At 43.6% G+C, this 1,153,433-nt stretch overlaps 1 protein-coding gene and 1 pseudogene across 1 annotated transcript; both read left to right on the forward strand.

The window, feature by feature from the left end:
- Positions 1-94,816: 94,816 nt before the first annotated feature.
- LOC126167178 (uncharacterized) lies at positions 94,817-841,504 on the forward strand. Its single transcript, XM_049920457.1, has 11 exons — positions 94,817-94,902; positions 425,346-425,471; positions 580,158-580,343; positions 704,603-704,771; positions 752,729-752,900; positions 762,898-763,003; positions 772,838-773,063; positions 779,233-779,391; positions 791,787-791,969; positions 804,582-804,719; positions 837,214-841,504. Exons 1-11 carry the CDS (start codon positions 94,849-94,851, stop codon positions 840,423-840,425), a joined length of 4,731 nt encoding a protein of 1,576 aa, XP_049776414.1. The 5' UTR covers positions 94,817-94,848; the 3' UTR covers positions 840,426-841,504.
- LOC126103371 (5S ribosomal RNA) lies at positions 543,415-543,532 on the forward strand (annotated as a pseudogene).
- Positions 841,505-1,153,433: the final 311,929 nt, after the last annotated feature.

A 1,153,433-nucleotide genomic window follows, 5' to 3' on the forward strand; every position in this document is an offset into this window, starting at 1 on the left:
CATCAACATCGATTGCACCCGTACCATATTTATATGCACCAGGAATTGCATGGCAACGACATTGAACGTCGTGTACAGTTCTGCCACTGGGCACAAGAGAAATTACGGGACGATGACAGATTTTTTGCACGCGTTCTATTTAGCGACGAAGCGTCATTCACCAACAGCGGTAACGTAAACCGGCATAATATGCACTATTAGGCAACGGAAAATCCACGATGGCTGCGACAAGTGGAACACCAGCGACCTTCGCCGGTTAATGTATGGTGCGGCATTGTGGGAGGAAGGATAACTGGCCCGCATTTTATCGATGACAATCTAAATGGTGCAACGTATCCTGATTTCCTACGTAATGTTCTACCGATGTTACTACAAGATGTTTCACTGCATGACAGAATGGCGATGTACTTCCAACATAATGGGTGTCCGGCACAAAGCTCGCGTGGGGTTGAAGAGGTATTGAATAGCATATTTCATGACAGGTGGATTGGTCGTCGAATCACCGTATCTGACGTCCCCGGATTTCTTTCTGTGGGGAAAGCTGAAGGATATTTGCTATTGTGATCCACCGACAACGCCTGACAACATCCGTCAGCGGAAATCAATGCACGTGCGAACATTACGGAAGGCGAAATACTCGCTGTTGAGAGGAATGTTGGTACACGTATTGCCAAATGGATTGAGGTTGACGGACATCATTTTGAGCATTTATGGCGTTAATGTGGTATTTACGGGTAATCACGCTGTAACAGCAAGTTCACGAAGGTATATGTAACACATTGGAACAACCGAAATAAAATGTTCAAACGTACCTACGTTCTGCATTTTAATTTAAAAAACCTACCTGTTACCAACTGTTCGTATAAAATTGTGAGCCATATGTATGTCACTATTACAGCGCCATCTATCACAAAGCAAAAAATGTGGTCCAACTAAAACATTCATATATCTTTACGTACTACGGAATATGTAATAAAAAATGGGGGTTCTTATTTAAAAACACGCAGTTGATATCCGTTTGACCTATGGCAGCGCCATCTAGCGGGCCAACCAAAGAGCCATCTGGTTTCCTCCTTCAAGCTAGACAAGTTTCGCTCTCTGTAGTTCTTTCGTTTGACGCTTATTTCGTGAGATATTTGGCCCTATCGCAATCAATGGACCACCCTGTAGTGCTAACGGGCTTCCTTCGTTTCCGCTGAAGTTCAGCGAAAGTGTCTAGTCTGAGAACTATGGCGTTGTAGTCGCTTCATACTCGTAGAATTGTTTTCTCTTTCGGAAGGTTAAAGGCGTGTAAGAACTGTCTTGAGCTCCTCCTCCGTGAATCCCGTCGTCTCTACCGTGCCTTCCTCCGCACGCGTGACCCGGACACACTACGACGCCACCGGCAACTCCAGCGACACGTTCGTAATTTGCTCGCGGCTAAGAAACGCCGGGACTGGCGACAGATATGCACCCGTTTAAATGCTACCATACCAATCAACTCGTCCAAGTTATGGTCGGCCTTCCGTCGCCTTACCGGAACTAAACCCTCCCCCTATTATCCTCTTCTCCATGATGATCACCCTTTCCCTGACACCTTTAGTAAGGCCAATCACTTTGCCTCCTACCTCTCCGATGTATTTTCCATCCCCGATGATCCCCAGTTCGATTACACCCTCTTCCCGGATATCTGTGATCGAACAGACACCTCTGTCCCTCCCCTCGCTCCTGGTTTCCAGTACTTGGACAACATTGCACACACGGAACTCAATGCCCCTATCACTACACAGGATCTCATTGCTACACTTCGCACAAAACGCAACACCGCTCCTGGTCACGATCGTGTCACCTACCGTCACCTTCGTGAAGCTCCTGTCTCTTTCCTCTCCACCCTGGCCAGGCTCTACAATGTAGTCCTGTCCACCGGTTACTACCCCGACCTGTGGAAAACCTCCCGTATCCTCATGTTCCTTAAACCTGCCAAACCGCCGTCCGCCGTCTCCTCCTACCGTCCCATCAGCCTTACCTCGGTCTTCAGCAAGGTCCTGGAATCTATCCTCACCCGACGCATCCACCTGCATCTCCGCCAGCACCGCCTCCTTCCCGTTACCCAGTGTGGCTTTCGGCCGTCCTTCTCTTCCGTCGACCTTCTCCTTCACCTCACTCATCTCCTTTCCGAACAGCTTAATTCCCGTCGCTCCGCAATCTTCCTCTCCCTGGACCTCGAACGTGCTTATGACCGCGTATGGCATTCCGGTCTCCTCTTCAAGCTCCAAACCTTCTCCCTTCCCATTAACTACGTCCGTCTGATCGGCTCCTTTCTCTCCCGCCGTCCTTCCTATGTCACCCTCCATAACACAGATTCCTACACCTTTTTTCCCTCTGCCGGTGTGCCCCAAGGCTCCCTCCTCTCCCCCCTTCTGTACCTTTTGTACGCGGCGGACATGCTGCCGCCGTCAGCCCCCGTCCACCTTCTCCAGTTTGCCGATGACACCGCCTTCCTTGCCCTTGCCCCCACCCTACAGCGCTCCCAACACCTTCTCCAATCCCATCTTGACCGGTTCACCGCTTGGTGCAACCAGTGGTTGCTCAAGGTCAATCCCTCCAAAACCCAGGCGATCATTGTAGGCAAAACCACCCCTTCCTTCCGCCTCCTTGATTTCTACATCACCATCTGTGGACGTCCTATCGCCCCCACTCCCACCCTTAAGTACCTTGGCGTCACCCTTGACCGTCGCCTCTCATGGACTCCCCACCTCCGGACAATCCAAGCCAAGGCACGCTCCCGACTCAGTCTCCTCAAGCTCCTCTCCGGCCGTACGTGGGGTCTGGACCCCTCCACCATTCTCCACACCTATAAATCCCTCATCCGCCCTATCCTTTGTTATGCCCATCCGGCTTGGATCTCCGCCTCCCCTACTTTTTACAAATCCCTCCAAATCCTTGAACGCCATGCTCTCCGCCTCGCCTATCGCATCCGTCTCCCCTCCCCTACGCGGATCCCGTACGATCTCATCCCCTTTCCCCACCTCCTCCTTTTCCTTGAAAGGATACAGATCCTGTACACCTCCCGTAAACTCGATCCTCCTCACCCGCTTGTCCCCCCGATCCTCTCCCACCCCCGCCCGCTGCCGCGCCTGTATTCCCATGTCCCACCCGGTCTCCATCTCTCCACCCTCCTACCCTCCTTACCCTCTCCCAAGGTGGCTTCCGCCAGCTCTCCCTCCCTGATGATGTCCTCTTTCCCCTCCATCTACCCCTCCTATCAACTTTGACCCTGCCCCAACCCCCACTTCCAGTGTCCTTTCCTTTAGGCACCCTCCCTCCCTTCTCTTCCCTTCTCTTTCCTTTTCCCCCGTCCCCTCCCTCCACCCCTCTTCCCCCGGGCTTCCCCTCCCCTTCCTCCCTCCCCCCTCTCTCCCCTGCCCGTGGCATCTCTGCTCTCCCCTCTCACTCTCCCACTCCCCTTCCTCCTCCTCCTCTCTTGGCAGGTCCTCGGACTCGCACACGCATAGTGAACATTCGCGCGCCGGAGATCATCGCCATCAGTGTCTCGTGTGTGTGCTTCGTTTTGTGTTTCGCGTTCTTTCGCAGTTACAACTCCACTGTTCGCATGTGCCGTCGCCGTCCTCCGTGTTCTGTGCGCCGTGTCAACAAGTGTTAGTGTTTTTATCGTCCAGCGTGAACGGCTTCATGTTTATTGTTTTTTGTCTCTACTTTTTTTGCCCGCCATTTTCATTGTATTGTGTACGTCGCCTCTTTGTCACATGATTTTACCACTTAAGGCTGAAGAGCGGCGTACTATGCTGCTGACAGCCCGCCTGTATGAGGTGCTAAAATTACAATAAAGAAAAAAAAAACTGTCTTGAGCTACTGTTAATACGGAGGACGAGTACACGATCTTGTTGCTCTAAAGTATCACGGAGAAAGGCAAAGGAACCGATTGTCGGAATCAGACGCCTTTAACGAATATGTGTATTATGAAACTGTGGAGTGTGTACGAGAAAAGTAATTGCTGACAGGTACACAACTGCAAATGTGTTCTGTCAGAAGAGGAGTGATGTCTGGAATAAGTTTCATCCTATAATTCAAGCTTCAGACGAAAAGCATATAAACTTCGTGCAATCCAAACAAAGTAGGTGTATCCTTGTTTATTCCACTTCCACTATCCGAAAACAGATGTGCTGCGTCAAACGAAAACTGGCCACAGAGCAACATTCCTGCCACCAAAAAGCGTGCTATTTCTGTATTCTGGTGACGACATGATTGTTAGAGTATATGCACGAAAGAGCTGCTTATAACAAGTAATCTATATTCACGAGAGACTGTTTTGTATGTGTAAGTTTGGCGTGAATATTTGGGCAAGTATCGTAGGCGACTGTTTGTTGGATCCCGTCCTAGTACTTCCTTGTTTAAACGTGTCTAGAGTTTCATGTTCTACCGTTGTATTTAAAGGACGTTCCTCCGATGGTCCGTCAGGTAATATGGTACCAACATGACGGCGCACTGCCGCACTTCGCTGTTGCGGTTTAGTTGTTGTTTTTTTTTTTTTTTTTTCAAGTTCGGTGGTTGATCCTTCCACTCAGTTTTTTATTACAGAGGCCAACCGGCTCTCTGACCGAACACGCTGAGCTACCGTGCCGGTTATTGCATTGAATCAGCAGAGGTGGATTGGCCGATGTGGTCCAGTTCCCTGGCAAATTCGTTTACCAGATCTTACTCCCTAAAGATTTTTATCTGTGGGGCCATGTGAAGAAAAGTGTCTACGCCGCTCTAGCAGATATCATGGAAGAGCTTCTTGCAACCATAATTTTAGCCTTTGATGAAATGAGGAAAAATTTTGATTTCGGAAAACTTGCAGGCTCCATGACGCAGTGGTGCAATGCGTTCATTCAGGTTGGAGGAGGACGCTTGAAGCAGCTATTGTGAATAATTATTTCTACTTTTAGTTCGTTTTGTTGTTACATAAAAAATTTAATCATCGTATTTATTGCTTTATCTTTATCATTGTTTCTAACTGATTTTATTATGTTTGTGGTTATGACTAACAATAAATAGTACACAGGGGTGAGGCCCCCGTTCTAAAATCATCTGAATTTCGCCTAACACGATGGTACCTTGAACATAAGAGTATTGCCTAGATCGGTCTCGTAGCGTCGTGGTAAAGCGATATTGTTCACTTGCAGAAGGCTGTGGTTGGTTAGAATCTCGTTGGATGCTTTAACATTTATTTGTTTTCAAATCTTAAACGGAATTACTTTGAACATCATGTTTATTCAATTACATTGCTTAAACGTAATTTTTTATTTCTGTTCCTATGTCACGTCATTGTAATCATCGTATGAACTTCCTCATTTACTCTCATTCGTCCATGTTCCTGCGTTCATTATTTCTATTCCTCATTTATGGTTTAATTTCCGTTTTATTTATAATTCGGACACTGAAGATCTCGGAAGAAGAGCGGGAGAGAAGAAGAGAAAGAATGAAGAAGTTCTGGGAGAAGAAACTGCAGTCCACGAAGGGACTACCCGTGGTCCTATAGAGGCCGTAACGCAAGGAGGAGGATTCGTTTTTTCGTTTACTTTTTCACCTGCGTTATTTTGTCCGTAGTACACCAATAATTTATGTTTTAAATATTTATATCACGATTATCATCCACAACATCCACGTCTTGTAACGGAAAATACCTTTTCGACGCCACTACACAATCAGTATAAATAGATTATTACATATTTTGGGTTTTAACCGATAGATCACCAATTTCAAATGTTTCAGTATCATGATATACGAACAAAAATAATCATAATCACTGGCACAAAGACTGCAGTAGATAAAACAGTGATAGGAAGAAAAAATGAAGACGAATGATTCGTTACTTCCACAATTAACATGACGTTACAAAGCTGTGGAAACAATAAACATTACACGCAAAGACATTAATTGCAGACAATTAATGATCAAAGTCATTTCGATAACGAATTACAAAAAGATGTTAGATCACCTGATAAGATTCGAAACTACAACGTTCTACACTTCACGAATGTTCCTTAACCACTACACTACGCCACCGTTCTATGCAGTACCATTATTTTTAAGACATCAAGGTATCACACGGAATTCCGAAATTTTTTTTCGTCGAGGGACGCATCAGGGCGCTACCATCCATCGATTTGCCCTGATTTTGTTTGTTCAGTTTCAGCTAAACAAATGAACACATTTGGCAACACCACCTCTTGCAGGCTTCTTGAATTTGCGAGTGAAACGACATGATTGCCTAACTTCAGTGCTAAATAATCTTGAAACGGCGCTACGCCCCCACTTTCTTAACAATTATTTCTAAGCACAACGTACCCTGCAATACCCTTACAAGGTTTTGAAACTGTTTCTGACCATCCTGTGTAGTAAAGTACCACCATATGCTCTTATCCAAGCATGGGGAGCTACACAAGAAAACGACTGAAAGGTATAAGCGTTGTCCAAGAAATCAGGTTTTCCCACATTAGTTGAAACTACGCTACACGTCTCACTCAATACGGCCACTGTTCCTCTCCAGGAGTAAATATTACGAGGGCAGTTCAATAAGTAATGCAACACATTTTTTTCTGAAACAGGGGTTGTTTTATTCAGCATTGAAATACACCAGGTTATTCCCCAATCTTTTAGCTACACAACACTATTTTTCAACGTAATCTCCATTCAATGCTACGGCCTTACGCCACCTTGAAATGAGGGCCTGTATGCCTGCACGGTACCATTCCACTGGTCGATGTCGGAGCCAACGTCGTACTGCATCAATAACTTCTTCATCATCCGCGTAGTGCCTCCCACAGATTGCGTCCTTCATTGGGCCAAACATATGGAAATCCGCCGGTGCGAGATCGGGGCTGTCGGGTGCATGAGGAAGAACAGTCCACTGAAGTTTTGTGAGCTCCTCTCGGGCGCGAAGACTTATGTGAGGTCTTGCGTTGTCATGAAGAAGGAGAAGTTCGTTCAGATTTTTGTGCCTACGAACACGCTGGAGTCGTTTCTTCAATTTCTGAAGAGTAGCACAAAACACTTCAGAGTTGATCGTTAACCATGGGGAAGGACATCGAACAGAATAACCCCTTCAGCGTCCCAGAAGACTGTAACCATGACTTTACCGGCTGAGGGTATGGCTTTAAACTTTTTCTTGGTAGGGGAGTGGGTGTGGCGCCACTCCATTGATTGCCGTTTTGTTTCAGGTTCGAAGTGATGAACCCATGTTTCATCGCCTGTAACAATCTTTGATAAGAAATTGTCACCCTCAGCCACATGACGAGCAAGCAATTCCGCACAGATGGTTCTCCTTTGCTCTTTATGGTGTTCGGTTGGACAACGAGGGAACCAGCGGGAACAAACCTCTGAATATCCCAACTGGTGAACAATTGTGACAGCACTACCAACAGAGATGTCAAGTTGAGCACCGAGTTGTTTGATGGTGATCCGTCGATCATCTCGAACGAGTGTGTTCGCACGCTCCGCCATTGCAGGAGTCACAGCTGTGTACGGCCGGCCCGCACGCGGGAGATCAGACAGTCTTGCTTGACCTTGCGGCGATGATGACACACGCTTTGCCCAACGACTCACCGTGCTTTTGTCCACTGCCAGATCACCGTAGACATTCTGCAAACGCCTATGAATATCTGAGATGCCCTGGTTTTCCGCCAAAAGAAACTCGATCACTGCCCGTTGTTTGCAACGCACATCCGTTACAGACGCCATTTTAACAGCTCCGTACAGCGCTGCCACCTGTCGGAAGCCAATGAAACTATACGAGATGAAGCGGGAATGTTCGAAAATATTCCACAAGAAATTTCCGGTTTTTTCAATCAAAATTGGCCGAGAAAAAAAAAGTGTTGCATTACTTATTGAACTGCCCTCGTACATACAATGTGGTAGTACATGCGCGCGGTTTGTCACGAAAAGTAAAACCTCCAGAGTAAATCGAGCTTGCATGCATCGGTGATATTATCCATAGGGCTGTTTACCTAGAACTATCGTCAACACCCAGATGCACGCTCCTGATTGGCTGTTCCACTAAGCGCACGAAGCGCGCCTGGAGCCAGCGACTCGCGGGGCAGGGGCGAGCAGCGGGCATTGGGTCACAACACAGCGTCGTGGGGATGGTGGCAAACCCGGCGCCGGCGTTCTGCCAGTCCCTTCACTGACTTACCTGGGTTCGCCAACAAACAGAATTTCTACTGCATGCACCTCTGTATGGGTCTGTGGTACACCAGGAAAGCATGGATGGCTCCTGGCAAAGCACGCCGCCTACTTCAACTAGCTACGTACTTGGCTCTCTAGTCGATGTTGCAAAACGTCTAAACCTTGTCACCAAGTCCAGTTGTAGCGTGACTGTTTCAAGGGATCCAGAGGCAACAAATGCTTGATTTTTCGGTATTTCAGATAATTATTGACTGAATATAAAAAATGCTGTCTTAATATACTCATTAATAGATATGATTTTTAATTTATTGATTTAACACAATGGGGCAGGTATGAAAACCAGAAACTGCCTTTGTATCTTAAAACAGCGTCAAAAAATGGTTCAAATGGCTCTGAGCACTATGGGACTTAACTACTGAGGTCATCAGTCCCCTAGAACTTAGAACTACTTAAACCTAACTAACCTAAGGACATCACACACATCCATGCCCGAGGCAGGATTCGAACCTGCGACCGTAGCGGTCACGCGGTTCCAAACTGAAGCGTTTAGAACCGCACGGCCACAACGGCCGACTAAAACAGCGTCACTCACCGCACGAAAGGTACCCAGATTATGCCCAGCTAGTGTTTGGGAATGGGAGTAATTAGTGACTTCCAACAAACTATACACACAATTTGAAACGTTTTAGTGGACTCTGTTCCAGAAAATAGAGAATATCCACATCCAGCACAGGACGTACCTTCGAAATTATATCGTTGTACGACGTGTAGTTCAGGAGATATGGCGTCATAAATAATGAGATATGTGAAACAGGCCAAAATGTTAGAAGCTGTTGTATGTGTGAAAGCTGGACTCTTCAAAGAATGTAGGAAGAATCGTGGGTGAAGGAGGATGGGTTACTGGTAATGAATGAATCTGATTATTCTCCTGTCGGTTATATCGTTCCGTTGCACGTTACATGTATTGTCTCTCGTACAGTGCAGTGTAAGATAGTGGTTCCCGAGAACAGACGGCAAAATTTTGTCGAGATAGGTAATCCTGAGGCCTGGCACAGAACTGTGAAATACACACTGCTATTCGTACAGTAGCTTCATAACGCATACCCTGACACCATTGCACAGGATACGGCGATCGGTGGGAAACTCTACCTTAACTTACCTTACCTTACTTAACGTTACGTTATCTTCGCACAGTATTATTAATCTTTTCAATATAGATCGCAGAGATCCTTTTATATCAAAATCTGATGATTCTTCAAAAATACCCAGTGTATGGATCAGGCCATCATTGTCCTTGTAAATGGCATAGTCTGTCAGAAACAAAATCTGTATCATGGAAACGGCCTCCTCATCCAAAATATTGAAACAATAATCGGCAATAATGGTACCTTGTCATACGCATTCTTCTGAAAGGTGGTCCGACGCAATTCGCTACGAATTCCTCTCCTGTACCAACCTCTTCCTCTGCACCAAATGCTCTCAATTATTTACTGGCTATATTCCATATATGTCTTGTCCTATGGTTTTTGCCCTCTATCGCTCCCTCTGGTACTACAGAACTTGTTTCCTCATTTGTTTAACGCATGTCCTATCAACCTGTTCCTTCTCACTGTCAGTGTTTCCTCCATATTACTTCCCTCGTCGATTTCGCGGAAAAGCTCCAAATTTCTTATGTTAACAGCGAATTTGATTTTTCATTATCTTTCAGTAGCACAACATATAGAGGCTTCGATTTTATTTCTCAGATGAAACGTTATCTTCAGTATTAGGAGACTTATTACGGTGAAGAATGTGTTATTTTGTCTCCTAGGTAGCAGTATTCATTCGCTTCATCTAATAAGGGCATCACCCTTTTCATATCCTGTTTCCCGGTAATTTCGTTTCCCCCACTCACCGATATTTCGTCTTCCTGTAGTTTGCTTTCAGTCCATATTTTGTGCTTAGTATACTGTTCATTCCACTCAAAGCGTCTTGTAATTCTTTCTCGCTTTCGCCGAGAACAGCAATACGGTCAGCTAATCTTTGTTTTATTTCCATCATTACTCCTTCGATGTAGAACAGCAGAACATTTGAGGAGTAGAGGAGAAAGACGAAATCAAGAACTTCTGTTACTCTTTTAATCCGATCACTTTTCTCTCGGTCTACCTTTGTTATTATTCCCTCTTGGTTCTTGCATATACTTTGTACTGACCGTACTGAGGGTTTCAAACATGTCACATTCTCGAACACTATTCCTTGATCGACAAATCCTATGATAGTGCCTTGATAATTCTGAGGCTTTGGTGCAGTTATCGAGGGTAACTATGGTACTGCTTCACTGGTGCCTTTATCTCTCCAAAAACCAAATTGACTGTTATTTAAGAATCTACAGAATATTTAACAGTTTACTCAAGACTTCCTGGACCACCCACTCTATGACTTCCTCAGCAACGCTCACCTGTTGGTGCAGCGTGAAGGTCTAATCGTCAGGAGGGGGCCGGTCGCCACTTTTTCCTCCTGTCGATCACCGGTGGATTGGCATTAGCAGTGAATAAACAAATAATGGTTCACGTAGTTGTCTCCATTTATTTTGTACAAGAAAGGCATTTAAATTCAAACTATACCGCTGAGAAACCATTTGAGACTACGCTTTATTTAAATTGTTTCTAAAGACAAATGTGTGATATTGACACCTCTTTTCTTGCTACGAGGAGACCATGTGATACGACCGCAGCGTATTTCGTGTAAGACACAAGCGCTGCCTTCTCTTTATTACGCAGGAATCTATACCCTCGTAGTCGGACAGTGATTCCGTCATCACACCCTGACAGAGGAAGGTGGCGTATCAGTTTTAACTGAAAAAAAGCTAGATGAGTTGAGAGCGGCCTCGGGAAGAAGATCGAGAAATACGGTCCACCGTTTACCACTTCACAGAGCTATTCACCAACTCAAATTAAATCCTTACAAGGTAACGGTAGTGGATCGATTCACCAATTCTATATACTTTAGCTCAATGTCAATATTGCAATTGGCAACGTACGTCCATGCATATAGTGAGAGGTTAATCTTGAAAAGTTCTTCTGGTCTTTTGAAGAGCTGGGCTACGCAGAATTACAGAACTGTTGCCGCTAGAGTTCTGGGGAACTTCGTAATTTACATCAAGAGCACCTGATATTACAATAGGACTGTAGTGTACAATTAGTACAGTGCGAATTACTGGCCGTACTTGTTGAGGTCAGCTGCGTCCGGGCAACGAGCTGCAGCGTCTGTGGTGGTCGCAGCCTGCTTACAAGGATAATAGTTCCAGTACAAGCCACAGGCAGCACTTTCGTCCTGCGTGAAACAACCTTTACAGGTACTTCCGAACAGGACTTACGATAAATTCCTTTCTCTGCTACAGTCAGTGACTGGAAGAAATCCGGGATTACAAAGTAGTTTTTCATTGCCTGTACAGAAGACTTCACATAACGACAGAATGCTTTTCAGATACGTGAAATGACATCTGCAGTGAACATACGTGCCCTTATTCATGTACAGTGATAAGCAGGTTAGGTAGACATTTTCTAGTTGTGACTAACGGCAATATTGTGTAAGTGAACATATTAATTGGTAATTCTTGACGCATTCTTCGTTAGGGTAATTAGGGTAATAAATTAAGATGTAAAGATAACGTCTTGTTTAGTTAGACGCAGATGTTTAATTGAAACGCCTCCCATCTCTAGAAATGACTCGGCGCAAAGACTAAGACAGTGCTCTCGAAGGAGTGTCTTTCAAATTCCTCTCTGACCATCGTGATGTATATAGTTTTGGTAAACTTTTTTTTAACTACGAAAATATGGAGTTCCACTAAACAAACAAATAAAAAACCTATCCATCAATTAAGAACATTCGTAATCTACATTAAAAGATAGTTTTGAGCGCAGATGATAAAAACTGACTCATAATTAGAGACTGCGGGTAGGATACCGTATGATATTTAAATTCAACAAGAACGACGACGTTAGTGTAGGTAGAATAAGATGCCCACCGTTATTATGCACAGAAACTAGAGTCTCGTTGCTCCATGATACTTCCTTTGAATTTTCCTCTCCTTTTATCTATCCTATCGATTCCGAGCACTCGACATACTCCATCTAATCTATTGCTTCAGACGGAAGGATATTTGCTCATACCAACCTAAATGTGCACGTTGTATTACGTGCACATACAACTTGATTCTTATTAAATGTAACGTACGCTTTCGGCTACAAAATACAATTGTCTGAAACCACCTCTTTTCGTACCACTCACTCTCCTTCTCCGTGTTTACTGTGTCAGCTCCCGTTGAGAGATTCAAGTTTTTACTTGTGCTTTTCATTTCTGAAAATTCACCTACCATTACAAACATTTATTGAAAGAACTATGTCTTATTCACAGTGACATATTAGGTTCTGTGGTGAATAGTAAACATGAACTAAACCAACCAAGCCCGGTGCGAAATCTCTGCTCTACTACTTTAAAATCACGTATTTACAAAAAGTCTCCTGAAGCGATTGAAGCATGTCGATCGAAACAGATCAAAACATCTCGATTCAGATAACTAGTTTCACTTAAAATGCGATGTTTTAATACTTATTTTCTTCTTTTCTTTTTCTTCTTTATTCTTAATTCTTGAAATTACAACTCTCCAAGCTTAAGACAGAAAATAAATATTCCTTCTTTGGGATTGTGATATTCCTTCTGCTACAATAAACACCATTAGGAGTCTAAGGTTTTAGTCAGTCCTTGCTAACCTGCAGCTTGCGTTACTCCCCAATGCAAACCAAGCGAGATGATTAAAAACTTTTGCAACCGCGCAAGGTATTTTCTGCAGTATCTTTGTCGCGTGACCCAATGTTGTTCCTGCAGATCAGACTGAAATTCCACTGTGCCCGGAATGCGTGTAGTTATCGAGTAGTGAATTAAATGAGCCACGTACCAAGTGTACGACCGGCGTTGGGTTCCTGGAACATGTTCCAAGTCAGGCTGCAAAATGACATTCAAGTCTATGGCGTTAGGGCTCGTTCTGGTAATTAAATTCAATTTCTTCCTAATCCACGAACAAATTACATTTTGATTGGAACAAATGAATCTGTGTGTGACACTACCGCCAGGGAGGGTCAGGTATTTGATGTGTTAACTTCTCTCTCGTCTGAACCTTTCTATAGATTACATCCAATCAAGCGTGTGTAACATCTACGGTAGGAATTTTTGAAGAACACTCCGTCAAACCCTGCTCGAGTATGTCGATGCGTAATTCCTGTAAGTTGGATGTATCTGTGAGTTCTGAAATATTTGGTTTATTTGGTTTTATCCAACCCGCAATGCCCTCAAATATCACGTACGAGATATTCATTTTCTCTTGGTGGTTACGGAAAAACTATTAGTCCTACAGAAAAAATGAACAGGAAATCCATACAGTAAATTTAAAGTAGTTCAATTTTGTACTGGGATATGTTTTCGCTGGAACCCAATTGCTTCGAGTTACTCAAGAAAAGCGAGTCTGAAGGTCATATCTGCACTTTTTCTTGAATTCGTAAACTATGGCCTCTAGTGGAGCTCCACTGATCAACCAAAACATTATAACCACTGACCTACTATCGACATAGACCCATCCAGGCGATATCAGCCTCACCAGACGAGGAATGACTGCTAGCCAGACACAGGCACCAAGCATGTAGTGACTTTTGTCCATGTTGGAAACGGGTAAGCCACGCTATCTACCGGAGTTTGCCTGAGGGCAGAATGTGATGGTCTTCAACACGTGACGAAACCAAGGTGAAACCACGTCCAGTCGTCTTCTGGTTGGGCGGCAACCTCTCATTACAGATGTCGGACGTCCTAGTCTGGGCAGACTGGTAAAACAGGTCAGACAGCGATGTTTGAAGACACAGTGCACACTATCGATGGGCCTCCGCAGCCGACGACAAATGTATGTGCCATTGTTAACACTATGACATCAAGGACAACGACTGAAATGGGCCCGTGACCATCGTCACTGGATGTTGGCGCTGTACCAGAACGTTGCATGGTCTGATAAATCCCGATACGTTCTCCATCATTCCAGTGGGAGGCTGCGAAACTCGTTTTCCAAGGGAACAGCTCCTTGACATCCGTACTGTAGGGCAGAGACAGACTAGCGGTGGATCAAGTATACTCGGCGCACATTCGTGTGTGCATCTGTGGGTTCAGTGGAGGTCGTGCAGTGCACCATGACAGCCAAGGAGTATCTTACACTGGTTGCAGACCATGTGCATCCCTTCATGATGATCATGTTTCCCGACGGCAGTAACATATTTCAACAAGATAATGCACTATGTCACGAGGCCAGGAGTGTGATGGAACAGTTCGAGGAAGACAATGGCTAGTTCCTATTGATGTACTGCCCCCACTCCCCACCCCAAATCGTCACCGGAATTGACAGGAATTAGTTGACTTGTGTGCGTAGATGTGGTGCCACCTCTCTCCAGCAACTTAATTAGGCCTTATTGCTTCCACGTCACAATGCGTCACCACTGTTAGCCACGCCTGAGGTGGACGTATTGTCTATTGCGTTGGTGGTCATAATATTCTGGCTGATCAGTATACATTAAATCTCGTGGAAAAAGGTTCTGTTCATTTCTTTGTGTAGGTCTAATAGTTTGCATGTAACAAGGGACAGAATATGAAAATCTTGCGTTTGGTATTCTACGGTGTTGCAGGTTGCATAAAATCGATTGGTAGGAGAGCTGAATCACCCCTTATACTGAAAACTGTAATGGTACTAATAAAAGAAAACATTGCCTGCCGGTGTGGCCGAGTGGTTCTAGGCGCTTCAGTGTGGAACCGCGCGACCGCTACTGTCGCAGGTTCGCATCCTGCCTCGGTCATGGATGTGTGTGATGTCCGTAGGTTCGTTAGGTTTAAGTACTTCTAAGTTCTAGGGGACTGATGACCTCAGATGGTAAGTCCCATAGTGCTCAGAGCCATTTGAACCATTTTTTGAAAAGAAAACATTGTCCGTTGTAGACTGTATTGTGCTTCATTAAAATCATGCTATTAGCTAATTTCGGCCGTGAGCCATTATCAAGCATATTTGCTATGTCATGCCCTACATATTGCGCTGATCGCATTTTTATGTGACTTACATAAAACCAGAAGTATGTGACAAAAAATGTGATAAGCACAATATGTAATACATAACATAGAAAATGTGATTGAAGATGGCTTACGGCTGAAATTAGCTAATAGCACGATTTTAATATAGCTCAATATAGCCTACAACAGACAGTGTTTTCTTTTGTTAAACACTTAGAGGTTGTGGATCGTGCGAATGCAAAATCTTTAGTAATGGTCTAGTACCACTTACAAGAGAAGCAGCCGAAGCGAGTTCTACGTCTGAAAATTTCTCCCGTGAAAATGACGAGCGTCATTCTAATTCAAAGGAACTCCTCAATCCAGGCACAATGTTGATCTGATGTCAGCACGCTTTTAGTTTGTTTATTACATTACCGCCAAACGATATCGAACGCGTACCAGAAGACAAGCAACTGGCTGGCGGTGTTAACTGTTTTTTGTTTTTCGCTAACGAATACAGTTGTCTGGATTTCACAATCATCCTTCCTTTTACCAACAAACAAAATATTTTTCCTCCTTGATTTTGCCATATGTAGAAACAATTACCGATTTTGCAGGTTCTGTTTTTACGGATAATGCACATTAGGATGCCTGAATAGCTACATATAATTTCTGCTACCTGACTGATAAGTAACATCTTTAGCGATGTTTGTGTGTCATGATCTCAGTATATGGGACAAATATTGTTCCCCGTGGGCAGGGAATTCTTCCTTAATAGCTGTCGTAAACTGGGATTTTACTACCGTATGCTTGCATCAGCTCGTTAACCGTAGGTTGAATCCACTTGCGGTTGCCACATCTCTAAGTTTGCAGAATAGCTGCACTCGGGGTAAATTGAACCCTTGCTTATCTTGGTTTAGCGCACATAACCCGGAGAGCTTGTGCTAAAACCACCAACAGAAGCAGTAATTCTGCTGACGTCACTCAAAGCTACAAACGAATCTCATAACAGCGTACAATTTCCGCTGAATTGCTAAGTTATTGTTTTTCTACAAGAAAAAATATTACGAGTATATATTTAACACTGCAAGTTCTCTGCAAAATCTCAAGAAATACCTGCGGTTATTCTTTGCTGTTATCACTGGTTTGGTTATTATCTATCACTCGTTGTTATTATAGCGAAGTATTGTAAACTTTCCATATGTTTCATCGTTGGTGGTACAGGAGCAGAAGTTCTTCTACATCTACATCATGCTTCGCAAGTTTCCTAATGGCGTGTGGCGGAGGGTACTTTCAGTATCACTCCCTGGTACCTCCAATCCTGTTCCATTCGCGGAAAGCACGTGGGAAAATGATTGTTGGTAAGCCTCTGTACTGCTTCTAATTTCTCGTTTTTTCTCCTCGTGGTCAATATTCGAGATGTATGTTGTCCGACTTCTTCTGGAAAGAGCTGTCCAACTCCTCCTGAAAAGTGTTGTCCCGAAATTTCAATAGTAGATCTCTCCGTGATGCATAACGCCTCTCTTGTAACGTCTGCCAGCGAAGTTTATTTAGCATCTCCGTAACGCTCTCTCGTCAGCTAAACGATCCCGTTACGAAACGCGTCGATCTTTTCTGGATCTTCTCTATCTCCTCTATCAGTCCTACCTGAAAGGGATCTCAGATAGATGAACAATACTCAAGAATCTGGCGAACGAGCGTCTTAGAAGCCACTTCTTTCGTGGATTTTACGGCAGACGCTGTCTCCAGCTGTTCGTCATCAATTGTGTAGCTGTACAGTAGTGGATTTCTCTTCCTATGTATGGGCTATATGTTACATTTATTTACGTTCAGAGTCAACTGCCAAGGCCTGCACCATTCGTCAATTCTCTGCAGGTCGTTCTGCAAATTCTTACTATCGTCTGGCGTTGGTACTTTGGTATAGACAACTGCATCATCTACATCTAAATCTACATCCGTACTCCGCAAGCCACCTGACGGTGTGTGGCGGAGGGTACACTGAGAACCTCTATCGGTTCTCCCTTCTATTCCAGTCTCGTATTGTTCATGGGAAGAAGGATTGTCGGTATACTTCCGTGTGGGCTCTGATTTTATCCTCATGGTCTCTTCGCGAGATATACGTAGGGGGGAGCAATATGCTGCTTGACTCTTCGATGAAGGTATGTTCTCGAAACTTTAACAAAAGCCCGTACCGAGCTACTGAGCGTCTCTCCTGCAGAGTCTTCCACTGGAGTTTATCTATCATCTCCGTAACGCTTTCGCGATTACTAAATGATCCTGTAACGAAGCGCGCTGCTCTCCGTTGGATATTCTCTATCTCTTCTATGAACCCTATCTGGTACGGATCCCACACTGCTGAGCAGTATTCAAGCAGTGGGCGAACAAGTGTACTGTAACCGACTTCCTTTGTTTTCGGATTGCATTTCCTTAGGATTCTTCCAATGAATCTCAGTCTGGCATCTGCTTTACCGACGATCAACTTTATATGATCATTCCATTTTAAATCACTCCTAATGCGTACTCCCAAATAATTTATGGAATTGTCTGCTTCCAGTTGCTGACCTGCTATTTTGTAGCTAAATGATAAGGGATCTATCTTTCTATGTATTTGCAGCACTTTACACTTGTCTACATTGAGATTGAATTGCCATTCCCTGCACCATGCGTCAATTCGCTGCAGATCCTCCTGCATTTCAGTACAATTTTCCATTGTTACAACCTCTCGATACACCACAGCATCATCTGCAAAAAGCCTCAGTGAACTTCCGATGTCATCCACAAGGTCATTTATGTATATTGTGAATAGCAACGGTCCTACGACACTCCCCTGCGGCACACCTGAAATCACTCTTACTTCGGAAGACTTCTCTCCATTGAGAATGACATGCTGCGAATAGGCTTAAAGAGCATCCGATGTTTTATACTACATGATTTCTACATATTGTAAACAGCAACGGTCATATCACACTTCCCTCTGGTACTCTGGATATTACCTTTACATCTGTCTATTTAGTTCCGTTAAGAGCGACGTGTTGAGTTCAATCTGCAAGGAAGTGCTGGAGTCTGTTCGCTTCTTCGCAGCCTCTGAAAGGTAAGCTAGTGCGTTTGCGCTCGATGACTTCAGCCGATGAAATAATACGTTCCAAAGCAGTGAAATTTCGACAAAAGATGGCTAACATTGTGTAATATAGGTTATACTCGTACTTATTTCAAAGACGGTTTCTCGTCGGTGAAGATGCACAAACCACTGCTCTAAAACAGTGCTGGAGTCTGTTCGCTTCTTCGCAGCCTCTGAAAGGTAAGCTAGTGCGTTTGCGCTCGATGACTTCAGCCGATGAAATAATACGTTCCCAAGCAGTGAAATCTCAACAACTACCTGAAGAAAATGTGCATTTGTTTCCTAAATACGAGGAGTAAACATTTTATTTCAGGGACTGTAACTTCGGACACTGGTCAATAGCGTTCTTTTTATAGGTTCAACGAAGTAAAATGCGTCCATTTATCTTTTCTGTGTCAAAGACGCACTGAATATCAGCTTATACCCAACTAAAAGAAGGGTACAAGAAGTAATTCACAAAACTATCGCCCAGTCTCATTGGAATAAAAAAAAATGGTTCAAATGGCTCTGAGCACTATGCGACTTAACTGCTGAGGTTATCAGTCGCCTAGAACTTAGAACTAATTAAACCTAACTAACCTAAGGATATCACACACATCCATGCCCGAGGCAGGATTCGAACCTGCGACCATAGCGATCGCTCGGCTCCAGACTGTAGCGCCTAGAACCGCACGGCCACTCCGGCCGGCTCATTGGAATCTATCTGTTGTAGAATCATAGAACATATTCGAAGATAAAGCGAAATGAAGTATCTCGAACAGAACGGCCTCGACCATGCCGACCAGCATGGATCACCAAAACATCGGAGACGAAATGTAATCTAAAGCGAAAGTTAATAATCGTCGACTTTGGATGCCAGAACTTTGTAGAAGCGTATATGCTTACTTAATTTACGCTCTAAGTCCCCGAAGACGGCGCACAGCTACAACGCGCCGCCTCCACTGCATTCCATTTTGCACTTCCTGCCACCAATCACCCTCTATACCGATCTACAGCAAGTCCTCCTGTATTCGTCTCTCCAGCTTTCCTTTGGCCTACATAGTGACCTCCTTGAGCAGGGAGGAGAATCCATGGATTTCAAAGCCAATCGATTTTCATCCATCCAAATACACTGTTTGGTTCTCATCATTACAATATTTTATCTGCTGTAGAAGTCATCTACCTCACACTTATGCCGAATCTTCCAATCAACAGAGATCTCGTCTTTTACCGCAGATATTTCTCAAGACTTTACTCTCACAAACAAGAAGATCATTTGAGCCTTTTTTCCGGACATTCCAATTTGTGCAACCATACACCCCTAAGTGGTGGATTAATGTTTTGTACAGCTGGAATCTGAGATTTCTTGAGAGATTGCGCCCTTTGAAAAGCTCTGAAACTTAACTACGACTGGGTTGCTGCTTTTGTCCTCGCCTTAACCCTTCTCTTCTCTCACATGAAGCGTCCTCTATAAAAATTACCCCCAGATAAAATTAAGAACCCTTTTGTATGATCAGGTTCCAACTATCAATGGACGGATTATGTCTCTTGAATAGACACGACTCCTGCTCATCACCAGATAGTGCTTGATTCATTCGCGGGGGGACCGCTCTTGTTCGCTACCGTCTCCACGCTCTCTCTCATCCGCATTAGATGTTCCTTAGATCTGTAGAACAGGGCTACAGCGGCGGCAAATAAATACACTAAGGTGACAAAAGTCATGGGACATCGAGATGCACACATGCAGATAGCGATAGTGTCGCGTGCACATTGGCGGACCTGTCATTTGTATTCAGGTAAGTCATGTGAATGGTTTCCGAGGTGTTATGGCAGACGAAGGGAATTAACAAACGCTGACAGCGGAGTGACAGCTGGAGCTAGACGCATTGGAAATCCCATTTCGGAAATTGTTAGGGAATTCAATATTTCGAGATCTACAGTGTCAAGATTATGCGGGGAATATCAAATTTCCGGCATTACCTGTAACCACGGACAAGGCACTGGCCGAAATCCTTCACTTAACGACCGAAAGCAGCGGCGTCTTCGTAGAGCTGTCAGTGCTAATAGACAACCAACAGTAAGGGAAATAATCGCAGAAATCAATGTGGTACGAACGACGAACGTATTCGTTAGGACAGTGCGGCGAAATTTGGTGTTAATGGGCTATGGCAGTAGACGACAGACGTGAGGGATTTTGCTACCAACTCGAAATCCCCTCCAGTGCCTCTCCTGGGCTCATGACCATATCCGTTGGACCCTATAGACAGGAAAACCGTTGCCTTGTCTGATAAGTCCCGATTTCAGTTGATAAGAGTTGTGATATGGTTCGAGCGTGTCAGCACGGCCTGTGCAAGATGGTGGTGGCTCCATATTGATGTGGACAGTGTTTAAATGGAATCGAATGCGTCCTCTGGCCCAAATGAACTGAGCATTGACTAGAAATAGTTATGTTAGCGTACCTGGAGACCATTTGTAGCTATTCATGACTTCATGTTATCAAACGACGATTCGCAATGTCTCTGTGCCACAGCTGTTCACCATTCGTTTGAATAACATTGTGGGCAGTTCCAGCGAATGGTCTGGGCATCCAGATCACCCAACATGAGTCCCATCGAACATTTATGGGGCATAATAGAAAGATCAGTTCTTGCACAAAATCCTGCACCGGCAACACATTCGCAATCATGGACGGCTATGGAGGTAGCATGGGTCAATATTTCAGCAGAGGAGTTCCAAAGACTTGTTCAGTCCATGCCACGTAGAGTTTCTGCACCACACCGGGAAAAGGGAGGTCCAAAAACACATTAGGAGGTATTACATAAGTTTTCTCACCTCACCGTATATATGGGGAAACATGAATATATAACTGTATTTTATTGTTAACCGTAGTGCTTGGAATAGAATTTTTTGCGGTCAACACCAGAAATGTAGTCACAGGAACACTAAAAACCTACAACATTCTCCTGTTAAGTCTTCGTGTTCAACGATCTCCTTACCTCCGTAAAACTGAAAATTGAATTTCGTATAGACTAGTTTAACGTCAACTTTGATCTTCTCTCCTGACAGGTTCGAAAACACATTGATATATTTTAATGTATTTTTGTCTTCTTGATGATTAGGGTCGGTTATGGGGATCTTGGGTCTGTTAAGAATTCGAACCGCCTGGCATACTTCACCATACGGTAGTTTCATTCTTTTAGTTTGGGGAAATTCCAAAAAAATGGTTCAAATGGCTCTGAGCACTATGGGACTCAACTGCTGTGGTCGTAAGTCCCCTAGAACTTAGAACTACTTAAACCTAACTAACCTAAGGACATCACACAACACCCAGCCATCACGAGGCAGAGAAAATCCCTGACCCCGCCGGGAATCGAACCCGGAAACCCGGGCGTGGGAAGGAAATTCCAAGACGTACTGCTTTAGCGTGTAATCTGAACTGGTAAACATGTCAGTATGAAAACGTGAGTTGAGCACAGCTTAATAGACGGAACCTTAACATTTGGTAAGTAATTTCTCATGTCTATAGATCCCTGTTCACGGTATTTTCGGATCCACGTCTGGTTTATTTTTTACGTAAATAATGACGGAAAGAATAAGAGTATTCTTGGGCGATTGGATGTAGAATATACGGCTTTAGTAATAAAATATTTTAAAGTGTTTAAAATGTCACTTCCTACAGCCGCGAAAAGCGTTGCCTTCAAGATTGATGACAGCCACAGATCTAACCGCAGATGTAGAGGACAAGTCACTCCGCCATCTTTTCCTGTTACATTCAAAATACTTCCCTTTAACAGTCAAAGATGTGATGGAGCTGGCATTTCAGTTCACTATCAAAGGACGACGATAAGGGAGGACAAGCTGTATTCCTGTCAAGCAGAAAAATCCTGAGAACTTATGCTCGAAATGCATGGCTTCTATCGATCAGCTAAATCTCGGGAACCTTAGGAAATGCAAGAAACGATTTCATGAGATATGTAGATGATGATGAAAGTGGTTATAACAACAGCAAAAGAGATAAAACCTAATGAATCGTGAAAGTTCAATTGAGCTGTGAGATCCCCCTCAGTCAAGGAAAAACTGCCATTTGAACTTTATACTGCAACTAAAAGAACTTCAGAATATATTAACTATTATTTCTTTCACGAACAACTAAAATTATTCAATCAACATTTGGATGAATGATGGTTCAGATCCCCGTCCTGCCATCCAGGTTTAGGTTTACGTGATTTCTCTAAATCATTGTCAGCAAAGGCCATGATGGTTTCTTCGAAAATGTTACATCCGATTTCCTTCACCTTCCTTTCTTAATCCGAACTCTAATGACCGCGCTGTCGATGGGATGTTGAACGTTAATGTTCCTACTACCTTCAACAAAATAATAAATTAATTCCAGATTAAAAACAGGAGTAAATAAAACTTTAGAACCTAAACTGAAATCTTTTTTCTTTGAACGTGCAGAGGAAGACCCAAAATAATCATACGTATACAAAGTACAGCAGATGAGGTATTTTTCTCAGTAACTTTCAAAATATTACATAAATGCAGAATTATTTATGTAGGAAAGCGTGAAAAACGTTTGTCTCTTTGCGGAGACATGAACATAGTTTGTTCAGTTATTGTACTTAAGATTTAGAGAAACGAGTTACAATCTTTTAAATAGCACATTTTTATGTCATGTAACTGATGTATTTAAACCAACTGTGTACAAATCAATATAACTGAAACTCCTGTCAATTGTAGTTATGAAGCAAGAAATATTCCAAGTTTTAGGGTTGTACAGGGGGTGTTCAAAAGAAAAGGTACCTAACAACACTGTGTGTATACCTGACGCCATTGTTGAAAAGTAATCACCAGAGGCCCGAGCGTTAACTGTCCCACTGTTTCACAAGCCTAAGGATACACTTGTTTCCAGAATTCCTGCGCCTGGAGGTAATCGTCCACTGTGTCTCTCACTTCGTCCGCCTAGATGGAGTGTTTCCTTTCGAGTTTTTGTTTTCCTAGCGGATCAGACACATTGAAGTCGCAGGGCGACGTATCCGGACTGTAGGGCGGAAATTCAAGCTGCTTCCACTTGAACTTGGCCATTACACTTTGTGTGGCCTTGGAGCCGTGAGGACGCGCGTTGTCGCGGAGCCGAGTGACTCCCTCCGTGAGCAGTCCAGGCCGTTTGCACGTGATGTGTAGGCTACGGAGTGTCTTACAGAACACATCACTGCTAATGGTTTTTCCGTGCTCGAGGAATTAGATGGGTATCGGATCTCACACGTCGAAATAGGCGGTAGCATCACCTTGCGCGCTGAGAGCATAGCTTTGAATTTTTTAATGGAGTAGACCAGTGTAGAAAATTTTATTTGAGCCTAATTTTTTTATGCCTTACAGTATTCCTTAGAGAGTTAATTTTTAAGATAAATTCATACAAAGTGTGCCATAAATGTTGAAGCATGCTAAAATCACAATTTACTGTATGAAGATGTGGCACATCAGAGCCTCGAATGCAACCAATGTAATAACTGCAACAGTTACTGACGGGATGGGGACCTGCTAGTTTCGGATAGTGTCACAGAGGGCACAACTATCGACTAAAATACTTTTCTCAACAAGATGTCTCTTCATAACATCATTCGTTTATGATAGACAGTCTAAAGCGCCTACTTTATGTGTCATTTCGATAGTTTTTTAATACAAAGTAAATGATGAGTGATTGAAAATCAGAAATATACATATTTATACGGATGGAAAAGGTTAGAAAAGTAATCACAGTCGTGCAAAAAACGCTTCGTTGATAAGCGGATGTCAGTTAATCGCTATAATTTCATCAAAATAAAGTGTTTAGATAGAGGTGGAAAGAAGGCTAACTGTACGGTTCTGACATTGCTGGTTAAAGCTTTCTTGAATTTAAACATTAAAAAAAGTTAAAATTCCAAATGCTTGTTTTTTACAGAACAACATGTTTCCAGTTGGTGGGAGATATAACTCATGAAATATATATACAATTACATTATACCTTTTTGTAACTTGAAAGTCGATGTTTTTTCTGCGGTAGTACGGAGGATTTTTACAATATATTGTATTTTCAATTTTTGGTGCGCGTTTTTATAACGGCTTTTTAATCTAAAAATTTAAATTCTATTTCAGAATGAAACCTTTTAAAAAATATCCCTATGTTCTATGTTAGACAGTGTCATGAGATTCAAAGCAGTTTTTGAAATTTTGTTCTAGGTTGAAAACTGTGACTTTCAAATCTCCCACCAGCTGCTCTCGCACTCCGCGAAGGCTTTTAATCAGTGTCGTGTAGCGTCCTCTGGATGCAAGTTTTTACTTTAAAAAATATCAGTAACACAATTTTAAGGGTGTACAATAAACGTCCCAAGTCAGTTTCGTAATTTATTGAAAAAAAAAGAGGAATCCTGAATATCGGTTCCATTATCGAGCGGCACCCTAGTCTCTCCTCCCTACCCCCTATTTACGGGAGATGACGACGCATGCTTCCCTAGATGTCTCACTACATTATATTAAAGTGGCATACGCAAATTTCAACGGTTTTGGCTGTTACGACGTTTCGTACTTTTTCCTTTGAGTGCTATTTGTATGTCTACCTATCTAAATAAATATCTCTTTCGTTTATTATTTTTTCAGTTACAGAGAAAAACACCTTATGTGAAACGCCCAATATATACACGAAAATCTCAGGAAATATAAAAGAGCAAGTACATGTACAAAAAGAGAAAAAAACAGAAACTTTAGTCGGAATCACTGAGAAAATTTGGAAAGCATCTGGAGGAAAGTGTTCCAGCCACTATGCTCGTAGGATCGAGGTGGAATGGTTAAAACAGTCAAAAATAGGAAATTTCATACATACGTGTAATATGTGATACCCATTTATTTTCGAAAAATCAAAGATTTAGTGATTTCGTTCCGTTGCAGATTTACTTGAGGAGGAATACGCTTATCAAATGCGGTCAGATCAGTCAACCCGAAAATGAACTGTTGCGACGCAGTGGTTGCCTGTAACTTGGAACGAATCCAGTCGTCCGCAGCTCGTGGTCGTGCGGTAGCGTTTCCGCTTCCCACGCCCGGGTTCCCGGGTTCAATTCACGGTGGGGTCAGGGATTTTCTCTGCCTCGTGATGAATGGGTGTTGTGTGATGTCCTTAGGTTAGTTAGGTTTAAGTAGTTCTAAGTTCTAGGGGACTGATGACCATAGATGTTAAGTCCCATTGTGCTCAGAGCCATTTGAACCATTTGAATCCAGTCGCACGGATGACAGGAGCGGTTGATTTCAACTACGGAAACGCGTCCTACCTATTACTGAAGTTTGTAAGAGTGTCATTTTCTGCATTGAATGATGTATGCTCTTTCGTGTTTGTAAAAGCCAAAATTTAGTCATCCGTTGTTTTTCAACGGGAGCTGATTGAAGCGACCATAGTACTGGTAATCTAAAATAAGATGAGAATGGATAGCACAACTTATCAGGTCATCCAACAGCACTTAAGTTCGTTTAATATTTACGATTTTTTATGATTTCTCTTTCAAAGAGTTTAATCCCGCAATGGAACTGATGAAAAACTCCTATTACCTGCTATAAGAAACATCATCCACGATCTACTGTACGAATTTTAATTATTATTGTCCATTTCTACTATTCTTTTCCATCACTGTTCCTCGCAGTACCTACTTAACTATTCTTGTCTGTCTTACGAAGCCTTCTCCTGTTGAAGATTTTTCAATGCGGTCTTTCGTCACCCGTTCTGTTCTCTACCTGTGAATTTAGTTCTTCTGCAGTATCACATTTAAAATATTTCAGTTTCTTCTCCTATAGTTATCTTTTGACATTTCATTCTGCGCATCTGGTCAAAATACGTAGCTTGTTAAGTGCATGTAATGATCCAAGATCAACGTCGGAACGTCGGTGTCACCTGCAAGTAAGTTATTGTAATAGATCAGGATCGTTAAACGTAATTAAATGAAGTGAGTGGATCGACTGGCATGAAATCATTAACCTTTGGGAAGACATGAAATGATATCAATGCAGACCATTCAGATATATTGAGCAGTCGACGTAGTGACTGTAAGTTTATGACAGACCGGGGCTCGAACCCAGATTTTCTACGTATCGCGACCACACGGCTAACCCATCGGGTTATCTGAACTATTCTTCAGGCGTGTAAAACACTGTGATTGTCACCGAAAGTTCTCTCCAACCATGACCGTAGTAAGATTCTGATATGAGTGAGTCATTTAGATATATTAAAGTAATAATCGATCTCATTCCGACAAACTATGGGAAAAGTTGAAAGAGATAGTTATATCAAAGACCGCTAATGTGTGTTATGAAATTATATGAAAATAACACGGCGAGAGTAAATATTTGGTACAGCTGAACGGAAAAAATTCGAAGTGAATGGGGATCTGCGGCAGGGTTGTGAGCTGTCACCGCTCCTCTGTAAGCTGTATCTAGGAGGAATCCTGTATACTTGGCATAGAAAATGCAACATAGAAGACAGCAACATATGTACCCTGTATTTTGCAGATAACAAGATTATAATAGTAGAAGATGAAGATGATCTGTGGTATAAGAGCTTAAAAAGGAATTCTATAAGGCTGTCCTGAAGATGAACATGAAGAAGTGTGAGTACTTGGCTGTTGAAACGGAAAAGTGTATAATTTGGAAACAAATAGAGAAATATTTGTAGGTGTGAAAAAAGCAAAATACCTTGAAATATTATTTAACAAACAGGGCACAAGCAACGATGAAAGAGCTAGTAGGATTAATGAAGGACGAGCTATAACAATAAGGAACTCTGTTCTGTTTCACAAAGAGTTAAAAAGAACAACGAAGAACATATACGACTACAGTCCAGAGTGTACTCTTGCACGGAGCAGAAGCATGGGGTGTCAGACAAAAAAGACCAGAATGAACTGCTTGCCGCTGAGATGGAGTACTTACGACGAAGCTGAAGCTTTACTAGGTTGGATAGGATAATAATGACGTAAGCTGATAAAGAATGAAATGGATAGGCATATTCGTGACGACTTCCAACAAAAGCAGCTGGTATGGTATGCCCATGTGAATAGGACGGATGAAGATAGGATGCCAAATAGGATACTACTGTGGATACCAACCCAGAGGAAGAAAAGGGGTCGCCCACGACGCAACTGGCAAAATGATGTGGAGGAGGTAATGTAAGCAAGGAATATGAATGTTGAGAAGACAGAAGAAGATGGCAACTGGGGGCGGAGATGCAGCGCCTACTGTAGGAAATCCGCAAGAAGAAGAAGATGGTGATGATGATGATGATGATGATGAAGTAAAGTAATAACTGATGCACAAACGTGATATCAGAACAGCGATTATGACTACTATTAACAGGCAACAAGAATTTTGCAGAAGTTCGAGAACGACTAGCTTTTGCCACTGCTTGATGCTGCTGTGACAGTCCCGTGTAAATAAACAGAGAAGAAGACTATAAACAGTGACTCAAAACTTATTTCCGAAGCAAGTTCTGCATGACCTTCTGTATAAGCTATAACTCTCCTATTCGGCTTTCATCTGGTATTCAAATTACATAATACTTCAGTTTATGCTGAGCAACACTTTTGGCTACAACAGAGCGTAAAAGTTACGAGGCCGTACGAGCAAGTCTCTGGTGACAGTCACTGTATTTAATGTATGTCATTCGACAACCCCATTTCGTATCGAGTTTAGCGCCACTAAGAAATTACTCCCGCCAGTGACAGTTGTAAGACTGCGACAGGAAGCCGTCTGCAGGGCCTCCGCTGCTCAAATGGCGGAGCGCCGACTTATCTGCCGAAGTTAACGGCCCGGAATTCTCTGGGGCGAGAGACGCGAAGCGGAGTCATTTGCGACTGTTCGCTTCTCCGCCACTGTGGGCCGCGGAATAATTTCTCCCGGAGCAATTAAAACCCGCATCGTGACGCCTGGCTCTTGGCGCTCTGCTGTTTTCTCTGCCGTCGCAGCTCCCACCCCCACCCCCCCTCCACCCCCACCCCATTCCTGCTTCGAGTAACGAGATCGGCAACTTTCCACTCCCAGACGCCAGCAGCTCTTTCCGTGACGTTTATTCACCCATTTGTCCGTGTACTGTGGTGACACCCATCTCGCCGACCGATAAATTATCTCCTTTGCCATTAGCACACAACACAATTCTGCGGCAGTTTTGTCACTTTGATGCAGTCTTCATTCCACTGCGCATTTTCCACAATTGTAATACGATTGCGGTTTCCTCACTGACGAAGACCTCTATCATGAAGTGTCTGTTTTATGATTTTTCTTGCTCTCGACAGTAAAAATATTTTCTGCGAGTAACTACTAGCAGTTTTAACATCGTTATCTGCTGGGCATCTCATTATTTGAGGGAGAAACTGCTATACGTTTTAATTTCCGTTACAGTTTCAGGCAATGGTAACGCAAGCTTCCCAGAAGAAGATGTGCTTATTATACAGGAAATTGGGATTGGAGTTAAGAAATAGGTTGGTTAAATGGATAGTGTGGAGTGCTTATCTGTTCCGCTATGAATGTTGGACATGGAAGAAAAAAGAAAGAGACAAAATTGAAGCTTTCGAAATTTCGGTTTGGAGGTAAGTCTAGAAAATAAAATGAGTAGACTGACTGATGAGCAGTGAAATAATGGAAAGGGTAAAGAACTCTGTTAAACAAGTTTATGAACAGGAAAGCAGACTGGATGGGACACATACTGCGAGGAAAAGGTTCAAAATGGTTCAAATGGCTCTGAGCACTACGGGACTTAACAAGTGAGGTTACCAGTCCCCTAGAACTAAGAACTACTTAAACCTAACCAAGGACATCACACACATCCATACCCGAGGAAGGATTCGAACCTGCGACCGTAGCGGTCGCGCGGTTCCATACTGCAGTGCCAGAACCGCTCGGCCACTCCGACCGGCCGAGGAAAAGGAATTATAACAGCAGCTTCAATGGAAAGACAGAAGAAAACAGGAAGGAAAGGAGAAGGATGAAAATGATGGGTGAAAAAAGAGGAAGATATGAGAGTACGGAACAGTTAGTCTGGAACAGGATCAGATGGAGATGGAACTGGTGTCAGTAACTAACCAATAGGCAGAACGCCTTACGACAATGACCTTTTCAGCATTTTTACACAAATTTATAAGGGATCTAAACCTGATTATTCAACAGACATATGTGGCATCTAGTGTTCAGTAGGCAGATGTTCACAGCAAATTGTGACTTAAATTAGTTGGTAGCTTTTATTTTCATCGCTTCCGTCCTCCTGCTAATATTTCATAGGGTGCAATAATCTAACTCAATTGTCAATTCACTCACTAAGGAATACACTTTTTATCCTATCTCAGCCTAATTTGTAGTTGTAAATATGGGCATGATGCCTTATTATGTCTTACTGCACAGGCCGTATAAAGCACAAATGGTCAAATATACAGTTCATATCTTCATGTCTGATTAAAACTGTATGCAGTACCGAGTTCCGAATCAAGAACATCGCCTTTTGCGAGCAATGCAATGTGAGAGCACTGGTGCGAACAGTAATTTTGCTGGTTCGATCCCCGATCCAGTACACAACCTTAATCTACCACGAATCTACCTGTACAGTGAAACATTGATTCTGGTTCGAGATTAAACAATAAAAGATATAAATCTGTAATCAGCAAACATTTTCATAAAAATTTACTGTTAAGTACCTCTCGTTTGTAATGAAGAATTTGGTGAGTGTGGGAAGCCTGGCCGTCCGGCGTGACCGAGTGGTTCTAGGCGCTACAGTCTGGAACCGCGCGACCGCTACGGTCGCAGTTTCGAATCCTGCCTCGGACATGGATGTGTGTGATGTCCTTAGGTTAGTTAGGTTAAGTAGTTCTAAGTTTTATGGGACTGATGACCACAGAAGTTAAGTCCCATAGTGCTCAGGGCCATTTGAACCATTTGGGAAGTCTAGTACTAATACAAGGTGTCACAAAAATATTTGTCAACTCGCGGCCTGCCATAACTGCTAAACTTGTATTCAGAAGTAATATTATATGAATTTTACGAGTAACCTAAATATATGACGATATTTCGAAAATCAGAAAAATGACCTCTGGGAAAATGTGTAGTTGAAGGAATTTGACTGTTTGAAGGTGATGTCGAGCAAGGAAACGGCGGAGGCGTAACGTGGAAGATCTGAGTGGGTACGAATACTGAAATCTGCTTTGACAGCACTTTGCGTGTAACGCCATATTACAGAAATTGGAACTGCGACTATTATCTTTAACAGGAGTATCAACATCTACATTGAAAACCATGATGTTTGTGCTAGGCTCAGTATCCAAGCAAACTTTGTATAGTTAATAACACCTAAGCACTGTTATTGACTTAAGAGTTATAGCTTTACTTTGAAAATACATATTTTAACGGACGAACGACGCTCTTACTTATGTCAATGACTTAAGAAGGAAGTTAATCAAACTTAAATGGCTAACGCAAAGTTTGAATGCATTCAAAATACCCATCAACTTTATGTATCTGTAAAACTCTCCATTTGTTTACGGTCAACGTTTGGAAGTTGACACATCTGAAGACTTCAGAAGAAAGAGCTGCCTAAGAAACAACGCCGTATCCCAGGTACAGTAAGTGGACAAAAACATGGAAACACCAAGAACACAACACATCACGGTGCCTGAGACAATGAAGGAAACCTGTTGCCATTTAAAACAGCTTCCAGTCATCTCAGAGTGCATAAATACAAGTTCTGTATGGTTTTCAAGGGAAACTTATACCATTCTTCCTGCTGCAAAATAGGGGCAAGTTTAGGTGACGATGGTAAAAGGGGGGGGGGGGGGTAGCGACCACGCACCCCCTCTCTCCAAAGTGGACCACAAAGACTCAACAGTATGCAGATATGGTGATGGCGGTGGCCAGGGGAGATGCGGTAATTCACAAAGCCAGTCCGAGATGTTATGATGACGACGAACGATTCGTCGCCAATGTGAATTACTGGTGGCCATTGCTAAATACAAACATACAAATCTCTTCTCTGCATATACAGCAGGTTTGTGAGTGAAGTCTATAAGGAGCTGGCTGCATGATCTGGGTCTATAACGACTAAAATAATTAGAAATCGTTGGTAAAAAAATAATATATTGTACTTAACTGGTGCTACAGGAGTCTTCATAGTCAGGAGGAATATACACTACTGGCCATTAAAACTGCTACACCACAGCCGTGCAGGATTAGCCGAGCGGTCTAAGGCGCTGTAGTCATGGACTGTGCGGCTGGTCCCGGTGGAGGTTCGAGTCCTCTCTCGGGCATGGGTGTGTGTGTTTGTCCTTAGGATAAATTAGGTTAAGCTTAGGGACTGATGACCTTAGCAGTTAAGTCCCATAAGATTTCACACACATTTGAACATTTTTTTTTAATACACCACGAAAATTACGTGCTATGGACGCGAAATTTAGCCGAGAGGAAGAAGATGCTGTGATATGCAAATGATTAGCTTTTCAGAGTATTCACACAAGGTTGCCGCTGCTGGCGACAGCTACAACGTGCTGACATGAGGAAAGTTTCCAACCGCTTTCTCATACACAAACAGCAGTTGACCGGCGTTGCCTGGTAAAACGTTGTTGTGATGCCTCGTATAAGGAGGAGAAATGCATACCATCACGTTTCTGTCTGACAAAGGTCGGATTGTAGCCTATCGCAAATGCGGCTTATCGTATCACGACATTGCTGCTCGCGCTGGTCGAGAGCCAATGGCTATTAGCAGAATATGGAATCGGTGGGTTCAGCAGGTAATACGGAACGCCGTGCTGAATCCCAACGGCCTCGTATCACTAGCAGTCGAGATGACAGGCATCTTATCCGCATGGCTGTAACGGATCGTGCAGCCACGTCTCGATCCCTGAGTCAGCACATGGGGACGTTCGCAAGACAACAACCATCTGCACGAACAGTTCGACGACGTTTGCAACAGCATGGACTATCAACACGGAGGCCATGGCTGCGGTTAACCTTGACGTTGCATCACAGACAGGAGCGCCTGCCATGGTGACTCAACGACGAACCTGGGTGCACGAGTGGCAAAACGTCATTTTTTCGGAAGAATCCGGGTTCTGTTTACAGCAACAGGATGGTCGCATCCTTGTTTGGCGACATCGCGGTGAACGCACATTGGAAGCGTGCATTCGTCATCGCCATACTGGCGTATCACCCGACGTGATAGTATGCGGTGCCATTGGTTACACGTCTCAGTCACCTCTTGTTCGCATTGACGGCACTTTGAACAGTGGACGTTACATTTCAGATGTGTTGCGACCCGTGGCTCTACCCTTCATTCGATCCCTGCGAAACCCTACATTTCAGCATGATAATGCACGACCGCATGTTGCAGTTCCTCTACGGGCCTTTCTGGATACAGAAAATGTTCGACTGCTGCCCTGGCCAGCACATTCTCTAGATCTCTAACCAATTGAAAACGTCTGGTCAATGGTGGCCCAGCAACTGGCTCGTCACAATACGCCAGTCACTACTCTTGATGAACTGTGTTGAAGCTGGACGGACAGCTGTACCTGTACACGCCATCCAAGCTCTGTTTGACTCAATGCCCAGGCGTATCAAGGCCGTTATTACGGCCAGAGGTGGTTGTTCTGGGTACTGATTTCTAAGGATCTATGCACCCAAACTGCGTGAAAATGTAATCACATGTCAGTTCTAGTATAATATATTTGTGCAATGAATACCCGTTTATCATCTGCATTTCTTCTTGGTGTAGCAATTTTAATGGCGAGTAGTGTAATTACAAACAGAGAGCTATAGAGGCATCACAAAGGCCATACTTTAACTAAGAGTCTTGTTAGAGGTTGCTTCCTGTCAGCTGAATGCTATATAACTTTCCTACTTGACGTCCCGAGCAAGAGTGGCCGAGCGCACGCTAGAGACTTGTTGCAAGCCGCGGAGCGGCACTAGTCTCGACTCGCGGATCGATCTGCACTAGTACGAACCGCGGTCGATAACTGCAACCCCTTACAAGTGTGATATCGAACGCTGATACCACACGAGATGATGTGAACTCTATGAACAGGGACTCTGTCTTCTTGGAACACAGGGTCACCACCAGGGAACAAATACTGTACCAAGGGATGGACCTGATTAGCCAAAACGGTCGCATAATCCTTGGCAGCAGTGCCACTTTGCAGAGTAACCATGGGGCCATTGAACTCTACCATACGGCTGTCCCATCTATCACCGAAACCCCGCCAGGTTTCCCTTGTGGCAGCAAGCACTCTGCACTGTGGGCTTGCTACGGCCGTATGCCAGATGTAAACTCGGCCAGAAGTTGGAAACAGTGTGAAACGGGACTCATCCGACCAAAAGACTTTCTTCCATTGCTCCACAGTCCAGGTTTTATGACTTCGCCACTACGTTCTCCCGTTACGGGGATTTACATCACTGATGGAGAGTTATGGAAACCCAGTTAGCCTTGTAATTACTTGCTGATGGAGTTTCCTCTGTATTGTTTTGATGCTGACAGAGTTCGCAAGTGTGACATTCAGTACTGCAGTACCTTTTCAGATGTCGTTCTCTCATTTTTAGTCACATTCCATCATGATAACGTGATGATGTGACTTAGGGGATGACGCTTTTCCGCTTTCCCTGTATGCGGTATAAATCTTTGTCACGTTGCCTCTCGAAACACTCCTGCTACGGAAACACCCACCATACGAGCACCATCAATTTGCCTAGGTTCAAATTCACTTACTTCCAACATAACGCACACAGAATGCTCTTCAGACAGCGACTGACACAACGTGCTGACGGGATTGCATAGGTGCATTTCACAGTGAAATACAAGGTCGCAACTTCCAATTTTGGCTAGCATCTACATGTGTTTCCATATTTTTGTCCAACCGCAGTACTAATTACTAGCCGACTGATAAGTAACTTAAATGAAATAGTGATTGGAAAAACCCAAACACTTGCTGGAATAAGTGTACATTCAGTCTCAGTCCTTACAGGTCATTTTCCTTGCAATAATAGTTGCCGTGTTGTCATACATTCCTTCCTTATTCGTCATCGAATCAATAGGACATGTATGTTAATACATTCGTGATCAAAAGTATCCGGACACCTGGCTGAAAATGACTTACAATTTCGTGGGGCCATGCATCGGTAAAGCTGCAGTGCAATATGGTGTTGCCCCACCCTTAGCCTTGATGACAGCTTCCACTTTCGCAGGCATACGTTCAGTCAGGTGCTGGAGGGTTCCTTGGGGAATGGCAGCCCATTCTTCACAGAGTGCAGCAGTGAGGAGCGATATCGATGTCGGCCGGTGAGGCCTGGCACCAAGTCGGCGTTCTAAAACATCACAAAGGTGTTCTACAAGATTCCGGTAAAGACTCTGTGCAGGCCAGTCCATTACAGGGATGTTATTGTCGAGTAACCACTCCGCAACAGGCCGTGCGTTATGAACGGGTGCTCCATCGTGTTGAAAGACGCAATCGCCCGTCCCGAACTGCAAGAAAGTACTTAAAACATCATTGTAGGCCTGTGCTGTGATAGTGCCACACAAAACAAGGACTGCAAGCCCCCTCCATGAAAAGCACGACTACACCACAACACCACCACCTCCGACTTTTACTGTTGGCACTACACACGCTGGAAGATGACGTTCACCGGGCATTTTCCGTAACCACACCCTGCCATCGGATCGGCACATTGTGTACCGTGTTTCGTCACTCCACACAACGTTTTTCCCACTGTTCAGTCGTCCAATGTTTACGCTCCTTACACCAAGCGAGGCGTCGTTTGTCTTTTACCGGCGTGATATGTGGCTTATGAGCAGCCGCCCGACCTTGCAATCCAAATTTTCTCATATCCCGCTTAACTGTGATAGTACCTGCAGTGAATGCTGATGCAGTTTGGAATTCCTGTGTGATGGTCTGGATAGATGTCTGCCTATTACACATTACGACCTTTTTCAACCGTCCGCGGTCTCTGTCGGCAATAGACGAGGTCAACCTGTACGCTTTTGTGCTGTACGGGCCCGTTCACTGTCACATCGGAAACAGTGGACCTAGGGATGCTTAGGAGTGGGGAAATCTCACGTACAGATGGATGAATCAGATGACATCCAATCACCTGACCACGTTCAAAGTCCGCGAGTTACGCGAAGCGCCCCATTCTGCTCTCTCACGATGCCTAATGACTGCTGAGGTCGCTTATATGGAGTACCTGGCAACAGGTGGCAGCATAATGCACCTAATACGAAAAACGTATGTCTTTGGGGGTGTCCGCACACTTTTGATCACATAGTGTACGTGTGGTGCTTCCAGTGTCGTAATATGCAAAACAGAATGTTGTGTGTTGTGTTGTGTTCTTCCCTTGCCTGTCATCGAAGTTTGTGGAGTTTCAGTGACGTGATCAGCGGAACTGGTGTATGCACACTTGATGAGGGCAACATGTGGACAAGGGTACTCATACTGCTGTACTTCAGAATCAAAAACCATACTGATCACTACATTCAGGTTTTTTTCACGAGCATTGAAACGCCATATTATCAACGTTATCCATTATGATTCACACATACCGTAAACAGTAAAGAGCGTACAACAGTTGTTGTGACTTGGCAAGACAGCCAAGCCACTATGATTGGTAGCCGAAAGGCACGCGTTAAGCTCACGCAGGCTGGCGTGAGGTCTGGAACAGGACAATGTAATTAATATAGCCAATAAGGTACGTTGCTGCTGGAATACTTAACTTTAATCCTTAATTGGTGTACATCGGTCTGACGGTACAGGCATCACAAGATAAATGGCAAATGACAATGGCGCCTTGCTAGGTCGTAGCAATTGAAGTAGCTGAAGGCTATGCTAACTATCGTCTCAGCAAATGAGAGCGTAATTTGTCAGTGAACCATCTCTAGCAAAGTCGGCTGTACAACTGGGGACGAGTGCTAGGAAGTGTCTCTAGACCTGCCGTGTGGCGGCGCTAGGTCTGCAATCACTGACAGTGGCGACACGCGGGTCCGACGTATACTAACGGACCGCGGCCGATTTAAAGGCTACCACCTAGCAAGTGTGGTGTCTGGCGGTGACACCACAACAGTCATTTGGAGTATTCCCGAAATTTCTTTTACATCTGTCGATTTTGCCATGTTGACAGCAACGCTTTGAGTTCTACGCGTGTCTCCAAGTGTGTGCTGAATGCAGTCACAAATCCGTTCAGATACTTCTACGCTTGTATTTTGCTTCACTAAACGACAGTTCGGAAATTTATCGAAAGGTTTCCGGGGATCAAGAAATGTGACAGCAACCTGGTGACCGTTGTCTACGGCGCTCTCTTGGACAAACAGAGCGAGCTCTGTTTCACTACCTGGTTGATTCTCGTAGACAGGATTATCATTGTCCGAAAAGGTCATAATGTGTAAGCATAAACCGTGTTCCATAATAATTCTCCATCATATTGACTTTTATTCCGCTAACTTTTGCTTAGGGAGGAACCTTGATATCCATAGTTTTGCCCTTAACGTCCTTACGCGAGATGAATTTTGTGGGTAGTAGAATTGTTATGCAGTCGGTCATTATCCTGGTTCCCTAAACTTCCTCGACGGAATTTCGCAAAAAAGATCAACGAGCATGTCCGTAATACACTTCTAACGATCAGTTCTATCTGTAGCGAATCTCTCTGGAAACTCCAGAATTACTTCACTATCTTCCATTAATCCGCCCTGGTGGTGATCGTAAGTTGTCTAGCGGCACTGGAGGATGGGTCGTAACAGCGTATGTGAGTGGCCTCCTCGTATAAGTGCGCTACAGTCACCCAGTAGTCCGTAAGCGACCATCCTCCCTGAGAAGAATGTCTTGCGTTAAACAAATTTCTACTCGCTGCACAGTGCCGGCATTCCAGAATTGAGCACAGCGATTTCATCTGCCGTTGCTCGCGGCGACGCGGTTACGGTCTTAGGCTCCATTCCAACATCCCTAGTCGTGGGCTGGCGCGACTGCAGCTGTAAAACTTTATTCGTTGGCGCCCGTTTAGTCCACGCTATTAAACCAACGCACTCAGCACGAACACATCTCCTGTGGCTCACTTTACAGTTCCCAGCTGAAGTGCAACTGATTATAAACAAGAGCGAATAATCCGTTCCGCCTCCGATTTCTAATTGTCTCCTAAAGTGCTGAATCCAGATATAATTTGTGTTGCATATAAAAGGGAGTCTGTTGAAATCTTCTCTTCCAAAGTCTGAGTCCAACACATAATTCTTTTTGTGGAACCACTGTTAGTGGTGCCTGTAAAAAAAGCGTACACATACTCAGTAGCAATGAAAATATTGCACCAAACCAAGAGGGGAGCAGTGGATTGAAATGAAGTTTATTAGACATAGTGATACACATGAGAGATTCACTTGATGCCAAAAGCAATACATGTAAAATAATAGAGTGAGTGGAAGTAGACAACACATTGCAACATCAGTAACGCGTAGCGCCATCTCTTGCTGCAATACGTGACGCAGTACAGCCCGGCATCGAGTTGATTAGATGTCTGATGGTGTTTTGAGGCAGACTGGCCCACAAATCTGAACAGCCACCTTTAGATCATGTAAAGAGTAACATGCTGACAGCTGGCGCTTCAGCTGCCCCCACACATGCTCTGTAGATGGCAAGTCCAAGCAGCAAGACGGCAATGGAAGAGTCGGAACATCACTCAGGAAGTCTTCAGCAGCTCGAGTTGTGTGCGGAGGAGCATTATCTTATTGGAAAAGCGCCTCTGATACACTTTGTGGGAAAGGCCCCAACTGGAGTTGAAGAATGTCAACATAACGCTCGGCGATTAAGGTTCCACGTACCACAATTAGAGGGGGACCGGCTACTGTAGGCTGTAGCCCGCCAGACCACACCACCGGCTGTTAAGAGTCCGGCATGACCGAGTAGGCGAGCGCAAAATACGAGACAGGGCGAGCACACCCTAACTGGATAGGCTGCCCGCACTAGTACTTGTGACCGAGCATAGAAGCCGTGACCGAATACGTAGCACTTCAAACAAATTACACTTGTCATTATCTGTGTGAGACTGCAGCCAGTACGGGCTTCTCATTTGTGGTGTGTCTCTCTCTGTAATCATGCAGCGCGAGGAAGCCAGTGCAATAAGACGTAACATTGAAACCAATGCTTACACATTGAAGAAACGGGAAGGTCTAAAAAGTCAAGTATGATGTACATTTCTGTTGGTCGTAGACGAAAACAGTACGTCTACTGGATACGTATCGTGCATAAACTGCTCCAAATTATTGTTTTTCCAGTCGGGAACCACTCATTTAATGAAACACAGCTGCAAGAAACCCCACAAAGATACAGTTCCTTCAGGGATACCGGCAGTAATAAAAAACAGTATTAGAGCATAGTGTGTTGCAATGTGTGCTAAATATGCGAAACCTTTTAATGCTGTTTCCGGTGAAGGTTTCAGAGAACTAGGCCAAGATTTAATACATGTATGTGCGCATTATGGAGAAGTTAACTTGGCAGATGTCATGCCACAACCCTCTCTCCTATAAGCACACATGTCAAAGAACAAGCTGATGCAATACGAAACAGCATAATGCCTTCTGTTATTGCGGAAGTTATTAATAAAACATGTGTTGCGACAGTTTATATGTGGACTGATTCGCAGAATCAGGTGCACTATTTCACGCTTACAACACATTACATTAACACAGATTGGTCTCTTGTGAACAATGTTTTATTTACAACAAAATTCCTGGACGTTAAGAAGACGGGAGTAAATATTATGAACGAAAATGAAGAGAGGATGGCTGATTGGGACATTTCGCCGGACAAGTTAAACAGTTTTATTTTTGTCTCCGACAAGGGTTCCAATGTAATAAAGGGTTTGGAAAATCACGAAAGGATTCCTTGTGCTGCTCATTGTATAAACACAGCACTTAGCCATACTTTCGAGGAAGATAACTTCTTGTTAAATCATGCCCCGAACATCGCATCAACGGTAGATACTGCAAAATACGTTGTAAGGTACATTAAGAAAAGTGGCCTCTGCTCGTCTTTGAAACCATCGTTGAAACAAAAGGTCTGCACACGCTGGAACAGCTTGTACACTATGCTGGAATCCTTACACACTCAGTATAACGAATTGCTGCTTTGCTGACGGAAAAGGACTCCGCTTACAGATTGCAAGGATATGATAATGAGCTTGCAGGAAAAATTGCGCATTTTCTGAGACCATTTAAAGAGGCCACAGATGAATTAGAAGGCGAAAGAAGACAATCCAGTTAGTTCTTCTTTGGTTTCACAAACTGCAACAAATTTGCCGGCAGGTGTGGCCGTGCGGTTAAAGGCGTTTCAGTCTGGAACCGCGTGACCGCTACGGTCGCAGGTTCGAATCCTGCCTCGGGCATGGATGTGTGTGATGTCCTTAGGTTAGTTAGGTTTAATTAGTTCTAAGTTCTAGGCGACTGATGACCTCAGAAGTTGAGTCGCATAGCGCTCAGAGCCATTTGAACGATTTTGCAACAAATTTGCAGTGTCAATGACACTGACTATCAGGTGAGTACTTACTGCAGTTAAAAGCACTGTTTCATTATGATACGCGATAGATTTATAATTAAATAGCGTAATTGATGTGTACTAACCGATATGTATGTTTAACAGGAGGTACGAAGGATTAAAAATCGAGCCTTGACTTTCATTTGTGAGAAGACTGTGATCACTTAGAGACATAAAATTTTTACATTTCTTTGGCCGTCTTTCCGTGATCTTAATACGCTTGAAATAAATGAAAAGCAGCAAATTCTTAGCAATTTGCGACAAATGTGTGGTACTTACGCAGATACAACATGCAGTCATTAACATAATCGTTTTTGCATTGTTAGTGGATAGTGTATTACAGAGAAATGGTAATGTTATAATTCGTATAATATTTCACTAACGTAAAACACCTCGTGTTTACGGGAACGTTTAGATTTCCACATTAGTTCTGTATTACTTGTCTCTTTTGTTTATTATCATAGATCCTTCAAGTACTGTGTCATCACCACCCAGAAAGAGATCGTTTCAAGGAATGGGGGAACAACAGATCATCCGCAGCAGATGAAGTAGATCTCTACATTTTAATGCACCCCGGAGATGATGACATCTTAAAATGGTGGAGCAGACATGAAACATATCTGCCAGGCCTGGCTGCAGTTGCAAAGATCTATTTTATGTATCCCAGCAACAAGCGCACCTAGTGAAAGATGCTTTAGTAAAGCTGGCACGTTGCTAACAAATCGCCGCAGCCAATTAAATCCGGAACGCGTTAGTGATTTGCTGCCGATCAACAATAACTATAATTTTGTTTCTGTTGCAAACAAGTGAAAAGTATGACAAGTTACGTCTGTAAATGTTTAATGTTCTTTGCATGCTTTCTTTATGAAGATGGTTGTCTTCTAGATAGCAGGGACAGCACTTATTTAATGTTTCCTATTAATGAAAGGAAAAATATATCTTCTGTTTGGAAATGAGACTCGTCTTCTACCCACGATTGTATTGAAGTTGCATTTTACTTTCCAAGTGCTTTATGAGTTTGGCTGTGTCATGTACCCGTTCTTGGAAACGTTACTTTTGTATTAAAAGAGAAAGAGACAGAGATAAATACATTGTGTGTGTGAGAGGTAGAGAGAGAGAGAGAGAGGGGGGGGGGGGGGGTGTTGGATTTGCACAGTACGGTGCAGCGAGCCGGGGCGAGGTCAGGTGAGACGTCAGCGGTGACCGGCCATGCTCGGTTATCCGCGTGTCGAGAATCCGGACATCAGACATGGGGCGAGAACGTGACCGAGCCGAGTCGTATGGGGCCGGACACCAGCTGCTCGGTCCCCACGTCAACAGGCGAGCCGTGAGATTAAGCTGAAACACATTAGGGAGTATTATCTTGAACTAAGTTATCTCAGCAAAAAGATTTTAAACTCCAAAAACGTTACAGCAAAGGCGATTTTAGCTGAAAGACTGAAACATGAAAGGAAAAATAACATAGAAACCAAATATGCTGGAATAGCATGGAATGTGGTCTGGAAAAACATCAGTAGTGATGTTCTTTCGTCTGACGTGAGAACAGCGTGGTACAAGGTAGTCAATAACATCATCAGCACTAATGAGCGTCTCTTTGCCATCGGTTTAAGTGACACAAACCTCTGCAGCAAATGCAACCTCGTTGATAGAGTGCCTCATCGTTACACTTGTGGAGATCGGATTATCAACTGGAGGTGGACCAGGGAAAAAATTGCTCAAATAACAAGAACTTCAGCAAACAATGTACCGACTAACATTTTCTTCAGACCAGAGGAAAGTTACTACCCTCAGGCAAAAAATAACGCAGTGATTTGGTTAATGGGCAAATATACAAGTTATGTTTTTAACAATATTGGGAGCGATGAACATATTGAATACAAGATGTATATGGAAAATGAATTCGAGAAAATACTCAAATATCAGAATCACAATAAGAGATATGGTAACATGCTCCGAATTGTCTTCAACCGAATGGGTATAGGTTAGGAACTGCATTTCTAATAGAGAGGGAATGGATTGGGTCACGTTCCCGACCCTAACCTCACCTGCAAGTCACACACGAAAAATAAATCAGCAGTACAGCAGATACAAGAATATGGCGAGAAACATCTGGTGTCTGATATAAAGGAAGATCTTGAACTCCCTATAGATGTGTTTAGAAGGCTGTAACTGACAAAAATAACAAGGCAGTGAAATATATTGCGATGTCGCTGCTCCGGACTTCTCTTCTGTCCATGTAATTTACCCTGGAAGGAACACACATCAAGGATTTACTGAATGATTAATTTGGGTCTGGGAAATGATGATGAGGAACAGGCTGCAGAAGAAGAAAATGTGCATGCTGAACTGCCACCAGTTGAAGGTGACAGTGAAGGTGCTAAATTGTGCTACTGCTAAAGACATTTTTTGAATGCTGAAATTTATGACTGCAATTATCTGTCACCTTATTTATTTCATTTCATTGTAGCCATTTTTGTTACTGTTTTTGGTGAAAATAAAAAAAAAGTCAAACATTGAGCGTTGCAGCACTCTACCGGCTGTGTGGACGATGTGGCGCGCTACAACTTGGTTGGAACCGTACCGCTCACCAGGCTGCTGCCACAACCGTATGCGGTTATCATCCGTCCCCAAAACGAATCGGGAGTCATCTCTGAACACCACATTTTGTCAGTCTGTAGCAGTCCACATTGTTCCGGTTTGGCACCACTCTGCACGGAGTCGCCGATGTCTCGGTGTTAACGGCAGTACACAAGGGGACCTGGATTGCCAAAGTCCATCCGCAATTCCTATGTAAATGGTCCGTACAGAAGCTGGCACTCGTACATATCCTTGTAGCGTGGAGCGAGTCACTGCACGATCCCTCATCGCTTGCCCCAGTATCCTTCGATACTCTCGCGCCATCGTGTTCCTGGTCGCTCCAAACCCAATACGCCGCACGTGGGTGCCATCTCGTGTCCACTGCTTCCAACATCGTCTATCGGAACACTCCCAACGATCAACACGTCGTGTCTACACGCCTGCGGTTTTTATGCCAACGATTAGGCCCTTCTCAAACCGACTTAACTGTTAGAAATGGCGTTTAACACGTATATCCGGCATTCTGCGCCTACTAACGTCCACCTCGAGTCCAGAACTCGCCGTTTACATGGGGCCTCCTGTCCTACTGCAGCGCCAGTGCAGGGTCTGTGGACATGCGCATAGGCACCAAACGTGAATCACTTGCATATCGTATCTTAGTGTACTTGTTTGCAAAGTTTCGCGTTTGTATCTTTCTACTACCTGGGTACGCTATTTACAGTGTCCCTGAGTGTATTTCAGATTTAAATGCAGTAACTGAAGGGTTCCACTGTCGATTCGCTGCAAAGTGATTTAATTTTTCAGAACCGCCACAACACTGTCTTCTACGGCAATATGTCTACATATAAACTCCGCAAGTCGTTGTAAAATGGGTGTAAATTGCAGCAGTATTAGAGTATCACTGTCCTGTTACACTGTCATACCAAGTGAGGAAAAAGAAGCAACTGTGTTTCCCGAGAATAACGTCCTACGTCTTCCAAACAATCGCCATGTAAGTTCCCCGAGTTACAGTTACTGTTCCAGTTTCATATTTGCTATGCCGACCTTCACTTCTCTGTATCTGTGAGAAGTTTGCTGCCGCGCCTGCTTGATAAAGACTCCAAATGCTGCAGCAATACTTTAAAATTGGTCGCACTAATGCCTTTGGTACTACTTCCTTGATAGATGCACGACAGATGCTATATTTCTAGATTTCCTGAAAGCGTTTGATACGGTGACCCGTAGCAGACTGTTAAAGAAGGTACGAGCATATAGAATATGTTCACAGATATGTGAGTGACTCGAAGATTCTTAAGTTACAGAACCCAGTATGTTGTTCTCGACGGCGAGTGTTCATCATAGACAGGGGTATTGCCAGGAGCGCCTCAAGAAGAGTAATAGGGCCGCTATTATTCTTTATATACGTAAATGTTCAAATGTGTGTGAAATCCTCTGGGACTTAAGTGCTAAGGTCATCAGCCCCTAAGCTTGCACACTACTTAACCTAAATTATCCTAAGGACAAAGACACACACCCATGCCCCAGGGAGGACTCGAACCTCCACCGGGATCAGCCGCTCAGTCCATGACTGCAGCGTCTAGACCGCTCGGCTAATCCCGAGTCATACGTAAATGATTCGGCTGATATGGTGGGGAACAATCTGCGGTTGTTGAATTATGATGCTGTGGTACACGGGAAGGTGTCGAAGTTGAGTGACTGTGGGAGGATATAAAACAGGGGCGGGCAGGAATCCTGCACGTGTGCGGTGCACTTGCACGCGTGCAGTTAACAGGTGTTCTGCGCGCACACAGGGGCAAGCTGGCCACCCGCTTACCTCCTCTCCCCACCATACCTTCTGTCCACTCCTTCCTCTGTAATGCGTTTTGTTTTTCTAGCTTGCTTTATTGAATGATGGAATAAGGTTAGCAGGAGTGCTTGAAATAAATCATGGTTTGAAAGAGTACCTATTAACTACGATAAGTTTTATTTAATTATCACAGGTGGAGTTTACAATACGTTTAATATCTGGAAAAAAATTTCTGCATACAGACAAACGGAAACAGTTACGTAAATTTTCATCACTTATGTTTACTCTTAACCGAGGCTTATTAATTCAGCAAATGATTTTCCCAGCTCTCACTATATTAAGCGCAATTTTATAGCTTGCACGTACCGCTGGGCTATTATTGTTATCGTCCTGAAAAATTGAAAACAGTGCTCCATAAAATGTTAAATCAGTTAGATGAGAGACATGACGAGAGAAAGTCGCAGATCTCTCATGACAACGGCAACTAGGACAGGTGCATCTAATATCGTCAGGTCGCTCTTCTTAAGCTCAGCCAATTTCCCCATCCGCTCAGAATCCGACAATAAATTGTACTCGTCCTTGTGAAATTTATTATAATGGCCTTCAATACTAAACTTCCGTTGACCAGCGAGAATACTGCCACATATTAAACATTTCGAATTTTCACGTTTTTGCACAAAGAAAAAATGATTCTCCCATTACTTTTTAAAAGATGTCAAATCTCCACGTCTCCGTTTCCTTGATTCACACTGCATTTTCCGGTTCTTGAAATGCAACGTTCACTACGTAGTGGTCGCTTCGCATCAACGTCCGCGGCTTTGTACTACACTGCCGCAACCTGCCGGTTGTCGCCACTGTCCCCTTCGACGATTGCACGCGAGCAGCACACGTGCAGCGCTGTGCGCTCACGAGCCGCGTGCAACGTTTGCCGGCCCCTGATATAAAACGACTTACACAATATTTCTAGTTGCTGTGATGAATGGCAGCTAGGTCTAAATGTAGAAAAATGTAAGTTAATGCGGGTAAGTGGGAAAGACAAACCCGTAATGTTCGTATACAGTATTGCTAGTTTCCGCTTGACACAGTCACGTCGTTTAAATATTGAACTTATCGTCGCAAAGCGATATGAAATGGAACGAGCATGTGAGGATTGTGGCAGGGAAAGAGAATAGTCAACTTTGGTTTACTGGGAAAATTGTAGGAAGGTGTGGTTTCTCTGCAAAATAGACAACACATAGGACGCTGGTGCGACCTATTCTCGAGCACTGCTCGAGTTTGGGTTCCGTTCCAGGTCGGACTCAAGGAAGACATCGATGCTATTCAGAGACGGGCAGCTATTTTGTTGCTAGTGGATTCTAACAGCGCGTAAGTGTTTCGGAGATGCTTCGGGGACTCAAATGGGAATCCCTGAAGTGAAAATGATGTTCTTTTCGAGGAACAGTATTCAGAAAATTTAGAGAACCGGAATTTGAAACCGACTGCAGAACGAACCTGTTGCCCTAACATACATTGCGCGCAAGGACCACGAAGATAAAATACGAGAAATTAGGACTTCTATGGTGGTTTATACACAGTCGTTTTCCCCTCGTTCTCTTTGCGAGTGGAACAGGAAAGGATATGGCTAGAAGTGGTACAGGGCACCCTCCGCCACGCGCCGTATGGTGGATTGCGGAGTACCGATGTAAATGTAGACACACCTAGAACTCTTCCAAAAAGAGTAAGGTTTCTGTCCGTCTTAGTACACACCGCGCGTGATGGTCCCGTTCCACATCGCATCTTAGTACTTCCCCTAAATATTTAAATGTCGTGGAGCGTTGCAGGTATTCAGCGCTACTTTTGTAACCTTATAGCACCGAGTCTTTTTGTTTTGTAATTCACAACCAGCATTGATCGTCCCTTTATTGACCGACCAGGTGCAATAGGTGTGGAACTCCATCGCACCAACTGATATCCGACACCAGTACTACACAATGCATGCGCGTTGCATGTCTACGTTCCACATTCTGGCTGTTACACTGGTTATTAATACACCTGCATATCACATTTGTAATGGCTCATCTGCCCGCATCTCGTGGTCGTGTGGTAGCGTTCTCGCTTCCCACGCCCGGGTTCCCGGGTTCGATTCCCGGCGGGGTCAGGGATTTTCTCTGCCTCGTGATGGTTGGGTGTTGTGTGCTGTCCTTAGGTTAGTTTGGTTTAAGTAGTTCTAAGTTCTAGGGGACTTATGACCACAGCAGTTGGGTCCCATAGTGCTCAGAGCCATTTGAACCATTTGAATGGCTCATCTCGCGCTTACTTTTGTGGACTGACAAGAGCAGCCAGTCCACAATGAAGTAGCCGATAGGGCACGCGTCAACTCACGCCGTCTTGCGTTAAGTCTGAAACAGGATACTTCATAAATGCTATAAAGAAAAGAACGGAGCGTCACATATACTTAACTTTATTCTCTTGTGTGGTACATCTCTATGGTGAATACAAGTAAGACTCTCTCCAGATATGGTTAACTGCGCCTTGCTAGGTCGTAGCTATGGACTTAGCTGAAGGCTATTCTAACTGTCTCTCGGCAAATGAGAGGAAGGCTTCGTACGTCTAGTCGCTAGCAATGTCGTCCGTACAACTGGGGCGAGTGCTAGTCCGTCTTTCTAGACCTGCCATGTGGTGGCGCTAGATCTGCAAGTACTGACAGTGGCGACACGCGGGTCCGACATGTACTAATGGACCGCGGCCGATTTAAGCTACCACCTAGCAAGTGTGGTGTCTGGCGGTGACACCACACTTACCTTAACCTGTGATCTTGCAATGTTAGTCAAATATGTTAACGAGACAAATGTATTTCCGAAATTTCATTACTCTACATTAAATATAATTTGGTGTTACGTTTTTTTCCTGTCCGTGTTTATTGTTTTTGCCATTATTATTGGAAAATTTTACTTCTTCATTCCTACCATTGCACCGTTTGCACAGCCCCGTCGGCTGTGGTTTACGCAGACTTTCCCATTAATTTGCGGAAGGACATCGAATTTAGGCTACTTTAGTGGAAATATGTTAGCCAGTGTTGGCTACTGACGCTTTTTCTTCCTCCCCCCCCCTCCCTCTCTCTCACTCTCTCTCTCTCTCTCTCTCTCTCTCTCTCTCTCTCTCTCTCTCTCCCTCTCTCTCTTTTTCTGCACCATCAGCGGTTAACATCCCTGTTTAAGCTACAAGTAAAGCAGTCATCATCTGGAAGGTAGTTTTTAACACCACTTTGTTTTGCGCATGCTCCTGGTGATGGTGATACGCCGTTATTTTCCTCAGACTTGAGCCCTCGCCAAGCCGTTCTGTGCTGTGTGCGCAGTCGGCGTAAAATTTCTAAAGTGGGAGGCTAATGATGGAACCAAGAAAAAGAAGGATATACGAAGTAAGATTCAAGTTAAAGGTCATGAAACAGGCTAAGAAATCTAACAATTATGCTGTAACAAGGAGTTTCGATATAACAGACGAGATGGTAAGAGACTGACGAAAGAATGAGGATGCTATTAAAAAAATTCCGATAAAAATGTGTTGTATGAGGAGAGGAATAGCTTTGTGACCAGATCTTGAAACTAGCGTTGCAGAATGGATACAAGAAAAGAGGCAGAATTGTTATCTGTTACAAGAAATATGATTAGGCCATATGTATTAAAGTGGGCACGAGTCAATCCACAGCACAGTAGGGAATTTAAAAGCAACAATAGGTTGGTGCAATCGTTTCGTGAACAGATAACACCTGGTAATACAACAGGAAACAAAAATTACGCAGAAATTGCCGAAAGATCTTGACCATAAAGATATGAGTTTTCATAAGTTTGTTATTCGTATGAGGCACAAATACAACTTCCCATTATCTCATATTCGAAATAAGTGACGAAATTCTATATGATAAACAACAGAACTGTAGAAACAAAAGGCGGAAGAACTGTTCTAGTTAGAAGTACAGGCCATGAAAAGACAAGTTTTACAGTACTATTAAGATGCATGACAGATGGGACGAAGTTAAACCGGTGGTCATTTTCAAGCGGAAAAAGATTTCTAAAATATAATTTCCACCAGGAATTTTTGTACATTTTCACGAAAAGGGATGGATCTACGAGAGTGCCGTAAGACGGCGGATGGAAAATGTGTGGAAGAAGCGACTACTTTTCTTTACGAAATCAACCGCATTTGTTGGTATGCGATGTGTCCTGGAATCACACAACAGAATACCAAAAATCACACAGCACGCAGTAATACTAAGATTGTTGTTACACCCAGTTGTTTTACTTCGATGCTACAACCATTGGACGTCTCTCTGAATAAACCATTCAAACACCACACGTCTGGAAAATGGAACAATTGGATGATGAGTGACGAAAAGTCGTATATGAAAGGTGGAGCTCTGTAGGCTGCATCACTTGATGTTTTGTGTGATTTTGTGATCAAATCGTGGAAAAAGTGAAAGTGGAAACAGTGATCAAATGCTCCAAGAAGTGTGAGATTTCCAATTATATGTATTCTATGGACAGCACAGAGGTCGATTTGTTATGGGACACTAACGACGAAGTGGGAATCGATTCGCAAGGTGCAGAATGGGACCAGTATGACGATCTTCTCAACGGATGTACTTGAAGAGATGCCTTCCTTAGATGATGACTGTGAGGATTTTGCAGCGTTTTAAATGCAGTGGTGAGTGATGTATTTTATTTTATGATAGTTCTAATTTATAGAAACTTCAGTCTATGTTTTATATTTCTCGTATAAGACAACCCCGATTTTATCTGCCGAAATATGCGGTAAGCAATACTTGGAACCCATCTCTGTGTGTGTTCTAAGCACAATGACGTTTTTTGGCAAGATCCACACAAGAGGTGCCAGGTGAAGATCAGAGATTATGAAACACAGACATTATGTCCCTCTCATCAGAAGCATCACAGCCGGCGCGGAGACAGAGCAGAGGGTGAGGATTGCGGCATATGTCCCAACCAGGCGCACTTCCTCCTTCACCTCGCCAGTGGAGTCTCGTCCCGAAACGGCAGGGCCCCGAGGCGAATCACGAGGGAGGGACTGCCTAAGACGGCACCCAGTGGAAGAGTCGTCAGGAACGCCTGAAGATGGCAACAAATCAGCTTGCTCAAACATTTAACGTCGCTACCTGGCTGGAATCGCAAGAGAATTTTAAAACTATCATATGCCAGGATTGCCTAAAATACGCAATAGGAGTATTGTATGTTGGTTATGAAATTTATAGAAATCTGAAAAATAAACAGTTTTTTCATGTATCACGAAAAAAATTTATTTTCTCTGGCCAGTTGTGTTCAAACGTTTCACTTGTAATGTATTAAAAATAGTCATTTTAACACAGGAAAGAAAAAACATCTAGAAACGATTGTACACATCTGTGTTCGTTTTGATGTGAAAAATAGACATCCACATCCTCGAGATTTCTTTGAATATTATAGTGCTTTACCCAGACACGGTAGACTTGGCTGTGGTATGCCTTCACGTTCTTCCAAATGTATGAGGGCTATTCGGAAAGTAAAGAACGACAGGTCGCGAAATGGAAACCACAGTGAAAACCAAAACGATAATGATCCAAGCAGAGAAAATGAATTAAAATTTGTGCTGAAGCCGGAACTCGATGGCGGGTGTCCTTCCTTGCTGGATAGAAATGCTAACCATTACACCACCACAGCACGATGGTCAACGTTCCTACACGAACTACCTAAGTTGAGTGCCCTCCCGGCCGCAGCTCCAATATTAATTCACTTCTTCTGCTTCGATCATTATCGTAGACAATGAAGAGACTAAAATGTCTCAGGGAAACATTTAATTGTGAAATCTATAAGACCACCTATGGTACAGGACTTTCTCATGACCTCCAACGCAGGGGTCCTATTCCAATGTCGGAGAGCCCTGGCAGTAGTTACAATGTAAGGGAAAATAAGCATTAGATATTAAGTTTGTGTCGAGGAGGGCACTAAACTTAGGTAGTTGGTGCACCAATGTTGACCATCATGCTGTGGTGGTGTAATGGTTAGCATTTCCTCCTGGAAAGCAAGGAGATCCCGGTTCGAGTCCCAGCTGCAGCACAAAATTCATTTCTCCCCTCAGCGAAACATTTAATTTTAAGATCTAGAAAACCCAAAATGTTTTATTTTGCGATGGTTAGCTACACCTTCCAGCTACTTCCCTACACAGTCGCCCCTCAAACTTAGACATCTGTTGTACCGTTGTACCAACTTTTCAATTCCCTCGTTATAGAAGACAGCGGCAGTGCCTTTCGACAATTTTCTACTCTGGGCTGAGGCTCGTTGTCTGTGTCAAAATATTGTCGTCATAGCCAGAGGTTCATATGAACAGAGATGAACCTCAGGGGTAGCCAGTTACAGGCTCTATTGTGGGTGATCAAACACTTCTCATCGAAAACGCTGGAGCATCTTCATTGTTCCTGCAGAGTGCGGCTGAGAATTGTTGTGTAGAACGAACTGCATGACAGTTATGTTATGTGTATTGCATAGCTTCAGGCGAAACCTTTCGACAGGCCCTCATACTTGGCGGGAGACGCTAATTTCTAGTCATCTTTACGTTCTCACTGTGAGATAAGAACTGAAAAGAGCGACATGATGCGATCGATGGGCATACTACTGTGTCCAACGCATCTGTGCAAAGTTTCATCAGATTTTCACTGTATTTTCCATTTCGCGACCTATCGTTCCTTACTTTCCGAATACCCCTCGTAGAACTGACCTACCCTTTTTAATGTGGACTCTATACCACAATGCAGCTTGTAATTTTTTGCGTTAATACATGCTTGACAGTAGCGAAAGAAGTGATAAGTGACAGAGAAAAAAGATTACAGCTCAGACTGATTACAAACGGAAAAGCATTCTGAGGGATAATACTTCTTCGTGTACCACGCAAAGAATACTACAGAATTCAGTGTGACGTCAGTTCGCTGTTTTTCAACAAATTGTTGATACCATTTATAATATCACGTACTGGTGCTTCTACCCCCTTCTTAACGCACTACGGCCGGCCGGAGTGGCCGAGCGGTTAAAGGCGCGCAGTCTGGAACCGCACGACCGCTATGGTCGCAGGTTCGAATCCTGCCTCGGGCATGGATGTGTGCGATGTCCTTAGGTTAGTTAGGTTTAAGTAGTTCTAAGTTCTAGGGGACTTATGACCACAGCAGTTGAGTCCCATAGTGCTCAGAGCCATTTGAACCATTTTTTTAACGCACTACCCCGTATTTCCATATCCGCTGATCGGTTCTGCTCTGCTCAGCTGCCCACGCTATACGCTCTATGCTGGAGACTGCCAGAAGGGAGCGCCCCTTACACTCTAAAACTTACAAGGGGACATATATTTCCTAAAGCAGTACGAAACAAGCTCTTGAAAATTTCAAGACTTTCGACCACTGTTAACTACAAAATATTTTGTTACATCTTACATTGTCAGAGAAGGAGAAAGTGATGATATATGAAAAGTTTTTGATTATTTTCTAGACCACGTACATTATAAATCAATAAAATGTGATGTTTTATTTCAGTTGACTAAGCATCCACATTCAGATCAATCATGAAAAATAAAAGTCTGCATACAGTGCGTTGACAAACCCTGCATCGTTTATGTGGCTTGGAGCATGTGCATAGTGTGACACTTTCGGTCCAAAACTGAATAATCAGCAGCGTAAAACCAACTGTTTCGAAATCATGCTTTATGGGATTTTAGTCAATTATAAAATACGAGGGTCATTCAATAATTAAAAATACAAATTGGTCTGAGGAAAAAACTGTTAGCAGGCAAGTTCAGTACTTTTACGGCTTTAAGTTGGATTCACTGGAATGAGCCCTGATAAGCTGATCTATCAACATTGTTTTGTTTACAACATCAAAAATACATTTCAAGGTGGCGAATCCGCTCGAAACGTCCACATTAGTTGAACAACGTTCTGTTATTCGTTTATTACTTACTGAAGACGTGAAACCAGTGAATATATAGTGTACAATGTCTAAAGTTTATGGTGAAGGTTGTATGAAGCATGCAAATTTTTAAAAGTGGGCACAGTAGTTTAAAAATGGTTGCGACTCAGTGACTGACGAACACCGTTCTGGCCAAACAGTTGCAATTTCAACTCCCACACTTGAAAGTCGAATTGATGACATTATTCGTGACGACCGTATGTGACTGTGGAAATGATAGTTGATAAGGTTCAATTTAGTACTGGCACAGTTCATAACACTATCCGTAACAAGCTGAAGTACCGCAAAACATGTGCAAGATGGGTCCGAAAGGAGTTGACGCGGCTACACAAGGAAACAAGATTGAGAGTGTGCACTGAGCAAAAGGAATGTTATGAAAGGGAAGGTGAGCACTTCCTCAACAAAATTTTAACTTGTGATGAAACTTGGGTTCACTGAGCCAGAATCAAAAAGACAAAGCATGGAGTGGAAACACACCAACACACCTCTCAAGAAAAAATTCAAAACCCAAGCATCAGCAGGAAAAGTCATGCTGAAGGTGTTTTTGGATGCTGAAGTTCCTGTCTTTGTGATTATCTCGAAGAGCACCGTGCAATGAACAGCCAGTACTACTCGGATTTGCTTTTAAACAAGGTGAAGCCAGACATGAAAGAGAAACGTCGTGGATCTCAGAGGGTAGGTGTGATTCTCCATCGAGACAACGCACGTTTTCATATTGCTCAACTAGCCCGCGAAACCATCGACAAAGTGGGCTGGGAAGTACTGCCTCATATCCCTTACAGTCCTGATTTAGTACCTAGAGATTTCCATTTGTTTCGTGCACTGAATGAGTTATTACGTGGGAAATTGGTTCTAACATCAAGATAAAGAGTTTTTTGCAGCCGAAATAAAAACTTGTAGCCCGTTGGAACAAATGCATAAATGTTCAAGGGTATTAGGTTGAGAAGTCGAAAAAGTATTGTTTTGTAAAAATAAACGCTTTTTTCTCCTGACCAATTTGTCTCTTTAATTATGGACTGAGCCTCGTATATATATAATATCGTTTCATCGAGTAACTTGTCAAAGATAAGAAGTGTTCATTTCAGCAGGTGTGATTTGACTGATCTGTTCATAGCTGTAACAAGAGAAAATAAAACTGGTCCGCAAAATATTTCAAATACTTTGCGATAGACAACCGAACATACATAAGACACATCCAGGCCAAATGGTGCAAGCTGTTTTGCCTATATTAAGGTCTGTGTAACTTTTTTCAGGCACTTTTACTTTTCTCGCCCTGATCACCTTAGGAAGCTCATAATGATAGCACTATAAAAAAATATTAGTACATTCAATTTTGTCTACCCTCGAAGCTAAGTGGTTAGTAAAGATTTAGGAACGTTGGCGATCAGGTGACTGGTTTCTGCATCACGACAACGTTCCAGGCCACACGGCCTTACGAGTGACCCACTATTTGGCATCTCAGAGGTGGTCTGTCGTTCCCCACGCTCCGCATTCGCCGGACCTAGCCCCGTGCGACTTTTTCCTATTTCCACGAATGAAAGAAGCGCTAAAAGGGGAGCGTTATGACGATGTTGATGGGGTGAAAACAGCTTCGCAAAGGGCACTGGAAAATATCAAACTTGGAGAGTTCCAAACATGCACAGCTAGCCTGAAAGCCTCAAGGCAAAAGTGGATAGAACAAACAAGGTGCAATACAAATTGCAGAAGGCCACAATTAAATTTCAAAATTTAAAAATATATTACCCTAATGTTTTAAGGCAGAAGGCCGCAATGTTTTCGCTTAAGGGAAATTTTGATAATAGGGTTTTAAGCGGCTGAAGGCCCACAGCTGATTTTCAAAAAATACCTTAACCTTTAAGTTTTAAGTGGACGAAAGCTCACTAAATGAAAAAGCAACACAACGACAGTAACTAAATTTAAGAATAAGGTTCAAGCGGCTGAAAACGCACAATTGATTTTCCAAAAATTCAAAATATTTTACGGTGCGCCGATGTTCAATTCCTGATTCTGCCAGGGATTTTTCATGAGGGGGAGGACTGGAGTGGACCGGAGTTCACTCGGTCTCAATTGCGGAGCTAACTGAATGAGAAGTTGCGACCCCAAGACGTGCAAGGCCGACAATGGCCGTACAGTGATGTGCTAACAGCAAATGACGCTATTGCCGGAGAACGAGACGGGTGCCAGTCAGTCCCGGTTGAGGCCCGTCTGAGGTCAAAACGGCAGAGCTTTTATTCCATGTCGTTTTCGTATAGATATTTTACTTACTCTGTTGCACGAAGTTTCATATTTTTGGCGCTAGTCGTTTGCCTATTTCATTATTGTATTAGCCTACGCTAAATGCGTGCTCTGTTGTCGGCGCCGTGTTCTGAATTCTAGAAGCATATCTGCACAATCTACGAGAATGTGGAGGCACGTCTGAACGATAGTGCAATCACAAATTACGTGGCTGGCCGCAAGGGAACAACGCGCGGTTATTTAGGGTTTTGCGGATATATCCACCAAAACACGTTCGCAGAGAGAGAGAGAGAGAGAGAGAGAGAGAGAGACAGAGAGAGGGAGAGAGAGAGAGGAGGGGATAGGGGTGAAAGCGGCCACAATATACTGCGACGACCCACGGAACGGCTTCACATTAATTTCCGCAGTGTCCCAGATACGCGCAATTTCAGCTCACACAGGCGACCAGAGCTCCATTCTGAAGTCTTCGTTAACGGGAAAGGCGCGGTCACAAATGGAGGGCGAGACAAAAGCCGGCGGCCGCCTAGCGAAACGCGCCCAAAACATTTCGCATCGATATAAATTCGCCGGCCCAATATTGAAAGATTACGAGAATCGATATGGGTCAGGCTTCCACAAAAAGCCATTGTGTAGAGTTAATTAAATGTCGCGGAGGCCGTGGGGAGGGTTGGGGGCTTGCTCTGGCGCCAGTCTTGCGGTCAGCGGCCCCCCGCCCCCTCCTCCGCCCCCGCGCACACTGCCGTTTACCTCGCTTCCCGCGCGCTAACACACTGGCGGTCTGCCTGGTGGTGTCGTTCACATCCTAAGGTGTCCGAAACTAAAACTGCAGACCGCTAGTAGTGCTGTAGTGCACTAGCGTACATCAGACTGCGTGCCATAACAGTAAACCGTGCAGTGTTAAAAAAAAGTCCTAGTTTTGTTGCTCAGAGCTATAAAGCTATAGTCTCATGGACGCACGTCTGGAAATAAATACTTTTAGAAATACGGGCCATTCTGTCCAATGATAGCCCTTAGTTATTTGCACTGCAGTAGAAGCTCAATGTGGTACAACATTCCTAAACTTCCTTCAGCCCTCTCCTTCAAGGAATTAACAAACCTGGCTCATCTCGTATTTGCTCACATGCATCGTTCACACTCTCATGTAAAGTATACACATTGTCGAAGGGTGTGTGAAATACACCAGTGTCTTTAACATTTCGATAGCTAGAAATCTAAGAGTTAATGTCAGGTGAAACAGGAGGTTATGCTACTGTACATCCACAATCAGTCCGCCGCTCATTAGACGGCTGTGCTAAGTACTGTCTTACCAGGCTTACGAATATTTCATGGAACACCGAACATCATGCACGGTCATTGCCAGGTGTCCAGGAACATGTCGCGCCAAAGCTGTGCTTACAGGAAACCTGACGGAACTCGTCCGATTGGGAGACCGAGGAAGCGATGGGACGGTGCAATGCAGGAGGACCTTATGCAGTTGGATGCCCACGAGAATTGGATCCAAAATGCACAAGATCACCATATGTGGAGGACTATTGTAAGGTCGGCCCATGATCTTCAGGGTCCGTGACTGCCGATTTGTGGTGTGCGGTGCTCCATCGTGCGTAAACGACATCCGTTCTCTTTCTGCAAAGGTAAAGCTCTCCAGTAGAGCAGATAATTTGTCGTACAGACATTGATTATAAACAACACCTGTCAATTTGTTTGCCTACGTAGCTGTTACGCAGAATGTTTGTGCTGAGACTAAAGCGAACTTGATATCTTGCTTCCACCATCCCTGTTTGTGCACATCTGTTCATATCTTGTTATTGTGGTAATTAACTATGTCTCATACATAAAACAAGTTAAAAAGTTAAAAGCAGGAAACTGGAACCAATTGTTCGGTTGCAAAGTGATTGATGATCTCATGACCTAAGAGGTTTCATGTTGTTGTTATTGTGGTCTACAGACCGAAGGCTGGTTTGATGCACCTCTCCATATCACTCTATCCTGTGCAAGCCTCTTCATCTCCGAGTAACTACTGCAACCTACATCGCTTTGAATCTGCTTGCTGTACTCATCTGTTGGTCTCCCTCTACGATTTTTACCCCACGCCCTTCCTTCCAGCATTAAATTGATGATCCCTTGATATCTGAGAAGGTGTCCTAACAACCGATTCCTTCTTTTGGTCAGGTTGTACCACAAATTTCTCATCTCCCCAATTCTATTCAGTACACCTTCATTAGTTACGTCATCTACCCATCTAATCTCCAGCATTCTTCTCCAGCAACACATTTCAAAAGCTTCCATTCTCTTCTTGTCCATGTTTGACTTCCATACATGGCTATACTACATACAAATACTTTCAGAAAAGGCTTCCTGACACTTAAACCTACACTCGACGTTAAGAAACTACTCCGACCGTTGCCAGTTTGCATTTTATATCCTCCCTACTTCGACCATCTCTGTGTCGACGATTACTGCGAAAACACTGCCTCCACGTACGCGTACACCATCTTTACCATTGGGGTTACACTCGTCTCGAATGAGACGTTCCCGGACGGGGGTGGGGGAACCTCTACTGGGGGCCGAACCGCACAATAACCCTGGGTTCGGTGTGGGGCGGCGGCGGGGTAAGTGGACTACTGTGGCCTGTTGTGGAGTTGTTAACCACTGAGGGCTACGGCGGGGACGAAGCCTCTCCGTCGTTTCTAGGTCCCCAGTTCCATACAATACAAACCTCTGAAAAATGGCTGCATAGAGTTTTATGCAGAACTGAACACTCAGTGAAATAAAGTTTGTTTTTGCTATGTTACTCTTAGAGCACCGTTATAGAGAGCGATCGTCCTAATCGATATCGCAATATTTAGTTACATAAACACACACACGCCGCAGGCTGTCATTGACAGCTCTACTCGTGCAAACTAAATTACATTAACTGAGAAAAGCGCTTTAGTAAACTGAACGCAAGCTAACTGCCTAGAAAAGTAATTATATCTTTTTTTGTTTTTATTTAATTTGTTAACTGTAACTACTGTAGAGTTTTCCGTTTACGTACCAAAAGCAACCATGTTTCAGCTCCTCGTCGTCTGCTCTTTTAAACACGTTTTTGGTATGTCGCTTTTCTGTCTGTTTGGTACAATTCCTGTATTTTATTTGAAACTAACTTCCCGATGAGCAATATACTTGAAACTTTCAAGACAGCGCAGAATTGGGTGGTAAAGCAATGTTAACTCGCTTTCTTGTCTGGTGTCTAACGTAGAGTATTTTGTTTACCACCGTCATCTCCCGATGAGTTCTGGACGTGAAACTTTCATCGTAGCTCACAACTCGATGACACTGCAATAATGCGCACGTGTGTGGAAAAGGGTACTTTGTGTGCCACTGGTATTTGCTCCTTTTACTATTACACTTGTGCACGTTTCATGGTAGAACGGTTGTATTGGTTGACTCAGGTGAAGTGAAACTGACGTAATCCTGAATTTTACCACATGCCCGTGTTGTAATATCATCGAAATCTTTTAAATCGATTGGAAAATTTGACGCAAACTAGACTAAAAAGCAGAAATTAATTATTTGAATAGAAATCATTTCAATACAATTAGTTTTTAAAACGGGCTATTAAGCCGTGCGTGGCTCGTGTTCCCACCATAATGTATTTTACACCCTGTTCTTAACGTACTTCCACCTCACTACGTTGATTTAAATTACTGGTGTCACTGAGTTGCTGCTTTGCCTGACCGTGAGCGGCGCTAGCAGCGAGTATCAATATATCCCATCTCGCAGTATCTTTGCTCGACTGTTATTACTTCCTGGTCGTTATCTGTCGTGAGCCAGTTCGGGTCGCGAGTTTGGGTTGACAGTCAGTTGGGACGCGTCTGGAGCGCAGTCCGGACCTCCCAGTCGAGGAGCTGCAATGCGGTACTAGTGCAGTCGAGTTAGAGATTTGAGGTCTGCGTCGACATGGCTCGCCCGACCATTGCCGCCACGCATCACTTGAGCCAGGCCACGGTCTTGGTGGATCGTCGGTCGGTCGTCCTACCGGACGACGCGTTTTGGCTCGTCGATCGTTCATGAGCCGGCTGTGTGTGTGTGTGTGTGTGTGTGTGTGTGTGTGTATTGACTCCCGATTTGTCTTCGTGCATGCTGAGTTTCTGTTGCGTATCTTTCAGGTCTTCATGCAAGTGTTTTTCAGGTTGTGTGTGTCGTTGGCGTTATTTCCACTGACGGCTATTTTAGATGTTGTCGGCATTCTGAAGGGAGTCGGTCGGTTGGTGCGGACCAGGGAGGACATCTCCGTGCGGCGCGGTCGGCTGGGTCCGCTGGCGGACCCTGCGCAGTGTCGGAGCGTGTGTGGAGCTGTCCGATCGCTACGAGCTTCGCGGTTCACCTACCCAGGACGTCGAAGTTCAGTGGTGTCTTAAGTACCCAAACTACGTCGGTTCATGTTGTGTCATTCGTTTCGGTGGTTCGCTGTTGGGGAAGTTTTCGTGTGAGGAACACCAAGTGTTTGTAGTGGTGAAATCGAACGGCCGGGTGATGGAATTAACTATATTGGTTCACTGCAATTCAAGTGCACCAGCGGAATTTTCTGCCTTGTGGCCGTTAGTGTTTCTGTTACCTGCCCTGGTCACTAACGTAATTTCAGGCAGTGTCCTTTCCTCACCTGTTGTCGCTGTCCAACGTGCTGTGTAGTTTTCATAGCTTCATTGTGGATAATCACGTCTGTAACAGTTATGTCCTCGAGTTCATGTACCGATTGGTAGCTAGCAAGTCGTTTGGTCAGTCGGTCCGTGACTGTCTCTTGGTAGGGTTACCGACGGATCAAGTGTAGTTTGGCACACCACCTGTCTCAGCTAAGTGAACGTCAATATTTCGAGGGTAGGCCCACCCCCCCCCCACCCCCTCCTGGAGGCGTCTTGTGCCATTGTATACACTGTCCTTTTAATGGGTGTTTAATGGTCTGTTGGTAATCTATTATAGCCAAGGCTTTCAGGAAAATATTTTTATTGTGTTTTTTGTAAATCAAGGTCCTTCAGCCCGTATAGGCAAGTTTTAATTCTAGTAAGTGGATATTCTGCTGAAAGTTACTGTTGTGCTATCTTTTCATTTAGTGGGCTGTCAGCCACTTAAAACTTAGAAGTATTTTGAATTTTTGGAAAATCAGTTGTGCGTTTTCAGCCGCTTGAAACCTTATTCTTAAATTTAGTTACTGTCGTTGTGTTGCTTTTTCATTTAGTGAGCTTTCGTCCACTTAAAACTTAAAAGTTAAGGTATTTTTTGAAAATCAGCTGTGGGCCTTCAGCCGCTTAAAACCCTATTCTCAAAATTTCCCTTAAGCGAAAACATTGCGGCCTTCTGCCTTAAAACATTAGGGTAATATATTTTAAAAATTTGAAATTTAATTGTGGCCTTCTGCAATTTGTATTGCACCTTGTTTGTTCGATCCACTTTTGCCTTGAGGCTTTCAGGCTAGCTGTGCATGTTTGGAACTCTTCAAGTTTGATATTGTCCAGTGCTGTTTGCGAAGCTGTTTCTACCGCATCAACATCGTCATAACGCTCCCCTTTTAGCGTTTTTTTCATTCGTGGAAATAGGAAAAAGTCGCACGGGGCTAGGTCCGGCGAATGCGGAGCGTGGGGAATGACAGACCACCTCTGAGATGCCAAATAGTGGGTCACTCGTAAGGCCGTGTGGCCTGGAGCGTTGTCGTGATGCAGAAACCAGTCACCTGATCGCCAAAGTTCCGGGCGTTTGCTCCTCAAATCCTCTCGCAGATGCCTTAAAACATCCAAGTAAAAGTGCTGTTTAACAGTCTGGCCAGGGGGTAAGATTTTCCCGATGCACAGCTCCACGAACATCAAAAAGATAGTGATCATCGTCTTCACATTTGACCTCACCTGAATTGCGTTTTTTGGTCTGGGAGAGTTGGGAGTTCTCCACTGGCTTGACGCTTGCTTGGTTTCTGGGTCATACCCGTAACACCAACTCTCATCCCCTGTAAGGACTTTGTTAAAGAAATTTGGATCACGTGCAGTCTCTGTTTTCAAGTCCTGACACACATTCATGCGGATGATTTTTTGCTCCTGTGTGAGAAGGCGCGGAACAAATTTAGCAGTAACACGTCTCATGTGCAAATCCTCACTCAAAATCCGCTGGCACGAGCTCCAACTGATTCCTGTCTCTGCCGAAATTGGGTCGATCGTTTGGCAACGATCCTCGTTGATATTTTGGCGATCCTTTTCAATGTTCTCCTCATTTCGCGATGTTGAAGGGCGTCCAGAACGAGCTTGGTCTTCAACACACATCTTACCACGTTTAAAGCGCCCAAACCACTCGAAAACCTGTGTGCGGCTCATAGCGTCCTCCTGGAAAGCTTCCTGAAGCGTTTGGTGTGTCTCCGTTGCAGTTTTTTTAAGCAGGAAACAAAATTTCACACACACTCTTTGTTCTTTTAAAGTTGCCATAACGACTTCGCAGAGGTAACCTGCCAACAGTCAGAGAAACACAATACCACAGTTGCATGTTCAGCTCTACACTGACGCCGTCTGCACAGCTGTTTCATGAAGGTCTCTACTAACACCATCTAGCGTGAGAACCCTGCACTACGTCTATGAGAGGCAGCGCCGTCGGAGTCCGGTTTCTTTTGAATCCACCCCCCCCCCCCCCATATACCGGGTGATCAAAAGTCAGTATAAATTTGAAAACTTAATAAACCACGGATTAATGTAGATAGAGAGGTAAAAATTGACACGACTGCTTGGAATGACATGGGGTTTCATTAGAACCAAAAAAGAAACAAAGTATTGGTAGACGCGTGGAAGATCTCTTACGCTCGTCGTTTGGTGATGATCGTGTGCTCAGCCGCCACTTTCGTCATGATTGGCCTCCCAGGTCCCCAGACCTCAGTCCGTGCGATTATTCGCTTTGGGATTACCTGAAGTCGCAAGTGTATCGTAATCGACCGACATCTCTAGGGATGCTGAAAAACAACATCCGACGCCAATGCCTCACCATAAGTCCGGACATGCTCTACAGTTCTGTTCACAACATTATGCATCGACTACAACTATTGTTGAGGAATGATGGTGGACATATTGAGCATTTCCTGTAAAGAACATCAACTTTGCTTTGTCTTACTTTGTTATGCTAATTATTGCTATTCTGATCAGATGAAGCGCCATCTGTCGGACATATTTTCAACGTTTGTATTTCTTTGGTTCTAATAAAACCCCATGTCATCCCAAGCATGTGTGTCAATTTTTACCTCTCTATCTACATAATTCCATGATTTATTCAGTTTTCAAATTTGTACTGACTTTTTGTTCACCCAGTATATATATATATATATATATATATATATATATATATATATATATATATATATATGTATGTGTGTGTGTGTGTGTGTGTGTGTGTGTGTGTGTGTGTGTGTGTGTGTGTGATCACAGCTAGGCCATATATATAATTTTATTTGCAATTTTAACTGCGTGTCTTCAGTCACTTGAAGTTTATTTTGTTGATTTTTAAGATTTCTTGTTTGGAGGCCTTCAGCCATGAAAGAATTGGGTTTTGAAACTCTTAGTTGTAAAGGTTGGGCTATGTGCCGTTTTGGTTTACTGTGTTATTAAATTACGATAAATTACAATTTTGAAGTGAAACTGATCGCCACCTTATTTGGCCCTTTCCACAATCTTAATCAACTGTTCTTCCCAGCGCGTTTAGCGGGCGTTTCAGTTATAAAATATTTTTTCGTAACCCCATACAGATTTCTAGCCCACATAGATATTCCCGAATATTTTTAATAGCTGTGAAAATATTTGTAGGATTTAAAACGAAAAACGTGGGGCGCATTCAGCACATAACTGATGCACGAATACCTGCTTCATGAGCATACTTCGAAGCAAACATGATAGATATAGTAACTGGACCGGAAGAGTTGCCTTTATTGAGTGAGAAGTTGCTTCGTAAGTGGTATTTTGTTGAGGCCCGTAAAGAGAAACATGGGATGGGTATACATTACATACTATAAACCTAATAAATCATCTAGTGTATCATCTGTAGCTGATTAAAGTACGTTCCAAGATAACTGTTAAGCTCGCAACAAAGTTTTTAAAGAAGCAGTGTAATATATTGTTTTTGTTATTAATCAATAACACATAATCACTTACTGAAAAGTCACATACTTAAAACAAATTCACACAGAGATCTAGCTTAAAACTGTATTAATACGAGGCCCCACTAATAATGCAGAAACCCATATCAGCAACTCCAATGGATACATTTTCTTCTCGTCGTTTGTTGACCAGGGCTACAAATCCACAGACCAGTTTTCAAATTTGAACATTTGGTTAAAAAATAAAACAAAAAAACAAAAAAACCTTACAGTAACGTTTGTAATTGTTGAATATAAATACAATAACACGATGCTCTAAAATACACTATCTGATCGATACTATGTGGAGACATCCATGTAATGTCGAGTTGACCACTGAGTTTCACGAGAGATGGGCCCGGTTCAGCGTGGAAGGTGTCGGGAAGTACTGTGCAGTCAGTAGAGGAGCAGGAGAGGTCAGTGACTTCGAACGTGGACTGGATACCGGATGGCACCTGAGAAATAAATCCTTCAGGGCCATTTGAACACTTAAAAATATGCCCATCTCCGCTGTTGGTGAGGCGGTCGTGAACTGGAAACGCGGTCGAACAACCGCAGGCAAACCAAGACCTGACAGGCCTCATGTTCTGACGGACAAGGTGGTTGTAAAAAATCGCAAGAGATCAGCGGAAGGAATCACTTGTGAGTTGCAAATTGCTTCCAGCTGTCCATCTAACACAATGACTGTGCGTAGGGACGTGAAAAGAATGGGGACAAAAGTCGACCAGCTCCTCATGAGCCACATAGGTCTTCAGTCACCGCTGAGCAACAACGGAATGGTGGAACGGGCGACTCCACTGGACTGTGAGAGACTGGAAATGACTGATTTCGAGTGATGAATCGCTATGACCTTTCACAATCCAGTGGAAAGGTCTTGGTTTGGCTGATGCCTCGAGAACGTTACCTGCCATCATGTGTAGTGCCAACATCGAACATAGAGGAGGTGGTGTTACGGTATTGAGATGTCTTTATGAGTTAGAATGTCTTCCCCCTATTGCTCTTCAGAAAATGCCGAATGCGGAAAGAAATGAACATATTTTGCAATACTGTGTACACCATACAGTTGTAAGATTACTGGTTTATCAATTGCAAGATTCTGGCAGTGGTTGCCAATTGTAAGATGGTGGTTGTTTTCGTCAACAGTTGCAGGCTGTTGCTTGGCGTGTAAAAGAAAAGGATCTGACTGACTGGGTGCCGTAGAAAATCAATACCTTCAATAAAAATAATATTCTTGCAAATTAATCAATATATCAAAAAACATTAATGAGTACATCAATTTCATTATGATTGAATCTTGATTTTTGAAAAATCAACTACTTTAATTAAATGTCAAATATAATCAAAATCAGAAGACTGAGAGGGTTTGTGGTCTAAATAACAACTGATTTATTCTTTCTTAATGTCAAATGACAAATGATGGCTACAGAATGTCACACAAACATTTTATCTGACAATCGCTTTCAATAAAATGCGGTCTATAGTTAACAAAGTGATCAGCTGAGGATGAATAAGCCCACACTAACGAGACCGAATCGTTTTATCTGGCTTCATAAATGTGAATCTGTGGTATGGCCTAAAAAATTCGCTACTATCAAGCATCTATACACAACTATTGCATAAAGAAAAAAATTGTTCCAAAGGACGGGGTGCTGAGAAGCATATATTGGAGCCCTACGCCGTAGCACCGAATACTTCACTCTCCTGCAGGTGAAGGCGGCACAGCACGATGCGCTCGCCCAGTGCAGTCACGAACAGCGGCAATCTACTCGTCTTATTAACGGCGCGCGCCCGGAAATATGCAAATACGCGGTCTCACGTTCATCTGATTCGGAACGCAGACAGTTCCCTAAGAGCCTCTGAAACTCCGGTGGATTCCAATGTGCAGGTGGACCTGTTTGCTTATCTGCCAAACCAATTTAACTCTGTGACACGACTGTGCGTGATGGAATATGTCAAATGTTTAGACGGCCGCCTCAAAACAAGTAAGTACACCCACACCCAACTCGTGTGCGTGACAAAAGAAGCAGTACCTCTGATGGTTTAGATGGTGGCTGGCACAGGCTGTAAGTAGCACTCTAGCGAAGGACACAATCTCACTGTCTAAGTAAAGACCTGCCGTTCTTTACTAGTGAAGCGCCAGTACAAGAGTGATTTTCTCTTCCTCTACAGATTTCCACACCAGCTTGGTAGCATAGCACATTTTCATGCTTATAAGACACCCACTTCAGCACAAGCCAATCACTAGCTGGAGCGCGACATTCTAAGCTGGTAGACCGTCCCCCTGCTCTGCATACACAAATTTGAACTACCAGCGACTTTAAAGATTAATTGCGAGAAAAGGAAGAATGGTTCAGCTTCACGCCCACTTGCCCACGCATTTGCACCGTGTCCTTGCTAAAAGAATGACTTGGATGGAACCACAGCCCTCGATAAAACGATCGTTATCTCCCATGTTGCGTCCATTTCGAACTTTCTAAAGAACAGCCATAAACTTGCTAAAAGCCTCATGCCTTCACAAATATGTTTCGAGCAGAGTCTGGACGCCTGAGCGCCACTGCCTGTCCTACGGAATCCGCAAAAACTCTCAGCCGTCTCATCCACTTTCTACCTAAGAAGCGTCCATACTCTGCTCTATTGCCGGCCATCGGGTATACAATGCGTAGGTCAAAGCTGCAGTGATTCCTCAGCCCTAATTAGCCTACCTCGACGCGGCCGCCGACCCCCTGTGTCTGCACAATGAGACGGGAGGACTTCGCTGTCAGCAAACGTTTTCACCAAGGTATGCTCATCAGTTCTGCAGGAAAAAGCTCCCCTTGGCTCTCAGCCGCCGTACACTTTTCCTGCTGTCAATTAACTGAGCACCCTCTTCCTTCGAACACAGGAAGTCTACTGCTATGCCTTCTCCAGCGCACACAAGCAAGAGCGTTAACTACTGACAACCATTTCGTCATATGAAAGAAGTCAGATCGTATCAAATGTAGAAACCAAATAATAAAGATCACCTTCCCTATGCAATGCAGTATCAAAAGTGAGAATGCCCTGCAATCGCTCACAGTAGAGGAACGGTTTGGAGACGATGATTGTATCAACATGGCAGAAACAGTGTTTGCGGTCATTGATTCTGAATTTAGTCGTCAAGATTACACATGGCAACCCGAAGATTCATATCATTACTTCGCACTAATCGTCAACCTTATTTCTAAAAACAAACCGATAGTGACACAAGAAATGTGTAGTAATATAATGGTGATTTCCATTATTCATTAAAATATTTGTGTCAGCTGTGGTGTTCAACGTTATAAATATTTTACGTTTCATGTGTTTTTGAACTATACTGATAGCCAAATACAGAGGTAATTCAGTGTATGCAAATGACATTGCCAGTCTTTTGTAAATTGCCGGATCTGTTTGGATGGAAGAAGTATAAACATTACAAAAAGAAAAATCACTAGAATAATGCCAAAATGAAATGGGATGTTATCATAGCAGAATACATTCTCCATATAGTCAATTATTTCTGACTAAGATAATGGACTATTTCATCGAAACCTTCAAGTTTTACCCAGATCTGACGCAATAAGTGAAGTGAGAATGTTTTGTATGAAGATGTCGGCGGGTGAAACATCTGACGATGTTATCGTGATGTTTATCAAAAGATCCCGTTAGATCAGACCATTACGAAACTGAATTTGAATTTTTTCTAGACAAAGCAGTACAACAGCGATCGCTGCATCTTTACCGATGTTTTAATGTATCAATTATAATTAAAAAATCGTCTTTTAAGTGAGACTATTTATCAGAATAAATGTATTTTGATCTTGTGCTTTGACTGAAATACGTCAGTTGCTTCGCATCCCTTTTACTAAAAAAATAGTGTCAAAATTAAGATTAGCAGTGATCACATGCAAAGCTCTGTAGCATTAGTTTATGGAAGGTAGACCGCACAAAACCTATTACGTCACTGCAGTAAGAGATGCTTCTGACTTGCTGAAGACGAGGACGATACGTGAAATAGAAACCAAAATCTAAAATTTTAGCTACACGATCAAAGTTGATGAATTCAATGGAAGCGAAAAGATCGTTGTCTAAATAGAAGGATAATTTCAAGGAAATTGTTTGTACTAATACGTCACAAACTTTATCACATAAATTTTCGATTAGAGTGTACAAAGAGTTTCGATCTGAAACAGTCGATGTAGGACAGGTCCAGTGGTTGCAGTCTGTCTCGGGTTTACGAAAAGGGCGGTGAGTTCGACAGAATTCTGCAGCGACGAACATGCCTCTAGATACAAGTATCCCTTCAAAAGTTACGAGAGAGTCCTGCGCCTATGTACTTATTGCTGTCGCGTCTCTGTTCAAGAGAGATTGAAGACAAACCTTTATATCGTGAATAACGAAGGACTCCCTTAGAACTGTAACAACTACACGGTAGACTGTTCCACCCGTCATAGCGCAGCGCGGTACGTATCCCGGCTGTACAAGACGGCCGCAAGATCTATGACTTCATTAGCGCAGCGTGCTGCCTATTGCGTTACGCAGCCGACGGTCAACGTTAATTAGAGGCGCGGCTGCTGCCGAGCAGCTACCGTGCCCCTGAGACGACGGTCTGGCGGATCTCGTTGCCGCACTACGACGTGTGCTACACTAGGTTACACTCTCTTCAAAAACACTGAGTAGAACGTCGTAAAGATTATCTCGAACCACTTTCTGGCATGAAACAGTGATGTGAACGTCAAAAGTCTGTTTCCAGGTTCACAGATTAAATATCATCTCAGTAATTCTATAGAGTGTAATGTATTATACCGTGAAGAAGATATAGGACAGCATTTTGTTATCTATGATTAAAGGGCAGGGTGAGAAAGGATATCTGCAAGTCTCACAGGATTAAGACTGCAGTTATAAGAGTCGAAGAAGAATAGAGAGAGACAGTATTGGCAAAGGAGTGAGAGAGGCTTGTAGACTCTATATTATTCAATATGTTCATTGTACAAGTACTGAAGGAAACCAAGGAGAAATATGGAACCGAAATTTATGTTCGGGCAGAAGAGAGAAAGATTTTGAAGTTTGCCTAAGACAATGGCTTTCACTCTGAGATGGCAAAGAAGTTTGAACAGCAGTTGAACGGAGTTGTTACGTGATGATTATTAACAACAGTAAAACAAGAGCAACATGATACTGTATTAAATCAGAAGGTGCCGACGAAATCAGATTACGAAATGAGACGTTAATAGTGGTATATCACTCTTGCTATTTTGATACAAAAATAAATGAAGAGGGCAGAATTAAATATGATATAAGACGTAAACCAGCAATCACAAGGACACCTTTTATAAAGAAAACAAAAAAACGAAAGACGTGATAGGGATATAGTGAATATACAGGGTGATTAAGCTGCCCCTACCTATGGGTTTCACCACGCGCAAGATTTTCATATTCTCTCGCTCGCTATACGCAGACTGTTAGTCCTACAGGAAAAATGAACAGCATCTTTTTGTAGGAAATTTAATTTAGTTAAATTTTTTACTAGGTTACATTTACGCTAGAGGCAGTAGTTTTCGAATAATAAAAAATAACCATCAAATGCGTTTTTCGTTAATAACTCGAAAACCGTGGCCTCCAGCGAAGCCGTATTCCAGTACAAAATTTAACTACATTAAATTTCCTACATAAAGGTCATGTTCAATTTTTCTGTGGGACTAAATACTAGCATGTGGCTAGCGAGAGAACACGAAAATCAAACGTGGTTTTTTAAGGCACTGTGGGTTACATAAACTCATCAGTAGGGGCGGTTGGATCACGCTGCATGCTTAATCGAGTCAGGGAGAAAGATATTGGTAGTACAACTTCGCTAAAAGCAGGTAATATATGACACCAGATGTCCTGAGGCAATGGATCCTCTGCTAATATCCCTTGTGTCCTGATGGTAATGTAGGTGTGTGGAGGAGGGTTAAAATTTGTAGATGGAGAGCAAGGCCTGAGCAAGGTAACCAGTATCAAATATTGTAGGTTGTAGAAGTTAAGCAGATATGAAGTTCTTGCATAGGATAAACTAGCGTAGAGTGTAATATGAACCAGTCGTCGGAAAACATCTTTCTTGCAACCTCAGATTACAATCAATTTTATTTTTACTTATTTATTTTCTTGCAATGGTGAGAGTGACGCCATTCAGGCTGGTGTAAATAATTTAATGCTACCTGATGTTGATAAACTGATCTAAATTGACAATGAATAAAGGTTTGTTTCATGAACAGCTATCTATTCGTCTTAAATATGACTTTACTCTGTGGTTTACTTTCGCTTTCGTGAAGAAACATCTTTGGTGAAGTGTATGCAGCTGATAATGCACTGGCAATCGTATATTGCGGTCATTTATCTAGTCGAGGGGACGTAATTTACGGCACATTTGGGGGCTTGGAGAGGAAGGACTGTGAGGGAGAGTCTTTGGCGAAAGTCCACCGCCGCGGCACAATGGATGCCTCTGCTAATATCCCTTGTGTCTCTGCGGTAAGGCCTCTCTCAGTAATCCATTACACAGAGCCGCCTCTGGTGGCTTTTCAAATAACTCTTAGCGACAAATTTTATTTCGGGCCTTTCCGTTGAAGGAAAATTAGGAAGCTTTTCGCTGGGCGTAATCCAAGTAGCTGAATTAATTAGTCACGTATATCAAGTCCGTTGAAAATTATGGAAGACAGAATCCAGAGGTGTTTGCTTATCATGATTTCGGACCCGAGTCGTGTAAAGAACGTGCGGCGCACGGCACGGCAGAAATACTGTTGTGCAGAAGCTGATGGCGTCATTGGTTCCTTTGTTAGTATTACGTAGAGTTGGGACGCATATACTGGAAACTACATATTAGAATCACATTGTCCAAAAACGTCTGATAACTAGCGGTCACTGCATTCACCTCTGCACTAATTTCACAAGTACATAAATAACTATAATATCCTACGCTGACTCCTCGCTTAGGCAAAAAGACTTCCTCTAAACACAATAAACGGAAAACTATGTGTGGTTAACATTTTGCAGCCATCCGTTTAAGGAACTAGGAATTTTAGCTACAGGCTCACAGTACGTTTACTCACTGGTGAATTTTGTTGTGAACAATCCATTACAATTTGAGAGTAAAAGTGATATTTGTAAATACATTAGTAGAACAAAAAGAATGATAGACACTTCCCTCTAGTAAGTCACATAAATGACACAAATAGAATTTTAAAAACCATATTTGTAGAGGAATTCCCGAATAAAAATAAGTTGGCAACTACAAATCTTGTAAATCGCCAACATGTCACCATACACTGAGGTGACAAAAATCATAGGACAGCGATATGCACGTATATAGATGGATTGGTTTGTTTTGTTATTGTTTTCGTGCGCAAAAACAACTAGGGTCATACGCGCCCTTGTCAAAACTGTAAAACACGAAGACGAGGAGAGGAGTTAAAAACTACTACACGCCAATTCCAATCGACGGAATAGAATATAGGTAAACACAGGGGCATGGAGAAAGGTCTATAAAATACGCCATAGAGAAACGCAGGTCCAGAACTAAAATGGCCTTCGCCATATTGCTACGACGGATAAAAAGTAAAACGCCGTCGACAGCCCGTGCGTCGTTCGCTAAAACGGCCGATAACTCTGCCGGCAACCAACAAACAGGAACGTAAGTGGTTAAATAAATGGCATTCCGTCAGGAAATGGGGGACAGTTAAAAGTTGAGCGCAACGTGCACAAAGTGGTGTGAGAGCGCCACTTAACGAATGGCGATGGCTAAAAAGACAGTGCCCGATGCGCAACCTAGCTAAAATAATCTCCCCGCGGCGAGAAGGCCAAGAGGAGGTCGTCCATGCAGCTGGGAGAGGCTTAATAACCCGGAGCTTGTCCCCGTGAAAGGAGAACCAGTTGTTATGCCAAAATGACACCACCTGCTGATAGACGGCAACACAGAGATCATCGGAGGGAGTGTAAGAACAACCGGGCAGAGGTACGACGACTACAGCGTTGGCAGCAGCGTCAGCAACCTCGTTTCTTGTCAGACCGACGTGACGAGGAACCCACACAAACATCACAGTGGCTCCATCAAGAGTGAGCCAGTGACAGCTTTCCTGGACCAGTTGCACTAAACGATGGACGGTGAGGAGCACATAGAAAATTTCAAGGGCGCTGAGAGAAAAAAAAGAAGCAATTTAAAAGCCTGTGTCGCCGGATGTATGACGAACGTACGCGTTACGACAGTGCGGCTGCGAGGTGCCGGGGCTAGCAGTGTATTTAACACTAAATTCTTCTAGAAGCTACATATGTACATGATGCGTTAAGCCCCCCCCCCCCATTCTAACTCCGACTTTTGCTGTTGCACAAGGATTAAAAAAAAACACGCGAACTGACTCTAATCAACCCTGCCAGTGGAGTAGAAGAGAGTTTGGCACCTGCAATAGTTTAATTTGATAAATAAGTTAAATAAACGAAGGTTTCATTAACATAGTGAGGAATGATAGGGTTGCTCTACCGATTAACAGAATGAAAGTTCTGTCCAAAATAACAATATGATTTATTAAGACTAAACACAAAACAATAAAAAAAACACATGAAACATTTACAGTACATCAAATTGGCTCAAATTGGATACTCAAACAAACGCTGTGAATGTGAAGTTGTCCCTAAACTAGATTGTGAGGATTATGACGAAGTGGTATGTGCAGCCAATTCCTTGCAACTCAAATCTTAGAGAAAACACATAGCCAACCCAACATTAATTGCTGCTACCCAAGACAGAACAAAGTTAGAAAAAAGACGAACAGGCGCGCTCTGCTGAGCTCTGATTATCACCTATGAAAATCCCTATCTGCCGGTGCTGCGGACATACATTACCAAACTGTCTTCATGACTGCCAGGACACGATCTGGCGTACCAGAGCCGTTGGCTGGTTGCTTCGACGTCCTCGACTGAAAGGCGAGAGCTGACTACCCACAAGAGCACCTGTACAAAACCGAACACAGAACATTCCCGCCCCCACGACAGTGGCTGTGGTTAAACGTTCTAATCAGCAACTCGAAAACCGGCGGAAAATTCCATTCCATTGCCGGAACGCTACCATTCCACCAATGGAGATTCTTGGCGCCAATTTCTGCGCCGATCTTGCTACGTCACAGAGCTATGCCCTGAGCAAGCCAATCACAGTTACTATTTTGCAGAAAGCGCGGGAATTTTCTCGCCACAGCTGCCTGGGTACACAAGTCATTCCCACGCCTCGCTGGTAGCCCGCCAGAAAGTGTTTTCGCTAAGTTTCTGCGAAGTAACGGAACCTCTAGCCCAGCCGCTACTTCAGGCCCTGCGGGCGTGCCTCTTGACAATGTCGGCGTCTGGAAAGCATTCACTCGACTCCCTCACACCTGTCGGCTTACCCTTTCAAAGTCAACTGAGCCCGCCTGTCACTGGACCACCCGGGTGACGAGAGACGCTGCGTGGGAAGTCCGCGTGTGAAGGAATAGCAACTTTCCACCGCATGCAATTAGAGAGGAGAATCGTAAGATAGAAATATGAGAGGGGGCTCATGCCACCTCTCATGGCTAAATATGGCTTTATGGGTTATGGCAGCAGACCATCGACACAAATGCCTTTACTGACTGCAAATTGCCTGCAGCGCCTCTCCTTGGCTCGTGACCATATCGGTTGGACCCTAGACAACCGCAGAATCGTGGCCTGGTCAGATGAGTACCGATTTTAGTTGGTAAGAGCAGACGGTAGGGTTCGAGCGTGACGCAAACCCCACAGTGCCATGGACCGAGGTTGTCGAGAAGGGACTGTGCAAGTTGGTGGAGGCTCCATAATGATATGGCCTGTGTTTACGTGGAACGGAGTGGCCTCTGGTCGAACTCAATCGATAATTGGCTGGAAATGGCTATGTTCGGCTGCTTGGAGACCATTTTCAGCCATTCGTGGACTTCGTGCTGCCAAACAACGGCAGAATTTTTATAGATGACAATGCGCCCTGTCACTGGGCCACAACTGTTCGCAGTTGGTTTGGGTAACATTCTGAACACTCCGAGCGATGATGTTGCCACCCAGACCGCCCGGCAGGAATCCCATCTAATATTTATGGCCCATTTCGTACACAAAATGCTGCACTGGCAACACCTTCGTAATTATGGACAGCTAGAGAGGGAGCGTGCCTCAATATTTCTGCAGGGGACTGGTGTGGCGACGGCACACTCTAAGCTTGTATACCAGCAACACAACCAGTTTGTAGTTGCAACATTTCTTTATTGATTACACATACACATGAATTCATCAGCAGCAATAATCAATTAACAACATTTGCATATCAAGGCACTATCCACAGTTAGTATTTACAATATTAACCGTCACACTTGTGACAACGGCCCCTTTACGTGCCGGTAACAACCACCAAAATAATAGATATCCAAATGTTTACAATGTCGGCTATCGCCTTTCTCGCTCTGTTTTACACTTACTGAAAAGGTAAAATTAATCTGATGCTATCTGACCTGAAGTGAACTATTAACTGTTGTGTTTACACTTAGCATTCTACTACACTCAGCGTCCGGAAGATTCTAGACTTTATGCAAGCTTAAGGCAAAACGTCAATTTGACGAACATGTGATGGACGCGAGCAAACGTATTACGATTTCACAAACACACGATACAAGGGGTGAACTTATACTCAACTTCTGCCTAAAACAAAGCTCTCGTTGGATGGAATAGAGAAATCGCGCGTTAACGGGGTCCGGACGGCCATGAGTTCAAATCCTGAGCTTTCCGTCACGCTGCAAGCTCGCGGGGCGAGGTTTGCTCGCGTCGACCACTATACACGTTTCTGAAAACAGGAAAACATGAGCGGCAGACACACTGTAGTATATACAATTTACACAAATATATTTATAGAAAGGCAATACCTTAATATAAACATATTACAAGTTAACCAGTGAACAGAATTAAGGAGCTTAGTTTCGTTTCATCCAAAGAAAATATCTAGATACTACGTGAAAAGATGTGTCAATCCACACCCAATGACTTAAAGTCCACCTTACAAGATAACCTTTCTTTGCTGAATGGTTGACACCACATAAATCAAACGTGCAGTACCTAACGTGACAATCAACCTTGAAACACAATGTGTCCTATATTTATCACGGCCACTTGCCTTCCATACACACAAGAAGTTCTTAAGAAACAACAACTACCACTAATGCGTAAAACCAGAAAATTCTAAATCTATAACTAAATCAAGAAATGACGTTCAAGTGAACCAGCAACGTTCAGCGTGCCGCCGAGCACCAAATCCAAACTTACAAATGCGAGGCGCTATTTCTAGCCACTTTAGTAACGTAATTTCATGGCTGTTCTAGAACACAACTCGCCTCGCCACCACTGCTGTGAATGTTTTGCTGGCCACTAGCACGAGCAACTGCAATAGTCAACAGGCCTTAAGAACACAATAATATTCACTATATATCGAAAGAGGAACTCACCAACAAAGCTTGGCGATTAATTTTTTCTTCTTCCTGTGAAATTCACACGCCATCCATCCACACACCTCTTGCGGTATTAGCAAATCCTGGTCGGCACTGGCCAGCCGTGTCAATACAACCTTAATACTTTGCGGCAGCGGCCCATGCTTCTTCGTTGCTCCAGCTCAACTCGTCCTCACGGCATACGGCCTTGCCACGTGACATGGTGTCGCCAACTCCCCACAACGACAATCTCGAAAGCACGTCACGTCACAGACTCAATCGGCTCGTGCGCGGATCCACTCTCCTCGACTTGCGCACGCGCGCCACCATAAATCGCCTGCCTCAAAGACGCAAAGAGAACAAGGCACAGGGACAACGATCAAAGATGGAAGTAGGAATCGATATCGCCTGGCGCTAGAAACCCACCGGCTGAGGGACTTCCAGCGATTTGTTGAGACCATGCCACGTCGATTTGCTGCATTACGTCGGACAAAAAGAGGTCCGACACGATATTAGGACTTCCGTCACCTGTGCGATCTTTTCTTCGACTGACGCTACCCAACTCATAACGTTTATCGTGAATGCAACCTATGTAACGTGGAACTAACGAATTAGCAGGCCTCATGACAAAGTGTCTCGAGCAGAGTAGGACAATCGCCGGCCCATTTCCCCATGGAATTCACGGATTCTACACTGGAAGTATCACTTTCTGTACCTGTTGTACCCTACCTAATTCAGTCACTAAGCACGATATTCCGGGTGAATAGAAGGTAGTGCAGTGATACGACCTTCTGGTGTGGGATATTAGCGTGAAGGCTATGCGTTACCGAATGTGATATCAGTGACGCCGTTTTGCTATCGAAGGTTGTATCAAGCTTAGCGTCGCATTTCACTAATTCCTGACGAATTTCATTGTCTCGGCGCAGGTAAGTTATCGCTTCCTTTCGATTAAATTGTGGGCACAACTTCTCTTACCCTTCACGGTAATAAATAAAATCTTCAATTTACGTTATATGTTAGTGGCACAGTTGATTGCCTTGCTATGTCAACCAGAGAAAGCCTATGACTGCGGTGACAGAGCTTCAGCGATGTCCGACAAGCGAAATAGTTTCAGTCTACTGTCATTAATTGGTATTTTCAAGTTCTGTTCACTGTGATCACTTTTGGGACAGTTAATTACTATACTTCTCCCAAATGGACAATACGTTGATCCTGTTACTTCCTAAACTTCAAAATATTCAATGTTTCATCCAAGTAATCGTAATATTTAATGATCAAAGATAACGATAGACTATCAGTGTAGCGCCGTAGTGGCCTTTTAGCTATAAATCACTATTATCAATTCGTTGAAAGATCTCCCCACGAGATAATTTTCAAAAATGTCTTCGTTAGGGTAATATCAAACAAGTCTCTTCATCATATCAAACATATTCATTGTATAGAACACAGTACATGCTTCTGCTACATAATGAAATTTTAAGTTAATCCGTAAGTACGCACTTATTATCGCATATGCATGTGGAATCACTATTATTAATTCGCTGAAATATCTCCTCACCAGATAATATTCAAAAATGTCTTCATTAGGGTAGTATCAAACAGATCTCTTCATCATATCAAACATATTTATCGTAGAGAACAACTACACGATTCTGCTACGTAATGAAATTTTAAGTTAATGTGCAAGTATGCAAAAGCAATGGAGGTTAGATCCAAACTGAACAAATTTCGTCACGTGCAATATTTTCTTTTATTCTATACATTGTTGCAACTCCTCGTGCTGCGGCGAAGACTGCCGTCGGCTCCCGCTGCGTCGCTCGTGTATCAAAGAAATAAACAAGTACAAACATTTTGTAATATTTTTTTTCAACCTAAATTTCTACCAAAGTCCATTCATTAACCAGCATTAAGACAAAGCGGTACCGTCACTCACCGTGTATCGTGGAGGAGACACTGCTGCAGAGTGGTAAAACAAAGTACAATGTATCGTTACAGTAGTAACACATTCTCACAATCTAAAATCTTTCACGAAAACGAGTTATCCAAATACATCTGTCGCTAATGAATTACGCGACATTTTGCATGTGTCATCCGCCACTGACCTTTCCTGTGGACCTTTTCAATGCTCCCACGCTGAAAAGATGAAGCTATCATTTTTGCCACAACTCTTTTTGAACGACTTCTGCCTCCTTAGACAGACAGACATGATACGTGTACCAGCAGAGGAAGTGTCCTCGAGAAGAAATCATAAGAGAGACCAGTAAGCTGCAGGCAACCAAACTCTTCAATTTGACTCAGCGTAATGTTTGCTTCTGACATCGATGCTGCAGTTTCATTTAACACTTTCAACCACTGCCCTGAGGTATTTCATTGGTGTCATAAGGACAAGGTATTTACCTCAGATACTACAACCAGACAAAACTGGATACATCGAAATACAAATGAGGATTATTCGAAGTTAGTTTGTACATATAGAGTACTACTTTTTACTCCCATCAAAACCGTTTTTTTTTTCAGTATCCTCCCGAACGTCACAGACATTCTTATGAGAGATGATCGCTCTATAAACATCACCGCAGTCCACACAGAGCTAGTCAAAGAATGCAGACTTCAGACAAATTTTGAAACTTGTATACTAAACCGATGCCAAAGAACTATCGAAATACTTTCATTTATGTATAAAGTCACGCTGCTCGATCTGTGATGCGGGCTATATAATCCATAGTTTTAAGTAACTAATCATAAAAAATTTACACAGACAATTTTTGAACGTGGAAAGGTATCTGATAAACACATTACGATACATAAAAGTTTTGTGTGTAAGTGATAAGAATGATGGACGACGTTTACAGCTATACTATCTAGTGATTAGTCTATAATTTCTGCTCTGGTCAAGGCGCCACTTGCAATACACTCATTTATTTTTACTCTCAAACGCCTCAGGCCATTTGCTATTGGTAGTCAATGTTTATAATTCACGTCTGCCATGTCTGCGAAATATGTATGGTAATTGCTTGTACTTCCTCACCTGAGGAACCCTTGGGAGTTGTGCCAGGACGCAGATTTCGGCTCGTTGTGACCTCGCCCGCTCTGAAGGTCTGTAGCTCGTAGTTCTAATAAAACATACAGAATATGAATGAAAAATCAACCTTCGTTTTCAGGCATTTTATGACTTTTGTACACAATAGAGGAACAAAACTTCAGAGCATAATGCATTTTTCGTTTTTTGGATACAATGTGGGAAAAGTATGAATTGTTTTTCGGATATACCAGTTCGTGAAACTGCAACTTACAAATGACCATGCAAGAAATGCTCTGACCGTAATTCGGTTCCCCGCGTATTTCAATATCTGACCTCGACACATCTTTATTGTTACTGCAAACGACACTTTGATTAACTAAAATTCAGTGGGGAAATCGGTTGGGATCATTGGCATACGGGGTTTGAGACAGACCTCTCCAGCTCTGAGTTCTGTGAGGACAGTAGCTCCAAAGACATTACTTTGTGACTCTACTTTTCGCAGAGTAAAATCATGCAAACTATTGAACGGTTCAGATTCCATAGCAATATTCTAATCATAAGACAGTAACCCATAATTACAATATCCCTAATATGCAGTTTTTCTATTAAAACAGACTGTGAGGCAAAAAAACAAAAAACAAAAGCACGTTGTTGTTTATGCTTTTTCTGTTTAAAAATATATATACAGGCTAAAAATATATGTTGAAGAAACAATTTTTCTAGTGCCTTGATATTTTAGTCAGAACCGACTGCAAGGAAGAAAACGAAATCGCATATTTTGATAGCAAAGCTAGCATTTTCTTTCTCGCAGCCCGTTCAAACAGGTAGCCTACACATTATTGTTTAGAAATTTGTATATTCTTTGTCCATCGCGATGTTGATTGCGTTATGATGACGACGAATGAGTCGTCGCCAATGTTGACTGGTGGTCAATGCTAAATAGAAACATATTAATCACAGCAGATTTGTCAGTAACATCGATAAGGAGTTGGCTGCATGGCCTGGATCTGCAACTACTAAAATAATTAGAAGTCGTTGGTAAAAAGTAATATATATTGCACTTGACTGGTTGTACAGGGTTCTTCTTGGCTGCATACATATAATTAAAAACAGATAGCTTTTGAGGCCTCACTTACGCCATAAATTACTAAGCGCCTTGTTAGAGGTTGCTTCCTATCAGCTGAAGGCCATGCTACTTTACTACTTGACGTCCCGAGCAAGAGTGGGCGAGAGCTCTCTAGAAACTTGATACAAGCCGCGAAGCGGCGCTAGCGGCGGTGGTCGCGACTCGCGGGACCAACGATATTACCGCGGTCGATAACGGCAAACCATAACAAGTGTGGTATCGAACGTTGATACCACATATTACAGTTACGCGTAAAAATTTGAACTGAGTCGAATAAGAACTTTTCGAGATAGCAGTTAACAATGTTTTCCCTTTACCTATTACACGAGTCACGTTAATGTGACCATCGCCTATATTCCACGCTAACGTACGATTACCACCCACAGACGACACGAGCACCGCTAGCAGTGGAGGGTATACAAAGCGCTTCAGGATGGCGCGGAAACAGTGAAGTCGTTGTCGCAATGTGGAAACGGAGCGAGTCATCTGAGGCGTGGTCATTAGCTTTCGAGCCAAGAGGGGAAGCATCTCGGAAACGGCTAAGTTTGTAAAGTGTTAGCGTGCCGACCTGGTTACAGTATTCCGTGGATGGCAAAATGGCCTTACCCAAAACCGGCGTCGAGGCAACCGTGGTGCACACAGGCCATATATGATGGGGATGAACGACGGCTGTGGGGACGTGTACGGGGAGATAGAAGTGCACCTGCTGATCGCCCAGATGAACCACCGAGCTGGCAAGGACACTCCTGGAAATTGAAATAACAACACCGTGAATTCATTGTCCCAGGAAGGGGAAACTTTATTGACACATTCCTGGGGTCAGATACATCACATGATCACACTGACAGAACCACAGGCACATAGACACAGGCAACAGAGCATGCACAATGTCGGCACTAGTACAGTGTATATCCACCTTTCGCAGCAATGCAGGCTGCTATTCTCCCATGGAGACGATCGTAGAGATGCTGGATGTAGTCCTGTGGAACGGCTTGCCATCCCATTTCCACCTGGCGCCTCAGTTGGACCAGCGTTCGTGCTGGACGTGCAGACCGCGTGAGACGACGCTTCATCCAGTCCCAAACATGCTCAATGGGGGACAGATCCGGAGATCTTGCTGGCCAGGGTAGTTGACTTACACCTTCTAGAGCACGCTGGGTGGCACGGGATACATGCGGACGTGCATTGTCCTGTTGGAACAGCAAGTTCCCTTGCCGGTCTAGGAATGGTAGAACGATGGGTTCGATGACGGTTTGGATGTACCGTGCACTATTCAGTGTCCCCTCGACGATCACCAGTGGTGTACGGCCAGTGTAGGAGATCGCTCCCCACACCACGATGCCGGGTGTTGGCCCTGTGTGCCTCGGTCGTATGCAGTCCTGATTGTGGCGCTCACCTGCACGGCGCCAAACACGCATACGACCATCATTGGCAGCAAGGCAGAAGCGACTCTCATCGCTGAAGACGACACGTCTCCATTCGTCCCTCCATTCACGCCTGTCGCGACACCACTGGAGGCGGGCTGCACGATGTTGGGGCGTGAGCGGAAGACGGCCTAACGGTGTGCGGGACCGTAGCCCAGCTTCATGGAGACGGTTGCGAATGGTCCTCGCCGATACCCCAGGAGCAACAGTGTCCCTAATTTGCTGGGAAGTGGCGGTGCGGTCCCCTACGGCACTGCGTAGGATCCTACGGTCTTGGCGTGCATCCGTGCGTCGCTGCGGTCCGGTCCCAGGTCGACGGGCACGTGCACCTTCCGCCGACCACTGGCGACAACATCGATGTACTGTGGAGACCTCACGCCCCACGTGTTGAGCAATTCGGCGGTACGTCCACCCGGCCTCCCGCATGCCCACTATACGCCCTCGCTCAAAGTCCGTCAACTGCACATACGGTTCACGTCCACGCTGTCGCGGCATGCTACCAGTGTTAAAGACTGCGATGGAGCTCCGTATGCCACGGCAAACTGGCTGACACTGACGGCGGCGGTGCACAAATGCTGCGCAGCTAGCGCCATTCGACGGCCAACACCGCGGTTCCTGGTGTGTCCGCTGTGCCGTGCGTGTGATCATTGCTTGTACAGCCCTCTCGCAGTGTCCGGAGCAAGTATGGTGGGTCTGACACACCGGTGTCAATGTGTTCTTTTTTCCATTTCCAGGAGTGTATTTCCTCAACGAAATTTCAGCGAACGTTGCTGCCTTTGGGCCTCCGCTACAGGCGCCTGATGCATGCATACACGCCGACTGCTGTTCATAGGCGCCAGTACCGCAACTTACGTCCACTGAGTCGCGCAGGTGGCCTTTCCAGATGACAGATGGTTGTTGGCGTGTACGGCGTGAAACGTTTGAAAGCAAACGTCTTGCAACAAGCGTCGGAAGAGTTGAGGCCGGAGGAGGGAGCGTTATGGTATGGGGAATGCTTTCGTGAATGGGTGATCTCGTCATTCTACGATGTACAATGGACCAACACAAGTATGCATGTATGCTCGGGGACCACATCACTCGTACATGCATTTCGTGTTTCCTCGGCAGTATGGGATCTACCTGCAGGACAGTGCAACGTATCACGCAGCTCGCAGTGTCCGTGTGTGGTTCGAAGAGCGCCAGTATGGGTTTATCTTGCTCCCCTGGCTAACAAATTACCCGAATTTATACCTAATCGAGAATCTAAGGAACAACCTCGACTGGATTGTTCTTCTCAGGGATCCTCAGTCGTAAAACGTAGCGTATCTGGCCAAGGGACTGGACTCGGCATGGCCCCACAGTCCTGTTGGTACGATCCAGAATATCATTGACTATCTCCCTGCACGTTTGCAGCGGTCCGCGCAACAAAAGGTGGTTATTCAGGCTTTTGTCATGTGGCTGGACAGTGTTCCGTAGATTACTGGTATGAGCGACGTGTATAGATAACTTTCTGAAAATGTTTTTGGTTCTACTGTCTTGATAGGTAGCTCGGATTTTAAAATCCTTAGCACAGATTTTCATTGTTTTCTAATTTTTTTTCATTTTTTAAGCAGTTAGGCTGTAAGTCATACTGGAATTCCGCACTATTCGCAAATTACACATTTTCTTTGATATGAACTGCAAAGTCACTAATTTAAGCCGTCAAAGTCTCGTTGGTTTGCATGTTAAAAAAATAATGTAGAACGGAGTGTAGTATTTATAGTCCTCTCGACAGAGAGAAGTACGGAACACTCGGTGATCTGCATGAAATAGTTTAAAATTTCAGAAGCATAACTCGATATAACGAAGTTTTAATTCCAGTCTTATCATGTACGAGCCCAGTTTCTTATGTATCGCGCCACACGGTGCGTTTGGACCATTTCTCATACGACCATGCTATTCGTTTCGGGTTCAGTAAACAACTACGTTCTCAAGACATGAAAAGAAAATACGGCGGCTACGCAGTACGTCTGCATGTGGCAGAATCATCAGAAAAGAGATATATAAGTTTTATTTTCAAATAAAGTTCTATACGAATTTCCTATGGTTTTATGTGTAGTTTCTACGGCACATCAAATGATTAACTGTACAAACACAAAATCTCTCTTAATTATCGTGGTGCTTACGTCCGTACAACCGGGCAGGACGTCATATATTGTTCGAAAGGCGGAAATAGTATGGGATTTGGTTGTCTCTCTTGCAAAAACAATATTTACTATCATAATCGAGTTTCAGCGGCAGCTCACCATTATTATTTGGTTTATATTATTCTAAAACACCTGAACTGGACGTCGTTATATTGCTGTGAACGTCAGTTTTAAACGTTGTTGTGATTAGTTTCATTCTTATGTTCAAACAGTACCTTTTACTTTTTCTATATCTCTCTTGTCACCACCCACATAAACTGTTGCGGTTTCCTCTAACAACGTGTGATCTGCAGCATTAACATCTGTTATGATTAAAGTTATTATTGGCCTTAATGATATATTTATGCTAAACCTGATTTGATGACCGTGGTGTGACGATTTGAGTAGCCTTTACAGAGCATCATACATATTACTCAGAAGTATCATCGATTTACTAGGCGGTAAGTCGGAAAACGTCATATCTGTGCGTAAAAGCTCAGTTAATCAATCATCTCGCACTATGATACCTTAACTGTCAACCAGAAGTAGATTACATTAACAACAGGCGCTTATGTTGCAGATCATTTGCAGTATTAAGAAACACATCTGGTTATTGATGTAGGAAATTAGAAAGTAAAAGTCACTGTATTGGACATAACTATGAAACTAATAACAACAACATTTGAAACTAACGTTTCTACAGTGCGCCAGAATCTGTTTTTTGTTTGTTTTAAAATTGAAAAGAAAACTGTCACGTTAACGGTGTCGCTAGTTGGAAATAACAAATAAATTTCATGCCACAGTGAGGAGTCATTAATCCTCTATTGCCTTTCTACAGCACGTTGGAATTCGGAGCAGAGCTCAAGCCTCTACTGGAAGGCAGAGAAATGCAGCCAAGGCGCATATTCTGGCTTCACAACGTCCATATGTAAAACTTCGAAAGTCTGAAAATATCTTCTGGATTGGAACCTATTTAAATTCCGCTAGCACGCGATCCGACATAATGAATCCCTCAAGGAGCATTTAGCGCAGTTGCGGCCGAAAGTGCGCACGCAAAGCTGCATAGCCGTAACCTTATCCGTAATCCCTACCTTCCTTACACTTATAATCTCATTTGTAAGTCAACTGTGTTCCCTCACACTCGACACGAATTCCGGAACGATTATCGTCATTAACTAGGGCGTTCGAATAAGAAGTAGAAACAAAGAGTTACATGTCTCAGAAATTGTTCGCATTTTCGCATGACGCGTAGCGTATTAAAGAACAGAATTCACCAGTGGCAATATCATCGTCGTTGTATTGAGCACGCGTAAAGTAATTCATGAGTTCTGATAAGGTGGCTAGCACAACTACCGAGTGATGGTTCTGAGTAAAAGTTCGGAACGTTCATTATATATATATATATATATATATATATATATATATATATATATATATATATATATATATATGGTCCTTACCTCTCTTTAGACGAACACCGACATTAGGCACAAATTTGACTAGTAATCACTTTGTATCTAAGTGATAATCAGGTTGGTTTACATTTCCAGGAAGTTCTAAGTTTATGCACGCAGTGATGTATTTTGGACCAGAGGCAGCTAGTCGTACTACCTGGCCGGACAGCGGTCCCGGAGCTGGAATCGGTGGCTCTGCAGTTGACACTCCACTTCGGACAGCTGTCGTCGGGCCGTGCAATTCCTTAAACACAAGGCAGGAGGAAGGATACTGAGAAAAAACTTAATTCCGCCCAAGATAGAGCGGCAAGAGTGGCACCCTATATATGATCGACTAGAACTATGGTGTCGCCTCGCCACTAAACACTTGCTGCTCAGCCATTCCACCAGACTGCAATACCGCGTGGAGTCCCTGCCCCCCGTGGAAAAAGCAACGACTACCACCACCAACACCAACGCCACCATCATCATCATCATCATCACGACCATCAGCAACACTATTATCATCGTCATCAGCAGCAACAGCGGCAGCCATTCGACATCCACTGCCGAATAGAGGCCCGCTGCAGACTATCGCGGCCTTCAGCTATCCACGTTGCTCCTGCTTGTTTTCTTATTTCATCTCCCCACTTCCCATTAGGTCATTCTCTCGATCTGTTCTTACCTCTTGGAATCCAGTAAACTACTTCCTTGGTTCTTTTACTATCTATTCGATTGGCTCGTGTCCTACCTGTCTCCATTCCATATTCATCCCTGTCGTTATTGTGTCTTCCACTTCATTGTTCCCCTGTTAATTTGCTTTTCGTCTCTTATAGTAATTCGTAACATGCACCTATCCAGTCTATGCTGAAAAATTGCCAGGTTTTCACTGGTTTCCATATTAAATATACATGTCTCGCGACAGTACCTCAAAACTTGTTAATACTTAGTCAGTGTAAACTTTTATTGTCAGACACATTTGTCTTGAAAAAATAGTACAGTTTACCTAAGTCATTCAAGGCTACTTTTGTCCGAGTGTTAATTTATTTTGTGCTGTGAATTAAGATTCAATGAGTAAATAATGCTATACTAATAGGAAAAGCTACTCACCACTTGCTCCAACATTTCGATACCCTACGATAATGATAAAAACTGAACAAATTAATTAAAGTTTTGGTGCCCCCAGGACGTGAAATAGGGTCTACTTGCTTACTAGGCACAAATGCTAGCCATTACACTATCACAAAGCAGTTACAACATTGCTATACGTACTACCCAAGCCGAATGCCCTCCCAGTCACAAACTTCAGGTCACTTCTTCAGCTTATTTACCTCCTCTTACATCGTTACTATTGCCGAGGCTCTCTGGTATTGGAATAGCACCCCAGCGTCGGACATAGTGGGAAAATCGTGTACCACAGGTATAGGTGCTCTACAGAACTCATAATTAAATTTTCCTCAGGACATTTCAGTGCCATCTTTTTCTACGATGGTGATGGGAGCTGAAGAAATGAATTAAAATTTCTGCCACGGCCAGAACTTGAACACATGGCTCCTTGCACATTAGGTAGGAATGTTAGCCATTACACCCCAACAGGACTCTGCTTGACCTTGCCGTGGCGGTGCAATGGTAAGCATTCCTGCCTAATAATCAAGGAGACCCAGGTTCAATTTCCACCAATGGTACAAATTTTAATTCATATCCTCAGCATCCATTATTATCGCAGATAAAGATGAGACTTAAATGTCTCGACGAAAATTTAATTGTAAGATTTAAGTAACCATTGTAGCAGTGGTTTTCTTAGGCCTCCACCAACATACAGATTGCATCATCGCATCATAGAGCTTTCTCAGTTCATTCTATTCTATATTTGCGAGCAATTCAGTGATTCAGAACTGAAAAATAATGCATCGGAATTCGGCTGCAAACAATAGTAAAGAAGAGGCTAGTACTTTCGAAAAAATGAGCAGTAAAGTTTCAATAAAATCTCATATACGATATATTTAAGGCACATGCAATGCGATATTTGTAAAAAAGTAATTGTTCTCAAATATACTAACAGTAACGACGTATTCTTAAAATTCAAATTCTGCCCACAAATTTAGTCTTAAAAATTCCTCAGTGGGTACTTAACATTGTCTTACTGCTATTTACTTGCGTGAAGAAGTTACGCTTCATTACTGAAACCTCTAAAAAGCCGAAACTAAAATGTCCGAATTGCTTCAGTTTTTTATACTAAGATTTGTTTTAACCATTGTTGCAATAACAAAATATAAAAACCTCAAATATTAAATTATGACATGCTAACATGTCTATCGTCAGACTGCCAAGTAAACTGTAGTAAGGAACGCAGCTTAACATTGCATACTTACCTAGATCGTAAATAAAAATCCTCATTTACGTGGTTAGCAAGAAATTTTGAAGCACATTTGCTTTCAGGAACATGTTCGGGATCTTTATGTGAACCTTAATTATCGACATCAACCTTCGATTCGTACAAATCGTCCATGAAAAGTATATTCCTGGCACGAACAACGCACGCATTACTACTGTTGGCTGCCATGTTTTTGGAAATTTCCTCTGTTTACATGCTCATGTCCTAACAAAGTTGCCTTTAGCGAGAATCCGACATTGGACACAGAGCTGCCGTTTCTCCGTTTATCATGGAACTGTCAACTAATATGAATGAATATACGTACCATACTTTACGTGCAGTGTATCTATTTCCCATCAACTGTCTTACTGTGGTTTGCACCTTCATCATTACCATAATTATAAGTTATACACACAAGCTTCATTGGTAAAGTACTTCCTGAGATTAGCCTCCGCATATATCGACAAAAACGCTGCGGAGAAATTTCCTTTATAATATGCATAGATTTTTTTCAGCACTGTCTGGATCATTTCGTTGTCTAGGTGGTTGATTTTTCAGAGATGACGTGATACCACTTCATGCAACCAAAGTTTCATTACAAGCAACGATATTTTTTAAGATCATCGCATTTTTGTGGTAATGTGTTTACAAATGAATACCGTAATTATTTTTGTATGGACATCCTGTTAATTCTGTTACTTTCTCTGCTCCATGTAGTGTTTCATTCTTCGTTGACTTTCGAAAGTCAACATATTTTACAAGCGTTGTAATTAAAAATCGTTATGGTACATGCAACTAATATTAATTCAGTCCACTATGTATCGATGTTCGAATTAACGGAAGCAGAAGCAACAAAAATTGGGCTTAAAGTAAACGAAAAAAGACAAAAAATGTTTAAGGCAAGAATAACACCACATAATCTGGCGGCCTCTAATAAATGTTTTAAAGCTGTCAGCTGCTTCTGTTATTTAAGTGTCCCTTTAACCCTTTGTTTCCTGACATAAGAAAAAATTTACTTTTTAACATTTTCTTTGCAGAATTGATGCTATTGTGGCCTCAAATGACGGTAGGATTTTTTGTAAAATTTTATTTTATTTTTCACAACTTTTTGCTCTCCTGGTACTCAGAAGTACCGTCAGACTCCATGGACAGAATCACAATATGCGCAGAAAAATGCTCCAATTTTTATAACTTGTACTTCATTCCACATAAAAATTAAATATTTTTACAATAGAAAATTAATTAAAATATGATATTTCTGAATTTTTTTTAAAATTTCGCATAAATTTATTCTAGAGCAACTTCACAATACATAATAACTTAGCTATACATTTTTGACAGTATATACATATCACATATTTAGTGTTAGTGATACCTCATGAAATTGTAGGAAACAGTTCTTTTTCTCATTGTAGTACAAATACACTTTACATGTACTACATTGTGAATGTGGTGTCGACTGAACTTTATTTTTCGCACACATTTCTCATCGTCCTCTTTTACAACTGAACACCACAAAATGGTTTTCTCAGTTGCCAAGACGTACATTCTTCGGAACAGAAAAGTTATCCTTCCTTCTCTTTGGGGGAGTTATTTCATCTTTACCAGAGTTTCTCATTTTGAGATTTGGCACTTGCTGTTCATTCATTACCCTAGTGCCAAAGCACTCCTGAATTCCAGCAGTGGCAGTGCCCCATGTAGATCACTGGAAATGACGTAAGCATTGACAAAAGCAATTTCTATTGCTCCCCAGAAGAGACGGTGCCACTGTTTCTTTGATCGCCTGTCAAGACCATAAGTTGAACGTAATCTGTCTGCATGATCCACACCACCCATGTGTTTATTGTAATCACATACAATAACTGGTCATGGTATAGTCATACTAGTTCCAGCTTTCTGTTGTCGTGTCACTACGCTCTGTTCAGTGCCATGCAAGTTTGACGCAAAATACACTGCTTTATTTTCCCTCCATTGAAATACTGTCAGGTCTAAAGATGACTCTCTGTGATTTGATTCCCCACGGTTTAGACATTTGTCTTTAGGTAAATTCCCTGGCAAACCTTTCCTGTTTGTTCTAATTGTTCCACAGGCAAATGTGTTTACGGATTTCTGTGTGAGAAAAGGTGGACAGAACAACTAGTGAGAGGTAACGTATTGTTGCTACAATAAACTGTTCGCACAACCTGACGGTACTAATAAGTCCGCCTTCTATTTTCCACTTTATCTCATTCACTTGTAACGTAATGCTTCAAGCTATTATAAAAAAACAAAGAAGGTAAGTATGTACAATGGAAAACTCAACGGAAGTTTCAATAAACTGCACACAAATTCAGGCAACACCATGGAAACAAGCACATACAATCTTCTGTTTTCACAGCAGCGCGCGAAAAACAATTTCAAGCTCTGACCGCCAGAGAGGTCTATGTATTGCACAATAACATCTATGAAACAGTAGAGCAGAGTTACTGTTACGTACCGACAGGCTTTCAGATCACGAAACTGCACCACGAGAAAATAATGAGAGTCGAAACTTACTGGTACTTTTAAGTACCGTCAGGCAACAAAGGGTTAACTAGCTACAATAATATGAGACAACGTATTAGAGAAAGGATACAGTAGGAAATAGAGCCCTTTATGCACACTTACAAGTACTTAAGTACACTCCAATTACAATGACAACGAAGTTAAGAGTATACTATTTCCTTGTGCGATCGGTTGTTACATATTGTTTAGAAATGTGGACGATAGAAGCAGATATGAACAACCTAAGAGAATCTGAAAGCAAACCCTGCGGAAAATTTATGAGCCCGTGAGAGAGGCAGAGGGTTGGAGAAAAAGATGCAGTCATGAAAAAGAAGATCTTATACAAGGGAACGATGTAGCTTAATTTATTAAATCTCAAGGAATATGCTGGATAGACCGTATGTACACGATGACACATAACAGGATGCCCAAACGAACAGTTTATGGCAGATTGTATTCCTCCGGAAAGAAGGGCTCGCCGACACCTGAATGGCTGACATTGTGTTGGCTGACCTTACTAAGGTGGAGATACGAGGATGGAAGAGAAAACGAGAGACAGACAGAAGTATGGAGGAAGGTTCTTCAGGAGGCCAAGGCCCATCAAGTGCTCTAGTGTCAAAGGAGGAGGAGGAGAATTAAATCGTTATCTTCCATGAAAATGGTCTTAATTCAATCCACAGAGTATCGATGTTACAAATATATCAGTGAAAAAACATCGAATTCCGCACCTGAAAATTTAATGTGAATATCATCATGTGCTTGCCTTAGTAATTTTCAGAGTTCCAAATGATTTTACCAATTTTTTTTTTTCTAGTTGGAACGTATTACCTCATTGTGAATATGATTCTCAGACAACACTCTGTATGTATTAGGTTTTGTAAGGTTTAGTTAATTATTCAAGATCTAAAATATGCCTCGTAAACTTCGTAAATAAAATAACGAAACACCACACGGTGCAGTGGCTGATGGGTAATGCCTTTACGACCGCTCCCTTCGGTCACCGCGCCGAATATCAGCTTGGTTTGCGTGCACAGTGATATTTTCTTGTTTGCTTTTCATCGGGAAATAAGCTGTGAACGACATTTTGAGTTTATTTATGCGCTGATGACACAATATCATCTTTCATAGATATAAATGTTTTTCTTTTATCCAGGTGTTATTTTCTGACATAAATATATTTGTTGGGATGTTACAGTGACTACCTCTTTAAACTAATAATATAAAATACAACGTAATGAGTCACAAAACTTGAAGTTTTTATTTTCCATGTGTTTCTTCAATAGGTGCTAATTCCGGTGTTTATCTCAGGTGCATCGCTTCTGGGTAAACCGACGATTTCGAAATATCTAAAATTCTCTAAGTTTATCGCTGTGATTGCAGAGTGCTTTTGCTGGATTAGTAAGAAAAAATTTTTGAACTGATTTGGCTTACCAGAGGTCATGTACATTTTCTTTATGTGCGTTCATCTACAGTTCTGCATTTCAGCTTTATATATTCCCTGTCTAGAAACATTTCGAGAGATATTACAGGTATCCATCATCTCCTGGATTAAAGATATGTAGGATTTTTTTGTCTTATAGTGTGCAAAGATGATTGTAAAGTTATACATCAGTGGATTTTTACACAGTCTTACATACTTTATATATAAATGAGACCTGTGCTGTGCGTAATCATTCATATACTTTATACATAGTATTAGGGGTGCGGAAATTTTTTATTGGTGACTGAACAACATCACATCGGCACTTATATCATTTGCAGACTAATAATTATAACTATTAGGAGTAATACGTTTTTAGACTGGTTAATGCCTACAAGTACATGTGGCAAGAGAAATCCATTAATGCTTGTTTTCCACTTGGCAGCAGCAGATGTTGAAGTGTGGATGTGTGAATGCAAAACGCTTAATTTATACTGACGAGCGTAATCCATTTAGTGGTGCAGCTACGATCATGCAGAAAAAATCAGGTAGTAAGTTATTTGACCTGTGTGCAGAAAGACTGTCAGATGCAGATAAAAAACAACTAACACATTGAGGTGGGTACATACTAAGGTACCAATGATCACTTACGCCCCTAACACACTTCACGAGTATGCATGTGTTACTTCATTTGAATCCAGAGTTTTATTACGTGAACAAAATTTGAGTGTAATTTCTTTTGGTTTCAAAAATAATATGTGGAGGAATAGGATGTGTAATAAATCAAATGAATCATAATGAATTGTAAATGTGGTGGTTTGGGAAAGGGGCATTGCTTTTGTTTGTTCATCATCAATATTTTCATTCAGAATGACATGTGGCTGTAGCTATTGGTTTCTTTAGATTTCTGTTGCCTTCAGTATATTTAGATTTACGCCATTTGGCAGTGTATGAAAACTGGCGAGTACTTTATTCAGTTCTGATTTTTCACCGCTTCTATCAGACGAGTTGCAACAACAGACTCAGTGTAAATCCTTAGTCAAAGGAGTGCCATATGTTTACAAATTCCAATGTCAAAGGCTCTGCCTGCCTGTTAAATGACACCTTATACACTGGGTGCTGAAGACCTTGCTGTCGTGCTCCCACAAAAACATATCGTCATCACTTTCTGTGCTTTTTTTAAATTTATGATGTTTATTGACTGTTTATGGTAGTGCGTATTTTTACTGGAGAAGCAAATGTTTATATATAATGTTTCTCCAGTGTTTTTGCTGTCCAGTATGAGATGATACCAATAAACGCTATGCTATGGTATGGGGTGCCCTTTTGTTTCTTAAACTGTTCTTGTCTAGTTTTTTACCTCTGTGTTTTATTGAGTACGTTTTAACATTCTGCTGATCGTTTCAAATTTGTAACAATATTTGTTGCTAATTTATGGTCTTCGTTTGTAAGTGAATCTTCCTACAGAGGCAATGTGACTGCATTTCGAAGTCAGTGCGTTACATTTAAATAGTTCTAAATATTTCGACACTGTTTGTTTTCCCAGGATCAATACACCTGGCCTAAACACTGGAAATACCACGTGACGCTGGAGTAAAACTTCCGAAACGAATATAAGAAAATATTAAAGTTTATAACTTATTACGTTGTGTTATTTACAGGTGTTATCTATCTGGTACAGAAACAATAGAAATTTTTTTATGATTTTTTATTTCTGGAACTGTAATTTCTGCCAAACACAGAGTTTGATGATATCAATGTGTTTTTATTTCTAAGGTGCTTACGCTAAATAAAGTAAAACATGAAATTAGTTTCCATTTTCTGTGGGATATACAGTTTTTCCGATTTACGGTAAAATTCAGCTGTGAAAATACTTGCTGGTGATTAGGCGGAGGATGAGGTTACGACGAAAGTGAAAGCAGCACTACATCTACATCTACATACTCAGCAAGTCACAGTACGGTGCGTGGCGGAGGGTACCCTATAGCACTACATGTCATCTCCCCTCCTGCTCCACTTGCAAATAGAGTGAGGGAAAAATGACTCTTGATTTCTTCCATCTTATATTCGCGGTCCTTATACGCGATGTATGTTGGCAGCAGTAGACTCGTTCGGCAGTCAGCCTCAAGTGTTGGTTCTCTAAATTTCCTCAATAGTGTTTCTCGGAAAGAACGTCGCCTTCCCTCGAGGGATTCCCATTTGAGTTCCCGAAGCATCACCGTAACACTTACTTGTTGTTCGAACCTACCGGTAAGAAATCTACCAGCCCGCTTCTGAATTGCTTCGATGTCTTCCTTCAATCCGACCTGGTACGTGTCCCAAACACTCGAGTAGTACTTAACAATCGGTCGAAACAGCGCCCTATATGCGATTTCCTTTACAGGTGAATCACTCTTTCTTCAGTTCTCCCAATAAACCGAGGTATACCATTTGCCTTCCGTACCACAATTTTCACATGCTCGTTCCACCTCATGTCGCCTTGCAACATTACGCCCAGATATTTACACGACTTGACTGTGTCAAGGAGCACACTAGCGATACTTCTACATCTACATCTACATCTACATCCATACTCCGCAAGCCACCTGACGGTGTGTGGCGGAGGGTACCTTCAGTACCTCTATCGGTTCTCCCTTCTATTCCAGTCTCGTATTGTTCGTGGAAAGAAGGATTGTCGGTATGCCTCTGTGTGGGCTCTAATCTCTCTGATTTTATCCTCATGGTCTCTTCGCGAGATATACGTAGGAGGGAGCAATATACTGCTTGACTCTTCGGTGAAGGTATGTTCTCGAAACTTTGACAAAAGCCCGTACCGAGCTACTGAGCGTCTCTCCTGCAGAGTCTTCCACTGGAGTTTATCTATCATCTCCGTAACGCTTTCGCGATTACTAAATGATCCTGTAACGAAGCGCGCTGCTCTCCGTTGGATCTTCTCTATGTCTTGTATCAACCCTATCTGGTACGGATCCCACACTGCTGAGCAGTATTCAAGCAGTGGGCGAACAAGCGTACTGTAACCTACTTCTTTTGTTTTCGGATTGCATTTCCTTAGGATTCTTCCAATGAATCTCAGTCTGGCATCTGCTTTACCGACAATCAACATTATATGATCATTCCATTTTAAATCACTCCTAATGCGTACTCCCAGATAATTTATGGTATTAACTGCTTCCAGTTGCTGACCTGCTATTTTGTAGCTAAATGATAAAGGATCTATCTTTCTGTGTATTCGCAGCACATTACACTTGTCTACATTGAGATTCAGTTGCCATTCCCTGCACCATGCGTCAATTCGCTGCAGATCCTCCTGCATTTCAGTACAATTTTCCATTGTTACAACCTCTCGATACACCACAGCATCATCTGCAAAAAGCCTCAGTGAACTTCCGATGTCATCCACCAGGTCATTTATGTATATTGTGAATAGCAACGGTCCTATGACACTCCCCTGCGGCACACCTGAAATTACTCTTACTTCGGAAGACTTCTCTCCATTGAGAATAACATGCTGCGTCCTGTTATCTAGGAACTCCTCAATCCAATCACACAATTGGTCTGATAGTCCATATGCTCTTACTTTGTTCAATAAACGACTGTGGAGAACTGTATCGAACGCCTTGCGGAAGTCAAGAAACACGGCATCTACCTGTGAACCCGTGTCTATGGCCCTCTGAGTCTCGTGGACGAATAGCGCGAGCTGGGTTTCACATGACCGTCTTTTTCGAAACCCATGCTGATTCCTACAGAGTAGATTTCTAGTCTCCAGAAAAGTCATTATACTCGAACACAACACGTGTTCCAAAATTCTACAACTGATCGACGTTAGAGATATAGGTCTATAGTTCTGCACATCTGTTCGACGTCCCTTCTTGAAAACGGGGATGACCTGTGCCCTTTTCCAATCCTTTGGAACGCTACGCTCTTCTAGAGACCTACGGTACACCGCTGCAATAAGGGGGGCAAGTTCCTTCGCGTACTCTGTGTAAAACTGAACTGGTATCCCATCAGGTCCAGAGGCCTTTCCTCTTTTGAGCGATTTTAATTGTTTCTCTATCCCTCTGTCGTCTATTTCGATATCTACCATTTTGTCATCTGTGCGACAATCTAGAGAAGGAACTACAGGTTCTACCTACTGATCCGCACTAACTTACGTTTTTCCACGTTTAGGGCTAGTTACCATTCATCACATCAACTGGAAATTTTGTCTAAGTCGTCTTGTATATTCCTACAGTCATTCAACTTCGATACCTTTAACTCACACCACGGCATCATCAGCAAACAACCGCAGATTGATGCCCACCCTCTCCGCAAATCACTGATGTATATGGAGGAGAACCACGGTCCTATCACACTTCCTTGGGGCACTCTTGATACTATTCTTATGTTTATGGTGAACACTCACCGTCAAGGACAATGTGGTGTCACCGCCAGACACCACACTTGCTAGGTGGTAGCTTTAAATCGGCCGCGGTCCATTAGTACATGTCGGACCCGCGTATCGCCAGTGTCAGTAATTGTAGACCGAGCGCCACCACACGGCAGGTCTAGAGAGACGTACTAGGACTCGGCCCAGTTGTACGACGACTTTGCTAGCGACTACACTGACGAAGCCTTTCTCTCATTTGCCGAGAGACAGTTAGAATAGCCTTCAGTTAAGTCCATGGCTACGACCTAGCAAGGCGCCATTAACCATTTCTAGAGAGAGTCTCACTTGTATCATCAAGAACGTTGTATACAAATGATGGATTAAAGTTAAGTATTCCAGCAGCTACGTACTTTTCTTTATAGCATTCATTACGTATCCTTAACGCAAGCTTACGTGAGTAAACGCGTGCATTTCGGTTACCCGTCACTGTGGACTGGCTGTCTTGTCAGTCAACTACAGACAGCACTCTGGATTCTATTATATAAGAAGTCTTCGAACCACTCACATATCTGAACTTGTTCCATATGCTTGTACTTCCGTTAACAGCTTGCAATGGGGCACTGTGACACTTGTTTTCCGGAGATCTAGAAATATGGAATCTGCCTGTTGCCCTTCATCCATAGTTCTCAGTATACCATGTGAGAAAAGAGCAAGCTGATTTTCGCACGAGTGATGGTTTCCAAAACCATGCTGACTCGTGGACAAAAGCTTCTTAGTCTCAAGAAAGATTATTATATTTTCAACTGAGAATATGTTCAAGGATTCTGCAGCGAACAGAAGTCAGGGATGTTGTTCTCCGTGCTGTGAGGAGTGTAGCCACCAGTTCTGAGTGGCGCTTCTGTCCGCAGGCGAGGACTCGAGGATGCGGTTCAGCGTGGCGCCGGCGCCCGGCGACAGCGGCTTCAGCCAATGGCGCGACGCCATGCGCATGGTCGCGCGCCTGCCCGGCGGCATCCCGCCAGACTTCCGCCGTAGGGTGAGTACGCGTCACTCTCTGACGTCACGCACTTCTGCACTCGCTGCTTGCTGCCTCCGGCATTGCGTCTACTGGTGTTGGCTGTCTGCAACAGGGCGCGGTTTTCATCAGCTCGTGTCGTAATACGTCTCCACAGTGATGTTATAACCTCTTTCGTTTAGCGGAAGCGTTAGAGTTTCTGCGCCTGGTCGTTTCGCAGTCAATTAATAGGTTATTTCAGCTGTTATATCTCGGCTGTCGCTGCGGTAGCATTTGTTGTCAAAAGACGAAAAAGAGAAAGTTGTAGTTTCAACGTAGAATTATAAAGCCAACCGGTTGCTGATTTCTGTTTGGTATGTTGACCAAAGTTTCCACACCCATCAGAAAGGTATTTTGAAAAACCATAAAACTGCGTGGCGAAAAAGCAAAGGTCTGGTTTTAGGGCAGCTATGCTCGAGTCAAAGTTCAAATAAAGCGTTCCAGCCTTTGCCATGTGGTCTGATGTTCCTAGCTAGGCACACATTTCAAACACTGGAACGTTTTATTTATTTATTTATTTTACATGATCGTAGCTACTCTAAAATCGAACCACTGCTTTTTCGCAATGTAATTTTACGGTATCAGAATTTCATTCTGACGAAGAGACCCTTAGTAGATGTCGGAACCTAGGTCAATGTATCAATCTGATGGCTGTATAATCCTATGTCCTAAGGGATGTTGCTGCACGTACCAAGAAGAAGTTTCAAGGCGTGTATAAGATCATCACCATTGGCGAACTTTTTCTTTGCTTGGTGCAGGCAATAGTTACGACCCATGGCATGCGTTACGTCTGTATTGTGCGACGCGGCACAGCAACCTGCGTGGTGCTATAAATTCCGCACTGTGCAGATGGCTCAAGATGTTATGGCTGCTCGCCGTCGCTGTCGACCAGCACTGTTTTAGGGAATGACTTGCACCACACTCCCGTCTCCGTGCTACTGTAATCGGTAAGCAGTATTCGACGATAAACCCTATTGTCAACACTTTGTTGCTCACAACAGATAATTCTGGCGGCGGCAGTTTTCCCCGAATCCAAGCAACTCTAGCGCACCGTTGACAACGTGACGCATGAAAATTCGAGAGCCCCGCGATCTCGTAGAGGAAGCGTGTCGTGCGTCTGGAACTCACGAGATGATGACGATCAAACAAACGTATTGATTTCACGCATCTTCTCGTCATGTGGCCCTTAGACATCCCGACGGACCAAGTTCGTCCACGTCTCAGCCACATGACGCGCCTTTTCCTGTGGCGACGGGAATGTTGTGTGTACAACACATCAGACAAATTCAGAACGATCATTCCCTCTGCTGTAGAGTCAGCGTTGGTTTGAAGCTTCCTGATGCCATTTCATCCTGATCGATGGAGGTTTACTCTTACGTGGTCCTCTAATATTTTTTTTTAAATGTAATCGCAAGAAGCGATTCCGGAAATACTTTTTGTCATCGTTCAGAAAGGTACTGAAAGACCGCGGAGAGGTCGGAGACGAGCGGCGTTTTGTTTCAAGGACTCAGAGTGCACAAAATCAGCAAACGTATTTCCGTATCTCTTTAAGTGGCTGATGGCAGCATTGTGGAAATCTAAGGGCCAATAGAAAGAATTCTCCTTCCATCTATCACGAGAAGTCGAGCTCACATCGATCTGCAGATTTGTACTGTATCTTTCACAGACAGCTCTACTGGACATGTCCCAGACAGACGCTGGCCAACTGTTATTTTCTTTTGTGAGTTTCTTCAGCTCAATATAATTGCAAGGAATGCTATGAGTAACCCTTAAAAATATGCTGCGTGAAGTTTACACACTAGTTGAACACACACACACACACACACACACACACACACACACACCTAAATTCCTTTCATCTTCCACTAGAAACAAAGAAATCTCAATTGATACAGAGACACCCGCTTTGAGAACTACACTCCTGGAAATTGAAATAAGAACACCGTGAATTCATTGTCCCAGGAAGGGGAAACTTTATTGACACATTCCTGGGGTCAGATACATCACATGATCACACTGACAGAACCACAGGCACATAGACACAGGCAACAGAGCATGCACAATGTCGGCACTAGTACAGTGTATATCCACCTTTCGCAGCAATGCAGGCTGCTATTCTCCCATGGAGACGATCGTAGAGATGCTGGATGTAGTCCTGTGGAACGGCTTGCCATGCCATTTCCACCTGGCGCCTCAGTTGGACCAGCGTTCGTGCTGGACGTGCAGACCGCGTGAGACGACGCTTCATCCAGTCCCAAACATGCTCAATGGGGGACAGATCCGGAGATCTTGCTGGCCAGGGTAGTTGACTTACACCTTCTAGAGCACGTTGGGTGGCACGGGATACATGCGGACGTGCATTGTCCTGTTGGAACAGCAAGTTCCCTTGCCGGTCTAGGAATGGTAGAACGATGGGTTCGATGACGGTTTGGATGTACCGTGCACTATTCAGTGTCCCCTCGACGATCACCAGTGGTGTACGGCCAGTGTAGGAGATCGCTCCCCACACCATGATTCCGGGTGTTGGCCCTGTGTGCCTCAGTCGTATGCAGTCCTGATTGTGGCGCTCACCTGCACGGCACCAAACACAAATACGACCATCATTGGCACCAAGGCAGAAGCGACTCTCATCGCTGAAGACGACACGTCTCCATTCGTCCCTCCATTCACGCCTGTCGCGACACCACTGGAGGCGGGCTGCACGATGTTGAGGCGTGAGCGGAAGACGGCCTAACGGTGTGCGGGACCGTAGCCCAGCTTCATGGAGACGATTGCGAATGGTCCTCGCCGATACCCCAGGAGCAACAGTGTCCCTAATTTGCTGGGAAGTGGCGGTGCGGTCCCCTACGGCACTGCGTAGGATCCTACGGTCTTGGCGTGCATCCGTGCGTCGCTGCGGTCCGGTCCCAGGTCGACGGGCACGTGCACCTTCCGCCGACCACTGGCGACAACATCGATGTACTGTGGAGACCTCACGCCCCACGTGTTGAGCAATTCGGCGGTACGTCCACCCGGCCTCCCGCATGCCCACTATACGCCCTCGCTCAAAGTCCGTCAACTGCACATACGGTTCACGTCCACGCTGTCGCGGCATGCTACCAGTGTTAAAGACTGCGATGGAGCTCCGTATGCCACGGCAAACTGGCTGACACTGACGGCGGCGGTGCACAAATGCTGCGCAGCTAGCGCCATTCGACGGCCAACACCGCGGTTCCTGGTGTGTCCGCTGTGCCGTGAGTGTGATCATTGCTTGTACAGCCCTCTCGCAGTGTACGGAGCAAGTATGGTGGGTCTGACACACCGGTGTCAATGTGTTCTTTTTTCCATTTCCAGGAGTGTATATTGTTTGTCCTCCTTAAACCTGCCCAATGCAAATATTAGAGACCCTTTGCGTTAGTAATATCAAGAACATCCCATTCCTATTCGGTTATTGTTTTCTTGGAAAACTTTACTCCAGTACTTTGTAATAAATAATACTAACACAGTTTCTGAGACCAGTACTTCAGTCATTTTGCAGGAACGCTGACTTAGTTTTTCAGGGATGCCATTGGGAAATTTAGCTCCAGAATGTGGAAACCTGTTATGATCATCATGTTTCTGAGGGTAGCTGATGGTGTTGTGTCGGGTCTGTATGATTAGGGTGAGAAATTAATAGCAAACCAGTAGTGTTTAGATTATAAAAAAAACTGTTTTTGTAGAAATTTATAAACGAAACATTACTGCGCTAGCTATAACCAAACGAGGTTAAATTCTTTTTAATAAATTGGATTTGTATTTGGCTGAAAGAATCTGTAATTCCTGTCCATTCATGCGGATTCAGGTTTCCAGTGGATTCCCAAGTACTTCGTTATTAACAATACCGCTAGAGTTACGAAAAATGACGTAGTATGTTCTGTTGTATGTCCCCTTACTTCGTTAGTTGTGCAATACGTATTACCGAGCGATGCGGCGCACAGTTAAGACATTGGACTCGCAGTTGGGCGGATAGTGGTTCAAATCCCCGTTGGGCCAACCAGATTTACATTTTCCGCGATTTCACTAAGTCGTTTAAGCCATATCCGGGGTGGTTCTATAGAAAAGTGCACGGCCAATTTTTTTCCTCGTCCTTATCCCGATCCGAGCTTCAGTTTTGTCCGTATTGACCTCATCATTGTTGGGACGTTGACAATATCTTACTTTTCTGTGCATGGACACCCAACAATTTTTCCCGATGTTGCGACAAGCGTATGGCGCCGTTTGCGGCAGTCCCCACACGTACGCTGACGCTAAGCGCTTTCTGATAACGCACGAGCTGTTGTGCACAGCCCGTGGCGGTCGTGGCGCCGCGGGACCGTTTGCCCAATGGGCCGGCCTAAAGAGCAGAGGGCCTCCTCTGCCGGGGCGTTATGACTCGCGCCTCGCTGCCGGCCGATAACACTATATCAGCCGCGGTATCGACTGCCGCCCGCTGCACTCGGTTGTCGCCCCGTGGGGACAGCACGCCGCGGTTTTACGTGGCAGCCCGATGGACGCTGGATCCGTGGTGGTCGACCCGAGGCGGCTGCGAAACTTCGGCGTTCTCAGAGAACTGCAAAAAGCTACCGGCTGTGGGGAAGTGCTTATGAGGTCTGTTCAAAAAATTCTGGAACATTTGTAATTTCGCACCGATGGTGTGCTGGAGCAAAATGCGGTTTGGCATCCTGACACAAGCCTGTGTTTAATGTGTAACTGCTGGAAGTTTCATTGTTGTATGTCAGATAGTTTTTCGTTCAGTGTTGTATTGAGTAGGGCGTTGTGTCGCAGAGTTTGCGAATTTCGAAATGGCAGAGGAGCAACGCATCTCCATTAAATTTTGCGTCAGACTCAAGAAAACCTTTTGCACAGACAGGAAGCCTACAGCGATGATTGCTTAAGCCGTACTCGGTGTTACGAATGGTTCACACGGTTTAAAAATGGCCAGACGGAAATTAAAGGTGACCCTCGTTTCTGAACGCCCTTCGACGTCTACCGACGGAGCTCATGTCAGGAACGTCAACAAAACTGTGCTTTCCAATCGAAGACTAAATGTCCGAGAGACTGCAGAAGAATGTAACATTTCATTTGGATCATGTCATGAAAGACTGACACAGCATCTTGGAATTCATCATGTTTCCGCCAAGTTCGTCCCACCATTCATGAGTCAGGATCAGAAAGACCTCCGCCGCGCAATTTCTGAAGAATTTTTGGATCGCGAAAATGAGAACGAGGTGTTAATTAAGAAAATCATAACTGATGGTGAGACATGGGTCCTCGGTTATGATGTTGAGACCCAGGATGACTCTTCGCGATCGGTCGGGAAAGGTTCTCCAAAACCAAAAAGAGCTCGTCAGGTCAGGTCAAATGTCAAAGCCATACTGATAGTTTTAAATGACTTATAAAAGACATATCTACGCCAGTGACTGTGACACTTTCTTTATTGCACGATTGCAATTTCGGCCTTAGCCCATTATCAAGTGCAGATTTTTGTAGCTTTAAGCCATGTCAACTTAAAATGAGCTGCCACATTTACATGGCGTTGTCATTACTATTAAATACATTCGTAATGACAGCGACATATAAATGTGTCAGCTCATTTTAAGTTTACATGGCGTAAAGCCGCAAAAATTTGCATTTTATAATGGCCTAAAGCCGAAATTGCAATCGTGAAATAAAGAGTTACAGTCACTGGCGTAAATATGATGTCTTTTATAAAATTCTACATGACTGTGAATCCCAGGTATAAAAAGTTTGAAGAATTAGATAGTCATGAATTGGTGCCACAGGGACGAACTGTGAATCCATGGTACTATCGCGGCATGTTGCGGCACCTCCGGAAAAATGCGAGAAGGAAACGGCCTGAAATGTGGGGAGACAGTTCACGCTCTTGCCTCACGATAACGCACCCGCACATTCATCCCTGCTGGAGCGTGACTGTTGCACATAAAGCGAAATCACTGTGCTGACTCATCCGCTGTACTCTTCAGACCTGACCCCTGCGCACCTTTCTATTTCCACAGTTGAAAACCCCATTGAAAGGAAGAAGATTTGCAACGATAGACGAGATAAACGGTCACAATGCCCATATAGTACTAGGGACAGAAAGTTGGCTGAAACCAGACGCCGGCCAGTGTGGCCACGCGGTTAAAGGCGCTTCAGTCTGGAACCGCGCGACCGCTGCGGTCGCAGGTTCGAATCCTGCCTCGGGCATGGATGTGTGTGATGTCCTTAGGTTAGTTAGGTTTAAGTAGTTCTAAGTTCTAGGGGACTGATGACCTCAGATGTTCAGTCCCATAGTGCTCAGAGCCATTTGAACCATTTTTTTGAAACCAGACGTAAACAATAATGAAATCCTAAACGCAGATTGGAATGTATACCGCAGAGACGGACTGGACAGTGAAGCGGAAGGCGTGTTTATAGCGATGTTGTTGTTGTGGTCTTCAGTCCTGAGACTGGTTTGATGCAGCTCTCCATGCTACTCTATCCTGTGCAAGCTTCTTCATCTCCCAGTACCTACTGCAACCTACATCCTTCTGAATCCGCTTAGTGTATTCATCTCTTGGTCTCCCCCTACGATTTTTACCCTCCACGCTGCCCTCCAATATTAAATTGGTGATCCCTTGATGCCTTAGAACATGTCCTACCAACCGATCCCTTCTTCTGGTCAAGTTGCGCCACAAACTTCTCTTCTCCCCAATCCTATTCAATACTTCCTCATTAGTTATGTGATCTACCCATCTAATCTTCAGCATTCTTCTGTAGCACCACATTTCGAAAGCTTCTATTCTCTTCTTGTCCAAACTATTTACCGTCCATGTTTCACTTCCATACATGGCTACACTCCATACAAATACTTTCAGAAATGACTTCCTGACACTTAAATCTATACTCGATGTTAACAAATTTCTCCTCTTCAGAAACGCTTTCCTTGCCATTGCCAGTCTACATTTTATATCCTCTCTACTTCGACCATCATCAGTTATTTTGCTCCCCAAATAGCAAAACTCCTTTACTACTTTATATCCTCTCTACTTCGACCATCATCAGTTATTTTGCTCCCCAAATAGCAAAACTCCTTTACTACTTTAAGTGTCTCATTTCCTAATCTAATTCCCTCAGCATCACCCGACTAAATTCGACTACATTTCATTATCCTCGTTTTGCTTTTGTTGATGTTCATCTTATATCCTCCTTTCAAGACACTGTCCATTCCGTTCAACTGCTCTTCCAGGTCCTTTGCTGTCTCTGACAGAATTACAATGTCATCGGCAAACCTCAAGGTTTTTATTTCTTCTCCATGGATTTTAATACCTACTCCGAATTTTTCATTTGCTTCCTTTACTGCTTGCTCAATATACAGATTGAATAACATCGGGGAGAGGCTACAACCCTGTCTCACTCCCTTCCCAACCACTGCTTCCCTTTCATGTCCCTCGACTCTTATAACTGCCGTCTGGTTTCTGTACAAATTGTAAATAGCCTTTCGCTCCCTGTATTTTACCCCTGCCACCTTCAGAATTTGAAAGAGAGTATTCCAGTCAACATTGTCAAAAGCTTTCTCTAAGTCTACAAATGCTAGAAACGTAGGTTCGCCTTTCCTTAATCTTTCTTCTAAGATAAGTCGTAAGGTCAGTATTGCCTCACGTGTTCCAGTATTTCTACGGAATCCAAACTGATCTTCCCCGAGGTCGGCTTCTACTAGCTTTTCCATTCGTCTGTAAAGAATTCGTGTTAGTATTTTGCAGCTGTGGCTTATTAAACTGATTGTTCGGTAATTTTCACATCTGTCAACACCTGCTTTCTTTGGGATTGGAATTATTATATTCTTCTTGAAGTCTGAGGGTATTTCGCCTGTTTCATACATCTTGATCACCAGATGGTAGAGTTTTGTCAGGACTGGCTCTCCCAAGGCCGTCAGTAGTTCCAATGTAATGTTGTCTACTCCGGGGGCCTTGTTTCGACTCAGGGCTTTCAGTGCTCTGTCAAACTCTTCACGCAGTATCGTATCTCCCATTTCATCTTCATCTACATCCTCTTCCATTTCCATAATATTGTCCTCAAGTACATCGCCCTTGTATAGACCCTCTATATACTCCTTCCACCTTTCTGCTTTCCCTTCTTTGCTTAGAACTGGGTTTCCAGCTGAGCTCTTGATGTTCATACAAGTGGTTCTCTTATCTCCAAAGGTCTCTTTAATTTTCCTGTAGGCAGTATCTATCTTACCCCTAGTGAGATAAGCCACTACATCCTTACATTTGTCCTCTAGCCATCCCTGCTTAGCCATTTTGCACTTCCTGTCGATCTCATTTTTGAGACGTTTGTATTCCTTTTTGCCTGCTTCATTAACTGCATTTTTATATTTTCTCCTTTCATCAATTAAATTCAATATTTCTTCTGTTATCCAAGGATTTCTAAGAGCCCTGGTCTTTTTACCTACTTGATCCTCTGCTTACTTCACTACTTCATCCCTCAAAGCTACCCATTCTTCTTCTATTGTATTTCTTTCCCCCATTCCTGTCAATTGTTCCCTTAAGCTCTCCCTAAAACTCTGTACAACCTCTGGTTCTTTCAGTTTATCCAGGTCCCATCTCCTTAAATTCCCACCTTTTTGCAGTTTCTTCAGTTTTAATCTACAAGCGATAAGAAGTGCAATAGTATCGAAGGAAATTGACGGAGATCCGAAATGTGAAATAATTTGGGTGAAGGTCACGGTTAAAGCAGGCTCAGACATTGTAATTGGATGTCTCTATAGGCCCCCTGGCTCAGTAGCTGTTGTGGTTGAATACCTGAAGGATAATTTGGAAAATATTTCTAGTAGAAAAAAATGGTTCAAATGGCTCTGAGCACTATGGGACTTAACAGCTGTGGTCATCAGTCCCCTAGAACATAGAACTACTTAAACCTAACTAACCTAAGGACATCACACACATCCATGCCCGAGGCAGGATTCGAACCTGCGACCGTAGCAGTCGCGCGGTTCCGGACTGCGCGCCTAGAACCGCGAGACCACCGCGGCCGGAATTTCTAGTAGATTTCCCCACCATGTTATAGTTATGGGTGGAGATTTTAATTTGCCGGATATAGACTGGGAGACTCAAACGTTCATAACGGGTGGCAGGGACAAAGAATCCAGTGAAATTTTTTTAAGTGCTTTATCTGAAAACTACCTTGAGCAGTTAAACAGAGAACCGACTCGTGGCGATAACATATTAGACCTTCTGGTGACAAACAGACCCGAACTATATGAAACAGTTAACGCAGAACAGGGAATCAGCGATCATAAAGCTGTTACTGCATCGATGATTTCTTCAGCCGTAAATAGAAATATTAAAAAAGGTAGGAAGATTTTTCTGTTTAGCAAAAGTGACAAAAAGCAGATTACAGAGTACCTGACGGCTCAACACAAAAGTTTTGTCTCAAGTACAGATCAGTGGACAAAGTTCAAAACCATCGTACAATATGCGTTAGATGAGTATGTGCCAAGCAAGATCGTAAGAGATGGAAAAGAGCCACCGTGGTACAACAACCGAGTTAGGAAACTGCTGCGGAACCAAAGGGAACTTCACAGCAAACATAAACATAGCCAAAGCCTTGCAGACAAACAAAAATTACGCGAAGCGAAATGTAGTGTGGGGAGGCCTATGCGAGAGGCGTTCAAGGAATTCGAAATTAAAGTTCTATGTACTGACTTGGCAGAAAAACCTAAGAAATTTTGGTCTTATGTCAAAGCGGTAGGCGATCAAAACAAAATGTCCAGACACTCTGTGACCAAATACTAAATGTCTTTTTCCAAAGCTGTTTCACAGAGGAAGACTACACTGTAGTTCCTTCTCTAGATTGTCGCACAGACGACAAAATGGTAGATATCGAAATAGACGACAGAGGGATAGAGAAATAATTAAAATCGCTCAAAAGAGGAAAGGCCGCAGGACCTGATGGGATACCAGTTCGATTTTACACAGAGTACGCGAAGGAACTTGCCCCCCTTCTTGTAGCGGTGTACCGTACGTCTCTAGAAGAGCGTAGCGTTCCAAAGGATTGGAAAAGGGCACAGGTCATCCCCGTTTTCAAGAAGGGACGTCGAACAGATGTGCAGAACTATAGACCTATATCTCTAACGTCGATCAGTTGTAGAATTTTGGAACACGTATTATGTTCGAGTATAATGACTTTTCTGGAGACTAGGAATCTACTCTGTAGGAATCAGCATGGGTTTCGAAAAGGACGGTCATGTGAAACCCAGCTCGCGCTATTCGTCCACGAGACTCAGAGGGCCATAGACACGGGTTCACAGGTAGATGCCGTGTTTCTTGACTTCCGCAAGGCGTTCGATACAGTTCCCCACAGTCGTTTAATGGACAGAATCAGACCAATTGTGTGATTGGATTGAAGAGTTCCTAGATAACAGAACGCAGCATGTCATTATCAATGGAGAGAAGTCTTCCGAATTAAGAGTGATTTCAGGTGTGCCGCAGGGGAGTGTCGTAGGACCGTTGCTATTCACAATATACATAAACGACCTTGTGGATGACATCGGAAGTTCACTGAGGCTTTTTGCGGATGATGCTGTGGCATATCGAGAGCTTGTAACAATGGAAAATTGCACTCAAATGCAGGAGGACCTGCAACGAATTGACGCATGGTGCAGGGAATGGCAACTGAATCTCAATGTAAACAAGTGTAATGTGCTGCGAATACATAGAAAGATAGATCCTTTATCATTTAGCTACAAAATAGCAGGTCAGCAACTGGAAGCAGTTAATTTCATAAATTATCTGGGAGTACACATGAGGAGTGATTTAAAATGGAATGATCATATAAAGTTGATAGTCGGTAAAGCAGATGCCAGACTGAGATTCATTGGAAGAATCCTAAGGAAATACAATCCGAAAACAAAGGAAGTAGGTTACAGTACGCTTGTTCGCCCACTGCTTGAATACTGCTCAGCAGTGTGGGATCCATACCAGATAGGGTTGATAGAGATAGAGAAGATCCAACGGAGAGCAGCGCGCTTCGTTACAGGATCATTTAGTAATCGCGGAAGCGTTACGGAGATGATAGATAAACTCCAGTGGAAGACTCTGCAGGAGAGACGCTCAGTAGCTCGGTACGGGCTTATTTGAAGTTTCGAGAACATACCTTCACCGAAGAGTCAAGCAGTATATTGCTCCCTCCTACATATATCTCGCGAAGAGACCATGAGGATAAAATCAGAGAGATTAGAGCCCACACAGAGGCATACCGACAATCCTTCTTTCCACGAACAATACGAGACTGGAATAGAAGGGAGAACCGATAGAGGGACTCAAGGTACCCTCCGCCACACACCGTCAGGTGCCTTGCGGAGTATGGATGTAGATGTAGATAAAAGCAAATTCGCAGACGACGCTTTGCGCGATCCAGAACGAGGCGTACCAAGACCGCTTCCGGAAGTGGAAGGAGACCATGCACAATAAGTAAAAGGTAACCGTAGAAAACTTTTGTGTACAAAGTTTCGGAATTTTTTGAACAGATCTCATATTTGTTTGCTTCTAACATAGAAAATGCAACAGTGTATTTTCTTGCTTTAGGGAACCTTGCTGGGAAGCAAGTCATGTGGCCACCCTCCCGCCCAATCAGCCATTTAAAGCCTGCTTGGACGCAGTTTTGTGAGGTGAAACAGATTACAAGAGATTATATCAGCTAACAAGACACTACGTAGATTAAAACAGTCAAATGGATTATTAACTTGAATTTTCAATGGAACAAGAAAATTGTACAGTCTCCTGGCACACCATCTGATCAAAGCATTTGGACACCTATTAGTGGACATACAAAGGCCGTCCACCCTCCACCTTTATAAAGGCTTGAACTCTACTCTGGATACTATCAACAACTCAAGAGAAAGTAGCGATGTCTAACTCATCCCAAAAGTTCATGCCGTGACTTGGAGCAGGCCAGTCCGTAAAAGAAACGTTATTGGCTTCAAACCATCGCCTCAGTGATGCTGTTTTGTGACACGACGCATTGGCACGCTGATACAAACAATGATTGTCTCCAGACAGTTCCTCTGTTGTATACAGTACACAATGCTATAGAATGTGTTCCTATCCTTCCGTATTTAGCGTTTTCATAACCGCAATAAGGTGACCACACATGAGCCACGATAAACGCCCTCATACGATAACGCCAAAATGGCTCTGAGCACTATGCGACTTAACATCTGAGGGCATCAGTCCCTTAGACTACTTAAACCTAACTAACCTAAGGACATCCACACATCCATGCCCGAGGCAGGATTCGAAACTACGACCGTAGCGGTCGCGTGGTTCCAGACTGAAGCCGTAAAGCCATCTCCTCCGTATTTCACTGCTGACACTACAAGTGATGGCATGTGACATTTTCCAGTCATTCGCCAAACTTAAAAACCGTCCACTGGATTGCCACCAGGTATGTCGTGAATCGTTAATGGCCCTGCCGCAAAGGCAACACCGGCTCCCGTCGGTAACCTAAGTTAAGCGCTGCCGGCCTGGCTAGCACTTTCATGGGTGACCGTCCGAGTCCGCCGAGCGTTGTTGGCAAGCACGGTACACTCTGCCCTTGGAAGGCCAGTTGAGGAACTACGTGATTGAGAAGTAGCGGCTCGAGGCACGAAAACGGACAACGGCCAAGAGAGCGGTGTGCTGACTACATGCCAATCTACACACATCCAAAAAAGTTTTGCATCACACTGGTTACTACAACTCCTGAAGAAGGACGTTGACTGTGGATATTGTATCACCCTTTGACTGTTCAGAGATGTCACTAAACCTGGCCAACCATGCACGAGCAAAGCCTATTAGACAGAGGGGGTCCGACACCCGATCAGTTCCCGTCATTCCACCAAGAAGGAGATACACGGTTCGTGTTGTCCGTAGTTCAACCATGCCTAGACACTCAGTACCGCGGTTCGATCGCATCCGCATTGTTACTTTGTGCCAGGAGGGGCTCTCAACAAGTAAAGTGTCCAGGCGCCTCCGAGTGAACCAAAGCGTTGTTCGGACATGGAGGAGACACAGAGAGACAGGAACTGTCGATGACATACCTCACTCTGGCCGCCCAAGGACTACTACTGCAGTGGATGACCGCTACCTACGCATTATGGCTCGGAGGAACGCTGATAGCCACGCGACCATGTTGAAAAATGCTTTTCGTGCAGCCACAGGACGTCGTGTTACGACTCAAACTGTGCACAATAGGCTGCATGATGCGCAACTTCATTCCCGACGTACATGGTGAGGTCCATCTTTGCAACCACGATATACAGGGTGTTACAAAAATGTACCGCCAAACTTTCAGGATAGTTCCTCACACACAAATAAAGAAAAGATGTTATGTGGACATGTGTCCGGAAACGCTTAATTTCCATGTTAGAGCTTATTTTAGTTTCGTACTTCCTCGATTCGCCGCCAGTTGGCCCAATTGAAGGACGAGAATCCGGACGCAATTGTACAATCACGTCATCAACACAGATTTTCTGTGAACGTTTGGGCAGGCATTGTTGGTGATGTCTTGATTGGGCCCCATTTTCTTCTACCTACGCTCAATGGAGCACGTTATCATGATTTCATACGGGATACTCTACCGGTGCTGCTAGAACACGTGCCTTTACAAGTAAGACACAACATGTGGTTCATGCACGATGGAGCTCCTGCACATTTCAGTCGAAGTGTTCGTACGCTTCTCAACAACAGATTCGGTGACCGATGGATTGGTAGAGGCGGACCAATTCCATGGCCTCCACGCTCTTCTGACCTTAACCCTCTCGACTTTCATTGATGAGGGCATTTGAAAGCTCTTGTCTACGCAACCCCGGTACCAAATGTAGAGACTCTTCGTGCTCGTATTGTGGACGGCTGTGATACAATACGCCATTCTCCAGGGCTGCATCAGCGCATCAGGGATTCCATGCGACGGAGGGTGGATGCATGTATCCTCGCTAACGGAGGACATTTTGAACATTTCCTGTAACAAAATGTTTGAAATCACGCTGGTACCTTCTGTTGCTGTGTGTTTCCATTCCATGATTAATGTGATTTGAAGAGAAGTAGTAAAATGAGCTCTAACATGGAAAGTAAGCGTTTCCGGACACGTGTCCACATAACATATTTTCTTTCTTTGTGTGTGAGGAATGTTTCCTGAAAGTTTGGCCGTTCCTTTTTGTAACACCCTGTATGCAGCGCGGTACAGATGGGCCCAACAACAGGCCGAATGGACCGCTCAGGATAGGCATCATGTTCTCTTCAGCGATGAATGTCGCATAAGCCTTCAACAAGACAATCGTCGGAGACGTGTTTGGAGGCAACCCGGTCACGTTGAACTCCTTAGACACACTGTCCAGTGAGTGCAGCAAGGTAGAGGTTCCCTGCTGTTTTGGGGTGGCATTATGTGGAGCGGACGTATGCTGCCTATGATCATGGAAGGCGCCGTGACGGCTGTACGATACTAAAATGCCATTCTCGGACTGATAGTGCAACCATATCGGCAGCTTATTGGCGAGGCATTCGCCTTCATGGACGACAATTCGCGCCCCCATCGTGCACATCTTGTGAATGACTTCCTTCAGGAGAACGACAACGCTCCACCAGAGTGGTCAGCATGTTCTCCAGACATGATCCCTGTCGAATATGCCTGGGATGGATTGAAGAGGGCTGTTTATGGACGACGTGACCCACCAACCACTGAGAGATCTACGTCGAATCGCCGTTGAGGAGAGGGACAACCTGACCAACAGTGCCTTGATGAACTTGTAGATAGTATGCCACAACGAATATAGGCACGCATCAATGCTGGAGGACGTGCTACTGGGTATTAAAGGTAACGGTGAATACAGCAATCTGGACCACCACTGAAGGTCTCGCTGTATGTTGGTAGAACATGCAATGTGTTCTAGGGGGCTTGGCCCCCTAGCCCGGCAGCAGCGCATACGGCTAGTATGCGCTGCCGGGATAACGTCAAAAATCGAAATTCAAAATATTGCATATTTAACAATGACAATCGATATACCCTTGTCCTATGGGCATACATGCCAAATATGACACAAAAATATTAACAAATACGGAAGTTATTAACAAATCATTATTTCAGAGACTAAGTCCCATAGGGAAAGGGACAGTAAAAAGGGCAGAAATGATGTTTGTGTTGATCTCTATTGCAATTTTCTATAAAGGCTCCGGAACTCTCGGAACCCAGATGATGCAAAAGTGTTCTCGATGTGCGTATATCAGCATTCAGTGATGCCTCTCGGTTGAGGATGACGCTGCGATCGGTCGTTACCGGTGGGCCTCCAGAAGCTTGTTCGGACGGAGTTAAGCCTTAGCTTTCTAGTCGGATTAATCACCACTAATCAGTCACTCGTTTCCAGTCCTGCTCTATTCAATCGCGTCGCTGTTTATACCACCTCAACCGTGGCTTAGCATCGACTAGAGAAAGCAAGATTCGTACCGACGAAGTACTTCGTTCTTGCTGTTAGGTCACGGACTCTTACAAAAAATGTGTGGTTTATTGGGAGCTGTCCGGCCGTTTATCCCCATTCTATGCACAGTCATTTTCCGTGTTGAAGTGCTGGTAACACTTTGCAGCTCACGAGTGATTCCCCCGCTGGTATCCTGCAATTTTTACAACTACCCTCTAGAATATTCGGCGGTCCCTGTTCTTCAGTACTTGAGGTCTGCCTTCTCTTCGTTTAGCTATGGTTGTCCCTTCGCGTTTCCACTTCAGTCACATCACCAGTAGTCGACCGGGTAGTTTTACAAGGGTTGAAATGTCTCTGATGGTATTGTTACACTTGTGGCATCCAATGGCTAGTCCACGTGCGAAGTCATTGATCTTTTTTGACACAGTTGTTCTGGTGTTACTGCTTCTATAGTGACAGCACAATACGCCCTATTCCCTTTCATACTGGTCGGCCCGCTTGTCGTGACATCTGTTGGTCACTTCTACGTTACTTAGGGGTGTCTGGATACTTTTGATCACATTTTGTGCATCACAGATTCCGAGTGGCTGCGTGTAAAGTAGCCCTTGACTGGAAGCTATTCTGTAGCCGAATTATAGGCACCAGTTTTAACATTTATGGATATTATGCACCTGTCACCATTAATATGACGATATAACCCTAAGGAAAGGCTGTCTGCAGCAGAGAAATTAACGAAGACTGTCGAACTCTAACAGATAAGGCATCAGTATACATCTCGTATTGTCAGGTGTGATTATTCCAGATGCACACGTTATTATTAAAGGACAGTAGAGCGAGCGACGTTAAAGGAAAACTGGGAAATTTCGTTACTAGGTTCCTAACGACAGGTATGGTTCTTGGAATAACATGTATAACGCAGAACGTGTGTAGCTAGACAGTGCTCTCAGGAACTTCCATTAAACTTTCAATAAAGTTAGCTTGCCGAAAATGAACACATTGGAATGCGAACTAGCAGCTATTCCCTTGGGGGTAAAGGGATATCGTGAGAGAACAAACGAGTGTTTACTTGGCAGAGAGGAGAGACACGCAGAGCAGTAGCTGATTACCGTATTTATTGTCAATGGAATGTTTGGCTGTAATGTTTCTGGCTCCATTCGGGAGACATAGTAACCGTCAGAAAAAGGAAAAATGCCATCAGCTGCTGTCGGAATATATGGAAAGATATCCGGAAGCAGATAAGCTGCAGTTAGTAAAGAAGTTAATTCCATGCGGATGAATTACATAGGAAGGAGCTGGGCGGAATTACCAGCACAACGAAAAGCGGAGCTACAGCTGTCGAGTTACTGGGGCCAACAGAGTGGTACTTTGAAGGCATGAGAGTTCTGCAGTTACAGGAAATCCATTCCGATTGAAATATAAACACAAATGGTACAATAAGTACATGTATACCCCTATCCTTGCCTGACTGTAATGCTCAAATCCGTTTGTCACAATTGCACACGTTTGTATCACGATTAGGCTTACTGACTGCAATTATATTTCAGGCATTTAAATGGATAGCACGCAGCCAAATAATCTAAGTTACATTACAGGCAACGACTTGTAGGAATACGGCCTCGCAAATGAGTGTCCCTTTTGCTTAATTATAGGTGTGACCATTAGCAAAATTACATTAAATGAGTAAACGTTCATGTGTCATCTTCCTCCCTTTTACTTTCCCTTACGCGAGCACAGAGCCTGTCCAACGGCCAAATGGTAGGGTATCCATGTCCGCCATGGTTGCACCTCCTAGATTTAACATGTAGTTGGCGCAATATCATTCCCTTGTCTGGAACCAATCGTCAATTTATTGTACAACATTATTGCACGATATTATTTATAGCGTAGGGGCCACTTTAAGATGCTACACCCGCCAAAATGGTCCTCAATAATGTATCCTCCCACGAAAACCAGACTAGAAGGCCTATTCGAATGTACAGCCCAGCAGCTATTTTGATTAAAATGATTTTTCATAAACTGTAATGGCTATCCGTCCGAAATTCGATATACCGATATGATAGTACTTAGTGATAATGCTAGTGACTCTCGATGCTCTGTGAATAAGTGAGAACATTAGTAAATTTGTAAATTAAAGTTAAGGTTTATCAAATAAATGCTTAACAAGATTATAAACAGGTCGGGACAGTTCAGTGTAATTGCACATTAGAATTTTATGTAATTAGAAGTCTAATACGTTCAGTCTTTGGCCTGAGTGCAAGTTGTAATGACACAATTGTGGGAGATACAATATGTTAATTATGGCGTATCGTTCCCTGGATGCAGTTGTGGCACAGAAAAGTGAAGTCCGGCCAGCAGTTGTGTGGTGAGTCGCGCCTCGTGAAAAGTGAGAGTCCCACCTTTGTTGTACAGTCGGGAAGTGGACCTCATTCTGTTCATCGTCGGATTAGGACATCGTAAAGATATTCATGTGAAGCTCAGTGAAGTCTGCTAGACACATCGGATTGAGTCACTGAAAATTATGCTGACCAGCTATGAAAGCTGGTCCAAGAACAGCAGCAGTTTCTGTTTGGTACAATGGATTTTAGTTTAATTTTTATCTTCACATTCTTCTGCGAAGACTTGAATATATATTACTGTCTGGAATACCGTATAATAGCTTACTCTAAGTTTTTACTTTCAAAAGTTTTCGCCCACTGTTTTCTCTCCTTAGGGCCTGAATTTCCACAAATGCTGAAACAGGTTTTTTTTAATTTCTGACAGAGGAAGCAAATAAAAATTTTCGTAGGTTTAGCTTCAAAACTTCCTTAATAGCAATACATCTTCAAAGAGCCTTTCATCTCGTATTTCACCCCCTTAGAAGTGGAATTTCGAACAGTCCCTTCTTAAATGATGCTTACAGTATAAGATGAACGTCCTCTCCAATTTTAAGTTTATATTCTTAGCAGTTTGGGCTGGCAGATGATGAGTCAGTAAATCAATCTGGTCCAATTTCGTTCCCTTATGGAGGAATTTGCAAAAGCAGCGAACCACGTATTTTTTTCATTTCTAACCAAAAAACCAGATACCAATTCGCAAAGATTTTGTTTTAAAAATGCTTTCACGATGAAATATTTAAATAAAACTTTTCATCTCTATTCCAACTACTTAGGTGTGGAATTTCCAAAAACACTGAAACACTTTTTTATTTGTAACCGAGATGTCAGACACCAATTTTCTTAGATGTGGCTTTAAAAATAAAATAGTTACTCTTAGAAAATGATTTATTTTCAAAAAACTGCCATCAACTAATTGTCACTAACAAGGGTTAAATTTCTAAAAATGCTGAAACATGAATTTCTTTGTGCCATGCCGAGAAACCAAATAATAGTTTTCGTAGGTCTTGCATGGAAATTGCCTAAATAGTGACATCCTTTCAAAAAACCTTCCGGAGTCTCTTTCATCCTCTTACGTGGAATTTCGGAAAACCGTTCTTAATCAACGCCTACGGCATAAGATCAAAACCCTCTGAAAATCTGAAGCTGAGGATTTTTGTGGTATTTACAAATTTGATTAAAGTAGGTAGGGCTGCGCAAGTTGTGTGTGCATACTGGAGAAACTGATCACTGTCGATTAGCGGGTGCAAGCTGTGTGGGTCACGGTCATCTAACCTGAGGCTGCTGACTTCGGTTGCGGTGTCTTGGGGCGTCTGACACAAATGGCTTGGCACCTCTAGAGCTTGTAACACCGCTTGCGATCCCCAATGTCGCAGCGCCTTCCGATCCAATTGTCCAGGCCAGTCGACATCTGACGGTGATTGGCGAACTTCGGTGGGGTTTCCAATCTCTGGGAACAAGGCGAAAGTGGGTACGGACCGCACTGTTGACCCTGTACGCCTTAGAAGCAGGTTTGAGGTGTTGCCTGCTGCTGAAAGTACATCTGAGCCAGCACGGGGCACCTCGCCTGCTGGTACTGGGCACTATCTTCATGAAAGGTCCGGCCAAGAACAGAGGGTGGGACTGCTTATCATTGGGAGCTCCAATGTTAGACGGTTAACAGAGCCCCCTAGGCAAATAGTTGGCAGGCTGGAGGAGGAGCCCAGTGGCCACTCTGTTTGCCTGCTGCATGTCTCGTCCTAGGAGGCTCTGCTGGCACAGACTGAGCGCACTGGATGTACCCATCTGCAAACCGTGACTCATGTAGGCAAAAATCACACCTGCCACCTGACTTCAGAGGCCACTCTCGGATCTACAGGTGTCTAGCTGCTCTGGTGAAGGCAGCTAGCCTCACGGAGTGGAAGCGGTTTGCGGCATAGCTCCCAGAACCGATAATAGTCCTGTTGTGTGGACCTGAGTGGTAGCCTTAAACTCGAGGCTCAGGCGACTCTGTGACGATCTTGGATGCACATTTCTCGACCTCCACTATCGGGTAGAGAATAGTTGGTATATGTGCTGCACATGTGGAATTTTTAAGACATAGATATCCCTCCATATGCCCCAATAAGAAGCTATCTGATTACAGCCAGGGATACCATCCCTGTTAATAAAAGAAAGTAGTATTTATCACGACAGATCTGAGAAAGAAAATGTTAATATAGTATTAGTTGAGGAGGGACGTATGCCAAAACTACCAAAATCGTTAAAATTTTTTTTATTGGATCATCGTTTATGACACGGTATTGAAATTCCAGTTCTTGAATAATGCGTTTTAGTTCCACTCCCAAGTGTGATACAAATACCAGTTAACCCTTCGTTGTTCTGTACTTCCTCATATTATTTTTTCCTGCGGTCTTCCCTTCCAGTGTCAGGCAGCCACAGTGTTTGGAATCTTTTGGTGTTCAGCACATCCAGAATTTCTACAAAAATGTGTTACGGCATAACTCCAAATCCTAATGAAAATTACAACTCTGATAGCAAGCCCATGTTCCGAGACAACATTAGTTGAAGTTGCAGAATACTGGCAGACTACGGACTCTAGGGCGGCTACGATTTGTTTCAGGAGCTTTCACACTGTCGATATTGAAGGAAATCGATAAAGGAGAATTTATGCTGCTGACATTATTGTCACTCAGGACAAGCAAAGAAAAGACTGCGAAAGGGATGAAGAAGGGAATGAGTATGATTTGGACCAGTTCACCCAGATAAAATAAGGCTTAACACAAACACTGTCAAATCTTTGATTCACGTTTCCCGTAACTTAGATTATGGCAACTTTATGTACATTTTCCTCACAAACTGCTGACATTATAGTACTTAAATTTGGAATGCAATTAGTCAGTAGTACAGTGAAACGTTCAAGGTAAGAAATTTCTGTTTACTATAATACTAGAGTACTTATGTAAGAGAAAATGTGTAAGATTTCCTATATTTAATTTTAATAGAAATTTGGAGAGCTGTAAAAATTTAGCAAAAGACGATTTCGTTATTCTGTTCCACACACATTTTAATAGTAGCATATCAAACTTTGTTCAAAAATACATTCTGACATATGACAAAAAGGAAGATTAGGGTTTAACGTCCAGTCGACTACGAGGTCATTAGGGACGGACTGGATGGCAGTGCGCACATTCCACCTAATGAGTTTATTTCAATATACAGCCTACGGCATCCATCACGTATGTGAACCTTAACTTCGAATTCTTTCTTGTTCCGCATTTTTTAAAAAGTTAGAGGTATTCAGCCTGAGGGACCGGCGTTCATCCGTTAGCTCGCTCGATAAAAGCTCCTGACCGTATTGCACTCCGTACACAGCTGGCGGAGAGAGGCGGGGAACGTTCGTCTGCAGGTGTGATAACAGCTGTTTTTCCACTCGGCGGCGTTCCCTACAGGAAATGAGTTCTTTTTCAACGAGGGACTGCTGCTTCCGCGCCGCCGCGGCTCAAAGCCTGGGACGCACAGGGAGGGAGGAAAAGGGAAAAAATGGGTCGGCGCCTGGCTCGTGTGTGCGCCGCGGCTGCTGCTCTGACGCACGTGGCGCTCAAAGCCGTCCATTTCTGTGTGTGTAGCTTATTAACGGTCGTATCGTCCGTGAGGGAACTGGTTCAGATTCTGATGGATTTGGACTACAGGTAAACGCTTTGCCCTCATTTGGTTATGCCGGGCTCTTGAATGTATAAGTGGCTATCAACGATGGAAGCGAACACTTCGTTACAAAAATCACTGTATTATCTCAGCAAGCAGTTCGGATGTTAAGATCAGTTCTTCATTGTTGCACCTCGTATTGAGGCTCGCGTGCGTTAGCTTTCTCCTTCCATTTCCAGAGAAACTCGGCGTTGTCCAGGTATTTATTTACAGCTATGCGCCCAAGCCCGTAACATGCAGCATCTGGTGTTGTGGTTAAAGCTTATGACGTCACAACTGCTGAACGATGTGTCGTACAATGTTGTAACTTTGTAGGTACAGTACATTCAGTGGTGAATGTGCATAGTAATAAATGTAAACTTTATGCAGAATGCTCCAGTTTTTTACGCATATCGCTATTTGTGACTTTCCTCAGCCGGGGCCCACGAGGAATACGGGCCCTGCAACGAACTTGTAACGTCACACTAGAAGGCTTGTCCGCCTCGCTTTGCGAACGCTCGGCTCCGTACGGGGCCCACGGGAAATCAGTATGTAACTAAAAAGGTGCCCACTGAAGATCTTAATTACGGCGTGTGCTATCGAGAGCTTTCAAGCGTACAGTGAAGAATTATTAAACTCGTCTGAAATACTTACTCGCCCCCCGCCGAGATGGCTGCTGGCATTCATAAGATCTGCAGTGTCACGTCACGTCACGTGATGTGACGTGTGCTCCACGGCCGGACTTTCTCGTCGACCTCGTCCTGAACGAGGTGTCGTAAAGTGATATAATATTTTAGGTACATACAGCGACATTGTGGACACTGTTTGCATAATTTATTACGAATAGAGTTACTAACAAAGAAGTAATATATTTAAATGTCATGCATGACGTGACAATTTTTTCACACATCTCATTGTTTATAACATCATACCTCCTGAACTACTTGTAGTTCTGTGATTAATTTTGCAGTTACATTCGCTACAATATTTGCAAACATAGTGCAAAATGTGTTCGAATACAGTTAATAGTAAAGAAATAATAATTTATGACGACATGCCAGAGGTACTTTTACTGCATGAACAGCAGGAAAGTAGAAAGCAATAAACTTCTGTCTTCTCATTATTTCGTAGGAGTTCTCAAAGAGGATAACATTTTGTAAAGGTCTGAAATTATATGTAACATTTGTTGCATGTCGCTAAAGTGCCCTCATTCGCAAATATTGGGTGAATATAATTGGGAACTCACGCGTCGCGGGTTACATTTCTTTCTCACACCCAGCCTCACCCCTTTGATAGGCAAGTAGGTCTTACCCAGGCAGCGATTGTTACCTGACTATGAAGTATATGCGTACCAAGTTTGGTTGAAATTGGTCCAGTGATTTAGGACGAGATTTAGAACATACGTACACATTTTCATACGAGTACATACATCCATTTTTATAATGTACAGAGTCCGCCAGAAAAATGTATACACTCTTTGTCAGGTTCTATCGAGACATCGATATTGTGTTGTAGTATTGACTTTGGCTTAACAGATGTTAGTACTTTCATCTTGGTATTGAGAAAACAAGATGGCTGGAGCACGCTTGACATTTGAGCAACGAAAATGTATTGTGAAGTGATTCTTCAAGTTTGATAATGCTGTTGAAGTGCAACGTCAGTGGAGGTGGGAGTCTGAAACAGAACCGCAGACCCACCAAACAATTAATCGGATTATTAACAGGTTCAAATTGCATCGAAGTCCTGCTTCGTCGGCTCTCGTGTCGGAAACGTTTGTTTATTCGCCACGGAAGTCTGCTACGCAGTGTGCATGTAAAGTGGGGGTTAGCAGTACAAGTGTACGGAGAATTCTGAAAGTTGCAAAGTGGAAAGTTTACATTCCATGATTACTGCACGCGATTAAAAAATGGCGATTCTGATCGCCGAATGCAATTTTGTGAATGGTATCAGCAAATGGTAACTTATGACGAGCAATTTGTGGCAGAGGCAGTGTGGAGTGACGAGGCACAATTTAAACTTAACGGAACCGTGAATCGGCATAACAGTGTGTACTGGGAGCTGGAAAATCCGCATGTTTGTGTGGATAAAGCGGTCAGTCTACCAGGGGTCCATGTTTGGTGTGGACGATCATCTAGAGGCTTAGTAGGACCCTTTTTCTTTGATGCTACTGTCACTGAAGAAGTGTGCCTGGAAATGTTATGAACATCAATTTTGAAAGGTGTACGTGCGCTTTATGGAGGTGATCAAGAGGACTTCTACCAACAGGACAGAGTGCCACCACACTACCACCTAACCATATGAGCTTTCCTTGATGACAGTTTTCTGGGTCATTGGACTGGACGAAGAAGGCCCATTGAGTCCCCTCCACGGTCGCTAGATTTAACACCTATGAACTTTTGTTTCTGGTGTAGTGGTGACTTCTGTCACCGAATGCATCAGAATGACCATATGTAGTGGGACGAGGCAGAAGGCACCATATTTGGACTCGTGCAGGCATTTAAGTTGATTTATTTTTTCCAGTTACAGTGCCCCTACTCCTCTCGATCTGTGTCACTTGGTCCCACAATGCTGAGGACACCACTTCACTGTCTGCGAAATGGCTTGGTGCAGAATGGCTGCCTCAGTGACCTGTGCAACGCACAGCTGTGTGTCGGCATTGTACGCCAGCGGAGTTGTGGCGCCGTCAGGGTGCAGCAGTCGACTCAGCGGTCTGCATCCCTGCAGACACAGTGCCGCTCGGTGTGAGCCACAGGCGGTCATCTGTGTGCTTCTCGCTGGCGTGACTGAGATCGCAGCGACAACAAGCGCCTGCGATCCGGTGTCCGAATATGCAGCCTCGCCTCGCCTCCGGTGTGTGCTGGAAGCCAGGACAGCTATCTGCGGTAGCGAGCCCTGGAGTGACCCGCCACTGGCTGGCTACGGACCCTATTTCGGCCTCAGAGGGCCGAACCAGCCACCCACTGTGGACTGGAATGCTGGCGCCCCATCTGCTGCTGTGTGTAGCTGGTGGTGTGACACGCCCCGCCGACCAGAAGAGCTATCACACTCGAATTAATCTCGGCCGGCCGCGGTGGTCGTGCGGTTCTAGGCGCTGCAGTCCGGAACCGCGAGACTGCTACGGTCGCAGGTTCGAATCCTGCCTCGGGCATGGATGTGTGTGATGTCCCTAGGTTAGTTAGGTTTAAGTAGTTCTAAGTTCTAGGGGACTGATGACCTAAGATGTTAAGTCCCATAGTGCTCAGAGCCATTTGAACCATTTTTTTTAATTAATCTCTTTAGAAACCCGCACCACCTATTTATATGCGGCTGTGCGCCTGTGTTTTGCCATACGTGCCGCTCCGCGTCACATACTCATAACACGTTAGATTGGCCAGTAGGCCCCTTCTGCCTGTGATTTGCGACATGCAAAACCACTACGTATACACTTTCAGCAATTTGACGTCCCTGTGGCGTCTATTCAACGTCGCAACTGTCGGTATGCGTAACTCACTGCAATGCGGCCTGCAGCTGGCTGCAACTTGTGCCCAGAATATTGCACGAAACTAACTTGCCCTATCCTAAACGGTGGTGCCGCTACAGTGGGGAAATGTGAAAGATAATGTCTATCGACGTAAGCCACGCACGCGGGGGGAACTTTGCCAGGAGATCACAGCGACAAGTGCAGCGCTATCCACTGTAACATTGACGTAGTTGCGGCGACCGCTCGTCGGGCTGTTGTCTGTATAGGTGCCAATGGTGAACATTTTGAACATTTAAAGTAACCATGTGCTATACTGAAGGTTGTATACCATGTGCGATCAATTATTAAATGTAAAATAAACACATAAGTAATACTTTCTGTATACAGGGCTATTACAAATGATTGAAGCGATTTCATAAATTCACTGTAGCTCCATTCATTGACATATGGTCACGACACACTACAGATACGTAGAAAAACTCATAAAGTTTTGTTCGGCTGAAGCCGCACTTCAGGTTTCTGCCGCCAGAGCGCTCGAGAGCGCAGTGAGACAAAATGGCGACAGGAGCCGAGAAAGCGTATGTCGTGCTTGAAATGCACTCACATCAGTCAGTCATAACAGTGCAACGACACTTCAGGACGATGTTCAACAAAGATCCACCAACTGCTAACTCCATTCAGCAATGGTATGCGCAGTTTAAAGCTTCTGGATGCCTCTGTAAGGGGAAATCAACGGGTCGGCCTGGAGTGAGCGAAGAAACGGTTGAACGCGTGCGGGCAAGTTTCACGCGTAGCCCGCGGAAGTCGACGAATAAAGGAAGCAGGGAGCTAAACGTACCACAGACGACGGTTTGGAAAATCTTACGGAAAAGGCTAAAGCAGAAGCCTTACCGTTTCGAACTCATTGACGGGGACATGCTGCGCCGAGTGTGGGAGGAACTTGATTATCGGCTTGATGTCTGCCGAATCACTAAAGGGGCACATATCGAACATTTGTGAATGCCTAAAAAAACTTTTTGAGTTTTTGTATGTGTGTGCAAAGCATTGTGAAAATATAGAGTTTTTGTAGAGCTGTGAAATCGCTTCAATCATTTCTAATAACCCTGTACATTTTCCTGGCGGACTCTATGTGAACTGTCTATGCACCTGCTGTGGTTGCATGAACCACAGAGCGCCAGGTGGCAAATGTCTGCTGCCCGCACAGTTAAAACGCCCGCAGATCCACTTGACCCGCGGCAGGACCAAGAAGTCAGCGAGTGCAGCATCGGAGGGTAGCTGCGCGGCCGCGCCAGAATCTCAATCGTGCGACAGCTGGCATCGGCGTGCGCCCATCAAGACTATATTCTGCTTCTGCGACCCAGCAAGTAGCCAATCAGTAGATGTAGTACTCCACTCATCGACATTGAAACCGCGCTCCCCGACACTGACACCCTGTTCCTATTACCATCCTCTAGGAATCACATTCGGACCGTCGCTGAAGATAGCCCTGTTACAGCCACTAGCAATTTGTCAATCTTGACGTGGCCACCCAATGTGTGACGCCCATACTACAACCACCAGTATCACTACATATGCAGTTGTGTTGCCTCTTTCCAGCAACCTTGAACTTCCATTGTTGGAGGGCGGCGCGTGACTTCAAGTCCCACTGCCGCACCCTCAGTATGCACTCCAATGATGTCATTGTAACATAGAAAACTTTTACACCTACACCAAGGCAGTAAGACAGTCATCCACCGGTGACGCCGCACCACAATCTACCACAATAAAACGAAAGCAGAAGGCACTGACATCGCCAGTCCAGAACCAATGAACTTGACCGAGCCGCCGCCGCCGCTAACGCTGTCCAGTCTGCCGTTCATCGCCGCTCGTCAACCAAGACGTCACACCCCTAGGAGCGGGACTCTACCTGCTCGGCGAGTTTGCACTTTGTCATCGTTGCTGTGATTGTAGGTACGAAGACTAACTTTTTTATTACTCGTGCTTGGAGCTGACTTAACGTTCACAACAAGTTTTCTCCACAGTGGCTTGTCAGAAATTTAGGTTTTGTTCCATGAGTTATGTCATTCAGCAAGGACTTGACTATTTGTTTCAAATTTTTGACGTTTTGCAAGACTGTGTTGTTTCCTGAAGTTTTCAAGAATAGCTCTTCTCGCAAAAGTAAATTTACCGAAGAAATATTTAATTTCTATGGTGGTACTTCATTAGTTCTGTTAATAAGCATTTTTCTAGCTTAGGTTCCGTGTATCAGTTATGTCAGACATATGTCCTCGTGCCTTAAACAGATATAAAAAAATGAAAACATGCTAAATTTCTTCAGGTTGACTAGTACATTCTCAATGATTTTTAGAAAAGTTTCTAAATCACAAAAGCGGATTTTTTCGATGATTACATAAATGAAAAAGATATCGTCCACAGATGGCTCAAATGGTTCAAATGAGTCTGAGCACTATGAGATTTAAGTTCTGAGGTCATCAGTCCCCTAGAACTTAGAACTACTTAAACCTAACTAACCTAAGGACATCACACACATCCATGCCCGAGGCAGGATTCCAACCTGCGATAGTAGCGGTCGCGCGGTTCCAGACTGTAGCGCCTAGAGCCGCTCGGCCACCCCTGCCGGCCGTCCACAGATGGTTCACATTATTGATGGTGATGCTGGTGCACGGGAGTGTGGATAAGAGCAGGCTGTGAATGAAGCTTCAAATTTACAGTACTGTTGCTTTCTACAGTTTCATTTCGTTTTTGCTTTACACTAGCATAGTATAATGGTTACTTGCATGGTATCCGCGTTCAGCGCCGAATTAATTGGTCTCCTTACTGCCTTGACAATCTTCTTAATAACTGCTTGGCCCACTACTGATGCACATGAACCAACCATGTTCATATTTATAGAGTTCGGAACAGGTTCCGTGAACGAAAAGTACTTAATATGGAACCACATGCACTAAAACAAACGACTGTGTTAACAATTGGTATTTTCCAAGTAGCAAGCAAATTAACAAATTGTGCAGTATAAACCCGGTTAACTTGGACTGGCAGAAGATCAGTTGCATGTTAATTACCTGATTTGGGGTCCCGATTGTAGTTGTAGGGTACATTACAAATGTTCTTGGCAGCTGAGTGAGGTGTAAGTTGAGAATTTCTCAGACGCTCTGCAGTCGGTGGGACATGATGGATAGGAGGCAACAAAGTGGTGTGTGACAGATCGCAATCTTCACTTTACCTTGTATCTATCAGACAATAGGTTGCACGATGCCCCGGCGAGCAGCGTTAGTTAGCAACGGTGAACGCAGGCATCTCAAGACGTCTAGGCACTGTAAGACTCCATATCAACTTTGAGTCCAATCCTTTTAACTATTAGATCTCCCGTTCCTTGTCAGGCATGAATTTTAGACCCCATGTTCACTGCTTACTTTTTATTCTTATTTCGATTCATACTACCACCTCTGAAAATATGGAAAGCAAAGAGCTTGCAATAGAAGAGATTTGTTTCACAGTATCGAAGATGAAGAAGTGCTCATAGCTCTTAACATAGGCACTTTACTTTTCGTATGTACCAGATTTTTGCTTGGAATGATCGTTCCTGTCATATCCCTGAATACTGGCCATTGCTCTTGGGGTATTAATCCATGGCTGGCTCATGCTATGCGTTGGAATAAACCTTGGTTGCTATTCTGTGTTTAGTCTCCCGCGATTATCGCGATAATGCTGTTATCCTCTCTTTCTGCGGGTGGCAGCAGCAGTGTGTATCGATATTCGCACCGTGGACTATCTTTGGCGTGGCGGATATAATTTCTGGCTGGGCTGGGTGCGGGCAGTTGGTCGGTTGGCGTGGAGCAGCGAGGAAAACTCGTCGAGCGTAGTTTGGCCAGGCCCGTTGGCGGTCTCTACGCGGTGTCTGAGTGTGTGGTGGTGTTCCCCTTGCTACGAGGTTCGTGGCTCACCGATCCTGGACATGAAAGTTGAGTTTTGACTTAATCTACCAGCAATTCACGACTGTTCACATTGTGTCGTTTGGAGTTCGCTGTCGGCTGTTGGGATATTCCTGCGAGCAACAACGTGTGTTTTCAAGTTGGCAAATTTTAGCCACCCTCCGGTGGAGTTTAACTGTACTTGGTTATTTTAAATTAAGTGCACCTGCGGAATCTTCTGCCTTGTGGGCGTTAACGTTCCGGTTACGTGCCGTGGCCGTTGACGTAAATTCAGGCAGTATATTTTTCTCATCGTATTGTCACTGTCCAGAACGGGTGTAGTTTGACAGCGCAATGTGTAATTGCTTGTGGGCGCCAATACCTTCTACGTTGTTCCGTTGAACTCCCTGTTGTGTGCTGGTCGGAGGAAGCAGAGGTTATCTTGTCGGTGGGTCTGTTGACTGTCTGTCGGTTGGGTTGTCATCAGATCGACTGCTTGTCTCACCTAAACGAGCGTTAGTGTTTGAATTCGAGGCCGACCCTCGGAACTTCTGAGCGCCCTTGCCTGAACTGCCTTTTCTTGTTTGTTCCAGTTGTTTGTACTTGTATGGTCTCTAGCCGATCTTTAGATTAAGCTTGTTTGCCCTTAGGGCGTCAGATGGTTTGGGCATTCAACCTAATTTAAGAACTGTTTTACATGAAGCCCTTGGCATTTTTAAGATTAATGTTATTGAGTCTTAAGTGTTGGGCCTTCAGACGATTTTGAATTTAACTTGTTTGCTCTTAAAGTGTCAGATTCTTTGGGCCATAAGCCTAATTAAGGAACTGTTTTATGATAATTCTTTGCCTTTTAAATTTCCGATTTTGGTTGAGCTTTAAGTAATTGGCTTTCAACCGTTTTTAAATTAAAGTGGTCTTATCCTTAAGGCATGAGATTGTATGGCGCATTCAGTCGCTAATTAGCTTCCAAAACTAAAGCAGTGTTTTTTTTTCTTGGCTCTTGTAATGCTTGATCAAAGAAAAGGTTTATGTTCGATTGTAACTGGCAGCCGCTTATTTTGGCCCATTTCCACAACTTAAACTACCTGTCCTCTCCTGCAGGTTTAGCAGGGCGTCAGGTACCCTGTGTCACGTGATTGAGAGATGATGGAAGCCATGGTATCAGCAAATCTTTCTAACAGCAGTCATCTACGTTATTCTAAAGTGCAACACTTTTTTAGATCATTAATTTAGTTTTCTAGATTTTGTACTGCAGTGGCTATTTTTGTGAGCCTCAAGGTAGATGGAAAATTATGTTATTTTTCTCGTATCCTATCACCCATTTTAAATTATTGCTTTTCGGCAGACTAGAGAATGTAAATCAAGAAAAATCTGTCATACAGGATTGGAAACGGATTTCGCGATAGATAAGCTGAGATCAAATACATTAAACATACAAATATTCGAATAACTTTTATTTTCAATAAAGCAAGGATATTGAATAATTTCCCATCTTAGTGTATGACTTGGATAGTAGGTTTGTTGTACGTTAAATATTATATGTCGTCTCCGGAATATGTTTACGCTAAACTTAACATAATATTCGCTTAGTGAAGGCTCGGGCTACCTCCAGCAAGTAGTGTGTGTCCACAGTTAGGCTAAAGGGCCCTGATAAACAGGTGGGACAGCTGTCCGCTCGCCATGTTGGTGAACGACCACCGTCAGTGAACTGGTTGGGATGGGTGTGTTCTGTAGTCCAGCTGCGAGTGACATCAAATAGATAATAACAAATTATTGTCCGTTCAACCTCTTTTAACCGTTCGGCCTGCCCCTTCCTTACTTTCTGGGACATTAGCTTTCATCTGATTTTAACCCTTTGCTCATACGAGGTTTGTTATTATCGCAATGATGGAAGGTGTTACTGCTGGTTGTAGCTTCTTATTTTATCCCAGTTTATCGCTCGTTCTTTCGAACCACCAGGACACGTTAAAATTCTCCTGTACACCCCATGTAGTTACCATCAGATCCCTAGCGTCATATAGCTTCCCATAAAGTGAACATGGGCTGCAGCTAGTGCCGTTTTAGGAATGATGGCAGACACTGATTTTATTACTGCCTTGTGAAAGATTTATGGGGAGGGTTTTATGGCGGCCTGGCTTCCTTGCTAAAAGCAAGCCTCACTCACGCATGTAGGCAGGACCACATTATATTTTATGTATTTTCAGGAAAAAATTAGAATAGCAGTTTCATTTAAAAAAATAAAAAAGAACATAATCCCAGCAGCAAACTTTTCTTGTGTTCTCAGCTTAAGCAAAACATTTTAATTATGCGAAACCGTGGAGACACTGGGAGGAGACACACAGTTAAATTTACACATAGCCGAGTAACTTATCTCTTACGTGTTTTTAAAAAGTGTATGCTCTTTTCCGAGGCCACTGGTTTAAATAAAAGATTTGTAATATGAAACAGACACCATTCCTAATACACTGCAGCCTCTCCATTGCGAATATGTTCATCAGATGTAACTTAAACACGTCTAATGAAACGCAGTGTCTTATTCTCTTGGTAAATAGCTTGTTTGTGAGAGACATATACTTGTATTTCAGTGGGTTTAGTGATAATATCCCACCAGTGGCCATTTGCCTTTTTTATATCATTATAGCTTCACAAATGTTTAATGGTGCACGAGTACCGAAAATAAGCAGGTGGTATTGGAAACACGAGTATAAAAAATTCTGCACAGTCGATTACAATCTCAGTAATATTGCAGAACTTCTCCCGACAGTTTTTGTATGTCCATCCTTGTGGCTGGAGGTCTAGGGGACTAGGCCGTTCATTATTGTAAGAAAATGAAACCCCTGCAGCTGTCCTTAAGATGTCATTTATTGTGTAGCTACCAGTTTCGGCGCTTCGACGCACCATCTTCAGGTCTTAGTTGCTGATTAAGGGATTATCGTGATCCATATATACGAAGCATCAACGGCCAACATAACTCGTTTACACGGACTACCTGTAACTGTGATAGCGTCTACCCAACCATCAACTGCAATTGTCGCTAAGGTAGGTTGCTTGAACACGGCAGCCGGCCGGAGTGACCGAGCGGTTCTAGGCGCTACAGTCTGGAACCGCGCGACGCTACGATCGCAGGTTCGAATCCTGCCTCGAGCATGATGTGTGTGATGTCCTTAGGTTAGTTAGGCTTCAGTAGGTCTAAGTTCTAGAGGACTGATGACCTCAGCAGTTAAGTCCCACCTGTACTTTGGGACGGAGAAAAGATGGCGGCGGCTCCATTATGCTATGTGGGGAACATTCACGTGGGCATCCATGGGTTCAGTGGAGCTCGTGCAAGGCACCATGACGGCCTAGGAGTATCGTATACTGGTTGCGGCGCACATACACCCTTCCATGTCTAACATTCTGCGTGGTGTCTGTTTGTTCTAAGTTGTGTCTCCCTACCACTTTCGCGCAACGACGTTCTGAGCGTGTTTCTTAGGGCATTAACTAGTTTGAACCTGGGACCTGTTGCTGTTAAGGAGACGCCAGACCACACATGACATGTGGAGTTCAGAAGAGTTCAGTGAGACTAGCAATGATATAATCAAATACTTAATGACTTCAGCGTCAGCTCCACTGGACTCCCTGTAAAAGAATCTTAATACTAACTAAATTTAGTGGAAGGGGTTCAAGGCTTTCCTATTTTTAGTTAGCTGGTAAAATAACGTCAAAAAAGCAGTTAAGTTTACCACTGGAAATTCAACTCACAAAACATTGTTTATAAATTGTACTATTGATGAAAGGAAATATTTTAATACAGGATGATAAAAACCAACTGTGTTCAACAAAAATGTGAGCGAATATTCCCTGAATGGGTTTCCAAGTTCTATAATGGATTGAAGGATGACCTATGCAATATGATGTCTATAATCTAGGTTTAAATTAAGTTTCATAAAAGAGAAAACTATCAAAAATGGTCTACAGTGACCCTCAATTATCTTTAATTACTTATTTAACTTGTCGTAAATTACAGAGGCTGATGTGGCTTCTCAATAATTATATAACAGAAAAATCATCGCGTTTCAGATTTTAACTTCAAGTAACAAATGTGAATACCACGAAGTTTAATTGACGATGGACACTAGTATTACATAAAAAGGGGATGTAACAGATGAGACGTCTGCAGTTCTGAGTGAAGCCTTATGCGCTCTTATATGGCATCGCGTGCGTTCATTACCTTGTCGGTAGTAGGCAGCATCAGAGGCGGCTGGCGGCGCAGCTCCACACACCTCGCCGTCTCGGAAGCAACTCTCTCGAACTTATCCTTATTACAGTTTACCGAAGTTGGTTTAAGAAAAAGGTATCTGGTTGTGTTTTCAACCGACCAACCAGGGTCTCAATGTTAACCTTAAGCTCCACCTACAAAAATTCTGTCTATCCAATGAGAAACGTTATATTTTTCGTGGTGGGGCAATGTTTTTAATGTCTGCTACGTAACAGAGACACGTATAGTGTCACGCTAAAACTTGCAGCTGGTGTGGCCTTTTTAGTGTTATTGTAAGATCTATACTGTTTTTCTGGAGGGCTCTATCTTTTAACATGGGCTGGCGGATGGACCTCTTGGCGGTCGGCCAGGTGTGTGGGTGTCCCATTGTCCCGCTCTTATCGTAGGGCCTTCTAGCCTGCATGGCTCTGCTCTCGGTTTCTGTTCTCGTCTCTCCCTTTGAAACTTCGTCTGTTTCACGGTGGGAAGGTATGACATGCATTTAGACGTTCTTGTGTTAGTCTGCGGTATTCCATTTGCTCACTCGTTGATCGTATTACTTCGGTTAATTTAATGTCAGGATTTATTGGAGCTATGTGACATATTGCCGGATTTGCTATCATGTCAGGGTTTTCATGGAAGGTGTTGGATTTGCCTGACACCTTACACATGACGATCATGTTCCCTGACGGCAGTGGCATTTTTCAGCAAGATAATGCGCCATGTCACAAGGCCAAGAGTGTGAGGGGATGTTTAGAGGAACACAGTGGCGACTTCCAGTTGATGTGCTGGTCTTCCAACTCGCCAGATCTAAACCCAATCGAACACATCTGGGATGTGATTGAACGTGGCATGAGGGCTCTTCGCCCACTCCCCGGAGTTTTTGGGAATTAGGTGACTTGTGTGTGCAGATTTGGTGCCAGTTCCTTCCAGCGGCCTACAAAGGCCTCATTGCTTCCGTGCCACGACACGTTGTCGACGTTATCAGTGCTAAAGCTGGAGATACCTGCTATTAGGCAGGTGGTCATAATGTCCTGTCTGCTTAGTGTATACAAATTGAGTGCTTGCAAAGTATGTCTGCAAAACCTTCGTCACAACCAGAGGATTGGAACTATTTGTAATTTGTTTTTGGGAATACGAACAGCAGAGGAAAATATGAAAGCATAGTGTACGTTTGTATATTGTTTAAAGTGTTTTAACGTTCTTACGAGAAGCAAAGTAAGAGTCGGTCACTTGCCGACATGTGTTCCAGTGTATAGCCTTTTTTTTCTTTAATTTGTATTCTCCACCCCTAAATGTTGGAGTTCTGATCCATTGCAATATCTCAGGCTTATCTCAGCCAAATTAGGAACATTTTTGGAGGAGACTTCGAGTTCCGACATTTCTCTTAGAACCAGGAAACGTTCCCCGAAATTCGTTTTTAGAACCAAGAGATGAGAGCTCTGGAACAATATGTCCAGATAAAAGATATACCTTAAAGGCCAGCCGGTCGCGGTGGCCGAGCGTTTCTAGGCCCTTCAGTCTGGAACCACGCGGGTGCTCCAGTCGCAGGTTCGAATCTTGCTTCGGGCATGGAAGTGTCTAATGTCCTTAGATTAGTTAGGTTTAAGTAGTTCTAAGTCTAGGGGACTGATGACATCAGATGTTAAGTCCCATAGTGCTTAGAGCCATCTGAATGCGCGCGCGCGCGCGCGTGTGTGTCTGTGTGTGTGTGTGTGTGTGTGTGTGTGTGTGTGTGTGCCAAGTTATTTGGATCTGTGTCCAATTGTGGGCAGACCTCCATTGCCAGAGAACTTACACGAGCATATACGGACGGGTAGATAACTGTGCGAGCAGGCCGAACTGACTGTTTCGTAAGAACAGCAGCAGACGAGGCAAGCAGAGTGTCAACGCGTGCAGACTGGCCGTGTCTACTGCCTACAGTCTCTCACCCCCCCCTCTCTCTCTCTGTCTCTCTGTCTCTCTCTCTCTCTCTCTCTCTCTCTCTCTAACTCTCCCTCCCACCCTCTCTCCCTCCCTCCCTTTCCCACAGCTCAGCCTTGGTACACCCTTTGTCTACTCTTCGTACTGGCCCGACTCGCAGTGTTTTACCTTCTCTTTAAATTCTTTATAAGTTCTGGCATCAACATTGTTTTCAATGCGACGATGTCAGCACTGTTGCATACTTTCATAATTCGATCAAATTTCTTGAGGACGTCACTAACTTCATATGAACTGTCACTTGATCCAGGAACTCATGACCTCGCTGTTGAATCGCTTAACCGTCACCAAAACAACCAATTGTTTTTCAAGTTATTTATAGGTACCAAGACATTCAAGTCGCTTACCACCTATATGTACACTGATATTGTGTTTTTGACCGTCATACAAAATCTAGCAACCATTCACGATACACTAGGACATCGTTTGTCATCATATATGAATCAGGGAACGTTATCACAGTTGATACAAGTTTTCTGTTGCTCCCCGTCAGAAGCAGACGCCTCTCCCGTTACTTTCCAGAATAAATATGTCTTTTGTATACATTTATTCGTTTATAAATACATAACTGGGAGAATTTATAAAAGGAAGGAACAGGAGCAAGGAAGGAATAACAGAGAGGATAAAGAAGATGTCATCCTTCTGCACGACGAGAGAGATATACAATAAAAAGAATATATCCACATAGGCAAAGATAAGCCACTACAAGGCAACGGTGAGGGTTGCAGTATTATATGCTGCTGAGACGATGACATTAGGAAGAAATGTGGCAGAATAACTAGAGAAAGAAGAGAGAAAAATACTAGGTCCCAAAAGAGGTGAAGAGAGATGGATGCGAAGACCTAGGGAAGAATTGTACCGGAACATGAGAACAATATCCGGGGAAATCAGACTCAAAAGGGCAAGGTTTTCTGAACATGTAGTTAGGATGAGTATGGACAGAATGAGGAAGAGAGTGTGGGAAACAACAGGGAAGACAAAGGGAAAGACAGGAACCAAGTGGGTTGTTGAACTTCGGAAGGACTGGTTGGAAATGGAGATCAAGATCGAAGGAAAGGAAAATTGGAGGAACAAACATACACCGACAAATATGCCGCAGATCAATGACAGAGAAGAAGTGAAAAGATTAGAGTGTCACCAGTGGAGCCGACAGGAGAAACTGAAACTGAAGATCTCGGAAGAAGAGCGGGAGAGAAGACGAGAAAGAATGAAGAAATTCTGGGAGAAGAAGAGGAAAATGCAGCCCATGAAGGGGCTACCCGTGGTCCTACAGAGGCCGTAACGCAAGAAGAAGAAGAAGAAGAAGAATAAGAAGATTTATTCGTTTATGTGTTCATCGAATGTTACACTACCAGTAAGCTCTATGAATTCCCATGAATAAAATATTCTAGAACTTCTGGTAACTTTACAAATGAGTTAATGTTTTAAATATTTCGCGTTAAACACGTGATCTAGGAAAAGTTTAGAAAAGGTTTGAAATTATTTTTAAATTTCGTTGCAACTCGTTAGGTGCTGTCGTTAGGAATATTACTAAATACTCTGGGCGATCTGCGCTCCATTTTAATATATAGCTAGTTTTTCACACATCTGTGTCGATGACATCTTATCTCTTGAACTATGTGTCGTACAATGATATAATTTTTCTAGTGTATTCAGTGGCATTTTTTTGTGAATACTGCTTATAAATTTGATACGAATGGAGATTTTAATACAGAAGTAGTACATTAAAACGTAATGCTTCATGCTAAAGTATTGTAGGAGGTGGACAAAATTATGGAAACACCAAAAACACAACATATTACCATTGTCTAATATTCTGTAGGAAAAAAAAAGATTCCTTCAAAATAATGATAAGTTCAGGTAATTATAATTGAGGTGGATAGCCATCATGCACCCTTCTTTCCAAAGCAGACGACAAAGCCTCATTAATATTGACATCTGGTGACTGTTACGGCCAGGGGAGTTACGATAATTCATCCTCGTGCTCACAAAACCAATCCTGGGTAATGCGACCTGTAAGAACAGAGAACGTGTCGTCTTGGAACACAGCATCAACATTGGGGAACAAACACTGTACCGTGGGATGGACCTGATCAGCCAAAACTGCCACATAATCCTTGGCAATAATGCTATCTTACAGAGTAACCTGCCGGCCGCGGTGGTCTAGCGGTTCTAGGCGCTCAGTCCGGAGCCGCGCGACTGCTACGGTCGCAGGTTCGAATCTGCCTCGGGCATGGATGTGTGTGATGTCCTTAGGTTAGTTAGGTTTAAGTAGTTCTAAGTTCTAGGGGACTGATGACCATAGATGTTAAGTCCCATAGTGCTCAGAGCCATTTGAACCATTTTGAACAGAGTAACCATGGGGCCCACGGAATACCACGTCTTGACTGTCCAAATCATCAGCGTCCCCCGTCATGTTGCACTCTTGAGACTTACAGTCGGCCAGAATTTGAAAACACTGTGAATCAATACTTATCTGACCAAATAACTTTCTTCCATTACTCCACGGCCCAGGTTTTATGGCTTCGGCAACACGTGTTCCTGTTACAGGCGTTTGAATCATTGATGAAGTCTTCGAAATTCCAGCTCGCCCTGCAGTTCCGTGGTTATGGAGATCCTTTCGTGTCGTTTTGGTGCTGGCAGGCTTCGTGAGTGCGGCATTCAGTTCTGCAGTGGCTTTTGCAGCTGTCGACGTGTTATTTTTCGTCACAATCCAGTTCAGTGACCTTTCGTCAACGGCACATAACACACACTTTCGTCCGCGTTCTGGCTTATCAGATGATGTTTTCCCGCTTTCCCTGTGTGCCTTATAAATCTTCGGTACGGTTCGTCACCAAACAATTCCGCTACCTTGGTTACGAAAGCACCCACCGTTCTAGCATTAACAATTTGCGTACATTCGAATTCACTTAGCCCCGACGTAATGCGCTCAGAATTACATAGGACGCTATTCTGATCACGAATGAGGCTTGCAGCGAATTGAGGGCAACATGCACGACTGGCTAGAACCTGCATTTATGGATCTGTTTCCATGTTTCCATGTTTTTGTCCGTTGTCTTCACAGACTGCCTAAAATCAAATGTAGTTTAAATATCAATTTTGTGTTTGATCCACTCTGAATTGCGGACTCGAAGTGTGTATAGCACCACAAAATCAGAAATGAGTGACTAATACAAACACCCTACCGGTCCATTCGCAAAGGAGTGTGTTAACCGCATCCTGCTACTGATCTCTTTCCGCAAATAAAACAACGTTTGCGCCAAAAACGAAGCGTAACACCTTATATTCCTTTACTGTACACAACAACACTAACTGTTATGCAAAATTACAGTTGTAACTAATGTTTACGCAACAGAATGACTACAGAAAAGTAATAAGGCAAATGCGTATACCACAAGACTATTAATAGTAATTTTCCACAAAGATGTACAGTTCGTGTTTTGAAATGCATTAAAAGCTTGCATGTAAAAAATGAAATGAGCGTATGGCATAGTTGGCAAGGAGGCCCTTAACCGGGTAAGTTCGGCCACCAAGCGCAAGTCTTATTTCATTCGACGCCACATTGGACGACTTGCGCGCCAGTAATGAGGATGATATCATGACGAGGACAACACAACACCCAGTCCCCGAGCCGAGAAAATCGCAAACCCGGCCGGGAATCGAACCCGGGCCCTCTTGCTTGGGAGGCGAGCATGCTACGACCCAGCTAAGCAGGTGGACAGCTTTTACGTAATCTCTACATATAAAAGCCTATATTCCGTCTGACAGGCTCACTCACTGACTCCTCATCAATGCCCAGCCCAAACAACAAACTACAGACACTTGAAATTTGCGGAGGGTATTGACCTCACACTGTAGGCGTCGTTTAAAAGGGATTTTTCGATATCTCACTCCTAAGAGGACGAAATGGTAGTAGATGAAAAGTTTTTTTGTAAGTATGCCGCTTGAAGCAAGACCTACGAGAACTGGTATTAAAGCTCTCTGTCATTATTAAAGAACTACTAAATCATTTTCAAATCTACATCTATGAAAATTGGTATTTAACTTCTTAGAAATTAAAAAAAAAAACTTGTTTCAGTGTTTTAGGAAATTCAGCCCCTAAGAAAGTGGAATAATGGATGAAAATTTTTCGAAAAATATTTAGTTATTTTTAAAGCCAAATATGTGAAAATTTGTGTTTCACTTCTCGGCTAGATATAAAGTAATATGTCCTAGCGGATGAGAGAGTCCGTGGAAATATCAGCACTGGAACGCAAATGCATAATTAAATAAAAAGTCGGGCTCTAGCTACCAGAATTCAGAAGACACCATACTTTTATGGTCGTAACTTGCGTGAAAAATTTAGAAGATCTTGCAATTTGTGAACAACATAAAAATACAATTAAAGAAAAGCAGACCAAAATAGTGTACATGAACTAAACAACGAGCGCTAAGCTAATATCAGTATAAGTCTCTTAGTGAGCGCTGAAAGTTTTTCGCCGTAATCACAAATGATATTCGGTATCGATATTTTGTTTTCCGTTATTTCCCAAAACAGCGGACACAGGTCACTGACCCAGGGAACCGCCGCTTTCCATCCCCCATCCTAGGTTGTGCTCTAAATACCTCGGAAATTAAACCCCAGTCATCCTTGGCTCATTCCTTTTCCTACAGAAAAATACAGAGTAAAGTGTAAAACAACAGAAAAAAATCAATAGATATATCTACTTGGATCGTTCAATATGAGAGAAGGATGATTTCGGAAAATTTTTCCGTAATGTCAGAAGATTTTGCTAAGCAAACTGACGGTTCGTAGGCGTAATACTTTTACGGGCCCCGTTCATACCGTGAAACAGACACAAAGCACGGTCACATATCTTCCGAAGAAGTGAATAAATATGAATATAATTTATTATTATTATTTAACCCTTCTATTGATAATATTGTTCTCAAGTAACAAATTTCTACTAGTTATTGTAAGAGCATTTAAAGAGTCCTTATTTTGGCGCCACTTTTGTAGAATTTTTGTAAGAGTTATTAAGAGTCCGTATTGTGATGCGCTAGTTTTCTAAAATTAAATTATTTTTCATACTATTATTTATGTTTCCTTTCTTACGATTAACAAACTGGCAAAGTGCCTAACGTAACAAAATACCAGAGCAAGGAATTATAAGTTAACTGGGCACATGACGGAGAATACGTCATAACGCGCTTAAATTGTTTCTTTTGTGAAAATATAATTGTGACGAAACAGCGTAAAACCATTCACTTCTCCTCTAGCGATTCCTATTGAGGTTGCTGTTCTAATTGTTTGTTGTTGATTCATGTACGTGTATTGAAACTGAAAATATAACATCAAAGAAAAGATTTACTAAGAGTCGTGTGCATTATTTAAATATCATCAGAAAAAACCTTTTTCAAATAACTAGCAAAAGTGGCCCTCGGCATTGTCATAACTGAAGGTGTCACGGGAGAAATTTTTGACCAGCGTCACCGACCAGTAGTGGGTCAAATTTATCTGAAAAACGGAATCTGTATCTTCTCCAAATTACGTTAAACAAGGCCTATAGTCTTTCTATAGACAAAACGGCAGTTCATTTCGTGATTTCAAGGAAATCCGGAAGCCGACGTTACTCGAATTTTGGCTTGGAGTAGGCCTGTTAGCCACAAAAGTCAATAAATTTCATAATGCAATTTGAGAAAATATAGTGCAAAAGCGTGTAATAGTATTCAAACTTGAGAAATATTTTTACTCGATCGAGTTTTAAAATATGCACGGATTTTATTTATTTATATTATAACTATTTTAAGTGACACAGTTGGTCTCAGTAATCCGTTGACTACGGTCGGTTGGCAGCACCCATCTTTGTAGAGGAGCAATTTTGTCACCAGATAGCAGTTACACGACATCGGAAAGCACGTGATTTTTGTTTAGAGTGATGTCTGATAAGGGAAGACTTCCATGCAGGCTTTGTCAGTACACTCCTATAAAACATATACAGGTACGTTTACAATTATTTACATAAAAATTAGAATGATAGTTCTAAAAATAAAATGATAGTTTTGTACACTGGAATACCCACATAGCCTACGAGCAACTACTCACATTTTTCAAGACAAATAAAATAAATTCATATAAATAGTTCATTACTGGAAAAGAAGAAATAATTTATTCTGAAAATTTTAATACCGTGTGATACAAATGGTTCTAACTTCGCTTCTAATATAGACGAAATAAGAGCAATTACGAGGCCCCTACCCCAACACTCAAGACTGTACGCTGCTGGATAAATGAATTTCACGGCTTTTTTTCTTAACAATTTGTTCGTAAAATTCAAGGTATCGAAGACTGGCGCACTACGCTTCGTGAGCTTCATATGTTAACGTACTCGTACTTATTGGAGTTGTGAACACAAGAAAGCTTACTCTACCGGCATGTGCCACTTTTGTTGACTGCAGACACCCCACAGAGGCTATTTTAAAATGCTGTTTGGAGAAGTTGAAGCATAATCCAAAGGCGTTCGTGCATTCTTAGCTGGCTAGCGAAATATGCCTGTATCATTCCACATCGGAGACAAAACTGTAGTTAATAAAGGGAATTTGAGAATTTCTTCATGGATTGTGAGAATGTTGTGTTGGACAGAAAGACGACGATGACCTTCTTCATTGTTAACTGATCAGCTGAAAATGTAATTGGGTGTTATTATGGAACAATGTTAGACGTTTAGGTAAAGAGCTAAATAATAAACAACCACAGTTAACCACCATTGAAAGTCTTTGCACTTCACAAACTCAACTGCTCGCCCGTCGGACACTGCAATACAGAAGGGCATGTGTCAGACCTTCTATTTCCTACGCTCAAAAAATTTCGCGAAGGAAAGAGATTTTTGTCTTATAAAGAGCTTGTTGCCGGCCGGAGTGGCCGAGCGGTTAAAGGCGCTACAGTCTGGAACCGCACGACCGCTACGGTCGCAGGTTCGAATCCTGCCTTGGGCATGGATGTGTGTGATGTCCTTAGGTTAGTTAGCTTTAAGTACCTAGTTCTAAGTTCTAGAGGACTTATGACCACAGCAGTTGAGTCCCATAGTGCTCAGAGCCATTTGAACCATTTTTGAAAGAGCTTGTGTATGTTGCAAACGAGTATTGAGGGAAGTAAATTTGTTTTCTGAAGAAATAATAAAATAAAATCTCGTTGCACTGAGTGTTAAGCAGAAAAATTAGTTTTAGAAAAAGGGTCCAAGCTGTGAAAACCGAAATATTTTCTTTTTTTTTGCCGAAGTTTAACGTTCGTATCATCTTTATATCCTTAAAGAACAAGCTCTAAGGTGTACGATTGCATAAACTATGTAACTACACCAAGACTGGTATGGAGTGCTCATTTTGTTCGGATGTTGCAACAGCTCTAATGTCCCACAAAGAGGAACAGGTATATCGTTCCCGCGGTCGCAGCAAACCCTTTGATCTGCTGCCAGTAATGCAGCGTTTCGTCCTGGCCCTGCGGACGTTCGGCGCAACAAAATTAATTACGACATGGCCGGGGAACTGTTGCACGTAATGAAGTCAAGCGAACTCGTGTGTGTGTGTGTGTGTGTGTGTGTGTGAGAGAGAGAGAGAGAGAGAGAGAGAGAGAGAGTGAGTGCGTGATGGCGTTGCGAAGCAGCATGGGCTGAACACTAATGTTCTGCAAGGCTACGTGTCGTGCATGCAAAATGTATCTTACGTGTAGACGCTGATGTCCCATGAACGAGATAGGGTGCCTACCAAGACCCCCAGCCAAGTTGCTGCACAACCAAATGTTAACTTAAAAACACGTCCGCTCGCGGTAGCTGAGTGGTCAGCGCGACAGAATGTCAATTCAAAGGGCCTGGGTTCGATTCCCGGCTGAGTCGGAGATTTTCTCCACTCAGGGGCTGGGTGTTGTGTTGTCCTAATCATCATCATGATTTCATCTCCATCGACGCGCAAGTCGCCGCAGTGGCGTCAAATCGAAAGACTTGCACCCGGCCAACGGTCTACCCGACGGGAGGCCTAGTCACACGACATTCATTCAGTTCAAAATATGGAATACATCTTTGAACGTGACACATGCTAATTAGTACTTAGGTAATGTTCGAAATACATAACGCGTCTGTTTTTCTAAAGTTTTTAACAAACAGCTTCCAACAGCAGCTTTTTATATACGGTTTGGTGTCGGTCAGTTCACGCACGGTAGAATTCAAGTTTTTATGGTTCCTCGCTTTTCTTTTCATTGCTGCCATAGTCGAAAGTCTACTTTCAGATTTATAGCTTGTGGTTCGTTGAATCCACACTCTAAAGAGCTGTTCTGGTAACGGTGGATACTAGCTATACTGGGTGTTCCAAACAAATTCATTACACATGAATATATCTTCTCCATAAATGAAGACAGAAACGCGATGTAAATTTTAGCTCATGCTTTAGATTAAAAATTTTTTATTTCCAAAAGAACACTCCAATTGCACTAGTGTATACAGCGTCATTCAGCTGCCCCTATTTATGGGTTTTATGCAACCCGCAATAGCTTCAAAAATCACTTGTAAGAGTTTCGTATTCACTCGCTCGCTCCATGCAGCTATTAGCCGTACAGAAAAAATGATCAGAACCTTTTCGTAGGAAATTTAATGCAGTTCAGTTTTGTACTGACGTAAGTTTCCGTAAGGCCACAGTTTTGAAGTTCGTACTATTTTCTTGAATAATTCGAAAACTACGACCTCTAGGGAAAACGTATCCTGCTACAAAAATTAACTACATTAAATTTCCTGAAAAATGGTCCCCTTCATTTTTTGTGTAGGACTAATTATTTGCACGTAGCGAGCGAGAGAATATGAAGATCTTGTGCGTGGCATTTGAAATGTTGCGTGTTGCACAAAACCCTTAGGTATGGGCAGGTGAACCACCTAGTGTATTTCAAATGCTGAACATACAACCTTGGGGTAGTTTTTACAAGTAGTATTACGCTGAAAATTTTCATTTATCTTTAACAAATAACCAATGTGACCTCGACCGGATGCATATCAAACATTCGAATCACAGTCTAACTAGTCCCATACTTTTGCGAGTGTGTCTAGAGGTACTACAGTCACTGTCTCTGCTAAACGGCGTCGCACATCACGATGAGCCGACGGAAGGGCAAGTACATAAACGGAGTCTTTTACGAACACCCATAAAAAAGCTACATGTCGTGAGATGAAGCTATCCTGGGGGCCTTTGTTGCAATTAAGAATCTGTGCGCCTCTTACTCTGTAGGTGGTGTAGTGCCGTACTGTCGACGTAAAGCTCGTCGTACAGTTGTAAGTGAATTGCACCTATTGAAACGATAATCGACTCGGACATTTGGGCTGTGATTGAGCAAAGCAAGCGTGTGAGCTACCTGCAGCAGTAAGTCCCGTACGGGCAACCACATGAAGTGGCGACTTAGACAATAGGCATCAAGGTAAATTTTTACATTCCGATGCGTAAGTTAAAATTTACTTCAAGTTCCGATTCACCCTTACCGTAACACCACCTCCCAGTACTTCGGTGTTGGCACTACACATGATGGCAGCTAACCTTCTCCACGCACACAACCCTTCCATCAGGTTCCAACACCGTACAGCGCGATTCGTCCCTACACATCATTCACTTCCAGGCACCCATTATTCGGAGCCGTCGCTCTTTGCATCACACAAAAGTCGCTTGGAATTGACTAGAGAAATGTCTGTTGAATGAGTGTACCCCATTCTTTTTAACTCGCTGTGCGCAGGCACTATTCTAGCTGGACTTCTGCCAGCACTTTCGATCCCACAAGTGATTCCTTCCACTGATTTAACGCGATTTCTTACAACCATCCCTCACAATAATGGACAGTACCTGTCCGTCAGTAAACGAGGTGCGTGCTTGGTCTTGATTTTGCAGGAGTTGTTCCTTCGTTTTTCCACTCCACAACCACGTCACCAACAAATGGTTCAAATGGCTCTGACCACTATGGGACTTAACATCTATGGTCATCCGTCCCCTAGAACGTAGAACTACTTAAACCTAACTAACCTAAGGACATCACACAACATCCAGTCATTACGAGGCAGAGAAAATCCCTGACCCCGCCGGGAATCGAACCCGGGCGTCACCAACAGTCGACTCGAACAGTTTTAGAAGGGTTGACACGTCCCTGACGGATCTGTTAAACAGGTGACACCAAGCGACTGGCCCACATTCGAAGTCAATGAGCTCTCCTGACGACCCCTTCAGCTGTTGCTTTTTCTTCTCTACCGATAACGCACTACTCCCCAACCTTCTCGTATACTGCCTGATTCACTTGTGTCGACGTCTAGTTTGCAATTCCGCATTACATAGTGTGTCCGGATACTTCTGATCCGACAGTTTCATATACCAAACGGAAACGTAATCAGTGCGGAAAAGTGGTTGAGGAGCATTTAAAGGCAAGTTTCACTTGCTACTGATTTAAGTCTAGGCAGGTCCGTATGGATGGTTCCTGGTGGAACTACGATTTCAACCTTCAGTGAACGCTTTAGCTAGTATGGAGCCCAAAATATAGAAATGATTTGCCAGTATAATCGTTGGTGTCATTCGCCACATTAATTTTTAAATTCAATTGTTTCTGGATCGCTAGAAACGTATCCTCTCAACATTCAATTTTCTTGTTAACAAAATGATAGCGAATGATAGTCCATACGAAACACTGGTAGTCTTGGGACAAACACACATAGAACGTCCCCTTACACAATTCATTGTTTCTGTACCATATTGTTGTTACTCTACTGACCGAAAAACATCTCAACACAAAGAAGGAATTGTCGGACATTAACGAAACTGTTTCTACATCTGTAAAATGTCTATCCAAATTTTGCTCCAGTCGCATTGCAATAGTGCTAGAGGAGTCACTGTGAGGATGCAGATCAGTTTGCTTTAAACACACACTGTAACGGTCACGAGCATTAGGTACGTTTGAGATTGGACGAGCCGGCCGCTGTGGCCGAGCGGTTCTTGGCGCTTCAGTCCGGAACCGCGCGACTGCTACGGCCGAAGGTTCGAATCCTGCCTTGGGCATTGATGTGTGTGATGTCCTTAGGTTGGTTAGGTTTAAGTAGTTCTAAGTTCTAGGGGACTAATGACCTCACATGTTAAGTCCCATAGTGCTCAGAGCCATTTTTAGATTAGACGTGGTGAATTGATGTTAGTCGAGCATGCCTTTAAGGCGACTAAGACCCAATAGTCAGCGCTTCACTGCGTTTGGACGAAGTCGTGTAATACGGCTACGAGATGGTGTATCTTCCTTCTGAGGTACTGCAGAAAGATTTGGCAGGAATGCAGCCGCTGTACATGACAGCTAGCAGCGGTGGTCACGACAATGTACGGTTGCAAGAAGACCGAGCTCCAGAGGCCACGTGGCACTGCCGAGACGGAAGACCATCGTGTTTTGTGTATGGATGTGGCGCATCGTACTGCATCTGCAGCAGCCATCTGAGCAGCAGTTATCAGCACAATGACACAATGAACTGTCTCAAAACGGTTATTTCAAGGACAGCTACGCGCCAGATGTGCTCGAGCGTGTATTCCACTGACACCTGACAACCGCCATCTGCTACTTCTGGTTCCAAGAGAGAGCTTATTGCACGCGCACGGTAGAGGTCTCTTGTGTTTTCTGATGGAAAGTGGTTCTGCTCGGTACCAACGTTGGTTAGAAGAATGCCAGCTGAGAGCCTGCAAACAACCTGTGTGAAAATGTGTGTGAATTCCTAAGGGACCAAACTGCTGAGGTCATCGGTCCCTAGACTTTCGCACTACTTAAACTAACTTATGCTAAGAACTTCGCACACACAAACCCACACACACACGCACACACACACACACACACACATGCCAGATGCTGAACCTGAACCTTCGGCGGGAGGGGCCTCGCAATCAGTGACATAGCGCCTTTAACCACGCGACCACTCCGCGCGGCAAACCAACCTGTCTGCTCGCTAAACACACTGGGTCTACACCTGGAGTTATGGTATGCGGTGCGATTTCGTTTGACAGCAGGAGCACCCTCGTGGTCATCCCACACACCATGACTGCAAATTTGTACGTCAACCTGGTGATTCGACCTCTTGTGCTGCCATTCATGAACCGCATTCGAGGGAATGTTTTCCAGCAGGATAACGCTCGTCCATATACCGCTGCTGTAACCCAAGATGCTCTACACAGTGTCGACATGTTGCCTTGGACTGCTCGTTCACCAGATCTGTCTCCAATCGAGCACATATGGCAAATCATCGGTCGACAAATCCAGCATCATCCACAAACAGCAATAAGCGTCCCTGCACTGACCAACCAAGTGGAACAGGCATGGAACTCCGTGCGATCTTGCAGAGTTAATTGCTTACATATATTACCTAAACGAATGTATTCCCCAAATTTTGCTACTCTACAATATTTATTGTCTAGTGTTGCGATTTTTCCCGTCGGTGTATATATTTAGCCATGTTCAATCTGCTTTTATTTCGTGTTTCTTGTATAGATGGTATCATATTAGAATATCTTGACTGCCAGATGTCTGCAGAATAACCAGGGGATGTTCACTTTGCAGTTTTCCATATGACAACGCGGTCGTTACGTGTCTGGAGCCACCCTCTGCAGTTCCCAGCAAGTGGATGGCAGCGTTGTGCTGATGAATATTCTACTTCTTATCGCCCCAGTGATAGCCTTTAGTATAGTTTTGGTCACGGTCGCCTTAGCAATGCAAAGTAGGTGATTCTTATCTCGTCCCATTTCAATCGACTTCCTTAGACGTGGAGCGCCTCAGAGAATCCACTCCTTCTACGCCCTCCCACTGTGCACTAAGGGTGCAAATTACCGCCTTCATAAAAATAAATTATACTTCATAACGAACCGCATTTTATCAACGAAACTAGCAATATAAACCACAATCGGTCTACACCTAATTGAGTTAATGATCTTGAGTTTTGTGTGTACTTTACAAAGCCCGCTATTTTTGGATAATTAGTTTGTACGTTACACTGGGCAAGGACTTTTGGGTAGCTATCGGCATAGGCATTCGAAATCAGAGGTTGTAGGACCGTTCACAAACGCTTCTTTAGTTAGCGATGCACCACGGCGTACGCAGTGCGCAGTACTATTCGGCATACTGTATCAAGATCAATAATGGGCAGTCTGAACCTTATCTCCACGCAGAATTTCTGACAAAAATGCGGCTTTACATATTCAAACAAAGAACAACATACAAGTCTTCAGTTAGAAATTAGGATCTGGAGTCCACATTACACTATTATCTGAACAAATCTGGACATTGTAGCAATACACAGGAAGTGATTTCGATGAGACAGAGTACGTAAACTGTTCCTGTGATGTTGATACAAACTCGCAAGAATACCTACGAGATTCAGAATGTTCTATCCTGTTTCTACGTATTGCATATCGTCATGTTTCATTCCATATGAGTGCACATTCCAGGCAAATACTTTGAGAAAAGACATCTTAATCACAAAATCAAAATTCGATGTTAATATATGCATTTTCTTCAGAAAAAATTTTCCTGCTATTGCCCGTCTGTAGAGTACCTACGAGGGTTCACGCGCATTTAAGGGTCGTCTACGATCTCCTCCATCCCCCTTATTGCCTTCACTGCTCCTCCCTCTATCCCCTCCCAGGAAGTGGCCAGGATATGAACTGAGGAGAGTGAATCACAGAAACATCAGGGAAATTCTTTATTAGACAAAGTCAGATTGACTAACATGTTAACACTTTATTTTGATCTGACCCAATCACAAAACGTTTCAAAACGTTAACCGATATCTGTCCTCACTCGACTCTCATTAGAACCGTGAAGTGAAAGCAGTTAAAGGTGACCATAGCGCCATGTAATGAATGATAGAAATACCATTCTATACCAGGATTCTTGCAGATGTGGAAAAGCTTTTCCCTTTGGGCCAGGAGTTCAAATTTGTACGCTTTTCAGGAGTGTGTGATTTTCTAACGAAGATGAAAGGAATACCGCGGTTGTCTGTATGAGTAAGTGAAAATTTCTCTCATGTATTGTACCGGCACAAGTCAGTTTTCTTCAGATGACAGTACACGAGAACAAGTAATAATACGGTGTTGTTGCTGCTCTCATGTTCGTTTCGAAGCTCTCCATGTTATCCTATCGAGCGCAACAGTCTTTATCAACTAATAACTATAGTAGTATACATTTTCTTTAATCTGTTTAGCGTTGCAAAGGCAATTGTCTCCTTCTCTAATTAGTCTATCACCCCTGACATTTCCCTCCATCACAAAGGCAACTACTTCTTGATGCCTCAGGATTTGTCCGATTAATTTGTCCCATTTTTAGTCAAATTTAGCCAAGAATCTCTTATCTCTTCCAACCCCCCCCCCCCCAGTTAATACAGTAACTCTTCATTACTTATCGGATCTGCTGATGAAATTTTCGATATTATTGTAATACATTGTGTTTCAGAATGCTCTATCCTCATCATGTTTCATTCCGTATGAGTGCACATTCCAGGCAAATGCTTTCAGAAAAGACATCTTAATCCCAAAATCTACATTCGGAGTTAATATATGCATTTTTTCAGAAAAAATTTTCCTGCTATTGCCCGTCTGTATTTTAAATCCTCTTTACTTCTTCCATAGTCAATTACTTTTCTGTCAAATACCAAATCTCGTCTACCACTGATTCCACTGACTTCCCTCACTATCGCTTGGTTTTATTGGATTATATTCCACTATCTTTCTTTTACTTTTATCGATGTTAATCTTATAACATTTTTTTAAAGACACTGTCCACTTCGTCCCACTGATCTAATAGATTTGCCGTCTTTGCCATATTTGTAATGTCTTCGGCACACATTAAAGCTCTTTTTTGTTTACTCTGAATTTTAATTTTTCTTCGTAATATCTCATGGTTATTTCAATTTCTGGCAGTACAGGCAACAACGACGTCACCCTGTCATATAACGAGAATATCTGTGGTAGTATAGGGGTGTTTCAAAATGAAGATACGGGTTTTAAGGCGCTGTAGCAATTATTACGTTCAACTTACAATTGTAAATAGTACACCAAATGAAAGAGTAACTCTAACAGTTTTGTTTTTATACCTGTGCGCAATGGGAAATGTATGGAATGACAAAGAGTGACTGAAAAACGTGGTGAACGAGTGCGGAAGGTTTATGGGCCTTTCATTTTCGGTGAATCAACAGTAACTGATATTTCTTATCTTGATGTGTTACAGCTATGGCCCGTGCCTCAATGTGAAGAAGCTGAACAACGCATCTTTATTTGGGAGCAAGATGGTGCGCCGGCTCACTGGCATAACTCAGTATGCGACTGGTTGAACGACGTTCGTATCCGACCTGTGTATTGGGCGGTAGGGGCCGGTTTGCATAGCATTTTATGCATGAATTCCACGTTCACACAAAATCTGACGCGATCATGTGTATGTGCCTCCGATACCAGCTGATCTATCCGACTATAGGGAGAGTGTTATCGCAACAGTTACTCCTGACACATTGATCAAGGTTTCGTAAGAACCCGCCTATCGACTCAATGCGTGATAGGTGCTGAATAATTGTAAGAAAATCTGTTTGCGTTTCTCTTTCATTTGGTTTATTATTTATAATTGTAAGATGAATGTAATATGTTCTACAAAGCCATAAAACCCGTATATCCATATTGAAACACCCTGTATTTTATTCAGCCTTGTTTTCGGGCTGTACACGAGAGAACTTTCAAATTATATTCGTACTTTTGTACACACTTGTTTGGTTCCTGTGTACCAACGAGCACAGGATTTATTAATTAACAGTTAAACAACTATAGAAAAAGTCAGTGCCTGTCGTGGGTCCCTCGGAGGAAAAATAGATAGCGGTGCACTTCCGGGGATATAGCTGCACTATGTTCTTCCTACACGTTACTTGCATTGCCGAGAACTGGGTTTGAAGTCTTCGAACGTGCGCTGTATGGCTAAGGCCACTGGTAAGACGCGCCGTATCATGTGTAAACTGGTCAAGCACCATACTGTCCTTGGTTGGAATGTCGGTTATACAGAATTTAAAAATTGCAAGGGATAAGATCGATCCTTAGGGTACTCCTGCAAAGGTCATTTCAGTTCCGACCTCTGTCCCTCTACTTTCAGCATTATTTGTCGTTGGTAAGGGAACGTCGCAATCAGTTTTTCCTAACAATCTGGTACTGTAATGTGATGACATAGAGCGACGATAAGATTTTGTCTTCTTGCCTTTTCAACGACAAGTAGTGCTAGTTCTGCAAGTTTTTCAGGAGAGCATCTGTGAAGTTCGGAAGATAGCAAATGAAATACTGGTGGAATTGGAGGTGTGAGGTCGGGTCGTCAGCCGTGCTTGAGTTGCTCACTTGCTAGAGCACTTGCTCGCGAGAGGCAAAGATCGCGAGTTCGTGTCTCGATCCGGCAAACAGTTTTAATCCGCCAGGAAGAGTTTCGTATTTTCTTCGTGTTGTTGTTTGGAGTCCTTCATAACGTTTGAATTTTGATTCATTGCATGTTTTGTAAATTTTGTTATATCGAATAGCCGCGCATTAGATGTGCAGGGTGATTGTAATCAAAAATTAAACTTTCAACCCGCTGTAGAAATAACACCACTGGTCAGAATGATGTCAAATTGCTACGGAATATTATCGGAGAAGGGGGAAAACGTATGGAACAAGAAAAATAAATAGTTACAAAATGTAGCAATAGATGGCACTCTAAGCATCATAATACTTCAATAGTGGTGGACTACAAATGACAAATGAATCATACAACAATGCCTAAGGCGTGCGTTTGACGTTAAAGAAACTGTACTACTTAATGTGCACGGGTGTACAACTGTGATACTGTTGATTACGTAAGCCCGTCCACCACGGCAAGGTCATATCCCACCGAATTGTAAAAATCCGTTTTTAATTGTCCTGGGGCCAAAAACCGTATAAAAACATCAATCAAAATCAAATCGGATTATTAATTTCCATGTGACTGGCGCAAAGCATGTTCAGTATCCTATCCACCGTTTCCTGCAACACGTTGAAATGGAGAAACAGCATGTTCCACAACTGATCGTAGTGTTTCTGGGGTCACGTTCAGAATGTGTTGCGCAATGCGTGCCTTCAATGCAGCTATGTTTGCATTCGGGACACTGACACAACATCTTCCAGATAGACCCACAGCCAGAAGTCACACGGATTAAGAGCAGGTGATCGGGACGGCGAAGCTGTTGGGAAGTGGCGGCTGATAATTCTAGCATATCCAAAATGGCGGTTCAGTAGCTGTTGCGCAAAAGACACATGACGCTTACCAGTGACGGTGCAGGTAACAGGACAGGAAGCACCTGTCTCTTCGAAAACATATGGCCCTGTGATAAACGATGCCGTAAACTCGCACCACACAGTGACCTTTTCAGGATGAAGTGGCACTGGTTGATTTGCATGTGGATTTTCCGTTGCTCATATTCGACAATTCTGTGTATTGACATATTCTGTCAGATGGAAGTGGGCTTCGTCTGCCCACAAAATCTTCCATGGCCAGTTATTGTCCACTTCCGTGCGAGGAAGGAATTCTATAGCAAAGGTCTCTCTTGCTGGCAGCTCAACAGGAAGCAACTCGTGCATAAGGGTAATTTTGAATGGGTACCAAAGAAGAACGTTTCGTAGGATATTACGCGCGGTGTTCACAGGTATGTCCAATGTCCAGGTAATTCTCCTTGCACTACACGCTTGCACCACAGCACCAGTCGTCTCATCCTCCATTGCTGAGGCAACTGCTTCCACTGACCTCTAATCAGTTCGTTTCCTGCCCCCCACCAGGTTGCACACCGAAAGAACCCGTCTTTTCGAATTTTCGAATCATTTTCTCCAGACCCACGGCAATCATCGGACTAACGCCTTTCTTCAAACCATTCAGTGTGCGAAACTTTGCAGAGCAATATGTGCACAGACATCGTTCTTGCAATACATCTTTACAAGTAGAGCGCGATCCTGCATTAAGACAGTCATGACGAACGTCGCAGATGGGGAAAGTGGGAAACCCGTGTACCTGGAGTGTTTATACCAACTTCAGTGGGTCGTGCGCATGACAGGTGTTTCCATTTGCGTGTTCCAGACTCTGCGGTCATTTGCCGTGAACTTTAAGCAGCTTTAATTTTGTAAGATTTATAATTTTTGTAGGGACATTTTCATTACTGCTATGCAGATTTGTGTGACAAGGACGATGTCAACTTTGTGCGATTTTTTGTTTTGAGGTGTGTTCCTTGTTTAATTTGGAGATAATACAACAGATGTACTTCTCGAGTATTTGGAAGTCTCATTTGCAACTACATAATACGCTTAGCGTATTCTACGGATATCCATTGTTTATGTATTAATATTCTCCTCCAACCTTGCATATCGCCATTGTGAGTAGTGGAACACACAAGTGCTACACTGGCAAACTCAGCACAGTACACAGCCCAAGGGCCCGGAATAGCGCGGCATGAAGTGCCTAAAGTAACTGCACGTTGCTCTGGTCGTGGTTTGGTTCCTGGTGTGTGCGACACCGCGTGCCGTCCACAGAACAGGAAGCCCCGCCGGGCGGGTATTATTGCGTTAGCGCCGCCACCGCCACGCACTTTGTCCGGCTTCCGTTTGCAACCGACGCAAGAGCCGCCGGTAGCGGGCCTCTGCACACGCCGCTCCTCCACCCACTTCCTCCGCCCACCAGCCATCGCAACAGGGAGAGCTGGCAGCCGGTAGAATCCCTGAGGAAGCGTGACGTCATTGCTAGCGATACGGTGCTGCTAAGGACGTGAGAGCGTCGTGCACGTTGAATAAAATGTTCTCGCGTTTCCAACCACGTCAATTGCTTAAAACGACACGAGCTTTCGGCCAAGCACTCCTTGACCATTGTCAAGTGGCATGACAGTCATACCACTTGACAAAGGCCAAGGAGTGCTTGGCCGAAAGCTCGTGCAGTTTTAAGCAATTGACGCGGTTGGAAACCCGAGAACATTTTATTCAACGTTATCGCCGCGGGACTCTGCGTTCATACATCGTGCACGTTGTTTCCAGCGTGGCTAGTACGCGCTCAGAAACCGTAACATGGGACGTGCTCCCCAGCGTGATCGGCAGTCGAAGTGGCAATTGTCTGCTACATCTGGCGCGCCAGCCACTCAGTTTTTACTTCCGAAAATGGACACGCATGGAAAAGTTTCGTTGTCTGCAAAAGCGAGTCTCAGAGCTTAGCAGGGAATACCCTGAAGTACACTGTGGACGCATTAACGGGTTCAGACGTGCTTAACGTACTGCTTTGAAAAAAATTTCAAATATAATATTTAAATATAATATTTCAAATATAATAAAATATTTCATCTCCTCCTAGGCAAAACATTATTACTAATGTATTTGTACAAGAAAATAAACTTTCGAACATTTCACGTGCGAGTATTGAAAATATTCACAGTGCAGTACGCAACAGATTGTGTTCACGTCATGTATCTCTCTACAAAGTTTGTGTTTCTAGCAGGTTTATAGCAAAGTTGAGTTGATCTCAAACAGGAGTTTCACTAACTCGTAATCAGTTGATACACTGACTGAGTAAAGCGTCTCGAGGGGTTTAGATCACCATTCTATACATCTGCACTTTATTTTTACTTAGTCATGTATTTATTTTATCTTTCAAGATTAGCAACACAGGCCCTGCCACACATGTAAACAGACACTGTTTATCGTTAAAATTTCGGTAAACGTAGTCCACCAGCAGCACCTAATAATAATAATAGATTCAAGGACCAAATAAGGGGTACATATTAATTAGTGTACATGCATCAGTAAATGAGAATAACAGAAACAACTCAGAAAACTAGAACACTTGTGGGAACAATTGCAAGGATATATAGATTGGCCACGAGAAAAATCGTAAAAAAACTATTAGGGAATTTTAATGCACAGATTGGTAAAGATAGGATTTTTCAGAATAATTGCGGCAGCTATTCTGCAGACGCTGAATGAATACAAATGGGAAAAATTAATATGAAAATTATCCTATGAGAATAATGTCAACGAAATTCAAACAAATTATCTAAAAAAGGGGAAACAGGGAGGTTAACCAACAACATGGTTAGAGAATTCCAGGCAGATAATGTGATAAAAATGTGGAATTCCGAAAACGTAATTAATGTAAAAATACAAAACGTTGATCAATGAAAGAACTGTTTATTACATCTCAGCAAATAAAGTAAAAGAGAAACGCCGGATTCAAAAAGATGTAAAAATTTGACACGTTAAAGCGTGAAGAAGATAATATGGAATTTATCAGGACACTGAGAAATCAGGATGCTGGGAAGAAATAAAAGTGATCAGAACTTCAAGAAAAACAGAACAAGAAATTTTCACCAATTATTTAAGAAGAAATTTCAGCCATAAGGTCAGTGTTTCAGAAATGAAGAAGGTAATCTGGTATCAACAGCAGAGACAACGCCAAAATTTTAACCAAATATTTTGATAAATTACTAAATTGTGAGGGACTGAAAGGAAGACGGGTATTTAAAAAATCTAAAGAATCCAAGAAACAAACAGACTTTCAAACAAAGAAGATTTAAGAACGATTATGAATTCCGTGGAGAATTTCAAAGAATTAGTAGAAGATAATGTAACTACAGAAATTATGCAATATAGTGATGTAGGAAAACAACTGGCACTATTTAAACTAATGGAAGAAACCTGGTAAGAAAGAACGGTGCCAAATAATTAGAAGATAGCACCAGTCCACCCACTACTCAAGAAAAGTGACATAACAGATGCCAATAAATTCTTTACTTCATGTAGGATACAAGATCTTATCTCCAGCACTTTCAGAAGAATTGAACTATAGATGTGAAATTAGCAAAATATCAGAGATTGGACGATAGGTCCTGAGCATCAAAAATCAATGATCTGAAGCAAATATTTAAAAAAAGACGAAAAGAGCTAATGAATACTGGTGACATACTGTAGATTCTAAAAAGCTTTCTGACTCTATAGACTGGCAGATGTTATATAGAACTCTGAAAGGATTCGGAAAACACAGTATCTCTTGAAAGAAATACTAACAAATGCAAAGTCGAAATTGAAATTCGTGGGAGACTTTCTGATCCAATCTTGCTTAACCGTACGCTTGTAAAAGTGATCGTAGACTGGAGGAGGGAATTGGCAGCATCTAACATAAAATTTGGAAGACAAGATGGCTGGAAAAAGTGTTACTCTCAAAACCGAGTGCTTAGCAAAAAACAGACAGAAAAGTTTAAACAAACAGCAGGTAAAACAGGACTACAAATTTCCTTTCAAAAAAGTAGGAACATAGGTAATAGCAAACAACAAGACTGCGCTATCCACATTTTACACAAATAACATAAGTATCAAAATAACGGACCAATTTAAGTTTCTAGGAGCAAAAAGAGGTAAAGAAAAGAAGCCATCAGAGGAAGAACTCGAAAGATGCGATAATCATTTCACTTCACAAATATTTTATAATACAAAACAATCATTCTCTACAAATACAACAGTTGATCACTGCAAAACTGTAGTTCAGACTGAATCCACATTTGGGTGAGAAACACTAATTTTAGGATCAATAATAAATGAAGTCATGAAAAATGGAAAAAAGATTTCAATCAAGACAACTGCAGAAGCAGTTAAATGAGACTGTAACACATTAGTATACAACAATTCAGAAAATATTTCGGATGAATTAGAGAAACAAGACTAATTTCTATACAAACATCCAAAGACTGAGTCTTAGTATGCTAGTGAGAAAAATAATACACTGTATTAAAAAATTAAAAGACGAACCGAACTGGTTCAGGAAAACGCATGAAGACATAGAAGAAATTGGCTAAGTAAGCTATAAACTGAATACGCAACAAAATATACGAACAAAATTAACAGGCTGGGATATTTCTAAGAAAAAATAATTCCAAAGATTCTGGGAAGTACATGTACAGCTGAAGAGAGAAAGAAAAAATTGAACAAGGAAACCGTAGAGCTGACTTTAGTGGTTTAAATTTAGTCCTTAGCTGGACAGTGACAACAGAAGTTAGCCGGCCGCTGTGACCGAGCGGTTCTAGGCGCTTCAGTCCGGAACCGCGCGACCGCTACGGTCGCAGGTTCGAACCCTGACTCAGGCATGGATGTGTGTAATGTCCTTAGGTTAGTTAGGTTTAAGTAATTCTAAGTTCTAGGGGACTGGTGACCTCAGATGTTAAGTCTCATAAGAGCCATTTGTACGAAAGAAGTAAAACAATAGATATAGTAACAGACATATATTTCAGAAATTGCAATGCAATGAACACTGTGTTATGTAACTCCCTCATTACGTTTTTGTCGAATACGAATAATGATATCTTAGGAAAATTTGCGGTAGCAGTAAAGAAGGAATAAAATCCAGACACGAAATTTGGCTCGGAAAATTACGAGAAGTAACAGAGCAGAAGGAAAGGAGAAAGAAAATAGTAATGGATATAAGGGAAGCGTGGATAGTGTAGGCACTGTGACATACTGGTTCGCTGCTGGACAGAAGTAAGACAGCTGGGATGCACCCAGAGGGAGACTAGAATTCATAGCGGTTGTAGATAAGACGCAGTTTGCTGTATACTTTGTTACACAGTCGTATGGCCGAAAAGGAGAAGGAGAAAGATTTAGTATTAGGCATAGGAACAGGTTGCTGGATGCCTCAGATCCTGTACTGGAGTTACAGAATGATGGCGGATATCTGGTAAGTGAGGAGACGTGTTCAGCACACCAGTTACTAAGAAACAGTTGAAGAAAAAAGCATGTGAAAATCACGTCACGTACCCCATTACATCCATAGTAACTGAGTGTAGGAAAGACTTACTTGATCAAATAACCGAATGTTAACCACAAATCTTGCCCAAACATTTGTGCCGTTCTGGATTACATCATAGAAGAAAAGATTCAGCAGGTCTAAAGACTGAACTGATTTTTTCTTTGGGTCCACTTAATTTATTTACTTTAGCAGGAATTGAAAAACTTTAAACAACCGACATACTATTAATGACGTTTTACACTAACAAACAGCACCAAAAGGCCCCGTTTTTAGTACAACTTCAATGTGGCGGTGCCTTGAAACAGCACTTTTTCGTAGTTTGCTAGTTCTAATACAAGAACACGAAATATGTCACTTGAACTTTGTAAGCAGTAAAGGAGCAGGGCGTCTACTCGGTTCAGCATATTCTGTAGAAACTGATTTTGCATCGTACTGTTCAAGTTTCGTGGAACGTTACCGAAATCCAACAGCAGCTAATGGCTGTTTCACTTACGTGAACGCTTCGTGCCCAGAAACTCCATATTGTAACGTCGTAAACTTATCATCTGTATAACAACGTTGGCTTTCTAACAAAGGGAAGTGGTAATCTTGCCACGGTGGCAGCATCGTCGTGGTTGTGCCAGAGAAACAGGAGGTGAAAGTGATGCTGACACTTCAGCATTCTTACAAGTGGGCCGGCGTTGCGCGCCCCCTTTCTATTCTTCTCATTTCTTTGTTTCGGTTTTGGGTTACGAGGACCATGCAGCCAACAACGGTTGAAAGGTTCCAAAGCAACCATAATCGCAAAAAAAAAACAGAATAGCACAAAATTACGAATTTAGCATACAAACACACTCTTAAAGCAAAATAAAAGCCCAATGAGACAAACACCAGATAGCCGGCGGCAGTATTGACAACGACAATGGAGCAGCCTTTCAAACAGCACTATACACCAACGTTACGACAAACATACATATGTTCTTACAGTAAAAGACGAAACATGAAAGAGCAAACACCGAACATCATACAATAAGTACAACAATAGCTGAGGAACAAAATTGCAAATATCATCATACAACAAAGTGAGAAGTGTAGCATACAGAAATACTTAAAAGAAAAACTCAAAATGAGAAACAAAGCAAACACGGGTATATACAATAGTGCCAGTAGAACAGTGACAAAAAATTCTCAACAGAACAACAATGAAAATGAATGTACAAATGGAGGTCTGTAAGCATATTAAAACACAAAATTACGCAACCGATTACGAACCTGGCTGATGTCATGTGGAAACGAAGACCTCGGCAGCGCATAAATTAAATTTGGATGCCGGTGGCTTTACAGTTGATTTACATTTATAAAAGCGGTGGAGTAAAACAGGAACACTGGTAGGGTGGCGGTAACATCTCAGAATCAATTTCTTATTCAAGTCTGATTGTGCAGTTGTATACTTGGAACATGCCAAAATGATGTGGTTAAGATCCGTTACTGCCGTTGTGTCCTTATCACAGCGTCCAGACGTGGTAATTTTCAACCGATATACCGTAGGTGCTCTGGGTAATAGACGTGTCCCGGCCTCATACGAATTATAGAAATCACATGACGTCTACGAAGCTGCACCGAGGCAAACCATGGTCGAGAAGAGATGTTCGGTCGTATGGCCGCCGGGTGGCCGCTGTTAGATTGCTGAGAGACATGACGTTCACAGTTCCAAGTGTGGTCAGCGGCCATCCGTCTCGTCGATGTGAGATCCGTGTGAGGGAGAGGCGTTGGGCGTGATACTCTCGGCAAGGCGCTCAACAGTTTCATTGTTCAGAATGTCATGATGTCCTTTAACCCAAAGCAATTGACCGGCAATGTACAAAGTTTACGTGCCTCTTATGGCCGCCAAGACGTCAAGAACGTACCTGTTGATCTGTTTCCCAAACGGGGGATGCTGCAGTGTGTGCACTTTGAGAGTCCATAAGTATCGGGACGAACTTGAATGTACGGATACCATAATGAATAGCTTCCCTGATGGTCAGTTGCTCTACTGTGTAGATATAAAATTCAGGTGGTAACGCAAACATCTAGTAGGCTCCACTAGAAGAGCAAAAGAAGGCGCATCCGACACCCGCCACAGATTAAGAACCGTCCTTATAGATGTGAGCGTACTGCGGTCATTGTATGCTGAGAAAATGCTATAGGTCGCGAGTGATGTTGGCCTCCGTTCGGAAATCAAATGATTCAAATCGCTCTGAGCACTATGGGACATAACATCTGAGGTCATCAGTCCCCTAGAACTTAGAACTACTTAAGCCTAACTAACCTAAGGACATCATACACATCCATGCTCGAGGCAGGATTCGAACCTGCGACCGGAGCGGTCGCGCGGTTCCAGACTGAAGCGCCTAGAACCGCTCGACCACCGTGACCGGCCGTTCGGAAATCGGACGGCACGTGTGCCACTGGGGCCGGAGTGAAGAATAGAGTAAACGAAAACAGGGGAGTTTTGCGTCCTGTAGAAGGAATGGAAAGAGATGGTGCCATTTCTCGTAACTGCGAACTATTAAAGGAGTTCTGATCATTCATTGTCCATGAGGTGCCTGTAAGAGTCTACAAAACAGACACATTGCCTTGAGAGATGCACAATCAGATATCGAAGATCGGCTGAGGAGAAAAATATCAGACATCTGCATTCTTATAGTCAACGGCATGACGGATACTCCCACTAGCAGGGAGCAATTTAGCTCACAAGCACTTGAACTCACGAGGGTCTAAGTCAGGGGAGTGTAGTAGGTGGTATAGCACTTAGCAGCCCCATCGGTCAAGCAAATCAGTAACAGCTTGCACTGTACGTGCTTGAGCATTGTCCTGCAAAATGACGCTCAGGTCCTGCAGAAAGTCATCGCTTCTGTCTCTATGCTGTTCATTTTTGGAACACAACCTACGACCAGCTTAGAGGCAGAAGTGATGACTCTTTCTGCAGGTCCTGACCATCATTTTGCAGGACAATGCTCAAGCACATACAGTGCAAGCTGTTACTGATTTGTTTGAATGATGGGGCTGTTAAGTGCTATACCACCTACTGCACTCCCCTGACTTAAGCCCTCGTGAGCTCAACTCGATTTCTAAACTGAAGGAAACACTTCACGGCATTCGCTTCAGAACTGTTAGAAATTCGTCGGGCAACAGACCGCACCGCTCGAACTCTCAACATAACTGGCACTGCTAAGTGTATCCTACGACTTCCACACCGCTGGCAACGGCTTATACACAATGCTGATGATTACTTTGAAGGTCAGTAAAACTCTGAACACGTATCTATTTTGTACGATCTGTAAATAAATAGTTGCCACTATTAAAGTTCCAACCCTCGTACAACACCATAGGAGTGACTAAACTGTTTGTGTAAGCAAAAGCGAAACAACCATGACGCCTTCATAGGTTAGCCAACGTTAGAGACTAAAAAATCATAAAAAACAAAGAAGTGAGAAGAAAACTCCGTTTTTAACGTAGCTGTCTGCACGACATGTAGGTATCATGCACTTTAAATTCCTCTGGTTTTGGGGCTTTCTTCGGTATAATTCCCTCGAAGTAAACAACTTCTTGCTCAGAAAACCACATAGTATTTTTAAGACAAAAATTAAACAATCTTCTTTTTTGGCACTCATTCACGTACTAGTCCACTTACCGAAAGTTAAATCCGAAATGATTTCCTAAATACATTAACATTTTAGAAATAATGCTATGCTAATGCAAACTATTTCGCTCGTTTCAACGTACTGCACGACCCACATGGAGCTTACGAAATCATTCATAGATTGCTGGAACCTATTTCTAGCTTGTAATTGGACCGTTGTAACTTGTTACTCGTAATTAATAATTCGACTCATTCCTATGTTTTAAGGCACACAATAGGGCGCACATTTTCTTTCTGAGTGGGTATTGCGTACTGCATTCCATGACGAATAGCACATTTACCTATTCCTCGACGAATCTCAAGCGTAAAATTGACGGCATAATATCCATCGCCGCATTAGTTGTGTTTGTTAAGGTGTTCTGTTTTTTTTGTGATTGAAAGGGTTTCTGTATTTAAGCAGCATCTAGACATCTAGGTAAAATTGTTGGTCTCTCGTTATTTGTAATACGTGTAACACTTATTATAGAGAAGTGAAGATGGACAATCCGTCACTCAGCTATATTCAGTACCATCTGTTCAGATCTTGCAAGAACTTAATTATCTCGTGCTTTATGATCTTTAGGAAATTCCAGCCATAATCGCATTAAACACGGCAGCACGCCCACTGGAGTTCACCAAAATTGAGTGCCGCCTCGTTCCGCTGCAGGTAATTGAGTTGCGACGAAGTTCTCGCTCTCTTGATATCTGTAAATCCCCGAGGAAGTGAACGCCAAAGAGGAAGAGGAGAATTCCACTCCTCGCGTCTGACGGAAGAAACCTTCAGCTGTCACACAAAAGAAATCCACCAATTAACTCGAGATGTCCCTAAACAGACTCTCACAGAACGTTCTCAATAAAAGGCTAACCTCAAAAGTCTGGTAAGGCAGTTTCTCATCAAATATAAATAGCTGTAGGCAGTTGCACTTCCTGTGCTGTGTGTACCGCAGTAATGTAGAACAAAGTTACGAAATCTCGCATTAGATTTTTGGATACTGAGGCGTACATGACTTTCCCCACTTCCGTACTCCGTTGTTTCACTGCGCTCCTAGAAAATTTTTGTGTGTGTTTTTTGTGGTATTTGCCGAATCGGCGCTCTTAGTCTCAGCTAACGAACGAATTGGTGTGTCGTTCGCTTGATATCGCCAGTTCTATTACAGTTTAGGTGATGTCCGTTCACGGAAAGTTTTTGCACTGTCTGTTAAAACCCAGTCGTGGGCGAGAGTTGTTTGTCAATGGACAACTGTAATAATACCACAAAATTGTTTTCCAATGAATTCTGCCATGTCTACTCCAATTTCTCGTTTAGAAAAATTTACTACTGTTCTCAACTAGGCTGTAAAATTCGGACACAAAGACGATAGCTACTCGAGCTGGTTATCGGATCTGGTTAACAGCAAGCAGCTTATAGTTTCCGAATTATGCGCTGTCTATTGGTTATCCACGGTACTGTTGCAGAAGGTGGCGAGCAAGTCAGAGGTCGGCCGGAGCAGACGGGCCAGACAATGTGTAACGTCTCTCTGCTGACATATCCGGAAGAACAAACACCATTCTTGATCCCGCAGCCGCACATATACGTGATGACAAGAAATAAATTTTGACATCGGCGGCAGTTGGGCACTGAAATTAATTCAATGGCGATCAGACAAGGAATACCGAGCGGGGTGGCGCAGTGGTTAGACACTGGACTCGCATTCGGGAGGACGACGGTTCAATCCCGCGTCCGGCCATCCTGATTTAGGTTTTCCGTGATTTCCCTAAATCGCTCCAGGCAAATGCCGGGATGGTTCCTCTGAAAGGGCACGGCCGCCTTCCTTCCCCATCCTTCCCTAATCCGATGAGACTGATGACCACGCTGTCTGGTCTCCTTCCCCAAACCAACCAACCAACCAGACAAGGAATCTAACCCAGGATTTCCTGCTTTAAGCGAACGGTCTCTTAACAGATTCGGCTATCCGAAGGCGCCTCACGTCCAACCCAATTTGTGACAAATGGTCTTAATGGCAGTGAAGCCGTATACACTCTAAGACAAAAACATGATCCACCACGAAGGAATTATACGAATGGGATGAGAATCGGTAGATGCATTGTACATTTACACACAAGCAAATGATTACAATTTCGGAAAAAATGGATTATTTACTCAAGAGAAAGAGCTTCACAAATTGAGCAAGTCAAAAAACGCGTTGTTCCACCTCTAGCCCTTATGCAAGCAGTTATTGGGCTTGGCATTGACTGCTAGAGTCGCTGGATGTCCTCCTAAGGAATTTCGTGGTAAATTTTGTCCAACTGGCTCGTTAGATCTTCAAAATCTTGAGCTGGTTGAATATCGTGTCCATAATTCTCCAAACGTTCTCAACTTGCTGGACAAGTGGGATTTGGCAAGCATGAAGACAGACAGTAGAAATTGCAGGCACTATCTCCCTGAAATGTAAGCCCGAGATGACTTGCCATGAAGGACAGCAAAACGGGTTGTAGAATATCGTCGACATACCGCTGCGAGATAAGGATGCCGCGGGCAGCAACGAAAGGAGTCTTGCTACGAAAAGGAATGGCATCCGACACCATCACTCATGGTTGTCAGGCCGTATGACGGGCGACAGTCAGCTTGGTGTTCCACCGCTGTCCAGGGCGTCTCCGGACGCGTCTTCACTGGTCATCGGGACTCTGTTCGAAGTGGGACTCATCACTGAAGACAACTCTATTCCAGTCAACGCGATTCTAGGTCAGATCCACGGTTTGACCTCGTCTCCCTTTTCACCCACGTACCTTTCATTGGTTCAATTGGGATACTGGGGAAAAGTTCGACGGTGCTCTCCTGGACTTATTCAGGCACGTATTGACCTCGACGCTCTTCCTATATGGGGGTCAATTCTACGAGCAAACGGAAAGTGTGGCAATGGACAGCCCTCCATCATCGGTTGTGGCCAATCTCGTTATTAAAATATTTGAAGAGCAGGCACGTACATCGGTCCCAGATCAGCCGTAATACTTTTTAGGTACGTGGATGACACCTTTGTTGTATGGCTCCACGGCAGGGAAAAGTTCGCTGTTTTCTTATACCACCTAACCTCACGAGAATTTCAAGGGAGCTGCACGCTGTTTCCCTGCTAGAGGTCCCTGAGGGTATACTGTAGTTCATAGAATGACTGCGTTCTAAACAGTTCTCCGCAACCGCTGATTTGGTTGCCTGTCTCTGTCTGGTGTCCCTCTAGTGTTCTTTGCACGTGATGTCAACGGCCTGACAACCATGAGTGATGGTTCGGCTGCCATTTCTTTTCATAGCAAGACTCCTTTGGTTGTCACGATATTGTTCAGCCCATTTTGCTGTCCTTCTCGGGAAGGGAATCAATTCTTGTAGAACACAGATCGTAGTGTTATTTTCAGGCCGATGATGTTCAAATTTCCGCTCGAGACTCGGTAGAACATCATCAGGTATTGGGCCTGTTGTCCGTTAGGGTGGCAAGTCATCTTGGGCTTACATTTCAGCAAGATAATGCCCGAGCGCACAAGGCGAGAGTTTCTACTGCTTGTCTTCATGCTTGCCAAATCAAACCTGTCCAGAAAGTTCGCAGGATCTTTCCCAGTTGAGAACTTTTGAGGCATTATGGACAGGATAATCAACCAGCTCCAGATTTTGAGATCTAACGAGCCAGTTGGAGAAAATTTACCACGATATTCCTTAGGAGGACATCCAATAACTCTATCAGTCAATGCCAAGCCCAATAACTTATAGAGGTGGACTAACGCGTTTTTTAACTTGCTCAATTTGTGAAACTTCTTGAATAAATCATCCATTTTTTCCGTAACTGTAATCATTTGCTTGTCTGTAAATGTACATTGCATCCACAGATTTGCGTCCCATTCGTGGTGGGTCATATTTTTGTCTTAGAGTGTATACGGCTTCACTATTTGTCACAATTTGGGTTGGACGTGCGACGCTTTCGGATAGCCGAATCTGTAAAAAGACCGTTCTCTTAAAGCGGGAAATCCTGGGTTCGATTCCCTGTCTGGTCGCCACTGAATTCATTTCAGTGCCCAACTGCCGCCGATGTCAAACATGAAGTCCACCTTGGAAATTCCCATTCCTAGATGAACTTGTCAAGAGGAAGACAGATGGTACTGCAGTGTGTACTGCAAACCCACTCACATCAACTTGCACCTCCAAGGCAGCAGTTGTCACCATCCGGCACATACAAATGGTATAATCAGAACTCTGGTTCACTAGGCACGAGCTCTGTCAGGCGCTGATAATTTGGCGACGGAGACAGAACGCCTACACTAACGTGCGTCCTTTGTCACATGCATTGGGAAGTTTTCTCTAACTCCATCTTCATACTTGTGTACCCTGTGGTCTTGATGTTGCCGCCGTTGCGTCTTCGGTATATCGAGTGCCGGGTTCCAGGCAGAGCTCAGCTGGAAACCTGTGTCACGGTTAATGAAGTTCTCCGTGACAATCTCAGTAGATTCTTTGACAACGCTGTCCCAGTACCTCGATGTTTGTGTTAGAATCTTGACATCACTGTAGATACAAGAAGAAACGAGGAAGGTTGCATATTTGTTATATGTCGGGCCGATATCCGCCAAAATCAGCAGAATTCTTCTCAAACATAACATCAGGAGCGTTTTCTATCCACCCACCAAGATTAAAGCAATGCTAAAGAGTGTGAAGAATGACCTGGTTTACAGAAACCGAGCTTTTAGCACATACCATGTGACTGTGTTATGGCATACATCGGCCAGACATACCGCTGCGAGCTAAGGATGCCGTGGCCGACACCAGGAAGTTTGTCGACGATTCGCTGTGGGCTACTAACTAAATGCAAGCTGTATAATTCACAATAGTGTGAAATATATCCCCTGTTTCTGTTCTAATGCTGATCAGTGGTATTTTAGGGCTAATCAAGTATAATGAAATGGACTCCAGTGGTCTTCGGACATTGTTAAAAACGCAACATACTGAAGCACCCGTCCCGTTTCATCGCGGGCTAAATTAATGTACCATCTGAGGAAGGGCCGTGCTAGCCGGTTCAACGTGCGAGACGCTGCATTCTGAACTACATATCACATTGTGAGGCACTGCACGCTGTTTCACGGGGCTTTTGTTTTTTCCGGTCCTTAATCTTCCCCTTCTGGCCAATCTGCTCGTCTCAGAGCAGCATCTACACCCAATAACCTCAATTACCTGTTTTGTATGTTCCGGTCTCCGTCTTCTCCTCCAGTTTTTACCCACTACAGATTCCTGTAGCAGCATGGAAATTAATCCCAGATCCCTTAACACATTTGCCGGCCGGAGTGGCCGAGAGGTTCTAGGCACTACAGTCTGGAACCGCGAGACCGCTACGGTCGCAGGTACGAATCCTGCCTCGGGCATGGACGTGTGAGATGTCCTTAGGTTAGTTAGGTTTAAGTAGTTCTAAGTTCTAGGGAACTGATGACCGCAGAAGTTAAGTCCCATAGTGCTCAGAGCCATTTGACCCTTAACACATTTACTATCATCCTGTCCCTTCTTCTTGCCAATGTCCTCCATATGTCCCTCTCCTCACCGTCCGCAGAGGCCGAGCGGTTCTAGGCGCTACAGTCTGGAACCGCGCGCCGCTACGGTCGCAGGTTCTAATCCTGCCTCGGGCATGGATGTGTGTGATGTCCTTAGGTTAGATAGGTTTAAGTAATTCTAAATTCCAGGGGACTTATGACCTCAGTAGTTAAGTCCCATAGTGCTCAAAGCCATTTGAACCATTTTTTGTTCCTCTCCTCGCCTGTTCTGTGGAGAACTTCCTCATTTTTTATCAGTCGTCGTAAGTTTCAACACCCATCTGTAGCACCACATCTCAAACGTCTCGACACTCTATTGTTCCGTTTTTCCCACTTTCCAAGTTCACTACCGTATACAGCTATTCTCAGAATTTCTACCTCGAATTACTGCCTGTGTCTGATACTAATAGGCTTCTTTTCCCAGGAATGCCATCTTCCTCTGTGGTAATCTGCCTTTGATGTCCTTGATTCGCTCGTCATTTGTTGCTTTCCTTCAAAGGCAAGAGAATTCCTTAACTTCGTGTACTTCGTGGCTCCCAATTTTGACGTTAAGTTCAAGGCTGATCTCGTTGCTGGTACTCTTCATTACTTTCGTCTTTCTCGGGTTTACTCTCAATCCATATTCTATACTCATTAGACTGTTCATTCCATTCAACACGTCCGGTAACTCTTCTCCACAAGGATTGCAATGCCATAAGCGAATATTATCATTGACACTTTTTCACCCTGAATATTAATTCCACTCTTGACTCTCTCTCTTATCTCTGTCATTACTTCTTTGATGTATAGACGGAGTAGTAGTGCCGAAAGTCTGCATCCTTGTCTTACATTCTTTTTAATCAGAAAATTTTATTGTTGGTCTTCCATTATCCATTATTGTTGTTTCTTCTTGGTTTTTATACATGCTGGATTCGAATATTTTAACCGTTTTACATAGTCGAATGTTTTTTCTAGCTCGAAGTTTCCTATGGACGTGATTTTATTTTCCTTAAGTCTTGCTTCCATTATCAACGTCATAGTTGCCTCTGTAATGTATTTACCTTCCCTAAAGCCAATCTGATTATTACCTAACTGCTTCCCTATTCACTTTTCATTCATCTGTTTATTGCTCTTGTCACTAACTTAAATGCACGAGATGTCAAGCTGATTGTGCGAGGGATTTCGCACTTATTTGCTCCTGGTATCTTCGGGATGGTGTGACCTATATTTTGCTAACAGTCTAATGATACGTCCTCATCTCATAGATTTTACAAACCAACTTCAACAGTCGTTTCCGTGACACTTCTCCCAATGCGTATAGAAATTCTGAAGAAATGTTACCAGTGTCTTCTGCCGTATTTGATCTCAATCTTCCAAAGCTGTGTTAAAGTCTGCTATATTTTAGATATCTACTCCCGTTTCTTCTTCCAACGTATCTTCAGATATTAGCCGCGTATCGTAAATTCTTTCAGTGCCCTCTTCCCACCTACACTTTCTTTCGTCTGGGGTTAACAGTGCATTTCCTATTAAGAACGTTTTTATTCTCGATGTTACAAGTTCCTTTTTGAGGAAAAGTTTTGTTGCTACTGCAATCCTTCGTCGTAAGATATCGTGCTTCCGAAATAGCAAAACTCTTCGAGTACTTTTATTGCTTAGTTTGCTACTGGAATCAGGTAATTTAATTTTCCTTCATTCAATTACATTTGTTTTGCTTATGTCTATGTTCACCTTCTCCAGACACTACTCATTCCGTTAAATTGATCTTCCGAGTATTTACCGTTTCGACCAGAATTAGAACGTCATTGTCAAATCTGAACGATGTTACTTCTTTTTCGTGAACTCCAATTCGCTTTCCAAGTTTTTGCTTGGCTTGCCTTACTGTTTGATCAATGTGCTACTGAATATCATAGGGGATACGCTGCGGCTAGGGCTCATTCGCTTCTGAACTACTGACTCCTTTTCAGGTGTCAGCAATCGACGTGGCGCATTTGTTAGCACACTGAAATCACATCCTGCAGGACGACAGTTCAAACCCAAGTCCCGCCATCCAGGTTACGTTTTCCGTGATTTCCTTAAATCGCTCTAGGCAGTTGCCAGAATGATTGCTTTGAACGGGCATGGCCGATTTCTTTCCCCATCCTTAGCACAATTCTAAGATGTGTTTCGTCCCTAACGTCCTTGATGTCGACGGGACCTCAAACCCAATCTTTCTTTCTTCCTTCCTTCTTTTTCATGTGTCAGTTCTGTGCACGTTGATACCTTCAGAATTTGAAACAGAATATTGCACTCGACGAAGTCAGAACTCTAGAGATATTAACGTAGATCTGTCTAATACACCGAAAATCTAACGAATAATTTATTTCATTTATAATGAGTTAAGCACCAAGAACGTTAGAAAAACAGGTGAAATAAAGGAGAGAAATCTTGAAAATGCCTATGCGTAAAATATCAGTTGTCAGTTACTAAACTCTTCTGCGGTATATTGTTCGTGACTTAATTATTACTCGTACATAGACGAATTTTCATAGGGAAATCAGCCGAGCAGTATCTTTGTTCCCACGAGTTGTTCTGGTGAAGATGACAAGTGAGAAACTTAAACGTCGGTCTGAAACTAATACTGTTACGGTGAAAACTCAAGCGCTGGTAAGGCTGTCGGGAACGATAAAGCAAAGAGAGCTGTGACAAGACGTCAGCCAATTGCGCGCTGACCAACCCCTCTCCTGGACGACAACGCGACAAAAAATGGCTCTGAGCACTGTCGGACTTAAGATGTGAGGTCATCAGTCCCCTAGAACTTAGAATTACTTAAACCTAACTAACCTAAGGAAATCACACACATCCATGCCCGAGGCAGGATTCGAACCTGCGACCATAGCGGTCGCGTGGTTCCAGACTGAAGCGTCTAGAACCACTCGGCCACCCCGGCTGGCAACAACGCGACAGCAGCCGCCTCTATGCGAAGTGGAAATAAGCGTCGAGCCCGGCTGGTCGCGGCCCAGTCGAAGAAGCGTCAACTCTATTACTTAACTTGTATTAAGAATTGTATATACTGAAGAAGATTGTTTCTTTTGGATGTCACCCTTTGCTTGCTACACATCCATGTAATTCTCAAACTATTATCATTTACTTTCCTTAATGAAAGACATTAATACGAATTGCTTGAATTGTTGTCTAGTGATCCGAGAAAGCAGGTTTCCTAAACACCCCATATTCGACTACCAGGGAGGATTTAACAAATACATTATTCGGCTTGATTTCCGAGTAGAAGTTATCTCTGCATTGCTCAGAGATAGCCTGCATTCGCTTAGTTATTGCACAGTTTACCTTTAGTGTGACCTTCATAGGTGGACATTAATTTGCCAAAAATTCTGTTTCATTCTATTCCGTTCAACCAGAATGAGCCACAGTGAAGCGTGGGCGGGTAAGCTATTCTACATCAGGATGTTTCCGGAAGAGCGGGTAAAAATGTAACAGGAAATAGAGAATGCTCCACTGAACAATTTGAGGGAAGGAACGTGGGGTCGGAGAAGCCAGATATGAAGTAAACTTGTCTACCGCTTTGTCTAGCATGATTGTTTTCGAGCTTGTTTGTAATCAACATACGTACAAGTTTACACGTACTCTGCTATTTATTTACATGCAAATTCTTTATTCCCTCCAAGGAAACAAGGAGGACAAGCCCGATTACCAGGAAGCCATGATGGATCTTTTGTTTACATTATTTGTCCATGAGGTGGCTCTGTTGTATTTACATCGAGCCCCTGGATGTCAGTGAGAGGATGTAGACACAACATGAAGGTCCACAGCCTCACTTCAGTGTGGATGTCAGCAACGATCTCAATGCTGTATTTCCTCGTCTCTGCATTGCAGAGGAGGTCCTATTCCAAGGCCTGCGAGGTCACCTGGCCTTAATCCCCTAGATTATCTAAAGTCACTTGTGTATGAGACCTTAGTGGATACAAAGATGGAATTAGTTGTCAGAATTGTAGCTGCCTGTGATGTGATTCGAAACACACCAGGGATATTTGTGAGGGTGCTTAAGAATCTTGAGGTTGATGGCCTTTAGTTTCAGCACATTTTGTAAGATAGAATATAAATAGTACTTTCATTTTGTCAATGATGGTATTTGCAGTTAACTAACGAAAATAAAAAAAAGTACACAGTAACGTGATATTATTCCTATTATCTCCTTAAGCTTTCTTCTCCGACCCCAGGTTCCCTAACTTATATTATTTAGCGAAGTACCGTGTGCGTCCTGTTAAATTTTTGCGTCCTCTTGCGGAAACACGCTGTAGCAATGGAACACGATCTATCGCCAGGAAGCTTTAACATGCATTATATTCATCTGCATATAATGTAAAGCGTGTCAAGGATTCCCTGTGCCAGGAGGCTGCACGTGTAGAGGTAAGCGGAGAGCCGCAGCATGGAGACAGCGGCTGTGCTCGCTACACAGCAGACAGCAGCAGCTGCTGTCGCAGGCGCGTGACATTTACTGTGCGCCCGCCTCGTCCTCACAGGCCGCCGCTGCTGCCACGCACGACACGTGTCACGCGTCACCGTGGGCAGACGTCTCAGCAATGCCGGCGGGCGACATCCGGTTTTGCACTGCATCTCGCTCTAGCTTGCTAATCAGACACTTACAGCTGAATGAATGCAGGGTGGTATTTAGTATACGTAGAGAAAATCGCAAGAGACGTTTTGCGCACCTATTACGTAACTGAGGTATGTTTGAGAAAGTAGTGGACGTAAGAAGTCACTGTGGTCCTGCCGGCACGGTAGCTCAGCGTGTTCGGTCAGAGAGCTGGCTGGCCTCTGTAAATAAAAAAAAAAAAACTGAGTGAAGGGATCAACAACGAACTTCAACGCTACGACTAAATAAAACGAACAATAATGAACAAAATGACAAAGCGGTTGGCATTCGTGGGGGAGCCGGTTCGAATCCCTCTACAACTTACGTTTTAATCGATAATTTTTCATCATTAATCACATTATTTAATTTATATGACATGTGAGAGGTAATATAATGAAAAACCACGTGCATTTTTATGAACCTGTAGTGAATTTTATGTTGTTTCACTATTTACTATCTGCAGTTAAATTTTCAAGGACGAGGTACAACCTTGGAAGTGCCAAGTCAAACCTCGATAAATAATTATGTGAATGACGCTATTCAAAATCAGTAATACAGTAAGTCACAATGTACCAGACAACAAGAGTAATGTACAATTACCCGTCGGACGTGCTCTCGACATCACACGTTGCGGGATGGTATTTGTCATTCAGACATGGAAAATGTAAACTGAAACGTGAATAAGGTGTCCGAAAGAAGAGACACCACTGGTGATCTTGCAACTCTCGAACGTCTGTGTCTTCTCTGAAGAAGCTATAGAAATACACAAACATGAGAATAGATTCAACAAGAAAGATGAAAGAATCAGGGTGAAAGGAAGCTGGATTCCCGTGCTGCAGCGTACTATCGTTGCTGATAGCAAGAGGAGAAGCGCACCGGAAATCACGATGGAAAAGCCCTTGGAAGTTGGCGCGCCAGGTACATACACACATCAGCCCGGTTATCAGAACTCCTGAAGATAGACGTTCACTGTGGATATTGTATCACAGACACAGTCCCTTTGACTGTTCAGAGATGTCACTAAACTCGCTAAAAGGTGTAAACAAACGTGCATGAACAGCGCCCATAACAAGGTAGGGATTCCGACGGCCGATCAGTTCTAGTCATTCCACCAGGAAGGAAGTACACAGCTCGTGTTGTCTGTAGTCTAACCATGTTTAGCCCCTCAATACTGCGGTTCGATCGCGTCCGCATTGTTACTTTGTGCCAGGAAGGGCTATCAACAAGGGAAGTCTCCATGCGTCTCGGAGTGAAGCAAAGCGATGTTGTTCGAACATGGAGGAGATACAGAGAGACAGGAACTGTTGACGACATGCCTCGCTCAGGCCTCCCAAGGGCTACTACAGCATTGGATGACCGGTACCTACGGATTATGGATCGGAGGAACGGTGAAAGCAACGCCACCATGTTTAATGCTTTTCGTACACCGACAGGACGTCGTGTTACGACTCAGACTGTGCGCAATATGATGCATGATGCGGATCTTCGCTCCCGATGCCCATGGCTAGGTCCATCTTTGCAACCGCGACACCATGCAGCGCGGTACAGGTGGGCCCATCAACATGCCGAATAGACCGCTCACGATCAGCATCACGCTTTCCTCACCGATGAATGTCGTATATGACTTCAACCAGACAATCGTCGGAGACGTGTTTGGAGGCAATCCAGTGAGGCTGAACCACTTGACACGCTATCTAGCGAATGCGGCAAGGTGGAGTTTCCCTGGTGTTATGGGGTGGCATTATGTGGGGCCGACGTACGCCGGTGGTGGTCATGGAAGGCCATCCTCTGACCAATAGTGCAACGACATCGGCAGCGTATTGGCGAGGCAATCGTCTTCATGGACGACAATTCGCTCCTCCACCGTGCACATCTTGTGAATGACGTCCTTCAGATTAACGACATCGCTCGACTAGAGTGGCCAGTATGTTCTCCAGACATGAACCTTATCGAACATGCCTGGGATAGATTGAAAAGGGCTGTTTATGGACGACGTGACCCACCAACCACTGTTTTAGGTCTACACCAAATCGCCGCTGAGGAACGGGACAATCTAGACCGAGAGTTCCCTGATAAACTTGTGCATAGTATGCCGCGACGGATACAGGCATGCATCAGCGCAAGAGGACGTGCTCCTTGGTATTGGAGGTACGGGTGAGTACACCAATCTGTACCACCACCTCTGAAGGTGTCGCTGTATGGTGGTACGACATGCTATGTGTGGTTTCACGAGCAACGAAATGGGGGAAAATGATGTTTATGTTGATCTCTATTCCAATTTTCTGTACAGGTTCCGGAACTCTCGGAACCGAGGTGATGCGAGACTTTTTTTTGATGTGTGTGTAATTTGCGCTGCGAGCCCGACTGCAGTGCAGCACCAGCAATGGACAGTGAAGCTTTGACAATAGCAGCCACTCGTGCTGGCAAAACGTTAGAAAAAAACAAACGTCGGTCGAATAACAAGAGGCCACGAAATCCTTAAAATTTTATATTGAATTCCATGTTACATGACGGATCTGTAGAGGATAGAAGTTGCAGTGAAAGACCGAGATGCAATATAGCGGAGGACGACGAGAGTAAGTGCTACGCGGCGATAAAGAGGTTGTTGATACAAGAGACAGATGCGTTCTGGACCATGTCATACCAGTCAGATAAAACTGATGACCCAAAGAAAAAGAGGGGACAATGACTCTGCACGTGATGACGTATGCGTGATTATCTCTGGCTGGAGCCATCGTTTGCCATTAAAAGTAATCTACCATCATTCTGTTGGCATTGTCATTGGCTGCTTGCGGGCAACTCCTATTAATAAAATATATCATCTGATGGGCGTAGCACCTCCACATATTAGAAGAAGAACAGCAGCAGAAAAAAAGAAGCGGAAACAGGAGACAGATCAAAGACACCTCTTGTTTGGATGTGAATACCAACATCCAAGATTAAGATCAATAAAGAGTTTACTCCGTTCAACAGAACCGCTTTTAGCGACACCGGCAAAAAGCTGAATAACTGTATTCCGTAGCGCGGACCCCTGCGAAATGTGCAGAATGTGAGTCAGTGAGGTTGTGGAAGGTATGGACAGGGATGTGAAGCCAAGCCGCCTCCAGTGCCGTGGCCAGCTGCGTTAGGCTTCTCGGTTGACTATCCGTAACGCAAACAGCCCGATCGAGGTGGTCCCACAGATTCCCGATTGGATTTAAATTCGGGCAGACTGTTCGCGATGAGATTACAGAAAACTGATCCCAGTGCTCTTCGAACCACGCACATATGTTGCGGGCCGTGTGACACATTGCCTTGTCTTGCTGGTAAATTCCATCGTGCCGAGGATAGATGCATACTTGGGTCGATCCACTTTACTTTCCAGAATGACGTGGTCACCCAGTGAATACCATTAAAACATTCTCCAGGCCGTAACAGTTGCAAGGTGTTTGCTTTCGGACGTTTCAAGGCTGTACACGCCAACGGCCATCTGTACGATTGAGCATGAGACATGATTCGTGAGAAACAGTCACCTCTCGCCACGCATTGGACGTGCAGTTGTGGTACTGGCGTGCAGATTCCATTCTTCGTCACCGATGAAGAGCAGTCAGCATAGATGCATGAGCCACGCGTCTGCTGCGGAGGCCCATTCGGAGCAACGTTTGGTGAGCGGTCGTTGTGGAGACGCTGTTGGTAGCCGCTCTTGGTTAATCTGTTCCGGCCAGTCGCTCGAAGTTGAACGTCCATTCGCCCGTACACATCTCGGCAGTTCTCGTTCGCCCCTTTCATCTATAGCCCGCGGTGCACCACAGTTGCTCTGACGCCAGTTTTGCATAGTGCCATTTTGCCATGTACGTTGTACCTTAACCAAAGCAGTGCGTACACAAACAGTTTACAGACACTTCGTAAATGCTTCCATCCTTGGCCCAGAACTCAACAACGATGCCCTTTCGGGCGTCAGAAAAATCGCCCCGTCTCCCAATTACGAGAACGAGCGCCCTGTTTTTCGCGTCCCCCAATACGCCTTATATACCCTTCAGCGCTAGTGCTGCTACCAGCCGTCTCTGAGTGGTTGATGCACGTTGGCGTTGAACACACGTGGTGACCACATTAACGCGACTCAGACTGCGTCTAAATTTTACTGACCTCTCTATAAGCATACAAACGCGTAATATAACGCATTTTCTTTTCTGAAACGCTGGTCTACTGAATTTTATTGCGCAGCACCCATCTCAGAAGGCGTACTGACATATCAGCAGTAGCGGAACATGCTTTTCGGACAGAGATCACGAAATCAGATTCATTTACACTAGCGTTTTTAGCGTTTTAACGTTAATGGATGCCGACTTTGCACTAGCAGGCTTCCTATCAACGAATTCTGACTCAGAACGAGGATTCCTGCCACTGGTAATCACGCTTATTGCAACATGTGAGGCATTTGTGGGGTGTGGTGTCCAATACACATCTCTGCACTTCCTAGAGCCTTTATGAAGTCGCCGTTTTAGCACCGAAGATGTCTGACGCAGTCGGAAATGAAACTTCAGAGAATAGTTTTACGTATCAAGCACGGCCTCTTTCCCCGGAAGTCTTAACTGCTGAAAACACCAGCCGCGAAAGCCTACATTATTTTTTTTTTGTTTTTTTTTGCCACGCAGGGTGCATATTCGAAGCAAATTTCTTCGCTGTTTAGTCGAATTCCACCTTAGTCCCTTCCCCTACCCCACATACACTCCTGGAAATGGAAAAAAGAACACATTGACACCGGTGTGTCAGACCCACCATACTTGCTCCGGACACTGCGAGAGGGCTGTACAAGCAATGATCACACGCACGGCACAGCGGACACACCAGGAACCGCGGTGTTGGCCGTCGAATGGCGCTAGCTGCGCAGCATTTGTGCACCGCCGCCGTCAGTGTCAGCCAGTTTGCCGTGGCATACGGAGCTCCATCGCAGTCTTTAACACTGGTAGCATGCCGCGACAGCGTGGACGTGAACCGTATGTGCAGTTGACGGACTTTGAGCGAGGGCGTATAGTGGGCATGCGGGAGGCCGGGTGGACGTACCGCCGAATTGCTCAACACGTGGGGCGTGAGGTCTCCACATTACATCGATGTTGTCGCCAGTGGTCGGCGGAAGGTGCACGTGCCCGTCGACCTGGGACCGGACCGCAGCGACGCACGGATGCACGCCAAGACCGTAGGATCCTACGCAGTGCCGTAGGGGACCGCACCGCCACTTCCCAGCTAATTAGGGACACTGTTGCTCCTGGGGTATCGGCGAGGACCATTCGCAACCGTCTCCATGAAGCTGGGCTACGGTCCCGCACACCGTTAGGCCGTCTTCCGCTCACGCCCCAACATCGTGCAGCCCGCCTCCAGTGGTGTCGCGACAGGCGTGAATGGAGGGACGAATGGAGACGTGTCGTCTTCAGCGATGAGAGTCGCTTCTGCCTTGGTGCCAATGATGGTCGTATGCGTGTTTGGCGCCGTGCAGGTGAGCGCCACAATCAGGACTGCATACGACCGAGGCACACAGGGCCAACACCCGGCATCATGGTGTGGGGAGCGATCTCCTACACTGGCCGTACACCACTGGTGATCGTCGAGGGGACACTGAATAGTGCACGGTACATCCAAACCGTCATCGAACCCATCGTTCTACCATTCCTGGACCGGCAAGGGAACTTGCTGTTCCAACAGGACAATGCACGTCCGCATTTATCCCGTGCAACCCAACGTGCTCTAGAAGGTGTAAGTCAACTACCCTGGCCAGCAAGATCTCCGGATCTGTCCCCCATTGAGCATGTTTGGGACTGGATGAAGCGTCGTCTCACGCGGTCTGCACGTCCAGCACGAGCGCTGGTCCAACTGAGGCGCCAGGTGGAAATGGCATGGCAAGCCGTTCCACAGGACTACATCCAGCATCTCTACGATCGTCTCCATGGGAGAATAGCAGCCTGCATTGCTGCGAAAGGTGGATATACACTGTACTAGTGCCGACATTGTGCATGCTCTGTTGCCTGTGTCTATGTGCCTGTGGTTCTGTCAGTGTGATCATGTGATGTATCTGACCTCAGGAATGTGTCAATAAAGTTTCCCCTTCCTGGGACAATGAATTCACGGTTTTCTTATTTCAATTCAGGAGTGTATTAAGAGCGACATAGCAGCTGTAATGTGGCCAGAGAAATCAGAAGCAAATAGAAAATGAGCAAATGTTAGGCTATTTCTACCTTGCAGTACAAATAGCATCCAGAAAATAAGTTCCATTTGTAAGCGACACAGCTTCTGCAGCTGCAAAGTCTGAGTAGTGCAACCCATCCTCAGGATAGAGACATTACAGCTGCCATAGTGGCAACGATTTTGATCACCGAAACCCATCGACGAAGCCAACAGCTTGAACACAATGTGTTCGACTGCGTGGTCAGTTGGTGGTGGCATAAATCTGTCAACATTTCTGTAGTTAGCAATGAATCCATGTGAATGAAAATTACGTTTTTGGAATTATAAGGACTAAGAGACAACAGTCGGCACAGAAGAACGAAGAATGTTAGATACTTGGCAAGAGCGCTGAGTTACCACTTTTACATATCGACTATCTGCGGAGGGGTTGTTTCCAGGAGGAATTTCAGTTCTCCGGTGGACTCTACGCTGTTTTGAAGCTTTCTGGCAGACTGTAACTATATACCAGACAGAGATTCGAAGATGGGACCTTTGCCTGTCGAAGTTCTCCTGTCAAACTAAGCTATACAGACATCACCCACGTCTCGCCCTCACAACTTTATTTCTGCTAGCACTCTTACTTCGTAAACTTCACGGAAGCTTTTCTGGATATCTTGGGGTAGTAGTACTTATGGAATAAAGACCACTGTCCGCGAAGGGCTAAGTTCTGGGTTAGTTTTAATCTGCTTGGAAGCAAAGGAAATAATTCGTATCACTTTATGATACATAATAGGGTGGCACAAGCAGAGCGCCGTCGTTATTTTGGGCAGCTTATAAGGCAGTCTCGAGTATCTGCAAGACAGCCGTAGGTCCGCACTCGCTACGTAAGAGACCGGCTAAAGTAACAGTGTATGCATAACTCACTACTGGAGCCGTTTCTCCGCAAGTAACTGCTGAAAAACGAGGCTTCAACAAGCAGTGCGTAACAAATTAACTGCAAGCCCTGTTACCGATTAGTAGTGTCTCATATACCCCTCCCTCTCTTCTAACGTTGACTGGGGTATTTTAGATACAATAAACCTAAGAAATTTGACACTGTTGGTCTTGTGACACCGATAAAAATGAAACAGGTGGAACCTTCCCCCAGCGCTCTAAGTTAGTTCACTCCCTGTGAATGGTCGCTGCAAGTTTGGCTCCCCCTGCCAGTGGGTATAATAATATCAATCCCAAAGAAAGCAGGTGTTGACAGATGTGAAAACTACAGAACAATCAGTTTAATAAGCCACAGCTACAAAATACTAACGCGAATTCTCTACAGACGAATGGAAAAATTAGTAGAAGCCAATCTTGGGGAAGATCAGTTTGGATTCCGTAGAAATATTGGAACACGTGAGGCAATACTGACCTTACGACTTATCTTAGAAGAAAGATTAAGGAAAGGCAAACCTACATTTCTAGCATTTGTAGACTTAGAGAAAGCTTTTGACAATGTTGACTGGAATACTCTCTTTCAAATTCTAATGGTGGCAGGGGTAAAATACAGGGAGCGAAAGGCTATTTACAATTTGTACAGAAACCAGATGGCAGTTAAAATAGTCGAGGGGCATGAAAGGGAAGCAGCGGTTGGGAAGGGAGTGAAATAGGGTTGTAGCCTCTCCCCGATGTTATTCAATCTGTATATTGAGCAAGCAGTAAAGGAAACAAAAGAAAAATTTGAAGTAGGTATTAAAATCCATGGGGAAGAAATAAAAACTTTGAGGTTCGCCGATGACATTGTAATTCTGTCAGAGACAGCAAAGGACTTGGAAGAGCAGTTGAATGGAATTGGCAGTGTCTTGAAAGGAGGATATAAGATGTGATGTGGGTTGGCAGGAGAGCCAACACCGGTATGAGAGGAAGCCGAAAGGCACGCGTTTTAGCTCAAGCAGGCTGGCGTGAGGTCTGGAACAGGACAAGGAAATTAGACTGTAGAAAAAACTGACGTAGCTGGTGGAATACTTAACTTTAATCCATAAATGGTGAACGTCGCTCTTGACGGTACATGTTTTACAGCACCAATAGTAACTGGTAATGGCGCCTTGCTAGGTCGTAGCAAATGACGTAGCTGAAGGCTATGCTAACTATCGTCTCGACAAATGAGAGCGTATTTTGTCAGTGAACCATCGCTAGCAAAGTCGGTTGTACCACTGTGGCGAGTGCTAGGAAGTCTCTTTAGACCTGCCGTGTGGCGGCGCTCGGTCTGCAATCACTGATAGTGGCGACACGCGGGTCCGACGTATACTAACGGACCGCGGCCGATTTAAAGGCTACCACCCAGCAAGTGTGGTGTCTGGCTGTGACACCACAAGATGAACATCAACAAAAGCAAAACTAGGATAATGGAATGTGGTCGAATTAAGTCGGATGATGCTGAGAGAATTAGATTAGGAAATGCGACACTTAGAGTAGTAAAGGAATTTTGCTATTTGGGGAGCAAAATAACTGATGATGGTCGAAGTAGAGAGGATATAAAATGTAGACTGGCAATGCCAAGAAAAGCGTTTCTGAAGAAGAGAAATTTGCTAACATCGAGTATAGATTTAAGTGTCAGGAAGTCGTTTCTTAAAGTATTTGTGTGGAGTGTAGCCATGTATGGAAGTGAAACATGGACCATAAATAGCTTGGACAAGAAGAGAATAGAAGCTTTAGAAATGTGGTGCTCCAGAAGAATGCTGAAGATTAGATGGGTAGATCACATAACTAATGAGGAATTATTGAATAGAATTGGGGAGAAGAGGAGTTTGTGGCACAACTTGACAAGAAGAAGGGACCGGTTGGTAGGACATGTTCTGAGGAGTCAAGGGATCACATATTTAGCCTTGAAGGGCAGTGTGGAAGGTAAAAATCATAGAGGGAGACCAAGAGATGAATACAATAAGCAGATTCAGAAGGATGTAAGTTGCAGTAAGTACTGGGAGATGAAGAAGCTTGCACAGGATAGAGTAGCATGGAGAGCTGCATCAAACCAGTGTCAGGACTGAAGACCACAACAACAACAGCCAGTAGGTGCTTGTTATCCACACATCATGCTAACAGGACAGGTACTTGCAAGCGCCAGGATGTCCAAATACGTTAACGCGCCACGTCTGGGATGCGGGGAGACGAGCCTGTCCCGGGGCGAATTCACCTCACGAGATCTGGTGTGCCAGCGAGCCTGAGTGTGGTTTTTAAGTGGTTTCCCACTTCCAACTACATGAAGAGCGAGCTAGTATCCACGATCCGCCTAAGATACAAGCTACGCAAACATTTCGAAAACGTTCTGACACTTTGAGATTTACTGTAGACTTAGAGAGATGGGCAACAGGGATTGTGTGTCCCGCGAAGGGGAGAGAGAGAGGGTTGCAGTGGTTGCGTCAGCAAGGGCATCCGGACATTAACACTGTTTCGTCGACTCCGTGGAAGAAACCGGAGAAGGCAAAAGAAGAAGAAGAAAAAGAAGAAGAAGACATATACAGGTACTGTCTCAAGAGTCGTTCGGAGGAAGGAAGGAAGAGACGCGGGAGAAGTATGGGAACAAATATCGATCATTCCATTTTTCCGGTATTTGCCTTTAGCGATTCAGGGCTGGCTCTGAGCACTATGGGACTTAACATCTATGCTCATCAGTCCCCTAGAACTTAGAACTACTTAAACCTAACTAACCTAAGGACACCACACAACACCCAGTCATCACGAGGCAGAGAAAATCCCTGACCCCGACGGTAATCGAACTCGGGAACCCGGACGTGGGAAGCGAGAGCGATACCGCACGACTACGAGGCGATTCAGGGAAACCACAGAATATCTAAATGTGGATGGCCCTATGGGGATGTGAACTGCCATCTCCCGGGTGTCAGTCTAATGTAGTTAATGGTTGTAGGAAAAGGCGACACAATACGGACTGAGGGCAACAAGCAGTAGTGCAACCCAGGGACGAATGACGGTTTGCCTTCCTGTGTGAAAGGGCGCTGTGGAAGACGATCTTCATTACTGTCTGGTTCATGGTAACCGATATTCATATACAAGATATTTCTGGAAGAGGGTACAAAAATGTAATAGGAAAGAGAGAATGCTCCACTGAACAGTTTGAGGAAAGGAACCTGGAGTCGGAGTGTTATAATGATGACGAACGAGACGTCGTCAATGTTTACTGGTGGCAGCCCGCATCTCGTGGTCGTGCGGTAGCGTTCTCGCTTCCCACCCCCGGGTTCCCGGGTTCGATTCCCGGCGGGGTCAGGGATTTTCTCTGCCTCGTGATGGCTGGGTGTTGTGTGCTGTCCTTAGGTTAGTTAGGTTTAAGTAGTTCTATGTTCTAGGGGACTTATGACCACAGCAGTTGAGTCCCATAGTGCTCAGAGCCATTTGAACCCTTTTGTTTACTGTTGGCCAATGCTAAATAGAAACATATAAATCACAGCAGGTTTGTCAGTAATGTCGATAAGGTGTTGGCTAAATGGTCTGGATCTGCAACGAGTAAAATAATTAGAAGTCGTTGGTAAAAAATAATATATGTTGTAAATAATATATATTGTACCTAACTGGTTGTACAGGATTCTTCTTAGCTGCATACATATAATTGTAAACAGAGAGCTATTGAGGCCTCACTTAGGCCGTACGTTACTAAGCGCCTTGTTGGAGCTTGCTTCCTCTCAGCTGAAGGTTATGCTACTTTTCTACTTGAGGTCCCGAGCAAGAGTGGACGAGAGCTCGCTAGAAACTTCATACAAGCCGCGGAGCGATGCTAGCGGCGCTGGTCGCGACTCGCGGGTCCAGCGTTACTAATAAGGGCCGCGATCGGTAAATGCAACCCCTAACAAGTGTGGTATCGAACGTTGATACCACACGGAGAAGTTAGTTTAAGGAGATTTGTAAGCAAACTTGCCTACCGAATTGTCTAGCAAGACTGTTTTCCATCTTATTTACAACTAACACGCATACACGTTCCCACGTACTGTACAGTTTATTTACATTCTTTATTTCCTCCAAGGAAACAAGCAGGACGAGCCTGATTACCAGGAAGCCATGATGAGTGTTTTGTTTACCTTACTTGTCAATAAGGTGGCTCTGTTGTATCGTATTCACATTGTCCCCTTGGCTGTTAGGATGTAGACACAATATGAAGGTTCTCCGCCTTACTTCAGTGTGGATGTCCGCACCCACCTCAGTGCTGGTCTCTGGATTGTAGAAGAGGTCCTGTTCCGTGGCCTGCGAGGTCACCTGACCTTAATCCCCTTGTTTATTTCTTATCGGAATATCTAAAGTCACTCATGTATGAGACCCCAGTGGATAGAGATGGAATTAGTTGAAAGAATTGCAGCAGCCTGCGAAGTGATTCGAAACTCACTTGTTTGGGTGCGTCAGGCCTTGTGCGCCGATGTCATGCATGCATTGAGGTTCATGGCCGTAAGTTTCACCACATTTTGTAAGATACAGTACAAAAGGTACGTTAATTGTGTCAATGACGGTATTTGGAGCTAACTGTAACTAATTTAAATAAACAAGTACTCAGGTATGTGCTTCTATTGGTGTTATCTCCTTAAGCTGGCTTCTCGGCCCTAGTTTCCCTACCTCAAATCGTTCAGTGGAACATCCTCTACGTCCTGTAAATTTTCTGCACGCTCTTACGGAAACACCATGTATAAAGAGTACAGATATGTCATGCCTTGCGAAGGGAATGCCCAGCGAGTACACATTTATTTCATGTATCGGGCAGTTTCATTTTCCCCTCCTCTACAGTTCCACAGATAATCCCTGGTTAGAAAATTTCTGCAACCCTGTGCGTCTGAGTCGACTGTTGAGGGAAAGAGAGATTTCTTTGTGTATTCTGCGCGTTAGTATCGATTCTGTTAGAAGACAAATGATCAAGCGAAAATCCGCAACCGAGGAACATATTAAGAGAATTAAAAATTCCGATTGTCCGTGTCCAACGTTCAGGCGAGCGTCCCGGTTGATGGTCCTACGCTCTCATGAGTTGTTTTGGCCTATGTGTGACCCCCAGGACTGATTGGCCCGACTGTCACACATTTGCGTTCCCGTAGTTATTTGGTGGCACCTGAAGATGAAGCTTTAGGCTTCGAAACCGGTCGTGTAATAAAAAGAAATTGCCGGCACCTAAAGCGGATCTTTATTCTATTAACAGCTTTCTGAGTTGCCACATAGCTTCTTTATCCACGACTCATAGCGTTTCCCACTTTCTGACACTGCTAGCTTTCTCTCCATCAGTTGGGCGGGTTCTCTCTCGACAAATCAGCCGTCCAGTCCCAACCCCTGGAAAAAAAACCGCTCTCCGGCGCCTGTCGCCTAGACTGGCCATCTTAAAACGAGGAGACGTGCTCCATACGCTGAAATGGTGAGACCTGTTGTTCCTTCGGAACATAGATTAAGGTGTTCATATTTCGGTTAATGCAGCGAAACGTTATTTGAGCAGGACAAATTCATTTCATTTCGTTTCTAGAAAATTCACTACTGTCAGTGAATTCATTTAGTTAATTTACGAGAGAAATATGTGGGCGAGCTCCTGGCTTCTATCACGATGGAGGCGACAGTGTGGTCTCAGCAGAGGTCTCCCATTTGAATAATTACGTGCCACATTTTCTTGATTATCATCTATCACGTTAGTTCTGGCCAAAGTTGCATCTCAATTCTGATTCATTTTTCTATGTCTTTGAATAATCTATAGTTTTTCCTGGTGAACCACGTGCGAAGTATAATGATAAATGTGCGATTGCCCATCCAATTTTATTGCCATCACCAATCACTCGAGTTTAGATATTTCTGTTACGCGATTTACGCCGTGTAATACGGGAGTGTAATTGTTCCTTGAAGCACAGTTGTGTGTGCAACTTCACTGCCACAGGTCGACAGAAAACCTCTGTTCCGGAGCTTATGAACTCCTCAGACTACCCAAGTAGTTATGGTGGAGAAATATACTGACTTGAATCGTGTGTGAATTAACTAGAATATTAATACAGGATTTTTATCCTATCACGAGACTCGTAACCCACTTTTCAAATTGTCTCCACTCCCGTGTTAAAAAGTGGGCCTCCAGCGGGGTAGATCGTTCGCCTGGTGCAAGTCTTTCGAGTTGACGCCACTTCGGCGACTTGCGTGTCGATGGACATCAAATGATGATGATAAGTACAACATAACACCCAGTCCCTGAGCGGAGAAAATCTTCGACCCTCCCGGGAATCGAACCCGGGCCGTTAAGTATGACATTCCGTCGCGCTGACCACTTTTTTCTTGATTTTTATTCTTTTTTTTTGTTCTTGTAATATTCACTAATATCATGAAATTATGTGAACACATCGGCGAAAGAGAAAAGAAATATAAATTCTGGTTAAAGAAAAAGAAAGAAAAAAGGAAAAGCAAAAAGAAATAAAAGCCGCGCAATCTGCGACACGCTCTCCCATCCGCGGGGGTTGGAAATAGAATAGATCGTAGGCGGTTGAAACTCACACACCGCCGGGGGAGGAGGGGTAGGTGCCCTCTGAGCCAGGCACCCCCCAACTCAGTGGAGGTCTAACAAAGACCGCTCGAAGATAGTTAGAAAATAATGTTCGGTAACGTGGCGCGTTTCCGAGAGCTGCATGAGCTGTTCGTAAATAGGTCCACAAGTCGAGGCGGGATTTAGGTCCCTCATGAAAGAGATAAGCAACCGCCCACCCTTTGACCCACGCAATAGCATGACATTTGGCGGCGGGAAAATTTCTGTCCTCCGGATATAGGAACATTCAAGGTTCGATTGTGTCTGGTGGCACCCGGAGATAGCAGGCAATGATTTGCTGCACGAAGCGCCGTACATCTTGCGATGAGGCGTATGTCAGACGGTGTTCATCAGTGTCCAGTTGCTGGCAAAGGAGACAAAGGGGGGATTCTGACAAGCCAATGTTGTGCAGTCGCTACTTTGTGGCAAATTTCCTGTTGAGTATGTGATACCACAGTGCCCGGACGTTCGTAGGGAGGAAGGGCTGGTGGACGGTAGTCCACACTATGGGCCATTGGATGGAGGGATGTTTGGTCTCCATCACATTCCGGGGAACACAGCGCAGCAACAGGCTGTAAAAATCCTTAGTCTTGGGTGGGCGTGTATCTGGGAAACTGGTATGTATGTAACTGTAGTCGACGGAAAAGGTCGAAATATGGGACAAATGAGGCACGATATGACCGACAGACACCGGTGGTGAGGTGGAAGCAGGTAGGAGGACCTCAAGTAAGATGCGTGTTAGAGATGTACCCTGGCCCATTCACTGTTTTCTCATGGTACTCCTGTACAAGGCTGCAGCTCGCATACAGACATTGACGAGCCCGACACCACCATACCGTGAGGGCAGGGTAAGTGTCTCATAACGGACTTTAAACATTGAACCAGCCATGAGATAATAGCCAAAAGCCGCCTGAAGGTTGCGCTCAATTGCAATTGGCAGAGGGAAAACTTGCGCGATGTGAACCATCGAGTGCTTTGGGTCGGGCATAGTCTTTGCAGAAAGTAAATCGGAGTGTTGATTTACAGTAACGGTTCGCCATGGATCGTACAAGGTAAGCCGGCACTTAAGCAACGGCCATCAGAATGTAAACAAGGCGAGCTGGCGCTCCGCACGAAGTCAACACGTACGCGTCTGCTCTGTTGCCCTGCCGAAGGCAGACTGCCGCCACTCGGCTACCAGGGGCGGACACCCCCGTAATTATTATCAGTAAGGGCCTATTATCGTATTATGTGGTTTGTGATACCTCGTTCATTCAAAGTTGGTTGTCGTTCTCTACAATAAATTTTGTGAAGTAATGAAATTCTGCAAGTAATGAAATGCTGCAAGCCGCCCACCGAACGTGACCACATGACAATATGTAAGAACCTAGTACATACCATAACTGTATCCACAACACTATCGCAATCCCAATTGTACAACGCTGACATACCTAAGTTCACGTTTGTGTATTTGTTTACTAACAGCCACTCATACAGTTGCAGATATATATATATATATATATATATATATATATATATATATATATATATATATATATATATCGAGAAAAACGGTAGCAAAGAAAACACTGAAAATATGCCGGAAACAGCGGCAACAATCGTAAAACCATGCTGTGACGTGTAGAAAATAAGGTATTACGAAATCATTCACAGAAAACAGTATTTGGGACCAAACGGTACACTTGTAATAAGACGTTACAATGTCTAATAAGTATGCTATTTCTGCATGTTTTAGAATCAAAAGAACCCACTGACGATGGCGATATTTGTCGCTCACGCTAGTTTGGGAATAATAACAAAAGTGTTTTACATCAAGGAGGACCCACGATCTCATATTGTTGTTTTATGCTAACACGGACCAGTGGAAGAGTTTCAAGATAAAATTATTTGACCATGTTGTTCCTCGTACAGATCACTGTATCGTGCTGGTCACGAGAGTACCTCAACACCACGGAGGCAGCTCATAGACACACATTCCTAGCGTGGACGAGAATTGTCCTACTGAAAAAAGGCACCACGATACTGTCACACGAGAGGTAATGTGAGGACGCAGGATATTCGCACCGTACGGTTGTTTCGTAAGAGTCCTCTGTCACGACCGGTCGTGGCCTTAAATGGCATCCGACGCCATTTTACCAGCGGGAACGTAAGGGCCACCACAACGGCTGTTGTGTTGAAGGGGATCCCAAGGGTAACAACACAATAGCATTCACAGTTAAAAAGTTTTTAGTAGAAAATTTATTTCACAATTGGCAAGCTTAAATTGATAGAGCATGTATTTATGATATTTATTTGTGATAATGGAATGGAATGGAATGGAAAAAAATCAAATCTCGTTCAGCTTGAACAATCTCACATATTTAAAATAATGATGTCCCAAAAAGATAAAAATTAGCTTTAAAAAATCCCAAGAAAATGGAATTTTAAGTAAGATGTTGATTGCCCACCCGGCTAGCCGCGCGGTCTAATGCGCCGAGCCGCCCGGGGTGACCGAGTGGTTCTAGGCACTACAGTCTGGAACCGCGTGGCCGCTACGGTCGCAGGTTCGAATCCTGCCTCGGGCATGGATGTGTATGATGTAATTTGGTTAGTTAGGTTTAAGTAGTTCTAAGTTCTAGGGGACTGATGACCTCAGATGTTAAGTCCCATAGTGCTCAGAGCCATTTTAACCTTTTTTAATGCACCGAACCGCACAGTAACCCTGGGTTCGGTGTGGGGCGGCGGTGGGGTGGGTGGACTGCTGTGGCCTGTTGTGGGGTTGTGGACCACTGAGGACTACTGCGGAGACGACGCCTCTCGGTCGTTTCTAGATCCTCGGTTTAATACACAATACACAAGATGTTTGCTTTATGTATTTAGCAATTATTAACGCAATCACCTGGGTTGGGGTTGTGTTGTTTGGGGGAAGAGACCATACAGCGAGGTCATCGGTCTTATCGGATAAGGGAAGGACGGGGAAGGAAGTCGGCCGTGCCCTTTGAATGGAACCATCCCGGCATTTGCCTGGAGCGATTTAGGGAAATCACGGAAAACCTAAATTAGGATGGCCGGACGCGGGATTGAACCGTCGTCATCCTGAATGCAATCAACTGGCTAGTAATAATTTACAGATATTAAAACGTGATTAAATGAATTACGTGCACTCGCGCAGAATGCAAGGAAATACTGCTAGGAATGCGCTTAACACAGTTCAAGTGGCAAGCAAATCAAGCGAGGCGTTTTAACAAAGCTTTACACATAACTTTAACACAATTGTTATGAACATAATCTAGTGGATTATAATCCACGGCTAAGTCACCTGTCTGTTATCCTTTGTTACAGCAATGTTACAATTAGGGTTACTGCATTGTGCAGTTTCCTTCCTCCATCAGCCGATCGACTCAGACCATTTGGACCGCCATAAACCATTCGAATTGCTTGCCCGATAACATGGAGGGAAAGGCGAACAATTTCGGAACCCGAGTAGTAGTGCACTAAAACAGACTACGTTGATGACTGGGTAATAGTTGGACACACCGAATGTTTATATTGCTTAAAGGGGCGCTTAGTAGATGAACATGGACACAAGGTTACACTGCGTTATCTGACAAGAATGAAACCTGAATCTACCAAGTTACTGCCATTCGGCGCTAATAAGGTTCAATGTTCGTAGTTACAGCAAGCCCGTCACGGCAACGGAGCATTTACAGTTGCGAATCTTAACATACTAGCCCATGTAGTTCATCTGACCAAGCTATACCACAAAGTCACATGGAAACAAACGTATCCTTGGTCGCACTACACTTTTAATCAGCGTACACAGTTCCAAGCATTAAGCTCGATTCTTGAGAAACTTTCACAACCAGCTTGTGATCCAACTCATCACTTTATGAACTATCGTTACTTTCAGATTTTTCCGAAGCGCACTCAAGGCTTACCGTTTTCAGTCGCCAGATCTGGTCCCATCAGGCAGCGTACACAGTGGTATCAAAGGAGAGGGGGGGCACTGTGGTGTCACCGCCAGACGCCACACTTGCTAGGTGGTAGCTTTTAAATCGGCCGCGGTCCGCTAGTATACGACGGACCCGCGTGTCGCCACTGTCAGTAATTGCAGACCGAGCGCCACCACACGGCAGGTCTAGAGAGACGTACTAGCACTCGGCCCAGTTGTACAGCCGACGTTGCTAGCCATGGTTCACTGAGAATTACGCTCTCATTTGCCGAGACGATAGTTAGCATAGCCTTCGGCTACATTTGCTACGACCTAGCAAGGCGCCATTACCAGTACAGATATTGAGATTCTATTAATGTATCATCAAGAGCGATGTTCTACAAATGTGGATTAAAGTTAAGTATTCCAGAAGCTACATACTTTTCATTATAGCATTCATTACGTATCCTGTTTCAGACCTCACGCCAGCCTGCGTGAGTTTAAGCGCGTGCCTTTCGGCTTCCTCTCATTGTGTCTAGGCTGTCTTGTCTAGACACAACAGGCACCACTTCACAGCTCCACGGACCACCTCAGTGAAAGACAATCGCACCCGACCAAGGCAGCAGCAGCAGCTGGTTGACTACGAGCCTGTTTACACACTCCTCCAGAACTTCCTCTCGCGACCGCCGTTCGCAAGCGTCTCTTCGTTCGCGCCGCAGCCGCGACCTGTCACGGCTAGTTTCTCTACTCGACGTCTCGAAATTCTAGCAAAGATCTTCTCGCCGAAGGAAAGCGTCGCCTCGCGTTGAGCGCCACAGCTCAGGTACCACCACTGTCCCTCCCTAAGACAATGGAAGACTGGAAACTCTCTCCAGGTCACACCGCCCTATTCGCCGGCGATAGTGATCCAGGCCAGTGCAGAATCACGATTCTTCGCTGAACACAGTGCGTGGCCATAAATCAGGAGCCCTTGCTATCCTGTCACCCCATCCTGTCATCCCATCACCCCAAAATTGCCAGGGCTTGTACGCGATAGAAAAAATTGCCCTCTCTGTTGACATGACTGACTGTAGTAGTGACTGCTGTAATATTGTAGTGTACCAATGCTAACGCTTTTACGTTTCGTGAGGTACGATACACAGAATTCCATTTCGTGTTTTCATACCCGCGCAGGGCAGCTATATGAGTACGTCGTTCCACATAGTTTTCGCAAAGAGAGCATCACGATGCAGATACCACGGTAACTTTGTTTCCCAGTCCCTCCTATGCATAACACGCCAAGTAGCAGAAAGGCGAAGTCGGAGATTCAGCTGAGAATGTTTTATGGTGTAACGTGGCCCCGATGAGTGTGTGAGAGAGACGTGCATTGTTTCCGCGGCTGGACGGCTAGCCGGGGCACGCCCTGAGACGGTGGACAGAGCTGGGATCGCGTGCCGCCGCTATCTCGCGTCAGCGCAGACGGAGTGAATCACTACGCGACACGGCACGGCACTGATGACGCATCACACGGGACGCGGAAGCCAGCGTGGGCGGGGGGAGCCGGACGCTGACGTTCACGTGACAAATGTGTTGACCCGGTTCTGGCCAGCGTGGTAGGAAACGTGAACCAGAACGGTACAACAAAGCCTTATGCGTCGCAGGTAAAGGGTCGTTTCTGCATTAGTTCCACAGGTCCAATCTAAGGATAATCGAGGGATATGCAACGATTTGAGGTATGCATCAAATAAATCGTACAAATTTAGTCTATCTACGGAGCAACAATAAACTATCTATCTTCATATTAGTACTCTACATGTTTGTGCCAGGTAAATTTGACCAAGTAAGTTAGAAATAACGGTGTTATTAGAAAAGTAGCTTCTGTTTATGTTTTGTTGGTAGCTTAATAATTACTTGATTACAACTGTGTTTTCCAGAGAAAATACACTCCTGGAAATGGAAAAAAGTACACATTGACATCGGTGTGTCAGACCCACCATACTTGCTCCGGACACTGCGAGAGGGCTGTACAAGCAATGATCACACGCACGGCACAGCGGACACACCAGGAACCGCGATGTTGGCCGTCGAATGGCGCTAGCTGCGCAGCATTTGTGCACCGCCGCCGTCAGTGTCAGCCAGTTTGCCGTGGCATACGGAGCTCCATCGCAGTCTTTAACACTGGTAGCATGCCGCGACAGCGTGGACGTGAACCGTATGTGCAGTTGACGGACTTTGAGCGAGGGCGTATAGTGGGCATGCGGGAGGCCGGGTGGACGTACCGCCGAATTGCTCAACACGTGGGGCGTGAGGTCTCCACAGTACATCGATGTTGTCGCCAGTGGTCGGCGGAAGGTGCACGTGCCCGTCGACCTAGGACAGGACCGCAGCGACGCACGGATGCACGCCAAGACCGTAGGATCCTATGCAGTGCCGTAGGGGACCGCACCGCCATTTCCCAGCAAATTAGGGACACTGTTGCTCCTGGGGTATCGGCGAGGACCATTCGCAACCGTCTCCATGAAGCTGGGCTACGGTCCCGCACACCGTTACGCCGTCTTCCGCTCACGCCCCAACATCGTGCAGCCCGCCTCCAGTGGTGTCGCGACAGGCGTGAATGGAGGGACGAATGGAGACGTGTCGTCTTCAGCGATGAGAGTCGCTTCGGCCTTGGTGCCAATGATGGTCGTATGCGTGTTTGGCGCCGTGCAGGTGAGCGCCACAATCAGGACTGCATACGACCGAGGCACACAGGGCCAACACCCGGCATCATGGTGTGGGGAGCGATCATCTACACTGGCCGTACACCACTGGTGATCGTCGAGGGGACACTGAATAGTGCACGGTACATCCAAACCGTCATCGAACCCATCGTTCTACCATTCCTAGACCGGCAAGGGAACTTGCTGTTCCAACAGGACAACGCACGTCCGCATGTATCCCGTGCCACCCAACGTGCTCTAGAAGGTGTAAGTCAACTACCCTGGCCAGCAAGATCTCCGGATCTGTCCCCCCTTGAGCATGTTTGGGACTGGATGAAGCGTCGTCTCACGCGGTCTGCACGTCCAGCACGAACGCTGGTCCAACTGAGGCGCCAGGTGGAAATGGCATGGCAAGCCGTTCCACAGGACTACATCCAGCATCTCTACGATCGTCTCCATGGGAGAATAGCAGCCTGCATTGCTGCGAAAGGTGGATATACAGTGTACTAGTGCCGACATTGTGCATGCTCTGTTGCCTGTGTCTATGTGCCTGTGGTTCTGTCAGTGTGATCATGTGATGTATCTGACCCCAGGAATGTGTCAATAAAGTTTCCCCTTCCTGGGACAATGAATTCACGGTGTTCTTATTTCAATTTCCAGGAGTGTAGTTAACTTTGGTTGCAAATACGGTCGTTGGTTGCAGATTTGTAATTTATTTATTACACCTCTCGTCCGGGTAGGGCTTATCAAACAACGTTCAAATTAATGCCAGGAGCATATGTCTCATCAAAAGGAACGTCAGAACTGAAGATAGAAACGACGACAAAAGTAGCAACAGAGAATACGATGAAGTTACCTGTTGTTGTAATGGCAATCTTCAATCCGAAGACTAGTTTGATGCAGTTCTGCACAGCAATCTATCCCACCTCACCACTTCCCAGACGTCAGGCGGCAGAAGGCACCCACCTAACCACGAAACTGAGCACCAAACAGAACGGCTGGAAATTGTCCCACTGCTATGTGACCGACCAACTGAACAACAAAGACGCTGAAACTTCCTGACCGACTGAAACCGCGTGCCGGACCGGAACTCGAACCCAGGACGTTTTCCCTTCGCGGGCAAGTGCTCTAGCGACTTTTTTGTGTGATCTCATTTTTGTTCGTTGCATTTGTTTGGGGCGGACATCCTATGACACCCGTTCGTCTTTGATCTGGTCACTCAGTTTTTTTTTTTTTTTTTTTTTTTTTTTTTTTTTTTTTTTTTTTTTTTTTTTACTACAGAGACCAACTAACCCTCTGACCGAACACGCTGAGCTACCACGCCGGCTTTTCAATTTTTTTTATTCATTTTATTTTTAACTGTCAGTTATCTACCCCAGTATGACTCAGGATCGGTCCCTCCAACTATATTTTCGCCAGTATCTCATCTTCTACCTTTCAAACGTCACAGAAGTTTTCCTGCGTAATTTGCGGGACTAGCACTTCTGGAAGAAATGATATTGTGGACACTTGGCTTAGCCATAGCCTGGGGTATCGTTTCTAGAATGAATTTTCCACTCCGCAGCAGAGTATGCGTTGATATGAAACTTCCTGGCAGGTTAAATCTGTCTGCCTGACCGTGACTCGAAACCTTCGCGTTTCGCTGGCGTGTGCTGTAACGACTCGTTACTCAAAGGAATGTTTCTGCTAGGCTCTGCCGGCTAATGTGGCCGAGCGGTTCTAGACGCTTCAGTCCTGAACCGCGCTTCTGCTACGGTCGCAGGTTTGAATCCTGCCTCGGGCATGGATGTGTGTTGGGCTTAAATAGTTCTAAGTCTAAGGTACTGATGACGTCAGATGTTGAGTCCCACGGTGCTCAGAACCATTTGAACCATCTGCTAGGCTCTTCTTGTCAAAACAGAATATCAACATACTTTCCTTGCATCAGGTAGTTATGAAAGAGGTTCCCTCGTGGTGTATGATGCTGCAGGCGCCAATAATGTGAGCTTGAGTAAACATATATCGTGAAGGGATTTGAAGGGAAAACTCTTTGTCTTTTATGCACCACACTGATGCCCTTCCAAACTAACCTCTCGTGAAATACCCTGCATATTGTGGATCTCATCTGGTTATTTAGCTTTAGTATGCAATTCACACATTATTAAGTGTGAATTTCAATAACGAAAAATTTTCACTGGGTCCAGATACAGGTCTGCTGGCCACTGGTACACTGTTGACCACAATGATCGTTTTAAATACGTTTGTTATGAAGAGCAGCGCTTTTTTTGCTTGACTGCAAAGCCCTATCTTAACGCGGTTATCCTTATAAGATTAGACAATACGTAAACTTTTTTATTCCTCAATGTAGTAGTATCGGCTAGGTCAATGCATAATTTCTGAAATGCTATTGTTACAGATTTCACACAAAGATCACTACTGACAGTTCCTGTGAAACAAATCACTGGTTCAAACTATGTTAGTGCACTGAATAAAATAAATGTCAGTGATGCAGCAGTCATCCGATTTCATCCGATAGAGGAAAATTCAATTAGGAAGAAGGGATTCAGTCAAAGACGGTAATTCTCTTGCAGTATGGATAGCGTTTATCGGTAAATGTCTCTGTAGATCCAGCCAGCTTGTAGAGCAAGTCTGTGATATGTCCACTCCCTGCTCCTCTCATCCCCCCACCCCCTCTCCAGGTCTGCTCCATCTAACAGCACGAGACACTTAAATATTGTGACCCGACTGTCCTTTAGTACATGTTCTTTGGTCAGTTCTTGTTTTCTCTCCATCGGTGATTCGTGTTGTATCGCGGAAGATGTAGTGTTCTGCAATATGAAAAATAATTGGCTGGTCGTGGGCTGGGCTCTCTGCCGAAGATGTGGGATGTGGCCAGCAGCAGAGGCGGGTCCGTGTGATGATACAGTACTTCTTTATTGCTTCTTTACTAATTCATACAGCTCGGATACCACCGTGTAACTGGTCAGAAGAGGCCTTGGAACGGCATGAGAAGTAACACAAGAAGTCTTTAGTTATTCCATCCGGCTAGTACCGTCAGCAAAGCGCATTTTCTTTTTCACGTAGGCAAAAGGAAAAAAAAAATCCATGACAAAGAACAAGTTTTGCAAGATAAACCAAAGTTGATAGGCTTTTCTACATCTGATTCAAACTTCACTCCAGTACCGTAAGAACGGCACTAGCAGCGCCACCATGAGGATGCAAATCATGTTTGATTTAGATGTGCTCTGTAACGGTCTTGACCATAAGTTACCGTTGAGACTGGACTTAGTGAGTTGTTGTTAGTCAAGAATGCTTTTAAGACGCCGAATAAGCCATTATCAACAGCTCCCTGAATTTGAACGACGTCGTGTAACAGGGTACGAGAAGCTAGATGTTCCTTACGCAATAATGCAGAAGTCAGGAATGTAACCACTGTACATGACTGCTGGCAGCGAAGGTCATTGGAAGGTATGATCACAAAAAGACTGGGCTCCGGACCGCCACATGGCGCTACCGAGAGGGAAAACGGTCGTATTTAGCCTACGGTTGCGGCACATCGACTACGTCTGCAGCAATTCATCCAGCAGTTAGCACCACAGCGACACAGTTAAGCGTTACAAATCGGTTACTTCAAGCATAGCACTGAAGCAGATACCCTGTAGTGTGCAATCCACTGACCCCGAAGTACCACCATTTGTGACTTCAGCAGTGTCAAGCGAGAGTTCATTGGACGGTAGGGTGGAGGTGTATTGTGTTTTCTGATGAAAGCTGGTTCCGTCTCGGTGACAATGATGGCCGTGTTTTCGTTTAGTTGAGGGCTTGCAGCCAAACTGTCCGGGTGCTAGACACACTGAACCTTCACCCAGAGTTATCGTCTGAGGTGTGATTTCATATGAAAGCAGGAACACACTCGTGGTTATCCGACGCACTGTGATTGCAGTTTAGTACGTCAGTTGAAACGTCCCCTTAGAACAATTTATACAAGACTGTGCTTAAACTGACACACAATATTTTTAGCGCAACGCAATCTGACTATCAAAGATCCCTGCAAAAGAATGGCCCTGAGTAACATTAAACTATACCTTTCAGAAATCACTTACCTCACAAAAATCTTCGTTACTCGAACTACTGCAATACAGCGAGCGCCACTATTGCCAGCTAAATAAAATATTCAAGCTACAGAAGGCACTAACTACTGATAGGGATAATTAGCAAATGAAAGATTTTAATAGAGAACAAACAATGAATTTACCTTAATATCATCAAAAGTCATAATATATAAAAATCTTTCATTTGCTAACTATGCCTATCAGTAGTTAGTGCCTTCAGTAGTTTGAATCTTTTATTTAGCTGGCAGTAGTGGCGCTCGCTGTATTGCAGTAGTTCCAGTAACGAAGATTTTTGTGGAAACGTCCCCTTATAACAATTGTACAAGACTGTGCTTAAACTGACACACAATATTTTTAGCGCAACGCAATCTGACTATCAAAGATCCCTGCAAAAGAATGGCCCTGAGTAACATTAAACTATACCTTTCAGAAATCACTTACCTCACAAAAATCTTCGTTACTCGAACTACCGCAATACAGCGAGCGCCACTATTACCAGCTAAATAAAAGATTCAAACTACAGAAGGCACTAACTACTGATAGGGATAGTTAGCAAATAAAAGATTTTAATAGAGAACAAACACTGTATTTACCTTAATATCATCAAAAGTCATAATATATGTAATTTCAAAACTCCGCCATTTCCTTCCACACGTCCACCACTGGCTCAAATGGCTCTGAGCACTATGGGACTTAACATCTGAGGTCATCAGTCCCCTAGAACTTAGAACTACTTAAACCTAACTAACCTAAGGACATCACACACATCCATGCCCGAGGCAGGATTCGAACATGCGACCGTAGCGGTCGCGCGGTTCCAGACTGAAGCGCCTAGAACCGCGTGGCCACACTGGCCGGCCGTCCACCACTGCTGGCGGCTCACCTCTAACTGCGCAACGCTACGCGCTGTTCACATCCAGCTGCCGCTGCCCAACACTACAATGGCAGACAACAATGCAAACTAGCCACAGACTGCACACAGCACAGCCAGTGATTTTCATACAGAGAGCGCTACGTGGCGGCGGCGTTACCAATATAAGAACCTAAACAGCCTACTTACATAAAGAAAACATAAACAGCCTACTTACACAGTCTGGAGGCTTAACCTGTAGGGCTGCCCTTCATAGAGAGTATTCCAGGGGCTGTTCTCCAACAGAAGAATTGTCGCCGACATACCGCTGTTGTAATCCAACATGATCTATAGAGTGTCTACATGGTGCCTTGGCCTGTTCGATCAGCAAATCTGACTCCAGTCGAGCACATATGGGACATCATCGGAAGAGAACCCTAGCATCATCCACAAACCACCATTAGCTGTCCCTGTATTGATCAATCTAGAGCAGCAGGCATGTAACTCCATCTCCCAAACTGGAATCTGTACTACACAATCCACGCACGTTTGCATGTTCGCATTCAACATTCTGACGGGTACGCCTCTTATTAATGTACCAGTATTTCACAATGACATTTGTCGCGCTTACAGTACCAAATGGTTCAAATGGCTGTGAGCACAATGGGACTTAACATCTGAGGTCATCAGTCCCCTAGAACTTAGAACTACTTAAACCTAACTAGCCTAAGGACATCACACACATCCAAGCCCGAGGCAGGATTCGAACCTCGCGACCGCAGCGGTCGCGAGGTTCCAGACTGCTCACATTATCCATTGATCTTAAAATGCTAATCACTTAAATATGTCATCTAGATAAATGTGTTCCCTCAATAATTATTTCTTAGTGTACAGCCAGAGACACAGACAGGCGAGCTCCTTACACAGCGCAGCATTTTGTCCGTTAAAGTTCTACCTGGTTATTCATTTGTTTCATGAACACAATTACGTCATGCTTTAGCTACGTGTTTGTGATCTTTGATTTCTTATCTCCAAATCATCCATATTTGATCCGCGTAGTTCTCCACTTCCTTTTGGCATAAGCAGCAAGAGACAGAGTTTAGTTCGAAATGCAAAACAAATACGAGCGAAATAACTAAGGCAGCTGCAAGTGTTTCCTCGCGACTGTCGCCAAAGTTTGGCCTTTTTCCTTCGTTCCTCCCACTGTGGCGTTCGCTTTGCAGCTGAATATCGCTCTAGCACCAGGTGTTCGCACGTGTCACGGTACCTTACGGCCCTCGCAGCAGGCAGCGCGAGTGGAGAGAGAGGCAGGTTTCCCTGCAAATCGAAACAATAGGTGCAGCGCCGCAGCTGAGCGATGGCGCGCCTGCAGACAAACGCGGCGCGGAATGAACAAAGGCGTGCGGCCCACAATCTAACAGGTGGCGCCCACGTCACGGCGAGGCGTAATTACCCGCAGGAAGCTGCTGCGGAGCAAAACTCTGCCAGCGGGGCAATAAACTTTTCGCGAATGGGAAGGGCCCGTCATACTACCACGAGTAAGCAGGCATCCTAATGAAGTCCCGGAACAGTTACTGAGCTAAAAATAAGGTATTTCACCTACCATATAAGCGCAAAGAATTCCCTCAGTGGCATTCATGCTATTTTTATTTTGCTATAAACTGTAAATATAAGGGGGCGATCGAAAAGCTCCGTTCGAACGCCATTCCGTCCAGAAGCGGTATGCTAATCAGGCAAAATCGCCATGAGCATTAGGACAGTTTTCTCAAAGTAGCGCCAGGTTGACGATTCCCCTTTTGGGAAAACATCGTGTTCTACTGTACGAAAAAGTCCGTAAGTATCTGCTGCACATTCTGGTCCGATAGGAATCGTCGACCCTTCAAGGCATTTTTTAAGGATCTCAAGGGATGACAAAACTATGGGGAAAGATCGGGAATGTAGGACGAGTGCTCAAGTCTCTCCCATTTGGGTTGGTATCACTTCTGCGTTAGAAAATTTGCGACTGAAGACGTGAGTTATCATGAAGCAGCAGAAGCACTTATTGCTGGTTTCGACAGACGTGCTGCCCCATACACATTCTTCATTCTCCGATGGATGTCTCCCGACGTTTGTCCGTCGGCAGCGAAGAAAATAACAACAGCACGTTGGATCTGTTTGCGCGCACTTGGTAATAACGTCGCCTTAGTTCACTTTTCCACAATTACTGCATCCACGTCGGAAAGATATGTGATACGCCCTGCTAAATCCACAGGACAGGACAGGTTCAAAAAATGGTTGAAATGGCTCTGAGCACTATGGGACTTAACTTCTGAGGTCATCAGTCCCCTAGAACTTAGAGCTACTTAAACCTAACTAACCTAAGGACATCACACACATCCATGCCCGAGGCAGGATTCGAACAGGACAGGTAGTTAAGTTGTGGAAAGGGCCCAAAATAAGAGGCTGTCAGTTACACTCGAGCGTACAAACTTTTATTTGATCAAAGATTACAAGAGCCAAGAAATTTAAAAAAATAAAACACAGCTTTAGTTTTGGAACTTAACTAGCGGCTGAATGCCTTAAGGGCAAGACCACTTCCATTTAAAAACGGCTGAAAGCCAATAACTTAAAGCTCAACCAAAATCAGAGATTTAGAAGGCATAGCCTTATCATAAAACAGGTCCTTAATTAGGCTGAAGGCCCAAAGAATCTGACACTTTAAGAACAAAACAATGTAAATTCAAAATTGGCTGAAAGCCCAACACTTAAGACTCAATAACATTAATTATAAAAAATGCCAAAGGCTTTACGTAAAATAGTTCTTAAATTAGGCTGAATGCCCTAACCATCTGATGCGTTAAGGGAAAAACAACTTTAATCTAAAAATCGGATAGAAGCCATACAACTACAAACAACAAGAACAAACAAGAAAAGGCAGTATACCCAAGGGCACTCAGGAGTTACGAGGGTCGGCCTGGAATTCAAACACTAACGCTCTCTTACATGAGAGAGGCAGTCGGTCCAACCACTGTCGATCCGACGGCAACCCAACCGACAGACAGTCAACGAACCCACCGACAAGATAACCTCCACTTCACCCGACCGGCGCACCACAGGGAGTTCAATGGAACAACGTAGAAGGTATTGGCGCCCACAACTAATTATACAATGAGCTGTCTAACTACACATAGTGGTGGACAGCGACAACACGAAGAGGCAAATGCACTACCTGAATTTACGTCAACGGACAGGGCAGGTAACCAGAATGTTAACGGCCACAAAGCAGAAGATTCCGCTGGTGCACTTCAATTCAAGTAACCAAGTACAGTTAAACTCCACCGGAGGGTGGCTAAAATTTGCCAACTTGAAAACACACATTGTTGCCCGCTGTAATACCCCAGCAGCTGACAACGAACTCCAAACGACACAATGAGAACAGTTGTGACTTGCTGGTAGATTAAGTCAAAACTCATCTTTCATGTCCAGGATCGGTGAGCCACGTAGCAATGGGAACAACACCACACACTCCAAACTGCATAGAGGCCACCAGCGGGCCACGCCAAACCACGTGCCGCGGAGATTTCCTCGCTGTTCCACGCCAACCGACCAACTGCCCGCACACAGCCCAGCCGGAAACCATAAGCGCCAGGCCAAAGATAGTCCAAGGTGCGAATATCGATACACACCGCTACTGCCACCCGCGGAAAGAGAGCATAATCGCCATAATCGTGGGAGACTAAACACAGAATAGCAACCAAGGTTTAATCCAGCGCATAGCATAAGCCAGCCATGGCTCAATATGAATGCCACATTAATCCCTTACATACCCGAACTGGAGTCGCGCTGCGCTGCGTACACACTGCAGCAACGCCCTCAACCTGAAACTTTTCGGTTGCCCCTTATAACAGTGCATTACACGCGCAAACAAAGTTGACACTCGGCGCGATGGCTGATGAGAGAGATCGTAAAGGCATTTCCCATTCACAGTCACTCCCATCAGCCACCGCGCCGAGTGTCGACTTTGTTTGGGCGATCAATAAACATCATTTGAGTCAGCAAAATACAATGAATGTGCGGCTTACTCTGTTAATCCATAAGCTTGACTCTGTAACCTCGTTTTAGCTACTACACTCCTGGAAATTGAAATAAGAACACCGTGAATTCATTGTCCCAGGAAGGGGAAACTTTATTGACACATTCCTGGGGTCAGATACATCACATGATCACACTGACAGAACCACAGGCACATAGACACAGGCAACAGAGCATGCACAATGTCGGCACTAGTACACTGTATATCCATCTTTCGCAGCAATGCAGGCTGCTATACTCCCATGGAGACGATCGTAGAGATGCTGGATGTAGTCCTGTGGAACGGCTTGCCATGCCATTTCCACCTGGCGCCTCAGTTGGACCAGCGTTCGTGCTGGACGTGCAGACCGCGTGAGACGACGCTTCATCCAGGCCCAAACATGCTCAATGGGGGACAGATCCGGAGATCTTGCTGGCCAGGGTAGTTGACTTACACCTTCTAGAGCACGTTGGGTGGCACGGGATACATGCGGACGTGCATTGTCCTGTTGGAACAGCAAGTTCCCTTGCCGGTCTAGGAATGGTAGAACGATGGGTTCGATGACGGTTTGGATGTACCGTGCACTATTCAGTGTCCCCTCGACGATCACCAGTGGTGTACGGCCAGTGTAGGAGATCGCTCCCCACACCATGATGCCGGGTGTTGGCCCTGTGTGCCTCGGTCGTATGCAGTCCTGATTGTGGCGCTCACCTGCACGGCGCCAAACACGCATACGACCATCATTGGCACCAAGGCAGAAGCGACTCTCATCGCTGAAGACGACACGTCTCCATTCGTCCCTCCATTCACGCCTGTCGCGACACCACTGGAGGCGGGCTGCACGATGTTGGGGCGTGAGCGGAAGACGGCCTAACGGTGTGCGGGACCGTAGCCCAGCTTCATGGAGACGGTTGCGAATGGTCCTCGCCGATACCCCAGGAGCAACAGTGTCCCTAATTTGCTGGGAAGTGGCGGTGCGGTCCCCTACGGCACTGCGTAGGATCCTACGGTCTTGGCGTGCATCCGTGCGTCGCTGCGGTCCGGTCCCAGGTCGACGGGCACGTGCACCTTCCGCCGACCACTGGCGACAACATCGATGTACTGTGGAGACCTCACGCCCCACGTGTTGAGCAATTCGGCGGTACGCCCACCCGGCCTCCCGCATGCCCACTATACGCCCTCGCTCAAAGTCCGTCAACTGCACATACGGTTCACGTCCACGCTGTCGCGGCATGCTACCAGTGTTAAAGACTGCGATGGAGCTCCGTATGCCACGGCAAACTGGCTGACACTGACGGCGGCGGTGCACAAATGCTGCGCAGCTAGCGCCATTCGACGGCCAACACCGCGGTTCCTGGTGTGTCCGCTGTGCCGTGCGTGTGATCATTGCTTGTACAGCCCTCTCGCAGTGTCCGGAGCAAGTATGGTGGGTCTGACACACCGGTGTCAATGTGTTCTCTTTTCCATTTCCAGGAGTGTACAATGAATGTGCGGCTTACTCTGTTAATCCATAAGCTTGACTCTGTAACCTCGTTTTAGCTACTATTTTTCGGACATTTCTTCTAGTACTTTCATGTGTGCCGTGCATTAGAAGTTGGTGACATAGTTGAATTCTGCCATGCGCAACTCTTCTTCCAGTACTGGTCGTGTTTTCCAATCGCAGGAGGCGCGCGTTATATATGATTTTGTCGAGCGCAGCGCCACGGCGAGGCGAGAAGCAGGGTGTGTGGTGGTCTGGCGACCGGAACTGTAGCAGCACCATCAGCTTGAGCCAGCGCCTGTCCACCGCGGGCAGCGGCAGAGCAGACGTTCATTCAGTACCAAAGGACATGTGTGAGGTCGTTTTCGTAGGCGTGGCTGGTCAGACTGAGGGAGCAGTAGTGGAGAAGGAGTCTGACAGCCGGAACGGAGCCGGCCACGTCGCCTTAGAGCCGCGGGCAGCCACGGACGAGACTTCGCTGCAGCGCGCCGACAGGGACTGTTGATGTGCTGATGTGTCCAGTGTGGCTGGCCCAGAGGCTGGTCGCTGGTAGCCGCCGTTCTGCAGTGGCGGACGCGGTGCCACGGTCATCACTGGAGTGAGGAGGCGTTTGGAGTGTGAGTGATTTGTGGTTTACAGCCTCTCACATTGGGGATAGCAGCGTATTCAAAAATATTAATATGATCGAATGTGGTTAAAATGTTATAAGACCAGAACGAGTCTTACGCAAATACAATGAAGCGCCAAGGAAACTAGCATAGGCGTGCGTATTCAAATGCGGAGATATGTGTGCAGGCAGAATACGACCCTGCGGTCGGGGACGCCTGTATAAGACAAGTGTCTGGCGCAGTAGTTAAATTGGTTACTGTTGCTAAGTGACAAGTTATCAAGATTTCAGTGACTTTGAATGTGGTGTTGCAGTCGGCCTACGAACGATGGGGCACAGCATCTCCGAGGTGGCGATGAAGTGGGGATTTTTCCCGTACGACCGTTTCGCGAGACTACTGTGAATATCAGGAATCCGGTAGAACATCTCCAAGAGACTACAGTGCTCATGTATCACTCAATACTTCTCTGATACCCTAATCTTCCTCCATTCTTTCCTTTTTTAAATCCTTCTCTGCAAGTGTCATGTTACACCATTAATTATTTAATGTACTATCCCATGGTATCTTTCGTTCATGTAGTTGAACCCCAAACGGGGAAAGGCATCGAACGACCTATTCTTCGTAGACTGTAATTATATTCGAAGAAAACTACCACTATTTTTTCATAGACAGTAATTTACATTCTCGTTACAATAATGTTAGAAGTGGCATATTTTCTAAAATCTGTTCTCTTGTATACTTGTGCCCCTACAGCTGTTCAGATACGAGATGTCACAATCAGGTAGAAAATAAAGAATATTTTAGATTTTCCCGTCGAAATGTAATAATATGTTTCGACGAAATTTCTTTCTCCTTCTCACAGTGGAACTGTAGGATTCCTAACGGATAACAAGCTCTGAGGTTCTCACTTTTTCCAGGATTTCTGTGTATCGTAGGAAGGTAACGGAAGTAACTTATTCGCATCCGTACTTCATCAGTAGCACAGGTCATACGGCAGTCAGTTTGAAAAGGCTCAGTATTAAACCTTGCAATCATAAGACATACAAAATTGTCCAGTATAATATTTTAAGCCGTTAAGAGACTTCCTACTCTGCGTAAAAGTGATGAATTCATTTCCCATCTCCTTTTATCTTTACGGACAGACTTCTGATACAGATAAAACTATGTTCAACACTATTAGAAAACAGTTTAGGTTTCAACAAACTTTTTAACTTCATTGCCGACGGGTTAGGCGCATGAAACAAAGGAATAAAATCAGCCGGAATCACTACTACTGTAAAAGGAGCATTCATTGATCTTCCAAACGATGACATTCACGAAATCCATGTTCGTCGGTATGCCCCGCCATTTCTTCGGTAAGTGTAAGCATTCCATTGTCATTTGCTCACATTACGTCAATGGTAAGTAACAGAAGTGTAAGTCTCTTAAATGTTCGCTTTCTCTGACTTCGGTACAGTAATCTGTGTAATAAGTGTATTTTAAGGAAAAGGAAACTGTCTTCGATTTGCGTGTGAAAATATTGGAAATCCTCATCAACAATTTAATAAATTATAACCGAGCTTCTAAAAATAAATATACACTATGTGATCAAAAGTATCCGGACACCCCCAAAAACATACGTTTTTCATATTAGGTGCATTGTGCTGCCAACTACTGCCAGGTACTCCATATCAGCGACCTCAGTAGTCATTAGACATCGTCAGATAGCAGAATGGGGCGCTCCGCTGAACTCACGGATTTCGAACTCGTCACGATACTTCATAGGCGAAATACTGATGCTAAACTGTGTTCGCATTAACCCTGTATCCATAATCATGATGTATAAATGGAGATGATGTCTTAACTACTGACGACGCCTTTGGTACAACTGTTTTATTAATCTCCATTGCAGGATGTAATTTTAGATATTTTACGTCTGATGAAGGTATATTTATATATACCGAAACCTTGATCAAGAATTATAATAAATCTTTATCCTGCAACTGCTTTGGCTGTCATCATTTACCGTGAAAAAGATTTCGAACTTGGTGAGGTGATTGGATGTCACTTGTGTCATACGTATGTACGCGAGATTTGCACACTCCTAAACATCCTCAGGTCCACTGTTTTCGATGCGTTAGTGAAGTGGAAGCGTGAAGGGACACGTACAGCACAAAAGAGTACAGGTTCACCTCGTCTGGTGACAGACAGAGCCCGCAGACAATTGAAGAGAGCCGTAGTGTGTAATAGGCAGACATCTATCCAGGCCGTCACACAGGAATTCCAAACTGCATCTGGATCTACTCTGCAAGTAGTATGACAGTTAGGCTGGAGGTGAGAAAACTTGGATTTCATGATCGAGCGGCTGCTGATACGGCACACATCACGCCGGTAGATGTCAAACGACGCCTCGCCTGGCGTAAGGAGTGTAAACACTGGACGATTGAACAGTGGAAGAACGTTGTGACAAATCACGGCACACAATGTGATAATCGGATGGCAGCGTGTACGTATAGCGAATGTCCGGTGAACGTCATCTGCCAGCGTGTGTAGTGCCAACAGTAAAATTCAGAGTTGGTGGTGTTATGGTGTGGTCGTGTTTTTCACCCCTTGTTGTTTTGCGTGGCACTATCACAGCACAGGCTTTCATTGATGTTTTAACCACCTTCTTGCTTCCAACTGTTGAAGAGCAGTTCGGGGATGGAGACTGCATCGTTCAACACGATCGAGCACCAGTTCATAATGCATGGCCTGTGGCGGAGTGGTTACACGACAATAACATCCCTGTAATGGACTGGCCTGCACAGAGTCCTAACGTGGATCCTATAGAACACGTTTGGGATGTTTTGGAACGCCGACTTCGTGCCAGGCCTCACCGACTGACATCCATACCTCTCCTCAGTGCAGCACTCTGTGAAGAATGGGCTGCCATTCCCCGTGAAACCTTCCAGCACCTGACTGAACGTATGCCTGCTAGATGGAAGCTGTCATCAGGGCTCAGGGTGAGCCTACATCATATTAAATTACAGCATTACCGATGGAGGGCGCCATTTTCAGCGAAGCGTCCGGATACTTTTGATCACATACAGTATGTTTCTATATGCTATCATCGGTATTTTACCATAAAAAGATATTTCACGCATTAACTGCTAGACTTTTGTCTTGATAAGGCGTAACATAAAAAATCACATAAACTGTTCAAAAAATGTTTTGTACTAAGCTTACGACATGCGTAAGTTTCTTTTTTATCGGAAACTTGTTTGTCGGTAGTCTTTCAACCAATCGAAGTAGCTGTGTAAAGTAGGTAATATTCAACCTACATCATTAGACAAGTTTAGAAGAATGCGCTGTACCTCGAAACACGAACTGGAAAATGCTTCAGTCTGTCATTTCAAGCGTATTCGTTGCGCTCCTTGTCACAAGGACGGTTGTCACTATGGGAGATAGTCCGCCGAATCGGAGTAAACCACAGCTACGTGGCTGGATCACTCAAAAGATCTGTGTCGTAGTGGTTTCACGCAGTCAACATAACCCGACATCTCAAATTCCTTTCTTGGTCGGTCCATACTCTCTGACTGTACCAAAATTGTGCTCTGTAATCATCTCCAACATCAATGTCATCGTAAAAAATGCGATTTTGTCTATTATCAAAAACTGTCACCGATATTTTAACTTTTAAAATTTACGTAATTTAAGTAATTTTACTGTTTTTTAAACTACTTTCAATTTTTTTTAATTCTCTACCTGCAGATCAGCTGTGTTACCGCTGACAATGCAGAATCTAGCCACGTGTTATAAGATCTCAGTAAAGAGAGAAAAGTATTTTGACTGTAAGTTTCAAAGAGTAAGGGTCTGTTCTGACTCTACATCAAACGATAAGGGTGTCTGCCAACGGAAGACAAGACTGTTCTCTCCGTAATGTGAACCTCTTGGGAAGTCGAGAGATTTCTTTTTATTTCTGCGCGAACAGAACACTGAAGGCGAAGCGGTAGAAACTTTACCGACTGTTTGATATTCTGTCGTTTTCAGACATTCGTATCTCGTTTGCTGTCAGTGAACATTATACCGCCGCTAACGACCTCGGCAAACTTTGGAAGTGATCGCCGTACGTTATGCATCGTTGTCTGCTGCGAGGCACCCAGTGTGAGCTCTCTAGTTTTTGCAACACAGCAACGCAGCCGAGATGCGGCGGCGCAGTGCTTTGCAAAGTTCCACACACCTCGTGATGAACTTCTCAAACGCACGCCTGCTCGAAGTCGGTAAAATATAGTTCTCAGACGGTAACAGCTAAAGAAAAACAGCTGTACACTTCGTAACCACAAGTCGCACTAAAATTATTTTGTCGGTGGAAGGAACAGTTTTTATGTGCGTCAAATTTCACTCTGTTACAGTAAGCTTGCAAACACCAGTCCTACCAAGCCCCACTGTAAACCGTACAAAGTCTGAAAAGTCCACACGCACACATCATTCATAACCGTAGCCGGTTTATGGCTATTATGAATTATCCTTCTCGGAAAGCTTGGAAACGGATTGTTTCTTTTAGAATTGCTCGATTAAATGTTGCTATAATCAATCTCAAATAATTAAATGTTCACGTTTCCGAGTAAGCAAGACACCGCGCCGAATTCAGTTATTTTAAACTTCACCAAAAGTTCTGAATTTCACGCCGCGTGTTAAATAGAACTTCCTTTCACTATTTACTGCACTTCTTAAACATCTTGGTACCGAAATATCGCAATATTAATAATTTTGAACGGAGCACATATCAGTAGGTCTGTACACACTTGGATTTTGTGTACCACACACTGTATTAGCACTTTAGGGCCCACGATGAATCGAATCTGATATAGAATCATTCCATCTTTCTTGTTTTTATTTTTGTTCTATCCTCCTCGTCGCTATGTTGTCCAGTGGAGATACAACAATTATAATAGTCGGCACGTGCAGTAATATTACCATGAATGTGGTTACATTTTGAAAAACATTATGTCTCGTCGATCACATTGTTTCCAGTTCTGATGGTGGAACAGTAACTGCACTGTGTGACAGAGCTCAAACCCAGTGGTGCCCTAAAGTGCTAATACAGTGTGTAGTATACAAAATCCAAGTGTGTACAGATACACGCATGCCAAATAACCTGTCGGTCGAAGAAATTTCCAGATTATGACTCCACAGCATAGATGTATTCCCTTAGACCGTCGCCCCAGCCTAGAATTCTGCTGGCGCCGTAGCAAGTATCGTGGCATTGTTCCGCTGGAGACTGTCTCGACGAGGGTTTACCTTGTCTGCCCTGTACGGCTGTGGGCAAGATTTACTAAGGAATGGGTTCGCCGCCAATTACTTTCAACTCACAACACTCTACGAGCTAAAAATCATAAGAATACCTCATGCTTTCAGCGCCCTACCAGGCTCCATCAACGTCTGCTCAGGCTGTTAACTTTCTAGAGACTCATTCAATGTGCGTCAGGTTGTAATAAAATCTTTAATAATGTTCTGTATGCGAAAAACAGGTGAGAGAGCAACTTGTCCTCTCTCAGTGTCCTCTCTCTGAATCAGAAGTTGAGCCCATCGGCAGAATTCTATGCGATGCATAGAATCCGTACCAGTTAATCGCTGGTGAAGACTAATAAGGTAAGGATGATATTTATGGCGATGTAGAACACGAACAACACTACTCTGGCTCGTGTGAGATTACCTTGCGATTTGGCGTGAACTAACACAAGGATCTCGAACAATAGTGGGAAGAGTATCAGTTTCCGTTTCCTCATTAGTAGCTTTCCTTTGCCGGATATGTTTCCAATGCATTAAAGATCCAGTTGTTCTCAATTTATCATACGCGTATTTAAATGTACGATGTGTAGGGTGAGTATGTTGAGGGTATCTTTCAGCATAGAAGTCTCTATCTCTCACTGAATTTCGTTGGCATTCTCCGTCAGTGAGAAGCATATCGACTTGTTCTTCGAAGGAATACATCATTCACATTCACTTGATTCGACGATACTAGTCTAGTGCTGTATTGCGAAACGGTCGAATGGTGTCTACATGTCAATGGCACATTAGATGGATACGCCGTATTCGGTGAATATTTACTATTTGCACGATATACGAGAGGGAATTGTCAGAGCATGTACTACGATAAGTGCTGAAGTGGTAAGAAATACCACTCAATCGATGATAAGAAGATTGCAGCACTGCATTGATACCAATGGTCATCACTTCGAACACCGTCTGTAAATGGACTTTCATGCCGCCTTTTTGTCCTCTGTTGACCTCCAAGATCTTACTGTTACACATCAGTGGATTCGTCTCGATAGCCACGAACAAAAAATAAGTGCCGAACTACAGCATCTCGTTTAAAAAACAAAGTTAACCTTCATATCTGTAATAGGACCCCACATAGCGACAAAAAATCAACGTCATATTATGGCCCCCATTGTCCCATGCAACATTTGTCCCACAAACGTTTCAGCTACTGTCATACTCGTACGTTCTGAGTTATTCTAGGTGTAGTTAGTGACTCAAACTGGATATATGGAACCTTATGATTACGCCTTAGTGGTATGACGTGGTCTGTATGGCATTTTGGAGAGGAAATGTGAGTTGTCCTTTTGCTGTGATAAGATCAAGTTATTGATATGTTAACTTTTTATTTGCGTGGTCTTGTAAAGTTATTTTTGACAGCTTGGGCTCCAGTGATGCTATATGTTTACAATTGAATTTCTATTTCGCAGAAGGTCAGTGATTGCCTTTAATTTTTCAGAGATAGTATTATCATTTTAAATAAATGATAAGTTTTCTATTGTTTTGCGTTTATCGCGTTAATTTACCCTTTTTCTTTTATAACTTCAATAATATTTTCAAGGTACTATTTTGTGTTTAAAATCTGTTTGTTCCCGGTATTTTTCTGTGTGAGTGTAAATTCGCTTTTTTTTTCATGTCCTCTGAGTATAGTGTCTAGAATTTTTAAGGCATTTTCAATATTTGCTACATTACGTACTTGGCTTTTTAAATGTAAGAAAAATGTGGATTGGATGCTTTCGCAATCTCGTGTGTATTCATTAAATCTGATTCCTGAATTCCAACCTGTTAGCCTGATATAATATTTACTGCACTCGTCACAAGTAAGTGCTCTATCAAATCATTCCTGTCTCATCTTTGCCAACTTTTTCTTCTCTTTCTATATATTCCTCAAGTACCTATTCAGTTTCACTACATATTCTTTCCACCTTTCAGCTTTCCCGTCTTTGCATATCCTTGGTTTGCCATCTGCGTTCATAATATTCAAACAGCTGTTTCTCTTTTGCCCAAAGGCCTCTTTAATTTTCTTGTAATCGTTACCAATCTTTCTTGCAGTTATTCGCGTTCTTACAGCCTTGTATTTGACCTGTAGCTATTCTTGCTTAGCCAATTTGAATTTCCCGTCAGTTTCATTTCATACACGTTGCTTGTGGCCTGCTTCATCTGCTGCATGTTTATGTTTTGTTCTTTCGTCAATACCATATGTCCCGTGTTATCCATGGCTTTTTGCTAGGCCTTGTATTTTAACCTATGTGATACTCTATTTTCTCTCTCGAAGCTATCCATTTGTCTTCTATTGCATTCCTGTCCACTGTTTAAGCTCAACTTTATATAAGGCTCCCTGTGAAAGTCTCAAGACCCTAAGGTTTCTTCTGTTTATCCAAGTCACATCGCCTTAAATTTCTACGTTCAGCAGCTTCGTCAGTTTTAATCTTAAGTTCATAACCGAAAAATTCTGTTCAGAGTTCACATTTGCTCCTGAAAACGCCTTGCAGTTTAAAATCTGGATTATAACTCTCTGTTTTACCATCTTATAATCAATCTCAAACCATCTTATGCCCCCGGTCACTTGCACATAGACACCATCCTTCATGTTTCTTAAACCAGTTGTTAGGGATATTAAATTACACTTCGTTTTAAATTCTGCCAGCCGGCTTCCTTTTCCATTCCTTTCCCCAAGCCCATGTTTTCCTACTATTTTTCCTTCTGCTCCTTCTGTTTCAGTCGAATTGCAGTCACTTATCACAATTACATTTTCCTCTCCCTTACATCATCATAAAACTTTCAGTCTCTTGATCACTTGCGGAACTAGTTGGCATACAGACGTACGACTTTACGGGGAGGGGGTTTGTTCACCTCGCGTCTGTCTCTCTACGACAGTGCATTTATTATGCTGTTCAAACTAACTTACCGTAATCCTATTTTCTTATTATTACGCCTACCCCTGCGCTACCCCAATATGACTGTGTGTTGACAGCCCTGACCTGACCAGAAGTTCTGTTGTTCCCACCACTTCATTAATACTCACTATATCTAACTTCATCCTATACATTTCACTTCTTAAAACTCTTTAACCTGCCTGAAGGATCTCATATTCCACGCTCCGACCCGTAGAGTTCCATTTGAGTATCTTCTGATGACATCCTACTGAGTAATTGCTGACCGGAACATTTTGCCCAAGAATATCCCTCTACAGTACAGCAGAAGCTGAGCTGTGTGTTCTCGACAATGGTTTCCCCTTGCTTTCAGTCATTCACAATACGAGCACAGTAAGGCCACGTAGGGTAATGCTACAAGGTCAGATCAGTCAATCATCTAGGCCTTTATTCCACCTGAAAAGACAACTGCTCTTCATCACCAACTATGGGTTGGTCTGGCATCTCCACATAAACACCTCGTTGTGGTTGCTCCTACGGTAATGCTTTCTGAATCTTACTGTATTGTTGAGACATGCACGCCACCCAAGGTCTATACGGTCCATAGTTCTTTGGGGGGTGGGGTGGGAGGGAAGGGGAGCGAGTGGAGGTTTATCATTCAAGATAAGCAGATAAATTGTTTCAAATATTTTACAGTGGAATACAGCTCCTAAATTCTAAATAATGCTTACCATTCCCTCTTAAAAAGTATGCTGTGTTACTGTGAAATGATTTGGGACTATAATGTTTCACCCCTGTAACTCAAGTAAGTAATGTACTTGCACAACACATACGTAAAAAAATTACTACACCGTCTGTTTTAAGTATAATTGTTCTGCTATACTGCTTGATTCCTGTACTGAACGCGAGTGTCAGGACTGATTAATTTGCTCAGATAATGTGACAGTTAACAAAGCCTGCAACGATTGGATGATTTTATTTGTTACGTATTTGAAACGGAACGTGGCTCGTTTTAATCATTAATGTGCATGCATTCGAAACAATATTGTAGTGATTCTGTTTCGGTAGAAATCACTAATGATTCACTACTCAATTCTGAACAAACGTACGTCAACATCAACTGGTAATCCAGATTAATTAAATTTTAATGGCTCAGGGTAGACTAATTTAAGCGAAATCACAGTGATTGTCCATCACGAATTTGAAAAAAAAACAATCCTGCTGCTGCTTTTGAATATCATAACTTTCTAAACAAGCAGCTCACAGGATATTACATTCATATTGCATTCATTGTCTTAAGAATTTAATGTTTGTCATAATTTTAGGTTTTTCCTCAAAAGTATGTAGTGCAGTTTGGAATCAACACTTACTTTTTTCTGAGACTAGATGAATTATTATAATAATCCGATTGTGATCATCCGATTAACATTTGCGTTTGCTCTGAGGAGACATAAAAACTTGGGTTGTGTCCGTGTAGCTACAAACAATAAACAATAGATCGGCAAAAATGTGTGGCAGGGCTAAAAGACGTAATTTTGACATTCTTATACACCTGGCTATGCAAATCGCTGTGAAGTGTATGGCAGGCGATATTTTGCACTGTGATATAAAAACTGGCTGTCATAAATCTGAGAATGTCTGTAAAAGAAGCAAAATCCGAGCATGTAGGATGATCAGTTCGCGTAAACTATGAATAGAGGTGACACCTTTAAAATTACTGCGATGAGTATTTAAATTTCATTAACCAATGGAGATTTGCCTCCTTCACCGCAAAGTACCCCATGGTGAAAGCATATCGCTGGTACATGTGTGTCAAAATAGACACAATTTTCATTGTCTGGGGTAGAATTACCCGTTCGCTTGATGGTATAAGTGGCTTGTTGTACTGGAACAATTGACTGTAGGCATTCATTCCAGTATATGTTGTGAAAAATAAGGTCACACACAATGCATTTTGAGATACTTGCGTTTCAGCCAAACTCGGGCGATAGCATGATTTTACAAGAAAAAATGAGAAACGGCATGTCTTAGACAATTTAGTGGTGTGATATGAAATGTAAGGGGGAAGAGAAATTATGACATTTTTTGCTATTGTTTTCGATCATAATCACTTTTTTAAATTAATTCTGATTTATTATTAACCTACGATATCTATCAAATCAACAGGAAGTGAGGTCATTTTGGAAAAATTGCCCTCGCAGTTTCTCGATCCGCGACACCTATGGTCCAATTCCAAGGCAGAGGGGGACCAATGAGTTCTTTGCTCTACTGTTGTTGGTAGAAGGTGAGCGTGAATGGCAGTTTCCTGAGGCTTACTGTAGTTTTGTTGAGATATGAGGAGCTCTTAAAGTACACTAACATATATGTCAATGGAAAAAGAATTAGAAGAAGAGCAAAAATGACGTATGCAGACCAATCTGTAAAAAATGTTGGAATAATACGTGTAAAGCCAGTTGTATAACCCATGAATCCAAAAGTTTAACTTCGTGCACCGTATAAAGTTGCTTAAAACTGACAGAATTTTATTTAGTTTATTTATTTATTCAACGCGATCAGAATCAGGCTGTGACATTGGACTGTGATTTTAGACATGCAACACTTCTTCCATGATGGCAATTTGCAGTATAGTTTAAAACGAGGCATAGTAACGAAATGATAGCAATAGAATCAAATTATGTGAAACAAGATTTGGATTTATGTAATGTCATATTATTGACTAAGAGTATTAATATCAGTCACACTCCTAGTTCTTTAGGAGTGAGAATTGCACAGACTGCCTCACCTATGGGTTTTAGGAAATAAGGAAAGTATGATGAGAAAGAAGGGCACTTCATTGTTATAGAGAGCAGAGTGCGTACAGAGCAAATGCAGGCATTGTTGTTGTATCAGTCCATATGTCATTATCCGGAGATATTATTTAATTCTCTGACATAGTGAGGCACAGCATTCTCCGATCATTCTCCGATCCTGACACTGAAAAGGCCTTAAAGAAGGCGGTTTGGTGATGGGATGGGACAGACAGGATTTTGCTCTGAAAGAAAGGCTGTTTCTGCTGACGTATACAGACGAGAATTTTAAGATCGAAGAGACCTATCAAGGACGATGTACGTTGATAATAAAGGAGAAAGAGTGTGTGAAAATTGAAACGCCTGCGCTAGTAGGATAGGGCGGATTAGGTTGTGAAAAGGGGCCAAAGTATGTTGCTGTGAATCTCACTCAACATACAAAATTTATTCATCAACGCACAGTATTACAACAACGATGCAAAACACTCAAAACTTTAATCAACCTTCCTATGATTAACTTTAGATCGGCTGAAGGCCACACTCAAAATCCAAGCAAGAATGAAATATAAGGTTCTTCTGGAGGTATCACCCAAGAATATTTTCTAAATATTCAATCTAAACAGGCTGAAGGCCTTAGCAATTTAATTTTAATGGAACTTGGTTGGAGGCCACAAATTTGGCAATAAGAAGAGTTTAAATCAAAAGGCAGAAGGCCTTATCTTAAAACTAAAGCATAACAATCTTATGCCTTAACGGTAAGACAAGAACATTAATTTAAGAGACATTAAAACTCGGCTGAAGGCCACACATCAACCAAATAACTAAAATCCAAACAGGAAAATTACTACATAACACACAAGGAACGGCTTTCGGACGTTTCCAAGGGTCGGCCTGGGATTGTAACACGAATGCCCGTTTAGGTGAGGCAGGTAGCCTGTCCAACGACTTCTTAATCTGGAGGCAACCCAACCGACAGACAGCCGACCGACCAACCAACCAAATCAGTTGCGGTCCGCGCAACCTTCAAAACGACCACAAGATTTCAATACACGACACACAGAATATTCGCGGCTACACCGACCAACAACACCTCAGCTGTCGAAATACACGCCGCGCTGGGCAGTAACAACACGACGAGGAAAGTACACTGCCCAAAATGACGTATACTACCAGGTCGGGTAACCGGAACGTCAATGGCCACGAGGCCGAATTTACCACTGCTTACCTTCCATAACAGGGAATAAATTAAGTTAAAGTTACATTTCACAGGAAGACGACTGGAATCTTAGCGGACTTAAATACACACACGTTGGTGCTCGCGAGAATGTCCCAAAAGCGACAACCAGGATCAAACGAAAAAATGTAAACCGCTGAGGCTCGGTAGTAAGTTAAGTGAGAACTCAATTTTCAAGTTCAAGATCGGTGGACGACGAACTTCGTAGCACTCTCAAGCAGCACCTCACACTCCAACCACGCGTGCACCCCGCCAGCGGCTCCAGCCCGACTCCACGCGACGGGTGCTTGCTTGCTGCTCCACGCCAACTGACCGACTAGACTGTTGGTCCGTCCGCGACTGCCGCCCCGTCGCGACTGCACTGCTGGTGCGTCTCCCACTCACCCCCTACCTGACACACGACGACCCGGAAATACTATCGGTCGCTCCAGAGATGGTACGACAGCGCGCTGCTGCCACTCACGGGCAAGTAAGGCAGGAAGGTAGTGACGCCAGTAAATGGAATAAGAAAAAGAGGTGGTACTACCGTAATAGGAGAAGACAAACAATTAATGGGATGAACACGAGCCGTGCGCAGCTCAAAAATATCTGCGCATGTCTGCACTTACAATAGCTGGGCACTTGAAAACAAAATACGATCAAAAAGTCGAAAGTCACAGATATATCGTACGTAGGTGTTCGTCGTCAGCTCCAAACGTAGTGAGCTTATTTGGGAAATACCTTGCTGGATAACACCGCTATATTCAATAACTGGAGGTACAAGCGTTTGTATAAGTTTCTGTTTCAGGCCATGCAGGGAGGACTTTTTCTATTTTTGTAGGCCATGTAGCTATGTAGTCAGTCTTGTTTAAGTTTTCGTCTACAGTAATTCATAGACTCTTTTGTGGAGTAGTAACTTTTTATTTATCCCATTTTATCCCATGTATTTAGGGATAATGAGCCTATAATGACCAACAAGGACCGTTCGGGTCTTGGACAGACTGAGCTTTAATTCTATACTGTGAGCATATTTTAATAACTCTCACAGTTCAGTACTGAAACTCTCAATAGCTAGTCTCAGGTTGATTGATTTTGCATCTTTAGTTCAACCGGAGGTCATCAGCATACATGTTGCAGCCGCGCGGGATTAGCCGAGCGGTCTGAGGCGCTGCAGTCATGTACTGTGCGGCTAGTCCCGGCGGAGGTTCGAGTCCTCCCTCGGGCATGGGTGTGTGTGTGTTTGTCCTTAGGATAATTTAGGTTAAGTAGTGTGTAAGCTTAGGGACTGATGACCTTAGCAGATTTCACACACATACATGTTGCAATGTGTCATTTACAATGATACAGAACTGATGACACATCATTGAGGAGCAGTGGTAAGTGCAGAGGTCATAATACCGAGCCTTGGGGGACCGCCTGTCTGTCTCCATTGGGACTTTTTCATCCAAGACTGACATTAGGCATGCAAACAAAAAATTACTGCTATTCGAGAGAAGTGTAAGCTGCAAAGCTTCGCAAGTGAAATAACTATTTCGACAATGTCCAAAGGGTCCAAAGGTTTTCTGAAGTCTAAAAATCACGTGATACTTGCCTCTTGTCTGGCTAGCTGCAGGTCATCTATTAGCTTTACCATAGCAGATGCTGTGCTGTGGAGTTTGAGGAGGCTTGACCGGTATTCATCTAGTAGCTTGTTCCATGTTAAGTAGTTGGCAAGCTGCTCCTGATCTACGTAGTCTAAGGCTCTGGACAGCGCCGAAAGAGCGCATATCGGCGGCATAAAGAGACTGCTGTGGCGGCGTTCCTTTTTTAGCAGTGGCTTGTCAAGTCTCTGCTTCTAGACCACAGCGAAAATGCTTGCAGCCAAGGAGTCATAGTGGATCAATAATAATAAGCTTCATCATTTGAACTGTGCTGCCGTCGTGTCCAATTGATGTTGCTCTGACACTCATGATAGAATCCTTACTCACTACACTAAACTACTCGCTACGCTACTTTCGTTGGTCTCGTGACGATGAGTTAATAGACTGGTAGACTGGTAAACATGTCTGCCAAGCTCTGTGTTGAACGTAACAAAACACCACAGCTGCGAATCCCAACTCTACGCGCAAGAACGGCCATTTCTTAGGTGGCGTGACGTGCAAACAGCTCACGGCGTGACCGCCGCCAGATGCCGTCGCGCGGCCGCCCACCAGTGGCTTTGATCTCGCGCCGAAAACGATTTGCTTCCGCACACAGCACAGAGGCGCGGCGGGATCCCCCGTCGCGCTCTTTGCATGTGGTACGGCAGCGGCGAGCACTCGGGACCGCGCAAAGAGGCCTTTGGGTCCAACGACGGTGGTGGGCCCCGTGACCGAATGGATTTTTCCTGTTGGCCTCAGAAGCCGTGACACTCACCGACTCGGAACCCCTGCCACGTGACATCCTCATACTTATTCTTTTTGCTCGCGGTTCCTGGTGGCCAGTCGGAAAGCCCTGTCGATAGGCTACGTCATACTCCATCTCGAAAGCCGCCAGAAGGCGATGTACCCTCACACCAAATCATACCTGGATGTAAAACGGAATCTACTGGTCGCCACATACGCTCGTGGACAATTGCAATGTTAACAGTCGAAAGCAAATACGTCACAAAAGAATCTGAATCCAGTTTCTTTGTGGAAAAAATAGTAAGGGACCATTGCCCTGATATGGTGAACGCCCGTAAGTCAACACAGGGAATAGATTAGTTTGAGTAGCTCTCCAAAGGTAACATTAGGGCAAATGTGAAGGACATAGCACTTACAAAGGAAACTCCCCATCGCACCTAAGATTAAGTGGTAAGAGGGACCAGCCCGTAATAAGTTGTATACAGATCGAGCATGAAAACAGGAAGAAGTTGCAGTGGACTGTGAAAAAGAAGTGAAATAGAAACAGTGAACGGCCCAACCACAAGGCGTGCAACGTACAAGAGAGTGGAAGAGCCACGGAGTTGTGGTTGCATAGTCACGGTATTGGACTTCAAAACGAGCGACAGGTGTTCGAAGCTTCATATCCCCAATTTTTTTTTTCGGTGTTCAATACATTAAAATTTGTGTCTATGTTGTGGTGTAGTGTCCGTTTGCAACATCGAGGTGTAAGCAAGAGACATAGCAGCCGAAAGAAACTTTCTTTCGAATGGAAACGCAAACGTTGGTTGACAACGCGACAAGTCAGTCGAACCCTCCACAGTAAAACACATTTGGCGCATCAGGCACGGTGTTAGTGACAGCACATGGGTCATATGATAGGACTCTCTTACCAACGCACCTAACTTTCACGCCTGGTGAGTGAGTGAAATATGCCTCCTTGTCCGATTTAGGTGTTCATGTGAATGCGATCACTTCAAGGAAATGACGACAACATAATAGTTCGTCTAATAAGCTGCAGCAAATGAACGCAGAAATTTCGCAATCACACAGTTTTCCCTGTACTCTGGAAAAACATATGTTTTTAACTTTTTTGAAGTTGCGTTCCGTTCTGGACGTTTTGACTCTTGAATTCCTTTGTTGTTCACACCCATTTATTTCTTCTTTTTCATTTCTGACAGACGTCTGTGTGGTATCTCGCCTGCTCTCACTATTCATCTAATTGCGACGGTAATTTATTCTTGCCACATGTCTCATGTTCTATAACAAGTGTATAGTGTGCTAACTGCCAAGACTGCAGGAACAGAACAAACATTTCAATGACCAAACGGACAGTTCATAATTTTACGCAAAGAAATAAAATAGAAATAAGTGGCACGAGGGAGTTTTGAACCCACGTCATCCACTTAGCAGTCCAGCACCGTGGCTACTTTACCATTGTGCTCGGTGTTGCACTTGTTAACGTCGACCGTACACTGTTTCTATTTTGATTTTTTTTCATAGTTCAGTATACCATTTCCCTTTTTTCATGCTTGATCTGTGTTCAGTTTTTGACGGGCTATCTGCTGAGCCATCTTACCATTAAATCTAGCGGGGGTGGGGGGGGGGGAGGGAGCGGCTGCGATGGGAAGCTTCCTTCATCTACATCTACATTTATACTCCACAAGCCACCCAACGGTGTGTGGCGGAGGGCACTTTACGTGCCACTGTCATTACCTCCCTTTCCTGTTCCAGTCGCGTATGGTTCGCGGGAAGAACGACTGCCGGAAAGCCTCTGTGCGCGCTCGAATCTCTCTAATTTTACGTTCGTGATCTCCTCGGGAGGTATAAGTAGGGGGAAGCAATATAATCGATACCTCATCCAGAAACGCACACTCTCAAAAACCGGACAGCAAGCTACACCGCGATGTAGAGCGCCTTTCTTGCAGAGTCTGCCACTTGAGTTTGCTAAACATCTCCGTAACGCTATCGCCCTTACCAAATAACCCTGTGACGAAACGCGCCGCTCTTCTTTGGATCTTCTCTATCTCCTCCGTCAACCCGACCTGGTACGGATCCCACACTGATGAGCAGTAAATATAGGTCCCATAAGTATTTTGTAAGCCACCTCCTTTGTTGATGGGCTACATTTTCTAAGGACTCTCCCGATGAATCTCAACCTGGTACCCGCCTTACCAACAATTAATTTTATATGATCATTCCACTTCAAATCGTTCCGCACGCATCCTCCCAGACATTTTACACAAGTAACTGCTACCAGTGTTTGTTCCGCTATCATATAATCATACCATAAAGGATCCTTCTTTCTATGTATTCGCAATACATTACATTTGTCTATGTTAAGGGTCAGTTGCCACTCCCTGCACCAAGTGCATATTCGCTGCAGATCTCCCTGCATTTCGCTGCAATTTTCTAATGCTGCAACTTCTCTGTATACTACAGCATCATCCGCGAAAAGCCGCATGGAACTTCCGACACCTTCTACTAGGTCATTTATATATATTGTGAAAAGCAATGATTCCATAACACTCCCCTGTGGCACGCCAGATGTTACCTTACTACATTGAGAACAACATGCTGTGTTCTGTTTGCTAAAAACCCTTCAATCCATCCACACAGCTGGTCTGATATTCCGTAGGCTCTTACTTTGTTTATCAGGCGACAGTGAGGAACTGTATCGAACGCCTTCTGGAAGTCAAGGAAAATAGCATCTACCTGGGAGCCTGTGTCTAATATTTTCTGGGTCTCATGAACAAATAAAGGGAGTTGGGTCTCACACGATCGCTGTTTCCGGAATCCAAGTTGATTCCTACAGAGTAGATTCTGGTTTTCCAGAAACGACATGATACGCGAGCAAACAACATGTTCTAAAATTCTACAACAGATCGACGTCAGAGATATAGGTCTATAGTTTTGCGCGTCTGCTCGACGACCCTTCTTGAAGACTGGGACTACCTGCGCTCTTTTCCAATCATTTGGAACCTTCCGTTCCTCTAGAGACTTGCGGTACACGGCTGTTAGAAGGGGGGCAAGCTCTTTCGCGTACTCTGTGTAGAATCGAATGGGTATCCCGTCAGGTCCAGTGGACTTTCCTCTGTTGAGTGAGGAAGCGATAAGTTCTCTGGCCAAGAATAGCATTCACACATTACAATGTCGGCATGCTCCTAGAAGCGTACTTTTAGGTGTTGCTGTCGAAGTGATGTAGTCATATGATTTAGTGAGCGGAATATCACTAACAATCATTTCTTTCAAAGACGTTAACTACGTACTTCTTCTTGTCATATGGAGTAACTACCTATTTGTCGTTATGCTCCACAGGAATGCATCACTTGTTTTGTTAACTTTCGTTAGATCACCTGCAAGTGCCGAGATAGGTTTGGAAAGAAACTTTGGATGATCAAGAACATTTTTTTGCTTGTACCAGGAGGAAGGAGACACCCGCGTGCTGACGATACCGAATCTCAGTCTTCTAGGTCAGCGGTCCTCAAGGTTTTTCAACTCAGCGCCCCGTTGCCATCTTCGAGTTTGAATGACTTGCACCTCTCCCTCCTCCCCACCACACGCAATAGTCCCCTCACGTCTCTCTAGTGGTTTTTTTTATTTTTTTCTTTAGTCTTCTGATTGGTTTGATGTGGCCCGTCACAAATTGCTCTCGTGTACCAGTATATTGGTTAGACACTGGACTCGCATTCGGGAGGACGACGGTTCAATCCCGCGTCCGGCCATCCTGATTTAGGTTTTCCGTGATTTCCCTAAATCACTCCAGGCAAATGCCGGGATGGTTCCTCTGAAAGGGCACGGCCGACTTCCTTCCCAATCCTTCCCTAATCCGATGAGACCGATGACCACGCTATCTGGTCTCCTTCCCCAAACCAACCAACCAACCAGTATATTCATCTGAGAGTAGCACTTATACCCGGCGTCCTCCATTATTTGTTGAATATTTTCCAGTATTGAGCTTGCTCTATACATCTACAGCTACATGGACACTCTGCAAATAACACTTTAGTGCCTGGCAGAGGGTTCATCGAACCACCTTCACTCTAATTCTCTATTATTCCAATCTCGAACAGCGTGCGGAGGAAACGAACACATATAACTTTCTGTGCGAGCTCTGATTTCCCTTATTTTATTATGATGATGATTGTTTCTCCCTATGTACACACACGCGTAGGAGAAAGTTGGTGATTGAAAGTTCGTGAGAAGATTCCGTCGCAACGAGAAACGTCTTTGTTTTAATTATGTCAACACAAAATCCTGGATCATGTCAGTGACACTCTCTCCCTTATTTCTCGATAGTACAAAACGTGCTGCCCATCTTTGAACTTTCTTGATGTACTCCGTTAATCCTATCTGGTAAGGGTCCCACGCCGCACAACAGTACTATAAAAGAGGGCGGACAAGCGTAGTGTAGCCTGTCTCTTTAGTAGATGTATTATTTTTTCTAAGTGTCCTGCCAATAAAACGCAGTCTTTGGTTCGCCTTTCTCACAGCATTTTCTATGTGTTCTTTCCATTTTAAGTTGTTCGTAACTAGAATTGCTAGGTATTTAGTTGAATTTAAGGTCTTTTGATTTGATTGATTTATCGTGTAACAGAAGTTTAACGGATTCGTTTTAGCGCTCACGTGGATGACCTCGCACTTCTCGTTATTTATGGTCAATTTCCAAGTTTTTGTAGGTATATTTTTCCTAAATCGTTTTGCAATTCGTTTTGCTCTTCTGATGAGTTTACTAGACGATACACGACAGCAATTATCTGCAAACAACTTAAGATGGCTGCTCAGATTGTCTCCTAAATCGTTTGTATAGATAAGGGACGACAGAGGAACGCCAGAAAACACTTCTGCTTTACTTGGTGACTTTCTGCGAATAAGTACGAACTATGACCTCTCTGACAGGAAATCACGAATCCAGTAACTGAGACGATATTCCCTAAGCACGCAATTTCACTACAGTTCGCTTGTGTGGTACAGTGTCAAAAGCCTTCTGGAAATCTACAAATAAGTAATCAATGTCAATCTCTTGTCAATAGTACTCAACACTTCGTGTGTGAAAAGAGCTAGTTGTGTTTCGCGAGAACGATGTTTTCTGGACCCCAGTTGACTGTGTGTCAACAGACCGTTCTCTTCGAGGTAATTAATTATGTTCAGACACAATATATGTTCAAAAATCCTACTGCATATCGACGTTAATGATATGGGCCTGTAATTTAGTGGATTACTCCTGATACCTTCCTTGGATATTTGTGTGACCTGTGAAACTTTACAGTCTTTCGGTAAGGATCTTTTGTCGAGAGAGCGGTTGTATATACACTCCTGGAAATGGAAAAAAGAACACATTGACACCGGTGTGTCAGACCCACCATACTTGCTCCGGACACTGCGAGAGGGCTGTACAAGCAATGATCACACGCACGGCACAGCGGACACACCAGGAACCGCGGTGTTGGCCGTCGAATGGCGCTAGCTGCGCAGCATTTGTGCACCGCCGCCGTCAGTGTCAGCCAGTTTGCCGTGGCATACGGAGCTCCATCGCAGTCTTTAACACTGGTAGCATGCCGCGACAGCGTGGACGTGAACCGTATGTGCAGTTGACGGACTTTGAGCGAGGGCGTATAGTGGGCATGCGGGAGGCCGGGTGGACGTACCGCCGAATTGCTCAACACGTGGGGCGTGAGGTCTCCACAGTACATCGATGTTGTCGCCAGTGGTCGGCGGAAGGTGCACGTGCCCGTCGACCTGGGACCGGACCGCAGCGACGCACGGATGCACGCCAAGACCGTAGGATCCTACACAGTGCCGTAGGGGACCGCACCGCCACTTCCCAGCAAATTAGGGACACTGTTGCTCCTGGGGTATCGGCGAGGACCATTCGCAACCGTCTCCATGAAGCTGGGCTACGGTCCCGCACACCGTTAGGCCGTCTTCCGCTCACGCCCCAACATCGTGCAGCCCGCCTCCAGTGGTGTCGCGACAGGCGTGAATGGAGGGAAGAATGGAGACGTGTCGTCTTCAGCGATGAGAGTCGCTTCTGCCTTGGTGCCAATGATGGTCGTATGCGTGTTTGGCGCCGTGCAGGTGAGCGCCACAATCAGGACTGCATACGACCGAGGCACACAGGGCCAACACCCGGCATCATGGTGTGGGGAGCGATCTCCTACACTGGCCGTACACCACTGGTGATCGTCGGGGGGACACTGAATAGTGCACGGTACATCCAAACCGTCATCGAACCCATCGTTCTACCATTCCTAGACCGGCAAGGGAACTTGCTGTTCCAACAGGACAATGCACGTCCGCATGTATCCCGTGCCACCCAACGTGCTCTAGAAGGTGTAAGTCAACTACCCTGGCCAGCAAGATCTCCGGATCTGTCCCCCATTGAGCATGTTTGGGACTGGATGAAGCGTCGTCTCACGCGGTCTGCACGTCCAGCACGAACGCTGGTCCAACTGAGGCGCCAGGTGGAAATGGCATGGCAAGCCGTTCCACAGGACTACATCCAGCATCTCTACGATCGTCTCCATGGGAGAATAGCAGCCTGCATTGCTGCGAAAGGTGGATATACACTGTACTAGTGCCGACATTGTGCATGCTCTGTTGCCTGTGTCTATGTGCCTGTGGTTCTGTCAGTGTGATCATGTGATGTATCTGACCCCAGGAATGTGTCAATAAAGTTTCCCCTTCCTGGGACAATGAATTCACGGTGTTCTTATTTCAATTTCCAGGAGTGTATATGATAGTTAAGTATGGAGCTATTGCATCAGCATACTCTGGAAGGAACCTACTTGGTATACAGTCTGGACCAGAAGACTTGCTTTTATTAAGCGATTTAAGTTGCTTCACTACTCCGACGATATCTGCTTCTAAGTTTCTCATGTTGGCAGCTGTTTTTGATTTCCTTTCTGGAATATTTACTTCGTCTTCTGTATTGAAGGAATTCCGGAAGGCTGTGTATAGTAACCCTGCTTTGGCAACAATGTCGTCGATAGTATTTCCAGTGCCATCGAGCAGCTATCAGCGAATTGATAGTTATATTCTTTCTCCCTGAATTTTAATTCCTCGCCTGAACCTGCTTTTTACATCCGTCGTTGTTTGTGCGATGTAGAGATTGAAATGTAAAGGAGAAAGGTTGTATACTTGTCTTACATCTTTTTTAATCCAAGCTCTTCTTTTATCTTCTATTCTCACTGGTCCTCCTTCGTACTTATACAGTACTATATGTAATATTTTCCCCAGAGTCTACACCTATTTTTCTGAGAATTTAGACCAACTTGTCATGCTTCCATTACCTTGACCTTAACTCGCTTCCAATGGACACTACTCCAGCCTCGGTCTATCGTCTTCAGTTTCAAGACATTCGCACGGAACTTCGCGACAGTACCTTTGTATACACTGATGACTCTCGGACTGACCGTGGCGTCGGGTGTGCCTTCGTCATTGGCACTCATGTCTTTCGATATCGGCTTCCAGCATACTGCTCAGTATTTACAGCCGAGCTCTTCGCTCTGTATCAGGCCACGGAGTACATCCGACGACACAGCCTTTTCAATTGTGTCCTCTGCTCAGACTCAGCGCCATTCAAAGTCTATGTGCGCTGTACACCGCCCATTGTTAGTGCAGTGGTTCCAGGAAAACTGTCACTTGCTCACTCTTGGTGGGCTCCTGGTCATGTCCATCTGCCAGGAAACGTGGCTGCTGACGCTGCTGCCAAGGCTGCAGTCCTCGTACATCAGACCTCTAGTTCCTATATTCCCTCCGATGGTCTGTGTGTTGCCGTCTGTCAGGCAGTGGTGTCCCTTCGGCATCGCCAATAGCCCTCCATTCACGGGAATAATCTCCGGCTTATTAAGCCTCTCCTAGCGGCTTGGACAATACTCTCTCGGCCATCCCGCCGGTAGGAGGTCGTTTTAACTAGGCTGCGTATTGGGCACTGCCGTTTTAGCCATCGTCATTTGATAAGTGGCACTACCCCATCACTTTGTACACTTTGCACCCAAGTTTTAACTGTCCGCCACTTCCTGACGGAATGCTCATTTTTTGTCGGTTTACCTTCCCGCTTGGGTTTGTCCTCTGAGCTCATCTCACTCATTATGAACGAATGCTGACTCACTTTTCTAGTCAAGCAAATGGGAAGTTAGCTGATAACGTGCGTATAGCATGTCGAATGATTGGTGTTGAGCAATAAATGAATAATGTAACACGAACTTTTCAAAATTATGAACTAATGTATTTGTACGATTGCTACAAAAATCTGTATTCTACAAAACAAACAAAATTAACGAGATACTGGTTTTTTTATTATAGAGACTGGTCTTGTATTCGCCAGAACAGCGGTACTCTTCTCCATCCGCTGATCCTACTTTCGATTTTACGTGTTATGCCCTTCTGTGGCGTGTGGGATCAGGCAGTGACATTTCGCCGGCAGCCTACGTGCGGGTGGCAGCGCTCATCCGTGCCCAGTGCGTTAATTCACTCTCGCTGTTTCGCGTGCAGTCGCGGGGAACTGTGCGTGAATAGCTGGGCCTACCGCAGCTACTGACGGCTGCTCTCCCGCGCTGTCGATACTGCGGCCGCATGCACATGCACGTGCACGTGTACATGCACATACCTCCGGGACCACACACCAGCTGCGTCCAGGGGACCGTAAAAAACGCCACTCGCGCGATTTGAGATAAGGGGCGGCAGCCACACCGCTAAGCCAGCCACTACACGCCGCTGGCCAGTGTGCCTGTTAACTGGGACCGGAAACTTTCAGGGAATGGCGGCAGCACTTACAGCGGCTAACCTACCGTGCGCTCTCGAGCAAGGAGCCCAACGCATTCGTCACGTGTGCTAGTTATAGGGATAAAATAATGATATATCGTTATTATCTGCAAATAACAGCGATATACATCGGCGATATGTAATTCAACGATATATCGATAGCCGGCCGTTGTGGCCGAGCGGTTCTAGGCGCTTCAGTCCGGAACCGCACTGCTGCTACAGTCGCAGGTTAGAATACTGCCTCGGGCATGGATGTGTCTGATATCCTTAGGTTAGTTAGGTTTAAGTAGTTCTAAGTCTAGGGGACGGATGACCTCAGATGTTCCCATAGTGCTTAGAGCCATTTGAAACATTTTTAATATATCGATATCGAAATGGCAGTGTCGAGAGCCGATATTTTTATTTTATATTATACACTCCTGGAAATGGAAAATAGAACACATTGACACCGGTGTGTCAGACCCACCATACTTGCTCCGGACACTGCGAGAGGGCTGTACAAGCAATGATCACACGCACGGCACAGCGGACACACCAGGAACCGCGGTTTTGGCCGTCGAATGGCGCTAGCTGCGCAGCATTTGTGCACCGCCGCCGTCAGTGTCAGCCAGTTTGCCGTGGCATACGGAGCTCCATCGCAGTCTTTAACACTGGTACCATGCCGCGACAGCGTGGACGTGAACCGTATGTGCAGTTGACGGACTTTGAGCGAGGGCGTATAGTGGGCATGCGGGAGGCCGGGTGGACGTACCGCCGAATTGCTCAACACGTGGGGCGTGAGGTCTCCACAGTACATCGATGTTGTCGTCAGTGGTCGGCGGAAGGTGCACGTGCCCGTCGACCTGGGACCGGACCGCAGCGACGCACGGATGCACGCCAAGACCGTAGGATCCTACGCAGTGCCGTAGGGGACCGCACCTCCACTTCCCAGCAAATTAGGGACACTGTTGCTCCTGGGGTATCGGCGAGGACCATTCGCAACCGTCTCCATGAAGCTGGGCTACGGTCCCGCACACCGTTAGGCCGTCTTCCGCTCACGCCCCAACATCGTGCAGCCCGCCTCCAGTGGTGTCGCGACAGGCGTGAATGGAGGGACGAATGGAGACGTGTCGTCTTCAGCGATGAGAGTCGCTTCTGCCTTGGTGCCAATGATGGTCGTATGCGTGTTTGGCGCCGTGCAGGTGAGCGCCACAATCAGGACTGCATACGACCGAGGCACACAGGGCCAACACCCGCCATCATGGTGTGGGGAGCGATCTCCTACACTGGCCGTACACCACTGGTAATCGTCGAGGGGACACTGAATAGTGCACGGTACATCGAAACCATCATCGAACCCATCGTTCTACCATTCCTAGACCGGCAAGGGAACTTGCTGTTCCAACAGGACAATGCACGTCCGCATGTATCCCGTGCCACCCAACGTGCTCTAGAAGGTGTAAGTCAACTACCCTGGCCAGCAAGATCTCCGGATCTGTCCCCCATTGAGCATGTTTGGGACTGGATGAAGCGTCGTCTTACGCGGTCTGCACGTCCAGCACAAACGCTGGTCCAACTGAGGCGCCAGGTGGAAATGGCATGGCAAGCCGTTCCACAGGACTACATCCAGCATCTCTACGATCGTCTCCATGGGAGAATAGCAGCCTGCATTGCTGCGAAAGGTGGATATACACTGTACTAGTGCCGACATTGTGCATGCTCTGTTGCCTGTGTCTACGTGCCTGTGGTTCTGTCAGTGTGATCATGTGATGTATCTGACCCCAGGAATGTGTCAATAAAGTTTCCCCTTCCTGGGACAATGAATTCACGGTGTTCTTATTTCAATTTCCAGGAGTGTAGTTATCAGTAACCAAAGCTGAGAAGCGATCACAAAAACTCAGCAATATCAGTGGTATATGGTCAAGACAGGAAATGTGCGATTTTAATGGAGACAACGTAGGACATCTAAGCGTGTACATTTTCGTGATCAAACTGCGTGGTTTGCGAGCCAAAAAAGCCGACAACTGCCGCCGGAGAGCGCTGCGAGCGCAATATCATGTTAACCAGCTAGTGCCGTGTGCAGGCAACGTTGTGTCTCGTGACGTTGGATATCCCGTCTGCGTGCACGTCGACGTTAGCTGCCCCGTCCCGTGTTCAGCCCGTCCTCACACGGGACGTGAAAGCGCACGTGAACGAGCAGTTGCTAACTTCATCGTTGGCATTCCATGTGCCAGCACACTTCGGAAGGCTATATGAAGAATCTGCATGTCAAATTTTCGCCTCGTAGAGACGAACGTGTACAATGAGATACGACATCGTTTCTAGGACACAGGCAGAATTTAGGAGCCGCCATATCGTATTGAGCTAAACTACGTATTTGGTGGGTTTTCTCTATCACACAGTACCTGGTATCAATACGTTTCAAAGCATGAGCAAATTGAGGATCTCTCGAAAAATCATCATGATTTTTACGGGAAAATAACGGAAGGAAAAGGCTTCTTGTATTTCTTGTTTTTTCTGCTATGAAAGTGCAAACTTTGAATCCCACAGCATAATGATCATCTACCAAAACGCGTAGTTGTGATATAATTTGTGATACTTAAATATCAAATAATGACGTTTGTAAATACGTTCATTATACAATGTATTCCATATAGGGAGGCCACGCTACCGTGTTGAAGCTGTAGCGATGTTTACAGTGTCGTGAGATGTCAAGCGAAAGGCACCAAGTTCGCATATACCTATTTACGGATTTTTTCACCTTTTGTTTTCTAAAAGCTTGGTTGGTTGATTTGGGGGAGGAGACCAAACATGGAGGTCATCGATCCCATCGGAGTAGGGAAGGATCGGGAAGGAAGTCGGCCGTGCCCTTTCAGAGGAGCCATCCCGGCGCCGGCTGGTGTGGCCGAGCGGTTCTAGGCGCTTCAGTCTGGAACCGCGCGACCGCTACAGTCGCAGGTTAGAATCCTGCCTCGGGCATGGATGTGTGTGATGTCCTTAGGTTGGTTAGGTTTAAGTAGATCTAAGTTCTAGAGGACTGACGACCTCAGCAGTTAAGTCCCATAGTGCTCAGAGCCATTTGAACCATTTTGAACCATCTCGGCATTTGCCTGACGCGATTTAGGTAAATCACGGAAAATCTAAATCAGGATGGTCAGCCGCACGTTTGAAGCGTCGTCCTCCCGAATGCGAGTCCAGTGTGCTAACAACTGCGCCACCTCGCTCGGTGCTAAAAGATTCTGCGTCTTTCTTATTAATTTAATACAGGCATTACCTCCAGTACTCTGTCACTCATTACAAATAATGTATCTGCTGCACTTCTTGCAGCAAAGGCCAACGACCGAAATGATTCCCCAGTGGGTAGAAATCTGAAAGTAATAGCTAGTCCATGTCAGAGAGTAAACACAAATTACACAGTGAAAGTTTTTGCTGTTATGAAACTTCGTGTAAAATATACATGGCGTCTCTGCTAAGAGTCGTCAGCCGCATTTTCCCTGGTGTTTCAGCAGATTTTTCGATTTTATTTTTGCATTATGTAACTGAAGTCAGACGAGCAAATACTGCTCATCCCATCTCTCATTCGACTCCCAGTGCTGACGCAAAGAGTAGGTTTCTTTCCCGTTGCGGACAAAATTATTTTTAAAGCGGAATTTTATTATGGAGACATCCCAGATGAGTCTAGTGAGAAAATTGTTTTATCGATATGTTTTAACGGGGACTCCAGCAACGAGAGTAACGCCCTGGCCCGCGGTAGCTGCTACCGCCAAGCATGCAGTGCTGCTGATTTTCTGCTGGATTACTGTTTATTCTTCGAGTTTTACTGTTTCTTTTAAAACATATCGATGAAATAAATAGCGCACTAGACTCATCTGGGAGCACTCTATCGAATGGCGGCGTAAAATTCCGCGTTTGGTTGTTAAGGGAAAAGAAAGCCACGCTTTGCGTCGACCCTGGGCACTAAATGAAAGACGTTATGAGGATATTTGTCTGAGTTGACTCCAGCTACACAACTCAAAACCGAAACTGCAAATATTTGGTGAAACACCAGAGAAAATGCGCCTGACCACTCTTAGGACACTCTGTATACCCACCTATCTCATGCTTTGATGGACCGCCTCGTATTTGTGTCTTGTCGATAAATATATTTTAAATGATGGTGATCACTTCCGAAATAATCGCATATTACGACACGGATCTCGAATTTGAAATTTACGTGATGAAGTACGTTACATCAGAAGAATGGTGGTCAATACGACATCGTTAATGTGAATATTACGCACGCGCAAAACTGACATTCGAAACTATACTTTAAATATATTCAATTTAAAACCGAAAGTGGTATGACGATTCAGTTGAGTTAACGAATAACTTCTACTAGTATGTATGCTTAACAGCTTATGCATCCAAGTTGCCGACGACAATGATATGCAGAAGAATGGAAAAGAAAATTCCGAATGTGTTAGATGACGACCAGTTTGGCTTGAGGAGAGGTAAAGGCGACAGAGAAGCAATTCCGACTTTGCGGTTGATAATGGAAGCCAGACTAAACGAAAATCAAGGCACGCACGTAGAATTTGTCGGCCTATAAAAAGCATTCGACAGTGCCAAATGGTGCAAGAAAAATAGGGGTAAACTATAGGGAGAGACGTCTAGTATAAAATATGTTCAAGAACCAAAAGGGAATAATAAGAGTGGACGACCAAGAGCGAATTCTTCGGATTAAAAAGGCTGTAAGACAGGAATTTAGTCTTTCGCCCCTACTTTCCAATCTGTATATTGAATAAGCATGATGGAAATAAAAGAAAGGTTCAAGATATGTTACTGTTTTAATATAATCCATTATGGAGTCGAGGTGGCAGTTGTTGTTATACTGGTTATCACTGTTAGCATTCAACGGCGATTCTTATACATATATTTTAACAACGCGTTTCAAGAGACAATGCTCTCATCATCAGGTTGTAAAGTCTATGTCATGAAATTAAACGAACTAAAAGGACAAAATACCATCACAAATAGTTGGGAAGTCCATAGAGTAAAACAGAATTAAAAGTATATTGGACTGTGGGTCCTCGTCTCACATTGAAGTTGTTGACACAAGTCATTGGCCGTCCCATAGCTACCAGATATGCTGTCGCACTGCGCCGGCTCGGGAGCTGTTGTGGACTGACGTGCCTAGGTGTTGTGGCATGGTTACAGCCGTATGCTTGACGGTAACGCTATGCTATTGGGCGCCTGATTTCCAATCAGGATTTACTTCTTTGTCACGTTTTTGTCTGTAATATGAGATTCTATTGAGCCTACATACAGTGTGTTCGAAAGCTGCTGGTTTACTTTTTTGTGGAAGATTTGATGGTTCATATATAATTGTGTCTGTTGCTGTTGGTTATCCGCAAATATCAGATTTGTGGCTGTTGTCTCTGTTTACCGTACATTTGTTTTTGTGCTCCTGAATTGAATGCTGTTACGTGCCGTGTTATGTCTTTATGGATTTAATCCATTTGCTCTGGTGGTTCACCTGCCACACATTTTACCTCGTCCACACATCTGTAGCAATAGATTTTCGGTAGCCTATTTACATGACTATTTTTTTACACAATCTAAGGTGGAAAGCACTAATGTCTCCTTGGAGGTAGACTTTACATACCCCCCACCAACACCCCGTGAAACACCATTCGAAACGCACTGCCCCACTGGCAGGTCCACGCACCATGACTTGGGCGTACAAACGACCTTTACAAATATCCACAAAATTTGTCCCGGAAGCGGCCGATCGCAGAGCGGGAATTTTTTGACTGGAATGCCAGTACCTCACTCGCCCCTATCCCAGGCTCTCGTGCGGAATAAACTGAGAGGGATTCAGTCTCCTCGCAAAGCCGCAGTATCGATACGAAATCTGAAATACTGCGATCAGCAAATAAGAACAGTTCCTTGCGGCTCCGCAGACGGCGCAAGCAGAGGGTAGAGCGGGTCACGTTCGGGCACTCGCCTGTTATCTTTTGAAACCTAGGGATAGCACCATTTGATACAGTGTTCGGATGTTGCTTCTTGGACGGGCTTCTCTCTTCCGGCATTCACTAATACGCTTTCGACAACTTTACCCTGTTTTGTACTCTATTTCCAGCCAGACGTTCAGTACGTGTACTTTGTCATTACGGAATACTCGATACTGCCATTTCCTCCACGTGCTACAAGCAAAAGACAACATAAAAATTTTCGAAAGGTGGCAACACTGGTTGAAATCCCGAAATATGGTTGTGAATTTGTTCGTGAATGTCAAGGAAAAGACAGAGCATATTGTTAAATTTTATTATTTTAGTTTCTGTCATAGTCGCTTCCAGATTTTTTGTTTATGATGACTAGTTTCGTACTCTGTTGTCCATTGTCAAACCATAGCCTTCACTTCAAATGTTAACATACATTACCACCAGTGCACACATATGCACAAGCCATTACTGATAATCTTACACGTACAGAATAGTAATGCTTATTCTGGTTACAGTAACTTCACAAAGACAACTAGTGAGAGCTCCCTCTGAAAGTACACCACGTACTAGGATGCAACACACCTCTGTGCAAGCTCTCTTATCTTCAGAATTTCTATGGGGCTGAAACATTTGCTTCATGCAGTATGGTCCAAAATAATATCCGCACCAATAAATTACACTTCATATCTGTCAAAACAACAACAATGAGCCTACATTTCACTGGTTTACGGGATTTTTTCGTTTAAAGTGAAGTTAAGTTGCCGGCCGGAGTGGCCGAGTGGTTTTAGGAGTTACAGTCTGGAACCGCGTGACCGCTAAGGTCGCTGGTTCGAATCCTGCCTCGGGCATGGATGTGTGTGATGTCCTTAGGTTAGTTAGGTTTAAGTAGTTCTAAGTTCTAGGGGACTGATGACCTCAGAATTTAAGTCCCATATTGCTCAGAGCCATTTGAACCATTTGAAGTTAAGTTGTTCATGGCATATTACATCAAAATTATTAAAAATTAATATATTATATGTCCGTCTCGTAGCTTTTTAAGGGCTTGAACTTCATCTGCCATTGACTCGACAATTTTTTCACATTCACTAGGTTCAGCTCCGTGGTCAGCTGATAATTTCCTAGCAACTTCCCTAGTCGAGAGTCCTCAAGCTTTCAGTCCCAAAATTATCCCTCGTTACCTTGAAGAATTTTTTTTTCCTTTCCCATGACCTGTAAAACCAAAAACGTGTGTAATTAACTATGAAAGCCATGGAAATACAAAGTTATTGCTATTTATGCTGATAAATACGAAAACTGTCTGGATATTCATTCAATTAATTTTTTACACAATTCTTCATCTAACACGAATGTGGAGGAAAAACGAACTAGACACACCTGGTGCAGTGTAGTGAAACTTATAAGTGTGTAAGTGGCGTCTAATACCAATTATTATAATTAACTAATGTATATTTCATTTCAATCTTCGTCGTGTTAAATAAAATATTAGCTCTTTTTCTTGGATATGTTCCGTACAGTATGTGTTCAGTAATCACTCAAACATTTACTGCCGCGAACAGAGACCACTTCAAAACTTCATGAACATGCTAATCTAAAGCAGTTGGCGTCAAAGTGCTGAAGCATGAAAGGTCAATAATTAATTGATGAATGTAACATAAGCTAAAACAGAGTCAAAACGCTCACTGAGGTTGTTATTTTGGACTAAACTGTACTTCTATGTACTGCATTATACTTGTATAACAGTTTCACTCATTGCATGGCGTTTTGAGACATCTGAAGTTACTGACTACTTGCAGAGGCTAGGGGACATTTTTTCATTATATCCGCTGAGGTTATGCACAACAACCTCATTATGCCAGTATTTTCCTTATGCTTGGGAAAAAATGCGTCATGCGGCCTAGATTTGCCCTAGTATAAAGAGGGGATGGACAAAGACATGTTTCTTATACAAGTCACAACAGCATGCCACTGATATTGTTTGAATTAATATCCTTCGGCGACGTCTTAGTTCTTTTATAAACGCTTCAAAAGAAAACCTATCGATTACGCAACTAACAAGCACACCGCAGTGCTGAACTTCAAGGGTCTTAATTTCTGCTGGCGTAAGTAATTATAAAAAGGCGTAGGAGAGAAAAGACAAAGGGACAAAGGAATTCCACTAAGTTACTAATCCTTAGATGAATCCCGGCCACATCCTAAATCAAAAGCTTCGCTACAGATCTGATAAAACCCAGTAATTGCGACAACTTGTCTCTTCGTTACGTACTGAGATTAATAGCCCATCATACAGGACAGAACTTGGCGGCCGACTTGGCTTAGGAGACACGTTTAGTTAAAATGTGTATTCAGTAACGTTCGGCAGTAGTTTGGTATTATATTTAAGTCCAAAGTACGCTTATTAGCTGTTCAGTGAAAACATAGTTGTAAGGGACCAGTATAGTCCGCTCGCATTCATTCTGTATACTTTACTTTCCTTCATTTCTTTGTCCTAACAAGCTGTGGCTCTCCATACAAATGTTAAAAACTACAGCAAATTCACATTTCGTGTACTTTTGTCATCAGTAAGAACTCCAACAAGATTAGGTTCTAACACGCTGAAATTTGTTTTTCATGAACAGTGCGTGACTCGCGCAGGTCAAGCAATACGGAAAGGAACACGCTTATGGCGCCTCATGTTGGCGAAAATATAAGATTTGGTTGAAGCAGTGAGAACAGTGTGTCGTTAGGGTTCAACGGATGGTAGCATGTTAGCTCATTGTAAATCAGCGAAATAAATATGATAACATGAAAAAAAGACAGTGAGAATACTGTTTTTAGTGGACTTTAAGCTGTAAAGTAATAGAAAATGAACAAGTATGAAAAAAGTATTATTGTTGACTGTTAATGTATTAATCTAAAGATTTTTTGACAGACTCTCTCTGGTGTAATATTAGCAAGAGAATATATAATTATCCTTAGTAATTCTGTTTTAAAGAAAATATAAAAGAAAGAAGCAGAATGGTGAGTATTAAATCAAACATTCATCTTCCTTATAATGTTTGTCATGCCATGCAGAAACGCACATCTGGAATTATTTTCTCTCATTCTCTCGCAGAAATTATTTCAAAAATTAACAATAACATACATCAGATACTGGTCAGAAAGATAAAAATAATCAGATACAGAAATCATTACATCGAGGGAGGGCACAGTTTTCTGTTTATGGGGAAGTGAAGTCTTTCATCTTTATTAAAAAGCAAAAGAATAAATTAGCTTTCCTCGTTGCTAATTGGTCGTGAATTATCGATTTCAATGCAGTAAATCACTTCGCTGGCAAAGAAGGAAACTATACAATTTTTTTTTATTTTGTTTTCGTGTTACTGGCCAATGCCGCACACGAAAACGTAGGATGCTGAAACAGAAATTCAAAAAAATGGTTCAAATGGCTCTGAGCACTATGGGACTCAACTGCTGTGGTCATAAGTCCCCTAGAACTTAGAACTACTTAAACCTAACTAACCTAAGGACAGCACACAACACCCAGCCATCACGAGGCAGAGAAAATCCCTGACCCCGCCGGGAATCGAACCCGGGAACCCGGGCGCGGGAAGCGAGAACGCTACCGCACGACCACGAGATGCGGGCACAGAAATTCATTTTTTTTTTTTTTTTTTTTTTTTTTTTTTTACGCGATTGTAAGTTATAAGTCACTTCGGTATGGAACCGAGCAAAAAGGATGAAATCGCAAGGTTTGGTCTTACAATATTACTAAACGTATGAAATAATACGAACCCGGTTGCTAAAATGAAGGAGAAGGAGGTTCTGTAAAATAATAGCATAGATTTATCAAAATTAACGGCAATGTAAACGTATTAGCAATGCGACTCTTATTTTGGTATTATCTTTCAGTTTTGGCCGTCACTGGGCACGATGAATGGGTCCTGAGCACAGTTCAGATACTGCTCTCTGGTTGGCTTCCTGGCGGCGAGCAACAGACCGGCTGCGAGCTGGTTTAGACCGAGAAAAAGCTAACTCACATAGTTTACTCGGCGATTTTATTTGCAGTGTTCCATTCATGAATTTAATTTTCATAGTATATGTATAACAACATTGCACTCACACTGAACCTATAAACCTTATTCGGGCTAGGGTGCTGCATTCCTGGACTGTGCGGCTGGTCCCGGCGGAGGTTCGAGTCCTCCTTCGGGCATGTGTGTGTGTGTGTGTGTGTGTGTGTGTGTGTGTGTGTGTGTGCTTGTCCTTAGGATAATTTAGGTTAAGTAGTGTGTAAGCTTAGGGACTGATGACCTTAGCAGTTAAGTCCCATAAGATTTCACACACATCTGAACTTTTATAAACCTGATTTGCAGTTTCCTCTCATGTTCGAATACGTGGATGGTACGTTGGGCGAATGGTGAACTCGAGGAGGAGTTTAAATTTGAAGAAGTCCTGAACTGACCACGTCACAAAGGAAAAAGAAACCGGAAATTATGAGCTGAAGTAAACATTAATGGAAGAGGGTAACTCAGTAAAGTAGTCGGTTTACAAACCTTGTTTTGGGTATTACAAAGCAAAAACAAGCCGAACTGCCATTTGTGAGTCATACTTTCTATCTAATCGATTAGTGACGGTTATTGATAAACACATCCAGGGTTTCAGGAGACAGACATGCAGAAAATAGAGGCACATCAGTGGATAGAGCACCACCCCAAGTTCACAGCACACCTTACGGGTGGTCACTATGGGAACCATTTGGGATGTGGCAAACGCCAGTACCTGCGTGCCACATGCGTGAATGAGCAACAGCAGCAGGACGCTTTCCAAATCTATTGTTGGGCTGCGTATCTGCAAACGCGTACTACACTGCGGTGACAAAAGTCATAGGGTGTCGATGTGCAAACATAAATATGGCGGTAGTACCGCATTCACAAGGTGTAAAAGAGCTGTGCATTGGCGGATCTGTCGTTTGTTCTCGGATGTTTAACGTGCAAAAGTGTCCGACGTGATCATGGCCCGCACGTCGGGGATTAACAGACTTTGAACGAGGAATGGTAGCTGGAGTTTCAGTTCGCGTTGGACACTCCGTTTTCGAAATCGTTGGGGAATTCAATATTCCGAGATCCACAGTGTTAAGACTGTGCCGAGATGACCTAATTTCGAGGATTACCTCTCACCACAACGCCCACACACCCACCGTCGTCACAAATGCACAGATATCGCTTCGCTGTTTCCCCCCAGCAGCGGAGCTGATCTAAAAACTTTGTGTATATGTTGTCCCGGCTAGTTAAGGACCATTCCCTGCCGTGTGGGTGGGGCATAAATCATCTCTGAATCACGTTGTGAATCTAATTGTGTGATCTAGCAGTTGAAAATTGATCTCGTTTTCAATTTCCAGAGATATTTCATACACTTTCAACCACGACGGATCCAAAGTCACTGATTTTATTTATTACTCCGGAATAACATAGCAATCGGGTTCCAGTCTATTTTTTTCTAATTTCTGTTTCCCAAATAAATTGATTTAGTTACCTTCGTAGCCAATATGCCTCTGTTAAATCCTATTATCTGTTTGTAACAGGTTCATCAGCATTTCTCAATAAGCCTTGAATATTCACAGATTTAATTGTCTGCGTACTAGCTGATTTTTTGGATTTAGAAAACACGGAGAAAGTTTGTTATATACTCTGTTTTATTGACACAGTTCACTTCTTAAACTAATGAGAGATGGCACTGGGGAATCAATGAAGAAGGAGTTGATCCTAGTGTGTATCGTTTCGGTATAATAAAAGTCAGTCCGTACCACATTCCTTCGCGTTCCTACCACCAAAGATGTGATTGCCCTTGAAACTGTCCTTTACCATTAATATCTGCCGGCCGCAGTGGCCGTGCGGTTAAAGGCGCTGCAGTCTGGAACCGCAAGACCGTTACGGTCGCAGGTTCGAATCCTGCCTCGGGCATGGATGTTTGTGATGTCCTTAGGTTAGTTAGGTTTAACTAGTTCTAAGTTCTAGGGGACTAATGATCTCAGCAGTTGAGTCCCATAGTGCTCAGAGCCATTTGAACCATTAATATCTGATGGCTCAAATGGTTCAAATGGCTCTAAGTACTATGCGACTTAACTTCTGAGGTCATCAGTCCCCTAGAACTTAGAACTACTTAAACCTAACTAACGTAAGGACGTCACTCACATCCATGCCCGAGGCAGGAATCGAACCTGCGAGCGTAGCGGTCGCTCGGCTCCAGACTGTAGCGCCTAGAACCGCACGACCACTCCGGCCGGCTAATATCTGATAAATCTTAAATATGTCTCTGCCTGTACAATGTCTAAGCTTCTTAATTCTCAGCTCACTATATTAATTATAAGTTCGAGTTCTTTCAATGTCTATTCAGCACAAATTTAGTCTTTTCACGGACACTATATCTCACGGCTCGTTTATTAGCTGAATCGCCTTGACAACGATCGGCAAAGATATTAGTATGGTAAGGCCCAACTATTTTCTATCCCAATAACTCAAAATAATCTATTAGCCACCGCTCTAATGTCTAATCCACTTATCAGAATGATATTTAATTAGGCTTATAATCCCCAACTTCCGACTAATACGGAAGACACGGGCCGTTGTGGCCGACCGGTTCTAGGCGCTTCAATCCGGAACCGCGCTGCTGCTGCGGTCGCAGGTTCGCATGCTGCCTCGGGCATGGATGCGTGTGATGTCCTTAGGTTAGTTAGGTTTAAGTAGTTCTAAGTCAAGGCGACTGATGACCTCAGATGTTAAGTTCAGAAATGGTTCAAATGGCCCTGAGCACTATGGGACTTAACATCTGAGGTCATGAGTCCCCTAGAACTTAGAACTACTTAAACCTAACTAACCTAAGGACATCACACACATCCATGCCCGAGGCAGGATTCGAACCTGCGGCTGTAACGGTCGCGCGGTTCCGATAGAAGCGCGTAGAACCACTTGGCCACAGCAGCCGGCAGATGTTAAGTCGCATAGTGCTTAGAGCCATTTGGACCAATTGAACCACGGAAGACTGCGAACATGCACCACTAAAAACAAAGACTCAAGAGCGCTAACAGTGCTGCGCATTGGTTTATATATTACATTCATAACAAAACGCAGCTCTGTTCTGTCTTCCTAGGATGCCGTTTGTACTACTTTGCGTTACTCTATTTCAAATATCTACTCCTTGTAAAATTTTTAACTATTATTACGAAATACAACTACCGGTTTTTGGTTCTTGAGTCATAACAGAATTTAATCTAATATTCGTTTCCGAATACCCACTCTCTAAAGAGAGGTTACAGCACGGACAACGCAGTGGCCAACGGGTTTCATTTAACGACCGAGAGCAGCGGCGTTTACACAGAGTTGTCAGTGCTAAGAAGCAAGCAACACTGCGTGAAATAACCGCAGAAATCAGTGTAGGACGTGTGGTGTCACCGCCAGACACCACACTTGCTAGGTGGTAGCCTTTAAATCGGCCGCGGTCCGTTAGTATACGTCGGACCCGCGTGTCGCCACTATCAGTGATTGCAGACCGAGCGCTGCCACACGGCAGGTCTAGAGAGACTTCCTAGCACTCGCCCCAGTTGTACAACCGACTTTGCTAGCGATGGTTGACTGACAAAATACGCTCTCATTTGCCGAGACGATAGTTAGCATAGCCTTCAGCTACGTCATTTGCTACGACCTAGCAAGGCGCCATTACCTGTTACTATTAATACTGTAATCATGTACCGTCAAGAGCGACGCTCATCATTAAAGTATTCCACCAGCTACGTCCGTTTTTCTAAAGTCTAATTTCCTTGTCCTGTTCCAGACCTCACGCCAGCCTAGGTGAGCTAAAATGCGTGCCTTTCGGCTTCCTCTAATAATACGGTGTTGGCTCTCCTGCCAACCCACAACAGGACGTACGACAAACGTATCCGTTAGGACAATATGGTGAAACTTGGCGTTAAAGGGCTTTGGCAGCAGACGACCGACGCGAGCGCCCTTGCTATCAGAACGACATCGCCTGCAGCACCTCTCCTGTGCTCGATTGGACCCTACAAGACTGCAGAACCGTGGCTTGGTCAGATGAGTTCCGACTGCTGTTCGTTAAGATATTACGGCATGGTTCGAGAGTGGTCCAGGCCCACGAAGCCAAGAACTCAAGTTGTCAACAAGGCAATGTGCAGGCCGGTGGTCGCTCCACAGTGCCGTTAGTTGTGTTTACACGGAACTGAATGTCTCCTCTGGTCGAACGGAACCGATAATTGACTGTAAATGGTTCTGCTCAGCTACTTGAAGAACATTTGAAGTCGTTCGTGGACTTCATGTTCCCAAACAACGATGGAGTTTTATTGGATGACAATCTGGAGTGCCACCGGGCCACAGTTGTTCGCGATTGGTTTGAAGAACATTCAGGACAGTCCGAGTGAATGATTTGATCATCAAGATCGCTCAACATGAATCCCATCGGAAATTTATGCGACATAATCGGGAGGTAAGTTTTTGCACAAAATCGTGCTTAGGCAGCACTTTCCCAATCGATCATAAAGACAGCATGGTTCAGTACTTCTGCAGGGAACTTCCAACTACTTGTTGAGTCCACGCCACGTCCAGTTTCTGCACTACGCTGTGCAGAACGTCGTCCGATACGGTATTACGAGATACATCATGGTTTTTGTCACATCAGTGTAATTCGATGCGACAGTTCTGAAGTAAGATTTCCTGCTCGTTTTGAGACCCCTGACCTCTAGTGCTGCGCAACGGTGCTTATTAAAAAAAAAATCCGCCCGAACAGGCCGTGAAGGCCCAACGGCACCGACTGGCCGCCATTTCATCCCCAGCCCACAGGCGTCACTGGATGCGGATCTGAATGACATGTGGTCAGTACACCTCTCTCCCGGCCGTATGTCAGTTCCCGAGACCGGAGCCGCTACTTCTCAGTCAAGTAGCTCCTCAGTTTGCCTCACAAGGGCTGAGTGAACCCCGCTTGCCAACAGCGCTCGGCAGACCGGATGGTCACCCGGGCAAGTGATAGTCCAGCCCGACAATGGAGGTCATTAAGAATAGAAATTTGGAGAGACGTTCTTTCCACTGATGTGTGTCAGTTTTCCGTATATCTTCCAGTTTACACACAGTCGTCTTCTGAAACCCCGAAGAGACTTATGAGTAACTCTGCACATTCACGACATACCTAGTTAATTCCCATAGGAACTGTCCACTTAAGGCAAGTTGATAAAGAGAGGGAGAGGTGAGATATATACGTGCGAATGATAAAACGCCTCGAAAATTTTCGTGCTTCATACGTCCTCTTTGTTACTACAGGCGATGTGACATTTGTTCTATGACTCCAGTATAGGCGAGGTGCATATTTGCTTCCACCGCCCTGAGTGGAATGCGTAAGATCTAATTAATGTTCACCAACTTGCATTCTTCTATAGTTGTCCCTACGCAGAAAACGGCACGTAGGTAGTGAATCTGTTATCTTAACTGATACGGACCGCGGCAGACAACATGTCTGTCCTCCGAGACTTCCGAACCAGCTCTCATCTTACAGCCGAACCACTTTGCCCAGCATCCTGCTAAGGAGCAATCCGAAGATCTCCGAACTGCTCCGCCTGCTTTTTCGTTTAGTAGTTGTTTATGATTCTACTGGTTATTAACACTTTTGAACTAATGGAATAACAGCCTGCTGTTGAGTGATGCTTTAATATGAAATGCAAGTAAATTGTCTGTTAGGTTTTTTAAATATTAATAACAGAAGTTTATCATATTGGCGTGCAATTTCCGAACGAAGCACCCAATCGCGTAGGGGGACCACAATTTAAGAGGTCTTTCTCATGGTACCGGTACCGAACACAACATCTGTCACCGGTACCTGACGTCACATTTCGTCATGTTCCTACTGCTGCCTTCTCAACTGATCTAAAAAAAAGCTTCATGTAGCTGAATATGATGGCTGAAAAGCCAGAAATATTGCACACTGTCCACTGATGCGTGTAATTTTATTGTATGACTTCCAGTTCTTACACAGTCTCCTGAAACGCCGAAGGGACTCATGAACAGTCCTATACATATTACGCGAAATATCTATACATTGTCCTTAAGAACTACGTAGCCTTCACCCACATAAAATCGTAGCTCCTGAAAAAGTTTTCAGCCTGACTGGTTTAAGTAAACAGCATCTTCATAACGACCGGATATTATACGTGCATAACGCAAATGGCTAAGAATTAGGTCAGGTAAACAAATACTTTCCAGATGGTTTGATGGCTAAAAACACCAAAGCTTCGGATGTAAAAAAAAATTCAGTTGCTTTTCGTTATTTTTGCCGTTAACTTTGTCTTGACGTACATGAAAAATATCATAGATTTCACTGGGATTGTCATCAAATATTCGACGTAGAACTGTGGCTTCCTATTGCGGCGGAGGGTTGTTGAGAAGTTCACTATCACTGAGTGAAGCAAGCTGCAAATTAATGTACACCTACCTCAGTACAGCGTTCGTTCACCATCCGTTGCTCTGTATTCGTCGGCACTATGTAGACGATGTTAAAAGCAGCGTTGAAGAAAAACATCGTCCATACTTACGATTCCATAGACGCGTAACTTAGGTACCAAAATAAACCTGTAAATCTTTAGTAACAAAGGGCAAAAGTGGATGCTTCCTTCCTTCATTGAAAATGTCCGCTTCCCGATACTAATGTTTTTTATTGTCATTTGGTTATGGTGTCAACAAGCCCACATTTACGTCGATAGCACATCTACTAGTAGTTCATGGAGCTTATGTTACACACAAGACAGCCAGAAATGTACTAAGTCCAACGCGAAATATTACGAGATTAATACAGTCAATACTCTGCTACGAAGTGAGTTTCACACACGGTCGTTTTCAGTGGATTCTTCAAAGGAAGATGCAAGTCAAAAAACGTTCTGTAAATGCATACTGAACACACCATGCAGGATTCAACACAAAGGCCGATAGTTTCACAATCGGTTTTCTCTACAACAAACACTCCAGAATCTCCCAAACTTCACAGAACTGTCCGTAAATGCATCTGCTTGCACGGCGATATAAACTGAACGCGAAATAACAGTCACTTCTTCATTTTACACATAACTTTTTCGGACGCGTCTAACATGACCTTCTCGTCCGGTAGTTAGTCCACGACCGTCTGAATGCTGTTGCTTTCAGGTCATATAACTCATTCCAGTGCGCGGGAAAGACATTACACTGCTTGGTTGATCAAAACGAACAGCCAGTCAGATCAATCTGTCAAGATCATATTCGCGCTTAGACTGTTTTACTCCAATCAACATTCGGAGATGCACTTACGTCATTTCATGCTGCAAATATTAACAAAATATTACACCAAACCAAATGAAACAAAAACTAAGAGCAAACTATGCTTGAAATATACTTTAGAACTGATTATCCACTTAATACCTGTCTGGCTGCCCTATTACAAAAGCAAACACTCGTCGACATACGTCATCAGCCAGTTAGGGGGATTTACGGTTTTCATGGCACCCTGGTGGCGTAACACTTGCTAGTTACGTAAGGTGTAATACAATATAGAATTGAAATTTGACGATGTCCCACATACACATTCATATTCATTCTCATTTACACTAAACCTAACACAAAATATAAATATTAACTTATAAACTGTTATTTTCATTACAAAAGAAAAATTATCGTAAGTTTAGAATTCAAAATCTTTATAAAATTAATCGGTACACTGAGAGTGCTATTACTGCTTTCAAATAACAAAAGAAATGTAAACTGTTATTGTTCCTATCTGAATTTACTTTCTTAAGTGTCGGTTACAAACTTTTTAATTTTTATTTATATCTCTGAAACTATTATAGGAAGCGGTATCAAATTTTGCACGAAGTTCGTCTGAACAACAAAAGGTCATGTACCAAATTTGGAATAAAACAGATAATATTTAACATATTTAGTTTCTTAGGTGAGATGAATAAGTGATTCATTACGCGCCACAATGAGCATTCTCACGGTCCGCTTTAGCGACAGGTGTGGCTATGACGCATACGGCAGGCCAAAAGTCGGCCGCCGCCGAATATTACTATACTGCAGGCTTCCAAAACAGCTTGCCCTAACGTAACAAAGCGTACTGCAAAAATCTGCAGTCGCGTAGTAGCTGCGACGGTACACTGTGTAACTGCCTGGTAGTATTACTGGCACATAACGGAGGACGACAGGTGCATGAGGCGTCAGCTAAGACTACGCTGGGTAGAACATTGTTCCACCCACACACTCCAAAAATTTCTGCACTTTTTTGCCGGACGCACTGGCTCGCATGCTGGTGTTTCCGCGCGAAGTGAGAAGCGATGTCTTGACTGGCGTGCTGATTGACGTCGAGGCACGTATCGGAGGATGGCGTGTTTGATGGCGCGATGGATAAGGGATTGAATGTCAAATCAAACACCTTTCAGCCGTCTAATTTGCAAACTGTCACTTTATTGGGCTACCAGTTTCGGCGATACACTACGCCATCTTCAGGCCCCGTGACTGACGTGTAGGAAGATTTCAAGCTCGTTTCTGGTCAAAATAGGAGCGAACATTCAAAGACTGGCATCTGAAGATTCCTGCTTGATACAGTGATCACTTCAAAGACCATCTGCCGACAACCAGAAGTCCACAGATACCAGTCTTGGAATGCTGGCTCCTATTTCGATCGGAGCCGAAGTTGGAATCTTCCTAGACGTCAGTCAGGGGGCCTGAAGATGGCGTAATGTGTCACCGAAACTGGTAGACCAATAATATAACAGTTAGAAAATTAGACGGCTGAAAGGTGTTTGATCAGACATTATGTACTAAACAACCGAGTCCCACAACCATTTCTGAAAAGATGGACGTACAGAGATACAGCATTAGTCGAAAAGAATTTGCCCTTCTGTTAGAGGGAGGCACTATCGGGCATTAAAAGACACGTCATTGCCGTAAAGGACTGTTCACGGCCTTCTATTGGCGGATTGCGCTTTTTGGAGCATCTCAATATCGAGCATATATAGTTCTGGATGACACTTACAAGTACACTGAGGATTCGCGCTCTGAATGTTGTCAGGAGAGGACGAAGGTTGCGATTAGACTGCCGAAGAGGAGTCGTAATTAGACTGTCGGAATTGTAAGTGTTGTGTGACGGTCGCAAAGCGCACCACACAATCGAGGTTAGGTGCAAAACAACTCAGGTCGATTTTCGGCTTGTTGTCTCGAGGCAAATCTGAATGAATGTTTTGACTCAGAGCCTCGTTTCGCGAAGCGTCACTATTTCGTGTCCTCCGGGTTCGGTATGGAGCAGCATAGTCTGTGGTACGTCAGTCGAGTCACCGCACTGCTGACGCCCGACGGTACCTGGTGAGCACTGCGCTGCTCCGGCTCTGCAGGAATTCTGGCGGTCAGCTGCTCAGGGCGGACGGCGTGAGTCCCTGCAAACGGCAGCAGTCGTAGCTCGACATACACATGGCGCGTTACCGTGTACAGCTACATCTACATGGATACTCTGCAAATCACATTAAGTGCCTGGCAAAGGGTTCATCGAACCACCTTCACAATTCTCCATTAATCAAATCTCGTATAGCGCGCGGAAAGAATGAACACCTATACCTTTGCGTACGAGCTCTGATATCCCTTATTTTATCGTGGTGATCGTTTCTCCCTACGTAGGTCGGTGTCAACAAAATATTTTCGCATTCGGAGGAGAAAGTTGGTTACTTGAATTTCGTGAGAAGATTCTGTAGCAACAAAAACGCCTTTCTTTTAATGATTTCCAGACCAAATCCTGTATCATTTCTGTGACACTCTCTCCCATACTTCGCGTTAATACAAAACGTGCTGACTTTCTTTGAACTTTTTCGATGTATTCTGTCAGTCCTATCTGGTAAGAATCCCACACCGCGCAGCAGTATCCTAAAAGAGGACGGACAAGCATAGTGTAGGCAGTCTCCTTAGTAAGTCTGTTTCATTTTCTAAGTGTCCTGCCAATAAAACGTAGTCTTTGGTTAGCTTTCCCCACAACATTTTCTGTGTGTTCCTTCCAATTTAAGTTCTTCGTAATTGTAATACCTAGGTATTTAGTTGAATTTACGGCTTTTAGATTAGACTGATTTATCGTGTAACCGAAGTTTAACGAGTTCCTTTTAGTACTCATGTGGATGATCTCACACTTTTCGTTATTTAGGGTCAACTGACACTGTTCGCACCATTCCGATATCCTTTTTAAATTGTTTTGCATTTTGTTTTGATCTTGTGATGACTTTATTAGTCGATAAACGACAGCGTCATCTGCAAAGAACCGAAGACGGCTGCTCAGATTGTCTCCGGAATCGTTTATACAGGGTGTTACAAAAAGGTACGGCGAAACTTTTAGGAAACTTTCCTCACACACAAAGAAAGAAAATATGTTATGTGGACATGTGTCCGGAAACGCTTACTTTCCATGTTAGAGCTCATTTTATTACTTCTCTTCAAATCACATAATGGGTCAAATGGTTCAAATGGCTCTGAGCACTATGGGACTTAACTACTGAGGTCATCAGTCCCCTAGAACTTAGAACTACTTAAACCTAACTAACCTAAGGACATCACACACATCCATGCCCGAGGCAGGATTCGAACCTGCGACCGTAGCGGTCACGCGGTTCCAAACTGACGCGCTTAGAACCGCACGGCCACACCGGCCGGCAAATCACATAATCATGGAATGGAAACACACAGCAACAGAACGTACCAGCGTGACTTCAAACACTTTGTTACAGGAAATGTTCAAAATGTCCCCCGTTAGCAAGGATACATGCATCCACCCTCCGTCGCATGGAATCCCTGATGCGCTGATGCAGCCCTGGAGAATAGCGTATTGTATCACAGCCGTCCACAATACGAGCACGAAGAGTCTCTACATTTGGTACCGGAGTTGCGTAGACAAGAGCTTTCAAATGCCCCCATAAATGAAAGTCAAGAGGGTTGAGGTCAGGAGAGCGTGGAGGCCATGGAATTGGTCCGCCTCTACCAATCCATCGGTCACCGAATCTGTTGTTGAGAAGCGTACGAACACTTCGACTGAAATGTGCAGGAGCTCCATCGTGCATGAACCACATGTTGTGTCGTACTTGTAAAGGCACATGTTCTAGCAGCACAGGTAGAGTATCCCGTATGAAATCATGGCGGTGAATCGAGGAAGTACAGTACATACTGACGAAACTAAAATGAGCTCTAACATGGAAATTAAGCGTTTCCGGACAAATGTCCACATAACATATTTTCTTTATTTGTGTGTGAGGAATGTTTCCTGAAAGTTTGGCCGTACCTTTTTGCAACACCCTGTATAGATAAGGAACAGCAAAGGGCCTATAACACTACCTTGGGGAACGCCAGAAATCAGTTCTGTTTAACTCGATGACTTTCCGTCAAGTACTACGAACTGTGACTTCTCTGACAGGGAATCACAAATCCAGTCACATAACTGAGGTGATATTCCATAAACACGCAATTTCACTATGAGCCGCTTGTGTGGTACAGTGTCAAAAGCCTTCCGGAAATCCAGAAATACGGAATCGATCTGTAATCCCTTGCCAATAGCACTCAACACCTCATGTGAATAAAGAGCTAGTTGTGTTTTACAAGAACGATGTTTTCTAAACCCATGTTGACTGTGTGTCAGAGCGAACGGTTGTATATGATTGTTAAGTATTTAGCTAATGCATCAGCATACTCCGAAAGGAACCTAATTGGTATACAGCCTGGACCAGAAGACTTGCTTTCATTAAGTGATTTAAGTTGCTTCACTACTCCGAGGATATTTACTTCTAAGTTACTCACTTTGGCAGCTGTTCTCGATTCGAATTCTGGAATATTTACTTCGTCTTCTTTTGCGAAGGCATTTCGGAAGGCTGTGTAGTTTGCCGTTGACATTCTCTGTGACTCCAGTGAATTATTGTCAGGTTGCACTATCCACATTCCAAGTAGGAACGGTGGTGCAGGATTGCACCCATTCCCGACTCTGTCAACTGGATTGCAGCAGTTTTCATATTCTTTCTTACTATTTGTTTTTATGTTAGCTCGTCGTATTTCACTTTGGTGTCTTTCTGACAGCAAATTTAATTAATCACGCCCAATATCTTTAATTTTAGTACAAATCAGAGGCTAAACACTTTTTTAAAGTAACTTACGTGCGAGATAGTTGAAGTAGTCGATAATCTATTACGTTATGTCCACTTCAGTTCCACCATAAGGACTAAAATTTTAATTAGTTACACTCAGATCTCCATTGCGCGTAGTTTTGTAGTGGTGTTGCTGAAGGGCGACTCTGTCATGTAGAGTACTGCCTGACGGATCGACATAGGAATGGTATCCCAGTTACCAAATCTACTCACACCACGGACGGTTTGTACATTTGGTTCAAATGGCTCTGAGCACTATGGGACTCAACATCTTAGGTCATAAGTCCCCTAGAACTTAGAACTACTCAAACCTAACTAACCTAAGGACATCACACACACCCACGCCCGAGGCAGGATTCGAACCTGCGACCGTAGCAGTCCCGCGGTTCCGGACTGCAGCGCCAGAACCGCTAGACCACGGCGGCCGGCCCTTGTACATTTGAATGCGCAAAAGTTAATGATAGCGTACTAATCCTTACTAGACTGAAGGTCAGCGTTTCTCCCATTCTTCCATTCCTTCTGCCCCTTCAATTCATTCCTCGCCACGTTGTACCAAAAAACTCTTCGGTTCATATTTTATACGTCTTTTCTATTTGTAACGTTTTTACGCATTTCAAATACTCTTAGTTTTTATTTTTGTAGTTCTCTACAAACCACGTTTCACTTCCACAAGTATTTCCCAAGTACACAGTTTTAGTACACTGTTTATTTGGAACAGGCATATGCTCAATACAGAAGGTTTCTTTTATAGGGGATTGCTTCTTTTGACTGTTCTATATAGCTTTTCCGTGTTCCATAAATCGATCGTTTTATATAACATTAAAGCTACAACTCACTGAGATACCATGTTATTACCATCGTTTCGGTTAGGCTTCAGCACATTTGTAGAATTTCTTTCAGCCGCAGTTTCTTCTGCGATATTTCTCCTGACCGCAATGACTGTGGCGATGAGAGAAGGGGCGGAGATATTTCCTCCATTTACCCGGCTTACCACGTGAGCTCCCATGGCGTACTTCCTGCGCAAATAAGCGTCGCTTCCGCGGGAAGAAACTAACCCGCAGTAAGTGGTGAGTGGTACTGCAGGGGTCTGAACACATACGCACGGTGGCTGCGCAGTAACTGTCCCAAGTTTACTGCGCGTGTCCACGTGCCTTAATGGCCACACGAATGACGACAGTGCTCGCGGTTTATGTAACTCGAACAGCAAAAGAGGGAATATTGCTCTACATCCTCAACTGCTGTTATTTCACCTGTGGGAGAGAGAGTTATAATTAGTTACGAGCATGTGTACAATTTAAGACTATCATTCATAACACGCATCATCTGTTAATGCAACAAGTAAGGCGGTAAAAGGTAGTACCACCACCTGACACCAGTACGTGGCATGTGCAACATAGAAGTACATTTATGGATGTAGATGTTATTATTGCTTCGATACTACTTATTCACGTCAAGTACGTAAAGCTGTCATCAACCTAGCCGTTGACTTCGCTCGATGTCATCCCCCGAGCTTAGAACAGATTAGCCAGCCAATTCTAGACATACCTACAGTTTCAGATAGACTTCAAACCACGGTGCAGCTCGACATTTCTCACACTGACAGAGGGGAAACAAGGGATATGGCGTAGAAAAAATGCAAGTGCCGACAGGGAATCTGATCTTAGACCTTTAGACTTGTAGTCTGGAACTTATCCACCGTGCCACAGATAGTTACGGTAATCGCCGCAAAGTGTAAATTGTGAATTTTACGTTTGCGACAGCAATTTTATAACTTTTGTATAATTGTACGTTGTCAGTTTGCTGTAACATACTATTCATTTCTATTACACTATAGAGAAGGAACATTTGAGGGGAGAGAGAAGAGACAGATTAAACTCCTTTCTATTTCATAAGTTGGTCGATGTGTTTCTTCTTTTTATGTGTTAATAGACTTGTATAAAAAATCATAAAATTTCTGCCAAGATCCCCAACGTCACAAATAAAAAAAGTTTCCGAGCAATGTGTGGTATAAATACTACAATTTTGATAGCAAATTTTATGAACAAATCAGTATAGTGTAACGTGGTATATTCCTAGATATTTCATACATATGCTCGGTGCATTTGCAGGTGATCACGCACTCAATCTGAGGTTTTTTCTCTCTCAAAGATATTATTTTCGACGGTATGATGAGTTACTTCAGAAGATAAATTTAGAGCACATCGGGTGTTTTAGAATAAACTCAGTGTGACTTGTCTGCTTTGTACTCCCGTTATTTCCTTCTGAAAGTATCCCAAAAAGCTTATACAAATGTCCCCAATTTCAACCGCTTTTGTTACAGAAGACATTTATTTGCTACAATGTGGTTAGTTGGCTTTGCTCGGTCACTGATCAGTTTAAATCTCATATTAAACGGTAGTACAATTGCCTCCAATCCTCCAAGCGACCTCATACCTGTGTACTAGATATCATATCGTTCGTTTTCGTTTTGCATCTTACCTCCTCCACACCTTCACCTACTCAAAATACAGTATAGTTTTTTCCGTATAGTTAGTCATATGACGTCTTAGGTAGGATGATATTGCTCTAAGTTCACACTATCATCCCCATCCCCATCTCCACCTCCACAAATAGGCGTGCTAGAGCGGTCGCCTCGCTCCCCACATCCCCTCTCTCCCTCCTCTACGCCCCCTCCCCCCATCCTCCCACCCAACGTCCAGATAGAAAGTTGTACGTGTACGAAGTTTGGCAGAACTTGCTAGTCTTATTCCAGACTAATGTCTTATATGTCATCCGATCCCATCATGACCTGCATCTCTAGTGGCAAATGCCAAAGGATCTGTCAATGTTCAGCCCAACGACATTAAAAAAACTGTAGATTCGACGCTGAAGTAGTTTGTTTCGGTTAATTTTTTTATGCAACCACTTCAAACCCCAAAAGTGCTAGGGGAATCGGCAGCGAAGATTGGGGCTTAAGGTATCGTCGATAACAATGTCATTAATGACGGAATGCAATCTGGAATTGGGGAAGGAAATGAATTGTTACGACATTCGCCTTCAATGATTTAGGGAAATTTGGACGGCTGTAGGGAGATTTGAACTGCCGTAGTTGTCTCGTGGTACTACATAATGTGTATACAATGTTGGTTCAAATTCCTCCAGACACACACACAAACAAACACACACACACAAACAAACAAACAAACAAACACACACAAACACACATACACACACACACACACACACACACACACACACACACACACACACACACACACACACACACATAGAGAGAGAGAGAGAGAGAGAGAGAGAGAGAGGGAGTGAGAGGGGGGGGGGGGTACAAGTGGCGATCTTAAGATTCCGTTTGAGTGTGTTCCTGCAGCGTTTATATAACCTGGTGCGATCCCCTAAGCAAGACGTTAGTATAGCTTTCGAACGGGAACGTATTGGTCGCCCCTTATATGAGGAATATTCGGAAAGTAAAGCCAGATAGGTCGTGAAATGGAAATCACATGGAAAATCAGAAGCGTTTTATTTGCAACAGTTTGCTACACCTTCCAGCTACTTCTGTACACAGTCGCCGCTCCAATTTAGACATTTGTCGTAGCGTTGTACCAGTTTTGTAGCACTCTCGTCATACAAGGCAGCCGTCTATGCTTTCCGCCACTTCTCTACGCTGGTCTTCACTTCGTTGTCTGTGCCAAAATGTTGTCTTCATAGCCAGCGCTTCATGTTAAAAAAGATGAAGATCAGAGGGAGGCAAGTCCGGGCTGTATGGTGGCTGACAAAAACACCTCCCATGGGGAACGCTGCACGGTCATCCTCATTGCCCCTGTAGTGTGCGGCCGAGAATTGTCATGTAGAAGGAAATGTATGACAGGTACAATATGTGAGACTGCAACACATCAGGCGAAATCTCTCAGCAGGCATCCATAATTGATGGGGGTCACTACCGTTCTAGGCATCTTCACTGTTTGCTCATAACTGCAAAGAACGACGTGGTGTGAAACACAAGCTTGCCCAAAATATCTGCGCAAAGTTTCATCGGATTTCCACTGTCTTTTCCATTTCTTTTCCTGTCGGACCCTACTTTCCGAATATCCCTCGCACAACGTGAGCAGACTGAAGATGACCCATAAAATATTTCATGTACATTAAGGTAGGCAACCCATATTACTTCATCTGCCCTTGGAGCAGATGAATGATAGGAGTTGGGTGCTTGAAGTATGGTCCTAAGAAGGAAAGAAGATTAGGCTTCAACATCCCGTCGAAATCGAGATCGTTGGAGCGCAAGCTCTGACTGTTTCAGGGAAGGGGGAGGAAACAGGCCATGCTCTTTCAAATGAACCATCCCGGTATTTGCCTGGAGTGTTTTAGGGAAATCTCGGGAAATCTAAATCTGGGTGGCCGGACGGGTATTTGAACCGTCTTCGGTAAATATACTCCTGGCTAGTTTATTTCCCACCCTGTATACCCTTTTTATAAATATGTTTTAATGCAGGGCTTCCCAACCTGTGGTCCGCAGACACCTTAGGGGTCCGCGGGCTCTTGGTAGGGGGTCCGCGGCCACCCTTCACCAAATCGTGTAAAATAATGAGTAAAATTATTGAATAAAAATGTGAAAATCAAATTCATCACTTTTCTTTTCGTGTGAAAAGAAAGTGTACATTCACTGCAGGTCGTATTCCCAAGCAGCCTTTGAGGTTCCTAAGTGAGAACGCATACACAGTTTAGTGTCGGAGAATGCGGCTTCTCTGATCGACTGTTTCGCAACAATATGGGGGTCGTTTGTGCGCCGGCTCACGGCGGTAGATGCGCTGAAACCTTTTACGCATGCGCGGAGCGAGCTTTGTCGACCAATCACAGCGCTCGCTGGTACGTATGAGGCCCCAGGCATCATTAAATGTTAAACTTCCTTTGTCAGTGCACTACCTATTTTATAAGTCGTTTTTTGACCTTCAAGTTGTTTTCATTCATCTCTAAACCAAAGACTATTGATACTTCGGGGGGGGGGGGGGGGGGGGGGATCATTGGGAACATGGAACTTGCATTCAGAAGCTTTCAGTCCCCATGGGTTTCACTCTGAAATTTAAAGTTACTGTGCTCTTGACTGACTAGGGGTCCGCTATGGATTTTCGACTGCTGAAAAGGTTGGGAAGCCCTGTTTTAATGTATTCTTCACTTTGCGCAGTTACAAAGGCACCAGCTGTCAACAGGTTCGCCTCCCGTCTTCCCCATTCTGGAAATGCTTCTCAGACAGCAAATGCTCTGTAAGGTGAGAGCGTATCACGGTTCTTGTCAGTATCCCCACGTAGCCGCTTTCGCCGGGCCGCAATCCCTGTGACACGTTTTGTGAGCACCTCCCGTGCTCTCCTCCAGAAGGAGTCCGTGAATCCTATCGACGTGGCAGCCTCCAGCTGGAGAGAAGGCGCCAGACTCCACAAACGCCGGAAATTGGAATCCGCACCCTCCGAGGCGGTTCTGCACCCGTTGTGTGGTTGGGGGAGGGGGAGGGGGGGGCGCAGGCGGCACGCCTGGGTAAACCGACTTCCATTCGCCAGCAGCTTTCGCTCGCCGTTACGCAAATAATAGGACAGAGTGGCGAGGGCAGAATACCTCCAGATCTACACAACTACAGCTGCATGTCCAACCGTCTCTGGCCATTCTTCACTGTACGGATACTTACATTATCTGGGAAAGAGTGGAAGCATATTCCGTTGTACAAGAATACCACAGATAATTAAGAGTTATAAATATTTTAGGTAATTATTCCGAAAGTGCAGGGAGTCAATGTGGTTTTATAAGTACGTTGTAAGGAACAGTGTGCTGAGAGCAGGGTTTTCTTTCCGAGTAGGTCGAGAATGACCTAAGCAAACAGGTCTTCTTCTGTAGTGGCCAATCCAAGGATTGGTTTGCAACGGCTACAATGGCAGCTTGTCTCCATTCTGTGCGTCTTTCAGCTTTTCTCTTCATTTCTTTATAGGTGTTACATCCCACAATTTTCACGACTTGATCCATGTAGCTGAGCTGTGGTCTTCATCTTGGGCTTTTTCCCTCGACATATCCCTCTATTACTGTGTTCAGGAGTCCTTTATGTCTTAATAGATGGCCTGTAAATTGCACTCTTCTTTTAACAATGAAACTCCAGAAGCTTCTCTTCTACCTGCTCTTTCCAGAACCACTTCGTTTGTGACCTTGTCGATACATTTTATTTTGAGCATGCGTCTACAGCACCACATTTCAAAAGAATTTAGCTTCTGGTCGTCCTCTGTCCCGAGAGTCCATGTTTTACACCCTTAGCATTCCACACTCCACACATATGATTTCAAAAATCTTTTCCTGATTTCAAGGCTGATGCTCTTAGATGTTAAGATGTTTTTCTTCTTGTTAAAAGCAGCTTTTGCTTGAGCAATTCTACTTCTCGCTTCTGCCTTGCTCCTTCCATCCCTGGTAATATTACTGCCCGGATAAGTAAATTTATCAGCTTGTTCAAGCAGTTCATTGCCTACATGAACTTGGACTTTCACTTGATCTTTTTTGTCGCATGCCATTACTTTTGTTTTTGCTTTATTAATTCTCATATTGTATTCTTCCCTCATAACTTTATCCATTCTATTCAGTGGGACTACAAGATCTTCTTCACTTTCAGCTAGGACACCTATTCAACGGCATATCTTATCATATCTGTTCGTCGGGCATGAATTACTACACCTGTCTGTGAATTTTCCCATACTTTTTTCAGCGCCTCTTCAATGTATAGGTTTAAGATAACAGGGGATAGTGCGCCACCTTGTCGGACACCTTTCCGTATTTGCACCCCTTCTTGTTTTTTCCGTCCACGGATAACTGCTGTCTCGTTCTTGTACAGGTCGTATGACATTAAATCCGTGGCAAAGCAATTTTTATTATGTTCAGAAGTAGGCTTAAAACTCTGGATGGAAAGATATCAGTGGTAAGATTCGCCGATGATGTTGCTGTTCTCTGTGAAAGAGAAGGACGATTAGAGTAACTGTTGATCAAAATGAATAATATATTGAGCACAAAATATAGAATGATATTAAACCAAAGAGAGAAGAAAATTATCAAAACATGGCTCTGAGAACTATGGGACTTAACTTCAGAGGTCATCAGTCCCCTAGAACTTAGAACTACTTAAACCAAACTAACCTAAGGACACCACACACACCCACGCCCGAGGCAGGATTCGAACCTGCGACCGTAGCGGTCGTGCGATTCAAGACTGTAGCGCCTAGAACCGCTCGGCCACTTCGGCCGGCCGAAAATTATCAGCAGTAATAAAAAAGAAATTAGCGAAAAACGTCAGAACTGGCACCACGTAGTGGAGGAAGTCAAGAAGTTCATCTACCTCGGAAGCATTATAACAAGTGATGGATGAAGCAAAGAGATGCAAACTAAAAAACGCGAACAGAGCTTTTCTAGCCAGCAGTAGGTCCTAAATTGAGGGAGAAACTTCTGAGAATCTGCATCAGGATCGCTCCAGTGTATGGACGTGAACGATGGACTTTGGGGAAAGCGAGAACGAAGTGAATCGAAACTTTGGATATCTGGTATAGTAGAACGATGACAAAAATTGCGTGAGTAACTAGGAATAGGGTGCGTCGGTCAGGGAATTAATATGTGGAAAACACTGACTTGAAGAAGCTACAAGGCAAAACGAAGTGTGTTAATACACCAAGAAAAGCAAAAATCGTAGAGGAAGGCAAAAATATGTACAACAAACAATTTACATGTCCGTGTTTGTGCTGCTCTGAAGACATTGGAGTACAAGACAAAATCGTCGTGGGGCACATGAATTCAATCAGAAGACTGACTAAACAGAAGTATATTCCTTCAAGGTCTCTGATATTGTTCTTCATTTGCCTAGCGTTTTTTCTATCTAGTGCAGGCTAGACTTTCTCAGGATTTAGCAAACTGATAGGCCTGGAACAGTGTGTCCCAAAACGCCTCGCACAAAAACGGGATTTTTCCGCAACTCTTTAACTCGGGTTCTATTGGCTACAGAAATGTGGGGTCATGTGTTTTGGATAGCTCTTATGCTGTGGACCATTTCTATACTCAACAGAAAAATCGTCTCAGTGTCACGCTACTGCAGCACAGGGTCAAAGTGTGAATGTCACGCATTTCCTCCAGCTTAGGCAAATTGAGTGAATCGCTTAGTTCTTTTTGTATTTGGTGTGGTCTACCATGGGCCTTAAGCGGCTTACGGAGGGACCATAAATTCATCAACGGTTTCTCAGAACCCTTCTCCCCCTTCCCCCCAAAAAAGTTTAGCATTTTTCGACCAAAGCCGAGCCTCGAGTTGGAAGATGGATAACACAGCAAATGGCTGAAGGTTTTACAATCTATTCTTAAAATTCTGGTCTATAACAACCTCGAAAATTTTCTTAATAACTTTATACGCGTCTGAGATACAGAAGTTCAAAGTTACCCTGCTTGTACACGTAAAGTACGGCGTGAGGCGAAAACGTAGTTTATAAAGTGACGTAGCACGAGGAAATATGCTGAAAAGTGGCTCCGTTATCATTAACAGGGGTCTGAAAAAGAATTCTGGGACGCCATATGTTGTAGAACTCAACCACAAGCAAAGATTTTGAGCACTTAAAATCCAGACTGAGGTATACTCTGCGTCATTTCAATTTCACATAGGTGAACTATAAAAATTTTACAGACCGATAAAGCTGTTTTCATGTGAGTGACGTGCCCTGCTATGGCAGGGGAAAGATGGTAACTAGGGAAAAATGCCACTATCGGAGCACAAAAAAAGGCAAATATACTCCTGTTTAAAAACCTCTGAGTGAAAAGTCGGGTACCAGCTGTCTCATTCTGCTTCCTCAGCACCTTTAAAACATTTTTCCAAAAAAAATAAAATTATGCTGATAGAGAAGAGGACAGGGACAGCAGGAAAGAGACGAAAAAGTAATAAATGCTTGAAGAGGTGGTTGTGGTATAGAACGAGCGAAGGAGACAATGACAGTGTGAGCGAAAGAGGACACGGTGGCAGTGGAACATAGTTGATAGCGACAGAAAAGTGCTAGGGAAAGAGTGAAGGAAACAGTGCGAGTGGAAGAGTAAGAGGAAACGGTTCGTTCATCAGCGCTCTGTTTGTCGTTTTTCTCGTTTTCCTTATTATTGACGCACGCCGGCGCATACAGGAACACTGTTACGCATTTACCAACACTCTGCAGGAATGTGTGCAGTGAAAGAGTGGAGTATTGTTCCGTTAAACAATGGGTTTACCCGGCAACGTCATTATTTTCTGACAGTTTCAGTGGACTAGTAGAACTTTAAGAGATACATTAACATGACGTAGAAAAAACGGTATGAGTAGTTAACACTTAACGAAAAGATTAATGTAATCGATGCGAGTCAGAAAGGCAAACTTTCTGTGCGCGAAATTACGTTGCGTTTCAAATGCGGTAAAACACAAATTTATGAGACATTAAGAAACAAGGATAAGATTCGGGACGAATATATGAAACGGAAAGGGCACATGAAAAGAAAGGCGAAGAAGGCCGGAAATGAAGAAGCTGATGAAATAGTCTGGGAATGGTTCGTAAGTGCTCGGGAAAAAATTTACCTTTAAATTACGGAGTTTAAGGCATCCACAGGATGGCTGGACAATTTCAAAGCTAGGCGCAACATCGTGTGGTATGAAGTGTGTGGGGAAGCTAATGATGCGCAGGGAAGTGTAGCAACAGAATGGAAGAAAATACTGTCCAACTTATTTATGAACTGTGAATTATGACCTGAAAGATGTGTTCAGTGCCGATGAAAAGAGAGTGCTTTATCGCGAGCTGCCTTCAAAATCGCTAGCTGTTCAAGGTCAAAAGTGCACCGGGGGGAAAATGTCCAACGAATAACTCACTGTACTGCTTGTGGAAACAAATTAGATTAAATGGAGACGTCACTGATGATTGGAAAGGCGGCAAAACCGACATAGACTTCAGTAAGCTTCCAGTCACATGGCGAAGCAATAAAAAGGCGTGAATGGTGAATGGTCTTATGGAAGAACGACTGGGCTCTTTCAATGCCAAAATGAAAAAAGATAATCGCCAAGTTCTCCTGACAATGCAACCTGCCACCCGAAAGCAACGTTATCAAAGGTGAAATTGACTTGGTTCCTCCAGGTTCAACCAACCTCAGACGACACATGGACGGGGGGTTATTTACACATTCAAGTGTCATTATAGGCGATTACTGATACAATCGCTTATTCTTAGTCTTGAAGAAGCCAAAAGTGCGTTTGCTCTTGCACAATCAGTTTCTGTCCTGGGTAGAGTAAACCTTGGCAATAAAGGAAATGAAACTCATAACTGTCACCAAGTGCTTCAACAAAGCGGAGTTTGGGAGTCTAGAACAAGACTCTTCTGTGGCCATCGAAGTTCAAGAAAATGCAGCAGCAATTGCTGAATTAATGAAAATGCGAAACATTTCACGTAGTGCAGACGATTACATTCGAAGTGATGACTTCCTGCCAACTCACTCCACTTTCACTCCAACGGCAGATTTAATAGAAATCCGAAACACTGAGGATGCTGAAGAAGAAACAAAGGAAGAAGAAGAGGAGCAAAATGATGTCCCTAGAAAAATTAATACGCCTGAGGAAGCCATTGCATGCGTAAAAAATGTTATGCAGCTTGCAGCACACACAGATTCTCCAAACTTGTTGACTCAAATGGTTCAAATGGCTCTAAGCACTATGGGACTTAATATCTGAGGTTATCAGTACCCGAGACTTAGAACTATTTAAACCTAACTAATCTAAGGACAGCACACACATCCATGCTCGAGGCAGGATTCGAACCTGCGACCGTAGCAGCAGCGTGGTTCCGGACTGAAGTGCCTAGAACCGCTCACTTGTTGACTCTTGCATGGTGCAAAAAATTGCCTAGGAAGAACAATTTTGAACAGGAAATGAAAACAAGCTTCCCTTCTTGATATGTGGCAAATAAAGTGAAATGTAAGGCAAACAAACATGGCAATAATATGTATGTACATACGATAGTAAACGAATTTAAAATTCGAGTACAAATATAGAAATGCCGTGTTATTTATCAATTAGTGAAATAGTCCAGTCTTCTTTTGTCCAATATACAGTAAATTAACGTCTACTGTAGTCGAATGAAGGTACGTGAGTACAGTATATGCATAATTAAAAATTTACTGTCCCTTTGTGCATGATACCAGACCATTTTTATGTGGCCCAGCGAATTTTGCGTAATCCGGAAACTTGTCCAATTTGGAAAACTATTTTAGTCCCAGGTGATTCCGTTTTGAGCAAGTTTTACTGTACCAGTAAGAGGGAGCAAGAGGGAGACAGTGGTAGTCATAAGAGACAACAGTAGCAGGACAGAACAAAGGCGACTGCGGCTGTAAGACAGCAGACAGTGACAGAGACACACAAAGAGATAATGACAATGAGTTGAGCTGAATGAGTGAGAGAGAATGGGCAAGTGGGAGTGGGTGTGAACGAGCAACGTACGGCGATGGGCTAGAGTGTGTGATGGAGGAACAGTGAGGAAAGCCAGTGGGAGTGACACATGAGTTGCACGTTAAAAGGAGCGCGAATATGTTTTCGCGTCATAATGTTTTGGTGAAATGTCTAATGGTGCTGAGGAAGGTAAAATAGCGCATCTAGTACCCCACTTTTCAGTCAGTTTTTAAAATTGCACCTTGTTGTTGTTGTTGTGGTCTTCAGTCTTGAGAATGGTTTGATGCACCTCTCCATGCTACTCCATCCTGTGTAGCTTCTTCATCTCCCAGTAACTACTGCAGCCTACATCCTTCTGAATCTGCTTAGTGTATTCATCTCTTGGTCTCCCTCTACGATTTTTACCCTCCAAGCTGACCTCCGATACGAAATTGGTGATCCCTCAATGTTTCAGAACATGTCCTACCAACCGATCCCTTATTCTAGTCAAGTTGTGCCACAAACTCCTCTTCTCCCCAATTCTATTCAATACCTCCTCATTAGTTATGTGATCTACCCATCTAATCTTCAGCATTTTTCTGTAGCACCACATTTCGAAAGCTTCTATTCTCTTCTTGTCTAAACTATTTATTGTCCACGTTTCACTTCCATACATGGTTACACTCCATACAAATACTTTCAGAAACCCTGACATTTAAATCTATACTCGATGTTAACAAATTTCTCTTCTTCAGAAACGCTTTCCTCGCCATTGCCAGTCACATTTTATATCCTCTCTACTTCGACCATCATCAGTTATTTTGCTCCCCAAATAGCAAAACTCCTTTACTACTTTAAGTGTCTCATTTCCTAATCTAATTCCCTCAGCATCACCCGACTTAATTCGACTACATTCCATTATCCTCGTTTTGCTTTTCTTGATGTTCATCTCATACCCTCCTTTCAAGACACTGTCCATTCCGTTCACCTGCTCTTCCAAGTCCTTTGCTCTCTCTGACAGAATTACAATGTCATCGGTGAACCTCAAAGTTTTTATTTCTTTTCCATGGATTTTAATACCTACTCCGAACTTTTCTTTTGTTTCCTTTATTGCTTGCTCAATATACAGATTGAATAACATCGGGGATAGGCTACAACCCTGTCTCACTCCCTTCCCAACCACTGCTTCCCTTTCATACCCTTCGACTCGTATGACTGCCATCTGCTTTCTGTACAAATTGTAAATAGCGTTTCGCTCCCTGTATTTTACCCCTGCCACCTTCAGAATTTGAAGGAGAGTATTCCAGTCAACATTGTCAAAAGCTTTCTCTAAGTTCACAAATGCTAGAAACATAGGTTTGCCTTTCCTTGATCTTTCTTCTAAGATAATGTGTAAGGTCAGTATTGCCTCACGTGTTCCAACATTTCTACGGAATCCAAACTCATCTTCCCCGAGGTCGGCTTCTATCAGTTTTTCCATTCGTCTGTAAAGAATTCGCGTTAGTATTTTGCAGCTGTGACTTATTAAACTGATAGTTCGGTAATTTTCACATCTGTCAACACCTGGTTTCTTTGGGATTGGAATTATTATATTATTCTTGAAGTCTGAGGGTATTTCGCCTGTCTCATAGATCTTGCTCACCATATGGTAGAGTTTTGTCAGGACTGCCTCTCCCAAGATTGTCAGTAGTTCTAATGGAATGTTGTCTACTCCGAGGGCCTTGTTTCGACTCAGGTCTTTCAGTGCTCTGTCAAACTCTTCACGCAGTATCATATCTCCCATTTTATCTTCGTCTACATCCTCTTCCATTTCCATAATATTGTCCTCAACAACATCGCCCTTGTATAGACCCTCTAAATACTCCTTCCATCTTTCTGCTTTCCCTCCTTTGCTTAGAACTGGGTTTCCACCTGAGCTCTTGATATTCATGCAAGTGTTTCTCCTTTCTCCAGAGGTCTCTTTAATTTTCCTGTAGGCAGTATCTATCTTACCACTAGTGAGATAAGCCTCTACATCCTTACATTTGTCCTCTAGCCATCCCTGCTTAGCCATTTTGCACTTCCTGTCGATCTCATTTTTGAGACGTTTGTATTCCCTTTTGCCTGCTTCATTTACTGCGTTTTTATATTTTCTCCTTTCATCAATTACATTCAATATTTCTTCTGTTACCCAAGGGTTTCCACTAGCCTTCGTCTTTTTACCTATTTGATCCTCTGCTGCCTTCACTATTTCATCCCTCAAAGCTACCCATTCTTCTTCTACTGTATTTCTTTCCCCCATTCCTCTCAATTGTTCCCTTATGCTCTCCCTGAAACCCTCTACAACCTCTGGTTCTTTCAGTTTATCCAGGTCCCATTACAGTTTCTTCAGTTTTAATCTACAGTTCATAACCAATAGATTGTGGTCAGAGTCCACATCTGCCCCTGGAAATGTCTTACAATTGCAACTTATTAGCTGTCTGTGAATGGTGTGAATTTCGTTCGGTGTCGTACCGTATTTTAAATGTTTGTGTATCGTATCCTCTAATGCTGAATTTTGGAAACAGCCTAGCAGTTCATTAAACGAACAAGGGAAATCGCTTAAAATCCGTCGTCGCGTTGGCCGGAGTACCAGCGCACGATCATTATATCCGGCGGATTCGATCCTTGTGCGGCTCACCTTCCCGTAGAGCGCGTACACTGTACGAGCAGGTCGTCATCAAAGTCGCCGAATCACCTGTATAAATAGGGACAGTTTCTCCGATACATTTTTATCCAACAGTAAAAATGCCTCTCAGCCTAAATATTTCGCACAAAATTCATTACTGAAGGACAGTGCTGACTGTATACATGCTCACACAACATGTAGCCCCACAGGTTCATAAAATGACCAAAACCGGTTTTTCCGCCAACGTCAGCTGAGGGGCAAAAAATGGTTCAAATGGCTCTGAACACTATGGAACTTAACATCTGAGGTCATCAGTCCCCTAGAACTTAGAGCTACGTAGACCTAACTAACCTAAGGGCATCACACACGTCCATGCCTGAGGCAGTATTCGAACCTGCGTCCGTAGCAAAAAATGGCTCTGAGCACTATGGGAATTAAATCACAGGTCATCAGTCCCCTAGAACTTACAACTACTTAAACCTAACTAACCTAAGGACATCTCACACGTCCATGCCCGAGGCAGGATTCGAACCTGCGACCGTAGCGGTCGCGCGGTTCCAGACTGTAGCGCCTAGAACCGCTCGGCTACACCAGCCGGCCAGCCGTAGCAGTCGCGCGGTTCCGAACTGAAGCGCCTAGAACCGCTCGGCCACCACGGAAAACAGTTGAGGGGCATTTATTAGTGTTTATCAGTTATTTAAGTTATAATCGCTCTTTCTGGTAACTGCATAGCATATGGGCACTGCATAGCTACTAGATTTCGTTTTTCAGTCTCAAGATATCGTACTGAGGTGGATATGATGCTAGTCAAGAGCAAATGTGAAACTTAAAATCAACCGGTCTGTTAATGCCAGGTCTTGACGCTCAAGAATCACGATAAATTAACTGAGCTACTATGTCATGATATTACGAAGATATTTCATTGTAAACTAGGATCAACTCCGTGTAGCAAAGTGTTGCGGCTCAAGTTCATTTACAGTAGTTAGTTGACAACGTACGTATTGACACTACAAAAGAACGGATCCATTCTGTCCAAATACAAGTTGAAAAGAAGTAAATATTAAAGAAGGAGCTGTAACTGAACTTGATACGCAAAATTCCTCCGCCTCACCTCTCCTCCGTATCGTAGCGAAGGCTGCTGCAGTAACCATCCGAAGCGCTATTCTCCCATCTGTTCAGTGATACAGAATGAGGCATATCCTACCCTTTGCACAAATTCGTCATGAGGGAAACTGGCTGGAATTGTAGTTACTATAACCATTACTTATTAATTTCTAGTTTACTTAGCTGCGGGCTTCGATGAGAGCTTTGTTACACCACAACATAACACCACTGATTAGTCTGCATTCGCCAACGCAGCGAGCAGTAGCAGGACTCACCACTAACATTTGTGTTGTAGTTTCTTTTTAAACTGAGTAAGTTCCTTAAACTCCTATCAAATTTGGTGGTTGTTCGTTCGATATAAAGAGCTGTGCTGCCAGTTTGTGTGTGTGTGTGTGTGTGTGTGTGTGTGTGTGTGTGTGTGGTTTCTAGTGGTTAATTTGTAATTTTCATGTTTCTTTTGTTGCAGGTAAGTGACAACATAATCTCTGGTAACAAGACAGAAATACATAAGGAAAATGGACCAGGATACCGCTACAGGTCTGGTAGTTCAGTAATACAAGTATCTACGAAATATATTGCAACAACAGCAATCTAAGTTATTATATGTAATAATTAGAGTGACATCATTTGTCTGTTGTGTTATGGTATAGCGATAGTTGCATGCGTGTATGAATACGTTCCGTAACAAGACGCACAAAGACAGTGTTTCACAAGTTGCTGCATTTTTTTTAAGAGTGCAGATTAATAACTCTAAATATCCTGTGTCGAAATTCCCCCGAATATATTCAGGAGTTTCTGACACACTTCAGTGAGCTGATGCACGTTATCCATGCTCCCGACTTGTGCTCTTCGCGCCTTGTATACTATCTTCAAGCAGTGGATGTAATCGTTTGTGAGTTACTTCTAGAAAGCAAAACCGTTGCCCTTCATCTAATGGACAGTCGAAAGTGCATCTCACCTCTAGGAAATCACAAATAATATAACGACACTTGAGGGCTAAAATATGATTTTTTCCCCTCCTGTTTCACATTTTTTTTTCCTGATTCGGCAACTTCTCTTCCTTCAGAAAGCAACTATGGTCGTGTGAGGAAGTAATGAAAGAGGTTATGGTAATCATTGTTAGTAATCACTAAGACAGCAGTCAGTGGCCCAGAAAAAGCAGCAACAGGGATGTAACAGATTTTGTGACATTTTCCGAGTTTCTATCCAGGACTGAATCATTTAGTCTCACTGGTGTGCTTTGGTAGTTTAGTCTTTGAATCTCTGCGTGTTAATCTAATTTATTAGACACAGTTCTTGTGATTTCGACAGTGACTACAGCAGAGTTCCGCAGCGTGTGCCGATAGCCATTGTTTGTCTTTGTAGAGCAGTTTTCCTCCATCTCTAGTATGGATAGGGACTGTGATTGCTGTGTGCGGACGCGAGGTGTGTTGGAGACACTTTGCTCTCAGCTCCAGGCTGTGTTGGTTTCGGTTACATAACTTGAGGCTGAAGTCAGTGGGCATCACTATCCTGGACCGCCGAATTCGCCGATCGCTCCGCGCCGGTTGCCAGCTCAGTTACTGCTCGCACTGAGGTTCCCTCTCCCATTGTCCACTGGGAGCTCGCCTCTGGGTTTCGCAGGCTGAGAAAGATTTCTCTGGCGCCTAATATAAGACTCCCCGAACAGTCTAACCAACAGGTTCCAGGTGCTGTCTGTGGCTGACAGTGTTCCCAGCCAGGTGCTGTCACCTGTCCTGTTTCACAGGAAACTTCTCAGCTTGCAAGATCTGCGCAGTCACAGAGGGTGGAATTATTGGTAGATTAGAGCTCCAACGATAGGCGCGTATGGGTCCCCTCAGAGACATGCCTCTCAAAGAGGGGAAGAAAGCCAGTGTATTATCCGTGTGCACATTCGACGGAGTCACCCGAGATGTGGAGCGGGTCCTTCCGGATGCCATGAAGAACATAGGATGCAGCCAACTGCAGGTGGTGGCTCACGTCGGTACCAATGATGTGTGTCGCTTTGAATCAGGAGAGATTATCTCCGCTTTCGAGCGGCCACCAGAAGTGATAAAGGTTGCCAGCCTTGCTCGCGAGATGAAAGCAAAGCTGACCATTTGCAGCATAGTCGCCAGGACCGATTGAGAACCTCTGGTACAGAGCCGAGTGGAGGGTCTGAATCAGAGGCTCAGACGGTTCTGCGACCGTGTAGGCTGCACACTCCTTGGCTTGCGCCATAGGGTGGTTGGGTTTCGGGTTCCGCCAAATAGGTCAGGAGTCCATTACACGCAGAAGGCCGCTACACGGGTAGCGAGGATTGTACGGCGTTGACTGGGCAGTTTTTTAGGTTAGAGAGTCCGGGAACAAATGGGGTTTCAGTCTCAAAGGGTGTAGGTCGAACACAGGAAAAACGTAAATCTAGGAACCATCGGTACAACAGTTGCAAAATGTCTTAGCTGTGTTGGGAAAGTACCAGAGCCAAGCGCTTATAGAAAGCAATGATGCCCAAATCGATACAGGTACTGAAAGCTGGCTAAAGCCGGAGATAAGTTCAGCCGAAATCTTTAGGAAGGACCCAACGGTGTTCAGAAAGGATAGGTTAAATATAGTTGTTGGTCGCGTGATTGTTTCTGTTCGAAGTAGTTTACCTTGTAGCAAAAAAATGGCTCTGAGCACTATGCGACTTAACTTCTGAGGTCATCAGTCGCCTAGAACTTAGAACTAATTAAACCTAACTAACCTAAGGACATCACACACATCCATACCCGAGGCAGGATTCGAACCTGCGACCGTAGCGGTCACGCGGTTCCAGACTGAAGTGCCTAGAACCGCACGGCCACACCGGCCGGCTTATCTTGTAGCATAATTGAAGTAGATAGTTCCTGTGAGTCAGTATGAGTAGAGGTTATTTTTGTCAACCGGAATAGCGTAGTAATTGTATTCTTTTACAGACTTCCCAACTCAGATGATACAACAGCTGAAAGGTTCAAAGAAACCTTGGGTCTAATTTCAAACATGTACCCGAGTCATACAATTATACTTGACGGTGACTTCAATTTACCCTCGATATGTCGGCCAAAATACATGTTTAAATCCGGAGGTACGCATAAAACATCGTCCGAAATTGTGCCAAACGCGTTCTCTGAAAATTATTTCGATCGATTAGTATACGAACCCATTCGAATAGTAAACCACTCGAATCGTAAACCGTTGTTAAAACGCGCTTGACCACTTAGCAACAAATAATCCTGAGCTAATAACGAGCATCAAAACGGATAGAGGGATAAGTGAACGCATCATTGTGGTAGCGAGATTGAATACCGGAACTCCCAAATCCACCAAAAATAAACTAAAAATATTCCTATTGAGAAAATCAGATAAAAATTCACTTGACGCCTTCCTGAGAGACAATCTCCACTCCTTCCAAATTAATAATATACGTGTAGACCAGATGTTGCTTGAATTCAGAGAAATAGTATCGGCAGAAATTGAGAGATTTGTACCAAATAAATTAACAAACGACAGAGGTGATCCTCCTTGATACACATAATGGGCCAGAACACTGTTGCAGAAACAACGAAACAAACTTGCCAAATTTAAACAGACGCAAAATCCCCAAGAATTTAAATAGACGCAAAATCCCCAGAAGCTTCAAATTTAGCGCGGACTTCAATGCGAGGTGCTTATAACAGTTTCCACAACGAAACTTTGTCTCGAAACCTGGCAGAAAATCCAAAGAGATTCTGGTCATATGTGAAGTATGCCAGCGGAAAGAAACAATTAATGCCTTTCCTGTGCGATAGCAATGGAAATACTACCGATGACAGCGCTGCCAAAGCAAAGTTACTAAACACAGTATTCCGAAATCCTTGCACCAAAGAAGACGCAGTAAATATTCCAGAATTCCAATCAAGAAAAGATGCCAACATGAGTAACTTAGAAGTAGATATCATCGGAATAGTGAAGCAGCTTAAATCACTTAATAAAATCAAGTCTTCCTGTCCACATTGTGTACCAGTTATGTTCATTTCAGAGTATGCTGATTCAGTAGCTCAGTACTTAACAATCGCTTGAACCCATCCGAAAGACTGGAGAGTTGCATAGGTTACATCAACACTCAAGAAAGGCAATAGGAGCAATTCACTAAATTACAGGCCCATATGATTACCGTCGATAAGCAGCAGTATTTTGCAACAGTATGAATTACCTTGAAGAGTACTGTCTGTTGCTACATAGTCAACACGGATGTAAAAAACATCGTTCTTATGAAACAAAACTACCTCTTTACTCACACAAAGTGCTGAGTGCTATCGACAAGAGATTTCAAATTTATTCCGTATTTCTAGATTTCCAGAAGGCTTTTGACACCGTACCTGAAAAGCAGCTTATAATCAAGTTGCGTGCTTATGGATTACCGTCTCAGTTACGCGACTGGATTCGTGATTACCTGTCAGAGACTGTACAGCCCGTAATAACTGACGGAAAGTCATCGAGTAAAACAGAATTGATTACTGGCGTTTTCCAGGGTAGTGTTATAGACCCTCTGCTGTTTCTTATCTACGTAAACGGTGTAGGATACAATCTGAGCAGCCGTCTTAGGTTGTCTGCAAATTATACTGTCGTTTATTGTCTAGAAAAAATCATCAGAATATTAAAACGAATGGCGAAACGATTTAGATATCTGTGGGGTACGAAAATTGGCAATTGAGCCTATATAATGGAAAGTGTTCGATCATCCACACGAGTGTTAAAAGGAGTCCGTGAAACGTCGTTTACACGATAAATCAATCAAATCTCAAGGCCATAAATTCATCTGACTGCCTAGGAATTACGATTACAAACAACTGAAATTGGAAAGGACACACAGAAAGTATTGTGGTGAAGGCGGCCAAAAACTGTGTATTATTGGCAGAACGCTTAGAAGCTGCAACAGATCTACTAAAAGACTGCCTACACTACTCTTAACCATTACACTACCCTTATCCATACTCTTTTGGAGTAGTTCTATGCGGTATGGGATCCTTACCAGATAGGATTAACGGAGTTCGTCGTGAAAAATCAAAGAATGGCAGCACGTACATTTTCCAAAATAAGGGGCAAGAGTGTTACGGAAGTCGTACAGGATCTGGGGTAAAGATCATTCAAAAAAAGGCGTTTCTCGTTGCGACGGGATCTCCTCACGAAATTTCAGCCACCAACTTTGTCCTCCAAATGCGAAAGTATTTTGTTGACACAGTAGGAAAAAATAACAGATGCCATCTTCATGTAGATAAAGCTCACCGGCCAATGATCTTCTTCAGTGCGGACGCACTCACATTGCTCAAACTCTTACGGGAATCGGTAGATGACTGCCGCGAGTAATGAGAATACCGCAGGCAGGGGCACTACACATGTAGTGTGTGGACAGTAAGTCGGAAATGTGGGTCTCACGGGGAGCGTGCCAGACGTAAGTGCCTGCAGTCGCACTATCCTCTGTGTCCTTGCTGGTTCAGTCGGATGGATGCGTGTTCGATCAGAGGGTTAGCTGCCCTCTGTAATAAAAAAACTGAGTCAACGGCTCAACACTGAACTTGAGCGGGTGTCCTGGGACATCCGCACCGAACAAATGCAACGAACAACATCGAACAAAAAAAAAGAAAGAAAGAAAGAAAAAGAAAAAGATGGAGCGTATGCCATCCCAGGTCGGGGCACAGATTTTCAACTGTACCCGTTGATATTTATCAACGTCTCTAAGCAGTTAATGGTCTAGATTTCACACAATTTCATTAAAGATGTAGGTGTTCTTTTTTCCCGCACACTGTTCTAAGAGTGGAACAATAGAGAATTATTGTGAAGGTGGTTCTATTGAGTCCTCTGCCAGGCACTTAAGTGTTATTTGCAGAGTAGCCATACACATGTAGATGCAGAACTCAGGATAGAATGGCCGAGAATTGAGCCTTGGTAGTTCCGCTTAGCTCCGGACAAGGTAAGTGAGATAGGAATTACGTCGGTGCAGGTTCTGTGACGACATGTGTTTGGAAAGCTCTATTTCTGTAGTTGTGATAAATGTTATGCCATCTTTCTTAAGCCAATCTTCTTTTTTAAATCTATGTGATGTAAAAAGCTGTTTGCTGCTTTCAGCACTGGTACTGACGCAAGATTCAAAGCCAACAAAGAGTGGCTCGAATGGTGCGGGGAAACAATCTGTTTCAGTTTCTGGATAACTGTAACCATCTGACTATGAAGAAACTGACATCCATCGTATTGTGGCAACAGTGTGAACGCCCTGAACGCTTATAATGCGGGAGTTGAAATTCCACAGAAGGGAGTGAAAGTGTAACTTAAAGTTTAATGGGAAGAAATTAAAACTGAGGTTTCCTGGTGACACTGTAGTTCTGCCAGAGACGGCAAAGGTTGTCGTAATAGAGTTCGATGAAATGGATAGTGTTCTCAAAGTTATTACATGGTTAACAATAACAGAGGTGAAACGTGGGTAAAGAAAGAATCAACGAATAAATGAATAAAAATATCCATAGCTACTAGCTCGGGTTTGTTGAAGCATATTGCTACATGTATATGCTTACGTTCAAATACATAAGCATCTATAAGCAGAAATTACAATATAAGAGTCTTAACAACGATTTAAGTATATTTTACAATACCTAGATACGCAAAATACGTACAGCTAAATAATCTTGATATGGCATCAGCAGTAGGAAAGTAGAATATAAAAAGAAACTCAACGGAGACTGGGGAGCCTACGTCTGCAGATTAAAGTGTTACTATAACCACTGATCGTAAAGTAAATTTCGTAGACGCACGTTACTGCTAGGCTGTTCAATAAGTAATGCAACACTTTTTTTCTGCAAGCAGGTTGGTTTCTTTAAGCATTCCAATACACCCTATTATTCCCAAGTCTTTTGGTTTCCAAACCCTGTTTTTTAGCATAATCTCCGTTCGGCGCGACGGTCTTCGTGACCTTACTGGGCGGGCCGAAGGGCTGAAGGGTGGATGAGGAAGAACGGTCCTATGTAATTTTGTGAGCTCCTCTCGGGTGCACAGACTTGTATGAGGGCTTGGGTTGTCATGGCGATCCGTCGATCACCTCGTCATAGCTGTGTGCACGTGGTCGGCACGTGGGAGATCGGATAGATATGCGCGACCTTGTAGCGATGATGGCAGACGCCTCGCCCAACAGCTCACCGTGCTTTTGTACACTGCCATGTCTCCGCAGACACTTTGCAGCGTCTATGAATCGCTGCGATGCTCCGACTTCCCATCAAAAGAAACTGAAACACAGCTCTCTGCTTGGAACGCACGACCGTTACAAACGCCATTCTAAGGCTACATATAGCGCCGCCATCTGTCGGGACTTCATGAAGCCATACGAACTGGAGCGGCAATATTTCACCACGTTCCGAATCCCCTGTTCTTCCTTTCTTAATCCTAGCTTGTGCTTCGTCTGTAATGGTCTCTTTGTCGAAGGGGCGTTCAAACACTAATCTACCTTCTTTCGTTTTCGTAGACCAATTTTTTATTTTATTCTGCAATGCTTCTTCTGAGTACTGCTGGTATTTGTATGTTCAGTGTAGTGTCCTGCTTCATACTTTCAGTGGATTTCAAGTTCCGGAGAACCGAATGACGACCAAAATTTATAGTACGCGGATCGCTATCGATTCCTCAATAAAAGTGGAACTGTATGAGTTCAGATCTAACTGCATGGAATATTTCCACTCTGAGACAATAAATACAAGTGCTACTAACGAAATTGCTTTATATCGGGACCCATCTGTATGCACACGAAGGAAGTGCTGCCAATAAAGATAAATGTAACACCGAAGCCATTTTTGATAAAACTATAATAATGAATGAAATTCGAAACTGGGACTAAGTGGCTATCAAAGTGAATCCAACATTCGATCAGCGTTGATTCTGATGTAGTAACTAGGAAAGGGTAAAGATTCCGCATTTCCGTCGTAGGTGATACAAGTGGAAGGTTGTCTTTCATTTCTCGCAGAAGAGTGATTAGTCTACTATTAGGCTGCTGACTCTTGTGAGACACAAATTTGCTCGCCTAGTGCTGACGTCGAAGACACATCGCAGGTTCAACAGCTTCTAGTCACAGGGTGTCGTCGGAGTCGATCGCATTGGGCCACGCCATATTCACTGACACTCAAATCGCACTTTGTTCAGTTACTGAAGAGTACGTTCTTTATGATATAAGAAGCATCTATAATCTATGACGTAGCAGACGTGGCCCTTTCACATGATCAAGAGGACAGAACGATCTGCACCATATCTGGTTCGAGCAACAGATCTCATTGCGTTAACGCTGTTTCCCGTTTCCCTGATTATACACTACTCGCCATTAAAATTGCTACACCACGAAGATGAAGTGCTACAGACACGAAATTTAACCGACAGGAAGAAGATGCTGTGATATCCAAATGATCAGCTTCTCAGAGCATTCACACAAGGTTGGCGCCGGTGGCAACACATACAACGTGCTGACAATAGGAAAGTTTCCAACCGATTTCTCATACACAGACAGCAGTTGACCGTTGCTTGGTGAAGCGTTGTTTTGATGCCTTGTATAAGGAGGATAAATGCGTACCATGACGTTTCCGACTTTGATAAAGGTCGGATTGTAGCCTATCGCGATTGCGGTTTATCGTATCGCGACATTGCTGCTCGCGTTGGTCGAGATCCAATGACTGTTAGCAGAATATGGAATCGGTGGGTTTAGGAGGGTAATACGGAACGCCGTGCTGTATCCCAACGGGCTCGTATCACTAGCAGTCGAGATGACAGGCATCTTATCCGCATGGCTGTAACGGATCGTGCAGCCACGTCCCGATCCCTGTGTCAACAGATGGGGACGTCTGCAAGACAACAACACATCTGCACGAACAGTTCGACGACATTTGCAGCAGCATGGACTATCAGCTCGGATACCATGGCTGAGGTTACCCTTGCAGCTGCATCACAGACAGGAGCGCCAGCGATGGTGCACTCAACGACGAACCTGGGTGCATGAATGGCAAAACGTCATTTTTTCGGATGAATCCAGGTTTTGTTTACAGCATCATGTGGTCGCATCCGTGTTTGACGACATCGCGGTGAACGCACATTGGAAGCGTTAATTCGTCGTCGCCATACTGGCGTATCACCCGGCGTGATGGTATGGAGTGCCATTGGTTACACGTCTCGGTCACCTCTTGTTCGCATTGACGGCACTTTGAACAGTGGACGTTACATTTCAGATGTTTAGGACCCGTGGCTCTACGCTTCATTCGATCCCTGCGAAACCCTACATTTCAGCAGGATAATGCACGACCGCATGTTGCAGGTCCTGTATGGGCCTTTCTGGATACAGAAAATGTTGGACTGCTGCCCTGGCCAGCACATTCTCCAGATCTCTCACCAATTGAAAATGTCTGGTCAATAGTAGCGGAGCAACTGGCTCGTCACAGTACGCCAGTCACTACTCTTGATGAACTGTGGTATCGTGTTGCAGCTGCATGGGTAGCTGTACATGTACACGCCATCCAAGCTCTGTTTGACTCAATGCCCAGGCGTATCAAAACCGTTATTACGGCCAGAGGTGGTTGTTCTGGGTACTGATTTCTCGGGATCTATGCACTCAAATTGCGTAAAAATGTTATCACATATCAGTTCTAGTATAATACACTCCTGGTAATTGAAATAAGAACACCGTGAATTCATTGTCCCAGGAAGGGGAAACTTTATTGACACATTCCTGGGGTCAGATACATCACATGATCACACTGACAGAACCACAGGCACATAGACACAGGCAACAGAGCATGCACAATGTCGGCACTAGTACAGTGTATATCCACCTTTCGCAGCAATGCAGGCTGCTATTCTCCCATGGAGACGATCGTAGAGATGCTGGATGTAGTCCTGTGGAACGGCTTGCCATGCCATTTCCACCTGGCGCCTCAGTTGGACCAGCGTTCGTGCTGGACGTGCAGACCGCGTGAGACGACGCTTCATCCAGTCCCAAACATGCTCAATGGGGGACAGATCCGGAGATCTTGCTGGCCAGGGTAGTTGACTTACACCTTCTAGAGCACGTTGGGTGGCACGGGATACATGCGGACGTGCATTGTCCTGTTGGAACAGCAAGTTCCCTTGCCGGTCTAGGAATGGTAGAACGATGGGTTCGATGACGGTTTGGATGTACCGTGCACTATTCAGTGTCCCCTCGACGATCACCAGTGGTGTACGGCCAGTGTAGGAGATCGCTCCCCACACCATGATGCCGGGTGTTGGCCCTGTGTGCCTCGGTCGTATGCAGTCCTGAATGTGGCGCTCACCTGCACGGCGCCAAACACGCATACGACCATCATTGGCACCAAGGCAGAAGCGACTCTCATCGCTGAAGACGACACGTCTCCATTCGTCCCTCCATTCACGCCTGTCGCGCCACCACTGGAGGCGGGCTGCGCGATGTTGGGGCGTGAGCGGAAGACGGCCTAACGGTGTGCGGGACCGTAGCCCAGCTTCATGGAGACGGTTGCGAATGGTCTTCGCCGACACCCCAGGAGCAACAGTGTCCCTAATTTGCTGGGAAGTGGCGGTGCGGTCCCCTACGGCACTGCGTAGGATCCTACGGTCTTGGCGTGCATCCGTGCGTCGCTGCGGTCCGGTCCCAGGTCGACGGGCACGTGCACCTTCCGCCGACCACTGGCGACAACATCGATGTACTGTGGAGACCTCACGCCCCACGTGTTGAGCAATTCGGCGGTACGTCCACCCGGCCTCCCGCATGCCCACTATACGCCCTCGCTCAAAGTCCGTCAACTGCAAATACGGTTCACGTCCACGCTGTCGCGGCATGCTACCAGTGTTAAAGACTGCGATGGAGCTCCGTATGCCACGGCAAACTGGCTGACACTGATGGCGGCGGTGCACAAATGCTGCGCAGCTAGCGCCATTCGACGGCCAACACCGCGGTTCCTGGTGTGTCCGCTGTGCCGTGCGTGTGATCATTGCTTGTACAGCCCTCTCGCAGTGTCCGGAGCAAGTATGGTGGGTCTGACACACCGGTGTCAATGTGTTCTTTTTTCCATTTCCAGGAGTGTATATTTGTCCAATGAATACCCGTTTATCATCTGCATTTCTTCTTGGTGTAGCAATGTTAATGGCCAGCAGTGTACATAACGTATGATCAGCCTATGTTAACTGCATGTCATATACTATAAATAGTAATTTCCCTTTGATTCCCAGAAGGAAGGAGAGATCTCCTTCTAAAACGTTCAATGTCATCGACTGTATCCTTCTGCGGTTGAAGTGAACGGCAGAAGATTTCTCAGGTGAAACTATTAGGTCACTTAAACAAAATCAGCAGGTTATTGCGTAAATAGCCAAACCTATAGTTAGGGTGAAAGATTCAAGAACTTGTTGTGTAGACAGAAGGCGTAAATAAACATACTGGAGAGTTCTGAAGATACGTCTTTAGTTTAAATCTAAAGGATGCAAATAATAAGTAAGCGCATAAAGTGATTGAGAAAAAACAGTCCAGCTGTACCAGGGTAGCGAGAGAAGATTCAGTTTTCTTATCCGTAGCAGACGTTGGTGATTACATTCTCGAAAAGACATTAGCGTTCCCAAGAAATTAATAATGACTTCCGTATTTGAAAAGTGCATGCTCTTTGGGGCTTGTAAAACAGGTGGAGGCAACCATCGAAGCAAGACGGCTACTCCAGAGAGTCCTTTTCTTCAGTCTTATCCCTTGGGTGATCCATCATCCTCCATGACGACAACGACGCTTTGATGAATAGGCTCTCCCTTAAGAAAAACCGCTAAAACACTTTGTCAGTCCTTCCCATCGGCTTCCACAAAGTAGGGGTGAGAAGACAACCGCTTTGAGGGTCCACACTGTGGCTGCGACTCAATAGACCTGCAGTAATCGATAATGACTTTGCTATAGGGTCTCAAGATCATTTGAATGCTACGTTAAAATCATTCGAATGGCACTGAGTTACATGTTATTTGACATAATTCTATTTTGTTCACGGGGACATGGTTTTCATTACTTACTTAAGAGTCTAATTCTTTTACAACTAATACGGTCTCTTCATGTTAGACATACTGGGTTAACAGTAACATTATGTTACATGTTCATTCTCTCGTATCATATCCACCTTGTGCTTAGTAACATGCTCCAAGTTTTGCAATTATGTTTTCTACTCGGATATGGTGTTTTTATTGTTATCTATGTAAATTATGGAATGCGCTGATACATGACACACTAAACGGCTGGTCGATTTCCCCCCAATACCCATATTTATGCCCAAGCACACTCCCAGTGTGATTTTGATGACACATCATAAAACACACATGTCCAATACATCATACGCGCCATGAATATTCTTAATGTAACTACTGCTGAGTTGCTGGGTTGCCACAGAGTTTTTTATGCACTGTGGTTTTTTTTTTTTTTTACTTTTATGAAACATCTTCTGTAGCAGTTTTACTTTGGTCTTCTGTTAATATACAGCTGAGGACGGGTGTAATGGCCGATATAAGATCGGTATGGCCGTAAATGGATATTTGTATCACACAGTTTCAAGCGACATTGTTAAATAAAAGTGGCACTCATTCAGTTCCTGTATTATACCAACCAATACTTTCTTGATCATACTCTCCTGTAAAATCCATCACGTGATATTAGGTTTGATGAGGTAACGATGATTGCCTCTCCCTGAAGCTGACTACATATTCTCATCCGTGTAACTGTGTGCAATCATGTCAAGAGGACTGTATCTACTCGTCAACGCCCATTCCGTCCAAATTTATGATATGTCCAGCACTTGGACGGAAATGAAAGTGACAGAAGAGAAAGCTCCAGACGGCCAAGCGTTTAGAAAACATGGCATTTTGGCACGGATCGGGGAAGCATGAGTCATCCATGTTAGCGCTGTTTCTGGCAGCATTTGCTGCTGAGGAATGAGTACAGAATGGTAATACAAAAGTCGTGAGCTCGAGTTAATATGCCTAATATATTTTTTTTATTTCCCTACACTGCAGACAAAATCGAAATAATACGCAGCGTATTGTAAGTATTAATATTTTCATAAAGGGCATGAAAAGGAAAGGCAAAGGAAAATTTGTGACTGTAAATGATTTTCGAGGAAGTAACTGCAAGGCTTACACGAGAGCTTCGTATATAAAATTAGATATTTGTGTTATTTTACAGTTAGTGATTTACATGTGGTAGGCTAATATTTATCGTAAAAACAAGTTCTGGTATGTTCATTTCTGGACAAGGCCTAGATATATCATCAATTTGGATGAAATCGAAGATATCAAGTAGCTGCAGTCCCTCTGTTGGTATGTTAATTGCTATGTTGCACACGGATACACGGATGAGAATTGATAGTCAACTCCAGAGGGAGGTTTGACACTAAAGCAGTTATCATCATATCATTAGACTTAATATCATGTAATGGATTTTACAGACGAGGAAGATCAACAAAGTATTGAACGCCACTTTTATATAACAGCAGTGATTTCATCGGCGTCTTGCACGTATTATAGCCACATTTTTACAGCTACAAGGTTATTTTAATGTTTTTATACATTAATAAAAGGTTCTCTCGGAATGGTAGTTGGAGCTAGACGCATGGGACACTCCATTTCGGAAACAGACAAGCAACACTGAAATAAGAGCAGAAATCAATGTGGATGTACGACGAACGTATCCATTAGTACAGTGTGGCAAAATATAGCGTTAATGGGCTATGGTAGCAGACAACCGACGCGAGTTCCTTTACTAACAGCACGACATCGCCTGCAGCGCCTCTGCCGGGCTCGTGACATTAAACTGTTGACTGGTCAGATGAGTCCCGATTCCAGTTAGTGAAAGATGGCCGCAGCGTCCGAGTGTGGCGCAGACCCCACGAAGCCAAGGACGCAAGTTGTCAAAAAGTCATTGTGCAAGCTGGCGGTCGTTACTTAATGCTGCGATCTTTGTTTCCATAAAATTGACTGAGACTTCTGGTGGAACGGAACCGGTCATTGACTGTGAATGATTATGTTCGACACCTTGGAGAGTAGCTGAAACCACTCATGGACTTCATGTTCCCAAACAACGGTGGAATTTTCGTGGATGACAGTGCCCCATGTCACTGGGCCACCGTTGTTCGCAGTTGGTTTGAGGGACATTCTGGATAGTTCGAGGGAATGACTTGGCCACTCAGATCACCCAACATGAATCCGTCGAACATTTATTGGATACAATCGGGACGTCGGTTAGTGCATAAAATTCTGCACATGGAGGATTTTTGGCATTACGGATGACTAGAGAGAGAGCATGGCTTAATATTTCTGCGTGGGATTTCCAGCGACTGGTTGAGTGTGTGTCACGTCGAGTCGCTGAACTACGCCGGGCAAAAGGGGACCCGACACTACACTACGAGGTATTCCATGACTTTTGTCATCTCAATGTATGTTGCTTTGAATGCAAGATTAAAATTAAGTTCGAGTAAAATAATACATAGGGCTGCTTTACATTATTAAATAACTGCCGAGAAGTATTAAAAACCGTTTCAAAGATTACTTAATATTTAACAGTGCCGCCACATGTTCGCTACGCTGCAGCCAATAGTGAGCAATAAAGCGACGTAATTTCGTAAAAGATCCGGTTGGAGAAGAAGTCACCTGTATATTCAACGGACACAGCAGAGCCACATCTTCGTTGGGTGGCCAGCTTAACGTTGCTAAATGGCGTTATCCCCAGCGGAATCTTCTGGTACTGCGTAGAAGCTAGCGGAGACCTTGTGGACGAGGCTGGCGTCCGTTGCTACGCGACCGCCGTTGTCTTGGGCTGGAGAGCGTTGCTGGGCAACGACAGCATGTAACACGGTGAGGTGGTGGCAGAACAACGTACATTAATGTTGGAAAGCATTCAGTATATACGGTATCTCTGCAGTATAGTGGATGTAGTAACAGAAAAAAGCATAAAATGTAAATAACACTCACTGATTTGTAAAAATAGTCAGTGATTGGCGTGTCAAAATATTTAACAGTAGAACAGTAGTATAAAATCAGGTGGTTTAACATGGAGTAAAAAGCGTTCCTGCAAGTTCTCGGTTTCCTTTTTAGAAATATTTTAAGTTTCAACATGCTAAAGAGCATTCATTAATTTGTCTTTTCGAGCACTATATGCATTTCTCAGTTATACTATCAACATGATGTTTAGATGTTACGTGGAATTTCTGAAGATATATTCAATAGCGGCCATGCCTGCGAGGTGCCGGAGTGCAAAAGAGTTTGTACCTTTTAATTCTGACGAATTTTGCATGATAACGAGACATGCACTCGACCCCATCCTAATTAATTCTGTTTACAACGGTAACGAAGGGAAATGATTGTGGACCCTGCTAGTTGGTAAAATAAGGAGTTCACACTCACAATAATTTAATAAAAATCATAATGTACTCACAGAAAAAAATAGAATTTTATCATAATAAACAACGGGAAATGGGATTCTGCATAAATACGAACAGCTGATCTGGCAGATGCCAGAGGTTGTGAACTTATGAAAATCTTTTTCCTTATGTTTTATTTTAACGTGGTTAAATTGCAAATATGAGCTGATTACACACTCTGGTATACAGGAGAGAGATAGGCCATGAGTTATTGTAAGCTCATGGTCAAGATGCTACAGAAGTTGTTGGACATCATACTGACAATTTCTGACACAATACGCCACATTCAACTCGGATTCTACTGCCAGCAGGTGACATGTCTTGAAACACCGGCGATGTATGCAGTCTGGATAAGACACACGAGCGGTATGACGCGTTGAGCCACGTGCCGATGACAACAGATATGGCGGCCGGCACACCCTCACCAGGAGTGTGTGAACTGTGTCGCCCGGGCCGAGCGATCCTCAGACGGAGTTCGTTGCAGAAGGCTCAATTATGTGCCACGTTCTTTTGGATTAATAAGTGCGCTTTTTTACGCCAATGTATATGTAAATATTTGTTGCTGTGGTGAATTAATTTCCAATCATTTCCATATAGTTTGACTACAGATTATCTTCGTTATCACTAAAACGCATAAAAAATGAAATTTGCACTGTGTACCATGGGACGGGAGGCCCCATCTGACATGATTGGCCACATGGAGCAAGTCGTTTTTTCTTACGCCACTTTGGTGACTTGTGCGCCGATAATAACGGTAACAACACGCCACTAGTCCCGAGCGAAGAAAATCCCCGAACCCGGACAGGAATCGAACGATTTTTTTTAGCATATATATAGTTTTGTTTACAGAATAATACTTACATTGACACAACCATTTACGTACTTGATGGACTTTCAGAAAGCAAAGTTGTTTTAGGTGTTATAGCCAGATTTTTTGTTATCAGAGTCTTTTTTTCTTTGCTTACGCATCGCTCGCACTGAGTGGGCTAAAAGTTATTTATGAGTTTTAGAACAGTAAATAAAATTTTTATGATCTTTTATTCTTTTTTTAAATAAAAGGGAGGGGCGAGGTCCCTTCCTGTACGTATTTCTTGTCGGTCATTATTAATTTCAGTAGAGTGGCATTTTGTGGCATATATTTTTCGTAAATTTGTAAATGATAATGTAATTTTTTGGTTAGGGTATGGACAGAATAATGTTATGGGCATTATTATCATGAGATTTGATAGGACATGAAGGCAACATACTTTCAGTTTGACACAATATGGTAGAATTTAAGGTGGTATACTAATTTACCTATATATTCATTACATCCATAGAAGAAAGCAAAAACACTTTACATGCATACATTAAAAAATGAAGAAGAAACACAATGAATTGAAAGAGAGACAAAAATTTTAAATTAATAGAGATGGGGAGAGAGAATGCAGAGATAGACAGAGTCAGAGACAGAGACAGAGAGAGAGTGAGGGAGGAGAGAGATGGAGACAGTAAGAGTCGAAATGAGGCAAATTTTATACACGTAAGCACTAACTGATTGTCAGGCTGTAATGTTGGTGAGGTAATCATTGTTTTTGCTCAGGTTTTGTTTGCAGATGAAAGATCACAGAAATCAATATACATTGGAAAAATACAAGAGACACTTTGAGAATGAGAAATTAAAAAAAAGAAAAGACAAATTTTTCACTTGTATGCACTTCGAAACACGGCACTTTGAAACACGTCAAGCTCTAGACTTTTGTGGTGTGGTGTGGTAGGAGGAGGTGGGGGGGGGGGGGGGTTGGTTGTAAGGGGTAGGGTCGCCGGCTGCCACCTCACGTGTTGCTCCAGACGTCCCCGCAGGCGAATTTCAGTGCGTATCCAGGCAGTTCCGAAAGGTTTCACCGTAACTGTGCGCTCTTTTGTCCTCTTATGTTCTTCCCACAAGTCCACAACGATCTGCACGATTTACGATTTTCTCTTCGGGATGACTGCGTGAGCTGTCATAGCTAGTATCCTCATCGTGGCAATGCGCTTTTGTGTAGGGAAAGGTTTCGCGTCAGGGACGGTGAGTGCCACAATCTGAATGGAACGCGGGACCCCGTGATAGAGAGTCAGCAACGTTAAATAAAAGATCACGACCTGGCGACATGTATTTCCACAAATTCTTCCAACTAGTTCAGTGAAGTTGTAGTCTCAGAACTTAATGGTCAACAGTCAAACCTGTACTGAGCACTACGATGATGGACAATGTCCAGTCCGTACGTTAGCTGTGAAGGGAAGTGTGCACGAGACTGCCACCACAGTTCTTTCTCGTTTCTCTCTTACTTATCGTAGTTGCCGGCCAGGCTTTACCTTGAGAGACGGTCGCGTGGTCACACAGCTCCGCGCATGCACGCTGTCGATCTGCCGGCTGGCGGTGAATTACGGGAGCGCTGTAATGAAGGGCCGGCCGGTGTGGCCGTGTGGTTCTAGGCGCTTCAGTCTGGAACCGCTTGACCACTACGGTCGCAGGTTCAAACACTGCCTCGGGCATGGATGTGTGATGATGATGATGATGTTTTGTTTTGTGGGGCGCTCAACTGCGTGGTTATCAGCGCCCATACAATTTCCCAACCTTTGCTCAGTCCAATTTTGCCACTTTCCTGGATGATGATGAAATGATGAGGACAACACAAACACCCAGTCATCTCGAGGCAGGTGAAAATCCCTGACCCCGCCGGGAATCGAACCCGGGACCCCGGGCTCGGGAAGCGAGAACGCTACCGCGAGACCACGAGCGGCGGACAGCATGGATGTGTGTAATGTCCTTAGGTTAGTTAGGTTTAAGCAGTTCTAAGTTCTAGGGGACTGATGACCACAGATGTTGAGCCCCATAGTGCTCACAAGGGAACCTCCGCATCGCACCCCCCTCAGATTTAGTTATAAGTTGGCACAGTGGATAGGCCTTGAAAAACTGAACACAGATCAATCGAGAAAACAGGAAGAAGTTGTGTGGAACTATAAAAAAATAAGCAAAATATACAAACTAAGTAGTCCATGCAGAACATAGGCAACATTAAGGATAATAAGTAACGAGCAGCGCCATGGTCCCGTGGTTAGCGTGCGCAGTTGTTGAACGAGAGGTCCTTGGTTCCAGTATTACCACGAGTAAAACTTTTACTTTCTTTATTTTCGCAAAGTTTTGATCCGTCCGTTCGTTCATTGACGTCTCTGTTCACTGTAATAAATTTAGTGTCTGTGTTTTGCGACCGCACCGCAAAACCGTGCGATTAGTAAACAAAAGGACGTGCCTCTCCAATGGGAACCGAAAACATTTGACCGCAAGGTCATAGGTCAACCGATTCCTCCACAGGAAAACACGTCTGATATATTCTATACGACACTGGTCACGGCATGTGCGTCACATGACAGGAATATGTTGTCGACTCACCTAAGTTGTACACTTGGCGAATGGGTAAAAAGATTCTTATACCTTGCCCGATTTAGGTTTTCTTGTGGATGTGATAATCACTCCCAAAAAAGTGATGAAAACATAAGAGTTTGTCACATAAACTGAAAATAAAAAATTAAACTTCTCACTCGATGGAAGACTGGAAGCGAAGACCTCTCGTTCCAGAGCTGCTCACGCAAACCACGAGACCACGGCGCTCCTGCGCTCATATTCTTCTAGATATTGCATATCTTGCACATGGACTACTCAGTTTGTATATTTTGCTTATTTTTTCATAGTTCCACACAACTTCTTCCTGTTTTCTCTTTTGATCTGTGTTCAGTTTTTCAAGGCCTATCCACTGCGCCAACTTATAACTAAATCTGAGGGGGGTGCGATGGGGAGGTTCCCTTGTCAGAGCCATTTTTTTTTTTTGTAATGAAGGCGCCGCACTCGGCAGCCGCCGAGGTGTCAGCGCAGCCGCCGACGCAATTAGCCGGGGCAGCGTGCCTGAACACCCGTTCGAATATAATATACTTTCTTGGGACCGAGAAGCTTACGTCCTCGAATCAACATGGTTTTCGAAAGCATAGTTCGTGCGGAAGTCAGCTTGCCCTTTTCTCACATGAAATTCTGCGAACTGTGGATGAAGAGCAACAGACAGATTTCCGGAAGTAATTTGGCACGGTGCCCTATTTCAAGCTGTTAGAGTAGGTACAAGCACATAGAATATGTTCACTGATATGTGAGTGGCTCGAAGAGTTCTTAAATAATAGAACCCAGAGTGTTGTCCTGGACGGCGAGTGTTCATCAGAGACAAGGGTATCGTCTCGAAGTGTGACGGACCGCCGTTGTAGTCTGTATACATAAATGATTTGGCGGACAGGGTGGGCAGCAATGTGCGGTTGTTTGCTGATGATGCCATGCTGTACGGGAAGGAGGCGTCGTCGGCTGACTGTAGTAGGATACAGGATGACTTAGACCGAAATTCTGTCTGGCGTGATGAATGGCAGCGTGCTCTAAATGTAGAAAAAATGTAATTTGCTGCAAATGAGAAGGGAAAAAATCCGTAATTTTCGAATAGAGTACTAGTGTCGTCCCATTCACTTGACGCAGTCACGTGTTTTAATTACAAATGGTTCAAATGGCTCTGAGCACTATGGGACTTAACATATATGGTCATCAGCCCCTAGAACTTAGAACTACTTAAACCTAACTAACCTAAGGACAGCACACAACACCCAGCCATCACGAGGCAGAGAAAATCCCTGACCCCGCCGGGAATCGAACCCGGAAACCCGGGCGTGGGAAGCGAGAACGCTACCGCACGACCACGAGATGCGGGCTTTTAATTACCTACGCGTAATGTTGCGAAGCGATATAAAATAGAACGAGCATGTAAGGATGGCAGTAGAAAAGGCGAATGCTCGGCTTCAGTTTATTGGTAGAATTTTAGGAAAATGTAATCTATGAACGAGACCAGGTCTGATTAAAGGAAGCCATCGAATCATTTCAGACGGATGTTACCAGGTTTGTTACCGGTTCGTTGGATCAACACACGAATGTAAAGGAGTTGCTTCGCAGACTCAAATGGTAATCCCTGGATTCTGTCGAACGCATTCCGGAAACCTAAATATATGCAATCGTTTCTCTGGTCATCAGGGCGGCGTAGCTCCTCTCTCGACCTGCCGGAAGTAGAAGTCGGGAATCAGGTAGCAAGACACCAAGGTCTGAGCAAAACTCACTCTTAACACAGGATCTGAGACACAGGGTGACGATTATTGAAATACATGAAAAAAAACGTAAATTAGTCACAAACTACGGAGTACACAGACATTATTCAACATGCAAACGTCGCTACAGATATTCGAATTTAGGTTATCAGATGTTAGATATGCATGCCATCAGTGGCGATCATGTGGCGCAGACGAGTAGCGAAATTCTGCATGACCCGCCGAAGTGTCGGAAAATCGATGCTGTCGATGACCTCCTGAATGGCTGTTTTCAACTCACCAATGGTTTTGGGGTTATTGCTGTACACCTTGTCTTTAATATAGCCCCCACACAAAGGAGTCGCATGTATTCAGATCAGGAGAATATGGCGCCTAATCGAGGCCCATGCCAGTGGCCTCCCGGTACCCAAGAGCCAGAATGCGGCCCCTAAAGTGCTCCTTCAGGACATCACTCGCCTGCATCCGTGTGGTCGATCTCCGTCTTGCATGAACCACATCTTGCTGAAATCAGGGTGACTTTGGATAATAGAGATAAAATCATCTTCCAAAACCTTCACGTACCATTCAAAAGTCACCGTGCCATCGAGGAATGTCCCACCGATTATTTCGTGACTGGACATGGCACACCACACAGTCACCCGTTGAGAGTGAAGAAACTTCTCGATCGCCAAATGCCGATTCTCAGTCCCCCCCAAATGCGCAAACTTTGCTTGTTGACGAACCCATCAAAATGAAAGTGGGCTTCGTCCGTAAACCAAACCAAACTAATTTGCATCATGATCCGCGACTAATCGTATAGTTTGAATGTCCTAAAGCAAACCTTTCAGAAGTTATTACGGTTTTATTTCGTATAGTTCAATAATAGTCATCCTGTACGTTTGCCGGAGACGGCACTGCATCCGTGTTACGCGGCAGTTGTGAGGCGTCGACCTGAGACTCACGTGAAGCGAAGCTACGGTGCTGTATACGGTCATGGCAGCAACGCACTTGTGCTGTCTGCGGCCGACTCTCTCGAGTTGGCTGGCGCGTCAGCCGTCGTCCGCAGCCCTGGGAAACGGCACTGTGGGGGCGGCAAGGACGGGCGCGAACCCCAGACTTCGGCCAACTGCTGGCGGGCTGACGGTGAGTGACGGCTGGGCCAGCCAGTAGAACCGAGGCCGTCTGGCTACGTCCGCCAACTCCAACGTGCCTGGTAGCTGGATCTACGCTCGCAAACTGCGCCGCTATGACCCTTTGCAAGGCTGCCACTCACGACACAGTCACTTAGCGACGTAGACACAACGACCAGAATCACTTGTCACGTTACTCATTCACCAATAATAGACTGTGAGAGACTTACTGGGATTGCAATGTCGTTTGATGTAAAGATCCATCATACAATAATACAGACAGTGACTATGATGATGATCATGACGATGATGATGATGAACTAATTGGGCGCATAATATCGTCGTCTTACGCAACCATCTTGAAGCTGATGAGTGTGCTAGAAACGACTTAATTGGAAAAAAAACTTGTACTAGAATGTAAAATAAACACTCAAGAGCCAAAGAGACCGGCACATCTGCCTAATATCGTGTAGGGCCTCCGCGAGCACGAATAAGTGCGGTAACACGACGTGCCGTGCACTCGATTAATGTCTGAAGTAGTCCTGAAGGGAATTGACACCAAGCGCTGTCCATAAATCCGTAAGAGCACGAGGGAGTGGACATCTATTATGAACAACACGTTGCAAGGCATTCCAGATTTTCTCAATAACGTCCATGTCTGGGCAGTTGGGTGGCCAGCGGAAGTGTTTAAACTCAGAAGAGTGTTCCTGAAGCCACCCCGTAGCAATTCTGGACTTGTGAAGTGTCGCAATGTCCTGTTGGAATTGCCCAAGTGCGTCGGAATGCACAATGGACATGAACGGATGCAGGTGATCAGACAGGATGCTTACGTACGTGTCACCTGTCAGAATCGTATCTAGGCATATCAGGGGTCCCATATCACTCCAACTGCTGCACACCCTCCGCACCATTACAGTTTCCATCAGCTTGAACAGTCCCTTGCTGACATGCAGGGTCCACGGATTCATGTGGTTCTTCCATACCCGCACATGTCCAACCGCTCAATGCAATTTGAAACGAGACTCCTCCGACCAGGCAACATGTTTCCAGTCATCAACAGTCCACTGTCAGTGTCGACGAGCGCAGGTGGGGCGTAAAGCTTTGTGTCGTGCAGTTATCAAGCGTACACGAGTGGGCCTTCGGTTCTGAAAGCCCAGATCGATAATGTCCCGTTGAATGGTTCGCACGCTGACACTTGTTGATGGCCCAGCACAGAAATCTGCAGCAATTTGCGGAAAGGTTGGACTTCTGTTACGTTAAACGATTCTCTTCAGTCGTCGTAGGTCCCGTTCTTGCAGGGTCTTTTTCCGGCCGCAGCGATGTCGGAGATTTGATGTTTTACCGGATTCCTGATATTCAAGGAACACTCGTGAAATGATCGTGCGAGAAAATCCCCACTTCATCGCTACCTCGGAAATGTTTTGTTCCATCACTCGTGCGCCGACTATTACGTCACGTTTAAACTCACTTACATCTTGATAATCTGCAATTTTAGCAGCAATAATAGATCTAAGACCTGCGCCAGATACTTGTTGTCTTATATAGGCGTTGCTGACAACATCGCCGTATTCTGCCTCTTTATATACACTCCTGGAAATTGAAATAAGAACACCGTGAATTTATTGTCCCAGGAAGGGGAAACTTTATTGACACATTCCTGGGGTCAGATACATCACATGATCACACTGACAGAACCACAGGCACATAGACACAGGCAACAGAGCATGCACAATGTCGGCACTAGTACAGTGTATATCCACCTTTCGCAGCAATGCAGGCTGCTGTTCTCCCATGGAGACGATCGTAGGGATGCTGGATGTAGTCCTGTGGAACGGCTTGCCATGCCATTTCCACCTGGCGCCTCAGTTGGACCAGCGTTCGTGCTGGACGTGCAGACCGCGTGAGACGACGCTTCATCCAGTCCCAAACATGCTCAATGGAGGACAGATCCGGAGATCTTGCTGGCCAGGGTAGTTGACTTACACCTTCTAGAGCACGTTGGGTGGCACGGGATACATGCGGACGTGCATTGTCCTGTTGGAACAGCAAGTTCCCTTGCCGGTCTAGGAATGGTAGAACGATGGGTTCGATGACGGTTTGGATGTACCGTGCACTATTCAGTGTCCCCTCGACGATCACCAGTGGTGTACGGCCAGTGTAGGAGATCGCTCCCCACACCATGATGCCGGGTGTTGGCCCTGTGTGCCTCGGTCGTATGCAGTCCTGATTGTGGCGCTCACCTGCACGCGCCAAACACGCATACGACCATCATTGGCACCAAGGCAGAAGCGACTCTCATCGCTGAAGACGACACGTCTCCATTCGTCCCTCCATTCACGCCTGTCGCGACACCACTGGAGGCGGGCTGCACGATGTTGGGGCGTGAGCGGAAGACGGCCTAACGGTGTGCGGGACCGTAGCCCAGCTTCATGGAGACGGTTGCGAATGGTCCTCGCCGATACCCCAGGAGCAACAGTGTCCCTAATTTGCTGGGAAGTGGCGGTGCGGTCCCCTACGGCACTGCGTAGGATCCTACGGTCTTGGCGTGCATCCGTGCGTCGCTGCGGTCCGGTCCCAGGTCGACGGGCACGTGCACCTTCCGCCGACCACTGGCGACAACATCGATGTACTGTGGAGACCTCACGCCCCACGTGTTGAGCAATTCTGCGGTACGTCCACCCGGCCTCCCGCATGCCCACTATACGCCCTCGCTCAAAGTCTGTCAACTGCACATACGGTTCACGTCCACGCTGTCGCGGCATGCTACCAGTGTTAAAGACTGCGATGGAGCTCCGTATGCCACGGCAAACTGGCTGACACTGACGGCGGCGGTGCACAAATGCTGCGCAGCTAGCGCCATTCGACGGCCAACACCGCGGTTCCTGGTGTGTCCGCTGTGCCGTGCGTGTGATCATTGCTTGTACAGCCCTCTCGCAGTGTCCGGAGCAAGTATGGTCGGTCTGACACACCGGTGTCAATGTGTTCTTTTTTCCATTTCCAGGAGTGTATCTCTGTATTTGAATACACATGCCTATACCAGTTTCTTCCGCGCTTCAATGTACTATAAATGTCCTGCCAGATTAAAGCTGCTCAGGGGGTTTAAATTTGCAGCTTTGCCTTTCGCAGACAAGTGGACTATCGAGTGAGATACCCAAGCACGACTCACAATCCTCTCTCACAGCTTAAACGCCTAGAACCGCTCGGCCACAGCGGCCTGCTGCAAACCAGTCGTTTGAGAGATAATCACCAACGAGTGGTTATTAGAAGCCACTGACTTCAGTTCATGGTACTGGCCTAGTTATTACAAATGTATTTGAAGTGTATAATTTTCGATGAAATCGCCATGTACATTGTCTCAAATTTGACCCGCAGCCCTTAGTTGGAGAATGTGGTTGTGTAATGGCGAACCGCCACGCTTCGCTGCTCATCTAAGAAGACGTTTAATGTGCCACAGTTCTTCATGTAAGAGGACATCTAATACGCCACATTTCAAGAGTTCACGTACGACGACGTCTAACGCGTTTCGCTCTTCATGTAAGACGTCATCTAATGCACTGCGTTTCAATACTCGTGTAAGACGAAGCCTAATGCACTGATATTGTCCCAGATGAGAATATCGAGCAGAGCAGTACCGTTTCCTCCAGGAACACCTGACCTCAAACTTATGGATTTTTCTGTCTGCAGTCATCTCTAACGTAATGTGTCCAGCAATGTCGTTGATACAGTTGACCAATAGGAGTAGCGAACTGCACATTGTTCTTAGGATTTACGAGATGATCCAAGGGTACTTTAAAGAATTCGTAGCTCACTGTAGAGACGAGTACGAGTACGACACACGGAACACCTTCTTTAACGGGCTCGCGTGTAATGTGTAACCAACTGAAGTAGTATCGTATATCTTGTTAAGGTTGGCCTTGAGGATCTGACATTCTAAATAACCGCGAATACTGCGATAAATTTCAGTAGGAGTTCGGGTGGTTACAGTTCTGCCTTTCATATGGTATCTAACTACAAGAAAATTGTTAATAATTAAGTTGCAAATTAAAGCTTCTTAAGGTGTATTTACAACGCCATGAAAAAGGATTCTCTGAACTGAAGAACTCTAAAATTTTAAATTACATTCTCAAATTCATGGACTTTGCAAGTTAGCGTTGATCATGATGATGCACTGCGCAAACTGATGCCGGTCTTATAGCAACTATACTCCAAGCGTTATTGACAAGAGATGGCAAAAAATATTATCTGAAAAAAAGAACATGAGCGTGTACGGAGCTTTAAATGAGAAGTTCTTCTTTTTTTTTGTTTTAAGTGAAACACGATCCAAGATGGCGACCGCGACCAAAATATCCGATAAGTTGCGGAAAAAAGGTTTTTCTGAAGGAAGTAAAAATGTTACGTGAGAAGTTGTAGGGCTTAGAAAGACCAACCTGTTGCTTTCCATAGGTATCGATGGAAATCGAAAAAATCGTTAAAACTCGAATTCTCCATAGCTCGTTTATATGCACGTTCCCATACTATTTACTGTAAGTACAAGGGCACTCGTTTAAAAAATCAAAAAACTTTAATTATTTCTTGAAGCATATATTTCTTTAAAAAATCGCTTTCAGTGATTGGTTCGAGCCTCTGAGAAAGGGTTTTAGGATTATTTTCTTCGCAAAAAGTTGTGCGTAATTTTTACGATTTCGTTAATTGTAAGGTTCAAAAAATTACTTCGGATTTCACCACCTGTCTCAATTTTTAATTTATGAAAATAACATTTAAAGAAAGAAATTGCTGACATTTTTTCATCAGTTAAGAAAATTTTATACGACCTCCTGCAGCCGAGATAATTTATTTAAATAAATCTGTTGGACGCAATTAACATTTTACGGGGATGCGCTTGATGGAGACTAATACCGAATGGTCATACTTTCAGGTGCACTCGCGCTTTACCACTAGACCACCAGAATCCCCCTTCGGCTACAGAGATTGATTCTTTTTTTTCCATCTTATAAGAGTGTAAGAACATCGAAGTATTTACTACATTTAACAAAACCTTAGCAGTCTCTGTAAAATAACAAAATAGGGGAGCTCGAAATTGTAATAGATGATATCAGTATTAAAAACATATTACATTTGCATTTAACTGATTCTTCTGAAACAGTTCATATTTGTGAATGGAAAAGACAAATTCTAATTTTACACAGTAATTATATATGTGCAAACCTACAGCCTAGGGTTTTATACTAGCCCATTGACTTTTATAGTACTAGCGATAAACTGCACCATGTTCCTACAAATAGAAAGGAAAGTATGACTTTACTTCATTTTATTTTAGTACTTTTGTTAATATCACTTAGTGCCAAATAGTTTAATTGTAAAGAGTTATGACGTGTTTAAAATCAACTCGTTATAAGTGAATACTTCTAACATTTTCATATGAATGATACTTAAAGTTTACGGACTGTACAGAAAAGACACTGTTCCTTCTTCTTGAAAAACACCGTCTTGTCAGCTATTGGGACACCAGGAAGCTTTGGATAATGTGATGATCGAATACGACAGCGAGAGACATCGCTGTTCTTTTTTCTACTTTTATGCGGATAAACTACAGAGCCAATTAGTGTGACAGGTTGCCGCTGCAGCGACGTGCGCGGGCCTGGATAATGTTTGTTTCCTGTCACCTGCAATTACTCTTTGCTTGTCTGCTAATTAACAATCGACAGGAGCTCTGCTCGTCCGGGTACCAGAGGCCCGCTTTCCGAGGTTATCCACGGGTCGGTAAAGGCAACTGCCAGTAGACACGTTGCGTGGAAGGAACGATGGCCGGTGTGGTAAGTAGGGCGAACCAGTTTTACACGCCACTTTCACGTTTGTTAGTGTGATGTATTGGGCAGTTCGCGTCTCGTTCTCTGCACGCTACCAAACTCATTAGAGAACTGTGTGGCTGATACTCAGTACCTGTAGCTCTAAAAAATCTGAGCGTTAGTTATCACTCGTGTTATGCTTAGATGAACGTCGCTGAAGGGAAACACGTTTCCGGAAATCGAACAAGACCCGGATGGGAATACATAGAATGCAATGGGCAAAAATACCCTCCTGATGACTCTAAAAGTTACACAAGCAAACAATCCAGACTTTTATAGATGGGAGGAGGAGGAGTAGGAGGAGGAGGAAGAGTAACGCTCAAGGTTGACAGTGTGAACTATAACCCCACTACCTTCTGCACCCTCGTAAACAATTGTAGGGTACTAGGTGATCCTATACACAATCTCAAAATCCAAATATTACCTTTTATAGAGACTCAGTGAGACATTTCGTGGCCGAAAATCACTAGAACTAAGGTTGTTATATACCGTCTGCAGGGTAAAGATGAATTAAGTGAGAGAAATACCTGCTCGTAAAGTGCTGCTGAAGCTGAAGTTACTATCATGCGAAGAGAATGTTTGGAAGAGTTGCAGGAAATTACTGTAGCGCCAGTAACTATGAACCTGCCCCTTGGCCCAGGTCGCTAAAATGCTTAATATCTTCTTGGTTAGGACCTTTTAAAGAACAGACGCCGCGCGGGATTAGCCGAGCGGTCTGGGGCACTGCAGTCATGGACTGTACGGCTGGTCCCGGCGGAGGTTCGAGTCCTCCCCCGGGCATGGGTGTGTGTGTGTTTGTCCTTAGGATAATTTAGGTTAAGTAGTGTGTAAGCTTAGGGACTGATGACCTCAGCAGTTAAGTCCAATAAGATTTCACACACATTTGAATAAAGAACAGAAATTTGGCTGCTTGACTATATGGCGTCACCTTTGAGCAGGTCTTTCACGTTTTGGGGTACCTTTCTTCCTCAGATTGATGTATTTACACCCATTAAGCAGATAGTGTAGGCTGTGATTCACCTTCTTTGCTTCTCTTCTCTTCTTCATATCCTTACACAATGGTTTTTAAAATTCATACTTTCTTGGACAGTACCCAATCCAGTTTATTCTTCTACGATCAGTTACATCCAGTAATTTCTTCACTCGTCACCACCTCTTTGTTTGTCATTCTGTCTATTTAATTTACTTTTTCTTCCATTCTCCGCTGTGTCACATTTCAAAAGCTTGCAACCGTTTGCTGTCTTCAGTTCTCACGCTCCATGTCGTTGTCGTTGTCTGTTCGACGGAAATTTTGTTTCGAGGACCGATAAATAACAACGTATGTCGGTGGTTAAATTTTTCTCACCTTTACATTCGTGATCGCTTTTCATTTGTTGGTTGATATTGCTTCAGCTATCAGTGAGTTAGGAGAGATCTCATTTTTATTTTGAGAGCTCTGAAACAGTTCAATGCGACTTTTTGTACTGAAGTGCTTACAAAAGGAGATAAATTTTTCCCTTTCTGTTAGTTTCCGTGTGTGTGTGTGTGTGTGTGTGTGTGTGTGTGTGTGTGTGTGTGTAAGTGTGTGAGTGGTAGTGTACGCCGTATAATCCTCTACAGCAATTTGGTATCTTTCCCATTTCTACACTCCTGGAAATTGAAATAAGAACACCGTGAATTCATTGTTCCAGGAAGGGGAAACTTTATTGACACATTCCTGGGGTCAGATACATCACATGATCACACTGACAGAACCACAGGCACATAGACACAGGCAACAGAGCATGCACAATGTCGGCACTAGTACAGTGTATATCCACCTTTCGCAGCAATGCAGGCTGCTATTCTCCCATGGAGACGATCGTAGAGATGCTGGATGTAGTCCTGTGGAACGGCTTGCCATGCCATTTCCACCTGGCGCCTCAGTTCGACCAGCGTTCGTGCTGGACGTGCAGACCGCGTGAGACGACGCTTCATCCAGTCCCAAACATGCTCAATGGGGGACAGATCCGGAGATCTTGCTGGCCAGGGTAGTTGACTTACACCTTCTAGAGCACGTTGGGTGGCACGGGATACATGCGGACGTGCATTGTCCTGTTGGAACAGCAAGTTCCCTTGCCGGTCTAGGAATGGTAGAACGATGGGTTCGATGACGGTTTGGATGTACCGTGCACTATTCAGTGTCCCCTCGACGATCACCAGTGGTGTACGGCCAGTGTAGGAGATCGCTCCCCACACCATGATGCCGGGTGTTGGCCCTGTGTGCCTCGGTCGTATGCAGTCCTGATTGTGGCGCTCACCTGCACGGCGCCAAACACGCATACGACCATCATTGGCACCAAGGCAGAAGCGACTCTCATCGCTGAAGACGACACGTCTCCATTCGTCCCTCCATTCACGCCTGTCGCGACACCACTGGAGGCGGGCTGCACGATGTTGGGGCGTGAGCGGAAGACGGCCTAACGGTGTGCGGGACCGTAGCCCAGCTTCATGGAGACGGTTGCGAATGGTCCTCGCCGATACCCCAGGAGCAACAGTGTCCCTAATTTGCTGGGAAGTGGCGGTGCGGTCCCCTACGGCACTGCGTAGGATCCTACGGTCTTGGCGTGCATCCGTGCGTCGCTGCGGTCCGGTCCCAGGTCGACGGGCACGTGCACCTTCCGCCGACCACTGGCGACAACATCGATGTACTGTGGAGACCTCACGCCCCACGTGTTGAGCAATTCGGCGGTACGTCCACCCGGCCTCCCGCATGCCCACTATACGCCCTCGCTCAAAGTCCGTCAACTGCACATACGGTTCACGTCCACGCTGTCGCGGCATGCTACCAGTGTTAAAGACTGCGATGGAGCTCCGTATGCCACGGCAAACTGGCTGACACTGACGGCGGCGGTGCACAAATGCTGCGCAGCTAGCGCCATTCGACGGCCAACACCGCGGTTCCTGGTGTGTCCGCTGTGCCGTGCGTGTGATCATTGCTTGTACAGCCCTCTCGCAGTGTCCGGAGCAAGTATGGTGGGTCTGACACACCGGTGTCAATGTGTTCTTTTTTCCATTTCCAGGAGTGTATTTCAGCTTTGAGGTCCTCAATGGGAATTTTTCCGGTCTCATCAGTCAATGTTTCCCAGAAATGGCCTATTTTGAATTTGTTACTTTTTTTCCTGCTCTTTTGTTGGCATGGATTTCATTATACAGTCCTAAGACTGTAAGCTTTGTTACCAGGTGCGAATGGTGCGTATGAAGTACTTTCCATTCAAGATGAAGGCTAGCTACAAGTATATTTCGTAACCACAAAAGGATGTTGCTAAAATTTCTAATCTTCCATTTTCGACGTATCATTCACGTATAGGACGAATGAAGGAAGACATGAGACCAGTATGGCGAGTCCCGTACTCTCTCTCTCTCTCTCTGTGATCTGTCACAGTTTGTGTAAACTGGGAACACTGAGAGCAGCATGTAGCCAGAGGAGTTAAAGTATGTAAGGGAGAAGTTAAAATGTATGACCAGTAGCGACTGATAATGGAGGTTGTCGTCTCACACAGTATCGATAATGGTGACATAGGTAGTGGTTGTCCAGCTGGAATATCATCTTCAGACTACCGGGAAGGGCACAAAATAATATTTTAAGGTAATAATTGTTTCAGAGATCGTGAATTTTAATGTTCCTACCAATTCCCGTATTATTTGTATCTGTTCCCACCCAACAGAGCCTCTAATTACTTAGCAACGAATCTATCAACATCTCCAATAAACGCTGAAAAATTCAAATAAATGTGACACTATCGTTGTGTTGGAACCTTTGGATGAATGTAATAGGGCAGCTCCACACGACAGAGAATTAAATCGTTAAAATTTCATATAAAATACTGGTGTATTCTCACAACCCGTGCATAAAATGGAGCGACCAAGTTCTTACGTTCAATCATTGCACTCCTGGCAGTCTCTCGTAAGCAGGACAATTTTCTTCCCATCTGCGTCTCCTGTAGCCAAGTAACAATACGACCGTTTCCGTTCATCTGACATTTTCCCATTGTAAAGTGGAATCTGTTTATTGGTATCTCTTATGGCACGTGGTATTTCTATCTGACAGCGGCCAGCATACAACAAAATAAGAAAGTAATGAAAAATTAAAGTTGGCGCCAAAAACCGTGAAGCAATTCTTAGTCTGCCCACTCAAAATTGGCGTACGAGGTGCGGAGACGAGCGACATAGCGGTCGCTTAATGTCACAACCATATACCTACTTTATTTTTTATTGTATTTATTTATTTTCATTTTACATTCCTTGCTCAAGAGAACAAGACATGCTGTTGTAGAACTTTTTCCAGCCAAACATCCCAGCAGGCTGGGAATGGGCCAAAGGAGTTTCCAAATATTTGGAAGGGTATTTCCAGTTCCAGCCTTATCCTGATGACCAACGGAAACCTCCCAAAAACCTTGGTCGGAACTTTGGGACGGGGACTCTTTCATTTCTGGGACAGACTTCCTCCTAAACTGCATCAAAACCTTAAATAACTTCACAGTTCATCGACAGATTCGAACGTCAGTTCTGCTTTGTAGTGTAATCATTCCTGCGAACACCCGTCAATCGACAGTCAGACGGAGTTCCGGTGAGGTTAGGCAGCTTCCAGCACTCCGGACAAAAGTAAAAGGACCTGCTTGTAACGAAAACGTCACACATTTGTCATTTGTCACTGAATTTTTTTTCCCAAAGGAGAGTATTACCTGCTCAGTGACGCTGAGCAGGGTGTTTCACTCTGGGTCAAAACAAAAGCCAAACCGATTTTTCGATATCTCTATGAATGTTGCCGGAGACTGTGAAAAAAATTAACAAAATTATTTCTTAAGACCAAGGTACTTCAGAAAAAAATATGGAATGAAAATTAACACAAATAAAACAAAAGTATTGGCACTGGGAGGAAATAAGGAAATAAGGAAATAAAAATTATGCTCAATGGCGAAATACTAGAATAGATGCAAAATTTTTAGTGTCTTGGATAGACACCGACTGGAAGTGCACCACAGAAATTAAAACAAGGATAGCAATGGCAAAAGAGGCGTTTTATAAGAAAAGGAGAATTTTCTGCAGCGGTCTGCACAGAGAACTCAGGAAGAGACTCATAAAATGTCTTGTATGGAGTGTTCTTCTGTATGGCGCTGAAACATGGACTATGAGGAAGAAAGACAGTGAAAGGATGGAGGCTTTTGAGATCTGGACATGGCGGAGAATGGAAAGAAAAAGTTGGATGGAGAGCGTAAAAAACGAAGAGGTACTGAGAAGAGTGGGAGAGAAAAGACAGTTACTAGATGTAGTAAAGAGAAGAAAAGGAAATTGGACTGGGCATATATTACGAAAGAATGGCGGACTGATAAAAACAGTTTTAGAAGGTTATGTAGAAGGGAAAAGGAAGCGAGGAAGGAAGAGATTCCAGATACTGGATGACATGATGGACGGTACAAAATACAGCAGACGTAAGAAGGAAGCAATGTATCGCAATAAATGGAGAGGGAAAGGACCTGCTAATATAGCAGATAACTGATGATGATGACTTACTTAATAACTTATTGTGCTACTTCACACTGCTTCATAATATATAAATACACTGGTCCAGTTACATAAATGTGACCACGTGTCACAAGCCTCAATAACCACCTTTTGCAGCACAGACGGCTGCAAGACGTGGAGCAAGAGAGTCAACGAGTTTGTGGAAGGTATCGACAGAGATGTGGGTCCAGCCAGGTCCAGTGCCGTGGCCATCTGGGCTAGGACTCTCACTTGCGGACCTGTGGCGCGAACTTCCCGATCGAGGTAGTTACACGGATTCTCAGTTTCTCAGTTGGGTTTAAATCCGGGGCGGGTTTGTTGGCCTGGGGAGTGTGGTAGACACGCCCTGGTGCTCTTCGAACCACGCACGAATACTGCGAGCTGTGTGATGTTGCATTGTCCTGCTGGTAGATACCATGGTGCCGAGGAAAGACAAACTTCATGTAGGGATGGAAATGGCCCCCAATGATACATGCATACTTGTGTTGATCCATTGTACCTTCCAGAATCGAGAGATCACCCAGTAAATGCCAAGGAACCATTCCCCAAACCATAACGCCCCCTCCATGTTGTAGGATGTTCGCTTTCAGATGCTCCACGCAGGGCACACAAACAACCTTCTGTCCGGTGGAGCATAAATTATTATTCATCTGGAAACGCCCTCTGTCGACAGTCAGTGGACGTGCAGTTGCCGCACTGGTGTACAGATTTCAGTCTTCGTATCCGACGAAAAGCAGTCAGCGTGGATACATGAAACAGGCGACTGCTTTGAAGGCATTCGCTGTAACGCTGACTGAACAGTCGTTGAACACACGCTGTGGGTAACACCTTGGTTCATCTGGGAGGTCAGGTAATTAACAGTTGCACGTCTGTTCCCCTGCACACATCCCCGCAGCCTTCGTTCATCCCTCTTATCTATGGGCCGTGGGACATCAAAATTGCCTCGGCGCCGGTTTTAGATAGCGCCATTTTGCCACGCACGGTACACTTAAGCCACGGCGGCATGCGAACAGTTCACAGACTTAGCCGTTTCGGAAACTCGTCAACCCTTGGCCCGAAAGCTAATGACCAAACAACTGCTGAGAAAAAATTCTATACGTTGCGTCGTTTCCAGTTTCTGAGTTAATTAGCATTGAAGTTAGCCAATCAGGCGTTGCGCGCGCTAATTCAAGCGGGACCTCCCGATACATGTCGCCAATGTGTCCTTCGTTTGGTTTCCTAGAACCTAACAACAGTGATACAAAAAATGGGCATTGCACGGTAGCAAGGATCGAATCGGTGCCAAAGGCTGAGCAGTCTCGTGCGCTGTCTTTTACGCTATGAGAAAAACTGACACTAATTGTATCTGGCGGGCCGCGTGAATCTGAGCGCGAAACGGCCTGATTGGCTTACATCAATGCTAATTAAGTTGGAAATGCCGAAACGTATCGAGTTTTTTCTTAAGAATTATTTCTCAGCACAACCTTCCCTGAAACACACTTATAAGATATTCACACTGTTTTCGACCACCCTGTGTACCCTACAGTTCCATTGCTGCCATTTGCCGTCTGTGACTGGATGGTGGTTGAAGTCGAATATAGACGGTGGTCACATTATTATGACTTGACCGTGTATGAACATCGTGCTAGTGTCATGCCTGAACTTCTTCAGTTAAATCTATCACTTAATTTACAATACACTAAGCTTGCTAATGTAATACATCGTAGAGCAATGCCTAAAATAAGCTATTTATGCGAGGTCGACGTTGAGGTTCATTGTTTGCACCTACGTGCAGAATTCGAAGTCTCTAGCTTGCTTATATTTCGAGCACCCTTGAAATAATTTTACCTCCACAGTCGCTGCTTTCATTTTGGTGAATCACTGTAACACCCTACATGGCTTATTATCTCCTATATTATGCTCCTCTGCTCATGTCCTCATTGCACTGAATCGGAAGAGTCTTTTAGTGAACATCACAGTCTCTTTTGCCGCAAAGTAATCTTAAATTCATCTTACAAGAGAAGCATTTCCATTAGAAAAGCTGAAAACGAATAAAAATTATTATCAAATGTGGTAGTGTATCTCTTCTGCCATCAATAAAGATGATTTATCTGAAAAACTGCATTTGTGTACAGTCGACGTTTTTCAGGTTAAAGAATCAAGACTACGTAAACACAGATCGATGAAGGAAGAATACTGTATAATAGGCTATGGTTCAAATGGCTCTGAGCACTATGGGACTTAACTTCTGAAGTCATCAGTCCCCTAGAACTTAGAACTACTTAAACCTAACTAAACTAAGGACATCACACACACCCATGCCCGAGGCAGGATTCGAACCTGCGACCGTAGCGGTCGCGAGGTTCCAGACTGTAGCGCCTGGAACCGCTCGGCCATCCCGGCCGGCAATAGTCTATGTCCGGCGCAATTACGTGAGACATAAATCAGGTGTAATTTGGCTAAAAGCTGAATATTTGTTTGAAATAATATATGTTAGCACATGCAGTAGCTGCAGAGGCAGATTTCGAAAAATAGAAGTTGTCATATATTCTTCTCCCATTCTTCGTCGATGTTCAGGTGTGGAGTTTCAGTGAAACTACTAAAACACAGAGGACTGCACTAACAGACACGCCTAACAGCGGGAACATGTGCACTTGCTACATCGTTTTGAGAGCGTGCGAGCTCCACTAATCCAGTATCGAAATCCAGGTAGTTCACATTATTCAGATCTTTCCCAGGATCTGTTCTATTCTGCTGTCTTTTAATCGCCTCACTCACACTCCACACTTGCACTTTGATGACGAATAAGGGAAGAAAATACGACAACAAAGCAACTTCTAATTTGGGATATACAGTATGAGTCAGCAAGTTGTAAGTGTCGGCATATAATGTTCCCATGTAATACCTCTCTGTTGAGGTAGCAGCTCCCGTCTCGTAAACTGCGATACAGCAGGGAGAGCGGTGTGCTGGCCACATGCTCCTCCATATCCGCATCCAGTGATGCCTGCCAGCTGAGGATGACACCGGTGCCCGGTCGGTACCGTTGGGCCTTCATGGCCCGTTCGGACGGAGTTAATACCTCTGCGTTGACTTTTGTGAATCTCCTGACCGCAGTCGTCTGTTACATGGCATTGTTTCCTCATCATCTAGTGCTACCGTAGTTTCTATATTCGTTAAACCTACGCTGTAGACAAATTCAGAGTTGTAACTTGTGGTGTCACCGCCAGACACCACACTTGCTAGGTGGCAGCCTTTAAATCGGCCGCGGTCCGTTAGTATACGTCGGACCCGCATGTCGCCACTATCGGTGATTGCAGACCGAGCGCCGCCTTACGGCAGGTCTAGAGAGACTTCTTAGCACTCGCCCCAGTGGTACAACCGACTTTGCTAGCGATGGTTCACTGACAAATTACGCTCTCATTTGCCGAGACGCTAGTTAGCATAGCCTTCAGCTACGTCATTTCCTACGACCTAGCAAGGCGCCATTACCAGTTACCATTGATGCTGTAAAACATGTACCGTCAAGAGCGATGTTCACCAATTATAGATTAAAGTTAAGTATTCCACAGCTACGTCCTTTTTTGCTAGTCTAATTTCCTTGACCTGTTCCAGACCTCACGCCAGCCTGCGTGAGCTAAAACGCGTGCCTTTCGTCTTCCTCTCAAAACCGGGTTGGCTCTCTTGCCAATCCACAACATAACTTCCTGGCAGAATAAAACTGTGTGCCAGACCGAGACTCGAACTCGGACCTTTGCTTTCCGCGGGCAAGTGCTCTACCAACTGAGCTACCCAAGCACAACTCACGCCCCGTCCTCACAGCTTTAGTTCTGCCAGTTGGTAGAGCACTTGCCCGTGAAAGGCAAAGGTCCCGAGTTCGAGTCTCGGTACAGCACACAGTTTTAATCTGCCAGGAAGTTTCATATCAACGCATACTCCGCTGCAGAGTGAACATCTCATTCTCTAAATTCAGAGTTTTTCGTTCAGATAAATGACTCTGATGTGTGGTACAAAAGACAAATCTCCGTCATTCTAGAACTCCAACATAACGTTGGCGGAAGGACATCCAACTGTAGACACCCTCATGAATACATGGACCATGCCTGTCTGCTGGGGACCGTTCAACCTGGTGGATGGTCCGTAATGGTGTAGGGCGTGTTCAGTTGGAGCGGTATGGGATCCCTGATACGTCTGGATACGACTCTGACAGGTGACACGTACGTAAGCATCCTGTCTGAAAACCTGCATCCATTCATGTCCATTTTGCATTCCGACGGACTTGGTCAATTCCAGCACGAGAATGCAATACACCACACAGCCAGAATTGCTACAGAGTGGCTCCAGGGACTCTTCTGTGTTTAAACACTTCCGCGTGCCACCAAACTCCCTAGACATGAACATCATTGAGCATATCTGGGATGCCTTGCAATGTGCTGTTCAGAAGATATCACCATCCCCATGTACTCTTGCGGATTTATGGGTAGTCCTGCAAGATTCAAGGAGTCAGTTTCCTACAGCACTACTTCAGACATTAGTCGAGTCCATGTCACGTCGTGTAGTGGCACATGCGTGGTCGGGGGTGCCCTACACGATATTATGCAGATGTACCATTTTCTTTGGTTCTTCAGTGCATATATATGGTGACTCTCCTAAGAGTCGTTAGACACATATTCTCTGGTGTTTTGACAGATATTTGCAATTTTGTTTTTGAAACGTGTAGCTGGAGTCAGCCCAAATAAATGCTGCTCATCATGTCTTTCACAGGGCGCCCAGCTTCGGTTTGTTTCCCGTTACAGACAAAGTGATTTTTAAAGTGGAATTTTACATGTCAATTTGACAGAGCGGTCCGAAATTAGTGTAGTACGATGTTCGTTTTACTGATATGTGTTAATAGGTGCCAGTAAACCACGACGAATATCGAGTACTCCAGCAGTACTGCACCGCGCTGGCCCGCACTCACTGATACCGCTGTGCAGAAGCGCGTTGCTGAGTCTCTGCTTCGTGTTTCACTCTGCCTCTCAACACGTATCGGTAAAATGAATATCGCGGTAGACTAATCTGGTAGTGCTGTATCGAATGGGCACGTAAAAATTCCGATTTAAAAATAATTTTATTTGAATCGGTAAACAAACCGACGCTGGGCGCCGTATGACGGACATTACGACTCTTGGGAGAGACACCCAGTATATGGCCTGAGTAAGTTTGGCGTCTTTACGTTCAATCACTCTGGTGAAATATACCCGCACTTGTACTGTTAAGGCTGCCACGAACAACTTACATAGTTGAAGCATTAATCTGTTGCGTAAGTTGAACACATTCACGTAGATTGATTGGTTACAAACTTATCATCAAACGATAGGAAATTAGTCGAAGTACACGAATTCTGGTACCTTGGAAACAAAATAATGTATGTCGGATGAAGAAATGAGGAAATAGAAAAACAGACTAGCAAAGTCAAAGAGGACATTGTTGGTCAAGGGAGGTCTACTTGTATCGACCTAAATTTGAGAAATAAATTTATGAGTATGTCCTTGTTGGGGCACGCCGTTCTATGGCAGGGATTCATGGACTGTGTGAAAATCGAACCAGAAGAGAATCTCAGCATTTCAGATGTGGTTAGAGATTTTGAATATTAGGAGGACTGATACGGAACGAGGAGGTTCTCTGCAGAATTATCGAAGAATGGAATATATGGGAAACACTGGCAAAAAGAAGGGACAAGATGATGGGACATCCGTTAATAGATCAGGGAGTAGCTTCCATGATACTAGAGGAGGCTGTAAATGGAAAAAGCTGTAGCGAACGGCACCGAATGGAGTACATTCAAGAAATAATTGAGGACGTTTATTGTTACTGTTCGTCCGAAGTATTTGGCACTTTAGAAGAATTCGCAGCGGGCTGTATCGAACCTGTCAGAAGCGTCATTACTTAAAAAAAATTTTTTTTGCGGTTCATCTAGTCGTCTTCTTCAACTGCCATAAATAAACAACTCATCAACTGGGTGAACTTTTGCAGTGGTGAAATATTCAGTGCAGATTATTTTAGTGTTACTATGTACAAGTTATTTTGATAATTACTCTCAATCTTGCCCTGCTATGCTCTTATATACGCGTCTGAAGTTTATCGACACTAGAGACAAACAGACTAATGCCATTCTTCGTTTTTCCAGTTACGAAATTTGTATAAAGATGTTTGTTTACCGCACTTATTTTTAACTCATGAAGTAAATTTTAATGAAGTAACAAAATTTTGCATTTCGTGTCAGCGGTTTTGCAGATTACTCTTATATTGGAAGCAGAAAGTTTCAGCACAACAACCTGAATGAGATTGTTTCAAGAAATAGTTTCATTTGCCTTCAGTCGTCAGAATTAAAAAAAAAAATTCCAGTTCAGTGATCACTTCATCGCCGGCCGAAGTGGCCGTGCGGTTAAAGGCGCTGCAGTCTGGAACCGCAAGACCGCTACGGTCGCAGGTTCGAATCCTGCCTCGGGCATGGATGTTTGTGATGTCCTTAGGTTAGTTAGGTTTAACTAGTTCTAAGTTCTAGGGGACTAATAACCTCAGCAGTTGAGTCCCATAGTGCTCAGAGCCATTTGAACCATTTGATCACTTCATCGTCCTCTGAGAACAATAGGAATTCACTTTTATTGCAAAATTTCTGCGTCAGAAACTGAATGCAGTATTATTTTTCGTTGCAATTTAGCAACAGCGCTTGTTCAGTTAGCCACAAGGTAATGTGACGCACTATTCTGTCTGCTGTATCATTCCATGTTTTTCATCACGACATGTGTACTACCTGTAAACAGAGATATTTTTGAACAGTGGGACATGTTAATGATAGATGATTGATCTGTGACGTGGAGGAAACAGTGGACCCAGAACAGAGCCCTGTGTCACCCCCGCACAGTAATGCTTTATAACAGTATTCAGATTTTTTCCCTATTTTCCCCAAGGCTGTGTAGTTTTTGTAACTCAGGTGATTCAGTGGTTTCCCCAGAGCATTCAAATCGCCTGACGACGGCAGGCTACTAACAGAAAGGCGACGAGGTCCATTCATCACCAGGACCGAGCGATGACGTGTGGCGCACGCGCGGTGCTTCGCGGGTTGCCCGCCTACCGGGAGGCTGTAGCTGCGTTCCATTAGGGCGCGCCTAGTTAACCTAGTTAGCCGTGTTTTGCAACGTGCGCCCAAACTCAATAACCCGTCCAAAACGCTGCCAAAACTGGTTATGCCATCACCTGCGTGCGGGCGCAGGGACGCGTGCGTTCACAGCCATCCCCAGGGAAGACGAGGAACTGGTCTTGTTTTCCTTATCCGAGACGAATCATGCTGAAAATCTGTTTTAATGAAATCTAAAAAAAGTACTTTTCAAATTCCAGTTCTATATGTAGCACTCAGGGAGGTAAATGTAGCATGGCATTTACACTTTGTGTGGGCTCATGAACTAACTGCATAAACAATTTTCGAAGAAAGCATTTCGTACAATTTCGGAAGATATTTTATGCCAGCCACCGGATTCGAACATATGATTTCGCCAACATATAGATCGAAGTTACCGTCAACAATAATTCTATGAGTGGGATACCTATTTGAGATAATAGTAAAGTTTCCATTGAATCTTTCAACATTTCTATCATCTGAGTAACAGAGTCTGTGAAAGAAAGCAATTATTAACCGCACTAAATCACTATTCTGTATTTCAATTCGCTATTGTTTCGGTGACATATATGGTCAATGAATTTTCAGGTACGAAATTTTTGTCTTCAATCACTTCCCTATTGAGCGAAGGGCTTTGTGTAAATTATGTTTTCTGTAATGTTATCAGCTTTCTGTTATGATTGTTCACAGTAAGAGACTAAAGCCAAGGAGATTGATATAACAACATTTTGAAATGTCTACCAGGCATCTATTAGGGTGTATCAAAAAGAATCATCCGTTTTGGCACGTCTATACTTCTGAAACTAATAAAAATACGCAATTTTTTTTTTTTGTAAACGGGAAACTCAAATTTTTTTTCGTCAATTTTCATAGGTGTTCAATATGTCTGCCTTGAGATGCTCGACGTATGTCAATGCGGTATTCAAATTGTTCCCCACTGCAGCGAGCATGTCTTCAGTTACAGCTTCCACAGCTGCTGTTACTGAATGTCTCAGTTCATTCATTATTGTTGGTAACGGAGGCACATAAATAGTCTTTTTTAAACCCCCACAAGAAATAATCACAGTCAGGTCAGGTGACCTTGGAGGCCAGTAATGTAAGGCTGAATCATTTGGTTCAGTCCGACCGATCCATCGTTCAGCACTCCCTTGATCTAAAAATTCCCGCACTTCCAGATGCCAGTGCGGCGGTGGCCCATCCTGTTGGTAAATGAAGTCGGTCGAATCAGTCTCCAACTGTGGGAAAAGAAAGTTCTCAAGCGTATCGTGATATGTGCTTACTGTGACAGTGTTCTCGGCAAAGAAAAATGGACCATACATCTTATCTCAAATAACATAATAGATATGATTTTTTTAAAAATCGGATGATTCTTTTTGATATGCCATGTTTCTAATATAGTAAACAGAATAAATGTTTTGTAGGTCACTGGGAATGGTTCAAACATAGAAGAAGCGAGACGCGTACGGCAGTCAAACAACTTTTCATTAAATTCCAGTAACGGCCCTTGCACACTAAAGATATAGCAATAATCTTGTTAGCGACCAAGGAACGAAACAAACGGAAAATGATGATCGTTTAAAATACCTACTAAGCTCCTGTATGAAATTTTTCGGTTGTCAGAGAATCGTATGGTTTCCCTCGTGTTTTGTCTGTTGGCAAAGTGGTGGTGGCATACACTTTTGTCCAATTATAACACTCCCTTCTGCTACTACTGTACCATAACCTCAATGCCAGAAGCAAGTTGTAACATAAAACAATTTTGTAAAAGTAACTATGGCACAAAGCAACAGAGCAGTGTTACCCTCTGAGAGGAATTTTGTTAAGTTGACCGTATTGTTCCTAATGGAAGTGGCTTATCGGAAATGAAAGTCAGAATTACGTTAATATTGGAATAGTGACAAACAAAATTTTGCCTAGCTATACTGTTTATAGAATAAGGGAAACGGTCGCCAGCCTAATTAGGCAAGAGAAAGATTGACATTCTCGTTTATGAAAGTAGGTATAAGTAACTATAATGGACAACACAACAGACACAACCTAGACTTAGCAACACGCGAGTGCAATGAACTCTAACACACATATGTTTTAAGATTGAAGCTAACAGTTAGAGCAGCAGGAACTATTTTCAAAATTATAGCAGGTACAGAAAAACACTATCACTTTCAGGGTTTACACAAACTGAGTGGTCTTTATACTGTTAATATGCACACAAGAGAGATAAACACTTGGCATACATGAGAATGTAACGTTTCACAACTGCAGCTTTCTCACTTTTACTACAACGAAACACAATGTTGACAAAATTGCAAGAAACTGACTCTCCTTTTTAGAATTTACTACAGACAACAACGTGATTATTTACTTTATAAGACTCAGCCTAAAGTTTGAAGTTGGTAACAGCACTTTAAATAACAGTTTCAATAGGAAAATTATTATTGGACAAATAACATTTGCTTTAACTCACTCTGTTACCACATTAGCTTTAACTATCTTTTTAATAAGTTCAAAAGGCATTATTTAACAAAGCTCTAGGCTTCAACGTACTTTCAGTCAGGACACTCGGTAATCACTTTACTTCAAACGGAGAGGACCCTGAGAGGTGTTATGATGAGGAGTAAAATCAAGGTAGGTAAATAAATTCCGATATGAATTACCTTATATTTCAGCACACTAACACATCCATTAGGCTGATCCTTCACTGTACATCAATATAGTATTACGTTACAGTGATTGCGCAATGTGGTGGCAACTGCATGTTGGTAGGTGGAATTGCAGGTAGAATTGCCGGACTTTATCGTATCTTCATGGCGATGATTCATACAAATTCCAGAATAGTTCCAGCCATTTATCCACCCATCCGAGGCATTGGAAAGAAGCAGGAAAAGCCTCTCTCTGAATCAGCACGATATGCACCTTTACAATGACAGTGCACAGACTCGTAGCTCCTTTCCGACTGGTGGCTCGTCTCCGACTGACTGCTCTTCCCCGACTGACTGCTCTTCCCCGACTGACTATTAGTTCCACCTTTTCCACCTATGCCAACCACAATTTGGGCGCACTACACAGTTCCGTTCCAGAGGGGAACCACTACACCATTTACATACAAAATAACTAAAAGCCCTAAGTGAGGATCAGTAATTTACATAACAGCAAACAAATACATTAAATAGAACAGAACATTTTCACATATTAACACTTCAACAAAAAATTATTCACACAAAATTACAATTACCTACAATAAGTTCTGTTCCCTCCAAATGGGACAAAGAATATAAATTGCAGATACACTACTTTGCATAGAATCAAATTACGACATCAAAGGTTTGACAAAGAAAAGAATACACAATTTTATGTTATCGATTTAAACACATTTACAGAAGATCAACAATGTGACATTAAATAAAGTAAAATGAATCCATACAGCATAAGAGCTGTGGTGTTACACATGCCCCATGTTTCGTTGAAGTTTCCCGTCAGGGATACTTCAAGGAAACATCTATAACACCTAAGTGGTGCTAGCTGCAAAAAAAATTATTCCATCCAACTTCAGTTGGGAAGAAAAAAAAACATATTACAAACATACAGTATATACACTAAGAAACTTCATATCATTCTTCCAAAAGATTTTGAAAATAAGGCATCTAAAGCAATTTTCAATTTCATACTGGTTTAAGGAAACTAATTTTGCATCATTACACAAGATATCTTTAAGCATGTTCATTTCATACACACACAGTTCAAATAATTGACAAACGGTACACAAACTAATCTACATATTAGTAGAAAAGGTATAGCCTTCAAAATAAAATAAAAGAATAAACACATATACAATGGCACAGAGCATTTTAACTTAACAAAACAGAAGTTTGTCTCTCAATAATTTTAGAGGAATGTTAAATTTCACAGACACACAAGCATATTAATTATCACAGTACATTTTACAAGGTTCAGCAATTAATGAAATATTGAAAATATCAGTTTGCATCCACATATGTACAAAATTTACACAAACAGCTACGGAAACCTTTTCCAACTGACTCCTTAAATACCAAAGTAACTTTGCAAGGTTTTTTCAAATTAATTAACTTTAAAGCTGCTCTTCATTAATAGCAGTCCAAAATATTTGTTACACATAAACACACTAACATATTCAGAACCTATCTTTAATCATCACTGCTGTGTTTTAAAACAAGGCAGTCCAAAACTTTAATTTACACCAGAAAACCTAGTCTCAAAATATCAATAACTATTTGAACAAGAATGCATACGTATTTTGTAATAACTTTTCACTGACTTCAATAAAAATAGTCAGTTCATAACACATTGACCAAAAACCTAACTTACTTCACTGCTTGCCTCAGCATAAGCAGTCCATATTACTCATACTGCCCATTATTGGTTTGGCAGTCTTTTTACATACACATTTAGGCACAAATACACAATTTAGATTAGGAACACAAAAAAAACCTTTTTAAGTTGACACACTGCCCCATCCTCTAGGTTTGGCAGTTCGTGACCACTTATCAACTTCTTGCCCCGTAATGGCAAGTCCTTTGGCTGCTGCTCATATAGTATATTTGGTAGCCCTTAGCTTCAGGACCGCAGAAGTTTTATTCTTTTGTCTTGTATTGCTGCCCAACAGCATATTTTTGAGCAGTTTATTGTCATCATCTTTAAGCTTTTCATCATTCTGTCACATCTTTGGTAAAATTTGCATTAATGGTATAAAACATAAAACCTGCAACTTTGAAACAGTAATTAGACACTGGCAACAAAACCATTTCTTTTCAAATGACACAATCAGGTAACATATACATTAATCGAGAAAGAATTAAATGTCATATTCAGGATCAAGTTAGAATAAAGTATTTCTTACTACTCCTTTATCATTGCTTCTCCACACACAGTTAGGTCATTACATACATCCAGATCAGGACAATAATTTCATATCCTATTGCAAGTGATTTCTGCCAACCCTTTTGCTGGCACTAGACACATACCTCACACACCTATTTCACATACCTTAGTCAGGTTCATCTCCTCAGTTTTAAATACATATACAGTTTTTCAATACCATATTTGCCCCTTTCTTTTTCAAAAACATTTACATTTAATTATATTATGGCATTCATTTACCTTTTCTTTTCAATATTCTTATTCTTTTCTCATCTATACTTTTCCCTTTACTTTTCCATTACATTTTTCCTTTACAGTACCCACTATACTTTCATTATTCTTGGTCATTTTCTAGTATACCCACAGTATTCTACATTATTTCCACACTATTCAATACACTCTGATAGAGAAGAAGGAAAGAAGATAGTAAAAGTTCTGAATGATGAAGAGGAAGGTTGGCAGCACGAAAAGAAATGGAAGTAGTGCTGACAACAACTCGGGTCCCTGGTGCTCGTCAGGCACCTGACAATGCAAAGAGTGCATGTCCCCTGAGGGTGTACATTTCATTCATCATTGGTTTCTGTGGACATACTTTTTCAGGTCAACTATATTTCTAACTCCCAAAGGCTTCCTTGACCTAGGGTACACAAGAAAATAAGCATTTGCATGTGGAGTTCCTTGCACTTCAAAAGGCCCATTGTAAATGTATTTGAATTTAGAAATTTCATTATTAATTTCACTAGATTTTTCATGGGTCTTCACTAAAACATAATCCCCAAGTTTAAATTTAGTTGTTTTGAGGTTATTGTCATGCCTTTTAGATCTAGCGGCCGCTCTCTCTTTCATTCTTTTCTTAACCAACTCTTTTTTCTCATGCAGGTTAATTCCTACAATAGGGGGGAATTGCAAGATCTCTTCAATAACACTTTTACTTTTACGGTCCAACAGAATTTCTTCAGGGGTAAAACCTGTGGTTTCATGGTATAAGGTATTCATGGTCTTTTCAAAGTCATTTACAAATCTGCCCCAAGCCTTATGGTTATGGTGACAGTAGGTTCTACCTAACCTTCCTAATTCACGCATATATCTTTCGACAGGGTTACTAGCCGGGTGGTAAGCTGAAATATATTTAACTTGAACACCATGTTGCTTCATACTTTCCTTCCAGATTTTTGAGTTAAACTGTGGTCCATTATCAGACAAAACTGCTTTAGGTTTACCAATGGTGTTAAAATACTCAGTCATCTTGCTGAAGACTGCTTTAGCAGTGGCTTTCCTGATTGGATATAATTTAATAAATTTGGAGAACACTTCCAATACTACAACAATGTAAGACCAATTACCTGAGGTTTTAGGTAAAGGACCATACAAATCCACTGACAGTAATTCTAATGTGTCCTCTGGTACTGTATTCTGCATGAAACCTTGATTTTTCTTATTTGTTACTTTTGCCCTCTGACATACATCACAAGATCTTATTCTCTCAGTAATTTTCTTAGTAGCACCTACATTAATCACAACCACATCAGTTAATTTTTCAATACACTTCTTGGGGCCACAATGCCCTAAGGCAAGATGAAAATAATCAATTACTTCAGTCTCAAATTGCCTAGGCCAACACACCTTCCATTCTTCAGTGCTGGTATTCTTTCTCCTGTATAAAATTCCATTAAATATCTTGTAAAATCTACAGATTTGTGGGTAATTCGGGTTACTAAAATTAACTTTCACTGACTTCCAAATTTCATCCTGATTCTGGTGGAACCTCATACTTTTACAAATTTGCTCAATTCTTTTCCTACCTGGAACCTGCTTAATATATCTTACATGAAATTTGCCATCTTCATTATATTCCCTTGGTAAGTTGTTCATACCCTCAGGCAACCGTGATAAAGCATCAGCTACATAATTGTCACTACCTTTAATGTACAATATCTCATAATCAAACTGTTGTAAGTACAGGGCCCATCGACTCAACCTGCCGGTAAACAGTCGACAGTTTTTTAAAAAGGTTAATGCCTTGTGGTCTGTATGAATTATAGTTTTATGTCCCCATAAATAATTCCTAAATTTCTTTTATCCCCAAATGATTGCTAAAGCCTCCTTCTCTGAAATAGTATAGTTTTTCTCATATTTAGTTAAAGTTCTACTAGCAAAAGCAATGGTATTATGTTCAGTTTCTCCAGATTCTGTGTTTTCCTGAAATATTTCAACACCAATACCATAAGCACTACTGTCTGTAATCATGTGGAATGGCTCACTTAAAACTGGATGATGTAAACTGTTTTCCCTTACTAACTCGGTTTTCAAATTTTCAAAATCTTTCTGACATTCAGATGTCCAAATATATATACTATTTTTCTTTAACAAGCTATTCAAATGTGGGCTGTTAAAAGCTTGCCCTTTCACAAATTTGCGGTAAAATCCGCAAAGACCTAAAAACGCTTTCAACTGTTTCCTGTTCTTTGGAGGAGGGCACTTTTCAATAGCATTAAGCTTTTCTGGGTCCTTGCTAATCCCAGATGTGGTTATTATGTGTCCTAAAAACTTAATTTCTTGTCTCACAAATTCACACTTTTTTAACTTTAACGTCATGCCCCCTGCTTGAAGAGCAATAAGGGTTTTGTTTAACAGGTCGCAATGTTCTTCCCAGTTATCAGTAGCAATCAATAGGTCATCCACATATACAGTCAATCTAGCACAAAGTTCTTTTCCCAATACAGAATCCAAAGCCCTAATGAAAACAGAAACAGAAGTATTCAAACCAAATGGTACAACTTTGTATTGGTAACATTTTCCTGCAAACAAAAAAGCTGTATATTTCCTAGAATCTTTGTGTAATGGGATCTGCCAATATCCAGCAGTAAGGTCTAAACTGGTTAGATATTTCACATTATGGAACTTTTGTAATAAATCATCTAAATTTTCAGGCCTATCTACTTCTCTCCTGACAATTTTATTCAATGTCCGTGCATCAATGACTACTCTTACACCTCCATCCTTTTTGTTGACTATAATAAGTGGACTATTGTATTCACTATTGCTTCTTTCTATTACCCCCCATTCCAACATTTTATCAATTTCAGCTTGTACTGCCTCTTTCTTAGCTATAGGTATTGGATATGGTCTGACAAAGAATGGTTCATGTTCCAGGATATCCATACGGTATTCAAAGTTGTTTACGACACCTGGCTTATCAGAGAACACTTTCTTATTACTATTCAAGATATCAAATAAATTATCTTTCTGTTTACATGATATTTCTTGGATAACATCGACAATTTCCCTAAAACTGTCAGTTTTTTGATCATCCTGCAATAAGCCTCTCACATGGTATATTTCATATAGTTGGGATAAACCATCATTTTCAGATTCTATTTTTAGTAAAATGGGTTCTACATTCACAGCTTGGACCTGGTTGTCACCCTCAAACTTAATTTCTATTGTCTCGGTTTCCCTATTAATATTAACAGTTCCACTACCACAATCTAAAATTACTTTTTCCTTATCTAGCCAATCAATACCTAGAATCATTTCAGCACTTAGTTCAGGGACCACTAAAAAATCATGTTCAAATTTTTGGCTTCCTATTTCAAAGTCCATCAATACTTGTTTTTGAACGGGCTTACTGGATCTACCAGTAGCTCCTATAATTTTCACTCCACTAACAGACATTATTACTAACCCTGGATTACATGAAATATGATTAAAGAAAGATTCTGATATGTCACTGATTTGGGATCCTGTGTCTAAAAGTACTTGCAGTTCAGTGTTACAAACATTTACAGGTATTATAGTTTGTTTAATAATTTTCTGTTCCTTTTCCTCCTGTTCTTCCCATAATAAATCCTGCTCAACCATAATGTCTTTCCAGGAAATATTACCTACTGATTTCATTTGTATGTCAGGTGGCTTTTTGGATTTGTGGACCTCTACATCTTTACAGATCTTTAACAGTTCATGGTCTACTATATTTATCTCTGAACATTCTTTAGGTTTCTGTAAATCTATTTCTGTCATTTCATTTAGTAAAGCCCGCTCTAATATAGTATCATCCGGCGGCTCTTTCGGTTTCGTTTCAGTTACACATTCCGGATTTTGTTTCGAAAAGATGTCGTTAATTTTTTCGTAACCTCTTTCTGTAAAGGTATAATTATGTTTGTCGACCTCCGAAAACTCATCTGTATCTGAATCTGTCGTCTCCCCTTCGTCTGAGCTATCACTAGGTTCTATTTCGTTATCAGATTCGAGCAGGAAAGCAACTTTTAGACAGTGAGGCAGATTATCACTAGATGTCTCAGTCACTTCGTTTTCCGACTCATTTTCTACACAATGCACATCGTTTGGACAGTCAGGCACTTCTGTTATATCACTTTGAACGATTTCAGCCTTAACTTCATACTTAGTATAATCGTCACATACTTCAATAATTTTCATTTCATTTTCTTCCATGCTGTCATTTTCAGGTAATCGTGCGAAATTCTTACTAGACCCTTCTGCATCAAAACTATTAAACACCTTTTCATCAACAATAATTTCATCTGCACTGCTCATAATGTCATGATTACTAACGTCCTCCTCTACCTCATTTTTACCTATTATTAATTGTGCACACGTCTTTTGCGTGGCATATTCTACCTCTCTTTCCTCTTTATTCATCACAACCTCCCCCACATTTACGTCTTTTGCTTCATACACATCATTAACAGTACAAATGTTCTGCTTTCCACTCGCCTTTTCTGGCTCCCTTTTATTCTTTAATAAAGTCTTTTCGCACGATTCCGATACCGAGTTATCTTTATCATATGACATATTAACTTTATTTTCATTTCTACATTCATTTACTACTGAAACCGGCCATCGGAAGTGTCCGATCCCGTCTCTTCCGTCTCTCTCTGCGGCAGCCATCTTGTTCTGACGTCTGCCATTTGTGTCTGCAGCCAAGTGCAATGTACGCTGCTTCGGTAACCGCTGGCCCGAGCACGAACGGTCACGTGACTTCGCACTGGGAACGCCACTATGTATCACTCCGCGCCCGTCTGCTATAGGCGCGCCCTTAACCTTCCTGCCCCGTATTTTACATCTTTCCTTCTCGAATCTAATATTTGGCATCTTTTCTTTGGGCCCAAAACCGGTTTCCGCGTGAATCCGGCCCGCAACACACGCGGTTTTTAGTTTTCCATTTCGTTTCTAGTTTGGGAATTACGTGCTATGTATCCTCTGCCGCGCGTCGTATAATTTCCCCTGCCTCTCGCACGACCTCTTTGAATCGCGTTTACACGATATCTTTCATTTTCGTGTCGTTCAGCTTGGTCATTACTTTCTCGCGAATAATTATTGTTATTATGGGGACGGTACTCGCGATTTCTTCGCCAGTGATCTTCATCCTCTACCCTTTCCAAGAACGCAGAAAAACTACTATGGGTACTCCCAACATACCGTTTAGAATCCTCAGGCAGTTTCTGCCAAAGAACCCAAACGATCTCGGCTTCAGTCCTTCTTGCTTTTAAGTGTATTAGTTTTCTGTACCATGATTCGCAAAACTCTTTCATGGTTTGCCTACCTCTGACATCATACAGTCTGGCCATCAGAAATTCACGCCACAACTGGTCTTGTTTTTGTTCTGACCAGTATTCGTCAATAAATTTTTGTTTGAAGGTTTCAAAAGACATCTGGTTAGTATCAAGATTCAACCCCCACCTTTTTGCGTCTCCCGTTAATGCACTGATTACAACATTAATTTTTTCCTGGTCAGTCAAATATTCAGGAAAATTTCTTTCTCAATTCTTTACAAAGTCTAGGGGGTGCCATCCGTTATGCCTCTTTGCTGGGTCGAATTTTTCCTCGCCCTCTAATATTTTACTGAAAGGCATTTTTTCAGTAAAATGTGTAGGTCCGGTTTGTATTTTTCTTTCCAAGTCATACATTTTGCCTTGGATTTGTGAAGTGTTATGTTCACACTTCTTTTCGCAAGTAATAATCTGTTTGGTTAGAGCTCTGCTTGTTTCTGTTACAGATTGTTTAATCTGTGCAAATTCCGCGTTACATTCGGTTTGTATTTCGGATTTAATACCGAATACCTTTTCGTCAACCTTAGTACAGACTAAGGGTTCAATTTGATCTTGAATTTTAATTACTTCAGAGTCAAATCTTTCGTTAATGTCATCAATTTGTCCTTGTACATTGGCAATAATGCCATTGATGACAGTAATTTCGCTTTTAATACTTTTGATTTCATTACTCACTGTTCCTACCCTTGAGTTGACTTCTTCAATTTGTTTACTAAGTCTGGTACCCTGCATTTCGATTTGTTTACTTTGTTGACCCAATGCTGCGATTTGTGCATTAATATTGTCATTTTGTGCAGCGTTTTGTTGCCCCTGTGCTGCAATTTGTGCAGACAACATTTTTAACAAATCAGTTACATCTGGTGTCTTTTTACTTTTAGATTCTACTGCCTTTTCGTGTTCAGATCCTACACCTCTTTCTGGTTTTGGTGATTCAAACATATCCCTTGATTCATCAGCATAGCCACTGTCTTCGACAACATCGCCTACATTGTCTTGCTTATTACGCGCTACACACATAGCTTCGATCTGTTTATTAACGTCTGCGTGATAACGTACATAATTTAACTCGCGCGTCATGCCATCTGTTGGTGTGCTGCCTGAACTGCTCTCGGTTGCATTTTGCTCTCGCGTGTCTGAATTTATTTCTAGTCTCTTGTCCATTTTAGCTATTCTTAAGTACTGATACCTTTTATTAATAATTTAAACTGAACTTTCACTACTAGTTCTGTCAACTAATGCACAGGTTCGTGCCGCTGGACGTTTTATGTTCACTCTATGTTCGTAAAATGCTAACTACTTGTAATTTTTTCCGTCTGTAGGTGCAAACTGAACAACGTCCTGTCACGCGGCGCCACGTATAACTCTCCCTTCTGCTACTACTGTACCATAACCTCAATGCCAGAAGCAAGTTGTAACATAAAACAATTTTGTAAAAGTAACTATGGCACAAAGCAACAGAGCAGTGTTACCCTCTGAGAGGAATTTTGTTAAGTTGACCGTATTGTTCCTAATGGAAGTGGCTTATCGGAAATGAAAGTCAGAATTACGTTAATATTGGAATAGTGACAAACAAAATTTTGCCTAGCTATACTGTTTATAGAATAAGGGAAACGGTCGCCCGCCTAATTAGGCAAGAGAAAGATTGACATTCTCGTTTATGAAAGTAGGTATAAGTAACTATAATGGACAACACAACAGACACAACCTAGACTTAGCAACACGCGAGTGCAATGAACTCTAACACACATATGTTTTAAGATTGAAGCTAACAGTTAGAGCAGCAGGAACTATTTTCAAAATTATAGCAGGTACAGAAAAACACTATCACTTTCAGGGTTTACACAAACTGAGTGGTCTTTATACTGTTAATATGCACACAAGAGAGATAAACACTTGGCATACATGAGAATGTAACGTTTCACAACTGCAGCTTTCTCACTTTTACTACAACGAAACACAATGTTGACAAAATTGCAAGAAACTGACTCTCCTTTTTAGAATTTACTACAGACAACAACGTGATTATTTACTTTATAAGACTCAGCCTAAAGTTTGAAGTTGGTAACAGCACTTTAAATAACAGTTTCAATAGGAAAATTATTATTGGACAAATAACATTTGCTTTAACTCACTCTGTTACCACATTAGCTTTAACTATCTTTTTAATAAGTTCAAAAGGCATTATTTAACAAAGCTCTAGGCTTCAACGTACTTTCAGTCAGGACACTCGGTAATCACTTTACTTCAAACGGAGAGGACCCTGAGAGGTGTTATGATGAGGAGTAAAATCAAGGTAGGTAAATAAATTCCGATATGAATTACCTTATATTTCAGCACACTAACACATCCATTAGGCTGATCCTTCACTGTACATCAATATAGTATTACGTTACAGTGATTGCGCAATGTGGTGGCAACTGCATGTTGGTAGGTGGAATTGCAGGTAGAATTGCCGGACTTTATCGTATCTTCATGGCGATGATTCATACAAATTCCAGAATAGTTCCAGCCATTTATCCACCCATCCGAGGCATTGGAAAGAAGCAGGAAAAGCCTCTCTCTGAATCAGCACGATATGCACCTTTACAATGACAGTGCACAGACTCGTAGCTCCTTTCCGACTGGTGGCTCGTCTCCGACTGACTGCTCTTCCCCGACTGACTATTAGTTCCACCTTTTCCACCTATGCCAACCACAATTTGGGCGCACTACACAGTTCCGTTCCAGAGGGGAACCACTACACCATTTACATACAAAATAACTAAAAGCCCTAAGTGAGGATCAGTAATTTACATAACAGCAAACAAATACATTAAATAGAACAGAACATTTTCACATATTAACACTTCAACAAAAAATTATTCACACAAAATTACAATTACCTACAATAAGTTCTGTTCCCTCCAAATGGGACAAAGAATATAAATTGCAGATACACTACTTTGCATAGAATCAAATTACGACATCAAAGGTTTGACAAAGAAAAGAATACACAATTTTATGTTATCGATTTAAACACATTTACAGAAGATCAACAATGTGACATTAAATAAAGTAAAATGAATCCATACAGCATAAGAGCTGTGGTGTTACACAATGTATATTCATAATGGACCAAGTAGGATTCACTCTGTATTTTGTCGTGAATCGTTCTAGTATTTGTTCACTTGGACACTTATTTTGCTTACTAGCCGCCATCCGGGCTTTTTGTGAGACAGCATGCACAGTCACTTTCTCGAGCATTCTTTCTATAAATTCAAAGGAATGTCATCGCAACAGTTCCTTTGAGGACGGAGGGTGGAATAATGCGCTTTGTACATGAGTTACTAATTAAATTCCCTTATTCTGAGATGTTTACACCACGTTCACCCTAATGTAAACAGCTTTACACTTGTAGCATTTTCATAAATGACTGCAGTAACTGGAACATTTTACATACGGTTACTCTGTGCATATTGAGAATTTAGTTGTTTAGAGAAAGTGTTTAATATGATAACATCATCAAAAACAGATTTTTTGTTATCCTTTTTCCGTCGACTGTTGGTAATTCGAAGTTCAAGGAACCTCAGAAAAAGTTCGAATAAGTGAGTGTTCAGTTCAACGAAAGTCTGACTGAAAAAGGAAGTAAATATATTCCCTCCAAAAAGGAAGTTAAAAAATATTGCTGTAGTTGAAATAAAATTCGTAGTTCTTAAGAAAGCAACAATTAAAATTTCAAGCGAAAGGCACATTCGAATTTCCGAAAATACATAAGAATACTTCTGTTTTACTTTGCAAAGTAAATAGCGATCTTTCTCTGATTCATTGATTTCGGCGTACTTGGTGAAGCGCATTTTCTGTTATGTCCAAAGCTGAAATTACGTCATCGTCTACACTCGGTCTGAGGGGATATACATGCGAATGTTTCAGTGATGGCTTTTCCTCTTTTGGAACCATAGATTGAATCGGCTCTGTTTCTTCTTCCTCATCTGTTTCGCCATCTTCTTCGTTATTTCCACCCGGGGCATTGATCAGGGCGCTGCAGAGTTCTGTATAATCGTTAAAAACACGAAATCACGAAATGTCACAGCTTCTTCAGAATCAGAATTTCTTCGTTCTCCTACTGTTGCAGCTGATTCCGTCGATCCTTTATGAATGTGCAGTTGTTGAAACAATTCGAAATCGTCATAGGGGTTACGCTTCATCAGCTATGGATATCGTTGCCAAAACGGTTACGTCGTTGAATGTCACCCAATTCCATTGTCAAAACCTCTCTGCGGTACAAAATTTTGAAATCCTGATTTATTCTCCGGTCAAGAGGCTGTAATTTCACAGCTGTGTTCGCAGAAGGCGGTAGCATTCTTCTGCCTGTCTTCGCTCCCTCTCTCCATACGATACGCTTTCAGTAATTCGATATTTCTATTTCAGTATTGTCGCTGACGCGGATAGTGGCATGCAGAATGTTTCCGCTACTTCCTTTTCTCCATTCCACATGCCACGGCCAAAATAACTTGCTTCTTTTCCGCGAGAGTCAGTCACTAGTGTTTATTTGAATTCATCCTTAAAACTATGTCATGGCCTCAGTACTTTAGTCATTCTTGGGTAAATAATGGAGTGTGCGAAGAGTTCAATGCCGAAACAAATACTGAAATAAGACTGACAAAAAATAGGAATAATTGATATTGATATATTGATCAATATATTGATATGGATTATACTGAATAAAATACGAATACATTGCTGCTGACTTCGAGTGTTGGTGTGTTTGCGGGATGTCTGTCATGACAATCGCTTCGATTTACTGTGTGCGGAAATATACATACAGGCTAAAAAAAAAAAAATTAAAAAAAAAATAAAAAAGGCACCTTGAGCGACTAGAGATAGGACATTCATATTCACAATTAAATGTGTCTGTAGCTCTCGTTTTCTCTATAAATCGAAGGTAATGGATCTGTGTGTCTTGAGCTGATGTGCAGGATGGCTCTCAGACGTATACGCGAGACGTACCACCAACCAGTTAATTTGAAAGACGGTGCGTTATTGGTATGAAAGATTGTGATGCATCCATCCGGGAACTGCTGCTCCTGTGAGACGAAGTGTTTCGGCAGTGCAACGGGTGTGTACAGGATAGTTCATGGAGGGCCGTAGCGATGGGTCAAGTCGCTCCACCCAGACTACACCCCGAGAAGATCGACACCTCATCAGAATGGCACTGTAGGACAAATTTGCGTCCTCTCCGTTCTAGTGGAACAGTGTAACACATCGTACACTGTTAGGGATGACTGTACCTCGCCGTTTCTTACTGTATGGGTTACGTACGCGTCGTTAACTTCTGCGCCTACCGTTGACGAATGTGCAGAAACATACTAGACGGCAATGGTGTACGGAACGACATCACTGGGGACGTGGGGACAGGAATGGCTTCATATAGTGTTTTCGGGCGAATCCAGGTCCTCTTTGTTTGAAAATGATGACTGCATTTTGGATCGCCGCAGATAGGTGAAGGGGCGTCGCAGTGACTTCATTCGCGCAACGTCAACTCGAGGCCTTATGCAGTGGGGTGCTACTGGGTACAACCACAAACCATAGTTCGTGCGTAACCAGGGCACGGTGACCAGTGTGATCTACGTAAATGACAAATGGTTCAAATTGCTCTAAGCACTATGGGACTTAACATCTGAAGTCATCAGATCCCTAGACTAGGACTCGAACCTGCGACCGTAGCAGCAGCAGCGCTGTTCCAGACTGAATCGCCTAGAACCGCTCTACCACAGCGGCCGGCTACGTAAACGACATCCCGCTACCTGTGCCATACCCTTTCTGCGCAACAGCCCAGACGCCGTTTTTCATCAAGACAATGCACGACCAGATGTTGTCTCATGAACACGTCCCTTCTTGGTGTCACAGGATGTCAGCGTTTTTCTCTGGCTCACCAGATCAGCCGACTAGTCGCCAATAGGAAATCTGTGGGATATGGTGAAACGACAGGTGCAGGGCTCTGATCCAGTGCCAACCAACACAGATTAGCTTTGGAATCAGGTGAATGCAGCATAGATAGCTGCATCACAGGACGCCATTCGCCCTTATACACGTCTATGGAAGTTGCGTCTCCTTGTCAACAGGACGCATGCTGACCCGAGGTGATTGAAATACTAATCATTTCTGCAGAACATATTAATGTACACGTCCTGTGAATATGAACATCCTGTCTCTAGTCGTTCAATGTGTTCTGATTTTCTGAAAATGAGTGAACATACAAATTTTTTTCTTCTTTATGGATTTATTTCGATTTATCTACATTCAAATTACCAAGAGTCATCTGTTTATAATATAGCGCCAAAGCTATAGTAATTGCAACAGGTAACAAAAAAATTCTGTCAGAGTTAGGAGACGTCCGAGAAAAATGTTGTATCGTTACTGGTATTCCAGTAACGTCTACTTACAGATATATACACAAAGTCAAACGGAAACAACAAACAGCAACGGTGGTGCATCAACTGATCAATTGAGGTACCTCTGTCCGTCGGCTGTAGCGCAACAGGTAACTATAGATTCTGAGTCCTGGAGAGGCGATGCTGAAATACTCTTCTTTTCTGATAATCCGCGGCTGCATTCTTCGGGATACGTTAACTCTCGAAACAGTCGAAATTCGAGATCTGGGAACCTCCATAATTTCCACCAAGAGCCTCTGAATGAACTGAAAACACGAGTGTAGTGTGTAATTAATGCAACAAAAATTATTACAACTATCTTTTTCCACCGAATCGCAAGTTCTGATTTGGACAATATGCTGCAACCTTTTCTCAGAAAACTAACACTAACGAAACGACGTAAGTTATTGCATACGGGCCACAGTTAGAGGATAGACCGACAATAATTTTACGGCAATATTAAAAGGTGTTTTTAATGATCGGAAATATCATATCCTCCAATAGTATTTTATCACTTCTGTCGAAGCACTGTCGCCACTCGCTAAGGTGTCAGTATGAGTTACTGCGTAGTTTTGTGAGGACTTTCGAAGGCCGCTCCTAACTTGTCTAATTTACTCGATACGGCACTGTTCCAGCAGGTAACTGGGTCGACGGACAATGATGCCACCATGCAAACGGGGTAGTGGTTCCTCCTGCGACACTCAGGGCAGCGCTTGCTTGCGTCGTACGTGAAACATTCTGTGCTATGGACACCCAGTATTAGATCGCCTGCACAACCATCAGCGAGAAATCAACTCTACCAAAGGACGGCCACACTTCCTAAATTAAATGGTGCCGCTGTTGAAACAGATATTATGTGGTACGAATCAGTTTACAGGAAATATTATTGTAAATGAGAGGCTACTTGCTGACAATTTACAAATTTCTAAACAACACATTGACCGAAATTTAAAGTTAACGAACGTATTTTTAGTCTTACTCATGCAACTACAATTAAAAGCAGTATTTTTCTCAGGCGTTTATGGGATAGGAGTTGTTCAGGAGAAATTATTTTAGTTAAGATTTAAAGCTTGCTTTATTACCTGTCAATTGGGCAAATAATCAAAAATGTTTGTTTACGTATATTTAACTTCATTCGGAGCCATTTCCAACTTTAATAATTAGCAATAAAGTATGGTTTGAATGAATAACATTCTTCCTCTCTCACATTTCTTTTGCAAAATGCAGACATCAAGCCACGATTGGTTGTGATATACTTAAAGCCCGTGGGAGGGTAAATAGATGATCTCTAACTACTTATTTATTCATTTCCACATCCTGTCCCAAACCTGTTGTGTTCCCGTACTCTCTTCTAGATTTGTTGTGTGCGTTTGATAATTTTCTGATGTTTGAATTGAGTGTCGTAATCTGTGTGTCTGTTTCCGTCAGTGTTCGTCTGCTACATTTGGAGGAGGATGTCATGAATTCTGCTACTGTAATCTCAAGTCGTTACCAACTTGTGGGCACTCCCTTGGGTGTAGAAGTCAAAGATGCGAAGGGAATTACAGATGCAGTATGCCATGGTTGACTGACCTTGGGCAATCCAGCTCTCGCCTCCACAAAGACCGGAGGGAGATTTGGTCTTGGAGAGCGCCATGTTAGGTCCTTGGGCACTGACTATAAAGGAGTGAAGTTGAGTTTGGTATGTGCTCCGAATGATTTCAAGAATGTTGGTAATGTATGTGAAGTTTGTAAGATAAGTTAGCTACAAATCCGTTTCTTTCGCAGGAAATGCTTGCAGAAAGCAATAGGAGAGATTTTTGTTGTTATTTCATGTTAAGATTTTCAGCTAGGAAGGATTTTGTTAGTTAGGACTTGGTTGGAACATTTTTTTCATTTAACGTATCAGAAAAAAGTTATTTTGGGTGCGGAGGATAAATGGGACACCCTGTATAGAGACATGCCACAACAATGACAGTAACTTATTTATGTTCTGGCGTTCGTATTTCACCGACTGACAGTTGGATTACAAATGTGGCATACGTCAGTGTGCTTACTTGCGTTGTAACGTCGCCTTAGAAAAATTATGAATTACTGTTCTGGTAAACTTCTACGTTATTTGATACAAAGACAGTTGAGTAAAACTGAACGTACTCAAACATTTCTCTTTTTACTTATTCTGATCATCACTAAACTGACACACAAAAGAATGGCCCTGGCTAAAAATAACCTATACCTTTCATGAGTAACTTACCTCACAAAAATCTTCGTTACTCGAAGTACAGCAATACAGCGAGCGCCAATGCTGCCTGCTAAATAAAAGATTCTAACTACGGAAGGCACCTACTACTGCTAGGCATAGTTATCAAATGAAAGATTTTAATAGAGAACGAACAATGTATTTACCTTAATAATGTTCAAAAGGCATCTCATATATATATATATATATATATATATATATATATCAATTCATGACATCCATCTTTACAAAGTTCCTTTCTCTGGCGGACACACGTCCAGATCGTCCGCTCAAAACTCTGGCATCTCTGTCCCCGCATCCACCACTGCTGGCGATTCACCTCCAACTGCCCAACGCTATGCGCTGTTCACATCCAACTGCCCAACACTACACAAGCGAATATTCCTACAATGAGTCCAACCAGCCACAGACTGCACACAGCACAGTCAGTGATTTTCATACAGAGTGCTACGTGGCGTTACCAACATAAAAACCTAAACAGCCTACTTACAGTGTTTGTAGGTTTTTGCTTGAAAATGAGGTATACTCGCAATCGCGATAACACTCGTAAAGGAAAATTACTATCCCCTATCATATTATCAGGTCTGATACGGTTCACGAAGAGGATAAAATGCGGAGAATTGACAGCTTGCAGATTGAAAAGTGCAAGAGTTTGCTCCAGGTTTAGCGGGAGTTCTAGGGCTTGAAGGGAATTATACAGCTTTATGTCCGAGCAACTACATGCAACCTGAGCGCAGATCGGAAAATAGGTGAAATTAGAGTTTAGTAATTGGCTATAGTAATACAGTGTGAAACAGAGTGTATTATGAAAGAAGCAATACACGGAAAGCCAACTTGATACTGATTTTTAAAACGGGAAAATTGAAGCAGAAAAAGATATTTCTCGTTTTTGTTAAGATATTTTTTTATTCTGCAGCCAGGGAATTTGCAGCACAAAGTCCACGTCTGATGATGCGGAATGAATGCCGGCGGAGGGACACGCTAAAATTTTCTTCTGTCGGGGCGATTGAAGCGTGAATCGCCACCGGCTGCTAAGTGCCGCTATCGCGGTAATAACACGTGCCGGGCAAAGCGACGGACACACGCGAGCAGCGCAGCGCACCGACCAATAGTGGGCTACCTCCCACTGCTCTCGGCAGGCCAAAGGGAGGCCCGGGCGCGCGTACCTCTAATGCAGCGCCGAGCGCGCCTGTGTCAGCGTCACAAACGAGATCAGCCGGGCTTTTGTGTCACACCCACGTTCACACGAAGGTATGCCACTGCATACTAGTTCCAGACCCCTACATCGACATATATTCAACGCAAGCCACCTTACCATATGTGATGGAATGTAATTTTGGTACAATTGTCGTATTCCCCCTTTGCTGGTTCAGTCGCAAATTCTGCGTGGGAAGAGTGACTGTTGCTAAATCTAAGTATGATTTCGAATTGCAGTTTCGCGAAATGTGTCTGGCAGGAAGTAATGCATTGTTACGCTCTTCTTGGACGCGCGCTGTCGGAATTCTGTTCCTACCACAAAAGATAAAGGGGCCTTACTCTATCCACAAATGAAGTGAAAAACGAATGGGACGTTATCCGAATTTTAAATACTTGTTAATTTCTCTAAATTTAATTAGTTATAATTATTATTTATTATGTTTTATATTGCAACTGGAACAAATTTTAAAATTTACGATTTCTTGCTTAAGCATGTAACTACCGTTGGTTACCGTGGAGGGCGTTACCGTCTGCCCTCGTCTTGTTGGCTGTTATTTAAGCTCATGCAGAGAACCAACCACGACCCCCACCCTCACCTACCTTGGCCTCACCATTGACCGTCACCTCACCTGGATCTCTCATCTCTGCTCCATCCAATCCAAAACCCACAACCGCCTCCGACTCCTCAAACTCCTCTCTGGCCGGACATGGGGCTTGCACCCCTCTACCATCCTCCACACCTACAAATCCTTAATCCGTCCCATCCTCTGTTATGCCAGTCCTGCCTGGAAATCTGCCCCCCCCCCCAACTTCTATAAGTCCCTCCAGATCCTTGAGCGTCATGCACTCCGCCTCGCCTTCCGTATACGCCTCCCGTCCCCCACGCGGATCCTCTATGATCTCATTCCTTTCCCCCATCTGCTCCTATTCCTCGAACATATCCGCATCCTCTACACCTCCCGCCGTCTTGAACCCCCTCACCCCCTGGTTGCTCCTCTCCTCTCCCATCCCCGCCCCCTGCCACGTCTTCACCGTTGTGTCCCCCCTACCCTCCTTTCCCAAGGTGGCTTCCATCAACTCCCCCTCCCGGATGATGCCCTCTCTCCCTCCATGTATCCCTCCTATCAACTCTGATCCTCACTCCCCCTCCTTTCCTCTGTCCTTTCCCTGGGCTCCCTCTCCCCCCCCACTTCCGTCCTGTTTTCTCCCCACAAAACCTCTCCCTACCTCCCTTCTCCCCCCCCCCCCGAGTCCTTTTGTATTCCCCTCCTCTGCCTACCCCACTCCCTGTCGCGTCTGCCCAGCGCCCCCCACCCCTCTTATGGGTCCTCATCCTCCATCAGCTCCTTTCCCGGCTCCCCCCCCCCTTCGCTTTTACTCTCCTTTCCCCCCTTTTTTATTTTCCCATCATCTGTCCAGTTTTCCCCCACCTGCTCTCGGCTGTGGTATGTCACATTTGCCAACCTTTTAGTGCAGTGTTCCAGTGACTATTCAGTGTTGTTCGTCTTTCTCGTGTTGCGAACAGAAACCAAGCTGTCGCTAGGTGTGAATTTTATGTCTTTGCGAACAGAAACCAGACTGTCGCCGTGTTTTTTTAATTGTCTGTCTATTGTTTTACCTGTCTGCTTCGTATGTACACTCCTGGAAATTGAAATAAGAACACCGTGAATTCATTGTCCCAGGAAGGGGAAACTTTATTGACACATTCCTGGGGTCAGATACATCACATGATCACACTGACAGAACCACAGGCACATAGACACAGGCAACAGAGCATGCACAATGTCGGCACTAGTACAGTGTATATCCACCTTTCGCAGCAATGCAGGCTGCTATTCTCCCATGGAGACGATCGTAGAGATGCTGGATGTAGTCCTGTGGAACGGCTTGCCATGCCATTTCCACCTGGCGCCTCAGTTCGACCAGCGTTCGTGCTGGACGTGCAGACCGCGTGAGACGACGCTTCATCCAGTCCCAAACATGCTCAATGGGGGACAGATCCGGAGATCTTGCTGGCCAGGGTAGTTGACTTACACCTTCTAGAGCACGTTGGGTGGCACGGGATACATGCGGACGTGCATTGTCCTGTTGGAACAGCAAGTTCCCTTGCCGGTCTAGGAATGGTAGAACGATGGGTTCGATGACGGTTTGGATGTACCGTGCACTATTCAGTGTCCCCTCGACGATCACCAGTGGTGTACGGCCAGTGTAGGAGATCGCTCCCCACACCATGATGCCGGGTGTTGGCCCTGTGTGCCTCGGTCGTATGCAGTCCTGATTGTGGCGCTCACCTGCACGGCGCCAAACACGCATACGACCATCATTGGCACCAACGCAGAAGCGACTGTCATCGCTGAAGACGACACGTCTCCATTCGTCCCTCCATTCACGCCTGTCGCGACACCACTGGAGGCGGGCTGCACGATGTTGGGGCGTGAGCGGAAGACGGCCTAACGGTGTGCGGGACCGTAGCCCAGCTTCATGGAGACGGTTGCGAATGGTCCTCGCCGATACCCCAGGAGCAACAGTGTCCCTAATTTGCTGGGAAGTGGCGGTGCGGTCCCCTACGGCACTGCGTAGGATCCTACGGTCTTGGCGTGCATCCGTGCGTCGCTGCGGTCCGGTCCCAGGTCGACGGGGACGTGCACCTTCCGCCGACCACTGGCGACAACATCGATGTACTGTGGAGACCTCACGCCCCACGTGTTGAGCAATTCGGCGGTACGTCCACCCGGCCTCCCGCATGCCCACTATACGCCCTCGCTGAAAGTCCGTCAACTGCACATACGGTTCACGTCCACGCTGTCGCGGCATGCTACCAGTGTTAAAGACTGCGATGGAGCTCCGTATGCCACGGCAAACTGGCTGACACTGACGGCGGCGGTGCACAAATGCTGCGCAGCTAGCGCCATTCGACGGCCAACACCGCGGTTCCTGGTGTGTCCGCTGTGCCGTGCGTGTGATCATTGCTTGTACAGCCCTCTCGCAGCGTCCGGAGCAAGTATGGTGGGTCTGACACACCGGTGTCAATGTGTTCTTTTTTCCATTTCCAGGAGTGTATTTTATTAGCATCATCATCCCTCTGTTCTTTGTTTTAAGTTTCACGTTTTCTTTTCGCCATGTTACTCTTTAAGTCTCCGATTTTATCACCTGTTTTTATTATTTATTCTCTTCATCTTTCTAACAAAGTCTGTAGGCTGAAGAGCGGCATACTAATCTGCTGCCAGCCCACCCCCTTCGGGGGGAATTGAAATTCAATAAAGAAAAAAAAAAAAAAACCAAGCACGCATAGTTACCAACCGTGCACAGGCAGGGTGACGACTCCAGCGACCGACCAAATGGGTATAAAAATCTGTTTATTTATGTAACTCTGACTAACTGCTTGTAGATCACGTACATGATTACTTACGAATATTATAACTTCACAGTGTAAATTGCCCTGAAGACGACCCCATTGAGGGCTGAAACCGGTTGGCGGCAAAATAAATAATGCGATTGTGACTGTCATTTTGAATAATTGATTATAAATAAACCAATCGCTGTTGTCTCCACACAACTATGTTGTCTAAATATTTACTCTCCTTGATGTTCTGAAGGTAGGAGTGGTAAAATACAGGGAGAAAAAGGCTATTTATAACCTCTACAAAAACCACACGGCAGTTATAAGAGTCGAGGGGTTTGAAAGGGGGGGGGCAGTGGTTTAAAAGGGAGTGAGAAAGTGCTGCAGCTTATCCCTGGTGTTATTCATTGTGCACACTGAACAAGCAGTAAAAAAAAAAAGGAAAATTTGTAATAGGAAATAAAGTTCGCGGAGAAGAAATAAAATTTTGAGGTTTGCCAATGACACTGTAATTCTGTCTGAGATATAAAAGGTCTTGGAAGAGTAGTTAAACGGTATGGATAGTGTCTTGAAAAGAGGATATAAGATTAACATCAACAAAAACAAAACAAGGATAATGAAATTTAGTCGAATAAATCAGGTGGTGCCAAGAGAATCAGATTAGGAAACGAGACATTTACAGCAGTAGATGAGCTCTGATATTTGGGCAGCAAAATAAATTATGATGACTGAGGTGTGGAGGGTACAAAATGTAGACTGGTAATGGACAGGAAATCATTTATGAAGAAGAGAAATTTGTTAAAATCGAATATAGATTTACGTGTTAGGAATTCTTTTCTAAAGGTGTTTGTCTGGAGTGTAGCCATGTATGGAAATGAAGCAAGGGCGATTTACAGTTTAGATAAAAAGAGAACAGAAGAAATGTGTTGCTACAGAGGAATGCTGGGGGTTAGATGGGTAGATCACGTAACTAATGAGGAGGTACTGAATAAAACTGAGGACAAAAGAAACTTGTGGCAACACTTAACCCAAAGAAGGATCGGTTGATACGACTCATTTTGAGACATCAAGGGATCACCGATTTAGTACTGGAGGGAAGTGCAGAGGTTAAAAATCGTAGATGAATACAATAAGCAAATGGTTGCTGTAGTTATTCAGACAGTAAGAGGCTGGTACAGGATAGTGCAAGATGGAGAGCTGCAGCAAAGCAGTCTTCAGGCTGAGTACCACCACAACAACATATACACTTGACTATAAGGCTAGGCGAACATAAGGCCATCCCTCTGAATACAGCACACAGTTTGCACTTCTCCTGCTCTACATAACAACGTCTGACTGGCTCATTTCACCACGAGAGCTCAGTACCCAGGCTGGCAGCGAGCTTGAGCTCAGCTAGCCACCTCCAGAACGGCCTGGTCAGTTGATCAGTTCTGCGAACGCACACTGCTAAGAGACCCAGACTGGTGAGCAGTGCTCAAGATTTTGCAAGCGACTCTTTTGTGTATTAATCACATTCTCTTAAGATTCTTTGCGTTAACGTCAGTGTGACACCTGCCGTACTAGCATCTACAATTATGTGGTCACTCTACGTTACGTCTCTCCAAACGCTTATTCCTAGCCACTATACACCTCTCGCTATTTCTAGTGGTTTATCATCAGTCGAACAGCAACATTGTGCAACAATGAAAATGAAAATTTGTAAATTACTTATACTTAGGATTTCTTGATTTATTTGGAATAATATGATGAAAATTAGCCGTTAAAAGGCATGCCTATCTCCAGCTTCAGAAGTGTTTGTTATGTTTTATAACACAATATCCATATTAATTTAAATAGCAATATAATGTAGAAATTTTAGTAGATGAAATTTGTTATTGATTTTGAATCGTGGGAGAATCAGTCGAATAGTGTCAAAAACTTGAACTGAAAAAAGAACAGTAAACATCAACTCACAAAATTACCAGATTAACCTAAAACAAACTGAAGAACTTTCCGACTTTTTTATCGTTTATTATAGAAATTGGCAAACATACATAGAGAATTTAACAACTTGCAATGAATAAAGAAAATAACTGTAGAGGTATCTGCCCGGATATCCGAGTGCGTTAAAGCTTCGATCCTGAGATTCGGGGATATGAGCCTGCTCTGGATACAATCCTCCTCGCGGATTGATGACGAACGCTGGTGAACTGGTCAACTTGGATGTGATTTTTAGACGACATCCCACATCCAAATAAATACCGAGCTGGTACCCACGTCTCGACTCAAGGTACACGCTACGGAAATATTTAGGGAACGCTCTCACAGCTTAGTAGAGATTTATTCGAGGCACAGGCGGATGGGATATAGGCCTACACGTTCCGTTACGAGGGGAGTGATATCGTAAGTGCATCCAGCCACTAGCTATTGCTAACATATACCAAAACGCGTTTAACAGTGTCGACAACATTGCACAAATGGGAGAAAGGCTGAAAAAGAAGAACAAAGAAGGAAAGAAAGAAAATAGCAGTAGTATCGGTAGCGTGCATAACATTCAGTAGTACGCAGAGAAGTTCAAATGGCTCTGAGCACTATGGGACTCAACATCTTAGAACTACTTAAACCTAACTAACCTAAGGACATCACACACACCCATGCCCGAGGCAGGATTCGAACCTGCGACCGTAGCAGTCCTGCGGTTCCGGACTGCAGCGCCAGAACCGCTAGACCACCGCGGCCGGCTTAGTACGCAGAGAGTGGCATTGGCCAGTGGTTAGCAAAATGGACTCGCACTAGTGACGACGACGGTTCAAACCCGCGTTCAGCGATACTGATTTAGGTTTCCCGTGATTTTCCTAAATTGCCTAGGGCAAAAGGCGGGATGGTCTCTTCAAAAGGGCACGGCCGCTATCCTTCTCCATAATACCCTAATTCGAGCTTGTGCTCTGTTTAATGACCTCCCTGCCGACGGGACATTAAATGCTAGTCTCCTCCTCTGTTTAGTAGCAAAAACAGTTTTACCTCTTCAGTCTTCTGATCTAACATTTTGAAACATATTTGACCGAGATATAAATCGGTGGCGCGTTTCTGCTCAGCGTATCGCTTCTAAGTTACACCTGGAGCATCTCTAGGAATACTTCAGCTGTAGTTTACCAAAATAGCAAGAGGCCATTTTCCTACATATCTCTTCTCCGTGACTGCAACATCCCGATGAAATCGTCCTCCATGTTCGTCAGAAACTGCTCCGCAATTTTCAGCGTAGATGTCGGAATGGGAGGTGGATTTCAAAGACAGTTTACAGCCAAAACGACGACAGTTCAGCTAGAGGCGCCTTATAATTTTGTGCTCTCTTATTTTCTAAAAAAACTGAAGCAAACATTTTTAAAACTTTCCCAGGTAGTCTTCTTATCACCATATAACATTCTCAAAAACACCCGAATCTGTGGCCCAAAGAAGATACTCTCTTTTCCTTTTGATTCACTCAATGCCGGACTTTTTCGCTCAGTTGCTTATGTATCCAGCCAACTAACGTAATGAACTATTATGGCCTGAACGTTGAATAAGATTATTATTTCTTTTGTTCTTATTGTATTTTTATTATGTTGTTTTATTCGTGTTATATGTAACAGTTATTACGTTGGCAATAAATTTCTTCTATTTTCCATCATGGATCAAAACCTTTGAAAACAAAAACCAGAGCTAACTTTCAATTTTCTGTGTGATATTCACCACCATAATACAATGAAGGGCCAAAGAAACTGGTAGAGACATGGGTATTCAAATAAACAGACATGTAAGCTGGCAGAATACGGCGCTGCTGTCGGTAACGCCTATAGAAGACAGCAAGTTTCTGGCGCTGTTGTTAGATCGGTTATTGCTGCTACAATGGCAGGATATCAGAATTTAAATAATTCTAAATGTGGTGGTATAGTCTGCGCACGAGCAGTGGGAGACAGCATCTCTGAGATAGCGATGAAGTGGGGTTCCCCTAACGACCATTTCACGATTCACCGTGAATATCAGGAATCCGGTAAAACATCAAATCTCCGACATCGCTGCGGCCGGAGAAAGATCCTGCGAGAACGGGACCAACGACGACTGAAGAAAATCGTTCAACGTGACAGAAGTGCAACTTTTCCGCAAACTGCAGCAGATTTCAATGCTGGGCCATCAACAAGTGCCAGCGTGCGAACCATTCAACGAAACATCATCGATATGGGCTTTCGGAGCCGAAGGCCCATTCGTGTACTCTTCATGACCGCACGACAGAAAACTTCACGCCTCACCTGGTCCTGTCCGACATTGGACTGTTGATGATTGGAAACATGTTGCCCGGTCGGACGAGTCTCGTTTCAAATTGTATCCACGGCTGGACGCGTATGGGTACGGAGACAATCTCATCAATCTGTAGACACTGCATGTCAGCAGGGGACTGTTCAAGCTGGCGGAAGCTCTGTAATGTTGTGGGGCGTGTGCAGTTGGAGTGATATGAGATCCCCGATACGTCTAGATACGACTCTGACAGGTGACACGTACGTTAGCATCCTGTCTGATCACCTGCACTGATTCATGACCATTGTGCATTCTGGCGGACTTCGGCAATTCCAACAGGACAATGCGACACCCCACACGTCCAGAATAGCTAAAGAGTGGTCCCAGGAACACTCTTCTGAACTTAAACACTTCCGCTGGCCACCAAACTCCCTAGACATGAATATTATTTGGCATATCTGGGATGCCTTGCTGCGTGCTGTTCAGAAGAGCTCTCCACTCCCTCGTACTATTGCGGATTTATGCACAGCACTGCAGAATTCATGGTGTCAGTTCCCTCCAGCACTACTTCAGACATTAGTCGAGTCCATGCCACGTCGTGTTGCGGCACTTCTGCGTGCTCGCCGGGGCGCTACACGATATTGGGCAAGTGTACCAATTTCTTTGGCACTTCAGTCTATAACTGATAAGAAATAGCTAGCTTCATGCAATTTATATTTTCACTGTAGCATGGTGTAAAGAGTCCCTTCACCAGTTTGTGCGCGGTACGTTACACCTATTGAGGTTCAAGGGCAGCTATCCTGCGGCCCGCGCACATAGCACCAATCCTCCACGAGACTTGCTACTGTGTTCTGGCGTTTATTCTTGCTGTAGACAACAACATCCGTCTGCGACCAGCTGCAAGGGCGCTTGTGATGTTGACCACTAAATTATTTACATATACTGTAAACGGTAATGGCCCTACAAGACTCTACGATACTGCCGAACAGTATCGAATTCTCTCCGGAAGTCAAGGAATGTGGCATAAAACCTAACGGCGGCTGTGTGGGTCTTATAGAAAAATATGACAAGCTGATTTTCATAAGACGGAGATTTTTATTTGGTTTCTTTGAATCCATTAAGTTTTCTCGTTTTACCCTTGAAAGTGAGGAAATGTAAAGGTTAAGAAAACTGTTACCTAATTAAAATTGTCTTACGGAAACCACAAAAGTCAGATATTATGATTTGACTATATTTGTAGAAAATCATGCTGAATCCACAACTGTTGACTAGAGGTTTAAATGGCTGTACACTTAGACCTGTCGTGGTCATGCAGACGTCTACAGACCCCTGATGAAGAACGGACAGTAGGTTCAACAGAATAATCGTATTATTTGCTTACGATGGTGTTAGCTATGGGATTGTATCGCCGTTGAATTCAGCTTGACGGTTTGGGGCTCAAAATGATCTGCTAAGAGTACAAAGTCGTCTTGAAGAGGTACTTGTGTCAAAAAAGACGTTACGTCGAAACTCACCAGCAGAGCGTCCTTCTGCAACCATATTTTGTGAAGCTGTTCGATGATGTACTCACCACCACCTACTTTAAATGTGGCGGGAAGTTTTATGAAGAAGTTTCTGGAGTAGCCAGGAACTCACCACTTGCCCCTGGGATTGTCAACCTCTATATGGAGTACTTTGAAGACATGGCGCTAAAACTGCGTGGCTCAAACCTAGACATTTCTTTCATTACATAGGTGATACCTTCATTGGGAACATGGCAGATAGGTCCTGAACGAGTTCCGGAACCACGTGAACGGCGGCCATCACAACACAAAATCCACAAAGAAGCTAGAACAGTAGCGATGTCTTTCATTCTGGTCATACTAATAAGTAGAAAAACAGGCGGTACCCAAGGAGAAGTAGTATACAGAGAGGAGACACACAGATTTGTACCTTCATGCAATGAGTTCTCGTCATACCTCCCTGCGATACACTCTTCTTACGTCTCCAGTAAACACAACACGTGGCGCTTTTGACAAAGACAGTCTCCTATCTGAGTTGCAACTACTTAGAGATGTGTTTCACCGAATTTTGTACAGGGAAGCGAAAATCAGACGTGCACTGCAGATGACGAATGATACAGCAGTTTGTAAAGAAGAGGCAGAGAAAAACTAAGAGAAACTCCCCTGTATCCCCTGTTTGGGGGCCCTCAACCAAAATTGTGAGACTCCTCGGACGGAAAAAAAACAGCAAGGCCATCTTTCGACCACCACGAAAAACAAAAGATAGGCTTTCTACGGTAAAGTGTAAACATCCGGTATATACACAGTGGCATCCCTTGCGAGTGGCCGCGCAGGATTAGACGAGCGGTCTCAGCTGCTGCAGTCATGGACTGTGCGGCTAGTCCCGGCTGGGGGTTCGAGTCCTCCCTCGGGCATGGTGTGTGTGTTTGTCCTCAGGATAATTTAGGGTAAATAGTGTGTAAGCTTAGGGACTGATGACCTTAGCAGTTAAGTCCCATCAGATTTCACACACATTTGAACAAGATTTTTGAACCTTGTGAATGTGACCGCCAATACATCGGGCAAACACAGCGGTACATATAGCAACCCTACATGGAACACGTTAGATACGAACGTCGGGGGCATATAGATAAATCAGCAATAGCAGAATACAGCTTTAGCGAGGGACGTACGTTCAAATTTGACAAAAACAAATGTTGTCCTGAGCTAGTGGCGTTTGGTAGAGCATGATGAAAGAATCAGTTGAGATAAGGCTTCATGACAATCTCTTCAGCGGGGACAATGGTTACCAGCTAAATTCGGCATGGAAACGCGCAATCTCGACACTTCGCCAGAAGATGGTAAGAATGACACTCATCGACACGTCGCGGAACTTCAACCAAGTTACCCGGCTGGAAGACCGAGAAGATGTCATCAGTAGTGTACAGCAGGAAAGTCTACATCCATAAGAACTTTGTTTTCATGTTTTGAAGCCACATACTCGCATAGAGGATACGTGCACGTAGCGCTTGGAGTGACACCAGAATCTGCGTACAGTTTATGTCACATACAGGTGTCCCAGCTATCTTGTCCACCCAAACTATCTCTGGAACAATAACAGCTATTGGAAACCGACTTTCACCGGCATCAATGTAGGGCTGGGGCCCATGAATGTTTATATTTGGAAACATTCGAAAACGAAAGCATATGTGTTTTCAACACAAACTTGTGTTTTTTTAAATGGACCTCCCATATTTTTTCTTCAGCAATCCATAGCATGACATAGCAAATACACAATGGCATTGATTGCATCGCAATATTCCCATTACATCCCGAGATATTGAGACGCGAAGTTGACGCTTGAAACACCCGACATGCGCTGCTAGCGCACGTCCTGAGGCTCAGGCGTGAACCCCATGCTGCCCGTAATCGCGATGTGATTGTCATGTGTAATCACACCTCCATACTTATCAAGAGGTCCGAAACGAATAATACGGTCTGCTGCCATCAACTCTCATAATGGTTTCCCTCTTGCACGTTCTACGTATCTACGTACACAATATGAACCAGTACCGATCGGTGTACACCCGTCAGGTTGTCTTATTTATCCTGCACACCCAAAATAAGGTTTATCTAATGCGTTATATGACCCATTGTGCCTCTCGCGCATTGCCTGGCTCTACCTAGTCAAGTGTCCAACGTAGTTCCCACTACTGCCACAGTTACCACTTCGCCTTGTCTATGATTTGCGACCCATGCAAACTCCTGTACTCCACCACCCTCCGAGCATCCCATTTGTTGTTGCTTTGGCGTGCAGTACACCGCTTGCCAGTGTAGTCGTGCATCAGAGTAATCTAGTGACGGCACGGAGGTAGTACACATTGTGAATAAACGTTGTGTTGTGGAACTTGTACTGTACAGTATAATGTACACACATGAAGATATGGTAGAAATGCTGCTGATCTATGGAGAATGTACGTTGACGGGAAATACGTTATGAGATTGCTTGTTTGTTGGTAGTACTGTTAGCGAACATTATGATTATTAAATTAATATGTCTGTTTTCTACCCTACTCTACATACCTGTACTGTACCCTGTTGTAGGTGGACGAAATGCTGTTCAGGCAGAACGACTGTACAGAAGACGATTCCCTGACAAGCCATCGCCTTCGCGCCGGATGTTTGGTCGTTTCACATCTCGTCTACGTGAAACGGGAAGCTTAAATCCAAGACCTCGACATCGTCCTAGAACACACACAGATGAACGTGCTGAAGTTGCTGTGCTCGCTACCATAGCTGTGAATCCTCAAACCAGCACACGTCAAATTGAACGTGAAGCTGGTGTGTCGAAATCAAGTGCACAGCGTATTATTAATCATCATAAATTTCATCCTTACCATGTTCATTTACTCCAGTATCTTCATGGAAATGAATTCCGCAATAGGGTAACATTTTGTCGGTGGGCTCAGCAAAAACTTCTGACTAATCCAAATTTTTTTGCAGATGTTCTCTTTACCGACGAGGCATCATTCTCTAACAAAGGAATTGTCAATATGAGGAATATGCATTATCGGTCCGCAGACAATCCAAAATGGCTCCGTCAGGTAGAGCATCAACGTCCGTGAAAAGTTAATGTTTGGTGTGGGATTATTGGAGATACCATTATCAGACCTATCTTTATAAATGGCATCCAAAATGGCAGACAATACTCCAGATTTATACGACACAATCTTCCTGTTCTCTTGGACACCGTACCTCTGAACCGGAGAATGGTCATGTGGTATCAGCATTACGGATGCCTTGCACATAACGCCTTCGAGCACGACGACTTCCGTAAGTTCCCTGGTAGGTGGATTGGACGAGGTGGCCCAGTTAGGTGGCCTGCCCGATCTCCGGGCCTTACACCGCTGGATTATTTTCTTTGGGGAGCAGTGAAGGATGCTGTTTACCAACATGAACCAACAACACCAGGGGACATGAAGCAACGCATTATTGACGCTTGTACAGCCATCAAAGAGGAAACAGTAGCACGAAGTAGGGCATCCTTCATCCGCCGAGTGGCCCTATGTATGCAAGCCAATGGGCATCACTTTGAGCATGAGATGTGAACGCTATGTTTAGTATGTAGTGCTGGTATCAGAGTGGAAGTTTCTACAAAGGGCCATTTTACCCAGTGATGTTAAGAAACATTTGTTTCCAACAATGTGTCATTTAACGCATTAGATAAACATAACATTGATAATTATGTGATAATAAAACTAATTGGTTAAACATGTTTACATTCATCTTCTATGTTCTACCTGAACTTCCCAAATCAATTCATTTTTACCTAAACAACGGTAAAACATTTAGTCCACTTGCTCGTTTCACTAAAACCATCAACATGAATTTTACTATTACGAGTGAATGATTAACTGTCACTTGCGCTAGATCTACAGTAAAGTAAAGTTTTAACGTTGAACGGCATTACCTTTTTAGTAACTGATTAACGATAAGCGAAGTTACGTGACTAACGTTGCGGTACACAGATATGTTACAGAACCGCATCACCCCTAGCCTATGGGGTAAATACCTGCTGGAATGTACGACGTTAATGCAGGATGGCAGCAGACCGTATTATTCGTTTCGGACCTCTTGATAAGTATGGAAGTGTGATTACGCATGTCAAACACATCGCGATTACGGGCAGCATGGGGTTCACGCCTGAGCCTCAGGACGTGCGCTAGCAGCGCATGTCGGGTGTTTCAAACGTCAAATTCGCGTCTTAATATCTCGGGATGTAACGGGAATATTGCGATGCAATCAACGCCATTGTGTATGTGCTTTGTCAAGCTATAGATTTCTGAAGAAAAAATATAGGAGGTCCATTTAAAAAAACATGAGTTTGTGTTAAAAAACACATATGCTTTCGTTTTAGAATGTTTCCAAGTACGTACATTCATGGGCCCCAGCCCTACATTGATACCGGTGAAAGTCGTTTTCCAATAGCTGTTATTCTTCCAGAGATATTTTGGGTGGACAAGATAGCTGGGACACCCTGTATATACGTGTACAGTCCTGGCCATTGAGTTAGTATGAAAGCTCAACTTACGTACATTGCCTTTTAACGCGTATTGACCATATTTTAAATAAAGTACGCTCCGTCATGTAGAAGAGATACAGCTTTTAAATTCGGTGTTTTAATTTGCTTTTTATGTTTGTCATTATAGTTTCTGATGATCAGGTCATAAGTTAAAATTAAGTAATTTCGTACAACATAAAATTAAATGAATTATGATCACTTTCAGTTGTAGTAATGTTGGCATTACAGTTCTCGTTCGAGAATCTCTTATCCTCTTCGTCGGTAGTTATTATAAACACCACGAGAGACAGGGGGATTAGTGGACCTCTCCTCTACCTTCTCTGGGCACAGTTTACATGACATCTTTAACCTCTTAATTCCGGAATAAATTTCTAATTGAAAGAAAAAAACAAAAATCGTATTTTGTAACCAGTAATGTAATAGTACATAAGGTCAAATTTCAGATAAGTTGTACCTGTCGGATATCATTGGGTATGCCACGTATTTGCGACAACATACATTTGAGAAACTGAACAATTAGATCACTTCAGTTAGTAAAATATTTTTATTTAACATTCTCATGATATATTTATATGATTCACACGATTAAAACGAAAATTACATGGCGACAAATATCGTAAATCAGTGTATACGATACAATATAGCATTATTTGTGAAGTTGTAGGAAACAGATTGCTTCGATACAGATAAACATGACGCTTCCTACACATGAATACTGTCTGTCCTTCAAATTATCGTCTTTTACGTCTTTGCCTTGTGTCTGACCTGAGACCAGTGACTTACAACATCAGTTTGAGTAGACAAACATGGAACCGGTTTTGCTGAATCCCGATGCCTCCTGCATAGCAGTTCTGCATCTACTCTGACTGAGGACCTAGACCTGTTTACGTTATATCTCTGCTATTCTGGATTTGAGTCACTGTAGATCACTTTGCTTACTACTGAGAATTCTGAATCCGTCGCAGGCTCATTAGAATTTCCATATCGCAATAAGAGCGAAATGTGATCAGTCATAACAGCGTTGAGGTCGATTGTTCGTGTGAATTATTAAAAATATGTAATAAATTAAAATATATATGAGTAAATAAGGAACACAATTGGTCACTGAAGTATTTCGGTGCTACAAATCAACAGAAATACACTGACAAAAAAACATTTATGTCGTCTCGTTGTCTCTGCAAAACTGCACCACAGGAGCAAGGAGAGGATGTTGTCTGACGGCCGGTATCCCTTTCTATAACACAAACTGCAATCATAGATTACCTGGGTTCTTTATTCATAAGAACTGAAATTTTACTTAACTAGATATTCGTTGTGGTACAAGATCTTCTGTATATTCCACGGTAGCCTCATTGCTGTTGAAATAAAAAGTCCTCCATGTTCATAATTATGGTTTCTATGTGCTGCTTGAGTTTGTGGCGGAGCTAACTGCTATTGAGATTCCCCACTGAGCTGTGACTGATGACACTGGAACTTACTCGGTGCGATAGACTGCGTCAGAGTCGAACCAACTGGTCCCCCAGTCCGCGGTGGCTATCTAACTGCTGCCGGCTGAGAAGGCGTTGGCAGCGCGTTTCCTCCAAGACTGTTTTTGGTGTCTGTCGATCTTCTCGCAACCTCTTTGCCTCCTGGTGTGCTGGCGCCAGCTTACGCCAGCACTATAACAATCGCAACACCGAAAGATAATTAATGTAGAGTAATGAAATTTCGTGAATACATTTGTCTAGGTAACAAATTTAAGTGAGTAACACTGAATTATCACAGATTAATGAAAGTGAGAGATAAGCCATTGCAAATGTGGAACGCTGGCACATTACTAACCGATGTAACTGCATCAATGTTGAATGCAGGCGCCTGCCGCTGTGGCCGAGCGGTTCTAGGCGATTCAGTCCGGAACCGCGCTGCTGCTACGGCAGCAGGTTCGAATCTAGCCTCGGGCATGGATGTGTGTGATGTCCTTAGGTTAGTTAGGTTTAAGTAGTTCTAAGTCTTGGGGACTGATGACCTCAGATGTTAAATCCCATAGTGCTCAGAGCCATTTTTTTAATGCAAGCATGCAAACGTGCATGCACGGTGCTGTGCAGGTGCCGGATGTCAGATTGTGGGATCCGAGTCTGTTGCACTTGGCCAGTCAATACAGGGACGGGTAATGCTGTCTGTGGATGACACTGGAGTTGTCGTCCAATGATGTCCCATTTGTGTCAGATTGGAGACAGATCTAGAGGTCGAGCGGGCCAAGGCAATAAAAAAAAATGGTTCAAATGGCTCTGAGCACTATGGGACTTAACTTGTGAGGTCAGCAGTCCCCTAGAACTTAGAACTACTTAAACCTAACTAACCTAAGGACATCGCACACATCCATGCCCGAGGCAGGATTCGAACCTGCGACCGTAGCGGTCGCGCAGTTCCAGACTGTAGCGCCTAGAACCGCTCGGCCACCCCGACCGGCCCAAAGCAATAAGTCGATACACTGTAGAGAATATTGGGTAACAACAGCGGTATGTGGTCGAGCGTTATCCTGTCGGAAAACACCACTGGAATGCTGTTCGCGAATGAGCACAGTAGGTCGAATGACCAGACTGACGTACAGGTTTACATTCGGGGTGTGTGGGATAACAGTGAGAGTGCTCCTGCTGTCGTACGAAATCGTACAACAGACCACAGCTCCAGGTGTAGGTCCATTGTGTCTGGTATACAGCCAGCTGATTGCAGTCCCTCAACTGGATTCCTCCTAACCAACATACAGTTGTCACTGTCACCGAGGCAGAACCAGATTCCAGCAGAAAGCACGACAGAGCCCCACCCTGCACTCCAATTAGCTCTCGGTTCATAGCACTGAAGTCACTAACGGCGGTGGTTTGGAGTCAGCGGAATGTACGCTACAGGGCGGCTAGCGTGGAGCTGTCCTTGAAGTAGCTTTGTAACAGTTCGTTGCGTCACTGTAGTACCAACTGCGACTCAAATTTGCTCGTGCAGATGTAGTACTATGCGCCAGAGCCGCACGTAGAACACGTTGTTTTCCATTTCGGTAGGGGTATGTTGCATCCAGGAGCCCAGTCTTCTTGTGACCGTACATGCTCGTGACAACAGCTACCAGCAATCATGAACGGTGGCTACATTCCTACCAAGTCTTTCTGCAGTATTGCAGAAAAAACATCAGGCTTCTCGTAGCCATATTACATGTCCTCGCTCAAACTCAGTGAGCTTTGATGAAGGCGTCTTCGTTCCCTTAAAGGCATACTTCACTAACTTCAATTCACCACATCTGATGTCAAAGGTAACTAAGGCGCGCTCCCAGGGCCACTCTTATGCCACTGGTGACAAATTTGATTAGGGATCGTCTTTCAGATCAGAAACACGCCCACCAACCTCTGTTTATGCCGCATAAATCATTCTCGAAGTTGTGATTTCTTTCCGTTAGTTTATTTGTTTTGACTTCACTTGATTTTATGTCTTCGAAGCGATCACAGAGTTACCCAGACGCATAATGATATGTATTTTATACAAACATTATTCTGGAATTCACTTGGATTTGCAATTTGTTTTTTACATCAAAATGTGATTTACGTCACTGGTACTGCCGAACAGGCAACTAATTTTCAGAACTGAACTTACCTACGTATGTAGCTGTAGTGGTTCAAACAATGATCATAACTTGCCCTTTACAGAAGCAATATCCTTTCTTTCAGGAGTGCTAGTTCTGCAAGGTTCGCAGGAAAGCTGTGAAGTTTGGAAGGTAGGATTCGCGGTACTGGCAGAAGCAAAGCTGTGAGGACGGGGCGTGAGTCGTGCTTGGGTAGCTTAGTTGGTAGAGCACTTGCCCGCGAAAGACAAAGGTCCTGAGTTCGAGTCTCGGTCCGGCACACAGTTTTAATCTGCCAGCAAGTTTCATATCAGCACACACTCCGCTGCAGAGTGAAAATCTCATTCTGGAATATTACGGTTTGCTTGGAGCTAATTGACTACCAATGTTAGTAAACCCTGCCGGCCTCCATACAGCTGTAGCGTCCTTGCCCTACCGTAACATAGTCCCCAGTGTACCAGCCAACAGCCAGTCTTATTGCGTTAGGGGCCGGAGCAGCTGCCCGGCAAAGCAGTTTACGTCCGGCGGCAACAGGCACCACGTGGCGGGATCAGAGAGGGCCGCCGCAGCACGCACCCCGCATCTGCCCTCCGTCGGCAGGTCACTCAATTATACACCTACCTGCTTTGATGTCACACGCCTCAGAATTGGGCGTGGGCCAGCCCGACCCACACCCATCCGCCGTCACGTTCTGGGGGGGAGTGCCTACTCCACCGTAAGGCCGCATAGCTACTGAGCATGTGTAGGCGTGGATATATGCGTCACTTATATCGGAAAGAATGGATCATTTCCGATTTTACGTTAGGTATCTTGTAGCCGAAACACACACCTGTCAGGGATAAAACGGAACATGTCCTGCAGCGACCACTAACCACTGACAGATTTACTTCTAGGAAGCGATTTTCCGTATGTAAATTGAAGGGGATCACTGTTGCCACCTGCAACTGGACATTGCGCGGAATCAGCAGCGACGAGTGAAAATGTGTACCGGATCAGGATCCCGTGCGCCGGCCGGAGTTGCCGAGCGGTTCTAGGCGCTACAGTCTGGAGCCGCGCGACCGCTACGGGCAGGTTCGAATCCCGCCTCGGGCATGGATGTGTTCAAATAGTTCAAATGGCTCTGAGCACTATGGGACTTAACATCTATGGTCATCAGTCCCCTAGAACTTAGAACTACTTAAACCTAACTAACCAAGGACAGCACACAACACCCAGCCATCACGAGGCAGAGAAAATCCCTGACCCCGCCGGGAATCGAACCCGGGAATCCGGGCGTGGGAAGCGAGAACGCTACCGCACGACCACGATATGCGGGCTGCATGGATGTGTGTGATGTCCTTAGGTTAGATAGGTTTAAATAGTTCTAAGTTATAGGGGACTGATGGCCTCAGAAGCTAAGTCCCACAGTGCTAAGAGCCATTAGAACCATTAGGATCCTGTGCTTACCAGGCAGGTGCCATTCGGGACACAGTTGGTTGGTTGGTTGATCTGGGGGAGGTGCCCAAACAGCGAGGTCATCGGTGCCATCAGATTAGGGAAGGATAGGGAAGGAAGTCGGCCCTTTGAAAGGAACCATCCCGGCATTGGCATGAAGTGCTGTAGAGAAATCACTGGAAACCTAAATCAAGATGGCCGGACGCGGGTTTGAACCCTCGTCCTCGCCAAAGCGAGTCCAGTGTGGTAACCACTGCGCCACCTCGCTCGGTCAGGACACAGTGTTACCACAACCGTGCAGACTATCTCGACACGCCTCCCGGCCGATCCTCATTCCCACCGAGCGCCACCTATCTGCAGCCGCTGTCCATTTCCTCCATGCTCACTACTCTGAGATTTCCGCAGGAAGTCAGGCGTACTTGTGCATCCTTCATTTAAGTGATCCGTAGTTTGGAAACGGATCGACCTTCTTCAGTGCCGACGCACAAGTACGTCCTTCCGCATGTGGGAATCTCAGAGCAGCGAACATGGTGGAAATTGACAGGGACTGTGGATAGGTGGTGCGCTTTGGAAATTTGGATCGGCCGTCAGGAGTACCGAGATCGTTCGCGCAGATGCGATAACGCTGTGTCCCGGATGGTGCAGTGGTTAACGCTCCTGCCTAGTAAGCAGGAGATTCCGGGTTCGAACCCTGGTCCAGTACACACTTTTCACTTGTCGCTGTTGATTCTGCGTAACATCCCTCTGCAGCTGACAGCTATGACCCCTTCAAATCACATGTACTGTTTCACAGCTACGGATCCTGCGTGGTGCCTGTTCTTTCAGACATGTCCGAAAAAACAAAAAATTGCTCTGAGCACTATGGGACTTATCATCTGAGGTCATCAGTCCCCTAGAACTTAGAACTACTTAAACCTAACTAAGAACATTACACACATCCATGCCCGAGGCAGGATACGAACCTGCGACCGTAGCGGTCGCGCGGTTCCAGACTGAAGCGCCTAGAACCGCTCGGCCACTCCGGCATCACGCTTTCATATGAGTGATTTTCCTTTGTTCGGCCAAGTCTTGAGTCATGTCCTTCAAGAGCTGAATGTCACGGACTGTCCTTTGGAGTCCTACGATTACAGTGGTTTTAGAGACAATGATATCAATACATATTTCCATATTCCAGTTTTTTAAGTACACTTTTATCTACATTGATATAAGAGGGCATTTCAGGGTACCGATTCGTACTGGAATTCATTTACTTGCTGTTACACCAAGTAAAATAGCTGAAAATTCAAAAACGTCGAACAGAACATACTTATCCAGTGGCAATGAAATTCATATTCGCCACGGATGACAATGAAGATTGCTCACAAACAGGCCAGAAGCTGTCTCTTGTTTTTAAAGAAGAAAAAAAAGGTCGTCACTTCAGAGAGAATACACTAAAGTGTTGGTATTGGTTAAAAACAGTCTTGGTTGCAATTTTTGTTTTTTATTTTTCAACGACGCGTTTCGGCTTATTTAGGCATCTTCAGGTTATCTACATAGAAAACAGAGAACACATACATCAATTTAAGAATCGCGATCGCGTTGTGCACGTATAAACAGATCAACTATTGAAAGAGCAAAAACCTTAATTTGGTATTTCTTAGAAGAATGCCAAAGGGCATCGTCGAATATATCAGGCCAACATCGCCTTCATTAAACTCAGTAAAAACTAGAAGTAAAACTAGCATACGACGCTGTGGTGCATTATGCTTACTATCAGAACCCCCATCTTACTCTGTTACTCGCTCCTGTGAACGGGAACGCATTATGCAGATCTTGGTGCCTCTCGCGTCCATCTAGAAAAGGTAATGATTTTACTATTTTATATTTCTCGTTTTTACTGAGTTTACCGAAGGCGATGTTGGCGTGATATATTCGAAGATGCCCTTTGGCTACACTGACTAAAGGATTCTTCTAAGAAATACCAAATTAGGGTTTTTGCTCTTTCAAAAATTGATCTGTTTGTACATGCTTATAGGTTATCAAAGTCTGCACAGCGCGATCGCGATTCTTAAACAGATGTATGTGTCCTCTGTTTTCTATGTAGATAACCTGAAGATACCTAAATAAGGCGAAACGCGTCGTTGGAAATAAAAAAAACTAAAATTGCAACCGAGACTGTTTTTAACCAATACTGTTAAGCACTGGTTTGCTGTATGCCACATATGGATGTCTCAAGAAACACTTTCTTAGTATGGACTTTATCAAGAACATGTCCGCCCCCTTAGTTGAGCGGTCAGCACGTCTGACTACATCTACATCTACATTTATACTCCGCAAGCCACCCAACGGTGGCCCCGCGATGCAGAGCGCCTCTCTTGCAGAGTCTGCCACTTGAGTTTGTTAAACATCTCCGTAACGCTATCACGGTTACCAAATAACCCTGTGACGAAACGCGCCGCTCTTCTTTGGATCTTCTCTATCTCCTCCGTCAACCCGATCTGGTACGGATCCCACACTGATGAGCAATACTCAAGTATAGGTCGAACGAGTGTTTTGTAAGCCACCTCCTTTGTTGATGGACTACATTTTCTAAGGACTCTCCCAATGAATCTCAACTTGGTACCCGCCTTACTAACAATTAATTTTATATGATTCCGCACGCATACTCCCAGATATTTTACAGAAGTAACTGCTACCAGTGATTGTTCCGCTAGCATATAATCATAGAGTAAAGGATCCTTCTTTCTATGTATTTGCAATACATTACATTTGTCTATGTTAAGGGTCAGTTGCCACTCCCTGCACCAAGTGCCTATCCGCTGCAGATCTTCCTGCATTTCGCTACAATTTTCTAATGCTGCAACTTCTCTGTATACTACAGCATCATCCGCGAAAAGCCGCATGGAACTTCAGGCACTATCTAATAGGTCATTTATATATATTGTGAAAAGCAATGGTCCCATAACACTCCCCTGTGGCACGCCAGAGGTTACTTTAACGTCTGTAGACGTCTCTCCATTGATAACAACACGCTGTGTTCTGTTTGCTAAAAACTCTTCAATCCAGCCACACAGCTGGTCTGATATTCCGTAGGCTCTTACTTTGATGTGACTTCTGAAATTTTCCCGGCGTATTTCTTCTTCTAATAATTTCCGGGTATGCAGCCGGATCCCGTCGACATTCTGCCACGGTATTTCGGCCCAGAGACGTCCGGCCATCATCAGGTGAGTACACAACTACTGAAGAGCCCAGGTGCAGTCGCGGTATTTATGCCGAATCTCGCGCATGTGAAATGTACTGGCATCCTACAGCGCATGCGTCAGGTGTTGACATGCGCAGCATAGCCGAGTTGTACGTGCTGCCCTCGGTGGTGGAAATAAAGGTTCATCTAGTCATTGAGTACGAATGACACTGTCGATTCCGCTGTGATTGTATAATTTTAATAACAGGATTCCAATTTTTATCCAGCTGAAAGCCGTTGTCACGATTTATAAGATTATTGGCAAGACGTATTTCCACTGATTCCTTGATTACGGAATCCCAAAAACCGGAAACCGGGGATAAAATTTTTGTTACATTGTATTCCATTGAATGTCCCAAGGAAATACAGTGCTCTGCTACTGCCGATTTTGACGGTTGCCGCAGACGGGTGTATCTTTCATGTTCTATACATCGTTCATGGACAGTTCTTGTCGTCTGGCCAATATATGCAGCGCCACATTCACAGGGAATTTTGTAGACGCCTGCCTTCTTCAGTTGTAAATCGTCTTTAACGGATCCAACCAGGGCCCGGTTCTTTGCTGGTGGACGAAAGATAACCTTGATTTTATTTTTCTTCAGTAATCGGCCTATTTTCGACGACACATTCCCGGCGTATGGAAGGAACGCAGTTGATTTAAAGTCATCATCTGCGTCCTCAGTGCGTTGCTTCTTGTTATGATAGTTGCGCATGGCCTTCCTTATTTGGCGAGAAGTGTAGCCATTCTCTTTGAAAACCTTCTCCAAGTGTTCTAATTCTGCGTGGAGGTTTTCATCATCCGATATTATATGCGCTCGATGTATTAAGGTACTGAGAACACCGGCTGTTTGTGCTGGGTGATGGCAGCTTGACGCCTGGAGATACAGATCTGTGTGAGTCGCTTTCCTGTACACAGAATGTCCTAATGACCCATCATTTTTACGGCGTACTAGCACGTCTAGAAATGGTAAAGTGCCCTCTTTTTCAATCTCCATCGTAAATTTGATGTTCTCATGTAATGAGTTTAAGTGATGAAGGAATTTCTCTAGTTCCTGTCTGCCATGAGGCCATACAGCAAAAGTATCATCTACGTACCGCCAGAAGACCGTAGGCTTTAAAACAGCAGACTCAAGTGCTTTCTCCTCAAAGTCCTCCATAAAGAGATTAGCTACCACAGGCGACAAAGGGCTCCCCATGGCGACGCCGTCTGTTTGTTCAAAGAATTCGTCATTGAATAAAAAGTACGTTGAGGAGAGTATATGTTCAAACAAGGCCGTCATTTCTGCACTGAATAAGTTACCAATAAGATGATGGCCGGACGTCTCTGGGCCGAAATATCGTGGCAGAATGTCGACGGGATCCGGCTGCATACCCGGAAATTATTAGAAGGCTCTTACTTTGTTTATCAGGCGACAGTGCGGAACTGTATCGGACGCCTTCCGGAAGTCAAGGCGTGCAGCGCGCCAGGATTCGATTCCCAGCGGGGTTTGAGACTTCCTCCGGTCGGGATCTGGGTGTCGTGTTATCATCATCATCACCGACACACAAGTCGCCCAATGTCGCGTCAACTTAAAAGACTTTGAACTCGGCGGTCGATCTTTCCCAGTTGGGGACTTCTGGCCACCAGTGACGCACGATCATTTCATATCATTTATGTACGTACGATCATTTCATTTCATTTATGAACAAGTTGACAATGAGTAAACCAGCAACTCCAACATAGATGAAATAGGAAGTACTGTGGCTTCGTGAACATGAGGACGTGTTGGATAGTAACGCCTCTGCATTTTTTATGTGAAACCTCTCAGAGCTTTTTCAATAAAATAAACAATGTTAACCTCTATATACTTATTTCTCATGTTTTATATAAAATAAACGTTAGTAACATGCTACGCCGTTTTTCTTCATGTCTACATACACTACTGGCTTTTAAAATTGCTACACCGCGAAGATGACGTGCCACAGACGGGAAATTTAACCGACAGGAAGAAGATGCTGGGATATGCAAATGATTATCTTTTCAGAGCATTCACACAAGGTTGGCGCCGGTGGCGAAACCTGCAACGTGCTGACATGAGGAAAGTTTCCAATCGATTTCTCATACACAAACAGCAGTTGACCGGCGTTGCATGGTGAAACGTTGTTGTGATGCCTCGTGTAAGGAGGAGAAATGCGTACCATCACGTTTCCGACTTTGGTAAAGGTCGGTTTTTAGCCTATCGCGATTGCGGTTTATCGTATCGCGACATTGCTGTTCGCGTTGGTCGAGATCCAATGACTGTTAGCAGAATATGGAATCGGTGGGTTCAGGAGGATAATACGGAACGCCGTGCTGCATCCCAACGGCCTGGTATCACTAGCTGTCGAGATGACAGGCATCTAATCCGCATGGCTGTAACGGATCGTGCATCCACGTCTCGATCCCTGAGTCAAGAGATGGGGACGTTTGCAAGACAACAACCATCTGCACGAACAGTTCGACGACGTTTGCAGCAGCATGAACTATCAGCTCGGAGACCATGGCTGAGGTTACACTTGACGCTGAATCACAGACAGGAGCGCCTGCGATGGTGTACTCGACGACGAACCTGTGTGCACGAATGGCAAAACGTCATTTTTTCGGATGAATCCAGGTTCTGTTTACAGCATCATGATGGTCGCATCCGTGTTTGGCGACGCGGTGAACGCACGTTGGAATCGTGTATTCGTCATCGCCATCCTGGCGTATCATCCGTCGTGATGGTATGGAGTGCCATTGGTTACACGTCTCGGTCACCTCTTCTTCGCATTGACGGCACTTTGAACAGTGGACGTTACACCAGATTTGTTACGACCCGTGGCTCTACCGTTCATTCGATCCCTGCGAAACCCTACATTTCAGCAAGATAATGTACGACGGCATGTTTCAGGTCATGTACGGGCCTTTCTGGATCAATGGTGGCCGAGCAACTGGCTCGTCACAATACGTCAGTCACTAATCTAGGTGAACTGTGGTATCGTGTTGAAGCTGCATGGGCAGCTGTACCTGTTCATGCCATCCAAGCTCTGTTTGACTCAATGCCCAGGCGTATCCAGGCCGTTATTACGGCCAGAGATGGTTGTTCTGGGTACAGATTTCTCAGGATCTATGCACCCAAATTGCATGAAAATGTAATGACATGTCAGTTCTAGTATAATATATTTGTCCAATGAATACCCGTTAATCATCTGCATTTCTTCTTTGTGTAGCAATTGTGATGACCAGTAGTGTATTTTCAGCCTTCCGGCGTTAGACAGCTCCTAATTTTAGCGTGCAACATGGCTGCGTGTAAGGTAGCTATGACGGTGCGTGCGAAATAGTGTGCTGTAATCGAATTTCGAATTCGAAGAGTTCGTCCACACATGCAGCATCCTCTCATTTAGCATGACAATACCAGACGAAACATGAACTCTGTGGCATCTACAACAATCGGACGCCTTCTATTCACTGCCATCGAACATTCTGCACGCAGTCCCGGCTTGGTTCCAACCGATTCTCATCTCTTTTAAAACTCAAAGAAGACCTACGAGGACTTCGCTATGGTAATGATGAAGCAGGGCAAGCAGAGATGAGGTTGTGGCTCCGTCAACAGTGAAAGCGTCAACAAACTGGTCCTGTGTTGCGAGAAATGCGTTCGCGCCGGGGTGACTATGTTGAGAAATAACTATGTAGACATGAAGAACAAAGATGTAGCCGTTTAATAACTTTTATTTAAAAAACGTTAACAGTTTCCACGTAAAAAATTCGAAGGTGTTACTTTTCAGGGTGTGCCGTTAATTTTAGATATTTGCTTGAAAACGTCTTGCAGTCAAAATATAACGCGGCCATGATGAAGTGTTTTCCTCAAAATACCAGCTGCTTTACAATAAGAAGCAGAACATTTTTTTTTTTGTCAGGATAACCACTGACATTTTGACTCTATGTCAAAACCGAGTCCCATTTGGCCGTGGTTCACCATAATTTACGAAAAATGTAGCCACATTAATATAATTTCTTGTCCCCTTCTCCAAGTGTTTACACTTGTTATTGATATTCACAGCAAGTTCTGGTTAATCTACATCGGCCAAAACTCCTACGGCTACTTCACCTTTATCCTATAATTACGCATGAGCCCTTTTAAAAGTCACAGTTTCATCACATTTTGTTTCAGATATCTGTATATATTTAAATGATCACATTAGGAGTAAGGTGTTCTAATTTTCTTACCTTCAACAGCGCCCATACGTTCCGGCGACGGTTTCATCACCATCACTGCATTTCGCGTGGTATTTGTTTTGTGGAATTTCCCTTGAGTTCTGCACAGTACTATCATTCAGTGCCTCTGAACGTCCCGATAAATGTCTAATAGAACTGTGGTGTTTCGACCTGCAAGCAAAAGATACCCCTGCCTTTTATGGCTCTGGGCTCAGTGTATTCGTCGTCCCCTTGGGATCCTTTTATGCCGTTCGCAGGGGTTGTTGGGATTCTTATAGGTTGCTGGCAGTCGTAGACAACTACATGAATACTGTTGTGAAGAGCTTTTACACCTCGAGTCCCACTTCGCCTTCGCTTATGATAGGCATTGCCTAAACTACTACGAGGCAATATAAAGCGTCAGGTTTCTTATTAGCGTGGGGAAAACTTTTTACCGCATACGAGTACGACACGTGTTCTTCCAACAAGCATCAGCTTTTAAATATGGCCGCTGCAGCGCTGCGGTCGGCGATCCACGCACGGAACTCTGTTCCTGCAACAATAGGCAACTACGGAAGACATAATGCGAGAGTTAATCCACGTTTTGCTTATTTAATATTCCTGAATTAATTGAAAGGCCGAAATATCCACTGACTGCAAAATACGAGCACTTATGCCTTTTATGTCTTCCAAACTCGTGGAAGCGCACGAAATCCGTCGACATGTTAGTGAAGTTTATCGAAAAGATGTGATGATCGATTGAATTGTAACAAAATAGGTTAGAGCAGTTAAAGATGGCTGTTCATGATGGCGTGTGAAGTCTGGAGACCGTTTGTCACAATCGGAGATGTAGAAAGTGGATCCAAAAGTTCAAAACAAGTGACAATTTACAGTGTGTTTACTACTTGTTGCTGCAATTTCAAAACAAGTGACAATTTACAGTGTGTTTACTACTTGTTACTGCAGCTGAATCAAAACTCACATAGCTAACAACACGACACGACAACGATACAGTCTGAATGACCGTTAAACAGTGGTTAGCAGAACAGGCGGCACGGTTTTAGGAGACTGTAACGGCTGGTCGTTGTGGCCGAGCGGTTCTAGACGCTTCAGTCTGGAATCTTCGGTCGCAGTCGCAGGTTCGAATCCTGCCTCGGGCATGGATGTGTGTGTTGTCCTTAGGTTAGATAGGTTTAAGTAGTTCTAAGTTCTAGGGGACTGATGACCTCAGATGTTAAGTCCCATAGTGGTCAGAACCATTTGAACCATTTTGAACCTGGACTTGATTTTGCTGAGTTTGTTCCTTCGCTTTCCCACTTCACAATAACGTCACCAACAGTCGACTTAGGCAGCTTCAGAGTAGCTGAAATCTCCCTGATGGATTTGTTGTTCAGATGAGATGACTAGTTCATGTTAATGAGTTCTTCTGACAGTTCCATTCTACTGTTACGGCTGCTCTGATGATAACGTGGTACCCCCCGTGTCCTTTTAGACTGACGGTATCGCCTCTCGTGACATATGTTGGGCTGTTCCTCATTACGTAGGGGTGTCCAGATACATTTAATAACAGTGTGTGTGCACCAGGTAGTTATAATTGAAATGTGGGTACCCACAGAGTTCCAGTGTGGGCTGTAATTATCGTATGGCAGCGAAACTCGGTAGATATTCTAATGCGTTAATGCGAAAACGATTTACACTGGAGAAAATTATTTTGAAATTTGTGGTAATGTCGTGTGGAACCAAACTGCTGAGGTCATCGGTCCCTAAGCCTACACTCTACTTATTCTAACTTAAAACTAACTTACGCTATGGACAACAGACAACCCATGCTCGAGGGAGGACTGGAACCTCCGACGTAGCGAGCCGCACGGCCGTGACAAGGCGCCCCAGACCTCGCAGGTACAACGTACGACGGAGAAAATTAGTTCCAACTTTGACCACAAGGTGCACCTCTGATGGCGAGAATGCAAGAGAGTCGTATAGAAATATTTCCATATGTAATGGATTAGGAAAGGGATGTACGCAGAAAAGATGAAACAAGTGAGAAATCCGTAATTACAGAACATTACTTCTCCACGAAACTTTACCTAAGAAGTGAAGTTTGTTCTTCATAATTTAATGTAATATAAAAGAATGGAACAGCTAGTCTAATGTACTAAATTTTTATATTTATAATGAAGAGAATTCCTGTAGATCTTATGTTTCAATATTTAGTACACTTACTAAAGTAAGAGGCTTACAGTAAGAGGCTTACTGTTACTTTTAATCACATGTGTAAATTGCAGTATGGGTGTATATATGGGTAACATTGTAAATATTGTGAACATTTGCTGTTCCCCTTCCCCCCCCCCCCCCACTTTTACTTCATCTGACTACCTCATCCTTTCTCCCACATCAATACCTCTCCACGCCTTATCTATTTAATAACTCTGATCCATTCTAGTTCATCCTAATGTGCACCATTCCCTCACCCCCCAGAGGGTTCACCTATCCTTGATGGGTTCGTGCTTACCTGCCACGGGGCCCCAGCCTTTGCAGCATCTTTTCTCTTCCGTGCTACATGTCTATCCTCTTGCTATTCTTTTTCCCCTCCTTTGGGGAATATGTCTGAGGCGTTATTGGGAATGTTCTGCATTGTCTGTCGATGATGTAAGAACAGTCTCACCACTGGTTTTCGCTCCCTTTCCCTTTCTTTGTTTCCTTTCTCATCTCGTTCCTCTGCTTCGGCGTTTGAGGTCCCTCTTTTTCTTCTTTCTCTCTGTGCCCTCCTGAAGGCCGGCCCACGCGTCTGACATGTAACAGGTAACTGGGTAACGCGTAATTTCCAGCCCCATGTCGGCGGCCGGAGTGACCGAGCGGTTCTAGGCACTACAGTCTGGAACCGCGCGACCGCTACGGTCGCAGGTTCGAATCCTGCCTTGGGCATGGATGTGAGTGATGTCCTTAGGTTAGTTACGTTTAAGTATTTCTAAGTTCTAGGGGTCTGATGACCTCAGAAGTCCCACAGTGCTCAGAGCCATTTGAACCATTTGCAGCAGCCCCGGGTTGACAGGTAGGGTTCACACGTACCCTCTCGTACAGGCCAGGCCCAGGGAGGGGTGATTGTCCCATAGTACTCAGAGCCATTGTCCCATAGTACTCAGAGCCATTTGAATCTAACACCTTGGGCCATCATTTTTCGGACGTTTCGAGCTCTTCCCACTATTACCCTGCCTTCTTCCATCGGAAACGAGCGGAGGAGGCTCTGGCAATACCCTTCTCTTCTCAGAATCGTGTGTGCTACAATGCCGCCTTTACTACGAGGGAGCTAGATCATGATCTCAGTTCATCCTGATCCTCCGCTCCAGGGCCAGATGCTGTCCACATTCAAATGTTGCAACACCTTTCTCTTGCGGGCTAGCACTCTCGGCTTAACATGTACAACCACATCAGGGCAGAGGGCACCTTCCTCGGACTTTGGCGTGAAGCCACCGTCGCACCTATACCTAAGCCCGGTAAGAACAAAACCTTCCTTCTAGTTACCGCCCCGTCTCTCTCACCGGCTGCATTTGCATGGTGTTGGAGCGTATGATTCATGCCCGGCTGGTATGTTGGTTCGAGTGTCGCAATTTACTGACGACTGCAGAGTGTGGATTTCGAGTGCGGCGTTCTGCAGTTGCGTTAACTATCTCGTTACTTTGTACACTCATGTCATGAATGGTTTTCTGCGGAAATTCCAGACTGTAGCGGTGTTTTTCGATTTTGAGAAGGCCTACGACACCTGCTGGAGAACTTGTATCCTCCGTACCCTTTACACGTGGGGCTTCCGTGGTCGCATGTCCTTTGTCCTTCAGGAATTTTTATAAGACCGAGTTTCCAAGGTGCATGTGGGTTTCTGCCTTGTCAGACACCATTATCCAGGAAAATGGCGTGCATTAGGGTTCCGTCCTGAGCGTCGTCCTCTTTGCTATCGCCATTAGCAGTATAATGGCCTGCCTCCCGCCGGGCATCTCTCGCTCCCTTTTTGTTGTTGATTTTGCGATCTATTGTAATTCTACAAGAACCTGTCTCACTGAGCGGCGTCTTCAGCGATGTCTTGATCGTCTTTATTCCTGGAACATCGACAATGGCTTTCATTTTTCCGCTGACAAAACCGTGTGTAGGAATTTCTCACGGCGCAAATGGTTTCTCCCACCATCTCTACATCTTGGGCCTGTTGCCCTTCCGTTCGTTGAAACTACGAAATTCCTGGGGCTCATGTTCGATAGGAAACTCTCTGGGTCCTCCCTGTATTACCTGGCAGCTCGCTGTACGCGGTTCATCAATGTCCTATGTGTTCCTAATGGTACTACCTGTGGTGCCGATTGAACCACCCTCCTCAGTTTGTACCGGTCCCTTGTCCGTTAGAAACTCGACTATGGGGGCTTTACTTATGCGTCTGCACGTTCATCCCTCTTACGCCGTCTCAACACCATCCACCATCGTGGCATCCGTTTGGCCACTGGCACCTTTTGCACTAGCCTGGCGGAGAGTCTGTATGCTGAAGCTGCTGAACTGTCCTACAGCCGTAACTTTCTCCTCAGCAGGTATGCATGCCGTTTGTCTGCCATGCGTGCCCACCCATCCTATGCCTCCTTCTTCGATGATTTCTTTGGTCGCCAGTATGGGACGCGTCCCTCCTCTGTTACCTCCGGGAGTCCGCTATCGGCACTTGCTATGGCGGCTTAACCTCACACTACCTGCGACTTTCCCGGTGGGTGTGAACCCTTCACCACCTGGGCTTCGTGAAGCGGCTCATGTTACTCTTGGCCTTCATTCGCTTCTTAAGAACACTACTCCAGCCTCGCTCTATCGCCTTCAGTTTCACGACCTTCACGTGTAACTTCGCGTTAGTACCTTTGTCTACACTGATGGCTCTCGTTATGCTGGATTTGGGTGTGCCTTCGTCATTGGCACCCCGCTTCTCGCACACTGCTCAGTATTTACAGCGAACTCTGCGCCCTGTATCAGGCCACGGAGTACATCCGGCGGCACAGACTTTTCAATTGTGTCCTCTCCTCAGACTCATTCAGCGTCCTTCAAGGTCTGTGTGCGCTATACACTGCCCATCCCTTAGTGCATAGGGACCAGGAAAACTATCACTTGCTCACACTTGGAGGAGCCAGTGTGATGCTTCTGTGGGTTCCTGGTCATGTCGGTCTGCCAGCAAACGAGGCTGCTGACGCTGCTGCCAAGGCTGCAGTCCTCGTTTCTCAGCCCACTAGTTCCTATATTATTTCCTATGATCTCGATGATGATGATGATGATGTTTGGTTTGTGGGGCGCTCAACTGCGTGGTTATCAGCGCCCGTACAATTACCCAGTCTTTGCTCAGTCCAATTTCGCCACTTTCCTGGATGATGATGAAATGATGAGGACAACACAAACACCCAGTCATCTCGAGGCAGGTGAAAATCCCTGACCCCGCCGGGAATCGAACCCGGGACCCCGTGCTCGGGAAGCGAGAACGCTACCGCGAGACCACGAGCGGCGGACCTTATGATCTCTGCATTGCCGTCTGTCAGGAGGTGGTGTCCCTTTGGAATCGCCAATGGCCCTCCCTTCACGGGAATAAGCTTCGGCTTATTAAGCCTCTCCCACTGGCTTGGACGATATTCTCTCAGCCATCCCGCCGGGAGGACGTCATTTTATCTAGGCTGCGTATTGGGCACTGCCTTTTTAGTCATCGTCATTTGATAAGCGGCGCTACGCCACCATTTTGTACACATTGCGCCTAAGTTTAAACTGTCTGCCACTTCCTGACGGAATGTCCATTTTTTTTTATCCGCTTCCGTTCCCTCTTCTGTTTGCCGTCTGATTTATCGGCCGTTTTAGCAAATGACGCTTGGGCTGTCGATCGCGTTTTACTTTTTATCTGACAAAGCAATATGGCGAATGCCACTTCATTTTTAGTTTTGGACCTGCGTTATGATGGAAACGCTGGCATCTTCCGCCCACTTCGAAGATAACGTAACCAGCTTGTATAATATATAATCCCACTGCCTGTTCCCATGACATACCAATGATCAAATGGTGCAGATTGGGACTTCTGTATGAACATCTTTGGCGATCGTTTCACTTACGTTTATAACAGTGGCTGCTTACATACAGCGTAGCTAAGCCTTAACTGTGATTTGGTCGTCTGTTTTATTCCACAATCTTTTCAAGTGAATAAGCCACGCTAAATTCCAGTAAATCAACCTTTCACAAATATTCTAGCATTTACTTTTGAAAAAATTGGTTTATATAACCTAAGATACATATATTAAAGCGCCTAAGAAACTGGTGAAGGCATGCTTAGTGAAATACAGAGATATGTAAACTGGCACAATACGGCGCTGCGGTCGGCAACGCCTATATTAGACAAGTGTCTGGCGAAGTTGTCAGATCGATTACTGCTGCTAAAATGGCATGCTATCAAGGTGTAAGTGAGTTTAAACGTGGTGCTATGGTCGGCGCACGAGCGATGGGACACAGCATTTCCGAAGTAGCAATGAAACGAGGATTTTCCCGTACGACCATTTCACGAGTGTACCGTGAATATCAGGAATCTGGTAAAACATCAATCCTCCGACATCGCTGCGGCCGGAGAAAGATCCTGCAAGAACGGGACCAATGATGACTGAAGAGAATCGCAGTGCATCTGTTCCGCATATTGCTGCAGATTTCAATGCTGGGCCATCAGCAAATGTCTCCGTGCGAACCATTTAACAAAACATCATCGATATGGACTTTCGGAGCCGGAGGCCCACTCGCGTACCCTTGATGACGGTACGACACAAAGCTTTACGCCCCGCTTGGGCCCGTCTACACCGACATTGGACTGTTGATGACTGGAAACATGGTGCCTGGTCGGACGAGTTTCGTTTCAGATTGTATCCAGCGGATGGCCGTGTACGCGTATGGAGACAGCCTCACGTATCTATGGATCATGCACGTCAGCAGGGGACTGTTCAAGCTGGTGGAATCTCTGTAATAGTGTAGGGCGTGTAGAGTTGGAGTCATATGTAATACCTGACACGTCTAGATACGACTGACAGGTAACACGTACGTAACCATCCTATCTGATCATCTGCACTTCTGATCACCTGCACTCATTCATGACCATTGTGCATTCTGACGGACTTGGACAACTGCAGCAGGACAATGCGACACCCCACGCATCCATAATAACTACATAGTGGCTCCAGGAGCACTCTTCCGAGTGTAAACACTTCCGCTGGCCACCAAACTTCCCAGGCATGAACCTTATTGATTGTATCTGGGATCCTTGCAACGTGCTGTTTAGAGGAGATCTCCACCACCTCGTACTCTTACGGATTAATGGACCGCCCTGCAGTTCCCTCCAGCACTACTTCAGACATTAGTCGACTCCATGCCACGTCGTATTGCGTCACTTCTGCGTAGTAGCGGGGGCCCTACACTATATTAGGCAGGTGGACCAATTTCCTTGGCTCTTCCGTGTATTTTTTACAAGAGAACAAATCATGCAGCAGATACATTAATTTAACTATTCACCCAGCTATTTTTCTGATACTTGCACTTTTATTGTGCTTTGTCTGTCGCAGTTGTAACACTTGAAAGTGGACTAACGCCGAAATCTACACTCCTGGAAATGGAAAAAAGAACACATTGACACCGGTGTGTCAGACCCACCATACTTGCTCCGGACACTGCGAGAGGGCTGTACAAGCAATGATCACACGCACGGTACAGCGGACACACCAGGAACCGCGGTGTTGGCCGTCGAATGGCGCTAGCTGCGCAGCATTTGTGCACCGCCGCCGTCAGTGTCAGCCAGTTTGCCGTGGCATACGGAGCTCCATCGCAGTCTTTAACACTGGTAGCATGCCGCGACAGCGTGGACGTGAACCGTATGTGCAGTTGACGGACTTTGAGCGAGGGCGTATAGTGGGCATGCGGGAGGCCGGGTGGACGTACCGCCGAATTGCTCAACACGTGGGGCGTGTACATCGATGTTGTCGCCAGTGGTCGGCGGAAGGTGCACGTGCCCGTCGACCTGGGACCGGATCGCAGCGACGCACGGATGCACGCCAAGACCGTAGGATCCTACGCAGTGCCGTAGGGGACCGCACCGCCACTTCCCAGCAAATTAGGGACACTGTTGCTCCTGGGGTATCGGCGAGGACCATTCGCAACCGTCTCCATGAAGCTGGGCTACGGTCCCGCACACCGTTAGGCCGTCTTCCGCTCACGCCCCAACATCGTGCAGCCCGCCTCCAGTGGTGTCGCGACAGGCGTGAATGGAGGGACGAATGGAGACGTGTCGTCTTCAGCGATGAGAGTCGCTTCTGCCTTGGTGCCAATGATGGTCGTATGCGTGTTTGGCGCCGTGCAGGTGAGCGCCACAATCAGGACTGCATACGACCGAGGCACACAGGGCCAACACCCGGCATCATGGTGTGGGGAGCGATCTCCTACACTGGCCGTACACCACTGGTGATCGTCGAGGGGACACTGAATAGTGCACGGTACATCCAAACCGTCATCGAACCCATCGTTCTACCATTCCTAGACCGGCAAGGGAACTTGCTGTTCCAACAGGACAATGCACGTCCGCATGTATCCCGTGCCACCCAACGTGCTCTAGAAGGTGTAAGTCAACTACCCTGGCCAGCAATATTTCCGGATCTGTCCCCCATTGAGCATGTTTGGGACTGGATGAAGCGTCGTCTCACGCGGTCTGCACGTCCAGCACGAACGCTGGTCCAACTGAGGCGCCAGGTGGAAATGGCATGGCAAGCCGTTCCACAGGACTACATCCAGCATCTCTACGATCGTCTCCATGGGAGAATAGCAGCCTGCATTGCTGCGAAAGGTGGATATACACTGTACTATTGCCGACATTGTGCATGCTCTGTTGCCTGTGTCTATGTGCCTGTGGTTCTGTCAGTGTGATCATGTGATGTATCTGACCCCAGGAATGTGTCAATAAAGTTTCCCCTTCCTGGGACAATGAATTCACGGTGTTCTTATTTCAATTTCCAGGAGTGTAGATTGTGGAATAAAACGTGTTGTTCAGTCAAATGGCGGCTATTTCTTTCATAAAGTTTTGTATAACTGTGTCTCCATATCAAAGTAAAATCACTAAAGTAAAAAGCATAGTGTTGACTTTATCATTAACTGCCGCTTACACAGTTCGTTCAATACGAGCACAAGAGACGTCAACGCGATAGTGTACAGCGCCCTATTTGCATCTGGTGGCCAAGATTGACACTAACTTTTACCCAGTGCAAGTCGGTTCTGCATTAAGCGTCAGCACATCTACCAAGTGTAGTTGCCATGCGATAGTTACGGCCCACACTGGGCCTCCGTGAGCAGTTGCACTTTAGTTACAATATGACCACCCGGTAGATGTGAGTTAGGCAGTCCAGTCCAGGCAGCTGTGCCTGTGATCGCGGCGCCGCTGCTGTGGTGGCCCTGCCTGCCGCTTCCGAAAATAGCGCCCCGAGCCGGCCAGCGCCGCGCGGCCAGCCAATGGGACGCAGCGCCTTTGTGGTGGGCCGCGCATTCAGCCCGCCTCGCTGTGCACAGACGGCGGTACAGAAGGGTACAGAGAGCCCAGGGCCTGCCTCTGGGCCGCGCTACAGCGAAAATATGTGCGAACACCGTAGCAGAATAAATGAAGTCGCACTGAGAGTTGAACACCTTAAAAAGCGAAAGGAGCAAACACCTCGTCTTTACGCTTAGAGAGCAGTAAATGCATTGATTCGTAGCAGGGTGTAACGTCATTTTTAGTCTGTCGTCTCTGAGTTTCCGTAGCGTCTGACAGTCCCTCTCGCGGTCGCGTCCATAGTCAGCGCTCTCATAGCGCCATGCGGGGCGCGAGGCCAGTCACTCGGCGTATCGCTCCGAAGAAACTTATGTTGGCGGATCCGGATTACTTCTGTGCACTGCTACACACGTACTCTCATGCCAAGCAAAGGTCGCCAGCCAGCCTCATGTGTTGGCCCACGAGACAGAGTTAAAATAATCACGTCTTCTACACAGCTAATCATTGCCCTTATCAGTACCACTACAGGGTGACTATTACGAGGTCCGTTCAATAAGATTATCGTGTTTATAGACTGGCATGCGATGACGACGTTGACGATACGCACGTCGACGAGGCATAGTGCTTCAATGCTGTTGCAGATGGAGCTCACAGCGGAATGATGTAACGCGGCTGCACGCACCAGCAAGCAAGCGTTATCCCGTACGCGCGCTGTAGCCTTACTATCAGCGCGCTTACCCGCTGGGGAGCCGGCCCAAGCGGGTTGCATCATGCAGCCTCGCAGGCGCTCAGCGGCCAACGCGGCACTATTTTTTCGATTTTTTTTCCAAATTGTTGCAGATCAGACTTTATTAATAATTATAGTACAAGGTTACATCACCAGTTAACGTTACATTTTCAGAAAGTACACCAAGTCCTTTCAACCATACATGTATTTTTGCATCATTACTAACTTTACGACAGGAGCGGGTATACAATGTAAATGGCATATGCTATATACGAGGGCTGTTCAGAAAGTAAGCTCCGATTGATCGCGAAATGGGAACCACAGTGAAAATTAGAAATATTTTATTTTTAACAGTTAGCTACACCATCCAGCTACTTCTCTACGTAGTTGCCGTTCTGACTAAGACATTTGTCGTAGCGTTGTACCAACTTTCCAATACCCTCATCATAAAAGACAGCCGCCAGTGCTTTCCGCCAATTCTCTACGCTGGCCTACAGCTCGTTTTCTGTGCCAAAATGTTGTCTTCATAGCCAGCGGTTCATGTGAGCAGAAATGAAACGCAGGGGGAGTCAATTACGGGCTGTATTGTGGGTGGTCAAACATTTCCAATTGAAAACGATGCTGGAGCATCTTCATTGCCCCTTCAGAATGCGGCTGAGAATATTGACTTGTAGAAGAAACTGCACGACAGTTATGTAAAGTTGGCTGTATAGCTTCAGGCGAAATTTCTCACCAGGTCCTCGTACTTGGCGGGAGACATTATTCTCTAGACAACTTTACGCGATCACTGTGAGCTCAGAAATGAGAGGAGTGACGTGATGCTATCTAGGGTCATACTAGAGACACTGCCCAACACGTCTGTGCAAAGCTTTATCGGATTATCATAGTCGTTTCCATTTCGCGATCAATCGGCGCTTACTTTCTGAACAGCCCTCGTACATAACTACGTCTAGATTAAGACTTAGCATCTATTCCACAATGCCAGGTCTTATAAGGGATGACATCTTGGTTAAAGCGGATGGTTTACCCTCGCTATCGTCCGATGTGAGAACGCCTCTCTACCTGGTTTGGCGTCATTCGCAGACCGAGATGTCATCGCGTATAAGACCTGGCATTGTGGAATAGATGCTAAGTCCCAATTTAGACCTAGTTATGTATATAGTAATATGCCATTTACATTGTATACCCGCTCCTGTCGTATCTGCCAATTTCGGCTAAAAAGTGAAAAATTTGTCTTAGGACATCGTGGAATATTTCCGCTTCAGCCCCTACAGTTTGATAAAGTTTCTATAGGTGGCAGAGCTAGACGTTCCCTTCAAATCAGCAAAAGCACTGTGAGCCGTTGGGCGGGGCATCTGTCATCATCGTAAGAAACTCGCGCAAATCAGTCCGATCTTCCGTGTGCCCGCCAGCCGTACACAATTGTGATTCCTGCTATGTTGGAACGTGCGGACACTCTCATTCGTGGAGGTCGCGGATCACAATGAAGCACCACGTGACACAACTGGACGTCTCTGCTGGTGCTGCTGACACACTCGTCCGCCAGTTGGTGTACTCAAAAGTGTGTGTGCCCACAGAGTCCCTCGCCTCCTAACAAAAGATCATGAGGAGGAATGAGGGCCATGTGTGCCGAATCGCTTGTTCGTTACGAGGCCAACCGTGACAATTTTTTCGCAAACATCCTGACAGGTGATGAATCATCGGTTCATGAGTTCGAACCGGGAACAAAATGGCACACCATCTGTCTTCTGAAGAAAAAGGTCAAAACCGCACACTCAGCCAGTAAAGTTACGGCGACGGTGTTCTGTGACTGAAGATTTTTTTCTGTTTCATGGAGACCCTCATGGTGCAACCATCAACTCTGACGTCTAGGGTGCTACCCTCACGAAATCAAAGAAGCAACTTCAGCGTGTTCGTAGCCACAAAAATGCAAACGAACTTCTCCTTGTCCGTGACAACGTTAGGCTTCACTCAAGTCTGCGCAGCCGAGAGGGGCTCACAAAACTTCACTGGATTGTTCTTCCTCATCCACCCCACAGGCCGGATCTCGCACCTTCCGACTTCCGTTTGGCCCAATGAAGGATGTACTCCACGGGAAGCAGTAAGAGGTTCATGGGGACGTTACTGATGCGGCAAGACGGCCCTGACGTTGGTCCGTGGAGTGGTACCATGCGGGCATACAGGCTCCACCAGCGAGGCGTTGTAAGGCAGTGAAAAATAAGGTTTTTTAGCGAAAAGAGTGAGGAATAATATAGTGTATTTGAATCCTGAATAAAACCAACCTGCTTGCAGAAAAGAAAAAAACTGTTGCGATACCTATTGAACGCTCCTCGCAACAACCAATGAATAGAGCTACTGTCATTGCACGCAGTATAATGCATAAGTAGACTACAATAATTTCATTTCGACAGTTTTCCATCACAGAAACAGTTTTATTAGGATGAACCTCTCTGATACACGTCATACACAGCCTGCACCAACCAGTTGTAGCCTTCGAGAAATACATTTCCTCCAAGTTCGCGGAAGGGGTGCAGGCGTCATGAAGCAGGAGACTGCCTTTAGAGGTGAAACACATTAGGGACTTTGTGGATCCCTACGGGGATCCTGAAATGTGAAGGCTAACGTGTCTCTATTGCAGCTCTGATTGGCTAAGCAAGCCAGCAGTCAATGGAATACTGCTGTCAAACATGCAACAAGCCTCGGAGCACAAAGATTAACGATCGGGCAATGGGAAGAGAATGACAGTGGGCCTCCCTGATGTAAAAGTAATGAAAGGAAAATGGAAAGAACATTAGACCATATGGAAAGACGGAATATAGATGTGAGTGAATGTGAGAAAGAAAAGGATCTAAAACCATAAATAAAGTTAGAAAGACATTCTGAATCGAAAATGGTGAAGGGAGAAAGGTCTGCACTGCAGGGCATCCGAGAAGAACTGCAAGAGGAAACAAAAGGCGCTAAAAATATGATTATGAAATCTAAAAGCTGAGTAAGAGTGAGATCATGTAAATATATTCCCCACAAACACGTTCGATAGAGAGGCATAAGGTGGAATACCAAGAAGATTTACTGGAGTTCTGAGCGCATAAAATGAAAATACTTCCAACAAATCTCATTCCGGATGTGAGGAAAAACAGGCCGGATATGAAGAAGCACTGGAACCAGAACGACAGGACCACTACAGCATGTAGGGAAAGTGGTTACTGGAAACGAAATCTTCCCTGGCTTCCATCCGATTGGCTGCGTCTAAATTTTGCGTCGTTTCGATGAGTGTCACTCTGATCAAATTCACTAGAAGATGTTGAGAATGACACTCGTTGAAACGTCATAGAATGTCGACCCATCCAGTCGGATGGAAGCCCGACAAAATTTCATTAACAATATACGCTGGTAAGATCTACATTCACATATAATTACTGGATCTTCGTATGAAAAACGGACTTCTTCCATTCAAATCAGTTTACCAAAATCGCCTTTACCATCGACTGCCTACTTATTAACAAACAACTGTCGGCAACAGTTAATGTAATCATGTCATTGCATCTAGAGCTCTCGTCGATAGCGAGTACCGCCGGTCCGTGGCCAATCTGCGAGAGAAGAAATACTGTCAGAGAGTAGCTGAGCAGGAGAGAAACCCGTGGACCTCGCAGTGTAACAAGTAAAACCGTTCACGTGAGAGTAGGTCTGGCGTTCTGAGGGTTCCATGCAAATTTTATCATGCATATAGATAGTTCATCTATAGGTTCTAATGAGTGAGTTTGTTGGTGTCAAAACATGTGACATAAATGGCCGTATGTTTTCACTGCACTTACTTAGAAGATACATTTTATACACTACAAGGGACTATAGACCTTTCTACTTGGCATATATCTGAACATGATACATCCAACCGTTCCACAGAAAAAAGACAGGCAGACAACAGAGTGATCCTATAAAGTTTCGGTTTCTACCTTCTGAGGCACGGAATACTAAAAATTGATAAATGATGCGCAAATTACCAAGCGCTGACGCCGTGACAGTGGGAGCAGAATGAAAGAGATTGAAATGAACTTCAGACACTCGAAATGGTCTGTGGAAGTACTGACTTTTGGAGAAAGCAAATGGACATGACATACTCGTCGTGGCTGTTATCGTATTTAAATAAAGGGTTTATCAAAAAGGCCTGATGATCTTCAGTTAATAACAACTCGCATATTATACATAATTTTTATTGCAGCAAAGCGACACATTGCTGTCTGTGTGATGCCATTTCAGAAGCCTTGGAGCAGTGGACCTTTAATCGCCTTCCACTCGTCGCGGAAACATTTTTTAAAAGAAGCGATTCTTTCGTTTTAATTTATCATCAGTTTCCCCAGTACTTCAGAGTGGATCGAAGGATAGATGTTCCACCCCACAACACAATCTTGTCAGAAGTTAAAAACGTCAGAGAACACTTCCAGCTCTGAAACGGAAGTCAGGGGGGCGTCCAACGTCGGTCAGAACAGGAGCAAACATGAGCAGGTAAGACACGCTGTTGACACTAGTCCATGCCGACCAGCTCTCCAACACGCGTTCACTAACGCAGCATAAGGCGAATCCTTCATTACAATAATCTACATTCCCGCCGTGGTTTAGCAACAGAACGGGTAACTTATTCAGAGTATGGCGAAATACTTGGTTCTCGTGATGAGCGACGAAGCTCATGTGTATGTAGCTGGTTCCATTTGGAACCACAAATTTCACTGTTGGTCTGGTATAAACGTTTAAATATCCCCTTTACGGACAAGAGGCAATGACTTAATGTCGAGTTATGAAAAGTGTGTAATTGAGCCATACTTCCTTGAGGGATATGGTGGAAAAACAGTCTCACTGAATGAAGCTTCCCTAGCATACAAACAAAGAAGATGGCGCCTAAATTCTAGTAATGGTGACGTTCGTTGACCCCTCTTGTTTCCATATGTTCACATGAGAGTGACTTGTGTATAGTGTTGCCTTAACTCTGGGATGTATGTAAACAAATAACGTACATCTGACGATCTCTGTTATTCAAATTAAAAGATTCGGGCGTGTTTCTGGCAGCTGAGGCGGGTGACTTGAACAGTGTATAGCCAAAACTGTCGTAGCGGCCCCTTATCAGTTAGAGGGCCCGCACAACAGACAAGCAAGGTGGGCTGCCAACCTCCCTTCAAGATCTCATATGAATACATCGCCACTGAATGTACTCGTAAATATCAACTGACTTTTTGCATGAACACTACTTCGTGAAAAGCCATGTGACAGAGATTCACCAATTGGAACTAATGTGACTAAGTGTCCCACTCCACAGAATCAGTGTTACAAGGACGTCTGCTGAGAGACTGGCAATGTGTACCTACAGCTAGGACAGCTCGGGCCAGTACCTACGCCGGCTCTAGCCCAGTAGACACTCGCCGTAGCCTTCTGTAGAAATTTGTATCTTGTTGGTGTGACGTCACTTGGGAATCATGTAGCGTAGTATTTGGTTGTTTTTGTTTCTTTTCATTGTCTTGCCATCAGAAGAATTATTATGTTTCCTGTTATTCTTGAGTTTGGAATTAGTGCACGCCAAGAAGGAATATTAGTTAAGTAAAGTGAGTTCAAACTTGATCGTTGGTTCTTTCCTGCCGACCGCAGGACACTACAAAAACTGACAACACTTAAATGACACAATTTTCAAATCCTAAGCTTTGTTTGATAGAAATTTGTATAAGGTTCAAATGGCTCTGAGCACTATGGGACTTAACTTCTGAGGTCATCAGTCCCCTAGAACTTAGAACTACTTAAACCTAACTAAGGACATCACACACATCCATGCCCGAGGCAGAATTAGAACATGCGCCGTAAAGATCGCCCGTTCCAGACTGTTCAAATGGTTCAAATGGCTCTGAGCTCTATGGGACTTAACATCTGTGGTCATCAGTCCCCTAGAACTTAGAACTACTTAAACCTAACTAACCTAAGGACATCACAAACATCCATGCCCCAGGCAGGATTCGAACCTGCGACCGTAGCAGTCGCGCGGTGCCGGACTGAGAGCCTAGAACCACTAGACCACCGCGGCTGGCTCCAGATTGTAGCGCCTAGAACCGCTCGGCCACTCCGGCCGGCAATTTGTATAAGTCTTAACATGAATATACAGGGTGAACATTAGTAAATTTGACAAACGGCATGGACGGACTCCTGAGTGGAATTGGAGGAAAGAAGCATCCTATGAAAATGTCTCCGGAAATGGACGGTGAGCGCGCAACGACACCAAATCGTTCCAGAACACGGTACAGAGTTGCATGACATCCGCGTCAAATAGGCATTCAAAGTGGCCTACATACGATGCAATGCATTCATTCACTCGTCGCTTCATGGACTGCCGCACTCTTTCGCACATTCTGGTCTCTCTTCGAATGGCGTCAAAGGCGTTATGAACATGCTGTTGAAAGATCTCCACTCAGGAACTGGTTCTGGATACACAACGCTTTTCAGATCCCCCAGAGGTAAAAATCCAGCGGTTTAAGTCCGGTGATCTAGCAGGCCATGCTACAGGGTCTCTGTGTCTTGTCTAATGTCCAGAGATGTTTTGTGGTGTCGGCGAGCTGCAATGCGGAAGTGGGATGGTGCTCCATCATGCAGAAAGCACATAACCTGTAGTATTGACAAAGGCACGTTCTCAAGCAGTGCATGAAGAGGCGTTGTGGAATAATAACTGGTCCAAGTATATGGTTGTTAGGAATCCCTGCCCACACATTGATGCTGAATCGGTGCTGATGAGATGCCTCAACCACTTTCTGAGGATTGTCTGTAGCCCCTAGACGATGACTATGCAGATTGATTAAACCGGTTCTGGTTAAGGTTGCTTCATCGGTAAAGAGGACTGATGACAGAAATATCATAATTACGATTCTCTGGTGCAAAAACCATCGACAAAATCCTTCCCGTAGAAGGATATCCATTCTGATAATCCTTGCTCTCGGTGCAGGTGACAGGGATAGTAGCGGTTGTCGTGCAGGTTACACGTAGCCGTACTTTGGCTTACATCATGTTGCGGGCCACTTGCCTGGAGCTTGTACTAGAGTTCGTCTCAATATTCTACAGAACACGGTCCCCCAAATCTGGTGTATGCACAGTCCACCGCCTTCCTGCACGTTCGACCGTCTGAAAGGACCCATTCTCACACAAACACCCAAGAAGGACTTGAAATTTTGTCTAATGTGCTTGTTGTCTGTGAGGGTACTTCTTTTGCTATAACTATGCTGCCTCTCATCGTTTCCACCTGCTTGGCCGTACAGAGCCACCATCTCGGCTTGTTCCCGACACGACTGCTGCAGCCTACAGAATTCTACTGCTTACAGTACACTGCTTCAGTCACACAGCCTGGAACACACAAGGAATGCACGTCACATGGTCTGAGGAACTTTCATTCGTCAGCACCATCTACCGTGGCAACGATGCATTTCCGGAGATCTGTTCGTGGGACCTTTTTTCCTCTATTTCCAGTAAGGAATCCTTCCCTGCAGTTTGTTGGTTTTATTAATGTACAACCTGTATACCCCAATATGTTGTATCAATAAAATTTTTATGTTGTTGTTGTGGTCTTCAGTCCTGAGACTGGTTTGATGCAGCTCTCCATGCTACTCTATCCTGCGCAAGCTTCTTCATCTCCCAGTACCTACCGCAACCTACATCCTTCTGAATCTGCTTACTGTATTCATCTCTTGGTCTCCCCCTACGATTTTTACCCTCCACGCTGCCCTCCAATACTAAATTGGTGATCCCTTGATGCCTCAGAACATGTCCTACCAACCGATACCTTCTTCTGGTCAAGTTGTGCCACAAACTCCTCTTCTCCCCAATCCTCATTAGTTATGTGATCTACCCATCTAATCTTCAGCATTCTTCTGTAGCACCACATTTCAAAAGCTTCTATTCTCTTCTTGTCCAAACTATTTACCGTCTATGTTTCACTTCCATACATGGCTACACTCCATACAAATACTTTCAGAAATGACTTCCTGACACTTAAATCTATACTCGATGTTAACAAATTTCTCTTCTTCAGAAACGCTTTCCTTGCCATTGCCAGTCTACATTTTATATCCTCTCTACTTCAACCATCATCAGTTATTTTGCTCCTCAAATAGCAAAACTCCTTTACTACTTTAAATGTCTCATTTCCTAATCTAATACCCTCAACATCACCCGACTTAATTCGACTACATTCCATTATCCTTGTTTTGCTTTTGTTGATGTTCATCTTATATCCTCCCTTAAAGACACCATCCATTCTGTTCAACTGCTCTTCCAAGTCCTTTGCTGTCTCTGACAGAATTACAATGTCATCGGGGAACCTCAAAGTTTTTATTTCTTCTCCATGGATTTTAATACCTACTCCGAATTTTTCTTTTGTTTCCTTTACTGCTTGCTCAATATACAGATTGAATAACATCGGGGAGAGGCTACAACCCTGTCTTACTCCCTTCCCAACCACTGCCTCCCTTTCATGTCCCTCGACTCTTATAACTGCCATCTGCTTTCTGTACAAATTGTAAATAGCCTTTCGCTCCCTGTATTTTACCCCTGCCACCGTTAGAATTTAAAAGAGAGTATTCCAGTCAACATTGTCAAAAGCTTTCTCTCAGTCTACAAATGCTAGAAACGTAGAAAAACGTAGAAAAATTTTATATGTATAATAAAATAAGTATTGTAAATTAAAAGTCTCTTGTATAAGAGAATTTGTGTTCTGTATGGGGACAAATTTCCGTTCCCACAGAACATGAATTGGTAATAAATAAGTTCACCGGAGCAAATATTAGTCGCTCTCTTGGAAGAGCAGACTGGCTGCTTTAGAGCTCTATAGTCAGTACATGGTGTAGAACTGGTCACGTGACCCGACCATAGTTAGCGTAAATCATGCCATAGACGTTGGTCTGTGTGCTAGTCGGTTGTACGGGATCAGCGTAGTAAGGTGGGTCACGTGACAGAAACAGAAAAGAGACATCGTGTTTGCACATGGCTATGACCGGACCGCGAATGAAGTTGTGCGATTTGTTGACATAGCAACGCTGATCATTCGACGTGTCTACAAAGAATGACCTATCAATCGTAGAAGTGTAGCATAGCGCAAGAACAGTGTTCGTGAAACGCGCTAACATACAGGGACCATAGACGACTATTACTGCTGCTGCTGTCAGTAAATGCAGGTTATCACATTCAGAGTGTACATTGCAAAAGAAGCTACATACAGTGTACATCTGGAGACGACTACCTCGTAAAAGGGCATTGCTCGCAGCAGTTCATAAAGTTACATGTCTTCAATGGGGCAAACAACAGTCGCTGACTGGGGCAGGGTAATGTGGTTCTGCGAATCGCAATTTCGCTTCATATCAAATAATGAAACGCGTCGAATGCGCCAATGATCCACTCAAGCAATTAATCCGCAGTGTGTGGAGGTTACTGTGAGCATAAACCAGCTTGTTTGTGTCATCAGTCTTCTCCATTTCCACTGAGGGCACACTGTAAACATTCTCATCTTCCAGGATGACAAGAACAGTGTTCATACACCGCGGACATAGGTTTGAGGAACACTCAGTCACACCTGGACTCCCCCGATAAATCGCCCTACCTTCCACTCGTGGAAAATGTCTGGCTCTATTTGGAACGGTGGGTGAAACGTGGTAATCAACATCCCCGCAAACTGGAAGCTCTACGGGACGTAATCATCGGTGTCATTCAGTTGGATATGGATTCGTGAATAAATTATTCGTCTGCCTTCCTCGCAGTACTGAGTCCATTATCAGGGCTAGACAATAGCAGAAATGGGAGCCGGTATGGAACGCATATGGAAGCCAGTATTAGAGGCAGCTTTGGAAGACTTGCAAACAAATAACAACGATATTTTGAAAACCACTGAGGCAAGTGGTTACTAAGCGCCTATTAGTTAGTTTTCGACTCTATAAGAGTGGACAGGAAAAATATCATCCACACAGTACCGAAGATAGCAAGTAGAGATAAATGTAAGAATTGTCGCACAATTAGCTTATCTCACACCTTCAAGTAGCTGACAAGAATACAATAGACAAGGACGAGCAACGTAATTAAGCATCTATTAAGATAACTTTAAGATAGGTTTTAGAGAAAATAACACACCAGAGAGGCAATTCTGACATTGTGCATCATAATGGAAGCAAGTCTTAAAAAGAAATCAAACCAGCCTCATAATTTCTGATGACCTGGCCACAGAGAGGAGGCGGAGGAGGAGGAGGAGGAAGACCTCGGCCTGGCGACTACCGCGTCATTAGGGTTAGGCCCTTGAGCCGGCGCAGCGCCCCCTGTCTATTCGCGCTGCGTGTCCGCAGACGGCTCGTGGTGTTTATCCCGGCAGCCCGCGGCGCAACCTGCTGAATAATACAGCAGGCGCCCAGACGCTACCCGCCGCGCACGCCAGGCGCCGGGATCTGTGACGCGAACATGCTGTAATAGCTGGCTCAGCAACACCTCCTACCACGCCCTGCCTCTACATCCACGTCTACATCCATTGCAGACCCCTGTGACGTGCGTGACAGATCGTGTTTCCCGCTGTACCAGACATAAGGCTCCCTTCCCGTTACATTCGCGTATACGCTGAGATGACAAAAGCCATGGGACAGCTACAGAGTGTTTCAAAAATGACCGGTATATTTGAAACGGTAATAAAAACTAAACGAGCAGCGATAGAAATACACCGTTTGTTGCAATATGCTTGGGACAACAGTACATTTTCAGGCAGACAAACTTTCGAAATTACAGTAGTTACAATTGTCAACAACAGATGGCGCTGCGGTCTGGGAAACTCTATAGTACGATATTTTCCACATATCCCCCATGCGTAGCAATAATATGGCGTAGTCTCTGAATGAAATTACCCGAAACCTTTGACAACGTGTCTGGCGGAATGGCTTCACATGCAGATGAGATGTACTGCTTCAGCAGTTCAATTGTTTCTGGATTCTGGCGGTACACCTGGTCTTTCGAGTGTCCCCACAGAAAGAAGTCACAGGGGTTCATGTCTGGCGAATAGGGAGGCCAATCCACGCCGCCTCCTGTATGTTTCGGATAGCCCAAAGCAATCACACGATCATCGAAATATTCATTCAGGAAATTAAAGACGTCGGCCGTGCGATGTGGCCGGGCACCATCTTGCATAAACCACGAGGTGTTCACAGTGTCGTCTAAGGCAGTTTGTACCGCCACAAATTCACGAAGAATGTCCAGATAGCGTGATGCAGTAGTCGTTTCGGATCTGAAAAATGGGCCAATGATTCCTTTGGAAGAAATGGCCGCCCAGACCAGTACTTTTTGAGGATGCAGGGACGATGGGACTGCAACATGGGGCTTTTCGGTTCCCCATATGCGCCAGTTCTGTTTATTGACTAAGCCCTCCAGGTAAAAATAAGCTTCGTCAGTAAACCAAATGCTGCCCACATGCATATCGCCGTCATCAATCCTGTGCACTATATCGTTAGCGAATGTCTCTCGTGCAGCAATGGTAGCGGTGCTGAGGGGTTGCCGCATTTGAATTTTGTATGGATAGAGGTGTAAACTCTGGCGCATGAGACGATACGTGGACGTTGGCGTCATTTGGACTGCAGCTGCAACACGGCGAACGTAAACCCGAGGCCGCTGTTGGATCACCTGCTGCACTAGCTGTGCGTTGCCCTCTGTTGTTGCCGTACGCGGTCGCCCTACCTTTCCAGCACGTTCATCCGTCACGTTCCCAGTCCGTTGGAATTTTTCAAACAGATCCTTTATTGTATCGCTTTTGGGTCTTTGGTTACATTAAACCTCCGTTGAAAACTTCGTCTTGTTGCAACAACACTGTGTTCTAGGCGGTGGAATTCCAACACCAGAAAAATCCTTTGTTCTAAGGAATAAACCATGTTGTCCACAGCACACTTGCACGTTGTGAAAAGCACACGCTTAGAGCAGAAAGATGACGTACAGAATGGCGCACCCACAGACTGCGTTGTCTTCTATATCTTTCACATCACTTGCAGCGCCATCTGTTGTTGAAAATTGTAACTACTGTAATTTCGAAAGTTTGTCCGCCTGAAAATGTACTGTTGTCCCAAGCATATTGCAACAAACGGTGTATTTCTATAGCTGCTCGTTTAGTTTTTATTGCCGTTTCAAATATACCGGTTATTTTTGAAACACCCTGTATATGCCCTTTTATAGATGACGGCAGTATTGTGAACACAAGGTATAAAAGGGCTGTGCATTGGCGGAGCTGTCATTTGAACTCAGGTGATTCATGTGAAAAGACCTCCGGTGTGAGTATGGCCGCAAGACGGGAAATAATAGACTTTCAATACGGAACGGTAGTTGTAGCTAGACGCATGAAACAGTCCATTTCGGAAATCGTTAGGAAATTCAATATTCCGAGATCCACAGAGTAAAGAGTGCGCCGAGAATACCAAATTTCAGGCATTACCTCTCACCACGGACAATACAGTGGCCAAGAGCATTCTCTTAATGACCGAAAGCATCGGCGATTGCTTGTACTTGTCAGTGCTAACAGACAAGAAACAATGCGTGAAATAACCGCAGAAAGCAATGTGGGACTACTACGAACGTATCCGTTAGGACAGTGCGGCGAAATTTGGCTTAATGGCAGTAGACGACCGACGGAGCGCCACAGCACGACATCGCAGCGGTGCCTCTCTGCACTCATGACCATATCCGTTGGACGCTAGACTACAAAATCGTGGCCTGATCAGATGATGACACACACAGTGGTTTCGGTTACTACACGGCACACCACAAGTTGGGAAACGGGGCCAAATTTCTAGTACTTTGCTGTCGAGCTGCATTTTCACAAATGTTTTATTCGTATCTTACAGAAACTAGCAGTATGGAAACAACAGCCATTTAAAGACGCCGCTAGTGGCAATCAAGTAATTTACAGCAATACAACAATTAAATTTTTTTAAAAAAACACAGAAGCTAGCAGTACGGCAATAAACAACCTTTTAAAACACGCCACTAACGGCAATCAAGTAATTTATAGCAATACAACAGCCAAAAAAAAAAAAAAATAGCTTGCAGTACGGCAATAAACTACTTTTGAAACATAAAACACGCCGCTAACGCCAATCACAGTAATTTATAGCAAAACAACAATTTAAAAAATTTTAAGAACATTAGTAAACAGGCTACTAAAGTAAATACAGAACTTTGTTAATAAAGTACAGTGAGGTAGTGAAGCTTCCAACACCACCATTAAAAAAATTAAACAGGTCTCAGCAAACACACGATTAATGACAATAAAAGGAATTTACAAACTTGAAGGAATTTAAAAAAATTTTAAACAAAAGTGTCCTGGAATATCATTAGAACATAACAGGTATGACGGACCCGTGTAAGGCGGCCAAAAATCACCCACTCAGGGATGCTCAGGCTAGACAGAATATCGACCAATTTAAATACGCCCTTAAACACAATCGTCACTCTCAGGCTGGTCACTGCACCGACTTTTAGCCAGCGAAAACTTGCTGTAAGAAAGCTTAACTTGCTGACAGAATTAGAGCTAACCTCGTGCACGCAAACATCACACCACACAGTCCTGAATGAGCGACCACATGATCAACCAACAAGAAGCATGAATTTACTCATAACCCATGACAAAATAGCGAAACAAGTAAACTGCCAAAACTACACCTCCCATCGGACAGTAACGAGAGGAGGAGGAAAGATCGCTGTCTTCACTAACACCGGTGCCAGGGACAGGAAACCCAGTCGCCGGAGGCCACAAGCCAGAAGAGACGCTGGATCCACACACCCGACCGCGCACGCGTCGCCGGTACACACAACCGACATACATCACGTGACGACTCGGTACAACCGACCACGCCTGGAGAGCCACACTGCCCTTCCGTGTCCACCACACTCTCTACGCGCAACGCCCCTCCTTCCGCGCTACCACACGAGGTTACAACCGGTCAAAGATGTCACTTCCTCCATAGCAGTTTCCCGGAAGCAAAATCGCAGATATCGATAGCAGAGGGAAAAGACAACCAAGCAGCCACTTAATGACAGGCAACATATCAAACAAACATGTCATGGGAAGAAAAGAAAAACCAAGGCAATCTAAACACAAGGTGTAGCACGAGTCGATACACGGCTCAGAAGAGTTCCGGTTTTAGCTGGTAAGGGCTGATTGTAGGGTTCGTGTGTGACGCACACCTGACGAAGCCGTGGGCCCAAGTTGTCAACAAGGCGCTGTGCAAGTTAGTGGTGATCCATAATGATTTGGGCTGCGTTTACCATGGAATACACTGGGTCACCTAGCCAAATTGAACCGATCATTGACTGTAAATGGCTATGTTCGGCTATCTGGGGATCATTTACAGCGATTCATGGATGGAACTTTTTTGGATGACAATCACTATGTCATTGGGCCTTAATGTTTCTCGTTTGTTTGAAGAACATTCTGGACACTTCGAGAGAATGATTTGGTCATCCAGATCGCTCGACATGAAACCCATCGAACATTCATGTGACATAATCGAGTGATCAGTTCTTGCGCCAAAATCCTGCACCGGCAAAACTATAATTATGGATGGCTATAGATGTACGATGCTCAGTATAGTCGCAGGGGACTTCCAACAACGACTTGAGGAGTTCATTCAACTCAAGTTGCTACACTAGGCCGGGTAAAGAAGGACCGACACAATATTCCCAGACATCCCGTGACTTTTGTCACCTCATTGTAGAGGCCAGAGTACCAACACCTCAAATACCTCTTCAAGTGTATGTTGTGTCTTTCTGAGCCCTAAGGGCTAAGTTCGTCACAGAAACTTTAAAAGCAGAGTTACGAGCAATACTTTATGACTATCAACTAGCGTTTGCGATTTTCGATTATTCACGGTTTCCATGATATCCACCCATGAACCAAGCAAACCTCATTTCCACATTCTCTGATACTTCTGTTTGACATGAGTCCCTCACATCGTATCTGCACTAGTTTTCCACAAATGAAAAAATAAACAATAGCCCTCTACCCGCACACGAAATTAATGTTCCTGAATCAAAAAATTAATAAAGTTACACAACACGTGAAAATAATCAGGTGAAAAGTGAGAACACAACACTCTTTAAAGTTCAGCAAAATCATGACTTCTGAATGAATGTTAAGTTCAACAGAAACTAGTTGCTTAATTCTTTGGTTTGAAAATACGTCCGCACCCTAGGTTGAGCCATGACAGCAAAGACTTACAACGTATCTTACAGTCGTACCACGTAAGAGGAGTTCCGACCATCAGGTTCAACCTATATTTTTTTCTTTGTTTTTATTTCATTTCCCCCTCGCCCCAAGGGGATGGGGGATGGGCTGGCAACTGTACAAGTAACTCGATCTTCTGCCAATAGAAGTTGCCTGTAGTAACTTAAAAGCTTAAAGAAAAGGAGACATATGTACAGCGAATTTAAAATTATTTTAAAAGATAGCGAGAATGAGAGAAACATAGATAATATAACGCTGTTATCATGAAGTGTTCTAATACAGTAATAAATATGTACAGACAGCTCAGTTAAAAACACTTGAGAAACACTTGAAGAACACTAAAAAAATATTAAATATGTCTGAAGATACACTATCCATTAAAGACGGAGCACTATGCTCTTTCAATAAAACAGGAAAAGGACCTGATCTGGCATGGCACATAGTAGATGAAAAGAAGGGCGGGTATGGAGGGAGACAGAAGAGTGGTGGTAAGAGGTGGTGATGAGATGTGGTTGGCTGTGGGGGACAAAGAAAGAGGGGTAACTGGTGTTGGTATCTGTATAGACTGGAAAGGAAATGGCGGTTGGGGGACGACAGCGAGAGGGGAAAGGGGGAGGGGGATGTGGGGAGAGGAGGAGGAGAAAACCCTTGCAAGGTGTTATTGCATTGCACTTTAGACTTGAGGGCTCCTCACACAAAGTAATCACACATTAACAAATCAGGTGACCTGGGTTGCCAGCTGGGACTGCAACCAGACTGACCTCTGCTAACATCTCTGTCAAGCATCAAGATCGTGCAATGTGCTCCAAGGTCCTGCCAGCTGTATGGGCAGTTTCCCCATCTTGTAACTGTAGCTCTTTTCCTCTGTCGTTAATGCTGCCTCAAATGATTTCAAAATGTTAACACTCATCTGGGCCACTTTAATTTGCCCCACCCTGTATGTACTTATATACCATATGATGCTACAGTAATTAGTACATAAAGACATACGCATATTCGAATGCAACTTAGTGTCAAAATTTCAAAGGAATCACTGAATAACTCTTGGAGATTTAAGATTTTGAACACATGAACATGAGATTGCTAATGACAATTCATCCAATTGAAATATTACATATTTATTCATATACCATACACCACTCCTGTAGGTATATAAAGCACGAACGTATTCGAATGCAATGTTGTCTCAAAATTTCAAAGTTATTGGTGAAGAAATATCAGGGGTTTAAGATTTTGAACAATGCATTTGAAGTTTTTGCCAACAACGTATCGCCTTTATATATATACCATATGGCGCTCCAGTAGGTATGTACAAGACCAGCGTATTCAAATGCAACGTTGTGTCAAAATTTCAAACGAGTCGCTGAAGAACTTTTGGAGAGTTGAGATTCATAACAAACAAATGTTTCCAGTTTTGTGTGTTTACATTAGCCCTACTCCTACATTATCATTATTTAATTTTGCATTGACAAGACTGTACTGACCAGCCCAGAAGTCCTGTTATTCCCACCAACTCACTTCACTAATTTGCGCTGTATCGAACATCAACCCATTCATTTCTCTTTCTACATTCTCTAACCTACCTGCCTGATTACTACGCTCCGACTGGTAGAAAACTAGTTATGACTATATCGTCTTGAACAGTCCAGTCCAAATGAGGGAGTATATTACGTCCGGAATATTTTACCCAAGAGAATGCTATCATCATTAAACCATAAAGCAAAGAAGCATGCTCTGGCCAAAGAAGAATGAAGATATGCATTGACATCACGTCGACATATAAGCCGTTGAGGATAAATCTTGAATCGGAAATTGATAGAAAGAAAAGGAGTGGCGTTAGATGGCTACAAACTACTTTGCGGAGTAGTGAGTAGGCTTTGTGCCGTCAGTGGGCTCTCCTCATGCCTTCCCGCCTTAAAAACACACGCTACATACTATCGTGATAGGCATCTGCAAAAAGGCAAATGCATTTAATACGTAACACGTGTCGTGAAAGTTGCCATCGTGGCTGAAAGAAGATTTCTTCACTTGTCGCAGCAAGTACCTATGTTGGACTTCAACTTCAAAGGAAACTGCTTAAAAAGCAGTTGCTCTGCCACATCTAGAATATTGTTCAGGTATGTGGGACCCATACCATACAGGAGCAAGAGGGAATTTTGAAAGAAATAAAAAAAAAGGAAAGCATAATGGTCAGAAGATTGCTGTCATTATAGGAGAGCCTCTCCGAAAGCCCTGCAAGACCTGAATTATCAGATGCTTCAAAATTTACGTAAATCATCCCGCGAAAGTCTATGGTTCAAGGAACAGCATTCAAAATCGTACGACTACAATACAGCCCCCTATATATCGTACCTCAGCAAACGTGAGAATAATTACAGAACGCACACAGACATTTAATAAGTCATCTTTACTGAGTTCTGTTCACGATTGTAAGAGGAAGAAACCTTAATATGTGCTACAGAAGAAATAACACTTAGGTGATAAGTCATGAGATGCCTCCTAATTTTGGGTCTGACCTCTTTTACTCGGCTTAGTACAGAAACTCGACGTTGTATGGATTCAACAAGTCCTTGCAAATCCTATGCAGAAACATTGAGCCAAGCTGCCTCTATAGCTGCCCATAGTTGCAAAAGCGCTGCCGATGAAGGATTTTGTGCGCGGACGATCTGGCTGGCAAATCGCGCTCGTACTGTTCAGAACGTACTTCAAACCAACTGCGAACAGTAGCGGCCTGGTGACATGGCTCATTGTCAGCCATAAAAATTCCATCGTTGTTTAGGAACATGAAGTCCATGAAGGGCTGCAAGTAGCCGAACATAACCAGGATCCAGTCTATTTCCTGTAAACACAGCCCATACCATTACGGAGCCACCACTAGCTTCAACAGTGCCTTCGTGACGAGTTGTCGCCGTGGCTTCGTGAGATCCGTGTCACACTCGAAACATACCATCAGCTCTTACTAATTGAAATCGGGATCATCTGACCGGACCACGGTTTTCCAGTCGTCTAGGGTCCAATCGATACGGTGACGAGGCCAGGAGAGGCGCTGCAGGTGTGGTCCTGCTGTTAACGAAGATACCCGCGCCGGTCGTCGGCTGCCATAGCTCATTAACGCCATAATTGGCTGCATTGACACGGATACGTTTGTCGTACGTACCAGATTGATTTCTGCGGTTATTTCACGCACAGTTGCTTATCGGTTAGCACTGACAACTCTGCACAAACGACGCAGCTCTCGGTCGTTAAGTGAAAGCCGTCGGGCATTGCGTTGTTCGTGGTGAAAAGTAATTCTTGAAATATGGTATTCTTCGTAAACTCTTGACACTCTTGATCTCGGAATATTGAATTTCCCAATGATTTCCAGAACGGTATGTCCCATTTGTCTGGTTCCAACCTCCATCCGCGTTCAGAGCCTGTTAATTCCCATCGTTCGGCAATAATCATGCGAAACGCTTCACATCAGTCACCCAAATACAAATGGCAGCTTCGGCAACGCACCACCCTTTTACACCTTGTGTATGCGATACTAACGCCATCTGTATCTGTACATATAGCTATGCCTCTACATCTACATCTACATATATACTTCGATAGCCACCATGCGGTGTGTGGCGGAGGGCATTATTCACGCCAAAGTCATATTCCCTCCCCTCCCCCTCTCGGATCGCGCGAGGGGAAAACGACTATTGAACGCCTCAGTACGACCTCTAATTTCCCTTATCTTTGTATGGTCATCATTGCGTGATTTGAAAGTTGGTGATAATAATGTACACTACTGGCCATTAAAATTGCTACACCACGAAGATGACGTGTTACGGACGCGAAATTTAACCGACAGGAAGAAGATGCTGTGATATGCAAATGATTAGCTTTTCAGAACATTCACACGAGGTTCGCGCCGGTGGCGACACCTGCAACGTGCTGACATGAGGAAACATTCCAACCGACTTCTCATACACAAACAGCAGTTGTCCGCCATTGTCTGGTGAAACGTTGTTGTGATGCTTAGTGAAAGGAGGAGAAATGCGTACCATCACATTTCCGATTTTGATAAAGGTCGGATTGTAGCCTATCGCGATTGCGGTTTATCGTATCGCGACGTTGCTGCTCGCGTTGGTCGAGATCCAATGACTGTTAGCAGAATATGGAATCGGTGGGTTCAGGAGGGTAATACGGAACGCCGTGCTGGATTCCAACGGCCTCGTATCACTAGCAGTCGAGATGACAGGCATCTTATCCGCATGGCTGTAACGGATCGTGCAGCCACGTCTCGATCCCTGAGTCAACAGATGGGGACGTTTATAAGACAACAAACCATCTGCACGAACAGTTCGACGACGTTTGCAGCAGCTTGGACTATCAGTTCGGAGACCATGGCTGCGGTTACCCTTGACACTGCATCACAGACAGGAGCACCTGCGATGGTGTAAACGACGAACCTGGGAGCACGAATGGTAAAACGTCATTTTTTAGGATGAATCCAGGTTCTGTTTACAGCATCATGATGGTCGCATCCGTGTTTGGCGACATCGCGGTGAACGTACATTGGAAGCGTGTATTCGTCATCGCCATATGGCGTACCACCCGGCGTGATGGTATGGGTTGCCACTTGTTCGCATTGACGGTACTTTGAACAGTGGACGTTACATTTCAGATGTGTTACGACCCGTGGCTCTACCCTCCATTCGATCCCTGGAAACCCTACATTTCAGGAGGATAATGCACGACCGCATGTTGCAGGTCCTGTACGGGACTTTCTGGATACAGAAAATGTTAGACTGCTGCCCTGGCCAGCATATTCTCCAGAACTCTCACCAATTGAAAACGTCTGGTCAGTGGTGGCCGAGCAACTGGCTCGTCACAATACGCCAGTCACTACTCTTGATGAACTGTGGTATCGTGTTGAAGCTGCATGGGCAGCTGTACCTGTACACGCCATCCAGGCTCTGTTTGACTGAAAGCCCAGGCGTATCAAGGTCGTTATTACGGCCAGTGGTGGTTGTTCTGGGTACTGATTTCTCAGGATCTATGCACCGAAATTGCGTGAAAATGTAATCACATATCAGTTCTAGTATATTTGTCCAATCTGCATTTTTTTCTTGGTGCAGCAATTTTAATGGCCAGTAGTGTATACTCTACATCCTCGGCGAAGATTTGTTGTAGAATGTTGTGAGCAGCCCGATCCGTTTAGCGCGTCGTCCATCTGCAAGTGTGTCCCACTATGAGATTTGTAACGCTCTTGCGATGGCTAAATGTACCAGTCACGAATCTTGCAGCTCTTCTTTCGAGCTTCTCAATCTCCTGAATCATACCCAACTGGTAAGGGTCCCATACAGACGACCAATACTCTAAGAGTGGACGAACTTAAGTATTGTAAGCAATTTCCTTTGTTCAAGGACTCCATCGCTTCAGGGTTCTACCAATAAACCGCAATCTAGGGTTCGCCTTACCCATTACTTGTGTAATCTGTTCGTTCCGTTTGAGATCATTTTGAATAATCACACCCAGATACTTGACAGATGTTTCCCCTACCAAGGACTGGCTATTTATTTTGTACTCGTATATTAATGGGGATTTTCGCCTTATTATACGCAGTAGGTTACACTTACTAATATTGAGACAGAACTGCCAGTCATTACACCATGCATTTATTTTCTGCAAATCCTCATTGATTTGTTCACAACTTTCGTGTCATTCTTCTTTCCGTAGACTATAGCCTCATCGGCAAACAGTCAAATGCCGCTGTCGATACCATCAACCAGATCGTTTATGTAAATCATAAAAAGCAGCGGACCTATTACGCTGCCCTGGGGCACACATGATGTTACTCTTGTTTCTGTTAAAGTCTCCCCATTCAGGACGACATACTGCTTTCTGTCTGTTAGAAAACTTTCCATCCAACAGCATATGTCATCGGATAGACCGTAAGGGCGCACTTTTTGGAGCAAGCGGAAGTGCGGAACTGTTTCGAACGCCTTTCGAAAGTCGAGGAATACGGCATCAACCTGGGAGCCGGTATGTAGAGCCTGTTGTATATCATGCACGAAGAGGGCCAGCTGTGTCTCGCAGAACCGTGTTTCCTAAAACCATGCTGGTTTCTGCCGATGAGCTTCTCTGGGTCGAGAAAGGTCATTCTGTCTGAACACAAAATATGTTCCATGATTCTACAACAAATCTATGCCAGTGAAATTGGCCGGTAATTATGTGCACCCGATTTTCTACCCTTCTTATAGATTGCTTTGAGCTGAGCCTTCTTCCAGTCCCCTGGAACTTTCCGCTGTTCCAATGATCTCTGATAGATGATGGACAAGAATAGTGCTATATTTGTAGCATTGTTATTATTGTTGTTGTTGTGCTCTTCAGTCCTGACACTGGTTTGATGTAGCTCCCCATGCTACTCTATCCTGTGCAAGCTTCTTCATCTCTGAGTACCTACTGCAACCTACATCCTTCTGAATCTGCTTGGTGTATTCATCTCTTGGTCTCCCACTACGATTTTTACCCTCCACGCTGCCGTCTAATACTAAATTGGTGATCCCTTGATGCCTCAGAACATGTACTACCAACCGATCCCTTCTTCTAGTCAAGTTGTGCCACAAACTCCCCCCCAATTCTATTCAATACCTCCTCATTAGTTATGTGATCTACCCATCTAATCTTCAGCATTCTTCTGTAGCACCACATTTCGAAAGCTTCTATTCTCTTTTTGTCCAAACTATTTGTCACTCCATACAAATACTCTGAGAAACGATTTCCTGACATATTCGACGTTATAAAATTTCTCTTCTTCAGAAACGCTTTCCTTGCCATTGCCAGTCTACATTTTATGTCCTCTCTACTTCGACCATCATCAGTTATTTGGCTCCCCAAATAGCAAACCTCATTTACTACTTTAAGAGGCTCATTTCCTAATCTGATTCCCTCAGCATCGCCCGACTTAATTCAACTACATTCCATTATCCTCGTTTTCCTTTTGTTGATGTTCATCTTATATCCTCCTTTTAAGACACTGTCCATTCCATTCAACTGCTCTTCCAAGTCCTTTGCTATCTCTGGCAGAATTACAATGTCATCGGCGAACTTCAAAGTTTTTATTTCTTCTCCTCGGATTTTAATACCTACTCCGAATTTTTCTTTTGTTTCCTTTACTGCTTGCTCAATATACAGATTGACTAATATCAGGGAGAGGCTACAACCCTGTCTCACTCCCTTCCCAACCACTGCTTCCCTTTTATGCCCCTCGATCCTTACAACTGCCATCTGGCTTATGTACAAATTGCAAAACTCTTCACGCAGTATCATATCTCTCATTTCATCTTCATCTACATCCTCTTCCATTTCCATAATGTCCTCAAGTACATCGCCCTTGTATAGACCCTCTATATACTCCTTCCACCTTTCTGCTTTCCCTTCTTTGCTTAGAACTGGTTTTCCATCTGAGCTCTTGCTATTCATACAAGTGGTTCTCTTTTCTCCAAAGGTGTCTAATTTTCCTGTAGGCGGTATCTATCTTACACCAAGTGAGATAAGCCTCTACATACTTACATTTGTCCTCTAGCCATCCCTGCTTAGCCATTTTGTACTTCCTGTCGATCTCATTTTTGAGACGTTTGTATTCCTTTTTGCCTGCTACATTTACTGCATTTTTATATTTTCTCCTTTCATCAATTAAATTCAATATTTCTTCTGTTACCCAAGGATTTCTACTAGCCCTCGTCTTTTCACCTATTTGATCCTCTGCTGCCTTCATTACTTCATCCCTCAAAACTACCCATTCTTCTTCTACTATATTTCTTTCCCCCATTCCTGTCAATTGTTCCCTTATGCTCTCTCTGAAACTCTGTACAACCTCTGGTTTAGTCACTTTATTCAGGTCCCATCTCCTTAAATTCCCACCTTTTTGCAGTTTCTTTTGTTTTAATCTACAGTTATTAACCAATAGATTGTGGTCAGAGTCCACATCTGCCCCTGGAAATGCCTTGCAATTTAAAACCTGGTTCCTAAATCTCTGTCTTACCATTATATAATCTATGTGGTACCTTCTAGTATCTCCAGGCTTCTTCCATGTATACAACCTTCTTTCAAGATTCTTGAACCAAGTGTTAGCTATGATTAAGTTATGCTGTGTGCAAAATTCTACCAGGCAGTTCCCTCTTTCATTTCTTACCCCCAATCCATATTCACCTACTACGTTTCCTTCTCATCCTTTTCCTACTATCGAATTCCAGTCACCCATGACTATTAAATTTGTAGCATAGTCAACATTAAATCTTACGGGGATACCGTCTGAGCGAGATGCCTTCCTGACGTCTAAAGATCTTAACTGTTTTACAGTCCCAGATACACTGAACACTATGTCAGTCATCCTTGCGTTTGTTCGATAATCGAAAAGGGGAATGGTGCTGTAGTCCTCTAGTGTAAACGAGTTTTTGAAAGCTAGGTTTAGAATTTCTGCCATTTGTTTATCATCATCCGTTACATAATCCGTACTGTCAACAAGAGATGGTATTGAATTATTTGTAGCGTTCATAGATTTTACGTACGACAACATGTTTTGAGATTTTTAGAATCTGCAGATAGAATATTGCTTTCAAATTCGTTAAAAGAATCTCTCATTGACCTTTTGACAACTGCCTCCACTTCGCATAATTTCTGTTTCTCAGCGGGGCAGTGACTACTTTTAAAACGACTGTGCACAATTCTCTGCTTTCTTAGCTACTTCCTAATATGTTTGTTGAAACCAAGGTGGATCCTTTCCTTCACTACATTTTTGCTAGGCACATATTTCTCTAGCACATGGTGGACAATATGTTTAAATTCCGACCAAAGCTGCTCAATATCTTTGTGTCCCGCTGTGAATGCTTCCAGCTGACTATGAAGATATTCATTAATGACCCTTTTATTTGCTTTCCCAAACAAGAAAACTTTACGCTGTTTCTTTGGTTTCTTGCAACCTCCACTGACATAGAAGCCACAAAGACATTATGGTCGCTAATACCTTCTTCTAGATTAACTTCCTCAAAAGGATGACGTCTGTTGGTCGTCAAGATATCTAATATGTTCCCATCTCAAGTTGATTTTGTAACCAATTCCTCCAGGCTGTATGTTGAGAGCGCTCCTAGAATAACTTCACGCGAGTATTTTCTTCTGTCCCCTGTGATAAACGTGTAATTATCCCAGTCAATGTGTAAGTAGGCTGTTAAGGTTTTCTTATTGATAACGCCACGTATGAATATCACTGGCTGTGCTGTGTGCAGTCTGTGGCTAGTTTGCATTGTTGTCTGCCATTGTAGTGTTGGGCAGCTGGATGTGAACAGCGCGTAGCGTTGCGCAGTTGGAGGTGAGCCGCCAGCAATGGTGGATGTGAGGAGAGAGATGGAGTTTTGAAATTTGTAATACTGGATATCATGAACTGCTATATACATTATGACTTTTGAACACTATTGAGGTAAATACATTGTTTGTTCTCTATTAAAATCTTTCATTTGCTAACTATGCCTATCAGTAGTTAGTGCCTTCCGTAGTTTGAATCTTTTATTTAGCTGGCAGTAGTGGCGCTCGCTGTATTGCAGTAGTTGGAGTAACGAAGATTTTTGGTGAGGTAAGTGATTTGTGAAACGTATAGGTTAATGTTAGTCAGGGCCATTCTTTTGTAGGGATTTTTGAAAGTCAGATTGCGTTGCGCTAAAAATATTGTGTGTCAGTTTAAGCACGGTCATGTATAATTGTTCTAAGGGGACGTTTCAAATGGAAGCCAGATTAAAGTCTTCACCTATAGCTAATGGATTATTTGGATATTTATTTCCTATGGACTCAAGACTTTCCCCGAAACGTTCTGCGATGATTGTTGCGGATGCTAGTGGTCTATAAAAACATCCTAATAGAATTGTCACTCCTTCTCTTACAGCTTTAGCCAGACTATTTCGCAGTCCGACCCAGTATCGATCTCAACAGCGTTTAAACAGCTTTTAATTGCAATGAACACGCCACCTCCCATAGCATCATTTCTATCCTTCCTAAACATTGTCCAATCCGAGTTCAAAATTTCACTGCTATTTATGTCTGGTTTCAACCAGCTTTCGGTACCTAATACAATATTGGAATTACTACAGTTTATTTCGGAGAGTAACTCGGGGGTGTTCCTACAGGCACTTCGACAATTTACTAACATGAGATTTAGCATATTTAAATCCTTTTGTTACCTGTTTAGGCGAACTAACAATTTTTACAGTTGCACACCCGCATCAGTGTCATGAGCTGGTAATTTTTCAGGCCAATGGTGTTTTTTCCTGTGGAGAGGAACCTAATATAAAAACAAAAACTTGTGAACGCCCCAAGTACTGTAGCTGCTTCCTGTGAGTAGTGCACCCCTGATCTATCGAGAGGCGTCGAGAGGCGTCCTACAGCCTTCCACCCCACAGCATAGATCGAGGAATCTACAACCAATTTCGTCACAGAGTCGACGTAGCCTCTTGTTTAGATTCTCCATTCGACTCTACACCATAAGACCCCGATCCACCTCAGTGTACTCGTACTCTCCGCCGTGCACTTCACAATGGTTTGCAAAGGATGTTGATAGAGATGGAGGCAGCTGAACAGCTCTCTCAAGAACTCGCTGGCCACCACAGTTCCTCTTTACTTGGCATGGGCATGGTGAATTATGCGAAACAGCGCTCTCGTATTGTGGTGAGAAATACTCTTACAGCAAAAGGAACGAACGCAAGTGTTAACTCCTTTTCGGTCGTGTTATCGTAGCGATGTAAGGGGAACGTTGTGTAACTTGAAATGAGGGGAATTATCTCGCAGTTACGGGGCAGGATATGAAGCTTCCTTTGGTGCTTAAGCGAGTGGACAATTATCCACTGGAGAACGCCTCGAGCAGCAGTCCTGTGTCTGAATTCGCCTTTGTCAGAGGCGCCTTTCCCGTCTACCTCTCTCCGCGCCTTCATTCCGCTACTTCCGGCTTTTGTAGTGTTCCGCTTTAAAGTTTACTGGCACCCCCTACTCGCTCGAAGACTGTAACACATAAACTTGTATTAGCTACTCTAACTCAGCGCTGTTCGAAATACATATTGTTGTGGGAATAAGATTAGATAACCCTTGTTAAATTGGTATCACTAAAAACGAAACTGACAAAATTTGCACATTAGCGACAGTTTATGAACTGCAGCCATTACTCTCCATTACGCTTACTTTCACTAAATATTGGGTCCCACGTGTAGCAAGTAGGTACCGGCGTCTGAGCATGTAGCAGTTGTCACAGTGTAGAACCGTCAAGTCGTCTGGTAGGTGCTCTGCACAGGTTCTTGGCATTATCAATAGCTTTGTAGCCAGATACTGCTCGTCAGCTGTTAAGAACTTTTATTATGAAGTGACGGCATTTTAACAATTCACGATGTATGTTAATGATAACTGTATTCAACACAAGCATATCCACTGAAACTATAAGATTAGTGCCACTAATCATACCTTTTTTTTATTCCGACCACTTATTTCGGAGGATTAACACCCAATGTGAGGTGGATTTATGTGAATTAGTGTGCCATACATGCGTGTTTCTGATGATGGAAGTTCAAACCTCTGGAACGACTAGTGTAAATAAAATAATTTGTGACTGATAACAGTAAATTTGTAGTTTCAGTCGATATCAGTAACAGTCACGGCACACCCTAACATAATACACTCCTGGAAATGGAAAAAAGAACACATTGACACCGGTGTGTCAGACCCACCATACTTGCTCCGGACACTGCGAGAGGGCTGTACAAGCAATGATCACACGCACGGCACAGCGGACACACCAGGAACCGCGGTGTTGGCCGTCGAATGGCGCTAGCTGCGCAGCATTTGTGCACCGCCGCCCTCAGTGTCAGCCAGTTTGCCGTGGCATACGGAGCTCCATCGCAGTCTTTAACACTGGTAGCATGCCGCGACAGCGTGGACGTGAACCGTATGTGCAGTTGACGGACTTTGAGCGAGGGCGTATAGTGGGCATGCGGGAGGCCGGGTGGACGTACCGCCGAATTGCTCAACACGTGGGGCGTGAGGTCTCCACAGTACATCGATGTTGTCGCCAGTGGTCGGCGGAAGGTGCACGTGCCCGTCGACCTGGGACCGGACCGCAGCGACGCACGGATGCACGCCAAGACCGTAGGATCCTACGCAGTGCCGTAGGGGACCGCACCGCCACTTCCCAGCAAATTAGGGACACTGTTGCTCCTGGGGTATCGGCGAGGACCATTCGCAACCGTCTCCATGAAGCTGGGCTTCGGTCCCGCACACCGTTAGGCCGTCTTCCGCTCACGCCCCAACATCGTGCAGCCCGCCTCCAGTGGTGTCGCGACAGGCGTGAATGGAGGGACGAATGGAGACGTGTCGTCTTCAGCGATGAGTGTCGCTTCTGCCTTGGTGCCAATGATGGTCGTATGCGTGTTTGGCGCCGTGCAGGTGAGCGCCACAATTAGGACTGCATACGACCGAGGCACACAGGGCCAACACCCGGCATCATGGTGTGGGGAACGATCTCCTACACTGGCCGTACACCACTGGTGATCGTCGAGGGGACACTGAATAGTGCACGGTACATCCAAACCGTCATCGAACCCATCGTTCTACCAATCCTAGACCGGCAAGGGAACTTGCTGTTCCAACAGGACAATACACGTCCGCATGTATCCCGTGCCACCCAACGTGCTCTAGAAGGTGTAAGTCAACTACCCTGGCCAGCAAGATCTCCGGATCTGTCCTCCATTGAGCATGTTTGGGACTGGATGAAGCATCGTCTCACGCCGTCTGCACGTCCAGCACGAACGCTGGTCCAACTGAGGCGCCAGGTGGAAATGGCATGGCAAGCCGTTCCACAGGACTACATCCAGCATCTCTACGATCGTCTCCATGGGCGAATAGCAGCCTGCATTGCTGCGAAAGGTGGATATACACTGTACTAGTGCCGACATTGTGCATGCTCTGTTGCCTGTGTCTATGTGCCTGTGGTTCTGTCAGTGTGATCATGTGATGTATCTGACCCCAGGAATGTGTCAATAAAGTTTCCCCTTCCTGGGACAATGAATTCACGGTGTTCTTATTTCAATTTCCAGGAGTGTATGTTCGCATTATAAAAACATGCAAACATGAGAAACATCCTCATTGTATATGCGAGATACCATTGTGTGAAGTTAGAGGAATTCTGAAGTTGCTATATTAACGATGTATTAGCAGAATCTTAATGTGGTTACCCCATGTGCTGTTGATTCTTGTGCGAATGGGATAGCCATACTACAGACAATCACTACTCACAGAAAGGTGTGCCGGGGAGAAAGTCGTTAATGCTTGGAATGAATTTGTTGTCCGCGACCCCTTGGTGCAGCCAAGTAGAACTTTACTTTCCAGCTCTACGTATAAATCTGGAGCTTATGAAGGTCTGTTTAACGACTTTAAATGTAAACGGTTCTGCATCTAGTTAGTTATGTCAGAAGTTCCCCAGGCATAGTTTCGAAAAAGTGGAGGAAGGTCCGCTTTTCGATTTACAAGTCTTTAAACAGAAGAAGTGAAAGAACTTTTAGATGGTCTGAACCGCTCTTATGAACAACTACAGCGTAACATGTCGCTAGAAATGCATTTTTAGCAGTGAAGTCTGGATTGTGGTGATGAGAATGATGAACATCATCAGAACGATATTTTACTGCTGGTGCAATACTTGAAACACGAAGTGGAGAGGTGCCATGTTAAGTGATTATTTATGTATGCTGAAAAGTCATGCCCCTACAACACATTACATGTGACGGGCCGAAAAAGAGTCCCTCTTAAGACATTTAAAGCTTTTTTATCTTTTTCATCTATGTGACGTATGCAATAAATACGGTTACCTCAAAATAAGTGCCAATCAATAAATTAAACACTCGATTTCGGGTTTATTTAACCGAAAAACGTAAATAAAACACATTTTCTTCACTAGAAGCTTCAACTTTTCAACATTTGTTATATAACATTTAGGGAACTTCTTTACTCCTTCGTACGCAATGAAATGATAGATGTAGTTCTTTATTTTATACGCCTCAACTTCTCTGATGCCACACTTACTTCCTTTTTGGTCGCAGTTAGGTCACAAGTCGCGCTTTTCTCTTAACAGAGGCAGTGAAATGAAATCCCCTTTAAATTATTTCTGATAACCCACTGACACAAAGGGATGACAAATTGGTGTGGGATGAGCTACCTGAAAAGCACAGTACGTCATGTACGTGTTTAAATCAATATTTCAGAGAAGCTGAACAATGATTTTATCACATCGCAGGAGAGAAACTGTGACTTTAAAAATGGTTCAAATGGCTCTGAGCACTATGGGACTTAACATCTGAGGTCATCAGTCCCCTAGAACTTAGAACTACTTAAACCTAACTAACCTAAGGACATCACACACAGCCATGCCCCAGGCAGGATTCGAACCTGCGACCGTAGCGGTCACGCGGTTCCAGACTGAAGCGCCTAGAACCACTGGGCCACAACGGCCGGCAGTGACTTTTTATTAAAACAATATGCTACTATGTGTATTTCAACTTGTAGCGATGAAACTGATGGTTTATTCTCAGAGATTTTTGATAGTTGCCGTTCGCCCCTTCTTCTTCTTTCTCATCGCGTTTACACGATTGACAGAGAGCTTAAAAAGTTTTTAAGTGACGTACCACATATTTAAAACTTTGGTAAAACATAGTTAATTGTGTCCTCTAGGAGGTTGATACTCCGGATAGTCACATCAAATCCGTCTTACTTTTGTCTGTAGAAGGTATACTGGGTGAAATTAAAAAAAAAAAAAAAAAAAGAAAGAAAACTAGACTTTCTGACTTTTGTTTCCAAAAGTCACTATAAATCCGTCGAGTTCTCCATACTTTGGGATAAGCCACAAAACATAATGATAATAATAATTTTATGAGAAACTTACCCACAGTGAGACACTATGTACTCACTAGTTTGGAGTGTCATTTTTTGACAATCTATCCACTAAATCAAATGACCAAATCACTCCGACAGAAACATAGCCAAGAACGGCGCTAAGATTATGACAGCAATAAAATGCGTAAAGTTCACTCTCGACCAGACTGTTGTGCTGTGGCGTGGATTTGCTGACTTCTCTGCTGTGATCTTCACACTTAGAGTTGTGCTAGCCTTGGACGATTTACTAGCTTCACCAAGCCATTAAGATTTTGTTCACCAAATATCTAACTTTCGACGTATTTTTTGGAACTTACATGCCTTCCCACATTGAATTATTGGCGTAAAGTGAGGTTGTAGTAAATTAAATTTATATGAGATTTTGCACTGTTAGAATATTTAACAGCTATAAGGGCAGTACAAATGGTGGCTAGTTTGTTTGATGCTCAGTGCAGTATCACGGAAATTCTGAAAATCTTTAACTGCCAGACGCTTGTAGACAGGCTCCAACTATACCGCAAAGTTACAGAATGAGTGTTAAGTGAAAAATATGGGGAGTACACTTAGTCACCTAAGCATTGTTGTCCTAATTCGGGTAAAAAGAAAATAGACTAACTGCAGCACGGATAGGGCAATGTAAGCATCCTTTCCACGGTCTATTCTCCACAAAATTTAGAGGTACCCTAATAAGTGGTACCACTGAAAGTACTCTCTTCCATGTGCTCCACGGTGGTTTGAAGAGTATAGATTTAGATGTAGCAACACCATACAATGGATTTTCTGACGAAGTTGGCGCTCGATCTGAAGTCATTAAGGTAACTGAGACAAGAACAAAGCTGAACAAAAAGTTGGTTTATTTGGAATGGGAGACGGAAACAACTTTGTAGAGCTGACGCTGGTGAAATGCCTGCATGACATGCTGTACATTAACGACAAAAGAATCTGGTCGATTGAAGACTGCTGGTTACCTCAGAACATAGATCTGACAGCGCTTTCTTTTACAATATGCAGTCAAAATTTATGTGAAATTATATATAATTCGTGTGTTTCCACGAAAATAAATATAACGTGTTTGCTTATGGCATGTAACCCCTGTTATTGTAATGCTTTTTTCCGATTTCATATTTATTCGAATTCTGGATAATACAGATGGTCTACGTCCGATCTAATCGGCATAAACAAGGTTCTACTATAGTCGGAAATAAGGACAAATAGCTGTTTCCCGCAGAATTAAGGACGAAGCGACAAAGAATCTTTTGATACATGACAAGTCTACAAATTTATCCCTTGCTTTTCCTCGCATTCCCTTGTGAGGCCGGCTGTCTCGGATAGCGCAGACAGCCCAGCCAGAAATACTGTCCCCCACCTCGTAGGAGGTCGGACGCAGATAACTACTTGGAAAACAAGAAAAAATTTGATAAGTGGCCGTCCATTTCTGCTGGGCTAACTTTCAAGACTCGCGGCTCGTGGCTCTGCCTCCAACGTCCCACTGGGGACCCACGGCAAGTGCCCTCTCTCCCTCTCTCGCTCTCTCTCTCTCTCTCTCTCTTTCTCTCTTTCTCTGTCCTGCGAAACTTCCACCGCTGAATTTGTTATCCAGTTTCGCTCCTCCCGGTGTCGGCCGTCTGTCTGCTCCCGTCCTGTAGTTAGTCTCATTACCATAAGGCGTAAGAGTTCAGTTCAACGCCTCGCAAAGAATGTACTCATACTCGAATGGCCGAAACAGCATGCAAATTATATTAGAACTCCGGGGGGCATGTGTCTCGTCTACCACCCACCGAGGCCATTTATCTGTAACCTTATGGTTGATGGTTAACGGCCCTAAAGCGTGCAGAAAGAAACACAAGTCACTGAGGAAAAAATACCACCATACATACGATTCACAAGGATATGAATAACGTATTATTTGGCAAAAAGCTGAACATTTCCTGGTTTCATGCGGTCCGCCACGACTTCGTCTACTCTACCAATCTCTTCGTCTCCCAGCAGCTCTTCTACCCAACGCCCTCAATTATTTCTTGGATATAATTCAATCGTCTTCTTCCCCTACAGTTTTTTTTTCTGCAGCACACTCTTGTACCACGGAAGCTATTCCCTGTTGTCTTAATACATTTCCTTTCATACTGTCCCTTCTTCTTTTCAGTGTTCTCCACATGTTCCTCTCCTCGCCGATTATGCGGACCACCTCCTCATTTCTACCTTATCAGTCCAGCTAATCTTCAGTATTCTTCTGTAGCACCACATTTCACACGCTTCGAATTCCTCCTTTTCCTGTTTTCTCACAGTCTACGATTCACTTTCATACAATACTGTGTTCCAAATAGGTACTGTCAGAAATTTCTTCCTGACATTAAGGCCGATTTTTCACATTCGTATTCTTTGCCTGTGGTAGTCTTTATGTCGTCCTTGCTTCATCCGGCAAGTGTTATTTTGCTTCCAAGGTATCAGAATTCCTTTACTTCTGGGTCCAAGAAGATGATGTTAAGTTTGTCGCTGATCTCACTTTTGATATTCCTCATGACTTTTTTTGGAGTTCTCTCGACGCATAATGCGTGTTCATTAGACTGCTCATTCCATTCGACAAATCCTGCGATTCTTCTTCCCTTTCACTGAAGACAGCAACATTATCATTGAATCGTTTCGTTGGTATCCTTTCACCTTGAATTTTAATCCCACTTCTGAAATTTTATTTCCTTTTTTTTTCGATGTACACTTAGAAAAGCAGGGTCGTAAGGCTGCGTCCCTGTTTTACATTCTTCTAATCTGAGTAATCGCTGTTGGCTCTCCATTCTTATTGTTTCTTCTCGATTTTTGTGCATAAGGTCTTGCACAGTGGAATACTAACAGTAGTTTTCTTCCTCGCTCCATATACTATTGGAATGGGACAGAAAATCGATATAATTCGTGCGATATACCCTCCGACATGTACTGTAGGCCGGATTGATTGCAGAGTATACTCGAGGGTCATGCTGAATGTAAAGAGCAACAATTTTTTGAGTTTTTAATCTTTATTTTTTAGACAAATCAGCTACATCATAGGGTAACCTACAACCTTTCTGTCACTTTTCAACATCTTTTCCATTTCTTTGCAACCTTTTTTCTCATCGATCTGCAAGTTTGAAAATACGCTTAAGATAGAACGCCGTGCCAGCTTCTAGAAGAAAGTCAAGCACTGCTTACCAATCATCCTCCACCGTCTCGTAGCTTTGTCCTCGGATCTGTTCCTTAAAAGAACTGAAAGTACGGTAGTCGGAGGATGCTACATCGTCGCGACTGTAGGGAGGATGCGGGGGAGTTTGCCATTCAAATGTCCTGATCTTCTCCACAGCGGCACGGGCAGGTTTAGGACGTGCGTTATCCTTTTGCAACATGATCCTCTTCCCAGGGCGTTTATGGCGAAATGAACGACGGAGCTTCATAAGTGCCTGAATATAGCGAACAGCGTTTATGGTTTGACCACGCAAGTGCCTGGATATAGCGAACAGGGTTTATGGTTGTCCAGGTTCAAGAAAACCAAACAGGATCTTTCGTTACTTTCTCCGGAGGCTGTTCGAAGGCACCTGTTACAAGGCTTATCGTGAATGCTATTGTTTCGATCTTTGAAATATTTCACCCAGCACATAACACTGCTGCCGTCCGTGCAGACACTCTATAGGTACGTTGAGGTCTGTGGTGAATTTTAGCAGCACATTTTCCCGCTTTAACAAGGGATTCAATGACAGCTCGCTGTTGAAATGAAATACTGATGTCGACCTGTATGCCTGCGGCATATGATAGACGCTCATGACGTACAATAAAATGTGGTGTAGTGTCTTTAGATTACGATCCTGCAGCCATTTTTGTTACATGGAACTGGAGTCTTAACGATGGGTTGCTTACGACTCTCAGTATGTGTCTCGTATATACGAGGGTGAGTCAAATGAAAACCTTAGTCTGGAACCGCGTGACCGCTACGGTCGCAGGTTCGAATCCTGCTTCGGGCATGGATGTGTGTGATGTCCTTAGGTTAGTTAGGTTTAAGTAGTTCTAAGTCTAGAGGACTGATGACCTCAGAAGTTAAGTCCCATAGTGCTCAGAGCCATTTGAACCATTTTGAAAACCTTATATTTGTAATAACAAGTCGAAATTTCATGTCGTTATCCTGTAAGTTGGTAAGCGTGTAGAATGGCCTGAGGTGGCAGCATATTGCAGATGCACACATACCGTCGCAGTATCAGTATAAAGATGGCCGCCCCACTTGCGACTTTCACCAGGGAAGAACAGCGTTCTGTTATTCGGTTTTTGCGTAGTGAAGGCATGAAACCAATTGAAATTCATCGACGAATGAAGGTTCAGTAGGGTGATGCATGTTTGTCACGGCAGTAAGTCTACGAAAGGAGTAGGAAGTTCGCAAATGGTGTGACTTCAGTGGAAGATGCTCCTCGTCCAGCTCAGTCACAACGAGTTGTGACTTCACAGAACATTGCAGGAGTTGAAGCCAAAGTGAACGAAACCCGCCGAGTGACACTGAATGACATTGCAGCATGTTTACAGATTAGTCATGGGTCAGCACACCACATGATGTGCTCCAGTTTCACAAAGTGTCTGCAATATGGATGCCACGGTAGCTGACTCCTGAAATGAGATAACGACGTGTTGCTGCTTGTGAAGAACTGCTTCGGTGATGGCTTCCTTGTAAGAATCGTTACTGGGGACGAAACCTGGGTTCACTTCTAACAACTGGAAACGAAGAGAGTGAGCAAGGAATGGCGCCATTCCTCATCACCAAGTGATTTCCATTTGTTTGGACCACTCAAAGACGCAATGGGAGGAAAGAAGTTCAGTTCTGATGAAGAGGTAGGCCACGCGGTGCATGAGTGGTTGCGCGGACTACCAAAAGATTTTTTTTCTGAAGGAATTTATGCACTTTGTAAGCGCTGGAGGACTTGCATTGAGCGTGGGGGAGATTGTGTTGAAAAGTGATACAGTTTTGTACCAATTCTGCACAATAAATAATATTTAAAAAATATTTAAGGTTTTCATTTGATTCACCCTCGTAACAAACCCATAGTACTTTACATAATAGTTACGTGCTACGTGTGACTCCATGTGGCCTTGACCTGAACCCACAGGCGGGAACTCAACTAAAAGGATAGAGATTTTTACGGATTCAGACTCCTGGAGGCGTGGAGCAATGGGTGCACTCGGCTGTGAAGGAGCTCTCGGGAAAAGTGGTTTGACGAGTGGCTCGCTGCGGATGCTCGGCCAGGGTAATCGCAGCTCGAGGGCGCCCTTTCCACCACTCCGTGGCTAGGAAAATATGAGTCTTCTGAGGACTGCCGCTCCAGAACTGTCTGCCGCGTGATTACAGAGAGAGAGAGAGAGACGGAGAGACGGGAGGGTCTGCGATTAGAGCTGCGGGCCTCGTAATTACAAAGGGAGGGACCGTCCGTCAGCAGGAGAGACCGAGCGCGAGTCGGCAGCGATTAGAGCGATTAAGACAGTTTGAAGCCGGGGCAGAGCGGAGCAGGCGGGCTGTGTCAGCGCCACTGCCTGCACAGACCTCACACGCGCAGGCCGGGGCCCTGCAGCCGACCACATCTGCCCTGTCACACTGTGGAAGACGTTTAAGGGGCTCCGGAACGCCCTTTACTTGCAATGTTAAAATAACGCTTATAAATTACATCTTTCCTCACAAAGTATTTGAGGTAGGAAGTTGAACTTTTTACAGATTATTTATTGGAATATGGGCTACAAATTAACACAGGGATTTTACAAAATTTTAGTTCAGTTATTAAAGATGATTTTTTTTCAATTGTAATGAAAATTCACAACATTTTTTGCAATTTTTTATTTATATATTCAAAAATATACAGTTTTTTGAAAAAAGGCTGTGTTAAATTATGCAGAAGGTACTGTGTAACATTTACTGAAAGTTTGAAACAAATATGTTTGGAAGATCCTTAGAAAACATGTAATTAGTATGAGAAAATAAAAGTTTTGGGAATCGAGTGACAAAGATTTGATTAACTCTTTAGTGCATTCCAGGTCCATAGGATGGATTATCTTCATCCTCTGCAAACTCCTCCTCCAGCTTCCTCTTGTTCCTCCTCCTGTTTACTCTTGCTTGTATTTCTAGACTCTTTACAGCCCTGTCTGCAGCCCGAAGGCGTTCCTTGTCTATAGCAAGCATCGCTCGTACAATGTTAGAACCTATCTTCATTCCCATATTTCTAAATACCTTGCACCTTACAATGCTGCCATCATTGAAAGTCGCAACAGAAACTTTACTTTTACTCATTATTATACTTCAACAAAACAGAGACTCAAGAAACAGAATTAATTACGAATATTTTCGAGATAACGACAGAGTAAATAAACATGAAACAATCGACAATCACACCAGCGATATATATTGAACCATCACAGGTTAGCCACAACACATACTTTATCTCACATCACTAAAATGTACCTGATGAACACGGACGTTAATAATAACACCATTTGACAGCAGTTTAACAGCGCCACAGTGGGTCACGCCCATGTAGAACACATTTGAAAAAAAATTTAAAAATAGTTGTAGTCTTCGGAATTGAATAAATTATATATCTATTAAAAGGTAATAGTCCGCAGATTCAGGAAACGCAAAAAAGAAAAATTCTTTTCATGATTTTGAGCCTTTCCGGAACCCCTTAAGGAGAACGACGGAATTTTGTACCACAAGATATTCGATACTATCGTGACGCATACCATTACCATGTATTCCTTACTTTCGTTGCTGAAAGCCATTACTGCTCTGTTTGGAAAGGTAAAGTTTGAGTAGGTTCCCTTTCCAACAAAGATTATTCTCTCCTACACAGCTGATTCAGCTGCCCCTACTCATGGGAATTATGCAGCCCGCAGCACTTTCAAATACCACGCACAGATTTTCATATACTGTCGCTCACTACAAGCAGATCATAAGTCCCACAACAAAAAGGAACAGGAATTACAGGGCTATTAGAAATGATTGAAGCGATTTCATAAATTCACTGTAGCTCCATTCATTGACATATGGTCACGACACACTACAGATACGTAGAAAAACTCATAAAGTTTTGTTCGGCTGAAGCCGCACTTCAGGTTTCTGCCTTCAGAGCGCTCGAGAGCGCAGTGAGACAAAATGGCGACAGGAGCCGAGAAAGCGTATGTCGTGCTTGAAATGCACTCACATCAGTCAGTCATAACAGTGCAACGACACTTCAGGACGAAGTTCAACAAAGATCCACCAACTGCTAACTCCATTCGGTGATGGTATGCGCAGTCTAAAGCTTCTGGGTGCCTCTGTAAGGGGAAATCAACGGGTCGGCCTGCAGTGAGCGAAGAAACGGTTGAACGCGTGCGGGCAAGTTTGACGCGTAGCCCGCGGAAAATTGGCTCACGCCACAACTGGAGACCGGCAGCGCCGACTTCATCTTTCAACAGGATGGTGCTCCACCGCACTTCCATCATGATGTTCGGCATTTCTTAAACAGGAGATTGGAAAACCGATGGATCGGTCGTAGTGGAGATCATGATCAGCAATTCATGCCATGGCCTCCACGCTCTCCCGACTTAACCCCATGCGATTTCTTTCTGTGGGGTTATGTGAAAGATTCAGTGTTTAAACCTCCTCTACCAAGAAACGTGCCAGAACTGCGAGCTCGCATCAACGATGCTTTCGAACTCATTGATGGGGACATGCTGCGCCGAGTGTGGGAGGAACTTGATTATCGGCTTGATGTCTGCCGAATCACTAAAGGGGCACATATCGCACATTTGTGAATGCCTAAAAAAACGTTTTGAGTTTTTGTATGTGTGTGCAAAGCGTTTTGATAATATCTCAAATAATAAAGTTATTCTAGAGCTGTGAAATCGCTTCAATCATTTGTAATAACCCTGTATTTGTAGCTAGTTTTATGTTGCTAAATTTTGTGCTGGAGTATGTTTCCGCTAGAGACCATAGTTTTCGAATTCTTCAAGAGAAATATACAAAGGTGACTCAGAAATGCGTTTCTTTTGAATAACTCGAAAACCGTGGCCGCCAGCGATAATGTTTCAAAGTGAAAAGCTAGTTACATTTAATTTCCTACAGAAAGTTCCTGATCATTTTTTTCTGTGGAAACAATAGTTTGCACATCGTGAGCGACAGAACATGAAAATCTCCAGCGTGGTTTTTGAAGGTGTTGCGGATGCCTAAAACCTATTGATAGGGGGCAGCTGAATCGCCCTATGTACTGATTAAGTGGCAGTGGTTGTCTAGGTGGTAGTGCACTAGACTCCAGCCCTGGAAGTCCTGAGTTCAATCCCAGATAAGGCGGGGTTTTTTCTCGTTCCAGTTCCCCCCAGCAGTCAAATGAGTACCGGGGAGGGGGTGGGAAGAGTAAGAAACGGCTCCTTCACTTTTACATACTGATGAAGAGTCAACGTGACTGTACTGCCATTGACGGTAACCCCAGAATTTGCAACAGTGGAATCGTCACATGAAAATACACTATAACACAAAACACAACCGACACACCACGAAAAAATTATTCCAATGGTACGGAAATCGGTAGATGTGATGTAGATGTACAAACAACCAAATAACAAATAATTACAATTTCAGAAAAATTGGATGCCTTAGTCAAGAGAAAGAGCTTCAGAAATGGAGCAAGACAATAATGCGTTGGTCCTCCTCTGGCCCTTATCGAAAGAGGTACTCGGCTTGGCATTGTTTGGCAGAGTTGTTGGATGTTCTCCTGACGGACGTCGTGCCAAATTCTAACTGGCGACTTACGTCGTTAAAATCCCAAGCTGGTTAAAGGATCTTGCCCATAATGTTCCAGACGTTCTCAGCTGAGGAGAGATGCGGCTGTTGTTTTATAATTTCTCATTTATTATTGTTAGAATAGTGCAGCTCTCTGACCCCGCCGGTAGTCGAACCCGGGAACCCAGGCGCGGGAAGCGAGAACGCTACCGCACGATCATTTAAATAAAACGCTGTCGTAGGAAATGGAAATGTCGAGTGAGGGTTTTCGTTAGGTCGTTTTCCACAATTGTCGTAAAAGATTAACTCATCGACAATATATCCAATTGCTACGTCCAACTTTCTATAGTCACTTACTTTCAGAACAGATTGTTTACAATTGGACTGCAGCTTTTCGCTCCCCTTAAGTCAGCGATATTTTCGTATACATCGACTAAAACGATTACTGTTCCAAAACAAAGCTCGATTCTGTGCTTAACATGGTTGACGAATACTGGCAAGTGACTTGCCTGTAGATATGGGCATTCTTCGAAAAATCGAAGACTGCATTACAGTCGACTTTGTGTGACCATGAAACAGAAAAAGATATATTCCCAGTGAGCTCCGCTCAGTTTGACCGAACCTCAAAAACAAGCTCTTGCCGTTTGAAGTAACTAATGCTCTAAAAATTTGAGCGAAGGAATACGAAATCCTAATTGTAATACGAGACGGATGTTGAATATATTACTAAGAGTCAGAAACGAGTAGAAATCGACTGTTTAGGTGTACCAAGACGAGTAGAAGCGTCGACAATGTCAAGCACTTCCAGAAACGAGCGTTTGTTTCTTTCGTTAAAATCGAAGAATACACTGCCTAGTAAAAAACTTGTAGCACATAGAGGAGGAGGAAGAAATGAAATGAAATTTCACGGTTTGAGAGGATATGTGACATTATTTCAGAGTTTACAAAATCGAGTAAAATATACAAATAATTGGCATTCGAGACCACTAGATCCAAGCACTGATTCCGTTGGCAAGGGCGTTCATATGCCCGTCGTATTATCTTCCGAGGCCCCTCAGGCAAGCGGGCCCACAACTGTTGCAACTGGTCCCTGATATCCTGGACACTGCCACTGGACGGAATTGTCGTCCGAGCTGGTTCCACAATGCTCTACAGCGGACAAGTCTGGGGACCTTCTTGGCCATGGGGATACCTCAGCACCACGCAGACAGTTCATGCAATGTGTGGACGAGCATTGTCCTGTTGAAAAATGGCACCACTGTACTATCGAAAAAAATGGTTCAAATGGCTCTGAGCACTATGGGACTTAACAGCTATGGTCATCAGTCCCCTAGAACTTAGAACTACTTAAACCTAACTAACCTAAGGACATCACACAACACCCAGGAATCACGAGGCAGAGAAAATCTCTGACGCCGCCGGTAATCGAACCCGGGAATCCGGGCTCGGGAAGCGAGAACGCTACCGCACGACCACGAGCTGCGGACACTGTACTATCGCATGAGAGGTAAGCCATGAGGGTGCAGGTTGTCCGTGATGTGCTGCAATGCTGCTGTCAGAGTTCCCTTGAGCACTAGCAATCATGACAAGTAATACCCGACGTCAGGAGTAAAGCCGCCGTGTCTCTTCAAAACATTGGAAGAACATCCTTCCAGGTCGCCGCCATACGCGCCGACGATAGTTATCCAGGACAGTTCAGAATCAGGAATCATTCTGAACACAATGCGATGCCATTCATGAGCAGTACATACTTCCCGACGACGACAACTCTCCAAACGCAGCAATTTACGTCTGGGTCTTAATGGCAGCCGGCCGCGGCGGTCTAGCGGTTCTGGCGCTGCAGTCCGGAACCGCGGGACTGCTACGGTCGCAGGTTCGAATCCTGCCTCGGGCATGGGTGTGTGTGATGTCCTTAGGTTAGTTAGGTTTAAGTAGTTCTAAGTTCTAGGGGACTTATGACCTAAGATGTTGAGTCCCATAGTGCTCAGAGCCATTTGTTAATGGCAGCCTTCAGATGGCATGGTAGTTGTCTAGTCCGATGCTGATACTTTCTTACCAGTAGTGTAGGATGATACCGGTTGTCACAGAGAGTCCATTACGTGTTCTAGGAGGCAGGCGTAGATTTGAAGGAGTTACTAAGTGTCTGTTGCACAATACGACAATCTTCCTTCCCTTATGGCGGTCAGACATTGTCGAATGGAACCTTGACGCCAAGTATCTTTCCCATGCAGTTTAATATCGGGCCACTATCACATCCGAATTCCCCACAAATTTGGATATTCCACGATTCGACCAACTGGGCGAATGGAGAACAAGAATTAGTCCCCTTTCAAATTCTGTGAAAGGTAGAGCCGCCACCACAGTGAGTTAGTGCTGTTCGTTTTTACTATCGTTACCATCCTGGTAGGGTACGTAAGGGACGTGTACAGTATCATATGTTGAGTGATCGTTGTGCAGGACGTGGAGGTGCAGCGTTCGCGTGGGACGCAGCCTTATCGTTTTCCACGTGTACGCTGCACCTCCGGGTCCATCACAACTATCACTCAACGTATGAGGCTGTACACGTCCCTCACACACCCTAACAGCACGGTAACGATGCAAAAAATGAAGAGCACTAACTCACATGGGGTTGGCGGCTCTACCTTTCACAAAAAAGTACAGGTTCAATAATTTATATATTCTCCGATGGTGTATTCGTGCACGAAGTTAATTTGACATACTACCATGCCTTCAGGGTGCTTCACTTGTTTATTCAGGCAGTATATTTGATGCTGAATGGTACAAAACAATATATTTGCCACTTGTCAGCGATAAAATCAGGAAAAACAACAGAAAACGGCGGATCATTCTCCATCATGACAACAGCAACCGTCACAAACAGAAAACAGTTTATTACTTGATGGAGAAATAACATCTCATTTCCCGTATTCACCTCATTTAGCGTCCAACGACTTCATTTTGCAGTCTTATGTTGCCCAAAAAATTCGGGGAGAGAGCTGTTTTCATTACCTCAAGAACGTCTTAAATCCTATCTTAAGTACTACCTCAAACGTTTATTTCAGGTACTAACATGAGATTCTAATCAAATTGTGTGGCTACAGATTGTCGTCTCAATTGTCCTATTAGGATCGTGATTTGCCGGCCGCTGTGGAAGAGCGGTTCTAGGCGCTTCAGTCCGGAACCGCGCTGCTGCTAATGTCGCAGGCTCGAATCCTGACTCGTGCATGGATGTGTGTGATGTCCTTAGATTGGTTAGGTTTAAGTAGTTCTAAGTCTGGAGGACTGATGACCTCGGTTTAAGTAGTTCTAAGTCGGCCACACGATAAACACGAAAATTTGAATGTTTTCTTCTCTTCTTCTTTTTCCTGGCCTTTATACGTCATCTCCACAGCGTTGGGATATTAATTTTCCGATTTGGCAATGTCTACGGTAGAGGGTGGCCAAATACCCTTCCTGTCAGAACCAATTTTCACCCCAAAATGGAATGTGGATGCCAAATCTATCTGCGTATGCTATTATCCGTGGACAAGTGTGATAACTATGTGATTTCACTGAAGGAGCACGGGGAAGAAAGGAAAAGAAAAGGAAGGGACAATTGACGTCCGCTGTATCGGGACATTACGCGGAATCAGCGGCGACGAGTGAAAATGAGTGCCGAACTGGAATTCTAACCCGGAATCTCCTGCTTACTAGGCAGTTACATTAGGCTACTGCACCCCCCAGGATAGTGTTTATCGCAATTGCGAGGCCGACCCAAATTACCACCGCTCGCTACTCGGAAGTGCCAGCATCCGCATTGAAGAAGTTTAATCCATTGCGCATCCTAGGCGAAGCAAATACATAAATGTGTTGTGTCTGTTCTTTTGGGCATGTCTGAAAGAACAGACACCACACATTCATATAAGTGTGAGAACCAGTGATCTCTATGCTACCTTGATGTTGAACTTAAGCCATTCTATCGTGCCAGCCATAGATGCTCATATTTCGTTTCTTGCCAAACTACAATATGGCTGCTAGAAAATGTCACTAGAACACGAAAAGAAAATACTTTTCAATTCCTCTCCGTCAAAGCCTATTACTTCATATGTTGACATAAAGTTCAAAACAAGAAATCAGTCTGCAATTCTTTGTCACATGCAGACCGATATAAATTTGTTTGCCAGGCTACAATATGGCGGACGGTGCAAAACACGTGTATTTGGAGACACGCTGCAGATCTGTATTCAGAGACCAGACTTCTACATCCAAGTTGTATATAGATCACTGGTGAGAACGTTTCTTCTAAATGTTTGCGAATCGTTTGCCTGAGGCGGGCCGTGCGTACCAGACCGGTAAGCTCCTAGTCGGATGCGGGGAAACCGCCTAAAAACAACATCCAGGTTGGCTGGCAGACCAACCTTCGATCCGGGACCGACATGCCTACCCGAATCCTGAAAGCGGTGACCTAACCCGCGAGGCATTCCCGTAGGATCCAAATTTTAAGGTTGTCGATTTGACTTATACCTAGGAATTACAAATACAAACAACTTAAATTGGAACGATTACATAGAAAATATTTTAGGGAAGACGAACCAAAGACTCCATTTTATTGGCAGAATATTAGAACATGCAACAAAGCTATCATAGAGACTGCCTCTATGATATGGAGTGTTGCTGCGCGATGTGTGATTTTTACCAGGTGGAACTGCCAGAAAACACATCGAAAAATTCAAAGGAGGACAACTCGTCTAGTGTTGTCGTGAAACAAGGGAGAGGGTTTCGCGGATAGAATATGCGAGCTGCGGTGCCAATCACTAAAACAAAGGCTTTTGAAGTAAGAGCAATGAGAGCACACGCTGAAAGATTTAGGTGCTAATTTCTCCCAAATGCTATTCGAAAGTGGAACCAAAACTGGTTCAAATGGCTGTAAGCACTATGGGACTTAACATCTGAGGTCATTAGTCCTGTAGACTTAGAACTACGTAAACGTAAGTAACGTAAGGACATCACACAGATCGATGCTCGAGGCAGGATTCGAACCTGCGACCGTAGCAGCAGCGTCGTTTCGGACTGAAGCGCCTAAAACAGCTCGGCCACCGCAGCCGGCTGCAAGTGGAACCGTCGAGAAACAACCTCAAAGTTGTTCCATGATCCCCCTGCCAAAAACACGTACGTGTTAACTCAGGGTTACCAAGAAAAGAGGATATCATATTTCCAGACTTGATTCGAATACATGCAAAAGTCTATGCAAACATACTATAAAAATGATCATGTGCGTGTGTGCGTGTGTGCGTGTGTGCGTGTGTGCGACCGCTACGGTCGCAGGTTCGTATCCTGCCTCGGGCATGGATGTCCTTAGGTTAGTTAGGTTTAATTAGTTCTAAGTTCTAGGGGACTGATGACCTCAGAAGTTAAGTCCCATAGTGCTCAGAGCCATTTGAACCATTTTTTGCGTGTGTGCGTGTGTGTGGGTGTCTGTGTGTTTGTGTACTACATCTCCTTCTGACCCGGTGGACAAATTTCCACCAAGCTTGGTACACACATCCTTATTATGAGACAGGACTAAGAATCACCTACCTACCATTGTTTACGAGATATGATGTCATAAACAATGACATGCGTGAAAACAATGCTACGCCTTGCATGACGTTTTGATAAGTTTATTATTATTACTAAGACAGTCCTACTCTCGAGTCAACCTTAAGGAAGCTCCTGACACTTGGCAGAGCGATAGAGTCTATAGAGCTACGAAGAAGCGTTGCCACATAGGCGTTCTCAAAATCTCGTAGACACGCGAAGGAGCTGCGTCCAGCGTACAGAAACAGTCCGGGATCATGTCTCTTAACCTTGATACTGTACTCTTGCATTTCTACATCATGTGTATTTCTTTGTACGACTATTACGTAATTTCAGAGGTGTTTTCACGAAAACAAGGAAAAATTTTTTTCTGATACATCACTACAGACATAATTCACTTTTTGTTTTAGTTACTGACACACAACTGGCAAAACGATTACTCGCAGCCGTGTTTGTCAGCTAGTAAGTTATAAAAACAAGTATTTTGGGAAACTATTACACAGTTTGTACTAACAAGGTGTTTCTCTCCAATCGTTTCTATATAAATTTAAAACGCACCGCCGTATTCCCTTTCAGATATTCTCCTCCCCTACATCTACCCTGCTGCCCATGTGCCATCCAGTGCACAGAGCAGTACCGTAATTCGTAAGGTCTCACCGTGTTCGATAACTCTGCCGTTACAGCTTTTAACCATTGAGCAGACTGAAGATTTATTCCCTTCAGTGTCTCTTACTTTTTGAGAAGAGACAGACATAACATGAAATCAGTTTGTGGAATACGGAGGATGTTGGAAAGCAAACATACATTTTTCCGCTAAAAGCCACTCCGCAGATAAGGCCGCCACTGTCAGCTCCTATTGGCCCGATGCAGAATCCGTTATCTTTCTATCTGCAAAACCGATCCTTTCTTCCTTAATCGTTCCTTCAGCTTTATTAGCTCTCATTTGTAGTGTATCTGAGTAATGGTTTGATCAACATTTCCTCAAATTTTGACTTGATGCTTAGTACTTTTTTCCATTCATGGCGATCCGAAGCTTTTTAAGGGCATCATATCAAGCTTTGATTCAAGATCATACAAAAAATCCATATTTCATCATCCTTGGTGCTGTTTATGAACAATGAAGCTTATTCTTTGTAATTTTCCATGATGTCAGCACAAATGTTCTGCACAAGGTGTTTCTGTTTTACAGTGATGCTTCTAGCGATCATTTCAGCAGGTAATGCCAATTATTTTTAATACACCATGCAAAATTTGCCTTACTGTGCCTTTATTAGTGTTTATGATGTCGAAACTTATCCTAAAGCTCAGACAGTGATGTTTCTTCAACGTAACGTTAATTCTCTCGACGTTTGTTAGAGTTTTACATTCCCACATAGTGGAGGACCTACATCGTCTTCGATGTCTTCCTGACCACAAAAGCGTTATGCGATGCTTTACTTTCGAGTCATCCTTGATAGTAACAGTACTACTCAACAATGCCTACAACAAGTAAACAGAAAGACGACGCGACGTTCGGGAACTGCAGAAGTATCGAGCTCAACGAAGCACACGGAGCAATTAGTCAGTAAGCTCAGGAGACATGATACTAATATCATGACTCTGGCTTTGACAACGGCCTCGATTTTGCGATGAAAAGAGTTTCTCAGGTGTGCCATATCCAGCTAAACCCACTCACTGAGCATTATGGATCCCGTAGAGCTGAAAGATTGCAGGATTGTTGACTATCGCGTTTCATTCACTGTTCTACATCTTTCCAAACATGTGCTATGAGACAGAGAACTCATCACTTAGTGGATGAGTCGAGGTGTGACAGAGTGCATGAGTGCTCGTCATTCCAGTGGTGTATGCGCTGTTGCTATCTTGCAAGAGTGTCAACAGCATATTCATCATGCAGATATTGACGTGTAGAGGCTGTGGATGTGTCCTGGTGGAGTATAGTGGATCGGTGTGAGTCAAAAGCTGCTCGGAAGCTACATAATCGCCTTATTACAATCAGTAGTTTGTAGTACAGGTCAGGCGCTCATCAGACTGTACTGGAAGGCCAGACAGTGATGTGATGGAGCTCTAGCTATTGCAATACTCAGCGCAGCCCATGCGTGGGGCGACCCTGCCTAGTCAACAGTCCCAGCCGCGGGCGAGGAACAACGTCAGGGCTGACACGGCAAGCTGATAAGCTCCAGTGAGTGCGTGATATTGAACCCCGCTGGGCTGTGGCAAGCGACGGGCGCAGACGTCCAGGGAATGAACCTCACACCGGCAGTTGGCTAACTGGCACCAGTGAGCGCCCTGATAACTCGGTGACTAGGAGGGCCTTAGTTCGACCCTCGTCAGGTCAGGCCCCATTGGCGGGCAGTTCTGTAAGGATAGCGGCAGTCTGGCGGCGACCTCACGGCGGCTCATGACTTGAAGACTCGTTGCTTTGACACCAGGTCAGCCTGACCAGATGGCAAATACACTCCTGGAAATGGAAAAAAGAACACATTGACACCGGTGTGTCAGACCCACCATACTTGCTCCGGACTCTGCGAGAGGGCTGTACAAGCAATGATCACACGCACGGCACAGCGGACACACCAGGAACCGCGGTGTTGGCCGTCGAATGGCGATAGCTGCGCAGCATTTGGGCACCGCCGCCGTCAGTGTCAGCCAGTTTGCCGTGGCATACGGAGCTCCATCGCAGTCTTTAACACTGGTAGCATGCCGCGACAGCGTGGACGTGAACCGTATGTGCAGTTGACGGACTTTGAGCGAGGGCGTATAGTGGGCATGCGGGAGGCCGGGTGGACGTACCGCCGAATTGCTCAACACGTGGTCGGCGGAAGGTGCACGTGCCCGTCGACCTGGGACCGGACCGCAGCGACGCACGTATGCACGCCAAGACCGTAGGATCCTACGCAGTGCCGTAGGGGACCGCACCGCCACTTCCCAGCAAATTAGGGACACTGTTGCTCCTGGGGTATCGGCGAGGACCATTCGCAACCGTCTCCATGAAGCTGGGCTACGGTCCCGCACACCGTTAGGCCGTCTTCCGCTCACGCCCCAACATCGTGCAGCCCGCCTCCAGTGGTGTCGCGACAGGCGTGAATGGAGGGACGAATGGAGACGTGTCGTCTTCAGCGATGAGAGTCGCTTTTGCCTTGGTGCCAATGATGGTCGTATGCGTGTTTGGCGCCGTGCAGGTGAGCGCCACAATCAGGACTGCATACGACCGAGGCACACAGGGCCAACACCCGGCATCATGGTGTGGGGAGCGATCTCCTAGACTGGCCGTACACCACTGGTGATCGTCGAGGGGACACTGAATAGTGCACGGTACACCCAAACCGTCATCGAACCCATCGTTCTACCATTCCTAGACCGGCAAGGGAACTTGCTGTTCCAACAGGACAATGCACGTCCGCATGTATCCCGTGCCACCCAACGTGCTCTAGAAGGTGTAACTAAACTACCCTGGCCAGCAAGATCTCCGGATCTGTCCCCCATTGAGCATGTTTGGGACTGGATGAAGCGTCGTCTCACGCGGTCTGCACGTCCAGCACGAACGCTGGTCCAGCTGAGGCGCCAGGTGGAAATGGCATGGCAAGCCGTTCCACAGGACTACATCCAGCATCTCTACGATCGTCTCCATGGGAGAATAGCAGCCTGCATTGCTGCGAAAGGTGGATATACACTGTACTAGTGCCGAGATTGTGCATGCTCTGTTGCCTGTGTCTATGTGCCTGTGGTTCTGTCAGTGTGATCATGTGATGTATCTGACCCCAGGAATGTGTCAATAAAGTTTCCCCTTCCTGGGACAATGAATTCACTGTGTTCTTATTTCAATTTCCAGGAGTGTATTTATTCTCCCTAAAAAGGGTTCGTTGTAGTGTTTTAGCTGGAGAAATCGTATATGCTGCGTGCCAAAGTGTCCCTGGTTACGGTAAACATCCGAACACTAACCAGCAGGAGGACGGTAACGCCCAGTGAGCGCCATCGCACATTGCTGGATCAGTATAATGTCATAATTAGTTCGCTTCACACTCATGTCGTCACAGCGCTTCACCACCAAGAACGTTGAAATAAACACTTTGCTTTATTTTCACGGTAGTACGAGAAGCACACCCTAAATATGATGGAACCACCTCCACCGGCCGGTGTGGCCGAGCGGTTCTAGGCGCTTCCGTCTGGAACCGCGCGCCCGCTACGGTCATACGTTCGAATCCTGCCTCGGGCATGGACGTGTGTGATGTCCTTAGGTTAGTTAGGTTTAAGTAGTTCTAAGTTCTAGGGGACATGGCCTCAGATGTTGAGTCCCATAGTGCTCAGAGCCATTTAGAACCCCCTCCAGTGCGCTACTTCGTTATTGTCCAGTTTCCGTATCTCACTGTGAGCAACGGGCTTTTCTGAGGTACCCACAAACTAGTTGAAGTGAGATTCAATGCCATCTGGAGCTCTGGTTTGAAAGCGATTCTGATCGACTGCGCATCGTAGTCGTCCCCGGACACTGTCGGTTAGTTGTACGTCCACAGTCCTTAGGTCATGTTGCACGGTTGCAGGTTGTTCACCACATCTTGTAGACACGCTGGGCACTGTCATCAAATATACCTCTTCATACCGTAATGCTCCTACGTTATCCTGTATGCAGATACGATAGGTTTTCTCGTTAGTTATGTAAAAAAAGATTGCCGTATATTGTTTACATACTTCTAACATGTTATGGTTTGGTGGGAAAAGGTAGGTCAAACAAATAGCGTTGCTTCAATTGCGCACCACAAGCCAGTTCTGACGCCTTAAATTGGTTCTTGGTGTACTGTTGAAAATCTTGAGAACTCCAGCTTAGGTTGTTCTGCGAACTCACGCACAGCGATAAACGCAGCCATACTTCATCACGAATAAGGTATTGCAAGACCTACCTCTCCCTCACTTGCCAGTAGCAATGTTTGATCACCAGTTTTCTGAACTGATCACTCGATGTACTACCAATACTTTATATAATTTGAGTTTGTGCACTGCAGATGATGCTACTGACACCACAACCTGCAATGAGTTTTAGCGGAACGTATTCATCGTGATTTCCAAGGGTGCTCATAAATCATCTAATTCGACTAAATCCGATACCCCACCTGCCAGAGTCCGAGGATCGGCCAGAGCCTACGCTACAACCGGTGCCTGCTCCCCGGTATTTCCACTCGTATGATGTCGGACACAGCGACTGCGCCGTACGTAAAACATCCTTTATTAGTGCCTCGAAGCGACCATGGATAACATTAAACAATATTTTATTTTCTGGCAAAGACAGATTTCATATAAAAAAAGGAAAATTACATGTTGTAGGCCTTAGATTGTTATGATGTGTTACAGATTTTTTCATTATTCGACTGCTTATAGACACGTAGTATGCACATTCAATTCAGCCTGTCGTTCAATCATTAATAAATGGTAAGTTTAGTTTCTTTCATGAGTTTTCCAATCGTGCACAAGCTGTTGCGATAAATATCAAGTGTTTGTTCCTCCCTGTAGATTAAAGGCGGCGGGGCTTTGGTTTTCCCAATGAGATGAAATGAAAGTAAATAAGTGTCTTCTGATCGGACGGATGTAATGTAAGAGGAATGACGTGGATCGTTGTGAATTGGAAAATGAAGCAGGAAGTGTGTCCTTTGAGAGACGAATCATCGTTTCAGAATTCAAACTAAAGAAATACCGTTATAGGTACGACATATTTCCGGCCTCCAAGCTGACATGACTAAACCATTTAAGAGCACACTTATTGGACTTCTTATCTCGGTGTCTTCATCCGGTAACGTTACCTAAACTCACTGTTTGGTAAATCAGACGGAGTATTTGTGCGCAAAAGGGAAATCTAGTACTTTACTGAACACTCTGAAACACACGCCGTCCGTCAAAAAGACAGAATCTCGGAAATTGGATCGCTGTACATCCATGTCGTGGAAGGCGATGTTGACACCATTGATAAACTGGATGTTCAGTCTGTGGATTTAATAATAAACTTATAGTAATTACGGGATACAGTGTAAGCAACAGGGGAAAAGAAGGACGCAGCTGCCCCCCTAATACTGTGATTAATATAAATTAATTACGGCGGGAGTTCTTTTCAAAAATTACCTAATTATGAAATAAAATTACACATAGAAAGATAGACAGGTAAATCCTGCAGTGCATCTCGTAATATAGTTTATTAACAACCAAAAGAGCTTGGAATACAGAAGAATAAAGAAAAACAAACATTACATACGACGATGAGGCCATGCGTATACCCAGAAACATTAAGACAAACTGGAAAACTTCATATATTGTGCTCATTCTAGAACTATCTGTGGGTTTTTATGGCGCAAATTCTTACCACCTTTCGATTGTTTTTCGAAGACACTGCAGTTTCGATACTTGAATTGGAGCGCATGTAGTCGCTCCTCACTGATATTTATTCTGACTGCTCAGTAAAATACCACCAACAGTAAACTTGAGTAATAGCAATACTGCATACATTCGGTGTGAATTCGTCAATAATTACTGGAGGCAAATCGAGAATTACATGATATCTCAGTAGAATCTTCGAGTAGCTATGAGAGATACAGAAGTATTCTGACATGGGAAAAATAGACCAGGAGCTTCTAATCAAATTGAGTGCCCATGGAATAACGTCTCAGTTATCCGATTAGATTCGCGATTTCTTGTTGCGAAGATGGCAGTAGGTAATAACTGACAGCACCTGATCTATTTAAATTGAAGTTATAGTTGGCGTCCCTAAAGGACCTATGATAGGCTTTTGTTGTACTTGGTCTATTAAATGATCTTGGAAATTATCTGAGTAGCCCTCTTAGATTATTTGCAGATGAGCTGTTGTTTATCGTGGAATGAAATTAGCAGAAGATCAGTATATGACTACTAAAACAATTCCGCATGGATTTCTGGCCCGCCGATGTTGCCGAGCGGTTCTAGGCGCTTCAGTCCGGAACCGCGTTGCTGCTACGGTCGCTGGTTCGAATCCTGCCTCAGGCATGGATTTATGTGTTGTCTTTAGGTTAGTTAGTTTTAAGTAGCTCTAAGTCGAGGGGAGTGATGCCCTCAGATGTTAAGTCCCATAGTGTTTAGAGCCATTTGAATCATGGATTTCTGTTACATGATAAACGACACAAATGTAGAAGTCGTCGATTCAACGAAATAGCTGTAGATTACTGTTAAGATAAACGTAACTGAGTAACCGCTTTGCTGGTAGAACACTCAGAAGTTGCAACAAATCAACTATGGAAGCACCCATGCTGCACTTTGCGATATGGGATACTTACCAGATAGGGCTGACGAAAGACATCCAGAATATTAAAAAATGGTGTTTTTTCACTTATCACGAAATAGCGGAATACAGTATCACATATACGCACTGATGAGCCAAAACATTATGGCCACCTGCTTACGAGCTTGTTTGTCTATCTTTGGAACGAAATACATCACTGATTCTGCGTATGAGGGATCCGTCAGTTTGTTGGTAGGTTTGTTGAGGTATGTGGCATTAGATGTCTACGCACAGGTCATGTAATTCGAGCAAATAACGGGCCGCTGATTTGCGTACGATTTTACGGCACCCGATAGCGACACAGATGGGTTCCATAGGATTTACAGTAGGCGAATTCGGTCGGTGAGACATGAACGTGAGTTCACTATTAATGCTCGTCGAACCACAGTAGCATGGTTCTGTCTCCGATACACGGACAATTATATTGCTGAAAGCGTATCTTCAATTACTACCACAAGTCCCACGCAAGCGCAGGAGAATGTCTACCATAGCATAAAATTGCTCCCATCAGCCTGCGTCCGAGGCGGGCTTCACGTTTCGAGCCGCCGTTCACCTCGATGTCGGCGTTTGTGGAGTAGAGTATCGACCTAGTGTACTGAAAATGTGGTTCACCTGAAGAGCCGTCGTCCGCCGCTCGTGGTCTCGCGGTAGCGTTCTCGCTTCCCGAGCACGGGGTCCCGGGTTCGATTCCCGGCGGGGTCAGGGATTTTCACCTGCCTCGAGATGACTGGGTGTTTGTGTTGTCCTCATCATTTCATCATCATCCAGGAAAGTGGTGAAATTGGACTGAGCAAAGGTTGGGAAATTGTACGGGCGCTGATAACCACGCAGTTGAGCGCCCCACAAACCAAACATCATGATCATCACCTGAAGAGCCGACACGTTTCCATTGATCGACTGTCGAATCCCGATGGTCGCGTGTCCACTGCAACCATATTTCACGATGTCGTTGGGTCAACATTCGAACATGTAGGTGTGGCCTGCTGCGGATCTCCTTGTTCAACTATGTACGATGAACGGTGTGCTCCGGAACACTTGTGCGTGGACCAGCATTGTGTGCTCTTTTTTCTGAGATACCACAGATCGCCATCTATCCTACTTTACAGAGCATACAAGCCTCTGAACGCCAAGTTCTACGCAGAGCCGTGGACGTCCACCCATTTAGCGTCTGGTGATAGTTTCACTGTTCGTCTACCTCTTTCCGTAGATGCTCACGAAAGTAACACGTGAACATTCGATCAGCCTCGCGGTTTGCGAGATATTCGTTCGCAGGCTCTGCGTAATATTAATTTGCCCTTTGTCAATATCGGTTATCTCAATGCATTTCCCCATCTGCAGCCCGTATCTTCGCTTGGGTGACTCCCCGTCCGTGTATGCTCAGCTTACCTGCTTTTGTAACCGCGTCACATGCCCACAACGTCACCGGGAGGCATCCATCGTCGCGATGGGCAGTGGTCATGATGTTTTCGCTTATCAGTGTGTTAAATCTTCTGGGATATAGTCATTAAAACAAAGGTATTTTTATTACTTCGGTATTTATTTACGAAATTTCCATTAATAGCCTTGTCCCCCGAACGCAAAAATATTTTGTTGCCTCCCACTTACCCGGGGGAAACCACCATTGCCATAAAATAACAGAAAGCAGAACTTAGGTCTCTTTTTCTCACACGCTGCACGATAGTGTTCTAAGTGTTATCTTGCATCCCCTGCGAAGGACTGAAGCGGTTAGGAGGAAGGTGGGGGCGACTGCAGAGTAATTGTATAAATGTTGATTTTTGTATTGTTTTAGGGAAGCTACTGAGTGGAACATTTTCATTGACGTCTTTAGGATCTGCTGTTGTATATTTGCCTAAGTTTTGAGTTTCACAGTCGGCGACGCTGTAGCGACCGCTGCGGCCGGCACGGGTCCACTGGAGGCGCTGGAAGTTGTGGCCGTCTCTGGTCGGCCACGGCGACTGTTTCCTCGGGCGAGGGCGGGCGTGCTTGCGTAGGCTCCGCCAGAGAGGGCTCCCCGATTATTTGTCCTGACACTCGACTGACTCGGTCGCTATGGCGACGTGCCTTTCCTTCGCTCTCCTCTCCTCCTCTCCAGCCCCTGGGTCGTCCATCTCCACAGAGCCCCTGCAGGCAGCCGATACTTGTGGTGCAGAGTTTGCTCGCCTCGGAACACACTGTGCGGCCCTACGAGACATTCGCCTCTACTGTGTTTCTTATACCACGCTCCTGCTCTCCCATAGTAGTCGGATAAAATTACAATCACAATACAAGAACTGAAGTAGATCTACTGACAGAATATTGAGTTTTCGTGTGATGTTACAATTTACGCCAAAAGCAGTGACGTATCAGACAGTTTGTCACTCAAAATTGTAATATACAGATACAGTACACTGCAACATTCTGTAGTATTTACAGTTGTACTAGCTAAAAATGGGCTACTTTCTTTGGTTTCGTTTTTCAGTTAGTTTTCTGAAAAATGGAAAAAATATGTATTTAATCATGTCATTTGTACAGTATCTATCTCACTCAAGGTACATTGTTATAAAACACATTTGGCGTTTTGCTTTCGAGTGAAAAGATGACTAAGTTTTCTTGTAGCCCATCACGCGAACACGCTAAATTTACATTATATGTTTAGAACTATCTGGACACCCTAATGTAGCCCGGAATGGGCCAATAGATGTCACGAGAGGCGGACCCGCCAGTAAGAAAGGGTGTGGTGGGAGTATTGTGACGTCAGAAAAAGAGCAGTAGACTGATGACACAGAAGTTAAGTCCCCGTAGTGCTAAGAGCCAGGAAGAGTAGTAACAGAGAATGACTCGGAGAGCTAAGTGACATGGTACGCTATTCATTAGACGTCACTTGAGTAACAAATTCATATAAATTCATCTGCGACATTTCAATACAATTCAAAAGTTGATGATACGATTGTGGAATGGAAACGGAATGACACAACCGCAGTTAAACCAATACCGGCTTGATCTCATGTACTGACGGATAGACCTTGAACATTGCGGAGAATCGTTGTAAACAACAACACGAAATCAGTGTAAGTAATCACCCGTGAGTTCACAAAGAGCTGCCAGCAGGCCAGCTGGAAAAATAACTGTGAGTAGGGAGTTAAAGAAAATGGAGTGTAATGGTCGAACAGCTCCTCACGAGCGACATCTTTCTGTAGAACCGAGCGAGGTGACGCAGTAGTTAGCACACTGGACTCGCCTTCTGGAAGACGACGGCTCAAACCCGCTTTCGGCCATCTGATTTAGGTTTTCTGTGATTTCCCTACACCGCTTCAGGCAGATGCCGGGATGGTTCCTTTGAATTAGCACGGCCGACTTCTTTCCCCATCCTTCGCCAATCTGATGGAACCGATGACACAGGTTTGGTCCCTACCCCCAACCCACAAAACCAATCTTTCTGCACACAGCGCTAACCGACACTTGAGGCTGTGTAAAGAGCCCCAAGATATCCTGGGGCCCACCACGATTCGATGGTGACCACTTCAAACACTCATGTCTCCACAGCCACAACAGCGCGTAGTTTCCTATATCACATTGCGGAACACTTTTGCTGAGGCAGAGACCATTGGAACCGACGGTTCCTGGGGTCGATGATAGACGAGTTCACTATGCGAATGACTAGCCGGAAGCAAAATCTAGAATGTAGTGAAAGTCGTTGAGAGCGTGCGTAATCCAGGGAGCGATCGGAATAGAAAAATATGAACACCAGATAGTTCAATCACTCTGTCAATGACGCATATCGAGGGCTTCAGGTAATAGCGGGACCTGCCAGAGAAGTACGGAGCCGCTGCATTTACGGGCACCGTCGCTGGAGCGGACGCGCTCACGTCAAATGGCCGAGGTGACGGCACCCTCCGCAGTAATAAGTTGCGGCCGTGGTATGAAGCCCCAAATATCTTCGACCTTTCATCGATATCGATAGCTGGCTGGGCGGCGACTGCGACCCACTGTCGCATACCAAACACACAAGCCAGTGATTGGCAGTGGGTAGCTTTGGAGGCATCTCAACTTCACCCACCAACGCTTTACTTTGTATACATACAGTTCAGTCACAATTAATGCGACCACCGTCTATGTCCCTTTGCCTCGACAGTCGAAACTTCCCCTTCGAACAATTATACATGACTGTGTTTAAACTGACACACAATATTTTTAGCGCAACGCAATCTGACTTTCAAAAATCCCTACAAAAGAATGGCCCTGACTAACATTAACCTATACCTTTCACAAATCACTTACCTCACCAAAAATCTCCGTTACTCGAACTACTGCTATACAGCGATCGCCACTACTGCCAGCTAAATAAAAGATTCAAACTACTGAAGGCACTAACTACTGATAGGCATAGTTAGCAAATTAAAGATTTTGATAGAGAACAAACAATGTATTTACCTCAATAGTGTTGAAAAATCATAATATACATAGCAGTTCATGACATCCAGTCTTACAAATTTCAAAACTCCGCCATTTCTCTCCCCACATCTACCACTGCTGGCGGCTCACCTCCAACTGCGCAACGCTACGCGCTGTTCACATCCAGCTGCCCGACACTACAATGGCAGACAACAATGCAAACTACCCACAGACTGCGCACAGCACAGCCAGTGATTTTTCATACAGAGCGCTACGTGGCGTTACCAATAAGAAAACCTAAAAGCCTACTTACACAGTGACGTAACTGCCTGTACATGGGCAGCATATTTGTAAATTCTATTTTGCTAGCTGGCATCCTTAACTGTTTCACCTGCTATCTCATTACCATGAATTTCCATATGACCTGACACCCAACAGGATAATGCCGCTTTACCTTGCCACTGTAAGTGGAAAACGGCGTCATGCATCATCTGAATGTACTTTTGTTCTGATCACATGAGCAGGGTGGCACGCAAGGCACTTACGGCGTCCGTGGGGATGAGAAATTTTGTAGCAGGGTTAGTTACATCGCAACTGTCCCAATCCCCTCAAGATCGCATAAATTTCGAGTTGATACAGTCTGAATATACTAGGTAAGTAGATCACTTGTTGTGTAAGTGAATCTTGACAAAATATTCTGGACATAAAACAGGGCAGCCGATGGAATTCTCATGCTTAGACCCACCAGTATCTATTACAATAGAGTCCAGTGCAGAGATAAAATTCTATAAAACATCGATTTAAAAACATAGCCTGGGATATAATCCTTTAGTACAATGATCAAAAAAATTGCTCTGAGCACTATGCGACTTAACTTCTGAGGTCATCAGTTGCCTAGAACTTAGAACTAATTAAACCTAACTAACCTAAGGACATCACACTCATCCATGCCCGAGGCAGGATTCGAACCTGCGACCGTAGCGGTCGCTCGTTTCCAGACTGCAGCGCCCAGAACCGCACGGCCACTTCGGCCGGCAGTACACTGATCAATCAAAATAAAATTCTTGTTACCCAATGTGGCGAACGATTCCAACCACGATGAAGGACAAAAATGTCGTTCGCATTAAGAGCCTTTAAACCCCGCTGTGTGCGAAAGCTGCATGCCCGTGTCGCTCATCACTTACTCGCGAATATAGGATCCTACTCGATGAAACAAAAGTATAGCCTTCTGCATCAACCTACTGGGAATATCATTAAGGAGGCTGTAGTCATCAGAATGCGCAACAATACGTTAAACTGAGACTATAATCTCAGTGGTGCATGGCAGGGGGAGGTAATGTTGAAAGGCTACAGAGAAACTGAACGACTTGATTTCATGACATCTGGTGCCACTAGTATTGCAGACATCGACAGTCTCTCCATCGGTGCGACAAAGACCGACGGGGTTATCGCGTCGAACGCTTTTTCTTTCTATCAATATTGCCGTCGTTTATAGACTTACTGAGTACCTGGTGTTGCCCGTGTACATATTCGTTCTATTCTTCTAATTCTTCTATTAGAACATCTCTTCCTCTCTCTCTCTCTCTCTCTCTCTCTCTCTCTCTCTCTCTCTCTCTCTCTCTCTCTCTCTCGCTCTCTCTCTCGCCAACCCCCCCCCTTAACCTCTTCTACGCCCATCTCCTCCAACCCCTCTCTCTGCCCACCACCTCCACACCCCTCTCTGTCAATCCACTCCTGCCCTTCTCTCATTCCATCACCTCCCCCCCCCCCCCGGGCCCAGTTTCTATTAATCTACTCCTCCCACCTTTGTCCATCTGCTCCTTTGTCCACCTTCTCATACCCCTCGGCCTCCTGTCCCTCTCTCTGTACACCCCTCTTTCCCGCTCTCTCTGTCCATCTACCCCACCCCCCTCTTTCTGATCATCTCCTCCCCTTTCCTTTCTGTGTCGTCTCCTCCTCTCACTTCTCTGTCCATCGTCTCCTATGTCTATCTCCTGCTCTCATCCTCTCTCCGCCTATTTCTCCCTTCCCTACGTATTCTCCTCCTCGATTAAATGCCTATCTCCTCTTTCCCCCTCGCAGTCTGTCCATCTACTTCACCGCCTCCCCTTCTCTCTCCACATTATCATGCAATAGCAGACTGGGGGTTCTTACCTGTACCATATTTCTTTCCTCATTGTAAGTAATATATGTACCAAATTTGATTACAATCGTTTCAGGCTTTTAGAATGATCTTTTTACCCGTGTCTTTGCCCGCAAAGCCAAATTTCAAACACATTTTCCATATATTTGACGTATTTCACAAGTATCTGTACACGTATTTCATCTCTATGTCTAGCGAATTTCGCCCTGTTATTTCATTTTCAAGCAATTCATTATGATGTCGTATCTTATAGACTGCGTGCTTTACAATATAATTTTGGAGGTATATCCAGTTTTATGTGGCTACTCTCTGAGAAATATGTTGTGAATAGAGTTAGTAGTAAAGAAGTAATAAATTTAAACGTCTGAGATGATGCGGCAGTTTTTCACGCATTCAGTATTTTAAGCCATATCTCCTGAACTATAGGTCGTACAATAATATACTTGTGCAGCAGATGTGTATACTGTCTTCGAAAAGTGTTGCGAATTGAATTAGTTACTACGAAGTAATAAATTTTACCGTATTGCAAGATGCGGTAGTGTTTCATACAGCTCGGTGTCTACGACGTCATATCTCTTGAACCAAGCGTCGTACAATGATGTAATTTTCCGGTACATTCAGTGGTATATATGGATACTGTCTGCAAAATGTGTCACAAGTGCAGTTAGTAGTAGGTAAGTGGTAAATTAAAGCGTCATGTTTGATGCCGCAATTTTACTGCATGAACAGCGAAAATACAGTAACCGATGAACGTTTTTCTTCTCAACATTCTGTGGGGGTCGTCCACGGGAAAAAGTCCAAAATATGTGTAAAATTTTTTGCGAGTCTCTAACGCTCTTGTTCTCAGATACTGGATAGCTAAACTATGGGTATTCGTGCGTCATGGGCAACATTGCTTTTCACTTCCAACACTTTGATAGGAGCACAATTCTTACCCCCTCAGTGATTCTTTCCAAACAGTAAATGGTGTGGGTACCATGTGTGGTTCAAATCGGTTCAGTGTCTTAGGAGGAGATGTTGGAGGTACGCACATACATATATATACACATACATACATACATTTTTACAATTTGTGTGGATTTCTTATTTGTGTGACTTCTATGCGTGTGTAATCTAAAACCGTTCACCTCCTGACAGTATGTATGAATCATTTCCCGACAATTTTTACATTTCAGTAACGAGACGTTTGAGTCTTTCGGGAGAAAAGGAGGTTGTCAGAGTTGTGTCAGCAAGGCAAGGAGCTCCCGTGAAATTATAGAATAACAACACCATTACACGAGAGACGTGTAATGGATACCGGTGGCATCTGAGCCGCAGAACTCGCTTGTGCGCGCTCTCTCTCTCTCTCTCTCTCTCTCTCTCTCTCTCTCTCTCTCTCTTCCTCTGGAAAATGGCACACAGGAGCAGGTGTAGTTTAACGCAGAGCGCACGATCCAGATTTCCCAGCAGACCAATTCACGCGGTGTTTACAACACGTCACGATCAGTACCAGACAAGGCTTCCTAGATATTGTACATGCTGCAGCTTACAGAACAGTGCTTCATGTGACAAGCCGAGGGTCGTGCAGACAGCTCTCTGGAGTAGAAACACAACGGGAAGTCCTTCAGATCTTACCTTATTAGAAGCCAAAAGCTTGCTGAACGTAAGGAATTAACTGTCGCGTTGCTGGAAGTATAGTGTACTAATTGCGTGCAATATCACGATTCACAAAACAGTACCATCCCTTACCAAACGCGAGTCAGTTACGTCAACCCGCTGGTCTCCTCGTTCATTAGCAACATTATGGAAGAACGGAAATGTTTAATTACATTGGAACTAGGTTTCGCTCAGGTTCCCTATCAGAAAAAATAAATACAAAACGATATAGTGACAATAACATTAATCCATTTATCAATAAAACGGAGTAAAACTTTGAGATACAAGATATTACGCGCAGCAGTAGTTATGCAGGGATGGAAACATTAGCACAAGATAGGAAGAGCTGTAGGATGGTGTCCAATCACTGGAAAGGCTGACAGCAAAAAAACACATTCTAAATTTCAAAAAACAAAAAAACAAAGAAAGGTTCAAATGGCTCTGAGCACTATGGGACTTAACTTCTGAGGTCATCAGTCCCTTAGAACTTAGAACTACTTAAACCTAACTAACCTAAGGACATCACACACATCCAGGCCCGAGGCAGGATTCGAACCTGCGACCGTAGCGGTCGCACGGTTCCAGACTGTAGCGCCTAGAACCGCACGGCCACTCCGGCCGGCCTCGAAATTTCAGTCATGGCATTTTTGGAGACAGCGACGCCTACACTGAGGTGATAAATGTCATGGGATACCTTCCCATATAGTGTTGGACCTCCTTTTACGTGGCGTAATGCCGAAGTTCGACGTCGCATGGATTCAACAAGTCCTTGGAAGTCCTCTGCAGAAACATGCTTCCTCTATAGTCGTCCATAATTAGGAAAGTGTTACTGGTGCAGGATGTTGTGTACGAACTGACTTCTCGATTACGTTCCATAAATTGTTCAAATGGCTCTGAGCACTATGGGACTCAACTGCTGAGGTCATTAGTCCCCTAGAACTTAGAACTAGTTAAACCTAACTAACCTAAGGACATCACAAGCATCCATGCCCGAGGCAGGATTCGAACCTGCGACCGTAGCGGCCTTGCGGTTCCAGACTGCAGCGCCTTTAACCGCACGGCCACTTCGGCCGGCGTCCCATAAATGTTCGATGGGGTCCATGTCGGACGATCTGGCTGGCCAAACCATTCACCCAAACTGTCCAGAATGCTCTTCAAACCAGTCGCGAACAACAGTGGCCCAATGACATGGTGCATTGTTGTCTGGGAACATGAAATCCATGAATGGCTGCAAATGGTCCCCAAGTTACCGAACATAATCAATGATTGGTTCAGATTGACTAGAGGATCCAGTCCAATCCATTTAAACACAGACCACGCCATTATGAAGCCACCACCAGCTTGCACAGTGCCTTGTTGAGAACTTGGGTCAATGGCTTCGTGGGGTCTGCGCCACAATCGATCCATATCATCAGCTCTTACCAACTGAAATCGGGGGTCATCTGACCAGACCACAGTTTTCCAGTCGTCTGGGGTCCAACCGATATGGTCACAAGACCAGGAGACGGGTAGCAGACGATATCGTGCGGTTACAAAAGGCACTCGCATCGGTCCTCTTCCAGCCCAATAAAGTCACGTTTCGCCGCGCTGTCCTAACGGATACGTTCGTAGTACAAGCCACATTGATTCCTGCGGTTATTTCGTGCAGTGTTGTTTGTCTGTTAGCACTGACAAATCTAAGCAAAAGCCGTTGCTCTCGGTCGTTAAGTGAAGACTGTCGAGCAGTGCGATGTCCATGGTGAGAGATAACGTCTGAAATTTGGTATTTATTTTATTTATTTATTTTATTTACACGTCAGGTTCCTTAGAACCAAACTGAGGAGAAAAATCTCCAAGCTCATGTAACGTGTCAGTACATGAAATTATAGCATAAAAGTAATAACAGATAAAAATTAAATATTTATCAACCCGAAGAAAACCGCAATGAACAATACAGCAAGAATCAGCTTAATTTTTCAAGGAACTCCTTGAAAAAGTAAATGGAGCGACCCATGAGGAAACCCTTCAGTTTCGATTTGAAAGCCCGTAGATTACTGCTAAGATTTTTGAATTCGAATGTTCGCATATTGAAAATGGATGCAGCAGTATATTGCACACCTTTAGGCACAAGAGTTAAGGAAGTCCGATCCAAATGCAGGTTTTATTTCTGCCGTCTAATAAATGAGTGAGAGCTGCTTATTTTTCTGAATAAGCTAATATTGTTAACAAGAAATGACAGTAAGGAATATATATATTGAGAGGCCAATGTCAAAATACCCGTACTCGTTAGCAGGGGTCGACAAGAGGTTCGTGAACTTACACCACTTATTGCCCGAAGCGCCCGTTTCTGAGCCAAAAATATCCTTTTAGAATGGGGAGAGTTACCCCAAAATACAATACCATACGACATAAGCGAATGAAAATAAGCAAAGTAGACAATTTTCGTGCCCAACGATCACTTACTTCAGATATCGTTCGAATAGTAAAAATGTTAGAATTAAGTCTTAGAACAAGATCCTGAACGTGGGCTTTCCACAACTATCTGAACACCTAGAAAATTCAGCTGTTCGGTTTCACTAAACATACGCTCATTCTGTGAAAATAAAACGTCAGGTTTTGTTGAATTGTGTGTTAGAAACTGTAAAAACTGAGTCTTATTGTGATTTAGCGTTAGTTTATTTTCTACAAGCCATGAACTTAGGTCATGAACTGCACTATTTGAAACCGAGCCAATGTTGCACACAACATCCTTTACTACCAAGCTAGTGTCATCAGCAAACAGAAATATTATAGTTACTCGTAATACTGCAGGGCATATCCTTTATACAAGTAAGGAACACGAATGGCCCCAACACTGATTCCTGGTGTAAACTTGACTGTATCTCACTCAGATCCCACATCACAGCCATTCTCAACATTGTGAATAATGACCTTTTGCCGTCTGTTGCTAAAGTAAGAGGTGAACCAACTGTAAGCTACTCCCCATATTCCGTAATGGTCCAACTTCTGCAATATTTTGTGATCAACGCAATCAAACGCCTTAGCTAAATCAAAAAATATGCCTAGCGTTCGAAACCTTTTGTTTAACCCATCCAGTACCATACATAGAAAATACACTCCTGGAAATTGAAATAAGAACACCGTGAATTCATTGTCCCAGGAAGGGGAAACTTTATTGACACATTCCTGGGGTCAGATACATCACATGATCACACTGACAGAACCACAGGCACATAGACACAGGCAACAGAGCATGCACAATGTCGGCACTAGTACAGTGTATATCCACCTTTCGCAGCAATTCAGGCTGCTATTCTCCCATGGAGACGATCGTAGAGATGCTGGATGTAGTCCTGTGGAACGGCTTGCCATGCCATTTCCACCTGGCGCCTCAGTTGGACTAGCGTTCGTGCTGGACGTGCAGACCGCGTGAGACGACGCTTCATCCAGTCCCAAACATGCTCAATGGGGGACAGATCCGGAGATCTTGCTGGCCAGGGTAGTTGACTTACACCTTCTAGAGCACGTTGGGTGGCACGGGATACATGCGGACGTGCATTGTCCTGTTGGAACAGCAAGTTCCCTTGCCGGTCTAGGAATGGTAGAACGATGGGTTCGATGACGGTTTGGATGTACCGTGCACTATTCAGTGTCCCCTCGACGATCACCAGTGGTGTACGGCCAGTCTAGGAGATCGCTCCCCACACCATGATGCCGGGTGTTGGCCCTGTGTGCCTCGGTCGTATGCAGTCCTGATTGTGGCGCTCACCTGCACGGCGCCAAACACGCATACGACCATCATTGGCACCAAGGCAGAAGCGACTCTCATCGCTGAAGACGACACGTCTCCATTCGTCCCTCCATTCACGCCTGTCGCGACACCACTGGAGGCGGGCTGCACGATTTTGGGGCGTGAGCGGAAGACGGCCTAACGGTGTGCGGGACCGTAGCCCAGCTTCATGGAGACGGTTGCGAATGGTCCTCGCCGATACCCCAGGAGCAACAGTGTCCCTAATTTGCTGGGAAGTGGCGGTGCGGTCCCCTACGGCACTGCGTAGGATCCTACGGTCTTGGCGTGCATCCGTGTGTCGCTGCGGTCCGGTCCCAGGTCGACGGGCACGTGCACCTTCCGCCGACCACTGGCGACAACATCGATGTACTGTGGAGACCTCACGCCCCACGTGTTGAGCAATTCGGCGGTACGTCCACCCGGCCCCCCACATGCCCACTATACGCCCTCGCTCAAAGTCCGTCAACTGCACATACGGTTCACGTCCACGCTGTCGCGGCATGCTACCAGTGTTAAAGACTGCGATGGAGCTCCGTATGCCACGGCAAACTGGCTGACACTGACGGCGGCGGTGCACAAATGCTGCGCAGCTAGCGCCATTCGACGGCCAACACCGCGGTTCCTGATGTGTCCGCTGTGCCGTGCGTGTGATCATTGCTTGTACAGCCCTCTTGCAGTGTCCGGAGCAAGTATGGTGGGTCTGACACACCGGTGTCAATGTGTTCTTTTTTCCATTTCCAGGAGTGTAGATAATAACATTTTCAATTGTTAAACGACTTCTAAAGCCGAACTGTACATTTGATAGCAAATCATGTGATATGAAGTGATCAATTATCCTTACAATCACAGCCTTCTCAATAATTTTAGCAAACACTGATGGCATAGAAATAGGTCTAAAACTGTCTACATTAACCGTTTCTCCCTTTTTATAAAGCGGCTTTACTACTGAGTACTTTAATCGTTCAGGATTCTCTGCACATTCTTGACACCGTGGGTCTTGGAGTACTGAATTCCCAAATGATTTCCGAGATAGAATGTCCCATGCGTCTAGCTTCAACTACCATTCCGCGTTCCGAGTCTTTTAATTCCCCTCGTGTAGCCTGAAACACGTCGGAAACCGTATCACGTAAATCACATGAGAACAAATAGCACGACTGGAACCACATGAGTACAAACAGCACTTCCGAAAATGCACTCCCCTTACATACTGCACTGTCCTTTTTATTTTGTGTATGCGACACTACCGCCATTTTTACATTTGCATATCGCTATCCCGTGACGTCTGTCACCTCATTGAATGTAGTACTCACGATGGTATCCCCAGGTAACGGTCGTGTGAAACAGAAATTGTTCTCTTCGGCCCTGAGATCCACTCCAGACAAGAAGAGAAGAGCCGTTTTTGATATGTCGTGCCACAGAAGAGTGCTGGATATTAGATGGGTAATTCGGATAACTAATGAAGAGGTACTGAATCGAAATGGGGAGCAAAATGAGGTATGGGACATCTTCACCATGACAAGAATTGGTTTATCGGACATATCCTAAATGTTCAAAGTTCCGTTATTTGGTATGGACGGAAGATTGTGTATGTGTGTGTGTATGTGTGTGAGAGATAGGGGGAGAGAGAGAGAGAGAGACAGACAGACAGAAGAGAGAGCCGGCCGGTGCGGCCGAAGGGTTCTAGACGCTTCAGTCTGGAACCGCGCGACCGCTACGGTCGCAGGCTCGAATCCTGCCTCGGGTATGGATGTGTGTGATGTCCTTAGGTTAAAGTAGTTCCTAGTTCTAGGGGACTGATGACCCCCGATGTTAAGTCTCATAGTGCTCAGAGCCATATGAACCATTTGTACCAGAGAGAGAGAGGAGGAGGAAGAGGAGGAATTGTAAAGCTTTAGAGGGAGAGCAAGACTTGCCTACGATAAGAATATTGAAATGGATGTTGGCTGAAGTAGTTATGAGGAGATGGAGGCTTGTATAGGAAATATAGCGTGCTGAGATGAATCTATTCCTGGGTACCACTAATTGATCCCTCTTTCCTGTTCCACTCGCAAATGGCGCGTATGAAGAATGATTGTCAGTAAGCTTCTGTATTAGTTCTAATTTAGCGAATTTTTTCGTCGTGTTCGTTTCGCGAGACGTATGTGATAGTAAGTAATATTTTGTCCCACTCTCCTTGGAAAGTATTCTCTTGAAATTTCAACAGCACATATCTCCGTGATTCACAACGCCTCTTTTCTAGTATCAAACACTGGAGTTTGTTGAGTATTTTGTAATGCTCCAGAGACAATCAACAATCCCGTAAAGAAACGCGCCGCTCTTCATTTGATCTTCTCTATCTTTTCTACCAATCCTAGCCGGTAAGGGTCCCAGAATGATGAAAAATACTCAATAATCTCTAGAACAAGAGTGTTGTAACCCACTTGATTCGTGGACGAGCAACTTTCCTTAAGATTCTTCCTGTGAATCTCAGCCTGGTATTTGTTTTTCCTTCGATTGGTTTTATGTGGTCATTGCACTTAAAGCCTCTCTGGACAGTTACTCCTAGGTATTTTACGGTGGTTATTGTTTCCAGCAGTTTGTCATCAACAGTGTAGTTTTACAGTAGTGGTTTTCTTCTCCTTCGTATGCACAACATGTTACATTTACTTACGTTTAGTATCAGTTCCAGGGCCTCCACCATTCATCAACCATTTTGCAAATTTATACTGTGTTCTGGCGTTGTTACTTTGTTATGGACAGCTGCGTCATCTACGAACATTCTTAAAGAGCTTCTGATGCTTTCTACTAGATCATTTTATACACTGTAAACCGTAACGGTTTTTGCGGTACTCCGAATATAACTTTCACGTTTATCGATTTTGTTCCGCTAAGACTGACGCGTTTCTTTCTGTCTGCAAGGAAGTCTTTAAACCAGTCGCAAATCTGGTCCGATACTCGGCAGGCTCGTACTTTTTGACAAAACGACAGCGCCTTCTTGAAGTCTACAAATACGGCATCAACCAGAGCGCTGTTTTTTACAGCTCTATGGATCCCATGGGGCAACAGAGCGAGCTGAGTGACGCAAATCTCTGTTTGCGTATTGCCTACTGATTTTTATACAGGAAATTTTCGTTCTCCAAAAGCGTCATAATTCTTGAATATAAAACATGCGCCATAATTCTATAATAGACTGACGTCAACTATGAAGGCCAACAGTTATGTATAACTATCCTATGATCCATCTTGAAATTAACATTCACTCACTGCTGATCCGTTGTGGACACGGGACAGCAGCTTGTCAGATATTTATCGAAGAAAAGTCGCCAAACAGCTCTATATAACAGAAGTTACTTTAGAGAAACAGATAGATCGATACATGCATAACTGGAGCCATCAGTCTCTGGATTCCCTGAATTTTTTGTGGAACTTGACAACAGCTTATCTAGTTCCACAAAGAAATCACGGAATCTAAGTGTTGATGACGCCAGTTTTGTATGTATCCATCTATCTGATTCTTTATGCATGGAGTGCGTAGGGGCCTGAAAATTGCATTAATGACATACCGAAACTGGTTATGTAAGTAAAATAACTACTGAAAATATGAGGCTGTTTGGCAACTTTACCTTCGTACATTAATATACCCCATATGTTTTTATTCCAGTTACAGGCCAAGCGCCGTTGCACCGAAGTCTGTTTAGAGATGCTGTACAGAAGTAACATATTTGTTCCAGTAAGTTGCATGTGGTAGTGCCTCCTTTTTTAAAAAATGAAACGATGTAGCTTTCCTCGCTTTTTCTTATTTTCTGACTGTATCATACTTACATACGATGGCTAGATGTGTTAGAACAGCTTTTGTACTCGCGTCTTGAATATGATCATCATATAATTACTGTCACATCTTTTGTCCACATTCCCATGATCATTTGCGCCATCGCAATGTAGATTCTTGGGAAACTATTTCATTCGGTAGTCGTCGACCTCAGTTATCTTCTCTCCATCTGCAGAGGATGTTGTCTAGCCTGGGTGGCAGCATGATGTCTTATGGTTGAATGCCTCGTGAAGTCCTCCTTGGCCTTCCTGGATGCTGCGGCTGCAGATCGTCTAATTGCCAAGTGTTTTAGACTGTCGCCTGTAACTGGAAGGTAGACATATACAACAAATATGTCTGATCTAAATTTACTGTACCAGTAAAACACCGGTCCGAAGTAAGTGAAGGCCAAAAGGCATAATTTATTTGTTTATTTATTTATTCTTCAAAATTACAGCCTGTTGTCTGGAAAGTTAAAATAGGACATACAAATCACATTTCCCTGGATGGTAATAAATTATGTTGTAATTATTTCTCTTACGTAATTAAAATATATACTACAACTACATCTACTACTACACTTCTACTACTACAAAACTACATTAAATCTTTACCCAGCTACTAATCTACTACCAACACTACAGAATTGGTTCTCTGTTTGTACATTTTGGTTTGGTACATTTAACTTGCAGATCGTCGTCTCCGCTACTGGCTCCGCCCTCACACTATCACGGTCAATAGCCATTGTCTGCTGGATTCCATGGCCGTCGGGTAGCACGTCAGCAGTGTTTCCCCTATAGTAAGAAATTCCACCCACCACTGTTACGTCTTTTGTCCACATTTCCATGATCATTTGCACCAACGCAATGTAGATTCTTGGGAAACTGTTTCATTCGGTAGTCGCCGACCTCAGTTATCTTCTTTTCATCTGCCAAGGATGTTGTCTAGACTAGGTAGCAGCATGATGACTTATGGTTGAATGCCTCGTGAAGCCTTCCTTGGCCTTCCTGGATACTGCGGCCTTCCTGGATACTGCGTCCAAGATGCACCTGATCGACTCACTCCATAGTGCTGCTTTACTTAATACCCGACGTCCGTTACCGGCTGCATTGTCATAGAGCATGCAGTCCCACACTGTGTGTTCTGGTGTGCCCACACTGCCGCAGGCGCAGGTACCGTCCATCTGTGATCTGATTTTGTACAGATACGTGACATAAGGGCCATGGCCCCCAGATAATATATCAGTCCACTCAATGGTTTAAGGGGCTCCGGAAAGGCTCAAAATCATCAAAAGTTCAATTTTTACTTTTTTGCGTTTTTTGAATCTGCAGACTATTACCTTTTAATAGATATATAATTTATTCAATTCCGAAGATTACAACTATTTTCAATTTTTTTTTAATGTGTTCTACATGGGCGTGTCCCCACTGTGGCGCTGTTAAACTGCTGTCAAATGGTGTTATTATTAACGTCCGTGATCATCAGGTACATTTTAGTGATGTGAGATAAAGTATGTGTTGTGGCTAACCTGTGATGGTTCAATATATATCGCTGGTGTGATTGTCGATTGTTTCATGTTTATTTACTCTGTCGTTATCTCGAAAATATTCGTAAATAATTCTGTTTCTTGAGTCTCTGTTTTGTTGAAGTATAATAATGAGTAAAAGTAAAGTTATTGGAAATCCTCTGAAGGCTTTTAAGAAAAGGAGAAATGTTGGAAAGCCAAAGGTATGTGTTATTACTGTAAATAATAACATTCTAACATGGTACGAGCGATGCTTGCTTTAGACAAGGAACGCCTTCGGGCTGCAGACAGGGCTGTAAAGAGTCTAGAAATACAAGCAAGAGTAAACAGGAGGAGGAACAAGAGGAAGCTGGAGGAGGAGTTTGCAGAGGATGAAGATAATCCATCCTATGGACCTGGAATGCACTAAAAAGTTAAACCAATCTTTGTCGCTCGATTCCCAAAACTTTTATTTTCTCATACTAATTACATGTTTTCTAAGGATCTTCCAAACATATTTGTTTCAAACTTTCAGTAAATGTTACACAGTACCTTCTGCATAATTTAACACAGCCTTTTTCCAAAAAACTGTATATTTTTGAATATATAAATAAAAAATTGCAAAAAAATTTTGTGAATTTTCATTACAATTGAAAAAAAAAATCATTTTTAATAACTGAACTAAAATTTTGTAAAATCCCTGTGTTAAGTTGTAGCCCATATTCCAATAAATAATCTGTAAAAAGTTCAACTTCCTACCTCAAATACTTTGTGAGGAAAGATGTAATTTATAAGCGTTATTTTAACATTGCAAGTATAGGGCATTCCGGAGCCCCTTAAGAAATCTCATTTTTAACTCACCCTGATGTTAGGGTGTAATCCGTACGTTCTCCTGCCTGCGCCTGAACTGTCCTTCTCATTTTGCCACAGTTGTAATATGCGATCTCTTATTGCCTACTTCGACTTAGTCTCAGTTCCGAGCACCCTTCCTAATTCCATATGACTGATGACTGCATTTCTTTAACTAGTAAAGGCATTAATCAAACGAGGTTGGACACACAGCAAATACCGCTGCAGAGCGCTGACGGCGCGCCGTGTGTTGCAGCTGTGGCTGACGCTGGCCGAGCGGCACCTGGCGGCCCGCGGCGTGGACTGGGCGCGCGCCCACCGCCTCTGCTTCAACGAGTGGAGCAACCCGGACGACGAGGAGCTGGGCGTCCAGATCGTCAAGGTAGGCCGCACTGCGGCGCACGCTGCAACGCTCAACAGGTTGCCGCCACTGCAGGCGGAGGCGCGCTCGCCATAGCTCACACATTGTCGCCACCTGCTGGTCCATAGGCACTTCCAGCTGCGTAACCTAGAGTACGGTTTAAGTGATTTTCCGTTATGCCCTACCGACAACGTTGTCCTTTTCTGCGAAAGGCGTGTAGCGCTACGTTTAGCTGTACACTGAAAAGCTTTTCCCTGCAGCAAATGAAAACCACAACAAACTGCGCGCCCTCCCATTGCTGTTTTCCGCAGCCCTCCGTAAGCTCCTCGTGATTCTTCATTACATGTAAGATTCGGCGTTTAGTGGAATGTTTCTGGGAATCAGTTAATTTTCTCATGAGTGGTACTAACGACCGATCAAAATTTTTTTTTCTTCGTAAAGGCCGCCGTAAACGATCAGTTTGCCGAACTAAACATTCTTGCCAAATATTTGATTGTGTACGGAGCAGTTTGACGTGATGGTCAAGCACAGATCGTGTTTGAGGTGTCTGAGAGAAATTTTGATTGACAGAAAGTTTGACAAGGTGGCGGACGTTGTTTGTGTTGACGTTTCGGCGCATATGTTTAGTGAAAAATTATTTTATTACAATTCATCTCACAGTATTGTGAGTTTCCGTTACTATGAAAACTACGATCAAGTATAACAACAAAACAGCACTGACAATTACCAAAATCATAGAGGTATCACATCTTTCCCAGCCATATATTACGCATGAAGAGGTTATGAACAAAATCAACATTTTACGAATACAGTGACATACAAGTTATCCGGTTCTTCCACGGACGAAGCGGGTTATAAGTTCCCACGTTGCGGCCTTTTAATGACTTGTTATTAGAGGACCAAGCAGAAGAAAAATGGCTCTGAGCACTATGGGACTTAACTTTGTGGTCATCAGTCCCCTAGAACTTAGAACTACTTATACCTAACTAACCTAAGGACACCACACACATCCATGCCCGAGGCAGGATTCGAACCTGCGACCGTAGCAGTCCCGCGGTTCCGGACGGCGCGCCTAGAACCACTAGACCACCGCGGCCGGCCCAAGCAGAAGAGAACAAATTTTTGCGTACTTTTTCAATGTGAGGGTGAAGTAACGCTAAACAAGTTGTTAAACGTTTCACTGTCCATCCGCAGAAAGCTGATGTAATGATCAGGTTCTGAGTGAAACATTTCCGTGGACAGGTTTCCAGTTCCATATATCTTATTGTGAACCATACCCTGGACCAGCGTCTTGTTCTTTTCTTCTTTAAACACAGTGCTAGAGGCAATGTTAGAAATCCTTCGTCTGCATTTGTTACCGTTCCCACTATTTCCAAATTACAGCATAAAGGAAAAGTGTCTGCTGCAAAAGTAAGGGCAAATTGACGAGCTTTCTTAGTAAGTGTACGGGCTTGTTTGACACATCCGTGGCTATATAATACCAAACGTAACAGACTATTACGCTCTTTTAGAAGGTTGTTATACGTTTTAAAAAATTTCACTGTCCATTCGAACAAAGCTGATGTAATCAGCGAGTTTGTAGAGCAATATTTCCTTTTGCATATTTTCATCGGTAAATTTCTCATTTTAAGCCATTCCTTAAACTAGAATATTCATCTTCTTCTTCTTCTTTTTCTTCTTTAAACACAGTGCCAAAGTCAATGCCAAGACTGCTTTGCTTGCATTTGTAACCGTACTCACTATGCTCAAAATACACATGAACACTAATTGCTTCAAAGTGGGGTTAAACTGACAAACATTGTTTGAACGTGTAGAGGCTTGCTTCGCAAACTCATGGCTAGATAAGAGCAATTTTGTCAAACCAAGTTAAATCGTTTACGGGGGCGTTAAGTTTCGTGCTTGTAGTACGTTGTCTAGGATTTGTAGCTATATCAGATTCTGTATTAGCAGTTTATGTTTCTGTCCTTCATTGCTGGTCGTGCTACTTACTGCGCCTCGATATTCCATCAATGGCACTAAAAATCACGACCTGTTTAATGCAAGAAAAAAGTATAATTCACATTTTGAAGATGAAATTTATGTGTGTATTTTCCCAAGTCGCAACACTTCGATAACAGGACTGATCAACAGCTGACATGGCACTAAAAACAGTTTTGAAAGTTCTTTCCCATTAGGAGTTGGTTCTCTGCTGTGGTAATACGACTGCGCATTTGTGAATTTCAGTTATCAGAAGGAATGTAAATTGCTGATTTTGTGAATGAAAACGTTTTATTACGAGTACACGCTATTTCTTTCATTAACAACTAATTTATGCAATATTTATAAAACATACCCTAATTCTTTTTGTTCCTCTCTCATTGCATATATTTGAGCTACCCACTGTAGCCAATTCTTTTCCGAGGTTTCTGTCACTGTACTTTTTCAGTGATTTATTTCAGAAAGTTGCATTTTCTCAAACTTTCGTAATTACCACTCCGCGCCGCGAGCAAAATGTTACTGATCGCGTTTACATCACCACTGCGACATACAGATGAGTACGATGGAATGAATAGCAATGAGCTACAAAATAGCGGAGAAACAAAATAACAGCATATCCACCACGCGACAAAATACCGCTATGAGCGCCTAGCTTTAAGGTTTAGGACTTTGGAACATAAATTTGTATCTCCGCAACGTAGGTTAATGACTTGATAAAAGAGGTGTTTAATGGGCCACCAGTATCTTAGTTTTAGAGTTTCGCTCCACTGGGGCGCGCTGCTCAAATCGTCTACACTTGTTACTTTGCCTCCTTACATACTCATAAGCGGCGACGGATACAGAATCCTTGCAAGGCCAATTCTCTACAATTTTGGCGCCTCACCACACGTTCATGTGTTCTCCCGGCCACTAGTTATAGTGATGTATACATAAGGCGGGTGGAGGGCCAGCAACGCGCAGTAAGAACTGGCAGTGTACCCACTACTTAATAGAACCATTCTGGTCGCGTCTGACTGTAGCCTGTACTTTGGGGAATATGTGGAACAGTCAATATTGACTTTTATATTACGTGTAGTTTAGGGTTGGCATTGTTACTTAGCCCTGGAGTGATATTTATGGGTACCATAAAGCAAACACAAAAAGTATTATGGTAATAAGTGATAGATGAATCATCAACGGGGAGTCAGACCGGAAATAGTTCCCATGTGAACATTACCCCAGTGATACCATTTACTACGGCAGTGTACAGCTGAAGAATGTGGTGTGTGACAAACAGAAAGAAAGAGAGAGGGCAGAGAGGGAGGCGAGAAGTCTGGGGAGAGCGCCTTGGTGCCGCCACAAAATATTATCCGTCTCTGCACGTATCACACGCCCACCTTCTTACTTCCACACCACTATAGCGCTAGCTGTCCACCGGAGCTCCATTAATCAGTATGTTGTCACTAACTTCTCATTACTTTCGGAGCAAGTGGCCTCTTATCACTAAGAAGATCAACGATTTTTGGGGGCACACGTATTTCGATTGCCTCCTTAATGATATTGTCCAAGAAACCACTCGCTAAACAGATGACATTCATCTTCTCGAAATCGAATAAATGTTCCTCCGTTAAGCTGAGCTCAAACGCACAAAGACTCAGCACTTAGTCTGTTCGAGGTATAAGACTTACCGTAATCATAGGAAATGCGGTAGACCACAGATGTACAGAGTTGGTAGTTTTTTTTTTCTCTCATGCTGCTCAAACGATTTCTTACTTTGACCGGTGATCAGAAGATGGGCTTGATTTCATTTTTGTTTAAAATTTGGTCGATTCCTGCACAGACCGAATCTCATTCTGCACACAATCATAGTGCTAGATGGACTGCCAGTAAAAATACAAAACTAACGAGTGATTCCTTCAACTAATTTCATGGTATTTTTTACAACTGCTTTCTGTAATTCTCGGTAGTTCCTGTTCGTCAGCACGTGAGGTCCTCCTGGTCTTTGATTAGCTGTGGTTTTTCCTTCGCAGCGATTGCTACGGTCGCAGGTTCGAATCCTGCCTGGGGCATGGATGTGTGTGATGTCCTTAGGTTAGTTAGGTTTAAGTAGTTCTAAGTTCTAGGGGCTGATGACCTCTGAAGTTAAGTACCATAGTGCTCAGAGCCATTTGAACCGTTTGTCCGTTCGCATTTCAACTTCACAGTCGCATAACCAACAGTAGACTAGGTTACCTTTAGAAGGGTTGAAATGTCCCTAACGAATTTCTTACGCAGATGACGTCCATTGTTACACAGGTGGCATCCAACGACTAGCCCACGGTCAAAGTTATTGAGCTCTCCTGACAGACTCATTCTGCTTCTCTACTTTTATACTGCATGTCCGCATCTCGTGACATCTGGTTGTGAGTTCTACATAAAAGAAGGGTGTCCAGATATTTTTATCAGGTACAGCATCCAGTGGAAGAAGTTGTCTTTTTCAGATCTTCCAGCTCCATCGGTAAGTTTTCCTCGTCACATACAATGCCTAGGTGTCCCCCTACGCATTTGCGTCGTTAGACATTGAAATTGTTGTTCTCGATAATGGTACCTCATCACTGACAGATACAGGTCCGTGTGAGAGGGTTTTCTGTTCACCCCCACGTCCTAGAGTGCGACCATTTTAGAGTGTTTATGTTGCCACTTTGCTGCTGTCGCGGCAACGATGAATCAAACCAACTGCCTCTTGTTGGTTCATTTAACCTCCATCATCGCTGCGTGCCCCGCTGCTAGCTATGATGGCGAAGATATCAAGCTTGTTTCTTTCTCGTGCTGCAACCGTCTCCGTATGTCCTGAAACTTGAGCCGTGATTGGCTGATTCAAGGTCGCTCTAGCAGTGCTGGTGCTGGTCTCCAAGGGTTTATTGCTGCCTCGGTCACCTCATGGTCGTTCTAATGTGAGTCTAGATTTTCGAATCCGACGCAAAACTGACATTTAATTCTAACGTTCCGTCCCTGCTAACGACGATGGTACACACAAATTGCGTCGCGATTCAATACATTGTCGTCCAGCCGACTTGTCTCCAAGGGTTTATTGCTGCCTCGGTCACCTTATGGTCGTTCTCCTGTGAGTCTAGATTTTCGAATCCGACGCAAAACTGGCTCGCTGCGAGCAGCGAGGCTGCAGCGTAAATGCAACAAAGCTACCAGGTAGCAACAATGTGCGATGTGCCAGCGGCGAGCAGCAGGGTGCCACCAGCGAGGAATCGAGGAGGCAGCATAAACGTACCTCTGCTGGCCCATGCGGTCACAGGCTAGTTTGCCGCCGCGCGGGGTAGCCGCGCGGTTTAGGTCGTCTTGTCACGGTTCGTACGCCTCCCCTCGTCGGAGGTTCGAGTCCTCCCTCGGGCATGGGTGTGTGTGTTGTCCATAGCCTAAGTTAGTTTAAGCTAGGTTAAATAGTGTGTAGGCTTAGGGACCGATGACCTCAGCAGTTTGGTCCCATTAGACCTTACCACAAATTTCCAAATTGATAGCTTGCCTGACCCAGTGGGCAGGCTGGTGAGACGAGTGTAGCCCGCAGTGGGCGACTACAGCAGGCCAGACCGTCGAGTCAGTTCGTTCACTAACCGGTTGGACTGTGCGCACTGCACATGGAGTCGCCACTACAGATCGTCTACTCTAATGCGGCGTACTTTGCGTCAGTCTCCGACACGCTAATCTTTACGGGAGGAAAATCTGAATCAGAGGTCGTGTATTACATGACTCCTACTGTGCACGAATAGGCTCTTAAGGCGCAAATCCAACTAGACAACAGTTGGGAAGCATCGGCATGCGGCTATTTGCATGCTACAAGGAGCAATTCGAGCATGGCGACACATGGCAACACGCCGCATGCGGCATTGTATCATGGTGCACTAGGCAAATTGTTGCCAGTCCCGTGCACCACCTACGATAAGAAACGACGTGATGGAGACATCTCACCAGCCGTCCAGCAGTCAGAGGATCCGTGCGGCTTGTTAATTGCGACGTGGGGAGGACAACCCACAAAAAAGCTTTATTTATTGAAGATTATCATTGTTCTTTCGAGTTATGAGACTTTAAAAATAAATCAGCAAATTTAATGCACTTCTGTAGTGGCCTACTACTTTCTCTCACAGTGATCCTCAAACATAGGGTATTTTTAAGGTTCCACACCTAGTTAGTAAAGACGGAATCGTTATGGAGTCACATTGCTGTCTGTCTGTCTGTCTGTCTGCTTGTCTGACTGTTAAAAACCATTTTTCTGAGGAGCAGGTAGACAAACAGAGTTGAAATTTATGCTGCATGTTAAGGTCTGCAGTCTCTGAACCGAAGCATCAAAGTCAACGAAATCAAAAGATATGGCCATCAATGTCACATCTTTTGATATTCAAAAATGCTCTCATCAGTACCTATATGATACTTCCAGTTGATCTGGAATCATGAAATTTGGCAAGTAATAAGGCTTCACGGTACAGATAGAGGGAAAAAAATGTGAAAACTATTGAAATATAATTTTATCAGACAAAAAATTATCGTTTATTATATTATCGTCTGGCCGTCTGTTAAGATCCTTTTTTCTCGGGGATGTGTTGACGTATTAATTTGAAGTTCACATCACACACCAAGGTCTAAGGTATCTTCGTATTGCAATAAATTTAAGCTTCTAAACCAGTCAAATCAAATGATACAGCCATTTATATAATATAATTTAATACTCAAAAACTCTCTCTTGAAAACTCTAGCCTACTTTCCTTTCACCTAGAATCATGAAATTTGGAAAGAAGAAAGGTTTCGAAATGCAAGTAAGGATGAAATCCGAAAATTGTTAATTTGTTAATATCTCACACAAAAAATTATTTTGTTATTTGTTATCCAACTGCCTGTCTGAAGAACGAGTTGACATATCAAGTTAAAATTTGTGTCACATACTAATGTCTGTAGTTCCTTGGCGGTATAGTAAATGTAAGCTTCTAAGTCGGCTAAATCCAAAGATTCGGCCATTTATGTCGCATATTTTGATACTTGCAAACTCACTCTGCAAAACGTATGGTGTACTTCCCGTTGACCTAGAATCATGAAATTTGGCAAGACGCAAGGTTTCACAGTACCTTGTCCTTAGCGAACAGACACAGTTCCATTATTCACCCTTACTAAAGCAACAACAGCCACTTACTATAGCCGTCAACATTAAATAATAAGATCGTTATAACTGATCCACATCCACATTCCATAGACCTATTTTTCCCGTGCCCCTCCCTTGTGTCGACCTGTTCGTCACATTCGCCAATTTGTCCATTTCTTCACTTGTACAAATATTTGTCTTAGGCATTCATATATTTTTAATATTTAAATATACTATAATATAATATTTATTTGTACAGATTTTCTCTGAGTATTACATCATGCTTGTGTTTTGATATCAATATACTCATAAAATATCACATATTTGTACAACAATCTTTGTACAGCTATGAACTCTCTCTGAAATTTTATGGACTATCTGTTAGGTTTACGTTATCTAACGATGGCCTAAGAATCCGAAATCCGGTTCGTAACGAACTACAAATATTGTTGTGGAGCCTTAATTCTGTGTATTCCAATTTTTAATATGTCTTATCTTCTTCCAAGAATTGACGGAATATTCCTTAAAATCGTCGAGATTCTCGATTCCCGGGCTCAATGAACTGCTATATATGTAAATAAGTTTGCACAGAACCCTCGGAACGAGAGACAATTTTTTATTGACAGATTACATAAAAAAATTTATAGTTCCGTTCAGAGTTTCCAGTTCGTCACATTATAAAAATTGCTATCATCACTTGTGATCTTCTAATGATCCTGTGTGTGATGTATAGTAACACACAAATTTAACTCGTAATACATTTGCTTATGAACCTGATCTTTGTGGTCTGTGTTGCATATTTTCCATCCCAGTATCATTCTCAATTCCCAAAATAAACAGTTGCACTGCTTGTGTCGGTGTCAAACGTTCCCTGAGGCGAGTACAATGGTTACAGAGAGGAGCAAAATGAAGAATCATGACATCCTGGCCATCCCTATATATTTCCTGCTTCATCAACAACATTGCCTGATTCATCAACATCATTTGTGTTGCAAAAGCGTGAAACTGAATCATGTAATGAGCTTGTTTGTGAAATTCAGTAATTATATTGAAGCAAATGGATTCAATCATCGTTTGTTCAAAGCGTTTCTGAACGATGTCGATCGTGAATATGGAGATTTGCCTTATCGCTGTGATGTTCGCTTCGACACTGGTGCTAAAGTTCTGGAGCACTTCACGGAACTGTGCCAAGAAATATCGTTATTCAAAGAAATGAAGAGAGAAAGTGTGCCTGAACTGTCGGATGATAGGTGGATTTGTGATTTAACTTTTTTGTTTGCTGTTACTGGGTGTCTGCGCGACTTGTGTGTGTCACTTAAAGGGAAGGATATTCTCATCATCCATTTCTGTAACAAAATCAAGGCATTCAAGATGACACTGTCAATACTGTCAATATAGGAAAGGGGAAGGCATCTGGACGCTGGAAACGTCTCTTACTTTCCGAAACTGTCAGCGTAAACAAATTTTGGCATTGCGGCAGATTTTGGAGAGCACACAAACCTTTTAAGAATATCGCGTACTGAATTTGAAACACGATTCTCTGATTTTCGCGCTTGGAAAGAGATTTAGGAGCTTCTGCTATTCTGTACTCTGTGGACGTCAATTCTGTAAGCCACCCTCTCCAAGTGATAAATCTTCAGTGAAATTCAGAATTGACAGATATCAAAGCATAGGACTTTAAGTGACTGTTACAGACTTTTGTTCTTTAGGTCCAGCAGAGCAAAATGTTTTCTAATGACATAATTATTACGAATTTCAGCCGGGAACACTTCGCCTTAAATGGATATTTCTTATAAATATTTCACGATGAGCACATTTCGACATATTGCCATCATCAGCTGTTCTGTAAATGCGTAAGTAAGCGATGGTCTTAACATAACAGTCTGTAACAACGATCAGAAAAGTTATAATACATTGTTAGCTGTTTTAACCTTACATGTAATATCGTTGCTGTCATGCCTCGTCTTTCTTAAAATTGTTAGTTTATCCTTAGATGTGAATGTAAATACATACTAAATACGAAAGTCAATGGATGATGGCAAGCTGGAAGGCAAAACTATGAAAACGAGTAACAAGGAAAATATAAGGAATTAATCCACTTTTGTTTTCTATTACTGCTCTCTACATCTATTTACTTTTGTGTGTGTAGAAGGGAGTATTCATTAACATACTTGAGGAAATAGATATATATTGACAGGTATGCAACAATCCTAAAAATTTATTGAAAAGAACCCGATCTAAAACACAGAAAGTACATAGAAAACTTTATTCTCATTACAAATCAAGAAAACGAGCAAAGTAATATAGTAGAGACTTTATATATATATATATATATAGTAGCAGCGGTAACAACATGAAAAGTGTAAAACCGAGACATAACACCAACATCAATCATAGACAATGACAAAATTATTACGAAAAATTAAAATATAAAATAAAAATCTCAAATAAAACTAAAACAATTTACAGACAAAAACATAATTAGAAACAAACCTATAAAAATAATAAAAAACAACTAAATTCCCACAAATCACTTACTTATAACAGTAACTATATAAGCATGTAATATTGCTGATCCAGTGTCATCAAAGATGACAAGAGAAAAATAGCATGCATAAAAACCAACTAAAATCAGATACACATCGAAGGAAAAACTAATAATTCTAAAAAAGGCAAGACATGGCAACAACCATATTACATGTAAGGTAAAAAAGCCTAACTGTGTTATAACTTTTCTGGTTATAGTTATAGCCCATTATATTAAGACCATTACCTACGCACATATTTACAGAGAAGCTGATGATGGTAATATTACGAAATGGGCTCACTGCAAATAATTTACAAAACAAAAACCATTTAAAGAGCAGTGTAGTTCGTTGAAATATTCGCAAATGGAACAGGAAAACGGGGAAACAGCAATGGTACACAAGTACCCTCCGGCACATACCAGACAAGACAGAGAATTAATATTGCACTGTCATCCAATTCTGACCTACGTTTTAAGCCTCTAGCTGATCAGATCAATTGCAGGATTTCTACCGAACATATAGACAGCCGAAAAAGCAATCTAATGAAAACGCATTAAAAATATGGAGAACTATGGAACCTACAAATGAACCTTATAGAGTAAATTCGCCGACAGACAGGAGCCTACAAGATGGAACTGTCCCTTTCCTATTAGACTGCGCTCTATTGGTGAAACAGAGGACACCGAAATTCTTTTCAAATGGGAGCACCCATTTTAACAGCACATTCCTGTTTTAAAGGAAAAATTTATAAGATTTTACGGCGACATGAGACACGAAAACAAATTTATAAACACAAATATTTTCGGTGAGTTTAAATGGACGATTATACCGGCCCAGAGTATGGATACAATCCTCCACGGCAGAGCGAACAACACTCCTGTCCTCTCAGGCGTAGTTTAGATATGGCACGTTCCCACACAATTACGCCACCTACTGGTGGGCGTTTGGATGTTTCTTCTTCTTACAAGAGCCATCACGACTTGATCTTCTCACAAACGAACAACAATCAGATACGATTACTAAATGAGAAACCCGTTTCGTAATATTTCCTTACACACGGTATATAGATGGGTTGACCTATCTTTACAGAAGCAGCTGAAATACTAGTAATGTACTTATTGACTGAGGTGACAAAATTCAATAGATAGCTCTATATATATATATATATATATATATATATATATATATATATATATATATATGTGTGTGTGTGTGTGTGTGTGTGTGTGTGTGTGTGTGTGTGTGTGTGTGTGTGTTTTGTACTCGAGTGCTTCATATGAAAAGGTTTCCAACGTGATTATGGGCGCACGACGAGAATTAGCGAAAGCGAGACGGTAGTTCGAGCTGGCCGCACGGAACACTCTAATTCCAAAACCGTTAGGCAATTCAATATACCAAGAACCACAGTGTGAAGAATGTGCCGAGAATATCAAATTTCAAGCATTACCTCTGACCACGGAAGAGGCAGTGGGCGACGACCTTCGCTTAACGACCGACAGCAGCGGCGTTTGCATAGAGCTGCCTGTGCTAACAGACAAACAACATTGCGTGAAGTAACTGCATAAATCAATGTGGGACGTACGACGAACGTATCCGTTTCAACACTGCGGCGGAATGTGGCGTTAATGGGCTATGGCGGCAGACGACCGGCGCGAGTGCCTTTCCTAACAGATGATCTGGTCAGATGTCTCTTGCTTTCAATTCGTAAGAGTTGATGGTAGCGTTCGACTGTGGCACAGAGCCCACAAAGCCATGGAGCCAAGTTGTCAACAAGGCTTTGTGCAAGCTGGTGGTTCAAAAGATGGTTAAAATGGCTCTAAGCACTGTGGGACTTAACATGTGAGGTCATCAGTCCCCTACACTTAGAACTACTTAAATATGACTACCCTAAGGACATTACAAACATCCATCCCCGAGGCAGGATTCGAACCTGCGACCGTAGCAGCTGCGCGGTTCCGGACTCAAGCGCCTAGAACCGGCCGGTCACAGCGGCCGGCGACTGCTGGTGCCTCCATAATGTTGTGGGCTGTGTTTGCATGAAACAGAATAGGTCCTCTGCTCCAACTGAACCGATCATTGACTGGAAATGGTTATATTCGGCTACTTGGAAACCACCACCAGCCATTCATGTTCACAAACATCGATGTGAGAGGGCAACAGTTGTTTGCGAATGGTTTGAAGAACATCTTGGACAATTCGAGCGAATGATTCCGCCACCCAGATCACCCGACGTGAATCCCATTGAGTATTTATGGGGCATAATCAAGAAGTCAGTTCGTGCACAAAATCCTGCACCGACAACACTTTCGCAGTTATGGCGGCTAGTGAGGCAGCATTTCTACATCGGGCTTCCAGCTACTTTTTGAGTCCATGCCACGTCGAGTTGCTTCAGTATGCCGGACAGAAGAAGGTCCGACACGACATGAGGAGGTGTCCTACGACATCTGTCACCCACGCGGAGTGGCCGCCCGGTTTGAGGTGCTGCGAGGCCCCTCCCGCCGGAGGTTCGAGTCCTCCCTCGGACATGGGTGTGTGTGTTGTCCTTAGCATAAGCTAGTTCAAGTAGTGTGTAAGTCTAGGTACCGATGACCTCAGCAGTTTGGTCCCTTAGGAATTCACATACATGTGTACATTTTCACTTTTGTCAGTTCAGTGATTTTCGAAGCCTGTAATGTTCTTGATGCCAATATGCGGTTTGTTGCATACCGCCGTAGTGATACTACAGTTTTAACGGCAAGGAATATACATACAATAAATAAAGTTGTTATGTGTTTATCTTCATGCTGTGCTGCAGAACATTTTCAATCGCAAACTTTCATTATCCCTTTCTCCCGTGTTTTTCATATCCGTGTGGAATAATGTGTGGCATATTTGTTGGGCCTTGTAGTGCTGCGGGGTTTTAGGTGGACAAACGTATTAAAGTTGCTGCGGGAAAAATCACCATTTTTTCCTGTGTTTTACGTTTCATATTTGGGGAGGCGATGGATGCTGCACGAACTGAATGACTAAAGGAAAAGCATTTTGAAGTGCTTGTTATTCCGGTGAACGGTGTAGTGAGAAAGCGTCCCTGTTTATTAGTGGTTACAATTCAGCAGAGCGCCTTTCTTTGTTTCAGGAGAGAATCGGTGATTGATCCATCATTTATTTACTGTCACGTATTTTATCTGTATAAAACATTCTCGGACTTCTTGGAGGGTCAGTTCAGAGTGGAACCACGAGCTTTCAACGATAAACTCCGTCGTCTTCCTGACGAAAACGGTGAAGGTGATCGCAGACAGCTCGAGGTTTTACCCTGAACTGACGCGGCAAGAATCTGGGAATGTTTTGTACAAGGGTGCCGTCACGAAATACTTTGTTCTCATGAATATAATCTGCTGTACGAATGGTATTTCACTCACATATGTTACTGCTGCTGTTCTTTTCACACACATTAATGTAGACACAAGTAACTTTCGCTTCGTTTCTTGTGTAATCTACAAGTAACACGGACGTTTTAATACTGTACTGTTAATGTTGCCACTCACCCGTCTCAAGCATCGTAAGTGTCCCTGCGAACTGAGTGGGACTTGTTCGTGACGTCGCTCTTGGAAACGCGGTTGCAGATGACTACTGAGATTATGGCGTAATCTCAGGTAATCATGCAAGACCGCCCAACGACCCCTGTAAAACGCTACTCGAGCCTTTGTTTCCGCCTTATTCCTTTTATCAGTCGTAAAAAAAAGATAGCGTCCGCGGTTATTACGCCTTTACGGCGTGTCGGTACTTACCGTTTAGTGTGCCCACTGAGGCTGCACAAAGATTTCACCGTCTCGTCGCTCGTAACCACCACGACCGACCCCAGGCAAAATTGCCCCTGTCTTTTACGGACCAGAGGTTCTAAATGACAACATCAGATAAAGTGTTATCTTACATTCATTTTTCACCCATCACGATTTGACACAATAGCTGCAAGTCACTTCTCTATCGAAACACTGCCAGTTTCGGTCAAACAACATATCATCCACAGACTTCAAGATCATCATTAATTATAGGTCTTGGGTCTAAACGCGATCATTTGTATCGAAATCGTCCTTATCCAGCCGCTGCCTCAAAGTTATAAAATGCGGGAAAGCAAAGCGTTACACATCAGGCAATATGTTGTCAAGGTGAAGCACAAGGCACGGTAATATTTTAACCTACGATAACGATCGAAGCAGAAGAAATTAATTAAAATTTGTGCTGCAGCCAGGACTCGAATCCGGGTCTTTTTGCTTGTTAGGCAGAAATACTGACCATTACACCACAACAGCCCTACAGTCAACATTGCTGCACGACACCCAAGTTGAGTGCCCTTCCCAACACAAACGTCAATTTATATCCTCTGCTTATTTTCCCTTACATTGTCACTACTGCCAGGGCTCCGTGTGTTGAAATAGCACCCCAGCACTGGACGTAATGGGAAAGTCCTGTACCATAGGTCATCTTACAGATCTTATACACTCCTGGAAATTGAAATAAGAACACCGTGAATTCATTGTCCCAGGAAGGGGAAACTTTATTGACACATTCCTGGGGTCAGATACATCACATGATCACACTGACAGAACCACAGGCACATAGACACAGGCAACAGAGCATGCACAATGTCGGCACTAGTACAGTGTATATCCACCTTCGCAGCAATGCAGGCTGCTATTCTCCCATGGAGACGATCGTAGAGATGCTGGATGTAGTCCTGTGGAACGGCTTGCCATGCCATTTCCACCTGGCGCCTCAGTTGGACCAGCGTTCGTGCTGGACGTGCAGACCGCGTGAGACGACGCTTCATCCAGTCCCAAACATGCTCAATGGGGGACAGATCCGGAGATCTTGCTGGCCAGGGTAGTTGACTTACACCTTCTAGAGCACGTTGGGTGGCACGGGATACATGCGGACGTGCATTGTCCTGTTGGAACAGCAAGTTCCCTTGCCGGTCTAGGAATGGTAGAACGATGGGTTCGATGACGGTTTGGATGTACCGTGCACTATTCAGTGTCCCCTCGACGATCACCAGTGGTGTACGGCCACACCATGATGCCGGGTGTTGGCCCTGTGTGCCTCGGTCGTATGCAGTCCTGATTGTGGCGCTCACCTGCACGGCGCCAAACACGCATACGACCATCATTGGCACCAAGGCAGAAGCGACTCTCATCGCTGAAGACGACACGTCTCCATTCGTCCCTCCATTCACGCCTGTCGCGACACCACTGGAGGCGGGCTGCACGATGTTGGGGCGTGAGCGGAAGACGGCCTAACGGTGTGCGGGACCGTAGCCCAGCTTCATGGAGACGGTTGCGAATGGTCCTCGCCGATACCCCAGGAGCAACAGTGTCCCTAATTTGCTGGGAAGTGGCAGTGCGGTCCCCTACGGCACTGCGTAGGATCCTACGGTCTTGGCGTGCATCCGTGCGTCGTTGCGGTCCGGTCCCAGGTCGACGGGCACGTGCACCTTCCGCCGACCACTGGCGACAACATCGATGTACTGTGGAGACCTCACGCCCCACGTGTTGAGCAATTCGGCGGTACGTCCACCCGGCCTCCCGCATGCCCACTATACGCCCTCGCTCAAAGTCCGTCAACTGCACATACGGTTCACGTCCACGCTGTCGCGGCATGCTACCAATGTTAAAGACTGCGATGGAGCTCCGTATGCCACGGCAAACTGGCTGACACTGACGGCGGCGGTGCACAAATGCTGCGCAGCTAGCGCCATTCGACGGCCAACACCGCGGTTCCTGGTGTGTCCGCTGTGCCGTGCGTGTGATCATTGCTTGTACAGCCCTCTCGCAGTGTCCGGAGCAAGTATGGTGGGTCTGACACACCGGTGTCAATGTGTTCTTTTTTCCATTTCCAGGAGTGTATTTATCCTTGAGACATTTATATCTCTTTCTTCTGCTTCGATCGTTATCGTAGATAGAGAAGACACTTAAATGTCTCTAAGATCTACTTTATAAGATCTACTTTACCTAGATATCCTTCCCATCCATCTTTTATATCCAGTCTGAATTTCGGACAGGTACTGTCTACGTTAGAAGAACGTATTTCTTCGGCAGATACCTCATAAATTATTGCATACAGTTTTTTACATGATATATAAAATTTATTTTATGTAATAAACGTGAGGACGTGTTACTATATCTTCGCGCTGAAAAGGAGCACCCAGATTTGTTCAACAATTAAAAAATTGTTTTCCCGCATCACATATGATGGGTACTTGAATCACTATTTTTTCTGCGCTATATATGTAAATTTTAATTACAGGGTGGTTATAGTTAAAGAAAAAGTAGTAATAGACGACGCTGTAAGCATCATAATTTAATATTGGTCCACTACAAGTGACAAATGAATCATACAACTATGCCAACGGTGTACGTTTGACGTTCAACAAACTGTACTACTCACTGGGTATGGGTGTACAGGTGTGATACTGTTGGTTACGTTAGCCCATCCACTACGGCGAGGTCATATCTCATCGGGTGGGAAAAATCGGTTTTCAATTGTCCTGAGGCCAAAAACTGCATAAAAAGCATTAATCATATCTGTTTTCGATTTTCCTGAGGCCACAAACCGTATAAAAAGCATCAGTCAAAAACAAATCGGATTATTAATTTCCATGTGACTGGTGCAGAACATGTTCAGTATGCTGTCCACCGTTTTCTGTAACAAGCTGAGTTCGAGAAACAGCATGTTCCACAATTGATCAAAGTGTTTCCGGGGTAACGTTCAATACGTGCCTTCAATGCTGTAAAGTTTGCAATCAGAAAAGTGAACACAACATATTTCAGATAGCGCCACGGGCAGAAGTCACACGCATTAAGATCAGGTGATCGAGACGGCCAGGGTGTAGGAAAATGGTGACTGATAATTCTAGCATTTCGGAAATGGCCCTTCAGCGACTGTTTGACTGGATTTACGTGCGGAGGTGCGCCATCTCGCATAAAAATTATCCCATCCACACATCCAAGCTGTTGGAGAGCTGAAATGACGTGGTTACGCAAAAGACACTCATAGCGCTTACCAGTGGCGGTACAGGTAACAGGACCGGAAGCACCTGTTTCTTCGAAAAAAATATGGCCCAATGATAAATGATTCCATAAACCCGCACTGCACAGTAACCTTTTCAGGATGAAGTGGTACTGGTTGATTTGCGTGTGGATTTTCCGTTGCCCATGTTCGACAATTCTGTATATTGACATATCCTGTCAGATGGAAGTGAGCTTATTCTGTCCACAAACTCTCCCACGGCCAGTTATTGTCCACTTCCATGAGAGCAAGAAATTCTAAAGCAAAGGTCTCTATTACTGGCAGGTCAACAGGAAGCAACTCGTGCACATGGGTAATTTTGAATGGATAGCAAAGAAAGATGGTTCGTAGGATTTTACGCTCCATGCTCACGGGTAAGTCCAATGTTCGGGTAATTCTCCGCGCACTACACGTTTGCACACCATCACACGTTTGCGTCTGCATTGCTGTGGCTACTACTTCCAGTGACGGCGAATCAATTCGTTTCTTCCCTCTACTAGGTTGCACACCAAACGAACCCGACTTTCCGAATCATTTTCTCCAGACCCACGGCAGTCATCGGACCAACGCATTTTTTAAAACCATTCAGTGTCCGGAACTTTTACAGGGCGGCGTGTGCACAGTCATCGTTTTTGTAATTCATGTTTACAAGCAGAGCGCGATCCTGCATTAAGAATGTGATGGCGAACGTCGCAGACGCGAAAAGTGGAAAACCCTTGTACCTGGCGTGTTTATACCAACTTCAATGGGTCGTGCGCATGGCAGGTGTTTTCAAAAATGGTTCAAATGGCTCTGAGCACTATGGGACTTAAGATCTGAGGTCATCAGTCTAGAACTTAGAACTACTTAAACCTAACTAACCTAAGGACAACACACACATCCATGCCCGAGGCAGGATTCGAACCTGCGACCGTAGCGGTCTCGCGGTTCCAGACCGTAGCGCCTAGAACCGCACGACCACTCCGACCGGCCAGGTGTTTTCATTTACGTGTTCTGACACAAACAGAGCCATCTATTGATCAATTCTGACATTGTTTTTTTTCTTCTGCTATACGTTTTCCCCATTTCTCGATAACATTCAGTTGCAATTTCATGTCATTCTGACCAGTGGTGTTATTTCTGCAGCGATTTGAAAGTTTAACTTTATTTATAATCACCCTGTAAATGAACGATCCAAAGAATCGTGACAGAGAGTAGATTAAGAACAACACAGGTTAGTGTATACGTGGACGCAGCTTACACAGGACTGTAACCGTTTCATGTTGCGCTTCCCTCACGATGTGGTCTATTAGAAAAACCGAGCAGACAACGGGCCTTTCAACAATAATATAGCTAAAACGTAAGCCTATCATCATAATATACCGAAAGAGTAGTTCTTATTTGATAAACTACTACCCAGGGTGTCGCAGGGGGAATGGTCAGTATTCAGGAACATGAAAGGAACGGTCATTTGAATCAAATAATTTAGTACGGATATATGCTCTATTCCTAATGGTTTCCGAGACAGAAGACTTTCAATGTACGTTGTTGTTTATTTTCCGTATTATTTAATACATCGTCAAGTTTAAACATGTACACCTGTACAACAGCTACTAAACATTACAGCATGAGTTTCAGAAAGTATCAGTTGAAAAAAAACCAAAGGTAAAAGGACGTTCCCTCCGACACACTCTCAATCCCACGAACTACTTCACTCACAACACACTATGGACAACTGCGCGTTCAGTGGCGGAAAGACATTCCAAAAAAAGAGGTTGAAACTGAAAGCAACGAATTGGGTTGGGAAGGAATAAAACGTCAAAGCGGTAGGGCGAGCAAGATACATACATGCGCTGCTCTGCCTCAAAACCAAATGTATACGAAATGCGTTCTATCAAGAAAACCATTCGGAAAAGGGCGTATGTTCATCTGAATGTTGTCGCTTCAGATGAGTGTTCCTCTCATATCCCTGAATACTAACCATTCCTCTGGGACCATTGTGTATTGTGGCGTCGATAGTTACGATACCACAACGTAGGTGCACGCTCTCGTAAGTTGGCACTACGAGAGAAGACGCCGACCACAGCGCCCTCTGTCCGACTGGCCGACGCTGTGGAGCTCAGGGAGTGCCGCCTTGATTTCTGCCCATTTTTCATAAAGGGCAGACGGCCTGGAAAGATCGCTTCTACTACAGAGTGGGGTTAGCTTGCTATTGAGACTTCGTATTACACTCCTGGAAATTGAAATAAGAACACCGTGAATTCATTGTCCCAGGAAGGGGAAACTTTATTGACACGTTCCTGGGGTCAGATACATCACATGATCACACTGCAGAACCACAGGCACATAGACACAGGCAACAGAGCATGCACAATGTCGGCACTAGTACAGTGTATATCCACCTTTCGCAGCAATGCAGGCTGCTATTCTCCCATGGAGACGATCGTAGAGATGCTGGATGTAGTCCTGTGGAACGGCTTGCCATGCCATTTCCACCTGGCGCCTCAGTTGGACCAGCGTTCGTGCTGGACGTGCAGACCGCGTGAGACGACGCTTCATCCAGTCCCAAACATGCTCAATGGGGGACAGATCCGGAGATCTTGCTGGCCAGGGTAGTTGACTTACACCTTCTAGAGCACGTTGGGTGGCACGGGATACATGCGGACGTGCATTGTCCTGTTGGAACAGCAAGTTCCCTTGCCGGTCTAGGAATGGTAGAACGATGGGTTCGATGACGGTTTGGATGTACCGTGCACTATTCAGTGTCCCCTCGACGATCACCAGTGGTGTACGGCCAGTGTAGGAGATCGCTCCCCACACCATGATGCCGGGTGTTGGCCCTGTGTGCCTCGGTCGTATGCAGTCCTGATTGTGGCGCTCACCTGCACGGCGCCAAACACGCATACGACCATCATTGGCACCAAGGCAGAAGCGACTCTCATCGCTGAAGACGACACGTCTCCATTCGTCACTCCATTCACGAATGTCGCGACACCACTGGAGGCGGGCTGCGCGATGTTGGGGCGTGAGCGGAAGACGGCCTAACGGTGTGCGGGACCGTAGCCCAGCTTCATGGAGACGGTTGCGAATGGTCCTCGCCGATACCCCAGGAGCAACAGTGTCCCTAATTTGCTGGGAAGTGGCGGTGCGGTCCCCTACGGCACTGCGTAGGATCCTACGGTCTTGGCGTGCATCCGTGCGTCGCTGCGGTCCGGTCCCAGGTCGACGGGCACGTGCACCTTCCGCCGACCACTGGCGACAACATCGATGTACTGTGGAGACCTCACGCCCCACGTGTTGAGCAATTCGACGGTACGTCCACCCGGCCTCCCGCATGCCCACTATACGCCCTCGCTCAAAGTCCGTCAACTGCACATACGGTTCACGTCCACGCTGTCGCGGCATGCTACCAGTGTTAAAGACTGCGATGGAGCTCCGTATGCCACGGCAAACTGGCTGACACTGACGGCGGCGGTGCACAAATGCTGCGCAGCTAGCGCCATTCGACGGCCAACACCGCGGTTCCTGGTGTGTCCGCTGTGCCGTGCGTGTGATCATTGCTTGTACAGCCCTCTCGCAGTGTCCGGAGCAAGTATGGTGGGTCTGACACACCGGTGTCAATGTGTTCTTTTTTCCATTTTCAGGAGTGTAGTTACGTTCAGTTAAAGTTTGGACAACAACGAGTATTTGTTAGTTTTGAGATTATACGGAACCGTCATCCTAACTTCACAGGATTAGACATGGACCACGGCTTCACACCTACGTGCTCATCCTAGCCAATTTTATGTATGCATTTTATATTTACTTCTGTTTTTGACTCTATTAAAAGTGTTAAAGTGACATGCAGTATCGAAGTGCTTCACCTCTCCTGCTCCTACTCGCTTCCTTCTCTCGCCGCCTGTATTACAGAAGCAGTTCACAGGAACAGAACCACGCACCACCTTACATGCGGGATACAGAATGTGTAGTGACAGACAGTTATCATGACAGACCAGGAAAAACTTGATCTGTTTCTTGGTACTCTGCATAACATCACACGATTATTTTCTGATGAATGTTGGGTCCAGAAATAAACCCGCCCTTTTGAATGATCTTTTGGTTCGTTCATTATCTCAAAATTAAAATGAGTTATTGTTTTGTAAAAAGTTTCGCTTCTACGTAATTGTGATAGCACGATATATAGTGTCTACAATGTTATTATTTCATTATCAAGAAATAAAGAATTTTTTGTATTTTATTCAACAAAAAGTAAAATGAACCTACTGTCGACTGTAAAACTTCGCCGAGATACGTGAAAATGGAAAAAACGAAAATACGTATGAACGTTAAATAAGAATTTGTACAAATCAAAGCAGAAAAATATTTCCATAGCTATGTAAAGACGAAAGGAACTGCATCCTTAATTGGGTAGAGATCATTTTATAGCTTTAAATTGATGACACTGAATAGTTTAAAAATTTCGTTTAGTCTACTAGTGGGGGAACAGTCTAGTTGGTGCGTCTTACGACGGGTGTCGGGATTAAAGGATTCATGTTGAGGCAGCCATACACGTTGACGGAGTTGACTTCCACTGGCCCGAAAATATATAATGTGGACAATTATGGCTGAAACCTCTAATCGCCCATATTAAATTGCATATCTGCCGGAAATAAATAGGTAAATATAATTGTGACTAAAATTACTTACAATACAGCTGAATAACAAGTTAACGTGCCGCCAACACGTAGATAAATAAATTGAGACGGTTAGCATGTTTTGCTCTTAGAAGCATCTGTCATTGAAGTGATCTAGAATCAAAAGTGTTGAATTATTTCGAATGTTATCATTCCCTCTTGTCTTTAGTTCCTTTAATAGGGAGTAAGAACTTTGTGTGAAGTAGGTGATCGCTTATCTTTTAGGGGCCTCTTTACAGATCTTTATTCTTAAATTTACATTGCTATTCATTTATTATTTAATGATTTTTGTTGCTGATATTAAAAATCAGTTTCAGCTGTGCTGCATACATTTAATCCCAGAAATGATAGAAAAATTGTGTTCTTGTAGACTTTGCCTCGTTGTCTATGGTTCAGAGTGAAATAGTATGTAAAGGAATTCGAGCTCCCACATTTCAAAAAGTAAGAATTTGGAGTCCCTACCAGTTTAAAAGAAAAGTAAAATTCTTTTCATTAGCTACTCTTTATACAAATTATCTGTATTGCCTGTTAGCTACACAACAAGTAGCAATGCTTATTGTATAGCTCCTTGACAATTGTGTAAACGGGTAATTATTTTCTTTGATAAATAACAAAGTAATCAAGTAAATATTGATCTACCAGCAGAAGATAAAAACCAGCTATTCAATGTTAATGGAAAATTAGCAGCTGTTCTCAGTGAAGCGGCTTTACATTTGAATTATTATGAGACATTCCGCTAGCTTAAGCACAAACAGTACAAATCAGTGCAAGGATATTTCAGCAGAATCCTCCTTTGTGTGTGACACCGTCATACGTGGTAAAACTACCGACCTTCGGCTATTGTCGCAGTCACACTGATGAAGTCTGTGTTTAATGGGAATTGAAACGTTTGTAGGTTTATCACACGTTCTACTGTATCTCACTCGCTACCGATTAATTGACGTTGGTAGGAACTGAGCCCGCGCTTCAGACGGCATATGTTCGACGAAAACAATGAAAACTGATGCGTCGGAGCGACCCGGAAGCAAATTACTACAGTTGAGTCGATGTAAATTGGACTCTGATAGTTGCGATAGACAGGGCGCGACAGCTTCACGCTACCAATAATGTACAGCGATTTTGTAAATGTCTCTATGGCGCGTTGCCACAACCCCATGGATAGCTGCTGTTGTCGCGTGCACCCGATAGCGCTTCATTGCCGAAAGCCGGCAACAGCGCAGCGAGCTGTCACGGATTCTCTTACCCCGTCTCGACTATAGGGTTGAATCACGGCTGCTTCAAGAAACGTCTGCACTGCATCGTTCTTACCCCATCCCCAGCGTGAATCTTATGAAGAAGACGACACTAACAATTTCATTTCGGTAGTAAACTACCAACATTATTCCACAAATACACTCCTGGAAATGGAAAAAAGAACACATTGACACCGGTGTGTCAGACCCACCATACTTGCTCCGGACACTGCGAGAGGGCTGTACAAGCAATGATCACACGCACGGCACAGCGGACACACCAGGAACCGCGGTGTTGGCCGTCGAATGGCGCTAGCTGCGCAGCATTTGTGCACCGCCGCCGTCAGTGTCAGCCAGTTTGCCGTGGCATACGGAGCTCCATCGCAGTCTTTAACACTGGTAGCATGCCGCGACAGCGTGGACGTGAACCGTATGTGCAGTTGACGGACTTTGAGCGAGGGCGTATAGTGGGCATGCGGGAGGCCGCGTGGACGTACCGCCGAATTGCTCAACACGTGGGGCGTGAGGTCTCCACAGTACATCGATGTTGTCGCCAGTGGTCGGCGGAAGGTGCACGTGCCCGTCGACCTGGGACCGGACCGCAGCGACGCACGGATGCACGCCAAGACCGTAGGATCCTACGCAGTGCCGTAGGGGACCGCACCGCCACTTCCCAGCAAATTAGGGACACTGTTGCTCCTGGGGTATCGGCGAGGACCATTCGCAACCGTCTCCATGAAGCTGGGCTACGGTCCCGCACACCGTTAGGCCGTCTTCCGCTCACGCCCCAACATCGTGCAGCCCGCCTCCAGTGGTGTCGCGACAGGCGTGAATGGAGGGACGAATGGAGACGTGTCGTCTTCAGCGATGAGAGTCGCTTCTGCCTTGGTGCCAATGATGGTCGTATGCGTGTTTGGCGCCGTGCAGGTGAGCGCCACAATCAGGACTGCATACGACCGAGGCACACAGGGCCAACACCCGGCATCATGGTGTGGGGAGCGATCTCCTACACTGGCCGTACACCACTGGTGATCGTCGAGGGGACACTGAATAGTGCACGGTACATCCAAACCGTCATCGAACCCATCGTTCTACCATTCCTAGACCGGCAAGGGAACTTGCTGTTCCAACAGGACAATGCACGTCCGCATGTATCCCGTGCCACCCAACGTGCTCTAGAAGGTGTAAGTCAACTACCCTGGCCAGCAAGATCTCCGGATCTGTCCCCCATTGAGCATGTTTGGGACTGGATGAAGCGTCGTCTCACGCGGTCTGCACGTCCAGCACGAACGCTGGTCCAACTGAGGCGCCAGGTGGAAATGGCATGGCAAGCCGTTCCACAGGACTACATCCAGCATCTCTACGATCGTCTCCATGGGAGAAGAGCAGCCTGCATTGCTGCGAAAGGTGGATATACACTGTACTAGTGCCGACATTGTGCATGCTCTGTTGCCTGTGTCTATGTGCCTGTGGTTCTGTCAGTGTGATCATGTGATGTATCTGACGCCAGGAATGTGTCAGTAAAGTTTCCCCTTCCTGGGCCAATGAATTCACGGTGTTCTTATTTCAATTTCCAGGAGTGTACTTTGCTGTAAGATTTGCTAAAAGTAAACCGTACCCTTCCGACTTCAGCAGCTACGTTGTTATTAACAGAATGAAAGTTGTATATTCTTGGTCAACTTAGAAATCAGTCTTTAACATGAGATACCAGTGAAGGGTACACAGTGTCAGAAACCCTTGAAGGAAAGCTCGTAAACAAACGTAGGTGTACTTTTCGCTGACAGAGCGGACAATGTGACAAATTTTGTAACGTAAGCAAATAATTTTTAACGCCTATAGCTGCAAGATTATAGCATTTACTTTTTTAATGGCACTATGTAATTTTGCTGTATAACAATATAAGCCTTCGAAGAGAACTTCAACGACATAACATGTGTGGAACTTGATCAAACAAGACGAGAACGCAGCAAAGCACTGTCCCAGCTCCAACAGAAGAGGTCCCAACAGTATCTCCTATGTTTCATCCTTTCCACATTTCGCTGCACCCGTGGCAACGACTGTCAGAAGTCGTTGACGTAATCTGACCGGTGTCTACGGAAACTGTAAAGTGCTGCAGCGTTTATTTGACGTTTTCGTTTACGGAGGAAGGATTGTTTACAAACCATGGGCAAATATATGTTCTGACTATGCACTATTCATCACTAGCAGATACGCGCTGGTTGAGAGAAGAAGCGACGACCTCAGCCTGCCGATGCGTTGTGTCAAAAATGACACCATTATTCCTTAGTTTATTACTTGAACTGTAAATAATCACAGGTGTGTACAGTTCCTAACAGGTATGTTGCCGCAGTTATTGGAAGACATCCAAATGCATATTAGGCAATGTGGGTAATGTCCCACATATCCAGTAAAGATAACTGCGTATATTCTTAAACGAACAATTGGAGATCGTTGGATCGGTCGTTTGTCAAATACATGGCGGGCACGCCTATTCCTCTTAATAAATCAGTGTATAAAATTAAAACAGGAGTTCAACAGCGAAACACCAACGACTTCCGTAGACATGAAATGTCCTTTGACGCGAGCCTGTGTTGCGGTAAGTCCTGCTGAAGTTCAGCCTTCAGTACAGGCTGTCTGGAATCACTTTATAGCCTGTATTAACACTCAAGATCAATATTTTGAGTACGTGGAGTGGAGGTTATAACAACGAACACATCAATCGTGCCTGAGTTACGTGTTGGCTTATATCTGGGACAGAGAGTCAGACAGGGGTTAGTGGTGCTGTTACCTTATTACTATACGCTCAACTTCCACACACGATACGTTGTTCAAGTCCTCTTCGAAGTCTCTCCCCAGTGACACCGAAGAAAGCCGGCCGCGGTGGCCGAGCGGTTCTAGGCGCTTCAGTTTGGAACCGCGCGATTCCTACGGTCGCAGGTTCGAATCCTGCCTCGGGCATGGATGTGTGTGATGTCCTTAGGTTAGTTAGGTTTAAGTACTAAGTTCTAGGGGACTGATGACCTCAGATGTTAAGTCCCATAGTGCTCAGAGCCACTTGAACCATTTTTGACACCGAAAAACGTATGTTGTTTTATTTAAAAGTAAATTCGGTGCCATGGTTCGGCAGCTATAAATGCTAACAATTGTTCGATAACGTTAAATGAATTCGCACTTGCGAATAAGGACAACCATCAGCTGTAGAATGGGTTGGCTACAATGAAAACTGTGCCAGACCGGGATTCGAACCCAGATTTCCCGCTTATCGCGAGCGGTCGCCATACTATTTGGCTATCCGTACACGACTCACGGCCTGACCTAAACTTCCATATGTCGTCAACCATGCGTCTACGACCTGTACTCGTACATCCATTATGTGTATTCCATACAGGTTAGACGCTGTACTTGAAAGTCGCTCGCCGGTATCGGCAAATAAATACGAGATTGCACAGTCTGTGTTATTCCGATTACGATGCAAAGCTCCTTTTGACACGCATGCATGTCCAAAGGAACTTTCCATCGTAATCAGAATAACACAGGCAGTGCAATACCGTATTGCTCGAGTACGTCGGAAAATTCCCCACATTGCCCTGTATTGCTTAGCACGATCTGGATACATTTCCCATGGGTTGTCTTTGCTGCCTCACATGCCTAATGTGTTGTGAAATCAGAATGACATTGTGAACTATTTATTGGATTGCACTGTATTACAAGTTATTACCGTAATATCACCTCTGAGAATAAAAAGAGTAATAACAATTTTAAAAATGACACAACTGTAAATCTGAAGACATAATGTCGTCAGCGGTATATTTTATGAGTGCAATACTGACGAAATCTTAAGGGCCTTCATTGTGCAGCTGCATAAAAAAGGTACTGACAGAAAATTTTCCATTTGCGACGTTCATAGCTAGGGAGGAGATCAACGGGGCCCACAACTGTGGGACGTACGTCCCAGCTGACACAGCAACTGTTGGCCCACTTAAAAACCCACTGTGGGCGTTTCCAGAAGCCGCTGGGCAGCAGAGTCTGATTTACCGAGACAGAATCAGCAGCTTTCCGGGAGCAGTACCGGAGGAGACACATGGCAAACGGCCCCTTCTCGCTGCCTGCGCGTTTTGTTAACGGCCCAGTGGCTCTGACAGTAAGAAATTACTGCTCTAAAGTGCCCTCTGTTGGACACTAACTGAGTTTTAAAGCGCATTACGATCCCTTCTAGACTGTCCTCAGCACAGTAGGACCAATGCTGTTCCACATAAACACCAAAAACTTCCCATTAGCGTTAGTCGTACAAAAAAATTATCTTCATTGATGACAGCAACAGTATAGCTACTAAAAGAAAAGCAATACAACCTGTTGCAGAAAAAGCTATTGAAATGTCCAGTAAAGTTATACTAAATATAAAGACGCCCAGTGCCATAAGTTTCAGTCATAAGAGGAAAAATAATACTGCCTGATTAAACGTAGATGATGCGTCAATAGACTTCGTAACAAACACGAAATTCATGGGAAAGAAAGCTGATTCTCAGTCGAATTGGTATGAACACGCAAAGGTACTTGCAAACAGAACGTAATCAGCATATGACGACTCTAAATCCTGTCATCATCGTGTAACAACTAATGCTTCATAGTTAATAATTAGTACATACTCTCATTTGTTATTTATCAAATTCTTAATTGGTAAACAAATGCACAAGGTGTGAATACAACTTTCAAGCTGCGGAAGACGATCATAAGTGTAATAACAAGAATTATTTAAATAAAAGTGAATTTTTGGTGTTAAATCGGTCTAAGAAGTATAAAATGATTTCTCCTAGCCCAAAATAGATAGTCCTGAATATCTGTGACTGTGAAGTTTTAATACCTATGAAAATACTTGTAACATTTAAAAGGAAAACCATGGGGTGCATGCAATGGATAATAGAGAGGTGAACTGTTCATGCGTCAGTTACAAATGCCCCACCTTTCCGTTTTAACTCTGACAAGCATTTCCACAGTGATCAAAAATTCTCAATCACAAATTTTGAGGGTTATCTGTGTGATGTTAGGAATGTGTATGGGGCTTGGAGAAATTATTTTACATTTTTTAGTCCTGTTTAAGAATGTGATGTATTAAAAATTCATTTTTACTTAAATAATTATTCTTTGTTTTCGTCGTGTGTGCGATATTTTTCAATCGATGTTTATGAGATTGCAACAGAGACATGTGGTAAATTCCGTGTTCACTTCCGTTTCTCCTCACCTGACTCACCAATATGTTGCTTTCTCCTACTTATAACTAGCGAAAAGGCCACAAAGGTAAAAACTAAAGAGAATCGAGCTCAAATCGCGGGTTACCGGCAGTCGTTCTCACTGTAAAAGATTCACGACAGGAAAAGGGAGAAATGGCAGCGGTACACAAGTAGCCTCCGCTACTAACCACACAAGGAAGCAAGTTAATATTGCACTGTCATACAGTTTTGAGATACGTTTAAAATTTCAAATCTCTAGCTCACTGAGAATTCACTTTAGAGTTAACGACAGACTTTGTACCTCACTGTGAGATAAACAAGAAAGCGACCTAATAAAATTGTCGTAAAAACATTAACTGGGCTCATAATATCGATCTGTTCAAAACATTGTTTTAAATACGCATAAAATACATTGATAATTATCACAAAAATAGATTGTTCATGACCTTGGTGTAAATAGAATTTATATTTATCAGAATGAATAAACATAAAATCTTAACAGTATTTTCTCATAAGTAATAAAATTGCACAATAAACTGCTTACGTAGGTAAAACAGAATACTGAAATAAACCTCTTTGAGAAGGCAGATAAAAGGTAGCTGTTAAGAAATACATTTTATACAATGAAGGGTAAGTTAAATAACACAGAGTAGGGGCTTAGTGAAGTGTAACACAAAGAAATAATAACAAAACAATTCTACAGTTTCACAGTTAGATTTTTTTCCTAGGATATCTTCAAGCTCTTCAGTGCATAACAGTAACATCTTACACTGTTAATGAGCTCAATATGTCTTTTTTTGTAGATCGAAAATAACTGCTTTTAGGAAAACATATCGAAAACCAGACACAATCATTGTAGTCCTGATGTCAGCTAATAGTGTGTACAGTGACTGGCGTGCAGAAATGAATAAACACTCTAGCCCTATCCTTTTACGTTTCCATGTAACTTCTATCCACGAATGAGTAAAAAAAATTGAATTGTATTCTGGGTACAGACGTATGAGTTTTCAAAACACTGGCACTGTAATCGAAAGGAGTGAAGGGTCTCTTTCTGTTTGGCCATTCTGATTTAGGACTTCCGTGGTTTCATTAAATTATTCATTAAATTCATTAAATTCATTAAATTATGGTTCCTACCATAAGGCAATGGTTAACTACCTATCACAGTAAAAGAGGTGAGTTGTAATTAAGAACATGTAAGCTCTTATGATAGGGATTTGCTTTGCCCACATCAGTATCTCAAGAGAGAATTGGAGGTGAGGGAAGGAATTGTTTATTCCATTTCTTTTTTGTTGTCCGGAACGCGTGCAATTTCATGTGAACAAACTGTCTTATCAGGCCCAAATAAAGGTAACATATTTTATCATATCACACAACACGTAATTGCCAGAGGGTTTTGCTATGATCATGTAGTAATCTACTTAAGAAACAGTTTTGAAATTTAAATAGTCTTCCTTTCAGGGTTAATTTAATGGCAACGTAAGCAGAGGTGGCATGCCTATAGGGCGAGATTGTAGAGAAAGTTGTGCATGAATAGAATTGCTACTTATCAGCATTAACGTATATTGGCGACTTCGCTAAACACTGCAAATTGTTAAACATTAATTGGAACCGATCCTTTAACATACTCGACATAAAACACGCGCAAGCGTAATGGAAAAGTCGCTGAAGGCGATTGATTCTATGAACAGTTAGGTTCTCTCACGTCTTTATAAGAAATGTTCAAAAGCAGGGGGTTCTATAACTCACGGATCATTAACCAAATTCGGATCAACAAGTTCAGAGAAAACAGTTAAAGGAAAACTAATTGATCTGTTGAAGCCACATGGTCAGATCTTGACCAAAGACAAAGCACAGTTACATTTTCACACGTTACACCAGGATTTTAATGAAATATTTTTGGAAATAGAACCAACTGAAATAACCGAATCTACCAATTAAGTCTCACGAAAGCATCGGAGATTGTGGCAAATGGCTCTGAGCACTATGGGACTTAACTTCTGAGGTCATCAGAACTACTGAAACCAAATTACCTTAAGGACCTCACACTCATCCATGCCCGAGGCAGGATTCGAACCTGCGACCGTGGCGCCGGCCGGAGTGGCCGTGCGGTTCTAGGCGCTACAGCCTGGAGCCGAGCGACCGCTACGGTCCCAGATTCGAATCCTGCCTCGGGCATGGATATGTGTGATGTCCTTAGGTTAACTAGGTTCAATTAGTTCTGAGTTCTAGGCGGCTGATGACCTCAGAAGTTAAGTCGCATAGTGCTCAGAGCCATTTTGCGACCGTAGCGGTCGCGTGGTTCCTGAATGTAGCGTCTGGAACCGCCCGGCCACTCCGGCCGGCAGATTGTAGCAAACTATATTCCAAGGGACGAGTGTACTTAAAGTTCACCAGCAGGGCCCAAAGTGACTCAAAACCACGCAATGGCGGCTTGCTGGAGAGGGTTAGCGGTATTGTGGGCGACTTTTCCGTTTGCTGAATTTAGCCAATCACATACCTAAAACTGCGGGAAACTGACCTGTCAGCAATATACATTACTGTATACCTGTGGTGGGGATCAAAGAGGGTCGGTACAGCTTCTCTGTGATTACCACCAGCACGTGCAAAATCGTTCAACCACTCACCCACACTTTTGAAAACTATGCAGGAGATGGTAGAAATTGTAATCAAATAAACAAAGCAGCTCAACCAGACGCCATTAAAACCTTTCTGTGAGACTTGGAATATGAAAGAGAGAAACATAATAACTGAAACACTAGAGACCCGTTTCAACATTTCCCAGACTGGGGTTGTAAGTCTGTAAAGGTTTCATACATGACTTACGTTTCTTGTGCCTAAACTGTAATAGCACTACAAGCCAAAAACCCTTGAAGAAGTGATCCACGGATGAATAAAAATTAAAATAGGTTCTCCTGCTTCTCGAGTTAAAAAGGGTGTAAGACAGGGATGTAGTTTTTCGCCGTTACTGCTCAGTCTATAAACCAAAGAAGATATGACGGAAATGAAAGAAACGTTCGCAGCGGGATTAAAGTTCAAGATGAAACGGTATAAATGACAAATTCGCTGATGAAATTGCTACCTTCAGCGAAAGTTAAGAAGAATTACAGCATCTGTTGAATGGAATGAACAATCTAATGAATACAGAATATGGACTGATATTAAATGGAACAAAGACAGAAGGGATGAGAAGTAGCAGAAATGAGAACAGCAAGAAACTTAATATCAGAATTGCAGATAACGAAGTGGACGAAGTTAAGGCATCTGCTATCTAGGCAGCAAAGTAACCCCTTAATGGACGGAGCAAAGAGTACGTAAAAGACAGACTAGCACTGGGAAAATGACCGTCCCTGGCCAAGAGAAGTCTGTTAGTAGAAACACAGGTCTTAGTTTGAGGAAGAAATTTCTGAGAATATGCGTTTCGAGTAGAGCATTGTACGATAGAGAGACATGGGAAAACCGGAACAGAAGGGAAGTATTTGAGATGTGGTGCTACATGAGAAAGGTTGGAAATTAGGTGGACTGACAATGAGTGAGGATGTTCTTCACAGAAACTTGGAGGAAAGGGCTATTTGGAAAACACTAACAAGAAGAAGAGGCGGGATGATAGGACATCTGTTAATACATCAGGGAATAGCTTCCGTGGCATTAGAGGGAGCAATAGTGTATAAAAACTAAGACAGAGTTTGGAATATATCCAGCAAATATTTGAGGATGTAGGTTGCAAGTGCTACTCTGAGATGAAAAGTTTGGCACAGGAGAAGAATCTGTGGCAGCTGAGGCTCCCCTTGTGACGTCAGTCCCAAGGCGTCAAACAAGCCCTACATCAGAATAAAAAATCATGTTACGCTTAATATAATTTGAGCTATGCTATGTAATTTTAAGCTATCCCTCAAACGTTGACGGTTCTGTTCGCGCACAAATTGTGTTCATAATGTATTCATTGGACCAGGGTTAACGGAGATGTTGTTGTTTGTGTTGTTGTCGTCTTCAGTCCTGAGACTGGTTTGATGCAGCTCTCCATGCTACCCTATCCTGTGCAAGCTTCTTCATCTCCCAGTACTTACTGCAACCCACATCCTTCTGAATCTGGTTAGGGTATTCATCTCTTGGTCTCCCTCTACGATTTTTACCCTCCACGCTGCCCTCCAATGCTAAATTGGTGATCCCCTGATGCCTCAGAACATGTCCTACTAACCGGTCCCTTCTTTTTGTCAAGTTGTGCCACATACTCCTCTTCTCCCCAATTCTATTCAATACTTCCTCATTAGTTATGTGATCTACCCATCTAATCTTCAGCATTCTTCTGTAGCACCACATTTCGAAAGCTTCTATTCTCTTTTTGTCTAAACTATTTACCGTCCATGTTTCACTTCCATACATGGCTACACTCCATACAGATACTTTCAGAAACGACTTCCTGACACTTAAATCTATACTCGATGTTAACAAATTTCTCTTCTTCAGAAACGCTTTCCTTGCCATTGCCAGTCTACATTTTATAGCTTCTCTACTTCGACCATCATCAGTTATTTTGCTCCACAAATAGCAAAACTCCTTTACTACTTTAAGTGTCTCATTTCCTAATCTAATTCCCTCAGCATCACCCGACTTAATTCGACCACATTCCATTATCCTCGTTTTGCTTTTCTTGATATTTGTCTGATATCCTCCTTTCAAGACACTGTCTATTCCATTCAGCTGCTCTTCCGGGTCCTTTGCTGTGTCTGACAGAATTACAATGTCATCGGCTAACCTCAAAGTTTTTATTTCTTCTCCATGGATTTTAATACCTACTCCGAATTTTTCTTTTGTTTCGTTTACTGCTTGCTCAATATACAGATTGAATAACATCGGGGAGAGGCTACAACCCTGTCTCACTCCCTTCCCAACCACTGCCTCCCTTTCATGCCCCTCGACTCTTATAACTGACATCTGGTTTCTGTACAAATTGTAAATAGCCTTTCGCTCCCTGTATTTTACCCCTGCCACCTTTAGAATCTGAAAGAGAGTATTCCAGTCAATATTGTCAAAAGATTTCTCTAAGTCTACAAATGCTAGAAACGTAGGTTTGCCTTTCCTTAATCTTTCTTCTAAGATAAGTCGTAAGGTCAGTGTTGCCTCACGTGTTCCAACATTTCTACGGAATCCAAACTGATCTTCCCCGAGGTCGGCTTCCACCAGTTTTTCCATTCGTCTGTAAAGAATTCGTGTTAGTATTTTGCAGCTGTGACTTATTAAACTGATAGTTTGGTAATTTTCACATCTGTCAACACCTGCTTTCTTTGGGATTGGAATTATTATATTCTTCTTGAAGTCTGAGGGTATTTCGCCTGTTTCATACATCTTGGTCACCAGATGGTAGAGTTTTGTCAGGACTGGCTCTCCCAAGGCCGGGATGCAAGGGCTAAAAGCATACAAAAACAAAAGTTACTATAAAAATGCCAAAATGAATATCTAACGATTCAGTTTGATCAGAGGATTACGAAACAGGAAGTGCATTTTGCGTAGGCAAAGTCTTACAAGAGTTAACGATGTATGTTCGTCGATGTTTAATTAACTGATTAAAACGTGGTATTTTAAGTACAAAAGAAAAGGATGGATTCCGCGGCACGACCGCTGACTCTATTACGACCGACAGCGTCGGTTTTTCGGCCCCCGGTGAATGGGAACTTTTCTGAAGCCTGGAGCGAAGTGGGCGGTCTTCGCTTAATCCAGGTAACGTATGAACGTATGTTGGCCTGCCCGACGAGCGGTGTATTCAAATGCGTTTCCCACAAAATAGTTGGCGTATACTTATGCTCTTTGGGAACGAACTACCGAAACTGCCGAACCGGCAGCAGCACTTTTCAGTATTAACATGAGCCTAAACTGGAAATGGTCAATTGCAGAGACAACTGTTTGCTGTGTAGGCTGACTGGCCGAAATGTTGGCATGTGAAATCAATGTCGTGGAGCTGTGAGAAGCTCGCGAATTGAAGAAGTCCGCCGGTGGCCGTCATACGGTGCAGGAAGCGAGTTTGAGCCCTCTGGAGGGGAATGATGTGGATTGATTGGCAGGTTGGTTGATTTAGAGGAGGGGGGACCAAACAGCCAGGTCATCGTCCCATCGGATTGGGGAAGAATGCGGCAGAAAATCGGCACTTTCAAAGGAACAATCCCGGCATTTGCCTGAAGCGATTTAGGGAAATCACGAAAAATCTAAATCAGCATGGCCGGTCGCGGATTTAAGCCATCGTCCTCCAGAAAGCGAGTCCAGTGTGCTAACCACTGCGCGTTGGTGGTGTGGAGGGAGCATCAATTAGAGTGCATATTATGCAGTTTGTGTTTCACGCTGGTTATGTGTCAACAGACCGTTTTCCTCGAAGTGTCTCATAATTTTCGAACGTAATACAAGTTTCAAAACCATACCGCAAATCGACTTTGACGTACCTAAAACCAGTACTACGTGGGATAGAATGTAATTATCGTTGTTTGCTGCAGAATCCTCACGCCAGCCAATAAGAAATATTCAGTAGCAGGCGAATAAACAGCTGGAAACACGTATTTGAATAATATTGCTCAGATCGGGAAACAGAGCACTCATGTAGCCACACGCAACTGTGATGTCGCGTCATGCTCACTACGCTATGGATGGGAGAGACGGATATACGGCTACCGATGCACTTCCCGCATGAATGTTTGACAGTGTGCGGTATGACATTCAGTAAAATCTGCAACGTGCGTTCTATCAGCAACGCAAACTTCGACGCCACAATAGCTGAGGTGCAAACTCAGCATGATACGCTGCGCTTTATCGCTCACCTGATTCCAGATCATAAACTTGATAGAAGCTGCCCCACCCCCCTTGGAAAGCAATAAAGTTTGTTACCAGAATCGAGAGAGCTATACAACTTGCTGCACGGCGCTGCACTAAACGTAGTGACGCTCAGACTTCATATTACGTCCCGTACAAAGAAGTAGTTAGAATAGCGTTCTACTTGAATCGCATGTCAATTGTCGAATTTGTACTGTACACCGTGTCGCAAGGTTAAAAATCTTCCTACCTGTTTTCGTATAGTATATAGTGCGTTCCACGTAGCGTTGAAAATCTTGCGATGTGGCACAATAGTTAGCGAACTGGACTCGAATATGGGAGGACGTCGATTCAAATACTCGTCCGCACGTACATAATTAATCAGATGCTTGGGTGGTTCCTTTGAAAAGACGTGACCGATTTGCTTCTACATCCCAGTTTTCATCTCTAATGACCTAGTCGTAGATGGGGTATTAAGCCCTCATAACCCAACCATTTTCATCTTTCGTTTACGTTACGAGCCAAATAACGCAGAGCGCAGGCTTAAATAAGATTACGCAACCAGTCAATGTCGAACGGTTGTTGCTTCTGGGGCATCTACGTGATGCATGTCCAACAGAGAAAAGCAGGCGACTTACACCAACGTAACTAAAGGTGAAGACATTTTTGGGGTTCAGACATCAAGTAAAACATCAACAACAACCAAGTTTCACCTAAGTGCTTTCTTGTACATTCGGTAGTTCATGAAGCTAATGTCTTGCGAAAGAAATTGACAATTTAATAGTTCTATTTTGCATCGCTTACGTCCTGCAAATGATGCAGTATATAAAGTGATCTATTGTTTTTTATTCAAGTCTTTGATCACAATATCAATTCTTTAGACGATGACCGGTTTCAGTCCGTAATGCCGAGCGGGATTAGCCGAGCGGTCTCAGACGCTGCAGTCATAGACTGCCCGGCTGGTCCCGGCGGAGTTTCGAGTCCTCCCTCGGGCATGGATGTGTGTGTTTGCCTTAGGGTAAATTAGGTTAAGTAGTGTGTAAGCTTAGGGACTGATAACCTTAGCAGTTAAATCCCATAAGATTTCACAAACATTTGAACATTTTTTGAGTCCGTAATGCCGGCCGATGTGGCTGTGCGGTTCTAGGCGCTGCAGTCTGGAACCGCGAGACAGCTACGGTCGCAGGTTCGAATCCTGTCTCGGGCATGGATGTGTGTGATGTCCTTAGGTTAGTTAGGTTTAACTAGTTCTAAGTTCTAGGGGACTAATGACCTCAGAAGTTGAGTCCCATAGTGCTCAGAGCCATTTGAACCATTCTTGAGTCCGATATGACCATCCTCAGATCTACAATATACAAATATATCCTAGTGAGCAGTGTGTCTTTCAACATAATACAGCAATACGTATCACAATATACTATCATACAACCAGGGAAATGTACAGTTAAAATACGGCAAAAAGTACCTTTTTTACACCATGTCCTAAAGTGATAAGGCCATAATGGCGTCGTCGAAACATATAAATATAATCAGCACAGCATCGTCACATAGATCTAAAATAAGGTGTAGAATAGGTCACATCGTCCACACAGTCATTATTGCAACTGGCTACTGAAGTACAGAAGCTACCAGAAATCTGTTTGCCTACATCCTCCCTAGATGTCACTACTGTGGGCTTGGATGTAGTCATCATTTACGCAACAACATAATCTGATAAAAACACATTAGGTAAAATACATGTAGCAGACTTTTAAAATTGATAACTATCATAGAAACCAGTTGTGATGCATTAAAAGTCAAATGCAGTTACCCATATAAAATAATTAATAATTTTATATGGGTCACTGTATTTTGCTTTATAATTAATAATGTTATATGACTGATTAATTTTGCGGAAAATGAAAAGTCACGCTAAATAAAGTTGGGCTACAATTTAGTCTATGAAACATAGTGGGAGATTAAAATTGTGTCAGACCGAGATTCGAAATTTCCCACGAAAGCCAAGAGTTCAGAGTTCGAGTCTGGATTCGGCATACAGTTTTAATCTGCCAGGAAGTTTTATATCTTTGCATACTCCCCTGCAGAGCAAAAATCTCGTTCTGGAATTTAATTTTTATGTGATCGTATCTCACTCGCTAAAGTCCGATAGCCAGCTATTTGGATCACGGTCAGATCATTTAAAATTACGAAGGGGGGGGGGGGGAGGAGAAGAAAGAGAGCTTACAGACCACATTCCTCCACAGACGTCTTTCACCTATAGCGCTACTCTCACATTCCTGCTGGAAGAACGTCTGATAACAGTGTTCAGGAGTCATAAGTGGAAACACCAGCGACTGGAATTGAGGCTGGAGGCGTGCTGGAAAACCCTAATTGTTGAGGCAGCTACTTATGAAAGCAGGAAATCCTGGTTCGAGTCCCAGGGTGCTACAAATTTTCATTGTGTCGGTGTGCAATTGAGAAGGCGTCTGCGTGAAGGATTGTGCACAGACATGGAGAGTACTTTGTGGCGTAGCCAGTGTGCGCTCTCTCTCTCTCTCTCTCTCTCTCTTTCTCTGTCTGTCCCACATTACGCTCTTGCCGTGGTAACTGGCAATGGTGGGATATGCGCCACACTGGGAAACTGTTCTGCTTCCGAGTCTCACTCCATGCTCGAAAACTGTCATTGTCACTTGTTAATGTAATACTTGCCGTATAATGAACAGTACAGCGGCTGAGTTCCTTCACGATACCTAAAGTAAAATGAAAATGTATGGTAAATGTTGTATCCACACCACAAAGCGCACACTACACTCGGATGCGGCGGAAAGACAATGTTCCCTGGAGCGTGTCCGGAGCTGTTTGTTCGTAGATGATGCAGTTCTTTATAAGAAGGCAGCAATGGCAGAAGACAGTAACGTTCTGAAGAAGAAACTACAGAGCAGTTAAGATCGGTGCAGGGACTGGCAATTGACCTTGAACGTAAATAAATGTAACAGGCTGCGCATTCATAGGAAGAGAGCTCAACTACTGTACATGTACACTGTTAATGGCAAATTGCTGGAACCAGTAACCACCGTAAAATATCTAGGAGCATCTAATCGGAGCGACATTAAGTGAAAGGACCACGTAGAAATACTAAGAAAAGCAGTTGCGAGACTGAGATTCACAGGAAGAATTTTAAGGAAATGTAATTCATCCACTAAAGAAATGGCTTACAAGCTGCTTGTTCTACTGATTCTTGAGTGTTGTTGACCTATCTGGCTTCTTACCAACAAGAACTGATAGAAGGGATAGAGAAGATCGAAGAGCAGCGCGTTTCGTCACGGGATCGTTGGCGCGAGAGCATTAGCAGAGATTCTCAACGAACTACAGTGGCAGACACTGCAAGAGAGGTGATGCGCAATACGCAGATGTTTGCTACTGAAATTTCGAGAAACTACTTTCCGGGAAGAGGAGGACAACTTGTTACTTCCTCCCACACGCATTTCGCGAAATGATCATGACGAGAAAAGATTTTAGAGCTAATACAGAGACTTACTGACACTCAGTGGGGATCAGATACTACACTCATGCTCATAAATTAAGGATAATTGCAGAATGTGGTGGCACACAACGTGGGACTACACAAAAATGGCGCTAATAGCATAGGCACATAGGGATCACACACGACACGGATCTGTAAGTCCACAGTATTGGTGATAAGTTGAGAAAATCGTCCAGAAACACATGTGCTACAAAACGCCACTGTTTCCTGTGCATATACCCTGACATCAATGTTGGGTATGATCACCATGCACACGTACATAGGCTGCACAACGGGTAGGCATACTCTGGATCAGGAGGTCGATCAGCTGCTGGGGTGTAGCCTCCCATTCTTGCACCAGTGCCTGTAGAAGCTCCTGAAGTGTCGTAGGGGTTTGAAGACGCGCAACGATACGTCGACCGAGAGCATCCCAGACGTGCTCGATGGGGTTTAGGTCTGGAGAATAGGCAGGCCACTCCATTTGCCTGATATCTTCTGTTTAAAGGTACTCATCCACTATGGCATCTCGCTGAGGCCGTGCGTTATCATCCATCAGGAGAAAGGTGGGACAGACTGCACCCCTGAAAAGGCGGACATACTGGTGCAAAACGACGTCCCGATACACCTGGCCTGTTACAGTTCCTCTGTCAAAGACATGCAGGAGTGTACGTGCACCAATCATAATCCCACCCCGCACCATCAAACCCCGACCTCGATACTAGTCCTTTTTAAGGACATTAAGGGGTTGGTATCTGGTTCCTGGTTCACAACAGATGAAAACTCGGCGAGAATCACTGTTCAGACTATATCTGGACTCGTCCATGAACATAACCTGGGACCACTGTTCCAATGACCATGTACTGTGTTCTTGAGACCAGGCTTTACGGGCTCTCCTGTGACCAAGGGACAGTGGAATACACGTTGCAGTCATCTGTAGACTGTGTGTCTGGAGACAATTGTTCCAGTGGCTGCGGTAGGTTCCGACCAAGGCAACCAGCAGTACTCCGTGGCCGTCTGCGGGCACTGATGGTGAGATATCGGTCTTCTGGTGGTGCTGAACGCTGTGGACATCCCGTACTGTAGCGCCTGGACACGTTTCCTGTCTGCTGGAATCGTTGCCATAATCTTGAGATCACACTTTGTGGCACACGGAGTGCTCATGCTACGACCTGCTGTGTTTGACCTGCCTCCAGTCGCCCTAGTATTCTCCCCTCATAACGTCATCAATATGTGTTCTTTGAGCCATTTTCAACACACGGTCACCATTAGCACGTCTGAAAACGTCTGCACACTTACTCGCTGCACCGTACCTGACATGCACGGCCTCATCCTCTGCGTATGTGGACTGCTGCCAGCGCCACCGTACGACGAGCGCAGGTCCAATGCACCGCATGGTCATACCCTCAGGTGATTTAAACCCCCAAACCGTCCAGCAGAGCGTTGTTTCACCATGTATCAGCGTTATCCTTAATTTATGAGCATGAGTGTAGATGTACCCTCCGCCACACAGCGTGAGGTGTATTGCGGAGTGTCGATGTGGATGCAGCGTCTCGTAGTACACTGTTCTTTGTTTCTGCGCGTCGCCCAACCACCCACATTCTTACGTGCATACTACTGTCGTCGCTACACATTCACTTGTGAGTCCATTTGCATTTTTAAATGTCACCTCATCACCGTGGAATTGATGAGAGTCCAGACAGCGGCGGCCCAGCCAACAGCGCAGTGGTGGGTGAGAGGCGGCTTCCAGTGGTACTGCTGGAGTTGTCCAGGACTGTGCCACAGTGCTGGCAGTCTTCCAGACGAGGCGAGGAGCTGGCCGGGCTGCAGTATTGAATGCAGGCCGCTTAAAGAGGAGCCCCGCCTACGGCTGCCGCCCGCGGCTGTCGGCCGGTGGCTGACCTTGCCCACCAGGGTGCAGCTCCCACCCCCTCCCCCACCCTCTCCCCATCAGGGTCCCGCTGATCGCTGCTCAGGACAGCCTTCTCACCGCAATGCACCCTGCTGTCATTAATACTCTATGTTTCTCCAGTCGCGACGAGTAAAAAACCCTTTTTACACAAACGACTTTCTTCTCTCCATTAGAGCTGCGCTCACCAAAACTTCGGTTTGGTAGTTTCGGTAAAGTACGTAAATGACACAGTAAATGATAGGAGAACCGGTGGTACTTGTACGGAATCAAATGGTAGGGAATCAAAAATGAATGCGTAAGAGAGAATCTGTAGGCCGACGAATTCTCTGCCTCTTTTCTTTTCTTTCTTTCTTCTTTTTCACATAATTAGAACTGTCCGTCATTAAATATAAGTCCACTGTGTACTTTATTATATCCTTACGGAATATAAGCTGCATTTTACAAGTAATAAAAATTACATTAAATGAATTCGTAATTGCGAGTAAGGACACCCATAGCTGCAGAATGGAATGACAATCAAAATGTGTGACGGACCGGGACTCGAACACGCATTTCCCGCTTATCTGGAATTGTCGCCTTACCATTTGGCTACCCGTGCACGACTCATCAACCATCCTCTACGACCTGTATTCGTATATCCATTATGTGTAGTCCCGTACACGTCAGACGTTGTAATTTAAATTCGCTTCCCCGGCATCGGCAAAATGGTTCAAATGGCTCTGAAAACTATGGGACTTAACATCTGAGGTCATCAGTCCCCTAGAACTTAGAACTACTTAACTAACCTAAGCACATCACACACATCCATTCCCGAGGCAAGATTCGAACCTGCGACCGTAGCAGTCACGCGGTTCCGGACTGAAGCGCCTAGAACCGCACGGCCACCGCGGCCGGCTCGGCATCGGCAGATAAATACGATATTACAGTGCCTGTGTTATTCCAATTACGGCTAAGTTTCTTTGAGTATGCATGCATGTCCAAAGGAACCATCGTAATCAGAGTAACACAGGCATTGCAATATGCTAATAAAAATTGGTTGTCGTGTAGCTTCTACTCGTTCATGCAACCGAAACAGTTACTTTTGATATTGCTAGTCAGCAGCATAAGGTCGCAGTAGAAATATTTTTGTTACTGATAAATCAGATATATCATCATCATCATCATCAGCCAATTCAATCATTAGATGATGTGGCCTCTTCGAGTCGTGGATTCAGGTAGGCTTTCAGCAGTCTTCTCCAAGTGGGACGGTCTTGGGCAGTTCTCTGCCAGGTGTTACCAGCGATCTTCTTGATGTCTTTGTCCCATCTGTCTGGTGGTCTTCCTCTAGGCCTCCGGTGCTCTCTCGGACTCCACTCCAGTACTAGCTTCGTCCACCTGTTGTCTTTTCTTCTTGCGACGTGGCCAGCCCACTGCCATTTCAAGGAACCTACTCTCTCTAAGATGTCATTAACCTTCGTCACAGACCGGATGTCATCTGCCCTTTTCCTGTCCTTTCTTGTATAGCCCAGCATTGATCTCTCCATGGCTCTCTGTGCTGTCCTAAGTTTCCCTTTTGTGAATGAGTTCAGTGTCCATGTCTCGCATCCGTACGTCATCACAGGAAGAATGCATTGATCAAATACTGCTTTCTTCAGATTTACTGGCATTTTTTATCTGAATACTTTTGAATTCTTCCCAAATGCTTGCCAACCAAGCTTGATGCGTCGATAGATTTCTGGTCTTATGTCTCCCTTCATATTTATAATCTGGCCAAGGTAGACATATTCACTGACCTCTTCTAGTAGACTGTCCTTGACTTTCACATCTCCAGCTGGGACCCATTTGTTGGATATTACTTTTGTTTTGGAAAGGTTCAAGTTCAAGCCAACCAGCTGACATTCCGATGCAAGATCTGTAACTAAGTTTTGGAGCTCTGCGAAGTCTTTGGCCAGTAAGGCAATATCATCAGCAAATCTCAAGTTGGTAAGCCTTCTTCCATTAATTCTGATTCCCTTACCTTCCCAGCTCTGCTTTGACATAGCCATTTCCAATACAGCAGAGAACAGTTTTGGGGAGATGGGATCGCTTTGCTTGACACCCCTCATGATGCGGAATTCTTGAGTTGATTCGCCGATGTTAACATAAGCTGAAGAATTCTCGTAGATTTTCCTGAGCACTTCAATGTATGCTGCTCCCACTCCTTGCTCACTCAAAGCTTGGAGGACAGCTACATGGCTAACGGAGTCAAATGCCTTTTCAAAGTCAACAAAGGCAATGCAGAGAGGCAGTTGGTATTCATTCGCTCTGCTTATCACTTCACTAATGGTCAGAATGTGGTCAATAGTGCTAAAATTGCTTCGGAATCCAGCTTGTTCTATAGGTTGGGCTAAGTCTAGGGTGGAACTAATTCGATTTAACAAGATCTTTGTAAAAATTTTGTACAAAATTGAGAGCAAGCTGATAGGACGGTAGTTTTTAATATTGTGAATACTTCCTTTCTTGTGTATCAAAATAATCTTAGCCTTGTTCCACGATAGTGGGACTGAAGCATAGTGCAGGCAGGAAGTAAATACTTTTGCCAAGTGATTTATTGTTACCTCTCCTGCCAGTTTGAGGATGTCGACGCTGAGCTCATCATCACCCGGCACTGTTCTCTTCTTCATGCTATCTAGAGCACACTTGACTTCCGAAATCAGATATATATATATATATATATATATATATATATATATATATACAGTATTTAACAATCATTTTCTGAGCATTGCTGGTGAATTACATAAAAATTTGGTTTATACACGGAAAGATATGACTTTCTTGGCAAATGCCTTTCCGAGATTGATGTCTATAATACTCCTCAGTGATACAGACAGAAGGTAGATTGAGTCAATAATTGAATCACTGTAGACTAAGGACTCTCGTGGTTATGATGGAGTGCCTTGCAGAATATTAAAGTACTGTGCTGCACATGTTAGCCCTGTATTTAGCCATATTTGTAATTTTTCCTTTAGGAATGGTCACTTCCCTGAACGATTAAAGTACTCAGCAGTAAAGCCGCTCCATAAAACGGGGCAAAGGGATAATGTAGATAATTTTAGACCTATTTCTATGCCATCATTATCGAAAAGGCTGTGATTGTATGGATAATTGACCATTTTATATCACACGATTTGCTATCAAATGTACAGTTCGGCTTTAGAAGTCGTTTAACAACTGAAAGTGCTATATTATCTTTTCTCCGGTAAACAAAACATAAGGCTTGGCATATTTTTAGATTTAACTAAGGCGTTTGATTGTGTTGGTCACAAAATAATGCACCAGAAGTTGGACCATCACGGAATACGGGGAGTAGCTCACAATTGGTTCACCTCTTACTTTATCAACAGACAGGAAAAGGTCATTATTCACAATATTGAGAATGGCTGTGATGTGGGATATGAGTGAGGTACGCTCAAGTGGGGAGTGCTCCAGCGATCAGTGTTCGGGCCACTCCTGTTCCTTACTTATATAAATGATATGCCCTCTAGTATTACGGGTAACTCTAAAATACACTCCTGGAAATTGAAATAAGAACACCGTGAATTCATTGTCCCAGGAAGGGGAAACTTTATTGACACATTCCTGGGGTCAGATACATCACATGATCACACTGACAGAACCACAGGCACATAGACACAGGCAACAGAGCATGCACAATGTCGGCACTAGTACAGTGTATATCCACCTTTCGCAGCAATGCAGGCTGCTATTCTCCCATGGAGACGATCGTAGAGATGCTGGATGTAGTCCTGTGGAACGGCTTGCCATGCCATTTCCACCTGGCGCCTCAGTTGGACCAGCGTTCGTGCTGGACGTGCAGACCGCGTGAGACGACGCTTCATCCAGTCCCAAACATGCTCAATGGGGGACAGATCCGGAGATCTTGCTGGCCAGGGTAGTTGACTTACACCTTCTAGAGTACGTTGGGTGGCACGGGATACATGCGGACGTGCATTGTCCTGTTGGAACAGCAAGTTCCCTTGCCGGTCTAGGAATGGTAGAACGATGGGTTCGATGACGGTTTGGATGTACCGTGCACTATTCAGTGTCCCCTCGACGATCACCAGTGGTGTACGGCCAGTGTAGGAGATCGCTCCCCACACCATGATGCCGGGTGTTGGCCCTGTGTAACTCGGTCGTATGCAGTCCTGATTGTGGCGCTCACCTGCACGGCGCCAAACACGCATACGACCATCATTGGCACCAAGGCAGAAGCGACTCTCATCGCTGAAGACGACACGTCTCCATTCGTCCCTCCATTTACGCCTGTCGCGACACCACTGGAGGCGGGCTGCACGATGTTGGGGGTGTGCGGGACCGTAGCCCAGCTTCATGGAGACGGTTTCGAATGGTCCTCGCCGATACCCCAGGAGCAACAGTGTCCCTAATTTGCTGGGAAGTGGCGGTGCGGTCCCCTACGGCACTGCGTAGGATCCTACGGTCTTGGCGTGCATCCGTGCGTCGCTGCGGTCCGGTCCCAGGTCGACGGGCACGTGCACCTTCCGCCGACCACTGGCGACAACATCGATGTACTGTGGAGACCTCACGCCCCACGTGTTGAGCAATTCGGCGGTACGTCCACCCGGCCTCCCGCATGCCCACTATACGCCCTCGCTCAAAGTCCGTCAACTGCACATACAGTTCACGTCCACGCTGTCGCGGCATGCTACCAGTGTTAAAGACTGCGATGGAGCTCCGTATGCCACGGCAAACTGGCTGACACTGACGGTGGCGGTGCACAAATGCTGCGCAGCTAGCGCCATTCGACGGCCAACACCGCGGTTCCTGGTGTGTCCGCTGTGCCGTGCGTGTGATCATTGCTTGTACAGCCCTCTCGCAGTGTCCGGAGCAAGTATGGTGGGTCTGACACACCGGTGTCAATGTGTTCTTTTTTCCATTTCCAGGAGTGTATTTCTGTTTGCTGATGACACTAGCTTGGTAGTAAAGGATGTCGTGTGCAACACTGACTCGGTTTCAAATAGTGCAGTTCATGACCTAAGTTCATGGCTTGCAGAAAGTAAACTAACGCTAAATCACAGTAAGACTAAGTTTTTACAGTTTCTAACACACAATTCAACAAAACCTGACGTTTTAATTTCACAGAATGAGCATATGATTAGTGAAACTGAACAGTTCAAATTTCTAGGTGTTCAGATAGATATTAAGCTGTCGTGGAAAGCCCACGTTCAGGATCTTGTTCAAAGACTTAATACTGCCATTTTTGGTATTCGAACGGTATCTGAACCGAGTGATTGTTCGACACGACAATTAGTCTACTTTGCTTATTTTCATTCGCTTATGTCGTATGGTATTATATTTTGGGGTAACTCTTTCCACTCTAAAAGGATATTTTTGAGTCAGAAATGGGGCGGTTCAGGCAATAAGTGGTGCAAGGTCACGAACCTTTGTCATCCCTTGCTCACGAATCTGGATATTTTGACATTGGTTTCTCAGTATATATATTCCTTACTGTCATTTCTTGTTAATAGTGCACGGTACATCCAAACCGTCATCGAACCCATCGTTCTACCATTCCTAGACCGTCGAGGGAACTTGCTGTTCCAACAGGACAATGCACGTCCGCATGTATCCCGTGCCACCCAACGTGCTCTAGAAGGTGTAAGTCAACTACCCTGGCAAGATCTCCGGATATGTCCCCCATTGAGCATGTTTGGGACTGGATGAAGCGTCGTCTCACGCGGTCTGCACGTCCAGCACGAACGCTGGTCCAACTGAGGCGCCAGGTGGAAATGGCATGGCAAGCCGTTCCACAGGACTACATCCAGCATCTCTACGATCGTCTCCATGGGAGAATAGCAGCCTGCATTGCTGCGAAAGGTGGATATACACTGTACTAGTGCCGACATTGTGCATGCTCTGTTGCCTGTGTCTATGTGCCTGTGGTTCTGTCAGTGTGATCATGTGATGTATCTGACCCCAGGAATGTGTCAATAAAGTTTCCCCTTCCTGGGACAATGAATTCACGGTGTTCTTATTTCAATTTCCAGGAGTGTATTCTGTCTGTCCTTGAAAAAATAAGCTGATTGTTGTTGCATTGTTGATTGCGTTTACTTGAACTTATGGACTGACTTTTTTGGGATTCATAAACATTTATTTTTATCAGTTGTAATTTCAAGTACTGACTCGTTCCATGACCTTGGAGTTTTGCTCCTCAATTTGATCCTGCGGAACTTGACGTATAAATAAAATAAAATAAAATTCATATAGCCAAACAGAGAACATTCATAAAACCGACAAACTGCTGGAACGGGTTCCTGACTGGAGGTGGAGGAAAGAAGGTCCGATGAACACGTGTCCGGAAATGGACGGTGTGCGTGCAACGACAGCAAATCATCCCGGACCTCAATATAGAGCTGTTCCACATCCGCGTCACAATGGATGTTCACATTGTCCTCCACAGGATTGCAGGTGACAGGGATAGTAGCGGTTATCATCCAGGATACACATAATCGTACTTCGGCTTGCACCATTTTGGCGGACCACTTGCCTGCGGCTTGTACTACGGTTCGTTTCAATATCCTGTAGAACTGGGTACTCTAAACATGGTGTACGGACGGTCCGCCGCCTCCCTCAACGTTCTTCTGTCAGAAACGACCCATGATCACACAAACGCCAAAAAAGGGCTTGAAATGTGTGACGTGGTTGGTGTCAGTGAGGATATTTGTCTTTGTACAGCCATGCTACCTTTCGACCCTTTCCATCTACTTGACGGTACACAATCACCTTCTCGGCTTGTTTTCGAGGTGAATACCGGATCATCCTGCTGCTTATAGTACACTGTGTCATCGCACAGTCTGTAACACACAAGGAACACACAGTACATGGTCAGAGGATTTTTCGCTCCTCACCACCATCGACCGTGGCAACCATTAATTTCCAAACACACACACACACACACACACACACACAGATATAGAGTTTGACTCATTAACTATTGCCACCTAGAATAACTCCTGAAGTATGATAGGAGCTGAAAAGTTTGTAGAACAAATGCTGCATGGGACAACGGAGGCCATAAAATGACGTTGGTTTGCCGGCCGGTGTGGCCGAGCGGTTCTAGGCGTTTCAGTCTGGAACCGCGCGACCTCTACGGTCGCAGGTTCGAATCCTGCCTCGGGCATGGATGTGTGTGATGTCCTTATGTTAGTTAGGTTTAAGTAGTTCTAAGTTCTAGGGGACTTATGACCTCAGAAGTTAAGTCCCATAGTGCTCAGAGCCATTTGAACCTTTTTTTTTGACTTTGGTTTTTTGTTGCTAGGTGGGGTCGCTTCAGAGATATGAAGGCCAACTTTGTTTTTTGAAATGGGGTGCTATAGTTTGATACTTATTTTATCATAGCGGCTATCGAGACGAATCCAATGATGTGTAACAGTAAGGTCTTTGAAGGTCAACGGAGGTCAAAAAGGTGGGAGGAACGTTCATTTACAGAAGGTGTTCGAAGTAACGACTATTTATATCCATGCAGCGCTTATCATGGATTGAATGATATTCCTTATCACATCGGCTCTTATCGAAGCACATGCTCTGACAATTCTCTCTCGTATATCTAAATAGTAAATATTCGCCGAATACGGCGCATCCATTAAACGTGCCATTGACATATAAACACCATTCTTAGGTTTCGCAATACAACACTAATAGGAACGATAAGACTAGTATCGACGAATCAAGCGAATGTGAATGATGTATTCCTTCGAAGAACAAGTCTTTTCATTTACGGAGAATGCCAACGAAATTCAGTGAGAGCTAGAGACATAGGTTGAAAGATATCCTCAACGTACTCACCATACACGTCGTACATTTAAATATGTGTATGATAAACTGAGAACAACTGGATCTTTAACGCATCGGAAACATATCCGGCAAAGGAAAGTTACTAACGATGAAACGGAAATCGGTGCTCTTGCCAGTATGGTTCCAGATCCTTCTGTTAGTTCGCGTCAAATCGCAAGGGAATCTAGCATGAGCCAGAGTAGTGTTGTTTGTGTTCTACATCACCATAAATATCATCCTTACCACATCAGTCTCCACCAAGACTTAACTGGTACGGATTGTATGCGTCGCATTTCAGATTCAGAGGGATGACACATTTATTAATTTGATTTTATTTACTGACCAGGCAACATTCACAAACCATGTTAATTTGCATAACATGGATTATTGGGCAAATGAAAATCCATGCTAGCTGCGGCAAGTTGCACACCAAAAAGCGTGGTCGGTGAATTTATTGTGTGGGATTCTGGAGGACCGAATTATAGGCCCCTATTTCATCGAAGGAAACCTTAATGGTAGGAAGTACACATTCCTGCAAGAAACATTATGTCTGTAACTGGAAGAAATATCTTTAGGAACAAGGAACAGAATGTGGCATCAACACGATGGGTCCCCGTCACATTTTTCGCTGATGACTAGAGACAATTCCGAAACGGTTCGATTGGATGCCAAGGACATGTGTCGTGGCCAGACTTGACGCCGCTGGATTTTTTTCTTTTGGGGATTCGTAAAAGACATTGTTTATAGAGATGTTCCAACTAAATCTGAAGATATGCGATAGAGAACTATCAGAGCATGTGCTTCAATGAGTGCTGATGTGATAAGGAATACCACTCAATCCATGATAAGAAGATTTCAGCACTGCATTGATACCAATGGTAATCAGTTCGAACACCTTCTGTAAATGGACGTTCATGCCACCTTTGTGACCGTCGTTGACCTTCAAAGACCTTACACATCATTGGATTCGTCTCGATAGCCGCTACGCGAAAATAAGTCCAAACTACAGCATCCCATTAAAAAAAAAAAAAAGTTGACCTTCACATCTCTGAAGCGACCCCACCTAGCAACAGAAAACTAACGTCATATTGTGGCCCACGTTGTCCCATGCAACTTCTGTCCTACAAACTTTTCACCTACTATCATACTTTAGGAGTTATTCTAGGTGGCAATATTTAGTGACTCACCCTGTATATATAGGGTGTATTAAAGTTCGCGCACTCTGACTCCGCAGAGCGATTCCTCACATACCAACAATACAAAAATATCTGTCACAAAATCTCGTGTCGCGTATATTTCGGGCAATAAATTGGCGTTAAAGATTGGCACTCTGCAAATACTGTAATCACGTGTACGGTAACATCATCTGTCAGCATACTGAGCAGTAGTGTGCAGTCGATGCCGTGGATAGCGTTTAGGGTTGGTATGCTGAAGATCGAGAGTTCGATTCTGCGTCGAAGCTTATTTGTTTTCATTTGCTAAAAGTAGTCTGCCTGGTACGGTATATGGCGTCTTTAATCGTCATACAGCGATTACATTGGGTGTTCTACTTAACACTTGCAGTTACGTTCTACAAACACAGAAATGGAAGTACAATCGTCTTCATTGGTCAGCTTTGAAAGAAACCTTTAACATATTTCGCCTCACTTCATCTACTAGTTTCCAAACCTGTTTTCTGTATACCATCTCCCAATGGTCTCATCGAAATTATTTGCAAAACACGTTGCTAGCCCTATTGGTGACGTGAGGCCCTAATGAAATGTAATGGACCTGAATGTGGCAAGAATAAGAGTTGGTATTAATCGATCGGGCCATTGGGGGAGAGTACACACAAACCAAATTTGGAATCTATTAGATTCATTGTTTCAGTGATGGTATTTGCAGTTAACTGTAAGCAATGTAAATAAAGAAGTACACAGTAATATGATTTTATTCCTGTTACCTCCTTAAGCTGTTTCTCCGACCCTACGCTCCCTACCTCAAATTGTTCTGTGGAGCATCCTCTATGTCCTGTTAAAGTTTTGCACGCTCTTATGGAAACACACTGTATAATTTGCATTATGCAACTGAATCTATGTCGTTTTATCATGTCAGACATTCAGTTTGTTAACCGCCGTGTCCAGTTTTATAATGTATTTTCAAATTTTTACTCTCATTTCGCTGAAGAGCGGCGACCTGTATCCCTCACCCCCCGCCCATATGGGGCGAGGGGAATGAAATGACAATAAAGGAAAAAAGAACCTTCGCGGTACAGCAATGCAGTCACACGGGTTGCCTGACCACCAGGCGCATGCGGCGAGACTGTTCCATAGCTCCGTTCCGGATAACAGAGAGCGCCGTAAGTTTAGCCCGACGGCCTCCGCTCACCCTCCAATTTCATCGCTCAGCAAACGGACTTGCAATTTCTTGAAAACGTAACTTAACCTGATTACGACATTCATACAAAATGATTATTAGTCAAATACTGTGTCTGACGTCGGTGCTCTTCAGAAGAGAGAAAAGTAATATGTATTCAGTAAAAGATGTGAAGTTTTACTCAGAACTGATATTACAGTTTACACGTGCTCAATACATGACGTGGCAAATGGCTAAGACTGTATGACGACTTACTATTTTGAGTGATCTCCAAGAAACGAGACCTAAAATCGACAGTGAAAAACTGTTTACAATACCTGGCAAATAAAGAGCGTACGCGATCTATTTTATAAATAAAAATCAATTGCAGCATGTATAAAAGTTCATCGCTTGAGAACGTCTCGACCGATTTGGCTGCCTTTATTTCAATTTTTTTATTGTTTTAAATTTTGCTATTTATTTTTTATTTTTTTGTGACTGTCAGGATAACGTTTCCACCAAATAAAATTATTGGAAAACTCAGTGGAAAAGTAAATTTCGATGCAGCTTTTGTATGAAAATCTCAATAAAAATCTCTCAAAATCTTAGTCTCTTAAAAAAAAATGCGACGTTCAGTTTGACAGTTCTGCTGTCGCATGATTTCATTCCGCATTGACGATATTTTGCGAAAAAGAACAGAATTGAACGCGATACTTCACTTTGTTATCCGTGCTGATCTTTAGTGTGTTGCGAAGGCTGGATTGATGTCAGTACGTGGTAATTTGGTGTGTTGCAAACATTCAGTTTATTTCAGTTCGTGGTTTTTTTTTTTTTTTTTGAAAAAAGCCACCATTGAGGCATCGAAATATCAATTGGAGTACGCACATTGGAGGCGAACTACATGATCGTCCAGTCAGTGGGACTGGCGAACAGCGTAGACAATGTTTGGAAGCAAATAGAATAAGAGTTATACGATAAACACTTTCTGTTAACTGGGCTGCTAGTAAGAACGTGCTAATCTGTACTGTGAAAATGTACAGTTTTGTTTCCCTTTTCCCGCTCATCTTTAACAGAAAACAGGAAAGTTGTGTTAGTGACTAACTTCGTAATCTCCCCTGTTCGTGGATTAAAACCATGCGAAATGCGATCATTAAAGTTCCTATCCTCATATACACAGCAGCTGGGAAAATTTCCCTCATACCCCATGTACTAATGATTCCAATGGTTTACCCAATCTTTTTGACTCCTATTCCCACTCAAGGTTCCTTTTTCAATAAAAAAATGGGAGATGGAGGAGATGGGCACAGAAGGAGGGAGGAAATAGATATGAAGAAAAGGAAAGAGGATATGGACAGAGAGCTGAGTGAGGAGGAGATGCATAAAGAGAGTATGGGATAAAAACTAGGGGAACGTGATGGGCAGAGCTAGGGAGGAGGAGGAGACAGACAAAAGAAGAAGGAAAGCGGAAAGGCATAGAGAGAGGGTGGGAGATGAAGATTCGGACGTGTATCCAATTCCCATAAGTACTTGGCATTGCGAAGTATTGCTGGGTTCGATAGCATATATACAGTAAATAAAAATGTGAATGTTGCCTTGTTCGAGATCTTCAGTAAGTTCTTCACCGATTGCTTTGAAATTTTTACGTGATACTCTAATGAACCTTCTTACTGATACAGGTAATATGTTTTTGATACATATAACATGTAAATACATACGTAATATATAAAGGGGTAAAGCTGTTACCAAACATCTCGAAAAGTTCTTGACCTGCTTACTTGAAATTTTTATACGTTACTACGTTCCTCTACTGAACATTCAGATAGACACATGATATTTTGTGGTAAGGTACATGTACCAAATAAGGCCCGGTTCCTAATAAGGCCCACTCTCATTTTCTAGCAGAGAAAGTTTGAAAACAGCGCTAAATGTCTTCGGTAGTGATAGCTTGTGACATCTAGTGGCCAAGGCAACAACTATTTCCGCACCCGCTCTCATGCCGGCCATTTTACTTTCAGTTGTGCTAAGGCGTTGAACGAAGGAGGGCTGCTGCTTATTTTCAATATACATTTCATCTAAAGCAGTGGTTTCGGTTATGAAGCATTTTTACAGATAAATATGTATTTGTGAACAGAAAATTGTGCTGTAGTGGATTTATCTTCCTAATAATAAGTTTCTTTCTAAACAACAAACGCACACGCGTTTTAAACTGGTTGTTCCCAATAAAGCCTATCCGTGGCGCTCAAAACAAGGCCTGGGCGAGCCTTATTAGCCACCCTTTTGTATGGAGCTGCGTATAGCGACAATGCATATTTAATTTTAGTGTATCCTGGGAATCCACGTGTGACATATATTTACTATCTCTAAATAAAATCTAAATTATTTTATACATTTTTACTGAGCTATTAGTTGGTCGTTGCAAGAAAAGTCAAGAGGAAACATTTTAAGTTCCTTCTTGGTAATCTTTGTGACATCGCGTTCTACATTTGGATCAATAATTTTTAGTAGCTATAATTCAAGTACGGAACTTTAAAAAAAATATATAATCACAGTTTTACAGCCCTAATTCAGGAACGTCAGGCTTACTGGAAATGTTTGTTTTTAGATGGAGTCACAGAAGACAGGAGCAACATGGGATGCAGATAATTTAAAACGAGTTATGAAAACTGTTGCTAAAACGATGCCTGTCAGAGCCGCTTAAAAAATATATAGGATTCCTCGGCGTATGTTACGCAAGAACACAAGTTCTGGACTAACAACCAAAAATCTTGGACGAGAAACTTGTTTGGACGAATCTCAGGAAAGGGAACTTTGCCATAGAATTTTTGGACTCGCTGAAGTTGGGTACCCAATTACGGCAAAAGTGCTCATAAAATGTGTTCACGTATACTGTGAAAAGGATAGTGTCCAGGATCCTTTTAATGAGACGAAGAGATTGTCTGGACGCAAGTGGCTCAAGCTCTTCTTACAAAGACCCCCAGGCATTGGAAGAAGGAAGGCACAACACTTGAATCCAGGAAGAGCTGCAAAACTAAACAAGGTTATTGTAAATGATGATTTTCAGAAACTGAAAACGGTCTTGTCCGAATTGGAGTTATTTGACAAAACCCACCTAATCTACAACATGGACGAAAAGGGATGTCGTATCTCACGCCACAAGTCTTCTGAAGTTTTAGCGAAGAAAGGTGAGAAACGCTTGCACTTTGTTGCCCAGAACATGGGGAAAACGTTACCATTGTCTCACGTGGGAATGCAATTGGACAGGTTATTCCTCCTATGATACTTTTCAATGGAAAGCGACGCAAGCCAGATTTGGAAGACTATTTTCCACCTGGGACAGCAGAAGAAATCACAGATAAGGGCTCAATGAATACTGCGACATTCATCAAATGGATACATCATTTTGCCAAATATAAGCCTGCAGAATATGTTATTTCGATGTTTGATGGAGCATCGTCACATTTCGACCCTGAAATTTGCGATGTTGCTGAAGAGCACAATATCAGACTTCACTGCTTGCCCAGCAACACAACACATGAGCTACAACCCGTGGATAAACCAGTATTCAAGCCGTTTGAGTCTTACAGGGATGACGAAGTTCAGCTGTACAGGTCTACACATGAAAGGGAAGTAAACAGAGCAATTAATAGACGTGTGTTTGGAAAAATCTTTAGGTGTGGCCAAAAGCAGCATCCTCAGTAAATGTCATGTTTGGGTTCTGTAAAACAGGGATTTATCCTTTTGATTCAGAAGCTAATCCATACACTTCATTTGCTCCCTCTCGTCTATCAGAGCGTCCTGACCCAGAAGAGGACATGACAATTGCTCCTGAAACAGGGAAACCGCCAGACACTCAATCAGTCTCAAAGGCTTTCCGAAAAAAAAGAGACACCAGTCCATTGATTCTAGTTCATCAGAAACAGACGTATTCAGTAAAGGATAGTTCAAGTGACTTCAATATTGAAGATAGTGACGCAGCTGAATATCTCGATTGTTCTTTCAAGGAAATTTTGTAAATCCCAAAGCTGAAGAAAAGAAAACGAACACCACGAAAGACGGCATTAAATTACAAGGCGCAAGTCGTATGTAAGGCACTGTTCGCACAGAATCAAAAGAAAAATGGTACCAACGAAAGCACTGGGTCTAAGGAAGTTACACGTCGCAAAAAATTTCACTGTCAGTACAGAATACTCAGAAGAAAAAATTCAAAAATAAAGAATCCGCTGAAGCCAGCAGCAGTTCTGCCTCTAAGAAAGTGTTGCAAGAGGTTGGCTGGTTTCGTCACGCGGGCTGTGAAGACAGGAGATTCGACATGAGCCTTTACAAAAAATGTATGAAATATGTGCATGAAGATTGTGTAGGGTTGACACCCAAAGACAAAGTGCGAAATTTGCCACATCTGTAAAAACTTATTTAAATGAGCGAAACCAGTTTCACGAATCATTATTCATATAGTCACTGAAAATGTAATGTTTAGAATTATTGTTGCTATTACGATGGAATAGAAATGAAGTCCCATACTTCTTGACAGAGCGTAGGGGAACGATGCGGGAGATCCGCACCGCCGTACTAGGCAAGGTCCTAATGGAGGTGGTTCGCCGTTGCCTTCCTCCGACCGTAATTGGGATGAATGATGATGGAGACGACGCAACAACATACACTCACCTCGGGGCACGTGAAAATCCCTGACGCCACTGGGAATCGAACTCCGAACCCCGCGCTCAGGAAGCGAGAACACTACCGCGAGATCACGAGCTGCGGACTATATTACCATAACGAAACTCACTGCTGTCAGAACAATTTTGATTGCAGATTAAATTTAATGATCTGAAGAGTTAATAAGCAGTAAGTACGAACGAAGCGTTTGTAAAAACAAGTAATTGTAGAAGTCTATGTATCATCTCATTCCACTTCTTTCTAAACTAAAATTACAGCTCTTGCAGTGTATTCAGCAGTTTTCCTGCCATTTACATGCCCCAGAATGTTAATATGAAGAAGATGTGGCTACGGGCCATATTAGGAACAAGGTCTCCTAACAAGGCCCACTTGCATGAGTTAAACATTTTCTTTAAAGTGATGATATTAATTAAATAAACTTTCAACGTTCATTTATTATTGAACTGAATATAGTTGTAGGACGTTGCACGTACGATCTCGGAATCTTACCACTTACACACACTAAATACGAAATTCCTAAACGTTGCTTGGCCCTTATTTGGAACTCGTACCTTATTGAGCTTCCACTACCTATGGCGTTTAGGCAACCCGCAGTGCCATTAAATACCACAAGCAAGATTTTCATATTCCCTCGCTCGCTATGCGCAGATTGGTGATGCTACGGAAAATATGAATGGGACCTTTCTGTAGGAAATTTAATGTGGTTAAATTTCGTACCGAGATACGCTTTCGCTAGAGCCCGTAGTTCTTCAATTATTCAAGAAAAACATATAAAAATTACCTTCAAAAGCGTCTTCGTTTAATAACTCGAAAACCGCGAGATCGCCAAAATCACCACGATTGCCCGAATCAATGCAGCAACTCGACGTGCCATGGACTCAAGAAGTTACTGGAAGCTCCAGTGGAAGCGTTTAAACTCAGAAGAGTGATCCTGCAACCAGTCTGTAGCTATTCTGGACGTGTGGGTTGTCGTAATGCCCTGCTGAAATTGCCCAAGCCCGTCGGAATGCCAATGGACGTGAGTGGATGCAAGTGATCAGACAGGATGTTTATGTACAGTCGTGCTCAAAAGTATCCGAACGACCTGAATTGCATTTCACCTGATTCGCATGCAACCCACATAACGCAGATGTCTAGCAGGTCCTCTAATCGCTCCTTGGTACAGTCGTTTGACTATTGAAAATGGATCCAACAAGTCACCACTAGAAAACACTGCTCTGTATCGCAATAACTCAAGATGTAAAGTAATACCACGATACTACAAATATCAGGGAACACCTTATCACAGATAAGACTGTCCTTAAGGCTTGTAAGCTCACATTTATTACAATAAATGACATACCTGAAATGTTACCACTCTCATTATTACGACAGATAGTTAATGCACGTAGTCAGTTCGTCATATATGCCGAGAGGTAAGGCTTTGCGTTGGACTGGGATTCGAACCCCGAACCTAATCGGATTGTTATCGAAGCACAATCAACTGTGGCATATGGGACTTTCTCGGCAGCAGCTAGATGTCTAGATGTTTTAACTGAAATGACGAGACGAAAGATTAAGTTTTTCTTTCCCAGGACTCCAACCCGCCACCTATCGCTGTTATATTCTAGAGCAAACGAACGTTAAATATGGGTTTGTTGCACCAGCAGCTACGTGTGATCATGACTGAACTATATGACAAAGGGTTCAGTGCTGACTGGGAACAGAGCCCCACACAAAGGGACGTCAGCTACCGAATTTTTCTCCACCAGCAGCTCAGAATAACATCTTGGACTTCCAGTGATCTCGCAAATAGTTCTGTGTCTCACTGGGAGTCAAAAACGTCACATATCGAAAGTGTTGACAACGAATGAAAATACATTAAAAATCAAAATTATTATCCACCAGCAGATAGGTGTTCTCATGCATAGAGCTTGATAATACATAATGAAATCTTTAACGTCGGGCCAGGATGCGAACCCATTCACGCACAATATGTGGAGAGGTTGAGGAATCTGCAGTTCTGAACAAACAACAAATTGTAGCCGAGATGTATTGTCACGAAGGGATCAAATTCCGCGTTAAGGGCGGTCTGAGTTGCATTCCCAGTTCAGAACCAATTTTATCGACATACAGAAGCTCAGATAAAAGATGGAATAAGGGTCCTGTGAGCCTATATAGCGTTTGTTTCGTCACTAGAAATATATAACTAGTATAAGAAAGGTTACTGGTGAGAGTTTCTACGTGTCGCCACTCCAGACTTTATTGTGGTTCAACCTAACGTCTACTTGGTAGAGAAGGAATATCTTCTTCATTTGGTGTAGCCAGAAGAGAATGGAATCTGTCTCTCCCTATCTAAAATCAGTGACAGAAGTTGGAATCGAACCCAGACCATAGATATATGAACCTATCATCAGACCAACAGACCACCAAATCCTCTTCTCTGTTGCTCATTTTTCTATCGTAACGCCGTTGCGTCACACTGGTTGAGACTTCTGACACACTGGCTCCCTGTAGTAATTTTCAGCATGTTCAGTAAATTCATTTACTTGGTTGACCGATTCACCATGAACTAGCTGCCTCGGCTACCCGGTGCATACATTCGACTCTATTTTGTAATCACCGAAATAAAATCACGTAAGTGCCACCTACACAGAACTGCCAACAGCGTAGGATGCAGAAATTTACATAGGAAGTGTTCCTTTCCACTTGAGCTACTCTGTTGCGCTATCTGTTTGTTGAAAACGTCCTGCAGTGCAAAAGAGAAGGTATAGTTGTTTGTCTCTCATAAGTATAGACCTGGCCATATGCAATATCTCACAGCACTGTGGAATGCAGAAGTCCTGGAGGAATTGTTTTTGAGTTCTGGACCTGTAGTAGCTATGTGTCAGTTAGTAGCGTAATGGTAAGTGTCGTGACCTGTGGATAAGATGTCGCAAGTTCCAATACATTCATTCATTGATGTATTTTTTAAAAAACAATTCTGTATGCTGAAGTTATCAACGTAATGGAACTTGTACCCTAACTACCTTCACTTCTCAACCCAAAATAGTCGCATGTGGGAAAAGGGTTAACTTCAGCGACATTTTGTTCTTTTCAGATTTAATAGACAACCAGGCAGCAGATGCATATCGAAACTTTTTTATTATGGATGGGGAGAGCGCATCGTGCAAAATACGTCGGAAAAGTATTTTCTACATTAGCTGTCGTCTGGTAGTGGCATTTTATTCTACTTCAAACCTTGTTTGACAGCTTTAACTCAGAACAAGTTTTCTACATGCATGTAATCAATAAACTGCATGTGCATTGTCAGACTGTTATAGGTAACATCAGAGAATTCGCATATATCGTTGATGATTAATTTCTCTGTCATGTTTACTATTGTTTTAACAACACTAAAGGAAACCTTACGGAAATTGTGAGCTGTATTATAAGAAATCAAATAAAACTACCCGCGTTAACCTTACGACGAAAGTCTGTTTCAATAAATCTGAGTATCTGTACATAAGCGCGCCTCTATCGTCACGAATTAGTAAAATACTACTCACTTAGATTTTGATTGGGTCTGTGTTTAATTGGCATGCTGTGTCATACTCAAAAGGTATGCAAATGTGGCATTTTATAAATAAAGTTATGTATTCCTAGAAACCCAAAATTTCCTTCCAGCAGCGGAAAGGGGAGTTACCTGTTGTGCAGCATTGTAAGTTTTTCACCATTGCACTATGAGCCGAAAGTATTTTCTCGCAATTTCCTTATCGATGTTTGACCTGGCTGCTTGTAGCTCTTTCACCGAAGGTATAAAAACTCTAAAGTCAGTGAGACTGGAGCTGCGAACCATAACAGACGATTTTCAACGGTCAGCTCGTTACCACAGAGCTGGCGATGATGCATGTGTCGTACCTTCCTATTACGAGACCGATAGTGGCTAGAACTCGTAAACCGCTATTTAAAGAACGAGATTAGTTGCGATTTCCATGTGCAACGACTTTCCTGGGCTGAAAACCGTAAATTTACAATCTTTTGTTACATCTCAAGCGATAATAACTCGTATTATTCAATGGAAATGACAGGTAAAATCAAGTGAACTTTGAGGCTTAATTCCGTGCACACCAGGAAGTAACTCGTCGATCACAGAGTTACCAAACATACGTTGCCTTGTTGCCAAATCTCAGTTACAGCACTAGCTGGAAGACGACGAGCCGATGTGATCTTACAGCGGGCTGGGAAGTGACCATAGCTGGTGTCCCCAATACGCCGCTGCTACGGCCTGGAATACGTAATGCGTCTGATTCGCATATCTGTAATTAGGTTTAGGGACTGAAGCGTAGTTACTAATAATACTCAGAACTGACTGCAAACCAAGCATCATAAATCAGTAACTCTCATTGTTGTTTTTATATTTCTTTCGTAAGTGTACTCAAAACTAAGAATCTCATTCCCAGACGTTTCCGTGCCTCGCCGATAGTCGAGCACAACAAACAAATAAAAGTAAAAAAGAATGTGTGTGTGTGTGTGTGTGTAACAAAGAGAGAGAGAGAGAATAAAAAACTGTTGTAAGGAAAATGGAATCGTGGTATGTAAAGAAATCTTTCATTATGTAATATCGTATTTATGATCTATGAAACAAGAATTAGTCTAATGTAATCTAATCTACTCTAATTATATCATATTGATGACTAGCCATGAAGAGTCATGAATTACCGAAATTTTTACCAATACCAGTAACCAAATCCAATCTTGAAAATACAAGACGACAATTTTTGTAATAAACCGGGACTTCTATCAATACCCTTTCGTCCTTGTTAACTAACCACGAAAGGTGTCTGATATTGCTCCATTCTGAAGTAACAAAGTGTGCATGCATTTAAAGATGAAGTGCATGATGATGTGACGTTCTGTGACGGAGATACGAACCCAACACGTAATCGGATTGTTAACTAAGTAAAACCAAATGTTACATATCGGTTTTTCTTATCAGCTGCTAGGTGTTTGAATCTAAAATAAGGTTCCAAAATTTGTGCATAAGCGACAATAGAACTGCACACCTACGGTGCATCCACGAATATAGCTGAAGTATCAGTTGCTTACTCACCAACAGTATTGCATATGGCCAGGTCTATACTTATGAGAGACAAACAACTATACCTTCTCTTTTGCACTGCAGGACGTTTTCAACAAACAGATAGCGCAATAGAGTAGCTCAAGTGGAAAGGAACACTTCCTATGTAAATTTCTGCATCCTACGCTGTTGGCAGTTCTGTGTAGGTGGCACTTACGTGATTTTATTTCGGTGATTACAAAATATAGTCGAATGTATGCACTGGGTATCCGAGGCAGCTAGTTCATGGTGATTCGGTCAACCAAGTAAATGAATTTACTGAACATGCTGAAAATTACTACAGGGAGCCAGTGTGTCAGAAACCTCAACCAGTGTGACGCAACGGCGTTACGATAGAAAAATGAGCAACAGAGAAGAGGATTTGGTGGTCTGTTGGTCTGATGATAGGTTCATATATCTATTGTCTGGGTTCGATTCCAACTTCTGTCACTGATTTTAGATAGGGAGAGACAGATTCCATTCTCTTCTGGCTACAATAAGTGAAGAAGATATAATGGCATTGTGGTCTGAAATTCACATTAAAAATGATATTCCTTCTCTACCAAGTAGACGTTAGGTTGAACCACAATAAAGTCTGGAGTGGCGACACGTAGAAACTCTATCACCAGTAACCTTTCTAATACTAGTTATTTATTTCTAGTGTGCCCGCATCTCGTGGTCGTGCGGTAGCGTTCTCGCTTCCCACGCCCGGGTTCCCGGGTTCGATTCCCGGCGGGGTCAGGGATTTTCTCTGCCTCGTGATGGCTGGGTGTTGTGTGCTGTCCTTAGGTTAGTTAGGTTTAAGTAGTTCTAAGTTCTAGGGGACTGATGACCATAGATGTTAAGTCCCATAGTGCTCAGAGCCATTTGAACCATTTTTTTTATTTCTAGTGACGAAACAAACGCTATATAGGCTCACAGGACCCTTATTCCATCTTTTATCTGAGCTTCTGTATGTCGATAAAATTGGTTCTGAACTAGGAATGCAATTCAGACCGCCCTTAACGCGGAATTTGATCCCTTCGTGACAATACATCTCGTCTACAATTTGTTGTTTGTTCAGAACTGCAGATTCCTCAACCCCTCCACATATTGTGCGTGAATGGGTTCGCATCCTGGCCCTACACTAAAGATTTCATTACGTATTATCAAGCTCTAGCATGAGAACACCTATCTGCTGGTGCATAACAATTTTGATTTTTAATGTATTTTCATTCGTTGTCAACACTTTCTATGCGACGTTTTTGACTCCCAGTGAGACACAATGCGAGATCACTGGAATTCCAAGATGTTATTCCGAGCTGCTGGTGGAGAAAAATTCGGTAGCTGACGCCTCTTTGCCCGCATCTCGTGGTCGTGCGGTAGCGTTCTCGCTTCCCACGCCCGGGTTCCCGGGTTCGATTCCCGGCGGGGTCAGGGATTTTCTCTGCCTCGTGATGGCTGGGTGTTATGTGCTGTCCTTAGGTTAGTTAGGTTTAAGTAGTTCTAAGTTCTAGGGGACTTATGACCACAGCAGTTGAGTCCCATAGTGCTCAGAGCCATTTGAACCATTTGACGTCCCTTTGTGTGGGGCTCCGTTCCCAGTCAGCACTGAACCCTTTGTCATATAGTTCAGTCATGATCACACGTAGGTGCTGGTGCAACAAACCCATATTTAACGTTCGTTTGCTCTAGAATATAACAGCGATAGGTGGCGGGTTGGAGTCCTGGGAAGGAAAAACTTAATCTTTCGTCTCGTCATTTCAGTTAAAACATCTAGCTACTGCCGAGAAAGTGCGATATGTCACAGTCGATTGTGCTTCGATAACAATCCGATTAGGTTCTGGGTTCGAATCCCTGTCCAACACAAAGCTTTACCTCACGGAATTTCAAGTAAGTTAGTTGTGAAGTAGCAATATTTAACATCTCTCGTAGTTCGTTAACAGGGACAATAGATGCTGGGTAGGCATTCGCGCCCGTTAAAAATGTTTGCGTTATGTAATTTAAAGTTGATATTTGCTAACTTATACTGTCTACAATCGAGGTGTATCACTCTCTGTATGCCCAATCAGGAATGACTTAGTTTCCGTCAGTCACGAAATCTTTGCTTTGTCTGCATGACCTGGGTTTGAATCCATATGCAAAACGAGACGATTCGTCGTGTCATTTGAATTTCATACATAATCTCAACTAGCTGCTCGTGAATAACTTAAATTTTTATGTCATTTTGTGTTAAAAAACAAGTTCGGTATGTTACTTTGAAGAGGAAATCATGAATATGACGAACTGAGTACGTGCATTAACTATCTGACGTAATAATGAAAGTGGTAACATTTCAGGTATGTCATTTATTGTAATAAATGTGAGCTTACAAGCCTTAAGGACAGTCTTATCTGTGATAAGGTGTTCCCTGATATTTGTAGTATCGTGGTATTACTTTACATCTTGAGTTATTGCGATACAGAGCAGTGTTTTCTAGTGGTGACTTGTTGCAACCATTTTCAATAGTCAAACGACTGTACCAAGGAGCGATTAGAGGACCTGCTAGACAGCTGGGGTTTGTGGGTAGCATGTGAATCAGGCGAAATGCAATTCAGGTCGTTCGGATACTTTTGAGCATGACTGTACGTGTCACCCGTTAGTTCGTATCTAGACGTATCAGAGGTCCCATATCACTCCAATTGCACACACCCCACACCATTATAGACTCTCCACCAGGTTGAACAGTAGCTGCTAACATACAGGGTCCATGGATTCATGAGGTTTTCTCCATACCCGTACACGTCCATCCGCTCGATACAATTTGAAACGAGACTCGTCGACCAGACAACATCTTCCAGTCATCAATAGTCCAATATCGGTGTTGACTGGCCCAGGCGAGGCGTAAGGTTCAAAATGGCTCTGAGCACTATGGGACTCAACATTTTAGGTCATAAGTCCCCTAGAACTTAGAACTACTTAAACCTAACTAACCTAAGGACACCACACACACCCATACCCGAGGCAGGATTCGAACCTGCGACCGTAGCAGTCCCGCGGTTCCGGACTGCAGCGCCAGAACCGCGAGACCACCGCGGCCGGCGAGGCGTAAGGCTTTGTGTCGTGTAGTCATCAAGGGTACACGAGTGGACCTTCGGCTCGGAAAGCCCATAACGATGATGTTTCTTTGAATGCTTCGCGCACTGACCCTTTTTGATGGCCCAGCATTGAAATCTGAAGCAAATTGCTGAAGGGTTGCACTTCTGTCACTTGGAACGATACTCTTCAGTCGACGGTGGTCCCGTTCTTGCAGAACCTTTTTCCGGCCGCAGCGATGTCGGAGATTTGGTGTTTTACCGGATTCCCGATACTCACAGTACACTCGTGGAACATCCCCACATCATCGCTGCCCAGGAGATTGCGTGTCCCATCGCTCGCGCGCCGACTATAAAACAACGTTCCAACTCGTTTATATCTTGACAAGCTGCAAGCGGATCTAACAATTGCGCCAGACACTTTTTGTGTTATATAGGCGTTGTCGACCCCAGCACTGTATTCTGCGTGTTTACATATCTCTGTATTCGAATACGCATGACTATACCAGTTTCATTGGCGCTTCAGTGTACGAGCTTTCGTTGCCTCCGCGTTCGGTGCGCCCGCTTCAGCCTCGCGACTGAACCCCATGCGGCCTTGAGCTGCGGGCCGTGGTCTCTGGTGTTGCCCGAGATTTCTAGTTACATCCTTTCTTTTATTCCACTGCCGCAAAGCCGTTAGTGTGAGCCACTACAGAAGTGTCGTCAATCGTGATCGGCTGACCCACCTCCACTGAATGCACGGCTATCCCATCTTTTCCGGATTGTAGTGGGCCATTGCAGCTTATATTCTGCTAGTTGCGTTATTAAACAGTGTGTACTTTTTGTCCTACGTAAGGTTGTTCTCACTCAAAAGGTATTTTGTAATGCCAAACTTTCTGCGGCCCACTGCGTCTTTTAATAGTTGATCACTCCAGGCAAATACTTTTGGAAATGATTTCCTGCCGCTTAACTTACATTACATGTTAACAACTTCTTTTTCTTTCAAAACCCTTTTCTTGCATTTGTCAATCTAGATTTTATATCCTCTCTTCCTCGGCCATTGACTTTGGTGCCGAAAGAACGAAACCCATGTATTACTTTCAGTGTGTCGCATCTTAACGTAATTCTCTCAACAATGCCTGATTTAATTCAGTTACCCAGGTCCATCTTATAACCTCCTTTCAAGATACTATTCATTCCGTTGAACTATTCCTCCATCTCCTGTACCGTCACTAACAGTATTACAATGTCGTCGGCAAATCTTAGATTTTTCAACTCTTCTACCTATGCTTTCTCTTTCCAAAATTCTCTTCGATTTCCTTTTCTGCTTAGTCAATGTGCAGATTGCAAAAACTTAGCTACAAAGGTGTCTCGTTCTGTGCTCAGATCTGCCTACTTTTCAAGCCATTTGACTCTAATAACTCAAATCTAGATTCCGTACAAGTCGTTGACAAACTTCCACTCTCAGAATTTTAGTCTGCTATCTTTCAAAAGGTTAACGTCATTAAAAGCTTCAATTTCCTTCTAAGGTAAGTCGTAGAATACTGTAAGTCGTAGAAACAGTATTTCCCTCACATGCTCCCACGTTTCTGTAGAATCCAACTGATCTTTCTCGAGGCCTGTTTCTATCACTCTTTCCGTAAATGCTTTCCTTTGAATCGTGTTTAATATACACTTCCTGAAGTCTGAGCGTTTAACGCCCGTCTCAAATATATTCCATACCAGGTGGAATAGTTGCGTCATCATATGTTCTACCAGGAGTCTCAGTAATTCTGATAAAATATCGTCAACTCTAGGTATCTTGAAATTTCACACGCACGCCGTTCCACGAATTTCAGAAGGACGAATATGCACCTACCTCACCATCTCAAGAAGAACGTGAACGTTTCTCACTAAGATTTTGTTGAGATGCCAAAAGTTCATTTCCTTTGGCTCCTCAACAAAATCAATAATTTATGCCATTTAAATAGTTACAGAATATCTGTGGAGGCCACGAATAAATGATCTCAGTGTAATAGTATTCAGTTTCCTTCGCGTGTTTCTGACGGATCGCAATTACTATAGCAAGCAGTTTCTTTCGTATATTTAGGGCAGGTCACAAAACTCTCACTGTACGTGGAAGTCGCTTGATTTCTACGGTGCTCTATGATATGCTTAATGCTCACATCACTGTCTTTCCCAGTATCCACAGCATCGCCCACGCTAGAAGGACTGTTGGCACTCTTCATTTCAGTATATCTTGATCGATCTGCCAACACCACCTGCACACGTACTTCCACATCCATAGTCTGCAAACCACTGAACTGCATGGATTTGGTTACTTCCCATTGTATGAGATGCATTCAAAAAGAAAAGAGGTGGAGGCTGTAAAATGAAATCCGCCGAAGGGATCGCACTGCCATTGGCTACTGAAGAAGGTGTGGTCCACTAGAGGGACATGAGCGCACACCCACTCGGCATAGAGTGAGCACGTGCACGCGTCGACCATCCACTGCACTCAGTCGTCCTGAAAACTGACAAGTGGAGGCGTGAAAACAAGAGTAAACAGCGGAAAGAGTCGGAAATTCGTCAAAAATTGGTACAAGTGTACGGAGAGCACTGCACGCCCATTGCGATTCCGACACTCGATCTGACCTCTAGGGGAACTCGCCGGTCTTTGATAATGAAGGCGATCACCTGCTGGAAAATGGTATCAGTAATGCGGCGTGGCTTTCCAAATCGTGCCTTCTCTCCCAACTACATCCATCCTTCCTTGAATCGGTTGTGGCACGCCTTGACCTTGCAACGGATAACTAGTGGTCTTCGTAAGCTTGTGCCATTCTTTGATGAATTTCCGTTGCCCACTCATTCCACTATCAGGAAACGCACTGGACCCCTTTGTTCTTCTTTTGAAGACTCCAGTTCTCTGCTCTCGGCGCGACAGTGGAGTGGATTGCCTATGCTTGTACGTGCTCACTTAGCCGTCACTTGAGTGTTCGCCCGTATCCTTCAAGAGGCCTGCCGGCTGCTGTGGCTGAGCGGTTCTAGGCTCTTCAGTCAGGAACCGCTCTGCTGCTACGGTCGCAGGTTCGATTCCTGACTCGGGCATGGACGTGTGTGATGTCCTTAGGTTAGTTAGGTTTAATTAGTTCTAAGTTCTAGGGGACTGATGACCTCAGAAGTTTAGTCCCATAGTGCTCAGAGCCATTTGAACCTTTTTTTTTTTAATTCCCTGCAAAAACAAAAACTTCTTACGTGTTTGGGGTAAACCGTTTTTATTTTTCGACATAGTCTCCTTTTAGACTTGCACACTTCGTGCAACGCTGTCCTAATTTGTTGATCCCTTCCGAATAATAGGCATTGTCCAAGTCTGCAAAATAGATGTTAGTTGCTGCAATCACCACCTCGTTTGAATGAAATCTTTGTCCCGCCAGCCATTTCTTCAAATTGGGTAACAAATAGTAGTGCGAGGGAGCCAAGTCTGGACAATGTGGGGTATGTGAAACCAGTTGGAATACTATTTCCAATAATTTTGCGACCACAACTGCTGAAGTGTGTGCTGATGCATTTTCATGTTGCAAAAGGATTTTTTGCGGTCCAATAGTAGCTCGGATTTCGATGAATAATATGCACCTGTAATAGTTTTACCCTTTTCCAGATAGTCTATGACGATTATCCCTTGCGAATCCCAAAAGACAGTAGCCATAACCTTTCCGGCCGAAGGAATGGTCTTCGACTTTTTTGGTGCTGATTCTCCCTTGGTAACCCATTGTTTAGACTGTTGTTTGGTCTCAGGAGTATATTAATGTATCCACGTTTCATCCACAGTGAAGAAACGACGCTTAAAGTCCAACGGATTCTTCCTGAACAGCTGCAAACCACCCTTGCAACACTTCACACGATTCCGTTTTTTGGTCAAACGTGAGCAATCGTGGAACCCATCTTCCGGATAGCTTTCTCATGTCCAAACGTGTAAGCAGAATATTATATACCCGTTCATTCGAGATGCCCACAGCACTATCAGTCTCTCGCACCTTAACTACTTCTGTCATACATCACCATATCATGGATTTTATCAATGGTTTCTGGAGTCGTAACGTCGACAGAACGTTCAGCATCACTTGTGCCCAGATGGCCACTCCGAAAATTTTGAAACCACTTATAAACGTCCTAATCGAAGGAGCAGACTCACCGTAATGTTTACAAGCTTCTCTTTAGCCTCCTGAGGCTTTTTGCCTTTCATAAAGTTATGTTTAATCACCAAACGAAATTCTTTTTCGTCCATTTTTTGACAATCACTCGACTTACTTGGTTCACACGAATGCCAAATACAAAGAAATTGACCAATATGGCTGAAACTTGGTGTGCGTGCTTTCCAGAGATGCTACTGACTAAACATGACCTCGATAGGCGCTGGTGGTGTCATCTCATGGACATTGCATGGACTTTTCAAACGTCCTTCGCACGTATTAGGATTGCACGTGTTGCCATAAGCGTACGATCCATGCGTTCATGCAGTGCTCTCCGTACACTTGTGCCAATTTTTTACGAATTTCCGACTTTGTAACGAAACACGCTACACCCATTTCTTCTTGTTTTCACGCCTCCACTTCTCAGTTTCTAGGACGACTGAGTGCAGCGCGCAGTGGGTGTGCTCCAACTTTCCTCTAGTGGCAACTTTGGGCTCTCAGCGCTCTAACAGGGACCACACCTCCTTCAGTAACCAATGGCATTATGATCCCTTCAGCAGATTTCATTTTACAGCCTCCAACTCTTTTCTTTCTGAATTGAGCACGGGACAGGGCCCACGAGAACTACGAGCTCCACAACGGACTTGCATGTCCACTGGTTGGCTTGTCCAGCATATTTGGTTAACACTGGCCTCCTTGCAAGGCCACGTGAAATCGATATGTCAATGAAAATGTACCCACTAAAGGTCTTAACCGTGTCGTGTGCTATCGAGGGCTTGCATGCATTTAAACACGCACTTAAGAATTATTAAACTCGCCTGGAATAGCTACTCGCTTCCCGACAGAGACGGCTGCTGGCACTCTTAAGACCTAAGTTTTCTAAAACATCCACCAGTCGCAGTTTGTGTCTATTACTGACCGGTTCGCTCTTCAAATGAGTGAGAGAATCATCAAAATATACGCTATAAAAGATATAAATTGAGACAATACGGAAAACTTCCATTGACATTACGTAAACAACATATTATACGTCCAGTATGATGACTTACGTTCAAAGTTGGCTGGCAGCATTAAAGATTAATCTGGCAGTAGTATAGTACTTAAGTTTAAAGTACGTTTAAACCGCGTTTAAAGTACAGTGGTAAACTATGACACTGACATTGACATTTCTAAAGATTAAAATTACTCTACAACGGTACTTGTAACGTCCATGGTATAGTCTATCCAAAGATAATTTACAACTACAGAAAATGAAAGTTACATTATTCTCCTCTTTTAAGGCCGAGTGTATAGACATCTCAGATCTGTACTTACATCCTAATCTATAAAAAACACGAGTACATCTGTAAAAATAAAAATATCTTTCAAAACACATTATAAAAACGCTTATTTAAAGATGTCTATACAAAAATGGTTTCAAAACTACCGTTTTTACAAATATTTCAATTAGGATGATATGGCAGGTATTATATTTTGGTTGCTTATCAACAGCACTGCATCAAATAACTAGAAGAACGCTTGTAGATTAAAGTCGTTTTGAACATTTAATACTTTTTGTGAGTTTTTCTTTTTTGTACGAAAGTTTCCAATTCTTCCAGAATATTTAACAGTGGACCTTTATTTATCAGCGGTGTGGATAATTTTCACACTTTTTATATCTCACCTAATGTATGTTTAGTTGTTGTCAAACGTTCACCCAAAGCTGTACGATTTGAATTTAACTTCAATGTACCTTAGAACCTGCTTTATCTAAGGGTGTTGCTAGTTCGAAAAGCCACTTTCACTTTTCGTCTCGGGAAACATCTCGCTATACGGTCTCTTATAGGGCCTTAGTATGTGAGTGTAATATACCTTTCCTTTTCTACTGGTTTGCCTATACTGATGTCTTTGTTCCGTTTCATTTTCTTCTGTACAATATGGTACAATTTCATAATATCGCGTTCTTAGTGGTTGTTCCTTAATGCCATCTTTCTTATTGCCTGTAATTCTGAAGCTCTGTTTTCATCCGTGAGCGGCAACTGTAACATTCTGTTTAAAGCTAAATAGAAATATGCTTTTAATATGCTGGATTGGATGATCTGAATTATTCCCAATAATTATACCTGCATATTTTGCTTTCTCGTAAACTTTAAAAATACTTGTCCCATTTGATCTGCTAATTGACGAGAAAATTGATGCTATTATCAGTTTCATGTTCAACGGTGAATTTAATTTTTGAGTGCATTTGGTTGAGTTCATCTGTTCTTTCATTTAAATCTTGATTGGTTCTTTTAAACAGAACTATACTGTCGTCAATATACCGGTGATAATAAAGTGTTGTCTGCTTTCTATCGGGGAATTTATCAAAAAATTTAATTACCAAGTCAGTGAGAAAAATTTCTAATAAGGTGCTTGATAAACTGTTATCCGTGGCTAGACCGTCTCCCAAGTGGTAAATTTTTCCATTAAAGGTAAAGTACCTGAATTTAACGATAAACTGAGAAAAGTGTAACAGCACTGCAATTTCCCCTCTGCCATACTTAGTGCTGTAGTAAATTACGTTTAATTATTTCTAATGTTTCGTCAGTTGGTATTTTCGTAAACGTGTTAGTAACACCCGAAGAGGCAAAATCGCATCTTATGGGATATTCAAATTTGCTACATTGTTAGCAAACTGGATGCTATTTTTATGCTGAATGTTTTGTCAAAATTGAACTTGCTGTTAAGTTTTTTATCGAGTATATAACTGAGTTCTCTATTGGGAGCGTATTCGTTATAATTAATAACTAGAATTGATTTGTCAGGTTTATTTATTTTAATCTGAACTCTTGCAGTAGGAAGCCTTGGATTCATTAACTTTAATTTGCGTTTTTATAAAGGGTCAAATAAAAATAGAGGGGTATGAAATTTTTTTTTAGTTTGGTTTGGAACTTATTGAGTGGATCTTTACTAATTTCAATTATACCATTCTGTTCGAAATACTGTAATGTTTTGTAAGCTCCTGTATCTAGCAATTTTTATTTCAAGTTTTTATTTCATTTTGAAAGATATTTTAATTTTTACAGATGTACTCGTATTTTTTAAAAAAATAAGTATGTATATACAGATCCGAGATATCTACACGCACGCCAATTAATGCAACTTTTCTGTAGTTGTAAATTATCGGATGGACTGCACCACGGACGATACAAGTACTGTTGTAGAATCATTTTCATCCTTGGCGCTGTCAGTGTCAATTTCATCATATACTACTGTACTTTAAACGTAAGTTTAAGCACTATAGTACAGCCAGAATAATCTTTAGAGCTGTCAGCCGACTTTAAAGGCAATCTTCAGAGCCATCAGCCAACTCTGAACGTAAGTCACCATACTGGAAGGAGGACATGTTCTTTACATAATTCTAATGGAAGTTCTCCATATTGTCTCAATTTGTATCTTTCAGTCGTCTGCCAGCATATTCTGATGATACTCTTGTTCATCTGAAGAGCGAAATCGGTTAATAAACCATACAAATTGCGACTGTGGCCCTTTTCTAAAACTTGGTTTTACCAGTCGCTCCCCCTGCAGGCAACGCCTGTTCTTGGTAAACTCTTTAATACCTGTCGCGTCTCGTGCTGTGACGTGCGTGCCGCTGCCTTTCTTTCCCGTGGGCAACGATCGCGGGAAATGAGCGTGCTGCATTCCGTCTAATCGGTGTCCGTACGGGAACGACACGTTCGGGCTGGATTATATCCCTAAGTTCTTAGCCTCAAACAGGTTCTTGAAGCATTGTAAGCTGAACTTCCGCTGTGCAACTGACGTCTGTTTTCAGTCGTCTGCCAGTTCATTGTTTCCGGCGTCTCAGTGACGCACACCCCACAGTTAAACAAACCTGTGACCATTCGTGCTACCCTTCTTAGTACGGTATGCGTTAAGTATCCTTTGTCAGCCCCATCTGAAATGGGTCCCACAGACTGGAGCAATGTGGTTCCCTCAACTGTTTTGTAAGCAGTCGCCTGTCTTTTGTGACGTGTTAACAGGCAGAGTTGTTGCAAAGTGAAATCGTTTTCCCGGAAGACTTGGATGCTGTGAGAACAGCCTGTGAAAGTTGTTGTACTCGCTGCAAAACTGTGGGGCTGCACGAGCACGCCTCCAGAACCGGTCTAGATTCTCAGTGTTCGGTATATCCTCCTACAACATATTCCTTACATCGAAGTTCTGATCGTTATTTCGCTAATGTTATTTCAACTTCATTGATTCTTCATTTATTTCATTACCATTACCACCATGGCTTTAATTTCAGTTATATTGGTGTAATTGATTGGGTAAGAATCAGAAATGTTTTCCCTTATGTTATGAGGAAACCTGCAATATTTCTAGCCAGAGGAGAAACTTCTATTTGTAGCGATGTTTCAGCAGATTATGTTCTTCCCATCTTCCTTCGTATTTTACCTTTCAATGTGAGCAATAGGAAGTTTAGTAAGTGCTCGAACATCTAAATTGTACCAGGAGTTAATTGTGAATCGACACACGTGTTTACGGAAGTGCGTATCCAGGATCGCGTCAGAGCGCCCAAGAGGATGAAAACTCCTGCCGTAATAGCAACGGAGAGATACGTAACACTGAATTTTCTTACACTATTTGAAAAAACAGCAACGGAGTTACAGAGAAGAAAATATGATCATAAAATGCGCCTACGGCTTCTTTATACGCTGACGGGAGACAAGTATTTTGATATGATATGTGAATGTTGGCCGTCAACAAGTATTGCGACACTTAACTGCAGCGGCTAGGAATAGTTTGGAAATAGAAATTGCGAGACACGGAAGCCACACTGTTACCTGGAAACGCTGCGCTCTCCTAGCCGCGCAGCAGAAGTCATCATCTCCAACAGAAAGAGGTTTCTGCAGTATGCGGTCTGGCGTTGGCGGTTTGTCCATTAAAAGCCATGCCACAAGCACCCCAAGGGCAATACACACCGTCCGTCCAAAACCTTCCGTGACTGATTTTATTCCTGGCGTATAAGCGACGTCAGTGTAGTAACTACAGTTAAGCCTGCCGGTGTGGCCGAGAGGTTCTAGGCGCTACAGTTTGGAACCGCGTGACCGCTACGGTCGCTGGTTCGAAACCTGCCTCGGGCATGGGTGTGTGTGATGTCCTTACATTAATTAGGTTTAAGTAGTTCTAAGTTCTAGGGAACCGATGACCTCAGATGTTAAGTGCCATAGTGCTCAGAGCCATCTGAGCCATTTTTTGAACTACAGTTATACCTTGAACTAACAATTCTAAACAACAAGTGTGTATTCAGCCTGTCTCTTGTGAACAGGCAGTGTTAATTAGTGGACGTGCGGCGTAGTGTGTCAACGTTGCTCTGTCACAAATCGCAATGGAGCAACATCTCTAAATTAAGTATTCAAGTTATTCTCCAGACTGTTTTGTAAAGGAGAAAAGTGTTTGCAAAGCTTGTCCCGCGCAACTTTACTCCTGACCAAAGACTACGACGCTTGGATGCCTGCCGCAGACTGGATTGAAATACAAAACGCTGACAATTTTTTCTAGAAAAAAAACCACGGGTGATGAGACATGGAAATTCACACGAAGTGTCAATGTCCCAAAGAAGGCCGGCCTTCCACAAATATTTACATAGTTGCATGTAAGTTCTGTATATTGTACTCAAGTGGGTGTTAACTGCGCTGCGCAACAAGATTGAAGGATCGCTTTTTCGAAACCCCGTAACTGTCTCCTATTGCGACGCTTAAGTGTGAAGTATGGCTCAATGATGCATACAATATCCGTCTGCAACGGTGAAAAGGCGTGCCGCACTGTGACGTCACTCCCAGGCACGACGGCGCTTCAAACAAAAAAGTATCATCACATACGAAGAAAAGCCACAGCTCAGACATTCGACAGGTGTAAGGTAGGTTAATGATGTCACATTGGCACCAAATTTCACCACAATTCTGCTCAATACCACAGTGGACGCCACGGCCCCTCTTACCCACATTTCAGCCCTTCTTTTGACGCCTGTGCGATGGAGGTCATAACCGTGACGTCCATCGTTTACTCACGTACTATTCTTATGAGTGGCCGAGAAAAACATTCCAGACACTCAGCCGCTCAGAATCATTACAAAAAAAAAGGCCTCAGGGGGTGACGAAATGTGTGGGAAACAACGCTCCAATGGAAGGAATGGTTTCATTGGCACTTTTTATGTCACCCCCTGAAGTCTTCATGTCGATTCCGAGTGCCGTTGTGTCTGGAGTGTTTTGCGCCGTGTCCCATAACAACACCGAGTGATTTCAGCTGCGGGTGCTGCGTTTATGATCTCCATCTCTGAGGCCTCAGAAAAAGGGGTGAAATGTGGGTAAGAGGGCCTCTGACGACCTTCCCGTCGTGTTACATGTCCGCGGTGGCGTTGGACAGAAGTGTTGTGAAATTTGGTAACAATGTGACACAGTAATTAACCAATCTTATGGCTCGCACGAACTCCTGAGCTGTGGTCCTTTCTTTCGATTGTATAGACACCTTGCTGTTTCAAGCCGAGCCAAAGGACGCCACGCTTTTGCACCATTGCAGGGGAAGATCGTAGGCACCTTTGAGGCAAATTTTAAACTTACGCATTGCAATTCAGAGACGATTACTGGGTTTCGACAAAGTCAGATTTTAATTTTGTTGCAGAGTGTGTAAGGATCATCTGAAGCATATAGGGGCCATCATAACTCTCTTCATTTTGCTCTTAATCCAATGTCTAAACATTTTAGACTGAGTACAGCAACACTTCACTTCATCACGTGGTCTCGCCTGCTAATAACTGGGCTTTTTAGTCTGGCCACGCACAGGAGCTTTCTACGTGTTCTTTTATCTCTTGTGAACTGGCCAAGGTCTGTAAATTACTACTTATCCTAATTCTGTCGGGGAACGAGCCGGGATGTCTTGCAGTGATCGCGGACCGCCTACGAGGAGACTGGCTCCTGCGAAACGCCGGAATCGGTGCTTGCTTAGCACATGAAATACGCTGTGTTATCTAATTTCCGTCGCCTCTTCTCTGGGGAACGTGTGGAAAATCGTTATGCAGAGTATCTGAATACATGAATAATTACCTAACAAAATATAACACCTGTTACTTTGACCTTGTTGTTGTTCTGGTCTGCAGTCCAGAGACTGATGCAGCTCTCCAAGGTACTCTATCTTGTGCAAGCTTTTTCATCTCCCAGTACCTACTGCAACCTACATCCTTCTGAAACTGCTTAGTGTGTTCATCTCTTTGTCTCCCTCCACGCTGCCCTCCGATACTAAATTGGTGATCCCTTGATGTCTGAGAATATGTCCTACCATCCGATCCCTTCTTCTAGTCAAGTTGTGCCACAAATTTCTCTTCTCTCCAAATCTGTTCAATACCTCCTCATTAGTTATGTGATCTACCGACCTAATCTTCAGCATTCTTCTGTAGCACCACATTTCGAAAGCTCCTCTTCTTGTCTAAACTATTCATCATCCAAATTTCACTTCCATACATGCCTACACTCCATACAAATACTTTCAAAAACTACTTCCTGACACTTAAATCTATACTCGATGTTAACAAATTTCTCTTCTTTTGGCCTTAAAGTTGTGTTAAACACTCAGCTGACTCGCATGTCGCACTGGAAGCCGCCTGGCTGCCCCCTCGCTGTGTGACTTTGACGGCCACTTGCTGTTTGCCTCGAAAGGCGTCCAGTGGCGACGGCGTCCCTCCCCGCCCCCCCCCCCCCTCTTTCACTCCTCCGCCCTGTCCACCACCCACGCCACGCCACCCACCGCCTTCTAGATGGGCCGACCAGATACGGCGGGCGCCGACGGCGGCGGTGCGCGGATTAAGACGGCGAGCTCCTTTTGGCGGCGTGATTTATCTGTTTACCCACACGAGAGGCCCTCTGCCCCGAGAGGACGCCATACACCGCCCCGAGGCCGATATCGGCGCCGCCATTGTGTCCTTGTAACGTGTTTATCTCTCTCTCCCCACTGTGTTTGTCTCTCTCTTCCTCATCATCATTTCTGAAAGCGTCCCGTTCATTTAATCTTCTTCGCCTCTTCTTCTATCTCGTCGTTAGGAAAACTTACAAACCGCCGAAGACAAGAGTTCAGACGCATACTGGGCAGAAGCGATCGGACAGAATAAGTGATGAGGCACCACCCAAACTACACACCGCTCGACTGCCGACGAAGAGACTGAACTGCCTCACTTGGTTGTGTTCGTCCCCTGAAAACAAAATTGACCACTCGTGGCTAAACGGCGCGCCCTTATCGAGGAGATCGCGAACTCTGTCCCAGTCTTGGAGCCCTCTTATAAATAAATTGTACGAAACTGAATATTGCTTTATTTCATCTATTATAAATTTTTGGTGAAAGCCTGCCAGTGCAAAATCAGTGCGATGGTTTAGGCAAAGCTTTTTCCTGATGCCAACCACGGTTATCTTTTATTTATTTCTCGCACGACGCGTTTCTGGGAAATGATTCCGGGTTTCAAGTGCATTATTTTGTGTATCCTGCGTTTACGACTGATATTTGCGGTGTTTGAGGCGCTGTATTATCTGTTGCCTTTACTGTAACACATAAATACGCATAATTGTATAATCATGATGAATCTTTATATGCAGTTAACTGTGAATTCGAAAAAGTCTGTTTGCATACGGTTTTCATGTAGGCCATTTATGTTATCACACACATTAACACCAGTCACATACTTTCAAGTGCAGATTCCTTGCGATCATTAATTCGACACCGAGCTAGGTGGCGCAGTGGTTAGCACACTGGAGTCGCATTCTGGAGGACGTCGCTTCAAACCCGCGTCCGGACATCCTGATTTAAGTTCTCCGTGCTTTCGCAATGCAAATGCCGGGATGGTTTCTGTGTAAGGACACGGCCGACTACATTTCCCATCCTTCCATAATCCAATGGGGCCGATGACGTCACTGTTAGCTACCCTCCCCCAAATCGACCAGCCAAGCAGCCAATAATTCGACGATATGTGGGCGCAAAGTCTTTTATTTGCATTCGACCAAAATTCAAATTAGAATTCTGCGAAATGTTAGCGCAGTGGATTTTCCATAGTTATAGGAATCAGACGTCATAGAACACTGCTGTACTCCGAATAGCGTTACTGTATATATGCGGATCATTAAATATTGTCAAATACGTATCAATTGTAATTTAAAGATTTTATTTTCATTCTGAACATTTTCAGTAACAATAATAATACTAAAGATAATAATAATAGTATTATATCTTCGATTATAGCGCCCCTCTATTCTTAAAATATCAAGTAACCTGTCCTAAATTTATTTGGTTGAAGTACAGAAAAACCAGAGATCTTATTAGATTTGTATTACCCATGAAATTCTGTATTTCAATCGCTTTTATTTTCAAAATACTCAGTTTTCATTAAATATACATTCTCAATATAATATATATTCTGAACCAGAAATAAAGGTTCAGAATGTTGTATGGTTTTAGACACTGAACACTTTTCTGCACATAACAACTTCAAGCGAACAACATGTTACGTAAAGCTTTAAGTACAACAACAGCAAGCAAGCGTGGCTAAACTTGAAAATATACCGAAAATTTTACAGTACATTCGGAGTTTCATCTTTTTACGTTTTTAAAATAATGGGCGTGGCCTGTCACTTATTCTTGCGATTGACCGCCGTCGACCGAGTGAACATTTTATCCATTGACGAAACTAAATCCTAATGCAGCGCGAAGAAACGCCCTTGGCTTGCGCTCGATATTTGCACCGATCATGCAACACTGGAACAGTTCAAAGCTTCGTAGCTTTTCTGATATTAAATTACTACTACTATAAAAATGATTAGCAAACCCAAATCAAATTAAAACGTATCTTACCATATGTGTTAAAAGCAGTTAGGCTGCTGGGTGGTACATCGTTATATGACGTACCAGCACAAAGAGACGGAATTCTGCTACCTTGCTAGCAAATTGACACATGAAGAATGAAGTAAGAAGGACATAGAAAGCATCCCAGCACAGGCAAGCAGTGTACACCAAGCGGAAGAAATCTACAAGTATCGAACGTTGGCCATAACGTGTGAAAGAAATTCCGGAGAATGTACGTTTGGAGCGCGGCATTGTATGGAAGCACAATCTAGGCTCTGGGAAGAAACTGAAACAAAAATAGGATCAAAGCATTTGAGAAGTAATATAGAAGAGTTTTGTAAATTCGTCTGCATTGGTGATCTAAGAAATGTGGTTCTCCACAGAATACGGGAAGAGAGGTATATCTAGAGAACTTTGGCAAGAGGAAGGGACAGTATGATAGGATATTTGTTAAGACGTCAACAAATATCTTCCATGTTACTTGATGGAAGCTGTAAGGGACAGAGATTGGAATGCATTCAACAAATGACTTCAAATGTGATTATTTTTTGTTTGGCTTTGCCGTCATTGATATCGGATGAAACAGCAAGTTTATTGTCATCAGTCACTGTTTATTTATGTCCACAACACTTCCTTAACATTTGAACCTCTATCGTCAGGTGAATTTATGTGGATTAACTTGACATGTATGTGTTGGATTACGACCTGTGGCAGTATCTGAAGTGGTCACCGACTCCTTTCCAGTGTCCCTGTCGTGTTACATCAGGTACGCTATTACATTTTGTAAATACTCAGGTGTTTACAAAGTATTACACTTTGTATACACTCAGGTGCTTACAAAGTGTGATGGTCGTATTAGATCACATACATCATGACACCTTATAAACAGTCACGTGTTTACAGAGAGTGATGGTGTATGTGATGTAACAGAACAGGGGAAAGTGTCTGCGACCACTGGAGACACTACCGCAGCTCGTAGCACGATAAATACATGCCATATTAATCCACATAAATTCACCTGATGATGGAGGTTTAAACGTTCGGAACGCGTCGTAGAAATAATGACTTGAGAGATAAACTTGTAATTTCATTCGATAGCCAACAAATAATTGGCACTGTCAGTGCAAGTAGATAAATATGAAATCGTTTCACGTCACAAGTAAGAAAAGTATGAATTACGCCAGGGAAAGGGGTTTATCCTGGGAGACAGTTTGGACGGTACAGTATGTAAAACACGGAACTGGCATCGGTGGTTTCGTACACCCGCTCGGCCGCGTTGGCTTTAAGTTGGCGTCTCGGCCCGACTGGCTGCCGACGAAAACAAAGAAAAGCCGCGCACGCCCACCCCGCTGCCTGCCCATCTTCAGCGTCCTCGCCTCCCTCCCTCCCCCCTCGCCCAGGTTGCTAGCAGCGTGCCAATTGCCGGGATGCAAATGCCAGGCCCCGGGTAAGCCCCGGCTTCCAGCGCGCCATCTGACTTCCAAATTCGGGCTCCGGGATTGTTGCTTCCCTCGTTAAGCATGTAGATTAGGCCGCTGAACCCGTCGCTGGGTATCAGGCGGCGCGAATAATAAACAAGTGTACGTCGAATAAAGACGCGCCCTCTGTAAGGCAGACCGGCAAGTGCCGTCCGCTGGGGGCCTGTTGCGTTGTTTCAGGGGAAAGAGAGAGAGGTGGTGTGTTTTGAAATACGCCGTTGAACCGACAAGCAAGACCCTTCTATGTGTGTGCAATAGCTGACAAACAGCCACACTGTTTCAGAACATTGCCACCACAAAGGAGGAAGTATGGCACTACAAGACATGGGTGGATGTTTAATATAATAACAGTTTATTTATATGAGAACTTGGTAATTGCTTTAGCACAACTAGCGGGAAACTGCATTCAGTATTGTACTAAGCACTACAGTTGTGCACACAGGTCTCTAAGCTACGGCTATGCTACGCTGTTTCTCTCAGACGTTTCCGCCTACATTCGGTAAGCGAGATTGCCTTTCTGTCTCTTTCCCGACAATGTTAGCACGTTGAGCAGTAATACTGCTCTTTCTGTCTCGCTTACGTATGCGCGTAGGAGCTCTCGAATGTTCCGTTCATAGTTATCGAGTTTATGAAGTTCACCTCCATTGCCATTTATTGAGATAGGAACGTAGAAACAACACTTCTGTGTTCTTACTCGCTGTACATAGTAAATATTATAGTAAAAGCCACGTGGGAGAAATGAGAAACTGAAAAACTATGAGCAATGTAAATCTGCAGTCAATCCGAAGATCGGTTTGAACACGACTGTGATTCACTAGGCACGGTCTTACTAGCGATGGTCTGTTGTTGAATTCCTCAGATCTTTAAACTGACTGTACCAGCCAGAGGAGGATCTACAGTTAAACGTGAACGGCTGTGAATCTTGTTTCTCACAATAAAAGACGTTGCCACAGGTGAAAGAAGTGACATGTACTGAGAGACTGAGCAGCTCAAGGAGTAGTTTTAAGAACAAAAGATGAAATACGTTGGAAATGATAACGAGGAAAACGTCTTGACTGGGACATTCACAAGAAGAAATTGCCTGCAACTGCGAGGAATTGCAGGAAATATTTGCAGAGAAGATAGAGAGATAGGAGAACGGTGGTTTGGAATGCTGGGCTGCGTCAGAAATGGACGAATTGAACAGGAGATTGAAGAGGAGATAAATGGAGAGCGTCGAGTCATCACCTGTTTGAAGTGCGTTAAATGTACTCGCAATTGCGAATAAAGACAACCATCAACAGTAGAAGGGAATGATAACAATGAAAATTTGTGCCGCACCACGACTCGAACGCCGATTTTCCACTTATCGCGAGTGGTCACCTTACCATTCGGCTATCCGTGCACGACTCACGGCCAGACCCAAACTTCGATACATCGTCAACCATGCGTCTACGACCTGTACTCGGACACCCGTTGTGTGTGTTCTCGTACAAGTCAGTCGTTGTACTTGAAATTCACTTGCCCAGAATCGACAGAAAAACAACACAAGCACTGTAATATCGTACCTATCCTAAGACCGCTATACGACAACTGGAGGAGGAGAAGAAGAAGAAGGCTCTGAGCACTATGGGACTCAACTGCTGTGGTCATAAGTCCCCTAGAACTTAGAACTACTTCAACCTAACTAACCTAAGGACAGCACACAACACCCAGCCATCACGAGGCAGAGAAAATCCCTGACCCCGCCGGGAATCGAACCCGGGAACCCGGGCGTGGGAAGCGAGAACGCTACCGCACGACCACGAGATGCGGGCAGAAGAAGAAGAAGAAGAACAGTGGAGAGTGACCTGAAGCCGCAGTTTGGCAGGGTCTTCCCTTATCTTGATATCCGTTGACAGTTGTTCATGTGGAGCAATGAAACAGTCGCGATTAGCCACCCCTGGACAGGTGTGCGTAACAATGGGTCTGTTCTCGCCACATGCCGGGCTCTGCCTAGCTCTGCAGGAGTTAGTTACTCAGTGCTGCACATCGGCGCTTCATTACGGCAAGCAGAGGCCGTAGGCTAATCCAATCTCAGCTTGGCTTGGCTTCGCCTGGTTTGGCTGGGATGGTAGGGAGTAGGGGCAGGGGGGCAGGGGGTTGGAGATAGGGGGTAGGCCTCATTTGACTGCGTCAGCGCGCCGGCTGCCGACTGTGCAGGAGTCTTCAGCAGTCAGACAAAGGCCCAACCCTGCGTCACGTGATCGCCACCTCTGATTGTAAGCAGTGACAGTCAGTAGAGCAGCGGAAGTTTCAAATAGGAGACTGCGACGTCCTCTGTCTGGTCACGAAGCATGGAAATCTGCAGTGGGTTCGATCGAGCTGATAGCCTTCTGTTTCAGTTCGGGCGTTTCTTGATACATTCGTATACGAAAATGTTCAGAAATGTTCGTGTCCATATATACTTCAGGGGGATTAAAAATGTAGGGCAATGGAGAAGTACTTGAAAAGTACTTCTGTAACATTTTTAATTCATGGGAATCGAAGGTCCAAATCGCAATGGGTAAATTCAGTGAAAACTGACATGGTGTTTAATGGGACATAGCCGGATTTGGTTATGCTGAATCTACCAGAAGTGTTTGGAAAGGTATTTTTATTGCGACTGGATTTAAAGTAGCAGAAATGTCGTTAGCTTTGACATGGAAACGAGCAAAAAATTGCTAAAATGGGATGTGACAAAAAAGTAAGTGCCATGAAATGCATATTTTAATCGATAAAAAGAAAAGTGCTCATTTTGAGAAGATATATTCAGAACAATGAAACGTAATTTGAAAGTCTGAATTTGTCCATCATAAATTTTTCTTTAAAGCGTGTGATTGTGAAAACAGTCGCTTTGTTTATAAATACCAGTCATGATTTTCTTTTATTCGCATTTTATACGACGCATTTCAGGTAACGACTCCTATGTTCAAATGTGTATTCTCTTTGTGCTATCAATTTCTACGTCATGTTTTCGTCGTGTGAGGTTCTGCTTTGTACTGTTGACTTTACTGCAGTATATAAAAAAAACACTCGCAATTTCTGGTTGGTTCATCGATTTTTGTGTGTAGTTAGTGACGAATTTTGGAAGAACTTGTACTTACAGTTTTCTTATGGTTCGTTTGTGCAGAGTCTTGCTTATTTTAAACACTACATACACCTTTTAGTGTACAGTATACATCGAAAATAGCTTACATAAACAGAGTGTAGTTTCTAATAATTATACTGCTTCCGTGGTTGACACAGTTCTAGACAAAGTGAAGAAAGACCCAAACACAAAGTGCACCTCTTAAGAAAAAGACCCTACCCCATGAACCATGGACCTTGCCGTTGGTGGGGAGGCTTGCGTGCCTCAGTGATACAGATAGCCGTACCGTAGGTGCAACCACAACGGAGGAGTATCTGTTGAGAGGCCAGACAAACGTGTGGTTCCTGAAGAGGGGCAGCAGCCTTTTCAGTAGTTACAGGGGCAACAGTCTAGATGACTGACTGATCTGGCCTTGTAACACTAACCAAAACGGCCTTGCTGAGCTGGTACTGCGAACGGCTGAAAGCAAGGGGAAACTACAGCCGTAATTTTTTCAGAGGGCATGCAGCTTTACTGTATGGTTAAATGATGATAGCGTTCTCTTGGGTAAAACATTCCGGAGGTAAAATAGTCCCCCATTCGGATCTCCGGGCGGGGCGGGGACTACTCGAGAGGACGTCGTTATCAGGAGAAAGAAAACTGGCGCTCTACGGATCGGAGCGTGGAATGTCAGATCCCTTAATCGGGCAGGTAGGTTAGAAAATTTCAAAAGAGAAATTGATAGGTTAAAGTTAGATATAATGGGAATTAGTGAAGTTCGGTGGCAGGAGGAACAAGACTTCTCGTCAGGTGACTACAGGGTTATAAACACAAAATCAAATAGGGGTAATGCAGGAGTAGGTTTAATAGTGAATAGGAAAATAGGAATGCGGGTAAGCTACTACAAACAGCATAGTGAACGCATTATTGCGGCCAAGATAGATACAAAGCCCATGCCTACCACAGTAGTACAAGCTCATATGCCAACTAGCTCTGCAGATGATGAAGAAATTGAAGAAATGTATGATGAAATAAAAGAAATTATTCAGATAGCGAAGGGAGATGAAAATTTAATAGTTATGGGTTGGTTCAAATGGCTCTGAGCACTATGGGACTCAACTGCTGAGGTCATTAGTCCCCTAGAACTTAGAACTAGTTAAACCTAACTAACCTAAGGACATCACAAACATCCATGCCCGAGGCAGGATTCGAACCTGCGACCGGAGCGGTCTTGCGGTTCCAGACTGCAGCGCCTTTAACCGCACGGCCACTTCGGCCGGCAATAGTTATGGGTGACTGGAATTCGTCAGTAGGAAAATGGAGAGAATGAAACGAAGTAGGTGAATATGGATTGGGTGTAAGAAACGAAAGAGGAAGCCGCCTGGTAGAATTTTGCACAGAGCACAACCTAATCATAGCTAACACTTGGTTCAAGAATCATAAAAGAAGATTGTATACATGGAAGAATTCTGGAGATCCTGACAGGTTTCAGATATATTATATAATGGTAAGACAGAGATTTAGGAACCAGGTTTTAAATTGTAAGACATTTCCAGGGGCAGATGTGGACTCTGACCACAATCTGTTGGTTATGAACTGTAGATTTAAACTGAAGAAACTGCAAAAAGGCGGGAATTTAAGGAGATGGGACCTGGATAAATTGAAAGAACCAGAGGTTGTACAGAGTTTCAGGGAGAGCATAAGGGAACAGTTGACAGGAATGGGGGAAAGAAATACAGCAGAAGAAGAATGGGTAGCTTTGAGGGATGAACTGGTGAAGGCAGCAGAGGAGCAAGTAGGTAAAAAGACGAGGGCTTATAGAAATCCTTGGGTAACAGAAGAAATATTGAATTTAATTGATGAAAGGAGAAAATATAAAAATGCAGTAAATGAAGCAGGCAAAAAGGAATACAAACGTCTCAAAAATGAGATCGACAGGAAGTGCAAAATGGCTAAGCAGGGATGGCTAGAGGACAAATGTAAGGTTGTAGAGGCTTATCTCACTAGGGGTAAGATAGATACTGCCTACAGGAAAATTAAAGAGACCTTTGGAGAAAAGAGAACCACTTGTATGAATATCAAGAGCTCAGATGGAAACCCAGTTCTAAGCAAAGAAGGGAAAGCAGGAAGGTGGAAGGAGTATATAGAGGGTCTATACAAGGGCGATGTTGCTGAGGACAATATTATGGAAATGGAAGAGGATGTAGATGAAGATGAAATGGGAGATATGATACTGCGTGAAGAGTTTGACAGAGCACTGAAAGACCTGAGTCGCAAAAAAGCTCCGGGAGTAGACAACATTCCATTAGAACTACTGACAGCCTTGGGAGAGCCAGCCCTGACAAAACTCTACTATCTGGTGAGCAAGATGTATGAGACAGGCGAAATACCCTCAGACTTCAAGAAGAATATAATAATTCCAATCCCAAAGAAAGCAGGTGTTGACAGATGTGAAAATTACCGAACTATCACTTTAATAAGTCACAGCTGCAAAATACTAACACGAATTCTTTACAGACGAATGGAAAGACTGGTAGAAGCCGACCTTGGGGAAGATCATTTGGATTCCGTAGAAATATTGGAACACGTGAGGCAATACTGACCCTACGACTTATCTTAGAAGCTAGATCAAGGAAAGACAAACCTACGTTCCTAGCATTTGTAGACTTCAAGAAAGCTTTTGACAATGTTGACTGGAATACTCTCTTTCAAATTCTGATGGTAACAGGGGTAAAATACAGTGAGCGAAAAGCTATTTACAATTTGTACAGAAACCAGATGGCAGTTATAAGAGTCGAGGGACATCAAAGGGAAGCAGTGGTTGGGAAGGGAGTGAGACGGGGTTGTAGCCTCTCCCCGATGTTGTTCAATCTGTATATTGAGCAAGCAGAAAGGAAACAAAAGAAAAATTCGGAATAGGTATTAAAATCCATGGAGAAGAAATAAAAACTTTGAGGTTTGCCGATGACATTGTAATTCTGTCAGAGACACCAAAGGACTTGGAAGAGCAGTTGAACGGAATGGATAGTGTCTCGAAAGGAGGATATAAGATGAACATCAACAAAAGCAAAATGAGGATAATGGAATGTAGTCGAATTAAGTCGGGTGACGCTGAGGGAATTAGATTAGGAAATGAGACACTTAAAGTAGTAAAGGAGATTTGCTATTTGGGGAGCAAAATAACTGATGACGGTCGAAGTAGAGAGGATATACAATGTAGACTGGCAATGGCAAGGAAAGCGTTTCTGAAGAAGAGAAATTTGTTAACATCGAGTATAGATATAAGTGTCAGGAAGTCGTTTCTGAGACTATTTGTATGGAGTGTAGTCATGTATGGAAGTGAAACATGGACGATAAATAGTTTGGACAAGAAGAGAATAGAAGCTTTCGAAATGTGGTGCTATAGAAGAATGCTGAAGATTAGATGGGTAGATCACATAACTAATGAGGAAGTATTGGATTGGGGAGAAGAGAAGTTTGTGGCACAACTTGACCAGAAGAAGGGATCGGTTGGTAGGACATGTTCTGAGGTATCAAGGGATCACCAATTTAGTATTGGAGGGCAGCGTGGTGGGTAAAAATCGTAGAGGGAGACCAAGAGATGAATACACTAAACAGATACAGAAGGATGTAGGTTGCAGTAGGTACTGGGAGATGAAGAAGCTTGCACAGGATAGAGTAGCATGGAGAGCTGCATCATACCAGTCTCAGGACCTGAAGACCACAACAACAAACAACAAGAAAGAGACAAAAACCAATGCATATCTAGCTTCCCATACATCGGCAATATGTCACAGACAATAGCAAACATTTTCAAAAACCACAAATTAAAAGTCGGGTTTTCTACATCAAAAAAACAACAAAAACTAATACATAATATAAAGTGTAATCATGACCCGTACACAGATTGTCGAATATGCAAAGCAACATAGCAGGAATGGTCCATGTTCTACCTAGGAAAAGCAGCACGAATTTTATCTACGAGGTACACAGAGCACATTAAAGCCTATACACCAAACAGACACACAACCTCGGCATTAGCTGCACACATACATTATACAGGACACCAATTTGGAAAAGTAGAGCAAAATATCGAAGTACTCCACCGACTAAATATTTGGCTTAAATGGATTTGTTAGAAGGGCTGGAGATATATTCCCATTACAGATAATATGAAGACAAAACGCTAAACGAAAACTTGAAAGTGAATCGGTGAATTTCGTCAAATGCTTCGACAATATACTTAAATAGTTGAAAGGGTACAGTACCGCCCGACATTGAAAATAGGTACAACATTCTTCGTTATTCTTAACAAAACAACATATTTTTTCTAATAATAACTCAATTTCAATTAATACAGCGAAGCCAGATACCAGTGTAGGAAAGAATGACCATTTATTTATTTAATTGATTACATGTGCACTCCCACAAAATAAATCCCTACATCCAATTTGGCGAGATCTGTGAAATGAATGAATGTATGGTCGTCTGCTAACCGGAGATAGTGAATGTTCAATATATGATCATCTTTGAGACGGTCCCTTGGTCACCTTTGGTGGAACCAAAGAGATGAAATTTACCTGAGCTTTGAGCGCCTGAAATGTTGCTGACCAATACGGTAACATGGTGCGCTCCCACCTCGACGGAGGTGCGGGCTGACCTGAAGAACGGCCATGTTTTCGGCACTCGGCCGCTGGATCTCGTGTTGGTAAGACCTGTCTTAGGTGTGCTCCGTAAAGACAAAAAGAGTGGAGACATGGTATGCATGTGAAATACTTAAGAGTAGTTTGGAATAATAATTTCTCTATTTCAGGAACTTTTGTGGGGAGAATTAACTGTCAGGCAGGTAATATTAAGGGGATCGTAGTAATTTTCGGAAGTGACCAACGGTCACAATGAAACCACGTGTAGCAATAAGTTGAAATACTTCCGAGTGCTTAAGTTAAGCTGAATTACTAGCGTGTGTGCTATAAGTTGGAAATATTTAAGAAATGGCGTGTGCAGGACTTGAAATTAAGAGACGAGTACTTCCACGTGGTGAGTACTGTGTGAGTCTCAATCTGTGTATGAGACAAAGGATAAAGAGAAGTACTCGTCCATGGTATCAGTTGAGGACTCGCGTGTGTGACGAATATGTTCTTAATATTACGTTGCGTGTTATGTTTCCTTGTGACGCTTGATTCAAACTATAATACTCTGAGAGTGAAGCAAGGTGAGTCAGCCGTCTATCCAGCAACGCCACTTCGCTTGCATTGCACAGGAAGACGTGGATATATCCTCCAGAGTTCATAGTAGGAAAGAAAAGTTACGAAGTGGGGAAGTGTCGTGTGAAACTGGGATGAATTCTAATTGAAGTGGGAAAGCTGAAAGTGATGTGATTATAACGTTGTGACTATTCCTTGTGTTGTATTCCATGTTGTCAGTGTGGTGTATTTCATGTAATTTAAGTACATGTGGTTTGCATGGGAGAGTAGCAAGATAGGTTCAAAGGTAGTGGGTTATGCATGTTCCTTTTGTACCGCTCGATCTCGAGGAAATTTTCGTGATGATGGGTGTGAGAGTCGAAGTGTGAGATATAGCAAAAGATCCACCATCCTATCCATGTAGCACTGTAGTGTTAGATAATTACGAGACCATAAGATAGAGAATCACCAATGTAAGGCCATGCCCACTGGGCGGAGTTTCTCATGTGCAATTGTTGTACAAAATATAATGTGTTTAGGTTATAGAATTCATCGGAATGAAAAAGATAGTGAAAAGAAAAATATTGGTGGTCTTTTCCTTCAAATTGTATGTTGTCACGATATCCAGAATTTACAATGTGTGCGCCATTCATGTTCAGTGCGATGGCCACGTGTTGATCAAAGCCGTTGGGTAAGAAAGAAAATGTGGTATTGCCAGTGTGTAGTGAACAGTCAGAGTTGTGTAAATTACTAATAGTCAGATGTGCGTTATCCGTTTCCGTTGCGTAATATTCATACAGGAGAATAATTTGTAACTTAATTGTATGTACTAGAGCTCATGTTACTTGATAAATAAGAATGAATCCACTCGCTTGGCAGACCACTCATCTTGCAGGCCTGGCTGCTTGATGCCACAGTATGAGCAAGGCATGTGGGTGCCTCTCATAGTAGCACATAGAAATAAACACCATTCTAAAACAGATATAAGCAAATTATAATCCATATTGCTAAGAAAAATACCTCCTGTACAAAAGCATACCGTATTTTGTGGATGATTGTAACATTACTTCTCTCAACTTCATCTTTGTAACTGTGAGATACGTCACACATAGACCATAAGGAAACTGCAAATACAAATTCTTCCAAATTTCACCACTAACTACATATAAAAATCGATAAACTAACGAGAAATTACGAGTTTTGTTGTGTATTGCAGTAATATCAACAGAACAAAGTAGAGCTTCACACACAAAAACATTACGTAAAAATGGAATAGTACAAAGGGGAAACACACTTGAAAATGGGAATCATTTCCCGGAAAGCGTCGTAAAAATATGAACAAAAGAAAATCGAGCTGTTAGCAGAAAGCCGGCCGGTGTGGCCGTGCGGTTCTAGGCGCTTCAGTCTGGAACCGCGTGACCGCTACAGTCGCAGGTTCGAATCCTGCCTTGGGCATGGATGTGTGTGCTGTCCTTAGGTTAGTTAGGGTTAAGTAGTTCTAAGTTCTAGGGGACTGATGACCATAGATGTTAAGTCCCATAGTGCTCAGAGCCATTTTTTTGCTAGCAGAAAATTTATTTATAAACCAAGTAATTTTAAAGATATGAATAGTCGTCATCTCGGTAGAGAAAAATGTTTTCGATCTCTCGTTTAAAAAATATGATGATGTCCTCAATCTTACGAAAGACAACAGTGTTCGCAGAGAAAACGCTACTCTTGTGTTTCGACAAGTGAGTGCCTTATACGTGTTTTCATCGCGTCCTGTAATATCACAGGAAACACCATCCGATCGGGGCGCACTATACGGTAAATCGCCGTCCCCCGACCAGCTCTGCTCACTGGTCAGATGACAGCATTGTCTACTGCGTGATCTCCGGCAGACCCAGTCGTTTGCTGCGGCAGTGCCGGAGATGAACCAGAGGTAGCGCGCCAGTTGTGTAATCCATCTTAGTCTCATTTCCTCGCATCAGTTCATACGAGTCGGTTTTTGGCATTCGGTGAAATTGTGCGTAGTCTTCTTCGCAGATAAACGTTCATGAAAATTCAATTGCAGTGCATTCTTTGAAATGGACAAGTATGGCTACCTTGTAAGTCACGCGCTCATACTCTTCGATCATGTTGGAACAACATCCGGCTTTAATCGGCCTTCTCGAAATTCGTCGTTGTCGGAAGCAAAAGAACGACGAAATCTGCAAACCTATTATAAAAAGTGTTTTCTGAGGCAGATTCATTACCAAAAGTTGAAAGAAGCGATTCGAGGCATTTCTTCCCAATTAGTTCTTTACGAAAATCGTAAAATATTGTTCAACGGAAACCTTGACGTGAAATTTCAACTTTTTAAGAACACTGTTTCTTTAAAGTCTCGCTATAGAGAAGCTACCTGGCCAGTTTCACAGTCGTCAATATTTTAAAGAAATCAAATGAAAAACTTTAAAACATTTCAATAACGCCCTCGAGGGCCGTTTCTGGAGACTTACAAGGCGACCCTGGTATGTGTGCGGTGTTTACGGTGAGCAAAGAAAGCTTCCGAAAACTTACTAGGAGAGGAAATCGTCTATAACGCACGCAAGAGAGACACCCGAATACGTTGCTTCATCTCCTGGGTGTCATGGAGTCTAAACCCATTGGCTCTTCCCACAGAGTAGGAATATCAACAGAGTGAGAGTACAGAACTGCATAGCAGGCTTTTGTCAACATACGTGATCTCCCAGGGCACACAGACATACTGTATTTGCATCCATAGGTTCAAGAATTATTCACCATTTCTAATTCGTAACGAAAGCGTAAAAAGTGGACAGATACGCGTAATGTTAAAGTTTCCATCATAAAGCTTAATTGTAATCTTCGGTGCTATACTGAAGTCACTTGATAATTCGCCTTTGATGTTCGAGCAGTGACTACTTCGCTGTGCGCACTGAATATTCCACGGTTTTTCCCTCAGTCCGTCGTTTCCGCTCTACTCTTTACCGGTTACAATGATTGAATCAGCGAAGAACGCGAAGCCGTGAAAGGACACCAGTGATAACATTCGCTGCTGACGTTGCCTTCCCCTTGAAAGTCAGGTAAAACTACAATTGTTGTTGAATGTAGTGAACAGAATATAGAACAGAATATAGAATAGAGTATAGAACAAGAGTAAACCATCACAGGACAAAAGTAACAAGGTGTGCCAGCATTGCGGTTACCTATAACCTTAACATCAACAGAATGCGGCTCCACATGCTGGGCGAAGTGAAGTAATTCAGCAGAATACCCAATGGCGGATATAGCAAGGAGGATATATTCGCACTAGCAATGGGGACATTTTTCGCTTGTACCAGACCTACTTGCATCAAACACAGACGAAGGTTTCACAAAACAAAAAAATTCTGGTTAGGTACATCTGGAACAGGGAATTGTGCGGGTGTCAATCGCGACCTGTGGGAAATGTGGAAAAGAAGAGAACCGAAGCGTTTGAGGTGTGTTGCAGAAGCATGTGGATAATTAACTGGACTAATAACGTAAAAAGTGAGGGAGTCTCTGTTAAGACATCACGGAGTAACTTCCACGGCACTAGAATGAAAACTGTAGAGCAGGCAGGAATTGGAATACTGAGCACTTAATTCTTAGTGCGGGCTCTGATTTCTCTTATTTTATTGCGATGGTCATTTCTCTCAACGTAGATGGGAGTCAACAAAATATTTTGTTATTCGGGCAGGCCGGGCGGAGTGGCCGAGCGGTTCTAGGCGCTACAGTGTGCAACCGCGCGGCCGCTACGGTCGCAGTTTCGAATCCTGCCTCGGGCATGGATGTGTGTGATGTCCTTAGGTTTAAGTAGTTTTAAGTTCTAGGGGACTGCTGACCTCAGAAGTTAAGTCCCACAGTGCTCAGAGCCATTTGAACCATTTTTTATTCGGAGGAAAAGCTGGTGATGGAAATTTTGCGAAAAAATTTCATCCCGCGAAAACCATCTTTTTTTTAAATAATTGCCACCGCAACTCGCTCATGCTGTCTATGATACACCCTCCCATACTTCATGATAATATAAAACGTACTGCCTCTCGTTGAACTTTTCCAATATCCTCTGTCAATCCTACAGGGTGTTTCAAAAATGACCGGTATATTTGAAACGGCAATAAAAACTAAACGAGCAGCGATAGAAATACACCGTTTGTTGCAATATGCTTGGGACAAAAGTACATTTTCAGGCGGACAAACTTTCGAAATTACAGTAGTTACAATTTTCAACAACAGATGGCACTGCAAGCGATGTGAACGATATAGAAGACAACGCAGTCTGTGGGTGCGCCATTCTGTACGTCGTCTTTCTGCTGTAAGCGTGTGCTGTTCACAACGTGCACATGTGTTGTAGACAACATGGTTTATTCCTTAGAACAGAGGATTTTTCTGGTGTTGGAATTCCACCGCCTAGAACACAGTGTTGTTGCAACAAGACGAAGTTTTCAACGGAGGTTTAATGTAACCAAAGGACCGAAAAGCGATACAATAAAGGATCTGTTTGAAAAATTTCAACGGACTGGGAACGTGACGGATGAACGTGCTGGAAAGGTAGGGCGAACGGGTATGGCAACCACAGAGGGCAACGCGCAGCTAGTGCAGCAGGTGATCCGACAGCGGCCTCGGCTTTCCGTTCGCCGTGTTGCAGCTGCGGTCCAAATGACGCCAACGTCCACGTATCGTCTCATGCGCCAGAGTTTACACCTCTATCCATACAAAATTCAAACGCGGCAACCCCTCAGCGCCGCTACCATTGCTGCACGAGAGACATTCGCTAACGATATAGTGCACAGGATTGATGACGGCGATATGCATGTGGGCAGCATTTGATTTACTGACGAAGCTTATTTTTACCTGGACGGCTTCGTCAATAAACAGAACTGGCGCATATGGGGAACCGAAAAGCCCCATGTTGCAGTCCCATCGTCCCTGCATCCTCAAAAAGTACTGGTCTGGGCCGCCATTTCTTCCAAAAGAATCATTGGCCCATTTTTCAGATCCGAAACGATTACTGCATCACGCTATCTGGACATTCTTAGTGAATTTGTGGCGGTACAAACTGCCTTAGACGACACTGCGAACACCTCGTAGTTTATACAAGATGGTGCCCGGCCACATCGCACGGCCGACGTCTTTAATTTCCTGAATTAATATTTCGATGATCGTGTGATTGCTTTGGGCTATCCGAAACATACAGGGGGCAGCGTGGATTGGCCTCCCTATTCGCCAGACATGAGCCCCTGTGACTTCTTTCTGTGGGGACACTTGAAAGACCAGGTGTACCGCCAGAATCCAGAAACAATTGAACAGCTGAAGCAGTACATCTCATCTGCATGTGAAGCCATTCCGCCAGACACGTTGTAAAAGGTTTCGGGTAATTTCATTCAGAGACTACGTCATATTATTGCTACGCATGGTGGAAATGTGGAAAATATCGTACTGTAGAGTTTCCCAGACTGCAGCGCCATCTGTTGTTGAAAATTGTAACTACTGTAATTTCGAAAGTGTGTCTGCCTGAAAATGTACTGTTGTCCCAAGCATATTGCAACAAACGGTGTATTTCTATCGCTGCTCGTTTAGTTTTTATTGCCGTTTCAAATATACCGGTCATTTTTGAAACACCCTGTATATGGTGCTGCACGATCCTGGCTATTCCTAAGACGTCCCCCGCTCTCTATACAAAACCTTCAAAGTGTCTTCTTACAGTCAATGGCAATGAACGACCTAAGGAGTGGATCACACGAAGACAGTTTCGCGAAACATTTGTTATTTGCAACATATACGTCGGCAGTTCTGACTTAGAAACAGCATGGCAATCAGGCAGAAATGCCGTCAGCATTGAGACAATCATGCCATCGACGCACCAGACTGAAAATTGCTAAAATACCATGTTTTGCTGTGTGACGTAGTCCGTAACTGGTTGCTGCAAATCCTCGTCCCACAAGAATCCATTTACCCTTCAAGACCTTTTTTAAGAGACGGAAGGCGTGATTCTACACAGAGTACGCGAAAGAACTTGCCCCCCTTCTAACAGCCGTGTACCGCAAGTCTCTAGAGGAACGGAAGGTTCCAAATGATTGGAAAAGAGCACAGGTAGTCCCAGTCTTCAAGAAGGGTCGTCGAGCAGATGCGCAAAACTATAGACCCATATCTCTGACGTCGATCTGTTGTAGAATTTTAGAACATGTTTTTTGCTCGAGTATCATGTCGTTTTTGGAAACCCAGAATCTACTATGTAGGAATCAACATGGATTCCGGAAACAGCGATCCTGTGAGACCCAACTCGCTTTATTAGTTCATGAGACCCAGAAAATATTAGATACAGGCTCCCAGGTAGATGCTATTTTCCTTGACTTCCGGAAGGCGTTCGATACAGTTCCGCACTGGCGCCTGATAAACAAAGTAAGAGCCTACGGAATATCAGACCAGCTGTATGGCTGGATTGAAGAGTTTTTAGCAAACAGAACACAGCATGTTGTTATCAATGGAGAGACGTCTACAGACGTTAAAGTAACTTCTGGCGTGCCACAGGGGAGTGTTATGGGACCATTGCTTTTCGCAATACATATAAATAACCTAGTAGATAGTGTCGGAAGTTCCATGCGGCTTTTCGCGGATGTTGCTGTAATATACAGAGAAGTTGCAGCATTAGAAAATTGTAGCGAAATGCAGGAAGATCTGCAGCGGATAGGCACTTGGTGTAGGGAATGGCAACTGACCCTTAACATAGACCAATGTAATGTATTGCGAATACATAGAAAGAAGGATCCTTTATTGTATGATTATATGATAGCAGAACAAACACTGGTAGCAGTTACTTCGGTAAAATATCTGGGAGTATGCGTGCGGAACGATTTGAAGTGGAATGATCATATAAAATTAATTGTTGGTAAGGCGGGTACCAGGTTGAGATTCATTGGGAGAGTCCTTAGAAAATGTAGTCCATCAACAAAAGAGGTGGCTTACAAAATACTCGTTCGACCTATACTTGAGTATTGCGCATCAGTGTGGGATCCGTACCAGATCGGGTTGACGGAGGAGATAGAGAAGATCCAAAGAAGAGCGGCGCGTTTCGTCACAGGGTTATTTGGTAACCGTGATAGCGTTACGGAGATGTTTAACAAACTCAAGTGGCAGACTCTGCAAGAGAGGCGCTCTGCATCGCGGTGTAGCTTGCTCGCCAGGTTTCGAGAGGGTGCGTTTCTGGATGAGGTATCGAATATATTGCTTCCCCCTACTTATACCCCCCAAGGAGATCACGAATGTAAAATTAGAGAGATTAGAGCGTGCACGGAGGCTTTCAGACAGTCGTTCTTCCCGCGAACCATACGCGACTGGAACAGGAAAGGGAGGTAATGACAATGGCACGTAAAGTGCCCTCCGCCACACACCGTTGGGTGGCTTGCGGAGTATAAATGTAGATGTAGAACTGCATGGGGAGAGATGAAGATTATAGTGTTAGTGTTCGAGTGTCTCCCACTTGAGTTTGCGTAACTTCCGTGTTCCGACATTTCCAATATGGGATGTGGCTTACTATGAAACAGCAGCATCTCTTGTCGCAGTTTTTCCGGACATTTTGCCTTAATTGCATGCCGTTATTTCTCCAGCGTTGCGCAGTACTGTTCCCCAGTGATGAAGACATCAGGTTCCTTGAAATCAATAAGCAATGGGCCCCAGTAACCAAAGAACAGCATAAGCATCACCTTTTCAGCAGAAGTGTGATTCTTGAACTTCTTGGGTGAGAAGTGCGATCAAGGAACATGTTGCCCTCATCGTTGAAGCGCACCAGGTGCTTCAGGCAAACAGCCATCCGTCTCGATCTTTGTTAGGCATTCAACCCCACGATGTCCACCGGTTGCCGACCGTATAATCCCCTAACTCCTGTCGGATAATGTGTTGAACAATATTGAAGCTGATATCGAGATCCGTCGCTAGTGCATGAATGGTTATGCGCCAGTCCGTCTTAATGGTATCATGAACTGCTCGTTTGTTGTTGTCCATAATGAGTGATGCATACCTCCCCGATAGATCGGGGATCTTGACCAGCACGAAACTTTGTGCAACATTCCACAACTGTGGTTTTCGACAGACGTGCCGCCTGCATGGGAGTTGCATATATGCTGCAGAAACGTTCTGATTGATCCTTATAATATTATAATTTATAGATACATGTGTAATTAATTTTCATTCTGTAATGTATTACAGCATGGAAATTGTATATTTGTACTAAGTTCCTATGGGACCAAACTGCTGAGGTCATCGGTTCCTAGGCTTGCACACTACTTAATCTAACTAACTTACACTAAGGACAGCACACACAACCATGCCCAAGGAAGGACTCGAACCTCCGACGGGGGAAGCCGCGCGAAGCGTAGCAAGGCGCCTCAGTCCGCTCGGCTAATCCTCGCGACTACACCATGACTATGGTAACCAAAAACAGACGAGGGTACATTAATATAAATCTTTAAGATCTACATTAACACTTCACTGAATATGTTATTCTACACTCCTGGAAATTGAAATAAGAACACCGTGAATTCATTGTCCCAGGAAGGGGAAACTTTATTGACACATTCCTGGGGTCAGATACATCACATGATCACACTGACAGAACCACAGGCACATAGACACAGGCAACAGAGCATGCACAATGTCGGCACTAGTACAGTGTATATCCACCTTTCGCAGCAATGCAGGCTGCTATTCTCCCATGGAGACGATCGTAGAGATGCTGGATGTAGTCCTGTGGAACGGCTTGCCATGCCATTTCCACCTGGCGCCTCAGTTGGACCAGCGTTCGTGCTGGACGTGCAGACCGCGTGAGACGACGCTTCATCCAGTCCCAAACATGCTCAATGGGGGACAGATCCGGAGATCTTGCTGGCCAGGGTAGTTGACTTACACCTTCTAGAGCACGTTGGGTGGCACGGGATACATGCGGACGTGCATTGTCCTGTTGGAACAGCAAGTTCCCTTGCCGGTCTAGGAATGGTAGAACGATGGGTTCGATGACGGTTTGGATGTACCGTGCACTATTCAGTGTCCCCTCGACGGTCACCAGTGGTGTACGGCCAGTGTAGGAGATCGCTCCCCACACCATGATGCCGGGTGTTGGCCCTGTGTGCCTCGGTCGTATGCAGTCCTGATTGTGGCGCTCACCTGCACGGCGCCAAACACGCATACGACCATCATTGGCACCAAGGCAGAAGCGACTCTCATCGCTGAAGACGACACGTCTCCATTCGTCCCTCCATTCACGCCTGTCGCGACACCACTGGAGGCGGGCTGCACGATGTTGGGGCGTGAGCGGAAGACGGCCTAACGGTGTGCGGGACCGTAGCCCAGCTTCATGGAGACGGTTGCGAATGGTCCTCGCCGATACCCCAGGAGCAACAGTGTCCCTAATTTGCTGGGAAGTGGCGGTGCGGTCCCCTACGGCACTGCGTAGGATCCTACGGTCTTGGCGTGCATCCGTGCGTCGCTGCGGTCCGGTCCCAGGTCGACGGGCACGTGCACCTTCCGCCGACCACTGGCGACAACATCGATGTACTGTGGAGACCTCACGCTCCACGTGTTGAGCAATTCGGCGGTACGTCCACCCGGCCTCCCGCATGCCCACTATACGCCCTCGCTCAAAGTCCGTCAACTGCACATACGGTTCACGTCCACGCTGTCACGGCATGCTACCAGTGTTAAAGACTGCGATGGAGCTCCGTATGCCACGGCAAACTGGCTGACACTGACGGCGGCGGTGCACAAATGCTGCGCAGCTAGCGCCATTCGACGGCCAACACCGCGGTTCCTGGTGTGTCCGCTGTGCCGTGCGTGTGATCATTGCTTGTACAGCCCTCTCGCAGTGTCCGGAGCAAGTATGGTGGGTCTGACACACCGGTGTCAATGTGTTCTTTTTTCCATTTCCAGGAGTGTATTTCAATGGTGCGGTTTCATGCTCATGAAAAGTTTGGTTGTGACTCTCTGCAGTATGTAAAAATAAACAGGTGTAATTTAACTCTATGCTCTCATTGTTAAAAATATTTCCATCTCACTTATAGTAACATACAAGTTGGAGGTCTGGAAGCATGCATCGCAACGTTTTGTACTTAGAATTTTTCTGTCACATGAAGTAATAGTATTAACGAGTGCGGATGTTTTTCTTTAATTTTATGAAATGACACCGTCCAAGTTTGCGGAGGTCGGGATTGTTTTGGAGCCAATAAATTCTTTTTCAAAGCAAGGATGGCATGTAATGGAACATTGTATGCGGTATTAGTTCTTGCCCCTTGCTTTCTACTGTTCCATTATCTAAAAATGCTCCTCCTGCCCTTCACTGGAAGATGGTTTCCTGATACTAATAGCCGCACGTTGTCAGGAAATCCTATAGCTGCCGGCTGGTCTTTTGCCTCAACACTTTCCGTTCTCTTCCTTTTATCTTTCGCCCACCTGAAAGCTTCCTTGCAGAAGCAAGGCGGCCTGACTCTCGGTTGCCTTGACCGCCTTTATCACAGTGTCGTTTAAATGTAGCTAGTTTTGAAATGTACAGAAAAAAACGATGATACCACATTTTAGTGACGTAAGTACACATGCTCATCAGCAGAACACATACGATACAGAAATTCAGAGACTTAGTTGCAGCACAAGTAAATGGTTAACAGGTGAATTTATCTACGTTCACTTCAAAGTAATTTGTCAGTGAACGTACGTGTTTTATGATATCCATGTAGTAAATAACGTAATGAAAGTAAGAAACTGACATCTTTCACAAAACTCAAATTAAAATGCCGGAAACTGTCGCAACGAAGAGAGAACCTGCGCTTTGGAGTCACGCAAGTATTTCGTAAACCCAACAGCGAATCTCACCGGCATTTACAAGGGAGACATTCCTGTTCATACAAGAACAGGGAAATAACTGTATGTATGTGGTGGAACTCCAGTGTCACACTCATTAAAAAAGGGCTAATCGACTGCGTAATCCTTTTTCTCCTTTTATTCACAACGAACACAGTGTTTCGACAGTCGTGAAATACAAAGTACGGCCTACTTAGGATGTCATCAGTCATTCCCATGAAAGAAAGCTGACTCAACAGCCTTCATCGAAAACAGTTTAAAATTCAAATCAATATGGCCAAAGTGGCCTTCGATCAATGATACTGCTGAAAACAAGCAGCAGTCCTGTTGCTACCTCACAGCCTTACTGCTGAAACTAGCGTCAGCTTTTCAGAGTGTAGCCACTATCTTCTGTATAGGCCCTTCCTTTTTCTTTTATAGTGATGGGAAGTATTATGACTGTTACGAGTTTTATGTTTGTAGACCATTTTGCAATCCATTTACATTGCGTTCGAGTGGACAGATGTGAACTATAAACCTAGAAAACATGTTGACGTCAGGCACGAATCCAGTGTTTGGTTCCAAATCTAACTTGCGTTTACTAGCACTTGTAACATGCCATATATGCCTATCATTATAACGATAATAACAATAAAATACGTAAAAAGGATTCATAATAATAAACAATTTATAGCAGTGCTTACTACAGCGGTCTAGCACAACTTCCAAGACACTGAAAATCAGACAAGTATAGCGAAAAGATGAGAACCATGAGTATCATGTAATGCATTTAAGAACTACTTGTATACAGTGTGATCAAAAGAATTGCAACACTTACTAGGGGACATGAATATGAAGTGTGTCTACTCTTAGACTATATGACGGCTTGAACACTGCTGGTGACACTTTCAGTCACCTGTCTCAATGTCTGTGGAGGAATGGCAGGTCATACCTCCTCAAGAGCCGGAATCAGAGAAAGTAGTGATTTGGGACACTGGAGCCTGAAGCAAATTCTATGGCGGAGGTTTTCCATTGTGTTCACGACGGAACTTTGGGCGAGCCACTCCATTTAGGGAATGTTACTGTCTACAGATCATTGCTTCACGGATACTGTTGTATGACTGAGTGCTGATACAGTCATCACCCCGAACTGTAACTGATCCCCTATTGCATGGAGTACGCAATGCTTCAAAATGTGTTTGTATGCTTCCGCATTTGGCATTTTCTTAAGCACGACGAGGGGGCCACAGTCTAACCAAGAAAAACACCCATATACCGTAACACCACCTACGCTGTACTTGGTTATCAGCAGGAGACGTGATGGCTGGTAACGTCCTCCAGATATTCGCCGAACCCAAACTCAGTCCCTTCCATCAGATTGCCACAAGGTATATCGTGATTCATCAGTCCAAGCAACACATTTAACGTCACAGACTGTCTAGTGGCAAGGCTTTTTACATCATCTCAAGTTTCGCATTTACTTCAGAAAAGTGTGGCTTATGAAGGGCTCTTCGATAACTGTATTCACTATTTTAACGCCTTGCGCTCAGTCCTTATGCTAATTAGCGCTTTGGAAGTCACGAATGATGCCTTCCGCGGACATCAGGCAAATTTTTACAACCTCCCTCCATAATGATCGACGACCTATGCCCGTCACTCATGAGGTGTGCCTGATCTCGATTGCTGTGCTTGTTCCTTTGCGATTTCACTTCCCAGTTACATCACCAATAACCATCTTGGGTTGCTTTCGAAGAATTGAAATGTCTCTGACGAATTTCTTTCTCAGGTGACATCCAATGAGTAGTCAATGTTCGAATCGACTCAGCTCCCCTGACCGGCCCACTGCTTCTTTAGTGATAACACAGTAGTTATTATACTGTCGGACACTTTGACCAGATTGCGTACATACAACATCTTCAGAGGATTGACCCGTGGGGCTGGAGTTAGGAGTTGGTCCCGATATAAACAAATCTAATGAATTGCGCTCAGATACGCGGAAATTGTTCGGTTCCTCGATTGATTATCGGGGACTGTTTACATCTCTTTTTGGAGTAGGCCACCACAGTGGTTCGACCTAATTCGACCTACACTCACGCTCATAAATTATGGATAATGCTGATACATGGTGAAACAACGCTCTGGTGGGCGGTTTGCGGCTTTAAATCACCTCGGGGTATGACCATGCGGTGCATTTGACCTGCGGTCGTCGCACAGTGGCACTGGCAGCAGTCCACATACGCAGAGGTCTGTTGGTGCATGTCAGAGGACGGTGCATCGCGTAAGTGTACAGATGTTTCCAGACGTGCTAATGGTGACTGTTTGTTGAAAATTACATACTAGGGTGACTGGAGGCTGGTCAAACACTGCAGGTCGTAGCATGGCCCCTCCGTGTGCCAGGAAGTGTGATCTCAAGATTATGGCAACAATTCCAGGAGATAGTAAACGTGTCCAGATGCTACAGTACGGGACGTCCACAGTGTACAACACCACAAGATGACCGATATCTCACCATCAGTCACCGCAGACGGCCACGGACTATTGCAGGTAGCCTTGCTCGGGACCTTACCGTAGCCACTGGAACAGTTGTCTCCAGACACACAGTCTACAGACGACTGAACAGACATGGTTCATTCACCCGGACACCTGCAAGGTGCATTCCACTGACACCTGGTCACAGGAGACCCCGTAAAGCCTGGTGTCAAGAACACAGTACATGGTCATCAGAACAGTGGTCCCAGGTTATGTTCACGGACGAGCACAGGTATAGTCTGAACAGTGATTCTCGGCGGGTTTTCATCTGGCGTGAGCCAGGAACCACATACCAACCCCTTAATGTTCTTGAAAGGGACCTGTATGGAGGTCGTGGTTTTATGGTGTGGAATGGTATTATGATCGGTGCACGTACACCCCTGCATGTCTTTGACAGAGGAAGTGTAACAGGTCACGTGAATCGGGACGTCAATTTTGCACCAGTATGTCCGCCTTTTCAGGGGTGCAGTAAAAAAAAATGGTTCAAATGGCTCCGAGCACTATGGGACTCAACATCTTAGGTCATAAGTCCCCTAGAACTCAGAACTACTTAAACCTAACTAACCTAAGGACATCACACACACCCATGCCCGAGGCAGGATTCGAACCTGCGACCGTAGCAGTCCCGCGGTTCCGGACTGCAGCGCCAGAACCGCTAGACCACCGCGGCCGGCTAGGGGTGCAGTAAGTTCCACCTTCCTCCTGATGGATGATAACATATGGCCCCACTGAGCTGCCATCGTGGAGGAGTACCTCGAAACAGAAGATATCCGGCGTATGGAGTGGCCTGCCTGTTCTCCAGACCTAAACCCCATCGAGCACGTCTGGGATGCTCTCGGTCGACGTATCGCTGCACATCTTCAAACCCCTACGACACTTTAGCAGATCCGACACGCACTATTGCAAGGATGGGATGCTATACCCCAGCAGCTGCTCGACCACCTGATCCAGAGTATACCAACTCGTTGTGTGGCCTGGCATGGTGATCATACCCCATATTGATGTCGGGGTACATGCGCAAGAAACAGTGGCGTTTTGTAGCACATGTGTGAATCGTGAATTTACTTTCAAAACATTTTCTTAAGAATTTACTTTATATACTAGCGATTCATCAAGAACATTAACACATTTAATTACACTAAGTGAGCGTGGAAGTAGTTGCCAATGCGTAACTGATGAAAAAATTAATTTTTTTTAGTTAATGGAAATTTTATTCCTAAAAACCTCTTTATTTATTTGTTTTTGGACAGATTTAAAATTATAATCAGAAAGCACCCTGTAAATATCAAGTTACAATTTATTCAGAGGCAGAAATAACAATTTTTTCTTTTTTTTATAGTATGAGCTTTCGGGATGAGAACCTTGCCGCTCCCTTTTAACACGGCCGTAGTCCCGACCGCTCACAACAACCTCTGATAGACTACACTAGTGCAAATCTGCAACACACCCGATTACTTTAAACTAAAAATTTTAACAACTCTCACAAACACCGTAAGAGGAATGGAAATGGTACAAAACACTCACATTAAAATTATTTGCCATCGAACGTGCAACTTGTCTTTAAAAGAACTCTTACGATAGAAGGGTGGCAAATTTATATACTAAAAAGATCATTTAAATAAAATCCATGAAATGCAGTTTTATATAAAATGCACCAACATGCTCTACGTTGCACATATACCACCTCACAAGATGATAGGCAAGATAAAAACATATTTCAGGAATTCGGCCTTTACACGTTCAGCAATAAATTCGTTAACACCGAATCCGACAAACATGGCAGAGGCAGCTGTTAACGTACGGCAGATTGACGGGGATATTACTGAACAACCCGAACCGCAGATGGCTCTAACCCGGCCCAACTCCACAAGGGAAAACGGACCACCCAGTTCATAAATAACCACCTTCCCGCGGGTGGCCAAACGGAGAAGAGTGGTGGGACGACCCCAAAACAAAGCGGCTGGTGACCTCACCAAGAAAACAAATAGAATAAGCAAGTAAATGAAACAACATATCTCCAATCACTTAACTTCTAATAAACTGCGATTTCTGGCGAAGACCTGTCGCAGCACCCTCCAACGCTCTCCCCACCGTCCGCTGCCAGCCGCTTCAACAGACGCAGGAAGGCGCGCCGATCTCCCGTCCCACGGCTTCGCAGCTCGCCCCGGCCAGCCCAATGTCGTGGTTTCGCTCCTGTTGCTCTCGTGTTAACCGCGAAGCCACTACCCCTTTCTATACGGCGCTGCCACTGGACTCGTGTGGGGAACTCACATGCGCCGACGCTCAAGGCGGACAAGTCATCTCGTGTCTCAGTGCGCGACCGACCAACCGACTGATCCAACCTACAATGAGCGTTGCCCGAGCAACTCGAGCAGACTGGCGGCCTAACGCGCAGACTCAGATGCACGAACTCAGCCCCGACAAGGCGACCACTAGCTGAGTTCTGTTACTGACTGAGCGGCAAGACTCTCATTTTCTGGCTTTAAAATTTGATCCAAACGACAGACATATTAGCACTACGACGACAGACAGACACTAACTGCCTCACAAATGCAAACGAGAGACAGACCAGAAACTGGTGACGCGAGACTGAGCTAGCCTCACTCCGACTGACCAACTGCCGAGCTCATAGCGCCCCTTAAATTCACGTGAATGAGCAACCTTTCCCCTTTCCCACCAGAGGGAGACACCAAAGCTGCGAGTGCCATAGCGGCGCCACCGCCAGAAACGGAGGGCGACTGCTTCACACAACGCGCTGCGGCGCGCTCTTCAAAACAGCAACTTTTACCACGGCTCAATGTGTCTCGGGACGGTTTCCTCAACTTGTCATCAAGACCGAGGACTTACAGATCTGTGTCGTGTGTGTTCCCTATGTGCCTATGCTATTAGTGCCAGTTTTCTGTAGTGCCACGTTGTGTGACACCACATTATGCTATTATCCTTAGTTTATGAACATGATTGCAGTTGCAAGAGAAGCAAATTGCCCACCAAACTTAACTGAAGTAATCCTAAGAGAGTGTAACTCATCCACGAAGAAGATAGGTTGTAATACCTTCGTTCGACCGATTCTTGAGTAATATTCGCCATTGTGCCGCATGTACGAGGTAGGATTAACGGAGGATATAGAGATGATTGAAATAAAATCAAAGCATTTCGTAGGTTTAACAAGAGCGAGAACCAGATATACTCATTCTACTTCAAACAGCTGGCGCACTATAGACGCGTTGTGCATCTCGGAGAGATTAACTGTAAAGTTCCCAGAATAGACGCTCTAAAAGAGTCAGACAATGTATCACTTCCTCCGACATACGTCCCTCTAAATGGCGAAGACAGCACAGTTCCATTAGTTGTCAAAGTTTGATCTGCACATGAAGCAAAGTGTTCAATACCATCAACACAATGAAGTGAAGTAGTTACGTTTCCTAAAGTGTTCTTTCTACTTTTCCCAGGTTAGTGAGCGGAAAAATTCCTCTAAGATTTCTGAGAACTGTACTGGTTATATGGTAATTTCTACACTGTCACAGGACTTCATGTTGTAGCATTAATGTGAGCTCACTGAGCAAAATGTTAGCGACCGACTTGGAGGAACAAATTGTGTTGTAACTGCGACCAGGGCGGTCGCGGGGTAGCGCTGACAGAAGGCGCGGCGGAATCCGCGGAGAGGCCCGCGAACAACAACACAACGGTAAAGGACGGACACGACCAACGTAGGACAGAAGGAATACGACAAGACCGAACAACAGAGTCACAAGGAAACAAACTCGTACACGAACCAGGAAGAAAGCAGTCTAGCGCAAGCGACGTGTAAACCGACGTAAGAGAGGTGATACTGACTGGATGAGCGAGTGGCCGGCGCTTAAATACGCTCTTGGGGGCGCCGCTATTGGCCGCTGGGACCACGTGTTCCACCGTGCCCCCCTCCCCCCCCCCCCCACACACACACTAAAGGCGGGCCAGGAGGCGAGCGCCGCCACAGCTTGCGGCGCGATTGTGTAGAGACCTCTATGGGTCTTCGACGGCCATGACGTCTGTCGCGGATTCAGATTCCGCCGCGCGCGGTACCAGACCTTGATTGCTTTGGAGTGTTGTACCCTGTACGTGCTGGACAAGTGGTGCCAGGTAGTCACATGACCTTCCGCCATTTACGTAAGCCACGGCAGTGAGTTGGTGCATAGGTAGCTGTCGCCTGTATGTACTATGCTGCACGGAGGGGTGACGGTACATGACCGAGGTATTTTGTCTGGGCCTGCCAAAGACCTTACTGTGACTAACGTCGATTTCCCAGTGTATCTAAAAGGCACAGACGAATTACAGACATTGGCTGCGAGTGGGCATTGATTTAAATCAGTGGGGAAAGTTGAAAATTTGTGCTGGACCGGGATTCAAACCCAGGTCTCCTGCTTACTAGGCAGATGCACTGACCACTGCGCCATCGGAGGCTGTGGCCATTGCAACTGCTCGGAATACCCTAGCACGCCTCCAACGTCTCAACTTATCCACCTATCACTAATGAAGTGCCCGTTGGCAATAATCTTCATTCTCGTAAGAGTACAAGCCTGGTGTGCTTCCACACTGAATAGATCATAGGCCGTCTTCGCCATAATTAAATACAATGACAAGACAAAACATTATGACCGCTGCCCACCGCGGCGTTGAATGCCACCTGGTGGCGCTGCGGGCACGTGACGCGCTAACAAAAGTCTGTAAGTGGAGAAGACACGGATAGGGGATCACCCTAGAAAAGATATGGGCTGCATACAGGGAAATCCCTTGAGATAGGCGACTTTGACGAAGAGCGCATTGTTATCTCGCAGAGCCTGTGAACGAGTATCTCGAAAACGGTGAAACTGGTGGAATGTCCAAGTGCTGCTGTTGTGAACACCTATGGGAAGAGGTGGAAGAACAGTGAAACCACCACTAGCCGCTAAGTGGTGGACGCCCATTACTCTTTACGGAACTTTGCGTTCAGAGGGTTGTCTGCTCTGTAAAGTAGGATGGATGGTGATCTGTGGCATCTTTGCCGAAAGAGACAATGCTGGTGCACGCACAAGTGTTTCAGAGCACACCGTTCATCGTACATTGATGAACACGGAGCTCCGAACAAGACCAACCCTACCTCCTCATATTTTGACCAACGACATCGTCAGTTACGCTTGCAGCGGGCACAGAACCATCCGGTTTCGATCGTCGATCAATGGAAACGGGTCTTCGGGTGAATCCCACTTTTGCTACACTAGGCCGACGGTCGTCTCGACGAACGCCGTCATCGAGGTGAACGGCGGCTTGAAACGTGCAACGCGCTACGGACGCTGTCTTTTGGGAGCAGTATTATGCTGTGGGAGACATTCTCCTGCGCTTGCATCGGACCTGTGGCAGTAATTGAAGACACGCTGACAGTTGCGAACCACCTGCATCCCTTCATGCTTGATGTCTTCCCCGACGGCGATGTCATCTTTCAGCAGTGTATACCCCCGTGTCTCGGACACAGAACCTCGCTACAATGGTTTGAGGAGACTTACAGTGAACTCACTTTGACGTCTCGGCGACCAAATTCTCCTGATGTAAATGCTATGGAACCAATCTGGGTCGCTATCTGATGCCATCACCGTGTGCCTCCCGTTATTCACGCGAATTGCGTGACCAATGCGCAGACATTGAATGTCACATACACCTAAAAACCTACCAACAAACAGTCGGATCTCTGATATGCATAATCTGTGCTGTATTTGGTTCCCAAGACGGAGGTGGTCGTAATGTTTTGGCTCATTAGTGTATATGTGGTGTTTCTTCTTTCGGATTATCCGAAAGAACTGAAACCACATATGTATCTATAAGTAATGGTGTCGATTCTCAGCGATGTAACAAGGTGTAAGGCCAGTGGTCATATAAATATCGTAACCTACAGGTGGCTGAGACGAGTGCCATGCCCCGTCAATAGCAATCAGTTTCAAACACAATCGTAGATGCTGCTGTCAGTAATGGTAAGTTCATGTGAACCGCCTCCCGAGTTATGACGGACAAGTGTACAACGCATATTTACAATCGGGTACCATTGCTAACCAAGGCACATAGAGCTGCTCATCTCTAGTGGGACGATATCGCATACTAAGTGCTTCGACGAAATGCAGTTTTTCTGCTCACTAAAAGATGCAAAGCGTCAACTACAAAAGACAGCCCAATAAGAAGCTTAAGTCGCAGTGTCCAGGATTTTTAACATCTTCATTGACCAAGTGTTGGCCTTTCTGTACATTGCCATTTTGAATGAATTACTGACACTCCCGTCTTCCATGATGACATCAGCCGTGTTCCCAGGACTGCACACATTCATTCCCGGTTTCATGAACACTCGGGCACTGTTTCGTACCTTCATCGGCACACTATATCAGACGTTCTTCGTTCCATACCAAACGTCGGGCACTTTTTTAGAGCAGTGGGTGAAACTTACCAACAAATGTCCCCGAAATTTTGAAAGCTCTATGGGCTCTAATCACCAACAAGTAGCTTCAACTGTATTGACAAGCATGAAGAGACTTGCGGACTGTGTCATCGCCTAACTGAGCCTGTTATCAAGATCACATGTTGCATGGTATTCGAGTTGCGACACATGAGTGTTGTGGTTTCCAGAAACTACGTAGTACTTGATCTATAAGTCATTCGCACACATAGAGTTGTAAGACTACCGTAGACTAACATAAGTAAGAGTAGGCTACGATAGTTTTCCTTGGTCAGTTAAGGTAGTAGCCATGTTGCCTGCACGTTAGATATGTTCCGTACCTATCGGGTGTTACCTCATAACCATCACTTAGTTTACGTATCCGATCAATGTCTTACTAGGTTCCCCTAAAACCCGGAAGCGGTAAAATGAGGACATATAAAAGGCTGTGTAACCTACGGAACATTTTTGTTCTACATAGTTGTCCTCCTATCTGTTACTTAAAAATAAACAGCATTTATAGCAGAATTGAACTTGTCATTGTTTAGTTCAGATTTTATTCGAGAACTGTTGATTTGTAACGAGAGACAGTTAGTAAAAATAAAGAAAACAATATAGATTTTTCATATAGCGCTAGAAAACGCAATTTCCTCAACAAAAAGCTAAAATATAAAAATTTAAAACAAAAGTAAATAAATCATCGCTTCAGTATTTCGTCTAACTTGCATAAACATCTTTCCGTTTTTCGTAAACAACTTTCGCTTTTATCAGTAACGCCAGAAGACTCGTAACTTTGATCACGATAAAGAATGTTCTGTTGGCGTCGCAAGTAATTTCTTTGATTAATTACATAAAAGCGCAGAAGTTAGGCAATCAACTAATTTTTGTTACTTAAAAAATCCAATTCATATTCTGTAAGGACATAAAATGCACAATGGACTAACACTGAATGATGTGTGGTTCTAATTATGTGCAAAAGAAACAACCAAACGAACAAAAAACATGCAGAAATCGCCAGCTCCCAGGTTATCTTTCCCTAGCAATGCTACCAGTACTAACTGTAATCCTATTATTTACCACGTCAGTTAAGTGGTGAACTGAAGCCACCGAACTGAAGTTTTGATAGAGGACAACTCTCTGCACACATACAAGTACTGTTTAGAAGAAATCGACACAGAGCAGAGTTCATGTGCAATACGTTAACTAGCTGGTTCGTTAACAACAGAGAAATAATGTGGTGGTGGTGGTGGTGGTTAGTGTTTAACGTCCCGTCGACAACGAGGTCATTAGAGACGGAGCGCAGGGCTCGGGTTAGGGAAGGATTGGGAAGGAAATCGGCCGTGCCCTTTCAAAGGAACCATCCCGGCATTTGCCTGAAACGATTGAGGGAAATCACGGAAAACCTAAATCAGGATGGCCGGAGACGGGATTGAACCGTCGTCCTCCCGAATGCGAGTCCAGTGTGCTAACCACTGCGCCACCTCGCTCGGTAGAAAGAATGCAGTACACAGTCAGTGTTCATAAGAAAAATACCAGGCAGCGGAGAGACGTCTTGGAGCAGAGTAACACACTCAAAAACCAAGCCCGCAACAGACACAGATAGGTGTTACATGGACAGCGGGCAGTGGTTGACATCATAACTCCCGATAGCAACTGATGTGGGGTCAGCAGCAGGCGTCCCTATGTGGTAAGGTGCTTCTGCTTGTAGATTATTTGCTCGTGCTTTGAGGCACGGCCTGCTAGTGGCATTACTTCTTCCAGCTTCATCCCACTGAGCCACCACTGTCGGTAGTACAGCTTTGTCGGGCGCTGACGACCGCGCAGTTGAGCGGCCCACAAACCAAACATCATCCTAGTATAGCATGGAAGACGGAAGGAAGACTAGCTTTAACTTCCCGTCAACATCGACGTCATTAGAGAATGAGCACAAGCTCGGATTATGTCAAGGATGAGAAATTAAATCGGCAGTGCTCTTTCAATGGAACCATCCTGGCGTTTTCTTGCAGCGATTTAGGGAAATCACAGAAAACCTAAATGTGGGTGAACTCCAGTGTGCTAACCACTGCGCCACCTCGCTCGGTGATTGTACAGTTTGGCTACCCATCGCTGGATCGGTCCGACACAGCATTAGGTGAAACGTGGTACTTAGGGAAGGCAGGAAAAGATGTGGACGGGGCCTAATCATTGCCGCCGTCGGTTGCACAGTAAACACGTACACTTTATTTAAATAAATAATTAAAAAAATAATTTAAAGAAAACTAACTGTAACACAAGCTACACTGACGGCCTTATTACGAAAGAATTCAAAATTATTTGCCGGCTGAAGGCCACAAGCAATGCTTCAGAATAATTAACGTCTGAAGGCCTGAATTACAAATGAGGAAGACAATTACACGTTAAAAATACCAAAATAATTTTTAAAACAATCATTTAAAAAAATTGATTAACACAAGCTAACTAACGGCTGAAGGCTTTATTAAAAAGAATTCAAATTATTTGTCGGCTGAAGGCCACAAGCAGTAGGAATAATTTAAACAAAATATTTTTAAACAACTGACACAGTCAGACCAAATAAAGAAGGGAGTGATCCACGGACAGAGCTCCAAGGATCGACCTAAGAAAAGTCCCTACAGCTGCGTAAGCGGTGAGTCAGGCGGGCAAGAGTTATGCTCACTTGACAGGATGGCAATTCAAACTAGGGACAGCTTAAACGCCGAGCAGCACACTCGCAAAATCCAACTACGATGCGATAACCAATACCACGGTAGAATAACAGTTAGCATCGTGAAATGACAAGCATTTAATTACACAAGTTGGTTCCACCAAATCCTAGTACTCAGACACGGTTAAGACCAAACTGCCTATTCAAAATCTGACTAGATGCACATGGAACCGCAAAAGACAATTCGGCAAACAACTCAAACAGTGCTAAAACAGTCACTGTACAGCAACAAGACGAATTGCACGTAGACATGAACGCTAAGAACACAGAAACGGTCGAAAGATCGTCCACTGAGACGACCGACCGAACGACCAACCATCGGTCGTCGCCAGTCAAGTCAGGCAAGGGAACGTCGGATATAAAACTACCAACTGACAGCTTGATGGCAGGAGGTCACTTCGACGGACGGACACACACACACACACACACACACAAGTGAAAGTTGCACTACTCGAATATAACGATCCATTCAACTTAAACTCGCTGAATCCGGACCTCAACGTGTTCGCGCACTCTCGCGACCACATCCTTCTTTTTTTTTTTTTCTTTATTGTGATTTCATTCCCCTGCCCCATATGGGCAGGGGAGGGCTATCAGCAGCAAAATCCGCCGCTCTTCAGCCGAGAGACACGACAACTAAAACAAGAATAAAATGATACATACATAAGGAGATAAAAAAGGGGAACATAAAACAGAGTAAGGGGAGAAAATGGAGGTAAAACGGCATGGACATGTAGACGTTCATGGGGGACAGTGAAAAAAAGTCACCAGAAAGTTAAAAAACACAGTGCGCGATTCTTGAAACACAGACAAGACAATCAATGCGCATGCACAGGTTAAAAGTTGGCCACAGTATTAAAAATACTCCGAAACAACACAATTAAAACCCACTTGGAGCACACACGACGAAGAGTAAAACTACCAGGTGGGACCTGCCGAGGGAAAGGTCAGAGAGGATGGAAAAGGAGGGGAGAGCATGGGGCAGCTGAGGAAGCGGCGGGATGAAGAGAGGAGGGGCAACCGTGGGTTCACGAAGAGGCAGGAGACACGTGGGGCGGGAGAGGAAAAGGGAAGACAGGGCAGGAGGGAGCGCAGAGACACTGAAAGGAGGCACAAGAGATGGAGGGAGAGTAGGAGGGGAAAGCCGCTCAGAAGGAGGGAGGGGGAGGAGAGGGAGCCCTGAGGAGGAGGCAGGAACAGGGGGTTAGAGTTGGTAGGAAGGGTAGATGTCAGGGCGAAGCTCATCATCCGGGAGGGGTAGATGGTGGAAGTTGTGTTGGGAAAGGAGATGGAGGGTGTGGAGACGGAGAGAGGGAGGGACACAACGGTAAAGGCGCGGCAACAGGTTGGGAGGACCACATCCTTCCATCGGGCTGTGCATATATCGCCAACTCCCTCGGAGAGTATGGCGCTGTAGGACCTCACTGCTGCTCTGTCCCAACTGACTTCGACACACGACGACCCGGAAATACTTGAGATCGCTCCAAAGATAGTACGGGTACTAGATATCGCTAAACGCAACTTTTGTCACTCACGGACAGACAAAGCGAGCAAACGTAGTGGCACCAGTGAACGGACTAAGAAAACGCGAGGTCACAATCCGAATACACGACGCCAACCTGCCAACGGCACAAACACGAGCCGGATCACAGCTCGCTAGAAGTGACAAATTTTTTTGTCCAATGTCCTTATTTATTGCTCAGTATATTTACTTAGGGTGCTTTATGTCTCGAGCACTGTTAGTACAGATTCAGCTGAGACCAAAGTATATGTTTGGGCGTCCAATAACTAATGAAACACACTTTTATTCTGAAAGCAGGCTGGTTTTGTTCAGGATTCCAATACACCAAATTATTGCCCATTCTTCTGACTACGAGACACTGTTTTTCGACATAATCTCTGTTGAATACGACGGCCTTACGTCACGTTATTGGGAGGGCCTGTATGCCAGCATGGTACCACTCTACTGGTCGATGTCGGAGCCTGTGACGATGTTCGAGAAAAATTGTCAACATCAGTCTCGTAACATTACATCAACTCCACAGATATAGTTCTTTGCAAAAACAGCAATCAGTGATTTTATAATGTTACTTAAAATCCGTCTTCATTGCAAAAAAAAAATTTTTATTCATATGACCGGTTTCGGTTCATTCAGAACCATCTTCAGATCTGATATTTCAGTTACAGGAGTAACCCGTCCAAATCCAGCAACTTTCACATGCTACGTCACATAAAATTTTATGTGACGTAGCATGTGAAAGTTGCTGGAATAAAATTTTATGTGACGTAGCATGTGAAAGTTGCTGGATTTGGACGGGTTACTCCTGTAACTGAAATATCAGATCTGAAGATGGTTCTGAATGAACCGAAACCGGTCATATGAATAAAAAATTTTTTTTTGCAATCAAGACGGATTTTATGTGACGTAGCATGTCAAAGTTGCTGGATTTGGACGGGTTACTCCTGTAACTGAAATATCAGATCTGAAGATGGTTCTGAATGAACCGATAACGATATAGTTCTTTATTGCTCTTTACGGTCTTCTGTTACGAGACGAGGAACACAGCGGACATATACCTTTGAGTAAACCAACTGGCGGACGAGTATGTCGACACCACCAACAGAGACGTCCAGTTGTGCAGCGAGGTGTTTGTTTATGGTCCGTCGCTCACTTGGAATGAGAGTGTCCGCACGTTCCAGTATTTCAGGAGTCACAGCAGGGTGCGGGCGGCCGTCACGCGGGAGCTCGGACAGGTTTGCGCGACCTTGCTGCGATGATGACAGACGTCTCGCCTACCGGCTCACCATGCTTTTGTTTAGTGTCAGGTCTCCGTAGACATCCTGCAAGACCCTTTGAATACCTGCAATGGTCTGATTTTTCGCCAAAACAAACTCAATGACAACTCTCTACGTGACAGTTGTAGAATTTTGGAACACGTATTATGTTCGAGTATAATGTCTTTTCTGGAGACTAGAAATCTATTCTGTAGGAATCAGCATGGGTTTCGAGAAAGACGGTCGTGTGAAACCCAGCTAGTGCTATTCGTCCACGAGACTCACAGGGCCACAGACATGGGTTCCCAGGTAGATGCCGTGTTTCTTGACTTCCGCAAGGCGTTTGATACAGTTCCCCACAGTCGTTTAAGGAACAAAGTAAGAGCATATGGACTATCAGACCAATTGTGTGATTGGATTGAAGAGTTTCTAGGTAACAGAACGCAGCATGTCATTCTCAATGGAGAGAAGTCTTCCGAAGTAAGAGTGAATTCAGGTGTGCCGCAGGGGAGTGTCGTAGGACCGGTGCTATTCACTATATATATAAATGACCTTGTGGATAACATCGGAAGTTCACTGAGGCTTTTTGCGGATGATGCTGTAGTATATCGATAGGTTGTAACAATGGAAAATTGTACTGAAATGCAGGAGGATCTGCAACGAATTGACGCATGGTGCAGGGAATGGCAGGTGAATCTCAATGTAGACAAGTCTAATGTACTGCGAATACATAGAAAGAAATATCCTTTATCATTTAGCTACAATATAGGAGGTCAGCAACTGGAAGCAGTTAATTCCATAAATTATCTGGGAGTAGGCATTAGGAGTGATTTAAAATGGAATTACCATATAAAATTAATCGTCGGTAAAGCAGATCCCAGACTGAGATTCATTGGAAGAGTCCTAAGGAAATGCAGTCCGAAAACAAAGGAAGTTCCGAAAACAAAGGAAGTAGGTTACAGTACACTTGTTCGCCCACTGCTTGAATACTACTCACCGGTGTGGGATCCGTACCAGATAAGATTGATAGAAGAGATAGAGAAGATCCAACGGAGAGCAGCGTGCTTCTTTACATTATCATTTAGTAATCGCAAAAGCGTTACGGAGATGATAGATAAACTCCAGAGGAAGACTCTGCAAGACAGACGCTCAGTAGCTTGGTACGGGCTTTTGTTGAAGTTTCGAGAACATACTTTCACCGAGGAATCAAGCAGTATATTGCTCCCTGCTACGTATATCTCGCGAAAAGACCATGAGGATAATATCAGAGAGATTAGAGCCCACACAGAGGCATATCGACAATCTCACTTTCCACGAACAATAAGAGACTGTAATAGAGGGGACAACCGATAGAGGTACTCAAGGTACCCTCCGCCACACACTGTCAGATGGCTTGCGGAGTATCGATGTAGACGTAGAAGTAGAACGCATCTCCGTTTCGAAAGCTACATATAGCCTTGTCATCATGCAAGTATTGGGGCTTAAGAGGGAATATTCCATGATGTCCCGCAACAAAGTCCGCATTTTTCTCAACCGAAACTGGCCGTGAATAAAATGTCTTGCATTTCTTATTGAACGCCCCTTGTTTATATATACAAGAAGGCAATTCATAACACCATTGTTCAATCAACCAAAGGAATAAACTTGGTCTAGGAGGGGATATTATACAAAGGACTAGGTGTACGCTTGTTTCTTCGTTGGATATTAAATCGAAACCTTATGGCGTTAATTTTACACGATATATTATACGTTATGGAGAGGAGGTTCATAGGATTCCAGTTTTTTTGCCTGTCTCCTTTTTCGTGAAGCAGAAGAACTGCAACGTTTTACTAGCAAATTCCTTTCTTTATTACCTTTCCTCAAACATAAGTCGTTATAAGATCATGCTTTTTCGCTCACCGATAACTGTGGAGAAGCTGTTATAAAATATCATTTCACTGCAGAGTTGGCACAGGATCTAGAAACACAACTTCAGACGGTACTAGTATTTAACCTGAAATAACACTAAACTCTTAAGTACACCGTCCACCAGCAGTCTCGCACAATGTGTCCGTGTATACGATGAATAAAACTTCTAATTCTTTACACAGATTCCTTCCTATAAAATTAACTGACCTTCAATATTATTACCATAGTGTCCTCCATTCATTTACATAATGCTGTGTTAATACTAGATCATTACTCTCAAAACACACTCGTTCTCTACAGACTGTTAATCAAGGCAGACAAGTCAAGACCGATTATTAACAATTTTCGTCTTCCTCTATAGAAAGGAGAAACATAAGAATGTAGGCTCCAATGTACCCTCTAGCTTATCTGTGCCTAACATAATATCAAGCTGCGGTTAATCGTTAAATTATTACCGGTACTTTACATTTTATTGAATATAATTCCTACTCACGATGAAAGGGTGAAAGCATATGAGCAGTTATATCGTATCCCTTGTAATATCGTTACCTCCAGATGTCTTCCGTTTCTTCACGCACAGGCATTTAGGAAAGGATCTGCCAAGGAAACTGCGGCCTTCCAGCAAAGCCGTTGTTGACGGCGAGCTGGCGGTAGCCGCCGTCCTTCACGTTCGTCTCTCGCCAACGATTCTGACGCTAGCTGCTCGCAGTCCGCCCCCGGTTGCCTGGCACCGCCAGTAAAACTGCACTGCTCTACCACCCGGCAGTAAACTTACGAAATGGCCCACTCTCTTCACAGGGCACCCAGTGACACGCCCAAATGCAAGCACTCCACAATAGCGGCCTCTCGTCCAGTATTACCACTCAGCAGTTGCCTCCCGCAGCACTTTGTTCCAGGTCATGTGTACACCCCTGAAATTGCTATTGGTTTTGACACATCCGGTTATCTTACTTACCTTGCTCTGTGTGTGTGTGTGTGTGTGTGTGTGTGTGTGTGTGTGTGTTCGTTGTTTTAGATAGCCCAACAGCGAGCTATTAACTAACTCACCAAAATAGCCTGAAATGAACTTCGTTAAAACAAGAAAAACGAAAAATGCATGCAATAAAATTTCGCTTTAAGTTATAATCACTATTTCCCATTTTCAGTAATATTCACCGCCCAGTCATGTAGAATATAAAATTGTAAACATTGTCAGTGTTAAAATGTGCAATAAAAATTTTAATCTGTAGAATATTAGACTTCTCCCCTTGGCTTTGCCCACATATTCATTTGAAACTGCTCCTTACCCTCCCTGTGTCCACTACTTCAACCTTTTGTCTGTCCTCATCTGCCCTCTATCTGTCTCTCTCTGCCTCCCCACTTTCCCTGTCACTTCATCTCCTCCTTCTTTGGAAATTTCCTTCACCCCCTCTATGACCATATCTACCTCCCTCTGACCATATCCTTCTACCCATTTTCATCTCTGCCTCCCCCTCTTCCTTTTCCAGCTGCTCACCGTCCCTCTACACCTTCCACCAGCGTCATGCATCTCTCCATCCTCTTCTCTATTTCCTCCTCCCCCACATTTTGTCCATATCGTCTTCCGTCCCCAGACATCCTCAGTGCCACATGTAGCCCCTGAAACACAGTTCAGCAACACAGCCCGATACTACTCCCACAGCATACTGTTATGCAGGGCAGGCTACACATCAGGGACTTCAAAATCATTTATTTGCCCCTGACGTGCCGGCCGCCATGCAAAGCAGGTCGATAGGGCAGACTGGTACTACTCCAACACAACATGCTTATCATACAGGGCAGACTACACATCAGAGCCCAGAAAACCATTTTTGCACCTGACATCTAGGCTATTGTACAATGAGGGTTGATTCAGCAGGCTGATATTGTTCCCACACAACATGCTTGTCATACAGGGTAGCAAATTTGGCAGGGGCTGAGAAGAACACGTTTTGCCCATATCCCCATTTCTATTGAAGCAAGGAGGTTATAAATCCCACAAAGCTGATACTTGTGAGATCTGCTGTTTCTACATCTACGTCTACATCTACACCCATACTCCGCAAGCCACCTGACGGTGTGTGGCGGAGGGTACCTTCAGTACCTCTATCGATTCTCCCTTCTATTCTAGTCTCGTATTGTTCGTGGAAAGAAGGATTGTCGTTATGAATCAAATTTGGTTGAAATCTATTGAGAGATCCCAGATACACACACACACACACACATACAAGCTGCTTTATATATTTATATGACTACCTGAGAAACCTAGCTTTTCCCAGGCACTCATTTTGCCAATTTGTTAGAAATGAAAACAAAAAATGAACTGTATATTGCAATATAGAAAAAAATTTCATTTCCATTTACTCATGAAAATACCTTCAAAATTTTGAAGTGGACACGGTATGAGATGATACCATACAGTTTTTGTACATTGGACACAGCTTCTTTGCATATGCAATGCGATTTTGTAAACATTTCTGTGGCAACGCCACTTCATAGCTCTATACATGGCTATTGATTTCACCTACATGCGTTTGTGCTCCACAGTATGAAGCCGTCAAAAGCACTGCCGAGTATCATCAACTACCTGAAGTTGACTCTACTTTGGGAGTGTCGTAGCAACAAAGATTAAATGTATGAAAACTTATCTCAGTGTTTTTGACATCGTATCTCTTGGGCTACGTTTCGAACAATGATACATTTGTGTATGTACATTGAGCAGCATATGTGATACTGTATGCAAAATATGTTGCGAATAGAGTTAGTAACAAAGAAGTAACAAATTTAAACGTCATGCACAATTCGGCAGTTTTTCACTCATCTCACTGTTTATGTGGCCGTAACTGCTGAACTATGTGTGGTACCATTTCGAAGGTACATTTAGCGGCATATGTGGATACTCCCTACGAAATTTATCGTGAGTACACTTGGTAGCACGGTAGTAATAAATTTATACATCATGCTTCATGTGGCAAATTTTCACGCCTCTCCTTAACTGTGATATGTAGGTGGTTCTTACAGCGACGTCGATTCTTGCCTGATAGTAATGAATATGTGTATCAAGTTCGGTTGAAATCGCCCAAGTCGTTTGGAGGAAACGTGGAACAACCAAGTGCACTCTACGTTTGCAGATGACCAATTTCTTAGCATGAATACATTGACCAGCAATAACACTAAGACTAGCCAACCACTATCGATATAAACCCCTCCAGGCCATTGCAGTGTTACCTGACCTGGAATGACTGTTTGTATGAGACACCGACGGTCTGGCTATCATTATTTAAGACATGTAGGAAATACGTGAAATGCGTCCTGATAATTTAAAGTTCATGATATAGGATTCAGAAATATACGAGGACGTGATGAAAAGTGCTGCCTGCGAATTTTTTGTTCGGTTCTCATTATTGGTTGAGACATCACACGTCATCTATATTACTCGGTCGAATTTCCCGCTTCGCCGACGCAGATTCCAGCTGTCTGGCGCTAGAGGGATCCGAATTCTAGAGTGTAGCATGGCGGTGTATAACGTAACTATGGCGGTGCGTGTAAATAGCTTGCTACAATCGAGTTTCGAATTCAAAGAGTTTGTCCTTCGATGGAGCACCCTCTGCTTCAGCAATGCAATGCCAGACCACGCACGGGCGCTGCGACATCTGCACCAATCAGACGCCCTGGATTCACTGTCATCGATAATCATCCATACAGTCCCGGCTAGGCTGCATGCGATTTTCATCTGTTTTCAAGACTTAAAGAATTCCTTTGAGGACTTCACGTTGATTGTGATAAAGCAGTGGAACAGAGGTGAGGTTGTGTGTGCATCAGTCAGCAAATACAATCATTCTACAGTGACGATATCAACAAACTGGTCTCTCATTGGGAGAAATGTGTTAGTCCCCAGCATGACTATATTGAGATATAAATAGCAGACACGAAGGATATGGATTTAAAAGATAAAGTTTGTTCTATTTACTTTATTTACATTAAAAACGTCGGAGCGTTACTTTTCAGCACGCCGTCGTATTTTAGTATATTTCTCTAACACCTCCAAGTCTTTAACTGCAAGCCCTGCATGACATACAATATTGTCTGTCGGTAAGTCATTATAATACAAACTCGAATCGTAACTGAATTACCTGTTTGCTTAATTTTCGTACGCCAATGGCCTTGCCGCAGTGGTAACTCCGGTTCCCGTCAGATCACCGAAGTTAAGCGCTGTCGGGCTGGGCTAGTACTTGTATGGGTGACCATCCGGTCTGCCGAGCGCTGTTGGCAAGCGGGGTGAACTCAGCCCTTGTGAGGCAAACTGAGCAGCTACTTGACTGAGAAGTAGCGGCTCCGGTTTCGGAAACTGACATACGGCCGGGAACGCGGTGTGCTGACTACATGCGCCTCCGTATCCGCATCAAGTGATGCCTATGAGCTGAGGACGACACGGCGGCCGGTCAGTACCGTTGGGCCTTCATGGCCTGTTCGGGAGGAGTTTAGTTTTTTTAGTTTAATTTTCGTACAGGAGGTTAGACGTCTGTGACATGTATTCCCCAGAAGGTGGGAAAGTGGTTTACAGTGTTGTTACCTTGCTAGTACTCGATCAAGTCCCACATGTGTTGTGTTACTGAAATCCGTTTCGAAGGTCCTTCCAGTGCCATAGATTGGAATATTTAGTTCATTATAAAAGAGAAAGCTGATCTTATAATTTGACATACACAAACTTCAAAAATTTCCCACTTTTCAGTGAATACAGGACTTCGATTTATTTACTCATACTGGTCATGCTTTGGGCGGCCTCTCCTCGATTCCTCATCGTTTGTGTTCGCAGTACTGATTCAAAAGGTCATGAAAACACACCTTGGATACAATAGTGTTAAAACCAGTACATTTGGAACCAATGGACACATTTTATGTCGCGATATTTGAATGAACAAATGCCGAAACAGATAGAACTTGATCTTTTGCTACAATCGCATTACAACAACTTTCGTATTTATTTTAGTAAGGCTTCCCTCGAAAGTTCATTTCTTCAGCGGCAGTGTTCTACACGAAGCTACATTTTAACAGCAGTCAACTGCAATACAACTCCAGGATCAGAGATCTCCCTAAACAATCCGGGTAGCAAATACGACACTGTAAACAAACTTTTGCTCACTCTTTTTACACTTCATTTTCGCTCACTTCGCCGACAGTGACACGTGCTATCTGGTAAAGCCGTGGATGCTCTGCATGCAAGTCTCTGTAGCTGTCGAGCAAAGCGCATTCTTCGCAAGTTTCCCACAAAACATCGGAAAGAATCCCGCTGGCACAGCGCGCGCGAGAGCCGTGCAAAGCGACGTCAAAGCGTCGGACAGTGACGTGGGGGTGGGTGGGGGGGGGGAGGGGGAGGGGAGGAGGAGAACGCAGAACGCGGCAGCCAGCCAGCCGGTGTATTTTCGCAGCACCCTCCACCCTCCACTGCTGTTGTCTACAGAGCTGCGGCCGCTGCTGTGACAGCTCGCTTCCGCGCCCACGCTTCCTTTGTGTTGTAGGTCATCGCTGACGTCACATTCCTCTTGACGGGCCACAACTCCGGAGGCCCGGAGGACCGATCCGCAGCGTCCGTGAATCTTGACTGACACACGGCGCAACTTTGAAACAAAAACGGCGCCATGGTAAATGTCGAAGTCGCTGCAGTACCTCTCGCTAAGCCCGTAGTACACTTAAGCGCCAAAGAAACTTGTATAGGCATGCATATTCAAATACAGAGATATGTAAACAGGCAGAATACGGCTCTGCGTTCGACAACGCCTATATAAGACAAGTGTATGGCGCAGTAGTTAGATCGTTACTGCTGCTACAATGGCAATTTATCAAGATTTAAATAAGGTTGAACGTGGTGTTATAGTCGGCGCACGAGCGATAGGACACAGCATCTCCGAGGTAGCAATGAAGTGGGGATTTTCCCGTACGACCATTTCATGAGTGTACTGTGAATATCAGGAATCCGGTAAAAACATCGAATCGCCGACATCGGAGATCCTGCAAGAACGGGATCAACGACGACTGAGGACAGTCGTTTAATGTGGCAGAACTGCAACCCTTCGGCAGATTGTTGAAGATTTAGATGCTGGGCAATCAACAAGTGTCAGAGTGCGAAACATTCAACGAAACATCATCGCTATGAGCATTCAGAGCCGAAGGCCCACTCGTATACCCTTGATGACTGCACGACACAAAGCTTTACGTCTCGTCTGGGCCCATCGACATTGTACTGTTGACGACTGGAAACATGTTGCCTGCTCGGACGAATCTCGTTTCAAATTGTATCGAACGGTTGGAAGTGTATGGCTATGTAGACAACATTATGAATGCAGAAGCGCTGTGTGTCAGCAGGGGACTGTTCAAGCTGGTGGAGGCTCTGTGATGCTGTGGGGCGTGTGCAGTTGGAGTGATATGGGAGTCCTCGTATGTCTAGATATGATTCTCACAGGTGACTCGTACGTAAACATCTTGTCTGATCACCTGCATCCATTCTTGTCCATTGTGCATTCCGACGGACTTGGGCAATTCCAGCAGGACAATGCGACACCCCACAAGTACAGAATTGCTAAACACTTCCACTGGCCACCAAACTCCCCAGACATGAACATTATCTGGTATGCCTTGCAACGTGCTGTTCAGAAAAGATCTCCAGCCCCTCATACTCTTATGGATTTATGGACAGCCCTGCAGGATTTGTGGTATCAATTCCCTTCAGCATTACTACAGACATTAGTCGAGTCCATGTCACGTCATGTTGTAGCACTTCTGTGTGCTTGCGGGAGCCCTACATGATATTAGGCAGGTATACCAGATCCATTGTCTCTTCGGTGTATAAACTTTCAGTTACAGTGTAAGTATGTGGGTGTTATGTTGACGAGTTGCACAACAGATAGATCTGACAAGTACCCTTTGGCTCCTGCAAGAAGCAATCTCCACCCCACACTACCACAGAAGTTAGGCAGAAGCTACTAACGTACCAAAAATGCCTGAAAAACTTTCAGCAATAAGTATCTTCTGGAGTCGTCCCCTGTGAGGAAAAGACACAAAAATATTCTCTTCTATTTTCTTACGTAACTAGTGGGATAATTGGTTACTGGAGTATTGCTATTTGTTGTGTGAGAAAAACATAACATGAACGGAAAATATTATTTATTGAGAAATCTGAGAAAATTAAATGAAACTTTCATTTATAAATTGATACACAAATTTCTGGGTTCTTTACAGGATGGGATAGGAATCCTGTTAATGAAATTTATATACAAAGTGTGGGAAAGCTCTTTTATCCCTTTCCTTTAAGAATGTTATTTACTCGGCAGAATGGCTGAGAGCCACGCCACTCAACTTGAATAATTATCTGATTGAATTTTTCTAAGTACGGTCGAGGCTGTCACTTGAGAAATGTAATGGAGTGGCGTGAATGATGTATGTTATTTTTTATTGAGGAAAGATGGGGCTCGCCTACACTGTAGCGCACAACACCATGAGCTGTGACGACTGCTGCCTGCGTCGTTTGCCACTGAAAAATAACAAAACTATCTCTTTCTATCTGGATTGACCTTCACCAATCGAACTCTCACTAAGCCTTACACTGGTCAGATAACCAGTCCACCGCAATGACACTCAACGTTCACTTGCAGGCGCTAACTAATACTCTGTCTGTGTTCACACTGCATATTAAGTGTCGCGGCCAACATAGTGACAAATGCTTAATCACGAGTGACTCAATATAGAGTATCACTCTGATTCATTAGCGACAGAGGTGCTCTCTCAATGCAGTACTGAGTGGAGATTTTGTTCCTCGCTCTTTGCGTACACCCACAAATGCACTCGCTCCTGCTACGTGTTCCCGCTTCAAGAGCATCACCGGAACGACCCCTCTCCACGCAAAAAGAGAAAGGGTATATCATCTGCTGTCTTCCCCTCACTCCTCCGACTTATTGTATCAGAAATAGTCTGTCAATCAGCGTTACTCTTACAAACGGGAGTATGGCGTTCTGATAAGCCGACCAATCCGGAAATATATAGCATCTGCGTTAGACGTTTACTGTCCACATGTGAGAACTTTGGAACTGTGCATTAGTTCCGTCAAAAATGCTTATTCTGGGGCTCTCCCAAACAATACAAGGGGTTTTGCTTTTAAGGTGAACACGCAGGCCATTATCCCTTTTCTCTGGCAAGAACTGTTTTGGTCCCTGGGCGGTCGGCCGGCCAGCGCAGCTGCGTGCTAAATCACCCTCCTACGGACTTTCCAGTGGGCTGATTGCTTCCGCCGAACAAACACTCCTGTGGCTGTCATGTCTTGAATGATTGTGTACGCCAGCTTCGACTTTTTAGTCTCGGTGTCCACTTGCAATTTATTTATTAGAATTGCATATCGATTAAATGGAGGTATGTAAAATTGACTCTACCCTATCGAGTTTGGGCTCGAATGAAACGTCTTGATATGCAGAATACGATGGTGAGGTCGGAATATGTAAGAAATGAAGATCAGGAGACCACGCCACCTTACAACGGTCTTCGCCACCTGTTTGCAAACACCGATTACACAAGTTTGCTAATGCTCTTCTAGGGTCCATACCTCAGTCGGTAAAAACGAAATCCTTATAGGATCACACTGTTGTCTTTGTGTCCGTCTGTCTCTCTGTTTGTCTGACTGTTAAGACCCCTTGTACTCAGGAACTCACAGTGGACCACAATCCTAAAAAAGTGCTCATAAAATTAAAAAACAAAAGGTTCGCCCTTAGCAAGTTAATTTAATAGGTTATCCAAGGTAATGAACCTTCTTCCAAAGGTTGAATTTCAGGTCCAACACGTCATTCATTTGTGAACGGCGCGCCGAACTAGTTGGGCTGGAAAACTACTGCGTCGTTGTGATGAAATACTTTCCTTTAGTGAAATCAGACCGAAATTTTTTAAATGGAGGCTGTTTCAGGAAGTTATAAACACTTACTTCATTATTAAATCATTAATTATCAGTTGGTGTTATTGATTAACTTCTTATCGGAATGCAAGCAAAGAAATTGAAAATCAGAGCGATAAAAGGGATAAGTTTTAGATTGCACGACATTCTGCTTTCAGTTACATTCGGTCCGTAAGTATGTACTATTACCTTCTTGAATCAACCTTAAAATCCAGCTACTCGCAGCAGCACCGGGTTTGATCCATTTCTTAAGCGACAGTTGCAAAATGCCGTTATTTACACTGAGAAAATATAGTTGAGCATTTTACTAAAAACGAATCAAGCACATATGCACACGTAATCATAAAATCGTTATTTCTGTAAAACTGCTAATGAGCTATGGCAGAAAAAAATATAATAACTACAATTTAAAAATCCGTCGACGTCTGAAGATGCACAGGAGTCAACAAACAAGTTAATAAGGCAATATCGCCCAAGCTTTGCCCGAGAGTCTTGTAGCTTGAAAATATGGAGAATGTGTTCGGGAGACGCCTCGCAACAACCGACCTCTGTATTCTTTTACATGGGAAGTGAAAACTTTGTCGTCAGAAGCTGTTGCCCTCTTGGTACCTGCTGCAGAGGATTACGAGGATCAGATGCTGAGGATGATGAAGAAGATACAAATGTCGGTGAGGGAGAAGATGATAAAGGAAATGAAGATACAGAACAAGAAGCACGAAAGGAAAAGACTAAGTAGATTTACAAAACCCTCAGTTATTGTTACTAATATTATGTTTTCTGTAATAAAGACAGTAACAGAAGCATTGTAATAAACTTTGCCATTAAGATTATAAATGTTCACCGAAAACATTTTTTGTCCTCTTCATTAACTTTTTCCAAATTCTTTTTCGCCACATTGAATCTGCCGTTTCAGTTTTTCAATTAAGATGTAAAATTGTTATCGCAATGGGCAGATACACCATTATACTCATTGTTGGCTATATTGGAGAACTTTTGAAATTTTAGCCAATCTTTCAGCATTCTGGCACAAAGTGGAATGGGCAGAGGTATCGAATTGATATTTATGTCGTAAACTGACGTCCACAATCCCTTGGAGGGATAAAAATTTCAGTTTCTAAGTCAGTGCAGTCAAAAGATGCGATCACCATTTGATAGTCGCTAACTCGCTCACCAAAGCGTATGGGATACTTGCAGTTGACATATAATTACGGAATTTGGCAAGAAGCAACCTTTCACTGAACAAGTCGAGGAAAACCTTCGAGAATTGTTACTTTGTAAATGTATCATATAAAAAATTTGTTGGAATTTGTAAATTCGGAACCCGTCAAAAATTTCATGAACTACTGCAGGGATTTCGATTTGGGTTTCAGTAGTAGGTACAGTGCTTCACGAGGAAGGTTTGTGTATATAATTTACAAATTTTACGAGGTAATTGTCTGAGTTACGAGGAAGTGCTCTGCCACTGTGAAAACCGTGCCTGTGCCATATAGCGGTGATAGGCGTAACGCCGCCTGACTACCGCGTCACAACGGCGCTAGTATCGCAGGTCTTTTACGAACTACTCATTCTACAATACATACGAACTTTCTCTGCAGTATATGACTGCCACACGTACAGTACATATAATGTTGCAGAATAAAATAATGCTGGTAACTGACACAGGACCGCACTTCCATCGCTAGGTATGAATTCCGATATCCCATAATATATCCGTTGAAGCGTTCCAAAGAACAATTCGACATCTGTGCAACAATAGTAGCTACAGGGCTTGGCCGGTCGCTGTGGCCGAGCGATACTAGGCGCTTCAGCCCGGAACCGCGCTGCTGCTACGGTCGTAGGTTCGAATCCTACCTCGGGCATGGATGTGTGTGATGTCCTTAGGTTAGTTAGGTTTAAGTAGTTTTAAGTCTAGGGGACTGATCACCTCAGATGTAAAGTCCCACAGTGCTTAGAGCCATTTGATCCATTTTTTACAGGTCTTGGTGTACCGTTTACTTCTCGGGAGACTTCCGTCAATAACTGCCAGTAATCGGAAATGAAACGAGAGATGATGACGTAACCACACCTGTAGCTGCTGGATAGTGTAGCCTGTTAGTGTAATTCCAAACTTAATAAAACAAATGAAAAATTACATTAGCAAATGGGAAATTACACAAAGACTTTAAACTTAAAATTAAGACATTCTTAAAAGTCTTGGAATTACTGCGACTGATATCTTGCCAGTAATGTCGAGGTACTCGATGCCCGCGACGGGTGAAGTATCACGCAAAACATTATGACCACCTACCTAACAGCCGGTATGTCCGATTTTGGCACGGATAACAGCGGCGACTCGACGTGGGATGGAAGCAGTGAGGCCTTTGTAGGTCGCTGCAGGGACCTGGCCCCACATCTGCACAGACATTTCACACTCCAGGAGGGGAGCGATGAGCTCTGACGTCACGTTCCGTCACATCCCAGATGTGTTCGATCGGGTACAGACCTAGTGAGCTGGGGGTAGGGGGGGAGGGGGGAGGGGGAGAGGGGGAGGGCAATACATCAACTGGATTGTGTTTCTCGAACAACTCCATCACACTCCTGGCCCTACGACAAGGCGCATTATCCTGTTGAAAAATGCCACTCCCGTCGAAAACATGATCGACATGAAAGGGTGTACGTAGTCTGCAACTACACTCCTGGAAATGGAAAAAAGAACACATTGACACCGGTGTGTCAGACCCACCATACTTGCTCCGGACACTGCGAGAGGGCTGTACAAGCAATGATCCCACGCACGGCACAGCGGACACACCAGGAACCGCGGTGTTGGCCGTCGAATGGCGCTAGCTGCGCAGTATTTGTGCACCGCCGCCGCCAGTGTCAGCTAGTTTGCCGTGGCATACGGAGCTCCATCGCAGTCTTTAACATTGGTAGCATGCCGCGACAGCGTGGACGTGAACCGTATGTGCAGTTGACGGACTTTGAGCGAGGGCGTATAGTGGGCATGTGGGAGGCCGGGTGGACGTACCGCCGAATTGCTCAACACGTGGGGCGTGAGGTCTCCACAGTACATCGATGTTGTCGCCAGTGGTCGGCGGAAGGTTCACGTGCCCGTCGACCTGGGACCGGACCGCAGCGACGCACGGATGCACGCCAAGACCGTAGGATCCTACGCAGTGCCGTAGGGGACCGCACCGCCACTTCCCAGCAAATTAGGGACACTGTTACTCCTGGGGTATCGGCGAGGACCATTCGCAACCGTCTCCATGAAGCTGGGCTACGGTCCCGCACACCGTTAGGCCGTCTTCCGCTCACGCCCCAACATCGAGCAGCCCGCCTCCAGTGGTGTCGCGACAGGCGTGAATGGAGGGACGAATGGAGACGTGTCGTCTTCAGCGATGAGAGTCGCTTCTGCCTTGGTGCCAATGGTGGTCGTATGCGTGTTTGGCGCCGTGCAGGTGAGCGCCACAATCAGGACTGCATACGACCGAGGCACACAGGACCAACACCCGGCATCATGGTGTGGGGAGCGATCTCCTACACTGGCCGTACACCACTGGTGATCGTCGAGGGGACACTGAATAGTGCACGGTACATCCAAACCGTCATCGAACCCATCGTTCTACCATTCCTAGACCGGCAAGGGAACTTGCTGTTCAAACAAGACAATGCACGTCCACATGTATCCCGTGCCACCCAACGTGCTCTAGAAGGTGTAAGTCAACTACCCTGGCCAGCAAGATCTCCGGATCTGTCCCCCATTGAGCATGTTTGGGACTGGATGAAGCGTCGTCTCACGCGGTCTGCACGTCCAGCACGAACGCTGGTCCAACTGAGGCGCCAGGTGGAAATGGCATGGCAAGCCGTTCCACAGGACTACATCCAGCATCTCTACGATCGTCTCCATGGGAGAATAGCAGCCTGCATTGCTGCGAAAGGTGGATATACACTGTACTAGTGCCGACATTGTGCATGCTCTGTTGCCTGTGTGTCTATGTGCCTGTGGTTCTGTCAGTGTGATCATGTGATGTATCTGATCCCAGGAATGTGTCAATAAAGTTTCCCCTTCCTGGGACAATGAATTCACGGTGTTCTTATTTCAATTTCCAGGAGTGTACAATGCCTAAGGCGCAGGTCTTGAAGTGCCTGATCTTGATGCTGCTGTAGAACTGGGCTGCGACCAATCGGCGCAGCACCTACGTCCCCTTTGCGTAGAGGTCGATGCCGCCGCGTTCTCGTCCTGGAGAGGGGTCGGTCAGCGTGCAATTGGCTGACGTCATCTTCACAGCCCTCTCTGCTCTCTCGTTTCGGACTGGCGTGCCGATGCTTGACTTTACACTAGAACGCTCCTCGCACACACAACAAATCGTGCAGTTTCCGAAATGCTCGTGCCGAGACTCCGAGCCATCACAGTCTATTCTCTGTCGTAAGACAGATAGCACGCCCTCCCCATTCTACACACGGACAGCAAGCTCGCTGATACGCCATGCACCGTGCGGTTGTCTGACTAGCAGTCATTCCTCTACAGGTGACGCTACTGACGCCCGGACGGGTTTATATCGATAGTAGATCGTTGGGCACAATGTTCTGGCTGATCAGCGTATCTACATAATTAAGTTTCTATGGAACCCTGGGAGCACGAGTGTCCTCACACTTGGCCGTTGTTTTCGTCATGATGCGCTCGGTACACTAACTTCGATAGTTCTAAAAATGTGACAGCGGTCTTCCGACGTGCAAGTACCCCTGAATGGCGTGCTAACAAGTTAAGTACTCCAGTTCGGATGATTAAAACCAAACAATTTTTATTTTAAAATACGGAAACGTGTCTGTTTTACCACTCATCATCGTCATTGGTTGGTAAACCTACGCAGTTACTACGTTAAAGATGCTGCCACAAAAGACAACCAAATATTGGCAACCACTAGACGTACGTCTTTTTAACAGTAAAAAATAAAATTAAAAAGAAAGATGTCTTGTTGATTTTATTCATTGGCAAATAGCCACGTTGAAAGTAATGTTATTTCATCGATATTTCTTTATTCGACTTTACCCTGTTATCTACTACAACCATTTTTCTTCACCGAGATACAGAGCTATGTTCAAATAGACGTCACGTTATACTTACGGAGGTGATATTTCTATTGCATTATTTCATAATATTATCCCTGTGGCTTCGCATTATGACATGATGTTCGATGTCCTCGTGTTGCCCTTCTCGTATGTGCTTCCTGTTCCATTCCGTTGAGTTTTATCACTTCGTTGAAGCTCCACATTCGAACTTCGATGATGAATGAAGGAAGGAAGTACGCCGCCATCCGCTATATAGGTCGGCAAAAGAGCTGCACAGGTCAGTTCTTCTGGCTTCGAGAGACTCTCCAAGCCTTCGAGTGCGTGCTACTGTTCCCGTGGTCTTGGTATTCACGCCGTTGTATTCAGCGTTCATCGTAGTTTCCCATAGTGCAATCAGACTGCACCGGGAAAGAGTTTTCGGTTCCTGTGCTGGTATCATTCAGGACATCTTCGTCGGACTTGGAATATTTCCATAAAAATGCATTTGCCTATGAAGATGCTAATTGTGTTATTTTGTCGGATTCTGGAATCACCATACTGTCAAGTCTTCATATCTGTGAGGCACTATAATGGTGATTTTATTGTTATCATCGAAGCAGACGTTTTCTTTCCTTGGTCAATAAACTTTTGTAAACTTTGATCACTGTTTTGTCTGTCCCGATGTGACCGACACATCACTCTGCAATTCAAGTCCCAGACAGAACAGCGGTACGACTCAATCCCTTGCGTCCATGAGCTCGAGTATTTATATCCTTATTGTTGTGGTTGGCAACAGAGCCAACACCGTGTTAGTAGAGGAGGCCGAAAGGCACGCGTTTTAGCTCACGCAGGCTGACGTGAGGTATGGAACAGGACAAGGAAATTAGAATTTACAAAAACGGACGTAGCTGGTGGAATACTTAACTTTAATCCATTAACGATGAACGTCGGTTTTGACGGTACATGATTCACAATATCAATAGTAACTGATAATGGCGCCTTGCTAGGTCGTAGCAAATGACGTAGCTTAAGGCTATGCTAAACTATCGTCTCGACAAATGAGAACGTAAGTAGGCAGTGAAAAATCGTTAGCAAAGTCGGCTGTACAACTGGGTCGAGTGCTAGGAAGTCTCTCTAGACCTGCCGTGTGGCGATGCTCGGTCTGCAATCACTGATAGTGGCGACACGCGGGTCCGACGTATACTAACGGACCGCGGCCGATTTAAAGGCTACCACCTAGCAAGTGTGGTGTCTGGTGGTGACACCACACTTATAACTACACTTCTGACATAGTGCTCCTGGGGGGGGGGAGGGAGGGGGACAATTGTGTTTGCCACATGACTTGTCCTGTCCGCTTTTCCCAGGTCATTCTGCGCCGAGCACGGGTTGCTAGGTCCGGTTACGTTTGCAGCATGCGAATTTATCGGTAGCATGTAAGTGCTCCCAGTTACAAAATATTGGTTCTCTCTGCCCGTTACGTTGTTAGCGGTACTATACCCCTTGGCCCTAACCAGTGTAGCAACCTCGTCTGGCCGGAATGTTTAGACGAAATGTCAGCAATACCGTCGAGTAGCTTACTCGATTAGCACATCGCCCGAGATCGGCTCTACTTCCTGCCCGTGGCGAGAATTAAACTTTAAAAACTTACAATTTCTGCGCCAAGCTTTTTTGGGATGCGGCACTTCGTAACAAAGAGGATAAATTAGAAATAAACGATTACAGGGGAATTTCCTTGCTTTGTTAGCTATGAAATTCATTCTAAAGTCATAGTTGTAGGCTTTAGAAACATGTTAAGCATTTAATTAGAGAATGTCGGGTAAGATTTCGAAAAATAAGATCATGTCCGGAAGACATCCTAAACCTAAAAACCATCCTTCAAATGCTGAAAAAGTAAACAAACATAAATCATATTTGATGATTTCATAACTACATCTGACACAGCAGAGAGACAAGAAGACTCAGAGGTAAAAAAAGGATAAAAGGAAGCGAACTGGTGATTGAAACTCTGACCAATACAACATCGAAAATTAAATTTATGGGAGAACTTTCTGAGACTGTTGAGATGTTGTAACTGAATGTTACTATAAAATTTAGCCAAAACATCCAGAGTAACAGAAAACTTGTTTACTGATGTAGTTCAGTGAAATAACCAATAACATTTATTAACATATATCATTCAATATGGTATGTAACTTTCGTGAGAGTTTGATGCATGGCACTTTATCTCATACACCTAGGCCCGTTTCACGCTGGGACACTGGTGACGGTCGCCAGTGACGGTCACCGGTAATTGTGATGAACACTCCTGGATCACCGGTGTCCGACACCGCAGGTATTGCCAACTGATTACTTAGTGAAATCGACTCGAGAGAGAAGGAACTTTTCTTAGTACTTCTAAGCAAGAGGGGGAGGGGGAGGAGGAGGAGAATGAAGGCAAAACGTTCATTACACTCACATTCACTGCTACTAGATCTCCTGGAGAAAATATTGTTTTATATTCTTTATGTCGATCTGAGACAAGACGAGAAGAAGTTTTTTCAATATTATCGAATGTCGAAAACTTCAGTTGATGAACTGCTGTGAGAAGTGAAAGAAGAAATCACAGGAATGGACAATAATATTTTAGTTGTATTTTTCGGACGACGATAAGATGCACACTTAATTTTGTTACGAACACTTTGAAATATAAGTTTTTTTTTATTTCTTCTTCATTCGCCCTGTAGGGGTGTGTTCATGGTTTCCACGCTCATCCATTTTGTACCTTCTTATCGCATTAAGACTGCATAAAGGTACACTTAATACTGATAAATGCAAAAGAAAAGGGGTAAGGGATGCAAATGTGCTTGAAGGTTACTACCCTCTTACCCTTTACAGGCGTAGCAACTAAATTTCGCTACTCTTTTATGGTCCCAAAATTAAGGTATTAAATATGAAAGAAGAACATACAACTTACCAATTTTGTTTTTTCATCCACGCTCTTCTCATTGAAATCAGGCACTAAGTTCGTTATAATTTCTTGCGACGCATTCGTTTTCACCAGTTTGTAGCTATAAGCATCGCTTTTGACATCTCAAATAGCAGGGCGACTTTCTACTTCACTTATAAAGTCTTCCGTATTAACCAAATCTAAACTCATGGCTACAATGTGTACAGTATAATGAAGAATTAATTTTTCGCGTCACTGTCTCAAAAATGACTGCCATCTGTTGGCAAATCTGCAGCGCTGTGTCTGTGATCTGTGTCCCAGCGCGAACACTCCAATTCAAATTAATGCATGTCCGGCGGTGACTGCAATGAACACGGTGACCCTGTCCGTCACATGTGGCGAGGGTGAGTCAGTTCTGGATCACAATGGCTCGGTCAGGCATTGAAGTGTCCGGTGTGAACGCTCCAGTTCAAAAGAATGTACTCTGTCGGTGACAGTCGCAAGTGACCGTCACCAGTGTCCCAGTGAGAAACGGGCCCTAACAGAACGAAATCTACAGAGCTATTACAAATGATTGAAGCGATTTCACAAATTCACTGTAGCTCCATTCATTGACATATGGTCATGACACACTACAGATACGTAGAAAAACTCATAAAGTTTTGTTCGGCTGAAGCCGCACTTCAGGTTTCTGCCGCCAGAGCGCTCGAGAGCGCAGTGAGACAAAATGGCGACAGGAGCCGAGGAAGCGTATGTCGTGCTTGAAATGCACTCACATCAGTCAGTCATAACAGTGCAACGACACTTCAGGACGAAGTTCAACAAAGATCCACCAACTGCTAACTCCATTCGGCGATGGTTTGCGCAGTTTAAAGCTTCTGGATGCCTCTGTAAGGGGAAATGAACGGGTCGGCCTGCAGTGAGCGAAGAAACGGTTGAACGCGTGCGGGCAAGTTTCACGCGTAGCCCGCGGAAGTCGACGAATAAAGCAAGCAGGGAGCTAAACGTACCACAGCCGACGCTTTGGAAAATCTTACGGAAAAGGCTAAAGCAGAAGCTTTACCGTTTACAATTGCTACAAGCCCTGACACCCGATGACGAAGTCAAACGCTTTGAATTTTCGGCGCGGTTGCAACAGCTCATGGGAGAGGATGTATTCAGTGCGAAACTTGTTTTCAGTGATGAAGAAACATTTTCTCTTAATGGTGAAGTGAACAGACACAATGTGCGAATCTGGGCGGTAGAGAATCCTCATGCATTCGTGCAGCAAATTCGCAATTCACCAAAAGTTAACGTGTTTTGTGCAATCTCACGGTTTAAAGTTTACGGCCCCTTTTTCTTCTGCGAAAAAAACGTTACAGGACATGTGTATCTGGACACGCTAGAAAATTGGCACATGCCACAACTGGAGACCGACAGCGCCGACTTCATCTTTCAACAGGATGGTGCTCCACCGCACTTCCATCATGGTGTTCGGCATTTCTTAAACAGGAGATTGGAAAACCGATGGATCGGTCGTGGTGGAGATCATGATCAGCAATTCATGTCATGGCCTCCACGCTCTCCCGACTTAACCCCATGCGATTTATTTCTGTGGGGTTATGTGAAAGATTCAGTGTTTAAACCTCCTCTACCAAGAAACGTGCCAGAACTGCGAGCTCACATCAACGATGCTTTCGAACTCATTGATGGGGACATGCTGCGCCGAGTGTGGGAGGAACTGGATTATCGGTTTGATGCCTGCCGAATCACTAAAGGGGCACATATCGAACATTTTTGAATGCCTAAAAAAACTTTTTGAGTTTTTGTATGTGTGTGCAAAGCATTGTGAAAATATCTCAAATAATAAAGTTATTGTAGAGCTGTGAAATAGCTTCAATCATTTTTAATAACCCTGTAACTAACTTGGCTGTCTCCTAGGAAGTCTATGATGTTGTCACTATGGATGCTAGTAATTATGCAGACACTCGTTTTACTGTCGTTCATTCCATAAACAGTGATTGGTAAGACAAACTGTAGTCTTCCGAACGGAACTCATAGAGCTGTACTGAGTAGCTACAAATACAGAACTCTACTGTCTGACCGCAGGATCTGAACTATATGTTTCCATCTCCGCCACTGCTAGGTGGAAGCTAATTAGTCGCTGGTTGACAGCCCTCTCTTTGCTTGCACAGTATCATTGGACGAGTTCGATATGCCGATGAATATAGTGCAGAGCAGATAGTAGTCCAGGCTTGTGAGTGCCTCCTGGAGGCTAATGTTCGGAATTGAGCAGCGCCGGGCGAGACGTTGTACCTGTGTGCTGGTGGCCTCTAGTCGTATTTGCTGCGTACCTCTTGCGTACACAACAGAACCATTCGAAATCGAAAAACGGATTGGGCAGATGATATATTATCGCCATTGCTGGTTAATTTTGTTTTTAAAAAAGGCGTAAATGTTGACAGATGACTCCAAAACAGATTTCGCCATCCTTTTCTAGTATTTTTAGGTAACGTTGCAATCCATTCCAAGAACAAACCAGATGCAGTGCTATATGTACAGAAACTCTATGAAACAGCGGCAGAAGCTTGGCTCCAGATTTTGTATGAGAAGTTACACTCTATGGAAGAGACCAGATTAGCAATCAACAGTCACCCTTTAATCACAACATCCGCCGTTATCTCGCAAGTGGCCAAATTCAGTTAACTAGGAGAAGTTACTGAGCCAGCGGGACTACCTCGAAGTGCAAACAAAGAAAGAATAGCAATTTTGCAAAATGTCCACAAACTCCGATAAAAAATTTATATCTGAAAAGGGAAATTTACGATCTTAACACGCAGTTGTTAATATGGAAACTATTTACTCATCGGAAACCGTGAAAACTGGTGGCAGGTCCAAAATCAAACTCATTGTCAAAAAAGTAAAGAAAAATCTCAAAGGTCCGCAGCTCGTGGTCGTGCGGTAGCGTTCTCGCTTCCCACGCCCGGGTTCCCGGGTTCGATTCCTGGCGGGGTCAAGGATTTTCTCTGCCTCGTGATGTCTGGGTGTTGTGTGCTGTCCTTAGGTTAGTTAGGTTTAAGTAGTTCTAAGTTCTAGGGGACTGATGACCATAGATGGTAAGTCCCATAGTGCTCAGAACCATTTGAACCATTTTTGAAAAATCTCAAAAACGATCTTAAGATCACGAAGTGTTCAATACTGCCATTTCGTCCGAGTGATCCTCTGTTGCATTAGTGAGGGTGCCACCAATTCTTTCTATTCCGATATTACCTACGAATTTCGAGTATTAGCTATAAAATATGATTTGAGAAAAAAGAGTGTTTAAAATTTCATTTTTTTTTTTACTTTAACACGAATATCTTATTCACATCTACTGATCTACGTTAGTCACTGTAACAAATGTTCATAGACGCTCTCAGTGAGTCAACAAAAATTAAAACGGATGGCCTTTCAGTTTCATTATTAATGGTAGAGCATTTCACGTTACCAAATATCGACTATCTTAGTGCAGTACTGTTTCCTCAGTACGTCTTATTGTCTTAAAAAATTCATGGACTTACTTGACTTTCCCCACAGTTGACTTAAGCGAGCTAGCTGTCGGTCTTTTAGCGAACCATTACAGGAAATTCGCGTTCTCCGCTTCGGTGCTAGCGGTACGCAAACCTTTCATCTATTATCTTGTCTACTTCTGTTTCTGACGTGGGTTGAGTGAGGAATGAAGTGGGGTGAAAATAATACAGTGGTTCTAATAGCAGGATATATAGATCAAAGAGATCCTCAGTATAGATGTTAAAGGAAAAGAAATATGATTGGCAGAAACTTGCTGAATCGCTCAGAGATAAAGTTGGGGACGTGAGAAAGACGATAAATTCATTAGATGCTTGTATCAACGTGAAATAGTGACTAATCACAAGCCCTCGATTTCTTCTTATTAAAAAGGAAAAGTACAATTTTTTTAAAGTAAACAAATGCAAATATGTATCCATTACAATTATTAAAATTGAAAATATACGAAAGACATGATCGTTTGCGTTGACTACGTTCACGATAGCTGTAACTGCAAGGCTGATATATCATTGAAGAATATCTCTAAATTCTTCATTTACTGGAAAACTTTGGTAGTATATTTTCGCGGAATAGCTGGCATCTTCAGGTGTCTGCCACTTCCGACGTTCCAGCACTTCCACGATACAGCCGTGCGACCATTCGTGCCGCCCTTCTTTGTAGGCGTGGTGCTCCGCTGCGTGAACTGCTGTGGCGGGCGCCGCAGCCGCCCGCCGTTAACTCAGCAACGCTGAACGTGGGAGGGCGTAGGCTGCAGATACGGCGCCGTACTGCTCACTCCAGCGTTGCCCCAGCGCCACGGCGAATGGCTGGGTGTGGCCATTACCCTTCTGTAACGGGTAGCGGAGTGTTGTTAATTCGTACCCCTGCGAGCGACATTCTAATTACGTCCTAGGACAGCAGCCGCCGAACAAGAACAACGCTCCCACAGCGTGATAAGAAATTCCACTGATGTGCAGAAACTCAACGTCCCTTATACCGTTTTGTAGGGAAGCAGCCTACTCACGCTGTAGTAAATTCACATCAGTTTCCATTGTGTGCCAGCCAGTCTGCTGTAACTAGCTCTGACGTCATAAATGTTGCGCAATACCTTAAAAATCAAGCAAATGACTTAAAACTTTTCTAGCATGTGAGGAATAATACTAAATTAATGTGTGTTAAATATCAGTTCGATAACTTCAGCCATTTTTGAAATTTGGACGTTTTTCTGAAAAAATCATTGGCGCAACAGAAAAGAGCTAGAGACTTCAAAAATTATATTTAGATTCATCTTTCATAATGATTTAATAAAAACAGTACTTTGGATTTCAAAGATTAAGACTTTAGTGGAAATTCATGATTTTCTGGTTTTCGTCTCAAAACTGAAGGAAGCAAGATAGATTAAGTAGGCTAATAAATAAGGCTAGGATGTTTAGATTTAAATAGGTTGGAGGTCCGCTATGACTATGAAGATGTGAAAAGTTTCTTTTGAATACCTATAAAATTATAGCGATAGCGGATCTCAAAAGGGCCAGTTCAGAGCTCATCTGCTGCGTGCAGCGTAATTTAATTAATTCTCTCGCCCAAAATAGTTAACTTAGCCACGTCAAAATTTTATTATCAATACTTACCTGCGTGCTGAATGCACGTTTAAATTAAGAGCTTCATCGGCCATCAGTAAAAGAAGCTATAAATTATTATGTAACTTGAAGTGGTGCGTTACTAGCCCAGCGGCTAGTCGGGAGAGCCGATTTGAACAGGCGTTCTCTTAGCCGTCCGCACCGCGGCTATATATATAAGAGCGCTGCGCGAGGAAGGTAAGGCCCCAGTTCTCTCCAGGCGCTGAATAGCACGTCAGCTGTGCCGGGAGTCGCTTCGCTCGGAAGCACTGCTACAAACAGCCTCGGGTGCCGTATTAAGTTACTAGAGATACGCGGAACCGTGAAAGCATTTCAAGTAAAGGATTAATTCTGAGATGATTTGCATTATCTAGCTTCAGTTTGCGTATTGTCGTATTTTCACGTGCCGTCGCGGGACAGACATTCTACCAATTATTATAGCGTGGCGTTTGATGAAATATTCTCATCAAATCTTGGCGAGCATTCTTTTAACATTTAATTCGGACATTTATAGTTGCATCAGCGCATTAGACTCTGAACTGCTCTGTTAGTTAGGTTGTAGGAATACTTGTGTTTGTTATCAGTGAATTTCAGAATATACTCAACTATTTTGGAAAATCGTTTTGATTAGAAATCCCGAACAATCTCCTAATTCCTCAGAGCTATAAGCTGCAGCTATAATGGTATTCTCAGATGAAGTGGGCACTAGGAACTCTCTTTACAGGCTCCACGTTTTATTAAATCACTTTCTGGGTGCTAAAAGGTAAATAGAGAGCCAGTGTTGAGAACGGCAAAAGACAGCATTAACAACATTTTAAAAGCCTGAAACTGATTCAAACATTTTGAATTGCAAGCATTTATACAGCAAATTTATTTTTACAACTCACTCGCCGCCCCACAGTTTCAAGAGTTTTTGCTCTGTAACGAGTGTTATCTGCGTCCTGAATTTTCACTCTGTAGCAGAGGGTACGCTTATTTTGTGGCAGATCAACAAAACTCTGCACCAGACTGGCACGTGAAGTTGGGACCTTTGCCTTCTGCTGAGATGTGCCATGCCGACAGAGCTATATCCAAGCACGACTAGCGACCCGCCCTCAGACCTCTACGTCAGTCAGTACCTCTCTCTTTCTTTCCAAACTTTCAGGAGTGTTAGTCGCGTAAGGTGTACAGAACTTGCGAGAAGTTTCGAAGGCATGATATGAGGTACTGGCGGAATTAAAGCTGTCAGGGCGAGTCATGAGTCGTGCTTGCATAAATCAGTCGGTCAGGGGAAAAAAATCGGTAGGTCACTTTCTCACTAAACTCGAAGGTTCTAGATTCGAGACCTCTTCCGCCACACAGTTTTGTTCTCCCAGTAAGTGTCAGTGATTTGTTTTTCTTGTCTTAAGCGTACCGCAAGCTCAGAGGGTTTTGCATCAGATGCGCTCCGCTGCGCAGCGTACGGAACAAATGGTTCAAATGGCTCTGAGCACTATGGGGCTTAACATCTATGGTCATCAGTCCCCTAGAACTTAGAACTACTTAAACCTAACTAACCTAAGGACATCACACAACACCCAGTCATCACGAGGCAGAGAAAATCCCTGACCCCGCCGGGAATCGAACCCGGGCGCGGGAAGCGAGAACGCTACCGCGCGACCACGAGCTGCGGACGCGTACGGAACAACAGACTACAAAAACTGAAATCAACTACAAGATCGCGATAAATGTTGCTCCAGTACCCTTGACTTGTTTCGTGTATATGCTGGCCATAATCATTCCTTTTTTTAATTCATGAATATTGGTGCTCTCACAAAGGTAATCCGTAGATCTTCATACGAAACCATTTGTAACCACCATACACAACGATTTGTTGAAGACAATGTCATATGGCCATTTCTAGTTGCCAAACAATTTTTGTGATAATCTTCCAGGTGAAGAGGTTGAAAAAAATTAGCCACCCAGTTGCAAAACAAAAGTTTACTAGCCCTTGACCTAGATTTCGATATTTCTAAAAATATCTTATTCAGAAGGAGTGGGCCTTGTCATATACAAATTTGACAAAACAAGAACTGTCCCAAGCCATGGTTTTACATAGCAGCAAGATTACATTTGGCGTTCTTCAGAATGAATGTTCACTAGTAAATGTCCACAGGTAGAAACTCTTGTCAACATAAAATTGTAAGTCTTAGTCTCTGGCGTGATATACGAGTACACGTAACTTATGCAAATATTTTGTCCTGTGACTCTTGTTACAAATGCATGATGACAAGAGCTTCTACCTGTGGGCATTTACTAGAGAGCATTCATTCTGAAGAATGCTAAATGTAATCTGGCTGATATCTAAAGCTATGGCTTGGGATAATTCTTGTTTTGTCAATTTTGTATGTGACAAGAGCCGCTCGGCTTCAGCTAATCTAATGCACAAACGGCGTTCAAAAAGCTTTGCACAGTCGGTTCTTCTGTTTTTTTTATTTATTGCTGGAGGAGAATGATTCTTTTTGTCAACATACTTGGAACATTTAGCTGTATTATGGTATATAAAAGTATTTTCTTTTAATTGCAGGTGAGCCGTAGTGGACCGTAAAGTAGATGTCAGGTTGAGACAACGGTCGGTGATGGAGTTCCTCTTCAAAATCGGCCATGACTCTGCCACATAGATTCACAGGAAGTTGCTCCCTGTTTATGGGAGGACACAGTGAATCGTAGCAGTATCCAGCAGTGGTTGCAGAGGTTTAAAGAAGGTGATTTCTCTCTAGTGGGCCGGCCGGAGAGGCCGAGCGGTTCTAGGCGCTACAGTCTGGAACCGCGCGACCGCTACGGTCGCAGGTTCGAATCCTGCCTCGGGCATGGATGTGTGTGATGTCTTTACATTAGTTAGGTTTAAGTAGTTCTACGTTCTAGGGGACTAATGACCTCAGAAGTTAAGTCCTATAGTGCTCAGAGCCATTTGAACCATCTGTCTAGTGGACAATCTATGATGCGGTAGACCATCGACGGCAATGAGTGATTCGAACAAGGAGACATTGATCAAATCATCCAAAATGACAGATGTGTGACTGTATCAGTGATATCACACTACCCAATGACAAACGAGTCATTTCAGCAAGCTGTCATGTCATCACACATCTGTCATTCTGGATGATTTGATCAATGGTCTCCTTGTTCACATCACTCACTGCCGTCGATGGTCTACCGCATCATGGATTGCCCAGTAGAAAGAAATAACCTTCTTTAAACCTCTGCAACCACCACTGTATACTGCTGCAATCCACTGTGTCCTCCCCATCAACGGGAAGCAACTTCTTGTGAATCTATGTGGCACAGTCATGGCCGATTTTGAAGAGGAGCTCCATCACCGACCGTTGTCGCTGCCTGACGTCTACTTCACGGTCTATTATGGCTCACCTGTAAATAAATGAAAATACTTTTATATACCAATTTATAGCTGAAGGTTCCAAGTATGTTCACAAAATATTTCATTCTCCTCCTGCAAAAAATAAAAACAAATAGAGACGACTGTGCAAAACTTTTTGAACGCCCTTTGTACCATCACGTGATGTAACAAGGACCACTCCTTCTAAAGAAGATATTTTTAGAAATATCGAAGCCTAGGTCATGGGATAATAAAGTTTTGTCTTGCAACTGATTGGCTGATTTTCTTCAGTGTCCTCAGATCTACACAGTTGCTGTTTCGCAGCCATGTTTAAGATTTTGACTATTCCATGTTTTACATCCATGTGTCAGGCGAGAAACATAGCGTATTTGAAGAAGTGTTGCATATGAAACTTCCTGGCAGATTAAAACTGTGTGCCCGACCGAGACTCGAACTCGGGACCTTTGCCTTTCGCGGGCAAGTGCTCTACCAACTGAGCTACCGAAGCACGACTCACGTCCGGTACTCACAGCTTTACTTCTGCCAGTACCTCGTCTCCTACCTTCCAAATCTGCCAGGAAGTTTCATATCAGCGCACACTCCGCTGCAGAGTGAAAATCTCATTCTGGAAGTGTTGCATAGTTCGTGAACGTAGACCACCCGACCACTGTTTGTCGCCAGCCCGAGACAGCAATTTATAAAGCGCTTGAGCGCATGCTCTTGTTTACAGGCCGGATAAAATTAATAGTCCACTGGGATTTAAATTAATTTCCTGCTATCTCTACCATGTAAATTTGCAGCGGGTTCATTGATTAATTGGGAGACTGGAGAAGGTGGACAGGGCTTACACCACCAGTTAAGAAAAACAGCAAACAGGCTGAACATAAAAAATGAGATAGATTCTGACAACAGGTGAGATCAGGGTTAATCGACATTATATCACATAAAAAAACACAGTGACAATAGTTACCTGAACCAGACATTAATAGTATCAACATACGTGGAGAGTAATGAAATTCTGGAATACATTAGTCTAGTACTATATTGCAATGATTAACATTGTAAGATCACAGGTTAATGAAAGCGCGGGATAATCCATTGCAAATGTGAAATGCTGGTACATTAAGAACCGATGTAACTGCTAGAATGTTGAATAAAAGCATGCAAACGAGCACACATTGTGTTGTACAGATGCCAGATGTTAGCCTGTGGTATCTGAAAACTTCCGCTTTCTGCAGGTCTGTTCCACGTATACAACCTTGTTTAATGATTTCAAAACTAACTTTTAGCTATGTGCTTTCTAAAAAATTCGACCACGCGTCATCTTTCATGCCTTTCCCCTAAGCTAAATCCTACTATTTTTCCTTCTCTTTCTTTTCTCTTATTGTCGTATCCCAGGCCACAGAAGCAATAAAATTTTTGCCTCTTTAAACTACCTCAATATCTTTTTATCTAATCATGTTCTTTCAATCTGTTCATCATCCTTAAACGATCGTGTAGTCCACGCTCCGAAACTTTCGTGGTGTCGCTCGGAATCACACCCACGTTGATCGCCGACGTAGGGCGCGCGATGCAAATTATGCGACGTTCTTCTCGGATATGTTGGGTAATGGTCCCGGATCAAGTCTCTGTAGTGCTACACTTGAAAAAATTAGTATCAATAAGGGTCGCTAGCCTCACTTTGACACGCGAAATAGGGTTAAAGTCACACTACTCCGATGTAATTAATCAAAGCCCCGTAGCAATGCCGGCCAGAGTGGCCGTGCGGTTCTAGGCGCTACAGTCTGGAACCGAGCGACCGCTACGGTCGCAGGTTCGAATCCTGCCTCGGGCATGGATGTGTGTGATGTCCTTAGGTTAGTTAGGTTTAATTAGTTCTAAGTTCTAGGCGACTGATGACCGCAGAAGTTGGGTCGCATAGTGCTCAGAGCCAACCCGCGTAGCAATCCAACTACTTTCAGAAGTATTCCGAAATCCGACTTCGAGACACATCGCGAACAGTTCATACACCGCCTTCAGCTGGCTCCTAGCAATGTCAGTAATATCCGCACCAACAACAGACGAATACAGCTCAACTTCAATGAGGGAACAAAAACACCACACTCAAATTTCCAAGGAAATAAATTAATTTAGTGGCGTCGAGCACGCCAAGTGCACTTCCTTCTCTAAAGCTCCACTTTTCGGCTAGCTACTTGGGTGAAAAACCTATCTTAAAGTGTCTCTTCTTGTTGAACACTTGCATGGTCATTCTAGGGGATCTCCTTGAAAAACTAGAAAAGGACTAAAGACAATTGTAGGTCGGCGCACGGCAACGCCTTTCCAATTCTCGTAGTCTTTCCAGATTTGGAAAATAATTTTGTTGGTGCCGAAGGATCGCTGTCTCACTAATTGAGATAAACACTCTAAAGCAGCTGCTACAGGGCTGCCCTTGGCTTTGGAGTACACGAAGCGCTCCCCGAAATCGTATAACACTCAAGCCTTTCGGGCAACTCAGATTTAGGAGTGGAATGAAGACTCTTGATTGGCCACTTACCCTCCCCACAATCATTCCACTCCAAAGTGCTGTTCCTGCGAGTCCATATAGAAAATTTATTTCCAGACGCGGCCGGGAAATGGTATATTGTAGTCTTCGTAGTTACTAGATATATACGCTTCTAGTATTGTGGAGGGTGTTCGTTCCATATCTATCTTTCGTACGATAATGCTAAAAAAATGGTTCAAATGGCTCTGCGCACTGTGGGACTTAACATCTGAGGTCATCAGCCCCTAGACTTAGAACTACTTAAACCTAACTAACCTAAGGACATCACACACATCCATGGTCGAGGCAGGATTCGAACCTGCGACCGTAGCAGCAACGCGGTTCCGGACTGAAGCGCCTAGAACCGCTCAGCCACACGGCCGGCGTACGATAATGCCTTTACTATGTTAGTCATAACAGTTCACCCCGCCCTTATATACTTCTTGTTATGACAGTTCGCTAAAACCCACTATATTTAACCTCAACCTATCGAATTCTCTTTTTTAAATATCTAACCTACCTACCCTGTTAAGGGATCCAACATCCTATTCTCAGAATCGTAGAGCACCAGTTTTGTTTTTCCTGTTGGACAACATCCACCTACGTAGCCCCACGCGGAGATTTGAATAGAGAACGGTTGTTATCATCATTAAACCATACAGCAGTGGTGCATGCCCTCGGAAAATATAACGGCTGTAGTTCTCCCTTGTTTCAGGCGCTCGCAATACTAGCACATCTTTGTCATGTTGGCTTATGCTGCAAGGTCAATTCAGTACCATGAAGTATGCTTCTCCCCTTCTGACTTCTTTACAGATATCCATTCGCTGTGGTTGCACCTGCAACACAGCTGCTTGTATCGAGAAACGCAAGCCACTTCATCGTGGCAACGTCCAACGAGCAGAACATAATGAAATCTTTTTAAAAAATATTTGTATCACTATATTTAATCCTACGTAACATTGATTTGTTGGCAATATTCAGCACTTTATTCTGGTTGAAATGCTATCTATGACAGTACCACTAAAGTAGAGCTACTAAATACAGCCTTCAGAAATTCCTTCACCAAAGTAGACGAAGTAAATATTACAGAATTCGAATCAAGAACAGCTGCCAAAATGAGTAACTTAGGAGTAGATATTCACTGAGTAGTCTACAAGAAACTCTCGGTCCAGACCGTATACCAATTAGGTTTCTTTCAGAGTACGCTAATGCAATAGCTCCATATTTAACAGTCACATACAACCGCTTGCTCTACGAAAGATCCGTACCTAAAGATTGAAAAGTTTCTCAGGTCACTCCAATAATCGAGAAAGATAATCGGAGTAATCCATTAAATTACAGACCATATCATTAATGCCGATGCGAAACAGGATTTTGGAACATATATTGCGTTCGAACATTATGCTTTACCTGGAAGAGAACGGTCTATTGACACGTAATCAACATGGATTTAGGAAACATCGTTCTTGTGAAACACAAGTAGCTTTTTACTCACACGAAGTGTTGAATGCGATCGACAAGGGATTTAAAATTGATTTCGTATTTCTAGACTTCCAGAAAGATTTTGACACCGTGCATCACAAGCGGCTTGTAATCAGATTGCGTGATTATGGAATAACGTCTCAGTTATGGCACTAGATTTGTGATTTCCCGTCACAGAGGCCACAGTTCCTAGTAATTGGTGGAGTCATTGAGTAAAACAGAAGTGATTTCTGGGGTTCCTCTCCTGTTCCTTATCTATATAAAAGATTTAGGAGACAATCTGAGCAGTCGTCTTAGGTTGTTTGCACATGATGCTGTCCTTTATCGTCCAGTAAACTCATCAGAAGATCAAAACAAATTGCAAAGATTTAGAAAAAAATATTTAAATGGTGCGAAAATTGGCAATTGACCATAAATAAACAAAAGTGAGGTCATTCACATGAGTGCTAAAAGGAATCCGTTAAACTTCGGTTACATTATAAACCAATGAAATCCGAAGGCCGTAAATTCAGCTAAAAACGTAGGAATTACAATTACGAACAACTTAAACTGGAAAGAACACATAGAAAATGTTTGGCGGAAGGCGAACGAAAGACTGTGTTTTATTGGCAAAACATTTAGAAAATGCAACAGGTCTACTAAAGAGATTGCCTACACTAAGCTTGTCCGTCCTCTTTTGGAGTACTGCTGCGCGGTCTGGCATCCTTACCAGACAGAATTAATAGAGTAGATCGAGCAAGTTCAAAGACGGGACAGCACGTTTCTTAGTATCGTGAGATACGGGAGAGAGTGTCACGGACGTGATACAAAGGCATTTCTCGTTGCGGCGGGAACTTCTCACGAAAATTCAATCACCAACTTTCTCCTCCGAATGCGAAAATATTTTATTGATGCCGACCTACGTAGGGAGAGACGATCATCCCAATATAATAAGGGAAATCAGAGCTCGCAAGGAAAGATGTAGGTGTCCTTTTTTCCGTCGCGCTGTTCGAGAGTGGAATAGTAGAGAATTGTGAAGATGGTTCGATGAACCCTCGACCAGGTACTTAAGTGTGATTTGCAGAGTATCCGTGCTGATGTAGATGTAGATGTACTGTAGACGGAAAAGCACGTATTTAGTTGGTAGTGACAACGAACTTTCCCTAAAGATTAACTACCTTTTCCTAATCAAGGGAAGTACATAACAAAAAAGCCGTTTGATCGACTCGCTCACATCACATGTTTTCTTATCACACGCTGTGACTATTCAAAATGTGTGATGCTGTTGCTTTCTTGACTCTATACGTAAACAAATAAAACATGACGAATTTCTGATTTATTGAAAGACGAATGTAAGCGATAGAAAATAATTGGTGCCACGAAGACAATTCTTTAATTCAATTACTACAAGTTACTCAGTAAGCTGAAGTGGTTCACATAGCATAAAACTCCCAAAGTAACGGTAATGAAGCTGTACCGAATGTTTAAAAAATAATAGATTTCCGTAAGAGCCTCTGCAACTTTCATCCTACGAAACGAAAACACACTCTTCAGTTTCACTAGTGGGCTTCTACACTAACTGTTTCTGCAAACAATCCCGCTCTTCAGTTCGAAGGAAACTGTTCAACTACAACTTAAATTAAAGAAGAATTTCCTGTCACTATTAGCGGCACACCACACAGCTTCCTACCTTCAGCTCTCGTATAAGAAATGATATGCGAATGTACATACAGGGTGACAATTATTGAAATAAAATCGTCATAACATCTGAACGGTTAGCGTTAGGACGTTCAAACTGCACGGTTAGCAGTGGGCCATGACGAGAATTAGAACGCGCTGTACGATTTGCTTTAGTGACTAAACCCACTTTCATTTGGATGGGTTCGTCAATAAGCAAAAGTGGCGCATTTGGGTACTGAGAATTCGCATTTCACGATCGAGAAGTCTCTTCATCCCCAACGGGTGCCTGTGTGGTGTGCAGTGAGCAGTCACGGAATAATCGGTGCGATATTCCTTGATGGCACGTTGCGTACCGACCAGTATGTGGAGGTTGTGGAAGATGATTTCATCGCCAGCATCTAAAGTGATCCTGATTCCGACAAGATGTGGTTCATGCAAGTCGTAGCTCGACCCCACGGAAGCCGGAGGGTTTGCTGTCCTGGAGTAGCATTTAGGAGACCGCATTCTGGCTCTGTGGTGCCCAGAGGCCACTGGCATGGGCCTCGATTGGCCGTAATTTCTCCAGTTATGAGCACATGAGCCCTTTTTGTGGGGCTATATTAAACACAAGGTGTACAGCAATAAACCCAAAACCACTGCTGAGATGAAAACAGCCTTTCAGGAGGTCATCGACAGCATCGATGTTCCGGCGCTTAAGGAGATCACGTAGTATTTCGTTATTAGTCTGCGCTACATCATCGCCAATGATCGAATATTTCATAACCGGAATCAAAATATCTGTAGTGACGTTTACATGTTGAATAAAGTGTGTGCAACCCGTAGTTTGTAACTAATTTACGTTCTTTCGTTTAGTTTAATAATTGTCACCCTATATAAATGTTGGGCAGAATGTTGGACCTTGATACACTTTTCGCACTTCCGCCACTAGCCAGTCACCTAACAGATACTTAATATAATCTTATATTCCATTTTAAACGACGGTATTCTCTTTCTAAGTGCTGCAGTCATTTTCTGAAATTGCAAAAAATTACGCCAACAAATTAAGATTCCTTCAAAATTGAAAACACGTTCCAAGAAACAACACGGTCATGTATCTAGGAACAAATATTTTAATGGAATTTAAAATCGTTACACTCGAAATAATTTTGTTATTACTGTATTTAGATGTATATATGTTAGATTACTACTCAACTACAGACCAATCAATACCCAATAAGTGAAATCAGATTAAGCATAAATATTATCAAAAACCATTTACAAGTTAAATACATTTTTAAATAGGACGTGCAAGTAACTAACTCAAATTTGAATTTTCGAAAGAGGTAGAACTATTACGGCATTAAAGATACTCAGTACTTTTGCAAGTATCACATGTTCTGTGGTAAAACACCTTCTTCTGTTTCAAGGTGGAAGATGGTGCACAGACGATAAAGTATAGCTTAACTACCCATATGTTATACAAAAAGTTCTAGAAATATATGGGATTTTACTCACCATTAAATTCTGTTTCCAAAGAATTAGCAGCATATTTCAGACAGCTCTAATATATTGCACAGTACTTTAATGTAGACCCGGAATATTTACAAATGCTGTACTAAATACAACTTTACGTCTAACAACAATAGAAACTGTAGAAAATTGCGGAATCTGCTTGTAGCTGTCTGGTGAGCATTCTTCGACGTGATTCTAAAATCTGTCACTAGACTGAAGTACCGCCAGAAAAACAGCATGTGTTCTTGGGTACACAGTCCTCTAAGTTAATACTCTTCCCATCGTATGGTACCATAAACAGCATAATCAAGTAAACGTGAAAACAGATCACACCATTTAGCAATTTCTTCCAGAGTGGTCACATACTTCAACTCTTCTTACAGTATTCCCTGTAATCTATTCTGCTCTGTGCACGACATTTTTCTTGCTCTTGTTGGTTTTTCTCGTGTTTCATCAGTTGCTCCGCTATAGTTCGAAAATTGTGCATATGCACTACATTATGGCGCCAAAACTTCAGTATTTCGGTGACTGTCCGCAGGGAAAGTTGGCAATGAAAACCAAGGGGTCTGGGAGGGCCCATACCACATACTTCACGAACAAGTTTCGAGCCCTTGCAGATGGGGTAGCTCTTTTGGAAAATGTGTGAACTGGACGGGATTTCCTAAGAAATTTTTCAAACACAAAAGCAATTCGCAAGAAACATTATCATCAAATCGCATCACCATTTCAAACAATATCCCAAGCTACAAACACAATCGTATTTCGGTATCTGTGATCCGTCCCATCCAGCCTATTCCTAAGGCTAAATGCCCTACCACCAAAACTTGATTTACTGTCGCTGTCTGCATCTCTGATATGCCATTCCCCCCTAACAACTCCCTACATCCTGCACCCACTGCGGAACACAACAACCACTTTGTCACCACATTCCTACAAGCTATCCATACCTTTGGCCGTGCGCACATACTCCATCAAAGCTAGCTGGCTGCCAATTTCATCTTGCATCTCAATATTCTAAACCGTTCCCACTTCGTCTTCACCTCTCTATGTACTGTCACAAAGCCCCTTTTTGCTCCTGCGTACCGCATCCCAGACAACTCTAGCCAGTCACCTCCAACCATGACAGGCTTATCTTGTAACCCATCCTTCACATCAAGAGTGATAAATACTTCCTTCTCCAAAGTAGACCCTCACCCATCTCCCTATTAATATTAGTGCCAAGTTCCTCCTCGCAGCTGTTCCCATACTCCTGCTTTATCTGGAGCTGATCATCAGTCCTTCAGAGTCTATCACAAGACAGTCAGCAGCACCGCGTATTCTTCGTCAACAGCACAACAATGGCACATCAGTCATTATCGACGTCGTCACCACTGCACCAAAACCATCAGTTTTTGATTTCAGTATCTGTTTTTGCCAGTTTTGAACGTATAATTGTAAATCTGTACTGCTGACGCGCTGGGACATTGCCTCTACCAGCTCAGCCCCATTGAAAGAATGGAATAATAATAAAAGAGAGACGTTGTCAAATGGTGTATGTCGTACGGTTTTATTTGGAATACTCAGCTATTCCCTGGGCGGTGGTTAGTTTATAATCGTCATGGTTATGTACTTTTAGTGCTTCTTTCAGAATACGTTTTGATTTCCGACGCGGTGGCTAGGCTGGTAGCACAGCGACAATGGAACTCCACATTCCGCTCCTTGTCATTTTCTATGAAATTATGTTTCATTACGCCGTTGCATATCGCAGCAAGATTTCTATTACGAATCTGGTTTATTTTCGTTATGTTCATACATGTGGCGCCAGCATGACGTCTGTCGAAGTCAGTTCTTTCATCGGTCCCTTTTGTTATCAGTCAACGTACCGTTTACAAATTGTCATCCCGCATTTCGCATACTTTGCTAGAAACTCATTTCTGGCATATGTTATGGCACTTTTTATGATCTGAAGTATTAGTTAAACTTACTGCATAGCGTTTCGCGTCATATACAGAGTGTTTCCATAAGAGCATGCAAAAACTTAATAGGACACAGAGGATGCTGCACTAAACAATTTCAAGCAGGGAACCTATGGTCGGAGAAGCCAGCTTAAGCAAATAATAGGGATAAAATCACGTTACTGTGTTTTTATTTACATTAGACACAGTTAACTGCAAATACCATCATTGACACAATGAACGTATCATTTGCATGGTATCTTACGAAATATGCTGAAACTGACGGCCATCGACCTCAGTGCAAGCATGGCATCTACGAACAAGATTCTCACGCGCTCTAACAAATATCCATGGTGTGTTTCGAATCACGTCACAGACAGATACAATTATGGCAACCAATTCTTTCCGATGAACCAGTCTTCACATCTGTCGATCTAGAGAAATAAACACTCGTTGCGACAGACGATGCCTATTAGGAAATGGTTCCCTGTACAGCCTTTCAGCAGCGAGAGCATTGCAACGTACTTCCCCATACAGAAGGCGCATGTCAGTGAGTTCTGCGAAACTGCACCGGTACTACTCCATCGTATTGTATTGTGTACTTTCAACATTGCAGCAGGGACACCAATCGTGATAATGTAATATATTGCGGTAATGAAACCAACCTTTACCTAGGTTTCAGCCCAAATAATTGAGCCTTCTTCAGAAGATACACCTGAATCTATAATTTGTCTGAGAGGGCATGGCCTAGAAATAAAACTAAAACAGGCGTAGTCACATTTGACTTAACACTTACGTACCGCATTTTTAAAATGTGACTACGCCTATTCAGGTTGTTTTAGTTTTATTTCCAGAGCATGCACTCTTAGACAAATTATAGATTCAGGTACATCTTCTGAACAAGGCTCAATTATTTGGGCTGAAACCTAGGTAAAGGTTGGTTTCATTACCACAATTGAGGCTGATAGTTCCTTATATATTGTACTATATTGTACTGTACGTCTCGGAGTAGGACTGAGTAACAATTGGGTCTGTCGTTTTGACTCATAGCACGTTCTATCATGAGACAATGTAAACACGATACAAGAGTGTCACCTTATGGACATGTAAAGTAAACAAAACCTGCAAAAAATGGTTCAAATGACTCTAAGCAGTATGGGACTTAACATCTGAGGTCATCAGTCTCCTAGACTTAGAACTACTAAAACCTATCTAACCTAAGGATATCACACACAGTCATTCCCGAGGCAGGATTCGAACCTGCGACCGTACCAGCAGCGCGGTTCCGGACTAAAGCCTCTAGAACCGCTCGGCCACAGCGGCCGGCAAAACCTGCGTCTTGACTTCCTTGTAATCAGGCTCGTCCTCCTCCTTTCCTTGCAGGAAATAGAGACGTAAAAAAAAGCACATTCCGCGTAAACTTTTACGCATGTTAGTTGTAAATAATCTGGAAAACAGTAATGCTAAACAAATAGGTAAACAAGACTTCCGCATGTCCTTAAGCTGGCTTCTCCGACTCCAGGTTCCCTACATTAAATTGTTCAGTGGAGCATTCTCTATGTTCTGTTACATTTTTGCACGTTTTTACGGAAACATCCCGTATATACTGATGAGCGAAAACATTGTGACAACTGCGCGTCGTTGACTGAATGCCGTTTGTTGGCGTTTCGGGCACGTGACAAGGTAAGGCAAGTGTACAAGCGGAGCAGAAGCGAATGGAAAATCATTCTAGCGACGATATGACCTGCAAATGAGGAATCCATTGATATAAGAAACACTGACAAAGTACATACTGTTACGGTCTAGCATCTGGGAACTAGCATCTCGCAAGCGGCGAAACTAGGATCTCCTCGTCCTATTGTCTTCACCATCTGTGTAAAATGGTTGAAGGACGGTGAACTTACGAGCAGGCGAGAGGGTCTTAGACGTCCACGCCTCATCGCATAACGTGGAAGCCAGATGGCTTACGATTGTAGTGGGCACGGTATCATCAAGATTTGACGGTGGATTGCCGGGAACGTGTCGCGTGGTCGGATGAATCAAGTCGTTTGCTACATCAGGTCGATGGCCGTGTCCGGAAGCGCTCACAGCCAGCCGAACGGCTACTCTAAACCAGAACGTGGAGTACGAGTCTGAAGACAGTATTTGCTATGGGGCCTTCAACGGGACGTACGGTCGTACTTGAAGGCACCATGGATGCTATGGACTACGTCAACGCAGTTGTGAACCACGTGCATACCTCCACGCTTTACACCGAGCGGGGTGGCGCAGTGGTTAGACACTGGACTCGCATTCGGGAGGACGACGGTTCAATCCCGCGTCCGGCCATCCTGATTTAGGTTTTCCGTGATTTCCCTAAATCACTCCAGGCAAATGCCGGGATGGTTCCTCTGAAAAGGGCACGGCCGACTTCCTTCCCAATCCTTCCCTAATCCGATGAGACCGATGACCACGCTGTCTGGTCTCCTTCCCCAAAAACCAACCAACCATCCACGCTTTACATATTCCACAACGGCGAAGACATGTACCAGCCGGATAAGTGTCCATCAGAAGGTCAGAAACTTTCTACAGTGGTTTGAGGAGCATGAAAATAATAGCGCGTCTATGTCCTGGCTACAAAATTTGCCTGGGATACTATCATGTGCTATCTCCATGCCCATGAACCACTGGTCGCTAATTTACAGAATTTCGTGACCTGTGCTTAAACATATGGTATCACGTATCACGTACGTACGGAAAGCTACGAAAGATTTGTCGAACCAAAGCCACACAGAATCGCTCCCATATTACTTAGAAAGCGCACCAACACGCTTGTAAAAAGGTGGTCTTAATGTTTTGCATCAGTGTATGTATGTATGTATGTATGACTACAGCTTTTGATCTTTTGATTGCTCTTGGACTTGTGTTGGACTTTTTGACTCTCTGGTATTATACGAGGGTCGTTCGGAAAGTAATGCCTCCTATTCTTTTGTGGCGACTTTCGATGTGCGCGACAGACGTCGTTGGTGTAGTGATAATGCCTGAACCTTCCTGTTTCATTTGCAGGTGGTTCCGTTGTTCTGCGGTAGTTAGCGCCAGGAGTGTTCTAAACTGGAGTCTCACAAAGACGCGCGTATAAAACAGTGATGTGTCATTGAATTCCTCGCAGCTGAAGAAATTGTACCCATTCAAATCCACCGACGCTTGCTAAAGGTGTATGGAGACGATACAATAGCCGTTAGCAATGTAAGGTGATGAGTACGACATTTTCAAGGTGGTGAAAAGGGTGTGCATGGCAAGCCACGCCCCGGTCGACCCTGCACAGATGTCATCCCTCGCAAAAAAAGAGCGTCTTGATCACCTCATCCGTGCTGCGCTGCGGATAACGACCAGAGAATTTTGTGCAAAGCTGAATGTCGGCTGTAAATAATTGTAAACAATACTATAAGATCTTGGATAACGCACAGTCTGTGCGAGATGGATCCCGCGGATGCTTACAGAAGAACAAAAAACACATTGAATTGAAATTTGTCGGGACCCTGCTCGACCAATATAACTGAAGATGACAATTTCCTGAATAGCATCACCGGACAGTGGACGTGCTGTCGCCACCAGAAACCTGAGTCCAAAAGACAGTCCATGGAATGGTGCCAAGCAAATTCTCCGTGAAAGAAGAAATTCAAGACGACCGTCTGCAGGCAAAATGATGTGCACAGTCTTCTGCGATAGCGAGGGTGTGGTTTTTTTGGATGTCCTGGAGCCTGGAGAAACTGTCAATCCGGCACGCTACAAGACGACACTGACTAACCAGTGAGCCCGAATTTATAGGATGAGGCCAGAGAAGAAGACCAACTTTCACCTGCAACGTGATAACGCCGGGCACCACTCTAGTTTTGCGATCACACATCCCATGGCAAAATTCAGCTTGACTGTCTTACGACATCCACCATACGGTCCCGATTTAGCGCCTTCAGACTTCCATCTCTTTGGGCCTCTGAAAGATGGACTACGTGGCGAACATTTTCAAGACTGAGATGCTGTTGTCAAACGTGCAAGAAGATGGTTAGCCTCGATTGATTCCGATTTTTACAAGCGCGGCATGCAGGCTCTGGTCCATCGTTTGCAAAAGTGCCTAACAAAAATGGAAAAAATTCAGAAACATCGTCCAGTACGCCTTAGATAAGTTCGTACCGACTAAGGTCCAAAGCGAGGGGAAAGATCCACCGTGGTATAACAATCATGTACGAAAGGTACTACGGAAACAAAGAAAGCTTCATCATAGGTTTAAGAGTAGTCGAATCATAGCTGATAAGGAAAAGCTGAACGAAGCGAAAAAGAGCGTAAAGAGAGCAATGAGAGAAGCATTCAACGAATTCGAACATAAAACATTGGCAAGCAATCTAAACAAGAACCCTAAAAAGTTTTGGTCATATGTAAAATCGGTAAGCGGATCTAAATCCCCTATTCAGTCACTCGTTGACCACGATGGCACCGAAACAGAGGACGACCGAAGAAAGGCAGAAATACTGAATTCAGTGTTCCGAAACTGTTTCACTGCGGAAAATCGTAACACGGTCCCTGACTTCAGCCGTCGCACGGACGCCAAAATGGAAAATATTGAAATAAACGATATCGGAATTGAAAAACAACTGCTATCACTTAGTAGCGGAAAAGCATCCGGACCAGACGAGATACCCTTAAGATTCTACAGTGATTATGCTAAAGAACTTGCCCCCTTTCTATCAGCAATTTATCGTAGATCGCTGGAAGAACGTAAAGTACCTAGCGACTGGAAGAAAGCGCAGGTCGTTCCCATTTTCAAGAAGGCTCATAAATCAGATGCGAATAATTATAGCCCTATTTCGCTTACGTCAATCTGTTGTAGAATAATGGAACATGTTTTGTGTTCTCGTATTATGACGTTCTTAGATAATACAAATCTCCTTCATCATAACCAACATGGATTCCGCAAACAGAGATCATGTGAAACTCAGCTCGCCCTATTTGCCCAAGAAATTCACAGTGCCGTAGACACTGGCGAGCAGATTGATGCCGTATTCCTGGACTTCAGGAAGGCATTTGATACGGTTCCGCACTTACGTTTAGTGAAAAAAATACGAGCTTACGGAATATCGGACCAGGTTTGTGATTGGATTCAGGATTTCCTAGAAGAAAGAACACAACATGTCATTCTTAACGGTTCAAAATCTGCAGATGTAGAGGTAATTTCGGGAGTACCGCAAGGAAGCGTGATAGGACCTTTATTGTTTACAATATACATAAATGACTTAGTTGACAACATCGGTAGCTCCGTGAGGCTATTTGCAGATGACACGGTTGTCTACAAGAAAGTAGCAACATCAGAAGACTCGTACGTACTCCAGGAAGACCTGCAGAGGATTAATGCATGGTGCGACAGCTGGCAGCTTTCCCTAAACGTAGATAAATGTAATATAATGCGCATACATAGGGGCAGAAATCCATTCCAGTACGATTATGCCATAGGTGGTAAATCATTGGAAGCGGTAACGACCGTAAAATACTTAGGAGTTACTATCCGGAGCGATCTGAAGTGGAATGATCACATAAAACAAATAGTGGGAAAAGCAGGCGCCAGGTTGAGATTCATAGGAAGAATTCTAAGAAAATGTTACTCATCGACGAAAGAAGTAGCTTACAAAACGCTTGTTCGTCCGATTCTTGAGTATTGCTCATCAGTATGGGACCCTTACTAGGTTGGATTAATAGAAGAGATAGACATGATCCAGCGAAAAGCAGCGCGATTCGTCATGGGGACATTTAGTCAGCGCGAGAGCGTTACGGAGATGCTGAACAAGCTCCAGTGGCGGACACTTCAAGAAAGGCGTTACGCAATACGGAGAGGTTTATTATCGAAATTACGAGAGAGCACATTCCGGGAAGAGTTGGGCAACATATTACTACCGCCCACATATATCTCGCGTAATGATCACAACGAAAAGATCCGAGAAATTAGAGCAAATACGGAGACTTACAAGCAGTCGTTCTTCCCACGCACAATTCGTGAATGGAACAGGGAAGGGGGGATCAGATAGTGGTACAATAAGTACCCTCCGCCACACACCGTAAGGTGGCTCGCGGAGTATAGATGAAGATGTAGATGTAGAATGGTGGTGACTGTGGAAAAATGACAGTATGTAGCTGAAATATTGCTCTATTTAGCTGTGCTGTTGTGGTTTATGTATCTCCTGTAGTTTCCATGAATAAAAATTGGAGGCATTATTTTCGGAACGACCCTCGTACATGTACGGGTTACTCATACTACAGCCGTCGTTGTTCCCTACCGATGATGCGAACTGAACTGAGTATAGCGTTATTCTTTTATTTATGTCATTCTTTTATTTAAATTCCCTGTCTACTTTTGCTTACGTTTGGGACATCACAGTTACGTGTCTCTGTGGTTGTTTTAGGACCTGCACCGCACCGGCTGTTCGCTGTTCTGCGGCGCAGAGGCGGAGCAGAACCAGGCGCTGCTGAAGCGGGTGCTGCTGGCCTACGCGCGCTGGAACAAGGCGGTCGGCTACTGCCAGGGCTTCAACATGCTGGCCGCGCTCATACTGCAGGTCATGGACCGCTCCGAGGCTGACTCCGTCAAGGTAGGCAGGCCCGCCGTTCACTGCACTCCACCACTCTGTCTGGCACTCTCGTGCTGCAACCACTATCCAGTGCTCGTTAAGTGGGCTGACTGCGCTGGTACCCAATTCTCGTAAACATGTTTTCGACAGGAGCGCCAACAGGCAAACAATAATCAGGGAACGAGAATTCTCTTCAGTGTAAACGGTAACATCGAATGAGCAAATGGAGGTAGTGGTCGATTCGCTCTCCGCTTCGGCGTTAGCTGAAAAGGAAGCTTTCGTCTGCTATCTAGTCTACTTTTCCTGATGTCGATATGAATAGTGTCAGCAATGGAGTGATTGGAAGGGAATTTTATGTTGCTGATAGAAGAATATGCGAGGGACGTTGAATCAGCAAAGCAACATCTTTTTTCTTCTGAAAGCAGGTCGGTTTTACTCAGGATTCCAACACACCGTGATATATCCAACTCGTTTGGCTACAAAATCCATTCTTCAACGTAATCTCCGTTGAGTACAACAGCCTTACACTACCTTACTGGGTGGGCCTGTATGCCCGCCTCGTACCACACTACTGGTCGACTTCGTAGCTAACGTCCTGCATCCTTCATCATTGGGTCGAGTCCTTCCTCGAGCATGGGTGTGTGTGTTGTTCTTAGCATAAGTTAGTACAAGATAGTGGAAGTCTAGGGACCGATGACCTCAGCAGTTTGGTCCCTTAGGAATTTACACACATTTGAACATTTTGGAGTGATGTTCTGGGGTTCCAATACATGGTTCCACCGTGCATCTCTCTCGGTTGTTGAGGCCATTCTCACTATGGTACGGGGATGAGAATCTGCAACCAACAGTTGGGCCATATCGCCAACATTTAGGAGGAAATCTCATCTCGGTGAACGGTAAGTCATGTGCTCATTGTGCCATTCTCGTGATCACGTACCTTCAGAAAGCTATGATCACCACAGTGGAGCCTGCCTGTTCCCCTTACATGAATGCAGCCAAACATGTGTGGAACTGAAAGTAGCTGTTTTCGGACGTCTAAAACGATCGCGTACTCTGTGCCACTTAGGCTGACTCGCCATTGAAGAGTTGGATAATTTGCAGCAGGTGTTTGACGAACTCATCGACGGTACTCCACGATGGACTGAAGTCTGCATCCGCTCAAGACGACGGGTAACAATGTCCTGAAGTTGCTCAGGTGGCAACAGAAAAACGGAAAATAGACTATTTTGTTGTTAAAAAAATGTTTCAAAAATGTGTGTGAAATCTTATGGGACGTAACTGCTAAGGTCATCAGTCCCTAAGCTTACACACTACTTGACCTAAATCATCCTAAGGACAAACACACACATCCATGCCCGAGGGAGGACTCGAACCTCTTCCGGGACCAGCCGCACAGAATATGACTGCAGCGCCTTAGACAGCTCGGCTAATCCCACGCGGCAACAAATGTTTATATTTTTGATTTGATGATCTGGACACACTACAAATGAATACTTCCGCATACGTCACAGCCAATTTTTTTGTTTTCTGTGCCACGAATTTTGAAAGAAATGGATGTCGCAAAAATTTTGTTACTCTGTGCATTTCACATTTCATTAATAATATTTTGTTGAGATTATCTCTTGTAGGCGGTTTAATAAAATTCTGGAAATTCTTCACATTCGTTACTGCAGATATTAAAAAATACCTGATATATAGCAACTATTGAAATGAAGAACACTAAGTCAAATGTCTGCGGTTGCCGGCCGCGGTGGTCTAGTGGTTCTAGGCGCGCAGTCCGGAACCGCGGGACTGCTACGGTCGCAGGTTCGAATCCTGCCTCGGGCATGGATGTGTGTGATGTCCTTAGGTTAGTTAGGTTTAATTAGTTCTAAGTTCTAGGCGACTAATGACCTCAGAAGTTAAGTCGCATAGTGCTCAGAGCCATTTGAACCATTTGAATTTGTCTGCGGTTGCTAATAACCATTTATTATCGTTTCATTAATTATTCACAATCTGGTATATATGGAAAAGAAGGCATATTCGACTGAGCAGGAAGTTATTCATTTTTCTTACGCAATCGCTCAGAAGCACATTCTTTTTCTTTGTTAATTGAAAAGCGGTACAGAAATTACTAGACACTGGGTGCGTTAGAAAAATCGATCTGATTGTCAACAACCCTGTATTTTGCGTAGCTGGCTAGTTCATCTGCTGTACTCACACTCTTTTTTAGTGACAGTGGCTTTCGTACACAAACAAAGGCTTATGACAAATCATTCCCTACTTCTGTGTGAAGGAATGCAAAAGTAACTTTACTCGTTCGGAACTTTTCAAGACATTTCAAACATCTGAGAGCTGAAGTAGAAAAATTTTTTCACCGTTAATCATTTCGCGTTTTTTCTACAACACACGTAATTTCAGTGGTTTAGTGTAACGTTTTCTATGGCACTAATCTGCGTTGATACTATTTCTGAAGGATTCTTGTGTAATCTCACGTTCCTTCTCCTCCTCCTCCTCCTCCTCCTCCTCCATATGACTCCAATGACGTCTACAAAGAAATTGTGCACTCTCTGTGTTAAAAATATTACTCTTGTATTGATAACCTCGGTTCATGGCGCAGACGATTTACAGACACCATTCGGGTAAAACAGCCAACGCTCGGGAAATCGATATTTGATAGTGCTAGCGTAATCAGTTCAGACATAACAGATAAACATGACAGGGGAAAATGGTTTCCGAAAATTGGCTTTTTGCCTGCTGGAAGTTCTGTTGCATGTAAATGCAGCAAAAGCGTGGGCGATCCTTCCGCGGTGACATTCACAATCATGACTATTTCCTACTTTCGGCGCTTGTTCCCAGAATACGTCGTTATTTTCGAACTGTGTTTAGACAAAAATTACGTTTAGCGTACGATACGACAAGTTTTTATGATTTCAAGCAGTAAATGTACTTCTAGCATACAATTTTTAATCATCTTGATTAACAATTTTTACCTCCACGTCTTTTAATGCCCATCGGACTTAACTTAGTTTTATCTGCGAAATCGAAAGAATATAGTTTCCTCGTTACGTCATTACTAACAGCAAAACAGTTGCTACTTCGACATCTTAACTTCCATGATCGCTTGCGACAGACGCCAGCAACGTACATTCAAAGGTAGGTGCTTCGGCGTGCGTAAATTTTTACATTGTGCCGAAGTGTTTTTTGAAATGTTTCTAAATTAATTCGCACAAATTTTAGGGGAGTTCTTTCATATTTTATTGTCTACCATCACGTAATGTTCTCCTTAACACTCAGTCAACTAATATCGGCCGTAATCAGTTCGACTCTCTCTGAGAGAAGAATCGTGGGCCTAGCTAGAGGTCAAATTAACTTCAAAGCGTGTCCCTTCTCGGCACAATTTATTTTGTAGGCGCGTTAACAATGACGATGGTTCGTTATAGGCTGAATTCAAAAGAAGACGGCATGACAATCTGTTTTTTTTGCAATTTTTTAATAATTATTGTTCGTGATGTTCAGAACTCAAATATCAGTCAGCCAAAGCATAAGCAATTGGATGCAGCACAAAATCGACTCTGAAATTAAGGATGGTCTTTAATTCAGTAATGTATGGACCGTTTTGTTGATGATCCACGTGAGTCTGTGGTAGATTGCTCGCTTACAATATGGGTGGATGAGGTTCAATTGCCAACTGAGGGCAATTTTTTTAACAATGGTGCGTGTCCTAAGAGCATTTCCGTTAAGTATGAAACACCTAAACATGGAAAAAAAATAAATCGGTAGTGCTGGAGAGTGGTAATCGAAGATTCCAGTCATTATTTTTCTCGTCTTTTCCCTTCATACCTAATACTTGCGTTCATTTAAATATGAAATTTATCAAACATTCGCTAATTAACAAGTACATTTGCGTGGCCTCTCTCTCTCTCTCTCTCTCTCACACACACACACACACACACACACACACACAGAGAGAGAGAGAGAGAGAGAGAGAGAGAGAGAGAGAGAGAGGAAGAGAGTGTTAAAGAGAACAGAAATAAACAGACGTTAGTTTTCAGTGTCTACTACGTTAGGTCGGTAACATGTACATAAACAAACCAAATAGGAACAGACATAAAGTGAACACACAGTAATTACGACTCTCAATCACAGTTTTCTGTAAAATAGCTGCAGTTTGTGACAGAAGAATAACGTTGCTCCACAGCAATTAGTGTAAAGAACATGAAAAGTATGAAGAAAAAACTTCGTAATGTGAAAATGTGTTTATCTTTCATCAATGAAGTCATTGCGCGACCTCCAGCGTGACCAGATGAGAGGAAATGCTGCCAGCCAGAAACTCGAATAACTGCAAGTAATGATCTACACTCATGCTCATAAATTGAGGATAATGCTGATACATGGTGAAAAAACGCTCTGGTGGGTGGTTTGCGGTTTTAAATCACCTCGTGGTATGACCATGCGGTCGTCGCACGGTGGCGCTGGCAGCAGTCCACATACGCAGAGGTGTGTTTAGTGCATGTCAGAGTTCGGTGCAGCGAGTAAGTGTGCAGACGTTTTCAGACGTGCTAATGGTGATTGTGCGTTAAAAAAGGCTCAAAGAACTCATATTGATGACGTTATGGGGGGCAGAATACTAGGGCGACTGGAGGCTGGTCAAAAACAGCAGGTCGTAGCACGGCCCTCCGTGTGTCACAAAATGTGATCTCACGATTATGGCAACGATTCCAGCAGACAGGAAACGTGTCCAGCTGCTACAGTACGGGACGCTCAAAGTGTACAACTCCACAACAAGACCGATATCTCACCATCAGTGCCCGCAGACGGCCACGCAGTACTGCAGGTAGCCTTCAAAAAATGGTTCAAATGGGTCTGAGCACTATGGGACTCAACTGCTGAGGTCATTAGTCCCCTAGAACTTAGAACTAGTGAAACCTAACTAACCTAATGACATCACAAACATCCATGCCCGAGGCAGGATTCGAACCTGCGACCGTAGCGGCCTTGCGGTTCAGGTAGCCTTGCTCGGGACCTTACCGCAGCCGCTGGAACAGTTGTCTCCAGATACACAGTCTACAGACTACTGAACAGACATGGATTATTAGCCCGGAGACCTGCAATGTGCATTCCACTGACCTCTGGTCACAGGTCAGCCCGTAAGCCTGGTGTCATGAACACAGTACATGGTCATTGGAACAGTCGTCCCAAGTTGTGTTCACGGACGAGTCCTGGTATAGTCTGAACAGTGATTCTCGCCGGGTTTTCATCTGACGTGAGCCAGGAACCAGAAAGCAACGCCTTAACGTCCTTGAAAGTGACCTGTATGGAGGTCGTGGTTTGATGGTGTGGGGTGGGATTATGATTGGTACACGTACACCCCTGCATGTCTTTGACAGAGGAACTGTAACAGGTCAGGTGTATCGGGACGTCATTTTGCACCAGTATGTCCGCCTTTTCAGGGGTGCAGTGGGTCCCGCCTTCCTCCCGATGGATGATAACGCACGGTGTTCTCCAGACCTAAACCCCATCGAGCACGTCTGGGATGCTCTCGGTCCACGAATCGATGCACGTCTTCAAGCCCCTTCTCGAAATTCGTCGTTGTCGGAAGCAAAATAAGGACTAAATTCTGCAAACCAATTATAAACAGTCTTTTCTGAAGCAGATCCATTACCAAAAGTTGAAAGAAGCGATTCGAGGCATTTTTTCCGAATTAGTTCTTTCAAAAATGGCTCTGAGCACTATGGAACTCAACTTCTGAGGTCATCTGTCCCCTAGAACTTAGAACTACTTAAACCTAACTAACCTAAAGACATCACACACATCCATGCCCGAGGCAGGATTCGAACCTGCGACCGTAGCGGTCACGCGGTTCCAGACTGTAGCGCCTAGAACCGCTCGCCCACCCGGCCGGCTGCAGTGAAGTCATCAAAGGTACACGAGTGACCCTTCGGCTCTGATTGTCCATATCGATGATGTTTCGTTGAATGGTTCGCGCGCTGACACTTGTTGATGGCCCAGTTTTGAAATCTGCAACAGTTTACGCATTGGTTGCACTTCTGTCACGTTGAATGATTGTCTTCAGTCGCCGTTGGTCCCGTTCTTGCAGGATCTTCTTCCGGCCGCAGCGACATCGGAGATTTGATATTCACGGTACACTCGTGAAATTGTCCTACGCGAAAATCCCAACTTCATCGCCGTCTCAGGGATGCTATGTCGCGCCGCTCGTGAGCCGACTATAACACCACCTTGAAACTCACTTTTATCTGTCTAACCTGCCATTGTAGCAGCAGTAAACGATCTAACAACTGCGCCAGACACTTGTTGTCTTATATAGGCGTTGCCGACCGCGGCGCCGTATTTGGCCTGTTTTTATATCTCTGTATTTCAATATGCATGCCTATACCACTTTCTTTGACGCTTCGGTGTGTATTTGTACTGACTAGGACAGCATTTCCTATTCGGATCACCTCGGCAAATGGCTCGTTTGCGGACCCGTGCTTACTGAAACATTCTTGTTAATCTTATCGTAAACTTTTACCTTGTTTAAAAATTCTGCAGTTGGGATGTCTCTGGCGCTCCTCTAAACCGAGCACTTGTGCCGCTAGGGTCTTAAACCGGCCCTGCACACTAATAAGCCCACCAGCTTCATTCGCGGTGTGGCCAGGTACACGCCTAGAGACGATAACTCCTTCCTGCCATTCTGTTAAGTCTACAGGTTGACGCGCCTTACTGTGCTGTAGAATCACCTAGCAGCTCATACACGTTCTTCGCCATCTTCAGCGATACAAAGCGATCACTGCGATCTTTTAAGTGGGTAACATACCGGGTGATCAAAAAGTCAGTGTAAATTTGAAAACTTAATAAGCCGCGGAATAATGTAGATAGAGAGGTAAAAATTGACACACATGCTTGGAATGACATGGGGTTTTATTAGAACAGAAAAAAACACCCCATATTGCTAGACGCGTGAAAGATCTCTTGCCCGTGTCGTTTGGTGATGATCGTGTGCTCAGCCGCCACTTTCGTCATTCTTGGCCTCCCAGGTCCCCAGACCTCAGTCCGTGCGATTATTGGCTTTGGGGTTACCTGAAGTCGCAAGTGTATCGTGATCGACCGACATCTCTAGGGATGCTGAAAGACAACATCCGACGCCAATGCCTCACCATAACTCCGGACATGCTTTACAGTGCTGTTCACAACATTATTCTTCGACTACAGCTATTGTTGAGGAATGATGGTGGACATATTGAGCATTTCCTGTAAAGAACATCATCTTTGCTTTGTCTTGCTTTGTCTTACTTTGTTATGCTAATTATTGCTATTCTGATCAGATGAAGCGCCATCTGTCGGACATTTTTTGTACGTTTGTATTTTTTTGGTTCTAATAAATCCCTATGTCATTCCAAGCATGTGTGTCAATTTGTATCTCTTTATCTACATTATTCCGTGATTTATTCAGTTTTCAAATTTATACTGACTTTTTGATCACCCGGTATTTTGTCGAGTGAGCATCGGAAGACGATCTTGCTCTGGTTTCGTTCTGAAATGAAGTGCATGCCTAAAGACTCACATTTAAAACAGACTCCATACTTGGTCAACTGAGCCCGTTTCAGTATTTATCCTCCACGTAGGAAAATCTTTCGGTCGCAGATCAGAAACCAACTTCTCTGTTCCCCCTTGACCGAGTTTCCTCCCGCAGTGAGTTGCACCGGCCTCCGGCTTCCCTCCTAGGAAGCCTTCATCACACAGCCCCAGGCTGCAGTCATTCTGCGGCTTGATCGCTCGCTGGCCGCGCCGCCATTTGCCGGCACGGACTGGAGTGCACAGTCCCGCAAGCCGAGCGCAGTCAGCAGGGGTGCTGGGTGCGGTGCCCAACGGCGCGGGCCCGCAATAAAGAAGGCTCGGTCTTAAATCCCAGTGACGTCACGCCGGCGGAAAGGCGAGCCGGTTATCGACGGCGGGGAGGCGGCTGGAGATCTGAACCCCTGGCTCACTGCGCCGCAGTGGGCAACCGACTGCGTTCAGCAGACGATCGGATATTCGACTGTCTTCTCGTTCACTTGTTTCGTTTTTCAATCTAATGAAAGAACAGAACGACAGTAGTCTCTACGGCCACGTCAGCTTTGTGAATGTTTCTCACTCACTCTCCAGGTTTGGGTGGTTTCACTTGATACGTGAGATCTGACGGAACCAAGACTCTGACGTTTATGTCAGTTGTATGAATGGTTCCACCACGGTCTCCACGTTTGAGTTTTACGTATTTGTCCAGTCTCTTCGATTATATATGAACTATAACTAGGGTTACTAACTTTTGTAGAGACAAATGACGTATCTTATGTCAAACAGAGGAGAATAAAAAGTATATTTTTAAAAATGGCCGGCCGGAGTGGCCGAGCGGTTCTAGGCGCTACAGTCGGAACCGCGCGGCCGCTGCGGTCGCAGGTTCGAATCCTGCCTCGGGCATGGATGTGAGTGATGTCCTTAGGTTAGTTAGGTTTAAGTAGTTCTAAGTCTAGGGGACTGATGACCTCAGATGTTAAGTCCCATAGTGCTCAGAGCCATCTGAACCAGCCATTTCCAAAAATGAGCTATTTTAAAAGTCTATGTATTTACTTACTTAAATACGAATTTTTGGTACTCTTGGCATAAATATCAGTTTTTGGTTGGTTTTAAAAGTTTAATTCTAAATTTATGTTTAAATAAATGTAAAATTACTTTTTTAGTTTCAATGTATTGAAGCGCGCTCTCTCTCTCTCTTTCTCTCTCTCTCTCTCTCTCTCTCTCTCTCTCTCTCTCTCTCTCTCTGCCTCCCCCCACTTTCCTGGCACCCATCACCGATAATTTTCTTTCGGCAAATGCTGAGGTGACGTGAAGAGTAAGCGTATAAGATTTTTTTTTAATTCTTTGGTGATAACCACTTGCTCCTTGCGCATAAACAGTCACTTCTCGGTAGTATTTCTTCGCAAAAAGTATTAGTCATCATTCCTTAATTTTCTTTGAGTTTCCCTAATTAAAGTAAGGTATGAATATGAATCTTCTTTGCAGATGCAGTATATTGCATTTATAGAAATTACCTTGAGGATAATCTTTTTTATGCAATCAAACGATTTCTCCGATTTCCAGACTACTGAGTGTTTCGGCAGTTTCATACTGATTCAAAGTTCAGTGCTTAGTAAATGCATTGTTTATGAACAAAAATGGTTCACATGGCTCTGAGCACTATGGGACTTAACATCTGAGGTCATCAGTCCCCTAGACTTAGAACTACTTAAACCTAACTAACCTAAGGACATCACACACATCTATGCCCGAGGCAGGATTCGAACCTACGACCGTAGCAGCAGCGCGGTTCCGCACTGAAGCTCCAAGAATCGCTAGGCCATTAACATGGACGATAAACTGAACTAACAGCTGCTTATTGCAACTAAATGAAAAGTAAATACCGGAACGACAGTAACAGCTACGACACGCAGTAACAGAGTACAGTCGGAAATAATAAAAATTTGACAACACCAAAATGATCGATTGTTTCCGCTCAGAACTGAAAGCGCCGGAAGTCAGGCGTGTCCAGTTCTCACTCCCACGGTTCTAGAAGGGTCCGAACTTCTTTAAAGACTCTTGATATTTTACAGTGATAGCCAGAGACACACGTTTAACTGTGAAGTTGACGTACCAGTGTATGACTGTGAATAGCACTCCTTTATATCTGTGAAATAATATACCTGCTACTTGTATGAAGTCTTCACTGGTTGTCAGCCGAGTAGTGCCGTCGTCTCGTAGCAACGTTTCGATAGAATGCGTCTCCATCGTCTTCAGGCAAAATGACTGAGTAAGTGTTTATGAGCTACAATTAAATGGTTTTTAATTCACGTATACTATCTCACATTTTTAGTGAAACGGAATGCAAATTGTCGCTGAAATTTGGCAGTGTTGCTTTCTTCATAACGTACACCTAGTACGAACACTCGACTTTTCACCCCTAACGATATATCAGCTTAATTAGTTACAGTATAATTGCGTCTCAAATAACGTAATCCACAGCAATATATTAATCAGTTTCAAATTACGAAATGAAGAACTTGCTAATTCATTACGTAATTAACATGTATAATGCTTACTTTAACTTCGGCGTACTCCCTGAGAAGTCTTCCTTTACAACTGGGGGTATGAGGTCCTCTTCACACCGCTATTGTACACCACTGCTGTGGTACAACCAAAGAAAGTACTACTGAATAGCTTGACTGAGAAGAACGAATGGGTAGCGCAGTCAAGTTAAACATTAATGGGTGGTTTCATTAAAAGTAACGAGTACGGAGTTCAGCCGACAGAAAAAACTCAACCGACAGACAGAAACAATCGAATTCAGTCACGATGCAAATCTACATTGAACTGTGTCGATAAACTTTATTCGGTTGCTCCTACAGGCAGATTTCACTTGAAAGAAAGAATGATAATAGTCCACCTGATACCTTAAACTGCAACTAACTGGATCCATTGGTTTCCAGCTGCCGACGGAATCGGTTGTTTTCATTCGGTTGTTTCCATCGCTAGCAGCTGGCTGGCACACGAGGCGACCATTGAATCTGAAGCCAGCACAGGTAGAGTCCACACAAGATAAGGTGGCCGATGCACTGCGACCACTTTTCGTCAGACGGGCTGGGCGAGTTCATTCATATCTTCGGAAGGGAAGGCCGGCAGTGTCTGCCCCCTTTCGACCGGTCGGCGATCGTAGCGCATACCCTGCAAACCTCCTCAAACGATTTTACAGAAACTATTCGATAAAAAAAATTCATTGTTGAGGTACTTAACAGCTTTATATGTCAGCTTCGTGATGATATGCCCATCATTTCGTTACTGGTCATAGTTATTGTGATATTTGCACGTAAGTAAAACAATACGCGAAATTAGAAATAGTTTATGTTGTGTCTAGACAAGACAGCCTAGACACAATGAGAGGAAACCGAAAGGCACGCGCTCAAACTCACGCCATCTGGCGTGAGGTCTGAAACAGGATACGTAATGAATGCTATAAAAAAAAGTACGTAGCTTCTGGAATACTTAACCTCAATCCACATTTGTAGAACATCGCTCTTGATGACACATTAATTGAATCTCAATATAAAATGGTAATGGCGCCTTGCTCGGTCGTAGCAAATGTAGCTGAAGGCTATGCTAACTATCGTCTCGGCAAATCAGAGCGTAATTCTCAGTGAACCATGGCTAGCAACGTCGGCTGTACAACTGGGGCGAGTGCTAGTCAGTGTCTCTAGACCTGCCGTGTGGCGGCGCTCGGTCGTCAATCACTGACAGTGGCGACACGCGGGTCCGTCGTATACTAGCGGACCGCGGCCGATTTAAAAGCTACCACCTAGCAAGTGTGGTGTCTGGCGGTGACACCACAGTTTATATGAAGATAGTAACTGTTCTCGAAAGAACAGATATCACTGACGAACGTGCAGCTTCTCTAGAAATAAATGATAATTAATTGAAATCCTCAGCTACCGACAGGTGTTGTTGATACACCTCGATGGGGACAGCTGGATGGGCACATATCTATTAGGAACATTACGTACGTAGATTCTGGACAGTTGGGAATGTGGGTCTCACGGGAAGCGTGCAACGATAAGTCGCTGCAGCCGCGCTAATCATCTGTGTCCTAGGTGGCTCAGATGGAGCACCGGCACGGTAACTCGAGTGTTCGGTCAGTGGGTTAGCTGCCCTCTGGTATAAAAAAACTGATATAATCGGTGAACAACAAACTTAAAACGGGTGTCTTACAACGTCCGCCCCGACCAGATGCAACGAACGAAAGCGAAAAAAGTGAGCCGGCACGGTAGCTCAGCGTGTTCAGTCAGAGGGCTGCGTGCTCTCTGTAAAAATAAAGAAAAAGAAAAATTAAAAAAAAAAACCTGAGTCAAGGAATCATCGATCAACTTGAACGTATGTCTTGTGACGTCCGCCCAGACCAAACGCAACGAACTTGTTATTGTCGTCTTCAGTCCTGAGACTGGTTTGATGCAGCTCTCCATGCTACTCTATCCTGTGCAAGCTTCTTCGTCTCCCAGTACCTACTGCAACCTACATCCTTTTGAATCTGCTTGGTGTATTCACCTCTTGGTCTCCCTCTACGATTTTTACACTCCACGCTACCCCCCCAATACTAAATTGGTGATCCCTTGATGTCTCAGAACATTTCCTGCCAACCGATCCCATCTTCTAATCAAGTTGTGCCACAAACTTCTCTTCTCCCCAATCCTATTCATTACCTCCTCATTAGTTATGTGATCTACCCATCTAATCTTCAGCATTCTTCTGTAGCACCACATTTCGAAAGCTTCTATTCTCTTCTAGTCTAACCTATTTATCGTCCATGTTTCACTTCCATACATAGCTACACTCCATACAAATACTTTCAGGAACGACTTCCTGACACTTAAATCTATACTCGATGTTCACAAATTTCTCTTCTTCTGAAAGGCTTTCCTTGCCATTGCCAGTCTAAATTTTATATCCTCTCTACTTCGACCATCATCAGTTATTTTGCTCCTCAAATAGCAAAACTCCTTTACTACTTTAAGTGTCTCATTTCCTAATCTAATTCCCGAAGCATCACCCGACTTAATTCGACTACATTCCATTATCCTCGTTTTGCTTTTGTTGATGTTCATCTTATATCCTCCCTACAAGACACGATCCATTCCGTTCAACTGCTCTTCCAAGTCCTTTGCTGTCTCTGACGGAATTACAATGTCATTGGCGAACCTCAAAGTTTTTATTTCTTCTCCATGGATTTTAATTCCTACTCCGAATTTTTCTTTTGTTTCCAATATACAGATTGAATAACATCGGGGAGAGTCTACAACCCTGTCTCACTCCCTTCCCAACCACTGCTTCCGTTTCATGTCCCTCGACTCTTATAACTGCCAGCTGGTTTCTGTACAAATTGTAAATAGCCTTTCGCTCCCTGTATTTTACCCCTGCCACCTTCAGAATTTGAAAGAGAGTATTCCAGTCAACAATGTCAAGTCTACAAATGCTATAAACGTAGGTTTGCCTTTCCTTAATCTAGCTTCTAGTATAAGTCGTAGGGTCAGTATTGCCTCACGTGTTCCAATATTTCTACAGAATCCAAACTGATCTTCCCCGAGGTCGGCTTCTACCAGTTTTTCCATTCGTCTGTAAAGAATTCACATTAGTATTTTGCAGCCGTGACTTATTAAACTGATAGTTCGGTAATTTTCACATCTGTCAACACCTGATTTCTTTGGGATTGGAATTATTACATTCTTCTTGAAGTCTGAAGGTATTTTACCTGTCTCATACATCTTGCTCACCAGATGGTAGAGTTTTGTCAGGACTGGCTCTCCAAGGCTGTCAGTAGTTCTAATGGAATGTTGTCTACTCCGGGGGCGTTGTTTGGACTCAGGTCTTTCAGTGCACTGTCAAACTCTTCACGCAGTATCATATCTGCCATTTCATCTTCATCTACATCCTCTTCCATTTCCATATATTGCCCTGAAGTACATCGCCCTTGTATAGACCCTCTATATACTCCTTCCACCTTTCTGCTTACCGTTCTTTGCTTAGAACTGGGTTTCCATCTGAGCTCTTGATATTCATACAAGTGGCTCTCTTTTCTCCAAAGGTCTCTTTAATTTTCCTGTAGGCAGTATCTATCTCACCCCCAGTGAGATCAGCCTCTACATCCTTACATTTGTCCTCTAGCCATCCCTGCTTAGCCATTTTGCGCTTCCTGTCGATATCGTTTCTGAGACTTTTGTATTCCATTTTGCCTGCTTCATTTACTGCATTTTTATATTTTCTCCTTTCATCAATTAAATTCAATATTTCTTCTGTTACCCAAGGATTTCTGTAAGCCCTCGTCTTTTTACCTACTTTATCCTCTGCTGCCTTCACTACTTCATCCCTCAAAGCTACCCATTCTTCTTCTACTGTATTTCTTTCCCCCACTCCTGTCAATTGTTCCCTTATGCTCTCCCTGAAACTCTCTACAACCTCTGGTTCTTTCAGTTTATCCAGGTCCCACCTCCTTAAATTCCCACCTTCTTGCAGTTTCTTCAGTTTTAATCTACAGGTCATAACCAATAGATTGTGGTCAGAGTCCACATCTGGCCCTGGAAATGTCTTACAATTTAAAACCTGGTTCCTAAATATCTGTCTTACCATTATATAATCTATCTGATACATTTTAGTATCTCCAGGGTTCTTCCATGTATACAACCTTCTATCATGATTCTTAAACCAAGTATTAGCTATGATTAAGTTGTGCTCTGTGCAAAATTCTACCAGGTGGCTTCCTCTTTCATTTCTTAGCCCCAATCCATATTCACCTACTACGTTTCCTTCTCTCCCTTTTCCTACACTCGAATTCCAGTCACCCATGACTATTAAACTTTCGTCTCCCTTCACTATCTGAATAATTTCTTTTATTTCATCATACATGTCTTAAATTTCTTCGTCATCGGCAGAGCTAGTTGGCATATAAACTTGTACTACTGTAGTAGGCGTGGGCTTCGTGTCTATCTTGGCCACAATAATGCGTTCACTATGCTGTTTGTAGTAGCTTACTCGCACTCTATTTTTTATTCATTATTAAACCAACTCCTGCATTACACCCTATTTGATCTTGTATTTAGAACCCTGTATTCACCTAACCAATAATCTTGTTCCTCCCGCCACCGAACTTCACTAATTCCCACTATATCTAACTTTAACCTATCAAACTATATCGAACAAAATGAAGAAAAAAGATGGATAGAGCGTCTGCCATGTAAGCAGGAGATCCCGGGTTCGAGTCCCGGTCAGGGCACACATTTTCAGCTGTCACCATCGAGGTATATCAACAACACCTGAACACCTCTCGGCAGCTGAGGGTTTCAATTAATTATCATTTAGAAATAGTTTGCAATGAAAAAAGAGGTCGATATGATTTTGTGTCTGATGCCTATTACATAACATGTTGCTGCATATGAAATTTAGCTAACAAATTGAATTTTTCTTTAGACTTAGTAGGAGGTCACCAATCTGGAGAAAACTGATCTGATGTACACTCATTTGCAATCACCCATTCCGGCGATAAAGCCAGAGTGTGATGTCCACAAGATTCCTTGTATTTCATGAACCGTTCGAGATATCGAAATGAGATTTTGGAAAATTATATCACAGTTTATTACTCAAAACTTCATTATCTACCGTGTTATTCCACAAACTACAGAGTTTTTGGATGAAATATGAGAGAATGTAATTTTTAAGTGCCGTTAGTTGCTGTTGCTATGGGTTTTGAAACAACGTAAGACATTACATGTTTATTTATGTACTGAGGTTGTAGTTTTTTACAAACTATTTACGTTATTTTTCACAGCTCCTCACTTAATAACCTTAATAAACCACTGTTTCAGAATTTTCTCGCAATTGCGTCTGCACATGTTAGTGATGTAACATCGGTTAACTATGCTTCATTTTGGCAAAACAAGCTAATATTATCATGGCGGCAAGGGAAATGTGTTATACTCAAAATTCGCCACTCCTGACGCTTCTCTGAAAGGCACAAACGCTCAACTTGTCAGGAGGATGTAAATCACTGTTTTTGTTGCATTTAAAGATGAACTGTTTTTGCATACTAACCAAAGCAGAGGTGGCAGATCTTTTTCAATGGTCGCCATGAAAGTATGGGCGTGGAGGGGCTTCATTACAGGTACAAAAAATGTGTCACAGGCTTCAGTTTAAAATGACACTTCCCCTTGAGCCCTCAGCATATCCCCTACAGCGGCTGCCCATAACCCCCACCACTACCGCTCTGCCCACGCCATGTCGATTGCTCACCTACCGAACACGTTACGTTGCGCGCCCTCTAGTGGTTGGAGAGGACGGAATACTTACAGTGCCACATGTGGACAGTCTTCAATAAGTGCTGTTTCTTTACTATGGTTTATTATCTTAACAGACTAATAGCATTCCGTTACTTTTAGCTTAGCTGACTGTATAGTCATTAAATATCATAGCAAATTCTAATGTAACGAGCCAGTGATAGGAATTTAAAGTTTACCTCATGTTCAGTGGTCATCTCCAAACAACACCAGGAAATTTAAAATGATCTTTAACGTATCAGATATTGGGTAGGGCACGTTAGTTGAAACGTATACACCTCCGTTTGCCGACCGCTGTGGCCGAGCGGTTCTAGACGCTTCAGTCCGGAACCGCACTGCTGCTACGGACAGCCGGCCGCGGTGGCCGCGCGGTTCTAGGCACTTCAGTCCGGAACTGCATGACTGCTGCGGTCGCAGGTTCGAATCCTGCCTCGGGCATGGATGTGTGTGATGTCCTTAGGTTAGTTAGGTTTAAGTAGTTCTAAGTTCTAGGGACTGATGACCTCAGATGTTGAGTCCCATAGTTCTCAGAGCCATTTGAACCATTTTTGCTACGGACACAGGTTCGAATCCTGCTTCGGGCATGGATGTGTGTGATGTTCTTAGGATAGTTAGGTTTAAGTAGTTCTAATTCTAAGGGACTGATGACCTCAGATGTTAAGTTCCATAGTGCTTAGAGCCATTTGAAACATTTTTTTATACACACTTCCGCATGCTTGTCACTGTTTGGCTACCGTTCTGTCACCTAGGTTACACAACGGTGCGTTTCCGACGTGTGGTTATTGAGAAAGTTCTTCGACGTCCTTTACCCTGCTCTGACCCTACTATCATGTTTTTTCCTCCACCCTGTGTAATATGTGTTCACCCACAATCGTTTTATAAAAATGAGCATATGGCATTATTGGCCGGGAGACTCCATCTGGACCGCTGGGCCACCTAGTGCAGATCTTTCTAATTGATGCCACTTCGGCGGCTTCCGTGTCGATGATGATGATGATGATGATGATGATAACACCCACACCCAGTCCCGAGGAGAGAAAATCCCGGACCCGGCCAGTAATCGATCCCAGGGCCCTGTGATCGAGAGTCAACAACACTAGCCACATGACCGCAAGACCGCGAATTGCTGACAATCATCTCATAATGTCCTCTTGAAGGAGTTAAGAATTTCAACCACTCCATGACAGTATGTATATTCACTAACAAAATTCGTCACAGATAAACCATGACAACTTGTGGAGAATAGCATTGTCCACAGTCCTTTGTGTTCTTCAGTAGGAATGGCTGATCTGATGCAGCTCTTGACGCTAATCTATTCTGCGCAAGTCTCTTCATCTTTGCAAAACATCCATTCGAACCTGCTTACTGAAGTCAAGCCTTAGTCTCGTTCTAAAACTTTTACCCCCCCCCCCCCCATACATCCATCCATCACCTAACTGATAATTCCTTGATGCCTTTGGGATGTTTTGTCAGCCCGTCAATTCATTTAATTAAGAGGTGCCACAACTTTCTTTTTTTACCAGTTTCATTTAGAACTCCTCATTACTTACTCGATTTGCCCATTTAATCTTCATCATTCTTGTTTAATATCACATTTCAAAATATTCACTTCTTGTCCGCATTCTTTATCGTACAAGTTTCACTTCCTTATAAGGATATAAGCCAGACAAATATCTTCAGAACAGACTTCCTAACATTTACATTTATATTCGATGCTAACAGATTTCCCTTTTTCAGAATCGCTTTTCTTGCTATAGCCAGCCTCCATTTTCTATTCTCTCTTCACTCACCGATAGTTATTTTGCTGCGCTAATAACAAAATTCACCTATTCCTCTTAGCATTTCGTTTCCTAATCCACTTCCCTGAGCATGATGTAACTGAACTATATTCCATTAACCTTCTCCTTTTGTTCCTGTCCATCTTACAACTTGTTTTCAAGACTGTCCATTCTGTTCTCCTTACCTTCCATGTAACATTTAATTACTCATCACTAAAGCTGTCAGTGGTTCATAAAGTATTTCAACATGCAACCGCAAAAATCTTTGTTAATCTGATCAGTAATGTCACATGTCTGACGGGGAGTGAACCGCATCTTAAACCATACGTAAAATAATTTCTTTTTGACATCTCTTTTTCGACAGACGAATTTCCATTTGATAACTAGTAGCATATGCATTAAATATACATATAAGCATACCATTGCTTACATGAGTGGTACAGGCTGCTTCGTGTGCAATGCGAGGTCTGTCTTCGGCGATTTGCGGGAGCCATATCGGGGATACGCTCTCCAATCACCGCATGGTGCTGCGGCCCGTTGCTCGGACTGTTTCTCAGGTGGAGTATCGGTTGTTACCAAGAATAAACTAGACCAGTTACTGGTAGCCTTCTAAAGGAGCCTCTGAAGAAATATGGGTTATTTACCACTTCGAATTGGCCTGTCAGCAGCGTCTATTCACGGAGGTGTGTACAAACTCGGACTGGAAACCATACAAAGTTAAGACAGTGCATTGTTTGCCCAATTCAGATGATGTCACTCGACGTTACTACAGCAACTGCAGTCACTACATGACGAAGGTGATTACTCTGAAATGTTCTTTTTTTCTGATGAAGCATGGCTGCATTTGTCGGGGAACGTGAACTTGGAGGACATCTACGTTAGAGTTCTGCAAGTACTCATCACCTACGTCAGGAGCCTTTGCAAGATTTGAAAAAAGGAGTGTGCTGTCCAGTTAGTACGAAACAAATTACTGTTTCTATCCATACAAGGTTTCTACACTCCTGGAAATTGAAATAAGATCACCGTGAATTCATTGTCCCAGGAAGGGGAAACTTTATTGACACATTCCTGGGGTCAGATACATCACATGATCACACTGACAGAACCACAGGCACATAGACACAGGCAACAGAGCATGCACAATGTCGGCACTAGTACAGTGTATATCCACCTTTCGCAGCAATGCAGGCTGCTATTCTCCCATGGAGACGATCGTAGAGATGCTGGATGTAGTCCTGTGGAACGGCTTGCCATGCCATTTCCACCTGGCGCCTCAGTTGGACCAGCGTTCGTGCTGGACGTGCAGACCGCGTGAGACGACGCTTCATCCAGTCCCAAACATGCTCAATGGGGGACAGATCCGGAGATCTTGCTGGCCAGGGTAGTTGACTTACACCTTCTAGAGCACGTTGGGTGGCACGGGATACATGTGGACGTGCATTGTCCTGTTGGAACAGCAAGTTCCCTTGCCGGTCTAGGAATGGTAGAACGATGGGTTCGATGACGGTTTGGATGTACCGTGCACTATACAGTGTCCCCTCGACGATCACCAGTGGTGTACGGCCAGTGTAGGAGATCGCTCCCCACACCATGATGCCGGGTGTTGGCCCTGTGTGCCTCGGTCGTATGCAGTCCTGATTGTGGCGCTCACCTGCACGGCGCCAAACACGCATACGGTCATCATTGGCACCAAGGCAGAAGCGACTCTCATCGCTGAAGACGACGCGTCTCCATTCGTCCCTCCATTCACGCCTGTCGCGACACCACTGGAGGCGGGCTGCACGATGTTGGGACGTGAGCGGAAGACGGCCTAACGGTGTGCGGGACCGTAGCCCAGCTTCATGGAGACGGTTGCGAATGGTCCTCGCCGATACCCCAGGAGCAACAGTGTCCCTAATTTGCTGGGAAGTGGCGGTGCGGTCCCCTACGGCACTGCGTAGGATCCTACGGTCTTGGCGTGCATCCGTGCGTCGCTGCGGTCCGGTCCCAGGTCGACGGGCACGTGCACCTTCCGCCGACCACTGGCGACAACATCGATGTACTGTGGAGACCTCACGCCCCACGTGTTGAGCAATTCGGCGGTACGTCCACCCGGCCTCCCGCATGCCCACTATACGCCCTCGCTCAAAGTCCGTCAACTGCACATACGGTTCACGTCCACGCTGTCGCGGCATGCTACCAGTGTTAAAGACTGCGATGGAGCTCCGTATGCCACGGCAAACTGGCTGACACTGACGGCGGCGGTGCACAAATGCTGCGCAGCTAGCGCCATTCGACGGCCAACACCGCGGTTCCTGGTGTGTCCGCTGTGCCGTGCGTGTGATCATTGCTTGTACAGCCCTCTCGCAGTGTCCGGAGCAAGTATGGTGGGTCTGACACACCGGTGTCAATGTGTTCTTTTTTCCATTTCCAGGAGTGTATAATTAAAGATACCTCCTAATACCCTCACAGAGCCACGGCTAATGTGTGCGCTTGTATGGGATAACCCCATATGAAATAATAGTAAATATTTTCGTTAGTTCGAACAATGATGCAGTATACTATTCACATACCTATCAGAAGTGACAGATTATTCGGGTCCGGCCACGAGTTTCTTATTCCACGCTGCAGTTCTGATATACCTTGAGCTATTCTCACATATCTCGTGGAAGAACTTCTGGTAATCGAGTTCGGAAATCATAGGTGGAAATATCCGTGACAAAGTCTGAGGCAGTTATTGAGATATGATCAAGTAACCAAAATGGTTGAGACTGCGAGTCTGCATTTAGCAACGGTGGGTTGAGACGCTCAGAGCTCTCCTGTGATCCGCCATCAAATTCTCCACCCTGGTAAGTCCACGTGCTTCCATTAGATAACTGGAAGAATATTAGCTTTAGAGCCAACATTATCTACACTATGCAATAATGTCCCCACCAGTGACGAAAGATACGCGGAAGTCTGTCTTTGAACAGAACTCTGTACGACAAAAATATACTGATGAACCAAAACACTATGATAATCTGCTTAGTAGCATGATGATCCACCTTTGCAACGCGGTACATCAGCGAGTCTACCTGGCATGGATTCTGCAAGTCCTAGGTACGTTACCGGAGGTATGTGCCACAATGTGTGTTCGCTGACGTCACGTATTTCCCATAAATTACAGGCCTCTGGTTTGTAGGCTTGGAGCTGGCGCCCGACAGCGTCCCGCGTGTATTCCATCTCGTACAGGGCTTGTCAAACCCGTACGAAGCAGAACCTCTGCCTTATCGCGTCTCAAAGGTGGACCAGCACTCTATTAAACAAGTCGTTGTCATTTTTTGGCTCTTCAGCGCATGTTCGAAGAAAGAGTCGGCTACGAAGAATCGTCGAAGCAGACATTGCAAAAAAGAAAGGGAGCGGAAGAACAAGATTTGGAATGCAGGATGACTTCCAAAATGAATGAAGTAATCATCACATTAATAAACAGGATCAGGAGAGAGGAAAGTGGAGAGCGTCCAGTCTTTATAAAAATATACGAAATAGTGTCAATACATTACATCCAGAAGGTCAGAAATTGTTAGATTGGCCAGTCATCATATGTACCATTACAGATCTCCGCGTATTTTGTACCATGTGATGCGATCTGAAGTTTAAAAAGTTCGTAGCCATTACTGGGGATCCACGTCCGACGCCATGGCCGTGCAGTTGTCTTAGTATGAAACGCTGCTCTTGGGTTGATCTCACGATTAGCCAAGTGTGGTATAAATTTTACGTCTTTTTCGGGAGTTATCCCAAGCGCTGCAGTTCTTTCGCCCATCCGCACGAATTTACGTCTGGATCGACGTTGAGTATCAGAGAATCCTGCCGAAATTCTGTTATGCAAATGGAGAGCTTCGCTGCCCGTCGAAGAGGCGGAAATTCTCTCGCCTGCGAACTCCTGGACCCACTTGACGTGGTGCTTTGGTCGGAGGAGTGGGAGGGTGGGAGGGAGGGAGGGAGGAAGTTGCTACTTCCCGAGACGTTGGGCACGTCAGGCGCGATCAGGCGTCTGGAAGCCCTAACGCGTTCCAGTTTCATTTTTATTGCTTCAAAAAGAGTGAAGCGCTCACCAGCGGTGCATTGCAGGAGGAACAGAAGTCCATTTTCTGCAAGACTCACGGGCATTTGTTCTAACTGTACTTGTCGTGTTGATCGAAAAGGGCATCAGAATTAAAGGTCTGGCTGAATGAGGAAAGAAACGCGAAGTGGTCTTGTTAGAGGCGGTTGCAAAAAGCCACTAGTTGGTGCTATTGAAATGTAACACCGTTGTTTCAAAATTTGTCAGTTGTCGTTAGGACGCAGAAATTCCAATGCACATATTTTATTCGAACCTCAAAACCTGCCCCGTGTCATTTGGTGTGAGGTAAGGCTTGAAACATTCGACTGAGGGGATTCAAAATCCTTATTCAGTGTCGTGACAGAACGCGTAACTTCGATATATTCACAGCAGTCAACTGGTTAGCTGTTCTACGGTAAAATGAGCCCAACGGAAGTTGTTCGTTCAGGAAACAAGCAAATGATCGCTTGTTTCTTTGGTTACGTCCATTGCTTTAGGGGAGCATTCATCAAACTTTTTTACTCAGGAGCCAATGCCAACATCGGGGGGCGGCATCTCAGCCCCCATATGTACTGATCTTGTTATTAATTGGTAACCTACATTAAGTAGTATGTCAGGAGCCACCAGTAGACAGTTTATAGGAAGACTGCGAGAAGTTGGCCGACGCCCTCAGCTACTGATCGTTAAAAGACGTCACCATTCGGTACATTTCGAGTCGACTGTTCTCTGTTTCTGATTGCTGCCACCTTCAGCGGCCTCGAAGTGGTGACACTGTAACTCGCTGACGAGTTGTTGTTGTGGCGTTTGTGTCAGATGATTCAAATGGTTCAAATGGCTCCAAGCACTGTGAGACAGCGATTTTACCACCTCAAGAAGTTGTTGAATACTTCCAAAGCAATGTTTGCGCAGTAGCATCAGAATGGAAAAAAATGATACACAACTCGAACGCATGCAAAAAAGTACCAATATCAACGGTGAATGTTCTGAGAAGCAATAACTTGATTTACACTGTAAAATGTATTGTTAATCTTTTTTAAGTCGTTCGGCCACCTGTCAACCACGGTGTTTGTATTTATGATGTGTCTTTGCCGTCTGTCACCCGCCGATCTAGGGGCGTCTTTAATATCGGTAATGAATTCTGTCTTTTCAATGTTGATCAACAGTTCTGTTGTTTCTACTATTAATTGCAGTGCTTGTAGTTGCATAAAAGACTCTTGCATGTCGTTTGCCAATAAGGTCAACTCGCTGTGCGGAGTGGCCGCGCGGTTTCAGACGCCATGTCACGGATTGCACGAATCCTCCCGCCGGAGGTTCGAGTCCTCCCTCGGGCATGGGTGTGTGCATACGTTAGTTTAAGTAGTGTGTATGTGTAGGGACCGATGACCTCAGCAGTATGGTCCCTTAGGAATTCACATAAAAACGTTTTGTGAGGTCAGTTCATCATCGAAAGCCAAGCTTTGGATCCCTAAGTTGTCTACTGTGATATCCATCCTTATTCCGATGTCCGCTGTTAGAGATCTGGTGCATTTCTTGACGATATGTTCCAGGAGATAGTTGAACACTTTACATGAAATAGTGTCTCGTTGCCTCACACCCGTATTTATACGGAACTTTTTGAGAGTTGTCCTACAAAAATTTACTTTGGATTTACTGTTGCACAAGGGGGCCTCCACCAATCCATTGAGCATTTCGTTGAGACCTAGTTGTATTACTATTCCAAAGAGAGTGGTTCTATCCACGGATCGCACGCCTTTGGAAGTCTACGAAAGTAGCTACCCATCATCTGTCACATTTCTTGCTGTCTTGAGGTTTTGTATTTTTTCAACAAAAGATATCGTTGTTCTGGAATCTGCTTCATATTCCACCAGCTCATTGTCCAACTATCTCGTTAGGTGTACAGACCAAACTTTGAATAACGCTTTCGCCGTTTTGAGCCATGTCATGAAATCTCTGTTTTGTAATCTGACATTCAGGTAGCCGCTTCGGATCCAGGCCATGGTAGAAATTCCCGTTTCTGTAACTCTGACAGGAGCAGGGAAAGAATTGGCGAAAGGCATTTTCTGACCACCAGAATTTGAGCCAAGGAGAAAAATTTCCCGCAGTCTCCTCTACGTTACGGGGATATTACTCCATTTATGAACACTTGGTACGACGAGACAAAAATGGCTCTGAGCACTATGGGACTTAACAGCTGTGGTCATCAGTCCCCTATAACTTAGAACTACTTAAACCTAACTAACCTAAGGACATCACACACATCCATGCCCGAGGCAGGATTCGAACCTGCGACCGTAGCAGTCGCGCGGTTCTGGACTGCGCGCCTAGAACCGCGAGACCACTACGGCCGGCGATACGACGAGACTCTCAGTATGTTTACTGTTATTTGATCCCTTCTTCCCATCAGGTTGTCCCATGAATTTCTTTTTTCTCCAGTTCAATTCAGTTCCTCCTCATTTTTATCCGATCTACCCACATAATTCTTATACAGCGCTATGCTGCAGTAGGTTCTGTTCTCTTCTTGTCTGAACGGCTTATCGTCTACGTCTCACTCATGTACAAGGCTACCCTCCAGACAAATACCTGGAGGAAAGACTCCCTATCACTTAAATTGATATTAGATGTAACAAATTCCTCTTCTTCAAAAATATTTGTCGTTCTGTTGTCATTTCATACCCTCCCTACTTCGGCTTCCATCAGTTACTTTGCTGCTCGAACAGTCCACGGGTGTACTGCCGGTCCATAGTGTCCATAGTGCCGGGAGAAGTTGAAGAATCACAGTTACTTTGCTGCTCAAATAGCAAAACTCGCCTACTGCACTTAGTTTCTCATTTTCTAATCTAATTACCTCAGGATTCCCTGGCTATTTCGATTACACTTCATTGTCGTTGCTTTACTTTTGCTGACTGTATTACAAACCTCTTTTCAAGGCACTATTCATTGCATTCAACTGTTCTTCCAATTCCTTTACGACTCTGACAGAACTGCATTCCTTTTCGTAATTTCTCATTGTACAGACTGAACAACATCGGGTAGAGCTACAGCCTTGCCTTCCATTTCATATCCTTCGACTCTTATAATTGCAATGTGGTTGGATATAACTTGTAAATAAGCTTTCGCTGCCTGTATTTTATCCCTCCTACCTCCGAAATTTCAAAGAGTGTATTCCAGTCAACATTGCCAAAAGTTTTCTGCAAACCCACAAATGCTATAAACGTAGGTTTGCATATCTTTATCATCCCTTCTAGGATAAGTCTTGGTGTCAGTATTGCCTCGCGTCTTCCTACATTTTTGCGAGATCCAAACTCGTCTTTCCCTATGTCGGCTTCTACCTATTTGTTCTATGTTCGGTAAAAAACTCATGTCAGCACTGCAACAATTTGCTGATGCTTCTCTACTATTCACACCTGTCATTGCTGACTCTTCCCATGATATCAATAATTCTGAGCGGATGTAGTCTATTCCTGGGGTCTTCCTTCTACATAGGTCTTTCACTTCTTTCTCAAATTCTTCTTGCAGTATCATATCTCCTATCTCATCTTCTCCTACTTTCTCTCCTCTTTCTATAACATCGCCTTCAAGTTTATTTTCCTTATATAGATGGTTTTTCTTACACAGACCCTCTACACGAGGCATTGGAAAGATCCAGAGCTCGCATTTGTGACGACGCATACTGGAATTCCATTTCAACCACACAGATTTATGTTATTAACAGAATCTTCCGTCGGCTCTGTTATGTTTTCGTGATTTCCAAAAATCGCTTAAGGCAAAATCCTGGCCCATACCGTTTCCCTAATCCACTCGGTAATGCATGATAATATTTATTTGTAACTGATGAATGAAAATTTATTCTGAGAAAATAATAATATAGTTGCTGAAAATTACAGCCATGAATAACATAATAGAATATTATCGAGATTATCATTGGTACACAGGGACTTAAGAAAGTATATGTAGCCCCCACTAAGACAATAACTGAACAAGATTGATGCATTGTCAGAAGAGAATATATGTTCCGGGTGACCTGCAAACAATATTCTACTGCGACACGGGTAGTAAGCGCCTCTCAGTGTGCGAATGAAATGGCCCGCCAACTGAAATCGTACTTCAGAGTTGAAGTTCTCGGGACAATACAATTCTTGTGAGCAAAACATCTCGATTGCAAACAGATTCGCCATGAAATTCTGCCAGTATCTGGACTAAATACAATGTCGCGTTCAGCTGTAGTGAATAGGTGCCAACAATTTGACCAAGGATGCACAGACGTGGGTGACGCTGATGCGCTGTGCAGTCCAGATGCTGCACCAAGTGATTTCCATCTTGTCCGCAAGCTGTAGAAACATCTGGTGGAAAGAGATTTCCCACCGAGGAGGACGATCACGCAGTAGTTCTCGAATGGATCTGTGACCAAGGAGCGGATTTCTATTGTCGAGGGATCGAACGACTGAGAGTACGTTCTGACCATTGTTTGCAGTGCCTCGATGGCTTAGTTGAAAAATAGTGTCTTGTTTCACTGCCATCTTGAAGTGTAGTGGAGCGTTTAATAAAAGTCACTTTACCAAGCATGATAGTGTGTAGCTTACTTTTTGAAGTCCTCTCGTACTTCTACTTTGCTGCAGAGAAAATATTATTCTGATATGTTTCTTGTTTCTTGTTTCTCGCTACCCGTCTTGGACATAACAGCTGTTGGGGAGACAGATGGAACACTGCACAATTAAAGGCTCAGTTTTTCGAAACGCCGAAGTTGGCGTAGAAGTGTGAAATTTGGCTCAAAGGCGACTGCATCCTTTTTCTGCAACGGTGCATAAGCTTGGCGCACTCCAACGTCACACTCGGCTCGGAGATGCTTCAAACAGAAAGATGTCGTCACATGCGAATGATGTCACATTGGCACTAAATTTCACTGCTGTTCTGCCCAACGCCACCGAGGACGTGTCCCAAGAGGGGAAGATCGTCACACCCCGTTATACCAACATTTTGACGCCGTTTTGACGTTGATTAGGACCGCGAAGCGCAGATTTTAAATCAAGCCTTTTCTCTTGTGTGTGGCCGAGGAAAACATTTCAGACACACCGCCGCAAATAATCGACACTAGAAGGCCGTACGGGGTGGCACAGAAGTCGTCAATGAAACCACCCCTTTCCATGGGTCTTAGGTTCCCACACATTTCATCGTCGTAAATGAGCGTCATGAGCAGCAAGACGACGTTCGTGACAACTTTTCACACTGCAAGTTACCCTCTAAGGCTATGGTAGGCTGGTAACCCCACCAAACGTAATACGACCACTATAGAGTGCAGTGTGAGAACATTTTTTGCACTGGTATATGTAAGTAGGCTGTTCAGGTTTTTATATTGGTAACGCCACGTAGCGCTCTGTATGAAAATTACTGGCTGTGCTGTGTGCAGTCTGTGGCTAGTTTGCATTGTTGTCTGCCATTGTAGTGTTGGGCAGCTGGATGTTAACAGCGCGTAGCGTTGCGCAGTTGGAGGTGAGCCGCCAGCAGTGGTGGATGTGGGGAGACAGATGGCGGAGTTTTGCAATTTGTAATACTGGATATTATGAACTGCTATGTATATTATGATTTTTCAACACTATTAAGGTAAGTACATTGTTTGTTCTCTATCAAAATCTTTCATTTGCTAACTATACCTATCAGTAGTTAGTGCCTTCCGTAGTTAGAATCTGTTATTTAGCTGGCAGTATTGGCACTTGCTGTATTGCAGTAGTTAGAGTAACGAAGATTTTCATGAGGTAGGTGATTCATGAAAGGTATAGGTTAATGTTAGTCAGGGCCATTCTTTTGTAGGGATTTCTGAAAGTCAGGTTGCGTTGCGCTAAAAATATTTTGTGTCAGTTTAAGCACAGTCCTATATAATTTTTCTAAGGGGACGTTTCATATGAAAGATTTGGGCCAAAATGAGTATTGTACAATGATAAATAATTATTTTGAAAGAAATATGAATAGAATACAGAAAGGAGGTATAGATAGGACTTTTTGGGTATAATGATGAATGAAGGGAGATCTCCAAGAAGTAAAGAAAGTTTTGTTTGCAAAATACTGCACTAAAACAAACCCTGTCCTTTCCGTTTGTATTATTGCGCTATATGTTTGTGTACCCTTGTGTATTTATGTTTTTCCTGTCTTTATATGTTTATCTGATAAGACTTATGTTGTAGAATTCTTCTAATACTAAGCTACATTCACTATGATGAGGAATACTGTTATCCTCAAATATAATTGGCATTAATAATATGTTATTTACCTTGTAAATATGCTTAGACATTATTTATTCTGTTTTGTTTTAATGCACATGTGTGAAGTTGATGTTTCAAAATTTATTCTGATATTTTATGTATCTACTTATGTCATAATTCCTGTAACACTGATGTATATGTTATTTCTATTCTTTTGTAAAGCTTGTACTACAAATGTTATCTGTATTGTTATGTTCATTAATGATGTATTTTGTACCTTTGTAATTGTATTCTTATGTTATAAAATTGTAATTGACACCAGTTCATCATATTATTGACTTGTAAGTTCCATTTCACTGCACACGTTTCTGTTGGTCATAGTATATGGACAATATGTGAGAAGCAGAGACTGTTAGTGTTTGCACGTGTGTTGATAATTCAGCAAGGGACTGGATAACAGCATTGCTGGTTCTAAGGACAATTCCAAAAACTTTGTGAGTGCACAAGTGGTGGTTATGGACTTGCTATATTATCCGCAAGACTCTTCAATGGTGATTGTGCACCTGCACAGTCACAACAGATGGCTGCTGGCCATCTCTACAAAGACTACAGTGGGTCTGCATCTCTGATGACCCACCAATACCATTATTTCTACAAGGACTGCAGTGGGTCTACACCTTTGCTGACTCACCAGTATCATTATTTCTACAAGGACTGCAGTGGGTCTGCACCTCTGGTGGCCCACGAATACCATACTCTCTGCCAGGACTACATCACTTCCCCTGTGATGACCTACCTACCAATATTCTTCAAAACTGCGACTGACTCTGCTGTGGGTTTGCTCTGTTGTGGCCCATTACCTGTCTGCATCTCAAGAGTCAGCACTGTCTTTCCGTTGGAAGGACAACACTACTACTTAAGACAGCATGGAAATCCAATACTTCCGTGTGCATTTTCTTTTACTGCTCAGACTTTGAGAAAAACACTGCAATTTTGCTGTGATGAACGATCAGTACTGTCTTTATGGACTGTGAGAAAATTTTAGCTTTTGACCAACATTGTATCAATAAGTGTGTGCATTTGTTTTCTTTGTTATTGTAATTATGAAAAATTTTATCAAATCATTATTGGCCACTGCCCAAAACAATTTGTAAATTTTTTTGTGGGGAGCATGGAGGCTATGTAAGTAGGCTGTTCAGGTTTTTATATTGGTAACGCCACGTAGCGCTCTGTATGAAAATTACTGGCTGTGCTGTGTGCAGTCTGTGGCTAGTTTGCATTGTTGTCTGCCATTGTTGTGTTGGGCAGCTGGATGTTACAGCGCGTAGCGTTGCGCAGTTGGAGGTGAGCCGCCAGCAGTGGTGGATGTGGAGAGAGAGATGGCGGAGTTTTGCAATTTGTAATACTGGATATTATGAACTGCTATGTATATTATGATTTTTCAACACTATTAAGGTAAGTACATTGTTTGTTCTCTATCAAAATCTTTCATTTGCTAACTATACCTATCAGTAGTTAGTGCCTTCCGTAGTTAGAATCTGTTATTTAGCTGGCAGTATTGGCACTTGCTGTATGGCAGTAGTTAGAGTAACGAAGATTTTCATGAGGTAGGTGATTCATGAAAGGTATAGGTTAATGTTAGTCAGGGCCATTCTTCTGAAAGGGATTTCTGAAAGTCAGATTGCGTTGCGCTAAAAATATTTTGTGTCAGTTTAAGCACAGTCCTATATAATTTTTCTAAGGGGACGTTTCATATAGAAGGTGGGCACACAAGAGCACGTTCAGAACCATTCAACGAAGTCTAACTCGGTCCGAAGCAGCAAAGAGTGCTTATGGGTTCTCACCCCTCCCATTTTGCGCTCTCCTCTAGCGTGATCATTGAGGGATGCACCACTGACACATGCGTGAATAAAACGGCAAAGGGTCCCTCCAAGACCCACCAGTTTGGCATCACCTTCGGCGTCACCCAGTTGAACGCTTTAGAAATGTATCTGTACAGAGACAAGGAGACAAACTGTGACGGTAGTGCTAGGCACCTGGAAGCAGGCAACCCCTTGAATTCCCTCCGATTCTTTATGGCTACTTGCAGGGCGTAGGAGCAGCACAGTAGCGTGCCTGCAGGTGCCTAAAACTCTCATCACAGTTTGTCTCGTGCAGGTTTTTAAATTGCTCAACAATGGCAGCTCGGTGGTACCAAGGTTGTCGGCTACTGTGGGCATCAGCCGATAGCTGGTTGACAGGGGGCGCTGGAGATGTGGCGCTGCCCGCTCTTTCCACTGGCGTGCAGCTCACCACCTTCTTGATGCCGTTTCGCAGCGCTGCGCTGGTCGGTGTGCAGTCGATGCATTAGGACTGCACACCAAGGACGTTTTCCAACTGGGAGTGGAAGGGGGTGGGATGTTAGAGGTATCCTTTATCGTTTTATTCACACATTTGTAAATGTCACACCCCTCTGTAATCGCATCACAGTGGGTCGTGCCCGTGCGGTTAAAGGCGCTGCAGTCTGGAACCGCAAGACCGCTACGGTCGCAGGTTCGAATCCTGCCTCGGGCTTGGATGTTTGTGTTGTCCTTAGGTTAGTTAGGTTTAACTAGTTCTAAGTTCTAGGGGACTAATGACCTCAGCAGTTGAGTCCCATAGTGCTCAGAGCCATTTGAACCACAGTGGGTCCAAAACAGCATAAGAATCATTTGCTGATTCAGATCGCATTCAAATTTCGCCGAATGATTTTGAACGGTCCCTAGTAACCACATTCCGTAACCCAGAGCAAAAACTGCAGTCTCACTGCACTCTGAAGGGGTCAGGTCACGTTCAGTGGAATTCCTGATCCACGATGTACTTAGAGAAGGTTAGCATTGTCTGTGAAGATGTCATCAGTGTCAAAGGTTGTGAGGAACTTCGTTCTGTTGCTCATCACACTGTGAACTGTCGCTCTCGACCCAGTAATGTGTGGAAATCAACGCCCGAAGGAAAGGGGTGGTTTCATTGACTCCCTTTATGCCACCTCCTAAGATCTTTTTGTGTCGATTCTGAGCGACAGTGTATCAGAAATGTTTTCCTTGACTACCCACAAGAAAAATGCCTGCATTCAACTCTGGATGTTGGGGTTCTGACCTCCATCACAGAGGTGTCAAAACAAGGTAATAAATGTTGGCATTGGGGGACGTGACCACCTTCCTGTTGTGTGACATGCCCTTGATGGCGATGGCCACAATTCTGGTGAGATTTAGTGCCATTGTGACACTATTCACCTCACATAAACCTTTTAACTATACTCTCTTTCGGATGTGTCGATACATTCCTGTCTGAAGTGTGACTACTCATAAGGCTCCAAGCTTTTGCACCATTACAGAGGAAAGTTGTAGCATCTTTGAGCCAAATTTCAAACTTCTTCGTCGCAATCGGAGACAAGTAGCGCATTTCGAAGTAGTCGCCCTCCAATTGTGTGGCGCTGTGGATTTTCGTCTAATGCGCTTAGTTCCTGCGTTAAACATTCAAATACATCCCAATATCTTGATACCTCCTCAACAAGATGGCGGAGGCTACGCACTCGGAGTCAGGAGAAGAGCCGTGGGAACCTGTGGGGTAGCGTAACACACCCCCAAGGTACAAAACATAACATTGTAAAAGCTCAATAAATTTATGAGAAAGCAAAAGAAAAAAATCGTAATTGAGTTTAGAGGCAAAAGTAATGGAATTAAAAGCTCGTGCAAGGTAAAGGTGGACTATGTGAAAAAATGACGATGTGAGAAAAATAGCTTTAACGCGGCTCATCACCAGCTGAATATAAAAGAGTCAATTAAATGTAGAGAATTTTGCCAGCCCATATTGGATTTTTCTTCCTTTTGAATCGTCAGTCATCAGACTTGTTTGATGTGGCTCGCCACGACTTTTTCTCCCCTGCGAATCTTAGAACAGCATTTACCCTCAATTTCTTCTGCTATTTGTTTTCGTATTCCCATCTCTGTCTTCCCCTAGAGTTTTTGTTTGTCCCCTGTAGTTCCCTAAAGTGCCATGGAAATAATTCTGCTTAACACGTCCCCTCACTCTGTTGTTTCATCTAGTTAGTGTTTTCCACATATGTTTCCTTACCAATCCATCGTGTCCTGTTTTATCATACCACTTAACTTGCAGCACATTTCTGCAACACCACACACTTTTCTTTCCCGGTTTTGCCATAGGCCATTTCCATATAATTATGTGCTTCAGGTGTGGATTCTCAGGAATTTATTTCTGGAATTATGGCCCGTGTTTGATACGAACTGACTTCTTTTTGCGAGGAATGCTGTCTTTGTATGTGCTAATCTGCTTACGTCCCCTTTGCTGTGTGCGTCATGCATTATTATGCTCTGAAGGTAATAGAATTTCTTCACATTTTTCTACTATGTGGTCACCAGTGTTGATGTGAAATTTGCTAATACTTTCAGTCCTGCTTTCCTTGATGCTTTCGTTTTTTAATTTTTTTTTAACTCTCAGTTGTGTAATCTATAGACTGTTTATTCCATTCAAGAGGAACTGCAGTTCTTCCTTAGTTTCATTGAGGATAGCAGTGTCATCAGCATATCTCATCACAGGTATACAGTACTTTTAATTTTTAACCTCATTCCTGAAACTTTCTTTCACTTCTAGTCACTGCGGTTTGCTTATACAAATTGAACATTAGAGGAGTAAGAGAGCACTGATAACCGTTGAGCACCCCTAACCCACAAACACACAGTAGGCAGAGTTCATTCCTGCTGCAGGTCCATTGTAATCAGAGAAACTCTCTCTGTCTTCTATTCTTATTGTCCCCCCTTGGTTCCATCACGTATTGTAAATTACCATTCTTTCCCTGTACCGTTTATCAAACTTAACCTCAGAACCCCTCCTAATGTCTAACTAATCGTCATTTAACATACCCTCAATTTTCATTTCAAATCTGTATGTTATTCTCGTAAGCAACTTGAATTTATGAGTAGCCAAGAGTTCCTCCACTTATTTTTCCTTGTTGTTTTCAGGATTGTATTTTAGCAAGTCCGGTGGTATGTACTGCATAATAAAAACATTCTAATCATTTTTCTTCGAGGTTCATCTGCTCGGTGTCACACATTGGGTAATTACGGGGAATAACCTGAAGGGAGAAAGTATAGGTGTGCAGCTGTTCATTTACTTCAGTGCTACAGGGGAAAGTTGGGGCGCCAATATCTCCAAATCATGGCCAGAGGCTTCACTGTTTTTCATCAAAATTACCGCCTATTTGTTAAGATGTGTCACTAGACATTATTAGCTTTTCGAGCACCGTCTTATGTGGAACGTTCACTTTGATGACCAGTTGAGTTAGACGTCGTAAACGTGTTGATAACACTGCGCAGCCGTTACCTCGATGAATAAAATTACCCTGTATGGATCATGGCCGTAATCTCCCCACACCTTTGGAAGTTGTCTGAAACGTAACAATTTCTAAACAACGGGGTGGTCATTATTTAAAAAATATGACTATCTTACTAAGCGCAAATTTCTATCAACAACGAAATATCAAAATGTCATCTGACTATGTCGCTGGAATGTGATAAGGGAAACGTTCGTCAGTCTCAGTTGAAACCAGCTTTCTCGTTCAAATGAAACTAGGAATTCCAGATTTCAATTATTGGAACTGATGCTACGTTAAATCTCTTTGTCATCTTCTCAGGCAAAATATCAAGTCACATAAGAAACTACCTTCGTGAATACAGCAACTCTGTTCCATTTATCGTTTTCTTCTAACGATAAAGAACATATCAAGGTTTATTAAGGTTCGATATGCATTCGTTCAATCTCCAAAAAGACTTTCATACTTTGCGTGCTCCACACGGTACTCTTTACGGAATGTAGTGTCTTGGCTTTTCTTATACGCTCTACAATTCCTGAGTCTCAACTGAGAACCAGAACACCACACTTCACAGTCCGCCAAAATTGCGTATGTATGAAGACGCAACAAATATTCACTATTTTGTTGTGATTTTCAGTTTTAAGACTGGTTTGATGCAGCTCTACACGCTGGTCTATCCTGTATAGGTCTCTTCACATATGCGTAACTAGTGCAGCCCACATCTTTTTGAACCTACATATTGTAGTCAAGCTTTGGTCTCTGTCTACAATTTTCACCTACTACGCTACCCTCCCTTACCAAGATCCAAGTTTCTCGATGCCTGAGGATTGGCCCTACCAATGCAATCCTGTTTTTAGCCAAATTGTTCCATATATTTACTTCCTCTCCTTTTCGACTCTTTTTACCATTTCTGATATTCATTTTATGACTTCTTTCAAAGGCACTATTCATTCCTTTCAACCGCTCTTTCAAATCCTTTGCCATCTCTTGCGGAATAAGAATGTCATCGGAAAACCTTGAAATCATCTCGCTGTTCCATAAAACCCTTTCAAAATTCCCCTTGCTTTCCTATACCTCTTGCTCAATCCACGGAGTAAATAAAATAGCGTACAGACCATAAGCTTGTCTCATTCCTTTCTCATCTACTGTTTCCCCTTCATATCCTACGACTTTTATAAATTCAGTCTGTTTTCTGTGCAAGATGTAAATAACTTCTCACTCCCTCTGTTATGTCCCTGCTACTTTCAGAATGTAAAAGTGCGTAGTCCAGTCCTCATTGTCAAAAGCCTTCTGTGTAATTACAAATGCTTCCTTCTGTCTATCGTCGAAGCTAACTGGTATAACTCCGTTTCTCTGGAACCAAACCGATTTTCCCTAAGGTCGGTTTCGACGAGTTTTTCCATTCTTCTGTAAATAATTCGTGCAAGTACTTTGAAGTAAGACTTTTAAACTAATAGTTCGGTGTGTTCTCAAAAGGATCTCAACTATTCTGAGGAATGTCGTACATTGCAGATGCCTTGTTTCGAATTAGGTCTTTCAATTCTCTGTCAAATTCTTCTCGCAGTGTCGTACTTCCCATCTCATCTTCGTCTTATTCCTCTTCCCTGTTTATACGAGGCGTGTTGAAAAGTAATGCCTCCGAATTTTTTCATTTAAATTTAAATATTCACCTTTATCGTATAGTGTTCGTTAACACAGGCGCCATACAAAAACTATTATATGCCCCTGTGAATAGCGCAGTTGTCTCAACAGTTTAAAGAAAAGAAACTACAACTTGATGTCGTCCTCCTTTCTGAGAAGGTGTGTGCGTTCTCGTGTACTGGATCTCTAACACCGCTGCCGACAGGTAGATTGTTCTGATGGCAGTATCAAATCGGCGAAACGAACCAAACAATAAAGTACTCCATTTTGTAAGCTTTACGCAACAGTATTAATTTTGCTCCATCTTTACGTTTGAAACGCGGAAGCTGGTAATGTTTCCTTCCCTTTGCAGCACATTTCAGGCTGCATGAAGTTCGCGGTTACATTCATGCGTAACTGTTTGTCGGAACACATTTTATCTGAAAGTTTCACACCTACACTTTCCAAGAAAATGTACCTGTCTGTGAGATGAAAAGGACCCGTTGATGTCGCCGGCCGTGGTGGTCTAGCGGTTCAGGCGCTCAGTACGGAACCGCGCGACTACTACGGTCGCAAGTTCGAATCCTGCCTCGGGCATGGATGTGTGTGATGTCCTTAGGTTAGTTAGGTTTAAGTAGTTCTAGGTTCTAGGGGACCGATGACCACAGGTGTTAAGTCCCATAGTGCTCAGAGCCATTTGAACCCGTTGATGTTTTCGGTAATGTCTCCGTCTATGGCGAAAGATTGGTCATGAGCAACCGTCCCTTCGCGTACGTTATCGCGCTAGAGTCCTGCAATTTAACACACTATATGGCCCAGCCATTCCCCAGTTGCTGTAGACATTCGCGAAATAGTACGTCGGCAATCTCGGTAAATGAGCGTGAAATATTACATCACCTCCCTCCCCACTACGACTTATTTTGAACTCTGTTGGCAACTGATTGCCACAGAGAAGAATTCGATTGAAAATACCACAAATGTATCACTTCCATAGATATAAATAAAAGCTCCCTTTCCAGTGCTGGTATTACAATACAGTCGTATGAAGAACTAACTGTTTTATTTATTAATCAAACTATTATCGTTATCCTAATTCATCACTGCTTCAGTGCAGGACCTTAGTCACAGCACTGTTGCCACGTTGCCAAAGATAACACCTTCGCTTGCATAGTAACCCATGAATCCCCCCATGACAACTAATTGTGTGAGAAAATAAAATTAGAAACTTACTCAGTCGGTTTACATCAATTATCAGCTCACAAACCATGCTACACTTCCTTCGTCTGGTCTACCTAAATTATTATTACGATGCAATTTTCGTGGGATCCCTGCTGTAACAGCTTCACATGTCTGTGCTAACCACGCTTCGGAATCCTAGCTGTGTTCATCAGCGGCAATAGCTTAGCAACGAAAATTCAGTTAACTGTACTATTTGGTTTTAATGAGCGCATTCAGAGCGAAACTGAATGCAGTCAACTTCAGATCTCATTTGGGTGAAGCAGTTATCGTAATGAATGCCCAAATGTGTCATACAATTGTCATTAAAGTTCGATAATTATCGTAATGGATGTATAACTGCTTGCTCTGGCTATAGGGCTGCGCATATAGTTTCTAAAACGAGCACTTGCGATGTACCTGCCGTTTATTTGGCAGCTACGCCAACGTAAGAATGCAGATCCACAAATTCACCAATTCCGCAGACGTCATCTCGAACTTCTTCTTTTTCTTTTCTGCAATGAAATATGTCTGGCATCAGTGTCGTCATTGTCAGATATGAGTCAGACGAACGCACTGTTGTCAGACAAAGGCATGTGGTATTCCTACCACCACATAAAGCACACACTCCTTTCCTTCAACTGAGGCGATTTCCTTGAATACTGTAGCTCGTGGTGACATTGTGCGAAAGTCAGACGAACCCTACACCATAATGACATGAATTAAAAGTCAACTGAAGTTTTGTTAATTGTATTCCATCGCAATACAAATGGAAATCACTCATAGTACGGTGGCTCTGTATGTATGCGGATCATGTTTACAACACGACATGAGGGAAAATTCTAAAAAATATTGAAAAAATTAGTAATAAAATTATCAAAATAAAAATTTTGCGTAATATTGGAGTTACGTACACGATAGGGTTTGATTTATGGAGTGAGGAACTGGAATCAATTTCTGTCAAAGCAACACATTTTGAAAGTAATAGATACTATCTTAAGTTTTTCGATTCATTAATTTTTCTTAAAAATGCGGTCTTGTGTTTGGATCTAGTTATTGGAGGTCAATAATTTTAATCTCTTGCTTCGATTCTTTCGAAACGCTGCTTTTTTAAAATTGTCAAAAAGAAGTGTCGTGCAGTCCTTTAGTACCAGGTTTCGTGGGATTACCTCATGGAATGTGTCCTTCACAAACAATATTATCCCGCTGCAATTAAAAGGTAGTTCTAACCATCAATAAAGAGTAACATTATTATGCAAAGCTTCTAAAACTACATCCAAAAGCAAAAACTTGAACCAAATGGTGACTACTGATGGAGTAAATCTAAGTAAAAAGATTGGTATTAAAAGAGAGAGGAAATTATGAGCAATTTTGTGTTGTAGTCGACAGTGTGTTACATCAGAGCTAACTTCTAATATGTAGAAATTGAAGTTAAAGAAACAAACAGCTTCCAGTCGGCAAAGAGTTGGTCAGATATTTATCGACTACTTACTATCATTCTTCGGATGAGCGATAAGTTCAAGGAGTTTTACCATCTGCCTGCACGGTAGCTCAGCGTGTTTGGTAAGAGGATTAGCTGCCCTCTGTACCAAAAACCTGAGTTAATGGATCAACGATGAACTTAAATAAGCGTCATTAGACATCCGCCCCGAATAAATACAACGAGCTATAACGAACAAAATGAAATTAAAAAAGTGATCAGCACGACGGAATGCCATGCAAAGGGGCCCGCATTCGATTCCCGGCTGGTTTGGAGACCTTCTCCGCTCAGGGACCGGGTGTTGTGTTGTCTTCACCATCATGATATCCTCCCCATCGACACGCAAGTTGCCGAAATGTACCTGACGGGTGGCTCTAGCCACACGACATTTCATTTTCATCTTCAACTTAGTAGAAATCGAGCAGAACTGATTATTTTTGCAAACTGAATGGGTATTACAATCAGTACCAAAAGACATACAGCAATAGAGAAATTTGTAAATACTTTGTTTCAAAGAATTATTGACTGACTTTCTGAGACTGGTTTCTGTCTTAGTTTTAAGAAAACAAAGCATATCAAATTGTGTACAACAAACGGTGCAACAAGAGGATACATTTAAAACATGAGCAGGAGTTGGTAGAGAAGAATGAATATCCAAAAATTTTGGCTCTGTATATTTACGAGAATAATGAAAAAAGAAGCTAGATTTTTCTCAAACAAATCAGTTCAGTCACGTTACTGCAGGCGCCGCCAAGACGCAGCTCAGAAATTTCACATAGTTTAGGGTGTTATTCTGTTCTGGAGTATCTCGTATTTAAGAAAGAAAGTCTTTATTGCAGAAAGCGTGCCTTATGATTGATCATCTTCTAGACAGCTGTTTAATGATTTAGATATTTTAACAACGGCATCACAGTACTTACACTATCTGATTAAACAGTATTCGGCTATCTGTCAGTGGACATTAATATAGGGAGTGTGCACACTAGTCTTCATGACCATCTCCCAAGTGTTCCTCTACTGGTCCCAAATATGCTCCATTGGGCTCAAGTCGGGACATTCGGCAGATAAACACATTTGAAGAATGTTACTGTCTGCAAACCAATGCTTCACAGATGGTGCTTTATTACAGGTTGGTTTGTCACGCTGATGCAAACAGTCACTATCTCCAAACTGTTCCTCTACTGCACAAAGTACACAAGTTGTAAAGTGTGTTCGTATGCTTCTCCATAAATTTTTCCTCATCACTGTAAGGGGGCTACACGATAAGCAACCAGTAGAGCAACAGTACTTTCTTATTACTTAATTGTCAGCACTACACATGCTGGCAGGTAATGTTGTCCAGCTATTCGCCAAACCCGAATCCTTCCACCGAAGAGTCACAGGGTATATAGCGTGAGCCATCGATCAACTTCAAATCACCCGTTCCCAGTCATCCACAGTCCAGTGGTGGCACCTCAAATATCGCTTACCGCTGACTACAGAAATGTGTGGTTTGTGAGGAGCTGCTTGGCCGTCCTACCCAATTATTTTTAAGTCTGCATTCACAGTCACTGTGCTAGCTCTGGACTGGTGGTAGCATTCTGGAATCTTGCAAGTGGATTCTCTAGGTGATTTCAGCCGGTGTGTTACAAATACCCACGGCAGTGCTCGCGTTTCTTCGCGTTTCCACTTCGCAACAGTTGAAACGTCCCCTTAGAAAAATTGTACATGACTGTGCTTAAACTGACACACAATATTTTTAGCGCAACGCAATCTGACTTTCAAAAATCCCTACAAAAGAATGGCCCTGACTAACATCAACCTATACCCTTCACAAATCACTTATCTCACAAAAATCTTCGTTACTCAAGCTACAGCAAAACAGCGAGCGCCACTACTGCCAGCTAAATAACAGATTCAAACTACGGAAGGCACTAACTACTAGCAGGCATAGTTAGCAAATGAAAGATTTTAATAGAGAACAAACACTGTAGTTACCTTAATAATCATAATATATATATACCAGTTCATGACAAATTACAAAACTCCGCCATCTCTCTCACCACATCCACCACTGCTGGCGGCTCACCTCCAACTGCGCAACGCTACGCGCTGTTCACATCCAGCTGCCACTGCCCAACACTACAATGGCAGACAACAATGCAAACTAGCCACAGACTGCACACAGCACAGCCAGTGATTTTCATATAGAGCGCTACGTAACGTTGCCAATAAGAAAACATAAACAGCCTACTTACACAGTCTACTTGGGCAGCTTTAGAAGGGTTGAAATGTCCCTGATTGATACGTTACTCAGGCGACATCAGATGTTTGGTCAACTTTTTAACTCGTCGAGCTTTCGTGACTGACCCGTTCTGCTGTTGCTGCGTCTCCAGTCCTCCTTATATTAGCTGTTCCACCTCTAGTGACATTTAGTGGTCAGTTCCACATTACGTGGGATGTCGTGATTAGTGCTGTTGATACAGTATCGACATGTAAACATCTTTCCGAAAAAATATATACCTTCAGTATCTGACAACCGACATTTCGATCATGTTGTTGATGCAGCTCTCCATGTTATTCTATCCTGTGCAAGCTTCTTCATCTCCCAGCACCTACTGCACCCTACATCCTTCTGAATCTGCTTAGTGTATTCATCTCTTGGTCTCCCTCTACGATTTTTACCCTCCGCGCTGCCCTGCAATACTAAATTGGTGATCCCTTGACACGTCAGAACATGTCCGGCCAACCGATCCCTTCTTCTAGTCAAGGTGTGCCACAAACTCCACTTCTCCCCAATTCTATTCAGTACCTCCTCATTAGTTATGTGGTCTACCCATCTAGTCTTCAGCATTCTTCTGTAGCACCACATTTCGAAAGCTTCTATTCTCTTCTTGTCTAAACTATTTATCCTCCACGTTTCACATCCATGCGTGGCTACACTCCATACAAATACTTTCAGAAATGAATTCCTGACACTTAAGTCTATACTCGATGTTAACAAATTTCTCTCCTTCAGAAACGCTTTTCTTGCCATTGCCAGTCTACATTTTATATCCTCCCTACTTCGACCATCATGAGTTATTTTGCTCCCCAAATAGCAAAACTATCTACTTTAAGTGTCTCATTTCCTAACCTAATTCCCTTAGCATCACCTGATTTAATTAGACTACATTCCATTACCCTCGTTTTGCTTTTGTTGATGTTCGGCTTATAGCCTCACTATCTATTCCGTTCAATTGCTCTTCCAGGTCCTTTGCTATCTCTGACAGAATTACAATGTCATCGGCGAACCTCAAAGTTTTTATTTCTTCTCCACGGATTTTAATACCTACTCCGAACTTTTCTTTTGTTTCCTTTATTGCTTGCTCAATGTATAGACTGAATAACATCGGGGATAGACCACAACCCTGTCTCACTCCCTTCCCAACCACTGCTTCCCTTTCTAGCCCTTTTACTCTTATAACTGCCATCTGGTTACTGTACAAATTATAAATAGCCTTTCACTCCCTGTATTTGACCCCTACCACATTCGGAATTTGAAAGAGAGTATTCCAGTCAACATTGTCAAAAACTTTCTCGATGCTTACAAATGCTAGAAACGTAGGTTTGACTTTCCCCGGTCTATCTTCTAAGATAAGTCGTAGGATCAGTATTGCTTCACGTGTTCCAACATTTCTACGGATCATTTCGATCATAGAATTGGCAATATCGAGCGCCGATATTTTTATTTTGTATTATATTTTTTCTCAATTTTCAGTAAATTTTTGAAATTGTTCTTTTGAACATAATTTTACTTCCACTTTGTGGAGAAGTGTTACTACTGAGCTTTCATCACGTCCACTGTTTTTTTTTTTTTTGACTATGTGAAATAAGTACAGGTGCCACAAAGAAGAAATCCAGTAGCGCTATGGCGGGGGAGGAGAGGGGCGGGGAGAGATGTAGGGCAGTGTGAATGGAATGACAAGATAAATACAACCCCAGTCGCGTTAAAAAAAAAAAAGTAACGCAACTGGTGTGCTATTTCTTCACATAGGCATTCTTCAGAAACAGTTGCTGAAAATTACAAAAAAAAAAATCTAAATGATCTTTGCGGTGGGCGCGGAGACATATGAAAGGAAATGCTGACGTAATCGGTTCTCGGCGCTACTAACACAAACTGCAACCTTTAACTTCGCCACGCTATTTTGACATTACAGCTGCTAGTTCGCTGCGGTGGCACGAAGCGTTGGGAACAAATCCGATACGTGACGAAACCGAACGACGGACCCATCGGACACCTTGTATTGTGCCACTCACATGCAGTTACCATTGCTAGCAAAGTGGTTATTGCCAAGCTAGAACGTGCATCGTTTTCCTTTGAATTCTTGCTCTAAGACGGTAGGCACGCTGCTAGCTTGTTCATGTACAGAATATTTGATAACAAATCAATACTTAAATAAACAGCTCTGAAACCGGCAGTATATTTACAATGTGCAGCCGATATTTTTATAGGCCGGTACGTCGCTGTCTTTTCCTTCGATATATCGATACCATTTTAGATACGTCGAGACCCGACATTCAGTTTTCTTTTAAATATTGAGCTATCGAACTTCCGGTACTTTTAAAAATATCAATAGTCCTTGTCTTGATGCCACGAATGAGATAGTGCATATTCAGGAGGTTTGAGGATTTGAGAATGCGCTGATGGGTGCTCGTCCTTTTGTAAACTGGAAATATATTTAGACCTTCGACCATAGATACTAGTAGACTGGCCTTGCTGTGCAGAAGCTATAGGGCTGGTGTGGCTCCAACATAAACCACGTGACTGTTGACAAAACGTGGCGGGATTTCAAATCAGCCGTCTGCCATCCTATGTTTGTATCGTATTTTCCCCACATTTCTCAATTGACTGCCAAACGCTTCCGATAAAAATTTCTTTTTAATTTGCGAAAAATTATGCCAGAACTACAGTTGACCTGGATTTGTTCACAGTACCATTAATAAATTCTAACAAATACAGTGAACACCACTCTGGTGGGCAGCGGGACGAAATTACTGTAAACTATCAATTAAAGTAAAATGTCGTTAACATTCTTTTAAACAGTAAGAGTGGGCTCGTGTCGAAACTTTAAACATTTGACTCGCCGCGTTATGAGCTCTAGTCACTTATAAAAGAAAATGGGATATGGGAATTATGTCTACTAAAGGTGCCAAAATTGTCGACTTTAGGAGCAGGTCCATTTTAGAGTATTAATTTTAGGTGCACTTCAAAGGTTCAGTTCCCACTATTTTTACAAAAGTTTAAACTATCAGTTTAAAAAAAAATGATATTTTAGATGAAAGGTGAGACTTTGAAGTTTCAGAAAATAATTTTGGATCCTAAAAAATGACAGAAACTGTAAATATAAATTATAAATATACATTGTAAAGAGTAACTAGCCTTTGCTTCGAGCAAAGGCGCGTATGTGAAGATGGCTTAAAGTTTTTCCGTTTCAGAGCCTGTATCCAAAGCTGCCTTTGGTCTTCATCCTTAGGGAACTATGAGTAGGAACGAGAAACAATTATACTTACTTCTGTAACCGAATTATGACAGATACTTTCCAATATGTAATATGAGTCTGACTTTACAACCATCACTTTCAACACTTTAATTTACGTGATACTCTATTTCAAGCGTAAAAAAATATAAAAGTCACTTCAGCAGGTTTCAATAAATGGATCTGCACTATCATAGAAACACTTACACGTGAAATGTAATGCCATTTCCCCCGACAAAACGCTGAATGCAGCCATAAGCGCAACACGAAAAAAACCATGTTTTGCCAACATTCACGTGACTTCAGCCCAGAGATGTTGGAGCCACGAAAATGACGTCAGGGCCAGTCTATTATATTTATGGTGGAAGGTTTAGACATAAAGATAAAAATAAACGACGTGCGTAGTTGTTGAGGTTTTCTCCTGCGCGGTGGGTAGGCGCGGCAGCGTGTCCATTTTGCGCTGCAGAGACTGGCGTCACCGCCCGACAACAAAGCGAAACGGGTCTGGGCCGTAGCGCGGGCCTCCGGGAGTGATACGGCACAGCACAGCGAGCACTGTATGCTGCCCCCCGTCCACCTGCCGGCTGTGACGCCATTGAGGACGCGGGCCAAACGGACAATTTCCCATGAGGCCGCGGAGGGCTGGGCGCCGACTGCCCTTCTCCCTCTGGCGGTGTCCACTCTCCAACAAACACAACCTGCCCCTTCTTAAATAGTCGCCCAGAGTGTTGACAATAGTGATTTTATGTCAGCTGAGTCTGAACTGTGAATCCAGCACCGACAAAGATCAACATAAGCATCGCGAGTGCTCTACATACACATTTGCAGCGGCTGACAGTAAAACTCTGCTACTTGATTATTCCTACTGCTATTCGTTCTATTTTCACATACGCACACATTCAACAAGCAGATGAAATTACAATAAAAGAAAAAACATCATTGTCTTAATGGGTGTAAATTAAGGCTTACAGTTTCTTAAATAATACAGTAAGAAAATATTTTCTTAAATAATATTTCAGGACCTAACACTGTAGAGTCTTTAATATTCGCTCATAACATACATTGATTATCACCACCTGTCTCCCGGTAGCTGAGTGGTCAGTGCGACAGTATGTCAATCCTAAGGGCCCGGTTTCGATTCCCGGCTTTGTCGGAGATTTTCTCCGCTCAGGGACTGGGTGTTGTGTTGTCCTAATCATCATCATTTCATCCCCATCGACGCACAAGTCGCCGAAGTGGCGTCAGATCGAAAGACTTGCACCTGGCAAGGGTCTACCCGACGGGAGGCCCTAGTCACACGACGACCAACTGTCTAATGGCACGTTGGTCCACATTTGGAGTGCAGTACAGGAGCGATTCCCATGGTGTGCAGTGAATGACAAAACGTATCTTCCAACCGGCGGCAAGACGCAATTATAGCATCCATTTCAGTCGCTTGTTGCTCACACACGGACAAATGCAACAGCGAACTGACTGACACAACGTGTACTTTAAACTCTTCTTGTGCAATCAGGACGTTACAAGCACGTGTTTTATTTTCAGCAGCCAGTCGGTGGTTAATTTATGAATCGTTGTCGTACTAATCTATTTTTGCATTTGGTGGGGCTCGTTAACGGGTGAATATTTGACTCATCGCGTACTGACATCCGTATCTTTTTGTCTTTCTTTTATTTAGTCATGTTAAGCTCTACTTATTGCTTTTTGCAGACACGGTTGTTGCTTGAAAATGAATGTGACGCCTGAAACGTGTTGCACTTGCCTGTGTGTTAAACATTCGTGGTGGAGTACTTCGTTTTATGAACAGCATCTTACCTCCTCATCACTCGGCTTACACAAAATATGAACTGCCAGGGTACCACACCTTGCACCAAACTTGATTTTTCTCAAATACGAGGTCTGTTCAAAAAATTCCAGAACTTTGTCCGCAAAATATTTCAACGCTTGCCTTTTAATTGTTGTGCATGGTCTCGTTCGAAATACTCTCCTCCACAAGTGCTACACCGCTCCCAACGTCGTTTTCACTTCCGGAAGCAATCTTGGTACGTCTATTGCTGGATCGCGCGAAGCGCCATCTGCGAATTTTCTTTTGTCTCGTCTACCGTTGCAAATCTTCGTCCTTTCAACGGGATTTTCAACTCTGGAAATAAAAAAAGTCCGCAGGGGCCAAGTCTGGACAGTACAGAGGGTGGGGCAGCACAGTGATCTCATATTCTGTGCAACAGCTACGCACCAACAGGGATGAATTTGCCTGTGCGTTATCGTGATGAAAGAGCCACAAATTGTTTCGTCACATTTCCGGCCGTATCCTTCTCATATTTCCTCACAGGCGTCGCAGCACGACCCGATAGTACCATATATTTACAGTTTGTCTCTGTGGCACGAATTCATGATGAACTAATCCTTGAAAGTCAATGAAAACTACCAGCATGGCTCCTCTAACTCTCCCATCTCGAAATTCGCGAACTGTGCGCCACAACGTTCTACTCAATACAGCACTGGACAACAACTAAGAGTTACACAACGGTGAAACTTTCGACATTTACACATCAAACACGGGCCTGTGCAGGGATGCTAACCTAATATCACTCCAACACTCCATTGGCGCGAAATTACGAATGTTCTGGAATTTTTTGAACAGACCTTGTATATCCAGAATGAGATTTTCACTCTGCAGCGGAGTGTGCGCTGATATGAAACTTCCTGGCAGATTAAAACTGTGTGCCCGACCGAGACTCGAACTCGGGACCTTTGCCTTTCGCGGGCAAGTGCTCTACCAACTGAGCTACCGAAGCACGACTCACGCCCGGTCTCACAGCCTTACTTCTGCCAGTATCTCGTCTCCTACCTTCCAAACTTTACAGAAGCTCTCCTGCACTTGCCCGCGAAAGGCAAAGGTCCCGAGTTCGAGTCTCGGTCGGGCACACAGTTTTAATCTGCCAGGAAGTTTCATATCAGCGCACACTCCGCTGCAGAGTGAAAATCTCATTCTGGAAACATTCCCCAGGCTGTGGCTAAGCCATGTCTCCGCAATATCCTTTCTTTCAGGAGTGCTAGTTCTGCAAGGTTCGCAGGAGAGCTTCTGTAAAGTTTGGAAGGTAGGAGACGAGATACTAGCAGAAGTAAGGCTGTGAGACCGGGCGTGAGTCGTGCTTCGGTAGCTCAGTTGGTAGAGCACTTGCCCGCGAAAGGCAAAGGTCCCGAGTTCGAGTCTCGGTCGGGCACACAGTTTTAATCTGCCAGGAAGTTTCAGACCTTGTATATGTTTCTCATCTAATCCATACGAAATACACCACTTCTCGATGTGATCGTCCTTATTTTCAGTACATTACCCACTTTTAAAGTCATAACTGTCAGTGGTGTCGTCATCGTCGTCTCACAATGCATCTTTCGAGAATGGTGCAACCCGGAGCCGGAAGATGTCTGTTGAGGCGTATGTTGAAAAATCTGAGAAATCAGGCCGTGCGGGTTAGCCGCGTCTTTTCACGGCCCGCGATGTCCCCCGCCCCCCCTGGACGTTCGAGTCCTCCCTCGGGCATGGGTGTGTGTGTTGTGCTTAGCGTAAGTTAGTCGAAGTTAGATTAATTAGCGCGTAAGCTTAGGGACCGATGACCTCAGCAGTTTGGTCCCATAAGGCTTACCACAAATTTCCAATTTGAGACTTCAGTTTCCGAATCATGGTAGGAGTTTCAGATAGAGTGTAGAGTCCAATATTATGCTGAATGAGAAGGACGCTTCCAGATGACTTCTTTTTAGCGCCTTGGACATGCCATGTACTAGACACTGTTCACTGTTACTGTACACTCGTGAGAGTTCTGCAGGGTCTGTTCATTCGTATTCCGTAAGAGAGAGAAAAGCCTTCACAGGTGGACCACAGAGACTTAAATTCCTTCTTGGCCCGAGAGGACATGAGCCACATTTCTGAAAAGTATTTTTACCACTAACTCGTCTATTTCATAGTTACATCGCGTGTATGTCTACATCTATACTCGGTGGGTGACCTTACGATTGTGGCCTAGAACACTTCTGGTAACATCCATATTTCCCCCTCCGCCTGTTTAATTCGCGTTGTGCACTGGAAGAACCATCTTGCTCATCTCGGGAGATGTACGTGGAATAACTCAACATGCTGCCTCATTCTTCTTGAGACTTTGCTCCAGGAACCTTACCTCCTATGTTATATTGAACGTCCAGCAAATAACACCTGTCAGCGGAGTCTCATGAGCATTAATGTGATGAACGAGCCCGCGGCGAAACGTGCCGCTCTTCTTCACGTCTACTCTGTCTTCTCAATTAATCCTACATGATAAGACTATACGATGGCGAGCAGATACTCAAGAATCGGCTAAATGAGTGTTTTGTAAGCCACTTCTTTGGAGAATGCATCACATTTCCTTGGGATTATTTCAGTGAATCTCAGCCTCGAATCTGTTTTTCTCACAACCACACTGAAGAGCCAAAGAAACTGGTACACCTGCCTAATACCGTGTAAGGGTCCCTGCGAGCAGAAGTGCCGCAACGCGACGTGGCGTGGACTCGACTAATGTCTGTAGTAGTGCTGGAGGAAACTGACACCATGAATCCTGCAGGGCTGTCCATAAATCCGTTAGAGTACGAGGGGGTGAAGATCTCATCTGAACAGCACGTTACAAGGCATACCAGATATGCTCAATAATTTTCATGTCCAGGGAGTTTGGTGGCCAGCGGAAGTGTTTAAACTCATAAGATTGTTCCTGGAGCCACTCTGCAGCAATTCTGGACTAGTGGGGTGTCGCATTGTCTTGCTGGAATTGCCCAAGTCGGTCGGAATGAACAGTGCACATGAATGGATGCAAGTGATCAGACAGGATGTCTGTCAGAGTCGTATCTAGACGTATCAGGGGTCGCATATCACTCCAGCTGCATACGCCCCACACCATTACAGAGCCTCCACCAGCTTGACAGTCCCTTGCTGATATGTGGGGTCCATGGGTTCATGAGGCTGTCTCCATACCTCTACAAGTCTATCCGCTCGATACAATTTGAAACGAGACTGGTCCGACAAGGCAACATATTTCCACTCATCAACAGCCCAATGTCGGTTTTGACGGACCCAGGTGAGACGTAAAGGCCCGCATCTCGTGGTCGTGCGGTAGCGTTCTCGCTTCCCACGCCCGGGTTCCCGGGTTCGATTCCCGGCGGGGTCAGGGATTTTCTCTGCCTCGTGATGGCTGGGTGTTGTGTGCTGTCCTTAGGTTAGTTAGGTTTAAGTAGTTCTAAGTTCTAGTGGACTTATGACCACAGCAGTTGAGTCCCATTGTGCTCAGAGCCATTTGAGACGTAAAGCTTTGTGTCGAGCAGTTATAAAGGGTACACGAGTGGGCCTTGGGCTCAGAAAGCCCATGTCGATGACGTTTGTCTTAACGGTTCGCACGCTGACACTTCTTGATGGCCCAGCATTGAAATCCTCAGCAATTTGCGGAAGGGTTGTACTCCTGTCACGCTGAACGGTTCTCTTCAGTCGTCGTTGGTCCCGGTCTTGCGGGATCTTTTTCCGTCGCAGTGATGTCAGAGACCTGACGTTTTATCGGATTCCTGATATTCGTAGTACACTCGTGAAGTGATCGTAGGGGAAAATCTCCACTTCATCGCTGTCTTGGAGATGCTGTGTCCCATCGCTAGTGCACCGACTGTAACACCACGTTCAAACTCACTTAACTGTTGATAGCCTGTCATTGTAGCAGCAGTAATCTATCTAACAACTGCACCAGACATTTGTCTTCTACAGGCGTTGGCGACAGCAGCGCCATATTCTACCTGTTTACATATCTCTGTACCTGAATAAGCGTACCTATACCAGATTCTTTGGCGCTTCAGTGCAGTATTGCATGTTTTCCGCTTTAAGTCGTTCCGGATGATTAACGCTAGATACTGAACATTTCTTAGCGTTTCCAGTGGTTTAGTGACAATGGTGTAATCTAAGAGTAGTAGCAGCCTTCACATGTTTGTGCGTAATACTTTGCATCTATGTAGGTTCAGCGTCATCTGCCAGGTCTCACGTAGTTTTTGAGCTCAAATTTATCACTTCTGAAAAAGCCACATTTTAGTTGACTTTGAGTATTTTAATCAGTGGTAACTAACAGACACACAGGCGTCTATGCATTGCCGCCTTTTAGCGAGTGCAAGTCCTTGAATTTTCGCGCGCAACGACGTGATTGGCTAACCTCAGTGCTAAGCAACTCGGAAAAGGCGCAGCGTATCGAATTTTTTTCTCAACAATTAGTTCTCAGCACGAACTCACCTGCAACAAGTTTGCAAGTTTTTCAGACTGTTTCTGTCCATCCTGTGTACAGGGTGGTCCATTGATAGTGACTGGGCCAAATATCTCACGAAATAAGCACAAACTAAAAAACTACAAAGAACGAAACTCGTCTAGCTTGAAGGGGGAAACCAGATGGCGCTATGGTTGGCCAGCTAGATGGCGCTGCCATAGATCAAACGAATATCAACTGCGTTTTTTTAAATAGGAACCCCCAATTTTTATTACATATTCGTGTAGTACGTGAAGAAATATGAATGTTTTAGTTGGAGCACTTTTTTCGTTTTGTGATAGATGGCGCTGTAATAGCCACAAACGTGTAAGTACGTGATATCACGTAACATTGCGCCAGTGCGGACAGTATTTTGCTTCGTGATACATTACCAGTGTTAAAATGGACAGGACAGAGTAGCCAATGGAGGTTACAGAAAAATGGTCTTCACCTAGGAAGCGTGCTGGCTCCAGTTGTGTTCAATATGTAATCCATAGCCGCCAACTGCATGCGTTTCTTGTATGCTGCTCTGGCAACGCAAAGCACAAACTGAGATGTAATAGAAATCACTCTGAAGAGTGATCTTGAAGATTCGTCAAAATACTATAGTATAATCCAGCTTAAACCAAACAAGCCAAAGACAGAAATGTGTGCTTTCCAGTTGAGAAATGGGGAAACCACCCGCAAGTTAAAGATACAATGGCCAAGTGTTACACGGGAACACTGTGACACTCCAAAATACAGATCTCTAACGTTCAAAAAACGCTGCATGAATTTCAAATCAAAATTCACTAGGAACAACCTACTCACAAAAGTGGCCGAATCACAGTGGGACAGTCAAACTGAAACCATCCGATCTTCTGCACTGGCATTACGCTACTCCGCTGCAGAGTATGCCTGTTGTGTTTGGTGTAAGCCGACACATACCAAACAGGTTGATACTGCCCTAAACGACATAAAGTTATAACAGGTAGCTTGAAGACAGCTCGAGTCGAATGGCTCTACCACCTTGCAGGAATTGCACCACGTCCTATTCGGAGAGTAATAGCAGAAAACAGGGAAAGAACGAAACTGAATGCGCAACAACCCTACCCAAACGATTAAAGTCAAGAAAAAGTTTCCTCAGAACATCGGAGAAACTAAACCGCTGACTAAGAACGCAGGCTGCATGGAGGGCTGAGACATCCTACCCTCCTGGCTGGGAAAGATTTTCAGAATCTTTACCCCCTGGTCATGATGTGAATTGGCCAATAGAAGTCCTTGAACAGGTTGAGGTCAGGAATGGGCAGATCACGGGTTAACCTGGCAAAATGGGGATACCCTGAAGAAAACAAAGCCCAGTGTAACTGCGGGGAACAACAGACTGTTCAACATATGCTTGAGTGTCGCCTGTGTCTAGCCACCTGTACAAAAGATAACCTTCGCCAGGCAACGGAAAATGTACCGGAAGTGGCCAAATTTTGGTCAAGCGTTATATAAAGTGTGTCGACCTGTCAACAATTGTGTTAACTGTGTTATACGTGTGTTTCTAACACGAGAATAATAATAATAATGTTGCTGTTAATGAATGAAAAAAAATCTTTTTTTTCATTCATTAACAGCAACATTATTATTATTATTCTCGTGTCAGAAACACACATATAACACAGTTAACACAATTGTTGCTGTTAATATGTATCGATATAACAAACAACGCACTAACAAACAACGCACTAGACTAATTTGGGAACGCTCCGTCGAAGGGATACACAAAGTTTCGCTTAGAAAATCATTTTTTTTGTAACGGGAACCAAACCAACTCTTGCTCTCGACGCTGGGCGTTGTATAAAAGGCGCGATGGGTGGTGTATGTTTGGGCTGAGTTCAGTAACACACGCCGAAAACGAAACTGGAAATTTCTCCCGAAACACCAGAGAACATGGCGCCTGACGCCTCTTAGGTGGGACACCTTGTGTATGTACTGCACGACCTGGACACGTGATTCTCCCATAGATGTATCACGTGATACACCAAAGTTCTGATCTGCGTCAGCCGGTGTTGGGCAGACGTAGGAAAAGAAAAATCGCATCATTGCGGAGATCTCACAGTATAAGCAGTCGCCTAAGAACCAAAGGAATTCTCAAAAGTTCCCGTCACAATTCTTAGTTTATGCACTTGAATCGGTACTCACAGACACAGGAACATGGAAAAACAATTTCGTTTTTGCAACTTAATGTTTGACACTAGATATTACATATTTCCCTTATTTATGACTAACTCTGTATACAGTGAACTGCAAAAGCCTGAGAACACTCCTATGGTGATCTCCCGAACTGTGTTCACCGTTACGATTTCGCCAATGCAGCTACCGCCTTATCTTTCCAATACCTTCCCGTGAATGTCCCTAGATTGCATACCGCTAGCAGGGGAAATGCTCTAACCGTTCGCCATGTTTGTATTCTGAACACTGTCAGAGGTACGAGCATCTTGTTTCAAGTGCCGTCATATTTACGCCGGCGATACCAATCGTTTGTGTAGGTCAGTGCTTTCTCAAATCGCCTGTCTTTCCCTGGTGCGAGTTTGAAATGTCTGGAACGTCCGCTTTCTGCCACACTAGGCGTTTACTGCAAATTTTTTTAAAACACCCTCGTAATTCTGGGTGCTTGAATTTTCGCCGTTGTGGTATTACCCGCTTCTCTGGCGCGTAAGAACTGTGCTGCTTCACGCGGAGGCAGAAAGCGTTACGGCGACACAGAGGGAATTTCAAGCCGACTTAAGGATACACAACTCTCCACTCGCACCACATGTTTCAGGGAAAAGAGAAAAAAATACCCCGACAGCAGCAGGGCGGAGCTGTTTTGGGAGATCCGCATAAGTCTGCTGTGTGAGCTGCTGCAAAAGAGGAGAGAGCTTACTTTCCTGCAAGGCACTGTGGCTCTTACGCACTGCTCGAAAATTGCTTCTGTTTTATGCAAGCTGAGTTAACGTAACAGGGAGATACGAATTTTTTTTATTCATTACTTTTTTTTTTCAAAGATAAAGATAATTGTTTGGATTAATGGTCCTTGTTGAAATCCCGGAGTGTAGATTCTGTTGCCTCGGATAAATCATGGCAAAATATCTATACTTTAATAACTATTAGAACTGTGACAAATGCGATATATTTGAGGAAACAGCAAGGAAATAGGGCATTCAAGTTGCAAGTGTCTGTCAGAATACTGACAATACATCCAATGCAACCTAGCTCAAGAGATATACTATTAAGTACAAACAATGCGTATCGACTACATCACAGAAGCAACAGGTTAATGTGCACCGACAGTTGACAGTTTAAGCCAGATTGGGAATGCAATCCGGATTTCCCGCTTAGTGGCCTTAACCATTAGCTATCGAGTGTATTATTTATTACAAACACCATTGTTTCAGTTTCCACTGTAGGTCGTTTTTAAGTGCTTACAAATACCGAATACACAGCAGTGGTCAACATTAATAACATAAACCTCTATGGTTCGTGTCAGCCTCTGTCACATACACCATCTGTTTGTGTTAGATTGGATGAAAACTCATCAAATTAGATTTGTGATTATTGCACGTCAAGATAAGTGGCTTGCCGATGCTGTATCTCAAAACGTCTGACATGTCATAGAGACTCACATCATTTTTATTCCCTTTATTAATGTTGACTACTGCTGTGTTTTCAGCCTGTGTAACCGCTCGAAAATGATGTAGCTTGAAAGTGAACTTAACAAATCCAACCATCTGATGCTTCTTGGCTGTATCTTTGTTAACACTAAAACTCTCTCTCTCTCTCTCTCTCTCTCTCTGTCTCTCCATTTCAGCCGTAGGGCTGTAGACCAAACTAGCCTCCAACCTACCTCTTATCCAAAACCACTCTGCATTCAATAAAGATTAAAACTTTACTGTTATCATCGGCTTAGCTTCCCTCTCGGCAATCTCAAATGTTCAGATGTTTTCCTTCTGTCCAACTAGGAAACTATATTCCTATCCCACTCTTTTCCCCATCCCTTTCTGTTTCCGCTTTCTTCCTTACATTTCATCTGCTAATCTTGCGCTCGTTTTTCTCGTTCGTACTCTGACCACTCGACTTCTTTTCCACATTGATTCCTAAAATATTGCTCCCACGCGTTTCTGTTACATGTCGTTACCCATATTTGACGAGAACGTCACTATACACGGGATTTAAACGATAACTATTTGCAGTGTACGACACGATGTGGGTGAAATCGAGGGCGGTCATCAAGCCGCGAAACAACCTCAGATTGTCTTACAAAATCCACCTAGGCCACAGTTTGTGCGGCGCCGCTTCGAAATTTTAGCTAAAGTTTCCTTGAATATTAGAAACCCTTTACTCCTGCACTTCCAAAATGTAAAATTGACGTTTGTATAAATTTTACCTCACCATATTGCACTTTAACACCGTAAAATTAACAATTAAATCGCTTTCTTTGTCTGGCCTTCTTACTACGGAACTACTGTTCTTGTAAGGGTTAAGTTGACATCTAATTGGTTTTGGCATAACGCTTACAAAAGTCTTTTTTTTCTTTCATTGTCTTCACAGTAATGTTAACGAATAGCTGATTAAGCCGCTGGCATAAGAGTGCGAGAGGATATTCATTTCTCATGCCACGCATGTACAGTAGCTTAGGTGGCCTTTGTACTCCGGTTTGAGTTTATTTCTGGCTTGACGGACCGCAAGTGTCCTATATCAAAATGTCCGTCTCGGCTTTTCCAACGCCACATTGATTCTTTGTAAACAGTTATCGTTTTCACCATGTATATAGCCATTTTTTATCATTATCATCGTTATAATTACGTTGCTTCTGTGCTGTAAAAACTGTAATGTGACTCACTAAGGTTGTCTGGTTAGATGTAAGAGAAGGCCTGAAAGAGTTAATCTGGACAGGTGAAATAAAATGCGTAAATAAGTAAAAATATAAATAAGAATATTGCTAAGGCTTCCTTGTTCCGGCATGATGCTATAGATATTTGTTTAACAAAAATAACAGTCCGTTGGTTCCCAGTAAATCTTGGGAGCAAAAAAGGACATGCAGTCCTCTTAACCTGTCTGTCAGGTGTGAAACACATAACGAGGACGAGAAGCGTATGTACGTCTGTGCTGGGTGGGTAGGGGGTTCAAATGGTTCAAATGGCTCTGAGCACTATGGGACTTAACAGCTATGGTCATCAGTCCCCTAGAACTTAGAACTACTTAAACCTGACTAACCTAAGGACAACACACAACACCCAGTCATCACGAGGCAGAGAAAATCCCTGACCCCACCGGGAATCGAACCCGGGACCTGGGGGGGGGGGGGGGGGTTGGTGGTGGAGGGAGGGAATTCTACGTTTTCACGCGTGTCTCATCCGTAGTGCTGCCGAACTATTTTACTTCCTGGAGGTAGATTTCTGGACTGAAGGTCGTGCGTGTTAATTTACCGAACAAATTTCGATTATTTTTCAACATATAAATCTGCAAAATATTTAAGCTAAACCACAGAAGAATAACCAATGTGCAGCGATTCCAAGGATTTCTGTTGATAGATTGTAGTGTGTAGCAAGAAAACTGAGTCCAACACCCAAAACTTAATTTCATTTTCGAATTCAGTACTTACTACTTAGCAAAGAACACTCTTCACATTCTTTGTAAGAAAAACGTTGGTGACCAGTGTTACACTTGTTACAAGTCGATGTTTCCGGCGAAGGAATGAAAGTAGGCAATAGCCTCTCTTTAGGTATTTCCCTGAATTACAGCTGCAGTTACAATGTTTTTCTATCTAAACAATTTCATGTTACTAATAAGTTCTAAAACGTCAGAAAAATGTTCATTCGATCCTTGGGCCTTCCTCTTTTCACTGTTTTCTTGCACGGTTATAATCGATATCTCAATACTTCCACGTCTTTTATTCATGAATTACTGCTTTGCCAGTTTAATTCATTCTTCAATTTGTAAATTTCCGCTTTCTTCCATCAAGATCATTATATGCTTCATAATGCTGTTCTTCATCTATTTCAACGTCTTGCGTGATCGACAATGATGTTGTACACTTTCCGCGCAGCGTATTTCTTCCTTTAATTTTTTATTTATTAATAGATAATAAAACGATGAAAATACCCTCTGTTGATCTTAAAATGCACGAACAAAAAGTACTTCACATTTACAAGGCCAGTTCATACCAGAATGTTCAAATGTATGTGAATTGCTAAGAGACCAAACTGCTGAGGTTTCGGTCCCTAGACTTACACACACTTAAACTAACTTATGCTAAGAACAACAGACACACCCATGCCCGAGGGAGGACTCGAACCTCCGGCGGGAGGGGCGTCACAATCCGTGACATGGCGCCTCTAACCACGCGGCCATCCCGCTCGGCTGTTCATATCAGCTGCTGGCCTGGTCGCCCATAATAGCTTACCGGTTCTGCTGTCGACACCCTGCGCCGGACAGTATTGCGTAACATTAAATTAGCCGGGAGTGTCCCCTGTGCGTGGCGCCGCATTTACCGGGAGTTTTATTTTTCTCACTGCTTACCGTGACGTCACACTGTCTGCCGCCTCTGCCTTACGTATTGCTGGCACGGTAGAATTTTTTTTTTTTCCTTTTCTAATTATTGCCTGAGGTAAATATGTTCCCATAATGCCTGACAAAAAAGGGCAGGAGGACACGAAATGAATCTTAATGGGTTTAGAGGGTACGTGATGTTATTTCAGTGATTACAATGTCGAATCAAATTTACAGGTAATTTGGTAATATGAGCTCTCTTATCAGTGTGACGTTGTACTGCCTCTGATCCGATTATGGAGGGTTTCGTAAAGCCGTTCTATCCTCTCCTGCTGCAAGCTGGCCCACAGCTGTTGTACCTTTAACTGTTAACAATGAAATTCGCGAACAGCCGTGAAGTTGAGATTTTTTTTCTATCAGTTTCGGCATTCCATATATAATCTTCAGACTCCATATGCGTCTCTCAAAAATAAGCGAATTGGCATACTGGGCCATATGTTCCTGGTTGTCGTAAATTCTTAACCGTATCCCAAGTGCTTCCTTGGAAGACCTGATTGCAATCAGATCTTCGAAGGAAGTGTTGTGTCCCACGTACAAACTGCCAAATGCAAAGTCGGAATTAATTAGAAAATGGTTCAAATGGCTCTGAGCGCTATGGGACTTAACATCTTTGGTCATCAGTCCCCTAGAACTTAAAACTACTTAAACCTAACTAACCTAAGGACATCACACAACACCCAGTCATCACGAGGCAGAGAAAATCCCTGACCCCGCCGGGAATTGAACCCGGGAACCCGGACGCGGGAAGCGAGAACGCTACCGCACGACCACGGGCTGCGGACAATTACAACTTAGAAGATTGATTCTGAAATCAAGGTGAAACATAACTCAGCGTAATCACTGGTGTGCAGGTCCGTAGCCAAAGTTCACCTCCTGTAAACACTACCACAGCAACAGCATCGCGACTGAGCGGAGACCTGCTCCGTACTCCAGGAGCCTACCAGACGACTCCGGTGCCGGGCCGCGATGACGTGACAACCGCGTGGAGCTGCATCCTCACTGGCTCCGATGACTCCAGCGGTATGACTGCTGCATCTCTGTGAGCGCTTTGAAGTACGCCGCGCTGCTGCCACTGGAACGTTGGCACACGCTGCTAAAGAAGGTGGTGACAGCGTCTTACGTGCGGCGACCGCACTCTGTGAACGTACGGCACAACAGCAATCACTTGGGATGCGGCTTAGAATTCACGACATCCAGGAACATGCGGCCCACTATGCCAGTATCGTTTATTTTTTAGAGATGCATATGGGGCCTGATGATGGCATAATGGAACGCCGAAACTTGTGCTAAAGGAAATAAAAAATTAAAAAACGAAAAAAGGCCTCAACTGCACGGCTTTTATCGAATTTCAATGTTAAATACTTCACTAGCTGCTGTCCCATGTCCACAGCGGATGAACAGAGACTGTTACAACTGGTCCTTGATATTCTGAATAGAGGCGCTGCTAAGGATTTGACATCCGAGCTGGTCCAATACATGTTAGCCTCAATATCGCGCGGGAAGTTCACACAGACATTTGCCGCGTGTGAACGAGCATTGTCGTGTTGAAAAATTACATCACGATGCTGTCGCTTGAGGGTTAACACATCAGGAAGCAGGATATTTGTGTCGTACCGTTGTGACGTCGGAGATCCCTCAACCATTACCAGCCGTCACCTGAAGTCAAAGTCAATGGCTTCCCACTTCATGATGCCAGGACTAACACCGTTGTGCCTCTGCAGAACACAGGAAGAAAGGGACCTCTCCCTAGTGCACCGCCGTGCTTGTAAACGGTCACATGGTTCAAATGGCTCTGAGCACTATGGGACTTAACTTCTGAGGTCATCAGTCCCCTAGAACTTAGAACTACTTAAACCTAACTAACCTAAGGACATCACACACATCCATGCCCGAGGCAGGATTCGAATCTGCGACCGTAGCGGTCGCGCGGTTCCAGACTGTAGCGCCTAGAATCGCTCGGCCACTGCGGCCGGCCGGTCATAAGGGGTAGTGCAGAACCGCGATTCTTCACTGATAACAATGCGACGCCGTTCATCAGCAAACCATGCCTCCTGGGCCAAGCACCTCTCCAAACGCAGCTGTTCGCGTTAACAGCAGTGTGCGCATGGGGTGTTAATTCGTTAGTCCGCCTGCTGTTAGTCCCCGAACAAGCAAAGGATGACACACAATGTTTCAGGACGATTATTACCTGTTCTCGAATGGCAGGCCCAGCTATGAAAGGATTCTTATGTGCTTGCAGCACAACACGGCAATACTCCGTTGTGGTGGCCACATGTGGTCGACCGGACCCTTGGCGAAGAAATGCCCACCCTCACATTACTATGCTGTCCAACTTTGGCCCACTGTCACATCCGAATACCCCACAAATCTGGAAATGGAGCGATTTGACAAGTCGACAAAATGAAGTCCCAGTATGAGGTCTCTATCAAACACAGTCAGATGCAAAAATATCGCTGTGTTATACTAGTACCTGGCATCTCCTTGTTCTTCACAGTGACACCCCTCATACACACTATCAGACCTGGTAAAAGCACTAAACACTTTGGTGACCGTTCACCAGAACTGCAACGATATTATTAATCTTACATACTGAACAGCAGTGTATACACTATGTGATCAAAAGTATCCGGACACCTGGAACCCTCCATCGGTAACGCTAGAAATCAATACAGTGTTGATACACCCTTAGCCTTGATGACAGTTTCCACTCTCGCAGTCATGGTTCAATGAGGTGCTGGAAGGTTTCTTGGGGAATGGCAGCCCATTCTTCACGGAGTGCTGCACTGAGGAGAGGTATCGATGTCAGTCGGTAAGGCCTGGTACAAAGTCGGCGTTCCAAAACATCCCAAAGGTGTACTATAGGATTCCGATTAGGATTCTGTGCAGGCCAGTCCATTACAGGGATGTTTTTGTCGTGTAACCACTCCGCCACAAGCCGTCCATTATGGACAGGTGGTCGATCGTGTTGAAAGATGCAATCGCCATCCCCGAATTGCTCTTGAACATTTGGAAGCAAGAAGGTGGTTAAAACATCAATGTAGGCCTGTGCTGTGATAGTGACACGCAAAAAAAAACGAAGGATGCAAGCCCCCTCCATGAAAAACACCATCACACCATAACACCACCGCCTCCGAATTTTACTGTTGACACTACACACGCTGGCAGATGCCGTTCACCGGACATTCACCATGCCCACACTTTGCCATCGGATCGCCACATTGTGTATCGTGATTCGTCACTTCACACAACGTTTTTCCCGTGTTCAATCGTCCGATGTTTATGCTTGCACAAGCGAGGCGTCGTTTGGCATTTACTGGCGTGATGTGTGGCTTATGAGCACCCGCTCGACCATGAAATTAATGTTTTCTCACTTCCCGCCTATCATAGTACTTTCAGTAGATCCTGATTCAGTTTGGAATTCCTGTGTGATGGTCTGGATAGATGTCTGCCTATTACACATTACGACCCTCTTCAACTGCCGGCGGTCTGTCAGTCAACAGTCGAGGTCAGCCTGTGCGCTTTTGTGCTGTACTTGTTCATTCGCGTTTCCACTTCACTATCACATCGGAAACAGTGGACATAGGAATGTTTAGGAGTATGGAAATCTCGCATACAGACGTATGTCACAAGTGGCACCCAATCATCTGACCACGTTCGAAGTCCGTAAGTTCCGCAGAACGCCCCATTCTACTCTCTCACGATGTCTAATGACAACTCAGATCGCTGATATGGATTACCTGGCAGGAGGTGGCAACACAATGCACGTAATATGAAAAACGAATGTTTTTGGGGGTGTCCGGATACTTTCGATTACATATTATATTCGTACGAAGTTATATTAACTTCGACCGTGCCTCCTGTTGATTCACTTTTTTTGTCAGGCCAACTCCCATTACAACCTTCTAGAGGTTGCAGAGGGAACTTAGCAGGTAAAACTTTGATAAGGAAGCCATGTCTGGAACTTAGTGTCTCCAGCCCCACAGTTCACACACACAACGGAGACAACAAGCTCTGACCCATGTATAAAATAGGACCCCATGGAATGCGCAGTGCTTCGAGTAGTCGTCGTACGGTTCTCTTCTGTGTGACGAAAGATGTCCTCTTCAAAGTATAGAACGCTGTATGTCTATGGTGCACCGGAGTCAACTCTCCTAATTGCAAACCAAGCAGTTTCTCGCTGCCGCCGTTCCAGTCGGTCGAAAATGGTACGTCAGGTCATAATTACAATAGGCTGTGACGACGGTGCCCTCTTTTCACTTTGTATGCGTACCGTGAAGCGGATGATTTGTAAGTGATCCGCTCATCAAATCTGTTTCATAACCAAACGAAACATTTCCAGACAAGATTTTCTTATGAAAACTGCCTATAGTTAGTACTAGGGCTACTGATAAAATATCGATATATCAACATTATTTCATAATTCGTCGATATGTCATGGTGATATTTCATATCTCGATCTTTCGATACCGAAATGGCAATGTCCAGTGCCGATATTTTTATTTTATATTATATTTTCTTCGCAATTTTCCGTAAATATTTGAAATTGTTCTTTTAAAATTATAGTACAACATAATTTTACTTTTACTTTGTGAAGGAGTCTTACTGCTTTTTGAGCTTTTATCACGTTCAGTCTTCCTCTGCGTGTGTGTGAAGCAAGTACTGATCACACAAAGAAGTCAGAATGCACTGGAAGCTGGCGATAAGGGTGTAATAACAACATTTCCGATGAGAAGAAATAGGACACCAGTTGCGTGAAGAAGTACACAGCAGTTGCTGTAAAAAACAATTTTTAACGCAACTATTGTGCTATTCCTTCACATCGGTATTCTTCAGAAACAGCTGCTGAAAATGATGAACAATAATCTAAATGACAAGATTGGTCTTTGCACTGGACGGAGACGTGTGAGAGGAAACGCTGCCGTAATCGGCGATAGGCGCTACTAACAGAAACTGCATCGTTTAACTTCACCACGCAGTTTTGACACTATAGCTTCTAGGTCGCTAGAAATGAAAAAAACAGAGAAATGGGAGTAAAGTGTTCCCGAAAAATCCGATATGTGACGAAACCGAAGGACGGACCCCCCGGACACCTTTTATTTTGGCACTAAGATGTAGTTGCCTTTGTTAGCAAAGTGTTTGTCTCCAAGCGTGAACATGCATCCTTTTCCTTTCAATTCCTACTCTAAGGGGGATAAGCAAGCTGCTAGCTTTTTTATGTACAGAATATTTAATAGTAAATCAGTACTTAAATATACAGGTCTAAAGCCGGCATTGTATTTACAATGTGCAGCCCATATTTTGGTAGGCAGGTATGTCTAGGTTTTCCACGTCGATATATCCATTCCATATCCGATATGTCGAGGGCCGACAGTGACATTCTTTTTAAATATCGATGTATCGGATTCCCGATATTTTTAAACTATTAAAAGTCTGAATACCCTCCACAACCCCGACCGGGCAGCGACAGGAATTACGAAAAACCTCGCGTAATCTTATAACTTGCAAACAATAGTTGTAGGAAAACTCATTAAAATTACAATAAAGTTAATCTGCCAAAAACGAACACACTGCGATGAGAGATAGCATATTTTTCATTTAGAACCATGGGACATCCTGAGAGGATAAGCGAGGGGCAAATTGGCGCAAGCGAGATTAATGTGCGGTCCTATATGTAGCTTTTTGGCTGATACATGTTTGGCTGCAGTACAACTGGCAGCATCTAGACGGTGTCTCCTGTCATTTGGTCGTCTTGACATGTGCCGCGGTCGTTTCTAGCTAGTAACACAGAGTTATGTATTGTTCCTGCTAAAGATCGCACAGAAGTGAGACTGGGTCGCCGAGGTCCGACGTTTAGAACGACAGGAGACGTTCTCGACGTGGATGAAGCGCTGTGTTTCGTCGGCCTCCCGCTGGGAGAGAAACATCAAAACGTCCTCCACGTCTTCTGTTGGCTGACTTGTACCATTGTAAGTGCTAAAACGTCTCTCAGTCATGCAATCCGTCACCGCAAAGAAGGATGAGAAGCCCATTTTTAATGAAACAGCCGTTTACTCTTTAATAAACGATGACAGCTATCGATCTGTAACTCGATGGCTAGTTACTTCAGTGATTGCATCAGTTACTCCCCTTGACCTGTCAACAGGTGGGAACACACACAAATTTGCAGATTAAAATTATCATGTTATCGAATAACTAATTCACAAAAATTCTAAACCGTACTGAATGTTCTAGTATGCCTGTACATTAGAATAAGTTGTCGCGTCGCAGTCTATGCCGTGTCGAACCCTCAAGAAAGAGAAGCAAATGTTTATTTTAGGAATATTCGTCCATTGGGATAGCGCCTGCGCAAGAAATGCAAATCATTCACAGTGTAGCTGTCCTCAGGCTCATTAACCATCATTCTGTTTTCGTACCTCTAAAATAATCAATTTTGCATTTCAATTCGCCGGTCAGCTTAGCCCGGCCTTAAGTAACGGTTACCGTTTCACCGGTATTAATTATAATTCGGCATCACTCTCGTTAATTTTTGTCTGCTTGCTGAATGCTGGGTCGATTTCAGCTCCTCATCTTGTCCTGCCACTGCTCCGTAGAATCTTTACAGAGCGTCCTTGAGTCTGTTTCGGAGTCTATGAGTCTGACGCCCCGAGGGAAAATTTTCAGAATAGGTGATCTACATCTAACATCTACATCTACATCTACATGGTTACTCTGCAATTCACACTTAAGTGCCTGGCAGAGGGTTCATCGAACCACTTTCATACTACTTCTCTACCATTCCACTCTCGAATAGAGCTTGGGAAAAAGGAACACCTAAATCCGTTCGAGCTCTGATTTCTCTTATTTTATTATGATGATCATTTCTCCCTACGTAGGTAGGTGTCAACAAAATATTTTAGCACTTAGAAGAGAAAGTTGGTGATTGAAATTTCGCAAATAGATCCCGCCGCAAAGAAAACCGCCTTTGTTTCAGTGACTGCCACTCGAACTCGCGGATCATATCAGTGACACTCTCACCCCTATTGCGCGATAACACGAAACGAGCTGCCCTTCTTTGCGCTTTTTCGATGTCCTCCGTCAATCCTACCTGGTAAGGATCCCACACCGCGCAGCAATATTCAAGCAGAGGACGGACACGTGTAATATAGACTGTTTCTTTAGTGGGTTTGTCACATCTTCTAAGTGTTCAGTCAACAAAGTGCAGCCTTTGTTTCGCCTTCCCCACAATATTATCTATGTGGTCTTTCCCATTTAAGTTGCTCGTAATTGTAATTCCTAGGTATTTAGTCGAATTGACAGCCCTTAGATTTGTGCGATTTATCGTATACCCAAAATTCATCGGATTTCTTTTAGTACCCATGTGGATGACTTCGCACTCTTCTTTGTTTACTGCCAATTGCCACTTTTCGCACCATCAGAAATTCTCTCTAGCTCATTTTGTAATTGGAATTGATCGTCTGATGATTTTACTAGACGGTAAATTATTGCATCATCTACAAACAATCTAAGGGGGCTGCTCAGATTATCAACTAGATCGTTTACGTAAATCAGGAACAGCAGAGGGCCTATGACACTACCTTGCGGAACGCCAGATATCACTTCTTTTGATAATTTACCATCTATCACTAAGAACTGTGACCTCTCTGGGAGGAAATCACGAATCCAGTCACACAACTGAGACAATACTCCATATGCACGCAATTTAATTAATAGTCGCCTGTGAGGAACGGTATCAAAGGCCTTCTGGAAATCTAGGAATATGGAATCGATCTGATATCCCTTGTCGACAGCACTCATTAGTTCATTGGAATAAAGAGCTAGCTGTGTTGCACAAGAATGATATTTTCTGAATCTGTGTTGTTTATATATCAATAAGTCATTTTCTTCAAGGTGATTCATAATGTCCGAGTAAAGTAAATGCTGCAAAATCCTACTGCAAATTGAGGTCGGTGATATGGGTCTGTAATTCAATGGGTTACTCCTATTTCCTGTATTGGTGTAACCTGTGCTACTTTGCAGTCTTTAGGACTGCTCAGACTGCTGAATTCGGCCGCCTCGCAATTTAAGTCCCACTCAGGTACTGAATGTCTTAGTCTAATAAAAGCCCGGGAAGGTCATGCCGTGATACACGCGAGTGCACAAACTTGTCGGTACACCGCGCTCGCCTCGACCCGCGCCACAGCTGCTGGAGTGGAAGCGGAGAGGGCGGCGGACAGCTGGAACATCACCTGTTGCACACGCCGTGCGGAGGTCGAGGAAAGGTCGGGTCAGCTCAGAAATGGCGTGCCCGGCGCCAGGGTCACCCCTTAAAGGCCACCCCCACTTGCGGAGTCCGATCAGCCGTGTCAGCCCGCGACGGTGATGACGTCACAGTCCACTGGACGACTGCGACTTGAGCCGGAGCGCAGGGCGGCCTCCTGCCGCCGTGCTACTAGTAGCTACCGTTCAGAAGCCGGCGCTCAGCTGTGTGCAGAAAGCACCACGACTAAAAGCTGCTGTTCACAGGCTATTCTGGTTTCATCTTCTGCAGATAAAGTCTTTGATACCACTTTGCGTGCTTTAGGCACTTATGCCTAATTTCTTTTGCAACGAGTGCAGAAATATACCATTTCGACAAAAACCGCTAAAGCAGCAACAAAGTGCCGTCAAGAATACTCCTTCTCTGTGACTCAATTTTCAGCCAATTTTCAGTCCTCATCATGATGTATCGCCGACTCGTTTCTAGGAGAGATTTGAATTCTGGTGCTTCTTTGCTTGTGCTCTGATGGTTAACAACTAATATTTTAAAATTCCCTCTCTCTGTACTTGTATCTGGTCGATTTTTTATTACATACAAGCTGTTCCCTGTCCTCCTCCCACTCTTTTTCTATCTCCTCCTTCTTTCCCCTCTCTCTGTTCATCACCTCCTCCTTCCTCTTTCTCCATATCCTCCTGTCTCCTCTGGCTCCCCCTCCATATGTCCACTATCTCCCTCCACTTTCTATGTACGTCTTCTTCTCCTCGCCGCGCGGGGTAGCCGCGTGGTCTAAGGCGTCGTGTCACGGTCCACGCGGCTCTCCCCATTGGAGGTTCAAGTCCTCCCTCGGGCATGGGTGCGTGTGTTTTCCATAGCGTAAGTTAGTTTAAGTTAGCAAAATCCCACCTGAGTATATTTGTTCTCCTAATACTGCTCTTTATACCGAAATAAGGTGAGCCACGTTCATAATTAGGGGAATGCAGCCGGGAGATGTCTTCGACACTCGCCGATATTTCGACAGGAGCACACCTACCATTTTTAAGGCCGTCATTAAAATGGCAAGGTGTGCTCTTGTCGAAATATCGGTGGTTGTCGACGACATCACCAGGCTGCATCCCCGTAAGTTACTTGAGCATCGTATACCCCGGAAGAAACTAAGGTTGCACATTCATAATATTGTTTAGCATAATACTGTTTAGCACCGAAACCGATGTGGCACAAAGTGAAATGCAAGAAATTGTTTTTGTCAGAAGTGAAATATCTTTATCATATTGTTGTCTGAGAAGGTCATTGCCCTGTTCTTTCGTGTTACATTTAACATTTTTGTGGCTCAAAAAATGGCTCTGAGCACTATGGGGCTTAACATCTGAGGTCATCAGTCCCCTAGAACTTAGAACTACTTAAAGCTAACTAACCTAAGGACATCACACACATCCATGCCCGAGGCAGGATTCGAACCTGCGACCGCAGCAGCAGCGCGGTTCCGGACTAAAGCGCCTAGAACCGCTCGGCCACAACGGCCGGCTAACATTTTTGTAACTCCTGTCAGCTGCCTCCGTATAATTTCATTTTTATGTGCTGTACCTCGTCTTAGTCTCTGATATGTTCTCATTGAGGCTACTGTTGCAGTCAGTGGAGTAGGGCTCTGTAAAATGCACTTTTTGAGATATAAGGTGGGAAGAGGAACTTTAATGTCAGTGGCAATTCTTTTTCTAAAAATCTGTAAGCTGTGGCTTGTCATTCGTTGCTTTAAAATGAAGATGCAAGGACTTAGTTGTTTTGTTGGTCACGTACATAACAGATGAATTATTTTGCTGTCGAGACAATTGAATATCAGGCACGAATTATATCCTATTCAGTTTCTCCCGGGAATTCCGGCTGTCTCTGTGGCACAATATATCGACAGCATAGCTTGTCGCCATCATCAGGTGCTCCCTGACGTATTGTCAGGCAGAATCTATTGATGACGATAAGTTATGGTCCCGAAATATTGAGCGAGGACACATCACAAATCGGCGGTATTTCCGATTGGACATCATCCAACAATAGCGCCGGGAAACACTTCATTTTACTGTATTTATTTCCTTATTTGTGATTTTTTTTACTCAGTTTTATTATTCTTTACTTAAATTATGTAAGTAGGTTTTCACGGATTACCTCTCCCGTGAATCCATACCTTTTCTCGTATGCGTTCAATATTCCCTCTTAATCCTATTTGGAAACGCTCTCACACGTTTAAGTAATATTCTAGGATGTGTCGCAAGAATGTTTTGAAAGCAGTCTCCTTTGTAGACTAACTACATTTGCCCAATAGTATACCAATGAACCCTAACTTTGCCACCTGTTTTACCCAAGACTGGGAGCCTATGTGATCATTCCATTTCACATGCATGCAAAGTGTTACTGCCGGATCCGTCTATACGTTGTCTGATTCCGATTGTGACTAACTGATTCTAGTAATAGTGGTGGCAGTAGTAGTAGTAGTAGTAGTAGTAGTAGTAGTTCTATTCATGTATAGATCACTTTTATGATATTGGACATTGTAGTGTGCGTACTGTAAGACCTTCGGTACACACACCATCAGATTATTTGACTTGTCGCTCTATCGAAGTAGGCGAGTGTCAGCAATATGTCTCGTGGTCTTATCGTGGCGTCTTTATCTTCCGCCGTTAGGTCAGACGATAGAAATTCCACTTGCACACTTAGAGTAGCAGATTGACGGTGACCAACTTTAAACAGAACTTGATTAATTTTAACACACATTTATTAAAATAATAATAATCATAAACCTTACTTAACTTGATTCTGTATGCTATTTACAATTGACAATCTGAAGTTCTTTGGTCTTGGTGCGTTAATCTTATTCTCACATATCTCTGATACTTGACAAAGTGTCTATACATTTCTCTTCATGGCTATGTAGAGGAATATGGTAATCTTATTAGGCACAGACTGAAACTTGAGTATAGGCAAATGCAGACTAATGCAGACTAACTAATTGGAGGTCTGTACACACGTTATAATACCTCGAGCGTTCAGGTATCACTGCGCGAGTGTGATCCGCGAGGAGAAAAGGTTCTACGTTAGCATCAATCTCATTGACTGCGTTACATATTAATACGCGTATCGGCGGAAGCAGAATTTGATCCGTCTCTAAGACAGCGCCATCTCATAGTGCGGAGACGGGTGAGCGCTGCGCCTGCGCTGTTGTGCTTAGCGGGGCGCGCTCTAGTGTGAAAGTTGTGTACGCCCTGACTACGCGGAACTATGTACACAACATGCATGTTGTGATATTACAATTTAAGATCAACAAAAGGTAACCTAATTCGTACACTTAGGTACATACATACTGACGGGTACAGTTTGATAATAATGAGGCAAGTAGTCGGCCGCGGCCTTAAAACACGAACAGTCCTGGCATTTGTTTGAAGTAATTTAAGGAAACCATGGAAAACATAAATCAGAATGGCTGGATGAAGATTGGAGCTCCCACCCTTCCTAACAAAAGGTCACTCTTGTTATAACAGTGCTACATCATTCGTTAAAAACCATTCAAAAACCAAGATCACATTAAAAAAATCTTTATTTAAGACGACCAATCTAAAGAGTCATTGCTCTCATCGTCATATCTTCAACGTCTGTTTGTTGTAAAATATGTTCATCTTAAGCTGCATCTCACGCACAAAATGTCAAGTGGATAAAATTTAGCATATTGTAAACACAGCACATTATAAATGTTTGTCATCACATGGCGAATCCACTTCAAATTTGCACTGCGTTGACAAACGTATATGATGTACTGAGTTTCGTTCCCCTCACATCTTGTGCGAGAGGTGCAGCGTAAAATGAAAACGTTTTACAACAAAAAGACGTTGAAGATCTGAAGATGACAGCAATGACTGTTGTGACTGGTCATCTCAAATAAATTTTTTGTGCGATCTTGGCTTTTGAATGGTTTTTAACAATTAAAACAGATCGAACCTCGGTACTCTGAAAATGAGAAAAATCTACCTCGTTCGATTTATCCCTAGTACACAGTAAATGTGTAAAGGCGTTATTTAATATTGTACACGACTAATACTATATTGTTCATTGATGTCTCATTCCCAGTCGCTGCACACACTATGCACTATTACATGTATTATTTCGTAACGTAGACCTAACACTACACATACTAGCAGCTAAAGTCCGACCGTAGCGACGATGTTTGGTTTCTATTTTCTGTACCGCAACTTTCCATTTGCGTCCCTCTATGATGAATGATATCTTGAGCTCAGGAAGAGAATAAGGTATTAGTATTACACACTACATAGTTCTGGGATAAAGTTTCCAGAAAAGAACAGAAAAAGAAGATAAAAGTACAGTGTTGAAGTTTTACGTGGAAGTATATATATTTTACTACCGTCATTATTTATTTGTGTTACATTTGTACTTTTAAGCAATCCTTCTCCACATAAAATGTATTACTTTACAGCCACATTATATTTGTAACTGCCTTTATCAGTAAGTTCGTTTTGATAATCTCTTTAATCTCACTGAGTGATTTAGTGAACAATTTCATCCCGTGGTATAAAAAGCTATGTCGAATTTTTTGTTTGTTGTTTCTTGTTAAATGTACTTTCAGTCTACATCTTGTTCCATGGTCGTGGACAGAGCTGTTTGCGCAGCAATTATTGTGCAGTACCTAAGCCATGGTGTAATTCACTCAAGCCAGAACTGAATTATAAGACGGTATTTTTCTTTCGGGCAGATAGTTCCCGCTATATCGTTGCCGAATCACTTGCACAGAATCATTAGCAATCAGCTAGTGATCACACTGACGTAATTTTTTTCCGAATATCCCCTCAAGCCATAATTCAGCTGACAGAGGGCTCGCATCGTCCAGCATTGGCAGCGTAATTTAATTTATGATTCTGTTATACGGATCAGTGTCACGTTTTTATTCAAACAAACATGTAACTACAGTTGGCTTTCAGCTCAATGGAAATATCCTTTATTGTTTGCTGATGAGTGTATTTGAAGCACACGACGAACTGATCGAATCTGCAGAGCTGGTCAGTGACATTCGATAGAAATTAATGTTACTCCTGAAAAGACGTTCTACACAACTGGCCACTCAGCAACATAGAAAGTCGAAAGGTTGTCTTGCGATACGATGAAGAACCTACAGCGCTCAAAACCAGAATTACGTATCAGCTTCTCATATCTAAAGGGAGTGATATTTATTATCTACGTCTCATTACAATTCGAATTACCAACAAATAAAACGAAATAACAGCAGTAGCCTCCGTTCTCTATTTACCAACAAGATTCGTCGGAGTGCAGTAGTTAGTGGAAAAACAGCGTTGCTGATAATTTCCCAGGTGCAAAAATGTTTGGCCGGCCGGGTGTCCGAGCGGTTCTAGGCGCTACAGTCTGGAACCGCGCGACCGCTACGGTCGCAGATTCGAATCCTGCCTCGGGCATGGATGTGTGCGATTTCCTTAGATTAGTTAGGTTTAAGTAGTTCTAAGTTCTATGGGAATGATGAACTCAGCTGTTAAGTCCCATAGGGCTCAAAGCTATTTGAACCATTTTTTTGCAAAAATGTTTCCAGAGTCAAAGGTAAGGCCATGGTGCGATGCGCATTCCTGTGTCCAAGCTCTTGTTAAAAATAAATTGAGTTCACTTCTCAGGGAGGGGCAGAAGTCGTAGCTGTACTTGCATAATTACAGTGTATCCAGAACCACACAGCAAAATACTTTTTAATTGATATGGATTGCGGAAACTTGCTCCAGGATATGTGGATCCCAGCCCTTATCAAGAAATATAATCTACTGGTAATCGGCTACAAGAAAGCCATCATAAAAAATATAAATTGTCGAAAGCAGGTAAAATATCTGCGTCTCAAGAACACGTTAACATTAAATATGATGAAACAGTCGATGACGTAGCGAAGACTGTAACTCGAAAGGGCACACTTAAAAATAATAAACTGCCATCAAGCCTAAAGCCTTCCTGATGTGCATGAAGCTAAGAAGTTCTATAAGTACTGCAATCGACATGATATTTAGTCTGGTTCACTTCCCAATCGTTTCCACCAAATATATGTACGATATAATCTGCCCCATTAGTACTATGGAGTGACAATAGCAGTTATGACGCACATTTTTTGCGCATGTAGGTTGTAAGCGCAGCAGTAAATTGAACTAACACAGAGGTTAATCACATATTTTCAATAATTACCCGTAAATATGGGAATTCTCCTTCAGCAAAATGACATACTGATCTTAAAAACAATAATAAGAACAAAAACCTTCCGAACAGACCTTAAAAACCCAATGTTACCGACCGGCCGCAGTATCGTCCTCAGCCCTTAGGCGTTACACCGAGCGAGGTGGAGCAGTGGTTAGCACACTGGACTCACATTCGGGAGGACGACGGTTCAATCCCGCGTCCGACCTTCCGTAAATCGCTCGAGGCAAATGCCGGGATGTGGTTCCTTTGAAAGGGCACGGCCGACTTCCTTCCCCGTCCTTCCCTAATCCAATGACAGATGACCTCGCTGTTTGGTCTCTTCCCCCAAACAACCCAACCCCAACCCCTAGGCGTTACCGGACGCGGATAGGGAGGGCCTGTGGTCAGCACACCACCGGTGTCGCTGCTTCTCAATCAAGTATCTCTTCAATTGGCCTCATAATGGCTGAGTGCACCTCGCTTACCACTAACACTCGGCAGACCCGAACAGTGAGCCATCCAAGTGCTAACCAAGCACGACAGCGCTTAACTTCGGTGATCTGACAGCAACGTGTGTTACCACTGTGCCCAGACCGTTGGCTTTATAACCCATAATAAAATTTTGAAATAAGTGCACACTTACTAAGTAAACCTCCTAAAATACTAACAGATACTACACGGATCACAGGCCAGAAGCCAATTAAGAAACAAAATCGAACATTGCAAAGTGTGTCTTGTTTAAGAATGCTTCCAGTATGAGAAGTACAAAATTTAATTTACTGTCTTTGCTAAGTTATATCTTTGAGGCAGATAAACCTTTAACGAGATAATGAGACAATGTAAAAATGAGGACGAAAGAAATGGAGAGTTAATACTCAGTTTGTGTTAAAGAAACAGGTACCTACCGATTGAAAAAAAAAAGGGGAAGGCTTCGAATGAAAGTCTTGGCTCTACTTGCTCTGTCCGCCAGTAATAGAAAACGAACTGAATGGACTTTCCGGCGAAAGAGCAAAGTTTAGCGAGCTTGAGAAAAACATTCAACGCGACTTTGCGACATGAATGAAAGACATTAGCTGCCGGCATTGACATCAAACGAAGTACAGTCGTGTGTGTGTGTGTGTGTGTGTGTGAGAGAGAGAGAGAGAGAGAGAGAGAGAGAGGAGGTGACCAGGGATGGAAATTGGAATCCACTGCGAGGTACTGTATCATACTCCACTCAGCCCGCCTTCATCCAGTACAGCCGCGCAGAAACGGGGAGCAACATTTTTTTCAGGTTTTTTAAAATTTTGAAATGATTTAATTCAATGCCACATCGACGCCTTCTAAACAATGCACATTGCTGTTGTATCCCTAACCAGGTTGGTGCACAGGATCGATCGAAAATTTCCAAAAGGGCCGTAAGCAGCATATTGTCTTGGTGGAGAGGTGTTTGAGGAACATCAGGTGTGTCCCATGATTCTACTACGTGTAGAGCTGTTGCAGCTCATGTTGTACATTAACGTCTTAGCTTGGTTCAAAAGGCTCTAAGCACTATGGGACTTAACATCTGAGGTCATCAGTCCCCTAGAACTTAGAACTACTTAAACCTATCTAACCTAAGGACATCACACACATCCATGCCCGAGGGAGGATTCGAACCTGGGACCGTAGCAGCAGCGCGGTTCCGGACTGAAGCGCCTAGAACCGCTCGGCCACAACGGCCGGCTAACGTCTTAGTTGGTATTATTAGTTTTCAATCTCCGGTTTTTTGGGTATTACAGAGTTACTTACTGTGATAATCTATTAGTTAAAAATGCCGTGATGTCCAGATAGACCACGCCAAAACGTGAACCTGATAAAGAGTGTCCACAGGTGGGTCTTCATGCATAGAAATGCACAATCGGATGAAAAAAAAAGGCCTGGGACAGCGATATGCACATATTCATATAGTGAAAGCATCGTGTGCACCAGGCATGAAAGGGCAGTTATGGGCGGAGGAATCATTAATACTCAGATCATACACGTGAAAACCTTCCCAACGTGGTTATGGCAGCACAACGGGAATTAACAGACTTTGATCGTGAAATGATACTTGGAGTTAGACGTATCGTTAGGGATATCAATATCCCGAGGTCCACAGTTTCAAAAGTGTGCCGAGAATACCAAATTTCATGCATTATCTTCCATCGTGAACAATGCAGTTCAAATGGTTGAAATGGCTCTGAGCACTATGGCACTTAACATCTGAGGTCATCAGTCCCCTAGAACTTAGAACTACTTAAACGTAACTAACCTAAGGCATCACACACATCCATGCCCGAGGCAGGATTCGAACCTGCGACCGTAGCAGTCCAGCGGTTCCCGACTGAAGCGCCTAGAACCGCTCGGCCACTGCGGCCGGTTAACAATGCAGTGGCCGGCGGCCTTCGCTTAACGACTGAGAGCAGTGCCGTTTGCATAGAGTTGTTAGAATTAACACAGAAGCAACACTGCGTGAAATAACTGCAGGAATCAATGTGGGACATTTCCGTTCGGACGGTGCGGCGAAATATGGCGTTAATGGGCTACGGAGGAAGACGACCGACGCGAGAGGCTTTGCTAACAGCGCGACATCGCCTGCAGCGCCTCTACTGCGCTCGTGATCGTATCGGTTGGACCCTAGACAACGGGAAGATCGTATCCTGGTTGACAATTCCCAGTTTGAGTTGGTAAGAGTTGATGGTAGGGTTCGAGTGTGGCGTAGACCCTACGAAGCCGTGGACCCAAATTGTCAACAAGGCACTGTGGAGCTTGTGATGGCTCCTTAATGGTGCGCACTGTGTTTACATGGATCTTTGACTGAACATGACTATGTTCGGCTACTTGGAGACTATTTGTTGCCATTCATGGGCATCGTGTTCCAAAACAATGATGGAATTTTTATACACTCCTGAAAATTGAAATAAGAACACCGTGAATTCATTGTCCCAGGAAGGGGAAACTTTATTGACACATTCCTGGGGTCAGATACATCACATGATCACACTGACAGAACCACAGGCACATAGACACAGGCAACAAAGCATGCACAATGTCGGCACTAGTACAGTGTATATCCACCTTTCACAGCAATGCAGGCTGCTATTCTCCCATGGAGACGATCGTAGAGATGCTGGATGTAGTCCTGTGGAACGGCTTGCCATGCCATTTCCACCTGGCGCCTCAGTTGGACCAGCGTTCGTGCTGGACGTGCAGACCGCGTGAGACGACGCTTCATCCAGTCCCAAACATGCTCAATGGGGGACAGATCCGGAGATCTTGCTGGCCAGGGTAGTTGACTTACACCTTCTAGAGCACGTTGGGTGGCACGGGATACATGCGGACGTGCATTGTCCTGTTGGAACAGCAAGTTCCCTTGCCGGTCTAGGAATGGTAGAACGATGGGTTCGATGACGGTTTGGATGTACCGTGCACTATTCAGTGTCCCCTCGACGATCATCAGTGGTGTACGGCCAGTGTAGGAGATCGCTCCCCACACCATGATGCCGGGTGTTGGCCCTGTGTGCCTCGGTCGTATGCAGTCCTGATTGTGGCGCTCACCTGCACGGCGCCAAACACGCATACGACCATCATTGGCACCAAGGCAGAAGCGACTCTCATCGCTTAAGACGACACGTCTCCATTCGTCCCTCCATTCACGCCTGTCGCGACACCACTGGAGGCGGGCTGCACGATGTTGGGGCGTGAGCGGAAGACGGCCTAACGGTGTGCGGGACCGTAGCCCAGCTTCATGGAGACGGTTGCGAATGGTCCTCGCCGATACCCCAGGAGCAACAGTGTCCCTAATTTGCTGGCAAGTGGCGGTGCGGTCCCCTACGGCACTGCGTAGGATCCTACGGTCTTGGCGTGCATCCGTGCGTCGCTGCGGTCCGGTCCCAGGTCGACGGGCACGTGCACCTTCCGCCGACCACTGGCGACAACATTGATGTACTGTGGAGATCTCACGCCCCACGTGTTGAGCAATTCGGCGGTACGTCCACCCGGCCTCCCGCATGCCCACTATACGCCCTCGGTCAAAGTCCGTCAACTGCACATACGGTTCACGTCCACGCTGTCGCGGCATGCTACCAGTGTTAAAGACTGCGATGGAGCTCCGTATGCCACGGCAAACTGGCTGACACTGACGGCGGCGGTGCACAAATGCTGCGCAGCTAGCGCCATTCGACGGCCAACACCGCGGTTCCTGGTGTGTCCGCTGTGCCGTGCGTGTGATCATTGCTTGTACAGCCCTCTCGCAGTGTCCGGAGCAAGTATGGTGGGTCTGACACACCGGTGTCAATGTGTTCTTTTTTCCATTTCCAGGAGTGTAGATGACAATGGAGCATGTCACTGGGCCACACTTGTTGGCGATTGATCTGAAGAGCATTGTGGACCGTTCGAGATAACGATTTCGCCACCAAGCTGGCCCGACACGAATGCTCTTCGAACTGTTATGAGACATACGAGAGAGGTCAGTTCGTGCACGACATCCTGCACCTTTCGCGATTACGGGCGGCTATTGAGGCAGCGTGGCTCGATATTTCTGCAGGGGACTTCCGACATGTTGAGTCCTCGCCATTTCCAGTTGCTGCAGCACGCTGGGAAATAGGAGGTCCGACACAGTAGTAGGAAGCATCGCGACTTTTGTCACCTCAGTGTAATGTTTCGAACTTCCGGAAACGTAATTCCATGTCATGTTGCGACGCCCTGCTAAACCCGCAGAACAGGACAAGTAGTAGGAATTGTGGAAGGGGCCCAGAATGAGTGGCTGTCAGTTACACTCCAAACATAACTCTTAAGCTTCACTATCGACAGAAGACGTCTTTAATTCTAAAAAACGACTGAAGGCCCATGAATTAAATACAACTGCTACAATTTTTTTTCTGAGACAGAAGGCTCTAGGCCTTAACCTTAAATACTATTTAAGGCCAAGCGATGTAAGAGTTGACTAGTCAGATTAAGTTATTTGAAAGCGGCTAAAGGCCGATAAATTTAAAACAACATAACTACAATAACCTTTCAATAGGCAGAAGGCCCAAGCTTTATGACCAATAAGAACCCTTACTCCGAAAGGGCTGAAGGCCTTTCTTTAAATATAACTGCAACCAATTTTCCGAGCCAGATGGCCCAAAGCTTTTGACCTTAAGTAGTATTTAAGCCCAAGTAATGTAAGACTTGATAAGTAAGAACCCAAAATTTTAAAGCAGCTGAAGGCCCATCATTTTAGGAAAAATCCAACTATCATAAATTTTCAACAGGCAGAAGGCCCACATCTTTATCTTGAAAGAATGTAATACTTGATAAGTAAGAACCTTAAAACTTAAAGCAGCTGAAGGCCCAAGCTATTAAAAAACAATACAACTACAATAAATTTTCAACAGACAGAAAGCCCAAGGCTTTATCTTCCAAAAGGTAATACTTGATAAGTAGGATCCTAAAAATTTAGAGCGGCTGAAGGCCGATGCTTTAAAACAATACAATACATTTTCAATAGGCAGAAGGCCCAAGCTTTATCTTCGGACAATGTAAGACTTGCCCAATTTAGAAAAACTCACTTTTAAAACGTCTGAAGGCCTTTGATTTTAAAAACAATTACAAGCACACAAATTCCAAGCATCGGCTGTGAGCCATTAAAAATAGACAATTAAACGCCAACAAGGAAGTCAGTATAGGCAACGGCGCTCTGAAGTTTCCAGGGGGCTCGGTCTGCTCTTGAAATCTTAACGATCGCTTAGGTGAGACAAGAAGTCGGCCCAACTATATTCGATCCGTTGGCAACACAACCAAGAGACAGTCAGGGACCCACCGACAAGACGACTTGCTAACCACCGACCAGTATACGAGAATTCCAAAGCCAAAACATTACAGACATATTCGCCCACAACCTAAAATACATTAAGCTGTCAAAACTACACACCATGTTGCACAGCGACAACCTGTGAGGAAAGGACACTGCCTGAATTTACGTCAGCAACCAGGGCAGTTAACCGGAACACTAACGGCCACAAGGCAGAAAATTCCGCTGGTGCACTTCAATTTCAAACCGACATATGTAGTTAATTCCACCATACGGCGGCTAAATCTTCACCAACTCGGACACTCGCTGTAGCTCCCAGGAATACCGCCAACAGCGAACCACCAACCACTCAACTTTCATGTCCTGGGTTGGTGAGCCACAAATCTCGTAGCACTCGGAACAGCCCCCACACGCTCCGACAGTGCATAGAGACCACCAGCGGACCCGGCCAACTGCACCTCGTGGAGACTGCCAGTACGCCGACAACATTTAAAACAAGTTGTCTGTGGAAATGACACCAACGACACGCACAATTTGACAAACACTTGCACGAAGACTTGAACGACACTCAGCAGTGGCTGTGCAATCGGAAGTCGATACACACACACACAGCCAACCCATAAGCGATCGGCGAGCCAATTCACGTCGTCCAGTAGGACCACCGACCGGCGATCCACGAAGACCGTCCCCGGCTCAAGTGATGCGTCGGCAATGGTTAGGCGAGCCATGGACATCCAGGCCTCACTGCTGCCCCAACCCGACTGAACCAGTGCCGCGTTCCAACTCCACGACTGGCAGGTCCGAACTGCCCTCCTGGCAGCTTCCAACTGACTCCACGACAGACGACAACCGGGAAGTAATGTTTTTTTTTCCTTTATTGTAATTTTTAACACCTTACATAAGGCGGGCTGTCAGCAGCTGAGTACGCCGCTCTTCAGCCTTGAGATTTACAATAAAATAGAGGGGACACAGAGAATACAATCAAAAATGGTGGGCATAACAATGGAGACACCAAAAAACAAAAAAACACAGAGTCGTTCACGCCTGACGAAGAAACATCACTGACACTAGTTGACACGGCGCACAAAACACGGACGGCTGCGACGGAACACGTGAACAGAGGAGGCGTGACGACGAAAGAACACGAAACACAGACGGAGGCACACACATGAGACACTGATGGCGACGATCTCCGGCGCGCGAATGTTCACAGAGCGTGTGCGAGTCCGGGGACCTGCCAAGAGAGGAGGAGGAGGAGGGGGAGTGGGAGAGGGAGAGGGGAGAGCAGAGATGCCATGGGCAGGGGAGAGTGGGGGAGGGGGGAGGGGGGAGGGGAAGCCCAGGGGAAGAGGGGTGGAGGACGGGGGATGGGGGAAAAAGGAAAGAGAAGGGAGGGAGGGTGCCTAAAGGAAAGGAAACAGGGAGTGGGGGGGAGGATCAAAGTTGATAGGAGGGGTAAATGGAAGGGAGGAGGACATCATCAGGGAGGGGGAGCTGGCGGAAGCCACCTCGGGAGAGGGTAAGGAGGGTGGAGAGATGCAGACCGGGTGGGACGTGGGAATACAGGCGCGGCAGCGGGCGGGGGTGGGAGAGGAGCGGGGAGACGAGTGGGTGAGGAGGATCGAGTTTGTGGGAGGTGTACAGGATCCGTATCCTTTCAAGGAAGAGGAGGAGGTGGGGGAAGGGGATGAGATCGTAGAGGATCCGCATGGGGGAGGGGAGACGGATGCGATAGGCGAGGCGGAGAGCATGGCATTCAAGGATTTGGAGCGATTTGTAAAAGGTAGGGGGGGCGGAGATCCAAGCCGGATGGGCATAACAAAGGATAGGGCGGATGAGGGATTTATAGGTGTGGAGGATGGTGGAGCGGTCCAGACCCCACGTACGGCCGGAGAGGAGCTTGAGGAGACTGAGGCGGGAGCGTGCCTTGGCTTGGATTGTCCGGAGATGGGGAGTCCAGGAGAGGCGACGGTCGAGGGTGACGCCAAGGTACTTAAGGGTGGGAGTGAGGGCGATAGGACGGCCATAGACGGTGAGATAGAAATCAAGGAGGCGGAAGGAAGGGGTGGTTTTGCCTACAATGATCGCCTGGGTTTTGGAGGGATTGACCTTGAGCAACCACTGGTTGCACCAAGCGGTGAACACCGGGAAGTAATACCAGTGCAGCAAAGATAACACATGTGGACTATATCGATAGGCGCTACTGCTGCCGCTCAGTGACAACAGAAATTGAAACTAACATAACGAGGTAGCAACACAAAAAAAAAGAAAAAAACAGAAATTAAAATAAGAGATGGCACGAGCGCGAACCATGCACAGCTCAGTTACGCAATAGTAGTAATGGTGGCAGTAGTGCTAGTAGTAGGTGGAAAAGGATGATGGCTGACGCCATGGAGAAACTGCTCTGGTTTGTGAACACAGATCGCGGAATTCATCCCTGCAGTTGCACCTTTCGCTGCTCCATCAGTGGTGAGCTACATACTCATTATTCAATTTTCCCTCTCCATAACAATCTGCCTTTTCGGAAAAATCTGGAGTTCCGTGTGTGTAGCAAGTGGAAAGCTTTCCCAAACACATTCTTATGCTAACATCTGATTCAGCGTGTCGATGAATCAGTAATTAAAACGGGAGGAGGGGGGGGGGGGCGAGAACTTTGGAAGCGCAGTAACGAATATCTGTAATTTGGCTCTGGAAGACTAGTGTGTGACAACAGTATGGAGATAACTGCATGAATATACATGATGTGCAGAACTGAAACATTGATAGCCCCCCCCCCCCCCCCCCCCAGCGCGGGCGACAGCCGTCGAACAAAAATGCAGCTGGCGCGCCGTCGCTCCAGAGCAATTAGCAATTCCAGGGCCGTTCGGCGGAACCTCGCGGCGTGACACGCACGTCAAATGGCCACAGCTTCCGCATGCAGGCGGCGAATCGACGACTGGAACGTTCGTTTGTGAATGCGTGGACGTCCTCCTGCTGCAGCGCTCCAATGTTTACGTAACCGCCCACTCCAGGAATAATTCACACCCAATTAATTGTGCGTCACCTCCTCATCTTTTTTTTTAATTTTTTCTTGCTCATCTACTAAAAAAACGAATAATGTGTAGAATTAAAAACACCCGATACTCTCTCCACTGAGTTCGAAACTACAAAATTTAACAGAAATATAGCGAACAGTTTAGAAAGGTCGGCGTCCGCAAATACTTTCAGAACAGCAGAAAAAGGTGACGTGATGCACCATATGAAGTGCTCACTTTGTTCCTCAAGGTACTCTATACGGTCCCTTGAATTTTGTAGGTACTGCTCAGTACTCGCTACACAGGGTGTTTCCGTAAGAGTGTGCTAAAATTTAACCGGATATAGAGGATGCTCTACGGAACAATTTGAGGTAGGAAACCTGCTTGCGGAGAAGCCAGCTTAAGAAGGTAATCTACATCTACATCTACATGATACTCCGCAAGCCACCCAATTCGGTACCACTATCTGATTCCTGCAACCTTGTTCCACTCGTGAATACTGCGTGGGAAGAATGATTGTCGGTAAGCCTCTGTATTGGCTCTAATTTCTCGAATTTCCTCCTCGTGGTCAATACGCAATATGTATGTGGGGGGGAAGTAATATGTTGTCTGACTCCTTATGGAAAGTGCTGGCCCGAAATTTCAATCGTAACACTCTCCGTGATGCACATCGCCTCTCTTGTAACGTCTGCCAGTAGAGTTTGTTTAGCATCTCCGTAACGCTCTCTCGCCAGCTAAACGATCACGTGACGAAACGCGACACTCTTCGTTGGATCTTCTCTATTTCCTCTATGTCCTAGGTTAGGTTAGAGGGACCCCCCCTTGGGCGAAACGATAAAATACCTGACGGCTTACCAGAGAGGACATTATCATCGTTGATAAAGAACGTCCGTCCTCAGAGACCAAAAACAGGAAAAGTTAACGTAATATTGGTAAACTGCAGGAGTATCCAGGGCAAGGTTCCTGAATTAGTATCTCTTATTGAAGGAAATAGTGCGCATATAGTATTAGGAACGGAAAGTTGGTTAAAACCGGAAGTGAACAGTAACGAAATCCTAGACACAGAATGGAATATATACCGCAAGGATAGGATAAACGCCAATGGTGGAGGAGTATTTATAGCAGTAAAGAATTCAATAATATCCAGTGAAGTTATTAGCGAATGCGAATGTGAAATAATCTGGGTTAAGCTAAGTATCAAAGGTGGGTCAGATATGATAGTCGGATGCTTCTATAGACCACCTGCATCAGCAACCGTAGTAGTTGAGCGCCTCAGAGAGAACCTGCAGAACGTCGTGAAGAAGTTTCGTGATCATACTATTGTAATAGGGGGAGACTTCAATCTACCAGGTATAGAATGGGATAGTCACACAATCAGAACTGGAGCCAGGGACAGAGACTCTTGTGACATTATCCTGACTGCCTTGTCCGAGAATTACTTCGAGCAGATAGTTAGAGAACCAACTCGTGAAGCTAACGTTTTAGACCTCATAGCAACAAATAGACCGGAACTTTTCGACTCCGTGAATGTAGAAGAGGGTATCAGTGATCATAAGTCAGTGGTTGCATCAATGACTACAAGTGTAATAAGAAATGCCAAGAAAGGAAGGAAAATATATTTGCTTAACAAGAGTGATAGGGCACAAATCGCAGAATATCTGAGTGACCACCATCAAACGTTCATTTCTGAGGAAGAGGATGTGGAACAAAAATGGAAAAAATTCAGAAACATCGTCCAGTACGCCTTAGATAAGTTCGTACCGACTAAGGTCCAAAGCGAGGGGAAAGATCCACCGTGGTATAACAATCATGTACGAAAGGTACTACGGAAACAAGGAACATCATAGGTTTAAGAGTAGTCGAATCATAGCTGATAAGGAAAAGCTGAACGAAGCGAAAAAGAGCGTAAGAGAGCAATGAGAGAAGCATTCAACGAATTCGAACATAAAACATTGGCAAACAATCTAAACAAGAACCCTAAAAAGTTTTGGTCATATGTAAAATCGGTAAGCGGATCTAAATCCCCTATTCAGTCACTCGTTGACCACGATGGCACCGAAACAGAGGACGACCGAAGAAAGGCAGAAATACTGAATTCAGTGTTCCGAAACTGTTTCACTGCGGAAAATCGTAACACGGTCCCTGACTTCAGCCGTCGCACGGACGCCAAAATGGAAAATATTGAAATAAACGATATCGGAATTGAAAAACAACTGCTATCACTTAGTAGCGGAAAAGCATCCGGACCAGACGAGATACCCTTAAGATTCTACAGTGATTATGCTAAAGAACTTGCCCCCTTTCTATCAGCAATTTATCGTAGATCGCTGGAAGAACGTAAAGTACCTAGCGACTGGAAGAAAGCGCAGGTCGTTCCCATTTTCAAGAAGGGTCATAAATCAGATGCGAATAATTATAGGCCTATTTCGCTTACGTCAATCTGTTGTAGAATAATGGAACATGTTTTGTGTTCTCGTATTATGACGTTCTTAGATAATACAAATCTCCTTCATCATAACCAACATGGATTCCGCAAACAGAGATCATGTGAAACTCAGCTCGCCCTATTTGCCCAAGAAATTCATAGTGCCGTAGACACTGGCGAGCAGATTGATGCCGTATTCCTGGACTTCAGGAAGGCATTTGATACGGTTCCGCACTTACGTTTAATGAAAAAAATACGAGCTTACGGAATATCGGACCAGGTTTGTGATTGGATTCAGGATTTCCTAGAAGAAAGAACTCAACATGTCACTCTTAACGCTTCAAAATCTGCAGATGTAGAGGTAATTTCGGGAGTACCGCAAGGAAGCGTGATAGGACCTTTATTGTTTACAATATACATAAATGACTTAGTTGACAACATCGGTAGCTCCGTGAGGCTATTTGCAGATGACACGGTTGTCTACAAGAAAGTAGCAACATCAGAAGACTCGTACGTACTCCAGGAAGACCTGCAGAGGATTAATGCATGGTGCGACAGCTGGCAGCTTTCCCTAAACGTAGATAAATGTAATATAATGCGCATACATAGGGGCAGAAATCCATTCCAGTACGATTATGCCATAGGTGGTAAATCATTGGAAGCGGTAACGACCGTAAAATACTTAGGAGTTACTATCCGGAGCGATCTGAAGTGGAATGATCACATAAAACAAATAGTGGGAAAAGCAGGCGCCAGGTTGAGATTCATAGGAAGAATTCTAAGAAAATGTGACTCATCGACGAAAGAAGTAGCTTACAAAACGCTTGTTCGTCCGATTCTTGAGTATTGCTCATCAGTATGGGACCCTTACCAGGTTGGATTAATAGAAGAGATAGACATGATCCAGCGAAAAGCAGCGCGATTCGTCATGGGGACATTTAGTCAGCGCGAGAGCGTTACGGAGATGCTGAACAAGCTCCAGTGGCGGACACTTCAAGAAAGGCGTTACGCAATACGGAGAGGTTTATTATCGAAATTACGAGAGAGCACATTCCGGGAAGAGATGGGCAACATATTACTACCGCCCACATATATCTCGCGTAATGATCACAACGAAAAGATCCGAGAAATTAGAGCAAATACGGAGACTTACAAGCAGTCGTTCTTCCCACGCACAATTCGTGAATGGAACAGGGAAGGGGGGATCAGATAGTGGTACAATAAGTACCCTCCGCCACACACCGTAAGGTGGCTCGCGGAGTATAGATGTAGATGTAGATGTCCTACCTGATAGGGATCCCAGATAGATGAACAATACTCAAGAATCGGGTGAACAAGCGCCTTATAAGCCACTTCTTTCGTAAACGAGTTACAAATCTTCGGATGAAACTGAGTCTTGACAAGTAAATAAAAACACCTACAGCCGTCCTTATTATTTTATTTTATTTTGCCGCTACCAGTTTCAACGCTTCAGTGCGTCATCTTCAGGCTGTTTTTGATGCTATACTGTTTGATATGATCCCCATGCATACCACATCTGTTGCCAGCATTAGTGGATACGCAGATAATGTGTCAGCACTCCAACCATCAACTGCCAACTCCAGGTTGGACTGCCTGAAGATGACGCACTGAAGCGTTGAAACTGGTAGCGGCAAAATAAAATAAAATCATAAGGACGACTGTAGGTGTTTTTATTTACATGTCACGATAGCAAACGGCCGTCGTCCCAGAAACCTCCTGCTAACAGGATGGACATACAAAAGCTGGATCTGAGTCTGGTGCCTGCTTTTCCCACTATCGGTTTTATGTGGTAATTCCACTTAAGGTCGCTCTGGATAGTTGCGCCTAGATATTTTGCGGCAAACGCTGTCTCCAGCTGTTTGTCATCTATAGTGTAGCTGTACAGTAGTGGATTTCTTTTCCTATGCATGCGCAACATGTTACATTTATTTACGTTCAGGGTTAACTGCCAGAGCCTGCATCATTCATCAATTCTCTGCAGGTCGTTCTGCAAATTCTTACTATCTTCTGGCGTTGCTACTTTGGTATAGACAACTACATCATCTGCGAAATGCATTAAAGAGCATCCAACGCTTTCTACTAGATCATTTATATGTATTGTAAACAGCAACGGTCCTATCACGCTTCGCTGTAGTACTCCGGATATTACCTTTACATCTGTCGATTTAGTTCCATTAAGAGCGACGTGCTGAGTTCTGTCTGCAAGGAACTCTTGAATCCAATCGCAGGTCTGCTCCCATATTCCGTAAGCTCGTACTTTTTTCATTAAACTGCCTTTCTGAAATCAAGGAACGCAGCATCAACCTGAGCACCGTTGTCCACTGCGCTATGGATCTCGTGGAGGAACAGAGCGAGCTGGGTTTCGCACTATCTCTGTTTGCGGAATCCATGTTGACTTTTATGGGTGAGATGTTCATTTTCTAAAAAAAAAGTCATAAGTTTTGAGCATAAAACATGTTCCATAATTCTACAACAGATTGACGTCAACGATATAGGTCTATAATTGTGTGGATCTGTCTTACGGCCTTTCTTAAAAACGGAAATGACCTGCGCTTTTTTCCAGTTTTAGGTACCTTCCGTTGCTCAAGCGATCTACGATAAATTACTGCTAGAAGGGAAGCAAGTTCTTTCGCACCATCGTTATAGAATCTTATAGGTATCTTCTGTAGTCCTGAAGCCTTTCCACTACTAAGCGATTGTAGATGCTTTTCAATTCCGCGATCGGTTATCTTAGTACCTGCCATTTCGATGTTCGTACGACTATTGAAAGGATGGAAAGTGTTACCATCTTCCGCAGTGTAACAACTTCATAAGACCGAATTCAGTACTTCAGCCTTCTCTCTGTTATCTTCCGTTTCGGTGCCGGTGTTGTCGCTGAGAGAATGAATAGATTATTTTGACCCCCTTACTGATTTTACATACGACCAAAATTTCTTAGTGTTTCTACTCAGATCAGTTGGCAACGTCTTTCTTTCAAAATCATTGAACGCTTCTCTCATTGCTCTCCTTACACTCATTTTCGCGTCGTTCAGCTTTTGTTTGTCAGCTGGGTTTTTAATTATCTTGAATCTGAGATGGAGTTCTCTTTGTTTACGTAGCGCTTTTGTAACACGGCTATTAAACCATGGTGGATCTTTCCCATCCCTTAAAACCTTACTCGGAACATACTTGTCTAGGGCATATTGAACGATGCCTTTGAAGTTTTTCTATTTGTTCTCCACATCTTTGTTCTCATCGCCGAATATTTCATGCTGACTGCTCAGATATTCTGAAATTTGTATCCGTCACTCTTGCTGAGCAAATATAGCTTCCTACCTTTCTTAACATTCCTTGTAGGACCCGTCGTCATAGATGCTGTCGCAGCGTTATGATCACTGATACGTTCCTCTACGTTAACTGATTCGATAAGTTCAGGTATGTTTGTTGCCAGGAGGTCTAAGACGTTAACCTCAAGAGTTGGTTCTCTAACTATCTGCTCAATGTAATTTTCGGACAAGACACCCAAACAATGTCACACGATTTCCTGCCTTGAGCACCAGTTTTGATGGCATAAAACCCCCGATCTATACCTGGCAAATTGAAGTCACCCCCTATTACAACGGCATAATCAGGAAAATTACTAATGATATTCTGCAAGTTCTGTCTGAAGCGCTCTACAATTACAGATCCTGACCCAGGTGGTCTATAAAACCATCCTATCACCATTTTTGTCCGTTCTTTGATACTCAGTTTCACCCATATTAATTCACATTCGGAAACCGTTATAATCTCGCTAGATTTTTTCGATTTTTTTACTGCAGTAAACACGCCGCCACCATTGGCGACTAACCTATCCTTACGATAAACATTCCAGTCTGAACTTAGGATTTCGTTGTCATCGACGTCTGGTTTCAACCAGCTTTCTGTTCCCAATACTATCTGTCCATTATAACCTTCAGTAAGCGATTCTAATTCTGGGACCTTTCCTTGGAAGCTCCTGCAGTTTACTAAAATATTATTAATCTTTTCTCTCTCTGATCTGCGAGGACCAAGATTCTCTGAGGTCTCTGTGGCTGATTTAACAGGAAAATCTTCTTTGCTCCCAAGGGAGGGGTTCTCTAACCTAAAAAAGTCCCATGTGCACGCCACACGTACTCCGCTACCCTAGTAGTGTGTGTAGTGCACGACTGACCTTTTAAGGGGAACCCTACAATTCTGCACCCGATGGCAGAGGTCGAGAAATTCGCATCCGATCCCGTCGCAGAGCCGTCTGAGCCTCTGTTTAGACCTTCCACTCTGCTCCAAACCACAGGACCGTGATTAACCTTGCGTACGATGCTACAAACAGACAGTTTAGGCTGCACCAATATCGTACTGTGTATAAAATAGATACAAGGTCTCAAATGGAGCTACTGAGTTTGAAAATATGCCAAAGGAGAATAATGTAACGCTAAAATTGCTGTGCAGATTTCTCACTGTACTCTGAACTGCAAGCTACTAAACAGAAATAAATTTCTCTACTGAAGCTGATGTATTTACAGATACCCGTTATTAGAAATCCTGTATGCCGAAAAGTTACTGCACGAGATATACATCCAAACTGAAATGCACTGATTTAGACTGGTTGCTGCCTACTTGCACAAAATTAAAACTTAGTGGTGTGAGGGAGTTTCTGGAGAAGGGAAAATTTACACTGGGAAGCCGCCCTACACAAGGATATTCACAAGACTTACGCAACAACAAAAGCTAAAATTAATTTTCTACCCACTAGTCTACACAGTAAAATACACACGTACAGTTCACTTCTTTGCAGAAGCACGTGAACAAATGTGTGTGTGAAATCTTATGGGACTTAACTGCTAAGGTCATCAGTCCCTATGCTAACACACTACTTAACCTAAATTATCCTAAGGTCAAACATACACACACACCCATGCCCGAGGGAGGACTCGAACCTCCGCACGTGAACAAAAAAATCAAAGACTAAATTAATTTACAGTTTATCAGACAAGTGCTGCTGCTGCTCTGCTGCGCGTCCTCTCGGCTCGGCGGCTGCCGCTAGAATAGGAATATAATCATATTACTGTGTCCTTTTTTATTTACATTAGCTAACTGCAAATACCATCATTGACACAATGAACGTAGGCGAACAAAATTCTGACGTGCCATAACAAATATCCTTGGAGTGTTTCGAATCGCATCGCAGGCAGTTACAATTCTGGCAACTACGTAATTCCATCTCCGTATCCACTGGGGTCTCATACACAGGTGACTTTAGATATCGTCACAGAAAATAATCAAGGCGATTCAGATCAGATGACCTCGCCTTCCAATCTAACGATCAGGAGATACTGTACTACTTCATCGTATTGTACTGTACGTCTCTGAATAGCGCTGAGTAATGAAAGGGGCTGGTGTTGATTCATAGCACGTTCTGTCATGGGACAATGAAAATACGATAAACACAACCACCTTATGGACAAGTAAAGTAAACAAAGCCTGAGTCATGACTTCCAACTAATCAGGCTCGTCCTCCTTGTTTCCTTTCACGAACTTGTGCGCATCTTAGTCATAAATAAGCTGGAAAACAGCAATGCTAAACAAAGTGGTAGACAAGTTTACTTCTGTACCTCGTTAAGCTGGCTTCTCCAACTCCAGGTTCCCTATCTCAAATTGTTCAGTGGAGCATTCTCTATGTCCTGTTGTCCGTCCCCGGTAGGTGAGTGGTGCCGGCAGGGTAGTTCAGCGTGTTCGGTCAGAGGGTTAGCAATACAAAAACTGAGCTAATCGATCAACAACGAACTTAAACGGATGTCTTACGACGTCCGCCCCGAGCAGTTGCAACGAAAAAAAGCGAACAAAATGAGATTAAAAAAAAAGTGGTCAGCGCTACAAACTGTCAATCCTAAGGGCCCGGGTTCGATTCCCGCCTGGGTCGGAGCTTTTCTCCGCTCAGGGACTGGGTGTTGTGTTGTCCTAATCATCATCATTTCATCCCCATCGACGCACAAGTAGCCGAAGTGGCGTCAATTCGAAAGACTTGCACCAGGCGAGCGGTCTACCCCACGGGAGGCCCTCGTCACATGACATTGTTGTTATTATGTCCTGTTACATCTTTGCACGCTCTTACGCAAAACACCATGTTGAGGTGCAATGAGAATACAGCCAGGATACACAATGTAGAACAGTTTTCTTAACAAATGCGTCTACCAAAAGCTACTCTTTGGAGGAAAGTTAGTCACTTGCAATAGTCTGCGAAGTTTCATGATTAACACTGAATATGCGCAAGTCCGAACTTAGACTGAAGGCCTCAATGATAAAACAGTCGAAATCTGGTATTCATTTGGTCACAGAACAAGATACAGTCTACGGCTCACTTGAAAGAAGAACGATGTATGAAGACAAGGTTGACAGCTGATACCTGGTTCAGTCCCGATACAGAGGCAAAGTCTTGGTGATGGTGGTGACAGACAGTGGCAGCTCCCCAGGTCGGCACGGCGTCTTATGTAGACTCTGACTGAAGAACAGAGCCTGGCCCAGAGCTCGACAGAAGACTGGCGTAGAGCAGTGTTACGCTACCCTGCAGCAGCAAACAGGTGCGGCGACCTGTAGCGGAGTTCGTTGTGGTACATGCTGGCGCAGTCAGCGAGCGGGATTGAAATTCTGTTATTTCCTGATGTAACCTCTCCTTGTTAACGCACTCACATGCCACAGGAATGAGAGGGATTGCGGGTCTGCCAGGCGACCAGCTCATGCACCAGGTTCTCTCCCCTCGCCCATCCCACCCACCCCGCCGCCCTGTGAAACCCAAGAGACTCTGGTCAATTCCCCATGATGTGGGAGCCGGGAGCGTAGATAGGCTGACATTCCTGGAAGCTGTGGCCGCAATCCCATTAAAGTGGTAGCAGGCTGGCGTTGTTCCTGGCACAGGGAGGGAGAAAGTGCTATGGCGAACCAGGGTGATCTGGGTGGAGGCATGCGGATCTGTGGTGGAGTGTCACTTGTCCAGTGTCCTAACTCAAGACCAGGGTGATGGTAGCTGGCGTCATGTGGTGGTTGTGTCAAGGAATAAAGGTGTCTGTGGCGTCCAGCAACTGTGTCCATCTACTAGGATCCCCACCCTCCTGTAAGGCTGGCACAGGCAGGCCTGGAGTGACCAGCAAGACTGGCAACAGCTGAGGAGCGAGCCGTGTGGACTGAGTCTGTAAGGAGACAAACATAGGAGGAAAGATGCGGACGCAGCTTCAGGTGCTGTAAAAGGAGAAAACTGCTGTGGTACTGTCTGGCGCAGTTAACCCTGGAGGAGCGTTGGAGGCAGTGGCTGTGGTCGTGAACTTATTATGACGCTAACCAAGGGATCTGGTGCCTTACCAGAATCAGGCTGCTGGGGTGGACATGTCCATAGGTAGTTGACCCGAGAGAAGCTACTTGGATGGTGGCTGGATATCTCCAGTACTCTGGAGATACCAGCCAGCTTCTCCACAAGGCATCTCTGCATCTGCTGGGTGTTGAAGAGCAAGGATAGGACTTGAGGCATCTCTTCCACGTTGACGATGAACAATTGGGACCGAGAGGTGTTGGTGCAGAAAATCACAATAAAGATCTTCATGACATGAGAGTCACACACACAAAGACACTGTTTACCTGGAGCAAAAAATACACATTTAAGATTAAGTTCGAAAAAAAATATCTCGTCACCACTTGCTGTGATACTAAACTTGGCCCTGGAGAGGGGCCTGAAAAATCCTAAGCATCAATTGATATGGGACAAAACTTGACACTGGAGCCGATGGAGGCGCTGAGGCCCGAAAACTCCTCATCGCCAACTAACATGGTACAAAACTTGGAGGTGGCACTGGAGCCAAAGGAGGTGCTGGGGTCCAAAGAACCATCGTCGCCAACTAAAACTTCTTGAAGTGCAATGAGAACACAGCCCAAGTAAACAATGTAGATCAGTTTCATTAATAAATCAACCAAAAACTCCTTTTTGGAGAAAAGTTAATCATTTACAACAGTTTGTGAAGGTTGATCATAAGCACTGAATAGAAACACATCCATATTTAGGCTGAAGGCCTCAAATAAGAAACACACCAAGTCTCATATTCACTTGGTCGCAGAATCGGATACAGTCCAGATTTCAGTTGGTAGACGAACCATGTAAGAATATAAGGTAGACAGCTCATCCCAAGATGGGTCATTCCCAATGAAGAGGCCAAGTCCTGGTCGTTGTGGTGACAGACACCGACGGCTCCCTCGGTTGGTGGTGGCTGGCAAGTGGCACGAAGTAGTACAGAGCAAAGATTCTGAATAAGAGCCTGATTGAAGAACTGCAGGTGCAGTTTGCAGTGGACAGAGCTTGATTTGAGCAGCATTGTACTGCACTATACACCCAGGCTGCGTGAGATACTAGAGGAACTATTTGTGACTACATGGCCCACAGAGTTAAACAGGACCATAGGACCAGAGACTGTCAGCAGCACTGGTACTGGTGCCTGATGGCATAGGGAGTGTGAGTGGTAGCAGTTCTCCCGCTTGCTGATGTAACCTCTTCTGTGTGTAGCAGCTTTGACACCACAGGTGTAAGTAGGATTGTAGGTCTGCAATGAGAGTGGCCCATCCACCACACTATATAAGCTACCTGATCTAAATTACGTGGTCACCAATTAGGGTATATTAAAATGGTGTGTGTCCACACTTAACCTTTATGATGGCTTGAGTTCTGCTGAAGATACTTTCAATGAGGTGTCCGGAAGTCTGTGGAGAGATGGCAGCCCATTCTTCCTCAAGAGCTGAGGCCAGAGAAGCCGGCCGCTGTGGTTGAGCGGTTCTAGACGCTTCAGTCCGGAACCGCGGGGCCGCTACGGTCGCAGGTTCGAATCCTGCCTCGGGCATGGATGTATGTGATGTCCTTAGGTTAGTTAGGTTTAAGTAGTTCTACGTCTAGGGGACTGATGCTCTCAGATGATAAGTCCTATAGTGCTTGGAGCCATTTGAACTATTTTGAGGGCAGAGAAGCTAGTGATGTTAGACGCTGGGATTGTAGTGAAGTCCACGTTCTAACTCATCTCAAAGTGGGGGTAAAGACTGGGGGCAGCCTGTCCATTTCTGGAATGTTAATGTTACTGTCCGCAAACCATCGCCTCACTGATGCTACTTTATGGCAGGCTGTTCTGTCATGCTGATTCAAACAATCATCATTTTCGAACTGTTCCTCTACTTTACAATGCTGTAAAATATTTTCATATTCTTCCGCTATTATAATTGATGTGATGAAAAAAAATTAAGAAAAACAAATTAAGAAAATTTTAGGCTTAGGCTTAGGATGCAGACAGAAAATCCTAGGAAGTTCTGGTCTTACGTTAAATGAGTAAGTGGATCGAAACAGCATATCCAGACACTCTGGGATAATAAGGGCATTGAAACAGAGGATGACACGCGTAAAGCTGAAATACTAAACACCCTTTTCCAAAGCTGTTTCACAGAGGAAGACCGCACTGCAGTTCCTTTTCTAAATCCTCGCACGAACGAAAAAATGGCTGACATCGAAATAAGTGGCCAAGGAATAGACAAGCAACTGAAATCACTCAACAGAGGAAAGTTCACTGGACCTGACGGGATTCCAATTCGATTCTACAGAGAGTACGCGAAAGAACTTGCCCCCCTTCTAACAGCCGTGTACCGCAAGTCTCTAGAGGAACGGAAGGTTCCAAATGATTGGAAAAGAGAACAGGTAGTCCCAGTTTTCAAGAAGGGTCGTCGAGCAGATGCGCAAAACTATAGGCCTACATCTCTGACATCGATCTGTTCTAGAATTTTAGAACATGTTTTTTGCTCGCTTATCATGTCATTTCTGGAAACACAGAATCTACTCTGTAGGAAACAATATGGATTCCGGAAACAGCGATCGTGTGAGACCCCACTCGCTTTATTTGTTCATGAGACCCAGAAAATATTAGATACAGGTTCCAAGGTCGATGCCATTTTCCTTGACTTCCGGAAGGCGTTCGATACAGTTCCGCACTGGCGCCTGATAAACAAAGTAAGAGCCTACGGAATATCAGACCAGCTGTGTGGCTGGATTGAAGAGTTTTTAGCAAACAGAACACAGCATGTTGTTCTCAATGGAGAGACGTCTACAGGCGTTAAAGTAACCTCTGGCGTGCCACAGGGGAGTGTTATGGGACCATTGCTTTTCACAATATATGTAAATGACCTAGTAGATAGTGTCGGAAGTTCCATGCGGCTTTTCGCGGATGATGCTGTAGTATACAGAGAAGTTGTAGCATTAGAAAATTGCAGCGAAATGCAGGAAGATCTGCAGTGGATAGGCACTTGGTGCAGGGAGTGGCAACTCATCCTTAACATAGACAAATGTAATGTATTGCGAATACGTAGAAAGAAGGATCCTTTACTGTATGATTATATGATAGCGGAACAGACACTGGTAGCAGTTACTTCTGTAAAATATCTGGGAGTATGTGTGCGGAACGATTTGAAGTGGAATGATCATATAAAATTAACTGTTGGTAAGGCGGGTACCAGGTTGACATTCATTGGGAGAGTCCTTCGAAAATGTAGTCCATCAACAAAGGAGGTGGCTTACAAAACACTCGTTCGACCTATACTTGAGTATTGCTCATCAGTGTGGGATCCGTACCAAGTCGGGTTGACGGAGGAGATAGAGAAGCTCCAAAGAAGAGCGGCACGTTTCGTCACAGCGTTATTTGGTAAGCGTGATAGCGTTACGGAGATGTTTAGCAAACTCAAGTGGCAGACTCTGCAAGAGAGGCGCTCTGCATCGCGGTGTAGCTTGCTGTCCAGGTTTCGAGAGTGTGCGTTTCTGGATGGGGTATCGAATATATTGCTTCCCCCTACTTATACCTCCCGAGGAGATCACGAATGTTAAATTAGAGAGATTCGAGTGCGCAGTCGTTCTTCCCGCGAACCATACGCGACTGGAACAGGAAAGGGAGGTAATGACAGCGGCACGTAAAGTGCCCTCCGCCACACACCGTTGGGTGGCTTGCGGAGTATAAATGTAGCTGTAGATGTAGATGTAGAGACGCCGAATGTAACAAATATGGCTGTCAAAAGCCTTCAGTGACTACGGTGGCAGAATATTTTCGAAAGATCTCACAAAAACGCAGAGAACTATAAGCTATGTTGGTGATGATGTGACACTCACGTGGCCAACACGTCCTCGATAGAACATGTGTGGGATCAGCTTGGACGTCAGTTCTGTCCCAGTGGCAGTAAGCAGGATGTCAAGGACCAGTTACCAATAGTTGTGGGCCAGTTTGCCTCGGGAGAGGATACAACTCTTTTAAGGCACGCTTCTCAACTGAATCGGTACATACATTCACGCCAAAGGCGATGCAACGTCTTGTTGATAAATTGATCGATGCTGTCAAGATCATTGTAAATCTGACGCGATATTGTAATCATTGAAATATCACATACCGCCTCGAACCTTTAAGTGGCATTACGTTTCCTCCAGCCCTTCTGGGCGCTCCACTCTCTTTGTCAAGCAGTGGAAATATATTTCCAGTGAAACGGGCGGTATCCTCAGGAAAGCTACGCCACTAGCCACAAACATGATTAGCACTGAGCGCAATGGCCTGCATCCACTGCACAATGATGAGAGCAGTGGAATGCAACCATAATTATGGATTATGCGAACTATGATATCCATATGTGCTCTTTGCTGGACCGAAAACACTTAACGAGAGCTCGAAGCAACCCATAGATTATTAAGCACTCATAGCTGAAAGAAACTGTGGTCAAGAATATTCTCCTTTAGGCACCATGATCACCTACCATACATGCTATATCTGAGATCCACAAGGACTGGATGTCCTTCCGCCTCATTGTACAGACCAATGGCTCACCAACATAGAAACTGGCGAAGTACTTGGCCAACGTCCTCGCTCCACATTTGGCTCACTGTGAGCATCATTTTAAGAACTCAGCCGATTTTATCAGTCGAATTACCTGTCCTCTACTTCGTGCGGGTGACATGTTTAGTTTTGATTTGGTGACGCTGTTTAGGAATGTGCCTGTCGGAAACCCTATGAACCTACTACCCCAGTTCTCTGAAAGCGGCGTGATCGGTCTATTTACGTATACTTTTACGTCATCTTATTAAACTGACGACATTGTGATGGGAAGCTCTTTAGTTCCAGCAGTTGCAAACCTCTTCACAGAGAACTAGCTGTGTACACAGCATTGCCTCGGTATGTATTTATTCCAATGGTCTACTAGTCCACTATCCCACACTCCACTCTCTGTCCATCTCCTCCAATTTGCTTTCTCTGTCCACTTCCCCCTTCCTCTCTCTCTGTCCATCTCCCCTCCCGCTCTCTCTCTTTCTCTCGCTTTCCATCTATTCCTCCCCCTCGTCTCTGACGTCTCCTCCTCTTTCTCTCTCCTGCCTCTCTCCTTTCTCTGTCCATCTGCTTCGCCCCAGCCCTCATCTGTCCATCTCCTCATCACCTTTATCTGTGTTTATCTCCTCCTTCCCCCTCTCTGTCTGTCCATCTCCTCCTCCCCTTTCTCTCTGCGCGTTGCGACCCGCACAGTATTATTTTCCCAATTGTAAGTAATATGTGTAGAAAGTTTGGTTGAAATAGATCCAGGGTTTAGGAAAAGTTTTTCACTCGTGGCTTTGACTGCATGCGCACATGTAATATGTTTTACATGTATTTAACATGTTTCATATATATTTTTAATATTTTACACATATTTCACCTGTATCGCTATCGAATTTTTCCCTGCAGTTTCGTTTTCATATAGCTGAATATTTACGATGTCACAGCTCCTCAACAGTGTGTTCTACACTAATGTAATTTTGGGAATACAATCAGTTCTATATTTGAATACTGTCCGCAAAATGTGTCGTGAATGCAGTTAATAGTAATGAAGTAATAAATTAAAACGTCATGCTCAATGCGACAGTTTTATTGCATAAACAGCGAAAATGTAGTGGGCGACAAACTTTTTTTATTGCATCATTTTATGGAGGATGTCACAAGGAAAAAGTCTTTAAAGGTTTGAAATTGTGTGTGAAGTTTGTTGCAAATGACAAAGTCATTTTCAAATACTGGTTGAAAATAGGCTGGCTACTTGTGCATTGTGAACTACGCTTCTTCTTCACTTGCTACCCCCACTCCCCTTCCTTCCCCTCCCCCCCCATCCCATCCCCTTTGCGAGGTACGTGGTTCCTACCCCACATCGATTTTTTCCAGACCTAACGTGATATGTGTACCAATTTCACTGAAATCAGTCCAGTAGTTTAGGACGAGATTCGGAACATACATGGATCCACTTTTATAATACCAGTACTCGAAAGTAATGATTTCGAGGATATTGCCTTAGAGACAGTCCCATTAAAGCCTAGTTTCTTCTTTCGATACATCGACAATATCTACGTACATCTTCATATTTTCGCGGTGCAATGATTGTTCAATAAAATTACTGGCGTACAGCCGCATAAATTTGGCTTCTTGGATTTTGGTACGACGCAAAGATGATGGCACTTTGGGACATGCAGTACATCGGAAACCGACACGCCGGCCGCGGTGGTCTAGCGGTTCTAGGCGCTCAGTCCGGACCCGCGCGACTGCTACGGTCGCAGGTTCGAATCCTGCCTCGGGCATGGATGTGTGTGATGTCCTTAGGTTAGTTAGGTTTAATTAGTTCTAAGTTCTAGGCGACTGATGACCTCAGAAGTTAAGTCGCATAGTGCTCAGAGCCATTTGAACCATTTGGAAACCGACACATACGGATTTATATATACGCACAAACAGCTGTCACTATCCTTCGCAGACAATGAATGTTCTCAGATCTCTGGTTCACAGAGCACACGTCACTTCTGAAGAGTGCAGTCTGGAGGACGAGCGTCTACATTAGGGAAGAGTTTTTGACCCCAACGGGTATTCTCCACAGCAGATACATAAGGTACTACAAATGAAACCAGCAGTGGTCATAAGGAATGCACAAGAAGACATGGAAAGTTAAAATCCATGGCTTTTCTGCCATGCGTGGGAAGACTGTCATCAAAAATAGAACGGATCCACAGCAAATGCAAAGTAAAAGTGATTTTTTGCCCTCCACCAAAGACAGCAGAACTGGATTCCGTTAAAGATGATTTGGTGCTTCGGAAGCCTGAGGTTTACAAGATCCCCTGCGAGTGTGGCCCGTTCATACATCGGACAGTCCAGGAGAGATGCACAGAGCACCGCAGGTTCACCCGACTCTTACAACTTAATACACCAACGATGGCAGAGCACTGTATTGACACTGGGCACTCTATGATGTACGGTAATGTCGAAATTTTAGCCTCGACTTCATCTTTCTAGGACTCAGTACTGGAAGAAGCAATTGAAATTCGGTTGGCGACGAATTTAATTAATAGATACAGGGCCTTCAGCTTGGACAAATCGTGGAATCCGGCACTTCCTGTAATAGAGCTCGCAGTGATGCATCGATATCACCGTGTGGATCGACCGCGCAGCCATAGATATAATTCCATGCATATGTCATACCTATTTGATGCCGATAAACGTCTCTGGCGCCTTGTGTATCCGTGGCCGTATGCGCGGTGGCGCGGTCGGCGGGCTTAGAAGAACGGAGCAAGTGCTGCAGCGTCAGTCACCCGGTTCACTCTGAAGATGGCTGGACAGTATATAGCCGAAATATCAGACAAGAAGTCAAATTTATGCGGCTGCTCGCCCGAAATTCCATGTAGCAGTAATGGAACAATATGTACGTAATTTGCCCGCATGTGAAACGTTGCCGAATTCTTGAAACATCTCAACAACATTCATAGTAACATACAGTTCACTGTGGAAGTAGAAAATTTAGTGCCTGCCCGTACTTAAAGCCCTCGTTCGATGAAAACAAAATAGATACTTTAACCGCAGTATACACAGACAACCTACGCATACCGATCTGTACTTGCACGCCATCAGCCATTTTCGCCCAACACAAGAGCGTACTGTGATGCAAACGTTGGTACATCGATATCAGATGCAGGAAACTTACGCATGGTCTTCAGGAACAACGGCCACTAAATAAATTAAGTGCTCTCAAGTGAAACCTGCAGTAGGACCACCGATGAAGTACACGAAAAGGATTTTGTATTTTTATCCATCTTCAGGTCTAGATCGAAAATCCAGCAATTACTGAGGCCAGTTAAAGATGCTGCAGGTCTTAGCACACGTAGAGTTTACATAATACCATGCCAGTGTGGCCACTCTCACGTCGGATAAGTAGTATGCACTATAGAACAAGGCAGGAAGGAGCATTAGAGTTTTCATTGCATTCTTACCCGAAATCTCTGCTTTAACCGAGCGTGCTCTACAAAATGGTGACCGGCTCAAATTTTATGGCACCTCTGTCGTGGCTTTCACTAACGGCTTCAGGGACAGTGCAATTAAAGAATCCATTGAAATAAAAATCACTGACAACACTCTCAATAGAGACGGTGCCCTGCAGCTCACGTTTGTGTGAGATCCAGCGACCGAGAGGGTGAAGCAGTGCATCCGGACTGAACGTACGTGCGGCGATAACACGCGCACCAGTGACGTCATAGCTGGCAGCTAGAGTATGTAAGGACGTACCAGCAAACCACGAGCATCATTTCAGTTGAGAATGGCCAGGGAGCGCTAGGTCAAAAGCTCTTAGCATTTTAAACTCTTGACACGGCTGGAAGTACTAAGTGAGGAGTGTAGGAATATACCATAGTCTTCTACACATCGTCTCCGTTAAGAGCAAATAAGGTTAGACTAATTACTTCACCAGTCATCCTTCACGCGTTCCCTACGCGAATATACCGAAAAAAATAATTGCAGTCTAAAATTGCAAATGTTATCATTTCACAAATTTTGTTAAGACTGTGGTACTTGCCCGAAGAAAAGGAACGAGAAGGAACCCTAATACATAGTATCTGGACATCCCAAAAACATACGTTTTTCATATTGTTGCATTGTGCTGCCACCTACTGCCAGATAGGCAGTAGTCATTAGACGTCGTGAGAGAGCAGAATGGGGCGCTCCGCGGAACTCACGGACTTCGAACGTGGTCGGGTGATTGGGTGTCACTTGCGTCATACGTCTGTACGCGAGATTTCCACACTCCTAAAAATCCATAGGTCCACTGTTTCCGATGTGATAGTGAATTGGAAACGTGAAGGAGCACGTACAGCACAAAAGCGTAAAGGCCGACTTCATCTGTTGACTGACAGAGACCGCCGACAGTTGAAGATGGTCGTAATGAATAACAGGCAGACATCTATCCAGACCATCACACAGGAATTCCAAACTGTATCAGGATCCACTGCAAGTACTATGACAGATAGGCGGGAGGTGAGAAAACTTGGATTTTATGGTCGAGCGGCTGCTCATCAGCCGCACATCACGCAGGTAAATGCCAAACGACTCCTCGCTTGGTGTAAGGAGCCTAAACATTGGACGACTGAACATGTGGAAAAACGTTGTGTGCAGTAACGAATCACGGTTCACAATGTGGCGATCTGATGACAGGCTGTGGGTATGGCAAATGCCCCATGAACATGGTCTGCCACTGTGTGTAATATCAACAATAAATTCGGAGGCGGTGGTGTTATGGTGTGGTAGCGTCTTTCAAAAATGGCTCAAATGGCTCTGAGCACTATGGGACTTAACATCTGCGGTCATCAGTCCCCTAGAACTACTTAAACCTAACTAACCTAAGGACACCACACACATCCATGCCCGAGGCAGGATTCGAACCTGCGACCGTAGCGGTCGCGCGGTTCCAGACTGAAGCGCCTAGAACCGCTCGGCCACTCCGGCGGCCAGTAGTGTCTTTCATGGAGGGGGCTTGCACCCCTAGTTCTGCGTGGCACTATCACAGCAAAGGCCTACAATGGTGTTTTAAGCACCTTCTTGCTTCCCACTGTTGAAGAGCAATTCTGGGATTGCGATTGCATCTTTCAACACGATCGAGCACCTGTTCCTAATGCACGTTCTGTGGCGAAGTGGTTACACGACAATAACGTCTCTGTAACGGACTGGTCTGCACAGAGTGCTGACCTGAATCCTGTAGAACACCTCTGAGATGTTTTGGAACGCCGACTTCGTGCCAGGTCTCACCGATCGACATCGATACCTCTCCTCAGTGCAGCACTCCGTGAGAAATGGGCTGCCATTCCCCAAGAAACCTTCCAGCACCTGATTGAACGCATTCCTGCGAGAGTGGAAGCTGTCATCAAGGCTAAGGGTGGACCAGCACCATACTGAATTCCAGCATTACAGATGGAGGGCGCCACGAACGTATAAATCATTTTCAGCCAGGTGTCCGGATACTTTTGATCACATAGTGTATGTGGTTAAATATGAAGTATCCAGTGTCCATTTGTTTGCATTTATATATCTCGTTTCCACTCTTTAACATTCTCTTCATCAAGCGTAGATACGAGTAAAGTAGTAGACCATTTCAGAGACCACTAAATTCAATTTAAAATAATTCTCTTAAATCAATAATACTGAAAAATGGATTTCCGTGGACACGTTCCATGTCTCTTTAACGTAATATTGCAAAAACAGACTCTACATGTAACCAGCCACACGTTACAATACATTAATCCAGTACGTTTCATGTTTTGTAACTTCATTTTTCAGATGAACGTTTGTTCCTTTACTCTTATTTTACGGATATACACGTGATGAATGTTCCTGAAGTAACCACTAAAATTAAAATGCTTCTTAAAGTAACCTGTCATTTGACTCACAAAAATAATTACTTCAGGCGAAGTTTACTGAAGTAGCGATTTAATATCGGCAAGAGAATTTATATGCAGAACAATATTACCACATTTGCACTTTTAATAATTCCAGTCAGAGATTATATTGTCAAAATCCAGTTCTGAACAATGTGTAGGTACGGAGATAAAGCAGGCAAATAAGAAGAGTCGTAGTAATTCTATCTACATCTTCAAGATTACTCTGCAGTTCAGACCCAAGTGTTTGGTGAGGGTTCAAAGAATCACCTTCGGACTGTTTCTCGAACCGTTCCAGTCTCGAATACCACGTGGGAAAACTGAAAGCCTATATCTTTCCGTTCGAGCTCTGATTGCACTTATTTCATTACAATAGCCGTTTCTCCTTATGCAAATGGGAGTCAACAAAATATTTGTTTTAATGATTGCCAAGCCAGTTCGCTTACCATATCTGCGACACTTTCTCCCGTTTCACGCTAATACAAAACGCGTTGTCATTGAACTTTTTCTATGTCCTGTGTCAATCCTATCTGGTAAGTATCCCATACCGCGCGGGAATACTCCAGGCGAGAACAACAGGCGCAGTGTGGGCAATATCTTAAGTAGATTTGTTGCATCTTCTGAGTGCTGTGCCAATAGAACGCTGTCTTTGGTTTATTTTCCCACTTATTTTTGTTTAGGGTCAATTTCCACTTTTCCCAACAGCTAGATATCTTATCTAAATAATTTTGTAGTTCGTTTTCACCTTGTGATGAATTTAATAGGTGGCAAATTACACAATCATCTGCAAACAGGGCTTCTCAGAATGTCTGCTAAATCGTTTATATAGAATAAGAACGGCAGACGGCCTCTAATAATGCCTTGCGAAACGCCAAATGTCACTACGGTTGCACTAGATGACTTCCCGCCAATTTCTACGAATTATGACCTATCTGACAGGAAATCACAAATCCAGAATCACTTGGGACGGAATCTGATTGGAATGAGGAACGGTGTCAAAGGCATTCTGGAAACGTAGAAATATGGAAAAACCTGAGATCTTCTGCCGATAGGTATGATTTTTTGAGACAGTTAAAGGCTTACAAAAATACAGCATCCCTCTCATGGAAAGAAACTGTGGTCAGTTACAGAATCTTAGGTTTCTATATGTTTCGGGCATCGTGGAATATAAAGTTTGTGAGGGTGCCGTACACATTTCAGCTTTCTACGCTGTCATATGGCTATATACGAGGTGCGGCTAGAAAAAAACCGGACTGATGCTGGAAAAAACATTTATTTACAATTATTTACAATTTCATGTTATCTCCTTCAATGTACTCTCCTCCTCGGTCTCTACACCGCTCCATACGAATTTTCCAGTGTGCATAGCAATGCTGCAGATCATTTTCGGTAAGTCCATACATTACTTCCGTCGCTTTTTCTTTTACTGCTTCAACAGTCTCAAATCTAGTTCCTTTCAAAGCTGACTTGACTTTAGGGAAAAGAAAAAAGTCACAGGGGGCCAAATCAGGTGAGTAGGGTGGATGATCTAAGATGGGAATGTTGTGTTTTGCCAAAAACGTCTTCACTGACAACGCAGTGTGAGCTGGGGCATTGTCTTGGTGAAGGATCCATGACTTTTTTCTCCGCAAATCGTTCCGTTTTCTCCGTACTCGCTCACGTAGGGTAGCCAGGACGCTAATGTAGTAATGCTGATTCACTGTTTGTCCCTCTGGTACCCAATCAATGTGCACAATCCCTTTGATGTCAAAAAAACAATCATAATTGCCTTGAATTTCGATTTTGACATTCGTGCTTTTTTTTGTCGTCGAGAACCAGGAGTTTTCCAATGCATCGATTGGCGTTTAGTTTCGGGATCATAAGTAAAAAACCACGATTCATCGCAAGTAATAACATTTTGTAAGAAGGTGGGATCACTTTCAATGTTTTCCAGGATGTCAGAACAAATCATTCTTCGGCGTTCCTTCTGTTCAATTGTGAGACACTTTGGACCATTTAGAACACACTTTGTTCATGTTGAAACTTTCATGAAGAATCTGCCTAACACTTTCCTTGTCAACTCCTGTTAACTCAGACACTGCTCTGATTGTTAAACGGCGATCTTGTCGAACAAGTTTACCGATTTTTTCAATGTTTGCATCAGTTTTTGCTGACAATGGTCTGCCAGTGCGAGTGTCATCACTGGTGTCTTCGCGGCCATCTTTAAATCGTTTAAACCACTCAAACACTTGTGTTCGCGACAAACAATCATCGCCGTACACATGTTGTAACATTACAAACGTTTCACTTGCAGATTTTCCTAGTTTGAAACAAAATTTGATGTTAACACGCTGTTCTTTCTGTACACTCAACATTTTACGACGCACAGACAAAACGTCAACTACTTAAAACAGACGCCACGGGCAGACTGAGTGCAGGAGGCAGATGAAACTCGAGCAGTAGGCGGAGCGAGAGTCACGTGACAGGCCACGCGACTTTCAGCCTTATTGCATTCGTTTTATTGTTTCACCAGTAGTAGTCCGGTTTTTTTCTAGCCACACCTCGTACTTTTAGGACGGTTCTTGGGTATAAAAATGTCTCTTGAAATTATTTGCCGTGAGCCGGGTTAACTTTCTTTCTTTTGATTTTGTCTATGCATCGTTTCTATCGTGCTGGTTCCTCGCACCTCTGGATTCCAAGAGCGATGCGTCTGACAGCGACTGAAAAGCTACAGCTGTCTTCCGATACACAGCCGATAGTGTGGAACCATTGCCAAAGGAAACAAAAGACGAGAACGCCGGGTATGGAGTGGCAGCCGTGAGGAGAGAATCCATCTGCACAATGCATACTCGAAAGCAGAGCACAGGAGAGCAGAAGAGAGACAGAGACAGTGAGAGAGGGGGATGGGGAGGCTGAGAGAAAGAGGAGATCATTATTCGTACTTGTTAATATTATACAGCAGCGATATACCACTCTGGAGCGGATAGCTGCTTCACGTCCTTATGGTGAAAGACGCGCCTTCATCGATTTTGATCCTGTAGTCTTCAATCTCGAATCACACAGAACGACACAGACGCAAGACTTCACTTGATAAGAATTCTTGCACTCCTCCACATTATTAAATTAAATACGATCCATTGGTAAAGGAAGACCAAGTCCATTAAGACATTAACAAAGGGCAAAAAAAAAATGCCGGCCGCGGTGGTCTCGCGGTTCTAGGCGCGCAGTCCGGAACCGCGCGACTGCTACGGTCGCAGGTTCGAATCCTGCCTCGGTCATGGATGTGTGTGATGTCCTTAGGTTAATTAGGTTTAAGTAGTTCTAAGTTCTAGGGGACTGATGACCACAGCTGTTAAGTCCCATAGTGCTCAGAGCCCCAAAGGGCAAAAACGGTAATGCTGCAGTGCGACATCATGAAACTGGAACTTTTCCTCGTTCGTATGTTTGTGCTTTTGATACCATGCATCATCATTGTTATCATCATCACTCACTTCATATTCACTGTTGGATAACTGTTTCCTCTAGGCTTTTCACTTCATTTCAGACCTCAGCTTTGCACATACATGTCGCTTCTGTATGTTTTCTAACGTCAACTGCTAAAATTCCATTAGATCGTCTCCTCATTTCTTCGTATCCCTTTGATTTCAGCAACATGCTTCCTTGGTCCACTTATCATCTATTCACATGACTATAATACTGACATGCTCAATCCCATTGCATGTCCCCTTGTGATAAATAAAATCTTGGAATACACACAGACAGTAAGTTTTCAGTTTCAGGCGTATTCGAATCTTTATTATGGAAAGTCTGTTTAGTTTGTAACAAGCACTGCTAGACTTTTTTTATTCTTCTATTTGTTTCTTATGCTCACCATCAGGTTGTTGGCCTCATGTGCCCCCCCACGTAAAAACTCACGAATTGGTTGAGTGTCTTCGCTGTTAAGTTATAACGTTTTATTTTCAAAATGCTTATTGTACGTTATTTTCGGCTTATTATAGTTTGTTTTATGTCCACTTTGAAAGTTGCTCTATTAAATTGTTCCATTAGCTTTTTAACTTTGTCTGAGACAACAGAACAGTTTCGTTAGCAAAACGAAAGTGCTGACGAAAGTGCTTCAGGTATGTTTCATCTGCACCTATTCATTCTTCACTTACCCAGCATAACTAATTATAGCTTTCATGTGAATAGTATTGGTAGTAGAGAACCTCTTTGTCTTACTTCAGTTTGAACTCTAAATTTCCAACCTTTTCGTAATTTCTAATTGAACGTATAGAACTGGCGTGTTACATTCTTCAGTATAGTGACACAGGTTGAATCACATGTTTCCGAAGCCCAGATCTCTAAATCGTCCTTCTGTACTCGACTAGGAAGTAGCAGACTCGAATCCCGGGAAGAAAGCAATTTTCATCTTAGTTATTTGGCCCGCCAGGCGTAAAGCTCCTGAGTGCCACACTATCTGCCAGTGTCACTGATTAAACTCCAAACCTCTCCGCAGTATGCTGTCTCACGAACTCAGGTCACGTGACACTGCTGATGGTAATCCGTCCGTCGGGTGGGGACGTAAAGCTCGGCGGACCCGTTGGTGCTCTTCGACAGGAGACCAGATTTCTCCCTCTCCCTTCCGTCATTATCATCACACAACACAAACACGATTCCACGCTACACACGTATCTGTTAAAGTCACCTACACGGAAGAGATACACCCAAGAAAGTACACTCTCAAATCTTGAGGAAAGGGACCATTATGCGCAGAGCACGAAAACCCTTTCCATTAGGCGACTGAACCTACCCCTTGGAATCTGCCTGCCCACAATGACTCTTTTTTTATCTCATTTATCAGCAGTTACTTGCTCTACTCACAAATACCGCTACCAGACTTCTATTTCAACTTCAATGTCCTTTCCTCACTCTCACAGTGAACAGTCACAGAAGATTGACATCCTTCACAATTTCTTTGCAGTTTACTTTCCCGTAGACAACGTGACTGACATTGATATACACGATAAGAACTAAAGTATCCAGACACTCCCATGTAATGCGGATCTGACCACTAAATGTCGCGGTAAGGAGAGCAGAGTGACCTCGAACGTGAATCAGTCATTGGAAGTCGCCTATGTAGTAGATCCATCAGGAATATTTCAGTCCTTCTGAGGCTGTCCAGTTTTTCTGTTGATGTAGTTGTGAAGTGGAGGTATGAAGGAATAAAAACACCCAACTCAAGCCCGGGCAAAACTCATGCAGGAGAGCGTGCTGGAAAGTCATACCTGAGAACTTTTTTACATGAAAAGTCTTAAAGTTTCTTTTTTCAAACAAAACAAACACTGTTAACGTTCTGTACCTTTATTCTTTATCTCTATACGAGGTGTGTCTAAAAAGTATCCGACCATTGATTTTCCTGCACAAATAGCGACGATGGATAACATGGCGCCACTGTACACAGTAAAGGAAGATACCTCTATGCGCATCCGTGAATTTTGTCCCCGCCTAGCAGCGCGTCCGTCGCTGCCTGTCGGTCGCTGAGCGAGGTGCTACACGACGTGTTTGTCAGATTACAGATTCTCTCGAAATGACTGAACGTGTTGAGCAAAGATACTGCATCAAATTTTGTCAAACGCTTGGTGATCCTCAAAGCGAAACAATTCGTAGGATTCAGCAAGTGTTTGGAGAAGAAGCGATGGGTGTAACACAAATTAAGAAGTGGTTCAACCGATTCAAAAATGGCCGCACATCAGCGGAGAGTGACTAGCGTTCTGGCAGGCCCCAAACTGCTCGGAGTGCAGCTGTTGTTGAGAGGGTGCAAAATTTGGTGATGGCCGATCGTCGTTTGCCCAAGAGGTTGCACTGAGTAAAGATTCTGTACATGCAATTTTGCGTGGTTATTTGAACATGCACCGAGTGGCTGCAGAAATCGTGCCCAAGTTGTTGTCCCCGGAACAAAAAGATCTCCGTTTTGATGTTGCACAGGACCTTCTGGACTCACTGATTCTGGGTTTCTGAACACCGTGATAACTGCAGATGAGTCATGGGTGTACGCACACGACCCAGAAACAAAAAGACAGCCATCGCAATGGAAGCATCTCGATTCTTCAAGACCGAAGAGAGTGCGGCAGCTGCGAAGCAAAATCAAGGTGATGCTACCTGTCTTCTTTGATGTCCGTGGAATTGTGCATAACGAATAACAAACGCGAAGGACAAGCGGTGACAAGGGAGTACTATCAAGATGTTCTCCGGCGACTCCGTGGCGCAGTTCGGTGCGAAAGACCAGACATGTGGACGGCGAAAAACTGGCAACTGCATCACGACAACGCCCCCGCACATTCCCACTTGATCCAAAACTCCATGGCCAAACATGGAATTACTCTCCAGACATGGCTTCTTGCGAGTTCTGGTTGTTTCCAAAACTGAAGACGCCACTGAAAGGATCCCGTTTTGAGAGGAGAGATAATGCGGAACACGACGACGCAGCTGAACACCATTCCAAATAATACTTCCAGAGGTGTTTCCAGCAGTGGAATGATCGGTGGACTAAATGCGTGCAAGCAAAAGGGACCTACTTTGAAGAGGATTAGGGTTCCAACCCCATGCGATATTCGAAATATTTTTTTCTGGCCAAACGTCGGATACTTGTTAGACAGGCCTCATATACACTCCTGGAAATTGAAATAAGAACACCGTGAATTCATTGTCCCAGGAAGGGGAAACTTTATTGACACATTCCTGGGGTCAGATACATCACATGATCACACTGACAGAACCACAGGCACATAGACACAGGCAACAGAGCATGCACAATGTCGGCACTAGTACAGTGTATATCCACCTTTCGCAGCAATGCAGGCTGCTATTCTCCCATGGAGACGATCGTAGAGATGCTGGATGTAGTCCTGTGGAACGGCTTGCCATGCCATTTCCACCTGGCGCCTCAGTTGGACCAGCGTTCGTGCTGGACGTGCAGACCGCGTGAGACGTCGCTTCATCCAGTCCCAAACATGCTCAATGGGGGACAGATCCGGAGATCTTGCTGGCCAGGGTAGTTGACTTACACCTTCTAGAGCACGTTGGGTGGCACGGGATACATGCGGACGTGCATTGTCCTGTTGGAACAGCAAGTTCCCTTGCCGGTCTAGGAATGGTAGAACGATGGGTTCGATGACGGTTTGGATGTACCGTGCACTATTCAGTGTCCCCTCGACGATCACCAGTGGTGTACGGCCAGTGTAGGAGATCGCTCCCCACACCAAGATGCCGGGTGTTGGGCCTGTGTGCCTCGGTCGTATGCAGTCCTGATTGTGGCGCTCACCTGCACGGCGCCAAACACGCATATGACCATCATTGGCACCAAGGCAGAAGCGACTCTCATCGCTGAAGACGACACGTCTCCATTCGTCCCTCCATTCACGCCTGTCGCGACACCACTGGAGGCGGGCTGCACGATGTTGGGGCGTGAGCGGAAGACGGCCTAACGGTGTGCGGGACCGTAGCCCAGCTTCATGGAGACGGTTGCGAATGGTCCTCGCCGATAGCCCAGGAGCAACAGTGTCCCTAATTTGCTGGGAAGTGGCGGTGCGGTAGGACTGCGTAGGATCCTACGGTCTTGGCGTGCATCCGTGCGTCGCTGCGGTCCGGTCCCAGGTCGACGGGCACGTGCACCTTCCGCCGACCACTGGCGACAACATCGATGTACTGTGGAGACCTCACGCCCCACGTGTTGAGCAATTCGGCGGTACGTCCACCCGGCCTCCCGCATGCCCACTATACGCCCTCGGTCAAAGTCCGTCAACTGCACATACGGTTCACGTCCACGCTGTCGCGGCATGCTACCAGTGTTAAAGACTGCGATGGAGCTCCGTATGCCACGGCAAACTGGCTGACACTGACGGCGGCGGTGCACAAATGCTGCGCAGCTAGCGCCATTCGACGGCCAACACCGCGGTTCCTGGTGTGTCCGCTGTGCCGTGCGTGTGATCATTGCTTGTACAGCCCTCTCGCAGTGTCCGGAGCAAGTATGGTGGGTCTGACACAACGGTGTCAATGTGTTCTTTTTTTACATTTCCAGGAGTGTATGTGTGGCAGCCATCTGTAGCTAGAGGGCTCCGCATAGCAGCGTGCACCATGGTGGTAACGTAACTATGTCGGTGAGTGAGAAAGAGTGTCCTGTAATGGAATTCTGAATTCGAAGAGCTCTTCCACACATGGAGCGCTGTCTCGTTCAGCTTGTCAATGCCGGACCACCCACGAGCGCTTCGACGTCTGTAGAAGTCCGACGCCTCGAGTTCACTGTCATCGTTCATCCTCCATACAGTCCCGGCTTGGGCCCATGCGCTATTCGTCTCATAATCTGTATTTTGGCTGCACCCGCACTCATGGTAAATTGTTTGGATGATACTGCCACTATAACTTTTATTGTACTATTATAAGAAACTTATTTTCATACTTGAAAATGTCCTAAGGCCGAAATCTGGATCGTATAACAATAAAATAAAAGTGAAATGAAATTTATTTCATTACAATAGCGGCAGCACGATTCAAACGATTTTCATCTGTTTCCAAAACAAAAGACCACTTTCGACGACTTTACTTTGGTAGTGATCAAGCGGTGCCAGCAGAAGTGAGGCTGTGGCTCCGTCAAAAATGTCAAACATTCTACACTGACGGTATGAACAAAGCGATCTCTCGTTAGGAGAAATGTGTTGGTTACCAGTGTGACTATGTTGGGAAAAAACATGTAGAGATGAAGAAAAAAGATGTAGATTGTCAATACAGTTCGTTTTAGTTACAAAGCTTTGAGAATTTTCCAGACAGTGACTTTACGGAGGGTGGTCGTAAAAATTGCATGAAATCAGCGGAAGCAATCACTTGTGAATGCTAAACTGCTGCCAGCAGTCTATGTAGCACAATGACTGTAAGTAGGGAGTTAAAAAGGTTGGGGTACAGTGGTCGAGCAGCTTGTCATAAGGCACACACGTCTACAGGCAGTTGTAGGCGAAGGTTGAGATGTTGCAGCCAGCCGCTCTGGAAGAGCGGTTCTATGCGCTTCAGTCCGGAACCGCGCTGCTGCTACGGTCGCAGGTTCGAATCCTGCCTCGGCCACCGATGTGTGTGATGTCCTTAGGTTGGTTAGGTTTAAGTAGTTCTAAGTCGGGGACTGATGACCTCAGATGTTAAGTCCCATACTGCTCAGAGCCATTTGAACCATTTGAGATGTTGCAAGGGGCGCCGCCATTGGACAGTGAACGAGTAATTTGGAGTGATAATTCATGCCTTACCTTGTGGAAAAATGATGGAACGGTTTAGGTTTGATGAATGGGTGGAGAACGTTACTTGCCACCATGTGTAGTGTCAGTGATGAAGAGCAGGGGAGTTATCCTTGCGGTATGGAGGGCTTTTCCGCGCTTAGGGCGTGCTGTGTCGTCCGAACAACGCACAGCCAGGGTAAAAGCACCACAGGCGCAAAATTGCGAGCTGGCGCCATTGCTATAGAGACTTGTTACTTGCGCGAGATCCAGCAGCCCAGCCGCTGAGGATGAAATACCTACTTCGCCTCGGCCAATTGCCGGCCGAGTACAATCCGCCAATGAGCTGGCCACCGAGTCGTCACAAAGAAAGTTACAATTTACTACGTAAACGATTGCAATTGAGACTCAAAATTCAAAGAATTAACCCAAGAGAGGAGAACATTAAATTGCATAACACGCTATCTGACATTGATATGGTCACCCTGCTAAGCAACTGACTTGAGTGTGACCAGTTTCCTCATATAAGATTACGTGAATCTTTATCTTTTTTTAATAGTACAAGTCTATATGCCAACTAGCTCTGCAGATGACGAAGAAATTGAAGAAATGTATGATGAAGTAAAAGAAATTATTCAGATAGTGAAGGGAGACGAAAATTTAATAGTCATGGGTGACTGGAATTCGGTAGTAGGAAAAGGGAGAGAAGGAAACGTAGTAGGTGAATATGGATTGGGGCTAAGAAATGAAAGAGGAAGTCGCCTGGTAGAATTTTGCACAGAGCATAACTTAATCATAGCTAACACTTGGTCCAAGAATCATCGAAGAAGGTTGTACACATGGAAGAAACCAGGAGATACTAAAAGGAATCAGATAGATTATATACTGGTAAGACAGAGATTTAGGAACCAGGTTTTAAATTGTAAGACGTTTCCAGGGGCAGATGTGGACTCTGACCACAATCTACTGGTTATGAACTGTAGATTAAAACTGAAGAAACTGCAAAAAGGTGGGAATTTAAGGAGATGGGACCTGGATAAACTGACAAAACCAGAGGTTGCACAGAGTTTCAGGGAGAGCATAAGGGAACAATTGACAAGAATGGGGGAAAGAAATACAGTAGAAGAAGAATGGGTAGCTTTGAGGGATGAAGTAGTGAAGGCAGCAAAGGATCAAGTAGGTAAAAAGACGAGGACTTATAGAAATCCTTCGGTGACAGGAGAAATATTGAATTTAATTGATGAAAGGAGAAAATATAAAAATGCGGTAAATGAAGCAGGCGAAAAGGAATACAAACGTCTTAAAAATGAGATCGACAGGAAGTGCAAAATGGCTAAGCAGGCATGGCTAGAAGACAAATGTAAGGATATAGAGGCGTATCTCACTAGAGGTAAGATAGATACTGCCTACAGGAAAATTAAAGAGACCTTTGGAGAAAAGAGAACGACTTTTATGAATATCAAGAGCTCAGATGGAAACCCAGTTCTAAGCAAAGAAGGTGGAAGGAGTATATAGAGAGTCTATACAAGGGCGATGTACTTGAGGACAATATTATGGAAATGGAAGAGGATGTAGATGAAGATGAAATGGGAGATACGATACTGCGTGAAGAACTTGACAGAGCACTGAAAGACCTGAGTCGAAACAAGGCCCCCGGAGTAGACAACATTCCATTAGAACTACTGACGGCCTTGGGAGAGCCAGTCCTGACAAAACTCTACCATCCGGTGAGCAAAATGTATGAGACAGGCGAATTATCTCAGACTTCAAGAAGAATATAATAATTCCAATCCCAAAGAAAGCAGGCGTTGACAGATGTGAAAATTACAGAACTATCAGTTTAATAAGTCACGGCTGCAAAATACTAACGCGAATTCTTTACAGACGAATGGAAAAACTGGTAGAAGCCGACCTTGGGGAAGATCAGTTTGGATTCCGTAGAAATATGGGGACACGTGAGGCAATACTGACCCTACGACTTATTTTAGAAGCTAGATTAAGAAAAGGCAAACCTACGTTTCTAGCATTTGTAGACTTAGAGAAAGCTTTTGACAATGTTAACTGGAATACTCTCTTTCAAATTCTGAAGGTGGCAGGAGTAAAATACAGGGAGCGAAAGGCTATATACAATTTGTACACAAACCAGATGGCAGTTATAAGAGTCGAGGGACATGAAAGGGAAGCAGTGGTTGGGAATGGAGTGAGACAGGTTGTAGCCTGTCCCCGATGTTATTCAATCTGTATATTGAGCAAGCAGTAAAGGAAACAATAGAAAAATTCGGTGTAGGTATTAAAATCCATGGAGAAGAAATAAAAACTTTAAGGTTCGCCGATGACATTGTAATTCTGTCAGAGACAGCAAAGGACTTGGAAGAGCAGTTGAACGGAATGGACAGTGTCTTAAAAGGAGGATATAAGATGAACATCAACAAAAGCAAAACGAGGATAATGGAATGTAGTCGAATTAAGTCGGGTGACGCTGAGGGAATTAGATTAGGAAATGAGACACTTAAAGCAGTAAAGGAGTTTTGCTATTTGGGGAGCAAAATAACTGATGATGGTCGAAGTAGAGAGGATATAAAATGTAGACTGGCAATGGCAAGGAAAGCGTTTCTGAAGAAGAGAAATTTGTTAACATCGGGTATAGATTTAAGTGTCAGGAAATCGTTTCTGAAAGTATATGTATGGAGTGTAGCCATGTATGGAAGTGAAACATGGACGATAACTAGTTTGGACAAGAAGAGAATAGAAGCTTTTGAAATGTGTTGCTACAGAAGAATGCTGAAGATTAGATGGGTAGATCATATAACTAATGAGGAGGTATTGAATAGGATTAGGGAGAAGAGAAGTTTGTGGCAGATTCAGAAGGATGTAGGCTGCAGTAGGTACTGTGAGATGAAGAAGCTTGCACAGGATAGAGTAGCGTGGAGAGCTGCATCAAACCAGTCTCAGGACTGAAGCCCACAACAAACGAACAACAATAGTCCTTCAGAATTGACTGTTAGGGACCAAGGATCGTATATACTGAACAGATAGTGTTGTGAGTAATTATCAGACTCAGAACAGACAAACTAATTACATGTTGTATGTTAACCGGGGACCTAGAAACGACGGAGAGGCTCCGTCCCCGCCGCAGCCGCAGTGGTCCACAGCCCCACGACGACTACCGCAGTCCACTTCACCCCTCCGCCGCCCCACACCGAACCCAGAGTTATTGTGCGGCCCCTGGTGGACCCCCCCCCCCCTCAGCGAACGTCTCACACCAGACGAGTGTAGCCCCTACGTTTGCGTGGTAGAGTAATGGTGGTGTACGCGTACGTGGAGAACTTGTTTGCGCAGCAATGGCCGACATAGTGTAGCTGAGATGCAATAAGGGGAATCAGCCCGCATTCGTCGAGGCAGATGGAAAACAGCCTAAAAACCATCCACAGACTGGCCGGCTCACCGGACCTCGACAGAAGTCCGCTGGACGGATTCGTGCCGGGGACCAGGCGCTCCTTCCCGCTCCGGAAGGCCGTGCGTTAGACCGCTCGGCTAACCGGGCGGGCTAATTACATTGTTATTTAAAGTTTTCCCCAAGCAGTAAGAAGGGAACAGTTAAAATATACACTGTAAACTTTGAAATATCTTCTGTGTCAGCTGTCACTCTCCCAACCAGATGTACTGCACAAAATACTGTGTGTATCTTACCACAAGTCTGTCGAAAAAAATGTAAAGCGGCGATTACGAATGGTGCGAACTAATAATCAAATGTCATAAGGTCTATCGTCCTGGCAAGATGGAGCAAGACGCTAACCAGAAAACACAAGGTGCTAACCAGAAAACACAAGGCTGATCACAGCACGCCGGTGCTGCTTATATTTATCAATAATAATTGCAGCAAAACCAGGTGTTGTCGTCGACTGCCTGCATTGCTCGATGTGTTGTTATGTACTGACCCACGCAGCTGCAACTGCGACGATGCGCGATCGCGGCAGCCCAGACAGGTAAAACTACCATCTCCATTCTCCGTAGCAGACAAATGGTTCAAATGGTGCAAATGGCTCTGAGCACTATGGGACTTAACATCTGACGTCATCAATCCCCTAGAACTTAGAACTACTTAAACCTAACCAACCTAAGGACATCACACACATCCATGCCCGAGGCAGGATTCGAACCTGCGACCGTAGCAGACAATACAGAATAATTCGACTGCTCGCTAAAGCAGTCATAGCACGAATCCTCGTTTCTCAGATCGAGCGTAGCCTCAGTTTCTCCTATTCAGCACCAGCAGCTGCGCAATCATCTTCTTGCAACAAAATTTCCGCCAATCGCCTGTCTTCCCCCCAGACATTGTGTGCACGGGATTCATCGCCCCATGTCACAAAATTTGAGCCAATGGGTGGCATCTGGCAGGCATTTTAAGCTGAAACGTTCTCGAGGCCTCTGCGTCGCTACCGGAACCATCGGAATGTTTCTTCAGAGTCGCCCGCCAAGAGCGGGGGTGTAAGGAGCTTATAAAGGAGCGCACCTCGTCGAGACGGCCCGTAGCGGCGCCAGACACTTTGTGTTAATACATCGCAAAAAAACTGAGTCTGGACCAGTTTTTCCACGGAGTGGAAAAATCGCAGCTTTGAGTTTTACGGTACAAGACTAGGGCCCCACCCCACGCCCGCTCTATACAAAGGTGCCGCCCGCCGAGGTGTCATGTCCACTGGCTTTCTCTCAGGTCATCCGTGGAGGCGCTATAAACAACCACGACTCGGCATTTTCCTCGGGACCTTTGCCTTTCGCGGGCTAGTGCTCTACTGCACTCAGCAGCCTAAGCACGACACGCCACCCGCCATCACGGCTAATCGGTTTTAATTCGCCATGAATTTCCATAAAATTTTCTCTCATACATTCCATTACTCTCAGTTTTGTCACTTAGTCAATTTTCTGTTGCGAATATAATGTGCGCACCCCCCCCCCCCCCCTTTTATTTCAGAAGCGCATTTTTTTACGAATTTTTCTATGACTGATAACTAATTATTTATAATTCTCATATTTATGGAGCATCTTTCGGCCTCTTAATACGAGTATTTTGGAACTGTGTACAGCTACGTTCATCCTGAGTAGACGGAGATTTACCCGATTAAAAAGAAACAAACAGGCGTGCGTATTCCTCACAAGGTGCAGTACTTCCCCAGCAGTCGAGGATACAAGTTCTCACTCTTTGTGAGCACATTGGGGATGTTGTAGCGCAGGCTTCGTCTTGTTGACCAGTCTGTGTAAGTTGGGAGCGGCCAGTTAAGCACCAAGATGGCTCTCCATCGTTTCCACTGTCCTCGTACTGCTAATTCAACTGCTCAACCAACTCATCCCAAAATACCTGCGTGTTGCGGGGAAACATTAACTTTTCGTCCTCACTGCGGGAGTGCAGCAGTGGCGAGTTAACCTAATGAAGAAGCTTTCGGAAATCTTTGTGGCGGGCGGAAACATCCATCACTGCCGGTTATTCCAAATAATGGAACGAAAAATGAACAATAACAGCAATATTAATTATTATTATTTTAACAGCTAACAATCAAATTGTTGTGTCTAGACAAGACAGTCTAGACACAGGGCGAGGAAGCCGAAAGGGCACGCGCTTAAATCACGCAGGCTAGCTTAGGTCTGAAACAGGATACGTAATGAATGCTATAAAGAAAAGTACGTAGCTGCTGGAATACTTAACTTTAATCCATCATTTGTATACAGCATTCTTGATGATACAAGTGAGCTCTCTCTAGAAATGGTTAATGGCGCCTTGCTAGGTCGTAGCCATGGACTTAGCTGAAGGCTATTCTAACTATCTCTCGGCAAATGAGAGAAAGGCTTCGTCAGTGTAGTCGCTAGCAAAGTCGTCGTACAACTGGGACGAGTCCTAGTACGTCTCTCTAGACCTGCCGTGTGGCGGCGCTCGGTCTGCAATTACTGACAGTGGCGACACGCGGCTCCGACATGTACTAATGGACCGCGGTCGATTTAAAGCTACCACCTAGCAAGTGTGGTGTCTGGCGGTGACACCACACAAATACTGTCAAATAAAGAGTAATGGGGGGCAAACTTTTTCGAAATGAACACTTCACACTTGGTTTTTAATAAAAAACCAGTTACGCACAGGACAAATTTTGTACGTATATCCGATTTTTAATGTGTATTAAAATTTAATGCAGGTGATGTCCCTTTTGTTGAACACAGTTTTGAGACCTCTGCTGAAAGTCCTCGTATGCGCGTGTATGTCACAATAAGAGTTTACTCTTCCTGTCTGATTGCAACCTTCATTTCGACTAATGTGTAGACTTTTTGACTGGAAACATTTTATTTAAAACATTTCCACAACAAAAATTTGCAGAATGTGAAATGACCATTCGCGGAACGAGCGAGGCGCTACATCGATTGACAATCGTACAGCAGCATCCTGTTGAAAACAAACATTTTGACTGCTCGGTAAACGTCATCTTCTTAACTGTGGATGCACAAAAGTGCTGAGCATAAGAACTTCCTTCAGTGGTGGCAACTGCACCATTTTCACCTTGGCCGCGAGGAGTGGCCGCGCGGTTTGAGGCGCCATTCACGGATTGCGCGGTCCCTCCCGCCGGAGGTTCGAGTCCTCCCTCGGGCATGGGTGTATGTGTTGTTCTTAGCGTAAGTTAATTTGAATAGGGTTTAAGTCTAGGGACCGATAACCTCAGCAGTTTGGTCCCTTAGGAATTCACACACATTTGAACATTTCACCTCGAACCAATCGATTCCCGGCGGGGTCAGGGATTTTCTCTGCCTCGTGATGACTGGGTGTTGTGTGATGTCCTTAGGTTAGTTATGTTTAAGTAGTTCTAAGTTCTAGGGGACTGATGACCATAGATGTTAAGTCCCATAGTGCTCGGGGCCATTTGAACCATTTTTGAACCTTGAACCAATACAGGCGTATGGTGGCGAAAATCGTAATCGCATAACTCTGTGTTACATACTCTGAATGAGAAGGTATGTTCTCGAATTTTATGAGGTCTCTAATTAACTCATTTCCGGAAATTATATTTATTGACCTTCCCACTGAAATGAAAATTGCGTCTTGTGACGATTGCTGCGTTCATTTTCTTTGAGCAGTTCGCTTGCATTTGAATGGCGGAGTCCTCTCGTTGCTCATAAACTGATGTCTTAAGCTGTTGAACAACACGTGTCTTGTATGAATGGAATTTTAAATATTTTCGCAAAATTGTGCCTAGTGGTTCACGACTTAGCCTTAATTTATGTACGTATATGCCTGCAGATCAGTTTATACTCCAAGTCAGCGCTTGTTCTATCCTCGGTTGTTTGCCAGTCTAATGGTATGCCAATAATGGAATTTTCTCCCTCTGTACCTACCTAGATGCCGTAAACATAATAGCTGTTTCGAAAACTTCGGAATCCCGTAGATGCCGTAAACATAATAGCTGTTTCGAAAACTTCCGAATCCCGTCGGCCACTATGTATAAACAAGTAGATCATCGTCGCATTCTTTGAGGACACACGAAACAATTGTTGACGCAGATATACTTCCGATACAAAACCCGGGAGTGATGGAACGTTTTCCAGCATACTGTTAGCCCTACGGAAATAGAAGGAGACGTCTCGTCGTGTCTCCGAACATCGGCTCCGCTGACAGACTTCCTTGCAAAAATCGGATTTGTTCAACTGTTTAGGTCATCGGTCCCTAGACTTAAACACTACTTAAACTAACTTATGCTAAGAACAACACGCACACCCATGCCCGAGGGAGGACACGAACCTCCGACGGGAGGGAGCGCGCAGTCAGTGACATGGTGCCTCTAACCGCGCGGGCAAATCGGATTTGTTTAGGTTTCCTTGTTACTGCCGAGGAGAGCAATTTAATGGCTGCTACCGGTTCTTATCAGGGGCCGCTTAATAACTGCCTCTCCGTTCCCCCGTAACGATGCTGCTGCCGGCTATTTTTGTTTATAGGCCCGAGGTGCTGTCGTCCTTTCCCGCCATGTAAAAGGGGTGTAACAAGACGGTCCGCCACGAACGAAAAACATTATCAGCGCGGCAATAGTTTGCGGTTTTAAAGTGTCGTGAATCCGCGCATGCTCACTAGACGGAATAGAACGCGTATGCGCAAAAGGGGGTACTCCGAGTGTGCTTTCTGCTTGTTATTGTTCATTGTTAACTGTTAGTGATGAAATCTGAGCAGCTAACTTAAGGCATTGTGTACAAGCTTTTGGGCATTTTTCAGCGAATAAATTTTCATAAATTAAGTAAACAAACGTCATATCTTTTACAGGCAGACTTTACTTCTATACATTGTTGTTGCGAAAAAGATTCTTTGTACTGCTTCGTATTATACAGGGTGATTTTTTTCCACCGCGTTCAAACTCCAGGGATTGATCGACGAAAGGATACAAAACAAAAAAGTCTAATGAACTTATGTCCGGAAATGCATCGTTTCCATACTAGAGACCAGCTATTCAGTCATAATTTGTTACAGAGACTGAAGTCTAACACGCGCTGTACCAAGAGGCCACAGTTACAGCATGCATAGCCTCCTCCTAGAGGACAGTACTGTTCCTCATACGTCACGCCATAGCGCCCTCTCCTGACATAGTAGTAAGTAGTGTTGTGTGCGATTCACTTTTCTTGCTGACTCACCTTGTAATGGATGTGATTCAGCGTTGTACATAATGGTTCCGTATTCGAATCGAGAGCTTGTCAACACGGTGTTTACTTACAGAAAGGCAGATGGCAACAGGAGGTGGGCAGCAAGGTTGTATCAGGAGACCTGTCTCTGCCGACAATGTTCGGGCATCAGACTTGGAGGAAAATGTGATTAACACTGTGGAAGGCGACCGCTGTATCAGTACCAGGCAACTGGCCCGCCAGTATAGTTGAACATTCTCCATGACAACTGTTACTACCGTTATCACTTATAGCGTGTGCAGGCCTTACTAACGACAGACTTTCCGCATCGGATGCAATTTTTCCACTGGTTTCTTCACCTGGCAAGCACGATTTCGGGATTTGTGTCATCCATCTTATTTGCAGCAGAGGCCACCTTGATGCTGAGTGGTATCTTCAGCTTTCATAACGGTAATCTGTGGGACAGTATGCAGAACCCCCATGATATGGTGACAGCGAATCATCAGCAACGGTGCAACCGGAATGTGTGGCCCGGGATAACTGGCGACCTTCCACGTCGACTAACAAGCCGGAACAGTCGGCTTTTCTTGCGGGTAATTTTGCCTCCCCAGCTGAAAGAAGTATCATTGACGATTCGAAGGGTGATGTGGCTACAACACGATGGTGTTCCAGCCGTTAATGTCCGGACGCATCTCAGCCGTGTCTCCCCCGATCGATGGATCGGATGAGGGGGTCCAGTTGCATGGCCTGCTCGTTCACCGAACGAGCGATTTCTGGTTATGGGGCCTTCTCAAAAGGAGCGTGTATGCAGAACCCAATCCGGATGTGGAGACCCTGGAGCAGCGTGGTCATGCTGCCTTTGTTCCTATGTAGCCTGGCCGACGTGAACGTGTGAGACAGTGCATGTTACGGCGCGTACACGCATGCGTTGAGGCACATGGAAACCATTTTCAACGCAAACAGCACGTATTAGACCGCAGTCTCTGTACCAATGTAGGACTCAATAAATGGTCTGTAGGATAGAAACATGCGTTTCTGGACATAAGTTCGTTAGACCTTTTCTGTTCCGTATCCTCTCATCGATCAATCTCTAGTGTTTTTTACACGGTGGGGAAAAAAAATCAGCCTGTAGAAATGGGATGCAACATACAAGGCTTGAGCATCCTAATCTAGTGTACAGCGAGGAAAGGTCAGTGTTGCCAATGTACTTGTTTTTCAACTAGATCAGGTTTTTCTGAAAGGTCATGTGGTTGGAAAAATTAATATCTGGTTACTAGTGGGAAATTTAGTCCTTTTAAAATGTTGCCTGATTTAATTATAGTGTTTATAAATATTACGTTCTTCAAAAATGTATTTTGTTCAGTACTTACAGGGTGTTTCAAAAATGACCGGTATATTTGAAACGGCAATAAAAACTAAACGAGCAGCGATAGAAATACACCGTTTGTTGCAATATGCTTGGGACAACAGTACATTTTCAGGCGAACAAACTTTCTAAATTACAGTAGTTACAATTTTCAACAACAGATGGCGCTGCAAGTGATGTGAAAGATATAGAAGACAACGCAGTCTGTGGGTGCGCCATTCTGTACGTCGTCTTCCTGCTGTAAGCGTATGCTGTTCACAACGTGCAAGTGTGCTGTAGACAACATGGTTTATTCCTTAGAACAGAGGATTTTTCTGGTGTTGGAATTCCACCGCCTAGAACACAGTGTTGTTGCAACAAGACGAAGTTTTCAACGGAGGTTTAATGTAACCAAAGGACCGAAAAGCGATACAATAAAGGATCTGTTTGAAAAATTTCAACGGACTGGGAACGTGACGGATGAACGTGCTGGAAAGGTAGGGCGACCGCGTATGGCAACCACAGAGGGCAACGCGCAGCTAGTGCAGCAGGTGATCCAACAGCGGCCTCGGGTTTCCGTTCGCCGTGTTGCAGCTGCGGTCCAAATGACGCCAACGTCCACTTATCGTCTCATGCGCCAGAGTTTACACCTCTATCCATACAAAATTCAAACGCGGCAACCCCTCAGCGCCGCTACCATTGCTGCACGAGAGACATTCGCTAACGATACAGTGCACAGGATTGATGACGGCGATATGCATGTGGGCAGCATTTGGTTTACTGACGAAGCTTATTTTTACCTGGACGGCTTCGTCAATAAACAGAACTGGCGCATATGGGGAACCGAAAAGCCCCGTGTTGCAGTCCCATCGTCCCTGCATCCTCAAAAAGTACTGGTTTGGGCCGCCATTTCTTCCAAAGGAATCATTGGCCCATTTTTCAGATCCGAAACGATTACTGCATCACGCTATCTGGACATTCTTCGTGAATTTGTGGCGGTACAAACTGCCTTAGACGACACTGCGAACACCTCGTGGTTTATGCAAGATGGTGCCCGGCCACATCGCACGGCCGACGTCTTTAATTCCCTGAATGAATATTTCGATGATCGTGTGATTGCTTTGGGCTATCCGAAACATACAGGAAGCGGCGTGGATTGGCCTCCCTATTCGCCAGACATGAACCCCTGTGACTTCTTTCTGTGGGGACACTTGAAAGACCAGGTGTACCGCCAGAATCCAGAAACAATTGAACAGCTGAAGCAGTACATCTCATCTGCTTGTGAAGCCATTCCGCCAGACACGTTGTCAAAAGTTTCGGGTAATTTCATTCAGAGACTACGCCATATTATTGCTACGCTTGGTGGATATGTGGAAAATATCGTACTATAGAGTTTCCCAGACCGCAGCGCCATCTGTTGTTGAAAATTGTAACTACTGTAATTTAGAAAGTTTGTCTGCCTGAAAATGAACTGTTGTCCCAAGCATATTGCAACAAACGGTGTATTTCTATCGCTGCTCGTTTAGTTTTTATTGCCGTTTCAAATATACCGGTCATTTTTGAAACACCCTGTAAGTTCAGTGTTGTATTTCAAAATTTCCAACTTGCTCTTTCTACGTCACAGAAAAAATTACTTTCTAGCGTCTGCTTATATTGTAAAGTCTGTTGAGAAACATAAGCTTAAATGCTATTTGGGTGTGAATGGCAGAATGGGGCCTGGCATTTTCAGACAGCAACTAAACTCCAGACGTCAGAAGACCACATCGCTTATTCTGTATTGCACGTCGAAGATTAGTCAGGGTAGCGCAGTAAGCTGTTGTCACTTGCTGCACAAACCCGAATAGTTTTTCTCTGTTTACATTTATTTTACATTCGGTCGTGTCTCTTGATATTTTACTACAGCTTGGGACGCAAAAATATGCTAACAAGGGGAGGTCACGACGTGGGGATCACAGATTTACTTCAAATTTTGTACACCTTTAGCAGCCCATTAACACGACATAATGAGCGAGTAGCAAGGTGCACTAGTCTGGCAATTCCGAGAAAATCGCAACAAAAGTGCTACGCGTCCGCGACTGCTACGGTCGCAGGTTCGAATCCTGCCTCGGGCATGGATGTGTGTGATGCCCTTAAGTTAGTTAGGTTTACGTAGTTCTAAGTTCTAGGGGACTGATGACCTCAGATGTTCAGTCCCATAGTGCTCAGAGCCATTTTTTTGCTACGCGTCCATTGTGTAACATGTAGCTGTGTGGGCCTTAAAAAGTCACTGTGGAAAAGTGATGGCACGGTATCTCAAAAGTGTTTGGTCAGAGGGTTAGCTGCCCTCTCTTTTTTTTTAAAAAAAAAAGAAAAAGTATGAAACCCTGAGTTAATGGGTCAACGATGAAGCGATGAACTTGAACAAGCGTCGTGGGAAGTCCGCCTCCAACACATAAAACGACCAATAACGAACAAAAATGGGATCAGCAAAAAAGAGCGTGGTTAACGTTCGCGTTTCGCGAGAAGGTCATGGACGAGGCAACGGTTCGAATCGTTGTGACATTCTTTATCTGCACTAGTCGAAGAACAGGGAGTCACCTTCGTTGTTGTGGTGAAAGTGTAAAATCAGTGATATTCAAATAAAATGCGCTTACACTGTTCGTTCTTGCTACATTAGCAACGTCTCACCGCTATGCGTGTTAACTGCCAAAATGGGCCCTGCCTCTGTGTCGGCAGCTCGAAGCGTCGAGGTGGAAAGTAGTTCCGGGTACCAGATAGTTTGTAGAAGAGATTTCGCAAATCACGACAGGCATACATTTTCAGGGAAGCGCCATACATTTCTTCGTTTAGTTATCGATAGTTATAAACATTCTTGTTCTAATAATGAGATTTAATTAAAAATAGTAAGTAGTCAAATCACATGAAAGACACTAAAACTTCATGCATACGCATGTGGTTTTTTTTTAAATTGCATTACCTCTCAAATTAAATAGTATGACCAGTGATGAAAGAAATATAGATTAAAAATTACATTTGAGCGGGAGTAGAGCCGTCTCATCACATATACTCGAACGCTAACGACTTTTTTTTGTTATTTTGGTCGTTATTGTTTGTTGCATTTGATAGGGGCGGAAGTGACAAGGCATCCTTTCAAGTTCATCGTAGATCCTTTCATTCAGCTTTCGTTTCCTTTTTTACGTTCAGCACCTACGCACAGATGTATAAGTCTCGTAATAGACGCGTAAAACTTCTCTTTTTCTCGGAAGTGCACCTTACTTGTTGCACATTCTTCTTTTAATGGCGTACTGAAAGTGTTCAAAGTTTGAAGTAGATCTGTGATCCCAAGGTCGTGGCCTCCCCTTGTATTGCGCAAATTATGTAGAAAAATAATAAAAACCAAACATAATTCGTACGGCGCATAGACCTGTAATAGAGAGCTGGTTTTCTCGCCGCTAGGAGCGCTAGTGTCGCTTCATCTGTTATCAGATGGTAACAAGTGAGAGTAGCGAACGTGTACGTTAAGCCTAATTTACACTACGACATTGGGTTGCGCCATTCGTTGCGTGGAATGCGTTGCACGCTAGTGGTTTCATATATGACTGTAGACACGGCGACACCAGTATACACTTCAGTTTCGTCGTTTTGTGGGTCCCTGAGTCGTGTCTGAAATGAAAGTTTTGGCAGCTGCATGTCGATTGAGTTGTGATGGAGTTAAAGCTTGTTGCGTGGAATCGCTGCGTAAGAAAAATATAAGAAACGTGTTTCAATTTGTGACTGGATGAAGAAAGGACGTCAGCTCGGTACATCAGCATCCTTGCTGAAATAATTTATAACGGAAGACCCAAGCAGTTCTTTTAATTATCTTAGAATGTCACCAGAACTGTTCACGTTTCTCCTAAATAGAGTTAGTTATTCGATAAGGAATAAAGGTACTGTAATGGATAAAGCACTGTCGCCAGAACTGAAATTACATATCATATTGCGTGCATTACAATCGAGAACACTCGACATGCTGTATGATACGGTTTTAGTTGGTGATGGCGCTATTTCATTAACACCAATAATTATTAGCAGTAATAATTACTAACATTAGCAACAATAATTACTCGAAGCAGGCCTCATTAAGGAGAGAATGGTTTGCAAATTACTGTCTTAAAGAGCAATATTTCAAAATTCTAACATATGTGAACGGGGAGCACTGCAGCGACGTTTTAAATAGATGAATATGGAATAAAGAATGCAGCTTCTTGTATTTTGTAGTCTTCCCTCTTGTCAACAATATTCCCTAACAAATAGTTGGCCAACGCGAACGATGGGACTTAAGTCTTGTAGACGAGAGCATTGCCACAGCTAGAATTAGACTTGCTTGTATTTTTCTTAATTCAGTTGTATATGTGCTCCTAACTCAGTAAATTTAGCCCTGCAGCTCAGATACTGTCAAACCATCTATGTTACGATGGCACATGACGGTCTCAGCGGCAGCAATATGTTGCTTATTTTTGTAATCGGCATCACTGAAATCCCACAAAAACATATGAAAAGCGTAGTAGTAGTAGTAGTAGTAGAAGGGTTGTGTGGGCGCACGACAGCAAGGTCTTCAGCGCCCGTTCAGTATCATAGTGTGACGGGTGTCAAGAAAAAAACTCAGAACATTTACATATAACGGAACAGAAAACACGGGGAACAATCATTGAAAAACATGTGCTCACCCACACCGAAGCGTGGGATGAAGCAGGGCGTCAACAGTAAAACATGGACAACACAGGAAGAAAAAGGTAGAGGGTGCTAAAACAATGTAGCAGATGGAAGTGGCTGGCTGACCGCAAGGGAAAAAGGGAGGAGTCAGCCACTCTGCAATACACTAACACCTCCAGCCTAAAAGTTTAGGCCAGAGTCCAGACACATCACAAAACTTAAAAACCCTAGACACACACGTCTCATCGTCAGCTAAAACATAGGGCAGATCCCCATCAACTTGTGCTTCTGCCCTTGCATCACGGAATAAAATGCAGTCTGTCAAAATGTGCCGGACAGAGATGTGCACACCACAAGCATCACAAAACGGAGGATCCTCCCGCCGTAATAAATAGCTATGTGTCAGAGGACAGTGCCCGATCCGAAGACGTGTGAGCGCCACCTCTTCCCGCCTGAGCAGCCGGCAGGAGGAACGCCACGGCCGAGTGGTCGACTTTACCGACAGCAGTTTATTGGCCGTCACCGCCAGCCATTCGTCCTCCCACAACTCCATGCACTTCCTGTGGAGTGCAGCGATGACTGACTGCAAGGGGATAGGACACTGGACCACATCCTGCTCTCTGCAGGCCTCCTTGGCAGCCCGATCAGCCTGTTCATTGCCCAATATGCCGACATGACCAGGCACCCAGCAGAAGGATACCTCTTTACCCCGCCGTTGGAGCAAGTACAGTTGGTCATGTATCAGCTGGACCATCTCTTCAGTCGGGTACAGGTTCTGCAGTGACTGCGTAGATATCCAAAAAGCGAACATTATTCTCCGTGCCCCACTTCATATTTCAGTTTGTCTGTACTCTACGAACACACATAACCTCAAAACTCATGCAAATAAGTTGCGCCAAAGTTGGAACACGTCGAAAGTGTTCAGTTTCACCAACGAGTTGCGGAAACGCGCTGCGCGCATGCGCAGTGGCCGGTAGCGCAGTTTCCTGCAACCTAGTGACGTCTTGTAAACTAGGTTTTAGACTAGGTGCTGTAGTTGGCTGTCAGAGTGCGACCGGCGGCCCCTTGGCGTGCGCAGGTGATGATCTTCCTGGTGGAGGGCGTGCTGCCGGAGAGCTACTTCGCCAACAACCTGCGCGGCCTGTCGGTGGACATGGCCGTCTTCCGCGACCTGCTGAGCCGCCGCCTGCCCGCGCTCTCCCGCCACCTCGACCGTCTGCAGGTCGCCGCCAACGACGCCTCCTCAGGTCAGCCGCTGCGCTGCGCTGCGCTCACGCCTAACACTCGAGCTTCTCGACGCCCTGGTGCAACACAATGAGCGCGCGCCTGCCATCTGCCAGTTCTGAAGTCCACTCTTCCGGCTACTGACGGCAGGGACTGGCATTGGTGTCTACAAGCGATTTATTTAACGCAACAGATTTTGTAATGCAATGTGATGGGTGCCATGACACTTATATGTACCCTCAGCAAGAGTTCGTTGATCTTGCTTATATTAATCAAGCGAATTGTCTATGAATTAACTTTTTATACCTTGGATTCACATACATGTAGAACTTTATAAAAGACATCATATTTACGTCAGTGACTGTAACACTTTCTTTATTTTACGATTGCAATTTCGGCCTTAGGCCATTATCAAGTGAAGCTTTCTAGCTCGTTTTGCTGCCGCGGAGGTAGCTTTAATTTTCACGTTGATGTATTCTGGAAAAACTTCATTATTCTTGCACTCTTTGTTAAACTTTATACATTCTATTGTCTTTAGTAGTTTTATCTGATGTGTTGGCAGAAGAGCCAACACCGTGTTGCTAGAGGAGGCCGAAATGCACGCGTTAAGCTCACGCAGACTGGCGTGAGGTCTGGAACAGTTAAGGGAATTTAGAGCAGCAAATAAAGTACGTAGTTGATGTAATACTTAACTTTAATCCATAATTGGAGAACATCGGTCTGAAGGTACAGGCATCACTAGTTAAATATCTATTGATAATGGCACCTTGCTAGGTCGTAGCAAATGACGTAGCTGAAGGCTATGCGAACTATCGTCTCGGCAAATGAGAGCGTAATTGTCAGTGTAGCATCGCTAGCAAAGTCGGCTGTACAACTGGGACGAGTGCTCGGACGTCTCACTAGACCTGCCGTGTGGCGGCGCTCGGTCTGCAATCACTGACAGTGGCGACACGCGGGTCCGACGTATACTAGCGGACCGCGGCCGATTTAAAGGCTACCACCTAGCAAGTGTGGTGTCTGGCGGTGACACCACGTTATCTTCGTTCGTTGGTAGTTCAGCAACATGTTCAATTAATTAACTTTTTACACCTGGCGTAAATATGATGTCTTTCATAAAGTTCTTCATAACTGTCAATGACAGACCAGTAGGTTCACCCCTGAGTGCATACCTCCCCTAATGTAGCCAACACACACTAACCAAATGGCCCATCACCCCCTTCCTGAGGGGGCAGGGAGGTGGGATGGGGTGGGGGAAACAGTAGGTTAAGTGCAGCGACATGGAAAACCACTTAACAGAACAATAGTGTAAGAGCACAGATTTTTCCCTGTACTGGCATTGGCCCTTCACTGCTTAGCTGTGCCCTGTTTAACGCAGGCAATACGCGGTTAATGACTGACATCAGTGTTGTATGAAGTATCAGAAGAAATTACTACCCCAATAAGCAAACGGAAATCTCAGTGCACCAAGAATAGTACTTGTGATCTAAGCAATTTATCATTACGTCCCTACAATGGCAGAGCGTATGCTACTATCACCGTAATGCGGCAATACAGAGCGCTGCTACTGGAAGAATTCGGCACCACCAGCACTGCTGGGGCTTCTCACATCTGTAGAATACGACTCGAAAACCTTGGACGGCTGACTGCGGTCCGATTACTGCCAATAGAATGCTGCCTTGTAACTTCACCGTACAGCAGATGAAGTGCTCTCTATCACTGTCTGCTGAAGAAGACGCTATCTCTCAGCCGCGGGGCGAAGTCCAGGTAACGTCTAAGTGTAGCAGCAAGTACAGTGTTCTAACACCTATCTACTGCAAAAGAGCACAGGGCAGCAAGTTCGCCCGTTGTCCGCGCAGAGCACGTCCGATGTGAACCAGCATTAAGACAGAAGACGGCAGACTAACTACCACGTTTCTCTACTACGTTTTCTACAGCAAGTCTCGGTTTCCCCTCCTCTTTCAACGTGGCTGGTGAATCATATTTCTAGAAGTCGGTTCCTTCCGCGCGCCGATCAATATCCGACTTGGACTTTTTTTCGCGTCGAAGCTTCTGGAATATCTCCCTATTTTATCGACAAAATGTGAACCTGCATATCCCCGTCAAGTCGATTACAGTGTCCGCGGGAAATCGCCATGCCTACACGCTCAACAAGTTATCGGATAGGGGCGCCGTGGTGGCGGTTCTCAAGCCGTGAGGAATCTCCTGTACTGTCTACGGTCGAGACGGCCAGGCGCCGAACGCCACCGCGTCTCAACGTTTGCCACTCTTAAGCTGCTTCCCCGCCAAACTCCAAAGAAATGGCCGCGGCAGACCGCTAGTCCTTCCCATGGCTACGTATCAAAAGCTTCCCAAGAGCTTCCCGGAAGGAAAATGGTTTGGTATAAGCATACATTCCCATTCTTTCTTACACTGACCTAGTACAGTATGCTTCTACCCAAACACCCAACACATGCAAACAATATGACTTAAACTAAGTGTACTTGATGTCAGTCACACAATGATCCAACAACTAATTAGGATCTATCTGATATCTCCTTGTAGTCGCTTAATCAAGTAATATTGCAAGGAAAGTTACTAAATAAACATACCTGAAACTCCAGCTAAACCCGCTTGGCAGAACAGGTGATTAGGATTGTGGAAAGGGCCAAATAAGGTGTCGGTCAGTTTCGCTTTAAAATTGTAATTTATTGTAATTTAATAACAGCTTTAAATCAAAACGGCACATAGCCGAACCTTTACAACTACGAGTTTCAAAATCCAATTGTTTCATAGCTGAAGGCCTCCAAACAAGAAATCTTAAAAACAACAAGCTAAATTACTAGCTCCTGAAGACATGCAATTAAATTGCAGATAAAATATACACTCCTGGAAATGGAAAAAAGAACACATTGACACCGGTGTGTCAAACCCACCATACTTGCTCCGGACACTGCGAGAGGGCTGTACAAGCAATGATCACACGCACGGCACAGCGGACACACCAGGAATCGCGGTGTTGGCCGTCGAATGGCGCTAGCTGCGCAGCATTTGTGCACCGCCGCCGTCAGTGTCAGCCAGTTTGCCGTGGCATACGGAGCTCCATCGCAGTCTTTAACACTGGTAGCATGCCGCGATAGCGTGGACGTGAACCGTATGTGCAGTTGACGGACTTTGAGCGAGGGCGTATAGTGGGCATGCGGGAGGCCGGGTGGACGTACCGCCGAATTGCTCAACACGTGGGGCGTGAGGTCTCCACAGTACATCGATGTTGTCGCCAGTGGTCGGCGGAAGGTGCACGTGCCCGTCGACCTGGGACCGGACCGCAGCGACGCACGGATGCACGCCAAGACCGTAGGATCCTACGCAGTGCCGTAGAGGACCGCACCGCCACTTCCCAGCAAATTAGGGACACTGTTGCTCCTGGGGTATCGGCGAGGACCATTCGCAACCGTCTCCATGAAGCTGGGCTACGGTCCCGCACACCGTTAGGCCGTCTTCCGCTCACGCCCCAACATCGTGCAGCCCGCCTCCAGTGGTGTCGCGACAGGCGTGAATGGAGGGACGAATGGAGACGTGTCGTCTTCAGCGATGAGAGTCGCTTCTGCCTTGGTGCCAATGATGGTCGTATGCGTGTTTGACGCCGTGCAGGTGAGCGCCACAATCAGGACTGCATACGACCGAGGCACACAGGGCCAACACCCGGCATCATGGTGTGGGGAGCGATCTCCTACACTGGCCGTACACCACTGGTGATCGTCGAGGGGACACTGAATAGTGCACGGTACATCCAAACCGTCATCGAACCCATCGTTCTACCATTCCTAGACCGGCAAGGGAACTTGCTGTTCCAACAGGACAATGCACGTCCGCATGTATCCCGTGCCACCCAACGTGCTCTAGAAGGTGTAAGTCAACTACCCTGGCCAGCAAGATCTCCGGATCTGTCCCCCATTGAGCATGTTTGGGTCTGGATGAAGCGTCGTCTCACGCGGTCTGCACGTCCAGCACGAACGCTGGTCCAACTGAGGCACCATCTGGAAATGGCATGGCAAGCCGTTCCACAGGACTACATCCAGCATCTCTACGATCGTCTCCATGGGAGAATAGCAGCCTGCATTGCTGCGAAAGGTGGATATACACTGTACTAGTGCCGACATTGTGCATGCTCTGTTGCCTGTGTCTATGTGCCTGTGGTTCTGTCAGTGTGATCATGTCATGTATCTGACCCCAGGAATGTGTCAATAAAGTTTCCCCTTCCTGGGGCAATGAATTCACGGTGTTCTTATTTCAATTTCCAGGAGTGTATATATATAATCAAAGCTAGGCTGAAAGCCTCAAGGCAAAAGTGGACAGAACAAACATATACAAGGTGCAATACAAACGGCAGAAAGCCACAATTAAATTTCAAAAAACTTTAAAATATATTACCATATTCTTTTAAGGCAGAAGGCCGCAATGTTTTCGCTTAAGGAGAAATTTTGAGAAAAAGGCTTTAAGCGGCTGAAGGCCCACAGTTGATTTTCCAAAAATTCAAAAATGCCGTAACCTTTAAGATTTCAATGGTGGAACGCACGCTAAATGAATAAGCAAAGCAACGACAATAACTAAATTTAAGAATAAGGCTGTAAGCGGCTGAAGGCCCACAAATGATCTACATAAATTGATTTACATAAAACACAATTTTTTTTCTTTTAAAGCATTGGCTATAATAGATCACCAACAGACCATTAAACACCCATGACGAGGACAGTACAGACGCTCCAGGGTTGGGTGGGCCTCCCCTCGAAACATTAACGTTCACTTAGGTGAGACACGTGGTGGGCCCAACTACACTTGATCCGTCGGTAACCCACCCAAGAGACAGTCACAGACCGACGGTCCAAACGACTTGCTAGGCACCAATCGGTACATAAAACTCAAAGACCAAACAGTTACAGACGTGATTATCCACAATGAAATATGTATTGAGCTGTCAAAACTACACGCCGTGTTGGACAGCGACAACAGGTGAGGAAAGTATGCTGCCTGAAATTACGTTAGTGGTCAGGACAGGTAACCGGAACACTAGCGGCCACAAGGCAGAAAATTCCGCTGGTGCTCTTGAATTGTAGTGAACCAATATAGTTAATTGACCGCACGGCGGCTCGATTTCACCACTACAAACACTCGGTGTCGCTCACACGAAAAGCTCCCCAACAGCAAACCACCGAAAGAACGACACAACATGAACGGACGTGGCTTGGGTACACAACACACCACTCAACTTTGACATCCTAGGTTGGTGAGCCACGAAGCTCGTAGCGATCGGAAAGATCCACAAACGGTCTGACACTGCGCAGGGACCGCCAGCGGACCCAGCCGACAGCAACGCATGGAGATATCCTCCCTGGTCCGCGCCAACCCACCCACTCCCCTCAGAATGCCGACAACATCTAAAGTAGTAGTCAGTGGAAATAACGTCAACTGCACACACAACCTGACAAACACTTGCACGAAGAGCTGAACGATACCCAACAGTAACTAAGGACACATGAAGACAAATCGGAAGTCGACACACACACACACACACACACGACTCATGAACGATCGCGTCGTCCGGTAGGACGACCGACCGACGATCCACCGAGACCATGGCCCGGCTCAAGGGATGCGTGGCGGCAATGGTCGGGCGAGCCATGTCGACACAGACCTCACTGCTCCAATCCGACTACACTAGTGCCGCACCCGACTGGCAGGTCCGGGCTGCGCTCCAGACGCGTTCCAACTGACTGGCAGACTGAACTCGCGACCCGAACAGGGTTCAAATGGCTCTGAGCACTATGGGACTTAACTTCTGAGGTCATCAGTCCCCTAGAACTTAGAACTACTTAAACCTAACTAACCTAAAGACATCACACACATCCACGCCCGAGGCAGGATTCGAACCTGCGACCGTAGCGGTCACGCGGTTCCAGACTGAAGCGCTCCGGACGGCTGTTCCCAAGTTAGAAACAAACCTAAACAAGAGCTGCTGGCTTCCAACTGTTACACCTCACAACAAAATCAACTTTATAACTATATTCTGATTAAAATTACTTACAGTTCACACTTCATGAGTTGGAGGTGTTTTCCTTCAACCAAGGCGCTCAACTTCACGCCAGAACTGTTCGTCGTTGCCAAACAGCAACAACAAACTGTCAGTTCACTTCTAATTCATTGTCTGGCTTTTTTCTTGTTTTGTTTGGATCTCAACTCCCACGTCCAATCCTTTTATTTCGCATTTCATCACACATTCTAAACACACCCGAAACGCCGGCCAGTGTGGCCACGCGGTTAAAGGCGCTGCAGTCTGGAGCCGCGCGACCGCTACGTCGCAGGTTCGAATCCTGCCTCGGGCATGGCTGTGTGTGATGTTCTTAGGTTAGTTAGGTTTAGGTAGTTCTAAGTTCTAGGGGACTCATGACCTCAGATGTTAAGTCCCATAGTGCTCAGAGCCATTTGAACCACACCCGAAACAACACGCACAGAAAGATGGCAACGATATGACGTACATTTTGTATACAACACTAGTCAAAGACTACTGGATACTTCCGCACAAGAAGCGATTGAGCTTTACACATTCAGTTACTATCATCATAGGGACCGAGCTACAGCAGATAAACTTCATTTATCACATGACGTGAATCCGAACATCATGAGGACCGCAAACGATCGTTGCAACTGGTGCAACAGACACCTAAATATAAGCAAACATAGTGAAGGTTTTTCGTAGCACATTGGTAATATGACTGTTCAACAGATTGAATGTCCTGGGTTCGAATACTCTCAGGTGACAACGTTTCTTTTATTTTTAAATCTTTATCAAAATGACTTATTATCAATTAATTGCTGTAAATACATTTGTTAAAATCTTTTGTCGCATCATTTTCATCATCGTATTGACTTTATTTCCTCTTATTTTTCTTCCTATCATTCTTTTTCGTTTGCAATCTGCCTGTACCATCTGTAACTCGTGAGTGAGTTCCAACCAGGACTGCTCATCGGTCAGTATGCGTCAGCTCGCGTAGAAAAAGCTAGGTGTTATAGTTCACTTTTGGCGCGGAAACGGAATATTTTGTTTCTTGAGTTTTCTCGCACATGTCAGCTTCACCCGTCGTGAGCAAAGCGAGCGTGATTAATAAACACATGAAAAAGTTTTTCATCACCTCGGTTCCGAGAGTTCCCGAACCTGTACAGAAAACTGGAATAGAGATCAACATAAACATCATTTCCACCCTTTTTATTGTTCATCAAAACCGCACATTGCATGTTGTACCACCATACAGAGTGACTTTCAGGGGTGGTGGTCCAGATTGCTGTACACACCGGTACCTCTACTACCCAGTAGCACGTCCTCTTGCATTGATACATGCCTGTATTCGTCGTGGCATACTATCCACAAGTTCATCAAAGCACTGTTGGTCCAGATTGTACCACTCCTCAACGGCGATTCTGCGTAGATCCCTCACAATGGTTTGTGGGTCACGTCGTCCATAAACATCTATCCCAGGCATGTTCGATATGGTTCATGTCTGGAGAACGTGCTGGCCACTCAAGTCGAGCGATGTCTTTATCCGGAAGGAAGTCATTCACAAGATGTGCACGATGGGGGAGCGAATTGTAGTCCATGAAGACAAATGCCTCGCCAATATGCTGTCGATATGGTTGCACTATGTCGGAGGATGGCATTCACGTATCGTACAGCCGGTACGGCGCCTTCCATGACCACCAGCGGCGTACGTCGACCCCACATATTGCCACCCCAAAACATCAGGGAACCTCCACCTTGCTGCACTCTATGAACAGTGTGTCTAAGGCGTCAAACCTGACCGGGTTGCCTCCAGACACGTCTCCGACGATTGTTGGAAGGCATAAGCAACACTCATCGGTTGAGAACATTATTCCAATCCTGAGCGGTCCATTCGGCATGTTGTTGGGCTCATCTGTACCACGTTGCATGGTGTTGTGGTTGCAAAGACGGACTTCGTCATGGACGTCGGTAGTGAAGTTGCGCATCATGCAACCTATTGCGCACAGTTTGAGTCGTAACACGACGTCCTGTGACCGCACGAGAAGCATTGTTCAACATGGTCGCATTGCTGTCAGGGTTCCTCCGTGCCATAATCCGCAGGTAGCGGTCATCCGCTACAGTAGTAGCCCTTGGGCGGCCTGAGCGAGGCACGTCATCGACAGTTCCTGTCTCTCTGTATCTCCTCCATGTCCGAACAACATCGCTTTGGTTCACTCGGAGACGCCTGGACACTTGCCTTGTTGAGAGCCCTCCCTGGCACAAAGTAACAATGCGGACGCGATCGAAGCGCGGTATTGACCGCCTAGGCATCACTGAACTACAGACAACACGAGCCGTGTACCTCCTTCCTGGTGGAATTACTGGAACTGATCAGATGTCGAGCCCCCTCCGTCGAATGGGCGCTGCTCGTGCATTGGTGTTTACATATTTGGGCGGGTTTGGGTTTAGTGACATCTCTAAACAGTCAAAAAGATTGTGTCTGTGATACAGTTATCCACAGTCAACGTCTATCTTCTGGGAACCGGGGTGATATAAACTTTTTTTTATGTGTGTAGTTCTGCTACAGGTTGCTGACCGCCGCTTTCTCGGATACATTGCGCCTGAACAAGTTGAGGTTAGCTTAGGACACGAGTGTATATTCAGAGCTACAAAATCGGTTGTCCGCCGCCGTTCAATCATTGGTCATTTAAAATCAGCTATGGACAGAGCATCCTGCGTTCCCGCCGTACGTGATGGCAGCAGCTTCCAGCATCGCTCTGCGTTACCTGAACAGTATTTCAGCTCTTACCAACTGAAATCTGGACTCATCTGCCCGGGCCGTGGTTTTCCTGTCCTCTAGGGTCCAATCGACATGTCAACGAGCCCAGAGGAGGTGCTGCAGAGGACGTCGTGCTATTAGCAAAAGTGTTTATGTCGGTCGTCTGCTGCCATAGGCAATTACCGCCAGATTTCACCCCACTGTCCTAACGGATATGTTCGTCGTATGTTCACATTGCCTTCTGCAGTTGCTTCACGCAATGTTGCTTGTCTGTTAGCATTGACAGCTCTATGGAGACGCTGTTGCCCTCGATTGTTAAGTGAAGGCTGTCGGCCACTGAGTTGACTGTGGTGAGAGGTAATCCCTGAGATTTGGTATTCTCGGCACACTCTTCATATTGTGGATCTCGAAGTATTGGAGCTCCTAACGATATCCGAAATGGTCCTAGCGATATCCGAAATGGAATGTCCCATGTGTGTAACTACAACTACTATTCCGCCGTCGACGTCTGTTAATTCCCATCGTGCGGCTATAATCACGTCGGAAACCTTTTCACATGAACCAGTTGAGTACCAAAGACAGTTCCGCCAATGCACTGCCCTTTTATACCATGTATACGCGATACTAACGCCATCTGTATGTGTGCAGATCGGCATTGTATGACTTGTCACCTCGGTGTATGCCTTTGATCTGTTCCACTCATTGAAGCGAGCTTAATTTTTGTCCACAGGCGTATCTTCTCGTATTTGATGCAGAGAAATCTGTGCTCCAAGTTGCCTTTTTCTTAACAGTAAGAAAAGTTGATAGACTTAGTTTAATTGAGTTAAGTTTTTCTTTTCTTGCTATTTTTTCATTTAAAACCCAACGCCAGGTTGATTGCAAAGGTCTGTGTTTGTTGGATACGTTTGCTCATATTGCTATGCAGTTTCTGTCCGTATATTTTCTTTCCATCCTACTCATTTAGGATTGATTTAGCATCTCTTCATACACATCCGCAGCTTTTAAGGAAGTTTTGTTTCTTATCTGGTCCAATGTGAACTGTGTTCTAAGTAACATAGCTTACACAGTCCGAGACGTGAGTGATATGTGATACATTCACCGGTGGGCACACGCTTTGTGGTCGCACCTGGTTCAAAATTCCAGCTGTTAAACCATTTGGTAGCGAGAATGAGATTTTCACTCTGCAGCGGAGTGAGCGCTGATATGAAACTTCCTGGCAGATTAAAACTGTGTGCCCGACCGAGACTCGAACTCGGGACCTTTGCCTTTCGCGGGCAAGTGCTCTACCATCTGAGCTACCGAAGCACGACTCACGTCCGGTACTCACAGCTTTTACTTCTGCCAGTATCTCGTCTCCTACTTTCCAAACTTTACAGAAGTTCTCCTGCGAACCTTGCAGAACTAGCACTCCTGAAAGAAAGGATATAGTGGAGACATGGCTTAGCCACAGCCTGGGGGAGGTCCCGAGTTCGAGTCTCGGTCGGGCACACAGTTTTAATCTGCCAGGAAGTTTCATATCAGCGCACACTCCGCTGCAGAGTGAAAATCTCATTCTGGAAACATTGCGTTATCTTTTGTCAGAACCTTGTTGTAATGTGTATCGTAAGGATACGTACTTTCATCTGAATGAAATCTATCAGCAAGGAGAAAACTGAAAAAAATTGTAACATAACTTCCCAGAACAGAAAAAAAAAGAATCCTGTAAAGTTAAATAAGTTTAAAATGGCACTATGCGGGGTCTCTCTGTCCTACAGGTCTATGTGGTGTAAGCCTGTGTGAGGCTCTTCTCCCCAGAAGCAAAAGTAGAGCCATCCTAAATGATGAGAGAGATTGATGTCATTCAGAGGCTTTACACTAGCTTTTCACCGACCATAAAGAGAAATAGCCTAACTAATACACAGCCTAATAGCAATAACAACAATAATAATTGATTGAAACATGGAAAGTCTCGACTACATTCACACCTGCGTATGAGTTAAACATGCGTGTCTCTGCTTCAGTGCAGTGCGGCGTGGCAAGGGGGTTCAAGGTGAATTCACGGCCCGCCTGCGAGTGACCTCTACCGTGTATTGTGGTATCCGTGGGACGGAATATTGTTTGAGCGAGCGAGAGGTTTGGGTTCGGTCGCGAGTGGTATTTGAGGTGTGCGAGCTCCGCGACGTGGGCGCACAGCCGTAGGCGCGGAGGCGTGTCGGCTGGTGGGCAGTGAAAGCTCCGTGTACTGAGATATGGCGGCCCTACAGCCTCTTGGCAGTCCGGCTTGGCCGGCCGCTGGCTGGCGTGACACGCGGAACTGTCAAAGTTTGAAAACGGGCGGACGTGACGTCAGATCTGCTGCTGGCGCACACAGTAGTGTCTCACATATTGTTCATGTATGCACTCATCAGCGTAAACCGTGAATGATACAGTGAGGGGGGGGGGGGGGTACGTCATATTGAAATGGGAAGCACCACGATTCTGCCAATGGGCAGATATTAATTGTAAATAGAATATGTCAAAAAACACAGTACCTAGAAAGTTTTTGTAACTGCTAATCAGCAAATGTCTAATAACTTGTTTATTATTTAATGTACAATGGTGATCAAGTACTCAAACTGTAACATGGCTCTGAGCACTATGGGACTTAACATCTATGGTCATCAGTCCCCTAGAACTTAGAACTACTTAAACCTAACTAACCTAAGGACAGCACACAACACCCAGCCATCACGAGGCAGAGAAAATCCCTGACCCCGCCGGGAATCGAACCCGGGAACCCGGGCGTGGGAAGCGAGAACGCTACCGCACGACCACGAGATGCGGGCTCAAACTGTAACATCCGGCGAGGCGTTTCAACTGTTTGTAGTCTGATTAATTAAGCTGTGAGGCACAATTTAATTGCATTTCAATTGAAAATTAATATAAATTATGAAATCAAGACACGTTTACATCCAGGAATGCGATATGTGTTGGCGGAGAGAGTTGCCCACAATATTCAACCCTTAGCTCTTCAGATTTATATTTCTTATTGTGTTTTTTATTATTTGTTTATCAATTTGTGTAGTTTCATTCGCAAGTCGTGAACTATCTTAGATATCTCTGTTGTGAATAATGAAATGCAAAGAGGAGTAAAAACCCGATCAGAGAGTAGCGCCACATCAATAATTATTGTAACATTGAACGGCATGAAGAGTATGAACTCTGCAGGCACTGCAGCGGAGTTTTGAAACTGTTTAAATTTAAATATTGGGCGAACAATTGCGCTCAGAATTAAATATAAGGCATCGATTTGGAATAGAATTTTAGCGTGCATCTAATGGCGTATTCACAACCACAATATTAACTAAGTATCAAAAGATGTAAACTAGGCTGCTGAAAATGTGAAACTCATTAGGTGACGTTACGTGGAATTTTCGGAGGAGGGGTCGACTGAGGCTATTTAAGGGCGACGGTTACCTTGCTTTAGGACAGTGTTCAGTATGACCTGGTCAAGGCAGGAACTATGCTGATCAGTGGTGCAAGTCTGGGTGGCATTCCAGCCGCGTTCATGCACAAATATGGGAGTTGTTCGAGTCTTCTTTAGAGGGACTTAGAATACTTTAGCACCAGTTTGGACTCTGAATGTTTTTCTCCCAGCAGCTCGATTGAACTTGTGATTTTCGTATGATGTCGGTAACTAACAGCTATATTTGGTTCTCAAGTCACCACTTACCAGAGACGCTGGTTTCACCAGCCTTCGAATTAAAGAATATGTTGAAGACAAACTTTATTTAGTGAAAATTTATTATTGCGTGGCTGATAGTTATTTTACGTCTCTTGCTCACATATTCAACCTAGTTATATTTGTCTTGTTCGCTAATAGCATCAGGGGCAAATTAATTTGTTTATTTTAAAATTAAAGCGCACATAAAGAGAGCAAAGCGAAGAAAGCTCACTTCCAGATATATAAGCAACGAGAGCCATGCTTCCGCCAAGCATATTATGTGACACTCCTATCAAGTTTTTGTAATCAGTACAGCCTGGCTACTATGCACTTATGAGCCAAAACATTATAATTACCTGCTTCATAACTGCTTTATCCGTCTTTGGAACGAAAAGATCAAAAAGTCGGTATAAATTTGAAAACTGAATAAATCACGGAATAAAGTAGCTAGAGAGGTACAAATTGACACACATGTTTGGAATGACATGGGGTTTTATTAGAACCAAAAAAAAACAAAAGTTCAAAAAATGCCCGACATATAGAGCTTCATCTGGTCAGAATAGCAATAATTAGCATAACAAAGTAAGACAAAGCAAAGATGATGTTCTTTACAGGAAATACTCAATATGTCCACCATCATTCCAACAATAGCTGTAGTCGAGGAATAATGTTGTGAACAGCACTGTAAAGCATGTCCGGAATTATGGTGAGGCACGGGTGTCGGATGTTGTCTTTCAGCATCCCTAGAGATGTCGGTCGATCACGATACACTTGCGACTTCACGTAACGCCAAAGCCAATAATCGCACGGACTGAGGTCTGGGGACCTGGGAGGCCAAGCATGACGAAAGTGGTGGCTAAGCACACGATCATCACCAAACGACGCGCGCAAGAGATCTATCACGAGTCTAACAATATGGGAAGGGGGGGGGGGAGCGCCATCCTGCAGAAACATCGTACGTTCCAGCAAGTGTTTATCAGCCAGGCTGGGGATGATGCGATTCTGTAACACATCGCCGTATCTCTCACACGTCACGGTAGCAGTTACAACACCAAAATCACGCATTTCCTCGATGAAAAAAGGCTCGATAACGGTAGATGTGGTAAATCCAACCCATACCGTGACTTTGTCGTCGTGCAATGGAGTTTGTACGACAGCTCTAAGATTTTCGGTAGCCCAAATTCTGCAGTTGTGGGCGTTGACAGACCCTCGGAGTGTGAAATGAGCTTCGTCGGTCAACAACACGTTACTCAACCAATCGTCATCTTCCGCCATCTTTTGAAACGCCCACACCGCAAATGCCCTCCGCTTCACTAAATCGCCAGGTAACAGTTCATGATGGAGATGGATTTTGTACGGATAGCATCGGAGGGTACGCCTCAGTGCCAACCAAACAGTAGTGTATGGAATGCCGGTGCGACATGCGACTGCACGAGCGCTGCCTTCCCCGTGCATAGACGAACCAGCTACAGTCTTCATTTCTTCCTGAACTGTCTCAGCAGCATTACGCCTTGTGCTCGGTCGGCCACTACGGGGTCTATCGTCTAAACAACCCGTGGCTTCGAACGTCGAAATCATTCTCGCCACAGCTGCATTTGTCAACGGACCTTTACCCGTTCGAATCCCCTTCCTATGGCGATAGGATCGTAACGCTGAACTAGCACTAGTCTTTTCAGGTAACGTCAACATGCTGCGACTGCTGGCGCATCTGATTCTCTCTCTCATTACAGCTCCTTTTATACACGATTATCATGCGCAGTCACTGACATTTTGCGCCATCTGTCGGACATTTTGTGAACTTTGTTTGTTTGTTTGTTTGTTTGTTTGTTTGTTTGTTTTTTTGTTCTAATAAAACCCCATGTCATTCCAAGCATGTGTGTCAATTTTTACCTCTCTATCTACATTATTCCGTGGTTTATTAAGTTTTCAAATTTATACTGGCTTTTTGATCACCCGGTACATTACTGATTCGACGTATCAAGGATCCGATAGTTTGTTGGTAGGCTTGTGGAGGTATGTGGCATTATATGTCTACGCGCAGGTCATGTAATTCGCGTAAATAGGGACCTCTGATTTGTGCACACGGAGATGGCGCCCAATAGCGACCCTGGATGGGTTCCATAGGATTTACATCAGGAGTATTTGGTCGCAGAGACATCAAAGTGAATTCACTGTAATGCTCCTCAAACCACTGTAGCACGGTCCTGGCTCCGAGCCACGGACAGTTATCCAGATGAAACACGACATCGCTGCTGGGGAAGGCATCAAGTATTAAGGGATGCAGGTAGTTCGCTGCTGTCAGCGTGTCTTTGATTACTATAACAGATCCGATGTAAGGCTAGGCGCAAATTGAGACGCGTATAGCGCGTGTGGCGCTACGCAGCGCAGCGCGCGTTTTTGTAACATCACAGGTTCAAATGGGACCGCGCAAATTGCGACGCGACGCGACTGGGACGCGACACGCGCCTGCGCCAGGTCGCGCGGCGTTGTGGTTGAGGCACAGTTTCTCGCGCCGCGCGTCGCGCTTGCCTCGCTAGCACCGTGGGAAATTTGAGTCGGGGAGCGGAAAAGTAGCCCGGCCATATGCTCACATCGTAACGACGCATATCAGCAGTGGTAGTATTGCCAATACGATAAATTTTGCCTTACTGTGTACTGAACTTTATTGCCTTTGGGTAGTGTTTCGCTTTTCGCCATTTAAACGCTCCAGCTTTCTTCGTTACCACGTTATACTTTTCTGTTATTTATATCTGCATAGTTTTGTTTTGTTTTTCTTCTGTCAAGAAAAATGTATACTTCAGTAACTGATGAGCCATTGGCCGCTGGAATTGCACCATATGCCTCCGTGATGTTTTCAGATCGCAAGATGGGACAGAGGGTAGTGAATAAAGAAGCAAGGAATATTATAAAATTATGTGATTAAGAATCAAGGCAGGAAAGTAAAGCAAGGTTATATTCTCGCTGCCTAGTATACTGGCGTATCTCTACGATCTGTTACAAAAATTTAGAAAGGGATAATCTCCACAGGTGTGATCCCTTTGTTCTTGTGGTAAAAAGCGTCCAAGATCTGAAGTATAGAAGTTTCACTGTGATTACTCTGATATGGATGTAATAATGTAATACGACAGACTGTACTACATGCATGTGAACAACATATTTCCACTGCAAGCAGAAACAGTCGAAAAGCAGTCACAAATAACAACGTTTTAATTGGTTCGCCGTGATGAGAAAAAGCATTTCAATTGTTGCATGGACATTACAGCATTAATAAACTAATTATACAACAGGCTACACAAATGAAGAAAATGGTCGGTATTATTACGAAAATAGGAATATCCTAAAAGAGTGTTATGATTAGATATACTTAATTTGTTGAAATGTGCTGCTGACAAAGGCAGATCTACTTTCACGACAATGTTTTTCGAACTCCATCTGACAAGGCACACATGGCTAGCTTGTGCATTCCTGTCGCGCGCATCATCCTTCGCTGCTGTCAATACATTGACCATTGTGTTGTGCGACAGATCATTTGATTATTTTCCTCAATAACAACTATTTTATTCGCGATCACGCGTTGTCAGTTTGGCAAGCCCTAGGAGAGTAACCAGTATCTGGCATGTGCCCATCATTCCGCCTGAAGTAACACTCGTAATTATTTTAATACTGCTCAGATCAAGAGAAGGAATAAAATCCTTCGGTAAGTTTCAATTCCAGTCGCTCAGTGTTAAAAATACGATGGGTTACGGGGATTCCACCAAAATTCCAACAGAATTTCCAATCTGTTTTTGTGTGAGTTGTTAATCATTTCTCATTCGAAGAAGCATCACCATTTATGAGTAAAGGCCACATTTCTCTTGGTGACTGGTTTAATTGTACTTCCTTTGTCACAATGTAATTTGCCAAACTCATCTCACAGCAGCTATTGAGACAGAATTCCGAAACGGAGGGTCTCATTAAACAAGTAATTGGCAATCACAGAGCTCAATAGCTTACGAAAAACCTCATAGTATCGGTTTGCAGTAACATAAAAGAAGAAACTTGATGTTTATTTTCATACTAGGAAGCTCTTGTTTCGCTAGCTGTCGATAACTCTTAAAAAATTACAGTCACTGGAGTGAAACAAATAAAAAAGTAAGTATAAGTACTGATATATCGCCATAGATAAGAAAGTTCCGTGTGTTTAATAATTGGTAAAACACTCTCCTCCTTGTGTGCTATCATTCGCCAAGCTTTCGTTTCGATGTCTCGAGCGGTTTAGGAGATAAGAGAGATGTTGCGAGTATTTCATTCTCGCGGGAAGATCGGAAGTGAGCGCACTACATGGGATCCATTTTCTGGAGATCGGAGGCAGATAGAGATCTCCTTCCAAGTCTAAACAAAAATTCAGCATGTTAGCTAAATTTCATACGCAGCAACATATGGTGTAATACGCACCAAACGCAAAATCATAGCGACCCCTAATTTTCGTTGCAAACTTTTTGAGTTTTGCGTAGTGTCTTACTAAAATGTGTACATCACAATAAAAATGGTCATTAGCGAGGTGATGGGCACTTCATCACGAAGCTGACATATAACACTACTAGTAAGGCAAAAATCATATATTTTTAGAGAATAGTTTCTGTAAAATCGTTTGAGAAAGATAAGAGGTTGCGCGCTTCGGTTCAGTCAGCGCAGAGCGTCGCCAGTCGGCACGTGCGAGGTATGGTGTGCGCGTCGCAATATGCGCTGGAACCGCGCGACCCGTGCGGCACGTGCGTGTAGCGCTGTAGTGTCGTGTCACGTCACACGTGTTATACGCTTCTCAATTTGCGCCTAGCCTAAGCCCAGGGGAATACCTCCCATGGCATAATACTGCTCCCACCAGCCTGTGACCGTGGCGAGCCGTTGTTCGCCTCGATGACGGCGTTTGCGGAGACGACCATCGACCTAGTGTAGCAAAAATGGATTCACCCGAAGAGCCAGCACGTTTCCATTGATCGACGGTCGAATCCCGATGGTCCCGTGCCCACTGCAGTCGTAATTGACGATGTCTTTGCGCCAACGTGTGAACGAGTAGGGGTGGTCTGACGAGGATGTACGATGAATGGTGTGCTCCGAAACGCTTATGAGTGCACCAGCATTGTGCTCTTTCGGCAGAGATGCCTGTCCTACTTTACAGATCGGTCAAGCCTCCGAACACCACGTCGTGGACGTCTGACCATTTAGCGCCTAGTGCTGGTTTCGCTGTACTCCTACGTCATTTTGTAGACGCTGACGACAGTAGCACACGAACATTCGACCAGCTTCACAAGTTCTGCGTAATAATAATTTTCCCTTTGTAAAAGTCGCCTTTTTTAATTATTATTGTAGAGAAGCCTCTATGGACTGCATGGTAACAACCAACTTCACTCTAGTGTCCAGGTCTTGTTCCGGCTTTGACTTCCTGCCAGTATCTTCTGATCCCACCAAGAACTGGTCCTCTCCGTCATTTGGACGTTGATGCCATTTTAAAACCTTGGTAGTTGTTCACCAGTCTTCTAAATTTGTTCCTGACGGGAATTTCTCTCACATTCTCATGGAATCTCATCAAAGTCGCTTATTTCAGTTTCCCCATTTGCAGTCCATATCTTCGCTAGGGTGATCCCCGTCCGTGTCTGCTCCGCTTGCACACTTCCGTTGCCGCATCACGTGCTCGCAATGCCGCGTTGCGGTCGTCAGTCGTCATAATGTTTTGGCTTATCAGTGTAGATTTGCCTGGAACAGCGCCTGAGGGTAGTCTGATATTCTCTTCATCGCCTGTTTCAATCTAATCTTCAATGCTGTATTTAACATCTTACGTATAACATCTTAGATAAATGTCTCTCGTTCGTCTCTTTTTGAATGAGCACTACTGCTTTAAAATCTTACGGAATATCTTCGTGTACCTAAATACAGTTCATGGCGTCAGTGATATGCTATTTTATCGTCTCCCAAAATTTTGTATAAAACTCACTGGGTATTCCGTCCGAGCCTGGTGGCTACTCTTTTACTGCTTGTCTTATTGATTCAAGAATTTCTCCCGTGAATGGGCTGCATAGCGACAGAATATCTTCCACATCGAGCTTCAGTGTTACATGTCTCAAAAGATTATGAGCTTCTTTATCATCAGTAACATCCTCTCCGTAGAGGTTTTGAAAGTGCTTACGAACTTCTTGTAGAATGCCTCTCTGATATCGCATCACATTGCCTCGGTCTGTATTTCGCATACTGTCTGTTGATTTCTCATTTTGTTATGCCTTGGAAGATTGTACAAGGATTTTTGTTTTCTTGCTCGACGCCGTTGACAATTTGGCTCCTTCTTACAGATCATCCAGCTTTTGCGATTTGATACGCAAAATTTTAGTCTGAACCTTATTAATACTATGTCGATCACGCATTATGTCTGTAAATCTTATACATAATTCAATAATTCACAGAGACAGGAATAGCAGAAGCTTAAGGTGCCTTCTTGTTTCCTACGCCGCACGGAATTAGCCGAGCGGTCTAAGGCACTGCAGTCACGGAGGCTGGTCCCGGCGGAGGTTAGAATCCTCCCTCGGGCATGGGTGTGTGTAACTTCCTGGCAGATTAAAACTGTGTGCCCGACCGAGACTCGAACTCGGGACGTTTGCCTTTCGCGGGCAAGTGCTCTAGAGCACTTGCCCGCGAAAGGCAAAAGTCCCGAGTTCGAGTCTCATTCGGGCACACAGTTTCAATCTGCCAGGAAGTTTCATATCAGCGCACACTCCGCTTCAAAGTGAAAATCTCATTTGGGTGTGTGTGTTTGTCCTTAGGATAATTTAGGTTAAGTGGTGTGTAAGCTTAGGGACTGATGAATGGCTCTGAGCACTATGCGACTTAACTTCTGAGGTCATCTGTCGCCTAGAACTTAGAACTAATTAAACCTAACTAACGTAAGGACATCACACGCATCCATGCCCGAAGCAGGATTCGAACCTGCGACCGTAGCGGTCGCTCGGTTCCAGACTGTAGCGCCTAGAACCGCGCGGCCACTCCGGCCGGCCATGGTAAGTCAATCGAAGCGACATCACTCCCCAGTGTAACGATACTGACGTCAAATAAGTTCGCAGCATGAATATGTTGCTCCCAGCCACACTCACACGCCATGTGACCGGCGTTCACGCGTAATGGATTTTGTTATATGACGTATGTGGATGATTTGAAAATGGACTGAAAAGATCCGAAACTAGTCAACAGTTAATAAAGACAAACGTCTGTGGAACTTTGACCATTTCTTTTTACAGTTTTGTTCAAACTTTTATTAACTGTAGAACGGGTTCAATGCTAAAAATTTAACTCAACAAATTCTTTGTGGCTTATTGCTAAAGATAATATTGTTGGAAGCTTACGTAATTAATGTTATTCTTTGACACTGTCAATGGTGGAAGATATGTGATCAATTGATTTAAAACGTATACGGATAGAAAACCTACTTCAAGATCGCTTCTTACTGAGCCATCTTCAGCTGAATCTAAAATGCTGTTCTGTGTGTGGCACTCGTATTTGGCATTGTGCGTGGCATTGTCGTATTTTTGTAGAGCTAAGTCGTTCTAGTTAAATAAAACCCTAAAGCGAAAATCTTTGTCAGTTTATATAGCCAAATAAAACATTAGCTTTAGTATTTTATTTAACTAGGACGACGTGTAATGACTGTCACTCACTGAACAATATTTTAGACTGATCTGAACATGGTTGGGTAATGAGCCGAAACCGGCAATCAGCGAAGAAAATTTGCAAACTTCGGATAGGATTTTAAACCAAATATGTTTTCGTAACTAAATTAGAGTGAATTATGTTTCCCTCTTATATTTTCCGCATGCTTTAGTTCTTCGTCTAAACATTTTCTTAAGTTCTGGAATCCACGAAAAAACTCAGATCTTTTTAATTCACAGCCTGCCATTTAACCTCCATCATCAGAATATAATCTTGCTTTACTCCACTCTCCTGACCGTGAAATTGATCACACCGTACAAATCAGAAACTTCGAAGGAATATATCGTTGCTGGTGGCGTGGTAAGCTGACATTTGTCACTGAACTGACAGAAGTCATGGGATACGTCCTAATATCGTGTCGGACTTTCTTTTGCCCGGCGTAGTGCAGAAACTAGAAGTGGCATGGACTGAACTAGTCGTTGAATGTCCCCTGGAGAAATATTGAGCTACGCCGCCTCTATAGTCATCCATAATGGCGAAAGTGTTGCCAGTGCTGGAGTTTGTGCATGAACTGACCTCTCGATTACGTTCCATAAATGTCCAGTGGCGTTGATGCGGGCGATTGTAAGGCCAAATCATTCACTAGAATTGTCCAGAATATCCTTCAAATCAATCGTGAACAACTGCGGCCTGGTGACATTGTCGCGTTGTCACCCACAAAAATTCCATCGTTGTTTAGGAACATGAAATTCATGAAAGGCTGCAAATGGCCTCCAAGTAGCCGAACATTTCCAGTCAATTATCGATTCAGTTGGACCAGAGGACACAGCCCATTCCATATAAACTCAGCCCACACCATTATGGAACCACCACCAGCTCGCACAGTGCCTTGTCGACAACTTGGTTCATTCGCTTAGTAGGGTCTGCGCCACACTCTAACCCTGCCATCAGCTGTTACTAACTGAAATCGGGACTCATCTTCTCGGGCCACGGTTTTGCAGCCGGCTAGGATCCGGTCGATATGGTCACGAGCCCAGGAGAAGCGGTGCGGGCGATGTCGTGCTGTTAGCAAAGTTACTCTGATCGGTCGTTTGTTCCCAAAGCACATTAACACCAGATTTCACCGCGCTGTCCTAACGGATACGTTCGTCGTACGTCCACATTGCTTTCTACGGTTATTCCACGGACCGTTGCTTGTCTGTTAGCACTGACAACTCGACGCAAACTCTGCTACTCTCTATCGGTAAGTGAAAGCCGTCGGCTACTGCATTGTTGGGTGAGAGGTGATGCCTGAAATTTTGTATTCGGGATACACTCCTGACGCTGCGTCTACTTCCAGCTACCATTCCGCCTTCAAAGTCTGTTAATTCCTGTCGTACGGCCATACTCACATCGGAAACCTTTTCACATGAATCACTTGAGAACAAATGCCAGCTCCGCCGATGCACTGCCCATTTATACCTTGTGTACGCGATTCTACCGCCATCTGTATATGTGCATTTCTCACCTCAGTGTAGTACTGTTTCTCAGAATGGTTTCTGCAGCTCTGATGTTCTTGTTGTGTCGGCAGATTAGCCAACACAACGCACACTAATTGAGACAGGAGGCCGAAATGCACGCGTCAACTCACGCAGGCTGGCGTTAGGTCTGAAACAGGATACGTAATGAATGCTATAAAGAAAAGTACGTAGCTGCTGGAATACTTAACTTTAATCCATCATTTGTATACAGCGTTCTTGATGATACAAGTGAGACTCTCTCTAGAAATGGTTAATGGCGCCTTGCTAGGTCGTAGCCATGGACTTAGCTGAAGGCTATTCTATCTCTCGGCAATTGAGAGAAAGGCTTCGTCAGTGTATTCGCTAGCAAAGTCGTCCGTGCAACTGGGGTCGAGTGCTAGTACGTCTCTCAAGACCTGCCGTGTGGTGGCGCTCGGTCTGCGATCACTGACAGTGGCGACACGCGGGTCCGACATGTACTAATGGACCGCGGCCGATTTAAAGCTACCACCTAGCAAGTGTGGTGTCTGGCGGTGACACCACAGTTCTCATAATGAACAGGCCAGCCATAGGTGTCCGCAGTCTTTTTTTTCCGCCAGTTTCGTTTCGGTGCTTTTCTGCAGTCAAGGTATGCAAGCATTTGCAGAACGTTACCAAAGTAGTGTTTACATCGTTTCCCTATCGTGTCCGCGTGCAGCGTATAATGAGCTACACAGACAGGGACACTTCCAACACTCCAGCTCACGGGTTCAGCATAAAACAAACACAGCTGCAGAACACTGCCGAAAATCCGTTCCTAACTCGCACAAGGACGTCCCCCTCCCCTTCCTGCTGCTACACAGCTTAATCATAGCAGTAATGTATCATTTGTTTAGGAGAGAGGGAAAAAATGTGGAATTCGAAAAGATGTCCTCTCGTCGAGTTGAGGCCTTCTCAAACTATATAGTTTATTGCTCGCAACACAGCGCAATATGTAGGTGGCGAGCTACGGATTCTACAGTTCTGTTGCCATGACTGTATAACATGTTAAAAAGTGCAAACAATGATTATCTTGGTTCAATCCTACACAGTTGAGAGTCTCTTCTACCACCTAATTGGTGTGTTAGAATTCTATCGGGATGTTAGAATTCTGTACTTACCTAAACACCGTATAATAAGTTGCTTTGAAAACTGATCTTGTTCAACATTTATTATGACAATCAACATGAAAAATCTGACATGCAAATAATGCAACAAGTCCGTTAACACGATTTTGTAAGCAAGAGAAAAAAATAGCACAAATCAGAAACGGTGTGCAGCTGTTAATAGTAGAAAATGAAAATATGTAACAATAGGGTATTTGACTGTTTTCTGGAAATTGTCTTAAATGATTAATTACGTCATTTTATGCTCCTAACACGTTTTTTCCTCTTGAATTTTAGTATTCTTTTATAAAAACGGAAATTAAATTCAAATAATTTGAACGCCCGTTAAAACGCTCCATTCGAGTCATTTGATGCCTGTGACGCCACTGCCTAGCTCGCTATTCCTACTGTATAAATGATAATTCATAGTAATATCTTGCTTTGGAAATCAAGTTTCGGAAAATGGGTTACAAATGGCATGTAGTACCATATATGCAAATACATCTATAAAAACTCGTGAGAAGTTGTTTTTGAGTGTTCCAGAGAATGAGAAGATGCGTAATATGCGGTTGCCCTGTACTGGTAAATTGCCACCAAGTAGAAGCACAAGTTCACTAACTTAATTAAAAATGTGTTACACTGTGAAGTTAACATCAAATTATCTCCGTCATATGCTCTCCCACTGTTACATGGAGGATACTGTCATTCAACGAAATTAAACTGCAACTGAAAATTGTCGTCTTATGTCACTACACCTCAATTATTCTGTAGATCATTTTTTAGAGCAGTAAACTGTCGAATTTTATAAGACGATGTTCATAGATCGCGATTCTAGTCTAACCCGAAACAACATTTTAACTTATTTGTAAAACGACTCGACAGTAGTCTCGAACGAAAACCAAATCAATATTATAAAACCTCACCACACCGATCAGAAACAGAATATTATTGTGTTTTCCTTTCTGTTTACATGCGCTTACATTTGCAATCACTGTCACACACATCAAGTTCAAGAAGATGTTTCTAGTTAATTTGACCACAAACTTTTTACTATATTTGAAACTAAGTTTTTATTTTCGTACTGTCAACTTACTATCCTTATTGTTTAAACTTCTGCAGTTTCATCATCTTACATAAAGATGAAGTAAGTCTGCTTCAGATGCTAATGTTAATTTACACTCACGAGAATCACAGCCCTTACGTTTGTATCACCTCAATGTTGTACACGCTTTATATCGCTCGGTATAACCTCATCGTCCTACACCTCATTTGTACTGTGGACGTATGATGATATCTTCACTACTAGCAAAACTTTCCAAAAAAGTGAATTGTTTGTTCGTAAAGTAAATGCATTTATCCTCTGTTGTCCGTTTGTCAGACTAAGATGAATGTGAAGCTATCTATAATACATCCCACAATCGAAACAACTGCAACAATCAATTCTTGATAACGCTATTTTCGTGTTTCGCGTAAAACTTTTAAAAATACGTGATCCTACCACCATTTGAACCTGTGACCTATTACACTGCGGGCGAATGCGCAGTCAGTTGCGCCACAGAACGCCTAACGGATGCAGAATGTCTGCTGACTACTTTCTACTCAGGAAATCAGCACTAAGTTTTACCAAGAATAATTTGGACTTTGCGTCATAGCTCATGACTGACTGTCGACAATTTACTTATAATATACGAAGCCATTTGCCAAAGTTATTCAATTCCTTAGTTTTGAGCGAGTTTAATGATATTGCAGAAAACAATGTACGTCGTTGCACATGCCGCCGTTCTAAATGGGTGGAGCATAAACGCATCAACTTTCACAGGGCTTCCACTATCAGCGTTCACAAAATTCCTTCTTTTCTTACTTAAAAGTTGTAATTGCGTTTTCATCACTAAACAGCTAAACTGTTTGCAATAAAAGTACGTAGAATCCTCGTAACTTCAGCTAACGCTCGTATAACACAAAGATATCACCACAGCATCAGCCAATAACACAGCATTTTCAGTCATGTGACCAGGTCTTGATAATTAATGATTTTTAAGCTTTAATTACAAAAAACAGATATTTTGTGAGAATATTAACTGTAAATGCTATTTAAATGTAATAATCAATCAGAATAACAACAAACCGAACCATATTTTTAACGTAGGAACATAGCCTCTTCTTCGGCCACATCGAAGCAAAAGTTTAAACAGCAAAAACGTTTTATTGTAGATACAAATTAAAGAATATTTTTGAATTAATGTGTTTTTAAATTCGCCATCATCTTCCTTCCATGTATTGGGCCTCGTGACCTGTTACGGTTTCGTCGAGTTCTCCCACCATCTTTTCATTGTTCGACCTTGCCATCTTACAGCATTGAGGTGTAAATTAAATTAAAATATCTAAAAAATCCAATATTACGTAAGCAACCAACTTTATAGACGGTATTAAAGCTGAATAAGTTTTTTTCTGCTTTCCATTTTGAGGATTATTAATCAGTGGCATTCTTACGGTTATTTCTGTGTTTGTCCAATATGATTTCCTCAGTCAGTCTGCTAATCTTTTCTGCCAATGATCTTTAATAGTCACATTCAAACTAACATTTCTGGTATATGGACAAAAATATCTTCAGTGGCTGGAATTAAACAGGTGAACATGTCGTTTCATACCGTTAAATCAAATACGTTGCACCCATATTTATATTAACAGTTCAAAAAGATTTTCTTTCACGTGCTAATGAAATATCCTTACCTTTTAGTTGCCAACGTAATAAGCTTTTGGTAATTTCCAAGAGTCCGCAGCTCGTGGTCGTGCGGGCGTTCTCGCTACCCGCGCCCGGGTTCGATTCCCGGTGGGGTCAGGGATTTTCTCTGCCTCGTGATGACTGGGTGTTGTGTGATGTCCTTAGGTTAGTTAGGTTTAAGTATTTCTAAGTTCTAGGGGACTGATGACCATAGATGTTAAGTCCCATAGTGCTCAGAGCCATTTGAACCATTTAATTTCCAAGAATGATTCCCTTTCGAAGTCAAGGGGTCCAAACGATACATATCGAGCGTGCGATCGGAAATCGATCATGCGGCTCTGGTAGCGGGCGTTATGAGTATGTTTACGTTGGTCACTACTGTAACAACAAAAGAAAAGCGTTACAAAGATACTTGTCACTGCAAAGGAGACGAATTACCTCACTCGTCGTCGGTGTTGTCGTCATGTGAAAGTCCATAGCGGTGGTCTGGAGGGATAATTTGGATGATGTATTCTTCCTGAAATTCGTTCGTTTACCGCACTGTCCTCAATGAAACTGTAACGGTATTTCAGCATCGAAACTGTTCTTACGAAGTTTTACATACTTCGCACCACCACAGTAAACACAGTCCTTTCTTTCCTCGTCTGGTAGTACTCCATATTTTGGACAAAAAGTCGAACAATTTTCTACGCTGGATAAACATGGAATTAAATTCATCCATGTGAGAGAATCCGCCGAAAAAACGTCAAGTACACCAGACATCCAACTCACTAACGACATAAATCGTCTGGGTTTCCCTAGCAACTCATGAATAATTCGCAGAGGTATGTACTTTAGAGCAACTAAGGGAACGATGCAAAACAGATAAAAATGACGATCACAAAGAATTGATCAGAACGTCCGCCAGCGGAATCATATGATCGATTTACGATCGCACGCTCGATATGTATCGTTTGGGCCCCTCGACTTCGATAGGCAATCATTCTTGGAAATTACCAAACTTTTCAAAAAAAACAAAAATAGTTAATATATATCAGTCCTCTGTGGTACAATAAAATTTGTTTATATAATAATTTTATTCCTTGGACACTACACATTTAAACCTCACTCAATGAGTTATATGAAAATGACACTATTAGAATCTCGCCCCCTCCTGGATAAATTTCTGTTAACGTCCGTGGATGTACAGTACGGAGATTTGCGAAGTACTGTTTAACCACGAACGATTTTGCTGGTGCTGCCAGAAGCGGAGAAAATCGACACTACTTGAAAGATATTCATCTGTCTCGGAGCACTGCCAACGTCAAGCTGTCCTAGATAGGAAGTAGTACAAAAGGCATGCGTCCACTAGCAAATAACACCTGTAAGTACTTGCCCATGTGTTTACATTAGAACAAAGACTTATTAAAATCTACTTCAAGTCACTGGGGCAAGTTTATTTCAGGAACTCGTCGCAAGTACTTGTTACGAAAGTGCAGTTATTCTTAAAAATCAGTGAAGTCGCCACTGATGTTGCATTATTATTAATGAATAAAAATCGTGACGAAACAGGAAAATAAAAAAAAAACAGAAAAACATTAGAGGGGTATATATTGATGTTACCAATAAACTCAATTAATTAAAATCAAAGGACTTCACTTACATCAAAAACTTTGAGGATGTCGTATGCAAATTTCGAACATCTCTGGTCTATTTTATACTCAAGTATTCGATAACTGGAAACAAAAGAGCGGCACGGTATCTCGCCGAAAGACTGTCTTTTAATTAATCTTCGATTTTTGCAAGCAGTATCTACTTTTATCACAAAAATAATGCATTTATTTTTACGGTAGCATAAAAAATTTAGCCGTTCCATTTTGCCTTCTGGTGAAACAAATTGATAGGAAAACTCATTTCGCACTTACATGTCCGATGGTGCCAATTATCTGTGTTTAGAGGCTCCAACGGTACATTTGTTTCGGTCCATCTGTATTTGTGCCGTTCTCCTTTTGAAAATGATACTTTGGAACAGGTACTGCACACACACGAAACTGTAAGTCTGAGAAGAACTCCCATTAACAGCAAGTACTTGCATTTTCACCCTGCAGCGGAGTGTGCACTGCTTTCAAACTTCCTTAAAAATTAAAATTGTATGCCGGGCCGAGACTCGAACCTAGGAATCGTATCCAGTATACAAATTTAATGTTTCAAGTAGTTGCATGCAAGATACTGTTTCCACTAACTTTTGAACTTCTTAAAGCTGACGAAACTCGCGTACGTAGATGAGCCCGGGGGGGGGGGGGGGGGTGATTGCATATATGGTTGTTCGTAATATTCCACCCAGTTCTGTGACTTTATGGGTAATATGCCATACCACAGCAGGAAATTCGAAAGAATCCTTAATAAATATGATTTCAGCAGTACGATATTAGAGTGGTTGCTAGATGGACAGCCGCGCGGAATTAGCCGAGCGGTCTTAGGCGCTGCAGTGATGGACTGTGCGACTGGTCCCGGCGGAGGTTCGAGACCTCTCTCGGACATGGGTGTGTGTGTCTGTCCTTAGGATAATTTAGGTTAAGTAGTGTGTGAGCTTAGGGACTGATGACCTTGGCAGTTAAGTCCCATAAGATTTCACACACATGTGAACATTTTTGCAAGATGGGCAAATAAACTGCAATGACTCAGTGAGGAAGGCTGAACTGTATTCAACAAGAAAGGAAAACAAGCCGGCCGTGAAGATGTACCTCATGGATAAAATCACTGAGAGCAGAGGCCGCAAAGTAGTGCGTTTACCGCACTACAACTGCGATCTAAATCCGATAGAACTGGCATAGGCCAAAATAAAACACAATTTCGGGGAGAACAATGTCGCTGGTGATATGTCTAAGGAAAGATTGCAGAATATTGTTAATGCTGCTTTCCTTTCAATTGCTGCACGGGAGTGGGAAGGTTACTGCAGGAATGTACAGCAGCTCGAACGAGAGTACTGTACACGTGATGATCATCAATGCCATGCCCTCAGCCGATGATTATGATCATGACCATGAAGTTGAAACAAACACAACTGACAGTAATCTTTAGTTAACATTATTTTGGCAGTTCTTTCTGGCACAATTGATTACACTTTGTAAACATTACTGCTGTCTGCGTCTAATAAATGCAATGTGCAAACGGATTACAAAAATCAGTTTTTTACTTTTGATTCATGTGTGGTGAGTCGTACATTCATTATTCATTATTTTTGATACATAACTACAGATAATACATATAGCCTATGCAAAACTCTGGAGCATGAATATGTCAACAAATTAGGTAATTTCCGATCCGTCACTTGAGCAGGCAATACTTCCTCGAGTGTCCTTTGTGATTTCGTGTTAAGCCAAAGCACTGCTACCAGCAACAGACGCTTCCCCTCACCGCTTCTCACCGCTTCTCTCCCCTCCACAGCCATAATGCGGGGACATGACAGTTCCCGACACCCACCGCGCCAATCGTCAACTTAGCGTGGACAAGTTAGAGATGTAGATGCAAAGCTGCTCGCCTCAGACATTTCCTTCTTTCTACTCTGACACCCCAAGAGCTACACTATGTGATCGAAAGTATCCGGACACCTGGCTGAAAATGACTTACAAGTTCGTGGCGCCCTCCATCGGTAATGCAGGAAATCAATATAGTGTTGACCCACCCTTAGGCTTGATGACTGCTTCCACTCTCGCAAGCATAAGTTCAATCAGGTGCTGGAAGGTTTCTTGGGGAATGGCAGCCCATTCTTCATGGAGTGCTGCAGTGAGAAGAGCTATCGATGTCGGTCGGTGAGGCCTGGCACGAAGTCGGCGTTCCAAAACATCCCAAAGGTGTTCTAAAGGATTCAGGTCAGAACTCTGTGCAGTCCAGTCCATTACAGGGATGTTACTGTCGTGTAACCACTCCACCACAGACCGTGCATTATGAACAGGTGCTCGATCGTGTTCAAAGATGCAATCGCCATCCCCGAATTGCTCTTCAACAGTGGAATGCAAGAAGGTTGTTAAAACATCAATGTAGGCCTGTGCTGTGATAGTGCCACGCAAAACAACAAGTGGTGCAAGCCCCCACTATGAAAAACACGGCCAGACCATAACACCACCGCCTCCGAATTTTACTCTTGGCATTACACATAGTGGCAAATGACGTTCACGGGCATTAGCCCATACCCACACCCTGCCATCAGATCGCCACTGTTCAATCGTTCAATGTTTACGCTCCTTACACCAAGCGAGGCGTCGTTTGGCATTTACTGACGTGATGTGTGGCTTATCAGCAGCCTCTGGACCGTGAAATCCAAGTTTTCTCACATCCCACCTAACTGTTGTAGTACTTGCAGTGGATCCTGATGCTGTATGGAATTCCTGTGTGATGGTCTGGATAGAAGTCTGCCTACTACACATTACCCTCTTCAAATGTAGGAGGTCTCTGTCAGTCAACAGACGAGGTCGGCCTGTACGCTTTTGTGCTGTAAGTGCTCCCTCACGTTTCCACTTCACTATCATATCGGGAACAGGGGACCTATGGATGTTTAGGAGTGTGGAAATCTCGCGTACAGACATATGACACAAGTGACACCCAATGACCTGGCCACGTTCGAAGCCCGTGAGTTCCGCGGAGCGCCCCATTCTGCTCTCTCACGAAGTCTGGTGACTACTGAGGCCGCTGATATGGAGTACCTGGCAGCACAATGCACCTGATATGAAAAACGTATGTTTTTGGTGGCGTCCGGATACTTTTGATCACATAGTGTATCATTGTTTCTCGTCGTGTTGCACGGAACAAATTTAGCAGATATTTCGTGAGGTTCTTTACAAGAAAATGCATTGATTTTTTAAAATTAGAAACAAGCCGGTACTTCCAACGTGTTCAGTGTGTTTCAGTTTTAACAATTAAAGCAGCCTTACATTGTCGTTCACAGCGCAGCGCGGGAACAGCGCATGCAGTGAATCACTGTCGGTGCCACAGCTACGGAAGCTAGCCCAACTCCGACTTCGTGCGACATTTGTTACGCAGCACACAGAGCTCGACAGAAAGGAACCTACAAAAGAATACATTTTTCGGAAATCTGCGGCTTTTCATAAAATCTACATGAGTGTTTAATCATCGTCGTTTATATCTAAGCAATTTTGGCAATGTTTGGAATTTAAGCCATTTTTGGTTTACACAAGGTGATTCAGAAAAACGTTTACACAATGACGTAGCACATCGTGCATACAACAAGGATCAGTAATCATATAGGTATCAGGAGTCGCACCAAGGCCAGCCGGCACTATTGAATGGTTTTGCTATTATTTAGTCGCGTACTACAAACAGGAACATCATTCGGCAACGGCAGAACCTCTCGCAGGAATACGATATACGTGCGGCCATCGAGTCGGTCTAGGAGAATATACGGCCTAAGTAAACTGTCTCCGACGATGCTGTAATTACTGATCCTTGTTGTATGCCCGATGTGTCATTTCTGTTTGTAAACTTTTTTTGAATCACTCTGTTCAAGGACAAACAGCAACAGCTATATCACATTTTTTTCTGTTGGTGGTGACCAATTTTGGTTATGCTAACCTGTCTGATTACAATTAATTTACCTATTACACATGAGGAGCCAGTGTTCGGAATCGCTGTGAACCACCAACAGGTAACTTTTGTTACCAGTTGTTAACGGCTATCTGTACATGTGCTCTGTGATTTGCGTCTGGACCGAAATGCAACAGTCTAAAAGAGGAAACGCCATTTGCTGTACTAAAAAGGGGAAGTAAAGTGCGGAACTTTAGGGCGCAGCAGATGTCCATTCAAGGAGTTGGCACCCTCTCAAATTCTGCGAATTTCAACACATCTAAAATATGCAGTGATGCAGTAACTTATGCGACCATTTGATGTGGCTGTTCGTTAAGCTGTTGAAGTTTATAGGCAAAGACCGCCTTGTTGCACACGTAGACTGTTAAATCAATTCAGTCGGCCGATTTGAGGAGAGGATGATTTTGCGAGGTTTCTGACGCAAAAACTCAAAAATGTAGCTTTCATAACACATTTCTTTCAACTTCAATTACGCCAGTTAACAATAAAAAATAGAAGGCATGAAAATAATCCAATAAACCAGTTCAGGTGACCCGATCTAAAGTTTACTAACAAAGCAGTGCTATAGATGTCATTCAAATCGCATATGTGATTTTTTAAAGTTTATTTCTTATTACGCCACTTTTAACCGTCTTAGGCTAATAAATAGAATTTTTGCTGATTATTTTTATTTACATCCAAAAAGATTGATTCAGTTATTCTGACTCTTTTTCCCATTCTCGATTTCTAATTTTCAGCTTTAACTGAACATTATTGGTATACAAATAGATTTCCGGGCGGAAAGGCGTGCCGGTCCCCGGCACGGATCCGTCCGGTGTGCTGGCCAGTCTGTGGATGGTTTTTAAGGCGGTTTTCCGTCTGCCTCGGCGAATGCGGGCTGGTTCCACTTATTCCGCCTCAGTTACACTATGTCGGCGACTGCTGCCCAAACACTTTCTCCAAGTACGCGTACATCGTAATTACCCTACCACGCAAACATTGGGGCTTCACTCTACATCTACATCTACATCTACATCTACATCCATACTCCGCAAGCCACCTGACGGTGTGTGGCGGAGGGTACCTTGAGTACCTCTATCGGTTCTCCCTTCTATTCCAGTCTCGTATTGTTCGTGGAAAGAAGGATTGTCGGTATGCCTCTGTGTGGGCTCTAATCTCTCTGATTTTATCCTCATGGTCTCTTCGCGAGATATACGTAGGAGGGAGCAATATACTGCTTGACTCTTCGGTGAAGGTATGTTCTCGAAACTTTGACAAAAGCCCGTACCGAGCTACTGAGCGTCTCTCCTGCAGAGTCTTCCACTGGAGTTTATCTATCATCTCCGTAACGCTTTCGCGATTACTAAATGATCCTGTAACGAAGCGCGCTGCTCTCTGTTGAATCTTCTCTATATCTTCTATCAACCCCATCTGGTACGGATCCCATACTGCTGAGCAGTATTCAAGCAGTGGGCGAACAAGCGTACTGTAACCTACTTCCTTTGTTTTCGGATTGCATTTCCTTAGGATTCTTCCAATGAATCTCAGTCTGGCATCTGCTTTACCGACGATCAACATTATATGATCATTCCATTTTAAATCACTCCTAATGCGTACTCCCAGATAATTTATGATATTAACTGCTTCCAGTTGCTGACCTGCTATTTTGTAGCTAAATGATAAAGAATCTATCTTTCTGTGTATTCGCAGCACATTACACTTGTCTACATTGAGATTCAATTGCCATTCCCTGCACCATGCGTCAATTCGCTGCAGATCCTCCTGCATTTCAGTACAATTTTCCATTGTTACAACCTCTCGATACACCACAGCATCATCTGCAAAAAGCCTCAGTGAACTTCCGATGTCATCCACCAGGTCATTTATGTATATTGTGAACAGCAACGGTCCTATGACACTCCCCTGCGGCACACCTGAAATCACTTACTTCGGAGGACTTTATAACGATATGTTTACGTAATGAGTATACATAAACATACAGTTATAAACGTCCCCGTTCGTAGTCGCTAATTATAACAATATGTTTACTTTTGTGCTGTAACATTTAGCTATAATCAGTGGTGGAAACATATTTGCGAACGCCGACCGTGTGCGGCTGATTCTTCTTTGATCGTCTGATCAGTCGGAAGTTGCATTGCAGAGGAGAGTAAATGCCTATTCAAAATATAATTATTTTGGATAGCTCAACATGAATTTCCTAAGGGACCGTAGTTTATCATGCATTTATCAGTAGAGTATGGCGCGGAGAAAATATTTCGCCGCATGCAACTTCCGTCCGAACTCGACGAAAGAATTCGTGACTGTGAACTCTCTATTTGGCAGAAACATAAAGAAAATTAAATAACTTCATGAAGGAGTGAGACATAGATTCTATATTAAATAAATAGTCCATACACCAGTTCCATGAAACTCTGAATTTATGGCAATTAATAGACGAACTTACACTGCAATGAAGGATTTAACATGGATGCCGTTTTGACTGGCACTTCTCTTAATGAAAACAATTCCTTCGACGTTTTCACATACACGTCGCACAATAAATCTACTGCTAGGCACTTTTAGTATTATACATTCACTTTTCACAAAAACAATATTATTTTTAACGATAATAATACGGCGGCAAGACATGCGCGTCCGACACAAGAGACAAGAGAAGAATGAGTAACTGTTCATCGAGAATATCTCGTACCTCAAAAAAAAAAAAAAAATGTGTAAAAGTGTTCTTCTTCTGTCTGTTTTTCGCGCCGCGGTTTTCAAAGTCAATAACTCACTGCATCTCTGACGGCGCTTCGACAATAAACAAGTTACGTCACAGGTCGTTCACCTTTTACATGCTCGCAACATTATTTGCTAACTGTAGCTGTTGCCGAGCGACTGCTCGATTAGTGAATGATTTAAAATGATAAGACAATCACATAATGTTACAACTTCTCTCCATTGAGAATGAGATGCTGCGTCCTGTTATCTAGGAACTCCTCAATCCAATCACACAATTGGTCTGATAGTCCATATGCTCTTACTTTGTTCATTAAATGACTGTGGGGAACTGTATCGAACGCCTTGCGGAAGTCAAGAAACACGGCATCTACCTGTGAACCCGTGTCTATGGTCCTCTGAGTCTCGTGGACGAATAGCGCGAGCTGGGTTTCACATGACCGTCTTTTTCGAAACCCATGCTGATTCCTACAGAGTAGATTTCTAGTCTCCAGAAAAGTCATTATACTCGAACACAATACGTGTTCCAAAATTCTACAACTGAATCGACGTTAGAGATATAGGTCTATAGTTCTGCACATCTGTTCGACGTCCCTTCTCTCACACTCGTCTGGTGTGAGACGCTCCCGGGGGATCCACTGGGCCGGCCACTGTGGCCGAGCAGTTCTAGGCGCTTCAGTCCGGAACCGCGCTGCTGTTACGGTCGCAGGTTCGAATCCTGCCTCGGTCATGGATGTGTGTGAAGTCCTTAGGTTTAAGTAGTTCTGAGTCTAGGGGACTGATGACCTCAGATGTTAAGTCCCATAGTGCTTGGAGCCATTTGATTTGGGGTCCACAGTGGGCTGAAGCGTACAATAACCCTGGATTCGGTGTGGGACGGTGGTGGGGTGAGTGGACTGCTGTGGCCCGTTGTGCTGTTGTGCACCACTGCGAGCTAGAGCAGGGACGAAGCCTCTCCGTCGTTTGTAGGTCCCCAGTTCCATACTATACAATACAATACAAATAGAAATAAATTTTGTGAATAATTTCTGAGTTTCCTTAATCAGTGTATACGCTTGGTTTAATTATTCAGAGATGTAATTTCAGGTCACCAACTCAAAGAGATGGTGTCTTTCCATACTCAGATCAGCCAGAACATTATGACCACCGACCTACTATCGATACAAACCCGTCCACAAGGTAGCAGCGTCACCTGGTGAGGAATGACTACTAATCAGACACACGCACGGCGGCTGTATTATCAGTGACCGCTGTCCGTGTGTAGAATGGGGAGGGCAAGCATCCTGTCTGAGTCGGCCGAGGGCAGTTGCGATGGCCCAGAGGCTCGGAAACTAAACGACTTGTCGGGTGTTCGGGGAGTGCTGTGATGAATGCCTTCAACACGTGGCGAAACCAAAGTGAAACCATGTCCAGATGTCGTGGGGTTGGGCATCCACCCCTCATAATAGATGTCGGACGTCACAGGCTTGGCAGATTGGAAAAACAAACAGGCGGCGAACTATGGCGGAACTAACATCATACTTTAATGCTGGGAAGAGCACAAGTGTGCCAGAAAACACAGCGCACCGAAAGCTCGTAGCGACGGGCCTCCGCAGCCGACGAGCCATGCATGTGCCAATGTTAACACCACGACGTCGGCAACTACGACTGGAATGGGCACGTGACCATCGTCACTGAACGATGGCGCAGTGGCAGAGCGTTGCATGGTCTGATGAATCCCGATATGTTCTTCATCATGCCAATAGGAGGTCGTGAACCCGTCGTCTTCCAGGGGAACAGCTACTTGAAACCAGTACTGCGGGACGGAGACAAGCTGCCGATGGTTCCTTTATGCTCTGAGGAACATTCACGTGGGCATCCATGTGTCCACTAGACCTCGTGCAAGACACCGTGACGACCAAGAACTACTGTGCACTGGTTGCAGACCACGTACGCCCCTTCACGACGATCATGTTTCCCGACGGCAGTGGCATTTTTCAGCGCGATAATGCGCCCCGTCACAAGGCCACAAGTGTAATGTAGTGGTTCGAGGAACATAGTGGCGAGTACCAATTGATGTGTTGCCCCCCCCCCCAACTCCCCAGATCTGAACCCGATCGAACACATCTGGGATGTGATTGAACATGGCGTCAGAGCTCCCCGGAATTTACGAAAATTATTTGACGTGTGTGCAGTTGTGGTGGCAACTCCTTCCAGCGATCTATCAAGGCCTCATTGCTTCCGTGGCCGGCCAGGGTGGCCGAGCGGTTCTAGGCGCTACAGTCTGGAACCGCGTGACCGCTACGGTCGCAGGTTCGAATCCTGCCTCGGGCATGGATGAATGTGATGTACTTAGGTTAGTTAGGTTTAAGTAGTTCTAAGTCTAGGGGACTGATGACCTTAGATGTGAAGTTCCATAGTGCTTTGAGCCATTTGAACCATTTGTAAGTCTACAAAATACATGTTTTCTGATATAGCGAGTTCTGGGACAAGGAAATTTAAGAAGATTACATCGGCTATAAATATGGTAAAATGAGGAAGATAAAGTTGAAAAATCTCCAAGCGTAACGAGTGAGTGTAGGGACAATGGTAATCTTATTGTTGCTTTGGTATATGTGTCATTGCCTGTTTTCTCAACCTGAGAAATAGCTCGAAAAAGTGGCTGAACGCTGGAGTAGGACAGGAAGGATTTTGCCCTGATGGGTACGGGTGTTTCTGCCGAATTGCTCAGAGACGATGAGGGACAGTGTTCACTAATAAGACAGTAGAGAAGACAGTGTGTATTCAAGTCTTTGCGCTTGCCTGCACACAGCCAGAACAGCTGTAATTACTTTTGTATTCCGTCTGGATAGGCGGCGCTTGGGTCTGCTCCTGTGAACTGCTTCTGTAATGTAGGCCGAGAGTGAAGGAAGCGAGTAGGAGCAGGAGAGGTGAAGCATTACGGTACTGCATGTCACTAACATTTTTTTACTAGAGTAAAAAAAAAAGTAAATGACAAAGGCTTACAAAACTTTGGCTAGAATGAGCACGTAGGTGTGAAGCCGTAGTCCATGTCGGATCAAAGTCTCAATAGCAAGCTAGCCCACTCGGTAGTCGAAGCGATGTTTACAGACCGTCCGCTCTTGAAATGGGGGAGAAGGCAAGACGGCACTCGCTGAGCTTCACAGTGTCGGCTTAGAGGGCGCTGTGGCCGGGGTAGTTAGTCTTCTCTCGTAGTACAAACTTACGAGAGTGTGCACCTACAGGTTGTTTCAAAAATGACCGGTATATTTGAAACGGCAATAAAAACTAAACGAGCAGCGATAGAAATACACCGTTTGTTGCAATATGCTTGGGACAACAGTACATTTTCAGGCAGACAAACTTTCGAAATTACAGTAGTTACAATTTTCAACAACAGATGGCGCTGCGGTCTGGGAAACTCTATAGTACGATATTTTCCACATATCCACCATGCGTAGCAATAATATGGCGTAGTCTCTGAATGAAATTACCCGAAACCTTTGACAACGTGTCTGGCGGAATGGCTTCACCTGCAGATGAGATGTACTGCTTCAGCTGTTCAATTGTTTCTGGATTCTGGCGGTACACCTGGTCTTTCAAGTGTCCCCACAGAAAGAAGTCACAGGGGTTCATGTCTGGCGAATAGGGAGGCCAATCCACGCCGCCTCCTGTATGTTTCGGATAGCCCAAAGCAATCACACGATCATCGAAATATTCATTCAGGAAATTAAAGACGTCGGCCGTGCGATGTGGCCGGGCACCATCTTGCATAAACCACGAGGTGTTCGCAATGTCGTCTAAGGCAGTTTGTACCGCCACAAATTCACGAAGAATGTCCAGATAGCGTGATGCAGTAATCGTTTCGGATCTGAAAAATGGGCCAATGATTCCTTTGGAAGAAATGGCGGCCCAGACCAGTACTTTTTGAGGATGCAGGGACGATGGGACTGCAACATGGGGCTTTTCGGTTCCCCATATGCCCCAGTTCTGTTTATTGACGAAGCCGTCCAGGTAAAAATAAGCTTCGTCAGTAAACCAAATGCTGCCCACATGCATATCGCCGTCATCAATCCTGTGCACTATATCGTTAGCGAATGTCTCTCGTGCAGCAATGGTAGCGGCGCTGAGGGGTTGCCGCGTTTGAATTTTGTATGGATAGAGGTGTAAACTCTGGCGCATGAGACGATACGTGGACGTTGGCGTCATTTGGACCGCAGCTGCAACACGGCGAACGGAAACCCGAGGCCGCTGTTGGATCACCTGCTGCACTAGCTGCGCGTTGCCCTCTGTGGTTGCCGTACGTGGTCGCCCTACCTTTCCAGCACGTTCATCCGTCACGTTCCCAGTCCGTTGAAATTTTTCAAACAGATCCTTTATTGTATCGCTTTTCGGTCCTTTGGTTACATTAAACCTCCGTTGAAAACTTCGTCTTCTTGCAACGACACTGTGTTCCAGGCGGTGGAATTCCAACACCAGAAAAATCCTCTGTTCTAAGGAATAAACCATGTTGTCTACAGCACACTTGCACGTTGTGAACAGCACACGCTTACAGCAGAAAGGCGACGTACAGAATGGCGCACCCACAGACTGCGTTGTCTTCTATATCTTTCACAGCACTTGCAGCGCCATCTGTTTTTGAAAATTGTAACTACTGTAATTTCGAAAGTTTGTCCGCCTGAAAATGTACTGTTGTCCCAAGCATATTGCAACAAACGGTGTATTTCTATCGCTGCTCGTTTAGTTTTTATTGCCGTTTCAAATATACCGGTCATTTTTGAAACACCCTGTACTTTGTGGCATTGTAACTATCGTCGCCACAATTATGATGTTAAAATGTGATGAAAGAGTTGAACATTACAGATATAACGAACTCAGGCATTCATAACCAGTCCCAAGGACCCTGAGCTTTCCTGAAAAAGACCTTGCAGGATAACATCACTGTAATCAATAACTGGAAGTACAAGTGTCTGTACAAATGTCTTCTGCAGGTATGGAGAGACGCTGATGCCTTCTTGCACATAAGTTACGTGCTCAGCCCAATTAAGACTTTCGCCTATTATGTATAGCTTCCTGGACTCTTTGCTGAAGGAGGGAAGTTAATCTTCGTCCCATATTATGGATTCGCTATATTTCGGGTTATTGAGCCTAGAATGAGCAACCAGTACCGCTTGGGTTTTGGATGGGTGGATAAGGCAAACGGCAAGCAGGCTCTTAGCGCATACACGTACACGGATGGCAAATAACAGTGGCTCGGAGAACAGAGTTCAAGAGTGCAAAGAACCAGTAGAGAAAAGGAAATACAGTGGTAACTTGATTATAGCATATGATTAAAGAGACTTGACACTTTCGGGACTTGATCAGAAAGTTGCTGAAAGTGTATCGAAGCTGGACTGCTGGAATTGTTGCAGTCTCTCCTAAATGTTCTGCTGCAGTTCTGGAAGATTATAAGGATTGCTGCGATACACCTTAGACTTGAGGGCTCCCCTCACAAAGTAATCGCACACTGACAGTTCAGGTGACCTGGGTGGCCAGCTGGGGCCACGACCAGACTGACCTCCGCTATATGCCCTTGCCATCAAATAGACTGGTTCTTCTATTACGATGTGGTGCACTTACCTCCAAATATTTAGTTTCGTCAAGCCCTTTGCTTCTAACCAGCTCAATTGATAAAAATACTGTAAGTTTAGTGTACTCCATATCAAATTTAATTCTCGAGGCACAGCACCTGTCAACTTTAGATTATTAAACCTCTTAAAATTTGCGATTGCAGTATGGTATAAAACAGAACGTTTTGTATTCAGTTTGGTGTGTAACATACTACTGGAGATCTAATAATTGCAATTAACTAATGTGTAACCTATAAATTATGACCTCCTTTGAATAAAATTGGGGTAGTTAAATTTACCATGGTTTAGTAGCAATTAAAGTTGTAGAACTATCATAGGACACTGTAAGCTACCATAAGCAAGCATACACTACTGTAGTTTTCCTAGTGGCTTTGGTCAGTTAAAGTCATACCCGCATAATCTCTGTACATTGGATGTGTTGCATACCTATCGGGCGTTACCTCATGACGATCACTTTGCTTACGTATGCAATCAGTGTCTTACTAGGGTCCCCAAAAATCGGAAGCGGTGAACCGTCTAGAAACTGAATCAGGACATATAATTGGCTAGGTAAAATACGGAGCATTTTTGTTCTGCATACTTACCCTCCTGTCTGGTACTTAAGAATAAACAGTATTTATTGCAAAACTGAAATTGTCTATGTTCCATTCAAGTTTTATTCGAAAATTGTTTATTTGTTGTGTGAAACAGAGGGATGTTGTAGTAAAAATAAAGAAAACTATACATATTTATTATATACATAGTGAATCACCTAAAAGTCGCACCACAAATATTGCGGAAATGGAAAGTGCTATTTATGTGTGGTTTTCACGGAATGGATTGGTAGTCAGTGGCTCGTATTGTTAGCCAATAAACAGATAATAATATTTAGAAAGTATATTGTTTGTGCAAACGTACACTTTTAAATGGTACAATGCCTCTTGAAATTAAAAAAATATAAAAGTAAGGTACATTGGAATGTCAGTGGTATTGGTCACAGCATTGTAGGAAGGAGGAAGGAGGTTAGTGTTTAACGTCCCGTCGACAACGAGGTCATTAGAGACGGAGCGCAAGTTCGGGTTAGGGAAGGATGGGGAAGGAAATCGGCAGTGCCCTTTCAAAGGAACCATCCCGGCATTTGCCTGAAACGATTTAGGGAAATCACGGAAAACCTAAATGAGGATTGCTGGAGGCGGGATTGAACCGTCGTCCTTCCGAATGCGAATCCAGTGTGCTAACCACTGCGCCACCTCGCTCGGTCACAGCATTATAGTGCGAGTTGTTTACAAGATATCATATTCTAAACAATTGCCACACCGACACTTGTACAGTACCTGTGGTAACACATGTTAAAGTGCATACATCAGTCATATGCATTCTGACCAACCACGAGACAACTGACCATCACAGGTCGCGTTCACAATGGCTACCGGCAGCGGCGATACACGCTTCCAGTCTGGTATGGAACAACTGCTGCACACGTGCTAGCATTTCAGTGGAGATGTCCGAGCAGGTTGCAGCAATTCGTCGTTGCATATCATCGGGTGTAGCTCATATGTCCTTGTAGGCAGCGTCTTTCAGCATTCCCCGCAGAGAAAAGTCTACAGGCGTCAGATTCGGGGAACAAGCCAGCCAAGATACAGGTCCTCTGCGTCCAGTGCAACAATTTGGAAACAATTCGTGAAGACATGATGTTGTACTTCGTGGACTATAGCCTGAACAGCCATTATGTTGGTACCAGTGGTTCCTCCTAGTCTGCAGAGGAACTTCTAGCTTCCGTGGAAGATGGTCTGTTTGGAGGCTGCGATACTTAGGCGCATTCAGTGTTCCGTCTATGAAAAACGGGCCTAAGGGTTCCTGGTTCTCTATTACACACCACACGTTCACACTCCATGGACGCTGACATTCCCCATGACGAAGCCAACGATGGTTTATCTGGCCATGATTGGTAAATATGGTTTCCTCAATGAACAAAATACATGATACATCTGGAGTATCTTGTCTTAATGTCCATGTACAAAAATTAACACTAATTTCATAATCATTTCCATGCAGCTCTTGATGGAGAGAAATGTGATAGGGATGGAACCTATGTCGACGGAGAATGAGTGAGACACTTGACTCACTCATGCCACTTTATTGTACGATTGCGCGGGAGTTAAGATGGGGATCTACTGCAACAGCAGCAACAACATGGACTGCCCCCTCTTCCGTCATTACTTCTTTCATTCTGTTACGCTGTCTAGGTGTTACACTATCACTTTCATGTAACTGGTTGAAGAGATTGATAAATAATTGCCGAGATGGTTGACATCTGTTGGGATATCTTGCCCCATACACGGTACAAAACGAACTACATTCTTTCTACATTCTCCACACACCAAGAACATGTCGGCTTTTTCTGCATTGTTAAAGCCTCCTCCTCCACGCACAACCTACTTCTGGACTGTCACACTGACAAGCAAGTCACAGTGCACTCAAGGAATACACAAGCACACTGTAAGCAAATATAACAACATCATAGCTAGCAGCTACGTTGGCAGAATGGCACATACAGTTGTCGGTGTGGAAAGTTTTGGGAACACTTACATCTCGTGAACGACTCGCACTAGGATCCTGCAACAAACAACGCTGATATTCTAATTTACCCTACTTTTAGTCTGTTAATGTCAATAGGCATTTTCCATTTAAAATTTGCACAAGAATTACACTTGCTAAATGTTATTACAATCTGCTTATTGGCTAACAATACGAGATCCTAACAACCAATCCGTTCTGTGGAAACAGGAGATCAATCGCACTATCCATTCCCGTAATATTTGCGGTGCATGCTTTAGGTGATTCACCCAGTAGTGTTAGAAAAAGCAACTTCCTGAAAAGAAAAAGTAACTTTTTTTATCAGTACTCATTGGAACTTGTATGACACATGATCAATAATAAGAGGAAACTCTTGGCTTTGATCGCGATGAAAAACGTTCTGTTGAGTAGAAAATAAGATCAACAATCGTACACATCTGGCCATTAAAATTGCTACACCACGCAGATGACGTGCTACAGACGCTAAATTTAACCCACAGGAAGAAGATGCTGTGATATGTAAATGATTAGCTTTACAGAGCATTCACACAAGGTTGGCGCCGGTAGTGACACCTACAACGTGCTGACATGAGGAAAGTTTCCAACCGATTTCTCATACACAAACAGCAGTTGACCGGAGTTTCCTGGTGAAACGTTGTTGTGATGCCTCGTGTAAGGAGGAAAAATGCGTACCATCACATTTCCAACTTTGATAAAGGTCGGATTGTAGCCTATCGCGATTGCGGTTTATCGTATCGCGATATTGCTGCTCGCGTTGGTCGAAATCCAATGACTGTTAGCAGAATATGGAATCGGTGGGTTCAGGAGGGTAATACGGAACGCCGTGCTGGATCCCAACAGCCTCGAATCACTAGCAGTCAAGATGACAGGCATCTTACCCGCATGGCTGTAATGGATCGTGCAGCCACGTCTCGATCCCTGAGTCAACAGATGGAGACGTTTGCAAGACAACAACCATCTGCACGAACAGTTCGACGACGTTTGCAGCAGTATGGACTATCAGCTCGGAGACCATAGCTGCGGTTACCCTTGACGCTTCATCACAGACAGGAGCGCCTGCGATGGTGTACTCAACGACGAACCTGGGTGCACGAATGGTAAAACGTCATTTTTTCGGATGAATCCAGGTTCTGTTTACAGCATCATGATGTTTCAAATAACTTCCGGGAATTCAGCCAGGTAACACTTTCAGCGACCGCCGATATTTCGGCGGGAGAACACCCCGCCATTTTCAAGGCAAACTGCAACGGACAGGCGGCGTACATGCAAATTTAATACCTCGGTTCTCGGACCGAAGCAGGAAAGATAACACACACACACACACACACACACACACACACACACACACACACACTGAACACTAGTGCCACCAAAGATGACCAAAGTCAGAGCTATCGATAGTGAGACTATGAATTCGCAGGTGAGGCAGCATTGACTCTGTTCCTCTGTTTTTTGACAAGGGAGAGAGCAGGATTCCAAACAGAGTTTAAACAGAAACCTCCATCCCTGTTAACGAGGCTGCTCGCTAATTTAATCTCAACTGCCTCCCGAATCACACTGTCCCGATAGCTGGACGTGCATGCCAAATCTCGGTGTTATTATATAACATGGAGTGACCAGTATCCAAGCAATGTTCGGCAATAGCAGATCTATTTGGCTGCTGTAATCGTGTGTGCCGTTTATGCTCAGTACATCTGTCCTCCACGGTCCTGATAGTTTGACCAATATATGCCATGCCGCAGCTACAAGGGACACGATATACACCCGCCTTACGCAGTCCAAGATCATCCTTAACGGAACTCAAAAGTGCTCTAATTTTAGATGGAGGTCGGAAAACACATTTCACATCGTATTTCCGTAAAATACGACCGATCTTATTGGACGTGTTTCCTACGTAAGGCAAGAAGGCAGTAGACTTAGGTGTTGACTCAGAATTATCATCAATCACCTGATGTACAGTTGGTCGATAGCGCAACGCACGTTCAATCTGTCTATCACTGTAACCATTTTGACGAAATGTAACTTCAAGATGGGACAGCTCAGCTGGCAAAGTCTCAGCGTCAGAAACGACATGTGCCCTGTGTACCAAGGTACGAAGTACCCCTTCACGCTGAGCCGAATGGTGACAACTATTAGCTTGTAAGTACAAGTCGGTGTGAGTACGTTTCCTGTAGACTGCATGTCCCAATGATCCATCATCCTTCCTCCTAACCAACACGTCGAGAAAGGGAAGGCAACCATCCTCTTCCACCTCCATCGTAAAACGAATGTTCGGGTGGATCAAGTTCAGATGTTTTAGAAAGACATTCAAATTCTCCCTACCGTGAGGCCAAACAACGAAGGTATCGTCAACGTATCTATAGAAACAGGCGGGTTTTAAAGGCGCCGACTCCAATGCACGTTCCTCGAAGTCTTCCATAAACAAATTTGCGATCACAGGAGACAACGGACTACCCATCGCAACTCCATCTGTCTGCTCGTAATACTGGTCATTAAATAAAAAGTAAGTGGATGTCAACACATGCCTAAAGAGATTAGTTAAATCAGCACCAAACCTGGCTTCAATTAACCGCAACGAGTCAGACAGAGGAACACGAGTGAAGAGAGAGACCACATCGAAACTCACTAAAATATCAGAGTCATTCAGCCTCAGTCCCTCCAAACGACGTAAAAAATCAGCTGAGTTCCTGATATGATGTTCACACCGTCCTACTTGTGGACTCAACAGAGAAGCAAGATGCTTGGATACACGATATGTCGGGGCGCCGATGTTACTCACTATAGGACGGAAAGGAACCCCCTCCTTATGAACCTTTGGAAGGCCATATAACCTAGGGGGAACCGCACTATAGGTGTTAAGCCTCTTGATTGTGTCCTGCGGCAAACCACTTTTCTTCAGGAGGCTGTTGGTCTTTCTCTCAACACTTTTCGTGGGGTCAGCATCGATTCTGCGATACGTTGAATCAGATAGTAAACGTTGCATCTTTTGTACATAATCATGTTTATTTAAAACAACGGTGGCATTGCCCTTGTCAGCAGGTAAAATAACAATACTGGGATCAACTTTGAGAGAGCGTAAAGCAGCCCTCTCTGCTGCTGTTACATTACTCTTGGGTGGACGAGCCCTAGTCAAAACACGGCATGCCTCCCTCCTAACTTCCTCTGCAGCGTCAGGAGGTAGTTTGCAAACTGCCTGTTCAATTGAACTAATAAAATCAACTACCGGCAAATTCTTCGGAGTGGGTGCAAAATTTAAACCCTTCCCTAGCACGGATAAGGTTGCGTCGTCAAAAGATTTCTCTGTGAGATTTATCACAGAACGTCGAGATATAACATCCGACTCCGCGCGATGACAACGTTCAAACTTTGCCAAATGCCGCGCAGTAACGGAGTTGTACTCCCAGTCAGCTTGGGTCCATGAGGCACCGTCCAACCAATCCCAAGTGAAATCAGACACTTCAGATGCAATCATTAAATGAAAACGATACAATTCTTTGGAAACAGAATCCAAACGTCGACGAGTAAAACGAATCCTTTCGCGAACAAGAGCCAAGCCAGCACGTTGCTTAATTCGATTGGCGGCAGGAGAATTAATATGGTGCACAACCTTAGCAAATGTTGGGACATGATTTTCATCACGACACCTCAATAAAAACGACAAAGCACATTGCAGTCTAACTCGACAGCTACGAAGTTTATCCAACTTACGTAAACACCGATACATTTCCTCCCCGTAGAGGTAAACAATGTGAGACCTGAGTTTCTCCTGGCGTATACAACTTTCAAATAACTTCCGGGAATTCAGCCAGGTAACACTTTCAGCGACCGCCGATATTTCGGCGGGAGAACACCCCGCCATTTTCAAGGCAAACTGCAACGGACAGGCGGCGTACATGCAAATTTAATACCTCAGTTCTCGGACCGAAGCAGGAAAGATTAAATTAGCGAGCAACCTCGTTAACAGGGATGGAGGTTTCTGCTTAAACTCTGTTTGGAATCCTGCTCTCTCCCTTGTCAAAAAACAGAGGAACAGAGTCAATGCTGCCTCACCTGCGAATTCATAGTCTCACTATCGATAGCTCTGACTTTGGTCATCTTTGGTGGCACTAGTGTTCAGTGTGTGTGTGTGTGTGTGTGTGTGTTATCTTTCCTGCTTCGGTCCGAGAACCGAGGTATTAAATTTGCATGTACGCCGCCTGTCCGTTGCAGTTTGCCTTGAAAATGGCGGGGTGTTCTCCCGCCGAAATATCGGCGGTCGCTGAAAGTGTTACCTGGCTGAATTCCCGGAAGTTATTTGAAAGTTGTATACGCCAGGAGAAACTCAGGTCTCAGCATCATGATGGTCGCATCCGTGTTTGGCGACATGGCGGTGAACACACACTGGAAGCGTGTATTCGTCATCGCCATACTGGCCTATCACCCGGCGTGATGGTATAGGGTGCCATTGGTTACACGTCTCGGTCACCTCTTGTTCGGATTGACGGCACTTTGAACAGTGGAAGTTACATTTCAGATGTCTTGCGACCCGTGGCTCTACCCTTCATTCGATCCCTGCGAAACCCTACATTTCAGCAGGATAATGCACGACCGCATGTTGCAGGTCCTGTACAGGCCTTTCTGGATACAGAAAATGTTCGACTGCTGCCCTGGCCAGCACATTCTCCAGATCTCTCATCAATTGAAAACGTCTGGTCAATAGTGGCCGAGCAACTGGCTCGTCACAATACGCCAGCCACTACTCTTGATGAACTGTGGTATCGTGTTGAAGCTGCATGGGCGGCTGTACCTGTACGCGCCTTCCAAGCTCTGTTTGACTCAATGCCCAGGCGTATCAAGTGCTTTATTACGGCCAGAGGTGGTTGTTCTGGGTACTGATTTCTCAGGATCTATGCACCCAAATTGCGTGAAAATGTAATCACATGTCAGTTCTAGTATAATATATTTGTCCAATGAATACTCGTTTATCATCTGCATTTCTTGTTGGTGTAGTAATTTTAATGGCCAGTAGTGTACATATATTTTTTATGTTTGTGCACGTAAACTGCACTTGCATCAAAAGTGTGGTGTCACCGCCAGACACCACACTTGCTAGGTGGTAGCCTTTAAATCGGCCGCGGTCCGTTAGTATATGTCGGACCCGCGTGTCGCCACTATCAGTGATTGCAGACCGAGCGCCGCCGCACGGCAGGTCTGGAGAGACGTCCTAGCACTCGCCCCAGTTGTACAGCCGACTTTGCTAGAGATGGTTCACTAACAAATTACGCTCTCATTTGCCGAGACGATAGTTAGCATAGCCTTCAGCTACGTCATTTGCTACGACCTAGCAAGGCGCCATTATCATTTGCTATTTATCTTGTGATGCATGTACCGTCAGACCGACGTTCACCAATTATGGATTAAAGTTAAGTATTCCAGAAGCTACGAACTATTTTTGCTACTATAAAGACCTTCTCCTGTTCCAGACCTCACGCCATCCTGCGTGAGCTTAAACGCGTGCCTTTCGGCCTCCCGTCCTAGTGGATTGGCTGTCTTGCCAGTCCACACCAAAAAGAAACTGCTTTCGCTACATAAAAGCGCAGAAGTTACGCGATAAACCAATTTTTTATTAGTTATAAAATGCAGTTTATACTCTGTAAGGATGTAAAATGCACAGTGAACTAGCAATGAAATATGTGTGATTCTAATTATGTGCAGAGCAACCAACCGAACAAACAAACAAATAAGGAGAAGTCGTCGGCTCCCAGTTCCTCTCTCACACATTCATTTACGATTCTTTCCCTACCAATGCTACCAATACCATCGGCAGTCCTGCCATTTACTACGTTATTTATGTAGTGTACCAAAATTACCGAACCACAGCGTCGGTAGAGCGCAACTCTAGCAGCAACTTGACGTTATCCCCCCCCCCCCCCCCCCCCTTTAGTGTTGCAGGGTTAAGATTCTGCATATCATTTAAGCGGGACTCGGGCCCTCTTGCTGACGCGCATGTCACTAGGTAGGTGTCCGGTGTTGCAGGTACGAGCTACGAGCCGCCGCTGACGAACGTGTTCACGATGCAGTGGTTCCTGACGCTCTTCTCCAACTGCCTGCCGCAGCCGGCCGTGCTGCGCGTCTGGGACCTCATCTTCCTCGAAGGCAACGAGGTGCTCCTGCGGACGGCGCTCGCCATCTGGGACGGACTCGCCGAGTAAGCCACTGGCACTCCCGCAACACACACACACACACACACACTCACTCACTCACCTTAGCACCTAAGGACGTCGCCTTTTACTCTCAAGTTCTTACAAACCCGCACAAACTACAGAGTGGTTATAATCAAAGTGCAGCTACTCACAGAGGTCCAGTGTGGACTGTAATTATCGTATGGCAGCGAAACTCGGTAAACATTCTAATGCATTAATGCGCAACCGATTTACTCTGGAAAAAAAATTAGTTCCAATTTTGGCCACCAGGTGCAAATCTGACGCTTGAATGCAAGAAAGATGCACAGAAGAAATATTTCCATGCGTAATTTATTAGGAACAGGACGTGGACAGAAAATGTCAAACAAGTGAGGAAGGCATGATGTTGACTTTATTATTTAATGCCGCTTAAGGGGCTCCGGAACGCCCTATACTTGCAATGTTAAAATAACGCTTATAAATTACATCTTTCCTTACAAAGTATTTGAGGTAGGAAGTTGAACTTTTTACAGATTATTTATTGGAATATGGGCTACAACTTAACACAGGGATTTTACAAAATTTTAGTTCAGTTATTAAAGATGATTTTTTTTCAATTGTAATGAAAATTCACAACATTTTTTTGCAATTTTTTATTTATATATTCAAAAATATACAGTTTTTTGGAAAAAGGCTGTGTTAAATTATGCAGAAGGTACTGTGTAACATTTACTGAAAGTTTGAAACAAATATGTTTGGAAGGTCCTTAGAAAACATGTAATTAGTATGAGAAAATAAAAGTTTTGGGAATCGAGCGACAAAGATTGGATTAACTTTTTAGTGCATTCCAGGTCCATAGGATGTATTATCTTCATCCTCTGCAAACTCCTCCTCCAGCTTCCTCTTGTTCCTCCTCCTGTTTACTCTTGCTTGTATTTCTAGACTCTTTATAGCCCTGTCTGCAGCCCGAAGGCGTTCCTTGTCTAAAGCAAGCATCGCTCGTACCATGTTAGAACCTATCTTCATTCCCATATTTCTAAATACCTTGCACGTTACAATGTTGCCATCATTGAAAGTCGCAACAGCTATTACTTTTACTCATTATTATACTTCAACAAAACAGAGACTCAAGAAACAGAATTAATTACGACTATTTTCGAGATAACGACAGAGTAAATAAACATGGAACAATCGACAATCACACCAGCGATATATATTGAACCATCACAGGTTAGCCACAACACATACTTTATCTCACATCACTAAAATATACCTGATGAACACGGACGTTAATAATAACACCATTTGACAGCAGTTTAACAGCGCCACAGTGGGTCACGCCCATGTAGAACACATTTCAAAAAAAATCTAAAAATAGTTGTAGTCTTCGGAATTGAATAAATTATGTATCTATTAAAAGGTAATAGTCCGCAGATTCAGAAAACGCAAAAAAGTAAAAATTGAACTTTTCATGATTTTGAGCCTTTCCGGAGCCCCTTAAACAGTTTGTTCAATACGAGGACCGGACATGTCTGCTGTACAGCGCCAGATTTGCATCTGGTAGCCAAAATTGGAACTAATCTTTTCTAGCGTAAATCGCTTCCGCCTTAACGCATTTACGTTATTCCAGGTTTCGCTGATAGATGGTGTTATTGAGATGTGACATTATCAATGTTTTAAAATCTGAGGGATGTTATCATCATCTTCAGCTTCTTCTGCTGGAATAGTTCGATGAGTCTCATGCCATTTTTGTCTGTATATTTGTCAGCGGGAAACTTTCCCACAGTTACCTGGGACTTTGTTCTCTGCCGATGTGCACACTGAAATTACCTAGCAAAAATTTTATGTCGTCTTGGCCATCACTCTCTCTAATGTCTCTGTCACTATACATACGGCAGTGGGTAGGCTACATACCGAACTTCGTATTATTGGCTATGTTTCTCACCTCCAAAAGGGCTTAATTTCGGCCGAAACGGCCTTCCTCCAACTCCCAGGGACTTTTTTTAAAATTTGAACTCACTGGAAGAATTATTAGAATAGTACATGTGCATTAAATCGCAACGTACAGATAACTTGCGGCTTGGGGCGAGGCGTTGTGTAACTAGAATAACATATTAGTTAATGAAATATTTCAGTCAGAAAATTCGTGTTTCCAGAAGAATCATGGTTAGCTTTCTAAAAGATAGGAATACATCTGTACACCAAAACCCTCCGCTTCACCAAGCAGCTACGATGCAACTGATTTGTCTTGTGTTTCAACGGTGTGGTTGGTAGCAGCTGAAAACATGACGTCATACTCACAAAAACTGCCGACTTGTGCCGATATATAACGAGCAGGACTAGTGACCAGTGAGCATAGTGCTACTGTTACGACTTCAGGGGTAGCACAAATTGTTTATGTTAAATCGTGCAGTTTTTACTGTTTTGATTATAAGAAATTATGTTTTAAAAACCTGCATTCCAGAACGTTATTTTGTAAAAGAATGGCTTCTCATTGTAAGTTTTAACTCAAGGGGGCGGGTGTTTGCATGGCTGAAGAGCATGCTTCGGATATAGTCATTATAAATTGCACAAGGTAATGTAGTTTCAACTATTGCATCCGTATACTACATAAATACTAACACATTCTCATTCTCGTGAAACTAGGAACGAAAGGGCATTATTTCCGCCCACATTATCGATACAGGGACTTTTGATGAAGTATTTGTAACTCCGATATTCGCATAAGAGGAACATCTATGGAGCGTTCTTCTGAGCGTTAAGGTGATGAGGTTTCTCGAACCAAGTGAGCACCATGTCAACTGCCATAGATTCCAAAATACTGACAGAGCACATATAACTAAAATGCAGTTGCTTCCACAAGAATCTGTTTACCTTACCAACCATATATGTGAAATTATCGCTATGTGATACACTAATAGTTGGCATAAAGTTCTGTTTACAACACTCTCCACTCAGACTCTCTCTGTCATATAATGCGAGGTCAAGAAAAAGTAGATATTTTTGTACTAGCTTCGTCATGTCATATTGCTGCGTATAATGACAGATACTGCCCTGAGAACCACCCGCTTGTGTCTCAGATTTACTACATTTGTCAGATAAGCAAACATCAACGAGCGTTGTATCACTGCCCGCATTTTTTGGATCGTCTTAGCAGACGCATAATAAGGTTTTCGATGTGCTTGTTGCACATTGTCTGTTGCATTACTTGCCCTATTTCTTATCAAATGAATCACAACACCCATTTTTTTTAACGGCTGCCTAATAGAGACATTTTTAAAACGTGTTTTATTCGACTCAAGGTACAATGTGACGATGTGCCATAAGCCACAGTTGAAAATAAAACAACAAGCCATTTATTATAAATTTATTCAACGTAAACACAGGGCTGCTAAACGCAATGTCCAAATAAACAGTCATTAGTTCTACGGTACAACTATTGCAGACAATTAGGCATCAAAATGAATGCTAATTAACAGTTAAAAACAAAAGTTACTTTTACTGTATGAAACCTGTGTAGCTCTTAACACATTGCTAATCTCCATTTGCATATTGTTAATGTCTATTAGAAAGTTTAATCCATTTCTGATTAATTTATGTTGTAGCCATGATGATGAAGAGGGAATCTCTGTTCCCCGTGTTTTCCCGATGCTGGTTCTGGAAGTAACCTCACAACATGTTCTTGCAAAATTTCACCAGAATCATTTACTAAAGACCATACAAATGTTCCATTTATTCTTCCCTTTCATAGAAATTTCAGTCAAGTCTCCATATTTTACCGAAACAATCCTTCCCACAAAATGTTTTCTTGTTGTCCAGAATGTAGTGGTTCCTGTAAGTCTGTGTCTACATCAAGTGAAATATCATCTGCTTCATTTTTGTCTGACTGCCTTTGCAACAAGAAATCTTTCAAACTTAATGTCGCTGCCTCTGTCCTCACACAAATCACTTGAGCCGGAGTCACTGTCTGACGTAGTGTCATCTATAATTTTCTTCTTAGTTAGCCTTTCTTCTGCATTTGACTTCAGTTGTTCCTTTTGCTAGCTGATGACCCCTTCTTTTTCCTTCTCATGCAGTATGCTGTGTTTCTGTTGCCTACTTTTGAGATGTGTCAGTCAACACTCTTGATGCACCACACTGTCTTTTCCCTTCTGTACACCCATTGCTTTGTGGAAGAGCTTTCAGTAATGGTCATAGCACCCAATAGGGGATGACTGTAGTGGCTGAGTAGAAATACCAGTTTGTCCTGCTGCCAGTTCGTCATTCCTAGATGCAGCCCCAAAGTTAACTCTTGGAAATATGAACACGGGTGACACACTGTTGCCTAATGCATTAATGCATGCAATCATTGTAACATTACTGCCACGCTCAGCTGATGTCATAGATCCAACCTGCTTGCATCCTTTAGCAGCTGATATTTTTCCTGGCCCATGCACATTCAAGTTACCACTCCCATCAACATCAAATATTCTTTCTGATGTTATTGTTAGTTTGTTCATTATTGATTGTAAATTTCTCAAGATTGCTGCAACAGTGTGCTTATTAAAACTTGATGAATCAGCTGGGCTCATTGCTTCAGGCTTTCTTATGCTTAGTCATTCATGGTTTTTCATGAAGTCAGTGTACCTTTGTTTGCCAGCTTCTCTATTTTTGTCCCAAGATGGAGGCATGTTTTTATTCTGTGATATACCAAACTGGAATGCCAGTTTTCATAACTCAATTCGGGACCCTTCATAGTGCATTTTAGAGGCAGTTATGAGGAAATCAACAAACTCATTTTCTTCTGCAGAATTGAATACCTTTGGACGGCACAATTTCTGTAAGATGCATATTTAGGCTTTTGTAAATATCTCTGTAGAGTGGCTCTTGAAACATGAAAATCTTTCGCTGCTTTTCTCTATAGTTCAAACTCCACAACAGTTGCAACTTCTTACAGAGCTTCCAGAGACAATTGTCATCTTGTGTTACCCATCTTGCTCCTTGGCATCTGTCAAAATTAATACTGCAGTTATTGCAATACATTCTGTTATCTACCTAACAAAGCTTTGTTCATTGGGCCGTGCTCAAGGTGCAGTACAGTCGACTGGTACAAGATACAATTTTCCACCCACTTTAATAAATGGTTTATGTAATGTACATTAACAACTTGGCAGGAATATCATAGTATGGTTACTACGATATATGTTTATCAAAAATAGTAACCATTCCGGTTTCCATTTATTGCTACATATGTAGCTGTACTAACACTGAATTAAGGACAGAAAAACTTACTTTTAGGTGACAAAATGACGATTTTCGTAGGAAATTGAAACTGTTGTTCCTTGTTCCTGTAACAACTTCTGATTATGCTCATATCAGTGTAGGCAATCTTTGGTGCGAAAAAGAATAACGTCAGAGAGTAATGACCAGAGATGTAATACTGGCTCAAGGTGTGTGCCAACTCAAAGCACAAGCTTCTCCCCCTGCTAAAGAAAGTAAACCATTCCATTTAAAACTTTTCCTTCATAACCTCAGTTGATATAGGAACTAAGGCTGTTGACCATTATAACTCCACTTTGAAAGGACACAATATTTGTGCAACTTTTTTCACACAGTAATTCATTGTAAATGATTGCATCTTCTGTGAAAAGTCTGAAGTTACCGGTACTATTAACATTGTATACCATGTCATTAATATGCATCATGAACCGCAGTAGTCCCAAAACACTACCCTGGAGCAGGATTGAAGTTAATTTTACTGCCATGATGACCCTCCCTCCAGCATAACACACTGCATCATCCCAACTGTCCACAGCTTGTGGTCTAGTGGGTAGCACTGCTGCCTCTGGATCACAGGGTCCTGGGTTCGATTCCCAGCCGGGTTGGAGATTTTCTCTGCCCGAAGACTGGGTGTTTGTATTATCCTCATCATTTCATCATCATCACCATTTGAGACAGTGGGTAGATTGGATTGTGTAAAAAATTGAACTGTGTAAAAATTGGGAGTTTGTACAGGCACTGATGACCAAGCAGTTGAGTACCCCACAAACCAAACATCATCATCCCTACCAAGAAAAACTGAGTCCCCTCATACATTTAGTTTTATATCTAATTATGACCCTACTTTTGTTAATAGTGTTGAGGTGGTACTGACACAAATGTTTAGTGAAACTTCCTGGCAGATTAAAACTGTGTGCCCGACCGAGACTCGAACTCGGGACCTTTGCCTTTCGCGGGCAAGTGCTCTACTATCTGAGCTACCGAAGCACGACTCACGCCCGGTACTCACAGCTTTACTTCTGCCAGTACCTCGTCTCCTACCTTCCAAACTTTACAGAAGCTCTTCTGCGAACCTTGCAGAACTAGCACTCCTGAAAGAAAGGATATTGCGGAGACATGGCTTAGCCACAGCCTGGGGGATGTTTCCAGAATGAGATTTTCACTCTGCAGCGGAGTGTGCGCTGATATGAAACTTCCTGGCAGATTAAACTGTGTGCCCGACCGAGACTCGAACTCGGGACCTTTGCCTTTCGCGGGCAAGTGCTCTACCATCTGAGCTACCGAAGCACGACTCACGCCCTGTACTCACAGCTTTACTTCTGCCAGTACCTCGTCTCCTACCTTCCAAACTTTACAGAAGCTCTTCTGTGAACCTTGCAGAACTAGCACTCCTGAAAGAAAGGATATTGCGGAGACATGGCTTAGCCACAGCCTGGGGGATGTTTCCAGAATGAGATTTTCACTCTGCAGCGGAGTGTGCGCTGATATGAAACTTCCTGGCAGATTAAAACTGTGTGCCTGACCGAGACTCGAACTCGGGACCTTTGCCTTTCGCGGGCAAGTGCTCTACCATCTGAGCTACCGAAGCACGACTCTTCTGCAGAAGAGCTTCTGTAAAGTTTGGAAGGTAGGAGACGAGGTACTGGCAGAAGTAAAGCTGTGAGTACCGGGCGTGAGTCGTGCTTCGGTAGCTCAGATGGTAGAGCACTTGCCCGCGAAAGGCAAAGGTCCCGAGTTCGAGTCTCGGTCGGGCACACAGTTTTAATCTGCCAGGAAGTTTCATATCAGCGCACACTCCGCTGCAGAGTGAAAATCTCATTCTGGACAAATGTTTAGTGTTGGCAGGTATCTACACTCTGCAAACCACAGTGAAGCAGTGGTATCTATCTAACTGTCTTGGTCCATGGCTTTCAGGATTTCATGTGAGAGAAGTGCCAGTTGTAGTTCGCATTATCCAAGTATACAGTTTTTGTGGAAACAATTGCATTTTCATTACATGTGCTCTGTCAGTTGCTTTACTATTATGGTTGATGTTAGAATTAACATTGTTAACCATCATGTAAACTGACATGACCCTAACAAGGGAAACTCGCCATCGCACCCCCTCAGACTTAGTGGTAAGAGGGCCCAGTGGGCAGCCTGTCAAAAACTGAGCACAGAATGAGCATGAAAACAGGAAGAAGGTGTACTGGACTGTGAAAGAAAAAGCAAAATAGAAACAGTGAATGGTCCAGGAACAAGAAGTACAATAAAGAGCAGCCTGGAACAGCAACAGTGTCATGGGTAAGTGATTATGATGTTAGGCTGCCAAGTGGGCAAACCGTGTTTTTCCACTGTTCACTTTATTCAAATTTGTGTTTGTTTTGTGGTGCAACATCTGTTTGCAACAGCAAGGTGTAAGGTAGGGACCTATAATGACAGTTGATTTTGCACAACTACTCTGTTAGCAGAGGAAAGGAAGTGGCTTTTGAATGGAAACCACAAACATTTGATGACAAGGCAATAGATCAACTGAATCCTCCACTGGAAAACACGTGTGGTGTGTCATACATGGCATTAGTGACAGTACATGTGTCATATGATAGGAATCTCTTGTTAACACACCTAATTTGTATGATTGGCAAGTGAGTGAGATATGCCTCCTTGCCTGGTATCGGTGTCTGTATCAATGTGAATGTGATCATTCCCAAGGAAATGGTGAAAACGTAATAGTTTGTCACATTAGTTGCACCAGATGAAGCAACAATTTCACAATCACACAGTTTCTCTGTGCTCTGTCAAAACATACGTTTTTAATGTTCTTGAAGTTGTGTTCCATTTTGGAAGTCTTGACTCTTGAATTCCTTTGTTGTAGCATAGTTCACATCAATTTATTTTTTATTTTGATTTCTGTGAGCCATCTATGTGGTATCTTGCATACTCTCACTATTAATCACATTTACTTCTGACAGTAATGTATTCTTACTGCATGACTTGTGTTCTATAGTCTGTGTATAGTATGACAACTGCCAAGAAAGAGAACAAACATTTCAGTGACCGGATGGACAGTTCATAATGTTGTGAATAAATAAATAAATAAATGGCACAAAGCAGTTTTGAACAAACTTTTCAGTGACTTGATGGACAGTTCATAATGTTGTAGAAAAGATAAAGAAATAAATGGCACGAAGCAGTTTTGAACATGGCTCGCCCACTTGGCAGTTCGACACCAAGGCCATGTACCCAATATGCCAATGGCCAATGCTATGTCAGGTTCCTCTTTATAGCACTCCTTGTCCTTGAACCATTCCCTGTTTTTATTTTGCATTTTTTTCACAGGTCAGTACATCTTCTTCCAGATTTCATGCTTTGTCTGTGTTCAGTTTGTGATGGGCCATCCACTGGGGCATCTTACCACTAAATCTGAGAGGGTGTGATGGGGAGTTTCCCTTGTATGCATACTGTCATATGCCAAAAACCTAGTTTTATTATTTTGAACCATGCATGAAATGGAAGGGCTGTTATATCTCCTTGGGTGTCACCAATTTCTTTTGAGTTGTGAGATACACATGTCAGACTTCAGGAAAGTGAAAACACAGTGATCTTAGTATCATTCACTGTAGCAGAAAACCCTAAAAACTAAAGTAATGTAAATGTTGAGAAAAATTATGTTTATCTGTGCAACAGGTCTGCTTCTGTCACAATATGAGTAGAATTATATGTTCTTAAATTTTAGTAAAGCCAAAATACCTAATATTTTTAGTTACTGTTAATGTAAAACATTATATGTTATGCACTGCAGAATTCTCCAAGATAATAATACTTCATACCCAGACCAGGAGCAGAAAATAGATCTTAGACTTTTGGGCCACAAAAACACATCCTTAATGATTTACATATACCACTGTGACCCACAAGCCACATTACTGTGTGTGGAAAAGGGTACTTTTCGTACTACTATCATGTCTCCCCTTCCTTTCGGTAAGCCTTCCTCACAAGAATTCCCGCTGATGGCAGTACCTGTACCCACAACTGTGTGCCAGAAGCAAAGAGAGAAAGCAATTGCATCATTCCTCATCAATCAAACAAAAGATGATGTGAGCTCAGCCATCAGCAGAGAAGGTTATGCTGACCATGTTTTGTGATGAAAAAGGCATCATCATGATACAAGAGACTGCTATCAAGGTTTTTGCTGATTAATTTCTGTATCTTTGGGCCACTCAGTGATGCACCAGACAGGAAGTAGTTGTTTTTTGATGAGGAAATAGGTCACATAATGCACAAGTGATTATGCAGACTTCCATAGGAAATGCTCTCTGTTGTAAGTGAGGGCAAACTTATATTGAATATGGGAGAAATCATGTCAAAAAGTGATTAAGCTTCATGCAACATGTGCACAATACTATATTTTTATTTGTAAAAGTTTACTGTTGACACACCCCTGTATTTTGTTTGGTATGAACTTTAATGAAAATGGAATGGTAATTAGCAAGATAGCTGCTACTACATACAAACTACTGCTTGCTGCCATACCACATCTGGAGCATAATATTACTACATTTCAATACAAGCACTGCATGGATTCTGGTAGAAGAGACTAAGCTTGAAGAAAAAGAAAACACAATCACTAAACACTCCAGTTAGTGTAATGGTCAACAAATTATATTTTTCCTTTCTTTAATTACCATCTAAGTTCAACATCTCATGTACTGCAATGAAATTTCTAGTACAACAGCTGGCTAGATATACAAGTAATTAATAATCAAATATAATTTTATTGCACAGCCGCATATTGGCAGTCAACAGTGCTGATGAGTTCTACAGTATCATGGGTGTTCTCACACGAGAGATGTTGGAATTTGGACTGATGGATACCAACAATCTTGTTAAGGTATGTGTAACTGTAATATTCCTCTTCATAAACCAATATTTTCAAAAAATTTACTTGTTATTCACTTAAATAATTTTAGTTTTTTGTTATAAACACCAGCAACTAGGGGTTTTTATCACTGAAATAATTAAAGGAGGAATTTTCATTGTGCTCTATAAATATATGTTGTTAATATATTTCTGTATTCCAAATCCCAGGTATAATATACTGAATCCCCGATTTTTGAGTAAGCTTTTTATAAGTTAGAAGTGTCATGACACTGCTGTAAAGAGAGATTCCCTCAGATTAGCAGTTCTATCAAAAGCAAGCAAAAACATACTTTTATTAAATAACAAATAAGATGACACATTGCTATTCTTTAGCAATGTGTACATTGCAATGAACATTTATGTTGAGTTAAAATTCTCTGCTTGACTGAGACTCAAACTCCAATGCTAGCCTTTCACAGGCATTGCACTACCACTACTCTGCAGAACCCATGTCCCCAAGCTCTACTGCATGGAGCTAACTGGCATTTCAAGGCACAACTTTAAGGCTAGCTGGTACCTGCTTCAATAACATTACTTAATATCAACAGTTCCAAGTGCATTAACTCTTGTTGTTTAAATCCATATGGGAAATATTCTAAAGATGCCCTGATAATTTAAATTATGTAATACATTACTGAGACATATATTTAAATATGTATTTTGCAGCAGCAGCACCTCAGAGCTGTTAACTACAAGCTGTAACTGAGCTCCTCAATACACTAACTTGCCTTGTCATGTTGGGGTAATGACATGATATGACCTTTCCTGTTTAGAACTTCTGGGATTGTTGCTGAACTGTCTGATCTCTCCAATTTAACTCTCCACCAGCTCCAAACAACAGAACTGCGGATGCTTTCTGGATATGATGATGCAGATAATAGCTGCACTTCCACACCACTAGTTGTCTTTGTCACTTCAACTCAGTAGTGTATAGGAACTAAGGATAGCAAATTACTCGAAGTAGGAGACATTATTCATGCTGACATGAGCTGAGATTTAGATTTGTAGCTGACTGGACCTAGTGCATGCAGTTGGCACAACAAGAGCCACCTCCACATTTATTAACTAACTATGGCCTTACTTGCTGATCTACCAGCTGTTTTCCTGATTTGCTCCATAACCCAACTGATGTTGGGGACAAATGTACGGAGTAACTATGGTCTTAATTTCTGTTTGCTCCATAACCTACCTGGTGTTTGAGCTCCCTGTGACCAGCATACCAAAGTTCTGTGCCTTTGTGGACCCTCCAGAAAGATCAGTTACAATCTCAACACATGCAGTATCCTGTTCTGGTTCATCTCAGCAATTGACGGGCAACTGCTGAGACATTATGAGACAATTATGCAACCAATAACCACAGTTAGCGTGCCCGGTTAGCCGTGCAGTCTAACAGACTGCTTTCTGGGTGGGAAAGCATGCCGGTCCCTGGTATGAATCCACCTGGTGGATTAGTATCGTGGTCTGGTGTGCCGGCCAGTCTGTGAATGGTTTTTAAGGCAGTTTTCCATCTGCCTCAGCGAATGAGGGCTGGTTCCACTTATTCCGCCTCAGTTACACTATGTCAGCGATTGCTGCGCAAACGCTTTCTCCACGTACGCGTAGACCACAATTACTTTACCACACAAACATTGGGGTTATACTCGTGTGGTGTAAGACGTTCCTGGAGGTGGGGGGGGGGGGCGGATTCTACTGGGGGCTGAACCGCACAATAACCCTAGCTTCAGTGTGGGGCAGCGGTGGGGTGAGCGGATTGATGTAGCCTGTTGTGGGGTTGTGAACCACTGAGGGCTATGGCGGAGACGAAGCCTCTCCATCGTTTCTAGGTCCCCGGTTCCATATAATACAATATCCTCAGTTACCTTCTGCCCAAATTATTGTGAAATTGCCATAGTATATCACTCACCCTCCGGTCATGTACATCAGAAGGGGCAGCAACAACAAGGATCTCAGGCACTGCCAGAGGCACCACACTCTTTGCCCAGTGCATCAACACCGCTACAATCCAGTCACAGCTTGAAGCCTGTTAACAATAGCTTCTGTTTCCTGACATCAGGCAGTTTTTAGTTGTTCACCATTAGAATTTCGCCATCAGCAAGTGACATCCAGAATTTGAATACAGTTAATACTGACATTAATAGTGCAATAATAATTAATATAACATAACTGATTTGTGACACTTTCAACATTATATCAAATTTTAAGAATGTTCTATCTCATTAAAAGAGAAGAACCTTATTAGATAAGGTACAGGAGATCCAGGCTATGCCTCAAAAATTATCAGATTGATGTGAGCATTGGCTATGACAGTGATAAGTAATTGCACGTGACAGACATAATACAGAGGTGGGCATGTGCATACACATTTTGAAAATATGTGGGTGCTGCAACTGAAGTCTGGTGACTGGGTCAATAAACTTTGAGGTAAATGACCAGGGTGCCACCACAGGGTGACTGACTGACCACAGTGGCTTGTGAGCTTATTTGAGAGAATAAAGCCTTCCCCCTTCCCCCTCTCTCTCTCTCTCTCTCTCTCTCTCTCTCTCTCTCTCTCTCTCTCTCTCCCCCTCTCCCCTTCCCTCCCACACACACACACACACACACACAAATTATGATTATGATGGGCATATGTATGTACCTCTCACTATAATGGACATGAATGGCACGTTACGAATGGCACAAGACAGCCTTGACTGGAGGTGCTTGCATTGACATCTTTAAACTTTAATTCTTGAAACTTTATATTGTCCTCAGATTTAACTGAAGATATGATTAACTGAGAACAGCTAAGCAGCCTACATATAAGTGACTGGGAAATTATTTCAATTGAAAATTGGCAATAAGTGTTTAGGCCTACTTATTTTTTAACAAACACAACTGTCTATGATGTCAAAGCAAATACAGCTGCCTGGCATTCATGTGGTCTTGATGGCAACTGATTGTTACTTATTCACACTATCCATGAGTAACAGAATCCAATATTGTCTGCAAATTAACGAAGTCTAGCCTGTCAACATAAATTAACTAAGCCAAAACTGAATGTTTCAAACCTGGGTTCAGATTGTAAACAAAATAATCTAAGTCCAAAATGTCTTCAAAACATTTAGAGTCCTAAACCATATGAAAATGCATGAAAGGCTGAACTGTGTAGCTGTTATGGCTTGCTTATTGGCAATTCAGCTTCTCACATCTTGCTAGTGCTCACATTCCTCAGATCTTATACACTGCAGACACTGGTGCAAATACCATTACTAACAGCCATCAAAGTCAGATTGTGTCACTCATTGGAATATGTCATATTTCACATGGTCATGTCACATATCAATTGAGGGATGTTCTTGCCATGCACCTGGTCACACATCCAGAATTTTGATATTATTAACAGCATTTGAATATTCGTTAAAGGATTGGTGTGAATTTCTGCTTACTAAACTATATGCCCCCCCCCCCCCCCCCCCCCCCATGGACCATGGACCTTGCCACTGGTGGGGAGGCTTGCGTGCCTGGTCGATACGGATAGCTGTACAGTAGCTGCAACCACAACGGAGGGGTATCTGTTGAGAGGCCAGAAGAGGGTTCCTGAAGAGGGGCAGCAGCCTTTTCAGTAGTTGCAGGGGCAACAGTCTGGATGATTCTGACCTGGCCTTGTAAAACTAACCAAAACTGGCTTTGCTGTGCTGGTACTGCGAACGGCTGAAAGCAAGGGGAAACTACAGCCATAATTTTTCCCAAGGGCATGCAGCTTTACTGTATGGTTAAATGATGATGGTGTCCTCTTGGGTAAAATATTCCGGAGGTAAAATAGTCCCCCATTCGGATCTCTGGGTGGGGACTACTCAGGAGGACGTAGTTATCAGGAGAAAGAAAACTGGTGTTCTACAGATCAGAGCGTGGAATGTCAGATCCCTTAAATGGGCAGGTGGGTTAGAAAATTTAAAAAGAGAAATGGGTAGGTTAAAGTTAGATATAGTGGGACTTAGTGAAGTTTGGTGGCAGGAGGAACAAGACTTCTGGTCAGGTGAATAAAGGGTTATAAATACAAAATCAAATAGGGGTAATACAGGAGTAGGTTTAATAATGAATAGGAAAATAGGAATGCAGGTAAGCTACTACAAACAGCATAGTGAACGCATTATCGTGGCCAAGATAGATGCGAAGTCCACACCTACCACAGTAGTAGAAGTTTATATGCCAACTAGCTCTGCAGATGATGAAGAGATTAATGAAATTTATGATGAGATAAAGGAAATTATTCAGGTAGTGAAGGGAGACAAAAATTTAATAGTCATGGGTGACTGGAACTTGATAGTAGGAAAAGGGAAAGAAGGAAACATAGTAGGTGAATATGGATTGGGGGGAAGAAATGAAAGAGGAAGCCAACTGGTAGAATTTTGCATAGAGCATAACTTAATTATAGCTAACACTTGGATGAAGAATCATAAAAGAAGGTTGTATACATGGAAGAAGCCTGGAGATACTGACAGGTTTCAGATAGATTATATAATGGTAAGACAGAGATTTAGGAACCAAGTTTTATATTGTACAACTTTTCCAGGGGCAGATGTGGACTCTGACCACAATCTATTGGTTATGAACTGTAGATTAAAACTGAAGAAACTGCAAAAAGGTGGGAATTTGAAAAGATGGGACCTGGATAAACTGAAAGAACCAGAGGTTGTAGAGAGCTTCAGGGAGAGCATTAGGGAACGATGACAAGAATGGGGGAAAGAAATACAGTAGAAGAAGAATGGGTAGCCTTGAGAGACGAAATAGTGAAGGTAGTAGAGGATCAAGTAGGTAAAAAGACGAGGGTTAATAAAAACCCTTGAGTAACAAAATACATATTGAATTTAATTGATGAAAGGAGGAAATATAAAAATGCAGTAAATGAAGCAGGCAAAAAGGAATACAAGCGTCTCAAAAATGAGATCGACGGGAAGTGCAAAATGGCTAAGCAGGGATGGCTAGAGGACAAATGTAAGGATGTAGAGGCTTATCTCACTAGGGGTAAGATAGATACTGTGTACAGGAAAATTAAAGAGACCTTTGGGGAAAAGAGAAGCACTTGCATGAATATCAAGAGCTCAGATGGAAACCCAGTTCTAAGCAAAGAAGGGAAAGCAGAAAGGTGGAAGGAGTATATAGAGGGTCTATACAAGGGCGATGTTCTTGAGGAGAATATTATAGAAATGGAAGAGAATGTAGATGATGATGAAATGGGAGACATGATACTGCGTGAAGAGTTTGACAGAGCACTGACAGACCTAAGTCGAAACACGGCCCCAGGAGTAGACAACATTCCATTAGAACTACTGACAGCCTTGGGAGAGCTAGGCCTAACAAAACTCTACCATCTGGCGAGCAAGATGTATGAGACAGGTGAAATGCCCTCTGACTTCAAAAAGGATATAATAATTCTAATCCCAAAGAAAGTAGGTGTTGACAGAGGAGAAAATTACCAAACTATCAGTTTAATAAGTCACTGCTGCAAAATACTATCACGAATTCCTTACAGACGAATGGAAAAACGTAGAAGCCGACCTCGGGGAAGATCAGTTTGGGTTCTGTAGAAATGTTGGAACACGTTAGGCAATACTGACCCTATGACTTAACTTAGATAATAGGTTAAGGAAAGGCAAACCTACGTTTCTAGTATTTGTAGACTTAGAGAAAGCTTTTGACAATGTTGACTGGAATACTCTCTTTCAAATTCTGAAGGTGGCAGGGGTAAAAATCTGGGAGCGAAAGGCTATTTACAATTTGTACAGAAACCAGGTAGCAGTTATAAGAGTCAAGCGGCATGAAAGGGAAGCAGTGGTTGGAGAGGGAGTGAGACAGGGTTGTAGCCTCTCCCCGATGTTATTCAATCTGTATATTGAGCAAGCAGTAAAGGAAACAAAAGAAAAATTTGGAGTAGGAATTAAAATCCATGGAGAAGAAATAAAAACTTTGAGGTTCGCCAATGTCATTGTAATTCTGTCAGAGACAGAAAAGGACCTGGAAGAGCAGCTGACCGGAATTGACGTGGTCTTGAAAGGAGGATATAATATGAACATCAACAAAAGCAAAACGAGAATAGTGGAATGTAGTCGAATTAAATTGGGTCATGCTGAGGGAATTAGATTAGGAAATGAGATGCTTAAAGTAGTAAATGAGTTTTGCTATTTGGGGAGCAAAATAACTGATGATGGTCGAAGTAGAGAGGAAATAAAATGTAGACTGGCAATGAATGGCAAGGAAAGCGTTTTTGAAGAAGAGAAATTTGTTAACATCGAGTATAGATTTAAGTGTCAGGAAGTTGTTTCTGAAAGTATTTGTATGGAGTGTAGCCATGTATGGAAGTGAAACATGGACGATAAATAGTTTAGACAAGAAGAGAATAGAAGCTTTTGAAAAGTGGTGCTACAGAAGAATGCTGAAGATTAGATGGGTAGATCACATAACTAATGAGGAGGTATTGAATAGAATTCGAGAGAAGAGAAATTTGTGGCACTATTTGACTAGAAGAAGGGATCGGTTGGTAGGGCATATTCTGAGGCATCAAGGGATCACCAATTTAGTATTGGAGGGCAGCATGGAGGGTAAAAATCGCAGAGGGAGACCAAGAGATGAATACACTAAACAGATTCAGAAGGATGTAGGTATCTGTAGGTACTGGGAGATGAAGAACCTTGCACAGGACAGAGTAGTATGGAGATCTGCATCAAACCAGTCTCTGGACTGAAGACCACAACAACAACAAACTATCTGCAAAGAAAGTGACCTTATTCTCTATGTGATACTAGAGTATTATTAGATCAAGTGAAAAGAAAGATCATCAACTTTAATTGGTGTATAAAACTGGATTGGGTTTTAATTTGTTGCTTGCTGTAGTTTCATATGCTGCTTTGTGATTTTCTGTGTTAATTTTATCCATGCTACTATTCTTTAAACAAATACAAGAAATGCAAGGAATTCATTACATACCGTGAAACACAACATTTACTGCAATTCTGTGACTAGCTCTATCCATTCTGCTACACTGCCTTTAAAATGACCCATTGTTCACGTCTGTACTGTATATTTATGAAGTTATTAATTTTCTAAGGTTATAAGTATGTTCTGCAACTCCTGAAGAAATAATGCTATTACTAGCTGCCTAGTCTTATTCTCTTTGTGTTTCTGAGACATCTCTGTTAGTATATCAGATTGTTACATAACTATATTGGTTCATGTACAGTCATTGTGTGAGTTGTACTTCCGCAACCCTCATGGGACCTCTCCCCAGGCCTGGGCACATGGTCCACATTCGACAATGGCTGCAGTCATTTTTGGACACAATAGGCCTCCTGACCTGTGCTTACATCAGCGTGTGTTCTGTTCATCAGTTTGGACAGACAAGTGACCAATTTGTTCATCTGGAGAATTTTGTTCCAGCAAATTCCTCAATCTGCTATGCATTGTGACTCCCTGTCAAGAACTTGCCTGTTCTGCCATGTCTTCCTTTCACTGGCATGAACCAAACTCGCACATGTTCTTTCATGCATAACTCAGAGGACTATCGTCTTACAGGCTATACAAGGTCTGAGAGAGCAGAGCTCATTCTCATTTTGCCGGTGTTCATTCTTCTGCTCATATGAGTTACTGGCTGGTTAAAGGGGTTGGTCATCTGCTGTCATACCTACGATGTACAGTGGTTAATTCAAGGATAACATTTGACACGTTACGTATCTGCATGCAGTGTGGCCCACATGCTCTGTGCCATTATCAATCTGCATAATGAAGTGAGGCTGTACTTATGGTCTGTGAACCATGTTGCTAGCTAAGTTTTCTTTGTGACCTCCATGCTTCTCCTCCCCCCTCAGGTAGGGACAACCCCCCTTTTAGATACTGGCAATATTTGTGCCCTGACATTTAAATTAGTGTGTGACTATTCTTTCTTTTATATTTATTTGTTTCTCATCATTCACTCACACAAAAGTATGCTGTTTTTTGTGTGGGAATAACAGTGCCTGTCCTTTGTACTTTATTGCTAATAACACAATATGTGGGGAATCACACTGTGGTGTGTCTGTACATTAATTATTGTCTTATTATGTCCTCCTATTCCTTTCGAAACTCCACTGCTCCAGGAAGCATGATCAAATCACTGCTCCAGGAAGCATGAGCAAATAAATTTGGAAGCTACAAACTTGTTAATGAGATGGATTCCAATTACACTTTATGGTAGACTGTTGTATTGCATCTTGGCATTATTAATACACATATACAAAATGGGGAAAGAGATTATTGACATTACAGATTCCGCACAATAATACACACAGTAAACATAGTTCCGATTCACCATTCACCATGTACAGTTATATAATAACATGAAAGAAGGTACTAATCCAGATTGTTGGAAGAGAACAGAAGACTATAATGAGAACGCTATAATAAGAGGTCACACTACATGATTGTAGCACTTCGGGTGATGCAAAGCTATACTACTAAAAATATGAACAACAGAGAATGAAAATAAGAAAACAAAACAAGATCTTGTGGCTTCTTACATGTTGATGACAGTCTATAGACTACCCCATAAAACAAATATGCAAGTTGCTGGGTAAGCATTTAGTTTCACTGCTGCGCACACAGGCCTACAGCCATCCTTATGATCTTATTTATTTTGTGGCTACCATTTTCGGTACCTTAATGTGCCATCTTCAGGCTGTAGTTGATGCTGAAGGGATTGACACAATCCCTATATATACTGCATCAGTGGTCAATATAACTGGTTATGCAGACTATCTATAAACTTTGATGTCAGCACTCCAACCATCAACTACACACTGAAGATAATACATTGAAGTGCTGAAACTGGTAGCCACGCATTTCATTTTCTTACAATAGTAAATGGCTGTGGTCCCTAAGACCTCCAGTCAAAAGGAAGAACGTACAAAAAATTCCCTTGTGTCTTTCAGACAATGCTAACATGATCCATAAAATTCAGGGGATTCTGCTATAACCAGACTTTGTCTTCGGGCCATATACCACTCTTTTAGTGGTAATATTTAATGAACTGCTCCCTAAACTGATCCCTGGTAAATTATTTTCTTATTCTTTAGTTGAAGCCTATCTTCAGATGGTTTCCTTTCCAAAACCCAATTAAAATAGTGAAGGAGAAGGAATAGCAATGTACTATCGCCAAAAGTTTATCTGGAATTTTTTTTCCACAAACTGGAAACATCTCGTGAAATCTGATGATACAGAAGAATGATAAAAATGAAATAGGTAGACACTGTAATTAATGAAGAGGTACTGAAGTGTATTGAGGAGAATATAAATTTCTGATGTAACTTGCTTAAAAGAAGGGATATTTTGATGGAATACATCCTGCAGTATCAATGAATAGTCAATTTGATAATTGAGGGAAGTGTGAGAGGTAAAGTTTCAAGATATACTACCATGGAGAGTTGTATCAGACCAGTCTTTGCACTGATGACCACAACATCAGTAGTGGAAGAACCACCCAAGGCTTATTTAGATAAAAATTAAGTCATTTCAATTGGAAAAAGTCTACATGAAGTTAATCACCCATAAAACTGTTTTTATGAAAGTCTAGACTTGTTTGAAAACACATTTATAGGAAAATTATGTTAATAACTTTGAGGTCTCCATTAAAAATGTAAAGAAAATTTAGTAGTTGTATGTCTGCTGTGTTAACATAAAACAAAAGATAATATTCAGCAGAATTCTAAATGTAATGTTTCACACAATCTGTAATGTTAATGTGAAAACATTTATTAATGTTCTGATATTGTCTCATAAGCTTTCTTACTTCCAACAGACTGTAGTGAATCTTGCACCATTTCCATTCCCGGAGCTGAATGAATTGCGGGACAAGTACCTGTACAATATAACACCTTGGACACAGAGTGTTTCCACTGCAGCTAAAAGAGGTCTAAAGATATTTTATAGTGATGATGATGATGAAACAGATGAGGATGATGAGAAGATTGCAGTAGCTGCTGCGTATGGCATTTCAACCGTTTTCAGGTCACCAAGGAGAAAAGGTGAGAAGTGCACTAGGAAATGATAGCAGTCTGAGAACTGTTAATAAATTGTAATTTTATGTCTGTTGAATGGCCAGTTACTTTCTTCTGCTTGTGCTGGTGTTGTGTACTACTGTGTATTGACAAAAACTTGCACTACCTTTTTAATGTATTTGACAGCCAACACCCAAGATTGTTGCATTGGTCTGTTTCCATCTTACACATTATAAGCCTCCAAAGAGTAAAAAAAAAGTTAATGTTATTAATTGATTCATTCACACATCATATTTCATAAAAGCCACCATGAAGGAGACCCATTGGGGATGTGGAACCAGTCAACTCATGTATTAACAGATACAAAGCAACCACTACTTGGGCCACTCCAGTAGAGTAGACTCACAGCATATTATGAGTAGTTCTAATATACTTGCACTCATAATTATGGTAATACTTCTAGGTTATTTATGTATGCATATTAGGGGGAAAATCAGTTGCTTTGAAAAAAGAAAAGAAAACAGCTGTTTCTTTTCGTATACTACTCAATTGATAGAATGAAATTTTCACTCTACAGCAGAGTGTGTGCTGATATGAAACTTCCTGGCAGATTAAAACTGTGTGCCGGACCGAGACTCGAACTCGGGACCTCAATTGATGTTTGCTCAGTGTTGGATAATAACACCGAGCATTTGTGTAACTTCACATAGAGCACTATCAGCTGTCCATATACTGACAAAGTTAAGATCTATATACTTATATGAATATGGTGTCTGTTCTTTCAGACATGTCCAAAAGAACAGACACCATTGATGACCTACAGCTGTCTAGAACGAAATTAGAATTATGTATTAATACCTTCAGCTGCTGACGGGGTTGATACATATCTACGGGGACAGGTGAAAATGTGTGTCTCGACTGGGACCCGAACCCAGGATCTCCTGCTTACATGGCAGATGCTCTATGCATCTGTGCCACTGAGGGCACAGATGATATTGTGAGTGCAGGAACTATCTCGTGCACGCCTCCTGCTAGACCGACATTCTCACCTTATATGCCCACACACTACATTCATAGTGTCCCTACCCAATACACTCATTACTCATGGAAGACATTCTTACCAAGTCCCGTAAGAGTTCAGATAAATATGTGTGCATTTGTACAGAAGAGGAAGGTCATGGCAGGTATTGCCAGAACTATATACTTATATGGATATGGTGTCTGTTCTTTCAGACATGTCTGAAAGAACAGACACCATTGATGACCTGCAGCCATCTAGAATGAAATTAGAATTATATATTAATACCTTCAGCTGCTGACGACGGGGACACGTGAAAATGTGTGCCCCGATCGGGACTTGAACCTGGGATCTCCTACTTACATGGCAGACGCTCTATCCATCTGAGCCACCAAGGGCACGGAGCATAGTGCGACTGCAGGGACTATCTCCTGGGCGCCTCCCACGAGACCCACATGCTCACCTTATATGTCCACACACTACATTCTTAGTGTCCCTAACCAACACACTCACTACTTGTGAAAGACATCCTTACCAAGTCCTGTAATAGTTCAGGTAAAAATGTGTGCATCCACATAGAGGAGGAAGGACATGGCCGGTATTGCCAGAACTGTATACTTACATGGATATGGTGTCTGTTCTTTCGGACATGTCCTTGCACATGCACAAATGACATAACATGGCTCTGTTATCCCTGGGTGCTGAAACCTGACTGCATTGAGAAGTGATATTGGCTGGGATGGGTAGTGGGAATACAGAAGAAGCGTAGTGTGGGAACAGGGAGGGGTAGCAGGCAGGGGTTGGGGGAGGATATGGTAGTGCTGAATGTGGGAGTGTGCACGGATGTGGTGGGAATAGAGCATCATCTGCTAGGTGCAGCAAGGGGAGAAGAGGCCATCTATCCTTTTATTTTTCTTTACTTGTCTCCTCTCAAAATGCACTCCCTTCTCACCTGCTTACCATGCATCCTGCGATGCACTGACTCCATGCCACCATGTGGCAATTATCCCACCCATGTACTTGTGTAATACACAGCAATGTGCGAACATGGATTATAGGTGTTGGAACACCTTGCATCTCATGTTCTCACTTATATAACTATTCATAGTCCCTCAGATATGAATATTTTTGCATGTTGTTGTGGTCATGCCTGCATGGCACATGTATTTCTCAAACCTCGTCCCTTCAAAACCTCTCCCCTCTCCTACCCCACATTCATGTACATACCATACTGACCTTGCTCACTCTTCTTATACCTGCTACCCATTCTCTCCACTCATATCTACCCACTGACATGCATACTTGTACAATTACCTCCCTTATTTTTTTATTTCTTATATTGGTTTTGATCTCATGCCATTTTCACAATGAGTCCCCCTCCTGTCCCTACCTTTACGCTCTTCCCTGCTCCTTTTCCAGACTCACACATGCCTTCGGGGTCAACTGCTTAGTCCTTTCCCTATCTCTGCTTCTTTCCTTTCTCTTTGCCTTTAACCCCCTTCCCTACCAGTTCCCCACAACACCCTCCTACCCACCCACCCACCCATCCACCCACCCACCCACACACACACACAGCTCTCTCAATGCTGCACCCAGCAGTTTGCTGCCCTTTCCTCAACAGGCAGCACTACATCATCTCTCCCCACCCCTACCCTGCTACCCCTTCCCCTCCCTGCTCCATTTCTCTCCTGTACCTCCATTTGTACACACTAGCTAAGATCACTGCTCGTCTCAGAGGGGTAACAATGCCTGCACAGATGAGTCATCATCTGTGTGTGAGTTGTCCATGCATGCGTGTGTGTGTCTGTGTGTGTGTTTCTCCATCTAATGAAGGACTTTGTCTAACAGCTAAAAGCTATCTATCTAGTGCTTCTTCTACATTGAATAATGTCTAACAGCTAATAGCTATCAATCTAGTGCTTCTTCTACATTGAATAACCAAGTCTCCTAATTTTCATATCATTACTGAAGTACAGCAGTCAAAGAGCTGCGCAATACAATATTCACAGAGGTCTAGAACTTAATCCCACTTTTGTCTTTATAGCCCCTCCCCTTTTTCTAATATTATCGTGGCAGTAATGTGATACTAATTTATATCCATTTAGATGCATCTGTCTTACTTTTTGTGAATTTAAAACAATGTTCTGCCATGCAGCACATCTTTATATACAGGGTGATTATAATTTAAGTTACACTTTCAAACCACGATAGAAATAACACCACTGGTCCAAATGACATCAAATTGCAATGGAATATTATCGGAGAAGGGGGAAAACGTATGGCAGAAGAAAAATAAATAGTTACAAAATGTAGCAATAGATGGCACTGTAAGCATTTTAATAGTGGTCAACTACAAAAGACAAATGAATCATACAATAATGCCTAAGGTGTACGTTTGACTTTAAACAAACTGTACTACTCAGTGTGCATGGGTATACAGGTATGATATTGTTCGTTATGTAAGATCACCCACCATGGCAAGGGTCATATCACATTGGATGGGAAAAATTGGTTTTTAATTGTCCTGAGGCAAAAAACCATATAAAAACCACCAATCATAATCAAATCATATTATTAATTTCCATGTGACTGGTGCAAAACATGTTGACTACGCTGTTCACCATTTTCTGTAACAAGTTGAAATCGCATGTTCCACAACTGATAGAAGTGTTTCCGGAGTCACGTTCAGAATGTGTTGCGCGATGTGTGCCTTCAGTGCAGCTGTTTGCATTCTGAACACTGAACACTTCATCTTTCAGATAGACCCACAGCCAGACGTTATACAGATTAAGATCAGGTGATCGGGATGGCCAGGCTGTAGGGAAATGGTGACTGATAATTCTAGCATTTCTGAAATGGTGCTTCAGCAGCTGCTTAACTGGATTTGCAATGTGCGGAGGTGTGCCATCTTGAGTAAAAATGACCCCATCCACACTGTCAGAGAGCTGGAGTGACGTGGTTGTGCAAAAGACACTCATAACGTTTAGTAGTGATGGTACAGGTAACAGGAGCGGAACCACCGGTCTCTTTGAAAAAAAATGGCCCTATGATAAATGATGCAGTAACCCTGCATGACACAATGACCTTTCCAGGATGAAGTGATACTGGTTGATTTGCATGTGGATTTTCCATTGCCTATATTCGACAATTCTTTGTATTGACATATCCTGTCAGATGGAAGTGGGCTTTGTCTGCCCACATAATCTTCCACAGACAATCGTTGTCCACTTCCATGTGAGCAAGAAATTCTAAAAGAAAGGTCTCTCTTGCTGGCAGGTCAACAGGAAGCAACTTGTGCACATTTTGAATGGGTAGTAAAGAAGGATGTTTTGTAGGATTTTATGCACCGTGTCCATGGGTATGTTCAATGTTCGGGCAGTTCTCCACGCACTACGTGTTTGCACACCACCACTTGTCTCCTCCTGCATTGCTGTGGCCACTGTTTCCACTGACATCGAATCAGTTCGTTTCCTCCCTCTACCAGGTTGCACAACAAAAGAACCTGTCTTTTTGAATTTCCGAATCATTTTCTCCAGACCCACGGCAGTCATCGAACGAGGCCCTTTTTTCAAACCTTTCAGCATGTGGAACGTCTGCAGAGTGACGTGCACTGCCATCATTCTTGTAATACAGCTTTACAAGCAGAGCACGCTCCTGCATTGAAACAGTCATGGCGAACATCGCAGATGTGAAAGGAGGAAAAGCCATGTACACGGCATATTTATAGCAATTTCAATGGGTCGTGCGCATGACAGGTGCTTTCATTTATGTATTGTGACATATACAGTGCCATTTATTGATCAATTTTCACACCATTTTTTTTCTTCTACCATACATTTTTCCCCCTTGTCCAAGAATATTTTATTGCAATTTGACATCTTTCTGACCAGTGGTGTTATTTCTACAGCATTTTGAAAGGTTAACTTTAATTATAATCACCCTGTATGTGATTAGATTTTTCAATAATTTTCAATAATAAAGACTCAAAGCTTTTCTGTCTGACAAAATGTGTTTCAATAGCTCTTTTGTTATATTTCTGGTAAGCAGAATAAAGTATGCGGCTTAAATTTACATTCTGTTGTAATAACAATAATAAACAATGACTTGTTTGAAGAAACAAAGGAATAACAGGCATTATTGCAAGAGCAGAGTCATTTAAATCAGTGGGGAAGGTTGAAAATTTGTGTTGGATCGGGTTCAGATGTGAATCTCCTGCTTGCTAGGCCGATGCACTGACCACTGCACCATCTGGACACAGTGGTCATCAGAACTGCACGAACTGCCCTAGCACGCCTCCCATCAGACCCAAATTCTGAAACTATCCACATAATGTGAAATTAGTGCCTCCTTGCCCTGTAAGGACAGACAACACATATATATAAGGAAGGTGAGGAAGGCAAAGATCTCTTCAGTGCTGATGCACACCAGGCTTGAACTCTTATGGGAATTGACGAAATGCTGCAAGTAGTGAAGATAATGGGCAAGGGGCATGACATTCGTAGTATGTGGAGAGGTTCAGAATGTGGATCTGATGTTAGGTGCTCAAGGACAGTCTGTGCAGTTGCAATGACCACTGTGTCCAGATGGCACAGTAGTCAGCACATCTGCTTAGTAAGCAGGAGACCTGGGTTTCAGTCCAAGTCCAGCACAAATGTTCAACTTTCCCTATTGATTTACATCAATGTGCACTGGTAGTAAATGTCATTAATACTTTGTGTCTCGAATCATAGTGGCTGCAAAATTAAAATGGTGTCTCTTCTTTCAGGCATGTCCGAAAGTACTCACACCACATATATACTGACTATTTTATTTGACAAAAAATTATTCTTAAAATATAAAAACAGTCACATATATGAATCAAAATATTTCAGTAGATGTTTGTTATACTGCTTCGTGTAATTAATAATTGGAAGTACAGTGATCTCGAGATTCTATGACACACAAAATATATTATCCAAAAATAGTGCATTATATGTAATGATTAAATTGTTGGATAAATTCAATTATTCAGTAGAAGTTACGTTATTAAGCAGAACAATACTTTATTAACTATTTACCATCATTATTTTTATTAATTTGTAAAAAAGTGTAAGTTACCCACAAAAAATAGTGTTAAGAGCTGAATTATGCCTCACAATTATTTTTTGTCTTATGAATTCCTGTCAAATTGTTAACTAGATGGCACCCAACGTGAACAGACATCTTCAAGTTTATCAGCTCTGAACTATTCAGGGACAGTGCCTGACAGAGAAAGACTTGCATTAGATATCTCAGCACTGAAGCAGCAATACGCCAAGTTACGTGAGCGACAGAGGCAGGCACACATAATACTTACAGGTAGGTGATGTCTTATGTTTACTTTGATAGTACTTTGTTGGTTACTAGCTGATGATTCCATTTTGCATCCAGTTTGATTGAAGTCCAGCCACACGCACATATAACTTCATTAGTCAGAGCCACTGAAGGATGCACTTAGGATAGTCATAAAATTGAATAGTCAGCTTGGTTGCTACCCTGAAGACTAGTTGGATGCAGCTGTCCACGCTAGTCTACCCTGTGTAATTCTGTTCCTCTCAGCATAGCTACTACAACCTACTTCTGTTTGAACCTGCTTGTTGTATCTCCAACCTCCTCCACTACACACACACACACACACACACACACACACACACACACATACACACACAGAAAGACAGAGAGAGAGAGAGAGAGAGAGAGAGAGATAGTCCTGCAGTGTCAAATTAACTATTTCTTGATGCCTTAGGATGCACCCTATCAGCCTATTTCTTCTTTCAGCCACATTATGTCAAAAAGATCTTTTCTCCCCAAAGTCACTACCTTCTCATTAGTTAATGCTTCTACAGATCATATCTTCAGCATTCTTCTGAAGCAACACATTTCAAAAACTTCACTTTTTTCTTTTATGTAGCATATATAGACCACGAATCTCCTCCGTATAATGCTTCTTCTTCCTTTTCTTTGATATATCTGCCTTGTGGCAGGTACCTATTGGGCACTCTCGACTTCTCTCTGTCCTCTGCCTCTTCTGTAATCTGCTGCTAACTTCAACCATTGTTAATGTTATTTAACATTCTAAGCCTTCTGCTCCCACCTCTCCCTCTTCCTTGCAATCATTTCCCAATGTCTCTCCACAGCAGGCAATTTCTAGAAAATATGTGTCCCAGCAAAGACGTTTTCCACATTTTAATTATTTTATCTAGTTTTCTTTCCTCTCCGATTCTTAGAAGTTCTTCTTCATTCTTCATTCCATCAGTCCACTCATAAATATCCATGTATTTTCCTCCTTTTCGACTGTCATTGATTGACAAAGCACTTGGTGAACCTTTTTTCCAAGTTCTATCGGAATTCATTCTGCTCCCAAAAAATCTTTCACCATTTCAAAAGGTATTTGAGTCATATTTTTACTTTTCTTATTTTCCAGCACATAGCTTCCATTTTGTGTCACCAAGTTTTATAGGTACACTACCTAAGAGATTTTACTTGTTCCATCATATTTCCTTCCCATTTTGATGGAACCTTCATATTTAATGTTTCTCATCACTTTTTGTCTTTCTTACATTTCTGTACATTCCATACACTTTTCCAACTTTTGCTGTCCTTTTCCTCATAAAATGTAATTCTGCCACTGATACAGATCTCACTGCTTGATGATATGAGTGCTTTGTTTTCTTTGTCCATTATACTCCTAGTATTTTACATCTTGCTTTTTCTAATACTTTGTTGTTAGTTTTTCGGTGTAAATAGTGAAAAATATTAATAGATACTCAAGTCTAGCAGTTCTTCCAAATCTTGTGTCATCTGTTTCTTCATTGCCCATCCTTACCGCCACATTTTGTCTCCTTTCTTCTGACCTCTCTGTCAAATGCTTTTTCCACTCAGCATAACAGATGTACATACAGGGTGACAATTATTGAACTAAATTAGTTACAAACTACAGCATGCATACACTTTATTCCACATGCAGATGTCACTACAGGTATTCATACTTGGGTTATGACATGTTTGATATGCCTGCCGTCATTGGCAATGATGTGGCGCAGATGAATAGCAAAATTGTGCATGACCCACTCAAGTGTTGGAACATTAATAGTGTCGATGACATCTTGAATGGCTGTTTTCATCTTGGCAATGCTTTTGGGATTATTGCTGTACACCATGTCTTTAAATATAGCCCCACAAGAAGGAGTCGCATGTGTTAGATCCAGAGAATATGGTGGCCAGTCGAGGCTCATTCCACTGGTCTCTGAACACCCCAGAGTCAGAATACGGTCCCCAAAGTGCTCCTCCAGGACATAAAACGCTCTCCTGCTTCGATGGGGTTGAGCTCCAGCTTGCGTGAAACACATATTGTCAAAATCAGGGGCACTTTCAATAATGGGATGAAATCAATTTTCCAAAACCTTCATGTACTGTGTGGTAGTCACGGTGCCATCAAGGACTATCACCCTGATTATTCTGTGACTGGACACTGCACACCACACAGTCATCATTGAGGATGATTGATTGATTGATTTTGGCAGGGAAGCTAAAACAGCTTTGGTCTAACCCGCCACTGCCTGCACTGAAACCAAGTTTATCGCTCCCTGTATATCTAGTAAAGCCAACTAATGCCCTTGAATAGTGCAAGGAGTCCCCTTCCCAGTTTTTTGGTTAGACACAATTTCTTTAGGTCTAGCCCCAATAATTCTGTATCTCTTGCTCTCCAATGCCATGCATTCAAAGATTTGATGTGATTCAGTTTCTTCACTCGCATTACAGATCCCACATTTAGGATCTTCTCCATTATACCCATTGTATGTAGGTGTTTTTTGAAATTCTCAAGGCCGGTCATCAGTCCAGTCATGAATTGTTTAATCTATTTCCTGTTCAATCCCAGGATTGCAGAGCTTCTTTTAAAACACAGCTTAGGCATCATTACCGCACTATGTTTTTGTTTATAGTATTCTACATGCTGTTTACTAAGCCTGTTCTGTAGTTCTAGTTTGATCATAGCCTTTGTCAGGACGTGTTCCACTCCAATGAATGGAGTCTTTGCCCCCATCCTGGGCAATCTGTCAGCTTGTTTATTGCCACTGCTCCCTGAGTGGTCAGGAACCCACACTAGGTTTACCCTATTGCTTGCTGCTAGCTCCACCAGAGCCCTATGACATTCTAAAACAATCTTAGATCTTGTTTGCAGGAGCTGCCAATGATTTCAGGGCTGCCTGGCTGTCTGAATAGATGTAGATGCTATGGTCCTTGTAGCACCTATGCATATTCTCCTCCACACACTCCCTTATTGCAGTAATTTCAGTTTGGAATACCAAGGCCAGTTTTCCCAGAGAGATGACGCCCTCCAATCTTGGCTTTACCTGTACACCTGGGCCCCAGTGCCTTGGTCTGATTTTGACCCATCAGTGAATCAGACAATGTCCCCTGTACAGTGTCGAACTGTTTTTTTCCCACTGCTCCCTGCTTCCAATTGTAATATTGTAAGGCTTGTTGAAGCAGTTGGGAGTTATTATATAGTCAGCTGGCATTTCCCCAGCCATTCCTATATTTACCTCACTCACTATTTGAGTGTGTGATTCTGGATATCCCAATGAGATCCAGTTTTTACCAGTCTTAAGTCTGTATGCCCAGCTGCTGCCTCCATCTTGACCCAAAGTTATAGTGGAGGCATGTTCAGCATTGCTTCCAACCTAATGGTTGATGTGCTGCTAACTCCACCTGTTATGGCTGAGCAGGCCAGTCTCTGCACCTTAGCAAGCTCCTTAGCTGCAACTCGCTGTCCTACCTTCTTCCACCACACTACGGCCCTGTAGGAAACCCTAGGTCTAATCACCATGGTGTATATCCAGTGCATACCTCTTGAGCTTAGGCCCCAGTTTTTACCACAGTCCCTTCTGGTATTCACTAGAGTACCTTTTGCCTTGGAGCAGATGCTCTTAATGTGAGGGGTCCGTGTTAGTTTCTCATTTAAGGTTACCCCTAGATACTTCACTATCCCCTTCACAGGTAGTTTCATCAAAGAGCTTTGGATTCCAACTTGAGTGTTGGATATGTTTCTTCATGAATGGCATCACAACAGTCTTCTTAGGATTAACCCTTAGATCCTGCTTAATGTACCAGTCTTGCACAATGTCCAATGCACCTTTTGCCATATTCCTAACTGTGTCAGTAAATTTGACAAGTATTACTATGACAAGAGACTTCTCAATCGCGAAATGTAGGTTCTCAGTCCCACAAATGTGCCAGTTTTGCTTATTGATGAACCGATTCATATTAAAGTGGGCTTCGTCACTAAACCAAACCACATTCACATCAGAGCCCTGTTCATCAATTCTGTGGACAATAGTGTTGACAAAACACAATTGCTGTTCCATGCCCCTGTGGCTTAGTGGCTGATAGGTTTGAATTTTGTGCAGGAAGAGACGCAGAGCTTCAACAACAATTTGTCACAGTGTCTCTGGTTGATTCCCACCTGTTGTGCAGCTCATCTGATCAATTTTCTGGGACTGGTTTGAAACACAGTGTGTGTCTTCTCAGTGTTTTCACCCTTTTTGGATGACTGACATTGCCAACACTGTCATCATGAACACCACCCATTCTTTCCAAGTTGCAAATCAAATTCTGGATTGTTAGCACAGTTGGACCAGTTATTTTCAGCCTGAACTTGGTCACAAACTTCCTTTGAGCCACAGTTGGGCTGTTACTGCTCGCATAGTAGGCCTTCACAAGCGCTATACACTCAGGCATGTTGTACCGTGACATTTTCATCTGCAAATGCCAACAACAACAAGGCATGTGTGCATGTGCATACTAATTCCCATCATGCTTCTCAGCCAACCGTGCAGTTTGAATGTTCTAATGCAAACCATTCAGAACTTACGACAGTTTTATTTCATATAGTTCAATAATTGCCAGCACATACATCCCTGTTAATTTTTGGGTTTCATTGTCCTATCATCCTCAAACATTCAGTAGTATCTTGCTATATCTCACACAGGGAGAAGTTTTATAAGCAATAATAAAACACAGGTAAACAAAAACAAGGGTTTATTATGGCCACAGTAGAGAGATTTAATAATGAAGGAAAAACTCTTCTCAATAAAAAATAATACTCCTCAGACACTAGTAGGCATATGCCAGTAACACACCAAAAAAAAAAAAAAAAAAATACACCTCAGACACTAGCAGGCATATGCCAGTAACACACAGTGAATAAATGTAGTGGGCCCTGAGGACTATGCCACTGATAATCCCTAATGACATAGGTTTAGCGTTCGGCATAGTTGGCCAACAGGTACATCTTGGAATATCACTGGAAAATCATAGGCCCCGCAGCAGTGGCTTCCGACTAGGCTCTGACTGATGCCTCTAAGAGCCAGCGCATGAATTGGCACAGAGCTTCAGTGGAGTGAACTGCTGATGTGTTGGCTGGATCCGTGCTATATAGCCAGGGTGCAGAAAAATTCATGCTGATCCAGTTCAGCACATGTGACATGGTGAAGGAAATAGGCCCCTGACACGGAGGACCTCTGGTGACACTTGCCCTACTGTCTGTCCCCTTGTGTTCGACACAGTCTGGGGAGGCAACACCTTGTGCATATGCAACATCATGATGCTCCAGTGTCTGAGGGGGCTGATCCCTTTAGGCGAACATCCAGTCTGTGGCACATCTAGTGCTCCTTTTCCTTTTCGCATCCAAACAGAACCTCTCACATGTTTTCCTAATTTATTCTTACTAATATTCTGAGCAAAAGGCAACATATGCAGTTTGTTAAATGTCATCCAGAATTAATTATCCTATAACATTTGGATTCTTTGATGTTTTATTTCTATGCAAAAGAAACTGCAATAGTTTTAACTAAATCTTCAGGCCATACGCCCTTATCATGTATCGTGTTGATAAGGTTGGTCAGTCTACATTTTGCTCTGTTTCCCAAGGCCTTTAGAGCTTCAGCTGGTGTTTTATCACAGCCTATAGATATTCTCTTTCTGAGATTCTTAATGCCTTCTAATTTCACGTCTCTATATCTTTGCTCCACAGTCCATTTTGTCACATTGCAATTCATGTATGACCTGCTTGTGCTTTGTATACTTCTTCATTATACTTCTTCCATACCTGTTTCTTCTCTTCTCTGCATGCTTTCGTCTTTCCGTTTTTATTGGGTATGCCCTGTATGCTGACTTTTCTTGGATCTTGATTTGTTTCATCTTGGGACATCAACTAACTTTTCCTCCTGATTAATTAATTTTTTTAGTTCATTATTCACTATACTGTCCTTTTTTCTTCAACAGAATGCCTATTCTTCCATTTAATATGTTTATCAATTTTATCTAACATGGTCCTTTACTTCTCCAATATCTTCATCTAAGACTTTCATAATTTTATTTTCAATAATATTCCATCTGTCTGGTACAGTGATACTTTCTGCAGAATCTTCCTGGTTTGCTTCAGCGGTTTGAGAGTAGCCATTCGATCATTCAGTGTTCAACTAAATCACATCCTATTTTCTTATCAGCTGTCTTCTTTTAATATGCTTCACCTTTGTACATATGTCTGCTGCCAGCAAGGTATGATCTGTATCAGGATCTCTTCCAAGGAAGGTTTCAGCCAATTTGATACCGTTTTGGAATCTCTGATGGCTTATAATAAAATCTATCTGTTATCTTTTCCTGTCATTACAAGTTTTCCATGTATGTAGCCTTCACCAATGGGTCTTAAACAAAGTGTTTTTAATCCAGAACTCAAAGCAATCACAGAATGCTATTAGTTTTTCATCACTTTCATGTCTTCCCCGGTTCATATTCTCCATCTATACTATTCTGTTTACTTATCCCTACTATGATATCCTAGTCATCCATCATTTTTTTCATATAGTTCTATTACATGTTCATATTTTTTATCTACTCCCATGTCCTGTATCAGATATTTTCATGCAGACTTAGATTCTCAGCACCTTCATTGCTAGCACTCTTTCCTTCAATAGTATAGCATTTTTTATGTTTGTATCCAGATTTTTCTTCTTTATGAGTCCAGTGTTATTTGTGTTTTCCTCTCCTCCTCTGAATATTATTCTATAGTGTCCAAATAAAGTTCTTCTTCCCCTACCCACCATACTTCATTTAGTCTTAAAATAGTAGTGTTTTACTTTTTCATTTCCTTTATCATGTTCTCCAGTTAACTCCCTTCGTCCATTGTTCTTACATTCTCTGATTTAAATCCCTGCTTATTATTCACTAAGACACAACAATGCTCTCTTTAGATTTCCAGCAATGGAAGTATTGCTGTATTATTCCAGAACTCTTCATCTCAGTACCTACCACATTTGAGGTTCATCTGGTGGGATGAGGGCTACCACTAAAATCTTTAATTTCCTCATGTTCGTCCATCTTCAAAGATTCCTTTGGCACTTGTATAGATGGGGTCTCCTTGTCATAAGAGATACTTGTCCATGTGCCATTCGCCATTTGCAGAAATGTTGCTCCCATGCTATCATGGGGAGTTGAATTAGAATTTTCCCTTCCTTGAGTCCAGGATCACTTCAGTACTTTGAGAGAGTATGCTGCACTTTAGACAAAATTTTGTAGACTTCAAATTTGTATAATGTTTACAAATTTCTAATTTTCAGACTAGCTTCTCTCACTATTGCCAGTCTGTATTTAGTACCCTCTTTATTTCTGGCACCATCAGTTATTTTGATATCGAGTATATGGTAAGTAATTCTTGTTACATGTTTTAATTTGCTGTAACTCTGTTTTATAAATTTTGTAAAGTAACATTATTTCCCTACTTTATTATTGCTTGCAAAGTGTCATTAAACTTATACATTTGTTTGAAAGACTGTCTTTAGAATTAGGGCTTACAATTTTTGACTGACAGCCTTTTGCAGTTGTTACCATCATCTAGATACCTGTTTCAATTATGACATTTCCCCTACCTAACCTGTTATGACAGCCAGACAATGTCATGGTACCTGCTAAATATTTACTGTTGGTTGCATAACATTAATAGTGCAACTCTTTATGCACAGTCCAGTCACATCAATGTTTTCACTACCTATGTTCAGTGTGAACATGCAGTAACCACTCACAGATGGCAGGTGGTAGCACTAACATTGGAGAATATATCAAGTGTATTTGGTGTATGCAGAAAACAATGCAGCCGTCATAAGGCAGAAATGGAGCAATTTACTGACATCCACAAAGGCATTATTATTAGCTTTTGGGGCAAGAATGGAAGCATTTCTGAAATGGCTAAGTATGTAAACTGTTGGTGTACCATCAGTGGTTAAAGTGTACCATACACAGCAAAATGTCACTGTTCAAAACAGGTGCCAAGGCATCTGTGGTGCAACATAGGCCCTAGATGACTAAAGTGAAAAATGGCTGTGGAGATGTGTATGAGCAAAAAAATGTGCAACTGTTGAGCAGCTGACCACCCAGATGAACCAGGGGGCTACCAACAGTGTCTCCTCAATGACTGCTCAGTGAACATTGCTGCATTTGGATCTCCACAGCTGGTACTTGGTTCACGCACCCGTGCTGACTACTGTTCTCTGGTGATGAGTGCTGGAATTCACACACCAGTAGTGCAACTGGACATCCACTAAATGGTGACAGATGGCCTCTTTAGATGAATCATGTTTTATCATCCCTCAGACAGGCAGCTGTTGTTATGTACAGAGTGAAACATCTAAAAGTAAACACCCTGCAACAATTGTCAGAAGGGTCCAGGTTGGAGGGAACACAAGTACCAGACGGTTACAACTAACACTCTCAGTACCAGCCCTATTTTATTTACTTGTCCATAGAAACCAGGCAATTTTACCAATATTTAAAAAATCTCTGCATCAGATCTGCTGATACGATTGTGGGAAATTTAGTATCATTTTAATGCTACACTTTTCTGATTTAATACTATGTGAAAAAAACTTCATTGGAATGCACAGTTTTGAGTTACCATAATAGAAATCACTTACGGTAGGTGTTTTTAAGAATTTAGGAAAGTCATACAAAGAAGAAAACTCAAACTTTGATTTATTTTTAACTAATTTTATGTTATTACATTATGTCTTACTATCTATCTACAATCATTGCACATAAATTTCACATAGAATCATATTGTTTTTTGGTGTGGAAAATTTTAAAACAAGATTCCAGGCATATTGCAACACGACATTGTTCACACTGGTAGCATGTCTATTTGCAAGAAGCCTTGCAAATTCGTTTGTTGCTTCAGGAACTGAACACGAGACACATTTCTTAGTAATTGGAGGTATATGCTACAAAAAGTATCTCTGTTAGCCATCCTACAATTCTTTCATTTCTTTGTACGGCTTCAAGTGTATTAGCCACAACAACCTGAGCTTGAAGCATTGTTATAAATTCTATTTTGTGAGTTTCTCACTGTGCAGTGCATTGTGCAAACAAGATTCATTTGATGCCTCCATCAGCAGCAGATGGAAATACAATTTTCATCACCATTTCAGAGTTCTGTGGTGGAAAGGATTATACAGCAGGTGCTGGTCTCCAGTATCCACTCCAATTTTATTATTCAGATTGTACTCCACTACCTGATGTGGTTTGAACACTACAGTCACATTCTTCTTAGTGTGTGTACCCATTGTGCCCTGATGCCTTGTAGATAATTTTTACATATCTCTTTTATTCTTCCACTTCACTGCCAATTCATTATCTTTACACCTAAAAGACATATCACCCATTTTTAGCTTATTAGTTACTAAATCTTCAGCTATACCTATCCTAAACTTGTTCACAGTTCCAGCAGCCCCAATGCCTTTCTCAACTACCGTCAAAGAATATTCAACAATATGCTTACCAGCATAAACATCAAAATTTATAACAGCAACAGCAAACACCTTCAATCCATAATTACGTCGATTGTTCTGCATGTAAACACAGAAGCTCACATGAACTTGAAATGGCATATCCCTTCATCAATTGCCAGTTTTTCTGAGGGATAATATACATGTATGTAACACTCCTTCCAATTATTATAATATGGTAAAACTTTGTAAAATGGATGAAATCCATCTTTTCCTGGTATTTTCTGTTTAGAATTATCAACAAGATGCAAGAACGACATTATCTGAGTAAAACACAATTGGCTCATAACTTGGGGACAGAAGTTACAACTAAGAACAGCATTAGTCCTCCAATTAGCCACAAGTTTTGGCTTTCATCAAATACACAAGAAATGCATTGTCTCGCCTGTAGTCATTGGCTTCCAGGAACTCAAAACTGAATGAGGCTTCAGTTTATTTCCCTTTCTTTTCTTCTGTATTGTGTGTGTGTCACATACATATTTGGCTGCATTGTAAGTTCCTTTATGTCATTGTCAGTAAGGAAGACTTCAATGCAATCCGTTACAGAACTTGAGTGATCAATTTTTACTAATATCTCCTAGGTGTTGTGTTCAAAGGCAGTTGTTAAGCATCAAATTCAGTGTCCAGTCTCCATCTTTCAGATATGGCACAGCCATTGGGTTCAACTTCAACACCTTCAACCATCATTCTTGTTGAATCTGAAGACAAGCCGTCATTGACCCTGTTTATTAAAAAGAATATCACATTATATGAAACTACATGTCTACTTACAGAACAAACATAGTCAACAGAGATGTGTGTACTGTACAATTACAAGCAGTGATATACTGTTGGAAATCAGTGAATAAAAACCTGTATTCAAAATCATCTGAACCACTCTGTACATTATCTAGGATGTTGCTATTGTTGATCAAGTCCACAATTTTTGTGTCTGATACACCTTGACAATACATGATTACAAATGAAATATGGATATAAGGAGCACTGAGATTGGAGAAATAGGTTCTAACATGGATTATGATGCTGTAAACAATAATTCCATGCCATCAACGGATGCATTTTGTTACTGAACATGTGTAAAATCTGTAACACTGACCAAACCCATTAAAGCAACATTGCATTGTTTTGTACTAAATTAAATGTAGCAGCTGTAAAATTTACAGGCCTTGTGATTTTTGCATGACTCTAGCCCCGTAAATCTCACTACAGGTTTGGCACTTTGTTAAATTGCAGCTACTCATGGAGGACAAGTGTGAGCTGTAATTGTCATATAGCAATGAAACTTGGTAGATTGTCATGGTCTTCAGTCCAGAGACTGGTTTGATGCAGCTCTCCATGCTACTCTATCCTGTACAAGGTTCATCATCTCCCAGTACCTACTGCAACCTACATCCTTCTGAATCTGTTTAGTGCATTCATCTCTTGGTCTCCCTCTGCGATTTTTACCCTCCACGCTGCCCTCCAATACTAAATTGGTGATCCCTTGATGCCTCAGAATATGCCCTACCAACTGATCCCTTCTTCTAGTGAAGTTGTGCCACAAATTTCTCTTCTCTCCAGTTCTATTCAATACCTCCTCATTAGTTATGTGATCTACCCATCTAATCTTCAGCATTCTTCTGTAGCACCACATTTCGAAAGCTTCTATTCTCTTCTTGTCCAAACTATTTATCGTCCATGTTTCACTTCCATACATGGCTACACTCATTACAAATACTTTCAGAAACGACTTCCTGACACTTAAATCACTTGGTAGGTATTCTAATGTTATGTATTAATGCAGAACCAATTTATACTGGGGAAAAAAATAGATCCAATTTTAACCACCAGGTGGAAATCTGGCATCGTAAATGCAAGAAAGATGTATAGAAATGTCCCCACATGTAATGGATTAAGAGTGGGAGGTGGGCAGAAAATGTCAGACAAGTGAGAGAGATGTAATGTTGATTTTATTCTTAACTGCCACTTACACAGTTTGTTCAGTAAGAGCACCAGGGCTAGATGCTGTACAGCACCAGATTTGTACCTGGTGACCAAAATTGTAACTAATCTTTTCCAGCTTCAGTCAGTTCCACATTATTAACCCGTTAGCATATCTATCAAGTTTCACTATGATAATTACAGCCCACCCTGTACCTCCATGAGTAGCTGCACTTTAATTATAACCAACCAGTATGTATCTGCTATTGGGACAACATCCACTTCTACATGCAGTTTGTTTTTCCTCAGCATGAAGACACCTACCAACAGGTAAATGCAATGTGTCATACAGCTCACAGTGTACGTGTGTCATCCAAGTAGCACCATTATGAGTTTACTGTATCCCCCAGCCACCAAACTCCCTTGATTTTGACCCAATTGACAATCTGTGGCTCCACCTCAAACAGGCTGTTCATGCCATGGATCCTCAAATGGAGAAACCTAGCACTACTGGCCATGGCACTGGAGTCAGCACAACTCTGCATCTCTATTGGTATCTTTCAGAACCTCACCGATGGTCTTCCTGCATGTCTCACACTGGTCCACACTGTGAAAGGTGGTAATGAGGGCTTCTGACAGTTGGTCAGATGGGTGGTATCAGTATATTCAGTATAACAAAAATTTGTCCACAGTGATAAGATGTATTGCACCACACTTAAGATCACTGAGTTTAGCACTGTCCGAAACTGTTAAAGTTGAAATTCTTGGTGTTATGTACATAATTAACTGAGAAATATAGTTGTTGAGAAGTGAAGATGAGGCATGGACTCTGTCGTTTCCTGTACCCCCTTGTGGTACTGTGAAGTGCTATAGGAAACATTTTAACGTGAATCTGTGTATTTGTAATGACTGGGACAATGTGTCAAGATTATTAGTACTAACTCACTTTACTAACAGCGGCCTGCACAAGACAACCACTGGGTCCCACCTCATCAACTCCAGTTGCAATGAATCATTTGCTGCTGGGAAAGAGTGCACTGATGAGCATGAAGGGCCGACGGGTTGGGCCACCACCGGGGGCCGTTCCTCCTCCTGTCAACCTGAAAGCTACACGGCCTGGCACCAAACCACCTGTCAAAGGTATGTAATCAAAATTCTTATAGTTTGATCCAATGTCAGCGCTCCACCAATGGTAACACAATTTATTTGAATCTTGTTTCACTGGAAATCTTACTGAATAAAAATTGTCTTCTGCTGTACATACACTTCGCTCTAGTCCTGTATTTATTATTACTCATTTGGCCTCTGGCAAAAATCTGCTCTTTAGGCAGCTAAAAGGTATGTGCTTTGTCACAAATCTTTTTATCAAATGATGGGAAATCCAAGAGGAACTAATGACAATATTATGAAACGGATAAATTTCTACTCTCAGTATAGAAAAGACTGACTTGCAGACAATGAAAAGACTGCTATGCATTTAAGCTTTCAACCAAAAAGGCTTTTTCTTAATTATAAAACAGGTACACATTCACATAAACACAACACACACACAAATTATCACTGTCTCTGGCTGTTGAGGCTGGATGTAGACTCCAACTGTGCCTCCATGAGAGGAACAATGTGAATGTGACTTGTATGGTGGGAGGTAAGGAGGAGCCAGGGTGGGGAGGGGAGGGATAGCAGGTGGGAGCATGCAGGGATGTTATGGGGACATGTCAGCTAGGTGTCGTCAGGAGGTTTAAAGGGGGGGGGGGGGGGAGGAGAGCTATCCTACCCACTATCCTCCTCCCTCTCCTCGCAGTGGTATTCTGCTGCCAACTAAACCTACACAATATCCTTATCCGTACCTACTCCTCTCCTCCTCCCAACCTCTTATCTCATGGCTCACATCCCCACAATAGACCTAGATGCAAGACCTGTCCCATACATCTTCCCAACACCACCTACTTCAATCTGATCATAGGCAGGACTACAAGTGAAAGCTGTAAGGTGATCTACAAAGTAAGCTGCAACCGCTGTGCTACTACATGAGCATGACAATCAACAAGCTATCTTCACATGAATGGCCACTGACAAACTGTGGCCAAGAGACAGCTGGACTATCCAGTTGATGAACATGCTGTCTGACACAGCATGCTTCACTTCGGTGACTGCTTCACAGCCTACACCACCTGGATGCTTCCTGCCAATGCCTGCTTTTCTGAACTGTGCAGGTGGTAACTCTCCCTGCTCCCACAAGCCCCCTGGCCTCACCCTTTGCTAGTCCCTGTCATCCACCTATTTACACCCTCCCCTGCTTTCACTCCAGCACTACACATCCTTCTTTTCTGCCAGTGCACCCATCAGTTTTTTTTTTCCCCTTCTCTACTTCTCTTCTTTGCCACTCCTCTGGCTCCCTCCACCCTAAAACTTTCGGACTGCACCTAACAACACCATCCTGTCCCAACTATGTCCATGTGTGCTCCTACAAACAGCACTATGTCTTCCCCCACTTCTACCCTGCTATCCCCCTGCCTCCACAACCCAGCCTCCTCTGTTCCTCCACATATTTTTGCAATTACCTGTTGGTTATAACTAAACAAGTTCTGCTGTGTGAGCTATATAATTTACAGAACACTGAAGCATTATAGATATGTTCAATAATCGATGCACTCACGGAGTATGCTGAAAAAATAGTAGTTACACTTTCTGCCACCAGGTGAAAATATGGCACTGTAAGCAATCTTAATGTGAAATGTTTCCTGTTTTGATGTCAGTACACTGTCGCATGGTGATGCATGTTGATTTTTTGTTGGAAGTGACTTTTGATGTCAAGAGATAAGAAGATTGAAATTTACTGTACAAAACACCATAGCTATTGAGAAGAAATTCGTTTTATCAGAACAGTAGCAATTAGTGTTGCCAACTTTGTATAGAGAAATTAAGAGATCGAGGAGGAAGCCTACAAAATAAACTATTCAAATAGTGTTTCCTACAAAAACATGTATTTAAAATGTGGATACATGTTTTATTTTACATTGTTGCTTATATTTATTTACAGACTTTGCTTCTTTTTGCAAAGATTTATTTAATTTTACATATGTAAAAAATTCTCTACAATTAAAATTAAAAGTCACTGCTACTTGCAGTTCTGCTTTTATAAGCTCAGTGGTACATTTATTGTGCACCTCTGTCCATTTGTGATTCATTAGGGAAAAAAGTCTTTTTGCCTCAGAGTTTGAAACAAAAAGTGCTTAATACAAACCAAACCACTTTCAGCAAATTGCAAACCTGAACATTTTTGGCTCTCTAGGTACAAAAAACTTTAACCCACCTTCTGTTTGCATTGCCTTCCATAGATACACTTTGCTTCGAGATATTCTTTACATTACAAAATTCCTCATACAAACAATCTTCATTCACATCATCTATCTGCACTGACTCCATTATTCCTTGAAGATGCTTAAATTTTAGCTCAGAACTTAGACAAGGAGGTATCCAAGACACAATTGACATGGCAGTTGACATAAAAATTTAAAATTCTTGACCAAATATGTTTTCAGTGACACATAAAATTCCATAAGATTATCTTCAATGCATTTCCTGGTTATGGAAGAAGCTAACTTATTTAAAACTTTATATGTGCCACTACCAAAATATTTGTCACTCATTGTTCAATTTTACTGACCAAAGTCTTGACTTCCTCAAAAGTTTCCATTCTGGTAACATCAGAGCACACTGAAAACTTAGAACAATCTAAAATGACTGCACCAACATGGGAAAAAAGTTAAATAAATCTCCAAAGTTAACTCTTTTTCAATGTCGTCAGAGCTTTGGGACAATCATCAGTACTTTTCATATAACCTTTAATGGGTTCCCAATTTGTAATGATTCTATCAACTGCTTGTGTGAAAGAAATCCATCTAGAAGGTACATGTTGGAGAATTTCATTCCATTCTACAGCTACAAATTCAAGAAAGGATTTTAGAACTTCTCTTTGCTTTGCAGAAAGGGAGATGTGACCGTATAATATTTTAGGACCAAATTTTCGAGATCAAAATCTAGGGTATCACAGGCACGTTTCATAGCATTGTGCAAAATATGATTTGAACAGTTTGCCTAGAATATTTGTTTATTATCATCATTTAACAGTTTTAATACTGAATTGTGCTTTCCAAAATCAACATTGGGATTATCAGCACAGAAAGCACTACAGTTTTTAGACTCCTGGAAATGGAAAAAAGAACACATTGACACCGGTGTGTCAGACCCACCATACTTGCTCCGGACACTGCGAGAGGGCTGTACAAGCAATGATCACACGCACGGCACAGCGGACACACCAGGAACCGCGGTGTTAGCCGTCGAATGGCGCTAGCTGCGCAGCATTTGTGCACCGCCGCCGTCAGTGTCAGCCAGTTTGCCGTGGCATACACAGCTCCATCGCAGTCTTTAACACTGGTAGCATGCCACGACAGCGTGGACGTGAACCGTATGTGCAGTTGACGGACTTTGAGCGAGGTCGTATAGTGGGCATGCGGGAGGCCGGGTGGACGTACCGCCGAATTGCTCAACACGTGGGGCGTGAGGTCTCCACAGTACATCAATGTTGTCGCCAGTGGTCGGCGGAAGGTGCACGTGCCCGTCGACCTGGGACCGGACCGCAGCGACGCACGGATGCACGCCAAGACCGTAGGATCCTACGCAGTGCCGTAGGGGACCGCACCGCCACTTCCCAGCAAATTAGGGACACTGTTGCTCCTGGGGTATCGGCGAGGACCATTCGCAACCGTCTCCATGAAGCTGGGCTACGGTCCCGCACACCGTTAGGCCGTCTTCCGCTCACGCCCCAACATCGTGCAGCCCGCCTCCAGTGGTGTCGCGACAGGCGTGAATGGAGGGACGAATGGAGATGTGTCGTCTTCAGCGATGAGAGTCACTTCTGCCTTGGTGCCAATGATGGTCGTATGCGTGTTTGGCACCGTGCAGGTGAGCGCCACAATCAGGACTGCATACGACCGAGGCACACAGGGCCAACACCCGGCATCATGGTGTGGGGAGCAATCTCCTACACTGGCCGTACACCACTGGTGATCGTCGAGGGGACACTGAATAGTGCACGGTACATCCAAACCGTCATCGAACCCATCGTTCTACCATTCCTAGATCGGCAAGGGGACTTGCTGTTCCAACAGGACAATGCACGTCCGCATGTATCCCGTGCCACCCAACATGCTCTAGAAGGTGTAAGTCAACTACCCTGGCCAGCAAGATCTCCGGATCTGTTCCCCATTGAGCATATTTGGGACTGGATGAAGCGTCGTCTCACGCGGTCTGCACGTCCAGCACGAACGCTGGTCCAGCTGAGGCGCCAGGTGGAAATGGCATGGCAAGCCGTTCCACAGGACTACATCCAGCATCTCTACGATTGTCTCCATGGGAGAATAGCAGCCTGCATTGCTGCTGCACTGTACTGCCAACATTGTGCATGCTCTGTTGCCTGTGTCTATGTGCCTGTGGTTCTGTCAGCGTGATCATGTGATGTATCTGACCCCAGGAATGTGTCAATAAAGTTTCCCCTTCCTGGGACAATGAATTCACGGTGTTCTTATTTCAATTTCCAGGAGTGTATATTGAGTTTGTGGGAATGTTTTAACAAATTGTGAATAGACATTTCTGTTTCACTGCTCTCTTCTATAAAATCCAGAAGTTTATTTTGAATTCCAATTTCGGGATCACAATGTCCCAAAACAATTGGAAATGTCTTGCTATTTCTATGGTTTGAAGCATCAGTTGCTATAGAGAAAAATTTACTCGACTTACTGGGATCATTTAAAATTTAACAGAATCTGAAACGCTTTTTGGAGCTAAAACTTCTTTCACTATTGCTTTAGCTTTAGTGCAACCACAATACTTTTTTTTTTTTTTTTGTTTTTTAATCTAGAATCACCAAATACATCCTTCACAATTTTAACATTGCAGTCCCAGCTATTACAACTGAGATTATGTTTCACTGTGTGATACACAAATGTCAGTTCTGCTGCAACAGCTCTGTGTAGTCCACTTGTGGTGGTGCTACCACTAGCAGAAAAGAAACTGGGAATCTCTGAAGACTCCTTCATGTCTTTCTCCTTGTTTGTATGGCCTAATGATATTAAAGATATTTCTAACTACATTAAATTCATACTTATGTAATTTTAAATTGCACCAAACAAAGTAATACAATTCCAGTACAAAATTGCTTGTAGCTTACCTGTAGTTTTTGCATGTTGGGAACAGTTATTATTGCCTCTATGTGCTACACTAAATTCCTGTTTGCAGATACATAGAAGGCTTTGAAACAATTAGCGTTCACAGGATGAATCTAGGAATATGTTTCTTCCCAACATAAATGGTAAACACACATTTTTAGTTCTCTTCCTTGTGGGTGATTTCACCCTATCTTCATGACAACTCATCTTAAATCAAGAAATCACAAACTCCAAATCTAACCACATCAATGTCACGTCCTCTGTTAATGTGTTTTCAGCTTTCACAAAAGCAGCTATGTGCACAACTGAAGTAACCAGTTAAATACTTGGTGCATTGGTGGCATGGAAATTGATATCACTATTAGTACTGATGGATCAAATAAGGAAAAAAGCTTTCGAAAAGTACGTATCGGTTTTCAAAATAAATGCAAAATTAGAAGTAGAGATAAGTAGGAAAGTTGATGACAATGCAGACAACAATGCAGTCAACACCGACTAATAGTACACTGCATAGTTGGCAACGAACATCTGTAAATCGCTACGACACGAAATCCCCCGACAGCTACAGACAGCCACTGATCAGAAGCTAAGGAGCCCATGTGTCAAGTTATAGTTTTGCATACATGTACAGCCCGACAAGCATTTATTACATGTGCGGTTCTGCCATTGCTGGCCACATGGGCACCTCTCCCACACAGTGTGAGTCCCCTCGGCTATGGCCACATGAGCATCTCTTTCACACACATTTGTACGGCAAGTCATGCCGCCAATATAGATAACTATTTGCTTTGGTACTGCTTCGGTGCAAGCTGCAGCAACCTTTACTGTGCACAGTTAGTACCAACTATGAGCGTGTCAGGCGAAATAGATTGTTTTAACTGCTATTGCAAAGGATACGAAAGTACGGGATAAATTCGAAATAATGCGAGGCACAGGATCTGACAAAAAAAGATTCAAAATATGGGATTTCTGGAGAATACGGGATGGTTGGCGGCCCTAGTAGCAATAGCATTGCATCATTGTGGAAACATCACCAATAGAAACAGCTGTGAAAAGCCCTCATATTGATAAATGGGCTAAAGAATATGATCAAGAAATTTGAAGAAACTGGTGAATTTGGTGGTGTGGCAAGGAGAGTGACACACACTATTTTAATTGCAGTAGTTGATGAAGTTGCTGTAGCTAAAGCCGACCTTGCAGCAAATGCCTCAGATTCTACAGCCACTGCTCGAGCTGTATCACAGGAATTCTCTCTTCCCTAGTCAACAGTTCAAAACATTTTGCTGTGCATTTTACACTGGTATCCCTACAAGATCCAGAATGTGCACCGGGTGAAGCCCCAACACAGCCTGCAATGCTGTGCCTTTGCCCTTTGTGTTTTGGCACACATGGAAATGGATGACACATGGCTGGGGAATATTCATGGGATGGACAAGACAGATTTTACTATATATGGTGCCATGAATGCACAGAACTGTCACATACGGGGTTATATGCAACCACACGTTGTGCAGAAACATCCACTGCACTCATCTTATGTTACTGTGTTGTGTGATCTCACAACCTCCTTCATTCTTGGTCTGGCTTCTAAATGTGCCAAATATTGCATAATTTCAAATGTTTTTTTTTTTTTTTTTAAAGATAATTTTAACTGTACATTCAGAGCTGGTACATATCGATTGTAATAAAGAAAATAAGGTAAATTCTTTTTATAGATTTTAGCTTGAAATATAACACATCGTGTACAAAACCTCATATGAATTTCTTTTAGAAAAGTAGCTGAGACCTGTTCAGAATTCAAAAATTAGTTCTGTAATTGACTACTTCTGTTGAAGAAAAGTAATGCTAGAGGAGGGTGTCCCTTTACAATATCCACCTCAAAAAATTTGGAAACAATGTGTTTACAATATTTTGTGACCTACTATAAGGTTTGCCAAACGGTGTACAAAATGATGCCAAAAGATATAATACAGATGTGTAGAAGTATCTGATACATAACATATTACAGAAAACATAAGAAGAGTACCTACAATAGAAGTCATATTTTATACACATATCAGGACATAGCATTCCGTTTTTCAGCTCTGTGGAATGGAAATTACTAGGATTACAAATTGCAAGTTTACATCTATAAAAAGAATATATCCAATCATCAGTAGGAATGTAACACAAAATCAGTCACCCACATAAAACAAAGTATGCCATGATATGTTGACTCATGAAAGGACAAAATAATGAAAAAATATTATTGCCTAAGCTTATGATGTGGGGCTGACCCATGAATCCAAACCACACTGGGTACACACCAGCAAAAATGTTTTGACACAACAAAATGAATAAAGCTCACAATCATATATCAATAAGTTCAATCATACATAAAGAGTAATTACGGGAAGCATCTAGCCTCAATCAATAATTGCATGCTCTCCTTGAGTACGCACGCACAGTCGCGATGATCAGGGGTACCCAAAACAGAGTTAAGCGTGAGTTTGCCCACAATTCAAGTTCCAGTGAGATACAATATTGCAGTACTCAGGATAAATACAGCTAATCAGAGTCATAAATAGCTTTGAATGATGACATGATTGAATAGCTTCAGAACCAAAATCAGTGTGTGAAATCAGAAAAGTATACATTTTTTTTACACTGGCTATACTCGTAAACATCTTCCACACTATTTGCTAATTGTTCATACAAACTAACCTACTACATAGGTGCCTAGAAGGTTCATTTACAATTGATTAAAAAAGATATATACTGATTTAAAACTACTTAATGTGTTAGGAGGTTAATCCCCTACTTGAAAAAACATACATTTATGTGGAATAACACTGCCCCGGCCAGTGACGATTTTTCTAAACAAATAGTTCCATGAATTCTTCATATAAGGTAATTTCTTGGATACCAATTTACAAAACTCAGTCACAACACTGATCTAGCTGACAAATGCTTGAGTACATTTCCAGCACGTATGGTCTCTTGTAACTCGACTGGACCAGCAAGAGTACAGCCATACAGCAGTGTGGGAGTGGAGTCACCCACATCTTTCAGTTTCCTCCCTAGATTTCTCGTCACACACTCCAATGGATAGGTTACTTCCTGTCTATCACTCACATCAAATCCTGAAACATTGTTTTGTGTACTAAGTATGCTTTCGGTATCGCCCTCACATCACACAGCATATGCTCTGCTTATTTATATTGCAAAAACAAGTATACAGGCTTTATGTCAAATGGATTAAAAAATGTTCATGTATGAAACTTTAATAAACAGACCTAAATGCAATTTAAAAAATGATCTAGTAAGGTGATACACACAGATATACTAAGATACTATTCCAAATCTATACAGGACAAGATATGAAAATTTATTACTAGATATTTAATGACACTGTTCCATTTCAAAATTGTGAAAGGATCTACTCATTTAGTATCAAAACATATATGTATCACTTTAAAGGCAGTACCACCATTAGACTGTTTTCTATTTGCAGTGTTACATTTTACACAATCGCGATTTCGGCTTTACAATGCCATTATCAAGTGTTTTAATGTTATACAGTGCAAGATGGCATATTGTCGTATTTAAAATACACTATTAGACAGATTTTCCAAGGGTCAATATTTCTGGTAAAAGCCTACTGCTTTGTTTTATCACTGAGTATACCATCTTGACTGTCTTTACGCATACAATGGACATTTCCACAAGATTCTTACTATATTTGACCTTGTCTCTAAGCTACTCAGATAACTACAAATCAGGCTACCTCTATCAATCAAACAGTTACCTTCCCAATGATCAATCTTAATTTTAATGTTAGGACACCCAAAATCTGAATCATCTCTGTTGTCAGACACTTCATGCAAAAGATCACTTTCAATTTCATCAAATACTACATCCACACTGTCTTCACAAGGTTTTATCAACTTTACTGATATCATAACATTACTTCGGTTACTCATGTTGTCAGGTAAGGATTGAGCACAATGAATGGATTCCATAGCACAACTAACTTCATTTGTTACAGAAGGAACACAAAACACATTGCTGTCAAAATTACACTTCCTGCTTGGATCTTCTTTCACTTCATTCACCATTTGGGATACAAATTCTGACTAACCACAGCTAACTTATTTCAGAATGCACATTTATATATGTTATCATCAATCTGGTCCCAAACGAACTTCAAAAAGTTTTCACTTTTATTCTCTAGGCTCACAGATAACTCACCTACTGTTTGGACCCTTACTCTGCATGCCATTAATGAAAAACTGTTTTGACTGGACTGGTATTGCATGACTCTCACTTACAACTTCACATACATCACTTATGTTACCTGTATTGTCAACATCAGTTACAAATAACTCTGAAACTTCATTATTTTTAAACTCCTCAAATACCTGATACTCATCATCATCATCATCATCATCATCATATTCCTCCAATGGTACGAGTACTTCATCAACATCATTATTAACAATACAAGTCTCATCTCCATAAAAGTTGCTTATCTCACCTACATTCATTTACAATAAGCCACCAGTCTCAGACTTAACAATATCAGTTATTTCATAGCTCTCATTCACATCTACATCAAAAATACCATCTAGTTCAGATCCAATACAGTCATCACCGGATTTACATACATCAGTAACCCTGTTTCCGACTAAGAGAAGAAATCATTAGTACATACTACATCAAAATTCTCACTACTCTCACATTCTGGTTTGTGATTAGCACCTACTTCACCATAATTAAAAATAGTATCCCAAACCTTTTGATAAAATCACAAATGAGAAATCTGATATTCCTTCTGTTCAATTCCAGGTACATATGCCATATCATTAACACTGTTATTATTGTCTAATTGCAAGTGTAACTTGCCCCAAAACTGTGGACCTTCATTCCTGAGTATTTTTCTTCTATTAAAATGCCCGTAGTTATCCCCATTATTTCTGTCCTGCTGATGTTCAAAATTTCTCTCTCTATTGACACTTTGATCCTGATAGAAGTTACCATTATCTCTGTATCTGTAATTACTCCCATTGTGATTTTTGTCATTATGATTATTATGGTACATACTTATTTCACTGCCTATCCAGCCTGTCAACATATCGTAAAAATTATTCAAGACCATCATAAGGTCCGGTTACTTGATCCCACTGCAATCTTTTTCGTAATCTCCTTTTAAGTGCATTAGAAAAGGTCATTTTGTCAAATAATTTGTCAAGGTGTGTTAATTTTTTAAGTTGGTTCTTACAAAACTCTTTCAAAGTACTGTCCCTATTCCTATAATCAGGACCATTCAAAAATTCACTTTTAATTCTCCCGTGTTCAGCTTCTGACCAAAATTTATTTTAAAAACTTTTCTCAAAACTTTGATATGTTTCCCACTAACTTAAATTTAAATTTACCCATGATAGAACATTGTCTTCACGACATCTTCCAACAAATTTAATTTTTTGATTGTCATTCATGCCTGACACAAAACTATCTGTTCAGTGGTGCAGAAAATCCACTGGATGTAAATAGATTGATTGAAAACTTTTGATAGGAGTGTTGGACCATGCAATACCATTTTTTGCACATAGACTTTGGTTCACATATGTTTCCTGAACTGCTGAAATCCTTTGATCTAAAACAATTACATTAGTTTGCATATTGTTTTCAACATTTAAAATTTTTTGGTTTAAACTGACGATGTTTTGTTCCATTTTTCTACTATAGCCTTGTGTTCAACTCTGACATCATCAATATTCCTCGATAGTCTTGCAGGCTCAACTATCAACTCATTTTCCAAAACAATAAATTTATTTTCTAAAACATCAAATTTTTCATTGATACTTTTTAACCCCTCTGACAACTCATTTTTTAACTCTGAAACTTGGTTACTAAGTTGACCAATCTGATCTTGTACTTTGTCTATTTCACTATTGTTTTCAGTTCTTACTTCAGTTAACTGGTCATTAACTGCACTAAATTTGCTATTGTTACCTGTCTTCATTTCCTCTAGTTATGCCAAAATTAATTGCAAAATATCAGTTTTTACTGTTTCTTTACTGACTACAATTTCACTCAAATCAGACATGTCCTGGATTACACTTTTACTTCACTCCTACCCTCATCCCTATTCATTTTGTTCACAAATAGTTTGTACTTATCTTCCTTTTTTGATGTCACTGATTGTCATTGTAAAGTCATCTTTCATTCGATCTGGTACTTCATTATTGGTAGTACATCATCACTGTTGATATGATTTACTTTGTTGGGCAGCCCTCAGTCTTCTTTCTTCATGTGATCGGAAATCCATTCATACATAAACGACAAATGACACAAATCACCCTTCCTTCTGCAACAGATCCTGGATGACACCACCACTTGTAATCTCCCCCTCCCACAATTTGTTGATCTCACTACTATTGTCAATGGTGAAGTCTCTGTGAGATTTGCAATAAACTTTTTACTTATCTTCTTTTCTCGAAGTTGGCTCCAGTTCTTCATGTCTAGGGGTTTGATTCTCGAAGCTGAAATTTTCATCTTTTGGGTTCTCGTGGTTCTAATTGACATAATTAGCTTCAAAGAATGCCTATGTGCAAATCCTTAGTTTTCATGGTAATTTATTGCCTCACATTTTATGATATCATGCTGTCTTTTGAATTTTCACATTAATAAAGCCAAAATTACATTGTTCTTCCAAAAAAATGTCCGATCAAATCAGAGGCATTCCCACTACTACTTCACTCTGCGGTAATAACAGGATTCCAAATATCTTACAATCTTCCTTGACAAATGAATTTCTAGTAGTTTATATTAGTAGTTTATATTATTATTTTATAAATGTATCCAGAAATAAACGTAATAAACAGTATCATATTGCATAATTAATAACAGAAATTTTAAATGAGCCAAATATTTTATAATTTCAAATGTTTCTAAAAAAAGGATAATTTTAACTGTACATTCAGAGCTAGTATATATTGATTGTAACAAAGAGAATAAAGTAATTTCTTTTTATAGATTTTAGCTTGAAATATAACACATCATGTACAAAAACTCATATGAATTTTTTTAGAAAAGCCGCTGAGACCTGCTCAAAATTCAAAAATTAGTTATTTAATTGACTACTTCTGTTGAGGAAAAGTTGGGCTAGAGAAGGGTGCCCTTTACATTTTCCAGTCCTCTTGTCAGCTCTGGGGGGTATAAATGGTAACCAAAAGACACAATTTGAAGAGTTATAGTCTACCTTAAATTGAAAAAGCAGTTTTTGTGGCTTCTTTAGAGGCAAGTCAACTTCTTCATTATGAATACTACTAGAATGAGAATTAATCCACAGCAGTTCCGTCGTCTAATTTCAGATTTCAGACCAAATGCATTTCCAAATTATAGCTGATGTCTACTCACTTGTCTTAGAATTACACTTTTATGCTTTGTAACATCAAAAACAAGCCCTACATTTTAGAATAGCATATGTTATGAGAACTTTTGTCATGGATTTTTTCAATGGCATTGCTTTATATTACAGAGAAGCCAACAAAACCGTCCAGCGATCTCCTGTCACCTCAGTCACAACTTGCAAAGGATGAAGGGGAAACACTGCACTGGAAAGATGCTGCAAGCTACAAGAAACCAAAAGCTGTTAATATTACATCCAGTTCTATGGGTAAGCAGTTTGAATTGCTTTGTGATGCTTGTCTTTACCATCAGTTTGTGCATTGGAAATGCTTTCATTATGTATCAGTATGGCAATGCTGATGAGACTGCTATCCTCAATGAAAGTGATGAAGAGTTACATGACCTTTTGGGTGGACTGAACAGTCCAATGAATGCAGAATATGAACTGTGAGTCAGCTGAAGAAAGACAAAAGTTATAAAAAGTAGTAGAAACAATAATAGCGATGAACTTAACATAAAACTTGTGACCACAAAGCAGATGAAGTTAAGAAATTCTCCTGCTTTTGAAACAAAGTAACACATAACAGACAAAGCATGGAGGACATAAAAAGCAGTCTAGCATGGGCAAAGAGGGCTGTTGATAAAATATCGATACGTTGATATTTCAGTGCAACTAGTGTGCTAATTCTTCACATCAGCATTCTTCAAAAACAGTTGCTGAAGGTGATGAACTAAAATCTAAATGACAAGGCTGGTCTTTACAGTGCATGGAGATGTGTGAGGGCAAATACTGCTGTAATTGGTACTTGACACTACCAACAGAAACTTCAGTGTGTAGCTTCATCATGCAGTTTTGACACTACAACTGCTAGTTCACTGGCGTTGGCAGAAATGGAAAAAACCGGGAAGTTGACATATTGTGTTCCAGACAAATCCAATTTGTAATAAAACCAAATGACGAACCCATTGGACATCTTTTATTGTGCCACTTAGATGCAGCTACCGCTGTTAGCAAAGTAGTTATCACCAAGTGTGAATGTACCTACACAGCTCTAAGACATGCAGTATATTTACAATGTGCAGCCAATATTGTTATAGGCAGGCATGTTGATATTTTTTTCGATCAATATATCGATACTTTTTCTTGATATACTGAGAGCCAATACTGTTGTTGTTGTTGTCGTTGTTGTTGTTGTTGTTGTGGCCTTCAGTCAAGAGACTGGTTTGATGCAGCTCTCGATGCTACTCTATCCTATGCAAGCTTCATCATCTCCAAATAAGTACTGCAACCTACATCCTTCTGAAACTGCTAAGTGTATATATCTTGTGGTCTCCCTCTTTGATTTTTGCCCTACACACTCATGTCCAGTACTAAACTGGTGATCCCTTGATGCCTCAGAATGTGTCCTACCAACTGATCCCTTCTTCTAGTCAAGTTGTGCCACAAATTCCTCTTCTCCCTAATTCTGTTCAGTGCCTCCTCATTAGTTAAGTGATCTACCCATCTAATCTTCAGCATTCTTCTGTAGCGTCAAATTTTGAAAGCTCCTACTCACTTCTTGTGTACACTATTTATCATCCATGTTTCACTTCCATACATGGCTAAACTCCACACAAATATTTTCAGAAAAGACTTCCTGGCACTTAAATCTATACTCGATGTTAACAAATTTCTCTTCTTCAGAAACACTTTCCTTGCCATAGCCAGTCTACATTTTGTATCCTCTCTACTTCGACCATCATTAGTTATTTTGGCCCCAAAAACCAAAACTCATTTACTACTTTAAGTGCCTCATTTCCTAATCTAATTCCCTCAGCATCACCTGATTTAATTCAACTACATTCCATTATCCTTGTTTTGCTTTTGTGGATGTTCATCTTACATCCTCTTTTCAAGACACTGTCCATTCCGTTCAGTTGCTCTTCCAGGCCCTTTGCTGTCTCTGACAGAATTACAATGTCATCAGCAAACCTCAAAGTTATTACTTCTTCTCCATGGATTTTAATTCCTACTCCAAATTTTTCTTTTGTTTCCTTTACTGTTTGCTCAGTACACAGATTAAATAATATCGGGGATAAGCTACAACCCTGTCTTACTCCCTTTTGAACCACTGCTTCCCTTTTGTCCCCCTCAACTTTTATAACTGCACTCTGGTTTTTGTAAAATTTGTTAATAGCCTTTTGCTCCCTGTATTTTACACGTGCCACTTTCAGAATTTGAAAGAGAGTATTCCAGTCAACATCGTCAAAAGCTTTTTCTAAGTCTACAAATGCTAGAAATGTAGGTTTGCCTTTCTTTAACCTATCTTCTAAGATAAGTCGTGGGGTCAGTATTGCCTTGCATGTTCCAACATTTCTATGGAATCTAAGCTGATGTTCCACGAGGTTGGCTTCTACCAGTTTTTCCATTTGTTTGTAAAGAATTCATGTTAGTATTTTGCAACCATGCCATATTATCTGACAGTTCAGTAATTTTCACGCATGTCAACATCTGCTTTCTTTGGGATTGAAATTATTATATTCTTCTTGAAGTCTGAAGGTATTTTGCTGTCGCATACATTTTGCTCACCAGATGGAAGAGTTTTGTCATGGCTGGCTCTTCCAAGGTTATCAGTAGTTCTAAGGGAATGTTATCTACTCCTGGGGCCTTATTTTGACGTAGGTCTTTCAGTGCTCTGTCAAATTCTTCATGCAGTATCATATTTCCCATTTCATCTTCTTCATTCTCTTCCATTTCCATAATATTGCCCTCAAGTACATCACCCTTGTACAGACCCTCTATATACTCCTACCTTTCTGCTTTCCCTTCTTTCCTTAGGACTGGTTTTCTGTCTGAGCTCTTAATATTCATACAGGTGGTTATCTTTTCTCCAAAGGTCTCTTTATTTTCCTGTAGGCAGTATCTATCTTACCCCTAGTGATATATGCTTCTACATACTTACATTTGTCCTCTAGCCATCCCTGCTTTGCCATTTTGCACTTCAGGCATTTGTATTCCTTTTTACCTGCTTCATTTACTGCATTTTTGTATTTTCTTCTTTCATCAATTAAATTCAATATCTTTTCTGTTACCCAAGGATTTCTACTAGCCCTCATTTTTTTACCTACTTGATCCTCTGCTGCCTTCACTATTTCTTCTCTCAAAGCTACCCATTCTTCTTCTACTGTATTTCATTCCCCTGTTCTTGTCAGTCATTCCCTAATGCTCTCTGTGAAACTCTCTACAACCTCTAATTCTTTCCGTTTATCCAGGTCCCATCTCCTTAAATTCCTACCTTTTTGCAGTTTCTTCACTTTTAATCTACACATCACAACCAATAAATTGTGGTCAGAGTTCACATCTGCCCCTGTACAATTTAAAACCTGGTTTCTAAATCTCTGTCTTGTCATTATATAATCTATCTGAAACTTTCCAGTGTCTCCAGGCCTCTTCCACATATACAACCTTCTTTCATTATTCTTAAACTAAGTGTTAGCTATGATAAAGTTATGCTCTGTCCAAAATTCTACCAGGCAGCTTCCTCTTTCATTCCTTACCCACAGTCCAGATTCACCTACTACATTTCCTTCTGTTCCTTTTCCTGCGCCGGCTGCGGTGGTCTCGCGATTCTAGGTGCTCAGTCCGGAACCACGCGACTGCTACGGTCGCAGGTTCGAATCCTGCCTCGGGCATGGATGTGTGTGATGTCCTTAGGTTAGTTAGGTTTAAGTAGTTCTAAGTTCTAGGGGACTGATGACCTCAGATGTTAAGTCCCATAGTGCTCAGAGCCGTTTGAACCATTTGAACCTTTTCCTGCAATCGAATTCCAGTCCCCCATGACTATTAAATTTTCATCCCCCTTAACTATTTGAATAATTTCTTTTATCACATCGGACATTTCTTCAGTCTCTTCATTATCTGCAGAGCTATTTGTCATATAAACTTATACTACCATGGTAGGCATGGGTTTTATGTCTATCTTGGCTACAATAATGTATTCACTATGCTGTCCATAGTAGCTTATCCGCATTCTTATTTTTTTATTCATTAATAAATCTACTCCTGCATTACCATTATTTGATTTCGTATTTATAAGCCTGCATTTGCCTGAGCAGAAGTCTTGTTCCTCCTGCCGCCTAACTTCACTAATTCCTACTATATCTAACTTCAACCTATCTATTTCCCTTTTTAAATTTTCTAACCTATTTTCCCGACTGAGAGAGCTGACATTCCACATCCAATCCGTAGAATGCCAGCTTTGTTTCTCCTGTTAATGAAGTCCTCCTGAGTCGTTCCCACCCAGAGATCCACATGGGGGCTGTTTTACCTCTGGAATATTTTACCCAAAAGGACGCTGTCATTATTTAACCATATAGTAAAGCTGCATGCCCTTGCGAAAAATTACAACTATAGTTTCCATTACTTTCAGCCATTCACACTACCAGCACAGTAAGGCGGTTTTGGTTGATATTACAAGAACAGATCAGTCAATCATCCAGACTGTTGCCCCTGCAACTACTGAAAAGGCTGCTGCCCCTCTTCAGGAACCACACGTTCGTCTGGCCTCGTAACAGATACCCCTCCGTTTTTGTTGCCCCTACTGTGTTGCTATATGTATCGCTGAGGCACACAAGCCTCCCCACCAATGGCAAGTTCCAAGGTTTATGGGGGGGGGGGGGGGGCTGATAATGACAATGAAAAAAATCTGACAGTGATATTTTTTAAAACATTGATTTATCAGATTCCCAATATTTTTAAAAATATCAACAGTCCTAGAATCCTTGACCAAAAGAAGTCTGCTTGTATGAAACATAGATCTTACATTGAGGAAGAAATATCTGAGAATGTATATTTGAAACACAACATTGTATGGCAGTAAATCATGGACTGTGGGAAAACAGAAAAGAAGATAAATGAACCATTTGATAATCTTTGCAAACATATTGGGCATAGCAGCAATCACAGTGAACAGTAATAAAATATTACATAGAACAGTGTTGTTGACATAAAAACACTTTTATTCATAAGTGTGACTGGTTTCATCATGATGTGGATCATCTTCAAACCATACTCCAGTGATGACATGTGGAGAATGACATGGAGCAGGAACCCCCAGATGTCAACTGCTCATGATGGGAGTATGGTCCAAAAATGACCCACGTTAGGTTGAAACTAGTCACCCCTCATGAATACAAGTGTTGTTATACTCTCAAGACTGTTCTATGTATAGTATTTTATTAGAGTAGATTAGAGGAGATTTGGTTTTCATTCCATAGATCCAAAAATGCGATAATTTTCTTGAGTGCAGAACATGTCAGAAAATATAACATAAAAAAACATAGAACATTTGAATATAATACTCATTTCTCTGATCATTTGTTGGGAGATTATCAAGATATGTGAATATGTCACAGTAAACTAGAACTGCTAATATTTACAGAATTAATGCACTCTCAGAATTAAACATAGTTATACACTTGTAATAAATTTATCGCTCACAAAGTACCTAATCTTGTGACCAAGTGCTATCAGAATCGAAATCTAAGAGATATTTTTATTTAACCTGGTCTAACAGTCCTTATTAAAATATTCATCTCTAGAGTAGGAAGAACTTCCTCCCAAAATGTCTCTCAAACTTTGTTTAAACTGTGCTTTATCTGAAACCAAGTTTTTAATGGTTGCTGGCAATTTTTTGAAAACATGAGTTCGTGAATATTGGTCCCCTTTTTGGACAAATGTAAGTTATTTTAGTTTTATATTTATATCTCCTACATCAGACATCATTCACATTGTAAATAGAGACTTGTTTAGATCCTTCAGCAATATTGTAGTATATCCTTTGCAACTGAATTTTTTATCAAGTTGTAATTCCAGAAATTTAACACTGTCAACCTCTTGTACCTGTGTGTCTTCATATTTTATACATATGCTGGAAGGAAATTTCTTACAGGTTCTGAACGGCATATACTGGGTTTTTTCAAAGTTCAATGGCAGTTAATTAGCTTTAAACCATTTATTAATGTCAGTGAAAATTTTATTAGCAGCCATTTCTGAATTGGTACTTGACTTGCTATTTATTGCAATATTTTTATCATCTACAAGCAAAACAACTTTAGCATCTGGCAATGTAACGGATGAGAGCTCATTAATGTACACAAGGAAAGGTAGCAGACCCAAAATGGAACCTTGAGGAACGCCACATGTAATTAATTCCCAATCAGATGAAGGCTGATTGCGGTGACACCATAATTCTCTAATTTACATAAGAGAATGTTGTGATTTGAACAGTCATAGGCCTTTGATTGATCACAGAAACTGCCAGTAGCCTCTTATTTGTTATCTAATGAATTAAATACATTCTCACTCTGTTTAAATAGCCTTCTCTATATCAGAACCCTTAGTAAACCCAAAGTGTGTACTTGGTCAGTATACTCTTTGCAGTCAGATGCTTAAGAAGATGCTTGAACACAATCTTTTCAAATATTTTTGAAAAAGCCAGTAAAAGTGAAATTGGTCCACAATTTTATGGTATCTCTTTATCCTCCTTCATGTAAAGAGGCTTAACTTCAGCATATTTTAGCCAGTCTGGAAATGTTCTGCTAATAAGAGACTGATTACGCAAACAACTAAAGGTAGAACACAACTCACATGATCACTCTGATTAACTTTGGTGATATGTTGTCATAATCACTAGAACACTTTGATTTTATGGTGTATGCCACTTCCTTGGAAAAGTGAGCATCATTTCCATGTTATTGAAGTTATTTGTAGAGAATGGTCTCAGATATTCCATTGCACTGTTTACTGAATCTGATAATCCCAAGCAGCCTGTAACAGAATCAAAGTACTTCTATAAGAGGTTTGCAACAGTACACTTGTTACAAATATCTGATTTATTTTTAGAGCTATCCTTTCTGGTATCATCTGCCTCCATCTTCACTATATCCCATACAGTTTTTATTGTGTTTCGTGACATAATTATCTTTCTCTCTTCATAAAGCCACTTAGATTTCTGGATTATTTGCTTCAGTATTTTGCTGTAATCTTTGTAATGCATTATAATTTTAACATCAGAGTTGTTTCTTGATAATAGATATAGTTTCCTTTTTGTCCCACATGATACCTTTATTCCTTGTGTAATCCACAGTTTATGTTTAGACTTTATTAATGAATGTTTTGTATTTTCCATTTGAGTCAGAAGTATTGTAACTGTCTATCCAGTTCATGTCTTTGAGCTGTCTCCCAAAATTCTCACTTTTTGATGGATTTATTATCCTCAAGTACTCAGATTTAATAGCTTTTGTACCCTGACTAGTTTCAACATTTAACATGAGATGCTGCATGTCATGATCAGATAGCCCATTGTCTATAAAGATATTATCAATAGCAGTCTCAGAGTATGTGCATATCACTGTTGCAAAGTTCACAGGAGGGATTAAATTGAATGATAGTGTTACTGGTTGCAATAATTGTTCACTGACATAGCTTTTCAATAAATCCACATGTAAATCACCAGCAACCACTATTTCCTTGTTTTTTACTGTGAAATGGGACAATAGAGCTTCCAAATTTTTTATGAAGAAGTTAGTGTTCTAAAGGTGCTCTGTATACACTTACTGTTATAAAGGACTTATTATGAAATACTACTACTGTTGCACAATCTTCTAAATGTGGCTCTGAGCAAAATAATTATAATTATTAATACCAATATTCTTGACAAGTGTGGCAACTCCTTTTTTCTACACATTTTCTCTGCAGAAGTAAGAGACTGACTTAAAGCCTCTAACATTTAACATATCTCTACTAGTGGTCACATGATATTCAGAGAAGCAGATTATATCAACTGGTTTGCTCAACTGCAATCCTTCAACACAAATAAGCAACTCAGTAATCTTACTCCTTAGTCCTCATATATTTTTATGCAATAAGGACAACTGATTTTGTGCACTGGTTAAATTACAGATGGATGAACCTAATTTTTCTATCAATTTCTGAGCATCTCCAGTTTCATCTATGGGCTGTGTGCATGAATTGTGTATGTTATAATTTGTTTTCTGGCCACCTCTTTTATCAATGTGAATGTCATTTTCAATCTGTCTTGGAACAGCTTTTGTTTCTGCCCTCCATACCCTAAAAAAATACTGCTGTTCTGTCACTTGTAACAAGTGGTCCTTTACCACGTGTGATACTGCTTCCTCCTTCAGATATTTTCTGCTAGCCTGGTTGATTTTCCCTTTCCATTCCTGTTGAGGCAAAGATCATGCCTAGTATAGTCCCCCCTAATGACAGAGTCAAAAGGAACCTCATCAATACAAGATCCCATACCTGATCCAAGCAGCTGTCCCAACTCTAAATTAATTCTCCTAACAGAAGAGTTTAAATGAGGCTGGTTGTGCCACCTAAGAACAGACACAAGCTCAACTCCAGTATGTCTCATTGCTGAAACTATCTTTACCAGGTAACCCTCAGTTCAGTAATTAGGGTCCCTGTCTGTGCTGTTGCCTGCACCATCCACTATTACCACAGTGTCTTCCTTTGTGAAGTCATTTGCAGAGTGAACCCATATCATCTATCACCTGACCCAGACCTGCATTTGGTTTAAAACAATTGTGATCTGGTAACTTGACCCTAGCTCATCTTGCAACAGCTGACCAACACCTCTACCATGTGATCTGCCTAAAAACAAAACTTTCTCTTTCTTCACAACTTTTTCTGACCTCTTACTTATCAGACTCGTTTTGAAAGTTTGTTGTGTCCTGTTTACTCCTACATCTACTTGTGGCTCATCAGTTTCCAACTGTGACAACAGATCAAACCTGTTTTCCAGATTAACAACAAAACTATCTGAGAAAGGCCTGTTCAAATTTCTTCTATAACCTGTTGTCACTTTGCACCACCCTTTTCGCTTCTCCCCACTTAATTTTTCCAGATCTTGTTTTACTTATCTAGTCTGCCTGAAGGGCAGCAATTTTCTCTTCGTGTTCTACTATCTTCTTATCTCTACAATAAGTCCTACCAAAGCACTGAGTGTTGTTTATTTCCACAATTCCCATGCCACTGCAGTCACCCACATGAAAGACAATTCAACAACCATCACACCACACCTGGGAACTAACAATCTTATGGCAAGTCACACACTTCTCTGTCATGGCAAACAAATTTTAGCCTTATCAAACAACTGAAACTCCACTTACAAATATCAACAATGTAAGAAAAGATAGATTGCTACTTAACATAAAGAAGACACATTAAGTTGCAGACACACACACAATTACTTACACAAAGTTTTTTGCCACAACCCTCAAGAGCAAAAGAGAAACAGAGAAACACACATGACCACCAATTCTGACAGTTTGGTCCAGAATGAGGAACCTGAAGCTTTTAGCACAGGGCAGGAGCATGTAGAGGAATTCTGATTCAAGTTTTAAAAAAATGGTTGACCATGCACTGGAAGATATGTACCCAGTAGAACAGTTCATAATGGGAGGGAACCTCCAACGTATAAAGTCACTGTAAAGAAACTTCTGGAGAAACAGAAATTACTGCATAATAGGTGTAAAACAAAGCTTAGGGCTATAGATAGATAGGTGCAGAATGAAACACATTTGGCAGTTAAGAGAGCAATGCATGATACCTTCAGTGACTACCACAGCAGAATATTGTCAGGTGGTCTTTCACAGAACCCAAAGAAATTCTGATCATATGTAAAGGCCAAAGTGCCCAGTCCCTAGTGAATGAGACAGGTACTGAAATTGAGGGTAGCAAAGTAAAAGCTGAAATGCTTAACTCCATTTTCAAATGCCCCTTTATAAAGGAAAACCCAGGAAAAATGTCCAACTTAATCCTCATACCATTGAAAAAAATTAATGAATTAAGTATTAGTGTCAGTGGGGTGTCCAGGGCCCAATGGACACCCTATAAGATTCTGTACTGAATTTGTGGCTGAGTTAGCCCCTCTTCTAGCTATAATCTATTGTAGATCCCTCGAACAAAAAACTGTGCCCAGTTCTTGTAAAAAGGCATCACACCCATCTACAAGATGGGTAGCAGAAGTGAGCCACAAAACTACCATCCAATATCCTTGACATTGATTTGTTGTAGAATCTTAGAACATATTCTGAGTTCAAACATATGAGGTATCTCGAACAGAATTACCATGTCAATACCAACCAGCATGTATTCTGAGAACACTGATCACATGAAACCCAACTTACAATTTTCTGACGTAACATACTGAATGGTTTGGATCGAGGCTATCAGGTAGATGCTGTATTTCTTAATTTCTGAAAAGCATTTGACTCAGTACCATACCTACGCTTATTGTGAAAAGTACAATCATATGGAGTATTGTGAAATTTGTGATTGGACTGAGGACTTTTCCGTAGAGAGGATGCAACATGTTATCTTGGATGGAGACTCATTGTCAGGTGTAGAAGTTACTTCGGGTGTGCCACATGGAAGTGTGTTGGAACCCTTGCTGTTCATGTTGTATATTAATGGCCTTCAAGGCAGTATTATTAGTAAAATCAGGCTTTTTGTAGACAATGCAGTTACCTATAATGAAGTACGATCTGAAAGAAGCTGCATAAATATTCAGTCAGATCTTGATAAGATTTCAAATTGGCAACTTGCTTTAAATGTTCAGAAATGTAAAATTTTATACTTCAGAAAAAAAGTAGCTTCCTGTGACTACAATATCAGTGAGTCACTGTTTGAGTTGGCCAACTCATACAAATACCTGGGCATAACACTTTTTGGAGATATGAAATAGAATGATCACATAGGTTCAGTCATGGGTAAAGCAGGTGGTAGACTTCGATTTATTCGTAGAATACTGGGGAAATACAATCAATCTCCAAAAAAGAGTTTGTTTTAAATCACTCATACGATTGATTCTAGAATATTGCTCAAGTGTGTGGGACCCATACCAGATAGGACTAGCAGGGGATATTGAAAATATACAGAGAAGGGCAGCCCGAATGGTCACAGGTTTGTTTAATCCCTGGGAGAGTGTCACAGAAATGCTGAAGGAACTGAACTGGAAGGCTCTTGAAGATAGACATAAACTACGCTGAGTAAGTCTCTTAACAAAGTTTCAAGAGCTGGCTTTAAATGATTACTCTACGAATAGACTACCGCCCCTACATAATGCTCACATAGGATCGTGAAGATAAGATTAGAATAATTACTATGTGCACATAGGCGTTCAAACAATCATTCTTCCTGCACTCCATACATGAATGGAACAGGAATAAACCCTAATAACTGGTACAGTGCGATGTACCCTCTGCCATGCACCTCACGGTGGTTTGCAGAGTATAGATGTAGATGTAGAATGCACCTATAATGAGGGATGGAAGCAGCAGTTTGGAGGGGGAAGGGATAGTAGTGCATGGGTGGGGGGAAGAGGAATGCTGCCTGGCAAAGTGTGCAAGAACGAGAATGCCAACAGGTGCAGCACCAGAAGGTTGCGGGGCAGGGAGGAGGGGAAAAAAGGAGTGAAAATGGAGAGGAGCAGAGAAAGATCAGCAGGTATGTTGGCAAAGGGTGGCAAGCAAAGAAGGTAAGAGATGAGAATTGGGAGGAGATGATAGGACAGAAGGGATAGAAACTGCTGGGTGGAGGGTGTGCAGAAAGCATGTTACTGTAGGTTGAGGCCAGGATAATTATGGAAGCAGAGAATGTGTTGTACGGATAACTCCTATGTGCACAGTTCAGAAAGGCTGGTGGTGGAGAGGAGGATCCAGTTGGCTTAGGTAGTTAAGCAGCCATTGAAATCAAGCATGTCATGTTCAGCAGCATGTTGTGCAACAGGGTGGTATACTTTGCTCTTGGCCACAATTTGGAGGTGGCTGTTCATCCTGGTGGACAGCTGGTTGGTAGTCATATGAATATAAAAAGCTGTGCAATGATTGCAGCAGAGCTGGTAAATGACAAGGCTGCTTTCACAGGTGGCCATGCCCCTGATGGGGTAGTATAAACCTGTGATAGGACTGGAATAAGAAGTGCTGGTTGGGTAGATTGGGCAGGTCTTACACTAGATCTTCCATAGTAATATGATACTTGTGGCAAGGGATTGGGATTGGGAGTGACATAGGGACAGACTAGTATGTTGTGGATGTTGGGTGATCAATGGAACACCACTTTAGGAAGGGTGGGAAATATCTCAGGTAGGATGTCCCTCATTTTGGGGCTTCATGGTAGGTAATCAAAGCCCTGGTGAAGGATGTGATACAGTTGTTCCAGTCCGTGGTGGTACTAGATGATGACACTCCTTTGTGTCCAATTCTTGGGGGTGGTGGAAGATTTGGAATGTGACTGTAAATGGCCCGAGAGAGCTGTTTATGGGCTAGGTCGGGGGTACTAGCTGTCTGTGAAGGCCTTGGTGAGACTATGCTGAGGAAGGTAATTTTCTGTCATTGCAGATGGGCCATCCCCAGGTGGCCAGGCTATATGGGAGGGATTTTTTTGTGTGAAAGTGATGACATCTGTCAAAATGCAGGTACCGTTGGTAGGTTTAATGTGGGAAGAGGCGTGGATGAAGCCATCAGAGTGGAGGAGGTCAATGCCTAGGAAGGTACATGCTGGATTGAGCAGGACCCGGTGAAACAGATGGGAGAGAAAGTGTTGAGGTTGTGAAGGAATGAAGATAGGGCATCTTGGCACTGAGTCCAGATCATGAAGATATCATCAATGAACCTGACTGGGGTTTTGACATTTTGGGTGGCTAGGAAGGTCTCCTCTAGATTGCCTATAATCCTTTTGGCATAGGAGGGTGCCATGGGCACCTGCATGGCCCGAGGTGCAAGAGTTGGTGATCATGTGTACATGAGATGTGCTTGCTTGTGTGTATGAATGGTGTTTGTTTCTCTGTTCCTCTTTTGTTGATAAAGGCCATAGCCAAAAGCTTTGTGTAAGTGTCTTTTAATTGTGCTTGTCTGCAACTTAATGTGTCTTCTTTATGGTAAGTAGCAATCTATCTTTTCCTGCATTGCTGAAATTTTAGGTTTAGTCTAAATGAAACAACAATAACTTCCTAGAGAACTCAATTAATGTATTAAATTTCTTAGAAAGTGTAGGCCTATAGTTTGGATGCTAATTCTGATTGATAAGTTACATATAAAATTATAAAATTACATATAACTTTTTTTTTTGAGTCATCGGTCTTCTGATTGGTGATGAGATCCACCACAGCACCACAAACTCCTCTCCTGTGCCAACATTTTCATCTCAGACTAGCACTTGTGACCTGCTTCCTTAAAACTTTTGTCTTCCGCTTCAGTTTTTCCCTCTACAGCTCCCTCTGGTACCATGGGAGTTATCCCTGATGTTTTAGCAGATGTCTTGTCATCCTGACCATTTCTCATGGCAGTGTTTCCCATAAATTCTTTTCCTCAACAATTCTGCAGAAAACCTCATTGTTCCTTACCTAATTTTCAACATTTTTTTGTGCAACCACATCTGAAATGCTTTTATTCTCATCTGTTCTGGTTTTCCCACAGTCTGTTTCACTACCATACAACACTGTGCGTGAAATCTACATCTACATCTACATTTATACTCCGCAAGCCACCCAACGGTGTGTGGCGGAGGGCACTTTACGTGCCACTGTCATTACCTCCCTTTTCTGTTCCAGTCGCGTATGGTTCACGGGAAGAACGACTGTCTGAAATCCTCCGTGCACACTCGAATCTCTCTAATTTTTACATTTGTGATCTCCTTGGGAGGTATAAGTAGGGGGAAGCAATATATTCAATACCTCATCCAGAAATGCACCCTCTCGAAACCTGGCGAGCAAGCTACACCGGGATGCAGAGTGCCTCTCTTGCAGAGTCTGCCACTTGAGTTTGCTAAACATCTCCGTAACGCTATCGCGGTTACCAAATAACCCTGTGACGAAGCGCGCCACTCTGGTACAGATCCCACACTGATGAGCAATAATCAAGTGTAGGTCAAACGAGTGTTATGTAAGCCACCTCCTTTGTTGATGGACTACATTTTCTAAGGACTCTCCCAATGAATCTCAACCTGGTACTCGCCTTACCAACAATTAATTTCATATGATCGTTCCACTTCAAATCGTTCAGCACACATACTCCCAGATATTTTACAGAAGTAACTGCTACCAGTGTTTGTTCCGCTATCATATAATCATACAATCAAGGATCCTTCTTTCTATGTATTCGCAATACATTACATTAGTCTATGTTAAGGGCCAGTTGCCACTCCCAGCCCCAAGTGCCTATCCGCTGCAGATCTTCCTGCATTTCGCTACAATTTTCTAATGCTGCAACTTCTCTGTATACTACAGCATCATCCACGAAAAGACACATGGAACTTCCGACACTATCTACTAGGTCATTTATATATATTGTGAAAAGCAATGGTCCCATAACACTCCCCTGTGGCACGCCAGAGGTTACCTTAACTTCTGTACCATTGATAACAACATGCTGTGTTCTGTTTGCTAAAAACTCTTCAATCCAGCCACACAGCTGGTCTGATATTCCATAGGCTCTTACTTTGTTTATCAGGCGACAATGCGGAACTGTATCGAACGCCTTCCGGAAGTCAAGGAAAATAGCATCTACCTGGGAGCCTGTATCTAATATTTTCTGGGTCTCATGAACAAATAAAGCGAGTTGGGTCTCACACGATCGCTGTTTCCGGAATCCATGTTGATTCCTACAGAGTAGATTCTGGGTTTCCAAAAACGACATGATAAGCGAGCAAAAAACATGTTCTAAAATTCTACAACAGATCGATGTCAGAGATATAGGTCTATAGTTTTGCGCATCTGCTCGACAACCCTTCTTGAAGACTGGGACTACCTGTGCTCTTTTCCAATCATTTGGAACCTTCCGTTCCTCTAGAGACTTGCGGTACACGGCTGTTAGAAAGGGGGCAAGTTCTTTCGCGTACTCTGTGTAGAATCGAATTGGTATCCTGTCAGGTCCAGTGGACTTTCCTCTGTTGAGTGATTCCAGTTGCTTTTCTATTCCTTGGACACTTATTTCGATGTCAGCCATTTTTTCGTTTGTGGGAGGATTTAGAGAAGGAACTACAGTGTGGTCTTCCTCTGTGAAACAGCTTTGGGAAAAGGTGTTTAGTATTTCAGCTTTACGCATGTCATCCTCTGTTTTAATGCCATCATCATCCCGGAGTGTCTGGATATGCTGTTTCGAGCCACTTACTGATTTAACGTAAGACCAGAACTTCCTAGGATTTTCTGTCAAGTCGGTACATAGAATTTTACTTTCGAATTCACTGAACGCTTCACGCATAGCCCTCCTTACGCTAACTTTGACATCATTTAGCTTCTGTTTGTCTGAGAGGTTTTGGCTGTGTTTAAACTTGGAGTGAAGCTCTCTTTGCTTTCGCAGTAGTTTCCTAACTTTGTTGTTGAACCACGGTGGGTTTTTCCCATCCCTCACAGTTTTACTCAGCACGTACCTGCCTAAAACGCATTTTACGATTGCCTTGAACTTTTTCCATAAACACTAAACATTGTCAGTGTCGGAACAGAAATTTTCGTTTTGATCTGTTAGGTAGTCTGAAATCTGCCTTCTATTACTCTTGCTAAACAGATAAACTTTCCTCCCTTTTTTTATATTCCTATTAACTTCCATATTCAGGGATGCTGCAACGGCCTTATGATCACTGATTCCCTGTTCAGCTCTTACAGAGTCGAAAAGTTCGGGTCTGTTTGTTATCAGTAGGTCCAAGATGTTATCTCCACGAGTCGGTTCTCTGTTTAATTGCTCGAGGTAATTTTCAGATAGTGCACTCAGTATGTCACTCGATGCTCTGTCCCTACCACCCGTCCTAAACATCTGAGTGTTCCAGTCTATATCTGGTAAATTGAAATCTCATGTACATTCCCAGAATTTTGTCCTCAAATTTAGGCTTATGTGTGATACTTCTTATGGCCAGGAATGCCCCTTTTTGCCAGTGGTAGTGCTTTTTATGTCCTCCTTGCTCCATCTACCATGAGTTATTTTGCTGCCTAAGTGGCAGAATTCCTTAACTTCCTCTACTTCTGATGTTAAATTTCTCGCTGTTCTCATTTCTGATACTTACTGTGGTCTTTCATTGATTTACCCTCATTTCATATTGTGAGCTCATTAGGTCATTCATTTGATGCAACATATCCTGTAATTCTTCTTCCTTGCTAAGGATTGCAATGTCATAAGGGAATCGTATAATTTATATCATTTCACCTTGAATTTTAATCCTACACTTGAACCTTTCATTTCCCCCATTGCTTCTTGATTGTGTAGGTTCAACAGAGGGGTAAAAGTCTTACACCCTTTTGAATGCAAGCACTTTTTTGTTAGTCTTCCACTGTTATTGTTCTCTCCTGGAGCTTGTAAATAGTGTGTATTACCCATCTTTTCCTATAGCTTACCCCTGTTTTTCTGAGAATTTCAAAATCTTGCACCATTTGACACTGTCAAATGTTTTTCTTGGTTGCCAAATCATATGAATATGCTTGATTGTTCTTCAGTCTTGCTTTCATTACCAGTCACAATGTCAGAATTGCATCTCTGGTGCCTTTATATTTCCTAAAGCCAAACTGATCAACATCTAACAGATCTTCAATTTTCTTATCCATTCTTCTGTATATTAATTATGTATATTTATCATGTCTGTTAAGCTGATAGTGTGATAATTCTCCCATTTGTTGGCTCTAGCTATCTTTGGAATTGTATGGATGATGCTTTTCTGAAAGTCTGATGCTTTTCTGAAAGTCTTGTACATTCTACACACCAACTTGAATAGTTATTTTGCTGTCACTTCCCCCAATGATTTTAAAAATTCTGATGGAATGTTATGTATCCCTTCTGCCTTATTTGATCTTAAATTGACCAAAGCTCTTTTAAATTCTGACTCTAATACTGGATCCTCTAACTCTTTCCTCTTGACTCTTTCTTCTTCTCTCATGTCATCAGACAAGTCCAGCCTCTCATAGAGGCCTTCAGTACACTCTTTCCACACATCTGCACTCTCCTCTGCAATTAACATTGGAGTTCTCACTGCACTCTTAATTTTAACATTGGAATTCCCACTGCACTCTTAATGTTACCATCCTTGATTTTAATTTCACTGAAGGTAGTTTTGACTTTTCTGTACGCTGAGTCAGTCCTTCCGACAATCATTCCTTTCCCAATGCCCTCACATTTTCGATGTAGCCATTTCATCTTAGATTCCCTGCACTTCCTATTTGTTTCATTCCTAAGTGACTTGTGTTTCTGTGTTCCTGAATTTCACTGAACATGTTTGTACTTCCTACTTTGGTCTATTAATTAAAATTTTTCTTCTGTTACTCATTGTTTCTTCGCCTTGTACCTATGGTTTTCTTTACAACTTCTGTGATAGCCCTTTTTAGTAATGACCATCCTTTTCAACTAAACTGCCTACTGAGCTATTCGCTATTGCAGTGTCTGTAGCTGAAGAGAATGTCAAGCATTTCTCTTCACTCCTTAGTGCTTTTCCATCCCACTTCTTTGTGCACTGATTCTTCCTGACCAGGTTCTTAAACTCCAGCCTACTCTTCATCATTACTAAATTATTATCTGAGTCTACACCTGCTGCTGGGTATGCCTTACAATCCAATATCTGATTTCTGGAATATCCTACTCTTGTGATTCTTGAACAGAGTATTTGCTATTACTAACTATATTTATTGTAGAACTCAGTTAGCCTTTCTTCTCTTTCATTCTCACTACCATATTCTCCTGTAACGCTTCTTCTGCTCCTTCCCCTTCAACCGCATTCCAGTCTCCCATGACTGTTAGATTTTCATCTCCCTTTATGTACTGAATTACTCGTTCAACATCCTCATATACTTCGTCTGTCTCTTCATCTTATGCTTGCAGTGTTGCAAGCTATTGTTTTTGGTGCTATTTTGCTGTTGATTCTGATGAGAACCACCCTGTTATTGAACTGTTCGTGATAACTCACTCTCTGCCCTATCTTCCTATTCAAATGGTTCAAATCACTCTAAGCACTATGGGACTTAACATCTGAGGTCATCAGTCCCCTAGACTTAGAACTACCTAAACCTAACTAACCTAAGGATATCACACACATCCATGCCCGAGGCAGGATTCAAACCTGTGACCGTAGCAGCTGCGTAGTTCCAGACTGAAGTGCCTAGAACCGCTCGGCTACCGCAGCTGGCTTATCTTTCTTTTCCTAATAAATGCTATTCCTGTTATACCATTTTCTGCTGCTGTTGATATTCCTCATGTCATATTTACTCATCTGACCAGGAATCATTGTCTTCTTTCCACTTCACTTCATTGACTCACACTTTATCTAAATTGAGCCTTAGAATTTTCCTTTTCAGATTTTCTAGCTTCCCTACTGTGTTCAAACTTCTGACACTCCACACCCTGATTTGTTGAATGTTATCCTTTAATTGGTTGTTCAGTCTTTTTCTCATGGTCACCATCCCCCAGGCAGCCCCTTTCTGGAGGTATGAATGGGACACTAGTCCAAAATTGTTATGCCAATGGAGAGATCATGATGACATTTTTCCAATTACAGGTCACATGTCCTGTGGATACACATTATGTGACTTTAATGGAATGATTCTCATTGCCTTCTACATCCTCATGCCACTGATCATTGCTCGTTCTTCCGCCATTTTGGGGCAGCTTCCCACCTTAAGGGCCAGAGACTGCCCTGAACCTCTGTCCACTCCTCTGTCCCCTTTGACAAGTCCTTTGGCAGAATGAGGGTGACTTCCTGTGCTATAAGCCTTCAACTGCCACTGCTGAAGACAATGGTAGTTATAAAGATGCCATTTTTCATGAAATTAGTATATTACAAAGGACAACTAAAATTAGTTGAAAGCTTTATATGTTCAGAAAACTGGACAGAGAGAAAGAGGCAGTAGTGTCATGTCAAAAGGAATAAATATAAACATTTAGTTCATGACAAGCACATGTAGAGGAATAGTGGCTGACTTTTAGACAGTTAGTTGACAAAGTGGACAGATATGTAACTTGTAGAGTAATTGATGCTGGAAGGGACTCTACAGGGTATATAGTGTCTGTAAAGAATTACTACACAGTAGGTGTAAAACAAAGCATAGGGCTATTGATAGAAAGATGCTAAATGAAATATGTTTCGCTCTCAAAAATGGAATGTGTGAAGCCTTCAGTCATTACTCTAGCAGTATCTTGTTGAACTATCTCTCACAAAACCCAAAGAAATTCTGGTCATATAGAAAAGCTGTCACTGGCGTGAAATCTAGTGTCAAGATGCTCGTGGGTGACAAAAGAAATGAAATTGAGGGTAACAAAGTAAAAACATAAATGCTGAACTTAGTTTCCAGATGTTCATTTATGTAGGAAAGTCTATGAGTACTGCCCCAGTTTAATTTTTGCACCACTGCAGATATGAGTGATATAGATAGCAGTGTCATTGGCATTGAAAAACAGCTGAATTGCTACAACTGAACAGAGCTCCAGGATCTAATGGAATACATGTCAGATTTTACACAGACTTTAGGCTGACTTTGCCCACTTGTTAATCTTAACATATGGCAGATTGCTCAAACGAAAAACTTTGGCCAGCTATTGAAAGAAACCACAGCTCACACCTGTCAACAAGGAGGGGAGCAGAAGTGATCCATAAAAGATAGAACATATTCTGATGTAAAACATAATGCTGTATCTTGAACAGGATGACCTTCTCCGCGCCAACTAGCATTGATTTGGAAGTTATGCAAAATGTAACTTTACTTTCTTCACATGACACTCTGAAAGCCATAGTTCAAGGCAGTCAGGTAGATGTAGTATTTCTTGGTTTCCAAAAATCATTTGGCTCGGATCACACAAAAGCTTATTAACAAATATTAGTGGTATCAAATTTGTGACTGCAATATGGAAAAGATTGATTGCTATTCACCACATAGAGGATACACTAAGCTGCAGACAGGCACAATAGAAAAGAATACTAGAAATATTTAAGCTTTCGGACAAAGGCCTTCCTCAGAAATAGAACTGTCCCACATCACACAAAGACTTGCATGCGCATGACTGAAGTCAGGCCTTAGTGCCTGGAGACAGTACCAGTGTGAAACTTCTTGGCAGAATACAGCATGTTATCATGGGTGGGGGACATCATCGAATTTAGAAGTAACTTCAGGCATGCCCCAGAGAAGTGTATTGGCATTAATGTTGTATATTAATGTCCTGGCAGACAAGGCTAATAGTAAAAAACAGTAGGTAAAGCAGGTGACAGACTTCAGTTGATTAATAGGTTACTGGGAAACATAAGTCAATCTACAAAGAAAATTGCATACAAAATGTGTGATCCTCCTAGAATATTTCTCAACTGTAAGGGGCCTATACCAAATAGAATTAACAGATGGATGATGAACATATTACTATGAAAGATATGAACTTTAAGATAATATTATAGGATGAGAAGGGAAAGTAGATGAAGACAAGATTGATGATATCGTACTGTGAGAAGAATTTGACAGAACACTGAAAGGTCTTAGCTGAAACAAAGGTACCTGGACTAGATGACACTCCCTCAGAATTATTGAGACACTTGGGAGACAAAATCATGACAAAACTCTCCCCCTAGTATACATGATGTATGGCACAGGCAAAATATCCTTAGCCATAAAGAAGAATGTAATAATTTCATTTACAAAGGAAGGAGATGCTGATAAGTGTGAATATTAAAGAACCATGACTTTAACAAGCCATGCTTGCAAAATACAGGCATGAATTTTTTACTGAAGAATAGACAAACTGCGGAACCCTACCTTGGGGAGCATTAGTCTGGCTTCTGGAGAAATCAAGAAGATGCAAGACAATTCTAACCCTACAGCTCATTTTAAAAGATTAGACTGAAGATGGTCAAACCTGTGTTATAACATTTGTGAATTTAGAAGAAGCTTTAGGCAACGCTGACTGAAGTCAGCGCTTTGAAATTGTGAACATATAGTGGGGATAAAACACAGGGATTGAAAGGTGATTCACAACTTGTATAGAAAACAGACAGTAGTTACATGACTCAAAGGGCTTGAAAGGGAAGTAGTATTTGAGAAGTGAGTGAGACAATGTTGTCATTTCTCCCCGTGTTATGCAATCTACATATTGAGCAAGCAGTAAAGGAAACCAAGGAGAATTTTGGAAAAGGAGTTAATTTTCACAGAGAAGAAATAAAAACATTGAGGTTTTGATTTAAATGAAATCTGTAATGATCCAGTTGTTCTGTTCATAAATCCGAATAAATTCTTGGGCAATAAATGTTTGGGTAGAGACAGTCTGCATTTAAAGAGGTTAGTATCCAAATTTTTTAGTGAAATGTTCACTGATACATGTAAACTTCTGCAAAATAGGGTAAACTTGTAAGAAATGATGAGGATGAGAAACAGAGTTTGGTAACGAACATAGCAAAACCAAAATCGTACCCAAGAAGAAGTATGCTTTAGACTATAAATAGAAAAAAATGTCCCTACATAATGCACTAGAATATAAATGGTCTAAGTGCTGACTTTCAGACAAAAGTCATAAAGTAGATGAAATACAAATTATTCTATCTGAATGTGGAAATATGAAAGTTATTTGCCTTAATGAACATCGGCTTACATCTGATAATATTAGAATTCTTAATAAAACTAAAAATTTCAAATTAGCCAACAGCTTTTGTAGGCGAGAGAAATCACATGTAGTCTCTTGCATACTTACTCATTCTGATATAAAATATGAAATAAGAAATGATTTTATCATTTGAATGAAGAGTGTGTATTTGAAAGCTGCTATATCGAGGTAAGGGATCTAAATGTCATAGTAGTTTCTATTTATAGAATCCCAGAGAAAGCTACAATTGAAGCTTTCCTGGTGAAATTTAATTACTTGCTTGAAAACTCAGTAAAGAAAAAAGGAAAAAAGATAGTAATAGCTGCTGTCTTCAATATTAATATCATAGTTGAAAGCAATGACATGTCCAAATTCACTGACTTAATAAAAAACTTTGGCTTCAGAATAAAACTTCATGCAACCCACTAGAACAAATGCACAGTCACCTACCTGTATTGATAATATTCTAACAAGATGTTTATAAATTTTGCATGGATTTAAGAATCTCTAACCACTCTGCATTATTCATTGAACTACCAAAAATTAAGAAAGAAATTTCGTGTAACAAAAGTCATATGAAAAAGAAGTTCAATGAAAAAAAATCAGTTACATTTAGAAATAAGATAAGAGATGTAGAATGGCCTTACAGCAGCTGTATTTTGAGTAATAGTAACTTTAACAATTTTTATGTAGCTTTTTTGAAGTATTTAATGAAACTTTTCTACTTAGCAACACATGCAACAAGATAACTAATAAACCTAAATGGATAATCGAGGGTATAAAAATTTCTAGTACCGGAAAGAGGAAACTCCACAATGAACTGAAATATAATAAAAACAGGCAGTTTACTGAGTATGTGCATCATTATAAAGCTATATTTTTTTTAAAAAATATTGTGAAAGCATCCAAACAAATGGCAAACAAGAAGTTCATTGTACAACATAAAAGTAAAACAAAAGCAGTGTGGTCTGTTGGCAAATCAAATCAGAGTTAGGTGTTAGGGTTAGTAGTAGTGAATTATCTATGATTAAAGTAGATAATAGCTTTATTGTAAACCCAGCTCAAGTATCAGAGTGTTTAAATGAATTCTTCATAGTAAAGGATGTGGAAAATCTTATTTTATCATTAAAAAATAAAAACTGTGCTGGGTGGAGTGGGATACCCACTAAAGTTATTAAAACAGTGTATGGCATAATAGCACCTCCCCTAACTAAAATATTCAACCAGTCAGTTGAACAGGGATGCTTTCCCGATGTTTCAAAGTATTCCGAAGTCAGACTTCTGTTCAAGAAAGGGTCAATGGAAGACTGGGAAAAAACTATTGGCCTATTTATGTTCCTCCAGTCATGCCAAAAGTATTAGAGAAAGTAGCTGGAAACCAGATCAAAAACTTTATTGTAAAAAATGATATAATTATAAGTAATCCATTTGGATTTTAACCAGGAAAAACACTCTGGATGCAGTGAATAACTTTATTGAAAAGATAGGCAAATCATTGTATCAGAGGAGTAAAGTTGCACGTTTCTTCTGTGATCTCACAAAAGCATTTGACTCCATGAACCATGACTTGCTTATCTACAAATTAGACAGATATGGAATTAAGCACAATGCTTTAAATTGGCTAACATTATACTTACACAACATAAAACAAAGGGTAACTATCGACTCAGATACAGTGAATTATTATTCTAAATGGAGTACAATATCACAAGGTGTACCTTAAGGCTCCATTTTGGGGCCAATCCTGTTCCTGTTTTGTGTAAATGACTTACCCGTAAATATGAATTGGCCATCAACTCTGTTTGCAGGTGATACTTCTGTTTTAACTTAAGATGATGATGCAGAAAAAATTCTGAGCTCCATCATAAGCACACTGGATACCTTAGAAAACTGGTTCCAGTCAAATGGGTTGAAACTGGACATTGAAAAAATGCATATGGTACATTTCAAAATGTGTGCAACTTAAAATACAACATGACAATCAACCTATGAAAGAAGTTGACAAGATCAAATTCGTGGGACTAAATGTGGACAAGAGCTTAAGCTGGAATACACATATTGACTTACTATCCAATAAACTAAGCAGTTTTGCAGCAAATTCCAGTGACTTGAGTACATGCAAAATTGATTGTCATAGTTATTTTGAATCTTTCATTAGATATGGGATAATTTTTTGAGGAAGTTCAAGTAGTGTATCTCGAATACTGAAACTAAAAAAGAAAATTGTCTGGTACCTGTGTACTGCACAGCAAGCAGTCTCGTCACCCGTTATTTTGGAAACTACAAACAATGTGTATCGTCCTTTCTTTGTTAAATGTTAAGTTCTAATTACTTTTATTATAAAATAACAATATTTTGACAGTCTTGATGTGACAACTATTTTAACAATCCCATCTAAATTTGCTTACATCACAGTGTTTTGCAAATCTAATCTCCTTACTACACATTTGTGATCTTTAGTTGAATTTCATATTCAGAAAAAAGATTTTAATCAAGTAATATATTATAAGCTGTCTAGAATGGATAAATTTTGCCTTCCATCTTCTAGTGAAGAAAATTGCTCAGCATAAGAATGAAAATTGCGTGTGACTGTATTACAATCTGTTTATGGCAGATGTATTTTACCTTCCATCTTCTGGCTAAGAAAATTTGCTCAGTATAAGAATTAAAACCAAATGTGATTTTGTCAGGAGGTAGGAGGAGATAATGTGCTTCCCAAAATACCATGGACACCCTGCTAATTTACAGTTGGTAACATGAGACTATTGTATTGGAGGCTATTGTATTGTATGCAGCAATGCAAATGACATTCTCTGTAGAACAACCCCAAGAAATATGCAGACATTTGGAACAATCTCTCTCTTAAGCCTTCTTTAACCTGGAAAATAATTTGGTTCAGTCTCAAAACCTGCTCTGTGGGCAGCACTGAATTAAGATTCTTTATATGCCTTAGTTTCAGTTATTTCATGGACATGACTGGATGCTGTTGTATTCACATAATGTCTCTGAATATTTTCCAAGCCCCCCAAAACAGCAGTGATGCAAGAGACTGTAAACCACTACAGAAATGCATAAGCTGATGTTTTCAACAACCTATCACAGTATATTAATTTCATATAGACGATGTGGTGAAATTCAAGAGTGAACTAAAGACATTTCTGTTGGGCAGCTCCTTCTGTTCCATTGAAGAATATCTTCAAAGTAACCCTTGAATGTTAATGGCTCTGAGCACTATGGGACTCAACTGCTGAGATCATTAGTCCCCTAGAACTTAGAACTAGTTAAATCTAACTAACCTAAGGACATCACAAATATCCATGCCCGAGGCAGGATTCGAACCTGCAACCGTAGCGGTCTTGCGGTTCAAGACTACAGCGCCTTTAACCGCACGGCCACTTCGGCCGGCTGAATGTTAATGTTTTAGATTATTTTATAATTAGCATTATCACTGTAACACAACAATATTCTCTAATGTTAATTCATTATAAACATTATATTGTAACACATTTAAAATAAAATAAATTAAAGGTGAATCTTTGATGTCTTTCAACATCCCAGAGACAGTTCTTTATGGTTTCCATGGACTATGACTGATGCAATGTAATGATATGAGTCCACTATTAACTACCTGCACCAGAGATAAGCTTTCCAGCACTGACGCTTATTTTCCTACTTGACTGCATCATATGCATCTGAAATATAGCATATGAGTGGATAGGTTAGTTTTCATACCTAGGTTGTATCATTTGTAAGCATGGGACCTATGAACCAGATGTGGAGAAAAGGATTTGTGCAGTTGATTCAGCCTTTAAAATACTTCCATTTAACATCTTTAGTAGGAGAGATGGACTATGCACTATAAAACATGGTGTGTAAGACATTATTAACAACTATAAAACTGAGACATCACAAGCTTGGGGCTCAAATATTTACAGTGAGCAGAAACTTAGGTTTCTTTTGAAAATCATGCAAAAGTATTAACCTCACCAGCATCCAGCTGCTACAAAGAGTGCATGTTGACAGTATTGGTGCCACTGTTGTCAGAAATCAGCTGAGATGATTGGGATATGTTTGCCACATGAATGATAACAGGCTTCCTCACCAGGTGCTTTACTTTGAAATGTGGTCTGGTTCAAGGTCTAGTTTATACATGAACTACAAGGTGCAGAAAGGATATTTGTAATAATACTGAAAGTTTTCAGTAGACACAAATATTTCGTAGATAGTTTGAAACACAAAGCTTGCACATGAAACTTTTCTGCAGATTTGCAATCATGTTTTGTCACAATACTGACAGGAAAAGTACTCTGACATGTGATGTGCCATCCCATCATTGTGCATTGTATGTATTATACATATGCCTTTTCTGCAAAGTGTGAGTTTTACAATTATAGAAAGTTTAAAAAATTAATGAAATAAACAATAAACTGTCAGAAAAAGCTTTTATAATAGTATTTCACATGACTGTATTAGGAAGCAAACAAAATTAATAATAATCTTCAGAGAAACATATGACTAGAGTAGTTACCGCCAGTTTTTCTTCTCATTCATTGTCCTAGTTTCCAACATATGGTGTGGATATTTGAAAAGGGTCTCATAAAACTTTCTGTATCCTGAAGGAATATGTTGTGCATGTTTTTGCAGCTGCTTCACTTTTTTTTATCGTTTTTGGAGCACTACAAGTGATTAATGCTTCCTCATGAGGTAGACTCAGAGACATATTGTAGCACTTAAGAGAAAATGTGTGCTTGGCTAGTTCATCATTATACGTAAAAGCAACAATCGTCCCTTTTATATCTGATTTATATTTGATACACTTCAGCTTAGAAAACTGTAAAGTAATTTTATTTTCCTTAGGAATACCTCTTCCTGCTTTCTCATCTCATAGACACAACATTTTATAGTGCCTGGGCCATCATTTCTTGAAAGTTAGGATATCATCTGAATTGTCCACATACTCTTCTCAGCACTGTTACATTATGAATGGAGAGTCTGCTATGCAGTTGAACTACAAGATGCAGAAAGGACATCTTCACTTTGCAGAAAGGAAACAACTGTGCTGGATGTACCCATTCTGCATCTTTCAAGATAATCAGCAGCCAGCAAAATCATGTTCCAGTGGGTATATGTGAGACCTTTCTCCACAGTGCTTAGAGTTACACTCCAGCTATCAATTTGTGCAAAAAAATAAAACTTCACGCAGTTTTTTCGAAACTTTCCCAAATTTCTCCACCCTTTAACGTGTTTTGGAGGCAACACAACCACCTAACCTTTGTGCACATCGTTGTTTACCAACCTAAGTTCACGACAGGATCAACATAGCTCAGCTTTAACCAACACTTTTTCGACTTTTTTCACACTAGATCTCCAGTTGCTTTCTAGTTCACCTTTATCTCTCCCCATATATTTTTATTTTCATTTTCATTTCAGCCTCATGTTACATTTTCCACCTTCTAATACCATGTCACCCTCACGACATCCCCACAATGACCCCATTAAGTTTTATTTACGTTCCCTCCGCTAACATGCCTTCGCCCTAGCCAGATTACGCTCCCATATTTTATTTACTCAGGCTTGTCTGACATTTGTCATTACCCCCAAAGGCCTCACACTTAAAGTCCCCATCTCTGGCTGTAAACCTTCTTTCCATCAGTCCCTATACCAGTTCCAAACTGAACAATCCATAGCCCTCACCCACCTAATCCTTCACCTACACATCAACTCAGCCAATGAACACACCTGTCAGCTCCTATCCCTAATAAAAGTCCTCAATCTTTCCTCTCCCACATCCACACCAGCTGTTCAGAGCATCCTTCTACAGGCAAACTGCAAATTAGGACAGCATGCCACCCTCCACCTCAAAAAACTATCCAAACTCCTGGTTTCCCACCTCTGGAAAGGCAACTCACTCACCCTCCATACCCTTTCCAACGAACCTGAACCTCCTCTCATTGCACACAGACCCAGTCTGTCCCATCTACTCAATCTCCCACTTCCAGCTCCACTCCCCCCAAAACCTCAAAATTCTAATCAATGCAATCTGGAACCACATCACCCCAATTCAGTAGTTAACCTTTGCTCCAAACCTCTCTCCCAATCCAAAACCTCTGTCCTATCCAAAGGCCTCACCTTCAGCCCTACTCCCAGATTCAACCAAATGGCCCTCGTCAAAGATTTACTGTCCTACACTCGTACTCTCTGCTGGAAATATCACTTTGCCACAAATAAAAATAATCCTAATCCTACTCCTAATGATACAGCTCCCCAAGACACTATCCAAACTGAACCCTGCCTGGAACAGTTCCGTCCTCCGTCACAGTGGGACCCACCTCCTCTTCCTCAAAATCGTCCTCTCCAAACCTTCCAGGAATTTCTCACTTCCAGCCTTACCTCTCAATCCTTCTTGAAAAACCTTAATCCTACTCCCAGCATCACCACAGTTGAAGCCCAGGCTATCCGTGATCTAAAGGCTGACCGATCCATCGTTATTCTTCCGGCTGACAAGGGTTCCACGACCGTGGTACTTGATCGTCGGGAGTATGTGGCTGAGGGACTGCGTCAGCTTTCAGACAACACTACATACAAAGTTTGCCAAGTTAATCCCATTCCTGATGTCCAGGCAGAGCTTCAAGGAATCCTCAGAACCTTAGGCCCCCTACAAAACCTTTCACCTGACTCCATCAACCTCCTGACTCCACCGACACCCCACACCCCTACCTCCTACCTACTTCCTAAAATTCACAAACCCAATCATCTGGCCGCCCCATTGTAGCTTATTACCAAGCCCCCACAGAACATATCTCTGCCTACGTAGATCAACACTTTCAACCCATTACATGCAGTCTCCCATTCTTCATCAAAGCCACCAACTACTTTCTCAAATGCCTGGAATCCTTACCCAATCTGTTACCCCTGGAAACTATCCTTGTAACCATTGATGCCGCTTCCTAATACACAAATATCCCGCATGTCCAGGGCCTCACTGCGATGGAGCACTTCCTTTCACGCCGATCACCTGCTACCCTACCTAAAACCTCTTTCCTCATTACCTTAGCCAGCTTCATCCTAACCCACAACTTCTTCACTTTTGAAGGCCAGACATACCAACAATTGAAGGGAACAGCCATGGGTACCAGGATGGCCCCCTCGTACGCCAACCTATTTATGGGTTGCTTAGAGGAAGCCTCCTTGGTTACCCAAGCCTGCCAACCCAAAGTTTGGTACAGATTTATTGATGACATCTTTATGATCTGGACTCACAGTGCAGAACTCCAGAATTTCCTCTCCAACCTCAACTCCTTTGGTTCCGTCAGATTCACCTGGTCCTACTCCAAATCCGATGCCACTTTCCTTGACGTTGACCTCCATCTGTCCAGTGGCCAGCTTCACACATCCGTCCACATCAAACCCACCAACAAGCAACAGTACCTCCATTTTGACAGCTGCCACCCATTCCATATCAAACGGTCACTTCCCTACAGCTTAGGTCTTCATGGCAAACGAATCTGCTCCAGTCCTAAATCCCTGAACCATTACACCAATAACCTGAAAACAGCTTTTGCATCCCGCAACTACCCTCCCAACCTGGTACAGAAACAAACAGCTAGAGCCACTTCCTCATCCCCTCAAACCCAGAACCTCCCACAGAAGAACCCCAAAAGTGCCCTACTTGTGACAGGATACTTTCCGGGACTGGACCAGACTTTGAATGTGGCTCTCCAGCAGGGATACGACTTCCTTAAATCCTGCCCTGAAATGAGATCCATCCTTCATTAAATCCTCTCCACTCCACCAAGAGTGTCTTTCCGCCGTCCACCTAACAACCTTCATAACCTCTTGGTTCATCCCTATGAAATCCCCAAACCACATTCCCTACCCTCTGGCTCCTACCCTTGTAACCGCCCCCGGTGTAAGACTTGTCCCATGCACCCTCCCACCACCACCTACTCCAGTCCTGTAACCCGGAAGTTGTACGCGATCAAAGGCAGAGCCACGTGTGAAAGCACCCACGTGATCTACCAACTGACATGTCTACACTGTGAAGCGTTCTATGTGGTAATGACCAGCAACAAACTGTCCATTCACATGAACGGACACAGGCAGACAGTGTTTGTTGGTAATGAGGATCACCCTGTGGCTAAACATGCCTTGGTGCACGGCCAGCACATCTTGGCACAGTGTTACACCGTCCGGGTTATCTGGATACTTCCCACTGACAACAACCTATCAGAACTCCAGAGATGGGAACTTGCTCTTCAATATATCCTCTCTTCCCATTATCCACCTGGCCTCAACCTCCGCTAATTTCAAGTTGCCGCGCCTCATACATCACTTGTCACTCAACAACATCTTTGCCTCTGTACTTCCGCCTCGACTGACATCTCTGCCCAAACTCTTTGCCCTTACAATGTCTGCTTGTGTCTGTATATGTGCAGATGGATTTTGTGTGTGTGTGTGTGTGTGTGTGTGTGTGTGTGTGTGTGTGTGTATACCTGTCCCTTTTTCCACCTAAGGTAAGTCTTTCTGCTCCCGGGATTGGAATGACTCCTTCCCCTCTCCTTTAAAACCCACATCCTTTTGTCTTTCCTACTCCTTCCCTCTTTCCTGATGAAGCTTCCTGCGAAAGCTTGAAATTTGTGTGTGTGTTTGTGTGTTTTTTATTGTCTCCTATCAACATACCAACGCTTTCATTTGGTAAGTTACAGCATCTTTATTTTTAGATATATAAATGTTTGTTAGATATTCCCTTTCTGCCCACATTTAATGGCAATGAATAGTATCAGTTGTGAGAGGAACGTAAAAAATATTGTACAGAAGTACCACACATGAAAAAGACAAACAATGAATATGAAATAGGATAACCAATAAACATGAAAGCTTTGCCAGCTTCTGTAATACACACACACACACACACACACACAGTGCCATTTCTGCTCATCATATAGTGTTGCAGGTAAATTCTGTGAATTTCCAGAACAAGACTATGATAAATTTTAATGTTTTCCCACTACAAATTTAGTGTTACAAGGTGTACAACTTTGCTTCCGCTGTTTTTTTTTCTGATAGGTGGCAACAACAGTAAGTAGCGATCAAAATAAACAGACCGCAGATATCAGGCAGTTAGCTTGGACCTCGATTAACGTAACCTCATTCAAACATTAGTTGATTTGTGTCTGCATCATAAAGTTGTTCTTGATTGAAAATGTCAGTTTACGAGCCTAATTCTTGTCATTTGCGGGGGATGTTACTGTTTTGTTTCAATATGAAGAAAACAGTGGCTGAGTCTCATTGAATGCTCTCAAGTACATATGGTAAGGACACTATTAGTGAAAGAACGTGTTGGGAGTGGTTTCAACACTTCAAGAATGGTGCTTTTAATGTCGTAGATTGGCATAGTGGTGGAAGAGAGAATGTTTTCAAAGATGCAGAATTGGAGACACTGCTGAGTGAAGACTTGCGTGAAACTCAAGAAGAATTGGCATGATCAGTGGGAGTGATGATGATGATGATGTTTGGTTTGTGGGGCGCTCAGCTGCGTGGTTATCAGCGCCCGTACAATTACCCAATTTTTGCTCAGTCCAATTTCGCCACTTTCCTGGATGATGATGAAATGATGAGGACAACACAAACACCCAGTCATCTCGAGGCAGGTGAAAATCCCTGACCCCGCCGGGAATCGAACCCGGGACCCCGTGCTCGGGAAGCGAGAACGCTACCGCGAGACCACGAGCGGCGGACGATCAGTGGGAGTGACACAGCAAGCCATTTCAGAAAGTCTCAAGGCTATGGACGTGGTTCAGAAAGAAGGAACTTGGCTCCTGTTTGAGCTGAAACCAAGAGACGTTGAACGGCGTTTGTGTGTTTGTGAACAGTTGCAAAAACGGAAGGGATTTCTGTGTCGCATTGTGATCAGGGACAAAAAATGGGTTCATTATGATAACACTAAATTCAAAAAATCATGGGGATATCCTGACCATGCTTCCACATTGACAGCCAAACCAAATATTCATGGCTCCAAGATCACGCTCTGCATTTGGTGGGACCAGCTCGGCATCGTGTACTATGAGGTGTTGAAACCAAGTGAAACAATCACAGGTAGTTGTTATTGAATGCAGTTAATGTGTTTGAGCAGAGCACTGAAAGACAAACAGCTGAAATACAGTGAGAGACATGATAAAGTGATTTTGCAGCATGGCAATGCTCGACCATACATTGCAAAAGAGGTCAAAACGTACTTGGAAACATTAAAATGGGAAGTCCTTCCCCACCCACTGTATTCTCCAGGCATTGCTCCCTCTGACTATCACCTGTTTAGATCAATGGCGCATGGCCTGGCTGACCAACACTTCTGATCTCATGTAGAAGCTACAAATTGGATCGATTCGTGGATCACTTCAAAAGATGAACAATTTTTTTGAGACGGGATTCATACACTGCCCAAAAGATGGGAGAAAGTAGTGGCCGGCGATGGAAAATACTTTGAATGATACACGTGTAACCAATTTGTTTCATTAAAGCCTCAAATGTTGGGGAAAAAACGGTGGAATCAAAGTTGTACACCTTGTAAAATTGCACATTTTCTTCTCTATCACAATCATCTGTTCCTTTTTACCCAATAAATAATTGCCCAAGGAAGATATGTATTCTTGATGCCAAAACATGAAAATTTTTGCACTGATGTGTTATTGTTTGTACTGTCATAAAGCTATATCAGGTTACCAAAAATATCCGTAATATGCCTTTACAGTTTAGTTCACTTACAACTACTTTGTAAGAATGGAAGTAGCTGTTTCTGTAGGTGACATTTCTACAGTGGCTATGACTGGTTTACACTCATAAAATATAAAGGAAAAACGTATGCCTTCAGCCACACTTATTAAAAGCATATCTTACAAAACTTCCACACTTAAAAAGGTGGCGAAAAATATTTTCATAACTAAAGGTTAATGTTTTTCCTATATATCCTGTAGGAACTGAAATAAATCAATAATTCCACATAGCTCTAGTACATCAACAAACAATTTTTGTCTAGGCTATCACAATACTGATATCTTGATGCATTCATGCCTGCTGATTTATAGTTATATATGTTGCTGCTTTTTCCTGTAAAAGCCTTTTAAATTCCTACTGGTGGGTATGCATTGATTTTAATGTGCTCACATTTATTGCAGATGAAAAGAGCCGTGACACTGAGGCAGAAGCTGACATTCCTCAGGTGTCGAGAGATCTGGAAGATGACAAAGAAAGCGACAGCAGTTCATCTACAGAACTATGTGATGAACCTGATAGGCTGAGTGACTTTGATTCAGAGGAAGCAACCAGTCTCAGTGAAGCGTCATCCTATGTGTCTGGTCATTCTCTTTCTGTGCCACTTCCATGCAAGAAAGATGGATCAACGAGGAGCCCCAAGAGTATGCAGTCACCACTGAGTGAGAAAACCCCATCCCCTATCAGCACACAGAAAAACCTCATATCTCCTGTGGAAGAAGAAATTGTGCCAGAAATTCCAGAAGAGGTTGTAAGTGTCTTTCCGATGGAGGAACTGAAAATCCAAGCAGAACAGCAAGAGTTGGAGAATGGTGGTGTGATACACACAAAAACTGAGAGTCAGCTGACAGTATCAACAGAAACTGGACACCTGCAGAGTGTACTTCCAGTTGCTACTGATGGAGATGACTTAATGGTAAAGGTAACGGTGCAGGATAGTGTTAAAAGTGAAAAATCAGTCACCATAAATGGAAGCAACAAGTATTTTCACAGTTTAGAGACTGTTACATTTTTAGAAAGGAACTTAATAAATTCAGACATATTAAAAGTACCTGAGTCAGAAAGTGATCAAACAATAATTTCACAAGACATCAAGGAAAACTTCCAAGATACCTCTAATGTTGAAATCCTTCCAAGTGTCATTCAGATTTCACACGAGGCATCTGAAAACCAAGAACTGGATATTTCATCTTCAAGGATGCATAGTATTAAGGAGTCAGAGCCATATGTAATGACAGCCACAGGCGACAATATTTTTTCATCTGTGATATTGGAAACAAAAAAGACTGAAAATTTAAGTACAGACAAGGAACAAATCTTTCCAGAAACTAGTACAGTTCCTTCTATTGTTACGCAATCCATAGATAAAGACATTATTTCTTCAAAAGATACCTCAGCAAGTGATTCTAAATATATTCTTGAACCTAGTGAAAAAGAAAGAAGTGTTGATTATGAAGACATGTCAGTCATTCTGGAGTTCAATCAGAGACTTCACGGGCTGCATGACAAAGCATTAAGCAAAGCTCCAGGGACTGAAGGTGATAGTGATTACCTGCAAATGTCTGAACTTCTGGAGATAGACCACAAGATGCACTCAGGGCGTCGTAACAGTGAACGAGCATTAAAAATCATACAAGAAAACTCTGAAATTCTTCAGAGAATACTGCAGTGTCAAATGAGACGTGCAAGTAAGTTTTCAGAAGAAGGTTCAAATGGTACAAATGGTGTGTCAGAAGATGACTCAGATTCTGTGAAGGCACCATCAGTGCCATCATCAACAAGTACTGAAAATGTACCATTTTTTCTAAGTGCCGAGTGTAAAAAGCTGAGTGAAAGTATACTGTCAAAAACTATAGTGAATGACTCATTTCAGGAACATCATACCTTAACAGATGAGCACAAAGTTCCAATTCCTGTAACTGTTTCTGCAGTGTCTAAAACTGAATCTCAACCTGTAGATGTCATGACTAGTTTCCAAAATTATAAACAAACCAAACAAAGCTCAGTGCATTTCATCTCGTCTGTCCCGATTAGTGCCTCTTACAGTTCTGACAGCACAGTTAATCCAACTGCTCTTGATGACATAAATTCCAAGATTTTCCCACAAAATACTGAGGCAACAACATTTGACAAGGAAACAGGGAGAGAAAAAAGTTTTTCATTTTCTTTCCCTTCTTCTATACTTGCCTCTGATGAAATACCCACATCTCAAAAAGAAGATAAACCATTCTACACTGGTGAGGAGAACAGTACCATGTCTGTGAGTTTTCCTGACACAACTTCAAAAGCAATTGACAGTTCAACAGATTTCAAAGTAAAGTCATCCACTGTGGAGAGTGAAGATCATTCCAGTTTTTGGGGGCTGTGGAACATTTCCTCTACAAGTGATGAGAGTTCCATTGACAGCCAAAAACTAATTAAATCGTGTGCTTCACACATGCTTAAAGATGATCATTCAAGTTCAGAACGTAGTTTTAGACCTATAATTGTTCATTCTTCATCTCTCGATAAAACAGGATTTCGTGATGAAAAGCTGCCTCGGCCTTTGTCAGAGGGTGATTCCCAAGATCCCCATTACAGCAATATAGGGAGGAAATATGTTCCGACAATATCCGCAGTAGACTGCCCTGTTGAAGAGCCTACACAGGTGTCAACATCTGAAGCTTTACCAAGAAAACACTTTGAACAGTTTTCATATACACGACATTTTGCTGTGAAAGAAACCCCTGTAACAGCCTCATTTAGTCCTAAAAATTCAGTTCTAGATCTGAAGCATCCTGTGCAAGTATCAGACATGCACTCCAGTTTCTCATCACAGCAAGAAAGTAGAAGCATGTCCAGCTGCATCACTGAGAAACATCAGCAACCTCTTGAATCAACCCAAAGAAAACTTGCTTCCATAGAGTCGGAGTTAGAATTTCAGCCAGTATTAACACATTCACTGTCAGAAACCAGGGAAGATGAAACTTCACACAGAAGTGGGAAAGAAAGTCGACCATTGTCTCCTACTGTTACAGAGATGCTAAATCGATCATCGTCATCAGGGTCACTACAAGGTAGTCGATCCAAACTTAAGAAAGATTTTGTTTCACCACCTCCATCCCCTTTCCGCAGGTACACATCACCTGTTAGGAAAACTTCAAGTCTTGAGCGTCCAGTGTCTTTACATTTCTCTAAGGGAAGTTCATCTTTTGATTCTTCTGAAGACGGTAAAATGAGATACAAAACTTCACCTTTGTACAAATCTTTCAGTATGCTTTCTGTAAATGAAGCAGGTGAAATACAGCACACACAATATGACAGTGCACCAAGGCATAGGAAAAAAGACCCCTTGAGAAGACGAACGTCAACAGATCTGTCTATTTCTTTTTCATCTACTAAAAGTAAGTCCCCAAAAGCCACTTCTCCAGTATTCTCTCCATCAAAACTTAAGGAGACAGGTGTTTCTTTCCCTCCAATTAAGTCCTTACACCAGGCTGACAGTCCTACAAAATCAGCAAAGTTCAGCCCATTTCCAACAAGAGCAGGTTCATGGCAGCCAAAAGAGCTTGGAATAAAACTGGGCCTATACTCTTCAACTGAGTCATCTGGAAGATCCTCCAACAAGAAGTTGTAAAATAAACCATAACAGAATATGTCTAAAATGCTGTGATGACTGACTTAGAGCACTAGTATTTTGCATGCATGACAGGAACAATTTCAGCCCGGATGGTATGAGACAAGTATGCACATGCGAAGCTTTAGGATAACTAGGTCTGGTGCTAACAGCCCAGTAGTGTGAGTGCATGCAGTCTTGAACGCAAACAATAACTAGTATTGTGTTCCACTGTGCTTTAACACAGACTAGAGCTGCTGAACTTATTTTTAAATAATTTTATAAATCATAGTTACAGCCCTGTTGTTGCTGACATTGATACAATGCCTAGTTTATATAAATATGTAAAAGTTGTTGAATTATTTAGACTGGAAAATAGGAGAATATTTGAGTATCACTGTCAGGTTCCGTGCAGTGTGTGCCTTATTTCTCAAAGAAAAACATAAATTTGGATTCTACAAATAATTTTGCACGTATCAGTATGTAACTTAAACAATTTTTGTTGATTTCTAACCAAATTCATAATGCGATTTATAAATGACACACAGTATGAATAAGGCACATGATATCCATTTGCCTGGCAGTGGAATTGCACTGAACTGATCGAAAAGTTATTTTTCATTGAAAAGCTAAAAAAGTTACACTATTTAACAGTTTTTCTCTACAATACACAACAATATATAAAAATCATGTCTTATTTCTGATGTATGTTATATGTAAATGGACGTAATTATACAAAAATTGTTATTGCATTGCAAATAAATTGTTTATACTGTAAAGACACCTGTGCTCACAGTAAAGTTAACTTGGTAACCAGACTACCAATAACATATTTTTCATTTCAATGTGAATCATCTTGGCACAGTTACATATGTGATGTTATCGAGGCAGTTCCATCTTATTAAAGCCATATGTAAATTTGCAATATTTCTGAATCAATTTTTGTGACTATTTTAATATAATTTAGTGCCCTGAGTATTTAAATATACATATCCTGTGAAAAAAGTGTATACATATATATTACTATACCCCTGATTTTAAGTTTATTAGTGCCACATTTGTAATTTTGTCTATATTTTCTGTAATAAATATGGTAAACATACCCGAAATATTGCTGTGATTTGCATAAATTATTTGTTCAGTTGATTATTTTAGGACACATGGCTTACTAGAAACAGGTCTATCCTGAGCTGTATTGACCAATAATCTCAGACAGGCCACATAAATGATATGTGAGCAGTCTGATAGGTAGACTGACCGCATTTTCCCAGTATGCTGCCAATGAATCAAACTCTTGTCACTTGCCTGAACTATGACCGAGTGTGTGTCATCTTCCAATGACATATCCTTACAAATTGTTATTCCTGGGTATGTGCTTAGATTGACTGATTCTAATTAGGAATAGGATACTACTCTTTTTTTATTTTGAGAAATGCATAATTTTACATTCCTGCACATCTTCAGCAACTTTAATATTTACACCACTCTGAAATCTTGTCATGATCTCTCTGAATATTTCTGCAGCTTTTTTCAGACAGTACTCCATTACGAATGACTGTACCATCTGCAAATGTCCGAGGTTGCTATTAATATTGCCAGCAAGGTCATTAACGTACAACATGAACAACAAGGATTCCAACATACTTTCTGGGACATGCCTAAAGTTGATTCTACTTCTGTAGAGGACTCTCCATCCAAAATATCAAGCTGAGTGCTGCCTCCCAAGAAATCCTCAATCCAGTCACAGAATTTTGTTTCATACCCAATGAAATCATAATGTTTTAATAAACGTTGATTTGGTACCAAGTCAAATGGTATTTGGAAGTCAAGGGATTCTGGATCTATTTGATTTCCTTGATCCATGCTTTTAGGATGTTACGTGAGAAAAGTGCACGTTGGGCATCATATGATTGGTATTTTTGGACTCGATACTGGTTGGCATAGAGGAGGTCATTCTATTCGAGATACCTTATGTTTGATCTCAGACTATGTTCTATGATTCTATAACAGATGGATGTAAAGGAGATGGAGTAGTAGCTTTGTGGATCATATCTGTTACCCTTTCTTACAGATGGATGTGATCTGTCCTTTTTTCCAATTACTGAGCACTGTTTTTGTTAAAAGAATGTGTGGTATTTTAACATGAGAGCTAATGCAGCTCGAAATTCTGTATAGATTCTGACAGGGGTCCCACTGGTCCTTATATCTCACATATCATGTAAGCTACATTTTCAGTTCCACATTCCACATTTTTTTAATCCCCCTGTAGCAGCAAACACCAAATGGAGATCTATGCCGCATCATATTGAGATGTTCTAAATGTGCTCCACACCAAAATAAGCTGTAGGAGTACCTAGTAAAACTGTGGATTTCCTTTTCAACAAATATTAAAATACCATTAGGTCAAAAATCCACAATATTAACAGTTTTATAGCACACTACCTTCAAAAAGCAAACACCTTGATATTTTACATATAGACATTTATAAATTTATATACAGGGTGTCCCATTTATCTTGATCACCCCAAATAACTGTATGTCCAGATGCAAATTACATTCACTGAAACACAATGTTATTAATCACATAACACAACATTGACGTTGACTCTCCCAATGCTTAGTGCAGGTACTCGGGGTAATGGAACACATCCACATGCTGACATTGACAGAGGACAAATGTAAACATAATTAGAATGCACACCCATCATTCCATCAACCATTTTCAGTTGAAGAGTTTTGTGAGTAGAATGTACACCAACGAAGAGAAGGTAGAAATGCTACTCATCTATAGGGAATGTAATTTAGCAGAACAGTAATTACAATACTGTTTTCTTATGTACAGGTACATTTAGTACAGTAGTTTAGTCCTTTTAAATACTGTTGTGTAGAGTAGACATGCAGTAAAGGCTGTCCTTCCTACTAACTGCATCAACATAATGTTTCTTTTATTGTTGTTGTTGAAGGTAGGCGGAATGCTACGCAGACAGCGGAACTGTACAGAGAGTGATATCTTGACAAGAACCCACCATCCTGATGGATGTTTTCTCGTCATGTTGTGACGCTTCAGGAAATGGGAAGTTTCAACCCATGACAATGCAATCATCGTAGCACTCGCACAGACGAAGCTGCCGAAGTTACTGTTCTCGCTTCCATCGCTATGAGTCCACATGTGAGCACACAACAGTTTGAAGATGAGATTGGCATTCCTAAACCCAGTGTACATATTATTATTACGCATCACTGGTTCCATTCTTACCATGTACACCTACGTCAAGAATTGCATGGGAATGGTTTCCAGAATCATGTACAGTTCTGTCAGTGGGCACAACAGCAAGTCCTTGCCAACCTGAACTTCTTCTTCAATGTTCAATTTACCGATGAATGTTCCTTCTCAGACAAAGGACAGGTAAATCCAAGGAACATGCATTATTGGTCCAGCAACAACCCATGATGGCTTAGACAGGTGGAACATCAGCATCAATGGAGGGTTAATGTCTGGTGTGGGATGCATGATACTACAATTATTGGTCCTTATTTCATCAATCGCAGTCCAAACAGCACAGTGTATGCCAGCTTCCTCAGACAAATTCTTCCTCCTCTTCTGGATGAGGTGCCACTAAGAACCAGAAGGCTTATGTGGTATGAACACAATGGATGTCCAGCACATAATGCCTTGCATGTTCTGAACCAAAGATATCCTGCCAGATGGATTGGTCAAGGAGGAACAGTTACTGGGCCTGCTAGGTTTCCTGATTTAAATCCTCTGGACTTTTTTCTTTGGGGATGCGTTAAAGATGTTGTCTATCACAATATTCCAACAACTCCAGAGGAAATGCAGGAATGTATCCTGCTTGCTTGTAATTCTCTTCAGCAGGCAACACTGGAAGCAGTAAATAATTCTTTCATTCAACGAGGGCACCAGCGTATCGGTGTCCGGGGTCACCACTTTGAGCACCTTTGAATGTTCTACTCCTGGACAATGGTATTCGACAGTCAAAGTCAATTTTGTGTTATGTTTTTACTTGGTTTTCATCTGTTTTCTGACAACTCCAGCATATCGACGAGTTTGTGATCCTGGGCCAAAGTTATTGTTGAGTTGTGTAATTAATAATGTTGTTTTCTAGTGAATGGTACACTGTGGTACAGTTTTGAATAGGTCTTCAGGAAAGGAAATGAATTACTGAATGAAAAATACAGGGTGCCATTTAAAAAAAGTCATACTGCTGTTCGTATCTTTGTAACAATAACAAAGCTACAATGAAGGCAATCATGCTGATTGATGTCCCCCTGATGGCTAAAGAAGATTTGCTTGAAACATTTTTTAATTTGCATCTGGACAAACAGTTATTTAGGGTGGTCAAGATAAATGGGACACCCTGTATGTATAAAATAGCTTTATACATAAGATGTAACTATCCTCACTAATATCAATCAGCAGTTGTAATGGCTGTACTAATTCCAGCAAAAATCCAATAACTTTTTTTATTTTTTTCCAATTCACATTCAACAGCTTCTACTGAAGCTTCTTCCACACAGTCCGGTACAGCCACAAACAGATGGAGATATAGAGCACTGAAATTACAAGGTTTCAGTGAATGCACTCACACTTCTTATGAGACTTTACAGTAGTACATACTCCTTTTCTTGCTGTCTATTTACAATACACCAGCCAGTAATGCCAATAGCCAAATCATGTAAAAAAGAAATGACTTGCATAGATCCTTTTTTAACTTCCACTGAAAATCACAAGCACATAGTTAATTTATATACAAGACAACTTAAAACTGCATGCAGTACTGGGATTCAAACTGAAATCCATGTCTGGAACATAGTTCTAACGTGTCACATACAATCATTGACGTCCTTGGGAGAGCCAGGTATAACAAAATTATTCCACCAGATGTGCCAGAGTTCTGTGACAGGTGAAATAGCCTCAGACTACAGGAAGATAGTATTAAATCCAGTTCCAAAGAGGGCAGGAGGTTACAGGCATGAGTACTATCAAAACATCAGTTCAGAAAATCATTGTTGCAAAATACTGACACAAATTATGTATTGCAGAAGCGAAAGTGAGTGAAATCAATACTTGGGAAGATCAGTTTGTGTTCTGGTGAAATGAAGGAACACATGAAGCAATATTGGCCCTACAGCTAATCCTAGAAGACACTGTGAAGAATAGAAAACCTATATTTCTAGCATTTGTAAATTTAGAGAAAGCTTTTGACAGTGTTAACTGCACTACACTCTTTGAAATTTTGACAGGTTATTTACAACTTGTACAGTTATTTACAACTAGTACAAAAGCCAGACTGGAATTATAGGAATTGAAGGACATAAAAGTGAAGCTGTAGTTGTGAATGCAGTGAGCCTATCCCCAAATATCAATATACTGATTAAGCAAGCTGTGAAAGATACCAAGGAGAAATTTGGGAAGGGAATTGGTGTCAGGGAAAAGAAATAAAAACATTAGGATTTGCCAGTGACTTTGTAATTCTGTCAGAGATGGCAAAAGACTTGGAAGAGTAGTTGAGCAAAATGGACAGTAACTTGAAAAGAGACTATAAGACAAACATCAACAAAAATTAAACAGTGGTAATGGAATGTGGTTAAATTAAATTAGGTAATGCTGAGAGAATTAGATTAGGAAATGAGCCACTAGAAGTATGGTACCATAGTAAATGAGCTTCATTATTTGGGAAGCAAAATAATTGGAGAGGACATAAAATGCAGACGGGCAATAGCAAGAAAAAAATTTATGGAAATGAGGAATATGTTAACATACAATACCAGTTTAAGTGGTAGGATGTCCTTTCTGAAGATTTCTGCCTGGAGTGCTGCTTTACATGGAAGTGTAAAGCAGACAATAAGTATTTCAGACAGGAAGAGGACAGAAGCTTCTATAATGAGCTGTTATATAACAATGTTGAAGACTAGAGGGGCAGATCAAATAACAGATGAGGAGGCACTGAATTGAAGTGGTGAAAAAATCAATTAGTGGCACAGCTTCACTAAAAGTGAGGATAAGTTGACATAACACATCCTGAGGTATCGAGGAATTGTCAGTTTGGTAATGGAAGGAAGTTCCAGGGGTAAAAATTGTAGAGGGAGACGAATGCTTGAATATGGTAAGGAGGACCAAATGGATGTAGATTGCAGTAGTTATGCCTAGATGAAAATGCTTGTGCAGGATAGGCTGCCATGGAGAGCTGCATTAAACCAGTCTCAGGACTGAAGCCCAGAACAACAACAAATAATCACATATGAATATGACTGGAAAGACCTGGGTGGAATGCAAATAAAAGAATTAGTAAAGGTAATTCCTCACTTTATATTTGAGGTGTTACATCGTTGATAACCACATGAACAAGATTTGTGTGTGTGTGTGTGTGTGTGTGTGTGTGTGTGTGTGTGTGTGTGTGTGGGCGCGCGCGTGTAACTTATATGTAAATGTACTTCACAGTTCAAAGTAGTCCCCTCCTCACACTTCTCTGGAAATATTTATAAATTTAATCACTTGCACAGCAAAATATCACTTCCTTTTAAGTATTCTGTACAATCTGAGAAACAGCCAAATGTCACTTAATTGAAATATATGGACTACAAAAGTGGGTAATATTTTGTCAAAAAAATTCCATAAAAGTATTGAACCTTCCAAGCTAGTATATTGTTCATGTGAAAGAGCCTATCTACATACCATACAGTTAAGATCTTTTTCTTATGCATCTCCTAATCCACATCCTTATTTACTGTTTGGCTCTTTGTATTTTGAGCAACATCCTAGTTGTTAAAGAACACTAATCAGCATAACCTTAATTTTGTAATGACACTCCTGTACTTTTTCAACCTCATAAATCATGTGTCTTCCTAGGACAGGACTGTATGCCCATTTCAGTGCTATTGAAATTTAATGTTCTGTTTATTGCAATGACATTTTTGAGGAATTCTGTGCCATTTATGGCTATTTCAATTAAGTTGATGCAGTGCACATTCTGAAAGTCCTTTTCATCTGCAATTAGAAGCCATGAAACTAATTTTACGTGTTTATCTTTTGCCAAATTGTGAAAACAAATTTTTGGCAAGTGTTGAGATTCACATCAGAAAATATTCACACGGTTTTCCTACACAGCCTCTCTTGCACAGTCCACATTTTTTTAGAACAGTCTTCTTTTGGAACAGTAATTACCACTTTTTTATATCTACATACCTTATTCCATTTTTCATGAATCCCTGCCTTAGCTCCCAAAGAATTTCCAAGGGCATGTCACCCACAATTTGATTCAAATACATTGCTTAACATAATTCAGTTCATTTATATGATTCTCACTGAGTCCCAAAGATTGTTAGACATGTAGAGGAAGCATGTATTTCAATGGATGTTGAGCCACACAAAGATAACATCACTAGTGTTTGGGCAGCTGTGATCCTGGTTACAGAATAAATCATCAGTTAAGAGCCAAACAACTTCCCAACACCAAAGCGTTTCCTTCAAAAAGTGTAAAGTCTGGAATCCCAAACTCTTATTAACAATTAAATTAGTGTATTTCATGTACATTCTTTCCTTGATCCTGTGAGGTAATATTCTTCTAGCCACTGAAAATGGAATATGAGGAAGGATGTTAATTAAGAAATATTGTGTGCTATGGATGTGCAGTATAGCAGGGAGAATCCACATTTAAATTTGTAAGTGATTTGGGGGCCCAGTTTCAAACATGATCATATGGCTTATCACTAGGTACATGACACATACATCTCTGGTTTATAAAACTGGTCATTTGGATGGCACCCATTACATTTCTGACATGTTAATGCTGATTGCTGTGCCCTGCTTTCAAGGTCCCATGATGATGTCTTCCAGCAAGATAATGCAAGACCACATGTTACTAGTGCTGTCCTGATCTTCCTTTATACAATAGGTGCTTGGACCTTGTCCTGGACTTCGTATTCTTCAGATCTCACTACCACTGAAAACATATGGTCATGTGTTATCAAGTGACCGCCATGCCAACACTAACCAACCACTGTAACTGATGAATGTTGGCATAGAGATGAAGCAGGATGTGATGATGAACTCACATCTGGCAACAAAGCTCAGTTGTATTTGATGCCCATTATTGCTGCCAGAGATGTCAACTCTGTGTACTAATTTGTGCACTCTGTATGCCCCCAAATGTGGATTCTTCCTGCTATACTGCACATCCATAACACACAATATTTCCTAATTAACATCCTTCCATTTTCAGTGGTTAGAAGAATATTACGCGACACGATCAAGGAGTGAATGTACATGAAATACACTAATTTAATTTTTCATAATAGGTTTATTCAAGAGTTTGGAATTCCAGACTTTACACTTTTCGAAGGAAACACTTTGAAGTCAGGAAGTTGTTTGGCTCTTAACTGATGACTTATTCTCTAACCAGAATCACAGCTGCCCAAACACTGATGATGTTACCTTTGTGTGACTCAACATCCATTGAAATACACGCTTCCTCTACGTGTCTAACAATCTTCAGTACTCAGTGAGAATCATATAAATGAACTGAATTATGTTAAACAATGTATTTTAATCAAATTGTGACTGACACTTCGTGACATGTCCGTGGACATTCTTTGGGAACTAGGGCAGGGACTCAGGAAAAACGCAATAAGGTATGTAGATATAAAAAAATATGGTACTTACCGCTCCCAGAAGACTGTGTGTATGCATTGTTGAAAACATGTGCATTATGCAACAGCATACTGTCATTTCATAACCACACTCAAGTCCAAAACTGATAGCAGGCTCATCTACAATGTATAAGACTTTGCATTGAAAGCATGCTTATTACAAACCCCAAGATACAGCCAGAAGAGACCTGAACTCCTGGAAGAAGAGTGCTGCTGTTTATAAAAAAATAGAATATTCCACAACATACAAACATTAGAAATTTTAGAAACCTTCCAGAAATGATAAATAACAAATTACTGCTGATGGCTGGATCTGAACTGGTGATCTTCTGCATGCCAGCCAGCAAAGCTAACTGCAACATCGCAGTGCATACACCACAGACCACAGCATTTCTCCCTGTCCTGAAGAAACTGTGGTACAATTTCAGAAGTTCTCTTTGGAGCCAACTACAGCATCATGGATCCAGATCTTGTCACTGGTCCTCTGTAAGGCATTGTGGACTGTTCTTCACATTCTTGTCAAATTATTACTTCCTCTTCACTATGGTGAGTATCAAAGGTAGGCTGAAGCTTCTTTTCATTGATCAAGTCTTCAGTTTCCTTGAATGAGATGCTCTAACCATTGACCTGTACCTCAGGACTGTAGTGGAGCTTCATACAGAAGACAGAGATAACATCTCGGCACTTCTATCTTCTTGATGAAGGGTCATAATTCTCGATTTTGTATGTGATGCCCAACAAAATGAAAGAATACTATATAGTCCAAAACGATGCTTTAGTAACTTCTCCACTAGTACAACTTTCTGCACAGGCATAAAAATCTATGCCAAGTCTCACAAGCTGTATCTCTCTGGCCACTGCCTAGCATTACAGTGCTCTCAGTCTTTCTCCTGGGTGTCCAGGTTCCATATGCAAATCAGCTGTCTTCCTTTCTCAGTTCTAGTGATGAGGTCATTTACATAGTCGTCCTGAGTATCATCTGGATGAAACTTGAGCAGTGTACCCACTTTTGTTTCACTCTCATCGCCTTGGAGCAGAAAGGACTGTGTTAAGCCTGTAGTGTCTTGCTGTGCTGTGTTGGGCAGGAATGTATCCCTGTTCCAAATTAGTGAACATCAAGAGTATATATGTCGGTGTCTTATTAAAGTGTTCAATGAGGCCATTTGTCTGTGGATTGTAGGGACTAATTGTTATTGTGTGGCCAATGTCCCAATGTGAAATTACTCTGATATTAGTGTCAACTGGAAAACTTTTCCACTGTCAGAGATCATCACACAGGGTGCCCTTTGCTTAAAAATTACATCCTCTAAATGGAAATTTGCAATTTGTGGAGGTTTGGCAGTTAGCTCAGCTTCGGTGACAGCATAGCGACTAAGGTAATCAGTACAGACTATTATCCATTGATTACCATTTGTCAACTTCAGGAACTTTTCCAAGAGGTCATTTTTAGGTCTGTGAAATGGTGCTGCCACAAGTGGGTTTCATAACTGCGGTACATGCTTACATTGTTGGCATTTCCTACAGTGGCTTCCACAGTGCCTATTGGATCTGTAGGGACCTGCCAAGTGGTACCTGTATCTGACACTGTCATTAATCCCTTGTGAACAGATGTTAGAGCTTCATGGAAATATTTCAGAACAGCTGGCCATAGATCAGCTGGGTTGACAAGCAACTGCATCCATAATGCTCCATTTACTAACTGGAATTCTTGTTTTGGTCAATTCCTGCTTCTTCAAAGTTTCTGTGGTTTTCTGAAGTGCTGGATCTTCCCTCTGTTCACCAGCAATGTCATTTAATGCAGCAAGACTGAGATTTCATCCAAAGTGCTGTGGTCTGCCAAAGGATTCCTTGAAAGGCAATCAGCATCCTTGTGTTTATATCCACTTTTGTATACCACTGTGATGTCGTACTGCTGAAGTCTCGGTGCCCATATTGCCAGCTGACCTGACACATCCTTCTGGATAGTCAGCTGGCATAAAGAAGGAACTGAAGTAGCAAATGCTTACAGATAGACGCAAACTGTCCCATGAAAACCTACTTAGAAAGTTTCTAGCACCAACCTTAAGTGATGAATCTATGAATATATTATAATCCCCTATGTATCAGTCCCATAGGGATTGTGAAGACAAGATTAGGCTAATTACAGTATGCACAGTGGCATTAAAGCAATCATTTTTCCCACAATCTGTATGTGAATGGAATGGGAGAAAACCATAATTATTGGTACAATGAGATGTACACTCTGCCAAGCACTTCACAGTGGTTTGAAAAGTATATATGTAGATGTTAATGTACATGTAGAATGGTGGTCTATCACAACAGTGAATAGTTAGCAAAATTAATATGGTCAGAACTTCTTGGTGGCCCAAATAACTGCCAGAGACTCCTTCTCAGATGTAGAGTAGTTCATCTCTGACTTGGAGAGTATGCTGGTAGAATGAGCTACCAGCTTTTCAGCATCTTGAATTTACAGTATGATTGCACCTATCCACTAACCTAGCATCAGTGTGAAGTTCTGTCTCAGCTTTCTCATCACAAAGTGCTATAACTGCAGAAAATCTTAGCAACTCCTTAAGGACAGGGAGAGATATTTTTCTCATGCTATTCCTGAAAAATTTAATGTCTCCCTGCACTAAATGTTGCAAAGGACATGGCTTGGTAAGGAAGTCCTTTATGAATCTCTGGTAGCACGAGCACATTCTGAGAAAATTTTTCATTTTACAAATGTGCCAGGGAATCAAAAAATCTGTAACTGCTCTTATTTTCTCTGGATCATGCGTATTCCAACACCATTCACTAGATGCCCCAAGATTTTATTTCTTGGGTGGTGAACAGCCACTTTTTAGGAATCAGTAAAAATGGAATCCTTATAATCACTTTTTTGTTCATCTGCCTGTCTATCCAAGTGTTAAAAACCCTTTTCCTCTTGAATGGGTAGACGTATCAAGTTGGAATGTATGTCAGATACTGAGGTCTATAGGTTCATGGTGATCTAGCTACTAGCTTCTAAATCAATGTGGCCATTTAGGTCACATATTTTAATACTTGCATACTCACTCATCAAAACCTATAGGGTACTTCTCGTTGGCTAGAATCATGAAATTTGGAAAAAGAAAAGTTTCACAGTGCAACCAAACGAAAAATCTGAAATTTGTTAATTTGTAATTACACTACTGGCCATTAAAATTGCTACACCAAGAAGGAATGCAGATGATAAATGGGTATTCATTGGACAAATATATTATACTAGAACTGGTATGTGATTACATTTTCACAAAATTTGGGTGCATAGATCCTGAGAAATCAGTACCCAGAACAACCACCTCTGGCCGTAATAATGGCCTTGATACGCCTGGGCATTGAGTCAAACAGAGCTCGGATGGTGTGTACAGGTACAGCTGCCCATGCAGCTTCAGCACGATACCACTTTTCATCAAGAAAAAAGTGACTGCTGTATTGTGACGACCCAGTTGCTCGGCCACCATTGACCAGACGTTTTCAGTTGGTGAGAGATCTGGAGAATGTGCTGGCCAGGGCAGCAGTCGAACATTTTCTATATCCAGAAAGGCCCGTACAGAACCTGCAACATGTGGTCGTGCATTATCCTGGTGAAATGTAGGGTTTCGCAGGGATCGAATGAAGGGTAGAGCCACAGGTCGTAACGCATCTGACATGTAACGTCCACTGTTCAAAGTGCTCTCAATGCGAACAAGAGGTGACCGAGACGTGTAACCAGTGGCATCCCATACCATCACGCCAGGTGATATGCCAGTATGGCGATGAAGAATACACGCTTCCACTGTGCATTCACCGCAATGTCACCAAACACTGATACAACCATCATGATGCTGTAAACAGAACCTGGATTCATCCAAAAAAATGACGTTTTGCCATTCGTGCACCCAGGTTCGTCGTTGAGTACATCATCGTAGGCACTCCTGTCTGTGATGCAACATCAAGGCTAACCACAGCCATGGTCTCCGAGCTGATAGTTCATGCTGATGCAAACGCCATCGAACTGTTTGTGCAGATGGTTGTTGTCTTGCAAACGTCTCCATCTGTTGACTCTGGGATCGAGACGTGCCTGCACGATCCGTTACAGCCATGCGAGTAAGATGCCTGTCATCTCGACTACTAGTGATTCGAGGCCGTTGGGATCCAGCACGGCATTCCGTATTACCCTCCTGAACCCACCGATTCCATATTCTGCTAACAGTCATTGGTTTTCGACCAACGCGAGCAGCAATATCGCGATACGATAAGTCACAATCGCGATAGGCTACAATCCGACCTTTATCAAAGTCGGAAACGTGAGTGTACTCATTTCTCCTCCTTACACGAGGCATCACAACAACGTTTCACCAGGCAACGCCGGTCAACTGCTGTTTGTGTATGAGAAATGGGTTGGAAACTTGTCAAGCACGTTGTAGGTGTCGCCACCAGCGCCAACCTCGTGTGAATGCTCTGAAAAGCTAATCACTTGCATATCACAGCATCTTCTTCCTGTCGGTTAAATTTAGAGTCTGTAGCACATCATCTTCGTGGTGTAGCAATTTTAATGGCCAGTAGTGTATACCACATGGAAAAAATTGTCATTTCTTATCCAACTCTCCGTCTGTTCATCCGTCTGTTAAGACCCCTTTTTCTTAGGAATGGATAGGCACATCAAGCTGAAATTTATGTAACATTCTAAGGCCTTTGATTCCTTGGTGGCATATCCGATTGAAGCTTCCCATTGGGCTAGAATCTTGAAATCTGGCAAGAAGCAGGGTTTCACAGTATAACCAAAGGAAAAACCGAAAAACTGTAAATTTGTAATTATGTTGCACGAGAAAAGTATTTCTTTTGTCATTTGTTATGTGACGTCAAACTTGAAATTATAACATTCCGTGGCTCTGCATTCAGGCTGATTGGGTCACAATGGTTTGTCAAACATTGGCCAAGGAATGAATTTACCACTCGTATGACGTGTTTTAGAATTTATCCATTATCGGCTATCCGTGTGTGTGAAGCAAACATTCGCAGTCTAGTTTGAATTTATCCACCATCAGATATCCATGAGCGATTATTGCATGTAGATGTGGTGATCAAATTGTGTGTGAAACAAACATTCTTGTTTCACATTCAACTTGAAACGTCATATCTATGTGCGGAAATCATTCTTGGATATCTCATGATGGATAAGTTCTTAAATGTGTGACATGAGCAATAAAGTCATTCCTTGCCTGATGTCTGACTTTTACCATAGCGACCCATTCTGCCAGAATAGAGATCAACTGATTATTATAGTAATGATCGCCTGCCTCCTGCATGACTTTGAAAGATTTATATTGCTGAAATTAAAACATTCTCGACTATCATGGAATCCCTAGGACCAATGTCTTGCCAGTATCAATGTCGATAACAGGGGAAAATGGTCGAGATTCTCGATTTTCGGAATAGATGAACTGTCCATATACATAATTAAGCTATTAATGAACCCTCAGTGCACTAGACCTACTCGCAGAGACATGTCATCCATTTAAGGTGTCAAGGCAGGTTGACCAGCAGGCCCGGATCTTGGGCGTGGGGGAGGGCAGTGACGGACACAGAAATACCTCAAGGACGGGACCTTTACTTTTACCGTAATAAAAAATGCATAGATGAATGACATGCAAAGTTTAAGAAAGTTTTATTTAAACTGATTATACACATATACAAGATAATGCCTTCTTCTGATATAAAAAAGTTACAATTGTGATTCTCTTCCTTAAATGATGAATTCTATGCGCCTATTCTTCCTGGCAAATTGGTTAATTACATCGTCAATAGGACAACCAATGTCAAGGTGAATGTTCAACAGAGCTAAACTACTACGTCGATCCTCCTCCACTGTCGACCTCAGCCATGTCTTTGTACGCCGCAATGTTGAAAAACTATTCATATTCTAGAAGAAAAAAACCTTGTTTCACAAAGCGCCTAGCATGCAGCTCACGTTGGTGTATCTGTTATTCACATGATTTTGAAACGCACCCCTGTTGGGTTTTGAACATTTTTGACTACATTCTAAGTCGATTTCTCAACGGTTTTTGAATGTTCATTTTTGAATGCGGGCCAGAGGAATACCCGTCGCATCTACTAATTGAAAAACTCTCCCGCAGACAAAAGGGGACGGAATAAACCCGAACGAATGAATGTCAATCGCTGTTTGTTTATGTTGTTTACTTGAGTGTACGAATGATAAGCGTTATTATAATTATTCGCGAAATCCATAGATTCAGACTACCAGAGTGGAAATAAGTAACTAACAGGTAAGAAAGCGTAACCAAGAAAATGAAATTTTGACGGAAAATTTTTGGCAGAACGCTACACCACTAAGGGCCAGTCCCCGGTAAGCAAGTTCTGTTCTCGGAATAGCATAGAAAAGGCATTGTAAGAACACGTAATAACGCCTAACCGGAGAATAAACGTGAGAAAATTAAACCAGTGATTCTGGCAGAGTTAGTGAAGTTAATCGGAGAATCAGTTTTGACAATTGCAGTTACAGAATTAGTGATGACAAGATTGTTTTTTAGAAGGAGGAACAAGAAGAAACAGAGACCACACAAATTAAATGGAAGAATACGACAATTCCAAATTTATATAAAAATTTCGCACTACTACTTCTACTTGTCTGTCTCACACATGAGAAACTGGAGCATTTCAGTGAAATATGGAACTATTTCCTAACATAAGACTTTTTGTTTGCAGTAGGCCCAATAGGCATTTGATATTGGTACTTCGTGAAGTTCATTCTGTCGTGTTTTTTATGCAAATGAGATGGATAAAAATGACCATTTGTGCCAAAAAAATCTCGCTTATTTGGCATGTGTTGTAACTGCTGCAATATTAGAGAGGCCTAGCAGATAGTGACAAAATAGACGTTTTCAAATCGAGAAACCACACCAGTTTGGATACTATTCATACTAACAGCGTTTTCAGGTAGCAAAATGTTTGACGAATTTTGATGAGGTAATAGATTCTTTCACAGAAAGGAAAGCACGCCGCGTAAAGCTGTAGCATTATTAGAGAGAAAAAGACCGTGGGACATAAGGATTCAAAAAATGTGTACTGTCTTGCCTGTCTCTTGTCTTGACAGGTTTTGTGTTTCCTATATTTAATTTTATGTCACACATGTGAGAAAGTTATTAACTAATAGTCCATAAAGAGTGACAAATTTTCTGAATTGCTCTTATTCCCCCTGTTAAAAATAATCCAACCCAGTATTAATTGTGAGTTCTTTTTAAGGGGGTAGGATCTCAAACCGGCCGACTGGGAGCAGGAGAGGCACCTTAGGACATTTTAATTTCCACTGTCCCGAGTGTAGGTTTGATGGCTTCCATTAAAATACACTCCTGGAAATTGAAATAAGAACACCGTGAATTCATTGTCCCAGGAAGGGGAAACTTTATTGACACATTCCTGGCGTCAGATACATCACATGATCACACTGACAGAACCACAGGCACATAGACACAGGCAACAGAGCATGCACAATGTCGGCACTAGTACAGTGTATATCCACCTTTCGCAGCAATGCAGGCTGCTATTCTCCCATGGAGACGATCGTAGAGATGCTGGATGTAGTCCTGTGGAACGGCTTGCCATGCCATTTCCACCTGGCGCCTCAGTTGGACCAGCGTTCGTGCTGGACGTGCAGACCGCGTGAGACGACGCTTCATCCAGTCCCAAACATGCTCAATGGGGGACAGATCCGGAGATCTTGCTGGCCAGGGTAGTTGACTTACACCTTCTAGAGCACGTTGGGTGGCACAGGATACATGCGGACGTGCATTGTCCTGTTGGAACAGCAAGTTCCCTTGCCGGTCTAGGAATGGTAGAACGATGGGTTCGATGACGGTTTGGATGTACCGTGCACTATTCAGTGTCCCCTCGACGATCACCAGTGGTGTACGGCCAGTGTAGGAGATCGCTCCCCACACCATGATGCCGGGTGTTGGCCCTGTGTGCCTCGGTCGTATGCAGTCCTGATTGTGGCGCTCACCTGCACGGCGCCAAACACGCATACGACCATCATTGGCACCAAGGCAGAAGCGACTCTCATCGCTGAAGACGACACGTCTGCATTCGTCCCTCCATTCACGCCTGTCGCGACACCACTGGAGGCGGGCTGCACGATGTTTGGGGTGTGAGCGGAAGACGGCCTAACGGTGTGCGGGACCGTAGCCCAGCTTCATGGAGACGGTTGCGAATGGTCCTCGCCGATACCCCAGGAGCAACAGTGTCGCTAATTTGCTGGGAAGTGGCGGTGCGGTCCCCTACGGCACTGCGTAGGATCCTACGGTCTTGGCGTGCATCCGTGCGTCGCTGCGGTCCGGTCCCAGGTCGACGGGCACGTGCACCTTCCGCCGACCACTGGCGACAACATCGATGTACTGTGGAGACCTCACGCCCCACGTGTTGAGCAATTCTGCGGTACGTCCACCCGGCCTCCCGCATGCCCACTATACGCCCTCGCTCAAAGTCCGTCAACTGCACATACGGTTCACGTCCACGCTGTCGCGGCATGCTACCAGTGTTAAAGACTGCGATGGAGCTCCGTATGCCACGGCAAACTGGTTGACACTGACGGCGGCGGTGCACAAATGCTGCGCAGCTAGCGCCATTCGACGGCCAACACCGCGGTTCCTGGTGTGTCCGCTGTGCCGTGCGTGTGATCATTGCTTGTACAGCCCTCTCGCAGTGTCCGAAGCAAGTATGGTGGGTCTGACACACCGGTGTCAATGTGTTCTTTTTTCAATTTCCAGGAGTGTATATAAACATTTGAATTCCACAGAGCGAAATACAGTGACTTGCAATAGAAGAACGCTATGTGAAGAGGTGTGCCACTGCGCTTTGGCACACGTAAGATCAAATAACGTGTCTTACATTCCCTCAAACAAATATATTTTATATATCAAACATTTCAGAAAGATATGCGCTACAAAATGAACATATTTTTGAAAATTAGATTTTTTTAAAGTTTTTGATGTCATATCTCAAACACTCAAGGGGGTGGGGGGGGGGGAGGGGGGACGACCGTCACATCTCAATCAGCCTCGTCAACCTTGATTTTCCAACAGCCCATCTCCAAATCCATATTTGAGAAATATTTGGTTCCTTTAAAGCAGTCTAGGGTGTCACCAGCATGCGGTATTGGTAGAAATCTTAATTCGTGATTCTGTTCAGCCACTGGTAGTCCCAGCAGAAACACCATGTGCATTCTTTCTTCTTCTCATGGACTGCAGGAGAAGACCAGGGACTCTCTGAAGCTTCAATGATGTCATCTTGCAGCATCTCCTCCACCCCCCCCCCTCCCCCAGATTATCTGTCGACATCCTATATAAGCGCTAACTAATTATTGAATGATGCCCATTGTTGATACGGAGTTTTGCCTTGTGCCACATGGTCATGTTTTCTCCACTCTGAAAAGCATCCGAAAATTCGTGCAGTATGGCTAACAATGGCCAAGGTTGTCCCTCAGTCAGGCCAGATCCTACTGGCAGTTCCCTGTGTTGCCTCTAGTTACAGTGGAACTCAGTTCTGCATCAATGGTACTAAGCTGCCTTTCCTGAACTGATTCAGCTGTCCCTACAGGGGAAGAGTTGTGGCTACTCGTCACAATTAATGATGCAAAGTAATCATTATGTGTGCTTTTTGGATAGCTTTGTCTATTTGGAACTCTGATCTTCCATACTCTATACGACTGCTTGTGATTCCTGCAAGAAATCCCAACTGAAAATAACATTGTGACTACAGTCTGTGAAATTGACAAATTCGAAGAGCTGTGTTCTGTCATTGTTAGTTATTCTTGTAATACATGTTCCTGTCGGCTGGATATACACATATTAAAAAAGGTTTTGCATCACCTCGGTTCCGAGACTTCCGGCACCTGTACAGAAAGTTGGAATAGAGATCAACCTAAACATCACTTCCACCCTTTTTATTGCTCATGAAAACCACACATTGCATGTTGTACCATCATACAGCAAGACCTTCAGAGGCGGTAGTCCAGATTTCTGTACACACCGGTACCTCTAATACCTAGAAGCATGTACTCTTGCATTGATGCATGCCTGTATTCATCGTGGCATACTATCCAGAAGTTCATCAAGGCACTGTTCGTCCAGGTTGTCCCACTCCTTAATGGCGATTCGCATAGATCCCTCAGAGTGGCTGGTGGGTCAAGCCGTTCATAAACAGCCCTTTTCAATCTATCCCAGGCATGTTCGATAGGGCTCATGTCTGGAGAACATGCTGGCCACTCTAGTCGAGCCATGTCGTTATCCTGAAGGAAGTAATTCACAAGATGTGCACTATGGGGGCGCGAATTGTCGTCCAGGAAGACGAATGCCTCACCAATTTGATGGCGATATGGTAGCACTATCGGTCGGAGGATGGCATTGACATATCGTACAGCCGTTACGGCGCCTTCCATGATCACCAGCTGCGTATGGTGGCCCAGCATAACGTCACCCCAAAACAGCACGGAACCTGCACCTTGCTGCACTCGCTGAACGGTGTGTCTAAGCGTTTAGCCTGACCGGGTTGCCTCCGAACACGTCTCCGGCGATTGTCTGGTTGAAGGCATATGCGATACTCATCGGTGAAGAGAACGTGATGCCAATCCTGAGCGGTCTAACATTTTCTGTATGCAGAAAGGCCCGTACAGGACCTGCAACATGCGGTCGTGCATTATCCTGCTGAAATGTAGGGTTTCCCAGGGATCGAATGAAGGGTAGAGCCACGAGTCGTAACACATCTGAAATGTAACGTCCACTGCTCAAAGTGCCGTCAGTGCGAACAAGAAGTGACCGAGAAGTGTAACCAATGGCAACCCATACCATCACGCCGGGTGATACGCCAGTATGGCGATGAAAAATACATGCTTCCAATGTGCGTTCACCGCGATATCGCCAAACACTGATGCGACCATCATGATGCTGTAAACAGAGCCTGGATTCATCCGAAAAAATGACGTTTTGCCATTCGTGCAACCGGGTTCGTCGTTGAGTACACCATCGCAGGCGCTCCTATCTGTGATGCCGCGTCAAGGGTAACCGCAGCCATGGTCTCCGAGCTGATAGTCCATGCTGCTGCAAACGTCGTCGAACTGTTCGTGCAGATGGTTGTCTTGCAAACGTCCCCATCTGTTGACTCACGGATCGAGACGTGGCTGCACGATCCGTTACAGCCATGCGGATAAGATGCCTGTCATCTCGACTGCTAGTGATACAAGGCCGTTGGGATCCAGCACGGCATTCCGTATTACCCTCCTGAACCCACCGATTCCATATTCTGCTAACAGTCATTGGATCTCGACCAACGCGAGCAGCAATGTCGCGATACGATAAACCGCAATCGCGATAGGCTACAGTCCCACCTTTATCAAAGTCGGAAACGTGATGGTACGCATTTCTCCTCCTTACACGAGGCATCACAACAACGTTTCACCAGGCAACGGCGGTCAATTGCTGTTTGTGTATGAGAAATCGGTTGAAAACTTTCCTCATGTCAGCACGTTGTGGGTGTCGCCACTGGCACCAACCTTGTGTGAATGCTCTGAAAAGCTAATCACTTGCATATCACAGAATCTTCTCCCTGTCGGTTAAATTTCGCGTCTGTAGCATGTCATCTTCGTGGTGTAGCAATTTTAGTGGCTAGTAGTGCAATTTCACATTACATGTCTTATGAACCATGAACTAGCGATGATCAGATTATGCTCTGCGCAGATTTGTACCGGACGAATTCGCCTTTAATTCTTTGCACTCTCTTTTCCTACAGTCGTATTCAGGTATCCCATCACAGTTACATTGACTATCTGAATATTTTATTTTTTCCCGTCATGCGTTCGATTAGCCTCTTCATCATCAGCAGGGCTAGTTGGCATATAAACTTGTACTATTGCGGCGTGTTTTGGCTTCCTGTCTGTCTTGGCTACGACGGTGTATTCACTGTGCTTTTTACAGAAGCTTACCCACAGCACTGTTTTCTTATATATTATTAGACTTATTCCTGCGTTACCAATATTTAATTTTGTATTTCTACTCCTGTGTTCAACTGACTAAATTACCTCTTCGTCATGCTACCGCACCTCACTAATTGCCATTGAATCCACGATCAACCTATCTATTGCCCTCTTTATATTCTCTACCTACCCACCCTGAAGTTTTGTTTTCGCTGTTGACGACGGAGGAAATACGAATGGGGGACTATTTTATCTCTTGAATGTTTTATCTAAGAGAATGTCATTATAGAGTGGAGCTTCATGCCTTCAGGAAAAATAACGAGCGTAATTTCTCCTAGCTTTCAATCGTCCACAATAAGAGTACTGCAAGGCCATGTCGGCTGACGTTACAAGGCCAGATCAGTAGTAGCCACTTCTACTACTGAAAAGGCTGTGCCCCTCTACAGAATCCATAAATTAGTGTGGCCTCTCCACATATGTATCTCCATTGTGGTTGCACCTACAGCAGAGATATTGTTGTGGGTTGGCAGGAGAGCCAACGCCGTGATATTAGTGGAAGCTGAAAGGTACGCATTTTAGCTCACGCAGGCTGGGGTGAGGTCTGGAACAGGTCAAGGAAATTAGACTTTAGCAAAAAACGGACGTAGCTGGTGGAATATTTAACTTTAATCCATAAATGATGAACATCGTTCTTGACGGTACATTATTCATAATCTCAATAGTAACTGGTAATGGCGCCTTGCTAGGTCGTAGCAAATGACGTAGCTGAAGGCTATGCTAACTATCGTATTTTGTCAGTGAACCATCGCTAGCAAAGTCGGTTGTACAACTGGGGCGAGTGCTAGGAAGTCTCTCTAGACCTGCCGTGTGGCGGCGCTCGGTCTGCAATCACTGATAGTGGCGACACGCGGGTCCGACGTATACTAACGGACCGCGGCCGATTTAAAGGCTACCACCTAGCAAGTGCGGTGTCTGGCGGTGACACCACAGATATCTTTACCGTTTGTGCGCGCAGGTCACACCACCCCGTCACGGTATGTTGTTCACGGGGTTTAGAATGTTTCAAAATTGTAACAGTGCCGGTAAGTGACCGCTTCGGACGATAAGCATTTCGTTGTTTGTCAGTGATGCAGTACGTCGCACAAGTTGTCACTCGCCAGAAACGTGCGCGTTCTGGCTGTTACGACATACTTGAGGTAGAATGCAAGAAACGTTTCACAATGTCTTGTCTTGTAATATGTTACTCTGTAGAAAATCCGATAATAGTGTACCAGACATCGCTGCATGATCTCTTGCTCTATAATTTATTACAAAACGTGTTGAACTACAAATAACGAATCATCAGTTTGTAACAGCGTCTGAAAAGAGGTCTCATGCAACTGAGCTGCGAAACTTGACATCATGACGTCATACAGTGATACTCAAACAGCAGTGGGAAAAACCGTCGATTTCACTTACATAATGTAACACTAATCTTATAAGTACATGTTGCAATGAGCCTCAAATATCCCAGCTCCATGAACTCGACATTTTCTCTCGTAGATCGCTCGAGTGCTTCTCCTTCATCTTTTCTTTAAAATTACTTTCTGCTCGAAACCAATATTCCTCGTACAACGGCAGATTGTAGCTTCATTTATCTCCCAGAACAAAGCTGTTAACATGGGTAATCTATATGTAACGTGAACGCGTTAAGAAAACAGTACTGTTCTTACGACACACAGAACTGGATTGGCGAATGATACACTCCATCGAGTTACCCAGTACCATTCAACCAGCAAAATTTCACACAATCCAAAAAAAGGTTTCCAGCAATCTTCATTATATCACCGTAACTTGCCATGTTTCTCAATTTCCTGCCATGGAAATGCTCTTTTAGGTTTCGAGGTCTGCGCCTCACAAGTACTAAAATTTTGTTGATGCCTCTGGCATCGAGCACTAATCGTATTTTTTCACCTGACTTCGTCGCTGCAGGTAGGATGTTTTGATGGCGCCATTATCCCCCAATGCAACACCTGGTTCATTTGTTTAAAAATAGCTGGTCGTTTTGCCCAGTCTCTGGAATAAGGTGGCAAGTTATACGTTTCAATGGATCCAACCTCAAGTTTACACTCACAAATACTGTTATTCCAGGAATCCTTTGAGAACATCTGTATAGTCGGATAGATCTTGTCACAGATCGGTGTTATGTTGATCAATAACATGATCCTATTCAGACACTTTACTACCTAGGCTATCATTAAATGATCAATACTGTTCGTGCCAGAGGCGTTTAGACGCGTGGATTTTGGTTTTGTCCCCACCGTTCTTACTCGTGCCTGTGTAGAGAATCTGCTGTGTCCTTCAGCTATAGGCAACATATCTACTTCTACGGTATATTCTCCTATAAGTAAATAAATTTTCAGACGGAAAAATTAATGGTTGGGTCTTTTCCGCATACGCAATATGCATTCGGTAACTGGGCTGTCCACAAAAAGGGAGGTGTAACCAATACCTGTTCCTTAAACCTTACATTTAGTCCTACCTGCGCGATTTTCGTATCAATGGCACAAAGAGTCTTGCGAATGTTAACACGTCTTCACATTCAGAAACTTTTCTGAACAGCGACGTCGACTTCAGTGTCATCTCGGCCTCAGAATCAATAACAGCCACGGTTTCTACCTTCGTTATGAATTACTGCTGCAACGCTTCTTACTTCATTCTAACTGTGGAGAATCGTCGCGATTATCTCGTAATTCACCGAACATGTCTACGCCAAATGCTTGTCAAAATCTGAGGCCCCTTTTATCCATTTCGACCAGTCCATTGAGACTATTTTCTCTGGTCGAAACTAGTTTTCTACTCGATCGTGATGGCACACGTTGCCCACGATTTTGACTGCAGCTGAAGTTTTTTAACCTGGGTGGTATCGACCATTATTTTGAGATTTCTTTGACTTGCAAACAGAACTATTTCAATCAGTGTGTGTGTTATCATGCGCCGGTGGTGCTTGCCTGTCCCGTGAATTTTCAGGTGAATACTGACAGTTTTGCTTACTATTGCGTTGGTGCGTATTGTCATGAGATGCGCAAGTATTGCTTCCACCAGTTCACCTATCTTATTACACGAGGTCAAAAGTATTGGTCACTGACAAAAATTCCTCCATGTCGCGATCAGGGTAATTAATTTTTCCCTGGTGTATTCCGATGGTTTACGAGCCAAGATTTTAGAAGCGTGTGTTGGCAACATATCCTGGTTCTATTTCGTCTTACGTAGATACTTTTTGATATAGGCATTGTTTGCTATTACATTTCTGTCCGTAATCTCTCTTGGTGCCCTTTAGACTAAAATTTTCAGATTCTTCATCTGTTTGATTTTTTATGGCGCCTCTGTTGCCCACAATGCTGAATCACCTTTCATAAACCTGCCAAAAACATTATTTTTTGTATGTCAAACCATCTGTTTGCTTTTACACCACGAAATGACGATAAACAGGTACTATGGAGTGGGCTTACACCTTTAGCATGGGAGATCCGAAGCTAAGGCAGCCTAAATTGTTGCCAAATTTATTTTAGATGATGGTTGTCCTCCTCCCTTCACACTGGGGGCTGGATGTGGCAATGTTGCATTGTTGATGTCACCATCCCCACTCTTCTCCCTCCCTCTACTCCCCCACTTCCCTGCCCCTCCCTCAATTCCTCTCCCCTCCTCCACTTGTGAATTGGTGGGAAAAATGCGCAGTCTGTGCTGAACTGCGGGACAGGGAGCATGTAAGGTAGTGCCCTTATTTATTTACGTTCTTTGCTTTTGAGGGTGTTGCTATCTTGCTGTATCCACACTCCACCAACCTCCTCCCACTCCCCCCTCCCCCACCTCAGCACAATTAATGATGCATGCAAGTAATCATTACATTTCTTGAAATAAACACATTGATCAAAAATATAGAGATTTACTACGTACTGTTGGGAAAAGCGTTAATTTGTTTATTTGTGTGTTGTCCTGCTGAAGATTCTCATAAATTCTAAGCGAAGACATGGAACTGTCAATTATCCTAAAGCCTTGTTGCTTGAAATTGGTGGGACAATAGAAAAACACTCACCAATTGTGAAAAACCAATGGTGCACAGACAACACATACTACGGAAATTGTTGTAAAAAGATAACTGAAACAAAATCATAAATTGGCCTAGACATCGTAAAACTTCGAAGAAAAATGCTTTGTAAATTATCTGATCATAGCATACGACAAATTGTGATCGGGCCAAATATCTCACGAAATAAGCGCCAAACGAAAAAACTACAAAGAACGAAACCTGTCTAGCTTGAAGGGGAGACCAGATGGCGCTATGGTTGGCCCGCTAGATGGCGCTGCCATAGGTCAACCGGATATCAACTGCGTTTTTTTAAATAGGAACCCCCATTTTTGTTACATATTAGTATAGTACGTAAAGAAATATGAATGCTTTAGTTGGACCACTTTTTTAGCCTTTGTGATAGATGGCGCCGTAGTAGTCATAAACATATGGCTCACAATTTTAGATGAACAGTTGGTAACAGGTAGGTTTTTTAAATTAAAATACAGAACGTAGGTACGTTTGAACATTTTATTTCGGTTGTTCCAATGTGATCAATTACCTTTGTGAACTTACCATTTCTGAGAATGCATGCTGTTACAGCGTGTGGTTTTCCCCTTCAAGCTAGATGAGTTTCGTTCTTTGTGGTTTTTTCGTTTGATGCTTATTTCGTGAGATATTTGGCCCAGTCACTATCAATGGACCACCCTGTATATGAAAGATGTAGAGGACGCATATGACATTAGTTTTGAGCATGAATGCTGTTGTTAAGTTTAAGATGAAGAATAACAAAATGCGTGTTATGGTTTTATGGGAATATGCCTATCAAGCAGCATGTTTTTCATTATGGGGACAGGTGGCATCTGATCTTGTTTGATTCAATGGACATATAGCAATCATGTCTAAAACTATATATCCCGTGCGTGAGTAGACCCACAGACATAGTATCTGGACGAAGTTGAATTGCGAAATAAAAGTAGAAAATTTGTGATGTAAACATTTATTTGTTTTACGTCTAACTTAGTTAGTTTTGCATTTTCATAAGTAGACACAACACTGTTTTCACACAAAGTTTTGTTCTTGGGCTGACAGAGAGCACGACACCTGTAGAATTCCAGGTCTTGAATAGCTGCAGACTTGAAGATTCGATGCATCCACAGGATTTTCTCCTTGTCTCTGAGAGATGATGGTATCGGTGTGGAACAATTGAAACGATGTCACTATATCTTTATAAGGTATATCAGGATTATCCCAGTGAATTCCGTGATAGAAACATATTAACCACTTTGCACTCCTCTGCGTTTTAGCACACTTCACATCCTTGAAACACCTTGGCGATGCAATGTTTGCTGAGAATGTCTTTATTATACTGGCATGTGCTGTGTATTCTATGAGTGCAACATCTTTAAATATGAATTGTCTGCACTCATCATCATAGAATCCCTGGAAGTCTGCAATGATGGTCAGTCCTTGAAATGTCATTGTGAAAGGCTCTTGGTATGGCACAGCACTAGATCATTTATATTGCTGGCTGTGCAACACCAGTGAGTGGGCAGTAGTTAATCAAACGGTCGAGTAGGACGAGATCATAAGCTGCAGTGTTGGTTGGGAAATTTACTGAAGATTCAAATACAAATCGTACATGCATAGGTCCAGACTTCATTATATCGTTCTGTTTTAAGCAGTCTATTACGATGCCTGTTCCTTGCATTCCCGTGGGCAGTAAGATAGTAAGAAGCGCAAAATGTCGCATTCATGTAAAATGCTAAACAGCACACATTTTCATCCCTCTGTAGCTGTATGTTGTCATAGGGATAGAATTGCGAGTTCAGGTAGACTCTGGCATCAGTTAGCTTGCAGTCATCAAATGTTATGGAATCAGTTGCTAATTTCCCTCTTCTCTTGGTATGAAGCGCAAGTATGATGAATCTTGGTGTCTCCCATTGAACAGCCGTTTTAATAGCCCATGTTCTCTGCTTTCTGGGCGTTGAAAATGGTCGCATAAACAGAATGTTAGTAGTAGATATACACTGGCATTCAGAACTTTTAAAAGCTTCAAACACACCTCATCCTTTAGAGTGATGTGAGGCCTTTTCCATGTTATTTTATTGATGATGATCTCGTTCTCCTCTTTAGTTCCTTGAACATGTGAGTTGTTATCCATTGAACTCTGTATGAGGATAAGTTCCCTTTTAGCGTCCATAAAAATTCGATGTATATCTTCAAAGTACACCACAAGCAGCTTTAGAGGGATTCAGGCAGTAAATCTCCTGTGCTCTTCAACAGCTCTACTCTCTCGACCGTGTACAAAACAAGCTGCATTTTCTAAATTGTTCAGATCTAAGGAAGAAGCAGAGATATATGTTTTAAGAGTCGATGTTACACCCACATTATGTGCAGAGTCACTCTCGACCCCATTAAGTTCATACCGTATCTCATGAAACAGGAACGCAAAAGCATATGTGTAAACTTTGATCCCCCTTTAACAGTGCCATCCCTTTCCATAAATGTTCCATCCAAGTATGTCAAACACCTGCAAGGGAGCTTAAAGCATCCTGGTGCTGGATAAAAGTCCTTATTTCTTTGTTCTTGTTAAATGTGGTTGAAGGATTAGGTTTAAGCCAGAAGTGTTACTGACGTTTAACACGTTCATAATATTCCACTGGGCTAGTTATATCGAATGACATCATTCTTGATCCGTGGTAAAAAATGCTGTGGGCTAGTTACATCGAATGACATCATTCTTGATCCGTGGTAAAAAATGCTGTTTTCAAGAGCGTGCCGCAGTGCGTAGTGTGAAGCAGTCGCCCTCCGTTTCTGGCGGTGGCGCCGCTGTGGCAATCGCAGCTTTGGTGTCTCCCCCTGGTGGGTAAGGGGAAAGGTTGCCTGTTCACGTGCATTTAAGGGGCGCTATGAGCTCCCCCCCCCCCCTCCCCCTCTCTGAGTCCTTTTGTACTTCCCTCCTCTGCCTTCCCCACTCCCTGGCACATCTGCTCAGCACCCCCACCCCCTTTTATGTATCCTCATCTTCCATTGGCTCCTTTCCCCCCTTCCCCTTCACTTTTCCTCTCCATCCTCCCCCCCCTTTTTCCCGTCATCTGACCAGTTTCCCCCCACCTGCTCTCAGGTGTGGTACGTCATATTTGTGCCAAATTTTTAGTGCAGTGTTTAAGTGAGTGTTCAGTGTTGTGCGTCTTTCCACAGTGTTGGAAACAGAAATCATGCTGTCGCTGGGTGTGCTTTTTATATCTCATGCAAACAGAACCCAGACTGTCAGCATGTTTTTTAATTGTCTGTCTATTATTTTTCTGCTTCCTGTGTATTTTATTAGCATCATCCACCCTGTGTTTTATGTTTTAAGCTCCAGAATTTTCTGCCATTTTACCTTTAAGTCACCGATTTTATCGCCAACTGTTATTATTTGTTTTTATTCTCTTCATCTTTTTAAAACAAATTCTGTAGGCTGCAGAGCGGTGTAATAAGCTGCTGCCAGCCCGCCCCCTTTAGGGGGAATCGAAACTCAATAAAGGAAAAAAAAAAAGAAAAACTCGCCAGCGGCCCCCCCCCCTTTTCGTTTTTTCCTCTCATCCCTCCTTGTTTTTCCCCCTCCTCCAGGTCCCTCCCCCCCATCTGCCATTGGTTCGGGAGTGTCATCTTTGTGCCGCCATTTTCGTGCAGTGTTTTACAGTGAGTGTTCCGTGTTGTGTGTCTTTTGGGAAGTGTTGTGAACGGCCATCATACTGTCGCTAGGTGTGATTTTTTATCTCTTGCGAACAGAAACCAGACTGTCGCCATGATTTTTTTAATTGTGTGTCTACTATGTTGCTTGTCTGATTCATGTGTCTTTTATTAACATTGCCAACCCCTTTGCTTTCTGTTTTAACTTTCCGCCTTTTGCCGCCATTTTACACTTTCAGTCACCGTTTTCTCGCCTGTTTTTCTTGTTTCTTTTCTTCTTCCATTTTTTAAAAAAAAAGTCTGTAGGCTGTAGAGCAGCGTACTAAGCTGCTGCCAGCCCACACCCTTTGGGGGGAATTGAAAACCAATAAAGGAAAAAAAAAACTCGCCAGCAGGTCAGTCCCTCGTCCCCAGCTTGCTAGTCAGTCCCTCGTCCGATTTTGTGAGGAAGTTAGTGTCGGTCTGTCCTCCGGAGTGCTAGTATGTCTGTCGTTCGGATCCGCCAGTAGCAGAACTCAGTGAGTGGTCACCCGGTCGGGGCTTAGTTCCTACATCTTCGTCTGTGCGATAGGCCACCAGCCTGCTTGAGTTTGCTCAGGCAAATGGTCATTGGCGGTTGGATCGTTCGGTTGGTTGGTCACGCACTGAGACAAAAGATGACTTGTCGGTCTTTAGGGTCGGCTCATGTGAGGTCGCCACCAGAGTCCAGTGGGCCTCGCCGTATAGCGACGAGAGTGGCTTCGTGGTCGACATGAGAGCAACAGGAGTCAACCCACATCAGTCTGGCTGGTGCGAGCTGCGATGCCGTGGTGTAACTAGTTCTCAGTGTGCTTCTGGGCCCCTTCAGTTACCATCTTGTGGAGTTTGGCTCAGTCCTTTCCTGGTGTAGGGATGTCGTTTTGCCAGTGGGCGTGTTTCCTCTGCATGGTGGGGTCTGAGCCAGTATTTCCGCCATCATGTGTCTGGAAGTGAGTGGGAGACGCACCAGCAGTGCAGTCGCGACGGAGCAGCAGTCGCGGATGGAGCAGCGGGCAGTCGATCAGTTGGTGTGGACCAGGTAAGACGGGAGATCGGCGCGCCTTCCTGTGTCCATTGAAGTGGCTGGCAGAGGACGATTCGGGAGAGCAATTTGGAGGTGCTGTGCCAGGTCTTCTCGGGAAATCGCAGTTTATTAGAAGTTAAGTGATTGGTAAGATGTTGTGTGATAAACTCTTGTTCAATTCTACTTGTTTTCTTGGTCAGTCTCCCGTCCCCAGCCTGCCCGTCTATCTCTCACCCGCATTTGTTAGGCAGTTAGTGTCTGTCTGCCGTTCGGAGCTGCCTCTGTCATGTTTGTCGGATTTGATGTGTCAACGAATTTATTGCCTAATTCCTGAAATATGTTTTGATCTTGCCTATCACTTTGAGAGGCAGTATCTGTGTACTGCAGAGCATCTTAATTGGTTTGGCCAACCTTGTAGTATTTTATATAAGATTGCGTTTTATGGGCTTTTATTTAAATAATCATTTTAGTATATAAAGTTGCCACCCTTCCACCGTAAAACTTTCATTAGAAGTTAAAATTAAGTTGTACCTTCGGTGGCAAGTTAATCTTTTAATTTTAGTGTTTGTACCATGTCCATTCCTCCTATGGGTTGCGTAGTTTGTGTGCTTGTGTGAATTGTTAAAACTTTTACTTTAAGGTAATCTGGTGTATTGCAGATTTGCACCTGTGTAGTCTTTCAGAGGTTCTTGTGAGCGGTCGTGACTACAGCCATGTCAAAAGGGAGCGGCCAGGTTCTCAGCCTGAAAGCTCATACACTTAAAAATTTCTTTCTGCCTCTGAATAAATTGTAAGTTCCCCAAGAGATTCAGTAACTGGTTTAAAGGTTCCCCTCACTGTCTGCTCTCGATCCAAATGTCCTCAACTTAGCAGCCACTATTTCTCCCAGACGGACTTCCGTTTCTAGATGACCTTACGCTTTGTCGACATCTTGTTATACACTAAGTGGACACCTTCACAGACTGTAAATTATTTATGCTCTGTCCAGTTCTGTCATCCTTTACACTTAAGTTCTGTACATTTATTTCAATGCTGTCAACCTTTACAGCTAGGTCATCTACTTTCTTCCTCAGAATGATCCGGGTGTACATCTCTGGTCCCTTAATCCAAGCATCTAAGTCATTGACCATTCTCAGAATGGTGTGAGCACATATTTCTAGGTTCTTAAATTTACAGGCTTCTAGTTCCTTAAACTTACGTTTGAGAGGTTAATTTTTCATCTATGTAGGGGCATCTTCTGTCTCTGCATATTTATCCTCCCAGGCTGAGTGCCTGACATACATGCGAATTTGTCTATGTTGTCATGTAAACTAACGTACTCATCACTTTTTTCGTAGCTGTATATAAAGAAACTCCTGGAAGTTCCATCTATACCTACTGTCATTAAGTCTTCTTGATTTGCATCAATAACAATGAACTTGTGCTGTGTGTGATTCCAGCAAATGAATGACATTCAGTTTCTACATGCACCTGATAAATAGGTTTTATATTGGTACATGTGCTTTACATTTAAATTATCTTGTTTGAAAGCGACAATGAGATTCGCATTATCGCACATCAACTGTTTCAGGATTCTGGAATATGTTTGACTCCAATAAAATACGTCAACACCCGGATGACAATCAAAACAGAAATATCATAGAGTTTGATCTTGGTATTCCACATACATATTGTCAAAGATGAACATGGTGTTTGACTCTACATTTTAAGGTGGAGGGATTTGACTGTTTTGACTGAATGTCATGTATGTTACACAATCTTCACCTTGAAGTTTCTTCTGCAGTAGCTGATATTTGGGTTGAAACAGCGCTTTTGAAAATATGCATACGTGTTCAAAGCGGACTCAGTCTGCATGTATTAACCGTGTCAAGAGGGTATTTGTCTTGCCACAGCTGGCTGAACCTCATCACACAAATGGTAGAGTGGTATTGACATCAGTAACTCATTGTTCAGCTCCAACATGGTGACCAGATGTACTGCTGGATTCCACACACCAAAAGAGGTTGAGGTCACTGGAGGCCACTGCTGGTCACCACCGCTGCTGCAGGTTCTGACACACTGGAGCTCATTGCCAATTTTGTGGGTCCTGGCACTGTGTGGGCCAATGCCACTGCTGTAGAACCTGACACGCCAGAGGCGGATGCCACTGCTGCAAGTCCCGACACACAAGAGGTCGCTGAACAAAGGAAAAGAGACAATAAGCATCCATAGACTCACACAGAGCTGAACATAGACTCAGGGTTGAAAAAAGACATGTAGTATGTACTTACCTCTCAGCTTCTGCAGGGTGCTTACAACAATGACCTCGCTTGCTGTTGGTGCTTTGTGCTTTCTTTTTTTTTTTCATTGAAGGACAGACTACGACTGAGAGCAGTGGGGCTACCGTGTCTGCCCTATGTCCCTTCAGCAAGGGGGAAGGAGGGGAATGTTGCATTCCTATTGGCTCCCAGGGGGGAATGGGAGGAACAAAACACTCTCTGTGGCCATTTTGTGAACTACACCATACAAATATACCATACACCAAGGTTATCAGTCACTCCATCTTGGGCACTGGAATAGAACAAGGATGTCTGCTGCAATGTGGATTGATTGACCACTTGAAAAAAAAAAAAAAACCATGAACAGCTCGAACACAAGCAGAAGTTTCTGTGGGTTGACAAACTATTCCAATGCAGCACCATTATTTGTTGGAGTGTATTTCCCTGATGCTCACCCATTATCTCTCCCCTACATTCCTTACATTCCAAGGCAAGAACCTTGGACACAGGCCTCAGCTGAATGCTTACTGGTAGCACATTTATTAAAGTCCTCCCTGTCCAGTATCTCTTTGATTGAACACATCACTTAGATACTTCCTCTCCAGCAGCTCAGCACAGACTGAGCTGCTTTTCCCCCAAGTAGGGGAGTGGGAATTCTGTGTTCGTATTGGTCCCTAGGGGGACAAACTTATTTCTAGCGCCCTCTGGTGACAGTATTGTCAACTAGGTTACTGAGTCTTCAAACTTCGAGGTGACCACTCATACAGGCACTATTGGAAAAGGAGGAGCCAGGGGCGGCAGAAAGTTGGGTAGGGGCGTCATGGCGGGGTATGGAGACAGCATGATAACACCCCCAGAAATAAATAAAGTAAATAAATGAACACATTACCTTACATCCTTCCTCTTCAGCAGCTCAGCACAGACTAAGCCTTTCACAAGTAGGGGAGGGGAATGTAAATGATGGAGGAGAGTAGAAGTGGGAAAGGGGAGGGAGGGAGGAGGAGTGGAGGTGGTGATGTTAACAATGCAACATTGCCACTTCAGGGTAGTAGGTGAGGGGACAGCCGCCATCTTGAATAAATTTGGCACCAATAGAGGCTGTCCTAGCTTCAGCTTTCCCCCACTACTTGTGCCATCCAGGTACAAAAGTAGTAAACTGCTACTGTTGGAATTCGTTTCCTTCCATTACATGCGTTGGAAAACATAATGTCGCGCTCTTGGTGTTGTGAACTTCAGGTAAATGGAAATGAGAGTTTGGCGTCATTGGCTGGGAGGCCCCTTGCAGGGCAGGTCCGGCCTCCTTAGTGCAGGTCTTACTACATTCGACGCCACATTGAGTGATCTGCGCGCCGGATGGGAATGAAATGATGATGGAGACAACACAACACCCAGTCTCTGAGAGGAGAAAATCTCCGACCCAGCCGGGAATCGAAACCGAGCCCGTAGGACGGCAATCCGTCACGTTGACGTCTCAGCTATCGGGGCGGACGTGAACTTCACGTGTCACGACATAACTCTGGCAGTTAGTGGCGCTTAGATGACTATTGCTATTTTGATTATTATAACTGTTTACGTTGGAACAGGCAATATCTACCAGTTCCAAAATATTTTCCAACTCTGAAATTTCGTGGTGTACCGCTTTCATTTCTTTATTTCCCATGTTGCTTATGGTTTCCATTCCTTTTTGAAGGCCATCGACATGGTCGTCGTGATTGATCTGAAATGCGTTTATTCGCCTTGTCACGACTTCTTTAACGCAACCGTCAGCGTCCTTCAAATAATTGCCGAGTATGGTTCCGACTTCTGTCCATATTTTCTGGCGTTGATCGTGATACCATTCAGAAACCTCTTCGTTTTCTGAACTTTTCGAGGCCGAGAATTTATCAGATTAAGCTTATCCATTAGGCATGTTTTAGGACCCATGATTGTTTATTCAATTTAAGTACGGAAGACTGTAACCAGTCGTTTTTTTAAATACTTATTTATTCCATAGACCGGTTTCCAAACCTTTTCAGGGTCCTCTTCAGATTGTGCAAAGGAAATTAATAGTTATTTCGAAGCGTAATATCGCGCATTTGCTCTGTGACAAAAAGATGGAACATGCTTTAATGCATCGCCATGACTATTGTTTATATGCCGACTTGGATCCAAAATTAAATTTTATACTTATTACACGGGTGTGGGCGGCTGTGTTGCTACCAACTGTCCACCGTAACGGAAGCAGACAGATGGATATTAAGAACAAAGCTGTGCATACTGTACTAAGAAAGAGGGCTAAGGAACATTACAAACTAGCGGCAATACAAGGGATGTGCACTTCGAATTGTTGGTAAGTATTGTAGGTTCAGTTAGTGATTGGTAATTTTAATTATTTGAAATTTCTATAAAGTCATATTTTTATTTGTTGCATGGGATTGTTGATCGATAACAAATCCATGTAAGAGTAAAATCCAGATGGATATAAGAAAGAATCCAATCACATCCACTATTGGATCGAAAACGCAAGTCTATAAATTTTTTTCGGTCTTCGCAGCAGTAAATTCTGGATTGAGCTCTAGTGATACAAACTTCCGCTTTGCAAGTGATTAGCAATTTTACAATAAAAACGTGCATAATTTATTTAATTATAGTAACAGTTGTTGCTAGAAAAAATTTACGTCATAACAGATCACATGGCATTGATCTTCCATTGTTGAACATAGTGCTCCGAGATAATTTCGTGCAACATGATCGGCCATTCTTGAAAGTGACTAATAACAGGAGTTTTTACAAAGCTATTTTTTTTTTAATCATAAGTCTTCTGGCGGGTTTCATGTGACTTGTCGCGTAAGTCCAAAATTCAGTTTTGCATCCAAATCGGCATATAAACAATACTCGTGGCGATGAATTACAGCATGTTCCATCTTCTTGTCACAGAGCCAGCATCCAGTATTACGCTTTGAAATAGCTATGTAATCTGCTGTGCATCATCTGAAGATGAACCTGAAAAGTTCGGAAACCGGTTCATGGATCAAATAACTATTTCAAAAATTTGACCGGTTAAAGTTTTCTATATTTATATTGAGAATCTGTCGGTATTGCTTCCGTGACTTCATGATAATTTCTGTGCCATCCCACTGGACATTTCTTTTTTAGACGAGAAACTTGTCTGGTAAGCTTTTCTTCAATGAATTTTTCTAACTCACTGGTGATGTGTGCCAGACTATGTAAGATACCAGCTAAGTTTGATATACAAATATTTGCGCTTGTTCGTTTCCTAAGTGTTTCTTCGTTCTGTTCCACCGGAATTGACTCTGGTTTTAATTTTTTAACCAACTACAATTCTAAGGCCTACTATACATTCCAACTTGGATAGCAAGTCGGTAATTTTATCTCACGGAATCTTTGCAGTAGCACTTTCATACATGATTTCGACTTCAGGAGATAACGTACAAGCAGCTTTGCACTGAAACTAGGTTTTTCTGCGTAAGATAGTATTAACTCTCCGACATATTCAAGTTTACAAAGAAGTTTAGAAGGGAAATGATTTCTGTTACCCTAAGTATCAATACCATCAAGTATGCAGATGACCTAGTAGTGCTTGCTAAAAATCAAAGAGAAGTGCAATACATGATGAATCAGTTGGTGGAAACTGGAAAGAAATACGGCACGGAAATCAACGTCGAAAAATCTAAAGTGATGTGGATATCAAAAAGAGAGAAACCTTTGAGGATAACCATCAACAATCGGGAACTGGAGGGCGTGAAATAGGCCAAGTGCTTGGGAAATTTGGTGACAAAGGATGCCCAATGCACCAGTGAAGTTCGAGAGAGAATCGCAATGGCCAAAACTGCATTCAGTAAGAGGAGGAATCTGCTGTCCAGCAAGTTAAGCTTGAAATTAAGGAAGAAACTGGTAAAGCCAACAACAGGAGCACTGAAGTGTAGGAGCAGAGACGTGGACTATGAGAAAAAAGAAAAAAAATGCCTTGAAAGTTTTGAAATGTGGTGCTGGAGGAGAATGAAGAAGATAAAGAGGGCCGATCGGGTGACGAATATCGACGTACTGAGAAGAGAAGGCAACAAGAGACATTCTGAGTACAGTTCTTCAGAGGAAGGCCAACTGGATCGGACACAGACACGAAAGGGTCATACACGAAGTCATAGAAGGGAAAATTAAAGGAACGGTAGGACGAGAAAGAAGAAGAATTCAACTTTTGTATGACATGAAGGACGGAAAGAGATACAGCTGACTGAAGGAAGAAGCTGAAGACAGGGAACATTGGAATCAGAAATTCTCTGTACGAAGACACAGACCTGCCACTAGGTAGAATACTACATAACACTAATAAGTATGAGGAGCAGTCAAATGAAAGCTGAACACCCCCTACAGCGTGGCCATGTAATGGTTCCATTCAAAAGTAATCATTACACACGTTAATCCCATTGGGATACGAGACACGCGTTTGGCAGTTTCGGGGCGGGCCTTATCGTATAACGGGATTATTTCGTCCGACAGCATTCCTGGGCGTTTCGACTGTATGAGGCGTTGCAGTTTCTACAAAGTGTCTTAACAGTGCTACTCATTGATTGTGGATCCACACTCGAGGAACTCGACGAGCAGAAGAAGCATTCTGTTGCACGATGACACTCGCCCTCACACTGCCAATCGCATGAAGCCTACACTTCGGCGATATGCTTAGGAAACACAACAGCATCCTCCATACAGCCAAGATCTTTCACCGTGCAGTTTTCACATCTTTGGTGACCTGAAGAAAAACATTCGTCGACGTCGGTTTCAATGGGACCAGGAAGTGCAAGGGTGGGTGTAGTTGTGGATCTGTCAGCAGCCGAATGCGTTCTACGCAACAGGATCTGATCGTCTAGTCTCCCATTGGCATAAATATCGTAACGCATGTGGTGAATACTTTTGAAAGGAACCATTCTATGATCCCGTTATGGTATGTGTTTGGGTTTCATTTGACTGCCCCTTATATTAACTTGTAGTTAGCCCATAGTCTAGCTGTAACAGTGTGTTCGGACAGATGGCCGACTGCCCTCTTAGTAAAAAAAAACTAAGTGAATGGATCAATGATGATCTTGAACGTCCGTCCCAACCAAATGCAACGAACAAAAATTATTCCGCTCCATCCAGCGTGGTGGTACAGCAACCTTCTGTTGCTATTTAAAAATAGTCATAGGTTGCAGAATAATAATAATAAAGGCAACATTCTGCAACATACGATTTTTTTAATAATAACGCGTAAATGAAAAAGAGAGAGGGTGTCTTTGATTAGTAAGCAAAGCATTCGGTTCAAGGTACGAACCCCATCACCTATCAAATTTTGAATAAAAATAATCAGCATCGGCGGCCAAAGACTGCCGGCATAAGAAGTCACCCTCGTTCGGCCAAAGGCGTTGTCAAAGAGCGTAGGAGCGGACATAGGTTCAGGCTGGAGGCTGAAAACTTTCCGTAAAATCGGAAGAAACAGGTATGAACAACGGCATCATGAAGCAGAAGGCAATGGAAACCAATGCATTAAAGACAAATAATGTGTAATTGAAAAAGTGTCGTGATTATCTCTCCTTTGGCAAAAGATTCCGGGACAGCCCACCATTCGGATCTCTGGGAGGGGACTGCCAAGGGGGAAATGACGTGAGACAAAGACTGAATAACCAACGAAAGGGTAATGTTCTACGAGTTGGGGGACAGAACTTCAAGAGTTTGAACGTGATAGGGAAGCTAGAAAATCTGAAAAGGTAAATGCTAATGTTCAGTCCAATGTAATGAAGGTCAGCGAAATGAAATGGAAAGAAAACAAGATTCGTGGTCAGATGAGTACAGGCTAATATCAACAGCAGCAAAAATGGTATAACGGTAGTATGATTGGTTATGAATTGGAAGGTAGGACAGAGAGTGTGTTGCTGTTAACAATTCAGTGATAGCGGCCGGTGTGGCCGAGCGATTCTAGCCGCTTCAGTCTGGAACCGCGCGACCGCTACGATCGCAGGTTCCAATCCTGCCTCAGGCATAGATGTGTGTGATGTCCTTAGGTTAGTAAGGTTTAAGTAGTTCTAAGTTCTAGGGGACTGATGACTTCAGATGTTAAGGCCCATAGTGCTCTGAGCCAATTCAGTGATAGCGTTGTTCTCATCAGAACAGGCAGCAAACCAACATCAATATAAAGATAGTTCAGATATACATGCCGACGTCGCAAGCTGAGGATTATGAGACAGAGAAAGTATATGTGGATATAGAACGGGTAATACAGTACGTAAATGGAGATGTAAATCTAACAGTCATGGGGAACTGGCATGCGGTTGTAGGGAATGAGTAGAAGAAAGGCTTACAGGAGAATATTGGCATGGTACTAGGAATGAGAGAGGAGAAAGAATAATTGTGTTCTGCAATAAATATCACTTAGTAATAGCAAATGCACTGTTCGTGAATCAGAAGAGGAGGAGGTATACTTAGAAAAGGCCGGGAGATATAGGAAGATTTGTTAGATTACATCATGATCAGGCAGAGATATAGAAATCAGCTAGTGGGTTGTAAGGCGTACCCAGGAACATGTATAGACTCAGGTCACAGTTTAGTAATGCTGCAGAGCAGGATGAAGCTTACGAAACTACTCAGAAAGAATCAATGTACAAAGAAATGTGATGCGGAACTACTACGGAACGGAAAGATACGCTTGTAAGTTATCTGAGGCTGTAGATGCTGCGATAAGGAATAACTCAGTAAGCAGTTAAGTTGAACAAGAGAGGACATATCAAAAAAGGGAAATCACAGAAGTTCAAGAAAAAGACAACTGCGAAGGAACAATTTTCAGGTGATCGACGAAAAAAACAAAGTACGAAAGTGTGCAGGAAATTCAGGAACACGGAAATACAAGCCACTTAGAAACGAAATAATTAGGAAGTAGAGGAAAGCAAAGGCGAAGTGGCTGCATGCAAAATGTGAAGCAATCGGAAAACAAATGACTATTGGAAGGACTGATTCAGCCTTATAACAAAGTAAAAACAACCTTCGGTGAACTTAAAAGCAAGAGTGATAAAATTAAGAGTTCAATGGGAATTTCACTGTTAAACGCAGAGGAGAGGTCAGATATATGGAAATGGTACACTGAAAAATTCTATGAGAGGAAAGACGTGACCGATGATGTGATAGAAGAAGAAAGAGGAGTCAGCATAGAACAAATAGGGAATCCAGTATTAGAACCAGAATTTAAAAGAGCTTTGGAAGGTTTAAGATAAAATAAGGCAGAAAGGATAGATAACATCCAACAAAATTTCTAAAATCACTGTGGAAAGTGACAACAAAACGACTATTCACGTTCGTGTGTAGAATGTATGGCGTTATACCATCTAACTCTCGGGAAAACATCATCCGCACAATTCCGAAGACTGAAGTCTGGGTGAGTGCGAGAATTATCGCACAATCAGCTTAACAACTCATGCATCCAAGTTGCTGACGAGAATAATATAAAGAAGAATGGAAAAGAAGGCAGTTCTGACGTTGCGACTGAAAATGGAAGACTAAAGAAAAATCAAGACACGTCCATACTATTTGTCGACCTGGAAAAGGATTCGACAATATCAAATGGCGCAATATGTTCTAAATTCTGAGTAAAATAGGGGTCAGCTATAGGGAAAGACCGTCAATATACTCGTACAATAAGTGCAAGATTCTAGAGGGAACAGTAAGATAGGAAGACCAAGAACGAAGTGATTGGATTAAAAAGGGTCTAATACAGACATGTAGTCTTCCTCCCTTACTCTTGAATCTATACATCGAAGAATCAATGATGGCAATAAAAGAAAGGTTCAAGACTGGAATTCAAATTCGGACATTGCTATCCTCAGTGGGAGTGAAGAATAATACAGGATCTGCTGACTGGAATGAACAGTCTAATGAGTACAGAATATGGATTGAGAGTGGATCGAAGAAAGACGAAAGTAATGGGACGTAGCAGAAATAAGAACAGCTAGAAACTTAACATAAGGATTGATGATCGCGAAGTAGATAGAGTTAAGGAATTCCGCAACCTAGGCAGCAAAATGACTCACGGCAGATGGAACAAGGAGGACATCAAAAGCAGACTAGCACTAGCAAAAAGAACATTCCTGGTTAAGAGAAGTCTACTAGTATCAAACACAGGCCTTAATTTGAGGAAGAAATTCCTGAGAATGTACATTTGGAGGACAGCATTCTGTGGTAGTGAAACAGGGTCCGTGGGAAAACCGGAATAGAAGAGAATCGAAGTATGTGAGATGTGATGCTGCAGAAGAATGATGAAAATTAGGTGGAGTGGTAAGGTTAGGAATGAGGTGATTCTCTGCAGAGAAAAGGAATGTATGGAAAACACTGACAAGAAAAAGAGATAGGATGTTAGGACCTTATTAGTGGGGCGAAATTCGTTTCAGTGCAGTCTGCATTGTTGACAAATATATTGAAGATGGCAGCTCTGCCAGGGCGATCCCACACTTCCTTTCCCAGGAGGGTAAGTGCGACATCACCATACGATGTCACCAGCCCCACTCCTCCCTCATTCCCCAACTTCCTCTTCCTACTCCCTCTTCCCACTCCACCCTCAGCCACTTCCTCTGCTCTCCCCCACTTGGAAATTGGCGGGAAAAGACTCAGTCTGTGCCGAGATTCTGGAGAAGATGGGCGTAAGGTAGTGGCTTTATTTCTTTACTTTGTTTATTTTTGATGGCGTTATTCTGCTGCTGGGTTGTCCTGCAGCTGCCTCTACACTGCGCCGCACTCTGCCCCCAATTTCCATCGCCCTCCACCCACATGTTTTCTGATCGCATATGTGTACATTAGGCTTGAAGTTCGAAGATGCACTGCTCTATCCACAACGCCACGACCAGAGGGTGCTCAAAACTGTCCTACGGCCAACCCCAACCGCCCTCATTTTCCGCTGCCCCCCATCCCCACTTGTGAACTGGCGGTAAAAAGGCTGGAGTGGAACTTTATATTTGGCAGGAAATTTGTTCAATTGATGATGAGCCGTGCCGTTGCTGGCGCGCCAGCGTATTTGCAAGTACCTCGCCTTCGCGCTCTTATCTTTGCTTGTGTCACGTACTGAGTTTTGGTTGCCTTATCCTTGCCGGGTCCTCAGGGACTCGCACCTAGTGATTACGTGGCTGGCGACCACGGGGCCCTGAGCTGAGTCCTGGCATTGCTTCCACTTACTTATGCCAGGCTCCTCACTATTATCTTTCCTATCTGGCCACCCTCGGCCAGCTCTTGTTCTTTTCCGACCCTGACGCTATTAGGTTTCGAGGGCTAGGGGTCTTTCATTTTCCAACCTATACTTCACATGTAGTGTCTGACCTGGAGCGGGCGGCTGCGAAAGGCGTCAGTATCCCATGTTAGGGGCGGCCTCCAGAACTGCGGAAGGCAACGAAATACCACCGCAGATTATCTTCCCTGCATAATGCAGGAGGTAAAATAGTCCCCCATTCGGAACTCCGGGGGGGGGGGGGGGGGAGAGACAAAGCCGCGGTGACCGTGCGGTTCTAGGCACTGCAGTCTGGAACCGCGGGACTGCTACGGTCGCAGGTTCGAATCCTGCCTCGGGCATGGATGTGTGTGATGTCCTTAGGTTAGTTAGGTTTAAGTAGTTCTAAGTTCTAGGGGACTGATGACCTAAGATGTTAAGTCCCATAGTGCTCAGAGCCATTTTTGGAGAGACAACTTGAAAGGAGACAAAAAATCAAAACGAGAATTGGTACCTGGATTGTTAGTAACTCTGCTACAAGCAGGAAAACTAGAAAATCTTAAAAGAGAGATGGGAAAGAATCACATGGACCTCATAGGAGTTGCTGAGGTAAGATGGAATGGACTTGGTGTTGCAGTCAGATGAATATGTATTGTACTACTCAGGAGGAGAAGTAAAAGGAATGAATGGAGTAGGAATGATTATGACAAAGTAATTGGCTAAATGTGTGGAATATGTAGACTATGCAAATGACTGGGTTATTGGTGTAAGGCTGAAAGAAGCACGAAAAGATTTACTGATTGTCCAACTGTATATGCCAACTTCAGAACATGATGACCGAATTGTAGAGGAAACGTACAATGTAATAGAGAGAATAATGGACGAAAATAAAAAAAAATGCTGCAAAATAGTAATGGGAGACTGGAACGCCATTGTGGGAAAAGGGAAATAGGGAAACACAGTAGGCAGTCACGGTCTTGGAAAGAGAATTGATAGAGGTGAATGGCTAATTGACTTCTGCACGGAAAGACAGCTGATAGCGGCAAACACATGGTTCAAGAATCACAAGAGGAGGCTCTACACTTGGAAATCACCAGGGGATAAATACAGAAACCAAATCGATTTTACACTGGTAGAAGAAAGATACAGGAAATGAATCAAGAAGGTGCACACATTACCAGGTGCAGATATTAATAGCGACCACAACTTACTTTTGGCAGAAATAAAAATAATGATGAAAAAACTGAAGAAGGCGACCATGGTGAAGAAGGGGGATCTAGAGAATATAAGATCCAACAAAGAACAAATTACAGAAATGCGCTCTCGGGAGTTTCTAAACACATTACGAGACAAAGAACCACCTTATAATGCCAACGAGTACTGGAATATGCTGAAAGAAGGAATCATTAAAGCAGGACAGCAAAATATAGGATACGTAAAAGAGAAAAGGTAAAAAAACCATGGGTAACACAATAAATGATTTCCAAGATGTGAGAAAGAAGAAAATTGAAAAACAAGAACACTGAAGATGCAAGAAAGATATACCGAAGGTTAAATAATGAACTGCGGAGAAAAACAGAGCAGGCTAGGAAAAAATGGCTAAAAGAGGAATGTGATGAAGAACTGGACAGGAAGGGAAGATGCGACTCACTATACAACTGAGTAAAGACTATGACATGGGAACACAACAGAGCAGGAAGTTCTAATATGGAAATTTTGAGTAAAGACGAAGAGGTAGTGTACAAAGATCGTAACGATGTCCTCCATAGATGGGAAGAATATCTAAAAGAGCTATATGACACAAATAGCAAACCAGAAACTCTGGAACTTGAATCACACAAGAGTGTAACTGATGATGAGAAAGGACCAACCATCATAATGGAAGAAATAAAGTCTGCCATAGCTGCAACGAAAAACGGTAAAGCGGTAGGTACAGATACGTACTGGGGGAAATATTAAAATGCTTGAACCAAGATGGAATAAGAGAAATATTGGTGTTATGTAATAAAATATAGGACAGTGGTGAATGGCCTGAGGACTTTCCGATAACAGTAATGATTCCATTACCGAAAAAACAAGGAACCAAGGAATGCAGCCAGCACAGGACAATCAGCCTCATTTCACATGCTGCCAAAGTGAAGTTAAGAATAATTACTAAAAGACTTGCAAAAGTAATGGAGAAGAATATTGGCGAGGAGCAGTTTGGCTTTAGACGGAATACGGGCACCAGAGATGCAATAGGGCTCCTACGAATCTTGGGAGAAAGGTTTATTAAGAAAGGAAGAGACCTATATATGTGCTTCATCGATCTAGAAAGGCATTTGACAATGTGGTTTGGGACAAGCTGGCGACTGTAATGAGGGGAAAGAGAGTGTGGACTGGAAAACCAGGAGACTTGTAAACTCATATCTTAATCCAAAAGGTTCAATTAAAGAGAGAGGAGAAAGTACAAACTGGATTAGACTAGGAAAAGGAGTAAGACAAGGATGCTGTCTATCCCCTACTCTTTTCGACATCTACTTGGAAAATATGATTGACCGATGCTCATTAGATGACAAAGGAGTAGAAATTGGAGAAAGAAGAGTAGGGTGAGGTTTGCTGATGACATGGTCCTTTTACCCTCAGGGGAAAAAGAATTACAGGATTTTGTGGACACCATTGAAACTAACGGAAAAAATATGGAATAAAAATTAACACAAATAAAACAAAAGTATTGGCTCTAGGAGGAAATAAGGAAATAAACATTATGCTCAATGGAGAAATGCTAGAACAGGTGCAAAATTTTAAGTATCTTGGAAGCAGGATAGACAGCAACTGGAAGTGCACCACAGAAATTAATACAAGGATAGCAATGGCAAAAGAGGCGTTTTATAAGAAAAGGAGAATTTTCTGCAGCGGTCTGGACAGAGAACTCAGGAAGAGACTCATAAAATGTCTTGTATGGAATGTTGTTCTATATGGCGCTGAAACATGGACTAGGAGGAAGAAAGACAGAGAAAAGCTGGAGGCTTTTGAGATCTGGACATGGCGGAGGATGGAAAGAATAAATAGGATGGACAGAGTAAAAAGTGAAGAGGTACTGAGAAGAGTGGGAGAGAAAAGACAGTTACTAGATGTAATAAAGAGAAGAAAAAGAAATTGGATTGGGCCTATATTAAGAAAGAATGACGGACTGATAAAAACAGTTTTAGAAGGTTATGTAGAAGGGAAAAGGAAGCGAGGGAGGAAGAGATTCCAGATAGTGGATGACATGATGGACGGTACAACATACAGCAGCTTTAAGAAAGAAGCAATGGATCGCAGAAAATGGAGAGGCAAAGGACCTGCTAATATAGCAGATAACATGCTGCTGCTGCTGCTGCTGCTGATGATATCCTTGGCCGGCCGCGGTGGTCTAGCGGTTCTAGGCGCTCAGTCCGGAACCGCGCGACTGCTACGGTCGCAGGTTCGAATCCTGCCTCGGGCATGGATGTGTGTGATGTCCTTAGGTTAGTTAGGTTTAAGTAGTTCTATGTTCTAGGGGACTGATGACCACAGATGTTTAGTCCCATAGTGCTCAGAGCCAATTGAACCATTTTTTACGGTATCCTTGCCGGAGGAGTTAACTGGAATCTCTCGCCAAGGACGGGACAGTGGGCGTTCGATGTTACCTGAGGCCGGACCACGCTTGTAGTGGAGCGGGAACCGACCACGAGTATGGGGCAACTTGGTGGAGAGCCTTTACTTTCGCCTGTGAGCAGGCTTGTTGCTGCCCTGGGCTGCGTGCTGCTGGATCCGGACACGGCTGTCTACGGTCGTCCGCTGCCTTATTGCCGCCTGCTGTACCTGACGCAAGCCATGTCGGACGTCCAGCGAAAAGTTAAGTGAGATTGTACTTAGGCCATGTGTGTGAAGGTGCTGAGGGCTGCTACCTCACTTCTGGTAACCGTAAGCGCATGGGTGTTTCCATGGAAGTAAAGGTGTGTCTATGAAAACTTCATGGTGTTTAAAACAGGTGTTAAATATTAATATAATGTACGAGCGTGCCTCTTCCAAGCTCGTGGGAAATTATTTGATGTAATACGTAATCAGCTGCAAGGCCGTAATCTGTTTATCAAATATACTGCATTCGAGTGGCCTTAGCGCAGAGAGCCCCAGTAAAGCTTATAATGAAATTTTCAGAATTGTGCTCGTTATGTCTTCACTGAGCAGTGGGGCATAAGAGTTCACGTAATTTAATTGTGACTAAGACTGGAGAGTCCACTGGCCTTGCTAGTAATTTTTTTTTAATATCTTAATAGCAGGCAATTCTCCTTAAGGTTATTGATAAGATTTGCGCTCTTGATCGTACCTCGCCTGTGTAGTTCATTCGTAGTGGGTCAAAAGCAGTGTGCCGTTTTATTAGTGAATAATTTAACATGTTATTTAATATCTTTTGGTGGTTGTTTACATTGTCCCTGCGGACCTGTTCTGTGCGCTTCTTAAATGTAGCTGGCTGGCTGGAGTTTTGAGTAAGCACTACCTTACCACCTACGGGCACCGGGGCTATGAAATCTTGAGTAGCGGGAGGTGACTCTGGGTCGAAGCTCGAGAAGTGTGTCTTGTACGAACTGCCGCCTTCCGCCTTGGCTTCTCCAAGTTAAGTTTTCGTTCTGCCTTCGAGCGACCTGGGCGTCACTCCTCGCTAATTAATTCTGGCGCTAATTATATTTACTTAGGTATTTATTATATTTATTATTTTTACTAAACCTTGTCTCAAGAGCAACATACAATTGTGAAAGGTTGTTGTTGTGCTACTCTTAGTAAGACTTTGCCCTGACTAATTGTGTTACTGGTCCTTGGAGCCGAAGTTTGAAACCTTAGTAAGCCTTAGTGATATTGATTGACTCTTGAGTGTGAAACAAATGCCTTTGTATTAACTTCATTCTGCTATTTATTGGATGCGTCATTGGCAGGTTGTTATTTTGGTAAATGTTTTTGAGAACATCAGTTCACAGTATCAGAAGACTAGTCAGAAATATTGTGTGTCTTAATTTAAGCCGGCAGGCGCATAATTGTCAGTGGTTTTAAAATTTTCTTGAATATGAGATAGATTCACTAAATTCGTGTTACATACTATTCTTATTACCTAAAGTAATAAGGATTAAGATATTCTTCTTTTAAAGGAATTTGTTGCTATGATTGTTAAATAAAACGAGTGATGACAAAAGGGGTCCAGTCTTTCCTATTGTTTCCCTATTCCCTAATAGAAGACCGTTTCAGATGAGTTGTTGGTAGTGGACGGAGAGGAGTTTTATGAGTGTGATGCCTGTAATCGTACAGCAAAGAACCGTACCCATGGTCTCCTGCACAAGGAATGGAGGAGGTGATAATGGATGAGTGTAGCTGGAACACTTTTCAGCAAATAATGGTGATGTAGTGAGATGGACTAAGGATGCATTTCGCAACTCAGAGACTATTGCCTGTGGTGAAGTTGTTTGTGTTCTTTGAAGTGGCCAGTCAATCAACAGTGCAGGAGACAACTGTTCCCTATTCCAGTGCCATAAACTGAGTGAACCAGAGGTGCTAGCCTTGGTCTATGGGGCTCAATAGAGGACGCATGAAACGAGTTTTTCTCCCCTTCTGATCACATTTGTTTGTGTTCATCTTAATGTGTGCTCTAGTTCATACTACCACCCAAAATTGGTGGGGAACTGTCCTACAGCACCTGCAAGAAGAATTGACTCCTACCAATCTACACGTGTATAGCTGCTGAGGAACTTGTACATGGATACATGGTAAGAGGGTATAGGACAGTAAACTATCACTGAAGTGTAGGAAGAGTAGCCTCCTACGGATCTATAAGTGAAATACACTACTAGCCATTAAAATTGCTACACCAAGAAGAAATGCAGATGATAAACCGGTATTCATTGGACAAATAAGTTATACTAGAACTGACATGCGATTACATTATCACGCAATTTAGGTGCATAGATCCTGAGAAATCAGTACCCAGAACAACCACCTCTGGCCGTAATAACAGCCTTCATACGCCTGGGCATTGAGTCAAACAGAGCTTGGATGGTGTTTACAGGTACAGCTGCCCATGCAGCTTCAACACGATGCCACAGTTCATCAAGAGTAGTGACTGGCGTATTGTGACGAGCCAGTTGCTCGGCCACCATTGATCAGACGTTTTCAAATGGTGAGGGATCTGGAGAATGTGCTGGCCAGGGCAGCAGTTGAACATTTTCTGTATCCGGAAAGGCCCGTATTGGACCTGCGACATGCGGTCGTGGATTATCCTGCTGAAATGTAGGGTTTCGCAGGGATCGAATGAAGGGTAGAGCCACGGGTCGTAACACATCTGAAATGTAACGTCTGTTCAAAGTGCCGTCGATGTGAACAAGAGGTGACCGAGACGTGTAACCAATGACACCCCATACCATCACGCGGGGTGATACGCCAGTATGGCGATGACGAATACACGCTTCCAATGTGCGTTCACCGCTATGTCGCCAAACACGGATGCGACCATCATGATGTTGTGAACAGAACCTGAATTCATCCGAAAAGATTACGTTTTGCCATTCGCGCACCCAGGTTCGTCGTTGAGTACACCATCGCCAGCTCTCCTGTCTGTGATGCAGCGTCAAGGGTAACCGCAGCCATGGTCTCCGAGCTGATATTTTTTTTTTTTTTTTTTTTTTTTTTTTGTGGTTTTAGGGCGCACAACTTCAATGGTCATTAGCGCCCTGACTACTCTAAAAATGCACCGCGAGCCACAAGTTGACAACAACAACTAAAAGGAAAAACACAATAAAAGACAGACTGACAGGCATAGGATTAAAAAACTTCATCAAATGTCCTTAGCAAGGTGTGTCAAATTGATAAAACAAAGAACACGAGCAGCTGCTCGTGGGTCATCCGCTAAAACGGCATCGAAAGTAATAGGCAGGTTAAGATCGAGGCGCAGTTGGTTAAGATCGGGACAGGACATTAAAATGTGCCTAACCGTCAGCAAGTGCCCACATGGGCAGAACGGCGCCGGCGCAGCCGTCAGCAGATGGCGATGGCTGAACCGGCAGTGTCCAATCCTTAACCTTGCTAAAACGACCTCCTCCCGCCGAGAAGGGCGTGAGGAGGACGTCCAAGCCACGGGAAGAGGTTTTAAGGCCCGAAGCTTGTTGTTGGTAAGTGCAGCCCAATCGGCATGCCACAGCGACACAACGCGCCGACAAATGACCCTGCTAAGATCGGACGAAGGGACACAACAAGAAGCTGTCCGAGGCTGGAGGACCGCAGCCTTGGCCGCGGCATCTGCAGCTTCGTTCCCAGGGATACCGACATGGCCGGGAACCCACATAAAGCTAACCGGCGGACCGACGTCCACCAGCCGCTGAAGAGAGCGTTGGATCCGGTGTACGAAAGGGTGAACCGGGTACGGATCACTGAGGCTCTGGATGGCGCTCAGGGAATCTGAGCAGATGACATAAGCAGAATGTCGGTGGCGGCAGATGTAAAGAACAGCCTGGTAGAGGGCAAAGAGCTCAGCTGTGAAGACCGAACAATGGTCATGGAGCCGGTATTGGAAACTTTGTGCCCCGACTATAAAGGAACACCCAACCCCGTCATTGGTCTTAGAGCCATCTGTATAAATGAAAGTCATGGTGATGAACTTCGAACGAAGTTCCAAAAAACGGGAGTGGTAGACCGAACTGGGGGTGACCTCTTTTGGGAGCGAGCTGAGGTCAAGGTGAACACGGACCTGAGCCTGGAGCCAAGGTGGCGTGTGGCCCTCGCACACTCGAAAGGTTGCAGGGAGTGAAAAATGAAGGTGTTGAAGGAGGCGACGAAAGCGAACTCCAGGGGGTAGCAGGGCAGAGACATACAACCCGTATTGACGGTCGAGAGAGTCGTCAAAAAAGGAACGATAAGACGGATGGTCGGGCATTGACAGTAGCCGACAGGCATACCGACAAAGCAGTATATCGCGCCGGTAAGTGAGCGGCAATTCGCCAGCGTCAGCATGAAGACTCTCTACGGGACTGGTATAAAATGCTCCGATCGCAAGTCGTAAACCCCGATGTTGTATGGAGTTGAGGCGGCGTAAGATGGATGGCCGTGCAGAGGAGTATACAAAGCTCCCATAATCCAGCTTGGAGCGGACGATCGACCGATATAGACGAAGTAGGACGGTTCGATCCGCTCCCCACGACATACCACTGAGAACACGGAGGACATTTAAAGAACGGGTACAACGGGCGGCCAAATATGACACATGTGGAGACCAGCTAAGTTTCCTGTCAAAGGTAAGGCCTAAAAATTTGGTTGTCTCCACGATTGGGAGAGCAACGGGACCAAGTCGTAAGGACGGTGGGAGAAACTCTTTGTAGCGCCAGAAGTTAATACAGACCGTCTTCTCGGCAGAAAAACGGAAGCCATTGGCGACACTCCAGGAGTAAAGACGGTCAAGAGAACGCTGAAGACAGCGCTCCAGGACACGTGTACGCTGCGCGCTGCAATAGATGGTAAAATCGTCCACAAAAAGGGAGCCTGATACATCAGCTGGGAGGCAATCCATTATTGGATTGATCGCGATGGCGAACAGAGCGACGCTCAAAACTGAGCCCTGTGGCACCCCATTCTCCTGGCGAAAGGTGTCGGACAGGACAGAACCCACACGTACCCTGAACTGTCGATCCATTAAAAAGGAACGAATAAAAAGAGGGAGGCGACCGCGAAGGCCCCATGTATGCATGGTGCGGAGAATGCCCGCCCTCCAACAGGTGTCGTAAGCCTTCTCCAAATCAAAGAACACAGCCGCGGTCGGGCGCTTCCGCAAGAAGTTATTCATAATGAAGGTCGACAAGGTAACCAGATGGTCAACAGCAGAGCGGCGCCTACGAAATCCACATTGTACATTTGTAAGTAGGCGTCGAGACTCAAGCAGCCAAACCAATCGAGAGTTAACCATTCGCTCCATCACTTTACAGACACAGCTGGTAAGTGAGATAGGTCGATAACTGGAAGGCAAGTGCTTGTCCTTCCCCGGCTTAGGAATCGGGACAACAATAGACTCGCGCCAGCATGCGGGAACATGTCCCTCAATCCAGATGCGATTGTATGTACGAAGAAGAAAACCTTTACCCGCAGGAGAAAGGTTCTTCAGCATCTGAATATGAATAGAATCAGGCCCTGGAGCGGAGGACCGTGATCGGCCAAGTGCGGTTTCGAGTTCCCGCATGGTGAATGGGGCATTATAACTTTCACAATTCGAGGAGCAAAAGTCAGGGGGCCTAGCCTCCTCTGCCTGTTTGCGGGGGAGGAAGGCAGGGTGGTAATGAGCGGAGCTCGAAACCTCGGCGAAAAAGCGGCCGAAGGCATTGGAGACAGCCTCAGGGGCCACAAGGACTTCATTCGCGACCTTCAAGCCAGAAACTGGGGAGTGAACCTTAGTGCCAGATAGCCGGCGCAGGCTACCCCAGACAACAGAAGAAGGAGTAAAACTGTTGAAGGTGCTTGTGAAAGCAGCCCAGCTGGCTTTCTTGCTTTCGTTAATAATACGACGACACTGAGCACGTAATCGTTTATAATTAATACAATTCGCCACTGTAGGGTGGCGTTTAAAGGTGCGTAAAGCACGTCGACGAGCACGTAAAGCGTCTCTACATGCTGCAGTCCACCAGGGGACCGGTACACGACGTGGAGAAGAAGTAGGGTGAGGGATGGAATATTCAGCAGCAGCGAGAATGACTTCCGTGAGGTGTGCGACCTGACGATCGCAGCTTGTGAAGGTTTGATCCTGAAAGGTCGCCCTGGAAGAAAAGAGCCCCCAGTCTGCCTTGGAGATGGTCCAACTAGAGGAGCACGGAGAGGGAGTATGCTGCAGGAGATGGATAACACACGGGAAGTGGTCGCTCGAATATGTATCAGCAAGTGCATACCACTCAAACCGGCGTGCAAGTTGGGGAGTACAGATAGAGAGGTCTAAATGGGAATAGGTATGAGATGTGTCCGAAAGAAAAGTAGGGGCGCCAGTATTAAGGCAGACAAGATTGAGCTGGTTGAAAAGGTCTGCTAACAAGGAGCCCCTCGGGCAGGAGGCTGGAGAACCCCAAAGGGGATGGTGGGCATTGAAGTCTCCAGTTAACAAAAACGGTGCAGGTAGCTGAGCAATAAGTTGCATCATGTCTGCCCTGGTAACGGCAGATGACGATGGAGTGTAAACGGTACAAAAGGAAAACGTAAAAGTGGGGAGAGTAATGCGGATGGCAACTGCCTGCAGGCCGGTGTGCAACGTGATGGGATCGTAGTAAATATCATCCCGGACCAGCAACATAACCCCTCCATGAGCTGGGATACCTACCATAGGGGGTAGGTCAAAACGCACAGAGGTGTAGTGTGCCAAGGCAATGTGATCGCATGGGCGTAGCTTCGTTTCCTGGAGGGCTACGACGAGCGGACGATGCAAGCGGAGCAGCAACTTCAAGTCCTCTCGGTTGGAGCGAATGCTGCGAATATTCCAGTGAATAAGTGCCATCGTAAGAAAAGGAAGATGAGAGAAGGGGTCACCTCGAAGGCCGCTTAGGGCCTGGCTTCGAGCGAGCACTGCCGCCGCTATCAGTAGGCGGACAGTCATCGTCCATGGGGTCTATAGGGTCATCGGCCATCTCGGGAGGATGGCCGGGAGGGGGAGCTTCCTCCGCCGGTGAACGGCCAGATGTACGGCTACCGGCGGTGCGGCCAGGCGAAACGGATGACGGCCTGGGGCGGCAACCGCTGGGTGGCGCAGGAGAAGAGATGCGCCGTGGCGGGGAAGGAGAACTGTGCTTCCTATGCGCCTTTTTGGAAGGACGTTTGGTGGAAGTACCGGTCGAAGGCTGGGAGGTCGAGGGACGGAGGAAGTCTGCACGGGATGGTTCCTTCTTGAAGGACCGTGCATCTGACTTCGGTGTCTTCGACTTAGCAGAAGCTGAGGAAGTGGCTGGTGTCTGTGGTGTGATGGGAGGAAGAGGAGACGTCGACCGCGCGATCTTAGCACTGGCCGAACGGACGACCGTGGTGCTGAAGGTCAGATCGCATGTCTGGGTTGCGACCTCCCGGGTAGTCCGAGGAGAGGCGAGGACAGTACTATATTTCCCCGCTGGGAGCAGCGTGGGCTTCCTACTAGCCAATAGCTTGCGAGCAGCCGAGGTTGACACTTTCTCTTTGACACGAATTTCTTGGATGCAACGTTCGTCCTTATAGACAGGACAGTCGCGGGAGGATGCGGCATGGTCACCCTGACAGTTCACACAATGAGGAGACGGAGGTGGACAGTCACCCTCATGGGCATCCCTGCCACAAGTGACACATTTAGCCGCATTGGAACAAGACTGTCGAGTGTGATTGAAACGCTGACACTGGTAGCAGCGCGTAGGTGTCGGGACATAGGGGCGAACAGAAATAACCTCGTAGCCCGCCTTGATGCGCGATGGCAGCTTAACACTATCGAAGGTCAAGAAGAGTGTCCGGGTCGGTACAAGGTCGTTGTTGACCTTTTTCATGACCCGATGGACAGCCGTCACGCCCTGCTCAGCGAGGAAAGATTGAAGCTCCTCGTCAGTCAATCCGTCGAGGGAGCTAGTATACACTACACCACGAGACGAATTCAAAGTTCGGTGGGCCTCCACCCGGACAGGGAACGTGTACAGGAGGGTGGCCCGAAGCAGTTTTTGTGCCTGAAAGGCATTCTCAGTTTCTAGTAATAAGGTGCCGTTACGCAACCTGGTACAAGATTTGACAGATCCGGCTATGGCATCAACGCCCTTCTGAATAACAAAAGGGTTGACAGAGGAAAAATCCTTTCCGTCCTCAGTGCGAGAAACTACGAGGAACTGTGGGGCAGGCGGTAGTACTTTTGTCACTGTTGGCTGGTCACGTTTCCGTTTTTGGGTCGAAGTCGAAAGCGATGGAGTAGAATCCATTGCGGAGGAATCCCCCATGATTGCCAGCGTCTCCGATGGCGCGCTCCTTCCTTGTGGGGACCCTCTCAGAGGGCACTCCCGCCTTAGGTGAATGTTTACACCTCAGGTCACACCTCCCGAGAAACAGACGGAGGGACCAATCGGCATGGTCAGAAGGTATCAGCTCAGGCAATCACCCCTCCCCGGGCCTGGCCTTTACCAGGGGGTACGCGCGTGCCTTACATGTCTACCCAGGGCGGGGACTTACGCGTTAACCCGTCACCGGCTACGCGTGCGAACGCGTGGGTCGGCCTTCAGACACGCACAGGGAGGAAGGAAGAAGAGGAAAAAGAAGAGAGAGAGGGAGAAAGAGGACAGACTGTCTCAAACGCCGAGGCGGAGACCAGAGAAGGCAAGGAGAAGAAGGCAATGAGAAGGCAAGGAGAAAAAGGCAATGAGAAGGCAAGGAGAAAAAGGCAATGAGAAAAAGGCAATGAGAAGGCAAGGAGAAAAAGGCAATGAGAAAAAGGCAATGAGAAGGCAAGGAGAAAAAGGCAATGAGAAGGCAAGGAGAAAAAGGCAATGAGAAGGCAAGGAGAAGGCAAGGAGAAGTCAAGGGAAAGAGTAAGGAAGACAGTGAGGTGGAGAAGAGCAATGAAAGGGACCAACAAAAGGAAGGAAGAAACGAGAAGTTTAAAACCAAAAGGACCACGATTATAGGTCGTGAAGATCGTCCGTCTCCGGACGCAGGCGCTAACTACCCCCGTGAGGGGGATGGACTCCTTTTAGTCGCCTCTTACGACAGGCAGGAATACCTCGGGCCTATTCTAATCCCCGGACCCGCAGGGGGGTCCGAGCTGATAGTCCATGCTGCTGCAAACGTCGTCGAACTGTTCGTGCAGATGATTGTTGTCTTGCAAACGTCCCCATCTGTTGACTCAGGGATCGAGACGTGGCTGCACGATCCGCTACAGCCATGCGGGTAAGATGCCTGTCATCTCGACTGCTAGTGATACGAGTCCGTTGGGATCCAGCACGGCGTTCCGTATTACCCTCCCGAACCCACTTATTCCATATTCTGCTAACAGTCATTGGGTCTCGACCAACGCGAGCAGCAATGTCGCGATACGATAAACCGCAATCGCGATAGGCTACAATCCGACCTTTATCAAAGTCGTAAACGTGATGATACGCATTTCTCCTCCTTACACGAGGCATCACAACAACGTTTTACCAGGCAACGCCGGTCAACTGCTATTTGTGTATGAGAAATTGGTTGGAAACTTTCCTCATGTCAGCACGTTGTAGGTGTCGCCACCGGCACCAAACTTGTGTGAATGCTCTGAAAAGCTAATCATTTGCATATCACAGCATCTTCTTCCTGTCGGTTAAATTTCGCGTCTGTAGAATGTCATCTGCGTGGTGTAGCAATTTTAATGGCCAGTAGTGTAGCTGCTGAGGAAGTAGTACACACACACACACACACACACACACACACACACACACACACACACACACACACACACTTGCATGGTAAGAAGGGACAGGACAGCAAACCATCACTGAAGTGCAGGAAGAGTTGCCACTTACCGATCTACAAGTGAAACAGCTGCTCAGAAATTTGAAGTGTAGGAAGGCCAATGCACGCCTCCACAATTGATGAAAAATATTTCACTGTTCTAATTACACATCGAAATTATTGTGAAAAAAAAAACGACTCAAACAGTGGATTATAATGTAATACTTTCACTGGGAATTGGGAACAATTATAATAGTACAACTACTGCAGAAACCGACCCAAAAGATCTCACGGGGATAGAGTGGCGGCAGCTGCACGTGTGTTCACCTTGATGTGCAGATACAGACTAACTAGTCTTACCTTCCTTCCTACCTCCCCTTCTCCCTTCCCCTCCTCCACCCATAGATAGGGATACCAGTTTTCCAGGCCTGTTCTAGCTTGTCACTGATAGTACACAAGGCGACACGTCTGCTGGCAGCAGAAATCAGTCACGGATGGACAAAAGACTGAAGAACAGGGCACTTCCTGCAAGCAGTTAAACGTATTTCTCAGAAAGACTGCCCCTCGCGTCCTTGGAACAATAGTGAAATTCCTGACTACCCATCATGGATGAAGAACTGAATGGCAACAAGTGTGGTTTCAAAGGTTCTGGATAAGCTGGCATTGTCTGAGTGTGGTTCTTGGCAAATTAAAATCAGGCTCATGTACAAAAAAGCAATTACGTAATACGTCCTGTGTAAAAGAAATACACGTGGACATTTATACTAGTTGTCTCACTGTGAACTGATCTGCCCCACCACGTGGAGAACAGTTCTTGCACTCGCTAGCTTCCGCCACTGCATCTGGTTACAACCTGTCATCACTGTCTTTTATTCTACTTCTTCAGGTAAACTGTTCGAAGGTAGAGGTTTCAGATGCTCCACTGTACTGTGTGTCTGTGTGCATGTTCTTATATACACTCCTGGAAATGGAAAAAAGAACACATTGACACCGGTGTGTCAGACCCACCATACTTGCTCCGGACACTGCGAGAGGGCTGTACAAGCAATGATCACACGCACGGCACAGCGGACACACCAGGAACCGCGGTGTTGGCCGTCGAATGGCGCTAGCTGCGCAGCATTTGTGCACCGTCGCCGTCAGTGTCAGCCAGTTTGCCGAGGCATACGGAGCTCCATCGCAGTCTTTAACATTGGTAGCATGCCGCGACAGCGTGGACGTGAACCGTATGTGCAGTTGACGGACTTTGAGCGAGGGCGTATAGTGGGCATGCGGGAGGCCGGGTGGACGTACCGCCGAATTGCTCAACACGTGGGGCGTGAGGTCTCCACAGTACATCGATGTTGTCGCCAGTGGTCGGCGGAAGGTGCACGTGCCCGTCGACCTGGGACCGGACCGCAGCGACGCACGGATGCACGCCAAGACCGTCGAGGCGAGGACCATTCGCAACCGTCTCCATGAAGCTGGGCTACGGTCCCGCACACCGTCAGGCCGTCTTCCGCTCACGCCCCAACATCGTGCAGCCCGCCTCCAGTGGTGTCGCGACAGGCGTGAATGGAGGGACGAATGGAGACGTGTCGTCTTCAGCGATGAGAGTCGCTTCTGCCTTGGTGCCAATGATGGTCGTATGCGTGTTTGGTGCCGTGCAGGTGAGCGCCACAATCAGGACTGCATACGACCGAGGCACACAGGGCCAACACCCGGCATCATGGTGTGGGGAGCGATCTCCTACACTGGCCGTACACCACTGGTGATCGTCGAGGGGACACTGAATAGTGCACGGTACATCCAAACCGTCATCGAACCCATCGTTCTACCATTCCTAGACCGGCAAGGGAACTTGCTGTTCCAACAGGACAATGCACGTCCGCATGTATCCCGTGCCACCCAACGTGCTCTAGAAGGTGTAAGTCAACTACCCTGGCCAGCAAGATCTCCGGATCTGTCCCCCATTGAGCATGTTTGGGACTGGATGAAGCGTCGTCTCACGCGGTCTGCACGTCCAGCACGAACGCTGATCCAACTGAGGCGCCAGGTGGAAATGGCATGGCAAGCCGTTCCACAGGACTACATCCAGCATCTCTACGATCGTCTCCATGGGAGAATAGCAGCCTGCATTGCTGCGAAAGGTGGATATACACTGTACTAGTGCCGACATTGTGCATGCTCTGTTGCCTGTGTCTATGTGCCTGTGGTTCTGTCAGTGTGATCATGTGATGTATCTGACCCCAGGAATGTGTCAATAAAGTTTCCCCCTCCTGGGACAATGAATTCACGGTGTTCTTATTTCAGTTTCCAGGAGTGTATGTGTAAGTACGGGACTCATGCTGTATAGATGGTGGAGGAGTAGACAGTGAAGGAATTTTACACAGCTCACTTGCTCCTTGTGGAGTAACACACTGAATGCATAAAGAGGTGCCATCGTAGCAGCTCAGTGGCTGTAATGTCAGCTCATTTATTTAAAAAAGTGACTGAATAAACACCGTCACGCATTTACTGTATGACATGTTACCATCCTGTATTAACAAGGTGTGATTCTTATGCTTCGTACAACGAATAGTGTGCTGACAGACCTAAAAAACGGTGTACTCTTACGCTTTTAAAACGAATACTGTGATAGTTTTCAAGGAGGTGGTGGTCATGGAACATTGCCACGTCTGCCCTCAGGGAGAGATTGGTGGACCTCCCCTCCAGCACAGCTGCCATCTTGAATAAAATTAGCAGCAGTGCAGACTGTGCTGAAACGAACTTCGCCCCATTAATGACCTCCGTTAAGACATCATGGTATAACTTCCATAGTATAGAGGAAGCTGTAGAGGGTAAAAACTGTAGGGGAAGACAGAGATCGGAATACATCCACCAAATAATAGAAGACGTAGGTTGCAAGTGCTACTCTAGTATGAAGAGGAATGCGCGACGAGGCACATGAAATCCGTCACAAGACTGATGATTAAAAAAAAAAAGAACTTTGTAAAAACTCCTGTTATTAGTCACTTTCAAGAATGGCCGATCATGGTGCACGAAATTATCTCGGAGCACTATGTTCAACAATGGAAGATCAATGCCATGTGATCTGCTATTACGTAAATTATTTCTAGCAACAACTGTTACTATAATTAAATAAATTCTGCACATTTTTTGAACAATTGCTAATCACTTGCAAAGCGGAAGTTTGTATCGCTAGAGTTCAATCCAGAATTTATTACTACGAAGACCGAAAAAAAAATTATGGACTGTCGTTTTAGATCCAGCAGTGGATGTGGTTGGATTCTTTCTTATAGCCATCTGGATTTTACTCTTATATGGATTTGTTCTCGATCAACAATCCCATGTAACAAATAAAAATATGACTTTGTAGAAATTTCAAATAATTGAAATTACCTAATCACTAACTACAATACTTACCAACAATTCGAAGTTCACATCCCTTGTATTGCCGCCAGTTTATAATGTTCCTTAGCCCTCTTTCTCAGTACGTTGTTACTTTATCCTTCTTTATGCGTTTTTTCTTTAATACTAAGTGAGAGTGAGCATTGTAGAATTTCAGGGCCAAGACAGAATCTGATGAGATCATCTGCGCAAACGAACTTGAAAATGAGTTAAATAATTCTGCGTTACACCAGATATTATTTTTCCTGGCTATCTTGTATTATCTTTGTATCAGTTACTTCATATGCTTATATTATACGCAAACTGAAGGAGGAGAGAGGAAGAAAGAAACGAAAGAAAAGAGAAGAGATCACTGTTGTCAGTTACAAGGGACATTACACGAAATCAGTGGCGACGAATGAAAAGTGAGCAGACTAGGATTCGAACCAGGACTTCCTGCTTGGGAGTCAGGTGCGTCACCCACTGCGCCGTCTGGGACACAGCATTAGCGTACCTGTGCGAACTATCCCATCAAGCGCCCCCTATCGGCAGTCTCTGTCCATTTCCTCCATGTTCACTCTCAGATATTCCCACAGGAGGTAGGACGTATTTTTGCACTCACTCTGAAGAAGGTGGATACATTGCCTAGCTAGGTGAAATGTTGTTCAAATTGGTTCAATTGGCTCTGAGCACTATGCGACTTAACTTCTGAGGTCATCAGTCGCCTAGAACTTAGAACCAATTAAACCTAACTGACCTAAGGACATCACACACATCCATGCCCGAGGCATGGTTCGAACCTGCGACCGTAGCGATCGCTCGGTTCCAGACTGTAGCGCCTAGAACCGCACGGCCACTCCGGCCGGCTGAAATGTTGTTGTTCTGAATAATAAATAGAATATGCCCCAATCGTTTAATTACAGCTAAAATGCATTAAGAATAAATTTTCTCTGTGTAAATAAATCTGTAAAGTTTGAAAGAAAGGTCACGATTTAATGTATGGAATTTATTTTTTTGCTGTTCCGCTAAATAATCTTCGAGAGAAATGTTTGTGTATCGAAACTCTAAAGCAGGTTGAAGGCAGTCACCGTAATTTGTTTTGGAATATATAAAACCAGGAGCTATGAGCTCTCTCTCGTTTGTTTTCGCTGGTTGTTTCACAAAATGCAAGACTCGCTCTCGTATTTATAACTTTTGATTAGTTACGCTAATTTAATTACAATTGCCGTGTTTAAAGTAACAATCTACTTTGCTATTTAATTAATTCCACATATCAAAGTATTATGCTGCATTTTAGAACTTTTTCATGTTGCAACGAAGGAGGGTTGTCGAATTGTTTGGTGGTCACAGCCGAAGGCTACTGGTGTTCAATCGGTTATTACATTATCAAACTTTTATTTCAGCTCCCCTGAGGTCTCTTTTACCGGTTGTTTCTATCAGTATCCGGGCAATGTAATTACGCAAACTGCGTAATTTTGGGATCGGTGACTGGCCTCCTAAACACTGCCGTCGGTCAACGTTCTCGTCGGTCTGTTGGAAATCTGATGCTGGTTGGCGGAATAAATATAATTTCATTATCCACAAGTAAAAAATTTTCTATGCAACATTTTACCATTTCAGAAGTCTTGCCACCAGCAAATGCCATAAATATGTTACATTATTTTTTAAAAATACTAGTAATATTATATAGGCCAATCAAATTATATGAGAATCGGGCCGTGAGGTGTACCGACACAGTCAGCGCAGTGGGGGTAACGCAGTGTGCCGAATGGCACAGTGGCTAATGCACTTGCTAAATAAGCAGGTATATATTTTCATTCGTCACCGCTGATTCCTTGTAATATCCCGATGTAGCTGACAGCAGTGGTTCCCTCCCTTTCCTTTACTTTTTTCCCCTCTCCACCTTCAGTTTACATATAATGTACACACATCAAACGAAGTTTTGCATCACCTCGGTTCCGAGAGTTCCGGAACCTGTACAGAAAATTGGAATAGAGATCAACATGAACATCATTTCCGCCCTTTTTATTGCTCATGGAAACCACAAACCACACATTGCATGTCACACCACCATACAGCGAGACCTTCAGAGATGGTGGTCCAGATTACACCGGTACCTCTAATACCCAGTAGCACCTCCTCTTGCATTGATGCATGCCTATATTCGTCGTGGCATACTGTCCACAAGTTCATCAAGGCACTGTTGGTGCAGATTGTCCCACTCCTCAACAGCGATTTGGCGTAGATCCCTCAGAGTAGTTGGTGGGTAACGTCGTCCATAAACAGCCCTTTTCAATCTATCCCAGGCGTTCGATAGGGTTCATGTCTGGAGAACATTCTGGCCACTCTGGTAGAGCGATGTCGTTATCATGAAGGAAATCTTTCACAGGATGTACACGATGGGGGGCGAATTGTCGTCCTTGAAGACGAATGCCTCGCCAGTATGCTGCCGATATCGTTGCACTATAGGTCGGAGGATGGCATTCACGTATGGTACAGCTGCCAGCTACGTACGTCGGCCCCACATACCGCCACCCCAATACAGCATGGAACATTCATCTTTCTGCACTCGCTGGACAGTGTGTCTAAGGCGTTTAGCCTGACGGGTTGCTTCCGAACACGTCTCCGACGATTGGCTGGTTGAAGGCATATGCGATAGTAATCGGTGAAGAGCGATCCATTCGGCATGTTGTTAGGCCCATCTCTACCGCGCTGTATGATGTCTGGTTGCAAAGATGGATCTCGCCAAGGACGTCGGGACTAAAGTTGCGAATCATGCAGTCTATTGCGCACAGTTTGAGTCGTAACACGACGTCCTGTGCTGCACGAAAAGCATTATTCAACATGGTGGCGTTGCTGTCAGGGTTCCTCCGAGCCATAATCCGTAGGTAGCGGTCAACCACTGCAGTAGCAGCCCTTGGGCGGCCTGAGAGAGGCATGTCATCGACAGTTTCTGTCACTATCTCCTCCATGTACGAACAACGGCGCTTTGGTTCACTCAGAGACGCCTGGACACTTCCCTTGTTGAGATTCTATCCTGGACAAAGAAACAATGCGGACGCGATCGAACCGCGCTATTGACCGTCTATGCATGGCTGAACTACAGACAACACGAGCCGTGTACGTCCTTCCTGGTGGAATGACTGGAACTGATAGGCCGTCGGATCCCCTCCGTCTCGTAGGCGCTACTCATGCATGGTTGTTTACATCTTTGGGCGGATTTAGTGTCAAAGGGACTGCGTCTGTGATACAACATCCACAGTCAACGTCTGTCCTTAAAAGTTATGGGAACTGGGTTGATGCAAAACGTTTTTTGATGTGTGTGTAAAAGCTGTGCATTGCACGTGGTGCCTGTTCTTTCGGACATTTCCGAAAGAACAGACACCGCACAATAATGTAATAAAATATTTTAAACGCGTTCTCTCATAATTATATGAATTCTGTTAGTATTACATAGCACCTGCAATGTAGTTTTTTGTGTAATCAATGTTAATGGCTGTCGAGAAGTGAATTTCGTGTTCGTTCTCTCCTTCTCCTAAAGAAGAAGAAGACAACTGAGGACATATGTAGAGATATAAACTATATACAACCTATTTTTTGTTAAATCTTTAGGTAAATTCTCAGTTTGCTGTAATTATTAAATATTACCAAAATAATTTCTTGTAACGATGGACGAAGGAAAGGGCAGATATAGTACATACTCCACAATCTCGTTCACACTTCGATAATGAACTAAACGCAATATAAAATGTTTATAGAGCAATGCTGTGGGCGCCAAGTATCACCATCTGTTTGTTAGAGCTCTAGCACGATATGAGGTGTTTTACATAATTCAATTTTTGTCGGCCTAATTACATTTTCTTTATGTTTTGCGTGCGCGCTGTGTTCGGTGTTGCAATTACACCTCTTGGTTATGACATACGAACAGTTATGTGTGAATTGCATCGTCTAGATAGAAAATTTCCGTCCGATAACGCTAAGTACCACTTAGCAATGAAGCAGAGTTCTGTACGTAACGTTGGTCTTAGCTGATCATAAATCTAATTTTACGAGTCGTCACTTATAAAATGCAACTCCCTTTTTAAGACAATATCACAAAAAAAACAATGATGCGGAAAAACAGTTTTGTTTCTAAGAGATCATTTGTTGACTGAAGACAAATATAGAAATCTAGTTAGAAATTCGTTGCACAATTTTGGTAAACATTTTTGGAGAGCAGTGATCAATAAATTGTTATATTTTGACTAAAGTTCAGTCTTGATCACTCATGTATGTTTTAATGATTTGGTAACCGGTTTCGGTTCTTTCTACAGAACCATCATCAGACCTGTGAATAAATTTTAAGAAATACTAGATACCAATCTTTAAATAAAATGAAAGTGTCTAATGATGTCAAAATTTAACAAGATAAGATAAAATTAATTATACCCATGGCTCCCTTAGGATGGTAGGCGGAGCTCTCCTCGCTGCTACGCAGTCAACTGATGGTTTGAGTGCTGAGCACGAGCTTAAATATGCAGAGGCTCCGCCTACTTCCTGTCACACTACTTCACAACTGCCAATCAGCGTTCATAATATGACGCCATCGTCAAAGTATAAAAGTAGGAAATACACTAATAACAAAAAACTGATTCATTTAAATGTCTGATTAAAAGATAGTTAGTATGTCTACAGCTTATTTATATTTTGGATAAAAACAGTGAACTACAATGTGTAATAGTTGTGCCCTCTATGGGCAACCTTAGTACTATTACAGTGCCGGTTACATCAAAGATGTGAAAGTCTTTGGCGTTGTGGTATATATCGATTATACCGAGTCGCCTGCATCATAATTGCATCTTTGTTGGATGCTGCATAATCGTCTTACTTTAACTGCAGTTTTTATAGCAATATTCTTTATAGTTGTAGGGTAGCAGCCAAGAGTACGTTCCACATTATGTATATCTGAATAACTGATGAGACTGCTGATTAAATTTTTTAATCATCGATCTAAAAGTTCTTATAATATTCAATGTCAATTTAATTTTTTTTTGTGCTGTATGTTTTACATACATTGCTTTTGCCATGGGTATAACTAGTCTTATATTTTATAAGAAACAAAAGAGTAGATGCTTTTACTATAAAATTTCGTCAAAAAGGTCGTAATAATATTTTTCGCGAAAATCTAATTGTTCATTGAGCAGCACTGATGATTTGGTTTTCAAATGAGCATATATCTCGATTTCTTCTAGGATATTCATAAGTAAGCCTTTATTTGCATAATGCAGAACTTCTAAATTCTGTTATACTGTCCCCTCAGCATGATTATTGAATGCTATATGATGGCCAAATACAGACTTTGTTCGTGAGGTACCCGACGTATGTTCTTTGTACCTTACTGCAAAATTTCGACCTGTTTGGCCGATATATATTTTCTCACAGTCTCTACATTGGATCTTGTACACTCCTGATCTGGTAGATTTTCCATTGTCTTTACTTACTGTATGTCTTAATTTTTGTTGTAAAGTATTGTCAGTTGTAAATGCTATTGTTATTCCAGAATTTTTGAATAAATTAGTAATTCTATCTGATATGTTTCCCATATATGTCATCTTCATATATTTTGGATTACCTATTAGTGGAGTGTTTTGTGATTGTTGTACTTTATTAAAAATGATATCTACCTGTCGTGTGTCGAAAGAGTTGGTTTATGCAATTTGTTTTAAGATGGCCATTTCCTTTTTGATTTCATTAGCTTCTAGCGGTAATTTTAGTATTCGGTGTATCATAGACTTAAAAATGCTTTTTTATACTTGTCAGGATGACATGATGTGGCATAATAGTAACATCAGTGGTTGTAGGTTTCCTGTATATGGCAAATAAATGTTTCCCATTGTTATTAGTTATACTGAGATCTAGGTAGTTGATAGATTTTCGATTTTCATGCTCAACTGTAAATTGTAACTTCGGATGCGTAGAGTTTAATTTTATAGTAAGTTTCTCAATTTCATCTTTTGAGCCAGGGACAGTTGCAGACATTTTCGTGAACCACACTGAGACGCAATTCCTGAAAAATAACCATGATATCGCAAATAAAATCATATATTACAAGCGATATGTAGATGATACATTATTGCTTTATAATGGCTCAAAAGATGAAATTGAGAAACTTACTATAAAATTAAACTCTACGCATCCGAAGTTACAATTTACAGTTGAGCATGAAAATCGAAAATCTATCAACTACCTAGATCTCACTATAACTAATAACAATGGGAAACATTTATTTGCCATATACAGGAAACCTACAACCACTGATGTTATTATTAATGCCACATCATGTCATCCTGACAAGTATAAAAAAGCATTTTTTAAGTCTATGATACACCGAATACTAAAATTACCGCTAGAAGCTAATGAAATCAAAAAGGAAATGGCCATCTTAAAACAAATTGCAAAAACCAACTCTTTCGACACACGACAGGTAGATATCATTTTTAATAAAGCACAACAATCACAAAACACTCCACTAATAGGTAATCCAAAATATATGAAGATGACATATATGGGAAACATATCAGATAGAATTACTAATTTATTCAAAAATTCTGGAATAACAATAGCATTTACAACTGACAATACTTTACAACAAAAATTAAGACATACAGTAAGTAAAGACAATGGAAAATCTACCAGATCAGGAGTGTACAAGATCCAATGTAGAGACTGTGAGAAAATATATATCGGCCAAACAGGTCGAAATTTTGCAGTAAGGTACAAAGAACATACGTCGGGTACCTCACGAACAAAGTCTGTATTTGGCCATCATATAGCATTCAATAATCATGCTGAGGGGACAGTATAACAGAATTTAGAAGTTCTGCATTATGCAAATAAAGGCTTACTTATGAATATCCTAGAAGAAATCGAGATATATGCTCATTTGAAAACCAAATCATCAGTGCTGCTCAATGAACAATTAGATTTTCGCGAAAAATATTATTACGACCTTTTTGACGAAATTTTATAGTAAAAGCATCTACTCTTTTGTTTCTTATAAAATATAAGACTAGTTATACCCATGGCAAAAGCAATGTATGTAAAACATACAGCACAAAAAAAAATTAAATTGACATTGATTATTATAAGAACTTTTAGATCGATGATTAAAAAATTTAATCAGCAGTCTCATCAGTTATTCAGATATACATAATGTGGAACGTACTCTTGGCTGCTACCCTACAACTATAAAGAATATTGCTATAAAAACTGCAGTTAAAGTAAGACGATTATGCAGCATCCAACAAAGATGCAATTATGATGCAGGCGACTCGGTATAATCGATATATACCACAACGCCAAAGACTTTCACATCTTTGATGTAACCGGCACTGTAATAGTACTAAGGTTGCCCATAGAGGGCACAACTATTACACATTGTAGTTCACTGTTTTTATCCAAAATATAAATAAGCTGTAGACATACTAACTATCTTTTAATCAGACATTTAAATGAATCAGTTTTATGTTATTAGTGTGTTTCCTACTTTTATACTTTGACGATGGCGTCATATTATGAACGCTATTGGCAGTTGTGAAGTAGTGTGACAGGAAGTAGGCGGAGCCTCTGCATATTTAAGCTCGTGCTCAGCACTCAAACCATCAGTTGACTGCGTAGCAGCGAGGAGAGCTCCGCCTACCATCCTAAGGGAGCCATGGGTATAATTAATTTTATCTTATCTTGTTAAATTTTGACATCATTAGACACTTTCATTTTATTTAAAGATTGGTATCTAGTATTTCTTAAAATTTATCCACAGGTCTGATGATGGTTCTGTAGAAAGAACCGAAACCGGTTACCTATATCATTAAAACATACATGAGTGATCAAGACTGAACTTTAGTCAAAATATAGAAATTCGTTGCTTCAATGCAATCTTGTATTGTGTATACAGGGTGGTCAGAAACAATCTTAAAAGCTTTTAAGGGTGTTCCAGCGGAGGTTGAGCTGAGAACTACGAGGGTGGTTTTATAAGTCTGTTGAAAAATCAAGAACAAAATATTTCTTTCGTTAACAACTAACCTTACTTCTCGACATAGTCTCCTTTGAGGGATATCTACTTGGTCTAGCTATCCTCCAGCTTTATCGTCCTATCGGAAAGATAGGTTGTGTCAAACTGTTCACTTCCTCACTTGAACCGAGCGAGGTGGCGCAGTGGTAGCACACTGGACTCGCATTTGGGTGGACGACGGTTCAATCCCGCGTCCGGCCTTCCTGATTTAGGTTTTCCGTGATTTCCCTAAATCGTTCCAGGCAAAAGCTGGGATGGTTCCTCTGAAAGGGCAAGGCCGACTTCCTTCCCTAATCCGATGAGACCGATGACCCCGCAGTTTGGTCTCTTCCCCCAAACAGCCCTTCCCGGGTTCGATTCCCGGCGGGGCCAGGGATTCTCTGCCTCGTGATGACTGGGTGTTGTGTGACGTCCTTAGGTTAGTTAGGTTAAAGTAGTTCTAAGTTCTAGGGAACTGATGACCATAGATGTCAAGTCCCATAATGCTCAGAGCCATTTGAACCAAACAACCCAAACCTCCTCACTTGATGAAAATATCTTTTTAGCAAGCCAAAGTTTCAAGGTAGCGAACAGGAAGAAGTCAGTTCGGCGTAAGTCTGACGAATAAGGTGATTAAGGAACCAACTCAAAGCCCATTTCACGCACTTTCGCCATTGTTACCACTGATGTGTGGGATGGTGCTTTATCCTGGTCAAATAGCACTTGGAGTGTCAAGATTGGCCTTCTTTCAGCCAACGCAAGTATCAAACGATCCAACAATGAAACATAATATGGTCCAGTTATGTTTCTGCCTTTTTTAAAGTAATGTATGTGCATTATTCCTTGGTAATCATAAAAATACATTGGCCGTCACCTTACCAGCTGACAAAACTGTCTTTGCTTTCTTCGGTGCACTTTCAACAGCCTTTGACCATTGATTTGACTGCCGTTTTCACTCTTGCATGTAATGATAGTGCCAGGTTTCATCAAGTCACAAATCGGCGCAAAAAGTCTTGCGGATTGTGATTCAACATCCCCAGACATTGTGTTGAACGTTCCGGATGCGCTTTTGGTCGATTGTGAGCAATTGAGGCGTTCACCTCGCATATAGCTTATTCATAGCGCGAGCTAATTCAAGCAGCGTGCTAGAGACTGACAAAACGTGTTCGTTTGGTTTCATCAGTTTTCAGCAGTCTAACTAAGTAGAGGGTGACCAAGAGATGAATACACTAAGGATGTACAGAAGGATGTAGGCTGCAGTATGTACTGGGAGATGAAGCACCTTGCTCAGGATAGAGTAGCATGGAGAGCTGCATCAAACCAGTCTCAGGACTAAAGACCACAACAACAACAACTAATTTTTAATCGGTGGTCTTGCATTATGACATCACGGACTTCTTCAGTGGTTGCCTTTGTGGTGACTTAAATTCTACGACTGAAGCGCCCTTCGTCTTCGGTTCTTGTCCGCCCACGTTCAGATTTATTGACCCAGAAGTAAATGGTCTTCAATGATGGTGCAGAGTCCGCGTGGACTTAATTCTGTTTTCATTTGTGCGGCAGTATAATGCTTCAAATAAAAAATGTTTAATTAGAACACGAAGCACGGTTTTCTCCATTTCCAACCGCAGTCGACACACTAATTCACACGGCTGTCAACTACGAACTGTACGCTGTACATTGTTGAAATTCTTTATGCAATCCTTGGAATAATCAAGGTTTCCAACGTCGAAGGCGCAACAAAGACGTTCCATTTCTTCATGGAAATCTACCAGACTTCCTAAACCACTCTCGTAACGGTTAAGAAAAAATACGATACGTTACGCCGTTGCGAGTTGTTAAGCGCTGAAGTTATATTAGGTCGTCGCGCTCGGGAATTCAAGCAGTCTGCCAGTGACAGTTTGGAAAAATGTGTTCTTCGTTTTGTTTCCAACAACCGAAAAAACGTAGCTTTTGCTCATCTACCTTAAATTTTTCACTTCCGAAAAAGGCACATTTTAACCGGTAATGAGCATTTGAACGAGTGGTAACTCACGGACAGAGGTCTGTGAATTACCGCAGGGGTGCGTTTGTTAGCGCAACGACCTGATTGGCTAACTTCAATGCTACATAAATCGGAATCAGTGCAATAAATCGATTTTTTCTTAACAATTATTTCTCAGCGCACCCTACCCTGCAACACTCTGACAAGCTTTCCAACTTGTTTCTGATCTCCGATCGGTGTGGCCGAAAGTTCTAGGCACTATAGTCTGGAACCGCGCGACCGCTACGGTCGCAGGTTCGAATCCTGCCTCGGGCATGGATCTGTGTGATGTCCTTATGTCAGTTAGGTTTAAGTAGTTCTAAGTTCTAGGGGACTGAAGACCTCAGAAGTTAAGTCCCATAGTGCTCAGCCATTTGAGCCATTTGTTTCTGATCGCCCTGTATAGTGATCAAAATACACCAACGTTCGCAGTAAAAAAAAAGTTGTTGTTGTTGTGGTCTTCAGTCCTGAGACTGGTTTGATGCAGCTCTCCATGCTACTCTATCCTGTGCAAGCTTCTTCATCTCCCAGTACCTACTGCAACCTACATCCTTCTGAATCTGCTTAGTGTATTCATCTCTTGGTCTCCCTCTACGATTTTTACCCTCCACGCTGCCCTCCAATGCTAAATTTGTGATCCCTCGATGCCTCAGAACATGTCCTACCAACCGATCCCTTCTTCTGGTCAAGTTGTGCCACAAACTTCTCTTCTCCCCAATCCTATTCAATACCTCCTCATTAGTTACGTGATCTACCCACCTTATCTTCAGCATTCTTCTGTAGCACCACATTTCGAAAGCTTCTATTCTCTTCTTGTCCAAACTAGTTATCGTCCATGTCTCACTTCCATACATGGCTACACTCCATACAAATACTTTCAGAAACGACTTCCTGACACCTAAATCTATATTCGATGTTAACAAATTTTTCTTCTTGAGAAACGCTTTCCTTGCCATTGCCAGTCTACATTTTATATCCTCTCTACTTCGACCATCATCGGTTATTTTACTCCCTAAATAGCAAAACTCCTTTACTACTTTAAGTGTCTCATTTCCTAATCTAATTCCCTCAGCATCACCCGACTTAATTTGACTACATTCCATTATCCTCGTTTTGCTTTTGTTGATGTTCATCTTATATCCTCCTTTCAAGACACTGTCCATTCCGTTCAACTGCTCTTCCAAGTCCTTTGCTGTCTCTGACAGGATTACAATGTCATCGGCGAACCTCAAAGTTTTTACTTCTTCTCCATGAATTTTAATACCTACTCCGAATTTTTCTTTTGCTTCCTTTACTGCTTGCTCAATATACAGATTGAATAACATCGGGGAGAGGCTACAACCCTGTCTCACTCCTTTCCCAGCCACTGCTTCCCTTTCATGCCCCTCGACTCTTATAACTGCCATCTGGTTTCTGTACAAATTGTAAATAGCCTTTCGCTCCCTGTATTTTACCCCTGCCACCTTCAGAATTTGAAAGAGAGTATTCCAGTCAACATTGTCAAAAGCTTTCTCTAAGTCTACAAATGCTAGAAACGTAGGTTTGCCTTTTCTTAATCTTTCTTCTAAGATAAGTCGTAAGGTCAGTATTGCCTCACATGTTCCAACATTTCTACGGAATCCAAACTGATCTTCCCCGAGGTCGGCTTCTACCAGTTTTTCCATTCGTCTGTAAAGAATTCGCGTTAGTATTTTGCAGCTGTGACTTATTAAACTGATAGTTCGGTAACTTTCACATCTGTCAACACCTGCTTTCTTTGGGATTGGAATTATTATATTCTTCTTAAAATCTGGGGGTATTTCGCCTGTCTCATACATCGTGCTCACCAGATGGTAGAGTTTTGTCATGACTGGCTCTCCTGAGGCCATCAGTAGTTCTAATGGAATGTTGTCTACTCCCGGGGCCTTGTTTTGACTCAGGTCTTTCAGTGCTCTGTCAAACTCTTCACGCAGTATCTTATCTCCCATTTCATCTTCATCTACATCCTCTTCCATTTCCATAATATTGTCCTCAAGTACATTGCCCTTCTATAAACCCTCTATATACTCCTTCCACCTTTCTGCTTTCCCTTCTTTGCTTAGAACTGGGTTGCCATCTGAGCTCTTGATATTCATACAAGTGGTTCTCTTTTCTCCAAAGGTCTCTTTAATTTTCCTGTAGGCAGTATCTATCTTACCCCTAGTGAGACAAGCCTCTACATCCTTACATTTGTCCTCTAGCCAGCACTGCTTAGCCATTTTGCACTTCCTGTCGATATCATTTTTGAGACGTTTGTATTCCTTTTTGCCTGCTTCATTTACTGCATTTTTGTATTTTCTCCTTTCATCAATTAAATTCAATATTTCTTCTGTTACCCAAGGATTTCTATTAGCCCGCATCTTTTTACCTACTTGATCGTCTGCTGCCTTCACCACTTCATCCCTCAGAGCTACCCATTCTTCTTCTACTGTATTTCTTTCTCCCATTCCTGTCAATTGTTCCCTAATGCTCTCCCTGAAACTCTCTACAACCTCTGGTTCTTTCAGTTTATCCAGGTCCCATCTCCTTAAATTCCCACCTTTTTGCAGTTTCTTCAGTTTCAATCTGCAGTTCATAACCAATAGATTGTGGTCAGAATCTACATCTGCCCCAGGAATTGTCTTACAATTTAAAGCCTGGTTCCTAAATCTCTGTCTTACCATTATATAATCTATCTGAAACCTGTCAGTATCTCCAGGCTTCTTCCATGTATACAGCCTCCTTTCATGATTCTTGAACCAAGTGTTAGCTATGATTAAGTTATGCTCTGTGCAAAATTCTACAAGGCGGCTTCCTCTTTCATTCCTTCCTCCCAATCCATATTCACCTACTATGTTTCCTTCTCTCCCTTTTCCTACTGACGAATTCCAGTCACCCATCACTATTAAATTTTCGTCTCCCTTCACTACCTGAATAATTTCTTTTATCTCGTCATACATTTCATCTATTTCTTCATCATCTGCAGAGCTAGTTGGCATATAAACTTGTACGACTGTAGTAGGCATGGGCTTTGTGTCTATCTTGGCCACAATAATGCGGTCACTATGCTGTTTGTAGTAGCTAACCCGCACTCCTATTTTTTTATTCAGTATTAAACCTACTCCTGCATTACCCCTATTTGATTTTGTATTTATAACCCTGTAATCACCTGACCAAAAGTCTTGTTCCTCCTGCCACCGAACTTCACTAATTCCCACTATATCTAACTTTAACCTATCCATTTCCCTTTTTAAATTTTCTAACCTACCTGCCCGATTAAGTGATCTGACATTCCACGCTCCGATCCGTAGAACGCCAGTTTTCTTTCTCCTGATAACGACGTCCTCTTGAGTAGTCCCCGCCCGGAGATCCGAATGGGGGACTATTTTACCTCCGGAATATTTTACCCAAGAGGACGCCATCATCATTTAATCATACAGTAAAGCTGCATGCCCTCGGGAAAAATTACGGCCGTAGTTTCCCCTTGCTTTCAGCCGTTCGCAGTACCAGCACAGCAATGCCGTTTTGGTTATTGTTACAAGGCCAGATCAGTCAATCATCCAGACTGTTGCCCTTGCAACTACTGAAAAGGCTGCTGCCCCTCTTCAGGAACCACGCGTTTGTCTGGCCTCTCAACAGATACCCCTCCGTTGTGGTTGCACCTACGGTACGGCCATCTGTATCGCTGAGGCACGCAAGCCTCCCCACCAACGGCAAGGTCCATGGTTCATGGGGGGGTAAAAAAAAAAAAAAAAGAGACAGCTAAAACGTAGAATGAAGAACATAGAAATTGGTGTCATATTATGAACACTTCTGACGCATACTAGATGGAATAGTAATGCTTAAAACTTCGTTAAGGAAATATTGTAACAATTTCCAGCGTAACTTTCGTTTTCATGGTAAAGTTTAGTAGGTCTGATGGCGTTACGTGCTCATAAATGAGTGGTTTGAGCCTTTGTGTTGACGTTACATGGATTTGTTTTTTTTTTTCAATGTTGTCTACCTGTTTCGTGCTACTAGCAGAAAGCTTGATTGTAAGTTGGAACTTTTATTTGTTGAGGCAGAAAGGTCAGACTTCCCATTTTCTTCCGCCAACAACACACTCTTTTTTTTTTTTTTTTTTTTTTTTTTTTAACTCCTCAATGTCGGTGTGCTTTGTCTCAAAATCATGGAACTTGGCTACACATAAAGTTATTGATAACGAAATAAATAGAATAAAAATACATATTAGTTGAAGAATTAATTTTCAAATTACTAATAATGAGCAAAGGAATGACTATTGTTAGGAATCATGTGTGGCCGTACTGTTAAACACAAGAAAGACAGTGTATGAGTGTAGCTTCGGAAGCGTAGTACATGATCGTGCTTACAGGTCTAAATTACAAACTCAACTGGTACACTGATTAATAAATGTTCAGCAGGAGGCTATGTGTGAATAGAAAGGGCCTTTCAACAGCATCGGTACGAGCCCAAATTTGCCTCGATAACTGAAATACATTGCGAGTCAACAAACAAACAAATGTTCTTCAAAGAAACGGGAGGGAGACAGTGCACGAATGCTGACCATCAGGTTTCACTACGTAACAAAAATACCAATTCAAACAAAAAAGTCTGAGAAAGGTAGTGCAGGGATGAGTCGGGCGAGGACAGAGAAATGCGAGCAATGAGAAGCGACAGCGGAACATGACGCCGATACCTAGCCTGTAGTATAGGCGGCAACATTTCGACGTGTTAACTGTAGACTGTAGGCCGGCGGTTCATCTTCCGCTTGCATAGATCACAGGGGTAACTTAACGCATCGAGGGTGGTGAACATTAAGATCTCTATTAGAGGCCCACATTACACTTCTGAGCACGTGAGCTCTCACGAGCAAAACTCTCTCCTACATGGCTCCGAGCACTGCTTGCAAATTGATTGCACGGCCCGGCGTTGGTTGTTGGCTGCTGAGAGCTCGTACGCAAGAAGGCAGCAAGGCCCACAAGAAAGAACAATGGAGGAAGCTCTGTGAGCACCTATCTGGTATTATACAGGTTGTTACGCGGGGATGTAAGGGAAAATCTGAACATTTGTTCAGAAAATCAGTACGGCCATATTTATTAATGTACAAATCTAAAACTTTGCATGTGTAAAGCAAAAGAGCTGTGTTTTAACGGAAAAATATAATACAATATGCAGGATTAATATTTCGCCAGATATTTGAATTTTTTTGTCTTTTTTATAAAAATCCATAACTCAAATTCTAATCATGCAATTAATCTGAAAATTTTATTGTAGTGTCTTGAGAACGTTATAAGACCACTGAACTACCGTAATTAATTTATGGTACGAATTGTATCATTAACAGAGTTTTTAATTTTGCGTATAAAAAATTAACTTCGGATTTTCTACATACAATCATCTGAAAATCAGAATATAATTGCAGTATCTCATTTTTTTTTAAGTTCCAGGAAGACAGAAACACGTTGCGAACATTTCCTGAAAATTTCATTGCATTAGCGCATATACGTTTTGAGAAAAGGATTCTAATAACGTAAAAAATGTAAAACACAGAAAATGAGGTTCAAAGATTTTCTTCTCATACTTCTACATGTAATAAGCTTACCTCAATTTTCAAATCCTCCATAGTGATACTCCTCATCCTCCAAGTTCCTCTTCTCTCCTCTTCGAATTTGCCTGGCCTGCAGTTGCAGGTAAGACACTGATCTGTTAGCTTTCTTGATCCTGCTCTCGTAGATGGTGTAAAATCCTTTGGATTACTCTTCAGTACTTCAATTCTGCCATTATTTCCGTTATTGTAACATAAAACTGCATCACAGAAAACTATTTTGAGTACTTCAAGTCCACAGAATGTCCTTTTTGAGCACCTAATCCAAATTAAATTATTGAGGCTTTAATTTGCATTTTGTGTCTTTCCGTGAAGACACTTCCTCAATAAATCAGGGTTTGCAAGAAACCTGAATGTGGGCTTAATTGCATTCATGACAGGTTCTGGTAATGAGTGTTTATGTGAATACGTCTCATTTCTGTTGCTGAACTTCACCAATCGTCTTTCGGACACAGATTGTGCATTGGTGTTTGGTCAGTGGATAGTTTGTGAGAAAAAATTGCCCGCGCAGCACGCCCCATTGTCTCGAAATTATGTGTGTTTTTCCTGATAGCTCTCCCATAAAATAACTGAAGAGAATCAATTTCTTTCTGAGTAAGTCTGCCTTTTCCTGTTAGTGGTTTTCCATCCTGAGTTACTTCACCTTACTTCCCTTTCAGCAGGCGACGAAGCCTACCACCAAGCGTCTTTTGGATGTGGCCAACACATTCCAACTTTTCTATTGTTGTACGGATTTTTATCTGTTACAGCTCTGGACGAAGAGGAGTCCCCATCACCAAGGTATTTAGTATATCAACACCAGTAGCCGCCAGTGCAGAACTATTCGGTTTAACAATGTAAAGGCATTTCTAAAGCTGCTATCACGATAAAAATTCACACACAACATAGATTAAACTTTGTAGCGGTGGTTGACATCCAAATTCCGCTAAAACGTTGATGCAGTAACCCGGCCATATTGCCGAAGTGATTCGTCGTGTCTACTATTGACTGTTCCTATCAGACACTTTAGTATTCTCTTCTGTTTCTTCCGCTGTGTGCTGTTGGGTTCACTTCAGTGTTAATATTCAGACCAATGTGTTAGAAACGAATTCTTGTTGTCTTGTGGTTGAGTCCTGGGTTTGTTTGAATCGATAACGAGGGAAGTCCCATACCACTCACGAAGCACGTCAAGCAACCAAGATAAATGTGACTTTAATTTGCATTTGTATAACTTGTTTATCCAGTTTTCTGTGAGATTTTAGGTAATTAGTTAAATAAATATTTTATACTTTAAATTATGTAAAACATGTTCCGCCCATGAAATGGAGTTTTGACATGCGATGTTCCCTTCTTTTTGGGTTCTGATCAAGTCCACGTTATGTCAACTTAATGATCTGTTAAGTGCCTCAGCACTCGCAGCAGTCATATGGGGTATATCTTATTCATTACTTAGGTTAATTAATAGTAATTTTATTCGGTTCATTCCAGTCCTCTCATTTCTTGAGCGACTACAAGGTCTTGTATTTTCTACCCTTATTCTGGAAGGGTGAATGCCCGTAATCTGCGAAGATTTATTGGCGGGTCTCACCCTATATGCCGTTACAGTTGCCCGGCTCCTGGTGGCTGTTACGATTTCTATCGTCGCCTGTTTTTTCTTCAGTCAATCGCTTCAATTACTGAGTTTAGCACCTTGTGGAGGTCAGTCTTACCTTTCTTTACCTGCCTCAGCCTTAGGGAGGGGTTTAATTCCTCAAGCTAACTTTAGACCAGCGTTGGTGCATTAGGATTCCTTTGATCTTATGATAATTTTATATAGCTCTAGAGAGTAACTTATTGTGGTCGAGTTTATTAAGTGGGTTTTACACGGTCAATGTGACCTCAAAGTGATAGTTTTATATGCTGAATTGTTCAGGGTGAAACAGAGTTGTGTTAGAAGCTTGCTTATATATATTAGAAGGGAAAAGGAAGCGAGGAAGGAAGAGATTCCAGATACTGGATGACATGATGGACGGTACAACATACAGCAGCCTTAAGAAGGAAGCAATGGATCGCAGAAAATGGAGAGGCAAAGGACCTGCTAATATAGCAGATAACTGATTATGATGATGATGATGATGATATCTTTAAATTTATTGTGCTATTTCCCTGATTTAATTTATTTGCCTCTTTTAATGGGTGCTAGATTTATCCTGTCTTATTTAGTGTTTAAGTAAGCCCACTGAAATACCACTCTCAAATCAAACTGATCCGGCTTCCTGTAACACGTGAATTAGTTTAGTTTTCTGTGTTCTACTATTTATCTCGTCGAAAAGTGTTTCAGTGCTATAATGTATACGTCAAATCTGAACCAAGTTGTTCTCCAGTTTAACTGTTTACTCCCTAATTTTCGTGGAATTTAAAATTTCTAAATTTACAAGCCTTAATCTGTTTTGTGTAAACTGCTGTCTGTATAGCTGAGACCTACCTAATCAATTGCAAGAGGTAATTTTTGGTGTTTTAACTGGTTGTGTTGCAATAAATGCAAACTTGAAGTGAAGCTTGTGGGTGATTCATATTCCTCGGTTCCTCATCGTCAGTAATGCCAGAATTAATTTTTTTTTTATTAAAGCTCATGTTAAGAGTTTTCGGTGAGTTATGGGAGAAAAAAGGAGGCGCTTCAGTTGCACCTACAACTGCCAGGCCTGAACCCAACGATCTCGCGGCGACAGGTACCACTGCCAATCAGATACATCCACCGACTATGACCAGATCCATGGTTCTCGGTTTGTCTGACGATGCAAAATGTGTTCTTATGAACATTTTTAATGACACATGAAGAGATGGGAACGTTCCCGATGACTGGAGGACTCAAGATATTGGTGTCCATACTGAAACCTGGCAAGGACACTGGTCAAGCGACATCGTATTTCCCGATTGCACAGTCGTCCTGCGTGTTAAGACGTTCGAGCGTCTTCTCATGTTTCACTTAGAATGGTGGTTGGAACATGAGAACTTGCGCCAGCGGACGCAATTCGTCATCCGTAAGGGGAGAAGCACTTACGATGACATTACCTCACTTGTGATCAATAATGAAAACACGTTCTTCACTAACGAGTACTTAACGGCATTAATTCTTGACTTTTCGAGGGTGTACGACATATCCTGATAACTGAATTTATCAACAAATTGCAACTGCTGCATCTCCCGGTGGTGATCTTGCCGATTACATACAGTTTCCTTGGTTGCCATAGCGTATATATCCGCAACCAGGACAATGTGTTGCATGGACCCTGACCAGCGTCTCGTGGCCCCCCGCAGGGCGCGATGCTCAGTCCTTTACTATACGCCATATATGTTGCAGACCTAGAGACTTCGTTCAGCCCCACTGTCTTCAGTATGTGGACGACGTCTGTACACACGCTCACCCGTCGTGCTTTTGGGGGTGCATACAGCTTACCGACGCACGTGAAATGTTGGCCACATGGGAGTTAAAAAATGAGCTCACTTTATCACCTAACAAATCAGTTGTTGTGATATTCACGAGGAAACGGCGTAATTATTTCTCATCCGAACTTTATCTTGGCCCGTGCACATTTCCTGTTCGGGCATGTGCTGAGTTCCTTGGCGTCTACTTCGACAGGAAACTCACCCAGACGCGGTATGTTGCGTACGTCGTCGCCAAGGTGGATAACACTGTAAATATCTTGCGTATGCTTTGAGTAGGATAGGGAGCGGAACCGATTATGCACTTGACTCTGTCTTAGATTATGGTAGCATTGTCTATGGCACTGCGACGCTATCAACTTTTCGCAAGCTCGATGTCATCCATTATAAAGTGATTCTCGTCCTCGGAGTCATGAAACCAACGCCGAACAACACCCTGTAAGAGGAAGCATCCTTCATGCCGTTGTCTATAAGACGGCAGATGTTAACTGGTATTTTTCTCCTCAGTCGATCTTCGTTCGATATCTGATTGTGCCTCTCTTAGGGGAGGGATTTGATTTTTGAGACTTAAAACAGGCACCTCATGGACGACAAGTGACCAGAACTGCTTCACTAGTTCGCAGCTACGAGAAATGGCGCCATCTCTTTCCATTCGTTTCACAGGACAGAAAACTCCCCTGCTTTCGTTATCTTTCAGCCTGTTCCTCACTCCAGTCCCAGTGGCATCCCTGTCGTCCGATTTACGAACGGAGACCAACATCACTCTCGACCTGCAGCATTTTCTCAGCATACAATGACCGCAATGCGCTTACATCCATAAGAACGGTTCTAAATTCTAAATCTGAGGCGGGTGTGGGATACGCCTCCTTTTGCTCTTCTAGTGGTGTCTACCAAATGTTCGCGCTTCCACCAGTAGTTCGAGTAACGAAGATTTTTGTGAGGTAAGTGATTCAAGAAAGGTATAGGTTACTGTTAGTCAGGGCCATTCTTTTGTAGAGATTATTGAAAGTCAGATTGCGCTAAAAATATTGTGTGTCAGTTTAGTCTTGATCAGAATAAGTAAAGAAGAAGCTGCTGGCCATCAGGGAAGCTACTGATTATGGTACCCGGACATTCAAGTTCATCCTGATACGGACTCTCAAAGTGAGTTGCAGAAACTGCAACATCCCGCGTCTGATGAACAGACCAGCGGGTATGTTCTGGACGTTTTGGCGGCCATAAGAGACGCGCAGACCTTGAGCATCACCCTTCAATTGTAAGTAGGCTGTTTAGGTTTTTATGTTGGTAACGCCATGTAGAGCTCTAGATGAAAATCACTGACAGTGCTGTGTGCAGTCTGTGGCTGTTTGCATTGTTGGAATTTGCTATTGTAGTGTTGGGCAGTTGGCTGTTAACAGCACGTAGCGTTGCGCAGTTGGAGGTGAGCCGCCAGCGACGGTGGATGTGGGGAGAGAGATGGCGGAGTTTTGAGAGCGGATGATCTGGACGTGTGTCCATAAGAGAGAATAAATTTGTAATACTGGATATCATGAACTGATATATATATTATGACTTTTGAGCACTATTAAGGTAAATACATTGTTTGTTCTCTATCAAAATCTTTCATTTGCTAACTATGCCTATCAGTAGTTAGTGCCTTCAGTAGTTTGAATCTTTTATTTAGCTGGCAGTAGTGGGGCTCGCTGTATTTCAGTAGTTCGAGTAACGAAGATTTTTGTGAGATAAGTGATTCAAGAAAGGTATAGGTTACTGTTAGTCAGGGCCATTCTTTTGTAGAGATTATTGAAAGTCAGATTGCGCTAAAAATATTGTGTGTCAGTTTAGTTTTGATCAGAATAAGTAAAGAGAGAAATGTCTGAGTACGTTCAGTTCTGCTCAGCTGTTTGAAGATCAAATATGTAAGAGGTTTATCAGCACAGTAATTCATAAATTTTTCTAAGGGGACGTTTCACAATTACTCTGGATTAAAGGAGATCATGGGCCGGCCGCGGTGGCCGCTCGGTTCTAGGCGCTTCAGTGCGGAACCGCGCGACTGCTACGGTCGCAGGTTCGAATCCTGCCTGGGGCATGGTTGTGTGTGATGTCCTTAGGTTAGTTAGGTTTAAGTAGTTCTAAGTTCTAGGGGACTGATGACCTCAGATGTAAAGTCCCATAGTGCTCAGAGCCATTTGAACCATTTTTTGAAAGGAGATCATGGCATTCTGCATAGTGAAACTACTGACTACCTTGACAAGAGGAGTATTACAGAAGGCCAGTTACCCCGAACGCCAATCCCTCATACCGATCTCACATCAAACATACGGATGGCTCCTGATCACGCTTGGAACTGTAAATGGTATATCTCGCAGCACTCTAAGGGCGGCCATCTGGCGACCATACAACTCAACATCTGCTCTCAACCACGGTTCGCCTCGGTGCAGCTTCTATCATTCGCATGAGGCTGCGACACGAGTGTTACCCCGCGCACCTATATTGGTTGAAGATTATCACGTCTGGACACTACGATAAGGATACAACGGAAGCAAATTGGCATGTTCCAAGTACACACCTGCACTATCAGATTCGTATGAGAAATTGGTTGCGAGACGTTAGACCCTCCCCACCAGTGGCCCTGTTTTACTCCACCGTACTGATAAATGTAAGTACAACTTGCTCACAGACTGAAAGCCATCGGCATCCAAATTTCATTCATGCATAGCCGAGATCTACATTTTCACATGGCATCAGCCTGGTTCGTAATCGGATGAGTAATTTTGTGTTTTAATTTGCGTACAGGCCTCCATATATACATTAAATTTTCGTTATTGCTCTCTTGTGCATTTCATGTAACTGTTTTACTGGGATTATCGTACATACCGTTAGCTGTATTGTGTTTTTCATTTTTGGTTTTGTTTTAATTTTTAAGTACATCTGTTTGTGTGCTACACTTCATTGTTATATGATGTTATTTGCAGTGTTATTCTTCAGCTTATTGTATGATGTACGGTGTTGGCCCTTCCATGTTTTGTCTTGTACTATAAGAGCATCTGCAATTTTGTGATAATGTTGCTGTATAGTGCTGTTTGTAATTCTGCCCCAATGTCACGGTCATCACTGCCACCAGCAGTCTTGTGTTTTTCTAATTGCGCTTTTGTTTTACTTTAAGAGGGTGTTTGTATGTCAACTTCGTAACTGTTCTATTCTACTTTTATGCATTTCTCTGGCACTTTATAACCGTGGTTGGCTGTTTGGTCCTTGTAACCCAAAACCAAAATAAAGAAATTAAAAACAAAGTGGGTCGCGTTCGAGCTACGTAAGACGAACGCCTATGAGGCAACGGTTCGACTCCCACTCAAACATTCATTTTTGTAGTACAAGTGTAAATTCGTGATATTAAAAAAATATGCACCTACACTGTTCGTTCTTGCTACATTAGCAGCGTCTCACCGTTACGGAGGATAACTGCCAAATGGGGCCTGCCCCTGTGTCTGCAGCTCGAAGCATCAAGGTGCAAAGTAGTTCCAGGTACTTTACCAGATGGCATGTATAAGGGATTTCGTAAATCACGACAGGCATAAATTTTCTGAAAAGCTCTATGCTTTTCTTCATTTACTTGTCGACAGCTATAAATATGTTTGTCCCAGTAATTAAATTTAATCAAAAGTAGAAAGTATTCAAATATCATGTAATTCACTAAAACTTCATGTAAATACAAGTGTTTTTTTTTTAAATTATATTTGTTGTGGGTTGGAAGGAGATCCAACACCGGGTTATTAGAGGAAGCCGAAAGGCACGCGTTTTAGCTCACGCAGGCTGGCGTGAGGTATTATCACAATATCAATAGTAACTGGTAATGGCGCCTTGCTAGGTCGTAGCAAATGACGTAGCTGAAGGCTATGCTAACTATCGTCTCGGCAAATGAGAGCGTATTTTGTCAGTGAACCATCGCTAACAAAGTCGGCTGTACAACTGGGGCGAGTGCTAGGAAGTCTCTCTAGACGTGCCGTGTGTCGGCGCTCGGTCTGCAATCACTGATAGTGGCGACACGCGGGTCCGACGTATACTAACGGACCGCGGCCGATTTAAAGGCTACCACCTAGCAAGTGCGTTGTGTGGCGGTGACACCACAGTTGTGTCCACAATAGTTTTGAGATTTCACGTTAGACAGAACCGTTTTTGAATCATGATCCAGCAGCTTGAGGATAGCACCGCGAATGGTGGTCTACGCGTATCTGACTCATTCTGCTTGAGTACATCAGGTGGCATAAAATCGCTATAACTGATTCCGCAAGAACACTTAAACCAACAATGTCTTGTTAGCCCTCCGGTGTCGACAACCCACTGAGAGTCTGTAGAGTCGAAAAACTTTAAACCTTGCTGCTGCAACAAGCAACCCACTATCATAATGTTCACTCGTCGTAACAGATAGTCTCGGGACGAAAGTCGGGAGAAAGTTTAAAGCACAGACGATACACACCAGCTCTCACCATTGAAAGCAACAAAAAGCTTTGCACGCCATACCTGTAATTCTGTATGCGGCGAAGTGGGCCTCCAACTGGGACGACCGATGTTCTGACATTCCTCGTCCATACTACTGAATGGGCGAAAGGTAGGTGAAGCCACTGGTAGCCGTGTAGCGTTTGATGGGAGAGGAGGGTGGTCATTTGTTGGACACTGAGCACTGTACATTCAATGTATTGCGTCTGCAGTGGCTCAGACATAATTACTTGATATAAAACACAGAAAAACAGAATCAGAGAAAAGACAAACCCCAGGCGACTAAGGAACTTGCAAGAGCACACATGAACCTTTTGCAAGCTGGCAAGGCAAGTCTATAAGGGGCGTTCAATAAGTAATGCAACATTTTTGTTGGACAGTCTGGGTGAAAAAGATGCAGAACTTGTTGTAGGACATCGTGAAATGTTCGCACTTCAGTCCCTATAGTTTCATGAAGTTCCGACAGGTGGCTGCGCAATACGTTGCTTTCAAAATGGCGTCTATAACCGAGGTGTGTTGTACGCAGAGACCTGCCATTGAGTTTCTTTTGGAGGGAAACTAGAGCACTGCAGATATTCATAGACGCTTGCACAATGTCCACGGAGTTGTGGAGGTGAATACAGTGAGTCATGGGCGAGGCGTCTGTTTCATCGCAACTCACAACAAGGTCGCGCAAAGTTATCCGATCTCCCACACGCCAGCCGGCCGCACACAGCTGTGACTCCTACAATGTTGAAACGTGCAGACACTCTCATTCGAGGCGTTCGACGGATCACAATCAAGGACATCGCCGCACAACTGGATGTCTCTGTTGGTAGGGCTGATACACTGGCCCACCAGTTACGGAACTCAAAGGTGGTTTCCTCGCCGCCAAGTAGAAGACCACAAAGAGCAACGAACGACCATCTGTGTGGAACTGCTTGCGTTTTACGACGCTGATCGTGGCAATATTTTGTCGAACACCGTTGTTTGCTCTGGAAGGAGACCGGATGGATATCCTAACGCGTAAAATATTAGTTCACTTTGAAACGTCGCCTTAGAAAAATTAAGAAAGACAGTGCTGGAAAAACTCTTAAGTTATTTAATTTACAAACAGCTGAGCAAAACTGAACGTACTCAGTTTTCTCTTTACGTATTCTGGCGACCGCTACGGTCGCAGGTTCGAATCCTGCCGTGGGCATGGATATGTGTGATGTCCTTAGGTTAGTTAGGTTTAAGTAGTTCTAAGTTCTAGGGGACTGATGACCACAGATGTTAAGTCCCATAGTGCTCAGAGCCATTTGAACTTATTCTGATCATTTCTAAACTGACACACAATATTTTATCGCAAAGCAATCTGACTTTTAATAATGGCTACAAAAGAATGGCCCTGACTAACAATAACCTATACCTTTCATCAATCACTTACCTCACAAAAATCTTCGTAACTCGAACTACTGCAATACAGCGAGCGCCAATACTGCCAGCTAAATAAAAGATTCTAACACTAACTACTGATAGGCATAGTTAGAAAATGAAAGATTTTGATAGAGAACAAATAATGTATTTACCTTAATAGTGTTCAAAAGTCATCGAAAAAGTACAAAGAAGGGCAGCTCGTTTTGTATTATCGCGAAATAGGGGAGATAGTGTCACAGACATGATACGTGATTTGGAGTGGCAATCATTAAAACAAAGGCGTTTTTCGTTGCGACGGGATCTTCTCATGAAATTTCAATTACCAGTTTTCTCCTCCGATTGCGAAAACATTCTGTTGGCACCCACCTACATAGGGGGAAATGATCATCACGATAAAATAAATCAGAGCTCGCACGGAAAAATTTAAGTGCTCGTTTTTCCCGCGTGCCGTTCGAGAGTGTAACGGTAGAGAGACAGCACGAAGTGCCAGGCGCTTTATTGTGAATAGCAGAGTAATCACGTAGATGTAGATGATCCATCTTTACAAATTTCCTTTTTCTGGTGGACACACGTCCAGATCGTCCGCTTGTAACCTCTCAAAACCCTGGCATCTCTCTCTCCACATCCACCACTGCTGGCGGCTCACTTCCAACTGCGCAACTCTACGCGCTGTTCACATGCAACTGCCCAACACTACAATAGCGATTATTCCAACAAATGAGTCCAACCAGCCACATACTGCACACGGCGCAGTCAGCGATTTGTATACAGAGCACCACGTGGCGTTACCAACATAAAAACCGAAACAGCGCTGATGACCTCGATGTTGAGCGCCCATAACCCCCCCCCCCCCACCACCACCAAAACCGAAACAGCCTACTTACAACTATATTATAATACAGATAAGAGGAGTTAATCAAGTTTGTACGATACGTTTCCACAGGAATCCTATGTATTTACAGCTGTCTCTGAACAATAACGTATCAGCCGGCCGCTGTGGCTGAGCGGTTCTAGACGCTTCAGTCCGGAACCGCGCGACTGCTAAGGTCGCAGGTTCGAATCCTGCCTCGGGTTTGGATGTGTGTGATGTCCTTAGGTTAGTTAGGTTTAAGTAGTTCTAAGTTCTAGGGGACTGATGACCTCAGATGTTAAGTCCCATAGTGCTCAGAGACAACACTAACGTATCACTTGATGCAGACAAATTGCGAGTCTCTCACTCAGAGTACATTTGACGAGGACTTTCACGTAGTATTCTGCCTAATACACAGATTACACAGCTGGCGTACTAGAAGACGATGCTGTCGTCTAAATCGATGGTCGCGGACCAGGCTGAGCGGTACTGTGTTCGGCCGTAAATAGAAGTAATAAGTAGAGATGCATTTTGGATTGCAAAAGGTGAAGTACTTTCGGTTTTCAGGTATGTTGAAAAATCTCAGTTTTATATCTTCTCCTTCTTGTGTGTTATCCACCATCTTGAAAAAACCACTAACAAATGGCATTTTTTTTCAGTTTCTGCTCAGTAACTCGCTTCCAGTGTATCTTAGGGAAAACTATGCCGTTATCAGTCTTGGACAGCGTTAAATTTCCCGCAAGTTTCATGTAAAACATGAGAAATTCGGAACAACTACTTAGATACGAGGCTGTGAAAGTTTGAAAAAAGTCTGTAGGAATTCTAAAAAGTTAGATATGTCAGCGGCATCTCCTTAATAACATTTTTAGTCCAGTTTTTTTCACACTGCTTAATAGCCAGTATTGTAGAGGATTTAATTTCTTTCAAGATTCGTACAAAACAGTTGTAATTACTATCTACACACGCCGAGAAATGTTGCATCAACAATTTTAGTGATATTAGACTCAAAACTGAAAATATCACCCTCAGTCAAAAAGAGATCTTCCAGAATGTAACATCTTTAATCCTTTATGTATGCAATATTACATGTACTGCACAAGATTCATTTAATTTCTGGCGCATAAGTATTTTTGAAAAAGAAAAACGCAAATTTCCAACTTTTTACATATATTTAAGTTCCAGCAAAATACAGTTTAAGAAGATGTCTTAAATTTAATTTCATTTTAATGCTAATTTTAAGTTAAAAATTCATCAGTTTCTGTTGTTTTGCCTCAGGTGTGATAGATATGTACAATTCATCACTTGAATCAATAGGCAGTGGATCATCTAACTCTTCTTGGTGAGCATTTGTGCTCGCTGAAATCCCTTCCGAAGCAATGAGATGAAGCGGAATTTTTTTTTTTTTTTTTTTTTTTTTTACATTCAATAACAGTTTACCCTTTGGCATTTGCAGAAACGTAGTACTATCAAAGAGAATTCCTGCACTTGGTTGTAGCCTGGAACGACAAGCTCTTTCGGTGCTTTTCATGCTTCGATCTGTTCTGTGAGTACCCGTCGAACAGGCTGTACGTAAGTTGCAAATCTTTAAAAAATAGCAGAAAAACTTTCGCTCCGATTCCAGTGAACTTTGTGTAGCAGGTAGTCTTCACATACATCAGTTTTGCTCTTCCTCGTTTCTATGTCACATTCTAAAGGCGTGTAGTCATAGTAAAATGTAGACTTTGTCCTTTTGCAAATGCACTAAAGCACTCCGTCTTCAGGTCACAAGTGGCCCATCGAGAACATCCGACCGCCGTGTCATCCGTGGCCCGGAGGATCATCCATCCAAGTGGAGGCCACGCCCGACAACGTATAACTTCGGTGATCTGAAGGGAACCAATGTATCCAATGCGGCAAGGCCGTCTTTTGCAAATGCCTTCTGTAGAAATTACATGAATTTCATGAAGTACTTCGATATATTACATACCTGATGGATTAAAGATGATATTACATTGAGGAATACTATTTTTGACTGAGGATGGTATTCTCGGTTCTGAATATACTTCCACTAAAATTATTAATGCAACATTTCTCAGCACATATAGGGATTAATTAAGTATTTTGTATGAATCTTGAAGGAAATTAAATCCTCTGCAATAACGGTTACTATGTACCGTACACAAAACTGCACTAAAAAGAAGTTATTAAGTCAAAACCATTAACATACCTAATTTTTTTGATTTCTTGACATTTTTGCAGATTTTCACACCCTCGTACCTCAGTGGCTGCTACGAATATTCCAAGATGTTGTCAATAAAAATTGAACAAATTTAATGTTGTCTAAAACAGATAACGGCATGTATTTGCCTAGGATCCACTGAAAGCGAGTTACTGAGGAAAAACTGAAAAATGTGCCATTTCTTTGTGGGTTTTCCAAGATGGCGGATAACGCACAAGATGAAGAAGGTTTAGTACTTGGATTTTTCACGAGGGGTTTAATGCATAAAACATAACTGAAAATCCGAATTACTCCACCTTTTGGAACCCAACCCATTTTTCAGAGCTGTCACTACTGGGCTAAAGATCCACTGCTGTAGTGTATCGAAAAGTTTCGGGACGTTACTACGCTGGTGTCCCTCATTTGTCGATGCAGCTTGCAGCGACTATTTTCTCTTGTGGCATCACAATAAGAGTGCAGATAAAGGGTTTAATGGAGCACCTTGTGAACTGCTGAACGAGGGGTATTCAGCTCTAGTGATGCTGTCCTTTTACGAGCTTCTTTGGAAGGTCTCACTGAACGCGTCTACCAGGTCATCAGATGTGTATTTTCTGTCATGCTCTGACTATTTGTTTACACTCGCAGTGACTAGGAACTAGTCATTCCACGCCTTAATAGCCGTAACGGCTGGTGGCTTTATGTGAAATTGACATCGGAACTTTCTTTGGGTACCAATGGGCGATTTCGTTTCCGTATACCACACTCCGCATTGGGCTCTCTCTTGAGGTTTCGTCATTTCTGGTATTTATGTAGTACCTGAAACAGAGCACAGGGAATCGTCTAGAAAAAATCTAGTCAAAACTTTTTGAGTTGCTTTACATTATGCTGCAAATCTCATGTATCTATGTATCATAGTTTTTTAATAGCATTTGGCAATCACGGAAGTTTGATGTGGACACCCTCTATTTTCTATTGGTGCGCTAAATGGATTTTCCTAAAAACACAAAGATTACTTTCAGAAACGAATTGTGAGGGAACTCTACAGACCTATCTCCCAGCAGATATTTCCCTGCATTCATGAGGACCTCCTTATGAAAGAAGCTACGTAATGGTCGCCGACATCTGCGAGAGGTTTTCCACATCAGAAAACATGAAAACTTACAAAATATTCGTGGATTTTTAAGGGTTCGTAACGTATTCAACTAATTTCAACTTCTTCTGTTCTGTACGTAATCGCTAGGTGTGCTAACAATGTAATACGGCAAAAGCTGTTATTAAAGATAAATTTTACAAATACTGTTATAAAAGATATTGTTATTAAAGATAAATTTTAAATATGTCTCGTCACTCTTACAATGATCCATAAACATTCTCTTGCTAAAGAAATAACGTTATCTGATATCCGCCTCTGCCTCACGTCTCGAGAAAACACAAAAAATCTTCATGCAAATTTTATGCATCTATTAATTATTAAGTTATTCACTAGACAAAGCAACACGCATCAATCTAATTTAAGAGTCCACGACTTTTGGTCACACGATTATATTGAAATGCAGGTACTTTGGGCGACATAATACCCATCCCAACACTCAGTTGAAACAATTGGGAAAAACCACGGTCATACAAATCAACATGTCTGTCACAGTCCTCACTACGAGGACAATGTATCCTAATTGCGATTATTCTGTAACACTTGCAGCTGTATGTTTAACTATAGTCACGTTTTTTTTATAAAACAGTGTTGAAATGTTTACATTTTTGTAATACACACCAGCATTGCAAGTGAAGGAAAATCCAACACAGTGTTTAAGTCTGTGTTTGTGCAACGCAAATTACTTTTGCTGCAAGTCTGCACAACTTATAGCAGAACAAATAAGTTTTTTTTTACAATTCTTTTACTTTAGCCACTTCTATTTCATCGTCAAACTAAATTATATTTACTTAATGGGGCCAGTGAGAAATAACATTTGTGACTGAAGGTCGACAGGACTAGTTGCTACGAATAAAATTAAGCAATCGTAACGGCGTAACATACATCACGACTCACAGAATACCTGCATCAAACTTACCAGGTTTAGACATTACAACCTTAAGCCACGGTACCACTACTACCGTTGCTAGTGAGAATGAGACTGTAACGTCCATGCATGTGAAATAAATATAGGTGACCGAAATTAGGTTCCAGTGATAAAGGTGTTAGATCACCAAAAGAATGAAGACATATAAGAAGAGAAGGGAATTCAGTGTATTTCTGATCAAATAATTAAATTCAGGAGCAGCTCGCCGTTCGCAGCACTTGCGGCGAATATTTCAATCAAGGAAAGCTAAAACGTCTTACTTACGAAAACCAGTGGATCGACGAAAATAAGGATAACGCTGAAATAGTTGGCGGGCAGTTAAAGGAATGGAACACTGAAACTTCCTCTTTGAAATATAGGAATGGCTGTGCTGGTAAATTTCTACGTTATTTGATTTTTAAGCAACTGGGGCAAACTGAACGTACTCAGACATTTCTCTCTTTACTCATTCTGATCATCACAAAACTAACACACAATATTTTTTTTAGCTCAACGCAAAAGAATGGCCCTGATTAACAATAATCTATACCTTTCATGGATGACTTACCTCACAAAAATCTTCGTTACTCGAACTACTGCAATACAGCGAGCGCCAATACTGCCAGCTAAATAAAAGATTCTAACTGAAGGCACTAACTACTGATAGGCATAGTTAGCAAATGAAAGATTCTGATAAAGAACAAACAAAGTATTTACCTTAATAGTGTTCAAAAGTCAATATATATCAGTTCATGTCATCCAGTTTCACAAATTTCCTTTTTCTGAAGGACACACGTCCAGATCGTCCGCTCTCAAAACTCTGGCATCTCTCTCCCCACACCCACCACTGCTGGCGGCTCACCTCCAACTGCACCACGTTACGCGCTGTTCACATCCAACTGTCCAACACTACACAAATTAATATTCCAACAATGAATCCAACCAGCCACAGACTGCACATAGCGCAATCAGCGATTTTCATATAGTGCACTACGTGGCGTTACGAACATAAAAATCTTAACAAGCGATTTTCATACAGAGCACTACGTGGCGTTATCAACATAAAAACCTAAACAACCTACTTACGACACCTCAGGTGGCAAAATAATTTTGCATAGTACGGGTCACATGTCGCCAGAACTCATTACGGATAGGATTACAGCAAATTGTGAAGCTTAAAAGCTTATGTAACACAATTATATAACAAAAGTGAAAAAAGTCATAGGACAGCGATATGCACGTATACAGATGGCGGTAGTATCGCGTACAAAACGTGTAAAAGGGCAGTAGACTGGCGGAGCTGCCATTTATAGTCAGGTGGTTCGTGTGAAATGGTTTCCGACGTGAATCAACAGACATTGAACGCAGAATGATAGTTTGAGCTAGACGTATGGGAGATTTCACTTCGGAAATCGTTTGGGAATTCAATATTCCGGGATCTGCAGTGTCAAGAGTGTGCCGAGAAGATCGTATTTCAAGCATTAAATCTCATCACGGACAGCGCAGTGTCCGACAGCCTTCACTTAACGACAGAGAGCAGCAGCGGTTGTGTGGAGTTGTCAGTGCTAACAGACAAGCAACTCTGCGTGAAATAATGTGGGACTTATACAACGAACAAGTCCGTTAGGACAGTGCGGCTAAATGTGGCGTTAATCGGCTATGGCAGCAAGTATCTTTGCTAATAGCACGGCAGCGCCTGTCTCCTGAGCTCGTGATCATATCGGTCGAACCGGAGACGACTGAAAAACCGTGACCTGGTCAAACGAGTCCCGATTTCAATTTGTAACAGCTCACGGTAGACTTCGAGTGTGAACCAATGACCCAAGTTTTGAACAAAGTATTGTGCAAACCGGTGGTGGTTCCACAATGGTTTGGGCTGTATTTACATGGAGCGGACTGGGTCCTCTGGTCCAATTGAGTCAATCACTGACTGAAAAATGGTTATGTTCGGCTATTTGGAGGGGAGGATGCTAAGTTCACCCAACCTGGATATGATGTGACGTCATTATGACGCATTTACGCTTTAGTCGATTAACACACCTATCGACTTTTACGAACGTTCGAGATTCTAAACTGTCGTCAGCTAGTGGTTTGTTATGACACGTGCGATTCTGAAAACGGCTCAGTGTGGCAGGGTGTATGTATTTCGCCAAAATAAAAGAGCTGGATACTAATAGAAATATTCCTGACCGTGGCCTTCAAAACATCACGTAAAAATGTGAAGTCTTCTTATGTCCCGACCAGATTAGATTGTGTGATTGTTGTAATGAATGCTTACGCCGAAAAAATATTTATTTATTATCAACATTTTAGTATGGTTTCATACAATTGGTCTTGTCAGTACATATTAGATTGTAGCAGCATACTCTTGCTGACTTTTTTTTCTTAATTTATATAGCTGAAAGAGAACTCGTGCAAGTTTGTTAGCTAAGTAATTTATATGTCCATCCCAAGATAGTCTTTTATCAACCATAATTCCGAGTAATTTTACACTCGGACCGCAGAGACAGGTACCTTAGTGTCCAGTAATGACTGATGTGTAGAATGATTGAATTTCGAACTTAAAAAGAAAAATATGAGGCATTGTTGAAGAAAAATCGTCGACCGGAGATGAAATACGAGGGGAAGTGGATTTCGCAATGTAATCTTAACCAAAGGTTAGTGTCTAGTACTGATTGACGTATGAAATGATTGAATGCAGTGTCAAAGCATTCCATGGTGGTATGATAGTGTCAAAGTATTCCATGGTGGTAAGCTTTTCTCTCATTAGTCTCTCGAATGCTGAACACATAATTAGAGACGAGCAAACGAAAAACAACGCACAGGACACAAACACAGTACAATACACGATTTAAACGCAAGGAATGCAAAACACATTTAAACGAATGGCGCAGAGCACAGCGCTACCCTGCCACAATCTCTCGAAAGTTCACAAAGGTCGAATAGTCGATATACGGTTTCTATGGTTTTCGATGTAGCGTGTATACGTCATAATGACGTCACATCGTAACCAAGTCCGGTGAACTTAGCATCCTCCATTTGGAGGCCATTGGGAGCCATTAATGGACTTCATGTTCCCAGAAAACGATGGGATTTTTACGGATGAAATTGCGCCGTATCACTGGGTCAGAATTGGTCGCGACTGGTTTGAAGAATTTTCTGGACAATTCGAGAGAATGATCTCGCCACCCAGACCGCCCGACGCGAATCCCATCGAACATTTATGGGACATAATCGAGAGGTCAGTTCGTGCACAAAATCCTGCACCGGCAACGCTTTTGGCCTTGTGGACGGCTATAGAGGCAACATGGCTCAAAATTTCTGCAGGGCACTTCCAACGACTTGTCGCGTCCGTGCTGCGTCACGTTGCTACAATACGCCGGGCAAAAGGAAGTCCGACACAACGTTAGGAGGTATCCCATGATTCTGTCACCTCAGTTTATGTGTTGTATTTACAGGGTGTTTCAAAAATGACCGGTATATTTGAAACGGCAATAAAAACTAAACGAGCAGCGATAGAAATACACCGTTTGTTGCAATATGCTTGGGACAACAGTACATTTTCAGGCGGACAAACTTTCGAAATTACAGTAGTTACAATTTTCAACAACAGATGGCGCTGCAAGTGATGTGAAAGATATAGAAGACGACGCAGTCTGTGGGTGCGCCATTCTGTACGTCGTCTTTCTGCTGTAAGCGTGTGCTGTTCACAACGTGCAAGTGTGCTGTAGACAACATGGTTTATTCCTTAGAACAGAGGATTTTTCTGGTGTTAGAATTCCACCGCCTAGAACACAGTGTTGTTGCAACAAGACGAAGTTTTCAACGGAGGTTTAATGTAACCAAAGCACCGAAAAGCGATACAATAAAGGATCTGTTTGAAAAATTTCAACGGACTGGGAACGTGACGGATGAACGTGCTGGAAAGGTAGGGCGACCGCGTACGGCAACCACAGAGGGCAACGCGCAGCTAGTGCAGCAGGTGATCCGACAGCAGCCTCGGGTTTCCGTTCGCCGTGTTGCAGCTGCGGTCCAAATGACGCCAACGTCCACGTATCGTCTCATGCGCCAGAGTTTACACCTCTATCCATACAAAATTCAAACGTGGCAACCCCTCAGCGCCGCTACCATTGCTGCACGAGAGACATTCGCTAACGATATAGTGCACAGGATTGATGACGGCGATATGCATGTGGGCAGCATTTGGTTTACTGACGAAGCTTATTTTTACCTGGACGGCTTCGTCAATAAACAGAACTGGCGCATATGGGGAACCGAAAAGCCCCATGTTGCAGTCCCATCGTCCTTGCATCCTCAAAAAGTACTGGTCTGGGCCGCCATTTCTTCCAAAGGAATCATTGGCCCATTTTTCAGATCCGAAACGATTACTGCATCACGCTATCTGAACATTCTTCGTGAATTTGTGGCGGTACAAACTGCCTTAGACGACACTGCGAACACCTCGTGGTTTATGCAAGATGGTGCCCGGCCACATCGCACGGCCGACGTCTTTAATTTCCGGAATGAATATTTCGATGATCGTGTGATTGCTTTGGGCTATCCGACACATACAGGAGGCGGCGTGGATTGGCCTCCCTATTCGCCAGACATGAACCCCTGTGACTTCTTTCTGTGGGGACACTTGGAAGACCAGGTGTACCGCCAGAATCCAGAAACAATTGAACAGCTGAAGCAGTACATCTCATCTGCATGTGAAGCCATTCCGCCAGACACGTTGTCAAAGGTTTCGGGTAATTTCATTCAGAGACTACGCCATATTATTGCTACGCATGATGGATATGTGGAAAATATGGTACTATAGAGTTTCCCAGACCGCAGCGCCATCTGTTGTTGAAAACTGTAACTACTGTAATTTCGAACGTTTGTCTGCCTGAAAATGTACTGTTGTCCCAAGCATATTGCAACAAACGGTGTATTTCTATCGCTGCTCGTTTAGTTTTTATTGCCATTTCAAATATACCGGTCATTTTTGAAACACCCTGTATATTGCTGTATAGAGACAAAAAATCAGGAGAAATCGAGAAGCTGCCTTTTCTAATGAGGCCAGGGATGCTCGAATGATTACGTTACGAGCGGCAAAGATGCAGCACAGGCAGCCGAAGTGGGCGGCAATTCCACATTGCGGCGGCTGGATTCAATAATATGTACATGTACGTTTTTTATTTATTCGTGTTAATAGTTTCATCATGATTTTATTTGGTTCTAGTGGTAGCGCAATTGTGGACAGAGACGAGAAGAGAAAGTTCCGTAAGTACATATCGCTCTGTATCGGGTCGCGTTATAAGGATACCGTATCAGGAAGTTCAACTTGAACGTTGAATTACTAATTTTATTCGTGTTTCAGTCACCATAAATAGGGAATCCAGCAAAGTTTTACCGTAGTTCTACATCGTAGCTTTCGCGAGGAAGCTCGTTATAAAGGAAGCGTATTCAGTTAGATCTTGTGCATCTTTGGGGAGCTGCTAGGGCTTATTTATTCGGTTTGAATCCAGAACTGATTTTAGACGAAAGGCGCTTTATCACGAGACGCTGCTGGTGTGGTGGAAAGTTGATTGATAGGTATTTAGAATCGGTTTGCTTTCCGATTCTGTTTCATTTTTTCAAAGAAAGTTGTCTTATTACGAACACTCTCGCAGAGAGCTACTTCAGTTTATTGTTGATTGCGGTATATAAAATCCCTGAGATCGAAGGACGACTCATTGTGCTGAATTTGGTAGACAGGAACTATTTGGCTTCGTGATGCCGCACCGTTAGCCCTCTAGTCAGCTAGATCTAAACCAATCAGTTTATCAACACTGGACCCAAAGGAAACCTTAAACCGCTTGAGGAATAGCGTTTGAATCCACTTACAAAATGTCTGTTGCGAGTGTCCATACGAACGTAACAACTCAGGAAAAGCAAACGAGGCGCCAATACCTGAAGAGGCTTAGCTTTCATAGATCCTATTTCATTTACCGTAAAGCTGGAGGCGGTAAATTACTATTTACTTTTTAAATTTTTTGCCACTCCATTAACAGGTAAGCTCGGTAATAGGTATGGGCGAACATGGGCACTCTTGGTAACGACGTATTATGTGCAAGTGGCGTTTTTTAAATAAACTATATTTGATGAAGTTTAAGAAAAGATGAGAGTGTCTCGATGTGTTGTTTCAGTTGCCATAAACAAATAAATACTTCAATAACTCCATTCTTGTTGGAAATAAAATCGAACAGAAAAAAGAAAGAGAAATAGAAAAGAAAAACAGAATAATATTCAGCCCAAGCATTAGAGCTTATGAATTAAACCGCTTTCAGCAATAGTCTTTGAAACAAGTGGCGAAATAACAATCACAGATAATAATGCACAGAAGGAAATTAATGCCAAACGATTTTCATGATATAATCAGTGATAAACATAATCACTGCTATACCTGTAGCGAGTTTATCTGAGAGGACAAAAAGTCACAGTAATGAGAAAAACACGAAAAACTAATTTGTTGGTTTACAGCCAAAGAACTACTGAGAGGATTAATACTATATAGCTGATTGGTCGATAGTAGAATTGTGTTTGCCAAAAATGATAAGGTCAAAGATTTGAGCGGTACTAGTACAGTCTTTAAGACTATTGTAACGTAAGTCAGAGATTTTCTTCCTAGTAATATTATTCCATAAAAAATAAGTAGTTTATCAAATGTAAAAGCAAACTTAGCCTCAGGAACCTTGAAATTTTGAAAGTACATTTTGTCTCACTGTGTTGTCCCGTTAGCTTGCTGTTACGTAAAGTTAATGTTCGGTATCTGCGAAGGTAGATGGTTGTTTATTCACAAACAGGGTCCTAGCAATTCTCTATGTGTCCGTGTCCACTAGCTTTCTTTTAACCCGTTCACATTCACCGCATTACAAACAGCCCTGAGGATGGCAATAATGATTTAGAACAACTTTCTCGGTACTATTATAACAAATTCCTATGAAAAATAGATTGGACAGTAACAATGGATCCCACGTATCTCGATGATCACGAGAAATAGTGTTACCAGTAACCACAAAAATCTGAAATTAGATAAAGGCGTTAACGTCACGGTTAACTGTTGTACACCTTGAAGAGGTAGTAGAGTAACGATACTTCAGGAAGGAAATGATTACTTTCGTAATGAAACAAAAGAGTTCCTTCAGTCATCCATTCATTGTGGATGCTAGAAACCATTATGAGATGAACGTAAAAAAGAAAGCCGGGATAATAAGATACTGGTGCACAGTAAGCTATCTTTCAACATAGCTCAGCAAGCGCCTAAGTTCAAATGAGACGAAAATTTTATTACTACATACACGGAATTTGCTTCCAAGGCCTGGAGGAGAACTGCTTCAACGCACTATGTCCAAAACATTCAATAACAGCGTCTTACATCCTAATTATTTAGCGCTAGGTGTTATACATCGGTGGCAGCACGGATTTTAAATCTGGAGATATCCTATTTCGGTTGTCACCGCTCCCAACAGTTACGTAAGTATACGATCTAGACTCTTGAGTCGTGGACTTCATGTTAAATGTTTGCCACTGTACTTATTTAAGTTATATCGCTAAAAGCAATGAAATTTGTGTAGTGTTTTCAATTACTTAGAAATTTGTCGAAAGGCAACCCAGCAAGTCTGAAGTGGCCCACAGGCCACTAACATAAAATACCCATTATATGAGTCCCATGAGCATATATTTTTTTCATTCTTTTGATGTCACTGTTACTCGGCGTGGATTACGCTTCTTTGAGGTCGTTATCTTCAGACAATTATCTCCGCATAGTCTCGTTAGGGCGGCCACAGTGCTCTCATACTCATATGAAAGTGTTTTGTTTGTGCGGCACGAGTGGTTCAAGCCTCTTCTAACGTGATGGGGGCAGTGGTCAACACCGCCAGCCTTTCATCGACAACAGCTAACGTCCAAGAAGTTGCTCTCACGTGCAGAAGTCCCTGACAACGCTGGCTTGTTGCTGAAGACCATAAAGGCTATTGTTTGCTCTCTACAGGCCTACGTGTTACAAAATGCAGTTTATCATCGTCTGTATAGCTTCTATGAGAAACAAGAAGTGTCAGGGCTTAATATGCTGATTTAAAGGAATCAGCAGGCCGGAATAATACATAATGACATTCAGATATTATCAAGACCGACGTTCTTATGTAATGTAGGATAGAACGAAAATTATAATCGAAGCGGACCTATAAAAAAACTGAATTGACCTGTAGCACAAAGAGAGAGAGAGAGAGAGAAAGAGAGAAAGTTAAAATCAGAAGACGATTTATTTCACAACTCCTGATGAAGTGTGTTGTTGTTAACAGGCTATATGACTGTTCTTGACTCTCTCCTCAGAGGTTTCAATGTGACTGATTTTGCAACAAACCTGCTGCTTATAAAAAATTTTAGAATTCCACTGCACTTCTGATCCTGTACTTAATTTTTATTAAATTTGATCCTTTCTTTCATTAACTCTAGGCTGAATAATACATCATAACGTGTGCAAAAAATAAATAAAAAATAAAAAATCAGAAACGCTAAGTAATTGGTTGTCCTCACTGAAGAAGTCGTATGGTGGCGAAACGTATAGAATATACAAGAGGGGTTCTGGAAACAAAAATCCAAAAAATAAAATATTTGGTGGTGGTTACATGGAGATGACTTGGTAATGGAATTAAGAAAAATAAAAGAATTCAGAAGTTTAGGTATCCGGGAGCTACTCAAAACGCCGAGGGAAAAGACGAAAAAGATTCATGTCGTCAATCGGGGCTAGGAATTTTCAGCAGCTTTTTGTAACAGCGCAGCTTACATTCTTTGTTTCTCTCCTTTTCCGGTTTCCGCACAGTCAGTGATGTATGTCCATACAGTGCTGTAATCCAAGCGTACATCTTCAGAAATGTCTTTCTCAAATTAAGGCCTATGTTTGATAACAGTACTCTTCTTTTGTCTAGGAGTGCCCTCTATATCTCTGCAGTCCGCTTTGTGTGTCCTGCTTGCTTCCCCCCTGTATTTAGCTTCCAACGTAGCAGAATTCCTTCATTTCGTCTACTTAGTGGCCTCAATTTCGACGTTAGGCTCATCTTTAGTTTACCCTTAATCCCTATTCTATGCCCATTCGTGTGTTCATTTCACACTAGATGTCCTGTAATTCTTCTTCGTGTTGACTGGGAATAACAGTGAACGGAAGGTTATCTACAGCTTTTACAGGGACCAGACTGCAGTAATAAGAGTCTAAGGAGTAAAGGAAACCAAGGAGAAATTTGGAAAGGGAATTAAAATTCATGTGAAAGAAATAAAAACTTTTGCCGATGACATTATAATTCTGTCAGAGACGATATAAAACTTAGGAGAACAGTGTAACAGAGTGAATAATGTCTTGAAAAGAGATTTTGAAATGAACATGAACAAAAGCACATGTAATGGAATGTTGTTGAGTTAAATCATGCGACGGTGAGGGAATTAGATTAAGAAACGAGACACTGAAAGTAGTATATGAGTTTTGCTTTTTGGGCAGCAAATTAACTGATGATGACTACAGTAAGGTGGAAACAAGATGCAGAATGGCAATAGCAAGATAGCAATATTTGATACAGATAAATTTGTTAACATCAAATATAAATTTAAGTGTTTGGAAGTCATTTCTGAAGGTATTTATATAAACTGTCGCATTATACGGAAGTGAAACATGGGCAATAAACAGTTCAGACAGGAAGAGAACAGAGACTTTCGAAATTCGGTTCTACAAAAGAATGTTGAAGACTCGAATAACTGATCAAGTGATACTGAATCGTCTGGGTGAAAAACTTGTGCCACAACTTGACCGAGAGAAGGGATCGGTTGACAGGTCACACCCTGAAGCATCAAAGGGGCATAAAAGTTGTAGAGGGAGATCAAGGCTTACTAAAACAGGTAGGTTCAAGTGGACGTAGGTTGCGTACTCAAGCAGAAATGAAGAAACTTGCACAGGGTAGATTAGGGTGGAGAGCTGCATCAAACCAGTCTTCGGACTGAAGAGCTCAAAGGCAACCACAGCAATGTCACCAGAGAATCTTGTTATTGACTTTATTTCACCCAAATTTTAATCCCACTCCTGGACCTTTCTTTTGTTTTCCTCATTGCTTCTTCGATACATAGCACGAATAGTAGAGGAGAAGGAAAACCTTACATACTTTCTAATCCGAGAACTCCATTCCCCATCTTTCGTTCTTATTCTTCCATGCTGATTCATGTACGCTTTTTGTATTACCACTCTTTATCCACAGCTTATATTTATTTTTCTAAGAATTTCAATCACCTAGTAACATTTTACATTATCAGACTCTTTTCTGCGTCAACAATTCCTACGTCGCCGTCTTGAGTTTTCTTAAGTCTTGCTTCTACACTCATGTTCAGAAAAAAAAACAGAACACCTTAAACGACTAGATATTACGTTCATGTTCACAGGTTATGTAAATTAGTATGTTCTGCAGAAATGATTAGCATTTGAATCACGTCGGCCCGCGAGTTCAAGGTCAATATCGATATCACACCACCTGCCGGTAAAATATGCCTGCGGCTCTCGTTGTCGCTATAAACCGACGGTAATGGATTAGTGTGTATTGTGATGTATTGTATTGTATGCTAACCGGGGACCTAGAAACGACGGAGAGGCTCCGTCCCCGCCGCAGCCGCAGTGGTCCACAACCCCACGACGACTACCGCAGTCCACTGCGTCCCTCCGCCGCCCCACACCGAACCACTCTTTCAGGGTTATTGAGCGGTTCCCCCCCCCCCCCCAGGGAACGTCTCACACCAGACGAGTGTAACCCCGATGTTTGCGTGGTAGAGTAATGGTGGTGTATGCGTACGTGGAGAACTTGTTTGCGCAGCAATCGCCGACGTAGTGTAGCTGAGGTGGAATAAGGGGAACCAGCCTACATTCGCCGAGGCAGATGGAAAACCGCCTAAAAACGATCCACAGACTGGCGAGCTCATCGGACCTAGACACAAGTTTGCCGGGCGGATTTGTGCCAGGGACCAGGCGTTCCTTTCCAATCTGGAAAGCTGTGCGTTAGATCGCACGGCTAACTGGGCGGGCTTTGGATCAGTGTGACTTGAGTAGATGTGCAGGATGTCTCGCAGACGTATGCACCAACCGTACCGTCAAATTAGTGAGTTTGAAAGAGGGCGCATTGTTGGCATGAGAGAATGTGATTCGTCCATCCGGAAAACTGCTGCTCGTGTGGGACGAAGTCTGTCGGCGGGGCAACGGGTGTGTGCAGAATGGTTCACGGAAGGCCGTAGAACACGACGAGATGGGTCAGGTCGCAGCCCCAAGACACCCCCCCCCCCGCTGAGAAGAGCGACACCTCATCCGAATGGCATTTCAGAACAGATCTGCGTCCTCCTCAGCTCTGGAGCAACAGTGGAACACATCGTACACTATTAGGGGTGACAGTCCACCACCGTTTGTTACGGCATGGGTTATCTGCGCGTTGTCCATTTTTCTGCCTACCTTTGACGAATGTGCAGAAACGTGCTAGACGGCAATGGCGTATGGAACGACGGCACTGGAGACAGTAATGGCATCAGATAGTGTTCTCGAACGAATCCAGGTTGTGTCCGTTTGAAAATGACGGCCGTATGTTGGTTCGCCGCAGACAGGGGGAGCAGAATCACAGTTACTGCCACCTCAAGACCTTATGGTGCGAGGTACTACTGGGCACAACAACAAATCACAGTTGGTGCGTGTCCAGGGCACTGTGACCAGTGTGACCCACGTGAGTGACCCGTAGCCATACTTTCTGCACAACACCCCAGATGCCACTTTTCAGCATGACAATGCACGACCACAATTTGCTGCACGAACACGTGCCTTCTTCGTGTCACAGCCTTTTGCCATGGCCAGCCAGATCACCAGACTTGTCGCCAATAGAAAATGTGTCGGATGCAGTGAATCGCTGGTTGCAGCGTTGTGACCCAATGCCAACCAACACAGACGAACTCAGCAACAAGGTGAATGCAGCATGTATGGCTATACCACAACCAGGGGCGGATCGAAGGGAGGGGGGGGGGCAAAGGAGGCAATTGCCCTCCCCTCCCTGGTGCGTGACCGATATTTTTATTCCGACTGCTTTAGGGGCTGATTACGTCGGCCTCTCTAGTATGTTTTACTTGAAGTCGAAGATGTAAACAATGGCACGCAGTTTGATGTAACAATTCAAAAAGAGACCTTGAAACCTCTTCCATTTAACGAATAAACTACAGAAGAAACAACTATACTTACGAATAAAATTATAATATTCGCTAAGGCATGAGCGATCTGTGTCGCTTTTTTAGCACTTTCCCCGCAGTGCGTATGTAAGATTTTGTTTCTAGTGGCAATTTGCAAAAAGATGGTGTTGATAATTAAGCGATGAACACCGAAGGAATACTTGAAAATATTCTCATTAGTTGCAAATAGTGAGAACCTTACGACAGTCCCTTTTATTCTGCAATTGCACGTTTTCGATTTGGATGAACGCTTCTCCCCCATTTTGGCTTTCTTCTCACTTTTGATGCGGAATGTGAACAAACAATAATTAGGCAAATGTAATAATGTACACGAAAATAACGTCTTTGGATTCATTCACAATCCATTCTCTCATACGGTAAAAATATAAATGTCGCGGTCAGCAGATTCAAACAGATACTGAAATCTAGAAAACTCAGATTCATTTCTCTTTCTCCAAAGTGCAGAGGGCAACTCTGCCAAAGACTAAGGAAGATGCGTTTTCCTCATCAATATAATTTATTCTGAGGTACTAAGCGTATGCTTCTATCGCAATCTGAAAAAAGCATGAATTTCATAACGGTGTTAGAGTTGTGGCTTTGCTCTAAACTGTTTGCTTATTTCGGAAGTCAAATCTTGAAGAAACCAACTGGTGTTTGCAAAGAGCCAAGGAAACTGCCGGAGTAGAAGGAAGAATCTGCTTATTTAAGAACATCGATGAATGAAAACCGCCTCCTTGGTCTTGCACTTATGCATATTCATTACCAGATTCCTGTAGACGTAGAAAAAGTAATTGCAAGATTTTTAAAAAGTGGGCGTAAAAGGAGATTAGAATTTAATATTTAAGAGCAGTATTGTGAATATACATATTTAATATTAAATTTCATTTTTTTTTTTTTTACACGAAGAAAGAAAGAAATTTCTTATTGTTAGTATTTACATTCATGAGAAAAAACAGCTTATTATGAGCATAAAATGACGTATTTAACAATATAAGATGATTTCCTGATCACAGTCAAATACCCTATTATAACTTTTCGCAGACGTATCGTCATTGCTGCGTATAAACACATGCGCGAATTCGATGGCAACATTCTGTCAAATGAAAGCAATTGGTGAACTAATTTCGAAGATTTAAGAATGGAAACAAAAGAACATTAGCATTTTTATAGATTATTTTACATAGCAGACAAACACAGAGTTTTTCAAGTGCACTTGTCGTCTTTGAAGAATATGTTTTAGGTAATGCAGTAATTTATTTCATTAAAAACACTTAACACATATCGATATACAATTAAACTAAAAACAGAGTATTATATATATATATATATATATATGTGTGTGTGTGTGTGTGTGTGTGTGTGTGTGTGTGTGTGTGTGCGCGCTAGTGTGTGTGTGTGTATGTGTATGTGTGTGTGTGTGTGTGTGTGTGTGTGTGTGGGCGCGCGCGTATAGAGTATTAATGATTTTATTTGGAATTAATTTTTTGGAAGGCAGGTACCAAAAACTTTGCCCCCCCCCGCCGCCTGACCGAGATCCTGGATCCGCCCCTGACCACAACACACCATTCGCGCCTTATACACATCGATGCCATCACGCATGGAACAAGTTACCAGGCCCAAGGCGGACCCTATGCCTACTAGGCAACAGGACACATGCTGAACCGAGGTGACTCAAATGATAATAATTTCTGCAGAACATACTAAAGTACATTTCTTGTTAATATTAATGCCCTATCTCTAGTTGTTCAAGGTGTTCTTCTTTTCTGAACGTGACTGTACTATCAAGCGCAATGTCAGAACTGCCTCTCTTGTGCTCTTACTTTTCTGAAGCCAAACTGATCGTCATCGAACAGATATTCGATCCTATTTTTTCCATTCCACTGCATATATGCTATCATCAGCGATATAGATAACTGTTAAGATAACAGTATAATAGGTATAATAGTTCTTACATTTATCCGCCTCTTTGAAATATTCGTGATTCTGTGGAAGACATTTTTCCGGAAGTCTCATGGTATTTCACCAGTATCACAGATTCTACATACCAGCTTGAATTGTCATTTGGTTTATACTTGCCACCACTGATTTTATAGATACTGAAAGAATTATGTCTGTCTTTTCTGCCTTATTACACTGCCTGACAAAAAAATTGAAGTACGCAAACACGGAGGAGGAAACGAAATGAAACTATAGGGTTGAGAGGTTATGTGATGTTATTTGAGTGATCACAAAATGAGCAGATTTACAACGAACTTGGCAGTGTGAGCCCACTTATCAGTACGATTATGCACCTCCTCCGGCTCGAAAGCATGCATTGTTTCGGTTGGGAAAGATGTCATGAAGCCGTTGCGTCCACTCCTGAGGGAACACGGCTGCAACTGTTGTAACTGGTTCTTGATATCCTGGATACTGGGCCTGGGATGGAGTTGACATTCGAACTGGCGTCACTCATGTCCTACGAGGGACAGATCTAGGTATCTTGCTGGCCATGGCAGTACCTCAACATAGACGGCCAGTTCATACAGACACGTGCTATGTGTGGACGAGCATTATCCGGTTGAGAAATAGCTCCAAGATACTATCACATGAGAGGTCCGTTATATTTGAAAAATTCGGTACTCGCAGTTCAGAGAGTAATGTAGATACAGAGGTACAACTTGACACCCATGCTTGAAATGACGTGGGGATTTACTGAAGAAAAAGACATAAAATGACCAACAATGGCGCTTCACATGATACAAAATCAGTAATAAGAATAACAATTGATTTTTATAAAAGACCATAATCTTTATAACAAATGCTCAACATTCAGTCCATGCTGAGCCATTGTGGTGATGGGACAACGGCACGCCACATATTGAACAATGAAATTCGCCAAACAGCCGTGCAATTGAGAAGTTATTTTATTTTCGTTACCTGTTTCCGCAATTCATTAATCCATCTTCAGGCCGCATATGCACCTCCCAAAATTCATCGATATTGGCGTACTGGGGCCATATGTTTCTGGAGGTCGGGAATTCTCAAGTGATTCTTTCGAAGACTTGAGAATTCACGACATCAAGAAACATATGGCAGTAGTATGCCAATATTGATTATTTTTGAAAGGTGCATATGGGCCCTGAAATGGCATAATGAATTACCGAAACTGTTAGCGAAAAAAATAGCTTTTCAATTGCACAGCTGCCTGGCGAATTTCATTGTTAAATTAAAAAAAAAAAACTACTCAACGTATCGTAGGGATAATGTGAACAGCACTGTACAGCATATCAGTAGGTACGATGAGAAATTGCTGTCGGCTATTGTCTTCCAGCATCGTTAATGTGATCGGACGATCGCGGTGTATTTGCGATTTCAGGTAACATCACAACCAATAATCATATGAATTGAGGTCTGGAGACTTGGCAGACCAAACATGACCAGCTCAGCACCGGATGTTGACCTAACGAAGAGCACAAGAGATCTTTGTGTACCAATATTGGGTGAAGCGACATCCTGCATAAAAGTTATACCTTCCAGCAGGCGTTTATCAGCCAGGCTAGCGATGATGCGATTCTGCAACATATCAGTGTATGTCGCATCGGTCGCGCTGACAGTTTAAAAAACAGCACTCAACACTTCCTCGAAGAAGAAGGGTCTGATCACGACTGATATGGTAAGCAGACACCGCACGGTGACTTTCTCGTCGTGCAATAGGATTTCCACGACAGGCCTAGGATTTTTGGTAGCCTAAATTCTGCACTTTCGGGTTTTTCCGTGCAGCATCATTGACGTGTTGTCGTCCAGCGCCATCTGTCGCGGAGTAGTAAAGAGTTGGAAACGTGGAATATTGTCAAAGTTTCATTGCCTATGCCGAGAGCCAGAGGCAGTACATTAGCCAAGAGGTAGGAGGATTGCACATATATCGGAATGTGTCGTCACGCAGGGGCAATGGCCTGGTTACACACAACAGGCGAGAGAGAATTGCTTAGCATGCGGGTTTGTGTTAGGCAGAGACTTTCGTAGAGTGCAAGACAGACCTATAGCATCAGCCGTACTGCATTTCACAACTTCGCGTAAGTCTGCCGTAACAACACGTAACTCTGTCACAAGAACACCTAAGGGGCGAGTACGACAGATGAATCAGCAGTATAAGTGGAATGAATGCGTTCATTACAAACGAGCATGACGTCAGGAAGTTGCTCGTGCTTCCTTTAAATACGCCAGCTTTGATAGCAACAAGGCACTCACAGTTAGACTTGCAGCTAGATGTGTACTGGGTCGCTGCGTAGCGTTCAGCTTGGTGATCGACATGTTAACCTTTATTAAGGAGATGTTGCAGTAAGGACGGCCCATCCAGCAGCAGTTGTGAGAGGACAGTACCAGCTCTGGCCCTCTCTGCTGCCACTGTCAATCATCAACCCAGGATTAGCAGACATCGCGGAAGACTCGCTCGCCACCAACGCTGACCACATCAGTGAGCCACTGTCGAGATTGTGCGGGGCCTAGCTCTTGTGCATCCACCATCACAACTGGGTGAGCTGACGACGCTGGGGGACTGCAGCCCGTTCCGCCCATCCACCGCAGATTAGCCACCAGGAGGAGCAGGGAAGAAGACGGGGTGGGATACACTCCGCACTACGAGAACGCCTCTCGTGCCGACAGCGCTGGGATTCCAACCCGGAGCCTCCTACGCGCAGCGGCTTGCTGCCGCAGCCAAGCCGGCCGGCCAGCAGGGCACCACCAGCCACGTGCGGCCGAAATGCGAAGTAAGGACATTCCTTCGCTACGTCACAGCATGCGGTGCTAGAAAGACTGTGCAGCCCGGAGCTTGTGTCATCGCTATGAGTCAGCAAGAACTCGGGAAGGTCGTTGATATCACCAAGCCACGTTGTACTTGGCAGGAATAAAGGTGTTATGAATTAATAATGTTTCTTTGGAGTTTCTGATGCGTCCACAGTCATTTCCTAGCATCCTGACAACTGGAGAGGTCACCGCTCGGCCTCCAGTCCACCGTAGGCGACCGGGCCCACCGGGGCGCCTACAGTAAGCAGATACCACACGGTGACTTTCTTGTCGTGCAATAGGATTTCCACGACAGGTCTAGGATTTTTGGTAGCCTAAATTCTGCAGTTGCAGGTGTTTCCGTGCAGCGTCACTGACGTGTTGCCATCTAGCGCCATCTGTTGGCCGGTTTTTGCGCTCTTTTTTGCTTTCAATAAAGCCCCGTATCATTTCAGGCGCGTGTGTAAAGTGTTACCTCTCTGCCTACATTTTTGCATGAATTAGTGTATTTTCAAATATTAACGGACTTTGGGTCACCATGTACATGAGGATGCAGCATGTTAATAATGTAGCATTGTGCCGTCAGAGTTCCCTCACTCACTACCACCCATAACCTGAAATCATACCAGATTCCTCCTCACACCATGATGCTAGGAGTAACACCATTGTCCCTCTTCCAAAAAACTGGCATGATGGGACTTCTCCCCAGAGCGCCGTCATACTCAGCGGTGTAGTGTGGAGCTGCAATTCTTCCTGAATGCAGTGTACCATTCATGCTTCCCGGTCACGTCACCAAACCCAGCTGTTTGTGTTGTAGTGTTAATGATAGCCTACACATGGGACGGAAATCCTCTAGCCCGACTGTTGCTAGTCTCTAACCAGTTGTGAGGGATGAAGCAGGATGTTGCAGGCAGCCCATTACTTATTCTTGGATCACAGATGCAGATTTAAAGGAATGACTATGTGCCTGGTGCACATCTTCCCTCGTAGTAGTCAGACCTGGTCGATGACGCTTGATGACGAGTGTGCCTGCCCTGTATTGGGCCACTGTGACCCAAATTCCCCACGAGCCTGAACACTGCACAATTCAACCAGCTGTCCAAATGGAGGCCTGCCAATGAGGCCCCTTGCAAACCCAGTCAGGTGCTGACAAGGCTGTCTCACACGAAATGTGGCATCTCTATGTTCTCCACAGTGATCACTCAACGTCTGATGCTGACACTGAAATGGCGGTTGTGCAGGGTAAGCAGAAGAATGCTGTTTGTGGAGGGATGAGAAATGAGAAACCAAACTTGGATGAATTGTCCTGAGGTGATGTGGTGCTGCTCAGGAAGGGGGACCACGCTGTCTAGAACCTCCGCTTCCTGCGCTTGTCCTGGTTGATATTCTATTTCGTCCACGTCTTGATCATGCTGTACCAGTCTTCGGAGGTGAAAACTGGAACGGATTCGATCGTCTTGAGGCATTCATTCGAGGTAGCCATTCTCTGCATTGCCAGTTGGTGCTGAGGGAAGAAAACGAGTTTGTAAGGGAGATGAGGTCTGGGTTTGTCAGGAGGGGTGAAATGGTGAGTATTGTGGAAATGAGGATAGGTGCCGACCCAGACGGATGATGAGATCTTCCACAGTGGTGCCATCACGCTTCTCCCCACTGGCTGAGGGAGAGAGTCATCTGCGCCGACGGCGTCGGGAGCGGCCTCCTCCGTGGCCGCTGGACCCTCTGGGAAGGGGCAGCTGGAGCAGGCGTCTCATCTTCTTACGGCCACCTGCATGTCCTCCTGCATCTCTGCGGAAGACGTGGAGGCACCTGCCTGCGTCGTGGCGTGCAGCCCTGGCGTCTGTCCCATGAGGGAGGGAACGGCTGCAGCTGGCGGTGAACGTCGTCCACTTCTGCTCTGCTGTGTCTGCATGTTAACAAATAAATGACCCACTCCCTTAACTAGTGATACTGAAGCTGTGTGAGCTGGTGCTTTTTCTGGCGCCAGTTTCCATCGATCGTCATTTTGATCTTTGAGTCGACTTCAATGCTTATTTGTCTTCTGCTCATCTTTGGCAGCGCAGATTTAATGGCAGCGCGTGCGGTCTCCTGGGGAGGTTTGTCGGGATCGGCGGTGAGCGAGAGTCACGTGGGACTGCGTACGTAGGCAGGACGGCAAGAGAACGAGTCGGACAACGAAGGGGCGGGGCCAGCGGCTACGGCGTGTTGAGTCGTGAGGGCAGATCCACCGCCCATGGTGATTTGGTTTTCCTAGAGGTCGGAAGGATAAGCTCCTTCGAGTCTGTTACAAGCTACGCCGGCCGATTGAATTGGAGTCACCGAGTTGCCTCGGTGGGTAGCGTGCAGCTTAATTGAGTATGCCAGTGTACTAAAAATCCTTTGGAATTGTTTTAGTTCTTTATCACCTACCTTGACGGCAGTTGAGGAAGTGTGCCTACGACCAACCAACCGACATGAAGTGTGGTTAAAGACGTAGCTAGAAGTGCAACGAGTAGTGAGTAAGTCCGGCTCGAGCGTGTCAAGACACGCCGAGATACGTCCTCTATTCTATCTTGTAGTTCATTTGGTAGTTTGGCGTGTAAATGTGCGCCGAGATAATTCCTGTCACCTTAACTTTAGGGCATGATATTTAGCGTACTTATTAATCGAAGTTTAAGGGCTGACACTGGCCAAGTAACTCACGGAGACTAATTTGTTTCTATTCAGTTGTATTGATCACCTGTTATCTAGATAAGATTGTGTAGTTTACGTCTCAGAATATTGTCTGCCGTTGATGTGTGTTGTGTTACAGAAAATTGACAGCGGTCGATGCTAGCATACTGGGAGCAGAGCTCCACGGGGGCAGAGAGATATTTAAGGCCCTGTCCTCTCCTTTACATCTTGGGTTATGTTGTCACTGTTGCGTGATTCCATCTTTCTGGTGAAGAATTATAGCATCCGAAGTTCAATTGCAGTGTATAGATGAGTACATTTCTATGTCATTTTCGGTCTCGTGGATCTCTCCTATTGATTTGAATCCTTGGTCTGCTCGCGTCTATCGCTAATTCACACGCAATATTGATGCGACCTCATTTTGGGGGTATTGTCATATGGTCATGTTCTAGTTGTAATCATTCTAAGAATATTGTTGATTAAACAACTAAATAAACTTGAAGATTGGCTTGGTCAAAATTAAAGCACCTCCATAATTGTTTTTGTCATTTGTATATAGTTTTAAAATATCTGTGTTCTTACCCTTAATCGGTTCCTCAGCTGATTGGAAGTAATGAGCGTTCTGATGGGAATTGTATGGACATTTGTACTATTTAAGTAAAGCTGTACTTGAGTATATTTACCTAGTCATATTCAATTTTAAGTTTTATGGGTCTTGTTACGGTTAAAGAAATTTATTTGTTATTTGTACAAGTGATCTGGCCTTGTAAGACAGTCTCCTGTATTACTGCGATTGTGGTTTTATAATGCTTTTGTTTGTAATAAAATATGTAGCAACTATAATGGACTACTATCGTGATTTTGGTGTGTCATTACCATTACCACATACCACTGTGTAGTGGGTGTAAACCTAAAGCCCCAGAAAATAGTTTCGAAACGCAGTTTGACCTGCGTCTTTAATAGAGATAGTCACACACAAACACACACAGGCACTCACACACATACACACACACTTACATAATGAAGCGCACTGAAAAACAGGCGTAGCACAGCTGTCATTCGACTATTAAGCAGTAGTTAATTATTGATCAAGACAGTGATTCCAAGATCTATCGAGTGTTATGTTTCTGCTCATACAGCGTGTTGAAAAGAAAGTGTCGAGAACTTTGAAAGATGGTACTACTCATCGAAACAAGAATAGTAAGTCCAATAAACATGGGTCCGGAAATGCAAACTTTCTGACACAAGTCCAATAAAAATGGTTCATAAATGCATACTTTCTGTGATAAACAAGGGTTTACAGGAGGTGTTCAACGTGGCGTCCGTTCATGACAATGCATCCCTCTGCCATACGGCGTAAGAAATGACGCACCCTTTGAAGTATACCCGGTTGTTGTCATACCTGCTGGCACGCATTGAAGACGCGACACAGTCGCGTCCTCACGTCATTGATTGGCGTGGCGTAGACCCATCACTTCAAGTGTACCCATAACCAAAAGCCTCCCCTCACCCCCCCCCCCCCCCCTCCCGGTCAACCTAGCGGCACTGGAATGTCAGTATCAGGTGTTCGAGCACATTGTGACGGAAGTGTGCTGGTGCTTCATCATGCATGAACCACATTTGTATTCATTGCTGCAATGACGCAGCCTCCAGCAAGGTAGTCAATACTTTAGTGAGAAAGTCCAGATAATGCGCCCCAATTAACCCTTGTGGTAGCACTTGTGGCTCTATTAATCATCGCCAATTACGCCTGCCCATACATTGATTGAGAATCGGAGTTGATGACCCCTTTCCTGAATTTCCATGTCCATACGTGCTAGTTATGGAAATTCACAACACCATCTCGTGTGAACCCTGCCTCATCGCTAAATTAAATCTTGCATGTGAACAGTGAATCTCCGGCACACTTCTGCAACAACCATTGACAGAATCACCGACTGCCATGATGACCCTGTGGCCTTATGGCCTGAACGCGCTGCAGATGATACGGGTACAGCAGTTGTTCATGAAGTATTCCCAGGTAAGAGAGTAGAACAGACCTTCTTCTGCTGTTAATCGTCTCATACTGGTCCGAGGGGTTTCTTCCACAGAATGTAGCACAAGCTGCTCCATGTCAGGCATGTGGACTATATGGGGCCTTCCACTATCAGTTCTACCGAGGTGCGAGGGTATCTTTTTTCCCTTAGTCACTGGATAAGTATGCCGTACAGTTTACCATAGGGCACTCTACGTTGTGGATATTTCAGTGTAGAGGGCACGGGCTCGCAGGCTACGTCCATTTGCTAAATCATAGCAGAGTATCATATCCGCCATTTCACTTGTCGAATGGTAAGCTTCTAGTGCTAACAACTGGTGGAAAGGAAAAAAAAATGTAAATATACTACATCATTTGCAAGGACGACCAGCGCAACAACGGTAAACACATAAGTGAATCCGCGATTAGAAGACGGTAAAACAGCATGATACGCACCCAGGTTTGAAAGTTCTGTACAGTAAGACACGCAAACACAGCGAAAACTAACGTAGCCTACAACACGACTCGAACCACACAACTGATTGCAGACTACCTACACTACTGGTCATTAAATTTGCTACACCAAAAAGAAAAGCAGATGATATTCATTGGACAAACATATTATACTATAACTGACATGTGATTACATTTTCACGCAATTTGGGTGCATAGATCCTGAGAAATCAGTACTCAGAACAACCACCTCTGGCCGTAATAACGGCCCTGATACTCCTGGGCACTGAGTCAAACAGAGCTTGGATAGCGTGTACAGGTACAGCTGCCCATGCAGCTTCAACACGATACCACAGTTCTCAAGAGTAATGACTGGCGTATTGTGACGAGCCAGTTGCTCGGCCACCATTGACCAGTCTTTTTCAATTGGTGAGAGATCTGGAAAATGTGCTGGCCAAGGGCAGCAGTCGAACATTTTCTGTATCCAGAAACGCCCGTACAGGAGCTGAAACATGCAGTCGTGCATTATCCTGCTGAAATGTAGGGTTTCGCAGGGATCGAATGAAGGGTAGAGCTACGGGTCGTAACACATTTGAAATGTAACGTCCACTGTTCAAAGTGCACTCAATGCGAACAAGAGGTGACCGAGACGTGTAACCAATGGTACCCCATACCATTAGGCCGGGTGATACGCCAGTATGGCGATGACGAATACACCCTTCCAGTATGTGTTCACCGCGATGTCGCCAAACAAGGATGCGACCATCATGATGCTGTAAATAGAACCTGAATTCATCCGAAAAAATGACGTTTTGCCATTCGTGCACCCAGGTTCGTCGTTGAGTACACCATCGCAGGCGCTCCTATCTGTGATGCAGCGCCAAAGGTAACCACAGCCATGGTCTCCGAGCTGATAGTCCATGCTGCTGCAAACGTCGTCGAACTGTTCGTGCAGATGGCTGTTGTCTTGCAAACGCCCCCATCTGTTGAGTCAGGGATCGAGACGTGGCTGCACGATCCGTTACAGCCATGCGGATAAGATGTCTGTCTTCTCGACTGCTAGCGATACGAGGCCGTTGGGATCCAGGACAGCGTTCCGTATTACCCTCCTGAACCCATCGATTCCATACTCTGCTAACAGTCATTGGATCTCGACCAACGCGAGCAATAATTTCGCGATACGATAAACCGAAATCGCGATAGGCTACAAGCCGACCTTTATCAAAGTCGGAAACGTGATGGTACGCATTTCTCCTCCTTACACGAGGCATCACAACAACGATTCACCAGGCGACGCCGGTCAACTGCTGTTTGTGTATGAGAAATCGATTGGAAATTTTCCTCATGTCAGCACGTTGTAGGTGTCGCCACCGGCGCCAACCTTGTGTGAATGCTCTGAAAAGCTAATCATTTGCATGTCACAGCATCTTCTTCCTGTCGGTTAAATTTCGCGTCTGTAGCACGTCATCTTCGTGGTGTAGCAATTTTAATGGCCAGTAGTGTAATAATAGGTAGAGTGCTGTGAGTAAGACACCATAATACCCTGGCGACACATTTGACGGAGCGTGAATGCAAACACTGTGCTACTATCCAAAACCAATCGTCGCGCAGCTCTTCCCATAAACATGTGTTTATTCCGAAAAATGTGTTTCCCGATCCATGTTTATTAGACTTTTTTTGTTTCTATGAGTTCTACCACCTCTTAAAGTATTAGACACTTTTTTAACACCCTGTATCGATCAGCTGTGAATTGAGGATGTACCCCCAGTTTGGCTTTAAATGCAAAGAATAATTGATGATGATGATGACGATGTTCTGTTTGTGGAGCGCTCAACTGCGCGGTTATCAGCGCCTGTGGAAATTCCCAACCTTTGCTCAGTCCAATCTCGCCACTTCCATCAATGATGATGAAATGAAGAGGACAATACAAACACCCTGTCATCTCGAGGCAGGTGAAAATCCTTGACACCTCCGCGAAAAAGAATAATTGAGCTACCAGAATCAGTACATAATTTGAGAGTGTCATTTCCACACAAGATCACAGTAATGTGCGAGGTGACTCCGCACTACACATATTTAGCAAGCAACGAGCTTCGAAACAGCGCTTGTCGACTTACTTTATCTGCACCTGCGATCTGATAGCATTCGCAGAAAAGCTACTTATGACTAATGTTTTGCGACTGCAACTCAGTATGTGGTTTCTGATAAGCCAGAACATTCATAGACCGTGAAGATGGCGGCCATGGAATGCGGCACTATGTTACTCGTAAGCAACAAAGAATGATATAGTTTCGAATCGAAATAATTCCGGAAGAAATTAGGTAGTATGAGATATATAATTTCCAAACACAAGTAACTGATGTACAAGCCTACACGACTAGTCAAAGCAAAGGACATAAAATTCAGTTTCACAATGAATACTCGAAATACTACGTTCCCAGTATACAAATTTAAACCAGGCAAAAACTCGTTCATAATTTCAGAAGAGGGTGATAACTTTAAATCTACAGCACAACGAATTCGAAAGATCATTACGTCACTGTAACCAGAGTCCATTCAATCAAGTATGAACAACCTACACCCGCAACAATACTGCCGCATTCCTAACCGCCCGCAGACAAAACCTAACCACTTTACCTGTACTTCATCACAGGAATGATCTCACACAATTCTTCCATCGCTGCGGAATCTCCGCACCAGTATAGACCGCCACCAAAGACTGTCTTCCTCCTAAATCGAATACAGAACGGGACTACTTGAGATCAGAACGCAGAACAGAACAGAAACGGATTCAGGAACAGGAATAGAGTGCCGAATGCCGTTTCAAACAAGGGCAGCCTCGTGGCTTCCAACCCGCGAAGGCTGCCCATTGGTCGAAAAACAAACGATGCGAAATCGCATCGCTTATATCGATTGAACGAAGCTGAGAATGGGCGATAAGGCGTAAGGTACTGAAAAGATCTACTAACAGAAAAATATAACTTACAGAAATGAAGGTGCCAGATGAACAGATAACTTTCGCATCCAACATCTGACAGGACCTAAGATTTCACCGTTGCAGGTAGTAAGGAAGAATACTGGTGTCTTAATTTTTTGATGAAACGATCGCATGTTGATATCGTGCCTGTTCATTGCATTCTTCCCATTCCACCCCTGATAAAGGCTTCATACCATCATTTCCTTGCCCGGCAGGTATCCCACTAATCTCCTGATACCCAAATCCCACGAAACATTTTCACGTCACCTATCCTTTTCCATATAACATTCTCGCCAATTATTCTCACATCCCAACAATAACTCAGGTACTAATAGTCTCTAGCATATCACCCTCATAATACTGAGAATGTACATCATATCACCATCAGCTTGTCATAAACGTTATCACGTATTTTTAGCTTCTTAAAATATTTATATTAGTATAGAAGTTCCAAAGAATACAATGGCTGCAGATTGTCAACAGGCGCCAAGTAGTGGGAATGCAGATAAGTGCTAAATATTAATAATAAACCAGACCAGACCAGCAGTCTGATAGTGTTTGCAGTCGTCTAAACTACAGCCTATGCTCTGTCTATGGACCTCCGATGTGGGCTCCAATATGGGCTCTGAATTTGCCAGACGTTGACAACCTTGAATGTTGCTGTGTGTTCGCGACCGATCAGTGTAAAGTTAACTCCCTAATACACTCCTGGAAATTGAAATAAGAACACCGTGAATTCATTGTCCCAGGAAGGGGAAACTTTATTGACACATTCCTGGGGTCAGATACATCACATGATCACACTGACAGAACCACAGGCACATAGACACAGGCAACAGAGCATGCACAATGTCGGCACTAGTACAGTGTATATCCACCTTTTGCAGCAGTGCAGGCTGCTATTCTCCCATAGAGACGATCGTAGAGATGCTGGATGTAGTCCTGTGGAACGGCTTGCCATGCCATTTCCACCTGGCGCCTCAGTTGGACCAGCGTTCGTGCTGGACGTGCAGACCGCGTGAGACGACGCTTCATCCAGTCCCAAACATGCTCAATGGGGGACAGATCCGGAGATCTTGCTGGCCAGGGTAGTTGACTTACACCTTCTAGAGCACGTTGGGTGGCACGGGATACATGCGGACGTGCATTGTCCTGTTGGAACAGCAAGTTCCCTTGCCGGTCTAGGAATGGTAGAACGATGGGTTCGATGACGGTTTGGATGTACCGTGCACTATTCAGTGTCCCCTCGACGATCACCAGTGGTGTACGGCCAGTGTAGGAGATTGCTCCCCACACCATGATGCCGGGTGTTGGCCCTGTGTGCCTCGGTCGTATGCAGTCCTGATTGTGGCGCTCACCTGCACGGCGCCAAACACGCATACGACCATCATTGGCACCAAGGCAGAAGCGACTCTCATCGCTGAAGACGACACGTCTCCATTCGTCTCTCCATTCACGCCTGTCGCGACACCACTGGAGGCGGGCTGCACGATGTTGGGGCGTGAGCGGAAGACGGCCTAACGGTGTGCGGGACCGTAGCCCAGCTTCATGGAGACGGTTGCGAATGGTCCTCGCCGATACCTCAGGAGCAACAGTGTCCCTAATTTGCTGGGAAGTGGCGGTGCGGTCCCCTACGGCACTGCGTAGGATCCTACGGTCTTGGCGTGCATCCGTGCGTCGCTGCGGTCCGGTCCCAGGTCGACGGGCACGTGCACCTTCCGCCGACCACTGGCGACAACATCGATGTACTGTGGAGACCTCACGCCCCACGTGTTGAGCAGTTCGGCGGAACGTCCACCCGGCCTCCCGCATGCCCACTATACGCCCTCGCTCAAAGTCCGTCAACTGCACATACGGTTCACGTCCACGCTGTCGCGGAATGCTACCAGTGTTAAAGACTGCGATGGAGCTCCGTATGCCACGGGAAACTGGCTGACACTGACGGCGGCGGTGCACAAATGCTGCGCAGCTAGCGCCATTTGACGGCCAACACCGCGGTTCCTGGTGTGTCCGCTGTGCCGTGCGTGTGATCATTGCTTGTACAGCCCTCTCGCAGTGTCCGGAGCAAGTATGGTGGGTCTGACACAACGGTGTCAATGTGTTCTTTTTTCCATTTCCAGGAGTGTATTTGCCAAGTAGCTTGTCAGTGTGTGTTTAATGAGTTCAAAAAATTCGGCTAATGATTACACAGGACGGTGCACTTAAGCGTTTCAATGCGAATACCTCTGGAACAGCAATAGAGTTTGAAAAATGACTTTCACGGGTATGAATGTAAAGCAGGGTAGAAATATTAGCTTCAACACAAACTTATGTTTTCTTAAACGGACACCTCGTATTATTTCTTACATAATAAATAACATGAAAAATCACAAAAAGAATGACTGACGTTGGTTGCGTCGCAACAATACATCCGTTACATTCAGAGAAATCGCAAAGCGAAGTTGACACTTGAAATAACCGACACGCGCCGCTATAGCACATCCTGAGACGCAAGCGTGAACCTCGTGTGTCATCCGTAATGTAATTGACGTACTACTGCACAACAAACGCTGTACTTATTATTATTTACACTGTTATTAAGTGAACTGGAAACAATACAGATGTCCCGTCACACACAATGAAAAATATAAAAATGATTTACTCGTTCGTACTTTATTGATCTTTGCTGCAGTATTAGCATGGACATAACAGCAGCGAAACAACGAGCATCGCCGGCCAGGGTAAAAGTAATTACAGCTGAGCAAGAATCTGACAGAGGGGTGAAGTTAGCTGTACGTAATTGTACATCACTTACATAAGGGAATATCACAGATAAAAGACATGTCACTGAACATTTGTAATGACGTCATTACAACTGAACTTCGGCACGTAGTGAAACTGTTACATAACTGAGCCGCGCACGGCTCGTGTTCATACCATTTATTGTTTGTCATCTTCTGTTACGGTACTGCCGCCTCCTTTTCTTATTCAATTTACTTGCGTCACTAACTTACTGCCTCACTTGCCCGTGAGCGGCAGCAGCAGCGCGTATCGATAAGTGCTCTGTTGTATCATCTCTGGGGCGACCGATAGTATTTCCGGGCCGTCGAGTGTCTGGCAGTCAGTTGGACCAGCAGTGCAGTCGGGGCGCAGCAGCAGTGAAGTTGGGGACGGAGCGCCGGTGAGGCGCCGACAGCCAGTGCTCGCCGACCGCTGGCGACACACACGAACTGTCAGACGGAGGGAGATTGGAGCGGGACGACCGTTGATTTGTCGTTCGGTTGGTCGTCTCATCGTCCGACGTATATTTGGTCCTTTCACCATTTACAGGCTTGTGAAGTTGGTCGTTTAGCGTGGAGCAGCAAGGAAATGTCTGTGGCACGTAATTTGGCTGGGCCTGCTGGCGGTCTCTATGTGGTGTCTGAGTGTGTGGTGCTGTTCCCATTGCTACGAGGTTCGTGGCTCACCGGTCCTGGACATGAAAGTTGAGTTTTGACTTAATCTACCAGCAAGTCATGACTGTTCACATTGTGTCGTTTGGAGTTCGTTGCCGGCTGTTGGGATATTCCCGCGAGCAACAACGTGTGTTTTCAAGTTGGCAAATTTTAGCCACCCTTGGGTATTTGAATTGAAGTGCACCAGCGGAATCTTCTGCCTTGTGGCCGTTAACGTTCCGGTTACTTGCCCTGGCCGTTGACGTAAATTCAGGCAGTGTATTTTCCTCATCGTGTTGTCACTGTCCAGCACAGTGTAGTTTGACAGCTCAATGTATAATTGGTTGTGGGCGCCAATACCTTCTTCGTTGTTCCATTGAACTGCCTGTTGTGTGCTGGTAGGGTTATCTTGTCTGTGGGTCCGTTGACTGTCAGTTAGGTTGTCGTCGAATCGACAATGGTTGGGCCGACTGCCTGTCTCACCTAAGCGAGCGTTAGTGTTTGAATTCCAGGCCGACCTTCGGAACTTCTGAGCGCCTTTTCTTGTTTGTTCTTATTGTTTGTACTTTTATGGCTTCTAACCGATTTTTAGATTAAGGTTGTTTTGCCCTTAAGGCGTCAGATGGTTTGGGGCCTTCAGCCTAATTTAAGAACTGTTTTATGTAAAACCTTTGGCATTTTTAAAATTAATGTTATTGAGTCATAGGTGTTGGGCATTCAGCCGATTTTGAATTTAAGTTGTTTTGCTCTTAAAGTGTCAGATTCTTGGGGCCTTCAGCCTAAATAAGGAACTGTTTTAAGATAAGGCTTTGTCTTTTAAATTTCTGATTTTGGTTGAGCTCTAAGTTATTGACTTTCAATCGTTTTTAAATTAAAGTGCTCTTGCCCTTAAGGCACGAGATTGTACGGCGCATTCAATCGCTAATCAAGTTCCAAAACTAAAGCTGTGTTTTTTTTTTATTTCTTGGCTCTTGTAATGTTTGATCAAATAAAAGGTTGTATGTTCGAGTGTAACTGACGGCCACTTGTTTTGGCCCCTTTCCAAAACTTAAACTACCTGTCCTGTCCTCCGGGTTTAGCACGGCGTCTCAATAACGTACAACAATCCCTACAAAACACACACATGTTTTCTCAGAAACACACATAATCTACGCCAGTATGCAGTCACACCTGTCATAGGAGAAACGTACTATGTTCGAAGAGATCGTCATTTACACGGCACCCTCCAACACTGATACACTCGCTGCTGTCAGTGTTTCTGGTGTTAGTGCAGTAGCCTACATGCAGCGGTAATTGTTGTTGGAACACGTCAGATTTTTTACGTGTTCCCAGAAAAAAATGTGGACGAGGTCCGGCGACCACGCTGGGAATCTGCGCACAAGACTGTCTCATCCTGTTCATCGGTTTGAGAATTGCTCGTTTAGTGTATTTCTTGCCATCATGGCATTATGCGCAGGGCATCCATCATGTTGATAGACATTATTTGACGCAAATGAAGAGGTATGTCTTCCACCAGTCAGGAAAGGTACATCTGAAGAACAGCCCGTACCGTCGTCCGTTAAGAATGCCGTCAATGAAGTATGGGCCAATGATACGTTGCGGGATTAGGCGAGCGGTCTAGGGCGCTGCAGTTGTGGACTGTGCGGCTGGTCCCGGCGGAGGTTATAGTCCTCCCACGGGCATGGGTGTGTGTGTTTGTCCTTAGGATAATTTAGGTTAAGTAGTGTGTAAGCTTAGGGACTGATGACCTTAGCAGTTAAGTCCCATAAGATTTCACACACATTTTTTTGAACCTACAATACCACACCATACACTGGCACTCCACTGACGTTGTTGTTCTACCTGACGAAGGCAATGTCGGTTTTCTGGCGAGCAGTAGTGCATATCGTGTTAGCTGGCGTTCCCATGGTTTGTAAGAGTGGCTTCGTCTTTAAACAGTACCTTACTCACAAAGTCATAGCCTTGTCGCAGAACCCAGTAATAGTATTTCAGGCGAATTTGAAAGTCATTGCCATGAAGGCCTTGATGTAGTCATGCCTGTGACGAGTGTGCAGCACGATATTTCGAGGGATGCCCACAAGTCTCTCCATTTCACGAGAATTGGTATGAGTGTTTATTGAAGCGCCCCCCCCCCCCCCCCCCCCCCACATAAGCTAGTTATTAATGTGTTTCTCCTTTTCTCTGGATCCGCGTTAGTGGAGACATGCGTTCTTCCACGCGAAGCCTTCTAACAATATTCGTGAGTTAGGGCGGATCAGATGGTGTCTATTAGGGCAATGCTGGGTATACAGCAGTGCCACTCATGTGGCATTTTGGTGACATTCTCCATAAAGTTATAACATGTCAACCGTTTATTCATTTGTGAAAACCACGTGGAATGCGTAGAACGGATGGACAGGTAAATTAATATCACTTTTACAATAATGATACCAGTTACAGTGTACAGTACGCCATTGCCATTTACCTGTATGTACCTCCACACAGATCAACCTGCTTCGTAGTGAGCTATTTCCGCACACAGCGCGGAATTGTAGTCCGTTCCCTAGACAACCGCAGAGGCGAGGAGTTGTACTGGGTTGTGTAACGGGTCGGAATGCACTGAGTGGTACTGATCTGTAGTGTGTACACAGATAAATAAACCACGGAAGAGGAAAATCGTCATGGACATATCAGTATTCTTGGCAGGAAACCTATTAATATCGGCCCTCGTGATAACTGTGAAAGTAAGATTACGTACGTCAGTCGCACTATTACGAGCGACATGGGGTTCATTCTTGCATCTCGGGATGTGCAATGGCAGTGCTTTTAGTTTGTTTCAAGCATCAGCTTCGCTTTGCAATTTCTGTGGATGTAACTGACGTATTGCAATGCAACCAACGCCATTACGATCATGAGCCGCTGCCTTATATTCATACTCTTGAAATTCGTTTATCATAATCTATTGTTGTACCGGAGGTATTTGCACTGAAATATTTAAGTGGGTCATCGGTATATGACAATTCACATACTCATCATGTGACACACGAGCTCACAGGTCTTTGAGGCCAAAAGTTTCATATAACGTTCAGTCTTTGTGTCACCTCTAGCACTTTGATTGAGGCGTTTGCAGACTTTCACTCACAAAGCTATGCAGTGTAATTAGGTGACCAGCCCATCGATATTTGTTCTCCACAAAGCGATCCATCAAAACGTACAGGGTCCGGACAGTTGCACTCTATTGTTAAATAAAACGTCATACTCTAAATTTCAGACTCCGTGCCGTAACAGCCCCGCTGCAATATTAGCGACACTGCTATTCCACTCCTCTCCAAATCCACTTCTCCAATACAACAGTCATACGTATTCGTCCCGTGACGTATTAAGATATGGACAAAAAAGGATTTAATTGACAACAATCATTCGAGGATCACAAAATTTATTGTTTATTGTTAGAACTGTTCCCTCTCTAAAAACCAAATGTCTGTGATCTAGAAAAACCCCGTATGTCTCAACACATACTGAGTTTCTTCATACTGAAGCTAGAGATATGTTGTTACCGCAGCACAAATTATGAAACGTTACGTAATCTCGAGATGGGTGCAGCTTCATCCCGGTTATATCGAAACACACCCACCTCAACACATCGACAACTGAACAGCGCAGCCCACAGACGCGCAGATTAAAAGGTACTACGCCCAGCGCGCGAACAATAAGAACAACAACGATAATTCATAAAACATTGTCAGCAAGCAGAGATACTTTTTACTGGTGGATACGGCTTAACTGGTTGTTGCTGCAAGACAGTCGCGAAATATTTAGCGAAGCAAAAGAATAAGATTAACAAATTACAAAAAAAATAGTAAATAATCTGATGTATGAGGATATAGTATCTTCACATTATCTCATGAGTATCTTTCCTTCCAGTTTCGTGCCCAGTTTTCATTTTAACTTAGAAATCCTTAATCACTTGCAATCTGAAAGTGATTTACGATCACCATATCCTGTACAATTTCTTTAATCATTATCATCATCATCATTATCGTCGTCCTCATTTAAAAGATTTAGACCTGCGAACCTTTTTCCTGTAGGGTGATTAACATGGAACTGAACTGTTCTTTAAAATACTAGAGTGGTCTAGAAAATGCCGTCAAGATCCTAGACCCAATGAATCTCCACCTCCCCGTGATGGTGAAGGGACAACGTCACTTTATGTGACAGCTAACGTAGACAGAGACGAAGGAAAACGGGGACAAGTCATCATCAACCCAGTGTTTACTGGGGGGGGGGGGGGGCACCCTCTTGTTCCGGAAATAAGAAACCATTTCCGAAAGTGGAAGAACCAACTGATGGTCGACGGAACAGGATGTCGAACGCAATGGGAAATCACAACATTAAAGATCCATGGATCCCGAGTATCAGAGTAAAACATGCCTGTATCTTTTGTAAAATTTTCCGGAGATAGAATAGTTCCGCAATCGGATCTCCGGTAGGAACTGCAAAAGAGACAAACAAGGTGAAGAAAAACAATCCAAATTCTAAAATAGCCACTTGGAATGTGAGAACACTGCTGCAGTGCAGCAAACTAGAAAATCTAAAACTTGACATGGAACGACTGTAAACCGATGATATGCTCGGCATATCACATAGGAGATGGCCCCAATCAGGAGACTTCTGATCTGGAGAATACTGAGTCATTCACGCAGGAACTGATCAAGTGAGACTAGCAATAGGAGGAGCTGATGTAATTTTAAGAAAAAAACACTGACCCGCAAGGGATATGTGCAGTACAGCTCTAGGATAATACTAGTCAAACTTGATACTAAACCAAAAGACACTGTGATAATACAAGTTTGCACGCCAACGTCCAAAGAAGAGGATGCGGTAGCTGAAGAAATATACGAAGAAATAAGTAATGTGAAAGACATGTTAAGGGAGATGAAAACCTGACTGCCATGGGGAACTGAACGCGTGTGCGGACGAAGAACCGGAAGAGGGTATTGAGGGCAACTATGTACTCGCCCATCAGATCTTCGTGTAATTCATTTTCTTTCTCGATAATATTTTTTAGAAGTTCATGTCCCTTGCATACTCCTTCTACACATTCCTTCCACCTTTCAACTTTACCAGGTTTCCGTAGTGCTAGCTTAGCATCTGAGCTCTTAATATGCATACAGTTACTTATCTTTCCACCAAGGTCGCTTTAATTTTATTATAGGCGACATCTATCCAGCTTTTGGTGTGTCTTTCCCGCGTTTCAGTGAAACATTGCCTGATGTCTTCTCTGAAATTCTCAGCAACCTCCACCGAGTGAGGTGGTGCAGTGGCTAGCACACTGGACTGGCATTCGGGAGGAGGACGGTTCAAACCCGCGTCCCGCCATCCCGATTTAGGTTTTACGTGATTTACATCTACATCTACTTTTATACTCCGCAAGCCACCCAACGGTATGTGGCGAAGGGCACTTTACGTGCCACTGTCATTACCTCCCTTTCCTGTTCCAGTCGCGTATGGTTCGCGGGAAGAATGACTGTCTGAAAGCCTCCGTGCGCGCTCTAATCTCTCTAATTTTACATTCGTGATCTCCTCGGGAGGTATAAGTAGAGGGAAGCAATATATTCGATACCTCATCCAGAAACGCACCCTCTCGAAACCTGGCGAGCAAGCTACACCGCGTTGCAGAGCGCCTCTCTTGCAGAGTCTGCCACTTGAGTTTGTTAAACATCTCCGTAACGCTATCACGGTTACCAAATAACCCTGTGACGAAACACGCCGCTCTTCTTTGGATCTTCTCTATCTCCTTCGTCAACCCGATCTGGTACGGATCCCACACTGATGCGCAATACTCAAGTATAGGTCGAACGAGTGTTTTGTAAGCCACCTCCTTTGTTGATGGACTACATTTTCTAAGGACTCTCCCAATGAATCTCAACCTGGTACCCGCCTTACCAACAATTAATTTTATATGATCATTCCACTTCAAATCGTTCCGCATGCATACTCCCAGATATTTTACAGAAGTAACTGCTACCAGTGTTTGTTCTGCTATCATATAATCATACAATAAAGGATCCTTCTTTCTATCTATTCGCAATACATTACATTTGTCTATGTTAAGGGTCAGTTGCCACTCCCTGCACCAAGTGCCTATCCGCTGCAGATCTTCCTGCATTTCGCTACAATTTTCTAATGCTGCAACTTCTCTGTATATTACAGCATCATCCGCGAAAAGTCGCATGGAACTTCCGACACTATCTACTAGGTCATTTATATATATTGTGAAAAGCAATGGTCCCATAATACTCCCCTGTGGCACGCCAGAGGTTACTTTAACGCTATTTCCCTAAATAGCTTCAGGTAAATGCCCGGATGGTTCCTGTGAAAGGTGTGACGTCTCGTTTTGTCTCGGCTCGATGGTGATGGTTGTCCCAGTCGAGATGACGTGGAACGGCGTCCGTCGATGACGACAACGCCAACCTGCAACTATTATAAAAACAAACTCCTCGCGCGGTTTGGTTATTTTTCATATACTGTCTCTCAAAACTGATATCAACGTCTCGATGGAGCAGCACGCCGGAGTGTATGCGCCGCCCTTGCTTGTAATTAAAGCAATGGTGTTCGATGTCTATCGATCTTCTCCACTTATAGCGACTGCGCCACTCGATAACGCGATGACCCCATTGATCTGAAATGATAACCAAAAGTCCTTTGGGTGTTCGCGACAGACTTTTCAGTCCACGCGAACTTGCTGACTGTAGTTCTTATGCCCAGTTTGAGAATGGGTATTGAAACGTTGAAAATATAATGTGTTGAATCATCAATCCATCATCCAAGCCGAAGTCACATCATGATTTTTGCGAGCATATTGAGTTGTTAATTATTATTCCGTAGTCAAGGCGTCGCTACGTTGCGTATTCAACAACTACACGACGTAATTCCAGAGATAACATACCCTTCAGCAATGGTCAAAATGCGTCGTATTTCGGTGTAAACTTATTGATGTTTGCAGTTAAATTGTCACTAAATCACTTTTCACTTTTAAGTTATCCGATGAATCAGTTAATTCCACAAATACACTTTAAATGCCCATTAAATAATGTATGTGACACGAAGAATTAAAGTTGAATTAAAGTTTATTGTTCTTCGTAATTATTTGTCCCTAGGTTCCACAACGAAACATTGTCTCGAAATATGGTAGAAAATCCAAAGAAATTCTGGTCGTATGTAAAGTACACAAGCGGCAAGACGCAGTCAATACCTTCGCTGCGCAGTGCCGATGGTACTGTTACCGACGACTGTGCCGCTAAAGCGGAGTTATTGAACGCAGTTTTCCGAAATTCCTTCACCAGGGAGGACGAATGGAATATTCCAGAATTTGAAACACGAACAGCTGCTAGCATGCGTTTCTTAGAAGTAAATACCTTAGGGGTTGCGAAGCAACTCAAATCGCTTGATACGGGCAAGTCTTCAGGTCCAGATAGTATACCGATTAGGTTCCTTTCAGATTACGCTGATACAATAGCTCCCTACTTAGAAATCATATACAACCGCTCGCTCACCGATAGATCTGTACCTACAGATTGGAAAATTGCGCAGGTCGCACCAGTGTTTAAGAACGGTAGTAGGAGTAATCCATCGAACTACAGACCTATATCATTGACGTCGGTTTGCAGTAGGGTTTTGGAGGATATACTGTATTCAAACATTATAAATCACCTCGAAGGGAACGATCTATTGATACGTAATCAGCATGGTTTCAGAAAACATCGTTCTTGTACAACGCAGCTAGCTCTTTATTCGCACGAAGTAATGGCCGCTATCGACAAGGGATCTCGGGTTGAATCCGTATTTCTAGATTTCCGGAAAGCTTTTGACACCGTTCCTCACAAGCGACTTCTAATCAAGCTGCGAGACCTATGGGGTATCGTGTCAGTTGTGCAACTGGATTCGTGATTTCCTTTCAGGAAGGTCGCAGTTCGTAGTAATAGACGGCAAATCATCGAGTAAAACTGAAGTGATATCAGGTGTTCCCCAGGGAAGCGTCCTGGGACCTCTGCTGCTCCTGATCTATATAAATGACCTGGGTGACAATCTGAGCAGTTCTCTTAGTTTGTTCGCAGATGATAATGTAATTTACCGTCTAGTAAGGTCATCCGAAGACCAGTATCAGTTGCAAAGCGATTTAGCAAAGATTGCTGTATGGTGTGGCAGGTGGCAGTTGACGCTAAATAACGAAAAGTGTGAGGTGATCCACATGAGTTCCAAAAGAAATCCGTTGGAATTCGATTACTCGATAAATAGTACAATTCTCAAGGCTGTCAATTCAACTAAGTACCTGGGTGTTAAAATTACGAACAACTTCAGTTGGAAAGACCACATAGATAATATTGTGGGGAAGGCGAGCCAAAGGTTGCGTTTCATTGGCAGGACACTTAGAAGATGCAACAAGTCCACTAAAGAGACAGCTTACACTACACTCGTTCGTCCTCTGTTAGAATATTGCTGCGCGGTGTGGGATCCTTACCAGCTGGGATTGACGGAGGACGTCGAAAGGGTGCAAAAAATGGCAGCTCGTTTTGTATGATCACGTAATACGGGAGAGAGTGTGGCAGATATGATACGCGAATTGGGATGGAAGTCATTAAAGCAAAGACGTTTTTCGTCGCGGCGAGATCTATTTACGAAATTTCAGTCACCAACTTTCTCTTCCGAATGCGAAAATATTTTGTTGTGCCCAACCTACATAGGTGGGAATGATCATCAAAATAAAATAACAGAAATCAGAGCTCGAACAGGAAGGTTTAGGTGTTCGTTTTTCCTGCGCGCTGTTCGGGAGAGGAATGGTAGAGAGATAGTATGATTGTGATTCGATGAACCCTCTGCCAAGCACTTAAATATGAATTGCAGAGTAGTCATGTAGATGTAGATGTACACTGAGCATACACACACCGATTTTTCATTCAGGGAATTGCGTCTGCTAGCATCAGGGAATTCTGACTTTGACGATAACTTCTGACAACACGGCGCAATTGTAATTTCTTCGTGACTGCGTTTATCTATTGCCTACTCAAGTCCAATAATTGAGTTTATGTCGGCGATCGGACTCTGTGTCCTTTGATGTTCGTGACTATTAAGTATCACGAAGGCTAAGTCCCATCACACATAAGCAGTCACACGAGTTATTTTTCTGTCACATGTATCAACTATCCCGTTATCTGTCTAAACGGTAAAGATGATTTTTACTTCAGTCTGACTTCTGACCAATACTTCCAACCGTAAAACTTTTAAACTTCAGATCGGGTTTTAAACAATCTAGTAGCGCTTAACATGCTGACTACTATTGCAAGAGTACAACATAGAAGTGAAGTTAACATCTCTATTGCCGAGTTACGTTGTAGTCACAGCGGACTTAAGCTCGAAGCGGCTACAACTCTCTTCTACGATAAATGTTATCTTTGGTCAGTTTATGGTCTGGGCTTTAGTCTTCGTAAATAATATTTTTTTAAATTCTTTCTTTAAAGTTTCTGTTTCGTATCATATGGTATTCTTTCATTCAGTCCTGTCTTTATGATAAGCATTAGTATTTACATAACATTCTTGTTAATCAATCTGTCAAGAGTGTAAATTTTGTTGTCAGTAGCTGTCATCACTGTCAGGATGACTGATTTTTCTATTCCTTTTGCTACAAAAGGGTGTTCATTATGGGTTCTATAATTGGGGTGTTACAAAGGGCGCCGCCGACTTCCTTCCCTAATCCGATAGGATCGATGACCTCACTGTTTGGTCCTCTCCCACGAATCAGTCATCAACAAAATCTCAGCAACCTCCGCTTTTTCCATTTTATGCAAGTCCCATCTCCTCAACTTCCTACCTTTCCAAATTTTCTTCATTTTTAAACTACAGTTCATAACGAATACATTATGGTCGGAGTCTTTATCTTCCTTGGAAATGTTTTTCAGTTCGAAATCTGATTTGGAGGTATGTTTCTTACTAATATATGTAATCTATTTGAAACCTTCCGGTGTCTCCAGGTCGCTTCTACATACACATTCTTCTTCCACGATTCTTAAATCTAGTGTTCGGAATGATTAAATTGTGTTGCATGCAAAATGTTGTCAGACAGTTCTCCTTTCGTTCCTGTACCTCAGCCCACATTCTCCTACTACTTTACCTCCTCGGCCTTTACCTGATATCGAATTCCAGTACCCAACCACAATTAAATTTTGGTCTCCCTTAACTGTTTGAATAATATATTTTATCTCATTATACGTTCTCTCAATCTGTTTACCATCTGCGAAGCTATTCGGCATGTAAACATGTACGATACTTTAGAAGATAGTCACTCCTTATTTCAGCACAAAGAGAGGCAGTAGTGCCCCTCTGTGCAAGGGCTGGTGCTCACAATAGTCATCTATTCCCTTACTTATTGTATTTTACACTTTCACACACTTCAGAAGCAGAGATTCAAAAATAAAAAATTGAAAAAGAAAAAAGTATTGTATACGATCTATAATGTAATTTATAGTAACTTGAAAAAAAAACCTTAAAAGTCGATTCTTTTAATGAATGCAGAGACAAAACTGATGTATTGCATTGTTGTTTAGTATTGTTAGGCAACGGCCTTGCCGCAGTGGATACGCTGGTTCCCGTGAGATTACCGAAGTTAAGCACTGTCGGGCGTGGCCGGCCGCCATGCGCTGTTGCCATTTTTCAGGGTGCACTCAGCCTCGTGATGCCAATTGAGGAGCTACTCGACCGAATAGTAGCGGCTTCGGTCAAGAATACAATCTTACGACCGGGAGAGCGGTGTGCTGACCCCACGCCCCTCCTATGCGCATCCTCCACTGAGGATGACACGGCGGTCGGATGGTCCCGGTAGGCCACTCGTAACCTGACGACGGAGTGCTTTTGTTTAGTATTGTTGGTCGTCATGGTGATCTATGATATGTGACTGCTGAAAATGAGGTGGGAGATAAGATTCTGAGTGAAAAATTTGACAAGGCACTGAAAGACCCTAAGTATAAATAAGGCTCTGGGAGTAGGCAACATTCCGTTAGAACCGATAGCCTTGGGAGAGCCAGCCAAGACAACACTCTTCCATCTGGTGAGCAAGATGTATGTGATAGGCGAAATGCCATCATACTTCAAGAAGAATATAATAATTCCAAATCCAAAGAAAGCAGGTGCTGACAGGTGTGATAATTATCGAACTATGAGTTTAATAAGTCATGGTTATAAAATACCACCACGAATTTTTAGAATGGAGAAACTGAAAGGTCAGTTTGCATTCCAGAGAAATGTAGGAACACGCGAGGCAATACTGACTCTACGACATCCCATAGAATATAGGTTAAGAGTAGGCAAACCTACGTTTCTAGCATTTGTAGAGTTAGACCGCCACCGGTCCAGCTGGGCGACCGACGCCGGTCAGCCAGCTACGATTAGATTAGATTAGATTGATACTTGTTCCATAGATCATGAATACGACACTTCGTAATGACATGGAACGTGTCAGGTTAATAAAAGATGTCTGTACAAGATATTACATTACACAAAATATTGCATGAGACTAATGTTTAAGTTTTTTTTCCCTTAATTTATATCTAAAAATTCAGCCAATGAGTAGAAGGAGTTGTCATCCAGAAATTCTTTTAATTTATTTTTAAATGTTAGTTGGCTATCTGTCAAGCTTTTGATGCTGTTTGGTAGGTGACCAAAGACTTTTGTGGCAGCATAATTTACCCCTTTCTATGCCAAAGTCGGATTTAACCCTGCATAGTGAAGATCATCCTTTCTCCTGGTATTATAGCTATGCACACTGCTATTACTTTTGAACTGGGTTGGATTATTAACAACAAATTTCATAAGTGAATATACAGGGTTATTACAAATGATTGAAGCGATTTCACAGCTCTACAATAACTTTATTATTTGAGATATTTTCACAATGCTTTGGACACACATACAAAAACTCAAAAAGTTTTTTTAGGCATTCACAAATGTTCGATATGTGCCCCTTTAGTGATTCGGCAGACATCAAGCCGATAATCAAGTTCCTCCCACACTCGGCGCAGCATGTCCCCATCAATGAGTTCGAAAGCATCATTGATGCGAGCTCGCAGTTCTGGCACGTTTCTTGGTTTAAACACTGAACCTTTCACATAACCCCACAGAAAGAAATCTCATGGGGTTAAGTCGGGAGAGCGTGGAGGCCATGACATGAATTGCTGATCATGATCTCCACCACGACCGATCCATCGGTTTTCCAATCTCCTATTTAAGAAATGCCGAACATCGTGATGGAAGTGCGGTGGAGCACCATCCTGTTGAAAGATGAAGTCGGCGCTGTGGGTCTCCAGTTCTGGCATGAGCCAATTTTACGCGGGCTACGCGTGAAACTTGCCCGCACGCGTTCAACCGTTTCTTCGCTCACTGCAGGTCGACCCGTTGATTTCCCCTTACAGAGGCATCCAGAAGCTTTAAACTGCGCATATCATCGCCGAATGGAGTTAGTAGTTGGTGGATCTTTGTTGAACTACGTCCTGAAGTGTCGTTGCACTGTTATATGTGAGTGCATTTCAAGCACGACATACGCTTTCTCGGCTCCTGTCACCATTTTGTCTCACTGCGCTCTCGAGCGCTCTGACGGCAGAAACCTGAAGTGCGGCTTCAGCCGAACAAAACTTTATGAGTTTTTCTACGTATCTGTAGTGTGTCGTGACCATATGACAATGAATGGAGCTACAGTGAATTTATGAAATCGCTACAATCTTTTATAATAGCCCTGTATTTACTGTGAGGATCCCTAGATCCTTAAATAGATGTCTGCAGGATGACCGTGGGTGGGCTCCAGCAATTATTCTGATTACACGTTTTTGAGCAATGAATACTTTTTTACTCAACGATGAATTACCCCAGAATATGATGCCACACGAAAACAGTGAATGAAAGTGGGCATAGTGAGCTAATTTACTGAGATTCTTATCACCAAAATTTGCAATAACCCTAATAACATACGTAGATGAACCCAGACGTTTCAGCAGACCATCAATGTGTTGCTTCCAGTTTAACCTCTCATCAATGGACACACCTAAAAATTTTGAAAATTCTACCTTAGATCGGCAGCGTGTCAGGAAGCGGGTAAATACCAGTACAGAGAATAGGCGATACACCAGCAATGGTGGAGTCTCTGAAAAGTTGAAAGATGGCTTCTTACAGCGCTCAGAAATTCCATAATACACTCCTGGAAATGGAAAAAAGAACACATTGACACCGGTGTGTCAGACCCACCATACTTGCTCCGGACACTGCGAGAGGGCTGTACAAGCAATTATCACACGCACGGCACAGCGGACACACCAGGAACCGCGGTGTTGGCCGTCGAATGGCGCTAGCTGCGCAGCATTTGTGCACCTCTGCCGTCACTGTCAGTGTGCCGTGGCATACGGAGCTCCATCGCAGTCTTTAACACTGGTAGCATGCCGCGACAGCGTGGACGTGAACCGTATGCGCAGTTGACGGACTTTGAGCGAGGGCGTATAGTGGGCATGCGGGAGGCCGGGTGGACGTACCGCCGAATTGCTCAACACGTGGGGCGTGAGGTCTCCACAGTACATCGATGTTGTCGCCAGTGGTCGGCGGAAGGTGCACGTGCCCGTCGACCTGGGACCGGACCGCAGCGACGCACGGATGCACGCCAAGACCGTAGGATCCTACGCAGTGCCGTAGGGGACCGCACCGCCACTTCCCAGCAAATTAGGGACACTGTTGCTCCTGGGGTATCGGCGAGGACCATTCGCAACCGTCTCCATGAAGCTGGGCTACGGTCCCGCACACCGTTAGGCCGTCTTCCGCTCACGCCCCAACATCGTGCAGCCCGCCTCCAGTGGTGTCGCGACAGGCGTGAGTGGAGGGACGAATGGAGACGTGTCGTCTTCAGCGATGAGAGTCGCTTCTGCCTTGGTGCCAATGATGGTCGTATGCGTGTTTGGCGCCGTGCAGGTGAGCGCCACAATCAGGACTGCATACGACCGAGGCACACAGGGCCAACACCCGGCATCATGGTGTGGGGAGCGATCTCCTACACTGGCCGTACACCACTGGTGATCGTCGAGGGGACACTGAATAGTGCACGGTACATCCAAACCGTCATCGAACCCATCGTTCTACCATTCCTAGACCGGCAAGGGAACGTGCTGTTCCAACAGGACAATGCACGTCCGCATGTATCCCGTGCCACCCAACGTGCTCTAGAAGGTGTAAGTCAACTACCCTGGCCAGCAAGATCTCCGGATCTGTCCCCCATTGAGCATGTTTGGGACTGGATGAAGCGTCGTCTCACGCGGTCTGCACGTCCAGCACGAACGCTGGTCCAACTGAGGCGCCAGGTGGAAATGGCATGGCAAGCCGTTCCACAGGACTACATCCAGCATCTCTACGATCGTCTCCATGGGAGAATAGCAGCCTGCATTGCTGCGAAAGGTGGATATACACTGTACTAGTGCCGACATTGTGCATGCTCTGTTGCCTGTGTCTATGTGCCTGTGGTTCTGTCAGTGTGATCATGTGATGTATCTGACCCCAGGAATGTGTCAATAAAGTTTCCCCTTCCTGGGACAATGAATTCACGGTGTTCTTATTTGAATTTCCAGGAGTGTACACTGAAGAGCCAAAGAACGTGGTACACCGGCCTAATATCGTGTAGGGCCGCCGCGAGCACGCAGGAGTGCCGCTACACTGCGTGGCGCGGACTCGACTAATGTCTGAAGTAGTGCTGGAGGAAGATGACACCATTCTGCAGGGCTGTCAATAAATGCGTAAGAGTACGAGGGAGTGGAGATCTCTTCTGAACAGCACGTTGTAAAGCCTTCCCACATATACTCAATTATGATCATGTCTGCGGAGTTTGGTGGCCAGCGGACGTGTTTAAGCTCAGAAGATTGTTACCGCAACAATCCAATGTCGGTGTTGAGAGGTCCAGGCGAGGCGTAAAGCATTGTGTCGTGCAGTCATCAAGGGTACACGAGTGAGCCTTCGGCTCCGAAAGCCCATATCGATGATGTTTCGCACGATGACACTTGTTGATGGCCCAGCATCGACATCTGAGCAATTTCCGGAAGGGCTGCACTTGTGTCATGTTGAACGATTCTCTTCAGTGGTCGTTGGTCCAGTTCTTGCAGGATCTTTTTCCGGACGCAGCGATGTCGGAGATTTGATGTTTAACCGAATTCCTGATGTTCACGGTATAATCGTGAAATGGTCGCACGGAAAAATCTTCACTTCACCGCTAACTCGGAGATGCTGTGTGCCAACGCTCGTGTGACGACTATAACACGACGTTCAAACTCACTTAAATCTTGATTACCTGCCACTGTAGCGGCTGTAACCTATCTAACAACTACGCCAGACATTCGTTGTCTTATATTGCAAAATACTAACACGAATTCTTTACAGACGAATTGAAAAACTAGTAGAAGCCGACCTCGGGGAAGATCAGTTTGGATTCCGTAGAAATACTGGAACACGTGAGGCAATACTGACCTTACGACTTATCTTAGAAGAAAGATTAAGGAAAGGCAAACCTACGTTTCTAGCATTTGTAGACTTAGAGAAAGCTTTTGACAATGTTGACTGCAATACTCTCTTTCAAATTCTAAATGTGGCAGGGGTAAAATACAGGGAGCGAAAGGCTATTTACAATTTGTACAGAAACCAGATGGCAGTTATAAGAGTCGAGGGACATGAAAGGGAAGCAGTGGTTGGGAAGGGAGTAAGACAGGGTTGTAGCCTCTCCCCGATGTTATTCAATCTGTATATTGAGCAAGCAGTAAAGGAAACAAAAGAAAAATTTGGAGTAGGTCTTAAAATCCATGGAGAAGAAATAAAAACTTTGAGGTTCGCCGATGACATTGTAATTCTGTCAGAGACAGCAAAGGACTTGGAAGAGCAGTTGAACGGAATGGATGGTGTCTTGAAGGGAGGATATAAGATGAACATCAACAAAAGCAAAACGAGGATAATGGAATGTAGTCGAATTAAGTCGGGTGCTGTTGAGGGTTTAGATTAGGAAATGAGACACTTAAAGTAGTAAAGGAGTTTTGCTATTTGGGGAGCAAAATAACTGATGATGGTCGAAGTAGAGAGGATATAAAATGTAGACTGGCAATGACAAGGAAAGCGTTTCTGAAGAAGAGAAATCTGTTAACATCGAGTATAGATTTAAGTGTCAGGAAGTCATTTCTGAAAGTATTTGTATGGAGTGTAGCCATGTATGGAAGTGAAACATGGACGGTAAATAGTTTGGACAAGAAGAGAATAGAACCTTTCGAAATGTGGTGCTACAGAAGAATGCTGAAGATTAGATGGGTAGATCACATAACTAATGAGGAAGTATTGAATAGGATTGGGGAGAAGAGAAGTTTGTGGCACAATTTGACCAGAAGAAGGGATCGGTTGGTAGGACATGTTCTGAGGCATCAAGGGATCACCAATTTAGTATTGGAGGGCAGCGTGGAGGGTAAAAATCGTAGGGGGAGACCAAGATTCACACTAAACAGATTCAGAAGGATGTAGGTTGCAGTAGGTACTGGGAGATGAAGAAGCTTGCACAGGATAGAGTAGCATGGAGAGCTGCATCAAACCAGTCTCAGGACTGAAGACCACATCAGTCTGCTACAGCACCTCGCAGGAAATGAGATTTTCGAAAAGCGTACATCTAATGAACTCGGCCATCAGTTTTGTTGTGGACAAAATCGAACGTGCTAGTGGACTGGCAGAGTTGCTTCCAGATGCGGGCTGCAGCCACGTCCGATGTTTGAGTGGCTCTGCCTTTATCAAAGGCACGATCGGAATTTGTTGGCGGCACGCGGCAGTTTCGCGACAAAGGCGAGGTCAGGCGTCTGAAGACGGGCTTTTGTCATGGAAACCGCACCTCTCTGAGTGGAGAGGTGAGCCAAACAAAGGCCGAGAATGAGCTTTACAGCCTGCGGCCAGCCACAACAGCCTCCTACAGGCATACAGCGCTCTGCCACTGATGCCGCCAAAGCAGACTTTGCCACGCTTCATCAAAACATAGGCCTCGAATTTGCCCGAAGCGCCGGTGATCAGTAGCGCGACAGTCAATTCTTGTACTGACAGTGGTGCGGCAGTACGGCTTATTGGTATTTATCACAATACTATGACGCTTTTATCACTTTTGATGATACCTCTAACACGCTTTTGCACTGAAGAGCCAAACAAACTGGTACACCTGCCTAATGTCGTGTATGGCGCATGCGAGTATGCGGAAGTGCGTCAACACGACGTCGCATGGACTCGACTAATATCTGTAGTAGTGCTCGAGGGAATTGACACCATGAATCCTGCAAAGCTGTCCATAAATCCGTAAGAGTACCAGGGGCTGGAAATCTCTTCTGAGCAGCAAGTTGAAAGGCATCTCAGATATGCTCAATAATATTCATGTCTGGGGAGTTTGGTGGCCAGCGGAAGTGTTTAAACTCAGAAGAGTTTTCCTGGAGCCACTCTATAGCAATCATGGACGTGTGAAGTGTCGCATTGCCCTGCTGGAAATGCCCAAGTCAGTCGGGATGCACAATGGGCATGAGTGAATGCAGGTGATCAGACAGGATTCTTACCTACGTGTCACATGTCAGAGTGGCGTCACGGGTTCCATATCAGTCCATATCATGCATAGTGAAATGGAAACTTATTGAGTGGTCATATCTAGTTGAATGGAAGCTGATTATAGTGTCCTAAATTCATTTTCACTTCGTCGTGCTGTAAAGATATTACCCTCTCCTGAAGTGTAAAACGGTTTTTTTTATTTATTCGAGAAGCGTGAGAAGGGATACTATGTTCCCGTTGCTTGCCGTGAATCGTTATCTCGTACTTGTGAATCTGAGTACCTCTGTGGTGTTGTACAATCATTTCCTCGTGTACAGTTACAATATAATTGCTTACTGATCCAATTCTCTCAGATTTATTCCTATTGGACGTTGAGGCATCACTTTACGATCCACAACTCCTCAAGGTGTATCAGAAACCAGTCACTGAATTCCGAATCCAAAAAAAAAAAAAAAAAAAAAAAAAAAAAAAAAAAAAAAAAAAATCAAAGTACGTGAATGGGAGCAGTTTCCGCGATTGCTGTTGGTTACATACTGTGTGAAGCGATTTCGAACACATTACTTTTATGCTATGTGAAAGTGACATTCATGAATTAATTTTCGACTTTAATGATGTACGGATTTGTAATATTCTGCGGCAACGTTTACAAAACTAATGAAATATTCTCATTGCATTACTGCACGCTGTAAGCAGAAAGCTAACACATGTTCTATTTAATTCACTGTCCTTTACGAATAAGTACTCACAATACAATATTCAAGTCTAAGCGATGTGGCCCTATTTATTTTCTGTTACACTGAATTATGAAACAGTGCTTGTATGTGTGTGTGTGTGTGTGTGTGTCTGTGTGTGTGTGTGTATGTGTGTGTGTGTGTCTATTTCTATTCAACCTCAAGAGTCTGGTAGCATTTGCAGATTGTTTCTCTGGGACATGAAAAATGCACAGTTTGCATAGCTTGAAGGTTTCAGGGCTTGGTTATCACTACTTATGGGAGCAGTCTTTGCTTTTATCACACAAATGTCTTTTATTTTCCGATTTCCTGTCAGAATTTTTCGTTCCTATGAAAGTACTGACTATTTACTATTTAAAATTCCGTCCATGTAATATTTTGCATGTAAAATGTGACAATCGTTCTACTTTTGAAACAGACATGGACACTAATAGTGGCTAGGACATTCATGAATCACATAGAATATCAAGTCGTATACAGCACAGTAAAACCAAAGCAATACAAAGTAAAACTTTAGTGCCGCTACGTAGATGACGTAATCTACCTTGTGTGGTAGCTTCCACTGTGGGTTCAAATCAAATGGTTCAAATGGCTCTAAGCACTATGCGACTTAACATCTGAGGTCACCAGTCCCCTAGACTTAGAAGTACTTAAAGTAACTGACCTAAGGGCATCAAATACAACCATGCCCGAGGCAGGATTCGAATTGCGACCGTAGCAGCAGCGCAGTTCCGGACTGAAGCGCCTACAACCGCTAGGCCACAGCGGCCGGCCCACTGTGGGTCTGTCGTTGTGTTATGTGTCAAGCCAGTGCGCCATTAATTAATATACTGAATGAGGTTGTGACATAATGACATTGAGGCATAGAGCGTCCCGTTGTCTGAGAGTTCGTGACATCCAAAACACTCTTAAATCGCAATTTTTTTTATTTTATGACTGGTTTCGATCTGTTAGGTCGTTACCAGAAGCGTCTCTCTCCTTCAGCTAGTAAAACAAGACATTAAAACAAAACTCGTAGCCAATAGTCTTCTGGCTAGCTTGATGCGGCCCGCCACGAATTTCTCTCCTGTGCCAAACTCTTAATCACAGAGTAGCACTTGCAACCTTTGTCCTCAATTATTTTCTGGATGTATTCCAAGCTCTCTCTTCTTCTACAGTTTTTACCCTCGAAAGCTCCCTCTAGTACCATGGATGTTATTTCCTGATGTCTTAACAGATGTCCTATCGTCCTCTTCCCTTCTTGTCAGTGTTTTCCACATATTCCTTTCCTCTCTTACCCTGTCAACATCCTCTTTGTTCCTTATCTTATTAGTGCACCTAATTTTGAGCATTCGTCTGAACCACCACATTTCAAATGTCTCGAATCTCTTCTGTTTGAGTTTCCTCACAGTCCATGTATCGCTGCCTTCCAACACTGCGCCCCAAACGTACATTCTCAGAAATTTCTTCCTCAGATTAAGGCTTATGTTCTAGTAGACTTCTCTTGACCAGGAATGTCCTTTTCGCCAGTGCTGGTCTGCTTTTGATGTCCTTGCTGCGTCTGTAATTGGTTATTTTACTACCTAGGCAACAGAATTCCTTAACTTTATCTACTTTGTGACGGTCGATCCTGGTGTTAAGTTTCTCCCTGTTCTCATTTCTGGTACTTCTCATTACCTTCTTCGATTTACTCTCATTCCATATTCTGTACTCATTGGACTGTTCATTCCATTCAGCAGATCCTGTAATTCTTCTTCACTTTCACTAAGGTAGCAATGTCATCAGGGAATCTTATCACTGATATTCTTTCATCTTCAATTTTAATTCCACTCTCGAACCTTTCTTTTATTTCCATCATTGCTTCTTCGATATACAGAATGAACAGTAGGGGCGAAAGACTACATCCCTGTCTTACACCTTTTTGAATCCTTGCACTTCGTTGTTGGTCTTCCACTCTGATTGTTCCCTCTTGGCTCTTGTACATGTTGTATGTTACCCGTCTTTCTCTATAGCTTACCCCTATTTGCCTCAGAATTTCGAATATCTTGCTCCATTTGATATTGTCGAACACTTTTTTCAGGTCGACAATGCCTATGGACGTATCTTCATTTTTCTTCAGTCTTGTTTCCATTGTCAACTACAACGTCAGAACTGCCTCTCTGGTTGGTGTTTGGTTTGTGGGGCGCTCAACTGCGCTGTTATCAGCGCCCGTACAAACCTTTGCTCTGTCCAAACTCTCACTTTCATGAATGATGATGAAATGATGATGACAGCACAAACACCCAGTCATTTCGAGGCAGGTGAAAATCCCCGACCCCGCCGGGAATCGAACCCGAGATGCCTCTCTAGTGCCTTCAACTTTCCTAAATCCAAACAGCTCATCATCAAACAGATCCCCAAATTTCTTTTCCATCATTCTGTATATTATTCTTATCAGCAACTTGCATGCATGAGCTGTTAAGCTGAATGTGCAATAATTCTCGCCCTTATATGCTCTTGCAGTCTTTGGAATTGTGTGGATGGTATATCGCCAGACTCATACATTCTACACACCAACATGAATAGTCGTTTTGTTGCCATTTCTCCCAGTGAGTTTAGAAATTCTGATGGAATGTTGTCTATCCTTTCCGCATTATTTGATCTTAAATCTTGCAAAGCTCTTTTAAATTCTGATTCTAATAGTGAATCTCCTATCACTTCTACATCGACTCCTGTTTCTTCTTTTATCACATCAGACAAATCTTCCCCCTCTTAGAGGCCTCCAATGTATTCTGTCCACCTGTCAGCTGTCTCCTGCATTTAACACTGGAATTCCCATTAAGTACTTAATGTTACTACCCTTGCTTTTAATTTCACAGAAGGTTGTTTTGATTTTTCTATATGCTGAGTCACTCCATCCGACAGTCTTTCCTTTTTCGATTTCTTCACATTTCTCATGCAGCCCTTTCGCCTTAGCTTTTCTGCACTTCTTATTTATTTCGTTCCTAAGTGGCTTGTATTTCTGTATTTCTCAATTTCCCCGAAGATTTTTGTACTTAGTTCCTTCGTCGATTTACTGAAGTATTTCTCCTGTTATCCATGGTTTCTTCGCAGTTACCTTCACGATTTTATTTCCAACTTCTGTGATGGCCCTCTTTAGAGACCTCCATTCCTGCTCAACCGACCTGCCTGCTGAACAATTTTTCAACGCAGTATCTATAGCTTCAGAGAACTTCAAGCGTATCTCTTCATTCCTTAGTGCTTCCGTATCCCATTTATTTGCTTATTGGTTCTTCCTGACTACGCTTTTAAACTTCAGCCTACTCTTCATCACCACTAAATTGTGGTCTGGGTCTATATCTGCTCCTGGGTGCGTCTTACAATCCAGTATCTGATTTAAGAATCTCTGTCTGACCACGATGTAATTCAACTGGAATCTTCTGGTATCTCCCAGCATTTTCCAAGTATACCACCTCCTTTTGTGATTCTTCGACAAGTATTCGCTATTATTAGCTGAATTTTATTCTAGAACTGAGTCTTTTCCCGCTCTCATTCTTAGTACCAAGCCCATATTCTCCCGTAACTTTTTCTTCCTTCCCCTACAACAAGACTGCAGTCCCCGTTGACTATTAGATACTCATTTCCTTTTGTGTACTGGATTACCCATTCACTATCGTCATATACTTCCTGTATTTCTTCATCTTCGTCTTGTATACCTGAACTGCTGTTGTAGGTGTTGGATTGTTATTGATTCTGATGACAACCACCCTAATGCCGACCATTTACCCACACTCTGTCCTTCCTTCCTATTCACAACGAATCCTGCTTCCGTTATACCATTTTCAGCTGATGTTGATATTATCCTATATTCATCTGACCAATGTAGGTACCTTCAAAAGATATATACTGAAGCGCCGAAGAAACTGGTATGGGCATGCATTTCCAAATACAGAGATATGTAAACAGGCAGAATACGGCGCTGCGGTCGGCAACGCTTATATAAGATAACAAGTGTCTGGCGCACTTGTTGGATCGGTTACCGCTGCTATAATTCTACTTTATCAGGATTTAAGTGAGTTTGAAAGTGGTGCTACAGTCGGCGCACGAGCGATGGCACACAGCATCTCCGAGGTAGCGATGAAGTGGCGATTTTCTCGCACGACCATTTCACGCGTGTACCGTGAATATCAGGAATCTGGTGAAACATAAAACCTCCGACGTCACTGCTGCCGCAAAAGATCCTGCAAGAATGGGACCAACGACGACTGAAGAGAATCGTTCATTGTGTCAGAAGTACAACCCTTTCGAAAATTGCTGCAGATTTCAATACTGGGCCGTCAACAAGGGTCAGTGTACGAACCGTTCAACGAAACATCATCTTCGAAGCCGAAGGCCCACCCGTGTACCCTTGATAATTCCACGACACAAACCTTTACGCTTAGCCTGGGCCCGTCAACACCGACACTGGACTGTTGAGCCGCGCGGGATTAGCCGAGCGGTCTAGGGGCCTGCAGTCATATACTGTGCGGCTGGTCCCGGCGGAGGTTCGAGTCCTCTCTCGGGCATGGGTGGTTGTGTTTGTCCTTAGGATAATTTAGGTTAAGTAGTGTGTAAGCTTAGGGACTGATGGCCTTAGCAGTTGTCCCATAAGATTTCACACACATTTGAATATTGGACTGTTGATGCCTGGAAACACGTTGTCTGGTCGGACGAGTCCCGTTTGAAATTGTATCGAGTAGATGGAGACAACCTAGTGAATACATGGACCCTGCATGTCAGCAGGGGACTGTTCACATCTACATCTACATTTATACTCCGCAAGCCACCCAACAGTGTGTGGCGGAGGGCACTTTACGTGCCACTCTCATTACCTCCCTTTCCTGTTCCAGTTGCATATGGTTCACGGGAAGAACGACTGCCGGAAAGCCTCCGTGCGCGCTCGAATCTCTCTAATTTCACATTCGTGATCTCCTCGGGAGGTATAAGTAGGGGGAAGCAATATATTCGATACCTCATCCAGAAAAGCACCCTCTCGAAACCTGGACAGCAAGCTACACCGCGATGCAGAGCTCCTCTCTTGCAGAGTCTGCCACTTGAGTTTGCTAAACATCTCCGTAACGCTATCACGCTTACCAAATAACCCTGTGACGAAACGCGCCGCTCTTCTCTGGATCTTCTCTATCTCCTCTGTCAACCCGACCTGGTACGGATCCCACACTGATGAGCAATACTCAAGTATAGGTCGAAAGAGTGTTTTGTAAGCCACCTCCTTTGTTGATGGACTACATTTTCTAAGGACTCTCCCAATGAATCTCAACCTGGCACCCGTCTTACCAACAATTAATTTTATATGACCATTCCACTTCAAATCGTTCCGCATGCATACTCCCAGATATTTTACAGAAGTAACTGCTACCAGTGTTTGTTCCGCTATCATATAATCATACAGTAAAGGATCCTTCTTTCTACGTATTCGCAATACATTACATTTGTCTATGTTAAGGGTCAGTTGCCACTCCCTGCACCAAGTGCCTATCCGCTGCAGATCTTCCTGCATTTCGCTGCAATTTTCTAATGCTGCAACTTCTCTGCATACTTCAGCATTATCCGCGAAAAGCCGCATGGAACTTCCGACACTATCTACTAGGTCATTTACATATATTGCGAAAAGCAATGGTCCCGTAACACTCCCCTGTGGCACGCCAGAGGTTACTTTAACGTCTGTAGACGTCTCTCCATTGAGAACAACATGCTGTGTTCTGTTTGCTAAAAACTCTTCAATCCAGCCACACAGCTGGTCTGATTTTCCGTAGGCTCTTACTTTGTTTATCAGGCGACAGTGCGGAACCGTATCGAACGCCTTCCGGAAGTCAAGGAAAATGGCATCTACCTGGGAGCCTGTATCTAATATTTTCTGGGTCTAATGAACAAATAAAGCGTGTTGGGTCTCACACGACCGCTGTTTCCGGAATCCATGATGATTCCTAGAGTAGATTCTAGGTTTCCAGAAAACATGTTCTAAAATTCTACAACAGATCGATGTCAGAGATATAGGTCTATAGTTTTGCGCATCTGCTCGGCGACCCTTCTTGAAGACTGGGACTACCTGTGCTCTTTTCCAATCATTTGGACCCTTCCTTTCCTCTAGAGACTTGCGGTACACGGCTGTTAGAAGGGGGGCAAGTTCTTTCGCGCACTCTGTGAAGAATCGAATTGGTATCCAGTCAGGTCCAGTGGACTTTCCTCTGTTGAGTGATTTGAGTTGCTTTTCTATTCCTTGGACACTTATTTCGATGTCAGCCCTGTGAAGGTTTTGTAAAGGTGTGGGGCGTGTGCAACTAGATATGACCACTCAATAAGTTTCCATTTCACTATGGATAAGCGCATGACCAGTTTCCTGCTCACAGAGAGATCACAAACCAAGTAGGATTAATGTAACCTCGCCACAACAACTAAGCTCCATCACACAGTTAAACTGAAATGGTATCATCCAATTCTTCATCCCTTGCAGGAACTACACAACAGCAAGGACTCCCAAAAGACAAAGACAAGTCTTCTCTCCAGAACTTCATCGACAAGTATTCAACCGATCGCGGAACTGCACACAGACTCGAAAGTAAAGTAACGGCGAACTCTCCTTCAAATAGAAGCATGTCATAGGCTGCAGCCTGTGAACGATCCCCACTAGTCGAAAGCAGATTAACTCCCAAATGACGTAAAATTATTTCTGCTACCATGCAAAGTGTGATGCATCGCTTATATCAGTTAATCTAAACTTATTTTAGTAGAATCGTGTAAGGAAAAATATCACAGTCTACTAGAAACAAGATACAATTCGGAAAAAGCGGAAGCCCCTGGTGAACAGGTAGCTTCCACGGTACATCATCTGTGTTGTTGCGGTCTTCATTCCAAAGACTGATTTGATGTAGCTCTCTATGCTACACTACCTTGTGCGTGCCTCGTCATCTCTGAATAACTATTGCAACCTACCTCTTTCTGAATCTGTTTACTGTATCCATCTCTAGGTTTCCCTCTACGATTTTTACCACCCACCCTTCCCTCCAGTACTAGATTGGTGATCCCATGATGTCTCAGAATGTGTCCCATCAACCGAACCCTTCGTTTGATTAGGTTTTGCCACAAATTCCTTATTTCCCCAGTTTTATTTAGTAAATCCCTATCTTATGATGAAGAGGTAGATCTAACGTGGTCGATCCATCGAATCTTCAGCACTCTTCTGTAGCGTCACATGTCAAAATTTTCTATTCTCTATTTATCTAAACTGTGTATTGTCTACGTTTCACTTCCATACATGGCTACGCTCCAGACAGCTATATTCAGAAAAGACTTTCTGAGACTTAAACCTATATTCGATGTTAACAAATTTCTCTTCTTTAGTAATGCTTTTCTTGCCATTGCCAGTCTGCCTTTTATATCCTCTCTACTTCAGCTATTATTCAGTTATTTTGCTGCCCAATAGCAAAACTCATCTTCTATTTTAAGTGTCTCGTTTCAGAACCTAATTCCCTTAGTATCACCTGATCTAATTCGACCATATTCCATTTACCTTGTTTTGCTTTTGTTGACATTCATCTTATATGTACCCTTCAAGACACTGTCCATTCAGTTCAGCTGCTCTTCCAAGTCCTTTGCTGTCTCAAACAGAATTAGAATATCATCGACAAACCTCAAGGTTTTTATTTCTTCCTCCTGAAATTTAATTCCTACTCCAAATTAGTCTTTGATTTTCTTACTGCTTGTTCAAGATACGTATTAAATTTCATTGGGGATAGGCTACAACAATGCCTCACTCCCTTCTCAGCCCCTGCTTCCCTTTCATGTCCTTGACTCATAACTGCCGTCTGATTTCTGTATAAGTCGCAAATAGCCTTTCGTTCCCTGTATTTTACCCCTGCTACCTTCAGAATTTCAAAGAGAGTGTTCCATTCAACATTGTCGAACACATTCAGTAAGTCCACAAATGTAGGTTTGCTTTTCCTTAACCCATCTTCTAGGGTGGTAGGGTCAGCATTGCCTCGTGTGTTGCCACATTGCTCCGGAATCCAGACTGATCTTCCCTGATGCCTGCTTCTTACAGTTTTCTGAAAAATTTTCATTTGCAAAAATGCGAAACACATATTCTATTACCAACACATCTATTAATACAACATAAAATTCAGCTATAATCACCATGGGAATTCTTTTTATCGAAATTCATGAGAAGAGATTCAGGATAGCAGCGTTCCTCACGCTCCTATGACTTTACTACTTGTTCACTTGAGAATTCACACTCTAACAAAATTCAATGGTAATTGAAGTCTATACAGGGTGTTACAAAAAGGTACGGCCAAACCTTCAGGAAACATGCCTCACACACAAAGAAAGAAAATATGTTATGTGGACATGTGTCCGGAAACGCTTACTTTCCATGTTAGAGCTCATTTTATTACTTCTCTTCAAATCACATTAATCATGGAATGGAAAAACACAGCAACAGAACGTACCAGCGTAACTTCAAACACTTTGTTACAGGAAATGTTCAAAATGTACTCCGTTAGCGAGGATACATGCATCCACCCTCCGTCGCATGGAATCCCTGATGGGTTGATGCAGCCCTGGGGAATGGAGTATTGTATCACAGCCGTCCACAATACGAGCACGAAGAGTCTCTACATTTGGTACCGGAGTTGCGTAGACAAGAGCTTTCAAATGCCCCCATAAATGAAAGTCAAGCAAATAAATTTATTTTTTATAAACCAAATTTATTCAGCCAGAAATATAAAAACTGAAATTAAATTCATAATATTTTTATCTCTCCTATCACTAGGTGGATTGCCGCCATTCCTTGGTTTCCTGCCTAAATGAATTGTAATACAATCATTAATAGAAAACAACATAACAACTGTCAGGAGAGCGTAGAGGCCATGGAATTGGTCCGCCTCTACCAATCTATCGGTCACCGAATCTGTTGTTGAGAAGCGTACGAACACTTCGACCGAAATGTGCAGGAGCTCCATCGTGCATGAACCACACGTTGTGTCTTACTTGTAAAGGTACATGTTCTAGCAGCACAGGTAGAGTATCCCGTATGAAATCATGATAACGTGCTTCATTGAGCGTAGGTGGACGAAACTAAAATGAGCTCCAACATGGAAATTAAGCGTTTCCGGACACATGTCCACATAACGTCTTTTCTTTATTTGTGTGTGAGGAATGTTTCCTGAAAGTTTGGCCGTACCTTTTTGTAACACCCTGTATAATCTTCAAAGTTCCTGGCTGAAACAGTGACTGCAAGTTTCTGACTATCCAGAGTAGTTCATCCAATCAATACAAGTGCGATGAACCTGAGACAGGCGATCGTGCTGGATTCCACAAGTCTGAAATCGAATTGGGCTGCTATGCCGGTGCTGTGAATTATGCTCACCATAAATATGACTGCGGTGCACCGAGCTTTAAGCTGCAGATATGCTGGCCTCTTTATGAAGACGACGTCATCAGCAAGCTGCAAAACTCAAAGATGTCATGGGCTCAATCGCAATGCAACACCAAATTACTCTGCCCCCTATTGCTACCTTACCCGGATTCAACGCGGACGCCTCCGCGACCAAAGGGCAAGTCGATGCAGACAGCTCCACATCCTAAACCAAAATCGATGTGAACACCTCCGCATCCTAACTCCAAGTGCCCTCTCGTGGCGTTCACTTACACCCTGCTAACTTCTTCCTGCCAAACTGTGCCAATTCCAAAATTAAGAAGCACAGTGGCCCAACAACAAGCTTCCCCTCCAACTAGAGACTTCACCAAAATAGCGCATCTCCTAGAGACGCCAACCACGACTTGAAAATCTCGCTGCCTCCAAAAAAAGAAAAGTGCCTGACGTCACAAACCATTACGCTGATCACGCGTTTCCCTGCCTATACTATTAACGCTTGAGAAATAAATACAGAGCCACTACGAAGCTAGACTTTCTTTTCTGTAGATTGCACTTTCTACAAACGGTGGATGGTTCCACAAGACACGGAAAGGCACCCCGATACCTGTAGTCCGCGCTCACTGCTCTCCAGCCAGACAGTCTGTGGAATCGTATAGGTGGACAAAAGCTTACCCCCACCCCCTCCCTCGCCCCCACACCAGCTCGGCTGGCCTCAGTTCTAATAATCCACCACCCCGGTCGCTGGTCTTAGCATGGAGACCCGAGTGGTCCCATTTGGCCGTAGCGTTCCTTGCTCGCTCGTCTAATCTAATGTACTGTATATTCGCATCTGCACCAGAAACATTCAAACAAGTCATTCCGTCACCTTGTTAATAAAGGAAACAAATGAAAATTACATACAGCACCATACTGCCAGTCACTGTCATTCCATATCATCAGTAAACGTTCCCATGCCGATTTTTTCCTGTTGTCAGTCTCTGAATTACAAAATCATACTCTAATTTTGATGGCATGCAGAACTTCCTGCCACGTTTCATAACACTCCCTGTTTTATATAAACGTATGCACAGATTTTGAATGTCTTAAGCTAGGTAGTGGGGCAGCCACAAGCAAAACTTTGCCCCCTCACTTCTGCTAGTTAGTTCAAATTTTGTCGTGCCTGAAGGACAATCCAGGTTTGCTTCGAGGTGCACTGCTATCCTTAGTGTGTTGTCTGATCATTAACATCACATTCACTCAGCCAGATTCAAATCCAAGGGGACCACCCTAATCTTACATTTATTACTGGACTGTGTGCAGATGACGCATCCTTGCAGATTATGCCATCTGATAAGTACTGATGACCCAACAAACAAATGAAAAGCAGAAATTGATTCACAGGTAAGAGTCAATATTACATTAAACAGCATATTGTGAAAACTTACTCTGCTGACGTTTACATTGGCTCCTTGCCCAATCATATTACAAGATCATCTGACTGAACGTTATTCATACACTCCTGGAAATTGAAATAAGAACACCGTGAATTCATTGTCCCAGGAAGGGGAAACATTATTGACGCATTCCTGGGGTCAGATACATCACATGATCACACTGACAGAACCACAGGCACATAGACACAGGCAACAGAGCATACACAATGTCGGCACTAGTACAGTGTATATCCACCTTTCGCAGCAATGCAGGCTGCTATTCTCCCATGGAGACGATCGTAGAGATGCTGGATGTAGTCCTGTGGAACGGCTTGCCATGCCATTTCCACCTGGCGCCTCAGTTGGACCAGCGTTCGTGCTGGACGTGCAGACCACGTGAGACGACGCTTCATCCAGTCCCAAACATGCTCAACGGGGGACAGATCCGGAGATCTTGCTGGCCAGGGTAGTTGACTTACACCTTCTAGAGCACGTTGGGTGGCACGGGATACATGCGGACGTGCATTGTCCTGTTGGAACAGCAAGTTCCCTTACCGGTCTAGGAATGGTAGAACGATGGGTTCGATGACGGTTTGGATGTACCGTGCACTATTCAGTGTCCCCTCGACGATCACCAGTGGTGTACGGCCAGTGTAGGAGATCGCTCCCCACACCATGATGCCGGGTGTTGGCCCTGTGTGCCTCGGTCGTATGCAGTCCTGATTGTGGCGCTCACCTGCACGGCGCCAAACACGCATACGACCATCATTGGCACCAAGGCAGAAGCGACTCTCATCGCTGAAGACGACACGTCTCCATTCGTCCCTCCATTCACGCCTGTCGCGACACCACTGGAGGCGGGCTGCACGATGTTGGGGCGTGAGCGGAAGACGGCCTAACGGTGTGCGGGACCGTAGCCCAGCTTCATGGAGACGGTTGCGAATGGTCCTCGCCGATACCCCAGGAGCAACAGTGTCCCTAATTTGCTGGGAAGTGGCGGTGCGGTCCCCTACGGCACTGCGTATGATCCTACGGTCTTGGCGTGCATCCGTGCGTCGCTGCGGTCCGGTCCCAGGTCGACGGGCACGTGCACCTTCCGCCGACCACTGGCGACAACATCGATGTACTGTGGAGACCTCACGCCCCACGTGTTGAGCAATTCGGCGGTACGTCCACCCGGCCTCCCGCATGCCCACTATACGCCCTCGCTCAAAGTCCGTCAACTGCACATACGCTTCACGTCCACGCTGTCGCGGCATGCTACCAGTGTTAAAGACTGCGATGGAGCTCCGTATGCCACGGCAAACTGGCTGACACTGACGGTGGCGGTGCACAAATGCTGCGCAGCTAGCGCCATTCGACGGCCAACACCGCGGTACCTGGTGTGTCCGCTGTGCCGTGCGTGTGATCATTGCTTGTACAGCCCTCTCGCAGTGTCCGGAGCAAGTATGGTGGGTCTGACACACCGGTGTCAATGTGTTCTTTTTTCCATTTCCAGGAGTGTAGTTCCTGGACCAGAAGCATATGGTCCGGAACAGGAGTCATCACTTCCCCAAGGTCTGTATGGATGCAACTGGTGCTGGTCGCTGACATTGCTTCAGCTGTGCTTTGACACTGATAATTGTTCTCGCCTGAGCAGACAAGGTATTTTTTGGACTAGTTGGCGGCAGCCCACTAGCCAAAGGTTCTTTCTTTTTTCAATAGGATGTTATGTTCTTTCCAATTCCCCTTAATAATAAATATGTCGTTGTCATAGGAGGTGATGTCTTTTCTTTACTGACTCATTAAAAATTCCATTCAGTCCACAGATAAATGCAGCTGAAACTATTTTTAGGCTAAAAGTAACTGATAAAATTGGTAACAGTTGCCGCAAATGAGGAACACCCTGTACTTTCAACAGGGTGGGTGTAGCTCTAAGTGCCATAAGCTTGAGCTGAGGTCTACTGATGAAAATACCTTGACCTCAGCCACGTTTCAAAAAAAAATGGTTCAAATGGCTCTGAGCACTATGGGACTCAACTGCTGAGGTCATTAGTCCCCTAGAACTTAGAACTAGTTAAACCTAACTAACCTAAGGGCATCACAAACATCCATGCCCGAGGCAGGATTCGAACCTGCGACCGTAGCGGTCTTGCGGTTCCAGACTGCAGCGCCTTTAACCGCACGGCCACTTCGGCCGGCAGCCACGTTTCATCTCAATGCTAATATCTATTGGTAGTGAGCTGGAAGTTTCATGTAGCAGTGCCTGATTATCTCCCTTGGTGCACATGGCACATACAGAACCTGATTTTTGTTGCTCATATTCTCTAAACAGTTTACTGAGATCTTGAGTCCCTGTCCTTCATAATCTTTTGCAATGGTTATCTCGTTTTCTGTTCTTTCTTCCCTTGACCAGTAGCTCCCTAGAAATACGTCGTGAAACTCTTGGTAGGAGTGGCACATCACTGCAGTTCCACACATCTTTTTCACTGCCATTCTTTCTAAATGTCGTCAGATAAAATCAGGTTCATATCATAATGGCATGGATGCATCAAACTGACACATCCATGTCTTGGGGTGAAGTGAATTCGCCACATCCTTGTCTCGTTCTTGTATTTTTGGAAATTGCTGACCTGCATAAAGTATTTGGCATCAATTGGTACTTCGGATCTTACATCCGTCCAAATGTTTACTCTTTGAAAGTCTTCTTGCCTATGTCTGACTTCTGATCTTCGCCTATTGTCAATTTCAAAGCTGAATTCTCTACTATCATGGCTCCCATTCAGTGTTACACAATTGTGTGCATTGTTGTATACTTTGCCCACACTGGCCATCCTATTTTTTCCGTGCTGTTGGATATATTTCCTGAACTCTTCTTCGATCTTCTTGTCCATCCTTGAATTGATTATCTGTTGTTGATTTTTTAAAATTAGTAGTGCATGTATTTATTCCATTTTTCCTGTTGGTGTTGGTTTTGTGATATCTGATCCGGCATGAACTTCTTGAACTGCAGTGTTGATTTTGTCCCGGATTTCATTTGCAAGAAGATTTGTAGTTTCTTACAATCTTACTATTTGAGAAACGGCCTCACAGCTATCCTCGTAGGTTCGTTTAGTTGCAGCGAGTGAGATGGCGCAGTAGTTGGCACATTGGGCTCGCATTCAAGACGATGGCGGTTCAAAGCCCCGCCAGGCCATCCAGATTTTGGTTTTCCGTGATTGCTCTAAATCGCACCAGGCAAATGCTGGGATGGTTCCTATGAAGGGACACGGCCGATTTCCTTCCCCATCCTTGACACAAACCAAGCTTGTGCTCCGTCTCTAATGATCTCGATGTCGACGGGACGTTAAACCCAATCTTCCTTTGTTTACATGCTGTTAGCACCTCATTTGCTACCCTTTTGGTTCCTCAGCTGTGTCTACCGCATGATCAGCCTTTTCCTGAGATTCTTGTGCCAATTTGGCAAATTTATCGTTTTCCCCCCTTATCTCTCTGATTTCATTCCATAACTTTCCCTTATGTCTTTATTTTCTTCTCTGGTATTCTCCCTCATGTCTTTATTTTCTTGTCCGGTCTTCTCCCTTTCGTCCTTATTTCCTTTCCTCGTGTGCATACTTCCCTGTCTCATCTTCCTTCTCCTCTCAAAGTCTTTATTTTCTCTGTTCATATGTATTAAATAGTCAGTTATATTAAGTTCATTATCTCCTGACTCACTACCTATTTGTAGCGAAGCTGTTCTGACGTGTACTTGGTCAATCTCTTCTGCATCCTTGTTGTCACTCCTAATCTCTTCTCCAAATTATGGATGATTACTACTGTCTTCGGGTGTTGTGGTGTGACATCTGCCTGCTAAAGAGACATCATTCGCCAACAGTACGGTCGTGTTTGTCACCTATCTGACTTGGTTCCTCGGTGGGATAAATTGTATGTTCCTCATCTGACTGACAAGAATCGAGTATCTGACGTGACTCCATAATACTGTCAATGTCAACACTATTGTGACCTAATTCAGATTCCTTGCACTGTGTCCACATTCAACATTAACTAGACCTACACTTGATAAATAAATTAACATACCTATTTTACTACTTCTTTAAAAACCTTTCACGTCTTAATCTACACGAACAGTCCTGAATATAATATTTTCCATACAAAATTTCAGCGTTGGTTAACAACGCAGCTGATTTGTTAGATGCGAAACAGAACCCACAAAATCTTCAATTAAAACCTTTAGAAAAAATGTGCAGATATTAGTTAACTGCGCCAGCTGGTGCTACAACTACCACGATACGATGTTTTATCTCTTACTTTTCTCACCAACACGAGTACAACAAGTACACAAACTGAAATACTGGTACTCACAGATTACGCTAACTCTATAATTAATGTCACTGACTACTTCGCAGAGAATCAAAGTTCGATCGTGACACAGGGTTGCCACGTTATGTAAAATCCCCTCGTGTTTAAATTCCTCATCCCTCGAAACTAATTGTGGGCAGGTTAGGTCTTTAAAACCTACCCTTTAAATTGCACAAAGTTATGAGGATAACGCGAAATTATGTCCATTCACATGGACCCTAAAGTGGGGAATTTGACAAACCTGAATGTGACCGATGCTGCCTGACTGGAAAAATAATTATATGCATATGATTTCATGTTATTGAAAGTATATACCTGAATAATGGTTGACTGCAAATAACTTAATCGTCTGTCACCTGCAGCTGCACTTGCATATCAGAAGTTCTCCTGTGACGAGTGGCGGTGAGTAAGTAAGCTTTTGTACGTGCAGTATGGCCAGCTGCCCTCACATGACTGCCTGTTCGACTAAGCACTGCTCATTATAAGCGCCCACCCCCAATTGCCCCAACGTGCGGTGAAGCGGTACGCGCAGTGTCACTGCGGAGCGGTTCATGCGGAGGAGAGTGGTCATCTGCACGTGATACAACATGTACATTAAGATACATTAAGGAAAGGCAAACATACGTTTCTAGCATTTCTAGACTTAGAGAAAGCTTTTAAAATGTTGACTGGAATACTCTCTTTCAAATTCTGAAGGTGGCAGGGGTAAAATACAGGGAGCGAAAGGCGGGCATGGAAGGGAAGCAGTGGTTAGGAAGGGAGTGAGACAGGGTTGTAGCCTCTCCCCGATGTTATTCAATTTGTATATTGCGCAAGCAGTAAAGGAAACAAAAGAAAAATTCGGAGTAGGTATTAAAATGCCCTGAGAAGAAATAAAAACTTCGCCGATGACATTGTAATTCTGTCAGAGACAGCAAAGGGCTTGAAAGAGCAGTTGAACGGAATGGACAGTCTCTTGGAAGGAGGATATAAGATGAACATCAACAAAAGCAAATGAGGATAATGGAATGTAGTCGAATTAAGTCGGGTGATGCCGAGGGAATTAGATTAGGAAGTGAGACACTTAAAGTAGTAAATGAGTTTTGCTATTTGGGAAGCAAAATAACTGATTATGGTTGAAGTACAGGGGACATAAAATGTAGACTGGCAATGGAAAGGGAAGCGTTTCTGAAGAAGAAAAATTTGTTAACATCGGGTATAGATTTAAATGTCAGGAAGTCATTTCTGAACGTATTTGTATGGAGTATAGCCACGTATGGAAGTGAAACATAGGCAATAAATAGTTTGGACAAGAAGAGAATAGAAGCTTTCGAAATGTGATGCTACAGAAGAATACTGAAGATTAGATGGGTAGATCACATAACTAATGAGGATGTATTGAATAGGATTGGGGAGAAGAGAAGTTTGTGGCACAATTTGACCAGAAGAAGGGATCGGTTGGTAGGACATGTTCTGAGGCATCAAGGGATCACCAATTTAGTATTGGAGGGCGGCGGAGAGGGTAAAAATCGTAGAGGGAGACCAAGAGATGAATACACTAAGCAGATTCAGAAGGATGTAGGTTGCAGTAGGTACTGGGAGATGAAGAAGCTTGCACAGGATAGAGTAGCATGGAGAGCTGCATCAAACCAGTCTCTGGACTGAAGACCACAACATCATCATCATTATGCAACAAATTTAAATGTTCACTGATGAAAATAAAAATGTTCCATTCATTACTTCACCTTCTTAGGGGTCGTGTTTTTTTTTTTTTTTTCAAATTTGTTCAACGGTTTAGTCGTGAAAACGTAACCCATAGAGCTGCTTTCGCATTTAACCCTTTACTCGCGAGGTGGGGTCTCTGGGACCCCCTTTAAGGCAAAAATCGTATGAAATTTTTAATTTATGCTATTTAACATTTATGTTTACAATTATTTAAGAGTTGTTAAATGCTCCTAGTTTATTTTATTGCAATAAAGAAAGCCTGCAGCATTTTACTATTTATCACGAGAAAGCACATAATTTTTGTGTGGTTCTTTTAAATAGTACACATAAATGGACTGTTATGAATTTTGCATTCTGAAAAATTGTATGACCTCTGTAGAAAATAAATTTCCAAATGAATTTAAATTCCAGGGTTTAAATTTGCGCATACAAATTCCACCCTATAGGAACAAGAAGAAAGTCTGTCAAATTGACATTCATTGCTGGGAACTACATATTTCTTATCGCCACTCAGAACACATTCGGTTTTAACAGACACTTTAAGTATTTCATTGAAGAAGCAGAATGATCCCCATCACAACCTTCCTGTATTTCTTCCTCCGAATGATACTCTTGTTCGACAGCAGAACTGTGCTCACTGGCTAATGTAAAATAGTCGTCTTTTTCGCTTATTTCTTCATCCATATAACTGACACCTTCCTCCATAGACCGACTAACAATTTCATCAGATTCGGGAAAGTTGAAACTGACACATTCGTGCGAACACTTTTGGAGCTATAGGGTACAGTACTGAAGAAAACAGGTACGTAGTTCAAGGAGACCCCAAACCTATCAGTAATACGTGTCAACAATAAACACACAAAGCGATAACGCAACCGACAACAAAACATCGTAGGCTTGGCAGTACAGGGCTGTTACAAATGATTGAAGCGATTTCATAAATTCACTGTAGCTCCATTCATTGACATATGGTCACGACACACTACAGATACGTAGAAAAACTCATAAAGTTTTGTTCGGCTGAAGCTGCACTTCAGGTTTCTGCTGTCAGAGCGCTCGAGAACGCAGTGACACAAAATGGCGACAGGAGCCGAGAAAGCGTATGTCGTGCTTGAAATGCATTCACATCAGTCAGTCATAACAGTGCAACGACACTTCAGGACGAAGTTCAACAAAGATCCACCAACTGCTAACTCTATTCGGCGATGGTATGCGCAGTTTAAAGCTTCTGGATGCCTCTGTAAGGGGAAATCAACGGGTCGGTCTGCAGTGAGCGAAGAAACGGTTGAACGCGTGCGGGCAAGTTTCACGCGTAGCTCGCGGAAAATTGGCTCATGCCAGAACTGGAGACCGACAGCGCCGACTTCATTTTTCAACAGGATGGTGCTCCACCGCACTTCCATCATGATGTTCGGCATCTCTTAAACAGGAGATTAGAAAACCGATGGATCGGTCGTGGTGGAGATCATGATCAGCAATTCATGTCATGGCCTCCACGCTCTCCCGACTTAACCCCATGCAATTTCTTTCTGTGGGGTTATGTGAAAGATTCAATGTTTAAACCTCCTCTACCAAGAAACGTGCCAGAACTGCGAGCTCGCATCAACGATGCTTTCGAACTCATTGATGGGGACATGCTACGCCGAGTGTGGGAGGAACTTGATTATCGGCTTGATGTCTGTTGAATCACTAAAGGGGCACATATCGAACATTTGTGAATGCCTAAAAAAACTTTTTGAGTTTTTGTATGTGTGTGCAAAGCATTGTGAAAATATCTCAAATAATAAAGTTATTGTAGAGCTGTGAAATCGCTTCAATCATTTGTAATGTCCCTGTATAAGGAGGGTACGGGGAGTATAGAAGCATTCCACCACAACTAGTCTTGGGGAGCGTGTTCGAAAATTTTCGCGCGGTCTGACAGACCACACCTCGTGACTTAAGAGTTAATAATATTAGTGTGGAAACGTGGATAAACACATTGAGGATTCTATAAGAAATGTATTCTAGCTGTTAGCCACGGCTGTACTCACATATCAGTAAAACGAAATGGAATGATCGTATGGTTTTGCTTACCAGGAGACAGCAATCGAGGTGCTCAGCTGCTTTGTACAACTTGTTTTGCTTGACGCCACTAGGGCGACTTGCACGTCGATGATGAGGACAACATACACACTCAGTCCTGAGCGCAGATAATTCGGTCCGGCCTGGAATCGAACCTGGGAACCTGTGGTAGAAGGTCAGCAACACTAACTACAACGCCATGAGCTGCTGATACTTGTCAGTAGTGTTTTTATGCAGAGTGATGCTGACAGTACTAAAATAAAATGTTAAATAGAGTTAAACTGACAAAAAAAATAATTTGTAGTTTGGTGCAGTGCAAATTTTATAATATCTGTACGTGCAATAACATTTGCTGGCATCACATGTCTGCCTGTACTCTCGGCTCCGCTAGTATACCATAATAAAAAGCAGCTTCACTAAAAACCTCCCTTGTTCTATATGCAAAGGTACGCTGCCTCTCCGTTTGCCGAATAGCATTTAAATGACGTCGACATTTTCTTCAAGCGTCTCAGAAGCTATAAGAGAAATGTGACGCTCAGTGGCTAAAATGTATCGAGATTCTGACTGATACTGACGTGTAAGTGTGGGTTAAACTCCTTATGGATTGTATAAGCATTTTATTCATTACGTTGAATCGTATTGTGTAGAACATATCAAGTAATAAAAGTATTTTCACAAATACGATAAAGTTCAAAAGTCAAAGAGTAAAAAGCTTTTTTGAAGAGTAATAATTGTTCCATATTTCGCATTAGGCTCTTCAAATCAATAAATATCATGTACTATACATTTTCTAAAGTAGCCTACTTATTCTGCAGCGTTTAACTATACACACACCAAATTTTATCAAAATCGGTTTAGCGGTTTAGTATTAAAAGTGTAACAGACAGAGGCAAACAAAAACACTCGTTAGTTAAATATTCATATTTATTCACGAAGACATCTATTAAAACAACTTAAAATTCAACTATGAAAACTATGACAGCTCTGTTTATCAAAATTCAAGAGAAAGAGTAAATAGGTAATGGTCTTCCTGACCAAAGGAGTGACTGTAAGTTGATGACTATCCACATTCAGTACAACTGCTATGAACCTGAGACAGGCGATCGTCCTGATTTGCACAAGTGTGCATCGAATTGAGCTGCTCTGCTGTGCTGTGAATAATGAAACTTCCTGGCAGATTAAAACTGTGTGCCAGACCGAGATTCAGACTCGCGCCCTTTGCTTTAAGCGGGCAAGTGCTGCCTGAGCATGACTCACACAACCCATCCTCACAGCTTCAATTCTGCGAGTACCTCGTCTCACCGTAAATATGACTTTGGTGTGCAGAGCTGTATTCTCCAGATATTCCAGCCCCTCCATGTCGTGAGTATTCTATTGCAACTCGAAGATGTGGGCTCAATGGCGGTGCAGCAACAAGTTGACCCATCCTCTACTGTTACCTCACCCAGATTGAATGCGGAGACCTCCATGATCAAAGCGCAAGTTGGTGCAGACACCTCCACGTCCTAACCCGAAGTGCCTTCCTGTGGCTTTCACTAACGCCGTACTAGTTCCTTCCCAGCAAACGGTGGCAGCTGCAAAATTAAGAAGCACTGCGGCCTAATGACGAGGTTTTCCTCCAGAATCCCGCCGAAATAATGCGTTTTCTTCAGACGCCAGTCACCATGTGAAAATCTCCCCTAATACCAAACAAAAACGTTCTAGACGTCACACACTATTACGTCAGTCACGTATCACGCCTATACCGTTACCCTCGCAATTCTCGGCTTGAGAAATAAAGACAGAGCCGCTACGATACTATACAGGGTGATTCAAAAAGAATACCACAACTTTAGGAATTTAAAACTCTGCAACGACAAAAGGTAGAGCTAAGCTCTATCTGTCGGCGAATTAAGGGAGCTATAAAGTTTCATTTAGTTGTACATTTGTTCGCTTGAGGCGCTGTTGACTAGGCGTCAGTGTCAGTTGATGCTAAGATGGGCGACCGCTCAACAGAAAGCTTTTTGTGTTATTGAGTACGGCAGAAGTGAATCGACGACAGTTGTTCAGCGTGCATTTCGAACGAAGTATGGTGTTAAACCTCCTGATAGGTGGTGTATTAAACGTTGGTATAAACAGTTTACAGAGAATGGATGTTTGTGCAAAGAGAAAAGTTATGGATGGCCGAGAACGAGTGATGAAAATGTAGCACGCATCCAGCAAGCATTTGTTCGCAGCCCAGGAAAATCGACTCGCAGAGCTAGCAGAGAGCTGCAAATTCCACAGTCAACTGTATGGAGAGTCCTACGAAAAAGGTCAGTTATGAAACCTTATCGTCTGAAATTGGTTCAAGCACTGTCTGCAGCTGATAAGATTAAAAGAATCGATTTCTGTGATTTTATCCTTGCTCAAATGGAAACAGATGAATCTTTCGTTTCAAAGATTGTGTTTAGTGATGAAGCAACTTTCCACACTAACGGGAAAGTCAACCGTCACAATGTCTGTATATGGGGCACTGAGAATCCGCGGTAAACAACTCAGTATGAACGTGACTCGCCTAAGGTGAACGTTTTCTGTGCCATTTCAGCCAATAAAATTTTTGGTCCCTTTTTCTTCGAAGGTGCTACTGTAACTGGACTACAGTATCTGGAGATGTTAGAGAATTGGCTGTTCCCTCAGCTCGAACAAGAAGCACAACAATTCATATTTCAGCAGGATGAAGCGCCACCACATTGGCACTTATCTGTCCGTAACTACCTGAACGTCAACTACCCGAGGCGATGGATCGGCCGCCAGGCAGCCCGTGACAGAGCACTTCATCACTGGCCTCCAAGAAGCCCTGATCTTACCCCCAGCGATTTTTTCTTATGGGCTATGTTAAGGATATGGTGTTTCGGCCACCTCTCCCAGCCACCATTGATGATTTGAAACGAGAAATAACAGCAGCTATCCAAACTGTTACGCCTGATATGCTACAGAGAGTGTGGAACGAGTTGGAGTATCGGGTTGATATTACTCGAGTGTCTGGAGGGGGCCATATTGAACATCTCTGAACTTGTTTTTGAGTGAAAAAAAAAACCTTTTTAAATACTCTTTGTAATGATGTATAACAGAAGGTTATATTATGTTTCTTTCATTAAATACACATTTTTAAAGTTGTGGTATTCTTTTTGAATCACCCTGTATTTTGTTTCCCGTAGCCCGCACTTGCTACAAGCGGTGGATGGTTTTCTTCAAAAGCTGGTGCACAAAACACACAAAGGGACCCCCGACTCCTGCTCTCAGCGTTGCACTGCCCCCCAGCCGGACATCAGGCTTTGCAGTCATGTAAGTGCCGCCCCCCATCCTCCCCCCCCCCCCCCCCCCCAGACACCACGGGTCGGCCGGTCTGTCCTCAGTTCTAAAATTCCACCCCACAGGTCGTCAGTCTGGGCTCCCGGCCAGTCCTATTTGGCCATAGGATTCCCTACCTGCCCAACTCAAAACCAGTGTGCCGTGTATTCGCATTTGCACTAAAATATTCACAAACAAGTGAGCCCGTCACCATGTTAATAAAGCAAAGAAATTAAAATAACATAGAGCTCCGTACTTCAAGTCACAAAGATTCCATATCATCAATGATTCCATATCATCGGTAAACGTTCTCATTACGTTTGAGAACAAAAAACAGTCTCGGTTGCGAAACTGCTCAATTCAGTGACGCGTTTCACCCTCTTGGGGCATCATCAGATTGCCTACAAAAACAAGAAAACTAATAGTCGTTAAAGTAAAGAAAACGTAAGATATAAAATGTAATCTTGAATTTAGTTTTCTGGGAGGAGGCCGCCGCCATTTTGGTCGCCCGACAAGGAAAATTCATGTAAAAATTTTACCATTGCATCTTGGCAGGCTGTTACAGTACACAATCTGACGCTACCCCAAAAGCGTGAAACGCATCATTGACACTAAACAGTTTCGCAACCGAGACTGACTTTTGTTCTCATTAAGATTTGCCTTACTGGCAGTCTCTGATTTACAAAATCGCACTCTAATTTTGATGAAAAAGTATTGCAGAATAGCCTGCCACATTTCAGATGTTTGTATATTCCATTTACAGTACTACATGTTTTTTCATGTATTCCATGAACAACTTATCAGGTTCAAATGCTTCAAATGGCTCTGAGCACTATGGGAGTTTACATCTGAGGTCATCAGTCCCCTAGAACTTAGAACTACTTAAACCTAACTAACCTAGGACATCACACACATACATATCCGAGGCAGGATTCGAACCTGCAACCGTAGCTGTCACACGGTTCCAGACTGAAGCACCTAGAACCGCTGGGCCACACCGGCCGGCAACTTATCAGGAATGTTTTTCACGTACGACTTTGTAAACCTTGTTTCGATTATGATAAAATGTCCCAATTCCTGGAAGCATGCCGCCACTAGCGATCTCGTAGGTCCCTTGGACGCCATAGGCAGTTCTAAGAGGCAAATTTCGCTCAGACAGCGATGAGCACATGTGGAAGCCACGTTATCTATTGTCACACTTACTGATTTCATGACCTATGTTGCACATCCATGAATGGTGTAATGCAAGGCTTACATTAGTGATACGTCATCTGTTATTTAACAGTATTAGTGTTGTAGAGCCTATGGCTATTATAATGTAATTTTGTAAATCTTATTGCTACATACTGCAACATCCCCTGTATTTTATACCTCGGCCTCATTGGATAATGGACAAGCCGTCTGAAACCATTCATTAAAAATAAATATTCTTCCTGTGCAACTTAAGACAGTTTTCATAACGGTTATTGAAAAGATAATTTCTCATAAGAATACCAAATGCAGAAACTTGAATCACACAATGTAATTAATAAACCAAATAGCAGCAAAAAGATTGACATGAAAAAAAGATAGATAAATTTAGTTTTATGTTCAGACTGATAGTCTGTGTTATGTTACATCAGAACCAAGTTTTATTATGTAAGCATTTAGATTATGAGGAACACAGGGCATTTTGACAGAAGAAATCAATCAGATACAATCAAATTTAGATTGACAAAGCAATCAATCAATCAATCTTAGATTGACAAAATAGGGAAAATTCGACGGAATTATATCAGATTCTATGATTCCAACTCACAAGTTGGTGACCTGAGGTGAGCGAACCATCGCAGTTAAGAGAGGTCCCTCTGGCATCTATTCAACATATGGGTCTATAATATTTTCTTCGTAGTTATTTTCAGCTGTAGTCTGTTATTTGCATTGTACTGTCTCACATAATATCTGTGACATTTGTGAATAGTTTCAAGCCAGCTTCTTTTACTGTTTGCTTAAAAACTTTCGTTAAATAATGGTTCCTTTGGACTTTGTCTATACTATCTGCATTTTTTTAGTGTGCTGATCTTGTTGCTTAGTTCAGGGTGGTACATTTCCTTCAGTAAGAATGTACTTTTCTCAGTTCCTGGCTGGTGTGTTTCTTTCTTTCTAGATTTGCATCTGTCTTTCGCTGCAAAAATGTTCAAATGTGTGTGAATTACTAAGGGAGCAAACTGCTCAGGTCATCGGTTCCGAAACTTACACAATACTTAAACTAACTTATGCTATGAACAACACACACACCCATACCTGAGGGAGGACTCGAACCTCCGTCGGGAGGGGTCGCGCAATCCGTGACACGGCGCCTCAAACCGCGCGGCTTTTCACTGCATCTTACTAACCTGTGATCATCACGATTTTCATGGAATATCTTATGTTTGTTTTTAGAATAGTTCTTGTTATTCTGTCCGAGGTTGCTTTAACATTTGTAATACTGTTTTCAATTTTCTTGTCCACAAAAAGCGCCGGCCGGTGTGGCCGAGCGGTTCTAGGCGTTTCAGTCTGGAACCTCGCGACCGCTACTGTCGCAGGTTCGAATCCTGCCTCGGGCATAGATGTCTGTGATGTCCTTAGAATAGTTAGGTTTAATTAGTTCTAAGTTCTAGCGGACTAATGACCTCAGATGTTAAGTCCCATAGTGCTCAGAGCCATTTTAACCAATCACAAAAAGGCCAATGCTGCAATTCCCCACTGCTTTACTCGTGAAGCACATGTCCTGATATTAATTGTATTTGGATTTTATTCTTTCCCTGCAGTTCCGATAATTCTGCCATGTCTCATTCAATTCAGTCATCTTCCTACTCCACTAATCTATTTTCGGATCTTATTCAAACAGTCTTCATCCACTGTCGTCGGCTCTTAAACGTTGCCTAATGGTATGACTTCATGCAATTCACAGTAAATAAATAGACAAATGTTATGTATAAAGTTTGTGCCATTGGTAAAGATGGGTGTTATTGGTACTGAGGGCGTACTTCATGTATTAACAATGCCAACGCCACGTGCTTTCTTTTTCGACCTCCGGCAGAAGTTCGCCGTGCAGCAAACGTTCCGCATGGTTCTGTTAAAGGGAGGAACTTCAGCTTGCCTCTCGGCAATTCGCGTTGTGAGCAAACACACACACGTCTGGACGGCTGCCGCAACACTGCGTGACGGGGTGGTGAGTCTATTGTAGACCGACCAGCACAATAGCGGGAGGCCTTCTTCGTGTGGACCACACACACACACACACACACACACACACACACACACACGGCACCTACCTGCCTGCTGCTCGGCGTCACACAAAGGGGCAGAGCAGTTCGGCTGATACAACTAACATCCCACAAAACGGCATCGTGCAGCTCAACAAATGGCGCTAATTCAGTTACTAGTGACACGTGTGCTTTATCCAAGGGGGAGTATCGTGTGACGGCGAATAGTGTAAAGCTAATTCTTGTGCTTTCACTTTTTAGTTGTTTGTTTCCCTTCACCACATGCTTACAATGTCTAGTAGTTTGCCTCAACAACTAAAGCCGTAATTAAGTTTTATTTCTTTTACGTTGTATTTGGACTAGTGTTCTACATATCTTACACTTGTTCTGCGAGCAATATTTTTCATACTTGCTGTGTTCCTTGATGACAAAATTTTTCGTTTGTATTTAAGCAGTTAATTACAGAAGGTTATCTATCAGTACTGTTCTTGCGGATGTTAATAACTAGAACTGTAATGATACTGATAACTAAGCTCACCGAACGATATACTACTCATTTCCTTAAAAAAATCACAGTAATAGCTTTGGACTGCTGTACATGATACTGGTACCAGGCAATATTGTGACATGACCCCTCCCTCAGCCCCCATCCCCAAACTGCTGGCGTACATCATGATAGTGTAGTGACGATATGTGTGATTCGTTTGTTTGGATCACCGCTGTAATAGTGGAAGCGTGACAAAATGACAAAAAGTAGCTGTCATGCCTGGGAGTGCCTCTGACTGCACAGTGAACGAATATTTTGGTGTATCGACGCAAACTGTCCAGCGCGTCTGTATTTATTTATTTTTATTTATTTCATTAAATCTGATTAGGGCTGTCAGGCTCTCTCTTACATCGTACCAGGATTCCATAGATACAGTACCTTTTCTATGTCATAGTTGCGTAAGAAATAAGAATTTTAATAGGTCAAGTAGAATTGAAATGATCTGAGTGTCTATAAAGACAATGCGACTAAATGTGACAGTGAACCAACAAAATTAGTACTGCAAGTGCTTCTACTACTACTGCTGCCGCCAATAATAATAATAATATTGACAATAATCAAAATATTGATAGTGGTTGATGTGAAAAGAATTTATAGATGTGCAAAATAGATGTTTTTTGATATAGCGAGTTCTGGGAAATGAATATTTAAGGAGACTACACCAGCAAAGAATACTGGGAAATGAGGAAGATCTGGTTGCAAAGAAGGATGTACAAGTGCAACGTATGCGTAGATGTGTCACTGATTGTGTTCCGAAGCTGGAGATGTTATTCAGTTCCCTAATATAATGCGGGAGATAATGGCAGAATCGAGTTCCTGCTACTGAGAAGGACTTCAAAAAAATGCCTGAACAATGGAGTGGGACAGAAGCAAGTTTACTCTGATGGGAATGAGTATTTCAGCCATGTTGTTCATAAATAGCATTAAGGCTGAGGAGACATATGAGGGACAGAGTACAGAGGGTATGGAAATCTCTGCACTTGTCTGTACACATCCAGGGTAACTGGATGGTGAAATACACTCCTGGAAATTGAAATAAGAACACCGTGAATTCATTGTCCCAGGAAGGGGAAACTTTATTGACACATTCCTGGGGTCAGATACATCACATGATCACACTGACAGAACCACAGGCACATAGACACAGGCAACAGAGCATGCACAATGTCGGCACTAGTACAGTGTATATCCACCTTTCGCAGCAATGCAGGCTGCTATTCTCCCATGGAGACGATCGTAGAGATGCTGTATGTAGTCGTGTGGAACGGCTTGCCATGCCATTTCCACCTGGCGCCTCAGTTGGACCAGCGTTCGTGCTGGACGTGCAGACCGCGTGAGACGACGCTTCATCCAGTCCCAAACATGCTCAATGGGGGACAGATCCGGAGATCTTGCTGGCCAGGGTAGTTGACTTACACCTTCCAGAGCACGTTGGGTGGCACGGGATACATGCGGACGTGCATTGTCCTGTTGGAACAGCAAGTTCCCTTGCCGGTCTGGGAATGGTAGAACGATGGGTTCGATGACGGTTTGGATGTACCGTGCACTATTCAGTGTCCCCTCGACGATCACCAGTGGTGTACGGCCAGTGTAGGAGATCGCTCCCCACACTATGATGCCGGGTGTTGGCCCTGTGTGCCTCGGTCGTATGCAGTCCTGATTGTGGCGCTCACCTGCACGGCGCCAAACACGCATACGACCATCATTGGCACCAAGGCAGAAGCGACTCTCATCGCTGAAGACGACACGTCTCCATTCGTCCCTCCATTCACGCCTGTCGCTACACCACTGGAGGCGGGCTGCACGATGTTGGGGCGTGAGCGGAAGACGGCCTAACGGTGTGCGGGACCGTAGCCCAGCTTCATGGAGACGGTTGCGAATGGTCCTCGCCGATATCCCAGGAGCAACAGTGTCCCTAATTTGCTGGGAAGTGGCGGTACGGTCCCCTACGGCACTGCGTAGGATCCTACGGTCTTGTCGTGCATCCGTGCGTCGCTGCGGTCCGGTCCCAGGTCGACGGGCACGTGCACCTTCCGCCGACCACTGGCGACAACATCGATGTACTGTGGAGACCTCACGCCCCACGTGTTGAGCAATTCGGCGGTACGTCCATCCGGCCTCCCGCATGCCCACTATACGCCCTCGCTCAAAGTCCGTCAACTGCACATACGGTTCACGTCCACGCTGTCGCGGCATGCTACCAGTGTTAAAGACTGCGATGGAGCTCCGTATGCCACGGCAAATTGGCTGACACTGACGGCGGCGGTGCACAAATGCTGCGCAGCTAGCGCCATTCGACGGCCAACACCGCGGTTCCTGGTGTGTCCGCTGTGCCGTGCGTGTGATCATTGCTTGTATTGCCCTCTCGCAGTGTCCGGAGCAAGTATGGTGGGTCTGACACACCGGTGTCAATGTGTTCTTTTTTCCATTTCCAGGAGTGTATGAACAAAGAGTCGAACATCACAGATATAACGAACAGAGGGATTCATAATCAGTTCCAAGTGTTGTGAGCTGTCCTGAGAAAGACCTTTCAGGATAAAATCGCTGTAATCAATACTTGGAAGTACAAGTATCTGTACAAAAAGTTTCTTTTTCCGTTCAAATCGGAAGAGCTTTTTATATTTTTGTGGGACATCGAGAGATACTGATGCCTTCTTGCACATTGCAGTTATGTCCTGAGCCCAATTTTGATTTTTATCTACTATTATTCCTAGACTCTTTGCTGTCCATAAAAAGCACAAAACACATATCAAATGCTGGGAGGAAATTGCTGAATGGATAATGGCTGTACAAATCTCAAAATATGGCCACAGACTGATCACAAATGACGACGGCAGCAAAGTGAAAGATGATTTTTATGAGAAATTAAGAAGTGTGCTAGAGATTCAAAAAAACCGCAAAGAAATGAATTTGATGGGAGATTTTAATGGAAAAGTGCTGCCAGTGCAGGAAGTTGGGAGATATGGAAATGACACAGTAAATGAAAATGGAGAGAGGTCAGTGAATATGTGTAAGACATTGACCTCGAAGATTTTAAATAATAAGTAGATCCCCAGCTATATATGGGAGAGTCGTCCCAGAAATCAGGTGGATAATAGACTATATTATTCAAAATAAATATTCCAACATAAGAACAAATGTTGTTAGAGTCTACAGGGGTGCAGCATATGGCTCGTATCACTACCTGTTTGGTACAAAGATGATAGGAACATCCAAGGGCCAAAAACAAATTAAAGAGGCAAACATCGCCTCGAGGACTATGGATACTACGAAATACAACTTAGATAGCTTGAAACAAGAGTCTCTACAATTTCTTCGTAACTTACGGTTTCAAACAAAGAAATGATGAAACTTAGAAGAAGAAACGACAAAGCGTATGTACCAAGGAAGTAAAAAATGTCTACATGAAGCAGCATTTAAGGCACTGGGCCAGCAAGAGGAAGAAAGAAAGAGGCGCCCACAATGGTGGACTCATTGAAGAAAAACTGAACGTGAAAGAGATGTTCTATAATAATTGATAGACAATACCGGGCAAACATGATAGTCATGTGTTGTAGAATGAATAGAGAATTAAAAAAAGACATCTTCTAAAGGAAAAATGTAGCCAGGGAGGATAAATGCGTAGAAATCGAACAATGTATGGAGGGCACAAAAATGACCGCAGTATGGGAAATGATTGCAGGACTAAGGAAAGAAGTGAAAGAAAGAGCAAACCTGCCGATTATCAGTTTTGTAGAGTGGGAGACGTATTTTAAAGTCCTGTCAACAGAAGAAAGGAAAGAGTACAAGGAAATAAAGTGGGAGATGTGGGAGAACCAGAAGAGTGAACAAGTAGAGAAAATAACTACGAAAGAGGTACAGAAGTCTGCTATACAAATGGAAGTTGGGAAATCACCAGGGCCTGGAAATATACCAACAGAATTTCTGAGATATAGCTGAAGCATTCTGCAGGAATATCTAAGTAAGTTATTTAATAAATTATGTGAATTGGGGAGAACTATCTAAGTAGAGCTTAGCATACGTAACCCCCATACATAAAAAAGAAATCAAGAAAGTATGTAGCAAATTGTAGTGGGGTGCGCGTCACAAGTGCAATTAGATGGCTGTAGGGGAGGCTTTCAAAATCAAGAGCGGAGAAGTTTTAAAACGAAATGGAAGAGCAAAGTAGCTTTAGAAGAGGCAGGAGATGTGTAGATAACATATTTACCTTACGACAGATCATGGAGGAGAGCCTGGAAAAGAGTCTAAGCAGTCATTTGGTTTTCACAGATCTTGAGAAAATGTATGACAGAGTGCCATTAAAGCTATTGTTCGAGGTGTTGTGGTCAGAGAAGCTGCCAGAACTTTGGGTAAGAAGCATCATAAACCTCTACAAGTCAGCAGAATATGTCATTAAAGTAAGGTAAGAAATTTCTAGAGAGGACTTCAGAATAATAAAGGGACTGAAGCAAGGATGCTGTCTGTCTCCCGCACTCTTTAAGATGCATGTACAGAGGGACTGAATCTGTGGTGTAGAAATTCTATAGGGGTGGAGATTGAAGTAGGGAGGTAGTATATGAACACAGTTTTCCATGCTGATGATCAGATCGTTTCACCAAACGATGAAGAGGATATGTCTTACATGCTCATTAAGTTGTTAGAAGAGCATACGAAGTACGGTTTGAAAACTGATTTTGAGAAGGCAGAATATCTGAGTTGCAGAAAAGAGGGATGTCACCTGGAAATTGAAAGACATCATATTAAACTGTGCAAAGAGTTTAAGTACCAGGGCAGTAACCTATCATGTGATGGAAGATGTGACAGATATCCAACAACTGGTCAGGCACGGAAGGGCGGCTACCGAAAAATTAAATCTGTGGAGTCCTGCCCACTCATCTCGTATAGGGTGCCCAAAGGATGCTGCGTTCTCGGAATGCTATACTACAATTCAAGCAAATAACATTAATAGTTTTATTTCAATAAAGCAGATTGAAAATACTTAACTTCGTATTTAGAACAAGTGTCGCTAGCGATGGGCGGCATGAAAGCAGTAATGTTCTTGGCTATAGACGAAGTCCAAACAACTCATGGATTTGGATCACTTATGACTGATATCGTGGCACTCTCTGCTAGGCCTTGCTAATACTCTCCACTAATGTCCGGCCGACGCTGGCAGGAGCGGCGCTTGTATTCACTTCGACTAGATGCCGCTCCTATCGTGGTGAAGTCCTGGTCAGCGCGCTATTGGCTGACGTCGTCTCACCGTCTTCTCCTCCCTTGCGTTCTTCTTCTTCGTTCCGGCGCTTGTGGTTACGCCAGAACAAAATCCTGTACTTTGATCCTCAAAAATGAGTTTAAAAGTTAAAATTCAATTATGCGAATCCATCGTGGAGCAAATAAAAACCTATGGCAGCGAGTGTCGCGAATTCACAGAAAGAAATAAAAGGAGACTAAGGGTTTAGAAATGGACCACTTGAGAAGAGTCTGCAGAGTTTCTCAGCTTGACCACGCAAGAAATGAGAAAATAAGAGGAAGGACACAGACTCATTATAGTATTACGGATAAAATAGAAGAAAGACAACTGGGATGGTCTGGGCATGCCAACGAGTGGATTCACCTGAATCGTGCTAGCACGCCATAAGCCAGTATACACCACACTAATTCATGAAAGTTAACCTGGAGCTGTACTTGAACTATTCTTCCCTCTGTTCCTTGGTCAGGAAGTGATTATTTAACAGCTTCGTAAAAGTAGCTAAAACAAACTGGAGAAGTGGAAAATTGACACCATTCTCTTAAAATAGATGGTCTAAGAGAGTTGGAAGATTACGAAAAGTGTAGCTAAGTGGTATCCAAGAAGTGAAGGGTAGAAGACGGATGGAAGAAGATGAGGAAGAATGGCGAGAGCGAAGCGTTTGGCGACAGAAATGCAGGATGTGGTGTCAGCTGTGAAACCCCCACAAGAAGGAAGGACTGTTTGCTCTCGGAGAGAAGTTGATACTTTTCCCATGTAGAATTAAAGATGGTAGGAATTTCTGATTTTTCAGCCTAATGAGCCTAGAGTGACCAACTAGTACCGCTTGGGTTTTGCATGGGTTGAGCTTTATGCCGCGCCCATTTTGATAGTGCACACAGTTCGGTATTGAGATTCTCGACAGCTGTCTTTTGGTTTATAGGTTTTGCACTTAGATGCAACGGAGGTCGTCAGCGTACATGTGGTATGTGCAGTAGGGCAAAACTTATGGCGAATCCTTGACATACAATGATAAGAGTATAGGACCTAATATTGAACCTTGGTGGAATAGGTACCACTGTAAGGCGTGTAACGCGGCGTAACAACAGTGGCTGTATAAAGATTCTAACCGACAGGGACCGAAGACGAGTGTCAGGCCTTGTGAATGATAATCGGTTACAAGACCGACAAGAATTGCTACTGTCAATGAATGCAGGTCCATTTCAATGTTTTCCAGCAAACGTAGTATAGGAAACTGTACACAGTGGACATTTGGAGTTCAGTACCGCGAAAAAGGCAATTTCTCACTGTGGACATAAAGGTGGAGGACTTCAGTGGGCCAAGCGACACGGGAGCTGGACAGTACCTAACTGAAAACCTCCTTTCAAGTAGTGCAATGCGTCGAGTACATCAGTGGGTCTATGAGATACTCAACATGCACTGTGTGGAGGATGTACTTCCTGCTGAAGGAGATTCTAGGCTGTTTTGGAAGCACAGTGACTTGGGATCAATCTTTCATATTACCGTGAATATGAACCAGGATTTTTACTTCAAGATTCTTGGTGACTGAGTATTACCTTTACATTCTACATTTTCATCGTGAGAATGCAGCGGACGCTCCGGACTTGCAAGATGACAACAACCTTGGTCACAAGATTGCACACAGACGTTCCTAGTATGAGGAATACTCACGCACCCTGTCTCACCTCAAATGGCTGACAGAAAATCCACATAAAATGTCTGAGACTATGAGTAACAATGTATGAAATATATCAACGTCCTCGCAATTTGGTGGCTCTACAGTATCTAATCACCAGAGAGTCGCTCCAGTTAGTAGTACCGTATACTGTCGTGAAGCAGTTCACAGCCACATTACGAGCAGAATCGTGAACGCCTGATATTGCAAAACCAGGCATGCATTGCAAAAAGTTCAAAGTCTTGGTCAGTCACTAAATGCGATGTGTGTTTCGAGTTAGGGATGAAATGCAGAACTGCAGCCTATTGAGTCAATGACCTTTCACCTGAAACGTGCTAGCACGCCATAAGCGTGGCCGAGAGGTTCTAGGCGCTACAGTCAGGAACCGCGCAATCGCTACGGTCGCAGGTTTGACTCCTGCCTCGGGCATGGATGTGTGTGATGTCCTTAGGTTAGTTAGGTTTAAGTAGTTCTAAGTTCTAGGGGACTGATGACCTCAGAAGTTAGTGCCCAGAGCCATTTGAACCATTTGAGCCATAAGCCAGTACACACCACAATAATTCATGAAAGTTATCCTGGAGCTGTACTTGAACTATTCTTCCCTCTGTTCCTTGGTCAGGAAGTGATTATCTAACAGCTTCGTAAAAGTAGTTCAAACAAACTGGAGAAGTGAAAAATGGACACCATTTTCTCAACATCGGTCTCGTTCCCAGGAACAGTTGCTCACAGTTCTGGTTCCTCCATTTCTCGTTCCTGCCACGACCTCCCTCGGTCAGTTTCCTCCTTTTTTGTTTAGTCATTTGTTCCAGTCCAGCTTTTTTACAATTATATAAAAATCAATTACATGTAATACTTTTCAGGCAACAAAAAGAGAAATCTACTTATCCCTTCGTCGTTTCGTTCAGCTGTACAACAAATTTTATCACAAGGCAAGTTGTTGTTTGGTTCTGCAATTAATCGAGCAGCCATTGCTTGTTGTATTTGTAGATTAAGTTTCAACTGTTCGATTTAACGAATAATTCTTAAGATAACTTTTAATAACTTTTTATCGTAGTGTAATAAAGTTTACATAAAACCTGCAATTCTCTTCCTAGGGGAGAAAAACATATCAATGCGGAGTTTGGTTTTTTTCCTTGTGGTACCTCATAGTTTTGCTTCTTTGCACAAAAAATAGATGTGCATGGTTTTGGCGTAGTGGGAAAACGGAAAGTGGTGCCCTCCAATGAAGAAATCGTAGAATGGCATAAAATCGTATCCACTTTTTATCTCAAAAACATTGTTCAGAAGTAGCTTTTTAACGATTTTTTTTTAAATTTTCAACTTAATTACTAGTACCATATGGCTGCATTAACTTAAATAATACGATCTGTAAACCTACTACTTACTAACTGCGTGAGGCAAATATGAAAAGAACAGCACATTTTATTTTAAACATATTTATTCTTCCACTGAGCTTGGCACCTGTCTGACCCCGGATAATTTACAACTTTTAGTTTAGTAACTAGACTTAGAGTGTTGATGATATCTTCATTTTAATGCCACTGTGAAAAATCTGTCTTAAGGAACTTGTCAATCAAACCTATTTAAAGATACTCTTTTTTGTTAAGAAAGCACTGTTCAGTGACATTAGTCACGGTTTTTTTGTCGATTCCTACTTGAATCCTTATACAATTCGGCTGTTGGTTCTGCTTAACAATAGTGACTATTTTCATTTTTGATTCCAAGATTAAGAGGGCATAGCAGGAGACAGGAACCATAACGATTTTTCAATTTTTGTAAAGCCACAAAAGGGTCGTCATTGTCGACGATCTAATATACAGTGTGTTCCACAATTCATGTTACACGTTTCTAGTGGTTGTAGAGGACACATGGTGGATGAAATTTTACACAGAAACCGATGTCCAGAAACGTTATCCAGTGACCCTACAGAGCGTCATAGTTATAGCCGCCGGCGCTTATAAATGTACGTATAGACAGGGTGACTCCATGATGGTGTTACAAACCTTCTAGGATGATGGAGAAGGATAAACGTATCAATTTGAGCTGATTGTCCCTATATCGGAAACTAACTGTTCTCATACCCCTGACAGTGGAATACATGTACTAATATTGCTATTGTTAAGATAGTAGGGTAGGGAACTTTGAGAGGGGGGTAGTATGGACCGAAACAAGAAAAAATGTCTAAATAACATGGGCTCTAAAATGCATTCCCAAAGAGCTACGAACACTTGTTTAGTAGAAGAGATGTGTTTCACAGTAGCGAAGATGAAGATGAGCTCCGATCGAAGAATCATGGCACGGACGATCTCTCCGTGCTCCAAGGGCATCCACCATGCAAGGCGGGTGGCGAAAGCCATATGCACTACCGGCCATTAAAATTGTTACACCACGAAGATGACGTGCTATAGACGTAAAATTTAACCGACAGGAAGAAGATGCTGTGATATGCAAATGATTAGCTTTTCAGAGCATTCACACAAGGCTGTCGCCGGTGGCGACACCTACAACTTGCTAACATGAGGAAAGTTTCCAAACGATTTCTCATACACAAACAGCAGTTGACCGGCGTTGCTTGGTGAAACGTTGTTGTGATGCCTCGTGTAAGGAGCAGAAATGCGTACCATCACGTTTCCGACTTTGATAAAGGGCGGATTGTAGCCTATCGCGATTGCGGTTTATCGTATCGCGACATTGCTGCTCGCGATGGACGAGATCCAATGACTGTTAGCAGAATATGGAATCGGTGGGTTCAGGAGAGTAATACGGAACTCCGTGCTGGATCAATGGTTCAAATGGCTCTGAGCACTATGCGACTTAACTTCTGAAGTCATCAGTCGCCTAGAACTTAGAACTATTTAAACCTAACTAACCTAAGGGCCTCACACATCCATGCCTGAGGCAGGATTCGAACCTGCGACCGGAGCGGTCGCTCGGCTCCAGACTGTAGCGCCTAGAACCGCGCGGCCACTCCAGCCGGCCCGTGCTGGATCCCACTGGACTCGTATCACTAGCAGTCGAGATGACAGGCATCTTATCCGCATGGCTGTAACGGATCGTGCAGCTACGTCCCGATCCCTGAGTCAACAGAAGGGGACGTTTTCAAGACAACAACCATCTGCACGAACAGTTCGACGACGTTTGCAGCAGCATGGACTATCAGCTCGGAGACCATGCCTGTGGTTACCTTTGGCGCTGCATCACAGATAGGAGCGCCTGCGATGGTGTACTCAACGACGAACCTGGGTGCACGAATGGCAAAACGTCATTTTTTCGGATGAATTCAGGTTCTATTTACAGCATCATGATGGTCGCATCCGTGATTGGCGACATCGCGGTGAACGCACATTGGAAGCGTGTATTCGTCATCGCCATACTGGCGTATCACCCGGCCTAATGGTATGGGGTACCATCGGTCACCTCTTGTTCGCATTGAGTGCACTTTGAACAGTGGACGTTACATTTCAGATGTGTTACGACCCGTGGCTCTACCCCTCATTCGATCCCTGCGAAATCCCACATTTCAGCAGGATAATGCACGACCGCATGTTGCAGGTCCTGTACGGGCCTTTCTGGATACAGAAAATGTTCGACTGTTGCCCTGGCCAGCACATTCTCCAGATCTGTCCCCAACTGAAAACGTCTGGTCAATGGTGGCCGAGCAACTGGTTCGTCACAATACGCCTGTCACTACTCTTGATGAACTGTGGTATCGTGTTGAAGCTGCATGGGCAGCTGTACCTGTACACGCCATCCAAGCTCTGTTTGACTCAATGCCCAGGCGTATCAAGGCCTTTATTACGGCCAGAGGTGGTTTTTCTGGATACTGATTTCTCACGATCTATGCACCCAAATTGCGTAAAAGTGTAATCACATGTCAGTTCTAGTATAATATATTTGTCCAATGAATACCCGTTTATCATCTGCTTTTCTTCTTGGTGTAGCAATTTTAATGGCCAGTAGTGTATGTATTGAAAACCATATATGTATGAGCTCATAACTCATTAGGTATTCATTTGAGAGCCCATATTTACTGGATATTCTTTCCTTGTTTTGGTCCTCCCAAAGTTCCCTACCCTACAATCTTAGCAATAACAGTACCAGTAATATACATTCCTCTGTCAGAGATATCAGAACGGTTTTCGTTTATAACTTTCGTCTAGTTTCCGGTACAGGACCCGGTCTTAGTTGATACATTTATCCTTCTCCATCATCCTAGAAAGTCTGTAACATCATCACGGAACCACCCTATGTATACAGACATTTGCAGGCGCCGGCGCCTATAACTTTGACGCCCTGTAACGTCTTTGGATGACGTTTCTGGGCATGGGTTCCTGTGTAAAACGTGATGTACTAAGTCCCCTCTACAGCATCTAGAAGTATGTGATATGAATTGTGAAACATTCTGTACATGTATCAAGTTTAGAAAGAATTCTGAAATCCAAATATGGTTCTTTGTCCTCTGAATCGGCACAAGATCACACTTCGATTTCCGTATGAAAAAACAGTACAAAGTGCAGTCTCTTCTTGTGATGGTAATTCAACTTCATCACGGAATATTGTCTTTTGCAATACATATATGGCTTTCACCATCCACCTCGCACGATGGATGCCCTTGTAGCACTATAAGGTAGTCCATGCGGAGATTCTTTAAGAAGAGAGTTTGCCGTTAACTAAAAACTATCAGTATAATTATCTCATAAATCTGAAACCTGTAAGCTAAATACAAAAAATCTTTTTCCGAAATGTTTTCAGTCAAAACATGCTCACTTTTAAAAGTGGTCGTATTTTAAGCTGTTGTGAAAGAAACTAATAATCAAATTAAACAGCCAATCATCACGTATTCCGTGAACAACTTTTTCCTGCCATTTTACATTGTAAGATAAATGACCGAAATATGCGTAAAATTATCAGCATTGAACTAGTAGGGAACTTTAATTTTCTTTTATTTTCAAATATATCTGACTGTAAAACTTATATTTTAGGTACATTAACACGTATTTAACACATTGTTGAATTTCATATTCGTTTCACTCTCATTTGTGATGGCTACCTGCGCTCGTTCAAAACTTGTTTCTCAAATAACGGATGACTGATTAAATGGTGAAACTTGGGGCCCATTTCCAACGGTGACGGATCAAAAACTGGTTTTTTATGGTATTGTTCTTCAAACGATGCCGTGGAACTTCTGAAAACAGTCTCGTTTATTTTCGCTGAGGAAGTGTGTACGATGTCAGAGCATATTTATGTTCACGGTAAATGATAACAGTCAAACAGTTGCAGGATAAAGATTTACTGAAATCCTTGACCCTGGTTTCGGTGTATCTATATACACCTTCATCAGAAGCAAAAATACACTAAAATCACATCCTGCAGTGGAGATACATAAAAAAATCGTGCCAAAGGCGTCGTCAGTAGTTGAAATTAAAATATCACCTCCACTTGTACAGCACAATTATGAAGAGGCTCTTCCTCTACTACTTTAGCTAGCAAGCCAAACTGATTTACTAACTGAACTTTGCAAGTGTTTTCAACAGTTTCCGTTTTTCTCCCTTTGCTTGCTGCCTTTTCCCAGCACCCCGTCTCTTTTTCCTCCCTTAGCCTACATAATTCCAAATTCGCCTTTTCCAATTCAGCCTTAAGTGCACAAATTTTGCATCCTGTTCAGCGATCTTTCTTTTCTGCATAACCTACATTGCCATGGAAGAGTCTCATTATCTACACCCGTTTCCTCGCCGCTACATTCGCCCCAATGAAACCATAACCTACAGTCTTCACAGAACACCCCCGCCTTCAGATTTCTACGGCAACCACTACATTTGTCACACATGATTTGATAGAAAAATTTACACAAAAGCACAGAATAACTTGGCACACGAGCACTGAAGTTTCGTAACCTGCACTAATACGTAACTAAACGCATAAGTAAACAAACTTTTAAACTTACTTTCGAAACTTTTAACTACCTAAACTCTATATGACAAACACGAATTAATCTAACTTTGAAGCGCTATGTCTAGTCAAAAAATAAATATCTACACTCGCACGAGATTTACGCTTAAGATGTATCGTGGTACAACAACCGAGTTAGAAAACTGCTGCTATCAGACCAATTGTGTGATTGGATTGAAGAGTTGCTAGGTAACAGAACGCAGCATGTCATTCTCAATGGAGAGAAGTCTTCCGAAGTAAGAGTGATTTCAGGTGTGCCGCAGGGGAGTGTCATAGGACCGTTGCTATTCACAATATACATAAATGACCTTGTGGATGACATCGGAAGTTCACTGAGGCTTTTTGCAGGTGATGCTGTGGTGTATCGAGAGGTTGTAACAATGGAAAATTGTACTGAAATGCAGGAGGATCTGCAGCGAATTGACGCATGGTGCAGGGAATGGCAATTGAATCCCAAAGTAGACAAGTGTAATGTGCTGCGAATACACAGAAAGATAGATCCCTTATCATTTAGCTACAAAATAGCAGGTCAGCAACTAGAAGCAGTTAATTCCATAAATTATCTGGGAGTACGCATTAGGAGTGATTTAAAATGGAATGATCATATAAAGTTGATCGTCGGTAAAACAGATGCCAGACTGAGATTCATTGGAAGAATCCTAAGGAAATGCAATCCGAAAACAAAGGAAGTAGGTTACAGTACGCTTGTTCGCCCACTGCTTGAATACTGCTCAGCAGTGTGGGATCCGTACCAGATAGGGTTGATAGAAGAGATAGAAAAGATCCAACGGAGAGCAGCGCGCTTCGTTACAGGATCATTTAGTAATCGCGAAAGGGTTACGGAGATGATAGATAAACTCCAGTGGAAGACTCTGCAGGAGAGACGCTCAGTAGCTCGGTACGGGCTTTTGTTAAAGTTTCGAGAACATACCTTCACCGAAGAGTCAAGCAGTATATTGCTCCCTCCTTCGTATATCTCGCGAAGAGACCACGAGGATAAAATCAGAGAGATTAGAGCCCACACAGAAGCATATCGACAATCCTTCTTTCCACGAACAATACAAGACTGGAATAGAAGGGAGAACCGATAGAGGTACTCAAGGTACCCTCCGCCACACACTGTCAGGTGGCTTGCGGAGTATGGATGTAGATGTAGATGTAGATGTAAACAAAACTAACGACTACCAGCCTTTACAAAATACTTTATTTTCGATATAAATACGCTCAGAAAAGAGAAACCTTCAATAGATAGCCTAGCGAAGAAGTAACTGCACTAGTCTAAAATGTAATATTAACTAAATTAGCTCTTATTTCAATATTAATCAGTTAACTTAGTGAGAGCTTCGTGGACGTGCGTCTGCCAGAATTGATAGCCTACAAGTATGGCTTACGGTCACTGGACCGTCACGTCGGCTGACTAATGTGATACTTTCTAAGGATGCATTCAGCTAAGGAAATTGTAATAAACAATCTATTTAAATAGGGCAATCAACGAATTTCTTATGAAGGATTCCTTGAAATTTTTCTGGAAATGTATCTAAAATGCATGTATGTCCACCACCAGATGAAAACGAATGGTGGACGGTTCTCAAAAAGAAATGATCACCAAAGAACTAGTTCCCAAAGATGAACCAGTTTGCTCATCTCTAGTAACGGGCTTGTTTCTGCCCCCGTCCCTCCTTAGGACACAACGAGCGTAAAAGGCCAGCTGTAACGTACTTTGTTTCCGGCCGCGTAAGTATGAGTAACTGCTGTACTGAGCTTTCCCGCTACATTTTTATACAGAGTGCAGTTTAGCATGATAGCTTTTGTTCATTGCATATTCCAATCACTTGTACCAATAACTGTTTATGCTGCAACTTTCATGAATCGCTTTGCTGCTAACTCATAGGTATATTTACATATGAGTCTTCGATCCAGTAACCAGTATACTGAAACTTTGGTCCTTTATCCGTTACACTGCCACAATCAGATTAAACTGAACCTAAACTGTTTAATTGTAATGCAAACGCCTTCAGGGGTCTTTATTTACCACTTCGAGATCCCCTTTTTGTAAATATTTCTTAATGGCTTGTGGTGTTTTCTCTGTCTTTGAATTCTGAGTCAGTGGTTAGTCAAGCCACGTTCTCCTCGTATAATGCTTGACGGTTAGCACTGTAATCCTTGTAGCTGTGCATTTTATTAACTGTGCAATAATTATCTATATGAATAAAGAATTTCTTTTAATTTCCGTTTATACACTCCTGGAAATTGAAATAAGAACACCGTGAATTCATTGTCCCAGGAAGGGGAAACTTTATTGACACATTCCTGGGGTCAGATACATCACATGATCACACTGACAGAACCACAGGCACATAGACACAGGCAACAGAGCATGCACAATGTCGGCACTAGTACAGTGTATATCCACCTTTCGCAGCAATGCAGGCTGCTATTCTCCCATGGAGACGATCGTAGAGATGCTGGATGTAGTCCTGTGGAACGGCTTGCCATGCCATTTCCACCTGGCGCCTCAGTTGGACCAGCGTTCGTGCTGGACGTGCAGACCGCGTGAGACGACGCTTCATCCAGTCCCAAACATGCTCAACGGGGGACAGATCCGGAGATCTTGCTGGCCAGGGTAGTTGACTTACACCTTCTAGAGCATGTTGGGTGGCACGGGATACATGCGGACGTGCATTGTCCTGTTGGAACAGCAAGTTCCCTTGCCGGTCTAGGAATGGTAGAACGATGGGTTCGATGACGGTTTGGATGTACCGTGCACTATTCAGTGTCCCCTCGACGATCACCAGTGGTGTACGGCCAGTGTAGGAGATCGCTCCCCACACCATGATGCCGGGTGTTGGCCCTGTGTGCCTCGGTCGTATGCAGTCCTGATTGTGGCGCTCACCTGCACGGCGCCAAACACGCATACGACCATCATTGGCACCAAGGCAGAAGCGACTCTCATCGCTGAAGACGACACGTCTCCATTCGTCCCTCCATTCACGCCTGTCGCGACGCCACTGGAGGCGGGCTGCACGATGTTGGGGCGTTAGCGGAAGACGGCCTAACGGTGTGCAGGACCGTAGCCCAGCTTCATGGAGACGGTTGCGAATGGTCCTCGCCGATACCCCAGGAGCAACAGTCTCCCTAATTTGCTGGGAAGTGGCGGTGCGGTCCCCTACGGCACTGCGTAGGATCCTACGGTCTTGGCGTGCATCCGTGCGTTGCTGCGGTCCGGTCCCAGGTCGACGAGCACGTGCACCTTCCGCCGACCACTGGCGACAACATCGATGTACTGTGGAGACCTCACGCCCCACGTGTTGAGCAATTCGGCGGTACGTCCACCCGGTCTCCCGCATGCCCACTATACGCCCTCGCTCAAAGTCCGTCAACTGCACATACGGTTCACGTCCACGCTGTCGCGGCATGCTACCAGTGTTAAAGACTGCGATGGAGCTCCGTATGCCACGGCAAACTGGCTGACACTGACGGCGGCGGTGCACAAATGCTGCGCAGCTAGCGCCATTCGACGGCCAACACCGCGGTTCCTGGTGTGTCCGCTGTGCCGTGCGTGTGATCATTGCTTGTACAGCCCTCTCGCAGTGTCCGGAGCAAGTATGGTGGGTCTGACACACCGGTGTCAATGTGTTCTTTTTTCCATTTCCAGGAGTGTAGATTTTAACGAAATTTTGCTACCACGATACTGTGTATGAGACTTACTTGTGACCTCACTGCTTATGCTACGATGGCTTTAATTGTAGTGGTCTACGGAGTTTAATGTCGCCTATAACAACCCAGTAATCCTGGCTATAAGAACACGTGCGGGCGATTCGTATTGTCTTTGTCCTGTCCCACACATTTCACATCCATCGGGAACACGAGGCTAAACATAATTGCGATTGCAGCTTTGAGTCCATTAGTTTTTGTCGTATCATATGTGCTAAGGGACCCTCTCTTTAATTCAGTACATCAGTGCTTCACTAGTCGCCTGTCGGCTTGTGACTGAGAGTACTTTTAGTGCCACTAACCGATCCCCCCCCCCCCCCCCCCCCCTATCCTGTTCCATTCGCGAATGGCGCGTGGGAAGAACGATTGTCGGTAAGCCTCTATATATTTCCAATTTCTTGAACTTTCTCATCGTGATCATGTCCGCCCCCGGTAGCTGAGTGTTCAGTGCGACAGACTGTCAATCCAAAGGGCCCGGGTTCGATTCCCGGCTGGGTCGGAGATTTTCTCCGCTCAGGGACTGGGTGTTGTGTTGTCCTAATCATCATCATTTCATCCCCATCGCCTCGCAAGTCGCCGAAGTGGCGTCAGATCGAAAGACTTGCACCAGGCGAACGGTCTACCCGACGGGAGGCCCTCGTCACACGACATTTCATTTCATCGTGATCATTTCCCGAGATGTATGTGAGAGGAAGTAATATGTTGTCCGACACTTTCAGGAAAGTACTCTCTTGAAATTTCAATAGCAAAACTCTCCGTGATGCACAACGCCTCTCTTGTAGTGTGTACCACTGGGGTTTGTGGAGCAGCTCTGTAGCACTCTCGCATCGACTAAACGATTGATGTAGAAGAATAAATGACTGTAAATCATGATTTGGAGTGTTATGTGCCAAGTACGTGGGGAAAGTATGGAAAAGATCCACCATGGTTTATTAAGCAAATTCGGCGGATACGAAGGAAGCAGAGGCTGTTGCACTCTCGGTTCAAAAGGAAACGTATAAACTACGGCAAACGAAGGTTAGCAGAGATTCGTGCGCCTGTAAAAAGATCTATGTGCGAAGCATACACGAACTATCATCGTCACATCTTAGCAAAATATCACAGAGAACTAGAGAAAATTCTGGTCGCGTATAAAATCGCTAAGCCGGTCTAAGCCTTACATTCAGTCCCTTATTGACCAGACTGGTGTGGCAGTTGAAGATAGCAAAGCCGAAGTTTTAAATTTCGCGTTCAATAAATTTTTCACACAAGAGAATCGTATAAACATACCGTTGTTTGACCGTCGGGCAGACTCCCGTATGGGAGACACAGTAATAAGCATATCTGGCGTAGAGAAGCAACTGAAAGATTTCAAAGCAAATAAATCACCAGGTCCGTATGCAATCCCAGTTAGATTTTACAATGTGTACTCTACGGCATTAGCTCCTTACCTAGCTTGCATTTATCGTGGGTTCTCGCCCAGCACAAAGTTCCAAGCAACTGGAAAAGGCGCAAATGACTCCAGTATATAAGAAAGGTAAAAGAACGGACCAACAAAATTACCAATATCCCCAACTTCTGTTTGCTGCAGAATCCTCGAACATATTCTCAGTTCGAATATAATAAAATTTCTTGAGACGGAGAAGCTTATGTCCATGAATCAGCACGGTTTTAGAAAGCATCGCTCGTGCGAAATTCAGCTTGCCGTTTTCTCACATGGTATGCTGAGAAAAATGGAAAATGGGTTACCGTCTTTCGTGAATATGCCAGAAGCTATATGTTCCTTCCTTGTGAACAGCGATGGGAATTCCATATTTAATATTCTTAAATAAACTTCCACTATTTGTGATAATGAACCCTTTCTTTTCTTGATTCATCACATGATTCCGACACAGATCACTTTACACATGTTAACTCCATTACAACGAAGTGATTTGAATCATAACGTTCATAGAATGAGAAAGAAATCGATTTATGATCATGAACGTCAGGACAATCTCTACAGTGTCATCTTCCATTATACTTGTATCTTAATATACCCATGTTATCTGCTGCGCTAGTAATCATCATCATCATCATCATTTAAGACTGATTATGCCTTTCAGCGTTCAGTCTGGAGCATAGCCCCCTTATACAGTTCCTCCATGACCCCCTATTCAGTGCTAACATTGGTGCCTCTTCTGATGTTAAACCTATTACTTCAAAATCCTTCTTAACCGAATCCAGGTACCTTCTCCTCGGTCTGCCCCGAGTCCTCCTACCCTCTACTGCTGAACCCATGAGTCTCTTGGGTAACCTTGCTTCTCCCATACGTGTAACATGACCCCACCATCTAAGCCTGTTCGCCCTGACTGCTACATCTATAGAGTTCATTCCCAGTTTTTCTTTGGTTTCCTCATTGTGGACACCCTCCTGCCATTGTTCCCATCTACTAGCAGCTGCAATCATCCTAGCTACTTTCATATCCGTAACCTCAACCTTGTTGATAAGGTAACCCGAATCCACCCAGCTTTCGCTCCCATACAACAAAGTTGGTCGAAAGATTGAACGGTGCACAGATAACTTAGTCTTGGTACTGACTTCCTTCTTGCAGAAGAGAGTAGATCTTAGCTGAGCGCTCACTGCATTAGCTTTGCTATACCTCGCTTCCAGTTCTTTCACTATGTTGCCATCATGTGATAATATGCATCCTAAGTACTTGAAACCGTCCACCTGTTCTAACTTTGTTCCTCCTATTTGGCACTCAATCCGTTTATATTTCTTTCCCACTGACATTACTTTCGTTTTGGAGATGCTAATCTTCATACCATAGTCCTTACATTTCTGATCTAGCTCTGAAATATCACTTTGCAAACTTTCAATCGAATCTGCCATCACAACTAAGTCATCCGCATATGCAAGACTGCTTATTTTGTGTTCACATATCTTAATCTCACCCAGCCAGTCTATTGTTTTCAACATATGATCCATAAATAATACGAACAACAGTGCAGACAGGTTGCAGCTTTGTCTTACCCCTGAAACTACTCTGAACCATGAACTCAATTTACCGTCAACTCTAACTGCTGCCTGACTATCCATGTAAAGACCTTTAATTGCTTGCAAAAGTTTGCCTCCTATTCCATAATCTTGTAGAACAGACAATAACTTCCTCCTAGGAACCCGGTCATATGCCTTTTCTAGATCTATAAAGCATAGATACAATTCCCTGTTCCACTCATAACACTTCTCCATTATTTGCCGTAAGCTAAAGATCTGGCCCTGACAACCTCTAAGGGGCCTAAACCAACACTGATTTTCATCCAATTGGTCCTCAACTAATACTCGCACTTTCCTTTCAACAATACCTGCGAAGATTTTACCCACAACGCTGATTAAAGAGATACCTCTGTAGTTGTTACAATCTATTCTGTTTCCATGTTTAAAGATTGGTGTGATTACTGCTTTTGTCCAGTCTGATGGAACCTGTCCCGACTCCCAGGCCATTTCAATTATCCTGTGTAGCCATTTAAGACCCGACATTCCACTGTATTTGATGAGTTCCGACTTAATTTCATCCACCCCAGCCGCTTTATTGCACTGCAATCTATTGACCATTTTTTCCACTTCCTCAAATGTGATCCTATTTCCATCATCATTCCTATCCCATTCTACCTCGAAATCTGAAACATTACTGATCGCATTTTCACCTACATTGAGCAACTCTTCAAAATATTCCCTCCATCTGCCCAAGGCATCCACAGGATTCACCAGCAGTTTTCCTGACCTGTCCAAAATACTTGTCATTTCCTTCTTACCTCCCTTTCGAAGACTGCTAATTACACTCCAGAATGGTTTTCCAGCAGCTTGACCCATAGTCTCCAACCTGTTTCCAAAGTCTTCCCACGATTTCTTCTTGGATGCTGCAATTATCTGTTTGGTTTGTTTGTTTCTTCAACATATCTTTCTCTGTCTACCTAGGTTCTGGTAGGTAGCCATTTTTGATACGCCTTCTTTTTCCTTTTACAGGCTGCCTTGACTGTATCATTCCACCAAGCTGTTTGCTTCATCCTACTTTTACACACTACTGTTCCAAGACATTCGTTAGCCACTTCTAGTACTGTGTCCCTGTACCTTGTCCATTCCTTTTCCAATGACTGTAATTGACTACATTCAACTAACTGGTACCTTTCTGAGATCGCTGTTATGTACTTGTGCCTGATTTCCTTATCCTGAAGTTTCTCCACTCTTATCCTCCTACATATGGACCTGACCTCCTGCACTTTCGGCCTCACAATCCCAATTTCACTGCAGATTAAATAATGATCAGTGTCATCAAAGAATCCCCTGAATACACGTGTGTCCCTCACAGCCTTCCTGAATTCCTGATCTCTTATTATATAGTCAATGACAGATCTGGTTCCCCTGCCTTCCCAAGTATACCGGTGAATGTTCTTATGTTTAAAAAAGGAGTTTGTGATTACTAAGCCCATACTGGCACAGAAATCCAAGAGTCGTTTCCCGTTCCTGTTGGCCTCTCCAAATTTACCCATAACCTTTTCATACCCTTCTGTTCGATTTCCAATCCTGGCGTTAAAATCACCCATGAGCAGAACACTGTCCTTGTCCTTTACTCTAACAACTACATCACTGAGTGTCTCATAAAAACTATCCATCTTATCTTGATCTGTCCCTTCACAATGCGAATATACTGACACAATCCTAATTTTCTTGCTAGACACTGTCAAATCCATCCACATCAGTCGTTCGTTTACATACCTTATTGCAACTACGCTGGGTTCCATTTCTTTCCTGATGTAAAGCCCTACACCCCATTGGGCTATTCCTGCTTTGACTCCTGACAGGTAGACCTTGTATTCTCCCACTTCCTCTTCTTTCTCACCCCTTACCCGAATGTCACTAACAGATAAAACGTCCAGCTCCATCTTACTTGCAGCCTCTGCCAGCTCTACCTTCTTCCCAGAATAGCCCCCATTGATATTAATAGCTCCCCATCTCATTACCATTTGTTTGCCAAGTCGTATCTTAGGAGTCTCTGGTTTGTCAGTTAGAGGTGGGACTCCGTCACCTCCAAAGGTCCGAGGCATTTTGCTCTGATTATTGCCAGCATCATATTTAAAGTACCAGGGAAGCAGGTTGCTAGCCTTACTTGCCCCGAGTCGCATTGGGTTTTACCCCTAACGGCTGAGGGACTAACCGGTGGATTTGGTAGTCTTTGCCGTATGAGCACAAAGGTGACCACGACTCAGAATATGTCCGAGAAGCCCAGCCTTATTCCAAAGTAACTGGTTTCCCGACTGTCGGGACCACTTACTTGGTCACTCATACGTTGCCCGTGGTCCATGAACTAGGACATGACTACAGGAACCCACACCATGAACCACGCGCTAGTAATCACCTATAATATTTTTACTGAACTTAATGAATCTTGTAAAGAAAGTTGATCGACACAATTTCAGCAGTCCACGATCGTGACATGGTCAGAACGACACTGACGTGCGGTGAAAGATCTAGGGAACCCATCATAGGATTACATGTATAGTTACATTGGAAACATCCTTCTTCCTCCTCCTTTTCGACCTTCATAGGATTTGCTGACCTAAAAAAAGCGTTCAACAATGTAAAATGTTACGAGATGTTTGACATTTTCTTAAAGATAGTCGTAAACTATAACAAAAGGCCGGTAATGTACACTGATCAGTCAGAACATTATGACCACGAACCTACTATCGATATAAACCCGCCTAGGCGATGACAGCGTCACCTGCCGAGGAATGACTGCTAGTCAGACACACGCACGGTTCATGTACACTCATGCTCATAAATTAAGAATAATTGCAGAATGTGGTGCCACACAACGTGGCACTACACAAAACTGGCACTAATAGCATACGCACACGTGGAACGCACACAACACAGTCCACGGTATTGGTGAAAAGTTGAGAACACCGTCCCGAAACAAATGTGTTACAAAACGCCACTGTTTCCCGCGCGTGTACCCCGACATCAATATGGGATATGATCATCATGACCAGCCTCCAGTCGCCCTAGTATTCTACCCCTCATAACGCCATCAATATGTGTTCTTTGAGCCATTTTCAACATACAATCACCATTAGCACGTCTGCACCGTACTCTGACATGTACCAACACACCTCTGCGTATGTGGACTGCTGCCAGCGCAACCGTGCGACGACCGCAAGTCAAGTGCACCGCATGGTCACACCCCGAGCTGATTTAAACGGGCAAACCGCCCACCAGAGCGTTGTTTCACCATGTATCAGCATTATCCTTAATTTATGAGCATGAGTGTAGCATCAGTGAGCGTGCTGTCAATATGTAGAAAGGGAAAGGCGAGCGATCTATCTGAGTTTGACCGAGGACAAATTGTGATCGCCCGGAGGCTCGGCACGATCATTCGGAAACTGCACGTCTTTTCTGGTGTCCGAGGGGTGCTGTGGTGAGTATGCAGCCACGTCTAGACATCGTGCGATTCGAGGGCCACCCCTCATTGCAGATGTCGAACGTCGTAGCCTGGGCAGACAGGTAAAACAGCACAGGGGGCGAACTGTGGCGTAACTGACATCAGACTTACTGAACACACAGTGCATCGAACACTCTTAACAGTGGGCTTCTACAGCCGATGACTCATGCATGAGCCCATGTTGACACCACGACATCGGCAACTACGACTGAAATGAGCACGTGAGCATCGACACTGTACGTTGGCGCAGTGGCAGAGCGTTGCATGGTCTGATAAATCCCAATACTTTCTTCGTCATGCCGATGGGAGGACGCGAATCCGTCGTGTTGCAGGGTACAGCTCCCTAACACCTCTACTGCGGGAATGAGACAACCTGGCGGCGGCTCCATTACACTCTAGGGGACATTCAAATGGTCATCCATTGGTCTAGTGGAGCTCGTCTAAGTCACGATTAACACATCTGGGATGTTATTGAACATGGCGTCAGAGCTCATCGCCCTCCTCCCCGAAATTTACGGGAATTAGGTGACGCGTGTGCAGATGTGGTGCCAACTCCCTCCAGCGAACTACCAGTGCCTCATTGCTCCCATGCCACGACGCGTCGCCGCTGTTACCCGTGCCAAAGATGGACATACTGGCTATTACATAGGTGGTTATTATATTTTGGCAGATCAGTGTACAATAAGTACAAGAACCAAGAGATAATCACAGGAATAAAACACCAAGTTCTCTTATTGAAAAGGAAATGAAGGGCGAAAGCAATCTTCTCAGCCTGTACGTCGAATAAGTAATTAAAGTTTAGGGAAAAAGGATATCAGTGATAAGATAAGTAATTACATTGCTATCCTCGATTAAAATGAAGAAGATTGAAAGGACCCGTTGAATATAACGTGCAAAGTACTGAGTGAAAAGGAGGGACAGAGGGAAGATCTAAGAAACACGAAAAGTACCAACGAACGTAAGACATAGGTAATGGAGTGTAATCGAAATAATCTGACGATGCTGAGGGAATTAGGTTAGGAAATGAGACACGATAAATAATAGATGAGATCTGCTATGAGGATATAAGCTGCAGACTGGTACTTCTAAGACAAGCATAAAATTTTTTAATCACGAGCATAAATTATGTGTTACAAAGTCTTCTCTGAATGTGCTTGTCTGGAGCGTAGGTTTATGTGGAAGTGGAATGTGAACGACAAGCAGTACAGACAAGAAGAGAGTCTTTCGGAATGTGCTGCTACAGGAGAACGCTGAACATTTCGTGGACAGATCGAGCAGATAATAAAGTGACACCGCGTCAAACTGAGGAGAAAATAGCATTGTGGCAGAACTTGACTAAAGGTCCTGAGGCATCACGGAATCATTCGTTTGACAATCGAGAGAACATGTGGGCTCTAAATCTTGTAGAGGGAGACGAAAGTTTGACTACGTGGGTGTAGATTGCAGCAGTCTCGCGCAAAGTAAGAAACTTGTACAAGACGAATTAGCGTGGAGAGCAGCATCAAAGTAGTCTTCGGAGTGAAGACCACAACAACGATGTCTACACTCCTGGAAATGGAAAAAAGAACACATTGACACCGGTGTGTCAGACCTACCATACTTGCTCCGGACACTGCGAGAGGGCAGTACAAGCAATGATCACACGCACGGCACAGCGGACACACCAGGAACCGCGGTGTTGGCCGTCGAATGGCGCTAGCTGCGCAGCATTTGTGCACCGCCGCCGTCAGTGTCAGCCAGTTTGCCGTGGCATACGGAGCTCCATCGCAGTCTTTAACACTGGTAGCATGCCGCGACAGCGTGGACGTGAACCGTATGTGCAGTTGACGGACTTTGAGCGAGGGCGTATAGTAGGCATGCGGGAGGCCGGGTGGACGTACCGCCGAATTGCTCAACACGTGGGGCGTGAGGTCTCCACAGTACATCGATGTTGTCGCCAGTGGTCGGCGGAAGGTGCACGTGCCCGTCGACCTGAGACCAGACCGCAGCGACGCACGGATGCACGCCAAGACCGTAGGATCCTACGCAGTGCCGTAGGGGACCGCACCGCCACTTCCCAGCAAATTAGGGACACTGTTGCTCCTGGGGTATCGGCGAGGACCATTCGCAACCGTCTCCATGAAGCTGGGCTACGGTCCCGCACACCGTTAGGCCGTCTTCCGCTCACGCCCCAACATCGTGCAGCCCGCCTCCAGTGGTGTCGCGACAGGCGTGAATGGAGGGACGAATGGAGACGTGTCGTCTTCAGCGATGAGAGTCGCTTCTGCCTTGGTGCCATTGATGGTCGTATGCGTGTTTGGCGCCGTGCAGGTGAGCGCCACAATCAGGACTGCATACGACCGAGGCACACAGGGCCAACACCCGGCATCATGGTGTGGGGAGCGATTTCCTACATTGGCCGTACACCACTGGTGATCGTCGAGGGGACACTGAATAGTGCACGGTACATCCAAACCGTCATCGAACCCATCGTTCTACCATTCCTAGACCGGCAAGGGAACTTGCTGTTCCAACAGGACAATGCACGTCCGCATGTATCCCGTGCCACCCAACGTGCTCTAGAAGGTGTAAGTCAACTACCCTGGCCAGCAAGATCTCCGGATCTGTCCCCCATTGAGCATGTTTGGGACTGGATGAAGCGTCGTCTCACGCGGTCTGCACGTCCAGCACGAACGCTGGTCCAACTGAGGCGCCAGGTGGAAATGGCATGGCAAGCCGTTCCACAGGACTACATCCAGCATCTCTACGATCGTCTCCATGGGAGAATAGCAGCCTGCATTGCTGCGAAAGGTGGATATACACTGTACTAGTGCCGACATTGTGCATGCTCTGTTGCCTGTGTCTATGTGCCTGTGGTTCTGTCAGTGTGATCATGTGATGTATCTGACCCCAGGAATGTGTCAATAAAGTTTCCCCTTCCTGGGACAATGAATTCACGGTGTTCTTATTTCAATTTCCAGGAGTGTAATTTCGCCGAACGCCAAAGAAATTTCGGTTCTGTCACCTTTGTGTGTGGCCAGTTGCGACAAAGCCTGCTTCATGGATCGCCTAGCGTATTTTAGGCAAAACTGAATCACTGGAACGACAAAAGACAGACGCAACACACAGGTAATCAGTGTCGTTACTTCAAACAAACACGACGGTGCTAGGGAAGTGATCTCCATTTTTCGCACCTCCAATTTGTTTGTGACACCTTCAGAAAACTTGTGGCCGACACGTTTTGATCCGATATTTGAATAAAGCAGCAAAATGTGCAGAAATCAACTTGTCAAAAGATTTAATTTCCTTCTCATTGAGCAGTGGAGGAACGGTCATTGTTGATGGTGGCGCGCATTCTTCCTAATGCATCGAATTTGCATCTAAAAAGAATGCAGTGATTTCAGAATGAAACTGGCGCTTGAAGTTTTCACCTTTTACTATCCGTAGCAATTTCCGTGGGGCCTGTAACTGGCAGAAGCGAGAGTAGCAGATTCACAGTACGGAGACAATGGCCAGATCGCAAGTCACTGTTAAACGATCCGCAGATAATCTCAGGGACGCAGAATGAAATCAACAACTGAACGCGAATCGCATTGGGCGCATTGTTTCTCTTTGCCATGATCTGCTGAGCTCGCGGTTCCAGCTAGTTTTTCTGAAATAAATATTACAAAAACCATAATTCACGTACAGCTTAATAAGTGCTGGGAGAACTAACTGTTATAAATGATAACAAGAATATAAACTGTTTTTAATCTATTTAATGATAAATCAAATCTATGTATGTTACACAGACACTTACACTAAATACGTCTGCTCAGTTCGATGGAAACAAGAGAGGCTTGGAAAATTCAGTTTGCTGAGAGGAGCTTCGCTCCTCGCTCTTTTCTTTATTTTTTTTTAATTTTTACATATTTGAAAATACAATTCTCCCGATTCGCTTCAGCCACAAGTTGATTTCCGTGATATCGTCAATGTGAATTACAGTTCAGTTCGCGGGTAACTTGAAATATTTATTTAATAAAAGAGCACACATTCGCGCAAGAAAGTTACGTACAAATAATTTATACATAAAAAGAGACGCTATTATTCAAGTAATGCTCATGTCGCTCCAGATTATTGTGAGCAGTACCGTCCTTAGTTTCTACTTGAACGACATCAGGTAAACAAGAAAAGAGTGTTATTTAATTACGTATTTTGCGTATGATGTTTGTGATAAAATGTCGGACTGGGGAGATTTTGGAATAGTGACCCATCGGTGTTCTACCAAGCAACAATCGGCAGTGCGTATCAATAAACAAAAGGACGCCGACGGTTCGGGATGGAGAGAACGCCGCGCCATCGTTGTCAGATCTTCTGGTGCATTCTTATTCAATAGATGTTTGAAATTGAATTATATATGGTGTGCTAGTTCAAAAGAGGTCTTGAACGTGCAATGATCACTGAATATTAAGTCAAGTATTATTACTGAAAAGTGTGCTAATTTAAATGTGTGTCGATTATGTATGTTGAGTAGCGCAGTGATTCTACCGACAAGCAAAGAAGAGATTATTCAGTTATATCGATTTCTGAGTAACAGTTGAAAGCCTGCGAGTGATATACATATTTAAAGGAAAGGGCTTGAACTTTGACTTTTGCTGACGAGTTAACGCTACTTTGGAAGTTATTAGTTCAAAATGGATCTGAGCACTGTGGGACTTAATAGCGAAGGTCATCAGTCCCCTAGAACTTAGAACTACTTAAACCTAACTAACCTAAGGACATCACACACATCCATGCCCGAGGCAGGATTCGAACCTGCGACCGTAGCGGTCGCGCGGTTCCAGACTGACGCGCCTAGAACCGCTCGGCCACACCGGCCGGCGAAGTTATTAGTGATCAGTCTATTTTTGAAAATAATAGGCACGTCTGAACAGACGCTGAAAGTTTCATCTATGGAAAGTGAGTCAAAACTAATTTGAGGAAAAGTGTTTGAATCTTAATTCTGAAGAAACAGAAAGAGGAAAACCTTAATTTGTTTAAAGTGACTAATTTAGAAGAATCCGTTGAAATAGTTTCATTTAATTACTTGAGTTGCAATCTGAGGGGTAATTCGAGAGTTACTATTATAACATTATGGTTACGCAACTTTTCCCTCAGGATATACAATCTGTGGTAGTTTCACAATAACAGTAAGATTCGATGTGATCTCGACGTTTAAGTGATCAAAATAACTTGAAGAATAACAGATCCTACATTCTCATCGTAATTATTAATTAATGTTTTGGTAGAAAAACTGTTTGAAGTGACATACTGAAATATTAACTGAAATATTACGCGGCAGCACACTCAAATAGTATCAGTGGCTGATCGAGTTCTAAGGTGCGACGTGTCATTGTTTCGTGACAACAGCCAAAGCAGTTCTTGCTCTACGGCGACGATTTACATGAACTTTTCGGAACAGTCTCTTTTCTGCTACGTAAACTAAACGACCCTGCTGTATATAAAAAGAAACAGAAATCAATGTTCCGTTAAGAAAGACCTAAAATAAATACTCGGTCTCGCCGAGTAACACCGTCACTTACATCTACGATAAAGCTAGGTAAAGGATATTAACTATTTTCTGATATGTCCGAAGGAAGAATGCAGCGCCTATTTACACTCATGGAAATTGAAATAAGAACACCGTGAATTCATTGTCCCAGGAAGGGGAAACTTTATTGACACATTCCTGGCGTCAGATACATCACATGATCACACTGACAGAACCACAGGCACATAGACACAGGCAACAGAGCATGCACAATGTCGGCACTAGTACAGTGTATATCCACCTTTCGCAGCAATGCAGGCTGCTATTCTCCCATGGAGACGATCGTAGAGATGCTGGATGTAGTCCTGTGGAATGGCTTGCCATGCCATTTCCACCTGGCGCCTCAGTTGGACCAGCGTTCGTGCTGGACGTGCAGACCGCGTGAGACGACGCTTCATCCAGTCCCAAACATGCTCAATGGGGGACAGATCCGGAGATCTTGCTGGCCAGGGTAGTTGACTTACACCTTCTAGAGCACGTTGGGTGGCACGGGATACATGCGGACGTGCATTGTCCTTTTGGAACAGCAAGTTCCCTTGCCGGTCTAGGAATGGTAGAACGATGGGTTCGATGACGGTTTGGATGTACCGTGCACTATTCAGTGTCCCCTCGACGATCACCAGTGGTGTACGGCCAGTGTAGGAGATCGCTCCCCACACCATGATGCCGGGTGTTGGCCCTGTGTGCCTCGGTCGTATGCAGTCCTGATTGTGGCGCTCACCTGCACGGCGCCAAACACGCATACGACCATCAATGGCACCAAGGCAGAAGCGACTCTCATCGCTGAAGACGACACGTCTCCATTCGTCCCTCCATTCACGCCTGTCGCGACACCACTGGAGGCGGGCTGCACGTTTTTGGGGCGTGAGCGGAAGACGCCTAACGGTGTGCGGGACCGTAGCCCAGCTTCATGGAGACGGTTGCGAATGGTCCTCGCCGATACCCCAGGAGCAACAGTGTCCCTAATTTGCTGGGAAGTGGCGGTGCGGTCCCCTACGGCACTGCGTAAGATCCTACGGTCTTGGCGTGCATCCGTGCGTCGCTGCGGTCCGGTCCCAGGTCGACGGGCACGTGCACCTTCCGCCGACCACTGGCGACAACATCGATGTACTGTGGAGACCTCACGCCCCACGTGTTGAGCAATTCGGCGGTACGTCCACCCGGCCTCCCGCATGCCCACTATACGCCCTCGCTCAAAGTCCGTCAACTGCACATACGGTTCACGTCCACGCTGTCGCGGCATGCTACCAGTGTTAAAGACTGCGATGGAGCTCCGTATGCCACGGCAAACTGGCTGACACTGACGGCGGCGGTGCACAAATGCTATGCAGCTAGCGCCATTCGACGGCCAACACCGCGGTTCCTGGTGTGTCCGCTGTGCCGTGCGTGTGATCATTGCTTGTACAGCCCTCTCGCAGTGTCCGGAGCAAGTATGGTGGGTCTGACACACCGGTGTCAATGTGTTCTTTTTTCCATTTCCAGGAGTGTATATCCAGAGGAAACCGGCTCACATCATCGGCATTTAAGCACTGACTGTTGCTCACTTTCGTAGCCCACTGAAGATAGGAAAGTAAATAATTATCCATATTACGCAAAATAAGAGAGTATGCAGCCGATGGAGTACATCATCACGGCTTATATCAGGGTGGGACGCCTCAAGCTGAAAGATAACCACTTCCCGGGCAAGGAATATTGGGAAGAGCAGGTAAAGTACATCTCTAGGTTGAGTTTGCGAACAAATACTTCATGAATTCGTGCGGTGTATACAGGCTTACGGCGTGCTAGCACAAGTCAGCTGAAAGGTCATTGACCTCGAAAACCTGTAATCCTACCTTTCATCCGAAGCCGCAACATATATATTGCATATGATGATTGACCAAAACTTTGAACTTTTCAGAACGCATGACTATGGTTTTGTAGTATTGGACTACTTAAGAGGAATTATGAGCGTTTACCACATTAGGACGATCTGATTAACGAACTTGCGTGGCCTCAGATGTGTTTGGCGTTTTCCGATATGAGGGCATATTCTGGGACTCCGCTGCTTGCTCTGACGCACAATAACTCCGATACGGTAATCCCGACCGCACTGTCGGCTTATCCTGAATGATAAGACAGATAAACAGCTACCTGGCTGCGTGGTCGCACGGCTAGAAAAATACTCGCTAAGGTGCAACCACGCGTTTGGTGACACACTCAGAATCACAATTTCTCAGTTCATTCGCTGCGGAGTGCATCTGGATGTATCAAACCTTAAGAGTCAAAACTGTGCAGATGGCAAAGAACCCTAAGTATGCATTTGAAAATAAATGACCAGTGATCGAAATGAATTCTCGTGCAGTAATTGTTCTTGAAAGAAAAATGCGTCTGTGGCATGTGTTACTTAACTTCTGCTAAATGTTTCGAGCTCAAAGTTCGTCGACAACGCATAAGATCATTCACTAACGTTTCGTAAATTTTTACAGAAGACATCTTCAAAGAGAAACGCTAACAACTGAGTTGAAAGCTCAAGGATCTTCATACTTACTACGTCACAATGAGCTGTATTGACGCCCCCACCATTTGTCACGCGATGTGGAATCCAAATGGTTGTAACTGACAGATGATATTATTCTCATTTCCAAGAATTGATCGTTAGAATTCCTCTCTTTGAGCAAACTCAGCATCCATTTGTTGTTGTTTAATATTACTATCTCTTTCATCTGTAAAAATTATTTTGTTGTTTACCAATCTTATTGCTTCTCTATACAAGCGAGCTAATACAAATAATACGTTAGTTTGGCTAAAAACCTACCCTCATGAAATTTTATTATACGGTTTCCACACAGCAGGTTCCTCTTGTGTTCGGCTAAACGGGCGTTAATACTTCTTCGTTGTTCCAATATATACTTCGCCACAACTGCACGAAATTTTACACACACTAATTGTCACCATAGATGACGTACACGTTTCACAGTTCTAAGAGATCTATCCACTTTCCTGATAGGCTTAAAAATCGTCTTAAACCTACGCTTTGCTAAAAATTCACCGACACTATCAGTAATAAATGGCAGACAACTTTCCCTCCTGGCAGTGTTGTTGTTCATTGGTAATGGAGTTGTTTCTTCTAGGCCGTAGCGCTTATTGCAGTAACCATTTTGCTTAAAAGCTGGCTACAGACGATTGACCTTATAACCTTCCCCACTACGATAGTCACTGTAATCGACACTCCTTAGATTACGTAATTTGTCGGAAAGACGTTTGTTGAAAATTAACCGAAACTATCTATAAAAGTGTACGACTGATCACCAGTATGACTCTGAAGACATTCTCTTAATACAGACTAGGTGCAAAGAAATGTAATTACAAAGATCAGTTTAGATTGGTTAATCGAATTTCCATAACCAATTGGTTTAATCAGGCTTAAGTTCATGTAACAATGAGCAACACGTGTATTAATGACGTCGTCACTATTTGTGCTGGAGTAAATTTTCACATCCAGGGGATCACAAAATACTTAGTTAAGTCAAATTTCATACTCAACACTTTAGAATTCCATAAAATAAAGATGAACGAAATGAAAACTAAAGGTGTGACAGTAGTACGTAGCGTGGTCTAATTGTAATCTTTGCTATAATGAATGTTGATAAACAAAATATTTCCAAATACTTAATATTCGCTCTCAGTATTACTTCATTAAAAGTTAATAATCTCAAAGCAACTGCAATATGCCGTGAAACGTGAGAACACGCAGCACAGACATCCGTAGCTACATAAAATTACCAAAAGAAAATTAAATAAATCAGTATAGTTAACTAAGATGTAAAAATTTACTACAGTAGTGGAAATCAATATGAAGGCATAGACATTTGCAGAAAAATTAATATTGTCGGCTGGAACAGTTGTGCGCAGCATGTATGCAACAGTACGAAATGGAGATGCCGACTGCACTCAAATGGCATAGCATTTTATAACAGTAGTACAGTAGTACAGTACACAACGAGACATCGTAGAGAACGGAATTCAGTATAAAAACAATCGACTCTGTGCGGTGATGGTGTGTGCGTATGTGTCTTTACTGAGGAAAGGAATCAGACACCAGTACTGACAGTGTGTGTTGTGCACAAAAAGCACAATTGGGACAATGGCACGCGGAAAGCAATGAAATAGGATACTCTAATTGCCAAATTGCCAAGAAGTGGAACTGTTTAAGTACAGTAATTGATAATTTCGTTATATTGGACGCGCGGTATGGATAGAACGGAAAATATGGGCAAAGCAGAAACTTATCTGAGCCATGGAAAGGGTTACTTCTGCGCGAAGCAAGGGCCACAAACCGTTATTCTTCTCAGCTTTTTGCTGATTTATGGTTGCCAGTAACTGCCAGACGTGTACGACAAGTTTTGTCACATGACAAACATATTGCATTCAGGAAAAGACTGCAGAAATCCGCATTAACACCAAAATATGAACAGACTAGACTGGAGTTTGCTGAAAAGCGTATGAAATTAGCTGAAAAACATATGAAATGAACTTCAGAATGGGATAAAGTCATCTTCAGTGATAAGGAGAATTTACATAAGCGGGATGGACTTCAGTATTTTTGGCATGACCTGAGAACAGAGCACTAGGTAAGAAAGAGCAGAAATTTTGATGGTGGAAGTGATATGATTTGGGCAGCTTTCTGCGCTGAAGGTAAGTCACGCATTGCTTGGCCCACCACTAAAATGAACACTAACGTGTACACTGACATGCTAGAGACAGAATTAATTAGAATGTATGAGGACCTAGAGGACGAAACTCTAATGCTTAAGCAAGTTATGCATCTGTGTATGTTTCTGCTACAACCAAAAAGTGATCTGAACATAAAGATATCGATATCTTGCTCTGACCTGCACGTATCCCGCATTTGAACCACATGGGAAACCTTTGGGGAAGACTTGCAAGGCGTGTTTATAGCAGTGGAACGCAATCTGAGACCGTATGTGAGCTGAAAACAGCGACGCGACAAGAGAGAACGACAATTTCACTGCAAGACGTATTAACGCTAACAAAATCAATGCCGAAGAGAATATTTGATGTAATTATGAAGGACGGAGGTTGGACAAAGTAGTAGTAACTCTACAACACAGTGAGTGTCTTTACACCAATTTCCAAGAAATGCAAACGCCCTTTTTTTGTTATTCGTGTTATCAAAGAAACTGTGTAATTCCGTCATGACTCTTTATGTCTTATATGTATTTTCTACTTTCGTTGTAAATTCGATACATGTATGCTTCAAATATTGTACTATAACTTTCGTGGAACCCTACCCTTAGCCGGCCGCAGTGGCCGAGCGGTTCTAGACCGGTTCAGTCCGCAACCGCGCTGCTGCTACGGTCGCAGTTTCGAATCCTGCCTCGAGCATGGATGTGTGTGATGTCCGTAGGTTAGTTTCGTTTAAGTAGTTCTAAGTTCTAGGGGACTGATGACCTCAGATGTTAAGTCCCATAGTGCTTAGAGCCATTTGGACCCTGCCCTTATAGTGATTTCCAATTCCGTCTGACCTGCCAAATGCAGTGGTTTGAACGATTCTTCTAAATACAAAAAATGTTAGTCGTTATTGTTGTAACTCAAGCGTTACTTTCATAAATTTAACTAATAAGTAACAATATAAACGTTCAAATTAAGAAAGAGAAGAGTTTACTTTCTGGCAAAGTTATTGTGCTCAACATTAACCAAATTTTACATTCATAAACCGACACTAGGAACATAGACTAGTAGGACAGGGATCCTGTTCCAGGCAATAACGGCTTGAGACAGGGCGACTATGAAATCCATATGTATTGTAAAAAATAACCGATTCGATTCCAACTAAACTTGGTACACATGTCACTTACCGTCTGGAAAGAACCACTGTATAGGTAAGAAGCACCTCCCTCTCAAAGGGGCATGGTTAATGTGGAGAGGGGGGGGAGGGTGAGGAGTGTGAAAGAGTATCATAGCTCATGACCCGTATACAGCCACGTGTTAATTTATTATTTCTTTATTACAAACTCCATTCGAAACACATATCGCCGAGAGTATCAACGTATACCACTGGATGTTCCTACACATTATATCATTCAATGACACATAGTTCAGGAGATATCATAAACATTCAGCTGCGTCAAAACGAAACTGCAGGACGAAATTCGCTAGAGATACAAGTGAAATAAGTGTACAAATACGAGTATGAGTGAACTACGTTAAACATATGTGTAATACGAGGGGGTACCCAAACAACCCTGAATTATTTTTTAAAAGCGATATACTTTCAAACTGTTTTCAAAATAACCTTATCCCCTTCAAAATACTATCCATTACAACTAATACATTTGTCCCACCGATGCATCCACTGTTCGAAATATTTTTTGTAGTCATCTTTAGAAATGCCTGATAGCCCCTCACTCGTCTTTCTCTTGACTTCTTCAGTGTCCTTTCACGTCCCTTTTCGTGTGCAGAAATAAGATAAAGTTGCACGTAGCCATTTTTAAATAGAGCAAACCACTTGTACACTATAGTTTTTCTCCTAGCGTCGTCTTGGTAAGTTGTTTAAAAAAAAAAAAAAAACGTTTCTGCACCATTTTTACCGAGTAGAAAACAAAATATCACAGCTGCACGTTGTTCAGTTAAGTTTGCCCTCATAATAAACGAAACAAGAGTAAAACAGCGCTAGCAAAAGCAATCACTGCAACAGGCGACACTGAACTGGCAGTGAGTTGCCGTAGGCCGGCCGCTGTGGCCTAACGGTTCTAGGCGCTTCAGCCCTGGACCGTGCTGCTACCACGGTCGCAGGTTCGAATCCTGCGTCGGGCATGGATGTGTGTGATGTCCTTAGGTTAGTTAGGTTTAAGTAGTTCTAAGTCTAGGGGACCGATGACCTCAGATGTTAAGTGCCATAGTGCTTAGAGCCATTTGAACCTTTTTTTTTTTTCAGTTGCGCTGTACACGCCAAGCGGCAGAAATGGGCGCTAGACAAGTTCTGGCCATTGTAATGTTATTCCGTTTTTTACCCCCTCGTATGTCTGACAAGTGCGGATGCGAGCAAATTCAAGGGTAAAAAACTCTGGGACGACTTCAACCCAACTTGGTACACATTGTACTTTCTATATGGAGAGAAGCACTGTGACGTAAGAACCAGGAATCTCCTATTATGGGGAGAAGAGGGGCAGTGAGTGATGATATGATGAGAGAAGGAGGAGATGAAAGAAAGAGGAGGGGATGGGTACTGATAGGAGGAGATTGGTGGAGTGAGGGGGGAAGGAGGAGATGGACTAATAGGAGACTGGAATAAACTCGTACTCAGGCAACGTCGTGTAGTCAGCTAGTTACAGTTATAGTTCACACACAAACTACATTGTCGAAATCACTCAAAACACTTGCAAGACTAACAAGACTAGAAGTCTGAAGTGGTTCGAGCTTACATTTTTAGACTCTACGCAGTAGCTTGGAAGGAACAGTGTAACAAATTTTAATGGTTCGTCTCCAGATGCAAATATTCCTCATAGTTGCAGTGGCTTTTCTTGCATTCTTGCATTTCTCTTGAAGCATTATTGTAAGTCAACATCGTATTGTGGCCTGTGGAACTCGCAATGCCTGTAGCAATAACAGGCAATTGCTGCACACATACTCGCTGCCTCAGAACAACTCACATTTGCGGTGTTCTTCGCTCGCAGTTACACCACTTCTCGTTTTGTGGTCCCGTGCTGTTGTCGGAAACTGTCGACACGTCGAAGAGTTTCTTTCAACCAGTCATTTTCAATGACTCAAAATAACACAAGTCCATGATATTGCCAGTGCTGTCTACTGTACATATTTTACAATTTTCCAATTGTAACAAATGCAGTTCTCAAATATAATTTACGCTGTTTTCACAAAAGTGAAAATGGTCGTTCATAATAAGGAAAAAAAATTATATTCGTGAAAAAGGATAAAATTAAATGTTTTAATAGTAATGCTGTGTTGTAGTGTTACTACTGTGTTGTAGTGTCACAAGCTCCTCTTGTAAGTGAACCAGGGCGCACATACCCTATTGACTGAAGGTTTAATTATATTGCTTTCTTATTTTGACTGATGCTTGGACACTTGTGGAGGTACAGATATATGTGTATTCATTTTCTGCACAACTCATGCCCTAAAGTTCTGCAAGCACCTCTGATTACTCAAACGTTGTACCCGGAATATCGAACGAATATCCAGAGGAAGATTTCGCAGTAGGGAGTACCCGATTTGGAAGACATTAATTGCTGTGGGTAGAAACTTACGAGAAACGGCGTGGATCGTGCCGCTGAAAGCTGGCGAAGATTCTTAACAAAGAACTGTCACAGTAAAATTTGAGGAAATTGAGCTAAATTGCTTGCAAACTGGACACTTTTCAGGTTGCACTGTGGAGATTACTTGTGGTGTAGTAAGCTACACTCCTATTATGAACAATGCTTGGAAGAAATGGGGACAAATGATTTTCAGCTATTGCAGTGGAATATCCAGAGGAATGTCAAACAGTGTTTATTATTCTCATCCTACAAGAGAAGTAATACAGGCTTGCCCCTCACGCTGTCGAGGATAAGTGGACCATTACATCCAACCGACACAAAGAAAAAGCGTGTTATAAACCAAGTCACCTAAATTCCGACGACAGCTAATGAAGCCATGGAACAATTAACCCCACGCACGGGTCAATTACATGTGTATTAAGCATATATATATATATATATATCTGGAAGTTTCACATTCTTTGAAGACAATTTTCCTGCAGTTGTGCATTCGTTTCTTAATCTGCACATCTGCGCAAGAATGTGAAGGGTTTCAGGTTGTTTTGGGCTACGTGGCGGTTTGTTATATTTCACATCATGCACCAAACACATAAATACGTAAGTTGCCACTTGAACACTCCTTTAATATTCAATGAACGTTGCTTACTGAATATTCGGTCGCTGTTGAAGTATTATTAATCTGGGTCCAGCTAGTCAATATCCTGAAACCGTGCGCCTTCTTCCTCCAATTTGGCTCAGACTTCGACTCCTTACAGGCTGCAGATAAAGCTGCTGAAAATTAACTTCTCGTTCTCACTCCCTCCACCACATGATTAAGAGGTGAGACTCAATACACCTCCCTATATTATCTTCAAAATTACAACGCAATACATGATAAATGTGAACAGCTATCAACTGGTATATTTCCTTATTGTACCACGTACATAACAGCTCTGATATTCAATTTCATAATTAACAATTACAATTTCGCGTTCTTAGATTTCTTGAAGCTCTTTCTTCCACATCGCCCGCTCCATGTAACTCAAATCTCCACCTCAGCAGGTTCAATCGTATGAGTGCTATCCACTTCCGAACAGTCACTTGATCGTTAGCTCATCAGCAACCCAACAGTGGGGTGCTCACCACATATCGAATCTTCTCAGTCACGAACATCTTTTCTCTCACGTATGTATTTAACGAAGGGATACCTCTCATTCGCCCCCCCCCCCCCCATGAACCATAGACCTTGCCATTGGTGGGGAGGCTTGCGTGCATCAGCGATACAGATAGCCGTACCGTAGGTGCTAGAGTCCTGCATGACCGAGTAAGCGAGCACAAAATACGAGATGGGGCGAGCACACCCTAACTGGATAGGCTGCCCGCACTAGTTCTAGTGACCGAGCATAGATGCCGTGACCGAATACGTAGCACGTAACTTCAAACATATTACACGTGTCATTATCCGTGTGAGACTGTAGCCGGTACGGTCTTCTCATTTGTGGTTTGTCTCTCTCTGTAATCATGCAGCGCGAGAAAGCCAGTGCAGTTAAGACGTAAGATTGAAACTAATGTTTACACATTGAAGAAAGGGAGGGTCTAAAAAGCCAAGTATGGAGTACATTTCTGTTAGTTGTAGACGAAAACAGTGCGTCTACTGGGTACGTATCGTGCATAAACTGCTCAACATTAGTGTGTTTCCAGTCGGAAACCACTCATTTAAAGAAACATAGTTGCAAGAAACCTCACAAAGATACAGCTCCTTCAGGGATACCGGCAGTAATAAAAAATAGTATTACAGCAAAGTGTGTTGCAATCTGTGCCAACGATGTGAGACCTTTTAATGCTGGTTCCTGTGAAGGTTTAAGAGAACTAGGCAAAGAATTAATACATCTAGGTGCGCATTATGGAGAAGTTAACGTGCCAGATGTCAGCCAGTTAAATCCGGAACGCGTTAATGATTTACTGATCAACAATAACTGTAATTTTGTTTCTGTTGCAAACAAGTGAAAAGGATGACAAGTTACGTCTGTAAATATTGGATGTTCTTTGTATGCTTTCTTTGTGAAGATGGTTGTCTTTTAGATTACAGGTACAGCACTAATTCAATGTTTCCTGTTAATGAAAGGAAAAATAGATCTTCTGTTTGGAAATGACACTCGTCTTCTATCCGCGATTGTATTGAAATATCATTTTACTTTCCAAATGCTTTATGAATTTAGCTGTGTCACGTACCCGTCCTTGGAAACGTTACTTTTGTCTTAAAAGAGAGAGAGAGACAGACGGAAATAAATACATTGTGTGTGTGTGTGTGTGTGTGTGTGTGTGTGTGTGAGAGAGAGAGAGAGAGAGAGAGAGAGAGAGAGGGGGGGGGAGAGAGAGAGAGAGAGAGAGAGAGAGAGAGAGAGAGAGAGAGGGGCGTTGGATTTGTACGGTACAGAGCAGCGAGCCGGGGCGAGGCGAAGTGAGACGTCATCGGTGACCGGTCATGCTCGGTTATCCGCGTGTCCGGAATCCGGACAACAGACATGGGGCGAGTACGTGACCGAGCCGAGTCGTGTGGGGCCGGACACGAGCGACTCGGTCCCCCCGTCAACAGGCGAGCCGCGACCGGTCAAACATTGAGCGTTGCAGCACACTAGTAGGTGCAACCACAACGGAGGGGTATCTGTTGAGAGGCCAGACGAACGTATGGTTCCTGAAGAGGGGCAGCAGCGTTTTCAGTAGTTGCAGGGGCAACAGTCTGGATGATTGACTGATCTGACCTTGTAATACTAACCAAAACGGCCTTGCTGTGCTGGTACTGCGAACGGCTGAAAAGCAAGGGGAAACTACAGCCGTGATTTTTCCCGAGGGAATGCAGCTTTACTGTAAGAATAAATGATGATGGTGTCCTCTTGGGTAAAATATTCCGGAGGTAAAATAGTCCCCCATTCGGATCTCCGGGCGGGGACTACTCAGCAGGACGTCGTTACCAGGAGAAAAAAAACTGGGGTTCTGCGGATCAGAGTGTGGAATGTCAGATCCCTTAATCGGGAAGGTAGATTAGAAAATTTAAAAAGGGAAATGGACAGGTTAAAGTTGGATATAGTGGGAATTAGCGAAGTTCGGTGGAAGGAGGAACAAGACTTTTGGTCAGGTGAATACAGGTTAATAAATACAAAATCAAATAGCGGTAATGCAGGAGTAGGTTTAATAATGACTAAAAAAATAGGAGTTCGGGTAAGCTACTACAAACAACATAGTGAACGCATTATTGTGGCCAAGATAGACACGAAGCCCATGCCTACGACAGTATTACAAGTCTATATGCCAACTAGCTCTGCAGATGACGAAGAAATTGAAGAAATGTATGATTGCAAGGTGCCGGGGCAAGCAGTGTATTTAACACTAAATTCTTCTAGCATCTCCATATGTAAATGATGCTCTAAGCCCCCCCCTATTCTAACTCCGACTTTTGCTGTTGCACATGGATTAAAAAATATACGCGAACTGACTGTAATCAACCCTGCAAGTGGAGTAGAAAAGAGTTTGGCACCTGCAATAATTTAATTTGATAAATAAGTTAAATAAAGGAAGGTTTCATTAACGTAGTGAGAAATGATAGGGTTGCTCTACCGATTAACAGAATGAAAGTTCTGTCCAAAATAACAATATGATTTATTAAGACTAAACACAAAATAATAAACAAAAACACATGAAACATTTATAATACATCAAATTGGCTCAAATTGGATACTCAAACAAACGCTATGAAGGTGAAGTTGTCCCTAAACTAGATTGTGAGGTTTAAGACGAAGTGGTATGTGGAGCTAATTCCTTGCCACTCAAATCTTAAGAGAGACACACAGCTAACCCAACATTAATTGCTGCTACTCAAGACAGAACAAAGTTAGAAAAGACGAACAGGCGCGCTCTGCTGAGCTCTGATTATCACCTAGTAAAATCCCTATCTGCCGGTGCTGCGGACATACATTACCAAACTGTCTTCTTAACTGCCAGAACAAGATCTGGCGTACCGGAGGCGATGGCTGGTTGCTTCGACGTCCTTGACCGAAAGGCGAGAGCCTACTACCTAGAGCACCCGTACAGGCCGAACACACAACATTCCCGTCCCCACGACAGTGGCCGTGGTTAAACGTTCCAATCAGCAACTCGAAAACCGGCGGAAAATTCCACTCTATTGCCGGAGCACTACCATTCCACCAATGGAGATTCTTGGCGACAATTTCTGCGCTGATTTTGCTACGTCACGGAGCTATGCCCTGAGCAAGCCAATCACAGTTACTATTTTGCAGAAAGCGCGGGAATTTTCCCGCCACAACTGCCTGGGTACACAAGTCATTCCCACGCCTCGCTGGTAGCCCGCCAGAAAGTGTTTTCGCTAAGTTTCTGCGAAGTAACGGAATCTCTAGCCCAGCCGCTACTTCAGACCCCTCCGGGCGTGTCTTTTGACAATGTCGGCGTCTGCAAAGCATTCACTCGACTTCCTCACACCCGTCGGCTTAACCCTTTCCAGATCAGCAGAGCCCGCCTGTCACCGGACCACTCGGGTGACGAGAGACGCTGCGTGGGAAGTCCGCGTGTGAAGGAATAGCGACTTTTCACTGCATGCAATTACAGAGGAAAATCGTAAGACAGAAATATGAGAGGGGGCTCATGCCACCTCTCATGATGAGATAAAAGAAATTATTCAGATAGTAAAAGGAGACAAAAATTTAATAGTCATGGGTGACTGGAATTCGATAGTAGGAAAAGGAAGAGAAGGAAACGTAGTAGGTGAATATGGATTGGGGGAAGAAATGAAAGAGGTAGCCGCCTGGTAGAGTTTTGCACAGAGCACAACTTAATCATAGCTAATACTTGGTTCAAGAATCATAATAGGAGGTTGTATACATGGAAGAAGCCTGGAGATACTGACAGGTTTTAGATGGATTATATAATGGTAAGACAGAGATTTAGGAACTAGGTTTTAAATTGTAAGACATTTCCAGCGGCGGATGTGGACTCTGACCACAGTCTATTGGTTATGAGCTGTGCATTAAAACTGAAGAAACTGCAAATAGGTGGGAATTTAAGGAGATGGCACCTGGATAAACTGACTAAACCAGAGGTTGTACAGAGTTTCAGGGAGACCATAAGGCAACAACTGACAAGAATGGGGGAAATAAATACAGTAGAAGAAGAATGGGTAGCTTTGAGCGATGAAGTAGTGAAGGCAGCAGAGGATCAAGTAGGCAACAAGACGAGGGCTAGTAGAAATCCTTGGGTGACAGAAGAAATACTGAATTTAATGGATGAAAGGAGAAAATATAAAAATGCAGTAAATGAAGCAGGCAAAAAGGAATACAAAGGTCTCAAAAATGAGATCGACAGGAAGTGAAAAATGGCTAAGCAGGGATGGCTGGAGGACAAATGTAAGGATGTAGAGGCTTATCTCACTAGGGGTAAATTAGATACTGCCTACAGGCAAATTAAAGAGACTTTTGGAGAAAAGAGAACCACTTGTACGAATATAAAGAGCTCAGATGGAAACCCAGTTCTAAGCAAAGAAGGGAAAGCAGAAAGGTGGAAGGAGTATATAGAGGGACTATACAAGGGCGATGTACTTGAGGACAATATTATGGAAATGGAAGAGGATGTAGATGAAGATGAAATGGGAGATATGATACTGCGTGAAGAGTTTGACAGAGCACTGAAAAACCTGAGTCGAAACAAGGCCCCCGGAGTAGGCAACATTCCATTAGAACTACTGACAGCCTTGGGAGAGCCAGTCCTGATAAAACTCTACCATCTGGTGAGCAAAATGTATGAGACAGGCGAAATACCCTCAGACTTCAATAAGAATATAATAATTCCAATCCCAAAGAAAGCAGGTGTTGACAGATGTGAAAATTACCGAACTATCAGTTTAACAAGTCACGGCTGCAAAATACTAACGCGAATTCTTTACAGACGAATGGAAAAACTAGTAGAAGCCGACCTCGGGGAAGATTAATTTGGATTCCGTAGAAATATGGGAACACGTGAGGCAATACTGACCCTACGACTTGTCTTAGAAGCTAGATTAAGAAAAGGCAAACCTACGTTTCTAGCATTTGTAGACTCGGAGAAAGCTTTTGAAAATGTTGACTGGAATACTCTCTTTCAAATTCTGAAGGTGGCAGCGGTGAACTAAAGGGAACGAAAGGCTATTTACAATTTGTACAGAAACCAGATGGCAGTTATAAGAGTCGAGGGACATGAAAGGGAAGCAGTGGTTGGGAAGGGAGTGAGACAGGGTTGTAGCCTCTCCCCGATGTTATTCAATCTGTATATTGAGCAAGCAGTAAAGGAAACAAAAGAAAAATTTGGAGTAGGTATTAAAATCCATGGAGAAGAAATAAAAACTTTAAGGTTCGCCGATGACATTGTAATTCTGTCAGAGACAGCAAAGAACTTGGAAGAGCAGTTGAACGGGACAGTGTCTTGAAGGGAGGATATGAGATGAACGTCAAGAAAAGAAAAACGAGGATAATGGAGAGTAGTCGAATTAAGTTGGGTGATGCTGAGGGAATTAGATTAGGAAATGAGACACTTAAAATAGTAAAGGAGTTTTGCTATTTGGGGAGCAAAATAACTGATGAGGGCTGAAGTAGAGAGGATATAAAATGTAGACTGGCAATGGAAAGGAAAGCGTTTCTGAAGAAGAGAAATTTGTTAACATCGAGTATAGATTTAAGTGTCAGGAAGTCGTTTCTGAAAGTATTTGTATGGAGTGTAGCCATTTATGGAAGTGAAAAATGGACGATAAATAGTTTGGACAAGAAGAGAATAGAAGCTTTCGAAATGTGGTGCTACAGAAGAATGCTGAAGATTAGATGGGTAGATCACATAACTAATGAAGAGGTATTGAATAGAATTGGCGAGATGAGGAGTTTGTTGCACAACTTGACAAGAAGAAGGGATCGGTTGGTAGGACATGTTCTGAGGCATCAAGGGATCACCAATTTAGTATTGGAGGGTAGCGTGGAGGGTAAAAATCGTAGAGGGAGACCAAGAAATGAATACACTAAACAGATTCAGATGGATGTAGGCTGCAGTACGTATTGGGAGATGAAGAAGCTTGCACAGGATAGAGCAGCATGGAGAGCTGCATCAAACCAGTCTCAGGACTGAAGACCACAACAACAAGAACCTCTCATTCAAGTAATGTGACGTATCAATACAAATGTTGCTAGAGTGAAATTCTGGAAACATCCCCCAAGCTGTGGCTAAGCTATGTTTCCACAGTATCTTTTCTTCCAGGAGAGCCAGTCTTGCAAGGTTCGCAGGAAAGCTTTTGTGAAGTTTGGAAGATAGGACGCGAGGTGTTTGTGGAAGTAAAGCTGTGAGAATATGTCGTGCGTCTTACCTGCGTAGCTCATTTGGGGGGGGGGGGGGGCATAGTAGCTCAACGTGTTCGGTCAGAGAGCTGGCTGCTAAAAAAAAAGAAAAAAGAAAAAAACTGAGTGAAGGGATCAAGAACGAACCTCAACGGATGCCATGTGACGTCCGCTACGGCCAAATACGACGAACAATAACGAATGCATAACAAAAAAAAGGAAGTTGGTAGAGCAATTGTCACCGAAAAGCAAAGGTTCCGAGTTCGAGTCTCGGTCTTGGACATTGTTTTAATCTGCCAGGAAGTTTCACAAATGTTTCTGTTTGGGTATGATTGCGCCATTTGCAATTTTTAAACGGCCTCGACACTTCCTCCGGAATGCACCCATGGCCAGTTCGTTTACTCATCACATTTTCTGTGCATCCTGTGGCGATGCCCATCCTTGAGAAGACACGGCTTCCGTTGTTATAATTACTTCCATTTCTCACATGGGACAGAAGTCAAGCAGCGTAGGCCTACAAAACCTTACGGAAACGAAGGCTGTCGGCCGAGGGCACTGTCTGACTGACTGTGCCGTTCACAGTAGCGACAGCTCCCTAATCATTTTAAAAAAAAGTACGGACTGGTCACTCCTCCTGCCCAGAACCCACACCACACAGTCATGCGTTGTGGAGGCATCTCATCTTCCCCAGTCATTCACGGACTTTCGTTACCACAAATTGTGGAGTTCTGCTAATTGACGTACCCACTGAGGTGGAACTGCGGCTCATCTGAGAAAATTATTCCTTTTGTGAAGTCCCCATTCTCCACTTGTAGAACCATGAACCATTGAGCAAATCGATGTCTCTTTCCACGATCTGCAGGCTTCAACTCTTGCATAAGTTTAATCTTGTAAGCATGTATTTTAAGATCTTTTGAAAGGATTACATACAGTGAAGTTGCTGATAAATTCAAGTGTTGAGGTCGTCGGCAAACCGATTTTCTGGGACTTACGGTCACATTGTCAAGCACGAAGGCAATGTGTGTTCGAACAGAACGCGGTCGTCCTGTTTTCTTAGCGTCTGAAACAGAACCCGTGGTCTGAAACTTCCGGGTCAATTTCCGAACTGATTATTCGGTTGGAGCAGCATTATGTCCGAGTGTCACACGCAATTCACGAACAGTTGTCAAGGGACTTTTACTGTTTTCATAATAACTTTATATCACTTGGATACTTTGCTCAGTTGTCACCTACTTCACCACGAAAATAACATCAAATAACAATGCTCACCACACAAAAGCTATCAGGCTACTAATGAGAAGGGTTGCGGGTAACAAACATGAAGAAGCCATCGCTGTCAACCGTCATGTGAGAAAATTCGAATTCGTCCTTAGTTCCCGAACACCCGGTATATCTTACTTAATATACAATTTCATGGTGCTCATATATCATCCACTTGGCAATACTGACAATCGTATTCAAAATTATAATTATAATGAACATCGTTTTCGTGTTTGAAGTCACATACAGAGAACGCGCGGTAGATACAGCTTACGTCTCCCAATAGACCCTGCTGCTGGCTCTTTAGTTAGAACAATGCATCTTACGTACATTGCATATACCATATGCTGATCCGCTGGTATGGGTCATATTTTATTTTATGTTTGTTTTAAAGTACGCTTTGTCGGTTAGAAGAGATATAGTTTTTAAATTGCGTGTTTTCGATTTCGTTTTTGTTTTCAAGTGGAAAAAAGTAAGAAATTTGTGACTGCATCAGACGGAAATTAATAAACAATGAACATTTACGATTGTAAAAATTTTGGTATTACAGTTCTTGTTCGAGCGTCTCCAGTCTTCAACAGTAACTGTTACAAAGTAACAGTACCTGCCGGACAAGTTGCGGAGTTCGGAGATGTGGATTGGTGGACCTTTTCTCGATCTTTTCTGGCCACAAATTTCACTGAACGGATATTTCGCCGGGCGCAATTTACAGAACACCGGAAAGCAAAGGTTGTAAACGGAGATAGCGAGCCAACAGCTCACAACGGCGCAACCTGGACAGTCATGCTTCAAGTAGCTTTTCTCTCGACTGTCAGCGGCGTTGATAAACCTGTCCACTATCGCTTCGAAAACTCGAAAGGCCCTCTCTTGGTTCTCTAGTGCCTATTTGTGACGCCTGTATTTTCAGATCCGCGTGAAACGGGCACAATATGTCGCAACAATGTCATGTCTTCTTTTTCCGTGTTCATAGCGGCTCCACCTCAAAATGCATACGAGTTTTATAAAACAAAATCATTCGATTGCCAGATACCATGCAGAACTTGTTACACACATTCGAAGAAAATTCTCGGCGATATGACAGATGGGAGTAGCTGAAGCAATAAAAGTCTAACAGTGTTGAGCGGCATTTACTCCGTTCTGGTAGCTACTACATGTAGCTATCAGACAGTGCCGTGTTTAATGAGTGTAATATGTCAATAAATGAAATGATTTCAACTCAGTTGCACATAACATTTGAGTGGCCCTTAACTCACTTCTGCTCACTAAAGTTGCAGGTACCAGACATCAGTTAACACAAGTTAACGTCATTTGATTTCTATAGAAGCAGCTACTCCCACATTGCCGAGAATGCTAGAGCGCGCTTACATTAAGCAAATAATCAGTTAACCGAGGGGGGGGGGGGAAGTCACTTTAATAAATTACCTGCAGCCGGTTCTAAGTGACTGCAGTTAGGAGTTAACTGTAGACAAGCGTGTCGGAGCTAATGGTTATAATAGTTTTCAGAAACAATCAGTAAAAACCAACTGGACTCCAGGGTCGACATATGCACACTTTGACCGTTTCGCCAGAATAGATAAACTGCTCAAAAACAATTTTGTACGATCTACATATCTACAGACGCGTGCGGTTTTAGATTCAAAAGGAGCAAGAAATGAAACAATTAGCTTTACCAAGCTTTAATCCATCGCATCTATCCACTCAGGTGCCCTTGACCCAGCCAGTCTGGACAGGTATGATACTTCAGCATTTCGAGGGAAACCAATCATCTATATTACTAAACGGCTAACTCGGTTCATGGTTCACTGCCTATCTAATGGCTTTCAGGAGCGACAGTAATCTGATTTTCAATACTTTGCATAATTGTTGACCCAATTTAAAAATGGAAAGTGCTGTTATAATACACACATTAAAGGTTATAATCTTATTTTAAAAGTTGAACGCAATAAGATAAGTATTACAGTCAGAAACTGTGTCTTTGTCTTGACGCAGCGTAATCCGGAATTTATTCGCCGAGTATTTGAGAATGGGAGCATTTAGCGACTTGCAGTAAACTTTAAAAATCATTTCAAGCCTTTACAAAGCGGTATATCGCTGAAACGTCCCACAAAATGATCAGAGGGAAAAAGTTTATCGCTTTCTACATTTTGCTGGTCATGGACTTCTTCAGCACCCGTTATGACGTTACAGTTTATTACTGTTCTACTACTAACTGTATTCGCAACACATTTTGCAGACAGTATCCCCACATACCACAGAATCTCCCTGGAAAATTATATCTTTATACGCCACATAGTTCAGGAGATATGACGTCATAAATACTGAGATGCGGGAAAAACTACACTCCTGGAAATGGAAAAAAGAACACATTGACACCGGTGTGTCAGACCCACCATACTTGCTCCGGACACTGCGAGAGGGCTGTACAAGCAATGATCACACGCACGGCACAGCGGACACACCAGGAACCGCGGTGTTGGCCGTCGAATGGCGCTAGCTGCGCAGCATTTGTGCACCGCCGCCGTCAGTGTCAGCCAGTTTGCCGTGGCATACGGAGCTCCATCGCAGTCTTTAACACTGGTAGCATGCTGCGACAGCGTGGACGTGAACCGTATGTGCAGTTGACGGACTTTGAGCGAGGGCGTATAGTGGGCATGCGGGAGGCCGGGTGGACGTACCGCCGAATTGCTCAACACGTGGGGCGTGAGGTCTCCACAGTACATCGATGTTGTCGCCAGTGGTCGGCGGAAGGTGCACGTGCCCGTCGACCTGGGACCGGACCGCAGCGACGCACGGATGCACGCCAAGACCGTAGGATCCTACGCAGTGCCGTAGGGGACCGCACCGCCACTTCCCAGCAAATTAGGGACACTGTTGCTCCTGGGGAATCGGCGAGGACCATTCGCAACCGTCTCCATGAAGCTGGGCTACGGTTCCGCACACCGTTAGGCCGTCTTCCGCTCACGCCCCAACATTGTGCAGCCCGCCTCCAGTGGTGTCGCGACAGGCGTGAATGGAGGGACGAATGGAGACGTGTCGTCTTCAGCGATGAGAGTCGCTTCTGCCTTGGTGCCAATGATGGTCGTATGCGTGTTTGGCGCCGTGCAGGTGAGCGCCACAATCAGGACTGCATACGACCGAGGCACGCAGGGCCAACACCCGGCATCATGGTGTGGGGAGCGATCTCCTACACTGGCCGTACACCACTGGTGATCGTCGAGGGGACACTGAATAGTGCACGGTACATCCAAACCGTCATCGAACCCATCGTTCTACCATTCCTAGACCGGCAAGGGAACTTGCTGTTCTAACAGGACAATGCACGTCCGCATGTATCCCGTGCCACCCAACGTGCTCTAGAAGGTGTAAGTCAACTACCCTGGCCAGCAAGATCTCCGGATCTGTCCCCCATCGAGCATGTTTGTGACTGGATGAAGCGTCGTCTCACGCGGTCTGCACGTCCAGCACGAACGCTGGTCCAACTGAGGCGCCAGGTGGAAATGGCATGGCAAGCCGTTCCACAGGACTACATCCAGCATCTCTACGATCGTCTCCATGGGAGAATAGCAGCCTGCATTGCTGCGAAAGGTGGATATACACTGTACTAGTGCCGACATTGTGCATGCTGTGTTGCCTGTGTCTATGTGCCTGTGGTTCTGTCAGTGTGATTATGTGATGTATCTGACCCCAGGAATGTGTAAATAAAGTTTCCCCTTCCTGGGACAATGAATTCACGGTGTTCTTATTTCAATTTCCATGAGTGTAGCTTCTGCCTGAAATAGAGCGCAAATTACCCAGACAATACTCATTTAGTGTTTGATAATGACATCACTTACCAACTTTCAAAAAACTTTAATCATGATCTGAAATCTTTTCTCTACTTTCTGTTGCTTACATGTTTAACGTCAAATATTTAACACATGAACTCACTTTTATAGTAGTCAGACGTTTGGTGCTGTTTCATACATGGGAGCTCGAATCTATGAAGTATCGGGGATTTACAGGTACCCGTATAAAGGCTACTATTCCCAAAGGCATTTTAAGCCTACTGGTAGCTTCCTTCCCTCCCCCCTTCCCCACCCACCCTCTCCACCCAGTGAGAACGTCCTAGTTCTCCAGTTAGACCCCAGATGCTGTTTAGATTTTGAATAAGAAACGACGAGCGATAACTTTCGGTATTCTGCAGAAGGCCTTCCCAAGGACGGTAGAGGCATGAGAGGAGGTTCAGGCCACCCTTTTGCCTTGGGATGGGAAACTGCTCCTAAAGACAGAAGAACCACTGGTGATCAACGGCATGAGGTTGCAGAAGGCAGTGGAAGGCACCACACCAAAGACAGAATATCAGACACGAAATGTGGTCTGTAAGTCAGTAATCTTGCTATGGTAAGGAAACTAGAAGGCCTAAAAAGGGAAATGTAAAGCCTCAATTCAGAAATATTAGGAGTGAAGTGAAATGGAAAGAAAATAAACATTTCCGATCAGATGAATATAGGGTAATTTCATCAAAAAGAGTCATGATGATCTTCCGAATTGCAAAATATTCCGGATTAATCGCGCACTCGCATCTCTGTGATGAGAGTGACTAGGAAGAGGTATCCTTTAGAAGAAAAAAATTTTTTTAAAGAATAACGACAGGTAGCACCGTCTGAGTCGTCAGTAGGCTTACTGTGGTAGGAACGCTAGAAGACCTAAAAAGGAAAATGTGAAGGCTCAATCCCGAAAGATTAGGAGCAAAGCGAAATGGAAAGGAGAAAAGCATTTCCGGTCAGATGAATATAGGGCGATTTCATCAGATAATGCTACTACGGAAGAAAGATTCGTTACATATAGGAAGGTAGGTACTGAAGAGTCACTGACAGAATTATTCTCATCGGAATCGAAACCAGATTGGCACCAGCAACAATTATTCCCGAATACATGTGGACGTTACAAAAAAAAGGGTGAAGAGACGAGGAAAGTATATGAATGCTTTGAACGCCAAACTTCAGAGTTGAATAATTACGGGAACTGGAACACAATAGTAGGGGAAGGATTAGAAGGCAGAGTCACGAGAAAAACAGGATCAGAAGTAGAAATGAGAGAAGGGAAAGACTTTTTCAGGTCTGCAATAAATTTCTGATAGTAATAGCGAATAAACTGTTACAAAATGACAAAAGATACACTTAACAAAGCATTGGACACGTGGGATTATATGCCCATGTTTGATTACATCATAGTGAGACAGACATTCGGAAGTCAGATACTGGATTTTAAGGCGTACCCAGGAGCAGATATCGACTCAGACCACAGTTTAGTGATATTTAAGGGTATTCTGAAGTTTAAAAGAATTACCAGGAAGAATGAATGTGTAAAGAAGCGATTAGCTGAAGTAACGAGGAAATATTATGTGTTTGAAGTTGTCAGGGGATGTACATGCTGTGATAATGAATACCACAGTACTTTCAGTTGAAGTGGAATGAACACAACTAAAATAGGCAGTAGCAGAAGTTTGACGGACAAATATACATAGAAGGAAGGTAACTGCGAAGAAACCTTAGGTGACAGAAAAAATAAGTTAGTTAATTGGCAAATGGAGGAAATACAAAAATGTTCAGGAAAAGGGCGATATACATCAATGAAAGTAATTCTGAAATGAAATCAGTAAGAAGTGCTGCAAAACTAAAAGGAACTGGCTGTAAGAAAAATGTGAAAGGCAAACGAAAATAAAGTGGTCGTCAGTAGCACATTCTTCTATTTCTTCTTTCAGTAAATCTGTCCTCAGACAGATATCAACTGCACTTCTGCCCTGAGCATCCTCCATCGTTTGCTTGTAACGTATTCATCTCTTCACATCTGTTAGCATTCAAAATGTTCTTTTTCCTCTCTCTCTTTTTCCATCCACTTTTCCCTCAACGATTCTCTGTAGTGGACAATTCCTACCTAATTGTGTCCCATCCAAGACGTTTTTTGTACCATTCTCATGAAGTTCCTTGCCACTCCTACCCTACTCAGCATCTCCTCATTTCTTATTCTGTCGATCCATTTTGTTTTCTCCATTCTTCTCCATAACCACATTTCAAATTTTCTAAATACTTTTGTTTTGTCTGTCTGACTGTCCACGTTTCAGAAACATAAGGCACTACACACCACACAAAACATTTGGCGAACCTCTTCCCAAGTGTAATGGGAATCCTTCTGGCTGTCAGCAAACCTTTCACTCTCCAGAAAGTCCATTTTCGCATGTTCTGCGTCTTACTACCTCTGTACGACTTCCGCTGAGAGTTACCACGTTTCCCAAATACTTGAATGACTGATCCTGTTCTAGTACCATTACATCTAGTAATATATTAATCGTGTCGTCTGCTTTTCCGATCATCATCACTTTGGTCTTACCAATATTGAGTTTCATTCCAAACTCTTTACCCACGTAATATTCTCAGTCATTAACTGGAGCTCTTCCCCCATGTCGGTAGCACATACGAAAGTCAAAATAACTATCGGTAAAATTAAAAGTAAAACCTTTAGATTTAGAAGCGCAAAATGAATTCCACTGCTAAACGCAGAGGAAAGGGCACATAGATGTAAAAAGTATTTGTACCTGAAGGTCTGTACGAGAAGGAGGAACTATCTGCTGATGCAGTAGAAGGACTAGAGCTCGATATGGAAGACATAGGGGAACCGGTAACAGAGTTAGAGAGAAATCTGGTGGATTTACTGCCAGAAATGATTTTAGAAATGGCGAAAGCGTGTTATTTGTAACGTTCCTTTGGGATTCCTAAAATCATTGCGGCGAAAGGCAACCAAACAGCTACACAGGTCAGTGTGAAAGCTATGTGGAACTAAAGACATATCAACATACTTTAGGAAGAATACGATCCACACAATTCCGAAGGCAACAAAAGCACATAATTGCAAAAACCATCCCTTAATTAGCTCAACAGCTCATGCATCTGTTTTGTTGACAAGAATAACACACAGCACAATGGAAAAGAAATTTAAGTATCTGTTAAATGATGATCTGTTCAGTTTTGGAAAAGGTAGAGTTACCATAGAGACAGTTCTGTCGTTGATCTCGGTAAATGGGCGCAAGGCTTAAGAAAAAACAAGTTATCGTCATAGAATTTTTGGTCCTAGAAAAAGCGTTCGACAACGTAACATGGTGCGAGCTGTCTGAAGTTGTTAGGAAGTATAGAAGTCGTAACAATAAGACCAAGCGAGAAATTCTCCAATTTATAAGAGTGTGAGGTAGCGATGCAATCTTATCCCATACTATTCTACCTGTGCCTCGAAGAAGCAATTAAAATTCAAGGTGAGGAGTAGCAGAAAGGAGAATACCGATTAGCGATAGACTCAGCCTGAAAATGAGAGCCTCGTAACAAAGGAAGTGAAGGAATTCCGTTACCTTGGAAGCATAAGAACCAGGACCTGTTCTAACAGTAACATTGCCGCCCATTAAAAAGATAAAGATACTGGTACATACTGATGATAAAACCTTCTCGGGTTGACAGTCGAACAATGTGTTGTTCTCCAGCAACGTTTCAGCAAGTTTCTTACTTGCCATCTTCGATTTTATCATTGAGATTCGCCGAGAAAGTCTGCATTCCCATGTTACTGGTACATATTTTTTATTTTCAGTACGAACCAAATCATTTTATTTAAATTTTAATAAAGGCATATATTTAGATAGAAACATATAACATAACACTGATAATCAATTAGTACAAAATAGTAGAAATTGGTTGAGAAATGTATGTAGCCAGCCACAAATTGTTAACCATACAATTTTTTTCATTTATAAACGCCCTTATTTTGAAAATGACACAAGGTAACACCAACTATGCTAAAATCACAAAAAAATTCTTGCTTTCACTTCAGCTAACTCTTTTATTACATCTTTTAAATTCAATTGATCTGAATTTCGTGCTCAATTGCCCAAATGGCAGCAGTCGAACATAAAAAAGTTCTTAATTGATTTTAACTTAGAGAAACTCCTTTCGCCACTTGTTTCAGTTTGCGGTTCTGTTAGCAATATTCGAAAGTAGTAGTAAGATTTGGAACAGAATTCAACATTGTAATTAAGCTCACTGCATTGCTTAGGCTTTTTTTTTTACCAAAGCGCAGATACTTCTGCTAATTCTACCCCATTTATGTGAGCAAGAACACCATCATTTAAAATAAATCTAAAATCTTACAGTATATTAGTAGCATGTCTTTGGATGCAGTAATTAAATAATATATAGAGTAAGAATTGAAGCTAGTTACTGTGATTATGGAGTTGTTCAAATCTGGTGTCTAGTGCATTTAGGGCGTCATCGATTGCAGAATTTAAAAGAAATGTATTTTATACTATTCTTATGGGTCTTTAATGGGTTCATCTCGTGCTTTGTATGAGAAGTTCCTTTTTTTCCCTTCTAACACATTGTCGTGTTACTGTTAGCCTCCACATTAAATTCTTTTGCATCAATAATCGTTTTAACAAAGGACGAATTCAAACAAAGAGTTGTAAGAAATATTTTGTATTTTTGTAAAATGATGCAAAGGCAAGAACAAAATATTTCGTTTGCATCAACTTGCTCATTGTATTAATAGAATTTAGTATATTATGCCAAATAACTAATGAACACAAAAATTAAACTCTTTGATATAATGAAATAAACCTAAGACCCCATCGATTAGTAAATTATCAACTTCTTGGTTTTTGTAAATGCTTTGCAACGTGTTGTACAAATCTCCCAATGTGAATCTCAAAGGCTTTTGGGCTTCTACGCTACTCTCCCACCTCGTGTCACTCAATGGTTTCAAAGTTAATGCTTGAACATGTTTTAGAATTATTGCCCATCGCAAAGCAGATGCAATAAAAAAAAAGGAATATATTTTTTGGACAATGTTGAGCAATTTAGAGGCTTCCACGAATGTTTTTGCCATATCGTTGACAACAAGACTGAGAGAGTGGCTACTACATGGAACATAGAATGCTCGTAAATTATATTGTTTAATTCTACACTGCACTCCTACTTTATCATCCCTCATATCTCACCTGTTGTCATATCCTTGCCCTCTGATAGCCTGCAAATTTAAACACAAGTCATTAAGTTCTCCAGTTAGACTACCAGACACTTGTTTTCCAGTGGCTGTTTCGAAGAAGAAGCCAAAAATCTTCCATTAATTGTAATTTCAACATTAGCGTCAAATTTATTGACTGAAACGTGTGTTATTATAAGCATCATATACTCTACGCTACTGATGTCAGGAGTACAGTCTAAAATCATTGAAAAATATTTAATTTTTTTTATTTCATCAATAATATGAGACTTTACACTTTGTATCAGTAGACCTGTTATCTCGTTTTGCATATTTTTCTTGAGATAGTGAGCTTTAGTTTCTTTTTTCTTTAGCATTCTTCGGACATGATCTTCCATAATGGGATCAAATTCATATAGCAACTGAACTATTTTTAAGAAATTACCGTTATTATACTCGAGCAACTTGTCGCTTGTATCTTGAAATGCCAGACCACTATTAGCAAGTATTTTAGTAATTGCTACGGTTCTTAGAGGCACCTTGTTCCAACGATTTGTTTCTGCATTAATAATTCTTTCAGCAGTATCATCTATAATTTTGCATGCTTTTTGGGACTGAATATGATTTTTGGAAATTTCGTGGTCTTTTCAAATTTCGCCGATATGCTTCCAACTTTTAAAACACTCCTTTGAGAGAGAACTAGCTATACAGTCGTACATTTTGCTGGAGGAACAGTAAACGTAGTTTGTAAGTAACCTGTTTATGTGTTTGTATGTTGGCAACGCTATAGACTGCATTAATATTTCTGACAGCGCTAGTTCGTAACAATGGGTCGCTCAACCGCGCCAGTGGTGTCTCAGAGCGGGCAGAGAACCATCGCCACCGCAAGCAGAGGCCAAGATCAAATGGATGCTCTCTATCGAGCAGCAACTGGCCGCGCAGCCAGAGACGCCGTCGTAGTAATAAAAAGTGTAGGTAGCCACGGGACGGAAACCACTCGCATGACTATATCTCACACATTGTGTTTGCATGCACTAATATTTTTTATTTTTGGGTATTCAATACATCAACATTTTTCTCAGTCTTACAGCCAAAATGGCGTCCCTAAATTATGTCGCACTGGACCAATGTCTGGGTTGCCCGCTCCTAGACAGGCCCTGAGATTAGCACGGCAGACAAAGCAGGCAGAATACAAGCAGCAAACTATCACACGCAAAGAGAGAAATCCTCACTAAAAGATATCTACTAGTATCTAAGACAGGACTTAATTTGAGGAAAAACTTCTGAGAACATGCGTCTGCAGCACAGCATTGTATAAGAAGACAAGAGTTGTGAGAAACCCAGAAAAGTACAACAGAAGAATAATGAAAATTAAATGAGCCGATAAGACAACAAACGGGGTTCTTCGTGCAATAGGCTAGGAAAAGAATATGTGCAAAATATTAGGAGAAGGGATGGGATGATAGAACATGTATTAGTATACCATGGAATAACTTTCATGAAACGGGATGGGGCCATAGATGGCAAAAGCTTCAGGAGAATTGTTATATATATCCGACAAGTAATTGAGAGTGTTAGTTTCAGCGCTGTCCTGAGGTGAAGAGGTTGGCGCAGGACAGAAAGTCGTGGCGGGAGGACATGAAAGAGAAACTACACAAGCTGCGTAAGCAGGCAGTATGCAAGAAAAAGGAGTCGAACGGCTACGCTATAAATGAGCATGCCTATATCCACCAGAGCTTTCGTGATGGAATTGAGGTGAATTGCCTCAGTATATTAGCATCACAGATGCGCGGCATTGGAAAGATTTTGGCGCTAAAAAGTGTGTATGAAGCAGTGCAATCCCATGAAACGGCATCAAGAACATCTACATCTACATCTACATTTATACTCCGCAAACCAGCCAACGGTGTGTGGCGGAGGGCACTTTACGTGCCACTGTCATTACCTCCCTTTCCTGTTCCAGTCGCGTATGGTTCGCGGGAAGAACGACTGCCGGAAAGCCTCCGTGCGCGCTCGAATCTCTCTAATTTCACATTCGTGATCTCCTCGGGAGGTATAAGTAGGGGGAAGCAATATATTCGATACCTCATCCAGAAACGCACCCTCTCGAAACCTGGACAGCAAGCTACACCGCGATGCAGAGCGCCTTTCTTGCAGAGTCTGCCACTTGAGTTTGCTAAACATCTCTGTAACGCTATGACGCTTACGAAATAACCCTGTGACGAAACGCGCCGCTCTTCTTCGGATCTTCTCTATCTTCCTCTGTCAACCCGACCTGGTACGGATCCCACACTGATTAGCAATGGTCAAATATTGGTCGAACGAGTGTTTTGTAAGCCACCTCCTTTGTTAATGGACTACATTTTCTAAGGACTCTCCCAATGAATCTGAACCTGGCACCCGCCTTACCAACAATTAATTTTATATGATCATTCCACTTCAAATCATTCCGTACGCATACTCCCAGACATTTTACAGAAGTAACTGCTACCAGTGTTTGTTCTGCTATCATATAATCATACAACAAAGAGTCATTCTTTCTATGTATTCGCAATACATTACATTTGTCTATGTTAAGGGTCAGTTGCCACTCCCTGCACCAAGTGCTTATCCGCTGCAGATCTTGCTGCATTTCGCTGCAATTTTCTAATGCTGCAACTTCTCTGTATACTACAGCATCATCCGCGAAAAGCCGCATGGAACTTCCGACACTATCTACTAGGTCATTTATATGTATATCGTGAAAAGAAATGGTCCCATAACACTCACCTATGGCACGCCAGAGGTTACTTTAATATCTGTAGACGTCTCTCCATTGAGAACAACATGCTATGTACTGTTTGCTAAAATCTCTTCAATCCAGCAACACAGCTGGTCTGATATTCTGCAGGCTCTTACTTTATCAGGTGCGCTGACCCATGCGCTAATGGAAAGAGTGGACAGCGCCGCACCTGCAAGAACGCTTAATTAATCAGCCGCCCATCGCTGCCTTTGTCAGCCAAAGCTTTCGTAACGGAACTGAGGTGAAGTGAGTCAGTATAATGGCTTCACAGATGCGCAATGTTGGAACGATATTGCCACTAAAAAGTGTGTACGATACTGCCACCTTTATCTGTGCAGTCCTAAAACATTGGCTGCACACCGACCAGCGTAGTGCCGCAAAACGGAATCAAGAAGGCGCTGACCCATGCGCCAATGGAAAGAGTCCGCAGCGTCACACCTCCAGGAAGACAGCTGCCCCTGTCAACGCTTATTTAACCAGCCGCCAATTGCTGGTCGGCATCCCCGCCCCCTGCCCCGTCTTCACCGTTGTGTCCCCTCTACCCTCCAGCTCTACACCCTACATCTCCTTTCCCAAGGTGGCTTCCATCAACTCCCTCTCCCGGATGATGCCCTCTCTCCCTCCATTTACCCCTCCTATCAACTCTGATCCCCACTCCCCCTCCTTTCCTCTGTCCTTTCCCTGGGTTCCCTCTTCCCCCCTTCCGTCCTGTTTTCTCCCCACTAAACCACTCCCTACCTCATTTCTTCCCCCCCCCCGAGTCCTTTTGTATTCCCCTCCTCTACCTACCCCACTCCCTGTCGCGTCTGCCCAGTGCCCCCTCACCCCTCTTACGTGTCCTCATCCTCCATCAGCTCCTTTCCCGGCTCCCCCCTTTGCTTTTACTCTCCTTCCCCCCTTTTTTATTTTCCCATCATCTGTCCAGTTCCCCCCCCCCCCCTGCTCTCGGCTGTGGTATGTCACATTTGCCAACTTTTTAGTGCAGTGTTCCAGTGACTGTTCAGTATTGTTCGTCTTTCTCGTGTTGCGAACAGAAACCATGGTGTCGCTAGGTGTGAATTTTATGTCTTTTGCGAACAGAAACCAGACTGTCGCCGTGTTTTTTTTTTAATTGTCTGTCTATTGTTTTACCTGTCTGCTTCGTATGTATTTTATTAGCATCATCATCCCTCTGTTCTTTGTTTTAAGTTCCACGATTTTTTTTTCGCCATGTTACTCTTTAAGTCTCCGATTTTATCGCCTGTTTTTATTATTTACTCTCTTCATCTTTTTAACAAAGTCTGTACGCTGAAGAGCGGCATACTAAGCTGCTGCCAGCCCGCCCCCTTCGGGGGGAATTGAAATTCAATAAAGGAAAAAAAAAAAAAGCTGGTCGGCCCAGTTCGGTCGAAGGCTTAGAGAGCGTCAGTTCTGAGTTATAGGAAGAAGTTACTTAATCTGCGTTCTGCGGGTAGTAATAGTCTGAAAAGCAACTGCACATAGGAGGCACACAAGCACATACAACAAGTTAAGTAATGAAACTTTCCTGGCATATTAAAACTGTGTGCCGGACCGAAACTCGAACTCGGGACCTGTGCCTTTCACGGGCAAGAGCTCTACCGGCTGAGCTACCCAATCGCGACACACGACCCGTCCTCAGAGCTTTAATTCCGCCAGTACCTCGTCTATTACCTTCCAAACCATAGAAGCTCTTCTGCGAACCTTGCAGAACTAGCACTCCTGAAAGAAAGGATATTGCGGAGACATGGCTGAGCCACATCCTGGGGGATGTTTCCAGAATGAGATTTTCACTCTGCAACGGAGTGCGCGCTGGTAGAGCACTTGCCCGTGAAAGGCAACGGTCCCGAGTTCGAGTCTCGGAACGCCACACAGTTTCAATCTGCCAGGAAGTTTTATATCAGCGCACACTCCGCTGCAGAGCGAATATCTCATTCTGAAGTTAAGTAATGGTTCTCTTCTTTGTAGAAATAAAGTGTTCCATTAATCTACCAGTGTTTTGTACATACCATTTTGGATGCCTGCTTCTGGTCATCACAGCTTCTCTCCTATCTTGCTTGTGCTGCTGCTGACTCCCACAGTAGCCGACACAGCAACTGGCGTCGAGATTTCCAGGACCAACGCTGCCTTCGCTCTACACCGCTCCGTCACAGCGCGTCACTAAAATTTCTCTCTTTTCTTTCAGATGCGCATTGGTTATAATTGTTTATATAACTTTGTTGCGGTGTTCCTCTCTTTACAATGGCCTTAGCCCACCTCCTACATCACCTGTGCATATGCCTCCAGCTGCTGCTGGCTTTGATCTAATGCAGTTTATTCCATTTCAGAAGCACCGAATATCGCAGTTGATGACGCCTGTCCAGTACCTGATTAATGCACAAGACGCTGATGCATCAATTCCGCCAAAACAGCCAGCCTTTTGCACAGCACTGCCTCCATGCATTCCACCGCTCCGAGCATTCGATGTACAGCAAGGGGAGTGGAACGAGTACTACGCTCTGTTCGACGCCCATTGCGTCACACATCAAGTGCAAGGTACTCAGAATCTTTCTTATTTCTTGTCAGCGCCCAGCAGTTTATCGACTTGCTCAGACGTTATTCCCGACTAGTAGTCTGGAATTGTAGTTTCTGAAGATTCAGTTTCTGCCCTCACTAAGTATTACGAGCATCAGGTACAAGTTGCACCTCGATACAAGTTCTTTCGATTGTAAACAAAGCCAGAACAGACACACCGCCAGTGGTTCACTGAAATTGAGGGATTGACAAGACAGTGTCGTTTTCAATGTAGCTGTGGACAGCACTATAGTGATGCAGTAATTCGTGAAACCATTAAGTACAATGTGCAAGACAATAAGAATCAACAAATTATCATTCTGATCCTGCTTTGAAACAACATCAGGACTCGCGTGAAAGTGCCTGAGCCATGCGTGGCTCGTGTTCGTGCCATATCTCATTGGACGTCCCATTTTTACTGTACTACCACCTTCTCATGTTAATTTCAATTACTGGTGTCACAGAGTTGCCGCCTTGTTTGCCCGTGAGCGGCAGCAGCGGCGCCTATCGATATAAACCCTGGCATATTGTCTTAGCTCTCCTTTGTTACGCCCATCCAGCCTGGATCTCTGCCCCCCCCCCCCCCACCTTTTATAAATCCCTCCAAATCCTTGAACGCCATGCTCTCCGCCTTGCCTATCGCATCCGTCTCCCCTTCCCCACGCGGATCCTGTATGATCTCATCCCCTTCCCCCACCTCCTCCTTTTCCTTGAAAGGATACAGATCCTGTACACCTCCCGTAAACTCGATCCTCCTCACCCGCTCGTCTCCCCGATCCTCTCCCACCCCGCCCGCTGCCGCGCCTGTATTCCGACGTCCCGCCCGGTCTCCATCTCTCCACCCTCCTTGCCCTCTCCCAAGGTGGCTTCCGCCAGCTCCCCCTCCCTGATGATGTCCTCCTCCCCTCCATCTACCCCTCCTATCAACTTTGACCCTGCCCCACCCCCCACTTCCGGTGTCCTTTCCTTTAGGCACCCTCCCTCCCTTCTCTTCCCTTCCCTTCTCTTTCCTTTTCCCCTGTCCCCTCCCTCCACCCCTCTTCCCCCGGGCTTCCCCTCCCCCTTCCTCTCTCCCCCCTCTCTCCCCTGCCCGTGGCATCTCTGCTCTCCCCTCTCGCTCTCCCACTCCCCCTCCTCCTCCTCCTCTCTTGGCAGGTCCCCGGACTCGCACACGCATAGTGAACATTCGCGCGCCGGAGATCATCGCCATCAGTGTCTCATGTGTGTGCTTCGTTTTGTGTTTCGCGTTCTTTCGCAGTTACGACTCCACTGTTCGCATGTGCCGTCGCCGTCCTCCGTGTTCTGTGCACCGTGTCAACAAGTGTTAGTGTTTTTATCGTCCAGCGTGAACGGCTTCATATTTATTGTTTTTTTGTCTCTACTTTTTTTGCCCGCCATTTTCATTGTATTGTCTATGTCGCCTCTTTGTCACATGATTGTACCACTTAAGGCTGAAGAGCGGCGTACTATGCTGCTGACAGCCCGCCTGTATAAGGTGCTAAAATTACAATAAAGAAAAAAAAAGTCTTAGCTGACTGCTGTTACTTCCCGGTTGTCGTGTGTTTGGAGTTAGTTCGGATCTGCCAGTTTTGGGAGGCGCTAGCAGTACAGTTCGGACCTGGCAGTGTTTGACTTAGGATGCGGTAGAAGTTCAGTCGGGGCGCGGCTGCAGTGAGGTCCGGACAACCATGACTCTCCCAACGGCTGCCGATACATATCGCTAGAGTGCGGACCACCTTGGTTGGTCGTCGGTCGGTCATCTTGTCGGACGACGTTTATGTTAGGCGGCGATCGCTTATGGGTTGCCTGCGTGTGCCGACTCGTGATTCGTCCTTGTTATTGCACAGTCGCTGCCGTTAGTATTGTCTAGTCCTACGTGCAAGTGTTCGTGAAACTGTGTGTAGCTTGTGATGTCGACTGCTCAGTTATTTTAGTGCTGACTCCGTGCTGGTGTGCGGCAGTGGGTCGGTTGGTGTGGATCAGCCAGGAAATCTCCTCACGGAGCAGTGGCCGGACCCGCTGGCGGTCTCTACGCAGAGTCGGAGTGTGTGGGAGCTGTTCCGATTGCTACGAGATTCACGGCTCACCGACCTAGGACATCAAAGTCGCCGGCCTTTGTGGCCTAGCGGTTCTAGGCGCTTCAGTCCGGATTGCGCTGCTGCTACGGTCGCAGGTTCGAATCCTGCCTCGGGCATGGATGGCTCGAATGGCTCTGAGCACTATGGGACTCAACTGCTGAGGTCATTAGTCCCCTAGAACTTAGAACTAGTTAAACCTAACTAACCTAAGGACATCACAAACACCCATGCCCGAGGCAGGATTCGAACCTGCGACCGTAGCAGTCTTGCGGTTCCAGACTGCAGCGCCTTGAACCGCACAGCCACTTCGGCCGGCTCGGGCATGGATGTGTGTGATGTCCTTCGGTTAGTTAGGTTTAAGTATTTCTAAGTTCTATGGGACTGATGACCTTAGATGTTAAGTCCCATAGTGCTCAGAGCCATTTTTGACCATCTAACTTGAGTGGTGATTTAATTACTGAAGCCAGTCTGTTCACATTGTGCCGTTGGTTTTCATGGTTGGCTGTTGGGGGTGTTCCCGTGAACAACAGCGAGTGTTCGAGTTGGCAAAAGTTTGGCTACCATCCGGTGGAGTTTAACTGTATTTTGGTTATTTGAAGTCCAAGTGCACCAGCGGAATTTTCTGTCTTGTGGCCGTTAGCGTTCCGGTTACCTGCCCTGGCCGCTGACGTAAAATTCAGGCAGTGTCCTTTCCTCATAGTGCTGTCGCTGTCGAACATGTGTGTGTAGTTTTGACAACTTATGCATACGTCGTTGTGGGCGGCTTCGCCTTTTACGTTTTGGTTTTGGAGTTCCTTGTGTACTGGTCGGGTGGAGAGCAAGTCGTCTTGTCGATGGGTCCGTTGACTGTCTCTTGGTTGGGTTGCCGGCGGATAGGACATAGTTGGGCCGACTACCTGTCTCCCCTATGCGAACGTTAATATTTGAAGTGCAGACCGACCCCTGGAAACTTCTGAGCGCCGCTGGCTGTACTGCCTTTTCTTATGGGTGTTTGACTGTGTATTTTAACGGCTTATAGCCGATGGTTTGAACTTGTATACTTTTAGTTGGGTTTTAAATAATGGGCCTTCAGCCGTTTTAAAATTGAAAGTTCCTTACTTGTCAAGTCCTGCATTGTTTGGGTCTTCAGCATCTTTTTTTTTTTTTTTTTTTTTTTTTTTTTTTTTTTTTTTTTTTTGTTAAAGCTTTGGGCCTTCTTCCTTTTGAAAATTCATTGTAGTTGTGTTTTTAAATCGTGGTCCTTCAGCTGTTTTAAAAATTAAAGAGGTTGTGCCCTTAAGCCACAAGATAGCGTGACATATTCAGTCGATAGTTACGCTCGGAAATTTGCTCTGTAATGTTTGGGCAACTAAATAAAGTTTTATGTGTTCGAGTGTAACTGACAGCCGCTTGTTTTTGGCCCCTTTCCACAATTACAACCACCTGTTCTGTCCTGCGGATTTAACCAGGCGTTTCAGTGCCATGGAACACTCTGAGGTAGCTCCCATTTGCAATGCAATGCCAAGTGAAAAACAGGTACTGCCCAGCGACCGACTGCCGTGCGCAAACAGGCCGCCACGCCGCAGCCTCAGTAAACAAGTGTCAGCGCGTGTGTCCTCTGTGAAATCATGTCCCCGTGCATTCTCATGCATAAAAGACAACAAATACCATTCACGGAACGCGACTTGCTTTGCTTGTGGGAAGCCAGGTCATGCACAGTCTGTGTGCTTGCAACAGAAAAAGAACTGTCCCACTTTCTCTCTCGTAAACCCAGAGCATCTTTTCACTCAGTGAATGTAGTCTCTTCTAAACCGTCTACCGGTACCGTTGATGACCAAGTTCAGGATTTGCCTTTACCCCGGCCACGTGCTGTGCAACGACTGTCAAACTGTTTGTGGACTTAGTCATTGCCAGACGCTGTGTGCGACTTCAGTTAGGCATTGGCGCTTCTGTAACATTGCATAATGGTGTCACTTACCAACAGTTGGGCTACCCACAGCTGACAGTCTTGCACGCAATTTATTGCGAATAATGGTCAGGACATTATGGTGTTTGGTACATGTAGTTTGCTTGGCAACTTCCACAACAGAACAGTGACATCAATTTTGCGTTCATGAGACTGCGAAAATATTGGGGGTTATTCTTTTCGTTTGTTTGGTCTTTGTATTCAGGAGAATGTACGTTCTGTTTCTGCTTTCAACCCAAAAGACAGTGTCACGCAATTATTGAGGAGGTTCCAGATTTATTTTCTGAAGGATTTGGCAGAGCAAATAATTTTGTGGCGCACGTTACAATGAAGGACAATCTGCAACCTCAGTTTTTCGGGAGCGTCGCATCCCTCATGCAATTCGAGACAGAGTTGCAAGTGAACTTAAAGAATGGCAAGACAATGGTGTTACTGCTCCTATCTAGGATAGTCAGTGGGCTTCTCCTTTAGTAATCTTATCAAAGCGGCAGTTCAACGCTGCTTAGAGTAGCTTACTGCAAAATTTTCTTTCTGTTCAAATTACTTGAACGATATTGTGGTGTGAGAACGGACATCGGGGGAACATATCAATAACAATCGTACGCTTCTTCAAGTACTTTCAGCTGCAGGTTTGAAATGCCGCCAGGACAAATGTACCTTTTTTCAGACTGAAATTCAGTACTTAGGGCATGTTCTTAATAGTCACGGTGTTCATCGCCTTCAATGACGTTTGATGGCCTCCGGGACCTCCCTGCCCTGCGGAACGTGACGGAATTGAAGTCAGCTCTCGGAAAATTGTCATATTGTATCCGGCTTATACCCAACACAGCCTAAATCGCGGCTCCGTGGCATCGTTTGTACCGGAACAATGTGTCTTCTGTTTTGACCGAAGAATGTCGGGATCCATTCCAGAAACTTAAAGATGCCTTGTTGAGTGACTGATGCACTGTCCATTTCGATCCCACTAAGCCTAAAGTTTTGGCAATGAACGCTTCTTGGTACAGAATCGGAGCTGTACTCTCGCACAGATTTGGTTCACAGGAGAGGCCGATTGCTTTTGCTTCCAAGTTACTGACCACGACTCAATGTAACTATTCCAAATCCAGAAGATTCAAATGGTTCTAAGCACTATGTGACTTAACATCTAAGGTCATCAGTCCCCTAGACTTAGAACTACGTAAACCTAACTAACCTAGGGACATCACACACATCCACGCCCGAGGCGGGATTCGAACCTGGGACCGTAGCAGCAGCATGGTTCCGGACTGAAGCGCCTAGAACCTCTCGGCTACAGCAGCCGGCAATCGAGAAGGAAGCGCTCGCTGTTACCGATGCAGTGACAAAGTTTTACTACTGTCTGTTTTTGTCGGACGCTGTACAGACCATAGCCACTTTAGTCTCTGCTTCATCCGTCCAAACCTGTTCCGCCACGACGGCTAAGAAGCTGCAACGTTGGGCTTTGTTACTGGCACGGTATCAGCACGAAATATTGTACTAGCCAACGTCGAGGCGTGCAAATGCTGACGCCCTTTCTCGCCTTCTGCATTCGATGGTACTGGTGCATTTTGTTGTCTTATCGATGCAAGGACACTGAACTTCTACGCTCTTTTCCTGTGCACTATAGGAAAATTTCGCAGATCACAGAAGCATACCCTGACTTGAACCTTCTGCTGCACTACATCCGTCCTGCTTGGCCTCGTTCAGTAAAAACGTTCAGAGTTGATTTGTGCGCCGTTGTTTTGCTCGTCGGCGTAGCCTCTCTGCCGCGCGGGATTAGCCGAGCGGTCAAGGGCGCTGCAGTCATGGACTGTGCGGCTGGTCCCAGAGGAGGTTCGAGTCCTCCCTCGGGCATGGGTGTGTGTGTTTGTCCTTATGATAATTTAGGTTAAGTAGTGTGTAAGCTTAGGGACTGATGATCTTAGCAGTTAAGTCCCATAAGATTTCACACACATTTGAACATTTTTTGAACATAGCCTCTCTGTCGAGCACGGTGTGATTTTATTGCAAACAGACTCTGGACAATCGCGTATTCTTATCCATAAAGTGTTGCAAAGAGATGTGTTGAGATTGCCCCACCATGGACATTTGGGAATTTTACGCACAAAACAGTTAGCGCGTCGGTACTGTACCTGTCCGGTCATCAAGGCCCACACTCAGCATTTGACGTCATAGTGTCACGCTTGTGCTGAAAATCTATCGGGCCCACCGCAAACATTTTCAGCTTAGCCAGAGTCTCAATCGTTCCAACGAGTGCATATTGACTTTGCTTTTGGAACACTCGTTGGCTTTTTGTTGTGGATTGTTTTGTAAACATAGGTTTGCAGGACCGTTCAGGCTTTGTCATCTATTTTTTGCTTGGAAGATTTGCCTGAAGTGATGGTTACAGACAACGGACCAAAGTCATGGCTCTGAACTGTGAACAGTTTTGTACTAATGGTATTTTGTAACCTCCCCACCAAAAATTTTATTTATAATATGAACCAAATGTAAACTCCCCACAGAAATATTTAAATGATTTTTTTAAATATTGTAAGCTCTGAACAAAATTGGCTCCCATTTATAATCTCTGTGCAGAAATGCATTCACATTTAATGTACCCACAAAATTCTTTTCTCATTTAATGTTAAGTTCGAAACAGAAAAATTCCTAAACACCAAAATAATAACAAAAAATTCAGTAACCTGGTAAATTTTATGACGACAGCAGCGTTGCGCCTCGGCCCTGTATTCTGAATAAAAAAGGAAAAATTCTTACCTCAATAAAAACTGCGAATATATCTGCTCTTACGTAAAAATTATTTGGCACAGCTTCGTGCAATGCTGGCCTATATTTTTTCTGATACTTGGAAGGAATGATCATGCATTGGAAATATTATTTAAATTGAAATGAAGGCTTTTTTTAAATTACTTTATATTATAAAAATTATTATTGGGGCATTTTTTTAAAGAAATTAATGACAGTTAATATACATTACTAGATATGCGCAAGGCTGCTTCTTTACCTTCTACAATAATACTCATCCTCCAGAGTCCCGACCAGAGCAGACTGCCGACACGCGCAGGCACGTACCGACTCCTGTCGACTACTGCAGACTACTCAAGACTACTGCCGACTAGCGACAAGCAACAACTAACTACATACTACTCTCTGGTCAGAGACTCTTCCATGCCTCGCCCATCGCCGGCAACGCATACGTCTTACAATATCACTCACTTTACCAATGCTCTGGTTGATACTTAGTCGATCAGAGAATCTGAACGATTTATGCGTACATTCAAGCAACAGATGGACAAACTGCGTGCCTCCAACACACGGGATCAGACGGGAAAACGGGATCAAGCGCCACTGCACGCTGCTCCAGTTGCTGCACGCACCGCTGCGGACGGTGCCTCCCACGCTCCGCAAGTATCGCTTTGCGTCTAATGATTCTTAGGAGAGAGGGACGATTCGTCGAAATTTGGACGCCTACGTGTATGTAATTCAAGATCCTGCTCGGTTGCTGCGCCGCCATCACAACCAGCCAGATTCGTGCTTGTCGCTTGTGAGATTCTCCCGCAGATCTTCTGTCCCCAGATTTACATTTTCCCTGGATCTTGCGGCCGACGCAAAAAGAGAATTACCTCAGACTTAGTGTGCACCTGTTCGAACCTCACAGACCCAGCAGCAAAGCACTTAGGCGAGATTTGTGAAACTGACGTTTGACACTCAAGATATTCTTTTGGTTTTGTATTGCTGTATCCAATCGAGAGAATTTCACGCCAGTGTTCATTAGTCAATCTCGTTCGGTGTGCTGACTTCACATACTTCATTTTTTAACATGTTCGCTCACAGATATAGCTCGTTCCAATACCGATTGCACACCAGCTGCAAATTTCTTCAGTTTCGGAAGCTCAATATCAAGTAAGCTGAATAACTTTTTATTCTCTTTCAACTATTCTGGAGCTCGCAAAACAATGAGCTCCAATTGCTGTTCAACTGGCACATCATCAGGTGTAAAATCAAAGGAATTCTGGAAAGAAGAATGCCGCTATCAGTTCTCTCAAGATCTTAAAATTTCTTCAAGTCACCAACAATATTTTGAGAAAATCAAGACTCACATCTTTGGGGACTGTAGCGCAAAACACTTTGAAACAGTGAAATCGGGAAAAGTTTTGTCCTTCCACTTGTGTCTCAAACAATCACAGCTTTCTCGGAAATCCTTTGATGACTGCAGAGATCACAGACGAGGTTATCGTTTCTCTGAGGTTTCAAGTGATGTGATGTCGACCAAAAATGATAACTCTGACAGCCAGTCAGGATCTGACAGATGTGCACCAACTCTGCCAGAAAAAAAAAAAAAAAAAAGAAAAAAAAAACATTTGTTTCGTTTCGGGGCCTGTAAAAACTGAACGGCGCCTTACAGTAGCTTAGCCACCTCACTGCTGTGTAATAAGGCAAGACACAGTTTCAGAATCAATGTCTTCGAGAAAATACTGTAACTGACAAGAACTATCTTAGTCTTTCGCACAGAGTGCTTGCTGATGAATGATGTAGTGTATCAATGGATTGACCGCAATCTGCGAATCTTCCAACTGACATGGAACCTCTTGCGTGCGAAGTTGCAAAAGGCCAATGACGTTTACGTCATTCGACGCCCCACGTATTGTCTACAATGTAACCACAATATTGGCTGCTAATGGCAACAGGGAGCGAGACTGGAGGTGTGCAATGGTGAGTACAAAAAAATGGCTCTGAGCACTATGGGACTTAACATCTATGGTCATCAGTCCCCTAGAACTTAGAACTACTTAAACCTAACTAACCTAAGGACATGACACAAAACCCAGTCATCACGAGGCAGAGAAAATCCCTGACCCCGCCAGGAATTTAACCCGGGAACCCGGGCGTGGGAAGCGAGAACGCTACCGAACGAATGGTGAGTACAGCATAAGGCTATGGAGTGTAGTTGAACTGCTTAGTCGACGAATAACTCGCAACAGAGCTACAGTGCTAGTGGTGTAGATAGAAAAAAGAGCAATGTCAACGATAAGCGAAACAAACTTTGCATTGTACCTACAACAACAGCATCTGTAATTGACATTTCGTCAGAAAGGAACCCTAAGAATTTCTCAAAGTGAGAAAGCAGTGACAGATGAAATATTAGCGTTTCTGCAACATAAGCGACTGGAATGTGTCGTGTCGTACACTCTCGACTGTGCTGACAATGCACATGGGGGGTGCAATGATGACGATACGTGCTTAATAACTGGAAGCGATACTGAAGCCGGTCGAGCCATGTAGTTCACCATCCTTGACGGCCAGGGAACCACAAACCACGTCTCCAGTGAAAGGTATTAAAGGAAAATCGTTGTCCAAAGAACGGGAGCTAAACATAATTACAAACATGGAAGATTGTCCACAGCATATTAAAAAAGACAGTTATGAACAGATACAGAATAAGTCCGCAGCAATATGATCGTGTAGTGCATAAGAAAAACTACGGATAAGCGAGAGAGGACAAGGGGCACTTGTCACAAAAACTGGTGTTTGCGCATTTCAAGGATGCTCCGTACAATTTACAGGATGTGAATGATAGTGACCTACTACGTTATGCACATCAGATTGCACACGACATAGATTACAGTGATTTCAAGGCAAGCAACGGATGGTTGTACAACTTCAAACAGTGCTACAGAATTGGAAGACGTAAGATACCGAAATTTCAAACAAAGCGTGAACTTGACGATGCGCAGCAGACTACGGATTCGACCCTAAAACTTGCTGATGAGATAAGCAAACTTATCCCATCGTTCAGTAAGGAATTTGGTTTCAGCTCCGATCATTCGGGATTTGAAGAGGAAATGCATATGAAAGGAACCCTGGGAATTAGAGGTAGTTGTATCAAGATCAGCTAACATCAATGCCTTAACTCGTTCGTATACAATTATGATGGTAAATTGGCTGGAAAATTATTTTTATGTTATAATGCTGCGAGAAGTTGGAGGTACTCTGCCGCCTACGGTTATTTCTCGTGTGCGTGGTCTTGCACGGGCATTACGGAAAATTTACGTCGGAGCAAGCAAGAGTTGGAAAATGGGCGTAAGAGAACTATGACTGTGATAAGAGCGCTGCTTCTGGCCAATAGCTGCTCAAAGTAGCTTGCTTTTGATTAATTCTTGGCCTGCATATACGAATTATAGTCCTTCAGAGCAAACTATCCCTCCTGAAAAATATGTGACATGTCAATTCATACCACCTGGAACCTGTAAAATACACTATAGCACTATCTGCAGCTACGCCTTAAAGAGTAGCCAGTTCCACGATAAAGTCCACGACAGACTGTTTCGCATTCGGATGCTCGTCATCACATTCATCAGTGCTCAAGAACTCGTTGCACCAATATGATTCCATATACATTCTCTAAGAGTGGATACCTGGCTGAACATTCTGCACAGTTTGTAGCTCCTAAGGAGTTCGCTTTCGAGCTTGATGGCGCGTACCTTTGTGGTCACTGTGGTGCGCCATTTTTCGTTCGGTGTTTATGGTGCAAGTTAGTGGTTTGTCGACGACGTTCTCTTTTTGAAGTGTAATACATACAGGGTGTTTCAAAAATGACCGGTATATTTGAAACGGCAATAAAAACTAAACGAGCAGCGATAGAAATACACCGTTAGTTGCAATATGCTTGGGACAACAGTACATTTTCAGGCAGACAAACTTTCGAAATTACAGTAGTTACAATTTTCAACAACAGATGGCGCTGCGGTCTGGGAAACTCTATAGTACGATATTTTCCACATATCCACCATGCGTAACAATAATATGGCGTAGTCTCTGAATGCAATTACCCGAAACCTTTCACAACGTGTCTGGCGGAATGGCTTCACATGCAGATGAGATGTACTGCTTCAGCTGTTCAATTGTTTCTGGATTCTGGCGGTACACCTGGTCTTTCAAGTGTCCCCACAGAAAGAAGTCACAGGGGTTCATGTCTGGCGAATAGGGAGGCCAATCCACGCCGCCTCCTGTGTGTTTCGGATAGCCCAAAGCAATCACACGATCATCGAAATATTCACTCAGGAAATTAAAGACGTCGGCCGTGCGATGTGGCCGGGCACCATCTTGCATAAACCACGAGGTGTTTGCAGTGTCGTCTAAGGCAGTTTGTACCGCCACAAATTCACGAAGAATGTCCAGATAGCGTGATGCAGTAATCGTTTCGGATCTGAAAAATGGGCCAATGATTCCTTCGGAAGAAATGGCGGCCCAGACCAGTACTTTTTGAGGATGCAGAGACGATGGGACTGCAACATGGGGCTTTTCGGTTCCCCATATGCGCCAGTTCTGTTTATTGACGAAGCCGTCCAGGTAAAAATAAGCTTCGTCAGTAAACCAATTGCTGCCCACATGCATATCGCCGTCATCAATCCTGTGCACTATATCGTTAGCGAATGTCTCTCGTGCAGCAATGGTAGCGGCGCTGAGGGGTTGCCGCGTTTGAATTTTGTATGGATAGAGGTGTAAACTCTGGCGCATGAGACGATACGTGGACGTTGGCGTCATTTGGACCGCAACTGCAACACGGCGTACGGAAACCCGAGGCCGCTGTTGGATCTCCTGCTGCACTAGCTGCGCGTTGCCCTCTGTGGTTGCCGTACGCGGTCGCCCTACCTTTCCAGCACGTTCATCCGTCACGTTCCCAGTCCGTTGAAATTTTTCAAACAGATCCTTTATTGTATCGCTTTTAGGTCCTTTGGTTACATTAAACCTCCGTTGAAAACTTCGTCTTGTTGCAACAACACTGTGTTCTAGGCGGTGGAATTCCAACACCAGAAAAATCCTCTGTTCTAAGGAATAAACCATGTTGTCTACAGCACACTTGCACGTTGTGAACAGCACACGCTTACAGCAGAAAGACGAGGTACAGAATGGCGCACCCATCTGTTGTTGAAAATTGTAACTACTATAATTTCGAAAGTTTGTCCGCCTGAAAATGTACTGTTGTCCCAAGCATATTGCAACAAACGGTGTATTTCTATCGCTGCTCGTTTAGTTTTTATTGCCGTTTCAAATATACCGGTCATTTTTGAAACACCCTGTACATCCCACAGAAGACTGATATTGGCACCTCCCAGACACTCATTTTCCGTCGCCCTATTGAGGCACATGGTAAGTCATTAGCAACTTAACACAGCACTTGCAAATCTGTCTTAGTAAAGACAGAACTTGGGACCTTGCACTCATGGGGTTCCTTGTCAGTAGTCTTCGGACTTCCTAACGTTACTGAATATTTTTTAAAAGTAAATACGCATATTCTTCTAAATTAAAATTGTATAATATACATCAGACCGTGATATTCACTTTGTGTACTCTTCATGATGACAATATTAATTGAATAATAAGTGGAATAATGCTAAAAATAAGCTTATTTTTGTTTACTGTAATGTGCTATATTATAAATAAAAATAAACTAATATACACACATCAGAAAAAGTTTTGCGTCACCTCGGTTCCGAGAGTTGTGGAAGTTGTACAGAAAATTGGAATAGAGATCAACATAAAAATCATCTCCGCCCTTTTTATTGCTCAAGAAAACCACACATTGCATGTTGTACCACCATACAGTGAGAGCTTCACAGGTGGTGGTCCAGATTGCTGTACACTCCGGTACCTCTATCACCCAGTAGCACGTCCCTTGCATTGATGCATGCCTGTGTTCGTCGTGGCATACTATCCACAATTTCATCGAGGCACTGTTGGTGCAGATTGTCCCACTCCTCAACTGCGATTCGGCGTAGATTCCTCAGAGTGATTGGTGGGTCATGACGTCTATAAACAGACCCTTTTAATCCATCCTAGGCATATTCGATAGGATTCAAGTCTGGAGAACATCCTGGACACCCTAGTCGAGCGATGTCGTTATCCTGAAGGAAGTCATTCATAAGATGTGCACGATGGGGCTGCGAATTGTCGTTCATGAAGATGAATGCATCGCCAATATGCTGCCGATATGGTTGCACTATAGATTGGAGGATGGCATTCAAGTATTGTACAGCCGTCATGGCGCCTTCCATGACCACCAGGAGCGTACGTCGGCCTCACATAATGCCACCCCAAAACATCAGGGAACCTCCACCTTGTTGCACTCGCTGAACAGTGTGCCTAAGGCGTTCAGCCTGACCGGTTGCCTCCAAACACGTCTCCGACGATTCTCTCGTTGAAGGCATATGCGACTATCATCGCTGAAGAGAACGTGATGCCAATCATGAGTGGTCCATTCTGCATGTTGTTGGGCCCACCTGTACTGCGACACATGGTGTCGTGGTTGCAAAGTAGGACCTCCCCATGGACGTCGGGAATGAAGTTGCGCATCATGCAGCCTATTGCGCTCAATTTGAGTCGTGACAGGACGTCCTGTGGCTGCACGAAAAGCATTATTCAACAGGGTGGTTTTGCTGTCAGGGTTCCCCGAACCATAATCCGTAGGCAGCGGTCATCCGCTCCAGTAGTAGCCCTTGGACGGCCCGAGCGAGGCATGTCATTGACAGTTCGTGTCTCTCTGTATCTCCTCCATGTCCGAACAGCATCGCTTTGGTTCACTCCGAGACGCCTGGGCACTTCCCTTGTTGAGAGACCTTCCTGGCACTAAATAACAATGCGGACGCGATCGATCCCCAGTACTGACCGTCTAGCGATGGTTGAACGCAACACGAGCCGTATACCTCCTTCCTGATGGAATGACTGGAACTGATCAGCTGTCGGAACCACTCCGCCTAATAGTCGCTGCTCATGCATGGTTGTTTACATGCTAGGGCGGGTTTAGTGACATGTGAACAGTCAAAGGGACTGTGTCCGTGGGTCAATATCCACAGTCAACGTCCATCTTCAAGTGTTCTGGGAACCGTGGTGATGCAAAACTTTTTTTGATGTGTATACAAATAAACTAATATAACTAAATATAAAAATAAACTAATATATAATACGAACAATTCGAAAAAATATATATTGCTTTTCTTACTTATTCTTTCCACGTATTCTGCTGTTTCTTACCAAACAGTATCCTTCAGTTTGTTCCTTGAATTTTGGTAAAGATATATTGTAGAACCTTGGAAATTTTCAAACCATTTCCAACAGTTTCTCATCTTCCACCACCGTAAATAATACTTTACCCTCGGATATACTCGCTTGTTCTCGGTTGCGGCTAGGACTATTGATATTTTTAAAAATATCCAGAGGCCGGTATATTGATATTTAAGGAGAAGTTTACTATCTTTTGATTCAAAAAATTGATTTTTTTAAAATTACATTTTTGGATCCATAAAAGTGTTTAGAATCCACCCCTGAAGCGGTTTTTCCGAATAAGGAACGGAAATGTTTGTTATTCGCGGTTGAACAAAAAATGCACCTGCCCGAAATCGGCCGTTTTCACGTACCAGTTTTTTTTTTCTTTCGGAGGACGAGTTATTGTACCGGTGATTGGGAGGAAACACACAAAATTCAAATGAAAGATTGAACGCGTGTACTCTGAAGTTAGCCCCCAAGCATTTGCATTCTGGTGCGAAGACTGTGGAGATTGCAACTTTCCTGGCAGTGAGCAGCTTCAACGAAGGGTATTCAGCAATTCTGAAGACCATGGCAACGATGAACGTCAGCCTGGGACTCTATTCGACACAGTTCGCCAAGTATTTGGACGAGCACCTGATTCAAGCGGCCGAAAACAGCTTGTCACCGGCCGTAAGAGCGGCTCTGGAGCAGCGCAGTATGGCCCAGATCGAGCAGAACGCCCTCTGTGAGGAAGAGGAAGGACTAGTTTATGGGCCCGGAATAGCAGAGTGAACGTAAGTTGCATAATATTGCATTTATACGTAGTCAAAACTTCAAACGCGTTTTTCTCGAAATGACATTTTTTTTATCGCGTGGTATGGTAACTTCAAATCTACTGAACCAATTGGCATGATTCTTTGTTTCCGACGAAGCTGACTAAATTGTCTAGGAGTTGTACCACTTTTATTCCGATCCATCAACTATAAATATTTTTACTTGGCCGCCGAAGTCGAAAAATCGATGAAAAAACCCTATTTTTTTCAAATGGCCGCCATTTTGTTTCCTATGGTCCAAATAACTTAAACTCCTAAAGAATCTTACATACTCGGCTAACGTCAACTCAATTTTGATTTCACACGAGCCGGCAAACCTGTGAAATAGCGCGCGTGGACGTCTACATCGAAATTTTGTTTCGCTCCGAAGGCACTTCTGCCTTTACTCTTCGACATTTCCGGTCTAAAAAATTCCAGTTTGTAGAGAAAATACCAATAAACATTTTGGCCAAATTTGACACTGATATCTATAACACATCCCAAGAAAAAAATTCTGAAAGAACGTGTTTTTTTCGGGCCAAAGATAGTAAACCTCCTCTTAAAAAAATATCATTATCCACTGCCGATATATCGAAAAAGGAATGGACGGAAAAAATATTGACGCATTTGCCTATAAAAATATCGGTTACACATTGTAGATATACTACCGGTTTTAGAGCTGTATACTTAAGTATAGATTTATTGTTAGATATTCTATAGATCAAAAAGCTAGTAGTCTGCCAATCCCCCTTAGAGCAAGAATTGAAAGGAAAACGATGTTTTTCATTTCTGGAAACGCCAGCGACCTTGCAGTTTGTGTCAAAACCGCGTGGTGAAGCTAAACGTTGCATTTCCTGTTGATAGCTACGAGCACCGACTACATGAGCATTTCCTCTCACACTTCCCCGTCCACCACAGACCAATCTTGTCATTGAGATGTTTATCATTTTCAGCAACTGTGTGTGAAGTATGCCGATGAGAAGAAATAGGGTACTAGTTGTGTTAAAAATTGTTTTCTAGAGCAACAAGTGCGCTATTTCTTCACATCGGAAATCTTGCTTGTTATTCCATTCACTTGGCAAACTCCTCGCCCCCCCCCCCCCCCCCCCCCTCAGTGCAACCGGACTTATTCATTTGCGCCACACAGTCAAACAGAAAGATTGGATGTGATGGAAGCTCAAAAAGTTGTAAGACTTTTTCACACACTGAGAGTAAAATTATGTTCTACGACAAATAAAAAAAATTCAAATATTTACCGAAAACTATGAAAAAAATTTTAAATAAAAATATCGGCTCTCGTCACAGCAGTTTGATTAGATACACCGTAGGAAAAAATCTCCGATGTACATCTATATGGTTTGCTAAAACTATCGATATATAGATATTGTATCAACAGCGATATTTGCGGCTGCCTCTATACTGCTCACCAACCAGCTCGGCCACAGCAGCACGCTGTTCTTATAGTCAGCCGCAGGCAGCCGACGCATGGTGGGTACAACAGAGAGATGCTGAAAGAAACGCGTTTGGCCGCCAAGCGCGCAATGTGTGATGCCTTCAGTAAGTAGCACAATATTGTCAAACTATATTTTACAGAACTCAAAGAAATTCTGGGCGAATGTAAAGGCTGTTAGTGGCACCAAAGTTAGTGTCCAGTCCCAAGCGAGTGAGACGGGAACTGGACTTCCTTATTTTCAAATGTTTCTTTACAAGGTTGGTTGGTTTGGGGAAGGAGACCAGACAGCGTGGTCATCGGTCTCATCGGATTAGGGAAGGATGGGGAAGGAAGTCGGCCGTGCCCTTTCAGAGGAACCATCCCGGCATTGGCCTGGAGTGATTTAGGGAAATCACTCTTTACAAGGGAAAACCCGGCAGAACTGCCCCGCTTTAATCCTCGTACCACTGGAAACATGAATGAAATGAGTATTAGTGTCAATGGTGCTGAGAAACAGTTGAACTCGTTAAAACTCAACAAAGCTCCTCGCCCGATGGAGTTCCTGTCAGATCCTATACTGGATTTGTGCTGAATTAGCCTCTTCTTTAATCTATCGTAGACCCTAAGAACAAAAAACAGTGCCCAGTTCTTGGAAAACAGCACACCCGCTTGCAAGAAGGATAGTAGAAGTGATCCACAAAACTACTGTCCATTATCCTACACATCGATTTGTTATTGAATCCTAGAACATATTCTGAGTTCAAACATAATGAAATATTTTGAACTGAATGACCTCCTCAGTGCCAACCAGTGTAGATTTGGAAACATCGATCATGTGAAACCCAACTCGTACTTTTCTCACATGACATACTGAAAGCCTTAGATCAACGCAGTCAGGTAGATGCAGTATTTCTCGATTTCCAAAAAACATTTGACTCAGTATCACACCTATGTTTATTGTCAAAAGTGCTATCATATTGGGTAGGAAGTGAAATTTGTGACTGAAATCAGGCCTTTTTGACAGGGACGACGCAGCATGTTATCTTGAACGGAGAGACATCGTCAGATATAGAAGTAATTACGGGTGTGCCCATCGAAGCATGTTAGGACCGTTGCTGTTAATGTTTTATATTAATGACCTTGAAGACAGTATTGATAGTAAAATCAAGCTTTTTGCAGGTGATGCAGTTATCTAGAATGAAGTAGTATCTGAGAGATACTGTATAAATATTCAGTCAGATCTTGATAAGATTTTAAAGTGCTGCAAAGAATAGCTTGCTTTAAAAATTAAAATTGTGCACGTCACAAAACGAAATAACGTAGTATCCTATTACACACAAATACAATTGCATCACCCCGGCAACGCCCCAGTTCGCAGAACTCCTGGAGGTAGACGTTGGCTGTGGATATTGTATCACAGACACAGTTCCATCGACTGTTCAGAGATGTCACTAAACGCGCCCAAAAATGTAAGCAACCATGCATGAGCAACGCCTATTAGACAGGGGGGGGGGGGGTCCGACAGCTGATCGGTTCTAGTCATTCCACCAGGAAGGAGGAGCATGGCTCGTGTTGTTTCTAGTTCAACATGCCTAGACGGTCATTACCACGGTTCGATCGCGTCCGCATTGTTACTTTGTGCCAGGAAGGGCTCTCAACAAGTGAAGTCTCCAGGCGTCTCGGAGTGAACCAAAGCGACGTTGTGTGGACATGGAAGAGATACAGAGAGACAGGAACAGTCGATGACATGCCTCGCTCAGGCCGCCCAAGGGCTATTACTGCAGTGGATGACCGCTACCTACCGATTATGGCTCGGAGGAACCGTGACGGCATCGCCACCATGCTGTATAATGCTTTTCGTGCAGCCACAGGACGTCGGGTTACGACTCAAACTGTGCGCAATAGGCTGCAAGAGGCGCAACTTCACTCCCGACGTCAGTGGCGAGGTCCATCTTTGCAATCGTCGGAGGCAACCCGGTCAAGCTGAACGCCTTAGACACACTGTGCAGCAAGTGAACAAAGGTGGAGATTCCCTGCTGTTTTGGGGTGGTCATGGAAGGCTTCATAATGGCTGTACGATACGTGAATGCCATCCTCCGACCGACAGTGCACTTTTTCGCAGCATATTGGCGAGGCATTCGTCTTCATGGACGACAATTCGCGCCCCATCGTGCACATCTTATTAATGAATTGCTTCAGGATAACGACATCGCTCGACTGAAGAGGCCAGAATGTTCTCCAGACATGAACCCTATCAGACCTGCCTGGGATAGATTGAAAAGGGCTGTTTATGGACGACGTGACCCACCAACCTCTCTGAGGAATGTACGTCAAATCGCTGTTGAGGAGGGGGACGATCTGGACCAACAGTGCCTTGATGAACTTTTGGGTCGTATGCCACGACGAATACAGGTATGTATCAATGCAAGAGGAAGTGCTACTGGGTATTAGAGGTACCGGTGTGTACAGCAATCTGGACCTCCACCTCTGAAGGTCCGTTGTATGGTGTTACAACATGTATGGTATGGTTATCATGAGCAATTAAAAGGGTGAAAATTGTGTTTACGTTGATCACTATTACAACTTTCTGTACAGGTTCAAAAACGCTCTGAACCGAGGTGATGCAAAGCTTTTTTTTGATGTGTGTTCTATAATATTATTGAATCGCTACTGGAATCGGCTAAGTCATAGAAATACTTGTGTGTCACACTTTGTAGAGATATGAAATGGAGTGATCACACAGCCTCAGTCCTGGGTAAAAACTTTGGTTTATTTGTGGAATACTGGGGAAGTGCAATCAGACTACGAAAGAGATCGCTTATAAATCACTCGTGTTATTCATTCTAGAATATTACTGAAGTGGGTAGGGTCTGAACAAAATAGAACTAACAAGGGATATTGAATGTATACAGAGAGCGGCAGCACGAATGGCGACATATATTGTTCGATACATGGGAGAGATTCACAGAGATGCTGAAGAAACAAAACTGGCAGATTCTTGAAGATAGTCGTACACTCTCCCGAAAAAGACTACTTACAAAGTTTCAAGAACCTGCTTTAAATGATGATTCTAGGAACACACTAGAACCCCATACTTATTAGTCCGAATAGGACATGCAGCTCTACTGTATGATTAAATGATGATGGCGTCCTCTTGGGTAAAATATTCCGGAGGTAAAATAGTCCCCCATTCGGATCTCCGGGCGGGGACTACTCAAGAGGACGTCGTTTTTCAGGAGAAAGAAAACTGGCGTTCTACGGATCGGAGCGTGGAATGTCAGATCCCTTAATCGGGCAGGTACGTTAGAAAATTTAAAAAGGGAAATGGATAGATTAAAGTTAGATATAGTGGGAATTAGTGAAGTTCGGTGGCAGGAGGAACAAGACTTTTGGTCAGGTGATTACAGGGTTATAAATACAAAATCAAATAGGGGTAATGCAGGAGTAGGTTTAATAATGAATAAAAAAATAGGAGTGCGGGTTAGCTACTACAAACAGAATAGTGAACGCATTATTGTGGCCAAGATAGACACAAAGCCCATGCCTACTACAGTAGTACAAGTTTATATGCCAACTACCTCTGCAGATGATGAAGAAATTGATGAAATGTATGACGAGATAAAAGAAATTATTCAGATAGTGAAGGGAGACGAAAATTTAATAGTCATGGGTGACTGGAATTCGTCAGTAGGAAAAGGGAGAGAAGGAAACATAGTAGGTGAATATGGATTGGGGGGAAGGAATGAAAGAGGAAGCCGCCTTGTAGAATTTTGCACAGAGCATAACTTAATCATAGCCAACACTTGGTTCAAGAATCATAAAAGAAGGTTGTATACCTGGAAGAATCCTGGAGATACTAAAAGGTATCAGATAGATTATATAATGGTAAGACAGAGATTTACGAACCAGGTTTTAAATTGTAAGACATTTCCAGGGGCGGATGTGGACTCTGACCACAATCTATTGGTTATGAACTGCAGATTGAAACTGAAGAAACTGCAAAAAGGTGGGAATTTAAGGAGATGGGACCTGGATAAACTGAAAGAACCAGAGGTTGTAGAGAGTTTCAGGGAGGGCATAAGGGAACAATTGACAGGAATGGGGGAAAGAAATACAGTAGAAGAAGAATGGGTAGCTTTGAGGGATGAAGTAGTGAAGGCAGCAGAGGATCAAGTAGGTAAAAAGACGAGGGCTAATAGAAATCCTTGGGTAACAGAAGAAATATTGAATTTAATTGATGAAAGGAGAAAATATAAAAATGCAGTAAATGAAGCAGGCAAAAAGGAATACAAACGTCTCAAAAATGATATCGACAGGAAGTGCAAAATGGCTAAGCAGGGATGGCTAGAGGACAAATGTAAGGATGTAGAGGCTTGTCTCACTAGGGGTAAGATAGATACTGCCTACAGGAAAATTAAACAGACCTTTGGAGAGAAGAGAACCACTAGTATGAATATCAAGAGCTCAGATGGCAACCCAGTTCTAAGCAAAGAAGGGAAGGCAGAAAGGTGGAAGGAGTATATAGAGGGTTTATACAAGGGCGATGTACTTGAGGACAATATTATGGAAATGGAAGAGGATGTAGATGAAGGCGAAATGGGAGATAAGATACTGCGTGAAGAGTTTGACAGAGCACTGAAAGACCTGAGTCGAAACAAGGCCCCCGGAGTAGACAACATTCCATTTGAACTACTGATGGCCTCGGGAGAGCCAGTCATGACAAAACTCTACCATCTGGTGAGCACGATGTATGAGACAGGCGAAATACCCTCTGACTTCAAGGAGAATATAATAATTCCAATCCCAAAGAAAGCAGGTGTTGACAGATGTGAAAATTACCGAACTATCAGTTTAATAAGTCACAGCTGCAAAATACTAACGCGAATTCTTTACAGACGAATGGAAAAACTGGTAGAAGCCGACCTCGGGGAAGATCAGTTTGGATTCCGTAGAAATGTTGGAACACGTGAGGCAATACTGACCTTACAACTTATCTTAGAAGAAAGATTAAGAAAAGGCAAACCTACGTTTCTAGCATTTGTAGACTTAGAGAAAGCTTTTGACAATGTTAAGTGGAATACTCTCTTTCAAATTCTGAAGGTGGCAGGGGTAAAATACAGGGAGCGAAAGGCTATTTACAATTTGTACAGAAACCAGATGGCAGTTATAAGAGTCGAGGGGCATGAAAGGGAAGCAGTGGTTGGGAAAGGTGTAAGACAGGGTTGTAGCCTCTCCCCCATGTTATTCAATCTGTATATTGAGCAAGCAGTAAAGCAAACAAAAGAAAAATTCGGAGTAGGTATTAAAATTCATGGAGAAGAAGTAAAAACTTTGAGGTTCGCCGATGACATTGTAATTCTGTCAGAGACAGCAAAGGACTTGGAAGAGCAGTTGAACGGAATGGACAGTGTCTTGAAAGGAGGATATAAGATGAACATCAACAAAAGCAAAACGAGGATAATGGAATGTAGTCAAATTAAGTCGGGTGATGCTGAGGGAATTAGATTAGGAAATGAGACACTTAAAGTAGTAAAGGAGCTTTGCTATTTGGGGAGCAAAATAACTGATGATGGTCGAAGTAGAGAGGATATAAAATGTAGACTGGCAATGGCAAGGAAAGCGTTTCTGAAGAAGAGAAATTTTTTAACATCGAGTATAGATTTAAGTGTCAGGAAGTCGTTTCTGAAAGTATTTGTATGGAGTGTAGCCATGTATGGAAGTGAAACATGGACGATAACTAGTTTGGACAAGAAGAGAATAGAAACTTTCGAAACGTGGTGCTACAGAAGAATGCTGAAGATAAGGTGGGTAGATCACGTAACTAATGAGGAGGTATTGAATAGAATTGGGGAGAAGAGAAGTTTGTGGCACAACTTGACTAGAAGAAGGGATCGGTTGGTAGGACATGTTTTGAGGCATCAAGGGATCACAAATTTAGCATTGGAGGGCAGTGTGGAGGGTAAAAATCGTAGAGGGAGACCAAGAGATGAATACACTAAGCAAATTCAGAAGGATGTAGGTTGCAGTAGATACTGGGAGATGAAGAAGCTTGCACAGGATAGAGTAGCATGGAGAGCTGCATCAAACCAGTCTCAGGACTGAAGACCACAACAACAACACAGGACTATGAAGACATATTGGACTGATTACACAGTGGCATTTAAACAACCATTCTTCCAGCACTCAATTCATGAATGCAACGAGAAGAAACCCTAATAACTGGTGTAATGAGACGTACAATCTGTCATGCTCTTCACGGTGGTCTGCAGAGTATAGATGTAGATGCAGATGATACCATATGTAGCAGTACAGTGCAGCAAACGCAAAACGGCAGACGCGTGCGTCAGACGCGGCATAGGAATTCCATCCTGAAGTATCTGTTGTGTTGGCAGAAGAACCAACACAGTGTTACTATTGGAGGCCGAAATGCACGCGTTTTAGGCTCAAATGGCTCTGAGCACTATGGGTCTTAACATCTGTGGTCATTAGTCCCCTAGAACTTAGAACTACTTAAACCTAACTAACCTAAGGACATCACACACATCCATGCCCGAGGCAGGATTCGAACCTGCGACCGGAGCGGTCACGCGGATTCAGACTGAAGCGCCTAGACCGCACGGCCACACCGGCCGGCACGCGTTTTAGCTCACGCTGGCTGGCGTGAGGAGGGAAGAACTGTACTGACGTGAGGTCTGGAACATGACAAGCAATTAGAATTCAGAAAGCGGACGTAATTAGTTTGATACTTAACTTTAATCCATTAATGATGAACGTCGCTTTTGACGGTACATAATTCACAATATTATGTGTTCAGATTATAGTAACTGAATATGGCGCCTTGCTAGGTCGTAGCAAATGACGTAGCTGAAGGCTATGATAAACTGTCGTCTCGGCAAATGAGAGCGTATGTAGTCAGTGAATCATCGGTAGCAAAGTCGGCTGTACAACTGGGGCGAGTGTTAGGGAGTCTCTCTAGACTAGACTTGCCGTCCGGCGGCGCTCGGTCTGCAATCACCGATAGTGGCGACACGCGGGTCCGACGTATACTAGCGGACGGCGGCCGATTTAAAGGCTACCACCTATCAAGTGTGGTGTCTGGCAGTGACACTACACTATCAAATAGCCTACAGATGAGTCCTGACGAAGGCGGTTGAGGAAGTTGTCGAAAGCTTGGGATTGCATGCAAACGTGATGCGGCAAGGAATCTGTAAATTATTTATTCACGAATGTCGTCGCGAAAAACTACGTTCTTATAACAATGAAATGATTTGGACTAAAGCAATATTTGTCTTTGCAGTTTTTTGTAAACGAAACTTACAGGACGGTTCCTTGTACGCGCCGGCTGGTACCCTGTCATTTCGGGCGCTGCCCGCAGGCCAGCTGCGGCCCGCGTTGTGTTGTGTTGTGCTGCGTTGCGGTGCGGCGCGGTCGCCGCCCAGCTGCTGCGTGACGTCACGGCGCAGCCGCCTTGCCGCGGTGTCCGCCCACCGAGGTTTCTCACGGCGCGTCCCATCCCGTCCCGTCCCACCCACTGTGTGTGTGTCTGCTGCTGTGCTGCTGTTGTGCTGCTGCTCCTGCTGCTGTTCATTGACCAGCTGTAGCTCGACCAGCTGCAGCTCGCTTTACACGGCAGCCAGCCGTATACCAGCTGGCACCATAGCTGGTACCTGGTGCGCGGTGCGCTGCCGCCAACACCGTAGCTAATGCGGACTATGCAGTCAGGGTACACTTCTGACTGAGAGAGAACTAGCGACTCGCCCCGGCTTCGCAAGAGTAGCACTAAATGTCTGTGGCTTAACGGTTTCTCTTGCGTTGTGGTAATAAATTACACACGAGGTGTAATAAAATTTTGTATTTCTTAAGGGGCTCCGGAACGCCCTATACTTGCAATGTTAAAATAACGCTTATAAATTACATCTTTCCTCACAAAGTATTTGAGGTAGGATGTTGAACTTTTTACAGATTATTTATTGGAATATGGGCTACAACTTAACACAGGGATTTTACAAAATTTTAGTTCAGTTATTAAAGATGATTTTTTTCAATTGTAATGAAAATTCACAACATTTTTTTGCAATTTTTTATTTATATATTCAAAAATATACAGTTTTTTGGAAAAAGGCTGTGTTAAATTATGCGGAAGGTACTGTGTAACATCACTAAAATGTACCTGATGAATACGGACGTTAATAATAACACCATTTGACAGCAGTTTAACAGCGCCACAGTGGGTCACGCCGATGTAGAACACATTTCAAAAAAAATTTAAAAATAGTTGTAGTCTTCGGAATTGAATAAATTATATATCTATTAAAAGGTAATAGTCTGCAGATTCAGAAAACGCAAAAAAGTAAAAATTGAACTTTTCATGATTTTGAGCCTTTCCGGAGCCCCTTAAAGAATCTTTATTTATTTATCAACATCAACTTTGTACCCTTCAAAGTAATCCCCCTCAGACATAATTGAAATTGAAACTGTTACTCATAAAAGACTTTTTGTCCTTGACACGGATAAGACAGGTACTGGGTTTAAACTCGCTTTTGATTCTTTTTCCTAGATGCATACATTCTATTTTTTTTCCTGTCTAAAATTTAAAAAGTCTGTGAAAAAAAACTGACTATAGATGAATATGTTTTCTTTGTGGCTGCTGTAAGGAGAGAACGGGTTAGGTACAGGACGAGTTGGCTGTCGTAGGTTTCCGCTTGTCAGTTCTCAGAGAACGCCAGGGAAGGTTGGAGAAAACTGCTACAACTCGCGATGAAGACTCCGTCTCCCTCTTGGCCACAAAAGTACTCAAAGTCGCTGAAAAATTTTCTGGAAAACTCTTTCAAAATGAGAAAGTTGAACAAACAGTGGCAGTGTGGTATCTTCTGACTAACAAACTGGTCGCTTAGGGAACTTCTTGAACACACAAGCTGACGGCGAAATACTGCACGTCGTTCGGACTGTGATAGTAGCAGATCCTCCCAGTATTGTTAATTCGCGAAGAAATCACTATGCACTGCATTGCAAAACACACTAACAGTTTTTATGAAGGTCCGGTGATCCAACTTTGAATAAAAGTTCGTAAACGATATTTACCTTTTTCAGAAATTAAATTTTTTATTCTTGATAATCGCCATTACATGTTGACCACTTCACATTACTTCTATATGCAAACTTATCTCCGACAACAAAGTCCAATCGACATTACTTATTTCCAACAATTACAAGAAAACGTAGATGCTCCTCAGGTTACCTTGCAATCGGACAGTGGGTGCACTCAGCGACTGCTATGCGGCTTATAAATTATAGAGTGCAGCAATCAATCGTCCTTTTTTAGATTTTATTACCCAAATCCAGATTTCGGCTAGCGGCTAGCCATTCTCAATGCACTATTTTCTATTCTCGATGCGTGTAAGTCAGTCCCTGTGTTCGGGCGTCAGTCACATATCTTTGAATACTACTCAAGAAATGTGACTGACGCCCGAACAAAAGGGACTTACATGCATCGAGAATAGCAAATAGATCATTGAGAATCTGGATTTGCGTAATAAAATCTAAAAAAGTACGACTGATTGCTGCACTCTATAACTTATAGATGCTCCTCTTCTTTTTTTTAGCAAAGAGCATTGTCGTCAGAGGAAGGAGCGTTGTCATATCAAATTCCGGTAGCAGCGCATCATCGCTGGTACTCGCAGCCGGAATATTACAATCACATGGTATTACATTACGTAGGGAGACCGAGTACTATCACCGTCAGAGGGTGGTACGGGACTACAAGTCCCACCGCCACACCTCCAAAGTGAATTGCAGTGATGCAGTCACTGCCCTGTGGTAATTTACTGGCTCACCAACACAGTTAGACCGCAATAGACGGGTGATGCTGTATTGTAACATATCAACCCGGACTCCAAGTCCGTCTGTGGCTGAATTTAGTTTCAGCATGATACATCAGCCTCAGGTGGCATCCAAGTACTGAGAGGTGTCTATTGCAGTATTATCGTCGTTGAATTTACACAAATGGTTTTGTCACAAATCAGGCCCTTCTCTTCGCAATGCTTCACGGCGGATAATCTCTAGGTAGTACTCCGATACATCAGCCCCAGGCGGCATCCAAGTACTGAGAGGTGTCTATTGCAGTATTATCGTCGTTCAATTTACACGAAAGGTTTTGTCACAAATCAGGCCCTTCTCTTCGCAATGCTTCACGGCGGATAACCTCTAGGTAGTACTCCTTATTGAACGTACAACCATAAGGTATGAACTCATGATGCAATACGCCGTTTTTATCGAAGAAAACAGTGAAGAGAACTGTATTATCGTCGTTCAATTTACACGAAAGCTTTTGTCACAAATCAGGCCCTTCCCTTCGCAATGCTTCACGGCGGATAACCTCTAGGTAGTACTCCTTATTGAACGTACAACCATAAGGTATGAACTCATGATGCAATACGCCGTTTTTATCGAAGAAAACAGTGAAGAGAACTGTCACATCTGATAGAACACGTCGAGTTCTTTTCCGTCTTGGCTCTTCACACAGTTTCAAAATGGCTCTGAGCACTATGTGACTCAACTGCTGTGGTCATAAGTCCCCTAGAACTTAGTACTACTTAAACCTAACTAACCTAAGGACATCACTCACATCCATGCCCTCGAACCTGCGACCGTAGCGGTCGTGCGGTTCGAGGCCACACAGTTTCCATTGGGACGACTGGGCCTCGGTTTCGACGTCATAACCGTATTCCATGTTTCGTCACCTGTTATAACCTTCTTTAGATGCTCTCTAACGTTTCGACTTCATTCAGCAATTCTTGAGCGATGTGTACGCGTCGTCGTTTCTGGTCGAAATTCAACAATTTCGCTGCTTCGCGTTTCGTGCCCAAAACACCCGAAAAAACTGATTGGCATGAGCCAATAGATATGCTGATATCATCAGCAACCTGTCTGATTGTGATTCGGCGATTTTCCAGAACCATTTTCATTTACTTCTTTCACATTTTCGTCAACAACTGATGTGCTATGGCGTCCAGCGCAGTCGTCGTCTTCTCGATGTCTTTGAAACATTTATACCAGTCATAAACTCTTTTCATACTGGTAGCAGATACGTAAAAAGCCGCAGTCAACGTTTTGAATGCGGTGCTGCATTTTATTCCATTTTCAAACAATATTTAATGCAGATTCGTTGATCCATCTTCTTCGAAAGTAAAAGTTTGCCGACTCGAAAGCACGTATGACCTTTTAGAATGTCAACAGTAAACTAAATTCTCAAAACTGCTGAAAATTAAAACATACGTCAGGAACATGTGTACCAACAAGATAAAAAAAGTTCGAAAAATGGATATACATAGCCCGCGAAATTTAAAATTCCCGTTACTTTTTGATCACACCTCGCACGCAAAATTTCGTCCTGAAACGGACTGTCTATTAGTGAGCATCATAAGAAAATCCCTACACTAGTTTCCGAGATTAGCCCCCACAAACAGACAGAAAAATGCGGAGCGGAACCATAATTTATAATACATACAGTATCAGCATATATGTACCAATCTACCCCGCCCGATGTAACCGAGCGGTTCTAGGTGCTTCAGTCCGGAACCGCGTTGCAGTTACGGTTGCAGGTTCGAATCCTGCCTCGGGCATGGATGTGTGTGATGTCCTTAGGTTAGTTAGGTTTAAGTAGTTCTAAGTCTAGGGGACTGATGACCTCAGATGTTGAGTCCGATATTACTTGGAGCCATTTGAACCAATCTACGGATTCTGGTAGTAATAATTTCGTATGGCTCAATGGTCTGGTACGAGTCTTTCAATTTAGCGCCACAATGGTTACTTGCGTTTCTATTACCTATTGCAGCTACCCAAATGGGGTAATAGAACCGACAGCTTAACGTGTAATCTGAACCACAGTCGTTTCTGGCGAATCCCTTCATCTCTGACAGATGCAGGCTAGGTCAAAATGTAAACTGAAAAGTCCGAATCGATTTCCATGACATTTCGGTTATCAGCAACATGCTTTACCAGTAGAACACTATGCTCACCAAAGAGTCTGGTAAAGCTTCGCTTGTCTCTGGAGTTGTGGACGGTCAAGAGGGTACGGTAAAGGAAATTTCAAGAGCAATCTCCGAACACAGCCACCTGCCGGATTTCCCAAAACATTCATCCATCTAAAAGAAGTGTGTAGTAGTACATCAATAGCTAAATTGTAGCCATCAATTGAGCTAAATGCTATATGTCCATAATACATTATTGCCATGTAAAGGTTTATATGAAAATAATACGAGTAGAACTAAACCACAACAGTGTTACAGCATTCACCATAAATATGGGCCACAGATGAGGTTGCTATCTTTCATCAGCATTGTCCAAAATCGAGACTCCGTCTCAATTTTCATCCAAAATTGTCTCTCTCACCTGTCCTTCAGAGTCCAAATCGGTAATTCCCACAATGTCTTCTACATGCAGAAAAACAAAGTGACATAAGGTTCTCTTCTGGGTAGTACTCTCGTCTTAATAGCGGTAAATGGGCTCGCAGAGGCAGTGGGATCTATAGTCTCACCATCCTTATGTGTTTATGACTTCTGCAACTACTGCAGTTCTTCGACCATGAGGGGCGCTGAACGACAACTACAGAGCGCCATGAGGAAATAGAAGAGCGGGCTTCCAGATTTCCACAACCAAAACGCGCATCGTACATTTTTACCGACGCAGAACCGTTCATCCGTCCCCAGAACGTTATCTGCTTCAAGTGATCGAGACATATCGCTCTTAAGACTCGTATTTGACTGTAAGTTACATTGATTACTTTATATAAGGCAAGTTAGTGGACCTACCAGTTTAATTTTATCGTGCTTCACTGTATCAGTAACGTCTCCTGGGGGCTGAGACTGTTCCACCGTTTTACAGTTTTATGAAACTCTCATTTTGTCACGTTCTTGTTATAGAAGCTGGCCTGTGGAACAATGGCGTCGTCGGCATTGGGACTCCTATGCCCAATACACCATTGTGGGATCAGGGCCGTAAATAGTGTCTTCTGTACCAGCGCCGAAAATAGTCAAGCCGCCACGTAGAGCCAGGGATTCTCCTCTAACTGATCTGGTGCCACTAATTACTCCTTAGCTGAGCCATATACGTCCGTAGCCGTACAGAACACCCTAATCAACACTTTGTCTTCCCTTGTAACGAAGTACCCGAAAAGCGGCCTCAATCTGGAATTCTAGTATCAGCCCGGCTGCAATCTATTTTTATTATCTTTTAGCAATCCTTCCATTATATCACTCTCACAAATACCCCAATAGTACATGCCTTACCCACAAATCCGACTGGATCTTCTCTTAGCCGAAAGGATGTGACAGATTGCTCAGTTTTCCAACAATATTGCTCCTCACGGTACCTAGAGAATATTTATTCGCAAGGTTCAAGAGGTAAAGAGCAGGCAGTGTACGCCTTTACATACAGGAGCAGCAACCTAATGGACGCAGCGCCTTTCTGTCAGAATTTATGGCCATCACGCGTGCTCGTCACTTCATCTGTATCCAGTCACGTGAGTCTTCCCTAATCTGTAGCGACTCCATGAGCAACTTACAGGTTAACCGACTGTTATTCGCGGCATTCATTGATAAAATACGAGATCTCCTCTTACACCTCCGTGACGACAAGGAAACAGAAGTTCAACAAAACGTGAGCAATAGCAAATATAAAAGCAAAACATTTTGCCACACCAAAATCATATTTTTTTTAAAAATCAAGGGATTTGTTAACTCACCGATGAAATTCACATTTACATCGCTTTGCTTGCAGTTGACAAGCTATGAGTACATGCTCCGAATTGTCTTCAACAGAATGGGTATAGGTAAGGAACTGGATTCCTAGTAGAGAGGGAATGGGTTGGGTCACGTTACCGACCCTAACCTCACCTGCAAGTCGCCCACGAAAAATAAATCAGTAGTACAGCAGATACAAGAATATGGTGACAAACATCTGGTGTCTGATATAAAGGAAGATCTTGAACTCCCTAAGGATGCGTTTAGAAGGCTGGAACTGACAAAAATAACAAGGCAGTGAAGGATTTTGCGATGTCGCTGTTTGGGACTACTCTTCTGTCCACGTAATTTACCCTGGAAGGAACACACAGCAATGATTTACTGAATGGTTAATTTGGGTCTGGGAAATGATGATGAGGAACTTCAGGCTGCAGAAGAAGAAAATGTGCATGCTGAACTGCCACCAGTTGAAGGTGACAGTGAAGGTGCTAAACTGTGGTACAGCTAAAGACTCATTCTTTGAATGCTGTAATTTATGACTGAAATTATCTGTCACCTTATTTATGTAATTTCATTGTAGCCATTTTTGTTACTGTTTCTGTGGAATAAAAAAAAATGGTCAGCGTGACGGATTGTCAATCCTCTGGGCCTGGGTTCGATTCCCGGCTGGATCGAGGAATTTTCTCCGGCCAGGGACTAGGTGCTGTGCTGTCCTTATCGTCATCCTTTCATCCTCATCGACTGCAGGTCGCCGAAGTGGCGTCAAATTGAAAGACCTGCACCCAGCAAATGGTCTGCCCGACAGGGGGCCGTAGCCATACGATAGAATAAATAAACCGTAAGAAGAAAACAGAACGAAAACTTTCTTTGAATCTCACTTTGTTAGATCAGTTATAATCGAAAATATCCTCACTGTTCACAGCATTCAATAAACAAAACCAACTGATGATGGCACGGAGGCGCCGAAACATGTTTGGGTAACAAGAAAAAACAGTGTTTTCGCTTAAAAGAGGGAACGTATAGCCAGAAATTTAACTGCAAACAGGGAAAGAAAGACAAGAGCTGCAGATCCAGAAGATGAAATAGTATACATTGCGCTACGGTCGCAGGTTCGAATCCTGCCTCGGGCATGGATGTGTGTGATGTCCTTAGGTTAGTTAGGTTTATGTAGTTCTAAGTTCTAGGGGACTGATGACCTCAGCAGTTAAGTCCCATAGTGCTCAGAGCCATTTGAACCATTTAGTATACATTATTGAAACAATGGTCTAGAAAGAGTGGTGAGATGGGTGTACAACTTATAGAAACATGTACCAATCATTTATTCCAGAATGAATTTTTCACTCTGCAGTGGAGACTGCGCTGATATAAACTTTCCTGCTGCGTGCAGGACCATGATTTATACCCGCAGTCCTTGCATTTCAAGGGAAAGTGTTCTACTGACTGAGTTATCCAACTACGAGTCATAACCCACCTTCACAGCTCAGAGATGTACCGTAAAAAGTTGAACTCTCTACTGACCGTATTTTGTCCTAGCTGAAACTCGAAAATACGAACTTACAGGTGGGTTCTGAATATATCGTTGAACAAAATATTTGGTATTAGGGAGAAGACTTCACAATGGACACAGGAGCTCGCAAATCTGAAGGCCATCATTACTGCCGTGGGTACAAATGAAAAAGAAGTGCTCCGTAAAGTGGCCAGCAAAAAGCCACATCAAGACAGGTAAACTCTTCCTTGTCGAGCACTAATATCAGGACAAAGAGAGAGATCGATTTCCTCAGGCTATTTGTGTAGATTAGGGTAAAATCGGGACCGCGGGTCAAACTGGGTACCTCCAGATCTATGTGACTAGTGCTGCCATTGGCCTGACAGGTATTTCGGGGATTTGTGGATAATCATCATTAGCAGTCGCAATTTCTTTTTGCTGCTAAACATTTTAAAATATTTTTGTTGAAATTTTCTCCAATATTGGAACTTCTTGGAGCACTGTTTTCAAGACACATATAACCTGATACGAAAGAGATAAGTAATAATTTAGGTAAGCAATAATTTCGATTAAGCGTGTTTCTCAGTGTTTATATAGTGCACTAATATGAATGCTGACTTTCCAACGCCATGTTTTGTTCAGTTTTGCACTGTGGGGCAAACCGGATACACCAAGTGGGAGAACCACAAAGCAAGGCAGCATAACGAGAAGTTTCAGTAGCTGAGACATTTCAAAATGTCGTCCTTCAAGCCAATAGTCCCCAAGACAAAGTTTCTCAGTCCACTACAACCGAAAAATTTCCACAAACTGTGTGAATTGAAATTTGTCCCCTGAACTTAGGATTGGTTGCTGGAAATCCCGGTACGCCACCGTCGTCCTCTGTGTCACCGAAGCTTCTGAGACCCCCTCCAAAGGTTTACCTGATAGAAACTGCAAACAAAAAAGAGGTGAAGCCTCTCCACGCCCACACCGGAATGATGGCCGACTCAATAGGTCTACTGCAATCTCTGCATAAGGGTTAGTTTTCACTAAAGTGAGGTGTCGCAGGATGTGGGTACTGCGATGTTTGCGTACGTATGGTTAAGGTTAACCATTAATAAGCGCTCATCTATAGATAGATTGGGTCGAAAGCCGAACGAAGGGTAGCGGTTTAAGGGGCAGAGGAAAAGAAAGTGCCAAGGCAAGAGCCAAGGGAAAAAAACCTCTGCGATAGTTAGGTCGGATAGTAAGAGCAGTAGCGGATGTCTTGCTGCCCGCGGAAGGTCATGCAAGGGTAGGCTTTGTTAGTAGCGGGTATCAGGCATGTCGATATACCTTTGACGTTGTACGATGTTGTTACTCGGCGGCTGTCGCTGTGCCGGTGTTGATCTCTCGGTCAGCGTCAGCATAGCTGATACATTAAGTTCATCATCTTTTTGTGTCCGATAGGTCATGTATCAGATGCGCAGTGTAGGGTGATGTTGGCAATTTGTTTGTGCTTCAGAGGGCGAGCTCGTCGGTTTCCCTGTTGTAGCCTGTTGGTCGGCTTTAATAGCAGCTGGTATATCCAGTCAACGTTGCTCGTATGCAGAGGCTTGCCGACGTTTGTCGCTTGTTGGCGTATGTTAGCTTGCCATAGGTGGTTATGCCCTAGCTACACTCATGCTCATAAATTAAGCATAATTGCAGAATGTGGTGCCACACAACGTGGCACTACACAAAACTGGCGCTAATAGCATAGGCACATAGGGAACGCACACGACACAGATCTGTAAGTCCACCGTATTGGTGATAAGTTGAGGAAACCGTCCCGAAACACATGTGTTAGAAAACGCCACTGTTTCCCGACCATGTACCCCGATATCAATATGAGATATGATCATGCACACGTACACAGGCGCACAACGGGTTGGCATACTCTGGATCAGGCGGTCGAGCAGCTGCTGGGGTATAGCCTCCCATTCTTGCACCAGTGCCTGTCGGAGCTCCTGAAGTGTCCTAGGGGTTTGAAGACGTGCAGCAGCGGTTGTCGACTGAGAGCATCCCAGACGTGCTCGATGGGGTTTAGGTCTGGAGAACAGGCAGGCCACTCCATTCGCCTGATATCTCTTGTTTCAAGGTACTCCTCCACGATGGCAGCTCGGTAGGGCCGTGCGTTATCAAGCATCAGGAAGAAGGTGGGACCCACTGCACCCCTGAAAGGCGGACATACTGGTGCAAAATGACGTCCCGACACACCTGACATGTTACAGTTCCTCTGTCAAAGACATGCAGGGATGTACGTGCACCAATCATAATCCCACCCCACACCATCAAACCACGACCTCCATACAGGTCCCTTTAAAGGACATTAAGGGGTTGGTATCTGGTTGCTGGTTCATGCCAGATGAAAACCCCTGCGAGAATCACTGATCAGACTATACTTGGACTCGTCTGTGAACATAATCTGGGATCACTGTTCCATGTACTGTGTTTTGACACCAGGCTATACGGGTTATCCTGTGACCAGGGATCAGTGGAATGCACGTTGTAGGTCTCCGGGCGAATAAACCATGTCTGTTCAGTCGTCTGTAGACTGTGTATCTGGAACAACTGTTCCAGTGACTGCGGTAAGGTCCCGATCAAGGCTACTTGCAGTACTCCATATCCGTCTGTGGGCACTGATGGTGAGATATCGCTCGACACGTTACCTGTCTGCTGGAATCGTTGCCATAATCTTGAGATCGCACTTTGTGGCACACGGAGGGCCAAGTGCTTAGACCTGCTCGTGATTCACCAGCCTCCAGTCGCCCTGGTATTCTACCCCTCATAACATCATGAGTATGTATTCTTTGAGCCATTTTCAACACACAGTCGCCATTATTACATCTGAAGACGTCTGCACACTTACTCGCTGCACCGTACTCTGACATGCACCGACACACTTCTACATATGCGGACTGCTGCCAGCACCACCGCGCGACGACCGCAGGTCAAATGCAGCGCATGGTCATACCCTGAGGTGATTTAAACCCGCAAACCGCCCACCAGAGCGTTGTTTCACCATGTATGAGCGTTATACTTAATTTATGAGCATGAGTGTAGTAGTATCTTTGGCCGCTTATGCTTCCACCTATGGTTGTGATCATTCCCAGAGTAAGGATGAAAGGGAAAAAACGGTTCAATTGGCTCTGAGCACTATGGGACTTAACATCTCAGGTCATCAGTCCCCTAGAACTTAGAACTACTTAAACCTAGCTAACGTAAGGACATCACACACATCCATGCCATAGGCAGGATTCGAACCTGCGACCGTAGCGGTCACGCGGTTCCAGACTGAAGCGCCTAGAACCGCTCGGCCACCAGCGGCCGGCCATGAAAGGAAACTGGCATCCCATTTTACCCAGGGGTGAGGCAGAACCAGGTAGTTTGTCTCTCACATTATTTTTATTTTTTAGGGTGAGATGGCTTTATTTTTAGCTAAAACCGAGCTAGTATCATGTTGTTGAATACAGAAGAGATTTGAATAAACTTTACTTCCAAACTAATTGAGCACTGAAAATAATTTATATGAGTTGAAAGTTAAGGTACTCGTTCTTGTCTCACTTCCTCTACTGTCATCTATGGATCAGAAATTTTGACTATCTACAAGAAAGAAAAAGCTGAAGAATAGGAAGTGTAGAACTTGGATTTTGAAAATGATGCTACAGAGTGCCTTTGAGATATAAAGTTGGAGTGATAAAAATTAAGAGTAGAGTGGGAAATAAGAAAAGTATTCCTTTGAGGTGTTATGGTGGTGAAGCAGGTATCGTTGTGTGGTTATCGGAGAAGACGCTACCACTAGTAACTCGGAACTGGATCCCTTCTACGTTTCACCGCCAGAGGTCTTCGCCTTGAGTTGGGCAGACGCCTTCTTGTCGCGAGACAAAGAGCGCTCCAATGCCGGCGCCCTGACCCACTTCTCGTCTGTCTCCTGTCCCAGCCAAGCTGAGTCCTACACTCCTCGAATGTGCAGCTGCAGATGCACGTTGTCGTTTCGTCTGTCGCCACTGTCCATCAGCTAAATTAGTCGGCATTTGACAGCGGGCGTGCTGGACTGCTCCCGCCAGCAATACGTGGGCTATTCGGAAAGTAATGACCGATCGATTGCGAAAAGCAGACCTCAGCGAAAATCAAAAAGTTTTATATCTAATAGTTACCTCCACCTTCCAGCAAAGTTGCCTCCCCGACTGAGACATTAGTCGTAGTACTGTATCAACTTTCCACTACCCTCTTCATAGAAGGAAGCCTCCTTTGCCTTCCGCCAATTCTATATGCTGATCTACAGCTTGTTGTCTGTGCTGAAGTCTTCATAGCCAGAGGCTGTGGCCGAGCGGTTCTAGGCACTGCTACGCTCGCAGGTTCGAATCCTGCCTCGGGAATGGATGTGTGTGATGACAGGTTAGTTACGTCTATTACGGTATATTGATAATTTTTACTTATGGATCGTCTGACAGCAACTGAATAAAACACAATTTTAGTGCCATATGCGTTTCGCCTTTATTTTCTGCAAGGCTTCATCAGTGGCCTGGAATATGTACATATGTTTACTATTTAATTTACGTTTTTGTTACCGGGAATATAGGTTATAAACAGTTCTGGTGTTTGGTATTTCCTATTAAGTGTAACTAACCGGTTACTACGGGTTATTACGTTATTATTGGGAATGTAAATGCTTATTGCTTGTGAAGTTAACTTGAGAAGATTAGGGTCGCCACCGACTCTAACCATACAACTAATCGAAGGTTTGGTCGAGTCGGAAAATAAATAAATTTTATCACAGACAAAAAACTCACAAAAATGCATACGTTGTGAGGTCGCTCATAGCGGATACGATGTAATTAATACTATTGCCCGTGCACTGTTCACGACAATCAAACATTTAAAATAAAATAGAAAATGCATGAACACTGCATAAGATCAGCTCCCAGCAACACACCTGAAAATAAGACTTAACCTAAAGAATTTGTTATGAAATACAAGGGGAGACTAATCACTGGACCTGTGCATAAGGAAACGCATTGGATGTGCTAACGGGAAAGCTACGAGGTGAGTGGCTTAGGTGCAAAAACGTAATCTCGGAACACAAGAGAAAATTGTAGATAAAATCATTTATTCCTAAGATAAAGATGTGAGGCATGTACACGATTCCTGATAACACGTGGTTTGTGGAGACACAATTTCTAGGTATAGTGCCAAATTTCAAAAGTATCACATCACACAATCATGTTAACGTTATCTAAAACAAACATGCGATCGGACAGTTAGTGATGCCGGTAGCCCAACAACTATAATGTTCTACCACGTGGTTGGCTCCCCACGGACGAAAGACACATAAAGCAAGGAAAATTTACGAGAAGGCAAGGCTCTAAATATTTAGAAAGGTGAAAGCTTATGCAGGCACAGCTGAAGGTAAACAGACAGTCACACAGAAGCGAGTGCTCACTTCTTATCGACACCTTTGTGTGGCGCTCTTCCGGCGGATCCAAGTCTGCTACAGAAATTGGCTAAAAGAAAAATCTGCCAAAGTTTTGCATTTCTTGCTGCGACAAGGCAAAGCAATCTTCCAGACTTGAAAAGCGAGACCAAAAGCTAACAGCTCTCCCCTCGCCAAGTAACAACGCGCCACACGGTCAGTCTAACTCACCCTCCTTCGACTGGAGCACAGCTGTGGACGCTTCCCGTACCGGGGGCAGACTACCCTCTTTTTCCTCTCCAGCCTCCTCCACGCTCCGCGTGGACCGGAAAGCCCAAAGATGCCATTTCCGCCACCAACCTAACGCAGGTGGATTTCTCACAAGTACAGTAGCGCAAACCTCTTTGCCTGCTTGACCACTACGAGAGTTGGCTATTCTGTACCAGTGCTGCTGAATCTGTACGACTATCGCAGACTTTCCGCAGCAGACTACGCCACCGTCTAGCAACGTGACACACAACCACATCCATTCAATCATGCCACTATGAGAGAAAAGAGAAACAAGGAAAAGAAAGAGAAATACTTGTGAAATTGGGCTACCGGACTAATGAAAGGTGGCTACAGAACCTTTCATAAGTAGTAATGTTTTGAACTGTACTTACAGGTTGCGTGGACAATTTCTTACATATTACGCTCCTGTTGCATTTTTGGTGCTGTTCTTCTTCTTATGAATGCCAATTTGCGGTTTTTTCCCACATTCCACAGCACTATGAACTGAGCGCTCTTTCAATGCAATGTTTTGGTTTCTGTTTCCGACTGTCAAATGTTTTTGTCAAAGATTGAAATGTTATTGCCAAACTTTCGAGTGTAATTATTGAAGTATCTGTGATCTGTTCGTGTATGTATATGTGTGTGTGTGTGTGTGTGTGTGTGTGTGTGTGTGCATGCATGCGTGCGTGCGTTTTGATATAATTTTTTGTGCTTTGTGTGTGTGTGTGTGTGTGTGTACTATATATATAATTTTTTTGCGGGCTGTGTGTGTGTGTGTGTGTGTGTGTGTGTGTGTGCATGCATGCATGCATGCGTGCGTGCGTTTTGATGTGATATAATTTTTTTGTGCTTTGTGTGTGTGTGTGTGTGCTATGGTGTGGTATATATATAATTTTTTTGTGGGCTGTATGTGTGTGTGTGTGTGTGTGTGTGTGTGTGTGTGTGTGTGTGAGTGTGTGCGTCTGTCCAGATGGTGAAGGGGGAAGAGTTTTTTTGCTTTGTTATCATTTCCTTTAGTTAACATAAAATAAAAAAACTCTTCCCCCTTCACCATCTGGACACATACACACTCACACACACACACACACACACAAACTCACAAACAAATACATACACGTACAGATCATAGAGTAAATATCTCTGGAGTGAGCACTCACATGCGCAGAACAGATTTTGTGTTGTCAACATACATTGCCGGCCTGGTCACGTGATCTAGGGACATCGTGTGTTTGTTCGTATAGCGCCCTGTATATTTAGAATGTCACTTCATCCCTAGTATAGACGGATTCTTTTCGTACGTGTCTTGGATTATTTATATATGTTGCGCAGACATTTTAACAGTATCCATTTGATACCGGGAATAAACCAGCTACGTAACTTTTAAGGGCAAGTGATATTACATTAAGGTTCTTTGCGATAGATGTCATAGTTCAGATGCACTCGATTTTTGGTAGTTTTTGGTATGATACCGCACTTTATAGTATTACAGAGCCTGAAGTACATTTTTGCAGTGATAGTCCTGCAAAACGACTTGACAATACGTTAGTACTTTCGCACGAATTTACCACACATTAGCGATTATATCCCTGATAATTCGTCCTTTTTTCTTGTATTTCTGCGTATTTATTTTCTCGTTTTTGCGACCTAAGGCACAATTTTTCTTACTGGTGGCACTTTGAGGTATTTATTTAACGCATTTTAAGTACTTGCTCCCAGTTCATTAAATAAATAGTAGACTGAGTAATCTATATACATAATTGACAAGTCACTGATAAATGCATGGAGGATAGTATTTACTGAAACAACTAACCTTTCCCTTTCCTGTTCCACTAGCAAATAGAGGAAGCGATTGTTTGTAAGCTTTTGTACGAGCCGTAATATCTATTATATAGTCATAAAATCGTAGAAAAATAGGTCTACAGAATCAAGTCTTAATTATAATGCGTCTCGAAATTTTTAAACGTATAAAGTGTCTCTTACTAAAATGAAAACTATAATTAGAGCTATATGGACTGTACCCATGAAAAGTTACTATCCCTCCTTTCACATATTTTTCTTTGCATCTGTAGCAACAACAGTAATTCACCATCGCTATTACACTATCAACAAACGGTGAAACACAACAAAAACTCTTGGTATTATAAACTTCAAACGCTGCAGAAAGCACACACGCACAGCGGAGTCCCGAGATCACGTGACAATCCTGGTTTAATGTTGACAACATGCGCAGAACGCAATGCTCACTCCAGAGATATTTACTCTGTGGTACAGATCTCAGATACTTCAATAATTACACTCGAATATTTGGCAATAACATTTCGATCTTTGACAAAAACATTTGACAATCGGCAACAGAAACCAAAACATTGCATTGAAACGAGCGTTCAGTTCATAGTGCTGTGGAATGTGGGGAAAAAACCGCAAATTGGCATTCATAAGAAGAAGAGCAACATCAAAAATGCAACAAGAGCGTAATATGTAAGAAATTGTCCACGCAACCTGTAAGTACAGTTCAAAACATTATTACTTAATAGGAAATACCAACCACCAGAACTGTTTATAACCTATATTCACGGTGACAAAAATGTAAATTAAATAGAAAACATATGTACATATTCCAGGCCACTGATGAAGCCTTGCAGAAAATAAGGCGAAACGCATATGGCACTAAAATTGTGTTTTATTCAGTTGCTGTCAGACGGTCCATAAGTAAAAATTATCAATATACCGTAATATTACACGCAACTGAGAAAGACAGGACTACAAAAGTGTTGTAGTTAGATCTAAGTAGTTCTAAGTCTAGGGGACTGATGACCTCAGATGTTAAGTCCCATAGTGCTTAGAGCCATTTGAACCATTTTGAAATATAGCCAGAGGGTCAAGTGAGCAGAGATGAACATCAGAGGAAGTCAAATTTGGGCGGTATGGTGATTGATCGAGCACTTCCCATCGAAAACGCTGCAGGTGAGTCCTCATTGCTCTTGCAGTGTATCACTGAGAACCGTCTTGAAATATGAAGTGAATAACAGTTGTGTGGCCTGCATGAAATCAGGCGAAATCTCTCACAGGCACTCATACTCGGCGGTAGATACTATTTTCTAGGCATCTTTATGCGCTCACTGTGCAGTCAAACTGAAAAGAGGTACGTGAAGCGGTCGGTGGGCATACTAGAAAAGCTGTCCAACACATCTATTCAAAGCTCCATCGGGTTTTCACTGTGGTTTCCATTTCGCGACCGATCAGACCTTACTTTACGAATAGCCCTCGTATTTCAATGGGATCCTTGCAATGCCAGCTTCAGTTGGATGTTCCGTACACTCGCCAACCGAGTAAAACTGGAATGGACAATGTTAATAAACATGGACTGTAACATCAAAGGCACATGGTTCTGGGTGATTCAGCATCAGATTCTATGCTACCATTGGTTACTCTACTCAGTGCTCACGAGTAAACAAATTGTTGTCAGTAATTGACAAGGGATTTCAGATCGATTCCGTATTTCTGGATTTTCGGAACGCTTTTGACACTGTACCACACAAGCGGCTCGTAGTGAAATTGCGTGCTTATGGTATATCGTCTAAGTTATGTGACTGGGTTTGTGATTTCCTATCAGAGAGGTCACAGTTCGTAGTAATTGACGGAAAGTTATCGAGTAAAACAGAAGTGATTTCTGACGTTCCCCAAGGTAGTGTTATAGGCCCTTTGCTATATAAACGATTTGGGAGACAATCTGAGCAGCCGTCTTCGTTTGTTTGCAGATGACGCTGTCGTTTATCGACTAATAAAGTCGTCAGAAGATCAAAACAAACTGCAAAGCGATTTAGAAAATATATCTGAATGCTGCGAAAAGTGGCAGTTGACCCTAAATAAGGAAAAGTGTGAGTTCATCCACATGAGTGCTAAAAGGAACTCGTTAAACTTACACGATAAATCAGTGTAATCTAAAAGCCGTAAATTCTACTAAATACCTAGGTATTACAATTACGAACAACTTAAATTGGAAGAAACACATAAAAAAAGTTGTGAGGAAGGCTAACCAAAGACTCCGTTTTATTGGCAGGACACTTAGAAAATGTAACAGCCCTACTAAAGAGACTGCCTACACTACCCTTGTCGGTCCTCTTTTAGATACTGCTGCACGCTGTGGGATCCTTACCAGATAGGACTGACGTAACATCGAAAAACTTCAAAGAAAGGCAGCACGTTTTGTATTATCGCGAAATATGGTAGAGAGTGTCACAGAAACGATACAGGATTTGGGCTGGAAATCATTAAAAGAAAGGAGTTTTTCGTTGCGACGGAATCCTGTCACGAAATACCAATCACCAACTTTCTCCTCCGAATCCGAAAATATTTTGTTGACACCGACCTACATAGGGAGGAACGATCACCACGATAAAATAAGGGAAATCAGAGCACGTACGGAAATATATAGGTCTTCATTCTTTCCGCGCTCTATACGAGATTGGAATAATAGAGAATTGTGAAGGTGGTTTGATGAACCCTCTGCCAGGCACTTGGATGTGATTTGGACAGTATCCATATATATGTATATGAAGGCTAATAGGAAGTTATATGATACTAATAAAATGAGACATTTGTTAAAATAAATCTCTATTCGAAACCTTGAGACCCATTTCGTTGAAGAAGACATTGTACACACACAATAACAATTACACTATGCAACAGGCGTATCAAACTTCAGGCGTCCCTGGTGTGCATGTCGCAGGCGAGTCAAGACTCAACCTGTCTCAGCTTTGTTCGGTCCTTCTCATAAGTACGCGGTACAACCCAGCACAGCGCGCGTTGTGATATTTTTCGGACGGCACAACTCTCTCTACCTTGGCAGAATCGTAGTGTCAGCGCTATTTGTTTGTGGTATGCTGGACATTCACTGGTTCAGCGGCTGTTCACACAAAAAAGAAGCTGTCCAGTGATGTGTAGTCATAAGTCTTTATAAATGAATGGGAATGATAGATGAGAGGCGCGGTATCGTCCAGGGATCACACGCCACCCCGAAGTCAGCAGCACGGATGGATACCGCTGACATGAGTGAGGGCTCAACCAATGGGAGGCACTTCAGAAGACGTGGCCTACCTCTCAGCATGGCACCACCCTGGCGCTCAGGTCAATATAGTGTCGAGGACGTAAGAGTTCTGCTCCAGTTCGTAAACAACCTACAGCTGTCAACATCACGGTTAAAGTTTCTGATGAAATTTACTTTCGTAAATATTTCATTTCGTACAGCAAGAAAACAGCTTGTTCGTCTGTGCACCAAGTAATGCTCTTGTACTCAATGACAGTTGTAAATTATCAAGCAATTTTGTGGCAAAAAATTGTGTCAAAGTTAAGTAAATCTTTTATACGTTTAGGTAATAAAGTGAACTAATATTTCATGTCCTCTAGTTTGATGAACCTTCTGCCAGAGCAGTCCAGGAATATTCTCAATATACAGGATTTCCTATTTACCTTGCTCACTGAAAATAACTTTTTTCTGATACGTTAAATGAAAAATTGTTTCAACCAATGTTTTTTAATGTGATTGGGTAGTTCTTGATGAGGATGATGATGTTTGGTTTGTGGGGCGCTCAACTGCGTGGTTATCAGCGCCCGTACAATTTCCCAACCTTCGCTCAGTCCAATTTCGCCACTTTCCTGGATGATGATGAAATGATGAGGACAACACAAACACCCAGTCATCTCGAGGCAGGTGAAAATCCTTGACCCCGCCGGGAATCGAACCCGGGACCCCGTGCTCGCGAAGCGAGAACGCTACCGCGAGACCACGAGCGGCGGACCTTCTTGATGATGGTATAAGTATTATGTGTCCCCGCAGATGAAAGACATACGGGGAAGAGGCTAATTTTTTAAATGGAACCACTCACATTTTATTCAAGAATACACTTACCGTCTCCAATAGCTACTCAAAAATGTATCACGCTCTATCATTTTTGTCAATAAAACGTAGATGCGCATTCGCTAAAGAGTACAAAGGTTGTGAAGAAACCGAGCTGTTTACTGCCTTGTTTGTACACATTACGTACACAGTGTAGTGCTGCAGAAGAGGTGTGGGCTTTGTTTACGATGTCCGACTAGTGTAAACATAGGTACTCCTTCCGCCACAACCCTCACCCCCCACCCCCCACCTACCTCATTTGTAATTGCTTAGGGGAAGGTTCACTGCTTACCAGTGTCGTCGTGCATCAGATTAACTTAGTGACTGTATGGCGATAGTCACATTGTGAATACAGGTTTTGTTGAGTAAAGCTGTATGATGTACACGCATAACGGTAAGGTAGAAATGCCGCTGATCTACGGAGAAAGTTGATACGAAATGATACAGCAACTTGCATTTTTATGATCAATACTGTTAGAGAACGTTATGATTATTAGATTATTATGTCTATCTTGTACTCTACTGTACATTCTTGTACTGTGATTTTCTGTACAAGGGCGAAATTCTGTTTAGGCACGACAACTATTATGCAGTCTATTTCCTGACAAGCCATCGCCTTCTCGCTGGATGTTTGGTCCTCTCATTTCTCGTCTACGTGAAAGGGGAGGTTTAAATGCAAGACCCCGTAATAATCGTAGAGCACGAACAGGCGAAGCTGCTGAGATCGCTGTGCTCGCTGCCGTAGCCGTGAATCCTCAAGTGAATTCAGCATGAATTTGGTGCCTCGAAAATAAGCGCACATCGCATTCTGCAACGTCGTAAGTTCCATCCTTACCATGTACATTTAAACCAAGAACTTCATGGAAATGACTCCAACAACAGGGTTCAATTTCGTCAGTGGGCTCAGAAACAACTTCTGACTAATCGTAATTTCTTCTCAGATCTTCCTTGTTCCAATTAGGCGTCATTCTCCAACAAAGGAACTTTCAATGTGAAAAATATTCATTATTGGTCCATCAACAATCATCGATGGCTCAGACAGGTGGAGCATCAACGTCCATGGAACGCTAATGTTTGGTGCGGGGTTATTGGAGATACCAATTTCTTTGGCAACTAAAATGGCAGACAATAAGCCCGAATTTTAAGACACACTCTTCCTGTTCTCTTGTACGCCGTACCTCTGAATCAGAGGATGGTCATGTACCCTGGTAGATGTACTGGATGGAGATGGCGGGTCAGATAGTTGGCTTGCCTGACCTCGGGACCTTACACCGCTGGATTTTTTCCTGTGTGAAGCATTCAGGGATGCTGTTTAGCTAAACGTTCCAACAACACCGGAAGCAACGCATTATTGATGCATGTTCAGCCATCATAGAGGAAGTCATACCACGATGTAGGGCGTCCTTCATGCACAGAGTGGCCCTATGTATGAATGCAAATGGTCACCAGTTTGACCGTGTGACGTAAATGTTCTGTTTTTCATGTAGTGGTAGTATCACAGTAAAAGTTACTACAAAGGGCCATGGTACTTCTATGTTGTCGTAAGTACTGTGATGCCTTACTGTACAGTAACAAGATCCAATTACTGTGCAATGTAATACTGTTGCATTCAATGTTTATCGGTAATTTCTAAAATGGTCAAACGCGCTTTGAAGAGATTAAATAATTTACTTAATGAAATGCACTGAGGTGATATTTAAATTAGCCATAGCTACTAGTTTCGTGGATAAAATGGTACAGTGTGATACATTGTTGAATACCTCTTGGAGAGGGTGAGTTTACTCTTGAATACAATGTACATGGTTCCATTTAAAAAATTTAACCTCTACCCCGTTGTTTTTTGTTGTGGTCTTCAGTCCAGAGACTGGTTTGATGCAGTTTTCCATGCTACTCTATCCCGTGCAAGCTTCTTCATCTCCCAGTACCTACTGCAACCTACATCCTTCTGAATCTGTTTAGTGTATTCATTTCTTGGTCTCCCTCGACGATTTTTACCCTCCACGCTGCCCTCCAATACTAAATTGGCGATCTCTTGATGCCTCAGAATATGCCCTACCAACCGATCCCATCTTCTAGTCAAGTTGTGCCACAAATTTCTCTTCTCCCAAATTCTATTCAATACCTTGTAACGCCAGAAATGCATATCCTCCCATTTCCATCTATTGTACTATAAATTTGTTTTCCTTATTTTTGTTACCTGAATATATGACATTTCTGTGTCTTTATATATTGTAATTGTTTTCCTGTTTGTATATATATATTTATGCATTGATGTCGATGTATAATTGGTTGTTTTGTAAATATTATTTGTATTTTTACGCTGGGTCTTGCCTAGGGAAAACTATGCTATCGAACGAATACACCGATAGGTCGTGTGGAGAACAAAAGTGTTTAGGATCTTTGGGAGTGTTAACTCTGCCGCGTGGAGCGCGGGCAGAGCAGAGAGGGAGTCTGCCTGGAGTAGCGAGTGGAGCAGGTGTGTTGTGTGAAGCTCCCGCGAGTTGCCGCACTTTCGGGGTTTGGCAGCATGTAATTGCGCTCGACTTGCAATGATAGTTTCTGACATGGTGTCGCGGACGGGAAGCATTAGCTGGCGCACATCAAGAGCCCGTTTCGTCTGGTGACCATGTCGAGAAGAAGGAGCGCCAACATCCAGCTTCTGCAACAGCGACGGCCGACAATGAGTGACTGTCGCCACCTCCTCGATCGACGGCTTCAAACCTTCAATCAACCAACAAGGAGGACTGGAAGCACGTAAAGTTTTAGAACTGTATGGCAGACCTCAGCTTTTCAAACTTTTTAAAATGGTTGCATCACAAAATTACAGCAACTTAGCATGAACCTTGAAAGGGTACAGTACCGCCCGACGTTGAAAATAGGTACAACATACTTCATTATTTTTGTCAGAACAACACATTTTTTTTGTAAAATAACTCAATTTCAATTAATACAGCGAAGCCGGATACCAGTGTAGGAAAGAATGACAATTTATTTATTTAATTTATCATATGTGCACTCCCACAAAATAAATCCCTACATCCAGTTTGGTGAGATCTTTTGAAATGAATGAATGTATGGTCGTCTGCTAACCGCAGATAGTGAATGTGAATATATGATCATCTTTGAGTCGATCCTTTGGCCACCTTTGGTGGAACCAAAGAGATGAAATTTACCAGAGCTTTGAGCGCCTGAAATGTAGCTGGCCAATAGGGTAGTAAGGTGCTCCCCCACTTCAGCAGAGGTGGAGAGGACCTCGAAAACGGCCATGTTTTAGGCGCTCTGCCGCTGGATCCTGTGCTGTTAACACCTGTTTTAGATGTGCTCCGTAATGACGAAAGAGTGGAGGCATGGTATGCATGTGGAATATTTAAGAGTAGTTTGAAATAATAATTTCTCTATTTCAGGAACTTTTGTGGGGAGAATTAAATGTCAGGCAGGTAATATTAATGGGATTGTAGTAATCTTCGGAAGTGACCAACGGTCACAAAGAAACCACGTGTAGCAATAAGTTGAAATACTTCCGTGTGCTTAAGCTAAGCTGAATTACTAGCGTGTGTACAATAAGTTGAAATATTTAAGAAGTAGCGTGTGTACCATAAGTTGAAATATTTAATAAATGGCGTGTGCAGGACTTGAAATTAGAGATGAGTACTTCCACGTGGTGAGTACTGTGTGAGTCTCAATCTGTCTATGAGACAAAGGATAAAGAGAAGTACTCGTCCATGGTATCAGTTGAGGACTCGCGTGTGTGATGAATACATTAATATTACTTTACGTGTGACGCTAGATTCAAACTCTGAGAGAGAAGAAAGGTGAGTCGGCCGTCTATCCGGCAACGCCACATGGCTTGCATTGCACAGGAAGACGTGCATTTATCTCCAGAGTTCACAGTAGGAAAGTAGAATTACAAAGTGGGGCAGTGTCGTGTGAAACTGGGACCAATATTAATTGAAATGGGAAAGCTGAAAGTGATAATGTTGTAACCATTCTCTGTGTAGTATTTCATATTGTTGTGTGGTGTATGTCATGTAATTTGGGTATGTGTGGTTTCCATGGGTGTGTAGCGAAGTAGTTTCAAAAGATTAGTGGGTTATGCTTGTTCCTTCTGTACCGCTCGGTCTGGAGGAAAGTTTCGTGATGATGATTGTGAGAGTCGAAGTGTGAGGTATAATAAAAGATCCACCAACCTATCCAGAAAGTGCACTGTAACGTTAAATAAATTACGAGACCATAATATAGAGATTCACTAATGTAAAGCCATGCCCACTGGGCGGAATTTCTCATATGTTATTGTTGTAGGTTATAGAATTTGTGTGTTTAGGTTAGGGAGTTTATCGGAATAAATCAGATAGTGAAAAGAAAGAGATTGGTAGACTATTCCTTCAAATTGTATGTTGTCATAATGTCCCGAATTTATAATGTGTGCGCCATTCATATTCAGTGGGATGGCCACGTGTTAATAAAAGCCGTCAAATAAAAGACAAAAAGAAAATGTGGTACTGCCAGTGCGTAGTGTACAGTCAGAGTTCTGTAAATCACTGATAGTCAGATATGCGTTTCCGTTGCGTAGTAATCATATAGGAGGATAACTTGTAACTTAAGTGAGAGTACTAGAGCTAATATTACTCGATAACTAAGAATGAATCCACTCGCTTGGCAGACCACTCATCTTGCAGGCCTGACTGCTTGATGCCACGGTATGAGCAAGGCATGTGGGTGCTTCTCATAATTTCGACCCTGCCAGGATATATTTTGCCAGGATATTTTGTTGCCAGGATGATTTGGCCAGGATATATTTTGCCAGGATATTTTGTTGTCAGGATGATTTGGCCAGGATATATTTTGCCAGGATATTTTGTCAGGATTCTGCTGTTAGGGTTTGCTGTTAAGATTTTTTTTATGGAATGTATAGTGATAGCGCTAAGAAGTAAAAATTTTTTTTGTTTGCAATTTCTTTCTGGATTGGTGAGGATCTTTTATTTTTTTATGTAATGCTTTCTACGTCATCTAAGGTTGGAAGATCGTTGTATAATTTTTTTTGCGTAATGTCCGTAGTAACTAGGTCGCAGTCAAAAAGTGTAGCCACCATGGAGAATAGCGATTCTGGGGTGAACGTAGCAGTGCAGCAGGAAGTAGCCGTTGACCATCTGTTAATGAGCGGGGACGGCAAACACGCGGAAGGGGATGAACTGTTCAGTGGACCGCTGCAAGGTGATCCTTTATGCGGCGGGCTTTGTCCACAAACGCGGGCTTTTCCCGACGACGCGGGCGAGCCGGGACTAGGTCAGGTATGCAGTGAAAGTGCAGCTACCCTTAGCAGGCGAACGAGGTGAGCGCACCGAAAGTAGCAAATGACAGTGTGCTACTGCAGTTTTTACAGAGGATGGATATAGATAATAAGGAAAGATTGGAAGCGATGAATAAAGATAATAAGGAAAGATTAGAAGCGATGAATAGAGATAATAAGGAGAGAGATATGGAGAATAAGGAAAGATTTGAAGCAACTAAGGAAAGATTGGAAGCGAATAAGGAAAGATTGGAGGCAATGGATAAGGGAAATAAAGAGGCAATGAGGAAGCTACACACAGTTATCGATGAGCGTCTGTCCGCAGTTAATAATCGGTTAGATGAGGGGGAGAAGAATCTGGGTGCGTTGAAGCAAGTATGTGACGCCTTGAAAGAAAAAAACAATAATTTGGAGGTACGAATAATTGCAATAGAGAGGGATATCACAGAACGTAGAGACGTGTTGCCAGATGAGCGAATCAAAGAGGTAGTGGAGGACTTACTTGCAGATAAACAAGGGGCATTAGACAGCGTGGAAGCTCAAGTCACCCAGCAGGAAGCGGCGCTAAATAAATACAGGGATGAAGTTGCGGAGGTAGTGGTCAGAATGAATACAATTAGTGCAGATGTAGAGAAGCTCAGTGTAAGAGGCGAGACAGGCTCTGACAGTACGCAGCGAGAGGTTTATGCCGAGCAGGAAGAGATACAATCACTATTACAGTTTAAAGAGGCGCAATTAGAAATAAATAGGAAACATAGGGAAGAACTAGCACAGTTGCAATTAGCGTGCAGTAGCGAAGGTGACACACCACCAGGTAGATTGCAGAAGGAGAGTGAGATAAATTCAAAAAAAGAAAATAGGCAGAAAGAGGAAGACGAACTTAGAGAGTTAGAAGAACGGTTGTGTCGGATAAAACAGGTGGCAAATCCAACTGGGTATAGCCCAAGGTCGGAAAACATAAATGGGGAAGAAGAATGTAGGAGGCACTTCGTGTCGGTACAAAAGTTCACTTGTTTTCCGGATCCTGATAACTACCAACATCCATGTCTGTGGCTGTCTCAATTTCAAGATTCATTACCTGCATCGTGGGGACCGCTCCTCAAAATGAAGTTTGTGTGCAACCATTTGAAGGACGAGGCTAGAGCGAAAATGCAGGAAGTTATTAAAGACTGTAGCAGCTACAAGATATTTTGTGACAAGTTTTTAAATGACTTCTGGCCGAAAAGTAAGCAGGACCAGGTTAAGCAAAGCATATTGATGATGCCAAATTGTAACGAAGGTAGTATAAGAGATCCAGTGGCGTGCTATCAGGAAATGCTGAGACGAAATAGATATTTGGATGTGCCATACGAACCTGGGGAGCTCATTAGGATCTGTATAACGAAGTTGCCAGTGAGATTGCGCAGTCATATAGTGATAGCAGGCAGAGGCTTAGACGATTCTGCGTCATTTCAGCACTTGTTACAGGAACTGGGTAATGAGAGCAACATTGTGAACGGCGACACGACTCATAGGTCAGACAGAGTCGAGGATAGGAACGGCAGAAACTATCAGAATGGCAGGAGAGCATGGAATCAGAGGAATGACGGAAATGGAAGATGGCGAGGAAATAGGGGGCAGAATTCATGGGAATATCGACCGTCAAACCGGGAAAATAGAAGATGGGACAGAGATGGAAGAAGAAGGGAAAATCAAAATGATGGGCGAAGAGAGGATAGGCAGTCATTGCGTTCACGACAGGACAATCATTGTCACAATTGAGACGATCAAGGGAAAACAATCGTGTGGGCTTCGTCACATTTCTAACATCAAATTATGGAAAAGTTAAGGATAGATCGAAAGTAGGCAATTTATGGTAGATAGTCAGTGTATTTATTTGTGGTGTGTAACGTTGTGCAGGGTCAAATCGAACATAAGAATTTTCAGGCGGGATGTCAGGAAGTATGACGGAATAGACTGGTCGAATGAGTCATGAACAGGAGTCGACAGAGTGGTGTATGTACGTATTTTTTGTCATATGAATAAGGATCAAGCAGAAACGACGTGATCATTAATGAGTGGATAAAGATGGTAGATAAAGAAGCGACGTGATAAATAGTAGTGTATAAAGGTGATATTTAAGGAAAGAAGCGACGTGAAGCAGTGTGATTAATAAAAAGAGATTCGACGTGATGAAACAGTGGTAAATAAAGGTGAGTGGAATTAATAATGTGGAGATGTCTTAGATGTATGTTACAGAGAGGCCTGTGTATGCTGCAATAGAGATTGATGCCAATGGCGAAGGAAGACCAGGAAATGATGGAGTAATGGACGGACGGAGAGCCGAAATACGAATGAAGAGATGAGGACAACTGCACAATGTGAATGGACATGAAGGGAGTATGAGATTCAGATGGTGAACGTTGTAGAATACTGACGTAAGATGTAATATAAGTGTAGATCTAATTCTTACCATAAGATTTGCAATTTGGCGAAAATAATATTTTTTGTTGTTGTTGAAGCCTGGTACCAGTATAACTAGTCAAAACGGTACCAAGAATGTGTACAGTTATTTTGCAGGATGAATAATTTGTGTATTTTTTGTTCTTAGATGAAATGTCGCAATTCTAAAGTTGATATTTAGCAGAATGATTAATCGGCAAATTGAATGCAGAGCTAAGCCGATGGAGAGAGATGCCAGAGTGAAAGGACGAATTTGGAGACTGGAAAGCTATCTCCGAAACAGCTTCATGTGTTATGTGGTTGAGTATAAGGGAACAAAGGTATGGTATGTTGTCGTGAGTGTGGTGGTGTTATGAGTATAAGGGAGCAAAGGTATGGTATGTTGACGTGAGTGTGGTGGTGTTAAGGTTAGCTGACTTCTAGACCTATTCTGTTAGTGTATTAATGGACTGAATGAGAAGGAAAATGTGATGTCTGGTGAGTGAGAGTCGTAGAGTACTGTGATCAATGCGCACACTCCTGAAAAGGGGATGCTACCGATCTGTAACTGAAACATTATTGTGTATTGTTTGGTTTGGATGAACCTCGATGGCAGGTCAGGATCTAACATGTGGATGGTACATACGTGTCCTAGAAATGTTGTTATATATAATAAAGTGTAAAATAGATAAAGAGATACTAATTTCAGTGTGTCACAAGCACAAAGGTGCATTGTATGTGGTAGATTTAGAGTCATCAGTTTCTGAAATGTTTATTGTGTTAGGATGTTAAAGTAGTTTACCACTTAATAACATGTGATAGGTAATTGTGAGCTGTGTAGATGATTTCTTATTTTTTTTGTTGGAACACTCTCAAGGGGTATTAATTTCAGTCTGTCACAAGCACAAAGGTGCGTTGTATATTGTAGTATTAGGAGAACAATTTCTAATATTTTCACTATGATAGGATGTTAAAGTAGTCTACTATTTGATATTGTAATTATGAGCTGTATAGATTGTTTCTGATTCCTTTTTTTTTAACACTTTCATGTTTTGTATGAAGGACGACAGGTACAATCAGTAGCACAAGTATGGGCTGTATATAGAAAAGAGATAAATGTTGATGTTGTATGTGTAGAAAACTAGGGTGTATAATTTTATGTTTTTTAGAACAAAGATTCTTTTATTACCAATGTATCTAATAGATCATACATGTAATCAATGAGTATTTAAATAATGTAACAATATCCTTTTGTCTGTAATGTTGTGAGATGCACGGAAGGGTCTGTCTGACTGATTGGGTGTCGTAGCGCTGAGGGCTACACCGAACACGCCCGTACCACATAAGCCAAGCAGACGGCGGCAACAGAACCGCGGCACTCCCCACTCCATTGCCGGTCGGGGTACGCTCCACGCGCCCGCTACAGCAGGTCAACGGACTGGGGCGACACGCACGTACCACTGGCCATTCATAAGTTCCGCCACCCTTTCGACTGGGGAAAGTATCCCGCGGAGGCAACAGCGGGTGGTTTCTTCTGCTCAACGGGGCGCGCAGCGGCGCCACGGCAGAATGGACGACGCGCGGCAGAGCCCGGCGGGCATTTGTTACCAGCAACTATTAACTAGTACTGGACTGTGGAGCCGTGAAACAAGACGACTGCTCGTATGTCTCCATAAGGTGGAAAGTGAAGGACTGGTGTTTCCACGTTGTGAGTGGTGGAAAAGATTTTGTCTTTAGCAGATAGGACGATCGTTTTGTTTTGTCTTGACCACTGAACGGTGGGACCCATAAACTTTTGGCAGTGACTTGTTAAGTGTGCGTTGTGAATTGCATGTGGGACGCTTGGTATACTTAAAGAGGACAGTTGTCGTTTGGTGACTAATTATTGTATGAACGCAAGAAACTAAAGTGGGACATTGACATTTGCATTTGTACTAGGAGACATTTCTTGAATTGGTGCGGGAATAAGTGCTGTTTGTTGGAACTTACGACTTTTAATTACACCATGAACTGAAAGGACAGAACCGTGGGTAATAGTAGTTGTAGGGTCATTTCTGGTCGACCAGATTCGTGTGGATGGTACGCTGAGTGTGACTATGACACTTGTGTTTAATGTGAGATACAGTTCACTGTTCAGTGCGTGTTCAAAATGCCAGGCATGTGGGTGCCTCTCAACCTTTGTTGTTCATTGTCCCAATTGCATTACCAAACAGGGTCCCTTCCTTTTCCGGAATGAACCCGAGTGTCGTTGAAATTCAAACGCCAGCATCATTCGATTTCATTGCTTTAATTTCAAAGTTCAGTTAAGGTATTCATAGCTGGCTACAATATTTAGATTACACAAGCACAAATTAAGAGTGCGAGTTTTGTTACCGTATTTTAGCTTACCTGTGACTGCAGCTCAGCTTGGTACGTACTAAATTTTACTATTGTTAATTGTTCAGAATCATTTAATTCAAGTTCAAAGTTAAATCTCTTATTTCTAAATTGCGTAGATTCAAGTAGCTTTTGAAATGATCGTTGGGGTAGTCCAAGACTAACGGTATTTTACTGAATTTCGATGTGCTTCAGAAAGAAAGCTCACTATTAACTTCAGTCACTAAATTAACTTTCGATTTTCCGGTTTTATTAATTCTTTTGCTAAATTAAGTCAGAGTGTAGCGAAATTTATTACTTCTGACAAACTTTCAGTTTTCACACTACAAGTGTCAACCTTCAGTTGCCACGCTTCTAGTTCTAATTATATGTGTACTAACCTATCTTTTTCAGTTACTATAGTAATTGTCCTTAGGACTGGCGACCGTAATTTCCCCCAAATCTCAAATTTCTAATTACCGCTAGTTAATTGTTAACGTAACGGCCGCACATTTACTTTCTTTATTAACTTTACCCCTTTTCAAAATTAATTTCCACCTGTTTCATTAGCATTTTTCCTTTCATTTAGATGTAACCCTTTCCTCCCTCTTTACCGACAGATTAACTTCGGTGACGATTGCTTTTTCCCAAATTTCCATTAGGTACACGCGGTTTAATTTTTCACTGTCATTAAGGTCGATAAGTGAGGGGGAGGTTGCAACCTTCTCATTAGTTATGTGATCTACTCATCTAATCTTCAGCATTCTTCTGTAGCACCACATTTCTAAAGCTTCTGTTCTCTTCTTGTCTAAACTATTTATTGTCCACGTTTCACTTCCATACATGGCTACACTCCATACAAATACTTTCAGAAACAACTTCCTGACAAATCTATACTCGATTATAACAAATTTCTCTACTTCAGAAAAGCTTTCCTTGCCATTGCCAGTCTACCCCGTATCTCCTACTTTTGAGGGGATACATAAAACGTATACCCTCAGCAAGAACTACCCAATGATGTTAAAAAATATTGATTGAAACAAATTTTCATTTAATGTATCAGAAAGAAAGTTATTTTCGGTGAGCAAGATAAATGAGATAACCTGTATATTATACAGCCGCATGAGTGAGGGCTACTGCAAATTAGCTATGAAATGATATTGCAGTACCTTGCAGAAAGAATTTAAAGACATAGTTTTTAAAGAAAGAGCAAAATATTACGATGAACGACGGGGTTTATTGTTCAGTGCATCAAGAAGTACTTCGCCCTAAGTTTGCAAACATCGAGAACGTGATGGATTTGGTGGTACGAATAGTAAAATTTCTGAAGTCGCATGCATTATCCACTGTCGGCCGCAACGGTTTTCGATAGAATTAAAGGAGGAGTATGGAGACATTACATACGTGGTGAGTCATGTAAGACGTAACACCCCTTTAATTTCGTGAACGGCTACACATATCGAAACGCTGTTTTCGATAAATGTTAGAGCGTCGAAGGTCACGTAATTTTTTAACGCCATTATCAATTGAAGTATTGAAGTAAGTATTTTTTAATGGTACCGTATACTTTTAGTAACTGTATTCGGTAGCTCTCGTGACGACAATTACACTGATATAGCGTTTGTTAATGATGACGTTGAAACCTGTCGTAAAAAAATTCTAGAGATGTTCTAGAACGTGAAACATTGTGGCCGAAAATGGTATTTGCGTCTCGGACTAGGCTGTTGTATACCGTAAGGCAGTCCTGCGCTACGAGAATAAAGCTTTATTTCCCCTTGAACCAACCTACGACCTAGATGCTGGTTCACCTACGAATATTGTATGTGGAAATACGACGTAAGCTAGAATCTTGCGTATCACAAAGGGCTTAGGAAAACTGTACCCTCTCAGATTTAAGCTGAAACAGAGAAATCAACTGTTCATGCTTCAAAAATAAATTGGTCTTATACGCTGCAAAACGATGAACAGATGTAATTACAGTGGATGATATGGGAGAACTTGTACTCGCAATTCGACGACACATATCGTCTGATGTAGTTGGGGCTTCGTCATGCACTGCATCACTGAGTGCTCCCGACAGAAATAAATCAAGAGGAGTCAAATCGGGGGACCACGCAGTCCATTTAGCAACAGAATTCTGTCATATCCAACGTCCACAAAAGTTCTCATTCAGTACTTGCATTGCTACACGGGACGAGTGAGCTGGACAATGGTCGCGTTGCAGCCACACACACTGTCGAATATCAGGCGGTACCTGTTCTAGAAAAACCGCCAGAATGTTCGCCAGAAAGTGTGCGTGCGAATGTCCATTTGGAACGCCTGAGATGAAATAAGGTCCCACAGTGTAATTTCCTATGATGCAGCACCATACTTTTACGCCCACATTTATCGAAGAGTTATGAACTGCATCTCTACCATTGTAAATCACTTGCCGTTGTGTCTGAAATCATAGCACGCAGTTCTGAAATCATAGCAAGCAGTTGCGTCGCAGCTTGGTTCTTTACCGCTGTTCCCTTCTGTCAATGATCCATCATCATCACTCTGCGCCGAAGTTGTTCTTGGTCAAACAGAATTGCGCTGGTGTGTGTCCAAGACTGCGATACTGTGCCGTTCAATGGGTCTAACAGACTCCGATGTGCAACTCTTGTACACTAGTCCTCATCCAGAATGGTATAACCAATAAAAACCAGTGATTCGGCAATAGCATCCAAGGATTCTATTACAACTTCGCCTGTAGACTGAATTAGTGGTACTACTCTGGATGCCACTTACGTATTCGAAAATCCTTGCGTCAAAAACTCACTGATAATGACAAATGTTCAAACGCTGCATTTGATATTGAAGTAGTACTGATTTCTAAAGGAGTGGAGGTCTCCACAGAGGCTATGACGTCCGTGTGTGCCTCATTTTTTGTTGCTGTTTCTTCCGTCAGAACTGATATTAAACCACTTACCACCTTGAGTGATACCAACGAGAAGTTGAGACGCAAATCCTCAGGGTCGTCTGGAATCCTGCCTTGAAGGGGCAGAGTGGAAATGTAACTTACTAGGCAGTGTAGGCAAGAGCATACGTTGTGGGAACCGGTTGTGTTGCTCCCTGAGGGCAGATGCTTGTATTGGGACGGTGAAAGCATTTCGGTCTCAGTTGAAAGTCTGAAAGAAGGGCAGGGAATACTACAACGGCGTCGATGACATCAAGGTTTGTTTACTGTTTGCAGTACCACTGAGAACTTCGTACGAATGAACGTAGGCTGCCAGCTGGTCCTTATTGTAAGTTCACTAGGTTTTACAGCTGGGTTAAGTAGCCGAAGACTTTTATATACCTCAGCACCAGTAAAACAGCTGTGTGACGAGTGTTACCTGTAATATGGCAACTAAATACTGTTCCAACTGCATAATGTAGTCACGTCACTGCACCAACTCCTCATAAAAACTAGGAAATGGTGGAGTCGGCGACATTCTTGCCTTGGTTGGGTAAGAAACCCGGTGAGACAACTTTCCCAAAAGAAGCTCCTGTTCCCGTTGTATTCTCTGTAACCAAAACAGTACGTGTCCTAGTTATGTGTCAGCATACTGAAATGCGAGAGCGTCCATTTAGAACAGTTTTGTAATAATGAGGAGAAAACAACTTATCACGAAAATTGGAATGTGTGGTATCACTTAAGCGCAAACAACCTCGTCGCCATTTATGTTGCGATGGCAGACACCGAATGTGGTATCGTACACACAGTTGACAGTTATTTCCATGTGGCTACCGACAAACAAGCACATTTATTTATTGCTCTGTGCACATAAAAATGGTTCAAATGGCTCTGAGCACAATGGGACTTAACTTCTGAGGTCATCAGTCCCCTAGAACTTAGAACTACTTAAACCTAACTAACCTAAGGACATCACACACATCAATGCCCGAGGCAGGATTCGAACCTGCGACCGTCGCGGTTCCAGACTGTAGCGCCTAGAACCGCTCGGCCACCCCGGCCGGCTCTGTGCACATAGTAATAGCTCTTAGTGCATACAGCTACAAGCTCAGTAATCATGTTGAGGTGCAATTTTACAAGTAACAGAATCAAATTATCATTTTAATTGGGAATCTATGATCATTCTGACGGTAAGTCCAGATGTGGAAGTAAAGTTCACATGCCTACCCAATCCAGTTCATGTACGTTAATTAATCATACGGAGGCTAAGTGTAATACAAGGTTAACTGTTCACCTGGAGGCTAAATACAAGTAGAAGATAACTGTTCACTTGGTGATTTTGGTAATTAAGTCTAACGAGGCATTGGTCGCTGATGAGAACGAGGGCTTCACACAGGCGACAGCTTGGCTGTCCACTGGCTTGCTGGAGTAGAGTGTTTCTGGGACTGGCTCCACAGTTTGAAATGGCTGGCTAGGTGCTGAGTGGCCCGTTAAGTACCCACTGTGCGGAAGGTTACTATTTCCGTTCCAAGACGGCCCCCTTGTCAGGCGTAGAGAAACAGTCCGGTGGTGGTGGTGGTGATGGTGATGGTGCCGTGGGACCTTCGGCAGGGAAACATGTTTTCTTTACCTGTGTTTAATACCTACTAGTGCGGCGACCTGTCACGTCTGAGTGTGTTACACTGAAGCCGAGATCCTAGGGTACATCATCCCACATACAAGCGGTGGAAAAATATAGAAATACCAAAACCGCAACACATTACCATGTCCAATACAGTGCAGTAAAACAGCTGGCATTTAAAACAGCTTCCTGTCATATCAGAATGGATGAATACAGGTCCTGTACGGTTTCCAATGGTAGATCATGCCATTCTTTCTGCGGGTTCAGGTAACGATAATGGAGGTGGACAGCGATTACACACCCTTCTCTCCAAAGAAGACTACAAAGGTCTAACAACATTGAGATCTGGCGACTGTCATGTGCGGAAAGATGCGACAGATCATTCGCGTGCTCACAAAACCAGCCTCGGATCATGCGAGCTATGTGAACAGGGGCCCTGTTGTCTTGGAACACTGTATCACCATTGAGGAACAAACACTATACCGTGCGATGGACCTGATAAGCCAAAATAGTCTCATAAGTTGAAACGTCTCTGTGAAGTTGTTTCATAAGACGCTTGTCGAATTCGGTACAACTTATTCACTTTAGCCGGCCGGAGTGGCCGAGCGGTTAAAGGCGCTACAGTTTGGAACCGCACGACCGCTACGGACGCAGGTTCGAATCCTGCCTCGGGCATGGATGTGTGTGATGTCCTTAGGTTAGTTAGGTTTAAGTAGTTCTAAGTTCTAGGGGACTTATGACCACAGCAGTTGAGTCCCATAGTGCTCAGAGCCATTTGAACCATTTATTCACTTTACTACCTAATTTTAGCTCAATGCATGCACTCTTCCAGAAAGAATGAGCACCCAAACAAGGCCTATTAAATATTATATGTGTGTTTTAATGTGGGGTTTCGGTTTTGTTTTGTGGGAAACGCTGAGTTGGTCATCGTCTGCTGGGAGCACACGATGTTGCTTCTCGTTCGAAGGAGAGCACAGGATGACCAACTTAGGTTTCCAATACCTGAACAGAGAGGTTTACCCATCTTAGTCGAAGGCTGTTTTTGTGTGTGAGGTTGGTGACGTAGGGCTACCCCTCTGGTAGCTTCCGCTGCACGCGGAGCTAGGTAATCTCGTGAGAGAAAGCGGCACTCTTCGGTGAACGCTTGGTGAGTACGGATAGTAGCTGTTAAGGGGGATTTCAGGTGATAGGAAGCAGGTTGAGTTAGTACCTCGTTATGTTTAACTGGTAAAATACTTAAGAACTTCAGCTTAACTGAAGCGTGTGAAGCGATTATTTTTAATGATTTTTAATCTTACCATTTGTGGAAATTGCTTTTGTCTTTGTGTATCGATTTTGTGCCACGTGTTTGGTAATCAGACGCTTCTGGTCCACCACGGCACCGCAATATGCTTTATTTTAACAGTTTGCTTGTTTAATGAGCTACAATTTCTGCAAGAATATCTGTTCTTTCGTGCGCTTTCTACAAAGCAGCACAACAGTTTCAGTCAGAATGCACCACGTGCTCTAGTTCGGCCGTTTGCAAGCAGCAGACGCAATTTGTATGTTAAATAATTATCGCACAGACTTGTGTACTGGTTCAACCTCTGTCCAGAATAGTGCATGCGTAGAATCGTAATGCCGGCCGGTGTGGCCGTGCGGTTCTAGGCGCTTCAGTCTGGAACCGAGTGACCGCTACGGTCGCAGGTTCGAATCCTGCCTCGGGCATGGATGTGTGTGATGACCTTAGGTTAGTTAGGTTTAAGTAGTTCTAAGTTCTAGGGGACTGATGACCACAGATGTTAAGTCCCATAGTGCTCAGAGCCATTTGAACCATTTTTTGAAGAATCGTAATGCAAATCTCACTTAGATATTTTTATGGTATTAACGCAAAGGAGATGATAGCATAATTGTCTCCCACCCCCGTCTTCTGTTTCTTCTTGCTGTAGTTAAATTGTGCTCTATTTCATTCTCACGTAATTCTTAATTAAATATTTCGATTCAGGCGCCAGTTATGTGTAGTTAGGATGTGCAACCAAATATTCTACGCGAAAGATAAATTCTTTGGTGTCGATCTTACCCCCTTAGTCCGATTTCCAATCCTGAATTAGTCAAGTTGCTTCATGCACGACATGGAGTGCTATTTATCTGGCTGCTTAAAGAAATTTGCGTACTTGTAATTAAATTGTTAAAGTAATTAAACTAATAATTTTCCAGCTCGGTTTTTTTCTAAATGGTTAGGTAGGGCTTGGGCTGGTGGCGACCCTGTATTTCTGAATTTTTATCTCTAATTGTGTGAGAGAAGCAGCTAGAAATGCGAGATAATGTATATGCCTCGATGAGCAACGTCGTAAACATAGTAATACGTTACAAAGTCTTGAGAGTAATGTGACCTTGCAGACTAATCGTGGGCCCATGGAATACCACGATAATCCCGCCCAAATCATCACCGAACGCTCACGATGTTTCGCTTTTGGGATGCAAAGTCGGCCAGAAGTTGGAAATAGTGTGAAATAAGACTCATCTGACCCAATGGTTTTCTTTCATTACGCCACAGTCCAGGTTTTAGGGCTTCGACACCACGTTTTCCTGCTACAGACATTTGCATCGCTGTTGAGTGGTTTTAGAATTCCAGCTCGCTCTCAGTTTCCTGCTTACGGAGCTCCCTTTATGTTGTTTTGGTGCTGACAGGGTTCGCGAGTGCGACATTCAGTCCTGCAGTGACTTTTGCATCTGCCGTCCTCTTATTTTTCGTCACAGTCCTCTTCAATAAAAGTCTGTCATGATCACTCAACACACGCTTTCGTCTGCCTTGTGACTTAGCGGACTACGTTTGTCTGGTCTCTCTGTATGCGGTATACAGAGTGATTTTTTCCACCGTGTACGAACTCTAGGGACTGATCGCTCAGACGATACGGAACAAAGAAGGCCTATACTTATGTCCGCAAATGCACGGTTTCCTTGCTAGAGACCATTTATTCAATAATACACTACTGGCCATTAAAGTTGCTACACCAAGAAGAAATGCAGATAATGAACGGGTATTCATTACACAAATATATTATACTAGAACTGACATATGATTACATTTTCACGCAATTTGGGTGCATAGATCCTGAGTAATCACTACCCAGAACTACCACCTCTGGCCGTAATAACGGCCTTTATACGCCTGGGCATTAAGTCAAACAGAGCTTGGATGGCGTTTATAGGTGCAACTGCCCATGCAGCTTCAACACGATACCACAGTTCATCAAGAGTGACTGGCGTATTGTGACGAGCCAGTTGCTCGGCCACCATTGACCAGACGTTTTCAATTGGTGAGATATCTGGAGAACATTTTCTGTATCCAGAAAGGACCGTACAGGACCTGCAACATGCGGTCGTGCACTATCGTGCTAAAATGTAGGGTTTCGCAGGGATCGAATGAAGGGTAGAGCCACGGGTCGTAACACATATGAAATGTAACGTCCACTGTTCAAAGTGCTGTCAATGCGACCAAGAGGTGACGGAGACGTGTAACCAATAACCAATGGCACCCCATACCATCACGCCGGGTGATACGCCAGTATGGCGACGATGAATACACGCTTCCAATGTGCGTTCACCGCGATGTCGCCTAACACGGATGCGACCATCATGATGCTGTAAACAGCCATGGCCTCCGAGTTGATAGTCCATGCTGCTGCAAACGTCGTCGAACTGTTCGTGCAGATGGTTGTTGTCTTGCACACATTCCCGTCTGTTCACTCAGGGATCGAGACGTGGCTGCACGATCCATTACAACCATGCAGATAAGATGCCTGTCATTTCGACTGCTAGTGATATGAGGCCGTTGGGATCCAGCACGACGTTCCATATTACCCTCCTGAACCCACCGATTCCATATCCTGCTAACAGTAATTGGATCCTGACCAACGCGAGCAGCAATGTCGCGATACGATTAACCGCAATCGCGATAGGCGGAAACGTGATGGTACGCATTTCTCCTCCTTACACGACGAATCACAACAACGTTTCACCAGGCAACGCCGGTCAACTGCTGTTTGTGTATGAGAAATCGGTTGGAAACTTTCCTCATGTCAGCACGTTGTAGGTGTCGCCACCGGCGCCAACCTTGTGTGAATGCTCTGAAAAGCTAATCATTTGCATATCACAGCATCTTCTTCCTGTCGGTTAAATTTCGCGTCTGTAGCACGTCATCTTCATGGTGTAGCAATTTTAATGGCCAGTAGTGTACTTTGTCACAGAGACTGCGGTCTAATAGGCGCTCTACCATGTAGCCATACCTACATTATGCATGGTTTCCTCCTAGACCCTAGTGCTCTCTCCTGTCATAGTAACAGGTAATGTCGTGTCCGATCACTTCTCTTGCTGACTCACCTTGTATTGGATGTGATACAGTACTGTACAAAGTGGTTCTGTATTCGAATCGAGAGCTTCCCGACATGGTGTTTACTTACGGAAAGGCAAATGGCAACGGGCGGCAGGAAGCAAGGTTGTATCATACCTATCCCCACAACAGTGTTTCGCCGTTTGTCTGAGATGGGTCATTTCAGGCAGCGGGAAATCATTGAGGACGTACCCGAAATGTTCTTATACGGGACTTAAGAAAACCGTATGGAACATTCTCCGCGACAGTTGTTACTACCCTCATCACTTACAGCGTGTGAAGGGTTTACTAGCGACAGATTTCCCACAACGGAGGCGGTTTTGTCACTGGTTTCTTCGCCAGGCAACAACGGTTCCGGGATTTGTGTCATCCATGCTATTCACATATCAGGCCACCTTTACACGGTATGGTCTCTACAACTTTCGTAACAGTCATGTCTGGGGCAGTATACAGAACCCTCATGGTACGGCGACACCGAATCATCAGCGTCGGTGCAGCCAGAATGTGTGGGCCAGGACAATTGGCAACTGTTTTTTGGGTTTCAGTTTTCCTTCCATGTCGCCTAACAGGCGGAACTATCGGCGTTTTTTGAGGGTGATTTTGCCTCATCTGCTGGAAGAGGTGCCATTGATGACTCGAAGGGTTATGTGGCTGCTGCATGTTGGTGCTCCAGCCCACTTCTCCGTTAACGTCCGGATGCAGTTCAATCGTGTCTTCCGTGGTCGATGGATCGGACGAGTGGATCCAGTTGCATGGCATGCTCGTTCACCCGATCTCAACCCGTACGATTTCTGGTTGTGGGGCCATCTCAAAAGTATCGCGTTTGCAGAGGCCATTCCAGATGTGGAGACACTGGAGCAGCGTATTCACACTGCCTTTGACACTGTTCGGATGCAGCCTGGCCGATATGAACGTGTGAGACAGAACATGCTACGGCACGTACACGCATGTGTTTAGGCACATGGAAACCATTTTCAACACATACTGTAACTGTGACTGCATGGTACAGCGCGAATTAGACCGCAGTCTAACAATGTATGACTGAATAAACGGTCTCTAGCATGGAAACCACGCATTTCCGGACATAAGTTCATTAGACCTTTTTTGTTCTGTATCCTCTAGAGTCTAGAGGGTATAAAATGTAGACTGGCAATGGCAAGGAAAGCTTTTCTGAAGTAGAGAAATTTGTTAACATCGAGTATAGATGTAAGTGTCAGGAAGTCGTTCCTGAAAGTATTTGTATGGAGTGTAGCCATGTATGGAAGTAAAACATGGACGATAAATAGTTTGGACAAGAAGAGAATAGGAGCTTTCGAAATGTGGTGCTACAGAAGAAAGCTGAATATTAGATGGGTAGATCACATAACTAATGAGGAGGTATTGAATAGAATTGGGGAGAAGAGGAGTTTGTTACACAACTTGACAAGAAGAAGGGACCGTTTGGTAGGACATATTCTGAGGCATCAAGGGATCACAAATTTAGTATTGGAGGGCAGCGTGGAGGGTAAAAATCGTAGAGGGAGACCAAGAGATGAATACATTAAGCAGATTCAGAAGGCTGTAGGTTGCAGTATGTACTGAGAGATGAAGAAGCTTGCACAGGATAGAGTAGCATGGAAACCTGCATCAAACCAGTCTCAGGACTGAAGACCACAACAACAACAACAACAACAACATCCTCTCGCAATCCCTAGAGCTAGTACATGGGAAAAAAACACCGATACAGTGTCTCTTGAGACAATGAACAGCCGGCCGAAGTGGCCGTGCGGTTAAAGGCGCTGCAGTCTGGAACCGCAAAACCGCTACGGTCGCAGGTTCGAATCCTGCCTCGGGTATGGCTGTTTGTGATGTCCTTAGGTTAGTTAGGTTTAACTAGTTCTAAGTTCTAGGGGCCTAATGACCTCAGCAGTTGAGTCCCATAGTGTTCAGAGCCATTTGAGCCATTTGACAATGAACAGTCCAGGTACCTTTGTTCCGGAAGCACCCACCACAAGAGCACCAACAATGTGCCCACGCTCGAATTCGCTTAGCTCCGGTGTAATGCACTCTCAACTTCACAAAATGGTAATCTGATCACAATTGATACTTGCAACGTATGTAGGGCATCACTCCGGTTCCGTTCGTGGTCAAATACAACAGCGCAACTTGCAGGTTTTCCTAGCAACTGCATTTATGTCCAGGCATAATTTCTTGCTGTATAATTTTTTGACCACTTTCTGTAGTGTCAGGATATATGCTGAAACGAACTCACTCGACGGATCTCGATTGCAAGACTAAATCCGTCGTCCTCACAGGGACGTGTTTCTCGTCGGTTAACACGACAGACGTGCCTGTATCGTGACTAATGTAAGCTTAGAAATGACCTGGTACATCATACAGAACGTGCTCCTCATCATGATTTCCGACTGCAGCGCTTATCTGCGGTAGTTATCTGCTGGATTTGGCTCTGAAATCACATAATTTGTATACGAAAACTGGCCACCGTGAAATTTCTGTGTTAGATTTACTAAAAAGTACATTTCTCCAACTGTCAATAAGCTAATCATATTGTAAAATCTGAACTATGCACAAGTAAAAAGTTCACAATTCTGAACATGGTATAAGGCAAAACGAAAAGTTCCATGTCCACTCACTAAGGACATCAGCTTAGACATCAGCTTATAAAAGTTCCGAAAGAAATAGTACCATACACATTTACAATACTCTTCCACATAAGACAGAAATTATTTCATCATTCTCATTTTTTAGAAAAATCCTTAGGTCATTCCTACTAGATCTCTGCTTCTACCCAGCATCGGAAGTTTTAGAACGTGTGTAATACAAGACTTGAAACAAGGCAGTGCAAAATATCGTACTGCAAGTAGTGCACGATCTCTTAGAGATGGCAAATATACGTACAGGGTGTTGCTGTAAGAGCGCGCAAAAATTTAACAAGACATAGAGGTTGCTCCAAGAAACAAGTTGAGTTAGGGAACTTGAGGTCGGGGAAGCCAGCTTAAGGAGATAATAGGAATAAAATCACATTAATGTGCACTTTTTTTATTTACATTAGTTAACTGCAAACACCATCACTGACACAATGAACTTACCATTTGTGCTGTATCTTACAAAATGTGCTGAAATTGACGGCCATCAACCTCAATGCAAGCATGATATCGGCGAACGAGTTTCTGACGCGACCTGACAAATATTCCTGGTGTGTTTCGAATCACATCGCCGGCAGCTGCAATTCTGGCAACTAATTCAATCTCCGTGTACACTGGGGTCTCATAAGTGACTTTAGATACCTCCATAGGAAATAATCAAGAGTATTCAGGTCAGGTAATCTCCAGGCCATGGAATAGGATCTCCACTTCCAATCCAGTGACCAGGAAATGCCGGCCGGAGTGGCCGAGCGGTTCTAGGGGCTATAGTGTGGAGCCGCGCGACCGCTACGGTCGCAGATTCGAATCCTGCCTCGGGCATGAATGTGTGTGATGTCCTTGCGTTAGTTGATTTAAATAGTTGTAAGTCTGCTCAGAGCCATTTGAACCAGGAAATACTGTATCGGTACTGCTCCATCGCACTGTACTGTACGTGTCCGAATAGCATCTACATCTGCATCTATACTCCGCAAGCCACCTGACGGTGTGTGGCGGAGGGTACCTTGAGTACCTCTATCGGTTCTCCCTTCTATTCCAGTCTCGTATTGTTCGTGGAAAGAAAGATTGTCGGTATGCCTCTGTGTGGGCTCTAATCTCTCCGATTTTATTCTCATGGTCTCTTGGCGAGATATACGTAGGAGGGAGCAATATACTGTTTGACTCCTCGGTGAAGGTATGTTCTCGAAACTTCAACAAAATCCCGTACAGAGCTACTGAGCGTCTCTCTTGCAGAGTCTTCCACTGGAGTTTATCTGTCATCTCAATAACGCTTTCGCGATTACTAAATGATCCTCTAACGAAGCGCGCTGCTCCGTTGGATCTTCTCTCTCTCTTCTATCAACCCTATCTGGTACGGATCCCACACCGGCGAGCAGTATTCAAGCAGTGGGCGAGCAAGTGTACTGTAACCTACAACCTTTGTTTTTGGACTGCATTTACTTAGGATTCTGCCAATGATTCTCAGTTTGGCATCTGCTTTACCGACGATTCATTTTATATGGTCATTCCATTTTAAATCACCCCTAATGTCTACTCCCACATAATTTATGGAATTAACTGCTCCCAGTTGGTGACCTGCTATATTGTAGCTAAATGATAAAGACTCTTTCTATGTATTCGCAGCACATTACACTTGTCTGCATTGAGATTCAATTGCTATTCCCTGCTACATGCGTCAATTCACTGCATATCCTCCTGCATTTCAGTGCAATTTTCCATTGTTACACTGAGGAATGAATGTGTCTGTCATTGATTCATAGCACATTCTGCCATGGGACAATGTAAATAAGATACAACAGACCACCTTATGGACCAGTAAAGTAAACAAAAGCTGCATCATGACTTCCTGGCAATGGGGCTTATCCTTGTTTGTTTCCTTGCAGGAAATAAATAATGTACATGTAAATAAACAGCAATATATATAGAGAGAGGATATTATATATTGCTGTTACATTTTATGTACTGTTCTTGCATTCACTGGCAACAAAGCGAAAATCTGGCTCTTCTTAATCATTCTCTTTCACGCTAAGGTATGCTGTGACGTCACAAAACTCTACTATCTCCTCATCCACAAACGCTTCCTCGTCCAGAGTGAGGAACAAACAAAATCGTGCAAATAGTCAGTCTATAACTTTAATATTCGTCTTAAATGTCGTCAACCAAAGCATTAATAGTTGCAGACGGTAAACTGCAGTAAAAGCACGGCTATGTGAACCAAGGCATAGGGTCACATAATCAGTCAACTGCTAAACTCCTCAGTGAATTTTTTTGCTTATTGTGACCTTCTCCAAACTTTTATGTACTTTTTCTACTCATTTTAACAGTAATTAAAAAGAAGCGCTACTAATTATGCAACAGTTGTAAGATATGTATTGGTAAAGGTAAACAGGGTAAGCAAATTGTTTGCCTCAAGGTAATGACCAAATTACAACACATAATTTTATCTTCATTGACTTTCCTCACCTACAGAGGAGAAAAAGAGGCCTACAGTTTCTCGTATTATTGCGTTTCAGCGTGGATGCAGGCTGAAATAAATGTGAAAGCTCCACACTTATCTTAGAGTAAACTGCTTCAGAAGTACTCATGTAGATGACCCTATGCGCTTTTGAAACGAGTGCTCTTTAGCACGTGTGGCTTATCGTTCATGAAGTACTGGCGATATGAAAGGAAACGGAGAAATGACGAAGACAAAGTCCTTGTGTACCGTGCTACGTGACAAATGCACGTCGGTGAAGTTTGACTCTTTGACTCCAAGAAAAAAGTGTTCCTCGATGACTTTGCGGCTCCGTTGCTGTCTACATACTCGTATACATACTTGACAACTCACTGTAGAGTACATGGTGGAGGATACCATTGCCGTAAACTTTCTATCCTGTTTCATTCACCTATGGAGCGAGGAAATAGTGAATACCCGAACATATGTGAGAGAGGAAACCATCACCCCTGTCTTAAAAGCAAAGAAGGATTGCACAAAACCAGGTAGCTATCAAAATGCGGCTCTCTCCAGCTGAATTGGGAAGACTTGCGAATGCCTGATCAACTGCCACTTAGTTTGCGCCGTTGAACCTAGGAAGCCTCTAGGCCAGGGGCGGGCAAACGTTGCACGCGGCTCGTGAGCGCACAGCGCTGCACGTGTGCTGCTCGCGTGCAATCGGGCAGTGGCGACAGCCGGCAGGTTGCGGCAGTGTAGTACAAGGCTAAGCCGTGGACGTTGATGCGAAGCGACCACTACGTAGTGAACGTTGTATTTCAAGAACCGGAAAATGCAGAGTGAATCAAGGAAACGGAGACGTGGAGACTTGCTATCTTTTAAAAAGTAATGGGAGAATCATTTTTTCTTTGTGCAAAAACATGAAATCCGAAATGTTTAATATGTGGCAGTATTCTCGCTGGTCAGCGGAAGTTTAGTATTGAAGGCCATTATAATAAATTTCAAAAGGACGAGTACAGTTTATTGTCGGATTCCGAGCGGATGGGGAAATTGACTGAGCTTAAGAAGAGCGACCTGACGATATTAGATGCATCTGTCCTAGTTGCCGTTGTCACGAGAGATCTGCGACTTTCTCTGGTCATGTCTCTCATCTAACTGATTTAACATTTTATGGAGCACTGTTTTCAATTTTTCAGGACGACAACAATAATAGCCCAGCGGTACGTGCAAGCTATAAAATTGCGCTTAATATAGTGAGAGCTGGAAAACCATTTGCTGAATTAATAAGCCTCGGTTAAGAGCAAACATAAGTGATGAAAATTTACGTAACTGTTTACGTTTGTCTGTATGCAGAAATTTTGTTCCAGATATTAAACGTATTGTAAACTCCACCTGTGATAATTAAATAAAACGTATCGTAGTTAATAGGTACTCTTTCAAACCATGATTTATTTCAAGCACTCCTGCTAACCTTATTCCATCATTCGATAAATCAAGCTAGAAAAACAAAACGCATTACAGAGGAACGAGTGGACAGAAGGTATGGTGGGGAGGGGAGGTAAGCGGGTGGCCAGCTTGCCCCTGTGTGCACGCGGAAGACCTGTTAACTGCACGCGTGCAAGTGCACCGCACACGTGCAGGATTCCTGCCCGCCCCTGCTCTAGGCCAACTTATGTGTGGGTTCAGGAGGCATCGCTCAACACTGGACAACCTGACCCTTCTGGAGGCGGCAATACGGGAGGCCTTTGTACCCAAGAAGTAGTTATTAGGCGAGTTTTTTTTTATGGTTTAGGATACAATCTGGACACATAACATCTTACAACAGGTAAACGTTTGGAGGTTTCGTGGTCGCCTCCCAATTATATTGCAAACTGACTTGCTGAACAGCGCTTCATATCTCGAGTTAGTAATGATTTTTCCTTTTGGGACCGATAGTCCCTAGTGTGTCACACATTCTGCCATACCAATCGAGAGGATAGGTTCAGCTGTAATGAGTTCTGTCAAGAGTTTTTTATTTGTGCACTTCGTCGCGATCAAATGACGCTGAGGAGATCTGAGATTTGTGGGGAAGCCAAATGTTTTACATCCTCTGCTGAAAAAAAAATTGTATGTTAATTCCAATCGTACGTATCATGTTTTCAATGAACCGCTAATGAGACTAGATGATATCATTCTCAGCTTTAAGGAAATAGTTAAATCCGTTGGTCACGTGTTTGACGAAAACCTTAGCTCGTTACGACATCGGAGAAATTTTAAATCAAGAACTTTGTAGTCTCCAAATATTTTTAAGTATCTCAGTGGCATGACTTGATGTCCCCATAGGTCTTTCCTCTTCTTCTCTTGGAGAGCCTTCTTTCGATATCATCTGCACTACGACTGCATGATCTGTGGATCAGCAAGAAATTATTGTGTAAGGTCGTTAGACAGCGTCCCCTATATCGGTCCTCTGCTGGCATAGAAATAGTCGCAGACACAGCAAACGCGCTTTAGATGGTAAGACACCGCTCCCCATCAGCCGAAAATAGCTAATGAGGCGACATGCCCACAAAGTAACGCTGGTTTAATCTCGCTCCCTGGACGTCATCTGAAGCCTCCTTCCCAAATGACAGAGCAACAAACAGAATGTTTGAGAGCCGAGCAAAGGAGCAACTCACAGATTTATGATGGGCAGTCAAATGAAAACCACACACACACACACACGCCATAAGCCTTAATTTATACGACCGGGGGCTCGCTCACCACGAACACAATAACTCTTCAGTATATATGTTAACTGAGGTGTTGTACGCTGATAAGCGAGAATATTATGATCACCTACTTAATAGCCGGTATGTTCACCTTTGGCACGGGTAACAGTGGGACGCGTCATGGCACGGCCTTGGTAGGCGGCTTGAAGGAGTTTGCACCACATCTCCTCAAACACGTCAACTTATTCCCGAAAATTCTGGGGAGGGGTGTGATGAGCTCTAATGTCACGTTCTATCGCATCTCGGATGTGTTCGATCAGGTTCAGATGTGGCTGGTTGGGAGGTGCCTGTACATTAACTGGAGCTCGCCGCACTGTTCCTCTAGCCATTCATTAGACTCCTGGCCTTGTGACGCGACGAACTATCTCGTCAAAAATACATCTGCTATCGGGAAGCATGATCATGTGAGTAGTGGAGCGATAAAAGTACCACCCCAATTTTTATATCAAATGGATATCAGATTCATTATGTAAATTAATGAAATTGGTCAATCAATCGCCCTCTATCCCATTATGATGTCATGAGTTTTCCCCATCTGGCACGTGGGTTCCGTCCTCCCCCCCCCCCCCTCCTGCCTGGAAATAATTGGATATTGAAATTTTTGCGAAAAATTCAAATTTATTGGCGGGACTACGAAATTTTGTGTGTTGACCCTGAGGTTCAGAGACCAACTGATCTAATTCACATCACCACCACCAGAGGGCGCTCTAGGCCCATGGCCCTCTCCCCTCTCCTACCTGGAAATTGGAAGGAAAAGTACAAGTCTGTGCTGGTCTGTTGGATAGGGAGGACATAAGTCTTTATTTTGTACAAAGTGCAGTATATTATTTATTTCAACAATTTGAGTTGCCAATGATCAAGCACTAGACAACAGCTTTTACAGTTTCGTGAACAAGTACTGCATGTGGAGTGGATATTTTCACTATTAGTCTAGCCCTAGAGATATTCTCCAGCCAGTCTAGCCAAAGTGGGTGGAGGGAGTAGAGGTGCACTGTCACGGCGCAGTCGCACTCATTCTGACGCCGTCAGTTTGCCTGTGTGTGTATGTGTGTGTGTGTGTGTGTGTGTGTATGTGTCAGTTCTTTTGGGGGAAAAAAGAACTGCACGAACAGTTGCATCAGCGTCAGCGGCGAGTGACATAGAATTGAAGAGTGCGAACTACCATGTAAGTACATAGTAATTTGTTTTTGTAAATATGTGATTATGGCGTTGAAATCGTGAAAAAAATTTCGTTTGTTAAAAAAGTCTTGTCAGTAATTTCGTTTCATTTCCCTCGTTACAACGCAACTCCAGGATTTTATCTCGGAATGCAGGGAAAGACGGGAGGAGGAGCAGCGAACTCTCCCTATGAAAAGCCCACAACCAGAAGTGCCATGTGAGTATAAAAAATCTTCATGGTAGTAGTGTAATTTGCTCTTGTGTTGAATCGATGGTTTATTTCTTGTTCTTGTTTACGTAACTGAAACGGAAGCCAATCTTGTGGTGATGCTAGTGGTTGAAAAAATACATCAGTTACATGCTGTGGAACAGTCTCCAGCAGAGAAAACACAGCAGCAACAGTCGTGTAAGTATAGAAAGAAACATCTATGAAGTAGTAGTAGTAGCTCTGTAATTACAAAAACTGTGTTCAATCTTGTTACGTAGCTCTACAGGCACTATACAGACAGCCGGAGACTATTCATCAAATGCAACATTCTCCAATGAGACAGCCGAGCACTCCCGTAAGTGGAATCTGAATATATATATATATATATATATATATATATATATATATATATATATATATATATATACAAGCAAAATGGATAGGCGGCACCACAGATTCTGATGAGGATGAGATGCCTAAATGGGTCGGGGAGATGGCTCTAGAGGAAGAGCTGCAGAGGCAGTATGACCTGGGCCTTTTAGAGGATGATGACTTCCCTGAAAAGGGTGTTAGAGGTACCCGACAATGTTGATGAAACCCTCGCACCACGGACAGAGAGCAGGAAAAGTAATTAGGCACTCTGCTTGTATATAACGACAATGTGATCGCACTCTGTTTGTATATAACGACAATGTGAATGTCTGTATTCTTGCTTTCCTTGCGGCACCAGGCGATGTACTTAATTTTTTCGTTATTCTACTTCAGTCACATCTCCACAGCCGTGGCGCGGGTGCCAGTGGCAGTTATGTCTGCCTCGCCAAAGTGTGGCCCAGTGAGACACACCTCACTGGCAAGAGTGCCACTACTTGTGGTGCGAGAAGCTGTGGGCACCGCCACCAACGCCCCAGCACTGATACGGCATCCATGGATCAAGCAATGAACTACCACCCCTCAAGCTAGCGAGTCAGACCTACAGCAGCAGCAACATCGGGAGCCATCACAGCATCCAGGCTGCTCCCACTGGCATGACCCTGTAGCGCAACATCATCCTCGTCAGAATCGCCGACATCACAAAGTATGTGTGCCTCAGCGCATACCTCTGTGAACCTCCCTGACGCCATCATCCACCAGCTGGGCGTAGCTGTCGGCTACATCTCCTAGACATAGTATTAATGACAGTGTTAATAATAATGAAACTGTGGCTAATAGAAGTGGTCTCTCCCTCCCTGATAGTGAAGGACATCAGATTAGTGGCGTCATGACCCCTCCAGCCGGCCGCGGTGGCCGAGCGGTTCTAGACGCTTCAGTCTGGAACAGCGCGACTGCTACAGTCGCAGGTTCGAATCCTGCCTGGGCATGGATGTGTGAGATGTCCTTAGGTTAGTTAGGTTTAAGTAGTTCTAAGTTCTAGGGGACTAAGTTCTAGGGGACTGATGACCTCAGATGTTAAGTCCCATAGTGCTTAGAGCCATTTGAACCATTTCGACCCCTCTAGAATACTCAGCAGTTGCTAAGGCTTTTGAGACGTGTATCTCTTTCACTATAATTCAGAATCCGGCCTAGGGTATTGCGACTCAGTCGGGTTTCTAGAAGCATGCCTCCTGGTGCTGGACATGGGGCTCCTCAAAGCCCTAGGTGATCCAAGATTTAATGCCGTTACATGTTATGCAGTACTCTGCTGTGAGTTGACTCACGCTCCCAAACAGCAGAGTGCTGGTAAGGAGAAAAGCCTGGACTATATTTGGAGCGATAATGGCATTCTATTTGGGAGCTCACCAATCACTGAGTAGTATCATGAACCACCACAGTGCTTTACTGGCCCAGTTTTCTGAGATGGAAGTAAGAGGGTCAGAAAAACACTCAGCCAAATAGCAAACCCCAACATCCGTATTCATGTCTATGATCCTTTAAAAGGAAGGTCAAGTTATACAAAGCACCCTGAGTATATTAGTAACAGACAGTCTTGCATTAACATTGAAAATAAAAAGGAGTGCTTGTTTTGTATGGTCTTTCCTGTATTTCCAGAGAAATTAGCATTTGTAGATACCATCCCAGGCACACATTCCAATACAGAATAGGCCTTAACATTACACCTAAATTTGGGACACAAAATCCTAGAATATCCATCTTTATGGCCAGAAGAAGCACAAATTTAAGCCATATGAAGCTGATGATGATGACAATCAGAAACATAAATAGGACAAGGATACTGTAGTTCGATCACTCCATTTTTTGAAATACGCAGGTAAGCATGATCTACCTGTAAACATGCTGCTCATCTCCGAAGGTGATAATTGGCATTATGTATGGACCAGAGACATGTCTTGCCTCCTTTCATTTTAACTGAGTAAACACACTGGTAAATGGCATATTTGCATCAGGTGTCTAAATGCCTTTTATCGAAGAAAAGTATTTAAAAAGGCATCTGAAGGGCTGCGTATTCAAGGAACCAGTATGTGTTGTTACGCCTACAGAAGAAAATAAGTTCATTAAATCAAGAATGCTCACCACTAGGAGCGATGCCCATTTTTTGTATGAGCTGACTTCGAATGTCTTCATTGGCTGTGAAGGTGACCCTGCAGCCTCACACACCACCTTCATGCAAAAGCACGTACTGTATGTGTCAGCATATCAGTTTGTGTGCTCATATGATTCAAGTCTTAACTGGTATGAATAATCCTGCAGTTTGGTTGCTCACTGAGCTCAAACAGCTTTCATTGGATGTTGACAGGTTTTATGGCACCAACATCCCCATGACCGAAAAAATTATACAATGATGGTTTAACAGTCATATTTGTGGGCTTCTGTTAGATAGAAAAGCTGAAACTCCCCATAAAGATCATTGTCATCTTACAGGGAAATTCTACGATGCAGCTCACAGTGCATGCAACTTGAAGTTACCGTGGCACACAGCTGTATTCTTTCACAATTTGAGTGCAAATGATGCTAACTTTCGAGTTCAACAATTGGCTAATTTCGGTATCAAGAAAGATTAGGTCAACGTCCTGCCTGAGAATATGGAGAAGTACATTTCTTTCTCGAAACGAATGATGCTTGCTTTGCTCTTTACATTTCATGCAGATTTCACCCCAGAAAGTTGACACAATAACTCAGGAGGGTATGCACATCACCTGTTCTGCATATCCCAATGAGGAAAAGTTTCAACTTGTGATTAGGAAAGGTATCTGGATAGTATGGCACAACTCGAAAACGTCAGGCTACCTGACAGATCTGCATCTACTAGTACTCTCACAGGCAATGCCATAACTAAGGCAGATTATGAGCATGCAGTGAATGTCTGGTGGGAATTTAACAGTCCCAATTTGGGTGAAAACGCAAGACTATGCATGTCCACCAACGTGTGCTGGCTTGAGAATGTTTTTGAAAAATTCCAGAGTGTATTCATCACCATATGCTCTCTGGACCCCATCTTTTATCAGAGGGCACTTGGGTCACACTAGGATGCAATGCTCAAGAAAACAAGGCACAGCATCACACTTTTGACTGATACTGATATACTTTGATCTACTTCTTTCCTTTGAGTGCAGGACCCATAGGGGACTTTGCAAGTGTGTCTATAGATATGCCAAGACAAATAACCCACTTATGGGTGTGGGATTCAATGCATCACGCGATTCAAGTTATATGCTGTATTTGGGTGTGAATAATTTATATACACACACCATGATGCAGGGCTGCTGGTTGGTGGATTTCAGTGGGTGCCCGAAAACGAATTGGAGGGATTAGGTGAAAAAATAATGAGTCTGCAACTGATTCTGATGTAGGGTAAGTGGTGGAGGCAGACCTCATATACACTGTTAGTATAGTATGCATGAAATAACAAGCTACTTGCTGTTATGTTTAGAGCAACAAATTCCACGAGGAAGCACTGTTCCTAAACTCCTAAACTGATGACCACTGTTGGGTACAAGCAGAGGTATATAATTCATTGTCATAATCTCCAGTAGTGTCTCAGGGTTGGAGCTACTTAGAATCACCTGGGCTATCTCCCTCAGTCACTTCCCCAGGTTGAAGGAGCATATTGAATTAAATACCGAAAAGAGGACCGATGTGACTAGTGATTTTCAAAAAGATTTTTATAAATTAATGAATAATTCCAAATTCAGTAAAACCATATATAATGTAAGAAATGAACATGATGTTTTGATTAGGATCAACTGAGAGGGGTCATGGGCATAAAAATGTGCATCACGAAACTAAATTTTAAGCAGATCACTCTTTTCGTTGAGAACTTTGTTGCTGTGGAGATGGCGAAAGTTTCAGTAGAGTTTATGAAACCTATCTATTTGAAGATGTGTGTACTAGATATCTTCAAATAGATAGGTTTCGTAAACTCTACTGAAAACTTCGACATCCCCACAGCAACAAAGTTCTCACTGAAAATAGTGACCAACTTAAAATGTATTGGTTCACCATGAATTTTCTAAAACTAATTCTGTGGAACAAAAGTTACTTTTTATGAACACACCATGCATTTTCTAAAACTAATTCTGTGGAACAAAAGTTACTTTTTATGAAGACAGATATGTAGTAATGATGTGTCACAGCAATGAATTCTACACATCTCCATACGCAGCTGATAATGCTTATGGTATTGTTCCTTACAACAAGAAGGTTATCAGTATAATAAAAGATGAGGCGAATGGATTGTCGATTGTGGAGTTTGTGGGTCTAAGATGCAAAATGTATGGAAATTGTACAATATACGGAGCCACTCAGAGGCAGGCTAAAGGTGTGTGAAGTGCAGCATAAAGTGTCCTCGACGTCGAAGACTACTTGCAGTAATTGTACATTGGTGTTCATGGTGCTTCACCGCAACGTCCGCATATGATACGCAAACTAGTATTTGATCATGGGATCTAAAGTTCAGATTGATGCCTCATGAAGATATTCTCCTGTACTCAAACTATTTACTTGAAGCATGAGAGGGTTGGGGGCTCTGACAATGTGAATGAGAGAGAGAGTGAATGACTGGCTGAGTGAGAGATTGAACCAAATAGTATAGCTCTTTTTATCATAGTGTAAATACTGCATGTGTATGGTGTGCCTACTTGTGTGACTGCTTATATGTATGTGTATGTATGCATGTGAGTGCATTTGAGTGTTGATGCTTGTGTAAATATGTATGTCTGCATGTAAATACATTGTGCTTATTTTCTTCTTAATAAGTAGCATACTATGTATGCAAGATTATATAAGCACCATATGCTGGAAAAAGTTTTAAAAACTATAAAAATTTTTTTAAAAATAGGCAAAGTACAAATAAAAAAGTTAAAAAATTGTAGAAAAATCATCAAAAAGTTTAAAAATTGAAAATGGAGAAAAAATATAGTTTTACAGTATTTTTCTCTTTTGCACTTCATGTGTGTGTGTGTGTGTGTGAGTGTGTGTGTGTGTGTGTGTTGACTGTCTAAGTGCATGTGTAAATAGAACAGTTTTTAAGTTTCACCTACTGCTAGCTGTCAAAGTCATACAAGTTTTAAGTGTGAGTTCCAACCAGTTGATTTTAGTGCAGCTGTATGGGATAGACGTTTTAAGGCGCCCACTGCATTATGTTATTGAATTATTTCAGCTGGTTGAGGTGGAAAATGAGCCTCTCAGTTCAACGTATAAATTAAGTCATCCGTTTGGGTGTAACTTCACTAGTAATAGTAATAGAGTAAGAGGAACTGTACCTCTGCAATAGCTGTAATAAATTACTGTAACGCAATGTAGAAAATTTCACCCATTACTATTAGTGATGTAGCAATATTCAGTCGGTACATCACTGTAAAGTAAAATTTTTTTTCAACCAATACTATTATTTGTGAAACCAAGAACTGTGAATGTGTGTAAGCAAATTTCAAACAGTAATAATAACGGTGAATTTAAAAGTAGTATTATTTCATGCATTGTGAAAACAACAAGATTTGTGAATGTAAAGCAGTATTGCTACTGTGACTATCTGTGTCTGAATACAAAAAATTGTTATTCATTACCATATGTTTTTGCTGTTATTTCACAAATCCCTATCCTCACAAATGTATACAAAGGCTGTGCAAGATGCACAAGATATTAGTTCAAAGCATATGGGAGGTGACATTTAAGCTTGAGAAAAACAAAATACATGAAATGGTGACATGGAACTTTGCCTATCGTGCTGCATGTACTGGGTTATGGGAACAGGAAGCACGTGACGGTGTCCGTTTCCAGAGACATATACCAAATGTATCTAAAATTATATCTCCTTTGTGTGAGGGAAATCACAGTTATAGTATTTGGGCTAAGCTACGTGGATCAGGGTGAAGAGAAATCAAACACAGGTTTGAGGTAAAAAATTCATTTATTTCTCATCTAACTTAAAAGTAATTTTACATTTTCATAAACAGACACTGTCCTGGCGTAACCACAAACGCTGGAACGAAGATGCGGAATGCAAGAGCAGAGAAGGCTGTGAGGAAACGGCGGCCAATGGTGCGCGGAATTGGACAGCGCCGCGCCAGGCACGCCTCATGCAGCAAGTACATATAAATGGCGCTCCTGCTAGCCTCGGCCAGCTCAAATCGACCCGAGTCTGCAACGTGATTAGTGCTACACTTTTCGTGTACCATATCAATTGTTTCCTTGGACTCTGTGTATAGCAAGAACTGTTCTGTTTTCATGTCGCCTCTCGCTAACGACATTTGCTATAGTCAAGTATTGTCAGTTTGCTTTCTGGAAGTAAAACTACTAATGTTACTTGTTTGAAATTGTTGTATAGCATTCCGAGAACGCTACATCCCATAGCCACCCTATTAGCGATGAGTGGGCAAGACCCCACAGGCACAACACTGTTTTCGCACTTCTTTGCCTCGAGCCGATGGAGAGCAGGACACCCATAGAATTAAATAGCAGTATGCTTGAAGATTTGATGCATCCATGTGATCTTCTCCTTCCCCTTCACGTAAATGATGGTATCCATGTGGTCGAATAAGCGAAGCGACGTCACCATATCTTTATAGCGTATACCAGGATCACCCCAGTGAATTCCATGATAGTAATGTGCTAACCACTTTGCACTCCTCTGTGTTTTAGCACACTTCACGTCCTTGAAAGACCTTGGTGGTGCAGTCTTTGCTGAGAATGTCTCTACCATTCTGGCATCTTCTATGCTCACTATGAATGAAACATCTTTAAATATGAATTGGCTACACTCATCATCACAGAAACCCTGAGTATGGCCGGTATTACACTATCAAATTTCTTTGTCAAAGATTTGATCAAAGATGTGATCCAATATTCCGTCCAATATATTTGACAAAGATCTTTGACGTAGCGCTAGAAGGGGTATTACACTGTCATCAAATTTTTCGTCAAAGTTCAAGATGGCTGACAACAACTTGTTATTAACCGCAGCAGTTGTACGTACCCCAGTTGCATTGTGTGCACATGCGGAAAAGAAGTGGGGGGAAAATGGAACCATACATACGAGGTTGACAGTCTTAAAGTCCTGGGATTACAACTTGACAATAAATTCAGTTGGGAGGAGCACACCACAGAACTGCAGAAAGGCCTTAACAAATCTGTATTTGCAATTCGAGTGTTAGCAGACATAGGCAACATAAAAATGAAAAAGCTTGCATACTTTGCCTACTTTCATTCCATAATGTCATATGGGATATTATTTTGGGGTAAATCTTGAAGTCAAACAAAAGTTTTCAGAGTCCAAAAGCGTGTAATACGTATTATTTGTGGAGTAAATTCACGGACGTCCTACAGAAACCTCTTCAAAGAACTGGATATACTAACTACTGCCTCTCAGTATATTTACTTCTTAATGAAATTTGTCGTAAATAATATATCTCTTTTTCCAACAAACAACTCAGTTCAAACATGATCTGCGCAAGGACTTAAAAGCACTTACTATAGTTCAAAAAGGGGTCCACTACTCAGGAACACTCATCTTCAATAATTTGCCAGGAAACATAAAAAATTTAGTTAGAAATAAAGATCAGTTTAAAAGGAGCCTGAAAAACTTACTACTAGCCAACTCCTTCTACTCCATTGGCGAAATTTTTAATAGAAACAAATGGTGTATTGTATTTATTCATACTACTAGTATTGTTATTTCAGCTTAAAAAAATCGACATGTTCCACATCCACGAGGATCTCCTCAGCACGGATCTATGGAACGAAAAACTAATCTAATCTGGGTGAAGCCGTGGGTTTTACGACGACACGATAAAAGCATTCAACAAAACTTGTTACGTGAGCTTACAGTGGAAGACGTCAAGTCGTACATCAATTACTTAAGAACGGATGAGCATACATTTCTGTATGTGCTCAATGAAGTGTATCCTCATATCACAAAGCACAATATTCACTTAAGAACTGCTACATCTTCAGAAGACAGGTTCGCTGTAACACTCCGATTCCTTGCTACAGGAGAGGGTTAGGTTAGGTTAGGTTAGGTCAGGTCAGGTCAGTTCTGGTCAGGTCTCCAATCTTCTTAATCTATTTTTGTATTCAGGGTGCCTCACGTTGTAAAGCGCCTCATCAGCTTCAGACATCTTTATTAATTTTGTAGTTGTCGGCACACACCAATTGTATTTACCGGCAATGGTTATAAAAACACTACAGACGACAGAACGCTGCAGCGATGCTAGCGCTCCATATGGTAACATGTCACATTACAGTGAACAGAAGACAAGCGGTTTCTTTGATCAAATATACAGCGAGGCCCTAGATTTGATCAAATATTGGACGATATTTGACAAAGTCCCTATTACACTATCAAATATCTTTGACAAAGATATTGGACAAAGAAATTTGATAGTGTAATACCGGCCTATCTGCAATGATGTACGCATCTTGAGATGCCATTGTGGAATGCTCTAGTTATGGTGCAAAAAAATGGTTCAAATGGCTCTGAGCACTATGGGACTCAACTACTGAGGTCATCAGTCCCCTAGAACTTAGAACTACTTAAACCTAACTAACCTAAGGAAATCACACACATCCATGCCCGAGGCAGGAATCGAACCTGCGACCGTAGTGGTCGCGCGGTTCCAGACTGGAGCGCCTAGAACCGCTTGGCCACTTCGGCCGGTAGTTATGGTGCAGCACCTGTTCATTTGCAAAGCTCGTTGCATAACACCAGTGAGCGGACAGTAGTTAATCACATAGTCATGTAGAACTAGAGCATGTGCTCCAGTATGTTCTGGGAAATTTACTGAAGATTCAAATTCAGTTCGTACATCTATAGGTCCAGACTTAGTTATCTCGTTGTGTTTTGAGTAGTCTATTGCGATGATTGGCGCCAGCTCCCTGAATTTCTGTGGACTGAATAGACATCCTTCCTCTTCATAGTATGAGACACGGAACCTTTCATACATGTCATATGGTAGACTGCATGCATTTTCATCCCACTGATGTGTAATTTATTGTACGGGTAGAATTCTGAGTTCAGGTAGACTCTGGCATTAGTTAATTTGCAATTATCAGATCAATTACCAAATTACCAAAACTTGCTATTATCGGGGACCACAGCACAGCTGCGATACCTGAAGATGGGCTTGTAACAGTCCGAAACCAGTAGTGTGGATATAAAGACATTTACAACTGAAGCAGTATTTTCAACCTCTGCTAGATGATTACAGCTAATATAACTGTTAAATTTCTCCTTGAGCGACACAGACATCTCATCCACTGAACACATAGTACAGAGTAAAGACTTTCATAGTCCTGTCTGAGGGTTCAACACTGACAGAAGCTCCTCACAAGTGGAGGAGGGGAGGGGATATGGGTTAGTGGGGGAAGGATGGTGCTGACAGTGAGAGAGACGGGAGTGGGGAGTGGAGCAGGGTCAACAGCGCCCTCTAATGGTGGTGTTGTGAGCCAGGTCAGCTGGTCTCCGGACCTCAAGGTGAACACACACAATTTGATATTCCCCCAAATAAATTTGAATTTCCCACCATTTTTTGAATTTCCTGCCAAAATTTCAATTCCCGACATTTCCAGGGGTTGAGGGGGAAGGGGCCCATTTGCTGGCTGAGCAAATCCCACAACATCATTGGGGTGATAATTAATTGATCAATTTAATTAATTTGCATAATTAATTTGATGTCAAAATTGGGGTTGTACTCTCATCAATCCACTACTTATGTGGTCTTCAACCAGTGTACAGTACTCTTTGGCTGTCATGGTGCCCTGTTTGGGCTCCACTGGACCCATGGATGTTCATATGAATATTCCCCAGACCATAATGGCACCGCTGCCAGCTTGTCTCTGTCCTGTAACGCAGGTGTCAAGGAAATGTTCCACTGGAAGACGACAGATTCGCGCCCTCCGATCGGCACGATAAAGAAGGTATCGGGATTCATCGGACCATGCAACACTCTCCCACTGTGCCAACGTCCAGTACCGATGGTTACGTGTCTATTTCAGTCGTGGATGACGAAGTCGTCACGTTAACACTGGCACATGCATGGGTCGTCGGATGTGGAGGCTCGTCGTTAGGAGTGTTTGGTGGACTGTGTGTTCAGACGCACTCGTACACTGCCCAGCATTAACGTGCGATATTAGTTCCACCAAAGTTCGCCGGCTGTTCTGTTTTACCAGTCTGCCCAGCCTACGACGTCCGACATCTGTATTAGGGGTGCCTGCCCAACCCCTCGACGTTTGGGCGTGGTTTCACATTGGGTTCGCCACATGTTGAAGACGCTCACCACAGTCCTCCTGGAACACCCGACAATCTTGTAGTTTCCGAAATGCTCGTGCTCAGCCTCCGGGCCATCACAATCTGCCCTCAGCCAAACCCCAATACACCGCGCGCCTTGCGCATTCTACGTACTAACAGGCAGAACGCTCACTGACATTACGTGTACCGTGCGTGTGTCTTACTAACAGTCATTCCTCGGCAGGTGACGCTACTGTCGCCTGGATGGGTTTATATCGATAGCAGTCGGGTGTTCCAGGAGGACTGTGGTGAGCGTCTTCAACATGTGGCGAACCCAAGGTGAAACCACGTCCAAACGTCGAGGGGTTGGGCAGGCACCCCTAATACAGATGTCGGACGTCGTAGGCTGGGCAGACTGGTAAAACAGAAGAGCCGGCGAACTTTGGTGGAACTAATATCGCACGTTAATGCTGGGCAGTGTACGAGTGCGTCTGAACACACAGTCCACCAAACACTCCTAACGACGAGCCTCCACATCCGACGACCCATGCATGTGCCAGTGTTAACGTGACGACTTCGTCATCCACGACTGAAATAGACACGTAACCATCGGTACTGGACGTTAGCACAGTGGGAGAGTGTTGCATGGTCCGATGAATCCCGATACCTTCTTTATCGTGCCGATCGGAGGGGGCGAATCTGTCGTCTTCCAGTGGAACATTTCCTTGACAACTGTGTTACAGGACAGAGACAAGCTGGCAGCGGTGCCATTATGGTCTGGGGAATATTCATATGAACATCCATGGGTCCAGTGGAGCCCAAACAGGGCACCATGACAGCCAAGGAGCACTGTACACTGGTTGCAGGCCACATAAGTAGTGGATTGATGAGAGTACAACCCCAATTTTGACATCAAATTAATTATGCAAATTAATTAAATTGATCAATTAATTATCACCCCAATGATGTGGGATTTGCTCAGCCAGCAAATGGGCCCCTTCCCCCTCAACCCCTGGATCAGTGTGTATCAGCTTTGGTTGCAAGGCCTTTTCTTACAGTTTGTATTCAGATAGCTTTTGCATTCGGACGGTGACGTAGGCTAACCAACTAAAGAGTTATACATTTGCAACTGAATACTCACACGAAAACAAGCGCCTGACGCAAAACAAACGGCGGAAATATGCAGTGGGATAGTGCAAAGGGAGGGAGTGTGCGCAACCATAGAACAAAAACATTCGCAAACTCCTTCTCCATTGCCACTGCCTGCCTTTGGAACGAACTATCTCGCACTCGCCACATAATTAAATATTCTGTTGCGTTTTAGAAAAATCTGAAGTTTTTGTCAGTTTCTACCTTTTCCTTCAAAACTAGACATAGCCATTTTTCTCTGTGAAACAGTGAGGCAAACGCTCATTTCTTCTTCCAATTACGATTTTTACCCTTTGTGTTCCTCAGTCAGTCACGCCACATTTTGCCCTCTCTCTCGAATGCTGGTGTCGTACCACGTTCCTCTTTATCTTGCTCCCCCATCTCTTCTCTCACGTTCATCGCCGCCCACAATCCCAAACTACCAGCCCGTCAATTATCTTGATTATTCTACTTTTCACAACCTAGTACAAACTTTGTTGCTCTTTTCCTATACGTATTACCGGTTTTACTATTTCTGTCATTTTTGTATTGGATAGCATATTAGATGTTTACGTGTAGGTCTTCTTGCAACATGAACTATGAGTGAAAACATTATGACCAGACCTTAATAACGCATTGGACTATCTTCGGAATGCGATGAAGCAGCTACTAGGCGAGACATAGATTCGACAAGTTCTTGGTAGATTTATCGAGGTATGTTGAAATGCGACAAGCATTTTTTTTTTTTAAAAAAAACTATCTTTATTAACAACAATATTGATTATACATGTTTAGCCCACCTCCTAACATGATTAGTGGGCCATAATAATTATTACATAAATTTAAATATTTTTTGCAGCTAATATTACAATTAGTGTTAGTGAGCTACTTTTTAAGTTCTTGAAGTAATGTTAAATTCCTACAGTAACAATAATACTTTAGTTTACCTATGATTTCTATTTATGAAATACTACTTTAAGTTCCTGAGCTAGTGTTAATTTCCTACGGTAGCAATGAGCAGTTTAATTTACCTATTTCTAATCTAGAATGACTACTAACTGCAGCGTCACAGGTGTGCCAGTGAGTATAAACCTACTTGGAGTGGCCAGGCTCCCCGAGCTAACCCCGAGGAGCGTGCCCCTGGCACTGGGCCGGCCAAGGTTAGTAATCGCTGCAGCTTCCTATGTTAGTATTCTAATCTAATCCTACTCTACTAACTTAACCTACGTCTTAGTTGGTGCTTTGTCATAATCGGTTTGGTTGATCCCATCCCCCTAATCCCGTACGTGGCGGTTTCCAACTAACAGAAGTCGGCCATTCCACGCACAGGCGGTATGGGATTGAGATCAAGTCTTAATCGGTTGGTTGGTCAAGAATTTGGTATTTTGTATTTACCCTAGATCCCTTAGGTACTCTATTAAAACTTTTCGTGATACCCCTTCTGCCAGAGCATTCAAGGTATGAAAAGTGTCTTCCTGCCTTAGAAGGTCGTATGTCTCGTTATGTGGAAGTCTGTCTCTGTAAGTTTCCGCCACGTCATTGAAGAGAGGGCATTCGAAAACCACATGTTCGGGAGTTCCTTCCGCCGCGCCACAGTCACACTCGGGGGTTGCCCTTTTCCCAAACCGACATAAGTATGTCGGATAGGGTCCATGACCAGTGAGAAAGTGGATGAGCCCTCGTGTGGGTTCGAAATACTTCATGGTACCACGTTCTTTAACATCAGGTAAGAACTCGAATGTTCTTCTCCCCGTTTCATCTTCCTCCCAGTTCCTCTGCCACAGTTCCTCCCCTCTGTTTCTTATCTCCCTTTTATCCTCTACTCTCACACCCATGATATCTATTATTTTTTCCCCATCTCCTTTTTTCGCCCAATACCATGCCGCTTGTTCTCTAATTTTGATGTCTAGCGGGCAGAGCCCCATTATAACTAACAGAGCTCCCCCCGGTGACGTCCTATAGGCCCCCACTGATCTTAGGATCATGTTTCTCTGGACTCTTCTCACTGTCATGGCGGGCACGACCCGCGTGAGCCTGTGCGCCCAGACTCCCGAGCCGTAACCCACTACTGATGTGAGGATGCTGTTATGATAAAGTTTAATGAGATGAGGGGGGAGATGAAAACGTTTATGTCCAATGGAAATGAGATTGTTTAATATTTGTAAAGCTTTCTGTGTTACGGCTTCTATGTGCCTTTCGAAGTTCCATCTCTCGTCAATTATGACTCCCAGATATCGCGCCTCACGTCGCCGAAGAACTGGTGAGCCATCGATTCTCACTGTGGGATTTCTAATGAGCTGACCTTTCAGTAACAGATAAGTAGACTTAGTAGGGGAAATTTTCATTTTCGTTTTAAGGCACCATTGGTGCAGTCTTTCAATGGCCCTTTCGATTTTTGGCTCTATGTCCTCTCGGCTACGACCGCCGACCAGCAGGAGGAGGTCATCTGCGTAGGCTATCACCTCTAGCACTTCTTCACTTTGTTGCAGTTCGTCTAACAAAGGTTCCATATGCATGTCCCAAAACAGGGGCCCCAGTACAGAGCCTTGGGGACATCCCTTACTGATTGTTTTTCCAATTCTCCCGCTAGGGGATGATAGCCAAACCTCCCTATCCTTACAATAGCTCCTCAGACACCCATATAGCGGCCCTGGACACTCTTTCTCCCGTAAGCAGGAGAAGAGCGAAGGCCACCACAGGTTGTCGAAGGCGCCACTGATATCCACCATGATGCCAACGACATACTTATGCGGGGTCGAGCCGCAGACCTCAGCCGCCAGAGCGATGGCATCAGATGCCGACCGTCCCGGCCTGAAGCCAAACTGCCTGCTGCTCATCCCCCACAGCATCCGGTGAGCCGTCAATCTGTCAGCCAGCAGTTTCTCCAAGAGCTTTCCAAATAGGTCCAATAAACAGATTGGCCTATAAGATTTGACGTCAGTTGGATCTTTCTCTGGTCCTTTCTTAATTATAATTACATTCGCAGTTTTCCACTTCTTGGGAAACCTTCTTTGTTGGAGACACTCGTTGAAAAGGCGAGTTAGCGGCGCGACCAACTGGGGTGCCAGAAATTGTACCACCTCAGCCACAATGCCGTCTGGCCCTGGAGCTTTCCCTCTTTTCAGGGATTTTATTTGTGCAGCCACCTCCTCTTCCGAGAATGGGTAGACTGCCGTGTTGTTGTTGTACTCCGTTAAATATGCGTCCCGCAGTTGCTTTTGGTTTTCAGTTTCCTCGTCCGCATTGTCGTCAGGCAGCAGGGACTGGAGAAGGACCTCAGCAGTTTCCTGCCAAGACTCCGTCATCCCATCCCCTCGCCTGACAGTTGATAACTCCAGAGGAGAGCGGATTTTTTCCCGTACCAATTTATAAGGGAGACCCCACGGATCTACAGCCAACTGGTTCAGCACATAGCTTTCCCAGCTACGTAGTCTCACTTCACGTAATGCCTTCTGAAAACCTTGCTTAGCCTCCCTGTATTGCAACTGCCATCTTTGTCTTTCCAGCCAGACGACACTGCGCTGGTAGTTTCTCCTTAGCCTTCTAACAGATTGACGTAACTTCTCTAATTCGGGCGACCATGGTGCTGGCGAGGCCGCCACGGCCTTCCTCCTGGTTGGTACGGCGGCCCTCACCGCTCTATGTACTGCACCCACCAGTTCCTCAGCTCTTTTGTCTATGTCGAAGTCTTCGTGTACGTCACCTTCTGGTAATGCAGGAATGTCGCACTCCCTCGCTAAGAGTTCCCAATCCGCTCTATTATAATTATACTGCACCTCCCATCCCATGGTCCAGCGGCACTCTCTTTCACTCAAGGTGAAGGTTATTAGGTTGTGGTCGCTCGTGGTGGCATTGCCTATAACTGTCCAGTTCTTTATTAAATTGGCTGCGTTATGTGATGTTAAGGTAACGTCTATGTTCGTGCCTTGTCCTCCTCCTGCTGTGTAGGTAGGAGGATTGCCCGGCTTGTTTGCCACCACGAGCTGTGAAGCCATTAGAAAGTCCTCTACTTTGTCTCCATTCGCATCTCTGGTGCCGCTGTACCATAGGGGGGAATTTGCATTGATGTCAGCTGTTATTATTATTTTTCGTCCTCGCAACGCCGTGGTGACTCTTGCCAGATGTTCCAAGTGTCATTCTATTTCATCTCCATATTGAAAATATATGTTTATGAGTATAATTACTCCCATTGGTGACTGGAGCTCCACGACGTTGCAGTGACGAGTTGCTAATTGTGAGAGGGTAGTTACCCTTAGGAGTTTATTTGTTATTACTATTGCTGCTCTAGGATCCTCATCTCTGCTGACAATCTGCCATGTTGTAGCAGCAAAGGCTATTTTCCCAGCTTGGGAGTACGGCTCCTGTAGGCAGAGCACATCTAGTCTCCTCTCCTCCACCTCTTTACGGAGCTCCTGCATAACAAGTCGACTGTTATGCGTGTTCAGTTGTCCAATTGTTATTTCTGTCGTCATGGAAAGTATGTGTGCATATGGTCGTCTGGCCAGGTCTTACTCCAGTCGAAAGCAATTCGTCCATTTGCCAGTACGGCCTGTTCGTAAATGTCCTGAGGGTCAAACTTTTCACTGCGTCTCTCAAAAACTTTTTTCAGTAAGTCTCGCAGGGCTCCGAAATCGGTTGGGAGATTCACTGACTTGAGCTGTATTCTATCTACAGCCTCCATTACAGAGAAGGTTACCTTTCTTCCCTCTTCGTGTCCTACACGGACCACATGCCGTAAGGCAGTGGCCAGGGTAATCGGCTCTTCCAGTCTGGCCAGTTGCATCGTGTACTCGATGTTGGGATAAACCCTTACCGGGTCCACGGGTGGCAATCTGACCACTGGGGTGTTATGCACTGTGGGCTTCGAGCTTGTGCTTGTGACAGCACTATCTTGTATGGGTTTTACTCTAGGTTTTATCGGAGATATTTCTGTTGTAGGATGCTCTTGCCGCTTTGGGTGGATTGTCGGCTTTGTTTCCCTTCGTCGAGGGGCGGGATCCATGTTTAGCACTGAAGGATCTGTCTGTATGTTTTTGTCTATCATATAAGGCTCCGTTTGTATGGCCTTATCTATTATTTCCGTTTTAGTGGCACTTGAAAGCGCCATTAGGAAGTTTTTGAATCTGGTTGCCCTCATGGCGTCCCGCCTCCTCTTACTTGGGGATTTATGTTTTAGCATCCTATTTCTTGGGCTGTGATCAGCCATAGTCGATTTTTGAAATAAGTCGTTGTTCCAACATTCTGTATGTTGGGCAACTGCGTCCCGAGGCTCCGCATGACTTCTTCCCTCGGTTTTTGCAGGGGATGCAAACCGCTGCTGCTTTACAGTCTTTGCGGTTATGTCCACTTGTACCACACTTCGTGCAAGCCGACTCCCTGGTGCACATCCTTAGGATGTGGTCCAGGTCACCACAGTTGTGGCAGCGAGGTACCACGATGTAGTCTCTTACGTTGATGGAGTGAAAACCTACATATAATCTGCTCATTGCTGTAATTCTTTTCCACATCTGTGCCGTGACCTCAGCTACGTGATGTACCACATCACGCCCCCGAGGCCCCGTCTTAAATCTCAATTTAAAGCTCTTTCGGAATTCCTCCTCATCTATGTCATCAAAATTCTGCTCTCTTATTGTATTTGTCAGTTCGTCATCTGTCATGATGGTTGGTACGTCGTAAAGAATTACAAGTGGATTCCTTTTCTTGGGAGGTTCGCACTTGACTAGTGAATTTAATTTTTGATTATTTAATATTTTTTCTTTGTCCTCTTCTGAGGCCACTTCTACTATTACTGAGTTTCTGCTAGGTTTTATTCTTTTTATTCTGATCTTGTCTTTGGTCGGGTTTATGGTTTTCGTGAACAGCTCTTGTATTTTCTTAACACTGGTGTCTTGCCCAGGCAGTGTCCTGAGGAAGACCGCAGTGTCTGTTCTTTTGACTGCTTTGTCAATACTATCTTTTGTAGTCTGCGGCTTGGTTGGCGCCTGCGCAGCCACCGCCGCCCAAGTCTTAGTCGGTTGGTTTCTCAATCTTTGATTCTCTTTTTCCAATTCTTCTACTCGTCCTTCTAATTTAGCATGGGCGATGGCCCATGCAGTAAGTTCATTTTTAATAATTGTTAAAGCCGCTTGGCTTATTTTCCCGTTTTTCACATTCTGCTCTAAGAGCAGTGAAATTCTACCATGCCTTTGTGTCACTGATTCACCTTCTGCCTGTCCCAGCTCGTCCTGGGGAGAGGGATCAGGCGCAATAGAAGCGCGTTTGGTCGCACAAGAATCACTCGTTTCGGTTGCCGCCATGATGAGTAACGAGTGATTAAAGATGGGAGCATTTTGCATGACAGTTTCATTAATAATTATAACATACACTGAAGAACCAAAGAAACTGGTACACCTGCCTAATATCATTTAAGGCCCCCGCGAGCACACAGAAGTGCCGGAACACGACTTGGCATGGACTCGACTAATGTCTGAAGTAGTGCTGGAGGGAACTGACGCCATGAATCCTGCAGGGCTTTTCAGAAATCCGTAAGAGTGCGAGGGGATGCAGATCTCTTCTGATGAGGACGTAGCAAGACATCTCAGACTGCTCAATAATTTGCATGTTTGGGGGGTTTAATGGCCAGCGGAAGTGTTTAAACTCAGAAGAGTGTTCCTGGAGCCACTCTGTAGCAATTCTGGATGTGTGGGGCGTCGCATTGTCCTGGTGGAATTGCCCAGGTCCGACGGAATGCACAATGAACATGAATGGATGCAGGTGATCAGATAAGATGCTTACGTATGTGTCACCTGTCAGAGTGGTATCTAGACGATCAGGGGTCATATACCACTCCAACTGCACATGCTCCACACCATTGCAGAGTCTCCACCAGCTTGAACAGTCCCCTGCTGACATGCAGGGTCCACAACCGTACACGTCCATCCGCTTGATACTATGTGAAACGAGACTCGTCCGACCAGTTCAGTGTTGGTGTTGACGGGCCCAGGCGAGGCGTAAAGCTTGTGTCGTGCAGTCATCTCGGGTACAAGAGTGGGCTTTCGGCTCCGAAAGCCCATATCGATGATGTTTTGTTGAATGGTTCGCACGCTGAAACTTGTTGATGGCCCAGCATTGAAATCCGCAGCGGAAGGGTTGCGCTTCTGTCGCGTGGAACGATTCTCTTCAGTCGTCGTTGGTCCCCTTCTTGCAGGGTCTTTTTCGGGCCGCAGCGATGTCACAGATTTGATGTTTTACCGGATTTCTGATATTCACGGTACATTCGTGTAATGGTCGTACGGGAAAATTCCCACTTCATCGCTACCTCCGAGATTCTGTGTCCCATCGCTCGTGCGCCAACTACACTCCTGGAAATTGAAATAAGAACACCGTGAATTCATTGTCCCAGGAAGGGGAAACTTTATTGACACATTCCTGGGGTCAGATACATCACATGATCACACTGACAGAACCACAGGCACATAGACACAGGCAACAGAGCATGCACAATGTCGGCACTAGTACAGTGTATATCCACCTTTCGCAGCAATGCAGGCTGCTATTCTCCCATGGAGACGATCGTAGAGATGCTGGATGTAGTCCTGTGGAACGGCTTGCCATACCATTTCCACCTGGCGCCTCAGTTGGACCAGCGTTCGCGCTGGACGTGCAGACCGCGTGAGACGACGCTTCATCCAGTCCCAAACATGCTCAATGGGGGACAGATCCGGAGATCTTGCTGGCCATGGTAGTTGACTTACACCTTCTAGAGCACGTTGGGTGGCACGGGATACATGCGGGCGTGCATTGTCCTGTTGGAACAGCAAGTTCCCTTGCCGGTCTAGGAATGGTAGAACGATGGGTTCGATGACGGTTTGGATGTACCATGCACTATTCAGTGTCCCCTCGACGATCAGCAGTGGTGTACGGCCAGTGTAGGAGATCGCTCCCCACACCATGATGCCGGGTGTTGGCCCTGTGTGCCTCGGTCGTATGCAGTCCTGATTGTGGCGCTCACCTGCACGGCGCCAAACACGCATACGACCATCATTGGCACCAAGGCAGAAGCGACTCTCATCGCTGAAGACGACACGTCTCCATTCGTCCCTCCATTCACGCCTGTCGCGACACCACTGGAGGCGGGCTGCACGATGTTGGGGCGTGAGCGGAAGACGGCCTAACGGTGTGCGGGACCGTAGCCCAGCTTCATGGAGACGGTTGCGAATGGTCCTCGCCGATACCCCAGGAGCAACAGTGTCCCTAATTTGCTGGGAAGTGGCGGTGCGGTCCCCTACGGCACTGCGTAGGATCCTACGGTCTTGGCGTGCATCCGTGCGTCGCTGCGGTCCGGTCCCAGGTCGACGGGCACGTGCACCTTCCGCCGACCACTGGCGACAACATCGATGTACTGTGGAGACCTCACGCCCCACGTGTTGAGCAATTCGGCGGTACGTCCACCCGGCCTCCCGCATGCCCACTATACGCCCTCGCTCAAAGTCCGTCAACTGCACATACGGTTCACGTCCACGCTGTCGCGGCATGCTACCAGTGTTAAAGACTGCGATGGAGCTCCGTATGCCACGGCAAACTGGCTGACACTGACGGCGGCGGTGCACAAATGCTGCGCAGCTAGCGCCATTCGACGGCCAACACCGCGGTTCCTGGTGTGTCCGCTGTGCCGTGCGTGTGATCATTGCTTGTACAGCTCTCTCGCATTGTCCGGAGCAAGTATGGTGCGTCTGACACACCGGTGGCAATGTGTTCTTTTTTCCATTTCCAGGAGTGTATAACATCACGTTCAAACTCACTTGATAACCTGCCACTGCAGTAGTAGTAACAGAACGAACAGCTGCGCCAGACACTTGTTGTCTTATATAGGCGTTGCCGACCACAGCGCAGTATTCTGCCTGTTTGCATATCTCTATATTTGAATACGCATGCCTGTACCAGTTTCTTTGGCGCTTCATTCTGAGCCTGACAGCAGGGAAATTCGTATGGAAAATGTTACTGATATCATAAAACACGATGACTAACAGTAGGCTGCCATGTGTAATTTGCATGTCTCTCCTTGTTAACTCAGAGACGGTTGTTAATGGATTATGAATGCCTGGGGAACTTGTAAATGTGCGGAGGACTCGAGACAGAACGACAGGAAACACTTCGGCCGAGCCGGTCGACGACCGGTGCACGGGGATCGCAGCCTAGGTGGCGCAAGATTCTGGGAAGGGAGGTCGGGCCTGTACCTACAGGGGGCGGCAAGCATTGTCCTCCCACAATGACTGCTGGCGCCTGAGGTTCGGTCTCAGGCGGTACGGCGCCGAATGCGGAAATCGAGGGCGACTTTTCCAAGTTCTTCTGAATTCTTCTGCCGCCACCGGAAACATGCTCTAGCCTCGTAGACGTCCTCTCTCAATTCCTCGAACCAGGTTGCGAGGCCATTGACAATGGTGTAAAAGCCCCTATAACTTAAGTATGCTTGCCAAATATTTGACCGTGCACGGTGCTGTTTGACGTATTTGTCAAGCGTAGATCCTGTTTGTCGTGTTTGCCAGAAATTTTGATTGACGTGAAGTTTGACAAGATGGCGGACGTTATTTGTGACGATGTTTCGCCGCATTTGTTATTGAAAAATTATTTTATTACAATTTATCTCATTATATCGCGAGTTCCCACA

The sequence above is a fragment of the Schistocerca cancellata genome, chromosome 1 (genome assembly GCF_023864275.1).
Source record: "Schistocerca cancellata isolate TAMUIC-IGC-003103 chromosome 1, iqSchCanc2.1, whole genome shotgun sequence".
Lineage (NCBI taxonomy): Eukaryota > Metazoa > Arthropoda > Insecta > Orthoptera > Acrididae > Schistocerca > Schistocerca cancellata.

Bases quoted from the DNA above. Each gene is read 5' to 3' on its own strand.
- LOC126167178 (XM_049920457.1), top strand. From the start codon at position 94,849: ATGCGCATGGTCGCGCGCCTGCCCGGCGGCATCCCGCCAGACTTCCGC. The intron at 704,772-752,728 runs GTCAGCCGCTGC...CCGGTGTTGCAG, and splicing joins CGCCAACGACGCCTCCTCAG to GTACGAGCTACGAGCCGCCG. The intron at 791,970-804,581 runs GTATGTAATCAA...TTTATATTACAG, and splicing joins CACCAAACCACCTGTCAAAG to AGAAGCCAACAAAACCGTCC.